The sequence below is a fragment of the Kogia breviceps genome, chromosome 14, assembly GCF_026419965.1.
Source record: "Kogia breviceps isolate mKogBre1 chromosome 14, mKogBre1 haplotype 1, whole genome shotgun sequence".
In the NCBI taxonomy this organism is placed as follows: domain Eukaryota; kingdom Metazoa; phylum Chordata; class Mammalia; order Artiodactyla; family Physeteridae; genus Kogia; species Kogia breviceps.
The window spans coordinates 40009933-41163365 of NC_081323.1; the positions used below are offsets into that span (position 1 = coordinate 40009933).

General features: G+C 38.4%; 3 protein-coding genes and 1 non-coding gene across 6 annotated transcripts; 2 read left to right on the forward strand and 2 right to left on the reverse strand.

Moving 5' to 3' along the window:
* Nucleotides 1-18274: 18274 nt before the first annotated feature.
* Nucleotides 18275-18346, reverse strand: TRNAE-CUC (transfer RNA glutamic acid (anticodon CUC)). Its single transcript has one exon. It is a non-coding gene; the product is annotated as a tRNA-Glu (tRNA).
* A 147929-nt stretch (nucleotides 18347-166275) lies between these two features.
* On the reverse strand, nucleotides 166276-861240 carry PLCB1 (phospholipase C beta 1). 3 transcript variants are annotated; one of them, XM_059039234.2, is made up of 33 exons: nucleotides 860765-861240; nucleotides 842802-842879; nucleotides 629046-629114; nucleotides 399105-399242; nucleotides 368980-369059; nucleotides 366943-366996; nucleotides 365751-365826; nucleotides 357901-358001; nucleotides 356131-356297; nucleotides 336549-336695; nucleotides 324652-324809; nucleotides 313764-313846; nucleotides 307479-307563; nucleotides 305963-306140; nucleotides 301518-301585; nucleotides 299433-299529; nucleotides 297059-297143; nucleotides 295344-295468; nucleotides 291062-291216; nucleotides 287944-288108; nucleotides 286462-286561; nucleotides 285550-285654; nucleotides 284442-284551; nucleotides 272165-272297; nucleotides 270209-270262; nucleotides 258951-259170; nucleotides 254594-254774; nucleotides 235517-235593; nucleotides 235322-235411; nucleotides 234795-234852; nucleotides 234111-234197; nucleotides 223797-223923; nucleotides 166276-167394 (listed from the first exon to the last, which is right to left on the reverse strand). In XM_059039234.2, exons 1-32 carry the CDS (start codon nucleotides 860861-860863, stop codon nucleotides 223828-223830), a joined length of 3519 nt encoding a protein of 1172 aa, XP_058895217.1. In that variant the 5' UTR covers nucleotides 860864-861240; the 3' UTR covers nucleotides 166276-167394; nucleotides 223797-223827. The 3 variants fall into 3 exon arrangements, with proteins under 3 accessions (XP_058895217.1, XP_058895214.1, XP_058895219.1); XM_059039231.2 differs by lacking the exon at nucleotides 223797-223923; XM_059039236.2 differs by lacking the exons at nucleotides 166276-167394; nucleotides 223797-223923; nucleotides 234111-234197; ... (1 more) ...; nucleotides 235322-235411; nucleotides 235517-235593 and adding an exon at nucleotides 246565-247566 and having other exon boundaries at nucleotides 860765-861202.
* Nucleotides 861241-998854: 137614 nt separating this feature from the next.
* On the forward strand, nucleotides 998855-1042101 carry TMX4 (thioredoxin related transmembrane protein 4). Its single transcript, XM_059039238.2, has 8 exons — nucleotides 998855-999253; nucleotides 1006558-1006673; nucleotides 1015853-1015898; nucleotides 1017537-1017665; nucleotides 1024427-1024472; nucleotides 1031215-1031316; nucleotides 1035932-1035995; nucleotides 1037631-1042101. The coding sequence occupies exons 1-8, from the start codon at nucleotides 999069-999071 to the stop codon at nucleotides 1037993-1037995; spliced, it is 1053 nt and encodes a 350-aa protein (XP_058895221.1). The 5' UTR covers nucleotides 998855-999068; the 3' UTR covers nucleotides 1037996-1042101.
* A 24523-nt stretch (nucleotides 1042102-1066624) lies between these two features.
* HAO1 (hydroxyacid oxidase 1) lies at nucleotides 1066625-1124005 on the forward strand. The gene is made up of 8 exons (XM_059039237.2): nucleotides 1066625-1066761; nucleotides 1073549-1073700; nucleotides 1092138-1092393; nucleotides 1100661-1100836; nucleotides 1114852-1114943; nucleotides 1121621-1121779; nucleotides 1121895-1121964; nucleotides 1123882-1124005. Exons 1-8 carry the CDS (start codon nucleotides 1066625-1066627, stop codon nucleotides 1123950-1123952), a joined length of 1113 nt encoding a protein of 370 aa, XP_058895220.1. The 3' UTR covers nucleotides 1123953-1124005.
* Nucleotides 1124006-1153433: the final 29428 nt, after the last annotated feature.

Consider the following 1153433-nt stretch of genomic DNA (forward strand, 5'->3'; position numbering starts at 1 on the left):
TAATATCAATTCTCTTCTGGGCACACAGAAAAATTACATTTCTCATCCCTGTAAAGGGTATACAGGGCTGTGATTTAATTCTGGCCAATGGACTATAAGAAACAGTGACAAGTGTCATTTCTGACCTGAGAAAGTTAAGATCCTTGGAGACTTCCAGTGTGTTCTTCCTCTGCTGTGGTCCTCTGAAAGGTACGTATTACATTAAAACAGTCATAAGATGGAAGCAAGCTGGATCTCTGAGTCTCCTCTTAGAAAGGAGATGTCATGGAGTTCTGCTGGTCCCACAGCAGATTTTCCATAAGTAAGAAATAGACCTTTGTTGAGGTCACTGGGGTTCCTGGTTCATTTAACCAGGATAGGACATGTTGTAGTAGGATAACAAACTATTCTGATGAATGTAGAAGCTGAAACTGGAAGTAGGGTGTCACCATAACAAAAACTTAAAAGACTTGGTAGAGGCTTATCAGTCAATGGGTAGGTGGTAAGGTAATATGTATCTGAGTCTGGAGAGACAGTTATGCATGTGTGCAGGAGCAAAATATTTGTTAAAATGCTTGTCAGAGACAACCTTGGAGATATTTTAGATTTCTATCACTGATGAAACAAACTTCCACAAACTTAGACTTAAAACAACAAAATTTTATTATTTTAAAGTTCTGTTAGGTCAGAAGTCCTACACAAATCTCACCAGACTATCATCAAGGTGGCATCAAGCTGCATTTTGTTTTTCAGATCACATATCCTTGCTCAGTTGGGTTATTGGCAGAATCCAGTTCCTTGCAGAATTCCAGTTCCTTGTAGGATTAAGGTTTACATTTCCTTGCTGGCTGTGAACTAAGTGTTATTCCCAGTATTAGAGGCCTCCACATTCCATGACCCGTGGCCCCCTTCCTCCATCACCAAAACTAGCAAGGGCAGGTATAGTCCTCATGTCGATTGTCTTTGACTCAACTCTTCTGCTTCCCTCTTTTACTTTTAAGAACTCACATGACTAGATTGGGGCCATCTAGATAGTGCAAGATAATTGCCCAGGTAAGGTCCAGGATTAACAATGCTGTTCCATCTGCAATCTTAATCTCCCTTTGCCATATAAAATAGCATTTTCCCAGATTTCCAGGATTAGGGTATCGACATCTTTTGGAGTCATTAGTGTGCCTAAGACAAGAGGCATGTGAGCCTAATGGGCTTGCACTCCAGGGGTAGAAACTGGAAAATAGAACTTTAGTTATTGATTGCTGTTGGCTGCATTTGGTAAAGGTGTTACAGGAAAGAGATGAGCTCCGAAACCAACTGCCAATTTGCAAGTAGAAATGAGAAAAACTAGAAAGATTCCTGAAATTCAGAGCCTTGAAGGTTTGGAAAAGGCTTCTGTTTCGAGTTCCCAAAGAAAGACATGGGTTCTCAAAATAGATCTCACGTAATAAAAAAATACCAGGATAAACTCCAATTGATTAAAGGACCTTAAGGCAAAGACTGAGTACATAGCACCCAGTAAAACTATTGAGTTTGACAAAATGACTCAAGGCAAAGATTAAAGTATGTGGGCACAGCTAACATCATAGTCAATGATGAAAAACTGAAAGCCATCCCTCTAAAATCAGGAACAAGACAAGGATGCCCACTCTCACCACTTCTATTTAACACAGTATTGGAAGTCCTAGTCAGAACAGTCAGGCAAGGAAAAGAAACAAGAGGAATCCAAATTGGAAAGGAAGAAGTAAAACTGTCACTAATTGCAGATGACATCATTTTATATGTAATAAACCCTAAAGACTACACACACACACACACACACACACACACACAAACCTATTGGAAATAATAAACAAATACAGTAAAGTTGCAGAGTATAAAATCAACATACAAAAATTGGTTGCTATATACTAACAATGAACTAGCTGAAAGAGAAATTAAGTAAGCAACCCAATTACAATCACAGCTAAAGGAATAAAATATCTAGGAAAAAAATTAACCAAGGAGGTGAAAGGCCTATAAACTGAAAACTGTAAGACATTCTTGGAAGAAATTGAAGAAGACACATATAAATTGAAAGATATTCCACACTCATGGATTGGAAGAAGTAACATTGTTAAAATGTCCATACTACACAAAGCAATCTACTATCAAATCCTTATCACAATCCCTATCAAAATTCCAAGGACATTTTTCATAGAAATAGAATAAAAAATTCTTAAAATTTATATGGAACCACAAAAGACATTGAATAGTCAAACCAATCCTGAGAAAAAAGAGCAAAACTGGAAGTAATCATACGCCCAGATTTCAAACTATTTTAAAAAGCTATAGTAATCAAAACATCATGGTATTGGCAGAAAAACAGATACATAGATCAATGGAACAGAACTGAGAGCCCAGAAATAAACACATGCATACATAGACAATTAATATTCAATAAAGGAGAAAAGAACACACAATAGAAAAAGGATAGTCTCTTCAATAAATGGTGTTGGGAAAACTGGACTACTACATGCAAAAGCAATGAAACTAGATCACTATCTCACACCATACCCAAAAATCAATCCCAAATAGATTAAAGACTTGAATGTAAAACCTGAAACCATAAAACTTAAACATTTTTTTAATTGAAATATAGTTGATTTACAATGTTGTGTCAGTTCCAGGTGTATAGTAAAGTGATTCATATATATATATATGATGTCAAAAAATTCGTTCGGTGTTTTCCCTAAGATGGCTCTAGTAGTGCTTAGTTTTCTTTAACGTCATTCAAAACAATTTTGTTAGATTGTATTGTGACAGCTGTCATAGCAGCATGCATTTTAAAAAAACATCAAAATTGGTGAATTTTTGTGTAGCCATTTTAATATTGAAGATGGAAGAAAAAAAGCAACATTTTCGGCATATTATGCTTTATTATTTCAAGAAAGGGAAAAACACAACTGAAACGCAAAAAGAGATTTGTTCAGTGTATGGAGATGGTGCTGTGTCTGATTGGACGTGTCAAAAGTGGTTTGTGAAGTTTCGTGCTGGAGATTTCTTGCTGGACAATGCTCCACAGTTGGGTAGACCAGATGAAGTTGATAGTGATCATATCGAGACATTAATTGAGACCAGTCTATGTTACACCATGTGGGAGATAGCCGACATACTCAAAATATCCAAATGAAGCATCGAAAATCATTTGCTCCTGCTTGGTTATGTTCATCGCTTTGATGTTTAGGTTCTTTATAAGTTAAGCGAAAAAAACCTTCTTGACTGTATTTCTGCATGTGATTCTCTACTTAAATGTAGTGAAAATGTTCCGTTTTTAAAACAAATTGTGATAGGTGATGAAAAGTGGGTACCGTAGAATAATGTGGAACAGAAGTGATTGTGGGGCAATGAAATGAACCACCAGCAACCACACCAAAGACCGGTCTTCATCCAAAGAGGTGATGATGTGTATATGGTGGGATTGGAAGGGAGTCCTCTATTATGAGTTCCTTCTGGAAAATGAAACGATTAATTCCAACAAATACTGCTCCTAATTAGACCAACTGAAAGCAGCACTCCACGAAAATCATCCAGAATTAGTCAACAGAGAACACATAATCTTCCATCAGGATAAAGCAAGACCGCATGTTCCTTTGATGACCAAGCAAAAACTGTTACAACTTGGCTGGGAAGTTCTGATTCATCTGCCGATTTCATGAGACATTTCACCTTCGGATTTCCATTGATTTGGGTCTTCACAAAATTCTCTTAATGGAAAAAATTTCATCTCCCTGGAAGACTGTAAAGGCACCTGGAACAGTTCTTTGCTCAAAAAGATAAAAAGTTTTGGGGAGATGGAATTATAAAGTTGCCTGAAAAATGGCAGAAAGTATTGGAAAAAACAGTGACTATGTTGTACAATGAAGTTCTTGGTGAAAATAAAACTTTGTCTTGGGCTTCCCTGGTGGCGCAGTGGTTGAGAATCCGCCTGCCGATGCAGGGGACACGGGTTCGTGCCCCGGTCTGGGAAGATCCCACATGCCGCGGACCGGCTGGGCCCGTGAGCCATGGCCGCTGAGCCTGCGCGTCCGGAGCCTGTGCTCCGCAAGGGAGAGGCCACAACAGTGAGGCCCGCGTACCACACAAAAATTAAAAAAAAAAAAAAAAAAATTTGTCTTTTATTTTTACTTAAAAACCAGGGAACTTTTTGGCCAACCCATATATTCTTTTCTAGATTCTTTTCCATTATAGGTTATTACAAGATATTGTGTATAGTTCCCTGTGCTATACAGTGGGCCCTTGTTGGGGAAACCATAAAACTCCTAGGAGAAAACATAGGCAGTACTCTCTTTGACAGTGGTCTTAGCAATATCTTTCTAGGTATGACTCCTCGGGCAAGGTAAACAAAAGCAAAAGTAAACAAATGGGATGAAATCAAATTAAAAATATTCTGCACAGAAAAGAAAACTATCTACAAAAGAAAAAGACAACCTACTGAATGGAAGAAGATATTTGCTAATGATAAATCTGATAAGGGGTTAATATCCAAAATATAAAGAACTGATACAACTCAACAACAACAACAAAAACAACCTGATTAAAAAATGGGCAGAGTTGTTGAACAGACATTTTTCCAAAGAGGCATGACACTGAGCGAGTGAAGTGAAACAGGCTTAGGAATCACAACCAAGAAAACCTCGATTGTGGGTCATCAGTCACATGGAACTGATTGCAGGTAAATAGATCATAAGCCTGCTAGTTTTTTGAGAGAAATATATTGCCAAGAAAACACAAATCTTTGACTATTTCGGATATAAAGCAACTTTTGAGTCCCTAAGGAGAGTCTATTCTCAAATGCCAATCTCAAATGTGGCTGAAAAGGATGAGGGGATAAGAAGAAGTGCCGGAAGTCAGAGCTCATGGCCACAGACCCCAGGAACAGGCTGCTGAACAAGGAACATTATCCACCCAAGGCAGGGCTGACACTTGTTTCAGGCACCAAATTTGTACGGCTGCCCCCAAACGCAGTAATGACGTATGTTTCAAAACATTTACGAATATTTAAAATTAATTAAATGGATATTTTATTATTAAAATTTAATGTTTAATATCTTGTTTTAAATATTTCAAAATTTCCTTAAAAATAAAAAATCATGCAGAGGAACCCATGATAAATATCAGCACTTTAAATTAAGACAGAATCCATAGACTGAGATTAGGCTGGATGAATGAAGCACTCGCTCTCAGAGTTGTACAAGTCTCTCTTCTCTGTTGGAAGCCATGAGCTAAGATGATGAAGCCACAGTGTGGAAGCAGACACCACTTGGACATATGCTGCCTTAAAGAGTCACCAGAGCCTTACTAGAGTTCGCATGAGTAAAAGATACATTTTTGATGTGCTAGACTACTGAATTTTTTAACGTTAATTTGTCACCTTGGCCTAAGCAACTCTATCCTGACTAGTCAGAAAGTAGCCAGTAAGTTCTAGAATATTTCCAGGCTGCCATTAGGAGTGGGGGGAGCATATCAGCCCAGAACATTTGAAGTTGCACCTGGAAAAAATGGAAATCATTTCATGTTTTTACGCCTCTTCTTTGAGACTGTTCAGTTACATGTGTATATTTTTAAGAGACTAGGAGGAAAAACTATAAAAATGAACATTTGCACTTGTTACATAACGTTTAAGAAATACAGTGATGCTGAAGAAATAAGATGGATTCTAGAAGAAGGTTCTCTTACCTCAGAACCTTTCCAAATACAGTCAAGTTTATTTGTGAATAAATCAGATGAGGTATTGCCAAATATCAGCCTTCTAATTAGTTATAAAATAAACTATTTTACAGAATCTTAGTTTGAGCAACGTGATGGCCCAATATATTGTTTCACGTTGAGATGATTGAGAAGGAACAGGAGAAAGGCTGATTTTCCCAGTTTCTCACTGATTTCCATTTTATAGATGATTATCTTTTGAGATTCACTAATTAGGTACTAAACTCAGTGTGCAACTAACCCCTGTCATCATCACTAAATTTCACTCCACAGGTATAACTCACTTTACTCAGTGATATATTCCTGAAGTTCTATAACATGTGAATTTTTTGCTGTCAAACATTTATTTATGTTTGAGAGCTGTTTTATCTTCTTTCTTATTAATCTTTAAATGGTAACATCTTTTAAGCTAATAAATTTCTCTAGCCCCTGGTTAATCTGCTCAGGAGTTAAAGATCTAAATAAACATTTAAATATACTAGGATGGTTCTTCTTTTATCATTATACAGTGGAATCACTGATCACTGCTGATTGATGATGATGATGATGATGATTTTTGGTTTTTATTTTTGTATATCCACAAACTTCTTAAGAACCTTCGGTATTTAGAAGTCCAGGAACAGAAACAATTGGGAATAGTACCTGAATACTTGGGCAGCTGCCCACGCAACTATCCAAAGCAGTTCCTTTTTAAAGTTATGCCTCTGAATTCAAAAGGGAAAAAACCTCAGTAAAGACCTGGCTTCTCTTGAATACGCTTTTCCAACGGTTCGTAGCCTTGGAAGATCTACAACTGTGGAGCCCTCAGGAAAATATATGTTATGGTCTCAAAAAAGGATAGGAATAGACAATTTACAGAAGAATTAGACAAGGGGAAAATGTTTGGCCCCGTTTGTGGTAATTGAATAAATGTAAAAATTTAAAACAAAATAGTATCTTCCACTCATCGACCTGGCAAAGACTTTCTTAAATGACCATACTTAATACAGACAAAGAGACACTCTCTAATCTGGTTGGTGGGATTATAAATTTTCCCAAAAATAATTTGCAACACTTATTACACTCTGTCACTGTAAGTTCACTTATAAAGTAGTCTCTTCAAAACATGAGGACAATATCTAATATTCTAAAACATTCATTTCAATGAATAATGAGTTCTGAAAAGTAAAAAACTGAGCCTATAAAGGCTAACAATACAAGCATGCTTTTATGCATTTAAAGCAGTAAGGATTCCTTGCAAAAGTTGAGCTTTTGATGTCTCTGATCTGGACAAGTTGTAAAACCTTGAGCAAAACATTTCGTCTCTCTGAATACTAGTGTCTCATCTGAAAAATAGGAACAATAATACCGAAGAATCATAGATGTTGCATGACAAAGAGCTTCTTACAGGGGCTTCCCTGGTGGCGCAGTGGTTGAGAGTCCGCCTGCCGATGCCGTGGAGCGCCTGGGCCCGTGAGCCATGGCCGCTGAGCCTGCGCGTCCAGAGCCTGTGCTCCGCAACGGGAGAAGCCCGCATACCACAAAAAAAAAAAAAAAAAAAAAAAGAGCTTTTTACAAAACTCTCTCCATTTTTGTTTTTCTCTAAGCAGGCATATTTTTATGTTCTAGAGTTATACGTCTAATACAGTAGTTATTAGCCATATATAACTATTTCGATTAAATTTATTAAAACTAAATAAAATTTGAAATTTAGCTCCTTAGTCACACTAGCCAATTTCAAACGCTCAGTAGCCACGTGTTGACGGTGGCTACCGAGTCGGACAGCATGCATATAGAACATTTCATTACCTCAGAAGGTTCTTTAAGATCACGTTATTATTCTAGAGCCCTATTTTATTTAAAATAGAAAAACTAATTGAAAATACTAAGGCAAGAAAAAGATAGTAGTACATGACAAAAATGTTCCTAATGTAGATAAACGTAGGCACTCAGCACACATTGTTATGTACATGTATTTATTTTATTTTAATTTATTAAAATTTTTATTGGAGTATAGAGTAGTTGATTTACAATGTTGTGTTGGTTTCAGGTGTACAGCAAAGTGAATCTGTTATACATATACATATATCCACTCTTTTTTAGATTCTTTTCCCATATAGGCCACTACAGATTATTGAGCTGAGGTCCCTGTGCTATACAGTAGGTCCTTATTAGTTATCTATTTTATATATAGCAGTGTGTATATGTCAATCCCATTCTTCCAATTTATCCCTCCCCTCCCTTATCCCCTGGTAACCATAAGTTTATTTTCTACATCTGTAACTCTATTTCTGTTTTGTAGGTGAGTGAGTTCATTTGTACCCTTTTTTTAGATTCCACATGTAAGTGATATTGTTTGATATTTGTCTTTCTCTGTCTGACTTACTTCACTCAGTATGGCAATCTCTAGGCCCATCCATGTTGCTGCAAATGGTATAATTTCATTCTTTTTTATGGCTGAGTAATATTCCATTGTATATATGTACCGTATCTTCTTTATACATTCCTCTGGTGATGGCTATTTAGGTTGCTTCCATGTCCTGGCTATTGTAAATAGTGTTGCAATGAACATTGCAGTGCATGTATGTTTTTGAATTATGATTTTCTCTGGATATATACCCAGGAGTAGGATGGCTGGTTCACATGGTAGCTCTATTTTTATTTTTTTTTAGGAACATGCATACTGTTCTCCATAGTGGCTGTACCAATATACATTCCCACTAACAGTATAGGAGGGTTCCCTTTTCTCCATACCCTCTCCAGAATTTATTGTTCCTAGATATTTTTGATGATAGCCATTCTGACTGGTGTGAGGTGATACCTCATTGTAATTTTGATTTGCATTTCTCTAATAATTAGTGATGTTGAGCATCTTTTCATGTGTTTTTAACCATCTGTATGTCTTCTTTGAAGAAATGTCTATTTAGATATTCCACCCATTTTTTGATTGGGTTGTGTATTTAGACACTATACTTTGATTTCTAGAATTATTCCTAAAATTTATGCAGGAAAAAATAGTAGGTTTGATTATAGCAGAAGAATGATCATATTAGAAGCACTAGGACATAAATGTGATTATGAAACTTTCATTGCTTGCCAGTAGAGTTTCTTCATTTGTCTTATGTTACTTTGGATAGAAGTTATTGCTCAGTTACTTATGATCAACTTAGCTTAAAATACGTTACTAAGTTCTTATTGGACATATTACCCTGGTTGAATAACCCTATGAATTTTGTTCCCCAATTAACATAGAATTTTCATGTCACCTCAGTGAATAAAATTAGATTCAATAGGGAAGTTTTTGAAATGATAAGGATATTTAAGTGTGTACCATATTTGGATGCCTTCTTCCATGTTATTGACACAGACAGTATTGGAGTTATTTTTCCATACATATCTCCCTCCACAAATATCTAAAATATCCTTAGATGCAAAAAATACCATGATAAGTCAATCTTTGACTATTTCATGTTACTTCTCTTGTGGGTCTGTCAGATTAAAATTTTGCTTTTATATTTTTTATAGAGTTTGTAATAAATTATTTATAAAGTTTACTTTAAATTTTTTAAAATCAATAGAAACAATAAGAATCCAAACACCAGAAGTTTCAGAGCAGAGATTCATCTCCAGAGAACCCCCAAATTGTCCTCTCTTTCCCAATTTGTTTCAAAGTGTGAAATGGGGCAGCATGTGGTTGTTGGAGGAGCATTTCTTCTTCTTCTTTTTTGTGCCTAATATCATTATTATTTTTACTACTTATTGCTTAATTGTTCACTTAAACAATTCTCAGTTCACAGGAAGAACACAACCCATGTAGACACGTACTTATATGTAAAATAAGATTTGGTTCTTTTGACATCAAGGAAGACCAAGAGCATTTCTTAACCTACCAATTTTATACAGTCAATCCAGCTTTGAGATCCACACTGAACCACCATTTGGTTTCATTCCTTCTGGACTTGAGTCCTGGCTAGCTTCCCTTCCTGTTGCTCACCCATTTTTCCATGTCTAGGTCCACCTCCAGGTTTTCCATGTAGCCAGAGACACTAAATTTGGTTTCACAGACTCACTTACCTGGATTTGAATGGCTCAGGTTCTTTCTATTCTGAGGATCTGGAGAAAGACTTAAATTCTTGGAGCCTCACTTACTCACCTACAACAGGGGAAAAATGAAAGCACTTCATCTGTAGATTGTTTTAAGGGTTAAATGAGAAACAAACTGTTCAGCATTGTTCCTGGCACCTACAAGTATTCAATCTTAGCTGTCAAGACTTTCTTCACCCCTCCCCCCCATTTCCACCACTCATTTCCATAGCTACCATCTAGCCACAGATTTGGATTCCCTATGATTCTGATTCTAGCAGGCAGGTGTGCTGACAGTGTATAAAATGTTATGCACACTAGAAAGACTTACCTCTCATACTCTTGTTAGTTTGAGAGCTAGGAGTCCGTCCTTTGAGGCTGAGCTATTGCATGTACCAGCAAAACTGTAAGTTCTGAAAATGCATATTTTGGACCAGCCCCTAAAATAGAATGACCAAATAAGACACTCACTATACTATCAAGCGGAGTGATCAGCCTTCCTAGATAAGCCCACTCTCTTGAGTTGTCTTAGCTACAGCTGACACAACAGCCAGTTTTGTAATTCATTTATATCCATCATCCTATATCCTGACTGATTTTTATCATAAGGATGCATCCATATTTACCACTAATCTTTTTGCTTTCCAAATATTTTGTATCACTCCACCACAGAAATGACCCAATAAGAGTTAAATCTCAAAAAGAGCAAAGCAAAACAAAAAAACTTTACCCATCGGAGTTAAAAGAAGCACCTGGAGCCACTATCCACATTAAATGCCCCAGACAAAATCGTGGACCAAAATTTCCACTCTTGTGTCCTTTCCCTGTCTCCACAACCATCTTTCTGACCCTACATTTCTATTTGGTGACTATGCTTTCTCTACTTTTCCCCTTCCCCCATCAAAGACTGCCTTAAAGGGGGGAAAAATCCAATAACCTCACTCACATTAAGATGTAATTTAGTAATTCCCTGCAAGGCTTAATAGAGTCTCTCCCATGGGGGATTTATATTTTAATGTGGACCAAAGGACCTCATCTATAAAAGTATAATTTCAGGGATCAGAAAAGTCATTCAAGGAGGCTGTAGGTATTTCTCGGGCTTACATGTGTCAGATCCTGAGCTGTGGGACACAGCAAGGTCTGTGAGGAGCAGACAGGAGCTGAGGACCAGGCAGAACATTGTGGATGCTCCTGCATGAGCCAGGGCAAAGTGGGGGGTGGAGCATGGGATGGGATGGCTCAGTGGCAGGGAGAGGTCAGTGGTCCAGCTCCTCCAGGTGTGTCCTATGGGAGGCCCAAGAAGACAAAGCCTGTTGGGCTCCTGGCAGACAGGATGGGAACCTGGCAACAGGCAAAATGCAGACAGGCAGACAAGGAGACAGCAGTGTCAGAAAGCATGGACTCAACTAAGGATTTGGAACTTAAGGCAGGCTCAGTTTTTCAGAGGAACAGGATGAAAAATTCTGAAGTTGAGTCCAAGAGGCATGGGAGCACCAGCCTGGAAACCAGAGTCAGGAATCACTGTGGTCTTTGTAGCACCAGAGACCTTTGCTTCAGTGCTCACTCAAAAGCAGCTAGATCCAGTTCAAATGGTTTGGAACAAGCGGGCCATGGTTTTGATCCAGACAGACACTTAACTTGCCTCATTTGCACACTCCTGGCCTCATCTGTTCTCCAGAACTGACCTCCACTCACTTCTCAACTCAGGATTTTTGGAGCATCTTGCTGCTGACCTTTCTGTGCTCTGGCTCCCATTTCTGTGTCTCACCAGCTAACTTCCCTGCATTCTCGATATCTGGCACTAATTCCAGCGTCTCAGACACACTTCCCTTAGAGTAACTTATGTTGCACACAGAGTAACCAAGAGATGCCTCTGACAGTGTCCAAATCCTTTCCCTATTCCCAAACCAAGCTTAGCCTATTTCATCTCAATTACCTTCAATGAAAGCCCTGAAGAAACTTACTGCAGGGAGAACCTGCTCCATGCATGGTAGTTAAAGATATGATGAGGAAGTCTGTCTAGTAGCCTGAGCCTTTTGCCACTAAGAAGATAAGATGCAGAGCCCCAAATCCACTGTCTCAATCAGCCTTTCTGCTATGTCAGGGTCTACTCCAGATGCCATAGGTCTCCCTGGACCAGGCAGCAAATTTGGGGAACACTTTGAGGTTCTATTCATTTGGGGGCTTAGAGGCTGTATTAGTCAGTTTTTAAAAACTGCAATAATGCTGCATAATAAACAGCCCCCAAATCTCATTGACTTAGAGGAACAAATATTTTGTGCCCGGATGCCTGTCCAGGAGCTTGCTGGACCAGCTCTGCTTCAGACTGAAGTATAGGATTAGATCTACTCCCATGTCTTTCATTTTAGGACCCAGGCTGAAGGAATGGAGACTACTTGGCCCATGTTATTCTCATGGCAAACGACAGGAGTGCAAGAGAACAATCCAAACTATATGAGTACATGCAAAACCTTTAACATACATGGTATAGATTGTATCTGCTCACATTCCATTGGCCAAAGCAGCACATATGGTCAAATCCATACAGTGTAGAGTAGTATTCCCTGCTCATAGTGAACCATGGCATGTGCCCAGAGCAAATATATAATTGTGAAAAAAAATTAATACAATCTACAACACTGGACTATACAGTGATAATAACAACAATAAAATAATAGGAGAAAGAGGAGAAGGAGGCAGAAAAAGAGAAGGTGTATCTTTTGACCCTTTGTCAAGCACTTTCTTTGGATTAGCCGGTGGCCTAAACACTCTGCATGCATTATCTCATCCATCCTATCGACAAATCACAAAAGTAAACATCTTTTCATCCTTCATTTAATAGATGAAGAACCTAAGCAACAGAGAGTCTAAGTAAACAAGTAACAACAGCAACAGAAATAATGATGAGTTCATAATTATTGAGCATTATGTCAATTTTAGACTTTTTCTGCTATAAGTAATAGAAAATTGAACTGACATAGCTTCAATGATACCATTAATTGTTTACTGTGCAAAAAAATCCAGAGGTAGGGGATTCTAGGTTTCATGAGCTCAGTGATTCATTAGTATCTGCAAAGACCCAGGGGCTTCCTTGTTTCTGTCTTATCACCCTCAGCATGGTGATATTGCTCACCTCATGTTACCAAGATGGCTACAGCAATTCCACACTTCACATGCAGATGACAACTTCTAAAACATCCCTATCATGTATCCCATTATTAAAGCCTTCACAAAATACATCCCCACATATCTCATTGGCCAGAATTACATCACATACCTATGACTAAATCAATCACTTGACAAGAGGTAAACAAATCAGAGTGATTTAGACAATTTATTTATCCCTGTAGGCTTAGGAGAATCCTGGTCTTCTAATGGTCATGGTCTTCTGAGGGAGGTCAATAAAACTGGGATTCTATTAATGAGGGAGAAAGGGAAGAAAGGCGGTTGGATAGGAACCCAAAATATCTCTCACTATCTCTTACCATGTACCAGCCACTGTGCCGAGCATCTTTCTGTATCAACTCATCAAATACTCCCAAAGACTCTGTAATTAATAAGCTGTTATTAGACTCAAGTAGATTGCTTTTGTTGCTTGTGTTTTTGGTATCATACCCCCAAAATTATTGTAAGATCAATGTCAAGTAGCTTCTTCTATGAATTTTATGGTTTCAAGTCTTATGTTTAAGTCGATTTTGAATTAATTTTGTAAGTGGTATAAGATAGAGATTCAATTTTATTCTTTTGCATGTGGTTATCCAGTTTTCATAACATAATCTGTTGAATAGACTATGCTTTGCCCATTGAGTGTTCTTGGCTCCCTTGTCAAACATTAACTGATCACATGAGAGCTCAAATTTTATTCCATTGGCCTCTGTGTCTATTTTTATTCTGGTACTGTACTATTTTCATTACTATAGCTTTGTAGTATAGTTTGAAATCAGGAGATACGATGCTTCCAGCTTTGTTCTTCAGTATTGCTTTGGTTATTCAGGGTCTTTTGTGATTCCACATAAATTTTAATGTTGTTTGTTCTATTTCTGTGAAAAAATCCATTGGAATTTTGATAGAGATTGCATTGAATCTATAGACGTTTTGGATGGTATGGACATGTTAACAATATTAATTCCTTTGATCCATGAACACAGGATATCCTTTCACTTGGTTGTGACTTCTTCAAGTCTTTCATTTTTTTGGTTAAATTTATTCCTTTAAATTTATTCCTAAAAAAAAATTTATTGTTTTTGATGCCATTGTTAATGAGACAATTTTTTTAATTTATCTTTCAGTTACTTTGTTGTTAGACTATAGAAATGCAACTAATTTCTGTACGTTGATTTTATATCCTGCAAAATTTACTGAATTCATTGATCAGTTTCAATAGTTTTGGGTTGAGTCTTTAGAATTTTCTATATGTAAGATCATATCATCTTCAAATAATGATAACTTTCCTTCCTCCTTTCTGATTTCAATTTCTTTTATTTCTTTATCTTGCCTGATTGCTCTAGCTAAGAGTAATGAGAGTGTCCACCCTTGTCTTGCTACTGATCTTAGAGGAAAAGCTTTTAAACTTTCACTGTTGAGTATGATATAGGGGCTTTTTTTATGGTGATGTATGTTTCTTCTGTACCCAATTTGTTGAGGATTTTTATCATAAATGAATGTTGAATTTTATCAAATGCTTTTTCTGCATCTATTGAGATGATCATATGATTTTTAGCTTTGTGAACTTGGATGTTCAAGTTTCTCCTCCAGCTTGGGAAGTTCTCAGCTACTATTATTATTATTTTTAAAATAAACTTTCATTTTCTCTCTCTCTCCCTCTGGAAATCCAATGATTCTGATATTTGTTTATTTGATGGTGTCCTATAGATCATGTAGGCTTTTTTTGCTTAAAAATTTTTTTTTCTCTGTTCTCCTCTGACTAGGTTTTTAAAAGTTTCCATCCTCTAGATCTTTCTGCTGATGCTCTTTATTACTTTTTCATTTAATTCACTGTATTCTTCAGCTTCAAAATTTCTGTGTGGTTCTTTTTTACGCTTTCTATGTCTTTCTCAAAATTCTCATTTTGTTTGTGTATTGTTTTCCTGATTTCATTGAATTATTTTTGTGTTTTCTTGTAACTCTTTTAGCTTCCTTAAAAGAGCTACTTTGAATTCTTATCAGGTAAATTTCAGATCTCCATGTCTTTGGGAGATGATTACTGGAAGATTATTTTAATCCTCCAATAGTGTCATATTTCCTTGATTTTTCACATTTCTTGAAGTTTTACCTTGCTGTCTTTGCATTTGAAGTAGTAGTCACCTCCTCCAGTAGTTACTAATTGCCTTTGGGAAAGAAATGCCTTCCGTCAGCCCTGCTAGGGATTCTGAGGCTTTCCCTGACCTTCTATGGCTATGCCTGCTCCACATTTCTTGCTCCCTCTTGTGGCAAAATTCTTAAGCTTGTAAGCCTCCTTTCATTTGTGCAACACACCATGCCATGTGCTGACAGTCTCCCTTTTGCCTTCCCAATTGTGGTGTCACTAAAACTCAATATTGTGGTTTCTCCTTGGCCCACATATTTGGGTTGGCTTTCTGCACGTGCTTACTAGCCATCTGCCAAAGCTTGCTCTCATCACCACCACTATGAGCTCATACAGGGAGCTGGCCAGAGAGTGGAGATGTCTGTGGGTGAGGTATGTGGAGTCCTGGGGTCGTCCATGTGCCAGTTGGGGGGATCTGCAGGTGAGGTGAGTTCAGTGGCTCGTAGGTGGGCTTTTTGATGGGGTCCATGATACAGTTAGTAGTATCTGTGTCACTTTAATGCCCTCCAGAGTCCTATCTGCTGCTCTTCCAGCCACTCCCTCCCAGCCAGTCACAATTCAGCACAAGGGAAATGGGCCTCTTTGGCATCATCTGACACAGCTGGAGAAGGTGGACACTCACTCACATGCTCTCACTCCCTGCCCTCCTTACCCCATGGGAGAAATCATAGGCAAAAAAGATATCTCTGGACTCTAAGCTGTGCCACCTTGGGTGAGGGGTGATATGGATAAAGTCAAGCGGTCCCTCTAACCCTTTCCAATGAATCAAAACTGATATATATACATATATTTTTTGCTCCAATGGTGTGCTGGAATTTCTCCACTGGAAACCTGGATTTCCACAAAGGTTCTCTCATCTGTGGGTGATTGCCTGAGATAACGTTCTTTAGAGGTTCCCATTCCATGGCCAAGAAGGGCTAGAGCTCGTTCATGGGCCACTGCAGGGTCCACAGCCTAGACCAAGATGTCTATGTCTATTACCCAATGAACACATGGGTCAGATTCCTCCTGAGTCCCTTGGCATATAGTTCTGGATCCCACAGCTTCCATAAAGGCACTTTTGACTGTGGATCATTGCCAGATTATTGTTGTTGGGGGTGGCAGTGTGGCACGATTGAGGGACATCTTATTCTATTATGTTGCTGATATTTTCATCTCTCCACTAATCATTTCTCCCGAAGTCAGAGTTTTTCACCAAAGTCTAAATACTCCTGCATTATTTTGGTTGTAATATATATAGCTTTTCACATCTTAATATCTCTGAAATCTGAATACAGCTGACAACCAGTGATGTGCTAATGTTTCACTGTGAGCATTTCTTTTCCTTTAAATTTACAATTAAAGGCATAGCTGTGAAAAAAATGTTAGACATTCAGTTCAAGACAGGGTTTCAAAAAGTGATACCAAATTGCCCAATCCATGTATCCAAGTACAAGTACCCTAATTAATCACAGCTGGGAATACATGGGAGAATTTCCAAGGACCTTTTGGCTTGTCTGTTGCCTTTCATTGATGGGGCATGGGAAAGTTCAGACAAAAGTCAGCTATATAACCTAAGGACATATTCTTCCTTTTATGAGTTCCAATCCAGGATGACACCCTCCCATGGATAGTTATCTCCCACTTTATAACTAATCCCTGAAACCCCCTGTGGGAATAAGGCAGGGAGCCATGAAAATACCTGCTGTCCCCAGCTGGTCTCACCAGCCTTGAGACCATGGTGTCTTTCAAATAGAACCTAATTCTGATCAGGACCTGAGTACACTCTAACCATATAGTGAGTATACCAACAGAGTCACCTACTGCCACCATGTTCCTGCCACCCGATCAACACAGGAGAAGACCTGGCTCCCATCTTCCTATACAGTAAAAGCCATCTCTACCTATGAGTATATTGTTACACTCCTGCAAATCAGGACCTCCTTCTTTTCCCTATCCCATTTGTGCCTACAATGTCCATAGCTTCTTGAGGTGAATTCATCTCACCTGATCCTTCCTCTCTTCTCTGGGCTCTCGTGCCAGCCCTGCTATGGCAGACTTTAAAGGATCTTAAGGATGTAGCTAAGGTATCCCCACTAGTGCATATTATTCGTTTGCATCCTGAAAGGAAAATTAAGAAAAACACTTTAGGAGCACATGGATGAAAGATAAACTTTTCTCTCAAGAAAGGCAGGCATGCAAATACCTAAATACAATAAAATCATGCTTTAAAGATCCAAGAAGAATGCTTTAGAAACTTGGAGTGGATGGGGGATGGGAGTGAGTATTTAGGTAGCCTTTATAGAGCACTTATAACAGAGCCAGGTTCTTCAATAGCATTTTTCATAGAGGTGTAATGCACTAAAGTTGACCCTTCTCTACAGGAAAAACTTGAGTTGTATGTACACCTTGAAAGGTAGAGGAAGAAGGTAGTTTCAATCGAAATGAAAAGGAGGAAATAGATACAAAATATGAAGGGACTAAAGATGATGCCTTAGATGAAATTCTCCAGAAGTAGAACCTGAGATGTTCTCAGGGGAAACCCTCAGGACAGTACCAGGAAAGAAGCTAGAGAGAATCACCTTCAGGTAAAGTTTAGACTCAGCCTGATCCTACAGGGAGCTCTGGAGCATGAATGCCACTGCAAATGTTCTCCCTTAAAGCGGGGGGGGCGGGGGGGGGGGGCAGGGATTTTTTTCCATTTTATCAACCACTGATTGGAGGCTCCTCCCAGGAAAAGACACAGCTTCCCAGGTCATTCCAGGTAAAGTGGTTCCCATAGGTCAAGGGCAATTCTCCAGAGAATGATGCATCTGTGGACTATGAGTAGCCATAACTTATGTCAACTGAGTGTCTGGGTGAGGCACCAAATTCATAAATAGTAGAAGAGCTTTGATAAGACTTAGTGGCACACTGGATACTGATTCTTTTAATTGAGCTTTTTATGTAATGCTTCCTTTTTCTTTCTCCCTTTCTTTCTCCCTTTCTTTCTTTCTTTCCTTCTTTCTTTTTTCTTTCTTTCTTTCTTTCTTTCTTTCTTTCTTTCTTTCTTTCTTTCTTTCTTTCTTTCTTTCTTTCTTTCTTTCTTCCTTCCTTCCTTCCTTCCTTCCTTCCTTCCTTCCTTCCTTCCTTCCTTCCTTCCTTCCTTCTTTCTTTCTTTTTTTTTTTTTTTTCTGGCTGTGCCACAGGACTTGCAGGATCTTATAGTTCCCCGACCAGGGATTGAACCTGGGCCATGGCAGTGAGAGCACCAAGTCCTAACCACTGGACCACCAGGGAATTTCCATCCATTTCTTGTTTTTACTTATCTCTACAATGAATACATGTGTTTTAAAATTATAAAAAAGCATACCAAATAAAAGGGAATGAGAAAGGCTTACTTGCTTCATACTAAACGAATTTGGCTTTCCCCTCCCTTTCCATTCTAGTAGAGATGTTATAGAAGAATGTCTAGGACTCAGTTATAAGCTACATAAGGAAAGAAGTCAAGCATCTTACCAAAGCTGTATATATGAGGACTCAATTCAAACTTGCTTAAAGCAGAGGGACCTTATTGGCTCTGGTCACCATAAAGGATGAGTTTAGAGCTGACCTATGGAAAGGTGAGCAGACAACTGTGGCCTTCAGTACCGAGTGTTAATTAGTTACTAGCTCTGATTAGACTCCAATTGATCATGCTTGTGTCACATGTCCTTCTCCATAATAATTGCTAATATCACAGAGATAGATTACCAGATTCAGCTGGGCCTGAGTCATACACCTTCCCTTTCGACCAAAGGCATGGAATTCCATGACTGACAGACAATACTCCTGGGGCCACACAGAATGGGGAAGAAACTGATCTCAGAGGAAATAGGAGCATCTGCAATGACATCATCTAAAGTGAAACCATTAATGCCCACTGCTGGCACAATGATCACAGAAGAACAGGATTATCTTTGAAGAGCCTGTAATTCTTAACTAAAAATTTTTTTCAGGAAAAACCAAGTTGAATTTCTCAATATCTGAAAATAATCACCTTAACATATTGGGTGATTGCCCCTTTTCTTTTTATGATTTTGTGTTATTCTACCACTACCATGAACTCCCTGCTCCAACCATGTAAGTTTCCACCTGTCATAACACAGAAGGCCCATTCCTGTAGCCACAGAGCAATGGTTCTCAGTTTTGCTGTATATCAGACTCACCCAGAGTGCTTGTGAAAACACAGATTCCTGGGCACCACACCTAGAGTGTTTGATTTGGTAGATCTGGACTGAGAATTTGCATTTCTCAAAGCCTTTCAGGTGGTGCCCACTCTGTTGCTCTGGGGACCAAATTCTGAGAACCACTGCTCTAGTGAAAGTAGATGGAAAAGTGAGCATGTTTGTGTGTTGGCAACTGCAGATAGATTTTATCAAGATGTTAGAAGATCACAATAGGCTTAGACAAGTAATAGCTGGTTTCAATGCAAATATCAAAGGAAATCGAAAGAATCCCTATTACAGGATTGGACCTTCACATAGATAAAACTGGAAAGGTTTTGATTCTGAAAGTTCTAGGAAGACTTCATCATTGAACAAAGAGATTCAGCCAGAGACATAGATCAGATAAATGGTCTTACCTTCTTCTCACCTCGAGCCTATGGTTTCACATGGCCTCAAAGTAGCTGCTGTTAGCTAAAGAGAAAGGCATGGGGGCTAGGACAAAAAGTTATGAAAAACAGATTTGAGATCTATGTTTAGGTCCAGAACTATGTAATGACGTGAGTGTACTAAATTTTTTAGGCAACTGCATTGCCAAAGAAACTGTGAGCCAAGACTGAAAAATTTTGTAGCGTTTGAACTTTAAAACAACATTCAGTCTGTCTCCCTCACTAGGAGGTAAGATACATGAAAAGAGGGACTTTGCCTGTGTTTTTATTTTATTTATTTTTTTAATTTTAATTTTTTAAAATTTTTGTCTGTGTTGGATCTTCGTTGCTGTGCGTGAGTTTTCTCTAGTTGTGGCAAGTAGGGGCTACTCTTCATTGTTGTGTGTGGGCTTCTTATTGCAGTGGCTTCTCTTGTTGTGGAGCATGGGCTCTAGGTGCATGGGCTTCAATAGCTGTGGCTCGTGGGCTCTAGAGCACAGGCTCAGTAGTTGTGACGCATGGGGATAGTTGCTCCACTGCATGTGGGATCTTCCTGGACCAGAGATTGAACCTGTGTCCCCTGAACTGGCAGGCGGATTATTAACCACTGCACCACCAGGGAAGTCCCTTGCCTATGTTTTTAAACCACTGTACCTATGCCTAGCATGGGGCCTCATGCAGAGTATAAGCTTATTAAGTATGTGTTGGAAAAAACAAAACAAAACAAAACATTGTTCAGAGACCTGAAAGTTGCACCAGCTAGAATCTGGCTATGAAAGCTGTGTATCCCCAGGGAAGGTATACTCTCTGGACACCTTGGATATGTCCATGGATGTTTATGGACAAGAAAGAGACTATTTACAGATGTAGAAAACAAACTTATGGTTACTGGGGGGAAAGTGGTGGGGGGGTGCAGAGAGAGATAAACTGGCAGACTGGGATTGACATATATACACACTACTATATATAAAATAGATAACTAATAAGGACCCACTGTATAGCACAGGGAACTCTTCTCAGTACTCTGTAATGACCTATATGGGAAAAAGATCTAAAAAAGAGTGGATATATGTATATGTATAACTGATACACTTTGCTGTACAGCAGAAGCTAATGCAACATTGTAAATCAACTGTACTCTAATTAAAGAAAAAGAAAGAAAGAAAGAAAGAGGCTCTTTGAGGGCAGATCCACAGACATGGGACCATGGACATGGGGGTTGCCCCCAGAGGGCAGAATCAAGGTCTATCAAGTACTCCCCCAACCCTCAAGGTACTCATTGAGAGAGGGGTTTCACCATGCCTGCTGATCAGGGTCTCATGATCTCTGTGTGTGTCTCCCAGTGTCCCTTTCATGAAAGGGACATTTATTCGGTCTCTCCTGGATCATTGATTAATGTGTGCTGTGGGAGTTTGCAGATAACTTGTCTTTTCAGATAATAGGTGATTTAATTATGATAGGTCATTGGGTTCTGGAAGGTGTGGTCTCTGCCATCACCTGTGATCATGGAATGCAGCTGGCTATAGTGATTGAATGGAGTTTGAGTTGTCTTCCTTGGGGAGGGAATATGTTCTTGTGTGGGAAGAAAATCAAAGTAAATATTTGAGCACCAAGAGAATGATGGTGTGTTCTCCAATCTGTTTCCTCTTTTCTTTCTGGGCTCCCAGATGGCCTACATTTCCCAGTCTCTTTTGAAGTTATGTGTGGCTGTGTGACTGAAGTGTAGCCAGTTCAGGCCGCTGTAGCAAAGTACCATGACTGTGTAGCTTATAAACAACAGACAGTTATTTCTCACAGTTCTGGAGGCTGGAAGTCTGAGTCAGGGTGCCAGCATGGCTGGATTCTGGTGAGAATGCTCTTCCAGGTGGCAGACTCCTGAATTCTTGTCATGTCCTCACATGGCAGAAAAAGAGCAAGCTAATTCTCTGGCTTCTTCTTATAAGGGCACAAATCCCATTCGTGAGGGCTCCATCTTCAAGACCCAACTAACTTCCAAAGGCCCCACCCCTAAATAACCATCATGTTGGGGATTCCATTCCAACATAGGAGTTTGGAGAGAATACAAACATTCAGTCCGTAATAATAGACAATGGAATGTTCACAAAAGTTTCAGGTTGGAAACGTAAAGATTTCCAACGTAGGTTTCTCTATGCTTTTTTTTTTGTTAATATGCTGGGCAACTCTCAAAGCCAAATGTTGGAAATGGCAGTGCCTCCATCAGCATGAGCCCCTCAGGGACTGAGTGAAGCACCCACCATGTACTGACTGCAACACCTGCACTGGATTCTGTGAGACAGAAATAAAATTTTAAGGTGTTAAGCCATTGAAATGTTAGGTTTATTTGTTACAGCAGCTAGCATTACTGTAATTTATACCTTTATTATTCTCGTTCAAAGTTGTAAATTTTTGCTAATGTGAAAGCTATCCATCTCTGCCTGGAATGAACCTTTAACATCTAACCTAACAAAATATAGCAATTACCTCAAGGTCAAGTTCAAATTCCACCTGTTTCCTGAATATTTTTCTAATAATTGAGGAAACATAGACCTTGTCTTTTTCCTGCCTTATATTAGTTTCCTGTGACTTCTGTAACAAATTACACAAACTTGGTGGCCCAAAATTATTCCCTCACAGTTCTGGAGGCCAGAAGTCTTTAATCAGTATCACCTTAATCAAGGTGTCCATAGGGTTCCCCCCGCTTTGGAGGCTCTAGGGGAGAATCTGTTCTTTGCCTCTTTCACCAAATAGTGGCTGCTGGCTTTCCTTGATTTGTGGCCACATCACTCCAATCTTCAAGGACAGCATCTTCAAATCTCTCTCTGATCTGTCCTCACACTGCCTTCTCTGTGTGTGGATAATCTCCTTCTGCTGGCTCTTATAAATAAGGATTCTTGAGAATGCGTTTAAGGCCTACCTGAATAATCCAGAATAATCTCCCAATCTCAAAATGCTTAATTTTATCACAACTGCAAAGACTTTTTTTTTGGCCTATTGTACATATTCCTCATAGAATACAAGTTGTAAACTAACTTCATTTAGTTCAGAATTTCATTGTATATATCACTTTGTATTGAACCCTATTGCATGTGTTTCTACCATATACAATGCTGATACCATTTAATCATGTATTCATTCAACATTTATCAAACATGTTGTCTATGACAAGACTATAATATAAGACTGTAAAGGTAAAGAGTAGGCAATCACACCATTTTAAAGGAGTTCATAAAATCGTAGGAGATACACCTATGATAGACTAACGAAATATGATGTGGTGCCCAGTCAGGGGTGAGTGAAAGATACAATATGTAATGGGACATGGGGGAGGGATTTCTAACACAGACAATACCAAGCTGAGACCTGAAAGAACTACTCTGCTTTGGGGAAGTGAGTGGGAGAAGAATGTGGACAGGGTGAACAGAATGTACAAAGGCACAGTGGTTTCCAAGAGCATGTATTTGTATGAGGAACTTCAAGCAGCTCCTGATCCAGCTGAAACACAGAGAGAAGGGGCAGGAGGGTCAAAAGAAATGAGGCTGGATAGGCAAGCAGAGGCCGGATGATGAAGGGAGGTCTTTGTAAACTGTGATAAGGATTTTGACTTATTTCAAAAGCAAAGAGAGTCACCTGAAGGATTTTAAATTGAGAATTATGTTATTAGCTTGGAGCTTTGGAGACACCACTGTGGTGTGATTTAAAAAATGGATTAGAGTTAGGCCATTATGGTCTTGGGAAGAGCAATGAGTGGCTGCTACCAATGACCCAGGAAAGGAATGAAGGTGGGTGAGCTGGTATGAACGTGGATTCAATAACTATTCATCCTCCTCTTCCAGCTTCTTCTCTCTAGATAATTCCTTCCATGCTCCATGTACTGCTAAACATAGAATAAGTACTCAATACATTCTTGTACAATGGACCATTGTAACTGTTCAAAATCTTCCAAATTCCAGGACAAATTCAGTCCATTTAACATAACCCCATTATAGATATACTAATTCAGTGTATGGTTTTACCCACCATATTATTCAAGGTAGACTTAGCTATAATTTAAAACCCTTAAAGTCTCAGTGTCTTAACCCAAAGAGGTTTATTTCTTAAGGGAGAGAACCACCATTGCCTAGGGTCTTGGAGTCCTTCCCTGGATCCTTTGCACTTGGCTGGCAGATGAGGGAAGCAAGACAACATGGAAGATATTCATCCGTTCTTCACTACCTTAGCCCAGAAGTGACCCCCCATTACTCAGCTCACATTCCATTGGTGAAAACTAGTCGCATGGATCCACCCATTTGCAAGGGGCTTGGGGAGTGCACTGTGTCTAGAAGGAAGAGGAGAGCATGGACATCAGTGAACCCAGACAGTCTTGGCCATAATATGCATGACTCCTAAGATGACACTCATTTGATAATATAATATTTAATTAAATCACATATTTCTTTTGTCTTGAATGTGTCATATTGAAGTAGTCACAGGATGGAGTGGGGAGAGATGCTTGTTTTCTGAATATTAATGATTTACCTCCCTGCAGTTACAGGAGCCCATGTGACTATATATAAAATTAATTCTGAATCAAACATTTCTCTTTGCTTAACATTATCTTCTACTCTCAATCGTGTGGTGGATGACATTCAATAATATTATGTGACTGGATTACAAACAATTGCCAAAGGAATTAAAAATCTGGTAAAAGATGCAAAATTTTATGATGTCAATAAATGTGATATCGATGAATTTTGACCCCCTCCCCCAAATCTGATAAATGAGATGTTCACAGGATTAACAAGAAGAGAAATGAGAACATGATTTTGATCAAATATGTACTTTAGAAGTGAACAATTAAAATATCAAGTTAAGAGGACTCAATGGAAAAACTGGTGAAGCCCTCAATTTTTTAAAAAAATAGCCTTTTTATGATCACGCTACAAGTCAAATGTGATTTGAATGCTTAATCACACATAATTCTTTATAACTACTTATATGCTAAAGTTAGAATTTGATTTATTCACTGTCTGCTCTAAAACTAGCACAAAACTATCATTTTAACCTGTTTTTAAAAATATATGAAATACATTTATTTTCATGATTATTTTCCCTTTCATTTCTCAGGCTTATATCAATATCAAGCCCTTTCTTCAGTACTTCTTATGAAAATGTGGTCACTGTTTTAAGTGGAATTAAGTTTTTCAGTACCAAACCTGTTCAAATAGCAAAAGCCACCATTAATGGAAAAGCATTGGCCTTGAACTGAATTCATCAATTTCAAATAGAGCTTTCTGTGATGATGGAAATGTTCTGCTTCTGCTTTGTCCAACATGAAAGCCAAGAGCCACTTGTGACCTTTGGTATTTGCTGGCCCATTTACTGAGTTGTAGAGGTTAAGTCACAGCTAACCTTGGTTTAAACTATCCAACAAAGAAGTAGACACACTAGTCCATGCACAAGTATTCTTGAATGTTATGATATATTGCAAGGGAAACAACAGAATCAGCTCAGGTACAGAGAGAGTGGAGGCTGACTGGGGGAGACCATGGGCCCAGGCCGGAAGCTGGGGCAAGGACCAAGATCACCCCTCCATGGGTCAATCAGCAGACCAACTGGTCTCTTTATGATACCTTGAAAATGTGGAGATGTTTAATGTCCTGCCCATGAATATTAACATGTTCCCTACAGCAGTTGTGAAGATGAATATATGATGTCAGAATATATGTAAACTGTAAAGTGTTATACAAACCTTAGGTAGGTTTTAATCATTACTTTTATCTTGGAGTTTGATGTTAAGAGATTTCTCACTTGAATTCCTTTAGACTTTTACTTTTATCAATCAGTTTGAAATCTCTTCAAATACCCACTGTGATTTTTCTTTGACTGTTGGGTTATTTATAAGTGAGTTATTTATTTGAATTTCCAAATATTTGAAGTTTTTCTAGCTATTTTACGTTATTAATCTAATTCCATCATGGCCATAGAACACACTCGGTAGGATTTAAATCAGTTGAAATTTATAGAGTTTTATTTTAATTTTTTTTTTCTATACCCAGAATTTAGTCTATCTCAAGAGATCTATGGCTTGCACTTGAAAAGAATATGCATTTTGCAGTTATTGGGTAAGGTGGTTATAAATATCAATTAGGTCAATGTGGTTGATACAGACTCTTTCATTTTAGAAAAAAATTAAATGCCCGATCATTTGGGGAATGGAAATTAAATATTGTAAACTTACATATAAGACTATTTTATTCCTAAGTACTCATGAACAGTTTTACCCTGTGGATACTCTCAAACTTGGAAAGTTCTCTTACCAGCTCAACATTGCTCACTGCATTTTCCCTTCGGACAAATTTCCTGAGTAAATTAGAGTGACTGACAGTATTGATGCCTAATTTTGCACAGGTCACAAGTATTTATCACCAGAACTTCTGAAGCAACAGAGCACTTTAAGCCTCAGCTTTCCAAGTATTTCCCTAAAGGGCTTTTCAAAGCTAGAATGACCCAGGAATCTGGAAGTGGTTACATTTTGCTTTTCTTAATCGTTGAATGCACAATCAATTGATTCAGCTAATTCCTCTAAAAGAATGTGAAGCTTGAGGGTCTGAGCAGTTTATCTTCTATGGCTACTATTCAGCTACGAGCAATAGCTTCCATGGACGCCAGAAAGATGGCCTGATTTTCAAGGTTCAGTATAAATCCAAATACCAGGAAACAATCATTTAAAACCAAATGAAGTTTAATTTGATTGGTGCATTTGATTAGTCAGGATTTTTAGCTGGAAGCAACAGAAATGAACTCTGGCTTATTTGAGTCAAAAAAATTAGGAATAGTAGGTAGCTCACACAGATTGGAGGAAGGACAGATAGCTGAGATTTGAAGATGAACAGGAAACAGTGGGAATCCCAGGCCAAGGGCAGTTCCACCACACTGCAGTTACAGGAACCTGAGGGAATGTTAAGGAGCTGCTACGTATCTTTGTGTCTCTGAAAAGTCCAAAGTAGGAGCATCTGAATAACCAAATCCACCGCTCAGCCACCAGGTAAAGGAGGGGAAAATATCCATCGGGATTTTTTTTGGCTTCTAAATAGCTTTGCATTAACCAAACCTCCAGGAGGAGGAAATACCTACCAAACAAGAAAAGGACTCAGACAACAGCAGGAAAAAAAAAGAGACAAATCCCCACTTAATAATCCCCTCTTTCTTTGTTATCGAATAGAGTAACACCAGAAGGAAAAGGGAGGGTTTTTTTGTTTGTTTGTTTTGTTTCATATTTTTATTTGTCAAGAGAAGTAAATTGCACTTGCACTTCAATCTCTTGCTTATCTGCACATTGGCCTGGGGAATCAGAATGGGGTTTAATACTGGATTGCTGTGTGATCTTAGTCACATCACTATTTCCTTGATCCAGTTTCCCTTCCTGTAAATGAGGGAATTTGAGTCCATAAGCCCTAAATCATCTATCAAGAAATAAACTCTCTATCAGCCTATCTAATAGAACTCCTGTGAGGCTCCTGCTCTACATTTGGTCTGTCCAAACTGGAAGCCACCAGCTACATGAGATTAGTGAGCTCTTGCAGTGTGGCTAGTGGAATTGAAACACTATATCTTTCATTCTTCTTAATTTTAACTAATTTAAATTTTAACAGCCACATGTGATTAGTGACTACCGTATTAGACAGTTCAACTCTAAATTATTTTCCCTGTAAAAGCAGATGCCATGTCTATCTTGCTGATTTATTTATTCTTAAGGCTGAGGGTTTGGCAGAGGCTTTGTTATTTAAATAGGGAGATCAGGCAATAAGAACGGTGATATTTGAGTAAAGACTTGCTGAGGCATGGAAGTCAGCCGTACAGATATCTGGCAGGGAATATTCTAGGCAAAGACCCCAAGGTCATGAGCTCATGCCTGGGATGCTCCAGAAAGAGCAAGAGGCCAGTGTGGCTTAGTTTTGGGAGGGAACAAGTGGACGGATGATAAGTAAGGAGTTTAAAAGAGTAAAGTGGTGTATGAGGGGGTGGGGGAAGTGGTCCCCGTAAGGCCTGGCAGTTGTTTTAAAGACCGAAGGGAATTATTGGAGGGCTTTGAGCAGAGGACTGTGATATGATATGATTTATGTTTTCAAAGGATCACTCTGGCTGCCCTGTTAAGAGTGCCTTGGGCCAAGTACAGAAGTAAGGAGATGCTCTGGTAGGGAGATACCCATGTAGGGAGAAACCTCAATGATCCAAGCAAGAGATCGTGGCAACTTGGGCCACAACCATGGTAAAATGGTGTGAATGACCAGATTCTGGTTTTAGAAGTAATGCCAACAGCTTAGCTAATGGATTGGCCATGGGCTGTGAGAAAAATAAATGAGGCAAAGATGACTGAAATTATTTTGGTCTGGGCAGCTAGACTGGTGGAATGGGTCTTCACTGAACCGGGCAGGATTGGGGATGGGACAAGATGGAGAGCAGACCAGGAGTTCCATCTGGCATCTGTTAAGTCCCAATCTGGAATGAAGAATGAATGTGCTTCTGAATCTCTAGCTCCAGGGATACAGATGTCTGTCATTACAGCAGAAGGTAGCACTGCCCACCTTAGGGGACACAGAGAAACCTGAAGATCTCCTGCTCTGTCAGGATGTGGCAGTTCTCCCCAGCTACCCTCTCCTCCCAAGGCTTCAGCTGTGTATGACAGCCCATTTTCCAAACAGCCAAGCATCCAGCTGGGCCGGCCACTGTTTATTCTGCCTGAAGGAAGCTGTCTAGACAATGTCTTTCACTCCTTACTAATAGAGTTCTGCCTTTTTTTAAAATTTAATTTTAAGGTGGTGAAGAGATTGAATACATTGTGTTTGCTCCCCTAGGTACTTACATTCCAAGACTAGAAAACATTACACAATTTTAGCACAAAAATGATTTTCAAAATGTGTATATCCTGGGGACAAAACATTGCCTATTGTTAAGTCATTTAAAAATAAATTCTCCCTTATTTTACATAAGCCTGTTTAAAACTAGAAAGGTATGATATAGAAAATAAATGCAATTCACTTTAAAATGCATAGACACTGGTTTAAAAAAAATAATGTAAAGAGTTTCTTTCTCCACCCCCCCACCCAAGAAAAAGCCCTGGAAAGGATTTTCTAGGTTTTGGAATCTTTCATTTAGAAAAGTCTGGGAGCCTGGCATTTGCTGGTTCTTGGGCTGGTGCCAAGAATATAAAATGTTTGTCATGTGATAGGACAGAAGTCCTCTTTGATTTCCTAGGAGAAAACAAAGTCGGAGAAGGTGAAGCCAGCTAAAAGGTAACGTGATAGGAAACCCCTACAGAAGGCCCACAGCCCTGCCAAGCTTTCTCTTGGGGAAGTCTTTGCAGAACAGGGACTGCATTGTTAGGCCAAGAGGAACCCAGGGCATCTCCTTATTTCCCGGAGTTCCTGGCTGGCGCTCCAGATTCGCTTTTGGGTCCTAAACGTACCCATGTTTTTTGTGTCATGAACAAGGACTCAGGCTGCCCTTTGCTTGTCTCACATCTCTCTGGGTCTCTGTTTGCCTCTAACTTCAATGTCGTTGGAGAAAATTCTGAACTGAAGCGATCTGTGTCCACTGGTGCCCAGCTCACACCCCGTTATACCATCCTGGGCACTCTTCCCGGTGGTGAGAGCTGCTGATAATGACCCACAGCTGCACCCATCTCTGGAGAATTGCCCTTGGCCGATGGGAGCCCCCCTTGCCTGGAGAAGCCTGGCAGGTTAGCTCTCCCAGGCTCAAGTGGCCAATGACTAGTCAGAGAGCACAAAAGCTCGGTCCCTTTGCCCCACGGGCAAACAACTCTTCGGTGCAATTTATGCTCCAGAGCCTCACTAATGAGATTCAGGCTATGGGTCTTGAGACCACATGCTTGTTCGGTGCCCTCCCCTTCTCTAGCCTACGTCTGGTTCTCTTAGAGGTGTCTTCCGAGGGTACTACCTGGATAACTTATGTGCAGCCTGGCTCAGGCTCTGCTTCTAAGGAAACTAAGAGAATGCTCTCCTAATTCCAGAGTGAGGAGAATTTGCTATGACATCTTACCTTGTGGGGTGGGAGAACACTGCTCTTTTTGTTTTGTCAAGCAAATTCTTTTGGTGTGTAGAATATCACAGTGACAGAAGACCATTGGCAACCATGTGTTGTCCCTCCAAGAGAGCCTTCTTGGTATTTGGTGCTCACTTGATTGCCATGGACTTGCTTCAAGGCTGAATTTATAGACAAATGCCACCTAACTAGGGCCACAACATATGTTGCAAAACAAGGTACCAAGCAATCACAAGGATTTCACAGAAGACCATTATTATCTGCAAAATGTTTGACCTTTAGGAATGTCCACTGAATCTCTGCATAATATCTTATTTTTAACAAAGTCAAAAACTGGTCTGGGTGGAGTTCTCCCTTGAAAGCAGCCTAACACCTTACCTTTCAAATGTGATCCATGGACCAACAGCATCACCCTCACCTGGGAGCTTGTTAGAGATGCAGAATCTTGGACCCCACTCCAGGCCAGCTGAGTCAGAATTTGCATTGTAAACAAGATTCCGCAGGAGATTCTCATACACATGAAAGTTTGAGAACGCTTGTTCCAAGATATCCTATGGGTGAGTTTTGCATGGTTGATAACTGTAAAAATTTGAAGCTATAGTCAGAATCCACAAAAATCAATGACCTAGATGGAATAAAAGCTCATTTAACTACAGGTCATTTCTCCTCTACCTTGTACTGCCAAGAAAAGAGCCTAGAACTGGGGGTATTAGTTACCTGGTTTTAAAGTCTACTGGAAGTTTGAGAGCAATTAAGAGGGGGAAAGTGACTTCCTGGAGCACTGGATCTCAAACTATAATTCCGGACCAGCAGCATATGCATGCCCCACGGACTTGTTAGAAATGCAGAGCTCCTATCCAGCTCCGCGCACTGGATTTAGGAATACGGAGGATGGGGTCCAGCCTTTGGCAGTTCAACAGGCCCTCCAGGTGACTCTGATGCAAGCTCAAATTTTGCTTCCACTGTCCTAGAGAAAGCAAAGAGCGAAACAGATGACAACAGAAAATATGGGGGAAAATAAACACAGGCCCTGAGCAGGCAGAGAGAGGTCTTAGGATCATTTAAGTGTGAACTAAAGGCGTGAGAAGGAGTATGTCAATGAAAAAGTTAATCAATAGTCAATCTAAGAAAGAAATGAAAATTTTCATTTGAGCCAATGTGAGGATACTAACCCGGGAGACAGTCTCTCAGAGAGCTCTGAGAACTGTTGCAAAGAGGCAAAGGGGGAGGCCTGTATATATGTGATTTTGGCAAAGGGGTACGTGCAGTCAAGTACTCATCTTGGTAGAAGGTTGCCACTATTTGCGAGGAACAGATATCTTAGTTAATGGTTTTAGTGTCTTTCTAAGTATAGGAAGATGAAAGACACTGGGTTCATAAAATTTTCCCCTGAAAATATCTAACTATCTGAGGGCCAGTTCTGTCAGTTTTCCCAGAGCACAAAGTGCCTCATCCTAATCTTCACCTTGAATTCCTTTCAGGGTGTATTGTAGGTCAGTGACTGCGATGCTAATGACTTGATCCTTGTAGAACTGGATGGTGGGCAACATTCTTTATCTGACAATCCCTTCCCTTTTGGTCTTAATTTCGACCAAGATTTGGGAGTCATTTCTTGACCGATTTGTCCCGTGGCGCTAGGAATGCTCATTCCCAGGTCAGACAAGGATTTTGTTGATAGGTCACTCAATGTGCTATTACTGGACAGTGGCCCAAAGCCTCTGGACCACCTGTCTTATGTCTGTTATGGTCCAGGAAATGGTTCCCTCTTGTTGCTTCTTCCCATATCTAGAGTTACACTTAGAATCATTGATCTCATAGGAATATATATTTAGTCAAGTTGTCTAATCATCATTAATTTTATCTGAGACTCAGTCACACATTTGGTAATGCAAGAAACAATAGGCAGAATACAAATAAAATAACAAGTATCATGAATAAGGTCATAAGTCAGTATCTAAGCTAAAAACTTCCATTAGGTGCAACCCAGCATCTCCCCAGGTCATCTGGCCTGTCTGTTCTGCACCAATTACTATCTTGAAGGGAAATGATAAATTGGCATTGTACACAAAGTTCACCAAAGATGTCTGCATGCACAAGGTGAGTGGTGAATCATTGTGAACATTTACAGGATTCAGAAAGGAATGCTATCTTTTAAGGAGGTAAGTGGCTGGCTCCAGAAAAAGAAAAATTGATCTTCATGGTTTAGCAGGTATTTCTGCCATTGGGGAAGTCTGGTTAATGCATAACACAGATGTACAATGCACACTAGAGGGAAGGGAGGAGGTCCAAATGGGCAGAGAAAAAATATGATGCTTAAATTTTTCTTGTCTTGCCTTAAAATATGAATTTCATTTCATCAGGTAGATTTCAGTAAGAGGTGCCAGTGTTAATAAAGATACAGAATCATTAAACAATTGCATGGCTGGGGCATAGACTTTAAAGTATGGTAGAGAAGATGCTAGAAAGACAGTAAAGGGGTCATTGTAGGATATATCAGGAGTTCAGCCTTTTTACTTCCAAGTAATATGGAGCCACTGAGACCCTGAGCGGTAGAGTAACATCATTAAAAAAGAAAAAAAAAAAGTTTTGTAGTTGAAAGGGAGAGGATTCCATTATCTAAAGATTTAATTTACCCAGTGATGCAGAATGAATGAGGCAATTTTATATTCAGTTAAATCATGAATATTGCCCCTAGGATAACCCAGAAGTCACTGACACAAATTTCTTAGGTAACAGGATCTGGTTGGACGAGGTATGGGGTGCCTGGGACTTTATTTTGAGACAGTAATCTTTGCAGAAAATGAAAATGGTAATGTGTCCATTTCTGGGTACCTTTCCCTGTTACATAAATATAACTATATCTCTCTTCAAAACACTCTTCAATTTTGTTCTAATGGTATTTCCACAAAGTAAAATTTGCTTTCCCACTTTCCCTTCACAACTTTGTGTTTCTACCCATGATTTTATTATTCGTAATAATACCGAATAAGAAAATGAAACCACAACTTTAATATGCATACAAACCACAGTGGAATTCAGCCCATGAAACACACTTACAGGTCAGGATTTTCTTTTACTTTCTTGAATTTTTCTCATTTCTTTTTAATGCATTATGTAAACTGACACAACAGCACACACCAATGTTGCTCTGCCTAGAAGATTGCTGGGCAGAAATACTAGAACAAGATGCCCAAAACATCCTTCAGGATGCAGAAATACAGATCCATTAAAATATATAATTCTATGAGCTGCACTGCTCATAGAATTATTCAGTAGCTGCATTGCTTGGTGCTTTATGATTAAATTATCAAGCAGTAAAAAAACCTAGAGGATGTCTTAGTGACTTTAAGAAGTTAAGGGATCTCCTTTAAACCCCAGTGTCATAGGGAATAACGTTAATATAAGACGGTCATGCTAATTTGAGGTAGACGGCAGCCCTACACTGCATGGGTGGGAGAGCGTACTTTTACACATATTGAGGTTTCTGAGAGAGATTTCAGTGCTGATGACTAGAAAGGTCTCAGACCTGTCTTAGTTTTCACCTGTACAAGTTTTTTTGCAACAGAAAAGAAAGATGCAGTTGCTTTTGATGGCCTTTGTTAAAACTTCAAAAAACATTCTTTAAAAATTCACAAAATGTTCTCAGTAGTTTCACTATCAATGTGGTCTTTTGTTGATTTCAAAATAGAATGCCCACTTGTATAACTGAAACAAATTAAAAACACATTGCTGGAATTTTTTTAGTGGTTGTATATAGCTATTCAGGGATAAACAAAATTGTGCCTTTTAAACGAGGTTACACAGAGACATGATGGATGTTCGTCTCATAATGGAAAAAAGAATATTTATATGAGTTATTTTGGGGCAGAATATATATATATCCCTGCAAAGGCATATATGTGTGTATATATAATTACATATATATATATATATATATATATATATATATATATATCTATATCACCTGGGTTTGGCCTCAGGCGTTGACATGGTGTTAAAATTCCCCCAAAATTTAAATAATTAACTCATGGGCATAAACACACATCTAACACACACACAGATGTGAAATATCACATCTTAAAGTGTTGTATTCTAGAAATAAGGAGGAAAAAAAGGAATAACCATTTCATAATCTTTATTATTTCGACATCACTCCAAAACAAGAGGGTAGTAGTTGCTAACTTATTGAATCCAATTTAAAGTAATGGGCACATATATTCAAAATATTTTTAAAAAATTAACTCTCTTTTTTTTTTTGTACTGGAAGAGAAGTGCCTGATTCTTATGCTGCCCTCATTATCTGGACTCTTTTACTCCTCCGAAACCTGCAAACCCTCAGCTTTTCCTCCATAAGTTAAAGTCTTGTCTTCCCAGGATCTCTGATTGGAAGTCACCTCCTTCAGAATGTCTTTCCTGATTTCCTTCCTCCGGAACATCTGAACCAGGAGCTTCTCCTTTATACTCCCATGATACACGCCCTCTTAGTACTTACGACCCTGTATTTAAATCCTCAGTTTATCTGTCTGTCCTCTCTGGAAGATTGACTGAGTCCCTCTGAGAGCTGGAAGGAAGTCTTATTTATTCTGATGTCCTTAGGGTCCCTCACAGTTATTAAATAAGGATTGAATTTTTGAATGAGTAAATTCCTTTATTATTAGGAGGTTCCATTTGGACTTTTTACACTCTGGTCATTATGTTCAGGCATAATCTACCAAATAATCTACTGCATGCGGCAGTTCATGGTGTCTGATTCATCTGATTCATGGATTTACAATTAAAGCTTCACTAACACACCTACAGCAATTAAGAGGACAAACTCTGGAGCCGCAATGCTGGGGTTTAAACCACAGCTCTGTGAGAACTTGGAAGACTTACTTATGCCTTTCCTATCTCATTTCTGAGGATTTAATTAATCAATAGAGGGTTGTTCTGAGGATTTAATTAAGTTATATGTGTGCAGCAACTAGAAATGTGTTTGGCACAGAGTAAGTGCTGCCTAAGTGTATGTTGTTATCTTTACTATTATTATTATTTGTAAAACGACTCAGTGGCTAATAAGACACTTGAATATATTTTGACAAATTAGTTCTCTAAATATATACATTTATTTTCTTTACGCTTTTTATTCTGTTTCAGCTGGGATATAAAAATACAGACTCTGGAATCAAATTTACGATCCTATTTACAGTTCCTACCTTTCAAGGGCATTTTTCCCTTAATTTTCTGCTACCATAAAATCTAAGACCTCCCTTGTAATCCCCTTTGTACTGAAAAGACTCTTGTGCTTTGAGACAATTTGAGATTCTTACTTGACATGGGTTCCACTGTCATTTTCTTGAGCTGGAGTACTGTAGGGTTTGAAGAGGACTTACCATGTGTCAAATCCTCAGATGAATACAGTATATGTCTCCTCTGAGTCCGGTGTTGGACAATGAGGCTTGTTATCATGATGGATAAAGTACAAATAGAATATTTTGTACGTAAATTGTGCCTGTCTGATGCATGCTGTCCTGCATAAGACATTTTCCTGTACTCTCTTTGACTTCATATTCATATGAGGAGGTGTCAGTCAGATGGTTCAAACATCAAAAGTATCAATTTTTAAAATTTCCCTATATATTCCTATCCCGAAAAACTTAGAGACCTCAGTAACATTGTATTTAAGCTTTTATTCCCCTTTACATATCACCCATTGACAAGCACTCAGAAAACTGTCTCCTGATACAGCAGTACATAAAACCACCTCTCCTGTATCCTGTCATAGATAAAATATGGCTCCTGCTATGAGGAACATGCCATATGTCCATGTGTAATGCCTATAAAGTGATGGCACAAACATCCACCATCCTAAAGCTCTCATCCCAGGGTATCAACATTTATCTGCTCCCTGCAGAGAAGCCATTGTTCCCACTTGGTACAGTAAGAAGTAAGAAAGAGGCAGCAAGACAGGGAGACAAGATTCTCTTTTTCAAAGTCACAGAAAGAATTAGAGGGAAAGAAAGGTAGAGAGAAGGGCACACCTGGGGCTTCCCTTTGCTGAGTCACTTCCTTTGTTCATCTACTTTGTCAGTTTTCAATAGTAGTATTGTTTTTTTTTTGTCTACAAGAGGAATAAAACTGGAGCCAAAAAGTAAGAAGCAAACCTTGAACATTGAGAAGAATAACTTAAAAACTGATTTCACTTAGAGATATGAAGCTATAAGCTTACCAAATATCTAGGTATAGCCCCAGGGTTAAAACACTAAATGCACATTCAAGAGTTGCACCATTGGGACTTCCCAATGGTGGCGCAGTGGTTAAGAATCCACCTGCCAATGCAGGGGACACTGGTTCAAGCCCTGGTCTGGGACAATCCCACATGCCATGGAGCAGCTAAGCCCATGAGACACAACTACTGAGCCCGCTTGCCACAAGTACTGAAGCCTGTGTGCCTAGAGCCTGTGTTCCGCAACAGGAGAAGCCACCACAATGAGAAGCTCACACACTGCAATGAAGAGTAAACCCTGCTCGCCACAACTAGAGAAAGCCCGTGTGCAGCAATGAAGACCCAATGCAGACATAAATAAATAAATAAATTTATAAAAAGAAAAAAAAAAGAGTTACACCGTTAATATTTGTGCACTCCTCCATTCTACCATGAATGTATGGCAAAACTTAAGAACAACACATATCAGAGGGCCACTTAAATCTGAAGCATCATTTGAGTAAAGCAAAGCTTTATAAACTATTCTTACAGGGCAGAATTCTAAAAATTAATGTTCTGTGGCTCTGATTTAACTAGTTTATATGAAAGAATTTCACAATAGACATACATTTTGTTCCAGGAAAATGAACATTTTCATGTAATTCTCAAAGAGTTTATGAAGTGCAGGGAGAAAATTCACAGCCAGAAGAATGTGACACAATGAGAATGCCAGCTTGGGCAACAACAATATTATCCAATAAAAACCATAATAAAAACATGCTATAGAATGTTAATTGTTACCTTAGGGTAATTTAGCTATCCTCAGATGGCATCTGCAGGCCATTTTATCAAGCACACATTTTGTTTGTGGACTGTCATCTCCAGGTGACAGTTTGGAATTAATGAGGGCTGGAATGGGTGGGTCTCTATCTCTCTCCTTCATGAACATATCTCATAGTTCAGAAGTCCATGGTCATTTGGCCCAGGAGGTTGCTTTTGCTTGGTTGTAGATTCCCAGTATAATGATAGCTAACATTTACCAGGCACTGTTTTCCAAGCATTGGGCTAAGTTTATGTGAATTATTCAGTCTCATGCTTATTACAAAAATACCTCGAGAATTCCTGCTTTATGAGAAAATTGAATATTACAAAGGACAAATAGCTTATCTGAGGTCATACACTTAGGAAATAACAGTAAATTTTGAAGCCGAGTTGTCTGTCTCCAAAACTGGTGAACTTAACCATTGGGCTACATTGTCTCACACCTGTTACTTTAAATCAAATATGCAGAGTGTAAAGCCAACTCTAATTTATTTACAACAACTGGGAATTACTCCTGAAGATAGTTAACCCTAATATTTGCCTCCTTTGTTTGGTACCTACTATACACTCTGTTCTGAGATGGTGGTATGTGGTTTATGATTTATACTTTAAAGTTGCTATTTACTGACTACCTACTACCCAGCCAGTATTCTGATTATCTATCAATTGCTCCGTGTCAAACTGATTCAACCTTTGTGCCATAAAACAACAACTGTTTATGATCATTATCTCCCCTGTTTCCGGGCGTTGACTGGGCTCAGCAGGGCGGTTCTGATTGCCGCCTCTCAGGCAGTTGCAGGCTGACAGTGGCTGGGCAGTCAGGCTGTGGACAGGGTGGAGTCAACTTGAAAACTCCTTCACCCACATGCCTGATGCCTGGTGCCTGGACCAGGAAGATACAGACAGTTGTGGGCTGGAGCGGGTGGGTCTCTCTCTCTTTCCATCTCTCCAACACGGTCACTTGAGGTGGGCAGACTTCTCAGATGCGGCTCAGGGCTCCAAAGCTGTGTTACCCTGCATGGAGAATCATGCAGGGTAATTTCCACCACATTCTATCCTTTAGAGGGGAGTCATTAGAAAAGCCAGCCCATCTTTGAGGGAGGGGAATTAGTCTCCATCTCATGACAGGAAGAGAGACAAATAATTTTCAGACTTGTTTTAAATCAACCATGGAACAATAATAAACACTTTGAATCATTACCTTATTTAATTACCACATTATTAGTGCAAAATAGATATTATCTTCACAGTCCTGTGGAGGAATCAGACACTCAGGTAGGAAGTGATAGAACTTGGATTCAAACTCACATCCTCCTGAATCCACAGCATAATCCTATTCCCTCATCCACTGCACTCTAATACCTTAGTCCAAAAAGATGTGACGATTCCAACAGAATTAAAACAGAAAATTTCAGGATACAAAGCAGGACCATTCCAGGCAAGTAGAGTAAATCAATAGAATCAATTATTCATTCAATCATGAAATATGTACTAAATGCCTACTGTATGCCAGGTGCTAGGGATACAGGGATATACAGATAGGATTCAAGCAGAATAAGAATATAAACTTCTGGGGTATGTATCAGTAGCAGAATATTTCCCACATTTTCTACTTTCATGAATGTTAGTTTTAGAGGAACTGGCAGTTAACAAACAACTAAGACACAACAATAGTTCACAAGTTGTGATAAGTACTCAGAAGTGAGTAAAGGGTATGGTGAAATTTGTGTTCTTTATTCTAGGCGGTTCTTTGGAATTCACAATCATATTACCTCACTCACCTTCATAAAGAAAATAATATAGCTCAGGCCAGGCCAAAAATAGTGCCCCATTGCTCTGGCAACAGGGATGGATCCAAAAAATGGACATGTGACTTAAGAAGGGCCCCTTAGAGTGCTTCCTGGATTCACACATGCACAGAGCAAAAAGATGTTTTCTTTCTACTAGGGTTGCCAAACTGGGGCAAGATGCATATGGGCAATGGTTGGCCATATTGAGGAAGCATACCTGACTAAAGATGAAATGATGCTGACACATCGAGAGGGAGGAACGCTTTGTGGGGTCAGGGAGAGGAGAGCAGAAACAGCAGAGGGGAAGGAAGGAAAGGAGGAGAGGTAAGGAGAGAGAGAGAACTGATAACACCCCTGGAGCTCAGTCTGGGCCACCAGGTGCCTTTGCCTTCTCCAGAGCCCTCTACTTACTCTCAGGCTTGCACTGCCTGTTGTCTGTTACCTGGTCTGCAAAACCCACTCAAGCATGAGACTGGGACATTCTCTCTCTTGTATCCCTTGGTACAGCCTCTGGGACACACTTGGTGCTCAATGAATTAAGGGATGGTGGATGAGTGAACGACTTTGAAAACAAAAAGAAGAAGAATCTCACAGAGGAAATCTGTTTTCCTGGATCTAACTACAAGGACAGCGCCTAGTTAAGCTGAGGAGTCAGGGAATACTTTAGCATTTTCATATTTTAAAAAACTTTAATTAATAGAAAGTTTCCTCAAAAAATTAAAACTAGAACTACCAAATGATCTAGCAAACCCATTTCTGGGTGTATATCCCAAAGAAATGAAAACAGAATATCAAAGAGATAGCTGTACCCCCATGTTCATTGCAGAGTTATTTACAATAGCCAAGACCTGGAAATAACTTAGATAGTTAAAGATGAATAGTTAAAAATCTGGTGTATATATATACAGTGGAATATTATTCAGTCATGAGAAAGAAAGAAATCCTGCCATTTGTGACAACATGGATGGACCTTGAGGACATTATGCTAAGTGAAATAAGCCAGACAGAGGAATACGAATAGGGTGAGGTATTACTTATACATGGAAATCTAAAAAAAAAAAAAAAAAAAAAAAAAGAGTCAGACTCATAGAAACAGAGTAGAAAAGTGGTTCCCAGGGACTGGGGGCTAGGGAAATAGGGAGAGCTTGGTAAAAGGGCACAAACTTACGAACTTTCAGCTGTAAGATGAATAAGGTCTTAGGATCTAATGTAAAACATGGTGACTATAGTTGACAGTATTGTATTGTGTAACTGAAATTTGCTAAGAGAGTAGAATGTAAATGTCCTTACCACTGTCTCCCCACCTCCCTGTATAAAAAGATTAATATGTGCGATAATGGATATGTTAATTAACTAGATGAGTGGAATCTTATCACAATGCGTATGTATATAAAATCACCACAACATACACTTTAAATATCTTACAACTTTATATGTCAATTACACTTCAACAGAGCTGAAAGAAACATTAATTTAAAAAACACATAGTATTTTTTTCTTCTTCTTATTTTCCATATATATGTGTTAGCATATGGTATTTGTTTTTAACTTTCTGACTTACTTCACTCTGTACAACAGACTCTAGGTCCATCCATCTCACTACAAATAACTCAATTTCATTTCTTTTTAAGGCTGAGTAATATTCCATTGTATATATGTGTTACATCTTTATCCATTCATCTTGGGTTGCGGCAAGATGGGAATAAAGACACAGACCTACTAGAGAATGGACTTGAGGATATGGGGAGGGGGAAAGATAAGCTGTGACAAAGTGAGAGAGTGGCATGGACATATATACACTACCAAACGTAAAATAGATAGCTAGTGGGAAGCAGCTGCATAGCACAGGGAGATCAGCTCAGTGCTTTGTGACCACCTAGTGGGGTGGGATAGGGAGGGTGGGAGGAAGGGAGATGCAAGAAGGAAGTGATATGGGGACATATGTATATGTATAACTGATTCACTTTGTTATAAAGCAGAAACTAACATACCATTGTAAAGCAATTATACTCCAATAAAGATGTTTAAGTAAAAACACACACATAGTATTGATTCAAATACTACATTATCAACAGTCATCAATTAATGGCATACAACATACAATCATAAAATAAGCTGTAAGTTTTCTTCCACATGGACATGAATACAAGTTAGGTAATAAAACTAAATATCCCAAACCCTTAAAATACATACATCCTGAGGATCAACTTGGCTTAAGGAAACTCAATACTGACAGGTAGAGGACAAAGTCATGAGAAAAGTAAGGAGTTAAAACGTTCATAATTCCTAGCTTTCTACCATCATGGGCTTTAAGCCTGTAAAAATAATGGAATTTCCTTCAGAATCAAATAATAACAACTTGAGTTAGTACAATCAGAGAAAAATCAGGAAGCTAGGGCCTCAGGACCAAAACATTACCAGATTGGATATGTCTTTGTGAAACCTCAGAGGTATAATTTAAAAATTACTGGGTTAATTTACTTTTCTATAGCAAATGGTCCCTGAAAATGAAGGTGTAATTTATCATCAGGCATGAGGATTAAAAGTTCCTGGTGGGTAGCCAGGCCTTGTCTGGTCTCATAAATTCTGGCGTTGTGAGATTTCTTCCATCCCTGGTGAGTTTATGGACACAGTACATTTCCACGTTATCACCTTTCATTTCCAGTTCTGGCAATCCAGACCTTTTTATTAAAAAGACATCAAAACAAACATAAAAGCCAATAAACATTCAGCAGTAAAAACTCATAAAGAATCCAGACATAGGGGAATTTAGTATCTGATGTTGCGGGTCATTAAATTCTAAAGTCTTTCTTCTTTTCCACCCAACTCAGGAGACTACCACCGTCATGCTCTTTCCCATCCAAACCCCTCGTAAACTAGCCTTCCCTCATCCACACTCAGGAACGTATGACAGTGAGTAACTAAAGCTATTTCTCTTTCAAAGTGCCTTGGGGACTTAAGAGAGCAAAGCTTCAAGATAGGACCATGAGTTCTGACGGTGAGATATCCAGTACGAGTGAGAAGATAGAGGATGTATTTTGGGACCCCACAGGTTTTTCCAGATACCTTTCTGGTATCTCTGGGAGAGCAGGTTTTGCAAATCAACTCAGGTAAAAGTCTTACTAATCATAAAATAGAGAATAATCTCTCTCTTCATTGATATATTTATCCTTACATACAATTGTTTTTTTTCATTTTTCAATAAACACCTGGGGATCATTCTTTTTCTATCTGTTCCTAGATGAATACATTTGGTAATTACTTAATTACTTTATGCATCAGTTTCCTCTTCTGTAAAGTGGGAATAAAGATAATACTTAGCTGCAGGGTTATGGTGAGGGTGAATTAAGTTAGTTCACATAATGGTCTCTGACTTGTGCCTGGCACCTGTTGGTAAGTGTTCTGGATTCATTTTAATTATCGAGTAACTGCTGTGTGCCAATGACTCTGCTAAGTACTAGGGATATGAAAAAGGAAAACAATGTTACTATCCTCAAATGTCTTCCATTCTAGTCAGAAAAACAGTTGTGCTGACAATGACAAGAAGTGCTTTAATAGGATGAAGGTTAAGACTGGAAGCAAAGAAACCATGTAGGTGTCCATGGCAAGAGTCAAAGAGACTAATGCCACAGGTTTGAACTGAAACAATGGATAAAGAAGTGAAGGCTTAGTGGGGTAGAGGAGAGGATGGATATGTGAGCCTTTTAGGAAGTCGAATAATGAGATGTGGAAACCAGTTGGATATGGGAGGTGAGAGAGATGAAGGCCTATTAGGTCACTGCCTTGGGCAACTGAGTAGATGGTGACTGTTCCCCATGGATACAAATAAAGGAGGAAGAAGGGAGAGAGGTTCATTTGTGGATACTTTGTGCCTGAGGTAGAGATGTTACTAAGGAATTGGATATAGGGATCTGGAAAGGTTTAGGTTGATTACTGAGATTTGGAAAATTATCAGCTGATAGGTAGGAGAGGACACCAACTAGATAAGTGGCCTAAGGACATGTCCTCCCTTTATTAGACAAGCTGCATGTGTCATTTTAATTAACACTCATAACAACCCTGTAAATTAAAGGTATTAGTTAGAACATGGTTCTAGCTATGTGTGACTGAGACCAAACAACACTGGCTTAAAGGAGATACACAGTTATTTTTCTCTCATGTAAAAATTTGATCTGGATGTGAAGGTCTTGTTCCAGATATGATGCTCCATGGTCTGAGGGACCCAGGGTCCTTCTCTTTTGTTGTTCTATCATCCCTAAACTCACTTCCATGCCTACATCCAGCCAGAAGAAAAGGGACGAAGACAGAAGAACACATCCATTCCCTTAAAGGTATGACCCAAAGTTGAATATGTCACTTCCACTTTTGACTCATTGATAGAATTTAGTCTGTGTCAATATATGGTTCCAAGGAAGGCTGGTCTTTATTCTGAGGGATCCTTGTAGAGTTATCTATAAAAACAACATTGAAGACAACACCTATATCCATCAAAAGGGAACAGGTAATTCTACATAGGGAGTACTATGCAGCTGTAGAAAGGAATGAGAAATAGCTCTATAAACTCTTAGAGAAGAATCTCTGAAATGAGTGTGAAAAAGCACAGTAGAGTATGCTACCATTTATCTAAGAAGGGGAAGGCATATACATATACATATACATTTGCTTTTAAGGAGAAGTTGGTAGAAGAACAGTACAATTTAAAAATTATTATTCTGTAGAGGGAGGAAAGGAACAGGTAGAAGAGATGAGGCTAGAAGTTGACTTTTCTGAATAGATGGCATGCTAGTTTGGAACCTTGTAAATATTTTACATAATTATAGAAGAAAATTAAAAATTAAAAACTAATTCCTAAACACCAAATGCAAAATGAAACAAATAAATCTGATTATAAATGTATTTGGTCACATACCACCATATTTTGAGTAACTTTAAAACACAGGAACTTGATAGTACATTCTTAGTGGGATGTACCCCATGGACAAAAACAAAATTGTAATAAAAAGGTTTTTTTTAGTAATCATATATTGATGGTGGTATTGATTGTTATTCTGAGTCTGTGGACAGTGGAATAAAGCAATGAATAATTTTGCTCAGTGTTATTAAGAAGCAGGATTTTTAGACGGAAAGAAAAGGCATAGGGAGGTAAAAATTAATAAAGTTAAGACAAAAAGTCCGTAGTTTTGAATTTGAAGTATTATAATTAATGGCACATTTTCTTTTAAAAGAAAAAGATGTATGTACACACATACACACACACACAAATATTTTCTAGATCTCTCCACTGAAAAGGCCTGGCTGGATAAACCGACAAACTCAGTAAAACAAGTATCTCTTACGTAGGAGTGTTATCTGTAAATGTTCTTGCTCCACTAAAAGCACCTGGAAAATGGCTAGTTCTGGGTCCAGGGCAGGAAGTGTCCACGATGTGCCCGGAACAGGGAAGTTATCAAAGCTACTAAGTGTCTGTCAAAAGTCTCAGGAACGAACTTAGAGAGTCACTGACCAAAACTGGGAAATTCAGACCATTAATAAGGTTAGTAACTGCAATAGATTGAAATGTATCAGTTAGTTCAAAATCCAAAACCAAATAATAGCAGAATAAAACATCTATTTGCTTACCTTTGGAGGACTCCAGGGAACAAACGAGTATTTGAAAACAACCTAATATGAACTATATTTCAGGTCGCCAAACAGTTGATTAGAGGAAGTTTATTTTGTAATGAATTCTAGCTAACATTTTCTAGCTAAGAAACGAAGAAGAAAAAATAGAATCAGAGTATTGTCACTTCACAATTCCTAAAAATTAGGTACATGTTGATGTACGCAATCAACCTCAGTACCTGTTAACATCATAAAAAAGCAAAGTAGGGCTTCCCTGGTGGCGCAGTGGTTGAGAATTCGCCTGCCGATGCAGGGCACACGGGTTCGTGCCCCGGTCCGGGAGGATCCCACATGCCGCAGAGTGGCTGGGCTCGTGAGCCATGGCCACTGAGCCTGTGCGTCTGGAGCCTGTGCTCCGCAGCGGGAGAGGCCACAACAGTGAGAGGCCCGCGTACCACAAAAAAAAAAAAAAAAAAAAAAAGCAAAGTATTATGTGCTTCCCAACCAAATACACACCACCATTGTGAAGAACTCTTTTTAAAAACTCAAATCTATTTTTATTTAGTCTTTAAACCTAACTACCAATTCATAGGAAATACAGGGAATAAAGGAACATGCCAAACAACATCTAGGTGATACCCGTCATCAGACTCAAGACTGTGGGAAACCAAACAGGACAAGAAAACCTGGTTTATTCAATAAAAAATGTCAAGGGCCAAAAAATTCAAGGAGTAGATTATGTCAACCAAATTTAATGTATAAACCTTGTCTGGATCTTGATTTAAATAAAGAAAGTTAGGAAACATTGAGGGAAAGTCAAAGACTGATGGATATTGGAAGATATGAACTATTATTACTTTTTAAGTGTGATACATTGCAGAAAAGTCATTATCTTTTAGAAATACATACTGGTATATTTCTGAATAAAATGACTGAATGGATGATATTTCTTTGATTGGCTTCAAAATAATATGGCAAGGTTGGGATGAGAGATACAGATGAAACCAGATTTGTCATGAATCAATAATTGTTAAAACTATGTGATAGTTACATAGGGGTCATTATACTAATTTCTATCTTTTAGTATATGTTTTAAATTTTCAATAATAAAATTTTAATTGCTATCTATGGAAGATAGAAATAATGAATATTGGCAGGAAACTAGAAATTTCGACCACAGTATATATAATAATGTACATTGAATTTATAGATGAAGAAACTGTGACTTAGAAGAGAGACATGGATGGCATCTTAGGCTGGTACCTAAAATGGGCAGATTTAGGAAAAGGAACACAGGAGTCAGAGAAGGAGAAGAGGGGCGAGTAGGAAGGTCAGGAGAGAACAGTGCTTCAGAAATGAAGTTAGAAGGAGTTTGAAAAGGAGGAGTCTCTGTGCTCATAAAAATGTGCTGTTTTTTTTTTCTTTTTTAAAGAAAATTTATTAATCAGACATTTGTTAAGGACCTACTGTTAAAGTTCACTGACTGTTAAAGCCCTTCTGGAAAACACCCTGAGTCAAATAAAATGAGTCTGAGTTAATTTGCAGCAACAAAGGATACCCCGCCATGAGGCGTTATGGGGAGCGTCTTATGGCATGTGGGTTCATGGTGGATGATTCTACAATGGGTTTAAGGAAACAGGGGCCAGTTTTGAGGGGATGTTGTCCAAGCTGGGTATCTGAATAATATTTCTCTGAGAGGTGGAAAGGTTAAACAGAACTAGATGTATTGTTGGTAGTCAGGAGGGGGCCATGGTTAATGGTTTGTCGAGGGTGCCAAGTGGCTTTGCCCCTGTCCTGTTTATGTGCTTTGAGAGTTGTTTATGTTCAGTGAGAAATATTGTGGCCTAGTTGTCATGAGAGCCATTCTTTACCTTCTGAGTCCTTCTGTGCAGAGCTTTATGCTGGGGTTTCAAACCTGAGTAGCAAGGCTCTGGCCCCTGAGGGTATCAAAGTCAAGGCCAATCACACGGAGTGTAGGGAGAACATCTTAGCACCTTATATGTTGAGCAAATTTTATTTTGAATTTTGCTCTGTAAGAAGTACACACACAGGCATCTGAAATGATAAGGGGGAAGCAACAGAGATAAAAATGGTTCCCAAATGTCTTGAACAAGCTGAAAAGTGGAATGAAAAATAATAGAATCAATCTCACAGCTGAAAAGTGGAATGAAAATAATAGAATCAATTACCCAGGAAAGTCCCATGTAGAAAGGATAGATAACCCATTAGAAAAAAAATTAAAAGGAGTCTCATTAATGGTTACAGCAATCTTCTACATTGTTTTAGAAACTATTAAAGGAAAATGAATTTAAGTTGTTTTTCTTCAATGCACTTCACACTATTAACTTTACATAAAGAGCAGTATCACAAAGAAATAAATGAAACAATTCAACTGGCACTGAGTGCAGGATAATTCCAGAGAATCACCACTTAAAAATAAAACCCTAGATTCTTTAGCATTTATATTTCAGTATTGGCCATAGCAAATAATTTCAGCCAAAAGAAGAAAGAGTAAAGTAATTAAAGTAACTTCCCTTGATTTTGTAGGTTAAATAAGGTGCAGCCGCTGGACGTTTTTATCTTCTTGAGTAGAAATGTTTTTCAAATCACTTTTGTTCTTTATTTCTTGGTATTTGGAATACAAGTTTTTTTAAAAAAACTTTATTTTATTTAAGTACAGTTGATTTACAATGTTGTGTTCATTTCTACCATACAGCAAAGTGATTCAGTTATGCATATATATATATATAGATATATAGATATACATTCTTTTTCATATTCTTTTCCATTATGGTTTATCACAGGATATTGAATATAGCTCCCTGTACTATACAGTAGGACTTTGTTGTTTATCCATCCTATATATAATAGTTCACATCTGCTTATCCTAAACTCCCAATCCATTCCTCCCCAATTCCTCTTCCCCCTTGGCAACCAGAAGTCTGTTCTCTATGTCTGTGAGTCTGTTTCTACTTTGTAGATAAGTTACTTTGGGTCATATTTTAGATTCCACATAAATGTGATATCATATGGTATTTGTCTTTCTCCTTCTGATTTACTTCATTTAGTATGATAATCTCTAGGTCCATCCATGTTGTTTCAAATGGCATTATTTCATTCTTTCTTATGGCTGAGTAGTATTCCATTGTATATATATATATATATATATATATATATATATATATATATATACCATATCTTCTCTATCCATTCATCTGCTGATGGACATTAAGGTTGTTTCCATGTCTTGGCTATTGTGAATAGTGCTGCTATGAACATAGGGGTGCATGTATCTTTCCAAATTATAGTTTTCTCTGGATATATGCTGAGGAATGGGATCCCTGGATCATATGGTAGCTCTATTCTTAGTTTTTTGAGGAACCTCCATACTGCTTTCCATAGTGGTTGCACCAATTTTACATGGATTTTGTAATGGAACTTCTGTTTGTGGATATGACATTGATTCTAGAAGCCCCAAGTCTGGAAAGGAGAGCCCCTCTTGTTCCACTTATCACCATAGTGTGAAGCCAGCAGTAGGATTCGGCTGCAGGTGGGGGTGGAGGCAGGGATCATTCTAATCCTGGAGGAAGCAAGGTCCTTTCTAAGGAGTAGAAGCTGAGCTCACAAGTCCTGGAAGTGTGAGCCCTTCAGGCAGAGGCAGGAGAGAAAGAGAGGAGAAACATGAGGAGAAAGAAAGAGGAGAGATACAGGATGAAAATGGGGCAGAAAAGAAATGGACAGAAGAGAGAGAAAGATGTAGGAAAAATGAACCAGGATAGATTGAATACCTTCAATGTGCCAGCTACTCTGATATCCACTGAAGACCCGCTAACCCCATTCATTCTCACAAAACCCCCTACATTAGATGTTACTGCTTATAATTTAGAGGAAATAGAGACAGACAAGAGGCTGAGTAACTTGTTCATCCAATGTAGGGCTGGAGCTGTTGGAATCTACAGACTGCACTGTCTAAGGCAGTGGTCCCCAAACTTTTTGGCACCAGGGACTCGTTTCATGGAAGACAATTTTTCCATGGACTGGGGAGGTGGGGGGAGGTGATGGTTTGGGGATGATTCAAGCACATTACATTTATTGTGTACTTTGTTTTTATTATTATTACATTGTAATATGTAATGAAATAATTATACAACTCATCATAATGCAGAATCAGTGGGAGCCCTGAGCCCGTTTTCACTTGCCACTCACTGATAGGGTTTGTTTGTTTGTTTGTTTGTTTGCGGTACGTGGGTCTCTCACTGTTGTGGCCTCTCCCGTTGCGGAGCACAGTCTCTGGACACGCAGGCTCAGCGGCCATGGCTCATGGGCCTAGCTGCTCCGCGGCATGTGGGATCTTCCCGGACCAGGGCACGAACCCGTGTCCCCTGCATTGGCAGGCGGACTCTCAACCACAGCGCCACCAGGGAAGCCTCACTGATAGGGTTTTGATATGAGTCGGCAAGCAATTGATTGATTATGGTCTCTGTGCAGTCAAACCATTCTGCTAATGATAATCTGTATTTGCAGCCGCTCCCCAGTGCTAACATCACTGTCTCAGCTCCACCTCAGATTATCAGGCATTAGATTCTCATACGGAGTGTGCAACCTAGATCCTTCACATGTGCAGTTCACAGTAGGGTTTGTACTCCTGTGAGAATATAATGCTGCCACTGATCTGATATGAGACGGAGCTCACGCGGTAATGCGAGCAATGGGGAGCGGCTGTAAATACAGATGAAGCTTTGCTCACTGGCCCGCCGCTCACCTCCTACTGTGTGGCCTAGTTCCTAACAGGCCATGGACCAGCACTGGTCCATGGCCTGGGGGTTGGGACCCCTGGTCTAAGGTGTTAGAGTCTCACTTTAATTGCTCCTCATCAACAACCAGGTATTGCAAACTCAGATTCTGAAAGAAACCAAATAGGTAACATGAAGATGTAATTTGGATTGAGGGTTAGAAACTGTGGCCAAACAGAGAATGTTTGCCCCAATTAAAGATGTTCCATTTAAAAAAATTAAGTATTGTGTTGACTTTGTGAAACCATTCTGAGTGCCTGCTGGTAGAACTTTAGTTTAACACCTGTGGACAATGCTGCTCATCCTATGTCTATTTCCTGTCACTTGTGCTCTCAATACTCTCCCTCCCTACAGTCCTTCCAACCCTGTTTCCCTCTTTGTCCACCTCTCCTACCTCTCAACTCCAAAGGTTCATTCTCAGCTAGAAAAATTCCTTTCATTCCCTTTAATCCACCAGAATGTCTAGGTCTGTTAAAATTCTATCTACTTTCTTTTTGAACTTTGCTAACATGAGTAGTAAATTTTAACTTGTTCCAGTAAAAGACCAGTTAATTTAGAGTCTGAGGGATAGACGAAATCTTAGGGATTTTCAAATCTAGTTAAGAGGAAAATAAATAATGTAAGAGGATGTGATGAAGAAATTATTGCCCACGACAATTTGATGCTGGCCTCTGCTTAGAACAGTGTTTCTCAACTGTTTTTTTATTACTGCCTCCCTTAAGGAGACTTTTTAGACTTTTTTTGTATATTAAGTCACCCCTCGCCTCCCCCAAGAAATTCTAATACCATGGATATAATATATATCTGTTTATGTACTATAGCTCTTTGGAAGGCCACATGCAATTGCAACATCTAAGTTTTTTTTGCCCCCCAAGAACCAATTTTCTTTCCTTTGGGGGCCATACTGCCCCCAATGAGAATGCACAACTTAGCATAATAACTCTTATTCCACTCTATATTCTGGGCCCATTCCTTGGGAACTTTTGGATTCTTTGTAAAGAGATTTGAAATGTATGCAGCAGGGAATTAAAAGTTGTTTTAGTGAAATGACCAGGTACTTTTAAAACAACCCACCCACTGCTATTCATCAAAATATTAACAGCCAGGTAGGTTTTATATTTAATGATATTCAGCCAATTGGCATAACCAACACATCTTCAAATTACCTCTGTACACAGAGATACACCATCAATCTATCAGGAAGGCAAGGAGTTTTGCAACTTAAAAAAAGAAGTTTAGTGTTTTATTTGGAAGTCAGATTCCAAATGCATTATCTTTTAAAACCAACTGAGTAGTTGGTAGAAATTGTGGTGGTTTGTCTATGTCAAACCTGTACTGCCAGTCCCTAAGACAAGGCTTTGCATCATTTAGCTACTGCTGAGTAAAAACCCACCCCAAAATTCAGTATCTTAAAGTAATAAACATTTATTATTGCTCATAGGTCTCTAGGTCAGCTGAGTGTACTTGTAGCCTTGCCTTCGCAGGTAGTTATAGATTAAGGAGGCAGCTCTGTTGATCTTGGCCGGGCTCTCTCACATATATGGGAGTTATCTGGCTGAAGGCTAGTCTAGGATGGCCTCAGCTAGTACAAATGGGCCCTTTCCCATGTGATCTCTCTTCTTCCAGCAAGCTAGCCTGGGCTTGTTCACATGCTGGTGTCAGGGTTTCATGAGAGATAGAGGACACTGCACTAAGGAAACTGAGTAGTTTTTATTATCGTAAAACACAGTAACAGCAAATTAGAAGAAAAAGAAACAAAAAAAACCAGCATTAACTCTCAAAATATTGATTTCTTTATGAAAAGGAGAAACAGTGACATTTAGCCTTTAATGCTTCTGTTTCTGTTTTCCAATTTCATTCAAAATGAAATCCATCTCTCCTCATTTCTGGAGTAACTTCCAGAGTAGAATCCTTGCTAATATTTTCATCATCACCACCATCATTAATTATTTACTTTTTGTAAGAAGCCACTAGCAAACACTCTCTCTGGATAAATATATTCCATCTGCCACAGAGTTCTCTATCCTTGTTACCATGGAGTTCCCGAAGATATAAGTCCTTTACACCTGGCTGATTTAGCAGCAGGTGTTAGCAAAAAGAGCTGATTGGTGTACCTAGATAAGCAGGTAATAGAGCATTTTTATACTGTGGTCTACTGGGTGAGGCAAGAATTTCTACTATAACACTCTGGCCTCTCTCCATCCCCTCACCCCTTACCCTGCAGGGAGCAACAAATAGGTGAGGTCAGAAGAAGCTGAGCATGCTTGACTCAGGTCCTGCTCTGTGGGATCAGCTTGCCAGCAAAGATCATGCATTCCCATCCATTCTTTATGTAAGTTTTTCAGGAACATGCCCCCAAGGGGAGGATGGTATTTCCCCAAATACCTGTAACTCATATGTAAGTTCCAAAGGAGACATATTGGATAGCAGATAGAAGGTACTTTCTTGAACTAGCCTTTTTTAATCATAAAAGTTATTCTTTGATCTCTGACTGATGTCTACAGCTATCAGGTGGCTGCATATTTCGATAGGCAAAAAGATGGGTGCTAGAATTTGCTTCCTTAAATCTGCATATGAATTTCCCTGAGAAGAAGTTTTTCTAATGTTGAGATAACTTTCTCAGGTTCAACTTCCATACACTGCCCTTCGGTTACTGACCATGGAATGGCTGGATTCCATAATTTATACCACCTACATCGTTAACCCCATGTCCCATGTATGAAATGCACAAACAGTGGACTTCATTAGGAGTGCCACAAATTGGTCAGGTGTGACAATTTTTAGGCTAAATACCTAAAATCATGAACCTGTAGGGTTCATGATTTGAGAGTCTAGGATCCTTAAAGGGAGAGGTTTTATCTTCTCTTATTTGAAATGCAATTCCCTCATACACTTATTCAACAAATACGCATGCTGCACACATACCAACCACTCTGCATCTGCTGCCCTATACTCTTGCTGCAAGGGGTGCCCATTAGACACATTTCTAAATTATGAGACCTAAACAAACTTCTGCTGTGCAACTTCTGGAAAGACTCTTGCTTTCATAGAAGAAAAGTTTAAACCTTGCTGGTATTTCTTCTTTTTTTCCCTTTTCCTGAATTAACTGTAGACCTGGAAGCACAGCAGCTCTCTTGCACCCATGAAGATAAAAGTAATAATAAGGGTGAAATGAAATCAATCATTTACTAAGCATGTTGAAGCAGGAAGATAGAAAAAGCCAAAATTCCTGTTGGCAACTGAAATGATAGGAATCAAAGCCACCAACTGCATTCCTCCAGATTCCTTTTCAGTCTGTGGGGGTAATAAATCTTACTTATGAAGGCTCTGCTAGTCAGATTTTTGTCACTTGCAGTCAAATGCTTTCCTAATATATGATATGCAACAGTGGATAAGATATACTTTCTACTCTGAAGCTGTTCACGGTCTAGAGTGACCTCAATATAAGTGAAAAGCCTTATTATAAAGGTAAATAGAGGAAGGCTGCAAATAGAAAATGAGCCACTAATTTAGTCTAAGATGGACTTTTTGAACTAGTTAAATCCAAGATAAAAAAGGAGTTAGGCACAAGGTTAAGTGGTCTAGAGCAAGAGTAGAGTAGAAACAATAGCAACCAGACAGTAGTTAGAAGATGGGAAAGGAGTAAAGCCAAATGAGGATAGAGAGAGAGCCAAGGGCAAGATGTGAGTCAAATCAAACCTTCCCCAACCCACACTGCGGCTAAAATATCACTTATTCTATGCTGAGTGGCAGAAGAGTATTGTAGCCATGATGCATTATAGACAAGAAATTATGTTCAGTCATTTATTTCCTACTGGTCTCCTTTTTGTCAAGAAATACACATCTCCTTACACGTACTGAAAAATTCTGGGATGATTCAAGATACAAATCTCATAAGCTTTCCTTAGTCTTAGCTGGGGGTAATCCAGAAACCAAGCTTTATCTCAGATGCTTAACAATAAATATTCTATTCAATATTCTCTTTTAAAAACATGTTTTGGACTCAAATTTGTGCTCTATTTTCCTTGAAATTCTCCAAACCCTTTATGCTTTCATGGTCCAGTTCCCCTTTTGCCTTTAGTGATAGCTGAGTGAATCAGGGGACTTGTGGAAGGTACTGGTAACTGGGCATTCTTACTTGAAAAGAGAGAAGGAGGAAGCTCAGAGTGGCCTGGTGAGCTAAGCCATGCAACCCTCAGGCTAGGGGTGTCTGGAATGATCTCGGCTTGATGATTCACTTTACAGGAGTCACCATTTCATTGACTGCAAGCGTTATCTTCTACTTGACCATGATTGCTTAACAAACCTCCCCAAATCTTAGTGGCTTAAAACAACCACTACTTATTTAGCTCATTATAGAAGATCAGTTCTTGGCTCAAGTCTGGCTTATCTTTGTTGGCCTTGCTCACACATTTATGGATAGCAGGTGGGCTGGGACTGGTTGCGTTTCTGATGTTCGTGGTTGTTACAGCTGGACCACTTGGGTCTCTTATCCTCCAAGCTGGATTACACGGTGTCCCATGTTCCAAAGCAACAAATGAGTAAGCACTGATGAGTAAACATGTTATAAGTCTCTGCTTATGTTATGTTTGCTACCTGTCCAAGGTCATATTCCTCCTCGTAATGGGAGGAGCAAGGAACGACAAAGGCACATTACAAAGGATACAGATACCAGGAGAGATATAATTTGTGGCCATTTTTGGCAACCAGACCACTACAGCTGCACATTAAAGTCAACTGGGTATATGCCTGATGCCTGGATAGAACATCAAACCGATTACATCAGAATTTCTGTGAGTAGGATGTGGTATCAGTGTTCACTTTTTAAATTTTTATTAATTTATTTTGTTTTATTTATTTTTATTTTTATTTTTATTTTTTTTGCGGTACATGGGCCTCTCACTGTGGTGGCCTCTCCCATTGCGGAGCACAGGCTCCGGACGCGCAGGCTCAGAGGCCATGGCTCACGGGCCCAGCCGCTCCGTGGCATGTGGGATCTTCCCGGACCGGGGCACGAACCCGTGTCCCCTGCATCGGCAGGCGGACTCTCAACCACTGCACCACCTGGGAAGCCCTACTTTTTTTATTTTTAATGTTTATTTTTTGCCAATGGTCTAGTGCTCTATCTCTAGCTCTGGGACACCAGTTTATAGAACAGTTAGGCCTCCTGAGAAACTTTATTTATTTTTCAGTAGGGATACAAGATTTTTATTTTTATTTATTTATTTTAAAAATTTGAAGCATAGCTGATTTACCATGTTGTGTTAGTCTCAGGTGTATAGCACAGTGATTCAGTTTTATATATTTTTTTTCAGATTCTTTTCTCTTATAGGTTATTACAAAATATTGAGTATAGTTCCCTGTGCTATACAGTAGGTCCTTGTTGGTTATCTATTTTATATATAGGAGTATATATATATTAATCCCAAACTCCTAATTTATCCATCCCCCCCATCTCCTTTGGTAACAGTAAGTTTGTTTTATATGTCTGTGGATCTATTTCTGTTTTGTAAATATGTCCATTTGTATCATTTTTTTAGATTCCACATATAAGCGATATCATATGGTATTTGTCTTTGTCTGACTTACTTCACTTAGTATGACAAACTCTAGGTCCATCCATGTTGCTTCAAATGGCATTATTTCATTCTTTTTTATGGTTGAGTAGTATTCCATTGTGTATATGTACCACATTTTCTTTATCCATTCATCTATCGATGGACTTTTAGGTTGTCTCCATGTCTTTGCTATTGCAAATAGTGCTGCTATGAATATAGGGGTGCATGTATCTTTTTGAATTATAGTTTTGTTGAGATATATGCCCAGGAGTGGGATTGTAGGATCATATGGTAGCTCTATTTTTAGTTTCTTAAGGAACCTCCATACTGTTTTCCATAATGGCTGTACCAATTTACATTCCTACCAACAGTGTAGGAGGGCTCCTTTGAGAAACTTACTTTATAGTTAGTAAACTTTTCAATAGTTCAGAACTTTTTGATATGCAAACACTACTTTGGTCCAGCTAACTTGACAGGCCAATCCAGCAAAAACAGTTAAAATTGGTCCCATAGCTCAGATGTCCTCAAACTTTAGTGTGTATCAGAATCACATGGAGGGCTTGTTAAAACACAGATTGCTGAACCCCATCCCAAGATTCTGAATAAATAGGCCTGGGGTGGGGCCCAAGAATATGACTTGGAAGTTTTCAGGTGCCGCTGCAGTTGCTGATTGGACAGGACATTTTGAGAAACCACACGTGCAGACATGGCCTTAGCCAAACATAGCGTCTAACCAGCATGGCCTCATTGCCCTCTAAAAGGGCAGTGGTTATCACCGTGAGCTGAAGCAACTTTTGCAGGAGTTCTCAAAATCTTTTACTCAAGGGCATTTAGATACAGCCAGCGAGTAAGTCATCCTGCCACAGGGGAAGGGTCCTCTGCTGGGACAAGAGACTGTTCCAATTGCCTGAGACTTTTCATGGAACTCTCCAGGGCACTCACTTGACTAACAATCCTTTTCTATGTCTTCCCTTCCAGCTCTCTATTAAATGATGAGAAAAGATGAGGATTTGGAGTAGCTGCAGCAAAGCAGCATGAAACCTCCAGTCCCAACAATGAAAGTCTGAGACTTTACAGTGAACTCACTCATCCAGTGAACAGTTTCCAATCAGAACCCACAAAAGGTCTCAGATGAATCCCTGGGGAGTCTATGAACCTGACCCTCTACCAACAGAGAATTAGTATAATAATAACAGAGAAAAACCACTCACTCTTTCCAAGATAAGAGCCAATGCTTTTTAAGTGCAGTATTTGCAGCTCATGCCTCAAGCACAAGGAACAAAACACTCTGGCTTATCCTGATAATTACAGTGGAGAGTGAAGGGGCTCTTATCAACACTGGCCAGAAAATTATTTTCTATTCTTTAATGTAATCACCCATCTATGTATAAAATACACACTTTGTCTAAGTATTCCCACCCAGTTCTAGGTTAACCCAACTTCAAAGAGTCTGTTGGTCACACAGTCTACTTGTTATAGGAATCTGCAAAGTGAGAAGGCTGGTTTTATGTAACATTTAAACCATTGTTTGATACTCGCAGTGACATTACCAGCTTTGCCAGAGCTCGACATTTAACTCTAACCCCGATCTAACCAATGCTCAGCCTGGGCCCCCAAAGTGGTTCCCATCTACCCTTGGCCCCAAGCAATCATTTTTTATGCTTGGGGCTCTGACTTTTCCTTATCCTTTGTGCCCCTTAATCTCCTGGGTTTGTTTCTCTCTGTGGTCAGTCAGGACACACTTTCTCCTAAATTCCTTCTTTTTAAAAAATTGGAATATGGTTAATTTACAATCTTGTGTTAGTTTCAAGTGTACAGCAAAGTGATTCATATATATATATATCCTTTTTCAGATTCTTTTCCATTATAGGTTATTACAAGATATTGAGTATAGTTCCTTGTGCTATACAGTAAGTCCTTTTTGCTTGCCTATTTTATATATAGTAGTGTGTATGTGTTAATTCCAAATTATTAATTTATTTCTCCCCCTCCCCCCTGCTATCCCCTTTAGTAACCATTTTTTTTCTGTGCCTGTGAGCCTATTTCTCTTTTGTAAATAAGTTCATTTGTATTATTTTTTAAGATTCCATATATAAGTGATATATTTGTCTTTCTTCTTCACTTAATATGACAATCTCTAGGTCCATCCATGTTGCTGCAAATGACATTATTTTATTCTTTTTTATGGCTGAATAATATTCCATTGTATGTGTATACCACTGCTTCTTTATTCATTCATCTGTTGATGGACATGTAGGTTGCTTCCATGTTCTGGCTATTGTAAATAGTGCTGTTATGAACATTGGGGTGCATGTATCTTTTTGAATTAGAACTTTCTCCAGATATATGCCCAGGAGTGCGATTGCAGGATCATATGGCAACTCTATTTTTAGTTTTTAAGGAACCTCTATGCTGTTCTCCACAGTGGCTCCACCAATTTACTTTCCCACTAATAGTGTAGGAAGATTCTTTTTTCTCCACACCCTCTCCAGAATTTATTAATCGTAGACTTTTCATGATGGCCATTCTGACTGGTGTGAGGTGATACCTCACTGTAGTTTTGATTTGCATTTCTTTAATAATTAGTGATGTTGAGCATCTTTTCATGTGCCTGTTGGCCATCTATGTGTCTTCTTTGGAGAAATGTCTGTTTAGGTCTTCTACCCATTTTTTGATTGGATTTTGTTTGTTTGTTTGTTTGTTTGTCAGGACACACTTTCTCCTAAACTCTTTCTTTTTTGAGACTAAATCCCGACAGCAGAGATGTTTGTGTCTCAATTAATATGGTTTTTTCAGTTTTACCATGAGCTCTCTCTCCTTCCATGTGAATATAGGAATGCCCCAGGGGCACCAGTTCAAGTGCATACTCGTGTAATGAGAATTATTATTAGGGAACAATAAATTCTTACTGGTCATCACTATTTATATTGAATTAATTTTAGTCTAAGAGTTAGAGATTATTATTTCCATTTTATAGATGAGGAAACTGAAGCACAGAGAGACTCCTTGTTTTCCCGATTTCCTGTTTACTTTAACTGCTAAACCTAGGCCCACTGCCTTTTTCTATATTCAGAACCTGTTGAGTGTAGATTATGATCTCACACTCTTCCTCAATTAAGGAATCTTTCCTCTCCAGGTCCCTTCTGGATGTCATGATGGAATGGTGGTGTGGGTAATGGAAAACTGGCAACAAGCTCAGTTAGAAGATGAGCTATTTCTTTAAAGGCAAAGAATATGGAAACCCATGGAGATGGAGACCCAGACTTCCAAAATCCCCATGTCTGCAAAAATATTTTCAGCTGCTGCTCCGGTCCCCAGTTAGGGAGGGTTCCACCAGGACTCAGAAGTTTACCTTTGCTCTTCCACCCGGCATTTTTATATATTCCTGCATTCTTCCTTTGGCTACCCCACCTGCTTTTTTTCTGGAGACTGTTTACCAGCTGTAGTAAATGGGACAGAATACATCAACTTATTCCCAAGTATTTAAGGTTCGGGCAGAAGAAGGAAAGATAAAGTTTCCCGGCACAGCACCCTCAGCAAGGCCAGGCTTAACCTCCTTTAATTTTTTTCCATTCCAGTAGCACTCTCCCACCATTCATCTTTCACACCAACTCTGTTATTTTCCCTCTATAATAATCTCAAATACTTGCCTCTTTCTTAGTTGCGAAGTTTCAGTCTAGACAGAGTTTAAATTATTCTCTTCATGTTCACACTGGTTCACATATATATTAGGAGGTGTGGTTAGATGTCAGAGATGGTAATGGAGCAGAGTGGAGGGTGACGGGGATTAGACTACTTACTCCTTCTTACTGTCACATCTAATTCCTGGTCTGATGCCACTAGAAACCCATGGTGGTATTTTCTTTAAAAAAATGTCAGTCCAATAAAATGTGGGTAAACCCAGGAATTAAGCTAATTAATAATATTAACATTATTTACTGTACACACTGGGTAAGTGGCTGTGGGTGAAATGACCACTTGCCCAGGGACTACAAAAACAAATTCGCTGTGGGTGGATAAATAAACAAACACGAGCCACACGAAAATGTTTATCTCAAGCTTGTCAACTTGGAGCTATATTTTAGTTTCATAGGAACCACACTGGAGATTGAGAAAATTGTTTCAAATGGGTTTTCCAGTTCAAAATTGAGTCAATTTCTCAAAAGAAAAAAATAGATTCAGTAATTTGGAAGATCTACCTTTACTATACCTTTCTTCCTAGGATTTCAAATTCCTTATTTCTTCTTTGTCCAAAGCAAACTCACAGGAGATCAGTTTGAATATTTGATTTAAAAATTTAATAATCTTTAAAAATATGCTTAATATGATAATATTGGTTTATTACCTGGAGGTTTAGTTCATTTACAATTACTGTCATTACTGATATATTTGTACTCATTTATTCCAATTCATTTTGCCCTTTCTACCCGACCTATTTTTAAAATATTGCTTTTATGTTCTCCTTTCTGATTTTGTTTTGAAATAATGTTCACCTAATTCTAACTTTTTTCTCTGTACTAATTTTCTCTTTCCTAAAAAAATAATTAGTATTCTTTTGTTTTAGAAAATACCATGGAAAGTTTAATATCACTGTTTAACCTAATAATAGCCTAAAATGAGTATCAGTGTATTTACCCGCCTCCTGACCAATACAATACTTTTAAGACACTTTAATCATCCGCTCAAGTTATATGTTTTGTTGTTCAGGATTTTGGGTCTATCTTGAATTCTGTGTGTTTTCTTATTATTTGTGAATAATTGTTTGGCTTTTTGTATCTTTTATCCATTTTTCTGGCTGACAATTCCTCCTCATATCTCAGCTCTATCTTTCTAGAATAATTTGCGTTCTTCCTAGAGCACATTCTTTAGAAAATCTTTAGAGGGGAATTGTCGTGAGCAAACCCACTCATTCTGTGTATGTCTTTCTTTCTGTCTCTCTCATGAAGTATGCCATGAATGATATTATGAAAATGTGTAGTTTAAAGTATAATATCAAAACAAACATCCACCCCGGTTAAGCTTTCTCAGTTTCTGTTTGTCTGAAAATGTCTACATTTTGCCCTTGTTCTTGAGAGATTTTTATTGAGTATATAATTCGAGGTTGACCAACATCTTCTCTCTTTGAATTTATCATCACATTTGTTTCTCTCGTCCATTATTTTTTAGAAGAAATTGGCTAAGTTTTATTCCTTTGTTAAGTAATGCGTTTTTCCTTTCTGGTTGCTTTTATATCTTTTCTTCTTTGCTTAATAAAGTATGTTGAGGTGCTAGGAATTTATTGCATTTCATGAACTTTGATCACTTTTGGAAAATGATAGCCACTATCTCTCAGATATTGCCTCTCTCCTCATTCCCACATTCACTTGGTTTTCTCCCTATGAAACTGAGTAGATGTGTATTGGAACTTCTCACTCTACTGTCCACATCTCTTAACCTCTCTTTCATAATATCCATCTTTTGCTCTATGAGTTGCATTTTAGTTAATTTCTTCATATCTACCTGACTCCTCAATGTTTAATCCACCCATTAGATCAGATTATTTTTCAAATCTTCCTGATAAAGAGTCGGTTGTTCCACTGTCATTATTTCAGTATCCTTTTGGATTTTAAAAAATAATACTAAAATTTTCTTTCCTATTCCACATCAGTTAATATAAACATCAGCTCTTTTTGTCAGTCTTATTCTGGTGACCTCTCATCCTGCTTGGTCCTCCATCCATCCATTCAAACCAAAGATCTAATATTGTGTTCCATCCCATAAATTAAAGACCTCTTCACCTACAGTACAGATCTACCTGTTAACCTGAGCAGTGGCAGGGCAAGAAGCCAGAACAGAGAGAGAGTACAGATGGTCTCCTTAGATAGACCCTGTCTGGTGTCCCTGCCATGACTAAACTGAGGAATGCAAGGACAAGCACGATGACCAGCTGTGCCTGAGTTTAACCAGGTGGTTGAAGAGAGAAAATACAGATGAGGCTTTGGGGACACAGTAACTTGGCCCAGTAAAGATCAATATATGACCAGTTGCATTAACCAACAACTCCCTCCTTTGGGGAGAAGCAAATGAGGGGGAGGGAGTATTGGCAGAAGTCTCCTCCTGAAAGTGGCCTGTAGAAGACACTTCCGGTTTCCCATGTCACAGTCTCTTGGCTCAGCTCTGATTCCAGCTGCAGCTGTTGTGGATGGTTTTGCGTGAGCTCAGCCACCTTGCTGACAGCATTACAACTGAAACAGGTCGTGTCTTAAGCTCTTTGCTTTGGAGTCTTATCTTGAACCTCAGGAAGCTTTTCAGCCTTCCAGCAAATGGTAACACTCAACCCACAGGGAGGCACAGCTGGTGGAGAATCTGACTGTTTCTTTGGGAAACTCCCAGTGAAGGTGTTTTGGGGTCTTTTCTCCTGAGCTGCTAATATTCCCTAAAGATTATCTTCTATTTTCCTGCCATCTGGTAGCTAAAATGGGAAGAAGGCAAAGTTCTCTATATTGAATATGTGCTTATGTCATTTCCTGTTTTCAGTTGGGGAATCAGTCACAGTGATTACAAAAATCTTTCACGTCCTCAACAGTCTTTCAATACCCATCCATGGCCAGATCAGTTATTAAGCATTTTCTAGGTGGAAGTTACAGTATTAGTCTTGTGTTTTTGTGCAAAGAAGCCCTGATTTTGCATAGCTGGCTGTTTCTTTTGAGCTTAGCTCATCTACTGGAAAAATGCAACACGTTTATTATAATCGTGGTGAAGAGAAGTTTGAATTAAACCCAGATATATGTGAAAATATCTTAGTAACATTTCTCTAGCATCAAAATTAATTATCAACTGTGCTTATATTTAAAAACCTTTTTTTAGTTTGAAAAAAGTCAAATGTTCAAGGAATAGTACAATGAACTTGCATATATCCTTCACTTAAATTCACCAATTAACTTTTTGCCACATTTGCTTTTCCTCTCTTTCTCTGTATCTCTGTTTCTCTGTCTCTATCTCTCTTCTCTCTCTATATATGTGTTTGTGTAGTATGTATGTATATATGCATATATACACGTACATATTTGATGAACCATTTGAGAGTAAGTTGCTGACATCACCTTTTTTCCTGAATACTTTTGCATGTATTTACCCAGACAAGTGTATTCTCTTACATAACCAGAGTACAATGATAAAAATCAGAAAATACAACATTGACACAATATTATTATCTAATGTAGAATACATATTCAAATTTTGTTAATTGCCTTGATGTGTTTAACAGCAATATTTTCCTCCATCCAGTATCTATAATAGGATCAGACATTTTATTCAATTGTTATATCTTTTTAGTCTCTTTTAATTTGGAAAACATCATCAACCTTTTTTTTTTCTCTCATGACATTGACATTTTTGTGGCACACAGGCTAATTTTGTATATAATCTGCTGACGTTAAAAAATAGTTTTAAAAATGGCTGGTATGAGAATGGATAGTACTTCAAATCTATGGACACAGTTGCAGTTTCTTTAGATTAAGTCAGTTTCTGGTTTGAATTTTACAAAAATCCCTCATCCTTTTGCTTTTAAACTACGCTGCTCTATGTGGAGACACACACACACACACACACACACACACACACACACACACACAATGTTTCAATTAGGAGAATATAAAGGAACTTAGGGCTTTGAGACATTCCCTGCTAAAACTGCATAATTGGGGTCAATGCTGTGGTGCCATAAAGCTGTGGTCAGGAATCAGTGGTCTATTGTGAAACACAGGACATATGGATCTGAACACGTTTGGCAGATCAATGATCTCAAAAACGTTTCTTAAGAAGTCACACATCTGGAAATAAAACTTAAGGTAATATATAAAATTTAAATTGTCTCAAGGAAAGGAAGAGTAAAGTCAAAAAATATTTGCTTGCCTACTTAGAGATTAAGACTGGTGATTCTATACAGTTCACACGAACAATGATATATGGTAACCTACTTTTTATATGATTTCCCTTTAGAACTAAAATCCCAGTAATGATGAAGAAAAAGGATATTACTTATTGGAAGAACATTCCAACACCCAAGCACAGAAGGTAAGCTACATTTCCACACAGCAGCCCAGCTCCCTGTGCTTTGCCAACCGGTATGATCCAGTTGAACCAAATCTCAATTGTTGCAATGCCTTTGAGGAAAAATCTTCAGAAGGATTTCCCCTTAAGGATTTTGATTTTCAGAACAAAGTGAAAGACAAATATGAAACCAAAGTGGATAAGGAAGACAAAGAGCTGCCAGTGGTGCTTAGTCTCTGGACTCCTACAAGTTAATGGACTGGGAAGCAGGAACAGGTAAGTGATAATGATTCTATAAGCCTGCAAGTGTGGAGTTTCCTTGTTTGCTCTGTGTTTTGTGTAAGTGTCATATAATGTGATTAAAATCAAGCATTCGGTCTGTCTTTGAGTAATATTGAGCTCCAAAGTAATTTTTCAGACACAGTGATTTTGAACATTTTAAATATTTCTACCCTACTCCTCCATCGACTGTACTCTCTTAATGACATTTTACCAACTGCATTATAATTATGTCTAATTTCAGGATATTTCTTCTTTGTTTTAAAACTATATTGATTACTCAAGGCTCTGCACTGAGTGACTCAGAATTTGTTCCAATTGCTGGTACTAATGTAAGCAACTGAATTAACCGAGTGTCTGTCGGAAACAGGGAAATGGAAACTCGATAATCTGCATGGCATTCCAGATCAAAGGAGGGAAGGAAACTTGTTCACAGCCATTTCTCAAGGAGCATTATTATTCATTTTGGATTGAAGCCATAGGAAGATGCTATATAACATATGTCTGTGGAGTGTGTAATTTTACATGAGATAGTATCATAAAAAGGAAATTACAAAGTTGAATTCGACTTGATATTCTTATTAATCTTTGTTACCCTTTCTTTTATGGTTGAGTTGGTTCTCTATTGGGAAGATAACATTGTTCTTTTTCTATTTTTGATTTAAATGAAAAATAGTGAAACCATTCAAAATAATTTAACATTTTTTATGTGTGACCCTTACCTGTAGAGACAGTACACTTAATTAAGTAAGAGACTGTGGTCACATAAGTGAATAATTCATTTGATTACCTCATGCCTGTCCTTCTCTTTACAATTTTAATGGAACTGTAGAAACCAAAATGACTTTTGATTCAGTAGATTTAGTGCTTTTGAGTGAACCAAAAATACAAGTTATCTATAAAATATTTTTGGTTTGTTTGAATGGAAGGATAAAGACAGGAGAGGATTTGAAATTGCCTTTTTTCTTGAGAGATTGGGAAATGAAACTCAGAAGCATTGAAGGGTTTTAGATGTATTGCAAAGACAGCATCGATAACAGAAACTCCAAAGCCTCCCTTTTATCCCATGAAATGTTCTTGTTTTGGGAGCCACTTTTCTCCTGTGATAGCAGTAGCATATAACTCACAATAAGCTTTTCCATCAGGTTTGGAAACTGAAGCTCTAGGAAAGTGTTCATGCACTAAAACCCAAAATACTGCCATCCTGGAAAGGTTGTGTGATCCCCAAGTTAGCAGTAGGAAAAAAACATTGAAAAGATGTTTTCAAACCTTTTAAATACCTTTTACAACTAAGAGGTGTTTTAGTTTGGGGCTCAGTTTGGTTAGTTAAAATGGTTTTTTCCTTGCTAATTCTCTGCCTTCTTTACTCCCTAACCTCTCCTGTTTTCTATTCCTGGTGCATGATAATATTTTGACAACACTATGAAAGTACACACACACACACGCACACACACATACCCTGATGAACAAGATGGGCCTATTGTGGCTGAAACCCAGTGTAGAATAATGGAAAATGAGAATAAAAATCTCACCTAGAGAGATTTTTTCCCACAGGCCAGGGGTTGGTATAGTCCACTGGCCAAATCCTGCCCTTGCTTTTTTTTGGTACATAAAGGCTTACTGGAATATAGTTATACCTGTTTATTTACATATTGTCTGTGGCTGCTTACAGGGTACAATGGCAGAGTTGAGTAGTAGTGACAAAGACCATATGGCTAGCCAAGCCTAAAATATTTATTATCTGGCCCATTACAGAAAACGTTTGCTGACCCCAGCCAAAAGCCAAACTTTATTTTCCAAAGGGTGGTCCCAGACCAGCAGATTCAGCATCTACTGAATCTAAGAATTTGTTAGAATGCAAATTTTCCAGCCCTATCTCAGACCCAAGGAATAAAAGTATCTGGAGATGGGGCCCATGATCTCTGTTTTAACAAACCTTCTGGGTAATTCTAATGCATTCTCAAGACTCCCCTGGGTCAGAGCGTCCCAACCAGATGTTGCTAATGGGTTGCAGGTGTGCAAAAGATATTAGGCTATAGGTCATGTGGCTGGCATCAGGTAGGATCCCAAAGGATCACAATCTGGGCAGGACACAATTAAAATTGTACTTTACAAATTAATTGGGGTAGATTGATGATGAGTTTCATACCAAATGAATTTCCTGTCATTCTCAGAGACCATTTTATAATAACAAAAAATAACATTTTCATAACACTTTTTAGCTTGCAAAGTAGTTCAGGGTGGTCTCAAAAGACGTTTCCAGCTTGCAAATGTTACTGCACAAGAAGTAGAAGGCATGTGTCTACGTGTCTGTTTTTGTGGATTTAATACCTTTTTCTTCAAGAAAGATAAATATCTTTAAGGTTGATTCAGTAGAGGGATATATAAATTTATTTTTAAAATAGCCTTATACAATCATGTTGTATCACTCTTTAAACATTATATATGAAAATCCAGAGTAGATAAATTAGCCCAGGTTCCCAAGATATTCAATAAGTAATTTACTTGAAATAATAATCTCCCTGCTTACACCTAAATTGGATTCTACTGAAAATAATTCATTGCAAGTCTTATTTTCAGAACATTTTTTGTTGCTTTCAGCAAGGCATGCCTATAAGCTAGCATTCATAACTGGAAAGTGCATGCTTGAATGTAAACTAACAAGCAGTAAAAGTGGTCCTCTGCCCACCCATCATAAGGATAGAGAATGTGGACTCTTTAGTGATATGCAGAATAGGGCCAGAATAGAACACTGACCTTGGGAATTGGGCCTATAGCTTACTGATGCTGGGTCTTCACATTTCTTTCTGTAAATTTCTGCCCCTGCATTTCGACCTGTTCCAGGATCCCCAGAACTATATCAGGAAAAGTCAGATTATTTGGGTTGAAGATGCTCTGAAAACCCCTGGTGGCTTTTGGCTATTTGGGGATTTCTGCAGCATTCAGAGTCTTGCCCAATGGGTGGCTATTGGTCCAGTTTCGCCTGCGACAATATTTGGGCTGGCACACCCCGCAAAGCCTATCCTCACTCACCAAGTACACACATACACACACATCAACATGGAAGCATGTGGGCATGTAGACCACCAGTACCTGTGGGGCTGTGAGATGGGGCCATAGGCTCTCCACAAGATAAACTGGTCAGGCCCACTTCAAACAACTTCATGGCTGGGCCAAGGTAACAAATGGAGTTTAAACACCCCCTGTGTCTTTGCTGAAGCTCTTCACCTCACTGTGAGGGGCTTTGTGTACGTGTACACTCACCTCAGCCGGAATGCTACTTGTTGCACTTAGGGGTACATGTACTACCAGGTAGGTCTACTTCTTATATTGACATTTGCGGTCAGATAATTCTTTATGGTGGGGACTGTCCTGTGCATTGTAAGTTGTGTGGCAACATCCAGGACTCTACCCACGAGATGCCAATAGCTCCCCAGTTGTCACAACCAAAAATGTCTTCAGACAATGTCTGTCGGACTTGGCCGAGTGCTCCTGGTTGAGGACCACTGTTCTACGCCAAATACCACTTAGTCTCAGCATGTGTGGGTCTCCCTTGATTGACTCAGAACCGGATCCTCCTTCACAGGGCTTTTAAAACAAGAATAAAATGCAAAGTGAGACAGCTCCTTTACATTATGTTCTGTATCGTCATTGTGCAATATGGTGGTTCCTAGTCTTGTTTGTTCACAATTACAATGGAAGTAAAAGTCGGAAATATGGTATTCTCAAATTTTATCAGCCTGACATTAGAGCCAAAACCATCATGCAGGTGGCCACTATTTCAGAGCCAAACCTCCAAGAAAAATCATCGTCTCATGCACTGATTCTATCAAATGCTTACAATAAAAACATAGACTTTGATTCCATTAACTCAGAAGAAAATCTATGTGTTCTTACAAGTCCAAAGTTGAGAGCAGAACGCAAATGTTCAAAAAGAAATGCTCCCCACCAAAATATATCAAGAATCACGGACATTACATGCCATGCCAATTTCAACAGGTAGCTAAATCACATAGACTAGAGTTCACTTGAAATCATGTTTCTATCATCCCCCCAAATAAAATATAAAAATAATTAACAAGCTGCCTGCTATTCCAAGCCAACCAAATTTATATTATTGAGTTTTGCTTGTCTTTTTTGTGTTTATTTTTATTTTTTTTTCTGTGAATGTGCATATTAAAGGAGAAGTTCTGCTTTAATTAGGCAGGAAAATATAGAAAATTACACAGGACGGTAGTTAGCAAATTATAGCCTGTTATCCAAATCCAGCCAGCCCCTGCCTTCTAAGTAAAATTTTATTGAAACACAGTCATGCTTAGTTGTTTACATATTTTCTAGGGTCACTTTCATAGTACAATAGCTGTCTTGAGTAGTTGTGACCAATTCAGACTCTATGAATGCAAAGTTGAAAATATTTATCTGCCCTTTACATGAGATATTTTTTGACCCCCTAGTATAGGAGTGACAGGGGGGTGTCCCTTAAGAGGACTGCCAAATATTTAAATGCGTGCGTAAGTTACTTCAAGCCTCAGTCCCTTTTACTGAATGTGAACTTAAGTCCTCATGTCAAGTTGATGAGAGTTACGTAGTTATTTTTGAGAATTTTCTGGACCTGCCAGAATGCAAGTGATTTGATTTTTGTTTCAGCTACTTGGGCACCAAACCATTGGTTGGGAAGGGGTAAAGGTATGTTGTGTTTCTCAGTGGATAAATCCAGGTTCTTTATGCCCTAGAAAGTTGTCATGGGGGATTTTGGTAAAACTTGTTGCTGCATTCTGATAAAATCATCTCAAATCCAATCACATCTCCTTAAATGATGTGTCCAACAATGTCATCGAGTGTTGAAGTGGACTTTGAAATCGGCGAGGCTCTTTCTCTCTTTTTCTTAAAAGCTCTCCTGATATTTACAAACTGCTTATATTTTCTTCTTCATATCAAGAAATGCTTCCAGATGGGTTCTTTGATGTGCTCCTGGGGAAGGAGGACAGATGGCTATTTTGAGGTCACCATTTGTCACAAGATGATAGTCCTGTTATTTCATGGCGGTTTTTTTTTATATAATTTTTTTTTTTTTTTTCGGTACGCGGGCCTCTCACTGCTGTGGCCTCTCCCGTTGCGGAGCACAGGCTCCGGACGCACAGGCTCAGCGGCCATGGCTCACGGGCCCAGCCACTCTGCGGCATGTGGGATCTTCCCGGACCGGGGCACGAACCCGTGTCCCCTGCATCGGCAGGCGGATTCTCAACCACTGAGCCACCAGGGAAGCCCTCATGGCGTTTTTATATTTTGATTTTTCTTTTCCGATTTAGGGAAAGTCAGTGATAAGATTCCATTCCGATGCCTTTGTGCACTTACATTTATCTCCAGTCTTCTACAGGCTTTTGTGAAGGCTGTGCTTGAGAGGACTGAAAAACTGTAGAAAACACAAAGCTCAGGGCCTCAGTCTACCTAATAATATATATTATATCATACTTATATATCATAGACATATGGCTCTTGTGTACTTAATATATATCACACTACTAATATTATCATATACAATAAAATATTAAGTAGCCTTAGTATATATGTGTGTGGGTGGGGGTGTGTGTGCATAGACTCTGTGTTTGTAGGTGTGTGAAGGTGTGTGTGTGTTGTACACTGTGTGAAAAGCAGTAATCTACAAAGAAAATGGAGGGTGAGACCTTGAAGCAAGAAACCACTTGCCAAGCTCAGATGTTTCTTGACGTAACTGAAGTTGTTGATACTGACTTTGCTATCTTGGCGCAGCTTAGAAAATGTTGATTACGTAAAACGAAGCGTTCTTTACTGCTCTGTCTGCTTTTCACTTTTAGAGACAGATTTCTTCCTTTTCTTTTACGTGGTATTCTTCACTGGATTGTTTTCTTTGGCTAAATTCCCTAAGTATTGTTCATGGTCCCCGAGCCCAGCTGTTCCGTCCTAACTCTTTCAATGGCGTCTCTACAAAGCTGGCCTTCAAGGCAGCATCCTGATCCCCTGGTTGGAGATGACAGAGTTCAGGCCTCCCCACACAGGCACTGTCCTTAGGTCCCAATCCCTTCTTTCTGTCTGTAGACTGTTCCTCAATAAACCACAGACAGCTTGTCTTAGGTCACAAGAAGCACAGAAAGCATGATGAGAGAGAGCAGTTAGACCAGCCCAAGCTCACCCTCACTGACGGAAGAGAGTTCCTCCAACGTGAGCCAAGCATTGATGTCATCTTTGATGCCCTGGTAGAGAAAGCACTTCCCTCAAACCTCAGCTCAGTTCTCTACCTCTTATGTTTATCTCCTCCCCAGCTCCCAGACTGTGAGCTGCTGCGTGGAAGAACCGCATCTAAATTATTTCTATGTTTCCCAGAGGAGTATCTCTGGGCACAGTCAGTGACAAATGAATATTTATTGCATGAAAAAAAATAATTTAAAAATTAGTTTTAAGCAGTTTACATTAGAAAGCAAGCATAAGTAAAGAGTGGATTCTGTTCCATGCCAATTGAACTGACCCAATCTCTGATATTAAAATGTAACGGAGGTCATGGAATTTTGTAGCTGGAGAGGAAACTTAGGCCACACAGTCCAGTCACCTCAGCTGACTGTGGAGAAGAGTGAGGCTCAGAGAGGAAAGGACAAATAAACATTTGTAGGGCACCAACTGTATGCTGGACCAGTACTTTGCAAATATTGAATTTTCACAGTACCAGCTCGCTTACTCAACATTTGCTGTGAGAAAGAGGACCACAGTGTGAGAGATCATGGCACGACAGACTTCAAGTGACAAGGTCAAGTCCATGAAGCCTGAGGAAAGCTGGCTTTGCTGACCTCCAAAGCCATGCTCCTTTCCTTACACACAACCCAGGCAGCCCCTAAGTGCAAGAATTTTGCATTGCCTGAATACTAACTTAGAAGCATGTAATAGTTATCTAACCATTTACAAGAAATACAGAGTTAGAGAAATATGTTACAAGGAAACCATCAGCCTTATCCAGAATTGGGGAAATCTTATAGGGCAAATGACCCCATTTCTTCAACAAATACATGGCATTAAAACAACAACAACGGGGAAAGGAAGGGACTACTATATAGTAAGAGACATATAAACCAGATGTGACCTATGGAACTGTGGTTGGATCCTAATTTCTGAACAAATGGTAAAAAGAAGAAAATCGAGAAAATGGGAGAAATTGAACATGAACTAGTATTAGAAGATATTAAGGACTATTGTGCATTTTTTTGGTATGAAACTAATATTTTGGTTATGTTTTTAAAAAATCCTTGTGCTAGAGATTCAGACCTAAGTAATTATGAGTGAAAAGATACAATGTCTGGTATTTATTTTAAAATGTTCCAGATGCATTCATATACTAGTATGCAATTAAAAGGTATGTTTTTAATAGAAGCTATAATACCTAGAGCCATTAATTTGGTTTGGCTCTAAGGTCAGATATTAGTTCCACTCTGAAGTCTAAGGCAAGATTATAATTCTTCATACATGTTTACTATGACTCCATGTTAAAACAAAACCAAACTTCTGCAAAGGCAAAAATGTATGCAGCCTGATAAGCTCAGGTATCGATATAATTGAAACCCTCACTCTTCCCTTGTGAGGAGACCATCATTGTGGGATCAGGATGGACCATGTTCCCTGCAAACCCTCCAAGGTCATCTGACATGTTCCACTTGGACGCATCTCTTCAAATCAAAGCAAGGACATCTCTATCCTACAGTCCTCAGGGCTGGCAGCTCTGAAGGGAGCAAGATCTGTGGGCAAATGACAGCTCTTTCAAGGATTTGTCTAGGCCTGCTTTGCACAGCTGAGGAAAGTGAGACTTCACAGCTCTTTTATCCAAATGTTGACTACAGCCCCTAAGAACTGCCATCTCTTTCCCGATACTCCATTTGGAGAGTCAGTGGAGAAAGGAAGGAAAGAAAGTGTTCATCTCCTGCTGGACTCTGTTCACAGATGTCCTCTAGTTGGCCAGCTCCTGTTGGAATTTAAAGGGAGGCAGGAGTTGAGGGAAAGGAGACAGACTTTCTAAGGCCTCCACAGTTTGGAGGGAGACTAGAACCTTCTCTGTCAGGGTAAAGAAAGGATATCCCCAATTTCTGCACCAAACAACCTTTTAGTGCTCTAAGGGCCGGAACCTCTCAGTCTGCAATGTACCCACAGAAAACCCTGGGGATTTTGTTAAAATGCAGATTCTGATCCAGCAGGTCTAGGATGGGCCAGAGATTCTGCATCTAACTAGCTCCCAGGGGACGTGCTGCTGCTGGTCTGTGGACCACACTTTGAATCGTGGCCACATGGTCACCTTTAGAGTCAGGAGAGCATTTTCTCGTTCTAGGGTCAGGTCTTTATTATATATCATTTGTGATAACTCATCTGTTACCCACAAGAATTCTGAGAGTGAGTCTAATGAGGACTTAATGTTAAATAATTGGTGACTATTCAAAACCAAATAACTTAGAAATCTTTGGAAAGGATTGGAGGAGGAGGTGGTGAATGAGGATCAGAGATGAATATTCTTCAACCCCTTTTCACCACTATGCTCTGGGCTTTTCTTCATATATTTTTCTCACTTAAGCCTTACAAAAATGCTCCAAGGTAAGTGTTATTGTGCCCATTTTATAATAATAAGGAGCCAAATCACAAGCTTACAACCATCCAAAGCAAAATATGGGGAATTCTACAGGAAAAATGACCTCATTTCTTAAAAACAATAAATGGCATGAAAAAAAGAGGAGGGGCAGGAACTGTCACACATGAAAGAGGCTTAAGAGACACGGCAAACACAAGCAACATCGGGATCTTTTTTGGAACCTGATTTTACCAAAAAAACAAAACAAAAACCCCGTAAATAGACATGTTTGAGACATTGGTTAAAATGGATCATGAACTGAATATTAGCTATTAAGGAATTCGCACTAATTTTGTTAGGTGTGGTAATGTCATTGCAATGATGTTATAAAACAGAATTCTTATCTGTCAGAGTCTGACTGGTGAAATTATATCCTGTCTGAATTTGCTTTAAAATACTCCAGCAAAAAAAATAATAAAATAAAAACAAAAAATAAAAACAAGTAGAAGAAACAAGACTCAAGAAAAGAATCAAGAGTGGCAGAATGTTGATTAATATTATTTTTTAAAACTCTATTTAGAAACAATTTTAGATGTAAAGAAAAGCTGTGCTATTTTTAGCACAGTGTCCTGAATATATATTGCCTAACTTCCCCTAATGTAAACATCTTATATAACTGTGGAACAATGATCAAAACCCCCAAATTAACATTGATATAACATAATTAACTGACATACAGATTTTATTCTAATTTCTTCTCTGTTTTTTTCCTACCAAGTCCTTTTTCAATTGCAGAATCAAACCCAAAGTCCCACATTGTATTTAACTGTTCTGTCACCAATTGTCCTTGGCTCTATGACAATCCCTTAGTCTGTCCTGTTTTTCATGCCTTTGACACTCAGAGAGTACTGGTGAGTTATTTTGTAGACCATCCCTCAGTTGCAGTTTGCCTGATGTTTTCTCATGATTAGATTGATGTTATGTTGATAATTATTGAAGTTGGGTAATGTAAGTCTAGGTTTTCAGTACGCTGTTCTACTTTGGGGCATGTTTGAAAATTTCTTTGCTAGGTGTTAAATTTAAAAAAAAATAAGGCAGGGGGTGGTTACATAACTTTAAAAAATTGACTTAGTTATTAAATGAGCAGAGCTAGAATTAGGAACCAGATTAGTTTGACTGAAAGAATCTGTGACCTTTACATTATGAAGAGTAGGAAGCAAGATAAATGATATCTGGTTGTTAAGGTTATTTTCATGGGTGAGCCCTGCAGACAGATTTTTTTTTTACTGCTCTGAACATAATTAATCAAGCCCCATTTTCTAGGTATATACCAATAAAGGCTGTATTGGATCAAGATTGAATTATCTTGCAGGATGCCTTACTAGATATGAGAAATTAAAACCCAAACAAGTCAGCTAAAACAGATATTGAATAAATGGTGGAGGGGTGGTTCATGGAATTCAAAGTCAGGAGAATAGCAGGCTTCCCACGGGACAAGTATTGGGAAAAAGAAAACTATAAACATTCACTTCTCTATCTATGTCTCTCTCTGTCTATCTGTCTCTCTTTGGAGACATGTAAAACGTGATTTTCTGCTACTCTCTATGTCTGCTTCAATGTCCTCCTTTTCTGTGTAATCATTCTTCATCATATGTGGCCATAAAATAGTAAATGGATGCTTCATCTTGAGTCTACAGGACCTTAGATATAGGGATTCTCAACTCCCAGGCTTCTTCATTCAAACCCTCAGTCATATAATCCAATTTCCCCAATTTTTGCTGTTAAATGACCATTGAGCTAGTCCAATGAGCTGTGACCACAGAAGGCACATATAGTACTCAAGGTAACAAGAGCCTGTGTACTTCTTCATCTATGGCTATACAATGGAGTTGGGGAGTTGGGGGCAGGCTAAGCTAAGAAGAAGCAGGCAAAGTAATATCTCAGCTCTGCAGAATCAGGCATTGATGAGTTGTGTCCACTTTTTCTTGATTCTAAACCCTCAGAAGAGGTTACAGTTGCCGATTCCTGGTTTTCACTGTTCCAGAGGGAAGAAATAATTTACTAACACTAGGTGATTTGACTTGAAAGCCCCACAATTTTATGCTAAGGAACTGGCATGGTAAGTAAGTTCTTTGGGTAGCTTGGCACTATTCTTGACCTTGAGGAGATCAGAGGCTAGTAGAAGAGAGAGAAGTATAAATTAAAAATGACAATACAGTGAGCTTAATGCTGCAGTGGAATTACATACAAGGTTCGTAGGTGTGATATGGAAGGATATGATTAACCATATCTGGAGAGGAGAGGATGAGAAAATCTTCAGAAAGAAGGAGACATCTGAGCTGGAAGTTGAAGGCCAAGTTTGGAGATGAAATACTTTTCTAAGATGATTCTTGTTTCAGGATCAGCTCTTGGTCCACCATCTTGGATCTGGAAGGAGAGCTTCTGCTGTTTTTGCTGTTCAGGATTAAGTTGTGGGCATTTATATGTGTCCTGCTTTACTGATTGCTGAGACATTTGAGATTCAACCTATTGATTAGGCTTTTTCCTTGACTTCTTAAAAGCACTAAATTTATTCAGCCATGAGGTACTCTTGGAGGGCATCACTGTGTTGTCTGGTTTAGGGCCACTGTGAACAGGTTGTCTGAGAAATCCTGACATTTGCAACGGAGAGAAAGGCAGCGTGAGTTGAAGAAGACCCACTGGTGATTTTATCTCTCTTGCTTACATTGTGAAATTTAAATGGGTAGGGTGGGAAGAGCTCTTCGTATTTAGGTAGTTTCATCAACTATCTTGGTTTTAGCAAAGCAGATACAAGAAGAAAGATGGGTATGGAAAAGTCTGAGCCTATGAATTCTAAGAACCAGAGGGGTTGACATGAATCTTTCATCATGTCTCAAAGCATCCATTTTAACCACAAGGCTGTTGAATTTCAGGGTGGAGGATGGATTTGGTTACTTACCAGGAATGTTGGGTAGAGGATCTGTGTGTATATATATACCTACTGCCCTTGTGGTCAACCTGTGTGTAACCAGAAGTCACAACATTTAGAGTGACTATATGGGTAAAACACAGCAGGATTTATTATAGAACAATGTAATAGGTACACTTTTTCCCCCTATAATATGCACAAGTGATGCGAGAAAAGTGATAAAGAAATTAAGTCAAAATTTTAAATGGTCATGTCTATTTACTATCCTAGGATCCACTGGCCATCTGGAAGATACAATAAAAGGAAATCCATTAGAAGGAAACATTCAAACATCGTACTTGGCTTTGGAAAGTTGAAAGCCAAGGACGGCAGAACCAGTTCCTACTTGGACTGGAGTTTGTTTGTTTTGCTTATTTGAAATCAGAGCCAAAGGCCCTAATGGTTTTGACTAACTCTGTTTCTTTCTTTCTGTATATTTGGGCTGGGCCAGTATCTGCAAATGAGCCTTTGCAGATGGCATAAGACCTTCCCCTCTAGTTTTAAGGACCTTCAGAATTTCTGGGAAATCATGCTTGAAGTCATGTCTTCTCCAAAAAGCCGCCTGTGTGTCATGAGAAGAAAAAGCATCATTTAATGTTTAACCATTTACAGAGTCCCTGATGTGTACAGGTAGGATTGTTGTGTTGTGGAAAAGAGGTGTGAGGTGTAGGCATGGGGAGAAATAAACACAAAAAGAGTAACCCTTTCCCTCAAAAAGTCTGTGCTCTACTAGGGGAGACAAGTGTATGCCTAAGTCCGTTGAATTTGCCAAGGGAAGGTGGGAGAGAAAGACAAGGTGGGAAACCCAGTAGTTTAACTATATTACAAACAGTGCATGCTTCTATCTCATCCCAGGGACATGGTTGAGAGCAGAGTTAGGTCACCACCGGGTCAGATCGAGGCCCCATCATGCATTTCATCCCTTCAGTATGGTCAGCGATGGGAGGGCCTTAGGACTTAGGGTCCTCGACAGACGTTTGCCTGTGATGGTGGGAGGATGTCCAAGATGTCTTGACTAGGAAATGGTAGAGATGGGATTAAAAATCCAAATCTGGTTGACTTCAAATCCTATAGCTCAGGTCTTGGGACAGATACAAATAAGCAAGGCATTTACCCTCTGACCCCAGATTCTTCATTGGCAAAATAAAAGACATGGAATCAATATCTAGCAAACCCCTTTTTTTAAAGCAATGGAATACTTCTTTCAGATAAAATATTACTCAAGCCCAGGATAGAAGACAGATCAAAGTAAACTAGTTTGGCTGAAGCCTGGGTGGGAGCCAGAGTCCTAATCTCCATCTCACCCCAGAGGAGTTCTATGTGTTCTATTGCACTGTTGTTCAGAAAATACTCCTTCTCTCTTATCCCTTCGATGGGAGAGTATACTTTACTACCCCATTGAAGTTGGGCTTGCTTATGTGACTTGCTCTGGCCAATGAAATAGAAGCAGACATGACATCCTTCACATTCAAAAGGAGCTTCCATAATCAAAATGGCTTGGCATCTTGCACTCCTGGGCTCTGTTGTGAGAAAAGTATGCCCCAGGCAGTCAGTGCTCCCTAAGCCTAAAAGGAAAGATAAGTAGAGCATATGTGCATTTTACTCTTAGTTTGGCAGAAACTCTGTGGCCAAACTGCAAACCCATGAATGAGAAATAAAGGTTTGGTTTTGAAGAGCACTGAGACTTTGGGGATGCTTGTTACACAGCCTAATCATAGCAAAGGCTGACTAATGTAAGGTCCTAAAACATAGTCTCAGAACCTGTGTGGCTCAGAGCATAGATCTAACTGGTGGAGAAAAAAATTGGTGGAGAAAATTTGAGAATCTAAAACATTAAGCAAAAAACACAACAGTAACAACAATAACAAAACTCCACATGTATTCCACTGATAGTGCCCATACCAGGTAATGGAGTAGTTTTTGCTGCTTAGATGCCTACTGTTGGTCTATTTCCCTGTCCTGTTTCCCAGCCTAGTTCTCCTACATGACTCAAATGAGTTATTATTTAATGTGTTATAAAGAGTTGGTTCCTGTAGATCGTAACAGAAGATCCCTAATTGACATATATGTACCTACTGTTTTGTTCAGTACTGTATCTATATCTATATATCCAGATTATATATAAAGAAAAGTAAGTTCGGAGGAGAAATTGTGGTCCTATTAGCTCATCTAATTAGCAGTTTCATTTCAGCAAAGCTTGAAAAGCTCACTGTTGGATACTGTTGGTGCTCTGCCTCCATCTCTGTTACCAGGCCTTGGACCTTCTCCTGAAGCTTCTGTGACAGTTTACTAGTAAAAACTCACCCCTGCCTCTTCTCTAGAGATTTGCTCTGGGCCTGATGGGAGCAAATCCCTTGCCTCCACCCCTTCACTCTACTTCTACAGCCTGTAGACAGTGACTTGCTGACACAGGGAGATGTGGGGCCAGCCCCTGGCCTCCAAGTGGACTAACTCTGATGCTGTTCAAAGTCCAGAGCTCCTGAGGAATTGGGTTGAAGCTGAATTCCAGTGAGTCCACATCCTCACTTCTACCCAGTATCATAACCCCTATCGCCCTTCCCCTGAGAACACTCCCTCAATAAATCATAGGCTCCTCAATTCATGTCTCAGGCTCTGACTATAGGGAAACAAAACTAAGGTACTTTCCCTCCCAACCCCCAGCTCCTCCTCTCCCTTTACTCATGCTGCCTCTGGGGCTACAATAGTATTTATGGTGAATAAGTCCTCATTTTATTTATTTATTTTTAAAATTTTAATTAAATTAATCAATTAATTTATTCATGGCTGCGTTGGGTCTTTATTGCTGTGTGTGGGCTTTCTCTAGTTGCAGCGAGTAAGGGCTACTCTTCGATGCGGTGCTTCTCGGTACGAAGCACAGGCTCTAGGCATGTGGGCTTCAGTAGCTGTGGCTCGCGGGCTCTAGAGGGCAGGTTCAGTAGTTGTGGCGCACAGGCTTGGTTGCTCCGCGCCATGTGGGATCTTCCCGGACCAGGGCTCAAACCCGTGCCTCCTGCATTGGCAGGCAGATTCTTAACCACTGCGCCACTAGGAAAGCCCAGTCCTCACAGTGAAATTTTTGGGGCAAAATGGGGTGAGAGACCATAGAGACTATGAAAAGTGATGGATGGCCTTTCATCATTCTGATGGCAGCATCTAAGCCACTGCTGCCAAGGAAAGGTGGCTTCTAGGAGACTGAGTGAGGAGCTGAGGAAGGGTGGTTGTGTTTGCTCATTTAATGGGCACCTTCACTTCAGCAAAGCTTGAAATGGGTCAGCGCTTAGTGGCTTTCACACTTTGAGGACAAGAAGCTCTTTCCAGGGGGCTTCTATTATCCTGCCTCTGAGGGCTCAAATTTTCTCAAATATGTTCTAGAAACTGGTCCCTCACCGGCATCTCAGCAGACCAGAAGAGGATCTGCCATTTCCCAGAAACATTTATAGAGAACCTACTGAATATAGCAGTGTGTTCAGTAATGAGGATGCAGCCATGAACCCAACCCAGACTTGCTCTGGGAAAGTTATGGTCTATTGGTATGAAGATATTTTAGTTTATTTTTAAAATTACAATGAAAATAATGGCTTCCAAAGAAAAGGACCAGAGACTGTATCATGGGGGCTCTGGAGTTCAATATGGATCATAATCTATACTTGGGTTTACAGCATTCTCACCTTATTGGAATCCCCACTGTGACAGCCCGTGTAAATTTTCCGCAATAGGGACCCACATAATGAGTACATATAAGTATAGCCTTTTCATTTAACATTTATATTTAGCCTTTTAATATTGAACACTGTACTTAGAATTCTTACCAAAGCATATTTTCCAAATGTAGTGTCTTTAGACATACATTCTGCTACTGGGAATTCCTTTCCCATTCTTTTCTGTCTTCCAAACTCTTACTCACATTTCAAGACATTGTTCAAATAGTACCTACTCTGAGAGCTGCCCCCAGCTCAGCTAGGTGGATACACCATAATTTGTAATACATTCCCTAGACATTTTCTTCTTTATGTGCCTCACCCAAAAAATACACTATGAGTTTCTCCAGGGCAAAGGTCAGCCCAAAGTATAGAAATTCAAATAATAATGAAAATAGATAATATTTACTGAGTACTTGCTACAGAAATATACTATTTCAAGAATGTTACAGTAACTCATTTAACCTTCTCAAGCATTTTATTATCCCAGTTTTGAAAATGAGGAACAAGGCACAGAGAGGTTAAGTAACTTGCCGGAGGTCACACAGCCAGGAGATGGCTAAAACAGGTTTCAAATCAGGCAGAGTGCCTGGTGTGGCTTCCAAGTCCAGCTTTTAGTCTTATCTGGGTTTCCTCATCTGGAATCCAAAGCCCCCCGAGTCCATGAATAGAATCCATGGGGGCCATTATACACGAGAATGGGAAAAATTCTGTCTTTTAATAATTTTTAACTGAATTGTAGCACTTCCTTCAATTGTGAATGTAGGCAGCACACCACAGCAGCGTTTGCAGAATCTGGGAATTTGTCACCAGGACACATCACAGATTTTTTTTTATTATATGACAGTTGTGGCTGCTCTCTCAAAATCTTGTTTATATTCTCCTAATTACTTAGTAATTATGGTGGTTATTATACCCACCACTACATGCTGTTGTTTAAAGTATTAAGTATTTTAACTGTTTTAAGAAATTGTTTTCCTTTGTAATCCTATGTTTTAAATTTATACATTTAAAATATTCTTTTTTTTATTTTTATTTTGTATTGGGGTATATTTGATCAACAATGTTGTGTTAGTTTCAGGTGTACAGCAAAGTAATTCAGTTATACATATACGTGTATCTATTCCTTTTCAAATTCTCTTCCCATTTAGGTTATTACAGAATATTGAGCTATGTGCTATACAGTAGGTCCTTGTTGGTTATTTATTTTAATGTCATTCTGAATGAAACACTGATACATGCTCCAACCTTAGTAAACTTCAAAAACATCATATTAAATGAAAGAATCCAGTCACAGAGGACCACATAATATATGATTCCATTTATATGAAATGCCCAGGATAGGCAAATCCATAGAAACTGAAAGCAAATCAGGGCTTGCCAGAGGTTGGGGGAGGGGAGATGGGGAGTGACTACTAATGAGTGTGGGGTTTCATTCTGGGGTGAAGAAAAATGTTCTAAAATTAGATTCTGGTGATGGTTACACTCTGTAATTATAGGAAAAACAATTGAATTGTACATTTTAAACACATGAACTTTATGGCATGGAAATTACATCTCAGTAGGACCGTTAAAATGACAACACCGATATTCTGATAAGGGGGGTTATAGGCTTGCCCAGAATCTGGTGGGGTCCATTGTCAGGAGCACAAACTTCAGAACCCCGGCCTGCGGCTGTGCTTGATAAATGAGCAGAGTGGTTCTGATTTAAGGTTTCTATGAAGTGCTAACTATCATGAATTTAAGTAACTGAATTTATATCATGAAATAAAATAAACTGCTACATAGAACTGACAGGATGATGTGAACATCAGCGAAAATCTCCTGGATCACTTTAAGAGGACAGGGGGGCCTGGTGTCCATTTGACACATTGCTTCTTATCTGGTTATCAAGTTTCCTTCCACTTTTCCAATTAAGACCCTGCTCCTCAGGAAACCCTAGGGGCAGGAAACAGCTAATTCCTTTTCTTTCCAGCCTTCCCCCACTCCACAAAGATGCCTCTGTTTCGAGTGCAAGAAATAGTCCTCTTCTGCCCCTTCACGGAGCCATCACCTTTGCTGGCAGAGTTGACTTTTGTGGCTTGTTTTCTAGGAGGTCGGTGTTGAGTCCTGAACAAGAAAATAGTTGTTTTTGTGGTGACTTTGCTTCAGGCAGCTCCAGGCAGGGGCCTCGCCTCCTCTGAGAAGATTCTCAGTGCCCATGGCCAGCGTGCCTGGGCCTGAATTACATCCTCCTCTCCCCACTCAGCTCCCCTCTCACTGCAGCAGCCGTGGTTGGTGAGCTGCCCGAGGTCTGCTGTAGCTCTGGGGACATGTTCTGTCCACGTGGATGGCTCCCTATCTCAAGCACCTGCTACACTATTGGCCTGAAGGGTTTCCTCGGCCCCAGAAGTGTGCTCAGGGTGGCTGTGCTCAGCCTGGACCAGCCGGGGATTTAACGAGCTCAGAAGAAATCTGCAACCAATCAAGGACAGGAGTTGGTAGATAAATAGCCCACATTTTTCAGCCTCCAGAGGGATTATTCTGTGGTATATTCTCAGATGGAATGAGCCGCAGGTGTCGGAGTGGTAATCTGCTCATCAATACATCTTTTACCAGCTTTCCTTCCTTCCCTGTCTCACTTTGCCATCATCACCCCTACTCGTGTTTGTTGAGAATATCTCCCACACAAACTCCTTGCACCCATGGTCCTGTCTCAGGGTTTGATCTGGGGGAACCCCAGCTTAGGCAGAGGGGCCCACAGAGTAACAAACCCAGGGTCAAGCAGACTCATCCAATGTGGGCTCCTTGGACCACTAATGCTGCCATTGTTCAGACATTTGTGGAGCTCTTATTTTGAGCTGCCTTTGGCTCCCACAGAATAGTGGATTCAGAGGTCCAGAAATTTTCACATGTTGAGCATTAAACAAATTGTTTTAAACTGCCAGAAGTTAACTCAAAGTCCAAAAAGTAAGGTTGATTCAGGTAAGGTGATAGAACTCTATTTCCTTCTGTGGATCAAAAATGGATCTGAGGGGGAGTTCCAAGAATGTGTTGTCCAATTCACACTGGCCATAAGGTAGAAACAACCCAAATGTCTCCCAAGTGACAAACGGATAAACAAATGTGGTTTATCCATACAATGGAATATTACTCAGCCCTAAAAAAGAATACTGATTGGTATATGTGACAACATGAATGAACTTTGAAAAAGTTAGGTGAAAGAAGCCAGACACAAAAGGTCACATACTGTATGATTCTATTTATATAAAACATCCAAAAGAGATAAATATGTGGAGGAAGAGAACAGATTAGTGGTTGCCAGGAGGTGGACACAGGGAGTGATTGATGAATGGTTATGGAGTTTTCTTTTAGGGTAATGAATATATCTTGGAAACAGATAGATATGATGGTTATATAATGTTGTGACTGTTCTAAATGCCACTGAATTGTACACTTTAAAATGGTTAAAGGTTAATTCTATGTTATGTGAATTTTACCTCAATTTTAAAAAGGTATGCATTGAAGATTTTATTACTCAGATGATAATGTCCTTCTCACCTATTCCTGCAGTCAGGGTTGATATTCTAACTCTTTAGCAACCTTAATATGGACCAGCCATGGTGCAGGAGGGAAGGTCTGGAGAGGCCTAGAAAGCAGGTCTTCTATGGATGAATCAGGGGGCATTCTGGGGGTTCAGGACAGTGGTTGTTTACCCTCAGTAGGGAAATGTCTCAAGATCTTAACAACTAGACAGTCCTCCTAAGGTACATTGGCCGAACATCTTTTCTGCTCACAGGAGACTATAGAGAGATTGACCTCTACATTTGCCCAGTGAAGTCTTTAATTTTTTTTAATTGAAGTATAGTTATGTATTTATAATATTCTATAAGTTACAGGTGTACAATATAGTGATTCACAATTTTTAAAGTGTATACTCCATTTATAGTTATTATAAAATATTTGCTATATGTGGAATCGAAAAAATATGACAACCTAGTGAATATAACAAAAAAGAAACAGACTCACAGATATAGAAAACAAACCAGTGGTCACCAGTGGGGAGAGGGGAGAGGGAAGGGAGGAGGGACAGTACAGGGGTAGGGGATTAAAAGGTACAAATTATTATGTATAAAATAAGCTACAAGGACCCAAGTGGGTCCAAGACCCAGTGGGGTCTTGGACTGAGAACAATTCCTCCTTCCAGCCCCATGGTCCAAAATAAGAGTGTGGCTACAGCCTGGTTGTGTCTGAGGAGGGGCGGGGCTCACACGGGAGATCCCAGCAGCATCTCACAGGCCACCAGGGCCTGATGTCAGAAGGACAGGCACTTTGGAGCAGGATGTTCACCTCATCTCCACCCTCATCCCTTCTCTACAGGCTGAGGAAATCCATGTTTTGAAGCCCAGTGGAAACACAGATGGGAGGCTGGGCTCTACAGCTTTGCTATTCTAAGAGTGTTCTGAGACCAGCAACTTGGGTATCACCAGGGAGCTTGACAGAAATGAAGAAACATGGAGCCCACCCCAGCCCTGCTGACCTGGGTGATTTCTATGCATATTACAATTTCAGAAGCTCGGCTTTAGGGAACAATGTCCTAGGACCACTTACTATTTTGGCTTAAATTGTAGGCTTATGTCTCCCTGTCTTGCTGATCTCTTCCAACCATAATTTGGAATGGACATGTTTTATATCTCTTTGGATACTGTCCAGAGTTTTTCTGGACAGAACCAAAAGCAGCTCATAGAAAGCCCATACTTTCTTCAACATCTCTTGTTTCATCTTAGAAATTCATGTGAATGTTGCACTTTATTCCATGTATATTGATGCTTACCTTAACCTAAAACGGTTTGCCTTTTACCTCCAAAATCTTTGAATGAAATTGAGGCTTCAGGAGGATGCAGCATATTTTTATTCCCTACGGCTTTGTATCCCCAGCATTACATGTGTGCTGCCGACTGCAAAGCAGATCTAAAGTGACTCAGGAAGTTAGTGATTCAACAGGGAAACCACTGATCATTAGGGTAAATATAAGGGTGAAGAAATACGATTAGACTTTTCTTTGAATTCTTAACTTTGGGTAGTGACCACAGGATAGAAACAAAAATTTATGTGCGGTCTTCAACTAAAGCAGGAGGGATTTAGAATAGCTCCATAAAAGATTTCTAGACTCAGTGACTGTCTTAGGTTGGGTTCCCTGGAAGCTGAGCCTGAGACAAGTGTTTGAGTGTGTGTGATTTTTTTGAGGGGGCATCTCAGGAGATGGGGAGTGAAGGAAGCAGGATGAGGCTGGGACCTGAGCAAGGATGTGTCCTTAAGGAAAGTCTCAGCTTGGCCTGATTCACAGGGAGCTCTGGCGCATGGGTGGTACCACGGAGCTGTCTCACCTTGAGACAAGAGTGCTGGTATTTTGTACCCAAGTGTCATCAACTATGGGCTGCTCCCAGAGGGGATGGTGCATCTGGGTAATGAAAGTGATCCCTGTTCATCCCAGGACAATTCTCTGGAGAAAGGAACTTTCTCTGTTAGCAGCGAATCCTTTTAGCAGCCAGTAAGGAAGTCTGGGTGGGCAAAAGCAGCACCCACTACTACCTCGAAAGGAGTATCTAACACTGATATTCCCATAATGCCATTCTTTCACTGAGAGATTGCCTCCTGTTTGATTTAATCCCTCCAATATACATTGATGTCATTTTCTTTTCTAAACTATTGCTGGACATGCTCAGTGTGGACAGCCACTGGTTTCTGCTCTTGAAAACACAATTCCCAATGGATCCTGATGATTCCCACCCAGTGCCTTGCTCACTTGTCATTGCATTCAGGTGAAGTTCCTGAGGTGGCTCCCTTCCTTCCCACTTTTGATTTCCATGTGGTCCTGCCCTGGCCACACCCATCAGTTCAGGGGAGCTTTTTCCTGAGCACAGAGTCCCAAGGAAATAACAAAAGGGCAGCCCCGGCCTTATCGTTCTAGCTGATTATTTAAACAGCTGCTGGAGAGCTGCAGCTGCCTTGGCAAGAGTCCCGTTGAGGAAGGGAGTGAACCTACATGATCGAGCACCATTGCTGCAGTTACCACGAAGGGAGGCCCCCGGAGTGTCGTTTAGATTGCAAGGCTCTTGCTATTGCCTTGAGTGACGGGGTGTTGGGGAAGGTGGCCTAATTTCAAACTGTACAAAATCTGGAAATGGTTTAATCAATGTATGAGTTAATCAGGATTCTTGTGTCAAAATGATCTCGAGGCAGGCGCACTGCTTTTCTTTACCCCAGTCACCTCTTTTTCACCCCACTTTCCTCTCTGCAGTCTTTCCCCTCTCCCCAGGTTGAGAATGCAGGCATCATGACTGGTCCATGTGCCATGAGTGGACCCTACAGTAGTCTAAGCAGACCCCAGGAGTTCAGAAATAATTCCTGAGAATTTACAATAGAAATTATTCCCAATGCAACAGTTTTTGTTTTAATAAATTTTATTTATTTTTGGCTGCTTTGGGTCTTCCTTGCTGTGCATGGGCTTTCTCTAGTTGTGGCAAGCGGGGGCTACTCTTCGTTGCGGTGTGTGGGCTTCTCACTGCGGTGGCTTCTCTTGTTGAGGAGCACAGGCTTCAGGCACTTGGGCTTCAGTAGCTGTGGCATGTGGGCTCAGTAGCTGTGGCTCACAGGCTTAGTTGCTCCGTGGCATGTGGGATCTTCCCAGACCAGGGCTCGAACCCATGTCCCCTGCCTTGGCAGGTAGATTCTTAACCATTGCGCCACCAGGGAAATCCCTAACAATGCAGCAATTTTACTTCTTATTTTTCTAAGAACTCACTCTAAGTGCTAAGCAGTATGTCTGTTAGATATGTAAATGTCTTTTCTAAGAAGATCAGCCTTTTTTTTTTTCTAATTATAGTGTGTTCCAGGTTCTTTGCTATGTTGACTGATAACACTTGACCAGAGAGTTATTTTTCAATGGAGTCTCTCATGAGTTTACTGCTTCAGAATGTATTTTGGGAAGGCTCAGATTTTGTATTCATCTAGGTTCTCCATAAAAACAAAACCAGTAGGAGATGCTAGATGATAGATAAATAGATATAGATAGATAGATAGATAGATAGATAGATAGATAGATAGATAGATAGATATAGGGATGTACTATATGGAATTGGCTCAAGATTATGTTGGTTGAAAAGTCCAAAGTCTACAGTGGGCAATCTGGAGGCCCAGGAAGGCTGAAGGTACAGCTCCAGTTTGAATCCAAGGAACTGAGAACCAGGAGAGACCATGGTTTTGAGGTGAGTCCATGTCCAAAGGCAGGAGAAGACCAATGTCCCAGCTTGAAGACAGTCAGGAAAAAATGAGAATTTTCTCTGACTCAACCTTTTATTCTATTCAGCTCACCCACACTGGGGCGGGCAATCGGCTCTCTCAGTCTACCATTTCAAATGCTAATCTCATCCAGACATCCCCTCACAGACACATCCAGAATAATGTGGGACCCAATATCTCAGCACCTCATGGTCCAGTCAAGTTGACACATAAACTTAACCATCACACATCTATTTCAATCTCCCTTAGGTTCTAGTACCCCAGGTCTGATCCTAATCATCTCTGTACTCCACGGACATGAAAATCTACCTCTTGGGGCCACAGTTTGTTCATCTGTGAAATGAAAAGTTTGAAAAAGATAATCTATGAGATTCTGATTATGTGATTTCATATTCTTTCATAAAATTCAAAAAAATGCAGTCAAAATCACATTTGATTTTTCTTTGATATATAAGAATTTGACCTTGTTTTATATCTGGAATTGTGTGTATTTGTATGGAAGAGGGTCTGGAACTGTGGTGGCAGAGAAAGTAAGTTGCCACTCAATAACTGTAATTTTAATCCAAGCAAAAGACTGTATTCCCAAACCTCTCTTAAAAACTATGGGAGACACCAAAATATAAGTAGGAACGGTTGGGTTGGACTTCTGGGAAAACTCCTTTAGAGAGATGTAAACAGATAGAATGGACCTTACTTTCTTTCTCCCTCTTCCTCCTGCTTCTTGCCTGGAACAGAGATGTAATATCTGGAGCTCCAGCAGCCATTTTGAACCACAAAGTCATCTCAAAAGTGGAAAACATATACTAAGGATGGCAGGGCAGAAAAATAGAAAGAACCTACGTTTCCTCTGACACCATGGAGCCTTCATACTACCTCTGCACATCCACCTCTGAACTTCTTTTATATGTTGGAAAAATGAACTTCTACCTTGTTTAAGTAACTGTTATTTGGAAAGTCTTTAATGGGAGCTGAATTCACTGAACTGGTACCAGAGAGAGCCTAGCTTCTGATTTTCTCAGAACAGCATTTCTCAAACTTCAGCATGTATCAGAGGGATTGTTAAAACATGGATTACTGGGTGCACCCCTAGAGATTCTGATTAAGTACATCTGGGGTGGAATCAGATAATTTATACTTCTAATGAGCTCCCAGGTGATGCTGGCGGTGATGGCCCAGGGACCACACTTTGAGAACCACTGTCTCAGGACATCTCCAATTCATTTGAACAGGAAGAAAGAAACCTCTGCCTCTTTAGCAAAATGGTGTTACAACCTAGATTATAGGGTGTCAACAAAATGCTGCCTTACAAAACACATTTAAATTTTACTTCCAAACTCCTGATGAATGGCATCCTGGGAAGTTTTCATTGAAACAACAGGAGAGGATGGGTAATGAGTTCTTTCTCTGAGATCAAAATGCTAAGAAGCCAGAGTTGACATTATTTAAGCTTTAAGTTCGTGGCAGAGAAATGGCTCCATGGAAGGTTGTGTATCGTCATTTTCAATGAGTGGTGTTGCTGTTTTCTGTTACCCTAAACAAATGTCCATCAGTGTTTATAATAGTCTCAGATGTTTTCTTTATTGATATCAAGATCCAGAGGGACATGTTTTTTTCTGGGAGAAAGCTGAAGAAGATAAACAATCAAGCAAATTTAACCCAGTGTTTTGGAAAGTCACCTCAGGAAGTCCTCCAGCCTGAGGAAATGTCATTTTCCCAAGTCTCAGGTCAGCCTGTGTCCCTGTGAATCGTTTCCCAGGCTTAGCATCACATCAGCATCAGACACAAGCACCTTCCACGGGGAAGTCCTGGGCTTCAAGATCATGAGTTTGTGTTCAGGTTTTTAAGGAGAAATGGAAGTGTGAGCATGGGTGGATTCGGGTCTCAGGAACCCCCATCCCTGCAGCCCACGTGCCCCTTCGTCCCCTCTTCAGCCCTTTCCCAGGAGCACAGCTCCTTCACCCCCAGACAGAACTAATCCTGCCAGGTCTGAGCCCTGTGTACTTACCTATTCACTTCCACTTTTTCTCTCTGGCCCTTGGCACAGACCAGGTGCTCAATAAAAGTTTGTGAAACAAACAGGCGGCAAATGTGTAAAGTGTGTGACTCAGCTGTGACAGCTCAGGGTAAACAATTGGTAGCACCTTTATTTCTGTCTTTCCTTCCTCTGTCCCTCCCTCCTTCTTCCTTCCTTCATGGGGTTCCATCAGAGCGCCAAGTCAATACTCTACTAAGACATAATGTACGTGCAGTGAAATGGACAAGTCTTCACACACAGTTTGATGGAGGCATAACCTTCTCTTGGGTCGAGAAGAACATCTCTATCACCCCAGAAAATCTCCTCATCCCCTCTTCAGTCACTTGCCCCCTCCTCCCCGCCAGAGGAAACTGCTGTTCTGATCTCTATCATCATAGATTTCCCTGTTTTTGAACTACGTATAAATGTCTGGCTTCTTTCCTTCAACACAGTGTTTTTGAGACACCGATGGCACTTTTCTTAATTTTCTTAAAAATCAAATTACCTGACTCTGAGCCCCTGTGACGTTAGGCTGCTGGACATTCCTCTGAATTAGTATGAGGGCCCTCACCCCCACCTCAGCTACAAGTTCACAACAAACCTGGAGTAGGGAGGAGGGGAGGTCTCAGGCACAGAAGCATTTGGTGAGGCCCCTCCCTTCCTCGGTCCATGATGGTTGGCCAATTGTCTGAGCCTACGCAGAGCTTTGAAACCACTGGGCTTCCAGGAAACATGGGACCTCTATGATGTCCAGGGCCTCAGTGCCGGAAGGATGCCCCAGGCGTCCTTGCAGCAGTCCCTGGATGTCCTTCCCCTTCTCAAGGCTCCATCTTAGATCCTCAGAACTGGGGGCCCCCAGCCCTGCCTTTGTTGCCCAGTCTCGAGGAATCTCCCCCTTCTTCCTCTCCTTCCCCTTTTCCCAGACCCAGGAATCTGCCTCCACATCCTCATCCCTTCCTTTTACAAAAGCCGGGAATAAGATTGCTTTCTTCCAGCAACTTCTCTGTACCCTGGCCTGGGTCAGAGACCTACAGGCCATGTCTGATGGGTTCTCCTGAAACTGGTACTCCCAGGCTCCACTCAGCTACTCTCTGACCTCTCAGCAAAGTCTCCAATCTACAATAAGTTGCTCACTCTGGTGAATTATTCAAGTCACTCCTTGCAATGTATTTTAATTCCAACTTCTTCATAGTCACTTGGCAAGAAAAGAAAAAATAAATAACCCAACACAAAACCCCTCTGAAAGCTAAATACCTGCCCAGTCCACACCAGCCCCAGAACCACAGAATGTGAAGGAAACATACAACCATGATGACTGACCTTACTTCAAATTTAAGGCCACTAATATCAAATGGGCCTGGAATCCTTTAATACTTCCCAAGACTATTCAATATCCTGGTTTCCCAAGTGACTCCTCCACACCTTCACATCTCTCCTCTAACTTCCTACTCAGTCCCTTCCCCATCCCCAACACACATACATCTCCACCCCCTCAGCTGATGACCTGCTTCAGATTCCTGTGAGAAATCAGAGTGCTGGCAAGGCTATCCTCCCTCCAAAGTTTCCATGGGAGAATCCTTCCTTACCTCTTTCAGCTTATGGTGGCCCCAGGTGTTCAGTGGCTTGTGGCAGCATCACCCCAAAGTCTGCCTCTTGTGTGTCTCCATCTCTTCCCCTTTTCTTATAAGGACAACAGCCATACTGAATTAGGGACTCACCTGACACCAATATGATCTCATCTTAACTAAGTATTACATCTGCAAAACCCTATTTCCATATAAGTTCACATTCACAGGAATCAGGAGTTGACTTGAATATATCTTTTGGGGGACATGATTCAACCCAAAGCACCACCTCTCTCCTTCCAACGGTTGTGAAATGTCTCTATCCCCCTTCGTGAACAATGTTTCATTGTGTCCCCTCCTTGAATGCAGCCTCCTCACCTAGTCCACACTTGCCCCACATTCTGTGGAGATTGCTCTTGTCAAGGTCACCAATGACCTTGGTATCCATAGCTCTTGCTATGTGATAGAAGACACTAAGTCCACATCTTGTTAATAAATGAATGAGTTATTCTTTCACAGAGAACAAAAGAAAAAAGTGATATTTAAAAGAGAATTACCCTGGCACAAATAGTTGTAATACCACAGTCCAAATGAAAGATTCTTAACTGGAGTACAGTACACAAATCATACAATAGTAAGGAGTGGCTCTAGGCTGCCACGGCTTAGGACAACTTTCTGTATTTAGCGTAGTTTATTGGCTTGACTGGGGCTGTGTCTGGGTTTTTGAATACCCTCATTCTTCTACCTTAAGTGTGGAGTCTCACAAGCTGATTATTTTTTTCCGTATCTATTAGAAGAAGAAAGTGGAGATTCATTCCATCTGGAAAACATCCAGACTCCTGATGGTTCTCCTGGGGTGACTTCTTCCCAAATTCTATCTGGAAATCCACCTACATCTTACTGTAGCCCTAGGGGGTGGGATTTATTCTTTGAGCCCTGGACATAAATCAGTTTACCTCATTCTGAGGTGGTGTCTTTGGACCAATGCCAATCCCAAATGAAACACCAAGGCAGACACAGCACCAAGGTAACAGCAATCAAACAAGATGGCACTCACTGGCTTCCCTAACTGCCCCATCTGTTTAAACCATTTTTTACACATTCAAGAAGTCTCTATCTAAAATGACTGATCCTTGTTTGGACCAAGGGATGTCTCATTCTTAAGGAGGTGGTTTCTAACGTTTTTCTGTAGACATCATAAATGGTGTAAAGGGATTGTCTTCTCATTTATAATGAACCGGTTTCTGAAAACTACTATTAATATACTCCTTTCAAGGATTCAAAGGGAAGGAAATTCAAACCACGATAATAGTGCAAAAATTGGTGTTTTAATGAATATGACTCTATCTTTTTTATGCATTAAAAATTAAATTATATCATAACATCCTTCCTTTAAAATATTTTCTTACTTTCTTTGGACAAGAAAAAGGAAAGAAAATTAATATCACCAATACACATACCAGCTAGAGCTACCATCTGATTTTCATAGTATTAACATTTATCTAAATGGTATTACTTCCCCTCATGGCCCTGGAATAATTATGGTTATTGATTATTCAGGAAGAATCTGGAGAGCTACAGGTAATAACTGTTTTAAATGGTACATGAAGCAGCAAATTATGAACTGAGTTCTCTAGGGTCTAATGCTGGATAATACATTTATGGACAACTTTTCATGAAGGAAGACAAAGGTGCTGGTAAGATGTGACTTCAAAGACACAGCAGCTCTATTAAAATTTCCATTGCTAATCCTGGGATAGTCAACCTAAACCCTTTTAGGTTATTCTAAGTGTCCAGTGGCCTGGAATACGTTGTCTGTAATTCTAATGTTGTTGATTGTTGTAATTTGTTAGAGATTTGACTCAGAGGGTGATCTGAAATCAGTGAAGAAATGATCGACTTTCTGCTTCACGGATCACTTTTGAAAAGAGACACAAGCAGTGCAGAAAATGATAGAGCTTGTCCCAGAAAAACTTCACTTCCATTTTATCTCTGCAGAAATACAGGTCATTACCAGCAACAATCCATGTGACTGAATCTTCAATAGAAACACTTGGTCTAATAGCTGTACTATTTTATAGTACATTTTTTCCAAGTGACATAAAGTAACTGAGTTATCATAGAAAATCAATCTGCTCAGTCAATCTTACTTCTAAACTCAGAACAATCTTCATGACAACTTGCTTCTAAACTATTCCATCAGCCGTCAGAAGCAGATTCTTATAGATTTGGAGTTAGCAAAAACTTTTTGGTAAAGAGCCTGATAGTAAATATTGATATTTTTGGCTTTCTGGGACATATGGTCTCTGTCTTGACTACTCAAATCTACCTTTGTAGCCCCAGAGCAGCTGTGGATAATATGTAAATGAGTCAATGATGCTGTACTCCAATACAACTTTATTTACAAAAACTGGGTGGCCTGTAGGTCTTTGACCATAATTGCAAATTCTTTCAGAGTCCTCCAAGCAAATGGCCAACCTTGATTGTTCTTAGTGGGGGAAACTGAGTTAAAGAATATCAAGGTTGGAGAAGCCAAAGGTAAAATTTTTGGAAAATACCCCCCTCCCCGACAAAATAACCCAAAACCAAACCAAAAAAAAAAAAAAAAAAAAAAAGGAAAGGAAAACCAACCCAAAATGTATGCTAGCTTTACCTGAAATATAATGGTTTGCAAACTTTTTTTTTTTTTTAGGTCAAGAAAATATATTTTTTTCTCAAATGAGCATTTGTAGGAAATCTCAGTGTATAAAAGAGGTTAAAAAGGGAGTTGCTGTTTTTGAAAGGGGAGACCTGACTATTCATCTTCCCTTTGCCCTCTCGGCAACCTCCAAATGTATTTGTAGAAAGTTCTAGGATCTCTTGGACAGAACTTAAAATCCACTGCTCCAGTATAATAGAAAACACACCTTGTCTCTAATTAGGCTTACAAGATTCAGCAGAAAAAAATACAGGATGCCCAGTTAAATTTCAGTTTCAGGTCAACAACATACCCTTTTTTTAGTATAAGCATATGATATGCCATATATGGAACATACATATACTAAAAAAGATATTCGTTGTTGATCTGAAATTCAAATTTATTTATTTTATTTTTTATTTTTTAAACATCTTTATTGGAGTATAATTGCTTTACAATGGTGTGTTAGTTTCTGCTTTATAACAAAGTGAATCAGTTATACATATACATATGTTACCATATATCTTCCCTCTTGCATCTCTCTCCCTCCCACCCTCCCTATCCCACTCCTCTAGGTGGTCACAAAGCACCGAGCTGATCTCCCTGTGCTATGCGGCTGCTTCCCACTAGCTATCTATTTTATGTTTGGTAGTGTATATATGTCCATGCCACTCTCTCACATCGTCACAGCTTACCCTTCCCCCTCCCCAAATCCTCAAGTCCATTCTCTAATAGGTCTGTGTCTTTATTCCCATCTTACCCCTAGGTTCTTTATGACCTTTTTTTTCTTACATTCCAAATATATGTGTTAGCATATGGTGTTTGTTTTTCTCTTTCTGACTTACTTCACTCTGTATGACAGACTCTAGGTCCATCCACCTCACTACAAATAACTCAATTTTGTTTCTTTTTATGGCTGAGTAATATTCCATTGTATATATGTGCCACATCTTCTTTATCCATTCATCCAATGATGGACACTTAGGTTGCTTCCATGTCCTGGCTATTGTAAATAGAGCTGCAATGAACATTGTGGTACATGACTCTTTTGGAATTATGGTTTTCTCAGGGTATATGCCCAGTAGTGGGATTGCTGGGTGGTATGGTAATTCTATTTGTAGTTTTTTAAGGAACCTCCATACTGTTCTCCATAGTGGCTGTATCAATTTACATTCCCACCAGCAGTGCAAGAGTATTCCCTTTTCTCCACAACCTCTCCAGCATTTATTGTTTCTAGATTTTTTTTTTCTTTTGTGGTACGTGGGCCTCTCACTGTTGTGGCCTCTCCCGTTGTGGAGCACAGGCTCCAGATGCACAGGCTCAGTGGCCATGGCTCACGGACCCAGCCGCTCCACAGCATGTGGGATCTTCCCGGACCAGGACACGAACCCGTGTCCCCTGCATCGGTAGGCGGATTCTCAACCACTGCACCACCAGGGAAGCCCAGTTTCTAGATTTTTTGATGATGGCCATTCTGACCAGTGTGAGATGATATCTCATTGTAGTTTTGACTTGCATTTCTCTAATGATTAATGATGTTGAGCATTCTTTCATGTGTTTGTTGGAAATCTGTATATCTTCTTTGGAGAAATGTCTATTTATGTCTTCTGCCCAATTTTGGATTTGTTTGTTTGTTTTTTTGTTACTGAGCTGCATGAGCTGCTTGTAAATCTTGGAGATTAATCCTTTGTTGGTTGCTTCATTTGTAACTATTTTCTCCCATTCTGAGGGTTGTCTTTTGGTCTTATTTATGGTTTCCTTTGCAGTGCAAAAGCTTTTAAGTTTCAGTAGGTCCCATTTGTTTATTTTTGTTTTTATTTCCATTTCTCTAGGAGGTGGGTCATAAAGGACCTTGCTGTGATTAATGTCATAGAGTGTTCTACCTACGTTTTCCTCTAAGAGTTTCATAGTGTCTGGCCTTACATTTATGTCTTTAATCCTTTTTGAGTTTATTTTTGTGTATGGTGTTAGGGAGTATTCTAATTTCATACTTTTACATGTAGGTGTCCAGTTTTCCCAGAACCACTTATTGAAGAGGGTGTCTTTTCTCCACTATATGTTCTTGCCTCCTTTATCAAAGATAAGGAGACCATATGTACGTGGGTTTATCTCTGGGCTTTCTATCCTGTTCCATTGATCTCTATTTCTGTTTTTATGCCAGTACCATACTCTCTTGATTACTGTAGCTTTGTAGTATAGTCTGAAGTCAGGAAGCCTGATTCCTCCAGCTCCACTTTTCATTCTCAAGATTGCTTTGGCTATTTGGGGTCTTTTGTGTTTCCATACAAATTGTGAATTTTTTTGTTCAAGTTCTGTGAAAAATGTCAGTGGTAGTTTGGTAAGGATTGCATTGAATCTGTAGATTGCTTTGGGTAGTAGAGTCACTTTCACAATGTTAATTCTTCAATCCAAGAACATGGTATATCTCTCCATCTATTTGTATCATCTTTAATTTCTTTCATCAGTGTCTTATAATTTTCTGCATACAGGTCTTTTGTGTCCTTAGGTCGTTTTATTCATAGATATTTTATTCTTTGTGTTGCAATGATAAATGGGAGTGTTTTCTTAATTTCACTTTCAGATTTTTCATCATTAGTGTATAGGAATGCCAGAAATTTCTGTGCATTAATTTTTTATCCTGCTACTTTACCAAATTCAGTGATTAGTTCTAATAGTTTTCTGGTAGCATCTTTAGGTTTCTCTATGTGGAGTATCATGTCATCTGCAAACAGTGACAGCTTTACTTCTTCTTTTCTGATTTGGATTTCTTTTTCTTTTCTGATTGCTGTGGCTAAAACTTCCAAAACTATGTTGAATAAGAGTGGTGAGAGTGGGCAACCTTGTCTTGTTCCTAATCTTAGTGGAAATGGTTTCAGGTTTTCACCATTGAGGACGATGTTGGCTGTGGGTTTCTCATATATGGCCTTTACTATGTTGAGGAAAGTTCCTTCTATGCCTACTTTCTGCAGGGTTTTTATCATAAATGGGTGTTGAATTTTGTCGAAAGCTTTCTCTGCATTTATTGAAATGATCATATGGTTTTTTTCCCCTTCAATTTGTTAATCTGGTGCATCACATTGACTGATTTGCGTATATTGAAGAATCCTTGCATTCCTGGAATAAACCCCACTTGATCATGGTGTGTGATCCTTTTAATGTGCTGTTGGATTCTGTTTGCTAGTATTTTTTTTTTTTTTTTTTTTTTGCGGTATGTGGGCCTCTCACTGCCGTGGCCCCTCCCGCCGTGGAGCACAGGCTCCGGACGCGCAGGCCCAGCGGCCATGGCTCACGGGCCCAGTCGCTCCGCGGCATGTGGGATCCTCCCGTACCAGGGCACGAACCCGTGTCTCCTGCATCAGCAGGCAGACTCCCAACCACTGCGCCACCAGGGAAGCCCCTGTTTGCTAGTATTTTGTTGAGGATTATTGCATCCATGTTCATTAGTGATATTGGCCTGTAGTTTTCTTTCTTTGTGACATCTTTGTCTGGTTTTGGTATCAGGGTGATGGTGGCCTTGTAGAATGAGTTTGGGAGTGTTCCTCCCTCTGCTATCTTTGGAAGAATTTTGAGAAGGATAGGTGTTAACTCCTCTCTAAATGTTTGATAGAATTTGCCTGTGAAGCCATCTGCTCCTGGGCTTTTGTTTATTGGAAGATTTTGAATCACTGTTTCAATTTCAGTGCTTGTGATTGGTCTGTTCATATTTTCTATTTCTTCCTAGTTCAGTCTTGGCAGGTTGTGCATTTCTAAGAATTTGTCCATTTCTTCCAGGTTGTCCATTGTGTTGGCATAGAATTTCTTGTAGTAATCTCTCATGATCCTTTGTATTTCTGCTGTGTCAGTTGTTACTTCTCCTTTTTCATTTCTACTTCTATTGATTTGAGTCTTCTCCCTTTTTTTCTTGATGAGTCTGGCTAATGGTTTATCAATTTTGTTTATCTTCTTAAAGAACCAGGTTTTACTTTTATTGATCTTTGCTATCGTTTCCTTCATTTCTTTTTCATTTATTTCTGATCTGATCTTTATGATTTCTTTTCTTCTTCTAACTATAGTGTTTTTTTGTGTTTCTTTTTCTAATTGCTTTTGGTGCAAGGTTACATTGTTTATTTGAGATGTTTCCTGTTTCTTAAGGTAGGACTGTATTGGTATAAACTTCCCTCTTAGAACTGCTTTTGCTGCCTCCCATAGGTTTTGGGTCATCTTGTCTCCATTGTCATTTTTTCTACGTATTTTTTGATTTCCTCTTTGATGAAATTCAAATTTAAGCGGACATCCTGCAATTAACTGGCAAGGCTGTCTCTACTTCTTTACTTAGCCTCTCTGTGCCTTATCTGTAATGAGATGAAAATCTTTAAAATGGGGAAATTATAGTACATACATAACAATATTTATTAAAAATGAAGTTAATACAGTATTTGAAAGCACATAGAGGAGTTCCTGCTGTGTAGTGAGTGCTATATTACCACCTATTAACTAATATTAGTTATGTTGTAAGCTAATTAACTATTATTAGTAGTGATATTGGTTATAAATGGTTGTAATAATACTGACTGATGTAATTGTTATGGACTGAATTGTGTTCCCCCCAAAATTCATACATTGAATCCCTAAACCACCCTACCCCTTGTGACTGTATATAGAGATAGGGTCTTTAAAGATGTAATTAAAGTTAAATGTGGTCATAAGGGTGAGATCCTAATGAAATATGACTTTTGTCCTTATCCCTATAAAAAGAGGAAGAGATACCAGTGATGTGTACACACAGAGAAAAGTCCATGTGAGGACAGAGTGAGGAGATGGCCATCTACAAACCCAGGAAAGAGGCATCAAGGGAAAAGCAACCTCCCGGCACCCTGATCTTGGACTTCCAGCCTCCAGATCTGTGAGGAAATTAATTCTGTTGTTTCAGTCACCCAGCCTGAGGTATTGTTCTGGCATCTCTAGCAAACTATATAATAATCAAACACATGACTTTAAAAATGTTTTTCCATTGGCCATTTCAGAATTTGAGATATTTAAAATATGAGTTAAAAATAATATTTTAATAAATTGTTCTGAGGATTCCTTTTATTAAACACACTGAAATATTTCTCAGTTTTGTACCTAAAAATCTTGTTCTCCTTTGACATTTGTAACATATTTGAAGTTTATTTTTTTAACTGTCCATTATTTTTAAATGTTCCAATAGATGAAAATAAAGTGTCTTGAGTAAGTGAGGTTTTGGCCAAAAGCAGTACAATTCTAGTCCACAGATAAATTAACTTCAGTTTGCATGTTAAAATTCTGTTACTTTAAATTTTCTTTTTTTCTTCTTCCTCCTCTTCTGTCACTAGGGTTCATGAACTAGATAAAGAGCAGGCATTTACTTTTGGGTATTTTTTTTGTGCTATTCATTATTCCAACTAGACCTGGCAGTTAGATATAAAACTCATCAATATTCAGTGTAAACTGCCCATGACAGCATCTTGGAATCAACTCTCAATATTGTTGAACATGTTCTTGTGCTTTATTTCACATCAAGTTAAGTTACCAGTAAATCCCTTTTATTGTTTTATAAACTCTTTGAGGCCTAAGTAATCTCACATGTCCTGCAGAAATATAGATTCACTTTCTTCCCTTAAAAGGCACTCATAATATCCAGGATTTTCTTCAAAATAATGAGGGAGTGAGGGGGAGTGAATGAAGATTAGTAGTGAGAGGGTTGTTGTAGCTGTATGATAGGTACATTGGGAATTATTATGACATTCTCTCTACTTTTGGATATGTTTAAAATTTTCCATATTTTGGTAGATTTCTAATGCTTCACTCCCTTTGAGTAATAGAATTACACATGCACACCCTTTGCTGTTTGTGCTGTGCCTCCCACTCTACTGGGCATAGTATACGTCCCCTCTCCTCAGATATTGGACTCAGCTCAAGGATATTCTTTGGTCAATGAAATGTGAATAGACTTGACATGGGATGTCCAAACAGGGCCTTTAAATGTGCCCGCATGGTTTGCCTTGGCTTCTTACGCTCCTGCTCTTGATCCTCAGAAGAGTGTGCCCTGGGTAGCTGTTATTCCTTTAGCCTGAGGCCTGGAGAGAATGTAGAGAAGACCCAAGCTTAACTCAATTTGGGGTCCAGCCCAGCCCAGTCCAGCCCAAAATGGCTAAACCACAGTCAGCCAGCAGACCTGTGATAGTAAAACAAAAGTCTGTTGTTTCAAGCTGCTGATATTTTGGAATTGTTTGTTATGGAGCATTATCATCAGAGAAACCTGACTAGTACACACAATTTTTCTAAATAGAGAAACACTATTAAAAATCTATATTCTATGTTAAGAATTATATGCATCTGAATTAGTTCATATAATTAAAAAATTCATTTAAGTTACTTAGCTGGATTCCTAACTAGAATTCATCAAAATCCATTTAACAAATTTGAAAACTAGTAACTGATTTCACCATTGGCCCTGAGGGTCCTGCCCTGTCCATAGTAATTGAGAGAGGTGACAGAGGACATTTTGTTATTGGTCTAAGGCCAGAGACCCACTCAAACTCTGTTTAAGGACAGAAAGAATGCAGTGAGAATTCTCACCAGAATCCAACATTAGGAACCGGACCTACCTGATCCATAGGGGAATAGGAATTGACATTGGAACCAAGGTAAAACCAGAGTCACTACATCTGATTGTGAAAGCTGGGTGCTCAGCATTAGCCTTGCACATCTTATATATTATACATTTTGTATTTATTGTGACAATTTTCTGGCAGATGACATTAAAAATGCCTTGTCCTATATTACAAAATGTTTCAGTAAATGAAAGTAAAGTGTCTTGAGGAAATGAAACCTTTCTGAAATTTGCAAAAGGCACCATATAGGCTTGTAGTAGTTATGATAACTTGATTTCTCTCCTGATGTCTTTGATCAACTGGCTTTCTCAGTTTATTCAGGTGGGCTGAAGCAGCTTCTGAGGCTCTGGCGAAAGTCCTCAAACATTGAAAAAGCGAGAAGCAGATGCTTCAGGTTGGGAGCAGATGAAGCGATCAGGAAATGTCCCCACCACAGCTGCGGATGACTCAGGGGTGGGCTGAGGAGCCATGGGGAGAGGCATACAGCTGCTGCCATAATTATTTGATTAGACCCAGAATGGCTGTAAGTAGGGAAAATGTTCTTGTACCCAGTGTTTCAAATGAGTTAACATTGAGGCTTTATTGTCAATCACATGCAAAGGATATCTCAAGCCCCCAGGGAAAGGGAAGAAGAACTGAAACGTCAAAAAACAACATGACAGCATTCCATCCCCTTTGCCCCCTTCCCCCTCCCAGGCACCCTTCTGCCCGGAAAGAACAAAGAAGCAAAATGCAGGTCTATGTAGGGGAAGCCTGGCTGGGAGCATATCCCACCCCCAGTCTGCCATTCTTCTTCTCTAATCGGGGGGCCAAATGTATGCTATCTTACAGTAAGTATATAGATTTTTATCTTGTTCTCCCTCAGTTTTAAGGCTCCTTAGCATCTGCAGCTGCCTTGACATTTTCTTGAAACAAAGAGTGCTCTGGACATGTTAATATTCCCCAAAGCAACTTCAAAATCTTTCCCACAAAAAAATACAGTGTTTCCAGTAAACAAGGAAAGGGGCACAGGACTGTCTAGATTATTTTGTGAGAAGATTGCAGACAGGTAATGTTGATTATATTTCTCCTACATGTGATGCACTCAGGAAGCATAGAATCAAAACATTGTGGGATGTTTAGTCAATGAAATGGGTTCCCTGGGCATACCTCATGATATTCCTGAGTCTATTTATCATTGGAACATGGGTTTCATTCTCCATGTTCTTACTCTGTTGCTCACTGCCTTAGTCCCTCTGTTTACAAATATCCATTTCCAAGAATTGAATCTCACTGGTCTACTCTATGTTATCAGGCTGGGCCACACAGGCTGCTGAAATGCCAACATGGGCTGCTTTGGATCAGGATGGATGCAATAAGCTATGGTCTGGGAGACAGGGTAATTAGGTATCTCTATGAGACTGTCAGTGGGGATTTTTCTCCCAGAAGTCACACACCCCAAGACTCATCGTGGAAACTGATTTTACTAGGGAGATAGTGAAGAAAGCCGATTCATAATAACAGGTTTTGATGTGGACGTCTTTGAGAATTTGACCCAAGCTGTCTACAAGGCTTGTGGATAGTTATAGTTCCACCAGGTGTCTTCCATAGCCCACACAGATTCTTCTAGTTTCCTCTTTGTCTTAGGTTATGTTTCCCACAAGCAGACCCTGAGATAAGGATTTGTGTGCAGTGATTGTTTTTCAAAAGTCAGCATGCCTAGGAGAAACCAGAAACGGAGTGTGGGGGGTGCATAACAGGAAAGAAGAGGCCAGAGAAGATGTGGTTTCTGGTGAGGCTCCAGCCTCAGGCTGATCCTGCGAGGCAGCTCTGGAGCATAAAATACACATACCTCAGAGTTTGTCCCCACTGGAGGGAAGGGAGCTCGTGTTTACATTATATATGTCAGTCTTAGAGTGATTGTCACAGGGGGCAAGGAGAGGGGTGAGTGCACAGACTCCAAGGCACTTAGCAGTCTCAGGAGTAAGGGACACAACAGCTCTAGTGGCCCAAAGCACGTCTATGAATAGAGTGACAGGTGCAGGCCATTTGAATCAAAGCACGTAGAAGCCAGTGGAAAGGACAGTGGGAGGTGGAAGTGGGAAGGTACAGCCTACTCTTCGTATTATGAGGAAAGTTCTAGTGTTGGTGCAAAGTAGGCAGAGAGCACAGTGGAGGTGGGGTACCTTATGTGCAGGGGCTTTCTAGGGAACACAAATAGCCAATAGCTGGTTTATTCTGAAAATGGCTATTAGAAAGGGTTGGAAACTTGTATAACTATATCTTCTTATTTTCTGCATTCTTGATGGTCTGACATCTGGGGCCCTGCTAATGGGGAAAGACTGCCCCTCCCAGGGCTGGCCAGTTCTTAGAGATAACAAACAACTTACCTCGAAGTGTACCTTTCAAATGCAAACCAACCAATCCAAAGCCCGTAACTGCAAACTAGCCCCATTATCTAGCTTTGACACTCCAGACCAACATTCCCCTGCACTAATCACTCTGGGCCAGGCACCAGACAACTCAGGACAGCCCCTACACCTCAGAGCCCACTGAAATTATTCAGAATAGCTAATCCTAAATCTGCTTACCCTGCCTTGCTCATGTCTTCCTATGGAAACACAAATAAGCTCTCACCCACACTTTCTCCTCACTCCCTTTGCCTCCTGACTGACTCTGGTGCTTCCCCATGTGGCCCTGTGGCATGTAGCATGGCCCCTCCTCTTAAAAACTGTGAGTAATAAACTATTTTCAATGGCAGCCTTCTCCTGATCTGTTGACTTCACCATAACTGGAAAACAACAAAACCTACACTTAAAAACAAAGCTCAGCTAGTTATTTTTTAACATGAGAGTAGAAATTGAGGCTGGCATCAGGAAAAACCAGTAGGATGAGGTGATTGGGGGTAAAACTCCAAATACAGAGCAGAGGTGTTCTATGTGGAGGTGGGATTGTTGTTCTGTCACAGAAATTGTAAGTAACAGAGATTAATATCCTGTAATTGTGAGGAATATTCTACTGTCTGATTATTCTTTCCATTTGATGGGAGACAGTAAGTATAAGAAGAAGAGTAACGTGTAGCCCTGTTCATAACCAAAACCAAAGTGAGGGTCTCAATCACATATTATCTGGTCCAGCAGCCCATACAGCTAGATGAACTCTGAGCAATGAAGGAAGCATGTAACAGAATTGTCAGTCTAGGGAGACCCAGCCATGTCATGGCAGGGATGTTATTTTGGTGACTGTATGCATAGAGTTCTGGTCCTGATGAAGAAGAGTCACACCCATGTGAATCAGTATATTGAAGGAGCAGAATCACTGCAATAAATGAAGATATTATAGAAATGGATAATAGATGTTATAGAAGATGTTATATACACCTCCCCACACCTCCCTCAATTTAGATGATTGTAGAAAATGTCATTTATCAGTCTAGGGAACACAATTGGCTGTACTTTGAAACACAGAAAAATACAATCATAACCTCAATAGGCCTGAAAGTCTTTATTTCATCTGCCTCTCTATGCAGACTGAATGATAGGTCCAATACATCCATCTTGGTAGAAGATCTTGGCATCCCAGAGCTGAACCTGAAGGGCAAGGACCAAGCATACAAGAATCTGATCAAAAAGGCTACAGCACAAAATGGCTCTTTCAGTAAGGAAAATGTGACTGGAGTGAAAAGTCCTCACAGGCCAAGGCCTTGTGCTGGTCACATCAGGGGGTTTGCTTATGCATGTATAGCGTGGCCTACAACTTCTCTCACCTTGTGATGTCATTAATGAGAAACAGAGCAGCCATTCAACAACCATTTTGTTGATTTATACAAATGGAATTGTTAGGCACCCTGACCTCTCAGAACTGCTTCTTGAGGTTCAAAGGGCAGAGTGTGAGGCCTATGGGATAAGGAAAAAGGACTACTTAGGTCAGTAGTTCTGTTCTCATGTCTGAGTCATTCAAAAATGACCTCAATTCTTCACTCTCTCCTGTATCTACCTCCCTGTGGAGCAACACCCATCCATCAAATTTACTTCTCCAACTCTTGATTCCGGGCTGTTCTTTTGACTTTCTTTGGTCTATAGCATGCAATGAAAGTAATGTGCTAGCTCTGACCAAAGTTTCGGAAGGACTTACACACGTCTAGTTTTTCCCAGAACTGTATCAAGCTGCCTTATGAACAAGCCCAGGTTATCCTGCTGGAGGGTGAGAAACACATGATTCATTTGTTGCCATCACTCCAGCTAACAGTGAGTCAACCATAAGATATATGAGTGAGACCGTCTTAGATTAGCCAGACCCTGAAGACATAATTTTCCAGCTGATAAGCTTCAGTCTGTAGATGCCTGAGCCAAGACATAACACCAGAAGAGCCACCCAGCTGAGCCCAGTCTAACTGCCAACTCAAAATTGGGAGGTAAAATGTTTGCCATTTTAAGCCATGAAGTTTTCAACGGTTTGTTGCATAATAGATAACTGATAGAGTTAAGAAAAAAAAGCTTTCCGAGGAGTATTTTCCTCTCCATGGTGCTTTCTTTGCAGAGTTTATGGTTCTTCCTTAGCAGAATTCAGACATACTCTGAGAACTCTTTCTTGACCCCCAGGTGAAGAGGGCAGTGGGATAAATCTGGGTAAGAATGGGGTGTGAAATTTCCCTGAAATGTCACTTCTGGTCAAGTGAGTGTTAGAAAGAAGGCAATGGGTATGAACAACTATAGCCAACAAACTGGACAGCCTAGAAGAAATGAAAAAAAATTATTAGAAACATGTAACTTACTGAGACTGAATCAAAAAGAAATAGAAAATCTGAATAGATCAATTACTACTAAGGAGATTATTTCAGTAATCAAAAACTCCCAACAGAGAAAAGCCTAGGACCAGATGGCTTTGCTGTGAATTTTACCAAACATTTAAAGAAGAATTAACACCTATCTTTCTCAAACTCTTCCAAAAAATCAAAGAGGAGGGAACACTCCCAAACTTTTCACACAGACAGCATTATTCTGATACCAAAATCAGAAAATGATACTACTGGAAAAGAAAACTATAGGCCAGTATCCCTGATGAATATAGATGCAAAAAAATCTCAATAAAATACTAGCAAACTGAATTCAGCAGGACATTAAAAGGATCACTCACAATTACCAAATGGGATTTATCCCTGGGATGCAAGGATGGTTCAACACAGGCAAATTAATCAATGGAATACATCACATTAATAGAATGAAAGGAAAGAACCATAGGATCATTTCAGTAGATGTAGAAAAAGCATATGACAAAATTGAACATCCATTCAGGATAAGAACTCTTAACAAATTTCAGCATAGAGGTAACATTCCTCAACATAAGAGTTATCTATGACAAGCTACAGCTAACATCATACTCAATGGTGAAAGACTGAAAGCTTTTCCTGCAAGATCAGGAACAAGACAAGGGTACCCACTCTCACCAATCCTATTCAACATAGGACTAGAAGTCCTAGCTAGAGCAATCAGGCAGGAAAAAGTTATAAAAGATATCAGAATTGGAAAGGAAGGAGCAAACTTGTCTCTATTTGTAGAGGACATGATTTTATATATAGAAAATCCTAAAGACTCAACCAAAAAATTGTTAGATCTGATTAAAGAATTCAAAATTTCTGAAAAATAAATAAATAAATAAATCCCATCTACAATAGCAGCCAAAAAATACTTAGAATAAAATTAAGGAGGTGGAACATCTCTACTCTGAAAATTGTAAGAACCCTGATAAAAGAAATAAAAGAAGACAAAATAAATGGAAAGGTGTCCTATGTTCATGGATTAGAAGAAATAATATTGTTAAAATGTTAATTTGACCAAAAACAATCTATAGATTCAATGCAATTCCTATAATATTCAAATGGTGGTGTTTTTTACAGAAGTAGAAAAAAAAAAAAAACTTCTAAAATTTATTTGGAACTACAAAAGACCCTGTAAAGCCAAAGAAATTCTGAGAAAGAAGAACAAATCAGGAGGTATTATACTTCCTAATTTCAAGCTATACTATAAAATTATAGTCATCAAAAGAGTATGGTACTGGCATAAAAACAGAAAAATAGACCAAAGAATGGAGAGCCCAAAATAAACCCAAGCAGATATGGGCAATTAATATTTGACAAGGGAGCCAAGAACACTTAATGGAGAAAAGACAGTCCCTTCAATAAATGGTGCTAGGATAATTAGATATTCATATGTAAAAGAATAAAACTAGACTCACAAAAATTAACTCACAATGGATTAAAGACTTAAATGTAGGATCTGAAACTATAAAACTCCCAGGAGAAAACAGGTGTAAAACTCCTTGATATGGGTATTGGTAATGATTTCCTGGATATGACAACTAAAGCACAAGCACCAAAATAAAAAATAGACAACTGGGACTACATTAACTAAACTAAAAAGTTTCTGCACAGCAAAAGAAACCACCAACAAAGTGAAAAGACAACCGACAGAATGGGAGAAAAAATTTGCAAACCATATATCTGATATGGAGTTCATATCCAAAATATATTTAAAAACTCATAAAACTCAATAGCAAAAAAACCCAAATAACCCAATTTAAAAATGGTCAAAGGACCTGAATAGACATTTCTTCAAAGAGGATATAAGAAAGGCCAAGAGGTACATGAAAACATGCTTAGCTTCACTAGTCATTAGGGAAATGAAATTAAAACCACAATGAGATATCACATCATGCCTGTTAGAATGGCCATTATCAAAAAGACAAGAGTTAACAAATGCTGGCATAAATGTAGAGAAGAAAGAACCCTTGTGCAGTGTTGGTGGGATTGTAAATTGGTACAGCCTCTGTGGAAAATAGTATGGAGGATCCTCAAAAAATAAAAATAGAACGACCATATGAGCCAGCAGTTTCTGAGGCTTCCCACTGTTTAAAGTCTCCAGTAGGGAAAGAAATTGCTCTGCAAAATACATGCACACTCTGAATGCCACCTGTTCTGGAATGCCCGAGTCAAATTTCTAGAAAGGCATTTTACCCAAAGTCAAGACGGCAGGGCCTCAATTTTCTATTGTGCACAGTGATTACCAATAAAGATCCTACCTAAGTCAAAAAACAGTTTTGAGACTCAAGTAAGTTAAAGGAAGAGGAAACAAACTGAAAAGTCCAAAGTGCTGGAAAAAAATGAGATCACATGGGATTTACTCCCCAGAGGAGTCCTTTGAGAAGGCAGTATCTTCCCCCTAGAGTGATTCAGCAATAGTAGAACTTCAAGAGCCTGGAAATAGGGTGGGCCCACAATTCTTCAGATTGTGCCTTATACCTGGATTTACCTGTTCCACCTGTTTATTGATGAGTCTGTTCTCCTCAGGGATTAAAAGCCCACCAAGATGTTGGTTAACTCAAGAGAAGACAAACCAAGAGCTACACCAGCAGGCGCTGGTCTGCTTCACAACAAAAATGAACATACAGACTCCACTTGAATCCGGCAAACATTTTTTTAAGCACACACTCAATGCCAGATATTATTCAGAGCTATTTGGGCTTAAAAGTCAGGGGTGGCTCTCAATGATCTTTCCCTTGTGGCTCAATGTGGGTTCCTACCAAGTCTGTTGGAATAAAAATGAGTCAGATAATGTCTCATCAGACTGTAGGTGAGAGAAGAGACAAAACAGATGCAAGCTCCAGGTGGTACCCACCCAGCTCTTCCCATGCTCTCTTCTTGGCCTGGCTTGGATGACAAATTTAGGTTAGTGCCTCTGACAACTAGAGAAATAAGAATTCATCTTCTGCGGTTTTGCTAGACCTTTTATGGCCATTGCTTATACATCCTACAAAAGCCCGTTCTCTTAACAGATGCCCTATTTACAGTGACAGTTACAGCTAAAATGACAAAAACTTTTTGTTCATCCTCTTACATTCAAAACTGTAGCCTTAGCCACCATAATGAGGACTAAACTGCCCCCACAAATCTTATTCATAAGAATAGATCAGATGTGTTCTTTGTTACATGTAGCTGCCAGTTATCCTTGGCAAGAGTGGCCAAGGGTCGGGAGGAGGCTGGGAAAGCCTAAGTTCAAGGTGATGCTGAGCGTGCTTTACGTTTGTGACAGCAGTTGGAGTTCTTTCCCTATCAGATCTCTCGCCACAGATGCTAATAAGTAGTCATATTGGGCAGATCTTTTCTTTCACTGCCTTTCATTGCCTCTGCTTTTATTTCTTGTTCCATGGCAAAATAGGGCATGCAGAGGAGGGATGCGGCAGCAAGGGACTTACATAATTCAGAGCCTTTGAGAAGAGTTGATGGAGTTACATGACTCTATCCTAATTATTTCCCCCTCGGTTCCAATTACATGTCAGGAACGTTCAGGCTCTCCACACATTTATCATCTTCAAATTCCCATGGATTATAAAAACCAAAGGGCCTGATCCCAAAGATTAACATTGTTTCCAGTGCCAGCAGAAGGCTTAAAGGATTAGATCACTAAGAGCCCAGAGAGGATAGTTTCTGTCTTAAGTGGGTAAATAATGGCCTCATATTTGGCTGGGGTTCTCTTGCTGGAAAATCTCCCTTTTCTCATCACTGTGAAAGGCGCTACAGTGTTATTATTTCTTATGATGACACCATGATCTCTGAACACAAGGCAAAGGCTGCGAGTGATTAAAATTATTATTGCTTCAAGTGCAGTAAGTATTACTAATACTTATTGCATCAAGTGGCCATACACAGGTATGGCCACTTGATGTTAGTGTTTTGCAGGGTCCTAACTTTCTTATCCTCTTTTGATATGTTTCTGGAGAATTTGGGAGAAGTTGGGCTACCTCCCCTCAGTATATTTTCAGTGTGGAGGTCTTAGACATTTTCTATGAAATGGCATAAATCTAAAACAGTTTCACTTGGGTAATATTTAGCTTCTGTTTATTGAATGCTAATCTAGGGCCAGGCATTATTTTAAGGTTCTCCGGTCAGGACCCCAGTGTAAAGCACAGGGTACACTCAAAAGGGATGGTCGAAAGGTGTTTGGCGAAGGGACTATTTTGGGAAACTAACAGGGGAAGTTGTCCTGCTAGCTTCAGTCTTTATCACTCAATGGCCTGAAGGAGGTGGGGTTTTAAACCTAATAGGATTCTAGAAGATGGCCACGAGACAAGACAATGTGGGCATTCCCTTGGCTGTCCAATCTCCTAGAATCACTTCTCATTGGTCAAATCCAACCAGAAGTCAAAGGGCAAGGGAGCTGGGTGGTACAGTCATTAGAGATCAGAGTCCTGGGGCACAGAGCTGAGCTAAGCTGGTTCTCATATTCACTCTCTTGTCATCATCACTGTTTTACAGAGAGACAGAGAGGTTAAATAACTGGTCTATAGTCATTCAGGTAGGGAGTGGTAAAACTGGGATTCGAATCCAGAGAGTGTCCTTCCTAGATTCTGAACTCCTGGTTACCTTGCTATCTTGCCATTGGGTGCCTCTGGGCACAAAACACTGAAAAAAATCCCAGAGCTCCTCTAGATCAGTGCTGTTCTGTTTATCCCTCTTAGCAATTGTACATTTATCTGAGAGAATACCAATCCTTCCAGCAGACTCTCTGTTCCAGGAAATGACCTTAGGTCTATTTCATTCAGGGCTGAATTCCTAACACAGAACACATAGTAAACACTCACTCAGCATCTTTTCTAAAGAATGAATGAATTTATAGAGAACCTCTCATGAGCCAGGTTCTGTGCCAGGTGCCACCTTCCTCCTTTCTTTAGGTTGTCTTTCAGTAACCCACTTCTCTCGACTTGCCTCCAGGAATCATCTTTTTTTTCAAGTAAGAGTTCCTCATGTCATTTCTCCAGGCTGAATGGGACGGAGTTTGGAGTTTCAGGCCACAGCCATGAGTGGCTGAATAAACAGATTGAAGAGGAACAGAGCTCTCTCCTCCCTCCTTCTGCTTATCCTTTGTGCTAACCTCAGGCAGCCTTGCCCTCTCAGGGATGGAGGGAGCATCTTCTCCTCCTGCTGCCTCTGGAGTGGAAAGCACGTGTGCCTTAGAGAGGAGCTCCTTGTTCACTTTGCTGGAGTCTTTGTTTTCTACCTCTTTCTTTCCAGTTTCCTTTTCTTGACATCAGATATGCAGCTGAGAAATGATACTCTCTGACCTTGGCTAGGCCATATCTGGTCTTTATTTCTCCCATTTTTTTCCAATCTGGAAAAAAACCCAGCTTTACAGAGCAACTGGACTCAAAGGACGTTGGTGGCTGTACTTGTGGAAGGAAGCTGGCCAGGGCAGCATGGAGAGTTTCTAGGGGCTGATTTATCCACCACCAACAGAACACTTGAAGACACAGACACCAAATCACTCATTTCCACTGGTGTCCTATATTGGAAAAAGAAGAAATCAGTAATGTGATTCTCTCTCCCACCTTGAGATTTAAGGATGTATTGTGGTTCTTTGACACATGCAAGTTATTGATAATTTTCTAAGTTTTCTCAGGCAGGAGAATACCTTGGCCTCTGTTTTGGGAGAAACACTTCAGTTTCCAATATAGTGTAGTAGAGCCGATAAGCGTGCACGCGCGCGTGTGTGTGTGTGTGTGTGTGTGCGCGCACGTGCGCATGCATGTGTGAGACGAGGGACCCTAAAGCATCTTTTGGTCCATTGCCCTGTTTCTGGGCCAGTCCACATCATTCGAGACAGATATCTCTCTCACGTTTTTTTGGCAAATAAATTGTTCTAAAGCTTTTTTTACAAGCAGGTATGATGAACTGGCTTTTTGGAGCTGTTATCTAATCAACTTAGTATATTTAAAATCTAATATTTTTAACTCTAAAATAATTTTAATATTTTTTGTATGAAATTTTCTAATATACACAAAGTAGAGCAAATAGTACAATGAACTCCCATATACCCATCTCTAGATTAAACAATTACCAAGATTTTGCCAAACTTGCTTTATCTATTTTTTTTTAAGTTTTAATATGGATTTATTCTGAAGCAAGTCCCAGAAATGCCATTTTGTGGCTACATACTGCAGTATAAACTGTAGTACTCTGTACTGCATATGCATCTATAAAAACTATGGCCATTGAATTCCACAGCACTAATGCCAATTCATAATAATAAAAAATAATAACCATTACATTATTGAACAACAGTTATGATCTAGAAACTACATATTGCTTCAGTCAGGGCATGTTTGTGACAAGAGACTGAAATTTCTTAGAACTATTTTTTATTTTAAAATATTTATTTATTTAATTTTTGGTTGCATCGGCTCTTAGTTGCAGCATGCAGGATCTTTTGTTGTGGCACACGGGCTCTTAATTGCATTGTATGAACTTCTCTCTAGCTGTGGCATGGGTGTCTCACTAGTTGTGGTGCGTGGGCTCCAAAGTGCATGGGCTCTGTAGTTGTGGTACATATGGTCTCAGTAGTTGTGGTGTGCAGGCTTAGCTGCCTCATGGCTTGTGGGATCTTAGTTCCCTACCAGGGATTGAACGAGCATCCCCTGCATTGCAAGACTGATTCTCAACCACTGGACAACCAGGGAAGTCCCAGAACTAGTTTTAAAAACAGGATTTGTGGGAGGCAGGCGGGAGCTGCCCTCTGGGAGGAGCAGGAGAGACACGGAGGACAATTGCCCCTCCCACTTGGGCATGGGGAGACTGCTGAGCTCACCGGTCCCCTGCCCTCCAAGGCCACCCTTCCCCCTCCCCTGGGTGCATTGGTCCTGGGGGCAAAGGAGGGAGGCCTGGACGATCAGAAGAGGCAGGTGGGAGGAGACCTTCCAGACCCCAGACCAGAGGAACAGGAGAGGAGAGGAGGGCATTTGCCTGTCCACTCGAGCCCAGGAAGCCTGATGGGCTCACAGGTGTGGTCCCCTGCCCTCTGAGAACAGGGGTGGGGGGCACTCCTGGGTCACTTCTGTTCCTTGAACCTAAGCCCCACACCCCACAGACCCCAAGACCTTTTCAACCCTGTGGGTCCTGAGCATTGGCCCCACCCACCACCCAAACCTCACCCTTGCTTAGGTCCTGCTCTCTATAGCCAATGCCTTTCTCCCCCCTCCCGCTCTTTTTTTTTTTTTTTCCTTCCTCCTCTTTTTTACTATTGTGGTACTGATGTACTTTCTGGTTGTTGATTCATCTATATTTTTATTTTTACATTCTATCTAACATATCTGTTAGTTTCCTAGTATAATTTCATTTTTTACTTTGTTATTGTTCTCTTTTTTTTTTTGCTGTCCCATGCAGCTTGTGGGATCTTGATTCTCAAGCCCAGGGTTGGGCAGAAGCTCCTGCAGTGGGAGCTCCAAGTCTGAACCACTGGACAAACAGAGAAACTCAGACCCAGGGAATATTCATCAGAGTGAGGTCCCACAGAGTTCCTCATCTCAGCACCAAGACCCAGCTCTACCCAATAGTCTACAAACTCCAGTGTTGGAGGCCTCAGGCCAAATAACCACTAAAACAGGAACACAATCCCACTCATAAAAAAAAAAAATGAGATGGCAAAAAATATGTCACAGATGAAGGAGCAAGGTAAAAACCTACAAGACCAAATAAATGAAGAGGAAATAGGTGATCCACCTGAAAAAAGAATTCAGAGTAATGATAGTAAAGATGATCCAGAATCTCGGAAATAGAATAGAAACATGGATTGAGAAAATACAAGAAATGTTTAACAAAGATCTAGAAGAACTAAAGAACAAACAAACAGAGATGAACAACACAATAACTGAAATGAAAAATACACTAGAAGGAATCAATAACAGAAAAAGGGGGGCAGAAGAACGAATAAGTGAGCTGGAAGACAAAATGGTGGAAATAACTGCCGAGGAGCAGAATAAAGAAAAAAAAATGAAAAGAATTGAAGACAAACTCAGAGACCTCTGGGACAACACTAAACACCCCAACATTTGAATTATAGGGGTCCCAGAAGAAGAAGAGAAAAAGAAATGGTCTGAGAAAATATTTGAAGAGATTATAGTGGAAATTTCCCTACTAAGGAAAAGGAAATAGTCAATCGAGTCCAGGAAGCACAGAGAGTCCCTTACAGTACAAACCCGAGGAAAAACACACCAAGACACATATTAACCAAACTAGCAAAAGTGAAATACAAAGAAAAGATATTAATAGCAGCAAGGGAAAAACAAAAAATAACATACAAAGGAATCTCCATAAGGTTATCAGCTGATTTTTCAGTGGAAACTGCAGGCCAGAAGGGAGTGGCAGGATATACTTAAAGTGATGAAAGAGAAAAACCTATAGCCAAGATTACTCTACCCAGCAAGGATCTCATTCAGATTCGATGGAGAAGTCAAAAGCTTTTCAGACAAACAAAAGCTAAGAGAATTTAGCACCACCAAACCAGCTTTATTACAAATGCTAAAGAAACTTCTCTAAGCAGGAAACACAAGAGAAGGAAAGGACCCACAAAAACAAACCCCAAACAATTAAGAAAATGGTAATAAGAACATAAATATCAATAATAACCTTGAATGTAAATGGATTAAATGCCCCAACCAAAAGACACAGACTGGCTGAATGGATACAAAAACAAGACCCAAATATATGCTGGCTACAAGAGACCCACATCAGACCTAGGGACACATACAGACTGAAAGTGAAGGGATGGAAAAAGATATTCCATGCAAATGGAAATCAAAAGAAAGCTGGAGTAGCAATACTCATATCAGATATAATAAACTTTAAAATAAAGACTGTTACAAGAGATAAGGAGGGACAGTACATAATGATCAAAGGATCAATCCAAGTAGAAGATATAACAATTATAAATGTTTATGCACCCAACATAGGCGCACCTCAATACATAAGGCAAATGCTAATAACCATGAAAGGAGAAATCAACAGTAGCACAATAATTGTAGGGGACTTTAACATCCCACTTACACCAATAGACAGGTCATCCAAACAGAAAATAATTAAGGAAACACAAGCTTTAAATGACACAATAGACCAGATAGATCTAATTGATATTTATAGAACATTCCACCCAAAAGTGGCAGAATACACTTTCCTCTCAAGTGCACATGGAACATTCTCCAGGATAGATCACACCTTGGGTCACAAATCAAGCCTTGGAAAATTTAAGAAAATTGAAATCGTATCAAACATTTTTCTGACAACAATGCTATGAGATTAGAAATCAATTACAGGAAAGGATACTGTAAAAAATACAAATACATGGAGGCTAAACAGTGAGCTACTAAATAACCAAGAAATCACTGAAGAAATCAAAGAAGAAATTTTAAAAATACATAGAAACAAATGACAATAAAAACATGACCACCCAAAACCTATGGGACAGAGCTAAAGCAGTTGTAAGAGGGAAGTTTATAGCAATTAAATCTCACCTCAAGAAACAAGAAAAATCTCAAATAAACAACCTAACCCTACACTTAAAACAACTAGAGAAAGAAGAACAAAGAAAACCCAAAGTCAGTAGAAGGAAAGAAATCATAAAGATCAAGCAGAAATAAATGAAATAGAAACGAATAAAACAATAGCAAAGATAAATAAACCCAAAAGCTCGTTCTTTGATAGGATAAACAAAATTGATAAACCCTTAGCCAGATTCATCAAGAAAAAAAGAGAGAGGACACAAATCAATAAAATTAGAAATTAAAAAGGAGAAATCACAACAGACACTGCAGAAATACAAAAGATTATAAGAGACTACTACAAACAACTATATGCCAATAAAATTGACAACCACAAAGAAATGGGCAAATTCTTGGAAAGGTACAATTTTCCAAGACTGGACCAGGAAGAATTAGAAAATATAAACAGAGCTATCACAAGTAATGAAATTGAAAACGTAATTAAAAATCTTCCAACAAATAAAAGTGCAGGACCAGATGGCTTCACAGACGAATTCTATCAAACATTTAGAGAAGAGCAAACACATATCCTTCTCAAACTCTTCCAAGAAATTGCAGAGGGAGAAACACTCCCAAATTGATTCTACAAAGCCACCATCACCCTGATACCAAAATCAGAAAAAAAGTCACACAAAAAAAGAAAATTATAGACCAATATCACTGATGAACATACATGCAAAAATCCTGAACAAAATACTAACAAACAGGATCCAACAGCACATTAAAAGTATCATACACTATGATCAAGTGGGATTTATCCCAGGGATGCAAGGATTCTTCAATATATGCAAATCAATCAATGTGATATACAACATTAACAAATTAAGGAATAAAAACCATATGATCATCTCAAAAGCAGAAAAAGCTTTTGACAAAATTCAACACCCATTTATAAAAATTCTCCAGAAAATGGGCATAGAGGGAACCTACCTCAAGATAATAAAGGCCGTATATGACAAACCCACAGCAAACATCATATTCAATGGTGAAAATCTGAAAGCATTTCCACTAGGATCAGTAACAAGACAAGGATGTCCACTCTCACTACTCTTATTCAACATAGTTTTGGAAGTCCTAGAGAAGAAAAAGAAATAAAAGGAATACAAATTAGAAACAAAGTAAAACTGTCACTCTTTGCCAATTACATGACACCAGAAAACTATTAGAACTAATCAATGAATTTGGTAAGGTTGCAGGATACAAAATTAATGCACAGAAATCTCTGGCATTCCTATACACTAATGATGAAAAATATGAAAGAGAAATTAAGGAAAGACTTCCATTTACCATTGCAACAGAAAGAATAAAATACCTAGGAATAAAGTTGCCAAAGGAGGCAAAAGACTTGTACTCAGAAAACTATAAAACACTGATGAAAGAAATCAAAGATAACATAAACAATTGGAGAAATATACCATGTTCTTGGATTGGAAGAATCAATATTGTGAAAATGACTATACTGCCCAAAGCAATCTACAGATTCAGTGCAATCCCTATCAAATTACCAATGGCCTTCTTCACAGAATTAGAACAAAAAATCTTATAATTCGTATGGAAACACAATAGACTCTGAATAGCTAAAGCGATCTTGTGAAAGAAAAACGGAGTTCAAGGAATCAGGCTCCCTGACTTCAAACTGTACCACAAAGCTACAGTAATCAAGACAATATGGTACTGGCACAAAATCAGAAATATAGATCAATGGTACAGGATAGAACACCCAGAGATAAACCCTTGCACATGTGGGCACCTAATTTATGACAAAGGAGGCAAGAACATATAATGGAGTAAAGACAGCCTCTTCAATAAGTGGTGCTCAGAAAAATGGACAGCTACAAGTAAAAGAATGAAATTAGAACACTACCTAACACCGTACACAAAAATAAACTCAAAATGGATTAAAGATTTAAATGTAAGACCAGACACTATAAAACTTTTAGAGGAAAACATAGGAAAAACATTCTTTGACATAAACCACAGCAAGATCTTTTTTGACCCACCTCCTAGAGTAACAGAAATAAAAACAAAAATAAACAAATGGGACTTAATTAAACTGAAAAGCTTTTGCACAGCAAAGGAAACCATGAACAAGACATTTTCTCCCAGAATGGGAGAAAACATTTGCAAATGAAACAGACAAAGGATTAATCTCCAAAATATACAAACAGCTCATGGAGCTCAATATCAAAAAAACAAACAATCCAGTTAAAAAAATGGGGACAAGACCTAAACAGACATTTCACCAAGGAAGACATACAGATGGCCAAGAGGCACATGAAAAGATGCTCAACATCACTAATTATTAGAGAAATGCAAATCAAAACTACAATGAGGTATCACCTCATGCCGGCCAGGATGGCCATTATCAAAAAAGCTGGAAACCATAAATGCTGGAAAGGGTGTGCTGAAAAGGGAACCCTCCTACACTGTTGGTGGGAATGTAAATTGATACAACCACTATGGAAAACAGTATGGAGGTTCCTTAAAGAACTAAAATTAGAACTATCATATGACCCAGCAATCCCACTACTGGGTATATACCCTGAGAAAACCATAATACAAAAAGAGACATTCACCAGTGTTTATTGCAGCACTATTTACAATAGCCAGGACATGGAACCAACCTAAATGTCCATCAATAGATGAATAGATAAAGAAGATGTGGCACATATATAAAATGGAATATTACTCAGCCATAAAAGAAACAAAATTGAGTTATTTGTAGTGGGGTTGATGGACCTAGAGTCTGTCATACAGAGTGAAGTAAGTCAGAAAGAGAAAAACAAATACCGTATCTAACGCATATATATAGAATCTGCAAAAAGAAAAGAAATGGTACTAATGAACCTAGTTGCAGGGCAGGAATAAAGAGGTAGATATAGAGAATGGACTTGAGGACATGGGGTAGGAGGGTGAAGCTGGGGTGAAGTGAAAATAGCATTGATGTATATACCCTACCAAATGTAAAATAGTTGGATGGTGGGAAGCAGCAGCATAGCACAGGGAGATTGGCTCGGTGCTTTGGGGTGGGGTAGGGAGGGTGGGAGGGAGGCTCAAGAGGGAGGGGATATGGGGACATGTGTATGCATATAACTGATTTGCTTTGTTGTGCAACAGAAACTACATGGTATTGTGAAGCAATTATACTCCAATAAAGATGTATTTTTTTTTTTAAAGCAGGATTTATGGATAATTATCTCCCTGAACCAAGGGCAAAAGGTATCAGGTTGAACCCAAGGGCATGAAAGTAGGAAATGGAAAGTTGTTAGCAATAGAGGGTTTTCCGAGCTGCCATATGTTTCTCTGACAAATCTGTAGCAAGAGAAATCCCTGGCTTCTTTGTTTCTGTTTTTTCTTATAAATTCCTGCATGTACCCCATTCTTAAGCAATCCTCAGACCTTGTGGGTATGCGGTCAGGGAGTTGTTATGACAGCCTCTATTGGAAGCTCAGTTTTTAACAATATGTTTTGGGAACACCATTCCTGAGACTCAGTGGTCAAGTTCCAAAGCTCTGGTTTTATGGGATTGGGGTCACCTCTATCTCTGGGTGCAGTTATTTTCTTTCCCAGTTTCATGTCTCTGATTCCAAAGGAAGGGATCTGCAGTGAATGTTTAGCATAAATAGTGGAATATAAGGGACACTTTATCTCCCCTGTTTCTGTGACTTATTCATAAAGTGGTGTGGATGCTTGAGGGACCGAGATGAGTATGCAGCTTTGAGATGGAAGTGGGCGTGTCTCTATGGGCAGGATTTATGACTTCAGCCCTGTACCCATGAGCAGAGAATGCCAGCTGCTATGGGGAATGGTGCAGAAGGGCCCCATCCCAGCAGGAAGAGACTACTTTCATTCTCTCCACATAAATAGCTTGCTATGTGTTCATTATACCCAGTCTGCAAACCATTTTCTTCCACATTTGCTTGTGGCTCAAACAGGTGGCTCAAGTCCAAGTGCCTCAAATGAACCAACTGGAATTTCTATGTTACATTTTCAATAATTCAGGGGAAAGGATTCAGTTGGCCCAGGACAGACTTTGTATTAGGTGTCCATGCTTTGTCTAGTCAACTGTGGCCAGAGGAAGGGAGGTCGAAAGAGGCTGCAAAGGCTGCCCCTACGGTTGGAGAAACAGTTCTCAGAGAAGGACTTTTTGACAAGCAAACATACCTAGAAGGTGTGTATCTTATCTAATATAATCACAGCAGCCTCCTACAAGGAAGATAATTTTATTCCCATTTTACAGAAAGGTTAGTTTCAGCTTAGAAAACTGCTCAAGACTACATGTATAGACGATGTGAACACAGCTCTCCATGACTCCAAAGCTCATGGTCTTGCCAAACCCTAGTCTACATGATTCTCAAACTTTAATTTTTAATTCAATAACTGTTTCCTTAATTCTGGAGAGCTGAGTGCTTTCTTTCTTATAACCTACATCCTATTAGAAAAAAGAGTGACTATTTCTATGGTTCAAAATTGGGACCACAAAAATCACTTTGTTCAGTTTCAGCCAAAAGCTTAGGAATATGTTCCCCATAGATGGAACATATTTGATGAAAGCAAGATTTTATCAGAGGTTCAGCAAACTTTTATGTAAAAAGCCAGGGAGTATATGTTTTAGATTTTGTGGGCCATAGGGTCTCTGTTACAACTACTCAGCGCTATTGTTTTAGCACAAAATCACTAAAGTGCAAAAGCTACATGTTACATAGACAGTATGTAGATGCATGAGAATGACTGTGTTCCAAGAAAACTTTCATATACTCTTCATGTCACAAGATATTAGTCTTCTTTTGAGTTTTTTAAACCATTTCAAAAAAGTAGAAACCATTCTTAGCTTACAAGCCAAACAAAAACAAGAGGCAGGCCACATTTGGTCAGTTGGCCATAGTTTGCTCACCCATCATTTAAATTATTCTCCTCCTAATATTAATCTATTTACTCAACAAACATTGAGGAGTCACCAACTATATATTAGGCACTTTGGCAGACACTGCATACAGGAAGGAAATAGATCTAGACCTTGCTTTTGTGGAACTCACCACTAGTGGGAAGACAATATTAGTCAAATAATCACGCCAAAATTGAGAAAAAAATTCAATGGTGATAAGGGCCACTGAAGAAAAGACAAAGGAACTTTGAATATGTATTACAACTGTGGGTGATCAAATATGGGGGAGTCACAGAAAGCCCTTATGTATTGAGGTAATATTTCTGGTCTCTCCCATGGGTTCTACAGCTGAAACTAATTTTGCTGACTGCCACCACATGGTGCCCTGGCACGCCCCCATCGCATGGTGCCTGTTGGCTCTGGCACAGACGAGTATCTACCACACTTGTATCCAGACAGTGTTATCCACTTTTGCAGCTAAGTGAATTTTCACTGAGATGAGCCATCTCCTACATTTGTTTCCACTGTATTTTATCTCATTTCTAACCAGCTGCTTTTTAATTTGTATAGAATCATATTGAATTCTAGTCTTGTCCCTTGAGCCCTTAGGAACTCCATCTAGTTTCATCTTGCTTACCATTTTAATCTTTATTAATCCTCAATTCCTTCAGCTAGGCAATTGATAAAGATATTCTACACTCAGAGTAAAATATTCTTCCCTCCTGGATGCATAGGTCTGACTCAGTTCTAAACATCTAAAGATTGTTTATTCCATTTTCTTTGCTCAGAAGAGCAGCAAGTACTTTGTTCAGTTGGCACTAGTACAAGGTCCAGCTTAAACAAATGGGTCAGAATATCCCAGGATACAGTGTTAGGAAGTAAGATATACTCATGTCCAAAGCGTCTAGGGGCTTGGTGCAGAATATGTCCCTGAAATGATTGACACTCTTGTAAATTCTATACCCTCAGGGTCATAGACGTAAATATTGAACTTAGAGTCAGAAAATGTACAGCTAGGAGCCTGTGAGCCCTTTTAGGTTTTAGTTTCTTCAAATGGAACACGTTGATAACAATGCTTCTCCTACAAAATTATAGGATCACGGATCTGTTTTCCTTAAATGGGAGCATCTCATTGTTTCTTTGATAATAAATATTGAAGAAATTTTGTTAGTTGTTTTGCATTTCTATGACTACTTGTAACTTTCTGGGTGAAGACCCCAGAGAACATCAGTATAAGGAAGCAATCAATTAAATTGAATATGGTTATTGCCCTGGTGACATACTGTGACAGCTTTAGAAAATAATTGAAAATTCATTGTTATTCCTCCCCTCAAATGGTGGGGTCTAATCCTCTCCCCTCTAATTTGGGTGGGTTTGTGTCTCACTTGTAACCAACAGAATGCAACAGAAGCAACGCTGCACATCTTCTGAGGCAATGTCAGTTCCCCTGGGTTCTCAGGGAACACTCACTGCAGGGAAGCTAGAAGTTAGGCACCCTTTAAGAAAACCGACTTCCCAGAGATCATCATGCTGGGCAAGCACTTGTCTGTGCTCTGGTTATCAGCCCCAGCTGAGCCCAGCTGACAGCTTGCCTCACTGGCCAGCCATCTGAGTGAACCATCTTGGATATCCAGCCCAGTCGAGCCTTCAGATGACTGCTACCCAGCTATTATATGAATGCAACTGCATGAGAGATCTCAAGAGATAACTGCCAGCTGAGCTATTCCTGAATTCCTGACCCACAAAACCAAAAAAACTAAAGCTGCTATATTTGTGGGGTAACATGTTATGTAGCAATACTGCCAGCAATAAAAATCAAAAGGTACAGACAGTCACAATACCAGGTGGATATGACTGTAGCCATATCAGGATGCTTGGTAGAGATGCTGGAAGTGGTGGTGAAATAACACAGCTTTAAAATGTTTTACACTTACTGATTGTGACTTAGTTGTGTCACTAGGATAGACTCAAACAAAAAGCATAATGGAAGTACTGGGTTGAGGTCCAAGCCTTGGTTGCCTCGCATTCCCATTGGGGTATTAGAGATAATGTTTTAATTGCAGTATTGACTCTTTTGATCATATAAAAACCATGACTGCTTCACACTGTCACGTAAGGTCTGGTTTTACTTCCACACATTATCTATGAAGCACAGACCACATTTGAACCTTAGTCACCACTTTAAAACGTGATATTTGCTTATAATAAAAAAACTGCAATAGGTGAGAAGGAAGAAGAGGGGTCCAATTACAAAACATTTGTCCAAACTCCACTTTTGTAAAACGGTTTTAACCGGTTGAAGGTAATTGATGACATATGACAAAATCCAAGATACATTTTTTTAGAAAGTATACGGGGAGTAAGGTAGTGATTCATTACCTGAGATCTCTAAACTTTGAGGGATCTCTACAAGGGTCTTTAAGGGTTTTGTTTGATTTTTAAGTAAACATTTTATTGAAGTATAACATATATATAGAAAAATGCACTACATATGGCTCAGTGAATTTTTTACAAGCTCAGCACACCTGGGGAACAAGAGCCCAGGTCTGAAGACAGAACATTATCAATTCCCTAGGAGTCCCTGTGTATCTTCCTCCAGTTTCTTCCCATCCTTGAAAGGTAACCAGTTCTAACTTCTAACACAGTAAATTAATTTGCCCTATTTTTTAACTTCATATAAAAAGTGTCACAAATCATGCATTGTTTTGTGCGGGCTTCTTTTTCTCAATATTTCTCAATATTATGTTTGTAAAATTTGTACATGTGGTCAGATGTAATTGAATTTTGTTAATTCTCATTGCAATATGGTATGCCATTGTGGCAATATACCATAATATACAATAATTTATCATTTATACCATAATTCATTCTTCTATTGATAGTCTCAATAAATTTATAATTTTTCATTTAGTTTAATGAAAAATCTGCAGCTCTAGCTGGAATCACTCCACTGAAGATCTTGAGCATTTGATGTGGTAGATTTTTGGAATATGGGGTCACAATGATCTTATTATTGATCACCCACTATGGAGACTTTTGGAATGGCAACCATTGTCTGATAAATTTTTTTAATGGCAAAAAAGTACAGAGTTGGCACTATGTGTACCATGTTAATGATCCTGGTTGAGTCATTGTATCCTTTGGGTCTCAGAATCCTTTGAGATACAGCTCTAAAAATGTCTGTGCTTCCTGCTGAGGGTAAGTTTATGGCATGGAAAACACTGAGCTAAGGAAATCATTGAGCTCATGAGGTTTCACAAGAATAACCAAATCAAAATTTTGAACTGCAGTTTGCAGTGTTAGTGGGCTTATGAAGAAGAAGTTCACGTTAGCTTCAGAAACCATGCTGTGAGGCAACTCTCTTTATGTGAAAATATCAAGTGACACTAGACATATTAGGAAACAGAATCCATGCAATTCACATTGTTGGAAAAAAGCAAGCTCATTAACACTTTCCAACAACAATGATGACTGCAATAAACACAGATCTTCCAGCATCAGCAAGGGTTTGGGGCAGGAACAGGCTGTGATATCTACCTACAACTTAGACCCCCATCTGACTAGTTGACTCTTCTTTTGTATAAAACTAGGGAACATTGTGTTAAACCTAAAGATTCTCTTTACTTAGACTCCTTAACACACACCTTTACGCAGTGCTATTTTAGGAGGAATTTTACTCCTGAAACCTCTAATTAATCTAGCATTAAGTCTACAAGTTGCCACAGGTGAATTCCTTCTTTCTGGAGTTAGTTTCTTAAGATCTACACATTGCTTTTTGGCTTGGGTCATTTTGTGATTTGCTGGGGTGATTTTGTATTAATTGGGGTAATATTAACTGCTGTAATAAATAAGTCCCCAAATATCAGTGGTTCAAGATAAGAGGCATTTATTTCTTGCCCACATAGTAGTCTAATGTAGGTGTTCCTGGTCAGCAGGTGGCCTTGCAGGTGACATCTAGGAGTTCAGTTTCCTTCTATTTTGTCTTCTGCGTCCTCAGAGCCTCAGAGTCCTCTGCAATTTAGATAGCAAACAAGGAAAGAGAAAGTAGGGAAGGTACTTCAGTCTGGATAGGACACACGTCACTTCAATCCACTGGTGGGAACTAATCACATGACCCTGCTGAGATGCAGGAATTCTGGGAAATGTAGTCTCTTTGTGGGAAGCTGCTTTCCAGTTAAGCACAATATCGTAGAGTAAGGAGAACAAATATTGGTGGCGAGCTAGCTGTCTCTTCTATATAACATGTGGGATATTACATTTTACCTTATTTTATAAGAACCAATTATAGTAACAGCTAACATGGGTTTTAAGTAAAATAAGAATCTAAGACTTCAAAATTGGGTGTGCAAAAATATATCATTTTATTTTCTATAAGTCGAAATAATTTGCATTTTGAAGCTCTATCCCTCTAGTATAGCAAGGTTGTTTAATTGGGGTGGGGGTGGTCTCCAAGGTATTCCCTCCCCAGAATTTATGCCAGTGTTCTAGAATGAATTACTGGTATGTTGGGGAGCAGGGCTGGAATCTTATCTTTGATTCATCTGTTAACATAGGTCTTTGTGAGATGTCCACTGTAGCAAAAATTATTCCCTTTAGTTCTAGTGATTTTGCTCTTCTCAGGGCATGGGAATTTTCGTGGATCTTCTCATAAATAAATCTCCTAGAAAAGAAACATTGAAGGGATAGTGTTCTGTTCCTCTTTGCTCTGAGATCCCAGAACCTTCTCAAGCACTGTTCTCTTAATCCTAATTCCAAATGGAGGAGTTTAGCTCAAAATCTTAGCAAGAGAAACTCTTCTTTCAAGTTTCTGGCAAAGATGTTTTGTCTAAACCCAAATCCTCCCCTTTTTCTGAAGTTTAGGCTGTTCCTCAAACTTGCTGGCTATATTACTGCCTCTGGACCTTAGCTCTTTCCATCAGTAATGAATCTCCCGCACTTAAAAACAGTACTTGGGACATAGTCGTCACTCAATAAATATGTGGGGAATGAATTACCTTCAAGACAGATCATTTAATTAGCATTTTACAGAAATGAATTCTGTGACTTGGTAAGACTAAGAAATCTGCAAAAAGTTCTAAAACAAGTAAATGGAAGGGCCAGAATTTTAACCCAGAGAGTCAATCTGCATTCATATTTCTTTTAAAAATATGATGTAAATATATTTTCTTCTCCCAATTCATCTGTAGTGCATTAGAGAGATCCCTGGACTTGAAGTATGAAAAGTCTTTGTCTTAGTATATTTGTGATTTGGAGACAATCACCTAATCTTACTCTGTCTCAGTTTCCTCATCTGCAAATTTGAAATAATAATGTATCTCTTACAGATGATTCAGAGGTTTAGATGGTGGTAAATTGTGCACTGAGAAGGTAGGCAATTATGTCAGTGACCTGTGGTTGCAACATTATACAACAGTGTAACAGACAACCACAAAACCACAGTGACATACAACAATAAACTGATTGCTTACACATATGGGGTCAGCTGGGGTTCAACTGGACAGCTCTGCTCCTGACTGGACTCATTTATGTATCTGGGGTCAGGCTGGCTGTCAGCTGATCTACGCTGGCTTTGGCTGGGATGATGGGGTGATTTGGTTCTCTTCCATTTATGTCTCATCCTCTAGCAGATTAGCCTGAAAATGTCATCATGCTGATAACAAGGGCACAGAGGGCAACAGAAATGCATGAATTCTCCAGAGTCAAGGCTCAGAAGTAGCATACCATCACTTCCACTGCATTCTGTTAACTGAAGCATGTCATACAGCCTAGCCCAGATTTAAGGACTGGGGTAACTGACTCTGTCTCTTTAGCAGAAGGAATCAAATAGCAATTCACAAGGCAAGGGGTTTGAATATAGAGAGGAAAATAATTGGGCCATTAACACGTTCAGTCTTCCATAGTGATCAATAAAGTTTAGTCCAATCCGAGGTGCATTTAGGCATATTGAAACTTAGAATTCATGTGACAGTCCCTCTGGAATCAATTTCATTAATTCACTTTAGCCTCTTCCTTTTCTGTTCCATAGGGTGAATTCCTAGCTACCTCTGGAAACGGGAAAGGAGGGTAGACACCTCTCAGTGGAGAAAGGCCTGCTCATCTAACTGGAGACTGTCCCTTACTGCCCAAATGTCCACAATGTGTAGATTACCAATGTCTAGCTCACTCTCTCATTTCCCCTGGTGAAAGGAAAGTCACTCCCTTGTTTCTAAGTAAGCTTTACGCATTTCTATATTCAGAGGGCCAGGCAGAAATTCCATCAGCATAGTTATTTAGGACAGTTCCCAAGCTCTTTCTTGTACTGTCTCAGGGTATAGTGAGTACATCCTGGGTATTCTAGTGGACTTGCTCACTTCTTGACCTTTCTCCATTTTGCTGGTTCTGAAGATGGATATAGAGTTAGGTGAGCTCCGAAGTCATGGGATGATGAGAGAGGCAGTGAGGGACTTCTACTCTGGAATCCTGTTTGTTCTCTAACAGAGTATCTGAAATAAAACGCACCCCACATTTCAAGGCTGATTTCCTTCTGAAATCCCTGCCTGGTCTGTTTGTAATCTTCCTATTTGTCCCTGTTTGCTAAAAGAGCATTTGTCTCCTGCCTGTTCTGGGCATCATTATGAAGTTTTTGTTATGCTGACTTGATTTTCCTTATTGACTTGATGTCAGTAGGCGAGCAGTCCTGGTTTACAATGTCAATGAAAATAATCAATCATAATAGAGAAGAGTTTTATCTGAGCCAAACTGAGGACTATAGCCCAGAAGCCAATTTACTCCCAGATTACTGTGAGAAACTGCTCCAGAGAAGCATGGTTTTCAGCAAAGTTTTGTATCTTTTCAGAACAAAGAATATTAAATAATTCAGGGAAACATTTCTTCAAGGATTAAAAAAAGCAGACCAGAACGTACACAGTGAGTCAATATGGCCTTGGCGCCTGGGAAGGGAATCTTATTATCAAAGAAGTGCCAGCACTTCTTTCCAGGAAGAGAGACATTCAATCTTTATTTTTAACATGGACATTATTTACTTCTGGTCAATGTACCCTTTTCTTTAATAGTTAAAGCAGATGTACAATGTATGTTTGATAGGCCACAAACAGGATATTTCAGTTAGCATAAAATTCAAGTTAACTCATGTATAAGCCAGAATGACTTCCCCATAACTTAAAATGTGAAAATTTCTTTTATCAATGGCTTGCTCCCCAAATCCTTTTCCATACAGCAGGACATCAATAGGTTAAGTTTAAAACTTAACCACCTCTTTTTTTTTCCATACATACCCCACCCATGTTATATATAAAGCTGTGTTTTTATGAGCCTGCTTTGTTGACTGTAGGTAACGAGCGATTTCCCATTCCATTAAATTTCTGTCTATAATGTCCTAACAAAACATCCCTTTGCACATATGGAAAGAAATTCATTTAACCAAGTCTTTCTGTTGAGCACTTGGATGATTTCTGGTTTGTCATGACTGTAAATGAAGGAGAAAGTTCTGGGTGTCTTATTCCTGCAACTGATTCTTACAGATAAGTTATTGTAATTGCATTTGATATTTCCACCATGCAGGTGACAGTTCTAAAGCTATTAAACCAGACACCTGGTTATTATCCCATAGCCTCGACTTATCCTAATGAGGCCAGGCTAAAATATTGAAATCCTATATTCACAGGAAAAGAACAGTGGGAACTCTCCAGCCTACTTCTGTTGATCAGGATTTTAATAATTATACCTCACCCATCCCATGGTGTTATGGAGAAGGGGAGACAGATACCGCTATCCCCATCGTGAAGAAGGGGGTTCTGAAAAGGTCAGTGCTTGTTCCAAGTCAGACTCCTCTCAAGTGGTGGGATCTGTCCTCAAGCTCAGGCTTTCTGACTCCCAGGCTGGGGTTTTCCACTGCAACGTGCTACAAGAAATTATTTGCAATAACAATAGTTGTAATAGGTAACTTTTATTAGGCCTGTATTATATGCAAGATGGTGTTCTCAGTGTTTTACAAGTATTAATTCACTCAGTCTTCAAAACAACCATATATAGCGGGTGTTATTATTATTACTGTTGTTGTTGTTATTTCTATTTTCCTGAGGTGGTAACTGAGAGAGATTAAACAATTTTCCAAGGTCACATGGCAGATGAGTAAAAGGGCTGCAACTCGAACTCAATTAAGAGCCCAAACTCTTAACCCCTGTGATCCATGGATAAATATTGACCAATAAATATAATTCAGGGTTATCAAGAGGTCAACCTGGAGTTTCACCTACCAATATTATTGCCATGTTAAATCCCAGGAAATTCCTCCTCCTCCTCTTCTTCCTTTTCATAATTCTCCTGTGAACACACACACACACACACACACACACACACACACACACACACACACACACAATTGGAATGTTGCTTGACCTACCTTCAGATCACAGCCGGAGGAATGTTCTTATCATCAAAACAAAGTAATCCCTTCTGGTAATCCTTCTCTCCCCACTACAAATCCCTTCTGGGCCAAATCTCCTTCATTCCTATTGTCTTCAACCATAAATGATAAATTAATTGCTTATCTGGATTTTATTTCTTCTTGTGTAAAATAATATTTATTGTTTTCTTCTGATTGCAAAAGTAGTATACATTTACTAAAAAGAAAATGAGGGAAACAGAAAAGTATGGGAAATAAAGTAAAACCACCCATAATCTCTCTGCTCCTGAGAGATAACCCCTGTTAACATTTTTTTCCTATCTTCTTCCATACATCCTCCATAGAAGTAGATCATACCATAGTGCTATTTCGTGCTGGCTTTTTTCACTTAATGTATCATGAACATTCCCATGTTTTATTAACTATAATGTGACTTCTAACAACTGCATAATATCCCATTGTATTAATTAACATGGTAATTTAATTAATACATGTCAATGAGCATTCTTTTGCATACATCAGTGTCTCGTTCCTGATACTTTCTTTAGGAACAATTCCTAGAAGTGGAATTGCTGGATCTAAAGTGTAGACAGTCAGGCTCTTAGTAATAGTCGTCAAGTTCTCTAGAAACATGTACCAATTGGCACTTGCATGAGGACTTAAAAAGAATGCCAGAATCCTTTTTGAGCCCGCCTCCAAAGGACCACAGCTGCTGTGTACTTTCCAGATCTACAACTGGCCCTTCCAAGGCATGGGGATCACATTAGTAGTTACAGTGGGGCCGCTTACACCTAGATCCCCACAGGTAGATAGACTCATCTCTGCTCACTCTGAGGTCGTTACTGATCCCATTTCAAAATGACAAAAGGAAACCCACCTGTTAGGCTCAGGGAATCAAACCCTCTTTTTTTCTAGCCACCTGCCACTCTACTTTGGAAGAGGCCAGGTGAGGCTATCTCCTCTGATTCTATCAGTGCCACCCAACCAGCCTTTGATTTTCCTAAGAACACATGTCATTTTTCCCGATTCAGCTTTTTGACAAATTCAGAAATACCTACGGAATTAGTTCTTAGAACCTGCATCATCAAAACTCTTCTAAAATGAAAACTGGCAGTAAAAGTTTCAAGGTAAATGAAATCCCAATCTTAACTGGTGTCTGTTCGCCGAAATATTTATTGATATGTTAGATGCTGGATGGTAAGACAAAATGTCTGCCTTCAAGGAGGTCACAGTCTGGAAGGGGAAACAGACAACTAAACCCATACAGAGAGTAAACTGGGGCATCTACAATAAGCAGAATGTTACCCAGGACTTTTCCTGTTGTCTTTGAATGGCAGATGGTAGGAGGTAAACACTATTGATACACAGAAACTGAAGAGATGCCAGACACATCTCAGAGGGTCAGGACCAGCATTGCTCCTCCAAGCATCTTCTCATCCCTCCCTGACTACCAGCCTACATAAAAAGACTTAGTGGAATTTGTTGGAGACGTCGGGATTGAGCTTTCAGGTAGAAAGCTACTCCCTCCTTTAAGACGTGAGAAGAGGATGCTCTTTCCTCGCCACGCCAGGTGAGAAGGGCCCAAGAGACTGGTTACCTGGAAGGAAGAGGTACTTGCTCGCTGTGCCTGACAGCTCCGTGCATGTGTTGTTCTGGTTGCTGAAACTTTTGCACAAGTGAAATTAATCGCCAAGGGATGGAGGGGAAGTGGAGCAGCCCCACCTCCACTTTGGGCACAGAGGAGGTTCTTAAGTTTCCGGGTGGGCCGGTTGCTCAATGGGGGCCTGATCTGGAGCCATCTTTTTATTACCCCAAGCAGAAGGGTGTCAGAGGGACAACAGTGGAGGGAAGTCGTGAAGTACACCGTGGGGGCTGGAGATGGAGAGATAGAGGGGTGTCTGATGAGGCCCCCTTGGAGTAGAGCTTCTTCCTTTCAGGGAACTGTGCCCTGGGAAACATCTTCAAGGGTGCCCCAACAGGAGGTCAGCATTGCACAGCTAAGCCATTAGGGCGGGGTCACAGCAGCACCTGTGAAGATACCCTCCCTGCCTCCATTTCCCTGGGTGTCCCGCTCATTGGCTATATTCTCAGTCATTGTTATGAGCAAGAATGACTCATCTAAATGATATATTTCTATGTCTTATCCAAAACTGTGACTGGAGACATTGTCCCCTCTACAAATATGCAGATAAAAGTAGAGCTTGCGGGCTTCCCTGGTGGCGCAGTGGTTGAGATTCTGCCTGACAATGCAGGGGACACGGGTTCGTGCCCCGGTCCGGGAAGATCCCACATGCCGCGGAGCGGCTGGGCCCGTGAGCCATGGCCGCTGAGCCTGCGCGTCCGGAGCCTGTGCTCCGCAGCGGGAGAGGCCACAGCAGTGAGAGGCCCACGTACCGCAAAAAAAAAAAAAAAAAAGTAGAGTTTGTTTCCTGGGAAGAGTTTGCCTGAAGAGACACATCGGAGATCAGGTCATAAAACCAGTATGTTTTCCTTCTTGACTGCCTGTAGCCTCAGGACGGAGTCCTTGCCCAGTGATGGCAATTAGCCCATCTGTTGTATCTAGAAACATCAGTCTTTGCTCCTTTTAAGTGGTTTCTGCCCTTCTGATTGTGGTATTTGACAATTTGTTTTATTTTGCAAACTGCCTCAGCCACTTTGTCTGCATTGAGGCAAATTTTAGTTGTGTGTGAGGGTGTGTGTGTGTGTGTGTGTGTGTGTGTGTGTGTGTGTCCCAGTGTGAGGTGCGAGGAGTCACACACTCTGACGGCGGACCTTAGAGCTACACCGAAGGGGGTGTGCTGTCTGGATAAGCAAATGACTACAGCTGAAAGCAGGAGTGTAAACATGACTAATCGTCAAGCATAGGTCTGTATTTAAGAAATTAGCCCCAGATTACACTTACATATAGGTTTATGTTCTAAGGTCTCTGTAGTTAGGAATAGCCCTAATTTGTAATACCTGTTTTAGCTATAACCAGAAAACATTACCACCTGAAGTCAGTCAGGGACTCGGTAAAAATTTATTTCTATGACTTTTAAAAAATAATCAAAGCTAATTTATTGGAAAGTACAAGAGCAATAAAAACATTTTCCAGATTTCTTATGGGCACATGCTATGGGTTTGACCCTGAGGATACAAGAGGGTACACGGTGGATGTGGTTTTGCCCTCAGAGAGTTCACAGTCTGGCAGAGCTGTTTGCTTGTAGTGCAGATGGTTATTCCTGTTACTATTAACTCATTCCCCAGGATAACTATTTTGTCTCCATAACTCAGGAATAAATTACCACAAAATGCAGCAGTCTAACATTCACTTAATTTTTGCTCACAATCTTGTGGGTCAGAAATTTGGAAAGCGTTTTCTTGGGGTCTCTCATGAGGCTGAAGTCAAATATCGCTGGGGCTAGAGTCATCCACGGCTTGACTGGGTCAGATGCCCACGGTGGCTCGCATGCTGACAGTGACTGCTGGCTATCAGCCACCAGCTCATCTAGGTTGATGTTGGGAGCACCTCCATGTGGCCTTTCCAGCATGGTAATCTCAGAGTAGTTGTGTTTCTTATACAACTGGCTTCCCCGGAACAAATGCCCCGAGAGAGGCAGCAGAAGCTGTATGACTTTTTCCTACCCAGCTTTGGAAGCAGTGTCATTTCTGCTGTATTCTATTGATTTCAATCAAGCCACCATGATTGGCTTAGATTCAGCTGGAGGGGACATAGAGCCCACCTTTTGATGGGAGGGGTCCCAACGAATTTGAGGTCATGTTTTAAAACCACTGCAATCATAATCTGGAAGAGAGATTTTTCAGCTGGTGTCTGTTCTCACAAAACCTATATGATCAACTATTTAGGAGACTTATTGCAGACGAGGCTGAGACCATACTTAGACAGGACTGGGGTTAGAATCTGCACTAACTTAGCCTCTCCCACTATCCCTCCCTCTACAGTTTCTGCAAAGCTAATTGAGGCAATGATTTCTCTACATATTCCATTTAATATCAGGCTTCTTAATAGCTATTCTGGGACAAAAACCTAGGCTGTCACAACCAGTGCTGGCACTAGTACCTGTAGCACGTTGGAAAAGGGGAAGTTTTACCCTGCTGAAACAGGAGCTTTCTTGTTCGGATTTGCCCATACAAAGCCCAGATGAGCATATTTATTCTTTGTCCTAGTATTAAATTACAAGCAGAGAACTTACAGTTATTAATGACAGCAGGTGTCACATGCATGTCATATTTCAGAAACCACCCCTGAGGTCACTGAGTCAATCTACTTCTACCTGTAACCTTTCTGAGTTTCTTAAGTGTAGACTTTCTCACTGCCACTTGGCTCCTTCCACTCTGAAATGACTTTTACTGGGAAACACGATGTTCTCTGACACAATTTTGAGGGTTCTGGTTTCTCTTTTAGAAAACCTTTTGTGACTAATATAACATTTTGAACTACATGAGGGTAGAGATATTATTACATCAGGTTTGCCAAGGTAGGGGTGTTTTGAATAATTTGGTTTCTTTCTCTCTTGATAAACTCTGGTCTATGTCATTCTAGACTCAGAGAATCTGTAATGACTTAGAATGTCCAAAGACACAGATCATGTCTAGCTATTTTGTCTTTTAGAATACTTCTTGGTTTCCAGTCATATCTTCCCACCTCTTCTAGGAAAAACACACTACAAACCAAAGGATTGAGGAAAAGGCAAACTTTGGCCAAAAGGAAATAATGATAATAGTGATGATAACAGTAACAAATAATATGTATTATCTGTTTACTATGTGCTAGGCATTGTTCTATGAACTTTATATTTCTATCTCATGACATTCTCACAATGATACTGATCTTACACGTGAAGAAACTGAGACATGAGTAGGGCAGTTGCTCGCCCATGGTGACGTTGTTAGGAATGTCAGTGGGACGTGAACCAATGTATTCTGGCTCCAGAGACCAGGTTGTTACCACTAAGATGCATGGAATCCTTTAACAGTGGGCAAAATGTGGTCCATGGACCTGCGTCACCAGTAGCACCTGGGAGCTTGTGAGAGAAGAAGAATCTCAGGACATTCTTAGGCTGCTGGGTCAGACCCTGAATTTTAACCACAGGTGGTTTTGGGGAAATTCATATTGGAGGAGGCTGCTCATCTTAAACTTGCAGACCTCGGATTCATCCTTGACTTCTTGCCTTCTGTCATACCTGGCATCCAAGCCATCAGCAAATTCTGGCAACTATTGCTTAAAATATATTCAGAATCTAACACTTTTCACCTTCTCCACTGATATCACCCTGTTCTCAAGCTCTATCTCTACTCCCTGGATTTTGTCAGTAGACTCCTTTGTCCACTTCTGTTTTTCTACAGTTTATCTTCCACCCAGGAAATAGCCTGTGAAGAGAGGGTATCGTTCCGCTTGAAAACATTATATGGTTTCCCAGCCTACTCAGAACAAAACCCACAAATCACCGCATGATGGCCCCTTGCTCTCTCCTCTGTGACCTCAGTACTTCACCCCACTTACCCCTGCTCACTGTTTTCCAGCCACACTGGCTTCCTTGTTATTTGATGAGGTAACAAACCACACTGCAGCTCCTTTTCACGTTTTCGGGAACCATGTTTCCTGCACATATCTGCACAGCTTGTTCTTTCATGTCTCCCGGGTCTTGGCTTGGATACCTCTTCAGCCTTCCTCAGACATCTTACATAAAATAGCCAGACTCCCCCATCTCAGCTTTCCTGTCCCCCTTATTCAGTTTGCTTTTCCTCCATTGCACTTATCGGCATCTGAATACTTTAACACTTAACATTTTTATTTATTATCTCTTAGACACATTGTGATGTAAGGTCCATTCATTGCTATGAATGGTCCTGCATACAGTAGGTGCTCAGTTAAATTTGTTGAATGAATGAGGGAATGAATTAATGAAAGAGGCGATACTTAAATATCGAGGTGAAATTTAAAAACAAGTCGGAGATAGCTGCTCCTCTTTAAAAGTTTAAGAAAAATTTTCTTCCCAAGGCTCTCCATAGCAAAAACCCAGCAGATTTCATTTTAGAGAATATTGTTGGTCGCTTGGAAAATAGCAGGCAATAATAAATAATGAAATGTTTTTTCAAGGCCAGATGAAATGAAACAATTAACCCTAAGAGTCTGCCTCCTAAACTAGATGGCTCATATGGTGATACAGAAGGCTTTGTCCTGCTTTTAAAATTCAGCTCATCTAGGGAATGCTCTGGTGGGCTGTGGTTGTTTCATCTGGAGCAGGCCCAGCAGCTGATTACTTATGAAAATGTTTACTGGCCATAAGCTAGTCTTGGTTTCAAAATGCGGTAGAGACAATGCTGCAGCCTTCACATGGTTTTCTTGTTTAGTCCTCACCACAACTTGGTCGGGAGCATGCAATCTCTATGTTAAAGATGAGACACTTGAGGGTGTAGTGCATCATGAGTAACTTGGTATAAGAGTCAGGATTCTCCCTTTTGCAGAACATTTCCCATGTGCTTTTACTCAAGCCTTGTGATGCTGTCAGATGCCAGGGACGCGTCCCCTTATCCCTGATTGAAGGTGGGAGACTAAATGGTTCCTAAAAAGTTAGAGACTGGGCTGAGATTCGGCGCCATATCACTTGGGTTCTAATAGCTCATCCTCTCTCCACATACTATACCTGAAGCGCTATCTCAACAAGGAAGTGAACAGGTACTATTGGAAATACTGCGCTACCAGCAAACAAGTAAAATCCGGCCGCTCACCAAAGATCTCAAATGCAAGGCATTTATTACTTTGGAGAATTTAAAATGGCTCTGGGCTCTGAGGCTCAGACACCTGTGCTCAGCCAGGGGTGGGCTTCACGTAGCCAAGTTTGCTAGTTTAAGAGGCACAGAGATCGGAACGTTGTAAATTAGCATTTACTAACTCCTGCTTTCTCCCCGTGTGCAGCGACTGGGGGCTACATGCCTGGAAGGATGGAATGTCCCTGTGTCATCAAACACATCTTGTGGTGCCCGCAAGCAGTTTCCCAGAATGCAGTGCTTACTCGGGGGCTGGCAAACTATATCCAGGAGGTCAAATCCAGCCATACCCATTCCTTTAGGGACAGTTTATGGCTGCCCTCTGCTGCAAAGGTAGAGTTGAGTAGTTGTGACAGAGACCGTAAAGCCCACAAAACTGAATATATTTGCTTCTTTTAGAAAAATTTCCTACCCCTGCTTCAAACCTCAAAATGCCATAGTAGGTAGGACTTTGGCCACCTCTCTTCTCCTCCAAGGCTCCATGCCCTCTAGTGTCTGCCCAGGGGTCACTGCATACTTCCAGCTTTACATATGGAAATTTATGAGAAATCATATCTCCCACCTTCATGTCATCCCAGCATCCAGATTATGCTGGAGGGAACATGCTTGCAGCACAGAAGCTGTCCTTGCTGAGTCGTTACAGGGGAGAGAAGCTAGTGCAGGGGGAGGGGTTCTTGCTTCTCTATTAGTCCCAAGTGACAATGTGTGGCACCAGAGTAGCAACTCTGATAGTGGCCCACCTCTCAGCTGGGAGAAGTTTAGGGCAGGGAGCTCTCAGCCAAGCTGACTGAAGCTCCTTGGGTCCAACCCAGGATCAGGGAGATGGGCAAGGATGTGGTGCTTCCTGCCTCGTAGGCCAGGATATGTGGGGGCTGCCCTGGGTTATTTAAGAGCAAGGTTGGGGGTTAGTTGTGTGTTAAATTTCTCCAGTGAAGCCTGGCCCCAACCTTGCTGGCAAAGCTGTCCATAATTTTGGGTCATGAAGTGTTGGTGGTGGTACCTAATTCCCTGCTGCACAGCTTCGAGGTAGAGCTTGTGTTTCTCAGGCCAAGAAGTACATGGGAGAGAGTGGAACTCAGGTTTAAAACCTGAGATCTTAAGCAGAGACTATGAATAAATTTTAAGGATTTAACAAAATTGTATACAAACGCCTGGATTTGTATGAACATTTCTTTAGGGACAGAGTCTGGATTTAACCAGATTCTTAAAGGTGTCAATGACCACAAACCATTTAAGTTTGTAGGATTCTCTTTCTTTTCATATAGTCTCTAACCCATTATGTATGTTGTGTTGTGTCCTATATAAAACTCTTTAAGAATCAACTGAAATAATCACAGAATCATATGGAACCTCTAAAAGTGATTTATTAAGCACTAATCGAGTACATTCTGAATGCCATTCATAGTCCTAGTGTTTTAACTAGTTTGGGCTGCTGTAACAAAGTACCAGAGACTGGGTGGCTTATAAATAACAGAAATGTATTTCTCACAGTTTTGGAGGCTGGAAGTCTGAGATCAGGATGCCAGCTTGGTTGGGTTCTGGTGAGAACCCTCTTCTGGGTTGCAGACTTTCTATTTCTCATTGTGTCCTCATCTGGCTGAATGAGGGCAAGCTAGCTCTCTGGCTTGTTCTTATAAGGGTACTAATCCCATCTGTGAGGGCTCTACCCTCATGACCTAATTATCTCCTAAAGACTCCACCTCCAAATACCATCAAATAGGAGATTAGTTCTCAATATATTGCAGGAGGGCCTGCATTATACCTGCTACATGATTTGTGAGGTTCAGGGCAAAATGAAAGTGTGAGACCCTATATTCAAAAATTATTAAGAATTTTAAGACAGTGTTGGCAAAGCTTTAAACCAAGCCTGGGCCCTAGGTGACTGCATAGGTTGAACAGCCATGAAGCCAGTCTGCAGGAGGAAGATCTCACCAGGTGCCTTTTCTCATGGAAATAGGAAGAAAGTCAAGTTACTGGAGTAGCTGAAATGAGGGAATGGGTGGAAATACGGAATTGCCCTCAAGGGAAACTGAAGACAGTACTGACTATTGACTTGAAAGAGAATCACTAGGCAGGGATAAAAGCCCAGCATTGGTCAGAGAACCTGAATTTGTAGTAATATGATTGTGATTTTTCACTATTGGATTTCAAAAGATTAGTTACAGGGCTTAAAACAACCTGAAGAGTAGGAGTGAAGTTTTTCTAGGCAAATGTTATTGAAGAGCAAAAGAGCAAAAGAATCAAAGTTAATGATTAGACTGACTGGAATTACTAAATCCCCGAGGATGGGTTAAGGGAATTACCATGCATAGAAGGTGGTTATATAATGCCTGAGAGATGAATGGCCTATGGGTCAAGGTCTAAAAAAAAGTACAAGTGTAGAAAAATGAGGGGAAAGAAAGTTGAAAGATTGTGGACCGAGATGGGGTGATTGGGATTTTAGATTTTAGGTGTGGACTTCTGGGTTTTGATAGGTCCAGGATCCAATTCTGTTGACTCGAGGCTGCTTGAAATGATAATGACTTGACTCACAGAACATCAAGCTTCAAAAATGTTCATCTTAAGATCTAAATGAGGCAAGTTATTCTCCTACATGGAAGGAGCATCCTCAACTACACACAGCAAATTGGGTGTTGATAGATGCTGCTGCATATGGTGTGACAGATGGGGAAAGTCAGGGAACGTGTTTTTCCCTTGTCGCAGAAGTGTTTTCTCTTGATGGCTTTGCTCCTTTATGGGCATAGCTGTCCTTCTCACAGTTCTCACCTCCTCCCCCCTCTGCTACAGAGAAAGGACGTGCCAGGCGTGGAACTCAGAGGGAGACAAGGAAACTGGCTGGGGTACAACAGTCCAGGGAACGACAACACCATTTCTACTCTAATTTCTTTAAATACATTTTTCATAAAAGTTGATGAAAGTGCTACAAACCATGAGTTTACACACAATGGAGTCAATACAGAAGGCCACTATGTCCCCTTCCCATCAAAACTCCTCCACAAGGGTAATGAGTTTCCTGGTTTCTAACAGTGAAAATTAGTTTCTCCTGTTTTGTGTTTTATAAATAAAATCATGCTTTATGTATACTTCTGTATTGACTTCTCTTGCTCAACATTGTATTTGTGAAGTTTATCTATGTTGTTACATTAACTGAAGTTTATCTGTCCTCACCTTTGTATAATATCTCCGTGTATAAATACGCTACAACTTAACTACCGTTGGACACTTGAATTGTTTCTAGTTTGAGGCTACTAAGAAGAGTGGTCTCTTGTATGTCTTTTGTTGAACTCTATTTACATTTCTATTGCGTCTGCACTTAGAGTTGGCGTCTCTGGGTCCCACGATATAGCTATATATTCAGTTTTATTCAATACCAAATTGGTTTCAAAAATGGTTGTGTTAATTTTCCCTCGCATGAGCACTGTGTAAGCATTCCAATTGCTCATCTTTGCCAACACTGGTACTGTTTGTCTATTTATTTATTTTTAATTAATTTATTTATTTTTGGCTGCATTGGGTCTTCGTTGCTGCATGTGGGCTTTCTCTAGTTGCAACGTGTGGGCTTTCTCCACTTGTGGCGAGCAGGGGCTACTCTTTGTTGCAGTGTGCAGGTTTCTCATTGCAGTGGCTTCTCTTGTTACACAGCACGGATTCTAGGCATGCAGGCTTCAGTAGTTGTGGCACATGGGCTCAGTAGTTGTGGTTCGCAGGCTCTAGAGTGCAGGGTCAGTAGTTGTGGTGCACAGGCTTAGTTGCTCTGTGGCACATGGGAGCTTCCTGGACCAGGGCTCGAACCCGTGTCCCCTGCATTGGAAGGCAGATTATTTTATTTATTTATTCTTATTTATTTAATTTTTCACATCTTTATTGGAGTATAAATGCTTTACAATATTGTGTCAATTTCTGCTGTACAACAAAGTGAATCAGCTATATGTATACATATTTCCCCATATCCCCTCCCTCCTACCCTTGCTATCCCATCCCTGTAGGTTGTCACAAAGCACGAAACTGATGTCCTTGTGGTATGCAGAAGCTTCCCACTAGTGTTCTCTTTTACAATTGGCAGTGTATATATGTCAATGCTCCTCTCTCACTTCATCCCAGCTTCCCCTTCCACCCCAGTGCCCTCAAGTCTGTTCTCTATGTCTCTGTCTTTATTCCTGCCCTGCCACTAAATTCATCAGTACCGCTTTTTAAATTTCCACATATATGCATTAGCAAACAGTATTTGTTTTTCTCTTTCTGACTTATTTCATGCTGTATGACAGATTCTAGGTCCATCCACCTCACTACAAATAACTCAATTCCGTTCCTTTTTATGGCTGAGTAATATTCCACTGTATATATGTACCACATCTTCTTTATCCAATCATCTGTTGATGGACATTTAGGTTGCTTCCATGTCCTGGTTAATGTGAACAGTGCTCCAGTGAACATTGTAGTACATTTCTCTTTATGAATTATGGTTTTCTCAGGGTATATGACCAGTAGTGGGATTGCTGGGTCATCTGGTAGTTCTATTTTTAGATTTTTAAGGAACCCCCATACTGTTCTCCTTAGTGGTTGTATCTATTTACATTCCCACCAACAGTGAAGGAGGGTTCCCTTTTCTCCACACACTCTCCAGCATTTATTGTTTCTAGATTTTTTGATGATGGCCATTCTGACTGATGTGAGGTGATACCTCATTGTGGCTTTGATTTGCATTTCTCTAATGATTAGTGATGTTGAGCATCCTTTCATGTATTTGTTGGCCATCTGTATATCTTCTTTGGAGAAATGTCTATTTAGGTCTTCCTTCCATTTTTGGACTGGGTTGTTTGTTTTTGTGATATTGAGCAGCATGAGCTGCTTGTATATTTTGGAGATGAATCCTTTGTCAGTTGCTTCAATGGAAAATATTTTCTCCCATTCTGAAGGTTGTCTTTTAATCTTGTTTATGGTTTCCTTTGTTGTGCAAAAGCTTTTAAGTTTTATTAGGCCCCATTTGTTTATTTTTGTTCTTATTTCCCTTCCTCTAGGAGGTGGGTCAAAAGGATCTTGCTGTGATTTATGTCATAGAGTGTTCTGCCTATGTTTTCCTCTAAGAGTTTTATAGTGTTTGGCCTTACATTTAGGTCTTTAATCCATTTTGAGTTTATTTTTGTGTATGGTGTTAGGGTGTGTTCTAATTTCTTTCTTTTACATGTAGCTGTCCATTTTTCCCAGCACCACTTATTGAAGAACCTGTCTTTTCTCTTTTGTGTATCCTTGCTTCCTTTATCAAAAATAAGGTGACAATATGCACGTAGGTTTATCTCTGGGCTTTCTACCTTGTTCCATTGATCTATATTCCTGTTTTTGTGTCAGTACTGTACTGTCTTGATTACTGTAGCTTTGTAGTATAGTCTGAAGTCCGGGAGCCTGATTCCTCCAGCTCTGATTTTCTTTCTCATGATTGCTTTGGCTATTCAGGGTCTTTTGTGTTTCCATACAAATTGTAAAATTTCTTGTTCTAGTTCTGTGAAAAATGCCATTGGTAATTTGATAGGGATTGCATTGAACCTGTAGATTGCTTTGGGTAGTATAGTCATTTTCACAATATTGATTCTTCCAATCCAGGAGCATGGTATATCTCTCCATCAGTTTATGTTATCTTTGATTTCTGTCATCAATGTTTTATAGTTTTCTGAGTACAGATCTTTTGCCTGTAGGTTTATTTCTAGGTATTTTATTATTTTGTTGCAATGGTAAATGAGAGTGTTTCCTTAATTTCTCTTTCTGATCTTTCATTTTTAGTGTATAGGAATGCCAGAGATTTCTGTGCATTAATTTTGTATCCTGCAACCTTAGCAAATTCATTGATTAGTTCTAGTAGTTTCCTGGTGGCATCTTTAGGATTTTCTATGTATAGTATCATGTCACTGGCAAACAGTGAGTTTTACTTCTTCTTTGACAATTTGTATTCCTTTTATTTATTTTTCTTCTCTTATTGCTGTGGCTAGGGCTTCCAATACTATGTTGAATAATAGTGGTGAGAGTGGACATCCTTGTCTTGTTCCTGATCTTAGAGGAAATGCTTTCAGTTTTTCACTATTGAGAATGATGTTTGCTGTGGGTTTGTCATACATGGCTTTTATTATGTTGAGGTAGGTTCCCTCTATGCCCACTTTCTGGAGAATTTTTATCATAAATGGGTGTTGAATTTTGTGGAAAGCTTTTTCTGCATCTATTGAGATGATCATATGGTTTTTATTCTTTAATTTGTTAATATGGTGTATCACATTGATTGTTTTGCATATACTGAAGAATCCTTGCATCCCTGAGATAAATCCCACTTGATCATGGTATATGATCCTTTTAATGTGTTGTTGGATTCCGTTTGCTAGTATTTTGTTCAGGATTGTTGCATCTATGTTCATCAGTGATATTGGTCTATAATTTTCTTTTTTTGTGATATCTTTATTTTGTTTTGGTATCAGGGTGATGGTGGCATCGTAGAATGAGTTTGGGAATGTTCCTCCCTCCACAATTTTTTGGAAGAGTTTGAGAAAGATAGGTGTTAACTGTTCCCTAAATGTTTGAAAGAATTTGCCTGTGAAGCCATCTATTCCTGGACTTTTGTTTGTTGGAAGATTTTTAATTACAGTTTCAATTTCATTACCTGTGATTGATCTGTTTATATTTTCTAATTCTTCCTGGTTCAATCTTGGAAGTTTGTACTTTTCTAAGAATTTGTCCATTTCTTTCAGGTTGTCCATTTTATTGGCATATAGTTGCTTGTAGTAATCTCTTATGATCTTTTGTATTTCTGTGGTGTCAGTTGTAATGTCTCCTTTTTCATTTCTAATTTTATTGATTTGCATCCTCTCCCTTTTTTTCTTGACGAATCTGGTTAAAGGTTTATCAATTTTGTTTATCTTCTTAAAGAACCAGCTTTTAGTTTTTTTGATCTTTGTTATTCTTTTCTTTGTTTCTATTTCATTTATTTCTGCTCTGATATTTATGATTTCTTTCCTTCTACTAATTTTGGATTTTCTTTGTTCTTCTTTTTCTAGTTTCTTTAAGTGTAAGGCTAGATTGTTTCTTTGAGATTTTTCTTGTTTCTTGAGGTGAGATTGAATTGCTATGAACTTCCATCTTAGAACTGCTTTTACTGCATCCTGTGGGTTTTGGATCATCGTGTTTTCACTGTCATTTGTTTTTTTCATTTCCTCTTTGACTTCTTCAGTGATCTCTTGGCTATTTAGCAGCACACTATTTAGCCTCCATGCGTCTGTGTTTTTTACTGTGTTTTTTTTTTTCCTGTGATTGATTTATAATCTCATTGCATTGTGGTCAGAAAAAATGCTTGATATGATTTCAATTTTCTTAAATGTCTCAAGGTTTGTTTTGTGACCCAAAATGTGATCTATTCTTGAGATCGTTCCATGTGAACTTGAGAACAAAGTGTATTCTTTCACTTTCGGGTGGAATGTCCTAAAAATATCAGTTAAGTCTATCTGGCCTATTGCAACATTTAAAGCTGTGTTTCCTTATTTATTTTCTGTCTGGATGATCTGTCTATTGGTGTAAGTGGGGTGTTAAAGTTCCCCACTATTTTTGTGTTACTGCCAATTTCTCCTTTTATGACTGTTAGCATTTGCCTTATGTATTGAGGTGCGCCTATGTTGGGTGCATAAACATTTATAATTGTTGTTTTCTTATTGGATTGATCCCTTGATCATTATGTAGTGTCCTTCCTTATCTCTTGTAACAATCTTTATTTTACAGTCTATTTTATCTGATGTGAGTATTGCTACTCCAGCTTTCTTGTGATTACCATTTACATGGAATATCTTCTTCCATCGCCTCACTTTCAGTGTGTATGTGTCCCTCGGTCTGAAGTGGGTCTCTTGTAGACAGCATATATAAAGGTTTTGTTTTTGTATCCATTCAGCTAGTCTGTGTCTTTTGGTTGGAGCATTTAATCCATTTACATACAATGTGATTATTGATACATATGTTCCTATTACCATTCTCTTAATTGATTCGAGTTTGTTTTTGTGGGTCTTTTCTTCCTTGTGTTTCCTGCTAAGAGAAGTTTCTTTAGCATTTGTTGTAAAGCTGGTTTGGTGATGCTGAATTCTCATAGCTTTTGCTTGTCTGTAAGCTTTTGGTTTCTCTATCAAATCTGAATGAGATCCTTGCTGTGTAGAGTAATCTTGGTTGTAGGTTTTTCCCTTTCATCACTTTAAATATGTCCTGCCACTCCTTTCTGGCTTGCAGAGTTTCTGCTGAAAGATCAGCTGTTAACCTTAGGGGAATTCCCTTGTATATTATGTATTGCTTTTCCCTTGTTGCTTTAAATATTTTTTCTGTGTATTTAACTTTTGATAGCTTGGTAAATATGTGTCTTGGCGTGTTTCTCTTTGGGTTTATCCTGTATGGGACTCTCTGTGCTTCCTGGACTTGATTGACTCTTTCCTTTCCCATGTTAGGGAAGTTTTCGATTATAATCTCTTCAAATATTTTCTCAGACCCTTTCTTTTTCTCTTCTTCTTCTGGGAACCCTATAATTCAAATGTTGTTCTGTTAATGTTGTCCCAGATGTCACTGAGACTGTCCTCAATTCTTTTCATTCTTTTTTCTTTATTCTGCTCCCTGGCAGTTATTTCCACCATTTTATTCCAGGTTACTTATCCGTTCTTCTGCCTCAGTTATTCTGCTATTGATTCCTTCTAGAGTATTTTTAATTTTAGTTATTGTGCTATTCATCACTGTTTGTTTGCTGTTTAGTTTTTCTAGATCCTTGTTGAATGTTTCTTGTGTTTTCTCCTTTCTGTTTCCGAGATTTTGGATCATCTTTACTATCACTACTATGAATTCTTTTTCAGGTAGGTTGCCTATTTTGTCTTCATTTATTTGGTCTAGTAGGTTTTTACATTGCTACTTCATCTGTAACATATATTTTGTCATTTCATTTTTTTTTGATGGGTGGGACTGTATTCCTGTCTTACTGTTTGTTTGAACTGAGACCTCCAACACTTGAGTTTGCAGGTAGGTGGATAGAGCCAGGTCTTGGTGCTGAGATGAGGACCTCCAGGAGGCCTCACTCTGATTAATATTCCCTTGGGTCTGAGGTTCTCTGTTATTCCAGTGGTCTGGACTCAAAGCTCCCATCACAGGAACTCGGGCCCAACCTCCCACCTCAGAACCAAGATCCCACAAGCCATGAGGCATGGCAAAAAAAAAAAAAAAAAAGTAACACAATAACAAAGAATACAAATCAAAATAAAATTAGAAAGATAAAAAATATATTAGGAGAAATAAAAATATAATTGAAACAACTACAAGGTAAAATAGAAAAAAAGAAGGAAAAAAAGGGAGGGGAACAAGCCAAAAGGAGCAGAACAATAATAAGGTATAAAGAATAAAATAAAATTAGAAAAATAAAAGATTTACTAGAAAAAATAAAAATATAAATGAATCAACAAGGTAAAACAGAACCCCAATCAAAAAAAAAAGCCTTGGCTATGGGGGCAGAGTTTAGGTAGGGATGGAACTTAGGCAGGGGCGGGGTTTAGGGTGGGGCAGGACCTATGTGGATTGGGGGTGACGTTCAAGCATGGGGTGGCACCTCCAAAGGAAGGCCTCTTGAATGTGGACTTCTGGAGTTTGGAGGTAGGGCCCTGAATGAGTGTGTGTGGGTGGGGTTTAGGCCAAGCTCATGGAGGGGTTCTCCGAGGGTAGAAGTAGGGCTCTGGGTGGTGGTGTAGGTGCAGGGCTTGGGCTCTGCACGGTAGGAGGGAGGCTCTGAGGGCAGAGGATTAGGCCCGGGAGCCCAAGAGGCTCCCTGGTGCCTAAAGGGACAGGAAAAGTGCTGGCCACATTCCCTTCCATTCCTCTGTGTCCCACCCCCATGGTCTCCCCCAGGGTATCCCCCATCCCTGCTGGACCCCTAACCGTGGATGTGTCCCACTGGGTGTAGGAACTCCTCCTTTCCCCCAGCCACCACTCAGGGGTCCGGTTCCCAGTGGTCTGGCCTTTACTTTTGCTCCCCCTTCCCTCCATCCCACTCCCTCAGTACCCAGGTGGCTGGAGGGGGCCTTGGTGAGCAGAGGATCAGGCCCAGGATCTCAGCAGACTCCTGGGGGCCCAAGTGGAAAGGGGAAACCTGGCCATGTTCCCTTTTGATCCTCTGTCCTCCCAATGGTTCCTCAATTTCCCCCTTCGGGTGTGGATTCCTTCCCTTCCCCCAGCTGTCCCTAAGGGGTGCCAGTCCTGTCCTGCGTCCACTTCTCCTCCCTCTTTCCTCCCCTCATGCCCTACATCCTACCAGGTCACTGGGGGTTCCTCCAGTCCCCTTAGGTGTCCGTGGTCCCCCACCAGTGCCTGGTAGGTGCCCTAGTTGTTCAGAGACATGAATTCTATGTCCTCCTAGTCTACCATCTTGACAACACCCCCCAGCAGGCAGATTCTTAACTACTCTACCACCAGGGAAGCCCCTGTTTGTCTATTTAAAATTTAGTCATTCTTTTAGGTTGTGTAGTATCACATTGTATTCCTTTCTATATGAATTTAACATGTATTTATTAACCAGTTGTGGGCCTAGGACTATGCTGGATTCTGAAGGATATTCCTAATGTACTTGTCAGGACTTCTCTTCTTGTAGATGAGAGAAACTCAATTTGAACTGGCGTAAGTGAAAAGAGAGATTTGTTGTCCATATAACTAAGGTGTGGCTGAAGTAGGGACTTGATCAGTCTCAGAACTCTGTTAGTCTTTCATTTCTGCTTTTCTTTGAGTTTGCAACACTAGTTTAAGTAGGATGAATATTTTGGGGGTTGTGGGGGCCATAGAATGACATGATAAATGTAATTTTTTAAAAAGTCTTTCTGGTGGCATTGTGTAGAACTGGGAATGTGGAGACAGGAGGCTAAGGGGTTAGAGACATCTTACCATGAGGGATTTGGACAACATTGCAAATATAAAGTATCTGAAGACCTTGATAACTGAATGGTTAATCATGATGAAAATGGAGAAATTAGTCAAATTAGTTATGAGGGTGAAATGATGTTTGGTTTATAAGCAAAATCCAATTGCTCCCTTAGGAAATGAAAGCTATTACAGTATAGTCTAAAATTAATAGCATCCACTTCTAATGATGAATTAATTATTCAGGACAGAAAATTCAGTTGAGCATGCAGGACCACAGCTTATTCTGTCCTAATAAACACAGGGTGTTGAGTATTTTTTCCATTGCTGTGTAATAAATAACCCCAATATTAGTGGCTTAAAACAACTGTAAGGATTTTCTTCTTATCTCTCATGGTTCTGAGGGTTGATTGGGCTCACCTTGGCAATGTTTCTCATGGGGCTGCTGTCATACTATCACTGAGGCTGGTGTTATCTGAAGGCTTCCTTGGGCACATGTCTGGCAATCAACATTAATTGTTGGCTGGGAGCTCAGCTGACATCAGCTGGAACACCTACAAGTAGTCTTCCCATGTATCATGGACTTCCTCACAGCATGGCGGCTAGGTTCCAAGATCAAGTGTCCCAAGAGACCAAGGCAGAAGTAAGTGCCATTTTTATCATATAGTCTTAGAAGTCTTACAGTGTCACTTCCTCCATATTCTGTTGGTAAAGGCAATCACAAAAGGTCTGTCCAGGTTCAAGGGGAGAGGGAACAGTCCCACCATTTCATGGGAGGAGTGTTACCATCACACTGTAAGAAGAACATATGGGATGGGATTTGGTGGCCATCTTTAGAGAATTTCATCTGCCACACACCTATAGTAATAACAATTCAAAAATGGATATAATTCCTCATTCTTCTTTTTTCTTGGTGTATCTAAGAATCGACAAGATCATGAAACAGAGTGAGGGTAAAATGAATGGAAAATGGAAATATCACAAGTATGGGTTTATTATCAATACAACTTAACTTACCAAGTTTGTGATTCTGAACTGACACAGCTTTCTACCTCAGTAATAGAAAAGTAAACTCAGAATCATAGAATTGCTGTAGTGGAGCAGGTCACTAGGGAATATCTAGCACGTTTATATGACTCCAGACAAAACCGAGTTTAACACATTCCAAGGAGACTTTTTAAAATCACCCTGTCCAGAATGTACCCATATAAGGAGACTTTTATGGAATTTCTCAGTTGTGTGTTCCAGGTTCTTTAAAGAATTTGGGACCTTTAAAATTTTTCAAATGTTATCAATATTTGTATTTCCCTCATCATAGCATTTCATGATATTGCTGAAACCTAGGTCTGAATCTGAAATATGCAAATAAATTCTATCAACCACCATGGACTGAAAAATCTCTCTAAACTAAACTATATTTTTTCATTCTCTTAAATGTTTCTCTTTCTTTTCCAGAAATATCTTACTACTAGATATTCCAAGATCTAATAACTATACAACCACAGCAATAATTGAGGCCAATGACTTGCTTTAAGAGGAGAATCTTATGTTCAAATAAAATTTATTTGCAAAGAAATGGTCAGTCTTTCGTATAGAAAAATGATCAGTGCAAAGATGCTCACCTATCCTCTGGATATTAACCTCAATCTGTGTGGGTTTGCCAAGCCAGCCAGCTGCCTCCCCCTTCTACCCTCTCCCTGTCTGTTACCATAAGACCAAGGGCTCTGTAGAACTTGGTTTGAAAATCACGGGTTCCTTAGAATTCTGAGCAGATCAGTGAGAATGATTCGGAGGGAGTTTTTGAAGTACTCTCAGCGTGTCATTACCATCACTGTCATCATCATCATTGTCATCATCTTTAGAAACACCAAAAACCTACATGTTCATAAGCTCCATGCAAGGTTGAATGGAGAGTACGTAGACAGTTACTTCATTCTAAGAAAAATAGCCCAGGCTGACAAGGCACAGAAAACAAAGCACAGGATGAAATAATCTCACAAATTCATAAAGAATTAATATATTTTTTTACCCATTCTATCCAAAGTACTTAATTCCCACAGCCAACAGTTCTGAGAGAAGGGAAGTCTGGGAGTGACCAGCTTCTCATCTATTTCAAATCCAAGGAGAAAGATGGAAGACATGAGAGGGGCTGGTTGGGGTCTCCTCTTTGTTGAAGTCGAACTTCCTTGTCTTAGGCATTGGCTATCTCTCCAGGTATAGTGGGGCAGTCCATAACAGAGGCCTGTAAACTTTTGTTTAACCATGGTCTGCCAGCCCCAAATCATGTTAAAATGCAGATGCTGATTCAGTAGGTCTGGGGCAGAGATACATTTCTAACAAGCCCCCAGATGATGTTCACAGACCACACTTGGGGAGAAAAGGTCTAGAGAAACATCCTTATTGTGGTTGAAAGCATGGATTTACCAGGTTACGTCTACCTGGACAGGAAAAGGAATACTTGGGAACTTCTGGCTCATCAATTGGAAACAATGACAAATTCTATCTACTTCTTAACACTTGATGGTGGCTAGACAAGGTTATTTAAGTGCTGATAAAGAACTGGAAGGTATTCTGTATTACATAAATATGTGTGTTATAGACATATAGAACATACATATACACATATACATATAAGGAATATACTACATAATGTCTAATATACCAAAAAAACACACATTTTGGTGTATATATAAAACTTTTTTCAATCAAAAATGTGCTATTTGTACTTTCCTGTTAGACTAATGTAGAATAAGTTTCACATTGGGCTTTGAAAAGAAAGACAATGCAAATTAATTACATCACTTTAGTCCCTTCATTCATTAATCAGACACTGGGTGTCTATTTTATCTCAAGCATTGGAAGTGAAGTAAGATAATGTCCTTACCTTCGGAGAGGGGGATGGTGATTCAGAGTCTAGTGCAAGATAAATATACATTTCTAAGCATTGTGGTAACTTTTATAAAAGATATCTCCACTGAAGTTCTCTTTCCATATTGAAGGAAGAGTCTTGACTCATTATCAAGCCCGAGAAGACATTTCTGTTTACAAACTTGTTATTGAAACTTTCAACAATTCAGGTACAAAATGAGAAAGAATTCTTGTTCCGGAAAGCATATGGCTCCAACAGATGGCTGTTTTCTTAATGGAGCGGACTGTCTAACAGTGAGAAGAAGTCAGAATTCCTGTTAAGTTAAATAGCTTAAGTGACTGAAAACGAAACCACCAATTCTTGACAACCTGCCAGATTGTCTCGCCTGTGAAAACCGACTTTTGTTGTTTTGAAATGGCGTACTTCTCTCTCCTTTTCTGAGGCCCTCTACTCAATATGTGAGTTTGGTCTGTGGCCATTAGCTAAGTTTTCTCTCTCCTTGATAGGTAATGGCTTCCATAAAAAGTCCTGAAAGCAATTAAGGATCATGTCCACATAATAGCATCTTTCCTCCAAGGAGTTCTGATAAGTTTCATTCTCTCCCTAATATTATTAGATCAATAATCAGAAGGTTTATCAAACTCTCCAGGACTGTGGCCAGCACCTACAGAACCTCGGTGACAATTACTTTAAAAATGCAGGCAGTCGAGTTATGGAGACGACATCCCGTCTGCTGAGGTTATGACTCAGTGCTTCATTTCATCCTCCGTTACCCCCTCAGTGGGTCCACAGACTGCACAAGCCCACGTAGCCATCCTGAATTGCCTCAATTCAGAAAACCTCCTCTTGGATTTGACACCAAGTTGAATAAATAGCAATCTATTCTGTACTCCGGATAGCTTGGTTAATGCTCTCCAAGGACCAGACGTTTCAGGCACTGTTTAGGTAGTAAAAGGAGGCAGAGACAAACTAAAGCTCAGTGAAGTTTATAAGGGCCATCAACATAGCAAACCTCCGAGTGGGACAGAGGGGTGCACGGAGAGTCTCAGAGAGCAGGTACCTGGCTCCTTGGAGTTTGTTTCTCTGTCCCAAGGATGATCCAGGGAGTCTAATTCATATTCCACCATCTTGTTAACTATAACTGTACTCTTAGTACATGGGGAAGAACTCTCAACACTAGATGTCCTGCCCTGTGAAAGCTGTACCACTTCCCAAAGACTGCTTCAGTGGACTGGCGCTATATTTCTCAGGAAGCTCTAATATTTTTCTAGGGTCAGGATATAAATGAGGAAACAAGTTTGAGAAATGGCTTATCTAGGTGATCTTTCCCACCTGGACTGTCTCACAGAATCAGCACAGGTTTGTAGAGTGCCCATTTGTCTCTAAATTTCATGTTCATTTAACCTTGACCATTCCTACTATGAAGTAGGAATTTTTGTTCCTGTTTTGTAGTTGAGGAAAGAGGTTAATTAAAACAAAGGAACTTGTCCAAATCAAACAGCTAATTAAGTAATGGGACAGGTTTTTTTTGTTTTTTTGTGGGTTTTTTTGCGCTAGGCGGGCCTCTCACTGTTGTGGCCTCTCCAGCTGCGGAGCACAGGCTCCGGACGCACAGGCTCAGCGGCCATGGCTCACGGGCCCAGCCGCTCCGCGGCATGTGGGATCTTCCCGGACTGGGGCACGAACCCGTGTTCCCTTCATTGGCAGGCGGACTCTCAACCACTGCGCCACCAGGAAAGCCCAATGGGACGGTTTTGACCCAAGGTCTTCAGGCTGCAGTTCTGTTTTCCTTTTTTTTTTTTTTGTGGTACACTGGCCTCTCACTGTTGTGGCCTCTCCCGTTGTGGAGCACAGGCTCAGCGGCCATGGCTCACAGGCCTAGCTGCTCCGCAGCATGTGAGATCTTCCCGGACCGGGGCACGAACCTGTGTCCCCTGCATCGGCAGATGCACTCTCAACCACTGCGCCACCAGGGAAGCCCTGCGTTCTGTTTTCTTAATCACACAGTCTGTTTTTTATTTTTATTTTTTAATTTTTATTTTATACTGGAGTACAGTTGATGTTGTGTTAGTTTCAGGTGCACAGCAAAGTGATTTAGTCATACATATACACATATCTATTCTTTTTCAGATTCTTTTCCCATATAGAGAATATTGAATAGAGTTCCCTGTGCTATTCAGTAGGTCCTTGTTGATTATCTATTTTATATAACACAGAATATGGCTTTGAATGTGGCATCTGACCAGAGAAGCTCTGGGCCCAGTGTAAGAATCAACACTGGTCTGAGGTGTGGAAATTGATCAGAGCAAGTGTGAGCAGGATATACATACATTTCACTGATATGCATCCATTGCCTCTCTACATTCTGGGGAATTCCTTGTTTGGCTGCTTAGGTTCTGTTTTTTTTTTGTTTTTTTTTTTTGTGCATGTGATTTTTGAAGAAATAGATGGGAAGAATTGGAGGAAACAAATATGGTTAAATAGTTGCTGTGATATGCAGGACTTCAAGAAGCTGGTGATGGGGAGACAAGTGAGTCTTATTATGCGATCATATTTACCTCTAACTTTGACACTACTTTGAGTATTCTTGGAAGATTTAAAATAATGTATTTTAAAAAAACATGAGGGACTTGTATTTCTTTGGAATGTGATCATGTACCAAGATTGGCCAGGAGGTGGTCCAGTTATCTCTGGGTTCTAAAGAGAATAAAGAGTCACTGGGGTGGTCCATCCTATCTGTCAATCCACTTCTGACTAATATTTCCTTCAAGGTTTTTTGTGCACCTTGGTTCCAGGGTCTGCTATGAGACATTAGGTAATGTGTGTGTGCGTGTATGTGTGTGGTGTGTGCGTGTGCGCTTTCACTCAGGCTCGAATTGGCAATAGGTTCACCTTGCTCCACAATTTCTTTAGAAAAAGACATCTTAAAGGAGTTTGTGCCCTATGCTCCAGTCCCATGAGGCTCTGCCTTAGTGAAGTAATACCATGAAAGTGGTTGACTTTTCTCCTTAGAAGGCAGCATGACAGCAGACTAAGCAAGCAATATTCATATCAAAGAAATACCCCCAAGGTACCACCTATTTTCAGGTTTCTTACATTAGGTTGGCATGTGTTAATGTGCCCAAAATGTTTGCCTGCACAGATTACAACTGCAGAACCAACCAAGAATCATGTTCTGTGCAGAACAGGCCACCTGGGAACAGGGACCCAAGACAACAAGGGGAACGAGAGACCTCAGGGGCAGGGCACAGATGGGATGGAAAAACCTTATGGTAGCTGCTCCCAAGAAATTACTTGAACATCATATATGAGGCATTAGAATGTCTTCACCAAGGTCGTTAGCTGTGTATGGAGCAAAGGCTTATTTTTAAACTTTGACGTAGTCCGAGGAATGTTTTGTTCCTAATTTAGAGCACTTGTACTGAGAGATTCCAAGCCCTCGGCATCTGCTGCCACCCACCACATGTTTTGCAGCAGGCCAAAGTCCACTGTGGTGATGTCCAAGTGTTCGTCAGCTCCACAGGGAGCCAGCAAAGCCTGGGAGAGAGGTTGTTCGGGGAGATTATTTAGAAAGAAAATGAGCTTTTGGAAAAGACCTCTTGGGTATGAGAGTTTGGATTCTATTTGATTAAGTATTCACTTCTCTCCCCTTTCTGTTGTGGGTAGAGTATTCTCTGCTCTTTTGATTTGGGGGTTGGCCATGGGGTATGCTTTAGCCCATCAAATATTAGCAGGTATAAGGCAAACAGAGGCCTTAACTGAACTTGTGCAGTTCGGCTTGGCTCTTGCACTCTGGTGATCTGCCAGAGAGCTTCTGGATAGCTGCCTCTCCTACAAAGAGAAAATCTGAATTCGATGCGCAGTCTAGTGAACCCACAGCCTAAAGTAGAGCCATCCAGCTGAGCCCAGCCCAGATTTGTGATTGTGGTATTAATGCTTGTTGTTATAAGCTGTTAGGATATTTGTTACATAACATTATGATAGCAATAGCTGACTAATACATGGGGTTAATGATTTTTATGTTTTTTCTGCACCTGGGTGGACATTGATGTAAACTGACATGGTAGAGTTAAAACTCCTTTTACAGAAGGTATAGAAAGGGAGCTTCGATCTGGAACTATGAGACAAGAAAAAACAGTGGCTTGTGACACAGTGGACTACGCTCTAACAAAGATGACAGCTGTCCCCAAAATGAGGCCATGAAGAGCCAGGATTAGCAGATACTGAAAGGTATCTGCAGAATATTTAAGTTAATTTGGTCCATAAACCTGAAGAATTCATTGAAATTCTCTAGCTCATAGAGACCACCTTAAAATTGTCTAAAACGTTTTGAATTTAAGTTGAAAAATATAACTTAGATTTTCAGATTCCTAGTGTCTCTTGAAGAAAAAGAATCAGAATGTCAGAAAATGGTGAGCTCACATTTCTTCCTGATAATAAATATGGGAGCTGAGTTGTTCCCATTAGTTGGGCTTCGCAGCTTGCTGAAGTCCCTGCCTTTTTTTGTTATTCATTTTCAGCTCTCTCGTGTGAATTGGTTGCTTGTCTTATGCTTAAGCACCAAGAATTGGGAATTGTGACAACTACTAGCTCAACAACCGTCCCCCCAATTTTAAGGAAATCTAGAGGTAAAGAGACACCCAAGTGCTTAGCTCAGAGGCGATGCTCAGCAGGGTAACCATACATCAATTTTGCCCAGGACAGTCCTGGTTGATGCCTATTGTCCTGGGCTAATTTATCAATTTGCATGAAAAATTCTGGAGGTCTATCTGGCAGGTAATACTGACTTTTAGTACCTCAGGTGCACCACACATGCCTCTCCATTCAGTCTGGGTTTGCTCACAGCATCGTGGTCTCTGGTAGTTCAAAATCTTATATGGTGGCTCAGGGTGTCCCAGGGTTACAAGGCAGAAGCTGTATCACCTTGTTTGAATTGGCCTTGGAAGTGATGCATCATTACTACCGTCTCATTCTATTGGTCACCATGCCACCCAGATTCAGGGCAGGGGACTTAGGTGCCGCCTAGTGCTGAATGACTAGGCAGTTAGCGGTAAAGTGAAGACTAGAGCCAAGTCTGTTACTCCACCCAATGCGTATTCTTTCATTCCAAGAATCCCTATCTGCCTCCATTCTCCATTCTACTTTTTACCTTTCCACCTGTATTACACTATTACATATATTATATTATTCATGTACGAGCACCTATCTATTCTAAGAGAGCTAAGCTATGAATGGTCTTTGGAAAGTCGTGCAAAATCTTGGAATTATCTGGAAAATCTGTTTTTTTTATGTGTGTATCAGTCAGATCTCTCTGTTGCACACATAGTTTAAGAATTTATTAAAGGGTTTTAGATAGTTCACTGCATCCATGAAAGAGTCTGAGAACCAGGCTTGGAAGCTACAGAGCTAGGAACAACTCCAGCATTATACTGCAGACTGTTCTGGGGAAGAACTACGCCCACTCCTCTTGGACAGACTCACCGCAACTCACCAGCTGCCACGGAGCACAGTGCTAGGACCTCTACCCACTACTGTTTCTGAAAGCTCACCGTCTTTGCCTCTGTCTGATCCAGAAAGGATCTGTGCTACACCTGCTTCCAAATGTCTTGTGCATTTGTACCTGAAAGGTTGAACCTAGGTCATGTGTCTGTACCATAGTTGCAACTATAGGAAGTGAATTTCTAGTGTCTATTCTGGGGATAAGGTGGAAAAATCTTCAAGCACAAGAACATTGTTTATAAGGTGCTGAGAAGGCAAAAACACAAAAAAGTCCATCACGTGAATGTGTACATATGTAGGCTTTTCTGAATCAAGTGTTCCTAGTTTTCATCATATCTTCAGAGAGGTCCCTAATCCTTACATATTAAGAATCACTGTTACATGGACTTTCCTTTTATAGACACAGATCTGTGTGTTTGTGTCCATGAATCCATTATGCTTTTCAGAATTGAGGACTGTGAGGCCCAATTTTCTATATCTCTCTACTCCAATATTATAATCGATTAATAAAAGCCAGATGGATAATAAAGTGGTATTTTTTGTTCCATTGCTAAATCTGTTTTGTGTCCCTCTTTGGGATGATGGTATAGTATAAATTTCATTAAAGCCTTAATTAACAAGGATGCTTATTTTAATAGATTTTGTTTGTTTGACTTCTACTTTGAGAATGGAATGGCAAAATCAAAAGAAAACAAAAATCATAGGCAGCTTCCAATAAGGATTTTTTCTAAAAATATACTTTTAGGGCTGGGAAGTGGTGGATAAGAGTAAGAACACATTCAGCTCAAGTTCCTACAATTTCCAATACTTGATACAAGCAGACTCCTTGGGGACTCGATAAATGCTCATCTATTTTAAAAACACAACTTTTCTCACTATTTAGGCAAAATATAGAGTAAAGCATTTGTGGGGATTCAACACAATACATAAGATTAGAACTTAAAGGAACATCAAATCTGAGACATAGAGAGGTTGAAGTGTTTTGTTCAAGATTAGTAAGCTTATGGCAGAGACTGAACTGGAACTGAGGACTTCTTATCCCAATGTGGTGTCCTCTCCTCTAAAACACCTTAAGATGTCTTGTAACAAAGATTTTGTATCAGTTAGTTACAGTTGTGTAACAAACCACCTAAAAATTTAGCTTCTGAAAATGAAACCATTTAATAATGTTTGCAAATATGCAGGTTGGCTGGGTGATTCTGCTTCTTTAGGTCAGCTCTGCTACCTCAGCTGGACTCACTCATGGGTCCATGATCAGCAGCTTGTTGGGTAGATGGCTTAGCTAATCTTGGTTTGGCTCTATCACACACCTGGTGTGATGTAACATCCGGTGCCTCAGCTGGGAAAATGAGGTCAACTATGCTTAATAAGGTTTAATCCTCCAGTGGGCAACACAAACCTGTTCTCATGGTGATCTCAGAGTTCCAAAAGGTAGAGTTCTAGTCTGGGAACTGGATTATGGGAGTCATCTCACTCTACTAGCCAAAACCCAGATTCAAGTTTGGAGACAAGACATCACACACTTGATGGCAGAATCTACTAAATCATACTACAAAAATATAGAGAGGCTGTAAAGAATTAATGCCATTTTTTTCAATCAATCTGCCATAAGTTAATTAATTCATTCAAACTTTATTGATTGTCTTTCTGTCATACTTTATTGATTGTGCCTGGCCTAGTGCTACAAGAAACACTAGAGATAAAATAAAAAATAAGAATCAAGGCTTCCCTGGTGGCACAGTGGTTGAGAGTCCGCCTGACGATGCAGGGGAGACAGGTTCGTGCCCTGGTCCGGGAAGATCCCACATGCTGCGGAGTGGCTAGGCCTGTGAGCCATGGCCGCTGAGCCTGCACGTCTAGAGCCTGTGCTCCACAATGGGAGAGGCCACAACAGTGAGAGGTCCGCGTACTGAAAAAAAAAAAAAAAAAAATCAATTTTGTGTTTATTTCTTAGTGAAAAATATCATATAACAAAAACATCTCTTTCCTTAGGTAATCTGGTGATTCAGAATGAGATTTCTTAACACTTTCCTGAAAGTCATTAGTCCTTAAATTTGATATTATACCTTCTATAAAAAAAAACACACAAAAAAATTCAGCAGTAATTTAGTGTGTATAAATTAAAATTGGCCTTGGTGAGAATAACTGACTTCTCAGAAGTGCAGCCAACAGGGAATTGTCAGGCTAGATGAGTTTTTACAGATCTCACGGAGAAACTGGAGCTCTAAATGCTAAATTTATCTTACAAGGATATCATACGTACATTTGACAACTTGAAGGTTTTTAGATTACAGGGAGAGTTTTTGCCATCTCCATCTGATATTTCCCTATCTAATTACTATTTCAGCTGAGATGTGTAAGGCAGACTGAAGAGTGTCCCCAAGCAATGAATGAGTCACTTAATTTTTAGACTTTGATTGATTACTTTGCCAGGTCTTGACAGTAATATTTTCATGTTATCCAGATGCAGTACCTGGTCTAGTCAGGATCAAAGGTGTTCTTTAGGAATATAGTTTAAAATTTTCAAAATATACCCAATAGAAACTAAGTAACTGTCTTGCAGAGAATAACTAAAATGCTAGATAAAGTAGAAACCAAAATATTTTCTTAGAGGTAATGAAGAGTTGACAAGATAGCAAGTCATTACTGGGCCAAAATATAAGGGAAAGCTGGAATCCAGGGAAGTAAGCAGAGCACTGAAGCCAGTTTTATCCTGAGAATATTTACCTATTCAGACAAATGTGGACTTCAATTTTGATGGCCTCATTGGATGAGAAACATAAAAATTAAAGCCTAAGAGTCCATTCAAATCAGAGTCTTAACTGTACACCCTTCACCCGTTAGGCTAGTGCCCCAAGGGGTTCAATGTTAGAATAAAGGAGAGTCAAAAGTAATCCTAACCCTGTACTTATTATAGGGTCTGCAAAAAGTTTCTTTGATTATTGGCTGGAGGAAAAATAGTCCCAAAGAGATTGTGTCTACAAACTAGCCTTCCAAGAATTTTCATCCTTAAAATAGACCATCACATACATTAATGGTTCAGAAACATTAAAAAAAACATGCAGAAAGTACTTGGGTTGGATACTCCCCTAGACACCATGTAGAAAAAAAACACCAATTCTTTCTATCAGAATGTATCTCCATTTTAGGTCTCAGAGAATGTTCATAAATGACTTTACAAGGAAAATAAATACTATACAGTAAAAATTAATTAAGCACAGAAGAAGATAAAGCATAAGCAAGAACCAGCAGAAACCAAACTGGGCAACTGACAGATATAAAACAATTTAATATACCTAAAGGAAAAAAGACAAGTAGAAATAATCTTCAGAGAACAGACACTATGGAAAGTGACCTAACAGTTTTTAAAGCGTACCAAATAAAACATGTAGAAATTTTTAAAAATACAATAACTGAAATAACAAACAAACAACTCAATAGAGAAGATATCAGTAGCTTAGACACAGCTGAAGAGAGTATCATGAATGGAAAGATGGATCAGAATAATCGTGAAGTAGGATTATTATTTGAAAATGATAGTTTTCTCAGAGGCCACTATAAAATCAATGTTCTGAATGGACAGGGAAGAACTTGGGATGAGCAGAGAGGATTTGGGAGGGCATGGACAGCTGGAATAGCTAATTTAATCCATGTGGTTATCCAATCTCCCTTGGGTTAGATTGTGGGGCTTAGGGAGTTAATAAATAAAGAACATGGCCTTATATCCCCAGAATTAGAATCTAGCACATAATAAGATAGAATAATTCATACTATTGAACATTTTTTTCCTTGAAAAGAGTACATTCTTTCTTTTTCTCTTTTGTATTTCTTTTTTTAAAAAAAATCTTTATTGGAGTATAACTGCTTTACAATGGTGTGTTAGTTTCTGCTTTATAACAAAGTGAATCACTTATACATATACATATGTTCCCATATCTCTTCCCTCTTGCGTCTCCCTCCCTCCCACCCTCCCTATCCCACCCCTCTAGGTGGTCACAAACCACCGAGCTGATCTCCCTGCGCTATGTGGCTGCTTCCCACTAGCTATCTATTTTACATTTGGTAGTGTATATATGTCCATGCCACTCTCTCACTTTGTCACAGCTTACCCTTCCCCCTCCCCAAATCCTCAAGTCCATGCTCCAGTAGGTCTGTGTCTTTATTTCCGTCTTACCCCTAGGTTCTTCATGACCTTTTTTTATTTTTCTTAGATTCCATATATATGTGTTAGCATATGGTATTTGTTTTTCTCTTTCTGACTTACTTTACTCTGTATGACAGACTCTAGGTCCATCCACCTCACTACAAAAATCTCAATTTCGCTTCTTTATATGGCTGAGTAATATTCCATTGTATATATGTGCCACATCTTCTTTATCCATTCATCTGTTGATGGACACTTAAGTTGCTTCCATGTCCTGGCTATTGTAAATAGAGCTGCAATGAACATTTTGGTACATGACTCTTTTTTTTGAATTATGGTTTTCTCAGGGTATATGTCCAGTAAGTGGGATTGCTGGGTCATATGGTAGTTCTATTTGTAGTTGTTTAAGGAACCTCCATACTGTTCTCCATAGTGGCTGTATCAATTTACATTCTCACCAACAGTGCAAGAGTGTTCCCTTTTCTCCACACCCTCTCCAGCATTTTTTGTTTCTAGATTTTTTGATGATGGCCATTCTGACAAGTGTGAGATGGTATCTCATTGTAGTTTTGATTTGCATTTCTCTAATGATTAATGATGTTGAGCATTCTTTCATATGTTTGTTGGCAATCTGTATATCTTCTTTGCAGAAATGTCTATTTCGGTCTTCTGCCCATTTTTGGATTGGGTTGTTTGTTTTTTTGTTATTGAGCTTGCATGAGCTGCTTGTGAATCCTGGATATTAATCCTTTGTCAGTTGCTTCATTTGCAACTATTTTCTCCCATTCTGAGGGTTGTCTTTTGGTCTTGTTTATGGTTTCCTTTGCAGTGCAAAAGCTTTTAAGTTTCACTAGGTCCCATTTGTTTATTTTTGTTTTTATTTCCATTTCTCTAGGAGGTGGGTCAAAAAGGATGAGTACATTCTTTTATTGTTTTTATTCATACATGTTGCTTCAACTTTCAGTAATAAAATTCAATACATTTGATTCCTTAATCATAAAAACTTGCTTTCACATAATTTACATGTTGCCAAAGTCTACAGCCATTGAAATAGAAAAGGCAGAGTGTGGCATCCAGCATATTCAGGTGAAAATTCAGGTATACCCAGGTCTGGGGCTGCCCTTTGCTGCAGGTAACTGGGGACTTAGGGAAGCAACTCTTGGAGGATAAAAAGGTATTAAATATCATTTTGATGCTGAAGACCCTCCATCCCCTTCTGGTTGAGTGTGCATACACATGCATGTGTGTAGCACTCTCATGATAAAAGAGAAGTAAACCTTTCCTTTTTAACTTTGTTGGGTGTACAGACACACAATATGATTCATTTTGAGGGAGTAGCCTTAAAGATATACTTATTTGGGCACAATTATGACCAAGAAACCTGGGCTTCTAACCCAATTGAACCTGGTGCAGAACCAGTGCCTGAAACATAGTAGATGTCTATTGAATTGTATTGACTGAATGTATTACTGGAAAAATGTTGATGTTGAACTATTTACAGTCTCTCCCAGTGTAAGAATAATTCTATTTTTGCCTGCTTCACTTATGAGCCTTTTGGGAGCTGAATTGTGCAACACTAGAGCATTCAGGAAGGCGAGAATGATTTACATCGGAAAGGTTAAAGAAAATAGAATAAATCCAAAGATGAATGTTGGGGGGAGAGAAAGCAAGAGCTCACACAGACTGGTGTTTGAACAAGATCTGTGGGGAAGCTCCTTTTGTTTTGAAATTTAAATTGATTGATTGATTTGCCACACAGCCCGGCTTGCAGGATCTTAGTTTCCTGACCAGGGATTGAACCCTGGCCACGACAGTGAAAGCACTGGGTCCTGACCACTGGACCACCAGGGAACTACCAAAGCTCCTTTATATATGACAATCACATACAGAGAAACAAGAAGAAATGGGAAAAGCAATTTTAAGAGACTTTGTAGTATGCTATGAATCAAATCCTATTTTGGTACATTTTATAGACACTGCAGAACAAATTTATTTTCTTTTCAACTATTTTTTGGGTCTTGGACTGGTGTTACTTTGAATACTGTGCTCTCTGGAGACTGGGCTTTCTGATTATTTTAAATAAATCAAATATACAACCCTAGGTTCTTATGAAGCAGATATTTCTTTGAAATAAAAAAAGAAAGGAAATTATGACACTTTATTGGTTCTAAGATACACTTTTACTTTTTAAAAAATTGTTTTAAAAATTGAAGTCTAATTGATTTACAGTATTATATTGATTTCAGGTATGCAGCATAGTGATTTGGTATTTTTGCAGATTATACTCCATGAAAAGTTATTACAAAGTAATGGCTATAATTCTCTGTGCTATACAATAGATCCTTGTTGCTTAGCTATTTTTTTTTTTTTTTTTTTTGCGGTATGCGGGCCTCTCACTGTTGTGGCCTCTCCCGTTGCGGAGCACAGGCTCCGGACGCGCAGGCCTAGCGGCCATGGCTCACGGGCTTAGTTGCTCCGCGGCATGTGGGATCTTCCCGGACCAGGGCACGAACCCGTGTCTCCTGCATCGGCAGGCGGATTCCCAACCACTGCGCCACCAGGGAAGCCCTGCTTAGCTATTTTTATACACAGTAGTTTGTATTTCTAAGTTTCATACCCCTATCTTGCCCTTCCTAACTTTCCTCTGCTTACTGGCAACCGCTAGTCTGGTTTCTATATCTGTGAGTCTGTTTCTGTTTATATATATATATATATATATATATATATATATATATATATATATATATATTTTAGATTCCACAAATAAGTGATATCATAGAATATTTGTCTTTCTCTGTCTGACTTATTTCACTAAGTATGATATTCTCTAGGTCCATCCACATTGCTACAAATGGCAGAATTTCATTCTTTTTATGGCTGAGTAATACGCCACATCTTCTTTATCCATTCATCTGTTGATAGACACTTAGGTTGTTTCCATATCTTGGCTACTGTAAATAATGATGTTATGAACATTGGGGTGCATGTATTTTTTTGAATTAGTATTTTCTTTGTTTCTGGATATATACCCAGGAATAAGATTGCTGGATCATATGGTAGTTCTATTTTTGTTTTTTTGAGGAACGTCCTTACTGCTTTCCATTCCCACCAGAAGCGTACAAGGCTTCCCTTTTCTCCACATCCTTGCCAACATTTGTTATTTGTAGATATTTTGATGATAACCATTCTGACAGGTGTGAGGTGATATCTCATAGTTTTTATTTACATTTCTCTGATGAAATGTGAATGAGTGTAACATTCTCTCCTTGTATTAATACTTTTGTCATTATATAATGCGCTTCTCTGTCTTTTGTTAGAGCCTCTGTTTTTTTTTTTGTTGTTGTTGTTTTAAACTGAAACCTTTTTTTTTTTTTTTTGCGGTACGCGGGCCTCCCACCGCTGTGGCCTCTCCCGCCGCACAGCACAGGCTCTGGACGCGCAGGCCCAGCGGCCACGGCCCACGAGCCCAGCCGCTCCACAGCACGTGGGACCCTCGCGGACCGGAGCACGAACCCGCGCTCTCCGCACCGGCAGGCGGACTCCCAACCACTGCGCCACCAGGGAAGCCCAAGAGCCTCTGTTCTAAAGTCTATTTTGTCTGATATGAATATTGCTACCCCTGCTTTCTTGTCAATTCAATTTGCATGATATATCTTTTTCCATCCCCTCACTTGCAGTCTCTTTGTGTTTTTAGCCGTAACGTGAGTCTCCTATGGGCAGCATATAGATGTCTTTTTTTTTTTCTTTTTTTTTAATCCAATAAGCCACTCTATGTCTTTTGATTGGAGCATTTATTTCATTGACATCTAAAGTAATTATTGATAGGTATGTACTTATTGCCATTTTATTACTTTTTCTCCCATTGTATTTTGTACTTCTTCTCTGTTCATTGCTTTTTCTTTTTGTTTCCTCCCCTGTGGTTTGATAATTTTCTTTAGTAGTACGCTTGGATACACTTTTACTTTTAACCTTTCTGAAATTGGGATGTGCCTTTATGTTTGATGAAGAGTCAGGGTTTAATCGGCAAGATCTTTTCTTTGTTATTGATATATTTATTATTGACACATTAAGCTTCTTGACAGCATGTTATGTAATTCACTTCAATTCTTAAAGGCTATGTGGCAAATATTTCCATGGCAATATCCCGTGTCACTTGTCCTTAATAAATTTCCTTCCATAAAATGTCACTGAGTCCCAGTAAATTCAACCCACATTTATGAGACTTATTTTGCAGCTTGTTTTTAAAAGGAAGAGTGAAATCTGGGAAAATAAACAAATATTTGACATTTAGTTAAAAAATAAAAGCAGACAAGTGACGTTCTGACTTCACATAGAAAATAACCAGAACTGTTTTCCAAATAACCTCCAGCTCTTCAGTGGCCCAGGGAAGAATGATAACTGAGAGAGGCTTTTTAGGCTAAGCTTTTGGGTAGACAGGTACAAAAGGGACTGGAGGACAAAAATCAAGAAAGGGAACCCAGATTTTAAAATAAGTATCCACCCAATTAAAAATGCATGAAGGATTTGAATAGGCATTTCTCCAGAGAAGATATGCATATGACCAAGTCACATAACATCATTAGTCATCAGGAAAATGCAAATCAAAACTGCAGTGAAATATTCTTCATATCCACTAGGATGGCAATAATCAAAAAGGCAGAAAACAACAAGTGTTGGCAAGGATGTGGAAAGATTGGAATCTTCATATATTGCTGGAGATGTAAAATGGTGCACTGTAAAATGGAAAACTGTCTGGCAGCTCCAAAAAATTAAACAGTTACCATTTGAACTAGCAGTTCCACTCCTAGGTATATACCCAACAGAACTGGAAACATATTTCCATGCAAAAACTTATACATAGTGTTTATAGCACCATTATTTATAATAGTCAGATAGTGGAAACACACCAAATGTCCATTAAGTGATGAATGAAGAAATACAATGTCTACACAATAGTGTATTATTCAACTATTAAAAAGAATGAAGCACTGATCCATGCTGAAAACGGAACCTTAAAATTTTTATGCTAAATGAGAGATGCCAGACACAAAAGACCCCATATTGTATAAATCTAATCATTTAAAATGTACAGAATAGGCAAATCCTCAGAGACAGAAGATAGATTATTGGTTTCCAGGGACTAAGGAGAGGAAATGCGGGAAAAGGAGGAATGGGAAGTGACTGTTGATGAGTACGGTATTTCTTTTTGGGGAGATGAAAATGTTCTGGAATTAAAGAGTGGTGATTGCTGAGCAACTTTTGACTATACTAAAACCATTGAAATGTGTACTTTAAGAAGGTGAACTTTATGTATGTGAATTATAGCTTAATAAAACTGTAATTAAAAATATATGCATAAGGGTCAAAGAAACAAATGAACAGTGCAGGGACTCCAGGGGGCAAAGAATGGCTCCTGAGTTCTCACTTGTGGACAGAAAGAGGCTGTTGGTATGCCTGGAATCCAAGGTGAGCCTAGCTTTCTCCACCTGTGATCCAGAATCTACTATATGGTGACTGACCTAATTTCATCTGTCATAAGTAGTTTTGTGCTTTGGGGTTGGTGCCGTAAGTAAAAGTCAAAGAACATGTAGCCCTACTATCAGGGTGCTGCTGACCCATGAGGTGCCTAAACAACACTGTAGCTTTGAGTTAATGACATTTATTATTCACATATCAATTGTTATTTTTTTCTACCTTAGTACTAATAGCTGGATGGGTAAACAAATTTATTCACTGTAAATGCGGTATTTATTGAGAGATTTCACTATAGTGGGTTTGGGGATTCAGCAGTGAATGAGACATGACCCTTGACATCAAAGGTGGCAATGGAGGATGTATTTAAATAAGAGGGCCAGTATGTTGCAGTTGGTATGTACTCTATACGTGAAAGAATGTACATGGTGTTGATGGATTAGTTATATTAGTAGCCACCCTGTGTCCACATCAATTTCCCTGTAACACCATAGTATCCTTTCAATCTTGATCAGGGCTGGTTTTGTCTCTTACATTCACCAATAGAATGTGGTGGAAGTAATGGTGTATTAGTTCTGAGTTTAGACTTCAAGAGGGCTTGAACGCTTTTGCTTGTTCTCCAGATCCTGCCTTGGACATGTGAAAAACCCATGGCTAGCCTGCCAAAGAGTGGAAAAAGCACATGCAGAAGAGCCAGATCAGCACAGTTGTTCCAATCAAGGCCCCAGACATGTAAAAGAACCCAGGCAGGATCAGCCACCACCCAACACCTAGCTGACTACAGATGTACAGATGAGCCCAGATGAGATCAGCCCACATCAGCAGAGCCTGGCACTTATCTATAGACTCGGAATCAATGGAACATGGTTGTTTACAACACCAAGTGTTGGTGGTGTTTGTTATGGAGCAAGAAATAACTGATGTAGGATGCAATGGGAGCACAGATGATGGGGAGCTTGGGTGGATCAAAGAAGTCTTCCTAGAGGAAGTGGCATTTAGTCTATAAACCTAAAGATGAATAAGAGACAAGGAAAAGAGAGAACCTGAGTGTGTGTATAATTGTGTTTTCAGGAGTGGTTCAAGGGAAAGAGGAACAGAAAGGGCCTAAGTAGTTGACGGAATAGTATTTAAAAAGCCCAGAAGGTGAGATGGTCCATAAGGCAGGAGTGGAGAGTTATGTATGAACCAAATCATGTAAGATCTCAAACAATTATTAAGGGATTTAGACTTTATCCTGAGGACCGCTGGGGTCCATTAAAGGCTTTTAATTCCATTTTTGCTCTTGTATGATCAGTCTTGCTCCAGTATGGAGAAATGGTTACATGATTTAGGACTTGAGGCATGGAAACTGTTTAGAACCTTGGTAGGTGGGGGGTGGGGGTATGGTGGCTGAACTTGGGTAATAGCAGAGAGGATAGAAAGTAAATGAAGCTGGGGGCTATTCTACAGGGTCAGAATTGACCCAGGTTGGTGAATTATTGGAAAGGGGATGATGGAGAGCCAGCTGTCAGGGTGATGCCCACCTTTTGGCTTGGGCAACTGAATTGATATTGGCTTTATTCACTGATGAAGAAAGCAAAGGATGTGGAGCAGGTTTGAGTGTACGGAAATTCAGTTTGGTGTATACTGTATGTGGCAGATTACATTTTCCAAAGATGCCTATATATTCATGTACTTCAGTGTGAGCAACACTGCTCCCAAAGCGAGATGGGGTCTGTATTTGTTCCCTCCCCTTGAATCTGGGAAGGGGCTTGTGACAACACCAATAAATGGGGTCCAGCAGAAGTGATAGTATGCAATGTAGAGGTTCAGTCATAAAAATTTTGATCCAGTTTCTGCCTGGTTCTCACTTGGGAAGCTCGTACTTGGAGTCCAGCCACCATATTGTGAGAAAGCCCAGGCCATGTGGAGAGGATACATGTTGTGGTCCAGCCCGGAGCCCCAGTTAGTCCCTCAGTGATGTATCATCAACCATCAGACATGAAAGTAAATTAGTCTTTGTAAAATTCCAGCTCCCAGCTTTCTAATCTTCCAGCCGAAGCCCCAGACATCATGGCGTAGAGACATGGCATCTCTGCTCTGCCTTGTCTGAATTCTTGACCCACAGAAACTATGAGAGATTAAGAAATAATTCTTATTGCTTTAATCCACTAGGCTTTGGAGTAATGTGTAACATAGCCATAACTAACATATTGCATTTGGAGACATCCTCATAACTCAAATGTATATTTCTTTTTCAAAAATCAGTGTGGCTGACTCTTTTTGTATCTGTTGTATAAAGAAACTTGCATCAAATACTCTGTCAGTTCTTGTCACATCCACTATTTGTCAAAAAACTTTTGACAATTTTGCCTTCCTTAGCTTTGGTCAAGGAAGGAGGGGAGGGAGGGAGCATCCTGAATATGGAGGCAATGGGCAAGTTTAACGCCATTCCCGGAAGGAGGTGGTGGACTGACGGAATGATGACAATTGTGCCCTCCGACACAAGCATTGCAGCCTCTTGATTTCCTGCACAGGCACTGATGTGCCCCATCAGGGTGGCCATTACTTCCCTAAAAATTGGCATCAATGCTGCTCCCACCTTCCTGCCCATCAGAAGAAGTTTGGCCCCAACACCACGAAATAACAGCTGGGTTGTGTTAAGAAATTTTTATTGTTTCCTTTGGATTTGTGATGAAAGCACATAAAATTACACGTGGAAGAAACGTCATGCCACAAAATTGCATAGAATTATTACAAAAATGTGAATTATGCATTTTAAATAATTTGAGATAGAAGAACCAAAATATGTACATTTTAAGAGCTTCAAATACTTTGTCCTATCATTTTTTCTTCTGAAAAGGCAAAAGTCACAATGTCCAATCCATCACAAACAATATTTATACAGTGCACAAGCACAACATTGAATTCAAAGTAATGCAAGCAATGGCCCTTTCTTTTGAAATTATTTAATGACAGCTTATCTATCATAGGAGTATTAATTAATGTATGGTGATATTGAAATGGTAAAATGAACTGTTAAAAACCAAAAACACATAGCATGTCATTAGAACTTTGAAAATTCTCAGTACATGGCCCAAACCACGCTATTCTCAGTAGTGTAAGGGTATCATAGGGGCATAGTCTAATTTAATACACAGCTCTACTCTCTATTATAGGAAAAACCACAGTACAGAATTTCACACATTCAACAAAGAACAAGGCAAATACAGAAAGGCACAAAACTGCACATCTTATAGACCCTTTTTCTTTATCTTAGTCTATTTCAAGTAATATTAATATTATTAAATGATAGTATCACTGTAGTAACTTCAATGATGCAAGATGGACAGTGTTACACGCTACCCCCACAACTGCAAAAAGTGTCATTGTACAGATATAAAAATGTGATTACAGGAAATGGCCAAATACAAACATATTGCAAAATGACCAGAGTCACTAAGATAATGAAATCCAACTACCAAAACTGTTTTGTGTAAGTCAAGATTATTCACCTTTAGTCTATCTCTGGACTAAAATGTGATACAATGTTCTGTAATAATCACCATTGTGTTTGGTTATTAATGCTATTATTAGTTCATTCTTCTGCAATTTTAGCCAGTCTGTAATTTTGTTTATAAAAATGCAGCATTCTATTTTGACCATTCTTGCTTCCTTATGATTAATGCCTTTCTTTCAAGGTGCAAAAGTAGAATGATTTACAAAAGAGTTCTCATTCAGTGGAAGTTAAGTTTTATTAAGTGTCTAATTAACACCCTAAGTCCTTTAGATCAAAATATAATCATCTCCAAAGGGGATGGGAATTTTTTCCCCTTGTGTCTCCCTAGATGTGTTTTTTAATCAAACACTCTTTCCTAATGTTTGAACTAAGCCCTCATTTTGATTAAAACTTAATTGTGATCCCTAGTTATTGCTTAAAGTTAAATAAAATAATTTCCATAAAAATATTAAATTCTTAAAACACAATTTTCAGGACACAGCTAGTTTTTGTGTTTTAAAATGTTTTGCTAAGCTACAATCAGACAGGTTTAAAGCAAAATAAGACTTCACATCTTGCTTCAGGGCTTTAACTTCAATGTTCTTTGTGTTACTCTCTAAGTTATATTTTCCTCTATATAATTATTCTCTCTTACTTAAGACCTTTCAATAATGTTTTAAATCAGTTTTACCATAATATAATTTGTTTCTCCTATGCCACTTAACATAGGAACTTAACAAAAAGACAGTTAAGTGAATTAAATGTACATAGTAAATATATAATGAAAGATTTTTTTAATGTGAGAAATAAATTGAAATCTGTCTGATTTAAAAATTTTGGAAGATACTAATACATTTCCATATTGCTGTCCTATACATTTTTGCATATTCTGACCATTAATACAAGCTTAAAATACTTAAAATCCAGTTTTTGATATTACCAAATATACATCAAAATCATATTATAAGTTCTCAATCTACCTCAACTTGCATCAAAGCCTCCATCAATTGTTTCTTAGAATTTTAATGTAATTTAATATCCACATAATGTAGATATTTGACCATTTTCTTCTCTGTCGTTGAATTTGGTTTTATGTCTTGTGGAAGAGATCTGGGTTATCGCCAATTAAGAAACTCATATCCACACTCATATGAATGTGTGTGTGTGTGTGTGTGTGTGTGTGTGTGTATGTGGTGTATATGTATGTACTTATATGGCTGAGTGCATACATATATACATGGAGATAACATATACCGTTTATATTTGGGTCTGTGTAGTCTCTAGATAAATATTTGATCTTTATCTCTATATTAAAAATAAATGAACCATAAAGAAAGTCAGACAGCAAAATAACTTCTGGAATCTATTCACTCTGATTGAATCTCTGCTCATCATACATCAGCTCAACTAGTTTTATTCAATTAAAAAGATCTTTGTAGTTGTTTAATGATTTTAGGCCAATGACCGATGAATACCCAGACTTTGAGTGCAAATAGTCGACTCAGACAGCACACTGCCTGGAAGTGTGTGGCCAACTTGCTCACGCAGCCAAATGTACAAGCCATGTTGCCAAGTGTGGGGATGGCTTCACTGTACAAGTACACAATCAAGGCAGAAAACCAGCTTATATGAGTCACTACGGTATCCAATAAAGCCATGTCAGCAACAAATACACTGACGCATCTATGATAAATAAATTAGCAAATTGCAAGCCGCCAGTGCTTGCAAAGCAAAGGATGAAACAATTTAATATGCATGTTAATTCGAAGATACGGTAGTTGAGGGGCAGTTAGAAAATAAAATGCTCGAAGTTGGCTGTTCAATAGTGTTAAATAGTGCTATGCATTTCTCAACTATTTCTATTACTTTGACATACTTTACACCAGAGCTTCAACTAAAAACATGAGCTTGCTTTTCTTCAAAGAAGACACTGTCCTTCATTAAATGTTCCATGGAGCCTGGAAGTTGCCTGCTTTGAATTTACTACTGGAAAGAAAACCAAAATCCCACCACATACATGCACTCTTCACTAGTAGACCTGCAGTAGTTTCCACATAACACATGGAGCCTGGGTATGGGGAAGCTGCATGGATCCTTCCTTCTGGAACTCTCCCTCCAGTGTGGATTTTAATCTAAGGGATGCTTCTCAGGAAGATGCTCCTGGGCAGTGATCTTTGTAAGAAGAGAGAGTCCGATGGAGCTGGAGTGGCCATGCATGTTCTTAAGGCCAGGCAGAAACAATCACAGGGGAGTATCAAATTCTTTTCCTGGGTTTTCTCCTTCCAGCTTCTCACTGGAAGGAGGCTTGTGGTTCAGTTTTCCAGGGTCTGAGGTCAGCAGGAGAGGGGCAGAGCTGTGATTGCTGTCTTCGCTGATCTTCCCTTTCATGGCTTCCTGCACGAATTCCAAAATCTCCAGGGGCAGCCTTTTGAACTTGTCTTGGTACTCCTGCTCTAGCTCCACCTGCAGCTGGGAGACAGCAAGAAAGAGGATGATTTTATGTCATTTAGGTTTCTATAACCACACATGTAGAAACTCCTTAAAAAAGAGATGTAAAAAGAGGGGAGGGATCCATTAATTTTAATATCATGATGTAAAACTGAGGTTCATTGGACATGTCATCTGTCCACAGCTAAAAGTCAAGTTCAGGTAATGTGTGGCAAAATAAAGCTAAAGACCTGGTGATACTATAAATAAATACACACACACACATGCAGAGGTGGGTCTGTTGAAAAAGTTTACAGAAGTAATATGCAGTGATGTGAAGTTCTTAAGCGTAGAGATTGGCAGCTACCAATAGCTGAGGATGTCAAGGTCAGCCATGAATCAGGCTGGGAGGGCCACAAAGTCAATTGGAATGGACAGATGGTCAAGGTGTGGGCTTTATGAAGTGCAGCCTCACCCAGAGGCTGTTTATAACCAGGAGCTAAATGCATTTTACAAACTGAGCATACTCATATAGCCAACCTGAACTTCTAGCCTCACTTATTTTATCACCTGTTTATTCTGATTCCTTTTTTTCTTTCTAATTTTTATTTGTTTCATAAACTGTTTTACCTACCTCTTAAACAGCCTTCAAATTTATCTGTTTAATGCTCTGGAGAATTTTTAGACTTTTAAAAGTCACAGAACCCTTTCTTCAAATGCAGACTTATGGTGGCCTCAGCCATAAAACAAGTAAAAGCTGGGCATCTGGTAGAAGTGGGGTGAGGGGCGGTGGCTGCTGCCTGCTAGGACGATCTACTGCTCAGAGCCCAAATGAAACCCAGGATTTTGAATAAAATTCTCTTTGCTTATTGAATGATAAGCAGGGAGCTTAATCTTAGAAATGGCGTGAGAGACTAAATGTTTTTCCTAAACGCCCAAGATCTTGCATTTCTCAGCAGCTCCCAGGTGATGCCGATGTGGCTGGTCTACTTTGGACACACTGACAACCTTCCTGTCCTAGTTCTACTCTGAGCTCCCAATTCTACTTTTGGTCTCAATCCTGGCTGTATGTCCTTTATCTGCAGCTTCAGTGCAGTCTGATCCCTGACCATCTGGGATGAAGACAGTCCTCAGGTCATCTGCCCTGCAGTGTCCTGACCCCTCTTTCTTCAGTGCTAGCAGTTGAGAACATCCCCTTTGGTTCAATTCCTTTTTGTTCTCGCTTCTATGCCAGAGAAGTTTTGCCAAAATTAGTACAGATCAGTAATCCCTTATTACTATGTATTAAGTATTATGTATTAACTTTGCCAAACTTAACAGAGATCAGTAATCCCTTATCTGCAATTCTAAAATCCCCCAAATTCTGAAATTGAGAAGCTTTTTATAAATTTGTAACAAAATCATTGACTTTAATTGATATAATGCTATTTATAATCCTTATTTAATCCCACTTCTTGTGAATGTCCATACATGGTACTGTAGACATATTACTTTGATTATGAGGGTGATCTGGGCCCCTTTGGGATATAATGCTTATGGTATATGCATCATATTCCTTTTCTAAAATCAGAAAAATTATGAATTCTGAAAAACAAGAGGCCCCAGGAGTCTCGAATAATGGATTGTGGATCTGTTTGAATGAGAATTATCTTTTTCCACATCAAAAAGTGCCTGATAAAAATGACTTGGCCTGAGTATTGAAAGTCCCTTATTCTCCCCAAATATCAAATATTGGGTATTCATGAATATGTTGTGCTGGCATGTGAATTCCAATAAACCAAGAAGGAAACACTCTATGAGAGGGATACTCACAGGGCCTGAGATTCACATTGCCATGATGTGGTAAAGGCACATTCACACACAGCTCCACCCTTAGCACTGAGAACAACCCTCCGGAGCATCAGATATAAGAAGACAATGGCCATTTTCTCCCCAGGTGGGACTTTTACACTGACACACTCTGGCATAAGTGAAATCTCAGCCTGGTGTCTGACAGTTTCCATTTACCACCATTCAGACCACATCATGAATTTGCCTCAATTTTAGTTCAGCAATGCATGCAGTTAAAGTTTCGTTTCCAAAATATGTAGGGAAAGGGAGAAAAGCATGGGGCCCTATGTTTAAGAAACAGCGGATTTCATTTAGGTTAGACTGGGGGACCTTCAGTATAGATATATTGCACCTGACCTAGACACCGATTTCTCTTAGGTCATTGGTGGACAAGACCCTATGGGGCTTGATAGGCTGTTTCCTTTTTTAATTTATGAAAAAAAAAAAAAAAGAAAATATGAAATGTGAGAAAATGCCAAATAAACACTTAAACTAACATTTTCTGGTAATTTTTAATAATCTAATTTTAATAATTATGATTCTGCACCCAGATCAAATATGGGGGTATTTTTCCCCACACTGCCAAGCAATTCTCTGTGACACCAGCTGGGTGTCCTACAATTGAACTGGATTCTGACACTATACATACCTGGAGATAGTGTCAGATCCCCCAGGTTAAGGGCTCAGTCCTACAAGACTGCCCTGCACCCCTCCCCCAACTTTAGAGGCCAATTACAAGTCCAGGTTGTCACCTGTGCTTCTGCCTAACTGGCTATAGTTTGGAGGTTCCCACAATCCCCTCACTTAGATTAGTTTGGTAGAGTCACTCACAGAACTCAGAGAAACATTTTCTTACTAGATCATTTGTTTCTTATAATTTATTTATTTATTATTTTTTTTGGCTGTGTTGGGTCTTCATTTCTGTGCAAGGGCTTTCTCTAGTTGTGGCAAGTGGGGGTCACTCTTCATTGAGGTGCGCGGGCCTCTTACTGTCACGACCTCTCTTGTTGCGGAGCACAGGCTCCAGATGCTCAGGCTCAGTAGTTGTGGCTCACGGGCCTAGTTGTTCCGCGGCATGTGGGATCTTCCAGACCAGGGCTTGAACCCGTGTCCCCTGCATTGGCAGGCAGATTCTCAACCATTGTGCCTCATTGGTTTATTATAAAAGGACACAACTCAGGAACAGCCAAATGTACAGGACAAGGTATGGGGAAAGGGCACAGAGCTTCCATGCCCTCTCCAGGTGGACCCCTCTCCCCAATCTGCATGTGTTCACCAATGTGGAAAAGCTCTGAACCCTGTCCTTTTGGGGTTTTATTAGGCTTTCTACATAGTCATGACTGATGTAACTCGTTGGCCACTGACCAGTGAACTCAATTTGCAGCCCCTGCCCTCTCCCAGGAGGAGGTCAGGAGGATGGACGTGAAAGTTTCAACCCTCCAATCATTAGCTTAGTTCCCCTGACAACCAGCCCCATCCGTAGGTGCTTCCCAAAGTCACCTCATTAACATAACAAAAGACAACTTTATTGCTCTTAACACTTAGGAAATTCAAGGGTTTCAGGAGCTCTGTGCCAGGAACTGGGATGAAGACCAAATGTATATTCCTTATTATAAATCACAATATCACAATAATAATAATAATCTAATTTTATATATTTTTTAATTTAAAAATTGACCCAGTTGTGGCTAAATTATAACTTTGGTAGATTCTTCCTTTTATAATGGATTAGTGGTAGATTTTATTATACTATAAACTATTTTAATAAATTACTATGATTAATTTATAAACTAAATTAAATGTATATTAAATGCTATATATTTCACTCTTTTAAAAGAAGTCTTTATTAATGAATGAATTACAAAGGTGCATTTACTTGAATTTCAATTTAGAGCTTTTCTCTTTTTTTTTTCTTCTTATAAATGGAACACCTGTTCATTATAAGAAAATATGAAAAGTATGCAGGGCAAGATCTGGCTCTGTTTCAAAAAGCTCCATCTATTAGGAGTCTAGAGCCCAACTAAGATCAGCTATGCTCAGCCCAGATCAGCTGAACTCTGTAAAGTCATGAACTAAATAAATATTTATTATTGTCTGAGAAGTTTTATGTTTTTATGAAGTATTATTGTAGCATTTCCCCCATGACTCCCATAATTTCTCTCAAAAATGTTCATGAAATTCTGTGGTGAGGGCCTCACCAAAATCTGAGGATGCTCAGGTCCCTTATTTGAAATGGTGCATATAATGTATGAGCATCCTCCCATTAAATCACCTCTAGATTACTTATAATACTTAATACAATATCAGTGCTATGTACATAGTTGTAAATTCAATGTAAATGCTAAGTAAATAATAGTTGCTGGCATGTAGTGAATTCAAGTGTTGCTTTCTGTAACTTTCTGAAATTTTTTTCAAAGATTTTCAATCTGAGGTTGGTTGAATCCATAGATATGGAGCCCATGGATATGGATGGCTGACTGTATACTAAAACATAAGGCAATAATTATGCTACTTGCTAAACCACTTCATCTTAGCTAACATGTGCATTCTAGACCTTGAAAGTTTTGTGTTAGAGCTGGAGTACTCTCTCCTTATAGATGCCTGCTATTAAGGCCTAGTGAAATTGAGTCCCCCTAAAACAGAGTTCCCCTGCCAAGTTTATAACTAACTTCCCTATCCAAAACTTTATTCCCTTTCTTATCCCACCTTGGTTCCCCTTAGGATTGAGGAGTATCAAAGAAAAGGGAGACTGAAACTGAGAAGAACACTGCGGGACACTCCTGGGTACAAAAGCTCCTCCTTGTCCCCTGTTTCTTGTTTGAAGAAAAAGGCTTTTAGTCTCATAGGCCTTCCCTGAGTTTCAAGGAGCAGGCACAAGCAGTTACTAATTAGGGAAGTGAAGGAATGCAGAAACAAAGGAAAAGCAGTTAAGCAAGAAAAGTAATGACAGCTTAAACAATAGTCAGTGATAAAACAGAGTTCTAGTTTCTCCTCAAGAGATATACATAACAGTCTGACACATATTTCTGAGTTTTTCTACAGAAAGTAAGATCCCCCCACCCAGGTGGAGGATGGTGACTACATGCTGACCACAAGCACATAGGCCCCAAACTGGTTCGAACCAGAAGGCTGATGATTAAGATTCTGAGACACCACCCTGTTACCTCAGCACCAATCAATCAGAAGACAGTCATGCACCCTGCAGCCCTCACCTCAAATGTTGCCTTTAAAAACCCTCCCTGAAAGCCATTGGGAACTTCGGGTCTTTTGAGCATGAGCTGCTCATTCTCCTTGCTTGGCACCCTGCAAATAAATGCTGTACTTTCCTTCACTACAACCCAGTGTCAGTAGATTGGCTTTTCTGTGCAGTGAATGAGTGGATCCAAGTTGGGTTTAGTAACACTAGGAATTTTCTATTTTTAGTTTGGTGCTTTCTGTAGGAAGACTCAGCAGAGGACTATCATAGCTGGGAATAAAAATGAATGTGAAAGAGAAAAACAATTTTGATTCTACCAAAATGATTAATCATGGTCCAGAGACACCTTGTCAAAATGAAAGTTGCTATTGTACTTAATACCAAAAGATGGTCAAAATCTTTGAAGATCTGTGCTCTGGGCTAAGGAAGCTAAGAGATTTGAGTGAATACACATTTGGCACATTATTAACCATTATTTTTTAAATAAGGAAACTGAAGCCTACACCCAGGTGGTTTAGTGCAGAATCAAGATCTGAACACCAAATTCTTTCCTCCTAATCTAGGCTCCATCCCCACCATTCCATGCCAACCCCTTCCGTCTGTAAAAACAGGATTTGTGAAGATCTTAATAACCTGATATTCTGTGTGTTGATAGAAGAATAACAAATAACTTCAGTGTGTTTTCCTTATGTGTCTAGGATATTAAAGTTGCTGTCACAAATAACTGGGAAGTGTCTGTTAATGAAAAGTGATGCTCAGGAGGGGTTCCATGGCATAGGGTCTTACTGACATGCCCTCTTAATAAGAGAGTACAGGCATACTTCAGAGATACTGTGGTTTCAGTTCCAGACCACCGCAATAAAGCGAATATTGCAATAACAAAAGTTACATGAATTTTTTGTTTCCCAGTGCATATAAAGGTTACGTTTATATAATACTATAGTCTACTAAATGTGCAATAGCATTATGTCTAAAAATACAATGTATATGACTTAATTAAAAATATTTTATTGCTAAACTTACTAGCAATCATCTGAGCCTTCAGTGAGTTGTAATCTCTTTGCTGGTGGAGGGTTTGAAATATTATGAGAATTACCAAAATGTGACATATAAACAAGAAGTGAGCAAATGCTGTTGGAAAAATGGTGCTGACAGACTTGCTTGACATGGGGCTGCCACAAACCCTCAATTTGTTAAAAAAAAAAAAAAAGTGATATCTGCAAAGTGCAATAAAGTGAAGTGCAGTAAAACAATGTACGCCTATTCAGACTCTTGGAAAACAAAAGGGTCTCTAATCCAGCTGCAGTTAACCTGGTCTATTTCTAAGCCTTCACTGGGCTTTTCTGTTTGTATCTGTCATGCTTGGAAGACACTGGCTGTTCATTCCCCCTATGTAATTCTTCAGTTTAGGACCTGTTTATTTGGTCAGCTGGCTGTTTTCCTGTTTGCCATTAAGTGCAGTCTAATTTAATCAGACTATTTCTGTAAAGAGTTGGATACTCCAGGAAAGGATAAGCAAATGGAAAATTGCAATAAAAAAAAATCTGGTTTAAAGGAAAAAGAAAGATCTCTTGGGATAGAACCAATCTAGTAAATATTGGTAGTAAATTGCAATGAAATATAGAACCACAAAAATAATGATGGTAATACAATGAAAGTAGTCATTGCAATTTACTGTGTGTTTACTGTATGGCATGCACTGTTCTTAAGACTTTTCGTGCATGAATCAATTTAATACAGGAATATTAATTTCAAAATCTCTAAATTCAAATATCCATGGGGACCAAGAAACAGCATAAATCTGTGAATTAGGTTTGGTATAAGGCAATAGAGGAGTACCAACACCTGTGGCCAACTGGAATTGTATTTCATGTTTAAAACACTCAAATTCAAAAATGTTAACAAGTACCAAGAGTCAAATAAAAAGCTCAGTTTAGTCTGCAGTTTGTGGCTCCTGATTTAGCTGCTCCATCAGAAGCAAGGGCATGACAGCAAAGCGTGATTTATGTCCACTGGATGGAGGCTAAGAAGGCAATACCAGAAGAATCCCATTCTCTCAACCACAGAAACCCTAAAAGAATCAATAAAAAGCCTCAACTCAATGGAAATAAAAGCCATACAAGGGCTAATTATTTTTAGATGAAGTGTGTATTTTTTCTCCATCAAGTGGAATACCACCAGCAGGGAAGAATTGAACTTACATTATGATTTTAGCTCCTGTGCTGAGTCACATTAGAAACAAATGTTTATAGTGCAGATGGTGCTGCAATCATCTCAGAGAAGTGGGAGTCCCAGGATAACATCCTCCTAGGAAAGTCTTGGGCTGGGAGCCCTTCAGACCTGCCAAAGTGGCCTCCCAAGACTTATTCTCAAGGAGGCCCTACCCTGATATAGGCCACTCTTCAGATCAGTGTCCTCACCTGCACACACCTGTCTTAACTCCTTTTCATTCTTAATTACCCACACTTGAGCCCCAGCCAAAACTGCTCTCCCTCTTGATTTAAAGCCTGTACATTTAAAAAGCAAGAGACAGGCTGTGTTGTGTCCTAGAATGAACTCAGCCACATCCCTAGAGAATGCTCTTCTCCCAATCACCTAAAATTAGTTTTGGTTTTTCTTTTTGCAAATGTGAATTTCAAGAGTGGTTAGCCATACTCGGGTTTTAACAGGATAATTGATTTTGATGTTTAGGGAGCAAGTATTTTCTAATTAGATGGTCACTCCTTCTAAATATGATGTTTATGTCTTCTGCTTAAATTACTGTAGTTTTAGGTTGACCGTTTACAACTCAATCTGAGGGGAAACTAGACATTTGATCTCTTGGCCTTGGAGGGGTTTGGAGAAGTCTGGTTTTCACTCCTGAATTCTCCATCTCAGGTCAAGTTGGCAACTATAATGAATTTTCTCAGAGGCAGAAAACTGAAATGGGGCCAGTAGATGAGAGACTGGGGCCAGGCGAGAACTGTGCGATTGCAGAGGGTGGTCCTTGGGTCCTTGGTTACAAAGAGGAGCCGCCCAAAATTGCCAGTTAGATTGCTGCCACATACCTGCCCAAGGCTGCTGCATCTGATTTTTCAAAGGAAGCTAGCAATATGGATTTTCATGTTAAATCTTCTGGTTTGTCAGTGTTAGCACCTAAATTAGAAATTAAAAAAAAAAAAAAAAAAAGCCACCTTGCAGGTCAATTTGCAACTTCCAGAGTATCTGGGTAATATATTATATAGGTATGTCTTTGGACGTGATAGTCAACTACCCAGAAGTCTGCCGAGTCCTCCCAGCTTAGGGATTGGCTGCCATCCTTTTTGCTGCACGAATCGAGACATAACCACATCGCGCTGGTGTTCTGAATCTGTGGCAAGGCACTCCTCACTGGGAAGAAAAAGACACTTATTCCTGGAATACGCTTTTCACTCTACTCTAGTCAGCTCCTCTGGAAGGGACTTGCTAAATAATTTGAGATGTCTATTTTCCTATTCCCTCCTTTATCAAAATTTGGTAATGTGACTGCTAAACCCACAGGGTTTGGAATGGGGAATCTGATAAACTCAATTACAAGGTGTTTTATAGAAATGCTCTTTTTTAAGGTTTCAAGGCCAAATCCTTTCTCTGATGGATCTCTTTTATTCATGAGGTCTGCAGAGGTGATTTGGAACATAAAGTGGTTACTCTGCTGACTTATTTTGGGGGTCTGATATGAGTGGCAGTCAATTCAGAGTAATTCTAGGTATAGCAGATTTGAATTCCATTATCTTGGTCTACATGGTAAAAAATGACAAGTTATCCTCCCAATTTACATTCACCCTTTCATAGTGTCTGCTATGCCTGCATGGCAGCTGCCTAGACAAGAACAATGTTTACAAGCCCCCTCACTACCTTTGCACCTAGGGGGGCACTTGACCAGTTCTTGACAATAAAATGTCAGGGCCAGCTTGTTAAAAGGCATATGGGGGCATCTCTACTGTCTCTTTCTCTTTTCCAGCAAAGTCCTAGAGGATGATGGAGCCACATTATGAAAAGAATATGGTTCTCTAAATTACCATGTGGAAGCATGTTGTCTACCAACCAGAAACACCCACAATGGACTGTTATATGAAAAAAGAAATAGAATTCTATTGTATTTTGGTGCTGTTTGTTACAGCAGCCAATGTTATGCTAACCAATACATTCTCACATATATAATTTGTGTTGCATGATTTATGTTAAGGTTAAGGGAATATGTGTAGTTATGACAGGTGTTTCTCCAATTTATGATGCATCTTCATTAGGCAATTTTATGCCATAAAGATGGTCTCTTAAGGTTGCTTGGGGCATATTTGGCTAGTCTGGATTTAAAGTAAAATTAGAGAATAATCCTAACAAAAAATCTTCAGTACTTCATAGTTATTTTATAGCTCTAAGAAAGAGCTAGTGTTATGAATCCCAGGGGCATTATAATTTTCCATCAATCTTTATTTCTCTTCTACAAGAAAAGTGTTGGGTGAAAAAAATCTCCATTTTCTTCCATTGTTATCACTGGATTAAAATGTATTGGGTTGGCCAAAAAACTCATTCAGGTTTTCCATACATCTTATGGAAAAACCCGAAAGAGATTTTTGGCCAACACAATATATAGTCTATGGCTATCATGAAGCTATTCTTATAAGGACAGAAATGGGAGACTTCAATTAAGTAATACTGCAAATCAATTTTAAGACATTATTCCTTTTTCTTCTGCTTCGAGAACAAAGCTGAACTAGTCAGCTAAATCTTAATTTCTGCTTCCAACTTGCCATCAGCTGACCATCTCCTGGTGTGGATAACCCCAAGGCTGCTTCTAAAACCCTGGGTGACTTCTTCAAATCACCCAATCTAGGGGATTGAAAGCCCTTCTAATGGGTCAAAGGCATCCTTACTTACAAAGGAATAAATGACTTTAGGAAAACTACCCTAGCTATTCTAGTTCTAGTTCTCAGGTGACTTTGCTGGCCAGAAAGCCATCCTATTCCCAAATTAGGGAACATGTCCCAATTGCAATACTGGGCTGGATGGCAAATGCCATCGATTCATGGTTCATTCTCTACATTTACTCACTTTTTTTCCTTTACTCCCTCATGAATTATTTGATTTATTCATTCATTTATCCAAAATTTACTGAGTGCCCTCTGTGTACCTGGCACTGTGACTAATGCTAGACATAGAGACATGAATGGGACACAGCCCTGGTTTCAAGGAGTCCCCAGACCAGTGGGAGATGTAAAACATAAAATGATAATGTGATATGCTGAGATAAATACCATGATAAAGTGATAAGCAACATACAGCAGTAGCACAGAGGAAGAAGTGATCATCTCTCCTTGGTATCCCAGAGTAGGAATTACCTAAGACCAGAAGTACTGGACATCATTAAATTTCTGTCCCTTTGCACACTTGTTCAGGTGACTGCCACTTAAATTTATCAAAGGCTCACCCGTATCATTTCCCTCTTACTCACTGTGGCACATCCAATTACATTCCAAAATAACTGAAAAAGTAACAACATAAGAACTCCAAATTATCTTTTTAAAACATGACTATTTTGTCTAATTGTAGGCTAAGTAAAATAAAACACTGTAAAAGTTGGAAATACCCCAGGGATCAGTGACCAAGCAATAATAAAAACATTATTAAATGCATAATTTTTCATAGTGCTAAATGAAATCCCACTCAGAAAACCTATCAATCTAATCCTTACATATGAATGACCATCTTTCCATACATGTCAATCAAATAAATATTATAGAATTTTCAACTGTGGATAGAAGATTCCAACCTTGACTTCTTCGAGGTGGAGAAAACTTCCTCTGCTTAACACTTCCAGTTGTTTGGAAAGTGTGTTTCAAGGCTTCCTAAAATTTCCTTTCTCTAAAATGTATAGTATCCTTTTGGTAATAATGGTAAAACAAAAATGATTAGGCCTGGGGCAAGTGAAGTGGGTGAAGTTACATAGAGTATCAGCATCACCTGGGATCTTATTAGAAATGCAAGTTATCAGGCCCATGCCAAACTTACTTAATTAGAACTCTGGGTGTTGGGGCTTAGTGATCTGTGTATCATTAAACCCTCTGGTTGATGCTGATACATCCCAAAGTTTGAGAACTACTGATTTAGAACTTAAGGTAGCTTTGCAGAAGAGTCTTATATACATGGTTTCTTGAGAACCATTTGTATATATAGTGATTAAGTCTTGCCATAAAAGTAATGTCAGATTCGGAAAGTATTTTGTAAACCTAAACAGATTTGACTATTGTCAAGGTACATATATCAGATGTAAAGTACTGGATTCAATGACATTGAAATCTGGATTATTGAGGCTGTAGCATTATAATCTTGGGTGGCGGGGAGGCTTCTCATTCAATTCAGAAGTAACTATAGCAGTGATAGTCATTGTCCAGCCTACAGCCCTTTGGACTAACCATTACAATGTAGACTGTCCTATTTACAACTGCCTGCTTTCTCTAGTAGAGAGCACAGCTGCCTGGAAGTGCTGCCCAGTAGTTGGCGTAAGCATGTACTCTAGCTCCCTTACCCTTTAGATGGAATAACTCTAAGGTGCATCTTCTACATAGTCTCCCAATAGGGTTGAGCACCAGTTGCCCATGGTTGTAACTTGCTTGATAACAAACACACTTTTTACTGCTGCCTTCCCTTTCCTGTCTCCCTTCCCTACCCTCTACTAGTTTCCTTGGATCACTTATCAGAATCACTGTGTGTACTCAAATCCTTGTCTGATGGTTTGCCTCTAGGGGCACGCAAACTAAGACATTCACTTAGTTTTTAAATTTATTAGCTGGCATATATTAGGTGTAAAAATTACAGGTATTTACTTATAGTTTGGGGATTGATGTGCCCTGACATATAATGCAGTTTGATATTATTTGACTTGCTTATAAATTACTTGAGCTGAAGATCTACCATAAATTGTCCAATGCTTAGATTTAAGTTGAAAAACAGTCATTCCTTTCTGAATCTACACAGATCTATTTGGCCTTGAAGCACATTAAATTCAAGCAGCAATCCAAGTAAATGTGAATTTGGATATCTTTTGGTCTCTACTATATAGACTGTAACCTCAGTGGTCATATATAATGTAGCACAAATCTAAAACTGCTGTGAAATTGTTTCTGTGGAGAAGAGACATTGATGTACAGGAGAAAAGATAGGCTGTGTCTGAAATGTGCCCAGCAGAGTGATGATGTGTGTTTATTTCCCTATTCATTCAGCAGCATATGGAACAGAGGGATAAACTTAAATGCCAATTGGTTTTGGTGTTTTTGTTACATAACATTTCAAGTGAAAGAAAGGCTGTCAAGAAAAATTATGCTGAACATTGAGATGAATAAATAATGTATGATGTACTGAGCATATTCAGAAACAGTTTATCCCATCAAAAGAAGATCAAATGTATTTTGCAAGAGGAAATATGTTACTGCACTGAATTTAGTAGCAGAAGCATAATGATACCGTTAAGAAAATGGCCTTTGCATTAAATAATAATTGAGTAACAATTCCAGAGCTATAATGTATGTTTAAAGGAAAAGCTTTCTGCTTTAAAATAAATATCTGCTAAAATGTTTATTTTCAATATTTTTCTAATAAATCAAGTTGATACTTTTTTCTCTTTAGCTTGACTTCTAACCAAATGCTCTGTCTCAAAGAAAATGACCCACCTCACCAATTAATAAATTATCCTTTGTTTATATTTCAAACAAACATAGTAAGTGCATATTTCTTTACTAAGAGTTCCTGTACCTTGATCACATGTCATTAATACAAACATACAAACTAAACTTGTTTGCTTTATGCAAGTATGTTAGCAGTTCAGACTTGGGAGCCAAATGCAATCAACATTTTCAAGGAGAAATGCCACTAATCAAGACATGGAACCTGATTTAAAATATGATCTTTTGGATTAAAATATAATCAGAAATAGAATTGGTGATTTGGCTTTCTTTCACCTTGACTAAGCCATAAATTTCTATTCACTCTTTTTTAAAAAATGTATTTTATATTGGAGTATAGTTGATTAACATTGTTGTGTTAGTTTCAGGTATACACCAAAGTGATTCAGTTATACATATATCTATTCTTTCTCAAATTCTCTTCCCATTTAGGTTATTACAGAATATTGAGCAGAATTCCCTGTGCTATACAGTAGGTCCTTGCTGGTTATCCATTTTAAATATAGCAGTGTGTACATGTCAATCCCAAACTCCCAATCTATCTCTCCCCCCATTCACTTTCTTATCCTACTTCCCTAAAATATTTATTTTTATGTCTAATATTTACTTAATAAATCTGTAACCAACTTCTTTTGAAAATATGTAACAGAATAAAATTGCAAATACGTCTGTCATGGCCATCATGATGGTATGGACTCTTCTGAGAAAGTTGTGTCCACTATGAGGTCAAAATGATGAGTTGAAAGCCAAGCAACTGGTTGGAGTTATTTAGTTTCTCATTGAACTTGAAAACTAATGAATGGTTATTCTATTAGTATAGGAATTCTTCCTGTGAGTTCTCTTAAGACATCAGGAAAATTTTGTTCAAGAAACAAATGGGAGCACAGTGATAATTCCCTGTGGAGGTGTATGAATTGCTACAGTTAATCATTGAATTGACTAATGAATATTTATTGAGCACTTACTAATGTAAATGGCTGGCTCTGTGGTAGTTGGCTTAGGGAATCCTGAATGGTGTTTAACAGTTGTCTCTTAAGGGTTAAAAACTTAAAATATAATCGGTGAGCCAAGGTAAAGTTACACAATAACATGAGCTAGTCATACAAGATGAATTGCCAAATCAGTATGTATTATTGATTGGGAAACTACAAATCACTGTGGGGAGACTTGCATCTGAGTTAATCCATGAAATCAAAGCCTCCAATTACCAAACATGAAAATGAACTAATCACCAGTGTCTTAAGCACAGAGGTTTTCTTCCACTAGGCTTTTAGTAATTTTTCTGTCATAGTTGTCAAATAACAATGACTATTACTATGAATATTTATTAAGCATTTATTATATGCTGGGCACTAGATTAAGTAACTGGAATGAATTATACGCATGGATTATCTCATTGAATTCTTACATTATTCTATGAGGTAAATACTACTATCATTTAATGGCTATGTCACACAGCTGATAAATAATGAAGTCAGAATTCAAACAGTTATTCTTACACCACAGTTTCTACTTACAATAACCTCCTCTTCTATCAAGCATTAGCAAGAAGCCATATATTTGTATTCCCTCAATGATTCACTAAAGCAGAAAGTTGGTAGACACTTTTATATAGAATAGTGGAAGAACAAAGGCAAAACTGATATACAGTGTCATAGTAGGTAGAATGGAGAAGAGGATACTATGTTCTCTTTTCCTTCCCTCTCCTAGTCCCACTGTGTTATCCAGGTCTTACCACATCCAAGTAGACATTTATTCAGTTGAATAGTCTATACCTTTGAAAATATATGACATGGTCTAATAGACTTAGAGTCTACACTGAAAAAAAAGACTTCAACAAGAAATATCTGACTGGGCTTCCCTGGTGGCACAGTGGTTGAGAATCTGCCTGTCAATGCAGGGGACACTGGTTCGAGCCCTGGTCTGGGAAGATCCCACATGCCGTGGAGCAACTAGGCCCGTGAGCCACAACTACTGAGCCTGCGCATCTGGAACCTGTGCTCCACAACAAGAGAGGCCGCGACAGTGAGAGGCCCTTGCATCACGATGAAGAGTGGCCCCTGCTCGCTGCAACTAGAGAAAGCCCTTGCACAGAAACGAAGACCCAACACAACCAAAAATAAAATTAATTAATTAAATATATATGTGTGTGTGTGTGTGTGTGTGTGTGTGTGTGTTGACTGAAAAAAATACATAAAATAAAAAGAAATATCTGACCAATGCCTTAGAATTAAGAAGGGATCCTGAAAACGTCCAGAGAGATTAAAAGAAAACCCAACAGGTTCTTGAGTTAATAGAAGTGTGAGGTAAAAAATTCAAAAGGTTTTCCAAAGATAGCCAGAATGCCACCTCTAGAAGGAAAAGTTCTCCAACTCAGTTGTGTGGGATAAAATCACTTTATAAAGCACTGCTACTCAAAGTACTAGGATGGGCAGTATCACATCAGGCTTACCCCAGACCCAATGAATCAGAATTTGCATTCTTAACAAGATCTCTAGGTAATTTGTATGCATACTGAAGTCTGAGAAATGGATTTAAAGATATTTGTTATTAATTTTTAAATGTGCATATGAAGGGTTAAACTGAAAAAGTTTAGGTTGTGCTATTTTGAAATATTTTCTATTTTCAGCAGATGTTATAAGAAAGTTACAGATTTGGTGCTTCTTTGAGATGAATTCAAGGTATTGAGTCAAATAAGATTGAGCTCACTCTTTCTAAGTACTGGCCTTAGAAGTGGATGAACCAATTAGCAACAGGAAGGGGTACCATACCAGACACAGGGTGTGTTATGGAGTTATAGCAATCAAGAGATTGGTGCAGACACAAGGATAGACAGGTTAACCAATGGAATGGAATAGGTGGCTAAGAAACTGGCCCATGCATGTATGCAAATTTTATATATGAACATGGTGGCATGGCAGATCAGTGGGAAAAAGAAGAATTATTTGATAGATAAAGCTTTAAAATATGGTTATCTACATAAATAAATATGAAATTAGATCCTCACCACAAACCATGCACAAAGATAAACTCCAGATAGATGAAAGATTTAAAAGTCAAAACCAAAGCTCTGAAACTTTTAGAAGGCAACATAAATAAATATAATTCAGACCTTGGGGTAGTTAAGTATTGATTAAACAAGCCTCAATAGCTATTGATAAACATTAGAACAAAAATTTTAACACTTAAAATTAAGAAATCTGTGAATCATATGATACCTTCCACAAAGTAAGAAACAGGTATGAACCTGGCAAAGATGTTCACAACACACACATCTGACAAAAATGTAGTATCGAGAATATACAAAAAAATTGCTATAAAGAAATGGTAAGAAAAAATAACCCAATTTTTTAAATGAACATAAGATACAAATAGGCATTTTACTTAAGAAATATGTGTGACCCAAACCAGAGACACAACAAAGAAACAGAAATTAAAGGATGATCATTCTCTTCACTCATCAGAGAAAGGCAAAGACCACAACGAGATGCTATTTTATTGGAAACTCTTAAGAAGTCTGACATGAATATTGATTGTTGGCAAGTGTCTGGATCAAAGGGTCTCTTGGAAGTATAAAGTGGTAGAGTTACTTTGGAAAACAATTTAGCATCTTCTTGTAAAACTGAAGATTCATATTCCTTATGACATAGCAAATCCACACTTTGGTATACAGTCAAGAAAATCTCTTGAACAGAATTTCTGTATTAGGGGACATGTGCAAGAATGTTTGTTGAAGATCCACGTATCATAGCAATAAACTGAAAATCCCTAAAATGCCCACCAAAAGGAGAGCGGATAAATAAACTATAATACATTCATGGTGTAAAATGTTAGAAGTCAAAACAAACTAGAGTCACATCCAACAATATAGATAAACTATATATAGATATAATTAATTTTATTAAATTTTTTATTAGTATGCATAGTTAAAAGTGCATTATATCACAAGTGTGGTAGATTGATATTTTAAAAGGCCACACTTATTCACTCCTCACTTGTGACTTTTTTTGTCAAGAGACTATGACAAAGGTGACACTGCCCTAGCTCTATTTCTCAAAAGGCCTTCTGTGCTTCCGATCTTGCTCTTTGAACCCTGCCACCAGCATGTGAATAAGCCTGGGCTTGCCTTTTGGCAGATGAGAGACCAGGTGAAGAGACCTGATCTTGCTGAGGCCATCCTAGACCAGCCTAGAGCCAGCTGACCCCCAACCATGAAAGAGGGTCCAACCACGATCAGCAGAGCTCAGCTGAAACATGAGTGAGACCAAGCAAGACCAGAAGAGTCCCAGCTCCCCAGCTTATGACTAATGCTAAATGCTTATTGCTTCAGGCACTGAGTTTGGAGTGGTATTTGTTATGCAACAACAGCTGATACAGTAAGTGTATGGATTTGTGTTTTTTCTTTCACAAAGTGAACACACCCATTTAACCAGCACCCAGATCAGGAAAGAGATCATGACCAGCACTCGAGAAGTCCCCCCTTTGCCACCTTCCAATCACCTCATCCTGTCCCCAACCCAAGGTAGCTACCCTTTTAGCTTCCTATAAATGTAATAATATTGTGTATACTTTTGTATCTAGATCCTTTCATGCCGTGTCTTATTTGTGAAAAGCATCCATTATGTTGTGTACCATTGTGGATTGTCCATTCTCATGGCTGTACAGCATTCAATAGTGTGAATAAATTATGCTCTATTTATCCATGTAACACTTGATAGACATAAGGCTGATTCCAGTTTGGGGCTATTATAAACAGTGCACATTCTTGTAGGTGTCTTTTGGTGAATACATGTGCTCATTGCTGCTGGGGTTAGTCACATATTTTAGTGAAAAACATAGGTCTCAAGAGATTATATACAGTGTAATATTTCATTATGATACTTTTACCTATGTTATCATAGTTCAGTATGATACTTTTAAACTCATATTTTATGAAATTAAAAACTAAAACAAAAAAAACTGTTATAGGAATATATGCATATGATGTAGATAGACATGTGCATATATAGGTATATACATATACATACATTTATGTGTATAATGCATGTATGTATATCTATACCTATGTAAATATAAAAATACAACAATTATATATATAAGATTCAGATTCATGACTACCTTGGAGGATTGAGGGTGGGGAAAAAGAGGCAGGGGTACCAGAGGGGGAAAAAAAACAGTGTTCTAGTTTTTGTGTTGTGTAATTATTTCAAGAGTATTTATTATATTATAAATAAACCAATATCTTGTACAAACCAGTGAGAAGGGTGAGTCATGAACTAAAGATTATTATTTATACAATTCTGTACACCTGATATAATATCTATTAAAAAGTAGGTAGAGCTACCTAAAATGAAGTAGGCGGTTAGAACTGAAGGGTCCTGAAAAGTCACCAACCCATGTGGCAATTTTATATTTGAAAAGACCAAAGACCATGAAGTTTAAGTGACTTGGCCAGAGTCATTCAGATATTTTCATGACATGAATCCAGAGTGAAAAAGAACATTTCAAAGGTAGGTTGATTTTTTTTCCTCTACAGTTTATGCTTGGTATGAATTCTGTTTCCGTACAAACGCCAACTTCTGTTCTTGAAAGTGTTGCCAACATAATCTAGCATCGTAGGTCTCAATTGCTTCTTAAAATGTTCCTGCTTTCTTTCATTTGAAGAATATTCTTTCTTCAGATAAATTTTCTGAACTTTCCTATTAAACTTGCTGGAATGAAGTATAAGGAAATTAGAAAAGTGGGTTGTTTTGTTTTGTTCTGTTTTGCCAGTACTGTCATTAATTGCAGCATATTTCTTACATTTCTTAGAAGTTGGAGGCAATCCTGGATGGGGAAGCACTGGTGATTTGGAGTAAGTTCTGTTGCAGCTGGGTGAACTTGGCTTTTATAGACTTCCCTCTCAAGTTTAAATCAAGAAGATTTGGCCACAGAGTTACAATGGAAAAATGGCATCGTTTTCCCATTACTTATTGCTTACCTAAATGCACAACTCAAAATATACCCTAGCCTTCATTTCTCTTATCAGACAATCCCTTAGAATTAGTGGGGGTGGGTTGGAGGGAGGACCTGACCCCCCCAATCCCCCTTTTCTGAAATGTTTGAATCTTTCTCTCTTCTAATCACAAGCTCAAGAATGTCAATAGGGAAAGATTTCCAGGTCAATTCTACATTTCGGTCACATCCCCTCCTTAATCAGATGTTTTTGCTACTTCCAAAACAGACAGAAATTCTAAATTTCACCATGCACACATCATTTAAAATGCCCCCCTCCCTGTTAAGTTATTTAAACTTTTCCTACATATCAATTAGTTTGAAATAATAAGTCTTTAGGCTATCCATTAATTGCTGCACTGTAGACATGATCTGTATTTAAAATTACGCCAGGAAAATTAAGCTGCAGCACAAAGGAGTCTTGGCTATAACAGAAAAGGCTTCTTAGCCCTTCAGAGAAGCAGGAGGAATAACCGGGACAGGGAATACACAGGAGGCCCCTTTCTGAGTTTGTCATTCGCCAGCGCGAGATGTGAAAACAGACTGCTCCAGCTGTAGGCTCTTCTTCCTTGCTTTTCAGTTTTCATTTTGAATTCTTACTGTATTTGGTCATGCGAAGGCAGAAGAAAACGGTTGTCAGCCAAATGTCCTTTTCTAGTAGAAATTTATTATAAATAGCCTAAAGGCAACTCATCTTCGTAATGAATTTCCCAACCTTTCCTCCCCCTGCAAAGACAATACATCTTGGTCTGTGATCTTGGTTAATTTTGTAGGAGGTAAAGGGGATGGAGAGAGGAGAGGTGTGGGCAGCTGGCAACCTTACCCTCCAGTGCCTCAATTTTAGTAAACACTGTGGTTTTATTGGAAGAAATATTACTTATAAGGAAGAGGAGGTGGCAGGATTCCCTGTTGCTTGCTGAGAACCCCTAGTGCTTTGTGGGTTATGTAAACTTCCCCCTGTCCTAATCAAGACTCTAGGTTGTGCTGAAAAATGCCCTTTGAGATCTGACTCACTCCCACCCTACTGAGTGGTAGTTTCAACAACTGAGGACCGTGGCATCGATTTTTAAAAAACAGAGGGTGAAAGGAAAGATGGAAAGAAAGTTAGAAAGTGACTCACGGGTGACATTTTTTCATATCCTCCCTACCCAGGAAAGTTCAAGTGTATGGGTGTTTATTTTGCCTTCGAGTGCTCACCACTTTTCTCTCTGGCTTCTTGTTTTTGCCTCCCCGTGATTAATCATTTTGACTTTAGGTCTGGCAAAGGCAAGTGCTGCGGAGTCATTCTTGCCCTCTAGTGTTGAAATGGTACCTTAATGGGCAGGTCTCCCCGTTATCCGAAAGTAGTGCGGTCCTATGAAACCTTTGTAAGCAGAAATGACCTAAAGCGAAGAAGCTTAGGACACATCTTGCTAACAGGTGCATAAAATAAATCGAGACAAAGCACAAATGCTCACAGACACAGTTCACATCTCTGGCAGCTTGATGCTGAGATGCTGAGAGTAGTTCCTGGAGAAGGAGCTTGGCAGTGCCCCTCTCCTGGTTTGGGGTCCATTGTAAAACAGATGTTGAATGCTATTCTCACCTTTTTTCAAAGTGGAAATGCTCTTCAGATTTCTTTTTGTTAGCAGAATAGGTCCTGATACAGGTCTTTCATAAAAGTGCAGTGGCATAGAGTGAACTTTCAAAAAACAGGAGATTCTTTACTAGAAACACTTTAAGACAAGTAATGTTGAGAGCTTGGGGGAAGCATTTTCTTTGTAGAATAATGCTTTGGCCAGAGCCCACGTAATCATATAAAATGTCTCAGCACAGGAGATTTTGAAGGGGCAGAAACATACCATTCTGGGTGTCATTGTTTAGGAGATTCACATAGAAGTAAGATAATATTTCTAGGGAAATGTTTTCATTCTCTGTCTTGTATTGAATTTATAACTTTGAGGCAGTTATCCTAAAGTCTTTACATTTTTCTCTGCAGTACAAGGGTTCACAGCAGCACTACATATAATAGTCAAAAGCTGGAAACAACCCAAGCGTCTATCAAGAGTGAAATGGGTAAGTAAATTGTGATGATGTATTCAAATACTGTATAACAATGAAAAAAATCCAACTATGGCTACATACAACAAATAAATGATGCCAGATGCAGAAGACTATCGACTATGAGTCGGTTAATACAGAGTCCCAAAACTTCTAGATAAAATAATCTCTATATTGACTGAAGGTGGAATGGTGGTTACTTCATGATGGAGGTAGTATCAATCAGACTGGAGCATGAGGGAAACTTCTAGGATGCTGATAATATTCTATATCTTGATATAAGTGGTAATTTCATAACTGTTTAAATTTGTCAAGCTGTTCACTTATGACCTGGACATTTAATGTTTTCTCCCTGACTTTCACCTATGGACTAATAATGTATTTTACTTCTTATATGCCCATCATTTTTTTTTTAATGTTCTTTTTCTTTTTTTTTTTTTTTTCGGGATAAGCTACTTTTCAGAAACTTCAATATGTATATGTTTTTGTGCCATCTTGAAACTCATGTGGTTGGTAGAGGTTGTTATTAGGGATATTTCCACTCACCAGCTGGTGAGATGCTCACCTTACCTCCCTGGTCCTTATTTCCCCATTGGTCTATGGACTGTTGCACTGTAAATGACAGTGTAATTTCTGGCCACCCAGGGGCCATGATAAAATCAGAGCTCACTTTCAGGACACTGGGAACTGTCTGGGAGCTGCTTAGATGTAATTGTTCTGTTGTATTAAGCTTCCTCTGCCTGTGATATCTAGCACTAGGGAGATAGAAATGGCAGGTGAAGAGTATAAGAAAACAACAAACATTACACAGAGGGGAAAGAGTGGAGGAAATCAGAAAGAAAACAATGCTTTTGGAGGTTTGTGGGGACTTCTGGCACTTTCCCATCTTAGGCTGTAAAAGTGACCCTTCTCACATTTAAACAGTCAACCCCAGAAGAAGGAAGTGTCTCATCTTGCAGTTCACTGTTTGTCTCGGACTGAGCCTTGGCTGATATGACTTGAGAGCAAGGAAAAGGTGAGGAGAGGGGATTGCCTGGACCCCCAGGCTTACTCTGAGAACACTGGGATACAGCCAGCTGGGGTCCTGCGTGGGTGAGTTTCTCCTCCACTACTTGGGACATGGCTGTGACGTCAGTTCCAGAGTAAGTGGAATAAAGTAATTGAACAAAGTGGGCAGAGGAGCTGTTTTCATCTCTAGTGGAATAGCCCTAGGTTGGCATTAGACCCTTGCTTGGTTAGAGGCAGTTGGCCTTCCTCGGTTTTGTCCTGGAGGATGGTTTTGTTGTTGATGAAAAGGAACAGTCTGTAATGGGGCAATTTTCTCAAGTTCTTCAATTAGCAGTTAGAAAAATAATCATTCTTTCTTTTGGGAAACCTAATGAGAAGACACTCACTAATGTCAGTAGCTACTCTTTAGAAATGACACTCAGAATCCCAGGTGTAGTTGAAATGACAGAATAATTAAGAGACAGAGCAGAAGCACAAAATAAAGAAAAAAAGCATAGGGCCGATGGCTCTGATAGACAGCAGCTGCTATGGTGACCATGGCAGACATCACTAATCAATTGTGGCAGTCTTCTTGGGTCAGTCTGGATAGCCATGGAATCCTTATCAACATAAAGTGCCAGACATCTACCACCATATGTGGGAAGTGGCAAGCAAAAAGCAAACCATGCCATTAGGGTAGGAAACTTGGGGACTAAAGTTTGGATGGGCACTTAGTGTTACTTTGCAGCCTATTATAGCAATGAACAAGCAATGACTATCTCTTAGGCTAGTGTGACCTAGTTGAAGCAAGGTTTATACAGAAGCAAATACACATATCATAAATGACAAGGGATCTTCAACAACAGGAAATTTGTAGTTATTAAATGCAAATGCCTATAGAAGGAAGAGATATAAAGTTAGGAGTACAAAGCAATGGTGGTCGTGGTGGTATGTGGCTGTAAGGCAATAATGAATGATGGTGATTGTGGCTAAAGGGAGCACATGCTCATCTAAAGGAGGAACCCACTCCTCTGTTCCAGCCAATTACTGCCAAGTGGTACCATTGACTCAATGAAGCTATGACTTCCAATATTTCAAAAGAAGCCAGAAAATATTTTAAAATGAAAAATCACCAGATTTTTAAAAGTTAGAGACCAATCAAAAAGAAAATTATAGTTAAGAAAAAGCACTATAACAATGTGTGAGTCAAATAAATTGTGTTTGCTGGTTATTGCAGCCTGGTTGTCTGTTTGCAACATCTGGCTTATAGAGTTTGCTTGGAAGAGGATTGTCAGAGACAGGCTCCAAGAGTAGGCTGGGGAATTTTTATTCCAATTTCTTCAGATACTTAGGATGACATTCACAAATCAGCTGCCCTGGGAAGTTTAGCCTTTTATCTCTTCCTGACCAAGTAAAGGGAGTCCAGTCTGGTTTCTAAGGAACGTTTGCCCCAGGAAGTTCCTGTGCATCTACGATTCGTGAGGACTATTGTACAACTACAGCCTCCTGAATGCCGATCACGTTTCCTGGTTCCATAAGCACAAGTAGAAAATGTTCCTGTGGTTATTTTTGAGCAACTTGGTTCTCCCTGAAGCTACAAGGTGGCTGCAACAAACATTAACCTTCACAGTGTCGTCTCCTTTGGATTTTGGGGACAGAAACTCTGCTGGGAGTCACACAGCTCCCAGCTGAAAACGGTGGCACATTTACACACGTGTGTTTTGGAGAGGCAGTGGATGGTGGTGGTTTGGAGAATGTGAGTTCCAGGGCCAGGTGCCTTCATTCACATCTCAGCTTTGTCAGTGAGGAGCTGCAGGGGCTTGGGCCAGTGGCTGGTCTCTGTGTCTCAGTTTGTGTGCATATCGTGAGGATGCTGTGTCAGCCCTGCAGACACTACAGGGGATCACAGGAGATGGCTCAGTGCTTGGGCCTCTCAAAAGAACTCGCTCAAATAAGGTCTCATTATTCAAAATCCTGAAGCCAAGGAGGGCTTTACTCTTTCCGGGGGAACATCCAGATGAAGGCAATGCCCAACTGGCTGTTTGGCTTCTCTTGTATTTCTAAGTCCACACATGACAACGGCATTCTAGCAGAAAGAAGTCCCAGAAGCAGGGAGTGTAGCCAGCCTAAATCTCTAATGTTTTCGAGGTCTGTGGCCACTCTCCTCAAATAAACTGTTTGGAGACTCTAACTCTTTGGCTTTAAAGCCCCCAAAGCATGATCCATCTGCAAAAGTATGATGAATTCCTGGTTTGACATTACGAGTGTGGTTTCCAGGATCTGATTTTTACTGAGGACTGTTGGGCAGAAAAGAAAAAAGAAGGAAAGCTGTTCTTCTTTAGCTCTGATTCTCTTGCAGAGTTTTTCTTTCCCAGTGTACCCTGTGGACCATCTGCTTCGGAATCCCCTGGGAGAGACTATGTGAATAACTCTCAGACTCATCCTAGACCTCCCACGAGAGTACCCTTAGTTCTGGGCAGTGGGGCCCATTCCTTGGCCTTCATGACTCCTTCCGGCCCTCCTTCATGCATGTGCTCCTCACAGCACAAGCTCATCTGGAGACACGGCCTCCCCAGTGCTGGAATACGCAGGTGGGTTTTTGTCTCTGGTTCTTGCACAGAGCTCCTAAAACTCTTGGAATTTCCTAAGTGACAGAAGTGTCTTTACACCTGACTTAATGCTAATGAGGTGACTTAGAATAGAGGCCTGGATAATCTCAGGATGGGGCTGAAGGACCAAGTGATGAGACAGTTGGAAATTTCAGCCTCCAGTACCAACCACCAGGGAAGGAAGGACATAGATGGAGACTGGGTTATAAAAACTCTTGAACAGCAGTGTTCAGAGAGTTTCTGGGTTGGAGAAAGCTTGCTGGAAGGATGGCACACCTCTAGATTCTGGGCACAGAAGGTCCTGAAGTCAGGATCCTTCCACACCTCACCCCATGTGCCTCTTTATCCATTGTTCATTTGTACCCTTTTAAATAAACTGATAAATGGAAGTGAAGTGCCTTTCTGAGGTCTGTGAGCCATTCTAGCAAATAATCAAACATGAAGAGGGGGTTGTGGAAACCCCCAGTTTATAGCTGGCTGGTCAGAAGTGCAGGTAGCCCAAGACTTGTGAGCATCTCAAGTGGGGGTAGACTCGTGGGACTGAACTCTTAAGCTGTGGGGTCTGTGCTAACTCTGAGTAGTATCAGAATAGGACACCCAGCTGGTCTCAAAAATTTTTGGTGTCATGAAACACACCACTGGGATTCCAGGATTCCCTTCCCAACTGGCCCTGCCCCCTTTCTAGTCCCTTACAGTCTTCTTTCCCCATTCAGTCCTCCTGAGAGCAGAACCTTGCTGCCATTTTGCATACACCTAAATCTAAGGCATCACCAAGTGGGGGATATTTGATGGGAGTAAGGACAGATCTTGGACACATGTGCTGGGGTGTCCACTTCTACGTACAGAAGATCCTCTATGGTGCAAGAAGAAATGGGGTGGGGTGGGGCCTTGGAAGGGAAGGGAGAAGGTCATGTGCTCAGAATTTCCTTTTGTCTTAGGTCCTGCAAATATTAGGAATTAGGTGGTCCTGAACTTCTGAATCAGAATCTGAGGATGGTGGCTGAGAATCTTGCTGGAATGTTTGCTACATTTAAACAGAAGTTCTCAACCTTTACTGTACATCAGAATCAACTGGAAGCTTCTAAAATCACCAGGCCTCATGAATTCCCTGGCAGTCCAGTGGTTGGGACTCCACACTTTCACTGTTGAGGGTCTGGGTTCAATCCCTGATTGGGGAACCAATATCCCACAAGCCACACAGTGCAGTCAAAAATGAAAAAAAAGAAGACCAGGTCTCACCCAAAACCAATGACATGAGGATCTTTTGGGGTGGGACGAAGGAATCAGTAGTTCTCGAAGCTCCCCTGTAATTCCAATATTCAGCCAAGGTTGAGAGTCCTTGAGGTTTGGAAGGCAGATGAACAATGCAAAGGATCATGGGCAGGTGGTCAGAGTCATAGAGATGGGGATTGTTGCAGAGGGTAAATCATGGCATCCCTAAAGTGACAGCCTCTACTTGGCTCCAGCTGACTACTGCCATGCAGGGAAGAAGGCTCACTCTGGCCGGCTCTTCCCAATTTTCAAGGGAAGCTTCAGATGCTCATATGAAATTTCACTCATTGTATATGTTAGTAGCTAATTCCACACAGTAGTAGTGAAAGAACTACTGTCATGACTTGGTGTTTGGGCTGCAAGTTTGTGCTTCTGAGTTAGTCTTCCTACTCACAGTGTGGTCCATGGACCAGCAGCATTGGCATCACCTGGGAGCTTATAAAATCAGACTATAAAGGTAGACTTGTTATAAAGTCTACCCAGACTTACTAACTTAGAGCCTGCATTTTAATAGGATTCCCCAGGTGATTTGCATCTATATTAAAGTTTGAGAATCACTGATTAACAGGTTAAACAGTATGATGCCAACAAAACCCAAACTGTAGGAGTGTTTCTTTTCTGTGCCACCAGTTATTCTGAGTTTCCTGATTGTAGAATTACATACCTCCTGCTGTGTGACGTCAACAATCAATGTCTGCCCTGTGGGGAGACCTGGCATCCAGCTCTACCTACTGCTCTGCCCTGTCTCTTCTATTAAAACCAGTATTCATGGTCTGTTGGTCAAGTCCTCCTAGCTGTCTGAAAGGTGAAATAGAAGAGGAGCTCTTTTTCGTCTTTAAAAAAATTAATATTTAATTGTTCTTCCTTCCCCACACTGTCCATTGAGGCCATTAGAAAGACTTGTTTTAAATGTCACGCCCCCTCCCCTCATCAGGTTCACAGATTTACTCAGCATTCTTTCCTCTCTCAGCACTTTTGTTATCCTGATTATGCTTTTATCATTATGATTCAACATACCTGATGAAAAACAGGCTTTAAAAAGCTGTCATAATGGAAAGAGAATTGACTTGGATGGAAGTTTAGTAAATTATATTTCAAACTAAACTTCTTTGTATCTGGGCAACAAATGCAATTAAGTTCTTTAGAGATAAATCAGTCTTGGAGGGGGTGTTTATCAATTTTATTAATCATGTTAGACTAATAAACCAAACCTTTATCCCTATGGACTTTCTCTAATATTGCCTGTTTTCTGTTTTGCTGATTTCTATTTTCATTTTTTTGTATTTGCTTCCTTTTACTTTCTCTAGGTTTAAGGTGCTGTTTCCTTTCTACTTTCTTGAGATGGAAGCTTAGAGCTTGAGTTTCTTCCTTTCTTCTTTTCCAATATATGCATTTAAAGTTATGCATTTCCCTCCAAATGCTGCATAAGCTTCATCTCACATGTTTTGGTATGCTGTTCAGTTCAAAATATGTTCTCCTTTTAATTTTGATTTCTTCTCTGACCTCTAGGTTATTCAGAAGCATGTTGATTATTTTCCAGGTATTTGGAGATTTTCTAGTTATCTTTCTGTTACTGATTTTCCAACTTAATTTCCACAATGGTCAAATAACACACTGCATGATTGAAATAATGTGAGGTTTTGGGACCTGCTTTATGACCTGGCACATGGCCCATGTTGGTAAATTTTCTGAGTGCTTAAGGGAGTATGTATGGTACTGTTGTTGGATGTAATGAATTAGACCATGCTAGTTAATTGTGTTACTCAAATCCTCTATATGCTTATTGATTTTTTTCCCTGCTTGTTCTGTAACTAAAGGAGAGGCATATGTTAAAATCTCCATCTGTGATTGCAGATTTGTCTAATTCTCCATGTAATCATCAACCAAAAAAAATGCTGCATGGTTGTTTTAATATCAGATGAAGTAGCTTTAAGATAGACCTGTCCAACAGAACTTTCTGAGATGATGGAAATGTTCTTTGCCCTATTCCATAGGGTAGCCACTAGCCATGTGGCTACAGAGCATTTGAAACATGAGTAGTACAATCGAGGAACTGAATATAAAAGTTTATCTTTAATTAATTTAAATTTAAATAGACACACATAGCTAGTGGCTTCTCTATTGGACAGTATCACTTTAAGGCAAGAAAAATTACTAAAGGGGGACATTTCATATTGATAAAAGCATTAATTTAATAGGGAGGCATAACAATACTAAATATGTATGTACCCAATAATTCTACCCTCAAACCACATAAAGCAAAAAATGGACAAGCCTAATAGGCTTAGATATGGGAACTTCTAGTACATTTCTTGCCTACAAAATACCAGAACTCTCTAATTACCAAAAGAATGCATGATCTGTTGTCTTGGCAAGAAAGAAAGCAATTTAATGCCCTAAACCTGTAATCTTCAAAGAGACATGTGTATGCTCAGAGGAGAAATGATCCATTGCAATATGGGAAAAGAGTACCAGAACTTCCATTTGCAAGAGCATTTAACCTCATTTACACCTTGTATAAAGTTCAACACTGGTGCTATACTGGTGTTTGTCTAATGGTTATGGATGCCACATAGTGCTGAAGGCCTTCTGAAGAAAGAGGAGGGTCTCACATCTTGAGGGCTAGACAGTGGTGCCATTGCTTATACATTCACTTTCGGCTTCCTGCAACATGTTCTGTTCACATGTGGCCAAGTTAAGTGGGTTTACAGGCTACTTTACCTATTTTAACTAACAAACCCTCACCAGAAAGACCAAATCCCTGCAAAGAAATGGAGATGAACCATATTAGCCACAAAAGGAAACTGAGTTTTTATGTCCCCCTTTAGTACATTAAAAGGTGAAAATAATCAGGTATCACAGGAGAATCAGTTTAAAAAAGAAGACTCTTTGAAATATAGATTTGCTTCCTCTATAGCTAGCAACAAATCTTGCCTTAAGCCTATAGAATGTTAATGAAAATGCAAAGCCATTGTAATTAACAGAGCACTTAAAAATTAATCATCCACCATAAAGTCAAACCTTTACAATTGGTGAATGGAATTGAATAAAAAGGGTGTAATAATGAAATAAGCATAGCAAGGGATGAACTTCTTCCATTTCAATCTTCAAATTTATGTGAGGGATTTTTTTTTTTTTTTTTTTTTTCCAGCAGTGAGGGATGTTAAAGCCAAATATTGAAAAAAGCTAAACTTAGAGCCAGAGCTTTGGATTTCTGAATCAAAGAGTCAAACCAAGGGTTTTGTAAATAATGAAGTCTATCCAAACACATCTACTCTCACTTGGAGAGCAAAGAGGCATTTTGAATCATTAACAAATAAAATAAAACATGATTTTCATCTTTACCTCATCCTTTTTCATTATTTTTATTTCATTATAATTTTAAAATATATTTATATATTACATATACATTCATTTATAATGAATGTGTTATTCTAAGCATACAATAACTAACTAAATATGCCTGTGTGTGAGCACTCAGTTTCTAGGGGTATAAAGTCAAAAAATTTGGATGCCACTAAAAAACTAAGGTACCCCAAACTATTGTCCTTAACATCTAATTTTGTTCCAGCAGGAAAGTAAAAGTCTTTATATTGCCAATGTCTAACTTTAATCTTCACAAAATGAAATTTTCCAAAACCAGATCGTAATTTTGAAATACTGCCTTACAGAGCTTCTATAGAATTATAATGTAGAAGTTTCTCAAGATTTATGTCTAGATGATGCCATCAGGCCATGATTTATTCACAACTTGGTGAAATAAAAATGGGTGAAATATTGTCATTCTCCAAATTCAAATACTCATAGTTTCATCACAGTAAACTTTATACGTTTCCTGATATTTTAAAAACTTACTGTGCAAGTTTACATAAATTTAAAAATACATATTTAGAATTTATGATTTATTCTTGTCCATATTTTTGCCTGTTGTTATTCCAAAATCATTTCACTGTCAACTCCATGAATTAAACCTGATGGATGGGTAAAGAAGATGTGGTATATATATATACAATGGAATATTACTCAGCCATAAAAAAGAATGAAAATTTCATTCTTGCCATTTGCAGCAACATGATGGACTTGGAGGGCATTACACTAAGTTAAATAAGTCAGACAGAGAAGGACAAATACTGAATGATATCACTTATATGTGGAATCTAAAAAAATACAACAAATTAGTGAATCTATATTTTTTGTTATCAAAAAAGCAGACTCACAGATATAGAGAATAAACTGGTGGTTGCTGGTGGGGTGAGGGAGGAGGGACAAGCATGATGGGGGAAAGGGAGTAGAAGGTACAAAACATTGGGTATAAAATAAGCTGCAAGGATGTATTGTGCAACACGGGGAATGTAGCCAGTATTTTGTAATAACTAAAAATGGAGTATAACCTTTAAAAATTGCGAATCACTATATTGTATACCTGTAACTTACATAATGTTGTACAGTAGCTATACGTCAATCAGAAAATAGGAGCACACAAAACAAAATGCTTCAGTAGATTTTGCATTGCTGCAATGCACTTAATATGATTCAAAACCACATTTCTGACTAAATTGTAAGACAAACCTACAGATGGTCAAAACCAGTACTTATTAGCAAGTAATGATAACAATAAATAACTGTTTATTTGATATAAGGTTGACCAAAACCACCAAGATTGATAAAATATTGAAAATTCATATTAAAGATCTCATTATTTACTTTCTATGTAAGCATTTTTACTGATTGTTTGCCTATCCTTGGGCATGAGGAAGCTGGCTCTGGCCATTTTCTCCAGGCTTTGAGACTGTTGTAAAGTAGGGTGTTTCCAGTGGTCAAATTTCATTCTATTTTACAATGATGTCATCATTTCCTTGTTTTATCCTAATTTTATTACATTAGGCAACAGTGGCCACACAAGCCAAGATGCTTTCAAAACTACAAACAAAACTACATTCTAACTATGAGAAAGGTTGGACAATGTTAATGTCTTATTTACATTTACCCCCTTATTATTCCAAAACAGAGACCACATCAGATAACTAGCTCTTTGCATGAAGCAAAAGAATCAAGTTAAAGCCTCTCCAAATAAGTTCAGCATCCCTATAAAATGACTCCAAGGTGTTACCACAAGTATGAATCACACATTCAAGGACATGAGCTCAATCGGTAGAGAACGTGAATTTGGAATTGTAGAACCTGATAGCCCCACGCATATAAATACAACCAATAGAAATCATGGCCTGCATAGTTCAGATTTATTGCCTTTATTGGCATTTACCCTGGAATTCTGATTTTAATACCTACTAGCACAAGTATTAAGAGGAGATTACAAACCAGGAGTTGCCTGCACACGTTTACCCATGTGCTGCTGGAGAGCCCCTGCCAGCAAAAGGATTTGTCTTATGGAAGAATAGCGCCAGGAAGGCAGAAAAAACTTGGGATTCAACTGAACACAGAATCAAGAGAACTGTTGATCCTATGATTGCGCTGATTTCTTGTTAATAAAGATTGGTTTTAGAAGGAAAAAGGCAAGCACATTAGCCTCATGATTACCACAAGGGGAAAAATAATTTTTCTGTATTTATAATAGTGATGAGAAGACGTTCTGTTCTTTAAAATACAGCCACAGCTTAAGGTAATTAAGGTAACATGACAAAGTGTATTATTTTAGAAATGACTCCATACAATGACTTAATTGCCATTACTCACATATTTTAAGGAAATTGCCTCATGAGATAACACCAGGCTACTTCTGCATATAAATTGCAATCATAGAAAATGCTGATGGAAAGGTTTTTATTAGTTTTTGTTTTGTTGTGTTTTACTTATAATTGTTGTGGGATGCTATGCCCGCATATAAAATAAAAACTGATTTCAAATTTAAAAAGGAGAAGTCATTCAGTACAATGGGTGGCTCAGGTCACATTATTCTTGATAAGATTTAGTCCAAAGAGTTCTCTGCTAAATTAAAAAAGAAAATGAAATCAACCAAGGGTTTCATGTTCAATTTGCTCTTACAGCATTTGTGAATTTATTGCTTCCCCCCCAAAAAAGCATACTGGCCAAAGTTATTGGGAAGTTATTATGAAGTTATGAAAGTTTAGAACTTTAAAAGAGGGAGTTCATGTTTCGCTCTGAGATAATTTGCTCAATTGCTCCGATCCTTTGCAGACTTCCCACCTTCCCTATATCCTTGCAATATCCTTCTCCACTCAACTCACAATGTCCTTTCTCCTGTGCAGCTTCCACAAACTAATCACTCTTTTTTGTTGTTACTGAATTTTTGTCTACCTAAGGTCAATGTCACACAGCCAGGCCCTTATCTCATCTCATCATTTCACTTGGTTATATCACCCTAATGAGATTACCAGCAAACTGAAAGCAGGGATCACGTCCTTTCATCTTTATATGCTCACGCTATTTTTGGATTGGCAGATTGAGGTGCAGAGCTGTGTGTGGGCTCAGATAGGAGGAGACCTATTAATGCTGCTTCAATTCAGTCTGCGAGGTACTTTCAGGCCCTATGGCAGCGCTGCAAATGCTGGAGGATTCTCAGCAGTTCTAGGAAATGTGAACAGAACACTGGGGAAACTATGTAAGAAAAACAACATACAGATCAGCCTTGAATATTTTGGAGTCCACAGCTCTAGTAGTTTCTTTCAGAAGTATGAAAAAAATCTAATAAAATAATGGAAAGAAAGTAGGCTTTATAATCTGCCATAATCATGCCTGATGCCTGGTTCTATTACCTGTGTGTTGTAAGACTAGTCACTTAGCTGGTTTGAGCTCTTTGTTTCTTCATGGTGTGTGTGTGTGTGTGTGTGTGTGTGTGTGTGTGTGTGTGTGTGTGTGTGTGTGTGTGTGTATGGTGGTGGTGGTGGTGGTAATAACTATTTCCAAGGTTTATTAGGACACGATACATAATGTTAAACCTAGATCCCATTGGATCATCCAATCAGTTGAAGGCCTGAATAGAACTAAAGGTTGACTCTCCTCCAAGTAAGAAAGAATTTTCCTGCCTAACGGCCTTTGGACTGAAGCATCTTCCTGGTTCTACAGCAGCTTCTGGCTTTTGGACTTGAACTGGGACATCTGCTCTGCAGATTTTGGACTTACCAGCCTCCGTAAGCATGGGAACCAATTCCTTATAATAAATCCTTTTGTATCTCCTATTGGTTCAGTTCCTCTGGAGAGCCACCTCCTCAAGGTTACTGTCTCAGTTATGCCTTCCCCAACCATCCTAGTAAGGATGGAGAACTTCTACTCCCCATCCCTCCTCTTCCTTTAATTTTCTCTGTAGATTTTGTTTCCACCCATCATTTTATAATTTTATTTCACTTATTGCTTGCCTATGAACACTTCAGGGGAACAGGGATTTTTGTCCATTTTCATCCCCAGTGTATCTCCACCACACAGAACAATGCCTGACACATAACAGATGCTCAACAAACATTTGTTGAATGAATGAACTTGAGAAAAAAGCAATTCACTTGTTCAAGAGTTGCTTTTGATCAAACATTATTTTTTGAGCTCTGCAGATTTCACACATACAATCTATAAGAAATGTGGTTGTAATGGCTTAGACTACTGTCACAGAGAATATTCCAGATGTGTGTGCAAGAACACGGAAGGGAAAAAGACCTTCAAGATAACCTCACCCAGAAAAGCAGACATTAGGGAGGGTACCAATAAATGGAACAGAATGCATTGGTAGCATATTAGTTTCTTGTGCAGGCTGTAACAAATTTTTATACACTAGGTAGCTTAAAACAACAGAAACTTATTCTCCAGTTCTGGAGGCCAGAAGCCTGAAATCAAGGTGTTGGGAGGACCATACCCCTTCCAAAGGCTCTTGGGGAGAATTGGTTCCTTGCCTCTTTCAACTTCTTGTGGCTGGCAGCATTCTTTGACTGGGGCCTATACCACTTAAATCTCTGCCTATGCGGTCACATTGCCTCCTCTTCTTCTCTCTCTGTCAAATGTGTCCTTGCCTCACTGTTTGTTTTGCTTTTTAAAAAAAAATTTATTGGAGTATAGTTGATTTACCATGTTGTGTTAGTTTCAGGCATAAATTCGCTTTGCTGTATCCTTGTCTCACTCTAATAAGGACACGTGCTATTGGATTTAGGGACCAATTGGGAAATACAGGATGACTTCCTCATCACAAAATCCTTCACTTAATTACTTCTTCGAAGGCCATTTTTCCAAATAAGGTAATATTCATAGGTTCAGTGAATTAGAATGTGGACATATCTTTTAGGGGACCACCTCTCAACTTCCTAGAGTTCTGAAAAGAACTGAAGTTCACTGTGATTCTACAACGACAATTCTTGATTGTATTTCCAGCTACCAACAGGGGGTGCTTTCTGAGGGACACGGGCTTTTGTCCACATCCTCTTGGGTTTCCCTAGGGACTAAGGTTAATCCATGTGGCTAAATTTTAAACAATTACTTATTAAAGATCTTTGCTCAGGAAGCCATGTGCTGAAAGCAAGATCAAAAGTTTTCTTTAAAACAGGGAGTCATGTGTGGGTCAGGCTTTCTATCTGGATTTTTCCCTCTCATTTCCTATAATCTTATAATAGGCATTCTTATAATCTGGCCCAAGGGCTATCATGTGCTTCAGTCCATGGAAAAGGAACACATTGCACTTTGCACTCAAGTTTATAAAATGTCAGTGGTCATCAAGATCATCTTTTAAGCAATGATGCCATACAAGGACATGCAAAGAAATCTAAGTTCATAATTTCTGGCTGTATTTCCTGGTGCTAGCCTTTACATCTCCTGACTGCATTTTCACCTTCCCCTGACATTCAGGAGACCTGAAACTTTTAAATAAAATTTAATTTGTTTAAAGTATTATCATGGGAACTTTTTAGGACCAAGTGTTCCACAATTTATTTAAGTATCCTATATAACTCTCCATTTCCCTGAGTAAGTATAAACAACTGTTCTATTTAAATTTTAAGACCACTAAATTTTATTATAGCCAGAAATAGTTTCTTTTTTACTGTTAGAAATGGAACCACTTAAGCCTCAGTCATTACCATCCCTAGGTCAATAAAATGTCTATTAAAAGATCATATACAAATGGTAAGTAATAGCTACTAGGTGAATTCATTAGCCTGACTTTTAAAGCCCCATGAGAATTACGTTTTAACTGGAAGAATGGGGAAGTATTCATGAAATCTATTTCACAAAATTCATTTATTAAAAAATAAATTGCCACTTAAATTCTTTTATTTTGGAGCTTAGCTTTCAAGAAAAAGAGGCACATTATAATAAAAGGAACTGGTGGGATTTATTCATCATCCCAATATCTAAGGTATGTCCTGAGGTCATTAGTGATGGACCCCACTCTTTCATAATGACCTGACCTTCATGTTGATAACCCGAAGACACAGGAAGCCAAGGTCAAATGATGCAGTGATTTGGATAAATAGCAGGGATATTCTAAGTCTTGACAGAAGGAAAGGTCACTGGTTAGCCTGTGGTCAACATCCTAATGAAACCTAATGGGATAGCTTATCATGTGGCAGACAGTTGTGTGGGCCAGTGAAAAAGCAGGGCTGCCCTCACTCAGGCTGCTTGGCACTTGAGCAGATGTAATATACTCTGAGAGTAGTGGAGGCCCCCACCTGTGGAGAACAGCATTGCTTCTAAAGGTTATGTCTGGGACTCTGGTGTCATCCATGAGAAATCTGGGCTAGAATATACACGCTGCCTAGGTATATTGATGCCAGCCTTTGGATAGGTTTGATTACAATGAATACATGGAGATTTACATTCAAGAGGTAAGCATGAGACTCTTAAATATTTTTTTAAAGTAATGATAAAGTTTAGTTTCATTTAAAAAGTGTGCTTGAACTGATACATAAAGGAAAATTTAGGTAATGAGTTAGCAGTCTCCTAATTGTGTTCTTTATCTTCCTTCATAATTGGTTGTGGAATATTCTACCAAACATACATTGGGTGATCCTTACCTGTGCTTTCTTCTCAAGGACATAAACACAGAATATCACCATTTTATGGATTATAGGAATAGCCTTCTAATAAATCTCCTGGTTCTTTTTTCTAATTCATTGTCCAGTTCACAGAGAGATTCTACTAAAACAGAAATTAGACCATGTGTCTTCAATGGCTGCTACTGTCCCGTGGATAAAGCTTCAAGCCCTTATTGCTTCTTGCAATGATCTGCCTGTTCTGGTCCCATGTTCGTCCTCAGCCTCATCTCTATGGTAATGAATTTCCTCCATTTCCTCCAATGATCCCCTTGCCTCTGGGCAGCCACACCTGCTGTCCCTCTACCTGGAACCTCTTCGCACAACTTCTAGAGTTCTGACTCTTACTCACACATCTATTATTGCCTTAGCACTCACATCCTCTAGAAATGATGCATGGTGAAGTTAAGACTCTGTTTCATTATCAACAGGCCATTTATTGGTCCAGTAGTTATACATCAAAGACCACTGATCAAATAAGCAGTTAAAAAGAGACTTAGGATTATAGATGTAGACAATTTGAAAAAATTATCAAAGACAGGTTGGCTTCATGATATTTTCTGACAAAGCCATCCATCTGGCCTTAGGTACCCAAAGCAGTGCAAAAAGATCTAGTGCTTCCAAAACTGCCACTGTGTGCTCTAGGCATCTCAATAATCATTTCAAAATCCTTTCAGTAATGAAAATTTTTACTCTAGGTTTTTCTTGATTTAAAAACCAAACGGCTAAAAGAAAAAGCAAATGGCTTATCTTTTTCCAAACAGTTTGTTCTACTCTCCTCATTCTTTAATATTAAAAAGAATTAAATAAGTCAGTTGCATGTCAATGAGAAATCTAAATGTCAAAATGGATGATTTTTACTACCTCCCTTTTGCTATTGAAGTGTTGGTCCAATGACTCCTTCTAGGAGTGCCCCTCTTAACATTTTAACAAATCAGTGTCCTCAAATCCACCTACAAGACACTCAGAATACATCTATTGGCCAGAGGATGTAAAGAAAGAGTGCAAACTAAGGTAGGTATGTAGGGATCAGGCTCAGAAATCCTAGAGACTGAAGTATAAGTGCTCACGTTCTTTCCATTGCACCGTGGTCTTAACCTGAATTCCCCCCAGCAGCCAACAAGTGGAAGGTCAGTGGGCACACATTCCTGAGAAGGGGACATGCACTAGTGCCTGAACCTGAGCCATGCTCAGGAAAATCTGGACAGCAATCCTTTGGGTCCTGGATTTTTCCTGATCATTTATTCCTTTGAAGTCAGTTAGGCTTAAAGCTAATGCTGAGGGGTTAGAGGCTTAAACTAGAAATGCATTTGCTGACGACTCCCCCTCCCCCAGATAAAACCTTGCCCAGCAGCATTATCAAATGGATTGGCTGAGCTCCCTAGGGTGATCTGTCATGGACCAGTCAATTCACAGGTACAGAAGATACAATCCTAGTCCTACAGAAACTCTCAATAGCCTTGTGGCATTTCTGATGGAGAATGACTTCATGAAGTTCTTGCATGGATTTAAGCCAGGCCCAATAAGAGACGACATATTCGTAGTGAGCCCATTCTCAAGAGATAGGGAGGGATGGTAGAATGAGAGCAGATGGATGTTGAGTTGGCTCAGGTCCCACTGCAAAATAATTTTTCATTTTCTCAGCCATTAGCCTAAGAGAAGGTTAAAAAGATAATTGGCATTGCTGTCAAGAGGGTAACTGAATTTCTTTGTTTCTTATTGTCAAGCCTTTGAGAGAACTTCATTTGCCTTTTGACAATGAGGAGGAGAGTGAACCACAGAGAGTAGTGAGCTGTAGACAGTATCTTAAAAAAATTACTAAAAGACACTGAGAAAGCTGAGGGTTCGATGAAGCCCTTTGGACTCATGTCAAAGGCGACCTCTAGCATTTCTGGAGCCTTCACTCCAGTCCACCATCAAATCCTAAAAGGCAGGGAGATGTCCCACAGCAATCAGATCAGGGCAAGAGCTCTGGACACACGTTCTCTTCCCCTGATTTCCTTTTCCAAACCACACAGAACAGTCACCAGTAAAGTGATTTGTGACCCTGCTACATTCCGTCCCTTAGCTCAAAGGTGGGCAAACTTCTCTATAAAGAGCCAGAGAGTAAATATTTTAGACATTGCAGGTATAAGGTCTCTGTCACTACTACTCAATGGGGCTGTTGCAGCATGAAGTCACAGATAGGATGTAAAGGAATGGGCATGGCTTTATTTAGTAACACTCAAATTTGAATTTCAAATGATTTTCGTGTGTTTTAAAATATTATTCTTCTGACTGTTTTTCAATCATTTCAAAATGTAACATCATTCTTAGTTCATGGGCTATGTAAAAACTGGCCACAGCCTGGATTTGATCCCAGCTTCAGTTCAGAGCTGTTCAATAGAACTTTCTGTGATGGTGGAAAAGTTGGATATTGGCACTGTCCAATATTGTAGACACTATTGAAATGTGGCCGGTGTGATGGAAGAACTTAATTTCTAATTTTATTTAGTTTTAATTAATTTAAACTTGAATCACCACTTATGGTTAGTGGCTTCCCTGTTGGACAGTGCAGCTCCATAATATTCTTTCACGTTATCTTGAAAAACATTCTTATTTCTTGCCTACATTAAAACAGACAACAACAACAACAAAAATCCTTCTGTTTGCTGCTTAAGTTATATCGTTACTGCTCCTTCTGGGGAGATCACAGTTGATGTCTTGTTTTAATTACATAGTAAACATGGGCAAACACACAGAGAACATGCAAATACCCATGGTGCACATGTGTACCCATGAACACAATGCAGCTCTTCCTTGGAATGCCATCACTACCCAGTGAACAAATAATCATGGAAAGAAAACCATGCTTATCAATAAGGATCTTTCCCTCTTATGCAATGTCTACTATGAAAACACAATATTGGACAATAATATGAACTTAAAATTTTCTGTTGATTTCCTCAATTATCTGTTACAAAAGCCTATACTTTCTTTAGCCATTGTTTGCAATAATGAACTTTCAAAATGGACTGAAGGGATGTCCTCTTCTAAAATATGCATAGTGATCATTTCTAAGTAAATGATATCGCAAGCCCTAGGTCATTTCAAATCAAATCTCAGAGCATCTCTGGGCAGCACCTCATGCTGATCTCACAGATCAAGGACAGAGTAACTGACCATTAAAAGACAAAAGCATAAAATCACTAACACTTAAATAGTTTTGGTAACAAGCATCATTTAGCACACATATAAAGTTCTATTCATTAAACTCTAACCCAATTATAAAGTATTCTTTATCTTAATTAAGCCCTTCTATGGTGAAACTTCTCCTATCATCTCTGGCAGAGGCAATTCAGGGTTAACAAAGGAAATTCTAGAGTGAGAGATGGAGGATAGATGTCTATCCTTGGTAAAACAAAACAAAACAAAATAATAGGAAAGAAGTGTAAGTTAGTGGTGGAAAAAAAGACTTGACCCTACAATCTTAGTGCTGTTTTCAGAATAATGCCAGGCCAGTTAGCTCCTTGAAAGCTCTTCAAGACTCCATCTGAGGCCTTTTCTTTCTCTTGTTATAGTCTTTCTCTTGGGAACCTCATCCATGCTTGCACGTTCCTCCATCTATATCTATATCTATCTATATCTATCCCTATATCTATATCTATATCTGATTCACAAATCTTTTTTCTCCAGAAGACTTATCTCAATTCCAAATTGGTATATCTCATCATCTACATGACTTCTCGACTTAGATGTCTCAAAGACATTTCAGTCACGCCATGTCCAACACTGCCCTGCCATCATTCCAAGTTTGGCTGTCTTCTGCAGTGATAGGTGACAATACCCATCCAGTTGCACACAGTACACATCCAGGTCATTCCTTGACTCCTCCCTTGCCCTACACCCTATCAGCAACCCAGTACTAAGTCCTACCTCTCACCTCTTTATACTTCTCTCCATCTCCAAGTCCACGCTGCGACTGACTCTTGCCTGAACTAATATAATAGCCCTAACAAATCTCTTGCATCCTGTTTTCCCTTTCCTCCCTTCTATTTGTTCTCCACTTCAATCAATAGAAATCTTTTCAAAACTTAAATCTGGTCATATCACTACTTCCACCGTGGATTAAATCTTGTTAGGATAAAAACCAACATCGCTAAGGCAGCAACCAAGGCTGTTCAGGTTTCACTTCTGTCTAACTTTCTTTCCCCATCGTATATTCTCTTCCTTGTTCTCTGTGCCCTATCTACCATAGGGCAGTTCAATTCCTTGAATACACCACGGTCCCTGCTTCCACACCGTCTTTGCATGTACTGTTTCCTCTCCCCTGAAGGGCTTCCTCCATCCATACACTCCTTCTCACTCCACTGGACCCCACATCATTTACTCAGTTGTTTCCTACTCAGCTTCAGCTCTCAGTTCAAACATTACTTGCTCCAAGAAGTCCTGCCTGATCTTTACCTTTCTATACCTACCCCATCCAGACAATTCTGGACTTTTCCTCTTGGAATCATGTTCCTTTCCTACAGAGAAGCTATCTCAGTTTTTAGCTACACATTCATTCACGTGATTATTTGTTTTTTGTCACCCCTGTCACTTCTCTGTAAGCTTCACTAGATCAGGGACCATGTCTACTTTACAAACCATGGTTTCTCGAGAAGCTGGCATGGTTCTGGCACATTAATACATTAAGAAATGTTTGAATGGATGAATGAGTACAGCAATGAGGATCTGGGGATAGTATAAGTACATGGAGGCCTCTGGGTATGGGAAGGTGTATAATGCCAACCTTCTTTGCAAGCCCAAACTACTCCAAGGATTTTGCTCCTCTACAGCTAGTTTTGCCCTATGGACTCCGTGGCCCAACTCCAACGAATATACAGGCTATTATGGGGTGTGTGTGTTGTGTGTGGTTTACTAACTCACTCCTTCCTACCTCTAAGTTACTTTTCTATTCTTATTTTCCCTTGATCTCATTTTCCTCACTTATTCTCTGTTGATTTTTATCTTTCTATTCTGCACACACTACTGTCATCTGTGTTCCATCTAATTGGAAACATTTATAATTATACTTATTAATCCCAATCCTAACTGTACCAGTATAGCTCTGAAGTCCAAGTTGGGAACCAGTTCCGGTGGTTATGTGACAATTCAGTAGCCAGTTGGATACACAAGCTTCATTGTCTCAGTATTATTATTATTATTTTTGCCCTTGAGGCTACTTGTAGTTTCCATCACACACTCTTCCTCATTCGCTCCCTACTGTCCTTAAATTCCCCTGAATTTCTGGACATGCGATAAAATTAAGGTAAATGAAACAGAGATAGAGCTTATTCAGACTCTTAGCATCCAATGAAAATAAAATAGACAGTGAAATCATGTGGACAGTATTTAAACCTGTGCTGTGATGTCTTTAGATTTACCTTGAAAGCATTCTGCTGGGAGTAGGTAAATGTCCTGGGGTCTGTGCTTGGTATATCAGCACTGTTTCCCATGGTCCCCTCTCAGAGATATATTTGCATCCATCTGACATTGACTCATGTAGCCAGATGGCAGAGGACAGAGCTGGATCACTTAACACAATGGGTGACCTACTTAGAGGTCCAACAATCTGTGGTTTAATATTAAATGAAAGAATTGAGGTTTTGAGTTAAAAAATACAGATTGATTTGTTGGTTATCTTATACTCAGCATGAACAGTCTGAGTGCATCAGTTTGGGTTTTTTTTTTAAACGTCTTTATTGGAGTATAATTGCTTTACAATGGTGTGTTTGTTTCTGCTTTATAACACCCTCCCTACCCCACCCCTCTAGGTGGTCACAAAGCACGGAGCTGATCTCCGTGTGCTATGTGGCTGCTTCCCACTAGCTATCTATTTTACATTTGGTAGTGTATATACGCCCATTGAATGCCATCAGGTTTAACAAGCAAGGAGGTAAGATGCAAAACTGATTCCCCAAGGATGGGTGATGAGATGCGTTGGCAGGTGTCATTGCCAACCTAGTGCAGTGGTAACAAAAGACATTGAGAACAAGGATTACCCATTTAGGCACCTAAGGAGCAAAAGGTCACTAGCAGACAATTGTGATGACCTTACTACATGGTCAGAAGTGTCCCATGGTAGTTAGAATGTGCAAATTCCTCAGGGTTTTCTGAACTATCTCAGAGAGATTGTTGAGGATAAGTGCACCCCTTGTATAGAAAGCCTTCTTGCTTTGAACATGTTCTCTATTAGAAATGGTATAAATCAAAAGGATATGAATGAATCAGAGAGTCCCATATAAACAAAGATACAACTGGGGCACGTGTCCCACATCAAGACATAACTGGTTCAAAATGACCTTGTTCAAAACTGGTCACACACATGTCAAATCAAATATTAATATTTCAGTATGATATAAAACTGGGTAAAGTGTATATTAATTGATTAGGAAGCTAATATAACATTGTATCGGGGAATATTATAGAGACATCTCTGTTCTCCCCAGTTCACTTCTCATTTTTCTTTCATTTGGTCTTTCTTACAGACCAAAAGTAGAAGCATTATTTCATTAATGAGTCTTGGGATTCAGAAGGGTTTTCCCAGCTGGGGTTTTCAATGACATTTATGAGGAAGTGTTTAGGGAGATGTAGGACCATTGTTTCAGAAACTGATCCAGCATCTCATGTTTTGTTGCCACTTATCTTTGCTTTCTGCTGGAAACTGGCATTGATGCAATGATGGCCTCTGTGTCCTAAAGCTTTCCTTACCTCTGATATTTTCATCCTTTAATCTTCATGCTGTCTTTAGGCGTCACTATAGAACTAGTGAAGAGAAAGACCTATAATCTTGCCCTTAGCTCTTCAGTATCTTGGCCTCCAAATTACTCCATTCTTGATTTTACTCTAACCTTCATAAGCCCCTGCACCTAACAGCTGGAGGTCCATCCATTCCCCGTATGAGGTTACTGGCTATCTAACTGTTCACTCTGCATGCTGGCATCTAGCACAGGGCCTAATACATAGTAGACACTCAATAAATACTTGCTGAATGAATGAATGAAGTAAATGGCTCTTTTAAATTTACTGTTTTCCAAATTTAAAAAATAATTATGCAGAGAAAGACAAATATCATATAATATCACTTGTATGTGGAATCTAAAAAAAAATAGTACTCATGAACTTATTTACAAAACAGAAATAGAGTCACAGATGTAGAAAACAAACTTATGGTTACCAAGGGGGAAAGGGGGATAAATTGGGAGATTGGGATCGACATATACACACTACTACATATAAAATAGATAACCAATAAGAACCTACTGTATAGCACAGGGAACTCTATTCAATACTCTGTAATGACCTATATGGGAAAAGAATTGAAAAAAGAGTAGATACATGTATATATATAACTGATTCACTTTGCTGCACAGCAGAAACTAATACAATATTGTAAATCAACTATACACCAATAAAAATTTAAAAAAGAAAAATAAATAAATGCTAATTTTCCCCCAAAATATTTAGGCAAAAAATATTAATTCATTCCATTATTTTTAATTGACTATATGTCAAGTACTTAGGGCAGGAGACCAGAGGATTTCCAGGATGAGACAGACTTACACTAACTTCTGAGTTTGTCAGGTGGTGTGAATTGAATTCAGGCTTCAAGCCCACATGAGGGAGAGCTTGTAATCATGAATTCTCAGGAAGAATTTTTTCTACCTCTATTCAACATCTAGTTTTGAGATCAACAATTTTCTTGCAGTTCTTTGAGATGATGGGTTTATTTTTGTATTCATGACTGCCCTGAGGTTGTGTGGCCATTTGTGGTTCCAGGTTTATGTACTGGGTCTCTTAATAGATTCCTCACTTTCCTTCACTTTCTGTTTTCCCACTATCCACACATCATGAAAAATCTAAGCTCAATATCAACTTGACAGATACTTTTAAGCTGAAAGACATCTTTGCTGCCCTCTGGGTTCCTGCTTTCACTTGGAAATTATCCTTTGAGCATTCCTTAATTTCTTTTCCATGGCTTGACTCATTTAAACATATTTTAAAAGTTATACAGAGTCTTTATTTGTTTTTATTGGAAACTCAGGTCTCTCCAGCTTGCTTTTTGATGTTTTCACATCTTAGATTCTATCAGCAATGGATGTAGGTTTTTATATGGCTGAGGAAAACAGGTGACTTCAGAATCACAGAAATTCTACTAAAAACCAATCAAGTTTGAAGGGCTCATTAGCAGAGATGCAATGATATCCAGGAACCATAATGGCTCCTTTTAGACTAAATTGGCTTTTTTAAAGCTAGAAATAGAAAGAAAGAGGGCACTTGAAAGAAGTGGATCCAGATGAACAGTTAGAGAAAAGCTTAAAATTTCAAACAATCTCCCATTTAGAACTAACTTTTAGCAGTAATGAAGACTTTTACATTAAAACTCAGAATATTTTTGATCACCCAGATAATATAGAGATACATTATTTCAAGAAACACATGCAAACACACAATATAGAGAGCTGTATAGTACCCCTTGACCACCTTTCCAATTCCAGCCCCTTCCTCTAGTTTACCCATAGTTTAGAAGTTTGGTGTGTAAATGTCCAGAACTTCTCTATCTATTCTTCATATTCATATCTATGCATATACACAAAAAGAAACATAGAGTTTGTTCTGCATTTTAGAAAAATATATAGGTGGTATTCTATTTTGCATGTCTGCACATGTTTTTCAGTTCTACTCTCTTGCTTAAGAGTCCAGATATACAATTCTGCGTTAAATCATTTAATAGAGACATTGCTTCACTCCTTCCAGTTTTCCAAAGTTTCTGTAGCGAAGCTTGACCCCATTCTGACTTTCAACTTGTGACCTTTAGTTTTCTTTCTGGAAACATTTAGAAGTTTCTCTCTGTTTCTGATGTTCCAAAATTCCCAGCTTTGGGACTTACTGTGGATTCTTCCCTTCTTGTTGCTGAGCCTTTCAATCTGGTAACGAATGTCCTTCAATTGTGGAAAATGTTTCTTATCATATTTCTCTGATAACTTGCTTCCCTCAGTTTTCTTTCTGGTGCCCCTCTCTGTTGGAATCCTGCGCTCCGGGCGCTTAGCTTTCTCCTTCCTTCTTCTGCAAAATCAGTTACCTCCCTTCCATTTGCCTTCTATCTTCCAATTTTATATTGATCTTCTAAACACCATTATCTCCTCTTTTGTATTCTTGGACTCTTTTTTCACTATCATTTTATGAGAAATCACTTAAATATCACTTCTAGGAATCTGTCCCACAGAAACCCACAAGACTCCTTAAGAATATCTATACATAGTCTACATAAATTTGTTTTAAGATATATGTTCTATATTTTATGGTTTATGTGGTTTTATTTTTTACATAATTATTATATGTATATATATAATATATATAGGAGAGATTACTGCTGCTATAGAAGAAAACTTTTGACTTTTAATATTCAAATTTCATCCAGTGTCTAATAAAATTCTTCTTTCTTACATAGGTTTTCAGTTGTCCACCTGTAAGTGGACCTCTCTGGGCCTCTTTTCACATCTGCTAAGTGAGGGTGTCAGCTCAGTTTCTTTCAAAACCCCTTGCAATTCTTATTGTTTATGTAATTTTCTAAAATTTTGTACCTTAGGATCACCAGAGTTAGCAATAGCTCTTTTATCCCACCTTTGGATGATTATAAATTTAATTTGTCCACAGCCCATCAACACATTTTTGTGTGAATAATGAGAAGAGCAAAGCATGACACCAGAGTCTGAACACATTATGTTGTCAGACCAGTGGAAAAATCCTCTATTAAGTCAGGGCAGATAAATCAATCAGGGGAAATGCCATTCCTGGACATGCAAGCAAACCCTCAAGGTTATGTAATCAAGTTTTCAATTAATATGCTTCCCTCTCCGTTTAACTGTGTATAAATTAATAGCAGCTGAAAACGAATAAAGAAAGGAACACAGAGGAAAGAAGACTGGAACAAACAATGCAATACAGCAGAAATCCCATTTATCTCACATCTGCACGACAGAGAAGGGAAGCACATGATCTGAAATTAAATGCGACTGGATTTTTAAAATAATGGACATTATACCTAGATAGCCAGTGTGGAGATGGCTGTGAAGCAAGCCACAGAGAGGCGTGCTCATTTGAGGATCTGTTTGTTGGTGTCATCGTAGAGGATGTGTGTAATAACATTTACATGTGTTTTGAAAAAAGAAAAATCAATGGATTAACAAATTTAAGAGATAGGTAATGCACATGGTGCAAAGCTCAAAGTGGGCCAGAGGCTATTGAGGGGCATTCATACCCTTATTGTATTGCATTGTAATACAATTTCTCTGACAATAAACTATTAAGTACCAACACAGGCTTGTTTAGATTAGAGATATGTACCAAAACAATGAATAAGTCTGCCTTTTAAATATGTTTACATATATATCAATATGTGCAATATAGATAAAAATATATTTTTAAATATATATAAAATATATTTACATATATATATGTAAGTATGTATCATAGATGGATGGACAAATGGACAGATGAAGGATTGGAGAGCTATTTGCAAACCCACTGCCCTCCAGTTTCAAGAGATAAAAAAAATTCAAAACAAAACCTATTTTCAGTTTTACTCCTTGATAAGTGAGTACTATAATTTCAAGATTAGAAATCTACGTGATAAAACAGTTCTCAATATGCAATCTCTAGGTTTTCCAACTAAATTAGCTTTAATCCTTAGAATGCTCCTGAAGTCCAGAATCCTGGTAACACAATGACAGCAGTGCAGTGCAGTTGAGGACCATCCTAGGTGTCTTTATTCTTCATCTTGGGCTCTTGTAAAATCTCACATAATAGCTTTTTCACATTTTAGTTTGCCAGTAGGATTTAAATATGCAGGAATTGTAGTTATGTAAATGATCATGACAAACTCTGCCAACACACTGAACAATATATTTAGGCACAAGATTTAAAGAAAAGGAAGTGATTATTTCTGAAAGCCCCAGCTGAGCCTCAGTTCTAGGGGTCATGTCAGCATGGAGAGGAGACTGGCAAGTCACATGGAAAGCTTCGCTGGCTCTGTGCTCTCACAGGGGACACACATTCACCTATGGATACGCCTGTGGGATAAATCCATTGAAATAACACCAGAGCAGTGGCTGTCAAGAGCCAGTCTAATTAATCTGTCTATTAGGAATGTTTTATTTTAGAGCTGCTCTTAACAGAAGGATATTCTGAGCTCTTACATGTGAAACGGACATTAAAAAACAAATTTCTGGTTATAGCTCAGCAGAACTGAGCATAATTTTCAGCCCTGAAACAGCAAAAAAGTCTTCTTCTAAAAATGTGCATTTAAAGGTTTTGACTAAAAATCTTGCTGAAGTATTTGATCAGAGTTCAATTTGGTAGAGAAAATGATAGGAGAGAACAGGAAAAGGAAGGCGCCACCAAGGCAAGGGTGCCTTTTCTTCCCATGTGACCCAATCGCCACAAAACTGTTTGTTATTCACCTCTTTACAAACATCTGTGTCACAGCAGGTGTTGGGTCAGGAGAGGACATGGTGTCCAGGAAACCTGCAATCAGGTTAGAAAACTCCCAGGCGACCCATTCCCTTTCAATTGACTCTGAGTGGCTGGCACTGCCCACTGCAGTCCCTGAGCTGCCTGCCCGTGAAATGGTTGTCATTTAAGTCACAGTGGAAACACTTCCCCAAGCCACTCTCCCTGGAGGTGTAGGAGCTGCTTTTCCAATGACAGCGAGGGGAGCTGTCCTAGCCTTTCTAACTATTAAAGGAAATAGACAATTTCCTTAGAGTTGCTTAAAAATTCCAGCTCCCTGTAGGGTTGGTCTTAAAAGTTTCTTGCATGAATCAGTCTCTTTGGGTAAAGTGCAATCTTTCAAAGATGTCCTTCCCATTTTTAACTTCCCAAGATGGTGGTTAAGTCTCTACAGAACTATGTGTCTTCAAAGTGGGAGAAGAGAAGGTGGCAGGTTTCCCTTACATCATCCTCACAGGTCTCTACTGTGAAGGGGCTGTTCTAAAGTTCTCCATGGACAAATGCCTACTGGGCATTTGGGCTGATTGATTGGTAGCCACTGCTTGAGTCCATGGTCTGGCCCAATGGACCTGGCGGGACCTGTCTTGTTCTTAGGCTTCCACCGGCCCCCTCACCACAACCGTTTCCCATCACTGGGGCACTCAGGAATGCTCCTGTCCCTTCTAAGGCACACACATGTGAGCCCTGCCCAGAATCTTCCAGAGTTTGGCCCAGAGAGTAGAAGTCAGAGAGGTACATACAAATCTCACCTCCTGCTCTATCCTCTCTCCCTTCTTTTCCCCACAATTCCTAGGGTTGGAAAAGGCAGGCTCTCTGCTTCCTCTTGTCACATCCTGAGTGCTAAGGTGGGTGTTTAGTAAGGCTTAGCCCTTCAGGCCTGGAGTTAAAAAAAAACTAAAGAAATTTAGAGAAATCCTTTCCTCTCTTGAAATCTCACTTTTGTAAGATTTCTGCCCTGCTAATGAGGGTCTTCTCCTTAAGGGAGTCCCAGCCTTGCCTTTCCTGGAGCTATGACTCCACCAGGGCGGGGTGGGGTGGGGTGGATGGCAGAGAGGGAAGGAGGAAGCTTAAAAGGAAAAGAAAATATATCAGCTTATCATGTGCAAAATAATTTCACTGCTACACAAGGCGGAGTGAATTCTAATTACAGGATGGTAAATGCAAAAGTCTCTTGATCTATAGATGCTTTCGTGTGGCAGCCATGCAGGCTCTGTGCCCTTCTGGACCAGCTCTGAAGATCACAATCAATGTACTAAATAGAGAAAACAACCTAACCTTTAAACAGTGTGCAGAGAAGCTCTTTATTGTTCTTGATAGTTCTGGATAATTGATGTTGCATACTCATTAAGATATTGTCCTTCTGCTGAATACTGATTCACCAGAGGAAAACACAACCCCACCAACCAATAAATGGGTGAAATCTCTTTTTCCCCATTCTTCCCTGGCAATCATTTTATTTCATAATCTCATGATAAACTAGAGTGGACCATAGGTTAGAAGTACTCATTCATCTCTCTTCAAATTGGTTTTCCCCTGATTCCTGACATCACTCATTACTATTTCAGATTTCTTCTTCTCTTCAAGTCTGGGCTTCGAGAAGAGCGGTAGGTAAGCTATCTCCTAATCTACTGAGTCCTGTAGACACTATGTATCATTGCCTTCATAGGAATGCCTTTTATTCTTCTTGGTTTCCCTCCCAACTCACAGGTTGTACCTTTTCTGTCCCTTTCAGGCTTTTTTTCCTCTCTACCAGACTTCTTAAAATGAAGAGTTATTTGGAACTAAGTCCTGGGATCCTTTCTCCTTTCCCTCTCTATGCCAAGGATTTTATCCATCCTATGCTTCAATTCAACCTAGATCCATGATTCTCAATTTTTTGTGCACGTAAGCTACACCTACACCTGGAGAATGGGTGAAAACTTCAAGTCGCCTAATCTTTTCTGCTTGAACATCTTTTTCTCTCATCACCCTCATAACAGCCTCATACAATATGATGATGATAAAGGAAATCATAAATGAACATGGTTGTAGTCAGAAAGCAAGAGGTACTGGGGTGTCAATTTGGAGTGAAAGGTGTGGGCAGGCACTGAGTGCTGCCCCTCTGTGACCTCAGACAAGTCTCTTTCACCTCCTGGGCTGCAGAGTTTAGAGAACACAGGTGTGGCTTTATTGTAGTTTTAATAAAAGATTGAATGAGAATTGGCATTTCATTTTCAAAGCCTGAGCCACTTTTTACTTGTTTGGAATAAAAGCAACCTTGGAGAGAAATGTTTCCTACAGAAAATAAAACTTCATCTGAAAACTATTATTTACCCCAGCAATTTTCTATTCTATTTCCTTTATTGTTACTTAAAACTTAGCAGAGAAAAAAAAATGGCCTCTTTAAAACAAACAAGGAAAGTGTTAGCTAAGTATTCGCTGTGGGGTAGTGTTAGCAGTGGGAGGGATATTATGTTACAGCAGAGGCAATTTTAGGATGGAAGACATTGCTGAATGGGTTAGAAAAATGATGTCAATGCTAGGCTTAGGTTTGAGGAGATTTTCTGTTGCCCACTCCCAAAGTATTTTATATATGCTGGGCTTGAGAGTTCATAGGTCAGCAAGGCAGCACTGACACTTTCTAGTGGAAGGAACCTAGAAAAAAAGGTTTTAAAAAGGTAATAAATTATGTTTCTGTAGTAAGTTTTGTTTACAAAGGACAGGTAATAATGTTTGCAAAAGGAACTCTGCACAATTCTGGGAAAAACCTATGCCATAAAACAGTAAGGTTTGTGCCAGTGGTGTACTGGTGAATGTTGAATACACTGTTCTCCTAGGGGAAAAAAAGAGCCTGGTTTGTGGCATTTGTTGATTTCCATGCAAATTTCAACCTACCAATGTGAGGACCCTGAACAAAGAGTTAGGAAGAGGCCTGTGGTAGGAATCCATTGCAGTGACCCTACAGGCACCACAGATGTAAATTACCTCCAGGGCACAGGCAGTAGTGAAATGTCTTAATTAATTAGCAGTGGTGAGTTTGGGATATTTGTTACCTTTGGTTTTATTTATTTATTTATTTATTTATCTTTTTAAAAAATTGAAGTATTATTGATTTACAATGTTGTGTTAGTTTCAAGTGTATAGCTAAGTGATTCTGTTTTATATGGATTCTTTTCCCTTATAGATCCCTTTGTTTTTAGTATGATTTGTTTAATTGTAAATCTATATAATTTACTTTTCAATAGTGTCTGTGTTTAACAACTGGCTCACAGAATTCCTGGAAAATTTAAAAAAGAGTTCCTCTGAGCTAGTATGACCAGCTCCAGCTCATCAATGGTTTGTCCTCAGAGAATAAAGAAAATTATTACTGTTTGCTTAAGGAATATTTAATTACATTCGAGTTCTAAGAGGTGGGCACTTTGCTTTAGATGTTTTTTAGCTTGTTAATTTTCCAGAACTCTATGTTATCTATTAATAGACAAATAAAAAACAAGGATTAGAATCATTGGATGCTAGTTCAGTAGGTGATAGTTTTCCATATATGTGTGTGAGCTGAGTGTGAGGTATATATCTCTTTTTCTCAGAGGGAAAAAAAAACAGAGAAGAAGATATTTGCTTATTGAAACATGTTTTATGAACTGAATTGTGTCCCCTCAAAATTCATATGTTGAAGCCTCATTGTATGTGACTGTTTTTGGAGATGGAACCTTTAAGGAGGTTAAATGAGGTCATAAGGGTGGGACCCTAATCTGATAGAACTGGTGTCCTTATAGGAAGAGGAAGATACACCAGAGTTTCTGTCTCTCTGGCTCCCTCTCTGTGCATGACTTCAGGTCAAAGGCCATGTAAGGACACAGCAAGAAGGCACCACCTGCCAGGAAGCAAGAAGCCTCACAGAAACCACCCTGCTGGCACCTTGATCTTGGACTTCAGACTGCACAACTGTGAGAAAATAATTTTCTCTTGTTTAGGCCACCCAGTTGGAGATAGTTTGTGATGGCTGCACAGACTAACTAATACAACATGTGAATTATGAAATTACATGCAATTCCGCAGCAGTAATGTGATCCTTGCACCTCAGGCTTTGTCACAATGCCATGAGGAATTCCTTCCTACCTGCTCCTCTGCTGGATAAACTTCTACTTCCTCCTGTAGGTCAAAGGTTACCAGCTCTGGGAAGCTTTCCTTGGTTTCCCCAAGAAGAGTCAGCCCTTCTTCCCCTGTAAAGAGCTCTATTATAATAATGATCATAGTGTTCGGTCCCAATACAATTCCTCTGTAGAAAGGTAAATACATTAGAAATTTAGATTCAGCATCTTTTCTTCCTGGGCTGCCCATATGTTAGCCATACCACTGTTACACTTAAATTTAAATGAAATTAAATATTCAGTTCCTCAGTTGCACTAATCACATTTCAAATACTAAATAACTACCTGTGGCTACTGCATTGGACTCTCAGACTTGGAACATTTCCATCACTGCAGAAAGTTCTATTGACAGGGTTGCTCTAGACTGTAATTTGAGGTGGGGGGTTGGTAAGGTTGCATCTTTTTACATCCTTTTATTTTCCCAGCATGCAGCCTAGTGCCTGCTATGCAGTAGCATTCAATAAATATTAGTTGAATTAAAGGAAAAAATTAACACTATTTATCTAGTTGTAGCTACTTAAGCATTCATGGTTCCTAGAGACCACAGAAATGAACACACATATAAAAATTTATTTTTATTACTGACAAGTGAAAGAAAACTAAGCAATTTTCATCCTCCCTGGGATGAGAAAACCAACATGCAGAATTAAGATATAATTATAGAATTTCTCTCTCAGGTGTTCATGTAGCAATCTATAGTTGTTAACTCAGAAGCACAATATCGATTCTAATTTATTTTTTCTAGGTCATCTATGCTCCATTGTTCTGTAACTGACCCTATGGACTCATTAAATCTTTCAGCATGATATTCATGCAACCTTATTTAATGAGTCCTCCAACACCTTGAATTCTCTGGATCTCATACCTATTATTTTAGTGGCAAACTTCTGAGTTTAATTAACCGTATTCTTCATGGACTAAAGGAGATCATAAAAAGGTCACCCAGTGGGTACACTACTCCCTGCTTGCAGACAGCCTCTTTGTTGCCACATTTAAAGATCTTCAAAGAGATACAGAATAACCCTGGGGAATCCCTTTAGGTATTTAGATATTCTACCTCTTGGAAATTTTTGTTTCTCGCTTAAATCTTTCACACTTTAGTCCAAAGCAGTTCTCCTCACTCTAATTCCAGAGCAAAAGGAGAACAGGGTCATCTGTCACATGCTCTGGAGAAGCCCCTTTCTGTGCTTTAACTGAGACGTAGATACAATCTAAAAGGAGATATTGCTTCTCCAAATGTTCCCTTGGATTTCCTAGTAACCTCAGGGTAAATAGTAGGGCTGAGTAAATATTCTTTGAATGAAAAAACAAAAGCCATAAAAATAATTCCTTAAATACAAATAGACCACGGCACAGAGCCTAGTGTGGACCCAAACTTCTTTCTCATAATACAGGACAGGACTTTTCAAGTGGGAGAAGTAGGTGTTAGTTAATAAGGATGCTGTTCCAGAGCTGGGGGAAGAGAAGGATTTAAGAGGGGAGAATGTGGAGAGAAAATGTGGAGGGAAGGGGATCTCAAGGGAAGCTAGCCCACTGGGTCTCTGGTTGAGCTCCGCATCAGTACACATAAGCTGGGTGCCTGTGAGTGGAGATGTGAGGGGAGCAGGCAAGTCAAGGTTCGGAGGAGGTGAGAGTGTCTGACCTCAATCCCGATGCTTCACACAGGGGACCAGTGCATGTTCAGCATCTAGGGAAGAAGGTTGTGTCAAATCCTTTGAACCCACCCATGCAGGCACCACCATGCCTCAGAGTACCCCATCCGCTTGGCAGTGCTTTCCCACTGGATGCGGTGAACACAGAAAACAGCTGCCCACCTCTCAAGTACAGGCTTTCTGGAGGTAAGGTCTGTTTTCACTGGGCTGGAAGTTTTCTAACATCTAGTCTTGGGAGATGTTCTTCTCTCAGATGTTTGTTAAAACAAGTGATTTTGAGAAACTTGAACATCCTGCCCATGATGGTTAATTCCTTTACTCCTGTGACCAGTTTGGGGGCTAAATCCCTGGCAAGATTTGGCCATGATCTTGTGGAGGCCAGAGTGTGTCACCAGCAAACAAAACAAGCTTTGTTATATGTGACAGGTGTCTACCCCTTCTCACCACTCAAGAGACCTGCTTCCTTCAACAGAGAGGCTGGGAGTCTCTCCACTCTACATATGAGTGTACTGAGGCAGAGATGGTGGACCCTTATTGCTTGCCTGCCCATGAAATGTGAGAAAGTGATCTCACACCCCTGACAACTAGATCACAGAATCATAGCTTCTGATATTTACTGAGAAAACTGAAGTATACAAAACATGGGGTCTCCAAGGTTTGGCACTTCTTGTATAACTTTAGGAAAGTAATTAACCTTTAAAAACTTTAGTTCCCTCAACTGCACAATGGCAAGAATAAGATGATACATGTAATGTGCTTGTCAACATAGTAAGTGCTCAGTAAATGCTAGTTGTTCTTGTTTTTATTATTTAAGCGTCAGGAAAAAAATGTTAATGTCCTTCTATGGCCTTGAATTGCTCTTTATTTGTTTTACAGATTGTAGGAACTGTGGTTTTCATGCATTTGTACTCCCTACTGAAATAGGTATAGCTTAGAATAAAACAAGCACTAATACTTGACATAAATTTATGATTTTTCCAAAGCTATACCATTAGCGTTTTTAGAAATTGGTCATTTTATTTATTTATTTATTTATTTTTATTACCATTATTTTTGAAATTGGTCACTTTATAGCTCTTTACCTAAAGGTTAATACATATGCACAATGAGCAAACATCCCTTTTTGTTTTTTTTTAAAATCTCGCTCTACAGTAATTTGTATTTATTAATAAATAGAAGTTACCAGAGTTAAAAGTATGACTAAGCTATTAAGCTTCACCTATTAATCTTTAGTTGATAACAAGGAATATATTTTCATCCCCGAAGGTTTGCATTCACAATTTAAAAATGTGAAATTTCAAGTATTTATATGATGAGTATACTTGGGATCAATTTTATAGTAAATACTCATTCTTTTCTGGCAAATGTGTGATGGCTTTATGTACAATTACTTTTTATTCATTCATTTTGTTTTCAACTTTAGTCTATCAATGGAGATGTTTAAGGTATGGAAGGAACCTTTGGGGAAATATTAAATTTGGTATGAAATATACTTTCCATACACTGCTATACAAGAAGAATATTTTGTTCTTTTTCAAATACAAAATAGTGTAATTATTTTTTTTTCTATTTTAGCAATGATACCTATTTTTCCATGGAAAATGTGTAACTGGTTTATTTTTATGTTGTCTTTTTATATGTGGGAAGCTAAAGGGGTCAAACTAACTATGTGACTAAAGAATTTTTTATAATATCCAGGTATTGTGGGAATATCTATCTCTTTTGAAAATAATTTTTTGCTAAGTAGGAAGGTCAGTTGACATTCTGAATGGAAAACAAGTTGTGAACCAGCCATCACAAGTTTGATGGAGTACAGTGACACAAATATAACCTTTACGTCTCTATTGCATTTGTTTTGAAAGACAAAACCCAAGTCATGTGCCTAAGCTCCACTGTCATTTACTTCTTCTGAGAGAATTCAATACTCTACCTGCGTTGTTAAATGTTTCACAATAACTCTCAAAAATACCAGGACAGGAACAGCAAGTGCAACAAAACACAATCTGATGATGCTTATAATGGATGACTTAAAAGGTAGTCTAAACATTGATAGCCCAATGAGGAAGACATCTTCAAGGTCTCCCTGACATCTTCCTGGGGAAATTGATAGTACTCGCCCTTCCTCCACCCCACCTTCCAATGTGAGTTTTATCACAAGGTCACCACAGGGATGAGATCATCACCGTTGGGAGGACGTGGACAGAATTCATAGCTAAAAGCTAAGGGCATGGCTTAGCTCTCAAATGACATTATCTACTTCTCTTTCTAGTGTAACAATCAATAGTACAAAATAAAAAGATATCAAAGGGTCAGGCTCTTGATTAGGCAAAAAAGTTAAAATACAATAAAACACCATGAAGGCAGCTTAAAGCTTTTCCTTCCAGGTGCTCCAGCCAGGAGGAAGGAATGTACTAGATCCCTGCTAGTCAAACGTGGTCCCTGGAGATGTGGCATCCAGGACATTCCCTGGGAGCGAGTCAGAAATACAAATCTCAGGTGCCATCCAGACCTCCTGAATCAGAATCTGTATTTTCATAGGATCTCCAGGTAATTCATTTTTTCATTCAAAATGAAAATAATTGAGCTAGAGCATCACTGTATGTGGCAATTGATATAACGGATGAGAAAGAACTTACACCTCTTTCTCAGTAAAATTGTTGTTTTCACTAATTCTTCAACATGTTTCTGAACTGCACTGCTTCACAAGTCAAGTGCTTGAAGACAAAAACATTATAAATCTCACTACAACCCTGTTTTCAATATATCAGAATAGAAGTTTGTTTTTTCATAATCACTATAAAGCCCCTTTTCTCCCTGAAATATACACCCATTGCAATGGCATAGTCCAGTTTTCTTATTAACAAAGGATGCATTTCCTCTAGCAAGTTAAAATCCTCTTTAATTTTCAAGCTTCAATTTGCTCTAGCCAGCAGCCCCTGGCCCAAGCATCCCTATTGGTTAGATACTTTCAATAGCTCTTGATTCTAGAGAATCAGGAACTTCTTAACTCAAAATACCGTGTAGGAATACAATGACTTTTACTGTAGTGTTAAAAGGAGGGGTGTGGTAAATTGAGTAGAGTGAGTCAAGAAGACTCCCTGAGGGTTAATTTAATCCCACTGGATTTTAAGGTAATAAGATTGGAAACCAGTACTGTGAGAAGGAGGAATTTTTAAAATGTTTCAAAAGTGGAAATAATAGTGTGAATGTAAAAGAGAAAGATCAAGGTCAAAGGGGAAGCCAGTTTAGCAAAGAGAGAAACAAAAAGACAAATGAAGAAGAAGAAAATATGGAAGAATGGAATTTATGTCAGGAGGAGAGAGAACAATGATGAAGCAATAAATACCTGAGGAAGGCACGTAAAGATGAGGGATGCATCACCCACCCGAACTATAGCAGGAAAAAGATGGGAATGTAAAGAGAGGGAGGGTGAAGAACAAAGGAGCAAGTCCACGATGCCTGTAAACCGGATGGCTACACGCCACCCTTCTCTCAAAAGCGACCCCTCCCATCCTGTCCTACCTGGCCGGAAGGACACCGGTCTCACTGGTCATCACTTGAGAGCTTGAGGGTTGGGGGGAGTAAAGTTGGGGGAAACAGAGGGATCCTCATGGCAAGTTTCCGACAAGAATGAGGAGGAACCGTCCCCCTGTGTGGAAAAAAAGGGAGGCTGTCATTTTTGTGACATTGAAACTGATTTCTGAGTCATCTTCTCTTTCAAATTATCTGTCTGGGAGTTCTCTTGGAGTGCCTTTTAGAATGGAGATTTAAAACCTCAAGCTCCTTTATCTCCTTCAACATTTCCCATCACAAATGCAATGGAATTGGCAATTGAATTCTCTTTGGTTCTTCTCTACCTTTGTAGGAATTAGATGTTAAATATGATCACAACTACTAATTTTGAGAAATTCTCCACAAAATCCCACTACTGTCAAGAAACCTGAGAAAAGACTGCACTGAGTCATGGACAGCAGTTGAACAATGCAGCCCAATGAGTCTGAGCTTAATGGCTTTGCTTTTCTCTCTCCAAGAGAGAGAACTATTTTTTAACACACAAAATTAGTTTCGTTAGCCCTCGACATGTTTCATTCAAAAAATATGTACTGAACACCAACTACGAACCGGGAATTGTTCCTGGATGCTTAGAACTCAAGAGCAGCAGTGAACAAAACAGTCAAAGCCCCTGCTATCGTGGAGCTTACATTCTAATGGCGAGGAACCAACGCTGAGTGACACACTTAAGAAAGAATTCAATGACCTAATGAGAGGTGACAAATGCTATAAACACCAGAAAGTAGAGCGAAATAAAAGGGAAAGGAGATGCCAGGGATGGGAGAGTGGTGGAGGGTGGTGTAAACTTAATAGTGATCATGGAAGGCCTTTTGGAGAAGACAGATTTGAGCAAAGACTTGAAAGACAGGAGAGAGTTGCCCAAGCATACACTTGGGTAATGAACATTTTGGGCAGAGGAAATTCTGTGCAATAGCCCAAGGTGGCACTGTCCTGGATTGTTGGGGCCCAGCAGGGAGCCCAGGATGGCCTGAGCAGAGAATAGGTCAATGAGGAGATAAAGAGGGGTTGCAGCTGAGTGGGGTCAGATCATGTCAGACCTTGTAGACTTTTATTCTGAGAAATATGGGAGCCATGGAAGGGTCTTGAAGAGAGGAGTGGCCTGATTTATGTTCTCAAAGGATGACTCTGGCTGCCACATTGGGAATTGATTTTGAGTGGCCACACTTGGAAGCAGGAAGACCCCTTAGGAGGCTATTTAGAAATCCAGGTGAGAGATGGCAGTGGCTTTGGCTAGGATGGTTTACCTGCAGTTGGCAGCTTAACAATTATAAAGGTGTCCTAACTGCTTCATAATATTTTGCAAGTCCTAGGGTTGCTTTGATTCCATTGAAAACAAAGACCCCTGTAAAACATTTAAGAATAAAAACAGCTCATTTTGTATTTTCCCAAACCTAGTGAAATCCTTTTCAACTAAAGCTAGAAGTTAACATATTTCCTGTTTTCTGTATGTCACAAAAAACATGTACATTCTGCTGGCTACTATCTTAGACATGATTTTCCATATACTAGCATGATTAACTAGATCAAAATCTATTTTGATGCTCAAATGGTTAAACACTCTAAGATTTCCCCCAAGTGTATCAAGGTGTGTGTGTGTGTGTGTGTGTGTGTGTGTGTGTGTGTGTGTGTGTGTGTGTAAAATGGCCATAGAGAATATGTAGTGGAGAATCTATCTAAACTATCAGGAATGTGATGAACTATTTACTATTCTATCATAAATATTAGCAAAAGATAAAACCAACTCTATTGATAAAACTCTTTGAAATATTAAATTATTATTTGTCTTGGTTTCAGCTACAAATTCAAATTCCTTGTCAAATTCAAAAATTATCCTCAGCAAATGATTATAATAAATGCAAAAGCTTGTGTCAATTGATTTTTGTTGACAGAAAAAGTATAATCAGGACTCTAAGTGGTGGATTTGTTACATTAATTTGGCTTTAGGCATAATGCATGGAAAATAGAGAAAGTGACACTTTCTCTGAGAAATTGCTTTCCTATTTTGAACTGAAACTTTCTTCAGCATATGTCCTTTTGCATTAGACTTTTCTCTAGTCTCCACATACTGCTTCATCAAATATTTCAAAGCACTAATACATTTCTTCTTTGGATATTCTACAGGTAAATATTTCTCTTGGTTTGAGTTTGGCCATTCTTCCCCTTAAAATGTTGAAGGTCATAGAAAAATCAGATAGTGGTTTCCTGAGATCAATTAAAGTTTTACATTTAATAATGTGTTTGACTATTTTTGTTATGCTGGTTATACCAAAGCAGGGGTTTAAAAACAAACTAGAGGGCTTCACTTGTGGCACAGTGGTTGAGAATCCACCTGCCGATGCAGGGGACATGGGTTCGTGCCCCAGTCCGGGAAGATCCCACATGCCGCGGAGCGACTAGGCCCGTGAGCCATGGTCACTGAGCCTGTGCGTCTGGAGCCTGTGCTCCGCAACGGGAGACGCCACAACAGTGAGATGCCCACATACCGCAAAAAAAAAACCCCAACAAACAACAAAACTAGAGATACATTTGGAACAAAACGTCTAATGTGTGTTGGTAAAATTCATATAAATTGTGCATAATGACAGGCACATGGAGTAGAAACAGAAGTAAATCCCAAAGGTTTTGTGGGCTATCCATGGTTGTGGACTTCCAGTTTATGGTAGGAAGGCAGATGAAAGTCAGTGAGATTGAAGTCCATCTCATCCTATCCCTGATGCTAAACTCAGTGCTTGTTGGGAAGACTCAAACCCATCAACACAAACACTGGCTACTCTAGCAGGTTGTGGGTATTGTCTTTGGATCCCCTCCCTTCCCTCTAATACGCCCATCACCATACTCCCATATTTTCTCATCTTTAGGAAAGGAAAATAAAGACAAAAGAGGGGGAAAGAAAGTTAATGGGATGGAGAAAAGGGGGTGGAATCAATAGCATCCATGGGAATCTCAGTTCCAATTCTATTTACATCTCAAACTCGGTTGTCTTGCAGGGGCCAACAGACAACAGAAATCCATGAAGCAGCCTGGGGAATGCCCTGCAGGCCTAAGGAGCAGCCTCTTCTCCGCTCTAGAGATTTGTTTCCATGTTGGATCCCTGTAATCATGTAATCTAATTTTTAAAAAGAAAATAAAATTAATAAGAAAATGTCTGATTTAAAAATAATAGTGTGATGATTTTATAATGTGCCAACTTGGCTAGGTTGGACATAGGCCAGGGTTTCCTTCCTGTATGTTCCCAGTTAGAGTGGGTTACAAGGAAGACTCTCCCAAGAGTTGCAGGGCTGATGAGAGAGGCAGCAGCCACTTTGTAATACACATGCACTGTTGCTGATTTGTTGACTTGTCTTGTTGGGGTGAAGCAGCAACTGGGCCTGTAATCACTTTTCCTTTTCCTTGGGTCTTCCTTTAGCTTTTCTGACTCCTGGGTCAGGTGCGTTTGTGTGTGTGTGTGTGTGTGTGTGTGTGTGTGTGTGTATTCAGCTCTGTGACAGAATTTCAGCTTCTGCAGGTTATCCTAGTTGCCAAGCCCATGCATGGTCTTTTCTTCCAGACTGCCTGCCTGCCTGTCTGCCTGCCAGGGTCCAGCATTAGATGGAGAGATGGCCTTGTGGAGATTGCATAGCCTACCCCCACAATTACATGAGCCAATTCCCTGTAACACACACACACACATAATCTGCTACTGGCTCTGGTTCTCTAGTTGAACCCTGACTGAGACAGATGTTCAAATGATGTCCAAACTGATACTAAATCAAACATTTTAGAAACACTATGTGGGAATTTTATATTTCTGTTAATGGCTGGTTAGGTTATTTGGGCCATCTTTCCACTGAAAACAACTAGAAAAGATGAACTTGATATTAAAAACTATATTCTTTAAAGAAACTAAAAATCACAAAAATTTAAAGAATGATCAGGCCCAAACTCCAGGGAACATCAAACCTAGACAGGTAACAGGCAGGGAAGCTGCTTTTGTCCTGAGAAGCTTTTGCTAATGCTGGATATTTTGAATTTATCTTTTGACAGTCTTCTAGGATGAGGACAAAATTCAAAGCCTACGGCTGGCCAGGAATGAGGAATCTCACAGGAAATTTTCTTTACTATAAGCCAGACACACAAATTGTAGATTTGAAAATAAACCAAGTAGAACTTCTAGAATTACATAAAATACAAAAGCTATATATAATTAACTCAGTGGATGAGTGAAGTAGCAGTACAAACAAAGAATTAGGGAATTAGAATAAAGGTCAGAAAGAAAATTGTCCACAGGATACCACAGAGAGGCAAAAAGATGGAGTATATTAGCACTAGTTAAAAGAGGAGATGGAATAAGAAGGTCCATTTTATTTTATATGTAAATAATGTGATGGAAGGAAATTTTTAGAAAGTGTGATGGAAGCCAATATGCTGACATAATAGCTGAGTTTTTACAGAACTGATGAAAGCTATCCATCCAGCCACCTCAAATGCATATTTATACATTATAGAAATTTGCATAAAACATTAGAAAAATTTCTAAATGCAAGCAAAGGAGGAAAAATACAAGTTATCACCAAAAGAATTACACTAAGACTCACAATTAACTTCTCAATCAAGAGAGACCAGAGGACAGTAGAATCTCATCTTCAATGTGCTAAAAGAAGATAGCTGCCAACCTAAAATTTTATACCCAGTGAAAATATCATTCCCGAATAAAGGTAAAATAAAGACATTTTCAGAAAGAAACGAAAACAAACAAACCAAAACATCCAACGAGTTTACCACCAGTAGACTGTATAAAAGGAACTTCCAAAGGATGTAGAAGACAATGATCCCAAATGGATGATCTGAGACACAAGAAAGAATATCCAGCTAAGAAGCTTGTGAATGAACACTGCCTGTATAACATAGAATAATAATGTCTTATGGGTTTAGAAATCTATAGAATTAAAGTAAATTTCAAAAATAAATGAAGAGGAGAAAAACGGAGTTAAAAAACTGTTTTAATATTTGAGTATTGCCCAAAGGAAATCAAGCATGTCTAAGTTTTACTTTCAAGAAAATAGTGAATGACTATATATATTTTATAAAAGGCAATTATTCACACTGAAACAAAGGAAAAGGAAATTTCTTACACACACACACACACACACACACACACACACACACACACACACACACACACACAAGCAAACCACTGGGTAGGTCAGCCATGCCTTGACAAAGAGTAAAATATAAAAGGTAAGCAGCCAGTTAGCTTGGTCTGGCTTTTAAGAGAGGGTCCAATGGTTGTTGGCAGGGAGAATGCAGTTTCCCCATCAAGCAGCAGAGGATTAGAGTAGGTACAAATGAATCATGGAAAAGAGAAGCATCTACTTCAAATCCCCAAGGTAGTCGCTCCCTGAGCACTGGGAAGGCAGGACTGAAATAGCTGCATTTAGGGTTCTGTCTCAGGACCCAGCGGTGGGTCTGACAAGACTAACTTCATGCAGAGGGATGAGTCACTCATCCTGTTACAAAGTTGTCAGCAGGGAAAGGAGGAAGATCAGTCTATATTCCCCTGGTGGAAGAAAAAATAAAGCCAGTAGCTACATGATGAAATGTTTTTTGGGTAGAAATTAAAATGCCCTAAAGCTTCTTGGAATTCTCTCTTGCTGATGAGCTATATTAAAACAGAAAACCTGTGTGCTAAGAAGCATCAAAGACAAATTAAATGTCAGAGAAAAAGTAAATTACACATTTATCGACTGTTTTATGAGGTTATGGAGACGGTTCATTAAAAAGTCCCCTCAAAAGATAATTCTTTCTTGTAATGAGAGCCCGTAGCTGCAAAGTGATCAATAGACATTGGAATAATCGCAGCAGATTCAGGGCAACTCCTGATTAATGATGTTTCAACATGTTAAAATAAATCTCTTTGAAGTGTTCAGGAAAAAGGCAGAACGTCGTTTTTATAATAAATCAATTCCGAGTTGAACACAACCATAAAAGGTGTGTTTCTTTGCAGCGGCAGTTGGGTCCTTCAGTTTTTTCTAACACCATTTTTACACATAAACTCTTTCCTATTGGCTTGGGCAAACCCAGGTGTGGAAATCCCAAGGAAACCAATTATGTCACTGAGTTGAAAGACTGGTTAGAGTTTATTGCGTTCATCTTAAGGACTCTGAAGCTATGGATTTCATAGCTTTGAACAAAGCTGAAAACAGCATACATTCAGGGACTGAATCAAATATCTCACTGCTAAGAAACATGCAGCTGAACATTTCTCCAGGATTTAGAACTCTACTGAAAAGGAGCTGAGTATTCTCTTAAGGACTTTCTAAATTTCAGGACTTATGTACAGGAATGCACGACATAATTTCATGGCAAACTGAGAGCCAAAATATTTATCTATTGTATAAGTTGCCTCTAAGGATCACCTACTTCCAATTTCTTCAACTCCTTTAAAAATTACATACAAAAGGAAAAGACTCACTGAATCTCTTTTTGAATGGGAAAAATGCACTCTACATAAACATTCACATTGTGGGTCTGGACTAATTTGGTCCCCTACCAAATACAGACCAGCAGGATGGAAGTTCTTCGTCCATGCATGTAAATGAAATGGACTTTTAACCTGGTTTTGATTGAGGCATATTGTTCTGTTCTGTAGCATGATGGTAAAAACGTTTGGAACTTGAGTTAATCCTTCCAGATCATAAATATGGTTGTGTAAAAAGCTACACTTTCAATTAATCTACATCTGTTAACTTGCTCTAAATCTAGCCAGAACTCCTTGCCACTAAAGAACTATTGTCTTTCACAAATTGGATTTTCAAATTTCTTCGGTTAAAAAATTTGTTTATACTTGTTTGTTCATTTTTAAACAAGCAAGTTGTTTGGTTACGAAATGCATGGAAAATCAAACAGATTGTGATCGGGGTTCAGGACAACTGTAAATAGTGACACTAGGAGAAAACAGGAATGGAAAAAGAGCACCCTCCTTGTTTAAGAGGAGGTTAGGAACATAAAACACATGATCACATTAGTTAGAATAAGTGGATAAAGAGGAAGTAAATGTTATAATCGACCGTAAGGTGAAAGACACTGATGAATGGGAAGAGACATTATGCCATATAGTGTATGTTTTTGCCATAAGTGAAAGATTAGCCTTTCTTGGTTTCTAGTTAAAAGCTGCTTATCCCACCTAAAACACACTTGAAGGAGGAACTCTATTCCCCTCATCAACTTCTGGCAAAGTTTGGCATGCTTTCCTCTTCATAAGAAGATTGCAACTATTTTTAATATTACCTACCACAGTGTCAACTCAATTTCCTTGTCCAACATTGAGTGATAGAATAGTTCATAAATTTCTAGATGTCATAAAATCACCCCATCTTCTCTTCCTTCTGACGGAATGGCGCTCACTCAGTTAACCTCTTTTGTAGATACTGCTGGTCATTCATTTCCTTGAGTTGCTCCTCTTTCTATTTTGTTTTTACTTTTGCTAATTTCCTTCATATCTATGTCAGGCTTCAAAGGCTACTCCAATACTGATGTGAAGAGGGATTATTTCAAAGCCAGTGCTGTTCTATTTCCGGTCCACATCCAGTAATTATAGGAGCACAGATAACTGCTCTGCTGGCCTGACCTTTCATTTGCTCAGTTTGCCATCCCGTGTTTTGGTCTTTCTCCACATGACCTACACATGATCTTATTGTTTTATTACATTGTTTATTATTGCTCTTTCTGGTCACAGTCATTTCCCTTTATTAGTCACTGTGTCTTACAATATTAACAGTCATGGTTTCTTATTATATTTTTAAAGTCATGGTTCCAAAGCACAAAATTTTTAGGCCCTGAAGAAAACCTCTCAATTAATGCTTTAGCTTGACGTGGAACCAACAATCTTCAAGGGCAACCTTCAAATCCAGACACAATAAGATTGTCATTAAAAGCAGCCTCATGGGTGAAAAGCAAAGAGAAATCATTGTGGTACCTATTTACAGTCAAAAATAAAGGCAACAGAATGACTACAAATTCTTAGAAACACTTCAGATCTCTTTCTCAGGGGCCAAAAAAGAAATGGAAAATTGCTATACATATGGTAGGGTGCATTCTGTTAATTACCTACCCAACTATTATCTCTCCTCTATTTTTTTGATAAGAAAACATCAGTTTTGTTCAGGTACCTGGTGAAATTGAGGAGAAGGTGAAATCCCTGTACCCTTTTGAGTAAGTCTTAATTACTCTAAGACAATCACGAAAATTACATTATTATGCTCATAATTGGTTTAGGAATGGACATGGACACAATTCTAGCCAATGAGAGGAGGTCTATTGAGGAGATTTAGGAAAGTTTTCCTCAAATCTATAATCAGTTACAAGATGAAGACACTCCTTTTTCTGGCTTTGAATAGTTTTCTGTAAGGTTATGATACATGGAGCTAAGGCAGCTGTCTTGTGACTGTGGGTTTACAGCCTGGGGATGAAAGGCAATAAACTGAGATAACACTGTGGAAATTCTGAAAAATACCCTGATTCTTGATGAGGTTATTGAACCACTAAATTAATTATTCTTCAAGTTTCAATACCTCTGAATTTCCAGTAATGTGACTTACTAAATGATATTATTGCTTAAGCCAGTTTTAATTGGGTTTTCTGTAAAGCTGCTGCTGAACACACCCTGACTGATAAATTATCCAACAGTTATTAGTTCTTCTAATGTTTGGTTATATCCAATGTAGAAATTTACTACTAAATTTGATTTTAATCATGGTGAGCTAGAGCAGTAACATAAAATCTTTGTAGGGTTATTTATCCTGAGACTTATGTAATTTAAACACATTTGTGATTACATTTTATTTATGAGTAAAGTAGTTGACATTTTTGGACAAAAACGAAAACAAAACAAAACTGTGTGGGAATAACAATATTTTCCAGGAGAGATGTTTTAGAAATATAAAAATTGGCTAATGAAATATCAACCATAAGCTAAGTATACCATACCCGTGTACAAAGTAAAGACAAACTGAAATTCAGACAACATGGATTGAAAATGTATGTATTTGAATATGTCACTCATTATTCTTAAGGTGTTTCTGAAATTTCAGCCAAACCTGGATCTTTGGCTCCAAACATTTGAGCATTTAAAAAAAAATAAATCCTAAATGGAAAATACTGCAAAGTCTAAAATTATGTTAAAAGGTATTCTACCTTGCTAATGCATAATCAACTTGAGAGGGTGGCTAAGAATATTTAAATTGTATTTATAAAAAAACATGTATTTTTTATATAAAAATTAAAAACATAACTTTTTATTTATATAAAAAACATAAAAATGAACAGCATATCTCAATAATTATTAATTCTTAGATTTTCACTACTGTTTGAGAATCTATATTCCCAAGCCTAAAAACTTTGTGCTAAAAATATTAAATAAATGTTCTGCCCAATAAATAAGAGCAGAGACAACCACAAAAATATATTTTAAATTAGCCACAAGCAATCTATAAGAAGTGTATTGAACAGACTGTACAATGAAACAAAACTAACATTTGATCTTTGCAGAAATGTAATAGCAGTGCCTTTTAGAGTAGATATTTTAAACTGCAGATGGAAGAACAGGAAGACGGAAAAGCACGTTTTTCACAACAGAAAAATATTCAGTGATGAATCAAAATGGATAGAATGATCCAAAACTGAGATTATGCTAACCTGAAAGTATTTGATTTACAGATATTCAGTTGGTTTAAAGTTAATATTCATGGAATGATTGATTTTGGCCAAATAAGCATAAGGTAATTTTAAAGTGGAGTCCCAATAAACTATTATTATGGGGGAAAAAACACTTGCTTTTTGCTGGTTTATGAAAATATTTTGTTAGATTAAAAACCAGGGTGACTTTGGTACAAGACAACCTCTGCTGGACAGAGTCTGCCATTACAATATTACATCATCTATTTAGAGCTGAAGAAACTTGTCTCTCTTTCCTGGTGGGGAGGTGGTAGTGGTGCGGTGGGGGAGGTATGCTTTAAAAATATCTATGCCTGAGCTACATCCCAGACCAATTGAAACCAAATCTCAGGATCTGGGTTTTGTGCATTTGCAATTTTTAAAGATGACCAGTGATGAGTGCTTACTGAATATTGCTATCAAGATTTTTACCATCATTGAGAAAGTTACATGAGTTTCACATGCAAGAACTGGTCTGAGACTGTGTGAGACATACCTGAACTAGGGAGGTTTTATTCTAATTAAATGGAAAGAAAATGAAATCACTGTGTATTATTATTCCATTCAGTTTACCTTGGGCTTTTCGTCCAGGATCTGCTGACGTATCTCTTTGTGTTTCTCTACGAGTTTTTCTTGCCGTTTACTTTGTGCCTCTTCTAACTATAAGAAAGTTACAAAGAAAGTCATTTTCATCTAAACATTCAAGTTAATGTTTTCAGAAAAAAATTAAAAGCTTTTCAGATCTGTGGCATATGTTTATTTCATATCCTGGTTGAGAACTGACCTTATAAGGGTAGGAGACTGCAAGTATTGAAGCTGGGTGATGGGTACACAAGGGGTGGGAGTGAGATGATCGATGGATTATATCATTCTCATATTTTTGTTAATGTTTGAAAATGTCCATAATACCAATTTAAAAATTAATGAAAAACCTTTGGAGGTTGCCACCTCTCTACCATTGGTGACAACTAAAGGTTCTTTTGCAGAAGGTCCCTTTGACATCATGTTTCTGGGTTCCTGACTCTAGAAATGATTCTTAACATCTATCTTCAGATGAACCTTTCTACATAGAGGTTGGCAATTAAACTTGCAGAAACACTGATTACAGACTGGCTGCTCTGGGAAGTAGCTCTGCGGGGTGCTGGTAATAAAGAGTTACAATGAAGCATGGCTTTTCTCTCCATAGGCTCACATGGTATTTATCAAACATTCATACATGGTTTGCAAAAGAGAGAGAGATTCATCGGTATGGCATACCCTCTTGATGTACTGCACCACCTCCTGGATGTATGACCGGATCATCTCTGTCTTTTCCCTGAAAGCAAATGACAAAGAGATCATTATATGAACTCATCCATCATCAACAAACATGGGAACCTCAGGCTTCCAGATGAAAGTTTACAGAACTCTCAACATCTTTCTTACTGCTGCAAGGAAGGTACCAATCTGCCAGCTCTGAACAAAGGTCAGGTTCCACCCAAAGCACAAGCTCTGTTTTCACTAAATGCCAGGAGGGTTGTCTGACAATAATCAGAAGTGAAGATTTAGCCTTTCCCTTAGGGTGGATCTTTACTCAGCCTTTACCTACAGGCCCTGTGGGCACCTCAATCCTTTATTGAACTGCTCTTTGAGTTCACTATGAAAAACCTTATAAAAGGGATATTCAAAAAGGTTGATTAGAGGAGAAATTTCACAGATGTGTCTTTGTATGGTTGGAAGCTGTTATTCTGATGTAGAATAATCCTCAGGTAAAAGGTGGGAGAAAGGGGGTTCTTTCTACTTACTCTTCCATCTGGCTTTTGTCTTTGGATTTAGCTTCTGTTATCTTCTCCTGCCTCTTTTTATCCATTTTCTTCTTTAATTCCTTCTTCTCTCTGAAGGCAAAATGGAAGTAAAGGGGAAAAATGGTCAAGCAAATAGCAATTGGTGTTTAATACATTTACACACACAAATCCATTGTAATGAGAATGAAGGCTTACTTCTCACAAATTTCTTTAAGCTTCTTTAACTGATTATTCTGACATTCTTCTGCAACATCTGTCAATTTTTGAATAAGCTGAGGAAAGAAAATGCAAGTTGGCTATTTTACATGATCACAAACAAAGCACCTTTTCCCTTCCTCCCCCTCCACATCAAACAAGAGTATCTGAGGTTAGAAAATCTGATGTTTAACAGTAGTTAAGGGACTAGCCTGGTGGTGCAGTGGTTAGGAATCCGCCTGCCAGTGCAGGGGACACGGGTTCGAGCCCTAGTCTTGGAAGATCACACATGCGCGGAGCAACTGAGTCCTTGCGCCACAGCTACTGAGCCTCCACTCTGGAGCCCGTGAGCCGCAACTACTGAAGCCCGCACACCTAGATCCCACGCTCCACAACAAGAGAAGCCACTGCGATGAGAAGCCCACACACCACAACGAAGAGTAGCCCCCACTAGCTGCAACTACAGAAAGCCCACACACAGCAATGAAGACCCAATGGAGCCAAAGATTAATTAATTTTAAAAAAACAATAGTTAAAATCATTCAGACATCTTACATAGGCAATAAGGACATAATTTTCAACCATTACATTATCTAGGTTTTAATATGAAATTCTTCTTCTTATCTGTTTCTAATTAAACAGGATTTCTTAAATTATTGGGTTAGTTACTGCAGCTTGTCTTTGCCAAGTACAAAGACAACGAACAGTGTGGGCCCAGGTACCAATCCCCACTCTATGACTCACTACAACTATGACTTTGGTCATGGAGCCTATATTTTCTGAACCTACATTTTCTTGGTTATAAATGAGATAATAAATGCCTTTATATCTTGGAGGTACTATGAAGCTTAAAATAAAACTGAGTGTGATACAAATGTAAGATGTAATCAACTGTAAATTATAATTCTAGGTTTCCAGCTTTCATTCCTTGCTTAATTGCTTCAACAATGACATGAGTTACCCATCTTAGAAACTGATGTTTGTGTCCTGTGTGGGTAACTTCCAAGGAACACTGGAAATTCTCTTCTGTGCTACCATTTTGAATTTTGAATACATTGCCATGATAGCAATTCTTTTATTGTCTTGCATCTATTTTCTTATCAGACCAAGCTTCAAGAGGGCAGTGACTGTGTTTTCATATCTTAAACCCTCCACACAATTTCTAGCCTTCAGTAGGTGTTCAATAAATGCTTGTCAATTATGAGGGTAATTGTGCCCTCCAGTCACTTCTCTTTCTTTATTCTACATGAAGAATTTATGGAACCTTCTGCCATTGCTCAGGCAGCAATAGCAACTGGACTCAACCCTTCTTACTGGAGCATCAAATAGATGGTGTGGACTTCCTATGAAAAGTCCATTCTGTTCCCCAGAGATGGAGATTCTCACATACAGCAGACTGAGTTATATATATATATATATATATATGTGTATGTATAGTAGCTATGACTGTACCAAGGCAGTATAATCATAACACTAGCAAACGTTAATTGGTAATTTACACATACCAGGCATAGTTTGAAGAGTTTTAAATGTATTAACTTATTCAATCCTAAGAATTGTCCTGTGAGGTAAGAGCTATTGTCCTCATTTTACATATGAAGATACTGATGCACAGGATTCAAGTTCTGGGCTCGCATACTTGGTGGTACTTGGCAGAGCTGGGTACAAACCCAGATAAATCAGCCTCCGCAGCTTGTGGCCTTCACCACTCTCCCAAGCTGCCTTTTGTTGTGATTTTAGAAATTGTTTTAAAAACCTCTTCTTTTAGGACGGGAATAAATCACAGACCTACTAGAGCATGGACTTGAGGAAATGGGGAGGGGGAAGGGTAAGCTGTGATGAAGTGAGAGAGTGGCATGGACATATATGCACTACCAAATGTAAAACAGATAGCTAGTGGGAAGCAGCCGCATGGCACAGGGAGATCAGCTAGGTGGTGTGTGACCACCTAGAGGGGTGGGATAGGGAGGGTGGGAGGGAGGGTGAAGCAAGAGGGAAGAGATATGGGAACATATGTATATGTATGACTGATTCACTTTGTTGTAAAGAAGAAACTAACACACCATTGTAAAGCAATGATACTCCAATAAAGATGTTAAAAAAACGAAAAAAAAAAAAACAACCCTCTTCTTATCTAAGAGAATAAAAGAAATCGAGGGAGAAATTCTCTCACATAATTACCATAAAGAATCCACATTAACTTGACATTAACATGAAATTTGATGCACTCATTTGTAAAGTGGATTAAATCTGAACAAATATTAACTGGAGCTTGGGCCAGCAGAAAGCTTATTTGAAATCATTGAAAATCATTCAAAAGAGGTTGCCTGATCATGGCTGTCACAATTAAAGAAATCATGAAATATTGCAGTTTAGTAATGCCATTTATCAAACCATCTAGATTTAAAATCTCGCTGTGCAAAGACTCTGACCTTTTTCTTGAGGATTCTCACAGCACCTTCACCTCCCCGGAGGACCTTTCTCCTCCCCTGTTCAGCCTAAGGAGTTACAGAGGGTTATCAGGGGAGCCCCAACCTTGGCGGCAACATCAGACTCCCTTGTGAGCAACTTCTTAAAAATGCACATTCCAGGCCTGTTTCTAGGCCTATGGACTCCACATGTCTAGGGTTAGGGCCTGGGAGTCAGTGTTTTCAAAATCTCCGCAGATGATGTGGATTCTTTGCCATATTTAGGGAGTCTCAGTGAGCTCGCCCTCCTTCTATAGCCACTGCTAAGCCTCCCAGGAAACTTCTGAATTCAGTGACATTCATGCTTCTGTTTCCATGTTCTCATCTCCATCATTCACCCTAGTCAAGAATCTTTTCTTGATTATGGCAGCACCTGTTCACATTTACAGCTTTCCTCCCCACTCCTGCCCTCTTCCGCAGCAACATCAACATCCAGGCAATGAAGTCACTGAGCTTGAGATCTCCCAGCCCTTCTACCCACTTGATTCTGAGTTTTATTTCCATTTGTTTTCAGCCCCCACGCAACTGCCAGCACCAACTTCCCTCAAGGTTCTGCAACAGTTTCCTGTCTGCTGCATCCCCTGGCCTTCCTTTTTGCCCCTCCCTTGCACCATCTGCACCTGTTTTTTATTCTTCTCAGAACTAATTCCCACCTCCTTTGCTCCCAGAACACACACCTTTATCTAAACTATTCAAGTTAGCCACACAACAAATATTTATCAAATGCCTACTAAAGACCTGACATTATTCTGGAAACACTGAGCTGATTTATTGGCTTTCTAGATCTTGCTACTCAAAATATGGTCCAGGAGTCAGCAGCATTGGCATTACCAGGGAACACAGCAGAAATGCAAATTCTCAGGCCCTAACCCAATGGACTAAACAAAAATCTGTGTTTTAACAAGATTCCCAGGAAATTCATGTGCACATTATTGGGAAAGATGGAGACAGTTTAGAAGAAGCCCTCTGTTATGCACTGAATGTTCGTGTTCCCCCCAAAATAAATATATTGAAATCCTGACCCCCCAGTATAATGGTATTAGGAGGTGGGACCTTTGGGTGATTAGGTCATGAGAGTGGAGCCCTTATGAATGGGATTAGTGACCATAATTGTAAAAGAAACCACAAGAGCTCTCTCACCCCTTCCACCATGTGAGGACACAGTTAGAAGAAAACTCTCTATAAACTGGGAAGTGGGCTCTCGCCAGACGCCAAATCTACTGGTGCCTTAATTTTGGACTTCTCCGCCTTCAGAACTGTCAGAAATAAATATTCCTTGTTTAAGCCACCCAGTCTCTAAGGCACCCTCTCAAATTCCCTCTTTTCTGTCTCAAAAGAGCTGCAGAACTTTATTTGCATTGTCTTCATTACCCCAGACTCAGCTTCCTCACCTCTGAGTCAGGGATAATGTTTCCTTCCCGGGGTGGTTGTGAAAGCTGGAAGAGAAGACACATGTGCAATTCCTAATAAACCAGGTCATAGGCTCTTAGCTTGGTTTCCTTACCCTTCCTTCCCAGAGGAAGGTTTTCCTTTACTTTTTGTCCCATCTTCTTCTCCCTGTGGGAGGGCCACAATTTCATTTTCTTCTCTCAAACTTTCTTCTGCACTGGATACATTCATTCCCTTTGCCTAAAAACATGTCTCTATTTTCTTATCCTCCCAGAACCCTGAACTTTTGTTCCACCTTTGACCTTCCTTTGCTTTCCATCCCTAAAATGGAAGGTCAACGGATGCTTCCACAGCTGCAATGCCCCACTGCCACAGTCTCCAACCCCACCATCTCTTCCATTCCAACTACCGTCATTTACCTGATTTTGCTTTAAGATTACCAAAACTTTTTTGTTACTAAACTCACTAGCCATGTCTCAGGACTGTACTTTTATTATTCTAGAGATTCATAAGTTTTCTTAGCTCATTGTATCCTTAGGATGTCAGTAATTTTTTCATGGCACCCCCTAGGCCAAAAGAAATAAAGGAACAGTTCCATGTATTTATTAAATGGTTAGGTCTAAATAACTTAATAGTAGTACTTTGCACAGAATCCAACAGGTGTTGCTCTGTTTCCTTCAAAAACATAAAATATCCCACAATGCCCCTGTGAGTTCAACGTGGTGCCTCAGAGTGACGTGGCACATGGTTTGGGAATCGTGACTTTATCCTTTTGATAGGATGCCAGCTGCCAACCACTCTCATAAGAAGCTCTCTTTCCTTCACTTACAGTATCTCCAGCAATTCCCACAGTCACTCTTCTCTGATTCTTTTAAGTGCTTCAATTCATTTCTGCATCAACTGCCTTTGAACATCTCTAGCTGAGGATGGCTCGCCAGCATCTCAACATCTTTCACAGAAGGCAAGTCATCGTATTTTCCCATTAAGTATCATCACTCAGGTTAAAAGTGTGCATTACATTTGACTGCCCTCTTGGGTGCTTTCCCCGTCTGTTGAGTCCTGGAGAATTGTTCATTTCTCCTGTCACCATGTTATCTCTTGGCTTTGTGTTAACAGCGCTCTGTTGTACTTCCTCGTTAACTCCTGTCTGGACTTGGCAAATATTCTCTCCCTGCTCTCAGTCTCTCCTTAGTCCTTCTACTCCATCCCAAATAGTATTTTTTGTATGTCCCGAGCCTTAACTGGCTCTCTATCCTCAAATACGTTAGACTCCAGCTCTAAATTTCCTTTCCTGATTAGCATTCAGCATAGTCAATAAACTAGGCAGTATTTTACTCTCAGACTGCCTGGGCACATACCTGCTTCTATACTTTTTCTCATGTTATTTTTCCACCTGGATGATATTCCCATTTGAATGAGAGACAGCACAGATGTAGGGCATTCCCGTGGCTGCAGAAATTCCATTGGACTGTGCTGCTCAACTCCTGATAAGGGAGTAGGCACTAGCCAGTGTCTCCCCTTGTCTATGCCCCTTTCCTTTTTAAACAGCCACTGGTAATTGCCCTTTGATTGCCCAGCTAACTCTAGTCCTTAGTCCTTCACTGGTTTTTTCGATATCACTTATACATATTTGCCTTTGTGTGTATGTATATTATTATTGCTCTCGAAAAGTATGTCACTAATGCATCCTTTCTTAATATGGTTTTTTGGACACCAGGCTCTACATAAAATAGGCACTCAAAAATTATTGTGAATCAAATCTGCTAAGTTTAAGAACCACATTGACCCGGACCTTGGTGATGGCTATGGTGCATCATGTCCAAGCCATGGGCTGTCTTATTGAAAATACTTCTTAAACTACGTAATTTTGATATTTAACAAGCTAAGTTTTGTTCCTTTAAGAACAAATGCCTTATTGTGAAATCCAGGCATGTTTTTTTTTTTTAATGTGGCTTTTGCATGAAACTAATGAAAATAGTGTCTTCATAGAATCCGAAAGAATATGTTTTTAAAAGGACAATATCTCTGTGTTTAATATGACAAATTTTCTTCCACTCTGCTCAGCTCCCCTTGGTCTCCCCAACTCTCACATACAGCAGACCCTTCCCTGTAACATTCTGCCCTTTTCAGCTATTTTCAAAGGATCACTCTTACTATAATTCTGCCCTTACAGCATTTACTGTTTTCATTTAAACTTCCTCTACTTAAAGTCCAGGAGGCAGAGTGATTAATATTATGACTTTGTTAATAATATGACACTATTGTCAGACTCACATTAAACTGGCAATAAGATTACGTATAGGTGTTAATAATTTATCTCTTTCTTACCGTAAAAAGAGAGAGTGTGGGGCTCAACTATAGTTTTCTCTACCCAACACTACTTCAGAAAGAACTTCCTCTGCTTTCTGAGAAGTGGCTCTGTGCCTAATGTGGTTTCCATGGAGCTGCTGTGTTCTTTACGCCCATCCCTGGGCCAAGGCAACTGGTCCGGGGAGGCATAGATCCAAGTAGGACCAGTCATACCCCGACTCTAGACACAGGTGATTGGTCTAAGGTTGCAAGCTTGGCCAATCATATCACACTAACAAGATATGCCCCAAGATTTTTCCAACCTGTCATTAGTGAAAGAAATATAACTTGGGAGGGGTTGATGCCTATATTTTCTGACAAGGGGAAGCCTGTGTGCTGCTTTGGACAAAAATAATACTGATATGCAGAGAAAATCAGGAGAGAAAGGGAGAGAGACAGAGACAGACAAACATAGGAAGTGCTGTGAGTGGTTTTTGGTAGGCGTCTCTTTATCCCTTCCCTTCTCCTGTGTGCATGGTCAACCCTTCTTTACATGACCTCCCCCTATGTACTTTTCTAGTATATACTATTCTTGTCTAAGTTAGTCCAATATAGGTTTCTGTCACTTGTAACCAAGGGAATCTCGACAAAAATAAAAATAAAAAAAAACAAAAATAAAGATTTTACTCCTTAATCTCCAAATAAGATGAAAGAACCTGTGAGCATTGGTCCAGGGTTTCTATTTCATGAGGTGTGAAAATCGGACCCAGAAGAGGGATTTTTCACACAATAATTTAAGTGCCTTTTAACTGATCTAAGAGTACTCTCACTTTGGTGTATTTATTAGCAGACAGGCTCTACTCAAAGAACCGTTCAATCATATATTAGCCACAAGACTCACTGAAGATAGGAAAGAACAAAAAATTAGTTTAGAATTCCTAGGGGGAAAAAAGTCCAGAGTACATGGTAAACTGAAATGCAGTAAACAACATTTAATTTTAACTTTTAATAAGATTTCTTTTTCTGGCCCAAAGGAATAGACATTTCAATTATTTTGCTTGTTTGTTTACCACTCATGACAACTCTCCTAGTTAAATGTTCCAAACCTTTTATGTAATGAAAAAGAAAAGCTCTGGGGAATATAATTTCATGCTTGTTCTCAGCTCCATGCTGAATTTCACTTAGCTTAATCATTGGAGAGTGAGGGAATGGTTTCCAAAGAAGCGACTAATTCCTTGACTCTAACTTAAAAGGGATAAAAAAAAATATGTGGACAGAAATTGTCATGTTTAGAGTCTCTTCTAAGAAGGACAATTTGGGAAAATGTGCAAAGAGCCAAATGTAGAGTATACATACTTCAGGCAAACTCATCTTCCTTCTCCCTTCAATCATAAGTGGAGAAGGTAACGCCTTCTTTTCTGCTAGTCAAAGAATCCACTCTGAGTTTTCACCATAAATTGCTTGTTTTTCTTCTACAAAGAATTAATTTATGATGCTTCTAAACTAAGAAATGATCTACTGATTAAACGCATTACTGATAATTTTAAAACTAGGTGGATTTTTATACTGGCGTGTTTCCTGTCCATTCAAATTGAAAAATATTTATTCATCCATTCCACCAATATTTGCTGAGAACCTATGATGTGCTGGATACTGTGTATTGATGGTCCAACTGGGAGTTGGCAGAGAAGTCCTGTCCAGGTGGAGCTTATGTTCCCCACCAGCTCACTTCTTTTCTCAGAAGCAGCAGAAAGTCTTGGACTAAAAGACCAACCACCTTGATTCTTTTCTGAGATAGTCTTTCATACCTATGAAATTCATTTCTTTTTAAATTTCCATATCTAAACAGAATTTATAGCTGCTTATTTGAATCTAAAGGTTTAAGGAATCCTTGAAATTTTCTTTTTACTTGCTGGGCAAAGCAATAAATGAAAGTGAAAATCTGAGCATGACTCCTAGTCAATGTCAATAAGTTGGCCCAATGAATCTATAGCACTTAAAATTGTTTTTCACTTCTAAAATATGCCAAAGTAAATGTCAGCTTCTTAGCTTTCTGGGAAATATAAATGGGTCAATGTAGCATACTCCCTTGAATGATATTTCTGGTATTCTTTTATAAGGCTATCAACTGGAAATATCTTCAAACTTTAAAAAAAAATCAAGAAATTTGATAAAGGAATTTCCAGTAAAGGTGTTTTATCATCCTAGATGATGCCTGGGTTTTGCCATCTTAACTCTTGGGCCTTGTTTCCTGATCAGTAAAATATAGCAAAATTGTAAAATTATATTATGTGTGTTTTTAATTTTTAAAAAATTCAATGATGATTTTTAAATGTCCTGAAAATCATAAAAAGTAGATATTTATGGCCATGAAATATTTATTTTAATGATAAATGGAATTCATTTTTTATGATAAAAGAAGTTTCACTTAAAATGATTCATATATAGATTCAAGTACAAATTTATAACAGGCAAAGAATTACCCCTTTGTAATTATAAAAGGTTAATGAAGTTACTCATAAGAGTTTTTGAAAAGTTGGTGTAGTATCACATATGACACAATTATGGATTTTTGATTAAATTAAAAGAAAATAAGAAAATGGTTGTATAGGATCAAGTTAGTTGAGATCATTATATCTAATTAAACCAATTGGAAACAAAAATACAAACCACCAAAATTTCAGGATCAGGCTTCATAATTCTGAAAGATATCAAGACCGTTTAATTTAGAATAGATGAAATAAATATTGCTTATCACTCAGATGTGGGAAAATAATCATACTGTTCAAACTGGAGGTTTTCAAATAATTAAGAAAGGAGACTTGACTAAAAGAGACGTGATTTGTCCTGTGGTTTGTAACTGAAATAATGCAATAAATCAAGGGCTTAATATTTCAATAGTCTGTTTGAAAGTTAGAACCAGAAGAGCTGCCCATGAAGATGAGTAGCAAAGCATGTCAGCTTCTTTTTTCCTTAATGCAAAATATATCGTTTCAAACATCTCTCACTTACCAGATGGAGTGCAATGAGTTTTGTAATTCCAGAGGGCACAAACTAAATTGTCAGACTTGTGAATTCTATTTTGGAATTTTCCTTTCAGCAGAATTTCTTCTGTTCTTTAAGCTTCTTTAAGTTGATGCAAGTCAAAATTATTATTTTCTTTGCCTTTGGGGATGGGTTCTGTTTACTGACTCTTTTCCCTCAATCTTACCTAAATAGTTATCAATTAACACAAAAAATATACTAAGACATAACTGTGGGCACACAAAAGTAAAAACAAGATTTTTAATTGCTTTAAACTGAAATCCTTAATTATTATTTTAATAGATCTGAGAGTTGAATCATCTCTGCATTCTATAAACTAAGTGAAACTAGCATTATAGTTAGAGGGAAACTTTACAAGCACTCTTGTACAAATTTTTATTTAGAAACAAGGATACAAACACTCAAAGAGGTGAAATGATTTAGCTAAAGTTATGTAACTAAAAGTGAAAATCTTGTCTCCTCACTTTAAATCCTGTACAAATTGTCCTTTGGTAAAGAAAGATGACTATGTTCTAGGCACTATGTTAAGTTTCTATGGATTATTTTATTGAATCTCACATCCAAACGATGAGGGCTATGTGTTGATTTTTGCAAAAAAAAAAAAAAAAAAAAAGCCTAATTCTCCACCATTCCCTGCATTCACACTCTTTGCAATGTGACTTGTGGTTCCTCTAAACAAGAGATAGAGTCTATTTCCCTATCCCTTGTATCTAGGCAAGTCTTACGACTTGCTTGGAGGAAGAAATTGTAAGATCTGTTGAGACTTTACCTACTTCTGCTTGCTCTCATTTGGAATCCTTTCCAACTTCCACATGGAGAAGCCCAGGCTAGCCTTGCTGGATGATGAGAGATGTGTATCAGTTATCTGCCTGGACCAGTTGACAGTCAGCCAACCTTCAGGAGGAGAGCCTCTAAGTGACTGGCAACTGAACCACCGACACATGAATGAGCCCAGCCAGGACTAGAAGATCCATCCAGTTGAATCAAGCTCATATTGCTACACATAGAAACATGAGCTAAGTAAATAGTTGTTGTTTAAAGGCAATAAATTTTGAGGCGTTTGTTATGCAACAAAGCTAATGGATAAAGATGGGTATACTATTACTAGGTCCATCTGACTTCACAACCTGTGTTCTTAACCACGGTAAGTCCTTGAGGGCAGAGAAAAAATTTAGGCTTGGTCCACAGGAATACCCTCACCAGTATGAGGACCACAGTAGGCCTTCAATAACGTTGACTTAAACAATTATATAAGCATATTTTATGCTCTCTAAATTGTCCAACCTCCCCAAAAATAATAAACTAAAAGATAGCATAAATTCTGTGGGTCAAAAGAACAAGACAATCCAACAGAAAAGTAGGCAATGGATATAAACAGTTTGTAGAACAAAGGAATACAAATGGGCAATACACACATGGATATATGCTCATTTTTTTAAAAAACATTTTTATTAGAGTATAATTGCTTTACAATTGTGTGTCAGTTTCTGCTTTACAACAAAATGAATCAGTTATACATATACATATATCCCCATATCTCTTCCCTCTTGTGTCTCCTTCCCTTCCACCCTCCCTATCCCACCTTTCTAGCTGGTCACAAAGCACTAAGCTGATCTCCCTGTGCTATGTCACTGCTTCCCAATAGCTATCTATTTTACATTTGGTCGTGTATATATGTCCATACATACACTACCACTCTCTCACTTTGTCCCAGCTTACCCTTCCTCCTCCCTGTGAGGAAGTCCATTCTCTAGTAGGTCTGAGTCTCCATTCCCATCTTGCCCTTAGGTTCTTCACGACCACTTTTTTAGATTCCATATATATGTGTTAGCATATGGTATTTGTTTTTCTCTTTCTGACTTACTTCACTCTGTATGACAGACTCTAGGTCCATCCACCTCACTACAAATAACCCAATTTCACTTCTTTTTATGGTTGAGTAATATTCCATTGTATATATGTGCCACATCTTCTTTATCCATTCATCTGTCGATGGACACTTAGGTTGCTTCCATATCTTGGCTATTGTAAATAGAGCTGCAATGAACATTTTGGTACATGACTCTTTTTGAATTATGGTTTTCTCAGGGTATATGCCCAGTAGTGGGATTGCTGGGTCATATGGTAGTTCTATTTTTAGTTTTTTAAGGAATCTCCATACTATTCTCCATAGTGGCTGTATCAATTTACGTTCCCACCAACAGTGCAAGAGGGTTCCCTTTTCTTCACACCCTCTCCAGCATTGATTGTTTGTAGATTTCTTGATGATGGCTCTTCTGACCAGTGTGAGATGATATCACATTGTAGTTTTGATTTGCATTTCTCTAATGATTAATGATGTTGAGCATTCTTTCATGTGTTTGTTGGCAATCTGTATATCTTCTTTGGAGAAATGTCTATTTAGGTCTTTTGCACACATATGCTCATATTTGATCATGATTAAATCAATAGAAATGAAGATAAATATCATTTCTATCTTTATATCCATATCTATCTATCTATCTCTAGAACAAATCAGTTCTATTAGGGTTACCCAGTGATGATTAGGAAAATTAACAAATAAGAACACATTTTGACAAATTGTTTCATTCTTTATTTCATTACTAAAGTCTTGTATTTATTTGTCATTTCTTGTTTGGTAGAGAATGTAAAGTTTTCCGAAAAGCTAAATCATTTATTTCTCAAGAAAGATGATCCCGCATTAAAGTCAGAATATTGGAGGAAGACAGATCACACTACCGTAGAGTTAGTTACTTCCTGACACTGCAATTACTCCTGGCACATATACTTCAGCTGAGCGACCATAGAAGTGAGAAAATTCAAGGTTGGCTCTCAGACAGGCTGCAGCAGCAAATGGTGCTAATAGAAATCATCAAAAAGGAAGATGGTGAGCACCCGCAGGCTGTAGCAGGATGTTGAAAACTGCAAACACACATTTATATTTGAACTCAAGATTTCCTAGCCAATTCACGTATTGTAAGAAAAAAAGCGGAGGTGGGGGGCTTTCAATAAAAACAATGATTTGTGCACATTATCTCATTATTCCTCCTTACAGTTCAATAAAGTGAGGATTATTCTTATCTTCATTGGAAAGATGAGAAAACAGAAATTCTGAGTGGTCACACAGCTACTCTGGGGGAACAGTGGCCAGAAATGAGGACATTTGACTCCAGACCCTGACTCATCACCACTCACATCTGATGGGCCATTCCATTAGAAGCCAGTCAGTATCCACCCAGAGCTTTCACTGTGAAACACAACTTTCATTCCCCAGGATTGGCAGGGAATAGGGAGCGCTCAGCTCAACAGGTACTAGTGTTGGTTTGAGCCCCAGGAATGATTGCTGGTGGGACAGGCAGGAGGATGAATAAGAAGAATCCCAACCATTAAGGTCTATGTGAAGGAAAGGGGAAATGAATGGGCTTGAAACACGTGGGAGACAAAATACGAGAAAGAGGAGAAAAGGTAGGAAGTAAAGCAAAACAAAACAAGCCTCTGCAGAGGATAAAGAGTATGGTGCTGTGAGAGAATGAGGAAATCTTTTCTTGATGCCACTGAAAAGGAGAAAGAAAAGAGAAGACAAAATGGCAGGTCAAACCCTGCGGCAACTGAGAAGCGACCCCATAGATGTCACCACAAAACCTCCTCTCCCTAGGCGATGGATGTTAAGCCTTGAACGTGATGTTGGGGTTGGTTCTGAGAGTGATCGAGAACCCTCAGAGGGACCCCCTAAGAATTTCTATCACTTACCAAACTCACATTTAAAATTAAGACCTTACCCTAATGTTATGACAAAACCCAGGGTCAACCTATGTCAGTTGATGAAAAACAGGTAAGTTAGAGCATATTCCCCAACCACAGAGCTCTTTCCTGGAACAGAGATCCTTCACTGGGCTCCACAGACCCCCAAGATATCTATGAGGAGATTTCAGGGGGTGCAAGAACTTCAGTGGGGTTGGGGAATTACATCTTTATTTTCACTCACCCTTAACTGAAAATAACTGTTTCCTTCTGTAATGAACACAAGCAGGAAATCACAGGAGTGATTTCCATAGGACCTGTGACTTTGTCACCAAGAGATAACCATCCAGCTTGATGGTCAAGCTAAGAAGAGTGGAGAGCACGATGTATTTCCTATTTCAACCAAGAGGAAATTTACACTTATTTTTAAATGCATTTTGAACAGAGATAAGGATCAATGGCTTTTAAACCTGATTCTTCAATGTGAATGTGTAACACATCACCTGGGACTCCTATCAAAATGCAAATTGTGATTTAGCAGGTCTGGGGTGGGACCTGAGACTCTGCATGTCTAACAGGCTGGCTCTCAGGTGATTTGGGGACCACACTTTGAGTAACTAGGCTGCAGAGCTGCTTGGATGTAGAATTTTAAAGATGATGATTCTTATTTAGACAGGTAGAACAAGTCTTTTGAGTCCTTTGAGCTACAGAGTCTGTGAAGCTTGGTGTGCATTTAACACCTCCTATGATAACATGAAAAGTTATCTCAAAAATATTCTCTTGGTGTTTATTAATTTCTATGGTTAGGCAAATTATTCCCACATCTGTGTCTCCATAGCAGTTTGCAGATAGCTGTCTATGGTTTCATTTATCACATGGTACTAATGACTGTAGTACATGCTCCCTGTGCATGTGCTGGCCACGCCTTCCTCATCTTTACCTCCAGTGTCTATCAGAGGGTTTGGCAGTTATTAAGTTGTAATGCACATTTGGCAGGGAGTTTATTGATGCCATGGTTTCTTTCTCAATCCTTGAACTGTGGGTTCACATTTGCATTTAATTCCCAAAGCAATTTTGGGAGATAAAATATCTTCTGCCTAATTTTCTGCATCACCCAAATACTCCTTTTTACCTGGGGCCTACTTGCTTTTTAATTACACTTCCACTTTTCTAATTTAGCCTAAGAGGCCTGTTGGTAATTCAGAACCACAACCAAAGATAGAACTGACACTTCTATGTGCCTTTCAGTCAAAAGACTTCCTGGCAGAACAATTTGTAGTTATTACAAATGGGGTTGAGAGAAAGTTCTGCCACATGTTAGCTAAAGGCATGTAGTATAAGTTCTGGATGCCCTGAAATGACCATAAAATAAACTCTGTGTGGTTCTAAATCCCGGTGTTTGGGTCTTAGCCTTCTTAACAAAGGCCCATACAGGTATGTTCAAGGGCACTGGCACTTTATCTAAACCCAAATCCACAATCACAGTGGCGAAGGATGGAGCATTTTGAGTAGGTCGCTTATATTTGGCCTGAAAGGGCCAGGCTGGCTTGGATGTATATGTATGTTTTTCTGAAAATGCTTTCAAGCTTTCATCGTGGACACACTCATTCCTTCTTGGGGAAAAAGAGGCAGAGGCACATGTTCTGAGATTGTCACCTCGAGTGGCAGTTCCACCAGCTCTCCAGCTCCAGTGGCCCTTTGGGTGGGATTTTCCCACCTATAAGTTCATCTTGGTCTTCCCCACTTCCCTGCCAACCTCCTCTTTCAGGGGAAAATCTGTTGCACAGCTTTTCATGCCCCCATCTGGTGGGATTTGATGAGGTGCTCACCCTCACGTATGCCTCCCAGAACTCTGAGACTGTGTAGCTGTTGCCTGTGATTTCTGAATCTAATTTCCGAACTCAAGTCTCCTTCTTCCCAAGAGGCCTTTCTGGGATGTCTGGGCTTCTGTGTTAATTCACACTCTTAATTCTTGTTTCAGGAATGTTCTGTGAGTACTGGGCTTCCCTCTTATTCTGCCATGTCTCTTATGAATTGCCATGTTTCTTTCCTTGGGGAATAGATCTTGCCAGAGGTTGGCACTCTAAGGAAACTTCAGATGATTATGGCTGGATTGCCTCATCTTTGAAGTAACATTGACACTGTTAGTCAACTTCTGTAATCTGCGGGAGAACCCCAGGACTTCTAACTCTCAGGCTGCTATTCCTCTGAACTGTGCTTCTGGATGGCACTTTCCTGGAGCCCCATTCCTCACCATGTACTCCCAGCTTGGCCCCAGAGCCGTCCTTGTGAAAGTTACTTCAGATCACATCACTCCTCTGCTCAGAACCCTCCACTGGCTTCCATTGTGCTCTGAGTGGAACACAGAGGCCACAAGGGGCCTACAAGACCTGGGAGATCTGTCTCCAGCCCCAGAAGTCCCATCTCTCTGACCTAAGACCCTATAGTCCTCCTCCAACACGGCCACCCTACTGTTCTTCCAACACACAGGCCCATTCCCAACTCAGAGTCTTTGAGTTTGCTAACCCTTCTCCCTGGGAAAATCTTGCCCCATATGTTTGCATGGGCCCATCCTTCTCTCCTCTCTCAAATTCTGGCTTCTCAGTGAGTACCTCTCTGGTATGCTATGGAAAATTTCAAACCACGCTCCTCATCCTTCCCCCACACCCACTCCCTAGTTTTCTACTTGGGATTGATTTTTTTTTTTCCTAAGCCCTTATTACCAACTGACATATTTTACCAACTTATTGTGTTTATGGTCTCCCCCTCACATCTAGAATATAAGCTCCATAAAGGCTAGGACTGTAATTTTTATCCTCCACTATTTAAAAGTATTTGTTGAGTGGCTGTCTATTAAGTATTTGTTGACTAGATGAATGAATGAATCAGGATTTCTTCCTGAGGTGATGAAAATGTTCTAAAATTGGTGATGGCTGTACATATTTATGAATATACATAAACTAAAAAACATTGAACAGTACACTTTAAATACATGAATTGCAAGGAATGTGAAATAAAGCTGTTTAAAAAGAGAGAGGCATGGTATCTCAGCCATCCTAATGTAGGAGTAGGCTGTGTGTGTTCTGTGCTCTGTGTGAGTAGATGTGAGGTCATCTGAGAACATTGGCACGAGATCTGAATTAGGAGGCATCTGAACAATGGTTATAAAGTAGGGGCTCTAGAGTCTGAGGACCAAGTTCAAATCCCAACTACTCCATTTTCTGCTTGTGGAAACTTGGGAAAGTCACTAACTTTCTCTGTAAGTTTTTAATCTGCAAAATGGGCTGAAAAGAGTACCAAATGCCAGTGTTGTGAGTATTAAATCAGACAATTTCTGCAAATGGTTTAGCACAGCATATGGCCCCATTGGGTGTGTTCAATACACAGTTGCTATTTTAATTTTTATTATTGTTCTTGTTATTTTATTTTATTTTATTTTATTTTTTGTGGTATGTGGGCCTCTCACTGTTGTGGTCTCTCCTGTTGTGGAGCACAGGCTCTGGACTCACAGGCTCAGCAGCCATGGCTCATGGGCCCAGCCACTCCACGGCATGTGGGATCTTCCCAGACCGGGGCACAAACCTGTGTCCCCTGCATCGGTAGGCGGATTCTCAACCACTGCACCACCAGGGAAGCCCTATTATTGTTATTATTTTCTGGAGTCCTAGGGATGGGGTACTGAGAAAGAAAGACGGCAGTGGTTGTAGCTCCCAAAGCTATTATCTCCCATTAAAATTCACTTGGATTTTCTCAGGTCTGTCAAGGCAATCCCTGGTTTACACTAAACCTGACCTCTGCCTGCATGTTCTTTCACTGCTTGATTTTACTTCAGTAGTTCACAAACAAGGCAGCCTATCAAAAGCATATGGAGCTTTTAAAAATAAGTCCTTGAGCCTCACATTTAGGTATAGAGCAGTGGGTCTCAAAGTGTGGGCCTGGGACCAGAAGCATCAGCATTGCCAGCCCTCCACAAGGCCTGTTGAATTGGAAATTCAGTGTAGGGCCCACATGTGTTTTAACCAGCCCTCCAGGTGATTCTGATGCATGCTCAAGTTGACACTACCTGACCAAGTGGAATCTGATTTTTGATAAGCAGGTGATTTTGACCTGCTCATTTGCATACTGTTATTGGGAACCAGTACTACAATGACAGCAGTACCCTGATCCATCTATTATATAGTCATGACTAAACCATCCACTGTTTGCACCCTATAAGCAGAAACAGCCTCAGAATTCTCTTACATGGACAGGCCTTTAGCAATGAAATGAACAGGTCATGTAAACACCTTTGAGAACTCATTTCCCCTGGGTACACTACTTTAATTTCTGTTAAGCTTACTCACTTGTTTTTGGCACAAGCTTGTTTTCAAGGCTACTTTATTGCTTGATTCATTTAATTTATCTGTCACCAAACATTTATCATGTCCCTACTCTGTGTCAAGCCATCAACAACAATGCAACATATGTTGGTGCAGCCACTATGGGAAACAGTATGGAGGTTCCTCAAAAAGTAAAAGTAGACTTGCCATATGATCCAGCAATCCCATTCCTGGGCATATATCTGGACAAAACTATAATTCAAAAAAATACAGGCACCCCTATGTTCATATCCGATGGCTAATGGCTATTCACAATAGCCAAGACATGGAAGCAACCTAAATGTCCACTGACAGATGAATGTATAAAGAAGATGTGGTACATATATACAATGGAATATTCTCAGCCATAAAAGTAATGCAATCACACCATTTACAGCAAAATGGATGGACCTAGAGATTATCATACTAAGTAAAGTAAATCAGAAAGAGAAAGACAAATATCATATGATATCACTTATATGTGGAATCTAAAATATGACACAGGGACTTCCCTGGTGGTCCAGTGGCTAAGACTTCGCACTCCCAATGCAGGGGGCCTGGGTTCGATCCCTGGTCAGGGAACTAGATCCCACATGCTGCAACTAAGTGTTCGCATGCTGCAGCTAAGACCCGGCACAGCCAAGTAAATACATAAATAAAAGTATTTTTTAAAAATTAAAATAAATAAATAAGTTAATTAATTAAATATGACACAAAGGAACCTATGTATGAAACAAAAACCAACTCACAGACATGGAGAACAGACTTGTGGTTGACAAGGGGGGGTGGGGAAGGGACGGATTGGGAGTTTGGAACTAGCAGATGAAAAGTATTTTTTAGAAAATGGTTAAACGAGGCCCTACTGTATAGCACAGGGAGCTATATTCAATATCCTGTGATAAACCATAATGGAAAAGAATTTTTAAAAGAATATATATACATATATGTATATATATATATATACACACACACACATATATATATGACTGAATCACTTTTCTGTACAGCAGAAATTAACACAATAGTGTAAATCAACTATATTTCAATTTAAAAAACAATAGATTTTCACATTTCCTGAGAAAACATTTTGGAGGACAAAACTGATAATTCATGGAGATAATGGCATTTCCTTTCATAGGGAGCCTCAGGAATTGGGTAGACAACATTCCATACAGGCCACTTAAATACTGACTTTTCTAAATGTAGGAGAGTGGACTGTACAGTTCTCTTTGTATCACTGCAAAGCTACACTACTACATAAAAAGTAAACATTTATTTGCAGCATGTTCTTAATTTTCTTAAAGATAAGTGTGTAATTATCTTGTGTGATTTCAAAAATCCCAAAAAACTACTATAGCCCAAACATGAGTTAGTGAAAATAAAAATAATAAAACATAGCTTCATTGGAGAACAGAGAGGAACTTGGTAAAGATACTGGAATAGTGGGGTTTGTAAAATATCAGTATGATGGATACTATTTGGCCTATGCAATTTCCATTTCTAAGAAATGATGATTTTATTGCTTTTTAAAATCGAAGTACTGGGGTCTGATCCTGCTTTTAAGTTAAGCACGTGTTAAATCACATGTCACAATATGGATCTGAGAAATGCCTCTTTTCTCCCTCTACAACCTGGCATCAAAATAAGATTATTCAGTCAGGAAGCGAAATGAAAGTGCCAGCCAGACCTGCTGCTGTCTCCTGTTATGTTATCCAAGGGCATCAAAAATTTTCTATAGAAAAGAGGGTTCCAGCTATAGAAACAGAAATCACATTTTTCAGGCTTACCAGTTTAATGTGTTCTCGCTTCTGGTATTTTTCGCTATAATACTGTTCTTGTCGAAGATTAAGCAGCTGCTGCTGTTGTTTGTCCTTCAAATCTATTAACTTTTGGGTCATTTCGGCATCCAGGGCAGCAAGGTCTTGCTCAATTGTTGATGAACCATGATCAGGGCTGCTGGGTTCCGATCTGCAGAGATACAGAGCTTGACTTACAAAACATGTAGGTCAGAGCAAGGTGGAGGGAGGGCTGCTCACCAGAGTCCCTCCTAGAGACTCTGTTTGGAAATAAATATTTTGATAAACCACTTGAGACAGAGGCTGATACCCCAAGGACAAGTTTAGCAGCAGAAGGTCTCCAAACACAGAAAGTAGATGAAATTTGTGCTGCTCTAGAAAGAGGTAGTGGCAGAAAAGGAATGTCAGGAGGCTGGGGGCCCTGGCAGTGGCGGTGGAGAGAATGATAATCCCCCTTTGGGAGAAACAATGTCTAATAAGGACTTTTTAAGGCTTTTATTTTTTTACGTGGCATGTAGAAAGTAATTTCTAGCTACATTTCTCCTGTACACTCTGCTGCATTGATGATTCTGTAGGGGGAGTTGAAAAGGTGATGAATTTTGCTTCTGTGTGATGTAGATTGACAACGGAGAACATTTGCGGATGTCATGGGCCAGCAACACTCCCAGCTGACATGTTCTGTTTCTTGACATCTTTTAATAGCAAGATTTGTTATTAAAATAAATTTCTTTGGGGGCTGAACCAACTTCATTGATATCTCCACCCAAAATGGCACTTTGGTTCCAAGAGAAAGGAGGATGAATTGGGTTCATTCTAAAATATTTATCAAGTGCTCACTCTGTGCAGGGGGACTTTCTTTGAGTTATTCATAAAGAATTACATAGATATTTTGACGTTTAGGACTAATGTTGAAACAGAACAAAGCAATTCTCACTAACATTATTGTGTTAAAACATACGGTGTGATTCCTTCAAATTTTGTGCTCTTACTTCTGTAGGACAAATAGAATGAGAGACAGTGTTGGAAACGGGGTACCAAGAACAGGTCTGTTCTTTTCATTTATATGGAAACCGCTGCAGAAAGAACCACCTAAGATACCCAGCACATCAGATTTGGTCTCCATGTTTTCACTTGTGGCCAAGTGGAACGAGTAGAAGAGGTTTCTTGAATCAGCTGGTGCTAATTCCTCTTACTTTCTCTTTGAATTAGACCAACACAATGGTGCCACATGGAGAGGCAGTTGGTAGAAGCTAGTGTTAGGATCCTATTTTTTCAAATAAGGGATGCAGAATTCCCTCAAAGGTTTCTAAACATCAAAATCACATGGCAGCACTGAGGTGGCCCTCCATCCTAGCATGAGTACAAGTCTATTTATCAACATCAGAGGAGAGGAGCCTTGGAAGAGTGACCTCTGTCTTGGCATGAATACGAGATACATTTATAATCTGCTGCAGCAGGAAGTTGGTGTAGCCAGAACATAAAGTGTTGCTTCAGTGAGCCACAACCACCATAGCAGAGGCAACAGGGCAACATTTCTTGACCACTCAGCAGGTGCCAGAGACATTCTGCTTTACTTCTGGCTTTCACAACAACCCAGCTAGCAGTTGTGACCACCTCCTGTTTACATTTGAGGAAATTGAGTTTCAGTGAGACAATTTTCCTAAGGACACAGTATGGGGGAGCAGTAGTGCAGCTTACCCAAGGACAGACATCTAGAAAACAGCAAAGACTGCGCTCTGAGAACAGCACAGTGTGTGATAGAAACCATCTTTGAATGATCTGTTCTTCACATTATGTGAAAACTCCGTTGAGACTACAGATATTTGAATAAGAAACTGATCTAATATAATGTTGTACATATGAAACATATAATGTTATAAACCAATATTACCTCAATAAAAATAAATCTAAAAATTATTTATTCATTAGAAAATATAAGCCCATTACATATTAATATATTTTGTGAAAAATAACTATACTTTCAAAACAAGAAGAAAATCAGTGAGATTTTAAAAATCTCAGTGGCAAAGAAAAAATGAATATAATGGACATTATGTCCATTTATTACTCTGAGGAATTTTCAGGATTTTAATGTGTATCATGGGGGGATGGGAAGTGGACAGACATAATCAGACCTCAGTGTCTTTGCCTCTTGAAGAAAAGTTTCTCCTGATGTATTTTTTAATCAAGATGCTTAGGGATTTTTGTTTGTTTGTTTTTTGAGGGAAAGTAAAGAAAAATAATCAAGGGACGAATGTTTCTGCATCTTCTCCAAAAACAGGGTTGAAGATATTATCCCCTGTTGCCTAATGTTGCCTGTGTATGATCCAAGAGATGAATTATTTTGTAATTTAATACCAGGAAAATGTTTGTCCCTCTTGGAAAAGCAAGTTTCCTTTAATCAGATAAGGAGAATTATCTAACCCGTATTTCCTTTTCTCAGAAGCTAAGAGCTAACTTTAGTGTTCAAGGGCAGAAATTACATTAAATGGTTACTTCTGTCCAGTCGAAATACAACACTGGTCACATATTTGATTTTTTTCCACATATGTGATTTGAAATTTTTAGAAGCCATCTTAAAAAGTAAAAAGAAATGAGTGAAATTAATTTTAATAATACATTTTACATAGCTTGATTATCAAAAATATTATTTCAACATGTAATTAAAATCAATATACATCAATATAAAAATATGAGATTCTTTTTTTTTTTTTTTTTTAGTGAAGTTTGAATTCTGGTGTGTTATTTTATACTTGAAGCACATTTCAATACCAATGAGTCACTGTTTGTGGTTAATGACTCATATTGGACAGCAGATGTGCTAACTCGTAGACAGTCTGTGTGCATATGTATGTGTGTACATTTCTTTTTCTATTTTTATAGGATTTTTATACATGTCTATGATATTACTTTAATATTCTATTGGAAGTTTGCAGGATATGACTTATAAATAAATGAATACAGGAATAAACAAATGACTACATACATATCACTAAGATCAAAATTTAGAAGTTTTAGACCAAGCTTTGCCTGAACTGTTTTGTAACTGTGGGTAAACGTTAAGCCTTTAGTTTTCAGATTCCTCCTTGAAGAAGTGATAACAGTTCACCTAGATGGCTTCTAAGGCTGCTCCAGGCCTAAAAAATAATGATTTTGCTGCTTTTAGAAATCCAAGTACTGGGTTTTGATTGTGCTTTTAAATTAAGCACATGTTAAATCATATGTCACAAGATGCATCTGAAAAATGCCTCTTACCTTTCTCTCTAACCTGATTGGATTGTTGAATAAGGAAGTGAAGGGAAGGATGGAACAGCCTGCCTGACTCTTAGCTTCTATGCTCACATAGTTTCCCCACGTTACTACGTTAGGCACTTTGGGGTGATAACTGAGTAGGTTGTGTTCACTGCTGTGTCCCCAGGGCACACAGAAAGCGCTCAATAAATATTGGTTGAATGAATGTGTGAGAAACGCTTCTCCCCAGCACGGTCTGAGTACATGGGGCTGTGGGGACTCTTAGGCCCCAAACAAGGATTATCTGTACAGGGCTTTGTGGGTTTCAGATAGGGCAGCAAAGGGCAGTAGAGGTTCTCTTTTCAGTAAGACAAACTGCCTCTTCAGCTTGGTTCTAGTCCACAGCAAAATGTCAGAGCCCCCAGGTTGGCAGCTGCAATATGGCAAGTCAGCCAGTTGGTCTTGGGCCTACAGGCTAGAACTCAAGGGTAGGACTTCCTGCATATCTAGTCTCAGAATTTGGTCAAATAAAGAAATTCAGTCTACAAGCAAAAGTGAGCTGAGAGGACACAAAACTGAGAGTAGAGGGAGTTGGGTGGCTTTCCTTCTTACAGTGGTATAGATCCAAAACGTGGTGCAAAACACTGAAAATCCATCAACTAAACTTCAATTAAAAAAAAAAAAAACAACTGTCAAGCAAAGACTGACAACTTGCAAAGGAATAAATATAAATTGACAATAAATGTTCCAAAAAATTCAACTTAATAAGGAAATGAAAATTAAGATACTAACGGCATCACTTTTTTCTCCATCAGTTTGCACTTTCATATCTTGCTGGTAGTTACAAACTGAAACGGAAAAATCTTTAAATTGATCTAGGGATCCCACTTCTAAAATTTTAAGAAAATAGGAATATATGAAAAGGTTTATACATACATATTTATTAATACATTTCTTATAATAGCAAATAATCAAAAACAACACTTACATTCATCAATAAAAAATCATTTAAATTAATTGTAGTTTGTCCATTCCAAAAAAAAACCACTGAAAATCCATGTAAATGACTCTCCTCCTTTATACTATAAAACAAACCCAAAATACCCCTTCAACTTACTTTTTCTTACTATCCTTTTTGGCTGTCTTTTCCAAAGCTGCCCTCCTTCGCAAGTAGTCATTCTGGATTTCATTATATTTTGTAGTGTGCTCTTTGATGAGGTCAGTGGTTTTCTTGTGGTGTCTCTTAACCAGGTCTTTCATTTCTTTGTAGTGCTTCTTTTGAAGTTTCACAAACGACTTCTGTTGCTTTAGCTCTTCAATTGTCTGCGCTTCTACTTCTGCAACAAATGGGTATGAGAGCTGAGAGGCCTGGAAGGGCTGAGAGGACAGAGCAGTTGTTGTTGAGCAGTATTTTTCTGACCCCAGCCCACTGGACCTTGAGAGTAGAGCTTGGAAGTCAAACGTATGTTCCAGGCTGGCTTTGTGGCTTGCTAACTTTGTGACTATGTTACCAAATTTCTCAAGGACCCAATTTCTTTACTCATAATTTTTTAAAAAGTTTGGGTTCCCTAGAAACAGAGTCCAAGAGAGTGATTCAGGTACATGTGATTTACCAAGGGGGGCTCTCAGTAGGAGGGGAGTGAGGGCAGCAGATACAGAAGTAGCTAAATAAGGATGTGGTCTCGGCTGGAGTCCGGCTTCTGCCTGATCCCTCGGGGAGCTCTTGAGCGTGAACTGTACTACAGAGTTAGTCTCACCTTGAGGCAAGAAAGCCAGCTTTTTGTCTATTTGGAAATGTCAGTTGTGGGGAGGCATAAGCTCCTGGAGAGAGGGCTTCCTTTTGGCTGAGGGCAATTTTCTTTCTTTCTTTTTTTGTAAAAGATCTCCCACACAATCTTCAGCTATCCCTGTGGTTTGCAAATGGCACTGCTCCTGCTTTTATATAAATTTTTGATGCCTAGAGCATCAAATGTATCAGGGCATTGTCAGAGACATAGCTGTGTAATAAATAGCTCAAATGGATATAATGAGATATGCTCCATGATCAACAGAGTAGCAAGATATTTATCAGATAAGAAATCCCTCTTCATGATCAGTGTGCCTTCCATGAGGGCAATTTTCAAACGCAGAGGAAGCTATGATCTGTTAGTAGCCAAAGTTTACTACAGCTGGGAGCTGGGTGCCACAGATGGTAAAGGGGAATTTGGTGGGAACTAACAGGATCCACTTTAAAGATCACACAATTTCTACTTTTTAGGGTTGTTATGGTGATGATGAAATAAAAGAATTAATGCAAAGTTTTTAACATAGTTTCTAGCAGTGTGCCTGTTAGAGGCTTAACAAATGATTGTACAGGTTCTACAGCACCATTTCTAAGGGGCACTATTCACAGTATAGATATTGTAGGTTTGTATATTTATCACAACGTTGCTCCAGTATAGATCAGTCAGGTGAGGGAAGGTCCTTGCTGTGATTTGCCCAAAGGCACCATAAGGGTTGGTGGTAGTTTATATCACTACATAGTGTTTTTTGTTTGTTTGTTTTTTTGCGGTACCTGGGCCTCTCACTGTTGTGGCCTCTCCCGTCGCGGAGCACAGGCTCCAGACACGCAGGCTCAGCGGCCATGACTCATGGGCCCAGCCGCTCCGCAGTGTGTGGGATCTTCCTCGACCAGGGCACGAACCCGTGTCCCCTGCATCGGCAGGCGGATTCTCAACCACTGCGCCACCAGGGAAGCCCTACACAGTGTTTTATTTAATGCCAAGAAAACATTTAATGTGACAGAGCTTGATTTGAAAACAGTCTGTGTTTTACTGACTTGTTTAATCAATTGTAAGAATATGCATTTTAAAAATATGTTAACATTTTTAAAACTAAGATGCATCGTGTAGTCAATGGGGTGTCACAATTTGTTGGTGCTTTTCTTTCTTGGCCATCTGTGAGTAGTGAGGTACCTTAAAAAGGATGGTGCCTTAAATTCAATGAATTATCATTTATTTAGACCTAGATTAAGTCATAGTTCACATGTTTTCAGCCTTTGATGTGAACTTTCTGCTTCTGGGAACAAAAATAAGTTAACATAAATATTTAGAACTGTCAAGAGATTCAGAAATAATATATGCCATGAATAACTACAGACCTGAATAGCAAATGATATATCTAGTGGATAAACATTGAAATCAGAATAACAATTTATGTTCTTAAATGATAAAGTCTTTAAGCAATTGAAATGTGTTTCCCTTTTTAATAATATATCTGTTCTTCTGACATTCGATTCCTTTTGAGAAAGAGGTCAGGGAGAGAATCAGGTACATTTATTTAATGGTTTCCCTCAGGCCCAGATGGACTCATTAAGGTTGCATAATGACTGATTATATTAAAATTTATAATCCTAAGGAATTGCTGCAGTTTTGGTGACAGATTCAACCTCACTTCTTTAAAAATGGTGTGCAGTACATCAGCTGTGGCAAGTTTAGCAACAGGGTTCAAGATGTTCCAACCAATGACTAAAAATAATTCCATGGAAAGTATTATTTTTTTAAAAAGTCTGTGGATGAAACACTATTGTTTGAATATGTCCTTAAGCATAAAGGTAATGTCCATTTATATAAGGAAACAAATACCACTCATAAACCACCCAGAGATAATCACTGCTAATATATTGATATAGACACCCACCTTTCATCTATGCATTTGTGTATTTTTAAATAATATTGGAATCATGCTCTTATTTACACTTCTGTCTCTTGTTTTATGTGTGAACATTGTATTGTTTCCCATGGAATTAAATCTTTATACACATTTTCTTTCTTTTTTTTTAACTTCTTTATTGGAGTATAATTGCTTTACAATGGTGTGTTAGTTTCTGCTTTATAACAAAGTGAATCAGTTATACATATATACATGTTCCCATATCTCTTCCCTCTTGCATCTCCCTCCCTCTCACCCTCCCTATCCCATCCCCCTAGGTGGTCACTAAGCACTGAGCTGATCTCCCTGTGCTATGCAGCTGCTTCCCACTAGCTATCTATTCTACGTTTGGTAGTGTATGTATTTCCATGCCACTCTCTCACTTTGTCACAGCTTACCCTCCCCCCCACCACATCCTCAAGTCTATTCTCTAGTAGGTCTGTGTCTCCATTCCCGTCTTACCTCTAGGTTCTTCATGACTTTTTTTTTCTTACATTGCATATATATGTGTTAGCATATGGTATTTTTTTTTTTCTCTTTCTGACTTACTTCACTCTGTATGACAGATTCTAGGTCCATCCACCTCACTACAAATAACTCAATTTCATTTCCTTCTATGGCCGAGTAATATTCCATTGTATATATGTGCCACATCTTCTTTATCCATTGATCTGTCGATAGACACTTAGGTTGCTTCCATGTCCTGGCTATTGTAAATAGAGCTGCAATGAACATTTTGGTACATGACTCTTTTGGAATTATGGTTTTCTCAGGGTATATGCCCAGTAGTGAGATTGCTGGGTGATATGGTAGTTCTATTTGTAGTTGTTAAAGGAACCTCCATACTGTTCTCCATATTGGCTGTATCAATTTACATTCCCACCAGAAATGCAAGAGTGTTCCCTTTTCTCCACACCATCTCCAGCATTTATTGTTTCTAGATTTTTTGATGATGGCCATTCTGACCAGTGTGAGATGAGATCTCATTGCAGTTTTGGTTTGCAATGATTAATGATGTTGAGCATTCTTTCATGTGTTTGTTGGCAATCTGTATATTTTCTTTGGAGAAATGTCTATTTAGGTCTTCTGCCCATTTTTGCATTGGGTTGTTTGTTTTTTGATATTGAGCTGCATGAGCTGCTTGTAAATTTTGTAGAATAATCCTTTGTCAGTTGCTTCATTTGCAAATATTTTCTCCCATTCTGAGGGTGGTCTTTTGGTCTTGTTTATGGTTTCCTTAGTTGTGCAAAAGCTTTTAAGTTTCATTAGGTCCCATTTGTTTATTTTTGTTTTTATTTCCATTTCTCTAGGAGGTGGGTCATAAAGGATCTTGCTGTGATTTATGTCATAGAGTGTTCTGCCTATGTTTTCCTCTAAGAGTTTGATAGTTTCTGGCCTTACATTTAGGTCTTTAATCCATTTTGAGCTTATTTTTGTGTATGGTGTTAGGAAGTGTTCTAATCTCATACTTTTACATGTACCTGTCCAGTTTTCCCAGCACCACTTATTGAAGAGGCTGTCTTTTCTCCACTGTATATTCTTGCCTCCTTTATCAAAGATAAGGTGACCATATGTGCATGGATTTATCTCTGGACTTTCTATCCTGTTCCATTGATCTATATTTCTGTTTTTCTGCCAGTACCATACTGTCTTGATTGCTATTGCTTTGTAGTATAGTCTGAAATCAGGGAGCCTGATTCCTCCAGCTCCATTTTTCATTCTCAAGATTGCTTTGGCTATCCGGGGTCTTTTGTGTTTCCATACAAATTGTGAAATTTTTTGTTCTAATTCTGTGAAAAATGCCAGTGGTAGTTTCATAGGGATTGGATTGAATCTGTAGATTGCTTTGGGTAGTACAGACATTTTCACAATGTCAATTTTTCCAATCCAAGAACATGATATATCTCTCCATCTATTTGTATCATCTTTAATTTCTTTCATCAGTGTCTTACACTTTTCTGCATATAGGTCTTTTGTCCCCTTAGGTAGGTTTATTCCTAGATATTTTATTCTTTGTGTTGCAAGGGTAAATGGGAGTGTTTTCTTAATTTCACTTTCAGATTTTTCATCATTAGTGTGTAAGAATGCCAGAGATTTCTGTGCATTAATTTTGTATCCTGCTACTTTACCAAATTCATTGATTAACTCTAGTAGTTTTCTGGTAGCATCTTTGGGATTCTCTATGTAGGGTATCATGTCATCTGCAAACAATGACAGCTTTACTTCTTCTTTTCCAATTTGGATTCCTTTTATTTCTTTTCTGTCTCTGACTGCTGTGGAGAAAACTTCCAAAAGTATGTTGAATAACAGTGATGAGAGTGGGCAACTCTGTCTTGTTCCTGATCTTAGTGGAAATGGTTTCAGTTTTTCACCATTGGGGACGATGTTGGCTGTGGGTTTCTCATATATGGCCTTTATTATGTTGAGGAAAGTTCCTTCTATGCCTACTTTCTGCAGGGTTTTTATCATAAATGGGTGTTGGATTTTGTCAAAAGCTTTCTCTGCATCTATTGAGATGATCATATGGTTTCTCTCCTTCAGTTTGTTAATATGGTAATATCACATTGATTGATTTGTGTATATTGAAGAATCCTTACATTCCTGGAATAAACCCCACTTGATCATGCTGTATGATCCTTTTAATGTGCTGTTGGATTCTACTAGTATTTTGCTGAGGATTTGTGCATCTATGTTCATCAGTGATATTGGCCTGTAGTTTTCTTTCTTTGTGACATCTTTGTCTGGTTTTGGTATGAGGGTGATGGTGGCCTTGTAGAATGAGTTTGGGAGTGTTCCTCCCTCTGCTATATTTTGGAAGAGCTTGAGAAGGATAGGTGTTAGCTCTTCTCTAAATGTTTGATAGAATTCGCCTGTGAAGCCATCTGGTCCTGGGCTTTTGCTTGTTGGAAGATTTTGAATCACAGTTTCAATTTCATTACCTGTGATTGATCTGTTTATATTTTCTATTTCTTCCTGATTCAGTCTTGGCAGGTTGTGCATTTCTAAGAATTTGTCCATTTCTTCCAGGTTTTCCATTTTATTGGCATAGAGTTGCTTGTAGTAATCTCTCATGATCTTTTGTATTTCTGCAGTGTCAGGTGTTAGTTCTCCTTTTCCATTTATAATTCTATTGATTTGAGTATTCTCCCTCTTTTTCTTGATAAGTCTGGCTAATGGTTTATCAATTTTGTTTATCTTCTCAAAGAACCAGCTTTTAGTTTCATTGGTCTTTGCTATAATTTCCTTTATTTCTTTTTGATTTATTTCTGATCTGATCTTTATGATTTCTTTCCTTCTGCTAACTTTGGGTTTTTTTTCGTTCTTCTTTCTCTAATTGCTTTAGGTGCAAGGTTAGGTTGTTTATTCGAGATGTTTCCTGTTTCTTAAGGTAGGATTGTATTGCTATAACCTTCCCTCATAGAACTGCTTTTTCTGCATCCCATAGGTTTTGAGTCGTTGTGTCTTCATTGTCATTTGTTTCTAGGTATTGTTTGATTTCCTCTTTGATTTCTTCAGTGATCACTTCGTTATTAAGTAGTGTATTGTTTAACCTCCATGTGTTTGTATTTTTTACAGATCTTTTCCTGTAATTGATATTTGGTCTCATAGGGTTGTGGTTGGAAAAGATACTTGATACAATTTCAATTTTCTTAAATTTACCAAGGCTTGATTTGTGACCCAAGATATGATCTATCCTGGAGAATGTTCTGTGAGCACTTGAGAAAAATGTGTATTCTGTTGTTTTTGGATGGAATGTTCTATAAATATCAATTAAGTCCATCTTGTTTAATGTATCATTTAAAGCTTGTGTTTCCTTATTTATTTTCATTTTGGTTGATCTGTCCTTTGGTGAAAGTGGGGTGTTAAAGTCTCCTGCTATGATTGTGTTATTGTTGATTTCCCCTTTCATGGCTGTTAGCATTTGCCTTATGTATTGAGGTGCCCCTATGTTGGGTGCATAATTATTTACAAGTGTTATATCTTCTCTTGGATTGATGCCTTGATCATTATGTAGTGTCCTTCTTTGTCTTTTGTAATAGTCTTTATTTTAAAGTCTATTTTGTCTAATATGAGAATTGCTACTCCAGCTTTCTTTTGATTTCCATTTTCATTGAATATCTTTTTCCATCCCCTCACTTTCAGTTTGTATGTCTCCCTGGGTCTGAAGTGGGTCTCTTGTAGACAGCATATGTACAGGTCTTGTTTTTTGTATCCATTCAGCCAGTCTATGTCTTTTTCGTTGGAGCATTTAATCCATTTTCATTTAAGGTAATTATTGATATGTATGTTCCTATTACCATTTTCTTAATTGTTTGTTATTGTAGGTCTTTTCCTTGTCTTGTGTTTCCTGCCTAGAGAAGTTCTTTTAGCATTTGTTGTAAAGCTGGTTTGGTGTTTCTAACTCTCTCAGCTTTTGCTTGTCTGTAAAGGTTTTAATTTCTCCATCAAATCTGAATGAGATCCTTGCTGGGTAGAGTAATCTTGGTTGTAGGTTTTTCTGCTTCATCACTTTAAATATGTCCTGCCATGCTCTTCTGGCTTGCAGTTTCTGCTGAAAGATCAGCTGTTAACCTTATGGGGATTCCTTTGTGTGTTATTTGTTGTTTTTCTCTTGCTGCTTTTAATATATTTTCTTTGTATTTAATTTTTGACAGTTTGATTAATATGTGTCTTGGCGTGTTTCTCCTTGCATTTATCCTGTATGGGACTCTCTATGCTTCCTGGACTTGATTAACTATTTCTTTTCCCATATTAGGGAAGTTTTCCACTCTAATCTCTTCAAATATTTTCTCAGTCCCTTTCTTTTTCTCTTCTTCTTCTGGGACCCCTATAATTCGAATGTTGGTGAGTTTAATGTTGTCCCAGAGGTCTCTGAGAGTGTCCTCGGTTCTTTTTATTCATTTTTCTTTATTCTGCTCTGCAGTAGTTATTTCCACTATTTTATCTTCCAGGTCACTTATCCGTTCTTCTGCCTCAGTTATTCTGCTATTGATCCCATCTAGAGTATTTTTAATTTCATTTATTGTGTTGTTCATCATTGCTTGTTTCTTCTTTAGTTCTTCTAAGTCCTTGTTAAATGTTTCTGGCATTTTCTCTATTCTATTTCCAAGATTTTGGATCATCTTTACTATCATTATTCTGAATTCTTTTACAGGTAGACTGCCTATTTCCTCTTCATTTGTTAGGTCAAGTGGGTTTTTGTCTTGCTCCTTCATCTGCTGTGTGTTTTTCTGTCTTCTCATTTTGCTTATCTTACTGTGTTTGGGGTCTCCTTTGTTGCATGCTGAAGGTTCATAGTTCCTGTTGTTTTTGGTGTCTGTCCCCAGTGGCTAAAGTTGGTTCAGTGGGTCATGTAGGCTTCCTTGTGGAGGGGACTAGTGCCTGTTTTCTGGTGGATGAGGCTGGATCTTGTCTTTCTGGTGGGCAGGCCCACATCTGGTGGTGTGTTTTGGGGTGTCTGTGGCCTTATTATGATTTTAGGCGGCCTCTCTGCTTATGGGTGTGGTTGTGTTCCTGTCTTGCTAGTTGTTTGGCATAGGGTGTCCAGCACTGTCACTTGCTGGTCGCTGAGTGAAGCTGGGTGTTGGTGTTGAGATGGAGATCTCTGGGAGATTTTCGCCATTTGATATTACGTGGAGCTGGGCGGTCTCTTGTGGACCAATGTCCTGAATTGGCTCTCCCACCCCAGAGGCACAGCACTGACTCCTGGCTGCAGCACCAAGAGCCTTTCATCCACACGACTCAGAATAAAAGGGAGGAAAAGTAGAAAGAAAGAAAGAGGATAAAATAAAATTATTAAAATAAAAAAATAATTATTAACAAAAAAAAATTTTAAGTAAGAAAAAAAAACGGATGGACAGGACTCTAGGACAAATGGTAAAAGCAAAGCTATACAGACAAAATCTCACACAGAAGCATACATATACACACTCACAAAAAGAGGAAAAGTGGAAAAAGTAATATATTTTGCTCTCAAAGTCCACCTCCTCAATTTGGGATGATTTGTTGTCTATTCAGGTTTTCCACCAATACAGTGTGCATCAAGTTGATTGTGGAGATTTAATCTACTGCTTCTGAGGCTGCTGGGAGAAATTTCCCTTTGTCTTCTTTGTTCGCACAGCTCCCGGGGGTTCAGCTTTGGATTTGGACCCGCCTCTGCATATAGGTCGCTGGAGGCCATCTGCTCTTCGCTCAGACAGGACAGGGCTAAAGGAGCAGCTGATTCAGGGGCTCTGGTCACTCAGGCCGGGGGCGAGGGATGGGCACGCAGTGCAGGGCGAGCCTGCGGCGGTAGAGGCCGGCATGACGATGCACCAGCCTGAGGTGTGCCGTGCGTTCTCCCGGGGAAGTTGTCCATGGATCATGGGACCCTGGCAGTGGCGGGCTGCACAGGCTCTGGGAGGGGAGGTGTGGAGAGTGACCTGTGCTTGCACACAGGCTTCTTGGTGGCGGCAGCAGCGGCCTTAGCATCCCATGCCCGTCTTTGGGGTCCACACAGATAGCCGCGGCTCGCGCCCGTCTCTGGAGCTCCTTTAAGTGGGGGCTTAATCCCCTCTCCTCGCACACCAGGAAACAAAGAGGCAAGAAAAAGTCTCGTGTCTCTTCAGCAGCTCCACACTTCTCCCGGACTCCCTCCTGGCTAGCCATGGCGCACTAACCCCTTCAGGCTGTGTTCACACCCCCAAATCCAGTCCTCTCCCTGGGATCCGACCAAAGCCCGAGCCTCAGCTCTCAGCCCCTGCCCACCACAGCTGGTGAGCAGACAAGCCTCTCGGGCTGGTGAGTGCTGGTCGGCACTGAACCTCTGTGCGGAAATCTCTCTGCTTGGCCCTCCGCACCCCTGTTACTGCACTCTCCTCCGTGGCTCTGAAGCTTCCCGCTCTGCCACCCGCAGTCTCTGCCTGCGAAGGGGCTTCTAGCATGTGGAAACCTTTCCTCCTCCACAGCTCACTCCCACTGGTGCAGGTCCCGTCCCTATTCTTTTGTCTCTGTTTATCCTTTTTTCTTTTGCCCTACCCAGGTACGTGGGGAGTTTCTTGCCTTTTGGGAGGTCTGAGGTCTTCTGCCAGCGTTCAGTGGGTGTTCTGTAGGAGTTGTCCCACGTGTAGATGTATTTCTGATGTATCTGTGGGGAGGAAGGTGATCTCCGCGTCTTACTCTTCCGCCATCTTCCCCAAAGCACCCGAAGGGTTCTGTGAAGCCAGGGGGGCTCAAGGGGCTGTGCTTGGTACCAAGGTGCTGGTCCAGTATAGACTCCATGTAACCTCAGATGGATTTTTCTGATATCCTGCCAACTATGCCAAGCAATGTTGATGGAAATAATCAATAAACAATCTTACTGTCTCTGTATCTAGTTCGCTGAAGGACACAGTTAAGAACAATTTTCAAAGCATTAAAGCATCCCATGACAAACGCTTCTGGCTAGCGCTTCTAGTCATCCTAGGGGGTCAGTTCAAACTGCAGTTATCCACAGTTCTATAGGCGGATTCTGCGAGTCTCTGGAAGAGGCACCAGACTCGTCGTCCTGCGTTACCATGCAGGTCTCCTTTGCAGATAGGCAAGTTGCCTCCGTCCCATTTCTGCAGAACATTGGATCGCTGGGGTAGAAATGGAAAGCAAGCTACTGTCGTGGGAATCAAGGTCTGTTCGCGCAAAGCTTCGCACTTAGTGGGCCCTAAACACATGTTTTCTTTGCATACATTCCTGAAATACGTTTTTGATGCATATTTTATGTATTATTTTGGTGAAATCATAAATACACATCCCTCTCAATTTTCACAAAGTGAAGAGGTTTCTGTAGCACCACTTAGATCAAAATCAGAATATTATCAGCACCCCAGAGGCCCTCTTTTCGGTTCCAGCCCTCCCTCCCACCCCCTAAGTATAATCCAAATCCATGTTTCTAAGAACACAAATTACTTTTGCCTGTATTTGAACTTTGTGTAGCTGGAATCATAAAGAATGTGCTCTTTGGTGTCTGTCCTCTTTTCTTCAACATTATGTTGTGAATTTTATCCATGTAGTTGTGTGTAATGGTAGTTTATTTCTATCTCTGTATCCTATTTTATTCTGTGACTATACCACAATTTATCCACTCTACTGCTTACGGATATTTAAGTTGTTTACAGTTTTTGGTTCTTATCCATAGTGATGTTTTCTGTGTACATTTCTGTTGTATGTTGGGCCAACATGCTATACACAGCTACATACTGCTAATTGTATTAAAGAAAGCTTGTACCAATTTTAGTCCCACTAGTTTAAGAAATTAACCAAATATAAAATATTCCCAAACTGTATCATCATTCTTAAACTCTGTGTATTCTATGGTCACAAACAGTTCATATTCTGCATTTCTAAAATGTGCTTTATTGTGGGTACTTTGGGAAGTTTGCATTCCTGTTCACTGTGTCACATTTCCAGTATGAAACTATTCCTTGATTCCAAAATATATCTTGTGAAATTATGTTATTTTTTAATACCAGTAGGGTCCTATTTTCCAAGTATGGTTACTTCTCTGTGATTATATTGTGTAACATGGCTTGAAGTAAGATGTATCTGTAGATGGTTTTAGAAGAGAAATATGAATGATGTTATATTTCAAAGATGAAATCTCCTCTTCTTTAAATACTTACCCTGTGTAATATTCAGCTGCCTAATTCCATAGGGGAAAATGGTGGTATTTACCTGTTAAAACACTCTGAATAAGATCTTCTGTTTTGGCAGGTGCCTTTACAGAGCCTGAAATAAAATAATAATAATAATAATAATAGCCTCTTTTAACTTTTAAAATTGTTTTCTACCTGTAAAACAATGTTTGGCCCTTTACTCTAAGTCTATTTATGGAGAAATTACAAATTGTGGGAGAAAATTATCTTAAAAATATTCTAAGAAATGTCTTCATTTTGTAACTTTGGGGCAAACCTAATTAAATGTGAATCTATATGCTCCAGTTATAGAAAGGCCATTCCTCCACTTTGAATCAAAACTCTGTCAACAAATTCAGTTTAGGCTACTGCTACCTTCTGGCCATAACAGGAATGACAAGTGATCTTTTAAAAATCAAAGGCTGACCAGCAGGCAGGAATAATGTTGCAGGCAAGATCCATTAGAGGGTGCCAAAATCACTGCACAAACGTTTAAGGAGAAACAGGATAGTTGCATAGTCTCAAAATGTCTCCACTAAGATAGCAATTAACTATAAAGGGGAAAATTGTAACTTTCAGTGGAGAAATCTGGTAGATGGCATCTTAACCAAGTGATCCAACATGACTGATGATGAGACACAGCAACATCAGATACCCCTGACATAATGCTCTCAGAACAGCATTGCTTCTGTGTTCTTGCCAAAAATGCGTAATTTTAGTTTAATCATGAGAAGACATCAGGCCAACACAAATTGAAGGATAATCTACAAGACAACTGACTCTTCAGAAGTGTCAAGAGAATGAAAGACAGGACAGACTGAGGGACTGTCATAGATTCAAGGAGGCTAAGGAGACATGACAATTAGTACAATGTGGGATCCTGATCTGGAACCTGGGACAATCAAGGACATTAGTGGAAAGCAGGTGAAGTTCAAACAAGGTCTGTGGTTTAGTTCAGGGTATTGTGCCAATGTTAATTTCCTGGTCTGACTCTGACAGATGTTAATGCCAGAGAAGAGGGGTCCAGTTTTGCAATGTATCCTGTGTTATTTTAAAAATTATTCTGTAAGTCAAATGATTCTAAAGCACTCAGGTAATAAAATCAAATGCTAAAATGCTAACTTCTCTTTTACTCTAAAAAGCACAAGGTTATATTCACTATTTAAATTAATTATTCATATTCTAGAAACACACTGAATGTTTGTATTTGGTATATAAAAACTTCATTTGAAAATATCATTTCTTTTTATACACAGGTTATCTCCTTATTACTATTAATAATACTATCTCAACAACCTCCTTTCTTAAGTAGTCTCAGTAGGAGCACAGAAGCTAAAGGGAAGAATTTTAGGATCGTGGAGAACTGGTGTCAGTCTTGCCTTCACTCTTCATTAGCGACATGGCCTTCAAGAAGTATCTTGTCATTTAAAAACTGCAACTTATTAATCTGCACCATGGGGGCAGTGGTAGAATCGACCCTCAGAAGCCTGGTTTAAGGGTTAAATGAGATAATCCACGTGGAGCATTTAGCAGCGTGCTCAGCACATGATAGGCACTTAAAATCAGTGAAAGGAAGTGGAGAAAGTTGCGAAGGAATTCTTGGCAGAAACGTAACTTAGTGAGGTAGAACTAAGAATGTGCTTCTAAAGCATAGCTGCATATAAGGTGCTTGAAGAACCCTTCACACACCCTGCCAGCAGATGGACCATAATCCGTCACTAAATAAAGACATGGGAAATCTGGGTGATATTTTGTTGTGGCTTCGTAAATTGTCAGCAGAGCCAGATGAGCACTTATGAGTCTCTTGGCCTTCCTTCATTCGTTCCTTCCTTCCCTCATTCATTCCCTCATCACACGTTTCTGGAGCATCTCCTAAGTCCATGCATTTTTTCCCATGTGATGTTTTCGCTAAGTCAATCATGCAACCTCCTTCAGTGGTACATATAAACTAGAGGCTCCTAGTCATGTAGCACAGCTCTCTCATCAGAGTGTTTACCTGGAGCTGGTTGGCTGTGGAGAGCCTGGGAGGGTGGTTTGGGTGTCAGGGATGTAGTGTGATTCATCCCGTTTTCTGCTGGAGTTGTCCTGGCTTCACTTGGAGCTTCTGACTGTGTTTCCCCAGGATCAGCCTAAAATCATAAACATCCTTTAATTTTTCACACTTCTTATGGTTCTTTTGTGACCTTCCTAAACCCACAAAGCTACATTTGATAGCATTTTCACAACTCATTTGGACTCTGAAATATCATATCTGAAACTGTGTGGAAAGCAGGGTAAAAACAGGATGGTATTGAACCATGATTTTGGCCAGCTAATTGTATTAAAGGCCCTGATATTTATGCTTTTCTATGCCCACTGCTCTTGGGCGTGTCCTCCAGCACTGACTCTGGACCTAAGCAAGTGATTTGCTTTGGTCAATTGAGAGAGTAGCAAACTTGATGTTAAGCAGTGGATTGAAAAGCCATTTGCAAATGTTTCTTCTCTTTCTCAGATCCCTGCTATAGCCATGGAGGATGAGAGTCCACATGGAGGAGAGCTGAGTCATGTAGACAAGGATGTCCTGGACCAGCCAGCCCTGAGCTGACAACATACACTTAAGTGAGCCCACCTAAGATTAGCTGAACCTGGTCCAGATCAACAGAACTGCTCAGCTGACCAAATGACTAATGAACAATAATAAGTAGTTGATGTTGTAAGCCACTAAGTTGGGGGATTGTTTGTTATGCAGCAGTAGTTAATTGATACACTGGTTGTAAACATCGATTTTGGAGCCAGACTTACCTGGGTTCAAATTCTGGCCCTGTCACTTATTAGTATTGTGACATTGGGCAAGTCACTTGACTGTCTGTCCCTCCTTTTCCTCATCTTTATAGGTGGGGATATGTATGGACTGGGGATCATAATATTATCTATATTGTAAGGTTGTTCAGAGGATCAAATAAGTTACTATTCATAAAGTGCTTAAAATAATTCCTGGCACAGAGTAAATTTGTGCATGTTAAATAAATAGATAAAACATTTAAGCTTGTATAATACTACCAATAAATAATAATAACAGATACATTAAAACTTATGAAATCTCTCCATTCCCTCCAGCAGCTAGTCTGCTATGCCTTGTGCAGAGCAAACATTTAATGTTTGATGAGTAAATGTCGATCTTTATAAAATAATTGCCTCAGTAATTATACACCATTTTAGTGATGCTTTGCAGGGTTCTGCAACTCTTGTCTCAGAATTGCCTTCTGAGTCCAAGGCAGATTTTACTGACAATGAGGCTATCGCAATGCTCTACTTTGTTGTACATTAAGAAAATATATTAGGAAATGGTCAAGCGTCATTTGGAGCTCAATGTTGTGACATTTTGTTATGTAATTACAGATAGCAGATTGCCTTATGATAACATTTTTAGAAAATGTAAGATGAGAATGAAAATAATGACACATTGTTACAAGTGGCTTTTAATCTGTCCCCCCAAAGCATCTTTAAAACACAAGTTCCAACACTGCTTTTGGTGATGGCAGAACTTATTTTAATTCAACAAACAATCCCTGTTTACCTACCACAGCCTGCTCGGCTCAGAGATGATGGCATTGAGATGTAAGGGATGAGTCTGGGGTCAGTGGTAGGGCAGGGGGCGGAGTGGGGGCTAAGGAACCTAGGCCAGTGACCTTGGCAGCCTGTAGAACTCAGGATGCAGAACTCTGTCTTCTGAAAACTGGCTACTTCGAATGGGGAAGTTCTGGTATGTTTGTGTTGTTCAGTTACATGCATCAGGAAAAGTCTCCCTAGAATCATTATGCCAAGGGGAGGGATTGCATATTTTTTGTTCAGCAGGAGATTGCAAACTGGAGGCTTAGGGTCCAAATGGAGTGCATCGAAATGTTCACCCAACACTGCCAGATTTTAAAAATAAGGAGATTTTACATTAATAAAATGGATCTATTGCTTCAGTTGAAAAATCAGATTGGGCGACACTGGGCCTGCATTCCCACTCTGGATGAGAATGGAGGGGTTTCTGCCTCTCTAAGGACACTCCCCAGTGACTCATCTAGACTTTACCTGCCTCATTCCTGTAGGCATTTGGGTTTGCAGGAGCTACTTGAGAAGACTGAACTATCATAGATGTTTGACCACACAATTCATAAAGGAAATGCATTTACATTGCACAGGAGAGAATGAAGTAAAGGGAGTGCTGGACAGAGCACTGGGTCATCAGCAAAGTTACCCATTGGCCTTGGTCCTCTGGCTTGAATACAGTGGGAGTAAAACTTCCCAGCCTCCCAGCTATAGGGGGTGCCCGTGGTCACCAAACTCAGCTGCTGGGAAAACAGGGACAGAAGGTGCTCCTGTTACATGGGCGGCTGATCTTGCCCAATTTTTATATCCAGGCAGGTTTCTGGAAACAGGTGGGGATGAATCAGATTCTTCCCAGTGTGACAGCTGGCTGAAATTAGCCCTCTGGAAGAGGATAGGGAAGAAGAAAATTTGGATGGAGGAAAGAATGGAGGTGATGGAAAGCCAGCTTCCATGAAGGCAATACTGTGTGGCTTCTTTTGGGCAACTAGGTGTAGTGCCCTGGGGTCTCAGGCTGGAGGTGTATTCAAAATGAACCCAGCAAGCTTATTTTGTCTGTATCAGGTTTGCAGGCATTCCATGCGGCTGTGTGCCCTTGGGAAGTCAAGTTCAATCATTAACTTGAATCAAGATGCAGGAAATAGAAGCTCTGCTTATCAAGGATATGTAAGACAAAGCCCTTACATTCCAGAAACTGATATAATGTATGAATTCAAAGACATTTTTTAAAAAATAGATAAATGTTGAGGAAACACACTGGCAAACACTTTGTAGTTACAACTGAGGGTCAAGAGATCACCAAGGTTTGGTGCTGGATTTGAGGTGAGCTTTGGAGAAATGCTTGGTCCAGGAGTCCTGGGGATGCCTCCAGGCAGGGTGGATGGCACCAAATAACCCTGGGGGGTGCAGGGGCACCCTTGGCACTGTACAGTAACAGGCAGTCAATAGAAACGATGGAAATGAGTGAAACAGACTAGATTTCACGCAACAGGGCAAAGCGAGGCTGTGCCCAGACCTGGAGGGGGAGCTCCTGGGAGGGGCGACTGAATTCCAGCCAATTACTGCCTAGGCTGCGAGGAAAGCTGGGAAACTGACTTTTTGGTGCAATATCTCCCAATTTAAAACCACTGAGAGGCCAAACAAAGCACATCTTCAGAGCGCACGTGACCCAGAAGCTGCCCATCGGTACCCTCTGCTCAGAGGAGAGAGTTTGCCTGGATTTTCGGGATTGTGTCAGTCAGCAATGTACCCAGAGCCGCCGCTGAAAACGCAGTGGGCGGGGCCAACTTGTCTGCTGCCCCGCCCCGCCCCCCACCTCCTCGCCCCAGGGACCCAGCAAAAGTGGAGAGAAAAGAGCGGGTAAGGAGGACCCTGAATGCTGGGCTAAGGAATTTGGGGCTCCTTGTGTAGGCTGACCCTTGTCCGGGACCTCTGGAAACAGATTTTATTTAGTGAGAATCTATAGCGGCAAATATATCGGACTGATGCTTAAAATATGTTGCTAACGAAGGGCAGTATATACAGATTTGAATTGGCAGTTCCCTATTGGAGGCTGACCATAGAAACAGCTGTAGATCACCGCGTGCCAGACACCGTTACACACGCCAGCTTCCTCGCAGCCAGACAGCGAAGGCAGCCGCTCAACTCCATTATACAGCAAAGAAGTCAGAGGCGTTATTAAAGTCTTTACTAAAGACTTGCTAGAAGCCACACCGTTAAGGATGCGACCGGTGTTTGAATATATGTCATAGTCTAAAGTCTGAATTTTTCTACTGCACTAGTTCACCCTGTATTCTATGATAATAGCAACTTAAGGAACCACAATAGTAACTTACGTTACTGTGGAGATACAGAGATGTATAAATGTAAAGACCATTCTCAAAGAGTTTATTACTCTGTTGCACTAAAAAGGCATTCAGGTATTAAAAATTAAATTTTTGATATCATCACTGAAAGGTTGAATAATTCCCACTCTGTGGATATGTGAGATGAAATGCAAAAACCAGATTCCTTGCCTCACTCACAAGCATCAGTGGAATTCAACACTTGTGACTTGCTTTCTCCCCAGTCTTTGTCCAAACATTCTTTTTTATGCGCTTGAATGAAATAAGCCTGAAATTCTTTCGCATTGCACTGGAAATTACAATAGAAACAAAAGAACTAGAAATATCAGTTTTCTCAATTTAATGGTGAGACTCTTGGGATCCAATTAAACAAATTTCAAGTAAGAAGGTTCAGAAATTGATATTTCACTTGCACCAAGTTTTGCTTAGCTGGGTAGAGAAAAATCAACTACAGCAGTAGTAGGTCACTGCCCTCCAGTGGCCAAATGAAAGCATTACACTATTTTTCCTTCAAAACATCAAACAGTGGACTTTTTAAAGCCAAGATTTTATGAAAAATAATATTTATATCCTTCCTATATCAAAAATAAACAGAAGCACCTTAAAATGTAACACAAGTGGATCATTAAAGTATAACTAGAGGGCTTCCCTGGTGGCGCAGTGGTTGAGAATCCGCCTGCCGATTCAGGGGACACGGGTTCGTGCCCCGGTCTGGGAGGATCCCACATGCCGCGGAGCGGCTGGGCCCGTGAGCCATGGGCACTGAGTCTGCGCGTCCAGAGCCTATGCTCCGCAACGGGAGAGGCCACAACAGTGAGAGGCCCGCGTACCACAAAAAAAAAAAAAAAAAAAAAAAAAAAAAAGTGTAACTAGAAAGGCCATTTTTACAAGTTTTAGAGAAGGAGGAGATGCCATTTGGTATGCTCGTTGAAAAGGTTTCTATCCCAGGCACTGAAAATTTGGATTTGATGATGAAGTAAGAGAGAACTCAAATTTGGGGAATTTAGGGGGGTGGTTAAGATGGTGTTAAGGGTCTTCCAAACACCAGACTATGTTAACTGAGCTACTGGAGGTGTCGGTGTCCTGCCTGAGTCATCTAAAAAGTACAGTCCCTTCCAGGTAGTGGTTAGGATGACAGCATCTTGACTCGGATACTAGATGGGTGAGGGCAAGGGCAAGGTCATCAGTGTTTCCAGAATATTGAGGGCAAGACTCATAATTTCATCATGCAGAAATCCAGTCCACTCAGGACAAATGTGGGCAGTGGATGTGGCTTCATCAAAACTAGCCTTTCCCTTAAGAAAGAGCTTGCTTAAACACATGTACAATTGGTACCTTAAATTTATATTACCTGAATGAAACTAGATAATACATCTACCCCACATTTCTTAAAATTTCAGAACATTTCTAAAAACTATATCCTGATGTATGTGTTCTGAAGCATTGAGGGATGAAGTATGCTAATAGTTGCAGCCTACTTGGAAATGCATCAAAAATCAGTTGCAATAATGAAAGGATAGAGGGATTTATAGATGGATATACATGTGATAAAGAAAATGCATCAAAATTGGAATTGTGGGATCCAGGTGATTGATATACGGGTGTTCTTTTTCAAAATCTGTGTATGTTTGAAAAAATTTATAATAAATTATGACAAAACTCTGATATTTTTAAGAGTTTACCAAAGTGAGTTAAAGCAAAAGACAGCTTTAAGGAGCTGAATCGATTCATCTGTTGACTTCAGTTTTTGTCATCTTGTATCATCATACAAAGAAATCATCAGCATTCACGTGGTATCTCTTTGTTGAAGCCTTTATGATAGCTGCAAGTTACATGCATACGTGTAAATGTTTATTACAGTCTTTCTCCAGACTTTAAGGACTATGGGAGCATCTGATTTTTCTCATCATTATATCTCTATATTGCCCAGCATGGTGACTGATGCAGCGTGTTAAAAAAAAAAAACAAACAACTTTTATTAAATGAATGCATGAAGACATCCACAGTTTGTTTCCTCCTCATGTATAATAGATGTAGTATCAGTGACAAAATCCTGAAACCAAAGAACCATCTAAATGTTATGTTAAAAAAATTTTTTTGAATGAATGAATCAATGGGTGAAAAATATGAAGATGCTGCTCTTTCTGTGTCTGTGGCTAGAGGATCCGCATTTAGTTCATAATTGCAACAGCTTACTTAGAAAGAAATTAAAGGGTGACAGGGCATAGCTCTGCTGACTATTTTGTGTTGCATATGTTACCATTCCTACCAGCTTTAATTTGTTGGAAATATTTTGATACAGTCTCCAAAGAAATCAGCAGAAATGAATTCATTGAGTTAGGCAGAAATCAAGGATTCCTCCTTTAAATAAAACATGGGCCCAACACCTTTCACATTCATCTTTTGGAAATGTATCTTTTATACTAACTAAGCAAATCATTTGTCAAAGACTATCATCAATCACTCACAGAACAGATTCTGGACAATTCCCCAAGGAGAGTTTCTCCTGTAGCTCTTCCCAGGTTCCTGAGATTGAACTGACATTTTAGAGTGGGTGGAATTAATGGCTTTTCAATTCCATGTGGGGAAAGCCAGGTGCTTGTGAGAGACAGATGTAGGGCTCCAAAGCATTGGTTCTCAATGTGTGGTCCCTGGACCAGCAGCATTAGCATCACTACAGACTTGTTAGAAATGCCAATTCTTGGTCTACATCAGACCTACTGAACCAGAAACTCTGGGGTTGGGCCCAGCAATCTGTGCTTTTAGGAGCCATCCAGGTGATCCCAATACATACTAAAATCTGAGATATTTGCTACTCAAAATATGGTCCAGCACAGCAGCGTCAGCATCACCTGGAATCTTGTCAGAAATGCAGAGTTTTGTGCCCTGCTCCAGACCGATTAAATCTGAATCTGTATTGAAACAAGATCCCTGAGTGATCCGTATGCACATTAAAATTTGAGAGAACCTGCTGTAAAGCAGAGTGAAAAACTTTGTCATTTAGTCATGCTTTTATAATCCCTATGGTATTGGTCATGGCATGGATTCTCGATTCATCGCTGTTTTAGGCAGATGAACCCAAAGCCCCTCATTAGAATCCACTGAAATTTTAAAAATTGTTATGGAGGAGGTTTGTAAAAGCAGTGGAATTGAACTGTTCATTGAGTAGTTTTAACTCAAGTGAATATATGGTCTTCTCTTGAGATCTCATTTAAAAAGACCCTGGTTCCGCCATTTATTGGTCATTGGTACTAAGCAAGTCACTCTATCATTATAAGCAACTGTTCCTTCTTCTAAAAATGGGGATTATATGTTTGTCCTAGTTAAGGTCAAGTTATACCCAGGGTATCCAATCAAAGTGCCTTGTAAACTCCAAAACTGTGTAGAAATAAAAGGGACAGGGTCATTATCTAAAGGACATTACCTAAAAGGCAAACTTTCTCTTCCTACTTTATTGGATGCTTTAAAGTTCAGGGATGGTGAGAAACTATTTTTTCTGTAAGTTGGTATTTTTTTTTCTTTTCTTTCAAATTTTTATTTTAGATCATAGCACATATGTATTTGACTTAAACCTGGAATACTACACTTCTGAGTCTTTGCAGAAAATAATTTCATGTGACCCCATAAACATTTTCTGAAAAATGACATGACATTACTTCTGTGATACATGTGGCATATTTTTATACACATGCAAGTGAAAAGTTAGAATGAAATGGTCCTTGATCTATAATTTTAAAATATTAGAAGAGAAGATTTCTTAATATCTTTTTATCAAACTATGGGACTATCACCATCATTATCAAGAAACATTTATTTAGTGTATGTATTTTTCTAAGTACAGAGGTTTTTTTGAAGATATAATTGACATATAACATTATATTAGTTTCAGATGTACAACATAATGACTCCACATTTGTATATATTATGAAATGATCACCACAATAAGTCCAGTTAACATCCGTCACCACACGTAGTTACAAACTTTTTCTTGTGATGAGACCTTTTAAGACCTACTCCCTTGGAAACTTTCAAGTATACACATGGTATTATTAACTATAGTCACCATGCTGTACATTATACCCCCAGGGCTTAGAGCGTTTTTATAAGCCACAGTATAACCCCTCCCACCTCCCCAACTACCTCTAATATCTGTTTCTCTTTTATGTAGGTTGGTATTTTGCTAAATCATTACTTGAGGAGGAAGAGAATCCAAATTGACCACTAAACCTCATCTTTGATTTTAGTGCCAAGTTCTTGGACAGTGGGTCCCCATCTTGGAAAATTTAAACGACACCAAAGGCCTTATTAAGTTTAAACACTCTAACTTTCTGAGAGCACCACCTTGGATTTTTTGCTGTTGGATTATCCTACTGGTAAAGTTCACACCATACCATAGGATCTTTTTCTTTTCAAATAATCAAATCCCATTGAAGATGCCCACAGTGCCATGCATAGAATTAGGAAATAAATTATTTTAGATAAATTTCAGCTCAATTATAAGAGCATATGAATCTGACAACTTAAAAAAGCAGGCCTCTTGGAATAAATGAAATTTGAATACTACCAGACAGCTTTCTCTTTTCAACATCAAAAGGATGTGAAGACCACTCACACACCTTCACTTGTATCATGAACACACAGGTGACAGAGAGCCAGCAGGCAGTGTACAAACTAGCCGAATAGATCCCACATATATAAATCTAACTTACTGAAGAGCAAGTTCTAATAATGTTCAGTGATTTAAAGGCAGAGATCTTGACATTTGATTCAACAGAAAATTCAATTCAAAGGATTATTATTGAAAGTCAAGGTCTTATATTCTGTGGTCAGTCATCCAGGTGACCTGCTACAGAGGACAGAAAGATGGAAAAGGGCTAGTCCTTATTAAAGGTTAGTAGAAAATTACACTTTTGTTATTGAGGTAGTGCGATGTGGTTTAGTTTAGACCCTTGCTACTCAAGGTGTGGACCATGGAACAGTGTTATCCCATCACCTGGGGCTGGTCGGAGATGCTGAGCCTCAGGCCTTAGTCCAGACCCATGTTCTTAGATGGGATCAGCATGTTATTATGATGCCTTGGTCTGCACATTAAACTTCTAGAAGTGTTGGTGTGGAACATGAGTTCTGGAGCTAGATTGCTTGGATTTCAATCCCAGCTCTGCTCCTTAGTAGTTGTGTGGCACTGGACAAGGAACAGAATCTCTCAGTGCCTCAGTTTCTTCATCTGTTCAATGGCAATAAAAATCGTCATTAAGAAATATGGATGTTTTAGGACTTAATGTGTTAATAAACATTAAAAGGCTCAGAATGGTGCCAGGTCCATTGTAAGCACTCAGTAAAATGTTTCTGCACTCCTTGACGTGTTAAAAACAAGTCATGTTCAGATATTGCATTTGGAATATCACATAATATTTTGCAGTCAGTACATTGGATATTTACTTTATTCTCTTTAGAGGTGTATTTTAAAAATAGAAAATAAAAATGTTACTGATGTCTCATTAGTCATCTCTATTAACCACATTAAACTATTAGGGCTGTGGAACATTTTTTTTTTAATTAAGAACTTTTGTAAAGAAAAATATATATACATAGAAAACATGCTAGAAGGACATACACCAAAAATGTTAACACTATCTGCAAGATTACTGAGAGGCCTTTTTGTTTCTTTGGTTTTAAACAATATTTTATTTAGAGAAATAACTGTAAATATTATAAAGCCTTTGTTATGATTCAGATTAGGCAACCTTCCATGACTTTACTAACACATCATCCTGAATTGTGACTTTAAAAGAGACAAAATAAATCCAGCAACTCAAATCTCTGTTATCCCTTAACTTCCAATTATATACTGGAATTATATATATATTTGTAATTCTATCTATCTATCTATCATCTATCTATCTATCTATTTCACATGATCTGAAACAAATGTCTGCTGTTCAAAGGATGGGGGAATTTTCAACTTTCCTACTTATTTGGTTTGCAAAGTACTCTATGAAGATAATTTATTAGACTGTTTCAATCCTGGGAATATTTTATAGTCCAACAAAGTCTTTCATTTTCAAATAGAAATGACCTTTATAACTACCAAGTTAAAAGGATTATACTAAAAAAGTCTTTGCTGCTAAAATAGTGTCTCCAGTGCCTGCCATGTCCTAGATAGAATTTTCTTTTGAGAAAACCACAGTTACTTATTTTCAGTGGCCTCATTCAAACAAACTTACATTATTACAAGACAAGATAAAGGGCATACTGGTGTTCAAAGGTGTGAAATGACTTTCCTCTCCCAGCATTACATGGTAAAGGCAAATGATATTTTTCTCAAGCTTTAAAAATGGGGTCAGTTAAGGGTTTAGACATTTCAAAGGAAAAAATTGTATTTTCTCTATTGCCATATGGAATCTATGTGATTCAGTGCCTCTAAAATTATTTCTAAAATTTAAAGTGTTCAAATATTCTTTGAGTTTAATCAGCATTACTGAAAATCCTTATGACCATCATTTTTAGAGGAGAAACAAAAATAATGTTGACCTAAAATTCTACTTCTGTATTTTTATAACCATTAGTATTACATTCTCCCCAAATAGCTTTTTTTTAAAAAAAAAAAATGAAATACAGTTGATTTACAATTTTGTGTTAGTTCCAGGTGTACAGTAAAGTGATTCAGTTATACATGTATATGTATATGTATATATATATATTCTTTTTCAGATTCTTTTCCATTATAGGTTGTTACAAGATATTGAATTATCTGGGCTATACAGCAGGTCCTTGTTGATTATCTATTTTGTATATAATAGTGTGTATCTGTTAATCCCAACCTCCTAATTTGGAAGTAAATTCATGTCTACCATTAAGCATAATTTTCCAGCAGTTTAAAATTTCCCTATAATACTGCATACAACAGAAAGCATTATTTATAAAACTTTCCAGTCTAACTTTAAATTTAATCAGAGAGGATTATATGTATTTATTGGTTCTATAGGATATGATGCCTGCAGTGTAAATAAGAGCCCAGAAAATTTTAATGTGATGTTAAATATTTTTCTTTTTTATATTTCATTTTCTCTCATGTTCAATTAGCTCAACATCTTAGATCAAAAATTTCTAAAATTCTATACAAAAAACAAGGAAAAATCATAAATGTGCTCAAAAACATATTTACCCGATGTTCACTGAACATCTGTTTAAAATAGTGAAGCGTTCAAAATATCCAACAATAGGAGATTGGAAAAATAAATTATGTACATATGTATGTAGAAGATTATGAAGTTATTAAAAGTCATGTCGTAGAAGAATATTTTAAGACATGCAAAATGTTTGCATTAAATGAAAATAAAAGGTTAAAACACAGATTGTGAATATTATCCCATTTTATGAAAAAGTACTAATTGTGCATAAAAAGATGAGCTACATATATACCCCATATTTACAGTGTTATATCTGGGTGGCTTGGGTGTTTGGATTATAGGTGAATTATTTGGGATTTTCTTTTCTCATTTTTACTTTAAAAATTTTCTATAAGTCTAGGTTTCTTTATTCTTTTGGAATAAGAAAAAGATGATTTAATAAATAATGTCAACGTTAACGGACTTGCTATTAGTTATAGTTACCCAAACAATTTTCAAAGTTTTTTCTATACTGATAACTCTCCATTTTTCTCATGTTTCCCTGAATTTATCCTCTGAATATTCAAATGAAATATGAAAATCGCTAGTTTCTATCACTATTTGTAATATTGCTGTCATCTCCAATAATCATTAAATTCTATTTCAGTCTACACAGAGGCTTCATTCTAGAACCTTCCTTAATTATTCTTTGCATAGTGATATCTAATTTAGAATAATACACCAATTATTTTGGGAATATGTATTATAATACATAAATATACAGTAATAATAGTAATGACTTTATGGCTCACACTACACACCAGGCACTGTGTTAAGTACCTTATGTATTGTAAGAAATCACAAAAGCACTTTGAAAACCCTTTAAATTAAAGACAAAACCAAACACCAAATAACTTGATGATCATCTTCTTTTTTAAGTGCCTTATTCACCTTTAATCAACATGAAATTATCTAGAAACTTTCCCCTGAAACAGCAAGATGTGTACTGTTTAATGTGGTCACAAAATAAGATGCTGGTGGTGGCCACAGAATGCCAAAAGAAAATGAAATATGAAAAATTCAGGGTATCATATAGATGTTTTGGGAGATGAGGCTGAACTCCATCAAAGTGGTTTTCCAATGTGCTCTTTTCTTCTCCTGAGGGGTGATGTTATGTAGGCAAAGCCAGCAACAAGATGTGGTAATCATGCTTCACGCTGTGCCCAAAACTAGAACACCCTCTCACCTCTTTCTTTACTTCTTCTTCATCTTCCAGCGTCAAAGCTGCCAGTTGTTTAGCTCTCTGCTCCATCAGATTCACATATCGGATTGGATTTGACAAAGCTTCAATCACATCTAAATAGGGAAGAGACATTTTAGATCCAAGGTCCTGGAGATATTGATTATCCACCATCCATCCATTCAATCACCCATCCATCCACACATTTGTTCATCATCTATTTACTTACCTATCCATTTACTGATTCACCATCCATCTTCCATCCTTCCATCTAGCCATATGACTATCTACTTACCCATCCAATATTTTGGTAATGGACAAGAGTGAGGACCCTTTGCTGAACCCTCAGGAAGAGAGAACTCAAAGGAGGTCATCTCTGATAGCCAAACTGGACAAGCTTCAACACAGGATGCCTCAATACTCCAAATTTTATAGTTTATTTTTGAGTGTTTCATCCATTCCAGCAATGGCCCACACATCTCTCTTATCTGGGCCAAACGGTGTTTCATAATGGAGACATTTCACATAAAAAGACTGCTTTCCAAACTGTTGAAAAACTCAATGACTTGGCAATATGCGTCTCATTTGCACATGATACTGTCTAGCTGGAGTGAGTTATGGCTGCCATCTTTGGATGGGGCATGTGCTCCAAGACTGCCAGTCTCTACCATTCCCCAGTATCTTGCACTCAGGCCACTTGACAGTATAAGCATTTAAATTTATGATTCTTGGTTGACATCATCATAAGTTAATTCCTCTAATTTAGGATTTCACCCATGGAAAGGAACAGGGTTCTAAAACTGGCTGAAGGCAAATTCATTGCACAGGCCTAGATAGACTGTATAGTATCAGGTAGCATTGATTAGAAAGTACTGGGTCCATGAGAATAATATCACCCAATGGATAAAAATGGTCAATACTTTATGGGGACTTAAATTAAACTAAGATTTATTCACAAAGGCTTGATCAGTTTACCTCTAAACATGCATACAAACATAGAGGTAATACTGAGGCCAGAATCTCCTGCCTTTGTTTGGTCCACTTTGCTTTCCTCTAAGTTACAAAAATATAGATGACCCCAGATAGAAATATCCTTTTGAGTTAGGTTGTTTACCTGCATATGTATCTGGGACATAGTCCTTCACCTCTATGTAGACAAAGAGAGCTGGCAGCATCAGAGGCTGGTTCCTTTCATTCCTCAGACAGATGTAGTGATAGCCTGGAGGGTGACATCATACTGTATATCATATTTTCTTGTAACACAGGAACATCTATTTGACATGTGTATTTATTTTAGGTGACTTTGGGTGACAAACAGCTCACTTCATTCTTATTTTAATCATATGGTTTTGAGTGGTAAGGTACTATTTTTCTCATCAGACAGGAAAACAATGTTGATGCTGATTTTTTTCCTTTCACCATGTTTATCCCCACAAGAGAGAATCTGAAATCATATGTCATACATTGAATTATTGGTCCAAATTTATCCCTTTATTTCTTGACTTGGGGCTTAGCCTGCTTTGGACAATGGGATGTTAGTGATGTAGTACAAGCAGAGGCTTAAAATGCACTTGCAGAAACAGGTGTGCCCTTATGCATTCCACTGGGCTTCCATGAGATGTCTGTGGGCACCACTGCTCCTTCAGCTGGGGTCCCTGTATGAGCAGATGTGGGAAGACCTAAGCCCAGCCCACAGCCCAAAGCACAGCTACACGGCTGAGACTTGCCAAACCCCGCCACCCCACAGACATGTGAGCATGAAGATTAAACACTTGTTATAAGCCTTTGAATCTTCAGGTAGTTTGTTATACATAATTAACTGGCAAGAGTTGACTTGCCTACTGATCATAGCAAGTCACAAAAACATAAAACTGCCAGATTTAAATACATAAATTTATAGTCCTTTTTATGTAACAAAACACCAAAGCAGCAAATAGCTTCCTAGATCATTCTTTAACAATCATGTAAGGCAGTGATGGTTTTCTCGACAACTTTGATAAAAAGTTTCTCACCACGCTATCCATACCTGGTCGAATTGCTTGTACTGGCAAGATTCGGTGACCAATGAATTTACCTCCTTCTTCATAAACTGCTATCCTCAAACAGGCCAGAGAAGGAAGAACTACCTATAAGACATTAACAATACACATGGTTACAAGAAGAAGCAACTGCAAGAAAGAATTAGAAAGGTATTATTTAAACTGGCTTCACTTTTCCAAATCCAAGAAGTTTCTACTGAGCAAATTGATAAAAAGTTAAGTTGTTGGTCTATAATTTAGATTTTCAAAAAGAGAAGGATTACCAGAGATATGGCTTCATCTATGTTTCATCACCTTGTCCAAATGAGGAATCTGTTCAACAAATAGACCATTTTCTTTTGACATGAACACTCTCAAGGTAGAAATGACAAAAGTTCTATGTTTAAATACAAAGAGTTGGTGGTTTTATCACTGTTTGAGCATTCACTATTACATTTTCAAAGCTAATTACTTTTATACTTTGGAGCAAAAGCAAAAATTAAAAAGTAGCTTTCAAGGATAACTTTCAGAATGGGATTGATTTATATATTTGTAAATTCCCAAATTAGCCAAAAGTATTGCTCACTTTTTCCCCCCAATGTAAACCATATGGAGTACACATATCCCATGTCAAGAACATGAGGCCAACTGTATCCTTAAATATTTATTTCTTTAGTAACATAAACAAACTAACATTTATTGACTATTTTCAGTGTGTTCGATATTTTCTAAATGTTTTCAGTGTATTAGGGAATACTTATAATAACTCTATGAAGCAGACAGTATTATTAAATCCAATCAGCATATTTAAAAAAAAACCCTGAAGCACAGAGACTTTTACTATAGATATTCTCTCCACAAAAGACTTCCTTTGTAGATATTTTGGCCAGATAAAAGCAAAGGGTGTGATAAGTATCCACTCTACTTTCTACTGGACTTAGTATCTTCCTTTGTGTGTGAAGCATGTGTGAAAAAGATTTGCTTTCTGGTGAAAGCAGAAGGAAAGCCCAGTTGAATATAAAAGATTTTAACTCTATCAGACAGACTCCAAACAAGCTACAAACACCAGTGCCAGTGGCTGGAGATTCTAGGGCATTTAATTAATATACTTTTTAAAGGAAATACGGACTTCCTTTCTCTCAGCTACCATAGTATTCCCTACTTCCCACTCTACTTCATTTGAATTATAGTGAAAACATATCATTTATCACTTGTATTATGAGAGGCTATGAGTTAAATTTATATCTTATTCTGGCCTTCCAAATGAGGTATCCTAGAATTAATTGATTTACAATGCAATTATGAAAAATCTAAAAAAGTGACTCATGGAAATCTTGAATAGTTTTTAAGATAGCTTTGAAAATGCTATTGCATTATTAATGTGTAAATTCCCAAATGAAGCAACAAATAATTCCTCATTTTATTTTTTTCCCCAGTGTAAAACACCTAGAAGATGCAGTAACATCTCATGTTAAGGACACTAGACCAACCTTTTTGAACACAATGGGTTCTTCTTCCCAGACAGGATTTACAGCATTTCCTTGTGATGTCTTTGTCTTAAATGCCTTCCTCCTCGTGTCCACAGGCAAACCAAACATATCCACTTCCACATAAGTCCCGACTTTCTTATCAGAGAGAAACTGACCTGAAATAATCTAGAAAGTAATAAAAACGTAACTCTTGATAAATGAATTACAATGATATAAGAGAATAGTTTAGGGAGGTACAAATGCTGATGGTGAATGTTGAACCATAATCAAAATAAAATAGAAACCAGAGTACAAATATGATTTCTTTTTTGGTTAAGGAATTTGTAGAGGAATACTGAAAATGCTGAGGTTAGAAGTCAATTAATAAGACAAAGTTTTATAGGAGGAAATAAATGAACAAGTATCAAAAGTTTGATGAGATTATGCCTTTGCATGTGAGAGATACATCTATTAAATGTTAAAGATTGATCTGTAGAGACTTTATCTGAATATAAATGTTTTTCTAATACTTAAAAATGTTATAAGAGAAAAAAATTCTCATTTTAGCATGATTGTAAATGAAATTAAAAGGTCATTTAAGAGTACAAATTTAAAACATAACACACTAGAAAGTCTAGCATTTAAAAAATTTCCTCTTGTTCATAAAATTCGACTTGAAAGAGTGGTTATAACATCATGCTATTCCAATTCTCAAAACTGTTACACTTTAAATAAAAAGCCACAATGATGATTTTTAAAAATACTGGAAACAAATAATGACCTTAAACCATTAAGCCCAATTTATCATCACTCCTAACCTCACCTGGTTAGCCATCCACAGTTGTTGGGTATCCTTTGCCTAGCTATAAAATTAATGAATATTGTGCAGTTAAACGAGATTTAAAAATTACATGTTCATAAAATGTCTTCCACGTCTGCCTCTTTTTCTAACCAAATTTTCAGACTCTGAGGTGTCCTCTGCTTTAACAGAGAGGGGAGCAAGAAAGCAAGTGCTGATTGAGCAGACCCAGAGATCTGATCTGGGTTGTCTTGTTGACAAACCTTTGCTTTCTGAGCTCTCGTTGGTGAAAGGGGACAAAATTACCAAGATTGTGGCTGGACCAGAAATGAGACACAGTGGCAGCCTGAGGATGGCCATCAGAGGATGAGTGAGGCCAAAGGCAGCTATATGCTGATGTGGTCAGAGATGCCATACAAGATAGAGAGAAAGCCATGAGGAAGAGGCTGTCTGAATTTACCCTGGGACAACTCATTTCTCCTGAATGTTCTCTTTGCCTGGGTGCATGAGACCTGCGGCAACAATCTCTTTGTTTAATTTCAGGTTCTTCTTAAGAACAACTTAGCTGACATTTTACAACATGCTTGAAACTTCCAAGTTAAGCGAGTCACATTGGGAATTCAGATGCATCAAAGATGTTGTGTACTTAAGATTTTGATTAAAGCAGAGTCCTTAACTAAATGAATGACACTGAGCTTCAATGTTCTCATCAGTAAAATAGGATGACAGAACACCACTGGAGCTCACAAGTCCATTTTGGCACCATAAAGTCTATGTCAGGGGTTCAAAACAAAGGTAGTACTAGGCGGAAGTGAGCCGCATCCTGGCTCCAGATGTAATGTTGAAGGCAGGACTCAGCTGCAGGTCTCTGATGCATCATGCCCTGTCCATTCAGAGGACACTGACATCTCCAGAACACTGTCTCCATTCTGGACTCAAGCAGCAGTGTACACCTGCCTGGGACTCAACTGTTTCCCCTCAACTTCTCTATGTCATTGTTTATAATCCTGTCTCTATGTCATTGTTTATAATTGCTTACATTGTCATGGTGGAATTTTCGAGAAAAAATAAATATGCAAGCAAACATATAAAACAAGATGAGCTGACAAATGAGGACAAAAGATTATTATTTTGTCAAAATATTTTTAAGTTGACCCAAGTATAACTACAATTGATGAGGATTCTAAAAATAACATTTTATCAGTGTGTGATGCTTAAGAGTTTATCTTAAACTTGACAGGAATTAAACATCCTCTGCGGAAAACAATTTCCTAAACTAAACATAATCTTGAAGCTCTGATTCTTCCAAGTTCACTCTGCAGATATACAGCGCAAAATAATTTCAAATGATATCATTGTGAGACACTTCATTGCAATTTTATTTTTAATCGTTGGTGTAAATGACATAAATTTTAAAGTAAAATGGGCTCAACAAGATTAGGTTAGATATAAATTAGTGAAATTGTGACAGAGCATTTTTTTTTTTGCGCAGATTTTTATATGCCTTTAGTTTAGAGTCAATTGGAAAATTGCATTTATGCCCCATTAAAACATGTTTCTTAGTGCTGCACCTATCCAGTTAAACAGAAAAGAAATGAAACTTTAAAATGTAAATGAAACTTAAATACAACAACCATGGGCTTATAGGATTCATGTAAAAAGCTCTTTATAAAAATGATTTCCCATTCATAGTATTAAAAATGTTTTCTCACAACTAAAAAAAAAATTATATCTCCTGTAACATCAATTTCAAAGACTGCAGAAATCATTTGGAATTAATTTTTTGAGGGTCAGATGTATGCTTAATGACATGATTCTTGTATTTAATATCATTACTATGTGTTATAAATCCCTGAATACTCTGATAGATTTTCAAAAGCCATGCTATGGTAATTTGAGAGCTTTTATTCAATATTTAACAATTTATTGAGAGAATACTTTTTTCTCTAATTTTGCTCAGTGTGGCTATTTTCCTAGGACTAATGGGGGGAACAAAAAGACCAGAAGATTTCTTCAGTATAAGTCAGTAATTTTCGTGGTAAATTTCACCATGGGTTCTTTATACCAAAAGAAAGGACAAGCCATGGTGAATCTCACCAACTTGTTTTATTAATTTTGGGTCTGATTTTTATCCTATTAAAAGTGGGGCTTAGTCCCTTTACTTCATGCACGTAGCTTTTGAAAACTGCTAATTCAGATTTAGTCCTTAAAGAAAAAAATGTAAGAAAGAAGTGAAGACTTTGCTGGGAATTAAATTCTTCATGACTGAACTACTTTACACAAAACAGGCGACGTTGAAGACTTTTGCTGGGTACAATTGTGTGATAGGGTAGCACATACCTTAACAGATAAAGTGTTGGCCACGATCCCATCCACAATGCCTTCAGTGAATGGATCAAAGTGCTTGTCAGGTCTCCTCATGAACTCTGGCTTCAGTCTGTAGCCACTTTTCCCATTGTATTCATACATCCCCATGTTTATTTGCATAGCCAGGTCTGCATATCAAAAACACAAACTTTATTGGGACTGTATTTATACTTGGAGCAAGAAAGCAAGATTGTATTACAGTCCACTTTTGTTCCTTTTTTTTTTTTTTTTTTTTTTTTTTTTTTGGTTTTTGTGGTACGCGGGCCTCTCACCGCTGTGGCCTCTCCCATTGCGGAGCACAGGCTCCGGACGCACAGGCTCAGCGGCCATGGCCCACGGGCCCAGCCGCTCCGCGGCATGTGGGATCTTCCCGGACCGGGGCACGAACCCGCGTCCCCTGCATCGGCAGGCGGACTCCCAACCACTGCGCCACCAGGGAAGCCCTGTTCCTTTTTTTAAAAGAAAGATTTAATCACTATAGAAACTTAGGAAATACAGACAAGAAAAAGAAATTGAGCTGTCATCTCCAAATCCAGAGGTAAACCACTGCCAACAAGTTGGTATATACCCTGTTTTTCTACTTCAAATATATGTTGAAAATGCAGTATGTCCATTTCATTAAATATTCGTCTGCTTTAATTTTAACAACTGTATAAACTTCTTTTGAATAGATATGTCTGAACACAGTTTATAACAGGCCCCTCTCTTCCAAGTTTTTATCATTACGTATAATGTTTTGATGAACATTGTTGTGATGAAATCTTTGAAGCCATCATTAATGATGTTCTTAGGAGTGAAATTTCTATGTCAGAAAATATACATATTGGAAAAGCTTTTTGATAATTCTCGCTAAGATGCCCTTCAGAAAGTTTAAATCCCTTTAAACCTCCAATCCATGTTTTTGAGGATGGACTTCTTCATACTTTGCCAACAGTGGTGAAGTGGTAAAATTCTTCTTTTTTCAATTATAAGAAAGAATAAAGATTTTCTTTTAAAATATTTCATTTCTTTGATTATTTATTACTAGTATCTAATCACACACTGACTAGTTTCTAATAGACAAAGATTCCTGGTCAAAGTTTTGCTACGACTCAGTCAATGTATGAAATAAATGTCTACATTTGTTGCAATTGCTAGAGCTTAACAAATAAAAAAATACTTTAAAGTCATAAGGAATCTGGGAAACTGTCAATTTCCTCCATATTTTCTGAGTCTATTTAGGTGGACAATAAAGAAGTGATGGTAGAATCATTCCAATGTAACAAACCATTTTTAGAGCAGGGAAAATAAGTGAAATTTTCTCTCTCATTTTTTAAGGTATTATGACTATGATACCAAAATTGGACAGAGTACCAAAAAAAGAAAATGATGGACTTATCGTACTTAAAAAAAAATTAACTTCAAAAGTCTAAAAAATTAATTAGCAAAACATATGTTCTAAAAAATAATACACAAGCAAGTAGAATTTATCCTAGGAATAAAAGGATACTTACATATTAGGAGATATATTAATATAATTTATCACATTTCTCACAAAAGAAGAAATAATATGATCATCCCAATAGATGTCAAAGAGACATTTAATAATATTCAACATAAATTCCTAAAACACTGTTGTCACTTAAGGCAAGTGTAGATTCCTTTAGTGTGTAAATGACTATCTGTCTCAAAGTCACAGCCAGCATCTACTCATTGGTATCACAATGTGAAATTCCCGTTAGTGTTAAGATGAAGAGGAAGTGCCCACTCTTAATACTATTATTTAATATTAGTTTAGAATGGTCAGTCCAAGGCACTAAGAAGGGGGAAAAAGTAGATGTGATTAAATTATTATAATTGTGTATATGAAAAAAACAATAAAATCTGCCGGCAAAATAGGCTATTATGAGTTTAGGAAGATGATCAGTTATAAAATACATTTATTTATAAAATAAATATACAAATATCAATATCCAGAAACAATCTGTGAAAAATGTAATGTTAAAAAAAAGGATTTCAGGGCTTCCCTGTGGCTCAGTGGTTGAGAATCCGCCTGCCGATGCAGGGGACACGGGTTCTTGCCCCGGTCCGGGAAGATCCCACATGCCGCGGAGCGGCTGAGCCTGTGAGCCATGGCCTCTGAGCCTGCGCGTCCGGAGCCTGTGCTCCGCAACGGGAGAGGCCACAACAGTGAGAGGCCCGCATACCGAAAAAAAAAAAAGGATTTAATCTAAAGAAACTATACCTCTAATGAAGACGAGTGATTTTTTTGAGAAACTTGATATAATAATTTTCTGTGATTAAAAAAACCCCTAAAAATTAGAAGTTGTCAGTTTTCTTCAGATGAATTTATAAATTTAATGGGATTTCAATCAAAATCTCATTTTTTTCCAGTGGGGGAGAGGGGAACATAACAATTAAACTAATATAAATTTAATGTGATTTAAATCAAAACCTCATTTCCTTTTCAGTGGGGGAGATAATAACAATTAAACTAAATTCACTTGGAAAAAGAATCCCACTGGCAAGGAAAGAAGAACTGAACATTAAATAGCCATGAAGAATTTCCACGTTCATGTATTAAACCATATTATTAAACATTACAATAATAACAATAAGTTATTGGCTCCAGGAAGGTGAAAAATTTATTAACGGAGAAGACTATACATTGAAAAAACGCACCCAAATTAACAACTAAAAAGGCTACATCTAGGGTCTTCCCTAGTGGCTCAGTGGTTAAGAATCCGCCTTCCAATGCACGGGACACGGGTTGGAGGCCTGGTCCAGAAAGATCCCACATGCTGCGGAGCAACTAAGCCCGTGCGCCACAACTACTGAGCCTGTGGTCTAAAGCCCACGAGCCACAACTACTGAAGCCCATGCTCCTAGAGCCAGTGCTCCGCAACAAGAGAAGCCACTGCAATGAGAAGCCCATGCACCACAACGAAGAGTAGCCCCCACTCTCCACAATTAGAGAAAGCCCGCAGGCAGCAGTGAAGACCCAACACAGCCAAAAATAAATTAATTAATTAATTAATTAATTTAAAAAAAATAAAAAGGCTACATCTAATAAATTGTAACTCCAGTTTGATCTCTTACTGAGATTATACATGAAAATTAAATTTGTATGATGAAAGGGTTAAATTACAGATAAAAAAGAAACTATGAAAGAAATAGGAGTAAATATGGATGGATCCTTGGATGTGGAGCCTGTAATCATGAGAGTAAACCAAGATTCCATAAAATAAAACATTAATCAACCTGATCTCATCTGTTTCACAAAATAAGACAACATGACTTTTATATAAAAAGTACTGTTATAAATGAATAGAAAAATTGTCAAGAGTCCTGAATAGTCAATTCATAAAAGCAGAAATGTAAAAATCAAAACACATACTTAAAAGTGTTCAACCTCAACAATAATCAAAGAAATGAAATAAAAAAGAACAAGGAGGTATTTTTCTGAATTATTATTATTATTATTATTATTATTTAATGATAATACTTAACCAAGATCTCAAGTGAGAGGGAACAACTTATACATTGCTGATGTAGGAGAAATCTAGTGCAACATTTTTGATGGACAATTTGGTGTTGTGCACAAAGGTTCTTAAAACTTTCACTTCTTTTAATTCTATTTCAGGAACTGTTCCAAAAGAACATTAGGAGATAGAGACTTGACAATTTATGTTCAAGGCTGTTCTCAGGGCACTATTTATAGAAGGAAAAATTACCCTAATGTTCAGTGATAGGAAATGGGTTTTAGTGAATTGTGAGATGTGCTTAATATACAGCTATTAAAATTCATGTTTCTGTATCACATTTAAATACATATAAAGATATATATATATTTAAACAAGTTATTAAGTGAAAAAGCATGTATATGCATATCCAAAAAACCTTACAGATTACAATGCCAAAAGTTAACAATGTTGAATCTGAGTGGTAACATTCCTCACAGTTTTATTCTTTTCTTTATAGTTTTTTTTAATTTTTTACATTTTCTATAATAAATACATATTACTTTAAAAAATATAAAAGTTTTTGTTTGAAAAATAATGCAAAACAAGTAGAAATAAAGACTTGTTTATAAACCATTGAAGACAATTTCTCAATTTTCAAAATTCACTTTTTTTTGCAATATTTCCTTTATGAAAATGTACTTTTGTTTTTTCAGTCAAGTCTGGCAGTTTTTTTCTCCTTGGGAATGGTTTTTGGACACAAGGAACTGTGGCTTTATAATAGAAAGGAAATGAACATTAATTGTGCTACTTACCCACTGTTTGGAAATTAAGTGCAACCATTTGGCAGCCTGCATTCCAGAAGAGCTGGGGCATGTAGTTGGATGAATCCACACGTGTTCCTTTTGGATATATCCTGCTAAGCTGCATCTTGTTATATCTGGACCATCATGTTAAGTAGTGAATACAATTATAAAAGGAATTAGCCAATAATATTAGCTGAGAAGCTGCCTTCCATCTTTCTCCATCGGGGAAATGAATTAAAGATTGATGATCTCATTGGGCTGGTGGGTAAAATACGTAAAAAGCTTTCTGAACAAACAGAATAGATGTGCTTTTATAATAGAAATGTAGCATCACCTTTGCAGAGCCCTGTGGGTAAAACCTAATGAGGTGCAAAGATGGTTGAGTCGATGTGATTTTTGGAGATTATTAAGGACTGGCTTAGCAATTAAGGACACATGAGGAAGTCCAAGCATAGCAAGTCACGTGACAGGATGATATTGTGCTTGGCAGAAGCAGATATCCTGAACTTATGGCTATTTTTGAAACGCTCTCTGCTCATTTTCTTAACCTTCTCAGGGAATGCTATTGGCCAAGACTGTGGTACTCTTTATGATTGATAACAAGGTAAATATAGCACAGAAGGTTTTGACCTTGTCTCATATTTTGGTTCCTACCGTCATCAGTTTTCCATCCTGAGAACCTTTTAGTTATTGAAGGATGCTATGTCTTTAAAACACAACTGACTAATTCTATTACCAAGTTTGGTAGAGGTTAGCTCAGGTTCTGAGCTCGGCAGGGGAGTTAGGCCAAATAGAGTTTGAAACTTAAATTCTGGAACTTGTTAGCTGTATGATTCAGGACAAGTTATTTCCCTTTTCTGTGCTTCAGTTTCCTCATCTATAAAAGATGTGAATTCCTACATTATACGGCTATTGTAAGGATTAAATAAGACATATAACAAAAGGTCTATCACATAGTATTTGATGAATACTAATGATCATGATATACTGTCACTTTGCTTATGGAGTTTACACTTGTTTCCTCTATTGTTGATGAGTTTTAAAGGTGACTTTCTTGTGATAGGACTTTCATGAAATTGGGCTGTTTGGGACATTTAATATTTGTTTTATGAAAAAATTTTAAAGATCTGTGTCATTTCATTTTGATTCAGGGATAAAATTTTAAAAAATTTGGTTGCCAGGAGTATCAAACGAAGCCATTATTAGTAATATATATTTATATTCTCATCATCATCATCCCAACTATTTTTTGATTGGACATCTGTTACATGTAAGGATGTGAGACACCAAGAATGTGGCTATATTATATACATATAATATATACACTTTAAACCTATCATATTTTACATATGTATAAAGCATACGCACACATTTTACATATGTTGTCCATAACCCAACAGCAAGCCATAAACCTGGTATCATCATTTCTGTTTTACAGGGGAGAAAACTCAGAAGGATTATGCAAATTACCAAGGGATAAAGAGGTTGGTGGTCTGAAGGTATCCTGGAAATCTGGGCTTCCTTTACTCCAAAGGCCAGTTCTCTTTTCCACATGCCAGACTATCCCATTCACCATTATATATGAAACCTGAAACTATTTATTACCCAGGTGACAGACTTAAGCCATCTCATGCACCTTTCTCCTTTATTAAAGACAAAAAATTAAACAAATAGCACGACTTCACTCTTGTCGATTCAGCAGACGTCCGTCAAATCAAGGATACTCTACAAATTCCACTGGAGACTTTGTAAGTTGCTCAAGTCCTTTGGTTTCCACAAAGGAAGACATTTCAAAGCTTCTGTTTCTTTCTGAGTTAACAACAACAACAACAAAAAGTGAGAAATAAAATTCAATATTATAAATGATAGCATATAAGATGTAGGCAAATGTTCTGTGAAGTTGAGGGCAAAGAATCCTCAAATAACTTTTATATTTAATGTTGTTTTCAGTGGACTATTTACCTGTAACAAAAGTCGAGTCTTAGTTTTGTCTCTTCTAATATTTGCTACCTGGGTCAGGTGTTGGGCAAGTTAGGGACATGGTGGCGTCAGGATGGGAAAATGAATTTTAGACTTGGAGAGTGTGGCCAGGAAAGATGTTTTGTCAAAAGAGCAGGGGCCCTGTGTGAATCTGTTGCTCTAAATCCATTCAGATTGCTTTCTGGAAGCCATCACCGAGAATTAAAAATACAGACCGTGTGTACATTCCTGCTAGATGCTGACTCTCTTTTATACCCACATTGTCATTGCCTCAAGTTTGTAGAGACCCTTTAGAAACGACTAATTTGACATAAGAATTTTTTTTTTTTTTTTTTTCCCCCCACCCGGCCACCCCTGAATTTTGTTATTTTAAAGCAGAAGGATCCTTGGACATTTTCCAGTCTGATGGCCTCATTTTCAGATTAGATGACAGAGGCTGTAGAGGTGAATGTACTAGAGGGCTCAATATTCTTGGACACAGAGAAACATCTTGAAAGTGAAAGCTAAGCTTCCAATTAGAGTGAGAGAAACCAAACAAAGTTATCTTAGTTTAGAAAGACTAAGAGTCAAACAGCTTCTCTGTCCTCTTCCCAAACTAGAAAGAAATCACACTGTTACATACAGACTAAGATGTGTTATCTGGAGCTCGGTGATTTAAACTGAGTTATCTTGAGGCATCTTTCCTCTTTGATGCCCACTTCCCATAATTAAAGCCTCATTCTTCTTCCTAGTCATTCCCAGATTTCTCCTTTATCCACCTTGTCACCTTCCCCAATTTAATCAACTCTAAAGGAAACCCTAACTTCTCTTATTTTGGCCCATCAAAATTCTACTTTCATATGACTATCTTAAACATGACTGCTAATTAAAATTAAGTCAATTTAATAGGTTCTTTGTGAAATATGTGCAGTATTCTTTTGAAAAAAGTGAGAAAATGATATAAAACACACAGGGAGAAAAGTACTTGTTTGTAAATCTTTGGCTGGTGATGTTGTCACCAGGTTCTTAAGGACCTAAATGTATCAGCTCCTTCTCAGTTTAGCTACTTGTCTGGGAGCTTTTGACTCATGAATTAGGAAAACTCATTTTACAGCCAAAGGAAGTTATAGTAATATAAAAATAACTATTTTATACTATGTTTCACATCGAACAGCTTGTAGTAAGGAGCACCAGTAACTATAACATCAAACAAACTGTTGAAATCTTTATGTATAAATCTTATTGGAAGTTAAATTCTTTGTTGTAGAGATCTAGATACCATACGTTATTAACTTAAGACTCTTTGGGCAAAATTATACAATTGCACATAAGTGTGTTAATGTAGAGGCTTAGAGTTTGGTATATCTATAAAACTCTCCTTTATAAGACGCTGCTGTGTTTAAGAAAAAATTCAGCTTTTAAGAGCATATGCTTATAAAAGTAGCTAAACTGTCCCAAGGATTCTCTTAATCTAATAGTATTTTACAGTTCATGCAAACACAAAGGGCAATTTGATAAAAGGGCTCCTTTCTTTAGGATGAGGAGAGATAATGTACATATATAATTTGCATCCAGTATGGATGGGTAGTTGGATAAGCGGAAAACACCAAGTAATGTGAAGTTAATGATATATTCTCCTAAATATATAAAACATAGGCTGAACAAATGGAATGTAGATGAACTGGTTGATTTGGTTCTATTCCTATTCAATATTGAGACTGATCAAGTCTCTGATTGCTTCCTTCTGAGGGGATGGTTAAATAGTTTATTTCAACACTGTCATTTATATAATTGATGGAACGCCCATGTGGTCACAAATGAAAAATAATGTAGAATACTCAGCTGTACTCTGGTCTAATATCTTTTAGATAACCACGTATGGCCTGTAGCTATATTAAGAATTTTGGGAAAACATATCATGGAATACTTTCTCATATGGTTATATATACATAAAATATACTTATATATAGTTATATATATTTATTTAGATATATAAAAAACAGATAGTAAATTTACACATATACTCAAGATTTCATAGAATAGTTCTAATAAGGGTCGCATTTTTTGGTCTAATAACCTTGTGTTTAAAATATACTCATCATATGCTACATTAGGGGTTTTTCTCCAGGGAAAACTTACTTTTTGAAATTTCAAATGACTCGAACTTGACTGGCTGAATATAGTTCACCAGATTAGACATCTCTTCTGTGGCCATGGCCTCGCTCCCAGCAGTCCCCTGGAAGCAGGAGTAAAAATAACGTTCCCAGAGTCAGTATTATGTTTTCCCAGGGCAATGATCAAATGACCCAAGAGAGCGGAAGATTATCACACCTCTTCTAAAAACGATTATCGCCAACAGAAAATGGATTACGGGAGAAAGGAAAAGCAACACCTCACGTTACACAGTGCGGGGCGGGAGGAGGGAGGGTTAGGGGCAGCCCCCAGGGCACTCTGGGACCAGCAGTATCAGCACCACCCGAGAGCTTGTGAGAGAGGCCGCCTCTCAGCCCCCTGCACAGGCCTCCTGAACCAGAATCTGAATTTTACTGAGGTGATTCAAATGCACAGCAACGTTTCAGAAGCCCTGAGCTGTGTCTCATCTGCCAAAGCAGGGAGTCCACAGGTAACGTCTGAAGTTACATACCAAGAATTCACTGTACAATACGAAAGTGAGTATGTAGGTGACCACTGGCTGAATCACGAACTGTTATAATAAAAGGTTGCCGGTGGAAGTGGGTGGGGGTGGGCAAGCATATATTGCTTTTCTTTATAAACTTTCCTCTGTCCCTCCCTTTCTGGCTCTTGGGCACCTATTAGGCAAGCAGCCCAATACAGTGTAGGTCAGTAGCTCAGGGTCTAGAGCCAGACTGTCTAAATTTAAATCACAAGCCCACCACTTAGAAACTGTGCATTCTTGGGCAAGTCACTTAACTGTTCTGTGCCTCAGCTGGCTCACCTGTAAAATTATGATAAAATCAGTCCCAACAGCATATAAGGTTTTTGTGACTCTTAAATGAATTAATTTATGTGAAAGCTCAGAACGGTATCTGGCACATAGTAAAACCTCGTGTTATTTTAGCTACTATTATGTATTACATACCACTTTGATAAAGTATTTAATAAAGAAGAAAGCCAATATTGCAGTATTCGTGTGGACAGACCTCTGTAGGCTGATCTAATATTTTCTCCCATTTTTAGGAGAGAAAATACATGGAGACATGGTTTCTTTTGAAAACTTCGGTAGCAATATTAAGGTTAAATGTTAATTGGGAAATATTCATTTACAAGAGGCCATCCAGCTAGGAAGATAGTTTTAAAATGATCAAAAATCACTGACAAAAAGTTTACACAATTGAAATAATTATGGAAAAACTACTCTGTAACAGTTTTCCTTCTGGATATTGAGTTGAAATTTAGTGGGGAAACATAATTTATCAAAAATTTAGACTATATTAAAGGAAATAATTATAAGAGGAAGAACATTATGTGAGAACAGCTTATTATTTATCTTTGTTAACTAAAATGTAAAGATACAAATACTGAGACAGATACTTTCCAATATATTTGAAAGCAGATTCAGTTTAAACTTTTTGAACAAGACTAGAACAAAGTTTTACAATTCTAATTGACTTATCCTTGATTTGCTTCTGGATCCTGTGCAATTAATATTTCTGAGCTGTTGAAGTTATTTGGGAAGCTTGAGCTTATGTCAGTAGATACCGCTAGTGGTTCTAAAATTACAGTGGGGAATTCCCTGGCGGTCCAGTGGTTAGGAGTCTGCACTTCCACTGCCGGGGACCTGGGTTCAATCCCTGGTGGGGGAACTAAGACCCCATAAGCCAAAAAAGGTCAAAATTACAACGAAATTAATGTCATGTTTATAAACATTTCTCCAAACCTCATGTCTTCTCTGGATTCTGGACCATTGACAGTCCATTTAATTGCCTCAAAAATTGAGGCGGGCAGTTGGAGGTCACAAATTTTGAATTCATTCTCAACATACCACATTTGATGGAAGGCAGCCTCAGCAACACTGTTCCTTATAGAGGACTTTGCTTAATGCAAAGCTTGTTCCTCTAGCGACCAGTTTGCATCTTCATTCTTCAAACTCTTTTCACCACTAGATGGCAGAAGGCGACCAGGAACTACATCCAGAGGGAGCAGTCTGGACGGGCAAGTTAGCTGAAAGCTTCTGTGACCAGAAGTCAAGCCCTAGAAACCTACCTCATCCATCGAAGACTTTTTACAGTCATCTTCATCGTCATCATCGTCACTCTCCGTATCAGCTTCTCCTGTCAAATGTTAATAACAGATCATGAAGTAAATAAGCATTTACAGGTTCGAAGCACATGTGACATGCGCATTACCCAACATTTCCTTGGAAGTTGGCCTTTCACCGTTCTGAAGTTATTCGTTTGGCTTTTAAAATTTTATTAATTATACAGAATTATACTGACATTTTGAATATGGATTTTTTTTCTAAATTTGATTTGTGAATACCATTTGAAATTTCCAAGCTCTATAAAAGATGCTTGTCTTTACATTTTTATCTATATGTTTTACAAAACATATGGCATCTTAATACAGTTAGGTCTCTCTGGTGCACATATCCTATTTTGATGTATACATGCTATTTTAGTGTCTCCATGACCCTAAAACAGATAAACTATCACTTTACCACCTTTCCCTCTTCTTCCTGGTCCTGACTCTTCTGTGTAATGCTTGGCCAGAGCTCAGTGACCTTGTAGCTATTTTTCCAAGGCCAGAGAGGACATCACAGAAGTCGAGGTAGAGGACAAGAGCTGGGACAGGAATGGAGGCTATAGTAGCACACCTGATTCTACAAAACTGTAAGGTACCACCTGTATCCTGTGATTTGCCTGCAGGCTTATTTGGTGGAGGCATTGTCGTCTAAACAATGCACATATCTTTTAAAATGGAGCTATTCTGTTTAAGATGGCAGGATAAAATGGGTGAACTCTTAAAGTAATTATGCATGTAAATCTACCTCGGTCAGATATAATGCAGCTTCATATGTAGCCAATATACAGTCATTTCAATAGATTGTTTTTCTCTCCAAAGTTTAGGTGGATGATTCCACCAGCTTAAATAGTCACATTGGTATGAGGCATTACATTCTTCCCAGCTCTGGGATTCAGTCAGACTTCTGTCAGGGTCCATTCAATGCAATAGGATAATAAGCCCAGAAGATGGCAATATTGGTTCAACAATGAGGCAACTTACACGGGCCAGTACCTCCCCTCCCTGCCTTCTATAAATTAGCTGCCCTGCTGCAATCTCTATCAATGACACTGCCCACAGCACTGCCTCCAAGAAGCTTGTAAATGTTTTCATTTGGCTGACAAAGTTCAGTCAATTACTAATGATAGCAGTTAGCATTAGTGATGTAACCTTTAGAGGGAAAAGATGTCTGGGACCAACAAGGCTTACTATTTGCAGCTTGTTTGTTAAAGAAAGCCACCTACAACTGCTTTATGATGTTAATATTGTGTTAGTTAATAAGGGGAATCAATTCCACTTTGAACAGAAACACAGCTTATCCTATTAGAGACATTCTTTTAGGAGGTTGACACAAAACTTTTTAGAGTCAAATTTGTTGTCTCAAGTTTTTATAACTATTTGTTGTTTTTTTAATTAGAGAAGGGGTTCTTTTTATTGAGTAATTTAAGAAGTTTGGCAGGACAGTGCTTCATGTTACATTAACAACACAGAATTTCAAATAATCAGGCCATTCTCTAGCTTATGTGGGAAGGAAAGAATTTGTCATCCTTTGCTCTATGAGCAGGCACCTGATTTCTCCCTTATAAGTTTCTGGAGGGATCTGGTTGAAAAAAAAAAAAAAAATTATCCTAGTTCTTTAAGACAAGTGTACAGGCAAACGACTGGATCTCTTGGGGGAAGATCTGGCCAACAGGCGCCATGATAAGTAGATTAGCTTTGATATAAGAAACATGTTTTTCAAGTTATTTGAGTTCCCAATACTGAAAACATCTACAAACCAAATGGTAAATTAGCAGTGCTCTTTATTCAGGGCCCTACCTACATATTTAAATGTCCAAAAATTTCCATCAAAATAAATGAGAATTGCACAACAGCGTATGGGGCTAGTTTAGGAAATCTACCAAATTAGTAACAGATTGCTGCTCTTTCTCTGAACTAAGCAATAATGTTCACTGCCTGTTAAAAATTGTTATTTGTGTTATGCATCCGGTTAATAAGAGGGAAGAGAACTGGGGAAGGCAGATGGTAAAACGACAAGCTCCCACATGCAAAGGAAGAGACAATTTACTCGCTAACACTCAAGAGGTAGAATCGTGCTGAGAAATAGGAGGCCTGTTAGTGACTTTTCGTTCCAAAACTTCAAAAAGAACATTCTCACTGAGAACAAAAGTTATTTTTGAAAAAAGAATCAGAATTGTGTAATAACGTTTGAAACACACATTTAAAAACTACCAATAAAGAAAAAATCTTTCAAGGAATCACATAACGTCTGTGGACAAGGATGTTAATCTAAACAATAAAAGTAATTCCTTGGTGATGCAGTGGTTAAGAATCCGCCTGCCAATGCAGGGGACATGGGTTCGAGAACTGGTCCGGGAAAATCCCACGTGCCGTGGAGCAACTAAGCCCACGTGCCGCAACTACTGATCCTGTGCTCTAGAGCCCACGAGCCACAACCACTGAGCCCATGAGCCATAGCTACTGAAGTCCAAACGCCTAGAGTCCATGCTCCACAACAAGAGAAGCCACTGCAATGAGAAGCTCGGGCACCGCAGCTAACAGTAGCCTCCGCTCGCCACAACTAGAGAAAGCCCGTGTGCGGCAACGAAGACCCAACGCAGCTGTGGGGGGGCGGGGTGGGGGGAAGTAATTGGTAACCGTAATGGAAAAATACAGGAAAAGATAAATCGGAGTCTTGGCCAACCTTTTTTTTTTTTTTTTCCTGATTGCCGTAGAGTTTATATTTTAATTTTAAAAAATTATTTTTAAATCTTTTAATTGACATGTGATAAGTATACAAAAAAGTACATATACCATATGTGTACAGTGCCTTAACATACCAAACAGACCTTAGGAAACAGTGCCCAGATCAAGAAACAAAATATAAGTGTGTCCAGAAGCCTCCTTGGGTCCCTTTCAGTCACTTTTTCACCAGGGGTAATCATCTGACCTCTAATAGTGGAGGTTAGTTCTGCTGTTTTTGTACTTTATATAGATAGAATCAGACAGTGGGTACTTATCTTTTGCATTTGACTTCTTTACTCAACATTATGTTTCTAAAATGAGATTCATCCATATTATTGTGTGCACTGTAGATCATTATTGCTACATATTATTCCATGGGGTGAATATAGCACATGTATTTATCTGTTGATGGGCTATTCTGAATAGTGCTGCTTTAAGCAATTCTTCACCAGTGTCTCTTGGTGAACATCTACATGCACTTCTGTTGGGTATACACCTAGGAATATAATTCTCTGGGGCAGAGGGGTTTCATAGGCATATGTTCAGCATAGCTTTTGTAGATGCTGCCAAACAGTTTTCCAAAATGATTATTCCAAGGTTAGCTAAACTTTTTATTGAAGAACTTTCTAGATTTAAGCTTAAAGTTTCCTTTACTTGTTCACCCTCCAATCAGGGTGAACATATCTGTAATGCACTTTTAAGATTGCCAAGACTCTGACTAGAGTTGGAAAAGAACTTAGACTAAATGACAAATAATTCAAAGGAAATGGGTGACCGCTTTGAATTCTTTTGGCGTCAGTCACAAAAATCTATTTCAACTTAAATCTAAACCGAAAATTAGTGACAGTAAATATCACCTAGTAGCTTTGATAGATAATTCCAGTAACTTTACCATTTCACATTTTAAAAGAGCTCTGTAGAATATGGATAAGTTGAATGGCCCAGAACTCTTCAGCACATCATCAATGAGAATCCATTTGATGAACATCTTGTGTCCAGACCTGTAGTTAATGTCAAGGGACCCCTTCCCTTGAGAAGCTTAAAATAACATGGTCACTCCAAAGATTATTTGGCTTATGTGGTAGCCAGAATTATGGCCTCCCCCAAAATGCCCATGTCCTATGTATATCTCCTGTGTCCTGTGAATACACTGCAAGAGGGACTTTGCAGATGAGATTAAGTTAAGGACCTTGAAATGCAAGAGATTATTCTAGATTATCTGGATGGGTCCAATGGAAAGACATGAGTTCTGAAAAGCAGAGGACCTTTTCCAGCTGTGGTCCAAGGGAAATATGATGACAGAAGAAGTGAGATGGGACATTCCTGGCTTTGAAGCTGGAGGAAGGGGACCACAAGCCAATGAATGTGGGTGGCCTCTAGGAGCTGGAAATGCAGGGAATAATATTGCCTAGAGCCTCCAGAAAGGAAAGCAGCCCTGCTGACACCTGGAGTTTAGCCCAGTGAGGCCATGTGGGCCTTCTGTCCTGCAGAACTGGGTGTTCATATGTTTGTGTAGTTTTAAGCCTCCAGGTTTATAACAGAAGTAAAAAAAAAAAAACAAAACACAACACGTTCTAAAACTGTGCAAGGTAGAAATGTTAAGAGTCCTTCTAAGTTAATTCCAGGGAAGCAATTCTTAAATCCATACATAAGAGGGGAATGAGAGCCCGCCAGCCCCTCACCAGCTCCTGGGGACGAGGGCTCAAACACACTGGAGGAGTCGCTGTACGTGTTGGAGGTTTGTTCTGAGAGCTTCTTTTTGCCACTTCCTTCTGACGATTTGTGGGATTTCTTCTTATTTTTCACCAAAATTTTGTACATTAAGTCCAGAGGGCTTGGAAGAGGAACTCCAGATTCCAGCTAATGGAAAGAAAAGACACATTCTTTAAAAACACTGTCCCTTCCTTTCAAGTTCCTTCCCCAAAACAAACTCCCAGGACTGCATTCCATACCAAGGGCTTCTAGATTATTCTTTACTACCTCAACACAACTCATTAAGCTGCTCTAAGGGTGTCTTAGGTAGGGGCTAGTTCATAGCTCTTGCTTTTTTCACATGAAAGGTATATTTTAACTACTGTACTGTAATTATTTTTCCATGAGAAATCTACATGAATAACACCACAGAAATGTACTGGGTGATTTGGCATGTTAACCCAAAGTTTCATGAGTTTTCTGATGGACCCTCTGAATCCAACCATCGTGATTTAGGACAGATAGGACGGCCTTGGCTTGGATTTTCAAAGGATGGAAGCCAGTTAGAGTGTGGCATCTGCCAGCAGGATGGTAAAGACAGGCAGGCGTTTCCAGGCAAACCCTTAGAATCAACTTTTCAGATGCAGTTTGCAAACAGCACAATCCTCATCCTGGAACGAGGTAGTTAAGTGGCACGTCTTCTTGGCATCAGCAGAAGTGGACAAGGTGGCTTTAGATTTCCTGGCTGCCCTGAAATTCAAGCTATTTGCAAGCCTTCTTTCTGGTGTGTCCAGCTTGTACATCTATGGGAAAATCAATTTCCCTTGAGAAGGTTATTATATATTGTAACAGAGACCATGTATGCAAGTCCCCAAACCAGTTATTTTTAGAAATCTATGAACTCCTGTAAGCAGGCCCTCTATTCTTCACTTGCAACCAGTCCGGGGACCGGTATGAAATCATGCAAGGATGTGTGGAGACTTGGGAAAGGGTTGAAGATGGAAGAGGCTACTTGACGATCTTTCTGCTGCTTTCCTTCCCAAAGCAAGGATTGTGACCACGGCAATAGGAGGTCTGGATTCTGCTGGGAGAGTGCCAGGAAGTGAGGGGTGGCCAGCAGGGATAGGCCGGAATGTCATTGTGCCATCTTCAATGTCCCATTCTGCTGACCCATTTCTTTCAAAGGGGTGTGATGAGGTTCCCTAGGAGGTGGCCAGAGCCTGTCCCTTGGGACTCCCTCTGTGGGCTGATTGTAATGGTGGGAATTCTGCAGTCCTGACTGGCTCACATCTGGGAGTGAGGGAGGGAGAAAGCTGTGGGCAGAGGAAGAGAACAGATGCAGTTCTGTCCCTCTCAGGAGGTCCCTGCCGGCCTCCACTTGTCAGAGGGCTCATTGTCAACTCATACCAAGAAACATAAACATGGAAAGGATGTAAGGAAGTCTCTCCCTAATCCAATCACAAAGAAGTTGTGCATTCCTTCGGGATGAGCATCAAAACTGCTTACTGGGTACTTTTCCAGGGGCTCCATGAGAAGGGCGTCCCCGAAGATCAGTCGGCAATACTCTGCCATCTTGGCCTGCTGCTTTGGGCTGAGGGGAGAGAGAAGGAAAGCAAGAAAGCAAGAAGGTTATTCAAAGAGGTCTGACAGGATGACTTTGTGTTATCAATTACAGAGAGAGGTCATTTCCTCCTCCTACGTGTCAGGATTGTTTTTACTATTCTAAATCCCTGTTTACAATTCTTACTTGTGTGGATTTGAATGCCACACTTAGGTGGGCAGGGGAGGCTCTTTGCAAAGCTGAGCAGCACGGACATAGATGGAGAGAACAGAAGGTCACCTGCCTGTCACTGGATGTTCGAATGTCCCAGAGTTAGAGACTCAGTCCCTTTTGCTTAATTTCCTGATTCTAAGTCAAATGCCAGATATTTGGGGGGGGGGGTGGAACTCATTCAACTCTACGTGAATTCTTGGGTGAAATTTGTCTAACGGACAGAGCCGCACTGCAAAGAAGTGTTTACAAGGAGGTGAGGGAAGAGAGGAGAGGGAGATGGACAGAGAGAGGGAGAGAGAATCTCAAAATGCAGAAGAGAAAAGGCTGATAGGCAGAAGTGTATCCACTTGGGAGGGGGCCCTGGAGGAAAGACAAGAGAAGTAGGCACCTTGGGGAAGGGTGTCTGCAGCTCTTTTGTGCACTAGAGGGAAGCAAAGGTGGTGTTAGCCTGACGAGGTGCCAGTAGGAACCTGGTTTGATTGGAAAAGGTTGGAGCTGCTGGGTTCACTGAGCTGAGCTCCAGGCTCTCAACCACTCGGGATCTATAAAACGCAGAGGAAAGTAATTGTTCTTGGAAAGGGGCAGAGGATGCTGAGAAGATGAAGTGAAGTAATAGATGAAAACACTTTGAAATGTAAGATGATTGATCCTAGAGATGCAAGGCAGCCTCCACCAGCTAGACCAGACAAACGAGGGCCCGCTCACGTGTAAACACAGTTGATACGAGGGAACATCCTTAGTTTTTCAAAACTCCTGCTTCCCTTGACCTTTTAAAAAAGCAATTCTCATTCTGTAGGATGTTAAATATCATTATAAAGGTATCCAATTCCATTGAGTTTTATGGACTGTGATTTTGACCTATAGGCTGTCGGACTTGATTTACAATAGTTGTCTCTATGTGCTGCAATGTTAATACGTTTTAGCAGAACTGGGGCTGTAGTAAGAATAGGTAAGTGATAAAAATCCTTCTTAACTACAATTCAAATCGATTATAAAATGTGATTCTTATTTTCATTCCTTCTACCATGAGTGTTAAACCTGGATCGTGAACTGTGTTTTCCTGGGAAGGGGGGTGCTTTGGGGGTTCAAATCATACTGCAATGGTCCGCAGGGAAAAGCACTCTTTATATCACCCTTTTAAAAAAACATATATTTGGGGGATCAGATAAATTCTCTGGGCTTCAAATATGAGCCCAAGGTCACTTCTTTCTTGGAACTGCAAGGGGAGGCAAAGGAAAGATTCAGAGAAGCCCTACAAGACAAACTCCCAAATTCTCATCATGCCTGTTTTGACCTGTAAGAGATTTTACTGGGCAGCTCATGTAGCCCTGAGAATAACCTACAGCTTTCCCCAGCAGTATCACCAAGGGAGGAAAACCTACCAATTGGAGAACTGATCCTGGAAAGCACTGGGGCTGGTTGTTTAGGAATGATGTGTTATAGTTAGGGAACAAGCAGAAAAGTGACTGATTTAGCAGAGCAGCCCTGGGCATCCACAATTCAGACACCCTTGCTCAAAGGACAGCTGGCCCTGGGGCTCCACCAAGCCAGTGAGCTCTGTGTCTGTAGCCGAGACAAATCCATTTGTGCTAGGCCTACACTTTCCTGGTTGCACAAAGGAAGTTGTCCAACCCTCCCATTTCACTTTCATGAAATGATGCTATTAAATAGAGCTTTGCTATTCCAAGTGTGGTCCATAGACCAGCAGCATCCACAGGGCCTGGAGCTGGTTAGAAATGCAGATTCAAGGCCTTCTAGGAAGGCAGGCAAATTGAGTAGAAATCTCTGGGGAAGCAGGGCTCAGGGGTCTTAAGAGGCCCTCTGGGGGATTCTCATGCACACTCAAGTTCGAGAACCACTGTGATGGATGAACCAAGTCACCAGGTGCTTAAGTAGATGACACTTTTCTTGAGGGTTGGGACTTGAGAGCCCCAAGTTCCTTTGATCAGAGGCCTGGAGGGAAAAGGAAGGATTGTACCCCAACACCCTGCCTTCAGGATTTCTAGTGGAGTCAGAGGCTCACCAGTAGAGGGATTTCAGGGTGGTGTTCCAGGTGTCCCTAAGCAGGTGACAGGCAGAGTCCTCTGTCCTCCGTCAAGCTGTCCCCAAATCAGGCCCTGAAGGATTTTGCTGGAGCAAAATCTTACTCGATTCCACTAAAGAATCACCTGGGCTGTTAATGCTGCAGGTGGCAGGGCCCTGTGCCCAATCCCCTGTTACACTGAGCTGGGAGCAGAGCCCTGGAACCTGCATTTGTAACAAGCCTGCAAGTAATTCTGAGGCAGGTGCTTAATGGACTACGGTGTTTACAACTGTGCTCTGACAGTTCACCAAATCACCTGGGGTCTTAAGAAAATGAAGATTCCAAGGCAAAGTCTGAGGTGGGGCTCGAGACTGCATTTCTAACAAGCTCCGCTTCACGCAGATGCTGCTGGTCGATGGATCAATGTCACTTTGAAGAGCAAGCATCTGTGTCTGACCTAGTCTTCTAAGAACCTGCTTCAGCATCAACCGAGTTGGAGAGAACAAGAGGCAGGTGTCCAAGGAGAAAGGAAAATGTGCTATTTGATAATCAGGCTCTTTGTGTTCTCCACAAACACACATGCCCACCTGACAGGGAACTGAATCAGAGCAGAGAGCAAACTGAATAGAAAAAGTCAGAGGAAAACAAAACAACTTTAATTGTGGGGCCAGAACCGCAGAAATAAGACATTGCATTGGCCACGAGAGAGCAAGAAAAAGTCCTGAAGCATTTGGAACATCAACATCAGCTACCATGGAGATGAAGTGAGAGGAAAATATTCACAGATACATTTTGAGCTTCAGGCCACAGCAGACCCATCTGGACACATTTAAACATCTGGCAAAGTGGTCAGTTTTCTGACCAAGGAACAGGCTCACATCTTCCAAGTTGAACTAAACCAACCTCCTTCTCTAGAGATGAGGGATCTACAACTCACGGCTGTTAAGGAACTTGTCCAAAATCTCACATTCTCTATGGCTAAACCAAAGCTAGTGGTTTCTGCACTTGAATTCAGTGGAGAACACCTTTAGTGAAAATGCTAGTTCACAAACTAGGTGGCCCATCAGTTAATTAGGACTTTAAAAAATTTTATTTGCAGAAATTCAAATAAGGTATGGGGGTGAAGCTCAGGAATCTGCATTTAAAGGGATTCTGATGTAGCAGGTGGAGAAGGATAAGTCATCAGTGGCTCATGGCAGCTTTCTCTTTGTTGTCCATGGACAGGTGATTTGAAATATTTGGAGAAAGAACCAGAAAATTAAGAGGCTTTCTTCCTTTCTTCCAGTGTGGGTTTGTTTTGGAGCACGGCTCAAGTGGGCTGGGGCCAGGGTTCTGAATCTGGTATTTTGTATACACAGCACAAAGGAGAAAAAAAAAGAACTGCTGCTCGAGGTAACATATAGGTTTCAGATATTTGGGGGGCTGTGTCCCTGTGTCAGTGTTGGGTAGGATTCTGAGGGTGTATCTAGTTTCGTGGGGAAGACTGCTGTTACTGATGAATGGTGTCTGCCACTGGTTCTTTCAGCAATGAGGTGGGATGGCCTGAAGGTCAAGCGCAGGGTTTTACCAGCAGAGGAAAAGCTTGCAGGTTTTCTTTGGGTGTGTGATAGTCCACCCAGGAAAGAATTGTAGCTGAATGATGTTTATATGTGTGTGAGGCTCAAGGACAATGGAAATAGGAAGCAAAAAACTTCCTTCCACAATAGAATTCAGTATCTCAGTATTTCACTGCCATTCGGTTATCTCAGTGGTTTGGGATCAATATCATGGCATCCAGGGAAGGCTGTTATCCTGTTTTCTTCTGTATTCATGCATTATTAATGAACTTTTAACAGCTAAATTTCTCACGTTTAAACCAGAAAGGGCTGTATTATGGCACAATCTTTTTTGATTTTGTGTTCAATGTGGATTTAGTTTTCATGCTCAGTTTGGCTCTCTGTAGAATTGAGGCTGAAGACTGCAAAAAGTATGCTGTGGTTAAGGGTCACGAGCCACAAAAATGTGACCATTCAGAGGCAGTTGCCTTGTGGGATGTTCTGGTTGTCTTAATTCGATGTTTGGAAGGCTGTGATGCTTTTGTTTAGGTGTGGGGGATGGAGTTGGTTAAACGGATGAGCTTTGAACCCCTGCCACATTTTAGCTGCATGACCTTGGGGAAGTAACTCACCCTCTTTGGGATTCAGTTGCATCATTTGTAAAATAGGGATAATAGTAATAATATTTATTCTTAGGAGCACCTGGCTTTGTGGTGAGGTTTACGTGAGCTTATGCTTGGAACGTTGCTCAGCACATAATATATATTCAATAAGTATTAGCTGTCATTATGTTTGTGGTAGTGGTGGCCCTTGATACCTCTCTGGCTGCATGGCAGAGTCCAATGTAGCAGGTATGACTATCAAGAATGGAAGCAGTTTTTCATTTTGTCTAATTTATATAGAAACATTTCTTGAAGAAAATAAATGTGCTAGATTTGGAGATATTTCTCCAAAAAGGAAATGACTGATTGTCTAGGAACTAGAGTGCCTGAAAAAAAAAGGTGCTAAGGCGTTGTTAGAGCCCAATTACAAATGGACAGGCCGAGATGAGGAAAGTCACATGCAAATCAGAGCTGTCACAGCAAACGAAGTACTAAATACAGTACCTAAAGAGGTTCTCCCTTTAGTTAGAAAAGAAATAGCAGTGAAACAGAATACATTCTTGTCTCTTCCGTTGGCCCTCAGAAGCGGTAGAAAAACTATATGCCAAATGATTACATTATTCACTGTATGATTGTTTCCTAATGAAACAGAGTCATGAGCTGGTAAATGTAGTATGGATTTCCTGAGGGCAAACTAGAAATACAGATAGTTATAATTTGGTTACTTCAAAATAAGGTCTTTCTCCACGTATACATTAACAAATGATCACATTGAACTACTTTGATATTCCGCAAGCTGAAATTTGGTCACTACCTAACTGGTTCTTTAAGGTTTAGTAAATCCTTTAAGAATTAGTGAATTGAAGCATGTGTTGCAAATTAGTTGGATAAAGGGAATCAGTGACCTGGGAAAGATTTTTGATAGGAAGGAGGATAAAAAAGGATCTAAGGAACTTGTGAGCCAACTTAGGATAGGTGTTGTAGGCTTTTAGTTGAGAAAACTGGCTTAGGTGGTTGAATGAAACAAAGGGCTTCCCAAATGCTCTTTTGAGCTGTGATGGTCACTACAACATACTCTTCAGACATTAATTCCAGGGACTAGAATTTTAGTTTCTTGAATATTGACTCAGTAATAGATGAGAATCTTTCATGTTGAGGCTCTTTAGATTGAATAACTATATGATAAACTAACATCCATGTGTCTGACGTAGATGTGTCTTACTCTGATCCTTTGTCATAAAATGAGTATAAGAGTTAAGTCAAAATTACCTATTGTTTGTGTAGCTCAGCAAAAAGTGCAGGCTATTTTGAAACAGGAAAATACTTACAAATACTAACAAACGGGAAACCAACGAAAACAGGAAGGAGGGAGAATTTGGTGGTCTGAGTTCTATGTAAGTTCAAAGTGGCAGAATAGAATTTCTTTAATTTATTTAGCTTTCTCTGCACCAGCTCCAGCATGTACAGAACTGGCCATTTTAGGGTAGTAAAACTGACTATAAATCTGCACACAATAGAAGAAGAAAACAAAGGAGGATTATAAAAGTGGTCCCCTGAAATAGACACACCTGTTATACAAGGAAATGGGTTTCACTGCATTGTAAATAGAGGAATAGTCCTTAATTTAAATCCTACCACGGCATGAAAATAGATTCCACAAGTCCAATGGAACTTTTTAATGTTAATGAGATTTGAATGAATGATTTCCATTATATACAGATGAACACATGCCATTTAATATATAGCATAATTGAGGAACATCATTAGTAACGTCAAATAATCTTAAATCTGATGAACAATGACTAAACATGCCCTATTTGGGGAAAAGACTCCCTATTGAATGTGCTGAATACTTACGAATCCACGTGGTTCTCAAATGAAAGCAGAATTGGAAAAGGTGAAGTCTTAAATGCACACTCAGCAATGGCTTCTATCACTTCCTAAAAATGAGAACACCTATATTCAATAAGCCAGAATTTTAATGTGTATAGCTTTTTCTTTTGGGTTCCACCCTTTAATATCACTGTCTTTTTCATTCATAGAATTGTATCAAATGGCCTAAAATGGCTAGAAGCGGTTTGCAGGCTGCTGGATTATAAATTTTCTTACTCTTGATTTAGGAAGATAAAAGAAAGAAAACTGGATTTGGGTGGAGGGGGAGTCATTACTGTGAGGGTGAATGGTTCTCCTCTTTTGCAATTATATCTACTTTTTTTAAAATAATGAAAGAAATCAGATCACATTATAAAAATTTTGGACAAGAGAAGGCAACATTTTACACCCACAAATTCACCCTTTGAATCAAACCACTGCTGGCACTTGGTTATATTTACTTCTAGTTTGTTTTTCATATATCTGTATAACTTAGTTTTAATTACAGTAAATACTCTATTTGTAGTTTTAAACATCGTTAAGAGATATAATTCACCCATTTAAAGTGTACAGCTAAATGGTTTTTAATATTCACAGGGTTGTGTAACCATCACCCCAGTCTAAGTTAGGACATTTTTATCACCCCCCCCCAAAAGCCTTGTCCCCATTAACAGTCACTCCCCATTTCCCCAACCCCACCACACAGACTCAGACCTAGGCAACCACTAATCTACCTTCTGTCTCCATAGATTTGCTTACTCCTAACATTTCAAATAAATGGAATCATACAATATGTGGCCTTTTATGTCTGGCATCTTTCAGTGAGCCTGCTTTCAGGGTTCATCCATGCTGTAACATGTGTCTGTACTCCGTTCCTCAATCTGTATTTAGTAAAAATGTATAGGTCATAGTTTTAGTATCTGTATAAAATTCTAGCAAGTGGCAATATCATAACTGATTTAACCATTACCCATTGTTGGACAGACATATTTTAAGAGCTATCATTCAAATAATTCTCCAAAGAACCACTTCGTATTTTTCCCTGATATTTTGAATTATTTTCAGGGAATGAATTCTTAGAAGGGGAATTATTAAATTAAAGAATAGGAATATTTTTACAGTCTCCTGTGTTTCTCCAAATTACTTTTCATCTTAGATTGCCTAGAGTAATATATGAAGGACCAGATTTCAATGAATATTCACCAGCTTTGGGCATTAGTTTTTCAAAATGTTTTCCTTATTGAACTGGTATTAAAGGATGATCTCATTTATTTTATTTTTAATTTTTTTTTTTTTTTTTTTTTTGTGGTACACGTGCCTCTCACTGCTGTGGCCTCTCCTGTTGCGGAGCACAGGCTCTGGACGCGCAGGCTCAGTGGCCATGGCTCACGGGCCCAGCCGCTCCGCGGCATGTGGGATCTTCCCGGACCAGGACACGAACCCGTGTCCCCTGCATCGGCAGGCGGACTCTCAACCACTGCGCCACCAGGCAAGCCCCTCATTTGTTTTTAATTATATCAATGCCAATACTCCTGTGGCTTCACATCCATTTTTTTTTTTTAGTTACATTTATTCTTTACATCTTCTCAAGTAGGAATTTTCACTCTGATTCCTTATGCCTGAGGCTTTTCCATTATCTTCTCTACCTTCCTTAAACAATTCATAGTTTGCTTTCTATCCATGCCAGAAAACTATTTCACCAGCCCCAGAATATAAATAAGGCTTTCTCATTCTGTACTACATTTGCATATATCCTCTAAGAAGGATTTGCCTGCATGGAGCAAAAGAATCACTCACCGTTTCTTAAAAGTGAATCCACAGATTGCCTTTCATACTTTATGATAGTTGTTACCATCAAAAATAAGTACTCTATAAATAGTAAGCAACACCCAGATTTTAAACTCTTTATTTGATTTGTTTGAGTACAGGCTTTGGAGTCCAACAGGCTTGTGTTTGAATCCTTCTTATCCTTACAAGCTGTGTGACTTTGAGAAAAATAACTTAATGCCTATGTGCACTTGGCTTGCTGGCCTGTAAAGTAGGAGTGATAAGCCTCATTCCACAAGCCTGTTGCAAGGATGCAGCGAGAGGAGGTAAAGGACACAGCTTGTGATGGGCAGATATTCTCAAAACAACTAAGGTTACTCAGCTTGCTGGTACCCGCCTCCCCATTCACCCTAAACCCAACTAATACAAACTAGAGCTGCCATTAAATGAGCATTTGCATTCCAGATACAGATCTTATCTCCTGCTATAAACATTCCCTAAGGAAAATATTATCTGTCATCTTACAGATTATAAAATGGAAACTCAGAGATATTAACCAATTTGCCCAAGGTCACAGAGAGGAGAGTCCAGGAAACCCCAGGAAAGTTTGTCTGACTCTAGAGTTTATTCTCTTAACCATTTCAGTAACTCCCATGCAGCTAATGACCTTAACCAACTAAGATCAAAGCCCTCAAAAGAACTGCACAGCACTATTCACAGTAGCCAAAAGATGGAAACAACCTAAATGTCCATCAACAGATGAATGGATAAAGAAGGTGTGGCACATATTTTATGGGGTATTACTCAGCCATAAAAAAAGAACAAAATAATGCCATTTGCAGCAACATAGGATGCAACTAGAGATTATCATACTAAGTAAGTCAGAAAGAGAAAGACAAATATCATATGATATCACTTACATGTGGAATTTAAAATATGGCACAAATGAACCTATCTACAAAACAGAAACAGACTCATAGACATAGAGAACAGACTTGTGGCTGACAAGGGGGAGGTGGGTGGGGGAGGGATGGATTGGAGTTTGGGATTAGCAGACACAAACTATTATATATAGAGAATGGATAAACAATAAGGTCCTACTGTATAGCACAAGGAACTGTATCCAATCTGCTGGGATAAACCCTAATGGAAAATAATATTTTAAAAAATGTATATATGTATAAAACGGAGTCACTTTGAATTGCAAATAGATATCTAAAGGAAGTGGGTAGTAAGTATGGGGAGAAAAGGGGGGCTAGATTTTGTTTATTTCCTAAATTTGGCCCTGTTTTATTTGCTACTGGAAAAACACACGAGAGCCATTCTTGATTCCTCTTATAACATCTTTCAATTCATCTGTAATCCTGTCCAAAATATAATCAGAATTTAACCACATAGCAGCACCTCCACCTCTATCATCCTGACGCAAAAACCCTTGCAGTAACTTCTGGGATAGATTCTGTCGTCATTCCCACATATTCACTACCCTTCCTGTGAGATCTGTTGACCATATGCATGGCTCTGTGTTTTGTTTTGGTTGCTGAAATGCATGTGAAATGGTACGTGGTTCTTTTGAGCAGAGTCTTCAAGAGCCTTCTTGGGTTCTGCCACCTTTCTTTCCCCACTGCTGTGAGCCTGGTGATATCAAATATTGGGGCTGTTCTTTCTGTAAGAATTGTAGACAATAGACAGCAGCAACAGTCAACATCTAACCTGAGCAAGAAATAAACCTGTGTGGTTCTAAACCACTGAGATTCTGGAGTTTCTAGTTTTTGCAGCAAAACCTAGTGGAGGCTGACTAATAAAGCTTTTAGCTGCTTCTATGTTTGCCTCCTGTACTGCCTACCACAGCCAGAGTGATTGCTCCTAAACATGAGTCAGATGATTTCGATTCCATTCCTTTGGAGTAAACTTTCAATGGCCTCCAATTTCACAGAGTGAAATCCAAGTTCTTTATCAGATCCCGCACCTGCGACCTCACTAAATACATCTTCTTTTCCATTGCTCACACTGCTACAGTCCACTGACATTCTTGCTTTCCCTCCAATAGACCAAGCATTACTTCATCTCTTTGTTCATCTCTCATTTCTTTGTTTATCCTTGTTACTTCTTTCAGGAATACTTTTTATCTGACAGCGAGGCTTACTTCCTTAATTTTGAGGGGTGGTGATCTCTGCTTAAGTGCCACATTACCAGGCCACATTACCATCCTGCTGAAAATAGCATACCTCTAGCCCTTCTTTGCCTTCAACACTGATTAACGTTGTCTTAAAGGGATATTTCCACGTGCCATATGGTGTGTTTATTTTGGTCTATTTCTCCACACTAGAATGTAAGCTTTTTGAGGGTAAGCACTCAGTTTTCTCCATTGCTCTGCCCCTAGGATGTAGAAACTACTATGGAGCATTCTAGATGCTCACTAAATATTTCCAAATGAATAAATGGACTCTTAAAATCATTAATAGAAGAGAGATGCAACCTGCCTACTTGTGTTCCCATTTATTTCTCTACTGACTCTTTCAGAGGACAGCACATTTTTTCCATAAAGGGCCAGGTGGTGAGTATTTTAGGCTTTGTGGTCTATATGGTTTCTGTGGCAAGTATTCAACTCTGCCTTTGTAGCCCCAAAGTGGCCACAGATAATATGCAAACATGTGGATGTGCCTATGTTCCAACAAAACTGAATGTATGATAGCAAGTGACAGGCTGAATGTGGGCAGCAGAAGATAGGTTGTCAGACCCTGGACTGGTCTGATCATTGGCCTAAGCAAATCTTAAAATTTGACTGTAACCAAAGGTAAATGTAATTTTGTATTATAGAAATTTGAATGTTGATTCCATACTCAATAGCCCGGTTAACTTTAATAATTTCGTGGGCAAAATTTACAATCTAGATCAAGTCTTAAATCTAAAAAAGTCTTTCAAATGATAGTGTAATTAGTCTTTGACAACTTTGGCTATATGCAAACTGCTCCAGTTGCTCTTAATAATGAACGTTGATCGTAGACCCGCCCCATCACCGTTTGGGCCAGTGAGAGTCAGGCCTGAAGGTGAGTGAAAACCCAAGGGCCTATGTCTCTTTATCTTTAGCCAATGAAATGTCCATGTTTTTCTGGGCCTCCTCTTACAGACACCTGTAGAGAGTTCGTGCCCCTACCTGTCTTCCTAACTCTCTGGGTAGGGTTCTCTCTTTCCACAGCAGGGATGCTGGTGTGCCCTGAACCGCCACTGGGTTCTGGGGTTCCTAGACTTTCTTGTCTGATGTATCCTATTTCTTCCCTTTTCCTACCTCTGACATTGTACATGTTTGGTCTTGTGCACTTGACCAAGGACCCCATGTTTGCAATGAAGCCTCCAAGCTCACTGGTTACACTCTTCTCAGCTCCCACTGGGCCTCTTACCAAGGCTGGGCTGTGTTTTCATTTGCCACACGGTTTGGTCTTCTGGCCTCTTCCTAGAGGTACAGTGGATGCCAGGGGTTGTGTCTGGGTGTCACCCACATCCTCTACCATGGCAGCTTTACAAATGACTTCATTCAACTCCCTGCCCTTACCCTGACTTAACTACTCCTTGCATATATAATACCCTACCATTATATTTCTAGAAGGAAAGTTAAAGTGTGGCTTTAAAAATTTTTCAATTATAATATCAGTAGTTAACATTTATAGAGTATTCACTGCATGCCATGCATTGTTCTAAACCATGTCTGTATATTAAGTAAGCTCACTGAATGCTTAGAACAACAGCATTCAGCGACCCTACTTAATATACAGACATGGCTTAGAACAAGAGGCTTGGCCTGTAAGGGAGCTTCTCCTGGCCTTGCAGCCAGTCAGTGCTGGTACTGGAACCCTGGCAGTCAGCTCTAGAGCTGCATTCAAAACTTCTATGGTCTCCTTTCTCTCTTTCCTTCCCAGCCTCTCCCTCCTCTCTCTCCCCATCTCTACCACAACACTAGTCACCAGCTTAGGAAAGCTTTTGGAACCCTTAAAGAAAACATTTACTGAATTGCATCTAAAAATTTTAGTTGGGAGCACCTGAAAACTCTGGAAGTTCCCCTTTGGTTTTTCATAGCTTTCTGATCACTGAGGATGAGAAGGCTCGTCTAGGTTTTAAGTTTGGTTCTTTCACATAAGCTGTCTTTAGTGGACAACGGATTTGAAAGTACCTTACTGCTCGACTGCTTCTCATTAAGCCAAAATCATTTTTTCAGAGACCTCTAACACTGGATCCAATAATCTATAAACCATATGGCTCAGTTCCTAACCTCCAGGGGGAAAAACTGCCCTTGAAATCTTTTATCCTTGACAGACAACAGCAGGGTGTATTTGGATATCCATTTTATGTGAGCATGTATGTGGCAGGTAAATTGCATCCTAAATGATTACTCTCTCAGAGAATGACACTTTATTTTCAGAAATGCTCCATCTAACCACATACTCAAATTTAATATATTTTAATTATGTATTTTATCACTTTACTCAGTTTTCCATCTTATGCAACTGCTGGTTACAAAGGAGCTGCCTGAGGGGTGAGAAAAAAGGAGCAGCTCGGGGATGGAGAAGGTGGGTGGGGATCGGTGTGGGGAGGAGGAGATTGAGTGGGAGCAGAGAGTCTGCAGACCACGTGGCGAATTGCTATATGTCATGACCGTTGGAAAGGCTCAGGCAATGAGGCAAAGAAAGTGAAGAGCCGATATATGGGCTATATAATAAATAAATCCAGAGTGCAAAATAAAATGTCTTCCATAAAGAGGCTGAATTACAGCATGTCTGCTTTCCCAGAACACAACTTTTTATTTTGGCCCAACAATAAACAGGTGGTAAATGCCAACAGGAACTTTTGCTTTTGGGGATTTATCATAGATCGCATGGAAGCTTTCCAGATTACATAGACTCAGAGCAGATAAACTGTGTGGCTGTTTATGATCACACAGTAAAAATGATGAACTTTTACAATTGGTTTATGTTGCTGCTGCAATACACACTGTGGCTATAGAATATAGTCTAATCACACCGTGAAGATCAGGTCCAAATCTATAGGACAGCCCAAACTGGCAAACATTGGGAGAATCTTTTCACCACCTACCGATATATGGAATTTCACAGCAAAAACGGAGAAAGACAAAATTCATTTATCTGATGAACAGAGGCAAGAAAGACTAAAAATGAAGGCTATACTATAATTTGTCTATTTTCCTGGTGATGGAAAAAGTCATTAAAAATTTATTGAGCACCTACTATATGCCAGATTCTTTTTAAAGTGCTTGGGACAGATCAGGGAACAAAACAAAGATCCCTGTCTTTTGTGGAGCTCAATGCTCTTATTGACAGAAGGACACAGACAATAAAGAAGGAACATGATAACTGAGTAAATTAAGCAGAGTGGTAGAAGGTGATAAGTGCTTCTTGGTAAATAGAAGGGATAAATCAGGGGTGTGGTGGGGAGCCTATCAGGGGTGTGGGAGTACTGGTCACAGTATTAAATCTGTCCCAGGAGGCCTCCTTGAGAAGGTGGCATTCGAGAAATGCTTCGAGGAGGTAAGAGGTGAGCCATGCAGATACCTGGGGGAAGAGTGTTTCAGGCAGAAGGGCAACCTTACAAAGGCTGTGAGGCAGGACCTACCTATCACGGTCAGGGGACAGCACAGAGCCCAGCCATGTGAGTGAGGGGGAAAGGGGTGATGTGGGGGAGAGAGATCACATGGACCTTTGTCCCCCATTTCTCTTCTCATCCTTTCTTACAAAGTCATTTTACACAGTAGTTTCTGGAAAAGCAGACTGCCTGCTGATAATCAGGCAGAGAGGGCTGGGACTTGGGTGAGGCAAGTGAAGCATGTAAGTGCAAAATTTAAAGAGACACTCAATCTCGAGTGCCAAGTCCGCATTTATACGTCAGTGAGAATAAATTTTAAATTTTGCATGAGAGATGTTTCACTTGCCTCACTCTAGTCCTAGTCCCGAGGCAGAGAATTCCTGCTCTGTGTATTTGTCCACAAAACAGCCTGGCATTTCTCGTTCTCACACTCATCCCCACCCACCACCACCGCCACCACCACCACACACACAAGCCACATCTCTGCCAGAAAGATCTATCCTGCAAATGCACAATAGCAGGAAGCAAAGCTGTACCAACAATCCAACAAGATGATGAGTTTCCTGCTCTTTTTTGGACGCCCCCCAACCCCCAATTCCAGCAGGCAGAGAGAGGAAGCAGAATTCTGGGCTAGATTTAGTCTTTCAGTCCCTAAATCTGTCAGCAAGTGTGTGTATGTGGTGGGAAGTTGTGCTTCCGGAGCCCAGGAATAGATGCTCAATTGGCCCATGACTCTGGGATCACAGATGTGATTGATTGAAGGACCACTTGTACGGTCGAGTACACAGGGAGAATCACTCTAAGCTGACTTGATGGCCAAAGCCAAGAAGCCAATGCCTCACACAAAATAAATATGCCTTAGAATGTGCTTGGAATGTGCTTTATCTCTCCCCCCCACCCCACAGTCTCCCCTTCCCCCAAAGGAAATCAAAGAACCTCGAGGATTATAAATGTTTAAGAAAATATAATTGCTCCTCACAGGGCCTTTTGAGGGGATGGTGGGGGGGCGGTGTGTGGGTGGCCCTCCTGGCAGTGGGTGTGTGCACAAGGCCATCGGTCCCCTAGCTCAGCAATGGCTCCATCAGGATGTGCTGTCTCCCTTTCCAGGACCCTGTCCATCCATCAACAGACAGATGAGCACAAATTGCATCCACTCCACACAAGGGTCGTGATGTGTTCCCCACTTTTTTAAAAGAGCCCAACAGGTTAGGGCTGGTATCTTAGCTGACGAGGGACCATGGCAAGAGCTGGGAAGGTGGGGGACTATGGAAATGGAACAGAAACCCATTGATTTTCCATTAAAGAAAAACCAATGACATTAAGAGTGCTCAAATTCAGAAGTAGATACAAAGATTTTGATCAGATTTAAGGTCAACCCCATATTAAACTTTGTTGTAAAATTTAATAAAGGGTGCTATTTTTCACTAATTGCTATGTAATAGCCTAAGTTTCAGAAATCATGAAAAGTCAACTTCACAACATAGTAAATATATTTTAAGGTGCTAATATTCCTTCTGAACACATTTTTATTGCTGTCAAGTAAAGTACCTTTGATCAGGCAATTCATTTGTCTAAACTGAAACCTGGCTATCCCTTGAAAATCTTGCTTCTTTTTGCTGCCCTCTCAAAAGACAGATGTTTATTTTATCACATCCCAAGTGCTCCAGGGCTAAAAGCTGGATATTGGAAAAATTTTTGCTCCCAATGCTACTTCTGAAATCTTACATTTCAATCTTCTTATCTTAAAACAAAAACAAACCAAACCTAGTTTTCATGCAGCAGCCAAACCAGCTTTTACCACTTCTTCACTTCTGCCATCTACTGAATGTAGCAAAGACTTTGGCAAGTGGCTCACTTTTTCTTCATCCAAAGCTTTGTCACCAGTCTTGGTGATGTTAACATCTAACTCATCTAATATTCTGGCTTCTCAGCACTCCGACCTCCCCATTTTCAATGGCCTTCTCCCCACTCCACCTTCCCTACCACCCACTTGAGCTCTGTTTCCTTTGCTACTTAGGGCAAGAGTTAGTGACCCAGAGCCAGTTCTGCCCTGAGACCCAAGTAACCCAGGTAATGGGGCTCATGCCTTGGGACCCTGTGCTCTAGAGTTATCCTCTGGCCCTTCTTTACTGATCCCTTCCAAAGAGATGAGAAGCCTGAGTCAGTCAGGAGAACATGTCCCCCAAAAGCCCACATATCCTCTTTCTAGATATCTCTCTAGTTACCTAGGATGCCAGATTTCCCCAGCCCAAATGACCCCAAGCTCCTGCGGAGGGCTCTTTGCAGGGAATGTGAATAGAACGTGGATATTTGGGCTTGGGTGTCCATATGCATGAATGTTAGGCTCTTTATGGTGTAGGATGGAACCTTGGGTGGAGAGAGAAGGGAGATGACCAAATATACCCTCCTTCCTCACTAATAAGAGTAGTTGATGCTTCTTTATCAATTACCACTTTAGTCTTGCCTCCTATATAGGATTTATCAGGATACCCAATCGTACGATTATTTCTGCTTACTGACAGCATCCAACCTATAGCAGAACCCTGTCTCCTTGAACCCTCACCCAAATCACCTAATAAACGCCAAATCCTGTAAATCCTGTCTAATACAATTTTACTGACAAACACAGTTCCCCATGACATGTGTACTCCCTTGTTGCATAAGCCAGTAAAGCCAACTTTGACCACTGGTGTATTCCTAGGTGTCTTTGACTGATAGGTATCAATGTGTCAAAAGCTGGTTATAATAGTCAATCTCCTATATTGACTATTATATAATATTCCATGGAATGGAATAGTATGTAATAATTAAGTAGTGGTGATTAATATCATCATCATCAAGAAAGCAAAGAAGCTAGAGAAACATGCAATAATATTGTTGAATCTCCCAAAGAACATAGAGTTCAAAAAGCACAACACAAAATAATGCATACTACAGCATGAATCCACTTATATCAAGTTAAAACAGTGGTGAAGCTACATTGTTCAGAGCTGCACATAAACAAGTACAAATCTGAAGAAAAGCAAAATAGTGATCACTATAATGGTCAGGAAAGTGGTCATCTCTGGAGGTAAGGAGGTCATTATAATGGAAATAGGTACATGGGTGTTTCTGGGGTGCCAGTAATTTTCTACTTCTTGCTTTGGGTGGTAAATACATGGGTGTACACTTTATATCCATTGGTTAAACTGTATGAATAAGTTGCATGCATTCTTTATGTATATTATATTTCACAATGATAAAATGCAATAAAAAGAATGAGTTTTATTAAATAGACAAATAAATGGATATTTCCTTTAATAAGACAGTTTCTTTAGATTTTGGTTAGCAGTTCACCTGATGCCAGTTAATCATGGATAAATTGCTAAATTTTAGTCTCTGAAATTGCAAAGATGATTAATAGCCTATGGACTTAATTGGGACCACTGGGACTTTCTACCTTAGCAGGCTTTACCTAAAAAGGTGTCAGGTCTCCCCAGCTTCCTCTCTCAGCAATATTCATTCACTCTACCTTGAAGGATATCTCCGTGGTCATGGTGAACCCATGGGTGATGACTGGCTCCTCTTCTGCGGTCCGTCCCTTCCAGCAGTCCAACTCCACACAGCGACAACCAGACAGGAGCACTTGGCGATACATCTCGACGGAGGAGTTTCCAGCCAGCTGGCCAGCTGTAAAACACCAACGAAATGAAGCTCAGACTTCCACAAAGCAAGGAAGACACTGGTGCCTTCCTAGAAAAGCTCGTCAACAATGGGAAAACAAAGAGTTCAAGACCTTGAGCAGTTCTCACTCTTTCTTCTGCCTCAACATACCAGAAGGTAGTGGCACAATCCCAAATGGAATTGTGGCTCCCTAGCAGTGGTTTGGGGAAGAGAGAATAGAAGGAGGAGAGCATTGTAACAATAACAATAACTCATGTTTATTAACTGCTTACCATGTGCCAATTATAGTTCTTTGGACTTTACGTATATTACTACATTTAATCTTCATAAAAATCTACCTGGTATAACTACCTTTACTTTTAAATGCTTATTTTCTGATAATGAAAATGGCATAGAGCATTTTATTTGCCCAAGTTTCCAAGGCTGGTAAGTGGAAGACTTCAAAAACTCAGTCTTTTAATTCTGACCCTCCCTATGAAGGGGTATTGTTGACAGGCTATTTTATTATATAAGTCAAACCTTCTGTCATGTTTGTCCAAGGCACAAATGCTTAGGATAGCTAAATATTCTCTTTGCAAAAGTGAAATAAATGTGTAGGAATAAATTTAAATTTGACAAATGAAGTATAAAACTTATAATTACAAGACACTGTTAAAGAAAGTAAACAAGACCTAAGTAAATGAAAAGACATCCCATGTTCATGGAGCAGAAGACTCAAAATTGTTAAGATGGCACTACTACCCAAATTGATTTACAAATTTAATTCCTATCAAAATCATATCTGGCCTTTTTTTGCACAAATTGACAAGCTGATCCCAAAATTCATATGGAAATTTAAAGGACTCAGAATAGCCAAAATGATCTTATAAAATAAGGAAAAAGTTGGAAGAGTCACACTTCCCAGTTTCAAAACATAGATACAAAGCTCCAGTGATCAAGACAGTGTGGTCATATATATGGAATCTAAAAAAACAAGGTTCTGATGAACCTAGGGACAGGACAGGAATAAAGACGCAGATGTAAAGAATGGACTTGAGGACACAGGAAGGGGGAAGGGTAAACTGGGACGAAGTGAGAGAGCAGCACTGACATATATACACTACCAAATATAAAATAGATAGCTAGTGGGAAGCAGTCGCATAGCACAGGGAGATCAGCTTGGTGCTTTGTGACCACCTAGAGGGGTGGGATAGGGAGGGTGGGAGGGAGACGCAAGAGGGAGGAGATATGGGGATATATGTATATGTATAGCTGATTCACTTTGTTATAAAGCAGAAACTAACACACGATTGTAAAGCAATTATACTCCAATAAAGATGTTAAAAAAAAAAAAAAGACAGCATGGTACTGGCATAAGATTAGACACATAGATCAATGAAATAGAACTGAGACCCCCAGAGATAAACCCTCACATTTATTGACTTACAACAAGGGTGCCAAAACAATTCATTGCAGAAAATCGTCTTTTCAAGAAATGGTGCTGGGACAACTGGATTGCTAAACGGAAAATAATGAAGTTGGATCCCTACCACATCACATTAAAATAAAAATAACTTGAAATCAATTAAGCTCCTAACTGTAAGAGCTAAAATTATGAAACTCTTAGAAGATAATGTAGAGGTAAATCTTTGTGACTTAAATTAGGCAATGGTTTCATAGATATGATACCAAAAGCACAAGTAGCAAAGGAAGAAAACAGATAAAACCTATCAAAATTAAAAACCTTTGGAAGCAGAACTGAAATCCTCTAGTAAAGTGATAAGAATTGTAATAATCAAGGCACCCAAGAAATCTGAGGGCGGAAAGAGAAGCCAAACTGTTTCATTTAAGAAGTCAAAGGGGCTTCCCTGGTGGCGCAGTGGTTGAGAATCCGCCTGCCGATGCAGGGGTCACGGGTTCGTGCCCTGGTCGGGGAAGATCCCACATGCCGCGGAGCAACTAAGCCCGTGAGCCATGGCCGCTGAGCCTGCGCGTCCGGAGCCTGTGCTCCGCAACGGGAGAGGCCACAGCAGTGAGAGGCCCGCATACAGCAAAAAAAAAAAAAAAAAAAAAAAGTCAAAGGAAGGTACTAATTTTTTGATAAGTTATTATTATTATTATTATTTTGGCTGCATCATGTGGCTTTCAGGACCTTAGTTCCCTGACCAAGGATTGAACCTGGGCCACGGCGGTGAAAGCTCTCAGTCCTGACCACTGCACAGCCAGGGAATTCCCTTGATAAATTATTTTTAAAAGATTAATAATAAATAAGTTTTGAGACAAGCCCAACATCAAACACACAAATGGAAGTTTTTGGTTTTCCTTATTAAAGATTTTCTGTGACTTATACGCTATAAGCTTCCATCATTTTTTTTTAGCAGTCATTTAAAAGATGACATATTGATGGAAACTGTCAAAATGACTTGAAATGGACAAGATCTGTCCAGTGGAGACACACAGGGCAAAGAAAATGGGATTAAACCTATTGGCTTAATTTTATTTTTATATGCATGTCACAACATCCGATATCAGCATAACAAAAGGGTGACATTTTTTGGTTCTATAGAGCCCTAGTAAATGCACTGAAAGTCTGATTAAGTAGGTTTGAATAATCACTTTTCTTTACTGGAAAAAATAGGACATTTTAAATACACAAATATTGGCAAAAGCAGAAATGCTGACAAAATAATCTAGAAAGTTCCTGATGCTAGATAATCAATTTGCCATTTAAAATTGCTTCAAAGTTTGTTGTAATAAAGGTCTTTGCTGCATAAAGGAAAAATGGAGAGTGGTAGTGAAGGGGAAAAGATGATCATTTATATGTTATGCCTAAAATTAAAGGAGGGCTACTTTAGCTAAAGAAGTGAAGAATTCTAACAATTATCAGGTTAATTCTTTAAAAATGCTAGCTCCTTCAGACCACTGCACAGCTATTCAAGAGTGGAGCAGATTTTCTTGTGTACTACCTAGGAAATTGTTTAAGTGTATTACTGACTATATTCAATAATGTGTAATTTCATTAATATTCTGTTAAGTGTTACTAACTTCTGTAAGGGAGTTGCCAGTAAACAAGTTGCCAGTAAATAAGTTGCTTCAATCTAATGATAAATTGAAGGTAGAAAAATACCTAATCCACACTAGAGTGTTCTGTCATAAAAGATTCAAGAAGTTTCCAGAAACATTTATTTGGATTTGCTTGCAATATATATATTATATATATATAGAATAGAAGCAATTTGATGTACTTTTTGAATGTTCATTAGTTAATGTTTTGAAAGACATGGAAAGGCATGGGGTTAGAGATGGAAATGATTCTGAAAAGAAAAAGAATGGGGGAGGAGGGTGTATATGTGTTTGTGTGTGTGTGCATGTGTGCCTGTGTTGTGTTTATTGTCCAACATCTAAGCCCAAAATAATTCCTCTAAGGTAAATTTGTTCAATATTAAAGTAAATAATCTGTATTAGAAAAGGAAATTTTCCAAAGAAAGCATTAGGAAACACATATTTATCCATAACTGTCCTATTGCTTGGAATGCATATTAGGTTTTCTGTATGTTTTCCTTCATTTATGGAGATTTTTTCCAAATATGTGAATTAATATTTGCCACTACTCTCTCCTTTTCTGCTTAAAGCCTCAAAGCTGGTTTATTTTTCTTCCCTAAAATTCCTAAATCCTCATTATTATATCCCATCCAACCATTATATTTCCATTTGATTAGATCCAATAAATAAAGCTTCTGGGGCCAGGGGATGGCCACAGGTTGGGATTAATGATATGTCATGAGTCCCTCAACCCTTGTTGTTTCTGAAACTAGTATCAGGCATTATCTCTGCCTGGCTGTGAACACCCTCTGGAGTACATTACAAGCCTATGATTGAACTTTGGAGCTGAATCTCCATCTCAGATTAATTCATAATACTGCCCCGAGTCAGAACTCTGAAACTTCTCACTTGACTGCATTCATTTTGGGCAGGTGGCTTCATTCCCTTGAGCTTTGTCTCAGATTACCCAAGGCATCCATGAATGGAAGAGACCAGAAAATTGAAAATAACAATCCATCTATTAACACAAACTTCTGAGAAATTTCTCATCTTGTGGAGTGTGATGATTAATTGCTTATATTTATATTTATCGTTATTTATTGTCTTCTCTTCAATCTTCAGGGTAAGAAGTTTCCAGATTGTGAAACTTTTGTTAATTCAGTGGCTTTCTTCAATAAACACTGTCTCCTTCAATAAATGGATATGGGAACCATTTCTTCTTGCTTTCAATGCTGTGAAACCAACAGCTACACTTGAGGGAACTGTCCAAAATACGGAGGATGTATTGTTCATCTTGACCGTCTCTAGGGCCATCAGTTTGATCTGATCTCTCTCTTCTACATTATCTGTCTGCTGCCCCAGTAAGGCCATGAAGGTCTTTTTTTTTTTTTTTTTAATTGAAGTATAGTTGATTTACCATGTTGTGTTAATTTCTGCTGCACAGCAAAGTGATTCAGTTTATATACACACACACACACACACACACACACACACACATTCTTTTTTATATTCTTTTCCATTATGGTTTAACACCAATGAACCTCTTTTGAACGTAGATCCAATTGCCATGGGATGGCTTAGGCAAGTGGGAAAAGAACTTTAAGCATATGCCTTACTGTTACAGGAGCCTCATAACTAGGGTATATGCATATTGTCAAATATTCTCTGTGGGAGGCAAAATACTGGTTGCTTTGGATACAAAAATGACACAAGACATCTTCCTTACCTTACCATTTAGGTAAAGAGGCAAGTATAAACAAAGGAGAAGGCTCTTACCTGCCAGGGAGTTTACACCCTCACTGCACTATTACACTTCTGGCTGTCATTTCTTTCTCTTTTTCCTTGCCAACAGAATAATCTATTTAGGTTCTGATATGCTTCAGGGTCCCCTCTCCAGCCCTGGGATAAATCTTAATTCTTCTCAGCCAGTCACAGTGGTTCTGTGGTCCATGTTAGTACTTATTGTAGGGCATTGCTGTTTGCTGTAACTCTGGGCTACATCTAATAGGGTGTAAAGGAAAGTCTGCTGGGTGGGTTGGGGAAAACCTCACTCATACAAAGGGCCACAAGATGCGGATGTTCCCTGGGCCACATGTGGAGCTTATTTCTTATGGAGGCAATGCTCAGGGTGCACAGTCATCTTGAAACAATAAGAGGATGCGACTTCCCTGGTGGTCCAGTGGTTAAAACTCCATGTTCCCAATGCAGGGGGCCTGGGTTTGATCCTTGGTCCGGAAACTAGATCCCGCATGCATGCTGCAACTAAGAAGTCTGCATGCTGCAACTAAAAGATCCCACATACCACAAGTAAAGATCCCACATGCTGCAAGGAAGATCCAGCATACCGCAACTAAGACCCAGCACAGCCAAAATAAATAAATAAATATTTAAAAAAAAAAAAAAAAAAGGAAAAGAAACCATAAAAGGAGCAAAAAGATAGAAAGCATCTGGGTCTCTGATGACATCAATGAACTCCTGATTTAATCAACCCTCAACCACTCTGCTTCTGGACTTCTTGCTGTGTGAGGTAGTAAATTGCTTAATGTTTAAGCCATTAAGTAATAGTATCCTCTTATGCATAGCCCGAATACCCTGGCTGTTTCAATTTACTTTCATTTTCACATGAAGAAATTAAGGCTTAGAAGACTTAATTTACTTAAAGGCAAATTGAAACTTGGTCTGTTTATTTGCTAAGCTCAACTTCTTTCCATTCTACCACCCAACTTTCATAGGTCTGTGTGTGCTTTAAACCAAAAATAAATTATAAAAAGTTGCATATGCTAAGGACCAAATGAGTAGGAGAGATGTAAAGGGAGGGAGTGACACTAAGCTTGGGTTGGTAGTGGATTGGCAAGGGAAAAACTATACCTTAAAGGATAAAACTATACCATTTTTTGAACTTTTCTGCAGCCAAGAACATACACCTTAGGAGAGGAATTGAATAATCAAATAGTTTAATTCATCAGAGGGATAACTAAAACCTCCAATCTAATGTTTTACTTCCCAAGCTGAATAAAAATGTTAATTATTCAGAGATATGTCACTTTGCTTTTCCTGAGTATATGGAGCCATTATCTTCCAAATGGTTTAGAGTATGAAAAGATTTATGAAGAGCTGAAAAAGTGTAACTGAAATGAGTGCACACTGTTCAGTCCTGAGACAATCTTGTTTTGAATCATAAGGGTAGATTCCTCAAGGAAAAACAATAACTTAAACCGTAATCACTACCTGATGTACTGCCAAGTCTATCCAAAACCCTAGAAAATGACCATCGTAATTAAACATCAGCTCATCCTGTGCATGTATTTCTCTCAGTGGTTGGATTTTATTTTTCCTTCTGGGTGTCTTGATAGTCAATAAAGGGGCAATAATGAGCAGAGAAATAGACATAATAGTAATAATGCATTGCTAAATTGATTGGTTTTTATACTGTATGTTTAATCTTTATGGTCCCTTTGAATGCTCAAAAGAAAACATTCCAAATATTGAAGTTCTCCTTATTTGAATTTAGACTGGCATTTCTCAGGAATACTTGTTCTTAAAATGCTCCAAGGAAGTACCTAGAATGGTCATGACTGGGGGAGGAGCGTTGATCATAACCTTAGTGTGAGTGAATCTGTAAGCTTTTTTCCCCTATATTCGAAACATACTGCAGTAGTTGCCAACCTTTGTTTGAATCTAGCATTTTAAAAACTAATTTGAATAGGAAAACTTTTCTTTTTCCACCACATACCCCCTCCACGAAATAATGCTTCTGTAGAAAATATTTCTACTTGTTCTGGAACTGCTTGTAGAGTATAAAATCTAACTCATTTTCTACGTATTGATTTTAACATTTAACTGGATTTTATTGGGTTATACCTTGGTTATAATTTTATTTTATAACATTCTTAATAGGCTTTGGGAAGTTTGAATTTCTATATTATAGATGTTTACCCAAAGGTCTCTGAGAGCTAAGAGTTCTGACTCTCTATAATTAAAACAAGGACACTAATAATATCATATGAAGTAAAACCAAATTTTACCTGTTAGAAGAGGATTTTAGGCAAAACGTCAAGAACCTATATTAGAATTTATATGTAATTTTTAAAATTAATTATAGGAATTCTCCTTAGTTCTCCTGCAGGAAAATAAGAGATTTTTGACTGGTATTGGGACAAGGTAATATTGTAAGAATGGAGATTTACATAATGAAAACCCTGGTATGAGAATACATATCTCAGAAACGTGAGGAAGATAAGTTTAAAAAAAACCCTTAAAGATCAGAACATGGTCTAACATAGGTAACATAGCTTTAAAAATTGAATATTTAAAAAGATGTGAATTCTAATACTACTAGAAATTTAAAAATTGGGGAGAGAGCTGGTTTACTTGGTCAGAAATCATGTGTATCAGATGGTGATAATATGAAATCATACAGAAATTTGGAGACAGCTCTTTGAGTTCTTTCTTCAGCAAAAAGTAGAGTGGACCCTTCTCTTTTATAATAGCTGAAAGCTCTACTTTCTGAAAACTCTTGGTCATTAATATGGTAACACCCCAAACCCAACTGACACAATGGAGCCAAGTTCTCTACCATATTGGTGCTGACCAAGTTAATCAGAGGGAAGGCAAATGAGTGACCCTGGAAGAAATTAATTGGACTAAAAATCCTTAGTAAAATGCAGTTAAAAAACAAAAAGAACTGCTGAGAAAAATTGAACAGTATTTTGTAGTTCTATTGTTTGTGTTGATATTGAACAATTTTCTTGGAACTATTATTGTGTTGTCAGTAAAGCAAATGAGTAATTATGTATAATTTGCTAGGTATCAAGATTGATATAAGAAGCACAGCTATAGACTCCAGAATTTAAATTGGAAGATAGGAGTAGAAATCTTTATGTGAATTCTTGTGCCTTAACAAGAAGAAAAATGTATCTTTTCTTGCTTTGTTCACTGAAATGGTCCAGAAACAACATTCCATAGCACGGGGTTCAAATTGCTGTTACCCATATGCATATTTTTTCACACTAAAAGGAACAAGGGGGCTTCCATGGTGGCGCAGTGGTTGAGAGTCCGCCTGCCGATGCAGGGGACACGGGTTCGTGCCCCGGTCCGGGAAGATCCCACATGCCGCGGAGCGGCTGGGCCCGTGAGCCATGGCCACTGGGCCTGCGCGTCCGGAGCCTGTGCTCCGCAACGGGAGAGGCCACAGCAGTGAGAGGCCCGCGGACCGCAAAAAAAAAAAAAAAAAAAAAGGAACAAGGGATCATTGGGGGAAAAGTCTGATTCCATGCATGGTGCAGAAAGATGAGCCTGGAAGATCTTTATGTGCCAGTAAACAAGGACATTTTTTAAAGATCAATGGGTCATGTCAAGAGGAGAGAGAAGCCAGCCTAAAAAATGTTTCCACTGACCAAAGCTGAGATGATGTGAACATCAAAAGGAGAATAGTGGCTGTGGTTGAGTGAACCTATGTAAACTCTGAAAACTTTTTCCATAATGATATGCAAAAAGGGAAAAATTAATATACTCTGGAAGAAAGTAAAAAGAATAGAACGTATATATACCCAGTCAGTCTTGTCATTCAGTCATTTTGGTATCATTGCCTGATTTGTTATATGGCAAATAATACAGATACTAATGGATGTAAATATATTCATTTTTGGACTTAAAAAAGACTAGTGGTAAAATTATTGCATAGTGTGACTTCCAGATAGATAAAATAACATGCAATGTCCAAAATTTAACTGAACATATGTTTAAGTATTTTTAAGCATTTTGGGGTCCTAAGTACAAGATAAATGCAAGATTCAATCATGTGTCAGTCTTTAAAGTTATATTTCTTAGGATCCTATCAAGTCAAAAATCTAGACTTTTACTTGAGGTTCTATAGACCTCCTCAAACTTGGATGAGAAAAAACATTATCTTTAACTCAAATCACTATGTGCAATTTAACATTCACTTCAGTTATGAATGTAGGCCACAAATCACTGTAGTACTAGCAGGACAGTGACTTTGTCACCAGTAGAAATCACAGATATTTTCATATCATATTCCAATTGTTGCAAATATCACACGTATTATTTATACAATTTTTAAAAATTGCGTTAATAAAATATATACAATTTTATCCAAATTTGTTTTTCAATATTTGATCAAAATATTTCAATGGAAGTTTTTCCTCTTTAATTCTATGTACATTATTTTATGCATTTAACATTCTTAGAAGGGTCCATAGGCTTCACCAGACTGCCAGATACATCAATGATACCAAATAAGATTAAGGACCTCTGGGAAGGAAAATATCCTTTACAACTGCTTAGCAATTTGAGTGGGAGCTGCAAAATTTTTGTAGTAAGTCTAAGAAACTGAATCCAAGAAAGTGGGCTAAGTGGACATTCTCTTCTTGAAGCTATGAAACCTGTAGTAATTTTAAAACAGGGCTAAGGGGCTTCCCTGGTGGCACATTGGTTAAGAATCTGCCTGCCAATGCAAGCGACACAGGTTCGAGCCCTGGTCCAGGAAGATCTCACATGCCGTGGAACAACTAAGCCTGTGCGCCACAACTACTGAGCCTGTGCTCTAGAGCCTGCAAGCCACAACTACTGAGCCCGTGAGCCACAACTACTGAAGCCTGCATTCCTAGAGCCCGTGCTCCACAACAAGAGAAGCCACGACAATGAGGAGCCCGCGCACCGCGACGAAGACCCAACGCAGCCCAAAATAAAGACAAACAAATAAATAAATAAATTTATTTAAAAAAATTAAACAGGGCTAAGAGTATTCTGACATTCTTCCCATTGAGAGCTGTGGTCTATGTCCCCTACCTTGAAGCTGGGTAGGTTTGTGACATTTTTGACAAATAAAGAAAGAAATGACAGTATGGAACTTCAGAGGCTAAGTGCAAAAGGGCAGTTAGGCTTCCTCCAATTTGGGGAGGGACACTTGTTTTTGCAGCTATAAACTGCCATGTGAGAAGTATACCTACCCTGGGGCTTCCATGCTGTGAGGAAGCCCAAGCCACATGGGGAGGCCAATTTTAGGCAATTAGGTCAGCAGTCTTAACTGAGCCCAGCTGTTGGGTCACTAGCCCAGGTCCAGAAATGTTGGTGGTGAAACCTCCAGATGATTCCAACAGCCAAGCCTTTTGTGTCACCCCAGGCATTCACTTCCCAGCTGTAGCCCAAGACACCAGGAAACAGAAACAAGCCACCTGCTCTGTGTCTTGTCTGAATTCCTGACATATAGAATATGGTCAAAATAAAATGGTGGCTGTTTTATGTCCCTGTATTTTGGTGTGATTGGTTATGCAACAAGAGATGACAAGAATAGGGTTTAGGATGAGCCAAACACGAATCTAATTAGTTTTATAGCATGAATCTCTCTTAGTAGGTATGTAGTTGAAACAAAACAGGCCACAAGTACCATGAGAACAGTTCGATTTTCATGAACAACATGCAAGTTGCAGTTCAACTGCCTGCAGAACTCAGAGTGTATGATCCTGACAAGATGGTCTCGGATGATATGGAATCATCCTGAAATAGCTCATTCTAGCTGTCCAGGGGCCACATTGCTATTTCTGTCCAAGAGCAATTTCTATTCTAAGCTATTTTTCACCGAGTGTGGGATACCAGGCTAAAGCTGGAATCGACGCTAGCACAACATACATTTGTGCCTAGAGGAATGGATTCCCTTAAGTAATTCAGAAGGCTGAACTGCTTATTTGCCAGATGGCTGAACCCTGTGAAATTCTCTTGAACACTCTTATGAATACCTAGTGCCTGGACCTCCCTGCCACTATGTGCATGGCATTGCTGGTCTATCCTGCCACACAAACCACACACCCCTAGGCAATGAGCCACAAGCACATCAAAACCTCCCCCAAGGCATGGCAAGTACCTATAACTTACAGATAACAAATGAGACCCCAGACTTTGGTTGCATTGTGGGTCTTAATGTCTGGCAATCTTATATTCATTTGGGTGATGGACTGTATGAAGCACGAAAGTGATAAGGTTTTGAAGTCTTTTTTTTTAACCAGTAGGTTTTTTTTTTTTTTACAAAGTCTTTCTAAGGCTGGTAATCAGAGAGTATTCTGCAAGAAATGTATTTTGATTATAAAAACATTTTTAGTTTATTGAAATTGGTATTTATTAAAATTTTTATTCTAAACTATATTGAGATAATATATATTAATATATATTTTTAAATATTTTTTCTATTTAGCAACCTACTAAAAACCATGGCAGTGCTCAATTTAGAGTCAAGTTAGGAAACGCACTCCTTTATTATAATATTTACAACAAAGTATATATAAGTTGTTACAAAGAAATTTGTTTATGTCTAAAGCCCTGTCCACCTGAGCAAAATTATTAATTTGCCTTGAGTGGAAGTTATTTAGGGCAGAACTTTCCTGTAGATGAAAACAGTCCAGAGAACTAGGTGGCTTTATAAGTGGCTTGAAGTCTATTGAAGAAAGAATTCAGTTATGCAAAAATTCCATTGGTCTGAAGATACCAGACGTGAATACATTTTAGATGACTTGAAAACTTAGGAAGAGATGTGAAGAAATGATATTGTTGATAGTGGGTGGAGCCTCTGGTCATGGAACCCCAGTTCTCAGAGGCTTTTCACAGGAAGTGAAAGGAAATACGCCTCCACTTCTGAACAACAGTAAGCAGAGGTTGGTGACATTTGGTGAGACTGGCTAAAATAATTGTCAAAGAAGTATGAACTCATACCTGTGAGGTAGGTGTTGTGTGAGGAATTAATGAAATAGTGAGTAAGTGGCTGAGACATATCTTCATTCAAATCCAGTTTCTCAGGTGGAACGACTCCATTTTCTTCTCCACTCAGATAGCGCATAAATCCATCCACTGATATCTGTCCTGGAGGAAATGAAGAGTTAAGAAGAATGTGAATGTATTATTTTCATGGGTTTCTGGCATCATGTTGCTTTAACTTTTTTCCACAAAACTCTGGTAGCATCCAAGATGGAAGACAGTAGCCCCAACTGCAATTTAATATGGATAAACAGTAGTCTACATTTATCCAAATGCCAGAAATAATAGAGGAAAATGCAGTTACATGAGTATCACAGACTTTCAGAGGAGTTAAATACCTGAACACTGATCTCCTGTTTTTAAATATAAGAATGCTTATCAACTTTGTGTATGGACACCAAAATGTTATTAGTGCTTCTCTATAGGTGATAGAATTAGGAGTGCGCTTCCCAATGTTCTATCATGAAAATATGTTACTTTTATAATCAAAAGAGTTATTCAAAAGTGGTTTTATTATTTAAAATAAAGTGAAAATGTTTTCAAATAATGCTCTTTTTTCTCTAAAACAGATAATAAAGATGACCATACTGAGGAATAAGAATTTGAATGCTCATAAAAAAGAAGGTCTTTAAATTTCTTATTTAGAATGACTTTACTTCATATGAAAGAAATATGACTCACACTTTATTTAGTTTATTCAGATTGTATTTAGAATTTTTCTTTTGTTGTAACCTTTCTGAGGCGACTAATACTAAATGCTAAGATAATTCTTTATTAAAGTGAATTTTATATAATACATAGAAAGGGCCACCTTCATGATTTCAGTTCATCATCACAGTTTGTTTCTTCAACCTTAACAATCAAAGCCACAAACAAACAAAGAAACAAAACAAACACAATCACCAGTGCATTTGTGAGCAGTAAAGATCTTGCTAGTAAATGTTAGAGGGCAGTACGTTTTTTTCCTTGTTGAAAAAGTTTTGTATTAACATAAAAGTGGTATATGTTTATGGAAGATAAATTAGGAAATGAGACGAGCAGAGAGGAAAAGTAAAACTTTTCTGAACATGGCTCACTCTTTCTTCAGAGACAATTTACTATTAAAATCTTGTATATGCTTCCAGAAAAATAAAGTGTGTATGCGTGTGTGTGTAATACTTTATGAAGCTGCAATCCTATATATCTGTATATGATTTAGAAACTTTTGTTTATATTAACTGAACAATATATTATCAACACTGTCATATAATTATATAATATTTACATTTTATATATTGTAAAATATATAGCCATCACATGACTAAGTAATATTCCATTATCTTTGTAGTTCTCTCATTTTTCACTAGTATAAATGGCACTGTATGGAATACTCTGGTAGTTGAATCTCTGTACAAACTTTTAATTATTTCCTGAGAATGAATTTCCAGAAATAGAATTGCTGGTTCAAAGACTATGCATATTTTTAAAGCTTTTTCTACACATAACTAATTTGCTTTCTGCTAAAGTTTTAGCAATTTACTCTTTCACCAGTGGTTTGCCTTCTCTTCACCCCTATGCCAAACTCATAGGTAAAAACAAGATATCTAATAATTCTAATTTTTATTGATTTGAGCATTATTTATTCTTGAATGGTAAGAGATGTGTCATCTGCAAATGGAAAAGCTAGCACTGACTGTTTATCCACAGTGTAAATCTTTTTACATTCAATAAGTTTCTCAAAACTTATTCTCGTGCTTCCCTGGCGGCGCAGTGGTTGAGAGTCCGCCTGCCGATGCAGGGGACACGGGTTCGTGCCCCGGTCCGGGAAGAGCCCACATGCCGCGGAGCGGCTGGGCCCGTGAGCCGTGGCCGCTGAGCCTGCGCGTCCGGAGCCTGTGCTCCGCAACGGGAGAGGAAACTTATTCTCAAAAACTTATTATTGATGAGTATGTCCAATAATTCTGGAAACATTATAGCTAAATCACCTTTAATATTTTCCAGGAATAAATAAATAGAAAGAAACTTGGTTATTGGCTTTTGACGAGTGGAGCTGTATCTTACGAAAAGAAAAATCTTATAGATGCCATAGTTTATACCTCCAAATAACCATCACCTACCAAGGTGATCGTTCCAGTCACGCTGTCATTGATGAGAACACTTTGGTTATTGCCTTTGAAGCCTTCTTTTGAAATTCATTTATGGTGGAATGCATATACTCTTTCAGACTGGTTTCAATTTTTGGAAACAAACCAAAGTCAGTGCCTCTTAGGGCTAAAGTTATCTCAATAGATAGCTTTCAACAATATTTTGAAGCATGAAACATTTAGAGATAAAGTATTTTTAAAAAATACCTAATTTCTTCATAGTCTTCCTTTTCATTCCTTTCATTAGTAGGAACGAAAATCATAGAGCAGGTATACGAAAAAATGAAGACCTGAGATGCTTAAATTAAGCTTTAGAAGCCAGGGTGGCCCGTCCTCTCGAGCATCAGTGTTACTGGAGTCCCGGGTCCTGGGTATTTCCATGCTTTGGAACTCGAGAGCTGGCACTTTTTTCTCACTGCTGTGGCCTCTCCCGCGTTGCGGAGCACAGGCTCCGGACGCGCAGGCTCAGCAGCCATGGCTCACGGGCCCAGCCGCTCCGCGGCATGTGGGATCTTCCCGGACCGGGGCACGAACCCGTGTCCCCTGCATGGGCAGGCGGACTCTCAACCACTGCACCACCAGGGAAGCCCTTGGCACTTTTTAAAATAGAAAAATGGGTGTTACTTTATTTACTTTTTTGTTAAGTGACTTTCAGTCTTCTGTTTGAGGTTTGGGGTGATCCTTCGCCTGCATTGTGGACAATAATTATTTTACTCTGATTTATCGCCATCTTGTCACCTTCTTCTCAAAGGAGCCTCTATTCCTCCCTCCCTCTTCCCCTTCCTTCTCCCATCTCTTTACCTTCCACTCACTTAACAAACATTTATTGAACGCCTGCAATGTGATGAATACACAGAAAAATAAAGCAGAGCAAAGCACAGACTATGCCTTCAAATAGCTCATAATCTCAATGAAAATAAGACCATTCACCCTTGAACAGCAGGCATGCGCTCCTCCAGAGCAGGATGTGTGTTTCTATCTTTGTCATCCTTGGAATCTACCACGATTCTCTGTGCACTGTAGCTGTAAAATCAGCACTTACTTTTGACAATTAGTGATTCAAAAGAGAAAATAAATGGTTTTGAAACTGGGAGATCACCAAAGATGGAGTAATTTTGATTCTTTTATCTGATTAGGTCAAATCATATGAAATTATTAATATATGGTGTGTTTAACCTATGCAAATGACAGTTTCATACATCTCAATTTCTAACCACAGCTGTTCCTCAAAGGACAGACAATAAATCCAAGTGGCTTTAGGAGCCAACAAAAGAAAGTAATGTGACTCCTGGAATAAAGTGTACTCCAAGGAAATACAAGTATACGCTCCTTCTAAAGGCATGCAAATGACAGCAATACAATATGGTGTGACCAAGACATACCATCTTTATGGTGCTGGTGGAGGCTGTGTTTGTGTCTGGCATCTTGGGAATAAATATCCCTTGGTGTGATCAGCACATTTAAAAAGCAATTAAAACAAAACATATGCCAATATGGCATGGATGACAAATTAATTTTAACTTTAGCATGGATTTCCATTATATTGCCTCCAGTGCCTTCAGGGCACTTGTGTTGAGAAAGATTCTGAACCATGCTTGTGAATAATTTTGATGTTGGTCATGGATGCATGACAGAAAAGTGGGGGTATGCAAGCTATATATTTGTTATTCTCAAACGAGGATATTATAATTAAGTTATGCTCTGCAACATGCCAAAGAACATGTGTCAAATTTTATTTAATTCATTAATGAGAAAATCTGGACGATGACAAACCCATTTCAAAGAAGGCTATGGGATATTGATACATACATATATGTGTGTCAGCAACCTCCCGCCCAAAAAAACCCCACAACTATTAAAATATTGCTAAATTGAATATAAACCTGCTTAAAGTCCTATAGGTCAATTAACATAATCTTTGGGTTACCTTCTCTACCTTTACTATTTCCTAGGGGTTGAAGTTTTTTTTTTTTTTTTTTTTTTTTTTTTTCGGTACGCGGGCCTCTCACTGTTGTGGCCTCTCCCGTTGCGGAGCACAGGCTCCGGACGCACAGGCTCAGCGGCCATGGCTCACGGGCCCAGCCGCTCCGCGGCATGTGGGATCTTCCCGGACCGGGGCATGAACCCGTGTCACCTGCATCGGCAAGCGGGCTCTCAACCACTGCGCCACCAGGGAAGCCCAGTTGAAGATTTTAACAGAGTTTTTAGCATATATTAAAATTAGTAAAGACAAGAGTTAGGTGAATCAGTGTTTGTAAGCATTATTTACAATTAATTATATCAAACAATTTAAAAATCCCCAGCTGAGGAATTTACCTAACTTTGAATAGGAACAATATATGAGTTTGGAGGACAGTTCAGAATATGACTGTAGACTGCAAGTAGGCAGAGCAACTTTTCAACCCCAAAGCTTGCCTTGCTAACTAAAGGAGCAAATGTGCAAGAGTTTTAATATATCAAATGACCAGGCAGAGAGAGATATGTCAAAGTCAAGAAAAGCCAATGAAAATGTAAAGATCAGGAGTTGGAGGTTTATAAGTTGCAAGGCATCAGTTGAGGGGTCAAAAGTTCATTTGCAAAAATGTAGATGTTTTTGGCAGAATGAATTAGCCTAAAAATATAGTTCTGACCAGTAAAGGCTTTTGGACGAAAACAGACCCTTAGAGGATTTTCCTTTGTTGCATGTAACCTACAGCTGGAATACTGTTGTTGCTGTTGACTTAAATGCATCAGTACTTTTCCACCAACCCGTCACTGTTTTTGCAAAACTGCTTACGATTTTTTTTCAGGTCCACTGAGGCACATAGAAAAATGAAAAGCCTTGAGAACTAAGATGGGAAAAACAGTTTAGTCTAAACAAATCAGTCAAATTAGTAACAGCACAAGAAATGTGGCTTCCATTCCTGCTAGCAGTAATTGATCAGCGACAAACCCTTCAACCATAGGATGAGGAAACTAGATGGGCTCTTATGTCTCTTCAGCTCTAAAGTTCTATGAATTCAAGTGGTTTAATACACTCTGGATGATTACCAGCTAAATTAAAACAAAATGTCCATACTGGAATGAGATTATGAAACATCATACCACAATTAAAAGCAATGTGATGATTTTCTGGAATAAAAACAACAGGAAGTAAAGTTAAGTTCAGAAGGATAATGCCAGCTGACAAAGGCTAAAAATAAAGTCCCTTCTATAGCTTCTCAATAAAAGATTGATAAGCTTCCAAGTGGACATGCCACTCATATAATGATACCTAAAGATCTTTATAAGCATTTATATTGTTTGAACCACTTAGAGCCAAAGTAGGAAAAATATAAGTCTCAAGGAATGGAGAAAACACTGCTCTATGAAGCTTTTTCGTTCAAAAGAAGTTCTGGTGTATATTGCAAAAGGAAGGCTGGTGATCAAACGTGAAAAGATCTGACTTCAATGGGGAGGAACCATCTTCCAAGGGATACACGAGAGGAAAGTGGCATGACAAAAGTGATGGTCCCCAATGGCCATTTATATGACTTATTATTCTTCAGCAATATCTTTGCTGCAAAGAAACTCTCAAATATCAGGCAGCTGTACACATATACCATGGCCAGGAACTGTACCTCTGCTTCCTTCTGTCTCTCTCCTTCCCCTGGGGTAAATGATGACTGAGGCTCCACTGGGGTCCTCTTGAAAATGTCAGGAAGACAGAAATTTGAAATTTTGTTGTGACAAAATAAGGCCTTCCAGGGATGCTTTTAAATCTTGTGGTATATCCAGGGACATACAGCTGGATGCATTTCATGCTTAGAAGTGCATGCCAAGGCCTTTGACTATATACTGGGGAACAAGCTACTCCCTTGCCTTCTTTAAACCTGGGACCATCCTATGGGCCTTGGGAACAATTAATTTATTTTTATATTTTTGGCTGTGTCGGGTCTTAGTTGCAGCACATGGGATCTTCGTTGAGGCGTGCGGGATCTTTTGTTATGGTGCACGGGCTCTTCGTTGTGGTGTGGGGGCTCCTCTCTAGTTGAGGCACACAAGCTCAGTAGCTGTGGCGCATGGACTTAGTTACCCTGTGGCATGTGGGATCTTAGTTCCCCAGTCAGGGATCAAACACATGTTCCCTGCTTTGGAAGGAAGATTCTTTACCACTGGACCACCAGGGACGTCCCAGGCCTTGGGAACAATTAAGAAGAGGGGGATCTGTGTCCAGAAAAGGGAGCTCTGGAGAACAGAATGGAACAGTCTAAAGAGGTTTGTGGATGGGTTCTCTCATTTTCTCAGGTCCTGACCCCTTTTATCAATTGACTTCTTGAAACCTACTTCCAACAGAACTTTCCAGCATGACCTCCTGTTCCAGGCATCTAAGAAAAGATGTTTCAGCTTAAGTCTCTCCAGGAAGAAGACACAGTTATCTAAACCTCTTTGCAATATGTTCAGGCACAAGTGTTCTCCCAGTTTCATTTCCTTGATGAAGCCTTTCCTAGAGTCTTATGACCTAATCCAATTTAGATTAATCAATTAACATTTTTTTTAACTTCTATTCTTTGTTGAATCTTTTTTATTTTTTTGTAAACCACGTCTTCCTCCTTCATAGTTAGCTTTTCATTTCAGTGAGAGCACATTTGCCAGTAGCTTCCTGAGAAAGGGTTCCTGAGTGTTAAGTTTTTTGAGCCTTGTACGTCTAAAAGTGGCTTTATGACATTTGCATACTTTATTGCTAGTTTCTCTGGGTATAATATTGTAGGTTAAGAAAATTTTCTTTTAGATTTTTGTGAGAAAATTTGCTTCATTGTCTTTTAGCTTCTAGTGGGCTGTTAAGAGATTTGAAGAATAACTATTTCATCATCCTAAAAACATATGTGGCCTGTTTTTTTTATTTTGTCTCTTTGGAAATTTCTAGCATCTTATTCAGTTCCAGTTCTGGAAACTTCACAATGATGTGCTTTGGTAAAGGTTTATTTTTATCCCCTGTGCTGGATACTCTTGGAGCCCTTGTAGTCTGAAAGCTATTATTCTTCTATTTGGAACATTTTCATAAATTATCTCTATGCTAATTTCTGTTCTCTTTCTTCTGGAATATTATTTGATCAAATTTTACATTTTCATATATTCTCCCTCCAATTTTTCACTTTATTTGTTTGCTCTACTCTCTGGGATCTTTCCACACCTTATTTCCAACTCTTCTTTGAATGTTTTGTTTCTGCTACCCTCTATTTAATGTCTAAGAGCCAGTTTATGTTCTCTGACATTTCCTTAAAAAATAGCATTGTTATTTTTTCAGTGGTTCAATATGTTATATTATCTTTCTAAGGATATTAATGATATACGTATATTTAAAGTTTTCTTCTCACTACATAGTCATTATTTTCCCTGAGGTTACTTTTATTCTTGCTTACTTCTACTTTTTAAGTAAGTTTTCCTCATATGTCTAGTGATTTTTAATTGCCTGTTCATATTTCAAATGGGTGGACTAAAAAGCTGATTGGACTTTTCAAAGCATCTGTATATCTGAATATGATCCTGAAAAGTATAAGAGTTAATAAGGCATCATTGTAGAGGGATCAGTCTTTGTCTCTTTGGAGTAACCCCTAAGGTCAATACCTTTATTTCTTTCTTCTTGAGCCAATCAAGTCCTGAGAGAAGATCTGTTTAATCATTTACCAGGAAAATAAAGGCCTGGATGCCAGCCTTCCAGAGCCAAATGGGGGAAGGGGCAGAATGTTTATGATCACTTTATCTCTTTGCTTTCAAATCGTAGCCCTGCCTTCACCTGGGATTGTGTTATCCTCAGACCCTCTGCTTTCTTGTCTCCAGAAGGTAAACCTTTAGTTTTCTCCCAGGTGGGAGTTCTGACTATTCCTTAAACAGCTGTCAACCAACCTTCCTTATTTTAGGCTGTAACTCTAAACCTATGATCAGTTTTCTCAGAAGTGTTATAGCTGTAAACCTATAGGTAGTTGCCAAATTGTGTAATTATTGTCTCTTACCCTATTATCTCCACCCTTGCCAGATTATGCTTTAAAAAAATACAATGCAATTTTAGTGTGGTTTCAAGAGAGAGTTTAATTAGTTGAATATGTCTAGACTATTCATTCTATTTATCCTGATGATCCATGATTTCTCTACTATACCAGACTGCAGAATTTTGTTGATTAAGTTAAAAAATATCAGATTTCACATGCTTTATCCTTTTGATCCTATTATTTTTAGGTAAAATAAATCAGATGGGAGAAACTGAAGGTCTTCTGCTATAGACCTGCTTTGCCTGGTCAGGGACTTATCGTGGATCTCCTTGGTTGTCTTTCATTAAAATCTTTTTGGTGAGAAGTATGCAGTGACTAATATCTCACCATAGATGGCACTATATGGAGAATTTGTCAGTCAAGTCTTCCTTACAGTGTCTTTTCCCAGGTAGAATGTAGTCAGAGTCACAGAGGCAGCCTGAGCTCCCAGGTATTTATCAGGCGGGAATATTTAACAGACAAGGTATTTCCTCCCTTATACTATCCAAGACCCTCTCACTCTTCTCCAATACAGGCAGCAACACAGCACTCTAATTTTGTCTCAGGGAATGGAGGGATGGAAGAGAAGGGAGAACTTAAGAGTATCTTTTCGGCTTGGTTCTGAGGGCACTCTTCTACCAAGGCTTCCTTGTCCCCAAGCCTAGGGGAAGTCCCAAGTCCTGAAGAGAGAAGCCTGTGGCTCCTTTCCAGGAGATGCTCTAGAATGTTCCAAGCCCTGCTGTTCCTCAGTGGCTGGAACAGCAGGAGAGTTTTATCTTTACTCTCACCCTCTGCCTAGTCCCTGGCAGAAGCACTAATCAGACAGCATTAAATGTCTAAAGCCATCAAAATAGAAATAGGGGACTAGGATAATTCACAACAGAGCAAATCAATCCTTAAACAATGAAAGAGCTGATTGTCCTTCATGACACTGACATGACAAGTTACCTGCCCTGTCAATACTTTCTCCTTCTAACATCTTTGCTCAGCAATGCTGGAATTTCTTTTGAAATTCACAAGTAAGAAGTTTATTTGAAATAAATCCATAGCCCTTACCTTCTACCTGGAGCTTATGAAACTGACTTTCAATAAGGTTATGTAACAAAAGCTGTTGCCCCTCATTGCACAGATGAGGAGACTGATGGCAAGTCCTCAGCACCAGACTCTCACATGACACTTTACATGGGCTCTGTGACCAGCAAAGGGAAAAAAGGACAACAGGGCATGGTCTCAAGCTAATCTCTAAATAGAATTCATGGCACATTACTAAGGTGACTAGAAAGTTTTGAAAGTCAGGCTCTTTCCTGTTCAGTGTGTGTTTTTTACTGGGATGGTTACCTTGGAAATGACCTCATCATGGCATCAAAGCACCAACATGGAACTGCTACCTAGTTCGTCCTAAAAGCAGATGTAAGGTAACAGTGGCGAAGTGCTAAAGTGAAAAATAATGCTGTGGAGAGTCAAAGAAAGAAAATGTGGCTGGCTGTGTCTACAAACATAGTACTTTTGAAAAAAAGAATGGATTCTGACTTGAAAGGAAGTATATTTATATATGTTCAAGCAGGATGGTAAAGGAAGAGAGAGTCAGCTTTTGAAGAGCTTCATGAATTTAGTCTATCTCCCATGTATTATTTTATAAACCTTTATATACTATTTATTATATACAAATATTAACTCGTTCCATCCTCATAATAACTCTATGAAGTGGGTACTATTTTTATGCTTATGTTATGAGTGAGAAACTCAAGTAACTTGCCCAAGATCACATGGCTTACAAGTGGATAAAATGGGATTTGCACCCAAAGTCAGGCTTTGTGTTCCATGCCATTAACTACTATGCTATCCTGCTGTACGGCACATAATCTAGTACTAGGAGAAGGTAAATCATAATCTTCATTATCATCACCATCATCATCATCATAACAGGAAGAGCTGGCATTACCTGAGCATTGACCATGTGGCAGGCACAGAAATCCTATAAGAGAGGTACTTTTTACTTCCCATTTTCAGATGAGCAAACTGAGGCTTAGAGAGGTAAGCAACTTTTCTAAGGTCACAGGGGTACTCAGTGTGAGAGCTGGATCTGGAGGTGGTGCCAGGGCAACAGGAAGGCAGATGGTGGTGAGTGCGACTGATGATGTTTATCCACATAACTTTCCCAGCACTGGCCTGGATGAGGAACAAGGATGATGAAAAGGAGAGGATCCTGCCTCTGTAGTCGCTGGCTTCAATTGAGGCAACGTGGATTAGTCCTAAAAATAGCCCTGAATGTGACCAGGGAAGAGCTTTTTCCCATGATTTACTTATCTCTTTAAAACGTGTGACTTTAATCTTTTTGTTAAAAGACGCTGGGCTCAGGCAGGACAAATGACCCATCTAGTAGAGGCGTGAGGATTAGCTCTTTGATTTGGATTTGTCTATCAAGATCTAAACTTCTTTTCCAGACTCAATTTACATTCTAATCTCCACAAGTAATTCAAAGGCACCCTCTAACATTTTTATTCTCCAATCCATGAGTCTACCTTGTAGGAAGAAAAATAAAATACAACCAAAAAAATGTGTTATGCCAATGTGAGGACAACAGAAATGCTAAACAGAAAATATGACATTGTTTTGTGGGTTTTGCAAAAAAATAAAATAAAAAAATATGCAGGTTACCTTTTAAAAGGAATAGCCAAACACATGCAAATAACATCTTTCAAAGCCTGGAAGCACAGAGAAATCTTGACAAATTATGCCTTGCAAGACAGATGGCCTATAAATCCTTACAGAATCATCACACAGTTAGGATGGGCAAACTGAACAATGTGTCTGCCAGCTAGCATGGCCACCAGACTCATTTTGTTGAGCCAAATGCCAATTAGGCAGGATCTGGCACTCACATGTTTGGATGCCACTGGGATTAGGTGGTTGAGAATCCATTCATCACCATTCAATCCTCAGTCCTAATGTAATGATACCAGGGCATGTTGGAAAGCTACTGGTCCAATGGCTTAGCACCTCCTAAAATCACTTCCAAGCACAGCTCTGAGAAGGTATTTCCTTGGCTCACATTTATTCCCGGTGCTTTGACCCTTATGTGAGTTCTGCGAGACCAGCTCAGAGAAAGTAAATGCAGATGGCTCTAATATCCCATGGCTCACCAAAATGTATCTGTCTGCTTACAGAAATAATCTATAAAATGTTCCTTTTTCAATTCTCTTTGCTTGGGCACAGATTTCCTATTACATTTGCCAATTAACTATGTTTTTGTATAGTGTATGAACTTTGTTGGTTTCTTTGCCTATTTTATCCATTTCTTTTCAATCCTGGAGTTAGTATATTCTATACATGTCCTCTTGACTTTTGCCTCAATTTTATGCTGAATTCTCATCTGCTCTAGCCCCTTCATGAATATGCAAGTACCCTTAGCTTAAAACTTCCCTAATTTTGCTGTTAGGGGAGACACTACTTTGGAAAAGATCCCCGGTGTTCTCCTTATTTGCTGCAAGTAATAATCCTTCTTTCTCCGGATCTTTGGCTTGGCTGCGTCTATTGGCTCAATACCCACCATGAGGTGAACTCAGTTTTTAGGTAACAGTAACAACATTAATAAGAAGTACTTTGGACTCCTTTTCTACACATAAGGTAGGGTGTTAGGTGAGAAATTTAATTTTTTCAAACATCCTCAGTTAAGTCTTCCTCTTAAAATGGTGCCATCCCTACTCTGCAGGTAATTTTGCTTTTGCAACTGGAGTCCTACAGATTGCAGTGGTTCAGACAGGGCTCCTAGAATCTCTATAATGAATGAATGAAATTATTGGTCATTCTCAGCTTCCTGACATTTCACCCATTGCCACGGTGCATTTTTCAGCTTTTCTGTGAAGTGTTAAGTTAGACAGTCTACCCCTCACCTCATCTGGCTTCCTTGTGGTCACCATATGTTTTCCATGGAGTTGATTCTCTCTGCATTCAATCAGCTTCCTTCCTGCTTATTTGGTGTAAAATCAACTATCAACACAACTCAGCTCTGGGAAAAGCAGATGTTGGGGTCCAATGCCTGTGGCTTCCTGGCTTTTCTGCAGCACAGTGCAAGCTGCTAAGCCATTCCTTCTAACTGAGCCATAGCCTGCCCCCTGACCCCTGCTGGCAAGGGAGAAGGTGTAACAGTCAGTGATTATTAATGCTTTGTTCTGATGGGAGGTTACCTCTAGGAGAAAAGAGCCATTATCTGCTTTGTCCCATTAGTTCTCACCCACAACGGCAAGCAAGGCATCTTGGGAAGGTATAGTCGGATGAGGGAAAGAGGTTTTAAAAATACTCAACAGACTGGGGTGGATTATGCTACCAAGTTCACTCCTGCACCTCTTTAAAACTTGCATTTGTTTTTTTACTATATATATATATATATTTTTTTTTTTTTTTTCCTGACTGGTTGCTTTCTGAACAAAAGCCATTTCAGCTTTGAATGGACATGGTTGTGGCTTTCTGGCTAGAGCTGTAATTCTGAGTGGACACTGAGGTCACAGAAAGAAAGGATGCAAGAGAAAAATAACAGGACTCCTGGGCCAGGCATTTGCTTTCCTCAAGCCCAGTTCCTCCCTCCTGGGAAAGGAGGAAATGTAATCAAGAAAGGAAATTCAAGGAAGTTATCAAGCCAACTGATGAACAGTGAATTCATAATGGTTAACTTGAAAATAATTTTTTTTCATTTTTGCCAGTCTCAAATACTTCAGAGAAGTCTATGAATAAACAAAACACAGAGCTAAGAGGAGGTTGGAATATACTCACAGATGCTAATGTCACTCTTCTATGACCTTCCACAGAGGCTAGCAAGTCAATAGGTGGGATTTAAATGGGATTGTAATCAATAAAATAGTAAAGTGGCTTTTTGGCAGCTTTGTTAGAGTAGTAACTTAAGATATGAAAAGAACTGGCTACATCATACAGCTTTCATCTGTCCTTGTCTTTTGGGAAGAAAATCTATCTCATTTGAGTTGCCTCTGTTCACTCATTTCTGTTCTTTTATTGCTACACAGGTCATCTATATACAAATATTTAAACGGATGCCACCTTAATGGTGAGGCAGATCATTAGGCCAGTGAATATCTCCTCCAGATGTGTGGTTTTTAAACTGAGCATCTCGAATCAATCTCCTGGTGTTTGGGCAGAAGTGCCTGCAGAGAATGGGATGGAGCAGGAGAATAAACAAGAGTATGGCAGCCATCACCAGGTACAATGCAGGCTCCACTGATTCAACCAAAATAGTGCTTCTAAAGGTTCTTCCTACACACTGACCAATCCAATGAGACATTGTGAGAAGAAACAAACACAAATAAGAGGATGCTATGTCAAGGACAGTCTGAAAATGATGCTATGTCAAGGACAGTCTGAAAACCACTGCATAGATGCAAATTGCTAACTTCTAAATAGTTGACATTGCATTTTTTGAGCAAGGCCTAATGGAGGGCTCCACGTGGGAGTCTGGAGTGGTGCAAAGAACTGGGACACATATAGTCCTACTCTCAGCATTGTCACTTAGCTGCCTCTTCTATGACCTGAGAGTTGGGGCTAAATGGCTAAGCCCCTTGTAGACAGGAGATCCCGTGATTTTAAGGCTACCAGCCAGGACTTCAGGAATGGTAAAAGCTAAGACAACATGTGACATGTTGGAAGGGATAAGCCATGGGCACAGCCTTTCCATTTATTTTTTTTTTCTCTCAATCCTCAACTACTCTGACCTTACCCATCTTTCACTTTAGATTCTGTTAAGGCCATTTATTGAGAAGTGCTTGTCTTAGTTTTGGTTCTTCTAAAAGTAGGCTTTGAGATAAGGATTTGAGTGCAAGCAGCTTATTTGAGAGATAACCCAGGAACTAACAGTAGGGGAGTGGAGAAAAGAGAAGGGAAGAAAAGGCAGCAAATAAAGGGAACCTTATCCTTATCAAGCAGGTTGCAGTTGTGGGAAACTGGGGCTCAATCATACATGGGAACTTTGGGAGAATGTGAAGAACATGTATCAGAAATGTCCCACACAACGGGCAAGGAAGAGAGGTACTACCAACTGAGTGAAAATTACTCCTGGGGCCATGAAGTCCTGGGCACTTGTAGGCTGGCTGTGGTTGGGTTGAGAGAAAGTCCCAGAGATTTGCAGAAGATGCTGTTGATTGTGTTGGAACCATGTATGCTGAGGGATACAGGATAAGCACTGATGTTTGCTAGAACTGGTATCATCCCATTTTACAGATGAGGAACCTGAAGTTCAAGCAAGTCAAGTCACTTGCCTGAGGTTAACTGGCTTAACCATAACACAGTGGCAGTCTCTTTCCTTAATTACGGCATGTTTGATGTCTCAAGAATGCATAATACACATTAATAAAAATAATCATTATTTTTTATAACTTCTACCTAGTAAAGGGAAATGGTGTTGGGAAAATAATGATTTTAAAAACTCTATTAGGAAAATTAAGTGATAAAGTAAATAGTAAGATTCCAGTGTGAATCTTTACATTTTAAACTATAATTATAATTCCATTTTAATAAAAATATAGATAAAATATTGATGTGTCAGAAATGAACATTTGTGCACAGATATGACTCACCATATTTTTTCAGGTTTCATCACCAAATGAGTCTGATTTTTTATTAATTGCAATAAGTAAAATAAGCCTGTTAGCCAAGAGACAGCAGCATTCAGAAATGCCTCTGCCCAGTGCTCTGAATCTCACTTCCAGACTCATAAATAATTTGGCACAAATGCCAATTCCCATTTTTCATTAGTACAGATCAACAAGGGTTCAATAGGCAACAATTAATACATGCAACCTTCTTATCATAAGAAACTTACGTAATTCTCCCAGAAATTCTCTCAAAATATTTTCAAAGATCAGAAAACTAGGGGGTGGAAGTGGTCAAAGAGATTAAATGGCTTCCTAAGGTAAGGTAAACAGAGATGATGAATTGTTGATTTGTGACCAGTTTTAGTGGGATCTGCTGTTTTTATCTGCCTGGTGACTAGTCCTCCTTTTTCTAGGTACACACCCAAGGTGAATTTCAGGGAACCACCCCTCTCTCACTGTCAGTCCACATGGTTCAGGTAGCTGACTCCTATTGGCTCTAGGGAGAGTCATGTGACCAAAGTCTTTCCAATTGGTACATTCCATCCTCCAGGCCACAATGATCTTAGTTCAGGAGTGGTCCTGGGTGGCTTAATCCATATTCTGGTTTCTGGTATTTCAATGGAACTATGAGATTGGTAGGCCTGGAGCTGCTGGTGGCTTTCTTGTCACTTCAGGAGAGTCTGCTCAAGAATTACAGCCAGTGCGGAGAACATGATGGGAGATGACAGGTCTTGATGACATCATTTGAGACCCTGGATGTAGTCATGTCTGAAGTCATTAACACCCTCACTTTTTGCTTATATGTACCTGTCAATTCCTTTCTGTGCTTCAGTCTGAGTTAAGTTTGTCATTTTTCAACTGAAGGAATTCCACCTAATACTACAGGTTGCAAGTTTCCAAGTCCAGTGCTCTCTCTAGCACACTCTGGGTGCTTCTTGTTGTTGATAATAATGACACAGTATAGTTCACTTGCATAAATATTTTAAAATAAAACAATATTAAAAATACAGTAGAGTTATTTCTAGTATGAAAATCATTGTTAGCTTAGGTCTATTTGGAGCAAATATGCTTGCTATACCTGAACTTCTATTTGCTTTGCTTAAAAACAAATTTTTCTGCTATTATTAATTTTGAGTTCAACTATTAAACTATTAACTCATGGAGTACTGATCAAATACTAAAAGTTTTAGTTTCATTTTAATTGCAATAAAGCAGGGAAGCTTTTTTATACCACACTGTATAAAAATTTAAGAGGAAGAACTGCTGATAAAAAAGAAATGTATCTTGAAACATCTGCTAATATTATGATCTTTTATATTAATTCAATTGCTTAACAAATACTCATGAACACCTGCTCTTCACAGAAGAATAAACATATGAACAAACTTAACTCTTTTCTTTCAGTTTGGCAGTTTAAGCATAATTTGGCCTTCTTTTACAGACAAAGCTGTTGCTGAATCTAGAGGTCTGCAGCCTGTTACCTAAGGCACCAATAACTATTTCATTTTTCATGCTAATTTTACTCAATGCCTTTCTTCTAAATAGTTTAAATTATAAACAAAATAACTCTAAGAGACATGAGTCTTGAAACTGACATTCATGACCCTTTTGTTTGGAAGAGGCAGGAGTCATTGTGTAGCCCTGTGTTAAGCACAGTTAGGCCTACAGTTCAAACAACATGGTAAGGAAGAAACATTTGCTGACTTGGGGCCACAGCATTTTTCAGTGTGTGATTTTAAATTGTAAAAATAAACCTAACTCCCTTGAGAATAGTATCTTCTGCAGCAAGATTCTAACTCTGTGAAACCCAAACATGTGAACATTTGGCCTTAGACTTCACAGAAACCTTCTGATTATTTATAACCAATACATATATGTACAGAAACAGAAATTCCAGCGTGGAATGTGGGTAACGTCCTCATGACAGGGAGCTAACAGAGCATCACTGTTGGTCAGCTCTTCTGGGTTTTCACTTCACACTTCCAGGTGCTGTGCCATCAGTCAGCTCACTTATGCTCAGCTTTAGCCATTAGGCTTTTAGCCACATTGAAAATTTTTCATTAATTTAAGATTACCTTTTATGTCAAAATTATACCAAATGCATACAAAAACTAAACATTAGCATATGTCAATTTTGTGTATTGTTTATTTGTTTGACACCTACTTTAAAATATGTTTCTTGTATCAGATAGTATATATATATTTATGCTATTATATATGGATTTTCTGCATGTATCTTATTCCCATGATTTTATATCAAATATAGGCAATATGGAAGTGTCTTTCTCTGATAAATGAAACTGAATTTGTGATCAATTTAATTAATGCTTGGGCACATTTGAAGAACTAGTAAAAATGTAAGGTGCCGCAGAAAAAATGATAATGTAATATTAAACTTCCCTACTTAGTTATGTGTTTATTGATTAAAACATATTAACTAGTTGACTGAAAGTTAAAAACTCTGCTTTCCTGAAGAGCATCTTGGTATGAGATCTTAGGTAAGTCATTTGACCTGAAAGCTTTGGTTTGCTTCTTTGTAAATGATAATGTACATTTTGAAAGTCACATGATAAGTGAGAGCTAATTTCCTTGCATATCAGTCATCATTGAAGCCATATAATAAATACTTTCTTAAATTGTACTTTGTTGCATATAAAAAGGAGTTCTTGTAAAGATCTCAAAGTCAAACATCAGATATTATAAACTGCAAAATCAAGTAAAAAATGATTTTCATCCTTGGAAAAAATATTTCAAACTTTTGATTACTAAAGAATTGAGGTCTAACTCAACAATTTCTTATTCCTACAAATAAAGATTTCAAAATTATTATCCTTTTGACTGTGAAACAACAATTGCTAGAATAAAACAACCTTCTCTAATCTTCTTTGTTCACATAAACAGAGCCAAAGCAGCAAACAAAATGACTTGGTGTGAGACATCTCAAGTTCATCTTCCTACTGGAGTTTTGGGGTTGAGAAATGAACACTGTGATTTTAAAAAATCACATCAATGCTGACAGAGAGGCTTCATGATCAATAACATATTAAGTTGTAGAAAAATAAATCAAGTTGCTATTTTTTAAATATACCTGTATTTTACATGTCTGCATGATTATGGAATTCACACCTAGTACAGCTATAAGATGGAACTAAATACTCATGCAAATGTTAAGAGATATAGTCTTAATTTCCATTAGAATCAAAATCAGTTCTTCCAGGATGATAGAGTTTTACAATAACCTATTGTAGTATTTTCCTTTGTATCCTCTACTTCGTCTGAGTCATCAGAGTATGATGTATGGGGGCATCACGCACTAGATGAAGCCTGGACCAGCAGCAAAGTGGTATGAAGGGAGGAGAAAAGGGCAAAGTTTAGGTTCTGAAGTTTCTCATTGGTTTCACAAAAGCTTTTTGTTTTCCTGGTGTCATGGGCTAACTGTTTTTAGAAGTCTTGTCAGGATTGTTAAAACACTGTGGTAGTTATTTTTGGTAAAGTTTGGATTTCAGAAGGGAACTGTCAAGCTATGTATGAGAAATCTCCAAGGAGTTCTTCTGGTTTAATGAAAGGAGAAATCCCATCTCTGTGACACCAGGGAAGAAAGGGTGTCAGATCTGAGGGGGTTGGAGGGGCAGGCCTGGCAACGCCAACATGTACTGTTGGGTCAGTTGTTTCCTTTGACCTCCACAACAGTAAGAAAGATGACAACAACAAAGGCAAAGTGCCCGACAAAGAAACTAAGACTAAAACTAAAATATGTAAAATGATAAAACTAAAAACTAAAATAATTCATCTATAAATTCCCAACTAATAACATGTAAGATAGAATTAGTGATAAGATTTTACTTTGATATTTAATAAATACTCTCATTTTTCATTTAGAGGATAGTTTTAAGATAACCATCTTATTAATGACCACAAGCTTGCCAGAGCTAATTGTTATTTATAAATTACTTTCATATTAACATGCAATTTATTTCTTAATAATTGGTTAATTGCACTTTATTTTCCTCCCTATGGAATATCTAGTCAATTTACAATAACATCAGTAATAACACATTAATATTCTCAGTGAAGGAATTTCAATCCAGATGAGACTTGGTCTTAGTGGTAAAGGATGACCCAGTTTAGAGATCATGATGCCACATACAGTTGAAAACTCCTGGCAACTGAATTTTCATGATCTTATTTTGGCAAGTCATTTCTCCAGAATCAAAAATATAAATTTCTCAATAACTTTCAGGCATCTTAGTGCTGTCTTTCTGATACCAGTTTTTGTTTTTGTTTTTTCCTACAAACACTAATTTTTTTTTTTAACACAGAAGGCCAACGTTTAAAATGTCCTTTCAAGTGGAAAAATTCATCAGTAGTGTAAACTATAAACTACTATAAGATAAGGGTCTAATGGACTGAATATTCTCTTCAGTTTTAGAGATTTAGAAAAATCTATGGGTCATGTCACAGAGCTAGAAACAGACCCAAAAGGGCAACCTTTAAGATAATGAATTTCCTGTCTGAAAAAAAGATGCATTCAGTCACTGGGAAAATTTAAAACAAAACAAATGATTAGACATTTAAAAAACAATGTTACACACACACACACACACACACACACACACACACACACATATACATAACAACAACAAAAACATCACATACCAAACTCTAAAAAAATCTTCTGATTAAACCACCAGTGATTTAAGTCAGAAAGAAAAGCAGGCATATAAATGTGGGAAATCCTCCTGAATAATCCTAGATGTCCATGACTACCAAGTGTGGCCCACTCACAATTAGAACTTGAGCTTTGCTCTGGTGTGGGAAAAAGTGGACTGACCTTTTCTGGCAAGACTGTTGTTGGGTTCATACTTCTCAATCAACACTTGGACTTGCTCTTGCTTTAAAGGTGGGTAAAGAATTTCATTTAGCCTGGGATCACGCTGCTTGAGGTTGATAAAATCCATCATCTGATCAACCGTAAGGTATGGTTTGCTTTTGGCACCACTAAAAACAGTTAAAAACCAGGAAATTAGAAGGTTTTTCCACCAAGTCTCATTCATATATTTGCATTTAGCTATATGGAAACAAACTCCTGCCATACCTGGCAAGAGCATGCTATACTGGAATTCCTATCTTGCCCTAAAAACATTGTGTTGCTCCATCACAACTTTTGCAATCACTGCCACCAAATCCCAATGCCCTTGAACTATACCAGATGCATAAGAAAACCACAATAGGGAAATACTGTATCTTGTGTGTGAAGATGCACCACTCTAAATGGAACACAGAGTATGGGTTGTTTTTGATTATGATGCTAAACTTCTGGTTTAGTCATCAAATTCTCATATCCTGCTTAATCATCTAAAGATGTATTTATTTCTCATTATTAAAAATACCCATATGTTTGGGCACATTTTTCTTTTCATTAAAATTATGCTTCAGCAAGAGTCTATAACTCTGCAATATAGTGTGATTCAAACTTCCCATTTCAATCCTGTTGACATCCAAAGACAAGTTCAATAGTACAAATATTGCAGATGTTCAATCAATAGTCTATGGCAATGAACATGACAAAGTGAGTACATCTGATATCATTTTCAGCAGCACTGTTTGCTTGCTTTTCATATGAAGAAATCTTTATTTAGTCTGTCAGTTTTGGATTGATCTGTCATCACATAGATTTCAGTATATCAAGAAAGGTATTGATAAATTGCTACTTACCCATATTTGCCTTGGTGTTTTGATGTGTTTTTCTTTTTTTTAATTCATTTTTTAAAAAAGTAATGCCTATATGATTTCTAACATAAAAGCAAATAATTTTCAGCTGGGAAGGTTCTTAGTAATCCAAACTTCTCATTTCATTAATGTGATGCAAAGAGGTAATATGACGGGTTCCCAGGTCAGCATTCTTTCTACAACAGTCTGTCATCACAAAGTAAGCCTAGATGCTTCTCTGTTCTAGCCATAATCTTCAAACCACACAGAGCCCCCTGAGGATTCTAAAACAGAGACACCCTGCAACAAATCATAGCCAACTTCACTCATTAAAAGTGGTGGTTGAGGTCTTCCCTGGTAGCGCAGTGGTTGAGAATCCGCCTGCCAATGCAGGGGATATGGGTTCGATCCCACATGCCCAGGAAGATCCCACGTGCCATGGAGCAACTAAGGTCGTGTGCTACAAATACTGAGCCTGCGCTCTAGAGCCCACAAGCCACAACTACTGAGCCTGCGTACCACAGCTACTGAAGTGCACGCACCTAGAGCCTGTGCTCCGCAACAAGAGAAGCCACCGCAATGAGAAGACCGAGCACCTCAAAGAAGAGTAGCCCCTGCTCGCTGCAACTAGAGAAAGCCCGCGCACAGCAACAAAGACCCGACGCAGGCAAAAATAAAAACAAATAAATAAATAATTTTTTTTTTAAGTGGTTGAACCTCAGGGGTAGGAATGCGTGATTGTCTCCATCAAATTACTCAGAATCACTGCTATTATTTATCGTGTATAAACAGGTTCTGCCATCTCCCTCTACTGCTCAAAATCCTGCCGTAGCTAGCACCCTGAGTACCATCGCCAAGGCGGAAAAAAACGAGTTAAAATGTGTTCCCTTACAATTCAGAAAAGATGTTATCAATTTCAGGTCGAGGACAAAGGTTGTTCAGGAAAACTCTGTACACTTCCGGAGTGAAATCTTCTTGAGGTATCAAATCATTCTGGGGAATAAAACAAGAGGGTCAGTAAATAGTCTTTTTCTTTGTTATCTTTCATCTTCCCAGTTTTGTCACTCTCTCTCTCTCTCTCTCTCTTCCCTCCCTTCCTCCTTCCTTCCTCTTTTCTTCCTTTTATTGGGTTGGCCAAAAAGTTTGTTCGGGGTTTTTCCATAAGATCAATAGGAGGCCAGGGTGGACATTCAGAAAACATCTATGAGGCCAGCGGTGGAGTTCACTTGGACACTGGCTTTGAGGTATCAGAAGCCTTATTTTCTGGTTTTTCATTATATTTTAAGCTTAAGAGTTTTCTCCTTTTAAAGGGATGTTAAGGCAATTTCTGAAGTACATTCAATAAATAAGGTTAGGGGCTTCCCTGGTGGCGCAGTGGTTGAGAGTCCGCCTGCCGATGCAGGAGACGCGGGTTCGTGCCCCGGTCCGGGAAGATCCCACATGCCGCGGAGCGGCTGGGCCCGTGAGCCATGGCTGCTGAGCCTGCGCGTCCGGAGCCTGTGCTCCGCAACAGGAGAGGCCACAACAGTGAGAGGCCCGCGTACCACAAAAAAAAAAAAAAAAAAAAAAAAAAAAAAAAAAATAAGGTTAGACCTAGTGAAAACAGAGTCTGTTCAGCAGATTTTTTGTTTTTTATGTTGCTCTTTCTGGTGACTTTAATCTCATTTTTAATTGTGATAAAATATACAGAAGATAAATATAGTATTTCTCCATTTTAAAGTGTACAAATCATTGGCATGAAGCACATTCACATTGTTTATGCTCTGTTTAGCAGACTTTTGAATGAATTTTTTTGTTTTTTAAAGTAAAGAACCTGGAGAAAGACATTTTCAAAATGAAAAGATAAAATCCCAATTTTGTGTCTTGTTTTCAAACAACGTTCTTTCTGGTTTAAGTAATCTGAGAAGTTGCAAAACACTTTGCATAAGTAGGACATCAGTCATTATTTCTCACTGATTCCTCTTGGTCCTATTGTTTGGAAAGCAAGTCATTGATATAAAAAGTGACTTCTATGACTTATTTTTCTGTTTAGTCAGGTTGCCATGGAAACCGGAAGCGTGTATTCAAGCCTTTGTTAACAGGAAGGACATTCTTCATGCCGTTTTTTCCTTTTTCAGGTATGTGTTTATATGATTATTTTTATTTTCACCTTAAACCAAAGAAAACACCCTTCCTTTTACTGTATTCTTATTTTTGGAAATGTACCTTTACAGAAATACCTAAAAATTATTGTCTGAATTATGGTCTGAGACTACACTGCGTGCTAACAGATAAGAAAACTTAGCTCACCACTTGGCAAACAGCAGGAGTCCCATATTTGAGAAATGAACGAATAAAATAGTATTTTCTTTACTAAATCAATTTATAGGGCAGAAAAAAAATCCATTTTGCAAAACAGCATTTTGAGACAACCAAACAACACATATATCATTTATATATAGTAAGATGCATTACACCATTAAGTTCAGTTACCTGGACACCAACTCTGAAATCATGAGCACAAGTGGCCAATTCCTAGAACAATGGGAAATTCACATAAATTGTTTCATGGTGTTTTGCCACTCAAAAGATGGGGACAAGTATAACCTATAAACAGGTTTCCAAAATTCCATTTAATTTATTGATACAAAATGAAAGAAAACCTTTTGGCTGGACAACGCACACTTTTTTTAGTGCCACCCTCTCTTGGAGTTAGGCGCCCATGTCTCTTTTAACTAGTTTTTAAAATAGCCAGAAATGAGCCTCTCTATCCTACTCTTTGGCTGAGAGATACAGGGAAGAGAGATTTAAAAACAAATCTCAAGGAAATACTCACTGGCTCTGTTGGCCAACCCAAGACTTTATTGGATTTGATGAACCCCAAATTTGTTCTCCCAGTCTCCTTACTGTTTAGTTACTATTTAGAGCTTACTCTACCCCTGCCCCCCGCCCCCAGCATACAAATAAACAGATTTTGTCTAAGGATATCAATCATTGTTTTCCTTTTCTTACTGACTTCTGTTTTTTTCTCCCTTCTTGTCTCAGCTTAAAATATCTTCCTCTTAGACCAGGTTTTGTCTTCCATTCGTACTACCATCACACCACACTTATCTCATATTTCAGTACTTTTAAAACTGTTTTGTGCTCCCAGCTGTACAGTTCTCTGTATTACTTGCTAACCTGCAGATCAACACAAGCTAGGACTTGTGTGTTGCTTGTTAACTGCTCAATCTGTAACATATAGCAGGTCCACAATAAATATTTACTAAATGAATGAGTATAATTTATGACAAAAGTGGAAGTTGACAGCAAGTATGCTTCCCACAGAACATCAGATTCAACTAAAGCCATTTGCATAATATTCCATAAACATAATTTCATACAGCAATGTGCTTTACTAAAACTCTAACCATGTTTACTTACCAGCTATGAATTAGAACTTCCTATTAGAGAGGACACTTTGATGAAATAAGCTGAATAAATATAGTATTATTTTTATTACCAGTTGGATGTTAGCACATAGAAAATGGACAACATTTCAATACAGTTTCATTTTTCTCTTGCCCAACTTGACTGATGAGGATACCCTTTAGGGTCAGTGGGTGAAAATGGGAGAAAATATATTTTGGAGAAATAAGTTAAAATGAGCACCACTGAAAACTCAAGTGAAAGAGTATGGGGAAGATACTTAGGGAAACGCTACAGGCAATTACCAATTCTGTATATTTTAAATAAGGCTGAAATTCACAAAGGTCATTCACCTATTTTCTTTTCCTGGACCTCATGATTTGGTGAAGTGGATAGAATAGATTCATTGTCTTGTTTAAGCAGGAGGAAACTTAAAGTCCGATACTCTTAAGATTGTACCCAAAGTTCAAATACTCTTCTGTGAACCCTTCCTTACCAAACCAGGTAGAGACGACACATTCTTTTTTTGTGTCCACAATCCACCTTTATATACCTTCCTTAGAGCATCCGCCACACAATTTTTCCTTTACTTTTTATATTTCTGATGATCTACTAGACTGTGTACTTTTGAGCAAAGTGACTATCTCTTATTTACTTCCTTTGTGTCTCAAGAACGATGCCCGGCATATAATATGCACCTAATCAATGTCTGTTGGGTGAACCTGGGTATGGGACCAGACCTTAGGTCTTCTGTCTCGTAGTCCAGGACTTGGTTCACCACATCATGGTTCCAATACAAAACAGATTGTCAGTGATTATTTGCTGCCATTGTTATCCAAACTTTTTGAGGGAGAACTAAGAAGATCAATACAGTCAGAATCAGGCCCATTTATTCTAGAAACTACAAAGAATTTCCATACTTTAAAAACGTAGTTGCTTCAATTCCATGCTTGTATACAAAGAATCTCAAAAGGGAAAAGATTAAAAAAAACTTGATGACAGTACTGGTGGCATTTACATTTCCAGATTCCAAAGACCAGGTTATGACATATCCATATGCCAAATTAAAAATAAGAACAGAGAAAAAACTCACATATATATGCATATGAAAAAATACTCAGAGGATAATAGGAATTAATATTTATTGAGGACTTATGTATGTCAAGCATATAGTTCTATGAGCTTTACTTGAATGTTTTCAGTTAATCCCATGTCAACTCTGTGAGGTTGGCATGGTTAGGGACCCCTTTTACAGATACACACTGAATAGATGGGAGGTTACAAAACTTGTCTAAGGCATCAAATTGGGAGGGGGGCAGTTTCTATGTTTTGAAGTAAGGTCGCTTGACTCCTCAACTCACACTGCAATCCAGAAAACTAAATGGCATATCAGTTTTTGGATACTGTTTGTATCTTCTTCTTTATACATTTGTAGATTTAAAAAACAATTCTATAATGAACAGGTATTTAACATTCAGAAATGTTATTCAAAAACATATTAATTTAATTCAGTGGACTTTAATGAATAAGGAGTCCACATACAGATTTTATCTTCACAAATCAATGAATTATTTTCCGGTAAATTCAGGATTTCAACCTATTCTCAGTATTTTTGTTCTAAAGTTATAAATCAAAAGTTGAGACAGCCAGAGAGTACATGAAATAATTACAAGTAAACTACTGATAATGAACTGAATACATAATGTGGTTCTAAAATGGAATTGTGATATTAGTGATTTTAAGAATCACAGCTGAATGAGTAATTATATTTCTAATTTACATTCCGGGTATAAGGCATAGGAGAAAGGCAACCTATTACAGTTATCCTGGGAGAAATTCTTTTGTAAATTTTGTTCATAGTATTCTTTAGTAAAATTTATGGAATTCTTTAAATCCAAAATAATCACTGTTCTCTTTGGTATTACATGTATGTTGATAACTATAGTAAACTTTATTTTATTAAAAAAGTATGGATTTATTCTTATCTTCTTCATTAAAAGATCAGTGCTATGCCAAGACTATAATATGATTCCAAATGTCACTGAGCTTTTTTTCCAAGTTAATAAAGTCTTAAATCAAAGGGAATTCACGCAAACACACTATATTCTGTTCTCAGAAAGTTTGTGAGTAAGGTAGTAGTTTTCTGAATATGGAAAAGTCTTCAAAGTTCTCACTGGAAAATACGTTTGCATTATTAAAGAAGACAGTAATTGCTTTGTCTCTCTTTTTAGATACAGTACTACTTTTTAACAATTAAAGTAACTTTAGCAAGCATTTGAAATCTCTAAAGGAGTACCCTTTAAGGAATGTGTTATTTCAATGGATCATGTTGGTCAGGATACAAGTTCAAGTGCATTAATTATCCCTAACAATGTGCACAAAGATAATGTTTAAAAAATCTCAACAGGATATCCACAGTATTTCTGGTAATGTATCTATTTACAGAACACAATTAAATCTAGTTTGAACAATCACTGGCTATATAAGGCCCCCAGATATGTACTACTGTCTACCATTTAGTAACCTTTTCTTCTGTGGAGTGTTTAAAACACCTCTTGTCAGTATATCTTTGCTAATTAGTGGATATTTTCTAGGGCCACCGTTCTGTAGATATGAAATTACAACAAGGATTTAAAATATAGTCAGTTCAAGGAAACATTTATTTCCTAGCTCTGAAACTGACTTTGGTTTTTAGATCTTTTTACAGCATTGTAATTCTACGAGTCCTCCAACTAAAATATACTTTACTGTGAATAATGATTTTTCAAAACTTTATGATGGAAGTTGATTATATTTTTAAAAAAATCTCCAATTAGTTTTCAGAAAATTGTCATAACATTTAATTTACTAAAGATAAAACTTTTTTTCAATTTAAACTTAACTCCTGTTATTTGAAACTCATTTTCCTTTAAAAATGTCTCCACTTGACATTGGCTTGAAAGTGTGAACCTATAATAGACATAGTGGATTGTAAAAACTCAATTTGTATTTATCGACTGAATTGTCAGAATCCAATTGTTTAGAAAATTGCAATTTACAGAGAATTGATTGATGGATTTGATTTTCTATTCAGCTTCATTTTTCTATTCCTTCTTTCCCTTAGCTAGTTTTATAGTAATAAGTTAACATTTTTGATCTTTTTTTTTTTTTTTCACAAGATGTTATCCAGTAAAGGTCAATTCAGGAGCAACTGCAGAGGAAAAAAATTCTTTGTATGTCTTTCTAAATTTGTGTCTCACACTTTCTTTTCATGCTTAAATGCAGTGGTATTTTTTCAGTTACTCAAACCAGTAAATTTTTTCCAGCCTCAGGGTTTTGCACACATTGTTTTCTTTTTCTGGAATAAACTTCCCTTATTTTCAGTGGCAGCGCTCCATTCCTTTTGTTCATGGCATTCCCCCCAATTTACACACGTCAGTCAAAGTGTTTGACTAGCACCTCCAGAGATTATATGGTCCTTGAATCCTGGGACTGGAACTTCCTTTTGCTTACTACCATATTCTCAGTGATGGAGGGCACATAGTAAGAGCTCAAGCGATATCTGTTGAGTCTGAATGGATAAAGAAGATGTGGTACATATATACATAATGGAATACTACTCAGCCATAAAAAAGAACAAAACAATGCCATTTGCAGCAATCTGGATGGACTTAAGATTATCATACTAAGTGAAGTAAGTCAGAAATAGAAAAACAAATACCATATGATATCACTTATATGTGGAATCTAAAATATGACACAAATGAACTTATGTATGAAACAGAAACAGACTCAGAGACATAGAAAACAAACTTATGGTTACCAAAGGGGAAAGGTGGTGAGGGAGGGATGGACTGGGAGTTTGGAATTAGCAGATGCAAACTACCATATTATATATAGGATAAATAAGCAACAAGGTCCTACTGTATAGCACAGGGAACTATATTCAATATCCTGTGATAAGTCATAATAAAAAATATGAAAAAGAATGTATATATACACATGTATATACATATATATATATAACTTAATCACTTTGCTGTACAACAGAAATTAGCACATTGTGAGTCAACTGTATTTCAATTTTAAAAAAAGAAAAAAAAGGTCAAATAAAAAAAAAATATTTGTTGAATCAAGGACAAGACCTTAACTGTTATATCTTTCCTGCTCTAAAGCATCAAACGAAAGAGCAATAATAAACAAGTTTGACCATTTTCTTTTGCTTTATTAAAGTGAAGGTTAAATGTTTGGGGGCCTTTCCACAGCTCTGCCCAGTGTTTGCAGCATCAGCAGTTTTTTCCACAGATAGCAAGAAACTGATAGCAGAGAGTGACATTTTTTTTCTTTTCTGTTACCGACCAAAGTCGTTAATAAACTTCATTTTTCTGAAAAATATTCACAAAAATTGGCTGATGTAACTGATGCAACAGCTCTCAATACTTTTCATAACTTAACCATACATTTAAGAATGGCTTCTCAACTTCATTCAGTGCAACTTCAATGCTGCCAGCATGTTTCAAGAGACTCAAAGTTTCTTCTTTGGGTATAAGTGTTATTCTTGCTTACTTGTTGCTTAGATACTGGGATAAAAATAATTCATAATAGAAAGGAGTGTTCTGCATATAGCACAAGAAAAAGGTTTTATGCAACAAACCCAGCTATCCCAGAAACAACGATAATTAGAGCCAGGTATGTAGAAATGCATTGAAATGAAGGCGAATTACTTTATTTTAAGTGGTCAGTGTATATTAAGTGCCTCAGATGTATTGGGAAAAAAAAAAAAAAAAGCATCTTACAAGCTTATCCTCTCATCTACTTGACTACCATAGGAGCAAAGTAGGCAATTTTCAAACTGTTTTGATCCTGTACTTCTCTTGCAAAAGCCTTTTGAGAACCACCCTGCAATGTACATAAATATATTTATTTATAAAATGTACTACCATTCTAATTGCTTATTAACTTAAAAATATTAGACCTAGACATTTAAAAAGGAGGATAAGATGAAATTAATATTTTAAAATACTCCCAATCATAATCTGTAATCATTAGCTAATATCTCAATGGACATCAAGAAAGGATTTATAATTAATAAACTTAAATTCTTAGTAACATTAATATTTTTTGACCAGTACTTTTTTTGTATTAATTGGTTATTTATTTATTTTTTTTTTCAATTTGCAAAGGGTCTTTCTAATTGAAAATGTTGGAGTTATGGGACTGAAAGAAACTAATACAGTGACCCCGACATATTAACAAATAAGTCCTATGGACTTCTTAGTTTTAAAAATGTTTGGATAATATTGGGGCAAGATATATTTCAGTATGATTATTCAGGGCTATTTAGCAGTGCTAGTTTTAAGAAGGTAACATGCTCACCCTTGAAGATGGAAGACTACAAGCCTCTAAAGCAGTTTCAACTCGCTTCCGGTCTGCTGAGAACAAGCGGTATATGCTGTGAAGTGAAAGCACACCACGTGAGAGATGCTTAAAAGGCATTTGGATCACACTTGTAGATGATGCCAGCTGAAACATTCCATTCAATTAAACCTCCTTATAATTCATCTTTAGAGAATTAAAAGATACTGATTGTTCTAGCATCAGCATATGTGTTCTGGAGGATCTACGTGGGTGCTTTTTAAAATCAAAGTGCCTAAAAAAAAAATCAATATTTTGAGACAATGGCGATGACCCAGTTAAAAAACATTGCACTAAATGGCCTCTGGTATTGTATTAAGCACTAAAATCAACATCCTTGACAACTCTGTCTCCTTGATGCTACTCACTGCTCTAAAGGTGTACGTTGCTAATATTACTAATAATAAACAATTAATTAATAGTATTATTATTAATAATGTAACATTTTTATGAGCAGAAGCCCACTGGTAGCTAGTAAGTCAAAGGTTAAAGGCTTTTGACTGAACGTGGTCTAGAGATGTGCTTTTGTTGGTGAGTAATTTGGTTTTAAAAAATATAACTTAAGTACTGAACAATTTAATATAACAATTTGGATATTTATGGGTTCTATTGAAACATTAGAAAATCTAAAGTCCAGAGCCCACCAGTCCCACAGGGAATATGGTGGAGTTGAGTTGTCCTTGTCTCCTTGAGACGGTGTTTCACTCTTCAGTTTTCCTTCCTGTTCCTGGCCTACTTCATCATGCATGTTCCCTGCCTGGCTTCTGTTGACATTTGAGTTTGCAACCCCTGCTTCAAGGCTAGTGTCATCTTGGAAGAAAGAGGCATTGTGGTCGCCCAATTTCCATTCCTAGAATAGATCTCAGTCTCAGATGGTCTTTTAGGTTTAACAGCAAGGGTCCCCCATCCCCTCCACCCCCTTCCTGCTTTGGTGTTCTTGAGAATGATGCCACAGGAAGGGGGGAGGCCCAGGAAATCTCTATGAGAAAATAAGCCGCACTGATGTGCATATGGAGTGTGTGGGAGGACAGGGTTACCGCACATTTCCATGCTCCTGCTTGGACCAAAACAGAGCCATGGCATGGATTCACATCTTTGAGAAAAAAATAAAATAAAATAAAATAAAATAATGGGAAATACTCATGAAGCTTACTTTTTGAGAGGAATGCGTCCTTCTGGAGTGACTTGCAGCTTAAGTTTAGTATAGCTGTTGGAGAAGCAGAAAACAAGTGTTTAGTTTTTTTGAAAGCTTTTTATTGAAGAATAAAATGCATAGAAAAGGGCTCCTGCATATGTACAGTTTGCTGAATTTTCACCAACCGTCCAAGTTTCTGCAATCAGCACCCAGATCAAGAAAAAGAATATTATCACCTTAGTAGCATGCCAGAAGCCCCTCTCATGCCCCCGTCCAGGGCCTATCCCCAAAGTGGGAACCATTATCCTGACTTTAAACAACTCAGATTATTTTTGCACTTTACATAATAGAATCACATTCTTTTGTGTCTGGCTTCTTTCACTCAATATTATGTTTTTAAGATCCATCCATATTTTTGCTTTTCATTGTAGATCTTTCACTCTCATTGCTATATGGTATTCTATTGTGTGAATATACAACTAAATTTTTCTCTTCCACTGCTTCTGGACATGTGGATAGAGAGAAGGGGCAGGAGAGCTTACAAACTCTGCTGATGCGTGTGTAAATCGGGACCACCAGCTGCTCATGCTGTGACACAACAATCCCATACCTAGGTGTAGATGCAACAGAAATGCTTACAGTGTGTTCATCAAAAGGCATGTTCTAGAATGTCCATAGCAGCTATTCACAGGGAGATGCCTATTTGAAATGGACATTTGCAATAGATATTATTAGCCAACTAGATGTTTTACGAGCTATAACATGGTATGTTTCAGGTAAAACATCTTATCTCTCTATGTGTCACCTTCGACCAACATTGTGTGGCACAACAGATGTTCCAGAAATGTCTGTTAGAATTTTTTTTTTTTTTTTTTTCGGTACGCGGGCCTCTCACTGTTGTGGCCTCTCCCGTTGCGGAGCACAGGCTCCGGACGCGCAGGCCTAGCGGCCATGGCTCACGGGCTTAGTTGCTCCGCGGCATGTGGGATCTTCCCGGACCAGGGCACGAACCCGTGTCTCCTGCATCGGCAGGCGGATTCTCAACCACTGCGCCACCAGGGAAGCCCCAAAGACAATTTTTTAAATGAGGAATAAAGGAAGAGGGGAAGGGAGAGACACATAGGAAAGGTCTTGAAGGTGACAAAGTAAGGAGATGAGATGATGACATGAAAGAGTATTTAAGTGAAGACCTGTGAGTATTGACTAACAGTAAAAGGATTTCATAGAAGAGTATGAAAGAAATGTGGTCTGGAGTCTTTGGTCTGGAATGATGGGTATGTCTTATAGAAGAAGAGAGAAGAAAGTTATTAAATAAAATAGAGGACCACCTAGTAATGTTTCTGCTTGTGGTTTTCATTTCAAGGCTTCCCAAAATCCCGGATACCCACTGTTTCCAAACTGAACACAACCAGCTTTCCTAGCTGCTCATCTGGCAGAAATCATTATTTTCCTTGGTCAAATAAATTTCAGAAAGACTGTAATTTGAGAGCAACTGGGTAATCCTGATTTGCTTTCTTTCCTTTCCTTTTCATTCTGCTCTTTCCTCTACATCTTCTTTCTCTTTTCTTACTAACAGTTTCTGTGATTGTCTATAAGGACAGGAATCAGGACATCAGCCTATTGATTTAAGTAGCATCTATCAGAAATCTTAGATTCGAGAGAACTGAGTCCCATATGTTGTTCATTCTCTTCCTCAGGTTAATAATTGATACAACACAGGCAGATGTAGGGCTGAAGATTCCCTGAGATGAATAATTTTTGGTTCTGAGCACAGCTGCCAGGATTTAGAAGTATCTGCTTACTGTGTGTCAAAGGCATTGACATTCAGGCGAGCTCAGCGTAACCCTGATGTGTGGCTCAGAGGAAAGAACGATCTTTCTTGGAAGTCTTCCAGTTTGAAACGGTGGACATATCAGCTCTCTAACAAGTCCCAGAGGGAAATTTATGTTTATCAATGTGAGAAGCCGGTGCAGCATAAACAAAAGACTCACAAAGGAGAAAGGAAACTGATTCAGATGAAGCAGCACCCTTAGCAATAAAATTAGAGCTACTTACGCTTTTTCCAGAAATGCATCCCTGGACATGTTTTGGGCCAGCAGGTTTGTTGCCAGACTGAAAACTTCATTTGTCCATTCCTGAAAAATGTAAATCACACTTGCATTAGCTTAACTACTGTACAGTCATTAGACGCATGTTTTTAGCTAGGCTACTAGGAAGACAAATTAGTTCAATTTGTATGCCTAAGGGTTTTGGGTTTTTTTCCCCGCTTTTATCCTGTAAAAATGACATAATTAAATTCAAATCCCTCAGTGATTACTCCTTTCCTAAGGAAATATTCTTTACCGATAAACAAAATTTTATCTGCTTTTAAAAATCACTACAGATAGAGACGGCTTAAAGATGGCGGAAGAGTAAGACGCGGAGATCTCCTTCCTCCTCACAGAGACATCAGAAATACATCTACACGTGGAACTTCTCCTATAGAACACCCACCGAACGCTGGCAGAAGACCTCAGACCTCCCAAAAGGCAAGCAACTCCCCCACACACCTGGGTAGGGCAAAAGAAAAAAGAATAAACAGAGACAAAGAATAGGGACGGGACCTACACCAGTGGGAGGGAGCCGTGAAGGAGGAAAGACTCCCACGCACTAGAAGCCCCTTCGCGGGCAGAGACTGCGGGTGGCGGAGGCGGAAGCTCCGGAGCCGCGGAGGACAGCTCGGCCACAGGGTGCGGAGGGCAAAGCGGAGAGATTCCTGCAGAGGATCGGTGCCGACCGGCACTCACCAGCCCGAGAGGCTTGTCTGCTCACCCGCCGGGGCGGGCGGGGCCGGGAGCTGAGGCTCTGGCTTCAGTCGGATCCCAGGGAAAGGTCTGGAGTTGGCAGAGTGAAAACAGCCTGAAGGCATTAGTGCGCCACGGCTGGCCAGGAGGGAGTCCGGTTGAAGTCTGGAGCTGCCGAAGAGGCAAGAGACCTTTTCCTCCCTCTTTGCTGCCTGGGCGCGAGGAGAGGGGATTAAGTGCGCCGCTTAAAGGAGCCTCAGAAGCGGGCGCGGAGCTGCCGAAGAGACAAGAGACTTTTTCTTGCCTCTTTGCTTCCTCGGGTGTGAGGTGAGGGGATTAAGAGCACCGCGTAGAGGAACTCCAGAAATGGGCGCGAGCCGCGACTGTCGGCACGGACAGTAGAGACGGGTGTCGGACGCTAAGGTTGCTGCTGCCACCACCAAGAGGCCTGTGTGTGAGCACAGGTCACTCTCCACACCGGCCCTCCCGGGAGCCCGTGCAGTCCGCCACTGCCGGGGTCCCGGAATCCAGGGACAGCTTCCCCGGGAGAACGCATGGCGCGCCTCGGGCCTGTGCAGCGTCACGTCGGCCTCTGCCGCCGTGGACTCGCCCCGCCCCCGTGCCACTCCCTCCCCCCAGCCTGAGTGAGCTGGAGCCCCCGAATCAACTGCTCCTTTAACATCGTCCTGTCTGAGCGAAGGGCAGTCGCCCTCGGCCGACCTACACGCAGAGGCGGGACCAAGTCCAAAGCTGAACCCCAGGAGCTGTGCGAACAGAGAGGAGAGGGGGAGGTCTCTCCCAGCAGCCTCAGAAGCGGCGGATTAAAGCTCCACAATCAACTTTAAGTGCCCTGCATCTGTTGAAAACCTGAATAGACAACGAATCATCCCAAGTTGAGGAGGTGGACTTTGGGAGCAAGATATACTATTATTTTTCCCTTTTTTTTCTTTTTGTGAGTGTGTATGTGTGTGCTGCTGTGTGAGATTTTGTCTGTATAGCTTTGCTTTCACCATTTGTCCTAGGGTTAGACCGACCCATTTTTCTGTTTTTTTTTTTTTTTAAAGGAAATTTTTCTTCTTAATAATTATTTTTTATTTTAATAACTATACTTCATACTACTCTGTCTTCTCCCTTTCTTTCTTCCTTTCTTCCTTCCTTTCTTCCCTCCTTCCCTCCTTTCTTCCTTCCTTGCCCCCTTCTTTCCTCCCTTCCTCTCTTCCTTCCTCCCTTTCTTCCTCTGCACCTTCCTTCCTTCCTTTCTTGCTTCCTTCCTTCATTTCTTCCTTCCGTTCTTCCTTCCTTCCCTCCCTCCCTCCTTCCTTCCTTTTCTTTCCTTTCTATTTATTCTACCTTTTATTTTGAGCCGTGTGGATTAAAGGTTCTTGGCGCCCCAGCCAGGCACCAGGGCGGTGTCCCTGAGGTGGGAGAACCAACCTCAAGACACTAGTCCACAAGAGACCTCCCAGCTCCACGTAATATCAGACGGCGAAAATCTCCCAGAGATCTCCATCTCAACACCAAGACCCAGCTTCACTCAAGGACCAGCAAAGAACAGTGCTGGACACCCTATCCCCAACAAAGAGCAAGACAGGTCTACAGCCCCATCCATTAGCAGAGAGGCTGCCTAAAATCATAATAAGGTTACCAACATCCCCAAACACACCACCAGACGATGACCTGCCCACCAGAAAGACAAGATCCAGCCTCATCCACCAGAACAGAGGCACTAGTCCCCCCAACCAGGGAATCTACTCAACCCACTGAACCAACCTTAGCCACTGAGGACAGCCACCAAAAACAACAGGAACTACGAACCTGCAGCGTGCAAAAAGGAGACCCCAAACACAGTAAGATAAGCGAAATGAGAAGACAGAAAAACACACAACAGATGAAGGAGCAAGATAAAAACACACCAGACCTAACAGATGAAGAGGTAATAGCCAAGCTACCTGAAAGAGAATTTAGAATAATGATGGTGAAGATGATGCAAAATCTTGGAAATAGAATAGACAAATTGCAAGAAACAGTTAACAGGGACCTAGAAGAAATAAAGAGGAAGCAAGAAACGATGAGCAACACAATAAATGAAATGAAAAATACTCTAGATGGGATCAATAGCAGAATAACTGAGGCAGAAGGACGGATAAGTGACCTGGAAGATAAAATAGTGGAAATAACTACTGCAGAGCAGAAGAAAGAAAAAAGAATGAAAAGAACTGTGGACAGTCTCAGAGACCTCTGGGACAACATTAAACGCACCAACATTCGAATTATAGGGGTCCCAGAAGAAGAAGAGAAAAAGAAAGGGACTGAGAAAATATTTGAAGAGATTATAGTTGAAAACTTCCCTAATATAGGAAAGGAAATAGTCAATCAAGTCCAGGAAGCACAGAGAGTTCCATACAGGATAAACCCAAAGAGAAACACGCCAAGACACATATTAATCAAACTGTCAAAAATTAAATACAAAGAAAACATATTAAAAGCAGCAAGGGAAAAACAACAAATAACACACAAGGGAATCCCCATAAGATTAACATCTGATCTTTCAGCAGAAACTCTACAAGCCAGAAGGGAGTGGCAGGGCATATTTAAAGTGATGAAGGAAAAAAACCTACAACCAAGATTACTCTACCCAGCAAGGATCTCATTCAGATTTGATGGAGAAATTAAAACCTTTACAGACAAGCAAAGGCTGAGAGAGTTCAGCACCACCAAACCAGCTCTACAACAAATGTTAAAGGAACTTCTCTAGGCAAGAAACACAAGAGAAGGAAAAGACCTACAAGAACAACCCGAAACAATTAAGTAAATGGTATTAGGAACATACATATCGATAATTACCTTAAATGTAAATGGATTAAATGCTCCCACCAAAAGACACAAACTGGCTGAATGGATACAAAAACAAGACCCATATATATGCTGTCTACAAGAGACCCACTTCAGACCTAGGGACACATACAGACTGAAAGTAAGGGGATGGAAAAAGATATTCCATGCAAATGGAAATCAGAAGAAAGCTGGAGTAGCAATTCTCATATCAGACAAAATAGACTTTAAAATAAAGACTATTACAAGAGACAAAGAAGGACACTACATAATGATCAAGGGATCGATCCATGAAGAAAGAAGATATAACAATTGTAAATATTTATGCACCCAACATAGGAGCACCTCAATACATAAGGCAAATACTAACAGCCTTAAAAGGGGAAATCGACAGTAACACAATTATAATGGGGGACTTTAACACCCCACTTTCACCAACAGACAGATCATCCAAAATGAAAATAAATAAGGAAACACAAGCTTTAAATGATACATTACACAAGATGGACTTAATTGATATTTATAGGACATTCCATCCAAAAACAACAGAATACACATTTTTCTCAAGTGCTCATGGAACATTCTCCAGGATAGATCATATATTGGGTCACAAATCTAGCCTTGGCAAATTTAAGAAAATTGAAATCGTATCAAATATCTTTTCCGACCACAATGCTATGAGACTAGATATCAATTACAGGAAAAGATCTGTAAAAAATACAAACACATGGAGGCTAAACAATACACTACTTAATAACGAAGTGATCACTGAAGAAATCAAAGAGGAAATCAAAAAATACTTAGAAACAAATGACAATGGAGACACAACGACCCAAAACCTATGGGATACAACAAAAGCAGTTCTAAGAGGCAAGTTTATAGCAATACAATCATACCTTAAGAAACAGGAAACATCTCGAATAAACAACCTAACTTTGCACTTAAAGCAATTAGAGAAAGAAGAACAAAAAAACCCCAAATTTAGCAGAAGGAAAGAAATCATAAAGATCAGATCAGAAATAAATGAAAAAGAAGTGAAGGAAACAATAGCAAAGATCAATAAAACTAAAAGCTGGTTCTTTGAGAAGATAAATAAAATTGATAAACCATTAGCCAGACTCATCAAGAATAAAAGGGAGAAGACTCAAATCAATAGAATTAGAAATGAAAAAGGAGATGTAACAACTGACACTGCAGAAATACAAAAGATTATTAGAGATTACTACAAGCAACTGTATGCCAATAAAATGGACAACCTGGAAGAAATGGACAAATTCTTAGAAATGCACAACCTGCCGAGACTGAACCAGGAAGAAATAGAAAATATGAACAGACCAATCACAAGCACTGAAATTGAAACTGTGATTAAAAATCTTCCAACAAACAAAAGCCCAGGACCAGATGGCTTCACAGGCGAATTCTATCAAACATTTAGAGAAGAGCTAACACCTATCCTTCTCAAACTCTTCCAACAGATAGCAGAGGGAGGAACACTCCCAAACTCATTCTATGAGGCCAACATCACCCTGATACCAAAACCAGACAAAGACGTCACAAAGAAAGAAAACTACAGGCCAATATCACTGATGAACATAGATGCAAAAATCCTCAACAAAATATTAGCAAACAGAATCCAACAGCACATTAAAAGGATCATACACCATGATCAAGTGGGGTTTATCCCAGGAATGCAAGGATTCTTCAATATATGCAAATCAATCAACGTGATACACCATATCAACAAACTGAAGGAGAAAAACCATATGATCATCTCAATAGATGCAGAGAAAGCTTTTGACAAAATTCAACACTCATTTATGATAAAAACCTTGCAGAAAGTAGGCATACAGGGAACTTTCCTCAACATAATAAAGGCCATATATGACAAACCCACAGCTAGCATCGTTCTCAATGGTAAAAAACTGCAACCATTTCCACTAAGATCAGGAACAAGACAAGGTTGCCCACTCTCACCACTCTTATTCAACATAGTTTTGGAAGTTCTAGCCACAGCAATCAGAGAAGAAAAAGAAATAAAAGGAATCCAAATAGGAAAAGAAGAAGTAAAGCTGTCACTGTTTGCAGATGACATGATACTATACATAGAGAATCCTAAGGATGCTACCAGAAAACTACTAGAGCTAATCAATGAATTTGGTAAAGTTGCAGGATACAAAATTAATGCACAGAAATCTCTGGCATTCTTATACACTAATGATGAAAAATCTGAGAGTGAAATTAAGAAAACACTCCCATTTACCATTGCAACAAAAAGAATAAAATATCTAGGAATAAACCTACCTAAGGAGACAAAAGACTTGTATGCAGAAAACTATAAGACACTGATGAAAGAAATTAAAGATGATACAAATAGGTGGAGAAATATACCATGTTCTTGGATTGGAAGAATCAACATTGTGAAAATGAATATACTACCCAAAGCAATCTACCGATTCAATGCAATCCCTATCAAATTACCACTGGCATTTTTTACAGAACTAGAACAAAAAATTTCACAATTTGTATGGAAACACAAAAGACCCCGAATAGCCAAAGCAATCTTGAGAACGAGAAATGGAGCTGGAGGAATTAGGCTCCCTGACTTCAGACTCTACTACAAGGCTACAGTAATCAAGACAATATGGTACTGGCACAAAAACAGAAATATAGATCAATGGAACAGGATAGAGAGCCCAGAGATAAACCCACACACATATGGTCACCTTATCTTTGATAAAGGAGGGAAGGATATACAGTGGAGAAAAGACAGCCTCTTCAATAAGTGGTGCTGGGAAAACTGGACAGCTACATGTAAAAGTATGAAATTAGAACAATCCCTAACACCACACACAAAAATAAACTCAAAATGGGTTAAAGACCTAAATGTAAGGCCAGACACTATCAAACTCTTAGAGGAAAACATAGGCAGAACACTCTACGACATAAATCACAGCAAGATCCTTTTTGACCCATCTCCTAGAGAAATGGAAATAAAAACACAAATAAACAAATGGGACCTAATGAAACTTAAAAGCTTTTGCACAGCAAAGGATACCATAAACAAGACCAAAAGACAACCCTCAGAATGGGAGAAAATATTTGCAAATGAAGCAACTGACAAAGGATTAATTTCCAAAATTTATAAGCAACTCATGCAGCTCAATAACAAAAAAACAAACAACCCAATCCAAAAATGGGCAGAAGAACTAAATAGACATTTCTCCAAAGAAGATATACAGATTGCTAACAAACACATGAAAGAATGCTCAACCTCATTAATCATTAGAGAAATGCAAATCAAAACTACAATGAGATATCATCTCACACCGGTCAGATTGGCCATCATCAAAAACTCTAGAAACAATAAATGCTGGAGAGGGTGTGGAGAAAAGGGAACCCTCTTGCACTGCTGGTGGGAATGTAAATTGATACAGCCGTTATGGAGAACAGTATGGAGGTTCCTTAAAAAACTACAAATAGAACTACCATACGACCCAGCAATCCCACTACTGGGCATATACCCTGAGAAAACCATAATTCAGAAAGACTCATGTACCAAAATGTTCATTGCAGCTCTATTTACAATAGCCAGGACATGGAAGCAACCTAAGTGTCCATCAACAGATGAATGGATAAAGAAGATGTGGCACATATATACAATGGAATATTACTCAGCCATAAAAAGAAATGAAACTGAGTTATTTATAATGAGGTGGATGGACCTGGAGTCTGTCATACAGAGTGAAGTAAGTCAGAAGGAGAAAAACAAATACCGTATGCTAACACATATATATGGACTCTAAGGGAAAAAAATGTCATGAAGAGGTTAGTGGTAGGACGGGAATAAAACACAGACTTACTCGAGCATGGACTTGAGGATATGGGGGGGGGGTGGGCTGTGACGAAGTGGGGGAGTGGCAGGGACATATATACACTATCAAATGTAAATTAGATAGCTAGTGGGAAGCTGCTGCATAGCACAGGGAGATCACCTCTGTGCTTTGTGACCGCCTAGAGGGGTGGGATAGGGAGGGTGGGAGAGAGGGTGATGCAAGAGGGAAGAGATATGGGAAAATATGTATATGTATAACTGATTCACTTTGGTGTAAAGGAAAAACTAACACACTTGTAAAACAGTTATACTCCAATAAAGATGTTTAAAAAAAAAAATCACTACAGATAGAGACCTGGTATGTTGCCTTTAATAATCAAGTATATTTTATTCCTTTCCTTGCGTTATAAACAGATAAAGAGTTTAAAATATAGTCAATTATCTTTTCAACACACCTGCAAATAAGATCTTCCTATTTTACTACTCAAGTCAAAGCAGCTGTACCAGGAACTCTTTAAATGTTAATTACAGTTCTAGAAATTCTCTAAACTAGGTGCAGTCACAATGTCATACAATATCCAGTACTGTCTCTCCCCTGCCCCCTACCCCTGAGCTGAGTCCATTCCTTACTGCTGACCTAATCTCAATCCCTACCTCACACCATTCACCACTGATCTCTCTTGGCTTCCAAGAAAATGGGAAAGAACAAATCTACAAAAAATAGTTGAAATTCCATTCTGGGTGATGATTTTGAACACACAATTAACATTAGGGCTGAAAAAAATAAGAGAAGATGACATAAGAGCTAAGTAATGTAATCATCTGATGTTGTAGTTGACTTGGCTCCCTCCTCAATGAAATCATGTTTTTTTAGTTCAACAGCTTTTCCACCTAGTTTTGTTATTTCTACAATAGCTTTGTTGGTCTTTTGTGTTTTGCCTCCTGATTTAAGGCCCTGATAATACGCTGTCATGTAATACTGTAACATTTGAGGTAGAACTTGGGGTATAGAGTCATGGGAGAGGGAAGAGGGCACTCTAAGCAGTGTTTTTTGTTTGTTTAGGTGTTTCTTTTACTTTAAAATATTGATTTTATTTTAAAAATCAGCACAGTAAAAACTGTCACACAAATTAAAGACATTTAACTTCCCTTGAAGTCTTTTAAATTCTGAGGTTATATAAAATGAAGCAGGAAAACATTCACATTAAATGCAAATCAATTTTGCACAAATAAGTGTGATCAAGCAGCTTACATTATCACCTGAAATACTTGGACTTTAGAGAAATATCCCAGATGACAACACTCTATGTGCTATAAGAAAATTTACATTATTCTGTTGGGCATGTTTTAGTGGCAGGACTTAGTGGCAGGACTTAGTGGGAATGGGGAGTAGCCTAAAAGGAATTGGAAGAAAGAGGGGAAGTTGCAACAAAACAAAGTAGAACTGGGGTGAGAGTATGGAGAGCATTTAATGTCTGTTCAGTTTTCTGGAGAGAATCTGGCAAAAAAATATAATATCACTGAAGGCCTTTCTTTTAGGGTGAAGATAAGGAGAGCCAGGGAGGTTAAGGAGGTTATCTGGCAGCCAAATGCAGGGTGGATTTGAGGCTGAGAAACCAGACAGAGAAACTCAATTAGGAAGCTGTCACAGTCCAGGTGATACGTCGTGAGGCTTTGGATTCTATGGACTGTTGGTGGAGGGCTTGGGGAAGACAGCACAGAAGAGCTATCAGTGAAACAAACTTGATGGACACACAGAAAAGCTTTGGAATAACTTTTTAATAGCTTTAAAATAAAATGTCCTCAAATTAGATTATTTTAAACTAGGAGTAATAACTACTGGCACTGATTTTCAAAATATGTTTCTGGTATAATATTTTCCAGGCTAGGGGTCAAACTTTAGAGTTTTCTGGCTCCATGGCAACCTTATGCTTTGGTAAAAGTATTTATAATTGGGGGCAATGTACCATTTTGTATGTTTACTGGAGGCCAATTCCACAACAGAAATAGTTACAGAGAAGGTATTATGAAGAGCTGGGGAGATTTAATTGGGTCTGACCTTTTAGGTTGAAAGATAAGACCTCTATTACATCTAGTCCAGCAGAAATATAATGTGAACTACTCATATAATTTTAAATTTCCAGTAGCCACTTTAAAAAAAGTAGAAATAAACAGGTGAAACAAATTTAATAATATATTTTATTTAACCCAATAATATTGGGTTAAATAAACATATTATTAGCCATGTAATCAACATAAAAATTATTGAGCTATGATATAATTCTTTTTATGTGCTTAGTCTTTGAAATGAGGTGTGCATTTTGCACTGAGAGCCGATCTTAATTTGCACTGGCAGCCTTTCAAGTGCTCAACAGCCACACATAGCTGGGAGCTGTGGCTGCAGCATTGGCCATGGCAGGTCTTCTAGATCCTTCGCTCTTTCTATGGCCCTTTATAAAGCCAGCTGAAGGATTGCATCATCACCACCTTCACTGCACAGCCACAGCTGGTTCAGAAAGTAAGGCATAATTTATTTTACCACATTCTGAGAATGTGAGCATCTAAATTTCCAAGTGTGGAATTCCTAGAATCCATGGACTTCCTGCAGTCTTTTGAGATATGCAGAAAATCTGACCCAGGCTGAATCAAAATTCAGGGTCTAAAGCAGTAACCAAAGCAACTTGAGAAATAACTCAATCCTTGGTGGGGTACTGGTCTCAGTTTATATTACACTGAGCTAAAACAGCATGTGTCTTACTTTGAGCTCCCCGGAAGCAGACCCCGAGACAAGGATTTATGAGAAATGGGTTTATTACAAAGCGTTCCCTGGCAACATTATAAGGGAGTGAGCAGGACTGGGAAGCAAAGAAGGCAGAAAGTTGAGATACCAAGCAAACTCCGCCGATGGTAATTTTGGCTTAATCTTTCCCTGTGTAGACCACTCCTGAAACTGGAGTTTTGTGATGAGCAGAAAAGGAGCCGGAGTATGGTGATCTCTGTGCCTGCTAGTCTTGGGTCAGGGCTTGCTGGAGGGGATGGAAATCCCCAGGCACTTCCTGCTTGCCTTGATAGTAGGCAAAGGGGGTTCCAGCATCCAGAGGGTGCATACAACAAAGAAACATGGGTGCCGGCTGTTGGAAGTGAAAGCCCATCCCCATCGAGGTGTTGTATATGAAAATGGTGAATGATTTGGAGGGGATATGGGTAGAGCACTGTTAGAGTCAGACGGATAACACATTTCAGGACTTTTGGGTACCAGAAGTAGCTACATTGTGTAAATAGGGGATGTGCAACTAAAGTGTTGGAGAAATTGGTTCACATACGTTCTAGAGCAGGTCTTCTCAAACTTTCCTGTGCATACAAATCACTGGAGGTCTTGTTAAAATGCAGATGCTGATGCAGATGCTGGGGTGGGGGTGGCAGAGAATCTGTATCCCAAGTGAGGGCCATGTCAGATGATGCTATGAGTAGCAAGAGGACTTAACAGCACTGACGGAAAGCTTGATAGAAATGTAGGACTTTCAGCTCCACACCAGATCTCTGACTCAAAATCTGCATTTTTTTCCAAGAAACCTTTATATATTTTATGCATGTTTAAGTGTACTGCTGGGTCAGGGGCAGAACTTTAAGCATTATTCTAATCTTTGTCTACTTGCTTCCCTAGCAAATAAAAAAATATTTTGGTCATTTGTTTTAGAATAACCAAAAAGCCCTTACAGCTGTATTAAGAACAACATGGCTAAGAGATGTGGCCAGAGCAGCTTAAAGCAGCCTCAGCCTCCGCTCATCATGAGATTATGACCTCTGCTTTGCTGCAGGGTAGACGGCTCCCAACCTGGCAGTGCTCTCATAAATCCAGCGCTGGGCCCTAGTTAGTATGGCATTGGAAGGACAGCTTCTTATTTAATCTGGAGCATTTGTTTTTCTACTTTCAGAGGCAAAGTTCTGATGATTGCTACTAAGCTTGGTTCAGCCCCTGCTATTTAAACCCTGAAGCTTCTTAAGTGACATTTTCTGCCTTAGGATCGATCTCTTCTTGTGATGGGGATTACAGAGACCTGAACTAGAGAAAATGGATCTAAAGATCAACTTCTGAGGGATTTCACCTGGAGTGTAAATGCATGTGTTCGTATCTTCCATCTGCAAGATGATTTCTGCAATTCCCTCACCCCGGCGTCGTTACTGAGATCCCAGTCTTGACACCATTAAGTTTTCCTAACATGTCACAAAGTTAATGTACTTTTATTTCTAAAGTTGTTTAAGTTCTGTCATTCTTGCCACAGGATTTATGTGTTTGCTTAATACTACTAACAATTATTTTACAAGTTTCAGTTACTCTCATAGGTATTGTTTGAGTTTTTACTAGGTACTGAGCTAAATTCTTTGCATCCAACAACTTAATTAATTCTTACAGTAATTCTCTAGGAGGCAGGTACTGTTATTAGCCTCATTTTACAGATGAGGATTCAAAGTTTCAAAGCACTTATAAAATTTATTTATATCCTCAGAGTTAATAAGATCACAGTTTGGGGTTAGATCACTGATTTCTTGGGCTCCAAAACCTGTACTCTTAGACACTGTGCTTTCTGTCATTTTGTCCTAGAACATTTTAAGATGGCTGCTACATACAGTGCAAGAAGATAAAAATGCTACGCACTGTTCTAAGCATTTTGTAAGTAATTAACTTTTTAATACTCACAACAACCCTATGAGATGTACTCTGTTATTACCACCCTATTTTGACAAATGAGAGAACTGAGGCACAGAGGCATGCAATGACTAGCGTAAGGTCCCACAGCTGGTTAGAGACACATCCGAGGTTTGAACCCAGGAAGTTTGCCTCTGGAGTCTGAACACTTTACCATTATGTTACAGTGATGAAACAAAGTGTGAAGTTCATAAAGTATACACCTTACCACTATGCTATGATGATGACGGTAGAGGAAAAATGATAAGATGGAGAGAGGAGTGAGGTCTGTCACAAAATGCAGCTCTAAAGTCTTAGAACTTTGATAGAGAAGGTCACAGATTCAATTTGAACGTGACTGAACTAATGTGGAGAAAGAGATTCAATAACTTTTAGATCTAGTTGCCCTAAAACCAAATACCAGTCATGAAGCTATTCAACAACCGTTCATAATTCTAAGAACAGAGAGAAATTTCTCCTATCGGCAATTCACACCTCTTAACTTTTTGGCTCAACTTATGAATGCAAGGGGTATACAGACTAAGACAGAATCTTCTGGAAGAAATATCATTCTTGCAGATATTTCTGTTTCTCATTGTTCTGATGCATGCTATCTGAAGTATTTTAATGTATTTTTAAATCTTTCCTTTTTCTAGTATTACGTATCTCTGTTACACCTGAAAATGCAGAGAACAGTGTAACTAACACATATCCAAATTTAACAAATGTTACCAATTTGTGATATTTGCTTCCATGCTTTTTAAAAATTATATACTTAAGACACTGCAGTGCAGACTCATTCTATGTTGTGCTTCTCCCTGATTCCATTCTTCTCACTTTTCCAGAAGCAAGCTCTATTTTGAAAAACAGATATCAATACCTTATCTCTTCATATGGATTCTGAGGACAGTGGTCTTTATCGGGGTTCAACAAACCCCTGAGGGCTAAATCCAGCCTGCCACCTGTTTTTCTCAATATAGTTTTACTGGAACACAGCCATGCTCGTTCATTTATGTATTGTCTATGGCTGCTCTCATGCTATAGTGGTCCAGTAGAGTAGTTGCAATAGAGACTCCCAAGGGGCAAAATATTTACTAGCTGGCCCTTTACAGAAAAATGTTTGCCAGTCCCTGGTATGGACTCCTATACGTTTATTTAAAATATTACATAAATCATATCATACTGTATGCATCCTTTGGCCAATGGCTGTTTGCAATCAACATTATGTCTTTAAAATGTGTCCTTGCTTCTCATGTAGATCTAGGTCATTAATTTTAACTACTAAATTATTCCAGTATAAGAATGTATAACGAATTCATTCTTCTGTTGATGGACATATGTGGTTTTTTCCTTCAAAAATGTTTATTTGCACAAACACATTTCTTGTTGCCTCAAGCCACATTTAGAAGTTTCTCTAGGGTTATTACCATGATGTATTCTTAGGATCCATGCCTCTTCAGCAGTACTAGAGGCAGCTGCTTGCTCACCAAAGCGGTAAGGATACTCTGTGTTCCTTTTGGCAGTGTAGGAGAGCTTGTATTTTCCTACATTTTCAAAAACAACTTGCTTTTATCAGCCTTTCAGAAAATTTTTGCAAATCTGATGTAGGCAGTATGGGACCTTGGATTGGTCTTAATTGGCATCCCTGATTCACCTGCTCGGTTGAACCTTGTTTTACATATGTCAGGGTTGTTCTTTTTCTTTTCTGCAAATTTCCTGTTCACATTCTTTTTTTTTTTTTTTTTTTTTTTTTTTTTTTTTTTTTTTTTTTTTGCGGTACGCGGGCCTCTCACTGCTGTGGCCTCTCCCGTTGCGGAGCACACGCTCCGGACGCGCAGGCCCAGCGGCCATGGCTCACGGGCCCAGCCGCTCCGCGGCATGTGGGATCCTCCCGGACCAGGGCACGAACCCGTGTCCCCTGCATCGGCAGGCGGACTCTCAACCACTGCGCCACCAGGGAAGCCCCTGTTCACATTCTTAACCCATTTTTTCTTTGGGTATTTGTGCTCATTGTCTTTAAAAAAGAGAGGGTTTTGTTTGTTTGTTTGAGGTTTGAGCTCAAGCACAAGGTGGTGGTCAGTCTTGGTCCTATTGATAGAAACAAAATTACACATATTAACTGTGTCTTGTAAATGTCACCCGTGATCGTGGTATGCCAGGCACCCAGTCCACGGCTGTGACCTGATACCATGCATCTAGAGTCACAGAGAAAAGGCAGAATGTGAACTCTGTCCTCAAAAACATGTATTTGTTCAGTGAGTTCTTTGGGGAAATGAGAATATTCTAAAAGGAATACCAAATCTCTTTCTCTGTGTGTGTGTGTATATATATATATATATATAAAATTATAATCGATAATTATATATATATAATTATAATCGATAATTATATATATAATTATAATCGATAATTATATAAGCAATTATGAGTCAATGGTTACCCTAATGAAGTAAAAGGAGTGACAGGTGACAATAATCTAAAGGCAGGTATTTCCAAAGTACCTGATTTGGAAGCCTCAATCTATTGTATTTTTTAAATAAAATGTTCCTGGAATAAATAATAATTTAAAACAGGGTATTTTAATATTTGTGAGACATATGAAAGTCCTAATAATTTTCATAGCTTTCCATTTATTTTTAATTTATCGGCAATCGCCATCACTGATAATGGTGTCATTCCCATTAACCCTGCTCATCAGCAGGTAGCAGGGTGGGATTTGAGTAAGAAGGAACAATGCACAGCTCATTCAGGGTTGAGTTGCCTGGCTGAGCACATTTCTCCCACCTGCTGGCAGGCATCAGAATTCATCTTGCCGTGTATTTGTCTTAATAGCACAGTAAAGAATCTTTTCATGGTGAAAGATGGTATACGAGCTGCAATGACTTTCATTAAAAGCAGAAAAGACTGTCTGAGAAGTAACTGCGTTTACAGGTCTATGTAGCATTTAGAATTTTGGCAAAATGTCTGGCACAGTTCCTCTGTTTCAGGTGGCAGTGAAGATTTATATTTTATAGTCAAAATGTTGATCTCATATTCAAAGAGAAATGGTTGTCAAATATAATATAATTACCAAAACCAGGAAGCATATTACACCCCAATATTATCAGCACGGGGACACTAGAATCCATATTACTCATATAATGTAATATTAAGGAAAGGTGCATGTTATTCAAATGTCTTTTGGCTACAGTTGCCAAAAGCACAACTCAACCTAGCCTAGGAAATCGGAGAATTTGCCAAGGACACTGGGTATTTCCTGTAACTGAAGGAAAAATTTGACAAACTGCAGTTTGCAGAGTATCAGGAAACTGTGGTCTGGATACCAGGGAGGATTTCTTCATCTCTTTTTCACTTCTCTCTCTTCCTGATGTCATGACTTTTTTTCTGACTGACCAACTACTTCCCCATGGCCACCAACTGCACCAAGAGTTGTCACATATGGTGCCTCCTACCACCGGAGAGAGTCTGATTGATTTCCTCATGTCCAGTATGAAAAATCCTGGGAAAGGTCTCTGATTGGTCTACCTCTAGAACAATCTATTTGAGTAAGAACCTAGCAGTGTCCATGAAAATCAAATCATTGTAACTGGAAGAGTATAGAAGACACTACATATAGGAGTAGCGAAGAAAAGGATGTGCATCATCCCACAACTTGTTTGAGATCTTATAGTTCTGCAGCCAGTTTTTTATACACTGGAGAATAAATCCATACTTGTTGACCTGAGTTGACTGCATGAATGAATGAATGTGTAAATGAAACAGAATTACATCCATGCTTTATAATTTATTGTTTGTGAAATTAATTTTTATGTCTTCTTCATTGTCATAAGTATTCATTCATCATGGTTTGCTACAGGGTTTTGGATAATAGCTTTACAAATTTCCTATTGTAATTTGAACTATGCTGGAATAAGTTATAAGAACTCACAGTCCTGTGTGTAGCATGGGGCTGAGGGGACTTTCCAATTAATAAAGTACAGAAACTTTAATTTTAGGGCTTAGGGCATCTGCATTGGCTTCATAGATATGCTTTATGCTTTGTTTTATGTTTTGGGCTGTATTCTGAAGATTGTTGCCCAATTATCTTTCCCTGGATAAGTGAAGCACTGCTCTATCCTGATGGTCTAAGGAAGAGTTTACATGCCTGCAAGTGCAGTGTACAAGATGTGGATGCAAGGATCCACGTTTTGAGAGCTAACTGTCTAGTATATCCTTAGCCCTGTTCTAACACCTTTTGACATTCTCCTGCCCAATGGGAAAAGTTTAATGTGGTGATATTAGGTTAAAATGAACCTTAAGAGAATTCTTCAAATGGAAAGAAATAAAACATCCAAAAAAGCAACATCCTTGGCACAGAGTGGAAGAAAAGAGAAAAATGCTTGCTTTGGTTACGTTTTCATGATGAGAGGTTTTCAGTTGTATCTTTGTGAGTCTCACGTATTTTGAGCATCAGCTGAGGAGACACCCACCTCTCTCTCCAGCTAGTTTCCTGAGTCATTGCTAATTTGCACAACTGAGATAATGTCCATCAAATGCCCCAATATGAAATACCCAAAGCATCCTTTCCATAGCATTCATGTCACTCAACCATATTCTTGAAGTGGTTCCGTCCAAAACCCTCATGTCACTTTCTTTTTTTTTTCTTTTTTTAAATAAATTTATTTATTTATTTTTGGCTGCATTGGGTCTTCGTTGCTGCGCATGGGTTTTCCCTAGTTGTGGCGAGCAGGGGCTACTATTCGTTGCCGTGTGTGGGCTTCTTATTGCAGTGTCTTCTTTTGCTGCAGAGCACCAGCTCTAGGTGCAGGGGCTTCAGCAGTTGTGGCACTTGGGCTCAGTAGTTGTGGCACATGGGCTCAGTAGTTGCAGCACACGGGCTTAAGTGCTCCACAGCATGTGGGATATTCCTGGACCAGGGCTCGAACCTGTATCCCCTGCATTGGCAAGTGGATTCTTAACCACTGTGCCATCAGGGAAGTCCTTGTTCTTTTCTTAAGGATAAAATATATTTTAAATTCTCTCTGAAGATACTTTCTCATTTTTAAAAAAATATTTGTTTCTTTAATTATCCTTGTGTGTCTATTATTCTCTTTTTGCTCATCTTGGCTTCCTTTGTCATTCAGTATTGTAGCATTTCTCTATAGTCTGTGGATATTTTATTGTTAGTTCACATCTTAGATGGGGCAATAGGAGGGCCAACTGGGCGCTCTGGGTGTGGGAGTGGGAATGACCAGCTTGCAGACTTCTTTCCCTGTGAGCATGTGGGTGCCAGCCACAATGGTGTAGTATCCACAAATGCTAGAATGAGAAGAGCTTTACTCTGGATCCTGAACTCCAATGCTAGCCACCATAATATTTTTCAAATAGTTTGTTCAATTTCATAAAAGACAGACATTCAGCTCTTTGACCCAGGAAGTAATTGGTTATTGATTATTCTACATGAGGATCAGGAGGAAGGAATGGAAGGTTATTTTTCTCACCCCCAAATCTTACTCCATGTTCTGCTGGGCTGGTAGAACTCGAGTCTAGAGCGTGTCTCAGTTGTTTCTGAGTAGGTCAGGAGCTTCCTTGGCTGTAATTCTCTATGTAACCTAGACTATGGTCTTCTTGACTCTATCTTATCAGACACTTTCCTCTTTCCATTTTCTTCTCCTGCAAACTTACTAAAATATGTCATGTCTTAGTGACCTATCCATTCTCTTCATCATTGTGTATTTATATTCCTTTATCATCATATTCACAGTAACTCAAGAGAGATAAGAGATCACATCTGTGCTCATTTTGCTGTTTTCGGCTAACACTGCTTTAAATTGTATGTCCAAAGCCAAATTTCTGATTTTCCCTTCCTAACTCACTCCCTCTCTCAATAAGTGAAATTCCAAAAGGCCCTGAGATCATTCCTAGCTCTCTCTTTCTCTTATTTCATGCATCTGGTACATTCAGTAACTCTTTTGGCTTCACACTCAAAATACATCCAGAACCTAACCATTTCTCACCACCTCTATCTCAAGCACTCTTCTCTCCTTGTTTCTGTTTCTATACCCCTACTGTGGCTTTTCAACAGAGCAACCAGAACAATCCTGTTAAAATATATCACCCCAAATCCATCCCTTGCTCAAAATGATGTAATAGATACCTGTGTCACTGAGAGTAAAACCAAATTCTCCCAGTGGCCACTCACCACTATTTGGGTCACCTGTCACATCCCCCAGCCTCTTCCTCTCACCTCTCCCTGTTCTCCTCCCTGCTTATCACTCCCTTCCACCAACACACTGGGTCACATCTATCTCAGCATCACTCTCCTCCATGACAACCACTTGACACACTCCAGCATCTTCACGGTTTTCTTCATCATATCAGTGTAACCTTATGTGACCTACCAACTTATTTAAAATTGAAATACATACCCCCTGCAACACTTCCTATCTGTTTTCCCTGCTTTATTTTCCCCTGGCACCTCTCACCATCTTATTTATTTTGTTATCGTCACCCTACACCCACCATTAAGTAAGCTTCATGAAGACAATCATTTTTGTCTATTTAGTTTATCCCCAGCGCTCAAAATTGTACCTGGTACACAGTAGGCAATTAAGTATTTGTTGAGTGAATGATTATTATTGTATAGCCAATAGGAAGATTATTTTAAAGTATTTAAAAAAATTTTTTTTCATTCTTAGGAGCAGCTTATTCCTTGGGAGCACTTAATGCATTGGAAACCTAAACATAACAACTGATATTAAGGCATTAGATGAAACAGATCAACATTTCACTTTCAAAGGATGGCAGGTATGTTTCCACAGTAATTAAACACGGAAGCCAAATTTTCTTAGATTTCTTTTTCCTTTCAAAAAATTATGGTGATTTTTTTAAAAATTATTTATTTATTTATTTATTTATTTTTGGCTGTGTTGGGTCTTTGTTGCTGAGTGCAGGCTTTCTCTAGTTGCAGCGAGCGGGGCTACTCTTCATTGCGGTGCATGGGCTTCTACTGCAGTGGTTTCTCTTGTTGCAGAGCACGGGCTCTAGGCCGCACAGGCTTCAGTAGTTGTGGCTCGTGGGCTCTAGAGCACAGGCTCAGTAGTTGTGGCACACAGGCTTAGCTGCTCTGCAGCATGTGGGATCTTCCCGGACCAGGGCTCGAACTCGCGTCCCTTGCATTGGCAGGCAGACTCACAAGCACTGCTCCACCAGGGAAGCCCATGGTGATTTTTTATAAACTTTTTTTTTCTTAAATTTATTTATTTTTTGCTGCATTGGGTCTTCGTTGCTGAGCATGGGCTTTCTGTAGTTGCTGTGAGTGGGGGCTACTCTTTGTTGCAGTGTGCGGGCTTCTCATTGCGGTGGCTTCTCTTGTTGTGGAGCACGGGGTCTAGGCGCCCAGGGTTCAGTAGTTGTGGCATGTGGGCTCAGTAGTTGTGGTTCATTGGCTCTAGAGCACAGGCTCTGTAGTTGTGGCACACGGGTTTAATTGCTCCATGGCATGTGGGATCTTCCCAGACCAGGGCTCGAACCTGTGTCCCCTGCATTGGCAGCAGGATTCTTAATCATGCGCCACCAGGGAAGCCCTGATTTTTAAAAATGAATCTTTGTGCCTGCTTTAAGGTAAGGTACGCAGGTAATACAATTAGGTCTTTCTCAGCTGCCAGGCTCAGAAGACAGGGAGGCAGAGGAACGAGCGGGAAGCAGCTTATTTCTGTGTTATGGAATAGTTGGAAGAAAAGTGAAGATGCTGCTGCTTAAGCAGTTTCCTGTCCTTTTTCCTGGGGAAAGTGGACTAACAGTAGCCCACAGTCTGAAATCATGATCATTTCTGTGTCCTTGCATATGTACTTTCCCTTAAGTTATGCATTAATTCCTTTTCATGGCACCCTTGAAAAATGCCTGGTTCGAAAGAAGCTCTTGTTTAAGGAATGAGAAAAGACAGAAGGGGAAGGTGGGCTAGGGTGATTTCTTTCACAATCAACAGAATTGCAATTGCTGGTTCTTATCTGAGTGTAAGAAGAGATTACCATCTGAGTTGCCTTTTGTTTCCCCTCTATTTTTTTTAAATGAATGTCTTTTTTATTTTATTTATTTATCTATTTATTTAACTTTTGAACTTTTAAACTTTTATATGGATGTTCCAGATGGGTAACACTTCCACAAGTTGAAAGTTTATAATGTAAATTTTTCACCTGCCCCACACTCATCCAAAATTCAAGTGCAGAACGTGGGGTAAATCTCATTTTCCAACAAAGGACATCCACAAATATAAAATCCCAAGACTAACAGTGCAATGTATTGACCTGGCAAGAACTTGGTCCTTATGTATGATTGGGTGGGGGAATATCCTAAGATGACATAGCATATGAGAAGGCCAGGAATAGCAGTGAATAAAGATCTCATAAAACACAGTAACCAAGAGGGCTAACTTTTCACATGTGTAAAAAGCAATATATATTCAATATGGCAATATTTTTGGCACATATAGTCTACCCCCAAGGAGATCAGCACAGTTTTCCATTACGTCTCAATATACATTGCTGAAAAGAATATATTGTACCTCATTCTCTTGTTCTTAATCATTTTCATTTAAAGAAAAGCCAAACATATCCATTGCTCACTTACCATAAGTTGGTGCTAATTTCAAAAAGGAAATGAGATCAACTTCACATTTTGTACAGAATATCTGTTAGTGTTTGCAAATTATTATCTCAATGTACATGTCCCAGAATGAAAAGAAATGTAAGAACTTTGTGTCTATTGAGGTCAGTTTTGAATATCTATATTATTAATTTGAAGGACAGTCTAAGAAAAGTCCCAAGGTTTTTGAGGAATCAAGTTCTATATCAGGAATGGCCAGAGGAGGCTGTGGCAGGATCCTTCACTAGGCCCTCTTTCTCTTTTCTATTTCATTTAGTAGACTATAATTTCTTTTTCTTAAAAAAAAGCCCCCCCTTTGTGGTACCTTCTCTTATTCCTTCCCCTAAAATGTCTCAATTATTTGGCCAGTTGAAGATATTTTCTCTCTTCTCCAGAAAACATGTGGTAACTGGTGGGTAGAGGGGGATGACAGTGACATTGACTCTGAGTTGGAACAAGGTTGGGATTGGGACGGATGAAGAGGTTGGAAGCCACAAAGAATCCTGGCAAACCTTGGGGAGAGTTCTGTGCTGGGGGGCAGGGATCTTGGAGCAACTAGCTCAGGAGTCTCAATTTTTTGAACTCCAAAATGAGGATATCGGAGTATATGATGTTCAAAGTCTCCATGGCTCTACAATTTTTCATGAACTATCAATTGCTTTCAAGAATTCATAAGCTTCTTTCTCCCTTTCTTGCTCCTTCCCTTCCCCTCCCCTCTTTTTTCTTTCTTTCTTTTACTTTTTTTCTGCCAAAACACACATGTATTGAGTGCCTAATACCGGCTAAGCAGTAAGGTAGATCTTGGGAACACAAATGACTAAGCTATATTTTCTGATTTTAAGTAGCTCACAAATCCAGGGTAGGGTGTCAGACACACTGACAGATAATTAAAGTGTAAGAAATGCAATAGCAAATATGCATGGGGTTCATCAAAGAACAGGAAGGAACCATCAGTTGTTCATGGAACGCATGAAACAGAAGGGGAGATGGATGAGTAAGCTGAGTCCCTACGGAGGCTTGGAAATTCTCCTGGACAGAATGGAGAAGGGACATCTAGGAAAGCACACACTTCTGTGGGCAAAGAATTACCATTATAAAGGAAGAAAGAATCACAGGTGGTTAGGAACAGTTGAGGCAGAATGGTGCTAGGGTCCAAGTGGTGATTCACTGGCACCTAAGGGCAGAGGCTATGTTTGTTTTGGTCACGGATAAATCCCTAGTACTTGGCACATACTACACCCTCAATGAATATTTGTTCATTAAATGAATGACTGAATGAAATGGGCAGAAAACTTCATTTTGTGGGTAATATGCAATGAAAATGATTTGAAGCATGATCAGGTTTGAGGTTTCTTAGGATCATTCGTAGCAGATAGACACACAGAGTTGGAGAGCAAACAGAGGACTCTAGGAAAGGAGGTAGAAGACGTGTACAGGTGGGACCCATCAAGAACTTGAATAAGATGGGAGGGGGAAGCAGGATGAAGAAAGAGATATCAGAGCTAATTAGGAAATTCAGAGAGCTTGCAAGTTATTTGGATGGTGGGCAAGCAAATGGTGTGGATGCAGTTAAGGCAAACTTCCAGGAAATCTCAGATCACACTCCCCAAATGAGTAAACTAGATTATCTATGATATTCATACCTGCAGAGGTGACAGAGGTTACCCCCAAATTCTGAAATAGCTACTGAAAACTGACGTCAGTTTATAGAACATATTTTTGGAGAGCACATTTATTCTGTGACAGTTACTTCAAAATCTAATAATTTAACAGAGATCCTCTGTTAAAGATTTTTTTTCTTTTTTTGCATGAGTGAATTAACATTTAGAAAACAAACTGGCTCAACCAGTTGGGGAAATTGACAATATCCATCAAGGCTGGACATAGGAAGACCTATGACCAGCAATTACATACCTCACAGAAAGGTATATGTTTATAACAACCCTGTTTGTTTTTAATTTAAATTAAAGTATAGTTGATTTATAATGTTGTTTTAGTTTCTGGTGTACAGTGATTCAGTTATACATATATAATACATATTCTTTTTCATATTCTTTCCCATTATGGCTTAAATCACAGAATATTGAATATAGTTCCCTGTGCTATACAGTAGGACCTTTTTGTTTATCTATTTTATATATAGTAGTTTGTATCTGCTAATCCCAAACTCCTAATTTATCCCTCCCCCACCCACTTTCCCCTTTGGTAACCATAAGTTTGTTTTCTATGTCTGTGAGTCTGTTTCTGTTTCATAAATAAGTTCATTTTGTATCATATTTTAGATTCCGCATATGATATCATATGGTATTTGTCTTTCTTTTTATTTTATTTTATTTTATTTTTTAATTTTTTTTGCCACACTGCATGGCATGTGGGATCTTATTTCCCTAACCAGGGATTGAACCCACACCCCCTGCATTGGAAGCACAAAGTCTTAACCACTGGACCACTGGGTAAATCGATGTCTTTCTCTTTCTGACTTACTTCACTTAGTACGTAATCTCTAAGTGCATCCATGTTGCTGCAAATGGCATTATTTCATTCTTGTTTGTGGTTGAGTAATATTCCACCGTGTGTGAATATATATATATATATATATATATATATATACACACATATACATATATAAAACACATCTTCTTTACCATTCATCTGTTGATAGACATTTAGGTTGCTTCTATGTCTTGACTATTGTTAAGTAGTGCTACTATGAACATTGGTGTGTGTATATATCTTTTCAAACTATAGTTTTCTCTGGATATATGCTCAGGAGTGGGATTGCTGGATCATATGGTAACTCTACTTTTAGTTTTTAAAGGAACCTTCATACTGTTTTCCATAGTGGCTGCACCAATTTACATTCCCTGTAGGAGAATACTGTAGGAGAGTTCCCTTTTCTCCATACCCTCTCCAGCATGTGTTATTTGTAGACTTTTTAATGATGGCCATTTTGACTGGTGTTAGTTGATACCTTGTTGTAGTTTTGATTTATAACAACACTATTTGTAATAACCTTAAACTGGAAACTGCCTGAATGTCCATCAACTATAGAATAGATAAATAAATTATGGTATACTATTTAGCAAAGAGAATGAACGAAGTACAACCACATGCAAAATGTAGAAGGATCTCATAAATATAAATTTTGAGTAATAGAAGTCAGACCAAAAAGAAAATGTAGTCTATGATTTCATTTACAGAAATTTTAAAAACAGGTAAAACTGGGCTTCCCTGGTGGCGCAGTGGTTGAGAGTCTGCCTGCCGATGCAGGGGACGCGGGTTCGTGCCCCGGTCCGGGACGATCCCACATGCCGCGGAGCGGCTGGGTCTGTGAGCCATGGCCGCTGAGCCTGAGCGTCCGGAGCCTGCGCTCCGCAGCCGGAGAGGCCGCAACAGTGAGAGGCCCGCATACCGCAAAAAAAAAAAAAAAGATAAAACTAATTTATAAAGTTGCAGGTTAAAATAGGGTGTGTTAGTAGGGTAGACACCTGGGGTGTTGGTGATGCTCTGTTTCTTTTTCGGGGTGCTGCTCACATGTGTGTGTGCTCTTTTCAAAAAGTCATCAAGTTATATAGTTACAACTTGTGCACTTTTCTGTGTATATTATATTTCAATCAAAGTTAAAAAAAATCAGGTCAAGTCCCTACGAGTAGCATGGCTAAACAAAAAAAATAAAATTTTTAATTTTGTTTTTCCAATTTATAAATGTTCAAGAGAATTTAGTGTGTAAAATATTAAGGATTGGAAGCAATGGCACCTTTCAATTCTTGTGCAGAGAAGTGGACACAAAATTTCCCCTTCATGGCTCTGTCATTAGGCTTCTCAATCTTAACCCCCTGGATCCTTGCTGTCATAATCCACTGCATTTTAATACACTGAAACAATGTCTGGGCTGAAATTTGCCAAACTGGGTGGTGGTTCAACAATGTATCTACCCAGGGGGCCTATCAGAATATCTAACCAATTAGAACTGAATATCAGAGCTGGAATCTCAAATCCTGTCTCTCAGGGTGATAGGCCATCTCGCTATTATATTGGATTGAACAAGGATCTGGGATAGGAATTGGGCAGGTGGGTGACAGGGTGAGCCTCCAGGGACCAGAATCCAGAGGGAAGACATGCTGAAAATCATTTTAGATTTCTAAATCCAAACAGGGAAGGCTCCACCTCTGTTGCCTTTGCACACAGAGATTCCTCTTTACTAATCCTGAGACAGATTCATTTCTTACTGAAATTCTCTTGATGAAGAGTGATCTCCCATGAGTTACATACTGGATTCCTGATACCTGACAGTAAACACCAGCATATGGCAATCCTGTGAGCCCTGCTCTTGGCTCAGAGCAATCTGTTTTAACCTATACAATGGTGTTTAGGTTGCATGACTGCAGGAAGAAGTAGGCACAATTAGACATCTCTATGCAGCCTCCCACCTCAAAGGGAAGCACAGTATTAGAAAGAGGGACTAGAACTGGGCAGGAAGATGAGAATTATTTTATCTTCAGACTTCTTGACCAATAGAAAAATTTGCATTGACCTGATAAATCAGTTAACTTGTTCAAATGACACTGTTTTTTGGAGCTGATGTAAATGATCTGTCTTTTGCAGTCCATGTTAGCCTTACCAGTCAGATATTTAAAGAAATTCGCCAACTGGTGTGGAAAAAATGCTTGAGGATTTAATAGTCCTTACTCTCAGCTACTGACTTCTGTCTTTGGCACTGAGAAAACAGAAGCAATCCGAAAAACATCTACAATTCCCTTTATTACATGGACAATTTACCAGCATCTCTACTGATGGACTCCAGCTTTCCTCCTCTTATTGATTAAATGCCCTTGCTCCTGTCTGAGCAAAGCCCCTCTATTTGTGAATAAGAGAAAGTCAACAATTTTCTGTTATTTTGTAAAGGACCAGAGAGTAAATATTGTAGGCTTTGTACTCCATATGGTCTATGTCATAACTACTCAACTATGTCTAGTGAAAGCAGCCATAGACAATTTGTAAACAAATAGGTATTGTTATGTTCCAATAAAACTTTATTTACAAAAACAAGTGGTGGGTCAGACTTGGCCTTGGGCTGTAGTTTACTGAGCCTTATACTAGATCCTACCACTCTCTCGCCTGCTCAAGGACATGCTCTAGCAATTCTCTGACTCGCTTACACTGTTTTCCCTCCACAGGATAATTCCCACAAGCACACATGTATTTTGTGGTTTCACCCATCTTAAAAACTATCTCTTGGTCTCAATTCCCCCTTCTAGCAGCTTTCTCATTTTTCCCCTGCACTTTACATCAAAACTTCTCACAAGAGCAATCTCTTTTGGTTTCTTAATTTGCCTCCACTGATATTCCCCAGTGCCCTCTCCAATAGACTTTGACCCTGCTACTCCACTGTAGTTGCTCTAATCCAGGTCACCAATGACCTCTATATCCTTAAATCCACCAGTCAATTATTGGCCTTCGCCTTACTTGACCTATGAGTAGCATTTGATCCTGTTGATCACTCTCTTCTTGAAACACTTTGCTTACCTGGCTTCCAAACACACATATTGGCCTCTTTGCCACCTCACTGGCTACTCCTTTTCAGCCTACTTTTTCTGTTTCTTTCTTATCTCCTCAATCTCTTCATGTTGGAGTATCAGTGACTCAGGTCTTGGACATCTTCTCTATCTACAGTCACTTCCTGGCTGAGCTCATCCTGCCTCATTAAATACTGTTGCTTTATATTTGGCATTGAACCCCAGGTTCATATATCTAACTGCCTACTCAACATGTTTCTTTGGGTATCTAATAATAATCTCAGATTGAACATAATCAAAGCTGAAGCCTTGTTGTATACCACCAAATGTGTTCTACTTTAAACTTTCTGTATGAAGTAAGTGGCATTTCCATCCTTCCTGTCTCTTGGACCAAAACTCTAACATCATACTTGATTCTTCTCTTTCTCTCACATGCAACATACAATTGCAATTGTTTATGCTCTGAATTCTTCCTTTAAGTAGATGTAGATATAGATATTCAGACTCCTTCTTATATCCTACATAGCTCCCCGTTGGTCCAAGATACTAATAACCCACTTAAAATATTTCTACAGTTTTTTACCTGATCTCCCTGCTTCCATTACTGCCTCTGCCCTTGCATTATTGACTAAAGAGTTAAGTCAGACCGAGTCCACCAGCTGCTCAAAACCCTCCAATGGCTTCCACCTCTCTCAAAATAAAAGCCAAAGTCCTTCAAAAGCCTACATCACAATACAATAAATCGACTTCTGTTGCCTTTGCTAGTTTCCTTTGCTGGTACCTCCACCTTTGCCAGGATTCACGTAGCTGTGCATGGAGGACTGTTGGGAATTAACAGTGGGAGAGTAAAGGGAAGGATGATGGTATTCACCTCCCCCCTGCAGCTCTGAGGAGGTGTCAGGGCATCCTGGAGAGGGGGACTGAAGTCCAGGAGTTCCAGGGGTAGCAAATGGGGATGTGTTCATTGGTCCTCAGGGCAGCAGGAGATGCAGGGAGAAGTATGAGACTCAGATGGCAAATGTGAAACAAACCACCCATTTTCGGGGTATATTAAAAGGAGGTATCCCTCGAGGGATCAGGGAAAGTCGATCTTTAGGACACAGAGAGTTGGCAAATCATGCTGCATAACAAGAAGAGTGACTTTTACTTAATTGCAAAAGATACCACTCTTTTTTTTTTTTTTTTTTTTTCGGTATGCGGGCCTCTCACTGTTGTGGCCTCTCCCGTTGCGGAGCACAGGCTCCGGACGCGCAGGCCTAGCGGCCATGGCTCACGGGCTTAGTTGCTCCGCGGCATGTGGGATCTTCCCGGACCAGGGCACGAACCCGTGTCTCCTGCATCGGCAGGCGGATTCTCAACCACTGCGCCACCAGGGAAGCCCAAGATACCACTCTTTTAGTCCAACTACGGAGGGAAAAATTGAAAGAGTTTTCTCCCAATCCACCTTTGAAAGGAGTCACTTGTCTTAAAGAATAAATAAAAAATTCTATCTCAAATGATTTATGTAAGAAAGAAAGCACACAAATCTGGAATAATATATTTAGGGAAGCTGAAGTCCTGGTTCTGATTAAAAAAAAATTAATCGACTCAAGAGATTTCTCAGGAATCTATGATATTGTTGCAATTGAGCAACTTTCTTCAGATGTTTGCCTTCTCTGAGCACTCCATGAAGAAATAATCCCCTTCTCCCATCCTCATACCCTCTCCTCCTGCTATATCCTTCCACACAGACCTCCATCTGACCCACAGTAAGTGTACTTCATCATCGTGATTTATCTATTTATTTCCTCCAGAATGCTGTGTCCCTGACACCTGAACACAGAAGGCACCTGACAAATGTGTGTTTGAATGAATGAATGAGCCAGAATCCCTTGGTAAACAATTTTTTCTGAAGACATTTGACTTTCAAAGAAGCTTAGGTTGCTGTCGGCTGTTCTACATAATGAGGGAAACTGTTTCCTTTGGTGCTGGCACTATGCAAGGTACTAGATATGTTGGCTCCGGAGACTGAACAGAAGGTGTGATGTTATGAGACAGCGCTGACAATTAGAAGGGTGGAAATTAAGTTTTCAGAGTACATGGTGTTTGCAAATTTTAACCCTCTGGCTGAGCAATTTCAATGGAGGAAAAATATCTTATAGAATATCACAGTCTGGGAAGGCAAAACATATTCTGTATCTTCATTAATTATACTAAGCAAGTAGCTGCTGGAAAAAGTCTATAGATTCAGTTCTGACAGGGAATACTACAGGGCTCAGTAATCAAAATCCCTAAAGACAATTAGTGAGCAGAAGCCCAGAGAGAGGAAGAAATTAAAATGTTTTCAACTCAACCACACAAAGGTTTAATGCAATACAAGATATGCAGATTGGTTTGTAATATAAAACTATATTCACTCACAGTAAAAGCCTCCCTGAAAGTCACTGTCATTTAGTGAATGTTTAACTGAGAGTTAATGAATATCATGAATTGGTCATGTTTTAAAAAAAACTGAATATGACTGTATTTCAGGAATGATATTTTTAAAATATTTTAGAAATATTTAGTATTTGTTTATCTATATTCATCCATCCATCCAACCATCCATAAATATATTGAGAAATGAAGTGTATACACTCAACAGAATACCAGCAGGTACCAGAATAAGAATGATTGCAAGGCAAGTACAATGCTGTCACGCAGACAATGTTTCATTGAACAGAAGTCTCTCTCCAAGCATAAATTATACCATAGAAGTAAATGGGTGACTTGGTTCTTAAAGAGAGAAAATAGATGGGGTTTGTAACACAGTCTTGATGAGTAGTTTCTAAAGACCTCAGTGTGTCAAAACTAGTGGGCATTTTATTTATTCCATTATAAGAATTGAAGTTGATGTTATGCAACTTTTGGAAATAAACCTCTACCATAATCACTAAAGAATTAGAGGTCAGGTCAGATTATCTGGTGTAGCTCCAAAAAATGTCAGAGCACTGAGGCTTAAAAAATTATAGATCATAATGCTCAGGCAATGAGCACTGGTCTGACATGACCCCATAGCTCTGATCCATGATGTGAGAAGCTGTGTAAGGGCACAGACATGATACGCAGACTTCAAAGTATTCCTAGATTCATATTCTTAACTCTGGAAAGAAATTGTATGAAGGGTCAGGATCATCATTAGTATCTTATAAATTATAAACATGGAAAAAGAAACATTTTCTTTCAATATGTTCATTTCAGTTCTCTTCTAATGGCAGTTGGACATTTTTAGAGGAAGGCATCAAACTTGAGTCCAAGTTTCCCAGAAGTTCATAGCTTCTTGTTTGATATATCTTGCCTTTGTTCTAGTTATTTTTGTATGCATCTGAAAGGCCCACTATCTTAGCAAACTAGCAACTCCTTAATGGAGAGGGCCATGTCTAATTCATCTTTCTAGTCCATGGCTGAATAAATATTTATTATTATTTAAAATTGTTATTTAAAATTTAAAATTTTTCATTCTTTCTCATATTAATTGAGCAGCTACTATGTGCGTAATCATGGGTTAAGTGTGCACATGGTAAAAGAAGTTAAATAGGTACTGAAATGTCTGCCCTCTAGGAGAGGGATGGAAAGAAGATGGTAAGGCTAAGAGAAAATGGGTTGGGATAAGATGCTTAGGTGAAATGGAATGTGGTTTCATCTATATTTTCATTTGCAAAGAAATTATATCAAATGCCTTAGTTCTAATCTAAAATATCCATTATGCTAAGCCAATGCCATTACTTGGAAGTGTTTGAATTACATTTCTACTGCAGCAGAATGATTTTTAGATGGAATTTTAACACATGCTAAATATGACAAAAACTCAAAGTCTTTCATAGGAATCAGGACAATATCATATCAATTCAGATCGAGGTGACAAGCTTCAGAAGTTTCAATCCACATACCTTGGCCACTTCTTCTTGGAAAGCCACAAGGTTCAAATGGGAGATGTTAACTAAATCAGGCCCATACACCACTGTTATCATGCGATGTTCCAGGCGCCCGATGTTCCCCACATCCAGAAGTTCACGTAATTTTGGGTCCTGGATAATAATAAATGTTGAAATATTTAGTCTTAGCTAGAGATTTTAGAGCATAATATCGAAAGAATTAAGAATTAGAATGCCTTAAAAACAAAGTTGCCTTTTATTCTTTTTTTAATTATTAAATTTTTATTGAAGTATAGTTGATTGACAATCTTGTGTTAGTTTCAGGTGTACAGCAAAGTGATTTGGAGATATATATGTATATATATTCTTTTTCAGATTCTTTTCCCTTATAGGTTATTACAAAAACTGAGTAGAGTTCCCCATGCTATGCAGTAGGTCCTTGTTCGTCGTCTATTTTATATATAGTAGTGTGTATATGTTAATCTCAAACTCCTAAATTATCCCTCCCCCCTCCTTTCCTCTTTGGTAACCATAAGTTTGTTTTCTACATCTGTGGATCAATTTCTGTTTTGTAAATAAGTTCATTTGCATCACATTTTAAGATTCCATATATAAGCAATATCATATGATATTTGTCTTTCTCTGTCTGGCTTACTTCACTTAGTATGATAATCTCTAGGTAAAGTTGCCTTTTATTCTTACTAGAAACTGGTATGAGTTGAAGTCCTTCAACCCAGAAAGGCCCAGAGAGGTGAAATAACTTGCCCAAAGGTTGTGAAGAGAGAATTTCTGCATAACGATTTATGATTCTCAGATCCTCATGGTATTTTTTTATATTATATTTTAAAATTTTATTTATTTATTTGGTTGTGCTGGGTCTTAGTTGCAGCAGGTGGGCTCCTTAGTTGTGGCATGCATGTAGGATACAGTTCCCTGACTAGGGATAGAACCTGGGACCCCTGCATTGGGAGCGTGGAGACTTAACCACTGAGCCACCAGGTTAGTCCCGATCCTCATGGTATTATGCTAAGTGAAATAAGTCAGAAAGAGAAGGACAAATACTACATGATATCACTTATATGTGATTTTAAAAAAGCTGAACTTATAGTAACAGAGATTAGAGTAGTGGTTACCAGGGACTAGAGGGTGGGAAAAATGGGGAGATGTTGGTCAAAGGGTATAAATTTACAGATATAAGATAAGTTCTGGGGATCTAATGTATAGCATGGTGATTATAGTTAATAATATTGTATTGTATATTGGAAAAATGCTAGGGGAGTAGATCTTAAATGCTCTCACCACAAAAAAGAAATGATAATTACGTGAGGTGATGGAGGCGTTAGCTAACAATCTGGTGGTAATCATTTTGCAATATATAAATGTAACAAAATCAACATGCTGTGCACCTAAACTTACACAATATTGTGTGTTAATTATATCTTAATAAAGCTGGAAAAAAGACTTATGATCCTAAGTCAAGAGCTCTTTCTGTCATACTGTCATTCAGTAACACATTTTTATGTGTCACAATTCTCCCTTTATTTCCTCCAATCATCCCAAGAATTACATATTGAAATGCAAAATCTCATCCCTCTCCTCAATTCACGAACACATTGAAATAAAGAGGGTGGTTTGGCAGAATCAAAATACAACAATGCCACCTAGGGCTGGGGCAGAAACCTAGCTGAGGGTCACAGCATGGACTTTCTCCACACTGGACACTGACACAGAGGACTGTTAAAGTGAGCCACATGGCAGCACCTGCCATGAATATGTTATTTCAGTTCTATCCTCAAAAAGTACTGGGATTTGGACATAAAGAAATTCTGCAGTCTTTTCAGAGCAAGTTGCCTTCTTTGGGACATCATAAGTATGGATCCCTTGGAGATCTAGTCCTGCTGGGCAAGGAGGTTTCCAAACTTTCTGAATTCAAAAGAAAATCTACATAAGGCTCCATCATTTTGGCTGAATTTATTTTCCTTTCATACAGGCCTTGAAGAAGATAAGAGCTTCATGCAGAAAATTAGCATCAAATCAATCACTTAGCAAATTTTCAGCCAGCTTCTGAGCAAGGAATAAACTTACATTCTTATTTATTTAGCTAAATGCTGGGCCAACAGGGCTTAATGACTTAGGCTGGTTATTCTGATCTCCATTCTGAGGTTTTTATATACAGCACCCTCATAAAGAAAAAGCAAACTTGAAAAAACCAAGAAAGAAACAACAAAACCTTTCCAGCTGAGTTATTTGATTTGGTGACATTAATTCTCTCTTTAGTTAAAAAAACTTTCTCCTCTGTTTGGCCGAATGAAGAGGAACATTTTCAGGTAAGTTATGATGAGAGGAAATCCCATTTCAAAGCTGTGCCCAATATAATCAAAACTTCAACTTGACTAACAAGCTGAGAATTTATCAAGAACATCAGGCCTCCTTGAAAGATCAAATTCTATCACAAAAGTATCAATTTGCATGACCTAGAAAAGGAGAGGAACACAGTAAAAAAAATATTAAATAAACAATCATAGCAAAAAGGGAAATGTTTAACATTTTACCATTAATGAAAGATTAAAGAAGAATGTTCGGAAAGAATGGACTTTTTGTGAAGGCTAATTAAAGAATGATACCAGCTGTTCTGTGAAACAATTAACTGCATCTCAGGTTTTGATCACCATTGAGGCAAGTTTCAAAGAGAAAATACATTTGATCAGTACTTAAAATTTTTTTGTATGTACTTAGAAGAGAAAAATAAACTTCAGAAACCACCTGAAACTTGTCATTATAAATCCCTAGTGTTAAATCATTGATTACAAAGTCCATCAATATCTTCAGTTCTACAACATTTCATGGGACAATATTTGGAATTGAATGCGTTCTATACTTTGTATCCTTTCTTTCCTTCCATTGACAGCCATGTGACTCACCCTCTGGCTCTTTTCTCTTTCAAGTATTTTCTCTTCCTTCTATATTACTTTGCTGCCTAATTCACATATCCATTAAAAATACTTTTGCCCACCTCTCAGAACTTCAGGGACTAGGTGTGGGGCTCAGGGATTCATTTGAGTTTTCCTTGAGAAATAGGAACCCCGGGCAAGTAGAGAGGACTGAGGGAAGGTGCCCAGAATAGAAGATAATTCTGGAAGAGGGATTCTGGGATTCACACTGTCCCTAACAATACTGTTAGGGACAGTCAACAGGAAGTTTTGAGAAAGATGACCAACTCTTGGTGGCAGCTCTGCTAAGTTTTCCAACTAATGGTTTACTGGTTACATATATATATATATATATATATATATATATATATATATATATATATATATATATATATATATATGGGATTGGGAAGATAATTCAGGCTGGCAAAATGATGATGATGACTGAATATGAGGGGTAGGTATTTGAGGGTTCATTGTTATATATCTGTCTGCAGCTGAGATAGTTTAACATTTATATATCAATAATAAATTTATAAAAAGTATTGAGCATGAACTGGAGGAGCAAGAAATTTTAGAAATAAAATTTAGAAATTCAAGAGAAACCACAATATTTTAAAGTTATGTAGTTCTGAAAGCAAGCAGAGAAGTCCTTTAGATACATAACAAGCAACTTTCTTACTAATACCTTTTCTTGTTGATGGATCATACTAATTTTATTTATTTATTTATTTATTTATTTATTTATTTTTTTTTTGCGGTATGCGGGCCTCTCACTGTTGTGGCCTCTCCCGTTGCGGAGCACAGGCTCCGGACGCAGAGGCTCTGCGGCCATGGCTCACGGGCTTAGTTGCTCCGCGGCATGTGGGATCTTCCCGGACCAGGGCACGAACCCGTGTCTCCTGCATCGGCAGGCGGATTCTCAACCACTGTGCCACCAGGGAAGCCCGATCATACTAATTTTAAACTACATTTTACTTTCTTTTCCATCATTAATCATTTTATTTCTCTTTAAAATTCTACCTTTTCTTCATCTATTTCATTTTTATCAACACCAAACATGGTTATGTTAGAAATCTCTCTTAAGACATGACTTCACTTTTCTTTTTACCTGTACTGTTTTCTATTTTGAACACAACATCCCAAGCTGATGTGGTGGCTTCAAATCTCATTCCTCATTACTGAGCAGATTGTTATGTGAAAGGTATACTTGGAAAAGATATCTGTCCTTTCAAGTACCAAAAGTTGCCCTCAGTTGTTTTCAGCAAAGGAGCCCCTCAGAGAATAGGCAAAAGGGGAAAATTATCTAGAAGAATAAACAGCAAAGGCACCCAGTGTTTGGAGAAACTTGTAAGTGGAAGGATTTAAAGTAAACATGTCTAGGGAGTTCCCTGGCAGTCCAGTGGTTAGGACTCGGTGCTTTCACTGCCCGGGTTCAATCTCTGGTTGGGAACTAAGATCCCACAAGCCACGTGGGATGGCCAAAACAAAAACAAAAACAAACAAAAAAATAAAGTAAATATGTCTAAAAAATGGTTGCCTCTCGGGGGTTGTTTCTCAGGTCTGGGGATATGAGTGGCTGCATTTCAAAAACAAACAAAATCAAAGTATGTTGTAACAATAACAAAAACCTATAGACAGTTTGCAGAAATACCACCCTCTTCCCAAACTCTATTCTACTAAGGAATCTTATCTCTGTTTCTCATTGATTGAACCTCCTGACCAGTTTTCAGAAAAGGATTTACTACGTAGGTTACTGCCAAATTCAAACATATTTCTTGGTCCCTGCAATGATATAAATTCTTTGAAAATTTTACAAAGAACACAAGCTATCCCCACAACTCTATAAAAATGTCCAATTTCTCTGTTGCAAAACACTAAAGAATATAGCTCAGAAAAGAAAAAAAAAGAGGTGAGGTGAGGTGAACTTGGAATTTCATAGTTTCACTAAGCTGGCACTCAGGCCTGCTTTCCCCAGAGAATATCCTACATGTGTCTCCACCATTGGAATTAGCCAGACCAACTAAGAATCCTGGCAGCTATAATTTAAGTATAATTTTAATGTTAAGTGCAGGATCATCTCTATTCATTCCCATAAGAGTTACAAAATAGAGACTGCCTGACTAAATAAGTTCATTTTCTCTTAATCATTGGGATTCGTGATTAAATTACTTCAGTTCTGCTGCAAAGAAAGTGAAGTTGCTCAGATTAATGATTCCCATTTCCAGGTAATAGGCAACTGAAGGAAGTCAAGACCCATCTACACCCGAGACACAAGTATGCATTACTATAATTATATCATTCTACAAAATAGAAATTAATAAAAAGGATAATCACATGCTAAAAGATGCTTTTTAAAAGAGTCAAATCCCAGTTTCAACCTTCATTCCTTAAAATATATGACTTTCAAAGAAAAGCTATTTTATTTGTATGTCAGATATATGCAAAATAAAAAAAATCTTTCAAGACCTTAGATTTCATTTTGATACCAAAAACATTCTTGGTGCAGAAAATATACCTCACTCATTTTTCATCCCCATAAAATATATCTCTACTGGATGTTAGGCTTATTGAACAATTTACGTATTAGGTTAATTTTATTCCCAGCACTTAATACAATATTTTTGATGTGAATTAAAATTATATAGATGTAACTTTAATCCATCATTCAGATAAAGAACCAGGCATATAAAAGTCTTTCTATTAACACTCAGTACAGCAGCCAGAAATGAAAGAGATAGATTCCTTGTTAGATTAAAATGACATTAGCATGTTTATGCTTTATTTAAATCTGTTGTGAAGGAAAGATATAAATTTATGTCAAGGGTGGGTTTCCATCAAGGTTTTGAATTTAGTGTTTGCCTTTTGGAAAATAAAAAATAGATGAACAAACCCCTCGAATCAATACTTATTCTCACACCTCTCATTGCAAAAGTTTTGCTCTTTTTTATGAACGTCATGAGGAATACTATTCTCTTCAGGTTATACCAGTAGTTTAGGCAGCTCACACAGCCAGCAAGCCTTTTTAGATAAAACAGTTTCCACTTGCATGGATTTTTAACTCTGAAATGCGGTGTCATGAACATTCTCCTACACAGAGGGAAAGACTTGGAGGACGTTGTTTATCCATTTTTTCCTGTAAGTGAGGACGGGGGTGGCTTGAATATTTTTCAGCTATTTCTTTAGATGGAGGGAATAACAAAGGGAGAACAGACTGACTATGACAAAGAAGAGTGACTATGGGCACATACTAGAAAGAAAAAGAGCAGTACAGTCCTTCATATCTCACAGAGGCATTATCGTAACATGATTATTTATACTTGTTTGGATAGAGTGGTGATGAAGTTGTATACACAGTCTTCACTGCACTCATGGGAGGCCTCCATGTACAAGTAAAAAAATCTATTGGAGGAGAAGAATAAAGTTAGTTGGCCTGGCTATGCATCTCCATCCAAAATAAAGTGTCCTGAAGATGCCAGACATGAGTTTATTGAGCTAAAAACTAACAGACTGTTCAAATCTAAAAGAAAGAAAATAGTTTAGAAGAAATGTAAACGCAATCACCCTGAAAAATACTCCCCTCGATCATAGGCATATCCATGCAGCTAAAATTTTGTTTATCCTTGGGAATGGCTACAGAGGAGAGAGATATAAATCCAAGGAAAATCTCCAACTAGCTTTCTAGTGATTAACGTAAAATTTAACTGCTTGAGGTTTTCTTCCTTTCAGTGAACAAGCTCAGGATGTGGTTTTAACGTAGTTTCAAAGCTACAGTAGTTTCAAAAAATGAAGAGAAAGAGGAAGTGGGTGCTGGAGGCGTTCAGCCAGCTGACACTCAGAAGGAGAAGAAAAAGGGGATTAAAATAAGGTGCCTAGGGCTTCCCTGGTGGCGCAGTGGTTGAGAGTCCGCCTGCCGATGCAGGGGACACAGGTTCGTGCCCCGGTCCGGGAGGATCCCACATGCCGCGGAATGGCTGGGCCCGTGAGCCATGGCCGCTGAGCCTGCGCGTCCGGAGCCTGTGCTCCGCAACGGGAGAGGAAGCCACAACAGTGAGAGGCCCGCGTACCGCAAAAAAAAAAAAAAAATTAAAAAAAAAATAAATAAATAAATAAAATAAAAAATAAATAAAATAAGGTGCCTAGATTCCTGGGAACAAGTAAGTCCCAGAATGTAGAGATGTCCAAGTGATACTTGTTAGAGCTGCACAAATGCTGTTATTTCAAGAAGTTGCATTATCTGAGCTAGGTTCCTAGGTACACATGCTCAGCTAATAGGATGCTTGTCTTGATGCTTCAGAAAGAGACCTGAGTCAATGATCTGGGGGCAAGTATTGATACATTACTTTGGAGGTGATCACAGGAAGTACAATGAGAGAGTAAGACAAGGAGGAAAGAAAGCCAATAGCTTTCTTTATGTTTACAGTATGTAGGATATAGAGCAGATTACCACTTTGGGCAACCGAGGCTCAAGCCAACCAGTGCCAACCTAAGACAGTGTGAACACACCCCCAAGAATCCTGGAAACTGGAGTACTGATCTGTCATCTCCCATCTCTTGTTGATGGAGCGTCTCTCCTGGGATGCCCACTCCCTTGCATTACAGCCAGAAAACATTCTCAGGACTATGTAGGAACTCTACAGGTAAACGCTGGGGTGGGTCAGTGGAATATGAGTGCACAGAAAATGTCTGTTACGCTGTTGAAGGAATGACTGTAAGAAATAAAATTTGGTCCTGATATTGATTGATTAATCTTCATGTATTCTATGGGATCTAAATTTGAAGGAATTTCATTAGGGCAAATAGATTTAGACTCCTAACTGATCAGTTCTCTATAAAAAATAATAAATATAGCCACAGTAAGTTCTAATTAGTAATCGTTTGTCAGCACCATCCTAGCTGTTCTATATTTTTCCCTCTGTTTCATCTGCAAACTAATGCTGAAAGGTAGCTATGTTTTTCTTCCCCTCAGTTTGCAAATGAGAACTCTGAGGTTTGGGGGTGGGTAAAGTAATTTGCCCAGTTTAGTAAAATGGGGCAAGGAAGATTTGCCACCAGGTACAGTGGATCATAAAGTCTAAGCCCTCTCTGTATCACATTGTGTTAAAAAGCATAGCCAATTTGATGGAGTTGATATAAAAATAGTGCAAATATTTCAAATGGCAGAATAAACTTGAATAAATCAGCATCCATTCAAGTCATCTCCCTTAGTGATATTTTAGGCAGTTCCTAAAGATACAAAATAATCCAAATGTGAAATTAAAATAGGAAAGAAATATGGTCTAGTGGCACCACTTGTCTTGCTAGGAAAGAATGGAAGCCAAACATCCAAGTTCAATCATCATTTGTACAGTAATCTTTACTGAAAGTCAAAGTGCATGAAATATAGAGCAGTTTTTTTAAAAAAAAGTCAGTGGGAAAAGAAGTGAGCTTCCTCTTCCTCATCGAGTCAGTATTTGTCAAACTTAAAAATTCTAAAGTATAGATAGCTTGTCATTCATGTTTCAAACTCTCCCCAGGCCTTCTGTGACACATGCAACCACCTAACTCCCAGCAAAATTCGTATGCACAGTCATTTCCACTCCAGTGCATAAAAAGCCACATGTCCTGAGGGCTAGGGGTGTGTGCAAAGCAGGCAATTAGCCCTCATATGTTCCTTCCTGGTTAAAATCCCCCACAGAGCGGGTGACGTGCATTACATTTTGGGGGGTGGGGTGGGTTGAGGGGGAGCGTGGTGCTTCTGGGTAAGTTTCATTATCATTGTTTCCAAGTTTTAGAATAATGAGGCCTGTTTGTTAAAAGAATGCAGATAATATTTACTAAGCTCTCTCTGGTCCGTGAGTCCTTTAATTGGTGAGATATTCTTTTTCCTGTTTTGTTGTGGGACCTGCCTCCTTATACGGTATTTGATAAAATTAGAGGGCACCAAAGGGGCTTCTGAAACCTCAGAACAGAAGTGAAAATCAAGCATATTAAAAAAAAAAGGCCCAACAATTCCTTAGCAATGACAAACCCAAACAATGCTCCCTTTGCAGTTTCTGGAAAATCCATGTGCTTAGCATAGATGCCAAGGACTTCTGACACTTTGAGGGAGACAGCAGAAATTGTATCCTGTCTATCTGACTCTGAGTTTCAGATGCGCCAATTAAAAGCAATGTAACCTCGTGAGTTTTCTTAATACTTCTATGACTCAGTTTCTTTGTTACAGGAATAAATGAATAATTATATGTTAAGTGCTCAGGGCAGCACATAACAAGCTGTGAGTATGTGAAAAATAAATCAACAGCCTGAAAATGAAAGACAATATAGGGGCATCTACTGAATAATTTAATTTCTTGTGAACACCAGAACATGTTACTACAAATATATATATATTATATATATATTATATATATATATTTACTTACTTTGTGACTTATCAAGCAAGACATATATTTGTATTTACATTTGTATCTATTTATTATATTACATTTAAACACACACTTTTATATTTAACTTAATTTGCTCTTCCATGGGAAGCATAATTTAAAGAGTGCTAAAAGACATTTCTAGAACTTTTATGTTTCTGGCTCCTGTGTTCAACTAGCTTTGAAAATTAGGCAACTTTTTTCTCTGAGTTTCAGCTTAGTTTTTACTCAGTATGGATGATAATAATGTCTTCTCACCTTAAAGCATTAGTGTGGTAATCAAAATTGAATCTTCAAACTGTACTGTGGGGCTTCCCTGGTGGTGCAGTGGTTGAGAGTCTGCCCGCCGATGCAGGGGACACGGGTTCGTGCCCCGGTCTGGGAGGATCCCACATGCCGCGGAGTGGCTGGGCCCGTGAGCCATGGCCGCTGGGCCTGCGTGTCCGGAGCCTGTGCTCCGCAACGGGAGAGGCTACAACAGTGAGAGGCCCACATACAACAAAAAAAACAAAAAAACTGTACTGTGTGACGTGTAAAGAAAGATGTCACATATTTTTGTGGTGACTGATGTAATTAATTTAAGTATGACATGAAAAATAGCAGTGAAAGATTGTCAGCTGTTTATCTTTTTTGTATTAAAATTATAAAAGGGATATGGGAGCTTAAAGGACAGAAATTTTCCTGTTAATTTGCTATAGGTAACTAAAGGAGTTTGCAGTAAATAGATAAGTTATCTAGCAGTGTCTAAATATAGATATGAATGTATGTCCACTAAAGGTTCTAAAAATATTTCAAGATTAAATATTATTTGATTTTCACATTTATCTCTTGTTTTATGTATATCTTTTATTTTCTGTTACTCTAGATAAGTGAGTTAACTATATTCCATAATGAATAAAGATCAATAATGTATTATTCCTTCAGAAACACAGGTATATAAAGCTCTTTATAATTCAAAGTCTGGAGGAGGTCTGATGTCTACTTTTATAAGAAATAACAAATAGCATCTAAATAAGCCCTGTTTTAAATATGCCTTTTTATGTGTGTGCTTCTCTTTGAAAGTAAGAAAATGTCTTCTAAAATTATTTGATATCCATCCAACAAAATAATCCAACATTACACATGTAGACTAAAGTTGTCCTCTCTAAGGCCTCAACTTTCCATGAGAAAACAATTATCTTGAGAGTTATTTGAATGTGTCTAGTTAGTAAAATCAGGCAGGTTAATAATATCTTCATGCCATTACAGTATCGCCAAGATTGCTAGTACAATTCTAAACAGGAATGTAAAAACAATTCAATGAGTTATGAAGCTCTCAAACTTTTACAAAAATTGTACAAAAAAATAAGTAAGTATTCCCAGGACATTAGTAGCCAATTCTTTGCATTTTACTTGTCGACCTGCACTAATCAGTTTTGAAGTAATTTATTTTAACTTTGTTCTCAAATATCATTTATCCCTCTTTTCACCTTTTCCCTCCTTCCCACTCAGTTAGCTTTTCTCTCCCTTATGAAAGTATTCCCCGGGGGATTTTGTAAAGCCTTCGGAAACTGGCAAACTAAATGTTTTTATATCATCTTAAGAAGACAACATTTAAGGCATGGACTATTTTAGGATGAACTGTAATGTAACCCAGTTTCCTATAAAGAGAAATCATCCTACTGTCAAGGATCAACTCAAATTATTTCACTTCTTGAGTTCTCCAATTCATTCAAATACTTGCTTTATGATTAATTCATAGCAAACACTGACTTAGGGACTCAAGAAACAGAATAGTCTACAAAGTGGGAGTAAGAGGATTCATGCACTTCCCTTTCTTTTCTTTAACGATTCCCACTTGATACCTTCTTGCGAAATATACTGTAGAAGATATTGGAAGATTCGCTCTGAGTTTCACTTCAATCTAGTGATTTCCTAGCATTGTTGGCTAATTTCAACAATTAAGTACAAAAAATGGATTGCACTGAGCCATGAATAGGACGCCTCTCATGGTATGCTGGTACATGTTTAAGGCTTTCAAAGGAAAAAAACCCAACAAAACCCCAAAACTCAAGAAAACAAACAACAAGAACAAAACCCCCCATATCCCTGAATTGTAGCACTTACCACTTTTCATGAGGTAAATACTGCCACTATAGCCAATTTCAAACTACCCAAATAACATCATTGGATTTAGAAGTGGAAAGATATGTACAGATGTGCTACAGATGTAGCACACTATTATATAATATTTCACTGTACAGATACAAGAGCTGTAAATAGCCTCAAGATCATAGATAATCATAAAATATAACAAAATAAATAGAAAGTGATGAGTTTTTATTACCTTTCTTTTAATATAATTTATTTAGTTGCAAATTCATCTTATTTAATTTATAATAATGGCTGTGTTTAACAGCCAGTAGCACATTTACCAAAATTTTAACAATTGACTATCATGAACTGGTATGAGCTGGCTCCAGCTCATCACTGGTTGTGTCCAGAGGTGGTCTGTAAAATTTGAAAGACATGCCGCGGAGCAATTGGGCCCGTGAGCCACAACTACTGAGCCTGCGCGTCTGGGGCTTGTGCTCCTCAACGAGAGAGGCCACAATAGTGATAGGCCCGCGCACCCCGATGAAGAGTGGCCCCTGCTTGCCGCAACTAGAGAAAGCCCTCGCACAGAAACGAAGACACAACACAGCCAATAAATAAATAAATAAATAAACTTAATCATCTAAAAAAATGTTTCACTGTGAGTGGAGTGTAAGTTGATAGAATATTTTTTTTTAAAGGGTACATATATATATATATATATATATATATATATATATATATATATATTTTTTTTTTTTTTTTTTTTTTTTTTTTTTGCGGTATGCGGGCCTCTCACTGTTGTGGCCTCTCCCGTTGCGGAGCATAGGCTCCGGACGCGCAGGCTCAGCGGCCATGGCTCACGGGCCCAGCCGCTGTGCGGCATGTGGGATCTTCCCGGACCGGGGCACGAACCCGTGTACCCTGCATCGGCAGGCGGACTCTCAACCACTGCGCCACCAGGGAAGCCCCGGGTACATATATTTTTAAAAATTTTAAAAAGTTAAAAGAGACTGCTATGCTTCTGGGAAATAGGGAAATGTGACCGTTTGAACAGCATCACCCCCAAATCTTTATAGGCATCAATTTATCTATTTTAGCTTCTTTCTGGTTTTCTTCCTGCCTGGAGATTGCTTCGCAATTGCTGTATTGTCACAGATCGCTCTCCTCGGGCCTTATCTGACACATGTAAGGGGACCTCACTCTGGGTACTCCCCTAGAATGGTTCTGTTGGGTAGATCCCAGCTTCCTGAGCTCTAAATCTATAGGGCTGGGTCCTGAACTCTCACCTTCAAATACAATTATAATCGAACTCAAAGTGAAATGTAATAAGAGCATTTCACTCCAAAGTACAATGACTAGCATGGTTTTCTCCTCAGTAGAGAATCTGGTTGTCTAGAGACACTCTGCTATTGACAGATGTTCCAAAGGCTCCTTTGTGGAAGAACATTTAGAGTGTTCTTAGTGTTTGTGGGCAACTGCCACAAGTTCTTTATTCATCCCGTGAACAAATGCTTATAAATACCTGCTGTTTACCTGGTATGGTGCTGGTTGATGAAGCTACATTAGGGAAAAAAACAGATACTATACACCTTGGTGATATTTATAATCTGGTGAGGACACAAGCATTAAATGAATCAAAGTGTCTCTAAATAAACAAGACAGAGCTTGTTATGATATAATTAATGGAATAAGGGAGGGCTTCCTTAAAGAAGTATTAGATGAACTAAAATTTGAAAAATGAGTAAGAGTCTTAAGCAGGTGAAGGAAGAGTAGTGAGAAGCCCTTCAGTCAGGGGAAACAGCATATGTAAATGCCTTGTGAGTGGAGGAAGATGATCAAGTAAGAGAAAGTTCAAAGTAAGAGAAAGTTCAAAGCGGGAAGGGAGCTTGGGTGAAATGAACCTGGGAGATAGGTAGGGAGCCAGACTATACTAAGAGGTATGGTCTGTGCTGCTTAGGGAGTTCTAAGCCTTTGAAGAAAGGGGAGCCATTGAATGGGTTCAAGCAGAGGAAGAACAGGGTGTGATTTGCTAGAATATAGAGGACAGATTGGAAGGGAGGCACTTGCAGCATTTCAGGGGCATCGTGGTGTAGCTGGACAGATTTGAAAGACACGGAAGAGGCAAAACTAGCTTGACCTGATGTTGGATTGGGTATTGGGATTGAAGAGATCGAGGTGTTAGAGGTTCTGAACAACTGAGACGTGGTGTAGGTGTAGCCAAGAGACACAGGGACACCTGGAGAAAGAATACGTTTGGGGGGAGTAGATGGTATGGTAATGAGCTGGGGTTTTATTTTTTATTTATTTATTTATTTTTTTGAGCTGGGTTTTTAATACGCTAAGTCTGAGGTGCTTTGGAGACTATTCCTATTTGCAGATCATAAATCCAATTGCAAAAGTCTTATCTACCAGAGAATGGCTACAGAAACAGAGCCCCTGATTTCAGTTTTATTCTGGATAGAATTCTAAATACAGCAAAAACAACCTGCAGAGTAAGATGCCATGTGGATTTGTTACACTTTCACCTCTTCCATGGATTTGGGGTCATTGTTCTTTAATCCCTCAAATATTATTTTTCCCTTTGATTCACATCATTAAAATCATTTTATATTTATCAAAATGTAGCCCCAGGAAGCCAAATGAAGTATGTACATTTAAAGAACAACTTGAGAGGTGATACATTTTGGATAAGTCTCCACAGAAGACAGATGTTAACAAAGATTTCTGTGCATTGTTACATTCAATAGTGGAAGTGGGTGATTGAATTATAAAGGTACTTCATCAAAAACACTGATTTCTAAGGCTATTATGTTTTATGAGGATGGTTTTGAATAGTGATTTAGAACAAAAAAAGCATCTTCAAAGTGTGATATATTAGATGTTTATGTAACTATAACAAATGAACTATGAATTTCATTATGAATTTGATTTCCCCAAATCCAAGTGATATGCAAAACTCTTAAATATTTTAGTAATATTTTTAAGGCAACATGTAAAACAAAAATCACTTAAGCACATAGGATGGAATTCTATGCAGCTTTTAAAAATCATGTTGATGGTATAATATTATGTATGAAAGCAACGCTAAGAACTTGTACACATGGTGTTAATTGTGTGCAACTGTAAGTACAGAGAGCTCTTAGAGGAAATATAGCAAACTATTAGCAATGCTCATATCTACATTGTAAGATGCTGTTTCTTTTTTCAGATGAAAATAACTTCTGAATATGAAGATATTGCATACACATAAAAAATTCAAGGAATTTAGCAAAGGATAATGAAACAAAATTAACTCTGAATTCTACCACCCAGAAGCAACCACTGAAAACATGTTGGAAGACATCTTTCTACATCAGTGTTGCCTAATACAACTTTCTGTGTTGATGGCATTGTTCTGTATCTGTGCTGTCCAATATGGTAGCCATTAGCCACAAGTGCCTATAGATATGTGTCTATTGCAATTGAGGAAGCTAATTTTTAATCTAATTTAATTTAATCTGATTTAAATTAATTTAAATTTAAATAATCATGTGAGGCCACTGGTTGGCAAGTTGAACTGCGTAGTTCTAAACATTTCTCTAAAGGTAACCCTGCTGCACTGTTGATAGGAATGTAAATTGATACAGCCATTATGGAGAACAGTATGGAGGTTCCTTAAGAAATTAAAAACCGAGCTACCATATGACCCAGCAATACCACTACTGGGCATGCACCCTGAGAAAACCATAATTCAAAAATATACGTGTATGGGCTTCCCTGGTGGCGCAGTTGTTGAGGGTCCACCTGCCGATGCAAGGGACACGGGTTTGTGCGCTGGTCCAGGGAAGATCCCACATGCCGTGGAGTGGCTGGGCCTGTGAGCCATGGCCACTGAGCCTGCATGTCCAGAGCCTGTGCTCCGCAATGGGAGAGGCCACAATAGTGAGAGGCCCGCATACCGCAAAAAAAAAAAAAAAAAAAAAAAAAAAAAAGATACATGTACCACAATGTTCATTGCAGCACTATTTACAATAGCCAGGACATGGCAGCACCTAAATGTCCATTGACAGATGAATGGATAAAGAAGATGTGGCACATATATACAATGGAATATTACTCAGCCATAAAAAGGAACGAAACTGAGTTATTTGTAGTGAGATGGATGGACCTAGAGTCTGTCGTACAGAGTGGAGTAAGAAAGAAAAAAACAAGTACCATATGCTAATGCATATATATGGACTCTAAAAAAATGGTACTGATGACCCTAGTGGCATGGCAGGAATAAAGACGCAGACATAGAGAACAGATTTGAGGACACAGTGGGGGAAGGGGAAGCTGGGACAGAGCAAGAGAGTAGCATTGACATATATACACTACCAAATGTAAAATGGATGGCTCGTGGTAAGCTGCTGCATAGCACAGGGAGATCAGCTCGATACTTTGTGATGACCTAGAGGGGTGGGATAGGAAGGGTGGGAGGGAGGCTCAAGAGGGAGAGGATATGGGGATATATGTATACATATAGCTGATTCACTTTGTTGTACAGCAGAAACGAACACAACATTGTAAAGCAATTATACTCCAATAAAATGTGAAAAAAATAAACTACGTCTCTACTTAGACACATACTCAAATATCCAAATAATTGTAAATAAATGAGACCAAACTACACATATTTATTTTTAACTTGGCCACTTAATATATTAATGAAATGTTTATATAAATACAGGTATATATTGCCTTTTTAATTGATCCTGCAGCCTCCCATTATATAGATGTACCGTAATTTATTTAATATATCTTTTGTATTGGACAAGTTTTTATTATAAATGATGCTTTAACAAACATCTTTGTATCTACATTATCATGTACTTGACTGAAGATCTGTTTGAGATAAATTCCTAGGCAGGTAACTGCAGGGTCAAGGGTATCCATGTTTAACTTGTGATACATATTGCCAGATGCTCTCTAAAGAGTCTTTACTAGTTTACAGCCCCACAAATAGCAGATGAGGTCACAAACATGGGTTATTGGCCATTTTTGCATTTTGGCAGTCTACTGGAAGAAAAATAATATCTTTTTACTGTTTTTATTTGTTTTAAAAATTACTTGTGAGGGTATCTCTTTATTTATTGGCTATTCACATGTCTTTTATAGTATGAACTGTTTGTTCAGGCTGTTACCCCTCCATTCTGGTAGGATATTTCTCTGTTTCTTATTAATTTATAAGAAGCTTTCGCTTTTATTGACCCTTTGCCTGGCGTATATGTTGTAATTTATTTTTCTAAATCATTTGTCTTAAATTCTTATCATGATGTATTTTTCCCCTACAGAAATTTAAAACAATTTTATATTCAAATCTATCAGTCTTTTTAATTATTTTCTGATTTATTGTCATGTGTGAAAGACTTTCCTTATCTTGACATTACAGAAATATTCAATTTATAAGCATTTATTTCTTCAATATCCTTTATGTAATTTGCAAATGTTTACAAGGACCATGCACTTTTAATACATTATTGTAGTATCAAGAAAAATATAATGAGGAAAATGCTTTTTAAAACAACTAAGAATCACGTTTTCTTTTAAATGGGAACTTATGCTACTAGTTTCTTTTCAGTCTATAGATGAGCATTTACTAATGCTAGACTTTGTAAGAGAATCTTGATATTTACTGAAGGTTACATACAAGCACAGAAGGGAGCCAGCACTAGGCTATGTTCTGAATTTCCCCTTGTCAGGTTATTACAATACCCATAGGGATGCTTAATGAGTACAGCTAATGTCCCTGAAGTCAGTACCCAAATGTTGCTATTGTTGAACTTAACACTCTTAGAAGACCTTGAAATGGCTCCACAAAAATGGTCATGCTCTAACACCTGAGTACTTGAAGAAAAGTGTACATACACGTAGGCACCTATATAGCTGTTAAGGAGAGCTGTGGGGTTTAGTGGGTCCATTATAACCCAATGCACCCAAGGAACACAGGGCATGTAATGCTTCTGTGTAAGCAGAGGGTAATGGGCCTCCTATTGCTCTAGAATTCCACTTGGTCATGGTAGAGGAGAGGACTGCAGGGTGCAGGATAACAAGGCTATGAGAAGATGGAACCGGAAATATATAAGGCATTGGGTTGAGGAGAGACAACTAGCTCACATTTATGTACCACCCTTTCCCTACTTTGCCCATCCAGTGAACAACAAAGATGAGGCCTTAAGGTCAGACTTCTTCAAAATTGCTTTTTGGATCTTTATATCACAGAATCCCAGGAAAACTGTGAATGTTTACTTAGGTGACATTTAGTACAAGAACTGATTCACTTATGTACAACTGAATATTCTGAGAGCTTTACAAATACTATAAAAATACTTTTTTCTTCAGGTGTTCTTTCACTTGTACCCCCCCCCACCGCTTTAATTCAACAAACTTTATGCTTGTATTTCCATTCTCCATACTAGGGGTATGTTTATTACCGAGGTATAATCTTTTCCCTTAAGGTTCTAATGATCTGGTAGAGGAGAAATGTACATAGATCCTTAGTGTGTAATGGGATAAATGCTTTTGGAGCATTGAAGAAGGCCACCTAATTGTGTTTAAGGAAGCTAAAACCAGCTGCAAAGCTGGTAGAAAAGTTTTCTTAAGACTGTATCTCTTAAGAGTTTGCAGACACAAGAATAGTGCAAAGGAAATGTTCTGAAAATACCAGTAGAAATACTACGAAAAGTGATCAAAGAGTCAGTATTTCCTGCACGCTCAGCCAGTAAAACCCCATAAACTGTATTTGGCCTATAAAATTTCTTCTAGTTCATGTTATTAGCCCTCCTGGTAATCCTGGTTCTCATGAAAAAGTTGTTTTTACAGCTTCTGCAAATGAAAAACATATGGAAATCATGTTTTCAGGGATTGAGTAACTCATAATTTTATTTATTATTAAAATAAAGTCTTAATAGAGGCTTCTAACATTTTCAGATAATCAGATAGCAGGTAACTTGATGTGAATGAACTGAGTACACTGGAAATCTCTCTTGGTAATCCCTTTGTTAAAGATACTGATGTAGTTTTAAATTTTAACCTTATATAAGGACTTTTAACACCAAGGCTTAACCTTATCAAAGCCAAAGTATTCCTCTGTATTTCATAACTAATAACTCAAGAAGATGGGGCCTGATGAGGTACATCTTGCATACATGCTTTCCTAACCTTAAAAACACAAGGGCTTTTACTTTAAAATAAAGTTTTGCATTCACACAGAGCTTGGCACATATATGTATATGTATATATACTCCTCTATTCCACCCTAACCCTCTATAAATTAAAATAAAAGTAAATAAAAGTCAAAATTTAAGTATAAATTCCCTCAGTAATATGGAAACTAGATTGATTTTTCTAGAAAGCCTGAAAAAACATGGCACATTTCTTAGATGCTTACAGTTTAGCATTCATTTAAGGTTTTTATTTTAGTTGTCAAATTTCTTAATTAAAACACACTAATTTAAAATGAAACTTCTTACCATTATCATAATGAAACTGGACCTAAACCTTACACTATATAAAAAATATAAACTCAAAATAAATCAGAGACCTAAATGTAAAAGGCAAAGCTACAAAGATCTTAGAAGAAAACAAGTGTAAATCTGTGTGACCTTGGGTTCAGCAGTGGTTTCTCAGACACTAAGAGTACAAGCAACAAAAGAAAAAAAGAGATAAATTGGATTTCATCAGAACTGAAAACTTTTTGCTTCAAAGGACACTATAAAAAAAGTAAAAATAAACAGCTGATAGAATGAGAGATAATATTTGTAAATTCTGTCTGATAAGGGACTTAATAGATACACTGCCAGTGGCCATGGAAAATGGTGCAGCCACTTTGGAAAACAGCTTTGCAGTTCCTCAAGGTGTTAAACATAGCATGACCATGTGACCCAGCAATTCCACTCCTAAGTACCTAGTCAAGTGAAATGAAAACATGTCCCGGGCTTCCCTGGTGGCGCAGTGGTTGAGGGCCCGCCTGCCGGTGCAGGGGACACGGGTTCGTGCCCTGGTCCGGGAGGATCCCGCGTGCCGCGGAGCGGCTGGGCCCGTGAGCCGTGGCCGCTGGGCCAGCGCGTCCGGAGCCTGCGCTCCCCAACGGGAGAGGCCACAACAGTGAGAAGCCCGCGTATCGCAAAAAAAAAAAAAAAAAAAAAAAGAAAACATGTCCAGGGCTTCCCTGGTGGCGCAGTGGTTGAGAGTCCGCCTGCCGATGCAGGGGACGTGGGTTTGTGCCCCAGTCTGGGAAGATCCCACATGCCGCGGAGCAGCTGGGCCCATGAGCCATGGCCAGTGAGCCTGCACGTCCAGAGCCTGTGCTCTGCAACGGGAGAGGCCACAACAGTGACAGGCCCACGTACCGCAAAAATAAAAAAACAAAAACAAACAAAACAAACAAAATTTTGTACATGGAAGTTCATAGTAGCATCATTCAAAACAGCCAAGAAGTAGAAACAAGCCAAATGTCCATGAACTGGTGAAGGTAGGAACAAAACGTGGTCTACCTCTACAGTGGAATAGTATGCAGAAATTAACAGCAACAAAATACTGTTACATTCCACAACATGGGAGAATCTTAAAAATGTTATGTTAAGTTAAAGAATCCAATCATGAAAGACCAAGTGTTGTATGATTCCATTTACATTAAATCTCTAGAATAGTCAAATCAATAGTGACAGAAAGTAGATTAATGGTTACCAGGGTCTGGGTGGAGGTAGGAAAGGGAGTGATTGTTAATGAATAGAGGACTTCCTTTTAGAGTGATGAAAATATTCTAATATTGTACAGTGGTGATGACTGTACAACTCTGAATATACTAAAAGCCACTGAACTGTACACTTTGGAGGGGTTAACTAATTGGGGTGTGAATACAAATATTCACTCATGCACCCCATAAAGCATCTGTGTACCACCACCTCCCCCCACCGTGCTGTGAAAAATTTGCTCTATGTCTCAGACAGAAGACACGGGTGAATCATGGAATTCAGTGTTTTTGGAGAAAGCTTCAAAATATTTTTATTCTTAGTAGGTGATGGGGTTTTCTTGGCCTAATGATAGGTAGTGAATTGAAGGGGAAGGAGATGCTTAGAACAATAGAGGCTGACTAAGTAGATGGCTTGCAGTCAGCAATTATAACATGCACAGCTTTTGAAGGATACAGGTAGCCTGGCCCAGTGACTTAACTCCCTTTGGCTGAACCTCACCTTGCCCACTTCTTCCAAATGCTGGGGAATTTCTAAACTTGTAATCTCCTCATTCTTATGCTCTAAGTCACAAATATAAATGCTTGAACTAGGTCTAGCTTCTTTGGGAAATGTATAGTTACAGCGTATGTCTATCTAAAATCAGGAATCTAATCCCCAGTAACCAACACTGTTTTTGTTCTACTGACCTGCCTGCCGTGTAAATGAGTAAAAGAATGCAAAAAAGTTGGAGGAAAAGAATACTTTCCAATCAATAAAGTTTTTCTTATTGGGCAGGGAATCAGATAAAGGTATTTAATTTCACCTCAGCTTAAAAGTTCCAGAAATTCTGGGACCCATTCTTTAAGGTACACTTAAAAGACCTGGGTGTCTGTATTTATATGTCTCAAACATTTTAGGAGCTAATATTACTGAATTAGACAGTCCGTCACTGTTGTACAATTGACAATTGTTGCAGTCTTCCAATTATGATAAAGTGAAAATTGAATTCATTCAAATATTAAGATCTGTAAATAAAATAAAGGTTTGTTTGGAACCTGACTAATTACCTCTATTTTTTAAATTTTTTATCCCCATTCACTTATTTATTCAGAAAAGATTTGAGTTTCTACATTGTGTGTGTCTCTGTGCCAAATGACTCATATGAAATCCATTTATGAGACGTCTTATGAACAGCATTAGTGTCTTATGCAAGAAACCACTCTGTAAATCTAAGTATCATTTTCTAAACATCAGGGACTATTTCATTTGGATATTTAACAAATGTCACATGCTAATGTAAAGCTATCTAATTTAGATGGGCAAGATAAAATGCTTTTTGGGCTGAAATAAGTTTGCCCTGTGGGCATACCCTTTTCTTTTAAGCCAGAGATGATTACCAGCTCATTATGAGGTCTACTTACTACCCTGAACAAAGCAAGCAATTTTGTTTATCAACCTCACAGTAGAGCCCCAAATCTTTACAAAATCCCCAGCCTTATTCTCAAGTAAATGTTTAATTTGCACAGGCTGTCAGGTCCTAAAGTATGTGAAAATGGAACCTTCTGAGTTGGGCATATTCTTTAAGCTTTGTGCTTTCTCTAGCTATTTTAAACGAATATTCATGGATTTATTGTAAGGGATAACACATATGTATTAAAGAGTACAGAGTGCATTACTTTTAAGTGTACGGCTTAAAGTACATATTTTGTAGTCATTTTTTATATCTAACTTTTAAATATTCTCATTTTTCAATCTCTTAAATTCACCTGTTTTATCATCCTGACTGCATTCATTCATTCACACATTCCTTCGATGCATATTTATTGAAGGCAAACACCTGCCAGAGATACATAAACAACACATTATCATGTTTATAGTGTAGAAGAACAAGAAACAAACAACTACAATGAACAAGAAAATTTCAAAAAGTGGTTAGTCTATGAAGAAAATAAAATGAGAGAAGGTAGAATCGTGAGTGGATTGGGGTTAGGGCGATACCTTCAGATGGGGTGGCAAGGGAGGTACCCATAGAACAAAACCCAGATGGCAGAAGTATGAGGCGCACACAAGTCTGGAGAAGAATGTTCCAGGCAGTGCTAATGCTCTGAGGTGGGAATGCTTTGCCTTGTTCAAGGAACATAAAGACCAGAGAGGCTGGAACACAGCAAGAGAAGGGGACAGTGATCTGTGGTGAGGTGGATGGGGGCTGAATGCTGAGCCAAGTCATCTGGGCTCTTGTAGGGATGGGGTCTGGATTTGTATTTGAAACACAGGAAAGCTGTTAGGTTTAATGCAGGGAAATGACATGATTTGATGTATATTTTTGGAAGTTCACACTGCTGTGTGCAAAGCCGGAAACACGGAGGCCTGTTAGGAAGCTATTTCAAAGTCTATTTCATGGTGGGTGGATTAACGTGGAATCAGTGGGGATGGAAGTGGATGCATTCTAGATGTGACCTAGATACAAGGCAACTGGCCTTATTGAGGGATGGGATGTGGGGATGGTGGTAGGTTGTACTGAGGAAAGAAAGGAATTAAGGGGGGCTCCCAGGGAGTCTTCTGATAGAGATGAAAGTGTTGTCAGTTACTGAGCCTGAAAGTACTAAGAAAGAGATGAATTTAGGAGAGGGGACCAACATCTCCTGCCTACACTGTTAGAACAACTTCCTTACTGGTGTCTACTTTCGGGCATGTTCCTAATAATTCATTCTAGACAAAAATCTTACCAAAGCTGATCCAAAAGAAGAGGAAGTTTTTAAGAGACCCCAAATCAAAGAAAACCGTGAAATGGTTTTCAAAGTCTTGTCTTAAAGAAAGGTTCAGGGCTCATAAGAGTTTGAGAGAAATTCTTTCAATTGTAATGTAAATGAAATGCAAATGTAATGTAAAATAAAATTTACATTTATAATATAGAAAAAAAAGTGAAATTATGAAGTCCCTATTCAAAGCCTGACAAAGTTAACACAAGAAACACAGACCACTCACTTCTGAATACACATGTAAATCTCCTAGAAAGAATAGTAGCATGTTGAGCTGGAGAGGGCAATAATAATTAAATATACATATCATGGCAATAGTGGTAATGTAATGCTGCGAGCGTTTATTCTGCGTCAGACACCTTTTAAATTCTTCCCTTATATTAGCCTTTTGAGGGAGGTGCTGTGTCTTCATTTTGTCAGAGGAAAAACTAAGGCACATTTGCTCTATTTTACACACCTAGTCTGATAAGCTTTTTTCCAAATCTGTGATGAAAGCATTGTATCGTTCAATAAATGGCAATTAAATATTTTTTAATTATTTGGAAAAATTAATTTAGATCTTGTTACCATCTCACAGATCATAATGATGTTCAAATAAAGTGTTAAATGTAAACAACAAAACCATGATGATGAAACTACAGGTATCATATAATATTGGAATAGGAAGACAATATCATGAAAGAAAATGTTGATCATAAAACAGGCATTAAAACCAAAATTAAAAAGAATATGACAAACTGGGAAAAATATTGACAGATAAATAGAAAGGCTGACATTTTTAGTGTAAAAAGAGATCTTACGTATCAATATAATGGAAAACTAATCAGCAAAAGCACAAAAACACACATGTAAAGACGTTAGTCATAGTGATGCAATTATTATATTCATTTGTGGGGAATTAATCAATTAATCAAGTAAATTAAGCCCTTAGGCTGGAATACTATGTAGCCTTTAAAATTGTATTAATATTGTGGAAGAGCATTTCTTGTCAAGGGGATTATGATATGCTAAGGAGAAAATAGGTTTCAAGCTGGAATATGCTGTGTGTTATTGACTGTAATCTGTGCATGCTTGTGTGCTGTGTGCTCACACATACACACTTTCATGAGATACAGCAGATGTTATTTCTCAGTTGTGAAGAATCAGGAAAATTGTTTTTTTTAATATTTTTCATATTTTCTAATATTCTAAATTATAATGCATTATATCTATAAATATAAGAGACAGATAAATAGACAGTTGGGAGGTGATGTTATATAGGGTTATATAATAAAATAAAATTTTACTTTAAGCCTTAATTGATTTTTGTTTTTCACATTAAGTAAATCTTCATAGATATTTTTTTATTTACTGAAAAAAATTCCTTAATGAAACACATATATGTTCAGTAGCTAACAAATCCTTTACCCACAAAAGACAATACCCCAAGAACTTAGTGATGTACAACTGCAGGTGACACTCTCAGAGCATATTATAAAAGATAATATTCTATACTAGATTCCATGAAGAGGATAAACAAGGTCCTACTGTATAGCACAGTGAACTATATTCAGTATCCTATCATAAATCATAATGGAAAAGAATATAAAAAAATGTAGACTCCATAAGGAATAAAACTACTCACATAATAAATGAGTCATAGGGTGGAGGCCCTATAAGATATTTCCTGAAATTTAATTTTAAAACCTCATTTTTATTCTTTCTACCTCTTTTCTTTTTTTTTTTTTTTTTTTTTTTTTTTTTCTTTCTACCTCTTTTCTAATCCTCACGCTAACAATGATAGGCAAGAAAAAATTTCCCTTGTTCTGTTAATCGTTGAAACTATGGTTTGACTCATGAAGAAATTCTAATAAGAAACTTTCCATGGCCAGCACTCAAATCACAGTTTTATGGATACTCTATGTTCCATGTACACATAGTAAAAATTAGTAATTGTGCAATTAAAATATCTCATATGTGTCTAGGAAAAAATATTAAAATTAGGGTGTACCCCAAATCACATGATTATAGGTTAGAGAATTTTTTAATCTGTAGGTTTATTGTCTAGACTGGCATGCCTGAAGCAGTTGCATTTCAAAATGCTTTCATTTATATTACATCTTTTAAAACATTGTGGGAAGATTCACGTAACATAAAATTAACCATTTTTAAGGTGAAGAATCCAGTGGTATTTAGTACATTCACAGTGTTATGCAACTACCACCTCTATCTAGTTCCAAAACATTTTCAACAACCCAGAATAAAACCTGGTGCTCTAAGTAGTTGAAATTGGTCACTTTTACTTGTCCAACATAAATGATCATAAAAATGAAAGCTGCTAATTCTAAATGATGGAATTACTGGTTAGTATCAAGTTGAAACAAGTATCTACAGGGTCTTCCCTGGTGGTCCAGTTGTTAAGACTCCATGCTCCCAACACAGGGGGCACGGGTTTGATCCCTGGTCAGGGAACTAGATCCTGCATGCTGCAACTAAGACCCAGCACAACTAAGTAAATAAATAAATGTTTAAAAAAAAAAAAATAGGGCTTCCCTGGTGGCGCAGTGGTTGAGAATCCGCCTGCCGATGCAGGGGACACGGGTTCGTGCCCCGGTCTGGGAGGATCCCACATGCTGCGGAGCAGCTGGGCCCGTGAGCCATGGCCACTGAGCCTGCGCATCCGGAGCCTGTGCTCCGCAATGGGAGAGGCCAGAACAGTGAGAGGCCCGCGTACCACAAAAAAAAAAAAAAAAAAAAAAAAGAAAGAAAGAAAGAAGTGTCTACAAAAGTGGTTCTCAAACTTTGGTGTGCATCAGAATCACTTAAAGGGCTTGTTAATACACATTGCTGAACCTCATCCCAGAAGTGTTGATTCAGTAGGTTGGGACCTGAGAATTCGACTTTCTAAAAAGTTCCTAGAGGATGCTGGTCTAGGGACTGCACCACTGTGATAACCACTGATCTATGAATTCAGAAACAGTTGAATTGACAAGCTCTGACTCTTGTTTAAGTGTTTAAGACTCCCTCCTCATTGTAGAGAGAGCAAATGGCCCATTTGGAGCCAGCTGGTGATGCTAAAACCCAATAGGGAGGATTACCCAAAAGGTTGTTTGAACTGCATCTTGGAGTCCCACTTCAGGGAAAGTGCAAATGTTAACCTCATTTTGGATTAGAGCCACTTTCAAAACCTTAAACATTGGGCTTAGTCATAGATTTAGAGGGATGTGTACAAAAAAAGGGCACATGATTCCTGAAATGTATTTTTAGTGACAGATTCCTTTCATAATGAGTTAAGGTCAATGAGCAATAATAATAATAATAAACAAACAAATAAATAAAAGCATCTGGTGCATTTCATGTTTTTAAATAACAGGTGAAAATCAAAATTTATTTTTTGCTTGAGCATTTATCCTGTTTGTCATAGACAATAAATCTTCTTTCATTCTCTATAGTTTCAGAATTCTCAAGATAGTTCAAATGATCCTAGTACGCAAACAATGCAGTGCTTTAACAGTGAGTTTTATATACCTGGGGCTTTTTGAAATCAAGGTGTGCTGAGGACAAAAAACAAAACAAAACAAAAGTGCTGGATGCTGGACCTCTAACAGGAGCTTTAACTGCCTTTGGACCTCGGTTCTCCAACAGGCAAGCCTTTAGAAAAATTCTACTGATTGGGAAAAGCAGAAAAAGTTCCCAACAGATATACCAGCTTTTAAATGTGCCTTCAGTTTCTCTCACCTTCAGAAGCCATAGAAATTAAGCTCTTTTTTTAAAAAAGAAAGGCCTACATATTTGACATGACTGTAATTAATGTAGCTTAACTTGCAGCACACAGGTTTTCTACATCATCAGGAACAATAGATCAAGAAGAGAACAATTAAGCATATTTCTAGCACTTCTTTAAAGACGCCCTCTGCTTGCCCCTTCAGTGATGGAAGCTTTTCTGTTAATGTTCTTTGACCTGAATGCATTCCTCTATTAGAATTCTGAAGAATTTGATTGGGTTTCAGCTAGAATCCATGACCTCTGATTAATTGTCATGTATTACACATTTTGTGGATAAAATACCTTTGGACAGAGATAGATAAGTCTATTCATTTTAATTCACCATTGACATTCAGTAATTCCATTTTCAGAAGTGATGATATTCCTGGCATTTCAGCTAAGTCTGTTTTAATTAATATCTCTACACCTCTTTAAATACCATTTTGTATTTTATATGCCTGCTTTAAATTAAGGCTGTTTAAGGTCTGTTATAAGAGCTCCTCTTCTGGGATTTGCAAGAGTCAACCTTGCCTTTGTTTGATTAAAAATAAAAGCCCACAAAAGGTGTCAAACACTCTCCTATATATAGAACCTCTTTATGGATATTAGGAAATTGTTCTTTGTCTCTTACAATCAGCTTTCAAACTAGTCTCATCAGAGAACTTTAATTTTTATCTGATCTGAAGCTACAAAAGGTGATGCCCCATGTGAAAATGTGTTTAAAATGTGTTTTTAAGAATGTGACATTAGAAGAACTTCAGGTCTCCTTAAACCTGGAACTCATACAGTCCTAGGAGATAAAATGGTGGTAGTGGCGGAGGTAGTGGTGTTAGGAAGAGGGAGGGAGGATAGGAGGGATAAACAGAACTGGGAAAGTAACAAGCCTTCCAGAAAAAGCCTTGTCTCAAAGCAAGGGGAGAGCACACCAGTTAACATTAGGAGGTTTGGATGATTTTTCCTTTCAAACATGGCACTCCATCAACGTCTAAAAGCTTTCCAACGAGTATGAATCCCTCCACTTTACTCCGGTACAAAGGAAACTAGCTCAGAGGCTCTAGTTTAGAAATGAACACCTGAGTGTGTCTGGCTTTGCCCTGTAGGAGCTCTGTAAGTGGGGTAAGCTCTTCCACTTCTCCATTTCCTCATCTATACAAGGGGTCAGAGGGCACTTGCCTAAGAGGATAATTGCTTTGCCTACTGATTAGTACATAGGTAAAAAGGAAGTGCTCATTAAATGTGAGGTTTTAAGGTTGCTTTTGATAAGACTCCCTCCTTGACCTAACTCCAGTCAGGCTCCTCAAGCCCTGTGGGCCTTGACCTTGGCCTCCTTTTAGAGGGTCTGCATCGCCCAGTTGTAGCAAAGATGGTGCTAAGTCAGTTTGGAGAGAACCCCCCATCCTTCACATCTGGCCACCTCAATATCCGATCAAATTCCTCATCCATACCCTTGGTATCTGACCATCCTGGCCTGCCTTCAGCAAGAATCCTGTGAAACCAGTTTAGATAACATTCACCCTTACCGCTGATGTTGCTTTTTAGGAATTTTCCATCCACTGCCCCAACCCTGCTCCTTGGCTATAAATCCCCACCTGCCCTGCTGTATTCAGAATTGAGCCCAGTCCTATAACCATGGTCTCCTCTCCCCTATCGCAATGGTTCCTGAATAAAATCTGCTTCTACCACTTTAATCTTTGCCTGGCTCTGGTTTTCTTTAATATTGCTGTTATTACCAGTATTATTTTAAAATCTGCGGTTTATATACATTTCACATTGGGAATCACAACTCTGGGAAACGAATTAAAAACGAGGTCAGTTTTATTTTTTTCTCTTGTTTGGTACATTTAAGTTAGTTTTAGTCTCATTAAAAGTCTTCTTTTCCTCCTTGTTTTTTTTTTTTTTTTTTTTTTTTTTTTTTTTTTTTTTTTTTTTTTTGCGGTACGCGGGCCTCTCACTGTTGTGGCCTCTCCCGTTGCGGAGCACAGGCTCCGGACGCGCAGGCTCAGCGGCCATGGCTCACGGGCCCAGCCGCTCCGCGGCACGTGGGATCTTCCCGGACCGGGGCACGAACCCGCGTTCCCTGCATCGGCAGGCGGACTCTCAACCACTGCGCCACCAGGGAAGCCCTCTCCTTGTATTTTTACAGGGTTATTAATTGCCTTAACAAATCTGTATAAAATATAAAAATCTTGCACCTAGGAGTACATCCTCTTGAATGAAAATTCACAGGCACATCCTAAAAAAAGTACCAAGGTGCTAGAATATGGAATATAAAATGTAAGACCCACTTTAAAACAAATCAGAGATTAAGATAATATGTTATTCCTTTAAGAAATGCCTTTTGGGTGAAGAACTGTTTTCTAAGAATAAAACAGACATGGGTTTAATGTATAATGGGTAAAAGATGTAGTTGATTAAATGTTTTATTTCTAGAAAAGGTAATTTATCTGTTGTTCTAGTTATAAAATTCATTTAAAGCACTGAGCTCTTAGTGATCCCATTGTCTAAACAGTGCCATGTTTTGTTTTTTTTTTTGCTTACTCAAGGACATACTAGGGGATTCTTGCAAATCAATGTATGAGAAAGATGCAGCAATGAATAGAGAGTAACAGTGCTCTCAGAAAACTTAACTTAGTTCACAGGCACTGGGTCACAACTCAGAGTGTGGTTTGTGGAGCAGCAGCATCGCATGCCTTGGGATCCACGTAGGGATACAGAATCTCAGGCCCACCCCTGACCTACTCAGTCAGGATCTGCATTTTAATAGGATCCCTGAGGTGACTTGTTTGCATGTGAACTTCTGAGAAGCCCTGACCTGAGGAAATACAGTTGACCCTTGAACAATGTGGGGGTCAGGGGCGCCCACCATCCATGCAGTTGAAAATCCACCTATATAGTCTGCCCTCCCTATATGCAATTCTTCCCTATCCAAGGTGCTGCATCCACAGATTCAACCAACTTCAGATGGTGTAGGACTGTAGTGTTTACTATTGAAAAAAATCCTCTCAATTCAAATGTGCCATTGTTTAAGGGTCCACTGTCTTGTCATGTGGTGGTCTATCCCTGGAACACCACTAGCTAATGCATATTTTCAGGAAGTGAACAAGTTGCTCAAGAAAGATTTATTAGCAGTCAGTTTTGGAAAAACGAAGGGGAGGGTACAAGCTGATGTTCTGAAATAACACAGTCTGGTCTTGAATGTCACCCCCTGGAGGCAGTGTCACTGAGGGTCATCCTCCCTTCACTCACAATAAAAGAACCTTCCCGGGCTTCCCTGGTGGCGCAGTGGTTGCGAGTCCGCCTGCCGATGCAGGGGACACGGGTTCGTGCCCCGGTCCGGGAAGATCCCACATGCCGCCAAGAGGCTGGGCCCGTGAGCCATGGCCGCTGCGCCTGCGCGTCCGGAGCCTGTGCCCCGCAAAGGGAGAGGCCACAACAGTGAGAGGCCCCAAAAAAAAAAAAAAAAAAAAAGAACCTTCCCCAAAGTGTCACAAGGCCATGTAAAGTCCATCAAAATTTCTGGTATATAAAATAACACGGTAAATTTTAAGCTATTATAATTAATTTTGCAAAATACTAGTACTGTTAATGATAAAGATACCCCCTCCCAAGAAAACCCCCCAAAATACCAAGAACAGTAAGGGTATTTTAGGTGAAAGCAATGTCAGATGGTCACGGGAATCGTACTAAAGACTTCAAGAATGTTCAGCTTGTGTGAAGTGGGCAAGAATCTAACTCGGAGTAGAAGAGTCCATGGCAGAGACTGGCAAGCGTCACAATGGGGATGGTGGAGGCAGGAGGTGGGAGGGGCCTGGGCAGTTGGCTTATTTGGCAAAGGAAAGCATCTGGGCCTGGGATCCAATATATTAGGACCTAGGCTCAACCTGGGCTGCATGTCAGAATCACCCAGAAGCTTTAAAAAATAAGATGCCTGGATCCCACCCTCAGAGGCTCTGATTGGTTGGCCTGCGTGCAGTCTGGGCTTTGGGAGTTTTATAAGCTGCCCAGGTGGCTCTAATGTGTAGTCAAGGTGAAGCTGGGCGTGGTGGTACCTTCCCTGTGGCATTGCTGTCACCTTTAAATGAGATAATATATGTCTACCACTTGGTACAGAGTCTTGGCCCTTAGTTAGTAATGGTTCAACAAGAGGTAGTGGTTATTGTTACCATAATGTTTTGGGTGACTAGAAGTTGCATATAATGAAATGTGTTTTAGTCACCCACCAAAATATGTGAAGAACTGTGCACAATACTGATACCTACCTCTGAAGTGTGTACAATGGGAGGTGAAGACAGGCAAGAAAAGTGTGTAGCAGCAAATGCTTCTCAAGTGGGAATTCCCACGTGGCTCTACAGTGTAGAGCACATCTACTGCAAGTGCTCGGAAGATAATGTCTCATTATCACTGACACCACCCGCCCCATACACACAGGTGGACACTACTTGAGGGAGCACTGAATCTGAATTATGACTTCAAAAAAAAAAGTCTGTCTTCCTTTATCTTGCCTTCTACATTGTTATCTTGTCAAAATGATTGAAATGAAAAATAGAGCTCTTTGATTTTCTCTGCTCTCTAGGGTTGCAGGGTAGACAAAAGTTTTGTCTTTCAGTTGGTTTCTTTTATATTTATTATTTACTTTTTTTCCTGGTGATCAGAATATATGTAATACACTAGAGTGGTAGGCAGAGTAATGGCTCCCCAAAGGTCTCTACCTCTTAATTGCTGGAACCTGTGTATGTGCTAGGATACAAGGCAAAGGGATGTTAAAGTCAGATGGAATTAAGGATGCTAATTAGCTGATCTAGGGTGATTATCCTGAATTATCCCAACAAGCTCAATGTACAGTTGACCCTTGAACAACATGGGGGTTAGGGGCAGTGACCCTCAGAGCAGTTGAAAATTTGCACAGAACTTGACAGTCAGCCCTCGGTATCTATGGTTCCACATCCACTGATTCAACCAACTACAGATCCTTTGTATACAATCTGCATATAAGTGGGCCCGCACCGTTCAAACTTATGTTGTTCAAGGGTTCACTGTAATCACAAGGGTCATTAAAATTGAAAGGGGGGCTCAGAAAAGAGAACTAGAGAGAAGTCTGGGTGAGAAGGACTCAGTCCAATGTTGCTGGCTTTGAAGATGGAGGAATGGGATCACGGTCCAAGGAATGCAGGTGGTCTCTAGAAACTGGAAAAGGCAAAGGAAATAGATTTTCCCCAGGGCCTCCAGGAAGAAACACACCCTGCTGGTACTTTGATCTTAGCCCAGTAGGACCCGCATCAGACTTCAGACCTTCAGAACTGTAAGATAATAAATTTGTGTTGCTTGAAGTTACTAAGCTTGTGGGGAAAAAAATATATATATCAATTTTACCTACTACTGGACTATATTTAGTTATATAAACAATTAAATTCCTACAAAAGGAGCTAAAAATAATTCAACTGATGTTTCTTCTGTATTTTACATTTATACAGTAAGCTGAACATAAAGAAGACAATTCAGATGATATTATTTCAGAGTTTGTGATAGGCATATTGGGCTGGCTTTTTTCTTGGTACTCTCTGGACAAATGAAATCTTCAAGGAATCATCAGCTCAATCATCTTCAGGCTCCTTCTAGATCCTTCTAAAACTCCCTGTTCAGGCTTCCTTTGCTCTATTTCTATCATTTTATTGATACCATTAGTTTAAGTGGGGCCTTCTCCCCACAAGATGAATTTCTCAGAGGCAGGGGCTGTCTTATTCTCCTCCTTCCACCAGAGTATAAATTCCAGAAAGGCAAGATTTCAGTCTGTTTTGGTCACTCATGTAACTCAAGCACCTAGGACTGGGCAAATCAAGGAACAGTTTTCAAAACATGTTCATGCCTTAACCCATTCTTTCTGCCCTAGGAAGTTGGAGGAAGGAGCACAGCTAAGCCCAGAGGCACAAGTGGTGATGGAAGTTAACCTGGTCCAGCTCAGTATCCTTAGAGTGTGCCCTGTGCACTCTAGATACCTAGGGATTTCTCCCTTGCTGACCTATCATGAAGCATGACATCACTCACAAGACACTTACCAAAATTGGGTTGTTTTGATAGATATTTGTATCAGGGTGTTTGTGCTGGGGGGCAGGAGGTGGGGACAAGTGTCTTTCCCCCATATAGATACTCCACTTTCCTGATTGAAAAGGGGATTATAAACATCAGAAGCACAACTGTGTAGAAAACATGAAATTGCATGAAATAAACGGAATTAGTTTGCTAGATCTGCCATAACTAAATGCCACACTTGGCGGCCTAAACAACAGAAATTTATTTTCCCACAGTTCTGGAGACTGGAAGAAGGCATAAGCAGGTTTGGTTTCTCCTGAGACTTCTCTCCTTGGCTTGCAGATGGCAGCCTCCTCACTGTGTCCTCCCATGGTCTTTTGTTATGGGTGTGTAGCCCTGATGTTTTTTCTTCTTCTTATAAGGACACCAGTCACGTTGGATTAAGGCACCACCCTTATGACCTCACTTAACCTTGATTACCTCTTCAAAGGCGCTCTCAAAATACAGTCACATAGGGGGTTAAAGCTTCAATGTATGAATTTGTGGAGACAAAGTTCAGTCGGTAACATCTGCTATGTAAATAATACAACGTGAGTTCTGGTTCCACACGGAATTTAGAAAATAATCAAGTTAGAAAGAAAACCCAAGGCAATATATAACCACCTGGTGGAGAGACAGACCACTACTATGGTGACTATTCCACCATTCCCCCAAATTATTTTGATAAATATCTCCTTTATCTCCCCACCTCCCCCAGAGGCCTCTTCAGACCAGACACCATGCCAGAAGCTATGTTTTAAATATATTTGAACTTTTCTACAATTCCAAGTGTAGAGCCTCACATGAAGTAATACATACTCAATAAGCATTTATTGAATCATATCTTACATAAGTCTCAACTATTTTTTTATAGTAACTGATAGTTATGGCTATTCACCCCAACACCAAAGGGATAAGCAAACTTGGCTTCAATTTTTTTTTGGAAATTTTTATTTTGGTGGGGATTGAAGTGATTATGTAAAATCTTACAATTTCAAAAGCTGAAGTGGCTTGAGAAGTCACATGATTCAACATTTCTATTTTATAGTCATGGACTGGAACACTCAGAAATGTTTAATAATTAATCCATAGCCACCCAGCTAGGGAAAACTAGAACCCAGGACCTCTGACTTCATGTATTACTTGTCTCTTGGGTTTTAATTATTATGTTACATACACAAATCTAAGTATGAGCAATTCTGTATTAAAACTCCACTAATTTGAAAAATTTATAATCTCAGGTCAGAGTGTTATAAGCTGGGACACAATGGTGACAAATGTACAACTATATTATTTCTTCCCCATGCAAGCTTGCAGGATGAATGCAAGTACTCTCAAAAATAGAAAGAAAACTTAGAAAATAGAAAAACAAAAGACTCCTGATGTCTTCAAAAAGGAATGTCTCTGCTCACATGTTTGTTTTTCTGTTTTTCCTTAACTCCTTGAAATGTCATGGAGACCTCTTTTGAATGGGCTTGAATACATTCTTGTTGGACTTCCCCCTTGCTTGGACAATAATGATATTATTATATAAGAAAGCAAAGAGTCAAACTGCAAGCCCCCCTCTTGAGAGGGTCCCTGGACAGGCTACATTACGAGCAGTACTATGCATTATCAGATAATTGTTTTAATTCTTACTAATTAATAATAACCCAACTCTTTTAGTATAAGCCCTGGGAGAATTCTCTATTGGTACTGCTCAGAGCTAAGAAGATCCTTCATGATACCCCTCTTGGAGTTCCCAACAGTTTTTATATTTGATAGCTCTGGCATTAGTCCTCCAAAATAGCAAAGAAAGCAGATCATTTTTTGTTCTTAAAATTTTGGCAAAATTTTACAAACTATATAATGCTTCTGGTAAGTTAAAATACTTTCATCTACTAAAAGATATTTTTAGGCCTGCAAATTTCATAAAAATATCATCATTATATAACTTACAGCAAAAGTTCATCCTTTACACTTTTACAAACTCCTAAACTAAAACATACCATGCGATGCTGGAGACCTATGTCTCAAAGATTCCACACTGTGTTTATATGTGTCCCAGTTTTTGTAGCTTAGACTTTTGAGTTCATATCATGGTTCTGGATTTTGAAATTAAAATTTGTGAGCTTTGTTTGCTTAAAAGGTACAGAGGGGTTGAGGGTAGTACGGCATGTACAGACTATGGTGTGCTTCTATGGGAAACAAATTGTTCTTAATGTAATTCTCATCAAAACAAATTTTGCAAAAAATGTGCAAAGGAGACCTGTTGAATCTGCAAATTTAAAATTCCAAGCTTCTCCTATTTGGGAATGACCACTAGGGTCTATGGCCCATTGGGATTTGTCATTGTGAGTATCAGGCTATCCAAGACCATAAGGAAGTGAGGAAATTAGCAAGCCTGGCCTAGCCACTGGCCCACTATCTGCTTTTAAAGGCAAATTTGTTTTTCTCTACGCCATATCATGTTGATAATAAATCTGCCATCATCACATTTCGTTGTTTAACGTGTTTCTTTGTGAAAAATGTGCCTGGAACAAAAGCCAAAGGGTTGAGTTGATGAAGTGATCCAGAAAGACGATTCTTCAGACACATCCTCTGTGATATCAAGGGCATGTCAACTCTGTAGGTCATATTGCTTTTCCAAAAGTCAGACAATGGAAACAATTTAATAAAAATGTCTTTGACCCAGTTTAACTGATGTGATTAATCAATGAAGCATGCTTATTCACTCAGGTCTGCATGCATTAGGCATGCAGTTACTTGAATGGTGCTGAGCTGGGTGCTGGAGTAGATTGACATACAATATTGAATAAGACATGGTTCCTCTTCTCAAGGCATTTTTACAATTTGGCAGGAGATATAAAATGTGAAAACCATGAGGAGGTATTAACAAACTGTCGAATCTGTATACAGAGGAAGCAATAAGCTTCATTAGAGAAGAGCTGGAAATTTGGAGATAGTATCCAAATTTGAATTTAAAGAATGAAGACTATTTGAACACTTGGAGCTGTCAAGGAGCAGGGGCCACCTCAAGTTTGGGAAACACTGGAAGTAATGCTAAAAACAGCCCATGAGCATGAGAACCCAGAGAAGAGGGACTCAGCTAAACTTGAGATTCTGGGAAATGACAACTCAGCTAAGACTTGAGAGAAAGAAAATAACTGAAGTCAAGAAAGGTAAAAACTTGGTAGTTCTAAAAAGATGTAGTAACATGATTAAAGGCAGGGAGACATGAACCAACATGGTATACCAGAAACTAGGCTCTGTTGGGTTATACTGCAGTAAAATGTGTATACAGCATCATGCAAAGAGAAGAGGTTGTAGTTTTTTCCAACTCTACCTCATCTTGAACCATTCTGCAAGAGGCTGGTCTCTGGTTGAGCCAAACTGTGACATCTTCTGAGGTGTGCACATTTAAGAGTCAGTAAACTGCAGGACAGGCAATGGAGTCTGCCACTGCCATATGGCCCTTGCTCACATGACAGTATGGTGGCACTGCCTTGAGGACATGTCTTACCTCTGGCATGTGAGAGTTCCTGAAAGCATCTAGATACAGGTCCTAGAACCTGTAGATATGCACCTAGAACAGAAGCACTGAGAGTCTGGGGTGTATTTTGCTCCAGAAAGTGGGCAAAAGCTCCAAGGATCACATTGAGAATGTGGTCATAGCATGGGTAAGGATGCCCAGTGGGGACAATGGAAGGGTGAGCTCTTCTGAGTATAAGTAGCAAAAGGCTAATGATTCGTCAGATAATGGTGGGTGAAAGGGTTGCTTGAAATAGGCAACAAGAGATGCTATGACTAGATTCCTGTTGCTATTCAGGGAAACAATTATTCCACAGAAACATGAAAATCTAGGAAAATCTACAGTGTAAGGTCAGATGGTGGTTACCTTTTGGTGGGGAGGTAATTGAGGAAGCTTGCCAGGGTACCAGAAATGCTCAATTTCTATATGGGTGGTGATTATGTGTGTGTGTGTCTATAAATTTATCAAGACTTACACCTGAGATTTATTCACTATACTTGCTGTAAGTTATACCGTAATAAAATGTAAAATTTAAGAAAGAAGAAACTAAAGATGAGGTATTCACAGTTCCTGGTTTTGAATCCTACTGTTGATATGATTTATGTATTCACATATTTACAGAATTCCTACTTGGAATGGAGCAAAGTATTCTACCATTTACTATTTCTTCATATTTTGGATATTATCAAAATTTGCCACTTGGTTTTAATCCTTCTTATATGATCTATCCTTGTTTAAAAAACATATGAAGTAAAAAAGTTATTCAAAATGATTCTTATTATTAAACTAATTCCAGAAGTGTTCTTTCTGCAGTCAATTTACAAATGTAGACAGAAACCAATATTGTTTTTCTCTGCTAGAGTGCTTTATTTCATTTCTCTAAGGTCTTTATACTTGTGCCCTGCAAACACTCATTTAAATGCAGGTGTGAGGATTCATAAGCTTCTTAGCAGTGACTCAGAGTGCTGACGGGTCCCTTTTTATGATTTTTCCAGACAGAGAGGAATGGTTCAGCATGTTAAGTAGCTACAAATGGTATAATTCAGTCATAAATGGCTGCTACACGTGATTGCCTACTGCCACTAAATTTCTCTACCTTAAATGTCATGTGAATACACTGGAATTTCATTTCTCTTTCTCACAATTTAGTTAAATAAAGCAGGATCCAAAGTTCAAAATGCAAAACTGAAAACTGCCCTCAAAAGCATTTTGTGGTTACTACTAGGTATGCACAAGGAAATGAAGGAGTATTACAAATGAGATTCCAGAAAGCTCAAGAATCAAGGGGATGCTCTTTGATCAAAGGAAGGATGAAGATTAAAAAGTTATCTCAACAATTCATAAGTTAGTACATGAGATATACCAGGGATCAAATAAGTCATTCCCTAGAGATTCTCCTGGGCTGGATATGTTACACCATGTTCCTTAGAAGCAGAGCCTAAGATGGGGACTCTTTTTTATTGTCCATTTTTAAAAAATTTGAAGCAGAGTTGATTTACAATGCTCTGTTAGTTTCAGGTATACAGCACAGTAATTCAGAAATATATAATTCTCTTTTAGATTATTTTTCCTTATAGGTTATTACAAAATATTGAGTATAGTTCCCTGTGCTATACAGTAGGTCCTTGTTGGTTATCTATTTTATATATAGGAGTGTGTATATGTTAATACAAAACTCTTAATTTATTCCCCACCCTGCTTTCCCGTTTGGTAACCATAAGTTTGTTTTCTATGTCTGTGGGTCTATTTCTGTTTTGTAAATAAGTTCATTTGTATCTTTTTTTTTTTTTTTTTTAAAGATTTGACATATCATACGATATTTGTCTTTCTCTGTCTGGCTTACTTCACTTAGGATGATAATCTCCAGGTCAAGATGGGGACTCTTAAGCCAGTGATTTTTTTTTTTTTTTTGCATTACCTGGGCCTCTCACGGTTGTGGCCTCTCCCGTTGTGGAGCACAGGCTCCGGACGCTCAGGCTCAGCGGCCATGGCTCACGGGCCCAGCCGCTCTGCGGCATGTGGGATCTTCCCGGATCAGGGCATGAACTTGTGTACCCTGCATCGGCAGGTGGACTCTCAACCACTGCGCCACCAGGGAAGCCCGCCAGTGATTTTTTAAGGGAGACTCTTGGGGAAAACATACAAAGAAGTAAGAGAAGCAAGATAGGGAAGGGGAAGCAGGTGGGCAAGGATGTGGTTCCATCTGGTGACTAGTCTCAGCCTGATCTCAGAGGAAGTATTGGCACATGCATGGTACCATAGTGTTCTCCCAACTTGAGGCAAGAGGGCTGACCATTGATATCACTCCATAAGTCAGTCACTGGCTACAGGCCACTACTGGGTACAAGGTATTACCTCCCATGCATTTACAGGCAAGGCAGCTCCTGTCAGCTGAGGACAGTTCTCAGAAGAAGGGGGTGACTAAGAGTTGTTGACAACCTGCACACACAGCATCTGGGAGATAGATGCACTGCCTTAGAAAAGGGATGGAGTAGAGCACCAACTGCATCTCCATTGGGCTGCCAGATTTTTCAACTCGGCTTTGGGCAGTGGTATGCTGGTAAATGTTTAAAACCCAGCTCTGGGGTTGGGCATGGGGGACAGGAGCCCTGATTTATAGTACTATTTGCCAATTTCCATCATATAAATTCTCCCAGCATGGCCAATTCTGATCTATCAGCATGACTCACTAAATGTGGATTTGGGAAGAAATGAGCAGAACCATCTCTTGTGAGCTCGTGCGAGTTGATACTAGCACAACTCTGGCTTATAGCATCCACAGTTTCTTCCCTATCCTGGCAAATCAGGATTCATGGTCAACGTAACTGAATGGTAGCTGAAATACAGAAGTTTGGAGGAGTCCAGATCTCTCTAGTCCAAATTTCTGAATTCAGAGGAGAACTACTCATGAGCCATTATTTTTTAAGATTTTTTTTTAAATGTGGACCATTTTTAAAGTCTTTATTAAATTTGTTACAATATTGCTTCTGTTTTATGTTTGGTCTTTTGGCCACAAGGCATGTGGGATCTTAGCTCCCTGATCAGGAATCAAACCCACACCCCCTGCACTGGAAGGCAAAGTCTTAGCCACTGGACCACCAGGGAAGTCCCATCATTAGCCATTTTTTGCAGGTGGTATGAACAAGCAGACCTATGGTGACCAACCATCCTGGTTTGCCTGGGGCTATCTCAGTTTTGGCACAGAAAATTCCTCCTGCATCCTAGAGAAACTCCTCAATCCTGGACAGGTAACCCTAAACTTTAAGCAGACCCCATAAAGTGCTACATGTTTTAACATTGTTTCTTCCTGATTGCTCAGTAAACTGTGAGCCCCTTGAGAGCCTAAATGGCATTTGATTAAAATCCCACAGCACTTATCACAGTGCCTGGCACATAGTAGGTACCAAATAAATCATCGCTAAAGTGTATTTAGTTGACGCTACCTTCTAATTATCTGACATTGCTTCCCCCCCCACCCCCACAAATTTTCATGCGTTCAGAGAGCATGTCAGATATTTTTCACACACATTTAGACTGGGCACTTAGCAGAATGCTAAGATGGTCCTACATTAATGTCTAAGAAAATCCTAGAAAGGAGACAGTATAGCAAGAAGCCAATGTTACACACCTCATATGGGACTGAGAGATCCTTTAAAAAATATTTTGAGAATGTTGTGGTCATTGTATCACCAGCAGGGCCAACTGACATGAAGTAAAGTTCAGACTCCCTGAACTTCCGTCTCTAAGAATAGTAATATATTATTGCTTTAGGAATATAATTTTGAAGTGGGGCAGTGTATTAACCATGCCTTTTTATTTTCTGCTTTTCTGATGCTTTGACATCTGGGGCCTTGCTGACACTGAAGGGACTGCCCATTCCAGGGCAAACTAATTCCTAGAATAGTAAACAACTCACACTAAAGGTTCATATGCAAACCAACAAATCCAGAACCCCACCCTTCAACCCCCAACTTCCTCTGTTGGGCCCTTATACTTCCTGCCTTAATCACCCAGGCCAACTCTTACACCCCAGAGCCAACTGAAATTATTCAAACAAGCCAGTCCTCAGCCTTGCCCATTCCTTCCAGTGGAAACCACAGTAAAGTTCTTGCCCACATTTTCCCTTTGCTCCTTCTACCTCCTGACTGACCCTGGTGCTTCCCCATATCACCCCCTGTAGCATGGTGTGCCCCCTCCTTTTGGGAGCTATGAGAAGCAAACTATCTTTCCAATGGCAGTTGTCTCCTGATCTGTTGATCTCACCATAACTAATAATAATAAAACCTACATTTTAAAACAGGGGTGGAATTGTCTTCCATGGGCCAGAGTGTAGGACTTACTGAATAGCTTGCAGAAATGGGCATGTAGAGTTCTAGTCCCCCATCAAGAAGATTTAGGTATGATACAAGAGGTAGACTGGTTGCAAAATGGCCACCATGATTCTTCTCTCTGTAACAATGCCCTTGCCAGGTTCCCCTCCCCCCTGCTGACCCCTTGCTCCCCCGATACCAACTCTGGGTTTGGCCAATGGGACAACAGTAAATGTGATGCCAGCAGAGGTTTTAAAGGATTTTGCCCATTGGTCTTACCCTCCCTTGCTGCTGGGAACCCTTCTGCTACCAATGAACAAGCTCAAGTCAGCCCACTGGAGGATAAAAGATTTCTTGGAGAGAGGTCTCAGCTATCTTAGCTGAGACCCTAGACATGTGACGAGGCCATTCTTGGCTGTTAAGCTGCTACCGAGCTACCTCAGACCAGATCTGCCTAGTCAACCCACAGAATAGTGAAAAATAATAAACATTTATTGTTCTATTCTATCCCATGCAGCTGAGAAGACTGCCTTCCAGAGCATTACTAAAGTCTACTGTCATATTATCAATTGGAAAAACTTCATATAATTCTAGAGAACTCAAGATCTAGGCCAGTTGGATTCCTCTATGGTTGCTCAATTCTTGTTATGGGAAAAAATGAAGAGATCATAATTCGAACATTCTCAGAACTTTGTAAAAAAAAATCCATTGTGTTTTTTACTTTAATTTGATACCATATCCTTAAAATAGAATCATGGACATATTTGAGGAATCACTGTTCATTGTCCATGTGCTTTCATACTTTCAATTAATAAGAAACAATTCATTATATATTTACATATTGAGAAATCAAATTGTATCAGGTAGGAATTATCATATTAATGCCATGAAACAAACTGCCCCAACACATAATGGCTTAAAACAATAGGTAACTATTTGCTTACACTTCTGTGGGTCGGTTGTGTGGTTCTGCTGGTCCTGACCTGGCATGATCACATGCCTGCAGGTAGATTGGTGCTGTTGGTTGACTTAGGATGGTCTTGACTGAGACAGCTGTGGGTACCAGATCAGCTCCATGTGTTTCCTCTTTTCGCAGGTTAGTCTGGGCATATCCTTCTCATGGTGTCAGAGGGCAACTCTAAGAACAAGCCCAATTGCACTGTGAATTCATGTCTGTGAATTTCACATTTGCCAACATTTCATTTGCCACTATGAGTCACATTGTTGAGCTCAAAGTCAGAGTACAAGGTAATTATAAAATTACATGTCTAAGGGCAGTTTTACAGGGGGTGGTGACAGTGAAGAAATAGGGCCAGTAACGCAATCAATCTTCCAACAAAGTAAAAAGCAGCAAGTATACCTAAAGGAAAATGAGTACTCTGAAAACAAACTAGATTAATATTCTATCATCTGTCATATAGCTTGGGAATGCAGACATACTTTTATTAAATTATTTCCATTGAACTAACATTTATTCCTATCAAGATGTTATGCAAAATGGGTTAAAGACCTAAATGTAAGGCCAGACACTATCAAACTCTTAGAGGAAAACATAGGCAGAACACTCTACGACATAAATCACATCAAGATCCTTTTTGACCCATCTCCTAGAGAAATGGAAATCAAAACAAAAATAAACAAATGGGACCTAATAAAACTTAAAAGCTTTTGCACAGCAAAAGATACTATAAACAAGACCAAAAGACAACCCTCAGAATGGGAGAAAATATTTGCAAATGAAGCAACTGACAAAGGATTAATCTCCAAAATTTATAAGCAACTCATGCAGCTCAATAACAAAAAAACAAACAACCCAATCCAAAAATGGGCAGAAGAACTAAATAGACATTTCTCCAAAGAAGATATACAGATTGCTAACAAACACATGAAAGAATGCTCAACATCATTAATCATTAGAGAAATGCAAATCAAAACTACAATGAGATATCATCTCACACCGGTCAGATTGGCCATCATCAAAAACTCTAGAAACAATAAATGCTGGAGAGGGTGTGGAGAAAAGGGAACCCTCTTGCACTGTTGGTGGGAATGTAAAATGATACAGCCACTATGGAGAACAGTATGGAGGTTCCTTAAAAAACTACAAATAGAACTACCATACGACCCAGCAATCCCACTACTGGGCATATACCCTGAGAAAACCATAATTCAAAAAGACTCATGTACCAAAATGTTCATTGCAGCTCTATTTACAATAGCCAGGACATGGAAGCAACCTAAGTGTCCATCAACAGATGAATGGATAAAGAAGATGTGGCACATATATACCATGGACTATTACTCAGCCATAAAAAGAAATGAAACTGAGTTATTTATAATGAGGTGGATGGACCTGGAGTCTGTCATACAGAGTGAAGTAAGTCAGAAGGAGAAAAACAAATACCGTATGCTAACACATATATATGGACTCTAAGGGAAAAAAATGTCATGAAGAGATTAGTGGTAGGACAGGAATAAAACACAGACTTACTAGAGCAATGACTTGAGGATATGGGGAGGGGGAAGTGTGGGCTGTGATGAAGTGGGAGAGTGTCAGGGACATATATACACTACCAAATGTAAATTAGATAGCTAGTGGGAAGCTGCCACATCGCACAGGGAGATCACCTCTGTTCTTTGTGACCACCTAGAGGGGTGGGATAGGGAGGGTGGGAGAGAGGGTGATGCAAGAGGGAAGAGATATGGGAACATATGTATATGTATAACTGATTCACTTTGTTGTAAAGGAAAAACTAACACACTATTGTAAAACAGTTATACTCCAATAAAGATGTTTAAAAAAAATAAAAAATAAAATAAAATGAAATTTTGTCATATTTATTAAAAAAAAAGATGTTATGACTGCTACAGGAAATATCCTAAGGTCTGTATATGATTATCCATCTTATTATTGATCTACTCACTTGCGCTTATATATGAGAGACTTAAAGAAGAGTTTGAATCATTGCTTCAAGTTACACTGGAAGATATGAAACAGTGTGATTTATTTCTCAGGAATCCAGGTCATGGTTGATTTCTTTTTTGATGACCCTGAGTGGTAATGGACAAAGAAGAAAAGTGTAATGTTTAAAAAAAAACAAGAGAAATAACTGAGGAACAGGAAGGGCTGTTTCCCCCCCAAAATTTAATCTAATTTCTACACTCTGGATAGTCCTTTAAACAATAATGGTTGGAACAATCTTTGCATAAAACTTTCTATCTGTAACATATTGACTTCTCTTACAAATAACTTAGATATGTTCTCCATCATAACTTCCAATTACGGTCCTTGTGACCAATCAACAGATCCTTTGTATTCCATTTCTTATTTAGGAGAGGTTATTTCTTATTCATTAATTTTTATGGGTCAATATCTTTCTTCCCTTCACTCATTGTGCTTCAACAGATCAAAAGACTGTTCAGTTCTGATCAGCTATAAACTTCACACACTGAAATTATGGCTTTAATCACCCTGGAGACAAGAATGTATTATACAGAAGTGACTGTCTCATGTCCATCCAAAGAAAGTTGGTTCATTCAGCAAAAATATTAATGGCAGATACAATATATACCAAGCACTGGACTCGTGTCTGGAAAACACACAGAAGCACAATGTTTGCATTGTCCTTGCCCTAACTAAGCTATTTATCAGTGAAGACAAAGAAATGAGTACACCAAAAGTAAATTACAAAGGCTTACAACAGTTAATATTATAGTTACTTGTTAGTAACTTTTATTAGAATACAGAGATGAAAGAGCTCTCTATGGCCTAAAGGGTCAGATTTACTAGCTGCTGGAGCAATTTTTTAGGACATGTTCACGAAGGCGGAGGCCCCACAGCCCACATTGCATGGACTCAGTTGTAATGAAAATCTGGTGTTTATAAAAGCACAAGTGGTTTTCACAAGGACAACCAAACACAGTAAGCAGTAATGAGCTCCTTGGCATTTTAACTTTGAACACAAAATCAAACAAGGAAGACAAGAGGGAAAAAAGCCAAAAGTAATTGATAACCTATAAATTAGCTAAGAGAAGAGAATTAGCATGGTTTGTTGTATATACATTTACGTTTAGCCTTTTAAATTTATTTAAAGAAGGTTTTTTGTTTTGTTTTTTTAAATGTCAGTTCTCATCAGACTCCTTAGATACTAAACTAGGACACCATATTGTGAGAGAAATTTTAATTATTTTTTTTCTTTTGCCGGTATAAGATTGCTTATATCAGAAGGTCATCAAAGAATATGTGAAACTATCTTATGACTGAATGTGGTTGCTTTCAAGACCCATTTATCTGTGATACATCTACAGATAATACATGATTTGATTATTTCCTTAACAGCATTCATTATTGCCCTTCAGTCCTTTACCCTCTGTTCCTCTGTTGGGATTCTTTACTCCCTTTCTAAGACCTGGCCTTAGAGAATTAAGGTCAGTTCTGCAATATTACTTCTTTACTTCCTACAGTGATCTCTGTTTGCTCCTCATCTCAGCTACAGGTCTCACCCACCATCACTCATAGGTTTTAAAATCTGAGAAATTTAGGGAATATATAGAATATTATATACTTCCTTAATGACTACCATTTAAAAATTTAAAACAAAAAATGGCAGGAAACACAATCCCACATTCACTTTTAGTTCAGCTAAAGTGAAAAATGAATGAATGCTTAAAACTACTCTAAGAAAAATGAGTAATGAAGTATTTTCTGATCCTTACAGATCCATGTTCCTCAAATACTTCTAAAATGAGCTTCCATTATTTAAGAGTGTGTACACATATATACATATAGATGTACTTGTATGTATGTATGCATATACATATATGCACTTATGTGAAAGTACATGTATATGTATAATATTTACATGAAAAGTTGGAAAATCATAAATTTAAATTATTGTCTGAAAATACTGTTTAAAAGTATGTCAGGGCTTCCCTGGTGGCGCAGTGGTTGAGAGTCTGCCTGCCGATGCAGGGGACACGGGTTCGTGCCCCGGTCCGGGAAGATCCCACATGCCGCAGAGCGGCTGGGCCCGTGAGCCATGGCCGCTGAGCCTGCGCGTCCGGAGCCTGTGCTCCACAACGGGAGAGGCCACAACAGTGAGAGGCCCGCGTTACCGCAAAAAAAAAAAAAAAAAAAAAAAAAAAAAAAAAAAAAAAGTATGTCAGTGTTGTGCCATTTCCTGTTAAACTCTATTTAGAATTAAGAATGTCTTGTCAGAGAGAGTTCTTTTATTCTCCTTGGTCTCTTATTTATTGCTTTACACTTTGTTCATTCCAGACTGAAGATGGGCTCACAGGAATGCCTTTCACAGCCTAGCGCAGTCTCTGAAGTCCTAAATTGCATTTAAAAAAAATTAAGATATGAAATCAGTTTAAGTGTTTCAGGAGGACAGGCTCAACTACTTGCCTTTAGTGAAAATTAGGTAGAACTGCCCACCAACTATCAGAAGTTTTTCAAATATTAATTTGATCAATTGTGAAGTAATTTATAAAATTAAAGAAATTATATTTCCTAAACAATTTTTTAAAAAAGCATACTGCCCCTGAATATGTGAGAGCATATATGATTTTAACTGGGATAATATTTTTATTGTATTGTATAAATTAGTCTAGTCTATTTATGACTTATTGAATATGCAAATGTTTGAAGTGTGGGTGTCCTCCATGGAGCAGGAAGGTTTGTTTCCTACTCAATTTGACCAACCAGTTTCAAGTGGTGATTGATATATGTCTCTAAGCTTGTTATTGGTATAAAATAAAGGGATAAAACAAGTGGCAGGGACCACAGTTTCTGAAGGTGGGGTGGATATGAACTATTATATGATGTTGGGCCAAAGGCAAATCAAATCAAGATGATTACAGGTCAGAATTCTACCTGAAATCCAGCCTTACTTTATAAACAAGTCAGATGAATATGAACCCCCTCTGCTAGCACTCTCGGGTGAGTTGAGAAACAGCCAAGAGTTTCCCCACTAATGGTGAATCAAATCTGCCAACCAAAGGGATGACTCAAACCCCAAAGCAGGAGAATTTATCTCCTGATGAAGTGCTAAGGTGGGGTCACTGCTTGGTCCAGGTCTATTTCAAAGGACAAAAGGAGTAGTCTCCTCACTTCTCATGACTTCCCTTTGCTAAATTTATGTCTGAGTCAAGAAAGAAAACATGGGAGTCACATGGAATCTATCTACCCACAGACGTATTATGCAGGCGCAATAGTCAGCCTCCATGGTGACAGGAAGACTCTTGTTGGGGTACTGATGCTGTCCACTCTAGTCTCCATGTCTGCTTCTGACTCTGGTTGGAAGAAAGGATAAATTAGACAGTCCCCACTTTGAAATGCTTCACTTGAAAGTCCAAGACAGCTATTTTCTTCCTCTCTAAATATTTGAAGACGCACAATTTACTGATGTTCATCAGACTCATAGAATAAACATCATGATGTCTGATTTCTCTGTTACATCTGTGCATCTTGGAGCAAGTCCCTAAATGTCACTGAGCCTCTGTGTCCTCATATAGCAGTCATTGGGTTAGACACAATGGCTGATTTCCAGCGGGTTTCTGAAGGGCCTGTTTGGTATAGTATTAGAAACAAATACTAGAGGACTTTTGTTTTAATTACCGTTGTGTCTCGTCCCACCAGGCCTCTGTTGGTGCCCCTCTGATGTTCCCCTTTACCTTTTTATTGCATTTGGACTTGAACTTTCAACTGCCAGCCTTTGTATCTTTTTGGGTGGAGTGATTTTCCTGTGGCCAGAGACTGCTTAGTGTCTAGCAGGCTGGAAGTGCCACAGAACTAATATCCTCCGGAAACAGCCTTCAACCAATGACTAAAAGAAGTTGGTGGATAAATACCCCAGCTCCCTTGCATCTCAGGTGGGAAAACCTGAGGATGGTATTCGATCCTGTCTCTCAGTTTCCAGTGGGATTGACTCTGGTTGTCCGCCGTGGTAACTAGCATGATAACATCCTATATGACTACATTCCTCCCCTGTCTCACTTCCTCCATACCTCCAGCGCTATTTCCTGGAAATTCCTTCAAAATAAACTATTTCCATTCAAATCCTTGAGTTAAGACCAGCATCAGACTAAGACACTTTCCACCATTAAGTGTTTTGTGGTAAAAAATAATTAAGAATCATGAATATTTATTAATTCTATTTTCTAATGATTCTAACATTGTGTGAGCTGAAGATTCCCTACTCTTAACCTTATCATTTTAAATAAGATTGCTCTTTGCCTCTTGATTCCTTCTCATTTGCTGTGTACACTGATTGCTATGAACTTTTGAGGTTGAATCTCTATGTTTCAAACATGAATCAGACTTTAAAAACAAAGTCTTAGAGGAAAGTCTAAAAAGATCCACATTTATCTTACTCCTCTTTTGCCCATGAAATGATGTTCATCAACTACAGACTGAAAAATTTAAGTGCTCAATTATCCTGAAATAACAGGCTTAAAGAGGAGTGGAATTCTTGGATTTTTGTTTTGTTTACATTTGATCTTGTCCTGGAAGTCATGACAGAAACTATTGCTGTAATCACCGACTGATAATCTAGAGTTCTGCTCAGACAGAAACAACAAATGAAAATTAAAAAAACAAAACAAAACAAAACTCATTATGCCTTTGGGAGCTTAGAGTAAGGCTTGGTTAGCAGAGATCAAAGTGAAACCATTGAGAACTTAATCTTTTTACAGAGGGGTCAGAGGATCACATGGCCAGAGTCTAACACTCATGAATGAGGATGTGAATAACTGGGAGCTCTTTTCTTTATTGGTGGAAGTGTAAATTGGTACAACCACTTTGAAAAACAGATGTATACATAAACATCCATACATATATTGTTTTTTGTTTTTTGTGTTTTTTTGCGGTACGCGGGCCTCTCACTGCCGTGGCCCCTCCCGCCGTGGAGCACAGGCTCCGGACGCATAGGCCCAGCGGCCATGACCCACGGGCCCAGCCCCTCCGCGGCACGTGGGATCCTCCCGGACTGGGGCACGAACCCGCGTGCCCCGCATCGGCAGGCGGACTCCCAACCACTGCGCCACCAGGGAAGCCCCATATATTGTTTTAAACTAGGAAAAATATATTTAGAAACAGTTTTAATGTCCAAAAATTTAGAAAAGATATATAAAACGTGCAGTAGGTTCAAAAGAGAACTTTTAAAGAGACCTTTTAAAGATGTACAAAGAGATTTGCTCTTCCCTGCTAAATATGCTCCAATGTGTCTCATTGTTCTTTGCATGAAACTCAAATTTCTACTATGGTTTCCAAAGTTCTACATACCCTGGTATCTACGTACTGCTCCAAACTCTACTCAGCCCACACTCTTTTTCATACCCCGTATCTCTGCCTCACAGGGCTTCTTGTGGTTTCTCCTGAATCTCAGAATTCCTTGCATTTTTAGGCCTCTTACACTAATGGACCTTCTTGATGTGCTCTACACTCTGATCTTTGCCTGGGAAGCTCTTCTTTTCATACAGATCTTAGCTTAAATGTTTCCTCTTCGAAGCAGCCACATAGCACAGGGAGATCAGCTCCTTGCTTTGTGACCACCTAGAGGGGTGGGATAGGGAGGGTGGGAAGGAGATGCAAGAGGAAGGAGATATGGGGATATGTGTATATGTATAGCTGATTCATTTTGTTATAAAGCAGAAACTAACACACCATTGTAAAGTAATTATACTCCAATAATTAAATTAAATTAAATTAATTTAGAGTCCTTTAACCAACCACTCCCTATATATATATATATATATATATATATATATATATATATATATATATATACATCCTGTTACTCCAACAGGCATCTTGCTTTAATTCCTTAGTGTCATTTTTCTTGTTTATTCATTTATAGACGTCAGCTCCATGAGATCAGGGACCTTCCTTTTCTCATTTAATGGTGTGTCTGCAGTGCCTAGAATAGTATCTGGAACAAGACAGGTACTTAGTAAATACATGTCTACTGAATGAATAAATGAACAAATGAATCAGATTGGTAGTTCAGTTGTGCTTCCTCTGGAGATGGGTGTGTATGTTTGTCTATATTGTGCATATATGTACCCACATGTATAAACACATATATATATGTATATTTACACATGGTAGTAGATATTGGCATTGCTTCCTCAGCACTTATGCTCATTGTGAAACAGCCATGGATTTAGAGTAGAATTGACCCAAGCACAGTTGTAGAGGGGTGCCCTAATTGGCTTAAAGCCAATCTTATCATCTGGCCATATTTTTTGATTCAGTGATGGGCATATAACCCAGAACTTTGTGATTTTGTTCAATATTTGAGGAAGAGAAGCCTTCTTCTGAGCCTCAGTGTGACCAAGGCAGCACCTAGTTCTATTTTCTGCTGGTGTCAAAATGACAACCAAGAGAAGAGCCTGCCTGCATATGAAGCAGACATTCCAGAAGGCAGAGTGAAGAGAAAGTAAGCAGCTGAACTCAATGACGTGATTGACCTGCTGGATCAAACCTGAAGCTTGACCACTGGGTTTTCCAATTACACAAGGCAATAAGTTCTTTCATTGTTCAAGCTAGTATTAGCTGGATTTTCTGTTATTTGCATATAAAACATTGTACTTGACATTGGCACTAAATTCCAATTACTGTTAACATTTTGGGGGTATTTTCTTCCTGGAAATTTTAATGCTGTTAAAAGATAAGATGGTTGTAACCAGAATGCATGTATACTTTTGTGTATTAATTTTTCTACTTTTTGTTACAGTATAAGCATTTATTTTCATGCTAATACTTATCTTCACAACCATAATCTTGTTCGATATATAAATATCCATTGATTACATATACTATAACTTAACCATTTGTCCATTTTTCAGACACATAGGGTATTATCACTTTTCTCATGCTTTGATTAATTTCTTTAATACTTATTTCCCAGAAATATAATTATTAGGTCAAAATGAATGGAAATTGCTTTACTTCTTGAAATACAATACCATATTGCTTTTTAAAATGATTTAAATAGTTTAATATCATCAGTATCCTGCCTGTATTAGACTTTATAACAAACTTACTTTTGACAAAAATTTAGATACACCTAATAATTGATTTCTCGTATGTTTTAATTTGCATCTTCTCTGATTAACTGGTGTTTGGATAATTTCTGATATGTATTGATATTTATTCTTCTGGGAAACATTTGTCACTTTGTAGTTGGAATTTATAGTCAACTTTTCAGACCCATTGTGGCAGATGCTGTCAGCGTCCTAGCAATATCTTCTGGGTCCTCATCACTCCCATGTACTAAGACCAATTACTTTCACAGAAAACAAGTGAAGTTCTTTGCTCAGGGAGATCAGCTCGGTGGGTGCTTTGTGACCACCTAGAGGGATGGGTGGATTTTTGTTTGGAGGGTGGGAGGGAGATGCAAGAGGGAGGAGATATGGGGATATATGTATATGTATGGCTTGTTCACTTTGTCATAAAGCAGAAACTAACACACCATTGTAGAGCAATTATACTCCAATAAAGATGTTTAAAAAAAAAAGCTTTGTTGCTGGTGCCCACTAGGCGGAAGTAAGGGATGAGCAGGAAGTGGCTGAGTCAAATGCCCTCCCTCACAAACCAAAAGCATCCATCATTCAAAGACTGATGGGAATTGGTGTATAAATACCCCAGCTCCCTTTCCCTCATGTGGATAAGAGTAAGGTCAGGTTTTTACATTCTCACTCAGAGCACCCCAGTGGGATTAAGTTCCAGTTGTCCATAGTGGAAATCTGCTTGATGACTCACATTATGTTGGCTGCCTTCCCTTCCCTGTGTCACTCCTCACTCCTACATTGGTGCTTATTGACATCACCTTCCAAATAAATTATCTCCCCAAAACCTTCTCTCAGGCTTTCTCTCTAGGGAATGTGTCTTAAGACACATATCATATGAAATTTACTGTAGTATAATGACTTACTTAGGCTTTAAAAAATACTTATTAAGAACTTGAAATCTTCCCTACTCTATGTAAAAAAAAAAAAAAAAGAAGAAGAACCACAAAATTCAAAATAAAGCAGTTCACTTTTTAGAGACAGACAGAAGTACTCTGTACAATGTACACCAGCCTTTTAAAATTCTAACAGCACATTCAAGAAAAAGAAGCAAAAATAACTAATGATTTGTTATGATTTTTAAGCTAAAAGGAGTATTTATTCATTATATCATGGCTTTCGGACTTAGCTTTTTTCTCTAGGGGACTTCATAGAGTTTTGATAAGTAAAAATTTATTTCTCCCTAGGCCTTAATCATCATGCTTTAAGGAAATCTTTTGAAATGAAGGCAGCATCTGTTGCAATAACTAGGCCCTTTCATTAAATGTATCCTGTAAGAAAAGCCCACACAGTAACTGACTGTTGACCTCAGTTCAAATAGAACTTTGGCTAGAAAATTCTCAGAGGTAAAATGCCAAGAGTAATGGGAACTTTTCACATTTTAAAGTTTTCCAACAACCTCAATACATTTTTTCTAGCATATATTTGGTTTGGGCTGTTTGAGGTTCACTTGGAGTTTAGATGGTGTTTTACAGATTTCATGAAGAGCCTGTTTTCCAAGTATATGACCTTCTGTTCTAAGGATTGATAACGTAAAAAGAAATTCTTCTTTTAAAAGAAAGTTTGTTGCTAAGACAATATCACAACTATACATGCATGTCCTTTCCAAACACTGCATTTTAGAACTTCTAACTTCTTTAGATACTTGAGCATGAGATCTGAAACTCAACTGATCATAAATTCCCTTTAAAGTATAAATTTACTTCAAAGCCACAGCTTTGATTGCTAAGTCACAACTTCTAAATAATATCTTTAAAGAAATTTTAACAAGTGCAATGGGCATTTCAACACTCGTCGTTTTTAAGCAAAATAGAAGCAGGTTCCACCTACTAATAATGATTATTGCTTAACCTATTTTAAACAAAATACCATAAAATAGTTTTTGATTTATACCAATGAAGTTACAGGTTTATGGGCATCATGATGTTCACTCAAAATATTTGTAATTTGGAAGGAAGATTTTTGCCATTACAATTTAGAGAGATCGTTCATCAAGATCTTGACGTTGTTGTAGAATATTCCATCTACGAACATCATGAACTCAGGACTCAGGCTGTCCTACAAGGGCAAAATGAAGTGTGAAGATTGAGGCATCTGGATAATTTAGGCTAAAAGTTGTTAATGTAATTGAGTGAAAGGTTTCAAGAGAAAGGGGGAGACCGAATGAAATCACCACAGACCACTGTCAGGGTCATTGTTTTAGCAGTTCTCATTTCATTGTAATTGCAATACTTTTTCCAAATTCTAATACTTGATCCCAGATTTGGCCCATCCTACCTGGAGCTCAAGGTTAAGAACACACAAATCAAGAGGCTACCCTGGAAACCCCTAGCACTTTAGTTGGGTGAGAGGGCTACTCCTTTCCAGTGTTTATAAGAAAAAAATTCTAGGTCTGTATCACATAATGGTCCCGAATACCAATAGTACACTCATTGTGAAAAACTAGATGTAGTCTGATCAATCCACTTTGCTGTACAGAAGAAACTAACACATTGTAAATCAACTATGCTCTAATATACATTTCAAAAAAAAAAAGAAAAGAAAAAAAAAAGAAGTGAATTAACTCTCAAGATAGTTCAAGCTAGGTAACTGAGGTCCAGAAAATCTAAAACAGGCTCCAGTAACCTTAAGTACTATAGATAAATAATCATGTGTCACAGCCAATTGTGCACATCACTGGGAACATTCCCAGGAAATTCAGTAGTATCTATTTATTGAATTAAGTGTTATGATTATCAAGCAAGCAAAATAAAGCTAAAATATATTCTATGGAAACTCAAACTGCTTAAAAGGTGTCCAATGGAAATGTTAGGTTTATTTGGTGATATTTAAATAATGATCATGTTCTCACTCATACTCACATGATTCCGAAGAAATGTTGTTTTTCACATTTGCAAGGATAAATCACACATCATTGCATCATTTCTCGGCCCTGTTTGACATTGAAGGTGCTGGGATATCTGTTGTCGTGTTTATTAGAGAAAAAGCACTTTTTGATGAAGTATGCACTTGGTTCATAGACTGAAACAACCAATGTTAGTTGGGGTGCTTTGTTCACATATTCACTTGATACATTAAATAGACGTTCTTTATATTTAATGATGTCTCCATCTATTAATGAGGCACAAACTTCATTTCAAATGAATATAGCTCACAAGCAGACAGTGGCTACTGTAAGGCAGTCAAATATATTATGTAAAATTACAAAAAGGTTGGGGGCTTAAAACTAACTTTAAAAATTAAAAAGGAATGATTTTAAAATATCTGTATCATACTTTAATTATATAATTGATAACAGATAAATAATGAGATGAAACTTTTGAGCCATTGAGGATTCTTTTTAATATATAAGAATTAATTTTCCATCTTATGGAACAAACTCAAAGTTGGGATCCGGGTCTGGTGCAGTAGCTTCATTCACTAGAGACCCAAACCCCTTGTAAATTTCTGCTCTATCATCCTTATCAATGACTTCCAACTGCAAGGTTGCTTCCTGGTCCAAAATGGCAGTTGGAGCTTCAATCTTCACCTCTGCAGTATAAGGCATCAGGAAGCAGAAAGGGAGGGTGGATAAACTGCTAACCCCAGCTGTCTTTACTCTCTTGGAAAAAAACTTCCTTAAAATTCCACCTTAGGATTTTGCTTATATCACATTGCTCTGAAAGTAGTCACATGACCAAACCTAGACTTTTAGCTGATTACAGTGCCACTGTGAATGTTACTGAAGGAGAAGGAGAGAAAGAATATTGGTTGAGCAAATACACTGTATATTTTCTGTGTGCCCATTCAGACCCACTTTCCAGCCTTCCTCACCAAGTTCTGGGCCCCAGGGGACAGACCTTAATGAAGTGTACCCACCAGCCTTCACCCTCCAGCTTCCCTTTGAGTTTGGACAATGAGAACTCCCACAGGAGACTGAAGGTTGGGAGGAGGGAAATGATAGGGCTTTTATTCCTCCTGCTCTAGCTAAGGCCAGACCCCTTGTAGATGGAAACTAAATTATTTTTCAAATGAGACCTTTTAACTTGATTTGTGTTTTTCCCTCCATAAAGCTATTCTACTCCCCCCACACCATTTAAAGAAAATCAATTACTTGCTTTCCAATTCTTAAGCAAAACTTTTCAATCCATCGTGTGAATGCAAGTTTTATTTGCCAATTTACAGAAGGGCTGTTCCAATTGGTAATTATTTACAAATTGGCTACTTTCTTGCCCTTTGATGAAACATAATATGTATACTCTTTTTTTTTTTTTTTCTTTTTTTTGGCTCAGTCTCATAAGTCTACACTATAAGCCACCAGGAAGGTGCAGTTTCACGCAAGTGGGAGAGGTAATGCCATTAATGGTCCACAGATTGGCCTCAAGGATGTACTTTTCTTGGTTTAGAGTTTGTTCTAGTTAGTAAAAATAGCGTACCACCCAAAATGTTACCAAAGGTAGTAATTTGAGATTAGCAATATTCTAGAAATAACTTCATTTCAGGTTTTACTAATGTTAAGATTAGCCCCATGTGAAGCCATGTTGCCTAATTGCCTAGACTTTCAGCTGGTTATATTTAAACTGGGGTTACACTTATTAAAAATGCCACCCATTTTTTTTTAAAGAGCAATTTCCTGTCCATAGAGGAGTCAGTGTACTGTTTGGCATAAAAGACTGCATACCATTCTGTTAGACTGGTTGGCTTCATAAAACTAGTGTGGTCAGAGAAAATGAGATTGCCCTGGCACGGTTTCTACTTAAATATGCAGCAAGAGGGAAAAATATTTCGATGAGCAGAGGACATAATCTGCTTTTTGGCACTTATTGAGACAAGTGCCTTTCCTTTCCCAAAGTCTCAGGCACACCCTTGCTTCACCTGTTTTAGGTAAAGCACTGCTTCCTATAAAGCAGCTGCTCTCAAATGTGACCATACCTTTAGATCACTGAACAGCTTTTCAGATTCCTAGTCCCTGGATTGCACCCCGGCCCAAGCACATCAAAATCTTGGAGTGGGGCTGGACATTAGAATTTTTAAGGCACCCAAGGTGATTCCAACCTACAGTCATGGTTGAGCACCACTGCTGTAAAGAGACAAGGCTCAAAATGTGAGTAGGATATGGGTCTTAATTTATGCTTCCCACGCAGGCAGCCCTTCTGTACTTAGCTATGACAGAGTGTGGTTAAACAGGCCAAGAGCGAACTGAGCAAAGACCTCTCCCTCCCCTCCATCTTTCTTCACCCAGGGGAATATCTGCTAAAAGGAAAACGGAAAGCACGCTTAAGCAGACTTTGTTTCGTCTCATGCCAGGGAGAATTACTTGCTGCAAGAATATCAAACTGACCTAGCTCTATAATTTCAGGTGATGGGGTGAGGGGGGACCAGACTTATTAGTTCATATATGTTGATTGTAGTGAATGTTCTTAGTTTTATAGAAAAAATTCTATTAACTGTAGACTTGACTTTCTTTAAAGGATTTCTAATCAATTGTACTGATGATCTTGATGTCTATGCGGTTAGGTTATAAAGAAGATTTATTTTATAAACCACACTCTCTAATTGCATCTGTTAATAAAAGTTAATCCTCGCACAAATTGAGGGGTTGAAGCAAATTTACTGGACACAAATGAGGAAAGGTAACGAGGAGGGGAAAAACGTTAAAAATAAACTTTACTTTTTTTTTTATTAGTTTTCCATTTTATACATATTAGTATATATATGTCAATCCCAATCTCCCAATTCATCCCACCACCACCCACCCCGCTTTCCTCCCTTGGTGTCCATACTTTTGTTCTCTACATCTGTGTCTCTATTTCTGCCTTGCAAACCGGTTCATCTGTACAATTTTTCTAGATTCCACATATATGCGTTAATATATTTGTTTTTCTCTTTCTGACCTACTTCGCTCTGTATGACAGTCTCTGGGTCCTTCCACGTCTCTACAAATGACCCAATTTCATTCCTTTTTATGGCTGAGTAATATTCCATTGTGTTACTTTTATTCATAGAATTAAGCCATAGCAATTATTTCAATGTGACACCTAGACAGAATAGAAAGTGGTTTTGGACATCTACCTGAAATCTCAAACCCATTAAATTTCAAGTCTCCAATGCTTGTTGGGGCTTGGCATCCACTTGAACTAACTAAGAGAAGTGTTTTCAAGCTGCTCATGTCCCAACTGTCAAACTAAGAAGCACAGACTAAGAATGAGGGCCCTAGAATTACACATTATCCCAGTGCTCGAACTGCAAATCTTATTTACATGAGTCATAATCATATTATGTTCTAAGTTAAAGATACCAAATTGTACATTGGGAAATGTAAATCTATTTCCATTCCTTTAGGCTAGAAGATATATCCACAATCTACAATAAGATGGTTACATATACACAGAAGGATATCTAAGCAAAAGATATATGAATAGGCAAATAATTTCTACCAGTAGTGTTCAGCACTCTACCTGGAACCATCCTTGACAAATCCCAGGTCGTCTCTCCATGGCCATTTCCCCATCACCCGACCTCTTAGACAGGACTCTGTTCATGTCTTCTATAACTTGATTGATCAACACATTCACCTCTTGAACAGTTTAAGTCTACTGACCAAGAAATGCTTTCTAGTGACAAATCCAAATTATCCTGCTGATATGAGAGTTTACTCTTATTGTCTTTCGTCAGTGAACATGGAAAGATCATTCTGTGGTTTAAAGATTTTCTTATAGAATTTCAAATTGCACATGTATGATCTGGATAAAATATACACATATGGCCAAAGATTGGATGGGAAAAGTGTATGATTAGATTAGTTCTTTTTTGACCATGGTTTCTTTTATATTTTTGAGCATATTTAAGAGTTGATTTAATGTCTTTGTCTAGTAAGTTCAATGTCTGTTCTTCCTCAGGAAGGCTTTCAGTTAATTTCTTTTTCTTTTTCTTTCTGTGAATGAGCCATACCTTCTTGTTTCTTTGCATGCTTCATAATTCTTTGTTGAAAACTAGACACTTTGAATATTATGATGTGATGACTCTGGAAATCAGATTCTTTCCCCTCCTCAGGGTTTGTTGTTGCTGCTTGCTATGGGTTGGGGTTGTTCCTTTGTTTAGTGAATTTTATAAACTATTTTTATTGTGGCAAAATATACATATCATAAAATTTCCCATTTTAACCATTTTTAAATATACATAACAGTTCAGTGGCATTAAGTGAACTCATATTGTGTTGTGCTGTCATCATTATCATCATCTCTAGAACTTTTTTATTTTCCCAAACTGAAACACTGTACTCATTAAACAATAACTCCTCATTCTCCTTCCCACCAGCCCATGGAAACTGCCACTCTACTTCTTGCCTCTATGAACTTGACTACTCTAGCTGCCTCATATAAATGAAATCACACAAATTGTTTCTGGCTTATTTCACTTAGCATAATGATCCATACTGTAGCATGTCAAAATTTCCTTCCCTTTTATGGTTGAATAATATTCCATTGTATTTACACATCACATTTTATTTATCCATTCATCCATCTGAGGATACTGGGGTTACTTCCACCTTTTGATTGGAACAGATATTTGCTGCTATAAACATGAGTGTACAAATATCTGTTCCAATCCCTGCTTTCAACACTTTGAGATATATACCAGGAGTTGAATCGCTGGATCATATGGTAATTCTATGTTCACCTTTTCCAGAAATTGCTATACTATTTTCTACAGTGACTGCAACATTTTACATTCTCACCAGCAATGTGCAAGTGTTTCCATTTCTCCACATCCTTACTAACACTTGTTATTTTCTGTTTCTTTTGGATAGAGTACTCATTCTTATGGGTGTGAAGTGGTACCTCATTGTGATTTTGATTAGTGATGTTGCAGATCTTTTTATGTGCTTATTGGCCACTTGTATGTCTTCTTTGGAGAAATTTCTATTCAACTCCTTTGAGGCATTCTTTCAATGTTTACAGCTCTATCTTAGCTGTGACTTTCTGCTGGCATGGAGCCTAAAGATCAGTTGGAGGTGAAAGTTTTGGGGTCTCCTCGAATCTTTTCTCAGCATGCATCCTACTCTGGGCATCTGGATGGCTTTTTAGATTCCTTGTTATATTGGGGCATTTTCAAAACAATTATTCCTCAAGGTAACTCTCTCTGCAGATTTGCCTCTTAGGCTTTAGGCATGACTATTGTTTGCCTCAACTGTAATCTTTTGTCCCTGGTGGGAGCAGCTTGTTCACTCGCCTTTCAATGTTTTTGAAGAATGCCTTCTGTATAACTTATTTTCTGTCCTGAGATAACCTCAAATTAAGCAAAAAAAAAAAAAAAAAAAAAAAGGCAAACACCTTGTGTCATTCCTTCAGGGAACCCCCGGATATCAAAACAGACAAGCACAATTCCTTGATAACAAGATTCACTCTGTTCCTTCTAGAACCAGGAACCCATATTGAGAACATGGGCTGCCATCTACACCACCACCATGATGAGGAGAGATGTGTGACAAGGCTAAGGTAGAATGCCACAAAGCTCCCTTATAGTGTTTAAGTGGCCTTTTCCTCGAGTCACCTTTTGCTTGTTCCTTTATTTTATTTATTTATTTTTAATATTTTTTTATTTAGCTGTGTTGGGTCTTAGTTGCGGCATGTGAGATCTTTAGTTGCGGCATGTGGGATCTAGTTTCCCGACCAGGGATCGAACCCAGACCCCCTGAATGGGGAGCATGGAGTCTTAGCCACTGGACCATCAGGGAAGTCCTTGGCTTCGTTCCTTTAAACCTTTGGCTATTCTCCAGAGTTCTGATAGAGTTGATTATGACAGTTTTTTGCTAGTTTTATTGGTGTTTCTGTGGAGGGATGGACCTTTGCAGTTCCCAATCTGCTATTTTTGCTGACTTGACCACCAAACGTCACACTCATAACCCTGTATTTTTAATAAGGTTGAATGGGATTCAAAAGGCAGGTCAAGCAAAGCTATGAGCTTTGAAGTAAAAGAGGCAGTTCTGACACAATCTGGACACACATTCCCTCTCTCCTCTCCCTTCGCCCCACACTTATATCATATAATCCAGAAGAACCAACTCACAGACTAAAACTATCCACCACAACCTGGAACACGGCATCTCACTCAACGTAGGACCTTGATTTGAGCTATTTGAGGTAGCTTTTATGATTTAAGTACTTCTGAAGACATACTTTCTCCCTCCTGGTTGGTCTGAAGACTTCTCTGGAAAAGTCATACATTTGCATTTTCTATAAATCTCTGGCTTTCTTTCAATTCTTAAGTATTTCTTTCAAATGTGACAGATAAAAAGCAAGTGGAAGCATTTTGCTTTAATGATAAGGTTGGGTCCAGTGTGTATGTCAGGGTAGAATATGGCATGTGCTCTCATCACAAATGTTACAGGAGCTATTTGGTTGTCAGGGCTTCATCAAAAGCATCAGCAAATTGCTTAAGTTGGAGGGGAATAGACTATAATTTCCATATCTGCCTCAAATATCAGTTACTGACAACTTAAAAGATTCTTACCAATAAAGATAGATCCAATTTTCTCTATTCCATCAAAAAATAATAAATAAATATTATTTTCAGAAAGAATTTTCAAAATAATTTCTAGACCTGACTAAAATTACATGAAAGAGACAGTGAGTCATAGGAATGATTTTTAAATGAAGAAAAATTTAATAAGTGGCCATGAATGTCTGTTGATATGCTGGGCAGCCCATTGTTACATGATCAAAGATCTCTCTGGTAATAACCAAACATCTAGGTTAATGCTGGGATTGAAAAATTCTTTGAGTTAAAGATCTTGCTGCAATTTATGTCAGCGCGTTCTGCCTATGTTTTCCTCTAAGAGTTTTATAGTATCCGGCCTTATATTTAGGTCTTTAATCCATTTTGAGTTTATTTTTGTGTACAGTGTTAGGGAGTGTTCTAATTTCATTCTTTCACATGTAGCTCTCCTGTTTTCCTAGCACCACTTAATGAAGAGACTGTTTTTTAATGAAAATAAAAATAAACAAATGGGACCTAATAAACTTTTTTATTTATTGGGAATAAATAAAGCTTTTTTATAGCAAAGGAAACCATACACAAAATGATAAGACAACTCTCAGAATGGGAGAAAACATTTGCAAATGAAGCAACTGTCAAGGGATTAATCTCCAAAATATACAAACAGCTGGTGCAGATCAATATCAAAAAAACAAACAACCCAATCAAAAAATGGGCAGAAGATCTAAATAGACATTTCTCCAAAGAAGACATAGAGATGGCTAAAAACCACATGAAAATATGCTCAACATCACTAATTATTAGAGAAATGCCAATCAAAACTACAATGAGGTATTACCTCACACCAGTCAGAATGGGCATCATCAAAACACCTACAAACAATAAATGCTGGAGAGGGTGTGGAGAAAAGGGAAGCTTCTTTATGATCTAGCAATCCCACTCCTGGGCATATATCTGGAGAAAACCATAATTCGATAAGATACATGCATCCCCAGTGTTCATTGCAGTGCTATTTACAATAACCAGGACATGGAAGCAACCTAAATGCCCATCAACAGAGGAATGGATAAAGAAGATGTGGTACATATATAAAATGGAATATCACTCAGCCATAAAGAAAGAACAAAACAATGCCATTTGCAACAACATGGATAGACCTAGACCTTACTTCACTGAGTGAAGTAAGTCAGACAGAGAAAGATATATATCATATGATATTGCTTATATTTGGAGTCTATAAAAAGGGTACAAATGAACTTATCTACAAAACAGAAATAGAGCTACAGATGTAGAAAACAAACTTATGGTTATCAGTGGGTAAGGAGGGAGATAAATTGGAAGATTGGGATTGACTAATACACCCTACTACATATAAAATAGATAACTAATAAGGACCTACTGTATAGCAGAGGGCACTCTACTCTATACCCTGTAATGGCCTATATGGGAAAATAATCTAAAAAAGAGTGGATGTATGTATATGTATAACTGATTCACTTTGCTGTACAACTGAAACTAGCACAACATTGTAAATCAACTATACTCCAATCTTTTTTTTTTCAAAAAAGGAAAAGAAAAGTAAAATTCTTTGGGTTAATGTGTCTGATAACTTGGGTGTCTGTTAGCTTCCCTCAACCTCACCCTGTGATCACATCCATCTCTTCTCTCCCAGTTTAATCATTTTGCTTTTCTCAAGTCCCAAAGAATTCTACATATTCATTAATATCACGCAATAGGACTAGAGAAAGACACAAGCAAAAAGAATTGTGGTACATTCCACACAATGAAAATCTTTCTAATGGATGAAATGTCCTAGTGTATAGAAAATACTTTTCTAGCTACTTTGAAGAATATTAAAAATGTGGGAAAAAACTTTGCCAATGCAACTTGAGATGATCAATATGAGGCACTACCAAGAAGGAAAAAAAAAATGCAATCACAGGAGATTTTGCCACGAAACTGGTTAATTTTTTCTTTTCTTTCTTTCTTTCTTTCTTTCTTTCTTTCTTTCTTTCTTTCTTTCTTTCTTTCTTTCTTTCTTTCTTTCTTTCTTCTTTCTTTCTTTCTTTCTTTCTTTCTTTCTTTCTTTCTTTCTTTCTTTCTTTCTTTCTTTCTTTCTTTCTTTCTTTCTTTCTTTCTTTCTTCTTTTTCTTTCTTTGTTTTAGGCTTGGCACTTGAAGGGGGAAGTTTCAATTTTCTGGAGAGTTTCCTTAAATGGAACAGTACACATCCCAGTAATTTCACATGAATTAGATCCTGCCATATGCTGACTTTGAATTTGGCCTCCAAGCTAATGTAGAAAAACAACACATAATGTTGTCAAACAGGAACTCAGAAGCTGGGCAATCACTTTAGTTAATGTTAGCAGCCCTTTATTGAGGTGTCATTTATATACAGATAATGCACATGTTAAGCATACAGATCAGTATAATTTGGCAGTTGTTGGATCATGTAAGTAATCATAACCCAGACCAAGGTATATTTCATCTCTCCAGAAAATTCTTCTCGTGCTCTTTTCCAACCAACTGTCCTGCACTCCAGAGTCAATCATGCTATCACTATAGAGTATTTGCCTATCTCTGAACTTAATATAAATGAGATTGTGAAATATGTTCTCTTTTGTATCTCTTCTACTCTACTGAAAAGTATATTTTTCAGATTAAATCATTTTGTATCAGTAATTCATTCCTATTTATAGCTGGGTAGTATTCTGATATATGTATACTACAATTTGTTTATTCATTCTCCAGGTGATAGACATTTGGGTTTTTTCCTTTTGGGGGTTATTTTGAATAAAGGTGCTATGAACATTCTTTTACAGATCAGTATGTGGATATATGTTTTATCTCTTTTGGGTAAATACCTAGGAGTGGAATTGCTGGGTCAAGGGTAGGTAGGTATATACTGAACTTTATTAGATACTGCCAAAAAGTTTTCCAAAGTAGTTGAACCATTTTACATCCCACTGCCTGAAGGTTCAGTTATTCTACATTCTTGTTAACACTTAGTCTTGTTAGTATTTTTTTTTTTTAAACTTTAGCCATTTTAACGAGTATGTAGTTGTAGAATAGGTTTTCTGGGTTAGTAAATGATTTTATTAAAGCTCCTATTTTTCTCTAGTTTCATTTGCTTGATTTTTTGTTTTTTAAAACATTTCCACACTCCAAATGCTATCAACAATTGCAGACAAGAATAAAAGATTAGAAAAACAACAACAACAACAACACTTTACTGTGTATGTGTACAAATGTCAGAAACAGGCACATGGGAGAAAAGTATACTTATATATGTATAAGGATATGGTGTTTTTTTTGTTTTGTTTTGTTTTGTTTTTTCGGCTGCACTGATCCTAGTTCCCCAACCAGGGATTGAACCCATGTCCCCCTCAGTGAGAGTGCAGAGTCTTAACCACTGGACCAATAGGGTTGGTTGGTTCCCTTTTTTTTTTTTTTTTTTTTTTTAATAAAGAGACTTCAAGGGCTGAGAAGTTCGTGGATCTTAAAACAAGATTTCTGGGCATCAAATTCTTGCTTTATTTCAAGAAGTTATTCCATCTTGAACTTGGAGTTGTGTTGACATCATTTATTGACATTCGTTAACTGAAATTTTTGGCATTCCACTAAAACTTCAGCAGCAAATCTAAATAATGAGAAACTGTATCTAAATCCTTCCTTAAAACAACAAAAGACAAAAGGAACCCTGAAATTGCCTTTTTCACACTTGTAAAGAGTGTTTCTTTTGAATTTCATGATTACCGTGTGTGTCATGAGAAACTATAAAATGCATACAGTTTATAAAATCACCCTAGTCCTGATATCTGATTTATCTGTGGCCCAGACTTGGGCATTTGTAACAAAACTCAGCTTCTGAAGCTTCAGCCCCACTCCGTAGAAGGCAGTTATGGAGGCAAATTGGACTGTTTTCTGGGGTTATCACATCTATGAGGGTGCATCTCAGGAATAGCTGTCCTTTGGACACATGCTCCTTGCTTGCCAACCCAAGATTATCCTGAATTCTTAATAACTCCCCAAGGTGATTAACACATAATCACTATGAAATAAGCGTGAAAATGCTTTTCCAGCCATAAAACTTACAACCTGGAAGGGGATCTGGGAATGCAGGACCAGATGTTAAATGTCTGCTACCTGGGGGTGGTGATGTGGGTAGTGGCTCTGGGCCTGGAATTTAATACACCACACATATCTGGTCAAAAAGCAAATATTCACTATGGAATTGTGTGTGTGTACTTTGGGGGTGGGGGTGGAGAGGCTTGGTTTTACACTTCTTTCCTAATGAACTTTTTCAATCTAGAAAAAAAAAGCAGAGGCAGAAGTGTAAGCATAATCCCAGGAAAGTCCAATCCATGGTATTCTAGTAGGCATCCTGTTGTTTGTAAGGGGAGCTGAAATTGAAATGCTGACAAGATTTCCTAGAAGTTTATCAAGTATTGATTGTTCTCTCCATCCTTCCTTCTCATGTCTCTCTCCTCTAACCACATCCCTACAAATCTAGCATGTATCAGTGGGACACCAAGGGCCAAAGGATGCCTATTCAGAGAAGTAATAAAGACTGAGTTAGGGGAATAGAACTTCAAGGTCTTCTCTACCCGGTAATCAAAGGAAGAAATTTACTTTAAATCGGGTCAGGCAGGTGCCAAATTAACTACAAATAATATTAAAATGTGTGTGTTTTTTTGTAGTTTTGGTTATAGTCAACCTAAAGGTAAAATTCCTACCCTTCAGTTATACTAAACTAAAATTCCCTAATTTAGCAAGAGAGGAATTTATGAGTGATTTGTGGTGAAATGCAGTCGCTAATATTTTATGATATTACACTTAATTCAAGTTAGTCCTGTTAATCAGTTGAAAGACCCTTGGGAACAGAGGACAATTAGCCCCAAACCTTATTTAATGCAAAGTGTTAATGTCTGTTCTTTGTCTACCCCACTTGTCATTCTTTGTTATAGAATCTAAATTGGTGTATCTTTTAATCTGCTTCTAGTAAAAATGTCATCATTCAGAGAGAGAGAGTGAGAAAGAGAGAGAAAAAGAGAGAGAGAATATGAGTGAGCTGTTAGCTGGGTTTCTCCCACTTAACTGTGTGGAGTTGTTCTCTTAATTCATTATATGTGGTGAATTTCATGTAAGGTGCACAAGAAACCATAGAAAAAACTTAAAAGCAAAGCACCGGTTTAAAGTTTGACTCTAAGAATATACTGAAGGCACTGTGATGGCCCAGGGAATGAAGGGAGGTTTGGGGTATGTATGAGCTAGGGCTTATTTTAGTAATCAGAATCAAGTGTTATGTATAACTGAATCACTTTGCTATATGCAGAAATTAACACAAATTGTAAATCAATTATACTTTAGTAAAACAAATTAAAAAAAAAATCAAATGTCCCTTTGCCATCTGGACTTTCCAATGGGTCGTGAACTGATCCTAAACTGCTTTTAATTACTAATTGGCTAAAAAAAATGAGAATACATAAAAGGCAACCTGGGCCTAGACATTCTTCTTCAATTTCACTTTATTTCAAATATAAGATAAGAGTAGCTAAAGGAAGGGTCTCATTTTTATGTGCTTTATTTACCTCCTCATACCCCTTTTAATTTCTTTTGATCTTCAAGAATTATATCTTCCTTTTCCTCTCTGCATCACTGAAAACCATTGCTGAGAAGTGGTAAAGTACTTAATTTTCTTGGAATTTAGTATTTTGCCAGTGGTTAAGTCTTCTTGATCAACATTCAAAGCACAGCAAAACACTTTAACTTATTCTACGAATATTTATGAGAACCCACCTGTGCCAGACATTGAATTAGATGTTGAACATATAAAGTTAAGCAATGCCAGATATAACCAATGTTCTCATGGAATTTACAGTCTATTGGTGGAGATTGTGGACACAAATAAATATAAATTTACAAATGGAAATAAAGGCTCTGAAGTACAAAGAGTCAGTCCTATTGAGTATGTACATATAAAGATGGATCGATAGATAGATGATAAATATATAGATACATAGATAGATTGACAGATAAAGATTGATCCTGGAGGTGGGGGTGTGGGGTAGTTAGGAAGACTTTTTAAGGAAGTGGCAGTTGAGATACAAAGACAAAGGAAAAGAATTAGCCGAGAGAAGAGATGGGAGAGAAGAAGCAGTTTTGATGGAGGGGATCTCTTCCTCCCAGAGAAGAGGATAATAGTAACAAATGGTCTGGAGAAGTGGGGCTAGAACACAGAGAGCCTTGAAGGTAATGATAAGGATTTTGGTCTTGGTACTCAAAGCAATGCAAGCTATTGAAGGGGTTTCAACCTGGGGCTCACTTGATGTACTTGTTAATCTGAAAATATCACTTTCACTATAGTGCGGAAAAAATGCCGGAGAGGAGCACAAATGAATGGTGGGGAGACCAGTTAGGAAGCCACTGTGAAACATCAACTGACTGAGAGGGGCATTTGGAAAAGAGAAAAATGAATACATCTAGGACTTACTAGGATGGATTCCAGAAGTAACACTTCAGAACACTGAATGGTTTGGAAATGGGTTGGAAGGACAAAGTATAAAGGATGACTTTTAAATTCCCAGCCTGCAAAACTGGATGGAAGCAGGTGACACCACTTAAACCAAGGAAGCAGTGCTTTTATAATGCATTTGACATGTGTCCTCATGCAGGAATAATTTCCTTAGAATCAACCTTAGGTTTTATAAGGAATAACTGTCTGGTCCAAATCTGTGATGGACAATTAGATCCTTTTTTTATAATATCCATATTCAAAGGTACTGTAATTGTTTATTAAAAAAAAAAAAAAAAGATCCTGGAGTCAGCCGTAGGGCTTCAGTGAACAGAAAAGCAAGAGTAGACAGAATGAGCATAGGAAACAAATTGTTTGATGCTTAGTAGCCTGAAGAAACAATGAGCTGGCTTTATTACAAGTTTGGGGAAATGAGAAAGTTCTGTGAAGTGACAGCCTGCCGCTTCAGATGCTTCAGAGAAGAACTGAAGTTATTATTTCAGAAATGTATGCATTTGTTTTACCAGTGGGCCATTTCACCAGTAACTGTTAATTAATGCTAACCCTTGATTTCCAACCAGGAGCTGCAATTATACACCTTCACATACATATCGCAAAATAGGCTACCTGGAAACAGTGGAGTAGAGATAAGGCAAAGCCATTGCCAGCAGATAATATTCAGAAAAGCACAGCTGAATTCAAAAGAAGAACTCATTTGCTGTGGCATAAAAAATCTCTTATTTGCAAAATAGAAATGTGATTTTTGTTAGGAAGCTTTATGATACTAGTCATTTCCTACAAGCACACAACTTGAATAAGAAGCCAGAACACAACAATGGTAACGATGTTTATTAGAATATCATCAACTTCTAATTTCAGCCACAGATCTGAGATTCATCATCCGTGTTCTGAATATACTTATTTTTGTAGCACGGTCCGTTTAGGGGGTGACTGAGCTTTGATGCACAGGTTGCGTTACATTACCCTCCCCCCAGGTCTTTAGTGTATGGTATGGATGTGCGTGTAGAATCAGAGTGGCATTTTTGGCAATATAAGAATATTCTGAATCACAGTGTACTCTCAAAACACAGTTTAGGAACTAATTTGTATGTATCATATGTTAGCAAAATACTACTGAGAAATTCACTGGAATGATTCTTTTATATACATTAGAAATTATCACTGGACCAGGAAATCATCTCTATGTTCTAGAGTTTGTAAGACTATGCAGATGTATTGAATAGATTTTACAGTGTTCTGTACTGTGTCAGGGAAGGGAAAAATGCATTTTCTCAATAAAGCCACTATGTGGATTCCACATCCAGCTGTCTGCTAGATTTTTTGCAGTGGTGATATACAAAGAACACAATATTTAGATTTCTTTTTGAATGATGATTTTGCTACCTTAGGCAGGTTACCGTACCTCTTGAGCTTAAATCCCTCTATCTGTAAAATGGTATGACCTTACTCTTCTCGCAAAGCCATCTGGAAGATTAAATAGGATAATACAGGTATATGTGTACAGTATAAAAGAAATACCCAATAATCTTAGCTGTCCCACTTGCACCACTAACTCAGCATGTCTTAAAAATAAATATACTATCTTTCACCCAATGCACTCTTCCAAGGATTTTCTGGCTGGAAATCTGAGTGTCATCTATGATACTCCTTATTGACCTCCCACACCAAGAAGTTTTAAAATCCAGCCAAATATTTAATACCAATGTTACTTGTATTTGTACTTATGAGACAGGAAGGAAGAGGGCAGGGCACAACCATTAAAAGAATGACACAACCATTAAGAAAAACAGGATGTCACCAAAAGCGGTTAGAACCTACTAGGCCCAAGATAGCAGAAGATTTGACTTTCAGTAGACCTTCGCCTCACTACACACTCATTGTAATACATTAGCATCTAAATGACACACCAACTGGTATCATGATAGTTCCGAGGCCTACCACGAGGCCAAAAAAGTGGACGGTGGCCCAACTCGTAGAAATCCCCACCCCTTCTCCAAGATAGTTAGTACATTCCTCCTACTCATTAGCCTATGAAATTACCCAGCCCATAAAAACTAACTACCGGACACCTCGGGCCTGCTCTCCCCTTCTGAGATGGTCCCCAATCTATCTATGGAGTGTGTATCTCCCTGAATAAACCTGCTTTCACTTTACTGTGGCTCGCTCTTGAATTCTTTCCTGCACGAAGCCAAGAACCCTCACTTGGCGGCCCGTCCCATGGTCTCACCTGAGGCCTGGGACATGACCCTCCTCTCGCATCCCATTTTCCTGCAACTCTTACCTATCTCTAACTATACCAGTTCAAAACCTCATTTTCTCTCCCCTTGATCTTTGCATTTGTTTTCTAATTGGCCTCCCTAGTAGTGGGCTCTCCCAACATGAGTGTACACAGAGCAAAGTTGCCAAATTCATTTTCCGTTGGCATACTTCAAGTCATACTACTGCTCAGAAACCTCCAGTTGTTTCTCATTTCCAGCCAAGACAGCCTGGCACATAAAGCCTTCCATGGTCCTGTCCTCAGTTCCCCTTCTTCAGCCTAACCTCCCACACTAATGCCCTGAACATAAACTCTTCCCCAGCCAAACCAGCCATCATATCGTTCCAAAAATGCCTTGTATTTCCCCAATTCTATGACTTGGCTCAATCTATTCATCCACCTGGGATGGCTTTCTTGTTCTCAGGGGATTCCTACTCACTCCTCAAGGCTCACTTCAGATACCACCTCTCTCATGAAGGCTTCCAAGAGACAAGTGTTTACCCCCTTATCCAACTCCAGTGCACTAAAGTTTTTCTGATAATATTTTCTACATATGGTTTTCCACTCAAGTTACTTTTAGACATATATGATTCATCCTTCCAGATGACAATGAATCTGTGTTTTATTTATCCTTCTCCTTGACTGTGTTTTCTTCATCTTTGTATATACTTCCAGGCCTTGCTCATGCCAGATGTTCAAAAAATGTCATTGGATACATGAATGTAAATGTCTATATCAAATCTATTTTGTGACTTTCAAATTTGTTCCACGTGCCCTTTCTTTACAAAACACACTTTTGCTTTTCACCATTTTGTCTTTTATGGAGAAGAATCTACTTAAAATATGTATTCGAAGTGCAGAGGCTGCACCTATTTTGGGAACGCTTCAGCACAGAATTTTGCATGAACATCAGTAAAAGCTGACCAGGCCCTGAAATGTTGTCAGTGTCACTAGTGCCTTATATTTGGAGTCATTTCCAGCTTCTTGGTCTCATTGATATGAATGTAAACAGAGAAGGAAATTTTAACAATCACTTAACATGTATATGGTTACTTCGAACTTTCAAAGCACTTTGAAAGCTCTTATGCTGCACTTCACCCTTAAAGAGCAAAGTAGGAACAGGTGCTCTGATCACTGCTTGAGAGAGAAGAAAACTGCCTTTCCAAGGAGAAGAAGTGACTTAGCCAAGGTCGCAAATCTGGGAAGTAATAGAAGTGGAAGCAGAAACAGAATCTGTCTTCTAGATGCTGACCAGGTGTTTGTTCATTTCAGTAACTCGTTGGATTCTCTATTCTTTTATTCTGCCAACTCCCAAGCTTTTTGGGTTCCTGGAATGATTGTTGGAAGTGCACAATCTTATACATGCCACACATCCCATTTCTCCCCAGGTTTGGAGAGAAGTGTGGCTTCAACTGTGACACTTTGCAAAAGTTTTTATCTCACTGCTACTTTATTTTGTTATGTTATGTTATCTTATGTTATGTCATGTCATGTCATGTCCTGGTTAGGATGTGCCTAACATTTTTTTCTTTTTAACTTTTTGGGATAATTTCCCTATAATAGAATGCATTCATTCTAACTGCACCATTAGATGGGTTTTGACAATCCATATGTATTCCCAACAACTGCAGTGCAGGTCAATGAACTTTGAGTCTCAGTTTCCTGATCTGTACAAAGGACACTGAACATCACCTCAAAGGGCCTTTTTGGCTTGAAGCATATTATTCTATGAAGTATGTGAGAACAATAACTCCCTAGAATTTGAAAAATAATTTTCCAACCAAATCAGAAAGAAAGGCAATTTTGCAAATGTCATTGAAGCTCTTCTATTTTTTTAAGTGTTGTTCTTTCCCCTTCTCTCCACCATTTCTGGTCAAGAGCTTCCAGCACGTGACTTCAGAACAGGTGTCTGCTGAAGATTATAAAAAGAAACAGGGCCCAAACCATATTCACAGCTACAAGGATTCTTAGGCAAATCCACATAATACCCAGTGAGACATTTGACAAGAGTGAGACATTAATGTGGAGAATGTGGGGAGAACACATTTATGGCTTAAAATGATCAAAAGTGGCTGCCAGTTTCACCAGGTCATTCCCAATATTCCCCTGACCCTTGCTTTTGTGTTTCACTTCCTAGGGTTTAAGAAATATGCCCTTTCTGTTTAGGCAAAGATTAGGTGAGTGCTTGAGGCACCAGTGGGTTCCACATGGCCAAGTTCATGTCTATGAAAGTACAGGTCATGAAAACACAGAAGCCTGGGGCCCATTCACTTCTGGACTGTTGACCTGGCCATTCATACCTGCATTCATCATGGCAGAAAGAAGAGGAAGGGTGACCACCTGAGGCCACTATATGAGTTAAGTAAATGAGTGCTTGCATTGACAGAGCATCTTGGGTGCAGTGCTCCTGCTACAGAATGTGCTTGCAGCCTATTCACAATTCCACCTCCGATTGGGAGGAAAATTACTCACAGCTAGGTAATGAAGACGCACCTCTGTTCTGCAGCTAGCCGAAGCCACCTCATTCCTCTTTATCTGATCTAAATTGTACTGCTATTTCAAAATCTTATGCAAATATAAAGGGAGGGAAGTTTGAAGGGAAAATTACATCTCAGAACTCTCTGTGGCTTCTGGATTTGAGACATTGCTTGAAGGTCAGTGTTGATTCAGTACTGGATTATTAAACCATTACATGAGGCATGGAACAAATTATGTCTTTGACTCAGGAATTCTCAAAAAAATGAATATAAATTATTCAAAAGAAAAGTAAATTATGGACCTGGTCCTGAACTCTCATCAGTCAGTCTACATGTCCCCATTTCATCATCTTTCTTTCTTTACTTGGGTTTGTTGGTTAATTATTCAATCGTCACAGTCATTTACAGCAACTTTGTTTGTTTGTTTGTTTATAAAATGAGGAGAATCAACAGTGCCAGACATAGAGCACGTCTGTGTGTCCAGAAGGAGAATGGAGCTTAGCAAGCCCTGTCATTGACATCTCTCCTTTGCAAGTTAACTCAAGTCTCCCCTCCTACCATGTTATTCTTCTGCGAAGGCTCTCTTCTGCCTGCAGAAGAAAGTCTAAACATCTTGGAAGGACTTTCAAAACCTCCCTCAGAGTTTGAAGGGGGTTAGTGGTTCCTGAGCAGTCACATCACTACTAAATGGTGGAGCCCACATTTTAGAACCAACCCTCATGGGGTTGGTTCCAAAGCCTTAACTCCTAATTTCTACTCATACAGCTTCTCATACCACCTATTCTTAAGCCAGAAGTGCTTAACTGAGGTAACAACCTCATTACTTAAAATAAAGAGACAGAACAAAAACAATGATGGTGTCTTTTCCTTTTCTACTTGAACGCAGGATCTGTATGATTTTTCTTTCCATGAGTTTGTGCGTACGACACACGTGCACTGTCCAAAGTCAGGCAGTCATAATAATAATAACATGCCTCATTGCATAAGCAGTAGGAGAATTATTTTAACAAATAAATATAGGGAATCGGGGCTCTAAATCATTGGCTTAGAACAGCCCTGGAAAAAGGTGGTATTTTCATGAGTCAAAAACAGGTCCTAACTTCAACAGATCAGTTGTAGGTGTAACAATGCTGTCTTTATTCGTTGTCTGTCAACAATGTGGAGAAGGTGGGAATAATTCTAATCATTAATTATATCTGGCACAACCTCCATCCTACCTTTCATCAATGGGGGTCTATGACGAGGTGTGCTCCAGTGGTTTGGAAACATTTTAAAGGAAAACTAAGACTTGTGGTGTCATCAGACTTGTGGGGTAATTTGAGAGACGAGAGGGAGGGAGTTGTCTGGAGGCTCCAAATGAATCGGAAAGAAGGTTTGTGTGAAAGGAGCCATTTAGCCCAAAAGGTACAAGGGACAGGCTTTCTGAGATACAATGTGCTTCTGATTGCTGGTTGACAAGTTATTTTCTTTTCTGTCTTCTAAATTATGCAAGACTTTTTCCATGTTTTGATTTACAACTGGGTTAGGTTTCAACAACCTGTGGGCTTCTGCAAACTGTGAAGTGTGTTCCCAGTGAGAGAACATGTTTTGACAGAAGCTTCACCATGTCAAGAAAGCTAGAGAAATGCGAAATACCACCCTGCTCTCTAGATGAAACGGTTATTGACAAAGCAAGAGAATATCAAGTAATCGCTCATTCATCAGGCACCAAAGCTAAATAAGGACTTTGGTGTAAATTAATTTTCCAGACGAGTGAAAAAAAACTTTAAACCTTTTTTTTTTTCCTTTGAGTAGAGTATAAAGAGCATCATTTAACATTTTTTCAATAAATTGATATGATTCTTATAAGCATCCATGAGTATGCTGTCCTAGGTGGCAAATATACTGAATCACTGCTTTCAATATCAATTATTAATTGATTAATTCTTTTGTCAAGTCACTGGCGTAATGCTGGAGGTTCACTGGGGAGTAAGACTGACATAACCCCAACCCTACGAGGGCTGCTAAGATATAGAAGACCATTTGGTCAAATCTCGGTCTGTTAAGCTTGTTATCTTCTTATCTCTGTGTATTTCCACTGGTGTTTGTGTTTTTAAAATGTCACTCATTTAAAAAACAGAAAAATAAAAAAGGACAAGCAGAAAGAAAGAGAGAAAGAGGGAAAGGAAGAGAAAAGGGAAGGAAAGAAAGAAAGAAAGAAGGAATGACCATTGTGAGTGCCTATTCTGTGTCAAGTATAATCTCAGGCATTGGGGATACGACAGCAAACAAGGCAGGTGAGTCCTTCCCTGTTCTCCAAGGGAGAGACTGTAACTTATCTTTAATTCTTTAATGCATCAGCATTGCACCTAGGATAGTTAATAAATATGTATTCATTGGGTGCCTGATTTGGTCGTTGAATAAATGAACATGAACAGGTATGTTACCGGTTGGGAAAACATATTATACAAGTTCGTTTGAAAATGCATCCAAAATCAGAGATACATGATTTTAAATTATTTTCCCAGGAGTATTTCTTTAGAGCCTTCATGACATCAGGCCTAGCACTCTCATAAGTGATTCCTTTTGCCATATAAATGACTGAAGAAATTGTTCTCTATTCATTTTAAATGGCATTTCTGCTCCAGCTGTGAGAATTAAGAGTATGGTGAAAATATGTGATGACTTTTTTTTAGGGCAAGGTGGTTAAGAAGTTAGCCATAAAATAAAATGGGGAATGGAAAGTGTAAGGTATTTTAAATTTATTCTCTTATAGTCACAGATTTGAGGCATTGTACTTTGATATCAAGAAATAGGATTGCTGGAGATCTTTGACAAAAAATGTCAGATGTAGCATGAAATGTGGGATAAAGAAAGGAAAATAATGCTAAATGCTGATTAATTTGTGGCATGCTTCTAATAAGTGGACTGAGTCTGTCCTGTATTGATACTTGCAAATTGTCTCTTTATTTCATCAAATGTGTACATATTATAATTATCTTGACTATTTGCTCATTAATTGTAAGTAAGACTAACTGAATCCATGGAATACCAATCTCCAAGGTAAACAACAGCCCTGATCACTTACTCATACATTTAGAAACATAATAAGAATTCCCAGTGATCCAGCAAAGAGGGACACTAGCCAAGAATCCTGATTAATTCAGTGCTGATGCAGCTGGCCTTTAGTGAGCTCTACTTCATCCACTAGTTACTCTACTAGGTACTCCACAATCATGGAAAGGTAGTCTTTTTAGCTTGAGACACCTTTCTTCAGTAGAAAGTAGTCTGTATCTTCTCTTTTAAAGAAGTTTCTAATCCAAATATTAGTTTACTATCCATATATATCTATATATATCTATGTGCTATTACAAGTAAATATTTAGAAATTTCAGCTAGATGTAATTGCTCTATTGTGATTAATTCCCATAATAGAAAATTATACTGGAGGATTTCACGAAGGTCCTTTTTTTAGAGCATTCTACTTGGAAAAATGGTGCTTAAGAGTTTTTTAGTTTCTATAGCTGATGGTCAAATATTCTTCATGATGTAAGTATGGATGTCTTGATACTGTTTTTTTTGAGAATACAATTCATTTCCACATGTAATTCATTATTCCTTCTGAATGCCCAGGAGAATCTGCAACACCCATCAGTCAAAATTCCTCACACTGTTGCATTACTAAACACTTGAGGAAAAGGGCAAACTGTGAATTCCAGTGTAAGATTCACCCATTTTCCTTTATAATAGCTCCATTAACTTTCAAAGATGTTCTCATATGTAACAAGAGTATAACACAGGCTTAAGGACAGAATCTTCAGGACTGGCATGAGTAGAAGAGTAAATGGTACCCAGCTGTGAAGTCATTTCCTAGTAATGGGGGCCTTACTTTGAGAAACAAGAAATGGGCATGCTTAGGATTGCTAAGACAAGTGATATTTCAAGTGAACACAGAACATCCAAATTTATTGAGTAATAATGGAAGTCTGACATCTGTTGAGGTTATTCCCAATAATCCTGAATTATTTTCTTAAGAAATGTTCCTGGACTTAATGAAGAAAAGTTTTGAACTTCATGGACATGAGGATATCACCATATGGTAGGAATTTTCATCACATCCCTATTTGTAGGGGAGGTCTTTGCTCTATATTGCAGACCCCTCCCTATATTGGGCCAATTCCAGAAACCACATGTCCCTGACTGGTCCTCAAAGATGGCTGCCATCAAGCTGTTCCTTCTCTATATGCACGTGACAATCCGCCAGGGAGGGAAGGTGTGTATTCTTCCACCCTTTTCAATCTGGGCTAACTTATGATTGTGTTGAACCATAGAATATGGAAAAGTGATGCTCTCCTAGTTCTGGGTCTAGTGGTTAAGAGGACTGGCACTTTCTTCTTCCTGCCTCTTGGACTACTGATTGCTATGTAGGGAGACCAGGCTACTGTACTGTCCAGAGAGGCCATAGGCAGGAGCACTGAGACACCAGACGTGTGAGTGATGACCATCTGGGACATCTAGTCCAGATGAGCCTTCAGATGATTCTAGTTCCAACCACCCTCTTATTGCAACCACTTACCCAAATGAGAACCACCCTGCAAATCCCAGACAACCTGTTAGGCTGTGGGGTGCCTTGTTATATAGTAATAGGCAACTGGAACACATGCCCTCTTAGGCCAAGAGTTGAACACTAGTACGAGTGACAGAGACCAGGGTGAATTATAAGCCAGAAGGGGCAGCATGAGAAGATCAAGATTTAAACCATAAAAAACTCATAAGGAGCTTAAAATGGTGGTTTTCCTCCACATATTTTTCTTCTCATATGTCTATAATTTTTCTTTCTATTAAAAATAATTTCTTTTGTTATAAACTAATACAATAGCTTTGCAAAACATTCGGAAACTAGAGAAGAAAAACACATTCCCCTGACCCCACCAGCCTTACATTATTGCAGTTAGCTATTTTAGGAATGTCCCATCAGGTTTTCGGGTTTTTTTTTCCTTGATCATGTGCATTACATTATATTAAAATTATAACCAAAAGGGGATCTAGTTTAGTGGTACCTGAAGCTTGTAAAACATAATGGGGGGGAAAAAGGAAAAATCTTAGTTCAAGAGGAAATTTAAATAATCTAACGTGAAAAATTTCTTTTCAAAAATCTATAACCGGGCTTTCCTGGTGGCGCAGTGGTTGAGAATCCGCCTGCCGATGCAGGGGACACGGGGTCGTGCCCTGGTCCGGGAAGATCCCACATGCCGCGGAGCGGCTGGGCCCGTGAGCCGTGGCCACTGAGCCTGCACGTCCGGAGCCTGTGCTCCGCAACGGGAGAGGCCACAACAGTGAGAGGCCCGCGTACCGCAAAAAAAAAAAAAAAAAAAAAATCTATAACCATATGAAACACATCGTACAAGTCTCTAAGAGCTTTTGAAGGGGCTTATGTAAATGAGAGGCTCTTCATCTTAGGTCTCATTAGCTTCATGGTAAATTGCTGTTGACTGTAATGAATATATACATTTATATCTTGTTGTCTCTCATATTATATCAAAATGATTTTCCATGTCAAAGCCTATCCTTTATGATATGACCTTTAAAGATTGCATATTTTTCTTTTGAGTCAGTGTCCTCTAATTTCCCTGAGGTAAAGTTTTTGAACCTTAGAAGAACTATTTACATTTGGGGGCCAGTAATTCTTTGTTGAGGGGGACAGTCCTGTACATTACCAAATGTCTCCTAGGGGACAAAACTGCCCCTCCCCTTGAGAGCCACTGCCCTTATAAACCTCCTACTCTGGTTACCTATATTATTTCCTTTCTAACCATTATAACTGAAGCCTTTTCATGAATATTATTTTATTCAATTTTTAATGTTTTTCTTTAAGTTAAACTCCTAGAAATGGAATTATTATGTTAAAGAGAATGACATTGACATGGCTTTTGATGTATACTGCCAAGTTTCCTTCCCCCAAAGGTTTACAGTTATCTGAATTATAGGGCAGCAACATATTTTAGTATAGATGTAGGTATATTTAATATAGTATAATGAATTATAACAAAATAGTATATTTAAGCTATACAATATACTTAGGCTGTTATATTAAAATCATTTATTTTGCTAATTGTAATTACTGTCTGAGAATCTACCCTCCTATACAATGGTCAGCAAAGAAATTCTGAAGTGCATCTATCTTTTTTTTTTTTTTTTTTTTTACTTTAAAAGTTGAAAAATTATGTTTTCGAAAAGAATTGTTCTATTTCCGTCAACCAGGAGAAGGGACTTGAAAATATCATTCTAGTTTGCTGTTTTTCTCATAGTCTGCCCAGTTTAGCCCTTCATAAGGGAAGTCTGTATTTGAATTCAGAAAGCAAAGAGTGAAACTCTTTCAATGTAAAGGACTTGCTGGTTTGGGAAAATTGTAGGCTTCTTACTCTGGTTGTTCCTTGAACAGGGAAGACAGAGTAGGCTCCCCAGACTGTGTCTATACTGTCATGATGGATAATTAACTGCAGCCCTCTTGTTCCCTTGCCTCACTACCAAAGCCCCATTATACCCTCCGTGCCTGCCACCCCCAAAGATAAACAAAGATTTCAGTTGTTTTGTGTCAGGAAGAGAATCTAAAACATGGCTTTTTCGCTCTCTCTGATGCCAGCTGTGAACATCCCCCGTCTTTGAGAGAAAGCTATCAAGCATGACCCTCTTTCCCAGATGGTTGGAAACATGGCCTCCTGTTGTTTTACACCATTTGCATGATGTTCAAGGAGTGGGGCAAACCTCTCTCAGTGGGCTACCCCAACTGGCTTTGCTTTCAAGGAATCTACAAGCCCCTCCCACAGGCCTGCCTCATCCACTCCATTCCTGCTCAGGGTATGATGGCCAAAGCTCTCAACCACTAGGTGGGCGAGGTTTGTCCAGTGAAAACTAAATGGAGATGATGTGTGTCATTGATTTAAAATATTCCCATAGGTGACTATTAGGTAAGAGTTCAGGGAATCATTCTCTGTATTTAAAGTAAGACAGATTATCAGTCTAAATTTTAAATGGTCGCACCATTTACTTTTAAGTATGAAAAGATGGCAGTTCATTAAAATCCTGATAAATACTCATAAAAGCAACAGATAGAAGTCATGAATATTAGTTAATATTGTTGAAAAAAGGACATATTCACAGATATCCAAGAAAAGTATAGGTAACCCTTCTCTAAGAGGTCATAGAATTAATGTACATCCAAGTTTACTAAATAATTAGCCTCTGTTATGTAAACCATAAAAATTACAATTCTCAGATCATTATATCAGAAGAAAAAGAATGTTACTGAATTCTTGTAATCTGAATTTTGATTGAGGATCAGACAATGAATTGTGAAGGCTTTATTTAGACTATAGGTGAAATTAATGTATGTTTATTAATAAAACTGAATGGTTTTTAATATGTTTAAAAAAAGGAATTGACCTAGTACAGGTAGCCAAAGAGCATAAAACGTCTGCCACATAGGGAATATTCCATGACAGTTCACATTCACATACAGTATTTATCGAGGTGTTAAAAGGTGCATTTTCTCCTTTCATCTCCCCCACCCTCCTCCCTCCCTTCCTTCTTTTCTTCCCTCCCTGAATCCCTCTATTCTTCTCTTTCTTCTCTCCTTTTCACTGTCCCACTTTTTCCTCTTCTTCTGAAGACTTTTTACTAAGTTACATGAAAATAGAAGTGTAACAGAGATTGCCTTTTAATCTTAATACATTCTCATCCACATTCTCAAATTCCACAATGGCTTTATGGCTTTGTTCTATTTCTGTTCAATGCGAATCTTCAGAATCAGTTAATATAAATTTACCATATTTACCTCCCAGAAATGTCCCTGATAAAAGCTGACACACAAATGGTGTGCTTATGACAGGGAAATGACAAATCTCTCTAGCAACTCTTTGGCAAGTTTGGGGAGGTTGGTGTGAAATGCAGGCCTGTGAGCCACAGGTCTGGAAGGGATTACTTCTCTAACAGCTGCCTAGCAACCAAAATGTGTAAGTGACCTTGCTTTTTAATGGGCAAGATTATGCAGTGTCTGTGTGTTTAGCAACTGATAAAACAGCTTTCTTGCTGAAGAATCTGATATTACCAGTAGCTCAGAAGAATTCAGTAAGTTTCCAATTTAAATGCTCGTTTGGTTTTATTTAAATATAAATAAATGCAGGCAGCATAGAATTGGTTCATAAAACATTAGATTGGCAAATAAGGCACTTTCTAAACTAAGGAAGGAAAAAATAATAATGTCCCTAAGAATGGCCTCTCCATACCCCAACTTAATTAGTACTTGGGCTTTGGATATTAGGTTAAGCAAAGCCCAGTAGATCAGATTTCATCATTAAATTCACTATTAACATTGCTACATACATTATTTTTAACTTCTAGTTTTAAAAAATACAGTCAAGTGAAATTAAACTAAAAGTTATTTAAAAAATGACTTAAACTTTAAAAAATCCATAGGTCTTAAAACCTTGTATGAGTGGTAACAATTTTGTTTTTGATATAACATCATCACAACACTTTCAAGATATATTTTTTTATCCTGGAAGAATTTGTTGAACTAGTTTTTCTATCCCTCTTTCCCTTCTACCCACAGCCTCCTGGGGTGGTCAGGATGAATTCTTTTAATGAGTAAGAAGGGGAGACCTAGAGGTGGAAGAAGCATCGATGAAATTATGTAAGTTAGCATTAATTTGTATGAACTCCATGTATTCTAGAGAATAGATTATAAGTACAAACATGAAGAACTGGCTTAATTCACTAGGAGGGTGTGTTTTAGGTATAAGGAATACAGGTATATTAACTTTAACATCACATTCTAATTGCAACCATCATGTCTTGCCATTTTTGTTCAAAAAGTAAATGTCTTTAATCTAGTTGGTTTAGACTAGAGTCAAAACAGCATAAAACATGCATTAACCATATTCACCCTTTTCTCTGGAGACATGAGTACATGCTACAAGTATAATTTAGTGTGATGTTTATCTCCATAATATGATGCCTTTTACAGAGCAAAGCATTGCAGACTACGTTGTTACCCGATTTAAATAAATTGCTAACAATGTGCACTTCCCTCTGATGAAACTTGCATTTTCATCCATTCTAGGCTTACTCCTCTTTAGGCAAAAAAGACTATGATCCTATCCATCTTTCTAAAGTCTCTGCTTCAGTTGTCTGCCTTTGGCCCTTCAGTGTATCATTCCATCAAGGCCCAATTTTAATTTTCATTGCTGATTGTCATCTAATCAAAGGACTCATCCTTATATGAATAGACAGATCAGTGGAATAGGATAGAGATCCTCAAGTAAACCGAAAACATGATAAGTTGGTATATAATAAAGGTGACACAACAAATAGGTAGTGAAAATGATGAATTATTCCACTGTTGTATAAATATATTTTATAAATATATAATTTATACATAAAATACATTAAATAAATATATATTTATATACATTTATATATTCCATTATTGTATAAATATATATTATAAAAGCTATTGTTATAATTAGGATCTGGAAAAAACAGATCCCTACCTCACACTTTATATCAAAATAAACCCAGAACAGGGCTTCCCTGGTGGCGCAGTGGTTGAGAATCCGCCTGCCGATGCAGGGGATACGGGTTCGTGCCCCGGTCCGGGAAGATCCCACATGCCGCGGAGCGGCTGGGCCCGTGAGCCGTGGCCGCTGAGCCTGCGCGTCCGGAGCCTGTGCTCAGCAACGGGAGAGGCCACAACAGTGAGAGGCCCGCATACCACAAAAAAAAAAAAAAAAAAAAAAAAAAAAAACCCAGAACAAACCAAATATTTATATATAAAAACTGAAAGCATTAGTTATACTAATAATAGACAAATAAGACTCTTGTGATTGGTGGGTCTAACAGTAAAGATATACAATAGTTGAAAAGTATAATTTAGAATTTTGATTTAGTGGAGAATATACATTATGTTCAACCATATGTAGGCATTTTTGAAAGCTGATTACATAGCAATAAAGCTAATGTTATCAAATTTCAAAGTATTGGTATCATACTGAATGCATTCTCTGATCACATGCAATTTAATTTAAATAAATAATAAAAAATTACAAGAAATAGCCCATCTTTATTTTTATTAACACAAAAACACACTAAACAATTTATAGGTCAAAGCAGAAATAATAATGGAAATTAGACTATATGTACTGAGTTGAAATATAGCACACATACCATGCATCAAAGTTTGTAAGATTAAGATAAACTAATACTTTAAGAGAAATCAACTAGTCTTAGATATTTACATTAGAGAGTAAGACAGGTTTTAAATTAGGGAGTGCTGCATCCAACTTAGGGATTTAAAAAATATATAATTGACAAATACCTAAATCCAAAGTAAATAAGGATCAGTTTATGAGTCAATAAGAAAAAACCCAATAGAAAAAAAAAAAAAAAAGAATGGGCAGGATACTTGAAGAGACAATTCATGGAAGCAAAAACCTGAATAAGCATCTGAAAAAAATGATCAATTTTATTATTATCCACAATATGCACATTTTAACCACAGTGAGATATGATTTCTCACCCACTCCGTTGAAAAGCCTGACTTTAGGTACTAACAAGGTTGTGGGGCCACAACAATCCTCACCCACTCCTGATGGTAAACTAGACCATTTGTTTGGAAAAGTTAATGATAACATAGCTAGGTTGAAAATACCTAGCACACACAATGCAGAAATTGCACTCCAAGAGTTATAGAACTTTTTTTTTTTTTTTTTTTTTTTTGCGGTACGCGGGCCTCTCACTGTTGTGGCCTCTCCCATTGCGGAGCACAGGCTCCGGACACGCAGGCTCAGCGGCCATGGTTCACGGGCCCAGCCGCTCCGCGGCATGTGGGATCTTCCCGGAACGGGGCACGAACCCGTGTCCACTGCATCGTCAGGCGGACTCTCAACCACTGTGCCACCAGGGAGGCCCTATAGAACATTTGAAAACGTGGACAGTAGGAGACATTGACAAGAAGATTCATAGCAATGCTGAAATAGTAAAAATGTTAATCAGCACAAAAACGTCTATCACTAGAATGGATAAATGAATTGCAGCGTGTTCCTCTAACGGCACATCACACAAGTGAAAATGAAAGAACTACTGTTATTTGGATCAACATGAATGACCTCAAAACTGTTATATTCGGAGGAAAAAGCAAATTACAGAAGAATTTATACTGTATGGTTCTATTTATGTACCTATATTTAAAAATAATATGCTATTTAGGAATCTATACATATGTCTATGCTACTTAGAAATGTACACATATATGGAAGTGGCAAAAGCAGAAAGAGAAAAGGAGGATCATAAATAAAAATTCAGCATAGTGTTTATCTCTATTGGAAGTGGGAAGATTGTTAGGGATGGGTTTTTTAAGGGGCCTGCAGGGAGTGTGTAGGGTTCCAGGAACATGCTTTATTACCATAGTAACCTACAGAGAGCAAGGTGATATTAACTAAAATTGCCAAAGTACATACTCTTATAAGAATGAATACTTCAAAACATACTTAATAATCTACATCTAAGGTTATTCACCGCAGCAGTATTTGTAAGGGTAAAATATCAGAAACATTCTAATCCTATCATTAAGGGATTGGTTGATTCAGTTATGGTTCATCTATGCAATGAAATACAATAGAGCTACACAAAAGATTGCTCAAGTTCTTTATGACAATACATGAAGATCTCAAAGACACTGTTAAGTTTAAGAAAAGGTATAAAACATTGTGTATAATATGTCAACAATATATGTATAAACTAGGATGAAGAAAATATGTATATATGTATGTAAGTTTCTATGTTGAACTATTTGAAAATATTATTTCTGGGGAAGGGAACAGAATGACTGGAGAAAGATGTGAGGTTGACTCACACCCTTTTTATCATTCATCATTTATTTGTTCATTTTGAATTTTGTGACTGCAACACAATGCTTATATTAACTATTGATAAAATATACAAAATAACATTAAAACAATAGAAAATAAAACCACCCAGTTCTCATTCAGTAGGGCTCTGTCAAGAGACTGAACCAAAAATCTGGCAATGACTAGTTAAATGCCGTAGAAATAACACTTTCTTAAAAGATGGAACTTCTCCTTATCTATAAAAGCATATCACAACAAGCAATAGGGTTATTAAAAACACCTACAAATATTCCTTCGACATATGTGACAAGTTGTGGGGGTAAATGTTGCTGTTCATAGCCTCCTGCAGGAGGAGTTGTAGAACATATTTAAATAACACAACAGAAAATTAAAATTATCTTTTTCTCATAGATAAAGGAAACTGTTAATAATGTCATAAAGATCACAGGAGCATATTTGTGCATATTTTAATTTTTTGGAAAATGATAAATGGATACGTAATTAAATATAAGCATGAAATTACTACAGATTTTCATAAATTTCATGATGAGAACACAATTTAAACTTATCATCAACACTTCTTAACATAGAACAGAACAAACAGGTAAAAAAATTCAGTGAAAAGTAAAAACATCAAGTGTGTGACTTTGAGCTATGATAAATATCTGATACTGAAGGGACTGGACATGCAAATATCCACACATGGATCCACCTGTGCCTCCACAATGAGACATCATTAGGAGGATCCTGTGTAGAACTATATTTTCAGTGTCACAGCGTCTCCTCAAACTTTCTTATCTTATATGTTGTGTTATTTTAGAGTTATATAGGAAATACCCTTTCAATTTCTCTGGGAATTGTCACAGTTCTTTTAGTCTCTTTTTTCTCATATGGGAGACTGAGAATTGGATGTTATATGATCTAAACTTGGCCGTATGTGTCCTTGGGCAAGACACATAACCTCTCTGGGCTTTGGTGTCATTTTCTATAAATGCTAATGTCCCTCTATCCCTATCATTCTATAAGGCCAGAGAGACTGCCAGAAGGCTTCTGGAATTCCTGCAGTGCTCATTAATAACTCCTTGTTACACTGACATAAATTCGAACAGCATTTCCTTGAGTCTTCTCTTATAGGATGTTATCAGTTACAGTGGTTGAATAAATATGACTTTACCTTCTTTTACATTAAGAAGTATGGAAGTATATGAGTCCTGGCATTGGGTCACCAGCTCAACAATTTTAGGACTGGTATCTTTACAGTTCTACTGGGCAAACCCTCAAGGTCACAAGATGGCTGCTGCAGATCCTGCCAAACAAGATAAAGACTATGTCCATCACCAGGCAATTCCCCATCTTCCAACTATAGGCAACCACTGTTCTAGTATCTATTACTATAGACTAATTTGCCTTTTCTGGAACACATATAAATGGAATCACACAGCATGTAATCTTTTGTATCTGGATTCTTTAACTTTTTTTGAGATTCATTCATGTTATAGTAATTGCTAAGTAGTATTGCATTGTATGAATATACCACCATTTCTTTATCCATTCTCCTATGAAGGGGTGTTTGGATTGTTTCCAGCTTTGTGCTACTATGAATCAGGTTGCTGTGAACATTCATGCACAGGTCTTTGTGTGGACTCATATGTCTTCATTTGTATTGTGTAAAGATCCAGAAGTGGAATTGTTGGGTCATAGAGCCAATGTATATTTACCTTTATAAAACACTGCTAAGGAGTCCTCTAAAATGGCTGTACCACCATTTTGCAATTATTTTGGATGACTGCATAATTCTGGAATTGATGCATCACCAAATAAGTAATTTTTTTCTAGATTATTGGACATTTAATTTATATTGTTTTCAATACTACTTATTTTTTAAAAATAAGAAATTTTGCAATTAACATTTTCATGCAATTAATTTTTAGCTGTTGTGGGAATATTTCTGCTGTCAGAATATTTATTTGAGACAAAAGGGGCAGAGTTAGAGTATTATCATGACTTCTTACTTTCCCAAATGTCTGTAGTAATTTATATCCCCTCAATAAATTTGAGAAATGTACTGTTTTTAAGCCACTTCTTTCTATTTTAACAAGTTTTAACAAGGATACATCTTAAGTGTACAGCTCGATAAATTTTTAAACATGTAAAATTCAATAGCTATGGCCTAGATCAAGAAAGAATATTTTTAGCACCTTAGAAACTCCGTGCTTCTCCCAGACTCTACCACGCCTCACAGAGGGACCTGCTACTCTGATATTGATCCCATAAAATGACTGTGCTTGTGTTTAAACTTTACATAAGTTAAATCATACCGTTATACCTATTTATTCCCGTATGCAAGGTTTAAAAGACAAAGTAGAGCTTAATTTCTGATATTGATTGGAATGAGGTACAACACAGTATTTAATAAAAATAAAGGTCACCATTTGTTGAGCTCAGGAATGCACACCAGGTGCTATCTAAGGAATTTACATGCATAATCTCATTTGATCTTTTCAATAACCCAATAAGAAAGATACAATTATACCCATTTTCTGATAATAAATCTGAGGCTAAGATTGTAAACTAGAGTGCCCAACTCACAAGGCTAGTATGTGACTCAGTAAGAAAGAGTACCCAGGTATGTCTAACATCACGCAGCTGTGTCTGATATCATAGTCCATGCTTTAACGATCACTAGAGACCAGTCCTTTAGAACTGTAAATGCTTGAGCACCAGGTAAAAGATCTAAACAAGCATCAGAGGATGTCTGCACTGGCTCTGCTTTTCTCCACTCTTCAATAAAAGCTAAATGCAAACTGCTAGAGATGACGCATCAAAAGTCAACATGACAGATACAGTTGCCAGGCATGCTTTTCCGAATCAACTGTGTTCTTCAGTCATTATCAGCTTTACTAGAAAACTGACACAGTAGGTGTATATTAACACTGTAGAACACAGCTCCTCATATTACTGCTAATCCAGGCCATTTTTTCATTAAAATGCAATTATTACTCCCCAAGACATCAGTATACAAAATTATACAGAATGTAATGAATTGAGTATCCAATGCCAGAAAAACAGTATGAATTCAAAAGTATACTGTGAGTAAGGAAGACTCTTACACTGAACATTTTACCAAACTGGAGGATAATAAGGATGCTCACTGCCCAGGAATGGATGCTAGAAAGCTAAATAAAAGCTAGGGCTTATACTTGAAGGTAGCTGGAAGCTTGGGACACCATTAAAACCAAGTGATTTTCTAATCCCAACTGGGAAGAAGATATTAATTTTATAATATATTGGAAACTGCAAATAGGTTTTGCATTACAGTAACACGGTCCCAGTAAAAACATCAAAGAAAAATGTTAGAATACCTTTGATAAAAATGCATGTATCCAGTAAACATGCTGTCATCAAAGAAAATAATGCAGCCAGTACTTAAATAAAACTTTAGGTCTGTGTGACAACTTTGTTTATAGGAAGGAATATAGGAACCCAACTGGTTTTTTAATAATTCCTTTAACTGACTGACAGATGAATGGATATACACAATGGAATACTACTCAGCCATAACAAAGAATGAAATACTGCCATTTGTGGCAACATGGATGGGCCTAGAGATTATCATATTAAGTGAAGTAAGTCAAGCAAAGATAAATATTATATCATTTTTGTTTGTTTGTTTGCGGTACACGGGCCTCTCACTGTCGTGGCCTCTCCTGTTGTGGAACATAGGATCTGGATGCACAGGCTCAGCAGCCATGGCTCATGGGCCCAACCACTCCGCGGCATGTGGGATCTTCCCAGACCAGGGCACGAACCCGTGTCCCCTGCATTGGCAGGCGGACTCTCAACCACTGCACCCCAGGGAAGCCCCTATGATATCATTTATATGTGGAATCTAAAATATGATACAAATGAACTTAGAAACAGACTCACAGACATAGAAAACAAACTTATGTTAAAGTTTGGGGAAGGAGGGAAGGGATAAATTAGGAGTTTGGGATTAGCAGACACAAACTACTACATATAAAATAGATAAACAACAAAGTCCTACTGTATAGTACAGGGAACTATATTCAATATCTTGTAATAACCTATAATGGAAAAGAATCTGAAAAAGAAAAGAAAAAAAAATCTATATAGCTAATCACTTTTTTGTTCACCTGAAACTACCACAACATTGTAAATCAACTATACTTTAATAAAAAAAAATCTTTTAAAAAACTTTTGGAATATAAAAGAGGTAAAACTGTATGTGCATAAATCATAAGTGCACAAGTCAATGATATTTCACACAGTTAACACACCAGATAACCCTCACCCAGATCACGATATAGAACATTTACTGTGTCCCAGGAGCTACCCACATACCCCTACTCGTTACTACACCACTCCAAAAGTGACCACTGTTCTTTCACCTTAAGGATAATCATTCATAGTAATACAAGACTTCAACTGATACTTTAGGAAAAAAATAATGAAAATCGTAATCTAATGCCAATTTGCATTTGAGAAGTTGAACAAGTTTCATAACGACTTTACAGGATAGAGTTACTGAAAGAAAACTTGACATCCCGCTTCAGCCCCCAAGTAAAAAGAACATTTCATTTTCCCTCATTTTTTACTGATTTTTCTCAATTTCACTTCACTTAATTCAGGTGTTATTAATCGATCACATAACCTATTTTCCATTGAAGTTCTACTTCATCTATATACAACAGCAACACAACGGACTGTTGGTAAGACGTGAAAATTGAGTTTGTTTTTCCAGTATTTGTATAGAATGATTACCCTGAGATCTGCTTTTCACGATCTCCTAGGGCCCAAAGGCACAACATGGTCAGCTAGAGGTGGAGTGAACTGTGTCCCCTTGGTACAGTTTTTAGTGTGAAACTAACTAGCCTAATTGAGATTGATTACCTGAACTTGGCCTTATCAACATTATGATCAAAGTAACTAGAATATTACCACACAGACAAATATTTATGACATTTCAACCCCAAATAAATACAAACCTTGAAAATGCTTATGAATACATAATACTAATTATAATTAAAGAGCATCCATTTCTGCCAAGGTAAAGCTCCTTCTGTAGTTGGTCCGCAGTTAGCTCCTTTTCTCCTATGTATGTGTGGGTGAAGAAGATATTTGATAACGAATTTATCAAATTTATCTCCATCCACCAGCATTCAATCTGAGATTGAAAAATCACTTTTTTTCTTTTAAAAAATATTTTATTTACTTATTTATTTATTTATTTATTTATTCTTTTTTCTTTTCATTTACATAAATGTCATGGTCATTGGAAGGCTCTCAAAACAACTGAAGGGATGTATGTTGCTAATCATGATTTCCTTTTAATTTTTTTTCAGAAAGCAAGTGGTCAAACATTTAACCTCTGCTTACATCTCTCCAGATATTCTTAGCAAGCCCCAAAGGTGTCTATGATAGCACTTTGGAAGAGGATGCTGCAGTGTCCACAGCTGTGACAGTAAAACATCACAGTCACCACTTCCCTCTTACACCCCACCTCTACTGGGGAATAGTAAAATTATTTCTGGAGAAAATGGAGAGGGCATCAATTACTCAGTATTTTTAGATAACTTTGGAACATTGATTAATAAATCTTAGAAATCACTGTTCACTTATCATACCAAACAACCCAACTCTGGCTTAAAAACAGTGCCCAAAGTTTTATGATACCAATGTTTTATATAATGTAAATAGATTCTGCAGTGTGATACTTGATTTTACTTCTTAATTGCATCTTCTGCTCCATTTAACTCTACCTAACTGGACTTATAAATATTTAATCAGATCGTTGCTGCTGGCTTAAAAGAGGAAAAAGAAACCCTGGCTGATACTCTCTTGGCCAAACATGACCTTGAAAAGACAGACACACAATGTTACTCTCATCCTGATTTGCATTTAAGAAGGGAAACAAGTGTCATAACTGATTAGCAAACTTGAGTTATTAAAAAAATTGACCCAGGCTTGGGTAGCCTGGAAAATCGTGTTTAAAAAAAACCAAAGTGTTCTCATCCCTTCCAAAAAACCCAGAGAGATTAATTTTCCTCATGATTTATTGAATTTCTGAATTGCCAAAGTCTTAGAGTGGTATTTAAATATTTGTTTTTCTTAAATGTCTTCTCTAATATTAGTTTACAGAATATTACAGTTGTGACTGGAGTATCTGAATAAAACAATCTTTCCACTTTATGGATAAAGGCTTTTACTACATGGCACTGAAATGAATGGAGATTTTTTTTTTTGTCTTTTGTAATTTTGTTTGGTTGTCATTTTTCAAATTTTACACAAAACATTGAAATGTATGTTGGAAGTTTTGGGAATTTTAAAATGAATTAATTAAACAACAAACTAATTAATTATTGTTAAATCTTGAGCGGTAACACTGTCCTGCCTTATTCCATGTAATAGGTGCTCTGCATACTGGCCTCTGGGCACGAGAAGCCATAAGCGTAGTTTTCAGATCCCTCCGAGTCGATGCCTCTGTGTATCACTGGGCATCTCGCACGCACTCAGAGTCTCACATAAAATCTCAAAACACACAAGGATCTCCTCCCCCTCCCACTGCACATTGATCTAAGTGCCATCTCCACTCTCTAGACGCTGAGCAAATTCCATTTGTCTCCTTCCAGTGGATCTAAAACCTTGGGTTAATAATGCAAATGATGTTCACTGACACCATCACTGTAGCTAAACAAATCACTCTGTCTCACACCTTCCTGAGACTTTCATTTAAATTAAATCCTCATACTATTCCATTCTATTTGCTGATGATCATGTGCTTTTCCTTCCTTTTTTGTCTTTGAGGGTGGTATTCATATATAATATATATATATATATGATAATTTACAAAGCCTCCTCTTGAATCTAATTCTTGTTCCATGGACATGCTGATCTTTGTTCTGAAGCCTCACAAAATCACAAGCTTTCTGGGCCTTATCCATTCTCTTTCCCACCATATCCTGATTGTCTAGACTGATGCTTGGCACATAGCAGGCACTCAAACACGTAAGGTATCAGTACCTCAAAATGGTACCATTTCTTTCTGGTAGACGATGATGAGAATCTATAGTGATGTCCTGAACTGCTTATTCAATTGAGAGCCATAAACCATGTTTTATGGCCAACATTCTACCTGATAGTTTGGCCTGCATTTCAGCCAGTTTGACTAAAATGCCAGCTTGATTTGGCCTGGCTTTAATTTGAGATGTCCTCATTTGAGAAGCAGAGGTATCCCCCTATCTTTCTTGTTTCAGTAGATTTGTCTCAAATAAATATTAAACTTTCATTTCATTTTCTTGTCTTAATTATCCTCTTATGTTTAGAATAATGTACAATATTTTTCACCTTTTTTGTGGTTTAGAACATTTTTTAAAGCTTATTCTTATATTTATTGTGATAAGGAATATTTAATTCTTTGTTTTTAAATTACATGTGATTACAACGGCAGTGTCTGCTTTCCACGCATGGAAGACAATCCGTTTCATCACTGCAGTCGCTTTCCTTAAATTGCCTTTGCCTGTCTTTGGGAGAAGACAGCTGTTAGTGTAGCTTCAGGGCAGCATGAGGACTACAACATAGATAAAAAGTCTATCTTAATCTGGGTTCCCTAGAAGCAGAGCCTGAGATAGGGATCCTTATAAAGTGATGAACCCTTTATAAGGGATCCTTATAAAGGGTGCTCTCAGGAGAAGCCAGTAAGAGAGTAAGGAAAGCAGGCTAGAACAGGAGAAGGAGGCTGTTCCCAAGGGGAGCTCTGGAGTGTTAACTGCATCTCTGAATTCATCTAGCCTTGATACAAGGTGGCTGCGTTTTCATACCACAGGATTGGATAGTCCTTGCTTATAAGATTTAGGAGGCATGGGGATAATAGGAGACTCCCCACCGCCTCAACAGAAGGTGACTCCAGTCACTCAAGGACAATCTTTCAGAGGTATTTGCAAATCTGAGCTTTAGCAAAGGCACACATAGCAGCTGGGTGATTTAGATGGGGCACCAACTACATTTGCTACAGTGGAGACATCCTGTATTAAGAGAGAAGATCTAGTTTGCACTCTTGAACTCGGCTTGGTTTCTGTGTGGTTTAAATATAAATTTCACCCTTTCTTGAAGGTTTTTGTGTTTCCTCTTCCTTTTGGTTATTATTATTGTTGGTTCAGGGCAGCCGCTGAGTCTCCCAGCATCTCTTTACTTTCCTCATTCTGCTGCAAGTGTTTTTTTTTTTTTTTTTTTTTTTTTCCGGTATGCGGGCCTCACACTGTTGGTGGCCTCTCCCGTTGCGGAGCACAGGCTCCGGACGCATAGGCTCAGTGGCCATGGCTCACGGGCCCAGCCGCTCCGTGGCACGTGGGATCCTCCCGGACCGGGGCACGAACCCGTGTCCCCCGCATTGGCAGGCGGACTCCCAACCACTGCGCCACCAGGGAAGCCCTGCAAGTGGTTTTGAATGAATATTTTCACTGCTCTGAGCCCTTGATTCTCCTCCCCACCTCAATTGTTGATTCTTGGCTATATGCTTGATTCCAGTACTATCCAGTACTATACAAGTATTCCATTAATTCTAAGACATATTTGTGCATTTTAACATCTCAGAAGTTAAATGTGATATACCATAATAACTGGCAATTTTTTCCCTTTAGTGCTGGTTACATGAATAACGGTGCCTTTTATAGTCAGCAGCTTCTTAGATTTGATGAAATATGTTCTATTATCCACATAACGGTATATTGACCATTTTAGAAAAGTAGTCTTTACTTATATCTGTGTTTTAATGGTAAAATATTAACTTTGAGGTGAATTGTTAGAATGTAGCTCATGCTTAAGTACCAATGATTTTGAACTAGTACTCCACTGGGTGTATTGCATTCTGTGTATCACAATTTATTGGAAGGATTTAATTTATGAATGTAGGAGAAAGTACCGTGGACCATGAGCACACAGTAGGCCCGCAGTACATTTACTTTTTCTCTTTCTCTTCCTTCTCCTTCTTAAGATGAATCTCCAGGACTCCACATATATATAACCACCTCACTAATTTGTACAAATGATAAGGAGGGCCTGCCTGAATTAATGAAAAGTTCTGAGTTAATAAAAATTATCAAAAAAACACGAATTTTTGAAATTCAAGAATAAGTAACCGATACAAGGTTGATGAAGCATTGCCTAGGATTGGACCTTAAGGGAGTAGTCTTTTTTATTTTTTTTATTTTTATTTTTTGGTACACGGGCCTCTCACTGTTGTGGCCTCTCCCGTTGCAGAGCACAGGCTCCGGACGCGCAGGCTCAGCGGCCATGGCTCACGGGCCCAGCCGCTCCGCGGCATGTGGGATCTTCCCGGACCTGGGCACGAACCCGTGTCCCCTGCATCGGCAGGTGGATTCTCAACCACTGCACCACCAGGGAAGCCCAGGGAGTAGTCTTAATACATGGATAAGAATACTTTACAATGTCTTTTCTTTTGCACTTGAAAAGTACTTAGGATGAGCTTATCTCTAAGCAGATTAGATATCTTCTGCTGCCTGCAATTTTATTTCTATTTTTAATTTGTTTCAGGATAGTTTTCTTCAATAGTGTGTAACTAACTTAACAAAGGCCCTGCCTAGAGTAACATGTCATCATAATCAGAAACTTTCAGGTTAAGAAATATTAGGTTAATCCTGACAGGTATAGATAGATGAAGTTGTGTGTGCATCCCATGTTTACAGAAGCCCAGGGTATCTTTAAAGCTTCAGAACTCCTCAAAATGCACAGATTTTGAGTAAAAGAAGCCAGACCCCAAATACTACATACTCTATAATTCTATTGATATGAAGTTCAAGAACTGACAGAAATAATTTATGGTCGTACAAACTGAATGGTAGTTGCCTTTGGAGGTGGGGCGTGGTTAGCTGGAGAAGGGCGATATGGAACTTATGACGGTGATATTCCACAACTGGGTGATTTTTAAATAGGTTGGCACGTATGTCAAGGTTTTTTGAGCTGCACACTTAATACTTACAGATTTTACTGAAAGTATGTTATACCTTAATAAAGTATTATTAGCAAAATATGCTTAGGTTGTGACTTGAATCTTAGATCCAACTTTAGAGAGATGGTGAACACAGAAAAAAAAACAGTTGGGTACAGATAACTGGACGAGTAGTTAGATAACAGTGCCCTATGTTTCTATGATTTATCCAAACTGCAGGCTTTGTCCCATCACCTAGTAAACATTTTAGATATTGATTATGGTGGAAATTGCAATTAGAATCTGCTACCTTTGCAAACTGGATGATAACTTTAAATAAACCAATGGGATATCCTGAAATTCTGAAAAGGAAATTCCAGAATAAACTTCTCCTTCACCAAGTCTTTGTCTCACTAAGAACTTTTCAACAGTGTTTTTGTTTTGTTTTGTTTTGTTTTTAACATCTTTATTGGAGTATAATTGCTTTACAATGGTGTGTTAGTTTCTGATGCCTCTGTAACTTAAAAAGTTACCAGGATCCTCCAACAGTTTTTCTTCAGGCAAAGTGCTAATAACCACTACAGGGACTTTTGTTACAACTCTGTTGCCTAAGTGTGATTTTCTAAGTAGCTTTTCTCTGTGTCTGCCAGGCTTGAGAAAACTCAAATTCCCCCTTGACTAAAACATGAACTCTAAAGCATTCATGATTTAAAAAGGAAACTATATAGTAAAGAGCTGAGTCAGCCTGTCTTATGATACAGAAATTATAAAGTGGTTGCTCTGGCCAAATACCACGTCCTTTTGCACATTATGGGTCAGGAAATATCCTACAAGAAATTTGAGAAGTAAACATTCTTCAAGATTTAATGAAGGTTGTTCTAACAGTGCCTTAAAATTATTGAGCTAAATGAGATTATAGATACAAAAATTAATTTTCAATATGGGATTTTTTGAGAAAAAAGTAGGATATCTACATAGAATATTTGTATATCATTGTGGTGGGTTTCTGGAGTTGTAGTTCCATGTTTGGTTCCTAGTGTGTCTTCATGTCTTCTGTCTTTATTTGCTCTAGTAAAACTACGCAATTATACAAAATGAATGCAATTATACAAAAATATTCAGATTGTTAAGAGCACTCCTTTCCCTAAACATTTAATCATCATTGAGTGGGGAAGGGGTTACAAAGGATGAAGAGGCTTTGCTGTTATTGATGATATTTTGTATTTTGTTTCATATTTTCTACTTTCTACTTCGTTTTTCCCATCCTGGTTCATCTAGTTTACTTTTACCTTTTTTTTTTTTTTTTTTTTTTTTCAGATCTCAGCTCCAAGTCCCTTAATCAGAGAAGCTTTTCCTTATCTTTCCCTCCCATAGATTTCTTCCTCTTTCATACTAAATGCACTCACATGTTGCCCATTTCCCCTCTGCAGTATTCACCACAGTTGTAATCTCTTTCTTTCTCTACACACCAGAAGCTACTGAGAAAAGGACTGTGTCTATTTTTGCTCATTTTGCAATTTCAGCCCCAGCCGTATTGCCTGGTGCATTGTAGTAAATGCTCAGTAAGTATTTACTGGATGCATATATGTCTGAATAAATCAATGAATTAATGAAACTTCCCTCTGAAACCAACAAGGTTCTGAACTTAAACTGGGAGAAGAACATTAACTGCTCCCTTTGTAAAGGGCCGAGTGGCCACCTTGTGGTACACAGTCTCCATTTGCCGTTTTCTCCCCAGGTGGGTTTTCTTTCTTCAGTCCTATCTTGCCTCCCACCTCTTTGAGAGGATCCTCTGTGATCTATGAGAAAGTTCTTTATCCCCAAACATGTAGTATTTCTGAAGCTGGGAGAGAGGAGACATAAAGAAATACTGAGACATAAACTCAGTATTTCTGATTTTATTAGTCAATGTAGGCTAATAATGCTAAGAAACTTCTAGATCTAAGTGGCACAATACAAGTTAATTTCCAAGATCACATTACAGTTCACGTGGGTTAAGAAAGGCATGCTTCTCTCCTCCACACAGTCATTCAGGGACCCAGACTCCTTCCATCTTCCCCTCTGCTCTTCTACTGGTCTCGGAATCTTCTGTTTGTGATGTGCAGATGGGCGGGTGCTAGAGGTGGGTCCACCACTTCCACTCACGTTCTGTTGACCAGAGTTTGGGTATGTGGCTCCCTAACTACAAGGCAGGCTCGAAATGCAACCTAATGTGTGACCAGGAAGAAGAGGGAAGAACATGAATGTTGCTGGAGCTGTTGAAGCTGTTTCTGTGACACATGGATCACTGGATCCTCTAACTTCATTTCTCTCTATCCTGAATCAAACTAACACTGCTCATAGAAAGGCGAACTCTCACTGGCTGTCAGACTCCAGTGGCTCTGACTGATGACCCCATGGTCTCATCAGCCTGGCACTGGTTCCAGTTTTAAACATAGACAATGCCTTTTAGAGCATCTACTTCTGCTTCATATCTTTCCATGTTCTGGCAATCCTGTCTTGTTCCTGTATTTTCACTAGGCTCCAGGCTTATGACGCAGGCCCCTTTAGGGTCTAACACTCGGGACAGGATGTCAGGGAGAAGGTATTGGACACAAACAACACTCCTAACCCATTACTTGCAGTTCCCTGAATGGAGCATGATGTCATCTGTCTATGCCGAATGCCTAACTCCTCTATCCTCCTGGTGATTTTTTTCTCATTCGTCAACATTCAGATCCAGCCCGCCCCCCCGCCCCTTCCATCAGGTGGTTAAACTCACTCTCTGTGAGAGGTGGCATACACACGGTATATAGAACCTACCACCTTCTACTGAATGCTCTGTTCATTTGTCTGTAAATAGTGTAAGAATTTGTAAAGCCTGGAACTGTGTTGAATTCACGTCTGTGGCGTAACAAAGGGTACATGGAAAAGTTTTGATGAATGGTTTCTTGGTTGAATGAATGCCCTACCACCTTGACAGTGACTCGACTATTACATCTCTCTGGCCTGAGACTTTAGTCACCAGACTTTTTGAAAGTGGGAAGCAGACGCATAGCACCGGGAGATCAGCTTGGTGCTTTGTGACCACCTGGTGGGGGATGGGGATAGGGAGGGTGGGAGGGAGGGAGACGCAAGAGGGAAGAGATATGGGGATATATGTATATGTATAGCTGATTCACATTCTTATAAAGCAGAAGCTAACACACCATTGTAAAGCAATTATACTCCAAAAAAGATGTTGAAAAAAAAGCCCTTATTTGTGACTAGTAATATATAAAACTAAACTGAAAAAATAATGCATACTCAGATGTTAGGACCTTAATTTCTCCCTGCCTCTTAAAACCTGAGATGCTTAAAGAAACAAAGCAATCCCAATGTTTCTGATTTGGCTAAATGTATCTATGGCTATTTGGCATGTTATAAAAATAACTGACTCACAGACTTTAGATATCCCTTGTACTTACACATATAAAAGGAAAACTGCTCTGGTAGGTTAGACTGTTTCCTGAAAGGATCACTCATTCCCCTTCTACCCCATGGGAGGATGACATTTCTCTGCTCCATGTAAGTTGGGTTTGGTCATGTGACTTCCTTCAGCCTCATCAGGAGCAGAGTGATTAGCCATTGGGCTGACCTGTGTGGCTGGCTTTGACCAATGTAATAATATTAGCAGATATGACACAGTGGAGGCTTGCAATGTGCTTCCATGGTTGAAAGTGCTCCCATAGGCACGGGCCATTGCTAGGAGGAGGGCATGGCTCAGACGAGGTGTGTGTAGAGCAGACACCCCTCCCACACACACGTACCTAATCCCCACGCTGAGCTGAGTCTAGGTAAGCATGACAGGAGTGAGAAAAATGGTTTTTGGTTTAAGCCTCTGCACTTAGGGGTGTTTGCTATGCATCAACACTTAATGTGTGCATTTCTTATTTAAACTTTTTTTTATTTGATGCCTCCCTCAATGCCATGCACTGCCAGACACCAAATTATTTCTGATTAAGGCCCTAAACATTGACCTGACTCACACTGTGGGAAATAGAAATGGGGGAGAAAGTTCTAGTTAACTACTCTCTAAGCTGGTGACACAAGCTTCTGGACAGACCATGCATCAGTTTGAATAGCTATATGAGATACAGGAAAACAGCTACATCTAAAAGCTGGCCTACACTGACACAAATTCAGTGTGTATGACAGCAAGAAAGCTGTGAGAGAGGTAAATAATTAGGGTAAAATTTCTAATAATTATATACAACCTGAGTATATTTACTGTCATAATTATAAATATAATTTACAGTAATGATGTCTTCATGCTAACAGTTATTAGTTTAATAAAACCACTGCTCTAATAAAGCAGATGCTATTACTGAAACAGCCCTCTAATTGAAGGGCTATTATTATAGTCACATTAAAACAGAAACAGTAAAGAAGTAGTGGTACTATTAAAAGTGTGGGGCTGTTTCTCCAGGGCTGAATATATTTAAACTTATACCATTTTCTACATAGCAATACAGTTGGCCCTTGAACAACACAGGGGTTAGGGGCACCCACCCTCACAGTGTCAAAAATCCTCGTATAACTTTATTGGGGGCCCTCCTTATCCACGGTTCTGCATCCATGGATTCAACCAACTGTGGACACGAAGTTGTAGTACTTACTCATTCACTGAAAAGAAAAAATCTGCATATAAGTGCACGCAGTTACAAACTCATGTTGTTCAAGGGTCAACTGTATTTTGTGCCTTGACTAACATTTTGCCTTTCATTCTCCCCCATCGTCATCTCTGACTTTTATAAGTTAATCAGTATCAGTGAGTCTAAATATCTTTTAATCTAAGACCTTGTTACTCAAAGTGTGATCTGTAGGTCCCAACCCAGAACCGCAGAATCAGAATCAGAATCCAACTTTAGCAAGATTAATATGCACACCGAAATATGCAAAGCTGGTATAAAAAATAGCTCCTTCATATCAGAAAGATGTATTACAATCTAATATCCAAACTTCTATGGTAAAACTCAGGGGGTATTTCTATATAATTGAATCAAAGTCTAAATACTCACAATGTGGTCTATGCAGCAGTTTTAGCATCACCTGGGAATTGTTAGGAACCCAGCACCACAGCCCACCCCAGCAGTACTGTAGAAAAATCTCAGTTTTAACAAGATCTTCAGGTAATCTGTGTGTATATTACAGTTTGAGAAGCAGGGCTCTAATTTCCCTTTCTAAAGAATTTCTTTACATGTGAAGCAAAAGATAATATGAGAGTATTCATTCATGCACACTATATGGAATATATCATGAATAAACTAAAATACACTGTTTTAACTTTTAACCTTAGTTTTCTTTGTTATGGCAGAAACAACATTATGGGAGAATAGAAAGGGCTTTACTCTATGGGGTTTAATATTGATTAGGGATAGGATTTTTTGCTATTTTATAATAGGTAATCTTTCTTTTTAATAATAAATTTTAAAATGATTTTGTTTCCTCAGCTCTGGTAGCCCTTTATCATTTGTTTGAAAGTAGTTTGGCCCTATTCTCACCCAGTAAATTTTAGGGAACACCATCTTATTTCACAGACTATTTAATGACAGCAACTGGCAGAAAGGGAATAGAATTTTTACAAGATTTTAACAGGGATGTAATTCTTTTGTTTTCAGCACTTGCTGTACATGTAGTATATGTCTGCATTTTGAATTGTCCAGTGTATTCTAACACACTTAGTGCATTTAAATGAAGATAACTTTTTACACTGTAAGAAAATATAACTTGTCTTATTGCAACTTAACATGAACTAATGCTCATTCTGCACCCTGATGTTCACTTACTAGACTTCTTTTCCTGAATGTAAATGAGTGAGTGTTATGTGTGTGCCCTTCATTACTGCAGGGCTCTAACACTGAGTTCATAGCTGAAGAAATTTGTCCCCATCTATATCCCCCTGTGTGACCTCCTCTTAGATAAAAGAATATTTCCACTACCCTTGAAGTTTTCCTCTGGTCTCTTCTCTTTGATCAATTTTGCTTGTTCTTGTACATCATAAACATAGAATAATACAGTATGTACTTGTTTGTGTCAGATTTATATATTGAATCCTTTTGTTTAAATATTTTTTAAAAAAGAAACCACACAATTAAAAATAAAAAAGGGGAGAAAAGTTGACAAATTCTTCAAGAATCTAAAGCAATTCATTTAAAAAATATTTTGGAGCAGTTGTAGTAGGTTTATATGTACAAAACTTCAATACTTTCTCCAAACACAGCCACAGAGGAAAAAAAAAAAAACTATTTAGTAATACTAGTTTAAAAATCTATGAAATATATTAAAAGTACTTAAGAATTGTAACTAAAGCACCTATGTCTAAATGTGATTTTTGGTATGAAAGAGTAACTTATTTACAGCTTATTTACATAGTTTTTTCAGTAAATGCTCACACTATCTCAATGAATAAGAAATATACTAAAAGTGATGATTGCACTCTTAACTTTATCGATTTCTGATTAAAACTTCAACTTTTAATTCCAAAATAAATGATCATTTAATCACAAATCCAATAAATATTTCAATCATATAGACTGAAATTTCAGTATACAAAACTTTTTTACTGCTTCTATTTAAAATAATGGTTGTCCTATCTAAAAAAGTTTAGGTAAAATCATGGTAAAAAGTCCTCTCCTTTACAAGTAGTCCAGCTAAAGTTTAATTAGCTTCTGCAGAACAGTAATTAAAAATCAATTCACTTCTTCTGTGAGAACAGTAAATTTTAAAATTACAGTTTAAAAGAGATCAGTATCACCCTAAAAAAAAAAATTCACACAATTAACTTTGTTATGAATATAGAGGATTCAATTTGGCTAGTGGAAAATTCCTCACTTGGAAGCAACCTGTCCCAGTTCTGAAATCATTCGGTTAATAGAATAAGCAAGATCCTCATTATACTTGAGACTAGATTCACTATGAAATTACCAAATCTTTAGGTCTCAGACATAGTAGACAAAACGATGACTTTTACATTCCTAGAAAATCTTCTCAGACTCATTGCCCCTTGTTAGCCACAGAATCGACATTAATCAGTCAATCAAGCATTATGCAGTCCTGAACTGTGGGTCATAAAATTATAATCACTGCCAGAAATGATGTAAAGTGTTCCATAATGTAGTCCCTCAAAAGAAAGCAGAAATATAAGAAAGGACACAAGCAACAAAACAGATGGCAATGCTTTTTCATGCCTACACATGCCCTTCAGTGGCTTAATGGAGCACTATCGTATCAACAAGTCACTTGAAAATGTACATTTACTCCTGGGACTTCAGAATGAAAGCTAGATTGAAGTCACCTCAACTTAATAGCCTTAATATTGCCAAAATAACACTTTTTTTTAACTGACCTCTAATATTTTTAATGGTTTTTCTCATGCCAGCGTCTTTCCTAGAGGGTGCCATTGTCTAAGAACTGAAACAACTTTAGGTTAATTAACTCATCTAGCCACCCTTCTCATTACTTCCTCTTCATTGTATTTTATAAGCAGAAAGAATAATATAGTTTGATGAATAACATTAACCAGCTTTCTCTTAGAATACAAAAAAAAAAAGGTAAACATCAACTGCCTTGGATTAGACCTCACTGAAGGATTTTTCCTTTGAATTTGTGTTTATTTCCAAAGCACATGGAAAATATGTTCAATAATCTGCCTGCTTCAGCTGAAATTGATGACTTCATTTCCAAGTTATCTTACAAGGATTAGTGCTCTCTCCTGTGACGTGTGGTTTGAAGGCACTCTGAAGCATGGCACCATTTCCATTGTCTAGCCAGACCCAGGCAGAGGACTTGCATGATGTCTCTGCTGCAGTATAGCATGAAGACCCCTAGGATTATTAAATACCGGTGAAGTTTTAACACTGAATTGCTACTACTAAAAAAGTATAAGGCTTTGGTAGCCAATGAGTTATATATTTTTTTAACTGACATTAAAGGAAAAAATATAACTAAAATATAAGACTGTTTAGGCTGTCATGTAGACAAGGGTAGGCTGGAGGGAGTTGTCTGCTCCAGGTGCAGATAACAGAGGAATGGATTATCTGAAAGAACTTCTAAGCGTTTATAACTACAGGTTGGTTGCTTTTTATTATCATCCTTCCCTGGCAATTCTTAATAATGTCCGTGATAAAATACCTCCTTCCACCCCCCCATCCCCAAAAAACCTCTTTGTTGATTTAAACAATTGCTGAGGCTACTACTGAATTTTCATTATATGCATATGAAATACAATTCCCTCTCTCTCTCTCACTGTATTTATTTACTTGGGACTCATATATAGTGACAAAATGATGACTTTTACATTCCTAGATAATCTTCTCAGACTCTTTGCCCCTTGTCAGCCATGAGATCTACATTAATCAGTCAATCAAACAAGGCATTATGCAATCCTCCACTGTGGGTCAGAAATTATAACCGTTGCCAGAAATGATGGTAAGTATTCCATAATGCAGTCATAGCACTTATTTACATATAAATTCCTATGCTACCCTGACTTTAATCATTGCTTACTGTGGATTGTAGCATGTGGGAAAAACATACTCCCTAACACTTTCACTATCCTAAAGGGTTTGCAACTTGTTACTTACTCTGATCTTTGGCAACTGTTACTTCCCAGTTACTTTCTCACATCCTGACAGTCATGAAGTAACCTCGAATTTATTGAAGTCAAATTTCTACCTAGTGAGACTGTGACCTTACATTTTATTGTTCAAACATGACACTTGTAAGACTAAAAGGTTTTTGTCTAAGAAGTAGATTTTATTATATTAATAGGCATATATAATAGTTTTATTGAAGCTATTTTAAAAACAAAATTTCCATAATAGCATCCTATTTAAAATTAAAAATCTTGGGCAAATGATAAACTGGACAACAAATGTCATTGGAGATTATATAAAATAAAATGGGGTAAAGCATCACTCTTTTCATAACTTTCCTGAGTTTATAGAGAGCATTTTTAGATTAACTGTGGTTATTTAGACAGACTGAATTTTTGAACTCTTCTTTGGCAATTCACCCTATAAATAACCAGCCAACATATGGAAATTCTGGGCCTAGTGTCCTTTTAAACACATCTACAATTGTAGCTTCATTAAAGTTGATTTTTCTTGAGATGTGCTTCAGCTTATTAAAATGTATAATTTTCAAGTTCATTATTCATGGAGAAGTTCTTTGCTAGTTGTTTGGCATGTTAAAATATTAAATTTCCATGTTCCATATAGAAAATACCATCAAAAAGGGTGATATAGATAAATTCACACTGAGAAAGAATGAGTTGCTTATAAACCTTCTAATATCTCAAAGACAATACTAGGGAGAGAAAATGATTTATTATTAGATGAAGAATTTCAGTTGAGTTAGTTTCAAACCTACAAAGCTAAAAATACCAGGTTAGAATTATGGACTATATGCTCATATATATATAGAGATAGATAGATAGAGAGATAGATAGATAGATAGATATAGATATAGATATTTTTAACCAGCTTTTCACTTTTTTTAAGGCAAATGATTGTTTCTAAAATTCCTGCAAACAAAAGAAGGCAACTGAAAACCACATAATGCTCTGTTGTCTCAAGTGTTACATCAAACCAAGTTATGAATGACCAGCACCTGAGTAAGAAAGAAAGAAGGAAAGAGAAAAGAGGGAAATGCACAGACTGGGTGCAATGATCTCCATCCACACACCGGAGTTAAAACTTACATCCAATAAAGCAAGTTAAATTCTCCTGCTGTGTCAGGAGTTGTTCCCTCAAGAAAAATGGAAAACAGTGCTTTCCCAGTTGTCTGTTTTAACAGATTTCTCCAATAATAATAGCAAGTAATTTTCATGTAATCTAAACCATCTTTAAGTTGTTACTCCATTCACTCCCTTAAAGGCCAACTCGTATCTCCAAACAGAGGTGACATAATTATCAGCTCCAAAGGATTACTTCTCAACTGAGCCAACTGTATTTCTCCTCCTCTCTCTTTTAGATGCTAAAATTTCCAGCAGTCTCTTGAAGAGTTAATCTCACTGAGCAATTTGACAATTTCAGAAAATTGTCTCCATCGCATCTAGCAAAACAGGATATATTTTACAGAGCATTTCACTTGATATCCCAGCAATGGGAAATTCGTCATTGCAAAGATTTCAGAGGCTTTTAAATTTATATTTGGAACACACCAAACAGACTACTAGGTTCTGTTTCTTTATCTTTCTACTCCTTTCCTCCACTAATTGGAAAAGGACATAAACATTCCATTGCTATTTTATGCACCAGTTGCATTAATTCAAAATGCCTCCAGAGGGGTAACTAAAACCAATATCCATTCCCCACATCCCAGCCCGTGTTTCCCTCTTAGTCACAGTAGGTTGACATAGAGCAAGCTGCTGAGTTTTAAGAGCGTGTTCTCTTCATTCAGAGGGGAGGCAACAGACACAAGAAAAAGAAATGGCCCTGGGCTTCCCTGGTGGCGCAGTGGTTGAGAGTCCGCCTGCCAATGCAGGGGACACGGGTTCGTGCCCCGTTCCGGGAAGATCCCACATGCCGCGGAGCGGCTGGGCTCGTGAGCCATGGCCGCCGAGCCTGCGCGTGTGGATCCTGTGCTCCGCAACGCGAGAGGCCACAACAGTGAGAGGCCCGCGTACCGCAAAAAAAAAAAAAAAAAAAAAAAAGAAAAAAAAGAAATGGCCCTGCTAAAACCGTTGATGGAAGAGTAGGGCAAAAAGAATTGCCAGTGGTCCCCCTTGAATAAAGGCTTGTGGTTTCTTCATCACAGTAAGAACTACCCTGTATCTTCCTTCTGGAGAGAAAAGGTACCAAAGAACACAACTGCCCATGTCTCAGTGCCATGCTGGCGATAGTGGACAATCCAGTGGTACCCTGCTTTCAATATTTTTGGGGTACCAGATATTTTAGAGCGCATCCAGGTGGTATTATTTTGTTTTGTTTTGTTTTTCTGGTGACTTACAGGAAAGAAAGAGAACAAGAACAGAGAAAGAGGAGAAAGTCTGGGCCGGGGGGTTGAGGGGGGAGGGCTGAGGCATAGTCACTTACTAATTTTTAGTTACATGTGTAACCCAAAACATCTTGGGGCCCAGATTACAACTAAATAAGTATTTAAAAGGAATTCCACTCTTGACTTATATTTCTCGGAAAATATTTCTCAGTGTGTTTGCCATCAGTTTTGATATTTCTGAACACATGGAGGTATTGCATCTCTCCACCCACTATGAAGTTAGGTGTAGCCCTGTGGTTGGTTTTGACCAAGGAAATGTCAGCTGAAGTGGCCTGGGTCACATCTGGGTGGACACTTTAAGAGCTAGCACATGATTTGTCACTTGTCCTTTCCTTCTGCCACAGCAACTGGCATAGTAATTTGATGCAACAAATGGTGGCTGCTGCATCACAGGGACTTCAGAGTGAAGATAATTTGGAGCACAGCACCTGCCAATCTACAGCGGAATTTGACTGCAGTGGAGCTTGACTGAGAAATATGCTTTGTATTAAGCCCTTCTGTCAATAACCAATTAAAACTATGCCTTTGAAGTAAGACCTTTATGCCCCTGACTCCTCTCCCTGTCCTGGCTCCAGCTCTAGAGATGTCAGAAGTGTCATACTGAATAATGTAGGAAAAATAGACAAAGGTGGAAACAGTAACAAAGCCAGCCACATTATTTTCTGCCCTGTAAGCTTATGAGTCAGGGAATTTACAGACTACTTGAGTGAGTAAAACTTTTATATTAGACTCTACTAGACTTTTAAAATTTTATGTTAAATGTTTGTTATTTAATATTTAAATGAGAAATATACTCCCGTGATTCAAAATTCAAGAAGTGTCACAGTGAAGTCTCTCTCCAACCCCTGATTCTATCAGCCCAGTCTTAACCCTCAATTCCTTTCTGTTTGGATTTTTTTTTTAAACATCTTTATTGGAGTATAATTGCTTTACAATGGTGTGTTAGTTTCTGCTTTACAAAAAAGTGAACCAGCTATACATATACATATATCCCCATATCTCTTCCCTCTTGCGTCTCCCTCCCACCCTCTCTATCCCACCCCTCTAGGTGGTCACAAAGCACCAAGTTGATCTCCCTGTGCTATGCGGCTGCTTCCCACTAGCGATCTATTTTACATTTGCTAGTATTTATAAGTCCACGCCACTCTCTCACTTTGTCCCAGCTTACCCTTCCCATTTCCCATGTCCTCAAGTCCATTCTCTATGTCTGTGTCTTTATTCCTGTGCTGCCCCTAGGTTCTTCAGAATCTTTTTTTTTTTTTTTTTTTTTTTTTTAGATTCCATATATATGTGTTAGCATACAGTATTTGTTTTTCTCTTTCTGACTTACTTCACTCTGTATGACAGACTCTAGGTCTATCCACCTCACTACAAATAACTCAATTTCCTTTCTTTTTATGGCCGAGTAATATTCCATTGTATATATGTGCCACATCTTCTTTATCCATTCATCTGTTGATGGACACTTAGGTTGCTTCCATGTCCTGGCTATTGTAAATAGAGCTGCAATGAACATTGTGGTACATGACTCTTTCGGAATTATGGTTTTCTCAGGGTATATGCCCAGTAGTGGGATTGCTGGGTTGTATGGTAGTTCTATTTTTAGTTTTTTAAGGAACCTCCATACTGTTCTCCATAGTGGCTGTATCAATTTACATTCCCACCAATGGTGCAAGAGGGTTCCCTTTTCTCCACACCCTCTCCAGCATTTATTGTTTGTAGATTTTTTGATGATGGCCATTCAGACTGGTGTGAGGTGATACCTCACTGAAGTTTTGATTTGCATTTCTCGAATGATTAGTGATGTTGAGCATCCTTTCATGTGTTTGTTGGCAATCTGTATATCTTCTTTGGAGAAATGTCTATTTAGGTCTTCTGCCCAATTTTGGATTGGGATGTTTGTTTTTTTTGATATTGAGCTGCATGAGTTGCTTGTACATTTTGGAGGTTAATCCTTTGTCAGTTGCTTCATTTGCAAATATTTTGTCCCATTCATACTCAGGTATGCTTCCAGAGACTTTTACACTTTATTTCAGTGGTAGCATACTATATACACTGTAATGTTAAATATCTTTTAAAAAAGAGACTATGTGTAAATATATGATAGCAATCTAAATCATTGTAATTTATCAGGGAAAGGGAAAATAAACCAATAGAACTTGATTAAAAGTTTGTGAGATAAGAAATAAAATAACTTTCTTTTCTCTCCATATTCATCCAATAAATTGTCCCTGTGACTGGTTCAATAGGAAAGAAAGGAGATGGGACCAAAGCTGATATTTTGTAGATTTGGTCTGTGAAGTATGTTTCATGTACATTCATGTAGCAAAGTGTCTGCTAACCCTTCAGATAAGAGAGAAATGAACAGAGTTGGAGGGAAGAGGTTGTGTCAAGGAGGAGACGGGGGTTGAACTGTGTGTACGAGTTGGACAGAAGTATCTTGCCAGGAATCCCAGGGAAAGGAAAAGCCATGGGCAGCATCTCTAAGGAATGGAAGAAATAGCTGGTCCAAGCAGCCACCACCATTGTTAGAGAGCTGAATGTTATTCTAAGGAGTTTGGACACGTTGTATTGTTGGAGGTGTGTTGGAAGGAACACTACATCAATTGGGGGTTAGAAAGATTACTTCTTAGTATTCTACTACTACTGGTGGCTTTTGTAGTTCACTGTCCAATGTGCCCTCCCCTCTATTAACTAATTTGATCTTCATATTAAGCTCTAAGGTGGGTCTCATTTTTCATGGTCCAGATAATGGTCAACTCAGTTGCCAAGATTTCCCAGCACATAACTGGTCCTTCTGTTCAGCCACACCCAGGATTGTGAGAGAGGGGTGACCGGCTGAAGTTGAGTAGAAGAGAGGACACTGAATCTGCCCGAGGTTTATGAATTTTCTATGACTTGGGGAAAGGAGATGGGAAAACATGAGACACAGGAATAAAATAAAATTAAACTAATTTTGCAAATGTATTCTAAGAATTATCAACAAAATGGCAAAATATTGTCTTGGATTGGGGATTTGTACAACTATTCTACCAGCAAGTAGTCTAAGAATTCTGCAAAGATGCACAGAGAACAAAATATTTTCTCCAAAGTTTGGAGACTAGCACTTGGAAAACTACTTAGAACTAAGAATACAGTTGCTGTTATTTTCTTCTAATCTATGAAAATGCAGTTGTTTAAAGAATAACAAGAACTTGAAAATGTTCAATAGATAAATGCACTTAGATAGGAAAAAACTGTACTTAATTAAATTCAAGTCAGTGTGCCAGAAAATAATCATTTTATTTCCTTGAAACAAGGATATATATATATATATATATATATATATATATATATATATATTTATTTATTTATTTATTTATTTATATACACATATATATAGTAGATTAATTTATCTGCAAATAGTACAATAAAAGATTTTCAAAGTGTAAATTTGTCCATCTGGCCTTGTCAATTGAAAGATGTTAGAAAATTAATTTTTCAAAGTGTAAATATGTCCATCTGGCCTTGTCAATTGAAAGATGTTAGAAAATTAATTTTCAGAAAAAATGTATGGCTATTAATACCACCTTGGTCATTTACTGTGACAGAGCTGACAGGAGTAAGAAAAGATTTATATGGCAAAACAGTTCATGTCAAGTATTTTTCCTTTGTGGAATACTTTAAAAAATATATATATTTTTTAATGGTTATACTATCGTTAGAGCCAACCCATGGATCATTGTTAATTTTAGTTTACACAACAGTATTTTTTATACAGTAGTCATCATATACATTAAAAATGGAAAACAATCTTAGTAATAAAGAAGATATATAGGGCTTCCCTGGTGGCGCAGTGGTTGAGAGTCCGCCTGCCGATGCAGGGGATACGGGTTCGGGCCCCGGTCTGGGAGGATCCCACATGCCGCGGAGCGGCTGGGCCTGTGAGCCATGGCTGCTGAGCCTGCGCGTCCGGAGCCTGTGCTCCACAACGGGAAAGGCCACAGCAGTGAGAGGCCCAAGTACCGCAAAAAAAAAAAAAAAAAAAAAAAAAAAAAGAAAAGGGACTAAAGAAGATATATAACTTAAATTAATTCAACAAGGAAGGGAATTCATAGACTATAAATTTTATTTCTTTTAATTTATTTATTTTTGAATTGCATTCTTCGTGCCTTAGAAGAAAGTTCAACCTTAGAAGAAGTAAAACACAGGCATAAATAGAAGCAAGAGAAACCCAAAGTATGTATATAACTCCCCCCCCCACCAAATAGTAGCATATGATACACACTGCTGTACTTTATAATATCTTTTAGAAAGAAGACTGTCTGGAACTACATGTTAAGACCTTAAGACTGCACAGTGCCAAGCAAAGATTACTAATTTAAGGGAAACTTAGCTCCACAGAAAAATCATGCAGCAGACCAGACCATGGCATGGAATTTTTCACAGATTGTCATTTCCCTTGACCCAGCCTGAGAATCTAGTAGGGCCGGGGTTACTGTCCAGTAGCTGAAGAGGGACTTGCAGCAAGCTGGTGCGGACTTCTCTGCAGAGCAGCCTCAAGCTGTGGGAGAACGTTCAGAAGGCTTTGTAGTGAGGCACAGCAAAGGTGACCTGGTTGGAGCACGCTGCTTCCAAAGCAGAGGGCACTTTGCTGGCTTGGTTTCTTCAAGGAGCACACTGAGGGCCTCAGGCCCTCTGCTAGGAGCCTGCTGTGTGCAAGGCGCATCCACTGTCTCTCCCAGGCTGGATGACTGCCGAGAAGACAGTTACTAAGCAAATAAGTGAAGAAGTGAATTTGGAGTTGGAAATTGTGCCAAGTGATTTGGTTTGGCAGAGGTTGGTCTTTGCTGTGGAAAAGGCATTATCTGTCCCAGGCTGTGAATGGAATGTGCCCTCTGTCTGGGTGGTCCACGTTACATCAGAGCATTTTTTCTAGGGCAGATGGCAGTGTGAGAATGGGGGATGGGACTGGGATCGGTCTCCTGTGTCCCAGTGGGTTGTCTGGACTTGAACTGTTAGGATATCTTGGAAATCTGTTTTTTTCTTTTAATGGAGGTATAGTTAATTTACAATGTTGGGTTAGTTTCAAGTGTACAGCAAAGTGATTCAGATATATATATATTCTTTTTCAGATTCTTGAAAATCTTAAAAAGAGGACAAACATTGTTCCTGAACTAAGAGCAAGAAACAGAAAGGAGACCCTTCTCTTTTATTCTTTCAAGCTACATGAGAAAACAGTGGCACATTTTATACACATATAATAGAACGAATGCAAAAATGAATACAAATACAAATAGGCATAAAACTAGCCAAGATTTGGGGAGTGCTTGTGATGCTCCAGGCTCTGTTGTAAGCTATTTCAGGCATGATCTCATTTAAGCCTCATGATCAGCCTACCAGCAAGTTAGGGCCAACCCCATGCATTCCACGTTGTAGAGGAGGAAACTAAGTCTTAGAGGTTAAGCCACTTGCCCAAGGCAGTAAAAATAGTAAGAGTGACTCTAAGACTTGGATTCAGACAAGAAAACATCTGCACATGGGCCTGTAATCACTAATAAGAGACACATAATAAAGATGAGGAACGAAGATTTGGTAAATGTTTACTTTCCTATATTACAAGAAAAAAGCAATGTGTAAAGACTGTGAACTCTGCGTACATAGAGAATTCTCAGTACGCCCTATCATTTTGTGATTTCTACCATCATTGCTCATACAACAAGGGAGCATGCAAAGCTCTAGATGTCAGCAAAGATGTTAGCATTTTAGGCAGGACTGGTTTCTCACATATCTTAAATATCCTTACAATTCTATAGCCTAGAAGAGTATATAGAACCCATACCCAAACATTTGTTGTATTGGCTGTAAATATCTGAATTCTTGAGAGACCAATTTGTATAGTAAGAAAGATAATTTAAAGGTCTCTACCATGTTCTGTGTACTTGCTTAGACTCTGTTTCTTTTCCTTTAGCTTCTTTAAACCTCATGGGCTGAACTTACAGATGTTTCAAATCAAACTGACCTCTTCCTAAATGAACAAACTGCTAAAAAATAAAATAAAACCTTTCTAGAATACTGGATCTAGCTCAATTGTCCTGTAATGCTTTTTGAATTCCTTTGGTAAATTTCTTATATTATGATTTTTGTTAAAAATATCAGCAGCTTGTTTTTAAAAAGTAGAAAAACTGAGTTGTCCACCTAATATCCAACATACTGTCAGCTCAAGGGGAGCAGGGCCATTCCTGCTTCATTTATCAATGTGTCCCTAGCACCTAAAACAATGCTTAGCACATAATAAGCGTTTAATACATATTTGTTGAGTGAATTAATGAAAAATATCAGTACAGAGAAAAACTTTGTGGGGCTTCCATGGTGGCTCAGTGGTTGAGAATCTGCCTGCCAATGCAGGGGACACGGGTTCGAGCCCTGGTCTGGGAAGATCCCACATGCCGCGGAGCAACTGGGCCCGTAAGCCACAATTACTGAGCCTGCGCGTCTGGAGCCTGTGCTCTGCTACAAGAGAGGCCGCGATAGTGAGAGGCCCGCGCGCCACAATGAAGAGTTGCCCCTGCTTGCCACAACTAGAGAAAGCCCTCGCACAGAAACGAAGACTCAACACAGCCATAAATAAATAAACAAATAATTTTTTTAAAAAAAAAGAGAAAAACTTTGTGAATCACATAGAAATCTCCACAAATATTTACTTTTATGTGTAGTCCTGTTTTTGTTAAAATCCAGCAAATTTACATACGTATTCCCTTATTAGAAGTGTAGGAGAGTTGAGTACTTTAATTCAACAGACTTTGAAAGAGAGATGTTGGCACACATACCAATAATACAAGATTATATGAATTTATTCTTTTCTGATTAAGCACTTGATGGTATTTAATAAAAGAAATACATCCAAAAATTTATTTTAGATAGCCCATAGACTTATACATAAAAAGCAAAACTATAAAGCTTTTAGAAGAAAACATAAGAAGAATATCTGTATATCTGTAACTTACTGGTAGTCAAAGGTTTTTGAGGCAAGACACAGAAAAGGAATAACTATAAAAGGAAACAAATGGATAAATTGTACTTCATCATAGTTAAAAACTGCTCATCAAGAAAAGAAATAATACAGCCATGGAATCAGAGAAAATGTTCACAAAACATATCTGATAATGAACTCCTATCCAGAATACAGAAATCCTTTAACTCCATCATAAGAAACACAAACAATCCAATAAAAACAGAGAAAAGATTTGAGCCAACACTTTACAAAGGAAGATATGCAAATGGTAATAAGCATATGAAAAACCAAGATGGGGTGTTAGGTCTGCTACTGCTAATGGAATACCACTGTTTAAATGATTAGTGGACATTTTTTTTAATATCATGAGTTGATATTTCTAATTCAAATGTAACATTTATAGCATTTTTCCCTACTTGATTTCATTTTATATATGTTATGTGAATTTAAATAAGAACCAAAATACTCTAAATTTTATGGACCAGAGTATAGAAATATGGGTCTCTGCTACATGGCGACCTTCTTTACCTCCTCTTTACTGAACACCTGATACAAAGTATCTGGCACTGACTCTGTACAGTCATACCTCTTTGCATTGCATTTCACTTTATTGCCTTTTTACAAATTGAAGGTTTGTGACGGTTTGTCTCGAGCAAGTTCTATAAGCGCCATTTTTCCAACAGCATTTGCTCACTTTTTGTCTCTGTGTCACATTTTAGTAATTCTCACTGCTTTTCAAACTTTTTCATTATGATTATATTTGTTATGGTGATTTGTGATCAGTGATCTCTGATGTTACCATTGCAAAAAGATTAAGACTCATCGAAGGCTCAAGATGATGGTTAGCGTATTTTAGCAATAAAATATTTTTGAATTAAGGTATGTAGATTGTTTTTTAGACATAATGATATTGCACACTTAATAGACTACAGTATAGTCTAAGCATAACTTTATTTTTAAAGATTTTTTTTGATGTGGACCATTTTTAAAGTATTTATTGAATTTGTTACAATATTGTTTCTGTTTTATGTTTTGGTTTTTTGGCCGTGAGGCATGTGGGATCTTAGCTCACCGACCAGGGATCGAACCTGAACCCCCCGTGTTAGAAGGTGAAGTCTTAACCACTGGACCGCCAGGGAAGTCCCTAAGCATAACTTTTATATGCACTGGGAAACCAAAATTTTTCTGTGATTCACTTCATTTCAAGTTCACTTTATTGTGGTGGTCTGGAAGCTAACCTGCGGTATCTCCAAGGCATGTCTTTCTGTATATCTTTCTGGCTTACTTATGACATTAACAAAAATTGCATAGTTGTTTACTTCCCCCAGTGTAACTCCTGCTCAATGTTTTGTTTTCATATTGCATTTGTGTTTGACAGGCCAGGTGGATAAATGAGAAAGCATCTCTCCATGACAAGTACAAAAGAAGGAAGCAGGAGAATATTAGAAAAAAGCAATATTTATATTTTTCTCCAAATCTTTTTTTTTTCACCCTTACCTGAAATAGCCCATAAGTTCCTAAGTTATTGTACGTCTTACTCATTAGGGTGGTCATAGTAAAATCGTTTTTCTCTGAATGAAAATCACATACTGGTTCAAAATTCAAAGAACATACATCTTGGCTTGTGGGTAGCTTTTGTAAAGCTCACTACTATCACTCCATCAGCAGAATGAGTCTTATTTTCCTATGGGTTTTCAACCCTGATAAATGATACAGGAATGTTTGTGGATAATCTGATCAATTTTTATATGGCATACACTCTGAAGAACGAAGCAAAGTCTGGAATGTTAGCTTTCACAAGGATCTCTGCTGCACTTGGGACCCATGTAACAACCACCACGTGAAAAATCTGGGATCAACTGCTAGAACAGGAGAGACCATGGGAAGCAGACACAAAACATCTCAGTTGAGGACACCCTCGGCCAGCCTCCAACTGATCTGGAAGCTGAGAATTTGCTCCAAATGAGATCAACTTAGCCCAACCTCGATCAGCAGAACCAGCCAGCTGAGCCTAGCTGTACTGCAACCAGCTGAAATACGAGCCTAAATAAAGGGTTGTCTTAAGTCACTAAATTTTGAGGTAGCTTGTGATGAAGTAAAAGCTCACCTACTGTCCATAAGTTGGTCACTATTACAGTGTCATATGTCCTTTGTAATGTATCACAAACTGTGACTATCCTCTTTATTGGATGTAATCTCTATTAAGGGCAGAGACCTTTGACAACCTTATTTTACCATGTGTCCCAAGGTCTTAGAAGAGTTCATACTTATTAGTTTCTCAATAAATATTTGTGGAGTGAAAAAATGTATCTATTTCATGGCATTATTTTGAAGTTTAAATAAAATAACCTATAAAATGAATATTTCAATTCTTGGCATTTAGCTTACTATAAGAATAGATGTTTGTTATGGACTTTAAGATAACTTAAAAGATAACTAGTGACCAAGAAATTTAAAAATATGCAGAAAGTCAATATCACATAAAAAGACAAATGAGGACCTTAAGTACTTGTGAAAAATATTATGCCCTAGATGAGCAAATGAATGCAGTGATTAAAGAGAAACACTCCCTAAGAAATAAGACTAAAAGTCTGTAGTTAATGAGCTTCTTGCCTTTTTACTATTTATTAACTGATTTTAAAAATTCATGAGGTGTTCAGATATTTTTCCATACCTTATTTAACTTTATTTATTTATTCAAACATAGTCTGTACCTTTACCAAGAAAAATATCTTAATCTTATTGGGTTTTTTTTGTTGTTGTTCATTCACACAGATAATCATCATAATAATCAGTAAGTCAAAGTAATGCATGGATCTACATAAAATCATCTGAAACTATAATCCAGCAGTCACAACCAATCCATTTTATGGTCAAGTGTATAGTTAAATCTTTTATAATTAATTGGCTTCTAATTGCTGTGAGCAGCCTTCAGAACCTAAAAAGAAAATAAAATCTTTGTCTTGTTTTTCAGAAAATGCCAAGATTAGATGGGTAATTTGGATAGTAATTTTCTCCTTAAAAAATATTTAATAATTGTTGCCAGAATTGTATTCAAAATATTATCTTCTAAATTACTTTCCAAAATTATTTTTGGACAGATGGTATTTACCTAAACCCTCATATACCATTTTTAAGTTCAGTAACAAATATCATATGGGTGTTTCAAATATTCGACAATGCATTTAATAAATTAAAATACTTTAAACATTTTGTAATTAATATATGGGCAGCAGGTATATACAAAATAAGATGCAGATTTGCTATTTGCTTCCAAATTTCAATGTGTTTTTCTACATAAAATGCATGAGCCTAAATAAAAATTTTGTAGATCTTTTCCTTAATTTCCAAGCAATTAAATTCATTAGCACATCTAATGCATAATTATTTATCACATTCCTCAGACACAAATATATTATATATAACATTCCCTGTAATTGAAATAGTCCTTTACAACTTTATGTCAAGCAAGTTTCTAATATCTTCAAGGAAGTTCAGACCTAGTACATAGAGACCCCATACAGGCTAGTTTATGTAAGTCTCTTACTTCTGTGACTCAGTTCTTTTATCTGTAAAAGATATTATCTGTTGACTAACCTTCAGCATTATTATAAAAATGAGCATGAAGGCTAATTCTTGAAGCATCAATATGAGTATGAAAGTTTGGTACTGAACAAAAGACTATATTTTGTGTGGTTCACGCATTAACTTAGGGTCCACTTTACCACAGGCTTTGCCTGACTGATTGCCAAGTTACATCAATGTAGACAGCACTTTAAAATGTCCTTAGTCAACTCTGTGACAAATAGTACCCCTGGAAGAAAATCTACCTTTATAAGTGGCTTTAAGGTGTAGTCTGTTGACACTGTCCATCAGCTTCTCCTTAAAAGGCCCACAAGAAAGATAAAACTGAGAAAATCTCCAGTTACTAATCATGGCAAAGTTAGGATACATCTGAATGACCCCACTTTTTTTTTTTTTTTTTTTTTTTTTTTTTTTGCGGTATGCGGGCCTCTCACTGTTGTGGCCTCTCCCGTTGCGGAGCACTGGCTCCGGACGCGCAGGCTCAGCGGCCATGGCTCACGGGCCCAGCTGCTCCGTGGCATGTGGGATCTTCCTGGACGTGGGCACAAACCCGTGTCCCCTGCATCGGCAGGTGGACTCTCAACCACTAAGCCACCAGGGAAGCCCGACCCCACATTTTTGAAGAGTAAATTCTCTTTAAATGCTGTAAGTCTGGGACAAATCTTCACGGCAGTGTAAAATACAAACCTCTCATTTGTTCGTTCACAGTACACATTTATTATATGCCAGCGATAATACTTGGCACAGAAAACAAAGCAGGAAGTGAAAAAGCAATGTCCGTGCTCTGTTATACAGCTTACCTCCTTCAGAGGACACACAGAAGACAAGGAATAAAACCTAGAAAATATAGATGATAATATCCTACTGTGATAAGTATTCTGAACAAAGCAAACCATGGAAACCCAAGAGTGGTTGGTGGGAAAAGATTCTATTACTTTGAAGAGAGTGTTCACAGAAGGCTCTTTGGGGAGATAATATTTTGCTGAGCTGGGAAGATCTGGAAAAATTGCAGAGAGACTGAAATAGCATATACAAAGGTCCTGAGGTAGGAAAGAAGTTGGATTTTGAAGCCAATGCAGGTCAGTGGCATGATTGATGAGAAAGGCAGGTAAGGCCAGACCAAGTAGAGCCAGATCGCATTTTATGAATATCTATTCTGCTCCAAACTCCAGCTGAGCTGAGATTGCAGGGTCTGAAACCAAAATGCTACATTTTGACTCCATTAGTTACTGGTTTACCCTCTCTAAGACCTTATTTCCTTAAGTATAAAATAGACATAATGATAACCCTTATTTCATAGGATTGTAATGAGATTAAATGAGTTTATGCAAGTGAAGGGCTTAAAATAATGACCATCTATAATAAGTGCTCAATATTCTCAGTTCATTGTTGTTGATGGTGTTCTTTTCCTTCTGTTCATGGATTCATAACTCTTCCTCTTCTCCATAAGATTTTTTAAAAAGATTTTGAACTAAATCTCAGATGAAGAAAAAATATCTCAGAGTAGCATAATAAAAGAGAAAGAGAAAAAGAAAAATAATATTTATTGAGTATTAGATGCTAAACACCATGTCTGGTCTTCTCACATATTGTGGTATTGTGGCTCAATCATTATCATAAGAATCTTTTGACATAGGTAAGTATTATCTGCATTTTACAGATCAGGAGACTGAAAGTCAAACGTTAAGTTACTACTCAAGGTACAAAAGAATCTAGGAGTAGAGCTGGTATGTAAACCATAGGATGTAGAGATGGAAGGAAGGAAGGGATAGGGGTATGAGGGAGGGAGGGAGGGAGGGAGGAAGGGAGGGGAGACAGAAGGGCAAGCGAGCAAGTTAGGGGGAGAGTAAGCAACTTGTTTTGGAGGGGAAAGAATTATAGAACTCTTTGAGCAATAAAGAAGGAAGTAGAAATTTACACCAAAAAAATTGACAAGGGGAGCATTTTGACACATTTAAAGAACACCCAGAATTACAGACTGAGAAAAGCCTATTTTCTCTCCTCTTTTAGTTCCTAAAGAATTTCCTTCATTCTGGCAGCTGGCTTTTGTTTTCTGATTTAAGAGCAGACTAGCTTCTGAGATGAAAGAAAATGTTCAAGTTTTTAAAATACATTACTAATTTTAAAATATTGTGATGGATCCTGGCATTTCCCCCACTACAACAGTACAAGACCTATCTTGTCTAGAATACATTCTTATGTAATTTGAGTTAATTTCCTGGTAATTATTGTCTTAGAATTCCTTAAAGACATAATAATTCAACCCAAAATACCTCCAAACATCTACTGAAAAATCTAGAGAAAAAGAAATAGAAACGTTTAAAAAGCAGAAGGAAAACAATGCTCCAAAATGTTTTCTTATAATCTTCTAGTTTATCAAATGCGCAAGACATTATTATTAATTCATTTTCAGAATCTTCTAAAGTGGAAATGCAAACCAAGGTAAGGACTACCTGAGGTTCACCTTTTAATCATGCCAAAACAAGCAGCACTCTGAAAATTTTACAAGAAATGAAGTATTAAAAGCTTCCCATCTGCTAGGTTCTGAAAATCATACAGAGATTTAATAACTTTTCCAGAGACCAGAAATAAACCAGAGCCCTTCACTTACCCTAAATAGTGCCACATTTGGAACCTGCCATAAAATCAAAGCATTAGATAAAATCTAGTGATGTATGATCTTGGAATTAGACAAAAATTAAATTCATTTATTTTTGTTCTAAATTCAGAAATTGTTTTTGGAATATATATTTTTTAAAGTTAGTGTTCATTTTTTACCACTTTATCTTCCAAGCAATAGAACAAGCAGTGCCCTTGATGACCAGAAAGCTTGAGAAATCAATGAAAGATGAGTGACGCATAGGATTGATTGAAACAGAAAATCGTAGTGCATAGGTAGACTCTTACAGAAGAAGAGAGCTGCCCATGAGTGTTCACACCTCAAAGGTGGCAGGTATAGGGGCAGAAGAGGAGTTGGGGACCATCATTGGGAGTTATTCACATCAAACTCATTTCAATGATTACTTCCTGGAAAAGAAAGAGATTGGAGACAAGAAGATACCAGGGGAATTTTATTTTATTTTAATTGTTTGACTTCTTTACAATGAGAATGCTGTCATTACTCATGTATGTATGTAACTAAAAATAATTCACGAAATAAACAGAAAAAATGAACATATATAAAATAACCCTTGTGTTATAGAAATTGAGGCATGAAAACAAATTTCCAAATTCAAGACTAAGTCATTTCATGAAAAAATCTACCTCTGGGAATATCTGTGCTTAGATTTAATCCTATTATGTATTCCAAGGCAGATATTCTTAGTTCCTGACTTAAGTCTACGTTATAATTCAAGCTGAAGCCCAGAGGAAATGCATCATTTTCCCCCATTTTATCACACTGAAACTATAAGCTGCTAAAATTATTCCCTAACATAGGTACAGGCGGAAATCTGACTCAAAACAAAAACACAAAAAACAACAGCAACAAAAAACCCCAAATATTTCCTGCTTAAATTATTTACCATTATGCCATGTTATTTTTAAAAAGGTAAGAAAAGACAGTTATGCCAAACATGTCCATAAAACTTTCTTTGATGCAAACTTACAAAAGACCTATTTGAACAGTTTATCAACATCACCAGAATTCCTTTTGGAAGATACAGTTAGCTATTCAAACTACACAAAAGTGAGTGACTCATACATGCAGTTAAATACGTTCTTTACACGACAGAAAGGCTGTTTTCAGAACGGAACTCTACGTAAGTCAATAGGAAGTGGGCAACAATTTTTTAAAAGAAAAACAAACAGAGAGGTACTGGTTGGATATAAATGGTTGGCAAAGCAGCTGTTCATTAAAAATGAGGAGGTTTGGGCTGCCCTGGTGGCGCAGTGGTTGAGAATCTGCCTGCCAATGCAGGGGACATGGGTTCGAGCCCTGGTCTGGGAAGATCCCACATGCCACGGAGCAACTGGGCCCGTGAGCCACAATTACTGAGCCTGCGCGTCTGGAGCCTGTGCTCCACAACAACAGAGGCCGCGATAGTGAGAGGCCTGTGCACCACAACGAAGATTGGCCCCCGCTTACCACAACTAGAGAAAGCCCTCGCACAGAAACGAAGACCCAACACGGCCATAAATAAAATAAAATAAAATAAAAAACAGGTTTGCTAGTGTCAACTACGAATTGGCATTTTCCACTGGCATTTGCCATCTACCTCTACAAGGATTAAATCATGTGCTGCTGCAGCTGCTGACTTTCAACACCCCCTGAAAGGAGTTCAGGTGGAGAGCAGAAATGAGGCACTCTTTGCTCTGGGAAAAACTGGCAGAACATGTCTTCAGATAGTTCGATATTTTCAGGAGCCAATTTTATGAGCCCAATTCTTGTATCTCCTCATATCTAGAAAAGCACTAAAATCCTTCATGGTGACATCTGCTCCTCATGACTAGCAGTAACCCACATGAGACTAGCAGAAACCTTCTGTAAAATAAATACGTGCTCAGTTGCATGTACTCCCCCTTCACCCAAATCACATGTATACTCACCTTCCCCCCTGCCTCTTTGGAGCAGTTTCTCAGAGCTATCTGGGATGCTGTCTCCCGGGCTGCAGTCCTCATTTTGTCCCAAATAAAACTTAACTTGCAACTCTCACGTTGTGTATTTTTTTTAAATCGACAGTAGTAAATGATGTGGCCAAGATAAATAATACAATTTGGAAACAACTTCTTTAGCCCACCAGACTTTGAACCAAGAATATGTACCGATTTCTAAATCAATTTAGTTATATCTTCTTCTAGTCAGAATGGAGTAACAGAGATCAAAATAACCCTCTTACCTGAAACAACAACGACAGCTAAAATGTATTAAGCTACTCTTTTTCAAGACACAGAATATCAAATCACAAAGAACAGTGATCTCTGGGTGATGGTTAAACAAATGAGGTGAGTCCTACGTGTGACCCAGCTGTTGTCTAGAGAAAGTTGGCAGTCTGAGGTTTGGAGAGAAGGAACCCAGGCAGATTCCAGGGATTCCCTGAGGTGAGGAGTTGGAGCTGAGAATTTAGGCAGACTAAGTCAAGAGGACTGCAGAAGAGAGAGCTGCAGAGAGAAAGAACTCTGGAAAGACAAAACAAAAAGGTTTTGTCTCTGTAAAGAGAAATATTTAACAGTAGGTTGAGTGAACACTGCTGTGGTCTACAAAAAGCTTAAATGCAAGACCCACAAGGACTACACAGTTTCTTAGTAACTTAATTGTGTCCAGAACAAAGCCAAAGACATTGGAATAGAAAAATATCCAGTATCCAACAATGTAAAATTCACAATGTCTGGTATCCAATCAAAAATTACCAGATTTTCAAATAAGTAGAAATATAGAATACATAATGAGGAGAAAAATCAAGCAATTGAAAGTGACCTAGACCAGATACAAATGTTAGAATTAGCATACCAGGACATAATATACAGTTTTCATGACTCTATTACACATGTATAAAATGTTAAGTAAAGTCATGGAGGGTATAAAAAAAAGACCCAGTCAAACTTCTAGAAATAAAATTACACTAGGTGAGATGAAAAATCTTCCCACAAAGGACACTAGAAGCCCAGATGGCTTTCCTGGTGAATTCTACCAAAAATTCAAAATTGAACTAATACCAATTATTTACAAACTCTTACAGAAAATTAAAAGGAAATTGAATGCTCCAGCTCATTTCATGAGGCCAGCTTTACCCCAGTGCCAAAATTGGACAAAATCATGGGAAAAGAAAATTGTAATAGGTATCCTTCATCAATATAGATGTCAATTTGGAAACAAAATTTTAGGAAACTGAATCCAATAATATATGCAAAAAACAATATTGAATGATCAAATGAGTGTTTTATCCTAGGAATGCAAAGGTGGTCTTATCTTTTGAAAATTAATCAATGTAATTCATCATAATAACAAACTAAAAAGAAAAATCATATGCTCATCTCAATGGATGCAGAAAAACATTTGACAAAATCCAACATGCATTCCTGATAAAAACTCTCAACAAAATAGGGATTTTCTCTTAGATAAAGGGCATCTATGAAAAGCTTACAGGTAATATCATATTTAATCATGAAAATATAAACACTTGCCCTTTAAGATCAAGAACAAGACAAATGGATCCACTCTTGCCACTACTATTCAGCATTGTCCTGGAAGTTCTAGCCAGTGCAATAAGGCAAGGCAATTAGATTAGAAAGGAAGAATGACATGACTGTCTCTGTAGAAAATCCAGTGGAATCTATAAAAAGCTACTATAAGAAATAAACAAATTTAGCATAATTGTAGTACTCAAGATCAATATAAAATTCAATTTTATTTCTATAAATTTTATTTCTGTATATGGCAACAAATAACTTAAAATTGAAATGAAAAAATTAATAGCATAAAAACATGGACTATTTAGTGATAACTTTGAAAAAAAAAAAATTTCCAAAATCATGTACACTGAAAACCATCACTGAAAGAAATTAAAGAAAAATTAAATAAATGGGAAGACATACCATGTTCATAGGTCAGGTAACTCAGTGTTTTTTAAACAGTAAATTTTCTCTAAATTCATCTATATGTTCAACATAATCCCAATCAAAATCCAAAATTCTTTGTAGAAATTGACAAAATGATTCTGAAACTCCAGACTGGCTGAATGACCAAAGAGATTGCACGGCTGAACCACTAATGTATGTCTCTTTTGCAAGAAAATGGATTACATTGCTTCTCTTACATATCAATGTTCAAAGCAAGACATATGTTCTATCCTTACAGCAATGGGGCATGAAGGATAGTCCTTTAGAATGGAGGGGCTCAATAGGGAAGAACAGATGGAAGGGGCCACAAATATTTTGACAATACTTCAACCCACCACAGTACTAGAGTCCTCTCTTGCCTGGTTCAAGACACTTTATATAGTGCTCTACCTGGATTCCTTTTATCTCACCTCCAGAGATGACTGGATCACTGTGAATGAGCCCTCAGATGCCAGCAAGGAAGAAAGACTCTTAGTCAAATAAGCCAAATATCTACCCCAATGGAATCACCGGGGCCCCAGAACATCCTAGAGAATCCCAAATCTGCAGAGAAGAAAGAGTTCCTCTTTAGATTCAGATGTGGAAGGTTCCAGGGTGAACATGATCACCCTAGAAAATTCTCTTTCAAACCAATATTTCCCCAAAGTGACAGCTTTTTAGAATTATCCTGGTACTATGATTAGCTGCATTGCATCTGTACTCTGGCCAACCTTATGTCACCAGGACCCTAGCAATCCATGGCTTGGAACCACCAGATCTCTGGAGGCAGTTATGGTTTTCATCACTTGCCTCCCCTATACCATAACTTGCTACAACATAAACATCTTGGAAAACCTACTAAATCAAAGATACCTTTTGGTAGTGTATATATGTCCTTGTCACTCTCTCACTTCGTCTCAGTTAACCCTCCCCCTCCCCATGTCCTCAAGTCCATTCTCTATGTCTGCATCTTTATTCCTGTCCTGCCCCTAGGTTCTTCAGAACCTTTTTTTTTTTTTTTTTTAGATTCCAAAAAATGTGTTAACATATGGTATTTGTTTTTCTCTTTCTGACTTATCTCACTCTGTATGACAGACTCTAGGGCATGGACATATATACACTACCAAATTGTAAAATAGGTAGCTAGTGGGAAGCAGCCACATAACACAGGGAGATCAGCTCCGGGCTTTGTGACCACCTAGAAGGGTGGGATAGGGATGGTGGGAGGGAGACACAAGAGGGAGGAGATATGGGGAGGTATGTATATGTATAGTTGATTCACTTTGTTATACAGCAGAAACTAACACACCATTGTAAAGCAATTATACTCCAATAAAGATGTTAAACAAAACAAACAAACAAAGAGATACCTTTTGAACTCCAAGAATTTAGTGGAGGAAGCGGTATAGAGAAAAGGTGTGCCACCAAGTTATGCGTTCTACAAAATGAACAGTTGTATAAAGATATGAAGACGTTTTCATTTCCCATGACTGTTTATTTTTCTAGGTCATTCAGCTGAAGTATTTTAGTTATGTAATACTAATCTTAACGAGAAAAATAATATTCAGTCTCAGCAGAGCTTTCCTCAGAGTTCCCTTTGTACTTTGCTCATTCCCTTGCTAAAGTCATATCCTGTGTTCTGCCATGCTATAGACAGGTCTGGTGTACATATGTTTACTTATAAGTTATTTACAGGTCTGAGCTCACCCTCAACTACTGTGCCACCCCAGCCCTTCCCCAGTACAGGTTGTGGTGTCTTCTTGGGAGTAGGATCCATATTCTACTACCCTGGGTTCCCAGTCCCTACCAGAGTGTACATAATTTTAAGGTACTCAATGAGTACTAAATTATTTCATGCTGTAAACTCTGCTTATCAGAACCACATAAAATGAGGTATTGTATTTCGGAAAATGTTTCCTAATCTGCATTTGTCTTCTTAACATGCCACTGCAGAGATTAAACAGGACTATGAATCTTGTCCATGTTATATTTTTCATAATATAAACCATCAATTAAATGTTGATCTCTATGACAACACTGTCCAGAACAGAGTCATTAAATCTAGGAAATTTACATAGATACACTGAATTTCCCTATTTGGAATTTTACTATGTTTAATGGCTTACAATATAGCTACCAGATGCAGTTCCATAAAATTTGACACTATGTTATGATGAGGAGACAGACAAATTCTAAAAATGCCCATTGGTTACTTACAGAACAATGAAGTTTTAAATGATCTGGGCGGGGTGTCTAGCTGAGAGCTAGGCGCACCAGCCTAGAGAAAGGGATGTGGACAGGGCACCAACACATTTGTTGTTAAAAACCCCACTTTCTGGGCTTCCCTGGTGGCACAGTGGTTGAGAGTCCGCCTGACGATGCAGGGGACACGGGTTCGTGCCCTGGTCCGGGAAGATCCCACATGCCGCAGAGCGCCTGGGCCCGTGAGCCACAGCCGCTGAGCCTGCACGTCCGGAGCCTGTGCTCTGCAACGGGAGAGGCCACGGCGGTGAGAGGCCCGCGTACCGCAAAAACAAACAAACAAACAAAAACCCCACTTTCTGTCTATCACAATGCTATTTACAACAGTAAGGAACTGTCAACAATCTAAATCTTTAATAAACATCTGCAGTGAAATATAGTGTAACTGCTCAAGACAAGGCTTTACATTGTTTTATCATAGAAAATATCAAACATATGAAAGTGATACAGAAGAAGCACATTAAGATCCCGTAAGTACTCACCACTCAACCTTAACAAATATCACCTAAGTGTTTGCTTGTTTTATCTATATCTCCTTCACTGGCTTGACTCCCCTTCTCTGATTATTTTGAAGTAAATGTCAAACATATTGTTTCATCACAAATACTAGTATAAGATTTTTGAAGAATTTATGATGAAAGGTTAAATTTTTCATGTTTTCAATGAAAACTCAAATTACAAAAATCTATATCAAATATTATCCCAATTACTTTTATGTATATATAGATCAATAAAGGAAAAAAAATGGTGTTAATAGACCAAACTTTTAAGAAGGGATTATCTGAGAATTCTGAGTTCATATTTGTTTGTATTTTTCAAATTTTCTACAATGAATAGGTCCTTCATATCTGCCCTCAAATGTTTTTACAGAAATAATATGTGTATAAATTATTCCTTAAGAAAGCTGTTTAAAACATAAAACGGTTATCTTTAAAACATATATATGGAATCTAAAAGAAAAAAAAAGGTCATGAAGAATCTAGGGGCAGGTCAGGAATAAAGACACAGACCTACTAGAGAATAGACTTGAGGATGCAGGGACGGGGAAGGGTAAGCTGGGACAAAGTGAGAGAGTGGCATGGGCATATATCCACTACCAAATGTAAAACCGATAGCTAGTGGGAAGCAGCCGCATAGCACAGGGAGATCAGATTGGTGCTTTGTGACCACCTAGAGGGGTGGGATAGGGAGGGTGGGAGGGAGGGAGATGCAAGAGGGATGAGATATGGGGATATATGTATATGTATAGCTGATTCACTTTGTTATAAAGCAGAAACTAATACACCATTGTAAAGCAATTATACTCCAATAAAGATGTTAAAAAAAAAATACTCCACCTTCTTCAGGCCAACCTCTGAAGTGGGTTATCTAGTGAAACAAATAATTTCATCAAAGTGTCTCTTTCACCTAAACAGATAGGCCTTGGGTTGCTGTAAAAATTCTCTGAGGAGCTTAAGAAGAGACCCAACCTGGAAGTTCCACATGTCCGCTTGTCCCCTCCCTATCTGATTCAAACCAATTAAGAAAGACTTGGTACTTGTCCTGTGTTGAAAATTCCTGTCATCCCAGTGGAAGTAGAAGACAGCCAATCCCATATTACAAAGTAGTTCTTGCAAACCCTTCTAAACCTGAGTCATCATCACAGATGATTATTGCAAGGCAAGTGCTGATCTCCTGGAGGAAGTCCAGCACAAGAGTATTTGGACTCATTTCTATGTCTTCTGGAAGCATTGATAAAGGTGTAACTGGAAAACCTCTACTCCTTACTTCCAGAAATCCAACCAAGAATGGCCAAACCAGCACCCAAAGGGGAAAAAAAAATGTTGTGCACGACGTATTTTGAAAATTTTAGGATTTATTCACAAAATATCTCCAACATGTCTTGTATAAGTATTTATACTTAAATTTAAAAATACACATATATGAACAAAGAAAAAAATAACTTGAGAATAGCAAGGACTCCATCTTCTGATTCTGTCTTGTAACTGGATAAGCCTTTGAACTCACATACACACATATCCACATGTACACAAAGTCACATGGCTCATTTTGTAATATGAGAAAGAGGGAAATGTTAGGAAGAATATGTGAACTTAAAGCAGTTGAAACGTTCACATTTCTGTCAAGATGTCTGTTGCTGTATGTGTGACAAGATTTCTTTCCATGTAGAGTTTAGAGGGCGAGGACTTCGTGAAATAGCAAACCTGATGTCACTTGCATCCAGTCCTGATCAGGATGCAAAAATCTATTTCTACTGCTCACATCAGAATTACAAAAGTGCTTGAAGGCGCTTTGATAGAGAATATTCATAAACAAATACCATTCCTCTTTTACATACCTGCACAAGGGTCAGCAACTCAAGAAGATTTTGGGATAGGAGCAATTGAGAGGAAAAAAATGAAAAATGCATTTACTACATGGTTATTTTATCTTTCTGAATCTCAAATGTTTTTCCAACTTGAAATATTAAACTAGGAAAGTAACTGTGGCATTGGACAAATGTATAGATTTGAACGGGTTAGAATCACAGATACCTGAGATACTCGGTTGGAGTTTGCCTTTTTTCTGCTTTAACTGTCCTGAATAGATTAAGATTCTTTTTAACTAATGGACAAGGACAGCTTGATCAACTAACGTGCTTCCTCATGTGGCAGCTAAATTATAGAGTTGGAATAGCAATGTCCAGATTTTGCAACTGCCAGGACATTGAGTTTCATTCATTCATCCAACAGATAGTGAGCACTTAATTATGTGTCAGGCACTGGCTTAGGCTTTGGAGATACCGTAGTGGATAAAACCCCCCACAAAATCTCATTTTTATGGAGTGTACATTGCAGTGGTTTGTTCAAAACAGGTTAGACTATATTATTTAATTTCATAACCTATTTCTGTGTTCCCAGAAAATCATTCAGAAAGTCAAAGTAATGGGTATATAGACACCATCAAGCTACTTCTCTTTTATTCATTCCTATGGAGAATGGAAGTTTCATTTTTATTATTCATCAAAACAAGGGTCCTTCTAAATATGCCACTATTGACAAACATCAGGACTAAAAGCCTACAGTTCCTTTAGTATTTTACATAGAAGGTCTTTGAGAGGACTTTAATAAGCATCATCTGATTGACTATTAAGTGCTCATTGTATTGGATTTGATCAGCAAATTAGATGTGATCCCACTCTGTTACCATCTGGGACAACTATACATCTTTAAAGAACATGTTTAGTTTATGCCATAACAGTGAATAATAAATTAGTTTACTTGCTTATTACAAAGTAACTGATGGAGAAGTAGATGATGTAAAAGGTTTGGGGTAAAATAGGGAAGCCAGTTAGAGAAGATGGATTTGTTATAGATAATAGCAATAATTTGAGCTCCAGTACGAACAATCAAAATCTTAACTGTATTTGGCATCTATTCCATAGTGAGTCAGTTCATACTGTCTCTTCCTAAATCCAAGTCATATGTCCTTATTTAGAAAGCCATCTGCATTACCAAGCAGCATACCATTTATTTCCAAATGATGAGCATTTGGAAATAGCATTTAGCCACTTTTAAGAAATAAATAACAGTACACAAAAACTTCTTATAAAAGTCTACAACTAATTGCATTTCCAGTGGAAGCAATGACTGTTTTGGTCTAACCCATATAAATAATCCACTTCAATTGTTTCTTTTCTGGTTTTTAATATCAAAAGCACACAGTGAGTCCTTACCAGTTACAAAACCATCATTATTTAACATAAAACAAAAAAACAATATACCATACAAGTCACCTACAGTTAAAGACAGGAGAGGTATAAAAGTGGTGAGTCAGGTACTTAATTGGGAATCTAAGAGTGCTCTAAAATACATTCTGAATGAAGGCACTAAAATATCAACAACAAAAACCAAAACAAAAGTCTCCCATTATAGATGGCTAATCTGATAAGACACTAAAGTGTGAGAAAGTGGACTAATTTTCAGTCAGCTAAAATGCAATGGCCTGGGGAAGACCACCCCTACTAGAACATTTTGCTGAGTTAAAAGTACTATGTATCTTGCAAGTTTAAGACAATAGGTGAGTAAGTCAGAAGGATAAAAACAAATACCGTATGCTAACACATACACATGGAATCTAAAAAAGAAAAAAAAAAGTCATGAAGAGATTAGTGGTAGGATGGGAATAAAACACAGACCTACTAGAGCATGGACTTGAGGATATGGGGAGGGGGAAGGGTAAGCTGTGACGATGTGAGAGAGTGGCAGGGACTTATACACACTACCAAATGTAAATTAGACAGCTAGTGGGAAGCTGCAGCATAGCACAGGGAGTTCACCTCTGTGCTTTGTGACCACCTAGAGGGGTGGGATAGGGAGGGTGGGAGGGAGGGTGACGCAAGAGGGAAGAGATATGGGAACATATGTGTATGTATGACTGATTCACTTTGTTGTAAAGGAGAAACTAACACACTATTGTAAAACAGTTATACTCAAATAAAGATGTTAAAAAAAAAAAAGACTAATCAAAAACCGTAAAAAAAAAAAAAGACAATAGGTGATTATTCAAGCCTGTGAAATCTCTGAGAGCATAGGTTTAAGGGACAGCGAGGGAACTGGGTAGGACAGAAAAAAAGGCAAGCAACAATGGCTTTCTCATTGGACTTGAAATGCTTTGGCATTTTATTCTCAGTATAAAATGATCCAGAGATTTTTATGCCTACACTGAAATTAACTTTTCTAACTTCACCCAGATTATTTTTCCACTTAACACTTATAAACATTGAATGTGTTGACATTTGCATTCAATTCAGTAAAGTTTAATTTCTATATTTTCTTTCCTCATAACAATATAACATTTTTTTGGCTTTAACAGTAACCAGAACAACTCCTAAAATAGCTACACTAAAAAAATTTCCATTTCCTAACATAACATTGAAATATTGTATCTATCACTTAAATTTTCCTTTCTCTATTACATATTCAAATAAAAATCAATCTATAATAAATGAACACAGTACTAATTATACTGCAATCCTATATCATATATATTTATAAAAAGAATTTTTAACAAACTTTTCCAAGTCTAATTTTAAAAGCGTTTTAAATCCCACATATTTTAGGGTTTATGGTGTAAAAATCAATATTTTGTATTGTTAGAAAACTTTCCAACTCTTGCTCTTGATTTGGTGAGCTAGAAAAAAATGTACTCCTACAATTGTGAAGTCAGACTAGGATTTCTCAAGGTTGTACTAGTTGTAGACTGAAGGTCATGAAATCTTTGACACACTTCCCAAGGAGACGAGGTGTTTCTGTCTCTCCCTCCCACCCCCAATTCTCGGTGGGCTCTGCTTTGACCAACAGAATGCAGTGGAAGTGATGCTGTGCTAGCTTCTGAGACCAGGCTTTAGGAAATTGAAAGGTTCCTCTTTGAGTCTCTCAGAATACCCTGAGCCCCAGGAAGCCTGTCTACCTGACATCGCCCATGCTGGGAGGGAAGGTCACGTGAGAAACCCTTAGGTCTGAGCCTCCAGGAAACCAGAGAGATGCTAACCACCCCCAGCTCTTTCCACTCTGGCTCAGGATGGAACAGGCGATGTGGAGCTGAGACAAGTCTCTGGCCACAGTGCTCTGCCCACCGCCATAGCAATCACAATAATAAAATGGTTGCTTCAAGCCTTTAAGTTTTGGAGTATTTTTTTTTCTTTTTATTAGATCCCTCTTTCTTGATTTCTCTACTTTTCCCAGATACCTCATTTATTCTGCTTGAATCTTGGTGTATCCCTCCAAAAATCTGAGGAGGGTTTAAATAACATCCTTGTGCATCCTGCATATGTATGAAGTAGACATCTACATTTTTAATGCTTTCCCTATGTAACTGAGATAACACACTAACTTTGAAGAATCACTTGTATTAAATTAATTAAACAATAAGGCCACTAGACTGAGATGACCTTAATGCCTTAGCAGCAAACCGAAAACCTAAGCCTCAAAGTTAAGAAATTGAAACCTAATTACAACCAATCACAAACAGCCAAATAGACTTTCTCAAATAAGGCAATCACTCATGCTAAAGCCCATCAAATAATTTCCTTGCTTTGCTTCCATATCTTCTCTATAAGAGCCTTTCCCCAGCTCCTGTTAGTGGAGTACTCCTTACCATTTCCAGTTGGTGTTGCTGATTCAAATTGAGTTTTGCTCATAAAATCTTAGCTTTTCAAATATGTTCCAGTTTATCCTTTAACACTGGTATAGCAAAATGAGGCTCTGCTACTAATTAGTTGTGCTCATTCAGGCCCAATTTCCCTGGCTGAGGACTTCTGACTCTGAAGTTCTGTGCCCCACTCTGGCTAATGTTCTTTCTCAGAACTTGCCTTGAAAGGGTATGGATAATAAAATTTGCTTATGCATATAATGGATTTCTATGTGACTAATGAATCCATATAATAGCATTAGCATCACCAAACCTTGATTCTTAATTAATACCTGTCCTGTAGAGGGGCCATCTTATGTCCTAGGGATAAGAAGAAATATTAAGTATGCTATAGTTTCTGCCCTTAAGCAGCTTACAATTTATTTGAGGAGTTAAAATGAAACATGAATAAAAGAGCAAAAGGAAACTTAAAAAAAACCACAAACTACTGAATAGCTATTTTGTTGTTGTTATTGTTGTTTGTTTGTTTCCCAGCTCCTATCAAAATTCCATTGGAGAGAAATGAGATTTGTGGAGGGTTAACTGAGGAATATGCAATTATTTACTCCTTTAACCTAAGTTCTATGTTCAGATGGAACCAGCCTAGCAGAAAGCTCCAGATGCAGATCATATAAGTTTGTCTCCTGTACAAAGTTCTATTTGACAATTATGCCTTTCACATTCTTTTTAATTTTGATTGAAGAAACCTTAAGAAATAGCTGTAAGGCTTCTATTCCCCAGTTTACTGTAGGAATATAAGGAGCCTTGCTCACTGCATCAGTCAGTACCCAGCGAATGGGGTCCCATGCAATACAAGCACTGGGAAGCATCCTTCTCTCTTCATTAAGACTTCCAGGAAGCTTAGGGCCACATACCAATGTCATAAGAACATTTATTCACTTAACATTATTTATAAAGAGTCCTCTTATATTGGGCATAATTTTCAAAGTTGGGGGATACAGTAATGAGCAAGACTCTTGCTCTCCTAGAGTTGGTATCAGAATTGGGGAAGAGAGAGAACAAAATATAAACACATATGTGAACAAGAAATTACTTGGTTTTGATGAATGCTCCAAAGAACATAAAGCAAAGGGAGGTGACAAAAGAGACTTGAAAGCTTATTCAGACAAGGTGGTCAGTGAGAACATCTTGGAGATAGTGAAATCTCAAAAAGAGAGACACAGCATAAAAAGAAGAAGCTATCAAAAGATCTGGGAAAGTGACTGGTCTAAGCATAGGAAAGAGCATGTGCAAAGGCCCTAAGATGTGAGACAGTTTGGGTGTTAGGTCTGTGTATTTGTGTTTCATTTTCCTTGCTCTTGGTTTCCTAATTTATTTCTATTTTGGGGGTTCCAATTCTTATTTTACAATTATTTTATTGAATATATAATACTTTGTCTCAGTTGTCTTCGATAATAATAGAATGAAGCAAGACAGCCAGAAGAATTAAATGTTTTTAGTAAGATACAATTCTTTGTTTGAAGTGCTAGTACATTCTCTGCAACATCGTTTGCCTAGAAAATTTTAAACTATATATGTGGTTGGCATTGAATTTCTATTGGACAGTATTGTTCTAACCTAAATTTAAGGTACTGACCTCAATACTTTTAGTTAGAAAGACCCCAAAGAAGAACTATGTGTTTAAGTGCTTTTGATCTGAAGTAGAGGAAAGCTGATCAGGCAAGTCACTTGGCAGGCATTTAGGAGGATAATATTGAACAATAAATCACTGTAAAAAATGTGTTCCATATTTTTGAGGACCAACTTCATATCACTAATGTTAACTTTAACAATTTGACGAAACAGTTTAAGCTGGTATTGTTAGCATGTGGCATGTGATTAATGAAACTATGAAAATGTGTATGATATCACTAATATGTGGAATCTAAAATATGACACAAACAAACTTATCTAGGAATCAGACTCAGAGACATAGAGGACAGACTTGCCAAGGGGGTAGGTGGGAGAGGGATGGACTGGGAGTTTGGGCTTAGCAGATGCAAGCTATTATATACAGAATGAATAAACAACAAGTCCTACTGTATAGTGCAGGGAACTATACTCAATATCCTATGATCAACCATGATAGAAAAGAATATTAAAAAGAATGTATATATATGTGTAACTGAATCACTTTGCTGTACTGTAGAAATTAACACAACATTGTAAATCAACTATATTTTGGTAAAATAAATTTTTTTAAAAAGAAAATATATGTGCATTTATAAGGTATGTGTGAGTGCCACATTATGGAGTAGGGGAGATGAAACAGTGAGAAAGGGTGGAACAAGAATAATCAGGAAACTCTATGCTGAGACAGAGGGTCCATCAGCCTAGAGCCCTACTGTATACCAGGCAATCTGTACCCATTATCTTCAATGCTAACTGCAGGTGGAATTATTATCCTCACTGTATGGTTGAAGAGACTGAGGTACGAGGCTAGTTAAACACCAAAAGCCGCACATTTAGGAAGAGTAAGATCAGTAATCTCAGCAGAAAACATTTCTGGAGGGTCTTCTATGGATAGAATATTGTATCAGCTATTGGTCAGGAGGACAAAGTAGAAGATAGAAGACTTTTGTCTCAAGGAGCTTGAAGCAGAATCGGAAAGAGAATAAATATGTTTTTATGTATTTGAGTTTAATGTTTATTAGATGAAAAAAGAGGGCTGGTGTAGAGAATTGTGCTCTCAAATAATACTGGTCTGGTTAATCAACTAAGGTTTTATTTAGCCTGTCTCATTTCTTTTTGTTACCGTAGATGACTAGAGTGATGTTACAGGTTTCAGATAAGTGGAGAGAAAAGCTTCTCCCACTACCATTTCCCCACCCTCAAGCAACTCTGCTCAATTCACTAAAGGACCTTTAGAAAAAGAGGTAACAAAGAAAGTCGGACTACCTGCTCTGCTTATATTGGCCAAACATCTCTATGCTATTTATGAGTCTCACACTCTTATGACTTTCTGATTATGTTTTGAGCACAAGTTTTTAAAACCCACTTTATTACACACAGTCCCATTTGGCAAGCAGTCACATTTATATATTTTTTCCAATATATAAAATCGAATCCTTTGTAATTAAATTGCTTTTTATTTTTCTGAGTGCAAATGGGACCTGCAAGAAGCAGTCTCAAAAACGGAACACATTTCCCTACAATCGAAACTGTATGTGGTTGACTGGAGAGCTAAATAGTTTTGAAAATATTGCTCTTATTACTTTCAGTAAGGGCGTATTATAAGATGCTATACAAATATATACTTTTGAGAAATGTCCTTTTTATTCACTACTTCAGGTTAATGGGTATGCTGCTTTGTGAAGCTAGACAAAAGACACACATCTCACCCTGGGCTTACAGAATCACAGTTTTAAATTTTCCTTCAAGCACAAAATAAGTCAAGCTGTAGAAGTACACAGATTTTTATTAAACTGTGAATAAATGACATACTTAAATTACTTCTTAGCTGTGGATGCTCATGAAAATTCACATCACTATTAAGCTTTTTTTAAAATTCTAAGCCTGAAAGTTTTCCTATATTTAATTTTTCTTCTTTCATAAGAGAGGGATATTTAAGTAGACACCAACTCCAACTTGGTAAAAATAAAAAAAATATTCACAGAAAGCACTGGCTTTCAGTTGCTTTTATTATCTGTGAATTTCAGATCAAAGAACTAATTCAAATTATTTATTTGTTTAGTGCCTACCACATAATGTTCAATGTAATATTATCAAAGTAAAAGACAAAGAAGGATAAATAATGCACAATCTAGTTGGGGATAAACAAATAACATATAAAAATAGTTCCCCCTAAAATGGTAATTAAGGACTATTACATATAAGCTAATCTATGATTCCTTTTGAGAAAATTAACAAAAATGAGCTAAATTAATTGTACAGCCAAGAAAGAACAATTCAAAATGTTTTTTAAGCATTCAGTTTGGTCAGACTAAATGCAACCGCCACTAGTATCAACAGAGCTTCCCAAAGCCCTACCTTTTAAGTACAGGACAAATAGCACACAATAATCACCTATAAATGAAAGATAAGATGGATATTGAGTGTTAGTATTCTTAGAGAAAGAAAAACAGTACTTTCAAAATAAAATATATGTATTGGAAGTCATCCAAAAATTCACAATAATTAGTATTTTCAAATTAGTTCAATTTTACTAGGAATTTGTTAGCAATTATATCAGAAGATACCTCGAGACCCTTTCAAGGTAATATCTGTGGAGATTTTTGTTATCTGCCTGGTGATAACATAGTACAAAAGCTTAATACACTACAATTTAATTTTTCAAATAACAAATACATTTAAAATTTGACTGCAAAAGTAAACTTTCAGTTTCAGTTCCCTGAACTGAAATAGCAGACAGTTTAAATCTCTTATTTTTTTTTTCTCACCAATTGATCAGTCTTTCTTTTTTTTAACTTTTAATTTTATATTGGAGTATAGTTGATTAACAATGTTGTGTTAGTTTCAGGTGTACAGGTAAGTGATATACATGTATCTATTCTTCTTCAAATTCTTTTCCTATTTAGGTTGTTACATAATATTGAGCAGAGTTCTCTGTTTTTACTTTTTAAAGGCAACTTCAACACCATTCCTACTGTGGTTCTCAGGCTGTCTTCAGAAGCATCCCTCAATCCAGGCACTGTCGGATTCCCTGGGATTATTGCCTGGTTAGAATTTGGAGGACATGATAGGAAACCTCCCTTCTATAGCAGTTACCAGTAGATATGGACCTGTGCCCTCCCCATTTGTGACACAGGTTGCACCCAAAGGCTGTAATCTGTCCACACAAAAACTACCTTAAATTGCAGTCAGATCCCAGAGCACCCATTCAAGGATGAATACCCCTTTCTCAGCGATCTCCTTTGGAACAACTCCTCCCCACTCCCTTTCCCACTGCTTCAAGTTTGTTCCTCATTCCTTGAACTACCAGTTGTCAGCCAAACTTGTGTTGGTATTTTCCTGTTCATTTTGTACTGTTGAATATGAGCTTAATCATACCCCCGATTTTTTACCCTCTGCCCAGCTTAAGCATTGGACAGGGACCCTGGCTCACCACCGTTTCAGGCACCAAGTCATGGATTGTGGAACCTTCTGGTAGCACTTGACCCTAATGCTGCCCCTTTGTATCTCTGAACCACTTTGAACCAGTATGTGGAGCCCCAGAAATGGGGAAGGCTGCTGGCTTAGTTGATTTCTCCTCTGTTTCTTGGCTACTGTCCCACTACTCAGACAACCTCTAGAAACAAATATTTAGATATTTCCCCACCAGCATCACATGCTGGTGCTCAGCTCAGGGGATGCCCATACACAGAAATCCCAGAACTAAGACATGGCAGCATGGAGGTGCTTTGTGGGTACCGACTGGTGTCTGCGGGAACTATACTATGGTGGGGTCTGCTACCGTTTACTTGACCCACATCCAGCCATAGCAAAGATGGAGAGTGAGAGAGCTGTGAGCACAGGATGCTATCTATATGGCTGCTGGGGCTATGAAAGTGAGTAGGGTATGGCTGTGTCGTAGACAAGTCTGCCGTCTAGTGAGTTGTGCACATTTGATAATATCTTCTATCAGTGGAGGCGTATACAGCACACAACCATTTTCCTCCTACAACTTCCAGTGCCAGTTAATAGCCATAGGTTTTATAATATCAAAGCTGACAGAGCATAGAAATTATTTCATGTAAGCAGGTGTTTTACAAGTTCTTGTGAAGTTTAGAAATACTGTATCTTCTGTAATGCGTTTCAGCACTACCTTATTGTTGAGAATACACCGCATTTATCTACAATCTAAATAAAAATGTTTCCATACAAATGTTCAGTTTGGTGGCCTACACCTATTCTATAATAGTGTGATTTGTTACAATTAGCCTTCTAAAGTAGATAAGGTCAAATAAGCAGAGCTGATAATAAAAGTAAAGATATAAAACAAATACCTGAATTTATTGGGCATATCATTCTGTACTATTTTGAATACATGCACTTCTTATTAGCACATTAGTATTATTACCCCAAAATAGAGAACACTTATTTAGACTGGAGTTATAACTCCCATTTTCCACATGGAAAAGTTAATGACAACAGAAATTCCAAATAACATTTATCTATAGAATTAGGCATAACTACTGCCAGACTGCAAAATTGCCTCTATAAACCACATAATGAAGATTTTACAAGTATGGTTGAATGAAGTTCATAAAATATCCGTCCATAACATCCCAGTAATTTTGAGCATTTTTAATTTATGGAAAGAACTTGCTCAAATTAACACTTTTCAGTTTTTAGATCGTTACTAGCAGGAAAACTTTTTAAAATATTAATATTTCATTAAAACTTTATGCTTTCCATTTTGAAGTTAGCAAAAATTACCAGGAAACACCATAATCCATACCCTTGAGGAAAAAGTAATGAAAGTTATAACTACTGAAAATATGTTTAATTTCAGAACTAACTACCTTCTTTAATAAGAATTAGAAAAACAGCTACAATTTCCCCAACATATGTAAAATTCTATGCGCACAATTTAAAATGTGTACTATAAAATAGCACTGCGTGTTTAGGAGCAAGTTCTCATTATTTGCTCCCTGTCATCTCGTGCCATTTATTTTTTTTTGCCTTTGTTCAAACTGTCGCCTCTAAATGGAATGCCTTACATCTTGTATCTACTCAAGTCAAGGCCCACTGGCTCTGTGAAGCCTCACCTCAAACTGACATTGCCCTTCTCTAATTTTTTTGTTGTTGTTGTTCAGAATATCTATGTTCCACTGTTAAGCCTTTAACTGATGCTTTTTCACTACTCCAGAACCTAATAACACAGTTTGCACATTATTTGTGAGTTAAATACACGTGACTTCAACAGGTTTCAAGCAACTGACTCTTTCCATTTGTCACCAACATCTTTAGCACGATGCTAGGCACAAAGTGATTCCTCAGTAAATGCCTGATCATTGCTTCCCTTGCCTGGATTTTAGCCCAGTGACAAGAACTGCCTCCCTGCAAAGTAGCAAGAATATGAGCACAGCTGTCCCTATGGTCAAGCAATTCCAGGCTTCAACTATCTATTTGGTTTCCTTTGGATTAACTTTTACTCAATATATTTGAAGCTTGAAGCAAGTGATGAAACTCTGCGAAAAAGCTGAGGAAAAACCATTATAGAGAAGAGCTAAGAAGAGATGGAATTGCTGATGTAAAACGTTCATTACAGGGAATTGGGTACACTTTCTGTACCTGCTCCCTATTATTTTACACCATCCCAGATGCTTCAGGTTCAGTCAAAGTACCATTATGTCTGTCTGTCTTCTTTTGGTCTTCATATCAGGCAGAGGCCCAAACTATCAGACAGGCAAGGAAGTGTTTAATACTTTGCAATTACATTGCTGTGGCAACTATTCAGGTTTTCCTCCCACTCAGCAGTGTCTCTGGAAATTGAACATGGATTGGAATGCTCGGGGAACTTTCTGAACTGCACATATGTATTCAGTAGATCTGGATGGGGCCTGAGAGTCTATATGTGTAATAAGCTGCTGATGTTGGTGGTCTAAAGATGACTCATTAGATCCAGGCCCAAAGATTCTGATTTAGTTGGTCTGGAGTGGGCCCTGAGTATCTACGCTTTTAGAATGTGCTGAGTGATCTAAAATAGAGCTTGACCTCAGAAAAATTAAAATGGACCATCATCTTACTGAAAAAAATCCTTTCTTGTAATGTTGGTGTTTGAATAGTCCTTCATGGTAAGGAAATAATGTGACTGTGAAATCTTTGATAACTGGCCTGTGTGATGAGGAGGATGCCTCCTTTCCAACATTTCAAGCTATCTGTCAATATATAACTTCCTCCCCACTTTGAAAACCTCACACACACACACACACACACACACACACACACACACACACACAAGTGCCATCTTAGTGCAAGACAAAGTCAAGCATTCTAAGGCCTCTCTACTCAGAGTGGCCCAAGGATCTGCTGTGTCAGCCTTACCTAGGCTTTTAAGAAATGCAAAATTTCAGTCTCCACCCCAAACCCCCAAACCCACAGAATCAAAATTTATATTTTTAATAAGATTCCAAGGTGATTTGTTTGCTCATTAAAATTTCAGAAGCAATGCTCAAACGAAATTTTCTTGCATGTTTTCAAATGATTCACATTAATCCATTTCATAAAAGGGATCATTTTAATACAGTGGCCAAAGCACTTAAGAAAATTAACTTTAGTATCCAGCCAGAATGAATAATATGAGGGAATTTACTACTGGCTTATTTTTTTTTAAACTATTGGCTTCTTTCTGTTTTGTTTCAGCAAGATAAAACTGAGCTTATACCAAAGAGCAGAATACTCATACCTCAAGGTGATCAACGGCTTTGCTGCCTATGACCCTCATAACAAGGAGTAAATGATTGGCTTGTGGTTGCTTTAGGAATGAGGTACAGCATCCATTGGAACACTTATTTCTTTCCTTTTATCCCCCTACCATTACTCTACACCTTCTTCAAATCCTGTAAACTGCTCTACTGGAAGGTCTGCCCAGCAAACACTCTTGCAAAAGGAACCAATGGTGGAGTTGAGGTCCAAGATACAGCTTCTGGTTGGTGCCAGAAATGACTGTAACAACTTTAAACTCAAAGTGTGCAGACCAGCGCATCTCCGACACCTGGGAGCTTGTTAGAAATTCAGAATCTCAGGCCCCGCCCAGACCTGTGAATCAGAATCTTCAGCTTAACAAGATCCCTAAGAGATTCACATGCATCTTAAAATTTGAGAAGCAGTGGTATGTGACATGGTATTAGATATTGTCCCAGTAGAGATGTGGAGAAGCAGCCATGTGCATGATTGTAAGTCACAGAATCACTGATATAAGGTACCACAGGGGGAGGAAGACTTGCTCTTAAAGACAAGATCATATATTCTCTACCATTTATCCCAGTATTAATTAATTCTGTGTGAGCAGATTCTACTTGTATTAGATTATCTTATTAATTGTTTTTATACTGCATATAAACATTGCTCTTGAGCAGATATTAATTAGATCTTCTGGGCTTCCCTGTTGGCGCAGTGGTTAAGAATCTGCTGGCCAATGCAGGGGACACGGGTTCGAGCCCCAGTCCAGGAGGATCCCACATGCCATGGAGCAACTAAGCCCGTGCATCACAACTACTTAGCTTGCGCTCTAGAGCCTGCGAGCCACAACTACTGAAGACCATGCTCCAAGAGCCCGTGCTCTGCAACAAGAGAAGCCACTGCAGTGAGAAGCCCGCAAACCTCAACGAAGAGTAGACCCCACTCACCACAACTAGAGAAAGCCCATGCGCAGTGAAAAGACCCAACACAGCCCAAAATAAATCAATATATAAATATGTATTTTAAAAAATTAGATCTTCTTAGATGCCATCCATCCAAATAGTCCATGTGGAAATACTTCACACATGCCAATTATCTCAAACAATTAAGAATAGTGCAAGTATCTGAACTTTGCTTTTGGTTTTTTTTCAAACAAGAGGCAAGGCATAGAAAAAAGGGCATTTGAGTTCCAGCTCTTTGTTACCAGCTCTGTGGACCGAGTACAGGTTGAACTCCTCCAAACCTGTTTTCTTGTTTGTAAAATTGGAATATCAAGTCAAACTTTCTGGTTTGATGTATGCATATCACTTTTGTTTTTCTTTATTTCTTCAGAAGCACAGGTAAGTTCCATAAAATGGTTTTTGAACAAATGAAAATGTAAGAAAAAAACCAGCCTGGCACATCATAGGTACTGAGTATATATTAGTTTCTCTACCTTAATAATTTAACACTTTCCAGGTAGGATCTTTTGATTCCAAATATTTTAAATTTAAATTCAAATTTCATTTAAAATCTATATACTCCATGGTTTGTCCTTGCTATATATGTTAAAGAATATGTATGTATGTGTGTGTGTGTTTGTGTATGTGTCTGTGTATACATATAGTCTTCTTTTTTGAACAATTATATATTATTATTAGATGTCTGGAGGCTTTTGTTTAGTCAATGTTTGATTGTTCTTGGCCAATTTCAAGGTGAAAGCAGTGGTGGTACCAAGGGATGCGGGAAGATGAAGGTACTCTGGCCCTGGGGGGAAGAGTATTTTATCCCTGAAATTGTTTAAGCATTATGATAATAAAGAGTAGATCAACTTTAAGACGGCTTATAATCGTTTTAAAGTTCTTCATGGACAATGCATCTCCTCATTGCCTGAACTCAGGACCTCCTAAACTTAACCAATCACGCAGGGCCCACAAAAGGCCAATTGTAGTCCCCAGCCCAATGCAGATCTCAGTGACTACAGAGGATCATTGCTCCTGGTGCTTCGTCATGGAAGAGAAGCCTCAACGGCACAGCATTATGGTTCTACACACAATCCCTTATGATGGTCAACAGCAGCTCTGTGCAGGTTTTGCTCCCATCCTGCTGTCCTCCAACCATACTCCCTACCCCTCTCCCTCTCCTTCACTTTTCTTTTTTTTTTAACATTTTTAATGGAGTATAATTGCTTTACAATGGTGTGTTAGTTTCTACTTTATAACAAATTGAATCAGCTACACATATACATATACATATATCCCCATAACTATTTCCTCTTATGTCTCCCTCCTACCCTCCCTATCCCACCTCTCTAGGTGGTCACAAAGCACTGAGCTGATCTCCCTGTGCTATGCGGCTGCTTCCCACTAGCTATCTATTTTACATTTGGTAGTGTATATACATCCATGTCACTCTCCCACTTTGTCCCAGCTTACTGTTTCCCCTCCCCATGTCCTCAAGTCCATTCTCTATATCTGCATCTTTATTCCTGTCCTACCACTAGGTTCTTCAGAACCGTTTTTTTTTTTTTTTTTTTAGATTCCATATGTGTGTTAGCATATGGTATTTGTTTTTCTCTTTTTGACTTATTCACTCTGTATGACAGTCTCAAGGTCCATCCACCTCACTACCAATAACTCAATTACATTTCTTTTTACGACTGAGTAATATTCTATTGTATATATGTGCCACATATTCTTTATCCATTCATCTGTCGATGGAAATGTAGGTTGTTTCCATGTCCTGGCTATTGTAAATACAGCTGCAATGAACATTGTGGTACATGTCTCTTCTGGAATTATGGTTTTCTCAGGGTATATGTCTAGAAGTTGGATTGCTGGGTTGTGTGGTAGTTCTATTTTTAGTTTTTTAAGGAACCTCCATATTGTTCTCCATAGTGGCTGTATCAATCTACATTCCCACCAATAGAGCAGGAGGGTTCCCTTTTCTCCACACCCTCTCCAGCATTTATTGTTTGTAGATTTTTTGATGATGGCCATTCAGACTGGTGTGAGGTGATACCTCACTGAAGTTTTGATTTGCATTTCTCGAATGATTAGTGATGTTGAGCATCCTTTCATGTGTTTGTTGGCAATCTGTATATCTTCTTTGAAGAAATGTCTATTTAGGTCTTCTGCTATTTTTGGATTGAGTTGTTTGGTTTTTTTTTTTGATACTGAGCTACATGAGCTGCTTCTAAGTTTTGGAGATAATCCTTTGTCAGTTGCTTCATTTGCAAATATTTTCTCCCATTCTGAGGGTTGCCTTTTCGTCTTTTTTAAGGTTTCCTTTGCTGTGCAAAAGCTTTTGAGTTTCATTAGGTCCCATTTGTTTATTTTTGTTTTTATTTCCATTTCTCTAGGAGGTGGGTGAAAAAGGATCTTGCTGTTATGTCATAGAGTGTTCTGCCTATGTTTTCCTCTAAGAGCTTGATACTGTCTGGCCTTACACTTAGGTCTTTAATCCATTTTGAGTTTATTTTTTGGCATGGTGTTAGGGAGTGTTCTAATTTCATTCTTTTACATGTAGCTGTCCAGTTTTCCCAGCACCACTTATTGAAGAGGCTGTCTTTTATCCATTGTATATTCTTGCCTCCTTTATCAAAAATAAGGTGACCAAATGTGTGTGAGTTTATCTCTGGGCTTTCTATCCTGTTCTGTTTTTGTGCCAGTACCATACTGTCTTGATCACTCTAGCTCTGTAGTATAAAGTCTGGGAGCCTATTTCCTCCAACTCCATTTTTCTTTCTCAAGATAGTTTTGGCTATTTGGGGTCTTTTGTGTTTCTTTACAAATTGTGAAATTTTATGTTCTAGTTTTGTGAAAAATGCTGATGGTAGTTTGATAGGGATTGCATTGAATCTGTTGATTGCTTTGGATAGTATAGTCATTTTCACAATATTTATTCTTCCAATCTCAGAACATGATATATATCTCCATCTGTTTATATCATCTTTAATTTATTTCATCAGTGTCTTCCAGTTTTCTGCATACAGGTCTTTTGGCTCCTTAGGTAGGTTTATTCCTAGATATTTTATTCTTTTTGTTGCAATGGTAAATGGGAGTGTTTTCTTAATTTCACTATCAGATCTTTCATCATTAGTGTATAGGAATGCAAGAGTTTTCTGTGCATTGATTTTGCATCCTGCTACTTTACCAAATTCATTGATTAGCTCTAGTAGTTTTCTGGTAGCATTTTTAGGATTCTCTGTATATTGTATCATGTCATCTGCGAACAGTGACAGCTTTACTTCTTTTTTTCCAATTTGGATTCCTTTCATTTCTTTTCCTTCTCTGATTGCTGTGGCTAACAATTCCAAAACTATGTTGAATAATAATGGTGAGAGTGGAAAACCTTGTCTTGTTCCTGATCTTAGAGGAAATGGTTTTAATTTTTCACCATTGATAATGATGTTGGCTGTGGATTTGTCATACATGGCCTTTATTATGTTGAGGTAAGTTCTCTCTATGACTACTTTCCAGAGGTTTTTTATCATAAATGGGTGTTGAATATTGTCAAAAGCTTTTTCAGCATCTATTGACATGATCATATGGTTTTTCTCCTTCAATTTGTTCCTATGGTTCATCACATTGATTGATTTCTGTATACTGAAGATTCCTTGCATTCCTGGGATAAATACCAGTTGATCATGGTGTGTGATCCTTTTTATGTGCTGTTGGATTCTGTTTGCTAGTATTTTGTTGAGGATATTTGCATCTATGTTCGTCAGTGATATTGGCCTGTAGTTTTCTTGCTTTGTGACATCTTGTCTGGTGTTGGTATCAGGGTGATGGTGGCCTCATAGAGTGAGTTTGGGAGTACTCCCTCTGCTATATTTTGTAACAGTTTGAGGACAGGCGTTAGCTATTCTCTAAATGTTTGAGAGAATTCGCCTGTGAAGACAGCTGGTCCTGGGCTTTTGTTTGTTGGAAGATTTTTAATCACAGTCTCAATTTCAGTGCTTGTGATTGGTCAGTTTATATTTTCTATTTCTTCCTGGTTCAGTCTTGGCAGGTTGTGCATTTTTAAGAATTTGTCCATTTCTTCCAGGTTGTCCATTTTATTGGCATATAGTTGCTTGTAGTAATCTCTCATGGTCCTTTTTATTTCTGCAGTGTCAGTTGTTACTTCTTTTTCATTTCTAATTCTATTGATTTGAGTCTTCTCCTTTTTTTTCTTGATGAGTCTGGCTAATGGTTTATCAATTTTATTTATCTTCTCAAAGAACCAGCTTTTGGTTTTACTGATCTTTGCTATTGTTTCCTTCATTTCTTTTTCATGTATTTCTTATCTGATCTGATATTTATGATTTCTGTCCTTCGGCTAACTTTGGAGTTTTTTTGTTCTTCTTTCTCTAATTGTTTTAGGTGTAAGCTTAGGTTGTCTCTTTGAGATGTTTCTTCTTTCTTGAGGTAGTATTGTATTGCTATAAACTTCCCTCTTAGAACTGCTTTTGCTGCATCCAATAGGTTTTGGGTCATCATGTTTTCATTGTCATTTGTTTCTAGTATTTTTTGATTTTCTGTTTGATTTCTTCAGTGATCTCTTGGTTATTTAGTAGTGTATTGCTTAGCCTCCATGTGTTTGTATTTTTTACAGATCTTTTCCTGTAATTGATATCTAGGCTCACAGCATTGTGGTCAGAAAAGATACTTTATATGATTTCAATTTTCTTAAATTTACCAAGGCTTGATTTGTGACCCAAGATATGATCGATCCTGGAGAATGTTGCATGAGCACTTGAGAAAAATGTGTATTCTGTTGTTTTGGGATGGAATGTCCTATAAATATCAATTAAGTCCATCTTGTGTAATGTATCATTTAAAGCTTGTGTTTCCTTATTTATTTTCATTTTGGATGATCTGTCCATTGGTGAAAGTGGGGGTTAAAGTCCCCTACTATAATTGTGTTACTGTTGATTTCCCCTTTTAGGGCTGTTAGTATTTGCCTTATGTATTGAGGTGCTCCTATGTTGGGTGCATAAATATTTACAAGTGTTATATTTTCTTCATGGATCAATCCCTTGATCATCATGTAGTGTCCTTCTTTGTCTCTTGTAATAGTCTTTATTTTAAAGTCTATTTTGTCTGATATGAGAATTGCTACTCCAGCTTTCTTTTGATTTCCATTTGCATGAAATATCTTTTTCCATCCCTTCACTTTCAGTCTGTATGTGTCTCTAGGTCTGAAGTGGGTCTCTTGTAGATAGCATATATACAGGTCTTATTTTTGTATCCATTCAGCCAGTCTATGTCTTTTGTTTGGAGCATTTAATCCATTTACATTTAAGGTACTTATTGATATGTATGTTCCTATTACCGTTTTCTTAATTGTTTTGAGTTTGTTCTTGTAGGTCTTTTCCTTCTCTTGTGTTTCCTGACTAGAGAAGTTCCTTTAGCATTTGTTGTAAAACTCATTTGGTGGTGCTGAATTCTCTTAGCTTTCGCTTGTCTGTAAAGGTTTTAACTTCTCCACCGAATCTGAATGAAATCCTTGCTGGGTAGAGTAATCTTGGTTTTTGGTTTTTCTGTTTCACCACTTTAAATATGTCCTGCCACTCCCTTCTGGCTTGCAGAGTTTCTGCTGAAAGATCAGCTGTTAACGTTATGGGGATCCCCCTGTATCTTATTTGTTGTTTTTCCCTTGCTGCTTTTAATATTTTTTCATTGTATTTAATTTTTGATAGTTTGATTAATATGTGTCTTTTCCTTTTTCTCCTTGGATTTATCCCGTATGGGACACTCTGTGCTTCCTGGACTTGATTAACTATTTCCTTTTCCATATAAGGGAACTTTTCCACTATAATCTCTTCAAATATTTTCTCAGTCCCTTTCTTTTTCTCTTCTTCTTCTGGGACCCCTATAATTCAAATGTTGGTGTGTTTAATGTTGTCCCAGAGGTCTTTGAGACTGTCCTTAATTATTTTCATTCTTTTTTCTTTATTCTGCTTTTTGGTAGTTATTTACAGTATTTTATCTTCCAGGTCATTTATCCGTTCTTCTGCCTCAGTTATTCTGCTATTGATTCCTTCTAGAGAATTTTAAATTTCATTTATGGTGTTGTTCATCATTGTTTGTTTGCTCTTTAGTTCTCCAAGTCCTTGTTAAACGTTTCTTGTATTTTCTCCATTCTATTTCCAAGATTTTGGATCATCTTTACTATCATTACTCTGAATTCTTTTTCAGGTAGACTGCATATTTCCTCTTCATTTGTTTGGTCTGGTGGGTTTTCTGCTGCATATTTCTCTGTCTTCTCATTTTGCTTAACTTACTGTGTTTGGGGTCTCCTTTTCGCAGGTTGTAGGTTCATAGTTCCCATTGTTTTTGGTGTCAGACCCCAGTGGGTAAGGTTGGTTCAGTGCCTTGTGTATGCTTCCTGGTTGAGGGGACTGGTACCTGTGTTCTGGTGGATGAGGTTGGATCTTGTCCTTCTGGTGGGCAGGACCACGTCTAGTGGTGTGTTTTGGGGTGTCTGTGACCTTATTATGATTTTAGGCAACCTCTCTGCTAATGCGTGGGGTTGTGTTCCTGTCTTGCTAGTTGTTTGTTATAGGGTGTCCAGCACTGTAGCTTGCTGTTCATTGAGTGGAGCTGGGTCTTAGCATTGATATGGAGATATCTAGGAGAGCTTTCGCCATTTGATGTTACATGGAGCCGGGAGGTCTTTGGTGGACCAGTGTCCTGAATTTGGCTCTCCCATCTCAGATGCACAGGCCTGACAACCAGCTGGAGCACCAAGACCCTGTCAGCCACATGGCTTCCAACAGGGTCTGCTCTCAAAATACCACAAAGAGCCATCTGGATGTCTTTGTTGAATCTGCCTCAGGGGCCAGGAAGGAAGTAGCCCAGCAAGGGACTCCCAGACTGCGTTTGGAAGAGGCTCATTTGCTTGTCTTGGAGCATAAGCCTGAGATGCAGGCATCTGCTTTGACTCACATTTGGGGACTGCTGAGGTGCTCTTCAGAATGGAGACTGGCTGATGCCATCCCTTCTCCTTCACTTTTGCTGATGTGTAAACTTGTCAAGCATGCTCCCAGCCTCACAGCCTTTGCTGTTCCCACCACTTGTAATCTTCTTCCCCCAAATTTCCACATTTTCCCCTCACTTCCTTAGTTCTCTCTCTGCTTAAATGTAATATTCTCAGACCACCTTTTTCCATGACATGCCATTACTCCAACCCTCTCTAGCACTCCACCCATCTTTCTTCCTGGCATTTAGCTCCTACCTGGTATTAGATTATGTTTTTATTTGCTTATTATCTATAAGGAGAAAAGTTTTATTTTATTCACGGCTAAACCTCCAGCACCTAGCTTACTACCAGGTACATAGCAGGTGGTCAGTATTGCTAAATATGTAAATAAAAACCATCTCCATATTCTGCCCCTCTTTGCCACTCAGGATTAGAATAAGCTGAAGACCATCATATCTAGTCTAAAATACATGCTCAGGTGAGATAATGACCAGACCAACACAGACAATTCTTTAACCCAACAAGTTCTCTTAAGGGTATCAATAGTGTTCTGGAGCATATTCCCTGTTTTTAAAAATAACCCACCATGTTTCCATTTAAGAAGAAAGTCACTACATTGTACGAATGAGATTAAAGTTCTTTACCAGTTTTACATACTGCTGTTGGCTCCAAGAATCAGGCTGCTAAGCACCCAGCTTCCCTGACAGTCTGCTTTGGGAAAAATGACATCAGGCCTTAACTCCTCTGAATCACATTTTCACCCACTGAGCAGTTTAGACAAAACCAATTACATGATGTCATTTTCTATTTCAAAAAGGAGGCCAGGGAACTTGGATAGATCTTAACTTCCCTTAGCATATAGAGCTATGGCAGACGGCTTCATCTTCCTGCTAATGGTACCCATTTGAATGATAAGTAACAAGTCTGGACTGTCAAAATCTATTCTCTAGTCAGATGTGATGCTTAGCTATTCAGTCTTGATGTTGTAAGGTGATTCCAGAGATATGAAAATGAGCTGGTTATTTGTTTTGTAAACTGAGACCAGATCCTTTGCTCAATAGAATTTGCCTTCCAGCAATGCCAGAAAACATCTTTGAATGAATTTGAAAAGAACTTATTAAGGAAATTACTTAAAATGTTATATATTAATTATTAGGCTGGTTTTAAATGTATAATTAATGTGCATGTGTAATTTGATTTCCTTTGGAGATAACTAACTCCATTTCATGACTCAAATTAATTTCAACACCATAAATACAAAAAGCAAATATCCTGAGAGAGTTGTGGCAGAGATAGTTGCATGTTCAAAAGAACCTATTTCCTCTTTTAGGCATCAGGTTGGACCCCTTGTCCCAGGAGGGAAGATGTGGTCGAGTGACACTAACTTTGAGCCAGTGGAATAAGAGCTAAAGTGTGTGTTCACAACAACCTTCCATTGGTAATCCTCCATGTTTTTTTCCCCTTTTGGCCTGCTGCAGCCTAGCAAGGTAAATTGGAAGTCCCTATTTGAAGATGACGAACTTACAAAATGTAAGAATCCTGGGTCTGTAAACCATGGCCTGAAAGGGAACAGTCTACCATAAGGAGCATTTTGTAAACAACAAAACAAACTTGTCTAGTGTCAAGTTCCTGAGATTTGGAAGTTCATCTTTTCCAGCATCCAGCATCAGAGGAAAACGGCCCCCTTCCTCATCCTTCTCCTACATCCTGTCTTTATAATCCAGTGCTTTGATCTATCATTCTTCAATTATCCAAAATAATTGAGTGATCACTGTAAGATCTGTGAAAAAGGTTGCCTGCCATATCAGTAAAAAAGGATGTCACAGCCATCAAGCCACTATAGCCGGCCCATGGTGAGCTCTGAGGAAACTCAGGATGGAGACAAACCGCTGCCACTGCCAAGCCCTCAGCCACTGCAGCCACCCCCAACTGTGGACCCTAAGGGGACTCAGGATGGATAGAAGCAGGATACTGGCCCCAGGTAGCTGAGGTATATATCAAAGGGATGATTTCAATGAACACAGACTTTTGCATCTTCCCATACATAGAAAAGTACTAAATTCATTAACTTGAGATATCTGATTTTCTTTAATTAACAGTAGTCTTTTGATGTTCCAACTATCTGGTCTTCATTGCAGAAACTCCTATATATCCTGGCTCCCCCCTTACCTCTTCATAGCAGTCCCTCAGAGCTATTCTGAAAAGCTGTCTCCTGGGCTTGAAGTCCTCAGAAAGTCCACTAAATAAAATATAATTCTTAACTTTTAGGTTGTGTATTTTTCTTTCAGTCTACAGATCTCAATGATTAAGAAAACTTCTCTGTTCCAGAGAGAGTCATTCTACAAAATGATGGTGTATCTGAGGTCAGACTAAGTTTTATCATGTCAGTGTAGCTGGTGATGTCTTTAACTCTTACATCAGGGGTTGGCTCACATACCATCTACCTTCTACCTAACGATAAAACTAAGTAACCACCAGAACACCATCCCTGGTACCATGTGCACAAAAATAAAATGAATAATAAATGAAATAAGCAAAATATTAAATAAAGTAAAATGAAATAAAATAACAATGAAAGAAAAAAAACACTTTTCTCTTGAGTTATATGTAATGGTCTATTTTGGCCCAAAATAAATTCCACAGAGGTTTGCAAACAATAATATCTTTACAATCAAGTTATCTATGCTTAATTTGCCTTGAAACAAAAGTTCAGCTACTTCACCAAAAGTAAAACAAAAAATAAAAGCTAAATTTCCTAAGGAAGACATAGCTAGTATCCTTAGGGGAAATTTGTTAAATGATCATTTTTTCATGTATCATGAACATGGAATCATTTAAAAATCTTTTATATCTTATATCTATATCCCACAGCAATGGGAACTGGCAAAGGCTATTTTGTTGTGGTTCTGATAAGGGCAGTAAGAGAGTCAGGAACAAATAAACTCTTAATTCATATTTCCAGAAACAGCTCCATTCCCTATACATTTATGAGAAAACATCGGAGTCACCAAAATATTATGTAAATGAGAAGATTCTCCAGAATTACATTGGCTGCATTAAAAAAGTTATTGTTCTAATTTAACAGACAGAGAAACTTTCCCAGCTAGACTACAGGCCATAAATGGAGGGCTGGTGAAAGCTAACACGTATGTGTTGAATTTAGAGCTCTTTGAAATACCTAACAAAGAAGGACTGTAAACTCCAATTCACTTAGCAGGGGGTCAATCATGAACTCTAGTGAAAAATAAACATGTCAGCTAATGGAGAGGAATCACTGTCTCAAATATTCCCAGGTTTTTCCTCTTTCTGTTTAACTAATGTTAATTTTCATTTGGTAAAATGTCAGGCTCCTTCCAATATTAATTCTGACCTTGTAACAGGCAACTTATCAATTGCTGCTTCACCTGACCATCATCCCTGTCCTAGTATGACAATCAGAGCTCACTATGGCAAGTCTCTCTCTTTTAGGGAAATTAATGTCTTTAAAACAATGCTTTCCTCAGTATGTTCCTTAGAACATGAATCTCAAAACAAGATTATTAGGGAAAGAAGAGAGTTTTATAGTAGTCCCCTCTATTCACTTTCTTTGGTTTCAGTTACCCTTGGGTCAACCTTGGTATGAAAATATTAAATGAAAAATTCCAGAAATAGTTCAATAAGTTTTAAATTGCCACTGTTTTGAGTAGTGTGATGTCTCAGCTGTTCTTGTTCCAAGGGAGGTTGTGAAACCCTTTTTCCCCTGCCCCCCATCCCCGTTAGTCACACAGTAGTCAGTAGCCTCCACGGTTACCAGATTAACTGTCATAGTATCTCAATGACAGTGTCCAACTAACCCTTATTTTACTTAATAATGGCCCCAAAGCACAAGAAGTGATGCTGACAATTCGGATTGTAAAGCACTTCCTTTACGGGAAAAGGTAAAAATTCTCTACTTCATAAAGAAAGAAAAAAAAAAAGTATGCTCAGGTTGCTAAGATATACAAAAGGAAGGAATCTTCTATCTGTGAAACTGTAAAGAAGGAAAAAAAAATTTGTGCTGATTTTGTTGTTAAACTGCAACAGTTATAGCCACAGAGCATGATGAGTGCATAGTTAATAGTGAAAAGGAATTAAATTTGTACAATGAGGCATTTTGAGAGAGACAGACCACATTCTCATAACTTTTATTACAGCATATTGTTTTAATTGTTCTATTTTATTATTAGTTATCATTGTTAATATCTTCCTGTACCTAATTTATAAATTAAACTATATCATAGGTACGTATATATAGGAGAAAACAGTGTATATATAGCTTTCAGGTGTCCACTGGGGGTCTTGGAACGTATCCACCAAGGATAAGTAAGGGGAGACTACTGTAGACTGAAACCCAGCCTCCATACAGAACACTTACATTGTTCATTTAAATATTAAAGGCTCAAGGAAGCCCTTTAGTAAATACACTGCCTTCTATTTATCAAGTCTGAGGTTCTAGGCTTATTAAGCTACAGAACCTCTCGCTGTTAACACCTAGTAACATTCAATGAAACAATTAGGGAAATGGTGATGTTAAATATAGCATAGAAGATATGAATTAATTACTATATTAAAACCAACATGTAGGTTACCCATGATACCTTTCTAACTAGTGATGGGGTCCAGGACACACCACCCAAAAATATGGCACCTTGGCAAATTGAATATTTTAAACTAAAGGAGTTTGAGAAAATAGCAGAAAGGGGAAGTCATTCTGACTTTCCCTTTGCCCTTCTTCCCTGCAACAGGTCAAAGAACCCTCCAGAAAGAGGTACCCTCCCTACACCTGGAATAAAGGAGCAGCCTTAGGTCCAAAGATTAATGGATGCCAGGAATATTCTGAAAAAAATAGGCCTTGCTAAGTTTCCTCCAGTTTATCACACTTATCGTGCATTCCTTTATGTATCATATTACTCTACGACTGTCCACTCTTCATCAAATCTAGCATAAAATTACTCAGGATCAACTATTTCTTCAGGTTTTCATTTTCTTATGAAGGCTCTTCTGTCAAGTAAAACTTACATTAAATAAATTTGTATGCTTTTCGCCTGTTAATCTGCCTCTGTCAGTTTAATTTTCAGATCTAGCCAGGGACCCTAAGAGGGTCAAAGGAAACTTCTCCCTCCCCTATGCTAGTAAAACAAATATTAACCTGTTCCTAATTGGTGAAACTTAGTTGTGTTTGCAAGTATTCCACACTATTTAGTTCTCTCTCTTCTCCCCTTACCCATTCCTTTATTTTTTCATTTATTTTTCATTAATTACTCACTTTTAACCAATAGCAAATGGTTAATCAAACAAGAACAAAACATACAAACCTACAAAAAAAATGACAATTTTTACAACTCAATTACTAAGAGACATGTAACCCATTTTTTAAAAAATGAGCAAAGGATCTGAATAAGCATTCCTCCAAAGGAGATATAGAAATGACCAATAAGCATATGTAAAGATGCTCAACATCACTAAGATTAGGTAAATGCAAGTGAAAACCACGATGAGATACCACTTCTCACCCACTATAATGGCTATAAACAAAAAGACAAATAATGACAAGTGTTGGTGAGAATATGGAGAAATTAGAATCATCATGCACTGCTGGTAGGAATGTAAAACAGTGCAACTCTTTAGGAAAACAGTCTGGAGCTTCCTTAAATTTTAAGTATAGAGTTACCATATGACACACTCCTTCGTATATACCCCTGGGAGAAATGAAATGGGAGAGAGGCAGTGAAGACAACACAGATGTAAATGCTTCAGAACTGATTGACCTAATCCTCATTTTAGGAAGCTGAAAAAATCGTGAGAGGGATACTTAAAAGGAAACCCACACCTGGAAACATTACAGTGAAGCCGCAGAACACACAAGATAACATGAAAATATTAGAAGCAGCCGGAAGAAAAGGTAACTTCAGGAAAAACAATTGGATGGACAGCTGTTTTGCCAACAGCTCCAGTGGGTACCAATCTGTAGGAGACTCTTGTCAGTGTGCTAAGGCAGAACCAGTGTCAACCCAGTACCAGAACCCCGTGAATCTAACTTTCACTATAAAGGATAAAAGAAAGTCATTTTCATTAAAAAAAAAAAAAGAAAAGAAAAATGTTTAACTACAAATCCTCACTAAAGGCATTCATACAGAATACTCCAGGCAGAAGGAAAATAATTCTAAATGCAAAGTCAGAGATGCACGGAGTGGTAAACTAAGAAACTAGTAAACATGGGAGTGAATTTAAATAAACATTGATTATATTAAAATATCTATTTTGTGTGGTTAAAGAAGATAAAAGTAAATACTGGATAATAGCTGAAGCTTAAATGCTTAACACATTTTTATTACTTAAGACAAACATAAAGGTGTTGATTAAATAAGAATTAAGTATTAGGCTAAACATTTCCTGGGTAACCAAGAGATTATAAAAAAAGAGTACAGGGAAATTCCCTGGCGGTCCAGTGGTTAGGACTCTGCGCTTTCACTGTCAAGGGCACAGGTTCAATCCCTGGTTGGGGAAAAAGAGTATGGTATATAATTTCAAACTAGCTCAATAGGGAAAAGAAAAAAAAAATTAAACCTGGAAAAATTGAGACAAATATAGAACAGTGAAATATGAATGACAGTAGCTAATTGCACCAACACAAATAAATTTCAAGTAGTGATATTGAATGAAAAATCAAGTTTCACAAGAATGTATACCATATGATTCCATTTATATTCAGTGTGATTTTTTGTTACAGGATCCTAAAACATGTAAAATTTAACAACATATTTTTAGAGCTGTTTGGTATTTAGAATGACTATAAAGAGAAAGATGGTAAAAATAAGCACGAGGGGCTTCCCTGGTGGCGCAGTGGTTGAGAGTCCGCCTGCCGATGCAGGGGACACGGGTTTGTGCCGTGATCAGGGAGGATCCCACATGCCGCGGAGCGGCTGGGCCCGTGAGCCATGGCCGCTGAGCCTGCGCATCCGGAGCCTGTGCTCCCCAACAGGAGAGGCCACAGCAGTGAGAAGCCCGCGTACCGCAAAAAAAAGAAAAAAAAAAAGCACGAAATTCATAACAGTGGTTACTTTGGTGGGAAAGAAAATCAGGGGATTGGGATGGGATACACTGAGGGTTTCTAAGGTAGGGCAAGCTGGTGGTAGTTATACACACGCTCATTTTATTATTCTTTGTTTTATACATATAAACATTTTAGTATATATTCAATACACAAAAGCATGTGTGTGCGTGTGTGTGCGTGCATGTGTGCACATGCACGCACACACACGCACGCACGCGCACACACACACACACACACACACAAATATGCTGTTGCTCTGTGCCAGGTTAGATTGCTGCTGGAAAAATGCCTTCATTCGTAGAAACCCCACTTTAAGGAGACAAATGAACACAATCTGAGAAAACAAGAACCATCAGGAGAGGAAGGTGCCTAGAAACCAGAGTGCATTGGAAATACATGAACTAACGGCAGTTTTTCCATCAGAGAATGAAGAAGTTAAATGACTTCAGGAAAATACTCTTCCAATATTTGGGTGCCTTTTATACAATCAACTGGTTAGACGGCTCCAAGGGAAAAGTTAGTACTGATCCATGGCAGTTTATGGAGACATACAGATTCAGGTTCATTAAAGGGAAAACATTCTGCTGTCTTTCTCAGACATGGTCCAGAGGTGAAATTTGGCGACTCAGGAAAGGGTGACGTCTTTGCACGAGGAAATATTTAGCCTTCTTACAAGGATTCTGGTGTTAGATAACTTTCAAAGCATCTTATAGTCAATCCGCAGATATAAAAATTTCCCTTTAGGTCTCTTTATACTTCATGGAAACATCTCTCTTGCTTTAACGATATCAGGTTATCAGAGGCTGTCCAGAACTGTTTTTTACATTTTTCTGGTCATGTTTTACACCATATGGTCATTTTTTACACCATATTTCTATATTAGTAGCCTGCAATTCTGCAATTCTCTGGTTTCTGCTTCAATTGTGGAACTCCTAGTTATGGATGTTTGGCTCAGAGAAAACAGTAAACATACAGGGTTTTCTTTTTCTTACATAATGAGATGTCTGCAGGTTTGTAGGGCTGTTACGGCCGTTTAGGGTTCTGGGTTCTTTATGTTTCTCTGCTCTGATATTTTCACCCTGTGGATTTGGTCTCCATGGTCACAAGATGGTTACTAGACCTCCATTTCTCATTTATTTGAGATTGGAATAACACAGAAAGGTGCTCTCACAATTCTTTGCCTTTCTATTCATGGAAGGAGGTTCTCCCTAGTTGTTTTCTGTTTATCAGTAGTTCATGGTCTATCACATTTGAGAGGTGATTAGGAAAATCAAGTATTTTGCATCCAAGTCTTACTGTGGAGTGAGGCAAGGAAGAAAGCACACTGCAGCGGCAGTGAGAGAGTCAGAGTTTAGCTCTTTTTCCTGCCATAGAAACTCAGACCTAAGACAGCATTGATTCAGTCTTGAGAGATTGTTAACAGTTAACACACCATGTTGGCTTTTACCTTTAACCAGACTGGTCGATTTACTTTAAAATGTAATCTAGAATGATGGTAAAATGTCTATAAGAAACACTGATGAATGCAAAGAGGAAGTTGAATTCACTTGCAATATCACGTTTTAAACAAAACATTTACATTATTTAATAAGGTCTATGGAGCTTGTTTAAGAGTATATAAAAGCAGACAGCTGCATTACAAGCTATAAACACTTTAACTAAGAAACATAAAATCAATCTGTCCTTTTTCAGAAATGCCTTGATTTGTCTTAATCATTCTTAAATCATTTTGGTGAAGCTCTCAGTTCAACCCATTTATAAATCATGATTGTACAAAGGTCACTAGATAGCTGCTCCATGCCATCACCAGTAATAAGAAGGCCATCAATATTTTCAGAACTCACCACATTCGTAAACAGTAAAAGAGCTTAAAAGGTTTATTCAGTCTCACGACAACTCAATGAGTTTATAGATGCAAAGTGTTTAGAATAGTGCTTTGCACACTAGCTAAATGTTAATTATTGTGATTTTTCTTATGGCCATGAAGCTGGCAATGCTTTTTCAAAAGAGGATGTGAAAAAATAAAAAAGGCTATCCCAAAGCCATTCTGCTTAAGAAAATGTCTGTTGTTTATCACTATAAACAAGTGGGAAATTAGGTATTTGAGAGGTTAGAATGGTGTATTTTTAAGATAAGATGGACTCGTGCAATTACAATTAGACTTAGCGAGACATTTATGACCCCAATTTTATTAGGGAATTAAATCAAACAACACAAAATCCTGAAACAATAATGCTATATTTATTTCCACATAAATTAAATTGCAAGGCAATACAATAAGAGAAACTTGGTAACCTTTTTTTTTTTTTTTTTTTTTTTTGTGGTACACGGGCCTCTCACTGTTGTGGCCTCTCCCGTTGTGGAGCACAGGCTCCGGACGCGCAGGCCCAGCGGCCATGGCTCACGGGCCCAGCCGCTGCGCGGCACGTGGGATCTTCCCGGACTGGGGCACGAACCCGTGTCCCCTGCATCGGCAGGCGGACTCTCAACCACTGCGCCACCAGGGAAACCCGGCTTGTGTGATTATTTCACCTCCCAATTAAGACTGCAGTCCTGTCCACATAAGGCATATTTCTATATTGCTTCACCAAAAATATAAATATTTAGGGGACAGAAAGAATATATGATAATATAACAACAAAAACTAGCATTTGCAGAGCAAATACCACTTGAAAAAGTGATTTGGCAAAAATTTCATGTGAATAACATGGCAAACCTGTGTGGTAGGTACTACCATAACCATGACTGCTATTTTGAGATGAGTAAATTGATGTTTAGAGCGATTAAGTGACTTACCAGAAGTTATCCCATAATTGGTGGAGGCAGAACTACCTACCCACTATGTGTTATAGCTTTAAAGTAGAACCTTTTTTTTACTATATGACAGTTCTATGAATCTGCTCCCATAACTGGAGACTAGATCTCTTACTAGGAATGCAGTTTATATGCACACATAATGTTCTTGGCCCTGTGCAAGATCCTGGAAGTTCAGAGATAAGTAAGAAGAAGCCCTCAATCTCGAGATCACCCTTCTCGAGACTGGGGAAAGCCAATGAACTATAAAAACCTTAAGTCCTCAGACATAGTCAAATATGGTAGGCAGCTATTGAAATGTAGACAAATTAAAATTCAAAAAATAAAATTTCAGTTCCCCAGTTACACTAGCCACATTTCAAGTGCTCAACATCAAATGGGGCAAGTGACCACTGCTTTGGACCCTGCAGATGTGGAATATTTCCATCACTGCAGCAAGTTCTATTAGAAGGCACTGCTCTAGGGCTTTGCTACTAGAGGGGTGATCTCAGCACCATCCTCATCACTGGGAGCTAGTTAGACATGAAGAATCTCAGGCCCCAAACTAGACCTACTGAATCAGAACAATAGCAAGAGCCCTCAGTGATCCATGTGAACATTAACATCTTAAAAGGGTTCTTAGAGAAAAGCTTTAAGAGCTTTCCCCAAACACTTTGACCAAGTAAAATATGTGGGCTGGTCAGTGGGTGCGGGCAACAGTGAGGAACATTTAACAGAATACAGAGGACTTTACATTCAGAACAAACACTAAAAGATCAATAATAAAGGTAATGGGCATCAAATATGGGTGACCTACATGCCAGGCATCAAATAGAGACTTTGCACATGTTAAACTAATTTCATGGACTCTGAATTTCAAACAGTGATTGGTGCTGATAATGCATTCACTTTGTGTTTTGATGAATGTTTGAGAGGAGGTAATGTTTCCAATGAACCTTGACTAGGCAGAATAATCTACAGGAGGCATTCACAGGGCTGAGTGGGGTGTACTGAAGGCAGATGCACCGAGTGTCAGCAAGTACATGGTCATGTATCTACAAATGATACTCTAAGCCATGTGTAAAATGATCCCTTCCCAGCTCTCAGGGGATGCCAGGAAAGTAGTTGTGGGTTCCCTTCTGATTGATACTGGATAATGTCAATATGTAACTGTAGCCAAGAAGCCTAGAAAAATGTTATGAATGCTATGACTAAGAAGGATTCAAGAAAGTACCAGAAAACAGAACTCACCCTGGTAACGTCTCTGCCCTTGCCTCATTACAATCTTGTGTGTGGTAGAATAATTTCTACCATTTTCCTATTAACAAAGAACAGCAAAGAAGATCTGCACAAATATGTTTTTTCTATTCACAGAGACCAGACTGGTCCAGAAAGACAAAACATTAGTCCACAAACAACTTCTGGGCTAAGAATTGCCACTGAAATTGGCATAATATGAGCAAAAATTCAGTTGTCTCATGTCGACATTCATCAATTTCGGGAAAAATATTACATAGTAACTTGACTACACCTCTTTCACTAATTCTGGGAAATCCTGTTGGTGAACATCCCCTCATTCATCACTCCAGGGTAATTTCTAGAAACACTGATAGTTGTGCTATTCAAAGTGGTGGTTTGGGAAATAACCTTGAATACAGTGGGGACATGTAGAATGTTGTGGCCTCCATGGCAGATAATGGCATGCAATGGTTTCAACGATCTGAGGTCATCTGAGGTTCCTGGAAGAATTCCATTAGATAATTCACATGGTCATATTTTTCATGAGCATCGTAACAGTCACAATAAAAATGTTAGTTTAAACAATGTCACATACCTCTTTCACGAAAGCATATTTAACTATCATTCTCTAATAATACTTGAAACCTTACACTATGTGAGGGCATTCATTAGTGCCCCTAAACCAAGCCCACACACAAAATTCAAGTGACCATTACTTGGTAACAACAATAAAGGCAGGTGCAACACATAGCAGACTAGAGTCTCGAGCATCAAGTTATAAAGGACCAAACCACAAAAGTAATTAAGCACTCAAAATCAATAATCTACTATATAACGATTCTCTAGGAACTATATTAATCCCTGTCCAAAGAATATGATTGAAAGGAAAAAAAATGATCTCCATGCAGATGCACATTCAGGTCCAATACAATTACTATGCAAATGCCTTAAGACAAAATTAACTTACTTAGCCAAAACTTTCCCTTGTAGATGAGTAGACAGATTTCCTTGATTTAGCTGCGTAAGTATGTGGGGCGCGGCAAAGCGTTGCCGCAAAGCAGGGTAGAAAAAGCTGAGTCATCCATCCTGTAGCCAGTGCGCATGCGTTGAGATATGCTAACAAGGTTTTAGAGCAGTAACCAGTCCGAAGGCGACGTGTAATTATGCCTTCGATATGAACCAATCAGAGACTTGCACAGTATCCCGAATCTTATATAGGCAGCTGCCGTTACGGCTGCGGCGTCTTCCTTCCATCTTTCCTCAATCAAGCTGTACTCCAATAAAGTGTGATACGAGAAGAATCTAGCGTGTGGCGACTGTTATTCTGCTGGTCAGACGCAGCTCGTCATATAAGTGTTTTTTGGTTCACATTGTAGCCCATTGTTTTTCTACAAAGATGGATATAAACAAATATCACCATCACCTCCTCCCCTCCAAACCAATAACATTCTTCAGAGACTTTGCTAGACCTCAGCTTTGAAACTGTCGAATGGCATCAATGTAGCCTTATGCCTCCATGACAGGCGATTTACATTTTATCCTATGTTGGCTTTTAATTCTGTTGAAATAGATCTAAACATTTCTTGGAGTGTACACCATGTTATTAGAATATTTAGTAGAGTGCCAAGCTCTGTACAAACATTATTTTTTTCATCTGCATGATCTCCTTTCTGGAGTGGACGGCATGTTATTATCACCATTTTTTAGTGGGAAAAGTTAGCTTTGAAGGTCAGCTTCTTTACCTGAAGGAAGAAGTTCCATAAGAGTCCAGAACTACAATCTTAATTGTCTTTTACTGCAGGCAGGTAATGCGAATGAGGTAAGCAGGCCAAATCAGACAAGCAATAGGAATGGACAGCGTAACCGAAGAAAACATGTGCTCCCAAGTTCCTGTTTCATCTAAGGACAGTGGGATCGCCTAGTGTTTAAGGGTAAAGGCTTGGGACATTTCTCTGGACAAGGATATCTGCTTTCCCTTGGAATCAACACATCCAGACCTATGTGGAAGACCTACACCTTAAGAAAAGAACGTATAATTTGTTGAGAGATAAGCTAGGATATTGGAATTTTATCAAGTTGGAAGTGGCGGGAATGAACACTTACTAAGCGGAAATGTTCATCTACTCATTCAACAAATATTGATTGACCATGAGAGACAAACAGATAATGACCAGGCCATACATGACAATAGAACTCTGACCACAGCTTCTGTGGTAACCAGACCAGGAGCCACACCACAAACTTTCCAGTAACTAGACCAGGAAGCAAAACCAGAACCTCTGCAGCAACTGGACACAAACAATCATGATTTGGTCAATGGCTTTCATCTTTCCTATTTTTCTCCCGACTCTCCTTACAACTCAGAACCAACCAGAGAAAGCCAAGTATGCTTCCCAAACCAAGCGCATCAAATGCCCACTTCTAGTTAGCCCGATTTCATCTTCCCCATGCCAAAATCCTCCCGGAAAAGCCCACCTGCAAATTTCTGTTTGTTTTACTATAAAGGTTTCCTATTCTTCTGCTGGCCTTTGAGTCTCTGCCAAGTGCAAGTAATTGTTGCTGATACACTTGCAAGCTCTAACTGAATAGCTTTTGTTTATTCACATCTGTGTGGTCTTCATTTATTTCAATAAACACATATTAAAATCAACTTTATAAAGGGATCCAGCAAGTGGATGGAGAGGGAGACTTTACAAAGAGCTAAGGCACTGAGAGTTACGCACAGGACGGCATGCCAAGGGTAGTACTGGTGGCCGAGTGTGTCTGGAGTATAGAGTGGTGGGGGAGGGGTGTGGGGGTGTGGGGCTGTGTATCTACTTGGGAGTATAAGTGTGACATGACTTTGAACAAAGAGGCCAGGAAGATGATGAAGGACATTAAGTGATAAACTTGCAAGTCTGTAAGTTTATCCTTTAGTTATGGACAACAGTGAAAACATTTAAATAGGGAACTAATGCGATTTAACTTGAATTTTTGAAATGTTACTCTAGCAGCAGGATGGAAGATGAATGGATGGTAGGCAGTCCATGAGGTGAGTATGCCTAGGAAATCATCACTGTGGCCCAGATGAGAGATGCTGAAGATCAAAACATTGGCAGTTGGGACAGAAATAAGGACAGAATAAGAGAGATGATATTTATGTTACAGACACACAACTTACAAGATGTGGTAGAGACAAGAGAAAAACTGAGAATCACTCCAGGTTTCTAGGTGGCATGCTCATGGAGAAGAACAGGTTAGGAAGTAAATCACAGCAATAACTAAGAGCACCTGCTAAGTGGTGGACCTGGGACACAAGGTCAAGATGACTTCTGGAAAGCTCACATTACTCCTATTGATCATGTCATGTCCCAGGTAGAGTTAGACACTGAATGACAGTGGACATTGCTCCACACTTGAACTCTCTCGGTACATTTACAAAGAAGCATGACCTCATTAGGAGATCTTTTTGCAAGTGGAGATGATGTGCATGTAAAAATACGTTCTTGTATAAAACAGCGATAGGTTAAGAAATGTAACGACCTCTACAGAAGCCCAAGGAGGATACTTTTGGATAAAATGCACCATAGGTGAAGATGGTAAAATGATTTTTTCCCTCTTATGCATGTTAATTCTTACCTTTTATGTTACAATTTATGTACTTTTCCTTATGTGAATATAAACTTTTAAAAGCAGAAAATGCATCCTTTAAAAGATAAACCTATTCCTTAACTGCTACTGTTAAAGGAAGGGTCAGGTAAAAAACATCAACTCTTTAACTTGTGAAGATAAGACGGTGCCACCAATTAAACTAATGACGTTGTCACTTCTCAGACAGAAACAAAAAATCACCCCAAATCTTTTGCTCACAAAGCACAGCAAAGATAGGAATCTGCTTACTGCTACGGAATAAGCACATTAGCCATTTTTTTCTGATGCCTATATCATCTCACTTGTAAAGAACTTCTTTTGGTGGGTGGGTGGGGCAGTCATTCTGCAAGGCACTACGTAAAGGCAGATACTAAAAGTTTCCTCTTTTATGGGTTTTTTCTTTTTATTTCTTTCTTTTTTCTTTTTTTTTTTTTTTGGTCCTCATGTGCCAAAATAGAATGGTAGTATCGTGAGACATACGCCAAAATCGTATTACTTAAAAATAAGTCTTAACAGGCTAAGTTTATGAGATAAATTCATAATACTTTCCTCTTGGCCACTTTTAAACCTAATCTTTGATTCTCTCTGTATCAATTGTGAAAGCAAGATTGGAGTCATTGATTAAACCATAACACGTATTCCTCTAATTTTCCGTGCGTTTTTGTTTTTTTGCGGTACGCGGGCCTCTCACTGCCGTGGCCTCTCCCGCTGCGGAGCACAGGCTCCGGACGTGCAGGCTCAGCGGCCACGGCTCACGGGCCCAGCCGCTCCGCGCCATGTGGGATCCTCCCGGGCCGGGGCACAAACCCGTGTCCCCTGCATCGGCAGGCGGACTCTCAACCACTGTGCCACCAGGGAAGCCCTTCCGTGCGGTTTTGATTTTGATGTAAAAAGCTTTGATTTTGCTGTACACAACATTTTGATTACTACCCCTGCTTGATTAAGATCCTTGAACACAGATGAGAATTAATACTCAGCACAAAGATGAGAGCCCATGAAGGAAGTAGGAAATCTGCATAAGCGTCCACTTGTGTGATGGTGGCGAGTGGGTGGCTACAAAAGGACAAAGGTGGTCTGCAGCCACTTCCCTCACCACTTTCCCCCCAACCACATACCCACAGAGTCACAGAACTAAGAATTACAGGTCATAGATAAGAGGCAGACACAGTGGGCTTAGAAATATAATTATAATACTTGTAATAATAATCATTACTACATGGCAGGCAGGATACCACACATTGCATGTGCCTTATCTCAGTTAATCACATGGGCGATGACACACTAGATATTTCCATTTGGCTGTTTAGTAGGCATCTTGACAGCTTTCTTGATTCCTCTTTCTCAGGCTTCACTCATTCATTCATCTGTATATTCAACAAATATTTACTGATTACCCGTTATGTGCCAGACAATGTTCTAGGCACGATGAACCAAAAAGCAGTAAACAAAACAGACAAAAATATATACTGTCATGAGGTGTACATTCTAGAAGACAAACAAAATTGGTGAGTAAAAGGTATGTTAGTTGGGGATAAATGCTATAGAGAAAAGTAAAGCATGATAGTAAATGAAGAGACAGTGAAATTTTAAGAATGCTGGTTATGGAAGCCTCTATTCGTAGGTGACGTTTGTCTGAAGACACACAGGAGGGAGTGAGCCATGCTGGAATCTGGAGCACAGTGTTACAGACATGAGAGCAGGAATCTCCACCAAAGCACCATCACTCACCCGATTGCTCAGTCCAATGACCTGTTAGTCATCCTGAATTGTTTCTTATCACTTCCCATCCAACCCATCACCACATTCTGACACCTCCATCTCCAAAATTTATCCCAGCAACTTCTCTCCATATCTACTCTAGGCTCACACCCTCATCCACCCAATTGCTCTCCCCAGGGCCATGCCTTCCCTGGCCCAGAGTCAATTCCACACAGCCAGACTGACCTTTTAAAAACATACATCACATTCTTTCACTTCTGGAAGCTTATCTTCCAACATGTATTACCTTTGGCGTAAAATGCTCACTCCTCGTCAGAGCAGACGGGTCCTGCATCCTGGCTCCTTCTCCACCTGACTTCCCAGCTCTCTCTCCCACCACTGACTCTGCTGCAGCCCCCTGCCAACTCCTTTCAGCCTCAGAGCCTGCATTAGTCTACTTGGGCTACTATAACAAAATACTACCACAGACTGGGTGGCTTAAACAACAGAATCTCATTTTCTCACTGTTGAGAAAAGAAGGCTGGAAGTGCAAGATCAAGGTGTTATCAGGGTTGGTTTCTAGTGACACCTTTCACCCTGGCTCGTAGATGGCTGCCTTCTTGCTGTGTCCTCACATGGTCTTTCCTTTTGTACGTGCAGACATAAGGACACCAGTCCACGGATTAGAGTCTCACTCTTCTGACCTCATTTAATACTAATTACCTCCTTAAAGGCTCTATCTCCAAATACAGTCACATTGAAGGTTAGGGCTTCAACATAGGAATTTTGGGGACACAATTCAGTCCATCACAGAGCCTTTGCATTTGCTGTTCTCTCCGCATAAGATGCTCTTCTCCCAAGTTTCTGCATGGTTGGCTCCTTCCCTTCATGTGGATCTGAGGCCTTCCTTGATCACCCTTTGCAATAATACTGCCCTCACTCTTCCTCTCTCTCTCTCTCTCTCTCTCTCTCCATTTACCCTTTGTTATTCTTCTTCCAGCCTCCAATCCCTACCTGATATTACATTTCCTGTCTGAGTCCTAGAAAGCAGGGACTTTGTTCTCTGCTGTATCTCCAGGGCCTAGAATAGTAACCTATATAAAGCAAGTGTCCCTATTAGTTGGATGAAAACTCTCAGAGCATTTATACCAAGTGGGTGCTATTAGCCCCATCTTACAGAGGAGAAAAATGATGATCAGAGAGTTCAATAATTTGCCTTGGCTCCCTCAGTCAGAACCAGGATTTAAATCCAAGTCTGCTTACCTCCCAAGTGAACAGGTTCCATGTATTATCATCTCTGTCCTTTACAACAGCCCTATGAGATGGCTACATGAGTTACTGTAATTGTTGAGCTCCCATCAGAATCTACAGGGAACGGAACTGGCTTGATGAGGGGACCCTGGGACTCAGAGGCAGTGGGCTTCTTGCCCAAATATTGGAGGCGAAGTGTAGCTGCAGGAAGAAGTATCCTATGAAGGATGCTGTGCCAGAAACAGAGTTATCTTTCCACAGTTGGGTTACCTCACTCACAGAGGAGTAGAAAATACGAAGAAACCAGGATGCAAAGTCTAGCAGGGTCACGGGTGAATGAATTTGTGCCTAAGTTTGAAATGAACAGAGGAACATTCTCATCGCTGGAATTCTGGTGTCCATGACAGCCGGTGTGTTCATGGGCATTTAATGGGGAAGCAAAGATGGTGTTGTTGATCACAGATCATAATTATGCCAACAAAAGTTCCATCTCATACACTCACAAGCCCTCCTTCAGTCCTGAGTTATGTAACTCATGCTGCATCTATGAGGAAAGCTCTTCTCCAATGTATTCATCTGGTATAATTCAACTTATCCTTTAAAATCCAAATCAAATATCATTTATTCTCTTTGACTTTTTCTACTCCCTGTCTCTTTGTACAGAAACACATGCTTCTTTTCCAGGGTTCACTGAGCAGTATTAACAGAGCTCTTCACTGTAGAAGCTGGCTATATTCTGGCACACAAACCATTATTTGTTTTAGCTCATACTGTCTTCTGTGGTGTTCCTGAAATACACCACCTATATGTTATTCATCTTACATCTCCAGCATGCCAATATATGCTTAGTACTTTGGAGAAACGCAATAAATGTTTGGAAATGGAACTCAATTTCCAGATGAGGATCTTGATGCTTGCCCAAGATAATTAACTAATGGCAGAGCTGAGAAATGAATCTAATTTTTCTCCCTAAAAGTTTTTCCAGAGGCTGTATTGAATCTCTTTAAGTCATTTTATCATATGTTCTCACATGGCTAACAAACTCCCAGGAGGGACCCTGCTCTCCTTTCTCTTGAACTTCTGGCTCTGGCAAAAAAGTTAAGAGATGAGGAAAAATGAAAATATAAAAGAAAACTATAAAAATGGAAAAATCTCTTTCTACCAGAAAGTATTTATTTCCAGCAGTGGCATGAGAAAAGAGTTAAAAATTAAAATAGAATGTTGTTTTTCAAATTAAGAACCATCCAAAGTACAGCTGTTTCATGAATATTACTATTTAACAAAATACTCACAAGTGAAATTGTTTCAAACTTTCCCAGTAGATCTCTTATTATAGTTGGTAGCGATTTTAAAAACAGAACAGAATTCTATGACTGAGTTCCAGGGAATCTTGTAGTGGATATCAAAACTAAAATAATTCCGCCAAACATGTATATTACAGAATTTTTAGATGAGTGAAAGAAAGAAGGAAAGAAGAAAGGAAAGAAATTGCTTGTAAGAAGTAAATTCTTTTTTTTAAAGAAGGCAAGCTGAAAGGGGTTCACAGGATTAGTCAGATATAAGCAAGTCCACTTAAAATTTGTACCCAAATACAAATAACAATTTTTTTTTCTTTGAGCTCTAATTCTTTTATTTCTTACCACAAAGATAGAGTGAATTTTTAACCTGAAAATAACCTTGTGATATGAACATATATAGGTATAGCTGAATATAGAATCCATGAATGAGTACCATGTGTTTCAAAAATGAAGATTGTGTTATCACTGGTGAAAAATAAGCATACAGTTTCTATATTGTTGTAAAGTTTAGCATTCAGCTCACTGCTAGTATAGTTCTTGAGCATAGAAACAGTGAGAATCTTATCTCTGCTTGCTCTTTGTTGCATATCCCCCTGGCATCGCATACAAATTTGCAAAAATATTTTCATCAGGTACAAGTCCACTCTTTACAACTTAGCAGCAAAGTGATGAAGTCTAGTTTGGGGGCTTCTACTAGTTGGTGTTTGTTCTAATACCACAGTTCTTTCACAGAATGTTTGTCAACTGTCCACGCATCCAGGAACCAGTTCTTATCTTTAGTCCAATAGTATTGAGTTGGTCATATGTCATCAATGGAGGATGGTAGAATTCCTCAAAGAAAATCCTGCCGCTAGATTGGTTGTTGGCCCAAAATGTGGAATCTCTGGTGGATGCTTCACTAAAAACAGAGTCCTAAAAAGGAAGCATGCTTTCTATAAGGCTAAGGAAGAAAGGTATGCATAATTCAGTACTCTCCTTGAAGCATAAAGTAAATCCACCAGATAATTGAGGAGCAGAGATTAAAGAAAGGAGAGATGAAAAGAAAACAGTAGTACATTGGTAGAATTCTGATGAGACAATTGTGGACAAGTCTTATCACTCCTGAATTGCACTGTTTCCACATAAAAAACACCACCAAAAAATGGTCCCAACTAGTGGACATTTCTACCTGTCCATCAATTTCAGAGATTGACAAGAAATTGAAAGAAAAATGTATGTGATGATTTTGTTCACTACAGTCACTTCCCCAAATAGATGTAGCTGTTTCAACCCATTAGAGCTAAATATTAGGGTTGAAGTAGGTGTAAGAGATTTGGCATTAAATTTTTCAAAGGGAATGGGAACATAATCATTTCACCTACAATCTGTGACTCATCTAAGACCACAAAAGTAATAAATAGCAGACACTTCCGGGAGTGGTCTGGGAGGAAGCCTAGGAAAAACGATCTTGAAATATTCATGCTAAATCATTAGGCTTTATGAAGATTTCAAAGGGTAAAGATTCTTTTATTTTATTGAATAATTGAATTCTAAAGGGCAAAGTTCAATATATTATCATTAACTTCCTTTATGTAATGAGCGATTTGATGCCATGGAAATATTCCTCCATTAACTTAGGTTTTGTGATAGTCAACCCCATGGTGCAATGGACATTGTAGTCCATTAGTGGGGTTATGCCTATAACAAATATAGCAGTTACACATATCGTACTTAGGGAATGTCTTAGTGTGGCTTCCCCTGAGAACGGCATCTTAGACAAGGATGTGAGTGCAGGAAGTTGATTTAGGAGGTGATCTCAGAAGCAGAAAAGAGGAGTATGGACAATGAGATAGGGAAGGAAGAGTTTTTAATGAAAGATACAGAAATGAGTTTATTACCACTTTTCACTGAGTGGTGGCTCAGTCCTGCTGGAGGCACCCTCAGAAATTGTGCCTCAGGCTGTGTGTTTACCAGGAAACTACCACCTATCATTCCATTGGTTAAGGGCTGTCCATTGAGGATGGTAACTCCCCTGTATTCTATGTTGCACCTGCCCACTGATTGGTTTTCCAATTTCCCTCCCATGTGCACTAAAGGTGAAGTGCTGGCAATATGCAATGAAGTGTCTATGACATTTGCTCCAATATCTAGGGAACAAGGGTGCTTGATAACTCACCATCTGTTATAGAGATGCAGGATGACATAACAGCTGAGAGAGTATTTGTTTAGTGTCATCTCCATGACACCATTACAGATAATCTACAATCCTTAGTTTCCTCATCCATAAGATGGTGATAATAATAGAATCCATAATGCATATAAAATAAAGGACCTGGCATGTAATAGGCATTCAAGGGAAATGAATTGTTTTCATTTTCCTAAAGAAATATTTTTAAACATCTTTTTTATTGCCAAATATGCTCACCAAACCAAGGAAATATATCCAATTTCTTGTACTCTTTGCATTTACTTTTCATTGAAGACTATTCTACTCCACTTCTCACTTTAGTTGGCATTTGAAATGGCCCATTGATGAGTTATGAAATGTCACATTCCCTGGTAGTTGCTATGCTCATGGAATCAGAGAACCTCAGGACAGGAAGGGACCTCCCAGTTCAGCCCATCCAATTGCCTGTGCCATGCCTCTCAGCAGACAGAATTTCATTTCTTAACTAGAAGCCACCTATTGACCTTAAATAATTGAGACTGATTTATGTGAGACTCATTTCTTTACTCTGTTGTCATCACCACTCATATAAATGGCTAAAATCCAGACAGGGCAGGAAAGCACAGTTTGAAAACTAAAAATGTCCCTCCAAAAAGAAGTAGTCAGTAGAAAGGACGCCCATTTTTCAAAAATGAATTATCCTTGAGCTATTACACTGACATTTTATCCAAATTTGCTCAGAAATGGTAGACATTGCTATTTCTGTCCCAGTAGGAGTCCTGATGTTGAAACAAGTTTTTATAACACAGGGTGTTCACAATCTTGGGTGCACTATTTGTCTTCAGTGGCACCCTAGCACAGCAATTACTCTGCCAGCTCAGCCTTCTTCCGCTGCCTTCTAAACATAACACATCTACAGATTTACTTAGAAGTGTATCAGCCACTTTTCCACGCAAAGGCTCTGCTCTCACCAAAAACATGGCATGTGCTGAGTATCTTTGAAAAGCTGTAATTATCAACTCCTAGTGGTACAAACAGAAATAGACACAAGACTGATGTGTGCTGAAGGTTTCCAGAGCCTGCTCAATCAGGGTAAAAATACCTGGCAGGGCCAAAAGAAAAGCACAAACACTGTGAGTTTTCTTCCCCCGCTCAATATATTTTTTGTTCTGGTCAAGAAAAGAATTCCCTTTTGAAAGGGATTTAGTCCAAGTTAGTAAGTTTCTAGCCCCCAAAACAGTTTCTTGAAGAAGTCTACAAAGCTGGTGACATAGAAGCCATTGTGTGCCACCCAAAGGCAAAATATGGCAGGCAAAATCCTCTCCACAGGAAAATATAGGTGGGTTTACCAAGCCTAGCTGGGAAAACATGTCTCAGGGCTACTGCCAAAGGGCTGATTTGAATGAGGTAACATGAATACAAACAAAGGTTGCAGCCATTTTCCTGATATTCTGTCCAACATACACAGAGTCTGAAATCATAGAGTCCCAAAAGGGAATTAAAGGTCATTTTGTCACCTTTTCCTTCTGTCATGCCCCTCCCCCCACACCAGCCCTTATTGCAGAATTTCCTGCTAAAATCATATTGCACATTGTAATTATCCAGTTTTGTTGACAAATGACTCAAAAAGACTTGCTCGTTAGCCTGTTTCCTTGATGGACATGAAAAAACTAGAAAGGTATTTCTGATATTGGGCAAAATTACATTTCCCTGTAATTTGCACTGAGTGTCTCCTTCTGACTCCCTAGGGCAACTTTCTTTCCTACTGAACAATCTTTCACATTTCTGAAGAAGCCGAGCCCCTTCCTCAGCATGTCTTTTCTACTAGAAACAAAACTCTCCCCAGTTTCCTGGACTGTTACTCATGTAACTTGGTTTCCAGACCAGTCACACCCTAGTTATTATCAGTAGTATTCCAGGTATTATTTGTAGAGCATTTGGAATGTGGTTGACACAGCTTTATGTACATTTTCTCAATGACTACTCCCAAGGTCTTGGGATCCCCACTTAAGAGATGAGGAACATGAGGTATACAGCTGTCCCAAATTTCACAGCTAGTAAGTAGAGTTGAGAGTAAAACCCAGGCCACTAAAATCCAGCCTCAAAATCCTGTGCTTGGAACCATTTGCCACACAGCTCTCCTGTGTGTTTATCTGTTCATGGTAGTACCCCAAACTAGAAGCATGTCTCCAGGGGGGGTCTGATTGGTGCAGAGTATAGTTGGCCTTTGACTTCTTTTAATGATGTCTAGAACGTGATGAATATTTCTAAACAGCCAAACGACAATATTACCTCACACTGAATTTATGATCAAAGCAAATCACTCAGTATCTTGACATTCATACATGCATATTGTAATCTGTGTGCAATTTCAATGAAATTCCAATTCTGCACATCCAGGATTCCAGATCACTGAGACTCTTTGAGTCTTCATGCTATTATTCAATGAATCAACCATATCTCCAAATTGTGCATCACATAACATTTGAAAATAGCAGCTTCTTATTTCATTCTTTTACATGTAGCTGTCCAGTTTTCCCAGCACCACTTATTGAAGAGGCTGTCTTTTCTCCATTGTATGTTCTTGCCTCCTTTGTCATAAATTAAGTGACAATATGTGAGTGGGTTTATCTCTGGGCTTTCTATCCTGTACCATTGATCTATATTCCTGTTTTTGTGCCAGTACCATACTGTCTTGATTACTGTAGCTTGGTATTATAGCTTGAAGTTGGGGAGCCTGATTCCTCCAGCTCCATTTTTCTTTCTCAAGATTGTGTCCATCAACAGATGAATGGATAAAGATGTGGCACATGTATACAATGGAATATTACTCAGCCACAAAAAGAAACAAAATTGAGTTATTTGTTGTGAGGTGGACGGACCTAGAGTCTGTCATACAGAGTGAAGTAAGTCAGAAAGGGAAAAACAAATACTGTATGCTAACACATACATATGGAATCAAAAAAAAAAAAAAGGTACTGATGAACCTAGTGGCAGGGCAGGAATAGACGTAGACATAGAGAATGGACTTGAGGACACAGGGGGTGGGAGGGGGAAGCTTGGGCGAAGTGAGAGTTGCATTGACATATATGCACTACCAAATGTAAAATAGTTAGCTAATGGGAAGCAGCAGCATAGCAGAGGGAGATCAGCTTGGTGCTTTGCAATGACCTAGAGACGTGGGTTAGGGAGGGTGGGAGGGAGGCTCAAGAGGGAAGGTATATGGGGATATATGTATGCATATGACTGATTCACCTGCTTGACTAAATGACCTACTCATGCAGACTCCTAATGCTCAACTTGTTCTTTCCTAAGTGTTCCCAAACCAGGGACTTAAAAACCCCATATCAGTCAAGATCCTAGCCCCCCACACCCTCTAAATTTTAATGAGAAGATATATTAAGTGAAGAGGCTTTAATGAAGGTATAGAACTCAGAGGTATAGGGCAAGTTAGGACAGCCAATAAGGGAAGCTGGTTCATGCAGGATTAGCCACTGTGGGGAACTGTCATAACTCCTGGGCCTGAAGTGGAAGTAAGGGGGTGTGATGGGAAGGAAATGACTGACTGTATGTGGTCAGAGCTGGAGACATAAAAGAGGGGCTGCCTTTTGGGAGCTGTAGTTGAAGAGATATTCTGCCACTGCCAGAAATGTGGTGCTGAAGGAGCGGGGAGTAGAGGATAAACACCCCACATCTCTATCCCTCCACCCTCTAATAGTCTGACTGGGTATCCCACTGGCCAAACTCAAACTCTCCCCGGGAGTCACCTTCTCAGGGCACCCACAGAGTAGAGAAGACAATGGTAGAAACTGGATTTTGGGGTAGAGGGAGTGATTGGGAAGCAGCAAAGAGTGAAAAATAAGCATATGACCTTTCTCCTGTTTGACTAATGGTCTATAAGCTTTCTTGACAATTTCTTTTTCACATTGGTAAAAGTGATTGTTAAATTGATAGTGAATGGTATACTCTTCCATTACCAGGTAAAAATCAGAGGTCTCATCCCATTGAGATGGAGGAATTGGCCTCTTCCACACCAGCCAATAATTTTTGAGAAACATGTAGTCCAAGGCCAGGACCCACCATCAAGTGTCATTTGCATTAAATTTCACAGTATAGTTTTTATGTCAAAATGTCAAATGCAATTTTTTCTACTCTCTGGAAAACTGGGCTTTACTGAGTCTTATTGCATTGTACTAATGTTCAAGAAAATAAAGATGACTCAGTAGCTATTTCATAATTAAATAGTATTATCCCAGCATGCTTGGTTTTTATGTTTGGCTGTTTTACTGGTTTTTCTACAACGTGGCAAAAGTACTTGAATCTCCTGGGTTTCATCAATAAAACCAAGAAGAATTGAATAGATAGTATTGTAAAACTTGATAATTGCTGTCAAGAATATCCACTGAATTACTTGCAAAAGAAAATAATTTTGATTTGGGGCTTTCACTAAACTTTTAATGTAGCTATTCATTGAACTGGGCTTTAAATTTTTTTAAAAAATCAGGAAAATTCTTAAAAAAATAAAGAAGTAAAATTAAGTTCTTAAAACATATATAGACTTCTTTAGAAAACTTTCAAAATAAAAAAGATGACAGAATCATTAAACTATATCTTCTACACACAAACATACACACAAATGGAATGTTATTTTATTTCTATGTATATTCTGGATTCAGTTATATTCAGTGTGCTTTATTTTCTTTTATGTGAAATTAGAACTAGACAAAATATTTTTCTTGAAACCAAATCTTTATTTTGTCCATATTCATTTATCTTGATACAATGCTTCTTTATATTAATTATATAACAGGTAGAGGTAAGGTGCCTTATTGTTGCTGCTCAGTTAATCCTCCTGTATTGATATTTAAACTGGCTTAAGGAATTTTTCCAATACAAAGAGCTTCATAGTTGAGCAAGCCAAGGGGAATGGTCATCCTTCCTAAACAAAGTTTGAATAGGCAACAGTCCCCTCCCCCTCCCCCATAGGAATTGTTACTTCTGCTGGAAGCATGAATAATTTCAGAGACACCTTCTGCCCTGGTCAGTCATTGCTCATGTTTCATATCTGCCTGGTTCATTAATAAGCAAACATAGCTCTCAGTGTTCATGCAAAACCATCTATATTCAGATAAATATTAAGTCACTCAGCAAACCTCCAGAATAAGGAGTATTTATTATTTCTTACTGCTGATTAAATTTCTTATTCTGTAATCTTGCAACCAGTACAATGCAAGGTATCAAAAGCCTTGGTTGGAAAATGCATTCAAAGCAATTCTCTATTGTAGTAAATCACTCTACCCTTCAGAAATTTATATCATATTCAGGAAGTCTTTGGCTGATGGACTTCATTATCAGGCTCTTCTGTAAGTATCCTATTATGGTCTGTAAGTTTGAAATTGATACTCTCACATAGATTTCAACTACGACCATGTAATTCTGAATTTATTTTTTATTAAAGAGAATCACATGGGTGAAATTTTCACTCAAATTTGGCAGAGCTAACCATGCTTGACTTCAATGAAGAAATTGTGATACTGCTTTAAGTGGAATATCAACAGTTAGAAACAATGATTTACCTTTAATTGTGTACAATAATAATAATTGGAACATTGTTAAGAGATGTAGCTACTTATTTGCAGGGACATAATCAGATTTCTTGTGATGATGCCTTTTGGAAAAGATTACTCTGCTGAATGACTGCAGTAAAGTCGTTTGAATTTGTTCTGTTTCAAGTCCCTTCTACTGTAAAATAGTGCATCTGTGTTAATTTCTTAGCTGTGTGCTAGCTGTAATATACAAACTTTCCAGATATATGGAAACACGAGTAAGCCCCAAAGAGTGTTTTACCGGTTAAAAGGTGTGAGATGGAATAACATATAGCAATCAATTCCTGCAGAAAGTCCAGAAAACATAAGGAATCTCTGGGGACCCCTTTGCTCTGAGTTTCCCTTCTCCTTTCAAGGTCCCAGCTATAACTGTCAAGCAGTTTTCTTAGACAATAAAAATGTGAATAAAAAAGTCCAAAGGTTTTTGAAGAAAGAAAACAGAACAATAAAAGTAATGTATCCTTATTTATCATCACTAATATCAATATTAGCTATGGGCTTCTCAAATCTTTAAGCCTTTTTGCCAACAGAATTTTGGCCACCATTAAAATGATTTTCCAGCCTTAGAGGTATGTTTGCCAGTCACTGATTGATTGCTGGCTTTCAAGCTACAAGGTATTCCTGTCTAAACACAACTAGTTTAAATCATCCTACTTCATGGTAACCTTGATGTGATCAGCTTATATTTCAAATGCTCTAAGGAAAGAAGCTCTGAATATGTGAAATTCTATTATTTAGGATTCTTATCGTTTCTTTAGCACAAAATTCTTTGAAACTAACACAATCTTTTATATGCATCACTCCTGTATACTTAACAAGATAATATATATGCACCCACAAATAAGCTTGCAAATCTCTAAGATACTGTTAATTAAAATAAAATAGAAAGTAAAGGTCATAATAGTTTCAGAAGAGGACAAGGGATGATTTAGTCAAAGGACATTTTTAAAAATTTAAGATTTTTGGTACATGATAAGTGGAGTTTTCTATGCCTGTATAAAGGCCAATAATATAGAAAGAAAAGAAAAGAAAAGAAAAGAAAAGAAATCTAACCAGTCAGAAAAAGGCAGGGAAAGGTCTAAATCAAATAGAAGGCAGAATTTAGAAAACACTGTAGAAGTAGGATAATATTAGAAAAGATCCAAGTTTTACTTATAGATCTGCTACCCACATATCTATCCAAATACCTAAATGTCATAAATCTAAATATCCAAATGCCACACAACTTTAAAGAGTAATAGATGCCTGTTTGGGATGTGGTCTGAAGAGTATGATCCATATAAGACTTCAAATAAAAATGTGACAGAAAACCCAGCTCCCTTGGTTAAGCATCTGAGTATTTCTGTAGCACAGTTTTTCTTATGAAATAATAACGGTTTATGCTACTTGTATTTATGAATTTTAGGGAAAAATACATCCTGTCATCACTTGAAGGCTTTAAAAGAAGAGGTTTTTGTTTTAGGTATTGTTTGGAAAGGGTCAATAAAAGAATCCCTTAGTCTTAGGAAACATGCCAGTGTGCTAATGTCCACTAGATATCTCAAAGCTTGGCATCTTTACTACAACTACTTCAGACACCAAACCTGAATCCTGTGGATGGAAAAGATAGAGGGAGTCGGCGATTTGCTCTCTGTTGACTGTTAAATCCTTTGCTCAGTCTTGCCAAAATACTTCCTGAATGCCTGCTCTATGCAAAGCACCGGGGATAAAAACGTAGTTTAAAGGAACCTTACAGGCTCTCAAGAGATTCTCAAAACTAACTGCAGAGAGGGGGATTCGGAGGAGATGGCCTTCTGAGAGTATGTTCCTGACCTTCTTTTCTTCTCAATTTTCTTTCTGGAGTGAAGTCAACATCCAAAGAGTAAATAGGCAGTGCCTGGAGGGCACATGTAAGGCCAGGACTGTGCCAGATCACCAAAGAAGAACAGGGGGTGTGCTTCTTTCATCATGGGACAAGGTGAGATAGCCTGTGGCCAGTAATTAAGGAGATACTCTCCTTGTGTTTTGGGGTGAGGACTGAGAATTTTGTGGCTCTGTTGAGAAGGGGGATGAGGAGCTGGGTCCCAAGGATCCTTTGGGAAGGATTGCTGTACAGAAGCCATAGAGAGGCAGACCTCAGAGCAGCTGGCCAGGGACAGGAGGAATTGATTCCTGAAGCACTCTAGACCTTGTAGATAGGAAACAAGTGGGGCTTACATTCAGAGATGCCCAAGAACCTCATTTCATGTTGATTTGAGTCATATACATATATATATATATATAGAGAGAGAGAGAGAGTTATAAACATATATCATATGTGTTTTCTTTCAGTCTATAACATATCTTTTACCTTTGTTGCATCTTTGGCCAATCAGACAGTCAACAATGCTAAACAGATAATCTGCCTATGATTTCCTTTCTGGTTTCTGGGTTTTGTATCATGTCTAGAAATGTCTTCTCTCCCTCCACAATTATAAAAAGTATTTTTTGCATATTCTAGTAATTTTGGATTTCCTTCAATGTTTTAGATATTTATGCCATCTGGAACTTATTTATTTATATGGTGTAAGGCAGGGTGCCAAAATTACTCACATTGCATGTTTATACATTGTCCCAAAACCCTTACAAAAGATACCATTTCCCAATTAATTGGAAATGTCACTTACACCTGGTGCTTAATTACCAAAAAAAACCATATATGAAATTACTCATACACATTAAAAATACCAAAATATGAAAAATAAAATGTAATATAAATATATAAAGTATATGGAATACAGTAATTACATAAATGATAAATATATGCAATAAAATGTATCTATAAATATATCACATGTATAAAATTATTCATGTAGATTTATTTATGTTTGAGTGCATGACCTCCTCATTATGGCATAGTCTCTCTAAAGAGATGCAATCTCAGTATCACTTATTGGCAATTTCTTTTTCTCCAGCTGTCAGTCCTCTGAGGCTGCAGCAATTGTGTATATGACCTATTAAGTTTTCAAATATCTTCCCTAATGCCTAATAACTATATAATTGGTAATTTTACATAGTATTTGCTTGATCATCATGTGAGTGCCCAGAGCCCCAGTAAAAGTGGTATTTTAACATCAAGTTGGATATTTTTCTTTGCCATTCTTGTGCACACTGCCACAGCTAACATATGCACATTTTTATCAGCCATCTTGGCTCAGAAATGTTCACGATAATACAAAATACTGCTAGAAATAGACACCACATCAGAGAGAATAAATTGATATGAATCCAATAAGCTGTCACTCTACTAGATGAGTGGCTATTTGAGAAATACATATTAAATGCACTAAGAACTGTAAAATTTTGTGTTCATGTGTTTGTGTATAGTTTATTAAAAACGTTTCTAGGGCTTCCCTGGTGGCGCAGTGGTTGAGAGTCCGCCTGCCGATGCAGGGGACACAGGTTCGTGCCCCGGTCTGGGAGGATCCCACGTGCCGCGGAGCGGCTGGGCCTGTGAGTCATGGCCGCGGAGCCTGTGCTCCGCAACGGGGAGGCCACAACAGTGAGAGCCCCGCCTAGCACAAAAACAAACAAACGAAAAAAAAAAAGTTTCTAAAACGATAGATTTATAATGAAATAGCATTTCATGCAGCCATTCTAAATGAGTCATGCCTATTTGAACAGCTTCTAATTTTTTCTATTCCACTGATCTAGTTGCCTCTACCTGTACTAGTAGGTGATATTTTAGTAAATAGGTGCTTTAGAATGTCCTTTCTTCTATCCCCAACTCCCTCTAATCTTCAGATGATTCTAAATGTGTTTCTCAACTTCCACCCCCTGGAAAAACTTCTACTTTTTTTTGGAAGTCGTTTCTGTAAAAGAAACTTTTCACCCTTTTCCCTTTTTTCGAAAACAGAACTCCAGTCCACATGGATTTGATTAACCAACTTTGCTCCTGACTATGGGGAAGGGCATGAATTCCAGGCTTGGCTACCAGATCATCAAAGCCCATTGCCAGAGCAACTAGGTCAAGGGTTGGCCCACTACATAAGTTGGTCCAATGAAAGGTACACCAGGGTTCTGCTGGAGTATATGGAATCAGGGCTCTCTCTTGGATTTGGAGCTAGAAGGATGTAAACCTAGAGTGGGGGGGGGTTGGATTATGTGGAGGGGAGCTAACAGATATTAAGATCTGAGAAATGATGGGGGAAGAGAGAGAGGAGAGGGAGAGAAGGAAGATGAACAGTGTTAGGTGATAACAGATTTGTTTAATTAAAAATCTCTTCCCATGTAGTAAGAGTGTGAAAGCTTACCTTGAAGTGCTTCCTTGTTTTTCTGAACACAAAGTGAGGTTCCTAGATTTAGTGAAGCAGTAATAGTCATGGATCAAAAAAATTAATGTATGTACTCACATATTATATTCAATATTCTTAATGATGGAACTTTCAAAAGCAGTAGAGAAACACATAATTATCTACCTCATATGGAGAGGAAATTTAGCATAGCTCATCTAGGGATCACCTAGCATTTTTCTAATATATCCTTAGAGATGCTTGAAATCTTGTTATAGTTCATCTTTCCACCTGGAGTTACTCAACCACAATAATGGTATTTTAGAACATACAGCTTCCTTGAAAAAACTCTTTGCATTTTAGTCTATCTGATAAGGGGAAATGGAACATTAACTTTTAACTGAATCCAAAAGTTTACTTGTAAGAAATGAAACCACAGGAATAAGGCCAGTGACATAATGGTGGCATTAACTAACATTTTGGGATTACAACTGACGTGTCACTAAGGCACCAGTATTAGTTTTCCAGTGCTACATAAGAAATTACCACTAATCCAGCAGCTTAAACAGCACACATTTTCTCTGTGTCCACAGATTAGACGTCTGAGCACAGCCTCGCAGAGTCCTCTGTCAGAGGCTCACAAGGCTGCAACTAAGGTGTCAGCTAGGCTAGGCTGTGTTATCACCGAGAGACTTGACTGGGGAATAGTTCTCTTCTGAGATCATTCAGGTTGTTGGCTAAGTTCAATTTCTTGAGCAATGAAGGACCTGGCTTTTTACTGGCTTCCATAGATCCCAGAGGTTGGTTGCTCCAGTTCCTAGAACCTGCCATGTGTCATCGCCATGTGGGCCCCTCCAACATGGCTACCAACTTCATCAAGTCTGTGAGGACAGTCTGTCATCTCAGGAATGGCCCAGTCTATTGTTTAAGGGCTTCCACTTAATTAAGTTAAGCCTATCTAGGATGGGAGATCTCTTTTGATTCACTCTAAATCAGCTGACTTGGGACTTTAATTATATCTGCAGAATTCCTTCACCTTTATCATATTCTGTTGGCTAGAAGAAAGTCCTAGATCCTGCCCACCCTCCAGGGGAGCGAATTATGGAGGGCATGGACAACACAGGGTAGGGGTTGGGGGGGCCATCTCAGAATCCTGTCTACCACATCTATGTTCCACAAATTCTCTATGGCAAGAATAGAAACTGCCTTAATGTTTAGAGGATATCTACACAAGAACTAAGCAGTGTAGTGAAGGGTGACCAATGCAAATCAATGGGTAGCTTGTAAGTTTCATGCCAAATTCCATCACCAATGGGTTAACTTTGTAGCTCAACTCAACAGGTATTCTACTTCAGGCATGTCACATGTCATGGAATCAAGAACTGTGACTACATGACAAGGTCCCAGTACGATGTGTACAGACTTTCATTAGAACATGTATATGTCTAGTTGTCTATGCGCATGAGAGGCTGGGTGGTATAGTGAAAGGGTGTACACTTTGGAGTCCTGAGAGTGTCAGTTTGAACATGACTTTTACTAAGCAGGTCCTGCATTAGGAAGTCTCAGTTTCATTACCCATGATGTGGGGGAAACTATCTCTCCACCTCTGTGGTATTAGGGTAAGACAGTGTAGAAGATGGAGGTATTGGTTAAGGGTATGGACTCTGGAACCAGGCAGCTCTCTGTCTGGCTCTTATTAGTTGCGTGACCCTGGGTGAACTATATAATCTCTCTGGACCTTAATGTTCACTTCTGTTTCAAAGTATTAATAATTGTTTCTCATGGTATTATGAAATGCCAGATATAGTGCTTAGCATATAGATATGAATTGCTCAATAAATGTTAGTTCTTATATTTTTAATATATGTAAAATGCTTGGCATAGTAGTTTATTGAAGAAATATTAATTGAGCATCTAATCTGTTCCAGGCACTGCCTTAGGAGTAGAGATAAAGCAGTGAATAAGAAATTCCCACCCTCCTGATCTTATATGTTCACATAGATAGTAGATATTATTATGATGATGATTATAATTATTATTTTATAAATTTGTCCTCTGCTCTATGATATACAGTTAAAGATAGAGACCAGGTGTTTCACCACTGTGAAACCTTAGTGTCTAGCGTTTTAGACACCTTCACCCAAGTTTTTATGAATGAAAGAATGAAAAATAACAAGATAGAGACCATACTTCCAAAAATGTTTAAATTTCAGAAGGAAGTGCAGACACTAACTAACTGGAATGAATACATGAAATAAACAATTGTCAACTAACTTCCTGTCTATTCCTGGTACACACATTTTAGAATGTGTGTGTGTTTTAGCTTATGAATAGAAAATCAGATTCATAAGAAAGGAAAGAAATAAACATGTTAGTCACAGAAACTAATAGTCACTGTGATTGAAAATCATCTTGTAATTTTCTGGTAATAAGGGCAAGAACAAAAAATATGACCAGTTGACTAATTCATATTTTTCAATAGATGGAAGTATACCCTTCTTCCAGAGAATCAGCTTATCCTCTGATACTGTTAGAATCAGATACTCCAGATATCATACTGTTAGAATTAAACACTTTCAGCACCTATGTACAGACTTCTTTCACACCACTCCCGGGGCAATTAGCAGTGGAACATTATCAGATGGATACAATGATTATCATCTGATAAAGCCCATCCATGATGATGATGATAATGGTGCTGATGATATAGAAGATGATGATGATAATGATGATGATGATGATGATGATGATGGTATATCCATCATTTACTGAACACTCACTTGTTGCCAGCTCCCATTTTATGTTCTCTGTATATTTTCTCATTTAATCCTTGCAACAATCCTGTGAGACAGTTGCTTTTTACTACTTGCATTTACAGCTCAGGAAACTGAGACACAGATGATTAGAGAACTTGCCAAAGGTCACAAGGATAGAATATGACTCCAACAATGTCACTCCACAGTCTATGCTTGACTTTGCAATTCATAGGTCCCCTCTTTTCAGGAGACCTCCAGAAAGTATGGGCAAAAATAGCTTTCATGTTGCGAATCAAAATAACTATATTCTCCCCAAATTTAAAACCTTCAGCACTTTAACAATTAGTTTCCCAGCAATTTTTCTAGAATCCATTCTTGTGCTACAGTTCTTAGAAAGTTATATATTCATTTACAGTTATTAGAAAGTTTACAGTTAAAATTTTACAGTTAGTAGAAAGTTAAGTTCCTAGATGTTTACAATTACACTCCTGATTCTGAGGTTTCCCTCTTGATCAACTAACATTGCTCAAAAAAAGACAGGATGCTGCAAGGAATTTGCTTCCTGTTGTAACTGTCCTCCAGAAAGCTAACTGTGTTAATAAACCGTCCTGGGTCTAATTAGAAGTTTGTTTAACCTCAGCTGACTGTACCCATGATGCTGAATCCGTTCACTCTGGGAAACTGGTTCTAGCCAGGACTGGTGAATGGATCCCATGTGTGATGAGAAAACCTACAGATGGCACAGGCAGAGGGGTCATACACTGCCGGCCTCTACGGGCACCCCTGGGAGAAGTCATCCAGAAATGGTGGGTTCAGTACTAAATTTAACTCAGGACAGGAAATATTTTCCATGCCAACTGGATTTCGGCACCTCTGCCCCGTGAATTTAGATGACTGAGTGATCTCTCTCCTCCTTGCTCTACTGACAACTAGGCTCAATCGATCAAAGGTTTAATGTTGACAACTTCAAATGCCACTTTTAGGTTCCTGTCTCTTTGATCATGTGGGAAAGAATTTCTTATTCTAAGAAGCAAACATGGAATTTAAAAAAATAGGATTAAAAAAAAAAAAACTGCCACAAACCACAACACATAATCATCTGGTAAGCAGTGAAAGCCACTTCTGAATTTCAGCCTATGCTGCAGACTGAAGTGTGTCCACCCAAATTCATATGTTGATACCTTAACCCCCAACGTGACTATATGTAGGGAAGTAATGAAAATCCAATAATCACAAGAGTGCAGTCCCAGTATGATAGGATTAGTGGTCTTATAAGAAGAGACACCAGAGAAGTCTCTCTCTCTATCTCTCTTCATCTTTCTTTCTCTTCTGGTACACACGATGGAGAGGTCATATGCACATATAGGGAGATGTCAGCTGTCTACAGGTTGAGAGAAGGAGCCTCCAAATGAAACTTATCTTACTGGCATCTTGAATTTGGATTTCCCAGCCTCCAGAATATGAGAAATAAATTTCTGTTGTTTATCAATTCTCTGGTATTTTGTTAAAGGCAGCCTGAGCAGACTCATTACAGCATCTAATCCCCTTCAAATCAAACTGTTAAATTAAATTTCAACTAATACTTTGCTCTTTCCAAGACCCTCATGTGAAAAATGTGACCTCGAAAGTAATCTTTGCTGCCACTAAATCATCAGGAGAACTTTACACCATTGTGCAGAATGTGCTGACACAGACAGAAACCCAGAAAGGGGATATCAGAATGAATATTGAAGCCCCTCGCCAACACGCTGCATAGCAAATACAGGTCTATAATCCCCCACCCATAATCTGGAAATCCTAAAACCTCTGAAAACCACAAATCTGGCCATGAGTTTGCAGTAAACTCATTTGGTGGCAAAACTTATCAAGAAAGAATGTGAAACAATTTATGGTATTTAAAAATCACTTTTGGATTCAGACATTTGTTGCATTTTGTTGGAAAGATTTTTTTTTTCTTTTTCTCCTCCATCTCCTTCTGCTTTTCCTCTGCTTCTGTTTCTTTTTCAAAGCAAAAAAGAGTGATGTTTCCATTCAGGTAAACATTCTTCTAGTATAGCTTTCAGATCATGATGATAATCCAAGCTTCATGTCTACCTGGTGACAATGAAAATAGCCTACTGATAATAATCTTAGAGGTTCTGTTAATTCCCATAAAGAACTTCAACATTCAGAATAGTGCATAAAACTAAGTAGCATTTTTGACTGTTTTGCTTTCTTTTCTATCTCATTTGGAGCTTGGAATTAATTAAATTTAAAAAAAAGCTTAATAATACATATTGATTCAAAAATCCTCAACAAAATACTAGCAAACAGAATCCAACAGCACATTAAAAGGATCATACAGCATGATCAAGTGGGGTTTATCCCAGGAATGCAAGGATTCTTCAATATATGCAAATCAATCAAAGTGATACACCATATTAACAAATGAAGGAAAAAAACCCACATGATCATCTCAATAGATGCAGAAAGAGCTGTCGACAAAATTGAACTCCCATTTATAATAAAAACTCTCCAGAAAGTAAGCATATTTACCTCAACATAATAAAGGCGATATATGACAAACTCACAGGCAACATCGTTCTCAATGGTGAAAAACTGAAACCATTTCCAATAAGATCAGGAACAAGACAAGGTTGCCAAATATCACCAGATTTATTCAACATAGTTTTGGAAGTGTTAGCCACAGCAATCAGAGAAGAAAAAGAAATAAAAGGAATCCAAGCCAGAAAATAAGAAGTAAAACTGTCACTGTCTGCAGATGACATAATACTATATACAGAGAATCCTAAAGATGTTACAAGAAAACTACAAAAGTTAATCAATGAATTTGGTAAAGTAGCAGGATACAAAATTAATACACAGAAATCTTTTGCATTCCTATACACTAATGATGAAAAACTGAAAAAGAAATTAAGGAAACACTCCCATTTACCACTGCAATAAAAAGAATAAAATACCTAAGAATAAACCTACCTACGGAGACAAAACACCTGTATGTAGAAAACTGTAAGACACTGATGAAAGAAATTAAAGTTGATACAAACAGATGGAGAGATATACCATGTTCTTGGATTGGAAGAATCAACATTGTGAAAATGACTATACTACCCAAAGCAATCTATAGATTCAACGCAATCCCTATCAAACTACCAATGGCATTTTTCACAGAACTAAAACAAAAAACTTCACTATTTGTTTGGAAGCACAAAAGACCCTGAATAGCCAAAGCAATCGTGACAAAGAAAAGCGGAGCTGGAGGACTCAGGCCCCTTGACTTCAGACTATACTACAAAGCTACAGTAATCAAGACAGTATGGTACTGGCAAAAAGAGAGAAATATAGATCAATGGAACAGGATAGAAAGCCCAGAGATAAACCCATGCACATATGGTCACCTTATTTTTGATAAAGGAGGCAAAAATATACAGTGGAGAAAAGACAGCCTCTTCAATAAGTGGTGCTGGGAAAACTGGACCGCTACATGTAAAAGTATGAAATTAGAACACTCCCTAACACCATACACAAGAATAAACTCAAAATGGATTAAGACCTAAATGTAAGGCCAGATACTATAAAACCCTTACAGGAAAACATAGGCAGAACACTCTGTGCCATAAATCACAGCAAGATCCTTTTTGACTGCCCCCCCCCCCAAGAGAAATGGAAATAAAAACAAAATAAACAAATGGGACTTAATGAAAAGCTTTTGCACAGCAAAAGGAAACATAAACAAGATGAAAAGACAACCCTCCGAATGGGAGAAAATATTTGCAAATGAAGCAACTCACAAAGGATTAATCTCCAAAATCTACAAGCAGCTCATGCAGCTCAATATCAAAAAAAAAAAAAAAAAAAACTCAATCCAAAAATGGGCAGAAGACCTAAATAGACATTTCTCCAAAGAAGATATACAGATTGCCAACAAACACATGAAAGGATGTTCAACTTCACTAATTATTAGAGAAATGCAAATGAAAACTACAATGAGGTATCACCTCACACGAGTCAGAATGGCCATCATCAAAAAATGTATAAACAGTAAATGCTGGAGAGGGTGTGGAGAAAAGGGAACCCTCTTGCACCATTGGTGGGAATGTAAATTGATACAGCCACTATGGAGAACAGTTTGGAGGTTCCTTACAAAACTAAAAATAGAACTACCCTATGACCCAGCAATCCCACTACTGGGCACATACCCTGAGAAAACCATAATTCAGAAAGAGTCATGTACCACAATGTTCATTGCAGCTCTATTTACAATAGCCAGGACATGGAAGCAACCTTAGTGTCCATTGACAGATGAATGGATAAAGAAGATGTGGCACATACATACAATGGAATATTACTCAGCCATAAAAAGAAATGAAATTGAGTTATTTGTAGTGAGGTGGATGGACCTAGAATCTGTGATACAGAGTGAAGTAAGTCAGAAAGAGAAAACAAATACCCTATGCTAACACATATATATGGAATCAAAAAAATAAAAAAATAAAAAATAAAGAAAAGGTTATGAAGAACCTAGGGGCTGGATAGGAATAAAGATGCAGATGTAGGGAATGGCCTTGAGGACATGGGGAGGGGGAAGGGTAAGCTGGGAAGAAGTAAGAGAGTGGCATGGACTTATATATACTAGCAAATGTAAAATAGATAGCTAGTGGGAAGCAGCCGCATAGCACAGGGAGATCAGCTCCCTGCATTGTGACCACCTAGAGGGGTGGGATAGGGAGGGTGGGAGGGAGATGCAAGAGGGAAGAGATATGGGAACATAGGTATATGTATAGCTGGTTCACTTTGTTATAAAGCAGAAACTAACACACCATTGTAAAGCAATTATACTCCAATAAAGATATTTAAAAATGCATATTAAATCAATATATAATTGTATAGTAATACATAATATGTAATAATAACATAATATAAATTCTTTTTATGTTTTAAACCAATAAAGATAAACAATGGGAAAAGATTTTGTTCTTTAATTTCCACTTTCTCTTCTTTCTTTTGATGAAAAATAAAAATAGAAATTTTCATCATCAGCACTGCTATAGTTCTGTTAGCTTAGTCTTTGAAAAGGAAATTCTCACATCAGAACCAGTTTGAATCCTAACATCCTTTGTTCCCTAATTCTCTCAGCTAGATTCATTAAACATGCACCTGCAACTTGCATTCTCAGCCCAGCTTTGGGCCCATCCTGTTCCCAGGCAGGGTGATCCTAAGGCTACTGTCCACAGATGCACCAGCTCAGCCTGCTCCAACCATACGCCCAGTTTTCCTAAGAAGTATCATCTCAGACTTAAAACTGACCTGGGAGAACCTCCTTCCTACTCCCTTTGCTTCTTTTTTTTTTTTTTTTTTGTGATACGCGGACCTCTCACTGTTGTGGCCTCTCCCGTTGCGGAGCATAGGCTCCGGACACGCAGGCTCAGCGGCCACGGCTCACGGGCCCAGCTGCTCCGCGGCATGTGGGATCTTCCCGGACCGGGGCACAAACCCGCGTCCCCTGCATTGGCAGGCGGTCTCTCAACCACTGCGCCACCAGGGAAGCCCTTCCCTTTGCTTCTAAACATGCCTGGCTTTCATATCATCTGCAGCCTCTCTCCAGCGATCTCAGCCTTTGTTGATCACCTCTACCCTCTCTACTTACGTAGAAATTCTTCCATTGTGAACTCAGCTTTGCTCTTTTGCAAATGTAACTCAAATTCATGGCACATTTTCCTACTTCTCCCATGGGCTTATCTTCTAGTTTTAGACCTGTCTTCAGATTCACACTTTTACTCGCCCAGCAACAAAGTAAATAACCCTTGACTTTACTCCAGGGTTCAGACTCTCAGCCTTCATCATATGCTTACAGCTTCTCAAGCTGACCTGCCCTTCTGTTGCCTAAACTTGAACTCTAACAAACATATGTATTTAGTGTGGCTAATGCAGATTCATGTTTGAATTCAGGCTCTGCCACTTACAAGCAACAGGGAAGACTCAAGGTAATTTATATTTTTAAGCCACTGAAGTTAATTCACCTTTTTAGGCCACTGAGAGTTCATCCATAAACACAGTAAAACATAATGCTTAATAATCAGAGGTTGAAAGGATAAAAGTGCCTTCGTAGAGTAGATCCTCAAAATTTTGTGTTCTTCTTTCCTTTTACCATAAAGAGCTTCATTTAAAAATCTTTTTAGGGCTTCCCTGGTGGCGCAGTGGTTGAGAGTCCGCCTGCCGATGCAGGGGACACGGGTTCGTGCCGCGGTCCGGGAAGATCCCACATGCCGCGGAGTGGCTGGGCCCGTGAGCCATGGCTGCTGGGCCTGCACGTCCGGAGCCTGTGCTCCGCAACGGGAGAGGCCACAACAGTGAGAGGTCCGTGTACCGAAAAAAAAAAAAAAAAAAAAAACATTTTTCTGATCACGCTCCTCAGTCAAAATGCACATCACCACTCAGTACACACAGGTATATACATAACTGAAACATTTGCAAACCAGCACTTAACCTTATTAGTTGTGATACGCTCTGGTGTTTTCCGCGATATTATACTTGACTTTATTATATTCTATTTCATTTTTTAATATTGCAGTTCCCAACCCTCAGAATGGAATTCATAACCATTCAGGTCAAGGCCTGAAAAGCACTGATTGATAACCTCATTGTACCGTCTTAGCCAGTGACGGCACTGAAATCTATGAGCTCTAGTTCAAAAGGTCTACAGGAAATTCTCTTATCTTCCCACCACAAGTTATTTCATTTAGTTATTAAAGAGTTTTAAAAAGTTAAAAAATTCAAGTCAGTTTTTCCTACTCTTGAAATTAAAATTGACTGAGTAGTTACTTGCAGCAGCTATTTTGGTGTTCCCAGCATACACCTAAAATGTCCAAGACTGGCAGGGAGGTGGTATCTCCTACCCGGAGCATGTTCCCAGGAGAGAAGGGGATAGGAAACAAGTGAGTAAAGGGATCCACAGACAATGCCTGGGAAGACACAGAAACTCCTCTTTTCTTACTGGATGTCATATTGGTTTCCTGGAGGTTTTTAAGAAGGCTTCTCTTTCAGGAACCATCAATGGCACCTGAATCGCAAATCTAATCCATAATCTGCAAGTTCTCTATTAACTGTCATGGGATAGAATGAAAACTTTTTCCACTTAATTCTAATATTTCTGAGAAGTATTTGAGAAAGATGCCAAGCAAAACTCTAGATGGAAGTCAAAGAAGCTCCTAACTTCTGACACCACATTTTTTCTCCATCATTTCCCAAAGACAGACTGGACTACCTGAGTCCACAGTCACATGTTTCCCTGAGACCTCTGAACTCATCTTTCTTATTTAATCTGTCACACTTTGTTCTTCATGACACTTGGTACGTCTTTGCAGTTTAAACGTGATTTTTGGTGATGGAGTATACAAACTAGTGAATAATCCTGCCCATTCTACTGACACTACATTTTTTTCCCCTGTGCATTTTTCTTTTCTTTTATCTAAACATGGCCATAAAAACCCGTAACGTCAATCTCAGATTTAGTTTTTTGAGACTCAGGTCATAGAAGCTTTAGCTGAGTATGTCCTGAATCATTTGGGCCCAAACAGTCTTTATAACTGTCTCCCTCTCCAGACAGCTCTCTGTGCAACCCTCCTATCCCCATTCAAGCTCCATCCCACCCCTGTATTTTCTAACTTAGCTAAGACCAATTATGATTAGAGAATCAAATTTCAAGGTTTAAATCTTCAAATCCTCAGATGCCTGGTTTCCTATTAGACTCTCTAGTTGGGGTAACAAACTGGACTTTCATCTTCCATGAGTCTATACTGCAAATCTGGGTATATCCAGATTCCTGAACTGCATTGTTATCTTGTTATAATAATCTTTTTCCACTTTTGGCACTTTCTCATCCTCATCCAGTTCATTATTTTCCTCTGTGCTCTGAATATCTCAGCCTATATAAGGGTCTGAAGCTTAGACTGTAAAATAGCTTAAATTTATATTCCATTTTCCTCATTAATTTTCTATTCTGAACTTCAAGTTTGTGGTGTGTGTGTGTGTGTGTGTGTGTGTGTGTGTGTGTACATATGCAAGCATATGTGCATGCAAACAAATAAAGAAAACTAGTTAACTTGTTTGGTTTTCCATGAATGGAGTGAAAATCAAATTGTAATGGATTTCCTATTTTCTCAAACACCACTGGAAACAAATATAACTTTTCTTTCCTTAGGATTATGATTTATATTAAGCCTTGTCCAGAAACTACTAAGAGTTAAAGTACCTCATTGCTCATGGACTTGGCCCCCAGTGAAGAATGACTGCTGTGCTATGTTTCATTTTTGCCAATCATCCTTTCACTTTTCAGGGAAAGAAATCACATTGCCAGCGAGTCCCTGGATTTTCCCAAGAGAAAAGAAGCAGTGCTTCCCGTGGTCCTTTCAACTCCGCATAAAAGCAGGATCTGCTGACGATGGTGCCAGAAGTGTCACCATGAAACTCAAAGTGAAAGAGGGGTGAGGTTAATCAGGTGTCTCCATTGCCTGCTGGAAGATACCAGAAAAATGAGAAGTAGGTTTTAAAAACAGCAGAGAAGTGTTCTCTCTTGAAGAAAATTGCAAAAACTTTCTTTTTTCTAAAATTAAATGCAGTGTAGACATACACACCAGCCCACTGCAAGGGAAAATCCAGAAATTAAGGATTCAGCTCTCCCGGATATGGCTGCTGATGGTGCATAAGACTAGCTTCTTTGGTACTCATTGCCTAGGAGGCTTATATCCATCCACCATTTCAGAGGCAAAAGATATGCAATAATGTTTCAAGGATTAAAACCAGATTTCGTAAAATAAAGAAAAGAAAGAAAGAAAGAAAGAAAAAGAACAAAGGGATCAGTTCCAGAAGACACATGGATTTCCTTCTAAACCTTTGCTACTCAGAGTGTGGTCCATGAGATCACCTGGGACCTTGTTACGGATATGGAATCTCAGGTCCAGCCCAGTCCTGTGGAATCAGAAGGGGCTTTTAAAGGCTTCCCTGGGGATCTGGATGCACTTTGTAGCTTGAAAAGCACTGTCCTAGCTGACTTGATTGGGTCTCTCTGAGTGTTGGTAAGTGTACAGGTGAACGAGTTCTGTTAAATGCTAGACAAACATTGTTTTAATTCAGTCTCTGAAAATGATGTTGGGGAAGGCGGAAGGCAACCCACTGGGCTAATGTATCCTTATGATAAAAAAATGCAGAAGTGCACGTCAGAGGAGATAGTTGAAAGAGACACTCATCTGGTCTTGTATCAAATATTTTTTTTCCCCTAAAATGTTCTGCAAATGCTAAAATGAGCCACCCCCCGCAGCCCCGTATCAAAACGGTGTTGCACAGTGAAAATCAGAGAAGGTAAGTTCATCTCAACAAAACAGTAAATGTGTTATTGAACAAATATCTTGTCATCTTTCAAACATAAGTGTGTTATCCGAGCTCCTTGGAAATAAACGTTTGAATTCCCATCCTTTGACTCAAATATAAATCTTCACAACATATTTTGCAGTGCTGTAAAACTCTTGCTCCCAGCAGCTTATCTTAAAACTCATGGTCCTGGAAGCAAATCCATTGTTCATTACTATGTTTGGGAGGTTTTTTTTTTTTTTTTTTTTTTTTTTGGCGGGGAAGATAAACTGCAGGCCTAGCAAGGTCAGTATGAAAATTGTGAAATTGTGAGCTATAAGGAGTGGGCCCAACTTCTGGATTGTGTGGTGGCCCCTCTGTCCTTCTAGCAGGCAAAGTCTTAGTGAAACACTAAGCCTTTCTTTAAATCCTGGGTCTCAAGCTCTTGGGCATGTGGTCTACTTTTTAAAATTCAATTCATATAACTTGATTATATATGAATTGTGCTTATTAAGTTTGGGAAGTTAGTTTGGGAAGCTTCTAAAAGGTACACAGAGGAACATGATTAGGTCCCTCCCCTTGCAGTTTGAAGCCAGGTGCAGGGGTTAACGGAAATATAGCACTTGCCAAATTTGAAGGTCAAAACTTTCCTGTTGTTAATTTGGCTTTATTCCCAGTCATAATATAAACTGCCTTAATCTTAGTTGATGTATATCCTAAAGGGAAAAAAGGTAAATCTAGCATAATTAGATGCTGTAATAAATGTATTAGCTAAGCTTTTAAGTTTCCTGAAAAACAAGTTTTTCTTTCACTGGAGACAAAATCTTAGTCTAAATATTGATATTCACACTTTCTTCAGATTCTGGAATTAGCTACAACCATTCGATATTCAGGGCTTGGCACTGGCATTTCTCTCTACCTGGAATGCTCATGGCTTGGTTTTTCCAACTGTTGGCTCTTTTATTCATGAGACTTTCTTGATCCCATCAAAACAGACACCTCAGCTCCAGGAATCTATTTACATATCACTAAGTGCACATGATAGGTCCACAATAATTTATTCAGTATTTAAGAAAATGAGATTACATCTCAGAATTCACTTCTTTAAGAACTGGGTTTTTTTTAAACTTTATTCACATATTCATTCATTCAATATGTTACTGATCATCTACTGTGTGTAAGGCATTGTTCTAGTGCCGGGTGGTGGGGCAGAGGGTAGGTACAGCAATGAACAGTACAGGTTGGTTCCTTATATCCTGGGGCTCATGGAATAGGTGGGTGGGTAACTGACAATAACATGGAAAAAAAGATTCACAACAGGATCGTTTAAAACAGTGAAAAGTGCTGTTAAGACAATAAAACTGGCGAAGATGAGAGTAATGGTGGTTGTAGTAGCTACTTTATTGGAGCTGTTTTACTTACCTGATAAACACATTTATAGTGTTTGCTATGTGCTAGGACTATTCTAAGTTCTTTACAAATATTAAATCATTCAGTCTTCAAAACCAGCTGTCTAAAAAACAATACATTTATCATTGCCCTTTTATCGATACTCTACAACCCCTATGTATGGCTTCCCTGGAGAGCTGGCACCCTGATTGGCCTGCCTATGAGGTCAATGTAAACCAGGGTACACAATCCATATGGCTATGCGCTCTAATGTAATACTATCCCTATACCAAGTAAAGGGCATTTCCAAATGCACATTTTCATCAAAGGAGTTTTGAAAGCCCACACTGCTGCATCTAATACCAATTGTACCCAAATTTCATAAAAGAAAATATTTTACTTTTTTATTGAGGTATAATTAATATACAGTAAAATATACAAATATTAAGTGAACAATTCACCAAATGTGACAAAAGCATATACCCATGGAACCTCTATCAAGATACTATTTCCATCACCCCAGAAAGGTCCCTTTTTCCCCTTCTCAGACAATTGTATCCATTTTAGTTGCTTCTGGTAGAGATACTTCTGTGGAAGTTTTGCATCATGAGCAGTGTTTTGATTTCTCATAAATGTTTCACCTTCCAGGAAAAACCAGTAATCATATTTGAAAGTTATAACATCCATTGCCATTTTCAACAGCAAGCTGCAATTCTGTACTTTCTTTCCCTTTTTGTGCATATGCATGTCTTCTTCTGAAGTGTTAGTCGTGCTCTGATTTCAGTTCTATACACTCCACTAGCTGACACCGTGCCTAGGCAAGGGCATGGGCTCCACTGTTTGCTGTTTGTAATCTAGAGATTCATCACTCATAACGCACTGAACAACAGAGCAGGTCTCCAAAGACATCTCCCAGAATCACAGACACTAGAGAGAAGGCGCCTGCAGACACTGCTTGGGTTCAACAACTTCCCTGTAGTTCCCCAATTATTTAAATTCTGTGCAGGAGGTATTTTTTCAGTAGGCCTCTAACTTCATGGAAGTGAAGGTGACTAATTAGAACGGAAATAGGCCTGTGCTTCTCAAACTTGAACCTGTCCATGAACTACCTGAGGATCTTGTTAAACTGCAAATTCTGATTCAGCAGGTCTGGGGCTGGGCCAGAGACTCTACATTTCTAATAAGTTCTGGGTGATGCTGATGCTGTTAGTCCAAAGATCACAGGTTGAGTACTCTGGACATATTCAAGGTCGGATTAAATAAACATTTACCCATGTGCCAAGGTTTTAGGGCATAAAGAGGACTCTGGTCAAATAAATTTGGGAGTCACCGGGTTAAACTTGAAATGGTTTCTTTTCTTTCTTTTTTTTTTTTTTTTTGCAGTACGCGGGCCTCTCACTGCTGTGGCCTCTCGCGTTGCGGAGCACAGGCTCTGGACGCGCAGGCCCAGCGGCCATGGCTCATGTGCCCAGCCGCTCCGCGGCATGTGGGATCTTCCCGGACCGGGGCACGAACCCGTGTCCCCTGCATCGGCAGGCAGACTCTCAACCACTGCGCCACCAGGGAAGCCCAAAATGGTTTCTTTGAGACAGGACTCATCAGAACCTTTAACGTGCTAATGTGAATTGTTACTCTCCAAGATAGAAATATAGTATATGAGGATTCCCACATTTATTAGATCAGGGAGCACTTTTTTTTTGTGTGTGTGTGTGGTACGTGGGCCTCACTGCTGTGGCCTCTCCCGTTGCGGAGCACAGGCTCCGGACGCGCAGGCTCAGCGGCCATGGCTCACAGCCGCTCCGCGGCATGTGGGATCTTCCCAGACCGGGGCACGAACCCGTGTCCCCTGCATCGGCAGGTGGATTCTCAACCACTGCGCCACCAGGGAAGCCCAGGGAGCACTTTTTTGAAGAGCATCTGATGGGTCCGTTACCCCTCCAGTAGGGTGAGGGGACCTTGTAGATTCCTTCTGAACCTAAACTTCTATTATTTCTAAGGAAACTCTCTCAAGGATTTGATGATCTTGAAAATAATAAATAAAACGCAAAACTTCCCATTGTTTTGTACTCTTATTTCTGCTTTTCCCTTTCTGAAATGACAGATTCCACAAACTTTCAGAGCCAGAAGGCTACATTTGTACATTATTGGCAATTTATTGCCTAAAAACAAGGACAAGTAGATGCATATAAAGCTGTGTAACATATAACCTATCTAAGAAAAGTAATGGCATCAGTGAGTTTGGAAAATAATTATCAGGTTATAGGATTCATTTTTCCCACATTGTAACAATGCTGTTCATTCCTCTCACTAGCTTAATTGAGAAAGCTGAGTCCTGTGTCATTTTTCTAAGTTACATCCTTTCCTCAGTATGCCTTTTGCTAGGGACATGATATTTGCCTGACAGCTGAGTTCTTAAATTTCTTTTTCAGATTGTCAAACTAGTCTATTCCATCAGGGTATTTAAAACACAAACAGACAAAAAAGTATGCACTGCCAGTAAGCTTAAGAAATTCCGAACGATGATGGCAAATTTTTCTTTCTGATTTGGATCTTTCTGTTACTCTCACAGATACACTTGGAATTTTTGAAGTACAGCCTTGCATTGTGTTATGACTTTCTTGTTTTAGCTACCTAAGTGCATTGATTTAATGTACAGGATTTTCAAAATTGTATCTACTGAAGATAACATTAAAAAATGCCACTATAGCTATTCAGTAGAATCTTGTCACTCTAAGATTTCATATTTATGGTTTCAAATAATCCCGAACAAACCTGGGGGTTCACAGAATATTTAAAAATTACAAACTGGAGTCGCGTCCTCTGCAAGGGTCATAGACAGAAACAGGATGTGTAGACCATTGAAACTGACTAATTGATGGCTCCGTACCTGCATCTCAGCTCTGCCTGCTTGCTCTCATTTAGCCAATTCAGGAACCTCTCTCACTTTCATTATAACACATAGGGCAGATATTTATTACCCATACTTTACAAGTAAGGAAATGAAGGGCATTTTCTGTTATGAAAATGTATATTTATAAAGGTCTTGAAAGTATCCTCAGAGCTGTCAAGAATCAGCTCCATTAATCAGAATTACTGCTGTGACCTTATTTAATAATGGAGCTTTGACAGGCTCATTTCTAACATGCAAATCCATTTATAATAATTTCAGATACAAACCGCTGCTCACGTAGATACCTGAGGCCTACAAATCAAAGACAATGACAAACCTACCACAATGTTAAGACCATAGAGTTACCTCAAAATTTTCAGACATTATAAGCAAACTGGATACATAAACATCTGAGTTACAAATCAACTGTACTTTTGAACAAACGGTTCCATTTCCTACTATTCCCTCCCTGCGAAATTATCCTAATAATCACTAACATTTTGGATGCTTTTTATAAGCCAAGCACTGTCTCAGACCTGTGACTGAAGTCACATTTCTGAAAATATAAGCTGATTCAGTAAAAAGGCCTTTCTCATGACAAATGCAGAAGCCCCATAAAAGTATTACAGAAGTGCCAACTGGTTCATGAAAAGATGCTCAACGTCGCTAATTATTAGAGAAATGCAAATCAAAACTACAGTGAGGTATCACCTCACACTGGTCAGAATGGCCATCATCAAAAAGTCTACAAATAATAAATGCTGGAGCAGGTGTGGAGAAAGGCAACCTTCCTACATTGTTGGTGGGAATGTAAATTGGTGCAGTTACTATGGAAAACAGTATGCAGGTTCCTTAAAAAAACTAAAAATAGAGGTACCATATGATCCAGCAATCCAACTCCTGGGCATATATCTGGAAAAGACAAAAACTCTAATTCAAAAAGATACATGCACCCCAGAGTTCACAGCAGCACTGCTTACAGTAGTCAAGACATGGAAGCAGCATAAATGTCCATCAACAGATGAATGCATAAAGAAAATGTGGCATACACACACACACACAAACACACATACAAACACACGCTGAAATACTACTCAGCCATAAAAAAAGAATGAAATAATGCCATCTGCAGCAACATGGATGGACCAGGAGATTATCATACTCATCAGTGAAGTAAATCAGACAGAGAAACACAAATATCGTATGATATCACTTACATGTGGAATCTGAAAAAATGATGCAAGTGAACTTATTTACAAAACAGATAGACTCATAGACATAGAAAAAGACTTATGGTTACCAAAGGGGAAAGAGGAGAGGGTTAAATTAGGAGTTTTGGGTTAACAGATATATACTACTATATATAAAATAGATAAGCAACAAAGGCCTACTGTATAGCATAGGGAATTATATTCAATATCTTGTAATAACCTATAATGGAAAAGACTCTGAAAAAGAATACATATATATATATATGCATGTATAACTGAATCACTTTGCTGTATACCTGAAACTACCACAACACTGTGAATCAATAATACTTCAATTTAAAAAAAGAAAAATAGTATTACAAAAGCTGTTAAGCATTGTGTGAAGTTCAAAATGAGTGTCACATGTTTAATTCTGTACACCAAAGACATGTTGACTTTGATTTTTAAAAGATTACATTTAAAAAGTTTTCAAAACTTATACATCTTATAAACAACCATTACTCACTAATATCAGTGTCAATATTTTAATTTAACATCTTTAATTTTCCACATGACCAGGGATGCTTACATAATCATTAGCTGCGATAATCATGTGAAAATTACATTATGAGCTTAACTGCAATAGTCATGTGAAAATTACATGACTGAGCTAATGGAAACATACTCGAAGTATTTTATACAGATGGGGATTTCACAAAGGTTCTCCTGGGACTCTGAGAAATTTCGGTGTTGTCCCCTCCCCTTTGTGCAGGCAGGAGGCTCCAGAGGCTTTGGAGAAAGGGTATCATTTCTTCCAGTTTCTCCCCAGGATGGTTGGGTAAGATAAACAGGGTCATCAGTGTGTTTGAGCCAACCCATGCATCAAGAGTACTTAGCAATTGTATGAAAAATAGACTATAATTAGATAAGAAGTTCACAAAGTAGTTACCCTTTTTCTAAAATATAAAGATTTTGATTTTCTCCTTACAACATACTTTTGCAAAACTCAAAGATCATCTTTGAAAAAATAAAGTAAAAGAGAGAACAAAGAAAGCATTTAGAAAGTGCTCCATTGAAGGACTTCCCTGGTGATGCAGTGGTTGGGAATCTGCCTCCCAATGTAGGGGACATGGGTTCAAGCCCTGGTCCAGGAAAATCCCACAATGCCGTAAAGCAACTAAGCCCGTGCACCACAACTACTGAGCCTGCACTCTAGAGCCCTCAAGCCACAACTACTGAGGCCACGTGCCACAACAACTGAGGCCACGTGTCACAACTACTGAGACCGCATGCCAGACTACTGAAGCCTGCACACCTGAAAGCCATTCTCTGCAACAAGTAGAAGCCACCACAATGAGAAGCCTGCGCACCACAACAGAGTAGCCCCCACTCGCCGCAACTAGAGAAAGCCCGCGAGCAGCAATGAAGACCCAAGGCAGCCAAAAATAAATAAATAAATTTATTTTTTTAAAAAAGTTTTTTTAAAAAGTGCTCCATTGATAGATAGGGGATTGCCATTCATCACTCACTGCAGATTTCAACAGCATAAGAACTTACATATATTCATTTCTAAGGCTTTTTTAGGGCAGGTGAACAAAAAGCCATGATCTTCATGTTCTGAAGATATTCAATCACAGAGGTGTGTCATGCGATGCTTTAAGGCTTGGAGGTGGCCTGATGAAGGGGGTGGAGTGAACAGGTACTAATGCAACCGGCACAGATCAGGAAGGCAGAGCCACTCAGAGTGACATGGAACGAGGGTTTACTAGAGCAATTCCATCTTACAAAACCGTGGGAGCTGGTCAAGACATCTGTGCAAGATCAGCACGTTTGCATCTACTGGTGGGACCCACACAACTGTACATCAAGCAATTTGTAAAGAAAGATAGGAATGAAGTGGGGAGCAGTGAGGGCAACCAGGAATCTACGTCTGACTCTCACCACCTCCAACCTTCAATTCAGCTGACCTGCAGAAGACCCTGGCATCCTTCACCAGAGAACTGCACAGGAGCCTCAGCCTTGGACTTAATGGAAAGGATCCAGATGGAGTTCAGGGACTGCAGGTTGCTGCCCACTCCAGCAAAATGACTGCAAATGAGTGACACCCCATGTATAATGTTTATGGGCAGCCTGGCTTTCCTAGAGGTAGGTCTGCAGGCCCATTTCAGTATGCATCAGAAAATCCTGCTAAAAGAACTATTATGCATGAATGAAAAACGGGCTTCTAGTGTGACGAATTGGTTTTCTGATTTTCCCTTGTAAGACTTTCTGCCAGACATTCTGTCTTCTTACAAAGTATACGGGACTCCATTGAAAATGAGAATTAAATAACAAATCAATTAGAGAATCTGATTAGACCGTATATAGTTTCATGAGCACTTTTATTAAGATTTATTGCATTGAACATTTATCTATCTGTAGGGTGAGTTCTTCTGTTCACTGTTGCAGTTCTAGTCCAAGGCACTCAACAAAAGCAAATAAATGGATGAACTCTTTAATGAATAAACACTGTTCTTATATGGGACTAAGAAGAAAATGAACTATCGGGGCAATAATGTCCTATTGCCATGATAATTCCGCTTTGCAAGAAATATATGTATACTGAACCTAGTCTGTTCAGCTGTAGAAGAGATCCCAAGGATTACGCCACTAAAGTTCTACCCCTGGCACTCATGTTTTCCCCTGGCATATCCAACTGTGTCTTCTCTTTTCTGCCAAATATTCTTCTTCAGTCAGGCAATCTACACACAGTCCCCTAAACCCAACACAATAAACCAAGCACTATTTGCATAATCTCCCTGGAAGTCTCTACACCTATCAGTAATTCTTCAAGGCTCGGTTCAAATGCTCCCATATCCAAAAGAGTCCTTGCTGAGGATGCTAAAAGACAGCGTTGTGTCTCCCCTCGGCTTTCCACACACATTTCCCAAATATATGCAGAATCTCCTTCTAGTCCTACCCATGTGACTATGCATAAAATGTGTGCCCTTATAAGCTTATGTTCCCTATTCTTGGGGATATCTCTTACCTCCCAAAGGGACACTAGGTTACTTAAGGTAAGTGAATGTACCTTTGCATCCTCTGCAATTAGTGTGACCATTTGCCCTGGATTTTATTGTAGAGCCTTTAGAATTGTGTTTTATGTAGGAAAGTCAACTCGATGATATATAGCTAAATCTGATTTACTGTAATATTTTTAAATCTAAAAGACTTATTTTCTATAAATACTTGCCCTTATTTTCTATCCATCCAGAACTTATTGTACTAGGCACCTATGAAGTGGTTTTAAATCATTTTTGAGATAAACATAAATGAAGCCATACAAAGAACAGAAAATCTCCTATATCATACCATGCATGCTCATTCTCTTGATTCTGCAAATATAATTCAAATACTCACAATATCTGGAACTTAGAAGTAGCTAAACACACATGGGCCGGATGGAACTTCTAGCAAATCATACCTGTGTTTTTTAATTTTGTTTTGTTTTGCGGTACGTGGGCCTCTCACTGTTGTGGCCTCTCCGGTTGCAGAGCACAGGCTCCGGACGCACAGGCTCAGCGGCCATGGCTCACGGGCCCAGCCGCTCCGCGGCATGTGGGATCCTCCCAGACCGGGGCACGAACCCGTGTCCCCTGCATCGGCAGGCGGACTCTCAACCACTGCGCCACCAGGGAAGCTCCATACCTGTGTTTTTGAGATTCATTAGCCTACAGGTTATTTTTAGTGTTCTCTGGAGGAATAGGGAAGGAGATGAAAAAGGTAAGTTTCAGTAAAATAGAGATAACAGATATTGGTAAGGAAGGGTGCAGAAGAATACTGACCTTAGAGCAGGGAATAATCTTTCTGATTACAAAATCCAATGCCTCTGCTGTACTCTGGGGCCCAGAGCAATGTACCTAAGCCAAATAATTAAACAATAGGAGACCTAGGTGAGATTTGTGTGTCTCACTGGTTCTTAGTTCTCACTTCCCAACAGCCCTTGATGTCTTTCTGCAGGGTAGCATCCTATTACAGAAGCGATTTACATTATGGTGGAGAAGACCCTGCAGGTGCTCCCACACCATCACCACCACTTAGGAAGTCACCAGAAGCTTAGGTGGATAGTTCCCATACATGCTGACGTCTTCCTCCCTCAAATACCTATAGCTTCTCAGATGTCCCCCAAGAGGGACTGAATCCCAGTTGCCCACATCTATGACACACACAGCAATGTGCCCTTTACTGTTCTTCCCGTCCCTGCTTCACTCTCACCACTCCACTCACTGTGGTTCCTGGGATTATTGTCAAATAGACTTCTTGTACCCAAGTTCCTATCTCAGAGTCAGATTTAGGGGAATTCAAATTAAGACATATGGTAAAGAGTCAAACACAATAAACTGTTAAATCAACATCATTCTCCAATTCTAGCTCTGAAGATGTTTTCTTGCTTTAAAATTTTTAATGGTAATTTTTAAATCTCAGTCCCAAGGATGAACCTAGAAATCTGTTTATTTCCTCCCCTTTCCCTTCACTGCAGAGAAATAAAACACATGCCCAAATTTAACTAGAGATGCTCAATAAATCTCAGACAGCACCTTCCACATAAGGACTCTGTGTTTCTTTCATAAGTGGATGAATCAACGTATCAATCAAGGGGGTACATTTTGTTCACATTTGGAAAAGATTTAAAGTAAGCAGTTCCAACAGGATTACAACTCACTCCTACTGCAGCCCAGACTCTTTGGAGGGTAAGAAAATAAACACATGTTTTGTAAACTATTGAGTTTGCGTTTTTTTCTTTTCATGCAGTTTTATTGCAGCAAAAACTGACTAGTAAACCTTGCAATGTATTCATTAGCATGCAGTAACTAGGGTAAGCTGATCCGTAGTTTTCTTATTAAATTTGTCAATTTTGTAATGAGGAAATTGCCTTCTACTTGACAAGGTCATGAGGGAAAATGCCCTTTGTCAAGTAAGAAATCCACATGCATTTTTTTTTGTCAGGTAAGAAATCCACATGCTTTTGCTAAAAGGATTGTCTTTACAGACTCAGTTTAACTACAAAAATGAAAAACAGGAGTCTGAGTTTGTACCCCAAACAAGCTGTGTAACAAAACTTGAAAACAGCAAAACTATAAGAGTCTTTATTCTTTTACGGGATGAATAAAGAGTAAAAGGATGACTTTATGGTGAACTGGCAGTGGCAAGGTTGTACTACTTACAGACAGACCTCTACATGTTTTCACTGTTGTATTTGAGTAGCTCTGTCCAATAGAACTATAATGTGAGCCACATATGTTCTTTTAAATTTTCTGGTAACCACATTTTTTAGAAAGGTAAAAAAAGATGAAATTAAGTTTAATATTTTATTTAACCCAATATATCCAAAATATTATTTCAATATATTAATAACATAAGATGCTACTAGTGAAATACTTTACATGCCTTTTTGTCATACTAAGTCTTCAAAATTCATTAGGTATTTCATACATACGGTACATGTAATTTGGACCAGCTACATCTCAAATGTGGCTAGTGGTTACCATATTGGATGGTATGGTTTTAGATAATGTGATAAATTGTCTATTTCAATGTATTAATTTCCTTCAACTGCAGTAACAAATTGCCACTCATTTGGTGGCTTAAAACAACGGAAATTTATTCTCTCATTGTTCTGGGGGCAAAAAGTTCAAAACTAAGATGTCAGCAGAGTGTGGTACTTCCCCTGAAGGCTCTAGGGGAGGTTCTGTTCCTTGCCTTTTCCAGGTTATAGTGGTGCTAAGCATTCCTTAGCTTGTGGTTGCATCACTCTAATCTCTGCCTCTGTTTCACACTGGCTCATCCTCTTCTATTTCAAATCTTCCCTGTGTGTCTCCTACAAGGATGCTTCTCATTGGATTTAGGACCTACCTGGATAATCCAGGATGATCTTTTCATCTCAAGATACTTAATGACACCCTCAAAGACCCCTTTTCTGAATAAGGTAACATTCACAGCTTCTGGGATTCAGGATATGGACAGAACTTTTCTGCATATCAGCTAACTTAGCTGGGACCACGTGGTGAGTGGATGTGGGTATGATCTCTCCCCATCAATCTAAAACACACTACAATGCTACTTGTTTCCGAAAATTTTAAATTTCAAAGCTCAACACTATGTAAAATACTGAAAATTAGACTTATTTGATAGAAAATCAACTGTACTTTGGATTCTAGAGCGTTTATTCACACAGAACACAAAGGATTATTAATATTAGTAATGAAATTGCATGATTATTAGTAATAGAAAAATAGTTATTATTACTATTACTAGATATACGGGGTTCTCAAGTGCCCTGAACAGGTTGTAATATGTGCGTGGCTTTGGCAGAAAGGCTGATGAATGTGAGATGAAGAAATTTGTCTCAGTTGCCAGGCTGGATCTTGGCACAGCTAGAAATAGATAGTAACACAGTTGACTTTTTTACAGTGTGATTTCAGCTACTTAGATTAAAATGCTAATAAGCTTCAAGGTGTAAAGCTTTCCAAAATTAAGCATCATTGTACTGAGCATGTCTTGTCATCTACTACCTACAGATTTACACTACAGTCACTTGAATTTAAAACCAAACACCATAATATATCCAAGCATCTTCTTTAAAATATAAGAAAATTTGGTAAGGGAAATCTAGCATTTATGTCATTGTAATGTTTTAATAAAATTTCCTTCATAATTTATATAAATTTCAAATCATTATGCTATAAACCTAAAACTAATAAAATGTTATATGTCAGTTATACCTCAGTAAAAAAAAATGATAAATTTCCAATTTGGAATGTTTTTACAGGAACTATATTAGATTTCTGTCAACAGATATACAATACTGTTGCCAAGATGGTAGAGAGAATCCAACTACACCCCACATCCAGTTTCTCCAGTTGTAACGTACAAATATATGATGCATTTGTTACAACTAAAGAACCAATACTGATACATTATTTTGAACTAATGCTCATACTTCAATAATTTTTCCTTAGTTTTTTTTTTTTTTTTTTTTGTGGTACTCAGGCCTCTCACTGTTGTGGCCTCTCCCGCTGCGGAGCACAGGCTCCGGACGCGCAGGCTCAGCGGCCATGGCTCACGGGCCCAGCCGCTCCGCGGCACATGGGATCCTCCCGGACCGGGGCACGGACCCATGTCCCCTGCATCGGCAGGCGGGCCCTCAACCACTGCGCCACCAGGGAAGCCCCTTTCCTTAGTTTTTAATCTACATTTTTTTTTTTCTGTTCCAGGATTCCACCCAGGATAATATTGATACATTATGTTTAGTCTTTATGTCTCCTTAGGGTACGCTACTGTTGCTGTTTCTTAGACTTTCCTTGTTTTTGATGACCTTCACAGTTTAGAAAAGCACTGTTCAGGCATTTTGTAAAATATCCTTTAATTTGGGTTTGGTTGATGTTTTTCTCATGGCTGGACCAGAATTATCAGTTTTAAGGAGAAAGCCACAAGCTAAAGTGTCACCTTTATGACATCATATAAAGGTTACATACCGTCAACCTGACTCAATGCTGATATGCTGACCTTGATCCCTGACTGAGGCAGTGGCTGGCAGGCTTTCCCACCGTAAAGTTACTCTTTCTCCCTGTTTCCATACTGTTCTCTTTGGAAGGCAGGCACCAGGTGAAGTCCACACTTAAGTCTGGAGTTACAGTCCACCCTATTAAGGGGGCATTACTTACATCAATTATTTGGATTTTTTCTGTATGGGAGAATTTTCTATTATTGTCTATTATCTCCCACTTAAAATTTTTATTAAATCACATAATTACATCAGCATGGGTTCATGGATGTTTATTTAATACTTTGGGTTACAAGCCAATATTAACTAATTTATTTTCTTGCTCACATGGTTCCAGCATGACCATCGGGAGATATTTCAGGTGGCTCTGGTGTTCTGTTGACATACCCTCATTTTTTAGTTTTTTGAGTACTTACTTACTTGCTTTCTGGAACCACAAATGATCCAGGCTTATCATGTAAATTCCCTGTCACAGCTCCAGAAATCAGCCACTTCTCCAAGAAGCCCTGGTTCTTTTATTGGAGAATGGTATTAGAAACCAAGATCTGGGCACGAGACGTGCTTATTGCTTCTGGGTGGTATTGTTGCTCCTAAGTTTTGTTAATGGGCAGAGCTTGAGAATATATAGGTGTGTGTGTGTGTGTGTGTGTGTGTGTGTGTGTGTGTATTATATATATATATATATATATGTACCTGTATATATACACATATCTATAATTATTTCCCTATTAATCCATCTGTATATATATATTAAGCTAAACATGTGTTCACACCGATGTCTCATTCTAGTATCACATGATTCATTCTACCTTTCACCCCTTGGTTATCTGTAACAATTAAAATATCAGGAGGCTATGGACTGAAAGTTAAGAAAATGACCTTCTCAGAGCTACGAGAGGCTTAGAAACAGAATCCTGATTCTTTACGTAGTTACCAGTCTAATTTTTCCCACTCTGAAACATCGTATCATTTATCCTAAGTTCCCACCATGCCATACCATAGTCCAACAATTCATCAAAGCCCCCCTAATAAATGGATTTTAAAAATAAGGAACAGCTCAGCCAAGCTGATCCCTCACACAGAACTGCTGCAATTCTTGTTTTTTCTAGGAATTCATAGTGAAGTTGGTACAACAAAAGAACAGAATTAGAGTAGCCCTAATTTATCTATTTTCTAGTGCTTCTTCAGTGCTTGACAGGCTTTTGTGTAGATGGAATGACCTTTTGCTGTACAGGAACACTGGTAGGCAAACATCAACCCATCTGACTCAGGAAAACAAATAAGCCCTGGTCTCCGTTAACAAGGAGATAAAACACAGTAATTCACTTGCTTTTTGTTGCTTCTCAAGACAAAAACTCATCCTGAAATTAATGTGTTGAAAACACTTAATATAAGGCAATTAATTTTCTGCATGTATCTACCCTAAGCTATGACCATAGCTATCATGTGAAATACTTCCTGCCTTATCCTTCCATATAAGCTTAAGGTTAGGCTTGTACCGTAACACTAGTAACTTGAATTAATTTATGTTTTCAGTTACAAACATTTGAGTTTACCAAAGAAAGAGAAAAGCATTTTTTTACCACCATGGTCCTCAGTGATTTAAAAACTTCACGTTTAGGAGATTTCGTTTCTGTAATTACTCCATCCAAACCTTTCCTTTCTTAAACCAAAGCAGACCATAAAAGAATAAATAAGGTGAATTCGTGGCAACATGGATGGACCTTAAGGGTATTATGCTAAGTCAAATAAATCAGACAGAGAAAGTCAAACGCTGTATGTTCTCACTTGTATTTGGAATCTAAAAACAACAACAACAAAACAAAAACCCAACTCATAGAAAAAGTGATCAGATTTGTGGATACCAGAGGCAGGTGGTAGGGGGTGGTGGATGAAATGGGTGAAGGGGCTCAAAATGCACAAACTTCCAGTTATAAAATAAGTCATGGGGATTACTGTGCAGGATTGTTACTAATGCTGTACTGAATATTTGAAAGTTGCTAAGAGAGTATCTCTTAAAAGTTCTCATTACAAGAAAAAAAATTCTCTATGTGTGGTGATGAATGTTAAAAAGACTCGTGACAGGGCTTCCCTGGTGGCGCAGTGGTTGAGAATCCTCCTGCCGATGCAGGGGACACGGGTTCGTGCCCCGGTCCGGGAAGATCCCACATGCCACGGAGCGGCTGGGCCCGTGAGCCATGGCCGCTGAGCCTGTGCGTCCGGAGCCTGTGCTCCGCAACGGGAGAGGCCACAAAAGTGAGAGGCCCGCGTACCATAAAAAAAAAAAAAAAAAAAGACTCATGACAATCATTTCAAAATACATACAAATATCGAAACTAATGTAATGTTTATGTCAAGTATATCTCATTTTTTAAAAAAAGAATAAATAAGGTGAATCTGTAACTCATGCTACAAAGTACAGGAAGGACTTCACTTAAGCCTCCAAATCCTCCATCACACAGTCACTGATGTGTTGGTAAACGTTAACAAGCAGATATCAAAACAAGAAAAAAGGGCCCTGATTAGTAGTGTTTGACAATTCCAGAATCGTAAATACTCTCATGGCCAGTTTCAAGCTACCAACATGATAGCACAGATTTGGGCAGCGATATGCAATAGTGATCCATTATATAGCGTTTCCACCATTTAGATATTATTGTTGTAAATAACCTTTAGAACATAGATAATAATAAAAATAATCAGGAAGTGGTGGGGGTTTAGTAATATTACTTTTTTTCAGTGTAATGTATTTACTTTAAAGTTTATTTAACAGCTTTGTTTAACAACTGGCTCTGTAAGCTAGTACAAGCCAACTCAAAAATACTAACATTTACAAAGAAGGTTTTTGGCCACTGATTGTCCAGGTTTCAGCTGGCTTTGATATCGGTGGAAGCAATCAAGCTTGACTGATAGCAAAACTGGCCAAAATTCCCCACTCTCCCTGTATCCACACCATTTTGCAATGTGACTTTGAAGTTCTTCCTATTGAGAGGTGGTCTATTACCCCACCCTTAAATCTTGGCTGACCTTGAGACCTGCTTTGGGCTAAAAAAATGCAGCATAATTAATGGGATGCCCATTTGCGGTCTAGACCTCTTAGTCTCTCTCTTTGCCTTCTGCTTCCACCTTGAGAATACTCCCAGGCTAGCCTGCTCTGGCACCCTTGGCTCCACTATGAGAACAGGTCGAGGCTAGACTGACTCTGAGGGATGCAGGACACACAGACTTGGGAGGAGGCCAGCCCAGATCAGCCTAGAGACAGGTGACTCCAAAACACGTGCAAAAGCCCAGACAAAATTTGGCAGAGCCATTTCTCCAACCCACAGCTGACCATAGACATATAAGTGAACCCAGGGTAAGCCAGAACCATGGAGTTGACCTGTAGACTCATTTGCAATAACAAATATTTATTGTTTTATGACCCTGAATTTTGGGAAGGTTTAGTAGAGCTTGCGAATAAGACTGACTTTTGCCTTCTGTATTGAGAACTAAGAAAAACAGAATAATCATTTGGACAATTGCTGGAAGCAAGTAGAGGACTGCTGACAATATCAGAGGAAATCAGGCAGCAGGTTGATTCTCAGTGGAGAGATACTGCTTTTTTTGCTAATCTGGACATGTGTATGGTTTGGTATATTGTTTAGATTCCAAACTCTAGTCATAATCAACAAGAATTCTGCCATTTTTAAATGTTAGAGTCATATTTCCAGAATATTCTTACTATGGTTTATGGATTCAATATTGAATATATCTTGTGAAAACTAAGACTTGCTTTTTAAAAAACACCACTAGTAAATACTAGTATTTCGGGGGGACGGATAATTGAAAGGATCTTTATATTTTTAAATTTGAATCTTCAAATCATAGACTGCTACCCCAGCCACCATAATCAGATTGCCACTGATGTATGGAATCAAATGGCTTCACTATTTCAAAATGTACCATTTCCCTTATTGGTAGTAGAAATAATATAATGGCAAGAAAATACTTCATACATCCTTTTTTAATGTGGTAAGATTTTTGAAGAGTAAGACTCCTATGATCTCCTTCGTATAATACACATTTTCTTATCCTGCAGAGTATTCAAAAGGAAAGGGAAACAAGTGACGAGGGGTTTTGATTTAGCACAAGGAAGATTAGATGTCTTAAGCTTTGAAATAAAGAGTGTGATGGGAAATAAATTCAAATATCTAAAGGCAAAGTCCTAGAATACTCAGGGTCACTTCTATGACTGGATCTTTGCAGATTCTTACACACAGCCTTGCTAGGGCATCTTTCTGGAGAAACGCAAAGTATGTCTCGAACTGGGAACAACACTGAAAAGCCTTTATCATCAAGAGATACAGGTGCCGTGGAGAAGACTCTGATGTATACAATAAACCAAAGGCATAATAACTTACCATAGTGTTTCAACTTCCCAAAGAGCTTGATATCTTGCTTCTCTGAGGAGTACGGTGAAAAAGGAAAGAAGGAAGGGAACACAAAATAATCTTGGGAATCGTCTCTTGTGTCCTCTGTACTAGGTACTTTTTGATCTCTTATCTTTAGGTCAGCACCAGAACATGTGCTTTGCATAGAGAAATACAAACCATTGGACATACAAGGCAAAATTGGGATTGGTTAAAACCACTCAGGACAGAAGGAAACTAGGAATGTTATGATCCCATATCTTGATTGATCACAATAGGAAACTGATAGCAACTGGCTTACAGATATACAGATATCTGACCAAAGCTCTGAAACAAAAACTTATGTCAGTTAACTCCTAGCACAGAGTATTCTTCCCATAAAATCATAAAACTCATTGCTTTTCATGAAGGTAGACTGGCATTAAATTAAAACGTGTCTGCAAAGAAAAAGCCAATTTTACTCTTGCTACAAAACTAATGTTGCCTTCTTCACTTATTAAAAATAGATAAAAAGTAGAAAACCTCTGTCCATATATAAACACTTATGAGCCAAAAAAAAAAAAAAAAAGTCTGATTTATAAGTCAAAGCCTAGGATAGATTCTGAACAATAAATTAAATTATAGGGCTTCCCTGGTGGCGCAGTGGTTGAGAATCCTCCTGCCGATGCAGGGGACACGGGTTCGTGCCCCGGTCTGGGAAGATCCCACATGCCGCGGAGCGGCTGGGCCCGTGAGCCATGGCCGCTGAGCCTGCGCGTCCGGAGCCTGTGCTCTGCAACGGGAGAGGCCACAACAGTGAGAGATCCGCGTACCACAAAAATAAATAAATAAATAAATAAATAAATGAAATTATAGATATGTCTCTATTTCTGCCTTGCATCTTCTCGATCTTTGAGAACCTGCTGTATAAAAAAGAAATAAAGAAAAGAAAAAAATAAATTATAGAGAACCCATGAAATTAATGAAAAAGAAATTATCCTAATTTCCAATAGAATGGACATTCAAATGAAGACAAATGAGCTACTAGTGTCTTACTTCCACAGATATGCAGTCTCCAAATGATATTGAATGTGGATGGGCATATTTATTCTAGGTGCTGAATAAAATTAACCTTCAAAAATGAGTCCAGATTGGCCCCTGGATCTCAACTGGATACCTGAGCAATGCACCTCCTATCTCCTTTCTGAACAGCTACTGAGATTCCATTTAAATGCTACTTTTGCAGTGATGCCTTGCCCATCTTCTCCCATTCCTGATATCTCAGTTCCTAGCCCAACTGGGCAAAATTAAAATCTTGTTATCCCCAAATGATTCCTTGCCTTCCAATTGTATCATTAACCACATTTGAATCTGAATTATAGATATTTGCATACTTCCTGCTGCTCTCTTGTTTCAAGTATAAAAACTATGAGAATAAGGACTTTGTTTTATTTCTCTTTTTATATCATTTGGGACAAATCATAGGGATATTCCTGTGGGAGATATTCAATATTTTTTAATTGAATTAGATAGTTCTAATTCAAAAAGAGTTCAGAATCTAATAAAATGATATTGTATACAATATTGATTAATTTTTGCCCAGCCATAAAGGGATAAGAACTTTACCAAATCATCAAAATACATAAACTTAAGTTCAAAGATAAAGAAAAAATAGATATAAAATTTAGAAATAAGGACACAACATTATCATTTGTTATATAGGGTATGGTTGTATACCTGTCAGAATGAAAACATCGAGTTAAAAACATTGCAAAGAGATTCAATGAAGTTCCTGGGTATACAATGATATACCCTGAATCAGTTTTCCTTCATTAAATACAAGGCACTTAGAAATGTAAATGAGAGCTCTTCTTAGAACAGAATCAAAATGGTGGAAAACAATTTTAAAGGTATACGATCTCTATGATGAAGACTTGAAAACATTAAGAAGGGATATAAAAGACAACTTGAATAAAAGTAAAGACATACTCTACTTGGATGGAAATACGTAGTATACTAAAGATATAAACTGTTACTATATTCATCTAAATATTTAAGTAATACCAATAAATAATCAACAGAAATTTTTGGAAAATAATATAAACTGATCCTGAAATTCATATGAAAATAAAAATAAATGAAAAAAATAAACTACTGAAGTAGGACTATCTATTAAATAATAATATATTATAAAGCTATAATAATTAAAACACTTTATTACTAGTCTAAAATATATAGAAAGGTCAATGATACCAGAGGGAAGAATGGAAATATAGAGAGGTTTTCAGTATATAATCAGGATAGCATTTCAAATCAGTGAGAAAAACAAATAGATTATGCAATAATTAACATTGGACAATGGGGCAGCCATGCAGAGTTCAGTAAAATTGGTATTGTAGTAGACATTACCAGTTCACTATTATTTAGTTTTCCTTTCTACCCTGGGCATATTGGAGACTACATTTCCCAGCCCACATGCAACTGAGCTGGGCCATGTGACTAGATCTGGCCAATGAAATGTGAGTAGAGGAACAGGTGTCAATTCTGGACTGACCCACCACTGAAAAGTCCCTCTTGATTCTCCAGCTGCTTCTCTTCTCCTTACCCAGCAAAAGCAAAGGCCTCTTGTTGAGATGGCAGAGCTCAAAATAGAAACAGCCTACATTGCTGAGGGTAGCTTGGAATGTGTTTCAGACCTTCAGCAAACAGAGGAGGAGAGAAACTTTTGATGTGTTTTTCCACTGACATTGAGCAGTTGTTTGTTATTAGGGACTACCTTAGCCTATCCTGACTAGTGAAGATCCCTTTGTCACATCCCCTTGTCACCGTCATAAAATAAGGTCGATGGCATAAAGACACAATCATAAAAATTAAAACATAAAAACATCAGAAGAAATCAAAAAATTATCTTTATCATTTTAGAATGGATAACTTTTATAAGTAGCACTCCAAATTGAAAACTCATAAAGAAAAGGATTAATAAATCTGATGACCAAAATAATCTGGAAAGCAAAAATTCCACAAAGTCAAATTAAAAAGTTGGAGATAACACATGACAGACAGCTCTTAATATATCAAAATATCTTATAAAGCAATAAGTACAACAATACATTGGAAAATGGGCAAAGTTTATATGAAACAATACAAATATATTGCACAGGAGAAAAAGGTTCTAATGGGAGAAATACAACTTTTTTTTTTTTTTTTTTTTTTTTTTTTTTTTTTTGCGGTATGCGGGCCTCTCACTGTTGTGGCCTCTCCCGTTGCGGAGCGCAGGCTCCGGACGCACAGGCCCAGCGGCCATGGCTCACGGGCTTAGTCGCTCCGCGGCACGTGGGATCTTCCCGGACCAGGGCACGAACCCGTGTCTCCTGCATCGGCAGGCGGATTCTCAACCACTGCGCCACCAGGGAAGCCCGAGAAATACAACTTTAAATAATAAAGAGCTACTGATGTTTCATCTACCATACTTACAAAACTCAAAAAAAGATTAATGAAACACTATGTTGGTAAGAATGTGAACAAATAGGTAATTTTGAATGCTATTGATGGAAGCGTAAATAGATCCAATTTCTTTGTAGAGCAATATGGTGACATATTTCAAAATTTAAAATGCATGTGGATGCAGGAATTTCAGTTGTAGGAAATTCAAATGTACCCATATTACGTCCCAAAATGTATTTAATAAATCTATATTGAAGTATTTTTGGAGCAGCAAAAAAGTGGAAATAACAAAATACCTATTAAAAGATGACTCAATAAATAAATGTTGATGCACCTATAAAATAAAATATAGCTTCTAAAAAAAGAATGAAGTAGATATATGTGTAATAATATGGTTTAATTTCTGAGACATTGTTGCATTTAAATAACATTTGATAGTATGCCATCATTTATATAGAATTTAATTTTTTTAATTGGGCTGGTAAATGCATAGATTTCCTGGGAAATAAAAAAAGGAAAAAACTGTGAATTGTTGTTTCTGGGAAGGGAACAGAAGAAACGAGGGTAGAACGTATACTTTTGTGTTTTTTTTGCGGTACGCGGGCCTCTCACTGTTGTGGCCTCTCCCGTTGCGGAGCACACGCTCCGGATGCGCAGGCTCAGCAGCCATGGCTCACGGGCCCAGCCGCTCTGCGGCATGTGGGATCTTCCTGGGTGGGGGCACGAACCTGTGGTCCCTGCATCGGGAGGAGGACTCTCAACCACTGCGCCACCAGGGAAGCCCAGAGTGTATACTTTTTAATATAACCTTTAACACTGTTGGAATTTACCTTTTTAGTAGATGCATGAATTATTTTTTTTCCAAAAATAAAAACAATTGAAGTACATTAAACTAGACCAATTCCACTGCTACCCAAATGGCTAATATCATTTGAATTTTCACATCTCAAACGTTATAAACAGTAACAATGGTAATCACTGTCAAGAAAAATTCTGACTCAAATAGACAGGTCACAGACACTTGCTATTCCTGACATTCTTTTAAAAGAAAACTTAGTCAACCTGGAACATCGTTCTAACAGTTAGGAAGTGAAACTGACAGCTCTCACCTTCCTTAGATAAAAATCCAGTCAGAAAATGTGACATTTTCACCCACATAATGCAGCTCGGGTACTCCCCTATGCCACCACACGTAATGGAGAATGTAAAAAAACTTCTGACATTATGCAAGATTTCTATCCCATAAAATTGATAGACTTAAAAAGCACAGGGCAGATGCAGCATTAATCTGCTCCCACGTTTTATATGGCTATTTAAAGGGCCTGTCAACATGAATAATGCACAGGAGTTATTTTTATGTAAAATGTGCTCAGAAATTATAGAACAGACAACTCAACGATGGCATAGATTTCTAAAAGTCAGATTGGTAAGACAGATAGAATAAGCACACATGTTCTCTTGTTTTTATTTCCTGGACCTCGTGGTTAAATTTACAAGATATCAATATCAATTGCTTAACTGATAATGATTTTGTTTTTTGTTTTCTAAGGATTTTTAAAAATAAAATTTAAAAAATATATATTTTTTTAAATTAGCAAAGGCATGCCACAGCTACATAAAATATATGAAACAAACAAAACTTGCCTTAGAGAAAAGCAATTTTTCCATGAGGGGTTAAGAGTAAAGGAGAGAATAGTATTGAAAGCAAAATTCAGTAGACATATGGGTTGATAAAAAATTATAACTTCCTATTTGTTGTTGTTATTCTGGACTAAGAATCCACCTTTCCCTTGTAGAATCTGAATTTAAAGTACTACAGTATATATTAATAGTCTGACTGAACAGTGAAATAGAATATAGTCCAGAAATAGGCTTAGTCGCATGTGGAAATACTATCTATGAAAAGAGTAGTATTTCAACTCACTAGGACAAAAGTTAGACTGCTACATAAATTGTGCCAAAAATCCACTTTATAATAAATGGTCTAGGCACAAGTGTATAGCAAGTTGAAGAAAGATACAATTCGATTTTTAAATTATATTGAAACACCTCAACACCAGATTAGGACAAAAGATGATCTTAAAAAAATAGTGTTGTAATAAAAGGATATCAGTTAGAAAAAGATAAAATTGGATCCATACCTCACAACATACAACATAAAAAACTTCTAGATGATTCAAGATTGAAATGTAAAAACATGAAACCATACTAGGAAAAAACTATGGGTGAATTTCTTCATAAACTAGATATGGAAAGAGACTTTCTGTGACTCAAAATCCAAAAGCAATAATTAACAAGTTGACTATATAAAAATACAAACAAAAACTTGCATGGCAAAAAGCACCATAGGCAAATTCAAAAGTCAAAAGACAAACCAGGAAAACATTTTTGCAGCTCTATGATAGATAAAGAGATAATTCTCCTAAAGAGCTGTAAAAAAAAATAAGAGGCGAAAGGACCAGGTAGAAAAATGCAAAATATATGAACAGAAATTCATAGTAAAAATACATGTGGCTCTTAAACACATGAAAAGATGCTTAATTTCAAGCATAGTAAGAGAAATGCAAGTTAAAACTATATTGATAGCATTTCTTACCAAACTGACAAAAATCTAAAACTTGACAGTATACTTTGTGTTAAGGCTGGGGGTGAGGGGGCAAAGATCATCTTATACATTGCAGGGGTAATCGAAAATGATAAAAACAAAACGAAACAAAGCAAAACTCCTATGAAGGAAAAGTTAGCAAAATAACCAATCTTAGGAATTTACCCTGAAACTGAACCTCTGCATGTGTATGACAAGACATACATAGAGCTGTTTTCTGTTTTGTTTTGTTTTGTTTTAAATTGCAGCCTCATACGCACAGTAAAATACTGGAAACAACCTAAATGTCCACCTACATAAGGCTGTTTGAATTAACTACAGTACACCACGCAGTGGAATAATATACTGCCATATAAAAGAATGAAAAAGATCTCCAGGACCAATATGGAGTTCCCTCCTTGGCTGTACACCAGGGAGTGCATGGCCACCCCACAGGGTGCCCTAAGGAGAGAAAATGAGGAAGAATCCTATGATAATGGGTTAAATCAAATGCATTTGAACAAGTAATTCCATTGCTAGGACTACAATTTCAGGAAATAACAACAGAGAAGAAAAATGCAAAATGACAGATGTTTGCGTCAAAGTTACTTGTAATAAAAATAAAATGGAAATTGTGTAACTATTCAATAGTAAACTGATGGTAAATATTCACATGATTTCAATGGATTATTATTCAGCCATAGAAGTGATAAATATGAAAAAAGTATTTAGCACCATGGCTGTACTTAAGCTGCTGTTATGTTAAATAAAAGAACTTTACTATGTCATGTATGCAAATGCATAGATGAACACAATGTGATCTTCTGGAAAACAAACACATAACGGGGATTTTCTTTTGCGTATTTGGAATTATTCAAGCTTTAAGGCAACTTAAGAATTTTTTCAAAGGAATTTTTTGTAATAGCTTCAATGTTGCCAAAATTGAGGACAGAATCCCTTTCCATCACTTTCTCCAACTTGTTCTTTTTTGTGTGTGTGTAATTTTTTTAAAATTTATTTATTTTATTTTTTTCGCTGCGTTGGGTCTGTGTTGCTGCACGTGGGCTTTTCTCTAGTTGCAGATAGCGAGGGCGGTGCATGGGCTTCTCTATGCCGGGGCTTCTCTTGTTGTGGAGCACGGGCTGTAGGCCCGTGGGCTTCAGGAGTTGTGGCACATGGGCTTAGTTGCTCCGCGGCATGTGGGATCTTCCCAGATTCGGGCTCCAACCCGTGTCCCCTGCATTCGCAGGCGGATTCTTAACCACTGTGCGCCACCCGGGAAGACCCTCCAACTTGTTCTTAAACTATTCTCTATGCAAGCTCCTTTTATTGGTGACTGAGCCTGTATTAAGGCAATAATTCAGGACTGGTCCCTAAAATAATTTGTTTTCTCTTCTCAGTCAGAGCCAAGAGGATTTATTTAGAGCCAAGGCAGCATAATTCTAGTGTTCCAATGTAGAGTTAGAATTAATAGTGCATGAAAAAAAAAAAAAAGAATTAATAGTGCATGAAATTTTTGCCACATGCTACTAATACCAACAAATGCGATTAAAGCAATATGTTTTGGGCTTCCCTGGTGGCTCAATGGTTGAGAGTCAGCCTGCCGATGCAGGGGATATGGGTCCGTGCCCCTGTCTGAGAAGATCCCACAAGCCACGGAGCGGCTGGGCCCGTAAGCCATGACCGCTGAGCCTGCGCGTCCGGAGCCTGTGCTCCACAACGGGAGAGGCCACAACAGTGAGAGGCCCGTGTAACGCAAAAAAAAAAAAAAAAAAAAAGCAATATGTTTTGTTATGATTAAAGGAAATATTGTGAATGGACTTGGATTCACCACAGCCTGAATTTCTGCCCTTGAGTTAACGAGGCCACACCTTATTTATTGTGGCAAAGATACCATCAACAGAAGTCAGATGACAGCCCTGAATTTCCTGCTCCTCACTGCCTCCAAAACTATATGGTTTTTGATACATGATTTATCATGTAACATCTTGTTGCCAGAGAAACTAGCTCAACTTACAAAGGCAAGGTCTCGTTCAGCACAGTATATTATTTTTCTCTGGTAACTTTACAGTTTCTCAATTCATAATCTTGAATTGGGCATGAATATTGGTAAATTAAAAAGCATAACGTTTTAGGGGCTTCCCTGGTGGCGCAGTGGTTGAGAATCCGCCTGCCGATGCAGGGGACACGGGTTCGTGCCCCGGTCCGGGAAGATCCCACATGCCGCAGAGCGGCTGGGCCCGTGAGCCATGGCCGCTGAGCCTGCACGTCCGGAGCCTGCGCTCTGCAATGGGAGAGGCCACAACAGTGAGAGGCCCGCGTACCACAAAAAAAAAAAAAAAAAAAAGCATAACGTTTTAAAATGTGATTAAAAGAAGCTTGATGAATTTCTTGGTTCTTAGAACATTTGTAAGAATTTACTTAAAGAATTTAGGGTAAAGTAGCAAACTTAAGTATCTGGTGAAAATATTTACAGAGCAGAGAATCAATCTATATGACTTTTTGTAATTTTTGCACTGGAATAATAATTTACTTTTTTTTTCATGGAAAAAATTAAGGGCTCTAGTCATACCTCTACAGTATTTCAAATGTTCTACAGTATCCTTCAAATAAATTATTTGACTAAGAACTATCAACAGGAACCATGAAATTTTGAGCAGGTAGCCACAAAATTAGATATCCAGTCTAGTTTGCTATTAGTGACACAATTTATTCTTTAACACACTTCCCAAAATTTCTATCAACCATTAACTCATGAAATACCTCACTCAGTCATCTTTTAATTTATGATGTTCTAAGATCTTCTCTTTTTCAATATTGTACATTGATAATTTATTTGAAAGCATTATTGACTTTAAAAATGTGTAAACGAAGAAGTTGATTTTCAGTTTTCAGCTATTCGACATACTTAAGCATATGTGTGAGACAAAACTAACATGAGATCATAATTTTATTTAGATTTTCATCTGGTATCCATATTTGTAAGTAAAAATATGTAGACAATGCCTTCTAAATTATTTAATCTTTAAATAAAACTGCATGGGTGGAACTTGGTTAATATAGAAGCATGTTTTCAGAGTACCCAACAAAAAAAAATAAATCTCACTCATTAATTCCTATTTTAGACAGTAGGGGTTTACCTATGAGTTTTACCTATGGCAAAAATAATCAAGTCAATAGTTAATTTCTCAGATCTTTGTGTATGTCCCAACCCATGAAACTTCTTTATTAAATTCACACTAAGGTACTCTAAGGATGAAAGCAAATGTAATTCATGCACAGATACAAAAGGACATACTTAATTTCAACTAAAAAAAATAAAATTTAATTGTTAATTAATATTTGTAAAAGGAAAAGTTATGGTTGGCAATTTTTGACCAGATATTACAAATCCTGAAAACTTCTTGTAAAGAAATGTTCAATTTAAAATTTAAATGTTTGGGGCTTCCCTGGTGGCGCAGTGGTTGAGAGTCCGCCTGCCAATGCAGGGGACATGGATTCGTGCCCCAGTCTGGGAGGATCCCACATGCCGCGGAGCGGCTGGGCCCGTGAGCCATGGCCGCTGAGCCTGCGCGTCCGGAGCCTGTGCAACGCAAAGGGAGAGGCCACAACAGTGAGAGGCCTGCATACTGCAAAAGAAAAAAAAAATAATAAAATAAAATAAAATAAAATAAAATTTAAATATTTGAAATATGAATAATGAACAAAGTTGTTTTTTAAGTGTTGTTCAAGATATGATTAAAATTGAAAACTGCCAGAAAGTGAAAAGACTGCATAATATACATGGCAAATGTAAGTATCTAAAGGAAAAAATTGAAACTACAGCTGATCAAAAAAGAGTCTAATTTGTCAAATAATGACCCTGAGTTCAAGTCTATTAAACGTATGTGCCAATGACCTTTAGTTTTTGGGATAACGATAGCTACGGTTACAGAGCCCTGACTATGAAACATATATTATGGCCTTTAATCCTCACAACAACCCTGAGAAATAGTATTATGAACTTCATTTTATGAATAAGGAAATCAAGATATGAAGAAACTGATGACCGACTGTGGCCACAAAGATAACACTGGTTGGGGCTCTGAATGACTGCTGTCCCTTTAACACGAGGTTACAGAGTTAAAGCCTCATTTTCAGAGCATTAAGGTCAATTCGTGTGATCAGAGAATCAGCACTGCCTCCCCCTGCCCCCAACTACACACACACACACACACACACACACACACACACACACACACATCCATAAGGGAACCAGGAAGAAGCAATGGTTTTAAAAATTATTGCTCCCCAAGTAACTCTTACTTACTTTTTTTTTTGGCTGCGTTGGGTCTTCGTTGCTGTGTGCAACAGCTCCGCGAGCGGGGGCTACTCTTTGTTGCAGTGTGCAGGCTTCTCATTGCAGTGGCTTCTCTTGTTGTGGAGCACGGGCTCTAGCACACAGGCTTCAGTAGTTGTGGCACGCAGGCTCAGTAGTTGTGGCGCACGAGCTTAGTTGCTCTGAGGCATGTAGGATCTTCCCGGACCAGAGCTCGAACCTGTGTCCCCTGCATTGGCAGGCGGATTCTTAACCACTGTGCCACCAGGGAAGCCCAACCCTTACTTACTTTTACTTTAACCTCAATTCAAGCTTTATCTTGACTTCAAATCTTTCAAAAAATCTAAGTTGGTATCCGTTTTAAACAAATGATAAGATGTAAAGCTGTAGGAAACTGATCTCCAGAATTATCAGTAGACCTGGAATCCCACCCTAGCATTGCACCATGCATTAAGCTGGCCTAAATGCCAAACTACATCCCAGATACTGTGGAAATAAATTAAACTCTTGTGTTTTAAATGAGGTATTGACAATGCTGATGACCTTCTGTCATAAGCCAAGGTCTATGTTAAAAAAAAAAAAGGAGTGGGATAATGCTAATAAAGTTTAAAATTAAAAACAATACATGATATAATACAAGATAAAATTCAACTGTATATCATCAAGGGATTTTTACCTAAAGAAAGGTAAAAATATGGTTTAGATCACTCAAGAATTTGGTTTTTAAACATCTCTTATTAGGTATCTGCATTATTGTAGGAACAAGCACCACTCTTAAACTGGTGTTCCAGTCCCAATATAGAGTATGATTAACTTCGTAAGAACTGACTATAGAAACATTCACCAAAGCTAATTCAGCAGAACAGTAGTCCTATGAGATATGCTTGACAAAGGGGCCTGTTGTCCAAAAGAAAAGGAAAATGGCCCCGATCCACGTCAAACACATTATAGGCTCTGAGAAGTCCTGTAGTAAAGAAACAACATCTACAAAACTTATCTGACATTTCTATCTCGTAACAACTGTTAGTATTCCAAGGAACTCACTTAGAGAAATACTGAGTTAATTATTATTTTTTAAAGTTTTCTCTGTCCCTAAGAGAAAATAAGGCTAATCATCTTCACATTACATTCATTCACAGCCAATAGTGACCAACAAGCTCTTCTTCCAGCTCCACTGGTCTTTCCTGAAATCAGTAAAGCTCGAATACAAATTACAATATCAAGAAACATCTGGATGGCATGGAGAAAATGTGTTGGTGTGTGAGACTGAAATGTGAATTTTCTGACCTGTTAGAACCAATGATCCTGTTTCACAGGCAAACAACACATATTCTGCTTAGTTAGGCTATTCCATGTCCTATAAATCTCTATGGATGTTAAGTTCAGTAGGCTTAGAAAACTTTATTTCTGCCCTTAACAAAGATCTATCAAGTAGCAAATATTTCACTACATTATTTTGTCTTTTAAATGTCATTCTTTACATAAAATCAAGGCTATTTCTTCAGGCACTTTAAATTTCACATTTTACACAGCTAAGAATGTTAATTGTGTTCATTCACATCAAGGAATGAGAAAAACTACGGTGAAAGTATTCTTTCATCCATGAAAATACCTTACTGTGTGTTAGGTGTCACATTCCAAGCCCGCAATATGGGATTTTATGCTTTTGTGGTAAATAGAAGGAATTTAGGAATTTTCAGCCATTTTCCATTGAAGGATGAGAAACATGAATTTCTAGTACATATTCTTTTTTATTTTTATTTATTTTTAATTGAAGTATAGTTGATTTACAATGTTGTGTTAATTTCTGCTGAATAGCAAAGTGATTTAGTTATACATATATATACATTCTTTTTTCATATTCTTTTCCATTGTGGTTTATCATAGGGTATTGAATATAGTTCTCTGTGCTATACAGTAAGACCTAGTACAAATCCTTAAATTCCTTCCATTCTACCAAGCTGCTCACAAATTAATATTACTATATAGCACACTGTGGCTGGCAAAGCCCTTTCGGGTATATGCATCATTTAATTCTCACAATGACTCCATGGTAGTCATAAACATTCCTTTTACTCCCCCAACTTTTTCTTCTCTTATATCATGAGTCAAATCACATTCCAGTTTTTTTCCCTGTTGGACACGTGTCAAATTACATGAAAAATACTTTAGAACCTAATCTCCAACAAGAAGGTAGTTCAAGTAATATATATGCTTAATTACCCATCAGACTCACTGAGTGCTAAGAAGAATAAACCAACATTGAACCCAAGGCAGGTAGGCAGTTAAGTCACAAGGAGTGAGCTCCTAAAGTGTGTCCGATATGAGGATGCATGTCTTGTTACCAACTATATTCCAACTTACCAGACAACCCTATCTAATGGGTATTATTCCCACAGAGAAGCTAAGAAACCTTCTTGGGATCCCTCAGTTACTACGTGCACTGAGATTTGAATTTGGGTCTCTCTGACCCTAAGTTTTGTCTTCCATTTCCAAGCAGTGTTTCCAATTTTACTTCAATGGTTTCATTGTGCAGAAAAATATACCAACATGTTCTTAACTGTTCTTAACTGAAAGTAAATTGCTCTAAAATTATTCTGATTGTTGGGAAAATCTATTTAACTCTTGGCAAATCTCGGCAGTTTTCTGAATAAGAACTGTAAATCTTAGTACAGTGGGTTGCTGTGATAGTTCACTGTGGACAATGGTTTGGCTGCAAAAATAAATGTGTTTTGAGTTTTCTACAGTTAATATATAAAAATAGATTTTCACAGGTAGGTTTAAGTAAAGCTACAAAAGTATAAGACTCTCATGTGGAGTAACCCATAGCAGTACTTGAGTTCTACTGTAAATAGGTAAATTATGCAACTCTAATTGGCTTTTGCTTACTACAGTACCTCACATGAGCATCAGTTATACTTTTTATTTTCTTACTAAAAGTCATTAAGGATGATAGCTAAAATATATTTAATACATACAATGGACATGAGAGTTGTGTTAAGGGCTTTACATGCATTATTACACTGAGTCCTTATAGTAACCAGGTAAGATAAACATAGAGATTATTTCCATAATTCAAATGGGGCAACTAAATCTCAGAGATATGGAATAACCTCCTGGGTTATATAGCTAGTAATTGGCTTTGAGGCTTGGCCATCTGACCCAAAAGCTTGCACGCATGACTATACTCTATTAGGCACTTAGATGTGCAAAGACACTTATTGGGGGTCTGGGGTATAGAAGAATGGGTGTGAATGTGCTGATGAAACAAAAACAACATAAGCTTCAATAAAGGCCCTCTGTAAAAGCAATAAATAATATCTATTTCTGAAATGATTCCAGCTACACATTTATATCCACTTTGACTATTGATTATAAAGAAAAAAAATCTACTTATTTATATTAGATCTATTGTGAAATAATCCTTTGTAATGTAGTGAAAAAATACTGTTATGGGCTGAATTGTGCTGCCTCCACCCATATTCATATGTTGAATCCCTAGCCACCCCTGCAAGAGTGTGATTATACTTGAGGATAAAGTCTTTAAAGAGTTAATTATGTTAAAATGAGGTAATTAGGGTGGACCCTAGTCCAATATGACTGGGGTCCTTATAAGAAGAGAAAACCAGGACACAGATAAGTATAGAGGGAGGACCATTTGAAGTCAAAGGGAAAAGACAGACATCTACAAGCCAAGGAGAGAGGCTTCAGAAGAAACCAAGCCTGCCAACACCTGATCTCAGACTTCAAACCTCCAGAATGATGAGAATATAAATTTCTGTTGTTTAAGTCACCCTGTCTTTGGTACTTTGTTATGGCAGCTGGAAAACTCTCATACAAGTACTATGACACACTTATTATATTAAGTATAGCTGGGCAAGTTGAAGGAAGACTAGCCTGAAAATTAGTCCTTTTGACAAGAGAATATTGCAGGAAAGTTCTCAATGCCTTACTGCATAAAGTCCTTATTTTAAAAAGAGAAACATCCATTTAAGCTGACACTCTTTTTACTGAGAGCAATGGTTCTCAGACTTGGTTAAACGCAGGAATCGCTGGGGAGATTTAAAGAAAAAAGCGATGCTTAAGCCCCACATCAGACATTTTGATTTAATTGATATGGATGTGGCCTGGACATCGAGATTTTTAAAACTCCTCCGGCGCCTCTCATATCTCTATATTAGAACCAAAGTTTGAAAACCCTGGCTTAGAGAGCAGTTCACTATTTTGAATTAACTTAAGAAATTAATATCAAGTATATCCACAAGGTGGCGTATTATTTCATTCAAAAGAATTAAAATTGAGAAATGTTTCCAAAATGCACCTCTGTACCATTGTATGTAAAACAGATTGGATTTAGATTGAAATCACACCAGATAGAAGCAGTGATAGAATGAGTCAGAACCTTCTGAAAAGACCTGGGGTTTAGTTAACTCATGGAACTAATCCTGTCTTCAACAAGGGGTCCACTCTGGCCATCGTGAGAATGCTCTTAGCTGCCATGTCTTTCACCTACTGTTAACCTTTGCCAGAACTGTGGCCTCCCCCTTCCCCTTCCACAACTCTTCAGGGGCCTTTTGAACTCTGTGGCAGTAGATACTAAGACAGATGCTTGCTATTATTAAAAGCAAAATGGAATCTTTATTCAGCCATACACATGCTTAGTTCACCATATTTTACAGATGGACACACACACACACACACACACACACACACACACACACACACATATATATATATATATATATATATATATATATATATATATATATATACTGAGTAATGGCGGCGTCACTCAAATGCTCAAATTTAATTGTTGATAGGAGACAATCCAACGCCTTCTCAAATTTGGGAATTTATATCAACATCCCAGACAAGACTTAGCTTAGCTGTGATTGCTTATAAAAAAGTTAAAAGTTTTTAACCGTTAGAGAAGATATTCTATACTTTAATGGTAGCTTTAAAAATCTTCTCTTGTTCACTATTGAACAGCCATGAGGTTGAGGGGCAGGTGAAAAAGACAGAAGAGTTTTAAATGCAAAGATCTACTAAGGGAACCATTCCTTACCCCCTCAGCATCCTGATATTTCTGCTACCAAATCTCCAACTAGTTATATAAAGGTTTTTGTTTCCAAGGAAACCACTGACATCTATGGAATTTAATGAACATGAAAAAGGAACTATGCCATATAATTTACATCTGGAGATAAATGTGAATAGTTGTCGAAACCATTAAACACACATTGATAATTCTGTGGATTTTTAGCCTTAATTTTCTCCATTTTGTAAAGATGTAAATAAACATTTATATAAAGAAAATGACCCCCAGAAATGAACACCCCACACCCCCAAATCAGCTACTGCACCATGTCAGGTAAATTAAGAAACAGTTGGAACCAAGATTATGGGCTGAAGGTAAATCTCCTCAGCAACTGAGTGGAAAGAGAGAGAAACGTTTATCTTGTTGTATAATGGGTTTTCTTCTTCTTTAGTAAACCTCAAATATCTACACCAAATCTTATGACTGCGGCTTCACACAATGGTGAAATCTGTTCAAAGTCAGGGAAATGGCTTATATCAGCAAAGGGGGACAGTAAATAAAGCACAACTCCAGGACTCATGGATGATTCATTAAAACCACTGTTCTATAACATCCAAACAACAGCTCATTATGAGATTTACATATTGGCATCCAGATTCTATGATGAGCTATTGAAGATTTGACAGCCCTTAAATAAATAACCTATTTGATGCTATTGATATAGAGAAAACATTTAAAGCATATATAAAATGGTATCTCAATAAAGTTACAAGTATGTAAAAGCAAAAAATAAATAAATAAAAGGACTAGAAGGAAATTCCACAATTTTACCCAAATGACAACTCCCTCCTTCTTGAAATACTTTTTTAGGTGCCCAAGATATGCTCTCTTCTGATTCTCCTCCCTCCTCTGGCTGTTCCTTCTCAGTCTCTCTCTTTTTTTTTTTTTATTGTGGCAAAATATATATACCATAAAATTTATCATTTTAATGGTTGTCAAGTGATGCAGTTTAGTGACCTTAAGTAAATTTAGGTTGTTGCGCAATATTACCACCATTTATCCGCAGAGCCTTTCATCGTCTCAAACTGAAACTCTGCCCCCAGTAAACAGTAACTCCCCCTACTCCCTACCCCCAGCCCCTGGAAACAGCCATTCTCCTTTCTGCTCTATGGATTTGACTACTCTAGCTGCCTCATATAAGTGGAATCACATAATGTTTGTCATTTTTGTGTCTGGCTTATTTCACTTAGCATACTTTCTCCTAGGTTTATCCATGTTGTAGCCTGTGTTAAAATTTCATTCATTTTTAAGGCTGAATAATATTCCATTGTATGTATCTAGCACATTTTGTATATCCATTCATCTACTGATTGACATTTGGGTTTTTTCACCTTTGGTCATTGTAAGTAATGTTACTATGAACACGGGTATACAAGCATCTTTAAGGTTCCTGCTTTCCATTCTTTGGGGGAAATATACCAGTCTCAGTCTCTTTTCTTGGTTCCTCCTCATCTCTTCAAAGTCTAAATGCTGGAGGTCACAGGGTTTAGATATCAGAACTTTCTTGGACGCCTACGTTCCTTAGGAGACCTCCCTTGGCTTTGAGCTTTAAAGAATCAAAGTTATTTATAACTCCATGGCCAATTTCCCCTGACCTCCAGATTTGTAGATCCAAATATGATATCAGATAGAAGTCTAATTGGCATCTCAAACTTTAAATATCTAAAAACCAAGCTGAATTTTTCTGTTTAAATGTGCTTCTTCCTTCCCATTTCAGGATATGGCAACTCAATTCTCCCACTTTCCCAGGTCAAAGCACTCAGAGTTGTTCTTGAATCCTTTCTTTTCCCCGTACTTCCCATCCAATGCATTGACAAATCCTGTGGTTCTGCCTTTAAAACATATTCAAATTTTGGTGTTTTTCTACACCTTTTTGTTAAAAATCATCATCAACTCTGTCCAGGATATTTGCTACAGCCATTTAGTTGGTCTCCCTGCTTTTTTCTTTGTCCTCTCAAGCCTGTGGCCAGTGATGCTTTTAAAAGCTAGGTCAGATCTTTGTCTCTCCTCTGCTCAGAACATTCAGATCCTTTCCCATGTCTCTCAAAGGAAAAGCCAAAATCATTAGCAGGGCCTATGAAGCCCAAAATAATGTGGTCCTCGGCCACCTCTCTGACTTTCACCTTTCTTTGCTGCACTCCACTGTAGCCACACTGGCCTCACATTTGGTTTTGAAATATGCCAAGCTTGTTCCTACCTCAGTGCCTTTGCTCTTGCTGTGCCCTCTCTGCCTGGAATGCTTCTCCTTCTCTTAATTCATGTCTCTGCTTATATGATCTCATCTTATCAAGAGAGCTTACTCACTAGGGCTCAGTAAAACAAGAAGCCTCTTTATCACTCATGGTCTATGGTCTCCTGTCCTTGCTTCATTTGTCTCTGTGGGACTTATCAGTTATATGTTTCCCTCACCCAGAGGGGTGCTGGAGGGCCTGCTCACAGGGCTGAAGGCTGTGGTGTACACTGCTTTCCAACTCTCAGTGATGTCAGAGTGTGGTTTGAAACCCATCAGGTTCGGAATATTCACCCAAAGGATACCAGGAAACACAACAAATCAGGGATTTCCTTCCCTCCTTCCCTTCTTCCCTCCATCTCCCTTCCTTCCTTCCTTCCTTCCTTCCTTCCTTCCCTCCTTCCCTCCCTCCTTCTCCCTCACTCCCTTCCTTCCTTTCTTTTTCTTTCTTTCTCTTTTTTTTGAAAGCCAGTTTACCACTATCACCTCTTCCCTACTCTGAAAAGGAATGTTATATGAGAAAAGACTTATTTGTCTTTTTTGTTCATTGTTGTTTTCCTAGTGCCCAGAACAGTGCCTGGCAGAAACAGGTACTCAATGTCCATTTGTCAAAGCAATAATGACATTGAAAAGTCATCATTTTTATATAAGGATTAGGAAACCAAAACCTGATCAGCTTTTAAAATTTAGTTTAATCTACCTTATGTGATTGTGGTGATACATACAGATTTCCCCCATTATTGAAAAGTAGAGCATCCCTGTGAAAGTTTTCACAAGCTGAAATGGCATAAAGTGAAGAAGCAATTACCTTAGGACACATCTTGCTAAGGGAGGCACAAAATAAACTGAGATAAAGCACAGATGCTCATAGACACAGCACAAAGCTGGGGTGGCTTGATGCTGAGATGCTGAGTGCAGTTCCCAGGGAAGGATCTTGGCAGTGCCCCGCTCAGGGCTTGCCTCTATAAGCGCTCCTCCGCCGCAAACAAAAGCTGAATGCTATTTTTCTGCTTTTCACCATGTTTTGTAAAAGTGAAAATCCTCTTCAGATTTCTTTCATTTAGCTAAAACACATACTAATGTAGGTCTTTCGAAAAAAACGAAGCGGTGTAAAGTGAACTTTCGAAAAGTAGGGAGTACCTCTACCACCTAGAATTTAATTGTGCCCTGGATATATACAAGGTATCTGTGTTCAAATTAATATCACACACTTGAAATACACTGCCTTTTACTGATAGGAGGAACTAGGTAATTGTCAGTTAAGCAAAAGAAGCAGTTTTCTTTGCACAAAATACAGTTTGAAAGTACGACCATAGACATATTTTTCAGTGATACTGCTGCATGCATATGGAGACTTGAATACAGGCAGCACATTGTTTTCATGGACTAAAACCTGGGAGCGCCTCTGTAACTGTGGTATTACTCCCTCAGGAATCCAAAGCAATCCTAGAACTGCTTTCAAGAAGACACGTGAAAAATTTGACATGTCCTTCTTCTTTTCTTTTCTTTTCTTTTTGTTTGCATAAGACCTTATCTTGGTTCAAATGTTACCGGACTTTTTGTCTTAAGTTCACCTGATTTGCTATGACCAAAGTAAGAAGTTTTAGGTGATGTAAACCTGCTGGACATCAGTTTTATAATCTGTAACATGGAGTGCCTTGGCTTGATCAACTGCCCTTAAAAGTTGGAATCAATACTTAACAAGACTTACACACCTAAAACCCTGTGCTCCCCCGACACCCATTTCATAGACGAGGAAGTAGAGGCCCAGATAGAAAGAACAACTTAAGCTCGTTAATGTCAGAGTGGGCACCCAAAACCACATCTCCGCTTTCCTAGTCCCATTTACTTTTCAACATTCCTAAGGATGAAATAATTCCTAAGAATCCTAAAGATAAAAAAACTCTCTTTATCAGAAATGCATTCAGAAATGCTGCTGAAAACTTTCTGGGATAGCCTATAGAAAAAAATACACTTCTTGTGTTCTAGAACATACACTCACATACACACAAAAAAGTATCAGAAAACCTGCTCTGCACAAGACACTGATATTTTTCATTCTAGTGAGGCCTAATTCGTTTTATTAATGCTATGCCACTAACAGATCAGAAACCACAGTGATAAACACTCCTTTAAAAAGCAAAGATCCTTTTGAAATGAAGATCCAGAGAGCATGTGTATATGGCATAGACAAGATGTATATAACACAGAACGTTTCTCTTTACATGTGCTTCATAAACCTGCGGGCGGGAGGGTGGGCAGCAAGGTAGGGAAGGTGGAAGGGGAGACAAAGGAGAGAGCAAGAAAAGAAACATAAATACATTTTAGATTTCAAAGGATACGATTTTTTTAGTGTGATTTTTCCTTTTGGATAAAAATCTCCCAATTCCTCTCCAGTGAGAAATTTCAAAACTGATAACTTGAACAAAAGCTGGGTACAGAAAAGCAGATCTGGAATCGCATGCATTGTGTTGGGAGTCTACATTTAAAATTCATTAATGGGGCAACATGTAGAAGCTTTTTCACGTCCTATAAATGTTATTTCAAATCACAGCAGGCATAGAAAACAGTTCATCTTCAACTAGATTGTGAATTTTTATATAATGAGATGCTGTGAAAAACAAAAATAAAATGAATACACAGATAAATATTTGCAGGGTGCCTGGGTATTTTGATAAATAGTATCTGTTCCACACATGTTCTGTCTTCCTCTCTGATCTATAAGCCCCCGCAGAAAGTCTTCCACTCAATCTGTCTTCATATTACATTGACTTCTTGTCCAAAGTTCCCAAGCTTTTCTCACTCCATACTGGTTGGTGTCTTTACACTTTGCAATTGTCCTGCTGCTTCTGTTGTAGCCAACACAATGGTCCCCTCTTATTTAGTTTTCCTCCTCCGGTCCATATGTCCCCTTCTATGAGGTGGCTATGCTGCAATCATTTTGGAATACTCTGGAGGAAACTAGCTTCTCTTTTGGTCCCTGCCACATAGAACTGCTGCCACATGGGAAGCTGGGAGCTGCCAGGGATGGTGTGCAGAGGTGGCCACCATGGGGACCCTGAGGATGGAAAGGGAATCCCTTCCAGCACCTTGGAAGCCAGTTTGGTGAGAGAAAGAGGCACCTATTCTTTGGTGACATTTTTTTCAGCAGCTGAATGCGACTTCATCTAAACCCAGAAATTCCACTGAATTGTTCAATACATTCCAATCATTTTTAAATAAATTATCTTTTTATTTATCCAGTTCAAGCCAAGGTTTTCTTTTGCAACTTAAAGATTTTAGAACTGGTATTAATACCTACTTCTTTCTTTCCTGTCCATCCACCAAGCCCCTTTCAGTCAAGCCCCTGCTCCAATCTCTCTTTATAACATCAACTTTTCCAAGTTGAGTGAAATGAATCTGACTTCCTGCAAATCTGAATTGTAATTTTAATAATAATAAATACAAAAATAATGATGATAATACCAACAACAGTGGCTACTACTTAATGGGTGTTTACTATATAGTGGTGATGAGTTCAGGCAGCAGTGTTCAAATTTTGTGGCAAATTTACTTTTCAAAACACTGATGCCACACTGCACATTTAATCAGATTCTTGTAGCATATCTGGAAGTAGACAACAAGGATCAGCCTTTTTTTTAAAGCTCTCCAGGTAATTCTACAAGCTCTTAAATTTGAGAACTTCTCTGCTAAATTTTGCCAATGAATTATTTTATTTAATCCTTACAGCAATGATATGAAGCAGTCATTTATTATTAGTAGCATTAGTATTAGTATTATCACTATTTAGCCAGTGAGGAAGAAGTCTCAGGAATTTCACACAGGTAACATGTGACAGAACCTGGCTTTGAAAATATTAAAATAGATTGAGGTGCTTGAACCCCAGCAGGGAATAGGAAGTGAAAAAAAGCCAAGAACATGGATAAACCACAGAGAAAGCAAATCTTAGTGGAAAAAACAGTAAAAGCCAGAGCATTCTGAGTGTTGAAATCTGTCCTCAATAGAAGCCTTTTAGAATCTAATAGTGGTTTAGCAACTGAGCAGAGTACACACCCTAGTTCTGTTCATTTCTCATCATTCAACAGACATTTATCGAAACACGTACATAAATGAAACACTTAACTGATAAGCAGGCTGTGGGCTGCAGTAAAAGAGTCAAGCCTGAAAGAAAGTCTCCACGTGTCAGAAGAATTGACTTGAATTCCCTAAGCGCAGAAACAAAGGGGGTCTGAAAGAGGGTAGGCAACTGTCTTTAACCAATATTGACAATGAAACTTCAAGTTAGGCCAATAAACTTGCGTTGAAAGACAAACTTTATAACTGTTATCAATATAGTTCTCAGAACTATCAATAACAGGCTTACATGAAACCTGGCTGAAATGTTGAGAGAAGAAGAAAGAAATTTGTTTTTTACCCTGAAAATTGAACAATTTTGAATCATCAACAAAGCATTAATGATGATAAGCTTGATACAAAACCGAAAGACCAAACCATTGAAATATCATTGCATTACTGAGAAATGAATGTAAATAATGGGCCGTTTTCACATGAAACACTTATAGAAACCTTCGTGAAAATAATTCTGATTTCTCTCTCTTTTCATTTTCCACATTTTCCTGTAGATCATCTTAACCCCTTCAGCAATAAAAGCAGTTCTTGCCTGTTTGCTCTATGACAAAATTTGCCAGCAACTACTGCACTGTTAGGTATCTGAAGAACAATCATTGTAGGCGACTTTTTCCCTTCCTGCATCTCCACAGCAACAGCTAATTTTTGATGTCAAAGAAATTGTTTTGACTTTTTAAGGAATAAAACAAAAGTTGCAGGTAGATACTCAAATAGAAAATCTCTAGTTTTATATCAATTATGGAAGGAGGCAAGAGTCCCTGAATGGCACCTGTACTTCCCTATTTGCCAATATTCTCTCTGTGCTACAAAAGAAGTCTTTAAAGTACTAAGATTTAAATAAAGAGTAGTTTCCCACTTTGATGGCAAGTCAACACATCTTGCTACTGTACCCTACCAGATAACCTAATTTTAAAAATATATGTATGTTTTATTCAATAATTCTTTTTGGCCGCACCGCATGGCATGCAGGATCTTAGTTCCCCGACCGGGGAATGAACCCATGCCCCCTGCAGTGGAAGCACAGAGTCTTAACCACTGGACAGCCAGGGAAGTCCCATATTCAACATTTTTAAACCATCTTCCAAAACTAAATAAACTGCAAACACTGCTTTAGATATTTCTTCAGTAAGTTTTTCAAAGCCAAGCTAGTTGACATTCCACATAACTGATCCCAAAGTCTGCGGGTGTTCACTGGGAACATTTGCAGAAAGATTTGACACTCTCTGGCTTCATGGATGGAATGATTCCAACTGCAAAGCATTTGAGCTAAAGGGTCTTGTTTATCTGTCTAAAAGGTTAGTTCACGTATGCTTACGAGGCTGGAGGAATTTTTCAAATACTTTTAAGCACGTTTTGAATATTTAAAATTACCCAGTAACTTTGGCATTTTTTTTTTTCCAAAACAAAAGTAAGATTCGAGAGCATAAAGCAAGCCCCATGTCCAACTGCCTCTATATTTGCTCGTTGTTTCCATCTTTTAACAAAAATGGTAGTGTTTAGAGCATACTGGTCTCTGAAAGGACTGGCTGTTTTATTGCGTTTTATAACATCTACAACAGAGAAACTTGTAACTGGGGCAATTACTTGATACCAGGACACAGCTAAATAATCAAGGCAGCATCTGGTGTGCGTACTACACTCCACTTCCTACCTTGGGAGCCTTGGCGTGTTTCCCACATCTGGCATCTTTGACAAGGCTGAGATCTAACAGCTCCGTCTCCTGGAAGGCAAAAATGTGAAATTGTTAAGCATACACACAGATCTTTTTTCTTTGTTTTATAGCATTGACATCACTTTAAAAAATAATATTATCTTAAGACTTGCCTGAAAATTTCTCTGCTGTTGGGATATTTTTCCTCTTACATGCATTGCCTATCAATCAAATTGGAATGGAAACAACAAGATAGCTAACTGCTAATTCTTCAGTTTTATATATATATATATATATATATATATATGTATCTCATAACACATTTTGAAATGTAAATATGTCTATCCTACAAGCTATTCCTAAGTCATGATGAATCAGGCCTTCCTGTTCCCTTGTTGAAAAATAATCCTGAGAGTCACTCTGAGTGTAGGTGAGGATTTGTGAGTGGGGTAGGGGATTAGGACGGGGAAGTGGGAGGAGACGCTCCCCTCAGCTCACAGGATACCCAGCTCACCTGGCCAAGGTAAAGACGCAGACGTTCCTCCCCAACCTACACCCCAGCTTTTTGCACACATCCCTTATGCCCTGATCTTTTCATTTATTCATTATATATTATTGAACACCTATAACATGCCAGTTACTCTAGGGTACAAGACATATAAGATATGGCTGCTTCTCTGGATGGACCTGTGGAGTAAAGTATATGCATAAGACAAGGGAGAGCGTGCTAATGCCAACTTTAAAGTGAACTGCTGGGGTTGGGGGGTGCGGTCAACAGAGAAAAGATCATTTTTCCCTGAGAGGCTCAGAAAAAAGTCTGTGGAGCACAGAGAAGAGAAGTGGGCAGGGAAGGGGCTCACCCAGCTGGAGTGTACCACATGAGCAAATATCCAGACAAGAGAGGACCAGAGGTTCGGGCAGAACCTTGAGGTCTTCATGGCCCTTAGTGCTCAGAGCAGGAGAATAATGCATAGGAAGCGAGTGGGAAGAAGAGGGGGATAAGGGGGCATCCAAGGGTGCGGAAGACCACAAGGGAAGGCACAATGGAAGTGGGGGAGGGGACCCACATGGCTGACATTCAGAATTCCATCACTGGGGCACAGAACATATGAATGAAAATCATGGTAGATGAGACCAGAAAGGGAACTGGGCAAAAGGATGGAAACCCTGAAAGTCCGGCTAAGGGCACTGAGCCATGAAATTTGGGACACACACGTCACCGAGTCATACGGTGAACTCTGCCACCAGCCAGATGAGACTGTGGTGCAATAAGCAGAGCCATCCAACCTGTTTCCTAGAGAAGGAACCAGTGGGATTCAGGCATCTACCCCCATCTCCCAGCGGGAGGAACTGCATCTGGACAGGAGTGGCTGTAATTTCTCATAGGCCCCAACATCTACAAGGACTGGCTCCACGGGTTCCCAGACAATTCCTTCCAACAGCTGCCCCTGATTCCAAATGTTTGGTGCAAAATGATCTGATTATTTTCCTGAGCCTAAGATTGATTTCATGATTGCAGCATAATACGGGTCAAAGATGCGATGGAATCTCTCCACTGGGGTGCAAACCACACAGCAGGTCCAGTAGAACACCTGGCCCCACACACCTCTCCGTGGGCTGCAGGGAGGACAGGAAACAGCGCCTTCTCTTCTTTTGCTCACACTGGCCTTGTAAGTTTGCTTTCCCCCATTTTAGTAAATTCCTTAACCCATTCTCTATTGTGCATGACTCTGTGGAAACCCTCCCAAACCCTGGGGTGTGATAGGTAGCGACCCAGCAAGGATCCTGCAAGACAGAGTAGTGGGTGCCATGGTTCCCCCAAGGATGCACCATCCACAATATCCAAGGTCACCTAGTGAGTGTTAGAAACCAATGGTACCAACTGCTGGACTCAAGGCCTCTCTTAGGCAAATGCATACAAAGCATTCAGACATGAGGAGGTGGAGCATTTGGCCCAGGTTTCTTCATCTCCATGGCAATGGCAGCAAAAACATTTGATGAAAGAAGAGAAACAGGAAGAGAACCAGGCTTGAAGAAGCTTAATCTAGAAGACCAGAACTGAGTAGATTGTGAGAAACAGGAGACCAAACGAGGGTAGAGTTATTAGTGACAAAGATGAGAGTGATGATAAGGAGGTAGAATTGACTAAAGGAAAGACAGGAGTCATCTACAGCTCTAGGGGTTCCAGCTTCCTCGCTGGGACTTGGAAGTTTGGGCAAAATGATACTGCATTTTGGAGATGCTGGCTTGAGCGCTTTATCCAAGTGGAAATACCAGTCATTAATTCAGTCGAGCATTACTTATTGAATGCTGCAATGTGTTAGGTACAGGCTAGGTACTGAGGAATGATATCTCAAAATACAAAGAGGAGCTCATGCACCAAGCTAATGATTATACTCTAAAGGAGACATTTCAAAGTGCACTGCAGACATGGACTACAAAGGGCTATGGCATCTTTTCAGCTGACGCACGAGGAGGAAAAGGAGTTTGCCAGCCTTATAATTCTGTGTGTTTGGTGGGGAGGGTTCCAGGGAGAGAAAACAGCAGTTAACAAATGCACAGAGTCAGGAGTCCTGTGCAGAAAACAAGTCACTCTGGTCACACAGCAGAAGCGCATGGAGAGTTATCGGTCACTTCTGAACTTAGCAGTCGTTATCTGCACATCCTCTTTGTAATTATTCATAAAACACTGACATGTATGTTTGATGGTTTGATGCACTTTTCCATAAACGTGGCATGATGTTTTATATATATGCAGAATAAAAATCACCCGCAAATACACGGTACATTTACCTAATTGTATAACATTTTCTATTCAAGGAAATTCCAGTTGAATAAACAATAGACTTAAACTTTACTTATTTGTTTTTACACACAAAGCCCAAATTGAGTTCACAAGGAAATAGACCTTAGCAGGCAGCATTCTATAGACTTTTCTATTACAGATCATGAACGCTGTTTTCTACTTTCAGCTCAAGAGGAAACATTCATTTCCCAAGTCACAGGGGGGTGGTTAGCGCCAGCTGCCCTAGGGTTTCATTCTGATACCACAGCGACTCTGGAGCACGTGTAAAATTGTGCGTGCAGGAAAACCACCGCAGGGCACTCTCAGCGTGGGTAATGTGGCATAGGAAAGACCCAGGTGGAAATCTATCCACAGACTCATTCGGTTAGAAAGCCATGATTAAAATAGTCTCCCACTTCTATTAACACACGACAGCCACCCCTCTGGGATTTAACTGCATCCTATTCACTCCTCCACTAAAAAGAAAATGAGGAACTCAATGCATGGGACCACAAAAATGTTACCTATGTCATTAAAACTCTTCTAGGTTAATTTTCTTGTGTTAATAGTTTTAACATCCCACTTTCATGATGAGAAAGCAGGAAAATGGTCCCTTTTTCAATTCATTTAAGACTTACTGTTTTCCAGTTTATAGGATTTACTATTCCTTTACTCTTTTCTTTAAGAAAGGGAGGCCCTGTGATTTTTAAGTGGAAAACCTGGGTTTGAGGAAGGGCTCTAAAATTAACTAGTCATGGGCTTCCCTGGTGGCGCAGTGGTTGAGAGTCTGCCTGCCGATGCAGGGTACAAGGGTTCGTGCCCCGGTCCGGGAAGATCCCACATGCCGCGGAGCGGCTGGGCCCGTGAGCCTTGGCCGCTGAGCCTGCGCGTCCGGAGCCTGTGCTCCGCAACGGGAGAGGCCACAACAGTGAGAGGCCCACATACCGAAAAAAAAAAAAAAAAAAAAAAACTAGTCATGTATTTGGCCAATTATCAGACCACACTTAGCATTAATTGTATCATCTATAAAATGAGTATGATAATACTTTCTATATCAGTGGTTCTCAAAGGCTGCATTGGAGTCACCTAGAATACCTGTTAAAACAGATTGGCTGAGAACCATCCATCAGAGCTTCTGGTTCAGCGGGACTGGGACAGGCCTGAGGATCTGCATCTCTCAGGTGATGCTAATGCCACTGGTCCATGGGGCATACTAAGAATACTGAAAAGCACTGATGTACTAATTCATAGGGTTGTTATTATAAGGCTTTTTAGCTGAACATGATTGATAAAACTATACACTACTCAGATTATGTTGTATGATGAACCTAAAACAGTCATTTCTTTATATAGGGAATTGTCGAATAAAAATTTTACACCTACTGAATGCAAAAGTGTGCCTAATGGTGAATAACCTAGGCTCAGATTTGACTTATTAAACATAAACTATCGAATGACAAATGCCACTAACTCCTATTCTAATGTGTCCTTAGCATTAAATTTTACTCTGTAGAATAAATGCCTCTGTTCAGAAATTCAAGCAATCATTGAAATTGTTTTATTTTTGTTGAAAATGCTACACTAGATATCTTTTGTGTTACACTTCATAACCTTAAAGACATTTAGAAAAGTGAAAGGAGAAAATTTGTTCTCTCTTGCCTCTAAGCCCATCCAACAAGGAAAGGGTGTTGGGGTGCACAAAGGCCTGTGGGCTAACAGACCCCCTTTATTTCCAAGGCCCACAATGGCCCCTACAAAGCTTGGAGACCACATTCCTAGGAGCCCTGATACATGCCCTGCAGTGTTGACGGATGTGCCTTCTCTCTAGGTCAGTATGGACAAAAGTGAATTAACGGTAATCAAGGATTTACTTTTGATACTTTGAATGAGTGATGAGAAAACTGAGACAGATGAGCTAAGGGAAATTGTCTCTGATGTTTACTATTCAGCAGAAGGGTTTCAATCCATGAGCCACCAACACACTGTGAAGTAGATGATCCATGAAATGCACTGAAAACTCAAGAAAGAATACAATTTAAAACTCAACCCTCTTCCAGAATACCAATTTCTGCGCATTGTCACCAAATTCCATTTGTCACCCAGTAAAATAATGTGCTTCAAGTTCACACAATATATAATCAGAGCAGCGATTACAGTCATAAACATTACACAGGGAAGATATTAATGGCTGGCTGTGTATACCTCCCCATGTGGTATATTCATTAAGTTGTTCAACCTCGATTTCCCAAAAGAAGAAGACATTAATATGTTTTATTGACTGCCAACACCCCCTAAGATGTCCAATGTTTAAATAAAACAACTTTAGAGTCAGTTAATGAAGTGTTTTATTTTAAAGAGAAGCAGATAAAATAGACTCTTTGTTCCTTAACTTGATTCCACTTCTGAGGGAGTGAAAATGTATTTAGTGTACCTCTCAAAAAATCCTTGCACCCTGTTTCACCTGGTCTCTTGTTGTCTTTGTTCCCTAGCCTCGATTTTTCTCTTTTTTTCCCAGTCTGCAATGGAGACTCAGAGTAGGAAACATCCAAGGGCATGAGATGCCCAGGTCATCAATACCAACGCAGCAGAGAAAAAATAAAGTTGATACATCTGGATTTCTGTATTTAAAAAATTCTAGGTTTAATATTGTGCAAATTTCATAGAACTAGAAGGCAGAACACTTAAGTTGTCTCTCAGAATTATCATTTGTAACCTATGCATTATTAAGCCAGTTACCACAGATGTCTGTGCCTTGAATCCTTATGTGTCAAACAGAGATGCCAATGCCAGCAATACCTTTCTCAGTGGGCTGCTGTTCAGTCAACTGAGATATTAAACTGAGATCTCCTCTTAGCAAGCAGGGAGTCCTGTGTACATATAAATCCTTATTCTTGTAATAGTTCCCATTCTAAGTGAAAGGGAAAAGACCCCAGTAGAAAAGCCAAAATTGGATAGGTAAAGCATCTAGAAGAAAAGCACAGAATGCAAACAAAGAAACAAACAAAACGTGATATGAAAATCTAGTACTCCAGAGATAGTTCATAAAACAAAATAAGAGAACAAAGTAAGAGACAACTTGTAGGGCTTCCCTGGTGGAGCAGTGGTTGAGAGTCCACCTGCCGATGCAGGGGACACGGGTTCGTGCCCCGGTCCGGGAAGATCCCACATGCCGCAGAGCGGCTGGGCCCGTGAGCCATGGCCGCTGAGCCTGCGCGTCCGGAGCGTGTGCTCCGCAACGGGAGAGGCCACAGCAGTGAGAGGCCCGTGTACCACAAAAAAAAAAAAAAAAAAAAAAAAAAAAAAAAAGAGAGAGAGAGACAACTTGTAGAGGAAATTGGTTTTACTTTTAATATCACAGTTAGATGTGAAATATCAATAAGATTAATATTTGAAATGGAGAAAAAGCAATGCACTAGTTCATGTGTTATGAACTGTAACTATGACAGTTTTGAGCCAATAAAATAAAACTGAAAAATTACTGTAATGAGATAAAAGTTTCCTATCACTAAAAGAGGCAAAGTCAAATAATATAATTAATAATAACAACAGCAATAATACTTTTAACTGTTAACAACAGAGAACCAACCACGTGCCGAGAATTGTAAGATAATTTGTACATATTATCTCATCAGTCTTGGCAGCACCACTGTCATGAGTATTATATTCCTCCCCTTTGCAGATGAGAGAACTGACGGAGACCTTCAGTGACAACTGCTAGTCAGTTAAACAACTGCATCAGGAATCCAACATTTTGCCCACCTGTAGCAAGCCGAATTACAAGCTGGCCATCAAGACTCCTGCTCCTGACATCCACGCCTCTGTGCAATCCCCTCCCGCTTAGTGCGGTCAGGACCTGCAGCTTGCTTCTAGCCAACAGAGTATGGCAAATGTGATGGACTATTCCTCTCATGATTATGTAACCTTATATGGCAAATGTGAAGGCATCTTGCAGGTGTCATTGAAGTCTCTGAACAGATGACAAATTTAACTGAAAGAGAGATATCCTGGGTGAGTCTTTCAAAAGAGATCCAGCAGTGAGAGACTCAAAGCAGCAGAGATACTTACGTGTTGGCTCTGTCCTGTATTGTCTATGAAAAGGGAAGTCCTGTAAGAGCTAAGGGCCTCAGTCCTATGGTGACAAGGAACTGAACTGTGGCAACAACATGAATGAGTTTGGAGGAGGAACTCCAGCTCCACAGAACACAGCCCGGTAGACACCTTCACTGCAGCCTGTGAGACCCTAGGCAGGTGAGACCCTAACCCACTTGAAACTGTGAGATAATAAATGTGTGTTGTTTCAAGCCACTAAGTTGTGGTCATTTGTTATGCAGCAATAGATAACTAATACACTACCCCCATTGTTTCCATGTTCTAATGCATTTAATTAAAACGTAAATGACTTTACATATGTTGGCACTCTTCCCAGTATAAAAATGACTGCAACGCTGTCATCTCTTTTTTTTTTTTTTTTTTTTTTTTTTTTTTTTTTTTTTTTTTTTTTTTTTTTTGTCATCTCTTTTGAATATGTCCAACAGGAAATAATTACTGTAATGGAACCACAGACTTTGGGAACTGGAGGAGATCGCAGATGAGGAAACTGAGTCCCAGAGAAAAATATACCCATGGATCAAGATCACTGAGACTGAGTACAGGATAGGAAAAGAATTCATATTCCCCCAGACCGATATTTTTGCTAAAGAATTATTTTTCAGTATTAATAAAATAGCATGAATATTAACTGAGTGATACAAATAGAAAAATAACATTTCTTTGTTCATGTACAAGAAAAAAAAATATCATGATAAATAGAATGTAACAGTAATTTTAATAGGTTGTGAGGCTGGGTCCCCACAAGGCAATGTGAAGTGTACTGGCAAATATCTACTTAACTTTTCCTTTGCACATAACCAGCAAGACAGTTCAGCTCCTGATTATGCAATAGCCAAATTTCCTCCTTGCTACTTCCTTCCTTAGCGCCCTGAGAAACTTTTATATATTCATCTAATAATAAAAAGTTGCTTAAGTTGAAAGGTAACGCAGCTGAACATAAAATTATGTTCATAGCACCAAACCTTTTATTAAGATATGTTAATAAAACTTAATTCTAACAACATGTATGTTTATAACTTGATACATTTATAACTCCATGCATGTACGATTGTGGAAGGAAGTTTCTAAATCATATTACTTCAGAAAATATCTTTTAGCAATTTTTTTAAATGATAAATGAAAAACTGGGGAGATTTAAAATAATAGTAACTGGGTTTGTTTTAAACTTATTTGGTTATAGTTTTAAAAACTGAGAAAAAAGACTCTATAATCAACATGGAAAATCTATACGTATGCTAAAGATAAATTCAGAAGTATAATGAAAGTTGATGACCAACGTTTTATTTTCTTACTTTGTATTTATTAACAGGAGGGATTTATTAACATTTATTTAATTAATTTATTTAATTAACATTTATTAACGTGGAGGGATTCATGGCATTTTTATGGACAAATAATGATATTGCATTTGTCAAAGATTCAGAGTTTGTTTTTTAATTGTATTACGGTGATAAAGATTGCATTGTCACATTTTTCTATTATGCCTGTGCTCAGCAAAAGTCTTGATTTCAGTCTAATCAGATTAACTAGAAACAGCATTCATCATTTGGCAAATAGTGTCATAAATATGGAAAACTATCTTTGTGGATATTTTGGGTGAGCATAAAATCCAATCTCCGTAAAAGGTCTCTTGAAAAGAAATATGGAAATGATATTGATTAATCAGGCAAACAAGCTATTTCCACTTGAAAAGTCCAGATAATTTAAACATAGCCAGACTTTCCCCTTAAATCATCTAAAATGTTATTTCTGGCCTACACCTATTTCCCTATGGTTGAACAGCCAGCCAAGTTTTATCTGGTAGTGCAAGCTGCTTCTAGTCTCTTAATCTTATCCTGCTGTAATATTTGAGCATATCACTTATCTGCTTATATGACTTAAATTCTTTCATTTCCCTAGACCAGCAGTTCTTAAAATGTGGTCCCTGGACCAACAGGCTCAGCATCAACATCACCTTGGAATATGTGCAAAATGCAAATTCTCAGGTAATACCCGAGACCTACTGAATCTGAACCTCTGGGGTGGGGTCCAGCAATCTGTATTTTAATTAAACTTTGGGATGATTCAGAAGCAATCTGAAGTTTGAGAACCTCTGTCCTAGCTATTAAAGAGAAGACAACAGCTGCACATAGAAATGGCTAATTCACTAGGGCTAGAACTTGTAGGACATTCTGTAGGATATTGGACAAGCTGCCTAGATCCATTTAAGAAACAATTGCAACAGAATCCTAAAAACAATGCGAGAACTGATAATAAGACTGTTTGAGAAAAGTCTTCTTCAGACTACTGTCTTTATTGGTAGCATCAATAACACTATAGGTTAAAGCAGTGATTTCCTCATTGTGCCCTAGAGCCCAGACAAAGTCAAGGAGAGGTTCTAAAGATGTTTGGCCTATTTCGTGATGTTGTGATTCAACCTTGTGCATGAGACAACTGAGCTGGCAACTGATGTACTTCCTTTTCTTTTCAATCACACAATCATGGAATGTCTGATGACTTGCAAATTTTCTTAAGTATACAAAAATGGCATTTATCCTTTCCTTCCCTGGTAGCCACATTGTAATGTCTAACCAGATAGTCTCATTTGTCTCCTTCAGCTAATCATTCCTACATATTATCACAAATGTTTCTTCCCAGAAGTTTGTTTTTACCTTGCCATGCCTCTCCCAGGGTTCGGGCAACCACAAGATTTTTTTTTTTTTAAAGATTTAATAAAATTTTTACTGCTTAATCAAGGACATTCTAAGGTTTTTTTTTAAACCTGTGATTCATGGAAATTAAACAACATACTCTTGAACAATCAATGAATAAAAAAAAGAACTCAAAAGGGAAAATAGAAAATATCTGAAAACAAACAAAATTGAAAACACAATATACCAGAACTTATGGGATGCAGGAAAAGCAGCAACCATAGGATTTTGATGACCTTTTAATCTCACATGACACCCTGAACATGCAAGGAGTTAATATAGCTTCTAAAATGAGATATTTGAAGTTGACAAGTATGTAATAACGTAATTTTTTTTTTAATTTTCAAAGGAGACTTGCTTCTTAAGATCACTTTTTGCTTCCTGGTAAGACAAAAGGAATCCAACTGAGCTTCCTCCAATGTTCATTTGTTGGGATAAGGACTGGATATGTCTAATGGGGAGTACCATGCTTAATGAATTGTCCCTAGAAGAATAGTCACTTAGTCAGTTAATACATCATTCCCAAGGTCCTGCCTGGGTGCTGTAATTACAGCAGAGGTAAACTCTTTTTCATTCAACTATTGATCAACCTCAACCCTAATGTAAGTACACATAATGAGGCCAACTGTTCATGTCAAGAACTTTATATAATAGAAAGTTCACTAAATCCAGGGTCATTTTCTAGTTTCCAGGAAATTTTAATAAAGCTGCTGTAGGAAACTCTATTAACGCCCACGCTGATGCTTGCTGGTCCGCTTTACTGGCTGGACATCCATTCCCCAGTTCCTGCCTAATTCCCTCCTAACAACTGACCCTCTGACCTTTGCTGTCTTTGGCCTCCTGGAGCACTTGACCTCCTTGCACAGAGAATGGGAAGTGCCTGGGGGGCTATTTCTGCTCAGAGCGCTACAGCTAGGAGTGACAGGTGCAGGAGCATGAAAGCTCAGCTACCCTGCGTTGGGGCAGAACACACTCCCAGGATGAGGCCGGGACTTCACCTGAAAGCTCACCCTGGGTTGGCTTCTGTTCCTTCACTGTCCTGTTTCCTCCACTCTCTTACTGTTGTTTCCTTGAAAACTTTCCTTAATAAATCTCTTGTGCGCAGCCACTTGTATTTGGGTCTCTTTGGAGAACATGATCCAAGACAGCTATCATTTGCAAATAATCAACTTAGAAGTTATTCTTAAACTCAAAAGCATTCTGAATCACATGCATACAATTTTTTGAATCACATTCTTATATTTATTATCGTCTTTGGGCTTTGATATATTTCTGTATATATTTGGTATATTTATTATTGTCTTTGGCTTTTGATATATTTCTGCAGATTTTTGGAATCCTTAAATTTTCTTTGAAAACAGTCTTAATCACTATGATACATCTACTAAATGAGCATTTTTTGAATCAGTGAGTTCTCGGTCACTGTACACTGTATTTTACCTTGTATTATCTTTAATCAGGTTTTAAAATATTTTGACTATTTCCTGGGAAATACATATATGAGTGTATATCATCTAATTTAATGTGCAAATAGTTTTCTCTTTTTCTTAGTGAGAAAAAACCATAAAAAGCATCAGCTTACCTAATTCCCAAACCAGAGTTCATTCTTGTCATATTCAGGGCTAAAAAGAAATATTTTCATACCCACTATATTTTAGGTCACTTTCTTTTTGGTAAGAATTTATTCCATTTTCAACCAGCTACTCTGGCTTCCCTTCTTTAAAAATATATATCCCTAAACATACAAATTTTACTCCAAAGATGAAGAAAAATAATTCATTTCATAATTTCATTAAAATTTTAAAAGTGAATAAAGATGACATTTTAAAAAGCTTTTATATAAGTAACATCACTTTTCTAAGCGTTCTTCTCAAACACTATTAGTTTAGTATTACTACCTCTCTATGAATGGCGAGGGAGTTAAGTGAAAAGCAAACACAGTCAGACCTAGTATGGGACAGATTTGAAAGGTAATGTATGGGAAGACTGTGAAATTGAAGAGTAACAGCTCTTGAGGGGAGAACCCTTTAGGAAGAGGGAAAAGAAAAGAGCTGATAATCATTAAGGGGTCAAACAAGGACAAAGTTCAAGAACAAGTCAAGTGACTTCGTAAAGGTTACCCAACAGGAATTTTGGGATAACACAGAGTTGGCACAGATTTAGAAGAGAGAGATGAAATTGGGGCTTACAGTTTTATAGTCAGACTTTAGTAGCTAACGTGGAAAGGAGGGAATTTCATTACACATTAAGTTTAATGAACTCTGTAAGTTTGTTAAACACTAAAATGTTTTAAAGAGGGAATACAGAACTTTAAGTTGCCAGAGTAAGATGTGGAGAGAACTGGGAGGTGGGAAGTGACCCTACTTGTCAAGAGGAAGCTTGAGTGAATGATTTTGTTGGAATTCTTCAGCTTGGAGCCAAAAAGGGAAGGATGGGGTGACATACCTATATGCTCTGCATTTGCACTCCACAACAAGAAAGGAAATCATACTGTGTAAAACTTCTTTAATGAGGCCTTATGTTTACTCCAATTACAGCTTCAGAACAACAGGTAGAAACAAGACAGAAGGATAGTTAATAGAAGACACTGTCTTTTCCCCACCTATCCATGTCTTGACCTTCACGAGAAATTTATGGAGCATTCCATCTCTGGTAGCTCTGTGAGGTGATGGGTAAAAATTATGAGGAAAGCAGATATATTGGGGTCATCTTATAGGCTGGCCATGCCTGGACAGAGTCAGGGCAGGAAGGACACACCCAAGACTGAAAATGGGAGAGAGGGAAAGAAACGGTGGGGCCGGCCACCTCCCTTCCTGATGACGCTGCTTGATGACAATGGATGGCAGGTGTGCCAACTTGACTTCCTGAAAACTCACTCTGAGGGCCCTGGGAGGTGCACTGGACCTTGGGTTTCTGTACATGCTTAGGCATGAACTTCACCTCCTCAAGTCAGAAGAACACTCTGAATACACAGAGAATCCATAGAATGGTGTCAAGAAAGACAACCACAGGAACCCGTCCTTGGATAACTTTTCTGAAATATTAAATCAGGTGATAAAATAAGGAGCAATGGAGAGTGGAATTGCTCTCAAATAAAACTGTCACTGGCAGAAGGCAGGGCAGAATTTCTTTGTATCCTCTCCTTTCTTCAATTCAAGACATTCTCATTGTTAATGCCTCATTTGTAAATATAACTGAGAAAAAATAATTGTATTAAAATTTTTCATCAAGGGCAGAATAGTCAGAAGAAATAATGATGAGCTTCCTTGGCTGCCTGAATATGACCTCCCTGGTATGTGCATTATCTTCTTGTTCCAGATCATCTCCTAGAAAAATCACATTATTGATCGTCATCACTGCTCACCTTTTGAAGCGAGTCCCGTATGCTGATTCCAGACAGGCTCCATACTTACAAAAAAGGGATCCAATGTAATTCTTGTTCTTTCATTTCACAGTTTTTCATGTTAGGGTGAACTACTTTACTCTCTAGAGTATAGAGCAACTGAATTTTATAATTTCCTATAAAGCCTAAATTTTGACCAGGGTCAATGTCCCTGGGTATATGGTTTTCTAAATAAATAACTCATGAAGCCTTAACATAAGTGTTGAACACACAGATAACGATCATTTTTTTTTCATTATTGCACAATAGATTTCTTCTTCATTAGATGAAAGTAAACCTTAAAAATAAATCTTCCTCAGAATTACTTCCCCTGTATAACTAAGAAAGTAAATATTCAGGAGAAAATTCTTAAATCTGTATAACTCAGACCCTGGACTCATGTTTAGTGAAAATATTCTACCCTGCATATTCGTAAAGTTTTCATAATTTTCTTGTTAATTTGCTTAATGTCTGAGCAACTTACTCCCTGTGTACCTTTGGCCAAATCACTTCTATCACTCTAATAGCCAATTTGTCTCCTTTTAGGCCCCATCATAAAATATATATTGTGTTTCACAACCTAGGTTATTTGGGTTTTCAGTTTTAAGTCAGATGAATCACATTTGCTCTATGTGGGTCAGTCAAAATTAAGTACAGAACTCTCCATGTGCCGAAATTGGTACTGTTCTGCCTTATGATTATGGAATTAAATTAACTTGAGTCTTAAGCACTGTATGTCTTTTGGCATTATTTTTTTAGTATAAAAGCTGGGACACATCAAATAGTCCAACGGTATAGATTCAATGGGACACATCAAATAGTCCAAAGGTATAGATTCAATGTCTTTATTCCTACCTCTTTGGTATTACTTGATAGAAAGGTCATTGGCTCTCAAAGTATGGTCCCTGAGCCAGCAGCATCAGCATCACCTAGGAACTTGTTAGAAAAACAAATTCCTGGGTCCCATCCCAGACCCACTGAATAGGACACTCTGGGGGTGGGATCCAGAAAGCTGTGTTATAACAAACCATCCAGATGATTCTGATATACTCTCAAGTTTGAGAACCACTGGCACAGACACACATAAATTGGTAACAAATAGCATGTGGATATGACAGGCTTTCTTGTTCTTAATAATTCCATGACTTATAAAAGCTCACATTTAGATTAAAGCACACAGAAAAATCATCTCATCTTTAAAGAAAATCACTGATGTTAACAATGATCAGATGCTATTTTGAAATAAAATACGTGAGTAATTGAAAATCGAGATGCGAGGGGAGAGAGGAACAGAGAGAGGGGGAAAGAGAACTTATCAGTGCAAATATAAAGACAAATAAATTTCAGAGATGATGGTCTCTTTATGTCATATCCATTCTGCAAGTCTATTTTTAAAGAAGAAAAATACAGCATGAAGGGGGTTCTTTGTAACATAAAGTATCACTTAATGCTGAGACTGGAATGAGTGATTTCCTTAATATTATTTTAGTAATATGTAAGCATACTTAAGTGCTTTTAAAACATTTTCTGATAGAATTAGTATTAAGTCATTTACAGGGCACAGAAACCTAAGGGGTTAACTGTACCATGCTACTTGGTGATTTCTGAAGGACTGTATTCTTATGGTGCCACTGTTCCCTATACCCAGGTGGGTGGGCCTGTGCAGTTCAGCATTGATGGGCAGTGCAGGCTTTAAGGCACAAGTGACTAACTTTCCATCACAAGTTTGCACTTTTCCTTACACACTGTAGAGAATTACAGCAAAATCACTGCCTAGTCATAAACCACATTTCACAGCATGCCTTTCATTTAAGGAGGGTCACATGACTAGTTTCCATAAGCAGAACGTAAATAGAGGAGATGAGGATCATTTCAGAGCCTTTTTCCTTCCCCTTTTTCCTTTACACAGTGGTCAAAGAGCCTAGGTCCCTGAATCACCAGGTAGAAAAAAGCCATCTCCAGACCAGATACACCCACACTGGACTCTTAAGTGAATGAGAAATACTTGTATTAAGACATTGACATTCTAGAGCTTATCTTTTATAATAGTTAGGCTACTCCAATTAATATAGGGCTTATATGACCTTTTTAAAAAAAGACAAATTCCACTATTTTAGGTTATAAAACATCACAGACACATTGTGATTGTTAATGTTATGTGTCAGCTTTACCGGGCCACAGTGTACCCAGATATTGGTCAAACATCTGGATGTGTCCAGATGAGGGTGTTTCTGGAATGAGATGAGCATTCGAATCAGTAGGCTAAGAAAGCAGACTGCCCTCCCCATGGGGTGGGCATCATCGAATTCCCTAAGGGCCTGAATAGAACAATAAAAGCAGAGAAAGGAAGAATTCCCTCTCTGCCAGACTGTCTGAGCTGAAACAACAATCTTCTCCTGTACTCACATCGGGACTTATACCATCACCTCCCTTGGCTCCCAGGCCTTTGGACTTGGACAGCAGATTGTGGGACTTCTCAGCCTCCATAATTATGTGAACCAATTCCCTACAATGTATCTCTTTCTTTCTAGATAGATAGATCTGTTTCTCTGGATAACACTGAAAATACAAACACCGAAAGTTAAAAGTGGGAAAAAATTGTAAGTAAGTGAAAAACTAATTTTATCCCCATTTTATAGATGGTGATACTGAGACCCCTAGATCACTGAGGATTCTAATACCCCAGGGATCTCAACATACCTGGCTTAACCCAGTTCTCTGACTTGGTAGACAGAATCTCATTGAAGTTTCAGCAAGCATTCTCTAATACAGGAGTCTTGATTACTATAACTGTATAGTAAGACTTGAAATCTGATAGTGGGAGTTCTCCTACTTTGTTCTTCCTTTTTAGTATTGAATTGGGTAATTCCCAGTTCTTTGCATTACCATATAATTTTTTTAAGTGTGTTGATATCTTTAAAAAATGGTTTCTGGGTTTTCAGTTGGGGCTGCATTGAATCTGTAGTTTAGTTGGAAGAACTGTCATCTTTACCATATTGAATTTTCCCATCCATGAGTGTGGAATATCTCCCAATTTATTTGGATCTTCTTTGACTTCATTCATCAGTGTTTTGCAGTTTTTCACAAGCAAGATTCTTGACATAGATTGTTAGACTTAACCTTAATTATTTCAATTTTTGGTGTTATTATAAATGATATTTTTTTACATTTCAACTTCCAATTTTCATTGTTGGAGTATAGACAAGCAATTGACTTTTATATTGATACATTAACTTTGTATCCTGGAATCTTACTGGACTCACTTATTATAACCATATGGAGTTTTTTTGTAACTTCTTCAGGGTTCCTACATAAAATATCATGTCATTTGTGAGTAAAGACAATTTTATTTATTTCTTTTTTTAAATTATTTTTTAAATTCACTGATTCTCTTCCTCCTCAACTGGGCCATAATTGGTACTTTTTCCACAGCCTCCACCAACCCCATATTTCTTCTCCTCAGAGTACTGACTCTCTCCATCTGATCCCATCAAACCTCCTCGTCCCATTTCTCCATCTTACTTAGCTGCTCTCACTTCATCTTTTAAAATGCCCTAACTTTCCAATTTCCATGAGAAATGCTGCCAACAGAAACCAAAGCATCCTGTTGTACTTTCCTCCTTTCTAGACACAGTCACCACACTGCAGTCATCCACTCGTCTCTTTGACCACAGAATTACCAGTTGAAATGGAAACAGTAAAGATTCTTCATAGAAAGAATCCAAACACCAACAGCACAGTTTTCCTGAAATGCCACCAGTGGAACTGTGCAGTCTATCATGGCAGTGTTACAGTCCATCAAGACCAGCTGAAAGAAATGAGCCTTAGCAAAAGATCCTTTAACCAGGATTCTGACTGCCAATATGTCATAGTAAGAGAATATAAATTATTTCATTTTGTTGACAATATATTCACTGTATACCATTTCCTCTTCTTGTCACCTGTCTAATCTTTTCTTCTAATCTTCAAAATCTAGTTCTCTGCCCAAACTCTCAGTTTCTTTCAGTCTTTTTCAGCTATTTCCTCTGAACTGCTGAGGATTTTATTGTCTGTGCTAATCTTTTGCTCTTTGCTCCACTGGTTATATCGGATTGAACTGTTACACAATGGGTTGTTTTATACTGTTTTGTATGTATGTATGTGTGTGTGTATGCACATTTTTAAATGTTTTTTTCACTTTAAAGAAAGTCTCTCAAAGGCCAAAATTCCTTTTCAACCCATATAAAATCAAATACATTTAATTGATTAATATTTGTTTTTAATGAAAGATACTGCTCTAGTTTTAGCATGAACTGGGGAAATAATTTAAATTTCTAAATATAAATGTCTTTTAATCCTACTTATAATCATAATGAATGTGCAACAGTTAATGTATGTTCAGCTATAAGTAAAAAAAAAAAAAAAAAAAAAAAAAAAATGGCCAAGATAACAGTAGCTTAGACAGGATAGGGACTTACTTCTCTCTCAGATAAAAGAAGCCCTGGAGGTAGGAGCCCAGGCTTGGTAGGGCTGCACCACAAGGTGGTTTGTGTCCCAGCCTTTTCTATCTGACAGTTTCTCAATCTTCAGCATATGACACCAACCTCATGGTAGAGATGGCTGCTCAAACACAATTCATATTGTCAACATTTCTGCCTACAGCAAAGGGGGAAGGTTGAAAAAGCATACGCCCTCCCTATAAGAAAATGATGTTCCAGAAGTCTCACAGGCTTCTGCTTATACCTCTCGGCCAGAATTTAGTCTCATAGGCACACCTAGCTGCAAGGGATGCTGGGAAGTGTAAAGGGGAATGGATATGGCCCAACTGCTAGCAGACTTCCTCTGTCTAGTGGAAGAACATTTATTTCTGCATATGTGTGTGTGTGAATCAACACAACTTGTGTATTCAACAGTACTGAAATAAGCATTTGCTAAAAGACAGTGAAGTCACTGGATGAATAATTCCTCCTTTCTTTGGGATTGCCCTATGACCTTCTCCAGAATATTCTCTCTCAGCCATGACTCCAAAGACCTCTTTTTCAACAGAAACTTGCAATGTTCCTACAATCACATCTCCCCCCAGAATACTCCCATCTTTTTTCTCCTGGGGGATGATTTACCACCTTACCACCTGGCTTCTTAAGGAGCTGGGACTTCTTTGTCTTCCAACGACTTGAAACTAAAGCAAATGTGAGATTTCGTAGATCTCTCATCATAGAATTAAATGGAAATTTAACTTTAAAAATTCATCATCCTTAAGTTTTGTCTTAACTCTAAGGTCTAAGTCAGTCCATTGTAATGGTAACATTGTAAGTAAAAATCATTAAGTAGCTCTAAAAGAAACAGTAGGTATAACAGTATTCTGAGGAACTATTCTACTTATATTTTTTGACCATTCCAACTCCCCTAAAATAGCCACATTCTCAACTAACAGCAAATAAACTAAGTGCCCCTGTCCATTGTCTACCCAGTGTCACCCAACTAATGGAAATTTACATGATAACCAAGCCAAGAAAATAAAAAAGAAAGTACACATGAAGTGTACTTTAGATACGTCCCCTAACTCCAATTAGATTCTCCCTTCATTCCCGCTCTACATTCTGGTTTGGTTTCAGTCCTGCTCCTCAGAGCTCATGGCCATGGTTTCTTTCCTGGTCAGAAAGGATAATTAGAATGAGGCACCTACTCTTTTAAAGCTCCACTGCAACAGATTGTGTAATAGGTATTTCAAGACAACGGATGGTATGCCTTTTCCCCTCCACATACTCTAGAATTTTAATTATACAAAAATGCTTACTCTGACATTCTTGCTTTTTATTTCATAAATAGCAAAATCCAGAGGTAAAACATATTTGTTTCTCTTAATCAGCATATTCTTAAGGCTTTCCTGTTTACAGCTTTAGGCAGGAACACTTTCGGAGCTGCTTTACTGTTTAACATCAAAGCTAAGGCTATCCAGGGAGCATGGGCTATTTATTTCCATAGTTTCTATATTTAGCTCATGGCTTTGTTTACAGTCATCTCTCCTCCACCCTGCAAACACTTTAAAATTCCCTTTTCTCTCACAATTCTGTATCCTCCGTCTCTCAATCTTGCTGGCTAGCTTTCTACCAAGCTGTGCAATTTCTTCTTGGGTTCTCTTGCAGATGATTCTTCCCTTTCCTCTGATTTCTCTCAGAGAGAGTATGGAAATTGCCTTTTGGAACTGAAGAAGTGTTCCAAGGACACAACTCCTGCTGTTGCTTGTATCTTTGGGAGAAGGAACACATTCCAAAGGCAACTGTCAAGTGCAATTTGAGCTCCCGAGATAGGAGAATATTTTTCACCCCAAAATTCAGGGGATATGTTTACTGGCTCATATAAAAAGAGAACATTAGTTTTATTTTAAAGCAGGTTAAGATGTTGGGACAAAATTTTGCTTGTCACTGCCTTGATTAATGGAACAACATAATAAAAAATGAAGGAGGTGTGTGTTTAATAGTTCAAATAATAACTAATGATTACTTTGGGAAAAGGCACAACGTGGGCAGTGTAAACCAAAAAGAAGAGAACATTAGGAAACATTATAAATTAAATCTTTATTATGCTAAGGGTCCTGCTCCGATGCACATCTCTTGCATTTAATTCTCCACACTGAGCAAAGTACAAGGTCAACATAACATTCTTAAAATGTCAAAATCATAGTAGTTAATTATTCAAGCCTTGAAAATCAGATTGGCTTAATTATCTCTATCATGTGTAGGCCTTCCATCAGGGATAAATTTGAAGGGTTGAGCTGCAAAGGCAGATAAAAGAAGGGTGAAATTTATCAGCAGGAAAAGGTTAAAATTAGTTTAGTCAGGCCCATGATTTGGGGGGAATATATTGAATAGTTTGTCTACATCTTTATAATGTCAGGTAGTTATATTCAATAGGTTATTTTCTTTCAAAAAATATCGTAGGAGTCTGGGAAACTGTTAAACCTCTTTTAAAATGTTGCATCCTGCCACAATCTAATGTAAAACATGAATATCCTTGGCCTCCCTACTTTAAACCAGGACCGTTTTTAACCTCTTTGCATTCTTCAAAGTAGAAAGCATCTCATCTACCTTCTGCCACTTTGGACCTTTGAGGAAGTCTTCCTTGTAAAAGTTCAGTTAAAATTGGAGGGAAGGGAAATGGTGATACCATGTGAAAAAAATAAAAGAATGTAGTCTTTGTTTTGCAGGATATCTCTGCTCTCCTTTGTTCCTGGAAAAGTTTTAGCAAAAGACCTAGCTTTGGCCCAGCTCACTTTTAGATTCTCAGAAGACCGATGGTTCCCTACAGGGAGTAGTTTTGCTGCCTGCTGCTTCCCCTCCTCGAGCCCTGGGCATTTGGCAAAAGTCTGGAGACATTTTGGTTGCCACTCGGGTGGGGCATTACTGGCATCTATGGGTAGAGGATGTGGGTGCTGCTGATCATCCTCTAATGCCCAGGCCAGCACCTGGTACAGCAGAAGGATGGGTGCACTGACCCCAAAGGGGTCTGGTCAGAAGACTGACATCATCTGCTATTCAAGGCTTCCAAATTTATAGTCCTAAAGAGGGAAGCTGCTGCTCATTAATAGGTGCATAATGTAAAAAATACTATCTTAAAACCTCATACATGATGAATTTTTAGCTCCCTTTTAGGTGTAAGGACATTCTGCCCTATTCCCCAAAAACATCAAAGTCCTAAACCCGTGGTCTGTTCCCTGACATGAACAAAATATAATATCAATCAAGGGTACCAATGGGTGAAAACACAAAACAACATGAAGAGTAAAAGGAACTCAAGTTTCAAATTGCAATTCATTTCAAATCCTTCAAATGCATCTATGACAACGCATGAAAAACCTAGGACAAACAGCCCAGCTCTTTCCTTTTGCCTCCTAAGGCATAGTGAAGAGTGAAGGAAGAGCTGGCTTTGACAGTTTTAAAGCTTTTTTACTTTTCAAAAACTCTAAAAATATGGAGAATGAGTATACAGTGTACCAAAAATACTGAAAAATAAATATCAGTTTGGTTAGAGCTGTTTTCTGCTTTTAATTGCCTTAGGTCTTACTTAAAAAAAGAAAGCAGAGATCATGAAGAGGCACAAATTCCTTTCCGTATGCAAAGTCTGCATCAGCTGTGCCCACATTGACAGACTCTTATATCCTGCTCCCCTTAAATCTGCCTGGATGTTCAAATATTTGCCTGCAGCAAATACCCCCTTCCCTCCCTCACACACATTCCTAGGAAAACCAGACAAAAGGAAAACTGAGACAAGTTAGAGGCTATCGCCTTCTGGGGACAAACCACCTGATTTTCATTGGGCTTAAAAAGATCAGTGTATGGTCTGAGTAGGCCTGCATGTGTGGGCTTCACCAGGTGGGGGTGGGACCAGAAAAGAAGCCACTGCAGAGGACATTTTGGGAAGACGGAACTAAGTGAATAAGCAGAGGCAGGGAGGTATCAGTTTGTGGCTTTCCTGAGGGACCCTGGGGTAGAGGTATCCCAGTGCCAGGAGCTGACGCTGAAGAGGAAGGCCGAGGCTACCAAGGGCTCAGATGCTCTCAGAAGCCTAGAAGAACTTGGCCACGAAATGGCAAAATAGTAATTTACACAGATAAATCCAGAGCATCAGGCAATCAGGAAATCAAATTTTAGTTCAGACCCCATAAATAAAGTGACTGTTTCCACCCAAGGGAGAGGAATAACATGTTCTCTTTTGTACTTGTGTGCAGAGAAGAAGGTGGACCGAGCACAGGGTGCCCAGTTGGTACAAACCATGAGACCAAACAAACCCACAAAATCCAGCTCTTGGGTTGGTTAGCAAAGCTGGAAGCCAGCATCTGGCAGTGTATTCTGGAGACCAGTCACGCCACTTTATGGACTGCACTTGGAGTATTTACAGATTCAAAGAAAAGGAATTAGGACCAAGATCCCCATAACAAAACAAGCAGCAGCAACAACAAATAATCCTCACATCTAGAAGCCTGGAAAAGAAATAGCTTGGGTCTCACAGGAGAGAATTAGTAAAACTATCGTGAAGCAAAGGGCAGCTCAGGTCAGGAGAGAGTGGAGAAGCATCTCTTGCTGACGCTGGCCAGTTTCTCAAGACATTGGACGTGGGGTTGACAGCAGAAGTCTGATGTATGGTCTAATGAGCCCGTTGCTGGTATTATGTTTTGATTACGGATTACTAAAACGTTTGTAGATGTCATTCTCTAGTGTATGTTTATTCATTCTCAATAAATGCTTCTGTTGTCTGCATAAGTCCCTGAAATAAAGAATTGCTTAAAGCCCTGATAAACGCAGACATGAGCACTGGCTCACAGTTGCCATTAGCTAACCAGAGAGGCAGGCTTATGACAAAATTCTGTCTCAGGGATGCTTATTTCCAGCTGTGTGTGATACCATGCCGAAGCATCTAGAAGTGCATTAGGTGGCCCACTGAGATTCATTAGCAGTTTTATAAACAAGGTGAGAAAGTGTACAAAATTATCATTTTCAGAATTTTAGAGAGAATTCTGGCGGTAGGACATTGCTAAAGGAAGTAAAAGGGGCAGAGAGACAAGTCGGGGGCTGCTATAATAATTGAGGGCAGTGGTTCTCAAAGAGAAGGCTCCAGCCAGTGAGATGGTTAGAAATGCAGAATCTCAGGCCCTACCCCACACCTGCTGAGTCATCATCTGTGTCTTATCCAGAGCCCAGGCGCTTGATAGGTACATTAGAGCTTGAAAGGCTGGACCAGGAGGTGAATAAGATGGTAAAAGAAGGAGCCGCTGTGGGTATGGGGAAGAGGTACAGCCTGGAGGGATGCTTGGGAAGGTTAGTGAACAGCTCTGACACTTCACTGGTAATCCAATCATATAACACTACCCTTCAGATACCAGCGGGGACTCGCTTTGCTGACCTCTTGGGATTTGAGGGTTCTCAGGGTCTACCATAGCTGAATGACAGAGATATTTCATCCTGTGGGGTTCCACAATCAACCCTTCTAACTGTCCTCTTTGCCCCAAATGCAAACATTTCTGGGACGGGGGGATATATGAATCCATTGATATAACACTTTCACTGAGGTTTTGGCCTCCTTTTTGGGAACCACAGGCAGGAGGTGAGGGTGCCATAAGGAGCCTCCCAGCAGGAAGAGATGGGATTTGCTGGGATCAGGTGAGCCCCAGTTCAGGGTTTCTGGGGGGCTGGCTCTGGCCCAGGGCTATGCAGGCTTGCCAGACACAGAGCAACAGTTTACAGGAGCGCTAACCATCTGTGCTGCAGATTGGGGTGAAGGAGGCAGAGTTCAGTTTGGGAGACAGAACCCAACAGGTGGGAGACGCCTGCTCTCTCTAGCCTCAAAATGCCTTATTGCCAGCTGTCCCTTGCCAATAATGCGAGAAGGCCTTGGCTTTAATGATTCAGTGGAGAGTCCAAGGGCAGAAAATAGAGACCAGCTCATTGTCTTTATTTTGTTTTAATTGGGAGCTAGTTCCGGTTTAGCCCAGATTACTGATTCATTAACAAGTAAGCTAACATATCTTGTTACTTATAAACTACAAGTTTCAGAAATGTGTATTCGTATTCTAAGACATTATTACAAGACTTAGAATGCACTTCTTTATCACGTAATGAATCTCTGCCACACTCAGTGCAAAATATGATGAATACTGTGTCTGATCTATTACTTTTTGAGTCACCACAAAACCAAACCTTGAAATTCTCAGTGTTCCAGAGGAAACATAAAATGTTGGCTCTCCCCAGTTGGTGTCTCTGAAGATGTTCTGACCCCAGTCTTCCTGTGTCCTCTCAGAAAGCATGGGGAAGCAGCATAATTCAGTAGTTTTCCCCACAGTGATTCTGCTCAAAGATCCTGGAGTAAGAATGTCCAGGTCTGAATCTTCGCTCTAATACCTACAGTTACTGACACCAAGTACGAGTTATTGAACTTCTCCGTACCTCAGTTTCCACATATGTAAAATGAAGATAATACTTCCTACTTCACAAGGTTATCATGAATATGAAATGGACTAATGTATGCAAAGTGCTAAGAGCACTAGCATGGTCATCATAAATGTCACCTAGCATTATTGCCAAATGTGTGATTTGATAGTTAGAAACTGTCCCATGAAATGTTAACATGCATATCAATCAATGAGATGGATAAATGCTGTATTTTTTTTAAAGGCAGAAAGTGAGGCAAAGGAGCAACGGAAGCTGCTCTGGTTAGGACAGTCCAGGACTAAGCAGGCCTCTGCAAGCAGGTTAGATCCATGAGAAGTGGCTTCGCCATGACGATCTAGGAGAAGAGAATTGAGTAGGAACAAGCAGCAAGGATGGTGCCTCAGAAACTACAAGAAGAGAGAATTTCAAGGAAGAAGGAGCTCTGGGAGCCATGTCCCATATCAAGTGATGCTAAGGGACCAAGTGAGATAAAAACAGATGACAAGATGTTGGACAAGGGTGACTGTGAAGAGACCTTTTTCAGCGGTGAGTTGGGGAGAGAAAGGAAGGGGAGCAAGTAGAGACCAGGAGTGGAGGGCTCACTAAAGAGTCCTGCCGCAAAGTGGACAGCAAAATCAGGTGATCCCACGATAGTGAAAAGGAAGCACTAACCAGAGAGAGGGGTGAGGTAAGTAAAGGCACAGAGAAGAGAAGCATGGGGCGTGTGCTCTGGGGGAGGGATCACGGTACATGGTGCAAGCAGGCAGGTCCACGTGCAGGCTCAGGGTACCCAAGCGGGAGCAAGAGGTGGCAGGGAGTGACCACGTGAGCCAGACTGGTTATGGACATCCTGCCTGAATGCTGCATGATAGAGAGCTTGGCAAAAAGAGAGCCTCTATTAGATGGCAGCAGAGTTTAAAATAAAAGCAATGACCTCTCTGTTCCCAGGACTCACTAAGTCCCCTCTGTTGTCAACTGAAAGGCACCCTTGACATCCATGCGATCCTAGGGAATAGTGTTCATGTGCTCAGCATGTGCTAAGGGGGAGGCACTCTACATGTCCAGAGCAGAGCGTACCAGTCTATTAAAATCCTAGAAAATGCAAAGGGGAGATCTAGATTTAGCATAGCATCCTTAAAATTTACTCCTCATCCTGAGAAATAGGGAAGAGGAAATCCACAGGGCCCCAGGTGAAACTGGCAGGAACTCTAAAGTCTGCAGTAGAAATGGTTCCTGTTTCATCAACTATTTCTCAGAGTTTCTGGCTGAGACTTGGAAAGGGAAGGGACTTGGATAAGTATTCGTAAGGCATTTCCAAGGAGGGCATTTTTTACTAGAATTATCAATCAAAGAGACCCAGGGGAGTGGAGAGACCATATATAAGAAGCACAGCAGGAGGGGTCAGTGCAGGTATCAGCAGAGTCAGCATTTACTCAGCACACACTACGGGCACCAGAGCCTGTGCAGCGCCCTCTGCAGGCAGGAACAGCTACATCAACTTTCTATCACTCACAGCATCCCCATCCGCATCTCACAAAGAAACAGAAGCACTGAGATGTTAAGTAACTTGCCCCAAGTTACACACTTCTTATTAAGTGAGAGAACTCATGACTCGGATGCTTCAGTGATAAGAAGGCCAATGAAGTTAATTACCAAAAATAGAAGGACAGAGGTTTTGTGAAGCTGGATGAATGTTGTGTGGGTGTGGAGAGAGAACAAGCAGAGATGAGGTCAAGGTGCAGGTGGGCTGAAAGCCAGTCCCAGAATTAATTCTGTAACACAGCCAGTCTGCCGATGGCGTAACTCTTAATGGAAGTTTGGAAGGCATCACTGGGCTGGGGAGAAATTCTGGGAGCAAACAAGCTCGTCCTGCTGGCAGGGGAAGGATGGCTAGCTCTCCAGTGCACGAACTCTAATTCCAGTGCCTCCCATCCCCAGGCCATTACTCTCTCCTACGCTCTCCAGCTCAGAGATACATAAGACTGAGGAGCTGCCCACATTAGGAGTGGAGGAAGCTTCTCACTGTGATCAGAACCATCCTTGTCTGCTCATACACTGCTCGTAAGAGTATAAGTGACACAGACACTTTGGACAACTGCGAGTTTCTAATAAAGTTAAATAGACACCCACCTTATGACTCAACAAGTCCGCTCCTAGGTAAATTACCCAGGAGAAATGAAGAGGTATCTTCACAAAAAGTCTGTATGGTAATGATTATAGCAACTTTACTCACAATAGCTCAAAACTGGAAACAAACCAAACATCCATCCACTGGAGAATGAACAAATTGTGGTAAAGTCACACAAAGGAATACTACACAACAATAAATAAGAGCAGCACAACATGCCGCTACACAGATGAATCTTGAAAACACTGTGTTGAGTAAAAGAATCCAGACACACAGAAACATGCTGTGTGATTCCACTTAGAAGGGCAAGAATAGGTAAAACTAAGCTGGGTGATAGGATAATAGTTGTCCCTGGGTATTCCTGGATGTGCAAGAGTAGCAGGAGAGATACTACCTGGAAAGGGCAAAAGATCTGGGGCCATGATAATATTCTATCTTGAGCTACTCTATACAGGTATACACATTTGTCAAAATTCATTCAGTGATATTGATATATTTGAGATTTGTGCATTATACTGTACATAAATTGTGTTTTAAAGAAGAACCATTAGTGTACAAAATAAAAATATAAAAAATTGTCCTTGTTCTGAGGGCTGGGAAAAGAAAACTTCTTCACTGATGACTTTTAAGTTTATCACCCTTGTCCCAGGTCTGCTAATCAGGTCCTTGACCATCACCACACATCACAAAAAAGCAAAGAGAATCAATGCATCAGAGAACCCACACCAGAGCTACTCAACAACTATCCCCGTAGTGGACCATTTTATCGCTTTCTTCCTGTAAGAGGGTATTGATAAAAAGGCATACATACCATTAACATTAACAAAATAATTATGATGCTGGGGCTCCATTGGCAGGGTATCCTCCCACAAAGAAACAGGACACTACTTGAGCTTTCTTTAGGAATGTGCCAAGCTCTGAATAATCAGCAGGCCTCTCATTATTAAAATCCTGCCTTCCATGTTTTTGGAATCATGGGAATATATTATATATTATTAAAATTTAATAAACTTAAGTATTTGGAAAATAGAAACAAACAGCCCCTGCTAATTCCCAGAACTGCAAATCACTCCACAAGGAACACCAAAGCCCCCATGTCACTGACATTCTAGTGTCTCTAGATTCTTGGGTACCAGAATCTCGGTCACAGGCACCTTTGGGGCATTGGCCCTATTTCACTGCTCATCTTCCTCTCCAGCTCTTAGCAATTGGCCATCATGTGCTGAAATGGGCAGATCTCCTGACTATGGACACCTGTGTGGCTTGAGATACCAGGAACTCACTCTTATGCATTTAATTATTCCTTTCCATCTTGCTTACAGGAAAAAAAAAGACAAAAAACGTAGAGTAAATACTGACATAAACATAGTTAACTTACTAAGAAAATAAGCCTCTTTGGAAAAAAACTGCATATCTGAATTAACTTCCCTCTTAAAGATGGTGTAATTTTGCAAAGAAAAAATTTAAATTCCTTAAACCAATACTGAAACACAGGTATCCTTTACTTTCAGCAAACATCATAAAATTATAATAATAAATTTACAAAAGTCTCATATGCATCCTACAAGTGTTATTTTAAGTTTCACTTCATGAAATTGGTTAGTCCAACAGATTCCATGTGTTTAAGACCATTTCACAAATAAGTTAGAATTTACAAAATGCAGCATGGATCTCTCAAATGCTAAGCAATGTATATTTAAAAGACTAAGTTATCACAAAAATGGCACCCTAACGATAATAAAATGAAAACCTACACTTTGACACAAGTTTAAGTTACTATCTTATTTCACATCACCCCAATGAATTTTCCCAATCTGGCTGTAATAGTTGAGATTGCCAACTGGGGACCAATCTGCTTGGGTTCAAATCTTAATTCTGCCACTTACAGCTGGGTGACCTTGGGCAAATTAATTAATTTTTCTGTACCTCACTTTCTTTTGCCGTAAAATGGGATAATAATAGCGCCTATTTCATCGGTCGTATTTTAGATTGAATCATTTAATGCATATAAAACCCTTAAAGCAGTGCCTATGATGTAAGCTGTGCTTAATTGTTCTCAGCAATTAATATTTATTATTATTTTTATTCTGGTTCCTTCTATTAGCATTACTAGGGACAGCACTTAAATATAACACTTCTACATACAACACACAGTAAGGAATAAGCTCACAAAGAGATGCACAAATCATTAGTAATCAGACAAAAAGCAAAGAAAACAAGCAGTCATATTATATGCATTAGACCAGAAAAAAAAATATATCTGCATGGTGCCATGTACATCAAAGGAGTGAGATTGCTGGTGTGCATATCCTTAGTTTCACAGTGAAGTGTCACACTGCTGTCCAGGAGGGTAGCCCAGCCCACACACCCTCCAGCAGTTTTGAGGATTTCTATAGCTCCATGCCCTTGCCTTGGCATGACCCAGCTATCTGATTTTCCAGTCTAAAAGCTTCCATCAGTGAAGAATTTTGTTTCAAATACACAGATTAATGTCTAAATAATAAATAAAATATTACAGGGTTACTCTCACAGGAAAAAAAATATAATACTTCTATTACAATGGGAATTAACTTAGACACATAGAAATAATCCTAATATAAATACATTTTTTTTCTAAATAAAGATACATGGAATCAGTGGAAGTTAAGGACTATAATGCTTGTTTTGAATGTTAAAACAGGAAAGATGATAAACGTGATTATCAGCATAGTGGTGCAGTCTGTACTAGAGAAAAGAGAAAAGGAGAGAAAAGAAAGCTGATACGTGACGGTGAAACAGTGAATGAAAACACCTATATACAACGAACATTCTCTTCCATAGATGTATACGTAATCGAGATAACATAAAACCTTCCAGTGTGAATGGAATTTAGAACTATTTTATCTCAACCCAAGACCGGCATCCATTCTAAGCATCCCTAGAGATGTTCAGTTAGAATCCTGCTACTCAAAACATGGTCCTAGTACTAGCCCTACCTGGGAGCTTAATAGAAATGCAGAATCTCACACCCCACCCCAGACATACTGAATCAGAACGTGCATTTTAATAATATCCCCAGGGGATCTGCATGCTTATTAAATGTGGAGACAAGCTGGACTATATTATTCTAATTACCTGTACTCGTGGCAAGCTCACTACACATGAGGCAGCTGTTCCACTCCCAGACATTCCCAATTCTTAGAAGGTCTTTATTATATGAAGTCCAAATTTGCCTCCCAGTTTAAGAAAAATATATAGACCACGATCTCATTTTTTAAAATATGCTTAAATATATAGGTACGACATAAAGCATATATGTATATATATATATGTATGTAAGTAGGTAGGTGTATGTTTAAGTTGACACAGAAAAACTTCTGGGAGGATATCACCCGATTGTAGTCACTAGTAAGCAACTTTTATATGCTCTGTTTGAATCTGTGACTACTTTTTTTTTTTTTTTTTTTTTTACCCTTTACTCTTACTTCTTGTCAGCTGGAAAATTCAAGATCAGTTTTATTAATTCTTCCTCAGAGAGCTAAAAACAACTCTCTGCCACCCCTTGGACTTTTTTTCTCCAGGCTAAAGGCTCCGACTGTTCTCAGTGGCTCCTGCTGTTCTACCACCCTTACCTCACCCTTCTAGATCCCTCCACGCTGTCAACAGGTCTCTTAGGAGCAGTGCCAGAACCCGGATCTCCCTGATCAGCACTATTAATAGCAATCAGTTGATCTCCAGGACTGCTTTCTTCTTGGGTAATAAATTCTTCATTGTGAAATGTCATTTTAAAAGTCATGAAAGAAATTAGTCCTTAAGTCACATAAATTATTATAGTCTTTTCCTTCTTAGATGCCCCAAATGTATTGGAAATGCTAGGAAGGGCCCTATAGTGGCATAAGTTGCACAGAACAGAAACAAAGGAATAACTATCATGTGTATAGTCCTTGAAGGAAGACCATGCAGGGGTACCAAGCAATTCCCAAGACAGAAGGAGAACAAGCATTGGGGAAGGGGCAGGAGGGAGTTCTGGTCCTATGCATACAGACACTCAAGGTTAGCCAACAGGAACAGTCAAGAACCTTGAATTGAGTTGCTACAGATAAGGTGACAACTGATATAATAGCCCGGAAAATATAAATCAAGAACAAGACTTTAATAGGAAATATGTAAGGGGCTGAGGGTTAGCACTTCGTGTGAAATTGTCTTTTTTATAGTTCCATGTCAAGGAAATCTAGAATGACAAGTGAGTGTGACACGGATGGGTTGTGACTAGTCTGCCTCTTGGCGTAACTGAGTGAGGACTGATCAGTTGAATACCCGAGCTGGTCACCTCCAGCACTAAAGGAATTGCAGACGCATTATATTTTTCCTATGTATGTTGATACACTTTTCCCACACAAAAATATTTATTCAGAAGCCCTGGTATAAAAAGATATTTTTTTCTTGTCAACTTCCATGGCTATTTTGAAAACATACATCATCACAGTGGAGCAAAGAAAATATTCCCCATGCAACAGAAAGAGACATTTATAGTGCAAGCCTTGATGGGTAGACCCCTGTTCATTAAGTCTGAACACTGCATTAATCTGTGCTGACATTATTTGGTTCAGAAATACCTATGGTTATGGGAAAGTAGATAAAGATTCTAATCTAATGTCTGAACTTGGAGCCACTGCAAAGAACACCTGAGCATATTCTGCACTGGCCTATCAACTATGATACAAGAACATGAGTAGCCATGCACAGAAAAGCATGGAGCAGAGGTAAGTATGGGGCACAGACTAGCCTAGGATGTGAAACAGAAACAAAACAGCAAAAGACGACAAAGAACCAGAATGACCACAGCATAGTGGCCAGCATAGTAACACTTTTCCAACTCACTGCTAATAGAGGGTTCCCCACTTCTTTGTCAAGAAGGGCCTGGAATTAAAGCTAGAACTATATGAGTTACAGCTGAACATTTAGTTTAGATTTTTTTGGAAACCAGTTGTTTCTTCAACCAATAAACTGACATTATATAAACATATGGGTCGGAACATTATGCTGTTCAGGAAATTATTTCTGATTTACACCACTGTGTGGTTTCAGATCTTGTTAACAAGTTATTTTTCTCACATTTATAAAGTCCTAGGAAGGAAATGAATACTGACATTGAATGCTTGTTATTTCAGAGATTATCACAAATGTTTTAATACGTATCATCCCATTTAATGCTTATAAACTATGAGATTATTACAAATGAAATAAGTGAAGCTTAAGGAGGTTTATCCAAAATCATACAGCTATTAACAGAAAGATCTAGCTTTAAAGTCAAAGTCTTCTACTCCACCCAATGTTTATTCCCCGACAACATGCTACCTGAGCACCAAAAGAGTCTTGTCAAGAGTATGTGTCCTGAATGATAGACCTAGAAAACAGGACCCCAATGGAGTAGGAATTGGACAATATCTCCACCAGTTCTTGCTACATGTCTCAGGAGCACTATAACCGTTCATAGCTGTGGCTCCAAATATGCTTCTAAGGTTTCTCAGTCTCAGCACTATTGACATTTGGAGCCATATGATTATTTTGTTGTAAGGGGCTGTCATGTGCATTGTGGGATGTTGAGCAGTATCCTTGGCCTCTACCCACTAGATGTCTCCCCTCAAGTTGTGACAAACAAAAATGTCTCCAGACATTGCTAAATGCCCCCTGCAGAGGGAGGGCGAGGGCAAAATTGATCTATTTGAGAAACACTGCCCTGAGCTGATACTTGCTCAGCAATTTAAATGCTGGACAATAATAGAATCCTCATTTTTATACTCTGGACCTAGACTGAAGCAACAGTACTTTTGTTCTGGGCCTTTAAGGTAGTTAGACTAAGTAACTCTAGCTGCTATAACAGATAAAATCTCAGTGCCTTAATTCATTGCAAGATTATTCCTTACAATCCAGTGTAGGTGTGTCTGTCAGATGGCTTAACTCCAGGTGATCACTCAGGAACCCCATCTCCTTATGTCTTTGACTCCATCATATTAAACACTTGACAGTAATTCCCTCCATTCCATTCAGCCAGGGGCAGGGTGGTGAGGGGAGATTGTAAGGATGGCACATCTTCTGTGTAACCACATCAGCCTGGAAGCATCACACATCACTCCTCACATTTTTTTGGTGGAAAATGGTCAGGCAGTCCTGCACTGAGAAAACTTCTTCCAACAATAACCCTACATTTTGGAAAGGGTTAGGTATTTTTAACGTTTTTTCTAGCCATCTGTGCCACAGCTCTGTATTTTCCAAAGCAGCTGCATAAATATTCCAGCCTAATAAGAACCCTGTAAGTTAGGCAAATATGATTGAAATTGTATATGTGTTATTTCCCCATTTTATACATGGTGAAGTTTGTACACGAATAATTCCTGTGACTTGAGGGTGATATCCTAGAGACAGAACCGCAGTCTGAATCTCAGTTGACAGTTTCCAACTACAAGGCAGGTGATGAATATTAAGAGCAGAGAGTGACATTAGCTACAAACAGGGATGGTGTTATAAGCACTGATGCTGGAGTCTGACTTGTCTCTGCCACTGATGGTTGTATGTGACATCAAAAAAGAATTTAGTCCCTCAGAGCCTCCATTTTCATATCTGGGGATAATGAAGTTTAAATGAGATGATACATGGAAAGTACTGAAGACAATGTACAATAAATTTTGGCTATTTATATCATGCCACAAGAAATAAATAATACATTATCTATAAATTTACAGAATTTTCTGGCTAATATACATCACATTTAAGTCCTATGAATTTGGGGTGTCTTTAGGTTTGTCCACATTAGCCTGATTACAAAGAACAAATAAATGCTCATGGACCTTAGCAGATTTGCTCGTTTCTACAATAGAAACAGAGAGAGGAGGCATCTGGGGAAGAAAGTACAGATGAATCAGTGTAAATCCATCCCCACTGCTGGAAAGCAGCCCAGAGTGCAAGCCTCACTGATGGCAAGGCAGTAGAATCATGTTCACTTAAATACCAAGGGCAGCACGGAGCATCATGAAAGATGGAAGCAAGGTCAAATGCTTTGTGTGTTCTTCTGCCAGTTCAGCGGCCAGAAACTCTAGGGCCAAGAACAGAAACACAGCACCCAACCTCACTTTCCAATCCATGGTTTTGAGTCATCTTGTTTTACAGATGAGGAAACAAAGGGCCAACAAGATCAGTGGTTTAACAGGAGACATGGGGGCTCCATCCCTACAAGGCAAAGGCTGTGAACCCACCTCAGGCAGCAGGCAGGACATCAAGTCTGGCCAAAACACAAGCCCTCTATCTGCTGTGGCCATTCTCAGAGCAGAAGCAGAGGGCCCTGGCTGAGCCCTGGCAGGTCCAGAGAGGGCAAATCCCTTGGAGCCCAGCCGTGTGGCTGACAGGGACTTGGTGCTCTGGCCAGGTGTCAGACCTGAGCCTCTGAGGTGGTAGAGCCAAGTTCAGGACAATGGACCACCAGAGACCTCCTGGCCCCACAGAATATCAAATGGTGACAGCTCTCCCAGAGATCTCCGTCTCAATGCTAAGACACAGCTCCACTCAATGACCAGCAAGCTCCAGTGCTGGACACCCCATGCCAAACAACTATCAAGACAGGAACACATTCCCTCCATCAGCAGAGAGGCTACCTAAAGTTATAATAAGGTCACAGACACCTCAAAACACACAACCAGACGTGGTTCTGCCCACCAAAAGGACAAGATCCAACCTGATCCACCAGAACACAGGCACCAGTCCCCTCAACCAGTAAGCCTACACAAGGCACTGAACCAAACTTACCACTGGGCGAAGGCACCAAAAACAATGGGAACTATGAACCTACAGCCTGCGAGAAGGAGAGCCCAAACACAGAAAGCTAAGCAAAATGAGAAGACAGAGCAATATGCAGCAGAAAACCCACCAGACAAAGCAAATGAAGAGGAAATAGGCAGTCTACCTGAAAAAGAATTCAGAGTAATGATAGTAAAGATGATCCAAAATCTTGGAAATAGAATGAACAAGATACAAGAAACATTTAACAAGGACCTAGAAGAACTAAACAGCAAACAAACAATGATGAACAACACAATAAATGAAATTTAAAAACTCTCTAGAAAGAATCAATAGCAGAATAACTGAGGCAGAAGAACGGATAAGTGACCTGGAAGATAAAATAGTGGAAATAACTACCACAGAGCAGAATAAAGAAAAAAGAATTAAAAGAATTGAGGACAGTCTCAGAGACTTCTGGGACAATGTTAAATGCACCAATATTTGAATTATAGGTGTCCCAGAAGAAGAAGAGGAAAAGAAAGGGACTGAGAAAATATTTGAAGAGATTATAGTAGAAAACTTCCCCAATGTTGGAAAGGAAATAGTCAATCAGGTCCATGAAGCACAGAGTGTCCCATACAGGATAAATCCAATGAGAAACATGCCAAGACACATATTACTCAAACTATCAAAAATTAAATACAAACAAAAAATATTATGAGCAGCAGGAGAAAAACAACAAATAACATACAAGGGAATCCCCATAAGGTTAACAGCTAATCTTTCAGCAGAAACGGCAAGCCAGAAGGGAGCGGCAGGACATATTTAAAGTGATGAAAGGCAAAAACCTACAACCGAGATTACTCTACCCAGAAAGGATCTCATTCAGATTCGAAAGAGAATTTAAAACCTTTACAGACAAGCAAAAGCTAAGATAATTCAGCACCACAAAACCAGCTTTACCACAAATGCTAAAGGAACTTCTCTAGGCAGAAAACACAACAGAAGGAAAAGACCTACAATAACAAACAATTTAAAAAATGGTAATAGGAACATACATATCAATAATTACCTTAAATGTAAATGGGTTAAATGCTCCAACCAAAAGACACAGACTGGCTGAATGGATACAGAAAACAAGAACTGTACATATGCTATCTACAAGAGACCCACTTCAGATGCAGGGAGACATACAGACTGAAAGTGAGGGGATGGAAAAAGATATTCAATGCAAATGGAAATCAAAAGAAAGCTGGAGTAGCAATTCTCATATTACACAAAATAGACTTTAAAATAAAGACTATTACAAGAGACAAAGAAGGACACTACATAATGATCAAGGCATCAAACCAAGAGAAGATATAACACTTGTAAATAATTATGCGCCCAACAGAGGAGCACCTCAATACATAAGGCAAATGCTAACAGCCATAAAAGGGGAAATCGACAGTAACACAATCATAGTAGGAGACTTTAACACCCCACTTTCACCAAAGGACAGATCAACCAAAATGAAAATAAATAAGGAAATACAAGCTTTAAATAATATATTAAACAGGATGGACTTAATTGATATTTATAGGACATTCCATCCAAAAACAACAGAATACACTTTCTTCTCAAGTGCCTGTGGAACATTCTCCAGTATAGATCATATCTTGGGTCACAAGTCAAGCCTTGGTAAATTTAAGAAAATTGAAATCGTATCAAGTACCTTTTCCAACCACAACACTGTGGGACTAGATATCAATTACAGGGAAAAAAAACTGTAAAAAATACAAACACATGGAGGATATAAAACATGCTACTGAATAACCAACAAATTGAAGAAGAAAAACCATATGATCATCTCAGTAGATGCATAAAAAGCTTTCAATAAAATTCAACACCCATTTATGATAAAAACCCTCCCGAAAGTAAGCATAGAGGGAACTTGCCTCAACATAATAAAGGTCATATATGACAAACCCACAGCCAACATCATTCTCAATGGTGAAAAACAGAAACCATTTCCACAAAGATCAGGAACCAGACAAGGTTGCCCACTCTCACCACTATTATTCAACACAGTTTTGGAAGTTTTAGCCACAGCAATCAGAGAAGAAAAATACATTAAAGTAATCCAAATCGGAAAAGAAGTAAACCTGTCACTGTTTGCCAATGACATGATACTATACATAGAGAATCCTAAAGATGATACCAGAAAGCTACGAGAGCTAATTAATGAATTTGGTAAATTAGCAGGATACAAAATTAATACACAGAAATCTCTTGCATTCCTATACACTAATGATGAAAAATCTGAAAAAGAAATTAAGGAAACACTCCCATTTACCCTGCAACAAAAAGAATAAAATACTAAGAATAAACCTACCTAGGGAGACAAAAGACCTGTATGCAGACAACTAAAAGACACTGATGAAAGAAATTAAAGATGATACAAACAGATGGAGAGATATACCATGTTCTTGGATTGGAAGAATCAATATTGTGAAAATGACTATACTACACAAAGCAATCTACAGTTTCAGTGCATTCCCTATCAAATTACCAATGGCATATTTCACAGAACTAGAACAAAAAATTTCACAATTTGCATGGAAATCAAAAGACCCCGAATAGCCAAAGCAATTTTGAGAAAGAAAAACGGAGCTAGAGGAATCAGGCTCATTGACTTCAGACTATACTACAAAGCTACAGTAATCAAGACGGTATGGTACTGGCATAAAAACAGAAATATAGATCAATGGAACAGGATAGAAAGCCCAGAGATAAACCTATGTACATATGGTCACCTTATCTTTTATGAAGGAGGCAAGAATATACAATGGAGAAAATACAGCCTCTTCAATAAGTGGTGCTGGGAAAACTGGACAGGTACATGTAAAAGAATGAAATTAGAACACTCCCTAACACCATACACAAAAATAAACTCAAAATGGATTAAAGACCTAATTGTAAGGCCAGACACTATAAAACTCTTAGAGGAAAACATAGGCAGAATACCCTATGACATAAATCACAGCAAGATCCGTTTTGACACAATTCCTAGGGAAATGGAAATAAATACAAAAATGAAGAAATGGGACCTAATGAAATTTAAAACCTTTTGCACAGCAAAGGAAAACATAAACAAGGTGAAAAGAGAACCCTCAGAATGGGAGAAAATATTTACAAATGAAGCAACTGACAAAGGATTAATATCCAAAATTTACAAGCAGCTCATGCAGTTCAGTATCAAAAAAACAAACAACCCAATCCAAAAATGGGCAGAAGACAAAAATAGACATTTCTCCAAAGAAGATATACAGATTGCCAACAAACACATGAAAGGATGCTCAACATCACTAATCATTCGAGAAATGCAAATCAAAACTATAATCACCTCACACCAGTCAGAATGGCCATCATCAAAAAATCTACAAACAATAAATGCTGGAGAAGGTGTAGAGAAAAGGGAACCCGCTTTCACTGTTGGTGGGAATATAAATTCTTACAGCCACTATGGAGAACAGTATGGAGGGTGCTTAAAAATCTAAAAATAGAACTACCATACAACCCAGCAATCCCACTACTGGGCATATATCCTGAGAAAACCATAATTCAAAAAAGAGTCATGTACCACAATGTTCATTGCACACAATAGACAGGACATGGAAGCAACCTAAGTGTCTATCAACAGATGAATGGATGAAGAAGATGTGGCACATATATACAATGGAATATTACTCAGCCATAAAAAGAAACGAAATTGAGTTATTTGTAGTGAGGTGGATGGACCTAGAGTCTGTCATACAGAGTGAAGTAAGTCAGAAAGAGGAAAACAAATGCCGTATGCTAACACATATATATGGAATCTAAAAAAAAAAAAAAAAAAAAAAAAATTGTCCTGAAGAAACTAGGGGCTGGACAGGAATAAAGATGCAGACATAGAGCATGGACTTGAGGACACAGAGAGGGGGAAGAGTAAGCTGGGATGAAGTGAGGGAGTGGCATGGACATATATACACTATCAAATGTAAAATAGATAGCTAGTTGGAAGCAGCCACATAGAACAGGGAGATTAGCTAGGTGCATTGTGACCACCTAGAGGGGTGGGTTAGGGAGGGTAGGAGAGAGGGAAATGCAAGAGGGAAGAGATATGGGAACATATGTATATGTATAGCTGATTCACTTTGTTATAAAGCAGAAACTAACACACCATTGTAAAGCAATTATACTCCAATAAAGATGTTAAAAAAAAAAAAATAGGAGACATGAGTCCCAAAGCCACAATTGCCAATTATTGGGCCAGTTGTCTTACCTGTGCTGCTTTCATATCTGTGTTACTTTATATTCCACAATTCTACAAAGTGAAGTGATATTAAGCTACCTGAGGCAAATACAGAAGTCTACAGAGTACCTTTCCAGAAGCCGTCAATTTTTCCCATACACAAACGCCTCTTCCAGTTTAAGAGATATTTCCCCCAAATTGAAGGTAAGTCCCCACCCTCTGTGAGCACTTGACCTTACTTGTTTAATAAAAACAAAGCTGAACAAAAAACAGCAACTTTACTCCAATGACATGCTCTTTGTTTAAGACCAAAATCTTCCAAAGCCCTTCTTTCCTTTGGAGCCTTGATAGCTAAAGATGAAATGGTTTGGTGGATGTGGACATCACACCTCAGTAACTTCTGTCAAAAAGATGAGGCATGAAAAATCCCTCCCATCACTTTGGCACAGACATGCCCCCAACCACAGAACCTCATGAAAGGCATCAGCCTGCCAAGAGCACAGTCTTCGTCGTCAGCAGAATAGTGTAAAAAAAATAAAAAAAATAAAAATAAAAAAAAAAAATCTCAAATGTCAGCTCTGGGTAACATGCTTCTCCTGATTTTAATAAGGAAAAAAAAAATCACATGGATTGGGTCTCATTCTTTTAGGGTATAAGTTTGGGCTTGAAAATATGATGGCAAGCATATTATTCCAAAAGCAAGTCTCAGTCTCAAAAACATTTTTTTCAGATAGAATCCTAAGAATGGGTTCTCAGACCCAACTTTTAATTTCAGCTATGCAAGATTTTAATATCACCTAGAGGTCAAGCAAAATTCCACTGGGTACTTTTGAGATTTGTTTATTTTATTGACTGAGTTGACAGCATAAGTATCCTTTGATATGTATGTACATGTGAGTCTGTGCATATGTGTGCACATGTGTGAGTGAAATTTCTTCTAGTCGACTGTTTTTGACCTTCAAAAATGGCTATTTCTTAGGGTTCAACCTCATATATTCAAGAAGTGCCTAAGATATATGAACTATGCAAGGTACACCGAAAACCTACTTTATGCCCTGGGAGAATATGGCATCATATTTCCTACTTCTCTCCTTCATAGTTCGTTCTATTTTACATCTATCCTTTATGACACAGCAAAGGACTTAAGAGTCTCTTATCATAGACCCAGATAATATTCCTTCAGCTCAACCAACAACAAATGCCATCAAAATGCCCAGACACAGTCTTTCAGAATCTGTTACATGCCAACGAGTTTATCCTTAAAATAGGCTTGTGAAACATTGCTGACTTTGCAGGAAACCTTGAATGCTATTGAGAAAACAGAAATCCTGAACCAGTCTCTTCTACAGAAACAGGAAAGCTCCATACAATGACAGATGTTCATCAGAATTACAGAACTGAGAGCTGATCAGTGGATATGAGATATGAGTGCTGGTCTGATGCAACTGAACCAATGAAAGGAGGTCGAATAATCCCATCCAGTCAGCTAGAGTAACATCTGAGAGACTTTAAATGAACACTCTATACTAATGCAGCATGGCTCTTCTATGGCCATAAAATGCAGCCTGTTGAGCATTTACATACAACACTTGGAAGAACTGTGTCCTTGTTAAGCATACAGGCTCAGGAATTAGACGGTCTGGGTTCACATCTCAGCTCTTTGGTTGCCGCTGTGAGACAGTGAAAGTTACTTAAGCTTTCTGTGCTTCAGTTTCCCCTCTAAAACAGAAAATGAGAGTAAGATCTGCCCCCTCTAGTTGCTGTAATGATTGAATTAATACAGTGTACAGTTCTAAGGACAAGGCCCAGCATAGGATAAGCAATTAATAAATGATAACTATTCTTATTGATTCAGTATAATTGTTTCCATTCATTCTAAGGCTCCCAAATTGTATCCTACATTTTTTTTTAGCAGGGGTGGGGGAGGGTCTTTAACTAAGTGGGTTTTGCAACCAAGAAAGAATGATTCTTGAAGACTTTGTCACCTACCTATTTTCCTATTTTAAATGCAAAAAAGCATTTAATGACAAGAAAGCAACCTGAAACACATCTCCTTTACAAACACTGAAGTAACACTTATTTTACTGCTCATTTCAGCTGTAGGAGATTTCATGAAATTCATAATGCAAGGGCCTCATGAGTTGGCACTGTGGTGAGCCAGTCTAGAGTTAAAGAGACCTAACTCTAACTAAGTACATGCTGGGGCAGAGCTCTGAATAATGCACAGGTCGACTCTGAAGCAAACTCTATGAGTGAACCACAACCCAAATCAAATGATGATTTTCATAAAAGAACGATGCTGAACAGTCTCACTGTAAATCTAGCTTTGGGCTCCACTAAGCAGAGGAAGATGTCATTGCCATTGGTGGCATTATCATTGCACATGGGACAAAATATGGTAGCCGCAAGAGGAAGCTGGATCACTGACATTTCTTGCAGATGAAAGAAGCCAACGTTCCAGTTGTCTGCATGCAAGGGTGGAGAGGAAACAATGGCTGCAAATGTGGCAGATAGAAAATGACTCTTTTAGGCTGATGGGACAAAATCTTGTCTGTCTTCAAAGATCTGGCACCTCTGGTTGAGAGACTTTCAACCATTTTCCAAACACATCTGGTAGAAAAGCAAGTAAACATTTTAGAAATCTTCTCTGAAAGAGGCTGAGATTAATAGGAGCACATATAAAACCAAACTTCTCTTATATAGAAAATACTGGCCGGGACTTCCCTGGCAGTCCAGTGGTTAACATTCCGCAGTTCCACTGCAGGGGACACAGGTTAGATCCCTGGTCAGGGAACTAAGATCCCGCATGCTGCACAACACAGCCAAAAAATTTTAAAAATCAAATAAAAAATACTGGCTATAAATAAAGGAATACAGAATTAAATTTTGCCATTTAAGACCTCCCAAAGCTAGCCAACTGAGTGAGGATATCACTTGAATCTTGCATTTTTTTTAACATCTTTATTGGAGTATAATTTTTTTACATTGTTGTGTTAGTTGCTGCTGTATAAGAAAGTGAATCAGCTATATGTATACATATATCGTTATATCCCCTTCCCCTTGCACCTCCCTCCCACCCTCGCTATCCCACCCCTCTAGGTGGTCTCAAAGCACCGAGCTGATCTCCCTGTGCTGTGCAGCTGCTTCCCACTAGCTATCTATTCTACATTTGGTAACGCATATATGTCAGTGCCACTGTCTCACTTCGTCCCAGCTTCCCTTTCCCCCTCCCTGTGTCCTCAAGTCCATTCCCTACATCTGCGTCTTTATTCCTGTCCTGCCCCTAGGTTCTTCAGAACCTTTTTTTTTTTTTTTTAGATTCCATATATATGTGTTAGCATACGTTATTTGTTTTTCCCTTTCTGACTTACTTCACTCTGTATGACAGACTCTAGGTCCATCCACCTCACTACAAATAACTCAATTTCGTTTGTTTTTATGGCTGAGTAACATTCCATTGTATATATGCACCACATCTTCTTTGTCCATTCATCTGTCAATGCACACTTAGGTTGCTTCCATGTCCTGGCTATAGTAAATAGTGCTGCAATGAACATTGTGGTACATGACTCTTTTGGGAATGTTTCATTCTTATTTGACACTGGATTTTGAAAATTTTGGCACTGTTCAAGGTTGAAAGTATTTCCTTGATATTTCACTCAATGCTGTGTCTTATGTATCTGCTTAGTTAGTTGACTAAATGTCCAGGATTAGTTGGCAATACCATAATGTTATGCTTATGTTCATTTTTCTTTCTAAGCAATCTCCTTGCTCCTTCCCCAAGGGAGTCTTCTAGGAACCCTGGAGCAGCAAGAACTCTCTTGAGATATTTTATTTTGGGGCAATTATCTCAGAGTATATCAAAACTTAAAACAGCTTCAACTTTAATATGCTCAAGGTAGGAAAGCAGTAGAGTTGTAGTAAGCTATGGTTTTATATGTCTATAGACTTATTTGATTCATAAAATTATATAAGTCCTATATAATAATATCTAAAATATATACATATAAGTCCAGTAAATAAATAAATAAACATACCAATAGAAATGATGTAGAACAAAAATTAAAATCAAAATGGAATGTTTAGGACCACTATCAGGCAATGCACCAAAAAAAAAAAAAAAAAAAAAAAAAAAAACCATGACTCATATGCTTAAAATTTAAGATAATAAAAGCCAACACAGTGACAAGAAGGGCTGGCTGCAGACACCAGCAATTCCTGCATCTGTCTCCTCTTTCCATTTTGAACGGTCTGCAGGAGCAACAGAATTCAAATTTAAGCTATGACAAAGAAGTTCAACAAAAGAAAGGAGAGAAAAACGTCTGGTGAACAGTATAAGAAAATTACCCCTAATCACTATCTAATGTGGGTGTTTGTGTCTGCACATATGTGTATTACTACATATATGTTTATATATATCACTATGTATGTATTATATATAATATATATTTGTTGTTAGTGAAATGAATTAAAGATAACTAGTTTTATATGGTGAAAACTAGAAGACAGTATACTTTTTCAACAATGTGTGAAATAATTTACCAGACAGAAAAGCCTCAGAAAAGTATCTGGAGGCCTAAGTATACCACAAGTTCATTTAAAAATTGGAATATAGAATGTGCATGAAGTGAAATTAGGAAGACCCCTTTTTTCCACCAAACTAAACTATGTTGCGCAAGCCTTCTTTGGCAGAGACTGCTAATTGCTCTCCAATATCCAAGCTACTTTTCTTCCTTTAGGTAAGTGCAACCTCTAAGTGTTGGAAGGACTCTTGCCCACTGAGCTAGAGACTACATTTCCCATCTTTCCTTGCAGCTAAGCATGGTCATCTGACTCTGTTCTGACCAATAGGATGTAAGCATCAGGATGAATAACATTTTACCTCACATCTTGAAAAGGAAACTATTGTCCTCCAATTCCTTTTCCCTTTCCACAGCTGGAATGAGGATATGGTGCTGTAACCCATGTTCAGCCACAGAACTACTCCAGCCTATATATTGCAGAATCTAGATAAAAGAAGCCAGGGTATCTGGACAACCACATGGGGTAGGGTCACCTTAAACTGTCCATAGGTCCAGACATGAAAAGAAATAAACATTCCATCTTGTTTAGATCTTCTGTTTACATCCCTTGAAAGTAGCCATGTCAATGTTCAACTTTTATTGAATATCAAATATTAACTTTTGTTTCAGTGTATGTTTCAGGCTTGATAACCAGGTATATGTTTGAGAAATTTCTGGAAAGCCACAGAAGTAAAATAGAAACAAGATGTGACCTGGCTCTGATTTCTTTTTAAAGTTTGTTTTTAAAAAGGAGAAGACATTGGGGGTTACCTGGACAGAAGGTATGTCTAGTAACAGGCACTTTGTGGCTTCAGAATGTCATTGCTTAATAGCTGAATTAAGTCACCAGTAGAACATTGAAGATGTAAATAACCTACACCAGGAACAATTTTCTGAGTCATGAGAAAGAAATGTATTTTTCAGGACTGGTTTAATCATAGGCCAAGAAAAACCATAATCTATCATTCCTAGAAAGCTTTAGAACAATTGCAAATTGCCTACTCTGGCCATCATTCTGCTCTGCTTCAGGAGCTGGGCTGGAATGAAGACCTTCCAGCTCTGTAGTCTTATTCTTGGTACATGGGTAAACATTTACAAGCTGACAAATGAGCAGCAACACAAAATTAAAACCACATAAATTACTTTGTATTAAAATTTTATTTCTTAGAGGTCAATACTTACTCCATAATTTCCCAGACAATTAATTCTTAGTGTCAAGAGTTTTAAGAAAATAGGTTAGGAATCTTTTTGAAGTTAGAGACCCAGGTAAACACATCAGCAGATATTTACACTTCCAGGCAGGAATACTTAACAAGGAGCAAAATATTTACTTACATAATCCCAAAGGGTAAATCTCTCTTAAAAGAATAAACATTTAATTACTCTTAACTAGAGTAGAAGAGTGGGTATAAGTCCTTTGTAGCTTCATACACATTTTCAATATATTCTAAAATATTTTGCTCCCTGGAAACGACAGTTTCTTCAACGAACTATGTCCTTTGCAATTCAGGTCAAGGGTGCTACCCTCGGTGGAGCTTCCAAATCCGCCAGGCAAAGTCAGCCTTTCATCCTCTGCACTTTCTAGCACGTCCTGAGCATTCTACTATACCACTTAATTCTGTAATTATTTGTTTCTCCACTGCCTTCCCATTTAACTAGGAACTCCTTGAAAACAGCCCTAGATGGAACCTCACATATGTTCAAGAGCATGGACTCTAAAGACAGGCAAGGTTCAAATCCTAGTTCCACCAAATCATGTGCACATAACCTTAAGCATGTTACCTTACCTTCCTGAGCCCGATCTCTAAAACAGGCAATAGTATTAAATGGGCAAGCAAGTCTGAGGATTAAATGAGTTAATACACAATAAATTTCTCAGACAAGTGCCTGGCACATAGTAAGTGCCACATAAGTGTTTTTTCAAGTCAGTTCCTGATTCCACAGGTGCCTAATAAGAACTTATTTAAACAGAAAGGTGGGTTAACACCATGGCACACCAGCTTCAAGCATAATATGAATCTTACAAGCAAGTACTGCTGTTAAAATATTTAAAACTTTTCCAATAGAAACATAGCTTCATGAAATGCTGGGATGGCCACAACCCAACAAAATTATCTCGAGAAGATTCCAGAATAATGGTCTAAAATGTAAAATTTTAGCTCAGAATGGCTGTCCTTCCTTTGAAGACCTGTGTCTGGAAATCTAAAATACTGCTTTAAAGAATATGCATTAATTTATCTAACCAAGAAAACTATGTGTAGTTTTAAGTCATTTATTTATTACAGAGAAAGTCTGAAATGTCTTTTCTTCTCCATCTCTCCTTTTAACTCCCATAACTTCCACTCCTGTGAATAGTTGGTGTCTCTAATTGTGTATATTATGATTGTTACATGAAAAAAACTTCTATTTAAAGGCACTGTTTCACAAGAAAATATCTGAAAATATGTCTCCTTACTGTGTCAGTGTCTAATAGCATCAACATTTTTAATTTAACATTTTCATTCTTTGAAAATCATTTAGAAAATTCTGCTTATACGGAAAGTCCCTATGAAGCCTGGCAAATACCTAGCACCCCAGTCACAGCATCTTAGTTTGGGTTTTCAGAAGCAGCGGTTGTGACAATAATTTGAGCACAGTCATTTTTTTGGAAGGTAAAGCAAGAGAGAGAGGGAGAGCAAAGGAGAGAGAGGGAGAGCGAGAAAGCCAATGAAAGTGTGATATCAAGAAAGGCAGCTCTGCAGACCTTCGGGAAGGTCTCATTAGAACTCTCAGAGCCAGGGTAAACACGTGTCACATTATCATGCCCAAGGCTGGAGGGAACCCAGGAATTTATACACCAACTCACGAAAGTCATTGTTTAAGGACTGCTCCTGTGGTTACCAACATTCAACGGCACATCCAGCTGCTACACATTCTAGCAGAGCAGCAGTCAGAATTTTGAGAAAAAATAAAAGGAGCAGTATTCAGACACACATTGTAGATCCCAGCAGTTGGAAAAGGGCTGGAGCACAGCGAAAGATTTGAGGGAAATAGGAGGAGATGCTGATGGCACCCGCTCTACCTAGCTAATCCTCTGTCCACTTATAAACTCTGAGAGGAAAAGAACTTAAATAATTAAGAGAAAGAACCTAACAAATAAACACAACCTGTGTCTGCTCATTGAGAAAGTGATTCTGGAAATAGGTTGGGATACTGATGTTTATGCATTCTTGAGACCAAAATAACACTGAAGACCAATGAGAAAATGCCTCTTTATATCGATTATACTTTTATAAAATGAAGTGAGAGGAAATTAGTGCTCTTATTCCCTTTCATAAGTTCTCTCTCAAAAGAGCTCAGGAAGTCCCTGGTCCCCAGATAGAAGACCTCTCAATGGCAGGTTTTGCCCAATGATACTAGGTAAAGCCTCATTAATTCAGCAAACATTTGCATGATATTTATGATACATAAATAATAATTTGTAGGACAGAAAAAATATCAACCAGGTAATTATTACCAGATGTGATTAACCTTTTTTGTACCCTCTCTAACAAAGCCTATTGTTTAAAATGTCCTTTGGATTGATTATGGATTTGGGAGAATGTTGGGAACTCTTGCCTGATGCTTCTACATCAGATATTAAAATATGTCTTAATATTCTTCATACAGAATATTAAGACATATCTTTCCGTAATATTTCATTAGCACAACTTCTGCAATGATGGCTAAATAATCTTTGTCAATGAATTTTGTGCACGTGCACACTTGTGCATGTTCACACACACACACACACACACACACACACACACACACACACACACACAACTCTGAGCTCCTGAAAGACCTGAGACTAAGTTCTTTCAAAATTTTTATTTTTATTTTTTCTTTCTGCTCCCTTATCCCTCACCATCATTCCTTTCTGTTTAGTTCCTCTATATTATAAATACTCTTTGAATTTAAAAAAATATTTTTATTGAAATATAGTTGATTTACAGTGTTGGGTTAGTGAGCTGTATTCATCACTGCAGCCTAGCACAGTGACGCTTATAGCGGCCACTATAGATGTCAGCTGAATTCAAGGAAAAAAGCAATAGTACATATTTCTTCTTGATTTAGAAGTCAACATCTTACTTCTGAATATCCAGTTCTCCCACTTAACCCTTCCCTCTAGATAAATATGTTTAAAAGAACAGCTGGACTCCACATTCAAGTTAGCAAAAGTATTGCTGTATGATAATTTTGATATATTAAATTAGCCAATTTTTTTCAGCAATGACTGAGCATGGTATTAGGCCAGATGCTACAAGCCAGTGGGTTTACATAAGGCCCTGTAATGATGAAAGGTTAAAAAAAGTCTTCAAATTATTTGATAATCCTTCCCTCAAGAGGTGGAATCTCTTTCTTAAACATGGGGCTTTAGTGATTTGCTTCTAACTTACAGAAGCCTAGGTCCCAGAGGGCAACCCAGCTGGTTGCCTGGTTCTCTCACTCGGGACATTGCCCCTTTGGAGCACTGAGGCACCAGTGAGAAGCCCAGCTCTCCTGAATCCACGCTGCTCAAAGACCACATGGAAAGAATAGACAGCCAAGCCTAGGAGCCTCAGCTCTTCCACACCCCAGCTGTTGGAGTCTTCCCAGCCAGACAACAAAAAGGGTTGACAGAGGAAAGAAAAGGACAGAAAAAATTAGTTTAAAAATTAGGATGGCTTCAGTCATCTAACTGTTGGAATATTATGGTAGATGTCTTCAGTAGGGCTACCCACGAAACACACCTAAGATAAAGGCTGGTGTGCAAGGAGTTTGTATGAGAAAAGTGATCCCAAGAAACAAGGTAAGTGGGGAGGCAGGGCAGGAAGGTGAATGAAGCCAGAAGTGGGTTTTTTATTAAACAGGTAATTGTTTCTGGTAACAGGTCTCTGTCCTGCTGGGGAGAAAGTACCACAGATTTATCCCAACTGAGAGCCGAGGGACTTGGCTTCTACCAAGCCCATCTGTAATTGGCAGAGTGCTGCTTCCAGATGCTTTAACTCTCTACACTTTCAGCCTACCCAGCACATGCTGAGAACATTTTAGAGGCCAGAGAGCTCTCTTAGTTAGAAAGTCACAAGTATTTACAGCAAGAAGTTAGCAGCAGAGACACTGCCAAGGGAGCATGGGCGGGGCACCGACACGCCCGCTACAGCAGCCCATGTCCTCCCCAACGCCATGCTCAGGGTAGACCAGATATATGATGGTGGTTTTTAATTAGGGATTTTCACTTACATGGAGACATCTTGATGACTTGGTTAACACAGCTCTAGATCATTTATCATTACCAAAGCCAGTCTAATTTTGTTGTTAACCCTGTACCAACAGAGCTTATTATATGTGCTGTTTCGAGAATCACAGAGTACTGATAAAATATTTAAAGGACCCCTTGCCCTCTTTGGCTTACTATCAGAAGCCTACTGTTCCCATCTCAGGACCCATATCATCCCTCCAGTTGCTTCAGATTCTCTCCTAACCTCCAGGGCACCAAAAGTGTTTATTGAAAAAGTTGATTTTCACTAACAAATATATAAAACACATAGGCAACAGAACATGAAGGTTTTTTGAGGAAACCAGAGGACTGAAAAACAAATTTATGAAATGCTTAGAGAATGACAGTAAGGGGTCTGATGAATAACAATTGGGAGCAGGCAAAGGGCTGCCTGATTTAAAATCTGTTTTGAATCAGAAATTTTTTCACATGTGTTTACATTTTGTTGTAAAAGGGAACAAGTACAGAACTATACAAACAAAATAAAGACAGAAGAATACTTTTGTGAGTTGTGAGATTGTGTACCGTCTTTTTTGAACATAGAAAATTAGTTTACTACCTAGTTTATTTCAATAATGTGTGCTCTCAGAGAAGTTCATAGCGATGGCTGGATGAGCCCCAAACTGAGGACAATAGAAAAATATTGCAATCCACTCTGCTTGCTTTTTCTCTTTTCTTCTCTTGTCTTTTCTCTCCCTCCACCCCTTCCTCTCTTTCTGTCATTTTATTTTTCCTTTTTTCCTTATTTCTTTCCTTTATTTCTTTATGGAGCTTACCAGAAACTAGCAGGTAGGGAAGGTATGGATCAAAGGATATAAACTCTCAGTTACACGACAGTTAAGTTCTGGTGGCCTAATGTATGCATGGTGACTCTAGTCAATAATAATTTGAAATTTGTAAAGAAAGTAGGTTTCAAATGTTTTCACCATAAAAAAAAGGCAATTATGTGAGGTGATGGATTTGTTAATTAGCTTGACTGTGGTAACCATTTCAAAAAGTATTTGTATATCAAAACATCATGTTGTACAGTGTAAATATATTCAATTTTTATTTGTCACTCATGTCTCAGTAAAGCTGAAAACAACTACTCATAAAAATGATTTACATTCCTTGATAACATAACATGTGAATGGGTGGTAAAGGAAAGTCTTATTACTGAGGTTAGGTACTGAGTGGGTATCAGGGCAAAGCCAGAGTTGGATGAACAATGCCCATGGAATGATCTGCAAGTCATGGTTTGGTTTCCCTGAGAGTTGGCATGAAGAAAAGGGGACCACATAAGGAAGTCCTCACTGAAGCAGAAGCTGCAGAGCAATGGTTTAGGGCTCTGAGCCTGGAACAATCCTGTATGAGGGCAAATCTCGCCATTGACCTTTATTAGCTGTGTAACTTGGAGCAAGACAAGGTCTATGAACTTGAATTTCCTCATCTGCAAAACGGGGAAGTTCATGATGCCTTACATGTACCTTCTAAAACTCAAATGTGCTAACAGAAGGGAGCCAGAACAGAGCCTGTCAGATAACAGGCCCTCCATAAGCATTAACTGCAGTTACACAGACTCTCAGATGTTTGTGGTTGATTCCCACAACCCTCAATTTCATATGTATGTGTGTCCATGTTCCTGTGAAAGATCCTAAAGTTAAAACATACTTACTTTATTAATAACAACTCAATAACAACACAAAGAGAAGAACATTTATTCATGTATCATATACTTATGGAAAATGTTCCATGCACTGTTCTAAATCCAGGTGTACACAGGCAGCCACAATACCAAGTCACACATCTTACCCTGTCACTACAAACCTGGTGGTAATACCTTCACTGAGGTTGCTCCTCCCCTCATCTCATTCGTAGTGACCCTAGGCATGGGGCTCACTCAGTGCCTCGGTTGAGCGAGGAGGGTCTCTATTTCATCAAAGTAATGCACCACCCATGAGGTCACAATAAGGAAAAGAAAAGCGTGAACCCTCCCTTACCCAGGTGAGGTATGAGGAAATTGCTCCAAGCTGGTTTGTAAATAGCTGTGAAAGACTGCATAAATGGCCCCAGGTCACCAACCTCCCTGTAACCATACCCTCTACCATTAAGAAATTGGGTCTCTCCACATTTCTTGAATCTGGCTGGCCTTGTGATGTTCTTTGCCCATAAGAATGCACCAGAAGTGAGAGTGTGTCATGTGGAGCCTAGACCTGTACCTTTTCTCTCTGTCTCTGTCTCTCTCTCTGTCTGTCTATCTCTCTCTCTCTCAGAGCCCAGCCCCAGACAATGTGTGAACGTGCCTGGGCCATCCCACTGGAAGTGAGACCCATGACCCAGTCACCCCTGTCACTGTAGTCAAACAACCACAGACATACAGGTGAGACAGACCAGAAGACCAGAAGAACTGTCCAGTTGATCCCTGCCCATCTCCAACCTACAGATACAGGGGCTAAATAAATGCTTATTGTTTTAAGCAAACGAGTTTTGGAGTAATTTGTTATGAAGCATGATTCAGCAATAGATAACTGATACAATAATGGAGGTAAGATTCCAACATTAGTTTTTGTGACTCCAAGTCCTATGTTCTTGAAGGTGTAAAAAAGCAGTCACTGCATAATTAAAATATATGTGTATGTGTGTGTGTGTGTGTGTGTGTGTGTGTGTATATATATATATATATATATATATATACAATACATTACATTACAAAAAGATATATTGAGTAGACATAGATATAATACAGTACAACTAAACAAAGCCTACTTTAAGTAGGACAGATTAGCTGTCGGAAGGAGGGTAAAAATATATCACCTTGGCCGAACAAAAAATAAATGACAATTTTATAAAAACAAGCAGGGAGCACCACTCTCACTTTTAATACTTAAGGGATTATAAATCATTATTTTTTAAGGATTTTACTCTTTGACTCTCAATATTATTTGAAAATCAGACCACAAAATTATACCCAAAGATAAGCATTTTATTGGTTCACTGAAAACATCTATTTTTTCTAACTTTTTCTTGTCTGCTTTTCAAGGAACATAATATTGTCATGCAAACCCACGAAATATACACACAAGAAAACACAGTACCCTTGGGTAAAGAAATAATAATAAAACTTTGTTAATGGCAATCAGTCAACAAACATGCACTGTGCATCTACCATGTGGAAGGCACCATGCTAACCACTGGGAACCCAGGAATGAATAAAGCAGCCTTGGTCCTTTGCTAATTTATCTGTGTAACTGTGTATCAATACAGAATATTACTTAAAAAAAAAAAAGAATGAGGAGTTTCTATAAACAACATCTAGCCTAGTACCTTAAAATTGTTCTGAAATGAAAGGTTCAGAAGATCTGCATTTGACTAGCCAAAATGGTCTTAATTCAGGTTCATTATATTCAATAAAAGTATTTTCCCCTGGAAAATCAAAGTAGGAGTTAATAATGAACTTGATTAACTGTAAGGTCATAAAAAAATACAAATATCTATCTCTGATATAGTTAAAGAATTTTTTTAAAACCCCAAAGGTCATACAAACTATACAAAAAATTACAAAATTTTTTTGATTAAAGCCCTAGGATGAACACTAGGATGTATCACAGAAATCAGGCTTTAGAGAAATAATGTCTATTTATAACTGACACTTTATTTATGAATTCCAAGCTCACTGTTGGTCTCTGCATTCTAATATAGGAGTTGAGATGTTAAATTAAAAAAAAAAAAAAAAAGAAAAGAAATAACTCTAATGTACTCTCCATGGAAGGAAAATAATGCCAATAGTGCTCAAGAGGAAATAAATAATGAGAGTTTCAAACAATCTAAAAGAGAGCAGATGAATGGGTTATTTAATAATTATCTTTAAAACTATGAAGTTTTATTGTTACCAGGTGAACACTAACATTTTACTCCTTATGTCTACAATGAACAAAATAACCGAAAACCTTATTAAACTGAACCAAGATGGGTAAACAATAAATAGTAAAAGCAAGTACCAGAAGAGGCTGAGGATCCTCTCCCGCTGTCCAGCTTTAATAACAGTCTGGGTTGGATGTTGAGCTCTTTTGCATATCGAATCTGGTAACAATTTGGGTATAGAAATTGTTATTTTCATTTTACGATACAAAGGATTTGCAAGTTCCCTGATTTCACATATTTGCATGGGTTTGGGGCAGGGGGTAAAATTGCTCATTCAACAAATACTTTGAGACTGCTCACTTGTGCCAACCACTCCAGTAGGTAAGAAGAGAGAGCATGTGTGATAAGCATGACGCAGCCCCCGCCGCCATGGAGCTCCCAGTCCATGATGGTGGACAGACATTCCTTAATGAAATCATTACCCAAATGAGGCTGGGATTACAAATTGCTTACTGCAGTGACTCACAGAAGGTCTTATGCTAGCCTGGGAGGCTCAGGAAGGCTTCTCCAAGGACTCGCCAAGTGAGCGCTTTGAGCACTTTGGCTTTGAGGTCTCAAAGGTGTGTAGATCTCAAAGCCAAAAGAAGATAAGGAGAAACAGTGATGAGTCGGATGAACTGGAAGGAGATTTTTGTGAAGGAAGCAGGGTGGGCACAGGGAACAAGGACAGGGGATAAGGCTGAAAACCTGGGGGAAGCCAGAGGCAGGCTCTTCCAAGCTGGTGTGAACCCAGATGAGCACAGCAACATCACCTGGGAATGTGTAAGAAATGCAAACTATCAGGCTCCATCCCAGACCTCTAGAATCAGACACTCTAGGGGTGGGGCCCAGGAACCCCTCCAGGGGAATTTGATGCACCCTCAAGTTTGAGAAGTTGAGGTTGTTTTTAAAGCACTTCTGTGTACTGTACTTTCCCCAAATCCTTAGAATCTTTCTGCTTCTCATTTGCATTCTTTCGTGTCATTCAGCCTGTATCACCTCTCACCTACCTTACTGTCACAGCCTCCCAACTGGTCTCCCTGTCTCTATTTGTCTTTTCACTCATTCGTTCACTCTTTCTTTTAGTATTTATTGACACCACTATGTGTTTGTAACATGTTAGCAAACAAAACAAAGACGCTTGTCCTTGTGAAGTTTGCATTCTTGTTTGTGGGTGTGTGGGCAAAGGGGAGGGTGGACAGAAAGTAAACAAAATACATAAAACATAATACATGAACAAATTAGATAAGCTAGAAGGTAATAAGTGTTGTGAGAGTGTTTATGTTCCCAAAAGGGACCAGAGATCTGTACTAAGTGAGTGGCCTTTAATCCTCTCAACAAAACCAATTTATAAATTGAAAAAGAAACTCAACTTCCAAGATCTATGAGTTAGTAGGTAGCTTCCACCCAGGTGTCTCTGCCTCCCAAACATTAATGTCTCACCATGCCACTGCAGTTGCAGCTTTGGTTCCCTGGAAAGCAGATGCTGAGATAGAGATTTTTACACAAGCATTTATTAGGGAATGTGTGTGGGATCAGCACCTATATAAGGGAGGTGAAGGGAGAAGAGGGGGAAGGAAGGGAAGGAAGCCGGTGGGGGCAGAAGAAGTTAGGCTGTGATACAGTTGCTAAAGAAGTCTCAGCCAACCCCACTAGGGCTCTGAATTGAGATGGCCCTACAGAGTAGTCCTGAACTGGACAGAGCGAGGGGGGTCTCATATACTAGAATCAACACTCATTGGATGTGTGTGGCAGGAAAGGACGTGACTACAGGCAAGATAGCTCTCTCCAGGCAATGTCAGTTCCTAAAGAGGGGATTGCCAATAAGAGATTGTGAACCAGTAACTAGTACCTTACCAGGACTGCTTAATTTACCAATTTGGGCGGGAGGGGAAAGATGTAAGAGCCCTCAAAACAGTTCCCTTCAGCTTTCTTGGAATCTTCTGTTCCAGAGTATTCCATGATAACATCTTCCCCCAGAATGCTCCGCAGTGTGGTTCTGCAGCGGGAGCACTCTGTCAAGTTCATGTCAAAACCCTAAGTGAGTCTCTGTGTGGAGGGCGTCAGCCCTGCCAGACTTCAAGAAAGTGTGCACGTGCTTATTCGAGGAGAGAAAAATGTGCCACGATGATAATTGCTCGTAACTGGAAGGAGGCAAAGAAATTAATGTTGCTGAATAGCGTGCAGCCGTCTGAGAGCTGGCAAATTTAGTCAAGATTGCACATCATTAGAAAAACTGGAGTGAAACATTTCAGTCAGTATGGTCAACTTCCCCTGAAATCCATGAGTGGTCATGGTTAACACGGTAAATATTTAACTCCATCACTGACAACTGCTCTTTGCTCCCAGCGTTTACCTCGGCAGTTCTGAGAGCTTAGGCAAACACATGGGCTCCTTCTACTTGCCTGGCATTCCTTCTGGCTTAGCTGACTGCCCTGGGACAGAATCGCAGGAAATGTGTAAACAAGACTGGCAGACACAAGAAAGGTAGGATGACAAAGTATAGACTTAGAGCTGGAAGGGGTCTTAAGGATGAAAAAGTCCACCCCACACTTGCTATTACACATGAGAGTATTAAGACCTAAAACCCAGAGAGAGAGGTTACATGGTTTTGCCTAAAGTCACATGGCCAGATCTCCCAATCTGAAGGCCAGTTCTCTTTCTGCTGTAAAACAGGGTCACTAGAGGTACGCGGTGACTCTGTAACGTGTCAGCTTAGCTGGGCTGAACAAAATTCCCCAGTTTCCTTCCCTGTATGTTTCGGTTAGGGTGGGTCTCAGAAGAAGAAGTGAAGCAGCAGCCATACTGTTCCTCACACCGTGCTTTGTAGTTCATGCTCACTGTCACTTATTTGATGGCTCACTCAACGGGCAGGCAATTGCTCTGCCTTTTCCTGCTCTCACGTTGTCCACTCCTGGTAAGTCATGTGTTCAGCTCCATGATGAGCCTTCTCCTGCAGGACACCTGTTTGTCAAGGTCGGAGGAAGTGAGAACTGTCACAGTTCCAGTCTGTTTTAGTGGCATCCATCCTATTCATACTCATGAGGTCCAGCCTGTCCTGTTCTCCCCTACATTACACCCATCTTCCCTTCAAGCTCCGGCTTCAGATGTGCAAACAACAGACCTACAGAGACTGTTTAGTAGCTCCCACGATTGTCTAAGTTATAATTGTCACAAAACCCTATAACAAATCCATATTAGTGGTTTTCCAACTGGAATTCAACTTGACTGAAACTAGGTGCTGATGGAATCATTGCTCAAAGTGGTTCCTGTTGTGTTGAGAATGGCCTGAAGCAATGTTAGACCCAGGGTCACTAACCTTCCATTCTTCTCATCAACTACCATCATCTAAGATTTCCAGCTTCAGGAGTTATATTTATTTTCATTTTAAATGTATATTTTACTTCATTGTAAATTTTACTGCTGCTTAAGAATAAAATAGTAGCTAGTTTTTATTGAGTGCTTACTAGGGACCAAGAACAATCCTAAGCATTTTGTGTCACATGGTGTCATTTCTTAGCCTATGGGGAAACTCAGGAAACCTAAGATTATATAGCTTTCCCAAAGGCACAGAGTTAGAAGTCAGCAAAACCATAATTTAAAGTCAGGTTGGTTGACTGAAGGTCCCATTCTTAGCAGTTTACTAATGCTTATGAAGATACTTTGATTGAATGTATGGTTTTTGAATGACTATTACTACTATTTTCCTCCAGAGTTTAGAACATGTAATGCCACTCAGAGAAGAACTAAGAACTGTTTTGGTACCAAATATGAATGGCCTATCCTCTTCTTGCATCCATGGCAGACATTACTAATCGATGATGATGATCATTACAACTCTTCCTGGTTATGGAGTTCTCAATACCACAGCTAAGGCAGCTGGTACTAATTGACTGCAGATGACACTTAAGATGGTAACTCAGAGAAGTAGATAATGTTGGTAGAGACAAGGAAGAAGAAATTAATCAACATACTTATTAAGCTCTTACTATAGAATAAGCATACCTGGGGGACACAAATAATTATAAGACATGGTCCCTGACTTTAAGGAACTTATTGGAACTTATATTGGAGTAATCCAGACCTTTACATACATAAAAATAATTATTAAATAAGGTAGTTTGTAAATGTTGAGCAATGACACAGGCATTTGGTTTCCAGGAAAGTGAATTTGAGCTGGGTTTGGGGAAATAGTTAGGATTTGGATAGATAAAGGGAAGAGAAAAAACAATAATCCAAGAAGGAGAAATGATGCATGCAAAATTTCTGATGATAAATGAAAAAGGTCAAAATGAGTAGAAGCAGGTGTCTGGCAAGGAAAAGACAGAAAATATCAAGTTCTTTAGGGTTCTAGCTAGGGAGGGTTCTACTTCACTTGATAAAATTATGTATTTGTGTAAAGCTGATGCTTCAATGCATACAATTCTTTGTCCCTCTCAGTATTTACACCTTTGGCCACTAATCTTATAGATTCTCCTACAGTGACCCTAGGCTTGACTATGTGACACAGTCTAGCCAATGGGACCTTAGCAAATGTCACAAAAGCAGGGGAATGAAAGCTGGGTAAGTGAACTTGCTTGCTGTCATCCTTGCTTTTCAGGAGAGCATGTTCAGGCTGGATGCTGGAGAATGAGAGGGAGATGGCTCAGTTGTCTCCATGGCTCCAGCCATGAGACAACTACCAGCTGACCACCAGGCACATCAGTGAGCCTGGCCAGGACCAGAAGAACCACCAGATGAGCCTCATCTCTCCTGGTAAACCACAGACTCCTGAGCTCACTACACAGCACTATTCTGCAAACCAATATTTGATACATTTTGTTGTTGTTGTTTCCCCTTACTTAAAAAAAAAAAAAACACTGTTGTTATTTTCTGCTTTAAATAAAATTCATACTGCAGGCAGGCTGAGAAGCCCTCAGGGCACCCAAATTTTACTCTAAAGAGAAAGAAATGGATTTCCCTTCCTTTCACATTTCATTACAATACAAATATGCATAAACATCATTTTCAATGTAAAGTAAGCAGAATCAACAGTTATATTTTTTCTGTGACTCTATAATCACAGTTATTTTGAAGAGAACAGTCACTTTGCAACAAATGGCGGCCCTTTCAATACATGGTAGAGCCAACTGAAGGGTGAAGTCATTTTTTTCCCCCAGAGAGAAAACATAGAGGCTCTTGGCTCCCAGAAGCTACAAAGTATCTGGGATGAATATTCTAATGGCTCAAGGTTAGGGTTTATATTTCTGTATGTGTCCCTCCTGTTAAAAGTTCTACAGATGGAATGAGCATAAGTGATGCCCTTTCAGATACGGTAGGGAAGCAAGAGAAGTAAAATGTTACAAACATGCTTTTCCTGGTTTTCCCTCCAATATTAACATGTGGGAGGTTAATTACTCTTGGTTCTGTTTCATACAAGAATTGTTGCTCTCCCCAAGCACAAAAATCAGCTGGTTTCAGGACAGGAAAAACATGAAAATGGCCAATACCTAATTACACGGACACAACTACGCACATGTAAATTCATCTTAGAGGTAGTCACTGCTGCTGCCTTAAGGTGGATGCCTTGGTCCTGAGACAGACTGGGACCTGGGATCAGGGACCCTTGGCTGCAGAGCTTACACCTAGACAAATGTCTCCTCGAGCAACAGAATACAAAGAAACTATAAGGGAGTAAAAGTAACTGTGTACATGCTCAACTGGGGCAAATTATGGATGATAAGTTACAAAAAGACCAGAAAAAGCCTGACTGCCACTTCTGAAGAGCCGAGAGCAAAAACAGGGTGTCAGGAGCAAAATCAGTGCACTGCACATGCCCCCTGCACTCAACACCACCAAAGGGGTGGGCAAACTACCTAAGCCACACCCCCAGCCCGTCCCCTGGACACACCCCTACCATCACCCCATATAGGGAACGAACTCGGCCCCCCTCCTCCTCAGGGATGGAGCAAAGGCACCTGTTACTTGTTTTCGCTCCCTCCTGCAGCTGCAGGGTCCCCAATAAAGCCTTGACTGAATTTCTTTACTGGCCTCTGGTTAACGTCTATTGATTGGGGAAGGCCAAGAATCCTGATCTGAATCAGTCTCTTTAGAGTTCTGCTGAGGATTTTCACCATTTTCATGGGGAATATAAATAGGAAGACAAGTGTTTGAGTGCAGTCTTTGCCCCAGTCCCATTGGGAGCTCTGGAGCATGAATCACACCACAGAGTTATTACTACCTGTGGCAACAGGGAGAATTGTGTGTGTGTGTGTGTGTGTGTGCTCTGAGAAGGGGGGCAGCTGTGAGCCTCAGAGCCACTCACAGCTGGGATGGAGATGCACACCCTTGTGAAGGGAATCTGGGTGAGCCACCACAGTGATTTCTACAGCAGCACGGACTCAGAGGTTGAGTGGTGAGAGGAGAGAGAGGCATCAACAGAGAGAAAATCCATCAAGCAGATGGAGATGAAGAACTCATTCTCCTCCTACCTAGACATTAGGTGTACTTCGTTGCTCACATTCTAAGCCCACATCTGTACATTCATGTTTCTGTCACTTGTGTAATACGGATCAACCATAACTTCAAGGCAGGACTTCAGAGCCAACTTCCATCAGATTCAACTGCCTCTGGTACTACTTCCTCAGCTTCCTTGCCAAGTTCAAATGGCAACTTAGAAAAGCCAAAGCATTGGTAAAAGCAAAAGATCACTCCAGGGTTAGAGTAGTATTTTAGAAAGCCAAGACTTTCTGAACCATCAGACAGGCCACTGTCTGAGAACTGATACATTTAAAAGAGATAAAAACTAAACTTTCCCTGAGAAACTGGGTTATCAAATGCCACCCAGTCAAAGGCATGGTCACTGATACCTTTCCTCTCATTTCTAAAAAGGAAGATGGATCAAAATGAAGTCCAAATGGTCCACTTTCCAATCCAATCAAATCATGGCTGACCAAAGAAAATTATAAATCAAGGTAGTGTTTTCTGGAAGCAGACTCCTTTCCACAGGTATCTAAAGACTCGGGTAATTATTTGAAGTAGCAGAATGAACATAGCCACACATAATTTCCAAGTACTGCTGGTTGAACTGCCACTTATTATGCCACTTTTTCTCAGAGTCGAGTTGTTGTGTACAAGTACCACACGCTAACCAGTTGTGCCATGGAGCTCCTAGGTTTCTAAATATCTGATACAATAACCCCAGATTTTGCAATGGAGAACGTTATTGTTTTATTCTTTTGAGGTAAAATGTGTGTAGGGTGAAACACATAAATCTTAAGTATACCTTCCTGAGTTTTGAATGCACACACACGTAACCCAAACCCCATCAAAATATGAAACATCTCACTCCAATCCTTGCCCCCAGCACCGAGAAGCAACTACGGTTCCTTTTATCCCCATCGATTGATTTTCCTTATTCTAGAAATTCATCTAAAGAGAATCGAACAGTATATACTCCTTTGTCAAAGGCTTCTTTCACTCAGCATCATGTTTTTGAGATTCATCCAAATAGTTGTATCAACTCGTCACTCCTTTGTGTTGCTGAGTGGTAGTCAATGGAGAAATTTTAGAACCAAACTTTTTCCAGCTTTAGTTCTGATGATTAAAGCTGGTTAAAAATGCTGACTCAGATAATTTGGATAACTTCTTAACAAAGTGATGTCTTTTAAGAAATTATTTCGAAGTGAGTTTGGCAATATTTTTCCACTAGAGAGACCCACGGCCACAAAAACAAAGAAAAATCTCCAAAGTTAATAACCTTCCAGAAATCCATTCCTGCTCCACAATAAAATCACACACACACATGCACACACAAAATCTGTTTTAATCATTTGCAAACTGCTTAAAAGATATAATAAGAAAAAAAAAAAAAAAGGAAAGAAAGAAACCACTACAGACCTCGCTGGAGACATTTTATCTTTAAAAACTCAGTGTTGGCCTAAGAAAGCCAATCAACCGTTTTTCTGTTCTTGGGCATAGCAGCAGTAATATAACCTGAAGAATAATTCCCTGGGTGCTTTATTTCTGGCATACTCTCTTAATTGGCTAGCACGCTAATCCCTTTCTTAGGAGAACACTTAGCACTGGAAATGTGTGAGGCAAACACAAAAATACAAGTCCTGGTTTGGTATGCACATCAGCTCCATGGAAACCAGTCTGGCAATGCTGAGCTCCTGGCTATCGGGTTATCTGCAAGGAGCAGATGAGCTCTGAATCAAAGCCTGAAGAAAAGTGCTGTCAACAGGATTATGGACACAGATTGCTTCTCACCCTATGGCTCCCTTTAATTCTGAACCAGGAGACTTAAACTTGACACTTGAATGGACTAGGTCATCATGCGGCCTCTATTTCTCATTCGTAGCCTCAGCTAACAAAATCTTAGCCATTTAGAATACAGACATCAATGTGTGACATTATTTTAGTTACTGTTTCCAGATCTAAGGAATATATTTGTAGAAATCTTCAAATGTTATATTTTGTGTTCAAACAACAAAATAAATGCTTTTCTATGTCAGCTATTTCGTGGGCACAGGAATTCTCTTGTCCTTGGTTCTACTGGCATGACCCTTGTGGTCTAGGAATGTATTGGGCGTTCTTCTGGGGGCAGAGAGAATTTCCCTCTCAAAGCCTCATGGTGGGATATTTTCAAGGACTAATCAAAGCTCTCTTAGAAAACCATACCCTCTTGTTCACAGAAGTCCTTCTCTTATCCCAAGTGCCTCCCTGAGTCCACTCAGAGAGATAGTCTGTATGAAAATGGAGACCTGAAAAGACCTTTTGGCTAAAAGTTCCCATTCTACATGTAAGACAGGAGTTGAATGAAGCCAGCTGTCCATCCCCAAAAGACTTTATTAGAAATTTCAAAGGCCAAAAAAGTGAAAGAGAAGCAATGAATGACTCAGCCAGGAGGACCATCCCACGTAACAACCACAAATCACCAGGGTTTATAACACGGCATCCACGGGATTCAGGGGTCCAGTGATTAGAATGGCAAAATATCTTTATTTTTACTAGCCTCTAACAAAGTAATTTCTTTAATTAAGAATGTAGATAATAAACCACATTAATCTTGGTAATATCTGTTATTTTGCCACCAAAAAAAAAAATGACATGTTTTCATATGACATTACAGATATTCTAGATGTCTACTGCATATGCTCAGTGTTATTTCACAATTACAGTATTTACTAGACTATTAGACTCATGGCTAGAGCTTGCTATTGGTGCATTAATAAAGAGGCATACATACCAAACTACATAATCAATGTTTTCTAAAAATATGCTGACAATTGTATTTCAAAAGTTTCCTTTGCATGTATAGAATTATATACTTAAAAACCTTATGTAATTATGTAGTAATGAAAACAAACCACTGATATGCACAATAACATGATTAAGCTCAAAAACATTATAAGGAAGGAAAGAAGCTATACATAAAAGAAAACAGAATGGGGCTTCCCTGGTGGCGCAGTCGTTGAGAGCCCGCCTGCTGATGCAGGGGACGTGGGTTCGTGCCCCGGTCCGGGAAGATCCCACATGCCGCGGAGCGGCTGGGCCCGTGAGCCATGGCCGCTGAGCCTGCGCGTCCGGAGCCTGTGCTCCGCAACGGGAGAGGCCACAACAGTGAGAGGCCCGCGTACCGCAAAAAAAAAAAAAAGAAAAAAAAGACAACAGAATGAAGTTCACAACTATCTGTGTATCTGTGCTGGTAGAAACCAGTAGTGGACTCTAGGGTAGGGAAGATTAATTGGGAAATGAATGAGGAACCTTTCTAGGATAATAGAAATATTCTTATTTTGGTCTGGATGATGGTGACTATGTTTACATTTGTCACAACTGTACATAAGATATGTTCATTTTATAATATGTAAATTTATCTCAATAAAGTACTGAAAACAGCAATATTATTCCAAGGCTTTCGTCAAAGGGGCCAAGGACTTAGAAGAGGTTAACAACCCCCTGATATCCTAACAGTACCTTGGAGCTTCAGGAAAGCTAAATCAGAACTAAATTAACCCTTGAGTTGCCACCCACAATCCACAATCAGCCCAGAGCTCATAAATTGCCCAGTGTGAGTGCCTGCATCTCTGCTCGGAGAATCTCTCCAGGCCCCCATCCAGTTAGCCAATCCCACGTGGACAATCCTCAAACGTAGCCCAAGACACTCATCAGACTCCCTGTGCCATCCACTCCCCAGCCCAAGACAGATGGGAGGAATGCTTGGACATGGCTTGAGAGAAAAGTCCCCTTCCAGTTAAGGCAAGATGACATCCTACACTGAGACAGGCAGCAATGGAGCCCCCAACCCTGCAGTGGTCTCCCAACCTCTGAAAACTGGCAAGGAGCATATGGTAATTGTGCTCCACCAAAGGGTGTCCTCACTCTGGTTTTTCAAAATCAAGCACCAGTCAGGCTCACTCCAGAAGTTCATCCAACACCATCATTGATAGGTGGGGAAACAGACTGGACCAACTTAAAAAACTCATCCTCAATTAGCACAAGTCCAGGTGATACTCATCGACTGTTCATCTTTTCAAAAGACAGCTGGCTCCTTCCTGCCAAAGAGTCAGACAGCCCTTGCACCCACCTTGCTCCAGGTCCTATGGAAGAAACTGTTAAGTTGCCTTAAGCTGCTTGGAGAATACAGAAAAGACTAAGGGCATCTGCTGGATTCAGACTTTGGCATGTCCTTGACCTGGCTTCTGGCCTGTGATGTCTGAAGCTATTTCAGGAAAATGGTCCAGAGGAAAGGCTGGTTTAGGAGCTGGGGATCATATGCCCAGATGGATCTCTATCACTAGTGGGATGTAAAACCCTGGTCCAGCCACTCTCCCTTCCACATCTCAGGTTCTTCATCTCGAAAAACAAAGAGTAAAAAATACTGTCTCCCAGCCCTATCAGGTGATGATCCCAAAGACCACACTATTGACTGAAACATAATGTTTTTCCCAGTAACACTGGTTCTAAGTCCACCTTTTGGAAATTTTCTATTTGGATCCTTATTTTAAACCCCCAAATTTGAGGCTATTTTTAATATTAAAAAGAAAGTTTCTATGAGAATTTCTATCTGGGATTCTGAATGAACAGCATTATAAAGGCAAAAGAGTGGCAATGCTTATGTTGGCAGGCTTTATTATTGTCATTATTATATCTTTTATTACACTTAATCAAGAGGTATGAATAAAAGTACAGATAGAGTGCTGACTGAGCTCATGAACACTGCCTGGGTTCAAATCCCACCTTTTTCACTTACTATGTATACAGTCTTGGACAAGTTACTCAACTTCACTGTGTGTTTTAGTTTACTCATCCGTAAAATGGGAAAGTTCATAGTATTTCACTCATTTAATCATTATGAAGATTAAATAACGTTTGCGAAGAATATAGATTACCTGGCGGATGGTAAGTGCTATATATGCATGTATTGAATAATAAATTTAAAGCAAATGTTTCGCTCAGAAAAAAATTGTGTATGGCCTTCCTATCCGATCTGGCTTTTCATTGTTGGCTATGCAACACTGTCCCCTTATTCAAAGCCAGTCTTGTGCAGAAAACAGTAATGTATTTTGCTTGTTCAATCCAAGCAAAAAATTTCTGGATTAACCACTTTGCTATTTAAAGATCCCTATAAAACAGACAATAAATAGCTCTACTGTATAATCTGTAGAAAAGAAATAAAGCTCCATGAGTCAAGTACACATGTTCTTAACTCACAACTTAATTAACAATTAGCAGGGCAGGGAGGGGAATCTGCTGAACCAAAAAAAAAAAAACACAAGACAAAACAAACAAAAAATCTCATTAACATTGAAATACTGTCTGAAAGATAAAGGGAAGCAGTCTTGTCTTTGCAGTCAGGTCTTCAGTGGACTATTCCAACTGATAATCTGTACTAAATCAATGGATTGTTCAGTTCTCCCACTAGATTTACCTCTGCAGATTCAGTCCATAATTCAGTTGAAGATGACATCGGAGAGAGAAGAAAGGCCACTTTTACTTAATTTTATCCAATTAAAGTTGAATCCAGAGACTAAGAACCTTTTAACTGACCCTCAGAGTGCCCCTGCCTGCAAGCACTTCGCCCATTCCCAGAGGCACCCACTCCCACCCTGAGATCTCCAGGCATGCTGCATTTACAAGAAACACTATTTTTAGCCACTAAACATGATGCTTTTGTTTATTCTATTTAGAGACCATTGCAGGATGCCAGCTAAAAGTCCCATTTTACATCAACCCTCACCAGAACTGACAGTTGGAAACAGTTAGCTCTGCACTGCTTCCATTGTGTTTCTGAAGTCATTTGAATGATTTAAATCAGAGATAAGTATTTACAAACGAGCTAAAGGAAAAAGGATGTCTGAAAACTCCAAACTGCCTCGTTAAGAAAGCACTCAGTTCTAGTTTAATTCTTGGGGATTTGGTTAATGCTTATAAATCGCAGGGGCAGTTCTCAGATGGTAACATTTCATGGTAACTTGTAAGGATTCCCTGTTTCCAAATTAAGTATTTATTTAAACTGAAAAGAAAACTGTATAAGAGGAGAGCCCTTCATTCACTTTTCAGTAAGTCCACAACCTAATATTCAAACAACAATAATTTTAATAGTATTATATTTTATTGAGCATCCGTCACGTGTCAGCACTAGTCTGTCTCTGATATGTAAGACATTAGCTCAATCCCTAAGTCTCAAAAAGTTAGTATTATAAGCTTCACTTTCAGGTGAAAACACTGTGGACTGCAGACATTAAAGAATTTGCCCAAGGTGAGAAGCTGACCTAGCATTACATCCAACACTTGAGTAAATGTGATCAAAAGGTAATGAGTTTCTTTCTTATACTTGACTTGTATACAAGATTCCACAGATTGGCATGACCAGTGACCTGCAGGTGGTATTTCTGGGACATTCCTTCTAAACGTGTCCAGGAATCCAAGTGGGACCTCCCAGCCCCAATGATTCATAACTAAGATGGGCCTTTGATCTTTCCACCCTCTTGGGTTCCTTCTTTTCCAACAAATCACTTATTCCCTAAAGTCAATCTCTGTAAATTGCAACCCAATGAAGCAATTTATTCTATGAGATTTATCCACTGGCTTCACATCCTCTGAGAGTATTTACGCTCCAAAAGAGGAATGTGTTAATCTCCACAAACCCCTAGCTGTCGTATCTGTGGCAGACATGGAAGAATAGGCCCTCATTTAGGCTCCTAGGGTTCACTCCAGAGCATCCCTGCCCACCCTCCGCTACTGGTCTCTCATCGTTAGGGGGCCATGTTCACAAACCCAAGTTATTTTAGCAACCCACAAATCAAGCTTCCCAATCTCAGACTCTCTCTTTGCATGCAGCTCTATAAAAATCAAAGCTAGCCATTGCACTGGCACAGAAATGAGCATTTCAGTAGATAATCTGGACAGTTGCTAAAGGCTGAATCTACATGGCAGTGCATGTGAGGTGAAGACCTCAGGATAAAGGAAAAGATAAATAACAAAACTGAAGGGGGTTCAGGGAACCAGCTTTGTGGTGATTTTACCTCTGAATGCCTGAGGTCAAACCATAAGCTAGAAGTCCCCTCGCCCCATCTCTCACACCACTAGGGGACACTAGTCGAGATAGCCCGGCTCCACTTTGCAGGAAGTAGATCCTCATTCATTCACCACAGGTGGCTGAAGCTTGTGGCAAACCTCAACTGGCCGTGGACCTTAAGGCAGACAGTAGAATGGAAACTCCATGGTTTTGACCCAGAAGTGCCTGGGTTCAAATCCTGACTCTACTGCATTGTTATCTTTAACCACTTTGAGTCCATTTCTCAGCAGGAAAAATGGGGCTCATAATGTTTGCTGAGTGTTGAGAGGCTTAATCAAGACAATAAATCTCAAATTACAGGCACACGTCCAGTGTGGAGCAAATATAGAAATATCAGCTTCCCACAGGAAACTGTGAATGGCTCCTGTCTTCTGGAAAGGTATGGTTGAAATAGACAAGAGAATGGAAAATGTTGAAATGTCATGGTTAGCAGTGTAAATTCTGGATTCAAATCCTGGTGGGCAAGTTACTTAACCTCTGTCTCATTTTTCCTCATCTATAAAATGGGATAATCCTAGTAACCAGTGGGGAGTATGTGAGCTCTTAGAACACTGCCTGGCCCATTGTAAGTGGTATTTATGATTATAATGATTATTATTATCATTTGCCCAAGACCAAGTGGACATACACTCACACACAAATCATGCCCAATGAAGCCTGTTTGAAAGATTCAGAGATGTTTTGCCCATAAAGGAGGCACCTCAGGGGGAGTGCGAGACCTGCCTTCCCTTTTATTAAAGAGCTATCAAGCACGACAAGGGTTTTGATTCATTGTGTTTGGCCCTCAGGGATAAATCAGCCTCAGTGTATTAAAGCAGTAGGGGATGCATTTTGGCTCCAGTTTAGGAAAAAATGGAAACTGGCCGAGTTGCTCAGAGATGAAACAGGCTGTTCCTAGAGGGAGGGAGTTTCAGGTTACAGGAGGATTCAAGCAGCACATGGACATGCCTTTGGCACAAGTGGTCCCTACAAGCCTCCACTGAGTGCTGGGAACAGACAACCTTCACGAACCCTCCCAAGACCGAGGTTTATGACGATATGAGAAATAATGAGTCCAGGAAAATAAATGCTCCATAAATATCACAGCTATTACTGTTGGGGACACTAACAAAATGCCTTTGTGTCCATCAGGTGTGTCCCCCCTTTTCTGCTGGACCAGAACTTACTTCTTTGCATTTGCCAGTACTGCTCACCCCCCACAGTTGGAGAGCTGGCGTGGAAGCTTGCTCACCTCTCCGTCTGAGATGATCTTTCAAGAAAACAGCACGAAATGCTATTCATTTGAGATAAGAACCTGGCCTTTGGTGCACCGTTCCATTTTAATTCATGGCTTATTGGCAATCACTCATCTCCTGCTGGAAATTAATTAAGGTTTGTGTTCCACAGGAGCTGGTATTTGCTTTGAATCCTAGACCCCAGTCGAAACTTTGAAATGACAAAAACAGGTCTCCAATTTGGGGCTCGAAGAGGCATATTTCAAGAGCCCCCTGTCGTTTTCAGCTATTCTGCTCTGAACAATGTGCTATAAATGTTCTCTGCAACAACATGCGGGGTGGATTTTAGCCACCTGGAAGTTCCTGCTGATTTTGCCAGAAAAAAAAATTCTACCTAGGACGGGACATAAAAGGCCAATTTGGAGGGAAAAAAAATAGAATGTTCTCTGTTTGGAGATTTAAAAATGACCCTCTTCGTATTGTGCTTCTCTGGTTCTTTTTGAAGGAAGTAATACACCATATACAAGAAGGGTAGTAAAAAAATGATTTATGGCCCTTGAATTTCCCTTGTTTCTCTCCCAAACCCCTTTTAAAATTTATATCCGTCTTTGCGGTATTCTTCTAGCTTCCATCAGCTCAGGAGGTGAAGCCCAGCCCTCCTGGCAGGGTCAGGAAGTAGCGGCTCCCCTTGCTGTAAAGGCAAACCAACCCAGAGACAATATAACCCAGGAGATAAAATCATGACCTTTCATCTGAAACCCCAGATCTATATAAAGACTAACCTAACGTAACAAAGGGGGAACAGGAAACCTTCTTTCAGCCCAGACGTTCTTCTCATATTTTCAGGAGCTGTTCATGGGAGGAGACCTTCCATTTCAGGGATTACACGCAGGACACTGAGATGGCTCAACCCTGCCTGGTCCAGGAAAGAATATTCCTCACCTCTACTTGTTCTCCTAGGAGAGACCACCAACTCTTTCCATGTACACCAAGCTTTGTCATAGATTCCCTACCTGCAGTCAATGTAATCCATTGTAATTCTATTTGTCTATTTTCCTTTTTCATCTTCTTACACCAAGACTGTCTCCTACCATCTTCAAGACTCCATCCCATTGTCCAGATATTACATTAATGACACAATATGATATCTGATAAATAAAATTGTTCTTTGGGAAATAAAAAAGGACCCTAGGTTTTACTTGAAAGGGAAGACAGAAATAATTCATCTCAGACACAGTTTGAATATGAATAAATAAGAGTGTTAAAAAATAAATGAAAGTTAAACATTGAAAGAGGCATCAGAGCATGCAACTAACAACTTCTCTCAGCAGCTGTGATTAGAATGCTCTTTAATCGAAGGAGAGAAAAAACTAGAAAGCTACATTCTGCACATGCAATAAGAAGATGCGATGCATTGCTATTACATTTCTAATTGAAAGCCAAAGTTTTAAATAGATAAAGCACAACACTGACTCCTGATGTTAGATACAGTATAATTAAAAGGCTAATTTTGACTTAATCAAGCCTGTTTAAAATGGACTCATAGTAACTTAAATTAACCACATATCTGGGCCTATTATCAAGTTGCCAGTGTCTTGAATAACTATCATGACATCTTCAAATGCTATCATAAAAGAGAAGTAGTTTCCCCAAATTAGAGAGTTGGCATGTGTTCCTTTAAGAGAAATTAGTTTAGTTTAAGAATCTTCATTATTTTTCTTGACAAGTTAACAATTATTCATGGAACATCTACACTAGCTAAAGTCCCAGGTAAAAGGCGTCAACAAAGAGTAGGATCTAACTGCTAGTAGTAGCAACTGCACAAGAGAAAGGAAGAAAAATCCAAAAATAATGGAAGCAATAAGTGCTCGTATGCACCAAGTTCTTACTGGGTGCCATGCAGTGTTCAAAGTACATCACGTTTACTGATACTTCAAATTTTCCCAACACCCCCTGGAAGTAGTTGCTAATATTAATTCCATTTTATGTATGAGATACTTGGGGCAAAAAGGTTAACTGATTTGGCCAAGGTCATGCAGCCGGCAAATAGTGGAGCCAGGATTTGAATCCAGGCAATGCGATGTCAAAGCCACATCCCTGGTCGCCAAATTCCCACCCCTGGAGATGACAGAAATACTGCTGATGTAATGGAGTCTTGCCATGCAATCTCAAAGCACAACTTGAATTCCATCCTTAGAATAAATCCTTCAAGACAAATTCACTGGGTCAAAGCATATGCACGTTTTACATTTCCATAATACCTAGTGCCTAGATGTCGCATAGACTCTGGACCGGCAGGAAGGGAGGAAGAGGGTATTCCAGATGGTGGAAACAGCATAAGCAGCAGGATGACAGGGATCCGGATCCAGCAGCTTCATTTGTTCAGCATGTGGAGGATGGGACGGGAATGCATAATGGCAGGTCTTGGTAGAGCAGTGGGTGGGGGCTCTCTTTACCACAGTTCTGGCTGCCTTTTCTCCCAAAGGATATAGCTTCCTCTTGAATCCATGCAACTGTACTCAGCTATTCTAATGAAGCTTGCATTCGCTATGTGGTCAGAAAAAAAGAGTATTATGGCTCTTTCAAGGGCATCCTACTTCTTAATGAATTCTCTTGAAAACTCTTTACAATAGAGAATGACTTAACTATTAAATTGTTAAGTACCAAACTCAGCTCTTTGAAATGGCCTATTTTTGACCTGCAAAAAAGTTTTACTAACAAAAATGTTGCCCTTTGAACGGAAGATGATACTGCCCCACCTGCCATTAGCAGGGTATGCATGGCCTTAGGATACATTCCTCGAAGGAGAGTTGAATTTCCAGGGAGTGGTAGGGTTTCTCCAGCTCCCTTGACCCATTCCTGTGATTCCAGGCAGGAGTCTAACAGGCAGAAATAGGCAGGGAAGGTGCCTCTGAGTTCAGTGTTTGTTATAGTAATGACTCCTGCCTGCGTCTCTGGCCCATGGAGAGAGGGACATCACAGCCACAGCCTCAGGAACTGGGGCATCTCTCAAAAGGCTCATGATATCAGAGGTCTCATGGTGGATGGGCCAATTCACTGATCTGCAGTTCTCTCTACCTGCAGATGTAAACAGCACCCTAGTCTGGGGCACCCTGAGACCCTCACTGCTGTTTCTGCTCTGTCACATATTCCACATCTACCAAGCACTTACCATGAACTAGGCATTGTGCTAGGCTCTGAGAATGAAGAAACAAAAGGAAGCTCCTTTCTCTCCTTTCTCAGGAGGATAACAGTTTTAAGTAGTAAATAGGTACTGAAAAGTAACCACTTCCAAACATATGGATATGGTGTAATTGAAAGGGTGCTGTGAGACAGTATAAATGGGGGAGGTGAGACTCTAACGTGCAGGGAAGAGCATCTCTGACCCAGTGTGGTAGACTGATTGCTTTAATGGCCCCAATTCATTGTCCTCCTTCCATCCATGCCCCTCACCATGGAATTTGCAGATTTTCACTCAGGAAACAAAGTCTAATACCCTGTCCCTTGATCCCAAGTTCAGAAATGTGATTTGCTTCAGCCAATAGGATGTTAGGAGATGTGACAAACCAGAGCACTGAACAGACGTGGGGTGCCTCCTTGTGCTATTGTGTCTCTACCATACACCTGGAGAATATTCTCCAGCTGGGCTGCTGGAGGATGAGTTGTGGATTAGGACCAAGCCATCCTGGCCTTCCTAGTTGAAGCCATCCTAGGTCAGCCAACACGCTGTTGGGCACCAGACAGGTGAGTGAGCTCAGCTGAGGCAGGCAGAGTTATCAAGGTTGATACCACCCCCCAACGTGTGTGAACAACAAATGCCCACTGTTGCACTGTATGCCAGGGAGGTTTTGTGGTTATGACACAGCATTAAGTGGCAAGAGATCACTGATACATAAGGTGACATTAGAGTTGAGCCCTAAGGAAGAGGCAGCCAAGAAAATCCAGGGAAGACCTTGAGGCTTCAGAGAAAGTGCACATGGAGGGTCGTGCGTGGATTCTAGATATAAATCAACAGGACACAGTGATAGATCAGATAGTGGGAGACAAGGGTTTAAGAGGTACCCAAGGGTGATCCCTACATATCCAGTTTAGGCAACTCAGTAGATGGTTAGGGAATTTATTAAAAAGGAAGGAAGGAAGAGCAGTAATTTGGGGGTGTATGGAAACTGAGGGTTCAGTGGCAGATGAGGAATCAGGGTGCATGAAAGACATGCAAGTGGCAATGTCAGACAACTTCAAGATCAAAAGAAGCATAGAGAAGGAACGGTGATATGAATTTGGGAGTGGACAGCAGGTATGTTTCCATCCATGAGATTGAATGATACGACCTTGAGCAAGACTATTGATTGAGAATAAAAGAAGGCCTGGGCATAAAAGAAGTGTGTGTGTGTGTGTGTGTGTGTGTGTGTGTGTGTGTGTGTGTGTTGTTCATTTGTACCTTGAGGTACATGATAGAATATGTTTTATTGGGACTTCATCAAGAACAAAAACAAACACAAAACCTCAAAAACACTGTTCTAAGGCATAGTTTTTGAGTTGCTTGGCTCCTAAGCCTTTATATGTTGATCAGCATAATGGATAGAATAGTCTAAGAAAAGAGTCCAAATAGATTTCCATCAGAAAAGTCATGGAGACACACCAGGAAGAATGGAAGACACACCTGGGAATGAAGCATGGTAAGAACAGCTGCTGTAAGATTAGGACTTTGCCTTAAGAGAATTTAGGGAGTTTTACAGTCTCCCTTTAGCTATTTTTTTGGTAAAAAATAAATAAATGAATAAATGTAGTTTGTCTACCCCTGCCCCTCGAATTTCCTCCTTCCCTCCCTCCTTCTCTCTGTCTCTCTGTCTCTCTGTCTCTGTCTCTCCTCTCTCTGTCTCTCTGTGTTTCTCTAATTGTACTGAAACATGTTTATAGTTAGGGTGGTCCTTTAGATATCTTTTCCTTTTAGCAGAACAGACGCCCCACCCCTCTGTTGGGTCCTTTGGGATGCTCCACTGCATTTAAATTCCTGTATGCTTATATACAATGTAATATTACTCAGCCATAAAAATAAATGAAATTAAGTTATTTGTAGTGAGGTGGATGGACTTAGAGACTGTCATACAGAATGAAGTCAGAAAGAGAAAAACAAATACCATATGCTAACACATATATATGGAATCTAAAAAGAAAAAAAATGGTTCTGAAGAACTTAGGGGCAGGACAGGAATAAAGACACAGATGTAGAAATGGACTTGAGGACACAGGGAAGGGGAAGGGGAAGCTGGGATGAAGTGAGAAAGTGGCATGGACATATATACACTGCCAAATGTAAAATAGACAGCTAGTGGGAAGCAGCTGCATAGCACAGGGAGATCAGCTCGGTGCTTTGTGACCACCTAGAGGGGTGGGATAGGGAGGATGGGAGGGAGATGCAAGACGGAGGGATATATACATATATATGTGTGTGTGTGTGTATATATATATATATATATATATATATATATATATATATATATATATCCCCATACATATATGGGGATATATGTATATGTATAGCTGATTCACTTTGTTATAAAGCAGAAACTAACACACCATTGCAAAGCAATTATACTCCAATAAAGATGTTAAAATAATAAATATAAATAAATAAATAAATTCCCGTGTGCTGTGTAATACCATCAAAGCTTGCAATACAATAAGTGCTGAATAAATACTTCTGAAATTAAAGAATAGATGGTTTTTACACACAATTATTTATTTTTCTGACCAACAAAAAAAATACCACATACAAAGAGCAAAACCAAAACAAAATTCAAATACTCAAATGAATAAAGAATCAGTGCTTCACATTGGCTCATTCCATGGTAAGTGGAAAATAAGCCCAGATTCCACACTTCTAAACAGAAGTCCTTGTTCAGTCAGTGAATAAAGCCTTTTTCAGTACTTTAAAGTATATCAGATTTAAAAACAAATATTAGAAATATGACTAAGTCATATTTCTTAAAATAATGAATAGTTTGAGGAACATGGAAACAAAATGTATTTTTCTCTCAGTACCTGTGAGCTGCAAGGACTCTTGAATAGAGAATGGAAACTATTAATGACTCTTCTGGGTTTTCAGCTTTATGATGTTGACTCAAATTCTTGCTTCATCTTATAAAAGAGCACAGGCATTTGGTGGGATTTTGATTTAAAATGGCAAATGAGGAGCATGTGAGCCTGCCAAATCACACAGGGAAGCTTTGGGCAACAAAATGGAAGAAAACACCACTTGGGTAGTGAGACAGAAAATGAACGTGGAGGTTCAAGATCAAAGGTGGCCCCGCAGGGGAGCTGCTCATAGAAGACACGCAGAATGCATTGAAATTAATAGCTCTTGACTGACCAGAATGCCTCGAACCTTCCTGAAAAATGTCTTGCTTTTATTTCTAACAACTGTGTCTGTACCTCACCTTTTAAAATCCTTCCCGGTGGTCATGAATTAATGATACTGACATCCTCAAAGTCCCAGGAAAGCTTTCTTCAGCCAAACAATAGCATCCTTGCTCAGCTGTCCTGCAGCGGTTATCATTATTATGATTGCCATTAAATTTCCCTTCCCCCTTTTCTCCCATTCCCCTTCAGAATTTTTTATCAATAAATGGTTAAAGAGAACATGTTATTTAGCGTGTTTTTTTCCTATGTTACTTTGGTATTGACTGTATGCGACATCAATGTACTCAGCTGATCTCTGCATATTGGACATTATTACCACTCACATGACTAGTCACCCTTTCTGAGTTTAAATTTATCTTTCCTGCAGATAAGGAAAAAGGCCGATAGTTTTCAATATAAGGAAAAAGTCCTCAAGTGATACAGTTCCATACCAGAGCCATCTAATCCTTGATTATATATATATATATGTATATACGTGCATATATATACATGCACAAACATACATAATATATATACATAAATTATATACATATCATATATATGCGAAAATAACAGCATAGGCTGTATCTGAATAAAAATTATTTTGTATCAAAAAAGTCAACTTTTAAACCCTCTCATTTTCTATATATATAAGGTAACTCCAACATATGATTACTTCATCATCTACAAGTCATATCTGGATGAAGCTACAGCACGTGCAAAGCTACTGTCATTTTTTTTTTTTTTTTTTTTTTTTTTTTTTGCGGTACCCGGGCCTCTCACTGTTGTGGCCTCTCCTGTTGCGGAGCACAGGCTCCAGACGCACAGGCCCAGCGGCCATGGCTCACGGGCCCAGCCGCTCCGCGGCATGTGGGATCTTCCCGGACCGGGGCACGAACCTGTGTCCCGTGCATCGGCAGGCGGACTCTCAACCACTGCGCCACCAGGGAAGCCCAGATTACCAATACTATTGCATGACCTGTATTTTCCTCCCATATCACATCTTTCTGTCTACACACCTGCCAGAAGAAAACATTTCCTTAAAATATTGGGTTGATTGCAGGTCTGTGTTATTTCTTGTATAGTTTTATCAAACAGGTGCATATCCATAAATAACACATTTAAGTTTTGTTTGCTTTGAACTTTCTAAAAAGTGTATCTTACAGTATGTAGTCTTCTAGAGTTTTCTTTTTTTTTTTTTGAGCTTGTATTTCTAAGATTTCCAGATATGATTGCATTTAGCAGTTCATTCCTTTTAACTGTAGTATAGTACCCTGATGTAGGAATATATCACTAGTCTCCAACTGATGGTCATTTATTTTATTTTATTATTTTTAAAATATCTTTATTGGAGTATCATTGCTTTACAGTGGTGTGTTAGTTTCTGCTTTATAACAAAGTGAATCAGTTATACATATACATATATCCCCATATCTCCACCCTCTTGCATCTCCCTCCCACCGTCCCTATCCCACCCCTCTAGGTGGTCACAAAGCAATGAGCTTATCTCCCTGTGCTATGTGGCTGCTTCCCACCTGATGGTCATTTAGATTGCTACCCCCATCTTTTTTTCTTTTGTCATCATGAACATGCTATTATCCATTTTATTTTAGAGTTATCTTGGTGCACCTGTGCGAGACTTTTGGTAGGGTCTCTCCCTAGCGGATTCTCTGGATTGTAGGTAATATAATGTTCAATTTCACAAAACATTGTGATATTGTTTTCCAAATGGCAGTACCCATCTCCTCTCCCAACTGGAAGAGTTGGGAGCAGTCTTGTTAGTGCATACCATCCTCAACCCTTGGGATTGGCCAATTTTAAATTTTCACCCATCTATTGAGGAGACACCATTTTGTGTGATATTTGCATTTCCCTGATTAATGATGAGGGTTAGAATAGCTGTGTATATTAATCTGACCAGGGATAAAGGAAGGAGGAAAACTGTATGTTATTGTGGGGAGGCAAGGAGGAGAATATTGTCTTTGGCAAACTGGGATAACTTGTCATTGCCTTGCACCATGATCGGGTCATAAAAATGTTTTTCTAAATGTACAATTTAGGTCATCCTCTAAGGAAGCTTACAATTTCACTAAGACAATGACTCCTGCATGAAAAAATTTCAGAACGAAACAAAGTATTATTGTCCCCAGCACCACTGGGTGCTCCAGAAATCTTTCAGGAATGAACAATTGCACAAGATGTCCTAAAATGAACAACTCAAAAAGGATATCTTCCAACCACCTCATGCCCCAGAATGGAAATAATCTTTTCTACCCCAAACCTATCCTTCCTCTAGTCTCTGCCTTCTCTGCAGTGACATCTGTACCCACCCCCATTTTCAGAATGGAACACTAAATCATCCCTGATTCTTTTATACCTTTCATGCCTTCATTCATTGAAGACGGAATCCTGCCACTTTTACCTACTGAATATGTCTACAGCTCAGTGATTCTCAAAGCATGGTCCACAGATCACTGGGTTATCCGTAAGACCCCTTTCAGAGCATCCCTGGGGTCAAAAGGATTTTATAATGATCCTAAGAAGTTATTCCTTTTCTCACTATGTTGACATTCGCACTTTATACAAAAGCAATGGTGGATATAACTGCTGGTAAATTCACATGGATCAAGATGACAGTACCACACTTTTAGGGTACCAGAAGTCATTGGATTCTTCATTCTCACACACTGTTAGAAAATATGTCCTTCTTGAAGCAGTAACAATTATCAATTTTCTTAAATCTTGATTCTTAAGAGCATGTTTTAAAAAATACTTTGTGTGGCAAAACAGGAAGTATGCAGAAGTATTACTCCTGCAGGATACTGAAGCATAATGGGATTGTCTGGACTTTGAACTAAAGTTGTTCTTCCCACGTAAAACCTTTTTTTTACTTGAAAAAATGCCTGACAGGGAAATCAGGGTTACTCAGACTTGGGGACATGGCAGACATTGTCTTGAAAATGAATGAAGAGAGTCTGTCACTTCGAGGTAAATAACTAACAGTATTTGTTTCCAGAGATAAAATGAAAGCTTCTAAGCAAAAATTATTTTGGAAAACTTGTATCCATCACCATGAGCTTGACAGCTTCTCAACGCTTACAGACTTTTCTGATGAGATCAGTGGTAGTAATAATATTAATGAATGGGCCCACATATGAAATCAGTTCATGCTAAGACCACATAATATGTCCTAGGAACTACAGTATCAACCAAAGATGACACTTTAATGTGAACAGTTCTTCTCTACTGTGGCTATTGATTCATTATTGAGTACCTCCTCTGGGCTAGGTTCTGGAATAGAGTAGTAATAACAAAAAGACAAAAATTCCAGACACTGTCCTGGAAGTTTTGCATATATTAATTAATTTAATGCTTAAAATAATGTTATGAGGAAAGCAGTATTAATAATCTCATTTTGCAGTTGGGGAAAATGAGCCATAGGGAAGTTGAGTATCTTGATTATGTCACAAGCTTGCAAGTAATGGAAACAAGAGCTTATTAAGTCTATTCATCATAGTACTATTATGCAGGACAATATGATAGAGTTTAATCTCATCACAAACACTTTAAATTACCCTCTGACTCTAGAATAATAATAGCATCAAACATTCAGAGCATCCTTACTAAGTTCCAGATACCCTTCAAAGAGCTTCATGGAAGTTAATCCTAGGAGGTAAGTATAGATCATGTGACCATTTTATACATGAGGAAACAGGTTCAACACTTTATGTAATTTGCCAGTGTTAAATATCTAAGAAGACAAGAGTCAAACTCAGTCCTCCTGCTCCTTGAGATCCTTTTCTTAACCACTAGGGTATACTTGTAAAGTACAATTGTGCTTGAGTTCACATTCTCAAAGGTGACAAATAAACCAATTACCAGTAATTAAGATTTAGAAGCTTGATGTGAAAATAGAAAGGAATCTACTTGGCAGGCAAGCAAAACCTTTTGTGATTCATTCATCCAACCCTCATTTATACTTAGGGATTTAATGGTTATCTTAAAAGTTGCTGATTTGAGAGCCCAAAAATAGTCTATCTAGACTTTTTGTTCTTTTCTCTTTTTTTTGCGGTACGCGGGCTTCTCCCATTGCGGAGCACAGGCTCTGGACGCACAGGCTCAGCTGCCATGGCTCACGGGCCCAGCCGCTCCGCGGCATGTGGGATCCTCCCGGGCCGGGGCACGAACCCGTGTCCCCTGCATCGGCAGGCGGACTCTCAACCACTGCACCACCAGGGAAGCCCTATTCCTTTCTTTAGTCAAGCTCTTTTGTTCTAGAATTTCAGCATCCTTAGAATTACTACAGAGAGTTGTGCACAAAAAGTCATATAGAAGTGTCTTGGAGAAGTTTGGGAGCATTTTCAAGGGCAATTTTGACTCTGTAGCATTTTCTCCCCTATGGACTTTAAAACCATCCTTCACTATAACTAAACCAGGGCAACATTTTTCTTACAATAATCTAGAGTGAACACAGAAAAACCCTCTAATACGTATTGATAAATAACATTCCTAAAGCCATTTGGAGTGGGAGCAGGGAGGGGTAGAAAGATTAACCTAGGAGTCAAAATGAGTTAATACATACATTTCATCAGTCTTAATGCTGTTTTCATGAGAATATCAGCATGCTAACTTCTCAGTGCTTCAATTTACACAACTGTAAAATGGGGATAAAAACAGCACTTACATCATGGCAAAGTGATGAAGAGGAAATGAGGTTAATTTGCCAAATGCTTAGGATATTGTCCAGCATATGGTGAACAACTACGCTTTGTTAATTAAAATAAAATGAAAATGAAAATGTGTTATTGAGTTACGTAATGAAGCACACAAAAATGGACGTACATTTCCAATATCAAAGAGTAAATCAGAGAGAGGTTGTGAATCATTCTCCTGGTCTGTAGGGCCCATAAAGCACGTTATCCCTAAGGAAGTGGTTGACACCTACAGGTCAACAGCTAGATGCTCCCGGGCCTCTCTGAGTAGCTTCACACTGGGGACAATAGAACCAGAGGGCAAAGTCTTTCTTGAACCTTGAGTCTGGTGTCAGATCACACTGTTTCTGTTTTGTTTTTCTTCCCATGGGCAGGACGAAGGCACACAGGTGGGCAAACAGCAGCTCCGTCTGAGAGGTGATAAGACGGCCTATGTGGTGCCAGTCCAAAGACCGAGGTAATGACACCACAGAGGTAGCAGCCCCTGGGAAGGAGCCAAATTTATTTCTCTTTGGCCTGGAATGCACTTTGTTATTCCTCCTTCTCCTCTGATAATGCTAAACATAAATGTTGCACTTTCAAGATTAATTTTTAAACCCATTAAAAAGTATTGCAACATAGAAGCTTCTATTCAATTTTCAGTTTGGCTGGGAATTCTTCTTTCTTTCTTTTTTTCAAAACACTGTTACTGAGGATCCACTCCAGGCCAAGTCGTCGTCATGATGGCTTTCTGAATAAACTGATGAAAACAATCCCAAAGCACTTTATAGTCTGCATAACCTCATCCATAGCTGTAGTCTAATTTCTATTCTTCTAAACTGGGATACAGTGTTGTACTATAAAACGTAAGACAGGTAACTGCCTTAGTTAAATGTCTCCAAGTCAGTGGCATAGTCTAGATTCTGGGATCTATGCAAGGTTAGGTGCAAGAGGCTGGGAACTGGGGGTGGGGAGTGGGGCGTTTCTTGTGCACAAAAGAAGATCAAAGCAACACAACTGATTTATGGACATTGTAACAGGTGCTGTAGGTGCCCTGCCCATATCCCATTGGCCTTGACCACCCCTCTGCAGGCCCAACCCTATGACTCCAAGTGAAATTTCACTTCCATCTCTTTGATTAAGGGTTTTCTCTGGCTGCCTTAGCCTGCTAGGCTTATGGCCAGAAGTGCTGGGGGTTCATGCCCTTTTCCCCAAGGCGCAGCCCTTCACCCATGACTGATGGGAGGGTTGAATAAATATCCCAGTTTACTTGTTCCTTCATTGGACTTACTCCGAAGTGGAAGGTCTACACTGTGTCCCAGGGAAGCCCAGAGACGGAGCTCTCACAGTGGTAACTAGTTTGACAACGTACCCACCTTGAGTGTTACGGACTCTTCTTTCCCTGTCTCTCCTCCCATTCCTTACAGGAGTTTTCCTGGCACTGCCTTCCAAAAAACCTACTTGCACAGAAATCCTTGTCTCAGAATCTCCTCCTGGGGGAACTCAAACCAAGACAAGGTAATCCACAGTGGTCTGTTGAGTTTTGGAGTCAATTTTCTTCCTTTATGTCTGGACCTCAACAGTAAAATCAATTTCTATTTAACTACCAAATAAAAGCCAGGTCTCAATTTTTCATAACTGTGATACAGCTGCCTTCTAACAGCTTTCCGAAAGCCTATTGCACTATTTTAGGTACACAGGAAAAGTTAATTAGACCCAAGGAAGCCAAGAAATCAATTAGAGTGAATCAGGTTATAAATCTCCAGTTGCCTGCTGTTTAACATTACATGTTGAAATATCACAAAAGGCAAATCAAATGATCTTTGAGAACTTATTTACAACTGTTGTCATTCACCTCTATTAGGCACTGGCACTCACTCATTAGTTACTTTCAAGCAGTTGGGAAACCCTGTCATAACCCAGCACCTAATGGGTCCAAGTGATAGGAGGCTGGAAGAGAAAAATGGTAGAAAAGTCTCTCTCTGAGTCACACAAGCTCAGTGACCCTGAGTTTCCTGGGATAGTATCAAGGCTTTGTTCACCTTGAGATCACTGGCTTCACTTATTGGCCTGATCAACCCCATTCATAACTTCATCTTTCAGCAGAGACCTTCCTTTATAGCACTTAAGATGATATATTTGGGAGTCAGGCTGCCTGGGTTCAAACCCTGGCTCCACCTCTAACCAGCTGTGTAATTTTGAGCAATTTACTTAATCTCCCTGTGCCTAACTTTTCTCATCTGCAAAATGGAAATAATAATAGAATCTACATCATAGAGCTGTTATGAGGATTAATGAGCTAAGCTACATCCAGCAGCATCGGCACTGGGGAGCTGGATAGAAATTCCTCAGGTCCCATACCAGAACCCCTGGACCAGAGTATGCATTTTAACAGGATCCTCGGGGGGCGAGGTGCACATTAAAGCCTGAGAAGCACCGACTAACACATGTCCAGTGCTTGAAGCAGAGCTCGACAGGATGAACGTGCCCAATCAATTTTCGCTATTATTATCTCAGCTGATGAGACACTTCCCCAGGAAATTCTTTAGTGATCTCCAAGAGTCGTGTAAGTGCTTCTATAAGACCATTCTTTTGTGGCACAAGCCACAGTCATCCTTTTATATATTTTTCATAGCTACTTGATTCACGTCTTTCTCATGGACTTATTACATGATATCACAGATCTGATTTCCTTAAAGGAGATCCTTGAGGGAAAGGTACATACACACGTGATTTGTGACTTAAGGAGAAACAGATAGTAGAGGCAGGAAAAAACAGGGTAGAGAAGAGAAAGAAGCTGAGCAAGTTATGATTTCAGGCAAAGCCCTGGCCTTAGCCTGATCCTACAGGGAACTCCATAGGATAGATTAAATCAGTGTTTCCAGCCTTGAGGCAAGGGAGCTGGACATTCATCCTCATACCCCAGTCAATCACTGGTCAAGACTTCCCCAGGAGGAAACTCCCAGGCACTCCTGGTACCTTGGAAGAGGAGCTAAGGGCTAGCTTCTGAAAAAGGGAGCAGGTGTTAGGAGTGAAGCATGTGACAGGTGGGGGATGGGAACCCAGGACCAAGAACCAAGGATCTGCGGCGATCGAGGCAGGGAACTGACATTGTCCACTACAGCTGGTCACTACTCAGATGTCTGATGGTCCCAAATGGGCCCCTTTGCCATCCTACCTCACGCCACCCCCGGGCACTCATTCCTGTATTCAAAAAATTATGTCCTGATTATCTACTAAGTGCCAGGCACTGTTTTAGAAGCTGGTGATAGAGTATTGATGAAATATGGTATGGGGTTTATGAAATCTAGTGGAGAAGAGAGAGACAATAAGCAGTAAACACACAGATATACGAGATACTTCCGGCCACTGATACGTGCTAAGACTATATTCACAGAGTAATAGAGTGACTGCTGGGGCCGGGAGAGGAAGGTGAAGTCCGAAACTGTAGCTGGTGCTTCAGTGCCCCACTTAGGTCCCCTGTGCTGGGCGGGAGCCCCAACTCCGCAGATGCCGCAGGTGCTTGCTAACAGCTCTCACCCGCATTCTTCTCAGGGGGGAATTATCCTTTTCTGAGAAGCACCGCCTTGACTGGAGGTGGCTGGAACCCACCCCTGGGTTGGGGAAGCCGCTGGTAGCCAAGGATGGGATGGGGTCCACGTGGGGCAATTCCTACTCCAGAGCTTCCTGAGGGACAGGCGGAGGCGAGACCCCTCCCTCGCCTTCTTTACTTCCTTCCAGCTCTACCCTATTCGGATTCCCTCACTCTCTTTATCCTGAGAGGATTCACTCAATACATTACTTGCAGGAGAATCCCACTCTCTGGCTCTGCTTCTAGGGGCCCCGACAGAAGATAGTAACTTCTCTTCTCTCCAGAACTCTCTTTCCCTGCAGTGTCCCATGGCCAGAGTCCCAATCTATATGAGTAGCCACTTCTCTCTCACTTCCTTGTAGCCTCCAGGCCCCTCCAGGAGAGGAATCAGGGTAGCAAAAGGCCCCATTTCCATTTGCGCTGGCCTCCTGATGGGAATGCAAGAGTAGGGAATAGCAGACCTATAAAACAGACTTCAAGATCTGCCAAGAATTCTCAACATACCAGTTGTGAGGGTCCCCTGCTGTCCAGCTTCCTGGCAACTAGCCTGAGTCATGGAGAGACCCATAATTGACAATTACATCACGAACAGAGAAATCCTCTAGTTTATAGTGCACTTAATATGTACAGTTGCCAACTTCACGTATCAAGATGGCCAAATCCAGGACATACCCTTGGTCCTCTTCCTGATGAAAACATCTAAACTTTTTAATAAGAGTGACATCAGTAAAAGCTACCTAACCCCCATTGCTTAAGCTTCACTGGTCATGAACAAATTTTTAACTGTCCAATGTACTTAAGGTTTCGGAGGCAGTAATGAGACAAAACTCATGGTCACATGTAAATGTCATAAATTCTTTGAGCAATTACTAGTCTGTGTAGGTAACACTGAGGTGATGAACAAGCCAAGAGGGTCCATGCTGATTCTCTGTACATCTATCAGGTGGATGCTATGATTCTGTGGGCTTAATTATTACACCTTGTAGAGATGAATGCAAGGAACATGCTTGCCTTATCGGCAGCTTCCCAGGGGACCAGTGCTGAGTAATTGCTTTCCATCCCTGTAGGAATCATTGACAGGGAACCACAGGCACCATCTGGCTCTCCGTCTCTCCCCCACATGCCCAGCAAGTCTCCTGGGGTCAGAATGAAGTATTTTGGGTGGCAGTACTTATCAATAAGCTGGTGGCATCCTGTCTCCTTCTTTATTCTAATCACAATTTTTGTATTATTAAACATCCCTGATACCTGCAACACTATGCTAAATATATATATATACACAAATATATAAATTTATGTTCATATTATATCAAATAATATTATATCAAAAATGTATTATATGCCAGTTTATATAACATTATAAAAATATGTGTATACATAAATATAAACATATATATACACTATATATATACACATATAAAATATTGAAGTGTGATCCTTTCGGGTACAGGATAAAGAAAGTCACATATGAACAGGTAAGAAATACTTAATGAACAACACTGTAAAAACTGGCTGGTGATTTCTGAAGTAAATACATTCATTTGAATCTCACTTATCACAAAAATTCAAAATAAATTCCTGTTGGATTTTTAAAAAGGTAAATATTAAAATAAAAGATGAAAAATATGGATCTGGGTATATATCAGCCTTATTGATCACTTGTATTTTTTTTCACACATAAAACAAATGGAAGAATTAAAAACAAAGCCACTGATAATTTCAACAGTAACTTATCAACTTCTCTAGGCTAAAACCATCATATATCTTACAAAGAAAAGAGAAAATTAGGAAGGCATTTTTTTAGAAATAAAATAGATAATGGCCTTATTATGAAGAGATCCTCTCCTTAATATAAAGACCTCTGATCAGTGGATCTCTGGAGTTTCACTGAAGGAAATCTCTTACAAATATTCAAGATCTCTAACATATAATAGGCACTATATAACTATTTGTTCAGTAATTAACAATTAATTAACAAACAGGGAAATGGATAAAGAGCATACACATGTAATTCACATGGAAGGAAATGCACAGGATTCATACATGAGATTCCGTGGGTGCTCCTCCTGAGCCCCATCTTCCAGTTCCTGAGTGTTGTCTGCTAACAGCTCATAGTTACCCTTTCTGAAAATTGCCTTCATCTAAATGGGAGCTGCCTCACATGGAGCCTACAGGTCTATCCTGGGGTCAACCTTGGCCAATCACTGACTCTTATGGGTGGAACTGGGCCAGGTAACAAGAGAAAGTAGAAAAATTATGTATGATAATTCCATGGACTAGAAGGAAATCGTCTAAATAATTTTTGTCAGAATATCAAATAATATGGGGATGTGGTCATTATATACTATGCAGGTCATAAAAGTATTTATAGGCTAAGTTAATGGCATTGATATAAACTTGGCACTTAGATGGCAGCCTAAGAAAACACACTTTACTATCTTATGCTATACCTCTCAGATCCATTCTAAAATCACCAGTGGACTATAATATGCAGGAAATAATAGATTAGCCCTAAAACAACACCAACAATATTCAACATCAAACTTCTGCTACACAGAAGGGAAATTGAAGGAAAACGCCAAGGGCTATCTTGCATGCTTCCATCTTCAGAAATAAACATAACATGATTGAAAGTAATCCTTGCAGGATCTTAGGAAACCACTCCCCCAAATGGTGGATACAAGTGAGGAGGCTGCAAGTAGCTGCCCCAGTGGAGAGGTGCTGGCCTTATGAACCAGCTATCCAAGAAAAGTTTTGATCATCTTCCTGACCCGGAGTATATTTCGATGATGCAGCAGGTAGAAGAAGGTCATGTCTGGTCACATTGTATACCTGATAAGGAGGCCAGGCCAGGAAGAAAGTTAAATAGAGAAAACCACCATGTCCTTCAAGTAGCTAGGTCACTGAACTAGCAATATAAATATTTTAATATAACACCCAGAAAAGGATTCCTTTAAAATTTTTCTTTTACTATAGATACATGAAAGGATCCAAGAATCCAACCATCATTATTTCATGGTTATGGGCAAATGTCAGGTCTACATATAGATGACTCTTTGTTCAAAGATGAATAAATATTAAAAAGAATAAAAAAGTTTTAAAAGCTTGAGCCCTAAAGATACTGCACTATATATAAATAAAACAAAGAGGAGGAACATATATTTGGAGAAATATTAATAGAGCAAAACAAGTGAGGAATCTGTTTTATAGGATCAATAAAATACCTTGAAATAAGAAGCATATGAACAGTGAGAGGATAGGGCCAGAGGATGAGATAAAACAGGAGCTAAGAGACAGGCAGAAATAAAACAAGAGCTGAATAGCCAAAGAAGACAACATCAAGAAAGGAAAATACCATAACAAAATTAAAGTCTTTATTAGAAATCGGGCACATAATTGTCAGAGAAGAAAAATCGAGTCACTGGTGCAGAAACAAACCTTTTAAACTCTCACCGTATGGGAAGGAAAAAAAAAGAAGATAAAAACAACGAGGAATACATATGAAAAATATACCCATATAGTGCAAACTGATACTCCAGAGGCTAAGGCCAGACAGACCAAGAAGTAAGAATTAAGGACAAGGAGAAGGAAACATTTCCAAATCTGTCCATCTAAAATAATTCCCAAGATTCTAGGCAAAAGTTATGGAACATTATCAATGTCAATACATAGTATAATGACTTGATTTTTTTTTAATATTTCAAGGGGAAAGAAAGAGTCCTTAGAGCTTTCAGGAAGATAAAAACAGCATCAATCTCTTACAAAGATATAAAAATCAGGATGCCTGCACCTCTTCTATCACATACCAGAAGATAAGAGAAGAAGGTCAACAGAGTTTTGAAGGGAAATAGCTGTAATGAAGGATTCTATACAATCATCCAAGTATTTGGATAAAGTCAACAGAATGATATTTTGATATGCATGAGAACATCAAGCTTAATATACATGAAATCTTTCTCTAAAGTATCACTAATATATATATTCTAGTCAACTAAGAAACAAATAAAAATCAAAGCTTCAGAATGGGGGAGTCCTGATTAAAAGAAGAAAAAACTAGCAGTAGAATCAAGTACCATAAAACCTGTTAATAAATCTAATTGCTTACTCTTTCAGCCTCTCATTAAATGAACATTTATTTTTTTTAAACACAATGTTGTGTTTAATTTCTGCTGTACAGCAAAGTGACTCAGTTATACATATATATATATATTCCTTTTCATATTCTTTTCCACTATGGTTTATCATAAGATATTGAATACAGTTCCCTGTGCTATACAGTATGACCTTGTTTTTTCTCCATCCTATACATAATAGTTTACATCTGCTAATCCCAAACTCCCAATCCTACTCTTCCCCACCCCTCTTTGACAACCACAGTCTGTTCTTTATATCTGTGAGTCTGTTTTTGTTTCATAGATAAGTTCATTACTGTTATATTTTAGATTCCACATATAAGTGATATTACATGGTATTTGTCCTTCTCTTTCTGACTTACTTCACTTAGTATGATAATCTCTAGGTCCATCCGTGTTGCTGCAGATGGCATTATTTCTAAATAAACATTTATTGATTACTTACTAAATGTGAATAAAAACTTGTAAATATGGTAACAAAACAAATTTCCAAGACTATAAATACTTAATGAAACAGAAGACTAACTTGAAACTGGGAAATTATTTGAACATAATTAAAGACATATTAATAATATTTTTATCATACAAAGAACTTTCATAATTTAAGTAGGGAAAGAGATAAATGCCATATGCAGGAAATTTAAACTAGATGCTCAAATTACCAAGAAATTTTTTTAAAGGTTCAATAGTGTTCACTGGCATTGACATATATACACTACCAAATGTAAAATAGACAGCTAGTGGGAAGCAGCTGCATAGCACAGGGAGATCAGCTCCATGCTTTGTGATCACCTAGAGGGGTGGGATAAGGAAGGTGGGAGGGAGACGCAAGAGGGAGGGGATATGGGGATATATGTATTGTTATACAGCAGCAACTAACACAACAATGTAAAGCAATTACACTCCAATAAAGATGTTAAAAAAAACAATTATAAGAGACCACCTGTTAACTCTCAAATCTTAAAAATTATACTAGTTAGTAGTGGGAAATAATTGGTGCAATAAGTACTCTTAGACATAACTATGGGAGTATAAGTTTGTATCACCTTTTTGAAATTATTAATAACTTTTAAATGTTCATTATATCTGTAAGTTAAGGATTTTGCCACAAAAAGATTTATAAACATTGATGACTTCAGAAAAAAATCTAAATATTTAAAAGTATGACTTCAGTTAAATATATGATACATATATAGTATGTAATACTGTGTGGCCATTAAAAAGAATGCAGTGAAGGTCATTAAATTTGGGGGGAGGTGTTGAACGGTAAGCTGTCACAAAAAACAAAAACAGCATATTTTAACATACAGTGTAATTCTGTTTTAAAATATTGAATGCATTAAAGTAATGAAAGGAAATGTGCCAAAAGCTAAAGGTGGGATTATCTTTAGGTGGTGAGTTTATGGGAGGTAATTATTTTCTTCTTTATACTTTTATGTATGGTGGCAAATAGTGCCAGCTGTTTCCCAATATTCAGTCTTCCTTCTCTTCCTGTAGTAATAGGACCACTAATTTTACTGAGTACATGACTATCTGAAATTAAGACTAAAATTTTCAGTTTCTGCTGTGTGACTAAGCATAGACTAATGGAATTTAAATGGAAGTGATGTATAAGGCTTCTAGGAATGTCCAGAATATTCTTTTCTCTTTTCTGCTTCTTGCTGAAAGGTGACTGTGAAGGTTGGATTGGAAGCAGCCATATTAGACCTTAAGACAAAAGCAATGTTTGAGGAGGCTAGCATAATAACATGGAAGGAGTCCAGGTCCTCGACACGACGGGGCAACACATCAGCTCTTGACTGCTTATCTCAGAGTAATATGGGATAGAAATAAACTCTAATCATAAGACACTTGAATCTTTGTTACAGTAGCTAGACGTTTCCAAAATTTCTACAATGATACCTTATTAATTTTATGGGGGAAAAAAGCAGTATTAAAAGAAAGAGAAGTGGAGGTTTAATTGAAAGCAGTTTGTTTGACCTAATTGGGAAGTACATAGTCAAAAAAATAAAACAAACTATTGGATTGGCCAAAAAGTTCTTTCAGGTTTTGTACATTACAGAAAAACCCGAACAAACTTTTTGGCCAACCCAATATAACCATTCTGATTGACTATTTTCCCTTATTTTGCTCATTACTTTTTTAAACAAGTAGATTTGAGGTAATAAAATCTACTTATATCCTGCCTCCATATTGCTGCTGTCATTTTCTTTGCTGCATATAGCACAAAGTGAAGATTATTTCATTTTTAACCAGATATCTGAACGAACAGTTGACTTAAAACAGCTTCCTGCTGAAGGAAGGAACAGAGAATATGGGTTATACGCCTTCATTGCCTCCCAATGCAAACTTAAAACATCAGATGACTAAAAGCTGAGAGCCAAAGAGTTCTCTTACCCAATACAGCCAGCTGACCTAACCTAGGTCTAATAGCATGGGTATACATAACCTTGTCCCCAAATGAGGCAATAAAAGCCAAGATTAGGATCATAAGGGGAGAAAGCACGATTTACACATGTTGGATTGCTTCTATTTCATCTTTATCCTCTTCCCCTTTTTACCATAAACTAAAACCAGTAGGAAGAACAACATAAATGCTGGATGTACAGCTGATCCCCATAGTAGGTTTTATCCACACTGCCAGAGAAACTGTACTACATAAAAATGGTACATTCTAATAGGAGATCATGGTGACTGTATTACATGCAAGCCAATGTATATAACAGTTACAAGGTATTAAATATGAAATGATAGCTTGAGCATTTGAACACTTGAATTTTTCAAATGTTTTTTAAAGGTTCCAGGTCAGATTTTCCTATGATAGTTTATCCAAAGTTTTCTTCTTAATGAAAATAATAAGTAGATGCAAAACATACTAAGAATACACAACAATAAAGTGAAAAATATCAAGCATCTCAATTTCTGAATTACTAAATAGACAGAAGTTAGAATACTGCCTGTCATTGTAATATATATGCAGTATCTTCCACAACTAGAATGTTAAAGCATAAAAGGAAGGGAGACTTCTAAATGGAAACATGTATTTGTTGAATGATAAGCATAGCAGTTATTATTTGTTAATTTAAAAGAAAAATTAGGAAAAAAGTAAAAGGCAATAATTAAAAACAACCATATGAAGACAATAACACTAGGCAACATCTTCATCCAAATTCTACCTACACTGTTGAGAATTTTTTTTAGGCCAAAGACACAAAGTCAATTTGGAAATGAATTAAGGAGAGAAAGAAGGGTTACCTAATTGAAATCTTGGTGTAGATCTTTGTTTTTTGATGTGTGAAGATTTATAGGTAAAATGATTCTAAAAGTTTAAAGATATCTAATAAACAAACATCCTCACTTCATATGTACTTTTAAAATCCGACCTTTGCTGCTGAATTATTTACTGAATATAGTTCATGGTGTCTACAACACAGTAAAATGATTTTCAAAAATAATTTAATCAAATACATAGCCCAGGAGAAAAAAAGGAAGAAACTGCTCTAAAAAGAGTCCTACATAGAAAACAAACTTATGGTTACAAAAGGGGAAGGGGGAAAGGGATAAATTAGGAATTTGGGATTAACAAATATACACTAATGTATATAAAATAGATAAACAACAAGGACCTACTTCATAGCACAGAGAACTGTATTCAATATCTTGTAATAACCTATAATGGAAAAGAAGATGAAAAAGAACATATATGTGTGTGTACATATATATATATATACACACACACACACATATATGTATGCATGTGTAACTGAATCACTTTGTTGTACACCCGGAACACTGTAAATCAACTATACTTCAATTTTAAAAAAAGGGTCCTAGGTTTACTCACATGACTTTTTTTTAACATAAATAAAATGTCCCAGTGATTTTAAGTAAAGAATGGCTGCCCAAATACAACCCATGAGCTTCCTAAAGTATATACCTTTTCCTAAACTGGCTGTCCTTGATAAGCCATTCTCTGGATTTCCAACAGGATGCTGCATTCAGAGCTAAATGTACTTTTTCAAAAGAAACATGTTAACATTGTTTACCTTGATTTTTTATTCAACTTTCAATGCCATCTTACCCCAAAATAAGACTTTTACTTTTAGAAGGGGTTATTAATTTTTTGTGTAGCCATTCAGAAGGACACCTGAACAAGGAACATAGACCAGGGAAGAAGTAGCCGCCCAATGGGCCAAGGGTAACAGATGATATTCTCAACTTGGAAGCCTAACCTTCTTGCACATCAGCATTTCCTGATCTTCGGTAGGGAAATGGCTTTATTCAGAAATGTAATCTGTGATCCAAACAAGGAAGTTAATTTGGCGTGCTGTGAGGCCTCTCTGTGGGGAGAACTGCTACCCTGGTACAGGCCCTGGCTACACGGTGTTCGGTCTGAAAAAGGAACAAAGAAATTCATCTTTCTTTAAAGTTTTCCTTTTATCTGTAATAATTAAATGCCTAGTGTTTAATAACCTAGGTCAAAAAGTAGGGTTTCCAAGTGGAACTTAATACAGAATGTTGGACTTTGAAGAGAAACCAAATTTAATACTTACATTTAAGACATTTGTATTTATATTTTCACAAAAAGTCTTTGTATTTTCTGGAAGGTGATAGAGGTTGAATATGTAAAATCAAGATTTTTTTGCAGTTATCTAATCCAGGTCATTTGGTGGCTTACTGATATAGTATTTCAAATACAAAAAATAAATGTAATAACATCATAGTTAAAAACATTAAATAGAAATGGCAAAAAATTTAAAGAATCATACTCACTCCATCCAGTTCTTCCACTAGTATCCTTACCACATAACCACTTTTATAATTCTTCATTTTATTGTGAAATATAACACATACAGAAAAATGCATTTAAAATGCACACATAAAATTTTATCAAGTGAATACCTAAATAAATAAAGCACTGCCAGGACCCCGGGGGACCTTTCATTTGCCCTCCTGATCCTTACCCCCCTCACTAAAGATAATCTCCAATCTGCCTTCTATGGTAATTGCCTCAGTGCTTTTCTTTTCACACTAATCACTTCACTTACACCCCTATACTCTATATTTTAGCTTTGCCTACTTTGTCATTTATATAAATGAACTTACATACATTTAATGTTATACATTATGTTCTATATAGCTTTCTTTACTCAGCATTAAATTTGACAGATTCATCATACTGAGTGTAGCTGTACTACCTTTATTTTCATCTCTGTTCTTTTCTGTGAATACACTGTAATTTTTTTTGTTTTGTTATGGTAAAACATCCATAACATAATACTGACCATTTTAACCATTTTAAGACTACAATTTATTATCATTATCAGCTTCTGTGTCATACATTTAAAGGTCTTTTATATCCAGGTTTCTTCTGAGTGTTAACGGCTTCCCCTATCAAAGAAGGTCTCAGCTACACTGGTACTATAACATTGAACATTAATGTCTATGTGAATTTCTGGCGAATCTTGGAAAAATGAAAATTCTGATTCAGAAGGTCTGGGCTGGAGCCTGAGCTTCTGCATTCCTAACACAGTCTCAGATGGTGCCCAAGCTGCAGATCCAAGGACCCACCTGAGTATCATGGATGGTATAAAACAGTCGCAGCAACTTAAAGAAATTCAAAGCAAATCAAGTAAAATAATCATTTATTTAAAATAATCCAGATTTAGGATGCTATAATCAAAATACCTTCTCTTTTGTGGGTGGCTCGGTACGATGGCATCCTCATATATAAATGACTCCGTGTATAATTTTCATGTGTGCAAAGGTAATAAACCTCTTGGAGAAATGCAACATAATGAACGGTGAACTATGCTTCAGTGAGGTCAAGATTGAAATCAAGGATACAGCAATCCAAATCCTCAATTCCAGTGACATTTTTCATGGAAGGGCTATGAGTGTGTTGTCATATATGTGGTTTCCTTACTTCTCTGGGCCTGGGCACAGGTTAAGAAGACTAAGCCTGTTGCTGGGGACCATTATAAAAAGTGCACCTGAGGCCTGTCCTCAACAAAACCCATCAACTTTACTTACATCGTGTTTTTTTTTTTTTTTTTTTTTTTTTTTTTTTTTTTTTTTTTTTTTTTTTTTTTTTTTTTTTGCGGTACGCTGGCGTCTCACTGCCGTGGCCTCTCCCGTCGCGGAGCACAGGCTCCGGACGCGCAGGCGCAGCGGCCATGGCTCACGGGCCCAGCCGCTCTGCGGCACGTGGGATCTTCCCGGACCGGGGCACGAACCCGCGTCCCCTGCATCGGCAGGCGGACTCTCAACCACTGCGCCACCAGGGAAGCCCTTACATCGTGTTTTAACCAATGAAACCAACATGTTCCAGACAAAAGTTCAAATGGAAAACCAGTAGAGTTTATGCTTTAAATACTGTGCAAAATCTCATTTAAGGCCAAAACATCTCAAGGAGAATGTTCAATAAGAACAAAGACAAATGAGGAAACTCCCATTGTTGCCGCTGCAGATAGATAATACTCGTCAAGCATTTACCAAGTGCTTTCTAAATATTTGCTCACTTAATCCTCATAGCCATGGTATGAGGCAGGTTTCTCAAGCAGCGCTCTTCACAGTGAAGAATACGGAGGAAAACCCAACTCCACCCCGTTATTCTCATACGTGATAAAGATGGATGCTTAGGAAAAAATTTAATATTATTCAATTAATAGCATTTGAAAGTAAAACAGAAAGCTAGCTCTCCACCTGGAGATATTAACCTGATATAATTCTGCCTTTCAAACCTGAGAGAACTCCTGCAGAAACACATTTTGGAAAGGAAAAGGCCTTCCAATTTTAGGCTTACTTTATTTTAGCTACTTCTTTTTTAAAGTTTTGCTTTCCAATCATTAAAGATGCTGGAGTTTTAAACAATCTTGATAGTGTGTCTTATCTGATTGCTCCCCATTTCCCTTTAGGGTTGTAAATCTCAGAGTAAAGAAGAATAAATCAAGAGGAAATATAAGAATTTCCCAACCACAGGAAAGTCAGGGAGGTGTGAGTATTCTTTCTTATTCAGCTTCTAAGCAGTAACAACAACAACAAAACTTGGAAAAATACAGGATCCTTGACACTGGCGAGAGCTAAGAGTAAAAAAAAAAAAAAAAGAGCCTATTGGTTAAATATCCTTCTCAGAAGCTTAGCTCACACAGGAGGATCTACTCTTCCAGAGAGTTTCCCCACAGGGACAACACACCACCTTCAAAGATCAGAGGAGAAGCTTTCTGGGCTTAGGTCAAAATCCTGTACTGATTTTCAGGTCAAGATGAAGGATGAAAGCTGCCTTGCAGAATACATTTTTTAAAAGAGCAAAACCAGTTAAACACAAAATACAACCAAAAAAACAAACAAGAAATGAAGCTTGACCCAGTGCAGTGGCTCTGGCAGCTAAGAAAATAAGAGAAACTTCTGGGGCAGAGAGTTGTTGTGAGTCACTGTCTGACTTCAAACACTGATCCCTCCCCCAAGCCAATGGTTGAGTCCAAACTTACTAAGAATTCACGTCCACAACCACAAATTGAGAAAAAAAGTTGAATAGGTTTCCTTACAGTGTCCCTTGTCTGAGAAATACAGACATGCCTCTGAGTGAGGAATGTGGGAGAGAATGGGGGAGAAATCCATCCAGTGCTTCACAATGAATTGAGAAAGTTACTTCAAGACTGAGGATGTCTCCTATAGGAAAGGGAGATACCCCTTCTCCCTGATACAGGACATTTACCAAAATGTCAGAAGGGAACAGACCCTAGTATTCTAAGAAAGAATGTATACGGCCATCAGTACTCCCTCCAGCCTTCTATCTGAAGAGAAACAGAAAGAACTAAAAACTCTGAGCTCTCAAACCATAGTCTGTGAAGGGAAGGCACTCTGGTCTCAGATAAAGGGAGACAGTCAAGAAGTCAGCAATACTTTATTAGGAAAAAAAAACAAAACAAAACAGAATGTTTGAAAAGGGTCATTCAAACAAGATGAAGAAAAAAAGCAGAGCAACTATGCAAAATATCCCAGTCTAGAGGAAAATAAAGAAAAGAATGTTTAAAGCATCTGGGCATAAAAAACAAATAACCCTTTGCAGAGAAAGTTCAGGTTCTCCTTAGACTTTTTTTTTTTTGCGATACGCGGGCCTCTCACTGTTGTGGCCTCTCCCGTTGCAGAGCACAGGCTCCGGACGCGCAGGCTCAGCGGCCATGGCTCACGGGCCCAGCCGCTCCGCGGCATGTGGGATCTTCCCGGACCGGGGCACGAACCCGTGTCCCCTGCATCGGCAGGCGGATTCTCAACCACTGCGCCACCAGGGAAGCCCCTCTGCTTAGACTTTTGTGTGGCAACATCTAGTGCTAGAAGACCATGGAACAATGGCTACAAATGTGATCCAAGAATATCGCATTGAGGTTTAGTATTATTCATGTTTAAGGTAAAAGAGTGACATTGGCAAACATGGAAGACCTCATGATATACAGGCACCTATGAGCCCTTCTGAAATTTATATTTACATAGACTTTGACCATGAAACAGAGCCAATTTAGAGAGATGATAAACTGTTTAGAAATACAAAGCCATGGTGAATGATGGACGGAGAACACTGATTTCATTGAAATATACTCTTAATACTAATCAAATATGGAAATTATGGTTCTAGGACAATGTGAATTTTTTTGTTTGTTTTTTTTAACTTTTTACTTTACATTGGAGTATAGCTGATTAACAATGCTGTGATAGTTTCAGGCGCACAGCAAAGGGACTCAGCCATACATGTACATGTATCCATTCTCCCCCAAACTCCCCTCCTATTCAGGCTGCCACATAACATTGAGCAGAGTTCCCTGTGTGAATGTTTTAATGTAACAATGTAAACATAACACAAGTAACAAATATGGAGACATGGGGTCAGGTGGAAAGGGTGAGACACACTAGGGGTGAATGTTTTCATGCTTCATAGAGAGGCATTCAGTACAAGATCGAAATTTTAAGGCTTCATGTTAAAATAGTACCTTTGGAATGATCCTATTTTTATAAAACAATTTTTAATCCCTTTATTTATATTTTTATCTGCATATATGTTTAGAAATATATTTGGAATGACATTAACCCAATGTTAATGGTTATTTCTGGGTATTAGGATTTCAGGTGATTTTTTTTTAACTTGATTTTTGTCCTATTTTCATTATCTGATATATACATATACACATACGTGAATATATGTGTGTGTGTATTACAAAAACAATGCCACGTTTAAAAAAAAAAAGACTGAAAGTAAATATGGAAAGTTGCTAACACTGGTTATTTATCATTTAAAATAAGTTTTTATATTGAATGTCCCAATCAGTTTCTCCTGTCCACACTCATAGCATCTATTAATATATGATTTTTCTCCTGTACTTCCCTTTCTAACACTTTCAACAATGTTTATATATGGAGACATCTTTACATCTTCTATGTTGTTACCTTTCGAACTATTGGTATCTGAATGTTACAGACCAGGAAACAGCTTTGCCCAAGTACACCTTATACGGAAGAGGTGACATCAGTACCCAGATCCATCTCAAGTCAGTGCCCACAGTATTTACACCATAACATTTTAGGAACAATTTATTTTCTTACTCTATTTTTAAAAATGAATCTACGTAGAAAAGTAATACCTTTGAAGTCTACTGGAAATCAACTTCCTGAAATAAATGGAAATTGTTACCACTCCTAAAATCCAATATTTTGAAGGAGGCTTGAAAAATTCATATACAAGGGAATGCATGGGAGGCAGTTCTTTTACCTCAGTTCAGCCAGTGGGCAGTTTGCCTGCTTATAAACATTCTCAGGCTGGATGCTCTGAAGCAGCAAAGAGGTAATTTCACTGATTTAGGGCCTATCTACATTACCACCAAGTTGGCGATTTCTTTTCCACTGTAAAAGTTTAGAAGCAAATAACTGTTGCCAAATGACATATACGTAAAATATAGTCCCATCTTAAAACAAGTCAAATTAAACATCAGAAATGAGTTTAAAAAGCAATTCAATTCACTCTTGCCAATTTCAATATTTGAGACATTCAGATTTAAGTCCATCAGAGCCAAAAGCATGTAGTTTTTGGTTAATATTAATGAAATAAAAAGCCAAGTCATAAGATGAGAGATAAATACTATGAAATGATTACATTACCCACCAAATGTCTTTAAATACAAACTTGGTCATTTGCCAGCCTCCCTTGTTACAATTTAGTTCATCCAACATTGATGATGGTAATTTCTAAAGGGTAGAATTTGAGACAATCTCACGTGTTTGATAACGTTTATTTTCCATTTACTGCTACCTCTTTAGCTGGTTTCAGGAACTGTTACATGTTTATTGTCACTGGTTAACTCCTATTTGTTCTTTGAGTTTCAAAATTCTATTGCTGAGTGAATAGTTCCCTTGTAAACAGGGAAATCACACACGCATTGTATCTTCATCACCAGATGTTTGGCATTCAGAGGAAGCATCAATGGAGGTAGCAAAATAGCTATGTATTAATTACAGTGTTGTCAATTTCAGCAATTACATTTAATTCATCAGGGACTTTAAGTTGCCACCCCAAATTTGAGACAAGCAAAAGACATTAAACTCCTGGTGTCTGACACAGAGATGGTATCAGGACATATTTCTAGCTGGTTCATCACTGCTGACAAGCTCCAACTTTGGAGAAAATAGTAGAAACAATCTGGAAATCAGTTCAGATTTTTCCAATGTGGGTGTACTCAAGGACAGTTAGTACACTTCTTCATCAGGAATTACTGTTGTTTCAGATTTAATAGCACAGGAGAGAGAAAAGTCTTATTAAGACTACTATTGAATAAGAGAACTGGAAACAACTGTAAGCATGGTGGTTGGAATGATTCTGCTGTATTGATTGCCCCTTAAAACCAGAACCATTGATTACTATAATAAAGCCTCTTATTAGCATCTTCCTTTTTCTTCTCTCTTTCGTACCTTACCATGATACTGTTGAACTAACAAAACATACCATATTACCTGCATTATCTTTAACTGTGCTAATAATATATTAGTCCAATTTTCTAGCTCACACACCCCAAGGCACAAAAGATGTGCTCTCTACACACCTAATAACTCTCCTTCCCAATACTAAAGACAATCTATCCAAATAAATACGTTCTTAGTTAGAGGTTCTTGCCTTCTTTCCTTAGACGCAGTTCTTATAGGGCAAGCATTGGTTGTTTCTCAAATCACTGAGCTCATTTTTTTTGTTGTTCCAAAGACCATCTTGATCAAGAACTTTAAAGAATGAAACTGTAGGTCATCAGGCACCTGAGTGATATTCTGCATGATACCAAAGAAAGTTTGAAAGGATGAAACCAATGCACATATCAAACTGTTCTTAGTCATTATTCCTTAGAAATCCTTCCCTATCCACCTCCTCCCTCTTTCTTCAGAGCCTATGTAGGAGGAATGGGCTGCTTGATAAATGCAGACTAATTATATAACTTCACTTCTTCTTTTACAAGATGTTATACCATGGTTACCTCATTTTGTCCCTGTTATGTAATTGGGTTGTAGGATGCTTAAGCCCATACACCTACATTAATATTAAGTTTATTTCTGTCCTTCAATTCCAAGACATTCAAGCTCTAATTTTACACTTTTAAGGACAACTTTATCTTTGAATACAAGACATTCTGCCTTGCCTCTTTTCTCTATTAATCAGACAATTTATAAGTCAAACTCTCTTATGCCCCAGCTATTTTATATGCTATACTTCTTAGATAATCTTATGCAGAAATTTCTCTGCCTTAGATCAGAAGAGAGTCAGAAAGTAATAACAATGTAGGGAACAAAGAATAACCACAGGTTTAAAGCAGTAAATATTGTTTTCCTTAAAATAAATTTAATCTGATTTTCAGGTTTTAATTAATTTTAGAATATGGTTAATTCTCTCAAGGGTGACAATGAAATAGTGGGATTTTGTGATTATTCTGGGGAGGGATGTAGCAAAAACTTCATGAAAGCTCAAGTTATATGAGTCAGATGGCCAGAAATTTCAATCATACAACCTGCTATTGAATGCCTTAATGGTTAATATTATACAATCAACAAAAAATGATGAGGAGATTAGACCAAACCCCAAGGGGGAAAATGGAAGGAAGCCAGAATCATCCCCATCTCTCTCTTTCTCTCTCTCTCTCTCTCTCTCTTTTTTTTTTTTTTTTCTGACATTTCTTCTAGGAAAACCAAAGCTTCAAGGGGAATGATTCCTACCACTTTCAATGAAACTTATTGTAAAGAAAAATTTTTAAATAGCAAACAAAACACAATGGTATGACAAGTAACACACGGCCATGGTTAAAGAACATTCAGTATTTTCATCTTGAGTTTAGGTAAAACAATGCATTCTACTGTGTGTCACAGGGGTTGGTGTCTGCTGTGGATAATTTCTTCCATATTTGCATAGAGATGTTTTGCTATATCAGCAGAAGGGGTACACGATGTGATTGAGGCCAATTATATAACAGCAGCTCTATAATTTTTAAATGCTGTTATATGACTGAGGCATTTCATCCAAAGACAGATGACTTATTCCAAACATTACTGACAGAAAGAAACAAGAATCTTCCACCAGTTTTCACTTTCAAAAAGTAGAAGAGCAAAAGTTGGATTTTAATCACAGACACCAAGATTAGCACACACCAGAGGGCAAATTCAAAGAAAAATAATTTTAAAATCTTAATAATTCTCATCACTTGATTTTCTTTGCCAAATTCCATCCTCTTATTTTTCCCCAGATTAATCAATCTCTTGCTTGATCAATCAATCAATCTAAACACATATTTTTCCCTCATTAAATGAAGGTGCACTAATACATGTGAACATCTGTGTCCAAAGTTCCCCCAAACACTAGCCAGTATCAACAGTCTTGGAGATTTTCAAGACCATTTATTACACACCTACCATTACATCATAATCAGCATCAACCTTTACTGGAATTTAAGTTGACTATCATTTTTGCCTTCCCTTGAATTTTTCAAATTCCTAAAAAATATTTTTGAACAGAAAAAGTATTTAAGAAACAAAATACAGTGTGTATTTCACCAAGTATAAGGGAGGAAAAAGAAAGACGTGAATAAAAATGCAGTGTGATTAGAAAAGTGATTGTAAGAGGGGATTTGTTTGCAGACACTAGTATTCTGAGTGTGTGAATCTGATTCACAGTGTTTTGCGTTTTGCAAAATCCCCATCAACATTTTATTTCCATTAAGAAAAAAATGGTTGTTTTGGTACATTGTTTACTAATCATTCTGGCCACAACCCTAAAAAGGATTATTTTCAATTTAACCCTACACTAACTCAAAATACACGTAAATTTTAGCACCAATGTGGTACCAAGAAAAGTGTCATTTTCAACTTGAATCTACAATCGTCCAATCTTAATATACAAGAATTATTACAGCTCAGTAGAATTAAATAAAATTCACTGAATTTTGTTTTTAGAAAAATATCTAGGAGACCTTCAAGATGGTAGAGGAGTAAGACGTGGAGATCACCTTCCTCCCCACAAATACATCAGAAATACATCTACATGTGGAACAACTCCTACAGAACACCTACCGAACACTGGCAGAAGACCTCAGACTTCACAAAAGGCAAGAAACCCTCCATGTACCTGGGTAGGGAAAAAGAAAAAGGAAAAAACAGAGATAGAAAAATAGGGACAGGACCTGCACCTAAGGAAGAAAAGTTTCCACACACTTGTAGAGATGGGGGTTGGGTGGGAGGGAAGCTTCGGAGCCACAGAGGAGAGCACAGCAACAGGAGTGCAGAGGGCAAAGCAGAGAGATTCCTGCAGAGAGGATCGGAGCAGACCAGCACTCACCAGCCTGAGAGGCTTGTCTGCTAACCCGCCGGTGCGGGTGGGGGCTAGGAGCTGAGGCTTGGGCTTCAGAGGTCGGATCCCAAGGAGAGGACTGGGGTGGGCTACATGAACACAGCCTGAATCGGGCTAGTGCACCACAGCGAGATGGGAGGGAGTACAGAAAAAAGTCTGGACCTGCCTAAGAGGCAAGTGACCATTGTTCAGGGTACGCCAGGAGAGGGGATTCAGAGCACCACCTAAAGGTACTCCAGAGACAGGTGCAAGCTGCGGCTGTCAGCGCGGACCCCAGAGATGGGCATGAAATGCTAAGGCTGCTGCTGCAGCCACCAAGAAGCCTGTGTGCAAGCACAGGTCATTATCCACCCCTCTCTTACCAGGCGCCTGTGCAGCCCACCACTGCCAGGGTCCTGTGATCCAGGGACAACTTCCTCAGGAGAACACATGATGTACCTCAGGCTATTGCAACCTCACGCTGGCCTCTTCCACTGCAGGCTCACCCCACATTCTGTACCCCTCCATCCCCCTGGCCTGAGTGATCCAGAGCCCTTAATCAGCTGCTACTTTAATCCCATCCTGTCTGAGCAAAGAACAGACTCCCTCAGGTGACCTACATGCAGAGGTGGGTCCAAATCCAAAGCTGAAACCAAGGAGCTGTGTGAACAAAGAAGAGAAAGGGAAATTTCTTCCAGCAGCCTCAGGAGCAGTGGATTAAGTCTCCACAATCAACTTGATGTACCCTGCATCTGTGGAATACCCGAATAGACAACGAATCATCCCAAAATTGAGGCGGCAGACTTTGGGAGCAACTGTAGATTTGGGGTTTGTTTTCTGCATCAAATTTGTTTCTGGTTTTATGTTTATCTTAATTTAGGATTGAGAGTTTATTATCATTGGTAGATTTGTTTACTGATTGCATTGCTCTCTTCATTTTATACATATATAGATATATATATCCTTTTCCTTTTTCTCTTTCTGTGAGTGTGTATGTGTAGGAGTCTTTGTGTGATTTTGTCTGTATACTTTTGCTTCTACCATTTGTCCTAGGGTTCAGCCTGTGGTTTTTTCTTTCTCTCATTTTTTTTTTTTTTGGTATAGTTTTTAGCACTTGATATAATTGGTGGATTTGTTTTTTGGTTTTGTGGCTCTTTTCTTTCTTTCTTGCCTTTCTTTTTTTGTTTTAATAATTTTTTTACTCTTTATTTTATTTTATTTTTCTCTTTCTTTTTACTTTTTTTTTCTCCCTTTTCTTCTCAGCTGTGTGGCTGACAGGGTCTTGGCGTTCCGGCTGGATGTCAGGCCTGTGCCTCTGAGGTGGAAGAGCTGAGGTCAGGACATTGGTAAAACAGAGATCTCCCAGCTCCATGTAATATCAAATGGTGAAAGCTCTCCCAGATATTTCCATCTCAACACTAAGACCAAGCTACACTCAACAACCAGCAAGATACAGTGCTGGACACCCTATGCCAAACAACTAGCAAGACAGGAACACAACCAGACACATTAGCGGAAAGGATGTCGAAAATCATAATAAGGTCACAGACACCCAAAATACACCACAGGACATGGTCCTGCCCACGAGAAAGGCAAAATCCAGCCTCATCCACCAGAACACAGACTCCAGTCCTCTTCACCAGGAAGCCTAGGCAACCCACTGAACCAACCGTACCCACTGAGGGCAGACACCAAACACAATGGGAAATAAGAACCTGCAGCCTGAGAAAAGGAGACCTCAAATGCAGTAAGTTAAGCAAAATGAGAAGACAGAAATACACAGAAGATGAAGGAGCAAAGTAGAAACCCACCAGACCAAACAAATGAAGAGGAAATAGGCAGTGTACCTTAAAAAGAATTCAGAGTAATGGTAGTAAAGATGATCCAAAATCTTGGAAATACAATGGAGAAAATAAAAGAAACTTTTAACAAGGACCTAGAAGAACTAAAGAGCAAACAAATAATGATGAACACAACAATAAATGAAATTTAAAATTCTCTAGAAGGAATCAATAGCAGAATAACTGAGGCAGAAGAATGGATAAGTGACCTGCAAGATAAAATAGTAGAAATAACTACCGCAACACAGAATAAAGAAAAAAGAATGAAAAGAATTGAGAAGAGTCTCAAAGACCTCTGGGACAACATTAAATGCACCAACATTCGAATTATAGGGGTCCCAGAAGAAGAAGAGAAAAAGAAAGGGACTGAGAAAATATTTGAAGAGATTTTAGTTGAAAACTTCCCCAATATGGGAAAGGACATAGTCAATCAAGTCCAGGAAGTGCACAGAGTCCCATACAGGAGAAATCCAAGGAAAAATACACCAAGACATATATCAATCAAACTATCAAAAATTAAATACAAAGAAAAAAATATTAAAAGCAGCAAGGGGAAAACAACAAATAACATAGAAGGGAATCCCCATAAGGTTAACAGCTGATCTTTCGGCAGAAACTCTGCAAGCCAAAAGGGAGTGGCAGGACATATTTAAAGGGATGAAAGGGAAAAACTGACAAAAAAGATGACCCTACCCAGCCAGGATCTCATTCTGATTCGATGGAGAAATTAAAAACTTTACAGACAAGCAAAAGCTAAGAGAATTCAGCACCACCAAACCAGCTTTAAAACAAATGCTAAAGGAACTTCTCTAGGCAGGAATCACAAGAGAAGGAAAAGACCTACAATAATAAATCCAAAACAATTAAGAAAATGGTAATTGGTACAAACATATCGATAACTACCTTAAATGTAAATGGATTAAATGCTCCAACCAAAAGACATAGACTGGATGGATATGTCTATGAATGGATACAAAATCTATTAATGGATACAAAAACAAGACCCATAAATATGCTGTCTACAAGAGACCCACTTCAGACCTAGGGACACATAGAGACTGAAAGTGAGGGGATGGAAAAAGGTATTCCATGCAAATGGAAATCAGAAGAAAGCCGGAGTAGCAATTCTCATATCAGACAAAATAGACTTTAAAATAAACACTATTACAAGAGACAAAGAAGGGCACTACATAATGATCAACAGATCAATCCAAGAAGAAGATATAAGAATTGTAAATATTTACACACCCAACATAGGAGAACCTCAACACATAAGGCAAATGCTAACAGCCATAAAAGGGGAAATCTACAGTATCACAATCATAATACAGGATGTTAAAACAGCACTTTCAGCAATGGACAGATCATGCAAAATGAAAATAAGTGAGGAAACAAGATGGACTTAACTGATATTTATAGGACATTCCATCCAAAAACAACTGAATACACCTCCTACTCAAGTGCTCATGAAACATTTTCCAGGATAGATCATATATTGGGCCACAAATCAAGCCTTGGTAAATTTGAGAAAACTGAAATCGTATCAAGTATCTTTTCTGACCACAATGCTATGAGACTAGATATCAATTACAGGAAAAACATTGTAAAAACTACAAACTTTAGGAGGCTAAACAATACATCACGTAATAACCAGGAGATCACTGAAAAAATCAACGAGGAAATCAAAAAATACCTAGAAACAAATGACAATGAACACACGACAACCCAAATCCTATGGGATGTAGCAAAAGCAATTCTAAGAGGGAAGTTTACAGCAATACAATCCTACCCCAAGAAATAAGAAACATCTCAAAAAAACAACTGAAACTTACACCTAAAGCTATTAGAGAAATAAGAACAAAAAAATCCCAATGTTAGCAGAAGGAAAAAAATCTTCAAGATGAGATCAGAAATAAATGAAAAAGAAATGAAGGAAACAATAGCAAAGATCAATAAAACTAAAAGCTGGTTCTTTGAGGAGATAAACAAACTTGACATAGCATTAGCCAGACTCATCAAGAAAAAAGGGGAGAAGACTCAAATCAATAGAATTGGAAATGAAAAAGGAGAAGGTAACAACTGACACTAAAGAAATACAAAGGATCGTGAGAGTTTACTACAAGCAGCTATATGCCAATAAATGGACAACCTGGAAGAAATGGACAAATTCTTAGTAAAGCACAATGTTCCGAGACTGGACCAGGAAGAAATAGAAAATATAAGCAGACCAATCACAAGCACTGATATTGAGACTGTGATTAAAAATCTTCCAACAAAAAAAAGCCCAGGACCAGATGGCTTCACAGGTGAATTCTATCAAACATTTAGAGAGGAGCTAACACCTATCCTTCTCAAACTCTTCCAAAATACAGCAGAGGGAGGAACACTCCTAAAGTCATTCTATGAGGTCACCATCACGCTGTTACCAAAACCAGACAAAGATGTTACAAAGAAAGAAAACTACAGGCCAATATCACTGATGAACATAGATGCAAAAATCCTCAAAAAAGAACTAGCAAACTGAATCCAAGTGCACATTAAAAGGATCATACATTATGACCAAGTGGGGTTTACCCAAGGAATGCAAGGATTCTACAATATACACTAACCAATCAATGTGAGAAACCAGATAAACAAATTGAAGGATAAAAAACATAATAATCTCAAGAAATGCAGAAAAAGCTTTTAACAAAATTCAACATCCATGTATGATAGAAACTCTCCAGAAAGTAGGCATAGAGGGAACTTACCTCAACATAATAAAGGCCATATATGACAAACCAATAGCCAACATTGTTCTCAATGGTGACAAACTGAAACCATTTCCTCTAAGATCAGGAACAAGTCTTGGTTGTCCACTCTCACCACTATTATTCAACATAGTTTTGGAAGTTTTAGCCAAAGCAATCATAGAAGAAAAATAAATAAAAGGAATCTAAATCAGAAAAGAAGAAGTAAAGTTGTCACTGTTTGCAGATGACATGATACTATACATAGAGAATCCTGAAGATGCTACCAGAAAACTACTAGAGATAATCAATGAATTTGGTAAATTAGCAGGATACAAAATTAATACACAGAAATCACTTGAATTCCTATACACTAATGATGAACAATATGAAAGAGAAATTAAGGAAACACTCCCATTTACCATTACAACAAAAACAATAAAATACCTAGGAATAAACCTACTTAAGGAGACAAAAGACCTGTATGCAGAAAACTATAAGACACTGATGGAAGGAATTAAAGATAATACAAACAGATGAAGAGATATACCACGTTCTTAGACTGGAAAAATCAACATTGTGAAAATGACTCTACTACCCAAAGCAATCTACAGATTTAATGCAATCCCTATTAAATGACCAATGGCATTTTTCACAACTAGAACAAAAAATTTCATAATTTTTATGGAAACACAAAAGACCCCGAATAGCCAAAGCAATGTTGAGAAAAAAATAGAGCCACAGGAATAAAGCTCCTGGACCCAGACTATACTATAAAGCTACAGTAATAAAGACAGTATGGTACTGACACAAAAACAGAAATATATATCAATGGAAAAGGATAGAAAGCTCAGTGATAAGCCCATGCACATATGGTCACCTTACTTTTGATAATGGAGTCATGAATATACAATGGAGAAAAGACAGCCTCTTCAATAAGTGGTGCTGGGAAAATTGGACAGCTACACATAAAAGAATGAAATTAGAACACTCCCTAACACCATACACAAAAATAAACTCAAAATGGATTAAAGACCTAAATGTAAGGCCAGACACTATAAAACTATTAGAGGAAAACATAGGCAGAACACTCTATGACATAAATCACAGCAAGATACTTTTTGACACAACTCCTAGAGAAATGGAAATAAAAATAAAAATATACAAATGGGACCTAATGAAACTAAAAATCTTTTGCACAGCAAAGGAAACCATAAACAAGACAAAAAGACAACACTCAGAATGGGGGAAAATATTTGCAAATGAAGCAACTGACAAAGGAATAATCTCCAAAATTTACAAGCAGCTCATGTAGCTCAATATCAGAAAAACAAACAACCCAATCCAAAAATGGGCAGAAGATCTAAATAGACATTTCTCCAAGAAAGATATAGATTGCCAACAAATACATGAAAGGATGCTCAACATCACTAATCATTAGAGAAATGTACATCAAGACTACAATGAGGTATCACCTCACACCAGTCAGAATGGCCCTCATCAAAAAATCTACAAACAATAAATGCTGGAGAGAGTGTGGAGAAAAAGGGACCGTCTTGCACTGCTGGTGGAAATTTAAATTGATACAGCCAGTATGGAGAATGGTATGGAATTTCCTTAAAAACTAAAAACAGAACTACCATATGACCCAGCAATCCCACTACTGGGCATATACCCTGAGAAAACCATAATTCCAAAAGAGTCATGTACCAAAATGTTCATTGCAGCTCTATTTACAATAGTCAGGACATGGAAGCAACCTAAGTGTCCATAGACAGATGAATGGATAAAGAAGATGTGGCACATATATACAATGGAATATTACTCAGCCATAAAAAGAAGCAAAATTGAGTTATTTGTGGTGAGGTGGATGGACCTAGAGTCTGTCATACAGTGACGTAAGTCAGAAAGAGAAAAACAAATACAATATGCTAACACATATATGTGGAATCTAAAACAAAAAAAAAAAGGTTCTGAAGAACCTAGTGGCAGGACAGGAATAAAGATGCAGACATAGAGAATGGACTTGAGGACACGGGGAAGTGGAAGGGTAAGCTGGGATGAAGTGAGAGAACAGCATGGACATATATACGCTACCAACTGTAAAACAGATAGCTAGTGGGAAGCAGCTGCATAGCACAAGGAGATCAGCTCGGTGCTTTGTGACCACCTAGAAGGGTGGAATAGGGAGGGTGGGAGGGAGACACAAGAGGGAGAATATATGGGGATATATGTATATGTATAGCTGATTCACTTTATTATAAAGCAGAAACTAACACAGCACTTAAGGCAATTATACTCTAATAAAGATGTTAAGAAAATAAAATACAAAATTTAAATTTAAAAAAGTATGTACATTTCACACAAAAAGAATATTTAAATCCTCATTTATTCCTCAAAGCTTACTAATTTTGAAAGTTTATTTTGCCATATGCTTGAAGTATCATTTATAAGAGGAAATCAAAATATAATGTTAAAATGAAGTGAACATTCCTTTATCTTACTAAACTGATGTGGTTAAAGCCAAAAATGTGTCTTCATATCCCCTGGATAGAGATATAAAACTTATGTTTCAATGTCAACTAAATAGAAATAGTAAGCAACAAAGTCATTTAAAAAAAAAAAAAAACAGTAAGCAACAAAATCCATTTAAAAAAATTATAAGCATAAAATCAGTTTTCTTTATTACTCTTTTACTCTATTTTATTGGCACACTACAAGTAAAAGTAACATCTCTGTTGTCCCTTAACAAATTCCTTTGATGTACATTATCACATTTAACAATTCTCAACATAATCTCTCACAATAGGAATATTATTCCTATTTTGCATATGAAGATATTGAGACTCAAGTTGAATGATCTACCTATGTTCTCAGGTGTCAATGCCAAGTCTGAGTACTCCTACTCTCTCTTTTGCTGCTTTGTGGTTGTCATGAAAATATAACTGGGCTAGCCTGAGAAAACAGCAGAGCTAGCCTGCTGGAGTATGAGTTGCCACATGGAGCGGAGCCTAAACCTCTCTGATGAGGCCAAGCCACTTGAGCACCTAGCCAAGAACAATGACACCACCTAGCTAACTCACAGCCGACTGCAGACGCTTGCATGCATCCTGCTGAGACATGCTCAAATCAGCAGGACCACCACAACTGGACTTCAATAAGTGGTTGTTGTTTTAAGCTCTGAGTTTTGGGGTTGCTTGTTACACAGCATTACTGTGGGAATAGTCAACTGATACACAATTCAAAGTTTTCAACACACAAAGCCTCAGCATTGTCATTGGCTGTCTAAGGAGAATCTGGAGGTTCAGCAGCATGTAACCCAGCCTTTGATAAAGTAAGGGGTTTTAAAAGTTAGCCAATCTTACTTATACTCTATATAAACATCCAGGTCAACATGGCTATTCTTACAATAAAAAATGAATTATCCACCCTAATCTGATGACTTAAATTTTACCATGACACTCATATGATTTCTTAATGGTGATTGTAGAAAAAATAAAAATAATAAAACAGTGGTTCAAAAATCACTAAAAACTGTTATTTCTGTCTTGGCACATGCTCTTTCTGTTAAATCACTGTTGCAGTGAAAAGATTATGATTTCGTTAATAATATTGTGATGACATAGCAAACATGATTGAAAATGGATACATGTATTTATGCTCCACAATTCTCTATTTTAGAAATTACTGAAGTGCAGGCAGTGCAGAATCAAAGAAGGTTAAGTACAAGACAACATTAAGATGTAAACTTGGGATATACCCACAATAGTATGTGCTCCAAAAACATTTTTTAAAGCATAAATGAAAGGATGAAAATAGTTATGAAAGAGCTGGCTTCTACTAAAAGTTCCCTTGCACTAAAAATATGGAATGACCTCAAGTTAATTAGAAATTATTAGTGATATCGTTACTTGGATATTAAAGAGCTCTCCCACCCTTTGGCAAGTCTTAAATGATACTTCGTCATTCCCTTGTAAAATGAAAATGTTTTGAATCAGACAATTCCAACAATAATAACTACCTTAGTGCTACCATATGCCAGATTCAGGACCAAGTGTTCTATATGCATTGCTCATTTAATTCTCACAACTGTCCTACAGATTAGACACTGCTATTCCCATTTTATGGATGAGAAAACTGACACTGCCCAAAATCACACAGCTAATGACTGGTAGGATTGAACTCAAATATGCTTGTCACCAAAGCCTATGGTCTTAAACATTCAGAATTATGTATAATGTTAGACAAATAAGTTATTCTTGACATGGCCAGGTCCTGGACTTATGAGGAATTTCCTCTCTAAGAGCTGGAGAATTTGGGTCCAGCTTTCAAGACTTCCTTGTTAATCATTTCTCATAATTCATCCACAACTATACATGTTGGTGAGTCATGCAGAATTGCTAAATTTTCCTTGGGAAACAGGAAGAAAGTACAAGAAATTTTTAGCATGAGACTTCATATCTGGCTCTTGCTAAGGTGAAAACATCCTTCGATGCCAATAAATATTGACCTTCTATATCACATTAATGAAGAAACCTATCATGCATGAGAGAGTGAGATATATATATATATATATACACATATTATATATTTATATATATATAAAACTAGAACTGAATTCTCAACTTTTGTGTTACATTATGTAGGCACTCAACTTTCTTCTGAATTGAGTCAACTGATGCTGTCATGTTTAAGGAAACAACCTCAGGACATTTAATGTCACTATTTGAAATATCAGATCAACAGAACATTTTGTTGACAATATGATGCTCAGCATCTCCTTATTAATGAAATAATTGTTATTTCTCAATTAACTACTCCAGAGTTTAGTCTAAGCTAACAATTAACAATATTGAATATTTAGTATGTGTCAGACATAATTTTAGGTGCTATAGACATTAGCTAATTCTTCCCCATTTAATAGATGAAGGAATTAAGTCTTAAAGAGATTAAAAAACTTGTTCAAGGTCACTCAGGTAGTCAGTTTACAGCACTGACTCTATTACCTCTATACTGCATTAGAACCAGAAATATACAGGAACATAAGAAATTCAAAAAATGAAACTGGGCTTCTAGGCATCTAAAAGCATCAGTCACACCTAAGGTTTTCCAATGACTGAAGGCAATTTTAAATTTGATTCTCTTCTGCTCAGTCCTGTGCTCTAAACTGTGTCTTCCTGTTTCTCTCCTTTCACTGGGGTTTTCATAAAACAAGGACTCCATGGTTATGCATTCCCCACTCTTTCTTTCCTCCAGGTATCTGGGTATTTCTTGTGCTAAGCAAGGAAAGAAAAAGACCTACCTGCTATCAAGAAGAAAGCAACTAAGAGTGCCCTGTCAGTGACTGTCATTAATAATCCAGCATTCGATACTTGAAAGTTGCAGAGCAGATCTTAAGCATTCTCACCACACCCACAAAGAGTTAATGATGGAAGGTGATGGATGTGCTAATAATATTGATTTTGATAATCATCCCACAGTGTATATGTAAATCAAATTATCATGTTATGTATAACTGCATTTGTCACTTATTCCTCAATAAAGTTGGGAGAAAAAGAGTTCCCTGTCAGAGGTATCTGTGGGACTGCCAGGATGAAAAAGGCATAGAGACTTGTGTGTTTAATAGAATATATCTCACTGAGAATTAATGTCAATACTAATTAGAATACTCATACCCTCAGCTTAAGAAGGAAGGCAAGTTCTCTGCCTTCATCTTTCAGGGTCCAGCAATTTATTATATTTTTGCCCTTTCAATTATTCTAGGGTAACAAGTAACCAAATGGGCAAGACTCAAGATTGTATCTCATGATACAATCATTAAGCACTTTTTCCCCCCTCTCTCCCTAAATGGACTGGGTGAGTTGATTATTCTTAGCTCCTAGATGAAAACTTAGGCAGACCCCATGAAGTTTTTGGTTACACTTTCCCAGGCCCCCCAATCATCAGTATCCTGGATCATGGAAAAGTCATGTTGCTTTCGCATTAAGGCTTCTCCTCCTAAGGCACAAGGCCAGTGAATAAACCGGAATCTTGGAGGAAGGAAAGGTCCATGATTGACTTATGCTCTCTTTCCCTAAACAGCTTGGTTAGGAATCTCCTTCTTGCCCTACTATCATGGTTTCTGACACTTCAAGAAACTTACTGAAGGGATGGGGGAGGCAGGAAAGTTCTTACCTGACTGCTACAGTAGCAAGCTGAAATTAACCTCTGTAAGCTTGGCACATGTTTAAAATGCATGATCCCTGTCTCTGTGTGTCTCTCATTCTCACTTTCTCATGCTTTTGTGGATTCTTCAGAGACCCCTATATTAAGTTAGATGCCCTAGGTGTAGAGCCTGAGACAGGGATTCTTGTGCAAATAATTTTCGAGGGAGAGCTCTCAGGAGAAACTTTTAAGGGACTGAGATGGCACAGGAGAACGAGCTTGGCAAAGAGCTTATTTCAGCTGAAGTTTATTATCAGCCTGAGCCATGGAGAGCTCTGGAGCATGGCTCTAATGCCTTGAGGCAAAGATGCTGAGTTTTTACACTTTTGTATTTTTCAGTCAATGGCCATGGGCAGCCTCCAGATTAATGGGAGGTATAAACCACAAGGCATCTCTGGGCAAGGAGGCTCCTGTCAGCCAAGGGCAATCCTCCAGAGCGTAAGGTCAGCTGTGAGTTGTTAGCAGCTGGTACCCACAGCCGCCTGAGAATGGACGCACCTCCTCAGGTAAAGATATGGACAGAGAACTAACACGTGCTAACCTCACTCCCCCGACTAGAGCCCTTCTGTCTGCAGCTCTTTTGATGGGTACGATGCATTTTCCTGTAGCTCATTTTTCATTCCCTCCTCAGCACTAAGCATAGATAATCCTAGCTTTTCTCTGCTAGGCTCTGGCTGCCCCTCCTAGAAGCCCCATGGAAAGGATAAAAGGATACCCCATGCTAGCTACAGGCTATCCTGAAAATAGTCCTACTGGACCCTGTCTCACGACACCAAAGGTGTATGACGGGAATCAGAGAACATTAAGAGCTCTCCCGCAAATCCTCCACCAAGCTCTAGTCTCCACTTCCTCAGACTCTCCAAGTCTCTCTTCTGTTCCTGGTGATCTTCATGAAGCAATGTAGTGGCCGTTGTCTTTATGCCTTGGCCAAAACTGGCACAAGAAGAGTCCTATTTTAACACTCTGATAGACTAATTTAGAATCTTTTCCATATGGCTTACTCTTTTTGAGGGATGGAGCACCCGGCAGTTATATGATACACCCCCAAATTACTTGATTCAATCTCAGGAAAATCAATGTAATGATTTTGTGCCAAACCAGGTATCATTTTATGCTCTGTGAGTTACCAAGGTATTTCAAACAGTTCATTAGAGAAAAACTTAAGATTTGGAAAATGCAAATGGACTAAGACTTCCTCCCCCCACCCTCCCCCCTGTACACACAAACTACTTCTTTCACCATCTTATTTGACCTTTTCCAAAATGAGTAACAACATAATTAAGTGATAATACTTGTCATTCACAAAAACTGGAAACAAATGTCCCTCAAATGGGGAATGGATAAACGAACCATATTGTATCCATATAATGAAATACTACTCAGTGATAAAAGGAATGAATTACTGACAAAAGCAACATGGATGAATGTCAAATTCCTTATGCTACATGAAAGGAGCCAGACTCAAAAGGCTGCATGCTGTATGATTCCACTTATACTACATTTTGGGAAAGTCAAAATTATAGGGAAAGAAAACAAATCAGTTTTTGCCAGGGAGTGGGGGAAAGGGCTGATTACAAAAGGGTCCATGGGAATTGGGGGTAGGGGCGGGGTGACAGAAGTATTCAATATGTTAATTGTGGTGATGGTTACAAGACTTCAACATTTAACATTTGTTAAAACTTACGGAACTGTAGACTTAACAGAGGTAAATTTAACTCTATACAAATTACACCTAAATTAAAAAAAAGAAAGCACAGCTTACCAAGAAACCTATTGTTATATAAGCCAAAAATAACAATAAAATTAAAAACAGAATTCATAAATTTATTGATAGCCTTAAAAACCTCTGCCCATTTTTAATTTGCAAGCATCAAAATCTTGAATTCTAAGAGAAATTTCAAAATATTGTGTCCTCAAAAAATTAATTTTAACCTGTAATGAATTCTCCTTCATAGTTAGTCAAATCCATTCATAATCAAATCCATTGCAGATCAGATTGTTAGAGTAAAACACATTCAAAGTAGCCCTCCAAAAATTCAATCCCATCTAAATATCTGTTTCAATACATCTCTTTGACAGGGAAGTCGCCCAGACGCTGCATGTGCTGGACTTGTTCTAATGACCCAGGAGCAGATAAAGGCCAAAGTGAACCCATCTCTGATTTCTCTACAGGCTTGCAGTTATGGGAGGTCTTTGTCAACTCTACATTTTGGGGACTGACCCAGGGCCTGGGACTTGGCAGGAAAAGGTTGAACTCAAGACCCATTTCTTCAAAAAGCGAATGAAATTCATACACCACAATTTTTCCTACCACATAGCTCACCACACTTAAAGCAAATGTGAATCCACTGCAGGGAAGGGAATGGAACCGAACCAAGAGTAGCAAAGTCGGTAGTAAAGATTTTATGCTGTTGACATAGCCTGTTCTCCAGGCAAGCTCCACAACCAACCAATGCTTTTTACAGGATCCCAGGATCTATAAAGAGAATTATAATCACTTCCTTTCCTTTTTGGCAGAATTCAGTCAATGTTAAGGTTAGCACGGAGGGGTCATTTTCAGGGGACAATTAGTAACCACCAAATGAAGATTAAAATCCTTAAATACTGCAAGAATGAAGAATTGTGCCCCTTGTCTAAGGCTTAATATACTCTATCTACAAAGCATGCCTTACATAATATTGGGACATTTCTGTATAATAATTTAATATATTTAATAATATAATATTTAATAATATACTTTATGTATATTTCTGAGAAATATAGAGGCTGAGTGTAAACTTCAGTAAATCCAGCTAATTCAATACACTTTAGTTAACAACTGAAAGTATGCACCTTGTTTCAGGGAACTGTATGTATAAAATCTTTTTTTAAAAAAAGAAACAAGTCTCATGGACATTCTCAATGACCTTCAAGCTTGATATCCCTTTCATGGGTGCATCACCATGTAAACATCTTGGGGGGGCACTCATTTAATGCTTCCAGCTACTTGGGGGAATGCCTTTGTTTTTCATCTCTGTCTCCCAGGCCTCTGGCACAAGACAGAATATGTGAGTCCAAACAAGTCTGGAATGAATCCGTGAAGATACATGAAGTTTGAAATAAAAACAGACTGTAAGTATTGATAGTGAGAATTAACATTTATTGAATGTTTACCATGCATGATCATTGCCCTGTGCTTTATCGAATCTTCACAATAACTTATGAATTAGGTACCATTATCATCCCCATTCTACTGGGAGGTATAAAAAGATAAAGTAATGTGGAACGCAAAGGCAACACAGGATGAATTTCAGCTTCAAATCCAAGCAGTCTGTCTTTGGAGTCAGTCATCTTCTAACTACTTCATAATATTAGCTTGCTAATTATAATAGACTACAGTATTCACAGGCAAGATAGGTATATACAAATACTATATTTTGCTTAAGTTTTCCTTATACTGTAAAATTATTACCACATGGATAGGTATTTAGCACCACCCTTTCTAATTTTCCTTCTAGATTCCTCTAATTTTCTTTCTAATTTGTTCAAAATGAAACAAATGATTATGTAAAAATCACCCGAGTACCTAGTTATTTCTAGACTTAGTTGATGAAACTATTCTCAGCAGATTATATTCATTTTATCTGCAAGTTTCAAATGACACATTAGCCTTTCTGGCCCAAGTTTTGGGCTAAATATAGCAATTATGTTCTACAGGTGAAGGTCACTTTGCCATCTAAAAACTAGGACTTTCAGAGACACCTATGGAAAAAGAATACATGTAAAAGGATCTCTTTAAATTTTAGTCTCAATATACAAAATCTGGTCTGAGTTACAATTTCATTTACCCACACCCTTTTAGGAAAGCATTTATTAAGTAAGGCATGCTTCATAATGTTCTCAGAGCAAACACAATCTTCCTGTTAGCAATATTAGACATTTTAAAGCATAACATTTATTACAATCAAATTGAGAGAAAAATTGACCAATTTAAGTAAATGTTCTGCTTATTAATGCATGGATTAGATCAATTTCCACATTTATCTTCTTTTTACTAGAAGCTCAGACAGAAGCAGGAAAGAGGGTCTTTATGGACATTTGTCTGAAGAATTTCTTTATATTGCACCAAAGAACAGGATGGGAAGGAAAAAACAATGTTAGGTTGACTGCGCTGATGGTCCCAATTAATGACTTTCTTGTATCTCTGTCCTTTGCCCTGTGACTACTTTGCCATTTCTCTTATCAAGAGGTAGAGTCTATCTGCCCTCCCGTTAAATCTGGCTGACCTGTGACTTGCTTTAGCCAGCAGGATGCAGCCAACGTAACATCATTCCAGTTCCAATTTAGCCTCAGCATGCTTTCTATTCCCAGTCTCTCTCTCTCTGTCTCTCTCTGTCTCTCTCTGTCTCTCTCTCTGTCACTCAGGGCCCTGTCTCTGCCCTCTGAAGAGACTGCTCTCTTGAGGATGACAGATGATTGGGGTAGGGGAGAGCTGAAGCACGCCAGCCAACAGCCAACCAGCTCTTAGAACCAGAGCAGCTTAGCAGGCTCAGGGCTGACCATGCACATAAGGGAGCCAACCAAGACCAGAACAACCCAGGATAGCCCAGCTTAAATTACTGACCCATGGAATTGGCACTAAATAAATGGCTGCTGTTTAAGTCGCTAGAATGTTTTAGAATGGTTTGTTACACAACAAATACAGGAAAATATTTGTAAAAATAATTCAAATAATATTTTAAAATTTCTGTCAGCCTTTTAAATACTATTTATGAAATATTTATATCTCACAGAAGAAACTAAATTGTCATTTAACATATAGTATAATTACATAATTATCTTAATTCCTCTTGCTTGATGTAACTTTTATACATGCTTAATTCTCAATAAACATGTTGAATCGAACTGGATATCTGGTTGTCCTTAATAACTCAATGATTTATGAGAAAAATATTAATTAAAAACCTTTATTCTGGATTCAGAAATAATGATCTTATAATATACAAAACCCTTAAGATTTTTTGTCACAATTTAAATTTAATAAAATAATTGCCAAGTCTAAGGACAACTGTAATGTTCTTAAAATTTTGAAACAAGATTAGGGCAATGGTATTCATTGTTATAGGATTTGTTTTGCTTTGTTTTCAAGCAGTGATTCTCAGTAAGAACATTTTAATTTCCATCCAGTGTTTGTGTAAATATATATATCAAAACAATATGTGTCCATACAATCTCTAGTATTTATTTTCTTCTATGTTCTGTTATATTCTATTCTCCTGTTCTTTTCTTTTTCTTGTAATGCTGGTCTCTAACCAATAAACTGATTTCACAACTTACTCATGGGCCAAGACCTCTAGTTTGAAAAAGCTGGCTTAGGAGTTAGTTTCAATCTGCTATGAATCACAATCATTGGAAAATGTTTTCATGATAAAGTACTTGCCTAAGGGTTGAGCTGTTCTTTGCTCACAGTTAAGACTTTTTCTCCACTCTGAGTGGCCACAGGTAGTTTTTCCAATATAGTAATGACAACGATTAACAACTGCTTAGTGATTTTGAGATTACAAAGCAGTTTTCATATATATTACTTCAAACCTCCATTGGGTTAATTGGCAAAGGAAACACAATATTGTGCAACTAAGTTAAATTCTAGGTAGATCTGTAATTTCATTATTCAAGATAAAGTGAAACTTCAGCAAGTAAGACACCTCACATCATTTTCCCATGTCCTGGTAAATTAGTTTTGAATGTGTGATGTGCAGAGATTTTCTGGAAAAGGTACACATTATTTGAACCAAAAAGCTTCTCATAACCATATAAAATAAGGCAACCATGTTAGATTGCAGTTTTCAAACTGTTTAGAATTTACCACTTCGAACCATGGTCAAAAGAAGTTACAGAGTCAAAGATCTGTAGTCAGAGGTTTGTGGTTGCCAAAGGGGAGTGGGGGTAGGAAAGGATGGACTGGGAGTTTGGGATTAGAAGATGCAAACTAGTATATATAGGATGGATAAACAACAAGGTTCTACGGTATAGCTCAGGGAACTATATTCAGTATCCTGTGATAAACCATAAACGAAAAGAATAGGAAAAATAATATATACATAAAACTGAATCACCTTGTTGTACAGCAGAAATTAACACAACATTGTAAATCAACTATACTTCAATAAAATGTTTTTAAAAGATCTCTACTCAGAAAACAATTATATAAGCCTGCCTGTGTATAAGTGGCAACATTTTTTTTTTTTTTTTTTTTTTTTTTTTTTGGTGGTACGCGGGCCTCTCACTGTTGTGGCCTCTCCCGTTGCAGAGCACAGGCTCCAGACGCGCAGGCTCAGCTGCCGTGGCTCACGGGCCCAGCCGCTCCGCGGCATGTGGGATCTTCCCGGACCGGGGCACGAACCCGTGTCCCCTGCATCGGCAGGCGGATTCTCAACCACTGCGCCACCAGGGAAGCCCGCAACATTTTATTCTTGATAAGTGTCCCTCAGAAACAAAGGGCCTGATTTATATAGTCAGGTTTTAATAAAGTCATTAATGTTACCATGTTTTCTTAATTACTTTATTTTGAACAACAGGATAATATTTGGGGATGATACCTTAGCCTGAAATTACTTCTATTAATCCTAGTTTAGATACCTTTAGAGGTTTACGGTAAACAGAGCTAGTATAACAGAAAGTAAGACGATTATTCCCAGGTGGGCATGACCTCTCAATTGCAAATGTTGTAGATAATTTAAAGGGGCCTTTTCAGGATCACTTTAAAAATAAATACAGTGAATGGTTTCACAGATCTCCTCTAATATATGCAGGATTAATGGTCAAAAAATTATCATACTTTGTGCAAATGATATTTATGGCTTGGGCTAAAACTTCCAGTGGCTGTATCATATAGGGTTTCGAAAACTGCTGCATTTCAAACAATATAAACGGAAGTGGATAGATTTATCCTGGAAAACTCTATTAGATGAATCCAAAAGATGCTCCAGTGGTAAAAATAAAAAGGCAGTGTGCCCAAAAGTCATGTGAAGATTTGGAGGGTGGGGGAGCTTCTATGAAATGAGTAAGATAAAAGCACTATTCATAAAAAATATCACTTAATACAACATATGATTTAAATACATATGTAGCAGTCACTGTTATCTGTCAATTCAATACTCATAACTTCTTTGTGAATAAAATCCCAATTTCATTTAGATCAGCAATGCATTTAGCCCTAGGCAATGAATCATGATTTATCTTAACCAGTGATGCTCAACTCTGATGGCAAATTATAGTCACCTGGGGATAAATACAGCTATCTTGTATAAAGGTAGATCAATGGATTAGAAGAGAGTCCAAAAATAGACCCACACGTGTAAAGTCACTCAAATGGGACTGTCCCAGATAAAGCTGAACATGCGGTCACCTAAATACAAACAAGGCAAACGAAAACTATAATGTTACCATAGATACTGTTTTATCTCATTCCTGTTGAATTGATACTAATTTTAGCCTTGAGAGGAAGACAGGTGTAGATAAAGGTCATTCCCTGCATGCACTTCTCCATCAAATGCTCAGTGGAGTGGCCAGTGAAATTCTACACTCAGTGCTCTGTACTGCAGAGGTAAATGAGGGGTGGTGGGAGGGTTAATCAAGTGAGAATTCAATTTGCCTTGGTGTGCTAATGAGGTATTATTAAAAGCAATCTTTGGAATAGTGTGGTCCAGCTGTATTGCTTATGCATGAAAACAGCTATTTAATAAAACTAAAATGTCTTCAAAATGAAGCTCACATTTACTCTAATGTTATATGAGATCACTGGATCAGAATTAGCCATTACTGATTTATAGGACCTTCTTCTCGTTATTTTTTCCTCCATCGCAACACTAAGCAGGCATAACAGAAAGGAGTTACCATGTAAGGTTTTCTTGTTGTTGGCGACCGTTTGCACCTGTGTTGAATTAGACAGTTTTTCCAAGTGAAGCCGGTAGTTTCACACCATCTGAGAGCCCTGGGTATCATCCATTACAAACTGGAAGAGCTATGTTCCCATTGGACGTGGGACCAGCAGCTGCCTGATTCCAAGCAGTGCCCCTTTGGAGTCAAGCCTGGCCAAGGACAGCTTCTCCATGCTTATTTGGGCAGCTGTATCAGGAGGCCCCCAAGTTCCCCTTAGGTTTCTATTTTTCCTTTCCAGTCTATGGTTGATGTACCACTCTACCCTTGCTCTCTCATCATCCATAATATCTTACTACCTTCCCCTCTCATCTTGAATATCGATCTCTGATTGACCCTTCAAGCAACATCATCCAGGCCCTTCAGAGCCTCCTGCCTCTTCAAAGAACTTGCAAAGGGCAGTTGTCAGTGCTGACCCAACAATGAGAAAACACTCATACAAAGATCCCTAAGTCTAGAGCAATAAATAGCCTTCATGTATGGCCATTCGCAATTCTAATCATCACTACTGCAACAAACAAATGAGCGCAAACTTTATCACAAAATCTATTCCAACTCTAAAGGTTTGGGGGGCAAGAAGATCTGGGTTTGAGGATCACTTGCAAGTATGTAATTTCTGCTACTGGGAAATTCTCTTTCCTGTTGTCTTAACCATAACAGTTGCCTCCAAAAGGACGCAGGTAAGATATGAACCACTTTGAACAGCATTTACAGCTCTTTATGATCTGACCTCCACCCACCCATGCCTCTCAGCTGCAGCTGCTCCTTGACTTACACTTCATTCTCCAATAATGCAGAGTCACTGGTAGATCCTGAGGGCTCTGGCAGGCTTTTGTGCTTTTGACCGTGTTGTTTCCCCTGCCTTAAATGCCCCTCCACACTCTTATCCACCTGGCAAACTCCTCTCCATCTACCAAGTCTCAGCTCCAAGGGTGTCTTCCTAGTCTCCCTGGCAGCTATAAAACCTTTCCCTGTGAGGACTTCACTGTACTTGGCCTAGCCCTTCATCAGAGTATGTACCTTAAGTCTACATTGTCTTGTTTGCGTCTCTTCTATAAATTCTGTGAAAAAAGGGAACTATGTCTTTCCAGCTCTGAATCCCCAGCAGCTAACAAAATCCCTGGCATATTGTTAGGGCTCAATAAATATTTGGGGACTGACAGCCTCAAAGTAAGATGAAATGCATCAGTGTTCTTGCCCCGTGACCCAGCAGCCAGCAATGTCTCCAGTATATTGTTGGGCTCAATAAATATTTGTTGACTGACAGAGAGAAAGGAAGATTAAATGCATCAGTTCACTAAAAATTTAACATGGAACTTGTCAGTATACTTTATAGGTAGTTTTTCCTAATTTGCTTAGACTATACATTTAGGGATTTTTTTTAAAAAAAGGTTTAAAAGACCATTCAGAGATGGCAAAATGTATGATGAAGAGTATCTAATTACTAAGTACTTTACAAATGCAAAAGCATTTGAAGCACTAGGTCACAAAAGCCAACAGATCACAATAATAAAGTAAAATAAATAAGACAGTGTGTCACAGAAGGTGAGGTATTTATAGCAGTGATATATGATTAGTCAATGATTTTCTTTTTAATCAACTAAGGAAAACTTGCAAAGTATTAAATGGGTTACAAAAGGAGTAAGACAGCCTTTGAGACACACCTTGAAAGCATCTATCTAAGCCTGCACATCCCCAGCATCAGATTTTCACAGATATGGGGTGATGCCTATCAGATACAGATTAACAGACTTAAACTTAAATCCTATTTTTCAACAACTCTTTATTTGTTTGATTTCTCTGGTGTGTCAGAGAAAATGCACTCTTTCTCAATTAAGCCTACACTAAATGTACCAAAAGCCAGGAACAGGAGTGACTTGGCCTGCCTGTTGATACACTGCCACTGAAACAATGACAATAAATCTCTGGCAGCAGACTTAAGCCTAAATTCCTCAGGCTTCTAATCCACTGTCCTTATGGTCATACATTATGAACGGGTAACACTGGAAGCATGAATAATTAGGGAGGGCATAGCTAATATGCTTAAACAGTTACATCAGAGAGCACAGACAGCAATCTGCCAATAATCAAAAGAAACAAATTGAAGCTTAAGGCCTTCTGGTTATGGGACTCTACAGAGTCACATACACAGACAAGCTGTCTCGTCTTTGCTGCTTCAGACTGACATACATGAAGACATGGCTTCCATGGAGGCTCAGATTTCAGAGTGATGAGACCCAAAATCACAGGGAAGCAAGGGGAAATGGAAAATGAGCTCTCCATTTATGATACCTCTTATCCATCAAAATAGGTTGAAAATGCCACATCATTTCAATAGCCTTCATGATTAACTTTGGAATCTTGCCACCATTCACCATTTAAGATTCTGATTCCAGTTCTCAAGCAGCTTCAGGCAAAGTTTTCTTTCCAACTGCTTCCAGTGATGGACAGGTCCTTAACCCAGACAAGAATAATGTAAGAAGGATAAAAAGCCATGAATCACAGATAAAGTGTTTTATTAACTTATCTCCAAAATATTCAAAATCGGTTATCAGCAATTTCTAATTTCTCATGAGACCCCAAAATAAGGAACATTAGAAATAATTACACTTAAAATAGTTCATTTTTTCACAAATACAAGTGCCCTTTTTAATATGTCAAACACCATGAGCAACTTTTTGGAAATTTCCTTTCTAATAACTGTATTTCTTATTTAAATCAAGCCCCTGGATTTTTTTTTCATTATTATATTTCCTCAACTAAAAGACTATAATGGAAGATTTGTGTAAGCAGAATATTTCATTTTTATTTTAAGAAATATCCATGAAACTGTTAGTACTTCATTTCCCAAAAGAGGAATTTCAGAATTCCTTCTCAATCCTGAAACTTTCTTTGCTTTCTTTCTAAGCTGCTCTTTCCTAAAAGCTCCAGTTAAAAGTTTACACTTTTAGAAGTAAATCTCTCCGTTTAGCCATTCTTTTAGGAGGAAGAGCCCTATATGGCCTGAAAATTAATCAGCAGTTGTTTCCTTAAAAGGGATAGTAGTAAAGCTGATTCTTGAACACTATAGTAAAGATGATTCTTGAACACTATCTGCCTTTATCACTAATGCGCTCATCAAATACCCCTAGCCACACTCAGATCACGTCTGGCAGAAGATTAACAGGGGAGACTGAAGCTTGACACAGATTTCCTGGGTGTTTGATCTTCAGATATGGACTTATTCTTGCTGATTGATATTGCTTTAGTAGCCGCTTACAAAAATAAGGCGTGACTTTGACCTAAACGGTAGCCTTGCCTTTCCCACTGGAAGGCCACCATTTAACCAGAGACTGGTTACCTGTTCCCTATAAACTCCGAGAGGGTGCAGTGGACACTGCTCTTGCCCACCCAGATATGCCACCTCCATCCTTTTTGCAGCTTCCATGCACCTACTCCCAGCTTCTATGTGCTCTGTTTCTAAATGCTTGCACCCATAGCCTTCTTCAGGGGTTTTCCTTGGTCCACTGGGACTGCCCATTCAGTATGGAGAGCTGGAAGTGTCTGGAAGTTACACCAGGATGGCCCATGGCCAATAAGAGACGGGTGCAGGAATATGAAAGGAAGGGTCTCTTGCCTCAAGGCAGGACATATTCTGAGGCGTACTTATGCTCAAGAGCACCCCACAACATCATGTTGAGGGCCTGGACTGCCCCCGAAATGGAGCCCTTATTTGGCTTCATCCCCATCCCTGGCCTGTTCCCACCACTCCTTTGTCATACTCTCCTGGGATCCTTCCCTAGGATTCCCCTGCACACAACCTACATCTCAGAGTCTGCTTCTGGGGAACCCAAACTAAGACAAAATGCTGGTGTAAGGACTGTTCAGTCTCCAAGAGGAGAGGGAGTAAAACAGGAAGGAAGCTAATATTTACAGACCCTGCACTAGGCACTTCATATATATTATTTCATTGGCTCTTACCGAAGGGTGAGACATGGATCGTCTAAGGTAGAGAAACACAAGGAAGTCTGCACAAGTGATCCTTTGTCCTGTGGCCTCCACATCAGATGTCAGAAGGGCATATACCTATTCTGCCCCTTGTTTTCAAGAGCAAGAATACTAAAGACATACAGATGGACAATAGGTCCATGAAAAGATGCTCAATGTTACTAATCATCAGGGAAATGCAAATCAAGACCACAATGAGCTATCACCTCAGACCTGTTAAAATGGCTATCATCAAACAGACAACAAATAACAAATGTTGGTGAGGATGTGCAGAAAAAAGAATCCTCATGCTCTGTTGATAGAAATGCAAATTGGCGGAGTTACTATGGAAAACAGTCTGGAAATTCCACAAAAAAATTAAAAATAGAACCACTATCTGATCCAGCACTGTGGTTGTTTTGACTTCAGATAAATGTTCAGAAGTGGCTGGACATTTATCTGAAGTCAAAAACACCCACTAACTCAGAAAGGTATACACACCCCCCATTCCTTGCAGCATTATATACAATAGCCAAGATATGGAAACAACCTAGGTGTCCATCGATGGATGAAGAGATAAAGAAAATGTGGCACAGATATACAATGGAATATTATTCAGCCATAAAAAGGAAACCTGGCTCTTTGTGACAACATGGATGGACCTGGAGGGCGTTTGCTAAGTCAAATAAGTCAGACAGAGAAAGACAAGTACCATATACTCTCACTTACATGTGGAATCTGTAAAACAAAAATAGCTCATAGATACAGAGAACAGATTGCTCTTTGCCAGAGGCAGTGGGCAGGGAGTAGGCAAAATGGGTGAATGGAGTCAAAGGGTTCAAACCTCCAGTTATAAGACAAATAAGTCATGGGATATAATGTATAGCATGGCTAATATAGTTAAAACTGTACCACACATTTGAAAGTCGCTAAGAGAGTAAATTGTAAAAGTTCTCACCACAAGAAACAAAACTGTAATTATGTGTGGTGATGGATGTTAACTAGATTTATTGTGGTGATTATTTCTCAATATATCCAAATATTGAATCATTATGTTGTATACCTGAAACTAATACAATGTTATACGTTAATTATACCTCAATAAAAATAATAATAAACACTTATTGAATTTTTACCACAATGTGCCAGCCTAATATATGCTAATATATGCTAATGTGTGTGTGTGTGTGTGTGTGTGTGTGTGTGTGTGTGTGTGCTGCCTAATGTCACACATCTTGTAAGTGGTGGATCTGGAATACAAATCTTAATCTGGTCTATTCCTGAATCCATACTTTCATCTACTATGCCATGTGACTAAAACAAAAAAAGGGACGTTCACTAACCAATTTTACATTGTTTTCTAAGGCTGCTTACGCAAAGACACCATCATTTCTCTGCAGCTAGGAGAAATATGTTGAAAGGATGAGCTAACCAATATATCATTTTAAGCCTTCAAAAGAAAAAAAGAGGTGGTCCCTAGAATATCCTGGAACAACCTGAAAATCACATTACACAGTGCATATGGTCAACAGCCAAGAAATGAGAAAATCTTGCATCCCAGTCCATGAATTCTGTATGAAATTGACAGATATTTTCCAGTGTCTCAGGTTACTTATCTGTTGAATGTGTGTCCTTCTTTAACACAATGGGGCAAGGATGCTGGGAACAGAGAGTATTATTAACAGAGGATACTGAAGGTGTAGGAAGGGTACCTGTCTTTTTTGTGTGTGTGTGTGGTACACGGGCCTCTCACTGTTGTGGCCTCTCCTGTTGTGGAGCACAGGCTCCGGACGCACAGGCTCAGTGGCCATGGCTCATGGGCCCAGCCGCTTCGCGGCATGTGGGATCTTCCCGGACCGGGGCACGAACCCGTGTCCCCTGCATCGGCAGGCGGACTCTCAACCACTGTGCCACCAGGGAAGCGCTAGGGTACCTGTCTCGGAAAGAAAGCATGACGGTGCTCATTGTAAAATGTACAACTTACACATATTATAAGCCATGTGAATTAGAAAATTTGGTTGTGAAACTTTGATTATGTAGCCAAATAGTCTGCTCTTTGAAACGCCATAACGTAATATCATGTCCTCTGGCTGCCTGAGAAATACAAATTAAAATCATTCAAGACAGAGGGACTTTAATCAAGAACATGAGGATGGCTCTAAAGTGTGGGAGATTTGATTCAGCTTAGACATTCAGAGTAAGCCACTATCTCAGGAAGAAACGTCCCCCCAAAAGAAAACCAGCAGTTTGCAAGCCAGAGGATAATATATAGGAGGAATTCTCAGCAGAAACACACACATACACAAACACATGCATAGTATTGATACTAATAAGAAACCAGTTCTGGGGCTCTGTGGGTTGAAAATAGTAAGACTTTTTTTCTTTCTTTCCCACATTGGATGAGACAGAAATTTTCATCCCCTAGATCTTAGCCTCTCTGCCATGTGAGTTGGTGGTTATTTCCATCAAGGGGCTGAATCTAGGTTAGGCTTGTGACTTGCTTTGATTTAGAGAATGTGGTAGAAGCCAGGGTGAGCCAGTACAAATTGTTAGCCTCAAGAATTCCCATGTGTTTCCATTCTCCCTCTTGAAACCACATTATCACTGTTTGCATAAGCCTGACAAAGCCTGCTGGAGGATGAGACCCCCATGGTCCAACTGTCCCCATTATCCCAGTTTATGGTCAGGAAATCTCCAGGCTGCGCTGCCCTGCTGACCACAGATTCTTGAGTGACCCCAGATAAAAGCAGAAGAACCACCCAACTAAGCCCAGCACAGATTGCTGACTCACAGGATTGTGACCTATATACATGGTTGTTGTTTTAAGCCACTACATTTCTGATGGTTTCCTACACATAAATAGCTATCCGATACACGCCTCTGCTTTTGTTTTTAAATGTTCAAAATTGACAATGTAATTCCATCATTTTTTGAGAACAATTCTATTTTATGTGTTCTGTGAATATTTATGTATGAAATAAAATGTCTAGTGAGCATCACATTTGAGAGGCAGTGCTGCATGGTAGGTAAAATCAAAGTGGGACATGCAGGATTCGAATCTGAGATCTCCTGCTGGCCTTGTGTAAGTTACCTCAACTTTTCTCATTTGGAAAATGGGAAAAATAATAACACACAGTGTCTCATTTGGTTATCACGAGAATTAAATGAATACACTTAAAACCCTTAGAATGGTACTTCATACATAGCAAGCACTAAACACAAATACGTCGTGATGGTTACAATGACAAAGCTCTTCCCATCATGTCGAACATGTATATGCCTACATATTATCTTTCTGATTCATATAGTTTCCCTGGATTGTGGGTGGGCAGGTATAAATGCATCCCCCTTTGGTGGATGAGGAGACACAGGCTCAGACAATTTAAGTGCCATATCCCTAGTCACTGTTTTTGAGTCCAAAACTCTCTCACCACAGTACACTAAAGACCTTGTCCAACCAAAGCCCATACACAAAGGACTGGTTGAGTAAATTATGGCATATCCACCCCCATGGACTATTAGGTTACCATGACATACCACTTGACTTGCAGGCATTTTCATGGAGTTTTATTGGGAGAATTAAAGCAAGATGCAAGAAAATGTGTATGGTATAATACTACTTTTGTAGCACAAAGACAAAGACACTTGTATCTATGGATGTATACATACACATACATACAAATATCAATGTATATATAATAAGCGTGCCTTATTACATGAGCTTAAAGAAAATTATGTAAGATACACAGCAGGTTGTAACACTAAAAGAGGAAGTGACATGAGAAGAAACAGGAAAAACATCCCCCCAAAAAACTGTACTAAAGAATCCTACAAGCATGCATATAACCTTATTTATAGGAGATGGATATATATGGATATGTAGATCAATGTTTTACATTAGAATTAGCCTCTGCATTCTCATTGGAATTGGAAAGAGAAAAATAATTTGTTGTGAATCATCCTGAAACATACAACATGTATTCTATACACTTGCTGAGGTATAACATACACGTGGTGAAGTACTCTAAAGCAGAGTTGGGTGAATGTTTACATATGTTTACACTAATGGAGGCACCCTCCACTCTCGGGTGCCACTTTCCAACATTACCTTCCTCAAGAGGAAAGTAGATTACTATTCTGATCTCTATCACCAGAGATTAGTTTTGCCTCTTCTTGAACTGAATACAAAAGGAATCTTCTGTATCTTTTATATCCGGCTTCTTTCATTCAACATGACATTTATGAGATTTCATCCCTATTGTAGCATGTATTAATAGCTCATTCTAACAATGTGTTTATGCATTTTCTTGTTGATAGACAATTGGATTGTTTGCAGTTTGGGATTATTACAAATAGAAAACATTATGAACATTCTAATAACTGTCTTCTGAAGAACATATATGCTCATTTCTCTTAGGCTTATATGGTAAACACAAACTTTCCTTTAATAAATACTAATAAACAGTTTTCCAAGGTGGTTGTGTAACCAATTTACACTCCCAACCAATTTGCTCTCCCACTGCATGAGAGTTCCAGTTATCCACATCTTTGCAAAACTTAGTACTGTGGGTCTTTTCAATTTTTGTCCTTCTGGTGGGCATGCAGCATATCTTTACACTGGGTAAAAGTATATGTCATCATAAGTTTGCTATATTAATTTTTACCATAAAAATCTCTGATACAGAGGGGCATAAATCTGATCTTATTTAGTAAAAACCAGCTCTTTTAATTCTTCAAAAATTAGAGGACTAGGGCTTCCCTGGTGGCGCAGTGGTTGAGAGTCCGCCTGCCGATGCAGGGGACACGGGTTCGTGCCCTGGTCCGGGAAGATCCCACATGCTGCGGAGCGGCTGGGCTCGTGAGCCATGGCCACTGAGCCTGCACGTCCGGAGCTTGTGCTCCTCAAGGGGAGAGGCCACAACAGTGAGAGGCCCGCGTACCGCAAAAAAAAAAAAAAATTAGAGGACTAAAGCATTTACCACATTTAATTTTGAGATAATGCATAAAAATTATGAAGAAATTGAAAGTATACTGAAAGTATACTATACGAATACATTATTAACAGTATACTACTTTTGGGAAACTAGATAACATTTGTTTTCAATTCTAAGAGAACAGCTAAAAACAATTATTATAAGCCTTTAGTGTTTGACCTTATTACAAGTTTGGGGGAGGAAAGTATTCTTGGTTTCTGATTCCACAGCCAAATTACAAAGCATTCCTATGTGCAATGCATATTCTTAATGAATAAAATTGAGTGGTTTTGGGAATTAAAGTGATTGTAAATCAGATCTGGAGTTAAATAAAGTAACCACTACAAAGCATATGGTTTGTCTCCTTAAAGGTTCTATTTATATCCATTGGATGACAACCATTAGGCAGTACATAGTTCCCTTAGCTCAAGTTATAGAGACCTAAAAATATATTCCCTGGCTTCCACCAGGAACTGGCAGAATCTCAAAAAGGAGTTCGTGGCTTGGCCAAAACACAGCCATTCTTTCAGATCAATGTTGATTGCATTAGGCTAAGTCCCATTAGTATTGATATAAGAGGAAGAAATGTTTATCCCCATATTTGAAATTTTAACCATTTCCTGTTTGCATTGGTGGTCTAAGGCACACTTTGAGAATCACCGACCATCAGCCTAGCACAGTCTTTAAAGCAGGTTCCGGCATCGGTCTTATCCACAGTAAAATTGGACTTGCTTCTAGAGTTTTCTTCACTGCAGGGACCTCATCTATCATCACTGTTTCAGCACAGTATTAGGTCATGATATTTTTCAGGTGTTTCAGTCTTAGAAAACCACCTCCTGACCTGACCTGCCCACCTGGAAATTCAGTCACAAACCCAGAGACAGCTTGTCCTACAATGATGCAAATTTGGATGGAAGGCTATTGGCCACAGATTAGATTCCCCTTTTTCTCCAAAGTCCATCCCCCATCTCAACTCTTTAACTTTAGATTAACATGACTTCACATCCTATCCAATTCCCTTTGCCCACAGCACCCGTAGCCTATGGCCAGTGTTTACATACCTCAGATGAATCTGAGACAACATTCCCCCAAATAGATGCATTCTCCCTCTCCTTGAAATTATATTCCATCTCCTTCTTTATCTCCAAAAGTCACACACCTTCTCCCTGTCCCTGATGGTGAAAGCTGCCTTTTCTTTATAACCAGTCAATAAATCCTGCTTGGCCTTTCAAAGTAGCTCCTGTCTCCTCTGCCATCACCGTTCCTTTCCCATCCCTCTAAGTCTAGTTACTACGTCCTATGCCATTATCTCTTAGTTCACCTCTGTGCCGCAGTCTCTCCACCCTTGCAACTTGCCCCGCACCAAACCCCTCCACCTTGCAAACCTTCCCCTCTCAATTAGAGAACCAAGTGCATGTGTTTCCACTGGCCTTTGAGATACTCTATAAGTTGGACCCTATTGATCTCCCATTTCTCTTGCTCCTGTGATTCAAATGCCAATCATTCCTTCTTAGAGAAGCAGCCTGAGCCACACTATCAAAGACCTTGCTCCCAGGCCAAGGGAAGTGACCACTGAAAGCCATTCTTCTCATCACAGCTGACTAGACCAGAGATGGACATCTGGCCCTTGAAATCTGGCATCGAGGCTCAGTGATGCTAGTGCATCTCTGCTGTAGTAAGGCGGCCACACACAAGGCCAACCAAACAAGCCCTTCTAAAGGGACAAAGAAGTATGTAGCAAGAAGGTCAAAGAAGTAGGGAAGAGACACTAAATTTCCTAGAGAGACACAGGTAGTCATCTGAGCTCCTGACTCCTAATTTCTGGCTGCTATTTTTCATGAGAGCCTACTGAGTTTCTTGCCAAAGCCCTTTATCCTCCAAAATTATACTGCCCAAAGCCAGTTGGACAGGGCTCTGTTCCTTGTGGATAAATCTGCCTAAGCCTTATTTGAGCACCATGCCTGCCTTCAGCTGTGTGTCTTTGCAGAGACTCCTCCCCATCCTTAAATGCTACCCACACTCCCCCCGCACTCCCCCCGCCCCCGCATCTGACTCTAGGCCACCTTTTTGGACTTAAACTCCACTCCATTTCTTCCAGGAGGCTCTCTTTGCTCCAGCTTTCACTGATTTTTACCAAGATGGGAGTCAGCGAAGGCTTGGGAAACTTTATATTTACTTTCCCCTCTCAGGCTCCATTTCCTGATATGGAAATCGAGTAAAATAAAATTTACTATATGAGTTTCTTGTGAGCCTACATTAGAGAACATACATGAAAATGCCTAGCCAGTTCCTTGCTCTATTCCGTGCCCACTGAATAGTCCATTGCATTTCTTCTATTTTTTGATTCCTATAGAATTTTGCTTCAACATCAAGCTGCCACCAGGTAGCAACAAAGACATTTCAGTTATTCAGAACTATGTATGATGTGGGCCCAATTGTCTTCAAATATCAGAAAGTTCAAGTGATATGTTCTATCAGATCAAGAGGTGAAGAGAACCCAAGTGAGGGTAACTGAATGCCTAGCCTGGATCACTAGATGTTTATGACCCATCCTGACCATAGGATATGAACGGACTTCTGGAGAGTGAACCCAAACTCCATTAAAATGATTCTTTTCTAGAAAGTAAAGGTTTGATTTTTCAAGTATATTACTTATATGTATTTTTTCCATCAACTCACTCTGCATATTTTATTACTTTTGGAAAATACAACAAGTGAAGAAATAAAGATGACTCGGTTGATAAGAATATGAAAATGAAATTTCTAAACCAGAAGAATTTCAATTATATTAGGAAATACCTCAACCATGAAAATTTTAGCAAATATAAGATTACAGGATCACACAACACAGAAAACATAACTTAAAGACAACAAGAATATTGTATTTTTAATAGTTTTCCATAACCCCTAAATTGAAAATTATATTCCTATTATTCTTCAACTCATTGAGTTAAATGACCAAGCAGAAATGTTTTGCAAAGTTAGTAAAGGATAGGAAAAATATAAAGCAAAGTTTCAAGGAAGCTAGCTTAATATATATTCTTTTCTTCTTTTATAAATTTGGAGAAGATTTGGTGCAGGCATTAGAAATCTATCAGGGAGACGGGATATCTGATTCCTATTCCTTAGATTTTTATGATATTTGGCAAATTATATAATTTCTGTTCCTCATTTTCCTCATTCATGAAATTAAAAGATAGCTGATGGGAGAGAAAATTAGTACAATCCTTTTAAAGGGTAATTTGGCAATGCCTACTAAAATGTGAAATGCTCATAATTTCTGGCCCAGCATTTCCCTTCTCTATGCATCCTAAAGAAAGCCAGTGCAAGGAAGCTCTTGTATTCCAGCATTATTTGTAATAGGGAAAATTCTGAAACAAGCCAAATATCCATCTGAAGGGAATGACATGAAACAAACTATGGGGCATCCATATGATGAACTACTCTGTATCTGATAAAAAGTGTGAAGTAGCTCTATGTCTATTAATATGCAAAGGTCTCTAAGACATATCATTAAATATAAAAAGCAAGTTACATAAAATATGGTGCTATTTATTGCACATACACTAAATGATATTTCATATTTCCTGCAGATACATGTATTTGTATGTCAATGTTCGTGACAAGTTTGGAAGGTTGAACAGCAGATTGACCACTGGTGCTTGTTTGGGAAACAGAAGTGCCAAAGAGGATGATGACCTCATTTGTGATGTTTTTGGTTTTCACATGAAGAAGATTGTATGTGTAATTACAATTAATTTTTAAAAAAATTAGAGTCCTAGTCCAGATAATCTCAACATCCCTTCCGAGTTCTCTGTTTGTTGAGAAAGTATGGATGATTTCTTATTTGGAAATCTTAATTATATCTCATATTGTAACATACCCTACACTTAACTAGTCTTTATTATCTGTTAGTCTAGTATTTTGTAAACCCATATCTGATTTACAAGCAAATAGTTGGGAATTACCTATCATTTCAAAAGGAAGTGACACAAATGTGAAATAGCTTTATAGATTTGTAGCCAAATCCTCAGAGCCTTGGGCAGGATATTTAACACGGTTTCCAAGTCAGCATCAACAAAGGACTCAATTTACAGTGTGTTAGTGGCTATAGTGCTGGACTCTTCTGGACTAAAAGAACTCAAAGTACTGTGGTGTTGCCAATTCTACCACAACATTCTAAGGCACAGAATGAAATGCCATTCTCTGTGTTTAATAAAAAGGATCTGCTATAAAACATCATATCTTTCTAAAGTGTTAACCAATCAACTCAATATCCCATTCAATATTCTTTTCTCAAGAGTTATCTCAGAGTATACCAGACCTGGCTTTACTTTTTTTTTTTTTTTTTTTCAAGTACTAGAGAGAGGAAACACAGGTATAGAAAACACCGAAGCACTGTTTGGTAAAACTAAACACAATTTACTGGAGGCAAAACGTAACACTTTTGCAAATTGCATTTGGCACAATGTATACATGCCCATCACTGGCGCATTTGCAAAGCTGTAAATTGTTCCCCGATGTCTTACATCCTATGATGGTGACACAGTGAAAGAGTATTATTAGTACTGCATACAAATGACTTAAAAGTATTTCTGCATCTACCACAAGAAACTTAGTGACTGTGAGCTCACAAGAGACCTTGTTCGTGACTTCAGGTCTCTCCCTTTATTTCACATTCCAACCAGATTTTAAGTTGGATTCCATGACTTAACCCATTTCTCTTCTGGAAAGAGTTAATTCCTCATCTACCTCAGTCTCATCCTGAGAAATGGGCATTCCTTCTCTTTTCTAGGGCCAATCCTGGCCTTGGTATATTGATCCAATTCCATCCCTCTTTCCTCATGACTCTGTTTGATTAATCTTCCCCTCTTCCTCTTGCACCTCCAATTTCCTCCGTTCCCCTGATTCCTTTTGTTCTACATAGAAATGCTCAGGCTTCTCTAAATAGAAATTCAAGTCCTTCTATCAGGGATACTACACTCAGAACCCAGAGTCTCCCTTCCTCCCCAGGGACCGGCCTCTGCTTCCCGGTGCCTTGATGTCTTCTCCGTTGCTCAGCGGACTCCACTGTCTCCAGGCTTTTCCATTTCTTTATACTTTGAGGCCCAGTGGTCTGCCTCAGTTCTTATTATCTACAGTGTATCTAGAACATATGACACCATGGGCCTAACACTCCCTGAAATTTGCCCCTTTTCATTCTTCCCATTTTTTTACCAGTCCACTGACTCCTGTTTTCCCCTCTCTCATTTTACATGTAAATGAGTCCTTGTACATCTTGTCTTGCTCTGCTGAGAGAACTCATCTAGTATGTGCCACCTTGCATGATGAAGTCATAAAGGGGGCATTGTTCTTAATACAGTTTATGTGAGTGGCTTGCCCTGGAGCATAACTTCAAAGAACAGAATAAGAAGAACTATTCCCGGACTGGGAATTGTGCGATCAGGGGCCTCTGAACCCACCTGGAACCCATATTTTCACTGTGCTTCAGCTTTCACTTTTGGCAACTGACTCCTCACGTCAGGATCATCGCCCCTGACATGTCTGATTCAAGGGCCAATTCCATATTCCCAGATGCCTGCTGGATATTTCCACTGGGTAACCTGCCAGCTCCTCAAGGCGTCTTACCTGAAATCACAGTCTTACCTTGCTTATTCCCCCCTACACCCTCCAAGCCACCTCTCTTTCCAGTAAGTTTCTCAAGAGTACAAATCATCACTTATTCAACTCATTCAACTCTAATTCCTACAGGGGGCACCCTGAGGGAATAACACATTTAGAAAATATTTTGTCAAGCCTTCAGAGCATTCATTTTCTTTTTGAGAAAACTTCTAAGTCCTTAGAGAAGAGGTAAATATTAAATTCAAATCTACCCATTTTTCAAAGGTCATCTTCAACTTGAACATTCTAAATCTTTTCTCAGGGAATTTTATAGAAGCTTTTTATAACAAGTTAACATAATTCATTTTACAAATTGGTACTTCACTAGTTTTGCAAAGAAAAGGATATTCTTTGCATAAGTATGATTGTTGAAATTGGGATCCAGTTCAAGTAAACAGTTAACTAATTAATTCTATGGTTGGTGCTTAGATTATACTGTTAATGTTATTTGTGTCTGCATTGAAGTTAATGAAAAAGCCAGTTTATCCAAAAAAATAGTAATGGAGAAACCAGTGAATAAAGATTCCTCTTTCAAACTCTGAATTTAATCAATAGTTCTAATCATTCAATTTCTGATTTCTATTTTTAAAAACCGAAACACATCTCTTGTAAAGTAAAATATGATTTTATTACGATAAATTATGAAAGTTATGTATAGTCACTGTAGAGAAAATTGCAAATGTGAGGCAACGACAAGTATGTAAATTAAAATCATTCATAAGCCCACCAGCTAGAGAAAACCACTGTTATTTTGGTGCTTATCCATACAGTTTTTAAGCATTTTCCCTTTTTAAAAAAATAAGATATTTTTGTTCATTTTCCTTTGTAGTCTGCATATTTCTCTTGACATTAGAACATACTTATGTATTAGTTAATTTGGCAACATCATTTTTAATGCCTGCATAAGGTTCCATCATAGACATACATCCTAATTATTTAACTGATTTCCTATTGTTGCATATTTATAGTTTATTTTCCAATTTATTATGCTATTGATCAGTACCACGATGAACTTCTTTATAATTTCTACCCACTTTCATGAAAATTTCCTTAGAATAATGCATTAAAAGTGAAACCGTTGGATCAAAGGACTTGAGGGTTTTTATGCTTTTGATAAATATGTCAAAATCTACCCAGAAAAGCTGAATCAATTTAAATTATCTGCAAATAGCTTAGAGTGGTATTTAACCTCATCATTGCCAACCACCAGCTCTCTTAGTTTTAGAAAAAAGGCAACTTTATGGGTGAAAATAACTGCTGTTTTAATTTGTATTTCTTTGGTTAGTAGTAAAGTTAATAATTTTCTTAAACTTATGTACGCTTGTATTTCTTTCTTTCTTCCTTTCTTACTCTTGCTTTTCTTTTCATTAATTGCCCATTTGTATTCATTGCACATTTTTCTGTTTTTCCTATATTCTAGGTACTGAATAAGGATCTAAATCTTCTAAATGTAATTTATTTTGCAAAAAATATTCCATCTGTTTTGTTTTGTTGTGCCTTTGCATTTTGGTTTTTTTAATTTGTGAATTGCTTTATGTGGAAGTATTTTTCATAATGCTGTCAAATTTAACTTTCCTTTTGTAGATTCTGCCTCTTATTGAATAATCCACTCTTACCCAACTGATTTAGTACCTTTATTATGTGTTAGTTTTGTTTGTCTGTTTGCTTTATAGTCATTAGGTATGTTTATGAACTTTCTGTTCTGTTTTACTGGTGTGTTGGTTTCCATTGTCAATAAAATGCTGCATTAGTTGTCTTACACTGTGTTTGAAATTTTCATTGCCAAAATTCCCTCTTTGTGTTTCTCAAGTAGTTTCTCCAAAAAATTTCAGATTAACTTGAGTTGTTTTCCAAATTTATAAAATAACTTTCCACCTTTGAATTTGCATTAATTTAATTTGGGAATGATGTGTGTCTTTAAAATATTATCCTATCTAGAAATAGGGCATCTCTACTTATTTAAAACTGTTGTTTTTATTATTTTGAGAATGTTTTAGATTGTTTTTAATGTATAAATACCATATACTCCATAAGATTTTTTCAAATGTAGGTATTTTATATTTTGGGTTGGGTTGTTTTTTTGTTTTTTTTTTTTGTTTCTTGCAGTACACGGGCCTCTCACTGTTGCAGCCTCTCCCGTTACAGGGCACAGGCTCTGGACGCGCAGGCTCAGCGGCCATGGCCCACGGGCCCAGCCGCTCCGCGGCATGTGGGATCCTCCCGGACCAGGGCACGAACCTGTGTCCCCTGCATCGGCAGGCAGACTCTCAACCACTGCGCCACCAGGGAAGCCATGGGTTGTTGTTTTGAATATCATTTTCACAAACTTTTTATTACCAAACATAGGAAACTTCTCATTTCGTAAATTTATTTTGGAAATATCCTCCTTATTGAATTATTTACTAGCATTAATCTTTTCAGATGATCTTGTGTTCTTAGGGTAGACAATCATGTCATATGCAAATTATAAAATAGCTTTTTTCCTAATGTTTATAGTCCTTATTTCATTTTGGGAGCCAGTATTCACTAATACGAATGACAGTGAAAAACTTGGCTTCTTCTTAATTTAATGGGACAATGCCCCCAAAATGTTACTATTATGCATGATGTTGGTTGCCACTTTGACATTAGTATCTTACTATTCTTAATTTGTAAGATATCTTAAAAATTATTAGGAATAGATGTTGAACACATGTCTTTTTGTCACTTTATCAGTGTGATCTCATGGTTCTCCTCCTTTTGTCTGTTAAAGCAGTGCCAATATAGATACGTTTTCCAATATTAGAATATTCTTACATTTGAGGATCAATCTCTACTTTATTATATTGTATGTTTCTTATAATGCTAGGTTTTATGTATAGACACCTTCAATCTCATTCACCCAGTAGAATAATTCTTCAGTGTGGTTTATAAATGGAATACATTTTATGAATTAATAGGAAATAATGCATGTAATATTTTCATTTTCTCAAAGCTCCACACATATTTCTACATGGTTGGAAGAAAGGCTATAAAATTATCTTACATAATGCTTTCTAAGAAAGTCATATATAGAGCATATGTTCAGAAACGTCCAATAAACAGCCTCTTAACCCTAAAAGAAGTTACACGAATTGCACTTGGCAAAAAGGCACTTCTTTGCTACCTTTTAGGGGAAATGACTTTTTTTAAAATGACTACCTCAGAAAGCATTATTCATCTGGCACATTCACTATGTAATTCTGAACCCCCCCAAAAGGTAGATTCTAACAAAGAGAGAAAAGGAATTCTAACCATAATATTGTAGACAAAAAGGGGTTAAGCTGACAGCATTATGTTCCCTGTGATACTTAACATCTTGGTAAATAGAAACAGACACTCACTCACATTGTCTCTTGAGACACTAATAGTCAGCCAAGAGGTCTATTTTTAGTAAAATACTGTTGAACCTAATAATCCTCTACTCCAAAGAAAAAAGTATCAATTTTTGTCAGATGCACAAAGTCAAAGCAAAGACAACTGAGGCCAAAAAAACTCTGGATTTTCAAACAAAAACTTTCACCTTCACTAGATCCTCCCATGACAACGAGTACGTGTATGTCTTTGAACAGGAGTAGCATTTTGAAGTATCATATCCGGCTCCAGGAACAGGATTTAATAGGATGTGGAAATTTTACAGTTGACCTTTAATGTGGTACTGCGTTGAGGAGGAAGAAGTTCAAAAAGGGTAAAGTGTTACATTCCATTAGTGGCTGGAAATTTCAGGCAAGAATAAGCAAGGCGAGTCCATGGCAGGATTTCAAATTCATGCACATGGCTAAACCAGTAACAAGAAATTTTGACAATCGCACACTGTGCATTGCTGGAAAAATATTTCCTGCTTTCTTTTTAACCCTCTGGCTGTTACTTGCTCCTTGAAACTGAGCACTGGGTAAAAGCACTTTGGAAAACTGTTAGTATCTACTAAAGCTGGACATATGTGCTGTCTGTAAGCAGTGGTGTGACAAGCTGGCACCCACCAGCTCATAAGCCCACTGTACACAGGTCCTCTCCACTCTGCAGTCGAGTACACGACTGCTTATAACTCAGTAATTTCACTCTGAGGTACATGCCCAGAAGACAAGCTTTCACATACACAACATAGACGTGCACTAGAAAAGCCATTGCAGTACCATTAATAACAGCTCCAAACTAGAAACTAGCCAAAGGCCCATAACTTTACAATGGATAAATGAACTGAATGTTGGAACATTCACACAATGGAATACTTTTCAGCAATGAGAATTGCAACTGCATATGACAGTATGGATGAGACTTCCAAACACTTTGCTGAGTGAAAGAACTCAGCACAAAAGAAGACCTGCCTTATGATTCCACTGATATAAAGTACAAAACAGACACAGCTACTCTACGCTGTTAAAGTCAGGACATTACCCTTGCGGGGAGGGCCAGTAGCATCTGGAAGGAAGCAGGATGAGCCGGGCAGGGGGACAGAGGGTTAGGTTGGGGGCATGTGAAGACTTCTGGGATGCTGGGAATGTCCTGTTTCTTAATCTGGGTGTCAGGGTGCTGGTTACATGGATATGCTCAGGTTGTAAAGGTTCAGGAACTGTGTACTTTTCTAAATGTATTTTATATTTCAATTAAAAATATATAAGAGGGCTTCCCTGGTGGCGCAGTGGTTGAGAGTCCGCCTGCCGATGCAGGAGACGCGGGTTCGTGCCCTGGTCTGGGAGGATCCCACGTGCCGCGGAGCGGCTGGGCCCGTGGGCCATGGCCGCTGAGCCTGTGCGTCCGGAGCCTGTGCTCCGCAACTGGGGAGGCCACAACAGTGAGAGGCCCGCATACCGCAAAAAAAAAAAAAAAAAAAAAAAAAAAAAAAAAAAAATATATATATATATATATATATATATATATATATATATAAGAAAGAAACAAAGGAAGGAAAAAGGAAGGAAGGAAGGAAAGAAGGAAGGAAGGAAGAGAGAAAGAAGAAAGCTCAGACAGGTATCAATTTCTAAAGGGGCTTTCCCCCTATCTCGGATACCTGAACACCTAACCAAATGGTTGTGAGACTTTAAACAGAAGTGTAAATTTTTTTATAAAATGACTAGTATAGTGTCTGGCATAAAGTCTGCCCCTCCAAAGAGTATTTATTCTTATCATCATTCTCTGACTCGCCCCTTATCTGTGTTACCATATCACTTTGTATAATTATTCCACACTGTACTGTAATCATGTTTTTGCTTCATTTCCGGTCCTCCTGGATGACCAGAAGCTTGAAGCACAAGACAACATCTTAATTGTATCCACAAGGGCTAGAACAGAGGGGGTATTTGATAAATATTTGATGGGATTGAATGAAAGTCTGTAACAAAGCTCCAGGACTGATGAGTAGGTCCCAGGTGACTTGTGGGTCTTTCTCTCAGTCCATCTAACTGACCATGTGGTTGAGATACAAAGGAAGCTAAAAACAGCTACCCAGAGCTGAGAGTTGCTAGGGCTGAGAAAGGCATCTCCTGGTCTAGAGAGGGAACTCATTTTTGCTGTGAAGAACTGTATACACATTTCCTCAAAATGGTGATTTTATTTCCTTGGATCTCAAAGCAGTATCTGCACTCCCACATTCACTGCAACCTTCACAATAACCAAGATATGAAAACAAACTAAATGTCCATTGACAGATGAATGGATAAAGAACACACACACACACACACACACACACACACATACACACACAAACACACACACACACAATGGAATATTATTCATTCTTAAAAAAGAAGGAAATCCTGCCATTTGCAACAATGTGGATGAACCTGGAGGATATTCTACTAAGTGAAATAAGCCAGACATAGAAAGACAAATACTGCCTGATCTCACTTACATGTGACATCTTTAAAAAAAAAAAAAGTCAAATTCATAGAAACAGAGAGTAGAATGGTGATTACCAGGGGCTGGGGTAGATGACAGGAGAAAAGAGGAGATTTTTTTAAAAAGGAAGTATAGTAGTGGTCGCCAGGGGTTGGGTGGAGGTGAACTTGGTTAGTTATTGTTTATTGCATACAGAGTTTCAGTTTCACAGAATGAAAGCAGTTCTGGAGATGCATGGTGGTAATAGTTGCACAACTATATGAGTGTACTTAATATCACTGAACTTAGGATAAAGACAGTATTTTATGTTATACATATTTTACCCACCACACACAAAAGAGAAATGTTGATATATTTCCATTTCAAGCCCAGACTCAAGGCAATGTCAGAGTGAGATGCTAACATAAGCTGCTACAACGGTATCAGATGTCTGCAGGGATCAAATGTGATCAAGCTCTAGAAAGGCAGTGGCAAAAGTGATGAACCAAGACAGGGCAGAGGACTTCATCATTTTCCTGCCAGTCCAAAACAAGAGAATGGCAATTCCTTGACAATAAGAACCTGGCATAAAGACACACAGGAAACCCCTGGGCAGAAATAGTACCCAGCATGAAGGACAGACATTATGAAGTACAGGTTTTCAGAATGTGGAGGTGGGGGTTCAGTCTTCTCAGAGGATCCTAGAAAGAAGAGCAAAGCAGAAAAGCAGACCTCAACGATGCTGGAGACCTGGGATAGAACTTCTGGGTCCTTTCTGCTTGACTGGAGCCGTACCATGGAGCTAAGCTGTGTCACCATCCCATAACATTGTTCCAGTACCAGGGAACTTCCTGGAGAGCAGCATACAGCAGACTACAAAGCTTAGGGATTTCAGGTCATGAACTACACTGTCCTGCAACTTTGCATTAATTGGCTGTAAATGATGGAGCCACAAAATTCTATGTTCATCTAGGATGCTAATGATGACTGAAGTAGGACCACCAAAAAATCCACATGTAGATAAAATAAGGCTACTGGAATGCATGATCTTTTAGGTTCCTCCAAAGTCTAAAATCTTTAGCTAATAGCTGTTTGAAAAGCTAACAGATCTGCCAACTCTGACTCACAGTTAACACAGTAAAACTGAGCATCACAGGGGGGCTGTCACCTCCAATTCACTCCTAGCCCAAGTCTTCAGTTTAGGAGGTTGGGGATTTTTGTCCATCCTTCTACTGTGGATCAGCCAACCAAACCAACTGACCGTGGGAGACACACCCGACCAGAGACGGTCCTTTCTGTTGAACCCTCCCTCCTGGTTGGTGAGTTCACTCAGGAAATCAAATTAGACATGAGAATTCATTGCTTACTGTGCAAAGAAATGGAATAAAAGAAAAAAAAAAGAAGAAAGGAACAAAGCAAGAAAAGACCTGATGATGACAGATTTTCCCGACAATCATTCATTCAACATTTGTACCAACATAATGCCAGTTGTGTGCAGAAACTGAAGTCTTATGGATTCAGAGTATCTCATACCCTTTGAGAGACTCCTCTTATAGAGTTTATAGGTCTAAGTAGTGGTTCTCAACCTTTGGCGATTTTGTCACCCAGGAAACATACAACAATGTCTGGAGACACGCTGGGGGTGTTACCAGCACCCAGTGGGTAGAGGTCAGAGATGCTGCTAAACATCCCACAATGCACAGGACAGCTCCCTATTTTCCTAGCAAAGACTTATTTGGCCCCAAATGTTAAAAGTACTGAGGTTAAGAAATGCTGATCTAAAGGGAGAGAATAAATCAACCATAACAAAGAATGTGATATATGCATACATAGGCTTCTACCTAAGAAATGAAAGGGGACAATCTAAATTGTGTGTGTGTGTGTGTGTAGTGGGTGTGGGGTGTGGATTATTTCTAGAAAAGCTTTTTGGAGCAGATTACCCATGAGATGAACATACAGATTAATTGAAGAATATGGAGAGGTGGGTAGAGAGAAGGAAAGGGAACAACTGTGTTCAAGACAAAGGACCAGCAGGTGTGAAGACACATGAGAACTAAACTACATGATCATTCATCTCGGAGAGAAGGGTCAACCTGGGGCACCACAGGATTTGAAGCTCAAGAGGCAGGCAGGGGCAGATGATGCTGACCTGTGGATGATGAACTAGAGACTAGATCAGCTTTCCTCCACTGAGTGGTCTTCACCACTGAGCATTAGCAATACACTAGCTTAGAGGACAAACGTGGAGGTAGAGATGTACACATAAGGCAAAGAGACTTGCTAGGAAGCCATTCCAGAAATCAGGTGGACAGTGACACAAAGAAGCAAGTGCAGCTCCAAGAGGACTTGAAGGGGCATAATGAACAAGATTTAGTGACTGAGTGGATGCATGTGGGTGGAGGGTGTGTGCTTACATCAAGAATCAACGCTGGGGCTTCCCTGGTGGTGCAGCGGTTAACAATCCACCTGTCAATGCAGGGGACACAGGTTCGATCCCTGGTCCAGGAAGATCCCACATGCCATGGAGCAACTAAGCCTGTGTGCCAAAACTACTGAGCCTGGGCTCTAGAGCCCAAGTGCCACAACTACTGAAGCCCAAGTGCCTAGAGCCCGTGCTCCGCAACAAGAGAAGCCACCGTAATAATGAGAAGCCCGAGCATGGCAAGAAAGAGTAGCCCCCACTCGCCGCAACTAGAGAAAGCCCGCATGCAGCAACAAAGACCCAAAGCAGCCAAAAATAAATAAATAAAATAAATAGATTTATTTTTTAAAAAAAGAACTAATGCTGGTCACTAAAGCCAACATCCTCCTCCAGGGGCAGAATTTTTTTTTTTTTTTTTTGGTCATTAGAGTAACACCACACTCCTAGGGGATGTAGCTGACTTAATTTTTCAATTTATTGAAATACATTTAATTAGAATTATCACTTTCATATATTATCATTAGACATATTTTTAGATAAGATTTGGAGTTAATCTAGCCTCATCCTTCTATTGATAAATCATCTTTTTGAGTGGGTTGTTCCAGAAAGTTTCCCAATCCCATACACTTTACTTGTATTTTTGTGACTGTTAAAGTCAAAGTGACCATTTCTGACTCTTATTCTTAAATCTTTGAGGCATGCTTTATTCGAGTCCTACAGTTTCCACTTCCATTGCACAGCTTCCAGTTCTCTTTATTAACTCCCAAACGCTGCATAATGAAATCTTGAAGTGTGGCTGTATGAACCTTAAACTAAAAAGGGAGGGTTACAGAACTGGGGATCTGGGGTTAGATAACTAAAATGTGCTCACTCAGAAGCCAAGATAAGCAGGCAAAATGGCACCATTCTAATTGCTTAGTTTATTTATTGTTTGTTTTTCTTTTAAAATTACCTAGTGGATTTCCTGTACAGGACCTTGGATTGCCTAGACCTGGGCTGTCCAATATGGTGGCCGCACTAGTCCTGAATGCTGCTGGTCTAAATTGACATGTGTAAAGTATAAAACATATACACTGGAGTTCAAAGACTCTGTACAAAAAAACAATGTAAAATACCTCAGTTATTTTTATATTATTTAAATGTTGAAATTATAATATTTTAGATATATTGTGTCAAATAAATAGTTTTACATTAGTTTCATTTGTTTCTTTTTATTTTCCCTTAATGTGTCAACTAGAATATTTAACATTACCTATATAACTTAAAGGAAGGCACCAAATCAACTTTGGAAGACTGAAAAGCACAGAGCTTTACTACAAGTGCTGGAGAAAGAAGTAGGAGGTGATGATATAAAGGAGATAAGGAGGAAAGAGCTCAAAGAGTCTTGGTTACTTCTCCAAAGACACCTAGAAGATGAGGGAGAAGCACTCATCCAAGGTTCAAAGATTTCAAAACCAATGCTATTGGTTCCCTGCTTCTCCATATGTGTATAATCTAAGCTCAGCCATCACCCTGACAGTGTGCTCAGTATGACTCAGGCACAATCAAATGGCAAAGGTGAGGGAGGTGACCGGGCTTCAGGGTGGCCTCACAGAGTCAGCACACCCGAGCAGGTGACGAGAAAGCAGCCAGGAGGGTACAAGTTCCAAGGATCAGTGGACAGATGAAGGCCTGGGGTTGGGGCAAGGGGTTCATAATGGGAGGTGAGCGTGTGACTAGAGGCGAAGGTTAAGGTCACCAACAAGGGGTGCCAGGATGACCTCCAAAAGATACTGAATTCTCAGTGACCACAGAAAACTTGGCTTGACATTAAAAAATATGATAGAAGAATAGATACTTGTATAACTGAATCACTTTGATGTACACCTGAAACTAACACAACATTGTTAATCAACTATACTCCAAAATAAAATTAAAATTAAAAAAAAAAAAAGACAAGAAGAGAGCCCTCAATCAACCTGTGACAGTTGTTAAAGGCAAGATGCCCCTCCCCCTGCACCTCCAAAGCCAAAGAGGGATCTGAAGAATGCCAAGACATGTCAGGAAATTAAAAGACTATCTCAATTTTTAGAACTCCCCAGGTGCCATCTTGAGATGGAAGGGACAAAAAGCCAAACTCTTGCACAGGTGACAGGTAAGGAAGCAGAAACCTGAGGCCAATGAGTGACTTGAGGCTTAAATTGGAAAAAACTGAGAGATATTTAATTGGAAACTTCAAATGTTTTTTATGAAAAATCATTTGAACAAACATCTGATTGTGTCAGTTTTACTGTTAAATTCCAGCCCCAATTGGAGAAGTGAGAATTTGAGGGTGAGAACACTTTGGCTTTCTCTATAGAGCTCCTTTCAAGGAACATTCTCACATCTCAAAGTGACAGGCACAATAGCCCATTGTGCCTGTCACTTGCAGGTAAATCAAAGGAATAAAACAGCAGAAAAAAAAAAAGGACTCTATAATACCAAAGGCAAAAAGATAAATCAGGCACAAAGTTCACCTCCAAAGCCAAAGAGGGATCTGAAGAATGTCAAGACATGTCAGGAAATTAAAAGACTATCCCAATTTTTAGAACTCCCCAGCAACAAATATAATTTGAATATATTCAGAATTTCTCTCTCTTCTTATGTGATAAAGAAACATATCCCCACTCAAACATTCAGTGTATATAAATAGAACACAACCCCCAACCTTACACTGGGCATTTAAAAGAAGGTTTACGCATACTTTATTGAGAACCTGTTGTGAAAAATCTGACTGGAAAAAAAAAAAATCGCTTCTGAGACAATGGGGAAATATTTGGTTCCTAATAGGATACTGATAGAATGTAATTACTGTTAAATTTTTAGGTGTGACAAAAAGAATCCTTTTCTTGTTGAGACTCATACTGAAATATTTATGATAGAATGGTTGAGGAAAGTCATCCAGTGCTTTGGGGCAGGAAGAAATTAGGAGGCTGTTCTGATGAAACAAAGAAAGTTTGGTTTTAAACAGTTAGTGAACATGTTTGGATTCATTGTGCTTTCTCTTTATTTGTGTGCATTTGAAATTTTCCATAATAAGTAAATCTTTAAAAATAAATGTCAGAGAATGGATAAATAACAAGGTCCTATGGTCTAGCACATGGAACTATATTCAGTATCCTGTGATAAACCATAATGGAAAAGATTATGAAAAAGAACATATATGTATGCATAACTGAATCACTGTATCGCAGAAATTAACACAACATTGTAAATCAACTATACGTCAATAAAATAAATTTTAAAAATAAGTAAGTAAATGTCAGAAACATAATACTGAGCTGAAGAAACCAGACATCAGAGAGTACACATGATATGATTCCATGTATATAAAGTTAAAAAACAGGCAAAACTAATCTCATGTATGAGAAGTCACATTACCCTTGGTGAGGAGAGGATAGAATGGGGGGAGCATATAGGGATTTCGGTTGGTGCTGGGAATGTCCTATTTCTTGATCTCTTGATCTGGACAATGGCTACAGGATTTGTTCATTTTGTGAAAATTATTGTGACTTGTACACTTATTAGTTGTGTACTCTTCTACATGTATAACTCCATTAAAAAGTTTTTTTAAAGTTTCCTCAAAAAGCTGAAATATTCAGTAATGGTTACCATTAAATCTATTAACATACATCTATAGTTTATGCATTGTATGTACAGTACATATTTAAGAATTAAAGAGATTTTAATATAAAGTCTCAATTGTTTCAACCCAGCAACATCACTATGAAAACAACCTAGAAATTATTAGTCATAAATAAAATGCTCTCATTTTCTGGTCTTGTCTATTCCCAATAATAATAGAATTTGTTGAAAACCCACTGGGTGCTGGTTGAATCTCTTACCCCTTAATCCACCCTAAAAGGTAGACATCGTTTCTAACGTATAAAAAAGGAATCTGTGGCTCAAAGGAGTTAAGTGACTTGATCAAAGCCATAGAGCTAGTCATCCAGGATTCAAACCCACACTTACCTGGCTCAGAAAACTATGTGACTATTTCCATTTCACCACAACGATTTCCAAAACAAGCATCCAACAAATGTGCAAATTATGTTACATGTTTATTTTACATTAAGCAGGATGTTTGTTTAAATTTGGGTTTCTGTTTTTAACCAAAATAACTCAAAATGAAAACAATTTGAAACTGTAAGCAATGGTTTACTTTTAAAAATCCCATTAACCTCACATGTGCCAAATCTCACTATAATTCACATACCGATTCTATGCCTCTCGTGCTTTCTAAAATTTAATTGCCTTCCTCCAAGCAAGTACTTTAGGGGTGATGCTAATTCTCCCACCTGAACGGAAGGTGTATTTTATTCTGAAGAATACGAGTTCTTTGAATCGGGCTTGGAAGAGTCATTTTCAAAACTATTAACACAATATGCCTCCTTGAAAAAGAGTTTTAATCTACATGCATGTGTTTGAATTGAGTCACTGTTAAGAATGTATGTTCTTTCTGAATTTTACAAGTATTTGGTTAGATGTTTATATATCCAGAACTTAATCCTTTCCCATGGAATTTAACCAAGATTTTATGCCCTGGGAAATGAAGAGACCTGGACTTAATTCAACAAAAGCAAATGTGCACAGTAAAACAAGTTTAGTGCTCAACTGCTGAATTTTAAAAGTTGATACACGTTGTAATCAATAGTAAGCAGTCATTCTTCTATTTTCTTAAGAAAAAGAAAAGAAAGACTAAAAGGTCAGTGTTGGGACTCTACCAAGCCTTCAGGCTTGAATGTTCAATTAGGGTTCCTCCAAATGGCTGGCTTCCAGGGGTATTTGCCAATGTGATGGTAAGAATGAGTCTTTAAGTCTTGCTCAGGACAGAGAGGTCTCACAGCCTTCTTCTAAATAGAGTTGTGAAACAATATAAATGTTCAAAGAAGGCAAGTTATTTGAATAACAAGTTCGCTAAAAGGGTAAGACTCCTCAGAACTGCCCTATGGTTTCTATAGTAGAAATGCAACCAAGACCTTATATGGGTCGTAAACAAGAAAGCTTAATGAGGCTGGAGCAGAAGAGAATTTCACTTAAAAGAAGCACTGCTCAGTGCTACAGTAAGGTTGGAACATTCACCTATCAGTGGAAGCTTGATCACTGTAACTGAACGAAGCTGTTTGATTTGAAATAGTCAATAAATATTGACCTATAAATATGGCTCATGAGTAAAATGGTGATCTAGCAGATTTACGTAAAGGCCTGGTCACACATCCTTGTTGGACAGTTGAACAGTATTTTTTTAAACAAACAAATAATAACCCATATGAAAAGGATATAGTGAAAGCATTGGATTTATTTCACCAAGAATGCCACAGTAACCAAGGTTGAGAAAATCAATTTATTTGTATCTGATTGCAATATTGAAGATATATGTTTAATAAAATTATTTAAAATAATGTAAGGTGGGGCTATATAAAAAAGTCTAACATACATGAAATTGGAGCCCCAGAAGGAATGGAGAGAGTGGAACAGAAGATAATTAAAGAATAATAGCTGAAGTTTTGCCAAATTTGGTGATATGAATTTGCAGTTAAAGACACTCAACAAAACACAAATAGAATTAACACAAAGAAAAACACACCTAGACTCATCATTTTGTAAATACTGAAAACCAGCACTATAGAAAAAATCTTGAAAGCTGCTAGAGTAAAACAAGATATTTCCTACAGATGAACAATGATTTGAATGACTGTTACGGGTACAAGAGTTAGACGAACACATTTACAGTGCTGAAAGGGAAAAAATGTCACCCTAGAATTCTATATCCAGAAAAAGTATCATTCAGGAATAAAGAGAAAATAGAGACATTTTCAAAACATAAAACTAAGAGAATTTTTCTTCAGCAGACCTGAACTAAAGCAAATTCCAAAGGAAGCTCTTCAGGTTGAAAGGAAATGATACAAAATGTAAACTTGAATCACCCACCAGAAATGAATAAGGAGCACTGGAAGCAGTAAATATGTGGGTACATTTTTTAAAGATAGTCTTCCTCTGAATTTCTTTAAAATATATAATATTGCTTAAAGCAAAATTATAGCATTGTCTTGTTGGGATCAGAATGAATGTAGATGTAACTAACATACAACTACTAAGGAACCAAGAACCACAGAAATGGGCCTACAGGGTTGCATGATTTCCATAACACATGGTACAGTATTAATGATGTTTTGAAAACTTTCAAAATAAACTGTTTCAAAAATAATGTTAAGTTAAACCTAAATTTCCAGACATTTGATCTTTTCACTTCAATTCAGTCTAACAAAACATACAAGCAGATGTTGCTGAAGTACAACTAAATATACAAACCTATGGAATACGGAATTTTCAGGTCTCAAATACTGAAAATTTTTGTGAATTTGAATTTTAAACTTCTCTGTAAGTTTCTCATAATACCTATTTTGTTAATGCATTTGGGTTGCTATCTGAGATTTTAAAGCTAATGAAGAACCGTTTATTGACAGAGGACAGGAAAGCCCAGCCTGACTTCACAGAAAGTAGTGATAGCGTGTGAGGAGGATCTGGCCTGCTTGTCTCTCAATAAAAAACACTGGCAAAATTGCACAGGGAGATCAGCTCGGTGCTTTGTGACCACCTAGAGGGATGGGATAGGGAGTGTGGGAGGGAGGGAGATGCAAGAGGGAAGAGATATGGGGACATATGTATATGTATAACTGATTCACTTTGTTATAAAGCAGAAACTGACACACCATTTTAAAGCAATTATACTCAAATAAAGATGTTAAAAAATTTTTTAAATTAAAAAAAGAAAAACACTGGCAAAAAGCCAGTTTGGAAGCTAACATTTAAAATCTTGTTTTTAGGGACTTTCCTGGTGGCGCAGTGGTTAAGAATCCACCTGCCAATGTAGGGGACGCGGGTTCGAGCCCTGGTCCGGGAAGATCCCACATGCCCCAGAGCAAATAAGCCTGTGCACCACAACCACTGAGCGCTCGTGCCACAGTTACTGAAGCCCGTGCGTCTAGAGCCCATCCTCCACAACAAGGGAAGCTACTGTAATGAGACGCCTGCGCACCACAACGGAGAGTAGCCCCCACTCGCCGCAACTAGGGGAAGCCCACGTGCAGCAATGAAGACCCAATGCAGCCAAAAATAATAAATAAATAAAATAAAATCTTGCTTTTATTTTTAAACATAAGCCAAGACTTTAAAGCAATTACAAGGTCAAGGACTTTTTCAAATTCCTGCTTTCTATTCCTGGGTTCCTATTAAATAGTGGCAAAAAGTTGTTGCAGTTACTTAAAAAATATAATAAAAAGACATCTACAATTGGAATGGAGGTCAGCCAAATGAGGTTAATTTATCAGTTCTGGTTATCGTCATCATGACAAAGGCGACTTCTGATGCTTTGAGGACACGGTGATCAAGAATACTGAATCAAGTTCTCTGTTGATACCTTGGTAAAGTAGAACTATATGGAATTGGACTATGGTTGCCTCAAGTTACCTAGTTTATAGCAATAACCAGTAAACCTTAAAAGGTATTACTCCAAGTTACATATACAAAATATATTCCAAGCTACATTTAATATTCAGATCAGCTACTACCACCTGGATTTTACAGCTGGAAGGTGGAATGTGCCCAGCCTCCCAGAGTGCTGCCAACAGCAGAACCAGATCCCAACTGAGTCTGTCTCAAGTGCCCTGCTTTTAAACCCTGTGCTAGCTGCTTCTCTTTCCACGAAGGTCTGGTTAATGATAATGATGCCAAGGACACCAGGCAAATTTCCAGAAGCATGATTTCCCCTCTGATCCTATCCAATTCTTCACAAGAGGAAAAAATGATTACCCTTTCCATCAGTTTACTAGGGCTGCCATAACAAAGTACTACACACTGGTTGACTTTAAACAGTTCTGGAAGCTAGTGGCCCAAAGTCAAAGTGTCAGTAGGGCCCTGCTCCTCTGAAAGCTCCAGGGAAGAAGTCTTCCTTGCCTCTTCCTAGCTTCTGGGGGCCCCTGACAGTCCTCGTCATTCCCTGGTTTGTAGCTGTATGACGCCAATCTCTGCTTCCATCTTTACGAGGGCCTCTTCCCCTCTCTCCTCTTTATAAGAACACCAGTCATTGGATTTAGGGCCCACCTTAATCCAGGATGACCTTATCTTAACTAATTAACCTGCAAAAAACAATAATATTTCTAAATAAGGTTACATTCTGAGGTTGCAGGCAGATGTGAATTTTGTACACTATTCAGCCTACTACACCCCTCATGAATGCACCATTCCTCTATGAATAAACCCAAATTTGATTCCACACTTTTTGTGAGAATTATTAAAGCTTGCATTTGGTTCAGACTTTATTGTTTTCAAGTGGTTTTATCTGATTTCTCTCTTTTGATTTTAAAAACGTTATACATAATCTGGGCAGCTTGTGGATGATGAAACCAAAATTCTAAAATTTGAACCCAAGTTCAAAACTCACTTGAATGACAAATCTGGAAATAAAACCTAGAATGTATGACTCCAGCTCAGTTTACCTTCCCAAACTCACCAGTACCCCACAGAAGGGTTCATCCATTCCTCGAAGATGTACTGCATTCTTATTGTATGCCAGGCACTGTTTTAGTTACAAGGTTCACAAAGATATTCAAAATTGACTCCCTGTCTGCAAATAGTTTGCAACCTCGAAGAAAAAAATCACTTGCGAAATCCAGATTCTTTAAACTGACCATATATACTTATTAGGAATAACAATGTATTACACTTGTGAAAGAGTAAGTTTTTAATATATAACAATTCAAATTCTTATCTATCTGTGTAACAATGTCACACTCGTTGGCAGAAGGAAGGGGTCTAGGAAAACAATCTCCTGTTAGCAACCGAGCTTAAGTCCAGAAGTGAGTGAGTATGTGAATGGGTTTAGACATAAATTCAAGGTTGGTTTAGGTGTAGTGCCTGTTTTCCACCAGAAAGATTGGGGCTTCCCTGGTGGCGCAGTGGTTGAGAGTCCACCTGCCGATGCAGGGGACATGGGTTCGTGGCCCGGTCCGGGAAGATCCCACATGCCGCGGAGCGACTGGGCCCGTGAGCCATGGCCTCTGAGCCTGCGCGTCCGGAGCCTGTGCTCCGCAACGGGAGAGGCCACAACAGTGAGAGGCCCGCGTACCGCAAAAAAACAAAACAAAACAACAAAAAAAGAAAGATATTAACCTCTGCCTTGTTTATAAAGGTTCAGAGAGAACTGTCAATATCATCTTAAAGTAAAAAGAGCTCAGCAAGCTAAGACTACACTAAATCCCTCATGGGACAATTTGTGCCCATTTAACAAATACCTTCTTCATGGACAGAAGCCATGGTCCAGCCTGAAACAACTGCCCAGGCTTCACACCTCTCACGGACGCTTCCCCAGGGCACTTGCTTGTACCAGTGGATCCCACCCATAGCAGTCTGAGTTCTGCCACCATCTAACAAATATTGGTAATAAAATAAAATTCATTGAGAATGTAGCCATTATCTAGCCATCCACTGATATAATGACTTAAAGACCAACATAATGTTCTTATTGTAATACCAAGAAATAAGAAAGTAAATTACTCCCAAAGCACATGTATTTCAATACATCAATGCTTGGTCACAGCTTCACTAGAAGACATGGGAAGTCTCCGGATTTTTGTACAAATAAGGAGAACCAGGGAGTGCTTCAGGCTGACAGAGTTGCCTTGCATCAGGACTCATATGCTGCGATTGATGTTGAATTAGTGACATTCTGAAATGGTGAATAATTCTTGGTAATGTTCTGAACCAAATAAAGTATGATCCTCCCTCAATTTACAAGGCAGTTGCAGCCCTGGAAAGTTCAGTGCATAATGAAACTCTGTAACACCTTACTCTTGCAATTACATGTAAGACGGAGTTAATGGAACTTCAGAACATTATAAACTTTTTTTTCACCTACTTGAATGTCTGCTAGGAAATTTGAAACTTGTGCAGGATGTGCTAGCCCTTTCCCATTATATTCCCCAGTCAATTGAACAACCAACCCCCCACAAAATTCTAAAACATAGTCTAGATCTAGAGCATGGTACTATCTCGCACCCACTAGTTCATGCTCTATGTTCTCTATTATATCCTGAATTTTGTCTAGCTAACTGCCTATTGTTATTTATCAATACTTACATTGTGTTTACCATGTGCCAAGACATTTTATAAATATTAATTCAGCTAATCTTCAAAGCAACTCTATGAAGTATTATTCTTCTTCTTACCAGTTTAGGTAAGGGAAAATAAAGATTTTAAAACCTGCCCAAGACCACAGAGCTAGTAAGAGGTGGAAGCTGAGATCTGTATCCAGGCTGTATGGTTCTAGAATCAATACCCTATACCAATGCTACCCATTTTAATGTACATCGAGTTGCCCATCTCTTACATCCTCCCAGGGAAGCAGATGCTGCTCATCTGTTCATTAGACTTGGAATAGCAAGGTACCACACCACATTCCCCACTGACGTAAACCAGGACTACACCTGCCTTGTTCACGGCACGTGTCCCTCTGAGCCTTGGGTATGTAATGATGAGAAATCTAAATACCATTGAATGGATGGATGAGTAAGTGTGAATTAAACATTCACCTCCTTCAGCAGTTAACCCAACCCTTTCCAACTCTCCTCAGGACCTTCAGTTGTATGCCTCATGCTATTGTCAGATGACTTCATCTCTTACTTTGGCAAGAAGTCTATAGTCATTGATATCAAATGCCCACAAATTCCTATCTCCTCCAGGTTATTGCATATATCCACCCATCCCCCTACCTAAAAGTTCCTCTGTACTGTTCTCCTCCTACCCACCCTCCTTCCACTCTCAGGGAGAGATGGGGTGCTCTATCTCCTGTCACTTTTTTTTCTGCTTGACCCAATCCATTCAATCTCCTCTTAGCTTTCTTCCCTGTCAGCTAATCGATCAGCTTATTTTCAACTCTTCCCATCTCCTAACACCCTGACCCTGTCTCTTCACCCCAACTTGCTGTGGAGACCCTCTCCTAACACTAACCTAGACCCCTTGCATCCCAAGGGGTCTTTACTCAGAATTATGTAACACACTTTGGTTTCAGTGTCAAGGTTCTGATTGCTTTTAAAAAGATGTGGATAAGGAATGTGGTCTTGAAATGACTGGGAATAATGCCACCTTTAGTAAAGTAGGGTGAATTTGAAACGAGGTTTAGGAGAGGTAGACCAAGGCTTCACGGCAGCCACTCACCATCGTGTAGACTGAAATTATGTAGAGAAAGGGAGTGAGTCAACCCACCTCAGAGGTAAGTTGTATACAGATGACACATTAGGAAGAACGTCTCCGGGGAGGCAGGAGGACAGGGAGGTTCTGCTCCTAATTGTCTCAGGTCAGAGAAACTGGCTGACTTACCATTTCGGTTTATTCTGGCTTCTGAATGTTCCACTAGTAGACTTAGAGCTCTAAGTACTTGGGTTTCTATATAGTAGATAATAGATATTTTTGTGTTCATGTATAGTGAGGGAAATCATCTGAATTTCTCTTTTTTATGCTATATCCTTTTTTTGTGTGGTTCTGTAATAGACGTTGACCTCTTTGAGGGCAAGGATCTTCTACTTCCCAGAAATCTACCCTGAGCTGACTGGACACCATATATCTTGATCAGAATTTTTACTTCTACTTAAATATACACACTTCCTGTCTTTTCTCCAAGTTTTCTTTTGAAACTCAGATGCATCTCTGAAGTCTGTCTTGGTTTTAGAAATCCCTTTAAAACTGTGAAGACCAAAACAGAACACAATAAACTCTGCTTTGGCTCTTTGGAAGACAACTTCACAATTCCAGTGTAGTCGCAGGTTCCTGTCTGTTTCAAGTGTCAGGAGAAAATCCTACAGCCTGGTGCTGAACCTAAGACCCACCATGCTCTTAGGTCTGTACAGTACTCTCTCCTTTCTCTAACTGCAAATTCTCCTTTCTCTGATTCAAATTCTACCTTTCTCAGTAGATTTGCTATATTCATTCTGTGGCTAGAAGTCCATGTACAAAGTATGGACTTAGTTCCATTATAAAGACTCCCTGGGTCAAAAACATACAGTTTCCATAAAACTTTGCCAAGAACTCCCAAATATGGCAGTTCTGTGACTGAGAGCCTTCCAGTTTTTCTGAACTTATGTCCCCATGTCCTATAATCATGTAAAATGTCAAAAGGATCTTAAAATATCAGCTAATTTGAACAAACCCTTCAAAATCACATACATAGCTTTTTAAATGATAAGAAGAAAAGAAAGAAAGCTCAACACTGAATTATTGAGTGGTTAGAGTATCAGCAAATTAACTTTGTATAAACTAGATATTTCTCTTATATTCATGGTGTGTGTACTGCCCCCTTCAATAAATGTAAATATGTATATATATATGTAAGTATATACTACATATAAAATTTAAAATATGGTAGATTATCTAATATTTTGCCCCATTTAAGTACTCCTCAAAGATTTTCAGGCTTCTTTCCAGGGCTGATCATTTTGTTCAAGTTTTGGATCCAAGCCCAGAGCACTTGGTCTATATAACCAAAACAGAACATCCAACGAATTCAAGTTTGTCAAGACAGACCAAAGCTCTCAATGTTCACAACCCAGCCTGAGCCTCAAACTAGGACTGCTGAGGGAGAATTCCAAACAGATTGCATAATCTAGGGCTGTAGTGCTCCAAAGGGGGCAGGGGCAGTGAACTGTCAGCTATCTGAAGGGGAAAAAAACTGGCCTTCACCACCTTACAAAACAAAGTATGGCCTCTGACTGGCTATAACTCAAAGGGATTGTATGTCCTGCTCTGTGACAGGACTCTGTCATTTCTAAGCCCTCAGCAAACAACAGAGATGCTCCCCAAACATCCTAGCTTCAAAGTCATCCAGGAATTTGTTTAACATTTTTTTCTCTGTTAGCTATTTAAGTTTAATATTTGTATGACCTTTTGAGATTCACAAACTGACTTAGAAATGTAAAACACCTATGGGCTGGCTTCTACTCACAGCGTGGTGAAAGTAGGTGGGAGGGAAAGGAATGATGGGAGCTTTCTGGGAGTCAAGAGATCAGAAAAACAAAACAGTCTTCTAAGTGGCCTTAAACTCACATGGCAAACACATAGCTTCTGCATTAGGCCTAGTAGATGAGATGTAAATAGGCCCAAAGAAGCTGGAATGGAGCTGGTAAGGAAAAGCCTTTCTTAGTCTTTCTTTGTGTCTTAGGACACAAAGGAATTAGATGGTGGGAGACATATTTTAGCCATAACTGCACCATTTTCAAGTTAGCTTGGCTATTTTTATAGTCTTAGCAACCCCACAGACACAATCCTCAAGCGAGAAAGTGCAGTCTTCCAAATAATTCAGGAGTGGTGCCTGGGCCCTTTGTATCTGAGAGAATAAAAGACAAGTTAAATAGCACATTACCCCCAAACCACCATTCCAAACCCCACAATTTCTTAATGGTCAACACAAAGGCCACATCAGAGAATATTATCACATAAAAAAGGAATGAGGCTACATTCGTCCATAAAACAAAAGACATTAGTCCTAAATAGGGGAAAAGCAAGGCTGCAAAATGTAGTATGAGGTACATTTCAGGAGCCTTTTAATGAATGAAGACACAGCTACTTTCACAGCATATACTAGACCCATTTCTACCAAGTCATTATTTGTACATTGTTCCCAAAGCTGAAACATTCCATCTAAAGCTGTTCTTTACTTCCACCACCTTTGTTTAACTTTTGCTTTTTAGCAGCCTTAATGACGAGGACTTTTTTGTTTGTTTGGTTGGTTTGGTTTTTTGGGGTTTTTTTGTTTTCTTTTTTTTTGTTTTTTTTTGTTTTGTTTTTTTGAATGACGAGGATTTTTAAAACATGTTTACCATTGTTCCAGCTTCGGTCGAGTAGTTAAGGGTTAAATTATATTGAAACTGTTAGTTGTGGACATTAAATTGGACTGGGACTCTCTGCCCAGGAGGAAAAATGACTTTATTAGTATTTCTTTGCTAACTCTGGAAAATCACTGCATTGTTGTAAATAACTACTTCCAAAAGAATTAAGCACTATCTGCTTACATGGGTAACTGGTACAAGGTAAGCAAGATAATAACTTTTTAAAATCTAAGTGTTCTTTTCATATTTTATTACAATTTATGTTAATACATATTTAATCAAGTTACTTGCTTGTAAACACACACACGCACGCACACACACACACACACACACACACACACACACACACACACACACACAATACCCACCCCTGCCTTGACTTCCACCATAACACCCATCCTTGCCTTGACTTCCACCTTTGCTTAAATTCTTCACTGGCTTCCTACTGCATTTAAGAAATAAATCTGACCAACAGGGCAGGCTTAATTCTTGCCCCTGTTCTGGCATTACCTTTCACCAAACTTCAACTTGTGTTCTGAGCTCAGCCACACACCTTTCTTTCAGCTCCTCAAACTTGCTTTGTTGCCTCCTGACACAGGGGCTTTGCATGTTCAGTCTCCTCTGGTTACAAAGCTCTTCTTCCCAGCCCATTTACTACCCCCACCATGATGAGCAGTTCGCTTTTATGCATCTTCAGAGCTAAGATCTCTTCCCAATGAACTCTTCCTTGCCAGCCACCACCATCAGACTTAAACAGGTCCTTCTGTACTCACAGGTCTCTTCCCACAGTTGCAAAATCCACATGCATTCCTGCAACTATCTCAGTGACATCTGTGTCCAGACCACCTGGACTGTAAGTTCCATAAAAGCAGCTATGGGAGATACTGATTTGTTCACTACTGTGGCCTCACCCTCCAGTGTAATACTGGACCAAATAAATTCTTGGGTGAATAAGTGAATATACTTTTGATCACCATCAAGTTTTGAGACAATATAGAGTCTTCGAGTACCAGCAGAAACATGGTGTACAATCTAAAGGGCAGCTGGAGAGCCTTTAGTGGGTGGAGGAAGGGACTCAAGAAGGGAGAGAACTTGGCTTCCAGTTTTCAAATGTGCAAACAATAAAAAATTCATAATGTTGATTTTTGGCATAGCTTTTGTGGTAGCACAGGTAAAAAATTAAATTCTCACATACTTTGATGAAGCATTTTCATGTAAGAATTCTAAACTGTACAAGAATGTACTTTAGGAGTCTCTGCGTGTGGGGTGTAACTGAAAATTAAAAGTGCTCTAAATGTCCTTTAATAGGTAAATAAACAATGGTGTATTCGTGCAAGGGCACACCAGTCATTTGTCAGCAAACAGTGAACAGTGCTTTTATCCAAGGTTGGAAACTGTGGAGATATTTTGCCTTTTGTGTTATGTATATCTGTATGGTTTGTGTTTTCTATATGATATTACTTTTATAATCCTAAGACACAATAGCAATTAAACTTATGACTCTGTGAGGTCCTAAAATACAGGACTTGGAATAAGAATAATCACCATGATTCAATCATTTCATTTTATAAATTGGGACAAAGAGACTCACCAAGAGACCCAGAGATGGGTTCACTGGGCAAAGGTCACAGAACTGAAGGAAAAGCTGGACTCTTAGGCCAGTGCTTTTTCCATCTATCACATTTCCTTGATGTGAATTTTGTTTAGAATAAAATATATTTAAAATGTACAGATATTCTTTTTGAAAAAACTGCATATCAATTAATATAATGAACCAAAAATTCAGATGCTGTTCTGAACTTTTTAAGTAAACTTCTCATTTATTTATCCTCAAGGTTTTTATGTTCTTGAACATAAAGGAGGATAATAAAGTTTCAGCTTTTCCAAATGCACCAATAACTGTTTGTGTGACAATTTTGCATTTTGCTGTCATACAAATTATAGAAAAGAGGCATGTCTATCATCAGAAGTAAAATAAAAACATAAATATATATATAATACATATGCATAAATATGTATAGTATATATATATTTACTGCATATATGTCAGTAAATAAAGACCTTATACTTGTGTGTACTAGACTGAAGGTTGCTGACATCAGAGCAAAACTGCTAAAGAGATTTCAAATATCAATAAACACTCAAAGCAATGACATTTGTATTTCAATGGCTTGCAGTTGCTAATAAAGGAAATTAAGAAGTTTTATAATATGAAAAGGATATTAATAGCTTAATGAAGATTGACCTAGAAAGCAGATTTTTATTTTAACTCAGTATAGAATTATAGATAATGAACTGCTTTGAATAATTTATTTTAGGAAAATTGATACAAGGAGATTTTGCAATCTTTCCCAATTATAATTCATGGAAGAACTGCAATAGATTTCAACAGCAATTGGAATAAACACATCTACCATTATAAAATACAAAATTAAGAAAAACTTAAAGAATTTCAGCAACCAAAGACAACACAGTAAATATTTTCCTCATTTATTTCATCATTAACACCCACAGTTCTTCATCTTTTCCTTTTCTGAAGACCTTTATAGACCAATCCACATCCCTGACAATTTCATTTGAATATAATTATGTGTAGAGAATCTAAAAGTTCGAATTCAGGAATATTAGTTAATGCTCATCACTGGCATTTTTCTCTTAGTAACCAACTAACTCTTCTGACACACCATCTAGAATTCTGTTACTCAAATGGAGATGTGAGGGTACACCAACATTTTCCAAGAGAAATACAGACATGGAGAGTTTTCAGGGAATGAGCTTCCAGCAAGTTTTGATATTTCTTAAGTCTGAGCAACCTGAGAAGACAGCTTAGTAACACTGGCCTCTCTGTCTCCCACCCACACTTTCCCTGGCACCTTTCACACTCCTTACCAAGCAAAGCCTGCCTCTCATCCAATCAGAATCTTACCAAAGGGCATTATCCCAGGGGCATGCAAATGAAGGGGATGATAACAGGCTCCTTTATCCAAACATCATCCATAAGCTTGTAATGGTGCTTTGGACCATCCATCATGAGTACACTCTGAGTTCAGATATATTGTCAAGTAAGGCAATGGGAGGGCTAACAATTTTCATTTAACACACTTGCCTCTCCCATCCCCTACTCTGGAGGATGAATGCACCCATCCTGAGGGGGAGTCCCATGAGAACAAATGGAAACAAAGTTGGAAAACACCTTGACAGCAGCAGAGTGCTACAACAATGCATGGCAAAGCTTTGGGCCTCTTCTGTCTCCCACTCAGAATTCAGAAATGAGAGGCAGATCATTGCAGCACGATGGCTGTTTGTATTAACATGTTTATTTGAATTATAAATGAAATCAGACTTTTTTCTGACAATGACAGCTAGGTTTCCTAATTAGACTATAGGATTGGGCTTCCCTGGTGGCGCAGTGGTTGAGAGTCCGCCTGCCGATGCAGGGGACGTGGGTTCGTGCCCCGGTCCGGGAAGATCCCACATGCCTCAGAGCGGCTGGGCCCGTGAGCCATGGCCGCTGAGCCTGCATGTCCAGAGCCTGTGCTCTGCAACGGGAGAGGCCACAGCAGTGAGAGGCCCGTGTACCGCAAAAAAAAAAAAAAGACTATAGGATGAACATTTCCCATAAGTTAAATGAGTTAAGACTGTAGCTCCAAGGTTTGGATAGAAATAAAATTATTATGAAAGCTTTTCTCAGAAAATATTATATAGTAAAAGTGTATTGCGATTACCAATATTCCGATTCTTCTGAAACCTACAAAGATTTCACATGCTGCCTCTACGTGAAAGACTAACTGGTATAGAGAATGATCTCTTGATGTCTTTCCTGGAAATTCAGAAAGTAAAAGACCTCAAAATTGGCAAACAAATCCTTTTACAAGTCAAATTGTTTCCAATTATTTAAATTTAACAAAATTTAAAGAATGTCTAAGTTGTCAGCCAATAGATTAATAAAATGACTTGTAGTGATATATCAATGATGATATTTTTTGATACATAGCTTAGGAATCCAAAGACTTGAGGGGCATTGCTATAAGAAAAGTATTTCCATTACCAACCATTTATTTATACAAGCATACTTCTCAGCATCTGCATTAATAAAAAGAATACACTTGATGCTGAAACTTATTTCATTTTAGCAATCATAATTTTCACCCCATATGCATGAATTTTTAAAAGATAGCCTTGTTTGTCACACTAAGAGATATAATTCCAATAAAGTTTTACTTTTTATTTTAGAATTATTATAATATATAAATTATAGAATATTAAATAATTATTTACCAAGAAATAGTTGTGTTTGTCAACTGTAACTAAAAATAATTAAAATATTCCATCCAGAATCATGTTTTCAACACTTAGAGACTATGGTCACAGAATTTTTTTAATTCACATATAAATACACACATACATATATACTTTTGCTGCAGAAAAATGATAAAATAATCAGTACAAGAATTTCAAGCATAAATATGTTAGGTTAAAATTCTATGGGAGAAGTAGTATAGAGGTTCAAGTTAAAGCAAAACCCAAACATAAATCTCTTGTTAAAAGAGAACTTAGGTGTTTTCTAATTGGATAATGTTGGCATAAAAAAACTATGGCTTTTGGATTCCATGGGAGACATTCTGGGTGATCAAATTTTTAATGTTCATATTTATAATAAAGGCAGAATTTACATCTTTTGTGGCTATCTAAACTTCAGATTTTAAAAAATGTAGATGTTAAATTAAACATTTGTGGAGAGACATACAGATATCAAAATTATTTTCAAGGGTACATTAGCTAAAACATTTGATCACCTTGGATCTAAAAGATCAGGCTAAGTGGAGTTCAAGTCGCTGTTACCCATGATGTGTATCCCTAGAAGGAGGTCAAAGTTAAGAGACCGTGAAACAACATTATCTATGGAATTGCTTGCCTGCAGAAATTGCCTGTGTCAGTTTGACTGTATTTCTGGCCTATGTAAATGAATCAGAAGTTTCCAGAGGGAAAAAATTATGTTTTGTTCTTCTTTGATAGTACTCCTGAATGCATGGCATATAGCTCAATTAACTTATTGAATAAATGATTACATTTCTCTTGGGTGGTCCTTCCTGCTTTATTACAAACTGCCCTTTGGTGGGAGTGTAAGGTGGTAGAGTATTTAGCAGTATGTCAACACAGTTTTTGACTCAACAACTCTACTTCTAAGAATCAATACTACAACAATACCTCCACATGAGCACAAGGGTATATAAAAGAATGTCCATCACTGTTTTCACAGGACTCAAAGAGAAGCAACTTAAATGCCTTCAATAAAGAGAAGATCTCTAAAACAAATGATGGTGTATACAGACTATGGAATTATTAAAAGTCATAAAACTTTTAGGAACAATAAAATAGAGCTATGTACACAAATGTGGAAAGATGGGCTTGATTTATTGTTAATTAAAAAAAGGAAAATGCAGAATATGCATAGAATAACCCTATTTTTTATTACAAAAACAAATATTATACATCTGGACATACATAGATATTCAGTTTATTTATTTAGGGTTATATGTGGTAATTAAGCATTGGAGTACATACTCCCAGGTTTGAATCCCCATTCAGCCTTTTACTAACTGTGTGAGTTTGCACAAATTACTTTTAACTTCTCTCTGTCTCGTTTTCTCCTTTATAACATGGAGGATGATATCTGTATCACAGAGGGCTGTAAAATTCAAATGGAAAATGTGTATACAAGCACTTAAATAGAGTCAGGGCTGGGATAAACACTCATGAATGCTAAATATGATGATTATATGTATGTGTAAGCTTTCCTCTTACTTAGAATAACATATTAAAATGCTATTGTTACTTAGAATAAAATACTCTGTATAGAAACACCAAACTGACGCCAATCATGACTTCTGGAAAGGCCAGGAAATGAGAAATTATACTTTTATTTCACATACAGATACATTTGGTTTTTCTTTTCCAACTTGGATTTTGACTTTGGAGTTTGACAATCATCAACTACTTTCATCAAGCAAGTACTACTTTTGTAATTTAAAAAATGACAAAAACACATTTTTAAGTTTAGAGAAGTAAAACAATATAACACACCACAGCAAAATTACCATAAAATGACACATTCCTTTTCTTTTCCTAAATTACATTTTACATATACCCATTGTTTTAAGACAATAACTCCTTTGAGAACAAATGCTACATTTGCCAAGGAAAGTTATTTCCTACTTTCACTTACAATGGAAAAGTCATCTTGGTGGCTGACCTGTAAAACTGCATACTGGTTTGTTCCTGTGAACTGTTCATTTTATTCTACAACTGTTGACATACCTTAAGGTTAAACACATTGTGTAACCTCAATACTTTTTTTTTTAAGGCTCTTTTCTTCTGCCCTCAAGTTTAATTAAAAAAGCAATCAGAGTTCCTATGGTCAGGGCGGCTGCCCCTCAGAGACCATCTGTACAGTCCATAGAACCAGTTTTTCTTTACTGTTATCTCTGCCAGTATCAATCATACTCTCCAAAGATAACGGCGAGCAAAGCACTTTTAGAAACAAACATATTAATTCAATCTTGAATACCTGACCATAATCTTCACTAAAAAAGCCAAAACAAAAGCTGAGGAGAATGTTAGTATCATGCAGGACCAAAATCTCTTCCATGCTCCATTTTACTTCATTGATCTGTAGCTTTGGTTAAACAAATTAAGTTCATCAATAAAATGCTTATTTTGCACACTAACTTATCTGAAACAATATTTTCATTTTTTATTGTTATTTTCAACAATCTCATGAAATAAATGAAAAAACATTACTTTAGTCCTCATTGCTAATTTGACTTGCAAATTTCCCATATTTGATATCTATACAACATGTATTTCAAAAAGCACATATAGGGGCTTCCCTGGTGGCGCAGTGGTTGAGAGTCCGCCCGCTAATGCAGGGGACACGGGTTCGTGCCCCAATCCGGGAAGATCCCACATGCAGCGGAGCGGCTGGGCCCGTAAGACGTGGCCACTGAGCCTGTGCGTCCGGAGCGCATGCTCCACAACGGGAGAGGCCACAACAGTGAGAGAGGCCCGCGTACCGAAAAAAAAAAAAAAAGCACATATAAACTCCTTGGCACAGAGACCATATTTTCACACTCTAGGAAAACTACATCTTAAAAGAGATGTAATGATACTAAACATAGGTCTACGTTTTATTAAGACTTCTGTGTGTTTAGTGAAATAATGCCTGTTAAACCCTTTAATTAACTTGTTTAAATGTACTGCATAAACAAGAGAGGGAAATATTTGCTTCCCAGTAGCAATATGTGAGTGGTGGAATGACACCTCCTCCCTTCCACTTCCACTGCCAGCCCTTATCAAAAGTTGTGTCCATAATCTCCTTTCAAAAAGAAGCCAGCTTTTCAGAGTTTCTAATTTTAAGTTAATTGTACAGTAAAAAGGAATTAGCTCTAGAAACATTCCAAAGCATGATCTTGCCTTCTGACCCCACGTTCCAAGAGTTTCTTTAACTCTATGGGACAAAACCTTAGAAGAGGACCCACAGTGTCTGGGGTGAAGAAAGAGAAAAACAAAAACAGTTTTCTACAGTTTGGTTCAAATGCCTGTCTACTCTTTGGGTTCCTGACAATGGGAAACAAACAACCAGATGTTTTGAAAATGCCTGGCACTTCAATAACCCCCAACAAAAAGTCAACTCCTTCCTCAACCTCTTCCCTCCATCAGCAATGCAAATACCTCTCAAGAATATAGGGAGGGGGCTTCCCTGGTGGAGGTGGCGCAGTGGTTGAGAGTCTGCCCGCCTGCAGATGCAGGGGACAGGGGTTTGTGCCCCGGTCCGGGAAGATCCCACATGCCCCCGCGGAGCGGCTGGGCCCGTGAGTCATGGCCGCTGAGCCTGCGCGTCCGGAGCCTGTGCTTCGCAACGGGAGAGGCCACAACAGTGAGAGGCCCAAGCACCGCAAAAAAAAAAATATATATATATATATATAGGGAGAGCCAGAACTGGAAAACTTTTATCTATAATTCCAGAGCTGTAATGTGGGTGGAAAAGGGAGGCAGTTATTGAAAAAGGAACTTGAAGAGAAATAAAATGTGACATTGTTGAAGAAATTATTGCTTCTGGGAGGCAGGGACTCAAGAGCATCCCTTCAACCACTCCACTAATGTTTTGTAAGTGACGACCTGGGGCCAGGTACTGTACTGGACACTGGTCATTGCTGAAAATGGATCAAGTTCATCTTCTTGTTGATGCAGTGATTCATTAAGAGTATAGAATGTACAAAGCATTTCCCCTTTCTGTTTAAGGACAGAGCCATGAGATGTCCTGCATTGTCTCTTATAATATAAACTAGACTTAAAATATGTGCCAGTTCCTTGCAATTTATTTATTGTATTTCTTAGGGTTGACATAAAATTAATCTTCCATTTTCTTCCCTTTAGAACTATATTTGAAATAATTAGAGCTTTTCATAGCAGAATTTTTTGTTTTCTGTATATTTGTTTCATTACAACTTTTTTTTTTTCATTATAACAACAGAAGGGAATTTTAAAGAGAAAAAAAGTCACCCTTAATGGCACCACTATAATGCAACAGCTGGCTTCATTTTTATTTATTTTTCTTTTTTTTTGTGGTACGCGGGCCTCTCACCGTTGTGTCCTCTCCCATTGTGGAGCACAGGCTCCGGACACGCAGGCTCAGCGGCCATGGCTCACGGGCCCAGCCGCTCCGCGGCATGTGGGATCTTCCCAGACAGGGGCACGAACCCGTGTCCCCTGCATCGGCAGGCGGACTCTCAACCACTGCACCACCAGGGAAGCCCTGGCTTCATTTTTAAATATACTCTTCCAGTCTTTATAAATGAACATGTTTTACATATTTATTATCAGAGTGAAAGCATAAATTTTATTCTGCTTGTCTTTTTCTCTAATTTCATATCTAAACATTTCCATATTGCTTCATTTAAAAAATCCATTTCTCATAGTAGTTCAATAATTCAATTTGCTGACATACCATGATTTATTTTTACTTTTTGCAACTTTTTATCATTCAACTCACTTCTAATTATTTTAGTCTAGAAAATACTATAGTGACTATCTTCGTGTATATTTTCATTTTTGAAATATTTTCTTGGGATACATTTATATGATTCAGCATAGCAATTCTGATAATTTTTCATACATACCATTCTTAGGAATAAAAATAATTAAAAACTTAGTGTGTTAGTGAAGACACAGTACAATGCATTATTTATTTTGTATTTCATATTTTAGGCAGAAGCAAAATCTAGATGCAGCTCCAAAAATAAATTTTATGAATTTTACCAAATTACTATATTACATAAGCAACTGTAACAATTTCCAACTCATATTAAGGACATTTCCTTTAAAAATGTAACAAATATAGCAATACCTTTATACTCCATTATTAAGTTACCTATCATTTCATTGAATTATGCAGTTCTGAAACTAAGCAAATTTAATGGAGGAACAGCATATAAGGTTTAGACATCTTATTCAAAATAGTGGCAATATATAGTAATGATTAAAATTTAAAGAAGGGTAATAGAAAGATGGGAGAAGAGTGAAATATCTTCAGAAAAAAAACCAAAAACACTGTGCTAACATCTATACAAGCCATGAGTAAGGGAAAGAACATGCACAAATGTGTGATTTTCATATTCTTTTCTTCTGTGAACAAAGGTCAGAGCTGGATTTACAATGAAATGTATCACAGGATGATTTTAATTGATTCTTGAACTGGTTAACATTATTTCTATCAAACAGATGAATTTAAGAAACCATGGTGTTATATAATAAAACATTTTTCATAGAGACATAAATCACGTTCTGTTCATACACTGGAGGTGATCTATTTTTATATTATTAATTTAATTTTCATGTTTTTATCATGTATAATTTTCAACATACACAAAAGTACACAGAAGAGTATAATGAACACTAAGAGCTGTAAACCACCCTCAAATTATTCACCTATGGCCCATCTGCCCCATCCACAGACCACCCTCTCCTCCCACTGCTCTGTTCTATTTTAAATTATATCCCAGGTATCGTGTAATTTTATCTACAAGCAACTTAGAACGCATCTCTAAAGATGTGGATTCTATCTTTTAACATAACAAAAACACCTTTAAATTAGCAACAATTCCTAAATATCATCAAATACTCAATGTTCAAGTTATCTCATAAAGGTCATAATTCTTTTTCTAAACCACAATCTTAATAAAGGCTATACATTGCAATTGGTTAAAATGACTGTACAGTTTAAGTATTTTTTTAACACTTCTGTTTATTATTATTATAATTTTTATTTTTTTAGCTGCACCAGGTAGCATGTGGGATCTTAGTTCCCCAACCAGGGATTGAACCCATGCCCCCTGCACTGGAATCGCGCAGCCTTAACCACTGGACCACCAGGGAAGTCCCTATAGTGTAAGTATTTTAAACTATAATTTCTCCTTCTGTTTTATTTTTTTTTCGTGCAATTTACTTATTCAGTAAACCAGGTTGATTGTCCTAAAGGGTTTCCTATTTCCTGTCGTATGTACTGTGCCTATGTATCCCCCATGGACTAGTCATATGCTTCTCCTCTTAGTATTTCCAAAGAGTCAGTAGTGGGACCTAGAGGTTTCACAAATGTCAGGTTTGATTTTTTTTTTTTGGCAAGACTACTCCATAGGTGGTGTATCAACAAGACTTTTAATTATATAAATGCAATATGTGCACACTAATATAGTTAGATACCAGAGAAGAACCAGATAACAGAATGAGATAAGAAAAATTCATTTTTCTTTATTTCAGCAAGTTTTAGAATATTAACTACCTTCTATAGTCCCACTATATTTCACAGCAACACTCTTAAATCACTATTTTAAATAATATAATTTTTTAACTTTGTCTTTCCTGATTATTATGACCAGTGGATTTTACCACAAAGAATTTACAGCAATTTCAAGACGGATATTCCATTTAAATGCAAAACGTACTTCTAGGATAATAATTTATCATCATAGGTGGCACAAGTAGCATAAGTTTAACTGAGTTCAATGTCAGAAAAGTAGGAGCAACCAGTGTTATCAAATAAATGGCAAGGAAGAAAAAAAAAGATAGAAGGGGAACCTGTCTTTAAGACAGAAAATCACAAGTGTGTCACACAGTATGTGCTTTATACCAATAAACAGTATTCGTTGAATGAATAATGACCATAGACATTGAAATGAAGGGACTATCCCGGGGTATGCTTGAAAACAAGTCTGTCTCCTTCTGTACGAAATGATAGAATGAATGATCAAGAATGACCACACCTCAAACTTAATTCATTCCAATCTCTTCATTTGTGGCTCAAGGGATGAAGAGCCCTTGATCCTCCTCTGGTCTGACTCTTAATCAATGGCTTCTCTATCCCATCACATCCAAGTTCTCTCTTTCCTCAGCTTATCTATTTCCTGTAGTATATATTTGTGCCTTTGTATCCCCCATGGACTAGTCACATGCCTCTCCTCTTAAAATGTCCAAAGAGTGAGTAGTTGGACTGTTTCAGCCTTTCATTTTTAGGAAGAAAAAAACCAAACTTCTATTTTGCTTTAGGTTTGTTTCCCCCCATATAAAGACCCCGACTCAAGGATTTGACTGCAAGTTGGTTATACTAAGGTGACCCCAGGGAGGGGAGTTGAGAAGTGAGACAGGAAGGAAGGAATGTAATGAAAGGTGTACTCTAATGAAAAAGTGACTCACTGTGAGCAACTGGGCTGAATCCTGCAGGAAAATTCTTGAAGACTATGTGGAACTTGCTTCAGGGTTGTACCAATGAAAGGGCAAAGAGCTGAGGGACTTATTAAACAACTCGCATCTACACTCTTCTTGGCTATTCCCTTTGGGAACCACTTGTCCTTTAATTTTCAAGAAAATATTCTCCAACTTTTCTCCCTCATCTCACTGACTGTTCTTCAGCAAGAGGCTGGCTCCTTCCCATGATAAACCTTAAAAGTTTCTACTGATCAGGAACCTGGTTTCTCTGTGCATCACTCTCTGAACAAGTTCATGCTCTCCCTTCTCTACAACCATCACCCATGTCCTGGTGATATGTACATCTCACTCTTCTGAGCTCCAAATTCATCGTCCCCATCGTATACTGACAATCTCCATCTAAACAGTTAGGTAAGCTCCTGTTCAAAACCAAATTCACTATCTTTTTACTCTTCATCACCACACTGGAAATCACTTAAAAATAAACTAAAACAAAATAAACAATTTCTTCTTTCTAATTCTCCATTTCATTTATAACATGACCTTCCCTCTGGTTTCTCAAACTAAACACCTCTACATCATCTTTGCTTTCTTCTCTTCCTTATTCTCCACAATAAACTGCCATCAATTCCACCTCTCGCCCACGTTCCTAATACTATTACCACTGTTCAGACTTTGAACTGCATTCTCAACTGTGTAGTGATTTTTACTTTCTGCACAGTGTACATGACCCTCCATATAGCTGCCAGGTTAATCTATATAAAAAACACAATGGATAAACCCATTCTGCCTAAACTCTTCTGGTCCATAATCACCATTCACTGCTCACCACATATACCCTATATAATCTGCCGTTCCCCAAAGAAGCAAAGAGCATCCATGATTCAATGCTTTGGTCCCCTTCTACCTGAATTACACTTCCCTTCAAGGCCTAGGCCAAATTCTACTTTCTCTTTATGTCCTTCCTCATCTCTGCTCTCACATCCACCCCCAAACCTTTGAAAATCTGATTGATTTCTCCCATGCTCCCTCAACACATTATTCATGATACTGGAGTGTCAATCATCACATTTTCTGATGTGATTGTTGTTGCAGACAATCTCCACCTCTCTGTTATGAAATTTTTATCTGTGTGTGAAACACCAGAACACAATGCATTGCCTGGCACACAATGTACTCTCCATATATGTTACTGAATTAAATAGACAAACAAGCAACCTCCCACGTATGATATCAGAATTATGTAGTCCAACAAATAGTTGAATATCTTTTGCATTTTAATGTCTGCATGTATGTCTTAAATATCCAGAGACAGATAGATATCACTGTAGAAACAGACTTTATAATAAGTGTGAGCAGTATGCAGGCACACAGCAGCTAAAGTAACAAACAGTATAACATTAACATTAATGAGAGTCAAAATATAAGTAAGCAAATACCAAGAAATAAAGAACAACATCCCCAAATACTGCCTTCCTGAATATACTGGCTGAGGAATAAAATTAATATCAAAATTAACCATATTGGAAGTTTTCATTCTAACATACGTATTAAATACGGGGAAGAATCAAGAAGGACCTATAAAACCCAACACAGGTAAAAACTCTGTGAGTCTTCATTCATGTGAAAAGTAAACTGTGTTCTTCATGCATCTGCTCATTTTTTTAAAAGTTATAATTTTCCTTCAATGTTAATCTAAAATCATGTCAATGGTATCATCATTGATTGCAAATCCTTAAGAGAAAAGTTAGCTCCAGATGTGCAAAACATCACATTTTTTTTGCGCTATTCACCTTGCTTCTGTATGCTTGGGAATTCTAACTGCTTGCAAAGTAAATCCTTAGCTCTGGCTGAGTAATAGTCTATATGAGTTAAGAAGATTTCCCAAGTATATTTTATTCTCTGTTATATTTCGAGATGAAGGCTTACTTCTGCATTGAGAAGGGAATCATATTGTTGAATTAGGTAGAGACAGATTTATTTTAAGCCTGAAAACTACAGCAATTCTCTTGGGCACCCCAGCTGGTACCATGAAGAATATATTTGAGGCTTCTGCTAAAAATGGCTTTGGACTTTTTTCTCTGGTTTTAAAATAAGAATTGCATAACCCCATCTTGGTCATGTATATAGAGAAGGAAATCCTATAATAGATAAGGAGCAAACCTCATTTAAGATTTAAAGGTTAACAAACAAAATACTATATCTAAAATATAAGATAAAGGGAGTTGACTCTTTATAACATTGGCAAGGGAGCCCCTTCTTAGTAATATATTAACCAAGGACTAAAAGGAAATAACTGAGAAGATTTGGAAACATAGAAAACATTAACTAATACAGAAACAAACAAATAAGAACATTTCTCAAATATTTTATGAAGCTATATTATCTTGATATTGAACAAGGACAGTACAAGAAAGAATAATTATATGTCTGTCTTGTGAATAAAGAAGCAAAATAAAATATTAGCAAGCAGATTTTAGCAATGAGCAAGTAGGGTTTATCCTAACATATGAGAAGAGAAAAGTTCATTTCAATACATGCAGAGAAGTCATCTGACAAAAATTAACACGTATTTATGATTGTTCTAAAGCCCTCAGCAAATCAGATATAAAAGGGAATTTCCTTAACTTGTTGAGTATCTTCTAAAAATCTAAAGCAGACATCATGCTTAGCAGTAAACATGAGAAGCACTCCCTCTAAGATCAGGGAAAACACACAGATCCAGACAGCTCTGCCTTTATTCAGTATTGTGCCAGAGACCCTAGATGATTCAAGAAGACAAGAAAAAAGTTAAATGGTAAAGAGGTTTGGAAAGAAAAAATATGGTTATGTATAGATTATATACTTATTACTTTTCTACATGGAAAATCCAAGAAAATCTTCAGAAAAGATGATTAGAATGCAAAAGACAGTTGATCGAGGTTAATGGTTAATAAATCAACATTCCAAGACAATAGCATTTCCTACACACTAGAATAACCAAAGTAGTAAACAAAATGAGTTCATTCTCTGTAACAAGAAAACTTTAAAAGCACCTGGAAGTAAATAAAATATGAGGTCCAAGCCCTTTATAATTAGATTAACAAATACTACTGAGACTATAAGTTTTGTATGACAAAATGGAAATGATGAAGTTCCTATCTCATACCAAATGGAAAAATCAATTCCATGTTGATTAAGGCTCTGAATGAAATAAATATTGGAGACTTTTTGAAGAAAGTATTGGAGCCTACCTTTATGATACAAGAGTTGGGATGGGTTTTATTAAGAATGTCACAAAAAAGCATAACCCACAAAGGAAAAGATTGATAAAACTGACCTCATTATTATGGTCATACAACAGTTATGACATACTTCTTCATGTCAAAAGATAGCATAAGCAAAATTAAAAGGGAGACTTCCAAGTGGAAGAAGATATTTGCAGTGCAAATGATTCAACAAAGAATCAGTATCCACCATAAATAAAGATTTTTTAAATTAATAACAAAATGTAGTGGTAAGAGCATGAATTCAAAAACCAATTGTCTGACTTTGAATCCCAGTGTCTCCATTCAGTAGCTATGTGAGCTTAGACAACTTATTCAACCTCTCTGTACCTGAGTATGCTCATTTGTAAAATGGATATAAAATCAGGACCTCTCTTAAATAATGTTTATGAGGATCAAATAAGCTAAAATTCATAAATTCATGGAGAAGTACCTGTCACAGTAATCACAAGTATTGCTTCATTATTATATATTAAATATGAGCCATAGGTACAAAGATGCCCATTATGTTATTTGTGTTTTTAATTATTTCATAAGTAATATTTAAGTAATTATGAAGTTAAAAAATAAGTTACAAAATAGAAGATTTATTTGTAATATAACTGATATATCACTAATACATAAATCTATAAAATCAATAAGACATACAACCTAGTTGAAAAATAAGTAAACTATAGCTAACAAATTACAAATAAATGATAAAATAAAAGAAGGTATAATATATACAAGGAGGTTCAACTTCAAAGCAATCAAAGAAATAAAACTGAGGCAACAGTGAGATATCTTCATATGTTGAAATTTTCTTATTTTGGCAAACGTTCACAGAAATGGACAGTTTCATATTGGTGGGAGTTAAAATTGGAACAATCTTATTCTGGAAGTCAATTTATATGCAACCAGACTCAAATGTTTATAAGGTTGATTTAATAATTCCAATTCTAGACTTTTATCCAAAGGGAAATATCTGGGCAGAATGCAAAATCAACATACAAAGATGTCCATTGCAACAATGTTGAGAATGCTGAAATTTCCAACAATATGAGACCAATTCAAGCCAGTATGGAATAGAGAATACAGAAGGGAATACTGTTGAGCCTTGAAAAATGATAATATTGCTCTGAATTCACAGTCAAGGAAAATATGTCTATTATTAAAAGCAACTAAATTGTGTGAGTGTGTATAATTATCCTACTTTTGGTAAATATAATTGTATATTTGTAAACAATTATGTATAAGCACATAGGATAAAAACCTCAAAATATACTCAAAAGTTAACATGTTTCTGTCTAGATAGTGGGTTCTGGTGCTTCTGCCTGTCTGTGCCTGTCCGTTTGTCCATTACTACTGCTTCTTCCATGGTGTCACAGCCTCTGCAAACTGGGATGGGGAAGGGATTCCTTGGAAAAGGAGCAAAGGTTCTGACAGCAGGACGGAAAGGAATGCCTTTGAGGCTGTTTGCAGGGGTAGGTGCACTTGAGCAGCAACCCCTTCCCCAAGCCCACTTCAGTGCAACTGTCTTTACCCCTCCTCCTACCCCAGCTTATAAGAACACTTTGCAATATTTGGGTGTGAAATTTTAGTTTCCCATTTCAACATATGTAGGAAAAAATATCAGACTAAAATGCTAAACTGTAAAGTAATTCCATCTTTCCATTCTTATTCTAAGCATTTGTGAGTAAAATGGAGAGCAGGCAGCTAAAATTGCAAGCCATCAAGAGCTTGCTCAATAATGATGCAGAGCTCAAATTAGAGGCAAATTGGTCAAACAGCCCACTGTCAAATGATACTTCAAAAGATCATTTTCTCCCTGGTTATGATGCACTGAGAAGGGCACAGGATCACTTCTGTGATGTGCTTGCCCAAAACACATAACTTCCATCTAATCATGAGAAAACATCCCAAATCTCCAAACTCAAATGGAGATACAGTCTACAAAATAACTGGGCGATACTTTCCAAAAGTATCAAGGATGTGAAAGATAAGGAAAGATTGAGGAACTGTCACTTCAGGAACTGTCATTTCAGGAGGCTGAGGAAACATGAAAACCAAACACAACACGGGATGCTGGACTGGATTCTGCAACAAGACATCAGTTGAAAAATTGGTGATGTTCAAATCAGGTCTGTACATTAGTTAACAGTATTGAACCAATGTTAATTTGCTGGCTTTTAAAATTATACTGTGATGATGTAAGATGTAACATTAGAGGAAATTGAACTATTTTTGCCACTTTTACATAGATCTAAAATCATGTCAAAATCAAAGGTTACAAAATATATGGGGTTGTAGGATAAAGAAGGAGGTCCTTAAAACTCAGTCTCTCTCTCTCCCTCTTTATCTCACTTGTTACTTCCTCTTGCTCTCTAAGCTCATGCCTCATTGGCCTCACATTGTAAAGCTCTACAGGTGGCAGAGGTAAAGCTTCCCCACACTGCAAAGCTCCACAGGACTCATCCACCTAGAACATGAAGTGCACCCCACTTTTACCCACACTTTACCTAGCTTCAGCTCCCACCTGCTCAGGGCTTTCTGAGCCCATACATTGAGTCAGGTTCCTTTGTCATGCACTCTTGCAGGATGGCCTACTCTCCCTCCCTAGCACCTATCTCAGTTTGTAATCACCAGCATTTATTGAGGAATGCATTCTTGTAAGACTACTTTACACAGCTCTAATGACATCAGGGACCAACCCTATTATCTCCAGCTCCAAGGTTCTGGCACAAAGTAGATGATCAATAAATATCTTCAGAATAATGAATACAGAAATGAATGAATAAAGAATATACTTGGTATAAAGGCCATATGACCTTTATCTGGGTAAATTATTGTATTATGATGAGGAGAAGAAGCCTTATATTGCAGGACATAAAGACAAATGATTGCTATATCTTCTAAACTTCTTTCCAAAAAAAGTATTTTCTTTTTGCATAGTTTCTTCTTTACTTTCCTAAAAGATTTTTTACTTAATAGCATGTGGGAAAGCCCATCTCCATAATGTAGAATAATTATGTAAAAATGTGCTGTAGAATATTTTTTTCTACTTAAAGCAGAGAAAGAGGCTGCTAAATTGTGTGTGCAAATTAGAATCAGTATAAGAGCCCCAGAAGAAGTCATTCGAGGTCTAAGGGAAATTAGATATTATGAAACACCAATTGAATTTGTTTACTTCTTCAATCTATTAAGATTTCTCTTTAGTGAAGTTATTACATCACTTTTCAGTGAGCAAATCTTGATTTAAACAGATGGTACTGTGCAACCGTGATGGAATTGCCTGCTTCTAATATGAAAAAACTGTGAGTGTTCCAGCAATGAGATAACAATATATCTTTTTGAAAAAAAGTTAATGTTTACTTAATAGATACTGTTTATTTAGTCACATTAATGGATGTCTTGCTGAAAATACATCAGCCCTTCCCACCACTAAACAAATATCCCATGAGTCTAAGAAATAAATTTCATCCATGTCTCCATGTCTTTTTCTTTATTACTCATTATACTTTTTGCCTGAATTATAGGTATGGCAATAACACAGACATGTCCCTTTCCAAAAATCAATGTATTTCCACATCCTCAAGTCCATGATTGAGAATTTGAACATTTATTCTGACATAACAAGTATGGTTATTTTAACTGCCTATTAAATATTAAAAATTCAGCTGTACATCTATATTAAAAAGAAAAATGACATGATGCACTTATGGGAATTTTTCCAAGACCAGTACTTTGGACTGTAAAACACAGTGATGGATAATAGTCACATCTCATAATTCTCTGGAAAGATTATTCACAAACCATATTATTTCAACCCAAAGGGGGACTAAATTTGACAAAGCAACAAAGGCAGAGGCTGAGAGTGCCCTAATGAAGTTCACGAAAGAAAAGATCTTAAGGAAAACAGGATTCTCCTACATTGAGGGTAAATACTGGATTCGATTGTAATGTATAATCCAAAACATAATGGTCGAAATAAGAGTGATGCACACAAGATAGAAGCTAGTTTTGTTTTGTTTTGATGTTTGGATTTTTTTTTTTTTCATATAACAGAAAACAGGAAGGAGAAAATACATTGCCTTCACAGTGCCCACAGGGACTCATGATTCTATCTTTCTGCTCTGCTGCCTTAATACATGGTTTCCAATTTCAAGGTCATTTCATTGTCCAAGATATCTGCTGAGCCTCCAGACATCAAATCTATATTTAGGAAGAAAAAGCCAAGGGAGAAACGCCCTCCTGGATGAATAGATCCATGTAAAAAGTATGAAAAGGTATACAACACTTCTCATGATATCTTACTGGTCACAGAGCCAAACCTAGCTTCAAGGGAAGCTGGGAAAATATTATTTTAAGCCTAGAAGACAATGTCCTTGTTTAAAATCAAAACAAATAGGATAGATGTTTGGGTAGAAAACTAGCAGTCTCTGCCATTCCTATAAGAATGCAATAGTCCTCTTTTTAATTTTTTTCATTAACTAGTATGTAAACACAGTTCAAAATTTTTAAAGTATAAAAAGGTTTACACAGTGAAGACTTTCACACCCACCCCTGTCTCCATCTGCCAGTTTCCACCCACCACACAACACGTGTATTCATTTTTTATATATTCTTCCAGTTTCTTTATGTAAATACATGCAAATGAGATTATTCCTGCCTTCCCTCTAGGAGCTATTTCCAAATCTGCACAAAGAGCATGTCTTCACTCCTCTTCTTTTTTATTTTTCTTTTACAGCTGCATAGTATTCCATAGCTGGATCTACCAGGGTTGATTTGTCATAGTAGAGTTACAGATGTAATAAAAATTCATATATATATATATAGTATTAAAAATGGATATTTGAAAGTCATTCACCCATTAACGACAGTCTATTCTACTAACTGGATGTTAGAGACCATTTCCTTTGCACCCTATTTTCATGGGAACTGACATCAAACTGGAGATGTCTGACATACATATTCACCGGTAGCTCCCATCATATTTGGCTACACTCAGCAGCTACCTGCTTCTCTGCAGCAATATAATTTTATTTACACCATTTCTTAGAAAGTTTTCTTCCCACCTTGGTCCATGTCCAATTCCTCCCAAGTCTTCTCTATTTGTCTCTAAGACACTCTCTTCACCCACGGAATCCTTAGGTACTTACACTGGTGCCACTCAGATGGCATTTACTCCTCTCCATGATTTGAGTGCCATCCTGCTTCCATACTTGGCTTGGGACTGATGTACATCATACCTTCATAATTCACATGATCATCCAGGTGATGCTACATTAGTTTTTCAAAAACTCCCAATGCCAACTAAGAGGCGTGCATGTTAAGATACTCTGGATGTATAGCTGAAGATGGGCCCTCCTTCTGCACCTCTAACTCATTCTCACAGGTGGGTAATCCTCCTGGCTACACCTGCCTTTATGTGGTTCCTCAGTGTTCATCTTAACCCCACCACTTAGCAGTCTACACTTCAGCCATATATTTTTTGTATTAGTTTCTAAGGCAAAAGAACTCCACTTGGCATAACACCATTTCTTGAAACACAGACTTGAAAAATGAACATGAGAGAGTCAAGTAGGAACAGATGATTCTAATGGGCAGGCATCTACCTAAAGTCATCAGGAAGGGTTTAAACTTCTTATTTATTACTACAGTAGTGCTACACTAGAAAGTCTGAATAGATTTATGACATTTTTAAAAATCTGATTTCCTATAAGTGCTTTGTAGGTGTTACTTATATTGTTACACTGACTATCCCGTAGGGTACGTTAAATTAGCAGTTCTCTTTATTTTAGACGGATTTTGCCAAACTTTTATTCTATCTTCATTATGTTTGTACTAAATTCCATACTTAAAACTAGAAATCCAATATGGTGATCAAGTTCAAGGATGCCAGCAATGAAGCTGACCTAAAAATTCAGCTGCAAAGAGGTGCATTTATGGCTGAATATTAAGGTCATAGTCAACCTTCCTTGATTTTTAATTCAAACCTGCTATACAAATACAGTGTAAACTGGTGCTTAAGTGCCAATAATCAGTTCCTTGGTAAGTCATTGGGAAAAAAAGAGAAAGCTTCGAAGTGGCTAAAAGATGCAAAGGAGTTATTGAAAAAGTGACCCTCATCTAATCAGCTTTTGGATCATCTAGCAAGTTTATAACTGAAATTTAGCCTAGTATGTGACCATTAAATAATTAAATCCTCTTTATTTCACAGTGATGTAGCATAATAATCTGCTCCAGTGCAACTAATGTGGGAATTGTAGTCATTCACTTGCATATTCTCATTTCTCTATATAGCATATAATTTATCAAAAAAACCACACCCACAGTTAAGTATGCATCATTATTAAATTTCCTGATTTTGAAAATTATACACTCTGGTAATGTTAAAAAGGTCTTTGTTCTAGAATATATACACGGAATTACCTAGAGGTCAAGGGACATAGTGTCTGCAACTTACCTCCAAATGGTTCGAAAAAAAAAAAAATTCATGTGGATTGATAGCTTGGTAGATAGAGAGAATGATGAAACAAGTGGGAAAAATTAGACACCATCAGTGAATATGTGTGAAGGATATATAGCTGTTCCTTGTTTTAGTCTTACAAATTTTCTGTAAGTTTGAAATATATCAAAATTTAAAGTTACCAAAAAAAAAAAATCCCCCAAAAGGTATTCAGCTCAAAAATCCTTATGAATATATACACTCTTATCTAATGAAAGTTGTTATACCTCAGATTTATTTTAGCCTCTCTGAACTCCTATGTCATCCGATGATCAGCTTTTCCTTGCCAGAATATAATAATTATGTACTTGATTTGCTGACTATGTACTGGCCGGCTACAAATAAGGAATCAAGCAGCTTGTCTACCAGACCTGGGTCACTCACTTGGGGAAGGACATTAAATATTTGAAACTGTGGAGTGACCTTCAGTGAACCACACCTTAACAAAACCTGGGTATTTAGAGAATTACATGAACATCTCCAGGCCTCTGGTTACTTATTAAATGGTTCCCTGGTAACCCTGGAGAGTTAATGCTCACCCTTAAATACCCAACTTACACCAGCCAGTGACTTGGGCACTGAGAACAAAAAGCCATCGGAGCATTATGTACTTAACAGGTTGTCTGCAGACAGCCCAGCGTCCAACTTGCTTTGCCTATAAACACAGCAGCCAGCCAACCCGGAGGCCTGACTGTCAAGATGATTGTCTGAAACCTTCACTTTGCTGTGCCATCATAAACACGGAGCTGTATGCTGGTATCAAGTCCATTAAGTACAGAATTTGTGCATGACAGGGAAGGCCAGGGCGTTTCAAACTTCAAAATTATTAGTTAGGAACAATTGGTTTGAAAAGAAAGTGTAGGATTGAACAATTTCACAGAATCAAGCAAAAACAATGTTAACTTTTTTAAAACAGTAAATACAAAGGAGATATTAAGAAACAACTTATCTGATAATTTCAGGTAGTGTGTACATTCTGACCTATTTAATAATTAACTGGGTTTCACAAAAAGGGGATTAGGAATGTGTGCTATGAACAAAATGGGGAATGCAGACCATACTTCAAGAACACAATGGTACTGGTGTCACCTGCCATTTAGAATTTAATTTTTCAAAAAAATAACTTACAGGGACTTCCCTGGTGGTCCAGTGGTTAAGAACCCACACCTCCACTGCAGAGGGCACAGGTTCCATCTCTGGTTAGGGAGCTAAGACCGCGCATGCCACATGGCGTGGCCAAATAAAATAAAATACTTTAAAAAATAAATAAGAACTCTGATTTTATTGCTTGGTATGGAATCTGTATTTTTCATATATTTATATATCCATACATGGGGAAAAAAAGATCAGTGAAGCCACATGTTCATTATTAATTCCGGACATGCTAAGAATATGCTATCTGGTTTTCACATCATGACCTTTTCTTGACTATTCGATAAAATTTGTATTTTTTTCTCTCCAACATTTGTGCAATTATTTTTCTAGGAAAACATTCACTTCACTCATGGTAAATGGTTAAGTATTGTGGTTTCTAAGGGAATTTAAGAATGACAAATATGAAAGAGGTGGGAAGTTGTCACTTCTTGAATCCTTCCAATTTGAAAAAGATAAATTTATTGAATGAATTTCACCATGAATAACATGACTGTAGAAAATCTGAGTGACTGAGTGACTGAAATTAAAGACATTATCATATCCATGTTTCTTAAGAAGACATAGATGATAATGCATTGCAATTTTGACAAATTTCACAACTTGATAGAAAATTCTAGCACATTCAACCACAAGTTCATTGTGTTTCCTATGACTGGATAAAAGTATACCTGCCAACATTTCCGGTATAGAAGGAAGAGACTCATTTTCTGTGTGTAATATCTTTGCTTCTATATAAAATTCAAATGAAAGAGTCTTCTACTTACATAGAAAATTAAAATTTTTCCTAATATTAGTAATATAAAACTTAAATCATGCTCATTTAAGCAACATTATGTTTAAATATTATAACTACTCACCTCTTGGGATGGTTCTCATTTTAATTTCTAAATCATTTGATTTATAGAGTCCTTCTCCTCTGAAACACTTAACAAAATATTTTAATTACCAATCAAATCACAATAGCACCAATTATATACTAATTGTAACAGTCAACTACACAATGCTTTAAGAATTATAAATTCACCTTCCGGGAATCCACTTCCTGGGAATCCATATTAAATGCTTATGTGTTAATGTTTGACTATTTAGCTCATTTTATGAGACACTAAAATAGTTGGTTGAGACTAGTTTTGAAAAGTGAAAACCATCACACTATACTTAGCTCTTTGAATTGTTCAGGGATTACAAATGTGAATGAAAGTAAACAATTCCCAGGAAGTCTCCAAAGGAACTGTGAAAGTTGTTTGTCAGTTGGTGGCTACTCTTATCAGAGAATTAGCATGTAATAATGCCGTAAATCAATTGTCTAAAAATACAAATTGCCTTCTTTTTAGTTTCTGATTTAATTTTCACAGGAAAATGGGTCTCTCCTCCCAATGAGATTAAACATACAGCATGAAAGGCATGTACACACAACAAAGCCCAGGGTTTTTATATCTGTGTTCTTTTTATGGAAAGCAATAATTATAATTGGGTTAGACTGCATTATTGTTCCCTGTACTTCATCCCTCCCTATGTCTATTTTCTTTGCAGTTTTTCTCACTGGACCCTCTGAGGTTGGGTTTGTTCATGTAACTTGCTTTGGCCAAAGGAATGTTAGTGGACATGATAAAGCAGAGACTTCAAATGTACTTGTTCAATGGGTCTTGCCTTCTAGTACTTCTGCCATCACCCTGAGAAGAGCCTTCTCCAGATGGCTATGGGCTTGGCTCTTGAGCCTGGGCTCCACAATGAAAACATGTAGGAAAGACCAGAGCCTAACCCACAGCCAGATCTGGGAGTAGACTTGAAGTCAAGCCTTGCTGAGCCAAGCCTAGATCAGCTAAACTCCAGCAACCCACAGACAAGAGACCTGGAAACACTGATCATAGCTGTTTGCTACAAATAATCTGTGGTTGTTTGTTACACAAATAACTTACTGATACAGTAATTAATTATGCAATGCTTTATCTTGTCTATATATTTATACACACACACACCACCACCACCATAAAATGTGTAACAGTCTTCTACATTTACTGATTTAGTTACCAACTTTTGATACTTTCTGTACTTCTATACTTGATTATGCAGCAGTGTGGGCTGTAGCATCTGGAACTTTCCCATGACACAAAAAAATTATCATTCATGATACCAATGTGACAAGCAGAGGCAGAAAAATCGCCACGACTCTGCCAGCATCCGTCATTGCAGATTTTGGCTTTTCATACAAACATAAGTGCTGAAGAACTGTCAAAAAAGAGGTGATCAACCATGAGAATTCTAGGAAGAGGAGAGATGCCTGTCAGTCACTACCATTAGGAAATGGAGTGGCAGGCCCTATCCATTCTATTCCATTCACTTAAGCAGTAATTTGGGAAATGGAGCACTCATGAATCCTCCTTTAAAATTAGCTAGATGACAAAATCTAGCTAAACAAAAAGTGCATCAAAGTACTTAAATCAAATTAAATTAAATCTATTTAACCATGAAGAGAAACTTGTAGTCTAAATTAGGACTGTTACAATAGAAATGGAAGGAGAGACCAAAGTCTAGAATTTTAGATACATGAAAGGTCATGGCAGCTGGTTGGATATTTGAGGTGAAGAGAGGAAGAGATACAGATACCTCCAAGGTTTTTAACTTGGGAAGGGGAAGGAAGATGAAGTGGTGGATTAAAACAGGGATAGAGAGATAGAGGAAATGGGGGAGGGATGAAGGAACATGAGTTCATTGTAGGGTGTTGAGTTGGGAAGGTCTTCAGGGCAGCAAGGTGGAAATATACAGAAGGCAATTGGAAAATAGTTTTGGCATGTCAGATAGGATAGTGATCAAAACTACAGACTGAGACTAAGTGACAGACCACGTGCTAGGAGTGGATGAGGTCATCCAAGAACAAATACAAAGGAAGAGGCCCAGCGTAAGCCTGGGAAAGATGGAATCAGCCTGCTCAGCTCCTCTGAAAGCCATCACCACACTTATGCTGAGGTCACAGCCCCTACTGGTGCTCCCAGGCAATGAGTAATCCTTACGAAGAGAGGAAGGCAGGCCCATTCCTAGGAGACGTGGGACTCCTCTGACAATCGACTTCACCTCAAAGATTCACCTTCAAGTTTGCTGTACCCTCCTTAAAAGGCATGCCAGTCTAGGATACTTCCAACCAACCTCTTCTCCCTCTCTCCTTCACTCTGGGTCAAACATACATCACAGTCAGAAGGCTCACCCAACCTCCCCCAGCTCTCTGCCTTGTTTCATTCACACGTTTCCCCTAATTAAACCTTTTCACATTTAATCCCATCTTGGCACTTGCTTCTCAGATCATCTGGACTACTACAGGCGCATAGAGGTACCCAGGTGACTTTCCTCCCCTTATTGTTTCAATCAGATTGTTTTAGCATCACACAGGCAAACTCATAGAGGTTTGCAAGACATTCTGTTTTATCTGCACATAGAAAAATTTTTTATCTACAATGCATATATCAGTCAATAAAGAATAAAGCTATTAAGTAACCTACCTCTCTATTAAAGAGCACTCATACAATTCAAAATCTAAGCAATATAGTAAAGAGTTAAAAACATTAGCATCAGTTTCATGGTACAGGCAATTCAAACAAGTATAAAACTTCAGATTATTCTTGTGTTTCATTCACACACTCATGGAGAATATAGGAATAATTTCACAAAGAAAATTTTGAATTAAACCTCTTAAGAGCTAAAATTCCTCCCTGGATATATTTTATACTCAAGAGTTAGAGATAAAGCTAAGATTCACAAAATAATGCAACATTAATAGATATCCTAAAAAGAAATCCAAATTTCTGGGTAAAATTAAAGAGTATGAGCCATTTTTAGTGAATTCCTCCACCTTAAAAAAAATATCCAAAACTACAATAACAAAAGTAGAGGTAGAAAAAAATAAAGATCCACTTTGGTGAAAATGCCACAGTCCCCTTCCAGAAGAAAGTGAAATGATGCTAACAACATTTTGAGGCAGAAACAAGTGAGACCAAAGGATTGTAAGTATTTTCAAGTAAGGATTCACAAACAAAACTGTGATAGGCAGGTATTCTCACTCATGCAGCAGTTTAGGACATAGAATACTCATGAATCTTCCTTTTAAATTAGCTGTGTGACAAAAATCCTGCTAACCAAAAAGCAAATCAAATGAAAGAAGTCAGAAATGAAGAGTCTGAGACAAAAGCAGTGCTGCTGAGAACTGAATCCATTCAGTTAATGCTTTAATTGTCTTTTTGTAATAAGTAATGGTCACTGATTAATAAAGCAGAATAATTCAGAGAGCTAGAGTCCACCAGTACACCTTCTGCCCCAGCCCCTCCCATACCAGGCAAATACTTTCATTAATGTCATATATAACTGTTTATATGCAAATATAGACAAGAATATTCTTATCATTTCCCTTTATTATACACCTTCTGAACATGAACATTTTACTGATCAGCATATCTTAGAGATCTTTCTACATTAATACAAAGAGCTCTCATTTCTCCTATCCCCTCCCTCCTCCTTAGCTGCAAAATATAAATGAATAAATTATGTCAACAAGTCCCCTATTGATGGACACTTAGGGTGTTTCTAAGATATGCTTTTATAAGCAACTCTGAGATGAATAACCTTCTACATATGTCATTTTGTACATGTACAGATATACACAAAAAGGTAAATACCAGAAGAGAAATTACTGGGTCGAAAGATAAATGCATTTATAGTTCTGGTAGATATTACTGAATACCCTCCATAAGAGTGGTGCTTAATTGCATTTTTCCCAGCAATGCATGATAAGGTCTAGTTCCCCACAACCTCACCATTAGAAGATGTTGTCAGACTCCTAGACTGTTGACAATCTGACAGGTAAAAAATGGAAATTCACTGTGGTTATAATTTGCATTTATACTATTATGAATAAGTTTGGGTCTCCTTTTTCATATCTAAGTACTTTTTGCATTTCCCATTTTGATTGCTGGTTTTTAAATTAATTTTAAATAATTTCAGGAATAATGACCACAGAGTATCATGACATGGTAGAAGCCTTAAAAATGCAAAAATAATATTATAACTAATACATTTAAGGGCTGTGAGAATAAAGTGAAAAAGAAGCATACATTAGCTAATGTATTAATCATTCACAGCAAGAACTGCATATGGTTAAAGGGCAAAAGTTTGGTTACATAAGTACTGACTTGAACTTCAATTTCTTCATAATCATTTTTTCCTTAATTTTAGAGGGATCCTTTAGAAACAACTTATCCTGCAGTGAAACTGTTATCTGGAGTTCAGCCCTTTAGATTATATTCAGCTTATTTTTCATGCTTAACTTGAACTAAAATGAAATCTAAAATGTTAATTGAATTAGAATGGATCACATGTTCCAGTCGTCCTAAAAGTATTCCTATTTATGTGTTACCTTTCTATATGTATAGATGTACAGGCCAATATCTGAAATTATATTCTCTAAAAGTTAATGTGTTTATGGGTGAAGGTATCTGAAGAAAATTTTATTTTATTGTATATTTTATTACTATTTTAAATTTTATAATGATTATATATCATTATTAGAAAAAAGGCATTATTTAAAAACTAGAAATATCCAGAATTTTCAAGATGATAGTATACGCAAAGAATGTATTTTACAGTCAAACCAAGAAAACCATTTTCCTTAGCAATATTTTTTGGTTATTCTAATAATAAATTTAATTTAATTAATTAAAATGAAAAGTTATTTTAGAAATGTATTTAAATTTTATTTAATTTTTGTTTAAAAATAAATAAATCAGATATCAAGGGTCACTTTTATCTCTGTGGCTGCAAATAAAACAACTGAATATTGTTGAGATTTAATTTGAGAAATTCTATCCTATATTTCAAAATCCTACAGGGATCTGTAGACCGTGAAACAAAAAGGTGAAAATGCATTTAAATAAAGCCAATTTTTAATTAATTCTCTCTTTGCACGTGCCATTACCTGACTAGAGTATGCAAATTATACCTCAAGGGTGCGGCAGGTTCACAGCCTGACGTGCCTGGAGCCTTACAGTCATATTTGATGTTCTGAACTAAAAAGTTGCCTTGAGTAAGCCAAAGCTTGTTTTGCTTTATTTTATATAAAGATCACCTTCTGTAATCCATATTTATAAAAACTAAAAAAATGTTCTCCTCTAGCTAATTTCATATTTGATAGTGAGATATCAAAACATGCCTGGGGGGCTTCCCTGGTGGCGCAGTGGTTGAGAATCCGCCTGCCGATGCAGGAGACACGGGTTCGTGCCCTGGTCCGGGAAGATCCCACATGCCGCGGAGCAACTAAGCCCGTGAGCCATGGCCGCGGAGCCTGTGCTCCACAACGGGAGAGGCCACAACAGTGAGAGGCCCGCATACTGCAAAAAAAAAAAAAAAAAAAAAAAAAAAAAAAAAAAAAAAAAAAAAAAAAACATGCCTGGGGCTTCCCTGGTGGCGCAGTGGTTGAGAGTCCGCCTGGCAATGCAGGGGACACGGGTTCGTGCCCCGGTCTGGGAGGATCCCACATGGCGCGGAGCGGCTAGGCCCGTGAGCCATGGCCGCTGAGCCTGCACGTCCGGAGCCTGTGCTCCGCAAGGGGAGAGGCCACGGCGGTGAGAGGCCCGCCTACCGAAAAAAAGAAACATGCCTGGATTAATCTAACACTGATTGGCATGGCATTAAAATAATCTTTATGTTTGTTTGTTTTATTTAGCAGGTGAAAGACCAACTGCATTGGAGAAAATTTAAACTTGGTGTATTACTGTAGAGGAGAGAGTTTCAAATTAACCTAAATTTGAATTGTACTTCACGGCTACTAAATTCTTTCACAAATACTTCATTTTACACTAGCAATTTTGTGAGTTAGATAATCTTTTTTCTTTCCCATTTTACATATGCCACTCAACAGAGGTTAAAATATTTGCTGAAAGTCACCTATCTAGTTAAATGCAGAACCAGAACGGGAACCCTAAAGGCTATATAGTCCATCTCTTTGTCTGTAATGGATGAAGCCAGATGTGTTTGTTATCTATTACTACAATAATGCTGCATGACAAACAACTATAAAACTTCAAGGGCATAGAATAAATATTTATCTTTGCTTATGAGAGTATGGGCCAGATCAATGGATCTGCCGATCTGGGCCAGCTCAGCTGAACTCAGCTTGTCTTGCTCAGGCCCATGCAATCAACTAGCAAGTCACGTGGAAGCGAAATAGTCTAGCATGACTCAGCTCTGTCCCACGTGATCTGCTGGCTTCTATCAGGCTCACCTGAGCTTATTCTCTTGACATTAGAAGAAGCAGCCCAAAAGAACTCTTGAGGTCTAGGCTCAGATATGGAATAATCTCCACCTTTTTATGGGAGGACCTACAAAGTGAAATTACAAAGAGGGGTGGAGACAGGGAAGGGAAAATTTGAGGCCACAAATAGTATAGCTGCTGCACACAAGGTTCACATCGTTTATTTCTCCTAGAACTGCTAGTACTGAGTACTTTTTGACCTCTGTTTAAGAAAGATATGAGACAAACTCTGTGAATGCTATTGCCTCTGTGTCTTACAGAGATGTCACTGCAGGCATCACTCACTAAAAGAAGAGATGGTGTGATCTTCTTTATAGGGACACACCGGAGAAAACTCTTAGGTGTCCGTATCAATGATAGTTATTATATTATTAGCTATGGTCACCATAAAACTTCTGAATAGCTAAGTCCGTTTGCTCTAATCAGCACAGAGAATCTTTGTATGTGCTGCTAGGAAACTCAAGAGTCAAACTGTAAATCGCTTTGACTTATTATGCGGGCCCTTTTTGGTATACCAGCTATACCTCTGGTTTCATCTTTTCATCTTTTTTTTTTTCCTCATATCCTAGTTTTCTCTTTGCTCTGACATTTTCCTTAAAAAGAAAACCCCATTTATTGTATTAGTTTCCGGTTTCAAAAATAACACAAAGTCATCATAAGAAAGTCTGAATATTAATGGCATAAGAAAGAAAATTAATTCCACACATATTCCTATCAGCACCACTACTGGTAAATGCTAACATTCTAGCATATTGCTATGGACTGAATGTTTGTGTCCCCGCACAATTTATGTGTTGATACCTTAAGCCCCAACAGGATGGTGTTTGGAGATGGGGCCTTTGGGAAGTAATTAGGTAATGAGGATGGAGCCTTATAAGAGACAGGAAAGAACTCGCTTCCTCTTTCTTTCTATGCCACGTGAGGATACAGGAAGATGGCCATAAATCAGGACAAGAGATTTCACCAATATCCCAATCATGCTAGCACCCTGATCTTGGACTTCCAGCCTCCAGAATGGTGAGAAATAAATACTGTGTGTAAGCCCCCCAGTCTATGGTAGTCTTGTCATAGCAGCCCAAACTGACAAGGTTTTTCTAGTTTTTTTTTCTTCTTTTTATATATACACATTTATTGATATGTATACAACATGTAAAAGTGAAAGTCCATTTTAAAAAATTTAATGTATCACAGTTTTCCATTGTACTAATGATACACCTATAGCGTGAGTTTTAGGGCTGCATTGTTTATAAGTACCTTGATTCAAGCAACCCCATATCATCAGACACTTAGAGACTTTTAGCCTCATTTATTGTTATCCTGGGTACTATATATTCTGTAAGCTACCTCAAATTCTCACTTGTAATAAAGAAGAGAATTAACAAATAAACTTTTTTTAATAAGCTGGACTTTGGATTTCAGAAAGTATACCACATACATTTTGTATTTCTTATTTTGGGCCTACTACAAACCTATTTCCAAATTCAACCAGAAATGTGTATTTACATAGCATTTTGTACTTGCCAAAATTTTTATCCTGAACTCATCTTCCTGTTAGAGATAAAATGTAATTCCTGATAAGGATATGTAGAAGAAGAAGAAGAAAAAGAAGAAGAAGAAGAAGAAGACTTGGGCATTGCATGGCACTTTTCATGAGCAGAGTTTGGAGTTGCTAATTTCTGTCCTTGTGTTTTATAGAAGGGAGTAGCAGCCCAGAGTAGGATCACACAGCATAAAACCATATTGTCCAGTATCATCTCTCTCATAGCTGTCATATATATTTAAATATTCTTTTCCTAAAATGTAAACAACACCCAGATAATTGTCTGTCCCTCATTTGCATATTAGTGTGCAATAACAACTAACATTTACTGATATACCATGAGCTATTTTCCTATGAACATCATACTTATTATTGAGAAAGGAGTAATAACAATATCACATTATGAAAAATGCCTCGAAAAGGGAGACTCATTCTATTATTTTTGTTTAAGGATGTCCTGAGATCAGGGATATTACTGAAAATCTTCAGGTGCTACTTTGGGTGGTTCTTTTTATTTCATTGAAATTCTTATTGAGATAATTATAGATTCACAGGCAGTTGTAAGAAATAATACATAGAGGTCTCAAGTACCCTTTACACAGTTTTTCCTAATGGTACTATCTTGCAAAATATAGTGAAATATCATGACCAGGGTATTGACATTGATGCCATCCACGGATCTAATTCAGATTTCCCCAGGTTTACTTGTACTCATTTGTGTATGTGTGTGTGTATTCTGCATGTGTGTGTATTTAATTCTATACAATTTTATCATGTGCAGGTTCATGCATCCACCACCATAGTCAAGATATAGAACAGTACTATCATCACAAGGATCCCTCATGTTACCCTTTTGCAACCGCACCAACCTCCCTCGCTCCATATGCCTGTGACTAACACGTAGCAGCCACAAATACGTTCTCCGTTTCTAAAATGTTGTCATTTTGGAACACTTATGTAAATGGGATCATAGAGTATATAATCTTTTTGGAGTGGCTTTTTCCATTCAGCATCCTGGAGATTAATCCAGGTTGCTGTGTGTACCAATAATTCGTTCCTTGTTATTGCTGAGTGTTATTCCATGATCTGGAAGTACCAACATGCACCTCCTGAAGGACATCTGGGCTGTTTACAGTTTGAGGCTATTGTGAATAAAGCTTCTATGAACATTTGTGCAAAGGTTTTTTGTGTGAACATACATTTTCACTTTTCTGAAATAAGTGCTCAAGACATTGCTGTGTCATATAGTAGTTACATGGTAGGTTTTATAAGAAACTGCCAAACTCTTTTCGAAAGTTCTGCACCATATTACATTCCCACCGGCAACGTGTGAGAGATCAGGCTCCACATGCTTGCCAGCATTTGGTAATGTCACTATTTTCATTTTAACCAACCTGAGAAGTATGTGGTGATATCTTATTGGAATTTTAATTTGCACTTCCCTGATGGTCAATAATTGTGGACATCTTGTCATATGTTTATGTGTCAGCTATATATCCCCTTTGGTGGATTATTTGAGCATCTTTTGTCCATTTTCTAATTGGATCGTTCAGTTTCGGTTTTTAACTGTTGAGTTTAAGATTAGTTATGTATTCTAGATATAAGTTCTCTGTCATACAAGAACTTGTATTATTTGCAAATACTTCCTCCCAGTCTGTAGTTTGTCTTTTAATTCTCTTTTCAGAGTCTTTCACAGAGCTAAAGATTTTAATTCTAATAAGAGCTAACTTTTCTTTCAATGTTTCATGATTTTGGTTTCAATTCTAAGAATTCTTGGCCTAGTCCTTGGTCCAAATATTTCCCTATGTTTTTTCCCTAAGTTTTATGGTTTTATGTTGTACACTTATGTCCATAATTTATGTTCATTTTTGTGTAAAGTGTGAAGCTACATTGAGTATTTAATTTATTTATTTATTGCCTATGGATGTCCAATTTCTCCAGCATCATTTGTTAAAAGATTTTCTCCCATTAACTTGATTTTTCACCTTGTCAAAATTGTTGTTCATATTTTTGTAGGTTTGTTTCTGGGTTTTCCATGCTACTATCTTTGAGTTAATTATTGATATGCTGGAGTTTAACTCTGCCATTTTATTATCTGTTTTCTATTTGTTTACTCTGGTTCTCTCTCCTCTATCCTCCTTTTCTTGCTTTCTTGGGAGTTACTTGAACACTTTTTAGGATTCCATGTTTTATATATATGTTTTTTTAATTGGACATCTTTGCATAGTTTTCGTAGTGATTGCTCTGGCTATTAAAATATATGTATGTGTCTATTATATATTACATTTTTTCAGTTTTATCATTTCCATTTGGTTCTTTTTCTAAAACTTCAATTTTTTTACTGAGGTTCTCTATTTTTGCATTTATTCCAAAAGAATTCTTAATTGATTGCTGAAGTATTTTTATCCTGCGACTTTAAAATCTATATCAGATCATTCCAACCTCTGATTCATCTTGGTGTTAGCATCAGTTGATGGTCTTTTCTCATCCACATTTTCATTTTCCCGGTTCTTAGTATGATGGGCAGTCGTCAGTTGTATCCTGCACATTTTGTCTATTATGGTAGAAGACTCTGAACCCTCTTCACATCTTTTATTCTAGCAGGCAATCACCCTTTTAGTTTATCATGAGGATCCTGGTGTACTTTCATTAGCTATGGTTCCAAGGCCAGGTTAATTTTCAGAGCCTTTGCTGTGTTACTTTGATCTGCTGGGTTTATCTGATACTGCAGTGGCTCCTTGTGCCTGAGGGGGCAGAAGGGGTTTGCTTCCTTAGTCCTCCTCAGGGAGGGGAGCCTCAGGGCTGTGGGGACAAGTAGACTTTCCAGGCCAAGTGCTCCCTGCAGTGGAATCTCTGTTCCTGGAGCTGCCCAGCAGTCCCAGTGTCCCCGGGCAAAGAAGGGCGGCCTCAGGCCCATGGGAACAAGAGGTTTCCCAGGCCAGGGCTGCTTGTTGCAGTGGGTTCCATTTTGCCAGTGCCTCAGCCATCCCCAGGTTGTGTCTCATGATGGAGAAGAGTTTCAGGCGTAGGGAGGAAGGAGAACACTTCTTCCAGCCTCTGTCACTAGCTGAGATCCCAGTTAGTCCCTCTTGCCAGTGGTGCCAGGCTCTCCTGGTGACAGTGGAAGGACTCCCACTAGATTCATGGAACAAAGGAGCTTCCTGGGCCACCCTGTGTTTCTACATCAGAGCTCGTGCAATGCAATGTGGGACCCGGGTCACCTTCTTCTGCTTGTTGGGAAGAACAGGAGATGCCCTGCTGCCACCGTGCTGCTCCTCTAGCCCTGATGTCACAAACCAGTTTCCTTCCTGTCAGCACCTGTCAGAGTTCTCTGCTGGTTGTCTCTTGCATTACTTCCAGGATTTATGTTGTACTTAGTGGAGAAAAGCGGAGAGACACGAATCTATGCCATTTTGTCCAAATCATAAGTCACAGGGATCCTTTTTTTGAAACACACTCACACCTTTGTTCAAAAGCTTATAACGGCTTCAGATTTCACTAAGAGAAAAGCCAAAGTCCTTAAAATAGTCTGTAAAACCCAACAGAACTTGACCTTGCCTTACAGTGACATCTCTGACATTGTCTTCTACTACTGCCCCAGCCCCCATTTACTCTGCTGCAGCCAAACAGCCACCTTTCTGTTCATCAAACTATCCCAGGTCACACAAATTCACACTTACTAATTCTTTTGCCTAGAGTATTCTTCCTTCAGATCTCCACCTGGCTTGTCCCCCAGCTCCTTTAAGTCTCTGCCCAAAACCTCAACTTTTCACAGAAACAGACTCAAAGACATAGAGAACAGACTGATGGTTGCCAAGGGGAAGGGGGTTGGGGGAGGGATGAAGGGGGAGGTTGGGTTAGCAGATGTAAGCTTTTATATATAGAATGGATACACAACAAGGTCCTACTGTATAGCACAGGGAACTACACAATATGCTATGATAAACCATGATGGAAAAGAATATTCTTAAAAGTGTATATATATATATGTATATATATAACTGAATCACTTTGCTGTACAGCAGAAATTCACACAACATTGTAAATCAACTATACTTCAATTAAAAATATACTGATTAAAAAAAACTTAGCTTTTCAGAGATGCCTTCCCTGAGCCCCTACAGTCACCACCACTCCTGCTTCCAGCTCTTCCCAGTGCTCTCAGCACTGTTGCTAGCACGCCATCTGACTTAAAATTCAAATAAGGCCACTGTGTATTATGTAGAGAAGAATGCCTGACACTTAGTAGGTGCTCAGTAAAACTGTGCTGGAAAAATGAATGAACAACAGGATGCACATGCATACAGTACATAGGCCCAACCACCACTTACTGCTCTGTGGGTAAGAAGACACCTGCAAAGAAATTGTACTAGAACATTCGTAAGGCAACCGCAGGTGGGGTAGTTCCCAGCCATGTGAATACTCAGAGCAGTTTATTCCCACCAACCAATCCTCACTAAATGTCAACCGATTAAGGAAACCCCACCCTCTAGGCTCACCAACTTGTGTGGACTTTCTATTGACAAAGTGACACTCCTCACAGATGAATTTCTGGTACTACAGGAGAATTAGGATGGCTTCTGATGGTGAAGAGCAACTAGTCAGTCTCCAGAAAGGCCAGGTACAGAAGTTTCATAAAGAAGACTGCAATGAAAAACAATAAACACTCACGCTTCCAATGTGCACTTCCAATATGGAAAGCACTGATCTACACATCTTCTGTTAATTCATGTACTCCTCACAGCAACCTCTCGAGAAAGTGTTATCAGTATCCTCTTTTCATATCTGTGAAAACTGAGGTACAAATGGATTAAGTCACACAGCTCACAAGTTAATGAGCTGAGAATCAAGCCCAAGCAGAGGGGCTTCAGAGTCTGTACTATTAACTGCCAACTTATACTGCAAAGGAAGCAACCTAAATCCGTTTTTCTCCTACACAACAAAAAGAGAACATAACTCATGGGCAAGTAAAATGATAAATATGTGGGAAGCTAACTCCAAGTTTATTTTCCCCAAACTTGAATCGGAAGCTGACCTCTTCAACAAAAGTTACGCTTGCACTTAATTACATGCATATAATGAAATATATGAAGCCTATACAGAATCATAAAAGTAGCGTATTATCTCCTGTTATTTGTGAAACGTTGCACCGTGTACTAATCTATTAAAATAAAATCAGATCCATTAACAATAGACGAAGTGGACTCATTTGCTGCATCAATGTTGGCTCTACACTGTCATCATTAGATGGCCAGTTTAGCAAAAGTAACACTTGCTCTTCCTAATGACTGGCTTGTTGACTATGTGAAACTGCCCATGTTTGACCATTTTTGACCTACAATTATGGCAATTTCATATGGCTCAGCTTAAGAGATTTGGGGCTCCTTTGTTTTTCTGCTTAGAGTCAGTCATTTCTATTCATGATTTTTATGTCTATATGAAGTCAGAGATTAAAGGCTGCCTTGATTCTATGTACCTAGCTTACCCTTTTAATATAATATGTTTTTCCAAGTCAGAAAGCAGAATAATGCCTACCGCATAGGCTACTTCTTACTGATGTACTGATTTGCTTTCCTAAGAAGTTCTAAGCAATTACATTCTTCTATCCTGCCCAGACCTTGCAAGACTAAAAATTTAAATATGATTTAAAATAAATTTGTAAGTGGCATTATTTCCTGTTCCAATTTTCCCACTTACATTTGAATGAAACTGTGATTTACTGCCGTTATACTTTCAAATGCTTCCCCTTTCTTACCTCTGGTTTTTAAGAGTTTATTACATGTGTTCTTTAAATATCCAACCAGAGCTACTTTAGGCTTTGAGATATGCCATTTTTTCCTCAGAATGAGTATGATTTTCTATTTATCCAAGGAGGATAAAATAATGTATTGATCTGAGCAGGCCTCCCTAGCTAGAGTTCAGATACAACAAGAAGAGCACATCATAGGCACTCAAAAGTAATGGGCAGGGCTTCCCTGGTGGTGCAGTGGTTGAGAGTCTGCCTGCCGATGCAGGGGACATGGGTTCGTGCCCCGGTCCGGGAAGATCCCACATGCCATGCAGCAGCTGGGCCTGTGAGCCATGGCCGCTGAGCCTGCGCGTCCGGAGCCTGTGCTCCGCAGCGGGAGAGGCCACAACAGTGAGAGGTCTGCATACCGCAAAAAAAAAAAAAAAAAAAAGTAATGGGCACACAGGGATCCCAGGGAATCTGGGTACAACACTGGTTGACACTGACCAGTAGAGGGACTAAATCAGTTTCCCTCTAACTGCCTCAGGTCATCTTGATTGAGATGTTAACGCCATTCTTTTAATATAAGAAGCCTTGCTAAAAGCTGCCAGAGACACAAAGAGAAATCAAACATGGCTCCTGTTTTCAAAAACATAGAGAACTGGATCTCATTTTCCAAGGCCAACCTGGCAAGTGGGCCCATCAACCTTGTCCAGATCCTTGGTTTAGGTGACAAACTGTCTTTTCCCGCTCAGCTTTCCATTCCTCACGTCCACTGATGTAGGTCACATGCCCCATGTCCTCTCTGACTTCAGGCATCTAGTTGACGTACTAGTTATTTGACAGCCTCCCAATCTACACTCATTTACTAGGACATCTGCAACCTGGGACACTGGCATTCCTTGGGGATCCCAACTTTTTAATCAATATGAGTAAAAAAAAAAAAAAGATTTAAAATATGAACCAAAAGTACCTGAACGCCTGCCATAGTTCAAATTCTCTCTCTCTCTCTCTCTCTCTCTCACACACACACACACACACTATATATATATATATATTTTTTTTAATATATATATGTATATTCTCAATGTACTAAAATTTCTACTAAAGGTAGCTAGCAAGTGTGGAGCATTTACTCTGTGTGCTGTAACAAGTGTTTCCGATGTGTGATCTCATTTAATCCTCACAGATTCCTATGAAGATGTATTATTCCCATTTCAGAGAAGAGGAAACGGAAGCTCAGAGTGGTTAAATGGCTTCCTCAGAGACACACAGAGTGCTGAGATGGGTTTCAGACCCAGGGAGTTGGATTTCAGAGTCCATGGTCTTACACAGGGTATCTTACAAAAGAACAATTATGGAGGTCACGGACTAATTCTATAAAATACAAATAAAGAGATGGCAATAAACTGAATGTTTTAACCTCAGTGTCTCCCAGCTCAATATACATTCGCTAGATAATGGCCTTTCTTCCCTTTCACTGCAGCTCTGTTGGTTCGGTCAGATATAAATGTGCTGATGCCTGCATCTTCCCAGAGCACACTCAGCTTAAAAAAAGATGAGCTCAGAGTAAGGACTGATCCCTTCCCATGCTTCATTGACAAAACCTACCAAACTCTCCCTTGGTCAAACTCATGTGTTTTTCATCCCAGAAAAATGCATGCTGTGGCCCAGGCTAGAGGAAGAGATCTAGAAAGATTTCTACCTCTCTACTATGGAAAATCCCCCACGATCATTTTCCAGAAGTAAAGAATCCTGAGGTTTAATTTCTACTTTCCCAGTGTTCTCACAGATTTTGAATTATTTCCATGTTCCCAACACAGGAATATATATATATTTTAAATGGCTATATTAGGCACAGAAAAATAACTTCAAAATCATTTAGGAAGAGGAAAAAATAGCACAGAAAGCTGCGAGATTTATTTTTTTTTAATTTATTCTTTTTATGTTTTTTTCTACTTTCCATTCATTTATTCTTAATATTATTTTTTTAACATCATTATTGGAGTATAATTCCTTTACAATGCTGTGTTAGTCTCTGCTGTATAACAAAGTGAATCAGCTATACGTATACATATATCCCCATATCCCCTCCCTCTTGCATCTCCCTCGCCCCCTCCCTATCCCACCCCTCTAGGTGGTCACAAAGCACTGAGCTGATCTCCCTGTGCTATGCAGATGCTTCCCACTAGCTATCTGTTTTACATTTGGTAGTGTATATATGTCCATGCCACTCTCTCACTTCAGCCCAGCTTACCCTTCCCCCTCCCCATGTCCTGAAGTCTATTCTCTACATCTGTGTAAAGAAGATGTGGCACATATATAAAATGGAATATTACTCAGCCATAAAGAGAAACAAAATTGAGTTATTTGTAGTGAAATGGATGGACCTAGAGTCTGTCATACGGAGTGAAATAAGTCAGAAAGAGAAAAACAAATACTGTATGCTAACACATATATATGGAATCTAAAAAAAAAAAAAATGGTTCTGAAGAACCTAGGGGCAGGACAGGAATAAAAACTGAGAGATTTATAACAGCAAACTCAAACCCTTGAAGACTAATTAAGAGTTCCCTCTCTTGTTGCAATTGCCCACTCCCAGCCTCATTCCTCAATACACTTAAAAACACTCTGGTTTTAAGAGCTGTTGCTAGCAGGGTGCTGCCCAAGTGCATCCTGGGTTGGAATATGGCTCCACTTCCCCATCTCCTCACAGGGGTCCTTTCTTCTCTGAACATCAGTGGAGGACCCAAAGTCTAGGGTATGAAGAGAGAACCCTACCTCACAGCAGTATAAGGCTCAAATGCTGCATGTATGCAGTTAACACAATTGTCTGGCTAGGGTATTAAGCACTGCCTTGATATTTCAGGAAGCTTCGGAAGCCATTGGTCAGTTCTGCCCCATTGAGACACTTCACTGTAACAGAGAGAGTCTCCTATGATTTGAGGAAACAATTCCTTTTCTGTATTTGATTGCAAAAATGGCCACAAGTCATTCCATTATGTGTATCCAGGCTTCTTTGCAGAACTTGATACAAAGAGCTGGCATCTATCTCCTCACCCTATGAATGATTTGGTTTTGCATATAAAATGGGGCAGAAGTGCCAATATGGCAATTTTGACTCAGGGCCTTGAAACTTCCATCCTGTCTCAGAACCCACCACAAGAGCAAGCTGGAGGATGAGGGAACACCTGGACCAGATTCAAGCCAGCCCAGCCAGCCCAGATGCAGCCTCAGACATGAGAGGCCAGCCATGATCAGCAGAGCCTCGCATCCATCCCCCAGCTACCTACAGATGCCAGAGAAGCCCGGCTGAACAAGAAAAAGGGTCTGCCTGAGCCCACGCCAGACTGTCAGCCCACACAAGAGTGATTGAAATAAATGGTTGTTGTTCTAAGACACTAAGTTTGGGGGTGGTTTGCTGCACAACAGAAGGTGACTGATATATTTATTCTGTAAATAACTACAAGAGATAATTAAGGGAGGAGGAGAATGATAAAGGGAAAATCTCTCAATGGACAAAATTTAATAAGGAATGATCAAACATTGCTTTTTCTTTTGTAAAGTGGGTTTATTTACCATATGTTCAACCACACCACTATATAATAACACAACCTGAATTAATCAGTATTAGAAAATTTTACGTTTTTGGGAAATGATGGTGTGATATAGTGGAAGGAATGTGCGTTGGTAATTAGGGATGTGCATTTTAACTTGGTTTCTTTTACCAGCTAGCTATGTAACTGTGCCAGACCCCATTCCCTGTCCCTCAATTACAAGAGAGAAAAATGAAGGGATTAGATGTGATAACTTAATTAAGGCCTGGTCCAATTCTAAACTGAAAGATTTTATGCCATTTTTGTCTGAAACATTAGCATTTTTTACCACTACATTTCTGTGATGGAATAAAAACACTGCATTTAACCCTCCAACTAAGAGTCATTATCTTCAAGGTACCCAGCACTGCCCCATGTCATATACACATAAATACACACATATACACACAGCACATATACAGCTGTGAAGAGTACAGCCATACCCTAGTGATTATGCTAGAGTTTTCTGCCTAGCTTATGAGAGCCAATTGTGTCCTTCTCTTCCCAAATCTGGGTTCAATGGCGATGTGCTGGTAGCTTGAAATCAGACACAGTGGAAGTATTTACACCATGGAAATCAGCAAATGTCAACAAATCATTTTTCCCAGCAGGAGAGCCAGTTGTTAAACATTTACCAGGACAACACTGGACTCTTCTCTCAGTGAGTCAGCTTTCTAACAGGGGAGCTAGACATTGCATAACTATATGCAAGATGTTTCATTACAGCTGTGAGAAGTGTGGTAAAGCAAGGGAGGGGGTAATGCATACGGCAACAACACATCTTCCAAGCAGAGGGAAAGTACTGAGAACACTTCAAGTGGAAGGAAATGGGAAGGAGACTAGTATGGTGAGTGTGTCTGGAGCACAAAAGGCAAGAGGCCATGAACTTGAAGGAAAGGTGCAGAAGGAGATGTAAAGGAAGACCTCCAGGGTCGATGGTGCATCTATGAAGGGTGGTGTCTTTAATACAGCAGCAGGACCAGGTCAGGGGTGAAGCAAGGAAGAGAACAATACCAACCTTAGAAATGCTGGGCTTCGGGTATCAAGGGGACAGGGTATTGAATGGTGACATAAAACTGGGAGCCACTGTGTCCAGTTGGTAAATAAAGCTATAAGCACAGATGTGATTCTGGGAGTGGAAAAGGACGGCAACTTAGAGCCAACAAAGTAAACTGGGTGGCTGGGGGACAAGGAAAATGTATGAGAGCAAAGAAGTCAAGAAAATCAAATGTTTCAAGGAAAATATGGCCATCAACAATTCTAATACTATTCTGATAAAAGATCAAGCACAAAGAGCTAAAAATGGCCAATATGTGTTGAAATATGAAGGTCATTGGTGGCTTTAGAAAGAACACTTTGGAGCCATGGGTACAGAATACAGGCTGATATGGACAAAGGAGGTGGTGAAAGGTGAGCAGAGAGTACAGGCAGGTCTTTAAAGATGATTATGTGAATGAAAAGGAGAAAGAAAGGAAAGCAGCCAGTTGGGGTCAAGAGAGCATATAGAGCTTTCTTTTAAGATGGGAAAGGCTTTTCATGCTTAGTATTGATTGTATGGATCTGGTTAAAGGGGAAATATTGATAACACAGAAAATAGAAGGGATAAATGTTAGTGTAAAATCTTTGGAAAGTCAGGGTCCAGGGTCAAAGAGGTAGGAACGGCCTGGGAAAGGAGGAGAGAAACAGGAGGAGAGAGCAGTTGAAGATAAAGGTGGGTTTCTGGGACTCATGGCAGGAAGGAGGTAGAGAGACCCTCCAGTGCTTTCTCTCTCCTCCAGGAAGTAGGTCACAGAAACTATTGGGAGTAAGGCAGCTGGAGATTTACACAAGGAGAAGGTGTTAATGAATAAGAAATAGTCAGAAAAGTCACTGGCTTTGGATCCGAACAGACTTGGCTTCCCACCCCTTGGTAGCCCGTAACCTTAGATTAGTGGCACAGCCTTGCTAAACCTCATTCATCTGACCAGCAATGATTGAGCAATCATTGTACAGTAACAGTGGACTAGAAATGCCAACCATATTGGATAAAGTCCTTGAATTCAAAGACTTCCTCATGGATAGGCAAGTAAAATGCATCAGACAAAATTAGCACAGCATGACAAGTGCTAAGGTGAAGGAAAGCATGAGGTATCCTAGCAGATCAGAGGAAAGGGTTCCATTCTAGACTGGTGGGACTATAGATGGCATTCTGAGGAAATAGCCACCTTAGCCATAGCCTCAGTTTCCCCAATGCAAAATAGGGGAAAAAAATCAATCAATTGAGTAATTAACAAGATGTGCTACACAAAGCAACTGGGCACAATGTCTACAACACAGTGGTTTATCAATAAGTTCTACTATCCTTCCCTAGAAATCCTTCTGGTGCTATTGAGACTAATTACTAAACCCAGTTCGTATATCAGACTAACATACAAAGTTGTCACAAACTTCCATTTGGTGCACAAATTTTCACTTTCCCCCTGTTTCTCAAGACATATTCTCAAATGCTGGCTGGAAGCCATCAAAACTATCACCGAGAGCTAAAGTCCAACATGGAAAACATACAAAACAACATTTGATGTCTTGCGTAGGGAATTGTAGCCACTACGTAGATAAGATTACACTAATGTTATCCCCTCTTTTATTTCTCTTTCATGTTTATGGGCCAGATGCAGCTGGATCCTAGATACCTGAGTCCCTGCTTTCCTTCAAATAAGTGAATGTCCTATCTACCAGTTAGCAATCTTGACTGCAAAGGGACAACGTCCCATCTGAAACTGGCTTAGACAATGAAGGAGACTGATTAGCTCATGGATTTGAAATGGTCTGATCTATATCTCAGATGACATCACTGAGGATCTGGTCCTTCACTGGTTTGTCTTCTGCAGGGTTAGCTTACCTGTTAGGCTCCCAAAGTGGTACCCAGAGCACCCGAACATCTTCATCCATGGGAACAAAATAACAAAGTCAGGTCCATAGAACATCCTTGCAGGACATGATCCAGCAAAAGAGAGAAAGGTTCTTTCTCTATAAATCCAAGGAAACTTTCGCTTTGCACTGGCTCTGACTAGACCATTTCTGACCCAATCTTTATGCAGTGATGTCCAATAGAACTTTCTGTTAGTGATGGAAATGTTCTTTAACTGTACCTGTCCACAGGTGACTATAGAGCACTTGAAATGTGGCTAGTGTGGCTGAGGAAATGCATTTATTTTATTTTAATTAATTACAATTTAAATGTAAAATGCAACATGCATCTAGTGACCACCATATGGGATAGTGAAGCTCTATAATGGGGAAAGGGCAGGTTACAGTAGTTGGCTAAACTAGTCAGTGCCCATTGTCTTGAACTGGGGATGCAGTTAATGCCATTCATTCCACAAAGGGAAGTTGTTCTGTCTGGTGTCCCAGAGCCCACCATTTTTATTTCCCATAGATTAATGGCCCAACTCAACGTGAAATCCTTTGCCAAGGAGTCATATTGATAAATCTAACCTAGCACAATGCCGTGTGAAAGTAACTCTGGAATATTAGCCTTTGAAAGCTAAGAGTGACCTCAAGGCTCACATGCTCCAAATCCATATCTCACAGAGAAGAAATGTGCTTGGGGTATCAATTGCTTTGCTTCTGGCAGTTATGAGCAGGGCCTGGATTTGCTGAACTTCAGCCATTTTCCACTGTAAAATCAGTCTTTACGCCACAGCAATCCAACAGGCCTATTGTGATAGAACTGACTTCATTCCACAGGAAGCTTCGTAATCATTAGCTTATTGAAACTTCCAGTAAAGGACGTTGCCATAGACGTCTGATACTCTACGCTCAAAAGTCTAAATGAGCCTAAGTGACCGTGTCAATGAGCAATGAGGCAGGCAGGCTGGCCTGGTGGGGACAGTGGCCGACTGGATCCCACATGCCCTGTCTGATTGCAGGTGGCCAAATGTGGCCATGGGGGTATTGGTGACCAGTGTTGCCAGGCCTTTTGATTTTCTGAGAAATTCAGATTTGCATATTAACTCCCCAGATTCTTTAAGTGCTGGCCTTTACATTTTAATATGACACAGGCCAAGCAAGATCTGTCTGCCTGTGAATGGGTTCAGCCACCTGTTTGCACCTGTGGTAGAGATTTATAAAGTCTGACCTGAAAATTAAGGTCTTCAGAGTAGTCACTGATGCTGGTGCCCATGTGTTCCTATGCATGCCCACTGACAACTTCTAACCACAGCTATGTCTGAGCACTTTCTTGAAGCCTGGGGCCCATGGATGTGGAGACCCCTTGGCCATGGAGAGGGGCTGGCAGAGTGCTGAGGACATAACAGCCCAGGGAAGAGCTGTCCTCAAACACTGACACAGGCGGGAACTGATAGGTAAATACCACAGCTCTCTCGCTGTGGTGTGTGCCACAATGTCCCCCAGGGCTCCCCAGTGGGTTGGAGTTTCAGTTGCCCAGAGTGTAACCTATTTGATAATTCAACCATTATGAGCTGCCTTCCCTTGCCTGTCTCACTTCCCCACTGCTCTGTCCATGCTTCATGAGGTCACCTTCCAAACAAAGTACTTGAGCTTGAATCTTTGTCTTGGGGAGAGCTTCTGGAAGAACTCACCTTACAAACACCATAAAGCTGAAATCGTTTTAGAATTTTGTCTGTTTTTAACATCTTTATTGGAGTGTAATTGCTTTACAATGGTGTGTTAGTTTCTGCTTTATAACAGTGCTCATTGCAGCTCCATTTACAATAGCCAGGACATGGGTATTTTGTTTTGTTTTGTTTATTGAAGTATAGTTGATTTACAATGTTGTGTTAGTTTCAGGTGTACAGCAAAGTGATAAATTTATACGTATATATCTTTATTTCAGATTCTTTTTCCTTATAGGTTATTACAACATATTGAGTATAGTTTCCTATGCCATATAGTAGGTCTTTGTTAGTTATCTATTTTATAAATAGTAGTGTGTATATGTTAATCTGTTTGTTTCATTTTTAATTTTTCCCTCTAGTCATGAACTCTGTCAGGGCTAAAATAGATGAAAATTTCACAACCTAAAGTCCCACCTCTTCTGACCATCTAATGTCTCAATATTCACAGTGTAGTGCTGAAACTGCTGGCCTCTTGCATAATGAAGCCAAGCTATAGGAACACATGCTCATCTAAAATTAGAATCCATTATGTATATCAGCACAGTCCTTAGTCTCTTAGCATAGCAACTAGTTCTGCCCCATAAAACTTTTCATTGAGACATTCACTTCAAACAGGTGCATTGTTCACCATGTAAAACGCTGAAGAGAAATCTCTTGCAAAATCATCCCCATCACAATCCACATAGAAGACAGAAATGAAAACCAAGAAGTCTTAAGGGAAAAACACGAATTTTACCACTCAAATATATCACACGGAAGTGACTGTATCACAAGCTTCCTGTCACACCTGTATATGACCTGGCTCTCTCTGGTTTCCCTGGCTGGGCTTATGTATCAATAAAGGAAGGATTCCTACAAATTAATAAGAAATGACATGATGTCATAATTTTCCAAGATGATATCTGCTTTTGTATCTATAATACAAATTTAAGATATGAAATAATTATATAAAATCATTTTTAAAACCACATTTGTTTATTTAAAAGTGCAACTAATTTAACGAAATATGGAATTCAAACAGTAACTTGGTCTACTAGGGGATCTAGAAAACATAAACATAAAGGTTAATACACAGGGCTTGAGTGCTAAGGACATGTTCAGTAAAATTCAAACAAATAGCTAGTACCTAGAACATCTGGGGAATGGAAAATTAAATGAGTCTTAATCAACTGAATATAACAAAAATATCTATTTTGATTCAATCTTGGATACTGAGAATCTTTCTAAAAAATGTTAGTAATGTCCTGCCTTCCTAAGTACAGTATAGGGAATATTATTCAATCGTAGCTAAATAATTCAGAGTCTTGTAGGGCCTCTGGGTGCTCAAGCTGAGTCTGACTTCTGATAGAAATGAGGCCACGGACAGGAAAGGTAGAGTGAGCACAACCCCTCAGGATGTTCACTGAATTGACTTGTGATGTCAGCTTGCTTCCTCTCTGTGTTCACCTTGGCTGCACATTAGAATCAAATGAGGAGCTTTCCAAAACAAAAAAAGAAAATCCAATGTCCAATAAAATCAAACTCTCTGGGGCTGGGGCCCAGGCATCAGCACTTTTTGAAGCTCCCCCGGTGATTTCAGTGTTTCCATGTGCAGCCCGAGTTTAGAATCACTTCATATTTTTTGCCTTTTCCATGCACATGCAGTATGCCTACTAAAGGTTATTTTCAGACAAATCTATGAGAAAAATATCTCAGAGAGACACTTAACTTTACAAATTAAACAGGGTCTTTAAAAAGCAAGAAGTTAAGAGCCAGGACATAGAGCCAGATTGCCCGGATTGTATTCCTGCCCTAATTCACAAACCATATGATCAAGGTCATTACTCAACCTCTGTGTGCACGTCAATGTCCTCATCTGGAAATGGGGGTGATAATAGCCCTAGCCTCACAGGTTCATGGAAATGATTAAGTGAGTGTGTGTGTGTGTGTGTGTGTGTGTGTCTGTGTGTCTGTGTGTGTGTGTCTGTGTGTGAGCATGGGCATTTAAATATGTATCAGAGCAGTGTCTGGCATGCAGAAAACACCATATATGTAATTGCTATTATTGGTGATTATGATAACAATGATAATTTAAAAATAATTAAAAGGAATGTGCATAGACACTACTATATATAAAATAGATAACTAATAAGAACCTGCTGTATAGCACAGGGAACTCTACTCAATACTCTGTAATGGCCTATTTGGAAAAAGAATTTTTTTTAACATCTTTATTGGAGTATAATTGCTTTACAATGGTGTGTTAGTTTCTGCTTTACAACAAAGTGAATCAGTTATACATATACATATGTCCCCATATCTCTTCCCTCTTGCATCTCCCTCCCTCCCACCCTCCCTATCCCACCACTCTAGGTGGTCACAAACCACCTAGCTGATCTCCCTGTGCTATGTGGCTGCTTCCCACTAGCTATCCACCCTACCTTTGATAGTGTATATATGTCCATGCCACTCTCTCACTTTGTCACAGCTTACCCTTCCCCCTCCCCAAATCCTCAAGTCCATGCTCTAGTAGGTCTGTGTTTCATTCTCGTCCTGCCCCTAGTCTCTTCATGACATTTTTTTTCTTAGATTCCTTATATATGTGTTAGCATACGGTATTTGTTTTTCTCCTTCTGACTTACTTCACTCTGTATGACAGACCCTAGGTCCAACCACCTCACTACAAATAACTCAGTTTCATTTCTTTTTATGGCTGAGTAATATTCCATTGTATATATGTGCCACATCTTCTTTATCCATTCATTTGTTGATGGATACTTAGGTTGCTTACATGTCCTGGTTATTGTAAATAGAGCTGCAATGAACATTGTGGTACATGACTCTTTTGGAATTATGGTTTTCTCAGGGTATATGCCCAGTAGTGGGATTGCTGGGTCATGTGGTAGTTCTATTTGTAGTTTTTTCAGGAACCTCCATACTGTTCTCCATAGTGGCTGTATCAATTTACATTCCCACCAACAGTGCATGAGTGTTCCCTTTTCTCCACACCCTCTCCAGCATTTATTGTTTCTAGATTTTTTTGATGATGGCCATTCTGACTGGTGTGAGATGATATCTCATTGTAGTTTTGATTTGCATTTCTCTAATGATTAATGATGTTGAGCATTCTTTCATGTGTTTGTTGGCAATCTGTATATTTTCTTTGGAGAAATGTCTATTTAGGTCTTCTGCCCATTTTGGGATTGGGTTGTTTGGTTTTTTGTTATTGAGCTGCACGAGTTGCTTATAAATTTTGGAGATTAATCCTTTGTCAGTTGCTTCATTTGCAAATATTTTCTCCCATTCTGAGGGTTGTCTTTTCACCTTGTTTATGCTCTCCTTTGCTGTGCAAAAGCTTTTAAGTTGCATTTGTTTATTTTTGTTTTTATTTTCGAATCTCTAGGAGGTGGGTCAAAAAGGATCTTGCTGTGATTTATGTCATAGAGTGTTCTGCCTATGTTTTCCTCTAAGAGTTTGATAGTGTCTGGCCTTACATTTAGGTCTTTAATCCATTTTGAGTTTATTTTTGTGTATGGTGTTAGGGAGTGTTCTAATTTCATTCTTTTACATGTAGCGGTCCAGTCTTCCCAGAACCACTTATTGAAAAGGGTACCTTTTCTCCATTGTATATTCTTGCCTCTTTTATCAAAAATAAGGTGGCCATATGTGCATGGGTTTATCTCTGGGCTTTCTATCCTGTTCAATTGATCTATATTTCTGTTTTTGTGCCAGTACCATACTCTCTTGATTACTATAGCTTTGTAGTAGAGTCTGAAGTCTGGGATCCTGATTCCTCCAGCTCCATTTTTCTTTCTCAAGATTGTTTTGGCTATTCAGGCAGGGTCTTTTGTGTTTCCATACAAATTGTGAATTTTTTTGTTTTAGTTCTGTGAAAAATGCCAGTGGTAGTTTGATAGGGATTGCATTGAATCTATAGGTTGCTTTGGGTAGTAGAGTCATTTTCACAATGTTGATTCTTCCAATCTAAGAACATGGTATATCTCTCCGTCTGTTTGTATCATCTTTAATTTCTTTCATCAGTCTCTTACGGTCTTCTGCCTACAGGTCTCTTGTCTCCTTAGGTAGGTTTATTCCTAGGTACTTTATTCTATTTGTTGCAGTGGTAAAAGGGAGTGTTTCCTTAATTTCTCTTTCAGATTTTTCATTGTTAGTGTATAGGAATGCAAGAGATTTCTGTGCATTAATTTTGTATCTTGCTACTTTACCAAATTCATTGATTAGCTCTAGTAGTTTTCTGGTAGCATCTTTAGGATATTCTATGTGTAGTATCATGTCCTCTGCGAATAGTGACAGGTATACTTCCTCTTTTACGATTTGGATTCCTTTTTTTTTTTTTTTTTTGGCAGTATGCCGGTCTCTCACTGTTGTGGCCTCTCCCATTGCAGAGCACAGGTTCCTGACGCACAGGCTCAGTGGCCATGGCTCATGGGCCCAGGCACTACACGGCATGTGGAATCTTCCCGGACCGGAGCACAAACCCGTGTCCCCTGCATCGGCAGGCAGACTCTCAACCACTGCGCCGCCAGGGAAGCCCTGGATTCCTTTTATTTCTTTTTCTTCTCTGATTGCTGTGGCTAAAACTTCCAAAACTATGTTGAATAATAGTGGTGAGAGTGTACAACCTTATATTGTTACTGATCTTAGAGGAAATGGTTTCAGTTTTTCACCATTGAGAACGATATTGGCTGTGGGTTTGTCATATAGTTTAAAGTTTATGTTTTTGCCTCTTAAATCTATTTAAATGAGACAAACGAAGAAAAAATGGAAAATAATTATATTTTTATTTTAAGTCTATTTTTATTTTGGTAAATGCTTAAATGACTCAACTGTAAGTCTCCATTTATGTTACCAGAAGGAAAAAAGAGGTTTGTCTTGCTATTAAATACAGAAAGAGCTTGACAAGAACACCATCAGTAGGATCACACAATTTTGAATTAGCAAGAAAAGGAACTAGAAGTCAAACAAATATGCTCACTCTATCTACAACATCTATAATTCAAGTAAAGGAGCAAGACATTGGGTCAATACCAATGTATTTGGGAATTCTACTCACAACAAGCGCAAATGGGTTTTCCACGTAACAAGAAATAAAATTATGAACAGCATACAAAATGCATTTCCTCTACACATTCCTTTAATCCAGTGTCTCAAACTAATTTTGTATCAAAAGTTACAAATATCCCATTATAATAACTTCATAGCATGGAAAGCATCCAATTTAATTTCTACTACAAGACTAGGAAGAGCTAAATATAAGCAACTCATAAAACTGAGGCATAATTTTGTAATTAAATTATATTAGGAGTAATAAAATCTGGTTACAGTGTATTCAAACAAGCATTGCTGTTGTTATTTGCCTGATGAAGTGCTATGATGGAGACATTAAAATCAGGTTAATGCACTTACACCCTAGAAATGATTCCAAAGAAAGAACAATGATGCCATTTCATAATAATCAGCTTGATTTTAAAGTGCATTTACTAAAAAACCATGATTCACAACCTTGTAAAAAAATTCCATTCTAATAACATGTTTTCTTCTATTGCATCTGCATAGGCTAAGCAATCATATTAGCTGTCCTACAGTAGCTAGAGTTCATTGAGGCAAAAGTTTTGGGACTCAAGGTAGTGAAAAGAAGGAAGTGTTGATAATAAATAAAGCTTAATCTGGAAGTAGAATTGATGAGAAGAAGTTTGTTCCTCAGCAAGCCAACAGACCACTGACTAAATTATTCTCACAAACACTGAAAGTTTAATCTCTAAGGATCTGATCAGTATGGAGGAAGAGGAGTTCCTGCCGATATAGCAGTGAAAATCCAATCCCAAAGTGATTACCTTAGGAAAAAAGACACAGACAACCATGGCGGAGCCCAATTCTTCTTGTGAATAATAGCATTTTCTCCTATCCAAGACTTTTAAATCATCTTAAAGCTTATTTCATAAGATGCTTTCGATTCCCAAGGGTCAAAAACCTTTCACCTATGATGCAGTATTTATTAGCAAATTATCCTCAGTGGGAAAGTCTTCTCAACAATAAATCCCTTCTTTTGCCTTGCATAGTTTTGTTCCCAAAACATTACAAAATATATAAATAAACATCTTGTTTGCCCAAACAGACCTAAGTTTCAATGCTTTAGATCAAAAGACCACAGCAGAATCTAAACAGAAAACAAGTCACTATTACCTTGAAGAAGAAAAACTATTTTAAAATATATGTAAATAGATGGTCACTTAGCTTTCAAAACAGCACATTTGTGGTCCCTAACAATTAGTTAGGGACTAATTGTTTAGTCCGAGACTAACTCTCCATTATATACCAATAATAGAAGCCACCACAATGAAACTTGAGGGCATTATGCCAAGTGAAATAAAGCCAGAGAGAGAGGGGCAAATATGACACGGTATCGCTTACATGTGAAATCTTCAGAAAGGGGTGAGGTGTCAGACTCATAGAAACAGAGAGCAGAAAAGTGGTTGCCAGGGGCTGGGGTGCCAGGGAACTAGGGAGAGGTTGGCCAAAGGCTATAAACTGTCAGCTATAAAATGAATAAGGACTGAGGATCTAATGTATAGTATGGTGACTACAGCTGACAACACTGTATTATATAAATGAAATTTGCTAAGAGAGTAGAACCTACATATTCTCACACATACCCAAAAATAAGAAAAATAAATGAGGTAGGTGATGGATGTGCTAATTAACTAGATGGGGGGATCCTTTCACAATGGATATGTACATCAAATCACCAAGATGTACACTTTAACTATCTTAAATTTTGTCAATCATACCTCAGGAAAGCTGAAATTTTTAAATTTAATTTAAAAATTAATTAATTTTATAATTAAATGTTTTTTTAAAAAGCCACCACAAAGAGTGAGTCTACAAAGTGCCAGGCATTGTGCTACACACATGCATCATATTTACGAGCAACTCTGAGAAAGTTATACTCCATCTTGCAGATGAGGAAACGGAGGCTTAAATGGTTGAAGAGATTCACCAGACATGACTCATAGAGTACAAGGCAGAGCTAGAACTCCAACCCACATCTTTCTGACTTCAAGTTCTGGCCTCCCAACTCAGGACTCTTTTAAGAAAAAGAAAAGAAAACCTCCCTGGTTTAAAGTATATACCTAACAGTTTCCAGTGCCTCTTACTAAGGAATCTTTGTAATGCCCTTAACTATGGGGCATCTATATTAAGTTGTTAGGTACAAAGCATCCATGTTAAGCAGTTACTAAACAAGGATTCTAGTAAAATGAGTTTATTTTAGAGGCGGTTCCAGGATACATGGGGAATCGAGGCAGGAAGGGAAGGAAGCCCATGAAGGGTGTGGGGTGTGTTTTCAAGCCAGTTACCACTGAGGGTAAATGGGCTTATTAACCCTGGAGGGCACTAGAAGAAAACAGAAAGCTAGCACCTTTGAGTTATCCCATCGACAAAGTGAGGGAGCTGTTGGTATTTGCCCATCAAACTTCTTTGGTTGGGTGGGTGTTAATTCAGGCAGTGACATGAGCTCCAGAGGCCAGAAAAAGCAAAGGAATGCAAATGCTGGACACTGGGGTCCAACTCTTCACCTCAGGAGTAGTAAGGACGTGGGTTTAGATTTTGGGCCATGTCTGCTCTATTAATTTCTTTATGTGAAGGAAATTCATGGAGGGTGAAAGAAAAGACTTAGTCCATAGATGCTGCTGGTTTGTTGGCAATGATTGGTGCACTGCTGCAGGCCAAGCAATGATCGCAGCCCTCCAAGAGTGATACTCACATGCACTTTGCTGTTTTCTAAGGTAAATCAGTTGTTGTTTCAGGGTTTGGGGGAAACTACCAAATAAAAGTGAATAGAGTTGATCTTCCTAATTTATAATCACATCACTGCACTCAGTTGACTGTTGAGTGTCTTACCCCATTCACCATAGGCAAGAAAGTCCAAAATTGATGTTTCTGGGATATACTAGGGACATGTGTGTGAAAGAGGAAGCACCATTGATAAATGATTAATGAAATCTGTGGTGCCTGGTGGTTCTTTTGGAGGCCAGACTATTTTTTTAACATGATATTTCTAGATTTTCTTAGAGGCTTATGAGGCATCATTTTAAATATTTTTGAATTCTGGACTTTTATGCTGAAAACATCACTGTGTCTTATGTAAATATTTAATTTTTAAACTTTGCTTTTGAACTCTGTATAGAAATTTAAGGCTACCATAAGAGAATGCGGTCTATAGTTGTCATTAATAGAAGCTTAATCATTGCTCTACAAGGATCCCAAATGGTTGTCTCGTGCAAAATCATAGGCCAGAAAAACATGGTATATGGTGCAGATGGTGGAGCCCTCCTCTGGTCCTGGGTCCCTAGAAATGACTGGATATGCAGGTGTAAATATATGTCTATCATCTAGGATCATGGGTACACAGAAAGGATTGTACTTGTTCAATCAGAAAGAATGGAAGACAAAAGATAAATGGAATAAAAATGAAGTAGGAAATGACATCCCAGAAACCCACAGACATTAAAACATAGGAGTAGATGTGGGCCACCCAAACAGGTGGTGAAGGTATCAGCACTAGGAATGAAATGGGAGCATCAACTCAGGTCAACCCACCATCGTACCTCCCACCTCCCACACCCTCCACTCTTAGCCAGAAGAAAGCTACAGAAGAGACGGTGCTATCAGAGCTGGCTCCAACAGGAAAGAATGAGGAGCCACCCACAGACAAGACTAATCATTTGAAGAAATTAAATTTAGAACCAAACTTCACATCAATTGTTCAAAATACATTATATGATTGCTATGGTCTGAATGTTTGTGTCCCTACCCTCTACCAAATTCATATGTTGAACACCTAATGCCCAAGGATGGTATTAGGAGGTGGGGCCTTTGGGAGGTGATTAGATCCTGAGGGCAGAGTCCTCCTGACTGGGATTAGCACCCTTATAAAAGAGGCTCCAGAGAGATCCTTAGCCCCTTCCACCACATGAGGACACCAGAAGTCTGCAACCCAGAAGTGGGTTCTCACTGGACCATGCTGATACCCTGGTCTTGGACTTCCAGCCTCCTGAACTGTGAGAAATAAATATCTGTCATTTATAAACTACCCATTCTATGGTATTTTGTTAGAGCAGCCCAAATGGACTAAGACAACTCTACATGAATTAAAAGTCTAAACTAATAATAATGATGGCTATGAGGATGATGAATAAGAAAGGTTTTAAATAAAGCAAAAAGCAACAAAAAAGAAAAAAGATTGAAATGTGAATACATCAAATTTGAGAATGTCAAGTCATCTTTTGTCATGCATAAGTTAAAAGTTAAGAAATTCAAAGACAAGCCACAGACAGGAAGAAAATATTTGCAACATCCCTAACAGCTAAAGGATTAACATCCAGAATACCTGGACAACTCTCAACACAAAGCAAGGAAATTCAGCAGGTAACTCCTGTAATAGAAAAGAGAAATTGTCCACAAATGTAAGAAAGTGTACACAGCTCACTAGCAAATCAGGCAAGAGCAAATTAGAGCAAAGATACAATGGTTGCATCAGATTGGCAAAAATTAAAATGTTCCTTAATAGTGTTGGTGGGGATTGAGGAAACAGTTCCTCTCACACAAGTCTGGCAAAGTTATAAAATGACACAACCATTAACTAAAATTTAGGATATATATAGCCTTCAATCAGCAACTGTACTTCTCAAAATTTACCTCAGGGACGCCTGACCCATATACTCAGAGAGGGATACACAAGGCTGACTATTACTCTATAGTTCAGGATTGCTTTCTGTGGACTAGAAACAGACAACTACCAAGAGTCCATCAATGAGAATTTTTTTATTGTTAAATGAAATTTGGTCATCCATTCTATGGGATATGTAGAGGAATTTAAAAGAATAAAGTGGATTCACACGTACTTACACAAGAAGTTCTGTAAGACATACTGTAAAGTGAAAAGCCAGTTTGTGGAACAATAAAAATAATATGATGTTATTTAGGGTACAAATGAATATAAATGAAACAAAATGAAATATTTCCATAGTTAATGTATGCACAAATTCATTAAAAGGAGACCTGGAAAGATACCATGAAGCTGTTATCAGCAATCGACTTTGGAAGAGACTTGGATTGGGTCAATGGTGGGGAGGAGTCAAAGGTGTCAATACTGCTTTACTCTCTTACAAAAAGAACCTATTAGTGGATTATCCACAAAAAAAAAGATAAATAATATCTGTAACAAAAAAGATAAAGTAGTAGGAACTCTTCCTTTAAAATGTGTTTTTCCTCCTCTTCCTTTTTAATTTAATTATATGTTCCTCTTTCCCCTCCTCCAAGCTCCTGTTTTAGGGATACAAGGAAGAGCTTACTGAACTATATTGAATTTCTTGGATCTAGTAGTGAGTAGTTTTATTTTTACACCAACCTTGGCACAGAAGCAGGGCATCAGCTTACTATGTTTCATGTTCTAGCAGGATAGGTTTTTGTTATTAGCCTTTTACACTGACCCTTTTTTCTTCTTCAGCTCCCATACAGACTCTTCTTGTAGTTCGCATGGTTTTCACAGCTAACACTTCCTGTGTTGGTTTCTAGTCCTGATATGGCAGAGCTCCAAAGGAAAGTCATAGCATAATGCAGGCAACCTCTTCCATACTCAGGCAGTACAGGAGCCCCTTCTCACTCATGATTACAAATAAACTGATCCTCTTTACATAACACATACTGACATAAGAAAAACAACCATGCTTAAAATAGTCATATTCAGAAACTCATTCTTGCTAATTACAGTCAATAAGATTTACAGAGCCAACAATAAAAGGGAAAGAATGATTAAAATAAGCCCAGAGCTGGTACAAAGTATGAACATTTATCCCTTAAGATGATGTTCATATTTATCTGCTCCCAACCAACCCCAAACATTCTTTCAATGTTTCATCAGAGCATATTTCTGCTACCTAAAAATTACCTGCCAGCTCTGGTTTTTAAGTTCTTAAATCACCTGGGCTGTCTGTCTTCTTTGCCACCTATCATTTCTATGGTGACAAATCAAAGGAGGGGTTACAGAAGGAAGCATGTCAATGTTCACAGAGAGTGAAACCAGTGGCTTGAAATCAGTGGTGCATGGTACAATGTGGCCATGACAGGAGAGAAGACATGGATGAGAAACTGTCAAATGCGGATTCTCCTCCATGGCTATAAAGAGAAAGATTTTGTAACAGTATTCTTCACCAAGAGCTTCTTAAGCCACTCAGCTCGCCTCTGAGCAGAGTAGGCTTCAAGGGATCACTAATCAAAGGGCTTCGGCGCAGGCTTCATGGACCAATGAGAAACATGGACAAAGACAAAGGAAGAAGCTCCAGGGAGAAGAGAGGCACATCACCCAGATACCAATGCAAGCTTCCAAACAGGGGCGGGGAGGGAATCAGCGGAATAAACTTAAAAGTGTCACATTTTTTCTCTGAGACGTAACCTCTGTAGTACATGTGATAGATTCATATCAACAAGACTGACTGTCAGAAAAAATATCTTAAAGAAACTGGGCCTCTAAGCATCATCTGACTGCAACATTAGGCCCATCCCTTCAAATGATTTTATGCAAAAACATGGACTTAAAGCTTGTGTGCCCTCCCCACTCACTTGTGGGTACCATCTCTGCTTGCATACATTTATGCTCCTAATATATCACTTACAGGAGTCCACCTCCTAGAAGTGGATTCATCACTCGTTCTGACTCCAGGACTGGGCTTAAAGCCAGAAGAAAATGACAAACTTAGAATCATGGAAAGTTTAATTTTTTTCTTAAATCTTCTCATCTTTTAGATACTGATATATGATCATTAACTAAAAAAATAAACCTCAAAATTCTGATACATGACGACCGTTGACTTAAAAAGTGAAAAATGAAATTCCCATCTCTTGGCTAGAACTGAAAGATTAATATCCATGAAAAGAAAAGTAATAAAGAGACAGAAGTATTGCTACCACAGTATTTGTTTAAGTTGGTCATAAACAGCATTACAACCAAGAGAAAAGTGGTTAGTATTAAAAAATTGAGATTTCTCTACATTTGAAAATAAGCATGAGTTAAAATACTGCGTTCACAGAACAATAGAGGTACATCAAAGAGCCTCTGGTCCTAAACACTTTCTCTTTCTTAAGCAAAGAAATATTTATGATTGGTCTTAAAGGGGAGCTTAACTGAGTTGCTATGAATTATTTTAAAACCCCAAAATACCTTCTGTTGCTTCTATAGAAGCTTGATTTACAAGTTGAAAAATCAAACTGACAGTCTAGTCTCTTGTACAAATACCCAACCTTTAAAAATGCTCTAGGCGTTATAAATATATCTTTCATGAATATAGCTTCAACAGTTCTAAAAATAGCCTTTAGGAGGAAAAAATCTCTTTCAAGCCATTGTTTTATACATAACAGCAGGAAACCAAACAGAATGTCAAAGCCAAAGTGATTAACACACCCAGTAATAAACATGAACAGTCAGTATGAAATCTTACTCAAATACGGTTTTTGACGTTAGCTCGGGGTCTATGCTTTAGCCCCATGTCTGTGGCCAGAGATGATTACAGGGCACCCATATTCAGAAATTAACTCCAGGACCACAAAGCTAAAATCTGCCTTTTGGATGACGTGTTAACAGACCCATTCAGGACTGGCCCTGGGGGCCAGATATTACTGTCTAGCACCCTAAGAGTTTCCCCAGGCTCTACTCTGACCCCAAATATGACATTGCAGACAGCAGTTCCATACCGCTACTCACTGGTGAAGTCCAGGTTGCCCCCAATGGCCGAAAGCTAAGTTGACAAACACCAGTAGCCTTGGATATAGAGAACTAACACCAGAACGTGAAAAGGCACCTCACAGTTTGATGCCAGGTATTTTATTGGTTTCAGTATGGATTTAGCACTCTCAATAAAGCCTGTCCCATCTTTCCAAATATCAGAGCTTATAGGACCAAAATATTCTGTGGTCTGTGGCCTTGTATGTTCAAGTGCAGAACCATAGCATCATCTATGGAAATAATAACCTACTTTTTATGAATATTCTGACCTAACCACCCGTTAAACTCAACTCCAAATAAATCTTATGATCTGCAGACAGTCTAGTTTTTAATAATTCAATATGGAATCATCTCAATTGGTTTCATAATAAATGAGATTCTAAAGTCATGGTATGGTGGACAGAAAGCTAAAATGGGAAGAAATTCCTGAAAAAGTGAAGGTATAGTCTAAAGGGATCTTATTCTTGATTTTCTAACAAAAAACAAATTATCAAGGCCAAATTCCTGCTGAGGCTGGGAGAACCCTTAATAAGCAGCAAAGGAGAGAAGGAAGAGAAAGGAAAAGCCACAGTTACAGTCATCAGGGTCAAAAATGACTTTCTCATCATGTTTCTTCATTTTTTATGGGTAGAGTTGGTGGGAGACTTAACAGGAGTAATACTGGCTAACTTCCCTCTACAACAAATGTTAATTCACAATTCCATGTTCTTACCCTGAAAAATGCCAATTGTTCTAGGATTTAGCACATCTAATATTTCAGACCTTGGAAAGTCCCAAGACATTTCTATCTAAGATATTCTTTTTAAGTAGAATCTTTAAATAAATTACAAAAAGTCATCCATGCAATGGATAGAAAGCTAAATACTTCGCAAATCAGCAACTAACTGGAAAATGTAAGAAAGACATATCTCACTTCTTACCTTGCTTTGATCTGTCCAGTAAAAGAAAAATCCCTGAGGGTCGGTCCTCAAAATAATTGGAGTGACAATAGTGGAGTCCTAGAAATGTAAGAAAATACACATATATTTACATATGCCACTATAGAAAGCCTTATCTGTGAATTACTTAACAAGTTATAATTGTTAAGTTTCTCCAAGATCATCAGTTATTAGTAAAACTAATAAAAAATTAAACATGATATCTTTAACATCATAGGATTGTTAATTACATAACTGAGGTACTTTACTAATAATTAGAATATTGGGACATTACTCATAAAGGAAAAGGCCAGTGATGCATGTATTTATTGATTAAGGCAAGTTTTTTAAGGCACTGGCATGTTTTCTAACAAAAAGCTATATTTGGTTTTCCAAATAATTTTAACACTAAACATCATTATATATTTTATATGATTAAAGTTAATTAAAATCCATGCTTCAGGATATTATTTTAAATTACATTTGCTCTATAAAATGATTTTTAATTGTACTGAAGAGAGAAAAAACAGCATTTAGGTATTGCTGTTTCCAAGGTAACAGTAAATAAGGCCATCTTCTATATATTCGGAAGGCTTTACACAGAATTGTTATAAATTTAAATTTCACACAATAAAATAAAACATCATAGACAGTCTTCTGAGTTTAAAGCATGCATATTATAAAGCAAAAACTGCCTGTATTGTAATTACAATATTAAACATTTCTAAAATATGTGTTCTTTTCTTTTGGCAATTTTCAGAAAGGCATACCATCTGCACAAAGAAACACATGTCACTGGATATGGATTTTTACACTGAAATACTGGGACCTTTGCAGGAATTGCAATTTTTAAACAGACATAAATAACCAGTTTATTTCAACTTTTTCATACACATTGTAACTCTGGTATGTCATATCCTCTATCTGATTTAAAAGATTTTTAATAAATTTAGAACTTGCAGAGATAATTTTGGAATTTGGGATTGTCTTCTGGATGGGTAGAGCAGATCTAAGGTTTTTGTACACATGATAAGTTTTATTATAAGAATCAGGTTCTGGAGGCCAACTCCTCGGACTCAAATCTCTGCCTGACCCCTCCCGGAGCCTCATTTTGCACAACCACAACTGGAAAAAAAAGACATATTAATCATATCTCCCTCAGAGTTTTTTTGTGAGAATTAAATAGGATAATTTGGATAAAGCACTTGGATCAATTATTGGCACATAAAAATGTTCATTATTATTATAGTGGATTATGTTTAAAAGCTGATTTATTAAAATATTAAATGAAAGTTCATCGTGGCATTCTTTTTTTATTGTGGTAAGTATAAATAACATAAAACTTACCATTTTTAAGTGTAAAGTTCAGGGGCATTAAATACTTTTACATTGCTATACAACCATGACCACCATCCATCCTCATCTTCCCAAACTGAAACTTCACACTCATTAAACACTAACCATTCCCTCCTCTCCGTAGGCCCTGACAAACCATTCTATTTTCTGTATCTATGAATTTGACTACTCTTTGGTATCTTATATAAGTAGAATCATACAGTATTTTTCCTTTTGTACCTGGTTGATTTCACTCAGCATAATGTGTTCAAGGTTCATCCATGTTATAGTAGGTGTCAAAATTTCCTTCCTTTTAAAGACTGAATAATACTCAGTTATATGTCTATATTATTTTGTTTGTCCATTCATCCACTGATGGACATTTGGGTTGTTTCTTTCCACCTTCTGGCTATTGCGAACAACGCTGCTATGAACATGGGCCTACAAATATCTGTTTGCGTCCCTGCTTTCAATTCTTTTCCATATATACCCAGAAGTGGAATAACTGGATCATATGATAGTTCTATATTTAATTTTTTGAGCAACTGCCTTGCTGTTGTATCCTGATAGTCTTAAGATTCATTCTTAACATGCAGTCTGAAAATATCTTTTACAAGGCTTGTGCTGTTACATAGAGCTTCAGCTGGAATTTTTAAATTCCAGAATTACTTTTAAATGTTAAAAAAAAGACATTTGGAAACAAATTTGATATTACAATGGAAGGATAATTTTTAAAATATTTGAAGCTTCTCCTATGAGATTACATGCATAAAAGTTCAGAGCAATATTTCCAGTAAATCATAGCAATATTTTCAGTTCTGTTTCATCACCTACTCTTCCAGAGCTGGGGGAAATAAAAGTTTCCAATAGGCTTCACAGAACACACATCCGAATTTCCAGGTAAATTTGGAATTAACCTGTAGGTGTAACTTACCATTTTCACATCAGTTCCTTTTCTAATCAGAGTGCCTGACAAGAGCATCTGATAAGATTCTAACCAAAATCTTAGTGATAATTCACTGCAAGGATCTCAGACAATAAAATATTTAAAGTTAGCAGAGCAAAACAGCTCAAATATATATGTTGGAACATTGTGTTAGGCTGCCTCGTTGTTTTGGATACCGCTTTTTCTAGCTTATTCCTTTTCCTCCTTCAAAATTAAAGCTCCTTTGTTCAGTATTTTCTTGACCCCACTCTTCCGGCCACAGTTCCTCTACTAAATGATCATTCATCTCGGCTCCCTGCCTGCTTCCTCCATAATCACCTTTGACATTCCAAGATCAGCTGGAACTTGGCATTCTTGCCATTCAAGGCAAGGTTTGACCCAGAAATGCATGAATATCCATTTTCAACTCCACCTCCTTTTTTCACACCTCTCACATAGCTGTAAGTGCCTATATTCTCCCCCTACTCAACCCAGATCTCAAGTATTCTTAATTGTCAGAATATATGCTGTAGTTTGAAGTTTGAAATATATGGCCATCCTTCATTCCCAAGGCAACTGTAGCATTTTACTGCAGAATAATGGAGATAACTCTCAGATGGTCTATATTTTATTCTTTCTCCCTCCATCAATATCCGTAAGATGTGTATTCCATAAGAAGGTGGTTTTCAAACTTTTGGGTGCATCAGATTTACAAGGAGTACTGGTTAAAATACAGACTACTGAGCCCTTTCTCTGGAGTTTCTCACTTAGGAGATCTGGAATAGAGTCTGAGAATCTGCATTTCTACTTAATTTTCAGTGATGCTGCTGCTACTTGTCCAGGAACCAGACTTAGATCCACTGACACAGGCCTACAATGGGTGAGGCTTTGAATCAGGAATACAGTGATGTAAATGCCCAGGAGCACCAGTGAGCTTGAAATGTAGACATCCCTGTGTCTTATAAGCACATGGCTTCTAACTAGGAATTCAACTTCAATTTGCTTATTTAAAGTTATAAGGTATTTTTTCCAATAAGCATCTACCTTGAAACTAATAAACATACCTGTCTTAAGTTAGTAATTGTGGATAATGTACAGTAAATCTCTATTTACTCCTCTTTCGTTGACAGAAACCATTTACTCTCATCCCATCTTATCAAAAATGAAGACTAATATAATGATATAAGAAGCTGCTGTTCTACAATTTACATGAATCTCCAAAAAGGTTTTAGGTTAAGTAAAGGACAGTCAAGGAACAAAGTAAAGGGACTTCTTAAAACCTCAACATCCATGAGAGTCCGCCTGCCGATGCAGGGAACACGTGCTCGTGCCCCAGTCCGGGAAGATCCCACATGCCGAGGAGCGGCTGGGCCCGTGAGCCATGGCCGCTGAGCCTGCGCGTCCAGAGCCTGTGCTCCGCAACGGGAGAGGGCACAACGGTGAGAGGCCCGCATACAGCAAAAAAAAAAAAAAAAAAAAAAAAAACCTCAATATCTAAAAGAATGAGAGATATTTCAGTAAGAAAAAGAGAAAAGAATCACTGCAATCAATATTAAAATTACAAAGTCCTATAACTTCTTTATTATGATTTGTGCATCAATGTGCCGATATAAATCAATAACATATACTAATGCAATGTTATATGATAATTACATCTCAAAAAAAAATGAAATATGAAAATAAATGAATCACTATAAAAAAATTATATACCCTGGAGTATAATCTATAAAAATATTGAATAAATATGCTGTACACCCAAAACTAATATAATAAGGCAACTATATTTTAATAATAAATAAATAAATAAAATGTCTTAAAGAAACTGGGAGGAAATGACAAAACAGTCCAAACTCCCTCCCAATACCAGAATATTCTTTACAAAACTCCCTGACCAAATAATAATAGACATATCCTAAATGTTTGGTCTGAGCCAATCACTGCAATGTGAACTCGAAATGGAATTTCTCCTTTGATATTTATAATATTTTAAGAGGTAGACACTTATCCCGATTTTACATATAAATAGACTAAGGCTTAGCTTAAATAACTAGGTCCAAGGAAACCTAGCTAAGCTAGTAAGGGAAGCACTGGAATTAAACCTCAAGGACAGACTCTACACCAAGGTCACTCAACACTGTTTCATTACTGATCTGCTAAATTAGGGCTTTTTCCGACATTTGTTTTCCTAATCATCTTCCATGAAATGTTAATATCACAGATATTCTGTATATCTATTTATATGCTGTATGTATACTGTGCTTTATACAAAATAAAAAGTACAGAATAAGAAGACTTTTTGTCCCTCAAGAACCATTTTTCATTTCTTTGGAGATGATCTGGCCCCAACTGAGAAGGCAACGCTGTCCACCTGCACTGTTGAATATGGGCTCACCTGAGACCACGGAGCACTTAAAATGTGGCGAGCTGGCTAAGATATGCTATAAGATTTGAAAGACTGACAATGAAAACAAGAATGTAAAGTAGTTCATGAATAATTTTTATATTAATTATATATGTAAATAAATATATCGGGTTAAACAAACTCTATTGTTAAAATTAATTCCACCTGTTGTTTTTCTTTTTTTTACTTTTTTTAATGTGGCCACTAAAAAATTTAAAATTTCCAGTGTTGCTCATTTTATATTTCTACTGGGCAGTGGAGCTCTAAATCTTCACGAGAAAATAAGTTTTCTCCTTAACAGGGAAATCTTTTTCACAAAGCAAACTTGGTCAGATAATGCCAGCTAGAAACTTTGGGATTTTTTTCCATATATGCAGCTACCATTTAGTTTTAACACCTACTTATTGGGTTGGCCAAAAAGTTCATTTGGGTTTTTCCAAATGAACTTTTTAGCCAACCCAATTATACAAAATAAATCTAGTTGCTTCTCTAAGTGTCAACTCTTCAAGTATCTGAATAGAGCCAATACTTTGCTGCCCTCTGAGTTCTACTTTACCAGGTTCAGGTTAGTAATGAGCTAAATTGTGCCCCACCCCAAAATCCGTATGTTCAAGTCCTACCCAGTGCTTCAAACTGCAACCGTATATGGTTAACAATCTTTACATAGACGATTAAATTAAAAGGAGGTCATTGAGGGTGGGCCCTAATTCAGTAGGATTGGTGTCCTTATAAAAAGAAGAAATCTGGACACAGACACATACAAAAGGAAGATGATGTGACAACAGAGGGAGGCCAGCCACCTACAAGCTATGGAGAGAGAGGCCTGTAACAGATCCTTCCCTCAGGGTCTTCAGAAGGAACCAACTCCACCAACATCTTGATCTCAGACTTGCAGCCTCCAAAACTGTGAGAAAACACATTTTTGTTGTTTAAGACTCTCAATCTGTGCTACTTTGTTATGGACACCCTATAAAACTGATACAAGCTATAACCAATTAAGGCTAATGTCGAGGACCAGCTCACAGACCCACAGACTCAGAGCCCAAACGTTGGTGCCACTGTCAGAAAGTCTACTGGCCAAGATTGACCACGATCCTGACTCCACGGTGATTTTGTGTCCTCATGTTGTTAAACAGAAAAAACACATGGCTAGAGATGTGAACTTCTGAACTAATCAATGTTACAGAGTCAACAAGGGAAACAAACCAGCCATGCTCCACAGGGATTGCCCAAGACTTGCCTCAGAAAGCAGCAGAGCCAAAGACGGCAAACACATACACAAACAGCTATGTAAGGAAAAAAAATTCCAAGCGTCACAGAAAATCAGATGTGATGCCCAACAAACATCAGCAATGCAGCCCTGACTATGAAACACACACACACACACACACACACACACACACACACACACACACACACTAAAGGCAGTCTTGGATGATAGATTGTGAGATTAGGATCAGTGAAGTAAATCTTCTATGTGCATCAGCATGGAAGAGGATTTTCTTCCCAGGGCCTGTCCAGTCTGAAATTTCCCTGAGGAAAGGAAAACAGAGGAGGGAAGAAGGTCCAGGGTGGAGGATGCAAAACAGTGGAGAGAAGTACCATTAAAAAGTTGCCTTTTACTGACAGGTATAAAAAACTCTTTTAACAAAATACAGCAAAAAATTGGAAGCATGCTCCTTCAAATACCATGCAAGATACTGCAGGCCTATACTAGGGATTCAAATGAAAGTCCAAATCCCCCAACATACAAGGTGCTCACAGTTTAGTGGGGGCATCAGATGAGTAAACCAATCATTTCAGGAAGCTATAGGTCTGGTGGGCTGTGGTTTTTTAATATACATTTCCCTGACGACTACTGACTAATTGTTGAACATCTTTTCACGTCCCTACTGGCCATGTGTGTGGGTGCGCACACGCGTGCGCACAAAGTGACCCAGTACTTTTTAAAATCAGTTAAGATTTAAATCAGTGGTTTACATTTTAATCAGTGGTTCTGGACCAGGGGCAGTTTTGCACCCCAGGGAAATGTTGGCAATATCCAGAAACAATTTTGGTTGTTACACTGGGGATTTTGTTACTGGAATCTAGTAGATAGCCAGGGATGCTGCTAAACATTCTATAACGCACAGGTCAAACCCCATAACAAAGAGTTGTCTGACCCCAAATGTCCATAGTACCAAGGCTCAGAAACACAGCTTTAATGGCTTCCTACTGACTTCATGATAAAATTTTGCCATGGCCTAAGTAGCATATATGCACCCCTTGCCATCCCGCCTCATTATCTGAGCCACCAAGTGCCCCATTTGCTTATTCTTCCCTGTCCTTCAAAGTCCCATGTGCCTTCCCTCCTTGGGATGCCCACATGTCCTGTACATTTGACCTAATACACTCCCCATCCTCATGTTGGCTTAAGTCCTACTTATAACTCAGGTCTTTCCTTAAACAGAATTTTAACCTTCCAAACTTCTTATACTCACTTGTACTTTTGTACTTTTTTCCATAGTACTTATCACAATTATAGTAACATCATTTACCTCTATTTGTTGAGCATCCATCTCCCCCAGAAGAATTCCAACTCTGTGAGGGCAGGAACCAAGTCATTGACCATTGTAAATCCACAACACTAGCAAAATGTCCAGTTTATAAGACGCATCACTACAAATTTAAAGTATGAACACTGAATGGGTAGATGGAAGGAAACTGCAGAAAAAGAATCAAGGTATATTCTGAAAAATATCAATTGGGCTGGCACCCAACAGGTTGCCAGAAGCTGTGGCAGGAGAAATTTCAAAGCAATGGCAAAGGCAGAATAAGGCTTTGGAGGGCAGAGAAGGAGTGAGTGGGATATGAGGAGAGGAGAAGATGGGTAGAAGCTGCATGTTCCTTGTGGAGGGAAGGATGAGGAAGAGGACAGTAACTGTTGGAGGAGGGGGGGGGACATTGTGCTGGATTCTATGTTGGCATTTATGTGACTAAAAAGCATATTTCTATGTTCTTAGAAGAGCTTCAACAGAAGGGAATCTTTCACAGATACCGTCAAAGGGGAGGATAATTATGAATCCAGAATCCAAAGAAATCAGGAGACATGGGCTCCAGGACATGGAGCTTTCCCAGGGACAGGAGGGAAGGTGGGACCATAGAGGTGGCCCAAGTATATTGAACTAGGAGCAGGGAAGGGAGGATGTCAATAATATTGTCCCAGTAACTTCCATTCCCTCTACACAGAAGAAATAGTGTAGGTAGAAGTTTTATTATAAATAATATTTTTAACTATATGTCTTTAATATTTTTCTCATTTTGGCAATAAAGCTCACATATCCATTTTTCTCCTTGTGAATCATTATCCAGATAGAGAGGATGCTTTCACAACCATCAGTCTTTTGCTCTGTCACTCCCAACACTTCTGAATTTCTTTAAGGGCAATTTTCCTTGCAAAATCTCGGTATATGTGTATCTTTTTCAGAAAACAGAAGCCACTTGTAACATTCAGAATAAGAGATGTAAATACATTAAGCATCACAATTTTCAACCAATACCGAATCACAATTGATTACACACTCAACCTTAAGCCATATTTAGCCCTTACGGGAAATCCGTGCTATGACAGCAATCAGCTCTGTATTGACAATAAATATTTTGCTTCTTGAACTCACATGGAGAAACCAAAGTTATGAAGGCCACAGGGTCCCTCGGACTCTGGGAGATGTCAGATGGAATGGAAGGATGGAGGGCAGGGCTTTCTAACCAATGCCACACACAGTGTGTCATGCAGGTGTCTTGGGAGCATGACCACCCTCCCTCAAGACTGCACACTCCCCCTTCCCATGAACACACTGTGACCCAGAAACACACCAGATCATTCCTTCATTCCACAAAGTTTCCCTGAGCACCAACTCAGTGCCAGGCCTATGCTTTGCCCTAGGGAAGAAGATAAATAACACAAAGCTACAGTCTTTGAGGAGCCCTGGTTCAGGCGTTGTATAGACAAGGCATAACCACCTCCCTGCATGCACCCTCCTGCACTGGCAATCTACATCTGGGCTCTCAATTGACAGCACCTTGAATTCCAAGCCATTCTGCCTCAGGTTTGGGTGCAGGTGGCATCCTCTACACTTCCTTCATGCCCACTTTATCTTTCATCTTCCAACATCAAAGATTTCCCATAGGAAGCCATGGGACCAGTCTTAATGGGCATCCAACAAAAGACAATATTTGCAAGTATGTTTGGAAGAGAAAAAGATGGAAAAGCACATGTAATGAGTCTTGCTAGATACAAAAGTGTCACTTAGGTAATGAAAAAAATGACCATTCCTGAATATCTTTCCATGAGCATGTTTTACACTGACTGACTGATATAGAACATTTGTAGACTAGACTGTACCCTGGTCTTTGTGCCTCAAAGCAGCAATGAAGTTTTCCTATGTTCTCACATCCTACACTGTGGAACAAAAATGGGCTTTGTATACACATCATAAAAATAGCTGTTTTTGAAGACACTAGCAAAGAGGAAGGCATTTGTAGGATTCTAAGCCTCATTTGTACGAATCCTAAAATCAGGGGGATTCTTTGGAAAAGTTAATGAATCTCTTTCAACTGGTAATCATTTGGATTTGATTAAAAGCCTTTTGTTACCACAAGGATCCTGTCTGGGGATATCATGGTAGACTAGAAAAGGTCCTGAATTTAACCAGAAGACCTAGTTTTAAACCTGATTTTGGCTCTAACTAGTTGTGTGCCTTGGGCAACTCACCACTCACTAGCCCCAGTGTGCTTCTATGTAAGATGGGAATAATAACATCTGGACTTTTCCTGCCACTCAAGGTGGTCTTGAAGACTGAAGGGGCATGGCTGTATATAAATAAGAGTGGTTTATAAATATCAGGGCCTGTTATTAGGACTCACTCTCAGTATTGAACTTGAGAGGCAGCATTATAGCAAAACTCCATTTCACTCAATTTGTAATACTGAAGGAGAATATTACAGAGGATGTGTGGGTGGTTATTGCACATTAAGACTGAAATTCATGGAATCCTAGAACCATAAAAGGCCGTATTGCGTAGGGGTTAATGAAGAAAACAAAAACCTCTCTGGAAACTTTGAACATAAAGGAGTTTAATTACAGGTACTTGACAGTATCACTGGAAGGACTGGAGATGTAGGCTTCAGGTTGAGCCTCTGTGAGTGACCCCAGAACATGATACACTGACCCTTGAGGAGAGCTGTTGCCTCCACCACATTCAGAAAGGTGAGAGAGAAATCAAGGAGGAACTGCTAGGGTCAAACACATGCCAGCTTAGCTGAAGACAAAGGAAGAGTAATCTGAGACAGGGAGCAGCCACTGTAGCCACTGCCTCTTTATAACCAAACACAGAAGAATGACTACAGAAGATCATATTTCGTCCTTCAACATCCCACACGTCTGTAGAGACAAACCAAAGAATGCAGAGAAGTGGCCTCCTTTACATATCATATAAGTGTATCTCATACTGGTGGAATGAATTTACAGCCAGAATATTAGACGCCTCAAGGAAGTCTAGTAAATGTACCTTGAGATTCCCTGATTCTGTATTATAAGAAGTCCTATGAAGAGGATATGGGAATGGAAACTAAGTGAGATTCAACCAAACAGCAAACCTGAGAAAGCATCCCGGTCAGTATCCTTTGTTTTTTTTAAATCCATGGGACCACTTGCTGACTTGCTCTGGGGTCTTCCTTGTTCAGCTTATATGGCCTCTTCTATAAAATGAATCAAATTAACTTTCCCTTACCTACTTCATAAACAAGTTCCAATGAAATTTTGATTTTTGAACAGCAAAATAACTTCTTAATCTCCTATGTATCAGTTATATATTAATATCCACAATGACTAGTTCAGGTAAAAGTGCTTTGTTAACATTCATTTTCCTGAAACTTGTTCATAAAACTTTACCGTGATGAAAAGAAACAAAACAAAAAGTATTATGAACCAAAAAAGTCCTTGAAATGAAAACCATATGTAGGATGCTTTTAATTCTCTTTTAACACTAAATACTTTTCTTATTTGATAGAATAATGTTTCTCCACTGACAATAATTTAGTTTCTTTTTTTTTTTTTGGTACGCGGGCCTCTCACTGTTGTGGCCTCTCCCATTGCGGAGCATAGGCTCCGGACGCGCAGGCTCAGAGGCCATGGCTCACGGGCCCAGCCGCTCCACAGCATGTGGGATCTTCCTGGACCGGGGCACGAACCCGTGTCCCCTGCATCATCAGGCGGACTCTCAACCACTGCGCCACCAGGGAAGCCCAATAATTTAGTTTCTTGATAAATGTATACAAATTTAGTCAATATCAATTATATCTAAGCATATACCTAAGCATTTTTTCAGAACAAAATTAAAATAAAAATTTCCCCAAATTGAAAATTAACATATGAAGAAAGTAATAAAATCAAATATCAGAGCACAAAGAGATCAAAGGGGAAGCCAAAGAACTCTTCAAGAGTCTAGCCTTCTTTATATGCTATTTCATTTAGTTTTTAACAGAAATCAATAGTTTCTTTAAGATCTCATGTAAATCTCAGAATTATGTCCTAGTTCCTTTCCTTACTGATATACAGGGGCACTGGCTCTGACTGTGGAATGGGACATGGAATAGATGGGGGAAGGGGAGCATTATGAAATCTTTCTGGGCAGACGGAATTTATGATACAGTCTGAAAAGGCTGCTTGAACCTCATATTAGCTCCAGTAACAGGAAAACTAAGGTCTTCAGTTACGAAATATTTGTTATTTAGGTGAAGACCCACAGCATTAGTCAACAATTCACAATCAATCTCATTCCCTTTTCTGTCCGCACTCCTTGCTCATGATAATGTGAAACAATCCTGATAAAGAAACATTTAACTACAGAGTAACAAGTTCAATGTAAAAAAAAAGCAAAACGTTCCTGTCCCATTTAAACAGTCATGGCAAGCAAATATCATTTGAAGCTATTTACTGATAGGCTAAACTTTCCTGGGAAGGATTAGAGATATGCTAATAGCCAGAGTAAATTATCCTACTGCACCATAGGTGGGAATATCAAAGTCAGGCAAGATGTGAGAGAAAAACTACTAGAGAAAATTATATTCCAGAAACAGCACTCTACTAGCCTGCTCTGCTATGCCAATAACAGCCTATAGGCACTACATTTCCTTGCTCAGTTACTACCGTTTTGTTCAACTGCTTTCTCCTTTGGGGCATTTACTACACCTGCTTCACTTCCCAGGCCTTACCTTACACTAGATAAGGACCTAATCAAGGTCCATCTAAACCCAGGATAAGTCATTTTTGTTGCTGTTGAAGAGGGTCCTAAAGCAATAATAAAAATGCTTTAGGCTTTTGTTTTCATTGAAAATAAGAAGAAAATAGCTTTCTTAGATCCAAGACAGGCAAAACCAACCTACGGAGCTGTAAGTCAGGAGCGCGGGTGTAGGGGCCAGAAGGGAGCACTCAGGGGATTGGTGGGCTGGCGATGCTGTTTCTCCATCTGCTGCTGATCACGCGAGTGTTCATTTTGTGAAAACTGACCCAGCTGGACACAAGATTTGTGTGTTTTACTTCATGAACGTTACACTCTGATCAAAAGCTTAATATAGCTTTATTGACTTACTTTGGAAAAGTGATATTCTTACACTTAGATTACAGTAATCACTATCGATGAGAAATTCACAAAAGCTCTTTGGACATGAAAAAGGGACAAATCTGGACATATTTAAGTAGTATTTTAGAGGGCACCTGCCAGCCCTCTGGGGGCTGCGTTTGGATCCACCACCTACCAACAAGGGCTGTTTCTTCCCTCTTTCCCCTATAACCCGTCCAAAGTGAATGCTGCTGACTGCCCACCTTGTAAACCCTTCTCCTCTGCTCCTTCATTAATCTTGTCAGTGTCACCTTGTCATCATTTTGGAAACCACAACTACAGATTCTACATAATGCAAAGGTTCTAACTGAACTTTTGTGTAGAATGCTGGGAAATGTGCAATATACTAACATGATTTTTTATTATTATTACCTGTTTTAGCTGTGCGTTTTTTGGTGGGGAGGGCAGAGTGGTGGAGAGGGGTGAGGGAGTTACTTGTTCAAATCCACAGGGCGCTCAGCACATCCAAACCTCCAAGCTTCCTCAGCCTTCTTCTCAAACAACTTAGCCAGTCTAGCAATCATGACCTTTGAATGTAAGATTACACTTCTGAGACACGATGTACGATGTGAGACTTACATATATCTATCTATATATAATTTTTTTCTTGATAAATTACAAAAGTTTTTTTTAACTGTTTCCTTTTCCTTCTGGGCATCATACCTGTGCACTTACTCTGTGTGTGTGTGTGTGTGTGTGTGAGTGTGTGTGTGTGTGTTATATGTACTTTAAGGTTTTTAAGTAGAAGTAAAACTTTTGGATGCTTTGGAAACTGACTTCCTTTAAAGAGAAAGAGTCCTGCATTTTTTACATAGATTCATTTTCTCTGAAATACCTATATTTTTTAAAAGGGTAAAAAAACCTTTTTTCCCTTTCAAATCATAAAATATGATAATCAAAACACACTTTAAAGGGAATGGAAGAAAGGTCTGGATCTTCCCACCTATAGAATAAAAGAGTCATCCAACACAAACTGACTACCTTGATAAAGTTCATGGCCCTCTAATTATTGGGGGACCATCACTTTTAACAACTTATTTTATGGAGTGTTGTATGTCAGGCGCCACACAGAGCAATGCATATGCCTTTGCTCCTTTAATGGTAACAGCGGTTCTGTGCAGTAGGAGATACTACAATTCTTACATTACACATGAGGAAACAGGTTGAGATGCACTAAGCAATTCACCCACAATGAGCTCTGAATTTGGAGGGTGAGAGTGGAGAAAAAGAAAACAATCAAATGAGAAGCCCTCCGTGCCCCAGAGGTTGTAGAACAAAGACACAAATCTTTAAGAGGAAGGAAGGGCAAACTCAGAAAACAGATTCTCAACAGCCCATTAGAAAGCATAATGGTACATTTGAAAATGAGGAGTTTGAGGCAAATCAGGGGTTGGGAAACCTTCGTCTTTCTCTCCACATCCTGTCCAACACAGAGAAACGAGAGGGGCCAGGCTCACAATCTCCCAAGCTCCCTAGCTGAGATGGAGAAAGTTAGCTCACTCTCAAACACCCCAATCCTGTACACCCACCTCCTACTGCCAGAGACTGATCGTATACAAAGGCAAAATGGAAGCAAAGATACAAACGCACAATAAAAGCAAGGTGCATCCTTTCATATCACTGGTGAAACACATAGGTCAGTCCTTTGTCTGTTGGCCAAGTTATGGAGGACAAGGCTTGGCCTTGATGTTCAGACTGTATATACCTATACACCATTACTAGTTGTTCAAAAATGGAAGTATTTCCACATGTCCCCACAGACACTGGGGACCCGCAGACCTTCCCAGGATCAGGCAAAAGCATGATTCATGCCTGGCCTTGGTGGAACAGGATGTCTCCAGGACTCCACTCCAGCTCCACTGCCCTGCTGCTGTCTGTTGTGATTGGTTAACGCCAATGTCAAAGCTTTGGGCTACCACCCTTAGAGCATCCACAGCCTCACCATGACGTTGGTAGGAAGCCAGTAGACTGTGCAGGGCACTGCGCCCTCTGGGTGACATCCCCCATTCTATATGGTGGTCAGGACGACAGGACTGGTGATTATGGTGCTTTAGCCACTCAAAGAACAAGAGAGAATCCCTACACAATTCTAAATAGCCCCAAACTCATCATTTTCAAATGTACCATTATGCTTTCTAATGGGCTATTGAAAATCTGTTTTCAGTTTGCCCATCCTTCATCTTAAAGATCAGAGAAGAGGGTTTATAATTTTTTAATGAGATCAGATATTTGAGATATTTTAAATTATTTCCAGCATTGACTTTTCCTCACTAGCAGACAGGGCCCACCCTTGGGGCGGGGGTGTGGGCAGCCGGTATTTCCCAAAGTCAGAGTAAAAAGGAAAAACACAGCAGCCTCCACTGCTCAGAGGCAGGAAGTCAGACTAGACAGCCTCTCAAGAAGCTTCTCTCCTTCCTTTCCTTCTCTAACACTCCCACTAGAAACAGATGAAAATGCTGAAAATGTTTCATTGCCTATAAGAAATTAAAAAGAAATGCATGAATGTGAGTTAAGTCAGCCTGGGCATCAGAGACACTTCCTAAATATCCCAGAAGATCTAAAAAGATTGTCCACGATTATGTCACTGAGATTTTTCGACCTCCTAGGTAGGTAGAAAGGTAACAATTGGAAGAATTTCTCAAAATACAAACACAGAGATAAAATTAAACTTACAAACCAGTGAAAATGTACACAGGCCGGCAAGATTGTGCTCTCTACCATACTTTCCAAGTTTTTTTCACAAACCTTATCTCAGTGGTTTCAAAGTGTGGTTCCCCAAGCAGCAGCAGCAGCACTACCCAAGACCCTATAAGAAAGGCAAATTCCAAGGCTCCATCTCAGACGTTCTGAATCAGAAACTGAGAGTGGGCCCCAGCAGTCTGAATCTTACCAATCCCCCCAGATGTTTCTGATGCACGCTCAAGTGTGAGAAGGGCTGCTTTACCTATCAGCTATTGCCAACTTTTAGATGAAACAGGTAGGAAATGTAGCATTCTCACAGTCTGAGCAAGAGGCAGCCAAGATTCACAGAGGTTAAGTGATTAAGCTAAAGTCACACAGCTGACTGGTAAAAGAATCAGCAGGTACACCCAGGCCTTTGGACTCAAGATCTAGCCCTCTATGTCTTCAACACACAGTCTCACTAATATGCAATATAATTAGCCAGATAACCTAAACTGGCTTGATACTAGAAGGACAAATATGAATGGGGAAGAGTAGAAGGGTGACACTTGGGGAGGAAAAAAACCATCCTAAGAAAGTCTGGGTCCCTCTTACTCCACAGATCACCATGGAGACCAAGAAAGCCAACCAAGGAACTTGCAGGATAGTCCATTGCATTCCACATAACCTGACTCCTGGGTGCAGTCTGGTTTCTCCCCTATGAAAGATCTGAGATTCCCCTGGCCCTCTCCTTAGTGCCCATATCCTTCCTACCGGACTGCCCCAGAAACTCACTGTTCAATGCTCAGAGGGAGCCCTTCTCACCTTCTGCAGGTGGCGTTTGACTAGCAACCTCTCCATCACTCTCCCTGCAGCCCTCATAATCTCTATATCATTGGTGTTCTCGATAATTTTCTGTCTCCTCCACCTAGTATGTAAGGTCGGTAACAGCAGGGGGTTTGCTGCTTTCTTCATCACACCAGGCTCTAACCCAGGGCCTGGCATTAGTAGGTGAGGAAGAAATATATGTGACATAAATACACATAATAAAAGTCATCTACCTGGATGTATCAAAAAGTGTTTCCACAGAAGAACTTCATTTTCAAAGTGACACTCATATTTTCTTCCAAACAAGACATTCTAGAGAATTATTTTTTCTTCAAACATTTTTTAAATTTTATTTTATTCATTATTATTTATATTAGTTATCTACTTTATACATATTAGTGTATATATGTCAATCCCAATCTCCCAATTCATCCCACCACCGCCACTTCCCGCCACTTTCCCCCTTGGTGTCCATACGTTTGCTCTCGACATCTGTGTCTGTTTCTGCCTTGCAAACCGGTTCATCTGGAGAATTGTTTAAAATGCAGTTTAAAATCATCTCTATGAATAAATCCAGAGCTTATCCTGGAATACCCTTCTTTATTCTGCATAGTCTCTTTCTCTCTCGCTCGCTTGCTCGCTTTCTATCTGAGGATCTCAAGATGGGCAAGACTGCTTTATTTGTTGTTGAACTGCATTGTCTTTGTTTTTCCTTGACACAGACAAAGCATTTCATCTGTGTCTGAACTTATTGTTTAGATTCTGGAATAATTCATTTACAAAGCATCCAGTCATTAGACTAGAACAGAAGGAGAAAGTGTAAAGTCCATAGTAAAAGGATGCCTACAGCATTTAATAACTGGTATGAGCTTTCAAGGAAGCTGTGGGCTCAGCCTCCAAGTCCTGTTTCCACTTCCAAATGGACAAAATATAGACACAGACCCGCTCAGCTAAGTAATTGGATTCTCTACCTGGAATATTTAAATTGTTTTCAGACACTGGAAAATGGCTTAAGAAGATTAAAGAAAAAATACCCTGGAGAATAACAGGCTATAATTTACTAGGTGGAAAATCTTTTCAGCAAGAAGAATGCCTCATTCTCCTATAATTCCTCCTGTTTAAGGGATGTCTTAGTTATTTGGACCCAAATTTCCTTAGATCCAGCAGCTCAGGTTTATTCCCGTGGGTTGTTCTTATCAAACCTGTTGAATGACATCTAGGCCATAAAATTGATAAACTAATGTCCTCCATCCGAAGATTTCCATGTATTCAGCAAGATTATTAACGTGTCTGAAGGCAATGAGGGGGGGTGGGGGGGAAGGCGGGGGGGAGTCACTTGAAGTCCTAGGGTCCAGGGTTCCTGTAAAGTACTGGACTTAGCCCAGCCCCTCCTGGCATAAGATGAAGGTAAACTGAGGTAATGTCTTGTATTCTATGTCTATTTCGAACTGAAGACTCCAGCCAGCTCAGTTCTCAGAAACTTGCCATCCCGCTTAGCCTGCAGGCCCACCGAGCCTTCATCGACCCCTCAGTGACCCCCTTCTGCTCTTCAGCCCTCCCCTGGTGTGTCCTCCCCAGCCTTTCTCAGGGCCCTTCTCTGCGGAGCCGGGCGCTAAAGTTTGGCATCACCGACCACCTGTCGGCTGGACCGCTGTGTCCTCTGCCTCTGCCGCGTGGGCGCCCAGAAAAGCGCTAAGACGCTGAGCAACAGTTTCGGACTGCCGGGCAGTTCCTTCTCGAAAGGGACCAAAGGAGGTAACAGGGGGTGCGTCTGCGCGCGGAGAGGGGAGCGACTTGTTCACACCGCAGCGCTTTCCTTGTGGGTCCCAACTTCACCCTCCCCACTTTCCAAACTCTCAGGACCCGTCACCGGCAACGCCGGCCCCTTCGGCTCCACTGGCCCAAAAGATTTCAGACCTCAGGGGGCGCTGAGCAGACCCAGCCAGGACGTCAACTACTGAACCCAAGGACCCAGGAGCGGGCGCCCAGCCGCCGCTGTCGGCCACCCACCCGGGCGGCGACGACCTGAGCGCTCCGAAGCCCCCGCGCCCGCCCGGGTGCGCCCATTGCATAACGCACCCCTCGCCCCACCCCCACGAGAGGCCCGCGCCTGCCCCGCGCCCCGCCGGTGCCCCCGCCAGCCGCCCCGACTTACATCATCCCACTTGACGAATTTGGTGCCCTTCTTGAGGCTGTCGGACACGCACACGGGCTTGAGTTGCAGAGCGTGTACTCCGGGCTGAGCTCCGGCCATCAGGGCTCATCGGGGCTCCGGGCGGCCCGGGCGAGCGTAGCAGGGACGGGGCGCAGGGAGCGGGCTCCTTTCCCGGCTCCAGAGGCGCTCGCCTCTGCTCCCGCGCCGGCCTCCGCACCTCCTCCGGCGCGGCTCAGCAGGCGGGGCGCGCGGGGGCGAGGCGCCCGGCCATGCTCGGGCGGCACGCGGGGTCGGGCGCCCGCGGTGGATGCGGAGCCTCGGAGGGCAAAGAGCCGCCAAGCAGGGCTGCCAGCCGCCGCCGGATACTGCTTCTCGGCCGCCGCCGCCTCCTGGCGTACCATTCAGCACATCCTCTAGACATGGAGGGAGAGCGCGAATGACACACGCTCGGCGCCCCCCCGCCCTGCTCCTTCCCCTCCTCCCTCCTCCTCCCGCCCCCCTTCCCCGCCACCAGCGCTCGCTCAGTCCCTCCTTCCCTCGGCGGCTTCCAGCCCAACTTTGCGCACTGGGTCAGGCGCCGGGAAGCGGGGACGCAGCGGCACCTCCCGGCTCCCGGGCTCCACTGCAGCCAACGCCTGCGCCGCCGCGCCTCTGAGCATGCCTCGTGCCCCGGTGGCGGGGTGCTGGGGGTGCTGGGGTGTCCGGGAGCCAGGCGTTCCTGGGGTTTTGCTGGGGAACGTGAGCCCGAGCCTGGAAATGTCTTTGGGTCCAAACGGGGTGGGAAAAGGGAGCCGTCAGAGGGAGCGGAGAAGCGACCCACTGCTTTCCCCTCTAGCTGGAGCTCTCCAGCTCTGACCACAAACCAGCTTTTTGAAAAGACAATTATCATTTATTAGTAGAGAAGAGAGCATCTGAGAGGCATGGAGTGAGAGCTCTTTGGAGAAACCTTGCCAGCCCTGAGAATTTGCAGCGCGCTGGTCTTAAAGCCCGGGCATTCTTCGGTTAAGTTGTGTTTCTGAGAAAGCAAGCCCATTCTAAGAGAAACAATGTTTTTACTTCCCACGATGACAGAAGGCCCCTGTGTGTGGTGGGGGGCGGGGGGGGGCACGCGCGCCCGTGTATCAGACAGAGACAGAGGAGAAGAGAGAGAGAGAGGTGTCTGATAGAAACTTGCTCATTTAGGAACATAGGTGTAAGGATGTTGGTACCCATTCAACAAACATTTCTCATTTCTCTTAAAACAAAGAAAGAGATAGCCCCACCAGAATAGATCAAGTTTAAAAGACCATACCAGTGTTGAGAGGATGAGGAGCAACTGGAAATTTCATCCACTGCTGGAGAGAATATAAAATGGTAAAGCCACTTGGAAAAACAATTTTTATGAAGTTAAACATTTACTTATCATAAAACCCAGAACTTCCACTTCTAGGTATTTACACAAGAGAAATGAAAACATATGCTCTCACAGACTAGTTCAGTAATGCTCATAGCTTTCTTCATCATATCCCAAAACTGGAAACCACAAATGTCAATCAACAGGTAAATGGATAAACAAAATGTGGTATGCCAAACAATGGAATACTGTTCATCAATAAAAAAGGAATGGGCATACACAGGTAAATCACACAGACTCTAAGCCTAGTGAAAGAAGCTGGACACAATAGACTACATACTGTACAATTCCATTTGAGGAATTCTACAACAGGTAAACTAGTCTATGTTGACAGAAAGCAGATCAGTGGTGGCCTGTGGCCAGGAGTGGCAGGGATTGACAGGGAAGGTGAACCCGGGAACTTTTGAGAGTGACAGAAATGTTCCATATCATGTGTGTACACCATTGTCAAAATTATAGAACTGTATACCTAAACTGAGTATGTTTTATTGTAAGTAAATTGTACCTCAATAAAGTTGATTTTAAAAAAGAAGAAACAGAATATGAACAAAGAAGGAGAAAAACATTCTTTTCTCTTAAGTGTTTGTCTTTTTTCCTCTGCCCCAGAGGCTTCCAAGGCCCAATGTTTATAAACTCTGTCAAAATATTACCCAAAATCTGATGGGGAAATTTGCTGTTAAATATTTCAATGCATTCAAAATATATGTGTTGATTAGCAACTGTATGCTAGGCACTATGATAATCACCAAGGATAACCTGGTGAACATGACCCCTGACTCCTGCTCTTTTTGGGGGGCCTTACCTGGTCCTTGGAAGCCACTTGCCACAAAGAATCTCTTTAAAGACTGACTTGTTTCATTTTGATCACATGTCCCTAAACTAAAACCTGAGTATATTGTCCAAAGACTCTCTATCCAGTGGCCTTGGCTTGCTAAGCACCATCACATTTTCACACTGCTTCTCTTGAAAACAGCAACACAACTCTACTTCCAGCGTTCCTGCCCTTCTCAATTGTGCTTATAATTCATCCTACCAGACTTGCTCTTTTCTCTTCTCTGTTCTCTCTTTTATTTCTCCACCATCCTCAATTTTGTACTGAAAAGATTATTGGCCAAATAGGCTTAACAGCAGAATGACATAGGAAGGCAAGGTAGACCAGAGATGTGCCCTCTAGAAGACGAGTTTGGAGGATTAGAAATGGGCTCTAGGCTAAATGAGAAGGTAGATTGAGCCTCTTTGTGGTGGCTGATTGCATCATCTCTCTCTGTTCCTTGTCCTCCTCTGTATCCACACACTTTGCAATGTGACCTTATGGTGACCTGTGTATTTATTCACCCCATTGATATTGGCCAATGAGATGTTAGAAGATGTGACCTAAAAAAAGGCTTGAAATATACTTCTGAGGATGGGTGGGAAATATACATGCCCTCTGGGGTTTCTAGTTATTACCATGAGACAAACATGTCTCAGAGAGCCATAAGGGGTAGATGTTTGCCCATTCTGCAGCCTAGAGGCAAATCCAACAGAACCCATCTGAGATCTGCCAGAACCCAGACAACCTGCAGACTTATGAGCATGACAATATATGCTCATTGTTGAATCCACCGATCTGGCCAGGGACGGAGGGGATCATTTATTATGCACCATTATTGTGGGAAGTAGCTGGCTGAGTCACTCATCTAGTATTTTTGATCCTTCCCAGCTGTTGCTTGTTGCTGTGAATGTAAGGAGAATAAAGCTGTAGAATTCTGAACAGTGTTTGTCTTCAGGACAAGCATGGACTGTGGGAACTCCTGCCAGCAGAAGGATGCAGTTTGAGCCAGGAGAGCTGTAGGATAACCCCCTTCAACATGTAAGATGAGGCTTGAGGCAGCTGGGTTCAACTCCCTCATTTTCCACACCTCTGGTTAGGATACAAGACAGAAGTAGTTTTAACGTGTGGGGATTTTTGCCATGCAAAGGGACTGGTAAGAACATCCAGAATTGTGTGAGCCAGGTCTGTGATCCATCAAGTTCAGGGCTCTGTTCTGTTTTTAAAACAATAAAAAGGTCTGTTTTATGTGAGAGCACAGAATTGCCCTCGGGAATGTCAGCCTCAGGAAGTTGGCAAAGCTAACCATTACTGAGAATTAACTATAGGCCAGAGCACTAGGCTAAGCACTTCCCAGATACTCGATAACATAACACTTACTGTTCAACAGCACCCTCCCACCCCCTTTTCCTTGTTAAGAAAACCCTGATTTGGTTCAGCTAGCAATGTGCTTAGGAAAGGTGACTCCTCCCTTCTCCCAGGAAATGAACTGCGATTGGTCTATTGGTCTAAAGCAATTATAGAATCACATTCTACTTCCCTCTGATTGGTTTAGGAGGTCATTAGGAGACCCAAATCTGCCCAATGGATTAAGAGAGGTAGGGCCTGCTCCTCTGTGTCTCTCTCTGACTTTGTCTGTCTCTCCCTCTCTGTCTCTGTCTCTCTCTCTGTTATCCCGTAAAGAGGAGAGCCAACTAGAAACATGCAAAGAGCCTTAATCAGTCCTTCATGAGATTGTTAGCCCTTTGTAAGTCTCTAGACTTCCTGATGAGTGAGGCAATAAGTGTGTTTATTGCTTAAGCCTTACTATTAGTCTCAGCTGATCTGGTGGACCATATAATTATCCCCAGTTTTATTGATTATAAAATTAAGACTTGGAGAGGTGAATTAACCTGCTTAAGGTTACCCAACTTGGAACCAGATTTAACACCTAGGATCTCTGATTTGAGAACTTAACTCTCAACCACCATGCTAGGCACCTCTAGAACTTACAACTCGGATCTGAGTAGTTTTTCCCTACTTTTAACTGCAATATAATGTAAATATTCCCAATTCCTCTAGAAAACTGTGGTATGTAGCCCTGTCTCTTAGCAGCTCATCACTCACTCGAGGCCTGCCACAGTGGGAAGGAAGGGTGTTTTGATTTGAACAGACATACTTTCTAAGAGCCAGCTCTACCAATGACTAGCTTTGTGACATTGGGAAAGTATCTTCCTCCTTCTGAAACACAGAAGCCTAATATATTAATGGGTAAATAATAATGATGATGAAAGCTATAAGGGTTTTACACTTTTAATTCATTAATCCTCACATTAACCCCATGAACTGGGTTATCATTATCATCTCCATTTTATAGTAGAGAAAACTGAGTCAGAGAAGGGTTAAATACTTGTGCAGGATTTTCCAGCTAGTAAGTGGAAGAACCAGAATTAAATCCCAGGTAGCTTGGCCCTAGAGCAGACACGTTTAATCACCACACTACGCTTTCTGGAAGATTTATTGTGAAGATCAAATGAAATCATGTATGCAAGTCTCTGTCACATAGTGCTAATCAATAGTATTTAATGCACTTATAATTATTCTAAAATTGTACTATATTGCCTTTATGTGCCCTAGAATAACTTGTTATGTGCAATATTCAAAGGCAGCATCCTAATTCTGTGGTCTGTGAATTAGTCAACTTCTTTCTGCTTGCATTCATATCCATTTTCATCTCTAACCTTCTAGAATTCAAAAGATCTTTTCCATTACCAATAAATGTGTTCTAATTGCATCTAAGCATCAGGGTTCCTCTAACTCTATCTTTTTGGAAATAACAGAGAGATATGGAGGAAAAACCGCCTAGAACCAGCTTTATAATAACCACATCTGGGTTACATTAAATAGTCTTTGGTACATAAAACCCTCCATCTGTGCTGCTCCATACCCTTTCCTTCCCTGACTGTCTGGAATGAAGATGATCCCTACAGTGACCTTGAGGACCGCACATTGAAGAAAGCAGAGCCTCTATTAGCCTGGGTCCCTGAAGGGACCGCAGGGTGAGGGTCATGTGATCACCTGCACAGTATAATTCTGTGAACAAGAACTATACTTTGAGAGTATTCAAACTAAGAAGTAAATGTCATTACCAAGATTATTACATTTTACATCAATATAAGAGATAAGATTTATACATCTTAGATGGTAAATAAGAACGGGCATCGTGATGCAATTGCCAAGTTCTGACTCAGTGAGTTCTATTATCAATGAAAACCCTGGGACAGGCAGGGACTCAAAAGAAGACAACTTAAAAATTATCACTGGTGCATGGAAAAAAAGCTATCCTTTCCCTCCCCAGAGGCTCTCCTTTGAACCCTTTCTTAATAGCACAATGCATTTTCTCTAAATTCTATCACACGAAAGAAAAAAGCTTTCAGATTGCTTGAGTTATGTTACAAAAATGGTGAGGGTTTTTTTCGTCTTGAAAAAGAAGAAAAATGACCTGATATTCATTTAAGCTCTGTTTTATCCTTCATTTAAAGTAAAAGCTTTTACTGAAATCTGTCTGATCACCTTAAACACCATTCTGAAAAAAAAAGAATTTGGAAGCACAGATCCAAAAATGTCTAAGGAGAGATGCTCTAAGAATCCGATTTCACAGAAAATGCAGGTGTTAGGGAGTGTGGCCCATGGAAACAATGCCTCAGGACAAGAAGCATCTAGGAAAGACCTCTCCACCTCACCCTGCTTCCCTCCTGCCATCTCCAGACCCTCTGACAGAGTGATGCAACATGCAAGTGTCACAATATAATCTTCATGAGTCATTCTCTCTTCTTTATTCTATAAAGATAAATATCAGCACCGCCCAAGCCTCTCTCACTTCAAATATAACCACCATCCTTTGGGTCTCTAGGGATATCTCACCAGAATTTAAAGGAAATTTATTATTATTTTTGAGCTTTTGAACATATGAATGAATTCACACTTTAAAAGAATATTTTGGCCTATTGACTAGTTTCAGATAATAATTCCCCTCCTAATTAAACTGAGGTTAAATTCCCCAATTTTGAACCTCTTCTTATGCAAAGACTTCAGTCACCATTTACTGGTACACTAACATCTATAAAATATGGATAACCATCTTTTCACATTTTCTTGGGCTTTAACAAACAAGAACATGACTTTGTTTCCAATCAGTACTTCTCTTTTCTGGCATTCTGTCATTTCTCTATAGTCACCCCACCTTAGGGATCTAAGAGCAAACTTTTTTGTTATAGCCAATCATATTATTATGTAAAACATACAAAAGCAGTGGTGGAAGATGCTCATCAGGGAGTCCCTGTTAGAGAGAGTCTAGTTGCCTACCCAGTATCCATTCTCCTAGAGGCCAGTGGCAGTAGGATTCTGTTGGTTTGAAACCTCAAATGTTCCCTGGGGGGGAATTCGAAACTGCTCTGGTACACAAAGGGCAGGAAGAGACCAAAGAAAGAAGCAGACACTCTAGACTGGTAGATGACAGGTTAAAATCAAGGGAATTTACATACCAGGCTTATATCAGGCACCGGCCCACCAGAATCTTAAAGTTTATACTTAACGTGGTTCAGTCACGTATCCCATCCAGATGGTCTCAACAACTCATGCTCTCTCAAGGATGCATCCTTGATGATGCCTCCCACTGTGAAATATTGGGCAGAAGGTACATTTCAGGGACAGGCGATAGGTGAGGAGCCTCCAATTGCCCAGATCAAGCTCGCGGGACAACATGTCACACCCTCTCGATGACCTCCTCCAACAGACTCCAATCTAATTTGGGACAACAGTATGCTTTGTTCACTTGCCCTCATTCCCCCTTCTTGCTCCATGGAATGCCCACTTGAGGGCTGAACTTTCAGCCCTGAGGTGACCTTGAGAATGGAAGTCAGAAGTGAGGTGGGTAGAGCAGGAAGACAGAAGTTCTTGGATCTCCCAACTATCACATCATCCTGGATCACCTAGATTTTAAATCAGAAAAAGGTTTCTATCTCGTTTAAACCCCTACAATTTGGGAGAGTTTCAGCCCATGCAGCCACAAACAGCCCTAACTGATACTAAAGCAAACACCGAACACTCTTGTGGCTCCTGATGCTATTGCTGAGTTCCACTTCAATTCTCTAAATGCCTTTCAGTGCTCTGTGCCAGCAGGTTATGAAAAATGCCTTTTGTTTTTTCATGTATTTCCCCGGGGTTTCTGTTCCTGAAGAAATTGCTGGTTTTCAGTTATTCCACCAATTCGGATCAGGGTAGAAACACTGGTTTTCATGGAAAAGAATTGTACTCAAAGTATTTGTGAGGTTAAGTAATGAGGGAGCTGGAATAGTGTTGCATTTTATTAAAAATAGGCCCCAATGCTACAGTAGCAGCTACCTAATTAGAGATAGATGTTGCCATGTATGTCAATCTATGATGATTTACAGAGACTGTGAACTTGTGCTTTTTCTCACTTGAATGCCATCTTTTACTTTAATGCTGACATTATAATATGCTAGAGAATTGACAGAATAAGGGTTTGGACGATTTCATTCTTTATCTAACTAAATAGCATCACTAAAAGGAAAGACATATATTCCAGTTTCCTTCTGATTTTAAAGATGGAAATAAATAAATAATCCCACATCTTTGTTGACTCAGCTTTGTAATGCCAAACTGAATCATATAGATAAAGAATAATATTGAGCTGGGATTTTGCATTCACAAAAATAGTACCAGGTTAGCAATTTAAAACAGATTTTAAAAATTGAATCAATTTGTACATATATTTATTGAGTAAATACAGATATTTTATAAACATGTATGCATTTCCCCAATATAGGTTACCTCCACTGGTACATATTAAATATCAGATTCCCATATACAAATATGTACAAGGAGCAGAGAACAGCCAAGTCAAGCAACAGATGGCAGTGACTATGTTACAAATCTGAAAATAAAAATAACTTGGAAAATGGTTTACTTAAAACTGTAGTAAAAAATTTCAGGTCATAAATATGAAGATGCAAAACACCCTCTTTTCTTGACTACAGAGAAAAAAATGAAAATACCCTAATAACAAGTAGTCACTTTTGTTTTGGGGAGTGGTTAAAAAAGAAAAATTAAGTTGCAAATAGACAATGGAGAGAACCTCCCCACCAAACAGAATATATATACTGTTATTTAAGCTATGTTGTTGCCACTGCACCTTCCAAAGGAGGAAACAATGTAAGATTTGCATCACCCTACATTCTAATTCTAGTCTGAGTGAAGATAATACTGTTGTCTCCTGTTACCTATTCAAATTAATTTATTAGAAAGAATATACTCTTTAACTGTATGGCAGAATTAATAGGCAAACTTTTAAGGTCAGAGAGTAGATATTTTAGGCTCTGCAGGTCACATGATCTCTATCACTACTCAACTCCACCACTGAAGACTGAAAATAGCAATAGACAATATAGACACACACACATTGAGTGTGTCCGTGTTCCAATAAAACTTTATTTACAAACAGAGGTGGCAGGCTGGATTTGGTCCATAGACTATAGTCTGCAAACTACTGTTCTATAGGAAGAAAAAAGTTCAAGACTTCTTGAAACTTTCCCTTAAAGTAACTGAGCATTTATTGCCTCATAAGTGTCCTATTTCTTTATTTCTCTATGGCATGGAATGTGTAGGTCCAGTTAATTCTACTAGTAAACTATAAAGAAGTAAGCCCACATAATATAGCAGATTGGAAGCAAAATATATTTTATACATGAAGACAGGCAACTGTCTGAACTAGGTGAATATAAGTGAATATAAATTTTGGCCCATAACAACCCCTAGCAATAAAAACAGCCTGACAACAGCATAACCTACAATAAACAAAAATCTAAGGAAATCATCTTGCAAAATCACGTTCCCCATAAAATAATGTTTGCTGTATAATTTATAATTATTCAAATTAATCTTTTCTGCAAATATGTGAGAAATTCAGTTATTAAAATAGCATTTCTCATTACATTATTTGTATAAATGAAATATAAAATTGCACCAAGCATATAGAGATACAGAGGTTAGTTCTCATTAAATATGCCTAAGATATGTTCTCTGGGGGTTCTCTTCAACTCCATACTTATCTGAGGATAGCATAGTCTCTCAACAGATATAAATTGAATTCCTACTGTGTGATAGGCAATCTATTAAACTGTATAATTAGTTTTCTCTCTTTTATGCCAACATAGGAAACCTATCAATCTGGTCAATGAGAAGCTTATGGTATCATTTAGCACCTAACCACTCAATTTGTGGTCCACAAACCAGCAGCATCAGCATCCCTTGGGAGCTTTTTAGAGATACAAAATCTTGGGCCTCACCTCAGACTGACTGAATCACAGTGTGCTTTTAGCCAAAAGCCCAAGGGATTGGTGGGCACATAGGAGCTGAGAAGTACCTGTGAAGTGTATTAGTGCCACAGGCAAGCAAGTGATTCTCCAGTGTCCTGGAGTCCTGATTCCAATTTCCTAAGGAACTAATTTCTTCTCAAGGAATATCTTGGCATTGAGAAGAATCTATTTTATTACTTATAAAATAATCATAGTGGCTTCTAGGCATACATCTTAAGCTTCATCTCCTGAGATGTATGCTCTTTACAAAATAGCTGAAGTCAACTCCATAAAATGGAGTCACATGCTAACCCTACATGGACTGTTAAAGTTGGGCAAAAAAAATCCATGTTGACTCCACACTCCATGGGTAACATACCAACTGGCTAGTTACTGATATTAGAATATGATTTTGTGTGCTGTTGTGGAAAACTAAGATTGCACCACAGGAGAAAGCTAACATGCTGCTTAATATCTATACTCAGAAAATTTGTTTGTCTTAATGCCCTCTCTCTTTTTCATTCTTGAATGTTGAGAGAATAGATTTTTTTCCTCATAGTACAATAACCAGGGCTACTACAAAATAATACACTAAGTTGCTAATAGTTGATATTTGAATTATTAAAGATTGAGATTTTCTATTTATATAATGATTTGTCTCCTTTGTATTGATATGTGTTTAATTTCTGATCCCTCATTAGGCAAAGACATATAAATTTTGATGAGTCCAATTATCTACTTCTATTTTTAGAAGCATTTTTTAGTAACAAAATATGTTCTATATTTGTATAATTGCTTTTTATTCCAGAGGAAGGGACAGAAGGAGAAAGTTGGTCACTGCCTTCTTGTGGACTAGCCTTAGCTGTAAAGTTGCTTGGCAGGTTTGATTCTCAAGAATGTGAGGTTAAATCTACAGATAAAAGTTAGGCAAAGAACTGCAGTACTCACACATGGGGGAAGAAAATCCTCTCACATTTTTTGATAGAAAATAGTTGCTTGGTGACAGTGATGAATGTCTGCGTGTGTGTGTGTGTGTGTGTGTGTGTGTGTGTGTGTGTTCATGTTTAAAAGTTCTCAAAAACCTGTTTCTTTGGGGAAATATTTGTCCTCATTTTTCAAAAAATCGAATCAGTAAAAACAATGTCATAGATACATTGCTTTTTAGATTTCATGTTTATCAAATATACAAACTCTTAGTTTTTAAGTGCCAAATAAGTGTATAAAGCTTCTCATAAATAGAAGAAGCTTCCTGTCCCAACCCCACCCAATTTCCCTCTCTTCAGTTTAAGTACTTTTAATCACATTACCTGACTCTTTTGCCATTAGCTCCATATCGTTAAATAATACATTTAGATCACAACTGACTGATTCACTCTGTTCACTATCTGTTGATTTCTCAATCAAGAATTGAGAAGATGAGGAAGATGAGGAATTTGTTTTTGGCATCATCGTTTCCTCATCTTTCCCCTGCCCTCATTATCCCACCATAGATGTAGATTTATCTTAATTTTGGTTAGCTCTATATTTCATATTTACATGTCATTACTAAACATACATGTGTATATATATATAGTATATTCATAGCTGTCACACAACTGTCATAATTAGTTTTCATTTCCTGCACAATATTTTGTTCTCTATACCTTGTTTTCTCAGTTGATCAGATTGTTTTGTACTTACTGTTAATTCCACATAGCTACAGTTGTTGAAATGTCCTCGTCTTGGGGACGTGTTTATATTCTCTCATCTTTTTCTTGAAGATGTCTTCCCGGGCACTTCTGACCCTCTCCAACCTGAATTCTCTGTCCAGATTTTGTACCACTGTCTTCTGGGGCTTTTTCTTCATAAGGTTAAGAATGGATTACGTTTGCCTTGCTACTGTGTTGGAACTCCCAATTCTTCCTCATTTTTGCTTAACCCTTTGATTTCAAGGATTTTATCTTTATGTGGCCTCCTGAGAAAATATGCAAGGGAGGTATATTATTTGGGACCTGATATGTTTGAAAATACTTTTATTCTGCCCTTCAAAATTAATTGATATTTTGGCTGAACAGAAAATTCTAGTTTAGAAATGATTTTCTCTCAGAATTTGGAAGGCTTTCTTCCATTGTCTTGTAGCTTCCAGTGTTGTAAACCTAGGTCTCTTTCTTGATCCTCCATATGAAAAAAAATTTTTTTTATCTGAAAATTTTTTGGCCTTTCTCTCTGCCCTCAATGTCCTGAATTTACATGAATTTTGGACTTTGGTTGGAGTTATTTTTATTCACTATGCTGGGCATCCATTGGGGTCTTTCAATTTAGAAAATCATGTCATAATTCTGGGAAAAGTTCTAGAAATTATTCTCCAGAAATATTTTATTTATTACTTCCTCTTCTTAATTTTCTCTTCTTCTGGGACACCTTCTGTCTTGAGTATTGAACTTTCTGGATTGTTCCTCTAATTTTCTTATCTTTATTTTCCTGTCTGCCTGCTTTATCTTTTTGTTCTACATTCTGTGGCATTTTCTAACTTTACCTTTCATCTCTTCTGTTTCAGTTTTCCTCCCTGCTATCATGTTTTGAATTTTAAGGAGCTCTCTTTTTGTTCTCTGATCATTTTTATAGCATCCTGGTCTCATTTCCAATTCCCTCCATGATGTTAATTAGCTCTGTTTATTTTTAAAGTCTTCTTCCACTGGCTAGTCTTTGTTCCCACCTGGTTGCTTTCTCCTGCTTGCTTTGTCTCTATCTTTCATATCAGACACTTCCCACAAATATCTGTGATTTTTGACTGCTAGTATAATTAAAAGAGTAGAGCAAAGGAAAAAACTGATTAAAAGCTCTAAAGACATGGGCAGAGCTTATTAAATGTAATTGTAAGATAATCAGACTCGAATATTTCCTTGGGTAACTTAAATAACAGCACTTATAGTCTTTTCTCTTATGTTGGTCAGATTTCCCAGCAAAGATTCTTCCAGGGGTTAGAATACAGGTGTATTTTAAACAAAGCATGACTTCTAGCTATCATTATTTATTGAAAGCTCACTACATTTTTACTTTATGCATATTACCTCATTATTATTATAATAATCATATGAGACCAGTAACATTACTATCTCCAATTTAAAGATGAGAAGATGAGGCTTAGGAGGCGAACTGCCCCCTTATCAAAGTCATCTCATTAGTAATGTAGGAGCCAGGATTTGAATCTTAAACTCACCTTTCTCCACCATAGCTTTAAAAATGATTATTATTTTAAAATATTATAAATACCCCACTTAATACATGAATTCAGTGAACAGGAGGTTATAATAGACAATCAGTTAATGTTCAGTAAATAAAGCCAAAACAGAACTCTGAAATAGAAGACTAGCACAGGATTTTAGTCTCCACACATAGCCTGTAGATTACCACAGGCCTTTGGGTTCAAAGGCAGTTCAACAGGCTAAAGAGAATGAATACTTGAAAGAAACAAGAATTCTAGTTAGAACTTTGGACAATGAAATATTGGAGTAACAGTAAATTTCCCATATAATCCCACTACATATATATTATGTATATTAACTGACATTTTTAATCCTGACTAGAACTAGTAAAAACGTTGCAGGTTGCATAATAACGTGAAAGATTATTTTCCTGCTTTATGACTAGTTAGAAAGCGGTTGACTCCTCTAAATGCATTACAGCTACATTTTATTTTAACTTCAAACTTTCTCTTAGGAATGACCATGGCCAGGCTGTATTCTAAAATATCCAAAACACTCCATGGGGTTATAGTCACCGTTTTCTCAATTATATAATTTAAAATTTTCTGTTTTGATTTATTTTTAAAATTTTATTGAAGTATAGTTGATTTACGATGTGTTTAATTTCTGCTGTACAGCAAAGTGACTCAGTTATGCATATATATATATTCTTTTTCATATTCCTTTCCATTATGGTTTATCACAGGATATTGAATATAGTTCCCTGTGCTATGCAGTAGGACCTTGCTGTTTATCCATCCTATATATAATAGTTTGCATCTGATTTAACTGGTTTTGTTATAATTATCTGGTTTTACTTTCCCCAATATTTTTAATTCTATTTTTTCCATATTCATGAAGATACAGGCAAAAGTCTTTGTTATTAACAAAGGCCAAGCAAATATGTTATTTTCATTGATCTAAATTCCTCTTTCAAGCTCCATGTTTAAGTAAAGAAATAATCTACACTGCAGAACTGGAGAATTGTAAATACTCCCCAGCTTCCCCGCTCTACATGCATCCATTTTAGTGTTGAGTTACAAATAAATATGCTATATAAGGGGTCCCCAACTCCCAGGCCACAGACCAGGACCTGTCCATGGCCTGTTAGGTACTGGGCCTCACAGCAGGGGGTGAACGGTGGGCGAGTGAGCGAAGCTTCATCTGTATTTACAGCCACTCCCCATCGCTGGCATTACCGTCTGAACCATATCCGCCCCTCCCCACCCCCATGGAAAGCTTGTCTTCCACGAAACCGGTCCCTGGTGCCGAAAAGATTGGGGAACCCTGTGCTATATAACAGCCCTTTGTACGAAGTCCCACATTTCTAAATATTATTAAGTAAAGATAATTTTCCTCCCTCTAAAAATACAAGCAAGTGAGACGGAAGTTTTCAGAAAATGACGTACGTTTATTCTGTAAATTAAATCCAATATGTAAAATAAACAGCAGCCTAAGAATTATCCTGTTATAAGGGTGGTTGAGAAAGGTGTCACACCACCAGTTACTGCATCCGATTTCATTGCTCAAGTTGCACAAATGGGATATTCCAGATATTAAAAAATGTATGTCAGACAAAGTTGTACATTCATAAGAATAGTCGGCATGTCTTATAGATCCCTTTAAGTACAAACTTGGCTTGCTCTATGCAGATGGCTTGTTGTAGTGGAACACTGATATAGCAATGTCCAAAGTTTTGAAACCTCCCAGATGTTTATAAGCCCTTGCCTATTGCCCACAAGACAATTTAAGTAGAGAAGTGTGGTAAGCTGAATGCAAAAATGGCCCCAATCCTCTACTTCCCCTTGTATCCAAACGCTTTGCAACGTGATTTTGTAGCTTCTCCCATCCAGCAGTGGAGTCTTTGTCTACTCCTCAAATCTAGCCTGGTGTTATAACTTGGTTTGCCCAGAAAAAAAAATGATGCAGAAGTAGCAATAGACTGCTTTTGAGCCTAAGCCTCTACCACTTCTAGCCATCATGAAAGTAAGCCCCGGTTAGTCTGTTAGAGGTGAGAAAGAAACCAATGAAGAAAAGCTTAGTCATTCCAGCTGAACCCATCCAAACCAGCTTAGAGCCAGCCTACCTCCAAATATGTGATAGAACCCAGCCAATGTCAACAGACTTGCCTCCCAACCCACAGCTGACTGCAGACATATGAATGTGTCCAGCCAATAGCAGAAGACCTGTCCTACTCACCCCATACTCAACAGCAATCATAATGTCTGCTTTTTTAAAACCACTGGGCTTAGAGGTGGTTTATAACACAACATTGTAGCAGCAATAGATAAATTATGAGGATGGATACCCCTAGTTATTAAACCAAAATCTTTCTAAACCTATAAAAAACTTTAAAAAAAAATAAGTTCTTTAGTGTTCTTTCTCTTTGAAAATCCAGGGTTTCTTCCACTTAACCAGAGTTACTTAGGTCATGACTTTCATATTTTCGTTTTAGAAATACTGAAATATTCCATTTTCATAGAGTAGAATTCTGACTCTAATATTAGTCAAGAGTAGCAAAACACTATTTACGTAACATGAAAATAAATTGACCTATCAAATATTATGACTCATCTAAACCTAAAAAGTAACTTTCACTTTTATAACACTTCATTTTTTTTAAAGCACTTATTCTTTTAGTTCCAGAGAAAATTCAGAAAGTAAATTCCTGTTATCCCCATTTCTCACATAGAAAGTCTGAATCTTAAAATTAATAAGTGACTTTTCCTTTTTCATGCAACTTTTCATGATAGGTTGATATAAAAGCACATTTTCTCTATTTTAATTAAAACATGCTACTTCATAAGCCCCAGCAACTATTCTGGAGAAAACAAAAGGCATATGTAAACCCTTTAAAATATTTAAAATTAATGTTTATCTTTAATAACTATATATTATGGGGTTATAATATCTTATAATTAGACAGCACTTCAGAGATTTCCAAAATCTGGGGATGTAAGAAGGGGAGATAAATGACTCCTTTCCATAGATGGAAATACCAAAGTTTACAGAGGTTAACAAGTTCACAGGGTCATACAATGGTGGAAACAGATGTGGTTCATCCCAGTTTTTAGACACTGTTACCAGAAGCCTGATTCTGACCCTTTGCTTGAAGGAGATTTATTCAGGTCATTTCCTTAATATTCTGCATGTACAAGTTGCACACCAACACAGCTGAGATCATCATGGCCCAAGAGGAAAAGCCATGCCAAGTAAGTTAAAAGGAGACTACTGCTGGGTGAGCAGTGTTGAGAATTTGCAAGCTAGGACTCACTTGGACACGCCACACAGAAGAATCTATTCATAAAGAAATAGATCAAACTGAGTCATTGGCTTCTGTGGTGTGTGTTGTTTGGAGCTCATATTGGCTTCTGTGGTGTGTGTTGTTTGGAGCTCATAGTCAGAACAATCTTTGAATCAGTGTTTTGTTCTCTTAAAAAAAGAGGGGAAAATGCACTGTCACATTCAATTAATGAAAAATATCCTTTGATTCTAGCAGTGTGGATAGATTGATCCTGTACTTACTGGGCAGAGTATGCCAGTAGTTCTCTGGAAGATTTGGTGTACATATTACAGCCTGCAACCCTCTAGAACCCAGGACTGTAGCCACAACTGACAGCTGCACACAATGGAAGTGGTGAGCTAAACCACAGACCCCATCTGTTATGCTTCTTGGCAAGAATGAGTTACTCTTCCAAAGATTGGCAGCAGCCCTGTTAGCACACCAGGTCCTTCCAAGTACATTAGCTTCCTCAGTCTCTAGTCAAGCGTAGGCTAAGTACTCAAGGGAGTTTTCACTTCTGTCACTGAAGCCTTGGGGTAGCAAATCCTCCATGTTAGATGTCTTCTGTTGACCCCTCCACTCTCCATCCTTTTCCATCCTGTTCTCTGTCCTGGCCCTTGCAATGCTAATCTGGATGGATTTATCAATAGGAGTATCTGCTCTTTGTTTTCTGGTTGGCTTCAGCCATGGTATATACCAGGTTGAGTTGGGAGGAAGGTAAAGTTAGGGTATTTATTCTCCTGGCTCTCTGCCTTCTGGATCCCTGTAAGTTAGCTGGTCCCATCTCCTGAGGACTCCAGCTCCCATCAAGTTGCCCTTATGTAATGCTCTCTCCGTGGGTTCCTGGAACTACTTCTCCTTACCTCTCCAGGTCTAGGAGTGGTAGAAGCTCCCTGCGGTTATCACTACTCCCAGTTTCCTGCACTCTTCCTTGTTTTCTTCCTTGACCTTTATAATAGTCCCTTTATTAACCTTCCTCATTTAATCAGCTTGAGTGTGTCATCTTCTTCCTGCTGGGACCCCTGACTCACACTTTGCTGGATGGCATCTCACTAGACTCACTCAAGGTTATTGTGTTCATTTATTTTAAAACATATGTGACACATTGATTGCAATTTAATGAGCAGTCTACATGCTGTATTGAAAAGCACAAGAACTTGGTTTTCATCCCAGCCATATGTGACTTAGCTTTGTGACCACAGGCAATTAAATTCTATTTTGAAAACTTTTTTCTTGTTATCTGATATATGCCAGGCTCTGGCTAAGGTCTGGGACTACACAAGTAAATAATACAAGATATCCACCACCATAATGCTCATAATCCGAACAGGTGATATAGAGACATAAATAAAGATCTCGAATACAGTATGAGCAAACTGTGTGATGGCTTGTATAAATGTTATATTTACCTATATGACCTTCAATTTTCTTGTTCAGTAAATGAACACAATGATATCTGTCCTGCTGATTTCATGAGATGAGAAAACAAGTGATTTGATAGTATAGGTGGAAATATTTGGAAAGACTTAAGAATATTCAACAGTAAAGTTATTAGTAGAAGTATTCCTAGTGTTACTTATTGTTATGTTACTTGGTTTACTCCTTATCCTTTTTTTCAACCTATTTCCTTTTTATTCATTCATTTAGTTAGTTAGTTATTTTTGGCTGTGATGGGTCTTTGCTGCTGTGCATGGGCTTTCTCTTGTTGCGTCGAGCCAGGGCTACTCTTCATTGTGGTGTGCGGGCTTCTTATCATAGTGGCTTCTCTTGTTGCAGAGCATGGGCTCTAGGCACGGGACTTCAATAGTTACAGCACCCGGGCTCAGTAGTTGTGGCTCGCGGGCTCTAGAGTGCAGGCTCCATAGTTGTGGCACATGGGCTTTGTTGCTCTGTGGCATGTGAGATCTTCCTGGAGCGGGGATCGAACCCATGTCCCCTGCATTGGCAGGCGGATTCGTAACCACTGCGCCACCAGGGAAGTCCCTCCTTATCCTTTTAAAACGAATTAATTATAGTGTTTTTCCTCCCCAGCTTTATCAGAAACTTAGGTATTACTTCTCTCCAGGAAAAATTTTGCCTGGCATGATTTTGAAGAAATAAGAATAAACATTTTGCTTATCTAATCATATGAATTTAGTTTCAGATTCAGCAAGCAGTATTTATGATAGACTATAAAAATTAACTCACAAAATCAATGGAATCCTGTTGATTCCATTGAGCCAAAAATAAATCTGTCCAGATAAGAGTTGAAGATACTGCTTCAACTAATTTAAAAAGCAATTAATAAAATAGTTTGCTGGTTGTACTCAGGTGGCTTTCCCTGAAGATAAATGCTCTTCTGTATCTTTAGCTAAACTTCTAGGTGGAACTAAGCACCAACTGTTTTCCTCAAAATGCACAGAGATTATGACTGATGCACAATTTTTGTCTCCCCCTTCTTATAGCAATATTAATATCTCTTTGTTTGGGAGAACTTTATTCATGTAGTTTAGGTTAAGCTGCTCATCTTTTACCTCTTTTCACCATAGGAACACAAGATCCAAGTCTAAAAATATCAGAGACTCTCAAATACCTGACCACAAGTTTGGCTTAAGATTAGTCATGTGACCCAAGGCAAACCAATCAGAAACTTCACTGAAACTATTCTGCTGTGACTACTTAAAAAGGTTCTCATGTATCCCTGGGCATCTTGCCCTCATGAATAGAGGGTATTCAAATGATGGAGAGTGAGATAGATGATTCAGCAATAAATTAAGACAGATAAACCCATGGATTTTTCAATTATATCAGCAAAACGAGGAAAAAAAAATCCTTTCTTTGCTTAAGCTAATTTGATTTATATATCCAGCTGTGACAATCAAGTTTCTTTTTTATTTTCTATTTTAAACAATGAGCTACTTATATTCACTCCCAAGTTCTTTTTTTTTTTTGACAGTCAAGTCGATTATTGTATACTGCCATATAACTTAAAATGAAAATGACTGAATTAATTGGAAATTAGGATTCACCTTTTTGCTTAAGAAAATTCGAGGAAAAAAGAACTTAGAAATATTACTATTTTCAAAGCAATAGGAGATGATGTTGTGATTGTAAAAGAAAAATAAGAAGCTATGATCAAGGAATAATTTGAGAAAAAGAAAGGATTCATGTAAATTCAAAATAGAATTACTGAATAAAATGCTTCATTGAAGAGCTGGAAGAAAAAAATCATTTAATTTTCTAGGACACAAAGTTATTTATTCAGTCAATGAATATTAATTAAATAACTACTATGTGCCTGGTTCTGATAGTATTTACTAGATTCTTCGGTTATACTAGTGGAAGCAGACACAGAATCCTGTCCTTCAGAGCTGACCTTCTAGCTGCTGGAGAACAATACATATAAACATAATAAATAGATAAATGTCAGTGTATTAGGCAAGAAATAAGAGCATGGGAACAAACTTGGGAATCCTCTGGGACGGGCAGGTTTTGGAACTTAAATGGGACCATTGGGGCCAGGCTTACTGTGCAATTAAGATACAAGCAAAGACTTGAGAAAGAGGAGGGAGTGGGTCAAGAGAGTATCTAGAAGAAATGGGAGTTCCAGGAAGAGGAAATAGTTTGCACAAAGTCTCTAAGGCAGCCGTGAGCCTGGGGAGGTAGAGATAGAGCAAAGAGGCAATATTGCTGGATTGGAATCAGCAGGGTGAAGGTAGCAGAAGATGAAGACAGAGGGGTGCAAGAGGAAGATTATGTAGGGTTTTAGTGGCTATTGCAGGGACTTTGCTCTCAGAGAAAGGGGGAGCCACTGCAGGGTTTGAATAAAGAATGTCGTGATCTGACTTATTTTAAGGCCAATTCACTCTGGCTACTGTGTTGGGTAAAATGCCAAGACTAAAACCACAGATATACGGGGTAAAAAAGAAAAAGTATTTTATTTTATTTTTTAACACATTTATTGGAGTATAATTCCTTTAAAATGATGTGTTAGTTTCTGCTTTATAACAAAGTGAATCAGCTATACATATACATATATCCCCATATCTCCTCCCTCTTGCATCTCCCTCCCACCCTCCCTATCCCACCCCTCTAGGTGGTCACAAAGCGCCAGGTTGATCTCCCTGTGCTATGCGGCTGCTTCCCACCAGCTATCTATTTTATATATTGTAGTGTATATATGTCTTTGCTACTGCCTCACTTCATCCCAGCTTAAACTTCCCCCTCCCCGTGTCCACATTCCATACTCTACATGTACAACTTTATTCCTGTCCTGCCCCTAGGTTCTTCAGAAACGTTTTTAAAAAATATATTCCATATATATGTGTTAACATACATTATTTTTTTTTCTCTTTCTGACGTACTTCACTCTGTATGACAGATTCAAGGTCCATCCCCCTCACTACAAATAACTCAATTTCATTTCTTTTTATGGCTGAGTAATATCCCATTGTATACATGGGCCAAAGCTTCTTTATCCATTCATCTGTCGATGGACACTTAGGTTGCTTCCATGTCCTGGCTATTGTAAATAGAGCTACAATGAACATTGTGGTACATGACTCTTTTGTGTGTGTGTGGTATGCGGGCATCTCACCGCCATGGCCTCCCCCGCCTCGGAGCACAGGCTGCGAACGCACAGGCCCAGCGGCCATGGCTCACAGGCCTGCCGCTCCGCGGCCTGCAGGATCCTCCCGGACTGGGGCACAAACCCGCGTGCCCTGCATCAGTAGGTGGACTCTCAACCACTGCACCACCAGGGAAGCCCTACATGACTCTTTTTGAATTATGGTTTTCTCAGGGTCTATGCCCAGTAGTGGGATTGCTGGGTTATATGGTAGTTCTATTTTTTGTTTGTTAAGGAACCTCCATACTGTTCTCCATAGTGGCTGTATCAATTTACATTCCCACCAACAGGGCAAGAGGGTTCCCTTTTCTCCATATCCTCTCCAGCATTTATTTTTTTGTAGATTTTTTGATGATGGCCATTCTGACTGGTGTGAGGTGATACTTCATTGTAGTTTTGATCTGCATTTATCTAATGATTAGTGATGTTGAGCATCCTTTCATGTGTTTGTTGACAATCTGTATATCTTCCTTGGAGAAATGTCTATTTAGGTCTTCTGCCCATTTTTGGAATGGGTTGTTTGTTTTCTTGATATTGAGCTGCATGAGCTGCTTGTAAATTTTGGAGATTAATCCTTCGTTAGTTGCTTCATTTGCAAATATTTTTTCCCATTCTGAGGGTTGTCTTTTCATCTTCTTTATGGTTTCCTTTCCTGTGTAAAAGCTATTAAGTTTCATTAGATCTCATTTGTTTATATTTGTTTTTGCTTCCATTTCTCTAGGAGATGGGTCAAAAAGGCTCTTGCTGTGATTTATGTCATAGAGTGTTCTGCATATGTTTTCCTCTAAGAGTTTTGTAGTGTCTAGTCTTACATTTAGGTCATTAATCCATTTTCAGTTTATTTTTGTCTATGGTATTAAGGAGTGTTCTAATTTCATTCTCTTACATGTAGCTGTCCAGTCTTCCCAGCACCATTTATTGAAGAGGCTGTCTTATCTCCATTGTATATACTTGCCTCCTTTATCAAAAATAAGGTGACCATATGTGCATGGGTTTATCTCTGGGCTTTCTATCCTGTTCCATTGATCTATATTTCTGTTTTTGTGCCAGTACCATACTGTCTTGATGACTGTAGTTTTGTAGTAGAGTCTGATGTCCGGGAGCCTGATTCCTCTATCTCTATTTTTCTTTCTCAAGATTGCTTTGGCTATTTGGGGGTCTGTTGTGTTTCCATACAATTTGTAAAATTTTTTGTTCTAGTTCTGTGGAAAATACCATTGGTAGTTTGATAGTGATTGCATTGAATCTGTAGGTTGCTTTGGGTAGTAGAGTCATTTTCACCATGTTGATTCTTCCAATCCAAGAACAAGGTATATCTCTCCATCTGTTTGTATCACCTTTAATTTCTTTCATCAGTGTCTTATAGTTTTCTGCATACAGGTCTTTTGTCTCCTTAGGTAGGTTTATTAAGAGGTATTTTATTCTTTTGTTGCAATGGTAAATGGGAGGGTTTTCTTAATTTTTCTTTCAGATTTTTCATCATTAGTGTATAGGAATGCAAGAGATTTCTGTGCATTGATTTTGTATCCTGCTACTTTACCAAATTCATTAATTAGCTCTAGTAGTTTTCTGGTAGCATCTTTAGGATTCTCTATGTATAGTATCATGTCATCTGCAAACAGTGACAGCTTTACTTCTTCTTTTCTGATTTGGATTCCTTTTATTTCCTTTTCTTCTCTGATTGCTGTGGCTAAAACTTCCAAATCTATGTTGAATAATAGTGGTGAGAGTGGACAACCAAGACTTGTTCCTGATCTTAGAGGAAATGGTTTCAGTTTTTCACCATTGACAACTATGTTGGCTGTGGGTTTGTTATATATGGCCTTTATTATGTTGAGATTAGTTCCCTCTATGCCTACTTTCCAGAGGGTTTTTATCATAAATTGGTGTTGAATTTTGTCAGAAGCTTTTTCTGCATCTATTGAGATTATCATATGGTTTTTATCCTTCAATTTGTTAGTATGGTGTGTCACATGGACTGATTTGTGTATATTGAAGAATCCTTGCATTCCCGGGATAAACCCCACTTGATCATGGTGTATGATCCTTTTAATGTGCTGTTGGATTCTGCTTGGTAGTATTTTGTTGAGGATTTTTGCATCTATGTTCATCAGTGATATTGGCCTGTAGTTTCCTTTCTTTGTGACATCTTTGTATGATTTTGGTATCAGGGTTATGGTGACTTCATAGAATGAGTTTGGAAGTGTTCCTCTCTCTACTATATTTTGGAAGAGTTTGAGAGGGATAGGTGTTAGCTCTTCTCTAAATGTTTGATAGAATTTGCTTGTGAAGACATCTGGTCCTGGGCTTTTATTTGTTGGAAGATTTTTTATCATATTCTCAGTTTCAGTGCTTATGATTGATCTGTTTACATTTTCTATTTCTTTCTAGCTCAATCTCAGAAGCTTGGGCTTTTCTAAGAATTTGTCTATTTCTTCCAGGTTGTCCATTTTACTGGCATATAGTTGCTTGTAATAATCTCTCATGATCCTTTGTATTTCTGCAGTGTCAGTTGTTACTTCTTTTTCATTTCTAATTCTATTGATTTGAGTCTTCTCCTTTTTTTTCTTGATGAGTCAGGCTAATGGTTTATCAATTTTGTTTATCTTCTCAAAGGACAAGTTTTTTAGTTTCATTGATCTTGGCTATTGTTTCCTGCATTTCTTTTTCATTTATTTCTGATCTGATCTTTATGATATCTTTCCTTCTGCTAGCTTTGGGGGTTTTTTGTTCTTCTTTCTCTAATTGCTTTAGGTGTAGCTTTAGGTTGTGTATTTGAGATATTTCTTGTTTCTTGAGGTAAGATTGTATAGCTATAAACTTCCCTCTTAGAACTGCTTTTGCTGCAATCCCATAGGGATTGGTTCATCGTGTTTTCATTGTCATTTCTAGGTATTTTTTTATTTCCCCTTTGATTTCTTCAGTAATCTCTTGGTTATTTAGTAGTGTATTGTTAAGCCTCCATGTGTTTGTATTTTTTACAGATTTTTTCCTGTAATTGATATCTAGTCTCATAGCATTGTCATTGGAAAAGATACTTGATACAGTTTCAACGTTCTTAAATTTACCAAGGTTTGATTTGTGACCCAAGATATGATCTATCCTGGAGAATGTTTCATGAGTACTTGATAAGAAAGTGTATTCTGTTGTTTTTGGATGGAATGTCCTGTAAATGTCAATTATATCCATTGTATTTAATGTATCATTTAAAACTTGTGTTTCCGTGTTTATTTTCATTTTGGATGATCTTTCCATTGGTATAAGTTGCGTGTTAAAGTCCCCTACTATGATTGTGTTACTGTCAATTTCCCCTTTTATGGATGTTAGTATTTACCTTATGTATTGAGGTGCTCCTATTTGGGGTGCATAAATATTTACAATTTTCATATCTTCTTCTTGGATTGATCCCTTGACCATTATATAGTGTCCTTCTTTATCTCTTGTAATACTATTTATTTTAAAGTCTATTTTGTCTGGTATGATAATTGCTAATACAGCTTTCTTTTGATTTCCATTTGCATGGAATATCTTTTTCTATCTCCTCAGTTTCAGTCTATATGTTTCCCTAGGTCTGAAGTGGGTCTCTTGTAGACAGCATATATATGGGTCTCATTTTTGTATCCATTCAGCCAGTCTATATCTTTTGGTTGGAGCATTTAATCCATTTACATTTGAAGTAATTATCGATATGGATATTCCTACTACCATTTTGTTAATTGTTTTGGGTATGTTATTGTAGGTCTTTTCCTTCTCTTGTTTTTCCTGCCTAGAGATATTCCTTTAGAATTTGTTGTAAAGCTGGTTTGGTGGTTCTGAGTTCTCTTAGCTTTTGCTTGTCTGTAAGGTTTTTAATTTCTCCATCCAATCTGAATGAGATCCTTGCTGGGTTGAGTCATCTTGGTTGTCAGTTTTTTTCTTTCATCACTTTAAATATGTCCTGCCACTCCCTTCTGGCTTGCAGAGTTTCTGCTTAAAGATCAGCTGTTAACCTTATGGGGATTCCCTTGTATGTTATTTGTTGTTTTTCCCTCTCAGATTTTAATATTTTTTCTTTGTATTTAATTTTTGAGAGTTTGATTAATATATGTCTTGGCGTGTTTCTCCTTGGATTTATCCTGTAAGGGACTCTCTGTGCTTCCTGGACTTGATTGACTATTTCCTTTCCCATATTAGGGAAGTTTTCAACTATAATCTCTTCAAATATTTTCTCAGCCCCTTTCTTTTTCTCTTCTTCTTCTGGGACCCCTATAATTCAAACGTTGGTGCATTTAATGTTGTCCCAGATGTCTCTGAGTCTATCCTCAATTCTCTTCACTCTCTCTTCTTTATTTGCTCTGCAGTAGTTATTTCCATTATTTTAAACTCCAGGTCACTAATCTGTTCTTCTGCCTCAGTTATTCTGCTATTGATTCCTTCTAGAGAATTTTTAATTTCATTTCTTGTGTTTTTCATCATCATTTGTTTCCTCTTTAGTTCTGCTAGGTCCTTGTTAAACGTTATTTGTATTTTCTCCATTCTCTTTCCAAGATATTGAATCATCTTTACTATGATTACTCTGAATTCTTTTTCAGGTAGACTGCCTATTTCCTCTTCATTTGTTTGGTCTGGTGGGTTTTTACCTTGCTCCTTCACCTTCTGTATATTTCTCTGTCTTCCCATTTTGCTTAGCTTACTGTGTTTGGGGGCTCTGTTTCACAGGGTACAGGTTCATACTTCCTGTTGTTTTTGGTGTCTGCTCCCAGTGGATAAGTGTGGCTCAGTGGGCTGTGTAGGCTTCCTGTTGGAAGGGACTGGTGCCTGTGTTCTGGTTGATGAGGCTGGATCCTGTCTTTCCAGTGGGCAGGACCATGTCCAGTGTGTGTTTTGGGGTGTCTGTGAACTTATTATTATTTTAGGCAGCCTCTCTGTTAATGGGTGGGGTTGTTTCCCTGTCTTGCTAGTTGTTTGGCATAGGGTATCATGCACTGTAGCTTGTTGGTCTTTGAGTGGAGCTGGGTCTTTGTGTTGAAACGGATATCTCTGAGAGAACTTTTGCCCTTTGATATTACGTGGAGCTGGGCGGTCTCTGGTGGACCAATGTCCTGAACTCGGCTCTCCCACATCAGAGGAACAGTCCTGATACCCACCTGGAGCACAAAGACCCTGTCAGCCACTTGGCTCAGAAGAAAAGGGAGAAAAAAAGAAGGAAAGAAAGAAAAGAAAAGAATTTAAAAATTTTTAAATTAATCAAAATTTTAAAAAGTAAAAAGTAAAAAAAAAAAAAAAAAAAAAGAAATGGACAGACAGAACCCTAGGACAAATGGTAAAAGCAAAGCTATACAGACAAAATCACACAAAGTAGCATACACATACACACTAACAAAAACAGAAAAAGTAAAACTATATATATATCTATATATTTCAAAAAAGGGAGGGAGCAACCAAATCAATAAACAAATCTACCAATGATAATAAACTTTAAATACTAAACTAAGATAAACATAAAACCAGAAACAGATTAGATGCAGAAAGCAAACCCCAAGTCTACATTTGCTCCCAAATTCCACCGCCTCAATTTTGAGATGATTTGTTGTCTATTCAGGTATTCCACAGTTGCAGGATATATGAAGTTGATTATGGAGATTTAATCCACTGCTCCTGAAGCTGCTGGGAGAGATTTCCCTTTCTCTTCTTTGTTCGCACAGCTCCTGGGGTTCAGCTTTGGATCTGGCCCTGCTTCTGCTTGTAGGTCGCCTGAGAGCATCTGTTCCCACCCAGACAGGATGAGGTTAAAGGAGCAGCTGATTAGGAGGCTCTGGCTCACTCAGGCTGGGGGTGGGGAGGGAGGAGTACGGAATGCTGGGTGAGCCTGCAGTGGCAGAGGCCAGCATGGCGTTGCACCAGCCTGAGGCACACCATGTGTTCTCCCAGGGAACTTGTCCCTGGGTCACAGGACCCTGGCAGTAGCAGGCTGCACAGGTTCCCAGGAGGGGTGGTGTAGATAGTGACCTGTGCTTGTACACAGGTTTCTTGGTGGCTGCAGCAGCAGACTTTGCATCTCAAGCCCATCTCTTGTGTCCGTGCTGATAGCCACAGCTCATGCCCATCTCTGCAGCTCGTTTAGGCAGTGCTCTGAATCCCCTCTACTCACACACCCTAAAACAATGGTCTCTTTGTCTCTTAGGCAGGTCCAGACATTTTCCCGGACTCCCTTCCTGCTAGCTGTAGTGCACTATCCCCCTTCAGTCTGTTTTCATGCAGCCAACCCCAGTCCTCTCCCTGGGATCTGACCTCCGAAGACCGAGCCTCAGTTCCCAGCCCACAGCTGCCCTGGCTGGTGAGCAGACAAGCCTCTTGGGCTGGTGAGAGCTGGTCGTCACTGATCCTCTGTGCAGGAATCTCTCCACTTAGCCCTCTGCACCCCTGTTGCTGTGCTTTCCTCCATGGCTCTGAAGCTTTCCCCCGGCCACTGCCGCCCCCTCCCCCAGGTCTCTGCCAGTGAAGGGGCTTCCTAGTGTGTGGAAACTTTTCCTCCTTTGCAGGTCCTGTCCCTATTTTTTTGTCTCTGTTTTTTCTTTTGCCCTACCCAGGTACACGGGGAGTTTCTTGCCTTTGGGGAGGTCTGAGGTCTTCTGCTAGCATTCAGTAGGTGTTCTGTAGGAGTTGTTCCACATGTAGATGTATTTTTGGTGTGTTTGTGGGGAGGAAGGTGATCTCCACGTCTTAACTTCCTCTGCCATCTTGAAGGTCTCCACTTCTCAGAAAAAGTAGTTTAAAGCACAGTTAAAATCATCAAAGGTCTGTTTAGGAAATTTAGCACCTATTGATATACAAGAGAAGTTCCAAAAAAAAGAAAATGGAAAGTTGGGTGAGGGGTTGAGGACTGGGGGAAATAATCACAGAAATCATAGCAACAAATTTCTCATTGCCAAATTAAAACACATGTCTTCTGCCTAAAAGGCTCACTGGGATTTGGGTAAATTAAAAAGATCAATTTCTGAAATCAATTTTTTTAACTGAAAAAAAAAAAAAAAAATAGAACCCAGAAACTTTCAAGGAGGAAAAAAACCAATAAGGTAATTTCCCAAGAAACTAGAGTAAGAATGACATCAGATAGATGCCAGAAAATGGTATAATAATGCCTTCCAAGTTTGGAGAGAAAATTATTTTAAACGAAGAATTCCAAATCAGTCCAACTATCAGCCAAGCAAGTATAAGAGAAAAATAAAGATGTCTCTCATATGAAAAGATTCAAATTGATTTTGTGGAAACTCTACTTGAGAGTAAACCAAGAACTTTGAGGACATTGGAAGTAAGAAAATAATAAGAATTGAGAATAAATATATTATTTGAAATTATAAAGATAACCAATGAAACAACTGAAAATTAAAACAAGACTAACAAAAGTTGCAAAGAGAAGGAAGTAAATAGGTCTGGGATAAAAATGAGGAAAGTTACTTTTTAAAATCAATGCCAATATACAGTTTAAAGTTTGCAAAGGGAAATAGAAGAATTAACACAATTATTTAGAATTAGGAAGTAACTAATAAAAATTTTTAAATGATTCTCTCTGAAAATTGGTGATAGAGAGTCAGAAGGAAGGAGACAATTACTTTTCATTTGTACTGTTGCGTTTTGTTTAAACTTTTGTTTCTATATGTACGTTTCACTTTTATAAGAAATTAACAAAATTTAAAATTTTGGTTTTCTATTTCTCATTTTCACTGAAACTTAAAAAATAAAGTAGAATGCCTTAAAAAGAATCCAAAACACCATTCATGGGTGATGTGTGAATATGATAGGCACTGATGAACACCAGAAATGTCATCTGTTATAATGGAATGCAAATAGAAAATCCTGTCTATTAAAAAAGCAAGTTTTAAACTTTCCCCCAAGTCAAGTTGCAGTCTAGAATATAATAGGCAATCAAGGCAGATATAACTAGTCATTTGAACTAATAGCAAATTTTTAATTTTGTAATTAGTCTATGAGGTTGCAACTAAAACAATGCAGGTTTAAAAGATACACTTAATACCCCAATGCATATTATACTTGTCACATCTAATTGTAGAAGATAATATCACCGAGAATACCTCGAAATATTATCAAGTACATATAAGATCAGGAATAGAGACGATCTCTCAGAAGTTCTAATTTTCATGTATCAGTCACTGTCATAGAGAATTTGTGCATGTTTTCCACTTTTCCAATAACTTTATAGGTATTTTACAGATGAGGAAAACTGATCTTGGAAATGAGTTCACTAAAACAGCAAAAACAAGATATGAACACCATATGAGTATATGCAATGTGAATGTGGTTAAAACCACTTTCTAATTTTTCCCACTGAGTTCCACCTTAAAGTCAAAGATTCCCTAAATGTAAGCAAATTCCCGACAGCTGGTGTGCACTGCTTAGTGAAGGAGCTTTTAACATGGTGGGCTAGTTTGGTTGTCCTCGCAAATCATCTTCTATCAACAGCATCCTAAAGAGTCCTCCTGAAATTTCCTGTTTCCTTTGCAGCACTTTTCTGACTGACCATTCTCTTTGACTGAAAATGGCCCATCTTTCTATTCTGTGTACAATCTCTGTCATGCAATATCAGAAGGGCTTTTGTTGTCTTCAGCTACTGGGAACTAAAATCTACTCCATTCTCCCCTTGCCAAGCTAAATGTCCCAATGGGTGGCATCTTCAGAGGAAAAGTCTATTTTGTTCACACACAAGCCTTGTACCTGTGAGGCTACTGTTTACCAACTAGATACCTACCTTCTGGAAAACTTAGTTCTTTTTCCTCTTTTGCTTAATGGATTGTTCTGTAGTAACAAATCAACAGCATCATGTCATCCTGATGCTATCATAATCTAATCCATGCTAAAGGGTCCTGCAATTCTTCTACTGAGGGTGTCAGTTCCATCTTTTTATTTTTTAACTTAAACTTTTTATTTTGATATAATTGTAGGTTCATGTCCAGTTTTAAGAAATAATATAAAGAGATCCTTTGTACATTTTATCCAATTTTCCCCAAAAGGAAAACCATAATACAATATCACAACCAGAATACTGACATTGATACAATGAAGATACAGAATCACCACAAGAATCCCTCAAGTTGTCTTGCTATAGCCTCGCCCACTTAACTCCTAACCCCAACCCCTCTTTAACCCTGACAACCACTAATCTGTTCTCCATTTCTATAATTTTGTCATTTCAGTAATGTTATATAAGTAGAATCATATAATATAAAACGTTTGGGGATTGGCTTTTTCTCCCTCAGCATAACACCATGGAGATCCACCCAGGTTGTTGCATATAGCAATAGTTTAATTGCTAGTAGTATTTCATAGTGTGGATATATAACAAAATGTCTAACAATTTACCTGTTGAACATCTGGCTAGTTTTAAGTTTTATGTATTCATAAAGCTGTATATAGCAGGTTTGTTAAGCTGCTATATACATTTGTGTACAGGTTTTTATGTCTTTATTTTTCTGGGATAAATACGCAGCAGTAAAATTGCAGGGTTGTATAGTTGTTGCAGGTTTTAGTTTTTGAAGAAACTGCCAAACACTTTCCTGGAGCAGCTCTAGTATTTTACATTCCATTCAGCAATGGCTGAGTGATCTAGCTTCTTTCCATCATTGCCAGCATTTGGTGTTATCAATATTTTTTATTTTAGCCATTATGCTAGGCATGTAGTGATATTTCATTGAGGTTTTAATTTGTATTTCCCTAATGGCTAATGATGTTGAACACCTTTTTATGTGCTTATTTGCCATCTGTATATCTTTTTTGATACAATTTCTGTTGGAGGAGGTCACTGAGAGAACGTGGCTGCTGGGTCAACCTCATGCTGGACCTGAGAAATCTAAGGCTCCTTATTCCCTCCTTTATCCTTGCAATGTAGTTCCACCCACTATTTCTGCACTAGGAGCCACTTCAAGGACACAACCTTGAGAGACCAATGTGTTATTGAGTCCATCTGGGCTGGATACATGACTGAACTCAATTAAGGCCTCTATATAAACTCTTACGACGCTGGTGGGTCGGTGCAGAATCTACTTATCTTTCAACTGCCCAAGAAAAACTTCATTTGTAAGTTCACTTGCTTATTAAAAACTAACAGCTACTTGGAGAGGGTGTGGAGAAAAAGGAACCTTCCTGCACTGTTGGTGGGAATGTAAATTGGTACAGCCACTATGGAGAACAGTATGGAGGTTCCTTAAAAAACCTAAAATAGAGCTACCGTATGATCCTGCAATCCCACTCCTGCACGTATATCCAGAAAAGGTGAAAACTCTAATTCAAAAAGATACGTGCACCCCACCCCAATAGTGCTGTTCACAGCAGCACTATTTACAATAGCCCAGACATGGAAGCAATTTAAATGTCCATTGACAGATGAATGTGGTATATATATGTGTGTGTGTGTGTGTGTGTGTGTGTGTGTGTATATATATATATATATATATATATATATATATAAAACATACACACACAATGGAATATTACTTAGCCATAAAAAAGAATGAAATAATGCCATTTGCAGCAACATGGATGGACCTAGAGATTATCATACCAAGTGAAGTAAGACAGACAGAGAAAGACAAATATCATATGATATCACTTATATGCGGAATCTTAAAAAATGTTACCAAGGAACTTATTTACAAATCACAAATAGACTCAAAGACAGAAAACAAACTTATAATTACCAAAGGGGATAGCGGGGAAAGGGGGGAGAGATAAATTAGGAGCTTGGGATTAACATATGCACAATACTATATATAAAATAAACAACAAGGACCTACTGTATAGCACAGGAAATTATATTCAATATCTTACAATAACCTATAATGGAAAAGAATCTGAAAAAGACTATATGTATGTATATGTATAACTGAATCACTTTGCTGTACACCTGAAACTAACACAACATTGTAAATGAACTATACTTCAACTAAAAAAAATATTTAAAAAGAACCCTGACACATACCAATCTGGAGTGGTCTGTCTCTTCTCCTTGCCCTCCTAGAACAGGAGGCAGTTTCAAGTTTCTCACTGGGGGAACTCCCAAGGTTGCAAAGCAACAATGTTTCTTCATGTCTTTAGACCATGTTCTAATTGGATTGCTTGGTCTTTTATTGTTGAATTTTGAGTGTTCTTTATATATACTAGATACTAACTAGTCTTTTGTTTCATATGTGACCTGACCATACTGGCACCCTGATATTAGACTTTCAGCCTCCAAGACTGTAAGCAATACAGTTCTATTTTTTATAAGGCACCCAGTCTGGGTTTTTTTTGTTTTATTTTTTGTTTTTGTTTTGTTTTTGTTATAGCAGCCTGAACAGACTAAGACATACGGTTTGCAAATATTTTCTGCCATTCTATATAGCTTGTCGTTTCATCCTCTTAACATGATTTTTCACAGAACCGAATTTTTTAAATTTGATGAAGTCAAATTTATGATTTTTTTAAAATCATGCTTTTGGTGTCAAGTCTAAGGACTCTTTGCCTAGCCCTAGATCACAAAGCTTCTCGTGTGATTTTTTTCTAAAATTTTATAGATTTACATTTTATATTTGTCTGTGATAAATTTTGAGTTAATTTTAGGATAAAGTGTAACATTTAAATTGAGGTTCTTATATCATTTTCTTTTTTTGCCTATGGATGTTTTGCCTATGGCTTCAACACCATTTTTTGAAAAGACTTACTTTCCTCCACTGAATTGCTTTTGCAAATTTGTCAAAAATCAGATGGGCATATTTGTGTTGGTTCTCTTGGGTCTCTATTCTGTTCCATTGTTCTCTGCACTTATTCATCTGTCAATACCACAGTCTTGACTATTGTATCTGTATAAAATTTTTAAAACCCAGCAGGCCAATTCCTCCCACTTTAATATTTTCAAAGGTTTCTTTTCGGTATGATGAAAATATTCTGGAATCAGATAGTGGTGACAGTTGTACCACTTTGTGAATATACTGGAAACCACTGAATTGTACACTTTTAATGGGTAAATTTTATGAGGTGTGAGTTATATCTTAATACTTTGAAGGAAATGTGCAGAGCTGTAGGAGAAAGTAACAGGTCTCCTACAGTCAAGAAAATCCTAACTTGCCAGGACTGTCCTCAGCACTGCTTCTCTGCCCTCATTTCCAGTTTGGAGCATTACCTACCTACTTCTGCTGCCCCATTGGCCTGACATTTATTTCTACCCTAATAGATGTTTCATGAGAGCTCTTGATGGGGCTGAAATTTTCCTCTAGTTCTCTAGGTCACCTCAAAGTATCTGAGGTATTTTGCCTACTTCGCCTACGCAATTGCATTTGTTTTATCTAATCTCCGTGGAGTCTTTGATTCTTGCATTTGTCCAGTTTGATTTCTGACCACTTGTTTCACCAATACGCTGTATCTTCTCTCTGCTGTTCAGCTCTATACTTGGATCAAACTAGGCTATCTGGTTATGCAAACTTCTTATCTTTAGTTTCTGTATGCCTATGATCACTATCTAAGGTCTAGCTTCAGTAGTCTTTAAATTTCTTGACCTTGCACTCCATCAGTAAAAATTATTTTTTCATATACCATCACAACATATATCTGTCCATGTACTAATATACTTACACATTTTTGTTCAGATCACTGTTATTGCATTAAAAAGCATCACAAAAACCTAAAAATATAAAACAGCATTTTCTTATGCTCATGTACCCTGTGGATCAGGAACTCAGACAGGGAATTATGGTCTAACTTTGCTCCATAATGCCTGGAGCTTCAATTAGGAAGTTCAGCTGCTGGAATCATCTAAAGACTGTTTTACTCACACGCCTGGTGCCTAGGCTGGGCTCGGCTATACTTTTGAAGTATCAGGGTGTTTTATAGCTTGGATTCCCGCACAGCATAGCGGTTTCAAGGTATTTGGATTTCTTACATGGTGGCTCAGGGTTGCCAGGGCAAGTGTTTCAGCAAACAAGATGAAGGCTGCATGGCCTAGGCTGGGAAGTTGCATAGTCTTCCCTCTGCCATACTCTATTAATACAAGTATATTCAAATTCAAGAGGAGGAGACAAGGACCTATCTCTTCATAGGAGAAAAGTCAAAGAATTATGGCTATGCTTTAACACTTTTGCATGTGACATTACATACACTCAAAAGATAAATTTAAAACCATGAGATAAAAATAAACATCAATATAAGTTGTAATATTTTCTTCTTGCCCCATTGAATCACCTTGCTCATTCCTTTGGGTACGGACCCCACACTGGAGATACATTGGTCTGAATAAGTGAGAAACAACACTTGTCTGCTAAAGCCTTAATGATGGTTGATGTTCACATATGGGACACACTCTCGTGGATGTACCACTTTTATGTGCATTTCCCAACACACTTGTTGCAACTCTACCCCTCTCTCTTCCACTTTAGAATTTATATTACAATGCAAAGAAATAAGAACGACATTTTTGCAGGAGTAACTTTGAACCCATCCTCATTTGGTAATCAAGATTATTCACAGTATGATAGTAAGAAATTACTTGTATTTCACTTCACAATAGATTGTGACACATCAATGTAGTGACACAAGGATCACCAGTTGTATGAAGTACTGTCATATAGGTATGGTCTTGTCCCCCCCACCTTGTTCTGGAATTGTCTGAAAAAAATTTGCCCAAGATAGTGGGAGATGGATGGATAATCTTGAGAGAGATTGACATATTATCATAGTGAAAGGCCAGGGACATCTAAGAGGAAATTCCGCACAGAGACAGATAAGGACTAAGGGAATCTAAAAGTAAAGATCACAAGATAGTAATATATAATTGTAAATATCTGCTCTTCTGTGCCATGATGTAATACCCTCTTCAGCTGTTACAATTGTGTCCCATGCTGGTGCCCCCTGTCCTTCCCCTAAGTGGCACAAGGTGAGAGAAGAGAACCCTTGCTGGGTGGCAAAAGTAAACAAGATAGAAAATTTCAAAGAATAAGAAAGTGGAGGGAGAGCTAACCGTGGGGATATAAAACCACCCTGGAGCTTGGGGAAATCTTAGAGAGGGCAAGAACATTTACATAGGACTCAGGGTGGGAATTCAAGCCAATTTTGTAAATCTCAAAGGACACGATGTAATATTTGATTACAAAAGCATAAAGCCCAAAACAAAGGGTTGGCTGGCAATGGGCCAAGAGTCCAGTTTCCGCCAGTCCTTGTTGACAGAGTAAAGGAACCTGACTCAGTTCCTGTAAAATAAGATCGGGAGAACCTGCCATGCCATAAATATGGCCAACAGAAAGCAACGCTAGTCTCCAGCATCCACTGCTCTGCCTCATGCATACTCCACCATCGTGTGAGATTTAACAGCAAAAACATCCTGTCTCAAAGGGGAGGCACACTAAGGAAAGTACAAGATGATCTATTGGAACATGGCAAGAAAAGATTGGAACTTCCATTTCTACTTGTTGTTTATCCATGTTTTTAAAATGTGTGAACTGCCTCAGTATAGAAGGACATATATATCATTTATAAATAAATGTATTTTAAAGATGGTATGCACAAACTGCTTTTACTGTTGAGCATTTGGGGATCAAAATGTTGGATATTGCAAATTTAGAGGATAAGATGTTGTTTTAGGGCAAACTATAGTTGAATCAGAGCATGCCTCTAGGGTAGACTAGTAAGATTCAAAGAATCTGCTAAGCTCTAGATAAACTAATAAGTTTTCCTCCAGTTTTTTAATATGTATCGCAGCAGTTAGTTGCCTTCGGGACTGTTATGGGTGAGAAATGCTAAGATGAATTACACAAGTTCCTTGGGAAAAAATCTGCTAAGAGAGGACAAAATCCCTTATAATATTAAATTGGCTCATATGTCACTGCAAGCCATAAATTCTGGAAGGTACATATTGGTACTTCCCTGATTCTTCCACCATTAACAGTTAACAAGATTCAAACTCACAGTAGGTGTTTTACCGTGAAGACAGAAGGAATTGATTTTTTTTTTGGTCAGGCACTTTACATATGTTAATTCATCTAACCCTCATTGCAGCTCTGTAAAAAAATAGCTAATATTACTCCCATATTACAGGGAAGGACCCAGAGACTATGTAATTTGCCTATTATCTCACAGCGAGGAAGGGAAGAGCTGAGATCCAGTTTTTCTTGATCCCAAATGCCCTGGTCTTAGACTGTGGTTCCTTCCATCTAGATAAAGACAAAAAAGTTCTTTGAATACTTAGGATTTCAAAAAGATATTTTTCCCCTGTTTTCGGAGCAAAGGAGAAGCACAGCCCACAGTCTTTATATTTTGAGAAGGAAGGAGACACATTTAAAGATGATCAAAACTCATTTTAAAAAGAGAAAGTGAAATCATTAAAACTCTGGTCATGGAGTTTAATTGTTGACCCCTGGATGATTTGTGAAGCTCCCTTTGACATTCAGCAACTGAATGTTGAATTAGAGAAATGATAACTGGAAAAAGTTAATTGCCATCTCCTTCCCATTAAACAATTCTGTGAGACAATTCAAGAGAGTAGATGGCTTTGCAATATCCATGCATCATTTGTTTGCTAAGTCACTCAGCCTTGGACACCATTTACTTTCCAATTCAGAGCTAAATACATCTATGACAAAAAAAGATTAAAAAATGGGTCTAGAAAAAGAGTTGAAGTGTGTTTGATGAAAAAAGGTCAGTGGGGGCCCTCTCAGCAATAACCCCACTGGACAGAAACCATATCTCCCCTTAAAGTGTATGCACTTCAAAGCATGCTATTAAATGATAAGAAGGAGGAGGAAAAATGTAATTTCTCCAGAATAATTTTTGCAAACACAAAAGTATCTTGCTCAAGTGGACACTCAGTTCTTATCAGTTCATTCCTAAATGTACATTGGTGGGGCCTATGATGAAATACTTAGAATATCTAAGGAACTGTGTCTTCTGGGAGTTGCAGATAACAAAACCACTGTCCGTAATAATCATATTTCTATTGTCTGAAATGGTGAGGAAAAAAACACATGGAGACTACAGATGTGAGTAAAAATTGACTCACTACAGTGGGCTTAGAAACAAAGCTACTAATAAATTACAAAAGAAAAGAGAAAATTTCATCTGAAGAATTTCATGAGAGGTGTTGATATGAGATATTGGAAGGTGTTTTTTTTTAACATGTTTTTGGGTATTTTTTAATATTTATTTTATTTATTTGGTTGTGCTGGGTCTCAGTTGTGGCAGGTGGGCTCCTTAGTTGTGGCTTGTGGGCTGTTTAGTTGCGGCATGCATGTGGGATCTAGTTCCCTGACAGGGATTGAACCCGGGCCCCCTGAATTGGGAGCATGGAGTCCTAACCACTGTGCCACCAGAGAAGTCCCGATGTAGTTCTTGTTTGAAAAAAAGGAAAAATGCGAGGTTTATACTCACTGTATAAAATTGTCTGCTAAAATATGTGGATAGTCTATTAAATATTTGCAGTATTTTATATACTCAAATCACATTTCAATGATGTTAAATATGCATAATATTTTTAAAAATTTGAAGCATTAGTAATTGAATTAGAAAAAAGCCACTAGAGTCAGCATAGAATTACCAAAGATGGGGGAGGCATTTGTAGTCCAAGCCTGACATCACTTATCCTGGAATATCTTTTTTTTTTTTTTTTGTGGTATGCGGGCCTCTCACTGTTGTGGCCTCTCCAGTTGTGGAGCACAGGCTCTGGATGCACAGGCTCAACGGCCATGGTTCACGGGCCTAGCCACTCCGCGGCATGTGGGATCTTCCCGGACCGGGGCAAGAACCCATGTCCCCTGCATTGGCATGTGGACTCTCAACCACTGCGCCACCAGGGAAGCCCTACTTTTAAAATATAATTTTCTCTCCTTCATCCTCTGCAATCCTGTTGAAGTCTTCAGCTTTGCATTTCTTTTCTTCATTCAGTAGCTTCAAAACTTTCTTGAAAATAAAGTTTGTCCCATGAGTTAGTTGATGTGGTAGTTAGCTATGCTTATCGCATGCTTCATCCCTTTTAGGGCCTTTGGATAAGTTGTTAACTTGACCTTGATCCAAAAGAAAAATAGATTCCTTATGTTCTCCATTGTTTTATCTACCCCTTCTACATATTTTCCTATTTCTGAGTGAATGCAAAATTATTCTGAGTGCCATGCTACACTATCCTCTCTTATTCTTTTCCTTTCTCTCAAATTCCACATTATTCTTCCCCCAATAATATTTTTATCCCCCCAAATGTTCATTTATAGAAACATAGGAAGCCAGTTATTAGGCACCTACTCTGTACCAGGCACTAGGCCAGCTTCTCTAGCTGTATGGAGGCAGAGAGGGATGAAGAAGAGGAACTATTTCATCTATTTTCCCACTTCAGGGTTTGCAATAGACATCATTTTACCAGTGGCCAAATACAGAGTATTACCTGCCAGCTTCAGCAAATAATGAGAAATGGTTAGAATTAATCAGGCAGAATCATCAGGCTAGAAGAGATTTTAAGATGCCACTTCTATGTTTATCAGCCTTTTGTGGTTTGGGAAATACATATATTTATTCAGTACAAACTTTTAGATATACACTTCAGAAACAAAATGATAAAGATGCCCCCTTTTTAAATATAAAAAAATGTGACAATAAGTTATTGGTGAAGTCTACCTTCTTTTTTTCCTCTTAACTCAGACATAACCACCTGGGCCTCTCATTCACATATCTCCAAAAAATGAACTAATTAGAAATTCTGGCCCATTTTTCATGAATCAGTTCTGTTAAGATTTAAGTCAGTGGCTTTCAAGGGAAAACTCGTTGGAGAAATCTGTTTCAGATCCATGTATGCATATCTGATTCACAACTTTTGGTAACCCAAGTAAAGAGTTCTTAAGTGTTCAAAAATAAAACTTCTTAAAGTTTAATCTGAATCCATTGCATTAGGATTTAGATCTATTTCTTCTTGGTCAACCTTAGCTATTCCAAAACAACCTTTTAATGTCTATACTTGAATTACTTTTGTCACAAATTTCACGTGATTAGTTTATAAGATCTAGAGTTCCTTGCTTGTGGGTAACTAATCTGATACTTCTTTAAAAAAATTTCTGGTTCCATTAAAATTTTTTACTTCAGTTTAATAGCTTTTGTTAATATATCAAAATAAGTAATATTTATTGAGTGCTAATTAGGTGGCAAGTATTGGAATAGTATTTACATAATTTGTAGGGAGTAGTGGTCAAGAATTAATGCTCTGGAGTTTGAAAAACTATGTTTGAATTCTGACTTCACCACTTGAAGAAGTTACTCCTTTTGTTTCAGTTTACTCATTTATTAAATTATTATAAGGAATTACTTATTCCTTATTCTGCTTCCAGAAAAGATGAAATAATAAGGATGAGATTTATCTTTACATCTGAAATAATAAAACAACTAGACAAAATATACAACAATGGTTTTCAAGACAGTGGGCATCAGACACCCAACAATGGTAATCCTCAAGAGACATGAAACAAAAAAACAGATGAGCCTTATAATGGGCCCAGTTTTTAGCCTTGAGAGAATTTCCATGTCCTGGCACAGATAAGGAGAAACCCAGGAGGGCCCAACAGTTTCCATGAATTGGTGAGAGACAGCTGAGTCTAAGGAGAACAAGTTGGCAACAGATCTCTTGACAGAGCACTGGAAAGGGGATAGCTAAATAGAGGGGGAACTGGAGTATGTAGAGGGCCTCTCTGGAATATTCAGCAGAGCATCCATCAGCATGTGCATAAAAAGAAACTAGGCCAGGAAAAAATATCATATGTAAGGATTAGAATCACTGTAACATTGTTTGGCACCCATTCAGCGCTGGTAATTGTGGCTGTACCAACTACCTCCAACTTCACAGGACAAGACATTGGATTTAGTACCCAGAAGGTACTCAGTAGTGGGTCTCAGTAGTGGGGAATATTTAACCCTAGACTAAATATCCCCATGGATCCAGAAAAAAAATTATAAAAGCAAGACCCTAAAAAAAAAATCCAACCATTTCCAAGTAATTTATCTCTTCCAGAATAAAGCTGAAATATATTTATAGTAATATAAAAATATTTAGCACTCCAGAAAGGTAAAATTTGCAATCAACACCACGCATCCAATTAAAATTACTAGGTAGGAAAAGAATCAGGGAAGTAATTTTCATGACAAGAAGAAAAATCAATCAACTGACATGGATCTAGAACTGACACAGATGTTATAATTAGCAGACAAGGACATTGACATAGTTCCCATACATTCAAAAAGATAAGTAGAAAAATGAAAGATTTTTAAAAGACTAAATTAAATGTCCCAGAATGAAAACTATTATGTCTGAGATGAAAAATACACTGGATGGGATTAATAGCGATTGAACACTGCAGAATAAAATATTAGAGATTTAGAAAACATAGCAGTGGAAATTATCCACAATGAAATACCGAGAGAGGATAAAAAAGCAAACCTGAAAATAACATCAATGAGCTATAGAACAAAGTCAACTGCCCTGCTTATATGTGTAAATAGACTCCAAAGGGGGAGGGGCTATTTAAAGAAACAAATGTTGAAATTTTTCCCAAATTGATGAATACTGAAAAACCAAATCCAAGAAGCTCAGTGAACAACAAGTCCAAGAAACATGAAAAAAGTATACCTAGGTACAGCATAATCAAATTGCTCAAAATCAGTAATAAAGAGAAAATCCTAAAAGCAGCAAGAGAAAAAAGACATGTTTTATTTTAGGTAGAACTAAAATAAACATGACAGCAGATTTCTTGTCAGAAAAAACACAAGAGGGAAAGCAACAAAGCAACGTCTTGAAAATACTGAAACCTCCCTATCCAGCCCCCACCCCTCATGACCCCCCCAAATAAGGAAAACCCTATCAACCTGGAGTTCTGTACACAGAGAAAATATCTTGCAAAGATGAATGTGAAATAGTGACTTTTTTTCAAATATACAAAAGCTGAAAAAATTCAACACCAACAAACCCACATTATAAGAATTCTTAATGAAATTCCATTGGGCAAATGAAAAATGACATAGACAGAAATATGAATTTACACAAAAGAATGAAGATCCCTGGAAAAGGTAACTACATGTGTAAATATATGGTGATCATTTTTCTTATTATGTAATTTCTTTAAAAGATAATTTACTGTTTAAACAAAAATAATTAAAATGTAATGTAGGGTTTATAACATATGTTTAAGTAAACATGTATGGCAATAATCATAAACTCTGGGAGAGGAAAACTGGAAGCATAATTTGTAAGATTCTTAAACTCTATGCGAAGTGGTATAATAACAATTGACAGTTGAATGTGATAAGTTAAAAGATTCACATTTTAAACCCCAAAGAGACTATTAAGCAAACAAAATGAAAAGTTATAACTAATAAGCCAACAAAGCAGATTAAATAAAGTCATGAAAATACTCAAATGATCTCAACCAAGGAAAAAGGAAAAAAGATCAAAAAGCAGATTCGATGAATGGAAAACACATAGGGAGATGATAGTCTTAAACCTAAGCACACCAGTAATCACATTAATGCAAATGATTCAAACACCCCAATTAAAAGGCAGAGGCCTTTTAATTGGGGTATTAGACTGAAAAAAACACAAGACTCAACTGTATGTTGTATACAAGAAACAAAATATAATTTAATATGAAATAACAAATAAGTTCAAAGTAAAAGGATGAAAAAAAAATGCCACACTAGTCCTAAGCAAAAGAAAAGTGGATAGGCTATATATTAGTATCAGACAAAGGAGATTTTAGAGTTGATGATATTACAGGCATAAAGAAAATCATTTCATAATAGTAAAAGGGTTGATCCATCAAGAGGGCATAATAATCCGAATTGTTTATGCACCTAACAACAGAATTTGAAAACACATGGTGAAAAGTGATAGAACTATAGGAAAAATAACAAATCAATAATTATAGTAAAAGTTCTCAATATATCTCTCTCAGAAAAGTGATAGAACAAGAAGACAGAAAGTCAGTAAGAATATAGAAGATTTGAACAATATGATCACCCAACTTGATTGACCTAACTGACATTTATAGAACACCTCATCCACCAGAGGAATACAACTTTTGACAAGTGCACGTTTGTAACAGAGAAGAACAAACCTGACTCCATATTGAATCTATTCCTTTAGTTCTAACCTGTGTGCTCTGTTGCCTGTGCTTAGTCATGCTGACTCTACATCTTTGTAAAAGAATGTTGCATATAACCTGAAATATATATATATATATATATATATATATATATATATTAAAAATAGCCGTTTCTTAAGGCTCTGCCTCCAAGGCTTGACCTCTAAAGGTATAACACTTTTCCATTCATGTAGAGATAAAAAGTTGCAGAACAGAGTATAGCATTTCTCTTGTTGGAGGTTTACCAGAACCTCGTAACCAGATCTACATGAAAACTGCAAGAACAAAGGATTATCACATTCCCTCCACACCGTTTGCAACAACCCTCCCCCTTCTTTAAAATTAATTAATTAATTTATTTATTTATAGCACTTTTCTTTCTTTTTTGTAAGCAAGCACCTTTATTGTGGTTTCTTTTTTTAAATTTTGTTTTAATTTTTTTATTGAAGTATAGTTGATGTATAATATTAGCTAAGTTACAGGTGTACAATGTAGTGATTCTCTATTTTTAAAGGTTATACTCAATTTATAATTATTATAAAATATTTGCTATATTCCCTGTGTTGTACAATATAGCCTTGTATCTTATTTTATACCTAATAGTTTGTACCTCTTAATCTCCTACACCTGTCGTGCCCCTCTCTCCTTCCCTTTCCTCACTGGTAACCACTAGTTTGTTCTCTGTATTTGTGAGTCTGCTTCCTTCTTGTTATATTCATTTGTTAGTTGTCTTTTTTAGACTCCACATATAAGTGATAGCATGCAATATTTGTCTTTCTCTGTCTGACTTAGTTCAATTAGCATATCACCCTCCAGGTACATCCATGTTGCAATAAATGGAAAATTTTTCATTCATTTTTATGGCTCAGTAGTATTCCATTATATATATATATATATATATATATATATATATATATATATATATATATATGCTATTTATTCTTTATCCAATTATCTGTTGATACACATGTTGCTTCCATATCTTGACAATTGTAAATAATGCTGCTATGAACGTTGAGGTGCATGCATTTTCTGAATTAGTGTTTTTGTTTTTTTCAGATATATACCCAGGAGTGGTATTGCTGGGTCATATGCTAGTTCTATTTTTAGTTTTTGGAGAAAATTCCATACTGTTTTCCACAATGGCAGCAACAATTTATATTCTCACCAACAGTATATGAGGGTTCCCTTTGTTTCACCTCCTTGCCAACATTTGTTATTTTTGTTATTTTTGAGGATAGCCATTCTAACAGGTGTGAGGTGATATCTCACTGTTGTTTTGATTTGCATTTCCTTGATTATTAACAATGTTGAGCATCTTTTCATATGCCTCTTGGCCATTGGAATTTCCTCTGTGGAAAACTGTCTATTTAGTTCTTCTGCCAATTTTTATTCAGGTTACTTGTGTTTTGATGTTGAGTTGTATTAGCTGTTTATATATGTTGGATATTAAAACTTTATTAGTCATATAATTTGCAAATATTTTATCCCTTTCAGTAGGATTTTTTTTGATTTTTTTGTTTAGTTGATCTGTTTTCACAGTAAAGATTTTTATTATTTTTTATTGTGGTAAAACTGAAATATATTAGTTTCAGGTGTGCAACATAAAGATTTGATATTTATATATATTGCAAAATGAGCACCACATAAGTCTAGTTAACATCTGTCACCATACATAGTTAAAATATTTTTCTTGTGATGAGAACTTTTAAGATCTACTCTCAGAAACTTTCAAAAATGTAATATAGTACATTATTAACTATAGTTGCCATGCTTTATAACTGGGAAGTTTGAGCCCCTTCACCCATTTCATTTATGTCCCCACACCCCCTGCCTCTGACAACCACCAATTTGTTCTCTGTATCTATGAGCTTGGGGTTTTTTAATTTTTAAATTCCATCTACAAATGATATCATACAGTATTTGTCTTTTATTTTAACATTATTATGGGAGTATAATTGTGTTAAAATGGTGTGTTAGTTTCTGGTATATAACAAGGTGAATCAGCTATACATACACATATATCCCCAATTCTCCTTCCTCTTGCATATCCCTCCCACCCTCCCTATTCCATCTCTCTAGGTGGTCATAAAGCACTGAGCTGATCTCCCTGTGCCATACGGCTACTTCCCACTAGCTATCTATTTTACATTTGGTAGTGTATATACGTCCATGCCACTGTCTCACTTCATCCAAGGTTACCCTTCCCGCTTGCTGTGTCCTCAAGTCCATTCTCTACAACTGCATCTTTATTCTTCTTCTTCCCCTAGGTTCTTCAGAACCATTTTTCTTTTTAAGTTCCATATATATGTGTTAACATAGAGTATTTGTTTTTCCTCTTTCTGACTTACTTCACGCTGTATGACAGACTCTAGGTCCATCCACCTCACCACAAATAAATCAATTTCGTTTCTTTTTATGGCTAATATGTGACTGTATATATGTGCCACATCTTCTTTATCCATTCATCTGTCGATGGACACCTAGGTTGCTTCCATACCCTGGCTATTGTAAGTGGTGTTGCAATGAACATTGTGGTACATGACTCTTTTTGAATTATGGATTTCTTAGGGTATATACCAAGTAGTGGGATTGCTTGGTCATAAGGTAGTGCTATGTCTAGTTTTTTAAGGAACCTCTATACAGTTCTCCATAGTGGCTGTATCAATTTACATTCCCACCAACACTGCAAGAGGGTCCCCTTTTCTCCACACCCTCTCCAGCATTTATTGTTTGTAGATATTTTGGTGATGGCCATTCTGACAGGTGTGAGCTAATATCTCATTGTAGTTTTGATTTGCATTTCTCTAACGATTAGTGATGTTGAGTATCCTTTCATGTGTTTGTTGGCAATCTGTATATCTTCTTTGGAGAAATGTCTATTTACTTCTGCATATTTTTGGATTGGGTTGTTAGTTTTTTTAATATTGAGCTGCATGAGCTGCCTGTAGATTTTGGAGATTAATACTTTGACATTTGCTTCATTTGTAAATATTTTCTCCCACTCTGAGGGCTGTCTTTTTGTCTTGTTTATGGTTTCCTTTGTTGTTCAAAAGCTTTTAATTTTCATTAGGTACCATTTGTTTATTTTTGTTTTTATTTCCATTTCTCTAGAAAGTGAGTCAAAAAGGATCTTGCTGTGATTTATGTCATAGAGTGGTCTGCCTGTGTTTTCCTCTAAGAGTTTGATAGTGTCTGGCTTTACATTTAGGTCTTTAACCCATTTTGAGTTTATTTTTGTGTGTGGTGCTAGGGAGTGTTCTAATTTCATTCTTTTACATGTAGCTGTCCAGTTTCCCCAGCCCCACTTATTGAAGAGGCTGTCTTTTCTCCATTGTATATTATTGCCTCCTTTATCAAAGATAAGGTGACCATATGTGTGTTGGTTTATCTCTGGGTGTTCTATCCTGTTTCATTGAGCTATATTTCTGTTCTGTGCCAGAACCATACTGTCTTGATTACTATAGTTTTGTAATATAGTCTAAAGTCAGGGAGCCTAATTCTTCCAGCTCCGTTTTTCTTTCTCAAGATTGTTTTGGCTATTTGGGCTCTTTTATGTTTCCATGCAAACTGTGAATTTTTTGTTCTAGTTCTCTGAAAAATTCTATTGGTAGTTAGATAGGGATTGCATTGAATCTGTAGATTGCCTTGGGTAGTATAGTCATTTTCACAATGTTGATTCTTCCAATCTAAGAACATGGTATATCTCTCCATCTGTTTGCATCATCTTTAATTTCTTTCATCAGTGTCTTATAGTTTTCTGCATACAGGTTTTTTTGTCTCTTTAAGTAGGTTTATTCCTAGGTATTTTATTCTTTTTGTTGCAATGGTAAATGTGAGTGCCTCCTTAATTTCTCTTTCAGATTTTTCATAATTAGTGTATAGGAATTCAAGAGATTTTTGTGCACTAATTTTGTATCCTGCTACTTTACCAAATTCATTGATTAGCTCTAGCAGTTTACTGGTAGCATCTTTAGGATTCTCTATGTATAGTATCATGTCATCTGCAAACAGTGACAGCTTTACTTCTTGTTTTCCAATTTGGATTCCTTTTACTTCTTTTTCTTCTCTGATTGCTGTGGCTAGAACTTCCAAAACTATGTTGAATAAGAGTGGTGAGAGTGGGCAAGCTTGTTTTGTTTCTGATCTTAGAGGAAATGGTTTCCATTTTTCATCATTGAAAATGATGCTAGCTGTGGGTTTGTCATATATGGCCTTTATTATGTTGAGGTTGGCTCCCTCTATCTCTATTTTCTGGAGGGTTTTCATCATAAATGGGTATTGAATTTTGTCAAAACTTTTTCTGCATCTATTGAGATGATCATATGGTTTTTATCCTTCATTTTGTTGATATGGTGTATCACATTGATTGATTTGCATATATTGAAGAATCCTTGCATTCCTGGGATAAACCTCACTTGATTATCGTGTATGATCCCTTTAATGTGCTGTTGGATTCTGTTTGCTAGTATTTTGTAGAGGATTTTTGCATCTATTTTCATCAGTGATATTGGCCTGTAGTTTTCTTTCTTTGTGACATCTTTGTCTGGTTTTGGTATTAGGGTTATTGTGCTCTTGCAGAATGAGTTTGGAAGTGTTCCTCTCTCTACTATATTTTGTAAGAGTTTGAGAAGGGTAGGTGTTAGCTCTTCTCTAAAGGTTTGATGGAATTCGCCTGTGAAGACATCTGGTCCTGGGCTTTTGTTTGTTCAAAGATTTTAAATCACATTCTCAATTTCATTGCTTCTGATTCATCTGTTTATATTATCTTTCTTTTGAATTTTTGATTTTTATTTTATTTTATTTTTTAATTATTATTATTTTTTGTGGTACGCGGGCCTCTCACTGTTGTGGCCTCTCCCATTGTGGAGCACAGGTTCCGGATGTGCAGGCTCAATGGCCATGGCTTGCAGACCCAGCCGCCGCGGCATGGGGGATCTTCCCAGACCGGGGCATGAACCCGTGTCCCGTGCATCAGCAGGTGGACTCTCAATCACTGCGCCACCAGGGAAGCCCTTGAATTTTATTTTATTTATTTTTTTATTTTGCAAGTTCTTATTAGCTACCCATTTTAAACATATTAGTGTATATATGTCAATGCCAATTTCCCAATTCACCACACCACCAACCCCCCCCAGGCCACCTTCCCCCCTTGGTGTCCATACGTTTGTTCTCTACATCTGTGTTTCAATTTCTGCTCTGCCAACTGGTTCATCTGTACCATTTTTCTAGGTTCCACATATATGCATTAACATATGATATTTGTTCTTCTCTTTCTGACTTACTTCACTCTGTAAGACAGATTCTAGATCCATCCACCTCTCTACAAATGAGCCAATTTCTTCCTTTTTATGGCTGAGTAATATTCCACTGTATATATATACCACATCTTTATCCATGCATCTGTCAATGGGAGTTAGGTTGCTTCCATGTCCTGTCTAGCATAAATAGTGCTGCAATGAACATTGAGGTTCTTGTGTCTTTTTGGATTATGGTTTTCTCTGGGTTTATGACTGGTAGTAATATTGCTGGGTCATATGGTCATTCTATTTTTAGTTTTTTAAGGAACCTCCATACGGTTCTCCATAGTAGCTGTATCAATTTATGTTCCCACCAATAGAGCAAGAGGGTTCCCTTTCCTCCACACCCTCTCCAGCATTTGTTTGTAGATTTTCTGATGTTGCCTATTCTAACTGGTGTGAGGTGATACCTCATAGTAGTTTTGATTTGCATTTCTCTAATAATTAGGGATGTTGAGAAGCTTTTCATGTGCTTCTTGGCCATCTATATATCTCTTAGAGAAATGTTTATTTAGGTCTGCCCATTTGGGGTTTGGGTTGTTTGTTTTTTTAATATTGAGCTGCATGAGCTGTTTATATATTTTGGAGATTAATCCTTTGTCCATTGATTCATTTGTAAATATTTTCTCCCATTCTGAGGGTTGTCATTTCAACTTGTTTGTAGTTTCCTTTGCTGTGCAAAAGCTTTTAAGTTTCATTAGGTCCCATTTCTTTATTTTTCTTTTTATTTCCATTACTCTAGGAGGTGGATCAAAAAAATCTTCCTATGGATTTATGTCAGAGTGTTCTTCCTATGTTTTCCTCTAAGGGTTTTATAGTGTCCAGTCTTACATTTAGGTCTCTAATCCATTTTGAGTTTATTTTTTGTGTATGGTGTTAGGGAGTGATCTAATTTCATTCTTTTACATGTAGCTGTCCAGTTTTCTTTGCACCACTTATTGAAGAGTCTGTCTTTTCTCACTTGTATATACTTGTCTCCTTTGTCATAGATTAGTTGACCATATGTTTGTGAGTTTATCTCTGGGCTTTCTATCCTGTTCCATTGATCTATATTTCAGTTTTTTTCCCAGTACCATATTGTCTTGATGACTGTAGCTTTGTAGTATAGTCTGAAGTAAGGGAGTCTGATTCCTCCAGTAGAAAACCCTCATGACCGCTTTGGTTATTCAAGGTCTTTTGTGTATCCACACAAATTTTAATATTTTTTGTTCTAGTTTTGTAAAAAATGCAATTGGTAATTTGATAGGGATTGCATTGAATCTGTAGATTGCTTTGGGTAGTAGAGTCATTTTCACAATATTGACTCTTCCAATCCAAGAACATGGTATATCTCTCCATCCGTTTGTATCATTGTTAATTTCTTTCATCAGTGTCTTATAGTTTTCTACATACAGGTCTTTTGTCTCCCTGGGTAGGTTCATTCTTAGGTATTTTATTCTTTTTGTTGCAATGAGAAATGGGACTGTTTGCTTAATTTCTCTTTCAGGTTTTTCATCAGTAGTGTATAGGAATGCAAGAGATTTCTGTGCATTAATTTTGTATCCTGCTACTTTACCAAATTAATTGATTAGCTCTAGCAGTTTTCTGGTGGCATCTTTAGGGTTCTCTATGTATACTACCATGTCATCTGCAAACAGTGACAGTTTTATTTCTTCTCTTCCAATTTGTATTCCTTTTATTTCTTTTTCTTCTCTGATTGCCGTGGTTAGGACTTCCAAAACTATGTTGAATAATAGCCATGAGAGTGGACATCCTTGTCTTGTTCCTGATCTTAGAGGAAATGCTGTTAGGTTTTCACCATTGAGAATGATGTTTGCTGTGGGTTTGTTGTATAAGGACTTTATTATGTTGAGGTAGGTTCCCACTATTCCACTTTCTTGAGAGTTTTTATCATAAATGGGTGTTGAATTTTGTCAAAAGCTTTTTCTGCATCTATTGAGATGATCATATGGTTTTTCTTCTTCACTTTGTTAATGCGGTGTATCTCATTGATTGATTTGAGTATATTGAAGAATCCTTGCATCCCTGGGATAAATCCCACATGACCATGGTGTATGATCCTTTTATTGTGTTGTTGGATTCTGTTTGCTAGTATTTTGAGCAGGATTTTTGCATCTGTATTCATCAGTGATATTGGTCTGTGATTTTTTTTGGTAGTATCTTTGTCTGGTTTTGTTATCAGCATGATATGGCCTCATAGAATGAGTGTGGGAGTGTTCCTTGTTCTGCAACTTTTTGGAAGAGTTTGAGAAGGAAGGGTGTTAGCTCTTCTCTAAATTTTTGATAGAATTCGCCTGTGAAGCCATCTGGTCCAGGACTTTTGTTTGTTGGAAGATTTTAAATCACAGTTTCAATTTCATTTCCTCTGATTGGTCTGTCCATATTTTCTATTTCTTCCTGGTTCAGTCTTGGAAGGTTATACCTTTCTAAGAATTTGACCATTTCTTCCAGGTTGTCCATTTTATTGGCATAGAGTTGCTGGTAGTACTCTCTTAAGTTTTTGTATTTCTGTGGTGTCTGCTGTAACTTCTCCTTTTCATTTCTAATTTTATTGATTTGAGTCCTCTCCTTGTTTTTCTTGATGTGTCTGGGTAATGGTTTATCAATTTTGTTTATCTTCTCAGAGTACCAGCTTTTAGTTTTATTGATTTTTGCTATTGTTTTCTTTGTTTCTATTTCATGTTTTTCTGCTCTGACCTTTATGATTCTTCCCTTCTACTAACTTTAGGTTTTGTTTGTTCTTCTTTCTCTAGTTCCTTTAGTTGTAAGGTTAGATTTTTTATTTGAGATGTTTGTTGTTTCTTGAGGTAGGTTTGTATTGCTATAAACTTCCCTCTTAGACCTGCTTTTGCTGCATCCCATAGGTTCTGGATCATCGTGTTTTCATTGTCATTTGTCTCGAGGTATTTTTTTAAATTTCCTCTTTGACTCCTTCAGTGATTTCTTGGTTATTTAGTAACGTATTTTTTATCCTCCATGTGTATGTGTTTTTTACTTTTTTTCCTCTGTAGTTTATTTTTAATCTCATAGCCTTGTGCTCAGAAAAGATGGTTGATATGATTTCAATTTTCTTAAATTTACTGAGGCTTGATTTGTGACACAAGATTTGATCTAGCCTGGAGCATGTTCCATGCACAATTGAGAAGAAAGTGTAATCTGCTCATTTTGGATGGAATGTCCTATAAATATCAATTAAATCTATCTGGTCTATTGTGTCATTTAATGCTTATGTTTCCTTATTAATTTTCTGTTTGTATGATCTGTCCATTGGTGTAAGTCAGGTGTTAAAGTTCCCCACTATGATTGTGTTATTGTCAATTTCCTCTTTTATAGCTGTTAGCAGTTGCCTTATGTATTGAGGTGCTCCTATGTTAGGTGTATATATATTTATAGTTGTTATATCTTCTTGGATTAATCCCTTGATCATTATGTAGTGTCCATTTTTGACTCTTGTAACATTCTTTATTTGAAAGTCTACTTTATCTGATATGAGTATTGCTACTCCAGTTTATTTTGATTTCCATTGGCATGGAATACCTTTTTCCATCCCCTCACTTTCAGTCTGTATGTATCCCTAGGTCTGAAGTGGGTCCCTTGTAGACAACATATATAAGGGACTTGTTTTTTTATCCATTCAGCAAGCCTGTGTCTTTTGGTTGGAGCATTTAATCCATTCACGTTTAAAGTAAATATCAATATGTATGTTCCTATTACCAGTTTCTTAAGTGTTCTCAGTTTGTTTTGGTAGGTCTTTTCCTTATCTTGTGTTTTCCACTTAGTGAAGTTCGTTTAGCATTTGTTGTAAAGCTGGTTTGGTGGTGCTGAATTCTCCTACCTTTTGCTTGTCTGTAAAGGTTTTAATATCTCCGTACAATCTGAATGAGATCCTTGTTATGTAGAGTCATCTTGGTTGTCGGTTTTTCCCTTTCATCACTTTAAATATGTCTTGCAACTCCCTTCTGGCTTGCAGAGTTTCTGCTGAAAAATCAGCTGTTAACCTTATGAGGATTCCCTTGTATGTTATCTGTTATTTTTCTCTTGCTCCTTTTAATATTTTTCCTTTGGATTTAATTTTTGATACTTTGATTAATATGTGTCTTGGTGTGTTTCTCCTTGGATTTATCTGTATGGGACTCTCTGTGTTTCCTGGTCTTGATTGACTATTTCTTTTCCCATATTAGGGAAATTTTCAAGTACAGTCTCTTCAAATATTTTCTCAGTTCCTTTCTTTTTCTCTTCTTCTTCTGGGACCCTTATAATTCAAATGTTGGTGTGTTTAATGTTTTCCAGATGTCTCTGACCCTGTCCTCAATTCTTTTCATTCTTTTTTCTTTATTCTGCTCTGCAGTAGTTATTACCACTATTTTATCTTCCAGATCACTTATTCGTTCTTCTGCCTCTATTATTCTGCTATTGAGTCCTTCTAGATAATTTTTAATTTTATTTATTGTGTTGTTTATCATTGTTTGTTTGCTCTTTAGTTCTGCTATGTCCTTGTTAAACTTTGCTTGTATTTCCTCCATTCTATTTCCAAGATTTTGGATCATCTTTACTATCATTACTCTGAATTCTTTTTCAGGTAGACTGCCTATTTCCTCTTCATTTGTTTGGTCTGTTGGGTTTTTACCTTGCTCCTTCATCTGCTGTGTGTTTTTCTGTCTTCTCATTTTGCTTAACTTACTGTGTTTGGGGTCTCCATTTCATAGGCTGCATGTTCGTAATTCCAGGTGTTTTTAGTGTCTGCCCCCAGTGGGTAATCCTGGTTCAATGGGTTGTGTAGGCTTCCTGTTGGAGGGGACTGGTGCCTGTGTTCTGGTTGATGAGGCTGGATCTAGTCTTTCTGTTGGGTAGGACCATGTCTGGTGTTTTGTTTTGGGGTGTCTGTGACCTTATTATTATATTAAGCAGCCTCTGTGCTAATACATGGGCTGTGTTCCTGTGTTGCTAGTTGTTTGGCATAGGGTGTCTAGCACTGTAGTTTGCTGGCCGTTGAGTGGAGCTGTGTCTTAGCCTTGAAATGGAGATGTCTGAGAGAGCTTTTGCCATTTGATATTACATGGATCCATGAAGTCTCTGGTGGACCAGTGTCCTGATATTGGCTCTCTCCCTTCAGTGGCACAGGCCTGACATCTAGCCAGAACACCATGACCCTTTAGTCACATGGCTCAGAAGAAAAGAGAGAAATAAAGAGAGAAAAAAAAGAAAGAAAAAAATAAAATAAAGTTATTACAATAAAAAATTATTAACAATTTTAAAAAGTAAAACAACAAAATAATTGGACAGAAAAGGCACCAATCCTTTGCATGGGAATCTCTCCACTTTGCCCTCTGCACCCCTGTAGCTGTGCTCTTCTCCGTGGCTCTGAAACTTTTCCTCCACCACCCCCTATCTCCACCAGTGAAGGGGCTTCCTACCGTGTGGAAACTTTTCCTCTTTCACAGCTCCCTCCCAGAGGGGCAGGTCCCATCCCTATTCTTTTGTCTCTGTTTTTCCTTTTTTCTCTTGCTCTACTCAGGTACATGGGGATTTTCTTGCCTTTTGGAAAGTCTGAGGTCTCCTGCCAGCATTCAGTAGGTATTCTGTAGGAGTTGTTCCACATGTAGATGTATTTTTGATGTATTTGTGGGAAGGAAGGTGATCTCTCACTTCTTACTCCTCCACCATCTTGAAGGTCTCTCCTGTCTTTTTGTTTTGTTGATGGTTTCCTTTGCTGTGCAAAACCTTTTAAGTTTACTTATGTCCCACTTGTTTATTTTTGCTTTTATTTCCTTTGCCCTATAGCAATTTTTTTTTGATCTATCACTATCTCCCCCTTTAGTATAAAAGAAGTCTGAATTCTAACTTGGGTAAGATGTTTCTTTGGAGCAATAGTCTATTATTCCTTGCCCTAACACCTTGTCTTTCAACTTATTGGCTTGTCATGTGGCGAGCAGTATGAGCTTGGGCCTAGTAACACATAGAACACTTACCAAGATAGATAATATTCTGGACCATAATACAAGTCTTGAAAATTAAAATGTATTCATATTATACAAATTATACTATCTGTCAACAATGGAATAAAAATAGAAATCAATGAAATAAAATATCTCTGAAAAATCCACAGATATTTAATTATAACATACATATGTTTAATTATAACATATTTAATTATAACATACTAATAACCCATAACTTAAAGAAGAAATCAAACGATATTAGAAAGTATTTTAGACTGAATAAAAATGAAAACAAAACATTTCAGTATTTGTGAGATGCCTCTAAAGCATTATTAATGGTAGTTTTAGAGCACTCAAATACTATTTTACAAAAGAAGAAATGTCTTGAATCATGACCTTAGCTTCCACCTTAAGAAACTAGAAAATATATTACAGATTAAACCCAAAGTATGCAGAAAAAAGGAAATGATATGAATCATGATAGAAATCCATAGAAGATTGGAAAAATTGAGAAAAATCAATGACACCAAAAGCTGGTTTTTTGAGAAGTTTATTATAATTGACATATGTCTTGACAGACAACCCAAGAAGCAAGAGAGTAGACACAAATTACAAGTATCAGTAATGAGAGAGATGACATTACTCTAGATTCCACAGATAGTAAAAGGAGAACAAGAAAATTTTACAAACAACTATATGCCAGTAAAGTCAACAACTTAGATTAAATGCACAAATAATTTGAAAGAAGGAAATTACTAAAGCTCCTTTAAGAAGAAACAGATAAGCTGATTAGCCCTATATTTCCTAGAGAAATTTAATTTGTAGCTAAAAACTTTCCCACAAAGAAATCTCTAAGCCTAAATGGCTTCACTGGTGATGTCTACCAAACAGTTAAGGAAGAAATAATACCAATTTTATATAAACACATTCAAAAATTGATACAGAGAACATGTCCCAATTCATTCTATGAGGTGGAATTACCCTGGTACAAAATTCAGAAAAAAACTTTTTAAGAAACTAGAAACCAATATGTCTCATATTTCACACAAAATTTTAGCAAATCAAATAATTTGATAAATAAAAAAGATAATACCTCATGACCAGTTAGAGTTTATTCCATGAATGCAAGTTTAACATTTTAAAAACTATCAATATAATTTATCATATTAATAGACCAAAAAAGAAGAGCCCCATGGTCTTCCCAATAGAGGCAGAAAAAGCATTGATAACATCCATAAATTTATATTAGATAAAATCCAGTATAAATTCTTAGCAAACTAGGAATGAAAGGGAAGTTCCTTAATCTGGTAAAGTACATCCATGACAAAACTATAGCTAACATCATAGTTAATGGTGAAAGAGCAAGACAAGGATGTACACTCTCATCACTTATTTTCAACACTGTACTGGAGATTCCATCCACTGAATAAAGCAAGATAAATAAATTTAAATCATCCGCATTAGACAGAAAGAAGTAAAATTGTCTTCATTCAAAGAACACCAGATAATCTATATTGAAAATCCAAAGGAATGTGTAAAAAAGCTTCTCAAACTAAATGAGTTAAACAAATATGCAGGATATAAGATAAATGTACAAAAACTAATTTTATTCTTATATACTAGAAATGAATAATCATAAATTGAAATTAAATAACACCATTTACAATAGCATCAAAAATATGAAATGCTTAGGAATAAGACTGATAAAATACATGGAAGGCCTAATCACTGGAAACTATAGTTTTAATGACAATATATTCCTGAGAGAAATTAAAGAAGACTCAAGTAAATGTAAAGACAGATATCCCATGTTCATGGGTCAGGAGACTCAATATTGTTAAGATAACTTTTTTTTTTTTCTAATTTGATGAATAGATTCAATACAGTCCCAATCAAAATCTCAGCAGGTGGGACTTCCTTGGTGGTCCAGTGGTTAAGACTCTGCACTTCCACTGCAGGGGTGTGGGTCTGATCCCTGGTTGGAGAACATTCCGCATACTGCATGACATGGCCAAAAAATTAAAAATTAAAAAAAAAATACTCAGCAGGCTTTTTTGTAGAGATTGAAAAAGTGATTTAAAAATTCATGTGGAAATGTAAAGGGTCTAGAACAGCCAAAATAACTTTGAAAAAACAAGAGCACACTTGAAGGACTAACACTACTTTAACACTCATAAAGCTATAATAATCAAGAGACTCTCTAGTGTTTGGGTTAAGACAGGCAAATAGATCAATGGATTGAAATGGAAAGTCCATAAATAGACCCATACATATATTGACAACAGATTTTAGGAAAAACTGAGAAAACAAAACAGTGAAGAAAACATAGTTTTTTGCCAAATGGCACTGGTTCAATTGGATATTCAAACAAAAAAATAAAGCTTGATCCATATATAAAAATAAACACAAAATGAACAATAGACTTCAATGATAAATTTAAAATCTAGGAGAAACCATAGAAGAAAATCTTTATAATCTTAGGTCAGGCAATGAGTCCTTAGATAAGATGCCTAAAGCATAATTGTTAAATGAAAACATTTATAACTTGAACTTTATCAAAATTAAAATTTTTTCTATTCAAAAGACAGTGTTAAGAGAATAAAAGATAAACCACAAACTGTGAGAAAATATTTGCCAATTATATATATGATAAAGGATTTGTACATAGAGTAAGTAAATAACTCTGAAACCCAAATAAGACAATACCCAACCAAATAAAAATGGGCAAATTATTTGAATAGACACTTCACCAAAGAAGATATACAGGAGACACATGAAATAAGTACATGAAAGGGTGCTCAACATCATTAGTCATTAGAGAAATGCAAATTAAAACTATATTAGGATAGCACCACACACCTGTAAGAATTGCTAAAAATAAAAAGTCTAACCATACCAAGTGCGGATGAGGATGTGAAAAAACTGGAATTCTCATACATTGCTGGCAGAATATAAAATGATACCATGACCATTTAAAAAATTGTGACACATATGCTTGCTGTACAATCTAGTTATTCCAATTCTGAGCATTTACCCAAGAGAAATGAAAACATAAGTGCATATAAGATATTGTATATAAATGTTCACATTTGTAATAGTCAAAAGCTGGAAAGAGCCCAAATGTCTTTCAATAGGTGAATGTATAAACATATTGTAGGATATTCTTACAATGGAATAAGTTCAGCAGTGAAAATGAATGAATTATAGATATATACAATGATATGAATGCATCTCCCAATAATCATGAGTGAAAGAAGGGAGAAATAAAAGACTATATTTTGTATTGTTTCATTTATGTAAGATACAAGGAAATGCAAGCTAATGTATAGTGACAGTTGCCTAAGGAAAAGGAGAGGTAAGGAAGGGAGAAGGGTTGTAAAAAACATGAAGAAACCTCTGGGGTTTTGGATATCTTGATCGTGGTAATGGTTTCATGGGTGTAAACATTTAGACTTACAATATAGTAAACTGTAAATATGTGCAGTTTTCATGTAAACAGTAAATTTGTTACAAAAAAAAAGCACAATAAGAACAGTACCTAGAGGTTAAGGTTAATTAGACGTAGAATGGATAAATATATATAAAGCACTTAGCACATTTCCTGACCCTTACTAAGTATTCAGTAAGTTATGGTTATTATTGAGTTGTGAATCTTTCTTTGTGAATCCACAGTCCTCTTGGGTTGAGGAACACTATATTTCAACCTCAATTTCATGAAAGTTTAGAAACCGTGCTAGCAAGCAATGTGTTATCCCCGTGTGGATGAAATAAGTGCCTGAAACCCATTAAGGCTTCTATACAAACTTTTAAAATTCTGGCAGACAGATGCGGAGGTCTCCTCGCCTAGCAGCACCCAGGACAAGCCTCAGATAATCCTTGCCTGTGAAGAATTTTGGATATACCTTCCCTACACACTGTCATTTTCAACTGCCACTAGAAAGAGCCATGTGGCTGACAGGGTCTTGATGCTCCAGCCAGGTATCAGGCCTGTGCCTCTGAGGTGGGAGAGCAGAGTTCAGGACATTGGCCCACCAAGACCTCCTGGCTCCACATAATATCAAACTGCAAAAGCTCTCCCAGAGATCTCCATCTCAATGCTAAGACCCAACTCCAGTCCACTCAATGACCAGCAAGCTACAGTGCAGGACACCCTATGCCAAACAACTAGCAAGACAGGAACACAACCCCACCCATTAGCAGAGAGGATGCCTAAAATCATAATAAGGTCACAGACACCCCAAAACACACACCAGATGTGGTCCTGCCCACAAGAAAGACAACATCCAGCCTCATCCACCAGAACACAGGCACTAGTCCCTCCATCAGGAAGCTTACACAACCCACTGAACGAAGCTTACCCACTGGGGGCAGACACCAAAAACAAAGGGAACTATGAACATTCAGCCTAAGAAAAGGAGACTCCAAACATGGTAAGTTAAGCAAAATGAGAAGACAGAGAAATACACAGAAGATGAAGGAACAAGGTAAAAACCCATCAGACCAAACAAATGAAGAGGAAATAGGGAGTCTACCTGAAAAAGAATTCAGAGTAATGATAGTAAAGATGATCTAAAATCTTGGAAATAGAATGGAGAATATACAAGAAATGTTTAACAAGGACCAGAAGAACTAAAGAGCAAACAAACATTGATGAACAGCACAATAAATGATATAAAAAATTCTCTAGAAGGAATCAATAGCAGAATAACTGAGGCAGAAGAACGGATAAGTGACCTGGAAGATGAAATAGTGGAAATAACTACTGCAGAGCAGAGTAAAGAAAAAAGAATGAAAAGAAATCAGAACAGTCTCAGAGACCTCTGGGACAACATTAAGTGCACCAACATTCAAACTATAAGGGTCACAGAAGAAGAGAGAAAGAAAGGGGCTGAGAAAATATTTGAGGAGATTATAGTTGAAAACTTCCTTAATATGGGAAAGAAGATAGTCAATCAAGTCCAGGAAATGCAGAGAGTCCCTTACAGGATAAATCTAAGGAGAAACACACCAAGACACATATTAATCAAACTATCAAAAATTAAATACAAAAAATATATATTAAAAGCAGCAAGGGAAGAACAACAAATAACATAGAAGGGAATCCCCATAAGGTTAACAGCTGATCTTTCAGCAGAAACTCTGCAAGCCAGAAGGGAGTGGCAAGACATATTTAAAGTGATGAAAGGGAAAAACTGACAACCAAGATGACTCTACCCAGTAAGGATCTCATTCAGATTTGACGGAGAAATTAAAACCTTTACAGACAAGCAAAAGTGAAGAGAATTCAGCAACACCAAACCAGCGTTACAACAAATGCTAAAGGAACTTCTCTAGGCAGGAAACGAAAGAAAACGAAAAGACTTACAATAACAGAACCCAAACAATTAAGAAAATGGTAATAGGAACATACATATTGATAATTACCTTAAATGTAAATGGATTAAATGCTCCCACCAAAAGACACAAGCTCGCTGAATACATACAAACACAAGACTCATATATATGCTGTCTAAAAGCATATTTAGGTCTGACCCACTTCAGACCTAGGGACACATACAGACTGAAAATGAGGGGATGGAAAAAGATATTCCATGCAAATGGAAATCAAAAGAAAGCTGGAGTAGCAATTCTCATATCAGACAAAATTGACTTTAAAATAAAGACTGGGACTTCCCTGGTGGCGCAGTGCTTGAGAGTCTGCCTGCCAATGCAGGGGACACAGGTTCAAGCCCTGGTCTGGGAAGATCCCACATGCTGCAGAGCAACTAAGCCCGTGTGCCACAACTACTGAGCCTGTGCTCTAGAGCCCGTGAGCCACAACTAATGAGCCTGCATATCACAACTACTGAAGCCTGTGCGCCTAGAGCCAGTGCTCTGCAACAAGTGAAACCACTGCAATGAGAAGCCCTCGCACCACAACAAAGAGTAGCCCCCGGCTCACTGCAACTAGAGAAAGCCCATGCACAGCAACAAAGACCCAACACAGCCAAAAATAAATAATAATTTTAAAAAATAAAATAAAACAAAATAAAGACTATTACAGGAGGCAAAAAAAGACACTACATAATGATCAAGGGATCAATCCAAGAAGAAGATATAACAATTGTAAATATTTATGCACCCAAAATAGCAGCACCTCAATACATAAGGCAAATGCTAACATCCATAAAAGGGGAAATCAACAGTAACACATTCATAGTAGGGAACTTTAACACCTGACTTTCACAAAAGGACAGATCATCCAAAATGAAAATAAACAAGGATACACAAGCTTTAAATAATACATTAAATAAGATGGACTTAATTGATATTTACAGGACATTCCATCCAAAAACAACAGAACACACTTTCTTCTCAAGTGCTCATGGAACATTCTCCAGGATAGATTATATCTTGGGTCACAAATCAAACCTTGGTAAATTTAAGAAAATTGAAATCGTATCAAGTATCTTTTCTGACCACAATGCTATAACACTAGGTAACAATTACAGGAAAAAACTCTGTAAAAAATACAAATACATGGAGGCTAAACAATACACTACTAAATAACCAAGAGATCACAGAAGAAATCAAAGAGGAAATCAAAGAATATCTAGAAAAAAGTGACAATATGTATGGAAACACTAAAGACCCCAAATAGCCAAAGCAATCTTGAGAAGGAAAAACAGAGCTGGAGGAAATAGGCTCCCAGACATTAGACTATACTACAAAGTTATGGTCATCAAGATAGTATGATACTGGCACAAAAACAGAAATATAGATCAATGGAACAGGATAGAAAGCTCAGAGATAAACCCACACACATATGGTCACCTTATTTTTGATAAAGGAAGCAAGTATATACAATGGAGATAAGACAGCCTCTTCAATATGTGGTCCTGGGAAAACTGGACAGCTACATATAAAAAAATGAAATTAGAATACTCCCTAACACCATACACAAAGATAAACTCAAAATGGATTAAAGACCTAAATGTAAGGCCAGACACTATAAAACTCTTAGCGGAAAACATAGGCAGAACACTCTGTGACATAAATCACAGCAAGATCCTTTTTGACCCACCTCCAAGAGATACGAAAATAAAAACAAAAATAAACAAATGGGACCTAATGAGACTTAAAAGATTGTGCACAACAAAGGAAACCATAAACAAGGTGAAAAGACAACACTTAGGATAGGAGAAAATATTTGCAAATGAAGCAACTGATAAAGGATTAATCTCCAAAATTTACAAGCAGCTCATGCAGCTCAATATCAAGAAAACAAACAACCCATTCCAAAAACGGGCAGAAGACCTAAATAGACATTTCTCCAAGGAAGATATACAGGTTGCCAACAAACACATGAAAGGATGCTCAACATCACTAATCTTTAGATAAATGCAAATCAAAACTACAATGAAGTATCACCTCACACCAGTCAGAATGGCCATCATCAAAAAATCTACAAAAAAAATAAATGCTGGAGAGGGTGTGGAGAAAAGGGAACCCTCTTGCCCTGTTGGTGGGAATGTAAATTGATACAGCCACTATGGAGAACAGTATGGAGGTTCCTTAAAAAACTAAAATAGAACTACCATACAACCCAGCAATCCCACTACTGTGCATATACCCTGGGAAAACAATAATTCAAAGAGTCATGTACCATAATGTTCATTGTAGCTCTATTTACAATAGCCAGGACATGGAAGCAACCTAAGTGTCCATCGACAGATGAATGGATAAAGAAGGTATGGCCCATGTATACAATGGGATATTACTCAGCCATAAAAAGAAACAAAATTGAGTTATTTGCAGTGAGGTGGATGGACTTAGAGACTGTCATATAGAGTGAAGTAAGTCAAAAAGAGAAAAATAAATACCGTATGTAACACATATATATGGAATCTAAAAAAAATGGTTCTGAAGAAACTAGGGGCAGGATATGAATAAACATGCAGACATAGAGAATGTACTTGAGGACATGGGGAGGGGTAATGGTAAGCTGGGACGAAGTGAGAGAGGGGCATGTACTCATATATACTACCAAATGTAATGTAGATAGCTGGGGGTAAGCAGCCACATAGCACAGGGAGATCAGCTCGGTGCTTTGTGACTACCTAGAGGGGTGGGATAGGTAGGGTGGGAGGGAGACACAAGAGGGAGGAGATATGGGGATATATGTATACGTATAGCTGATTCACTTTGGTATAAAGCAGAAACTAACACAGCATTGTAAAGTAATTATACTCTAATAAAAGTGTTTTTTATTTTTTTTTTTTTTTTTTTTTTTTTTTTTTTTTTTTTTGAGGCTTATGAGGGTCTTAATGGCGCCTTCCTCAGAGGGCAATGCTCGCCACATTTCCCCCTCTTTTATTTTTTAAAGCTTGATAATGCAATTTCAACCCATACACCTCCTGACGAAGAGCAGCGAGACGGCCAACAATAAAGCATAATAAACAAGGTAAGGCAATTAACATCAACAATACACATGACCCCACGGTAATCAATCCGGTGAGTCCATTTTGAAACCAATGCATTGGGTTTAACCATTGACGCTGATCCAAGAGTCCTTGAATTAATTGTTGGGGCCCGTCTTCTTGTAGATGAGCTTCTTGAATTGCTTGTATTTCCGCATTAAGTTTTTGTATGTTCAAACTAATGTGTCCATCAGTCCATACACTTATTCCAATGAATCGTTTAGGTCTTTTTTTTAAAGTTTCAGATAATTCTAGCCAAGCTTGTATGCTAGTACTATGATACCATGGTTCAGAAATATTTACAGGCAGCATTACATAGGAAGGTTGTTTTAACATCATAACAGAAAAAGTTCCTTTCATAGGCAGAAGGCAAGTACTAAAAATACAATTCTGACAAGTTATATTATATCCTAAGGAACCAGAAGTAAACTCAATCTGTAAATCTCCTATTAGCAAGGCATATGAGGGTGTAACACAAGTAATAACCGGTTGATAAGAATAAGACAATGCAAACTTCCCAAAATCCCAATGCTTATAAAAAAACAAACTATTATCAGTAACAGAAACTGAAGAAATTAGAACGGTACCATTATTATAATTTAAGGTGCACCAGATTTGAGAATTCAAAATCAGATTGGGGAAAATCAGAAGGAAAAAAGGAGGGAAACTTCAAACTTGTAACAGCTTTAACTACCTTTAAACTATGGCCGGCCAGTAAAGTCCCTTGTCCTCCTACATATATTTCAACACAAAAATAGTATCTTTACCAGTCTCATTCTTTCCATTTGTGTTATTGTTGCCCTGTGAAATCATTATTTGTAGAACAGCAAGAAGATGTAAAGCTTTCTCAGCTTGGTAGGTTAATATATACAGGTCTACGAACAAAAAACACACTGCTTGGGCAAATTTTTCTTCAAAAGGTTCTATGAACTGATAAAGTTTTTCACCAATGGATATGGCTTCTGTATACTGTCAGACATGATACAGGATGACTGCTTGATTGTAATACAACATACTGTTTTCAAGATCATCTAGTCCATCCATTTCTTCAACAGCCAAGTGCACCTGATTCTTCAATTGGTTAAGTGTCTGTCTTAAACTATCTGTTGTTGTCTGGTTACTTTTGAAAAACTCAGCTACTGCCGTATTCAAAATTATTTTATAATCGTCTTTGTTTATATCTTGTAGGCAGGCAAGATGTTGCAGGCAGACATCATAATTTCCAGCTGTAAAAGCCTGGAAAGCACTGGTGGACAACTCCTTCTCTTGATCAGTGATTTCAGGTCACTTCTTGGATACTTCTTGTCCCATATTTTTTACTTCTGACTATTGCCCCGAGTTACCATCAACTTTACTATGTGGCCACACTTTCACTCTTCACTCCGGGGATTCACCTACCGAGATTCAGATGTCCCTCTTATCAAGTCCCTGTTCGGGCGCCACTTGCCGCCAGCCGCGGCGGGTCCTCAAAGTGTAGCAACAATCGACGAGAGGGGGTAGGGAACTAAACGCACCAAGGTATGGGACCAGAAGGGCACAGACAACTGATGGTTGCAAGGCCTAAAAGTGTTTTTTAAAAAAACACATTGCCTCTGATATCACCTCAAAATTAAAGATAGTAAAGAGAAAATATAACAAAAATTCACAAATACATTAAGGTGACATCCCAAGTCTGGTTTTGGCTCCTAAATCAAGGAAATTTACTGTCCTTTATGTGCTCTATTGTTAAGCATTTCCGTGGGTATAAAACTTCCCCCAATTCTTTCAGAATTTAATACCTGATTTAAATGTACAGCTGCTAAGTAAGATGTCTTAGGTTGGGTTCGTGAGACATGATCTGAACCCAACCAGCAACTGAACCTGAGATATGGATTTGAGTCCAAATAATTTATTTGGGTTGCCCCAGGAACGCTGATTGTTATTACATGTTATCTCAGGAAACACTGGTAATGGAGTAGGGAACTGACACCACGGAAGGGAAATCAGGCAATGAAATTTACATCATCAAGCAAGTAACCACTGTGGGTAATTGCTGCTTCAATGCAGCTGGGGAACTCTGGGAGACAATGTAGAACACACATTAGAGTTATGCCAACAGAACAGCAAGGGAGATTGTGTATCTGTCTTCTAACCTCTGCTCCAACATTGGTTGGACCTTGCATCTAGGACATTATCCTCCCTCTGGCATTTCTGGTTTGCCAAGAGCATGGGCCAAAATGTAAGCTCACAGGCAGAGAGCAGCAGGTGTTTGCAGTAAGTAGCCTTCCTAGTGTAAGGTTGAGTCACAAGGGAGTAAGAGCAGGCTCTCAATAGCCTCAGCTGCATAAATCACCCACAAATGTGGCCTTCTTTCAAGTGTCCTTGCCAGTTAAATTATCTTTAGAGTCTATTTAAGCTGACCAATCTTTCCCAGCTGCTATTGAATGAATTGCTTCACCACATTTGGGTGTATGACTTCAATTTGTTAGTAATGCAGTTGGGAAATGATGTGGGATTTCAAGATGCACTGCAGCTGTCCTATGCTTGTTATTACTGAAGACTAATTCATAGGGTAATTGTATGATCTGGATTATTACTGTACAGGTTTTCTTCCTAAAGAAGCCAAGTCATTATGTCTAGGCACATTTGTCACATGTGTTTCATCTTCTAAAAAAATAGTTGTGGGTATTTATTACAACTCTGGGGATAATTCATTTTTCACTTTTTATCATGTTTTTAGAGCACTGTTATGTTGCCATTTTCCATTTCTATTTTCTGGAGATGACGTATTTTACACAGGAAATGTGACTACAGAAAGACTCATTAGACCAGACATGCATTAGACCTTCTCCTAAATAACATGCCTTTTTTTTTTTTCTATCACTCTTAATCAATAATATAATTTTCCTTATCCCAAATGAGAAACCAACATTAATGACAGCTGATCACAGAGATAAGAAATTTTATCATTATCAAGTGACTATTACAGGGGAATTTCCAAACTCAAATGAAAATTATATTAAAATGTTCTGAAGAGGGGAAGTGTTCAAGTATGCCTCGACCATCATTAGCAGGAATTTCATGAGTCTCAAACATCTAACTGGGCATGGAACTAGTTGGTTTTAAAGTCTCTTCCTATCCCAAGATTCTGGATTGCTTACAATACCCATGGAATTTTCTGTCATTAGGTGGCCTGTATTGGTTATCTATGCTGTAAAACAAATTGCCCAAAATTTAGGCAATAAGGCTTAAGGCAATAAACATTTATTATCTTACAGATTCTGTGGATCAAGAATCTGTGTGTGGCTTAACTGGGTCTTCTGTCTCAAGGTTTCTCACAAGGCTGCAATCATGTTATTAGTCAGGGCTCCACTGAGGGAAAATTTGCTCGTATTGTTGCTGATAGGATTCTGTTCCCCACAGGTTGTTGGGCTGAGTCCTCCTTGAGTTCTTCATTAAAGTGAGCAAGAGAGAGAAAGCCAGAGTGGACAAGCAAGTTGAAACAATCTTTTGTAACTTAACCTCAGAAGTGATATCGCATCGCTTTTGCCATATCCATTTTGCTGGAGGCAAGTCATGAGTCCAGCCTACACACAAAAAAAAGATTACATTGGGCATGAAATCCCAGAGGGAGAAGTCCTTGGGAGCCATTTTAGAGGCTCCTACAGGATCTGAAACTCCCCTGAGACAAAAGTATCTCTCCTCCCAGGCTGCCCCAGAAGCTGAAATTGTCACATGCTTTCTAGGAAAGGGTTTCCCATCTCCTGATCCCCAAATTATGTGAAATGCACATGTATTTCATGGAGCATTACTTTCAGGAGCAGATGTGAAAATCCAGGATATAGATTATTTTCAGATTCATTATACCTGTGGCAGAGGCCATTTCGTTTTTCTTTAGGGTTGAAAAGTAGAGAAGAATAGTTAGTATTTCTGGAGGGTCCAAAATATGAAAGGACACTATGACAGGAGAGAAGGTCGGCCCAATGACACAGAGCACATTGGGGAGAAGAAGGGACTCTCAAAGGAAAGTAGAAGTTAAGACAGGCTTTTGTGTCAGAGTGTCCTGCCTTCAAGATTTCCAGGTGTGTCAGTTCTATGAAACCCAAGGTCATCAAGTCCTCCTTCTGCTTAAAAGTTTTCTTTTGGTTTCCCTTGATACATATAACATATAACCAACACTTCTTATCTATTTAAAGCCCTCTCTCTTTACTGCTTTTTTCAACCTGTTCTCTAATGACACATCCTCCTTTTTTCCATTTTAATAAAACTGACACAAGGAATTGAGGAACTCCCCCGATCAAGAATGCCATGCCACTTGTGTCCACATACTCGCATTTTCATAGTTACGTCAGAGTTCAGCGTCTAGCTCAATCTTTCCAGAGCACATTAATCTGGTTCCTCAAACTGGTGTGATTTTTATGGTTTATCCTATTAATTTGAAAAGTAATGCTGTGCTATCTCGAAGCCCCTCATTTATTATTGCTTTTAGCTATTCGTGTTATATCATTTTTCTTGTTTATGTCTCACTTCTCCAGATATAGTTTAAATTGTTTCGTGGAAAAGAACTTGCCATATGCTTTTTCTGTAGTTTTAGAGTTTTGCATGTTGATTGCTCCTGAAGTGAAGTTTAGATGTGGGTTCGTTAAAACAAGCAAACAAAACAAAACAAAACAAAAAGTATCTTAAATAGACTTTGATATAGGTAAAATGGATCTATATTCTTTAACACTACCTAAGAGGAGGTCAAAAATTTTTAAGCTTGACATCTTGCAGATCTGCTGTATCATCATGCGTTGGTTGTGTGGTGCCCTCTGGCACACCTGGCCCACACAGAACACAACAGCCATGAGTGCAAGGATTTGGCCTGTTTCATTCACTGCTTTCTCCCAGGGCTTAGAATAGTGTGACTGGCAAATAATAGGTGCTCAATAAACTCTGTTAAATGAATGAAGATCATGATTGTTGCCATTAATAGTTAAATTCCTGACATTTGTGTTATAATTTTAAAAATTGAGATATGACAAATGAGTGAGTCAAGAATACATTTATATCTATGAGAATTTCATGTATTAATTAGGTGGCATCTCCCATCAGTGAGGAAATGAAGTATTCACTAACTGATTGGGACAATAGATTTTCCCTCTGGAAAAAATAAAATTTGAACCCTAGCTCCCACCCACTACTCACAAAAATTATTTCCAGATGGGTTGAAATCTAAATATATAAACAAAACCATAGCAAAAATGAGAGAATATATTTATGACTTTGGAAAAGTCCTGAAAATGCTATAAAGAGAAAGTTTGATAAACTTTAATTATAAAATTTCAAAGTTAATTATTAAAATAATTATAAAATATATCATTATTAAATTTAAAATACAAGTCAGAAAATGGGGGAAACGATTTATCACACAAATTAAATAGATATCCAGGGCTTCCCTGGTGGCACAGTTGTTAAGAATCTGCCTGCCATTTCGATCCCTGGCCTGGGAAGATCCCACATGCTGCAGAGCAACCAAGCACATGTGCCACAACTACTGAGCCTGCGCTCTAGAGCCCGCGAGCCACACCTACTGAGAGCCAGTGCCACAACTACTGAAGCCCGCGTGCCTAGACCCCATGCCCCGCAACAAGAGAAGCCAAGACAATGAGAAAACCTTGCACCGCAATGTATATTAGCTCCCACTCACCGCAACTAGCACATGCGCAGCAACGAAGACTCAACACAGTCAAAAATAAAAACAAATAAATAAATTTATATTAAAACAGATATCCAGGGTATATAAATGACTTTCAACTCAACAAGAAAGTCCTTTCACAAAATATAGCTAAAAGATAGATAAACATAATACCATAATAAACTTCAACAAATTTATTGCATTTCCTCTTTGAATGTCAAAAATAGAAAATTGAGAGGGAGGGAATACAGCTGGCCAGTAACGATACAGAAAATATGTTTAACTGCACTTGTTACCCAGGGAACTAAAAATTCAAACAAATTTAATGCAATGATTTGTGTCGGCTTGGCAAAAATAAAAATGTTTGTTAATACCCTGTTGACAGGGTGGGAGATACATTAACTTTCATGTGTGATTAGTGAGAATAATTTGGCATGGTCTTTTTGGAGGATAATTTGGCACAATTTCTTACAAAGTAAACTATGTATCCCTTGGACTTAAAAATTCTGCTTCTGGTTATGCTGGAAAAACCTGACACGTGTGGAGAGAGGCACATACAAGGAAACGGTTAAATAAAACCTTTCCAATCTCTCCTCTGGAATAACTATACACAGCAGTTAAAAAGCGATTAATAATTCCTTATGTTGTACAAGGAAAGATCTCTGAAACATTTCTAAGTGACCCGTACAATGATATAAGCATATGAAACTATTCATATATCAAAAATCCCTATATATTTACATTTCTATAAGGTCTTCTTTTGAATTTCCAGTAGGAAATTCATAGAGGAGGAAATGTAAATGTCCAATATATGTAAAATATGTTCAACTGCACTTGCGTTCCATATTTTTATAAACATCTGAATGCATCCACACACATCCACACACCCTCACAAACCTGCATAAAAAAAGCGATGAAAGAATACATACATGGTAGAAAGGTTGGTATTGGTGACGATTCAAAGCGCTTCCATTTTATTTGCTATTTTAAACACAAAATTTGGCAAGAGAATCCATGTATTAATCCATATAATAAAAATAAATTAATTAAAAAGCCTTGGGGGGATATAAATGAATTATTAATTGAAAGCATTCTACTAAACAAGATTTAAATCCCTATTACTCAGTTGCCTCCAGGCCTGCTTATGGGAGGTCAGACAGGCGTTTCCAGAAAGTGGGAAAGATGGAGATGCTTATGACATCAGAGTTTTTCTCCCTCAGTGTCTCAGGTCCTTGATAACTGTCTGCTCATGCTCTGACCATAGTCAGTGATTTCCTAGGGCTGGACAGACGTGAGAATGCAGCTGCTGGACCTCTCTGAGAGTCAAAGGAGTTCATGACCAAAGTCCTCCAGCAGACCACAAATTGCCCAGGAACTAACTAGTCATAACAAACTAAGTCATTTCTGAAAAATTGCCCATTTTTTATAAATGGACTTAAAATGCCACTCTTTTGATTGAAATTCTATTTTTAGAATCTTTGTATAATAAAGGAATGTCTTTTCAATGATAAAAATTAATTCTGAATAATGATGTAATTCCCAATTTTCCTATTTTTTGCTGGAATAAACATATAAAGACAAAACAAAATTTTCATTTTGGAAAATTACCATATTCATTTTTAAAGACTTTTAATGTGAAATATCAAACCATGTGTTCAAAACCCCTCTAAAAATGTAGGCCAGATCTACTAGTAAGCATCCTAAAGGTGCTCTTTTTGACAATATAAAGTTGTCTATGATTGACTGATCTCTGCCTTTGTTTCTTTTTATTTTTTTTAAAGTAATTTTTGCCAAGTGCATTATCAATTACTGGAGACCAGTTTGTAACAGTTCCCAATTCTTTACAGGTTGAAATCAATTCCTTAAACATTGAGAACAGATTCTGCTTTATGGTTTGTATTCTTTTGTAGTGTCTCATGCTTTCTAAAAGTGTTTGTATATGCTTTTAAATATAATGCTGCTTCAGTCTTTTAAAATAATGATAATGGATTTTTTTCCCATATATCAAGGGTTACTCAAGTTAGTAGGAAGAAAAAGTTACTTGGGTCCATGACTTTTCTCCAAAACGGCTCTTCTAGTTGGCATTTATAGAATTTACCAAGGTAGGAGATACAAAACTTACACTTCATGATAAAGAAAATGTGTTTCAAAGGCCTGTTGGATATTTATAACTTTGGCAAAATCACAGATATCTGAGTTATATCAAATGAAAAAGCCAGGAGCTGACTAACCTTGGTTATCTCTTCCAAGTATGCAAGAGGCTTGCTTCTGGTAAATTCTGTCCTGAAACTCATTTAAAGAATCCTTGCAGGCCTACAAACTGAGTTTGTTTTGTGAGTTGCACACAAATTATCCATGTTCTTACTCTAAGCTCTGATAATGAAAAATGGGTGTTTATATGTGTGAAAAATTAGAAATAATATACTCATGGCAAAAATCTCATATTTTTTCTACAGCTTTTCCAGCCTAAAAATTGTACTTGAGTTCCATAACAACAGTAATATCATTTTTGTCTTTCTGTCCTGGTACTTGGCACTGTGTCTGGCACGAGGTGGTACTGAGCAAATGGATATTCATGATGCATTAATGCTGAATATGCATTGTTCACATGTATACACATATATGTATTATTATGTACATATGTGTGTATAATTATGTGCCATGTTTTTTAGTGAATATAGTATAATCTGAGATTTATATGTGGGAATGTGGGCCTACACCTACAAGGGGGCTAACTTTGGAGACTGAATCAAGCCCTTTCAGCCCTCTAAAGTCTATCTACCTAAGCTTCAGAAAGCCTGCAACTTGGTTTTCTCTGCCAATCCAATGCCTGGACTGATAAAAGTGGTTTTTGAAAAGTGTGTTTTAAATACTCATCACTGAGGCAAATTTGCAATACTCAGTCAAAGGAAGGTGCTTCAAGAAGGGAATTGCTTGATTATCAGAGCAAATTGAGGATGGAAAAGGCAAACCAATTTGTATAAGAAGCTCCAGGTCTCCTGGAGGAAGGAATCCAGACGTTTTCTGCTAAGTGAGGTTCCAATCAGAGAGAATCAGAGGCTGAACCAAGGTGACAGCCACTAAGACCCAGTAGCAGGGGAGGGCTACAGATAAATTGAAATAAAATTACAAGTCTGAAGAGAAATGGATTCACGGGTCAGCTCCAATGTTTGAGTTTAGCAAGTGATCAGTGTAGGAAGAGTCTAGGCTAAGAGTTCTTTAAACAGCAACACTAGCCCTTTCTTAAGCCAGAGAGGTCACTGTGCATGAACTGAAAGGGATGATCACCAAGAATCCTCATAGCCAGAACTTATATCTCTTCTCAGTGGATCCTTCCATGACAAGAATGTTTTCAGCTATGGACTTTGATGGTTGCAGCAGAACAGGGTTCCTCCCCAGCCATCAAGGATCCTTTTACTAGTGTGGATAGCATCTCACCTGCCTATGTGACATCCGTCTGCATAAGAGTATCACTAAAGGCTTAGTCACTCCTAGAGTCTTCATCAAAGAACATCCAATAGCAAGTCTCTCTCCAACACTCTGAATCTAATGGCACCTGGAGAAAACTTTTGGGTAAGGAGCTAAAAGAACACCAGCCCTCCCATCATGGTGTGAATTCAATCTTGAGGAAAATCTAGCAACAAAGTGTCACCCTACCACCGATGGTTTCTTCAAAATTAGAAGATGGAACTTCTACTGGCAGCCAGCACCCCTCCAACACTGTAAGGCCAAAATGGACAGGACTGTTCTCTCTCTTTTATATTTATGAGCACCATAGATTCCTGGTCTCAATGGAGTGGACTGGAATTGTGGAGGAAAGTAAACTCACTTCAGAACTTCTATTATTGACAGTGGGGAATAAAACGTAACAGTCCGGGGACTGAATAAAGAATGTTATTTGTAGTCACCAATTTAATAATAATAAGATGGTTTTTAAAGTTGCCCAATTTAGTAAATTTTATTAAAAGGCTACAAGAAAAACGATGAGTGTTTATAAATATGTATGGTAGATGAGTTCTGCTAACGTCCTGAATTTTTCACACTTCCTGGCATCTACATACTGTGGTAGTGCATGCTTGCACTGATTTTGGCTTTGGACGGGTAGTTATTGACCCAAGCTCTGCACTTGGGTATTTTCATTTCCTTGGACCCCTGCCACAACCACAAAAACATGTGAGGATTAAACTGGGGAGGATGAGACATGTGGCTGGACCTGATCTGTCCCACTGAAGTCATGTTATATCATCCAGTACTCAGCCAACCCAGAAGTTGACATCAGACACAAAGGTGAGCCTGGCCAAGATCAGCAGAACCATTAAGCTAAGCTCTACACCCATATGAAATAACAAGTGGTTATTGTTTTAAACCACTAAGATTTGGAGTGATTTGTTAACCAGGAGTAAGTGATACAGCATGCGATCAGATTACAGCAATGAACTATGAAATTATGAGTTAAATAAAGAAAGCTGATAGTGAGGATTATTTGCCTTTGAGTCTACATTTACATGTGACCAAAACGACTGCTAAATTAATGTTAAAATAACTTTAATGTTAAAATAATTAACATTAATTCATTAATTAGTGTTAAAATAGCCAATACTCATAATACCACCTTTCCAACCTGACGTGTGACATGTGATAAGACTTCTAAGCAAGGAGATTTCCTCCCAGACATTTTTACTGACAGCAGTCAGAAATGTTGTCATACATTAACTTAGGCAATTTTCTGAAAATCTCTCAGTTTCTCTCTTCGCAACCCTCATACATTGAGGAAACAATTGCCACACACAATCATTTTCATTTTTAATACTTTTTTGTTTTTGGAAAATAATACCAAAAAATACAAGGATAACAAACATCTTTTCACCCATCACCCCACATTTAAACATGCTTACATTTTGTATAAATAATAATTTGTTTAAAGAAATAAAATATCAAAAATATGCATAAAAATAAAATAATAAAATTTGGTTTCTCCTGGAATCACTTTTCTCTCTCCTTTCCCAAGATGATAGCTATCATGAATTTAGTGTATATTTGGTCAGTTTTAAAAATAATAATAATTATTATTAGTATTATATATTATAATATTATTTAATCCATTTTATTTTTGAATGGTGTTTTAAAATATTAATAAATTACATAAATAATATCATATTGTGTATTATGCCTTTCAACTTGGTATTTTCTTCAATGTTCTTTTTTGAAATGTATCTAAATATTGTAGATCTAATTCATTCATTTAATTGCTGTATATAATTTCAAAGCATGACTAAAACATTTGACTACTGATGGACATTTGGGCTGTTTCTTATTTTTCATGACAGCAAAAAATACCAAAATATGTACCTTTGTTCATATCTTCTTGCGAATTTACCTAGAAATGAAAATTCTGGGTCTTAGTTATACATCTTTTAATTTTTACCAAATGGTGATTTTCAGAGCAGTTGTGATAACTTACACTTTTACCAGCAGTGCATATGAATTCTCATTTCCACAGGCCATACTAGACTTTATCAAACTTTTAAAGTTTGTGTCAGCCGAGCAGTTGTGATAACTTACACTTTTACCAGCAGTGCATATGAATTCTCATTTCCACAGGCCATACTAGACTTTATCAAACTTTTAAAGTTTGTGTCAGTCAAATAGGTATAAGATATTACTTGTTCTTTAAGTTTCATTTCCCTGAATGTTAGTGAAAATAAACATTATTTCATCTGTGCATTGTCAGTGCAGGTTTCTGTTCCATGAATTACCTGATCATTTCTTTTGCCCATTTTGAGTGATCCTTTTTATGTTAATTGGTACAACTTTTTTTATGTACTACCCTTTCTAAATACTAAGGCTTTGACTATTATATGTGTTGTAATGTCTTGTCTCACTCTGACCATGTCTATTTGTTCATGGTATCTGTATTAGCTATCACTGTGAAACAAATTACCGCAAACTTAGTGGATTAAAACAACACGTGTATTATCTTACGGTTTCTGTGGGTCAGGAATCTAGACGTAGCTTAACTGAGCTCTCGGTTGCAGAGCTTCTTACAAAGCTACAATCGAGGTGTCACGCAGGGCCAGGGTCTCATCTAAAGGGCCGGCTGAAGAAGGATCAGCACATTGACGTGGTTTTTGGCAGTATTCAGTTCCCTCTGGGCTGGACTAAGAGACTCACTTCTTTGCTGGCTGTTGAAAAAGCAACATGTCAACTTGCTCCATTTCATCAAAGCAAGCAAGGGAGAGAAAGTACTGGCAAGATAGTAGTCAGAACATTTGTAATCTAATCTAATCACAGAAATGACTTGCCCTGGATGTTGGGCATTATGATTGGTTAGAAGCAAGCTACTCCAGAACAGTATGGAGGTTCCTTAAAAAACTAAACATAGAATGACTATATGACCCAGCAATCCCACTACTGGGCATATACCCTGAGAAAACCATAATTCAAAAAGAGTCATGTACCACAATGTTCATTGCAGCTCTATTTACAATAGCCAGGTCATGGAAGCAACCTAAATGCCCACTGACAGATGAATGGAGAAAGAAGATGTGGTACATATATGAAATGTAATATTACTCAGCCATAAAAAGGAACTAAACTGGGTCATTGTAGAGACGTGGATGGATCTAGAGACTGTCATACAGAGTTAAGTAAGTCAGAAAGAGAAAAACAAAGATCACATATTAACACATATATGTGGAACCTAGAAAAACAGTACAGTTGAACCGGTTTGCAGGGCAGAAATAGAGACACAGATGTAGAGAATAAACATATGGACACTAAGGGGGGAAAGTGGTTGGAGGGGTGTGATGAATTGGGAGATTGGGGTTGACATATATACACTCATATGTATAAAATGGATAACTAATAAGAACTTGCTATATAAAAAAAAATTTTTTTTTAAAAAAGAAGCAAGCTACTCCAGGGGATTACCCAAAGTGATGAACACCAAGAGAAATGGAGATTAGGGGGCCATTTCAGAACTTACCTACTGTAGTGTCTTATTTGTAGAGAAGCTTTTAATTATGATGCAATTCAACCTGTCAATCTATTACTTATGATAGTAACTTGTTTAAGATTTTACATTTTCCTTTATCTCCTTATTCAAACATTACTCTATATTCTGAGATAATAAAGATAATAAGCTATACTTTTATAGGTTTACTTTTTTCCAAGCTAACCTTTACCCAGTTTTGTTGCATTTTATGATATGAATTTTAGATGACTTTTTTCCATATAGAAAACCAAATATCTTAATACATCCTGCCCCCTAAATTTTCAAATCCTTATTTTTTCTCATATCAAAGTCCCATGCATGATTTTGTTTCCTTCTGTTTTATTCTATTTATTTATTTAGTCACCACTACTACACAGTTTTAAAAGAAATTATCTTAATTATTATATCTTTATCATGAATCTTAATAATTGACAGTCAAGTCATCTTTCTCCTACTTGTTCAAAATGATCTTAGTTATTCCTGTACTTTTCTTCTTCTATACAAGTTTTAAAATGAGTTTGTCAAATTCCTTGATGAATTGCATTTACTATTTTATTGGAATTAATTGTATTCCCTCTTATGGCTAGCACAAAAAAAAAAGGACATCTTTTTTTTTTTTTTTTTTTTTTTTTTTTTTTTGCGATATGCGGGCCTCTCACTGTTGTGGCCTCTCCCATCGCGGAGCACAGGCTCCGGACGCGCAGGCCCGGCGGCCATGGCTCACGGGCTTAGTTGCTCCGCGGCATGTGGGATCCTCCCGGACCAGGGCACGAACCCGTGTCTCCTGCATCGGCAGGCGGATTCTCAACCACTGCGCCACCAGGGAAGCCCGGACATCTTTTTATACTGGATTATTTCATCCAGGATATGATATATCTCACAATTTAATAAGGTCTTTCTTTTGGTCCTTTAATTTTTTAAAAACAATTTTCTCCACAAAGGGCTTGTACAACTTTTTTTTTTCAGATTATTTATTCAAATTTATTTAGATACCTAGTAACTTTTGTTACCATTTTGAATTATCTTTTAGGAATATAGATTTTATATACATACATATATCCCAGTCCTCTGTTTGAGTAAAGTCTGGATTGTCACAACATTGGTTTACAAAAATAAAAAAGAGACATTGCCTGTATAAGGTATCAGCTCTCTTCAGTTTGGCCCAGTTTTCTGGTATGGGAAGACTGATTCAGTGTAATTTCTCTTATTAACTGGACAGAAACAGATAAGAATTGTTCCATGAAAATGTGAGTACAAGTAGTATCATTTTAATTTATTGCTAAAATTAAATTAGAATGTATGTTAGGCCCTCTCTAGTGGAGATCTAGTATCAAATTCTTGTGGCTTCATGAACATTCCAGAGCTATGCATCTCAGATTTCCCCTCCTATGTGAGTAGGAATCATGGGGTTTTAAACTTTGATTTGGTTCTTGCTGCTGTTTGTCCTTAATGCAAAAGGCACCAATCTGTTGAGCCATGCTCTGTTGGGATTCTCTTGGCCCTGCAAAGGCCTATATTATACTCTTTCCATGCTCAGATTGACTATAGGGTGTCTTAGGTTAGGCTTCTAAGGATTCAACCCATAGCAGCCAGTCCTTCTCCCCACAGCCCTGTCACTGAAGAAGTAATTAGCTTCATGCGCCCACCTCTTAGAAATTCCAAAACATTTCCTCCTCTCTGTTCTAGTGAGACGTTGAAAACTGACACCACTCTCCTTTCTTGGCCCTCTGAGAGCTTATTAGATTCCATCAAATTTCAAAGCATGATTTGATGGCTTAAGAGGGCAAGTCTGATTTTGGTTATGCTAAAGACTTGTCCACCTTTCCAGAAGGTGGACTCATTCTTTTTTTTTTTTTTTTTTTTTCCTTTTTTTGCGGTACGCGGGCCTCTCACTGCTGTGGCCTCTCCAGTCGTGGAGCACAGGCTCCGGACGCGCAGGCTCAGCGGCCATGGCTCACGGGCCCAGCCGCTCCGTGGCATGTGGGATCTTCCCGGACCGGGGCATGAACCCGTGTCCCCTGCATTGGCAGGCGGACTCTCAACCACTGCGCCAGGAAAGCCCTGGACTCATTCTTGATAATTCACATTTCCCTATCAGCTCTTGGCCCCTCACCCACAGAACCAAGTGTGGGATCTTCCTGCTACAGAACAGACACGCATACACACACACACACACACACACACACACACACACACACACACACGTTCACAAATTGAGTTCTCGCTGGGTCTTCTGTCACAGTTTTATTTTACCACATTCTTGCTGATGATAAGTTATTTGAAACATTTAAAGAGGACTGAAAATAGTCAAAATTAGCATGAAATTTTAGAGACAACAGACTACAGTCCAAAGAAAGCATGTGTTTGTGGAAGACTGCTTTTGCTTCTACCCAGAGATACACATTCACGCTCCTCTTCTATTTGGGAAACTTTTGTGAAATATTTGGGAAACACTGGCATTAGTGACCTCAGGCTCTTGTTTTAAATTTCAAACTAACTCAAGGCAAAGGTGATGTTACCCTTTTTTCAGATGAGTAAGCTGAGGCTTTAGTACTGTTAACAAACTAGCATCCTAGGTTGAAGTGGTGAAATTAGGCAGTCCCCTTGACTTTGAAGTCCATGTTCAAACCCATTGTGTTATAATGTTTCCTTTGCTCACATACTCTGGATTGTAAAGCATAAAAATATTAAAAATGATAGTATATTTATTATTTTTGTATTGGGACCTTGGTTGTTTAGAATTGGATTAACCACAACCCTTGGTTTGTGACGCTGTCATGTATAGCTTACTTTTTTGGTTATATTATTTATTAATAATAAATCAGCCAACTACCAAAACAAAAGCTAAACTTCTGATAATAACCTATCCAAATATGATCCCTTCCCATCCCATCATTACCTCTCATCACAGCAGATAACCATCATCCTGAATCCTATGTTCATAATTTCCTTTGGTTTCCTCTCCCTGACCCAATATTTAAAAGACATTTACTGATGGTTTTCAAACTTTCAACCTTCTCTAAAACATTTAAGACTTTAATCCAGCAGAAGTTTAGTTTTGAATCGGATATGAGAAAGAAATCCAACTTCATTATTTTCCAAATAACCGACCACTCTTCTCAGTTCTGTCCATTCATTTCTCTTCCGTTATAGAGCAAAGTTCATTGTTTACTGAGGTCTCTTTCTGTGTTTTTGTTAAATTTCACCATTTAATATTTCTCTTCTTATGTCATTACCTCCCTGTTTTAAATTCCATAGCTCTAATATATCTGGATTCCTGATACAGCAAGTCTGCTCTCTGCTTCAAAAGGATCTTCAAACAAGTCCTGCGTATTTCTGGCCTATTATACTTCCATGTAAATTTTAGTATTGTCTGTTTCCAGGAAAAGTTCTGTCAGGATCTAATTGTATTTGGATTGAATCTGTAGGTAACTGGGGGGAAATTAGAATATTTATAACAACTCTTTTTAATCATAAAAATAAATTCTCTCCATTTATTTATAACTTCTTTGGTATATCTTAGTAAAACTTTACAATTTTTCTCTGTGGAGGTCATGCATATCTTCTGTTCAGTTTATTCCTAGGTCCTTGGTATTCTCTGATGTAATTGTGTATGGTATCTTTTTTAAAAATTATGTTTTCTAGGTATTTGTAACTTGTATAAATGTGCAAATGACTTTTGATTATCAATTTTATAACTAATGACCTTAATCAACTCTATTAAACTAATAATGTGTTTGTGAACTCTTTTCTGGTCTCTATGACCCATGCAAGTAGTGAAAGAAACATCCCATGCAACTAGTGAAAAATGTAATTCTTAACTTTCAAATCCTTATGTGTCTCATTTCTTTTTCTTCTCTTACTACACTAGACAAGACCTCCAATATAATTAGTAAAAGTAATGATAGTAGAGACCCTTATAATTAATTTTAAAGAGGATATTTTAAATGTTCCTCCATTTAGAATGATGGTTTATCTAGTTTTAGTTGTTTTTTTCAACTTTTGGCGAACTTAAAATTGTCTTCTACTCCAATTTTAATGATTTATTTTTTTAATCATGAATGGTTATATATTTTGCATGTGCTTATTCTACAACTATTAAAATGATTATGTATGTTTTCTCTTAATGTGATGAAATACATTTATATATTCTTATAGCTTAAATTCATATTGGTCATGGCATATTATTATTTTTATACACTGATTCAATTTGCATACATTTTGTTTAGGATATTTGCATCTATAATTACGAGTCAAATAGATCTGTAAATTTTCTATATTACTCATTCATAATAAGTTCACCAAAGTGTACCCAGGGACACTAGTCTTAAAAGATGCCCCATACAATAAAGTTTACACTGTCATCTCAATATGACAATTTTGTGTTTAGTATTACCCTTCTTGGGGATTTACAACATATATTAATAGTGCTAAAATGTCTCATGGTAGAAACATGTGTATTTAATTTCATTTCCCTATCCAGTTTGACTCCAAAACTCTTTCTCCTGCAAAGTGCCCTGTTGAGAGTACAGGGAAGTGCAGAGTTAATGGGAACAGGAAACTTTAAAAAGAAATAAAAGGATTCCTTTGAACTTTATGGACTGAATTTCTATTTTTGGTGCTATGGGCAAGACCCCAGCAATGGGGGTAAAATAGTAGATTTGTCTTGTTTTAGCTTAGATAGTAAAATTATAATCCAGTTCAGTAATAACACTGATAAAATTGCACAGAAAGTTTATTTCATACCATTAATTTTGATCAGGGATCTGCAAAGTATGGCCCAGAACAGGGGCCAAATCCAGCCCTTCCTGAAATAAGAGAGTCAAACTGGTTTTCTTATTTAACCAAGACAGCTAGCTAACGTAACACAACTTACCCCAAGAATAAATGGATACAGTGGCAAGTACTATCATGTCCAACACAGTAAAACTACACATTAGTATGTGCAGTAGGCACTGCTGCTCTCCCTGTCTCCACCCCCTCAGATCCCCTGTACTGGTTCTGGTGTTTTGTTCCTGACAGCTCAACTTTCCTGAAAGGACCACCATTAGGCAATTTTATCAGGTCCTTGGGGAGCCAGAAGTCATTGTCTTTTCCTGTTTCCCTAGTGACAATCTGTAACCAGTGACTGCCTGGCACAGGAGTATAAAAGCCACTTCCTTTAGAACATTTATTCTGCAAAGACAGAGAGACCACCAGCTATGATACAACCTACCCTAAGATTTGACCAAGATTCAGGGAGAACACCTTACTTAAGCTGTGGTCCTTGAGACCACAGTGATCCCCAGAGAGAGAGAGAGAGGAATTTCTGGATTAAATGTACAACGTGTGTGTACAGTTATCTTGAGCAGGAGTCAACTTTAGTGTGTGACTTAAGCTCCAGAGCTCCCATCGCAATTAGGCCAAGAACTGGAAATCATATGTTTGCTTAGCTTTCTCCCCTCTCTATCCCACTTCTATCACTGTCTTACTAGTTTCCCTTCAGAATGCTCACTTAAGAACTCATTTGCCTATGTATCCTGGTCTTAGGCTTGCCTATGGAGAAGACAATCTATGACATGTCAAAACACTGTGCCAAGTGTCATTACCTAAGAGGATTCAGTCCCAGCTCCTAGTTTTTGGCCCTGTGTCACTTGTTGATACCATGGCTAATCTGAGATGTACTCCAGATCAGATGTACACGGATCTTTGTGACTAGTCCTCCTGTCACTAGGGGGGAAATGGTACCAGGAGAGAAGACCTATGAAATTGTTCCTACTTTAAATAATTTTAATATGCTTCTTTCTCTGACTCATGTGTAGCTCCTGCTAGACAAAGTTACCTGAATTTATGAAAATTTTGATATGATTTAATCCATAGATTTGGCACAATTTCATTGCCATCTGTTTCTCTTTATAAGAACTAAGTAATATCACTAAATCACAGTGCATTCATGGCTTGTTCCTCCCCGGTTATTCATCTTTCAAAGATATAGCCAAGTAAACAAATGGAAAAAGAAGAATGGAACTAAATAAAAATATTAGCTACTGTCCCTTTTGATGACTAGTTAGATGTTATAACGGTCAATTCATTAATGGAGAAACTCCCATATAATCAGATGAGGTTTTTGCTTTCAAGATTGACCTAAGTAATGAAAGGTTGAAAAATAACAGAGCAGAGAGTTTCTGGAATGAGATTACCCTCACTTGTTTGTGTTTCCCAGGAAATATATATGATTGGCCCCAGAACAAAGACACAGCAAAGGAAGTAAAAATACTTATATTCTCAAAGACTAATAACAATGTCTGTTTTGAATTTTTATTCTTTTCATAAATTGGAGAATAGTGTATAAATTATGAGTAATCTAGTGAAATTAAGACTGGTTTCTTCTCTGTTCAAAAGAGCTGCAACAGCCTATAAGGACAGTACCTCATGTTCTCAATCTCCACTTTTTCAGATGAACAGATCTTATGTCACATTTGTCCTGGGTCCTGTTTCTCCTTAGTCATCATGTAGTGGTAAAGGGCAGTTTCTAGATCCATACTTACCAGCTTTGAGACTTTGGGAGAGTTTCCTAATTTCATTTTCTATAAAATGAAACTAGTTATAGTAACTTTATAAATTGGGCCTCTGACAGACGTGGCTCACTTCTAAAGATAATTTGTTTAATTAGGTTACACTATATAACAGTTACTAATATTTGCAAATTGTTTCTTCACAATTTGATTTGAGGTAGGCAGTACATTTTACAGCTAAAGAGGAAGTCAATCCAGTTTTTGACAGGAGTACTCTTTATTTTTTAATAGATCTTTATTGGAGTATAATTGCTTCAAAATACTGTGTTAGTTTCTGTTGCACAACAAAGATAATAAGCCATATACATACACATGTCCCCATACCCCTTCCCTCTTGCGTCTCCCTCCCATCCTCCTTATCCCACTGCCCTAGGTCATAGCAAAGCACAGAGCCGACCTCCCTGTGCAATGCTGCTGTTTCAGTACTCTTGATGTTCCAGGGATAAGAAGGAAGTCATCACACTTTTTATGGATCCTTCTTTTTTTTTTTTGAGGACAGAAGTCATGCTTTTTTTTAGACATTTGGTCATTTTAATGAGTGTTCTGTTTTCTAGCACTTAGTAGGTCTGTTCATCATATACTACTCTTGTGTGTGCTTGTGTTAAGGGAGTTGCAGAGTGCTGGTAGTAAAGCAAGTTGAAATGAATATGAGTTTTATTAGATAAGTAAATATGATTTGGGAATATAATTTGATGGGGTTAATTTTTTAATTATTTCCTACCTGTTATGTAATCTGGAATCCACAGGTTATAATTAACTAAGACCACTAAATATGCCTTCTCATATATGCCTCTGTAATAGCTTCTGTCTTTAATTCTACTTCCTTTTTCCTAATTTTAACATGAGATGAGAGAATTATTATAATTTCATACAACCTGTATTAAATAATATTGTTACTAAGTGCAACCTGAGATCATTCTTATAAAATGAAATTTGTGATGCTCTGGAAATCCACTGGCTAAAAGAGAAACACTATAAAACAAGTCAAATACATGAAAAACGGCCTTTACCTCATGCTAATGGCTCTCTCTCATCACCGGTTATTGAATATATCTCCTTCAGTCACCATATTCCACCTTAAGCTTGGTAATGCCTGGACAAAAAATCAACACAAAGTGAACTGTGTTTTTTTAGACTGCTTCTTTCTACATTTTAAAATCACTTCAATTTTATGATAACAAGCTAAAATGAAATATCATTGACCCAGAAAATGTAATATTATTCTAAATTTATCAGTGAAGATAAAGCAGAGCCCTAAGCATCTTAAGAGAAAAAATTAATAAAAGTGTGAAATTTTAGGGTTTTTGTATTTCAGTAAGATGTTCTTTAGTAATTCCTGTCACTTAAATATACACACAAACATAGTTTTTGGTGCTGCTCAAACATGACTCTGTTGGCTAACACGAAATCAATTAAATGTACCCCACCACATCTGTCTTCATCTGGGTTCCTGCCTTAGCAGACTCTATGACAAAGATTTGAGTGGAGGAAGTTTATTTGGAAGGTGGTCCAGGAGGTAACAGGGTACTGGTGGCATCTACTCCACAATCCAAACAGTCATGTCTTAGGATGTCCTAGAATAAGTACAAATGAGAAATAATGTGATTCACTAAGAATTTAATCCTGCAAGACCTCTCTTATTAGTGATGCCGAAACTCTTATATGTACCTGTATCACAAAATTATCACAACATATTTTAATTATTTGTTTTATCTTCAGTTCCTGCTTTCTCTATCTTCTCCATAAAACCTTCTCTGACTGCCTGACATCAAGAAATCTGTCTCCTTTAAATCCACATAGTACTTATTGTCTGTATCAGTTATTTGCAATAGGCATGTCCTACTTTGTAATATTATTTATACATTTATGCACCCATTTTCTCACATTTTGATATATACTTCTACATCCCAGTACCTAGCACTTAGCGGACATTCAAAACTACTCTGCTTATCCTACTGTAAATAAAGGAAATGGTTGGTTCCCAAAGTTTAACATCTAAGAATTATAAATTTACTTGCCCTTAATTTTAATAAAAAGAGTTAGAGTTCTTAGAAAATAAGAAGGCAGGCTAATATACAATGAACATTGAGTAGTAGCATTATAAACATTTCTATGAAAAATAAGTTTTCAAAAATTAAGAATGCATAAATATATACTTGAGCTTTGCAATATTTATTTAAATCTTCTAAAATAATGCATCTGCAACTACTCTCTGAAGTTTACCTATGTTGCCATTTAAAAACTGAAAATATTGTCTTTATACTTAAATCTGATTATTTCCTCAAAAAGTTTACATCCCAGTGAAGAATATCTTTCACTCCAAAGTCTTCCTCTCCAGTTACAATATCATTTTATGGCTCTTGCTTTGGTAAAAATGAAGTCTGAGAGTTTCTATTGTGATACATCTCAGTTTTCTTCTGAGATGCTATAGCTCCTACCTCCCATGCCCAGCTGATAGCCTGTTACCTTCTCCAGTGATGTGAGCTATGGAAAAGAGTAGCTGGATTGCTACTGATCTAGGTCTTGCAGCCTCAAAATATGGTGGCCTGGCAGGAGTCCAAAACTATGGAACACCTTCCTGGCAGCTACGGTCAACCAATGTGATTGTTTACAGGACTAGGATGGTTTTAGCCCACTCTTAAAATCCAAAGCCATAGCCAAAAGTTATGTACCTCAATATTTTTCAGCTATTTCAAACATGAAAGCCACTTGTTTTTGAAGACTGTGGAAACTCCACTCACATGATCGACTTTCGCTCAAAGAAATACCAGTGTTGCTCATCTCTACCGCACTCTTGGTGGTTTATTTTTTTAAAGTTTGTTTATATCTTGAAGTCTTCAGTAGAGTGAGAAATAAATTCAGAACTTCAATAAAGTGAGAAATAAACTTTGAACTCCACTAAAGTGAGAGAGAAACTCTGCATGCCATTCCTTTTAATCAAGACCATGAAGTGTTTTTTATGCTACCATCACATGTAGACACAGTAAGCCTACAAAGATATATATAGAGTGTGGTGTTAAAAATAAAAGTGCATATGAGCCATCTTAATCATGTGTTTTGAAAAATTAAGCCAATACTCCAAATAAAATCTTGGAAGTATAATGTATAAAAAGATTCAAGATCTAATCTGAAGATTGTGGAATACATAATGATGAGCAATAGATTATTTAGTGAATGTATAACTAACATTTAAATATGGATGTAAATTCCTTTTATCTTGGAACACATCATAGAGGAAGTTTTTCATGCATACTAAATTTAGCAAGCTACCTTATTTATAATTTTATTTTATGATTTCCCCTACTGGAACCTTTTCAAGAGAAACTAGTCAGTGCTAAGAAAAATAAAAATCTATTTATTCCTTTTCTTTTTTTTTCTCTTCACACAGTTTTTCTTAAACATATTTTTTCAAGAATTTCTGTAGATATTTAGCTTTCTTTATATTCTCTGAGAAGAAAAACACATATTTCAAGGCATCTGTAAAATCTATAAATACAATGAACAGAACCTTATTGCACAGAAATGATGCTCATTCAAGGTGAGAATATCTTCCTAAATTCTGGATTTCTTCCAGATGGCTATTTTGAAATGTTTTGCTTCATTTCAGTAAAATTTTAGTATTTCAGGCAACTTGTACATCTGTGAGTCTTGAATTGTCTTAATCAAAGCAACAAAAAATAAGTAGCGATGACAATGAATCTTCAAAGCAAGATTTATAACACAGAAACGTCATAGTTCAAATAGGACAAAATATGTCTGAATATGATTTTAAAATAAGTATTTACTAACATGCCAGTAGTAACAATTTTGATTTTTAGTGACAACTGAGGAAAGTATATGTTTACTTTCAAATCCTGGGAACTTTTCTGGGACTAAGATAAAACATCATCCAGTTTTAACAGTGTGAGTCAATGTTATATAATGGGGTTTCTCACAATGATGAAGTGTCCTCAATGCCTTCTCTTTTATGATTTAACTATGTAGGATTTCAGAATCAAATTCAAATGGGGAAATAAAAGTAAAAAGCGGCAGTAGAGTTTATTTAAAATATGCCTTTTATCTTTTCACAGTGGAGACCACTTAGCACAATATCCATGCTTAAATGATGGAAGTAAAGAAGCAGAAGTGAGCCAAAGCCCATTAATACAATGAGTACATCCAAATTTTTACAGTGACAGCAGAGCCAGTTCACTCAGAGGTTAGTTAAATAATTACTTTAAGGACTCACTGTCCTTTCTGGGAAAATGAACTGTGTAATGTCAAAAGCTCTCATGACGTGAAAAGTTGGAGCAGTCATGAATATGGATTAATACCTATTCACAAAATACTGGCTTCACTTACTGAATTACAGGAGGCACATTAAATGTTTATTTAGCATTTTACAGTTAGCAGAGTTGTGCTGAAATCACAATACCCACTTATCTCTATTAGACAGATGTCACTTGGTCCATTGCGATTGCCAAGTCTAATGCAGGTTCTACATTATAGTTGTGGGTATGTTTGGCTGTGCTTGCCTTTGATGATGGGAGGAAGAATGTAAATAAATAGGGAAAAAGTTGCTGTAAATTTTTTTCGGGGGGGATTACCTTTTGGATAACCGTTCAAAGGTTCTTGAGGAAGACTGAGATTTGGGGTTGATTGTGTGCACTTCTGTATCCCAGTGCTTAGAACAGTGCCTGAAACAGTTAAGAAATTTAACAAAAACTTTCAAATGAATGAATTATAGTAATACAAAGCATTGATAAAAGAATAACTTAAAAAGACAACTTATTTGGAAGATCTCTTTTCCAATTTTAAGAGTATTCAAAAATATGTAGAAATATTATTCCTTTTACTCACTTACTATGGTGCTGATAATTCCCCATTCAATTAGGTTGGAATGAAAATACCAAGAGGGAGAATCTTTGTAGTCACGGAAAAATCTATGGTTTAGATATCTATCATAAATCATGTCATCAATAGAGAATCTCTATCATTTCATTGCCCAAATTTGTTTGGCTCATGAATTTACCCCATAGCTGTTACTGTTTATCTTTCGACTCCTTCCTCTAATTTATCTTTTCCCCCACAAATGCTCCCACCTTTGGTTTTACATTAGTTTTCATTACTATTCCTATTATATTAACAAATGCAAAGGAATAAAATTATCAAATTAAAAAGTCCCAAAGTAAACTCATTATCTTCTTCCCAAATTTGGTCCCATCCAGTCCTGTTAAGACTCTCTAAAATTAGAAAGTACTAATACTAACCTAAAATCCTCAGAGTAATCTTAGACCATTCCTTCATTCTCTTCATCCAACAGATCATCAAGTTTAATCAAGTTTTTTTCAAAAATATATTTCAAATTAATCATCTCTTTTGCCTTTTCTCTTTTATCACCTATGGTCAGGCTCTCATCATATATCTTGCAACTCTTCTCTTGCAAAAGTCTTTATGGTTTTCTTGCTCCCAAACCTAATGTCATCCATTCTTTTCAAGGTTTCTAAAGTTACCTTCCCAGATTATAGGCATAACATTCTCAGTGCAAAATCATTTCCCAAGCCCCTAAAGGCTACAAAACAAAATCCAGCATGACAGTCAGGATCCATCAGAATCTTTGCAGCCTGCATCCCTCTACTTACATTTTGTGTATCTGTGTTTCCAGACCTCATGATCCTCTCAACATTACATGTACAATATTTTGTCAATTCTTTTGCTGTTATTGTTTTAATGACTTTATGTGTCCTTTTTGCCTTCAACTTCAATAAACCCTACTTATCCTTTAAGGTTTACATCAGGTGCTAGTTCAGTATTAACATTCTTCCATGTTGATTTCTGTTTCTTCTACCTGTACAGTAGGTTAGCCCTTATCCAGTCTATACTCCACTTATTGACACAACTGACAGCAAAAAGTGACAATTATGGAAATAAGCCTCAGATGAATTGTGCTGAATATTACCAGTGTATTTTATAGATCTTAAAAGAATGTTAATTCACTGACTAAAGATGAAAATATCTAACTCAATGAAATATATCAATAATCAAACTTACAGTACATACAAGTTGTTAAAGATGAAGCCTGGGCTTCCCTGGTGGCGCAGTGGTTGAGAATCCGCCTGCCGATGCAGGGGTCACGGGTTCGTGCCCTGGTCCGGGAAGATCCCACATGCCGCGGAGCAACTAAGCCCGTGAGCCATGGCCGCTAGGCCTGCGCGTCCGGAGCCTGTGCTCCGCAACGGGAGAGGCCACAGCAGTGAGAGGCCCGCGTACCACAAAAAAAAAAAAAAAAAAGATGAAGCCTTTTAATGTCAGTATTTTGACCCTCACATTTTGATGTTTAAGACTGTATTTATCATTGAAACAAAAATAGTGCAGCCTCTGAAGTGACTTTGATTAGTTTATTTCTGTTCCAGTGCCCTTTCATTTTTATTGGCTCTGTGAAAGTGATTCATCTTTTCTTTCTTTTCACTCAGCAGTGTCTCTAGATTTCATCTTCAAATGGAATATTTGGTAGCAAAGATCATCACAGGTTTTAGGCTATTCTTTATTTAGAACATAAAATAATGTCATTAATACATAATATTAATTGTGCTCTTACTCTCTACCAGGTGTCATGTTGAGTGTTTGTACATGGATCCTTTCATGCAATTATCTCCCACCCTGTGATGTAGACACTTATCATCTTCATTTATAATTCCCATAACTACTTTTAAAATGACTTATAAGCTGCCTTTAAAATAGAAACATTTAATTACCAGCAGAAATATAAAGTGCTAAACTTCATTAATCATCAAGGGAATATAAATTAAAACTACAATCCAATACTGCTACATAGAATGGCTAAAATTAAAAAGACAGACATACCATCTGTCTGATATAGACCAACAGAAATTCTAATACACTGCTTAAGGGAGGAAAACATTGGTCAATTGCTCTGGAGAATTGTATGGCAGAATCTACTAAAACTAAAGAAAAAAAAAAAAGCGCATTTTCTTTAACCCAGCAATTCAACTCCTAGTTAAATACCCCAAAAAATGTGCACCAAAATATACAAAGATATTCACAGCAGCACTGTTTGTATTGATAGAAGCCCAAACTAAAAAATACTAATTCCCACCAATAGCAGAATGGATAAATGAATTGTATTGTGTGTTCAACTCAAATAATTCACCCACAGCAAGGAGAATGAACAAAATACATCTACATACAACAGCACAGATGTATCTTATAACCTAATGTTGAGCAAAAAATGTCAGATACTAAAGATTTCATATGATTTTATTCCACTTATATAGAGTTCAAAAGAGATCAACAAAAGATGGTGCTAGAATTTAGAATAGTGGTTACCCTTGGGAGGTTGATTCACCTTCTATTTCTTGGTCTGGTTGTTGATTACATGGATGAGTTCAGTTCGTGAAAATTCGTTGATTTGCATACTTATTATTTTTGCACTTTTCAACATGCTGTCATTTTTCAATTAAATTTTTATGTATAAAAGTAAACATTGGTTGTTTTTCCTAAGATTGTGGCCTGAGGCTGGAGGACAGCAACCATCTTGTGACCATGAAGCAACTTCATCGTAGATTCTTTCTTCAATTAATGCACGATTGTCAAATTAATTGACTTTAGGCCAAATAAAGATGATTTGGAAATAATGGATAGTTTCAATTCCACATCAGAGGGTCTTTGCTCCATCTCTGGTCCCATCCCCCACCATCTCACTCTCCCACCCCCAGACTCAGAGTCTCCCTGCCGCTGCTTCAACTTGCCAAGCAGGCTCCTTCCTCGTGGTTTCTGCCCTGAGCTATTTCATCAGCTTCAAGTGCTCTCCCTCCAGAGGTATCTGCAGAGTTGGCATCCTCATTTCTCAAATATCTTCTCAGAAGACCTGCCTTTACCTCTACATATAAAATAGCAGTATTTCTCCCTACTCTCTTACGTTTATTTTCACCACTGATATTATCTATGTCACTTAAAAACGTTGCTCACTCATTGAACTGCCTCTGTCCTCTCAAACCTAAGCTCTATCAGGCCAAGGGTTTTGTACTGTTTGTTCATGGTGATAACCTCAAAGCCTAAAACAATTCCTGGAAATATGTAATAGGTGTATGATAACTATTTTTGATTGAATGATATTAAATATGACTTTATTAAATCCATCGACAATCTCCAGGAAATCCTAATGTCTCTTCTTCTCCAAATTGAAGCAGAGAAAGTTTGGTGGAGAAATACCACAGGATGATGGCAAGGTGGGAAGTTCCTAGGTCCCCTGAGCCATGGTCCTCACTCCCTGCAGTGTAGCTGATCCTCCTCTCAAAAATCACATCCTCAACTTTTCAGAAACATTTTTAAACGTCAACTGAGAATCCCCAAAGTCTCCCATTTTCTTTTCACTTCCTCTGTATGCTTTTGTGTTTTCTCTTCAATACTCAGGCCCCCAGTAATAAAGAGCTTTCCTATATTGGGAGATAGGCAGGCCCTAGGGTCAGCGGCAGTTTCTTAAGATATCCAAATCATATCCTACCGCAAATACATGCTTACAAATGTAATCACTGACTCATTCAACAAATATCTATCCCGTGTGCGAAGTGGGGGCTGGAGTGGGGAGTGTGGGGTGTGGATATAATGACAAATAGTTTCAGATGTTTTCTGCTTTTAGTGGAGCTTACATTCTGATTTAAAGAGTGTCTTAGGTTGGATGTTTCAGAAGCAGACCTGAAACAAGTACATGGACACTAATGGTTTACTTGGGAGATGGTGGGGAGAGGGGAGAGGGGAAGGAAAGCAGGGAAAAGTGTGTTGAAGAGCTGTTAGTGCTCTGGGCAATTGGGGCTCAATGCTGCTCTGGCTTTCTAGGCTATGTCACAAAGTACACCTCAGAGCTGTCCCACCTAAGGGTCCATCAGCTTTCAGCCATCACTGGATGAAGGCTCCTCCTGGGACATGAACCTGCTGGTGCTTTGACCAGCCCCCTTGTGCAGGCTGAGTGTGCTTTGTGGCTAAAGGAAGCCCCAGGCAGAGAAGATTGGGTGCTTCAAGGGGGAGCCCACCGAGTGGGAGCTGTGGGAATGAGGAGCCATTAGAGAGGCACTCACCCTCTGCTGCAGAGGACTGGTAGTACGCCAATTAGGAACAAAGGAAAAGCCCAGAAAAACATAAGACAACTAGAATGACTGGGTAGCTCTCTTCAATTAGCTAAGAAAAGTCATTCTGAGTGTGTGATGCTCAGCTGAAATATTCAAGATGAGAGGAACTTGGTCGTGCTTGCACCAGAGGAAGAGCTTCCTGAGGCCAAGAGAACATCCAACACATCCAGGATGAAGGAATTAGTTTGGTGTGTTTAAGAAACTAAGAGGCCTGTGGGGTCAGAGTGAAGTAAGCAAGGAAAGGGAGGGAAGGGATGTAGTCAGAGGCATGCAGGGACTGGGGCAGGTGCCGGGCCTCACTGGGGGTTCAGTCATGGGAATTCCATGAGCCCACATTCATGTAAAAGGTATACAGGCATTATATGTACACATATGTATGCCTGTATATCTGGGTATTCATTAGATATACATTTCATAAATATAGGGACATATTTACATAATTATTTGTATACATTAATTATGTACTTATTTATAAACATCAGTCTAACGGGTGACAAAAATAATGGAATCTGTTTTCATTCCCAGTCATTGTGCAGAAATGAGCAGTGTAGATGAGTGAGTGTATATTTTGTGAGCCCTGGTTGAAGTCTCTGTGAATAACTCTGTAAATGTCTAGTCACATTTAAGCAAGACACTGCTGGTGAGAGTTACTGAGAAAGCTCTATGGGCGGGAGCCAGTTGGGAGAAGAAAAAGGAAAACAGATGGTTGACAGGTAAATGTAAGTTGATACTCACTTCATTTCTTGATGGAAACTCCTTAAAGGAAAGAAGTATTATAAAATGAAAGGTACTGAAAATAAATTTTTTAAAAAATTGAACTTGATGGTTCACTTTTTTTTCTTTTCCTATTTTTTTTTCTTTTTAGTAATATTGGCTGTCACAAAACCAGGGATCTTGAGTTTTGAGTGACTCACCCCAGGACCCATCTCTAATTTTTCAGGTCTTGCTTTTTCCAGCTTCATAGTTAGCGGGAAAGGCAAAGGTATGATTTGACTTAAATTCAGTATGCATTGGCATTACTTACAGCGATTTTGAGAGCCTTTTAACAAAGGAGAAAAGATTACTGCATTGACAGTGAAATTAGAGAATTGTGCAGGTGCATTGTGTTGAGTTGGCAGGGAAACGTTTGTGGTAACCCTGTTTTACGCAAATGATATGATAGCAGGAGAAAATCAGCAAAGCAACATTGTTCTCAGTTGTTTTAAAGGCAAGGGGTCGGGCTTCCCTGGTGGCGCAGTGGTTGAGAATCCGCCTGCCGATGCAGGAGACACGGGTTCGTGCCTTGGTCCGGGAGGATCCCACATGCCGCGGAGCAACTGAGCCTGTGAGCCATGGCCGCTAGGCCTGCGCATCCGGAGCCTGTGCTCCGCAATGGGAGAGGCCACAGCAGTGAGAGGCCCGCATACCGCAAAAAAAAAAAATAAAATAAAATAAAATAAATAAATAAATAAAGGCAAGGGGTCATGGAGACAATGCTGATACGGGCTTGTTTTTAATGGATTTAAAATTCATTTCTAACCTATTGAAATCTTGCATAGCATGTGCAATGACTCACTCTGAGTTATTGCTGAGAGGGAGCTGGATAATGGAAAAAGCAGAAATATTCACGTTCTTTCTCCAGGGGCCCTGCCATCATCCTTACCATCACTCTCCATCCTGTAGAAATCTCACGATTGCCTAATCAACATCATCATTGAGGACTGAGCCTTAAAAGTCAGCCAGAGAGGGTGTTCCATCCCCAAACCCAGCTCCTGGCCCAATTTTTATAAGTTATACACTTGGATAATCCCTTTGTCATCCAGTTGCTATGAGGCCAGCTGTTCCCCACTGAAACATAATCATCTTTCAACTCTCTCCATAAACATACTGATTGGGAAACAGGAGCAATTGCATCAAACCAGAAAGAATTCAGGAGGAAAAAGGTTGATTAGAAAGAGACCATTGTTCCCCCCAAAACTTGCATGATTCCCATCAGATTGATGATTTCTAACTTTTGCTCTAAGAAACTCAAAATGACCTGGAAATATGAAGACAGTTAAGAAATGAAAGACTCTCTGACAAGATTAATTTTTACCCTTTTCTGCTGCTTTTAAAATGTTGTGTGTTGAAATCAACCCACATTTCCCTCATTGTATAAATAGATTTTTTAAAAAAATTGTGGTGTATTCTTACAATGGAAGAATACTCCTTAAGAAAAGGAAACGAACTACAGATAAATGCAGGAACATGGATGACTCTCAAATGAATTATGGTAAGTGATTCCACGTACATGACCTCTTCTGAAAGATTTTAAACTATAAGGGGAAAATGAGATCAGTGCTTGCCAAAAGCTGGGAATGGATGAAAAGAATTGACTATAAGGCGCAGTAGACTATCATTTGAAGTAATGGAATTGTTCTATAACTTAATTGTGGTGGTGGTTACCTGACTATGACTATATGCTTTATTTTGTCAAAACTCATAGAATGACATACCAAGAAAGGGTGAATTTTACTGTATGTAAATTATACATCAATAAATCTTATTTTAAAAGTGTTCTTGGGGGCTTTCCTGGTGGCGCAGTGATTAAGAATCTGCCTGCCAATGCAAGGGACACAGGTTCGAGACCTGGTCCGAGAAGATCCCATATGCCGTGAAACAACTACGCCTGTGCGCCACAAGTACTGAGTTTGCGCTCTAGAGCCCACGAGCCACAACTACTGAAGCCTGTGTGCCTAGACCTCATGCTCTGCAACAAGAGAAGCCACCGCAATAAGAAGCCCACACACCGCAACGAAGAGTAGCCCCTTCTCACTACAACTGGGGAAAGCCCGCGCGCAGCAACGAAGACCCAATGCAGCCAAAATAAATAAATAAAATAAAATAAATTAATTTTTAAAAAGTGTTCTTGCTTGAAAACTACATTTCCTTTTCATTTTTTTTAGAAGAACTGCACGCCAGTCTTGTTTTCTTCCTGTAATAGGTCCTGGTGCATGTTATGGGGTGCTATAGCTGAATGGTCCTTCTGTGTTTGCAGGTGTTACATGTTGCTTTGATTTGGTGATGTAAGAGGAAGCAAAGGTCATAGATAGTCTTTTTCTGCAGCAATAAAAGGCAGTTTTATTGAAGACCTTCCTGCTTGTTACCAATACAACATAAAGATTCAATGTAATTAAGATTTTTGAAATATGATTCTTATTCTTTAGAGCTCTTTTAACTTAACAGAAATCTGCTTCAAGGGAGATCAGCTCCGTGCTTTGCAACGACTTAATGGGGTGGGATAGGGAGGGTGGGAGCGACGCTCAAGAGGGAGGGGATATGGGGATACATGTATGCATATGGCTGATTCACTTTGTTGTACAACAGAAACTAATACAGCATTGTGAAGCAATTATACTCCAATAAAGATGTATTTAAAAAAGAATATATATCCTTAACAGTACTCATTATATACAACACTATTCATAGTTCACTTCAAATGTTAGCCTTAAGCAGTGGGAATATTCCTTGAGCAAAACAAATAAATCACTACAGTGGAAAAAAAAAAAAAAGAAATCTGCTTCAAGCTGGAGTTATAAAAGAAAAATTGAAAGCTAGTAGGGTAACTTGTGAAAGAAATAATATGTCATGATGTTAGAAATGTATTTAACTGGCTTGGATTCTTCAAAGAGATCAATGATATTCTGGTGGTTTTAGAACATGGTGTAAATTCTTTGACACTATTTCCTTTAAAAGGTAGAAGGTATGTTTCCCTTCCTCTGTGACTGCTTTGATCAAAACGATAGAACAGCAGTGACGTTGTGTGACTTTGAGCAAGATCACTAAAAGCCTTTCAGTTTCTACACTATGGAGTTAGAACACTTGGTGGTGGAGCCCTGAGCCTAACTCCCCAGAGGCTGCCATGTTGTGAGGAAGCCTAAGCTACATGGCAGGGCCATGTGTAGGTGTTCTAGTTGACAACAACAGCTGAGTCCAGCCTTTGAATCATCCCAGCTCAGGCAGAAGATATGTGAGTGAAGAAGACTTCAGATGATCCCAGCCTCCAACCATTTAAGTCCTGAGGCATGAAGCATCATGGAGCAAAGACAAGCTATCCTCACTGCACTCTGTCCATTATTCTGACCAACAGTATCTGTGACCATAATCAAAGGGTGGTTGTTTAATGGCATTAAATCACTAAGTTGGGGCTTCCCTGGTGGCGCAGTGGTTGAGAATCCGCCTGCTGATGCAGGAGACACGGGTTCGTGCCCTGGTCCGGGAAGATCCCACATGCCGCGGAGCAACTAAGCCCGTGAGCCATGGCCGCTGAGCCTGTGTGTCCGGAGCCTGTGCTCCGCAACGGGAGAGGCCACAACAGTGAGAGGCCCGCATACCGCAAAAAAAAAAAAAAAATCACTAAGTTGTAGGGTAGTAGGGTAGTTTGTTGTGCAACAGTAGATAACTGTGAAGAGGTATGGGACAAAAATCCAAACACAACAAAACACCTTTAAAGTCAGAGACTATTTTAGATTTAAGGTGACTAAAGGAACCTGACAACTAAATGTAATACATGATTTTCATTACATCTTCAGTGGCAAAAACAACCTAAAGAAAATAATAGGGACAAAGAAGGACTTTTCAAAATAAAAACTTGTTGGGAAAAAAGAAGCAGATTTAAAATAAAAGTTAAAAGAGAGAGAGATGGACTTCCCTGGTGGCGCAGTGGTTGAGAGTCTGCCTGCTGATTCAGGGGACACGGGTTCATGTCCCGGTCTGGGAATATCCCACATGCCGCGGAGTGGCTAGGCCTGTGAGCCATGGCCGCTGAGCCTGCATGTCCGGAGCCTGTGCTCCGCAACAGAAGAGGCCACAACAGTGAGAGGCCCGCGTACTGCAAAAAAAAAAAAAAAAAAAAAAAAAAAAAAAAAAAAAAACGAGAGAGAGAGCAGACTTAGGCTCTGGAGTCATTCAGGCTGGGTTCAGATTGTTGCTCCTCTCATTGCAAGCTCTGAGACCATAGATAGATAAACTCTCCTTCCACTTATAGGATTGCTAAGAGTATTTAGTCATCTTACTGGTATATGGATTGAAAGAGACTGTATATCTTGCGTAAGATGGTTGGAACGGTAGCCAGCATAGAATAAATTCTCAAAAAGTATCATTACTAATAGGGACTATTTTCAATACAAGGAAAACCATTATGAACCCAGACAATTGCTCCCTATCTCCCTCTCATCTCCTCTCTGTGTGTCTACTTTAATCTTCCCCCTTTCTTCGCAGAATAGTTTGCCCTCCTCCTGAATGCATGTTTTACTTTGCTGCACTCTCTTGAGTTTCTGTGTCCTCTGTTTAAGCAACCAGTCCAGACTCTTCAGTGTCCTTCAAGCTCACTCCCAAATATCAGGAAGAGATTGTCCGATTATAGATCTTGGGTCATTCAGATGCATTCAGATTTAGAAACATGTTAAACAGGATCCTGTAGTAGAAACATGGTTGTGAGGCCCAAGATCTCTTAGAAAACAGCTCTACGAAAGGAAAAATGGGCTCGGCAGGCTCTTCTTAATTAGAAGATAATTTTAACATAAATTGGCCATGGAAATAAAATTATTTTCATTTTAGGTCCATGGATACCATTTTAACTGTGAAAATTAGAGTTGTATCTGGTGTTTATAATCTTAAGAGAATGTAGGAGATGGCCAACTAAGATTGGGAAACCAGGGCTTAGAGGAACGTCTTAACCTTCTAATTTTTCCATTTTTAAAATCATTCCATTGCAATAAAATGATTGTGAAAAAAGTGTTTTTTATCTTCTCTGAAACCAGTAGCCTGGAAAAGAGCAAAGGAGAGTGTATTGGTGACATCATTTTATGTCTTGTGAAACAAATGTTGTATTTGTTGTACTTAAGTTATTGCAAAACAATAATAAGCTGTTTTATAATCTCTTAAAATATTTTAAGTGCATAGTATTATATAGAATATATTCTTGTAAACACCCCAGTAAAGCATATGCTACAGATAGAACTTTGATAGTCACAAATCAGATGTGTACCCCCCAAAAAAATCTATTATACAACTGTACATACTTTCCTGATCTCTGATAATCCATTTTCATTCATTATTGCAAAACTTAATATAATCACTTCTGGTGGAATTGCTGCATTGAAGACTGTGAGGGTTTAAACTTTTAATTATATAGCTAAATTACCCTCCACCATTGTAATACATAGTCCTTGTCCAATTGCCAATTCACCACTGCTGTGAATGAGAATATTTATTACCCCACATCTTTGTCAAGCTAGATGCTTTGAATGTCTCTGTTTTTGATAATCCAAGTGCCAGTTGATTTAAATTCTATCCTTGTGATTATCAATGAGTTTGGGAATCTTTTTTTCCTTTAATTGTTCTTTTGTATTTGTCTTCTGTGTCAATAAATTGCCCATATTGATTTGTAGAAGCTCTTTATATGTTCTAGATATTAATCACTTTTCTGTTACGTATTGTGCAGGGATGTTTTCAGAGTACATTTGAACCTAAAGCAAACAAACAAACAACCTCATTCACAAGGGGCTGAGAAGATGGGCAGGGATTTGTAAGGGGTTTCTTAGGAGGGCCTCTTCCCATGTGAGTTCCATCCCTGCCCGTTGTTGGCCCCATGTACATGGTTCTCTCTCCTCTTCACACCTAGTGTTGTCCATGGGGTTGCAGTTGGGGAAAATCTGACTGCTGTTTGTCTCCTGATCAAGATGTCTAGAAGATGACAGATGGAAAAGAGAAAAAGAGTGTAAAGGGCTGCATTGGGGGAGTAATTTCTTCCCACTCACAGGGGATCCAGGAATGTGGAAGTCTTTTCCAACTGTGCCAAAACCACCTGGGAGATCCCTGAGGAGGGGTCCAAAAGTTACTGGAGGCATGGACCAGAGAGGCATGAATGCTATGGTTGGAGTTGGGGGGGTGGGGATCATCCTCTTTCCAAAGACCACACCAAATTTCCCATGAGTCTCCTTTGAACACAGCCAGGCCCAGACATCAGCTGTGACAGAAGCCATCCTCAGCTAAGCAGAAACTTTCCTGCTCTACCCTTTTACCTCTCCTTCCTTCTTTCTACCCTTTACCACCAGGCAGGGTCTAAAATCACACCCAGCTAGAGAGCATGAGTTGAGGAGAGATAAAGAACAAACAGAAGGCAACCACATCCCCTTCCCTAAAATCTGGGGCCCCACGAATGCCACACAGAGCTGAAGAGGAGGAGGAGGAGAAGTGTGGATTAATACCTTGGACTGAAATGAGAATGTGTTTTTAACTTAACATGAACTTAGTACAGAAAAGTCATGGTGCCCATCAGAGCTTCTCCTACTTAAATCATCTTTAGGATGTCCATTGGGAGACAGAAGTAATGTTAATTTTTGTTACATCCCATACATCATGCCTTGGTTAAAACTCACTGCAGGTATTTTTTCCCAGTCTGTCCTTTGACTTTCTTTGTGTTATAATATGTTTCTAGGCATTCTCAACTCTAAGTCATGTAGTCCACTTTTCATTAGAAGGCCCTTCTTACCCTAGGATTATAAATATTTTATACTTTAAAAAAATTCACATACCATATTTTAGTTTCTTATAAGTGGTTTTTAGATACATCTGGAATTCATTTTGTGAATATTGTTGTAGTGTCAACCTTCTGTGGAAAAATTGCCCTCAGCTGGGGAAAGCTGCCTTGCTCAGGGTCACTCCCCCTTCCCACGGGCAGCCCACATCCAATGACTGTTCCCTGTAGACTACTGCACACCATCCTGATGGACACCGGGCTTCAGAGGCTCCACTTAGGGTTGGCAGAAGCCCCTGAGACTAAATTGCAGCCCAACTTCTCCCTCTGTGCACTGCTGCTTCCTTCACATATCCCTCAGGTATTTGCTCCAGAGAGCAAATCCTCAATAAACGTCCTGCCAACAAATCTGTCTCAAAAATTGCTTCCTGGGGAAACCGATCTGCAACAAATTTGAAATAATTAACTGAATTTATTTTTCTTCCAAATGCAGCATTCAGGACATTAGTACCTTTTACTAAACAATTAATCTTTTTGATTTAAATGTCATCTTTACTGTATACTGACTTTTCCATTGAAAATAGGTCTGTAATTTGGACTATTCATTCTATCTGATTCCTCTATTTATATTTTCTAAAATTATTGCCACACTCTTTTTATTCTGTAGATCTAGAATAAACTCGTTATCAGGCCAGGCAAGTTACTCATTATTTTGTTTGTTTGTCTATTTAATGAAAAGTATATATTGGCTATACTTTTGTTTGTATATTTGTTTTTCTTCTCCCAGATGAAATTTATATATATTTTCTTAAGTTTACATAAAAATTCATATAAAAACTCCAGTGTGGATTTTATTTATTATTGCACTGAATGCAAGGAATAATGTGTGGAGTGAAATATTTACAATATTAAATTTTCTCATCTAAAATTTGTGCATGTTCCTCTGAGTGTTAATGTACTTTTCCCTTTTGTGGAGTTTCTTCTTATATACCTTACGTTTATATCCTGGTTGATTTATTTCTAGACATTTAAGAACATTTATTACCGTTTATGAATAGTATCTGAGATTTGTATGTTAATCTTACGTCTGACAACCTTGACAAATTCTTTTCTCGTTTTTAATGATATTTTGGTTTCTACTCAGATTTTTTGGGCAGATGATATCATCGTTAATAATGCCTGTTTGGGCTTCCCCGGTGGCACAGTGGTTGAGAGTCCGCCTGCCAATGCAGGGGATGCGGGTTCGTGCCCCAGTCCGGGAAGATTCCACGTGCCGCGGAGCGGCTGGGCCCGTGAGCCATGGCCACTGAGCCTGCGCGTCCGGAGCCTGTGCTCCGCAACGGGAGAGGCCATAACAGTGAGAGACCCGCGTACCGCAAAAAAAAAAAAAAAAAAAAAAAAGCCTGTTTTGTCATTTTTTCTTTCTAATCAATGTACATAATTCCTTTCTTGTTTTATTACATTGGTTATGATCACCAACACAGTGACAATGACAGCTATCCTTGCCTTGTTTAAGACTTTGATAGGAATTCCTCTTACATTTCACCAATAAATATGATTTTGCTGGAAGCTTCTAATAGATACCAAATACCTATTTAAGGCTGAGTGCTAAGAGTAAGTCATCCATGAGTAAGCAGCAAAATAACCATAAAATGGGCTGAACCCAGAAGTCAGAGAAAGAGTGATGAGTCTGATCACCCTGAATAGGTGGCTTCTATCAGAAAAGAACTCCTGCAGGGAACTGATGGCAACCTTAAATAACTAATTAATTAACAAACTAAGTGGATGTAAAAGGATTCAATTATAAACCTAAAGTTATGTGGGGAACATAAGCAAGTGATTTTCTATTTTATGATTCAGGAGAGATATTGAAAGGGAGTGCAGGTATAGCTGAGATCAGATAACAACTGGCAGGAAGATCCTAGGTAATAAATATCTCTAAACACAAAAATTAATTACAAAGATTTGGAAGTCATGAGGAAACCCAAAGCCATTTGAGTACAACTCCAGACATTCTAATATGCAATTACTAAGAACCCCAAATAGAGATAAAGGAAAAGATGGAGGAGAGTAACAATTAAATAATAGGAGAAATTTGCTCTGGGTGGAGAAAACATAAATTCTTCATAGTTAAAGGGCTAAATAAGTTCCTCACAGGACTGATAAAATGAGACTTGGCATATCCTGCAAAAATTCCTGAACTTCAAGCATAAATAGAAATTTATACCAGACTTAAGAAAGAAAGAAAATATTCCTTTAAGAAAAGGAGAAATATTCATATTCCCATGGTAGCTCCAAGGCAAACAAAACTAAAAAGAACATAAGTTTTACAATATAATGTAAAGAAGGAGAATTTAAGGTTGAAAGTACTAACAACATAAAGGAATATTATGTAAAATAAAAGGCACAATTATTAATGAAGATACAAAGATTGTAAACCCATGAATATGACAGCTAAATCTACAAAACAAAAACAATCAGAAGTGCAGGGAGACCTTAATAAAAAAACAGAACTATGGTGAGATATTATAAATACCACTTTAAGAATCAGTAAGCTCTTGAACAGGAAATGAGGAACAATCAAAAATTGATTTTGTGATACAGCAAATATTTATATGTAGAGAATATGCAATTCTCCAATATCTATGGGACACTTATAAAAATTGATTATATAATTGACCACCCAAAACAAAAACAATCAATTTTATAAGCCACATCTTCTGATCATAATATCCAAGCATAATAAAAATATGTCCAAAAACTGAAGAATTTAAATTATTAAACATAAAACCAAATCACCTTTGAGTTAATTAGGAAAATAAAGTTAACATGAAAATCTACCAATAAACGACTATAAATAGTAACACTTCACACCAGTCGAGACATAGCTAAAGCATAATCACAGGAAAACATATAGTCTGAAATGCTTTTACTTTCCAAAGAAAAAGAGAATAAAGGAAAAAAACGGTACTTCATAATACTTAGTATATGGTAGATAATCTTCTGTGTTCTTTTTTTTTTTTTTTTTTTTTTTTTTTTTTTTGTGGTACGCGGGCCTCTCACTGTCGTGGCCTCTCCCGTTGCGGAGCACAGGCTCCGGACGTGCAGGCTCAGCGGCCATGGCTCACGGGCCCAGCCTCTCCGCGGCATGTGGGATCTTCCCAGACTGGGGCACGAACCCGTGTCCCCTGCATCGGCAGGCGGATTCTCAACCACTGCGCCACCAGGGAAGCCCTGTGTTCTTTATCTATATTATATTATTTAATTCTCACAAAATTTTAGGAGGGAGATTATTATCCCTATTATTTAGATGAGGAAACTGAGGCAAAGAACAGTTAAACAGCTTGACAAGTGTAACATAGCAAGTGGTAGCACCAGTCTTCAAAGCCAGAGAAGTCTGGTTCCAGTGTACACTCTGAACCACTATGTTTAAATTCATCTTAAGAAGCTGGAAGAACACAAATATAAATGAAAATGGAAAGAGGGAGTGGATAAAGATATATAGTGAATTTTTAAAAGTAGAAAATAAAAAATAACAATGGATAAACAAATCTTAGATGTAAAATAGATAAATATAACTAGTGGATAAAAGGGAATGTAAAAACAAATTCACTAATAAGAATGAAAAAGAGGGTACATAGGTGAAGAGATTAAACAAATGAAATTATTATATGGAATTCTATGACATAAAATTAGAAAGTTTAGAGAAAATATATACCTTCTTAGAAAAATGAATATTATCAAAATTGACATCCAAATTTGTAAAAATCATGAAGAAGCAAATTGCCTAAGGAGAGAAGGAAAACAATCATTCTTTAAAGAATATGAAAATGGCACTAAAACCAAATGAATGATTGCTATGTTTTTCTGAATAGATAAGTTTAATGTTAACTCCTTAGCAGAGGAAAAAACTTGGAAAGCTCCCCCCTTTTCATTATATTAAGTCAGGGATTCAAAAAAATACACTGTGAAAAAATAAGGTGGGTTTCAGGAATACTTCAACAGTACAATACCAGAAAAATCTTTCCATTATTTGTATTGTCAATAAATTAAAGAAAAAGCAAAAACACTACATATAGATATTAAAAAGAAATTTGAGAAAATCCAGCAGCAATTGACCATAGAAATCTAAATAAAATAAGGAAAAAATAAACTAATATTCTCAAACTTCAAAAAATAATGGCTGCCATCCTGATCAAGCACTCAATCCATTCCCATTAAAATAAAAAATAAGACACAGATGTCTGCCACTGTCATTAATCACCACTACTTTATAAGACAACCTACTGAAGGGGAGAAGATATTTACAAATGATATGTCCTATGAGGGGTTAATATCCAAAATACATAAACATCTCATACAACTCAATATCAAACAAATGAAAAAAACCCAACTCAATTAAAAAATGAAGAAGACCTGAATGGACATTTTTCCAAAGAAGATATACAGATGGCCAACTGTCACGTGAAAAGATGCTCGACATGACTAATCATTAGGGAAATACAAATTAAGACCACAATGAGATATCACCTCACACCTGTTAGAATAGCTGTCATCAAAAGGACCACAAATAGCAAATGTTGGCAAGGATGTGGAGAAAAGTGGTCCTTTGTACACTGTTAGTGGAATTGTAAACTAGTGTAGCCATTGTGGAAAACTGTATGGAGTTTCCTCAAGAAACTGAAAACAGAACTACCATATGACTCAGGAATTCCATTCCTTGGTATATATACAAACAAAATGTAAACACAAATTTGAAAAGACATATGCACCCCAATGCATTATTTATGATAGTCAAGTTATGGAAGCAACCTATATATCCATCAACAGATGAATGGATAAAGAAGATGTGAGATACACACACACACACACACACACACACACACACATATACACAATGGAATATTACTAAGCCATAAAAAATGAAAATTTGCCATTTGTGACAACATACATGGACCAGGAGGGTATTATGCTAAGTGAAATAAATCAGACAGAGAAAGACAAATACTGTATGATGTCACTTATATGTGGAATCTAAAACTTAAACTAATGAATATAACAAAAAAGAAACAGAATCACAGATATAGAGAACAAACTAGCTAGTGGTTACCAGTGGGGAGAAGAAGGGGGGCAGGGGCAAGAAATGGGTAGGGGATTAAGAGGTACAAACTACTAGGTATAAAATAAATAAGGGGGAGGAGCTTCAAGATGGTGAAGAGTAAGACCCAGAGATCATCTTCCTCCCTACAAATACATCAGAAATACATCTACATGTGGAGCAACTCCTACAGAACACCTACTGAATGCTGGCAGAAGACCTCAGACTTTCCAAAAGGCAAGAAACTCCCCACGTACCTGGGTAGAGCAAAAGAAAAAAGGAAAAACAGAGACAGAAGAATAGGGACGGAACCTGCACCAGTGGGAGGGAACTGTGATGGAGGAAAGGTTTCCAAACAGTAGGAAGCCCCTTCACTGGTGGAGACGGGGGGTGGTGGAGGGGGTAAGCTTCAGAACCATGGAGGAGAGTGCAGCAACAGGGGTGCAGAGGGCTAAGTGGAGAGATTCCTGCACAGAGGATCGGTGCTGACCAGTACTCACCAGCCCGAGAGGCTTGTCTGTTCACTCGCCAGGGTGGGCGGGGTCTGGGAGCTGAGGCTCCAGCTTCGGAGGTCAGATCCCAGGGAGAGGACTGGGGTTGGCGGTGAGAACACAGCCTGAAGGGGCTAGTGTGCCACAGCTAGCTTGGAGGGAGTCCGGGAAAATGTCTGGAGCTACCGAAGAGACAAGAGACTTTTTCTTGCCTCCTTGTTTCCTGGTGTGCAAGGAGAGGGGGTTAAGAGCGCTGCATAAAGGAGTTCCAGAGACAGGCGTGAACCACATCTCTCACCACAGACCCCAGAGATGGGCATGAGATGCTAAGGCTGCTGCTGCCGCCACCAAGAAGCCTATGTGCAAGGACAGGTCACTCTCCACACCTCCCCTCCCGGGAGCCTGTGCAGCCCACCACTGCCAGGGTCCGGTGATCCAGGGACAACTTCCCTGAGAGAAAGCACGGTGCGCCTCAAGCTGGTGCAACGTCACGATGGCTTCTGCCGTTGCAGGCTTGCCCTGCATCCGTACCCCTCCCTCCCCCCGCCTGAGTGAGTCACGGCCCCAAAATCAGCTGCTACTTTAACCCCGTCCTGTCTGAGCAAAGAAAACCGCCCTCAGGCAACCTATACGCAGAGGCGGGTTCAAATCCAAAGCTGAATCACAGGAGCTATGCGGACAAAGAAGAGAAAAGGAAATTTCTCCCAGCAGCTTCAGGAGCAGCGGATTAAATCTCCACAATCAACTTGATGTACTCTGCATCTGTGGAATACCTGAATAGACAACAAATTATCCCAAATTGAGGAGGTGGACATTTGGAGCAATGTTATATATATATATTTCTCCCTTTTTCTCTTTTTGTGAGTGTGTATGTGTATGCTTCTGTGTGTGATTTTGTCTGTATAGCTTTGCTTTCACCATTTGTCCTAGGGTTCTGTCTATCTGTTTTATTTTGCTTTTTTTCTTTTCTTTAATTACTTAAAAATTTTTTTCTTAATAATTATTATTTTTTAATAACTTTATTTTATGTTATTTTATCCTTTTTTCTTTAGTTATTTTCTCCCCTTTATTCTGAGCCATGTGAAGGATGGGTTTTTGGTGCTCCAGCCAGACATCAGGGCCCTGCCACTGAGGTGGGACAGCCAAGTTCAGGACACTGGTCCACAAGAGACATCTGAGCTCCATATAATATCAAATGGTGAAAATCTCCCAGAGATCTCCATCTCAACGCCAAGACTCAGCTCCTCTCAATGACCAGCAAGCTACAGTGCAGGACACCCTATGCCAAACAACTAGAAAGACAGGAACATAACCCAATCCATTAGCACAGAAGCTGCCTAAAATAATAATAAGGCCACAGACACCCCAAAACACACCACCAGACATGGACACAGACACCCCAAAACACACCACCAGACATGGACCTGCACAGAAGAAGGACAAGATCCAGTTTCATCCACCAGAACACAGACATTAGTCCGCTCCACCAGGAAGGCTACAGAACCCACTGAACCAACCTTAGCCACTGGGGAAAGACACCAAAAACAATGGAAACTATGAACCTGCAGCCTGTGAAGAGGAGACTCCAAACACAGTAGCCTAAGCAAAATGAGAAGACAGAGAAACACACAGCAGATGAAGGAGCAAAGCAAAAACCCACCAGACCTAACAAATAAAGAGGAAATAGGCAGTCTACCTGAAAAAGAATAATGCTAGAAAAGCTGATCCAAAATCTTGGAAATAGAATGGAGAAAATACAAGAAACGTTTAACAAGGACCTAGAAGAACTAAAGAGAGAACAAACAGAGATGAACAACACAATAAATGAAATTAAAAATTCTCTAGAAGGGATCAATAGCAGAATAACTGAGGCAGAAGAATGGATAAGTGACCTGGAACATAAAATAGTGGAAATAACTACTGCAGAGCAGAATAAAGAAAAAAGAATGAAAAGAATAGAGCACAATCTCAGAGACCTCTGGGACAACATTAAATGCACCAACATTCGAATTATAGGGGTCCCAGAAGAAGAGAAAAAGAAAGGGACTGAGAAAATATTTGAAGAGATTATAGTTGAAAACTTCCCTAATATGTGAAAGGAAATAGTTAATCAAGTCCAGGAAGCACAGAGAGTCTCATACAGGATAAATCCAAGGAGAAACTTAAAAACAAAGAATAAATATTAAAAGCAGCAAGGGTAAATCAACAAGTAATACATAAGGGAATCCCCATAATGTTAACAGCTAATCTTTCAGCAGAAACTCTGCAAGCCAGAAGGGAGTGGCAGGACATGTTTAAACAGATGAAAGAGAAAAACCTACAACCAAGATTACTCAACCCAGCAAGGCTCATTCAGATTTGATGGAGAAATTAAAAGCTTTACAGACCAGCAAAAGCTAAGAGAATTCAGCAACACCAAACCAGCTTTACAACAAATGCTAAAGGAACTTCTTTAGGCAGTAAACACAAGAGAAGGAAAAGACCTACAATAACAAACCCAAAACAATTAAGAAAAAGGTAAGAGGAACATACATATCTATAATTACCTTAAATGTAAGTGGACTAAATGCTCCAACCAAAAGACACAGACTGGCTGAATAGAAACAAAAACAAGACCCATATATATGCTGTCTACAAGAGACCCACTTCAGACCTAGGGACACATACAGACTGAAAGTGATGGGATGGAAAAAGATATTCCATGCAAATGGAAATCAAAAGAAAGCTGGAGTAGCAATTCTCATATCAGACAAAATAGACGTTAAAACAAAGACTATTACAAGAGACAAAGAAGGATACTACGTAATGATCAAGGGATCAATCCAAGAAGAAGATATAACAATTGTAAATGTTTATGCACCCAACATAGGAGCACCTCAATACATAAGGCAAATACTAACAGCCATAAAAGGGGAAATCGACAGTAACAAAATAATAGTAGGGGATTTTAACAGCCCACTTTCACAAGTGGACAGATCATCCAAAATGAAAATAAACAAGGAAAAACAAGCTTTAAAATATACATTAAACATGATGGGCTTAATTGATATTTATAGGACATTCTATCCAAAAACAACAGAAGACACATTCTTCTCAAGTGCTCATGGAACATTCTCCAGGATAGATCATATCTTGGGTCACAAATCAAGCCTTGGTAAATTTAAGAAAATTGAAATCATATCAAGTATCTTTTCTGACAACAATGCTATGAGACTAGGTATCAATTACAGGAAAAAATCTGTAAGAAATACAAACACATGGAGGCTAAACAACACACTACTTAATAACCAAGAGATCACTGAAGAAATCAGAAAGGAAATCAAAAAATACCTAGAAACAAATGACAATGAAAACACAATGACCCAAAACGTATGGGACACAGCAAAAGCAGTTCTAAGAGGGAAGTTTATAGCTATACAAGCCTATCTTAAGAAATAAGAAACATCTCAAATAAACAACCTAACCTTACACCTAAAGCAATTAGAGAAAGAAGAACAAAAAAACTCAAAGTTAGCAGAAGGAAAGAAATCATAAACATCAGATCTGAAATAAATGAAAAAGAAATGGAGGAAAAAAATAGCAAAGATCAATAAAACGAAAAGCAGGTTCTTTGAGAAGATGAACAAAATTGATAAACCTTTAGCCAGACTCATCAAGAAAAAAAGGGAGAAGACTCAAATCAATAGAATTAGAAATGAAAAAGGAGAAGTAACAACTGACACTGCAGAAATACAAAGGATCATGAGAGATTACTACAAGAAACTATATGCCAATAAAATGGACAACCTGGAAGAAATGGACAAATTCATAGAAATGCACAACCTACAGAGACTGAACCAGGAAGAAATAGAAAATATGAACAGACCAATCACAAGTACTTAAATTGAAACTGTGATTAAAAATCTTGCAACCAAAAAAAGCCCAGGACCAGATGGCTTCACAGGCGAATTCTATCAAACATTTAGAGAAGAGCTAACACCTATCCTTCTCAAATTCTTCCAAAATATAGCAGAGGGAGGAACACTCCCAAACTCATTCTACGAGGCCACAATCACTCTGATACCAAAACCAGACAAAGATGTCACAAAGAAAGAAAACCACAGGCCAATATCACTGAGGAACATAGATGCAAAAATCCTCAACAAAGTACTAGCAAACAGTATCCAACAGCACATTAAAAGGATCATACACTATGTTCAAGGGGGTTTTATCCCAGGAATGCAAGCATTCTTCAATATATGCAAATCAATCAACTTGGTACACCATATTAACAAACTGAAGGAGAAAAACCATATGATCATCTCAATAGAGGCAGGGAAAGCTTTGACAAAATTCAACACCCATTTGTGATAAAAACCCTTCAGAAAGTAGGCATAGAGCAAACATTCCTCAATAAAATAAAGGCCATATATGAAAAACTCACAGCTAACAACATCCTCAATGGTGTAAAAGTGAAACTATTTCCACTAAGATCAGGAAGAAGACAAGGTTGCCCACTCTCACCACTATTATTCAACATAGTTTTGGCAGTTTTAGCCACAGCAATCACAGAAGAAAAAGGAATAAAAAGAATACAAATTGGAAAAGAAGAAGGAAAGCTGTCACTGTTTGCAGATGACATGATCTTATATAGAGAGAATCCTAAAGATTTTACTAGAAAACTACTAAAGCTAATCCATGAATTTGGTAAAGAAGCAGGACACAAAATTAATGCAGAGATATCTATTGCATTTCTATACACTAATGATGAAAATCTGAAAGTGAAATTAAGAAAACACTCCTGGGCTTCCCTGGTGGCGCAGTGGTTGAGAGTTCGCCTGCCGATGCAGGGGACATGGGTTCTGCCCTGGTCTGGGAAGATCCCATGTGCTGCGGAGTGGCTAGGCCCATGAGCCATGGCCACTGAGCCTGCGTGTCTGGAGCCTGTGCTCCACAATGGGAGAGGTCACAGCAGTGAGAGGCCCATGTACTGCAAAAAAAAGAAAAAGAAAAAGAAAACACTCCCATTTACCATTGCAACAAAAAGAATAAAATATCTAGGAACAAACCTACCTAAGGAGACAAAAGACCTGTATGGAAAATTATCAGACACTGACGAAAGAAATTAAAGATGATACAAATTGATGGAGAGATATACCATGTTCTTGGATTGGAAGAATCAACATTGTGAAAATGACTCTAGTACCCAAAGCAGTCTACAGATTCAATGCAATCCCTATCAAACTACCACTGGCATTTTTCACAGAACTAGAACAAAAAATTTCACAATTTGTATGGAAAGACAACAGACCCTGAATAGCTAAAGCAATCTTGAGAAAGAAAGACAGAGCTGGAGGAATCAGGCTCCTGGACTTCAGACTATACTACAAAGCTACAATAATCAAGACAGTATGGTACTGGCACAAAAACAGAAATACAGATCAATGGAACAGAATAGAAAGCCCAGAGATAAACCCATGCACATATGGTCACCTTATCTTTGATAAAGGAGGCAAGAATATAGAGTGGAGAAAAGACAGCCTTTTCAATAGTGGTGCTGGGAAAACTGGACAGCAACATGTAAAAGAATGAAATTAGAATACTCCCTAACACCATACACAAAAATAAACTCAAAATGGATTAAAGACCTAAATGTAAGGCCAGACACCATCAAACTCTTAGAGGAAAACATAGGCAGAACACTCTATGACATATATCACAGCAAGATCCTTTTTGACCCTCCTTCTAGAGAAATGGAAATAAAAAAAAATAAACAAATGGGACTTAATGAAAAGCTTTTGCACAGCAAAAGGAAACATAAACAAGATGAAAAGACAACCCTCAGAATGGGAGGAAATTTTTGCAAATGAAGCAACGGACAAAGGATTAATCTCCAAAACATACAAGCAACTCATGCAGCTAATTATCAAAAAAACAAACAACCCAATCCAAAAATGAGCAGAAGACCTAAATAGACATTTCTCCAAAGAAGATATACAGATTGCCAACAAACACATGAAAGAATGCTCAACATCATTAATCATTAGGGAAATACAAATCAAATCTACAATGAGATATCATCTCACACTGGTCAGAAGAGCCATCATCAAAAATCTACAAACAATAAATGCTGGAGAGGGTGTGGAGGAAAGGGAACCCTCTTGCACTGTTGGTGGGAAAGTAAATGGATACAGCCACTATGGAAAAAAGTATGGAGGTTCCTTACAAAATGAAAATAGAACTACCATACAACCCAGCAATCCCACTATTGGACATATACCCTGAGAAAACCATAATTCAAAAAGAGTCATGTACCAAAATGTTCATTGCAGCTCTATTTACAATAGCCAGTACATGGAAGCAACCTAAGTGTCCATCAACAGATGAATGGATAAAGAAGATGTGGCACATATATATAATGGAATATTACTCAGCCATAAAAAGAAACAAAACTGAGTCATTTGTAGTGAGATGAATGGACTTAGAGACTGTCATACAGAGTGAAGTAAGTCAGAAATAGAAAAATAAATACCGTATTCTAACACATATATATGGAATGTAAAAAAAAAAGAGAGAAAAGAAAATTTTCAGAAGAACCTAGGGGCAAGATGGGAATAAAGATGCAGACCTACTAGAGAATTGACTTGAGGATATGGGGAGGGGGAAGGGTAAGCTGGGACAAAGTGAGAGAGTGGTGTGCACATATATACACTACCAAACGTAAAGTAAATAGCTAGTGCGAAGCAGCCACATAGCACAAGGAGGTCAGCTCAGTGTTTCGTGACCACCTAGAGGGGTGGGATAGGGAAGGTTGGAAGGAGGGAGATGCAAGAGGGAAGAGATATGGGGACATATGTATATGTATAACAGATTCACTTTGTTATAAAGCAGAAACTGACACACCATTGTAAAGCAATTATACTCTATTAAAGATGTTAAAAAAATAAAGAAAGAAAAATAAATAATAAATAAAATTTTAAAAAGAGAGCTCAGAGACCCAGGGTCCATCCTGGTTCATCCACTAAGTGGATCCCCTTAATACTTTTGATTCTCAGTTTGTTGTAGTGTCTGATACATTGTTGTGTGTTGTATGAATAAATAATGTTGTATGAATTCTCAAAATAAAGGTAGGGTTGAACTTGAAAGTAAATAAATAAATAAGATACAGAGATATATTTTATAGAATGAGGAATATAGCTAATATTTTATAATAACTTTAAATGGAATATAATCTATAAAAGTATTGAATCACTTAAGTTGTAAACGTGAAAGTACTATAATATTGTCAATCAACTATACTGTAATAAAAAAATAAAATATATGTAGTTACACTACACAATATTCAAAGAGCTGTAACAAATTAATAAAAAATTATGGGAATTGTTTATTATGAAAAAATTCATAGGAGGTATGAAAAGTCAATCTATAGAGAAGCAAATACAAATAAACAATAAACGTATGGAAATAATGTTCAATTTCTCCAGTCCTTAGAGAGTAAAATTATCAGTAACAGCAAATAAAACTTTATATCTTTCAGACTGGAAAAAAAATCAGTGTGATTACATCTACCACTGGCGTGGTTGTGGGAGAAGGTATCCCCTCCCTTCGCCGATGTGGATGTGTACTGTTTAAGGAACATTTGGAATGCAATCTTCAATACTTCTTTAAGTTCAAAATACACATATTCATAACTCCTGAAATCCTACTTTGAAAATCTATCCCACTGAAATAAAAGGTCTGGTACTTAAGAATGCATATACAAGTGAGTTTATTGCAGAACTCTTTGAAATGCAAAAAGATTGAAAACAAAAATTCCCATAAGTGGGTCAACTGAGGAACTGAGGGACATCAATGCCATCAAATGCTGTGCAGCCATTGAAATAATGGGTTAGATCTCTAAGGTGGACTTGGAGCAAGAGCCACACTATCTTAAGTGGCAAAAACAAATGAATAGAATTGTGATATCTTCACAGTTTTTAAAGTAAACAGTGCTAAACATTCAAACGTGTGTATTTGTACAAAATTAGGCCAACTGGAGAAAAAAGGTATTTTCATTGTGTCCACTGGGAAGCAGATGTTGAGATGGGCTTAAGACTGCAAGTAGTTTGGGGATAGCTAGTACCTGTGAAAGATAAAAGGGGAAAGATACAGGATAGGATAGAGTAAGCCACAGATTATAATTCATCTCTGTCAAAGTCTTGGTCTGTCCAATGGGAAGCCCTAAAACAAAGATCGCCCACTGAAGGAATCTCACATTGGGCACAAGTGACCAGTCATTGGCTCAGGTCTGCCCCAAGTGATGTGTAGCATCAAACCAAAAGCTGAGGGGGAGCTTGAAGTCCATAGCTTTCAGCTGACTGCATTCCTTGCAGCTGAATGTCTAGTGTCTTCTTGAAAGGAGATACAAGAAGTGCATTTCCAAGGCTGCACATATGCTGGGATTTTGGTAGGGATGAAAATATAAGTCTGAAGGGTGGGGGCAAGGTAGAGGTGACAAAACGGGAGAAGATTACGGTGCTTTATCATTCCCTTGCTTTTGTTTATAGATTAACTACATATCCCAAAACAAAATTGAGTTTCACTTGTTTGCTATCTTCATAAAAATGGAATTATATTATGTGTATTCTTTTGCAACTTGCTTTTTTTCCTTTAAAAATTATGTTCTAACATGACACTTGTTAATTTCTTCTGGATTATCAGATATTAGGTCAAATATCATTTTTCCTGGTTTTCAACTTGAAGAGTCTGTATTTAATTTCTTCAATGAATATAAAAGTGAATATTATATAAGTATGATATTTAACAAAAAAATTATGTTTTAAGATTCATCCATGCTCATGAGCAGAGTAGTCTATTCATTTTCACTGCTATATAATCTTCTAGTTATGATTATACCACAATTCATTGTCCCCACCTCTGTTCATGAACAAGTGTGTTGCTCTCTCTCTCTCTCTGGGCGGCTATTATGAACATCCCTGCCTATGTCTCCTGAATTTCCCCATCGTATGTACTGAGGGCTTGAATTGCTGGATTCCAGTCTATGCCTATGGTTAGCTTTACAATATAATGCCAAGGTGGTGTTAAAAAGGTTTCTATCATAGGTTTTACATAAAAGTATGTAAATTAATAGTGAGGTAGGATGGTGAGATTTCAGATGAGTTTTACTTTCCTCCATGTAATTTGATGTACCTTCTGAATTTTTTTTAAGGCAAGTATTACTTACATAATCTGGGATAAAAAACTCAGTAAAGGTATCTTCATGATGAGAAAAAAGTTGAATCTTAAAAAATACAGTAGCCACTGTAACACATACTGTAATAAGAAAAGCAAGCCAGGACATCTCATTAAACAAACAAACAAACAAACCAAAACTGAGCCATCTATCTGGGAAATGTTACTGATAAACAAAAGCTATCAAAACAGATAAGAAATAATGATCCTTGTATCTTAATCCTAGCTCATTTAACTTTCCTCTGACAGGACTCTTTCCCATTTAAACTGGAGCGGCTCTTTGAGAAAGGCATGAAGGCATGCTGTTGAATGAGAATGAAACATCCGAATGGTTTCTTTCATCTCTGAGAAGCAAGTTGTATAAAACACAATGTGTTGAGCTAACTTTGTGGACACTGTAATAGCCAGAATTCCTCAAACATATCCAGATTTTTGGTTTTTGTGGGGTTTTTTTTTTACTGTTTTATGGGATACTGATGCTTCCGTTTCAGGGTCAAAGTGTCTTTCCCATTCTTGAAGTCATTGAACTGTATTTTTCCAGTTAGTTTAAGTAATAGTATTTGCAAAGATGTTTTTGATGTAGAATCAAGGTATATACTTTGCAAAAATAGCTAGTATGTTTGCTAGATGTCCCTTTGTGTTTTTTCTATATTGTTATAAGAAATCTCTCTTATTTCCATTTTAGAATGCAGATGAAAGTTTGCTAAGTATTAGTTCACCTCTCATTGCCCTGGATGAGAAATTTACCAAGTTTTCAACAGAGAAGATTCAAAGAGCAGTACCGGCCAACAGAAGGGTTTATCAGTCAGTGTCTACTCAGAGGACAGAAACCATGCCGGTTTTGTTCACCGTGAGAATTCAATATAAAGTATTATTAACCCAGCACTGAAGAAATAATAGCAAAAAAAAAAAAATCACTCAATTAACAATTACAGGGAACAACTAGCACCCCAAGGACTAAGTAGAAAAACAGAAACTGTTGGACTAATCAAAACTGGAAATTTAGAGGAGGTATTCTGTGGATGTGCACCTCGGGTCTCTGCATAGGGGATACTGGTGAGTTGAACTTGGAGGAGGGGGCCTGTGAGCCTGGCACCCAGACCCCTGAGGAGGAGCAGGGCAGCTGCTGCTGGGATCTCTGGGCTCAGAGAAGGGGCCTCAGGGAGTGAGAAAAACTTGAGCGCATATTAAAGTTCACTCCAAAATTCAGGACTGGGTCAGAAATGGCCTCTCTCTGGGGAGGCAAAGACAATATAGGGAATATATAGCCACTGACTGAACATAGTCTGTAGGTCTCTCATCTCATTAAGTGGGCCTCTTCTGTTACATGGTTATTGTGTGATGCTGAGTGACTTTTCCAAGTTACACAGGAAGTCACAAGAGCCAAGCAGATGTGGAATTCACTCTGCCTCTCGTTTATAATCACACGGTCCATTTCAGCTTCATCTGATTTTAGACAGTTGAAGAAGGATAGTTTTTTCTTTCTCCCTGTGTGTTTGATTACTGTGACAGGGGAACTTTTAAAATAAGTGTAGGAAACACGATTCTTTTAGGAGATGCAACAAAGTATTGATTCAGTGTAGTAATAGTCAACTGTCAAATTTAATAGTCATTTAATTATGATTTTAAAGAAATAGCATATTTTTGAAGTGATGATTATTAGTTTAAGTAGAATGGGGGAGAATGAGAGCCGAGTGACGACATTCATTCATGTGACAAATATTTATTAAGTTCTTGCCATTTGTCAGACTTACTAAATGGGATAAACAAAAATTGCTTCTTCAAGTGTGAAGGCCAGCAAGTCCTTATTTATATGACTGTAACAAAGGAGAATATATTGTTGTTTAACACCTACCTGCATGTTATAGTTCATATTCATATGTAATATATAGCATATATAATTTATATATTAAATATATATTATTTAAAAATATATACACTACTGAAATGAAGTATTAAATATTACACAAAGATATAGCGACAAGGGTCTGTTCTCTAGAAATTCATAGGATCTTGCAGTTATCTGAGTAACAATTATATTTGAATAATAAAGAATAATCTAAAATAAATAAATCAAATGCACGAATAATGGAGCACTGAAAAGATCCCGCAGCATCCAAGAAATGACTGCGTAGTTATGAACTCTATCGCCATCTAGTGACACAAATCTTAAAAGCCAGCTAGAACCAATCCGCAAGAACAGTTAGAACCCCACCTGCCTGGGAGCACTCAGCTAGAGAACCAAATGCCCTAGAATGCCATTTTCTCTCTTTGTTCTCAGCCAGTATGCAGTAAAGTGAATGATGTGGAGAATTAACATATGAGCTATAGGTTTATAGGTTCCTTATTTCGACTCTAAAGGAAGGATGTGGAAGGAAATGGTATCAATGGAATACAAAACATGTTTGTGCACCATTTCACGTAGCGAAAAAACTAAGTTATCGTTTTAGGAATTTTTTAATTTCCTTTTTATCACATGAAAGTTACTTGCTGCATCAAAATAGGACTTAACAGTATTTTCTTTTAGCTAAAAATAAGAGAATTATCAATGATTTTAATTTAAACTATTTGAAGGTATAAGACATTTTCTTTCTAAGCTTTGTTTTCCTGATTTTGGTAACAGATGACCATTAGATTCAGTGAAAATCATCAACCTGAAAAACTAAAGGAAAAGTAAACTTTTTTAAGGTACTGTGGCGTCATATTAAGAAGACACCCATAAGCTTTCGAAGACCCATAACTTGACCTTGTGAGAATGTCCATGTGCATGAGTCTCCATAGGTTTCCTAACTTATGTTAAGATTACAAGCATGTGACCCTATGTTCATAGCAACACTATTGACAATAGCCAAGACATGGAAACAACCTAAATGTCCATGACAGATGAATGGATTAAGAAGATGTGGTATATATATTATTCAGCCATAAAAGAGAGTGAAATAATGCCATGTGCAGCAACATGGATGCAGCTAGAGATTATCATACTAAGTGAAATAAGTCAAAAAGAGAAAGACAAATACCATATGATATCACTTCTCTGTGAAATCTAAAATATGACACAAATGAACCTACCTATGATACAGAAACAGAAACAGGGACATAGTCAATAGACTGGGGGTTGCCAAGGGGGAAAGGCGTGGAGAGGGTTGGGATTGGGAGCTTGAGATTAGCAGATGCAAACTAGTATATATAGAATGGATAAACAACAAAGTCCTACTGTACAGCGCAGGGAACTATATTCAGTATCCTGTGATAAAACATAATGGAAAAGAATATGAAAAAAGATATATATACACATGTATAACTGAGTCACTTTGCTTTATAGCAGTAATTAACAGCATTGTAATTCAACTATACTTCAATAAAAAATACATTTAAAAAAGATTACAATCGTGTGTCAATGATTATAGTAAAAATGATTTTTAAAAGTTTTCTGAGTATTAAAACAGGCAATATATAAGGTATAAACTTGTTTTGGCCTTAGCTTCTTAAAAAAATGTATTGGAATATAGTTGATTTACAATGTTGTGTTGGTTTCAGGTGTACAGCATAGTGATTCAGTTACACATATACACATATTCATTCTTTTTCAGATTCTTTCCCCATATAGGTTATTACAAATATTGAGTAGATTGCCTGTGCTATAAAGTAGGTCCTTGTTGGTTATCTATTTTATATATAGCAGTGTGTGGCTTTAATGTTTATTTATCATGTAGACTCCGGACAAAATAAGACATGTTGCACATCTGCAGTAGAGAAAAGTGCAGAAATGTATGCTTTAGTTTAGCTGGCTGCACAGTTAAAATAATCATGCACCCAATTCTTAGGATGCTATGATTATTTCATACAAAACCTCTCTCTCATTTTATTTTACTTTATCCCTCTCCCTCTCAACACCAGTATTTTGCTCTAGATCTTATTCAGTTTCTTACTATTTTCACTCCAAATTCTTTTTAGAATCCTCCCTTTGCTGTCTCTGCTCTAGTTCTTTGCATCTAATCATTACACAGTATCCATCACTTTTTTGTCTGCATGTGTTTCTAGTGGTAGCCAATAGGATTGCCTCTATGCTTGAGACCTTAGATAAAAATCCTTACATATGTCCTTCATGCAGGAATGTCTCTGATTTATCTTCTCAGAGGTATTTGATAGGGATTTTACAGGTATAATTTCATAAAATAATGAATTATTTCTCTTCTGAATGTTGCACTGTCCAAACTTGTACCTGAAGTGCAGTAAGGCTCCCGTTTCCCTGTAACCTTGCTATCACTTGGTATAATAATACCACTGGGGTTTCCTTTTGTTTTGTTTTGTTTTCTTTTTTGCCAAAAAGATAGGGTCATTATTGTCACATTCCACTTATCTGATCTCTAGGGTGATAAAGTATCTCTCCATAGCCTTGCTAGCCATTTTTGTTTCTACTAGGAATGGCTTAGTCATATTTTTTGCCTATTTTTCTATTGGGTGTCCATTCTTTTCTTATGTCCTAGCATATTACTGGTATTAATATCTTACGGATTTTTGTTTGTTTGTTGTTGTTTTTTTGCGGTACGCAGGCCTCTCACTGTTGTGGCCTCTCCCATTGCGGAGTACAGGCTCCGGACGTGCAGGCTCAGCGACCATGGCCCACGGGCCCAGCCGCTCCGCGGCACGTGGGATTTTCCCGGACCGGGGCACGAACCCGTATCCCCTGCATCAGCAGGCGGACTCTCAACCACTGCTCCCCTATCTTATGGATTTTTGACAGTGCATTTTACTTCTCCCAGACTTTGTCTATGATGGCCTACATTGAACAGGAACTCTTAATTATGTTGTAAGTCTAATCCATCCATATTTTTACCTTACGCTTTATAATTTTTTAGAGTATTTCTTAAGAAGTTTTTACCCACTCCAAAACTTGTTGAAGGTATAATGTGAGGAAGGGATCCAACTTTATTTCTATTTTTTTTTTTAATTTTTTTTAAAATCTTTTTTTTTTAACATCTTTATTTGAGTATAACTGTTTTACAATAGTGTGTTAGTTTCTCCTTTACAACAAAGTGAATCAGTTATACATATACATATGTTCCCATATCTCTTCCCTCTTGTGTCACCCTCCCTCCCACCCCTCTAGGTGGTCACAAAGCACAGAGGTGAACTCCCTGTGCTATGCTGCAGCTTCCCACTAGCTATCTAATTTACATTTGGTAGTGTGTATATGTCCCTGCCACTCTCTCACATCGTCACAGCTTACCCTTCCCCCTCCCCATATTCTCAAGTCCATGCTCTAGTAGGTCTGTATTTCTATTTGTTTATCCAGTTTTTCCAAAACTACATCTTCAAGTCATCATTTCCCTACTGATTTGAGGTACCACTTCTATATTATACCAAGTTTTTTTTATATATGTGTGTGCTTATTTTCTGAGTTTTCGATATGGTTCCAGAACTTTGTCTTTATTATAATGGCTTTGTAGCATTTCTTCATTTCTGGTGAAATAGCATTTTTCCCAGAGCCCAGAGTCCTAGCCCTTGGGAGAACTCTTGTCTAGAACAAGACCCTTCTGAAGCAGCAGTTTATGGCTAGTTTGGCAAATTCTTCCTCATACCTCTTCTTTTTCAAAATCAACAATCATTTATATGTGTCAATTCTGCCATGTAAATTTAAGAATAAGTTTTTCAGTTTCTTGAAATAATGGGATTTTGACTGGAACTTCTTTGAGATTTTAGAGTAAGTTAGGGAGAATGAACATTAAAAATATATTAACAGAGATTCTTTTTTTAAGACAGAGATTATCCCTTCACTCAATACACAGAACTCACCTGACAGCATGTGGCATTTTTAGTGCTTCTTAATGGTTATTTTTCTAATCAAGTTTTCTATTTATTTGTCCTAATGTTGGTATTTTTTGTTTTTTTCCAGACATATATCCATTTTGAAGTCCGCTGAAATTTATCCATTTTGAAGCATTTGGCAGGGTCACCTCATTGTCTCCACTGCCAGCCAACCCAGTGGTCAGATTTGTGATGAAGCCATGGCAGGCCAACCCCAGCTGACCAGGACACAACTGTGGAAACTCCCTGTTGACCCTCATCCTCATGAACAATAACAAACAGTTGTTTGTTACACAATGAAGGACAACTAACACACTTTGATTATTTCAGGGATTTCTGAGGGTTGAAGTTAGTTTTTCAGATTTATTGGTCTTGCTCTGTGATTGTTCAGGGTTGGTCTGGGGAGTGGGGCCAGCAGATCTTGCAAGTTTATTCTTTTTTATGTGTTTTCTCTCTGAGTAGAGAAGAACCCATCCTTTTATGTGATGCAGAAGGAAGATGAAATCTGATTTCACCTAGAGCCCAGAGAGCCTACCCTAAGGAGCAGTCTAGTCAAGAGCCTCTGTTCTTGTCAGAGGCTCAAGGCTGGGAAAAGAGTGCCAACACTTGTGCCATCAGCTCCCGGTGATGGGGGATCAACACCAGTTGATCGAGTTCTAGATCTAGATCTAGAGCCTAGAACTAGAACTTCAAGGAGAGGACTGAAAGAGAAATGAAGATGGGGGATGGGGGCAGCTAACCAATGCTTAGCCTTGCAACTGTTAACAAAGAAAGGGCTCATGACATCTTGTGAACATTTTGTCCCCTCCATCACATTTCTTTGAAAAAATGAATAAATAAAAAGGAATCAAAGGATGTTCTATCGAAGAGAAGGGAGCCATCCACAAACTTAACAAATCTTACAACCAAAAGAACCTGAGCAATAAAAGATTGGAAGTTTAGATATTTTCCCAAATTTTCATAAGTATTTTATGCAAATGAAGTATTTAATTTTAATATTATAAAGTGCCCAAATGTTATATAAAGTCAAATATGTATTACTTTTTAAGATCTTCATTGCACCTCTCTTTTTCATTTGCTTTTCTCCCCATTTACTGTGCTTTAGAGCCATTTAAATTTCAAAAAATGTCTTTCTTTTTTTCCCCCACTCACTTTGTTGCTCTTCTTTTTTTTTTTTTTTTGCGGTATGCGGGCCTCTGACTGCTGGGGCCTCTCCCATTGCGGAGCACAGGCTCTGGACGCGCAGGCCCAGCGGCCATGGCTCACGGGCCCAGCCGCTCCGCGGCATGTGGGATCTTCCCGGACCGGGGCACGAACCCGCGTCCCGTGCATCGGCAGGTGGACTCTCAACCACTGCGCCACCAGGGAAGCCCTGTTGCTCTTCTTATGCTCATCTGTTTTCTTTATGTATCATTTGCGTTGCTCTTCTGTATTTTTCTTCTTTACTTTTCTCTCAAAATCTACCATCTTCCTTCTCTTCGGAGATTAAATCTTTTTTATTTCAAGATAATTATTTGGCTTTTGCAAATCCCACTCCTTTTTATTAACTGCATGAAAAATGCTTTTCATTTTAAATGAAAAGAAAAAGAAGATCTAATTTTAAAAATACAAAATGAGCAGAGAACCTCTTTTGGTGTTGAAAATAAGGAAATGATCAGTAAAGGATGTAGGAATGTCAAGGGAACCCAAGCTTCAGCTGGAAGGGGCCAAAAGCTACATCAATTGGAGCAATGAAATAAATAATGTGAATATGTATTGGCTTCTAACCCATAGAATAAAAGAAATATCCATGCATTCATGGTGATAAGACAAATAGCTGAACAAATAAATAAGTGGGAGAAAATGGAAAGCTCTACCTAGCGAAGGATTCTACTTAATAAATGTAGAAGGAATGAGGAAATAGAAGATCGTGACAAGGCAAACACCAGAAAACAATTGTTGCAGGCAAGATCCACTGATAAACGCTGAAAGAAGTGGGCAGAGTTTGAGAAGCAAGATTTGTGCATAGTCTCAAAGTGTTTTCACTTTTAGATATTAATTACTTATAAAAAGGAAAAATGATAACTTTATGGAGCAGAATCCTGGCAGACACCACCTTAACCAAGAGAACAGGGGTAAGTCTTTGATAGTAAGACACATTTTCATCTCAGCTTCCTGATATGATGCCCTGAGAAGGGTACAGCATCACTTGTGTGGTGTTCTTGCTACGGATGCAGAACCTCAAGTTAATCCTGAGAAAATATCATATCAACCCAAGTCGAGGAATATTCTGCCAGCCAAGATCATGGAAAAAAAGGAACGACAAAAAATTCCATCTTTAGGAAAGCAAAACACAAACAAACAGGGAAAGACTGTGGAATGATTACATATTGGAGGAGAACAAGCAGACTTGGCAGCTAATATGATGTAGGATTTTGAATTAGATCTTGGAACAGAAAAATGAACATTAGTGGGAAAAGTGGTGAAATTTAAATAAGGCAGCTTATTTAATAATATTGTACCAATGTTCATATCCTGGTTTTGATAACTGTAAGATAGTAACGTCAGAGAAATCTGGGTGAGGGGTGAATGGGAACTGTATTCTTTTCATAATTTTTCTGTAAATCTGAAATCATTTCAAAATTAAAAGTTATATATTTTGATGTACTATACATATGTATGTGTCTGTATTAAACATTAGCTTTCTCTTTCTTGGAGTTACATTCGGTGCTGGTGTCAGTTCATATTATTTTTACTTAACAAAGAAGAAAAGGCTCCTTGGTTTTCCACGTACCTTACGCTGAACTCCACATTTGTATCTTAAAAAGAACAACAGGGCTTCCCTGGTGGCGCAGCAGTTGAGCGTCCGCCTGCCGATGCAGGGGACGTGGGTTCGTGCCCTGGACTGGGAGGATCCCACATGCCGCGGAGCGGCTGGGCCCGTGAGCCATGGCTACTGATTCTGCGCGTCCGGAGCCTGTGCTCCGCAACGGGAGAGGCCACAGCAGTGAGAGGCCTGCGTACCGCAAAAAAAAAAAAAAAAAAAAGAACAACAGCGATAAAACACTGAGACTTTCTAAATATCTTATAGATTATCCATAAATGTGCAGCATGTTTTCTTGCCCACACCAGGGAACTAAGAGAAGAAGGAGGTTAGAGTTTAGAATTTTTATGGCTGCCTTGATGTTCTATTTCTCAGAGACTGATAAGGAAAATAATGATAAACATCACCCGTCTCTCCCTAAGCAGGGCAAACTGCATCCTTTTCCCAGGGTGATTTATTCTGTGATGGTGGTACTTTTGTGTTGGTGGCTATGTTGGGAGAGGGGTGGGACTAAGAAAGTGAAACTAGAGCTGCAGAGAGGAGAGAACCCTCCAGGGAGGTGGGAAAATCTTCACCTTATCACCCTATTCGGTGGCTCCATTTGGTTGCTCCAAAGGCCCCTCTGCTATCAGGCATACTGGTATCTACTGCGACACTTAAAATAACTCCATTGCTCCCCAGTAGTGCAGCATGTCTCCTCAGCATCTCTCAAAGGCAATAGTCCAATTAGGTGACAATTAGACCACTATTTTGAATCCTATTTATCTTTATGACAAATGAGTTAAGATGTAAACACCTGTATATACAGCAGGGATTCTCAACCAGGGGCAATTTTCACCCCCAGGGAACACTTGGCAAATTTGGAAATACTGATGATTGTCAGAACTGGGGAGATGGTACCAGCATCTAGTGGGTAGAGGCCAGGGGTGCTGATAAACATCCTACAATGCACCGGACAATCCCCCACAAAAAGAGTTATCTGGTCCAAAACGTCTATACTGTTGTATATACTAATGACACCATTTTTTTAGGAACTACTTTAGGTATCGAATCAGAGCTCTGTAGTCCTAAAACCAGCTAGAAACATACATATAAAAAAAAAAAATCACACTGTTAACTTCCTTCTTAACATGTCTGTACTAATGATGCACTACTCAGCCTGATTGTATCCTAACAATAATAATAACAATAAATAATATTTATACAGAACTTTAAACGATTTCAAGATTTTCTCACACGTTACACCATACAAACCTTGGCTTAGGGATGTTATCACGTGAGGTCATTCCAGGGTAGAGTTCCTTAATCTTTGCTGGTAATATCCAAATTCATGTGTCTAGGGGTCTTAGCAACAATCCATGTTCCCACAGAAGGCACAGGGACATCTCAGTAAGTTAATTCTCAGAACTAGCCTTCAAAAGCCCATGGTTCCCTAGAATTAATAGACAAACTATTAATGATCATGGATTATGTATCTAATTAAATTTTTGGCAGTAACTAAAAGAAAATCAAATTAGGTTGTTGCTATGAAGTAGCACAACAACGTTCACTCTGACTTTTTCCATTTTGAGAACAGTCAAGAAAGGAATTATCTCCACCATTCAGAAGGAAGCTATTTTCTGTTAGTTTTTTTTTCCAGTATAATGTAATCATATTTATTAGACTGGAAGAGGAGCTTAAATTTTCCTAAAATTGTCTCAAGTTTTAATTATCATTATGCTATTTTGTTCAGCTACCACTAAATGCTAATGATTTCCAAAATTGATTTCGCCACTGTCTGGAATCAAATTACTAGTACCCTATAACCATCTCAAATTTAACATAATCAAAAGCCAAGGAACAATTTACCATCATTCTCATAATCCTATTCCCCTTCTTCCTACACGCTCAGTTTTTTTTTTTTTTTTTTTTTTAAGCGATACGCGGGCCTCTCACTGCTGTGGCCTCTCCCGTTGCGGAGCACAGGCTCCGGACGCGCAGGCTCAGCGGCCATGGCTCACGGGCCCAGCCGCTCCGCAGCATGTGGGATCTTCCCGGACCGGGGCACGAACCCGTTTCCCCTGCATCGGCAGGCGGATTCTCAACCACTGCGCCACCAGGGAAGCCCCACGCTCAGTTTTGATAGCATGAATAGCCTCACAGCCCATGAAATCTTAGGGTGCCCACCAATTCCTTCCCTTCGTTCACTTCCTAAAAACCAATTTTAAAAACTCAGTAGTATTAGCACTTTTTTATATTTATTTTTTAAATTATGATAAAATATATATAACAAAATTTCCCATTTTAATCATTTTAAAGTGTAAAATTCTATGCCGTTAATTACACCCATGATGTTGTATAACCATCACCATTATCTATTTCCAAAACTTTTTCATCACCCCAAACAGAAAACTCTACCCATTAAACAATAACTCCCATTCCTCCCTCCTCAGCTCCTGGTAACTTCTAATCTAGTTTCTGTCCTTACGAATTTGCCTATTGCAGGTATTTCATAAAAGTGAAATCCTATAATATTTGTCCTTTTGTGTCTGGCTTATTTCACTTAGGTTATTGCTCTTAAGTTTCATCTATTTTGTACTATGTATCAGAACTTCATTCCTTTTACACCTGAATAATATTCCATTGTATGTATATGTCACCTTTTGCTTATCCATTCATCTGTTGATGGACAGTTGGGTTGTTTCCATCTTTTAACTATTTGAATAAGTTTTTGTGAGCATTTGCATAAATATCTACTTTAGTCCCTGTGAGTCATCTTATAATTTTATATTTAACTTAATGAAGAACCTCCAAACTGTTTCCCACAGCAGCTGCATGATTTTACATTCCCACCAGCAATGTACAAGCATTCCAATTTCTTAGAAATTGCATTCATATTTCTTTCTTTCTTTTTTTTTTTTTTTTTTTTTTTTTTTTTTTTTTTTTTTGCGGTACGCGGGCCCCTCACTGTTGTGGCCTCTCCCGTTGTGGAGCACAGGCTCTGGACGCACAGGCTTAGTGGCCATGGCTCACAGGCCTAGCCACTCCGCGGCACGTGGGATCTTCCCAGACCGGGGCACGAACTTGTGTCCCCTGCATCGGCAGGTGGACTCTCAACCACTGTGCCACCAGGGAAGCCCCTATTTCTTATTTTTATTTAAACTGTGATAAAATATATGACATACACTTTATCATCATAATCATTTTTAAGTGTGCAGTCCAGTGGCATTAAGTACACAACTCTTTTCATCTTGCAAAACTGAAGCTATGTACCCTTAAACAATAAACTTCCCTTTCCCTCCCCCCCAGGACGGGCAATCATCATTCTACTTTCTGTCTCTATGAATTTGTCATCTCTAGGTACCTCGTATAAGTGGAATCATACTGCATTTGCCTTTTTGTGATGAGTTTATTTCACTTAGCATAATGTCCTCAAGCTTTATCCATGTTGCAGCTTGTGTCAGAATTTCCTTCCTATTTAAAGTTGAATAATATTGCATTATACACCATATTATGCTTATCATTTATCCAGTTGATGGACACTTGGGCTGTTGCCATCTCTTGGCTATTGTGAATAATGCTGCTATGAACATGGGTGTAAAAATATTTTTCAAGACCCTGCTTTCAATTATTTTGGATATAGAACCAGAAGTGGAATTACTGGATCATATGGTAATTCTATTTTTAGTCTTTTGAGGGGACTGTCATACTTTTTTCCACAATGGCTCCATTTACATTCCTACAAATTCCCATAAGGGTTCCCATTTTTCCACATCTTTGCCAACACTTGTTATTTTCTGTTTTTTTGATAGTAGCCCATCCTATAGGTACGAGGTGGTATCTCCTTGTGGTTTTGATTTGCATTTCCCTAATGATAAATGATGTTAAGCAACTTTTCTGTGCTTATTGGTCATTTGTATATCTTCAATGCACAAATGTCTATTAAAGTCCATTTTGCAATTGGGTTGTTTTTGTTGGTAAGCTGTAGGGATTATTTATATATTTTTTATATTAATCCCTTACCAGATATATGGTTGGTAAATATTTTTCTCCCATCCCATGGGTTATCTTTTCATTCTATTGATTGTGCCCTTTGTGCACAGTTTTAAATTTTGATATAGTCCAATTTATCTATTTTGTCTTTTGTTGACTATGCTTTTGGTGTTGCGTTCAAGAAACCATTTTTCCTGTGTTCTTTTAAGGCTTTAATAGTTTTAGCTCTATGTTTAGGTTTTTGATTCATTTTGAATTAATTTTTGTAAATGGTGTAAAGTAAGGGTCCAACTTTATTCTTCTGCATATAGATATCCAGTTTTCCCAGTATCATTTGTTGAAAAGATTATCTTTTCCCTATTGAATGGGCTTGGCCTTAGTACTGCATTCGAACTTTTTTTCAAAAATCGTTTCCTGTTCATCTTTTCTCACTGTTCTTGCGCTGATTTAGTCTTGAAATATAGCTAGCTTGTTTGGACTATCTCATATGTGTAGAAAGAAATGCTATGTGTATTCTGTTATATATATATATATATATATATATATATATATATATATATTGAGAGAGAGAGAGAGAGAGAGAGGAATTGAATTTTTCAACATTCTAGATCCTTGGTCAGTGCTGATCCCTGGGCAGAACATAGCAGGATGTCTGGGGAGAAGCATCAGCTATCTTGTGCTAGCCCAAGAAACTCCCCCCGGCCCTCGCCTCAGAGATAATTAAATTAATGGATAGACAAATAATTGAAAGAATTACATCAAAGGCTTATAGAATGGTTTGAAAGAGATTTTCATTTTCATTATTAATTTGATAGCTTACTTTTATAGAACACAGCTATGATGGGAAAATGTATAGATATTGACCATAAATATGATGGTAAAACTGTAGGGTTTTTTAATACAATCACATAATATTTCTCACATAAAACATGGAATTCCATGTCTTACCTGATTTGATGTGATGGAATTGAGACTAGATATCTCCAATAAAAATAATCTGTGATAAAAAAATATGTAGCTCGTATGATTGTGACTCTATTCATTAAAAGATCTTGATGGCCCCGTTACAAGGAAGTAGTGGAAAGTCAAGCTCAGAGTCACAAAATATTTATAAAGTAGCTGAAATCTGATGGATTGTTTGCCAAGATTTGTTGGGTGTCTACCAAAGTACCAGGCACTGTTACAGGAACTTTACATACATTAACTAGTTTAGTGTTTGTGAGGTCATCTTACAGATCAGTGAACTGCTCTACCATGAAGCCGGACAATTGTACCAGGGTCTCCTAGTTCATAAGAGGCAGTGTTTGTTGGGGTTTGAAGCCAGAAGTCTGGCCAGAAAGTGCATAATCTGACCCTTACACTCATAAAGATCATTTCACTATAGTGCTCGCTGAGGAAAGATAGTGCACTCCCAACAAGAGTGTGTGTTAACGAAACTCCTTTGCTAGTGATTTCTGGGATGGACTATGAAAACTTTAGGCAGAGTTCGTCCAGGAATCCTTCTACTTTAATTCTATATTCTGTTCTCATTTAGTCTCATGAGTCTAGTTTTTAACTTCTAAACCGTTCTTTGATGATGTCTTAAGATATTTACCATACAGGAGTATTTTAATTTTAATTTGAGAACCTCAAAACCAAAACCTCTTTAAGACCAAAGAAATGAGTACCTAATGCTAGAATTTCAGGCATTACTATAGGTTAAAACACCTGTTTAACATCCCTAAATTGTATAAGTCATTGCTCTTTTTGTGGAGGAGCAAAAACAGTCCTACTGTCAGCACAGTATTGGGGTGACCATGAGTGAGGCTCATCTCCAGGAACCTCAGCCACCTTCCACGTCTTACCAACTCTACTCTGGCTCATGCCTACCTCCTGGGGCTGACAGTCACTTGTCACATGAATGCTGGAATCTTCTTCATGGCCACCCCAAAGCAGGCCAGGCAGACCATGCAGAGTTTTGACTCCTCCAGACACTTGAAGATTTCAATAAAACATTACACCTCAGGGCTTGGGTTACAGCATCCCAAGAGGCAGCTGAAAGGGCCAAATGATGCCACTTGGCAGTGCAGGGCATTGAATCCCATTTTATGAGAACTTTGGCTAGTGGGAAAGAGGGGATGCATGAAGCCTAGCCAATAGATTCCCTCTTTTTCCTCCCTCTGATGGAGTGGTCTGGCGCATGGATTCTCTTTTCTGTTATCCAGGATATCCCGTGCCAGGTGGATATATCTGCTGATGATCATGGCTCTGTGCCTGTGTCTCACTTTCCTTCTTTCCCTCACTATTACTGCTCCAGACTTTTACACACCCCACACATTAAGCATCATTGTTGTCAACCTGGCCTCAGGCTCTGTTTTCCAGAGAATCTGGGCTGAAACAGTTGGCACTTATATCCCCATTTTACAAATAGGGAGAATATTACTGAAACTCAGAGAAGTTGAGTGATTTTGAAGTCACATAAATAACAAATGGCAGGCCAAATCCAGCCCAAATTCTAGATCTGTAACATATTACCTCTGCACCTAAGACAAAAAAGTTGTCTTGCTAAGGCAATAAACTGACAAGGACAGGGTTAGTACAATGTCCTGAAGCCTAGCCATTACTTCAGAAAGCACAATAAAATACAATGGTCAAACCTAAAAATGGAAATGCTATTAATTCATTCAGAAATCCCATAAAATCCACTAATATATTTCAGGAAGAAAAAAGTAGGCTGTTATTAGGCAAAGCTCCAAAACCAAACACAAGGATCTGTACTGTTCTTAGCCAAAGGACTTTAATCTTGTTACACTCTCTTCCTCACTCTCAATTTTCTCTGTGCCAAATATTCCATTACCAAAATTAAATTGGTGATATTTAACTACAGCATAGAAGCATATAGCACATTTCCATGAATGTGCACAAAATAAGGATTCAGAAATATCATGTTCTACTGGTTATAAACTGCATGTTTCTAATTTACTAATTTTGCTATTTGTATTTATATAATCATTTTAATAGGTGATACATTCACATGGACAAAAAAGATATTCAGTTTAAAATCTCCATCTTACCCCATTCCCAGCTATCCAGCTTCCCTAGGACACTGTAGTGTATCCTTCTGGGAGGAAGGAGTTAAATCAGCTGGCTGAGATCTACTCATTCCTTTACAGAGAATATGCCCCCAAGGGAAAGGCATCTGGACCTCTAGGTAAATAGACTTACTGATGTCTGTTAGGAGGCAGAGACACTGTTTCTAAAAGGTCCCTGGGGAGCAGTCCTGGCTAAGGGTAACCTACAGTAAATAGAACCCAGTATCATTGACATGGGCATCCTGGGAGAATGTCAGGTAGGCTATACCTGGGTATAAAATGAAGATGCTTCCTAATTAAATGGTCCCACTGTGGCAGGTGATCCTGTGGACCTCACATAGAGAGTGCAGCTCTAGCTGATGTGGGGTGGGAGGGGAGGGGCTCCATAAATTCACAGACCTCTCTGTGCTTCTTCTGAGCATTTTGCTTGCATAGGCCCTTGCCACATTTAATAAAGCTCAGGACTGGGAAATATCTCTCTGATTCATGGGAATCTATGTGTTATTTCAACTTCTAAAGAACTTCTCTGCACATATACAAATACATACTTCCATTCTTTTTCTAACATTTTTTACATCCCTACTAGTATATTATACATACTGTTCTGTAGCGTGATTTTATTCTGTTAATTTAAAAATCTAAAAAAAAAAAAAATTAAAGCCAGAAAAAGGGGCGGGGGAGAGGGGATCACTTTTAATACCATCCAAAATATTTGTTTGTTGTATAGTTTTTACATTTTCTGCATTAAACAAGTTTGTGGGGGGTGCAGGTGGAAATGGAGTAGATACAAATTGCATGGACACAGCAGTACTTTCATACATTGTGGGATATGGAAACAGGTACTTTCATACGTTGCTTATGGGAGCATAAAATTGAGATAATCTCTTTGAAGGACCATTGGGCCATGGCTGTCAAAGGTACAAATGCATGTTTCCTTAAGTCAGCAATTCTACTTCTAGGAAAGTCTTCTATAGATAGAAGACTTGCACGTAGGCAATTCATTGTGTGTAAAAAAGATTATTAGTTGCAACACTGTTTAGGAGGGTAAAGCTTAGAAATAAACTAAATGTCATCAACAGAAAATGGATTAAATTATACATACATACTGAAGCTGTAAAAAAATGAGGAAGCTCTTTATATACATACATAGCGTTATCTATAACTACAACACTTTTACATTCGCCCCTGGGAAATTGTTGATGTATATATTTCAAGATTTTTGTGTGTGCATGTACATACTTGTGAATTTTTCCAATATGATATTATACTACTTGTCCTATTTTATAACCTACCTAATTTATTGATTTTTCCAATATGATCAACATTATCTTATGTTAAACAAACTGCAAGAATATGAAATTTTCCAATACTTTAGGTAAAGTAACACATACATGTAGAAAAACACACAAAACACAAATGTATAGTTCCATGAATTATAGTTCAATGAATTATCATAATATGAAAAAACCCATTTCACAACACCTCTACATCCTCTCTACAATCTCTACATCCTCTCTCCTGACTTGTTTATGAATTCATAATCAGTCCTTTTTGGAATAAAATCCCATTTTAACAAATGGAAGTGTTTATATATATTACAAATTTTGTATTTTAATTTTGTATTTTGTATTTAAAATATTGCAAAATAGTTTCCATCTGCAATATAGGGCCAGTGATAACTTCACTTTCTGATAACAAGTTAACTGAAACTTAACTTCCCAGTGTCCTTCTTACTAAAATAGCAGCTGCTCATTTACGAATCTGAGCTTGTGAAGGGTCTATAATGTGATACGTGTGACGTGAAATTATTCATATAAACTCACTTGGCTAAACATGATGAAGGCTTCTAATGAATTAAGGCCACAAATCATTTCTGAGTCTCTTTTCTATGGTTGACACTAGGCTATATGCCACACCTACCAATTTTAGTATCTAGTACACTTTCGACAAGGACTTATGTAAGTCACCTTAAAGATGGTGATTTGAAAAAAAATGATTAAGAAAGACATTTAAATACTAAACGATGTTTTAAAAAACTAGTAAATTTTGTGAAAATTGTGTTTCTTGGACACCTAGTATTCCATAGAAAACTGATAGATGTACCATTGGAAGAAAAGAAACAAAACATAGGAAATTTTTTTCTTAGAAAATCTTACAAATATAAGTGAAAATTACCACATATGTACATATAATTGCTCTTGTTAGTACGTGGCTTTTACAAAAGGCGGGGTCTCTCAATGTGTATCAGGAAGCCCCCAGACCCCACAGTTTATCAGTGACTTTCCAGTTTTCTCCTTTTTTGCTTTGTGAAGTTGGCCTTGTCTCCTCCAGTCTCACTTTCTCTCATCCTTGAGTGAATCTTTAAATTTAGGGGCTCCTGTTGAAGAAAGAGAGGAACAGGAGGCCAAGATATAAGAAAGCTCTCCCTCAGAATGAAAGGTCGCTTTAATATAAGAATGTCAGTTAATATAATATAACACATGAATCTTTTGAAGGAAGGAAACTCTATATTTTTGAAAAGTACACAAAATGTATTTGATAAAACCTCTATTCTTTAAAAAAATTCTTAGCAAACTAGGGATCAACAGGAGTTATTTAATCTGATAGTGTCTACAAGTTTGTGTGACAAATTACCAAAACATAATGGCTTAAAAAACACATATTTATTATCTCATTGTTTCTGTGGGCCACGAGCCCAGGCAGACATACTAGAGCTCTCTGGTCACCGTCTCCCATGTCTAAAATCAACATGTTGACCCCAGTGTTCTCATCAGGAGAGCAGGGCCCTTTTCCAAGCTCATCCAGGTAATTGATAGAATTCAGTTTCTTATAGTTGTGGAGCTGAGGCTCTCAGCTGCTCAAGGCCAGGCCTCTCCACAGCCAGCTCACAATATGGGGGCCTCCTTCTCCAAGGCCAGAGGGAGAGTGTCCTTCCTTAGGAAGGGCTAAGAATTTTAAGCCCTTAGCCCTTAGTAGCTTAAAGCCCTTAGTAAGGGCTTTAAGAGCTTTCGAATGATTGGAGAATTTAATGATAACTGCAGAATCCCTTCACCTATGCCATGTAGCTTGACCTAATCATGGAGTGATATCTCATTATATTTACAGGTCCTGCCCACACACAAGAGGAGGGGCTTTTACAGGGTATGTACACCAGAGGCCACCTTAAAAGTTTTTCTGCCACAAAACTTCAGACAATTTTTTTCCAGAACTGAGTTTAACAATTAAGTGTATACTAAATCTATATTTAAAATCATTTGCAGCCATATGTCCCAGAAACATGTCTTAGAGGGGAAAAAATAAGAGAGACCAATTAAAATAGCACTTTAAAATAGAGTAATTAGGGACTTTTCTGGTGGCCCAGTGGTTAGGACTCCTGGCTTCCACTGCAGGGGACACAGGTTCAATCCTTGGTGGGGGAAATAAGATCCTGCCTGCCATGTGGTGCCTCCAAAAAAAAAAGGTAGTTAGTAGTATACATGACAAAAAAACTGTGTTACCTCTATGGAGAAAATCATAAAACTTTACCCAAAAACATTAAATAAGATGTATTTAATGCTACACCTTACTGATAGATTAGAAAATTCCATATTGTTAAAATGTTAGTTCTTGTAAATTGATTTATATATCCAGTATAATCACAATTTTTAAAATCTCAGCAGTTTTAGTTCATTTGTTTTTAGGATTGGCCCAAATCAAATGATTCTAAAATATATATGGAAAAATAGAGAAATAAGACTATCCAAGGAAATTATGAAAAGCATAGACAAAGGCATACAATTTTCTCTACCAGATATCAAGGTGTGTTATAAGATACACTAATCAAAACAGTATGGGATTAATGCAGCAACATGGATGGACCTAGAGATTATTATACTAAGTGAAGTCAGACAGAGAAAGACAAATATAATATGATAGCACTTATATATGGAATCTTAAAAAGATGATACAAATGAACTCATTTACAAAACAGAAATAGATTCACAGGCATAGAAAACTAACTTACAGTTACCAAACGGGAAAGGGTGGGGGAGGGATAAACTGGGAATTTAGGTTTAACAGATACACACTATTATATACAAAATAGATAAACAAGGACCTACTGTATAGCACAGGTAACTATATTCAATATCTTGTAATAACCAATAATGGAAAAAAATCTGAAAAAGAATACATATATCTATGTATGTATAACAGAATCACTTTGCTGTACACCTGAAACATTGTATATCAACTATACTTCAAAGAAAACATTCAATGATGTGTGTGTGTGTGTGTGTGTGTGTGTGTGTGTGTGTGTGTGTGTGTATTTGCAGCAACAGATGCAAACAGTAACTCAAAACCAGGTACATCTTTATGTAAGGGCTCACTTGAAAACATACGTGTTCTCTGATTATGTTTAAAAAAAATTTTTTTTAAAGAAATTCAGTAAGTGCCCAAAAGCATGGAATTGAATCAAGGGTAGTATTTTAAGTTCTTTGCAAAACACATACACACACTTATATCCATATATTTTTAAAGTATTTTAAAGTTTTTAAACCCTTATCTTTAGTATTTAAAACAATAAAGGGTAAGCAGTTGTATTGAGTGATAGTAGAGTATTATCAGTGTTTGCAGTGGGACGCTGGAGTCATCTTGCACCAGTTTGTAAGAACCAACTGGCAAATTTTCAGAAATGCTTCTAGCTGGTGGACATCAAGTTGGTAGTTTGAAATCAGTCACGTGGGAGTACTTAGCACACAAAATTTGGCAAACTCAACAAATCAGGGCTTCTCAGCCTCAGGGATGTGGGTTGTTGATCATTTACCAGCAAGTCACTGGCAGTTGGGCAAAATGGTGTTACACAGAATCTATCTTACTATGTTTATAATTTTTAAGTGTTATGTTTATGCCTTAAGAGTAACTTGTACTACTGATTTTTGTGAAATATGGACTTTTGTTTTAGTTACATTTTAGTCATATTTTCTCTTGTAACAAGCAATATTGTTTTCTCAGCTTCTATCAGGAACATATAAGTTACTGCCTAGTGATTATCCCAAAGTATTTTATTAGGTAAAATGAGAAATGTTCAATTATTGGCCTGTACTATCTAATATTTTAATGCTTATCTGTGTCTAATTTTGGATTTCAAATATGATGACAAAGGGAGAGGAGCTTGAAATATGGACAAAAATTATACTTAGGAATATAAACTTAAGTTTATTAAATGGCAAACTGTTGTTCTTTATCTTCACTGAAATGTAAACAAGACAAAAGGAAAAATTTATTAATGCATGATTTAAGTACCTTGGGAAATATTTGGTTCAAATATCAAGAAATATTTACTAAAATGAGATTTGTAAAATGAATTCTTGTATAGATAACAAGAACTGATGATTTAGTTAACATGTTTTACTGCCTTGGAGCAGAGCAATAAACTCAATGGACATCTTTGTTCTTTCCCAGTTTCTTCTCTATGATAAAAGTAAATCTTGACTGTGTTAAGTACACGAATACAGTTAGCCTGATTTCCCAAACTTCAAATGCGAAGACAACAGATATTTCTTCATAATAAACATGGTTTAGATTTTTTTTTAAGGTTGAGTTACATTTGGGGGTTCTTATGCTTTCTTGTTATCAGGGCATCTTCTCCATCTGGAATTTTCTCTGCTTCTTTTCTTTGTCTGTTCTATTCCTATCAGAGTAGCTCTAAAGCTCAATATCTTCTGTGGCATATTCTCAAACTTCCTATTCTGAAATGCTCTAGACCATTGAATACTTAGTGTTTTCTGAACATTATTTAACTTTTATTATGCCTCCTCATTAAGAATGGAGACTCGGGGCTTCCCTGGTGGCGCAGTGGTTGCGAGTCCGCCTGCCGATGCAGGGGACATGGGTTCGTGCCCCAGTCTGGGAAGATCCCACATGCCGTGGAGTGGATAGGCCCATGAGCCATGGCCGCTGAGCCTGCGCGTCCGGAGCCTGTGCTCAGCAATGGGAGAGGCCACAACAGTGACAGGCCCATGTACCACACACACAAAAAAGAATGGAGACTCATGCCTCTCTTGATCTCACAGAATCTAGCATAAGGCCTGCACACAATATATGCTCCATAAAATTTGCTGAATGAAATGAAGAAACCGCCTGGTATACTCCAATATCTAGGGCCTGGTGATTATTAGAGATTACCAAACATTACACATAATATTTATACTTGGATTCCTTGATGGTTTTGTTTTTCCCCTTCATGTACAATTTGCCAGATTTGTAGCACACAATTGCTTTGAATAAAATTTGTACCTCTCTCTCTTCCAGTTCCCATTTAATCCTACTTTAAAATTGACACTTACTTGCCAGGTTCCCAAATATCATGTAATCAGACAATATAATCTGATTACAGATTATAATCTGATTGCAGAATACAATAGAAAGTAAGGGGGCAAGTAGTTACAGAAAGGGAGCTATTGTAATTAGAGTCCAATGAAGACTTTATAATATTGGGGTGGCTGGTCCTAATCACAGTTGACTGGACTCCAAGGAGAATCACAGGGAATTATCAAATAAACTGTATTTGCAACTATAAAATGTCCTTTTTCTGATCTGCAGTACGCAGGCACAGCTTTTCATGTTCATCTGGCATTTGGATTTCTTCTTCTGTGGGTATTTATTTTCTTTTCTATTTTCCTTTTTGGGTGGTATATCTTTTTCTTAATTATTTGTAGAACTTCTTGAATTTAAACCTTTGTGTGTATTTCAGGTCATTTTGCTCAGTTTGGCTTTACTTAAAAATTGTTTTTATTGGGTGGCATATTTACCAGAATCCTTTTATGGCTTCAGTGTTTCTTGTGTTACTCAGGAAGGCTTTGTCTATCAGATGATTATAAAAGTATTCCCCCAAAGGCTTCCCAAGAACATTTGTTATAGTATACTTTTTCACTAGTGGATCTGAAAATTATTTTGATATATAGATTGAGGTAGAGATATTTTTTTCTCAATGAGGAGGAAATTGTCCTAACACTACTATGCATCAGTCCAATTGCTCCCACCTATTTGAAATGCCATTTTTGGACATTATTAGTATGCATCAATATTCACTTCCTATGGATGACCACCCTTCCTATAAGTGATGCAGTCTTATGATTAGTTCTGGCCAGTGGACCACGAGCTGAATTGGGATGCGGTACTTCTGGCCTAAGGAAGCCAAAAGCTCCTTGCAGCCTTTTACTTTTCCCTTTCCCTGCTATGATTATGGGGAAGGTCTCGTGTTGAGGTGGCAGAGCCATAAGACTGAAGCAGCATGTATTACGTAGACCCTGTCTAGTGTTCAGCTTCCCCAGAGTCTCTTAGGCCGAAGAGGATTTTGCATGACAGAGAAAGGAACTTTATGAATCAAGCCTCTGAAATTTGGGGGGTTATTTGTTACTGTAATCTAAGTCTACTTTATCCTGTCAACTATACCACCTTTAACATATATAAATATACATATAGTTTTGTTTCTTGAGTCTTTACTCTGATCCATTTTTCTATTTGCTTCTTCTTATACCAATATGTCCCTGTTTTATTGTAACTTTATAGCAGCTTGAATACCTGAGAGAGCAAGACCTATATCATTGGTCTTTTTCAAAATGCTATTGGCTAGACTTAAGCATTAACTTTTTAAGATAGATTTTTAGAATTCTAAATGAAAGAACTTGGTTGGATTTTGAATCCTATTGCATTAGATTTACAGATTAATTTGGGGAAATTGACATCTCCACAAAGTCCTCTAGCTTTTTTCATGTCTTGCATGTTTCTTTCTTTCTTTGGGTAGTTTTTGTTGCTCTTGAATATGATGTTTGTACATATTACATTTTAAAATTAATTCTTACTGGTATATAGGAAGAGGATTGATCTGTGTATATATCTCTTGTATGCAGCTTTTCCTGAGCTCACTTATTAGTTTTGAGAAAAAAATTAGTTGATTCTCTTTCCCCAGGAGGTGGTCCTGGGGTTACTGTTTCTTAGAGGCTTATCATGGCTCCTTTTGGATTCATTTCTAGTCACTAGCCTGGAACAATTCAGTTTATTTCAATCATTTATGGTTTCTTCTACCGTCTGTTCTAGGAAGTGTCCTATTTAATAATTCTCCCTCCACCTCTTGTTCCTGTAAGGCATTTAGCAAATCTGTTTGTGTAATTAAATTCCTGTACTATTATTACTTTATGGACTAATTTTACAGCATTGTGTAGCTTATTTAATGTTTCCATACCAGTTTCTCCATCCTCAGTAGGAAAATCAGTGCATATTACTTCTATACCCTATCACTATGGAGTTTGTAATCTGAATACAATCTCCTTATCCCTCATTGATTGTCTTAGTAATATTAAGTCCCACATTGCCAATTTTATCAAGGTCTTCATTTGTTACTATGTTTTTAAAGTTTCTACCATTGGAATATTTGTTGTTATCTTGCTTCGTTTTCCTACTAGGAACCATGTGTTTTTGTGTAACCATAGCTGCCCAGTGCCACCATTGGAAACTGCTCTAGGGACAAAAGTTCTTTCTCCCAGTGCCAGGTACCAATCTTCTATAAACTGTGATTCCATGCTTTAAACATGAAAAGGATTGAGCCCTGACCTAATTATCTAGGCATTATATTTATTTCATTTCATCTTTATAGCCACCTTATGCAGTAGGTTCTATTATTACCTGCATTTAAAAAGAAAACTTGGTATTAACTGGTTTTAGCCCCAAGTCACATAGGTAAAAAGTGTCAGGCCAATTCCATAGCCTAGTCTGTGCCACCCCGCCACACACTTGCACACACATTCTTGCTATACTCCTTCCTAGTGACCCTAGTCTGAAGGCCAAGAAATGCAATCCTTGAACACTCATTTTGTGTTAGAAGTAAGGAAGAGCTTCAGCAATGATACTCTCCTTTCCTAACTTTTCATTTTGCAAATTTTCCAGCCTACACAAAAGTAGAGAGAATAGCAAAAATGAACTTAGCTTCAGCATTGATTGATGTTGTGCTACTTTTGTTTCATCCATTTTCCTTCCACCACCCCCCCCCAAATTTTATTTTTGGAGTAAAGAGAATTCTAGACATCATATTATTTCACCCATAAATATTTCACTATCTGTAACCAATAAAGTCTTTAAAATATAATCATAACACCATTATCACACCCAACAAAATTATCACACCCAACTAATTCCTTAATATCAGATCCTATTTTACGAATTTTTTTTACCAATCATATATCATATACAAAAGCTACACTGAAAAGAATGATAGAATTTCTGTGTATGTCATTTCTTTCTAAAAGCAAAATAAAATATTTCCCACTGAGTTTATAGGACTAATCTGTATAAAAGAACAGACTTGGTAACATTTATTGCAAGGCCACTTTCCAAGTTTACAGTGGTTTGTAAATTTGGGTCTTACAGATAAGGGCTGGCTCCACACAGAATTGAACAACAAATAATTAACACCTAATTCAGGTATGATCATCTCTGCAGGCAAAATTCATCTTTTTCACCTATAAGTACTGATTGGAGATTGGTCTCATGTGCCCTGCAATACTCTTGGTTGCATAGCTGTCTTTGTTGATTTGATTTCTGCCCAGGACAGAAATCACACTTTTTCATGATATATTGACCACACTACTCAGTTTTATGCTTTGCACATCTAATGAATTCTTGTAAAGCAACACTTTGAAAAAGCACACCCGACCTCTGATTTTAATTCAGTCTCACATACTAAGGGTGTAGTGATCTCAAAGTACAAATGCATCGAATGGGTATCTGGAAAGAGATTTGGAAATCATTTAAGGCCATTCTCATTTTAGATCTGACAAAAGAGTAGCCAAGAGAAGCGAGAAGTCCATTTAAGCGCAACTGGCACTATTCTTATTGACTCATTTTATCTGTTAGTACCCATGTTTTAAACGATTTTTTGTGAAATTAACATTATTTTTGTAAAAAATACAATTGCATGGTCTAGTTTCATTATCTCCAATTAGGCAGTGCTACTTCATTATACACAGGCAAAGAGTACTTAAAATTTCCTCTCCCATTCAGTAAGAGATGCCCAACACGTCCTTTTGTTTTTCCATTCAACAGTTTACTTGTAGTCCATTGCTGTTATTTTTGTACCATTGAATAGGTGATGCATTTTTTTGTTACTGGAGACGTTTCTCTTTAGGAAAAGCCACACGCACCAACTCCCCCTTACTGGAGCCCAGGCACACGCCTGGCAGGTTCTAAGTTAAGCAACAACGGCTCATCTGTTTATTTTCAACGCAGCGGTCAGGAGGGGGAGGGCGGCCGTTGCCAAGGCAACCGACGCCCCGGGCAACAGCGAGTTGAGGCGGGAGGGGGCGTGGCCTCCGCGGCCCTGGCCGATAATAGGCGGCGACTGCCACCCCAGTCTCGAGCTGGGCTGGTCGGCGCGGCAGGGCGGAGGCGGGGCGGCCCGGTTTCTCCTCTCACTACTTGGGAAGGCCCGGTCCGCAAGCCGACCGTACCCTGTGCCCCAGCCGCTGCAGAGGAACCTCGCTCCGCGTCCCGACATGGAGGGCGGGCGCCGCGGCCCGCTGCTTACGGCGCTCCTGGTCGCCTGGGTTGCGGCGGCGGCAACTGCGGAGGCGGAGGCTGGCCCGGAGCAGGCCGCGCTGCCGCAGGAGCGGAGCCTGGTGCGGCCCATGACCGCCTCCAACTGGACGCTGGTGTTGGAGGGCGAGTGGATGCTGAAATTGTGAGTGTGCCCGCCCGCTCGCCACACGGTCCTCGCGGCTGCCGCCCTCCCGGAGCCGCGCCGCCCTTTCCCGCTACCGCAGTGCTTACTGGGCTAGACCTCGGGCCGGGACCCGCCCAGCCAGCGACCTGCAGAGCCAGGCCGGGACCCCGACGCTGCGCATGCGCCCCCGGCCCTCCGCCGTGAGGGCTGCGGGTGTAGCGCATCCTCCCCTACCTAGCTAGTTCCCTATTTTGGGAGGAAGTGTTTTAGGTATGGGGTGGATGAGCGGTTTACCAAGGGGAGGAAGGGGAGCAGAGAAATCCGCAAGAAAAGAGCTTTTGATAAAAGTGTATGTAGAGGGGAAAGGGCTGTCATCCAGTGACGCTTCTGTACAGAACAAATAACGTAGCACTGACTAGGCAAGGTACTTGTTGAATGAATAATTGCAGCATGGTGAAGGGCAGACCAGTGTGTACAAAGTATCTCAGTCTTCATTTTGAAGACCCGGAGATGTCCTTGTGAAAGATAAACGGAAAGGTGGGGTGCCTTTGAAGTTTTAAAACAAGATTTCAAATAAATGTTGATATTTGTTATAATTTTTAGAGGTAGAGATTTCTGGGTAGGTGTCATAACTTAATTGTGCTAGTGTCATAAAGAAAAGGATATTAATAAATTGTCCCTTTAGAACAATAGAAGGTACATATTGGATAGTGCCTTGGCTTGAGGAGAGGTGGGAAAATGCAGTTTTGAGTTAGGAGCAGGGAAGATTTATTCATTATAGTTTAAAATTTAGGAAGGAACTCACCATTTGAAAGACGGCTTGAAATAGGCAGTGGGCACATGTCTCAATAGGCTAGAGAGCATCGTGGGGGGGCTTGTAAGGAAAATGGAGAATGGCTGAAGAAATAATCACCGAGACCACATCTCCTTAGCCTGTGGTTTTCAGATGATACACATACTTGATTGCTAATATCTGTTACTAATTTTACGTTGAGGACACAGACTCTCACAGAATTGAAATTTTCCTTCATTTGTCTTAAGACTAAATTTTGATTCTTTGAATTTAGATTGCAAACAGATTATTCTGTAGACTGAAAACCTCAGTTTGGCTCAGGCCCAAAAGTTGTAAGTCACTTAGTAGATTACATTGTTCAAAGAACATAATGCACAGTACTGTTTCAAACAAGTATTTACCTTTTGGTCACAAAGCAGGGGATATTTTAGACCTGAAAGTAAAATGCCTTTGGTGTCATAGTAAATCAGTGAAATTATTACAGAGATCTGTAGACATGAAGCACTGATTAAAATTAACCAATTAACTACTTTGAATAGAGATGAGGTCATTTTCTATTTAAGAGAGAAAATTTTAAAGTAAGCATGACAGGACTGTCATGTTTGTAATAATTGCAAGAGTTTTAGAGAGATTATTTTATCAGCTAGTAATACAGAAAGTTGTGTTTTTAGTAGGTGCTTGTACAATGGAGGTTTTCTAGCTGTCAGTTTTCTGATTAAAGCTGAGTTTGTGTATGTGCATGACGAAGGTCAAAGCAGGAAAGACTTGTTATGTTTAATGGCCTCAACTCCTTTATAGTTCCTTTTGGAGTAGCTATGTTCTTTTTTTTTCTTTTTTTAAGTAAAAACTAAGAACACTAAAGCTCAGGTAAGTGTAAGCCAAGTTAAGATTATAAACAAGCAACAGCCAACAACTCTTATGGCTATGTTGATGGTTCAGATTTTACTTCATAAATGTACAACCTGAGGTGTAGTAATTAATTGTTCTAAGCTTGCTATGTGTCAGTTGTATGGAGTTAGGTTTGGGCTCTGGTCCAAGATGATACTTGTAACCGAAAGTAAGCTGTGTAGACACTTGAGATCTTCTTAGAAGTTCTCTTTTCATCGAGTACACTTCAGAATAGGTTGATACGAAGTGCAGCTAGAAAGGAAAGAATCATTACCTCCAAATTCCAGAAGCTAAGTGCTCGTCCTGAAGAAAATTGTGGCTGTTTATTTGTGATATTCCTCCTCCCTTTGACAAAATCCAACACTTAAAAAAAATAAAATATCTTCAGTACCACTATAAGCCTGTAAATTTCTAGGAATTCTTTCAAACATCCAATATGTTATCAGATTTTTTTTTCTGGTGTCTATAAGAGGAAAACAAAATGTCTTAATACTTGCTCCCATCTTAGTACTTTGTTCAGATGAACTGGTCATAATAAATGGAGATTGTTAGGGATCCACAGGTGATGATATATTTAACTTCTCAAAAGAAGCAAGTTAGGAGGCTTTCTGATAGTATTAAAATTTTAACATTACTTTGAATGACAGTTCTTTACTTGTTCATTTGTTTATATGCTACCTCCCTTCTGGGGACTTTTTCTTTTTGATCCCAATTCGTACAAAGTTCCTATAACACAATTCCTGGTTAGACTGGTATCAGTAATTTATTTTGAAGGACATAGCAGTGTTTGTCTGCTCTGAGACATGAAAAGTCCTTAATGTAAAATTTAATTTGTTATGTTTTCTTTGTCTTTTAAACAATTTTTTGTATTCTTGCAATTGAATTTTCAATTTTTAAAAAAGCACTTCTCTGTTAAGGAGAAATATGATAAAACTATATTTGCAGTAATTCACCATTTTTATTCTGAAACTTTTTAAAACCTGAAAAATTCTCCCATTACTGTTAATATTTTCTTTAATTCTGTGGATTTTTTGTACACTCAGTTTTTCTCTTATTTGCTTTCATACATTGTTTTATACTTTTTACCCCTGTTTCTGCCATGTCTCTGTAATTGGTTTGCTATTTTCTTCCTCTTAACCTCTGTTGAAAAGTTTGTCTTTTCTTGGGTTAGGGAAGATTATCTTAATCTTTAAAAGGCCTTCTGATGTTTTCTTTTCTCTCTTTCCATTGTTTCATACTATTCTTCCTTCAGCTGCTTTGTAACCTTTTGCTATTTTAAACACTTGCTTGGTTCCCATATCAGTGCTTGAGAATACTAACTTTTGTTCTTTTGAAACATAAAAATATACAATATAATGCTGTTCTGGTGGCTTTTTTACCCCAAAGACATAAGTAGATATCTACAAAGCTTAATTTTGACCAGCGTACTTTAAACTGATATCTAGAGGAAAACTATGTCTTTGGGTTAAAATATCTAAAATATTTTTCTCTAAGGCACAGAAATCGTTTTAAAGCAATACTTTTTCTAACTTTGTTCTTGGGATGACCATGTTTCAAAATTGAAACTAGTCATCTGGTGATGGAGAAAAGCCTCGTTTATTTCCCTAGGATCTCTTGGTTTTAGCGTTGTTTTTCTAGTATCCTTCTTATACTTGGAGAGAACATCATTGCCTTAACTTACCCATATCAAGTAGCTATAATTTCTTGCAGTTTCATCGATAGTGGTGATTTGTTGATTGAATGTATAAGAGATAGTCATTAAATTCTTGTTATGTGTCAGGTTCAGGGTTGGGGACTTGGGAAGATGAAGGTGAATAAATTACATTTCTTGATTTCAAGGGACTGGCAGTCTGCTGGGCTGTGAAGGAAATAAGTAGCATAGGTAGCATTTGTTTATTTAGCAAATGTTTGTTGAATGCTTCCTCTCTTAAGCATTCCTCAGTGGTTCTCACCAGGGTGCTATTAGCATTTTGAGTTGGAAAGTTCTTTGATATGTGGGGATGGCTCACACATTGCAGAACCTTTGGCATCCCTGGCCCCTGCCCATAACATTCTAGTAGTCTGTGACATCAAAAATATTTAAACCTCCATCCCCTATACACACTTCCAAATGCCTCTGATTGGAAACCACTGCCTTAGGTACTGTTATGGGTATTTAAAAGCATGCAAGAGAGGAGCTTATAGGCTAACATAGAAGTATTTGATTTCACATTGTTTCCACAAAGGGTATCATCCACATCTTCTCTCCATCATCATCATCATCACAGTAAATAGTTACATTGCTTACATCAGTGTAAGCAATTCAGAATGCCCTCTTTCAGAATTTGAGCATCCCAGAAATCTGGTGCAGAATTATTATTCTCATACTCGTTAACTAAAGGAGAGGAAAACTTGGAAGGTTAAAGCTTTAAGCCATATCCTTAGTAAGTGGTGGGCAAGACCAGAACTAGAATGCTGGCCTGAGCTTTGCAATCCCCAGTGCAAGCTGAGGAGAGTAGTTGTATAGTGGAGGAGCCTGGAGGAAGGCACAGAGCCTGGCTGACTCATGCTTACGCTTTCAGCTGGCCTGCACACTGACCCATATAAGGGGAGGCCTTTTCCCTATGGGATTCAGAGGTCCACCCATGACTTAGCATCTCTGTAATTTCTGCAAACAAAGAACATCGCTTTGAGTTCATTCCTGACACTCCTTACCATTCATACAGGTGCCCTGCCTTCTCTGTACCCCAACCACCCAGGAAAATTCTTTCTTGTTTGTATCTAGCATGACCTTATCACAACTTATAAATTAATTTATATGTTTTTGTACTTGGTTTTTGTCTTACTCCTCCTCTAGATGATAAGCATTTAAGTAGAGGAACAAAGTTTTTCCTCCTCCTGTTTAGCTACAGAACCTTAATAACTGTCAAGTTCTAGTTGTTCAATAAATACTTTTTAACTCAGTGAATGAATGAATAATAGACTTTAATTGTTCTTTAATAAAGAGGTAGTATATCACTGAAGGAAACAGCTCTATATATTTTCTTAGGTACTAAGGATAATCACTATCACCTCCCCTTTGTTCATTGATGTAATAAATATTTACTGTGACTTAGAATGTGCCAGGCTCCGTTCTAGGTACAAGCAATGCACCAGTCACTGCCTTCATGGAGAGTTCATTCTAGTGAAATTTCTCTAGCAGGTGTCATAGTAGATTCTAAATGACTATCTTTTTGATACAAAAGAATACTAATAGTTTAAAAAGTTGCAACAACAATGGACCAGTTCCCACTTCTGAGACTCAGGGCTGGTTTATCTCCATCACCAGAAGAACACACTAGGTTAATGGATGACCTTGGTACATTCCAACACAATAAACTCTGATTACTTCTTAGAAATAATGGCATTAACAGTGCCACAGACCAGTGGGTAACAGCTACAAAGAAAATGGAGTATCTAAAATTACCTCAGTGGCATTTGTATATTTTGAGGGTCAATTTCACCAGAATCCTGATTTATATAATAGTCTGTCTAGAGACTAGGGACTAGGATTTTTTAAAATGATGAAATTTGCACGATTTAATCATTACTGGTATAGCAGATGTGTTGTATGCAGAAACAGTTCTAGGGAAACAAAGCAAAGAGGATCTGAAGTTCATTAAACTGTACCTAAAAATTTCTTCCTTTTTCTTGGTATTGTCTTTCTTATTCCTACTGTCTGTCTCTCTGTCTGTCTTTCTCTGTTGGATCTTATGTTCCTTGGACATTTTTATCACACAAATACCTCCATCTGTGTTCCTGCTCTGTGTGGTCTGAGGTGACCATCAGCAAGTCTCTCTGAATCTGCCTTGTTGCCTTACAACAGTGAGGCCATAAGGTTCAGATGAGCTAACGCATCATAAAAATGTCTCTGAAACCAGACGTATATTACAAATGTCATTTACATTAACGATTTTCTTAATATGTGCCTGCTTTACATGTGTCGTCTAATCTCTCAATAACCTTCTAAGGTAGCTGCTGTTATTATCGCATTTTACAGTTGAGAGAGCTGAGCCATGGTGGGATTATTAACTTGCTCAAAGACACATGGTTAATTTGTAATTGGTCTCTCTGATGCCTCTGGCAGAACTCTCATCCAATATATTGAAATGCCTATTGAAATGTACTTAGTAATAAAATGTTCCTTTTTTCCCTAGAGTTTACCAACTGCTTGCCCCAGTCTCATCTGCCATTTGGATATTTAGAAAATATGTAGAAAACAACTATTTTCTCAGATGAACAATATAATTTTCTTTAAAGTTTGTTCATTTATGTGTTCTGCAAACATATATTGGGCACTTACTGTATGCCAGGATGTACTTTGTCTTGGAAATGTAGGGGTACAGTGTTTATAGAAAAATCCACATTCAAAGATGTCATGTCAGCAGATTGTTCTTGGACCATGTTCTCTGGTCCATGTCTCCTGGACCTCAGAGATTGGACAGTGAGCTATAATGGGAAGATTAATGACCTTTTAGAATGATCTTGGAATTGGCTATACTAGTCTTTCTTAAAGATAGAGCTAGAGAGGGCCAGCCTTCCACCTCTTCTCTTTTCTTCCATCATATTCTTCCCTGATCCATTATCCACAGAACTACTGGGTGTATTTTACAAAATGTGAATCTGATCATAATTCTCTTACCTCTTTAGGGCTAACCATGGAGCTTCAAATAGAGTGCTGACTCTTTATACAACTTTATTTAAATGCTCAGTACTCTGCACCTTCACACATATTGTTCTCTCTGCTTAGATTAGAACATTCCTTGATCCCTCTCTGACTGTGTTACACCTCCTTTAGATCTTAGCACAGTTGCTTCTTTCTCTTTGGGCCCTTCTGAGATTACCCAGCGTCTGAGTGTCTCTATAGCATCTTTTCTGTACTCACATTTGCCATCTGGTTTGTAATTACCTCTTTGGACTGTATACTCCCTAAGGAGAGGAGGCATATCTGTCTCGTTCACAGCTGTAGCCTCAGCTTCTTGGTTGGTGCTCAGTTCATGTTTATTGAATGAAAAAAAATTAAAGTAAAAACCAGAGTTCTGGTTGAAGACACAGGTTCTTCTAATTCTTAAGTGTCAGGTAGAGTTGGTTTAGCCTATAGCTTCTGCTTTCTTTCTCGAAATGGTTCAGAACTGCCACAGATCTTCGGAAATGACTCACATTCTTGGGGACCCACAAGCAGATCTCGTGGTCTTTGCTCATCAGATTTGTAGCTTTGATGGATTTGAAACTGGTTTGGCTAGTTTAGGGGCACCCTTGTGAAAATTGTTCTCCTTTAGTAGCACTTTCAAAACAGTGTTCACCCTCAAATATCAAAAACTATCTGGAAAGTGATAAAATTTGGGTTGATTGTAGCAATAACATTGCAATAAAAGAGTAATTTGTGAAAAATCTTAAACTTTGGCTAATTTTTTCCCAGGGAATTTATATTCATAATATTTATATTAAATTCTAGGAGGGAAATGTGCTTCTGTTTTTCTTTGTCTAATGACTTTGGGAAAACTTGCCTTTGTGTCTCCCTTTATTAAGAATTTATTTTGTCAATTTAAGTACTCTATTTCTCTATTTTGTTTTACAGATATTTTTCATGTATGTATATTGATTAGCTACTATTCTTTTATAGTTATGCCCCTTGGTGTCCATCCTGTCAGCAGACTGATTCAGAATGGGAGACTTTTGCAAAGAATGGTGAAATACTTCAGATCAGTGTGGGGAAGGTAGATGTCATTCAAGAACCAGGTACTGTAAATGTTGAACATTAAATGCAAAAGTTAGTTGCTTTTAATTTTAATTTTTTCAAGCATGCAGAAAAGTTGGAAGACTAGAATATTGATTACCCATGAACTGACCACCTAAAATCAAGATAATATTTTAGCATATCTGCATCTGTCTGTGTTTGTATTTACACATATATATGTGTATATATTTATATTTTTATTATTTTTTTGCTAAGTCATTTGAAAATAAGTTGCAGACATCATGAGACTTCACTCTTCAATACTTCAGCATATTAAAATCTCCCTAATTATTTCCCACATGACTTTTTATAGTTTTTTAAACGAGGATCCAATCATGGTTCACCAATTACATTTGGTTGTTATGTGTTTTTAGTCTCTGTCAATCTAGAATAGTCTTCCATTTTTTCTATGCCATTGATATTCTGAAGAGAACAGGCCAAGGATTTGCCTAGATGTTTCCTTATGGTGGCATTTAACTTGTTCTTATATTTTCTATAAACTTGAACTTCAGTGTAAAGGCATGATTTGGATTAGACATTTATGGAAAGGTGATGCTGTGACTTTATATTGTATCCCATCATAAGACATGTACTGTCACTATTAGTGATGTTGAATTTGAGCATTTGGTTAAGGTGATGACACTAAACATCTCAATTGTAAAGAAAAGACCCCACTTTGTAGCTGGAAAGTAGTCTGTGGGGTGATACTTTAGGCTTTTAATATCTGTGATGATCTTACCTGAATCAAATATTTTATTAAGAGCTCCAGAATGGTAAATTTCTAATGCTGTCACCATCTACATTTATTAGTTGTTAATGATATAATTTTTCAAAAGAGGGAGATAAAGGAGACTTTAATTCTAAAAAGATACACACAATAAATTTGTACTTACAGGTTAAAAATAACTTTGTGTATTATATATAAATTGAGAAAAGTTGGGTTTTTATGATTTAAATCTCAAATTTGACTATTTTAAAACTTTATATGTAATTGTTTTCCTATCTACATTTAATTTCTACCTATTGCATCCTTTCACAAGGGGGAAAAAGATGGTAGGTGTGGAAATGTAGCTATTCCTTCTCTGTAATAACTGTGAGTTCAATAAACACAAAATAATGAATTACCAGTTACTGGGACAACAAAATGAATAGTGTCTGTTAAGATCTATGTGTTGAAAAACCCATGGAGAGAGATTTCTGCTGCAAGCCATGAGTCCTCAAGCCGCCACCTTTTTAAGCATTTAAAACAAAACCACTTCTGCCTATCTGCTATTTAGAGATGGACAATTATAGTTATTAGTTCATGATTTGGTCTATTATAATTAGTTTTCCTGCTTGAAGGTCAAATCTTTGCAATGACGTATCTGTGGTAAACTTGTTTTTGTGTTTTTAATAGTTAGAGTCCAATGAAATCAGGTGTAAGCCTTGTTAATTTGTGGGCACCAGACACATTTTATGATGATTTTCTTAGAAATGCAGCTGGCCTATTCCCATTTCAGCCTTTTGGCATACGTGCAGTGAATTCACAGCATGATTTGAATTAAACTAATTAAACAGTTAGCTTTGTGATGGATTCACAGATCTAAAGTCTAAGTGAATATTGTCTTTCCTCCTAAAATGTAGACTTATATTTTTCCATTGTGAATGGATATAATGCTTTTTCGATAATGAAGTAAGAGAAATTGATATGACAAAGTATTTTAAAAGCAAATTTATCATTGACTCATAGTATTTATATAAGTATAAAACCTCTTCAAAGAAGAAGAAAAAAAGTCTTTGGTCTGATGTCCTATGAAAATAGTGAAGAAACAAGTCCAAAAAACAAAATGTGGTTGTTTTTTTGTGTCTTAGTTTTTTTTAATTAGAGGCTCTAGAATTCTTTTAAATGATAACAACTGAAAACCTGTAACTGATAAGTAAAAATTAGGAAACAAAATTCTACACACATGACTGAGTGGCCTAGAGAATATTTCACTTTAGATTATACTATTTTATGTTTATAATTTTACTTTAAATTACAAACCTAATGCTTTCAAATAATATTTTAATAACATTTAGAAATATATGTTTATGCAACCAATTTTTGAGTTGATACCATGCACCAGACCCTGTTCTGGATAGCCGTGATACAGACGAATGATACAGGTAAATAATGGTGCAGGTGAATGAGGAAGAAAAGACGTGGCTCCTCATTGAGCTTACATTCTAGTGAAGGGGATAAATAATCACAAAAGAAAAATGAGAAATAATGTCTGGTGGTAGTAAGAGCTATGATGAAAAAGAAAGCAGGGTAAAAATGTAGAAAATGGTGGGAGCCACTATTTTAATAGGATGTCCAGGGAAGGGCTGTTTGACTGTAGGTTTTGACAAATTAAGGAAATGAATTTCAACAAGGTTTAGGGGAGGAGCATTCCAGACAGAGCAAACAGCATGTGCAGGTAGGAGTACTTGGCTTATTTGAGAAACAATATGATAGCCAGTGGGGTCCTTGAGACAAATGGGGCTGGAGAAGGAGCTAGGGACCAGACCATTTAGGCTGTTGTTGGCCATGGCAAGGAGTTTAGGTTTTATACCAAGTATGATGGAAAGGAAGCTACTGGAAGGTTTTGAGCATGGGAGTGACATGATTTAATTCATGTTTTAAAAGTATTCATTTGGCTATGTGAAAAATCGTCTGTAGGAGGTCGGAAGTGTAAGCAAGAAGAGAAGTTCAGAGGTTAATGCAATAGCCCAGAGTGGAGAGGATGGTGGCTTGGACTAGTAGCAGCAGTGGTTAAGTCGCTGGATTGGAGATACGGCATTTGGGTGGAATATCCAAAAGGATTTCCCAGTAGATTGGTCGTAGCACTTGGTGAAAGGAAAGAAGATGGAGGAGACTGAAGGAGGATCAGGTTTGGGACAGGGTTTAAGTTCGAGATGTTTGATAGAAATCCAAACAGAGGTGAGCTAGAGATAGGCATTTAAGGATCATCAGTGTAGATGGTATTTGAAGCAAAGGGACGAATTGAGATTACCTAGGGAGTGTGTGCAGAGAAGTGTTCTGAGGATTGAGAACTGGGGCATTGCAACATTTAGAAGAAAAGAAGTTCCAGCAGCAGAAAAGGAGAAGCCAGTGAAGCAGGAAGGAGATGGAGAAGTATGGGGTCTTGAAAGCTGAATGAAGAGAATATGCCTTATGTGGCAAACTTCTGGGGCAGCTTGTCCCTATTCTTGGAAGCTATTTAAGTATTTACTTCATTTTTATAAAATCTTACCTCCTGAATGAGTGGGAAACCATCGAAATGATATTATTTTCCTCATGGCTGAGCTCTTTACTAGATATTTCTGTATACAGATTGATATTTGGGTACAGATCTGCATTACTGTATCTTTCATCAGGGCTGCTGTGCACAGGAGTGCTAGTTAGGGATAATTTCATTTCTTTTTTAAAAAGAAGGGAAAGCAAGAATCTTTGAGGTGTTAATGCATACTCTTTAGTTATGCCTGTAACTCTTCCATTGGTATATCTAATAAGAGATTTTTTAGGTATTTGAAATAGAAAATAAGATTTCAGGATTATAAAAACACTGCATTTTTACAGCTGAGATGTAGAAGTCAAGGAGCGCACAGGCCTTAGATTAGATGGCATTATATTGCCTGTTTAATACTGCATAGGCCAGATGACGTTTCAGTTGAGCTGACTTTGGAAAATTAAATTTAATGAGTATATACTTGAACCTTCTGTTCCGTGCGGATGAGCTTAGTTGTCCAGGACAGGAAAAGAGCAGCTGCTCAGAGAACACCCATGGCTGTTGCACTAGATGAGAGGTAAACCAGACCCGTACCATGGCCAAGAATAAGTGTTGTCTTTAAAGCCACTAATTTATTACAGAAGACAATTTAGTTTGCTGTACTTTAGTTAGTGTTGATATTTTAATTTTATAATTGTAAAACTTAATCTTTTGTATTCTATTATACTGACAACTTTATTTCAATTTCAAAGGTAAGATTAGTTCTACTTTTTTTAAAAAATTGTTTTCCTTCTACTTCTCTCTTTGGTGATAATAACTAACATTGTGGAATATTACTCAGCCATAAAAAGGAATGAAATTGGGTCATTTGTAGAGACGTGGATGCACCTAGAGAGTGTTATACAGAGTGAAGTAAGTCAGAAAGAGAAAAGCAAGTATCGTATGGTAACTCATATATATGGAATCTAGAAAAATGGTATAGATGATCTTATTTGCAAGGCGGAAATAGAGACACAGACATAGAGAACAAATGTATGGATACCAAGGGGGAAAGGGGTGGGGAGGGAGGAATTGGGAGACTGGGATTGACACATATGTGTTATTGATACTACATATAAAATAGACAACTGCTGGGAACATACTGTAAAGCACAGGGAACTCTGCCTAATGCACAGTGGTAACATAAATGGGAAGGAAGTATGAAAGGGAGGGGATATGTATGTGTATGGCTGATTCATTTTGTTCTGCATTGTAGGCTAATACAACATTGTAAAGCAACCATACTCCAATAAAAATTAATTAAAAAAATAATAACTAACAGTAAGCATTTACTTCAGCCTGTAATTGTGATAAGCACTTACATACGTTTTAGCTTCATTACAATCCTAGGAGGAACAAACTATTTATATATTATTACTCATAAAACTGAGGCTCAGAGAGGTTAAGTAACATGCCTAAAATAACACAGCTAATAAATGATAGAACAGAAGCTAGTAGCTGTCCCCATTTTCTTAATATTAAATTTAAATAATTTCTGTTGTGCTTATACATATGAAATTAGTTCCCTGCCATAAATTTTATTTCTCTAATCTTTACTTCTTCTTTTTCTTTTGCTATATGTGTTTAAGATAAGCTTGCTAATAAGAAATTAAATTTTTTTTTTGCATTTTGGATTAATGCCATTTTATGCTGCAGTGCAGTCTTCATTTTAAAGTGGAAGTTACCCTTAAAGTATAAAAGGTACCGTAGAAATTTTGGGAAATCTTGCAGTCAGACTTTGTCTCTTTAAGTATTTGAGGTGTGCTTGTTTCTTCCATACTTTCTGATGTTTGTGTCAGTGAACCATTATGCAAACCTTGAAATGAGCTGCTGCCCTGTTATAATTCTTTAAGATCCATACTTGTTTTTAAATAGTAAAGCCACAACCTCACATGGTGCTTCTCTGTTTCAAGGTGGTCATAGTTTAACTTTACAGGTGATGGAAGTCTCCCTTAACATTTCATAGTATCAGTATTAAAAGTTAGAAGACATTCATATCAAAAACTATACATTTCTTATACCCTTTAATATAGCCATTTGGGGAACAAGTGTGCTGTTGTACCATCTAGCCTGAATGAGAAAGATGCAGAAATCTCAGAGACCATCCATCACTATGTTTCTTTTTTATTTTTGCATTGATTTTCATGGGTACATTTATTTATAAAATTTTAAGTTATGTTATCCAAAATAAGGCACAATTTCCAAAGCACTTAAGACTAGTGTTTGTTACATCCTCTTATTTTATTCTAACTTTGAATCAGAGATTTAAATAAAGAAATTAATAGCATTTATTTAGTACTTATATGTCAGACCCTATTTTCTATGTTCTATATACATATAAAATCACTTAATACTATAATACTGCAAGATAGAAATTGTGATGCCCATTTATAATAAGAAAACTAAAGCCCAGAGAGTTTAAATTAACTGTCTCATATTTAAAAGTAATAAGGGCTTCCCTGGTGGCGCAGTGGTTGAGAGTCCGCCTGCTGATGCAGGAGACACGGGTTCGTGCCCTGGTCCGGGAGGATCCCACATGCCGCGGAGCGGCTGGGCCCGTGAGCCGTGGCCGCTGGGCCTGCGCGTTCGGGGCCTGTGCTCCGCAGCGGGGGAGGCCACAGCAGTGAGAGGCCCGCATACCGCAAAAAAAAAAAATAAATAAATAAAAGTAATAAGAGGCAGAAGTAGAGTTTAACCCCAGGTAAGCTGGCTCATGAATCTGGAAATTCATATTGTATAATTTAATGTGGTTTATGAACTGCTTTTTTTTTTGTACAGCAGGTTTTTATTAGTTACCTATTTTATACATATTAGTGTATATATGTCAATCCTGATCTCCCAATTCATCCCACCACCACCCCTGCCCCCCAGTTTCCCTTTTTGGTGTCCATACATTTGTCCTCTACATCTGTGTCTCTATTTCTGCCTTGCAAATGGTTCATCTGTACCATTTTTCTAGATTCCACATATATGCATTAATATACAATATTTTTTCTTTCTGACTTACTTCTCTCTGTATGGCAGTCTCTAGGTCCATCCATGTCTCTACAAATGACCCAATTTCGTCCCTTTTTATGGCTGAGTAATATTCCATTGCATATATGTACCACATCTTTGTCCATTCATCTGTCGATGGGCATTTAGGTTGCTTCCATGACCTGGCTATTGTAAATAGTGCTGCAGTGAACACTGGGGTACATGTGTCTTTTTGAATTATGGTTTTCTCTGGGTATATGCCCAGTAGTGGGATTGCTGGGTCATATGGTAATCTTATTTTTAGTTTTAAGGAACCTCCATACTGTTCTCCATAGTGGCTGTATGAACTTACATTCCCACCAACAGTGCAAGAGGGTTCCCTTCTCTCCATACCCTCTCCAGCATTTGTTGTTTGTAGATTTTCTGATGATTCCCATTCTAACTGGTGTGAGGTGATACCTCATTGTAATTTTGGTTTGCATTTCTCTAATAATTAGTGATGTTGAGCAGCTTTTCATGTGCCTCTTGGCCATCTGTATATCTTCTTCGGAGAAATGCCTATTTAGGTCTCCTGCCCATTTTTGGATTGGGTTGTTTGTTTTTTTAATATTGAGCTGCATGAGCTGCTTATATATTTTGGAGATTAATCCTTTGTTGATTCGTTTGCAAATATTTTCTCCCATTCTGAGGGTTGTCTTTTCGTTTTATGAACTATTTTTAAGATTTTGTATAATTTAATGTTTTATGAACTACTTTTAAGATTTATTTATTTTTTATTTATTGCCATGGCCAATGATGACCAAGATCACATGAAGGATTATTAAAGAACAAGTTAAAAATACTGCTTTCAGTGATACCTGACATTTATTAGAAATCCTATTTATTCTGATAAAAATAAAATCTAAATAGAAACTTGAGGTAGTGATGGGATTTTATTTGTTTGTTCATTCATCCATATAAACAAAGCATAATTCCTTAATACTATAACTCCTTAGATAAAATTTTTGAATGGTCATAAGAATCTCTAGCTAGGAGAGAAATGAGATGAAACTGTTTGCAATAATTATTTTAAGCTTAAAGCATATAATAGTTTAGGATTAACAATGCTTTTTCAAACCCTAGTAATTTAATTTTGGAAATTTATTAAAAGATACCCTTGTTCTCCTGTTGGGCTGTATTTCTAAACAGCGTTAGAGGTGAACATGCTTGTTAAATCCTCAGTGGACTTCTCAGGTCACATGTGTTTTTGCAACTGCCAGTACAACCTTTTTTTTTACCCCCCCAGATGTACAATGATAAGTGTATGTAGTAAATGTTTCTTTTTGTAAATTGATTTTTATTACCTTCAGAATACTATCTTTTCTTTTAAGTGCCATAGGGATGTTTTAGAGTCTACTTGGTTTGATATCAGAAAACAATAGTACTTGTTTTTTGGGAAGACTCATCATTAATTAATAAATTATTATACCAAATAGGTTTAACTTATAGAATGGGTATAAGCAAATTTCCTGTGTTATTAAAAATAAAGCTTCAGTGTTTCAAATTGCAAGTGAGACAGGAGAGATGTAAAATTTGAGCCACTTTATTTGAATAGCTATTTGATTTTGTCCAGATTGTTCTTCAATGGGAAAAGCAGAAGTGATGAGAAAGGTGAAAATAATGTCTCATTTTTCGACGCTGGTCAGAGATAGCCTTCAGCTTTGCTTCTCTTTGCCAGAGCCAGGCTTACTCACTTTTGATGCCCACATAAACGTTATTTATTTGTAAACATTTAAAGAGCATTATACTCATTACTCCTATATCATTCAGGTTTTTGTTGCATGCCCCTTAATATCATCAATCTCTGTTTGCAGTCATAGTTGTAATTATTTTGATTAAGTTTTTCCCTCTTCCACTAGACTGTTTTTGTTTATCTATATCTTGAATAGTTATCACAGTCCTGGAACAAAGGAGGCGCTTAGTAAATATTTGCTGAGTGACTAAGGGTTTTCTTTATCTTTGTCTTCACGTGTACCTGGGATAACAATTGATATGTAGTTAGTGTTCAGTAAAGGTTTGCCAACACAAATTGAAAAAAATCTATTTAATGTACATAGAATCCCTTGACAGTACTTGCAAATTTTATAAATGTGCAAAGATTATACATAACTTATTATTTCATATTCCTTATTATTTTTTAAATGTATGACTGATGTAATAATACCTATTATTATTTATTGAGTCCTTTACTATGTGCTACACACTTGATACAATGATCTAATATAACTTCAGAACATTCAGTTAGGCTTTTATATCCCCATTTTATAGATGAGGTAGCCAAGACTCAGAAAGGTTAAGTAATTTATCTAAGGAGCTAGTAAATGGAGAATTTAGTTTTTTGTTTGTTTGTTTGTTTTGGTTTTTTTTTTTTTTTTATGTGGTACGAGGGCCTCTCATTGTTGTGGCCTCTCCCGTTGCGGAGCACAGGCTCCGGACGCACAGGCTCAGCGGCCATGGCTCACGGGCCCAGCCGCTCCTCGGCATGTGGGATCTTCCCGGACTGGGGCACGAACCCGTATCCCCTGCATCGGCAGGCGGATTCTCAACCACTGCGCCACCAGGGAAGCCCGAGAATTTAGTTGTTTAACCCAGATTGCATGTCTCTAAAACCTATCCTTTCAGCCACCATATAATTCTAAGTATTACACAAGCCAGAAAACTCCAGTTTAACACATTGAAGATAAGCAAGTTGTAGGTCAGTGACTAGAAAGTATTAGGTAAATAAAAATGGGTAAAAATTTATTTTAAAAAAATAGTAAATGTGATTCAGTAATGGGAAAGATTTTAATAATGTGGTTGTAAGAACAAGCTCAAGGCTGCTTGTTCTTGCACCTTAAGTTAGATGCTTGGTTTAGTCTGAGTTTGACTTGTAACGTTTTTGTCTATGCTTCTCATAGGTTTGAGTGGCCGCTTCTTTGTCACTACCCTCCCAGCATTTTTTCAGTAAGTTCAAATAATTTTCTGGTTTTGCAAAGATTAGAAATCAGTAGATGTGTACCAGTATTCTAAGTTGTTTTCCATAACCATCACTCGTGCAGCTTAGCATTTGAAGGGAGAAAGACTGGTCTGCACTGAATGATAGTGATTAGAAGAGAGGGATGCTCAGGGTGCTGCAGAGAAAGGAACCTAATTTCAGGTAGCAAATATGTGAGGAGGTCAAAGAAGATTTTTCTGATGATGTAAAAGATGGGATGATTCTTAATAGATAGGAAGGAAAAGGTTAAGCAGGCAAGGTAGAGAAGGCCTTTCCAGATAGAGGATGTATCATGGAAAAGCCCAGGAGAAAAGGAGATACCTTCAGAGAACTGTAACTAGTTCTCTGTGGCTGGGCCATAGGGTACAGCTGGATCATCCTGGGTGATGGGGCTAGAGAGGCTTAGGTAGTGATGGGGGGAAGGAGAAAGACAGGGATGGATTCCGGAGATGCTTAGGAGATGGGATCATTGGAACTGGTGATTGATTAGCCATAAGGAAGAAGGAGCCTGTGATGACTTACCAATGGGCCATTCTTAACTAGTGAAAGCTTTTGAGGAGCCATTAGAATAAGGTGAAGATTGGAAGATAGAGGCCATAATAGAGAAGATAATGTGAAGGGTTTATGCTAATTCCAAATGGGGAAGTTTAGGTGATAGTTTGATTTCAGGATCTAAAGCTCTTAAGAAAGATCTAGGCTAGAGATATATACTAGGGTTTAGATAACAGTAGAAATATGGACAATGAGAAATAGGTACAATGGGAAGAGAAGCAGGTCAAGGATAGAACCTGAGTTGACCACCATTAGGACATCTGCAAAGGAAAATGGAGTGTGGAAATGAGAAGGGATGGACAGAGTAGTAGGAAGAAGTCCAGAGAGCTCATGTCATAAAAGCCAAGGGAAGGGAGGAAGGAAGGGGGGCTCAGTAGTGGACAGTGCCAATGACCCACCCAGGAAAAATGGCAGAAAAGTGCTCCATGGATGCGGCACTCAAGAGTCATTGGAGACCTCCAATATGAGCAGTTTCAGTGGAGTCATGGAAGCAGGACCCCCGACTGCAGGAGTATTGAATGAGTAATATAAGAGGAGAAAATAGCAAGTGTAGACTCCTCCTCTAGGAAGCTTGACTGGCAAGAAAGCGAGAGGGAGGGAAGACCAAAGGCGTATGTGAGACTAAGAGGCATTTTGTTAATTTTCAGGGGAGGGACTTGGCTGACATAGATTTGGAAATGCGGATACAATTTTTTAAAACTTGATAACAATTGCTCTTTTGCTGCTATAAGAGAAAAAATCAGAATAATTGGTAGCAAAAAAGTAACTTGGCAGATTAGACAGTGCCAAGGACTTTGCTTATAGTCACAAATTGTGCAGTAATAAAATAGAATATTTAATACATTCTGTTTTGGAATTCCTCATTTGTACTAGATAAGTATTTATGCATGCTTTCTGACTTAGACCTAACTATAACATTTCTTTTTCTTCATTTGAGCCAAGTTAAAATTCAGAGTGGAGTTCATATGTAAAACCAGTAGTTATTTTGATTTTCATTGTCTGTAGTACTCGATATTTTAATGGATTTATTTTCTATTTGTTTTTATAATTTATAGTGCAAAAGATGGGATATTCCGCCGTTACCGTGGCCCAGGAATCTACGAAGACCTGCAGAACTATATCTTAGAGAAGAAGTGGCAGTCAGTTGAGCCTCTGACTGGCTGGAAATCCCCGGCTTCTCTAACGTAACTTGTTTTTTAATGACAAGGTGTTATTAGTAGAACAGAAGGTCTCAAGTTGACAACCCATAGACCTTGACAGTCTACATTTTTCTTCATATTCACTTCTGGTTACCCAGACTACACATGCCCATGCTTGGCCCATGTTGTGTTTCTGGTTTTGTGACCCACATATGTTTCAGCTGGTTGTTAGGATACTGGGAATTAAGTACCCAGATTCATGTGGGTTACAGAAATCCTCTCTAACTTCTGCACCATGTCACCTGTTTCCTCTTTACAAAATATGGTGAATACCATTTACCATCCTTCCTTATAAATTATTCATAAGATAGAGGAGCAACTGTTTCTTGAATTATAGTTCATGAAGGAATTGCTCATGTATCTGTGTGGAAGATAAGACTGATGGTGTCTTTGGCTGCCTAGCAGAACACTGCTGGGGTAACTTTTGGCCATAATGGCAAACTGTATAATGCTTGGTGAGACAGATAAGGCTGCCATAATAACTTTTTCACAGTTTTAATTTTGAATGAATTGTCATATTTGTAATTAATTTTATATTAGTATATATAAGTGTAAGAAATATCCCTGCTGAAATAGGGTCAAATCATGCCATATTTCAGGAATAAGTAATCTGGTAGCATTTATAGGAAATACATGGCTTATTCTAAAAGCAGCTCACCTCTGGCATTTCCTTCTGCAAATATGTGAGCACTGATTTTATGCAGGTACTGTTCCAGGTGCTAGATGTTCAGCAGTGAGCAAGACAGATATGACCGCTCTGCTCTCCTCGGGTGACTTAAAGTAAGACAGATTAAGAAAAAAACTAGGGATGTAAAGAATCATAGTCTAGATAAGGACTCTTCAGAAAAAAAACAAAAAACAAACCTTTACTAAGTCAGGGACTAGCTGTGGGAGCGTGGCCCTGCATTAGATGGGGTCTAGGAGAGGTCACCCTGAGGGGAGGACTGCAAGTGAGATCTAAAGACAGCATGGCCCAGCCAGGTGACGAGCAGGGGAGGAACGTTCCCAGGAACGGGTATAGCATCCACACAGGCCCCAAATCAGAAAGCTTGGTGTGTTGAGGAGCAGAAAGGTGGCCGGTGAAAGGGAGGGAGAGTAGTGTAAACTGAGAAAGCGAGGAGGGCAGGAAGCAGATCATGCAGGCCTGTGGCCAGTGAGGAGCTGGGATGTTAGCAACGCACGCGGCGAGCAGAGTGGAGAAGGCCACGTGGAGAGGTGAGACAGGTAGAAGGCTGTCTCAGAGTCTAGCCCAGGAGTGGTGGCAGTGCAGATCAGGGTGGTGGTAGTGGGGATGGAGAGAATGGGTAGATCTAAAATATGTTTTAAACGTCTGCCCCACGTGCTGGAAGCCATCTCATGCGGTGGCAGCACGCCTGCCACTCCATGTCCCACCGCACCGAGCCCCTGCAGGGGTCACCGTGAGACAAGCTTGCCAAAATGGCTGCAGCCAGTTAAGGAGACTTTGAGGGAAATTTTGAGTCACTGGACCTTGCAGACCTTGCTAAAAAGCAGCCATGGTGGCTCAAGGTGTTTGGGTAGGAATCTGGGCCTTCAGCCAAGAAGTATAGTGTGGCAACCCAGCTGTTAATTGGAGGTGTCACTGGATGGTGTACGGGTTTCATATTCCAGAAGGTTGGAAAGTGGGCTGGAAAAGGGACTGATCCACACGATTTTTGAGACTTTATGAGTTCTGAGAATGTAGAAAACTTGGATTAATTCTTAAACTTGCAGGTGATCCTTTGAAAAATGTATGTTTTTCAGACCTTCCTTTTAAAATGTTTACCTTTTAACTTGAGAATGATGTATTGAATTTGGAAATTGTAGCTACCAGTGGATGTGTGGCATTTTTAGGAATTCATCCATTTGCATTTTTTCCTTATTATATTCCGGTAGTATTTTAAGGCAACATGTTATTTTGCTTGGAACATGTATGAATCATACACAAATAATGGTATGAGCCACTTTGTTCTATATTTTTGTACAAGAACTCAATTTTTTTTCACTTTTTATTGTGGAAACTTTCGAACATACATAAAAGTACAGAAAATAGTACAATAACCCCCGTGTACCCTTTACCCACCTATAATGATCATCAAATTATAGCTTTTTTAAATCAGTTGTTTTGAAACAGATACCAAATGTGTCATTTTATTACATTTTTGTATGTGTCTGTTAAAGGTAAGAACTCTTTTTAAAAATCATAAATACAATACCCTATCATTATACCCATCTGACCCCACCCAGACCAATGGAATGGGGGCTGCAAAACCTAACTGAAGTGCCTTGTGCCCTTTTGGGCTGCAGGTAGTGGGAGTGGCCTCTCTAGCGGGGTGGGGGTTGCCTTTCTCCCCCTGAGATTATTGGTGATGGCAAAAATTAGCAGGTTGCTCTAAGCTGCTTTGGGCGGGTTATAATAGATAATAGGCTGAAATAAGATTCTAACTTCCTCCTGAGGGACGTAGTTGAGGTCAGTATTGCAGGTTGGCCTCATCCTATTGCGGTGAGAATGGCCTTATGTTTTGCCTGCTGAGCGGGGCCACCACTGGTGGCTGTGTAGAGTGGGTGCTGAGGTTGACCAGTGGCGGTGCTGTGGTGCACATCACTGGTGGCATTTAGGAGAGCTCCCTCGGGCACTCAGGGGAGCCTCTAAATGCAGACCCTGTTGGTGTGGTGAGAGAGATTTCCCCCCAAAGAGCAGCTGCCACCCCTTCATGCCATACTGAGATACCAGGACCAGGCAACTGCACCCATGGATGCTCTGTTTCCTTGTGATTGGCAAGACCTCTTTAATGAGGCGTGCATTTTTCTCCAGTACCCAGAATCCAATAATGTGCTGGGCCTCCTTCGTGATGGGGGCTGCAGACACAGCAGCTTTTCTTTGACTGACAGAGGGATTAAGCATTTGCAGTCCTCACTTTGACCGTGTTCGGGTCTCAGCTCCCCTTGCTCGGGGCTTCCCTACTTGTAGTTTGGCCTGGCCTGGAGAACCTTGGACAGCTGGTGGCTGGAGTGCCTGTGCGGCTTTTCTCTCTTTTCACTCCTCACCCCAGAGCTCCTTCTGTGCCCTCCTGGCATCCCTGCCACTCTGGGCCACCCTTTGACCCAGCCTCCCTCCTTGTGATGGACCAGGTAAGATGGGAGATGTAATGCAGAGGAGAGGGAGAGGGATCCAGCGGCACTTTCACTTTCCGGCTGCTGCCCACTCAGGGCCAACAAATAGATTCTCATGTCTTCAGTCTTGCTGAGGCTCTGTATCCGCATTGTTGACACGGTTTGAGCTTGAGCAGCCCCATTGTCGTGAGCATCACTGCCGTTGTTATAACATACAAACAAGACTTTCCTACTGCTGCCCGCCTGGGCCACTTTGTCTGCCCTCACCTCTCACCGCTCAGCCTCAGGGACATTCATCAGTAGGCAGGGGGCCAGGGGTGGGGGTGGGGGAAGGAGGAGCTTGACTGTCACACCTGGCCTGCCAGCTGGGTGAGAGCCCTCCTTACTGGACCTGGCAGGACACAGGACACGATTAAAAGGTGAATCTTACATAATTCTAGCTAACATACCCTTGGGTTGGGTGCTTGTGGTTTTGAAGCGTGTAACTGTTGTGAAGATGTTCTCTCCATTATCCTTTTGTGTGACTTTTACCAGAAGGATGGACATGACTGATGGTTGGGCTCTTATTTGAAACTTACTTTTGTGTAGTTTGGGAAATGCAGTAAATTTCTGGTTGAAAAATATGGCTTAGGGATAGCTTTGAAATATCTGAGTATCATTAGTATTTCATGATGATGTCAATTTCTTCTCTGAGGGAAACTTACTTAAGGCCACTTTTGGTCCCCGTAGGCAAAATTAGGGTGCTGCCGTCTCTGCTCCCTCCACCAAATTATCAGCTTCATTTCTTTGTCGTGGATTCTAGGTCTGGGCCCTTGTTAATCACTTATACAATATTAATGTGATCTCTTTGGGAACTGGGCAGAAAACATGCCTTATTCTGGACTCGATTTCCCCAAAATCATGCGGTGTGGCTTAACGTCTGTGATGTTGGATTCTTCTTAAGGAATTATGAGTTTCAAGAGCACTAGTTTTCTAGAGAAAACTGACAGTGTTGCACTTTCTTCACACTTTCAGAGAACTGTAACGTCAGCTTATTGATGTGCCAAAACTCTACCTTTCTGAATTTGAAGTGGTAAGAAATGCCATTACTATGATTGAGAGCAGTGGTTCACATCCTTGCTTGTCCAGGGGAATCACCTGTGGACTTTTGAGGACTACTGACAGCTGGCTGCCATCCTAGAGACTCTGATTACACTGGTACTGGTGGGGCAGCCTCGTTTTCCTGAGGAGCAGCCAAAGTTGGGAACTACTACAGACTTGGAAGCTGGTGCTAATAAAATTATAGTTCTCCTGTTAACAAGTGACTGCTGAACAGGCCTTTAAAGCCTTTTAAATTAAGTGCCATACAACTTCAGATGCCTTCCGAATACCGAACATAAGTATAATATTACAGTTTATTAAATGTTACAGGAATCGTGTGGAGTGGATGAATGAAAGTAGCATGATGGCCAACCAGGGCCATTGTCATCAATACTTGTAAAACTCTTGGGCAGAAGATTGTGGGGTAATGGGTATTCGTATGGTGCCAACATATCACCCCACAAATGACCTACCCATTACCAAGGAAAACTCCATTTCCACTGGAGTGGTCTGTCTCAATCACTGGTTAACCAAGTGATTAAACTTAGGATCACTCAGAGCCCACTTACAGTAGGCTTTTTAGTCTCTAAATGGAAGATGAGATCAGTTCTCACTTTCCCAGCTCTTCCCTGAAGACTGAGATTCAGTGCTAATCATGGCCCCTAATAAATAAGAAACACTTTGTAAATGTTAAGCTTCTTTGATGCCTCTTTTGTTTCCCTGTATGTCATAATAATAGCTAAGAAGAATAATATTGAAATCAATGTCTGCTAATAGATGTTAAGTTAAACTGAGACAGGACTGAGTTTAAAGATAGGAAGGAACAACTGTTTGAAGCTTTAGGAGCCCTAAAGAAAGGAGCATACCTGGAGAAAAAAAATAAAGCAGTCTGAAACTTGAGTAGTTAACTCAATAAAAATAACTGTGAAATAAAGCAAAGGAAAGCACTCTCTTTGATCATGCAGTGATTGCTAATGTGAATCCAACACCACTATCAATTGATACTTTTAAATGAAATTTAGATTTGTAAATTTAAATTTGTAAATTTGATGTAAATATAGTAAAATGTTTTAATAATTGTTTTACTGTTAAAAATAAAATATGTTTTAAAGATAGACTGCTCAGGTGAAGGAGAGGGAAGATTCACACACACACACACACACACACACACACACACACAACTCCTTGGTTTCTGGTTTGAGAACTTGATGGTCTTGGTACCAGTTACTGATTTGAGCAAGAGAAAATAAAGGGTTCAGTGTTGGACATGTAAAGTTTGAGATGCAGACTTCTTTGTAGAGCTGTCAAGTTGGATGCATGGAGCTGGGTCTCCATGGAGAATTCAGGAACACAAATACAAGGCATATAGATGGTATTTTAAGTTTTAGAAGGAAGGGGATCACCTAGAGAGAGAAAAAGAAAAGTGCTTGGGCCTGAGCCACAGGACACTCCAAAGTTAAGAAGTTGGGTAGAGAAGGAGTCAGCAAAAGGAAATTGAAAATGAGTACCAGTGAGGCAGGAGGACAGGCAAGGGTACACAGTTTCCTAGAAGCCAAGTAAAAGGTGCTCAAGAAGGAGGGAATAGTCACTCGTGTCCCTACCAAGGGGTTAAGGGAGATCAAGTCTGAGACAAAGACATTGAGTGAAGCAATGCGATGTCATTGTGGCCTTGACAAGGAGTGATAGTGCAGTAGTGAGGATGGAAGCCAGATCTGAATGGGTTAAAGATACGGTGAGGAAGAAGCAGCAGCAAGCGTAGGCTTCTCTTTGGAGAGGTTTGTGAAGCTAAGCTGGAGGGTCACCTGAGGTCCAGTGATGCTCTTTTCAAAAGATGAGAGAGGGTAGAACATGTTTTCAAGCAGATGAAAATGATCCAGCAGAGAGGGAGAAATTGCTGATTCAGGAAATGGGATGACAGGAAAAACCAAGTCATTAGCAAGACAGAAGGGATGGGGTCCAAGGCACGAGTGGAGGGTTTGGACTGTGGTCAGGCAGGTAGACTTTCTCTGTTGCAATAGGAGAAGGTGGTTGCAGTTGTACACCAGGCTCAGATTTGCTGCTGGGAAGATAAGAGAGATCACATAATGGCTTCTGATTTCGCAGTGACAGACAAAGAGTGTTTGTTAGCTGAGAGTGCATGGGGAGGGTAGGGTGTGTATAGTTTGAAGGGGGAGAAAAGGATATGAGCTATCATCTCAGGTAAGAACCTAAAAGATTACAGTGGGACTGGGCCGTATTGAGTGTTCACTGAGGTTTGTGACTGTGAGGGGAGATCGCGATTTTTCCCCAGAGACATTCAGCTGCTCAGGGTTAGGGATTTCGCCAGGCATGCACCATTCAGGGAGAAAGGATCAGGGACTTGCCCGTATTTACAGCAGAGTAATTCATATGGTGACCATGGGGTCTAAGCCCTGTAAGGATGGAAGTGAATCCAGGAGAGAGGACAATGTATTGCAAGAATTGGAGGAGGAGTAGTCCTTGTAACTTGAATCTTGTGTTTGTTTTTTTTTAATACCATATATCACCAGTGGTTCTCCTCCTCTTTATTTTTTTAGGATGTCTGGAATGGCTGGTCTTTTTAGCATCTCTGGCAAGATATGGGTGAGTAAATATGCCCTTTATTATTATATTGGCAGAGGGGTTTTTTAAGAGTGAGAAGGTAGCTTCTAAATAATTGGAAAATAAACACTTATAAATGGTTTTATAATTTCCATTTTCTTTCTAAGCCACACAACTACTCTTACATGGGGTCACAGTGGACATGTGTCTTTGTGTCCTTCTAAGGACATAAATTGGACAGAGACCTGTAACTACTGTGTCAAAGTCATATTTTCTTAGATCGGTAATGAATCCTTTTAACAAAGCTGAAAGAGCTTATGTGGTTTCTCTTCATCTTATTTTCCCATTGTTGTAATCTCCCTACAGATCAAAGATTTGTCAGGGATCAGCCAACTTGTGGGCGGTACGGGCCACCCTTTCTGGTAAATAAAGTTTTGTTGGAACACAGTCACATGCACTTACTGTATTCTGTGACTGCTTTCACACTACAGTGGTAGAGACGAGTAGTTGTGATGGGGATCATATGGCCCACAAGCCTAAAATATTTATGATGTGGCCCTTTAAGGAAGAGAGCCCCTGATATGTGTGATTGTACCATTTCACTGAGACCTTGCAATGGCTTAGAACTTATTTAGGTTAAAATGTTGAACTGTTACATAATCTTGAATGTATCACATAAGCTTTTGCTCCTCTTTACATGTAGGGTGAACTAATAAATCCTACCAGATTTGACAAAATTGCTGTGGAATTAAATATATATCCTTAAAGTATTTCAAAAGATCTTTAGAAGTGAGTCCCTCCCTATATTTGTCTTTTCTAAGCTATGATTATAGGTCATGCATCATATTTGGAACTTAATGTTCAGGGAGCTCATGAAGACTCTGTTTTTCATGCATATTACTGTATGTTTAGGGAAATTTAAGAACAAATTTTTGTGTCCCAGTTTCTCAGTTGTATTATATTTCCTGCCTTGTGAGATACCTACTTTAGGGTTTTTTTGTTTGTTTTTTAAAACAGAGAGCAAATTGGTGACTTAGATTCAGTCTTTTTTGGTTAAGATTTGTTAACTGGTTTTTTTGACATTTGTATATCATATTAAACAATAACTAGTGTTTTTCCCCTTTCAAATAGTTTGAATTTCATATGGTTTTCTTCTGATATTTTCATAATATTGGCAAGAAGTTTATTCAAAGGTTGAGAATTATGAATTGCACACCAGGAACTGAGAGTAAGGGATTCAGCCTATTGCAGTATTTTGACACTAAAGGCTAATGGAGTCATATATTCTGATAGCTGTCTGAAAACCTTATAGCCATATAATGTCTAATCCAAGAGGATAATTTAATAAGTGTGAGGAATCATCATCAAGATTTTAGTACAGAATCTATTATAACTGCAGGTCAAGAGATGAATTTGTTCTGAGGGTTAAGAAGAGCTTAGATGGAAGCTGATTGTGACCTTCACACATTGTTAAAGAGTAGTTTTATTTTCAAAGATAGTACCAGGGAAAATAAATGATTGCTCAGACTTCTTATAGCTTGGCTGATAAACAAGGAGTTGCAGTTTTTCATCATGTCATGCAAATGATTACAATGTGTGGCATTTAGAGCACATCGAGGCCAGGAGTTGATGTTTTATCTTTGTAGGCACAGTGCACAGCCTTGGGCAGCATGGATGGATTCTGTGTGGATGCATTGGACTTCAGAGAAAAGGCCATTTGGAGAATAGAATATGATCCATCTCTGAGTAACCAATTAAGATGTTCTTATTAGGATTGAGAAGTAAAGTATATATGATATTTATATATTTTATATATACGTATATTTAGACTTTCCAGATATTTTTTAAAAGAACAAAAAATACAATTTTATAAGATAAACTGTAGAATTTGACACACAGCAATTGTATTTTACGTTCTTTTAGGTCATTTTGTCTAATATTAATACCATATTTTTTCTTTCTGGTTGGTGCATACCTGGGATATTTTTTTCTACTTTCAGCCTTTTTGTTATGTTTTAAGTGAATCTTTTAAAAAGCATATAGCAAGAAGTAATTCTTTTCACTGATAAATTTAGTCCATTTATATTTATTGGGGTCACTAATACATTTGCCCTGATTGTAGATTGTCTGTGTATGTGTGGTGGGGGGCAGGGTGGAGATGTACATGACTAAAAGAATATAAATGGTAGGTTTGTAGGTTATGTTAGTCTCCTCATATGTGTACACATTACCTTAAATATCTATAATAGAAATCTGATATTACTCTGTATTGGTATCTGGTTTCCTCAAGCCTCTTGACAAACTTCTGTAATTTCTTTTATTCTTAGAAACAAGTCCCCAGCCTTTCATCAAATCTCTGGGAAGGGCTCTCACCAGCTGTGTTTTCAGAATTCAGCCCTTGTCCTCTTATTCAGAGGGTATGATCGCTGGCCTGGCGTGACCCAATCCTTGGCTATGCGTCAGTCTGATTCCCTCTGCAACCTCTAGCTATAGTTTGCCTTGTTGTCCTTATAGAACTACTGATACTTACCAAACCCGTTCTCCTAGCTGACCACCTGGCTGCTCAGTTAGCTTATTTAGCTGGTTCTTCTCCCATGCCCAAGATCCTCACATCAATGTTGAGTATGTAATTGTGGGGAACATAATCTTTAACTCAAGTCTAGATAATATAAAACTGTAGTTCAGCTATATTAACAGTGAACAGAAGAAACACAGCACTGGAACTAAAAGAGTGTAAAGACTGAGGAAGAAGGTAAAAACAGGGAAGAAAGAAAGATGTGGAGGGGCTAATGCCAGTGAGGCAAGATTGTTGATGGCCAATCCACAGTCTCTTTTACCATACTGAGATTTTTGTGGATGCATAGACAGATAGGAGTCAGTCTTTTCTCAGCAACAGTGTCCCGTGGATGGGTTGCTATTCCACCTGCTGTATGTTTCCCAACCCATTTGTTTTCCCTGCCATAGACAGTTCTGTGCTTAGCATAGAACCTGGTACCTATCATGTACTTGAGAACTTTTTTGTTACTTATATTCATTAATCATTGTTGTCATCATTATTTAACTTTTTCCGCTGATTAGACAACAAGGAATACTTTATCTTTTTTCACTTATTTTTTTAACCACGGTTGATAGGATTGAAATAGGGTTTTATGAGAGTTGTACAATGTGTACTTTTGTTAACTAGGTTTAGCATTTGAATGTATTTAAGCATTACTTTATTTGTTGAATTTTGTGCTGCTTACTGAGCTAATATAGGATGTAAGTTAATACCTCTCCTCAGTGTTACTGTTGTTATGAAAAGATGCAGGCGTTTGGCAAATTTTTGTTACAATAAGGTGTGCTACAATCTTGCGAAGATACTGTGTTGGAGAAGATTTAATGCTTTATAAATATCCATGATGAGAATTAAAGGCCATGAATGTTTAGACTGGAGAATAACCAGAGTGAATTTTAAAACTCTAAAACATCCCCCTGTGTTTTAGATGGTGGTATCTCTTCTCTTACTGTTTTTGGATTTTTTGTTGTTTGTAAAAATATCTGGAACCATATTACAGTGAGATGGTGCCCATCCACAAGTTACCTCCCCTCGAGCCTACAAGAGGCTGCAGATTTGTGTCTTGTTGGAGGTGTTGAGAGGGTAGAACAGAGAAGGGGAAGTGAGCCCTTGGCGATCACTGGAGAAGGCTTTCTGAGCTACTCCCACACGGGAAGGATATTTTGAGGATTCTAATCTATGTCTGAAAGGGGTTTAAGGATCTCCAAACTCCTCAGGGTATATCCTGTGAGGCAGATGGGATTTAAATTCAAAAGGCTTTCTGTCCTTTGGGGCCATCCTAGCTCTGAATGAGACTGCAATGCTGGGCTGGATGGGTGGTGCCCTTGGGCGGGATTTAACCTGACCTGCAGTAGTTCAGATCCCAGAGAGCGTGCTGGCCTCCCTGGGGAGGGGAGGCGCCATCTCTGACCCCTGGATGCCTTGGCCTGGCTCCATTCCTTAAATCCATCTGACCACTGGTTGGAATGTTCTTCTCATTTATTCTGCATTTAATTCTCTCAATCAAATGTATGTAGCCAAAATGTATGTAGCCAAAAATTAGCTCTAATTCAGTCACCTATTGCAAAAGTATAAGGTATTGGGCCCAGCAGGCGACATTTTCGTGCGTAAGTAAATGACAGGATGCTTCCTTGTAATGAGCACATATAATATTGAACTAGGTCAGTATTTTCCACAAGTGAAAACTGTTACTTTGCCTGGCAACGAAAGAAAACACAGAAATCTAAAATTGAACTAGATCAGTTTTAATCAGTTATTACTTGGAAACATATATACAGCAAAACTTCAAGTGCCTAGTGCCAGGAACCCTAATACTCTTAAAGGTACTCTGAAACCATCGTGGACTCAGACAAAGTAAACAGGTAAAGATTTGTGGCTGCAGTTGTGAAAGCACAACTTGATTAATGAGGCTTTAGTAATAATCACCTAAAAAGACCACAAGATGGCAGAGTTTCTCTAAGAAGCTCAAGTAAATCCTTTAAAGAGTAAGTTGATACAAGAAAATTGAAGTGGAACCTATTATAATAAGAGGATGTTTTTGAAAGCACTAAGACTGTGACTCAGAATGCAGTGATTCAAAGGCACACAATTTACTGAATCCTAGAAAATAACTTAGAAAATTTCTTGAGGGTTTCTTAAATCATTTATTTTGCAAAAGGGCACAACACTGTCCAGGACTTATAACTGGATGCTGTTATTCATTCCAACTATATGGGCAGATATTACTTATAAAGCAAGTTCCAGAATTCATACATCCATGGGTCAGCACAAAGGAATACTGGCTTTCCATGTCTTCTAATTCTTTGGCACATTTCACAGTTTAATCTTGATGATGACATTGAATAATCAAGAAAAGCGTAAATAAACTATGTTCAATATACAAAATTTCCTAAAGTAGAGAACCGTGCAGTGCATCTTAAAATTTCCATTGAACAGAGTTTGAATGAAACAACCTTTTGTATCCCAAATACCTCTTGCCTACTTGGGCTGCAGAATACTAGATTATTCTTAATAAATAATTGCCCTGGCTGAAGACAGAGTGACGACCAGTGCCATCAACAGAGGACAGATGACAGTTTTTCAAATCAAGAGTTGTTTGTATTTCTTATGAATAGTTTAAGGATTTGCTAGTATCTTTTCCTTATTCAATAAATATTTTTTTTTCTTTTTTTTTAACATCTTTTTTGGAGTATAATTGCTTTACAATGGTATGTTAGTTTCTGCTTTACAACAAAGTGAATCAGTTATACATATACATATGTTCCCATATCTCTTCCCTCTTGTGTCACCCTCCCTCCCACCCTCCCTATCCCACCCCTCCAGGTGGTCACAAAACACAGTGGTGAACTCCCTGTGCTATGCTGCAGCTTCCCACTAGCTATCTAATTTACATTTGTTAGTGTGTATATGTCCCTGCCACTCTCTCACTTCGTCACAGCTTACCCTTCCCCCTCCCCATATCCTCAAGTCCAATAAATATTTATTGAACACTGATTATGTGTATTTTAAAACTTGATGAGTCTTTAGGTATATCTCTACTGCTGAGTAAAAAATTGGAGAGAAGAGAGCTCAGATTATTCTAGATCAGTTAACAAGCTTTTTTGTTTATTATTCTGAATTAAGCCAGAATAAATTATATTATTTAATTGTATTGACAGTTATAAACTGAGAAACCAATGGGAGATAGTCAAGTAACTTAGGTTTTGAGAAATATTAAATTAGAATCTTGGCCTCATTTTCATCAACCTTATCAGTTCTAGGCAAGTCATTCAGTCACTATGTCTGCTTGCTGGTGGCATTTAGCTTGGAGCCATTTCATCCTGTGCCCAGTAATTTTATAGATAAAACTATCTATAGAGATAACAAAATCATAAAACTATTGGTTTTTTAGTGAATGTGAAGCTGTAAGTGCCTAAAATAGATGATCACAAAGCCATCATGAGGCAGCATGGCTCTTGCAAGTCCATATATAAATGTGCTTTGACTCCAGACTAGCAGGTTTGTATCTGTAATTCCTGTATGACTTAGCATGTAAATAATTTCTAGCTAAGATTGTATCTCCTCACTTACTTTTTAGTGTTTGGCGTCAAATAGAGTCCCAGGGGACAGTAAACAAGAAGGGATGTGCACTATTTGAAGACTGATGAAATCTTATTTGTTCATAATGAATTAACTGGAAAGTTTCTTCTATTATTACATTCAGGTTTTATGGTAATTAGGAAAGTTGTTAAGGATGGGTGAGGGTAGAGCAATAAGAGTCTGATTAGAAACTGGAAGCACAGAGACATTTTAAATGGTTGATGCTCCCGTAAGTAGTAATTTAGCTCTACTTAAAAATTGGTAAAGGCCCAAGAAGTTTAATTTTTTATGGATGCCATATTATGAGTAAAAATTAAGGTTATAAATTATTAGGGCAGAGCGACCAAAAAAATCTCAGGATGGAAGAAGGGACTAGGTAACCAATTCTACCAGAGTTCTGTTTGATCATGAACTTCAAGGAAGTATAACTCTTACTAGATATGACCTTGATTATTACTCTCAGAGTCTCAGTGTTGTAAAATTTGACTTGTTCTTGAAGAATCATATAGATGCATAAACTGCTGGACAACCTTTGTGGGAGCTCATATAAGTAGAAACAATTTGCAGACAAGTTATAGGTAAAGAGGGAGATTCAAACATTCTTAGTCCTCATTATAAATATATTTTTTTACTTTTTTCTTCTGATTACAGCATCTTCACAACTATTTCACAGTGACCCTTGGAGTTCCTGCTTGGTGTTCTTATGTCTTTTTCATCATAGCCACCTTGATTTTTGGCCTTTTCATGGGTCTGGTAAGAGATAATGTCAATCTTTTTTCTTGCCTTTAAAGCCAGTTGGTTTCATGCAAAACTGGAAAGCAGCCAAGAAAGAAAAAGCTCATAAACAAACATCATTTTGTGTGTCATCTAAGCAGTTAAATAATATTTGCTTGTTTGATACTGCTTTCAATGGAAATTTGAGAAATACTAGAAAATTCATTAAATTATTATTGCCTAATCCTCTCCCTTAAATATTCTGAAGTCATGTGCTACTCAAAATATAGGCAGTGATGAAGAGAGACTTACTTGAATTCATAGTCAGTTTCCAAGACAACTGAGTCAGCTGTGAATTCACAAATTGCCTACTTGATTAGCACACCGTGGTGATAAGGCCAAAGCTGTGAATTTGTTCCTCGGGTGAACAAGATGATTTTTCCTGTTCGTATACTCAAATTGAACCTCTAAACTCACCAGCTGCTTATACATACACTGCAGTTTTCCCAAGGTGGAGTGTGTAAGATAATGTGGATAAAAAACACAATCACTAGTGTGTGAAAAAATAAGATGCAAACCACATCACTATGTCTTCTTTGGATATGAAAATTACTATCCATTAGGTATGTGTGTATTTTCTCCCTAGAGTTTTAGGTAAGTGTTGGAATAATGCATTTATTTACTTAACTATATAGGCAACTATAAATGTTTGGGCATGTTTTACTCTTGGTTGTATATATTTTTGAAATCTTTCTCTTTACCTACACTTGATCAGTTTGAGCTTTAAAGTCTAAGAAGTTCATAAAAATTACTATGCTATATACTAATCACATAGCCCTTAAACACTGTATGATAGGACTAATTGATGATCACTAAAAATTTGTATAAAAAGGACAGCCCTTTAGATAAGATTGTCTTAAAGTCTATCCTTAAATTTTGTAATGTATTTCAGCTCTTTTGCAAGGTCTTTTAAAAAATAAGCTTAAAATGTTAGCAGTTGCCATCATAGCAAGTCGCAACTTGGTACCACAAAGTCATATTCCAAGGAACCAAGGAAGCTCGATTTTATTTTGCCATGAACATGCTTACTTCATATTATGTTTTATATTTGTCATTTGATTGCTGATGTTAACTTCATGGGTGGGGATAGAACTTAGATATGTCATTCATTAGGTCCTAGGTATATTCCATTTTGCCGCATTAATCTTACTGCTAATTAACATTTCCCTAATGCTCTGGCCTAAAATGATTTGACTTTGGATATAACTTTGACTTTGGATATAAATGTGCTTCTCCCATCTACCGTCTACTCTGGAGCTGCATGAGTGTGAGGCTTCTGTAGGGGGAACAGTATGAGATCTGGGCGATTCTGAGATGGAGTTATGGAGAATGTAGTTTGAGTATGGGCCTATTGGAAGAGCACTGAAAACTCCTCTCACATAAAGAGTTTTAGAATTTTACTTTTGAGGTTGACTGTAAGTCCAAGAAGTCAGGCCTGCCTAAGCCCTAAGTTATTTGGAAACTTAGAGTCAAATAATCAGTGTAGGAAGGTTATTAGAGGCTTGACCTGGAGAAAGAAGAGTTGATTCTAGACTATTCAAGTGACTAAGTGATAGAGATTACTGTTCCTTCATAAGAAGTTGGGAAGAGAACGTTATTTAAGGAAATAATAATTTCAAAGCAGTAATAGACTCATACATTTTCTGTTAATACATTTCCATAAAATAGCAAACACGTCTCTGCTCAAAATGCCTTTTCTACAACTGTAACGTGTTAAAAGAAACACAACAGCTAGAATTTTTGCCTTCAATGAGGTCTCCAGGTGAGCAGTTCATTGCTCTGTGTCACCTTTGCCATTAACTGGGGGCTGAAAGCAAGGCCCAGAGTGCAGTTATGTGAAACTTGGTCTTGGTGACCTTGGAGGGTTTCCTTCCCTCTATGAGTCTTTATGGAGTTTAACTTATGCAGTGGCCAGAAGGGGCAGGATGTTTTCCATAGCGAAGTGATTTCCTGATCAAGTCATTGTTCCCCATAAGCCTGACTATTACATTTCTAATTTTTCCTTAATTTTAAAAGATGGGAAGTCAAAACAAGGCTGCTACTTTGATTTTTGTTTGCTGTCTTGATTGAGCCTAGTGGTTGAAATATTTTACTAAATGTTATTTTTCACATGTAAACAAAGGGCTCAGTTTTAGAAATCAAGTATATATTTTGCATTTTAAACCAATATGGAAAGATCCTTAAGTGCATAGTCTGTGTATCAAATCACTCAGGCCGCATCATTTTTTGACATCAGCAACTCTGCTTTGAAGGATGGAAGATAGCAAAGCTGTAGACAGGCAGAAAAGCAATGCGAAACACAGGTAGCAATCTTTTGCCTCTATTATCTGGTCTCCATTTTGGTTGGTATGTGTAGACACTGTCTGGATTTTGCAGCTTGGGTGGACTATTTTTCTACATGCTGCTGACCAGTTCCTAGTGGAAGAAGGTTTCATCTTTCCTGTGAAAGATGGCAAATCCATCTACTCTCCTGTTTTAGATGCCTGGCTATCTGCTAAGCTGAAACCTGAAAATCTAACCATGCATGGGAAGATGAAGATGAGGACACCAATCCTATATAGACCCTGTTTTTAAACAGTGCCATTCTTAGTGGCTCAGAAAGTGACTCATCCCAAGGGAGTGGTTCTTGAGACTGGAAAATAGATCCTGAACTGATAGAATGAGAGGGTTTTCCTCCCAATTTCTGGGAAGGAAGACAGTATAATGGAATTATGTACTCTTAGAGACATAAAACAGCCCTTAGTGATAGACTAGTCCCAAGCCTGTCCTTTCAAGAGAAAGTGCAAGGGAGAGAACAGTTAAGTGACTTGCCCAGGGTCACACAGCTGACAAGATTGAGGCTGGTGTCCCATAAGTCTTTGCTAGGCCCCCTTACCTAGTGCTGTAGATGGCCCAGGTATCTCGCAGGTGGGACTTACTCCCTCCCAGGCTTTGTTGTAAATGCCAATTATTTGTCACTGGCAGGTGTTTCTTCTTTCCCTTGCAATATGTCAGGACCAAAAATTTCCCCTCCAGTTGGTATTTAGAAAGCCAAAAGGAAAAAACAAAAAGTCACAAAGAATATTATGTCCAGTGAATAGCTTCTATAAGCAAGTGACTGTCATATTAGTAATAGGTTTTCAACCTCAGTCTTTTCAGATGGAAATGTTTTCCTCTTTGCTGTTCAAATCAGTTTGATGGCTTGGAGCTTGTTCCTTCCCAAGGAGGAACACTGCCCAGCCCAGCACATGAGTCTCCTCAGCCTGGCATTTAGGCCTTTCTCTGGATCCAAGAGCCCCTGTGGTCCAGTTCGGTGTCGCTTACAAGAGCCAGATAGCTGCTGCTGCCCTTCCACTCCTGACCATGTCCAGGACCCTAAATGCCACCTTTCAAGTGGTCATTCTAGAGGCTTCCCCACACACATAACTGGTTGTAATCTCTGTTATCTCTTAAGTATCTATCAAAGAGCTTTCTTCATTTTTTATGAGGCCCCTGTTCCATATTGCTTTATAATTAAACTGCCATTTTTTTCTCTTTTTTAACCCTTCCCCTCAGAAGGTAACATGATATCTTGAACCTAATGAGCCAAATATTAAGTAAAGTAATAAATGAATAAACAGATGGTAATAAAGTGAGGTTCTCATTTGATGTTTATAAAATTGAATCAAAAGGATGATGACTTCGGGTTTTTAACATTTTAGAGCCCCTTAAAAACATATTTATGAAGTACTATTCCTATTTTAAAGACTGGACAGTTGTTCAAAGTGTAGGTGAACTCCAGGAGTTAGCTAGGTACAAGAAGAACTGTGAAGCCCTTCTCAGTGGGCAGCTTCCTCCTGTGCTGGCTTCTCTGTGTTGTGCACTGTGTAGGGGAGGACATGGGGGGGGGGGTGTAGAGAGCGAGGGGCTCCCGCTGACTTGGTCCCGATTCACACGTCGTCCTGTCAGTTTCATCACCACGGCCCACACCATCCAGGCCTGGAACATGGACTAGAATGAACCTTCCTCTTGGGAGCTTGTGGTTTATCAAGGGAAACAGCATGTTTATAGTAAGTAGCAAGTGACTCAATGCTGCATTCAAGGTCAGAGGTGTGAAGCCAGTCAATCACTGTTTAAAATAGGATTTAGTTCACATCACTGAAGTGTTTTCTCACAGTTTGTCCATGTAGTAATTTCTTATAGGACTCTCAAGAATTCTACACGCTGAAGTATTCTTCCACGCAATCGGGGTTACCCACTGGTGAGGGATAACCCATGTACAGACTAGTTTTATTTGTCAGAATATGTTTTCTTTTTTAAAGATCACTTTAGTCTTGGCTGATAGTGTCTGTTTTCGTACACTTGCTTGATTCATCTATTTTTAGTGGGCTGTGTGTATACATTTGACTTTGTGACCCCTGTTCTAAAGTTAATAGTGTTTTCCTACATTATATCACATTTGAAAAATAGAAAATTCTTAATTATACCCTTGTCTTTTTTTGAGGACTTTTGACCAATTGCTGTATATTGATATTTGTCTATGAATGTCTGGTTATAGAAGCAGGACCTAAGTTTGAGGTGGTTTGGTAACAAATGTCCTATCTACTCACTGTGAAATCACTTTTTTCCCCTCCAGGTCTTGGTGGTCATATCAGAATGTTTCTATCTCCCACTTCCAAGGCATTTATCTGAAGGTTCTGGTAAGTATGACAGATTCATGAGATAGAGTATTTTTGGAATTCTGTGGTGTGCCCTTTCATGCTCATATAGATAGTGGATTTTTCCCCTGATTTGCTAGGTGGCCAAACCATCACCATTACAAAATTCCTTTGAAATATGTTCTCTAGATAGAGTTGAGCAAAATTCTTTTTTTCTCCTCTCTTAAATTAAGGAACATTTCATTTTGGCAATTGCTTTTTCCCTTGAATTGTTTGCCCCTCATTAATCCGTTGACATCTTTTCCTTCATTGAAACTGGAATGAGCAGGGAGGGAGGGGAACTGACACTTACTGAATATCTACTCTGTGCCAGGAACTGTCCTGAGTCCTTTGTAAGCCATCTCCCCAAATCCTTTCACTATTTCACACTGTTCCTGGGACCAAATACCCCTGGATTTCCATGCTTTTTTCCTATTGTTTGCATGAAGGCTCTTTTTTTTTTTTTGGCTGTGCAGTGAGGCATGTGGGTTCTTAGTTCCACGACCAGAGATTGAACCCGTGTCCCCTGGAGCGGAAGCGCAGAGTCTAACTACTGGACTGCCAGGGATGTCCCCATGAAGACACTTATGAGATTTCATAATTGTTGAATTTTATGTGGGAGTTCAGCTCAATAAGCTTATATTTCTTTTTAGTTCTTGACGTTTTTAAGGCTTTGAAACTTCCATATATAATTATAAAATATGTTCCTTTGAATTCTTAAAAGTAACAGAATCCCATTTTAAAACAACTTAGGGGAAGAAAGAAAAATTTATTAGCTCACAAAACTGAAAAATCCAGGGATGTTCTGGCTTCGTGCATAGCCCAAGGGATGATAGGTTTCTACTTCCATGAAGCTGATTCAGTAGCTTTCAACAGCCCCAACTCACATTTTATCAGCTTAGCAGTCCCTGCAGAAAGAGAGAAAGGTTTTGCTCCTGACTCTGGCCAGAAACTCCTGGAAAGTACTCTGATTGGCTTGGCTTAAGTCACAGTTCTGAACCAATCACCATGACCAGTGAGTGGGTCACTGAACATTCTACAAGGTATAAAATACAGAGCACAAAGGAACCTTTGCCCTCCATGCCCCTGGGCTCTGCCAAAGTCAACATGGTTAGTGAAGTCTCCATAGAGAGGTGGAGAGGCCATGGGTGGGGCCAGGATGCCATCCAGAGATCTGTCCTGTGTGATAACATAGTTCTAAGATAGAGAAGACTGTCATATGCCCCATTGTTTCATTTCACAGCTAAATGTACTCAATTGCTGAATGGCCTTTCTTTAATTGAAGTATAGTTGATGTGCAATGTTATATTAGTTTCAGGTGTACAACAGAGATTTGATATTTTTATAGATTATACTCCATTTTAAGTTATTATAAAATATTGCTTATATCCCTATGCTGTACATTACATCCTTGTGTCTTATTGATTTTGTACCTAGTAGCTTGTACCTCTTACCCCCTTCCCCTATCTTGCCCTTCTCTGTTGGTAACCACTAGTTTGTTCTCTGTATGAGTCTGTTTCCTGTTTTGTTATATTCATTTGTTTTATTTTTTTAGATTCCACATAGTAGTGAAAACATACAGTATTTGTGAATGCCCATTGTTTATTCAGAGGATGTTCCCCTCTCTTCCCTCCACAGAGCAGAATCTTAGGTCAGAGGAGGCTCATACAGCTGAACAGTTGCAGGATGCAGAGGAAGAAAAGGATGATTCAAATGAAGAAGAAAACAAGGACAGCCTTTTAGATGACGAAGAAGAGAAAGAAGACCTTGGTTATGAAGAAGAAGCAGAGGAGGACGAGGAGGACAGCCCAGCTGCTGGCATGGACGAGAAGAGGAGTGATGCCCGGGACCAGGGGCCCCTGAGGGAGGTCCAGGAGGATGAAGGACCTGGTACGACTGAAGACAGTGCCCCAGAGCAGCCCCGTCCAGCTGGCGCAGAGGCAGCGGAAGACACAGTGAGACAGCGCAGAAGTCAGCATGCCGACAAGGGACCCTCGGCCTGATGACAGTGTTTCCAAGGATACAGACCAAAAGAATATGTCAGCTTCCTTCTGGTCTGCAGTTTAAACCAAATCCTTAACGTTTTCTTGAATAAGCAAGCTTCTCTTAATAAAATGATCTCTAGCCATGTAGTTTCATGGCATTAAGCCTCATATATATTAAGGAGAATCTTTCAGCCATGACAGTCAGGATACAGAAAAACAAACATACTGTTAGGGTCTGTTTGGGACCTGTGATGAGAACAAATTCATTTCCTTGGGGCTGCAGAGTTTTGACCAGAGGAAGCAATCCCCAGCCATCATGAGCACTGTTCATGGGCAGTAGACAGGACTGCAGGCCCCTAACATGAAAGCAGGGCGAATGAACGTCCTCAGGGTGTAGCTGATATCTTGCTTCCTCTTCTTGTATTGAATATTTATTTTTGTCAAACTGTAAGAAACATCAGGTACCGTAGTACAAGGGTACTTTTTAGAGATAGAAATTGAGACGGCCTTGGATATTATTGTAGAAAAGAGCTTGGAAATCTTCCTAACTCTCTAAATCTCCCTTCTTATGTTTTATTTCTTACCTTTAGTATTTCCAGCTTTCCCACCATGGGCCTGCAGGCCCCTCACACTCTTCACAATCGGTCCTTAGTGAGAGGACTCAGACAGCAGTCTGCTTGACATCAGCTGCGTGTATTCTACCTTAAGGGTTTAGATAATCAAGAAGCACAGCCCATGAAGCCATGACTGCCAAGCATCTCAAATGAAATGTTGTAACCTTTGGAGATTCAAAAGGAAGTAGGGGTTTTACAAGAGAGATTTTGCTTGTTGTTTTTAGCCAAAATGTAGTCGTTTTTTTTTTTTTTTTTTTCCAAAAAGTTCCTTTAGCGATATTCTTTTTGAAGCCAGAAGTCTCCTAAGTCTTGCCAGTACAAGGTAGTCTTATGAAGAAAACTTGAATACTGTGTTGTTTTATTTCCATCTCAAGGGGTTCCCTGGCTCTTGAACCACTTTAATAATAACTGAAAAACCATTTCTGGTTTTCCTTCAGTGATGTGCTTTGGGTGAAAGAATTAATGAAAGTGTATATCTGGAAATGAAAGATTTGGTTTCGTTTCCTTCTTCCTTAATCTTGTAAAGAATTTTATCCCTGTAAATCTCTCAATACTCAATCTGCTAAAAGTACTCAGGGGGCCCAATGTCTTTTAAACAATCCATCCCTCTACCTGATTTGCGTCTTAGAATACATTCATAATATTAGATTCCAAGCTTATGAAAGATGTCTAAAGTTGATCCTACACCCCTTTGGGTCCAGACAGAATAATAAGTAGTACAGGTTTATGAAATTCAAAAAGCTTCTGTCATCTTTAAAAGGAAAAACGCAGTATATGCCTATCTGGCTGTTTCAATAACCCTTACGTTGTACTAACTTTGAACTTGGGCTCGCTGGAGGAAGGGAAGGTTCTGAAACTCTACCCTGGTGTGGCTGAAGGAATCTGTTGCAAGCCTCATACAAAGGGAGTTTTTATTCTGAAGGAATCCAGTTTTTGGAGTTGGTTGTTTTTCATCTTCCCAACTCAGTGACCTGACAGTCTCATCCCCCAGTGCGGTGACATTCATTAAGAGTTGCCAATAATTTTTTTCTTCAGACAGCAACACGACCTCAAGTTTGAGGCTATCACAGAACTGACAAGACTGGGAAAACCTTGACTTGTGCTCATTTCTTGCCCCTCCCACCATCTGGGGCTCTGATACCTCCTCACCCAAAGCACCATGGTTCTGAGGGAGGCAGCTCCATCTCCCTGATACCAGGAAGCCTTTCTGGATCAGAGCTGAGCTGGATCTGCCCTCCTGTCACTGGATTTTCTTTCTTTTCTAATCAGCTGAAACAAAGTTTTCAAAGATCATTGAGTTCAAGTTCAAGGGTATGGAAAAAGAAGGGTTTCATAGTTTGGCTTTTCTGTACAATACCTCCTCCCCCGCAATACTGAAATAATTCTTTTTTTAAGTGGAGTATTTCAGTAAAGGGGAAGGAATGAAGAAGTAAAGTCTACTTTGGCTTTTTATAAATGTAAGGCCAATTCCCAGTTGGACTCCAAATAGTATCTGATTATATAATGAGACAAATGTATTTTCTTTCTCAGCAATACTTAAAAAAAAAAAAAAAAATTGGAGGAAGAGGAATAAAACAGTTTGGAGAACCAGATCCATTAAAAGTTGAAGTATCTGGCTACGGGGACCATTTTTCCTGTTTTGTTTTTGTATTTTTTTAATATTCTGATGAAAGATCTATACATCTAATTTAATTTCTTTCCACTTCTAGCCTTTAGGTTCATTTTCAATACTTACTGAATATAAAATTAAAGGAAAAAAGTCAACCCAAAATAATTTAAAATTAGATTAACATTTCAATAGGATTGATAGACTTTTCCTATAGATAATATATTTAATCCAGAAGTCAAGTGCATGGAAACATGATTTTGATTGAAAAAATAAAAAATAATCATGCCTCCCTATATTACAATATAAGTTAATTAGTTACAGAATAGTATTTTGTATATATCAAAATTAGGTAAATTAAACAAAACTGTTCATTTGGGAATGGGAGTGCAGTGCTTTATCTGTGAGTAGTGGGAATGGGGTGCCTGTTCACTGATTAGAGGGAAAATCTGAAACGTCTAGCTACATTTTCCTTAGTTTCTTTCTTTTATTATTCATCTCTTGCCAAACCGCCCCAACTTGCTTAGAGATCTCATGCTGAAGCAACATATAGGCAATCCCACTTCATTCTTTCCCTTTGAAATGTAAGCATGAATGGGGCAAGGCTCTGCTCATTCAGCTCACAGGGCCTGGCACCACATGGGCACGCACCCCCAGCCTGATCTCGGGAACACAGTCCCTGCTAGCCACAGGCCTCTCTGACTGCAAAAAGAAATACAAAATTACTAATGTGACAGAGAGCAAACAAGCTTTGGTCAGGTTGATGTTGACGGTGGAGAAGGCCAAATTTTGACTTTCCTATGACCTAAATCCTGGTTGGTAGCTATGGTGTTTCTCCAGGATTTGGGTATGTGTAATTTGGGTAGATGATAAAAGTGTCTTTTAAGGCAAGTACTTGGCATGTGACTTTTTATTACCAAGTCCTTTAAGAGTGGAGCCTGTTTTACAGAATGGGAAACATTAAAGAGTCCAAAAAAGGGTAGAAATGATAGGATGTACCTGAGCTTTTAGCATAAAACCTTAAATTGGCATGAAGTGAGAGAAAGAAGGGGAAGATCGGTGCTTCTGCTAAGGTGTCTCAGTAGTTTCGATATGTCCTTCATCTCAGTGTTAAAGTGTTATTTCTGCCAGTATTCTAAATGTGTGGTTGACCCATTCTTTCAGTATAATATTTTGGGAAGTATTCATGTAAATCTTTTGTGCTAATAGAAAAGTTCCTTCTTGTTTAGTATCTGTTTACCTCAGTCCTACGTTCTGATCCCTTGAAAACCAAACATGGAGTCAATCAAGTCTGATGAACCCAGATGGGGCAGTTTTTTGAGCATCTCTCCTGAACGAGGAGGTTTGGTTGAAAGGCCTTTGATAGTTTCAGACCAGGACATGTGGCCTTCAGATGGCTTATTTTCAGTGAAGTTTCGTGTGAACTGTGACATATGTGACTCATACAACTTTAACATGTTTCTGATGTATTTTAATTGTATTTGTTACTAAATAGCTTCTTCGTGCAAATGCAGCTTTTATACTATAAATACTGTTTATTTGTATTGTAATACATTATAAATTCGTTATTTATATTCTTGTAATGGTCTTAATCTTTTAGCCTAGTGATGCTTAATTATTTTTTTCTTCATCTCTGTATTTTTTGCTTCTGCAGCAACTGGAGTAGGGAAATCAGGATATGAGTCTCAAGCAGGGCATTGCCTGAATTACAGATCACCTTATCACAGAATTGTATATCATCCTTGATGCTATTTGTTTTCATTTTATTGTAAATTTACACTTGCACCGAAACCTAATGATAGTGATAACGAAGTAAAAACAAAACAGTGTATTGCTTTTCATATAAGAATTTCACAGAAGTCATTTGCCTAGGCAGTGAAAAATATTACTTCCTTAAAAAATAATTTTCGTGTGTCCATCCTCCATCCTGTCCATTTTCTCTCTTTTCTTTCTCCCTCTTTTCCTTGACTTCATGAAACCTAAACCCTTGCCTTTAGCTGCTCTGGAAGGTTCACGAAAACCAAGAATGAGTGCAGAGAAACAAGGCTTCCTCCTTGTCACAGTCGCTGTGTTGCCTATAGAAACTCACTGCCCTCAGGTCTCCTCTGTCCTGAGGTCTGGAGGTGACCAGGGCTGGAGTGGATGGCAAGGGATGTTGCTAATCCTTCAAGACACTGTGAGTCGACCTGGTCTCCTAGGGCATTCAGAAGATTCTGACCTACACCTGACCCTTCCTATCAGTATAGCAGTGGAAAAGCACGAAGGACGTGAGGCGATTCTTTTATTAAACACCCTCAGGGACTGAAATAATGGATATTGGATTTTGCACTTTTGAAAGACGGTGGGGGGGGGGGTGTAGTAAAAAAATGGTTAAACTTCCATACCACCAAATCCTTCCCCTCTGAGAAACTGGTCTTGGGAGCAAAACCTGCATCTTTTGTAGCCAACAACACTGAGGTGCAAAATGCAATCCCCTGCTTTGCTTCAATCTCGGAGGCTCTTTGGAACCTGTTCCACAATAATAGGACACGTCTTTCTTAGGACATGTGATCTTCTTGAGACTGAGAACTGGATTAGGCTAGTGTAGGTTGTGTTAACAGACTCCCAAATCTCAGGGACTTTGAGAATGAGAAATTTATTATTGTTTCACTGAGTTCAGGCATCCCAGAGAGCAGAGGCCCTGCTTCATGCAACTTTTTCTGGGACCCAGGTCAAGAGAGGCTCTGCTGTCTAACTTGTGGCTTCTGAGGTGACTGTGTTCATTTCACCCTGGTCACTGGGAAGTGGAGAGAGCACGAGTGTTCCTGGGAGGTGTTATAGCTGGGCCGTGTCACTTACGTTCACTGGGAGAGAGGTCACGCCTAACCTAAAGGAGGACTGGGCTGTGTAATCTTGCCGTGTCCTTACGAAAAAGGGGGATTGAGAGCTAGCATCTCTGCCACAGTGACTTTATCTTACCTGCCTTTGTAACCTGAGTGCCTCATGAAGATTAGTCGTATGAATGCACATGTCGCAGGAGAGGGAAGACTACATACGGGCCCAGTGCTGGTTGTCTTCTGCACTTTCCTATAATGGGTCTTCAAGATAGCAGAGTTTTCACACAGTGAGTCGTGTGTTCTCATAGAGTTCGTGTTTTGTTTGGAAAGATGGACCTTAATAAGTCCAATAAGAATGACGGGGGATATACCTATACATATAGCTGATTAATTTGCTGTACAGTCGAAAATAACACTGTAAAGCGACTATACTCCAATAAAATTTTTTAAAAAGAGTAATCTTTAAAAAAATGACAAATAGAAGAGTTAAGAGATGCTATGTGAGGTTATAAGAGAGGAAGCTGATCTAGGCTGAGGGTTTGGATGGTACATGTGACCAGGAGGGCAGGATTAGGGGTTTCTGAGGCAGAGATGGATTTGGAACCACTCTAATGCATGCAAGCAACCTTTAAGATGCACGTATGGAAAAATAGGACTAATATTTATTTCAGTGGGAGGTTCTTTGCTGAGCATTCAGAGTGCGTTCTAGACCTCATTTTCCTTTTAGGGAATGAGAGAGGAACAGTTATTAATCTTTGTATGAGCTTTTTTACCATTTCAATGTCTTTGATATCTACTCAGTAATTTATAAACTCCATAAATCTCCCTAAATGGTTTCTAGTTAATAGACATCTGATTAATCATGTCAGTCTTAAAAATTATACTTTGGAAAGGTTTATACCATCAGAATTCTTTGTGTTCTGTTGTCCCTGGTGGGGCATATAATTCCTAGAATTATAACTAGTTACTCTGTAGAGTCCATAGGATAGACCCAGACTCAAAGGGACAACCTGCCAGGTTTACAAAATTACAGAGCTGTCACTCTGTAGGACTGGCCTCAATTGTTAGTTCTCTGTGCAATACATTCTGAGCGTGAGTATAGATCTAATAAATAGTATTAGAAACCAGCAGGTTATGGGTTAACCATTGACTTTTAACTATTCCAACTAATAACAATATTGTACAGAGTATTCTAAGACTTTTCATACCCTTGACTCCTCCATAGATGGGAGCCAGCTGTGGGCAAAGCCATGTGGTTATACTGTGGCATCAAGTCCTTTGACCCTCCTTCAGAGCCTTTATTCTACTGACTCTGGAAAAGTGTTACCTCCTAACAGCAAACTGCCCTATTAATTGGCATAAAATAGGGCGATTTTTTTCTTCTATGCTTTTAAACACATGTAAATAGTATTGGCATTTGTTTTAAAAGTGCATGCCTGCTCTCATGCTATAGCAGGACAACCCCCTCACCCCCTCCATCTTGTGAGTACAACACAATCCTAGTGACAGGTTGAAGTAGTGGCCTCGAGAAACAGTTAAGCCCATGATTATTCTTGAGTTCTCCCATGAGGGAAACTGCCTTATTCATAATATGCAAACAAAATAGTGATTTAGGGGCAAGCCCAGTTAAGAGAGATTTTAATGTACATTGTTCCTAAAAGGGTTAAATTTAAATTGTCCTTTAGCAGGCTAATGATGTGAATCTCCAAGGAAGAGTTGAGTTTAGCATTTCTGAAACTTATTTGACAAGTGATATTGAGGGAACAGAAAATTTGAAAACTCTCCCACCACAAAAACTAGAAATGTTGGCTAAAATACAACTGACATCTTTTAAAGGCAAAGCTAACTACAAAAGAAAGAAAAATTCACAGGGGCCAAAAATCATGAAGTAAATAAACATGACCTGGTACTGGGACTGCCTCAGTGGGAGTGATGGTGGTGGGAGTGATGGTGGTGGTGGAAGCTGCTGTCCTAGGTAACCAGAGGGTGTGTGTTTTTTTGACCACATAGTTACAGGGTACAATGTCTTTGACTATAGCAAGGTGGGAAGTTGGAATCAAATCTGCATAAAATTCCCAGCCACATCCTCAGTGAAATGAAAAATCTGCTCATTAGCACGTGGGGAAAGCTTATCTGTCTTGGCCTGGTCCGTGTGTTGAAAACACTAGTCTTCCCTGGGAAATCATAACCACAGGCCTGACCTTTACAAACTGAAGTTTGAATTTACACAAGCTTCATAGTCTCAAAGGCCCCAAATCAAGAATTTCTCATAAAAAGTGGGTCAGGAGGGTATACTAGCAAAAGTGAGCACAAAACTAAGTACTATTGAAAACACCATCAACCTGGCATAAAGATTCCCATAGATAAAGCCAACTTAAGAGGAACTCACAATTCAAAATTACAAAATACACAAGAAAACTATTCATCAGACAGCAGGATTAGATTTGCCCTAATCCTTGAGATAATAATCTCAGATAGAAACTTCAAACTTTTAAAAATTATTAAAAAGATAGAAGGAATATAAAACACAAAAGGAGGGCATTTTTTTCTCCTTAGAATAATGTTTTAGATTCATCCATGCTGCATGCATCAGCAGTTCAATCTTTTTTATTGGTGTGTAGACTTCAATGTATGAATATACAACACATTGTTTATTTTTCTGTTAATAGACATGCAGAGTATTTCTAGTTCTTGGCTGGTCCATGTTATCTTCTGAGTATGACACATTCCTGAACTACTTTACTAATAAACTGTGGTAGAAATATTGGAATGAATGTTAGAAATATATTCCTAAGGATTTTCCAAGATTTGTTCTTATGTCACCAAAAAGCAATGTATTTCACCCTTGCAGGGAGCCGATGCTTGAGAAAACAGATACTGGAGCAAGTCTTCCTGGGGGTGAACCATTTGCCAGTGGTGTGAACTTGAGCAAGTTATCTAACTTCTCTGTGCCTCATCTTAACAGTGGGCATAGTAAGGGACTTGCACATCCATTAATGACATTCTAGACAATTCTAACCAACCCTCCTAATGAGGACAACTAGAAAAGCTGCTTTATATATATATACATGTATATATATGTATATATATTAATATTTATGTATATAAATGTTAAAACGGTAATATATTATAAATTTTACACACACACACACACACATCTTGCTTAAGAGCATGAGAGTTTATTAGATAATGAAGGATTTCCAGGTCAGGGGAGATGGAAAGGTCAGGAATGTGATCCTGGTGTTAGGGTCAGCTTTTCTACTGAGGGCACTTGCTATTTCTAGAAGTGGAGGTGGTGAGTGTAGTGAAAGGCTGAGTGATGTTTTTGAGAACTTTGTCTCATTGAGGAGACAAGGATTGGCTAAGGATGGGGTGGCCTGTGAAACCCCCTGGTTTGGATTAGATCTCTGAAAGGGCTCATGCTAGGAATGAGGATGAACCAGAAGTAGGCACAACCTTGGTCTATCCAGTTCCTGAAAGCAGGATGAGGTGATCCTGGAAGTAAATGCAGATGCTGGGAGGAAGAAGTTGGTAATAACTGGGTTCTTAAGTTGAGTGGTAGATTCTCTTACATTTTTCACGTCGCTATGAGGTAGGATTTCATGGTTTAAATAAATCCTGGGGCTAATATAGCCCTGTCTATGTGGATTATTGAATTCAAAGGACCATAACCTAGCAATCAAAAGTAAATATTGATTTTCTTATATTCCTTTCCTTTTCTGCCTCCTTTAGTCCCCAAAGCGATCAACCCTCTTCCCCGAGCCAGCACTATTCCCTCCTTTTATTCTCTAATCTATTCCTGAAAAATTCTCTCTGGTGTCCCCAGTGTGAACATTCACTGGTCTCTCTTCACCTCCATTTTCCTCTCACCTACTACCTCTCCATTTTTACCCTTTCTGGAGAAAGACCCTTTCTCCACAGATCCTTTCTGATATAGATACCCTATCTCAGCTCCTAAGTTTCTTTCACTGTACAATTAAGACACAGAGCTCCAGGAAAGTAGTAAATACGAAAATGACATTGCCAGAATTCTCTTTGATTGGGAGGGGAGATGAGGGAGAGGTCATGAATGCCCATATGTCAAAAGTAACTGCACCTGTTACACTTTCCATCTGCTTCCCCCCAAATTCTCTAGTTTATTCCAGACAGATCAAAATCCCTGTCAGGGGTCTCTGTCAGAGAAATTATCAGGCTCAGCAGCTTCTGCCAAAATTCACTATTGTCCTTTCCAGAAACTTTGGGAGCAGAGAATGGGAAAATTCACTACTGGAGTTTCTAGAAATATATCAGATTTAGTAAATAATACCCCTGCCTCCCCAGAGAATCTCAAGCCCTCTGCTCCAGTCCCTGTTCCTCAAATAAGGAAAAATGATTGATCTGAAAAGCCCCCTCGAGGTGGAGGCCACCACTAGACTCCCCTCTTCTACAAGGCAGACGGGGACAGTGGCCACGCCCAGCCTTCTAGGTCCAACCACACAGGCCAAGGTTGAGCCCTGCATGGACTCACCCCTGCAGGTTTTTTTCAAATCTCCACTCATCATAGGAAAACCACCTGCACTGGAAGCAAATTAGTGCCCAACCTGAAAGAAGAGCTGTCTTTTGGGGTCCCTGATTGGGATTTGGGTACTATTTATGACCCCCTAAGGAGACTTCAATAAGAGGGAATATCCCTGCTGTCATTTCCAGTTCCCCAGATGTGCTCAAGGCCTCTGACATGAACCCCATTAGGTGATGATCCTGAAGGCCATTAATATCCATTCTTTATCCTCCTCAGCCTAGGTCTACTTCACCAATAGTGAGAATTCATGAGGCTCTTGCTTCAGGATTAACATCCAGCAAATCGTGACTCCCTCACCTAATTGCACCAACAAGTAGGTTTGACAAGCCTCATTCCATCACCCCTGGCAGATGGTCCACCTTGGGAATTCTTTCCGCCACTTATTTCTCATGGGCACATCCTCTCAAAACCATCCATAATATTAATGGCAGCTTTTCTAGCTTTGACTTCATAAATCACCCCTGGTGGAGGATGTTAGATGCTAGCATCTCCTTATTTCTGTGTCTGTGCATCTTTGTATCATTTTGGTGGAATGGTCAAATCACAACTCAAGTTTTTTTATTTGGCCCTTCCTTGGCATGGTATTTCCCACAGATTTCTTAAGTTTCTGCGAGCTATTATTTTGTTTCGGTGGTTCCAAAGTCTGCTTGAAGTCGACTTCCACAGCAGCAGCCAGATCCCCCTGGAATAAATATGTTCACCACCAGTGGAGCAAGGCAACATATTTTGTGTGCTCCAAGCAGGATTGACATAGGCCTTCTTTCTCTTTTGAGAAGGGAATACAATTCCTTAAGAGGTTAAGTGACCATTGAAGCTGTATTAAAACGAATGTCCAGTTTGCAATTTCACAAGAAAAGTTTTCCTTTTAAAAGACAATCTCAATTTCATTCATTATATTTGCTTCATAAATCTGATTTCCAAGTTGGAACTACTTTTCCTTCTTCCTCTTCCAATTACAGTTTCCATTTCAGCAAAGCCTCAACCACATTGCTCTGGCTTTCTAGAATTATTTCAAGAACTCACTCCTCAGTTCCCATTTTATTTCATTGTTCCAAGAGTCTGGCCTTCATACCAAAAGGCACTGTTGACTCAGGTGATAATTTAATTCAAAGCACAGTTGGATGTCACATCACAAATACAAATACAAAGACTTGGAGATTCACTCCCAAAGTGTAACCCATCTAAATTTAGTGAGTCTACATGGTTCAGTATTTCCAGCCAACATAGCTCAACCCAGGAACATGAATAATTACTTTTATTTCTGGAAAAGTACTAAGGACAGTCCAATTCATTATCCAGACTAACAGTTCTCAAAAGCTCCAACTCATTTCTTTTATTCTTCTACCGTCTCATATGAGGGTGCATGGGCTACCCTTCAACCTCAACCTTTTTCTCATGTTCCATTCTTTTCCCCACAAAGGTTCCCCTGGACTCTTTTTGCATAAGCTCTTGATTTTCCCTCCTCCTTCCATGTCTCATTTTTTCCTGATTTCATAAATAAACCTCACCCTTCTAAAAATCTTTTTATCTTTTATTTTCTTTTGTTCTGCCCCTCCACTGATTTCTCTGAATTTGTGTAATAAAGTCTAGGGGGTAGAAGAAGGACAAAGGAAGAAATGAGAGACAGCTATGCTATTGCCTTCTGGGGGAAATCATCAAATACTCATAGGTTAATATACTATCCCTGTCACATTACAAGGAAATAACAATAAATTACAGCTGATATAATTTGTTACCTCTCTGGACCATATTTTTGCCCATCACCTTCCTCCCCTCCCCCAACATTTTTCTCTCTCTTTAACACCTTGAGCATTCAGCCTAAAACTAGAAATAAAACAATAGTTCTTCCTTACCCAACATTTACATATAGCAAATTTCACATCTGAGTGAAAGATGTTACAGTGAGTTCCCAAGTTAGTGATATTAATTCCAGTCAGTGTTTTCTGTTTGCCTGGAAGTAAATTAGCCTTGAGGGTGTAGAAAAAGGATATCTCACACCTGCTACTCCAGCATAAGAAGAATTTTCCCTCTGTCTTTCCTTCCTTCCATGGTTCCACCATAAGTTCCCAACAAAGAATGTGCAATGATCACAGCAAGATCCTTTTTGACCCACCTTCTAGAGAAATGGAAATGAAAACAAAAATAAAAACAATGGGACCTAATGAAACTTAAAAGCTTTTGCACAGCAAAAGAAACCATAAACAAGACCAAAAGACAACGCTCAGAATGGGAGAAAATATTTGCAAATGAAGCAACTGACAAAGGACTAATCTCCAAAACATACAAGCAACTCATGCAGCTCAATATCATAAAGACAAACAACCCAATCCAAAAATGGGCAGAAGACCTAAATAGACATTTCTGCAAAGAAGATATACAGATTGCCAACAAACACATGAAAGAATGCTCAACATCATTAATCATTAGAGAAAGGCAATTCAAAACTACAATGAGATATCATCTCACACCAGTCAGAATGGCGATCATCAAAATATCTACAAACAATAAATGCTGGAGAAGGTTTGGAGAAAAGGGAACCCTCTTGCACTGTTGGTGGGAATGTAAATTGATACAGCCACTATGGATAACAGTATGGAGGTTCCTTAAAAAATAGAGCTACCATGCAACCCAGCAATCCCACTACTGGGCATATACCCTGAGAAAACCATAATTCAAAACGAGTCATATACCAAAATGTTCGTGGCAGCTCTATTTACAATAGCCAGGACATGGAAGCAACCTAAGTGTTCAACAACAGATGAATGGATAAAGAAGATGTGGCACATATATACAATGGAATATTACTCAGCCATAAAAAGGAACGAAACTGAGTTATTTGTAGTGAGGTGGATGGACCTACAGACTGTCATACAGAGTGAAGTAAGTCAGAAAAACAAATACCGTATGCTACGTATGCTAACACATATATATGGACTCAGAAAAAAAAAAAAAGAAAGAAAATGATAAGAAGAACCTAGGGGCAAGATGGGAATAAAGATGCAGACCTACTAGAGAATGGACTTGAGGATACAGGGAGGGGGAAGGGTAAGCTGGGACAAAGTGAGAGAGTGGCATAGACATATATACACTACCAAACGTAACATAGATAGCTAGTGGGAAGCAGCTGCATAGCACAGGGAGATCAGCTTGGTGCTTTGTGACCACTTAGAGGGGTGGGATAGGGAGGGTGGGAGGGAGGGAGATGCAAGAGGGAAGATATACGGGGACATATGTATATGTATAACTGATTCACTTTGTTATAAAGCAGAAACTGACACACCATTGTAAAGCAATTATACTCTAATAAAGATGTTAAAAAATAAAATAAAATAAAATAAAATAATTTTTTAAAAAAGAGTGTGCAATGGCTGATGATCCTTGTTTGTTTGCTTTTCTGTATGGAATTTAATTTTATATGTAAAACTGTCTCCAGAGGGTTATACAAGTCCTCTCAGCATTACACCATTGGCAACCCAAGGAAACTGTCTCTTCATCAAAGAAAACATCATTAATTAGTTCTCTTTAGAAAAATAGCTAATGCCAATAGGAAATTAGACAGAATTTATTGTAAAAGTGTGCAAAAATATGGGCTTATTTTTCAGAAAAACAACTTACCTAGTTTAGGAAAAATTCAATAAAGCCTTCTTGGTGTAACTCAGTGAACCCAGAAAGATGGGGATTTCTTGTAAAAGTTTGTAAAACATACATCGCTGCATTATTTGAAAAAAGGAAAACACAGACTGAAAGATTGAGATGTGTTTCAATTTACACTAACAGCCATGAAATAGTAATTTGTGAAGCCTTCTCAAATCTGATTTCTGAACCAACTCAAGTATTTTCAGAAACAAACTTAAGTATAAGATGCACAGATATATTACATATGTGGCATAACAATTTTAAAATCCTCAAAATTGTTCTCATAATTTACCTTTGGATTTGAAATTATTATCTTTTTAATGATGAAAAAGTAATCCTTTGAACTTTTCTGTTATAAAATCTAATTATATTTTACTCTCTTACAATTTTCTGGACGTTTAATACCTATTGTGAATACTGTCTTTGAAATATGATTTGTGAGAATTCTGAGTGTAACCTGAGAGATTTTAATTAGATGGCTATACAACCCATGGTTCTATAGAAGCAGCCTGTGAATCAGAAATTAGTGTCTAGCCTGACTCACCCACTACTTGATTTCCTATGGACAGGACTGAATTTGCTTGTCTATCTATAGTCAAGAATTATTTTGCATTTCCTTCAGTTGTTTACAGCCTACATGGTTGTAAAATTGTTCAACGATGGTGAGACACTATAATCAGATAGCCTGAAAGGTTGTCATCTAAACAATCATAATTTTTCATTGAAGCAATATTTTTTCCATATATATTTCTATCAAGGAATATTTATTAGTGATCCATGGAATCCACTTTGGGAAATGACTTTAGAATCAGCTGCCTTTCTGTGAGTGTGCCAATCACAGGAAATGAAAAAAGTCAGATACAAAATAGATTATGTGTCTCATTAGTTGAAACTTGAATTCCAGGTACCATTCTTTTATATTTATCCAAACATTTTGAGAGCTTACATTTCCTCTATGGGCAGGAATTATTTAACGTTATCAAATATTGATTTTTGGAGCAATATGTAATGACTCCAGACTGGGAAAAAAAACCCCACATTTTATTTCTGCTGAGAAATATTGGCCCAAAATAAATAACCTGCCCACATGACCATAATTTTAAGTGTATCATTTTATATTTCCTGTGTTTTTTGAACTTGGCTATCCTTTGAAAAATTTTTTCCTGCACATTAAAAATGATGCCATCTCCTTTCTGGAAAATGTAGATGTCTATCAATACTGAAATCTCATTACCAGACACTTTCCTGGTACTGAAAGCTGAAGGGGCAGACTAATTTGTATGCTCTATATCCACATGATTTCTGGAAAATCCTATTAAGATAAAAGGGCTGAGAATTATAGAGCTGGCCTGGTTCCCAATATTCTCTAACTGAACTGAAGAGATGAATGTGGATACTAAGAGAAGAAAAAGGTAGTTGAGGATGTGCTGAGGACTTGTGGAAAAGCATCAGAGCTTAATTTATTATTGTTTTCAGAAGTTATCTAAGAGCTCAAAGGGGACAATTTTTGAAAGCCACTTGATGTGGGGAAGGTTAAGATAGATTTTTCCAATTGTCATTCTCCTGCGAATTCACCATGTTTTTTTAAAAAATTCCTATCATTTTTTTGGTAATTTTCTCCCTGTTAGACAAGGCCTACATACAATAGGCTTTTAAAACACATGTGTATTTAATTTTTAGGAGTTAATTCACAATGGGTAAAGCATGGCTTCGAAAAGAAAAGGGCTGCAATGTTTCATTACAACATTATCTCATTCTAGCTTAGAAAGAAGGACAACCATGAAAAAAATACTCTGATTTGTCTTTTCACTCAAGCTTCTGGGGCTTAACAGAGATGCAAAGAATTGAACACCTGAAAAATCATCTGCTTTTATTTTCTGTAATGAGCCGACTTGTAAACGTCACTCAGGTGCTGCACAGAAGTTGAAAGTAGCCTTTGTTTTCCCGATTATAATGAGGTTATTGACAGGAGGTAAATTTATAATAACCTACAAAAGTTTGGGAACATTCTGTTGTTGTTTATTATTGAGGAGAGAGCTGGGCTAGTAAAGGTCTCATTTAATAGATTGAGAGACTTTCTTTGAGCCTGACAGCTGCTGGATGGGTTCATTAAGAGGCAAGAGCCATCACTCAGGCCAAAATCCCATTAGTGCTACCCTGCCTCAGCACTGAGGGGTAATGTCTATCTGGGGTGCTGGTGTTCACGACCAGAATATATGTATTTTATATATTTTCTTATACAGAGCAGAACTTTTCTTCTGTTGAGATTTCAGTAAGCAGAGTGACTGGCTTAGTCATTGATTACATATTTTATCTGGTTGCAATCTAAGAAACTATGAGGTCCTCCAGTTTTGGGGCATATAGCTTAAAAACAGTATTGATAGTTTATAAAGAAACTGGAGAGGAATTAATCATTCTACTCTTGTGGCATCAGAAACTACAGTTAGGCACTATGAATATTCTTGTAGTTTTTGTCATGCCCTCATTGATAGTGTTTGAATAGACTGGGAAATTTCAGTTGATAAGAACCAAAACAGAATTTCCAAATGGAAATTTTTTTAATGTTCAGTGTCAAAATCACAGAACACACACACCCATACACACCCCCATATTCATCCCAATAAATTTGTAGGAAGAAAACAAAACAACCGGAAGTAATATCTTAATGAATGCTTCTGGGATTGTACTGAGTCTAATCTCAATGAATTTTAATCATCTCTATTCTATAGATTTTTTATTAAGCTACATTTAATTTTCAGTTTATTATAACTGCAATTTCATCTATCTGTATAAACATAAAAAATTGTATGTACATATGTAACATAGGTATGTATATGTGTATATATAATATGTTATATACCTTATTACCTTATTAAATTCTTTCCTGGGCATTCCAATGAAATGAGGTCTGGGTCAATTAGGAACTGTGTTTGGATGCTAATGAAAGATGCCCCAAATATAAAGAACTTAAATAAGATAAAGTGTTATGCTCCATTATATCACTGTAGAAATCAAAGAGGAAATTAAAAAATACCTAGAGACAGGGGCTTCCCTGGTGGCACAGCGGTTGAGAGTCCGCCTGCCAATGCAGGGGACACGGGTTCGTGCCCCAGTCTGAGAAGATCCCACATGCCGTGGAGTGGCTGGGCCTGTGAGCCATGGCCACTGAGCCTATGCATCTGGAGCCTGTGCTCCACAGCAGTGAGAGGTCTGTGTACAGCAAAAAAAAAAAAAAAAAAAAAAAAAAAAAAAAAAAAGAAAAAAAGAAAAAAAGAAAGAAAAAAAATTACCTAGAGACAAATGACAATGAAAAACCATGACAGCCCCAAACCAATGGGATGCAGCAAAAGCAGTTCTAAGATGGAAGTTTATAGCAATACAATCGTACCTCCAGAAACAAGAAATATCTCAAACAAACAACCTAACCTAAAGCAATTACAGAAAGAACAAAAAAACCCGAAAGTTAGCAGAAGGAAAGAAATAATAAAGATCAGATCAGAAATAAATGACAAAGAAATAAAGGAAAAAATAGCAAAGATCAATAAAACTAAAAGCTGGTTCTTTGAGGAGATAAACAAAATTGATAAACCATTAGCCAGACTCATCAAAAAAAAGAGGGAGAAGACTCAAATTAACAGAATTAGAAATGAAAAAGGAGAAGTAACAACTGACACTGCAGAAATTCAAAGCATCATGAGAGACTACTACAAGCAACTATATGCCAGTAAAATGGACAACCTGGAAGAAATAGTCAAATTCTTAGAAAACTACAAACTTCCAAGACGGAACCAGGAAGAAAAAGAAAAAAATGAACAGACAAATAACAAGCACTGAAATTGAAACTGTAATTAAAAATCTTAAAAAAAAAAAAAAAAAAAAAAAATCTTGCAACAAACAAAAGCCCAGGACCAGATGGCTTCACAGGCGAATTCTATCAAACATTTAGAGAAAAGCTAACAGCTATCCTTCTCAAACTCTTCCAAAATATAGCAGAGGGAGGAACACTCCTAAACTCATTATATGAGACCATGATCACCCTGATACCAAAACCAGACAAAGATGTCACAACAAATGAAAACTACAGACCAATATCACTGATGAACATACATGCAAATATCCTCAATAAAATACTGGCAAACAGAATCTAACAGCACATTAAAAGGATAATACACCATGATGAAGTGGAGTTTATCCCAGGAATGCAAGGATTCTTCAATATACGCAAATCAATCAATGTGATACCCCATATTAACAAACTGAAGGATAAAAACCATATAATAATCTCATTAGATGCAGAAAAAACATTCGACAAAATTCAACACCCATTTTTGATAAAAACTCTCCAAAAAGTGGGCATAGAGGGAACCTACCTCAACATAATAAAGGCCACAGTTGACAAACTGACAGCCAACATCATTCTCAATGGTGAAAAACTGAAATCATTTCCTCTAAGATCAAGAACAAGTCAAGGTTGCTCACTCTTACCACTATTATTCAACATAGTTTTGGAAGTTTTACCCACAGCAATCAGAGAAGAAAAATAAATAAAAGGAATCCAAATAGGAAAAGAAGGAGTAAAACTGTCACTGTTTGCAGATGACATGATAGACATTCATAGATAATCCTAAAGACGACACCAGAAAACTACTAGAGCTAATCAATGAATTTGGTAAAGTAGCAGGATACAAAATTAATGCACAGAAATGTCTTGCATTCTTATACACTAATGACTAAAAATCTGAAAGAGAAATTAAGGAAACAATCCCATTCACCATTGCAACAAAAAGAATAAAATACATAGGAATAAACCTACCTAAGGAGACAAAAGACCTGTATGCAGAAAACTGTAAGACATTGAAGAAAAAAATTAAAGTTGATACAAACAGATGGAGAGATGTACCATGTTCTTGGATTGGACAAATCAACATTTTGAAAATGACTATACTACCCAAAGCAATCTGCAGATTCAATGCAATCCCTATCAAGCTCCCAATGGCATTTTTCACAGAGCTAGAACAAAAAAATTTACAATTTTTATGGAAACACAAAAGACTCCGAGAAGCCAAAGCAAACTTGAGAAATAAAAATGGAGATGGAGGAATGAGGCTCCCTAACTTTGGACTATACTACAAAGCTACAGTAATCAAGACAGTATGATATTGGTAGAAAAACAGAAATTTAGATCAATTGAACAGGATAGAAAGCCCACAGCTAAACCTACGCATATATGGTCACCTTATCTTTGACAAAGGAGGCAAGAATATACAATGGAGAAAAGACAGCTTCTTCAGTAAGGAGCTGGGTGCTGGGAACAGTGGACAGCTAAATGCAAAAGAATGAAGTTAGAACACTTAACACCATACACAAAAGAAACTCAAAATGGATTAAAGACCTAAATGTAAGGCCAGACACTTTCAAACTCTTAGAGGAAAACATGGGCAGAACACTCTATGACATAAATCACAGCAAGATCCTTTTTGATCCACCTCCTAGAAAACAGAAATATAAACAAATGGTACCTAATGAAACTTAAAAGCTTTTGTACAGCAAAGGAAACCATATACCATAAAAAAAGACAACCTTCAGCATAGGAGAAAATATTTGCAAATGAAGCAACTGAAAAGGATTAATCTCCAAAATTTACAAGCAGCTCATGCAGCTCAATAGCAAAAAAAACGAACAACTCAATCCATAAATGGGCAGAAGACCTAAATAGACATTTCTCCAAAGAAGATATATAGATTGCCAACAAACACATGAAAGGATGCCCAACATCACTAATCATTAGAGAAACGTAAATCAAAGGTACAATGAGGTATCACCTCACACCAGTCAGAATGTTCATCATCAAAAGATCTACAAACAATAAATGCTGGAGAGGGTGTGGAGAAAAGGGAACCCTCTTGCACTGTTGGTGGGAATGTAAATTGATACAGCCACCATGGAGAACAATATGGAGGATCCTTAAGAAACTAAAAACAGAACTACCATATGACCCAGCAATCCCACTACTGGTCATATACCCTGCGGAAACCATAATTCAAAATGAGACATGTACCACAATATTTATTGCAGCAGTATTTATAATAGCCAGAACTTGGAAGTGTCCATCAACAGGTGAATGGATAAAGAACATGTGGCACATATACACAATGGAATATTACTCGGCCATAAAAAGAAATGAAATTGGCCTATTTGTTTTGATGTGAATAGACACAGAGTCTGTCATACAGAATGAAGTAAGTCAGAAAGAGAAAAATAAATACCGTATGCTAACACATATATATGGAATCTAAAAAAATAAATAATGGTTCTGATGAACCTAGGGTCAAGACAGGAATAAAGACGCATAGGTAGAGAATGGACTTGAGGACATGGGGATGTGAAAGGATAAGCTGGGATGAAGCGAAAGTGTAGCATTTACATATATACATTGCCATATGTAAAATAGGTAGCTAGTGGGAAGCAGCTGAATAGCACAGGGAGATCAGCTTGGTGGTTTGTGACCACCTAGAGGGGTAGGATAGGGAGGGTGTGAGGCAGGTACAAGAGGGAGGGGATATGGAGATATATGTATACATATAACTGATTCACTTTGTTATACAGCAGAAACTAGCACAGCAGTGTAAAGCAATTATACTCCAATAAAGGTGTTTTTTTTAAAAAAAGAAAATATAGCAATGAACAACAAGAACAACAAAAAAGTTTGAGTCTCTGTCTTATACCATATATAAAAAAATGAACCCAGGGATTTCCCTGGTGGTACAGTGTAAAGAATCTGCCTTCCAATGCAAGGGACATGGATTTGATCCCTGGCCGGGGAACCAAGATCCTACACCCTGCAGGGCAACTAAGCCCATATGCCACAACTACTGAGCTCACACGCCTCAATGAGAGAGACTGTGTGCCACAAAACTTCAGAGCCTATACACTCTGGATCCCACGTGCCACAACTACAGAGCCCCCATGCCCTGGAGACTGTGTGTCACAACTAGAAAGAGAAAACCTGCATTCCACAACTAGAGAGAAGCCCATGTGCTGCAATGAAAGATTCCGCATGCCTCAATGAAGATACTGCATGCCGCAACTAAGACCCAAAGCAGCCAAAAAAACATAATAATAATAAAATAAAACAATGAACTCAAAATGGATTGAAGACTTAAATGTAAGCTTAAAACCATTAAACTCCTAGAAGGAAACATGGGAAGTAAGCTCTCTGACATCAGCCTTAGCAATTTTTTTGGTTCTGTCTCCTCAGGCAAGAAAAACAAAAGAAAAATAAACTGATGGGACCACATCGAACTAAAAAGCTTTTGCACAGTGAAGGAAACCATAGACAAAACAAAATGGCAACCTACTGAATGGGAGCAAATATTTACAAATCACATATCTAATAAGGCATTGATAACCAAAAATATACAAGGAACTCATATCACTCAGTATCAAAAAAAATCTGACTGAAAAATAGTCAGAGGACCCGGATGGACATTTTTCCAAAGAGGACATGCAGATGGCCAACAGGCACATGAGAAGATGCTCAATATCACTATTCATGGGGAAGTGCAAATCAAAATCACAATGAGATACCACCTCACACCTGTCAGAATGCCTGTTATCAAAAAGACAACAAATAACAAGTGTTGGTGAGGATATGGAGAAAAGGGAACACTTGTGCACTGTTGGTCAGAATGCAAATTGCTACAGCCACTATAGAAAACAATATGGCGGTTCTTCAAAAACTTAAAAATAGAACTACCAGAAGGTCCAGCAATTCCACAGCTGGGTGTTTATCCAAAGAGAATGAAAATGCTAATTCAAAAAGATATATGCACCTCTATGTTCATTGCAGCATGACTTACAATAGCCAAGGTACAGAAGCAACCTAAGTGCCCATCAATGGATGGCTAAGGAAGGAAGATATGGTGTGTGTGTGTGTGTGTACAAACACACCATGGAATACTACTCAGTCATTAAAAAAAAATGAATGGAACCTTGCCTTTGGGACAACATAAATAGACCTAAAAGGTATTATGCTAAGTGAAATAAGTCAGACAGAAAGACAACTACTACATGATTTTACTTATTTGTGGAATCTAAAAAAACACATATACCAACAGAAGAAAACAGAGACAGACTCATAGATATAGAAAAACTGGTGGTGTTAAAGGTAAGGGGGGTAGGGAAATGGACAAAATAAGTAAAGGGGATCTAAAAGGTACAAACTTTCAGCCATACAATAAATGTCATGGCAATGTAATGTACAGCATAGTGAATACAATCAATAATATTGTAATAACTATATTGTGACAGATGGTTACTGGAATTATTATGGAGATCATTTCATAATGTACATAAATGTGGAACCACTATGTTATACACCTGAAACCAATTTTGTATGCCAACTATACTTTAATTTAAATAAATAAATAAATTACTGTCAGTGATGTTAAAAAGAAAAATATATTGAATCACTATCTTGTACACCTGAAATATAATTGTAGGTCCATTAAAAAAAAAAAAAAAAAAAAAAGAGTTGAAGTCTGTGTCTCCTTTCCTTTGAATTTGAGATGGCTTTGACCAAAAGCAGAGGAAGTGGTGCTATGTGACTTCTGAGTCTGGGTTGTAAGAGCCATGTAGCTTATGCATTGTTTGCTAGAAAATTCACTCTTTGAGTGCTAAACCGTCATGTACGAAGTTCAATCACCTGAGCTACCTTGCTGTGAAGAAATCCTAGTGACATGAAGAAGCTTAATGTTGTAGGTTCTCTGATTGATTGTCCCAGCTGACTCTAGCCTTTGAGACATCCCAGCCAAGGTGCCATATATGTGAGTGATAGGCCCCTCGATAATTCTTGCCCCCATATATTCACGTCATATCATCTGAGGTAACACATCATGAAAGAGCATAAAGCCATCCCTGTTTGCCTTGTCCAGATTCCTGATGTACAGAATCCATGAGCATATCAAAACAGATCTTGCTTTGTGTCACTAAATTTGGGATGATGCAGGACTGGGTCATAACATGGATATCTCAGCCAGTCTTTTTTACTCTTTTCCCTGTCATGCTGTCCTTTTGAAAGGATTTATTGAGCATCGTATTCTTATCTGGGTCTTGCTCTGAGATGGCCTACTTCATTCAGCTGTGTTAACAAGGAGTGTGAGGGATGTGCCTTAGATTTGATCCTTGCACAGAACTGAGCTTGAAATGATCTTTATCACCCAAACATCTTTTAAATTTTTATTTTATTGACAGGGTTTGGGAACAAGTAGCATCTGCAAGCCTTTCAAATCTCCACATTTCTGGACTCTCTTTTTGGGGAATCTTTTTTTTTCCCTGTGTATAAATCAGCCAAGTCTTTGTGAGCTTGTTTATTTTTTCTTGTAGTAATGCACCCAACACAACTAAATAGTAGGCAACACATGCTATATATTTGCTTTCCAACTCTTTCCCTTAAGGGGTTCATTAAGTAGGTCATCTGCCTTCCAAGTTATTGCTAATGATATGAATAATAATGGTTTTGCCACTGCATGACATGAATTTTAATCCTTCTTAACTTTAATAGTTTTCCTACTACTCACCCCCTAACCAAATACCCAACATTTTTTCTTTTTTGTTACTCTTTCTCTAATACTATTTCCTAAGTCAGTCAGGGTGTACTGCAGTAGTAAAAAACTTCAAAATGTCAGTGTCTTAAAACAACAAAAGTTTATTCTTGCTCACACTCCATAACCATTTTGTACTGGCTACAGGCTATGCTCCGTGATGCCCACATTTGGGAACTCGGGCTGCTGGAACAGCCACTATTTGGAAAATTGATGCCGAAAGGTCAGCTTCTCTGTACACCAGTGGTGAATTGAATCTTGGAAACAGAGTTTTGACTGAAGTAGAAAAGGATAACTTTATTATTTTGCCAGGCAAAGGGGGACACAGTGACCTCCTGCCTCAAAAAATTATGTGTCCCCACTTGGGGAGGATAGTGAGAAGTTTTATAGTAATGGTTCAAAGAGGGTGTGATCAGCTCATGAACATTCTTCTGATGGGTTGATGATGAGGTAAGTAGGAGTCATCATCATCAACCTTCAGGTTCCAACTGGTCTGGGGTCTACTTGCTTGTGGGCAGCATACCATTGTTAATCGTTAACTTTTCCCACCTGGAGAGGGTTTCAGTATCTGCAAAACAGCCCAAAGATATTGTTGTGTATATCCTTGGATGGGGAACAAGGACCTTGCCTCAAGGCTGCACTATTGTTTCTCTTGACTGTTTGTTTCTCCCTTGTCTTGCACCCCCTCCCTTCCCTAATTAACAACTGCCTGAATTTGCCCCTTGGAACTCAGGGAAGGTCACGGAGGCTGAATGAAGGCTATTTCCTGTAATCAAAGCAAGGGGGGACACAGAAAACGTCTGTGCCCAGGAGCCCCACTGGGCCCTGTCCTATATTAATACTGTTAGTTATCATGGCAGAGGAAACAGCAAGCCGAGAGAGTTTCAGTTCCAATTAAATTATCTGTCCCAGAATTGACACACTACACTTCCACCCATGATTCTTTGGCCAACAGGTTTTATGACCCTACAATACCACATGTAAATCAGGACATGCAATCCTAGGATGAGCCTGGAAGACAAGAGATCTATTTGCTGAAGAGCAATAATGACTAGCACAGTGCACAAGGCATCGGCATCTTCATAAAACAGTAAGGAATAAACAGACCAAAGTTGAATGAGAGCAAGAGCCCAGAGAGATAAGCAGAGCCACTTTTCCTCCAAGGGCGTGTGCTGAACCCTTGAATTGGATTTCTATTTTAATTTCTTCATGGACCTTGGGGAACAGAAGATAAACCATATCACTTTCAAGGTGGATACTCAAAAAGATGTTAGCCAGTGTAGTGGAGAAGCACAAGAAAACTCTTTACACCTCATCTCCATCTTCATACCACTGCCAGGGACTGTTGCAAAGTCCTGACTTTTTGCACAGAATGAAAGAGGGAACCGTTCCAGAAGCTTGCAACAGTTGTGCATGCTTTCATCGCAGCTCAAAGCCAGGACTTCTAAGGGCAACATATTTAGTGGATGAACCAGAAAAAAAAATTCACCTGGCTAGAGGCAACTTGCCCGTTTAGAACTTGACTCTAATTAGAATAAGGAGAGGGATAAAAGAGAAACAAAAGTAAGAGAATGAGGGGGAGGAAGAAGAGGAAAGGGAAGAAGAAGAAGAAAAAGAAGAGAAAGAAAATGAAGTCAAAGAGAAGGAAGGTGAGAGGAAGAAAGAAAAGGAGGAAGAAAGGAAGAGAAAGAAAATGGGGACTATCTAACCACTTGCCCTCAATCAGGCAGCTTTGAGACTGACATTGGCATTTTGTGTGTGGGAAAAACGTCAAGAACTCAGTAAAAATGTACCCTATATATGTATAACCACAAAAGATGTATCCAAAGTATATAAAGAAATTCTACCTATCAACAACAACAAATCTAATATGAAAATTCACCAAAGACATGAGCAAGCATTTCACAAGTTGGAAAACATTAAAAGCCAATAAACAAACTTAAAAATGATTATCAAACTCATTAATAATCAGGAAAATGCTGAGTAAAACTGTAGGCAGATAGGATAGGAGGGTCCCCAGAGGAAAAGACCACATTTAGCTTCTCTTTTTCTGACATAAAAGAAGCTATTTTGGCCTGAGCCATTTAGTGAACTAAGCATGGCTGCAATGCTTGCCCTTGAAAAGGTCTCGGTAATTAATGATCTCAAGGGAACAAAGGAATGCAGGAGCAGAGAAAAGACAGTCAAACAATAGTGCAGTGATAAAGCAGAGTCCTAGTTCCTCCTCAAGGGATATATATAATAATGTATCTTTGAGTTCTGTAGGAACTAAGCCCTACCCCACCCCCCCCCACGACCCAGGTGGAGGATGGAATGATTAAATTGACCCTCCTAACTTCAATCAACTAAAACTTGGATTCTGTCGACCTTTGCCCTAATTCTATGCTGAATTCTCCTCTGCTCTAGCTCCTTCATGAATATACATTTACCCTTTGCTTAAAACTTCCCCAGTTTTGGGGAGACTGGGATTGACATATATACACCAATATATATATATAATGGATAACTAAGAAGAACCTGCTGCATAAAAACATAAAATAAAATTCCAAAAAAAAAAAAAAACTTCCCCAATTTTGCTGTTAGAGGAGACACTGCTTTGAGAAAGAGCCCCTTACTTTCTGCAAGTAATAATAAATCTTCCCTTACTTTCTGCAAGTAATAATAAATCCTTCCTTCTCCCGATCATTGGCTTGATTTTGTCTATTGTCTCAACACCCACCAAGAGGCAAACCCAGTTTCCAGCTAACAAACTCACAATGAAATATTTTTACCCTTCTAAGAGGCGATCCCTTCAGCTATCCTGGATGGCCTGGTGTCTCGCTAGGTATTGGTGTTTGTGACATTGTGAACAGCCCTTTATAGCCCCTTCTAGTGCTTAGAACAGTGAAGATGACTAAGATTCTACCTACGCTACATCTCATTGAAAATGAAAAGCCTCTGAAAGGCTAAAAGCAGGAAATAAGATGTCCTTCAAGCAATAGTCTCCATCACATCTTGAGACAAGTGAGGGATGATCCAGCTTAGGATGTGGAGTTCTCTTAGAGCTCATGCTTGAGTTTTCCTTTCAATGAAGGCAAGAGGAGAGTTCCCCATGGTTTGGAAAATACCCAAGAGCTGCAGACACAGTGAGGCATTTATTCTGCTGAACATTTATTGGGATGTTAAGAAGGGTTGACATGAATAAAGAAAGTCCAGTGTAAAAAATAAATAAAAAAGCAAACCGTCCCCCCCGTCCCCATTCTTTTAGCTCAAATCCAGCAGCAGAGGCCATCTCCTGGCCATTTACCATCCTGATTCCCAAACTGGGCGGTCAGCAGCAGTGGGCAAGTGCAACCTTTAGCAGTTTGAACAAAGCTTGAACTTGTCCTGTTTGGTCCTCAGCTTCTCACTTCACAGAGGCCTAGAGCGGAGTTTTACAGAATGTATTGTCTCTGAAAAAATGTGAGATATTTAAACAACGTAATTATCACAAATTAACAGAAGCAGTTCTAAACTCCACCCACTTCAGCTGCCGGCTGCAATAGTACAGATGAGAGTGGAATTTTTTCTATTTCTTTTAATTCGAGCTTCTTAAATAAATCCTCCTCTACTCTCAATTGAGCCAGAGCAGTTGTTCTCAAACCATACTGTACATCAGAGTCAAGCTGGAAAGCTTGTTACAGCACAAAAGGCTGTAGAGTTTCTGATTCAGTAGGACAGGGGTGCGGCCTGAGAACTTGCATTTCTAACAAAAGTTTCCAGCTGAGACTGACACTGCTGGTCCAAGGCCACCCTTTGGGAAGCCCTGGCCCTTAACTCCTTTAGTTTCTCAAGCACTTTGGCCTGTTTAAGGTTCATTCTAGAATGCTAAATTGCCTCTGCATCAAAATTACTTTAATTGCAAGGTGCTAAAAGTTTTAATGTGTCGAAGTTGCAAATAAATGAGTATGTAAATAAAAAGTCTTGCTTTAATATGCAACTTTTGAATCAGTTATCACAGCAAGTAAGATCTCAGATCAATTTTCATAATGACTTTATTAACTGTGCGATGGAGTTATTTCTTTTAGAACTCCCTTAATATATTAACAGAATTTCACATTCCAATAGTATTTTTAGGGTCAATTTAGTTATCACTACACTGAAGCAAAAAGTAAGCATTTGTGAACTTTAGGAATAAACCTATCTATAATTCAATGCTAATCCTAACAGCGTAAAGCTCTTTGATTAAATTAAAGGGTAGGGGAGTGAGATTGTAAGGGAAGGCAGCCAACACAGGGTGGCTTAGCAACCTACTAACACTTGCGGACAACTGAAGCCTGCACTGTAGAACACACACCTACGAGTTAACCCCCAGAGGAGTGAGGGATTTGGTATTTATATACCAATTCCACTAAGCCCTCGGTGGAGGACTATTCCAGGGGGCATTGATTCCTAGCACTTTAGCATGCCATGTGGATGGAAAAGCAGGCTCCAGATTTAAAAGAGCATTCTCATAGAGGTGTAGGCAGTTGGAATTCAGCTGCTGGACAGCACGTGAGCAGCTTTAGTGGGGGCTCCCAGATTGAAAACCAGGCCTAACTGATGTCAAAGCCATTGCTTTCTGAGTCATTTCTTACTAATATGAATCTTCCCCAGGTGTTTGTTCCATGACTGAGTGAAATTTGGATTGAGATCACATGGTCTTTTGGACTGGCACTTGCTTGCATCCTCTCCAGAGCAAGATAAAATTCTAAGAATTAACTGTAAATTTGGCCTTAATGTTCCTTGTTAAAGCCAAATGTTTATAATCGGCTGATTTCATATTGTGTAGACACCCTGCATTTACTGGATGTGTTAGGGAACCACGGACCGAAACCTCCTGCCTTGGCCAGGCATGATGATAAATGGCTTGCATGAGTCGTCTCAACAGGAGGTCCTGATAAGGAACACAGTGCTGTTGCCGAACACTAACCAGGAGAATTCGAGAGGGGCCAAAAGGAAGGAGGAGACACCAGCCCATAATATGTTCTGCCAAACTCTCAGAAACCTTGCACTGGAATCTATCTTGGCTGAGACGTGTGAGCCAAGAAGCCAAGAGGAGAGTTAAGAAGGATGCTGAGTCAGACCAAATATGGGTACAAGCAAGATGACTGGCCAGAGACTATCTGGAAAGCTAACGAGATTATCAACAGCATAAAACGAGACTGCGAGCCACGTGGCAGAGCAGTTCTCCTGGGTTCCCTTACCCTGCTGCTTTCCGCCTGGGCGCCCCTTCCCAATAAAGTCTTTTGCTTTGTCAGTATGTGTGTCTCTTCAGACAATTCATTTCCAAGTGTTAGACAAGGGTCCACTCTTGGGCCCTGGAAGGGATCCCCCTTCTAGTAACAGATGCCCCATTCATTTCATAAGCTCTTTTTCATATATGTGCATGATCCAAATATGGAATGAAAATGAGTGGGCAGCCCATTCCAGTACCAGTTAGGCAGCAAAGGCACATGCCCCGGGGAAGAAGCAGCCTTAGGCAGAACTGAGCCAAGAGCGGCTTTAGCCAAGTACTTCTCTAGGTTTTTAATTTTTACTCATTCTTCTGCCTTTTTAATGTGACAAACAGTGAATCCCCTCTTGTTGCCTCCCCAACCCAACTTCTTGTGGCTTAGGTGTACTACCTGTTCTTTGGCAGACAGTTGCAAATAAAATTTCAAAGTCTAAGCATATGTTTGCTCTCTTAATGTATGCAACAGAGAGCTAAATCTGAACTTTGGAAAAAGTTAATAATTGACAAATAACAGAATTGTCAGGATGTAGAAAGCAACACAGGGAAAAAAAAGAAAAACATCTCAGGGTTCGCAACAGGAAAATGTTCACCCGGCTTGTTTGTATCAGTGATTATGAACAACATGCTAAATCCATACTTCCAAAGTCTATATATGACTATTATAAATCTGGGGCAAATGATCAGGAAACCTTGGCTGATAATATTGCATCATTTTCCAGGTAAGAATTTTTTAAAATCATATTTAAAAATTATACAGACATTCTAACAAAACAAGATCTTTCAGCTTTAATGTTGATGGTGTGGAATTCTTTGTCTAGATATTATGTTTAGTAGAGAGGAGAAATTCATAGTGCTGTGAGAAATGTTGGGCTTTAAACTTGTTTGAACATATTCCAAGCCTGGAAATCTTGAAAAAAGTTAACCCTAAGTTTCCTCACTTGGAATTATGTGGATACATACATTTTTATACATTTAACTGTGTATAAAAATTGTGATAAATTCTGATGACTCCATTTTCTTTTTCTCTGAGTATGACAGTGATGGTCTATTTTATGGTGTGGAAAACCATTAATATTAAACACAAGATAGCCGTCTTATCTGGTCAAACCAGATCAGAAGGTTGCCTCAAATGTTCCCATCCTGCTGGCTTTCCACTATCATTAATTTTGATTACCATTGTCTAAATTTTCACCTTAGATTCCAGTTTGTCCAGATAGCATTACTCTTTCAACTTTGCTGTCTCATCTCTCCTTCAAAGTGCTTCATCTCTATTCCCAAATTAGTTTTCCCTTGACTTTCATATTTCAAAGCCCAAGATGGTAGATGTCATGGTTTATGTTTTCTATTTGTAATAAAAACAAGAAACAAAATAACTTTAAAGGAGGAAAACCCCTTTTTCTCTCAGCAATTAGGAAATGGTTTATTTGCTGGAGCAGGGGAAGCGAGCCCTCCATATACTATAGTCTTGGGGGCTCATTCATCTTATATTATAGCTTTTAGTGAAGCCAGCAAATGTTGCGGGCACTCATGGAGGATGAACAATTAAAGAAAACAGGCAAAAATTATCCAGGGGAAAGAATCTGCCTACCTTCCTCATTTCTTCTTTAGCCTATAGCAAAATCACTCAAAATCATTTTTCTATGTGTAAGGTAGGAGAAATGAAATCATTCTAGCCAAGGTGGTTCCTGGCAAGCAGCACCGATTTATCTGCAAATCAGTGCAGGAGCCTGAGAGTGGGGTGAAAGGGGGTGGGGGGCTTCCCAAAACTCCTTGAAGCCTTGACTTTGCCTCAGATCTTTTCTGGGGCACAAGTGAGATTTAATAAATGCTGGGGGAGCCATGGGAAGGGAAAAGTTGTCAAAGAGTGGAGTGGCTTAAAATTCTGCATGATTTTTTCCAACTGTTATGTAATATTTTGGGGTCCCTTCAACATTTTCTGCTCTTGGAAGATGCCCCTTCTTGGGCCCACCTCAACTCTGTTCACCAGGTGATGTGGTTTGCCTATTAGTAGTCTCCTGAAAGCAACACTTGAACACAAATAGGTAATTTTAACCAAGGAAATTTCAGGGCCTTGACAGGATGATAGAGTTGGTGTCCCTCAGCATTCCTCGGGGCACAATGCTCAGGTGACCACCTACTCCACTTATAGACAGCCTTCCTCACCCCTTACCGCCCTTCACCCCATGCTAGTTGATTAATTACCTCACACATTAAGACTCTCAATGAGCTCGATTCAGTACTACATGCTGAGGATAGAGCAGTAAGCCAGATGAAGAAAGTTCTTGTCCACAGGAGCTTACATTCCAGTGGATGCACATTGATCTTGGGCCTCCATAGTGCTGGTGGGTTGAATTGATGCAAACTGGACCCCAAACAATTGGCCCATTGGAGGCCTTTAAGAGGAAGCAAAGGGGTGTAGCAAAGCAGACAGAACACCTCTTCAACCCTAGAAATTCTAGAAACCTTGTGAGACACAGAAGACTGTGGTGTCTTCCAAGATGTGGACTGGAAAAGTACCTCACAACTTCTGTGAATGAAATGGTTCTGCAGTGAGTATTCTCAGCTTACTCAGCCTAAGTACTGAGTAATTTAGGGTCAAAGACACAGAAAATGAGAATGAGGTTTCAATGCCACCTTTTCCATGAACCTTGATCTTTCAATTTTGTTCAGCTTTAAAGAAGGGAAAAATGTATTAATCAACTTTCTCTGGAGGAGAGAGGATTATTATCAACCACCTGAGGAGTTTTTATTGCAGCACACATTGCCTATCTAACATCCCAGTTCCTCTTTTGCTGTGTAACTTGCTGGGTGACCTTTCAGTCCTCACCCTGTGTCATCAAGCTGATCACGTGGAACTAAAAATAGATGTTCTGCTGAGACGGTGGTGGCTTTGGCTTGATGGGATGAAGGCAATCAATCTGAAACCTCTCATTCTGATTCAAATGAAGATGGCAAAATAAACAAACTTCAGATAACCCACTGTGACACAATGACAGAGTATTTAAAGACAGTTATGACATTTATACCCCTCCCCATGCCACAAGTGTAGCAAATGGTCATTCACAATGACACCTTTTATCTCTGTACCCAGCTCTCACAACCACGATTTGGAGTTCTGGGGACACGGGCCACTTATGTGACCAAATGTTTGCTTGGAGGTATTTCTGGCTAAGACTTGGGGCTCTAATGCTACTGTGTCCACTCCCCACATAAAAATGGACAAATAAGGTCAAATAGATAGAACCACCCAGAAAAACAGTTTCCTATTGCAATTATAACAGGAACAGAGAAAAATGTCAGCTTGCTAGGTTTTGTAGGGCCTGACCTGATTGGAGTTAATTTTCAGAAGAACAGTACTTTGTTTCTCTTACACATTAACTCAGGGTATCTTTCTAAACCGTGATCTGCACATATTTTGTGGCTTCTTGTGAAATTATCATTGGTGGAATATAATTCTCTGATTTGGGTATTTAGAAGTCCTATAATATTAGAAAAGGAAGCTCTCCTCGTCCCTCGTGGATCACAGTGACCCGGAAAATTGTGTGGTTTTCTTTCAAATAACAGATGGTAAAAGTGAAATCATTCCCTCTCTTTAATATTTGAGAAGCAATCTACACTTACCAGTGGCACTGTCAGTGTTTTTCTCGTAGGTGTAAATGTCACAGAATCATTCAGCTCATTTGCACAACAGGTAAGTAAGCTGCTTTTTCTCTTGCATTACGAAAAGCAGCTAACTGTCTCTTGTTTTTTGAAGAGTCAAGTGGTAAGAGATCTCTATCCCAACTCCACCCTCAGCTCCTCCTTCTCCTCCTCCTCCCTCCACACCACACACACACACACACACACACACACACACACACACACACACACACACACACACACACACAGCATTTCAGGAGATTCACAGGCCTTCTGAAACTTAACTGCACATGGAGCCTTTCCAAAAATGGCTTGACTATTTAAATATGTCTACCGTGCTGTGTTTTCTTAAGACTTAAATTCCTGCCCTCCTTCCTTTACCAGGGTGCCTCAGAGGTTGATAATAATTCAGTTAAATTTTTTAAAGATCTCTCGATATTACAAGTGAATGGTAAAAAGTATGATTACAAATACTGTGGTATATTTTATATACATATGTACACACATTCTGTAGGTTTATACATATATTTTATGTGTTTTTAATGCTTAGAATAATTAATGTGGAGAAATTAAGATGCAATATGATCATCTTACCGGACTTATTAATTCAGTGTGTTGAGCTGGTGGGATTCAATAAGAGCACAGGACTTCAAAGCTGGGTGATGAGCAGTTGTCTTTTTTCATCAGTGTACCTCCTCCTGAAGACTGTGTGTATCACCTGATTTATAAAAAGTTAAAATCAAGGTCATTGTTGGATGTGAAAATGTTGCAGGAAGGGGGACCCCTTCCAGGGCCTGAGAGTGGGCTGTTGTCTAACACTTGGAAAAGAATTGTCTGAGGAGACAATCATGCTAACAGAGCAAGAGACTTTATTGGGAAGGGGCGCCCGGACGGAGAGCAACAGGGGAAGGGAAACCAGGACTTTTTTGCCACGTGGCTTGCAGTCTTGGGTTTTATGGTGATGGAATTCGTTTCCGGGTTGTCTCTGGCCAATCATTCTGACTCAGGGTCCTTCCTGGTGGCGCACGCATCACTCAGCGAAGATGGATCCCAGTGAGGAGGATTCTGGGAAGTTGGTAGGACATATCACTGGAGTCTCCTCTCCTTTCGACTTTTCCTGAATTCTTCTGGTTGGTGGTAGCTTCTTAGTTTGGCGTTCCTTACCAGGACCTCCTGTTTAATAAAACTCATGCAAGTGTTTACTATTGGACCTGGCTAGGGCAGGCTGTTTCAGTCAGTGGTTTCCCTAACAAAATGGATCCCAACTTTTGCCCCACTTATTTTAACTCAGGAAACCTATGAAAGAGGTTTATTATTCAGTTGGCTCGATTCTTTTGTCAATCTTCATAACTTTTTCCAAAGTGGAGGTCCCATAAGAGCAGAGTCCAAAGTTATAGTCAGCTACTGTTTTATGTAAGACTGTGGAAAAAAATCACTTAAATTGGGGGATGGGATTGGGTGGGGCTTGGAGAGCTATTGGGATTACCTGACAAGGTTAGTTGTAATCGTTCTTTGGAAAATTTCAAAATATGGAGGACTTTCTAGAGAACATACATTTCCCACTCCATTGATCTCATCTAATTTGGCCTAGGAATCGCATTTTGTGCATTGGTTAACGAGCGTCTGTAATACCATCCTCAAGGAAAGAAATAACGTGTGTGGGAAGCAAGAACAGTTATTTAAGTGACTGCGCCACCTCGTGGACAAGCCTAAAGCTACTGCCTGGAGATGGAAAGGTTTTGCCTTACCCTAAAAAGGGGAACTGGATATTTGAAAATGTTCTTTCTGACACACACACACACACACACACACAGACGGCTCATGACCCTCAGCTCTGTGTGTACGCTTCATAAAAGCTTTCATTGTTTCCTCAGCTCTAAGTAAATATTAATGCCTTCCAAAGCCAGCGTGCCAACGGCTGCTATCTTTTTCTCTCGTTCTAATAATACACTTAGAGATGATTAGTAGTAAAAAACTCTCTTCAAGGCTTCTGCCTCTCCCCCATCAGAATGGAGATCAAAGAATTACGCTGTGTGGGTCAGTCGAGAAGAAAAGACTTCCAGCAGCAGAGCATGTGGTGTGACAGAAAATCATGACAATTATGATGTTCAAAGGAATTGCAGAGAAATCACAGTTAAACTTCTTTATTATGCTTGCAAGAGCTGGATGTTTTTACTTTATTATGTGAGGAAAGGTTATATTACAGACCCTTAGCTATTCCTCAAGGCAACACGAAGACAGAATTTCTTCTTCTGCTACAGGAAGTAGGCTTAAATTAAGACTTGGGAGGTTCGATTTATTTTGGTGACTTCCTTACTAAATCACACTTCACTGTATTAATAAAAAATCTTGATCTATCTAGAAGCAGAGTTAAATCTAGGTCCTGAAAAGTGAGTGCTAGTTAGGTGTGTGTGTGTGTGTGGACTCACATGTTTATTGCCTCATTAGAAATGGGGCTGTATTTTTTTCAGTTTCAATCAGTTACTAATGAGGAGAAAATAATTCTGAACAAATAGGAGATACAAATTTTGCTGAGAGAAAAGAGAACTAGTTTTCCTGTAAAATTTACTAATTTGATTCTTGGTTTGTTAGTAACTTTCATTGCTACACAAAAGTATTACAGAAAAAGTAATTTAAGATAATGTTCAGGGGTCAAAAATTCAAGCCCCAAACTCCAGTCTTTGCCAAATAACACTGTTCACGAAAATGCTCAATTAAACTAAAATAAAATCTTCCCTTATCATCATACTTCAATGGATACTGAATTCAGATCAAGGATTTTGAAACCACATCAAACTTTAAAAGTAGTTCCCTGAAGCTACTCTCTGTAAGAAAAAAAAACACACAAAAAACTGATGAAGTAGACATAGGATATCTTCTTAAACTCGAATCTAACCTCCATGACATTCTATACCATCTTGAAAACGGCTTGGAAGAAGTGAAATGAAAGCTATATTCACACAAAAACCTTTAAGTGAATGATTATAGTGGCATTATGTATAAACACCCCAAGTTGAAAGATTCCGAATGTCTCTTATCTTGAGAATGGATAAACAACTGTGCTACCTTCTTACAGAGGAATACTAGTCATCAACCAAAGAGAACAATTATTGATGCATGCAGCAATATGGGCGAATCTCAGAAGCATTAGGCTAAGTGAAAGAAGCCAGACTCAAAAGTCCACATACTAGAGCTGACCTTTGAAAGTGGGTTTGAACTGAGCAGGCGCACTTATACACAGATTTTTTCACTGAATAGGTGCTACACAATCCATGGTTGCTTGAATCCGTGAATGTGAAACTGGAGATATGGAGGGTCTGACTGTAAAGTTATACCCAGATTTTCCACTGTGCAAAGGGCTGACCCCCTCCACCCACCCTGCCCCCCGTCTTGTTCAAGGGTCTACTATATATGATTCCATTTGTATGATATTCTTGCAAAGTAAAACTATAGGGACAAAAAAAAATGATCAGTGGTTGGTAAGGGATTGGATGGGGGAGGGTTTCACTACAAAAGGAAATGGGGCAAATTTTCAGGATGACTCAACTGTTCTAGATCTTGATTGTCTGGTTACACAACTTCATGCGTTTCTCAAAGGGCAAAAAACTGTACACTCAAATGGGTTAATTCTATAAAATGTTAATTATACCTTACTAAGAACAATGGCTTGAGAAGTTTACTATTCATCTTATTAACTTTCCATCTTAACAACCATTAAGATTTACCACATTTCCTTGAGCTTTGTAAAGGACTTTGCTTGCTGGGAAAAATAGAAGAATATTTTCTCTTTCTAGCTCAACTGTAATGTCAAAGCTTTGGTTATGCTTTTGAAATTCTAAAAATTTTTTTCTTTTTCAAAAATTCTAGGTGGAAGCTTTATCCACGACTGCTCCGGAACGTTGCTGAAATAGATCTGTCGACTTCTGTTTTAGGGCAGAGAGTCAGCATGCCAATCTGCGTTGGGGCTACTGCCATGCAGTGCATGGCTCACGTTGATGGGGAGCTTGCAACTGTGCGAGGTAGGAACAAGGTTCTCACTCAAAGGGACAGAAATGGGCTAACATTTAGCGACTCCCTTCTCTGTATGCATCAAGCCAACACTTCCTTGGATGTCTTTATACTCACAAAAGTTAAGCTCATTGACTGGCATCAATATGCCTGTTCTTGCACGTCCTGCTCTTCTACCTTCTAGCTGTACGACTCTAGCAAGATACTCAGTTTTATCAGCTGTAAAATGGAGATAAAAATAGTACCTACCTCCTTGGGTTACTGTGAGGATTAACTGAGTTCACATATATAAAGTATCTAAAACAGTGCCTGGCACAGAGTAGTGGCTCAATGACTTTTAGTTGTATTATGAGTATCAATATCAATAACACAAAATATCAAGGTCTGAGAAATGGACTCACTCATGGTCACACAGCTAGGCAGTACAGAGGTGGACTCAACTTCATGGCTACCTAATTTCAAAGCCCTTGCTCCTTCCCCCAAGCCACATGATTCTCACCACCAAAGAGTAAATGCAGTGACTTGGTTGGTTGTGTTTTCTGCCATGGTTTTGGACCCTGATTCATTTACTGATAGATTATATTCCCAGTAGAGCATTTCCAATTGCCTTAGGAGGGAATGATGAGAAATTCAAATATGATATGCAGAAATTCCTAATTAGGGCTAATTTATTAACTTCCCAGTCTGCTAGCAACTATGAACGTTTGAAACGACATGTGCAGTGATAAATTTCCCCACATTCTGCTTCAGAAACACATATAAAAGTTGGTAATGAAGTCTATCTGATTTTTTTTTTTTTTTTGATGCTGAGCAAGGCAAGAAGTTCAGAACCAAAGAGCAGGAACTAAATACTATTTTAAAATATTTTAATTTTAAGAATTAAGGATCTTGTGGATTCACTTCCCTGCTTGAAATGTCTTTCACAAAATACTGCCTGGACTGTCAGCATGACACAGTGAGGTTGTGCTAGAGAGACTTCGGTAAGAGTCTGGAGTCCCTTTAATTCTAGGACCACACACAGATAAGTGTGGCCCCAGCCATTTGTCTACAGTAATCCTGAAATATGGAGAAGGAGAAGGGAAAAAAGGGAAATGTACTGGTCTATTTAAAGTTAGGATAAGAGAGGACTTTCCAAGAATGTTATAGACAACAACCAGTGAAACAAAAGCAAACAAATCAGCACACACACAAAAATGGAAATTTCCACACTCTCAAATATCTATAAAAATTTAAACAAATGGCCAACTAAAAAGAATTGAAAAATGAGACTGCAAAGAGTTAATGTCCTTCCTGTGTAAAGAGCTCTTTTATTTGAATAATAAAATAACATATAACCCCAAAATAGAGGAAAAGATGTAATTGAAAAAAGACAAATAAGACATTCACAAATGGAGGTATAAAAATAACAAATAAACATATGAAAAGTATTCAATTTTTATCCCATCCATAATTATCAAATATAAAATTATGATAATTTTATTTTCTGAATATCAAATTGTTACTTTAAGATTAGATAGGGTGATTAGGTTATACGCCTGTTGAAAATGTGCATTTTCAAATACTGGTAGGAAGAGTGAAAAATCGAATAATCTTTTTAGAAAATAATTTGGCACTGTGTATCAAAGCTTTGAAAATATGAATTCCAAGTGATGCTATGAATTCTCTTCTAGGAATGCCAAGGAAATAATTATGATTTTGAGGAATGACATCTTTGCAGGGATTTTCATTCCTGTTATTTTTAATAGGAAAAAAGTCAGGAAAAACACTCAAATGTCCCATATTTGGGAATTGGTTGCAAAAAAATAGGATGCATAAATATGGGCTAAACACTTAAAAATCATATTATAGAAAGAGTTGAGTGGCATGGAAATATGTTACAATATAATAATTTTTAAAAAGCAGTTACAAACAATAATAAGGTCACATAATATATTTATTTTTGAAGACCAAGAACGTAGACCACATTTTACAAATTTTTATTTATGAGTGATGGGACTATTCCTAACTCTATAGTCTTCTTATTTTTGCTCCATATGTATACAATTTTCTTTGAATTATTTTGCAAGAAGAGACCAATAAAAGCTAAATTTAAAAGAAGAGAGAAAACTGGAGAAGGAACCATGGAGAGAGTGGAAGTGAACGAAAGGAAGTGAAGAAGGCAATAAGAAAAGCTCACTTGGTAAAACACCCTGGAGCCTGTAAAGTATTTTTACATATATCATTTTATTTGCTATTCGACAGTTGTCACTGTCCCCATTTTATGGGCAAAGAGCTAGTTGCATAGAAAGCAAGTTTTCATAGTTAGTAATTGATAGGACTTACTCTCCAAATCACTTCTGATGGTTCCAAGGTCACTCACTGCTCCTTATTTTTGCTGGGGGTGGAGTGGAAAGAAAAATGAGAAGAAAGCTTATTTAGAAACTATAATTTGACAGCCTAGGCAGGACTGTTTTATCTAACATTATTTCCTTCTAGCACTAACCAGGAAACACTATTAAATGCCTAGTGGAGTCTTATCCCTTTAGATTTATTTATTTATAAAATGATAACCATGTTCCAGGCACTTTTCTAAGCACATTACAAGTATTAAAACATCACATACTCTGAACAGCCCAAAGAAGTATGTACTGTTATAAGCCCATTTTATACAGGAGAAACAGAGGCACACAGCAGATGCCCAGGCTCACACTGTTCATAAATGATAGAGATGGGATTCAGACCTAGGCAGTCTAGTAATAAGCGAATATATCCTGGGCACCAATAGCATCTGTCTAGGCTCCAGAGTCTGGACTCTTATCCACCTTGTGCTGCTTTTAATTTCCAGAAAATCCCATAAGTATCATGAGGGGAAGCCCATTTATCTGTAAATCACATTCCCTGAAAGTAATTAATTTGTCACTTAAGGTGTATGCAGAGCAGACCCCCCCAGGGGAGTGCAGGAGAGTGAAATACTTGATAGACGTTAGCATAAGGTAGAACAGGCAGAACAAAGAGGATGTGGTGACACAGAGGATGCAGAGGAACTGGCAAGGAAAGGTTATACACACCAGCTTGGAGAAGCCAAGATCCTGAACACATTCCTGTCAGGGCAGTGACATGACTGTTTATATTCCAGATTTGTGGTAGAATCATCCCTCAAGGATTTCAACATTCTTAAAGTTTTCTTCAACCTTCCAATTACTGTCTATGGATTGATGGTCTTTTTAATATTAAGATGAATCCTCCAAACAGGTGGTAATCAGCTTATAACAAAGAGTATTCCTGACTGGTACATTTTGGTGGTGGGATGGATAGGTTACTTGGAAGGAAAGAATGTGCCTGGAACAGATGCTATTGGTGCCCAGGATATATTCGCTTATTACTTCCCATTTCTATCAGAACCTGCAACTTTTTGCCTAACATTTTCTCTGGCAGCAGGAGCTGATGAATGGGGGTGGTGGTTGGAAGTGGGTGAGTGGAAGGGCATCCCTCTGGCTGGTGGATAAATACCTCAGCTCTCTTTGATCAGGGTAACTGAAGCACCTTGTAATCCCATCACTCAGGGTTTCCCAAATAAGACTGAGCCCCAGTTGCCTTCAGAAGTTACCTGCCCATTAGCACACCCTTCATTGGCTGCCTCCCATCCCTCTTTCACTTTCCTACTCCGTCAGCTCACCTTGCCATCATTCCCAAATAAAAGACTCAGGTTCATAGCGTTGTCTCATTGTCAACTTCTGGAAGAATGCAAACCAAGACAATGACTAACGGAATATTTGTACAGCCACAGGCAAATTTAAGGAAGAGTGGAGGAACATACGTATTTGGTAGACACTGCTTTCTTTTCTCAAAACTCGGAAAATCAACATGGATTTATGCAGCTGATATTTGATTTACTCTATCATTTCCAAATATGGAAACTCTCTCAAGCTAGCCTGATCCTTGGGGAAACTGTGAGATCTATGGATGGATGTTGTTGTGGAGGATCTTTTCTCCCACCCTCCTAATTATCTGGCCCCTAATCAAGTTTTCTTTTTTCCAGGGTCTTGGTCCCTAGCTAGAAGGAGAAACTGGGGCCAAGTTCAGAGGATAGGGGTTAGTTAGAAACTGTCTCTGGAGAAAGTGTTCCTGTTAGTCTGGTCAGTAAGAGTAGGTGAAATCAAATTCCCAGAGAATGGTCTGGCCTGAATAATTAGAATGAGCATCTAGAAAGTTCTGGAAGTTGTCACAGTACCACGGTCTTGCCTTCCAATCTGGTTCTCCAGACTTCTTCGCAGAGCCTTGCTTCAGGGGTCCTTTGGCCTTCCTCCTCACCACTGTAGGACACGTCCACATTTTGAACTAAGGCCAAGAACAGAGCTTTCTTCTTTACATGACTGTGTGGTCGTAGAGTGACCAATGGAGCTACTCTTTCTTCATTTTCTAAATGGCAACGAGTATAAGGTTGCCACATAAAATACAGGGAACTAGTTATAGTTGCATTTCAGATAAAAACCAAACCATTTGTAACTGGTATCCTATGTTTATTTGCTACAGCCGGCAACCCTAGTTAAATGAGATCTTACCTCTAGAGGCTCTTGTGAGGGTCACATGAGATAAATACTAGGAAAAGCTTCCCAAAATGGGGCTCAATTTTTATTTGCCCCTGAGATTCCAAGTCCCTAAAATATTTCTCTCCCATACATTAAAAACTCACTTTCAGAAAAGTATACTCCATTTATAATATCTTAGTGGGAGTAAAAAATTGCTCTTTTTACTTTGTTAAAGATGTTTTTGTTTTAAGCTTTATGCAGGAACCTCAAAAAATGACTTTAAGAGCCAGGCTGGTATTGTAAATGTCCAAGGAGGGTGAAGTTAAGGAAACAAAAATGCAAGCTCAGTGGTGGAGAGGGTACCAAACCTAGATTACAGGTTCCATCTAAGGAGGGCAGCCACATCTTGGCACTAGCTAACTGATGCCCCATGGGAGTGAGAATGTGGGGTGGTTGCCAAATCTTCAAAAATTTTAAGAGAAGCCAGAAATCTTGATTTTTCTGTGCAATGTCCTGGTTTTTAAATGTTGGCAAATAAATCAAAATTCTTTAAAACACTGTTTGGAGCAACAATGTGTGGGCCAAGGCAAATACTTTTGTGGGCTACAACTGTCCCCTGGGCTGTCCAGCTGGGGCATCTGATTTATGTGGAAATTCACCACTAACTAGTTTCTCTCTCTAGGATTATGTTTCCTCATTGATAAAGTGAGCTGCTTACATGTAATCAGTGGTTCACTTCCGGTGTCCCAAGGAGGCTGGAGTTGTTTCCAAGGATCTCAAGGAAGTTAAGTGTGTCACAGAGCACGCAGCTACTTGTGTTGCTTGTTGGGACTGAAAAGGGCAGCGCTTTAAAGAAAAAGTTCTGCTGCTAAGACAAAAACAAAGAGAATACTCAAAAACATAAAACTCCCAACAGGAGTAGATGATCTTTACAATTTTTTTCAGCATACAAATAAATGGTTTTGTGCCCTTTTAAGATGTCATCAAATACAAAAACAGAGACCAAAGTCAAGACCTGCCCCTCCTGACATTTCTGAAATCCCCCCTCTCTCCCTTACTTTCTACTCTATGCCAGCCCTGGAGGATATAGACTGTGGAGTGAGCATCCACCTACATTGGATTTCCATTTCTCAAAACTGCATTCTTGGGATAGAAGAGAATGATCAGATAATTGCTGATCTCTAGATCTTGCTGAAAACAAATAGGTGTTTAATAAATGCTTACATACATTTTAAAAGTGATACTTCAAAGTCTTGTGAAAAATGATGATAGCGAACATTTATTTAGCAATTAATGTGTGCCAGGCAATTTGAATTTATTAACTCATCTATCCCTGACCACTGTCAAAATGTGTGAGCCCAAAGCCCTGAGGATCTTTCTCTGATTCCTGTGCATGTGGAAACTGAGGCTTGGAGAGATTAAATACTTTGCTCAAGGTTATTCATCACTTACACAATGCTGTCTATAATACCCTGGTCAGTTACTGATATTGTCAAATGTCATTAACTGCAGCAAGACCCCTAAGGCAAGCTGTATGCTATAGTCTTGGAATATTTACTATAAATGTTCTATGTTTTTACAGTTTTATCCTTTTAGTTTTGAGACTATGGAATAAGCCACAGAATATGAAACTTATTAGGAAATAAGAGCCTTGTGAAAAATTCAGGAGCATAAATAAAGGGGCTTGAATTTTAAACAAATGAAAATTAAAACTCTTTTAAGATGGAAGGAAAATAACCAGAAAACACTCAGTGGAGAGCAGCTTGCTAGGCACTGTTTTATGAATAAGAGATTTATTGCAGTGGATGATTTAGTCAACATTTTAATAATTGACCATTATTATAATATTTAAGCAGTCATATAAATGCCTCTACTTATAATGGCATATCATTTGAAATTCTACTAGATTGGTTTTTGATTTTTTAAGTTTATCCTTCACATAAGCCTCAGGGATGAATACAGAATCATTTCTCCAAAATATTTAACATATTGAAGAAAATAGCAATAACAAACATAAATGCTAGTAGCACATAAGGGAGGTGGTCTCATTAGGTTAAATTTCCATCTTGCAAAATAAGTAGAACATTTCTGATTTCTCAAAGAACCAGTTAACAACATGCTTACTATAGCATTGAGGCTTTTAGGATATTATGGTGAAAATCTCTCTGGTTTTATGCACAGTAGCTGTAATAAAATTTTATTTTGTTCTCCATGGAGGTACACATTAGCTCTTTTGCTCCATTTAATCATGGGAAATCAAAAAGAGAGAGAAAAAAGGAGATTAAATATTTACTTATCCTTTTGCTTCTGACTTGTTATGTGGACAAATGCCACATGAGGGAGTGCTGGGACCTCAAACAGAGAAAAATTAAAACCCACCTAACGCATTCCAGGAATGCTCGGCATATTAGTAAATTCTTATTAAACTGTCAAAAAAAAAAGATTTAAAAAAGAAATTCCTGCCCCTGGATGCAATTAGAGGCTACCACACAGGATTTGATGGGTCATAAAACCATTAAATCTAAACACTTTCTTTTTGAGCCTAAAAGGCCAGAACATTCCAAAGTGAAGTTTTGGGACTCAGCTATGACTTGGCCACCTATTAAGGTGCAGGTGCAACAGATTGCAGAGTTACACAAAGACCCCAAAAAACTGAATTAGGGTGTAGGTGAGAGCTTTAGCTGTTGAATTTTCGGGATTTTCCGAGATTAAGTGATCAACCTTAACACTGAGTGAAAGACCATTCAGCGGGAAATATTGTCATTTTCTTTACTCCAGACCCAAACGATGTATTTTTGAAAACTTTATTGATATATTTATGTGTTGTACTATGTGATCAAGTAGATATACATTTCAGCATACCTATAAGGAAAATATCACCATTATTCTTAATTTTATCTAAATCCAGGAAAAGCACCAGATTTGCTTTAAATGAAATTTTACTCTTTCTGAGGTACTCACCTGGTGCTCACCTGGTGCCTTTTATGCACCAGGTGCTTGGACTTTTCATCCCTATTATTAATCCTCGCAATAGACCTGTGAGGTCATTATTATTTATCATTCTCCTCAGTTGACAGTGGAGGAGAAGGACACCTTTGACAATGTCTAGTGTTGGTGAGTGGTTAAGATGAGGTTTGTTGATCTGTTTCACTCTAGAGTTTGGCCCATTATTTTATTATTTATTTATTTTATTTTATTATTTATTTATTATTTTATAATAATTTTCCATTATTTTATCACTTTTACAGAGAAGAAACAAAAGTAAGGAGGAATAAAGGAGAAAGGATAGTTCACTAAAACTTTGTCCAAATTACCATTAGTTAAACATTTGGAAGGGACTATCTCTTTGCATCATTGTAGTAAAAAAAATCAATTCATACCTTTTCTTGCTTTTATTTTCAAACTCTTTTATCTCAGTTTTGTGTTCTGGACCTTCTTTTTCAATAATCAAAAGTCAGTGGACATGCTCTTTCTGTACATACACCCACACATGTTACATCTACATACACATGCATATATACATATATATTAATGATTATGGACATCTTATATATGCATATATATAAATGTATAATTCATATATAAATTTTTTCCAAAAGGGATAGATTCAGTGTTGAAATCACTTTGCAATGAGACAAACTTCATTAATCCAAAACAGCTATTAAAAAATTAGGGCTTCCCTGGTGGCGCAGTGGTTGAGAGTCCGCCTGCCGATGCAGGAGACACGGGTTCGTGCCCTGGTCCGGGAAGATCCCACATGCCGCGGAGCAACTAAGCCTGTGAGCCATGGCCGCTAGGCCTGCGCGTCCGGAGCCTGTGCTCCGCAACGGGAGAGGCCACAACAGTGAGAGGCCCGCATACCGCAAAAAAAAAAAAAAAAATTAGACTCCAGCTATCTTAAAGACCAACATCAAGTGAAATAATTTCTAGTATTTGCACCAGAATTTCAGCTATTGATCAGCTTTCTCAAGAGCATGAGATTGCTCCTTCTCAAATTATTAGTGTGCCTGATGCCCTTAAAGATGTGACAGTGAGAAGTCAGAGGCTGACATATATATTCCAATACTGAGGTTGTTAAATTGAGAGAGGTTGACTGAAGTCACCACGTGCAGACCTGATACTCCTTGAAACCGTCGTTAAAAGGCATCTCACTGTGGTGTCATCTCCATGCCATCAGCCAGTTATGACAGGACCTGACGACTCAATAAAATGACAGATAATAACCTGGGAATCATTATAGTAAAGCTAATGATTTTGTCTATTGCAGAATTCTGCCCCAGAGATAAAGTAGGAATAAGGAAGAGAGGACTAAGATGTCATTGCACTAACTGTTCCTTGAAAATATTTCCATACAATGAAAAAGAGTTCTTGAGGTGTAGTGACATTATGACTGCTCAAGGTTACTGTTCCAAATTCAGACAAAGAAACATCATGAAAACACTGGTTTCTTGGCCTTTTGGGGCAGTATTTAAATTGGTTAAATTTTCTAAATCGTACATGAATATTTGTTTGACCACTTCTAAGTATTTCACTCATAATTATAGTAGAAGTTTTGTTCTTGACTTAGATGACTGACTTCAGAACATTCTTTTTCTGGGTAATCTCAGTGATAACTTTAGATATTAAGACAATAATGTTAATTGTGTCTTTAACAAACCTGTGTTATAATAGTTCCTGTGCAAAGAAAGGCTGACCCACTCACTGGCTGGTAGGGTACACTGGTAGGATGAGAACGCTTCAGTGTGTCAGACCCTGAGTTTAGAACCACACACCTGCTTGGTACTTTGTCATTGCATATTTTCCCCTTTACATAATGACTTCCTGTGCAGAGGACAAAATGCGTTTTCTCAGCAAAATTTTCAGCCCAGCTGTTTTGGTGACTAAGTTTTGCAGGAGCTTTTTAATCAAATGCACCTAAAAAAAATCCCCTTTGGGCCCTTTCATCATATTACCCCCTTTCCTTTAAATACATAATTTTGGAAGCTTAACTCACTTTTCCCATATAGGAAAGTTATTTTCAAGGAAATAATTTGTACCCAAAGTAGCACATTGCTTAGTTGCTCTGCTCTAATCTGGGTATATGATTTATCCCACATGAATTAATGTTCCAAATGACAGACATTGACTCCCACTGATAACTAATAGTTTACATTTTCTCTTTTTTTTTTTTTTGTGGTAGTGAATAAACATCATTCTCAAATGTATTATAATTCTCTTCCTTGTCAAGCCTAGCATGATGTACTTTAGTTTTGTTTGATGATTCAGCAGCTTATTTATATGTGTAAGTTTGTTGGTCCTGACATTAAACATTTGGAAGCTATTTTATATTGGTAAATTGTGCCTCCTTAACTTTGAGAAACATCTCCTTCTTTTTCCTCATCTTCTGTCATTTAATTTTTATTCTGTTGCTTATTTTTGCCTTGAATTTGAAATCTAGGAAGCTAGGCAAATCCTGGATAAGCAAGGTTATAAAATATGTCTGATAATGGTTAAGTGTGCTGAGAGGTTGTTACTGTAATGCAATTTAGTTCCTTGACTTTAAATCTGGAAAAAGATGAATGCATAAGAAAATGTTGCAAAGGTACCTGTGCCCCTCTCCAGAGGGACAACAATGGAGAAGAAAGATTCAGCAGTATGTGGCTGGCAACTGACAAGACAGGAGCCAGCTGCTACCCCCGCGCCGTAACACCACTGTTCAGTTTCTCCCTCCTGTTTCCCATAAGATCCTATCATTACTCAGGTCATCAGATATATCCAATTAACTTACATGAGTCCTTGTGAAAGAAGATATCTACTTCATTCTTCTTAAAGTATAGTCCATGAAACAAGCATCAGCATCACTTGGGAGCTTGTTAGAAATATAGAATCTAAGTCCTATCCCAGACCTACTGGGTCAGAATCTGAATTTTATCAACATCCCCATGTGATTCCTATGCATGTCGAAGCTTGAGAAGCACTGGACAAAGATTGAATGAAAGTTTCTGGTGGTTTCCAGCCAAAGGCATAACTTAAATCCTCAAAGATGAAACAGTTTTGGGTGTAGCATGAATATCATTTCCATCCGAAGATCCTCTAAGACCTTCTGAGAGCCTGATGATTTCGTGATGACTGCCTGCAATGAGCAGGAACTGCGAAGCAGACTCTCAGATACACAAGAGAGACGTGTACAAAGCAGTTTTCAATTAAAGAACTGGGACAGGCAGACTTAGCATCCCCTAAAATTTAAGGCCACAATAGGTTTCCTGTCTTCTCTACTTCACATCCAGATTACCTGGATTAGAAATAAATGTTGTCATTAGGCTTGATGTAAAATGAAACCCTGGCAAAATTTAGAAGTGCAATTGCATTCCTTAGCCACAGGGAGGATTTTGTCAGCTCATGCAGCTTTGCAAAGCTATTTACCTGTTCTAGCCCAGCCAAATCACTAAACATCGGAGTTTATCATTTGCATCAACTCCAGGGGGGGCTGCATTCATATCTAATATGAAGTGATGTAAACCTTGGTAGTTGATTACAGTTTTCACAGTGTAGGAAACTGAGTTATTTCTATTGAATGGTGGTCTGGGGGGGAAGAATTAACTTGATCTTATGCCAGATTATTGCAAACCCTGAAGCATTTCCCCAGCCTAGGGCATGTGATTTAATTCTAATAAGAAACTTCATTTGGATAGGTCTGAGGATAACTTTTATTCTGTTAAACACAATGCACCAACATTTTCCACCAGCCTATAGCCCACTTTGGAGTTAGGGGAGGGGCTATAGCTGATAATACACAATGATACTGATCTCATTATTTCCATATCATTATACTTGCAGTTGTACTGCAAATAAAAGAGGAGAGAAACCAAAAAGTGTAGGAAGAATTTGAAACCATTGCTTCTAGGTATTACTGCTTGATGGCTGGACTTAGCAAAAGCTGACATCTGCATAGATTTACTATACAGTTCTCTCCATGGAAATCCGTAGGCAAATAAAGGGTAGGCGTGAGGAGTGGGGAAATGCATGTTTTTGTTACACCTCCTAGATTATTTGCTTTTGTTTTGTCCCTGACTTTCCAAAAAGATGTATACCTTTGGAATGTATTAATGGAAATTATCAGCCCTAGCCCAGAATTCCTTGGCCTGGAGAAGTTTCCTCTCTCCCTTAAGTGCTTTCTTGCTTCAGGTAGTGAGAATTTGCCCATATATTTGCAAGGAGAAATGGGTGTCTTACGCTTCAAAACCATTGCAGAGGAAAGCTGTATGTTGAGAAGATTGCGAATAATGAGGAGAAATCCAGGTCCTTGGCAAAATTCTGAAAATTTAAAAAGCTATCTAGAACTTCTTTTCGCAAATAGTATTAGGCATTCTCTCACTTAACCCCTTACAATTGTTTAGCTTTAGAGTTTACCAGAAAACATCCACAAACATTGTCTCAGTGGACCATCTGACAACACTATGAAGTGGGCAGGACAGCAGCTGTGGTTAGACAAACTTTGCAGATGAAATGTGCCTCATGGTTGTCAGGGCTGGGACTGTAGCCCAGGCCTTCTGACTCTCAATCCATTGTATCTTGTCTTTCTGAGAGATAGATGTAATCACCTAGGTCATTTATAGGGTTTTATCTTTGATGTTTCAAGGTCCAAAACCTTACTAGTGTCTCTTTTAGTGGTGTGTGTGTGTGTGTGTGTGTGTGTGTGTGTGTGTGTGTGTGTAAGTGATATGCATTTTTTTAATAGCAATTGCATAATGTATTACTGTTGCCTCTAAATAAAGAAGAAAAAGAAATGTCAAATATAAACAAAGTCTGAATATATCTAGAGCATTTAAAGTTTAGGTGTCTATCCTTGAAGATATATCTTAGGGATGATGAAACAAAGAAACAAAGAACTTGTGGAAGTAAGGAAATAGTCATATGGGATCGATGTTTACTTAATGGTGTAGCCTCCTGGGTACGTTGTTTCTAGGATACCCTCACTATTATGAAAGCCAAGATTTTTAGACTTGGATAAATACTGGGGACCCTCATCATGGGCAAGAGCCAGGCCTTGCCTTTACGGTAATATCACCTCAGAGATGATCTCCATTTTGCTAGGAGTTGGGAAAAGGTGACATGCATTGGAGTTTTCTGTTGCTGCACCACATTTTGGGAATGGAGGTCTATGAAAGTTGACCACTGCCCATTGCAAAATGAAATCTGACAGTAGCTACTTTTGAGAGCAGGTGAGAGTTTCATTGTGGAAAATGAATAGGGAGAGAAAATGGACTTCAACAATTTTGTGCTTTTGATGCTAGACTAGGATAACTCGAATTAGAATTTCTCAACATAATCTGACTACGATATGTGGTTTACAAAATTCAAAAGCTTGTAATTTTTGCCCCCCAAAGAACAATATGAGCTGGAAGGACAAATGTTTATCTCTGAGGCCAAGGTGATATTTGAAATATTTAGCAACCAGTAGAGCAAAGACTTTGACCAATTGCAAGAGATGCTCAGGTGTTTTTCTCTAGTGCTCTAATGTTGGTCTGGATGTACCCAACTCTGCCAGGCACCAGCCTTTAAATTGCTGGATTGTGTGCATGTGTGGGGTTTGGGGAATCCAGAGACTCCTTAGTGAGAGAAAAGAGAGATGTCACATTGAAGGGACTCAGGAAGAGGGGTCATTTACTTCGAAGCCATGGTCATTTACAAACAGGAATGGAAGTATTTCAATATTTTAACAAGATGAATTGTCATGCTGGTATGTACCAATGGAATCTTAGATCTGTCCTTAGTGGAGGTAGGAAAATTTTCGACTGTTTCTGTGAGTGGTCCTTGCAAATCCCAGGCTCCATTATTTCCTTCTAACATAAAACTATTTTGAAAACAGTGGATGTAATTCATCAATGTTTTTTCTTTTTTTAACATGTTTATTGGAGTATAGTTGCTTTATAATGTTGTGTTAGTTTCTGCTGTATAAAAAAGTTAATCAGCTATATGTATACATATATCCCCATATCCCCTCCCTCTTATGTCTCCCTCCCACCCTCCCTATCCCACCCCTCTAGGTGGTAACAAAGCACCGAGCTGATGGCTCTGTGCTATGCAGCTGCTTCCCACTAGCTATCTGTTTTACATTTGGTAGTGTATATATGTCCATGTCACTCTCTCACTTTGTCCCAGCTTACCTTTCCCCCTCCCTGTGTCCTCAAGTCTATTCTCTACATCTGTGGCTTTATTCCTATCCTGCCCCTAGGTTCTTCAGAACCTTTATTTTTTTAGATTCCATATATATGTGTTAGCATATGGTATTTGTTTTTCTCTTTCTGACTTCATTCTTTATGACAGACTCTAGGTCCATCCACCTCACTACAAATGCTCAATTTCATTTCTTTTTATGGCTGAGTAATATTCCATTGTATATATGTGCCACATCTTCTTAAACCATTTATCTGTTGATGGACACTTAGGTTGCTTCCATGTCCTGGCTATTGTAAATAGTGCTGCAGTGAACATTGGGATACATGACTCTTTTTGAATTATGGTTTTCTCAGGGTATATGCCCAGTAGTGGGATTGCTGGGTCGTATAGTAGTTCTATTTCTAGTTTTTTAAGGAACCTCCATACTGTTCTCCATAGTGGCTGTATCAATTTACATTCCCACCAACAGTGCAAGAGGTTTCCCTTTTCTCCACACCCTCTTCAGCATTTATTGTTTCTAGATTTTTTGATGATGGACATTCTGACCGGTGTGAGGTGATACCTCATTGTAGTTTTTGTTTGTTTGTTTGTTTGTTTTTTTGTGGTACGTGAGCCTCTCACTGTTGTGGAGTACAGGCTCTGGACACACAGGCTCAGTGACCATGGCTCATGGGCCCAGCCACTCCGCGGCATGAGGGATCCTCCCAGACCGGGACACGAACCTGTGTCCCCTGCATCGGCAGGCAGACTCTCAACCACTGCGCCACCAGGGAAGCCCCATTATAGTTTTGATTTGCATTTCTCTAATGATTAAGGATGTTGAGCATCCTTTCATGTGTTTGTTGGCAATCTGTATATCTTCTTTGGAGAAATGCCTGTTTAGGTCTTCTGCCCATTTTTGGATTGGGTTGTTTGTTTTTTGATATTGAGCTGCATGAGCTGCTTGTAAATTTTGGAGATTAATCCTTTGTCAGTTGCTTCATTTGCAAATATTTTCTCCCATTCTGAGGGTTGTCTTGTTTATGGTTTCCTCTGCTGTGCAAAAGCTTTTAAGTTTCATTAGGTCCCTTTTGTTAATTTTTGTTTTTATTTCTATTTCTCTTGGAGGTGGGTCAAAAAGGATCTTGCTGTGATTTATGTCATAGAGTGTTCTGCCTATGTTTTCCTCTAAGAGTTTTATAGTGTCAGACCTTACATTTAGGTCTTTAATCCATTTTGAGTTTATTTTTGTATATGGTGTTAGAAAGTGTTCTAATTTCATTCTTTTACAAATAGCTGTCCAGTTTTCCTGGCACCACTTATTGAAGAGGCTGTCTTTTCTCCATTGTATATTCTTGCCTCCTTTGTCAAAGATAAGGTAACCATATGTGCGTGGGTTTATCTCTGAGCTTTCTATCCTGTTCCATTGATCTATATTTCTGTTTTTGTGCCAGTACCATACTTCCTTGATTACTGTAGCTTTGTAGTATAGTCTGAATTCAGGAAGCCTGATTCCTCCAGCTTTGTTTTTCTTTCCAGGATTGCTTTGGCTATTCAGAGTAATGTTTTTCTTTATCACAGCAAATAATCACAAGCTAATGGGGATCATAGCACATTGGTAATATATGTTCCAAGAAACATGGAGCAGTCTCAGTTTTGCTCCTATTCTCTCTTGGGAGTAGCATCTTAGCCTCAACTCATAATATGTCAACACAGACACTGATATTCCCCCTGCATCCAAGAGACTGTCTTGGAGTAAACCTGTTAATTTACCAAATATTTATTGAATGCCTATACCTGGAAACAATGGTAACTTAGAATTTGGAGAGACCCTGATTCAAAATTTCAGTCCTGTATGATTTAATCTTGGAAAATGAAACTCAAGCACCAATAACATCAGGAACCATTAGTATCAAAGCCAGAAGACTCAGGAACCATTATTATCAAAGCCAGAAGACTCAGGAACCAGATGGCACAGACTGGCCTTACCTTACTCCAGACATGCTTACCCAAGGGAAATGGGCAAAAAGCTTGTTAAGGCTGAAACCTCCTGCTAGTTTGATAGTTTAAGTAAAGTAAATATTATTGGTGCATTGGTTTGTAGCATTTTAACAATCTGTGTGGAATGTCTGTAGATATTTCTTATAAATTCAAAGAGATCTGTTTGAGGATTTTTGATCCTTATTAGTCGCTGTTGCCTGCATGACACCTTTGCATAAACTACAAAAAGGTGCCTTATCATGTGCTAGTCCTCTTATCTGGACCACTTTGTGCAGCCACAGTCTGCACCTGGAAACAAATGGCAGGCCTACCCACTGGTTTCCAAATTTCTATGCTTTCACAGAACTCTGGCCATGGTATTGTCCCTCAGGCATATGGAAAACTGTGGGTGTCCCTTGGGTGTCATGGCCCTGAAGGACTGGGGGAGTACATTTATCCATACTTCATACCAGGGGAGTCTTCTGAGCATCTGGGAATTCTAGGAAAATCATTGCCCTGCGGGAGTGGTCAGACATGCTAGGTTCCTGTTACACTCAGCTGTCCATCTCTCTGTCACCTTACTTAGGCCACATCCTCTTCAGGACACATTTTCTTTGTGGTAAATTGATGGTTAGGAGATTCTGATCCCAGCAATCAGTGTCCTCTGGTGTTTGTTCCAAACAGCACTGGATGACCTAGAGCTATTTTCCATATTTAAAACTCAGTGAAAATAGCACTACGGTTCAGGATGTTCATACATAACACAACTTATTATTACTTACTTAAAATGTGGTTTTTTTGGACAATATTTTGCAAATCATGAGTCCTTAAGAGAGAAATTCTCAAAGGAACACTTGGAGGAAACAGATTAGTGACCCATAGATAATATAATCTCCAGCTTAAGTCTTCTTTATCTGACCTGTGACCTGAAAAGTAGGGATGAAAAACACCTTCAATGACATAGGAAAGGTAACACTTATCAAAAACAAAATCCACTTTATTACCAGGTGAACTTAGAGTTTTACTATCAAATGACAATGTTATTTAAATGTCAAAGTGTCGTCCAGGGACTGGCAGAATCAGTACCACGTGGAAGCTGGTTAGAAAGGCAAATTCTTGGGCCCCATCTCAGACCGACTGAATCCGAAACTCTGGGGGTGTTTTTCACAACCTGTGTTTTCACAGATACTCCAGGGGATTTGGTTGCCTGCTAAAGTTCGAGAAGCATGAAAGCATTTTAACCTCTCAGAGTAGCTTTGTAAACAGCATGTCAACTGATTCTTATCATCACCCTGTAAGTGTCACTTGGATGACTTTTACTCACATTTGATATATGGTAGGGACACAGGTAAGTCGAATGACCCAGGGTCACACAGTCAGTTTTATATATTTATTATTTATCTCTTGGTATGTTTGGCATTTGGCATACAAACATTTTATCAGTTTCTTCTGCACTAAAGCTGACCCCAATTTGACTACCTATTTTTGGAAAAAAGCCTATCACCCATGTTCTTTCAAGTTCTCTAAGACAATAAGTTACATGATTTTATCTAATTTTTCATTTATTTGCTCATTTTTTGATATCTTGTTTAAAAGATTGTGAGGTAACTGATGGCTGTTTGAAATGTCTAACATATGAATTGTATAAAATTTTAAAAGACAACGTAAATGGTAGATGCACCTTTAACAAAAGCTTAAAAGATAAAATTTTTAAAGTTAAAAGGGAAGAAAATTTAAACTTTCCCACCTATCATTAACAATTAGTTTGTTTAGGTTCATACACCAATAATCACATTTGTACAAATCATGTTATATATGTCATTTTGGAGGCTTTTTGCTTTCTTTTCTTTCTTTCTTCTTCTTCTTCTTTTTTTTGGGGGTGGGGTGGGGTGGAGGGCTGTGCCATGTGGATCCTAGTTCCCTGACCAGGGATTTGAACCTGGGCCCCAGCAGTGAGAGCACAGAGTACTAACCACTGGACTTCCAGGGAATATATGCTTTCTTAATATACCTTGAAAAACTGTCTATGTCTGTCAATGTCATTCTTTTGTAACTGTCATAGTCAGAAAAAGAAGAGGGGTGGAATGAAAGAGGGATTGCGAGAGAGAGAGAGAGAGAGAGAGAGAGAGAGAGAGAGAGAGAGGAAGAGAGAGAGATTGATTTAAGGAATTGTCTCATACAATTGTACAGACTGGTAAGTCCAAAATCTATGGCTGGCACTTTAGAGACCCCAGGAAGAGCTGAGCTGGTGTTGAGTCTGGAGGCAGTCTGCTGACAGAATTCCCTCTTCCTCAAGAATAGTCAGTCTTTTTCTTAAGGCCTTCAACTTATTAGATGAGGCCCATTCACATTATGGAGAGTAATCTGCTTTACTTAAAGTCCACTTATTTAAATGCTAACCTCCTTTAAAAAAAATATCTTCACAGCAACATCCAGGCCATATTTGAGCAAATATCTGGGAACGATTGCTTAACCAAGCTGACACATAAAATTAACCATCACAAAAATATTACTTTTCATGGGTGTGTATATTTCAATTTATTTATGAACTATAGGTTATCTAATCCCCTAAAGTTGGAGATTCAAGTTGCTCCCAATTTTTTTATCCTCATACATAGCACATCTTTGGCTATTTGAGTCATTTTTATCTTCAAGATCAGTTCACAGAGTGTGGAAAGGAATGCATATTTCTTACTTTTAAACACTTAATTTCTTATTTCCAAATTGCCCTTGTAGATGGCTTTACCCCTGCAACCACAACTTGAAGACTTTAGAGTAGGGAAAATTCCAGACTGACCTTGATCTTCTCCTTTCTTCCTAAGCTTGCAGGTCACTGGGAACGGGCATGATGCTGAGCTCCTGGGCCACCTCCTCAATTGAAGAAGTGGCAGAAGCTGGTCCTGAGGCACTTCGCTGGCTACAGCTGTACATCTACAAGGACCGTGAGGTTACCAAGCAGCTGGTGCGGCGGGCTGAGTGGATGGGCTACAAGGCCATATTTGTGACGGTGGACACACCTTACCTGGGCAACCGCTTCGACGATGTGCGTAACAGGTTCAAACTGCCACCCCAACTCAGGTAACCATGGGTCTGTGATGACTGGGTCCCTGAGCTCGTTTTCTATTTCTCTTTGCTCTTGTCATGATCCAGCTCCAAAGACTTTCTCCAGTTTCTAGGTGGGTGTCCTGGGGAATTAGATCTTCACAAAATGTTGGTCCCAAAGTATGGTTGACTGGGATCTTGTTTAGGGATGATAAGGTCTGGGTTCTAGAGATGGTGCCATTGTCAAATATCCACATAATCCTCAGCAAATTACACCCCTTATATGGGTGTCATGTACTTGAGCTATAAAAACAGAGATAGGAATTGCCATATACTAGTAAAAGTCAAAAAAATTATGTCTCAGAATGCATTAAGGGCTTTGAGTAAGATGAATTGCCTTATAGACAGAAGATATTTTATTTAACCTAAACAACAGCTTGTTATTGTGATCCTAATACCCTATTTCTTTGTCTGCTAAAATAAAAAAGCCCCCTTTTAATTTTATTTTTATTGTATTTGGAACAACTCTGGCAAGGGAGATTGAAGAAAGCTAAAAGAATGGAGACAAAAGAAGCCACACATTTGCTCCTTCACCTACTACTTCTTCTTTCAGCAATATTCCTCTTTTGTTGTGGTTCACCCATGGATCAAGATTCATTAACTTATTCACTGGTTCATTCATTCTTTCATCCATTTACTCATTCATTCATCTTAGCAAAAACAATGTATCTAGTAATCTAAAACTAAACCGTGAGCCCATCCATCAGCAGGGAATTGTTGTCCTTTTCCCTGTAAAAATTAGGATCATATTGAGTTAAAACAAGAAACTCAATGGAGTTTACTGAGAAAGACCCCCAACCTCCTTAAGCTACAGATCTCCCCTCCCCTTCATTTTTACCTTCCCTCAGTTCCCACCAAAATCTGCCCTTATGTTTTTCATAGGGCTAAAACTATTTGACCAGGAACCCAAATCTTAGTTTTAATGGAGGACATTTTGATGATGGGATTTCAAAGCATCCATCAGAGTACAGGAAATGAAGGATGCCTTCTTTGGAATCCTAGACCTCACTTCACATGGACTGTTGCTTATTTTGTCTACATATAAAGTTAATCTTTTTAAAAGATCCAAAATCTAAAAGATTCAAAATCAAATCAGCATTCCACATAAGGACAATAAGATTGTTGGAAGCCAGGAATTCCATATGTATTAGAGAATGGGATGTCTCTCATCCATCACATAAGTCCATAGTCTTATGTAAGTGTCACATAACTGTCATATAGCTCTGCTGTGTGTATACTTATTTAAGTATAAGCTACTGTGCGTAAAATCTTGCTGTTAAACCATATGTAAATGAGCTGTGTGATGTTATCTGCGTGACACTTCCAGGTAGGTTTAAGATATTATCTCTGTATGGGATACCGTCAATGGCCCAATGACAAAGTGCTCCCCCTGACAGCTGTCAATCACCCTGCTCCACGCATCCCAGACACTGAGTTGCCCAAACATCCTGTCTTTCTAAGAGAACAAAAACAAAAACAAACGTCCCTGACATGTTCCTACTTCTTGTCAAATTCGTCAGAAAGTAGATGGTTTCAAATTTCCTTAATATGAAACCTGTATTCACATTATTTCTCTATTTTGGTTGCCTTCATTTTTAGACTTTCCAAAATAATTAGTTTCCCAGTATTTAGGCTTCTGACAGGAAGTGTTCCTCATTGTTTTGCTTTGGCCCTTTAAAAAGGAATTTACAATTCCTTTTCCTCCTCCTCTTACCACTTCTACTAGCAACAACAGCAATAATAAATAATACAGTAGGTATTCTTTAAGCTTAGGAAACAGTTTCTTGCTCTGCATAACAAAAAAGTGTTTCAGAGTGGTATCAGCTTAGATGGGGGATGACATGTGTTAATTCTGGCCGGTATCTCTTGCTCCTGGGTGCCAGGGCCATTTAGCCAGGAATGGGAAGGCTGCTTTGCTTTTCCCCCCTTTCTGCTCCCAAGCTCCTGCCCAGATGACGTGAGGGACTGGGAGACAAAGGCCCTTTTCAGCTGTCGATGTGCACAGGAGTGGCCACAGCTCTCCAGCTTGTCACATCTCCCGTCTGAAGATGATCAAATAATGAGCCACACATCCAGGCTACAGGGAACACAGGAAACACCCCTTGCTGGTGCCCTGGCCCCCCAGTGCATACACTGGCCCTGTTTGTCCCTGTGGGCTTCAGGGGGGCAGCACCCTGGGGCCCACATTCAGCAGTGAAGGCGGAGCACATGATGGGAGGCCCAGGCTTCCGCTGGAGGCCACATGCTACCAAAAAGCTCATCTGTTACGGCCTGATATGAAATCAGGTTTCTTTCCTCAACTGACCTGACTCATAGAAGGTGAAGCTGGGCTGTTCAGAATGAGGTTTGGCAGGCAAGGGAGGCAGGAAATCCAGAGGAGAATGAGTCTATAAAGCGGCGGCTCCTTCCAACCCTCAAGGCTTCCTCTGCCTGGAGGGGAGGGGGCGGGACCTGACTCCTGGCGTTTGGGACCAGCCAGAGTTCAGGAGTTTGGTAATCTCCGCTTGGTCCATATGCAAAACACACGTATGTGTGCATTATAAGTGGCCCAGAGGTCCCCGAAACTCAGGGGGAGTAAAGTGAATTCTCACCTGCTCTCGGCAGAGGAGAGGATTGAAGCCAATTCACCAGACTGGTTCCTGAGGCTCTGAGGCAGGGACCTTCATCCATCTCCATGCCCCACAGAGGGGGCTCATGTACCCCAGGTTAAGATTTGGCTCTTCGGTGCAGCACCAAGGCAGTTAAAAGAAAAGAAATTTCCAATCATCGACTAAGATCGAGGTAAATCATAACACCTACCCATTTGATGATTTGCCCAGGGACATGCTTCCTTATGCCCTGAAATGATGTATTCATCACAACAGCCAGAGCACAGCCCACAAAAAGAGATCAGACTGCACTGTCTTCCCCAGTCTCTCTGGATAAAATTGGCCAGTGAGTGTCCCCCTTGCTTCTCTGACCTCATTGCCCAGCACCCTCAACTTCGTTCACTCTTCCTAGAACCTCTGGCTTTCCTACTGTTCTTTCAACATGCCCAATACACCTGCCCCTTAGAGCCTCAAAACTGACTCTTCCCTCTACCTGTAAAGTTCTTTCCCCAAATCAATACATGACTAACTTCACTTGCTTTACATTTTGACATCAGGGGTGACTCTACATGTCTTTATGTTGGGAAACAAGAATAAAAAATAAACAGTAGAGGTCAGAATAGAGACACAATATGTGTGGGGATCTTAGGTTGTCGATGTAGAGGGGAGAAAAGGATTTGAAGGAGGACTTTGTACATGACCCAACAGCCTCTAAATTATTGGGTTAGGAAAACGTTCACAGTATAATTCACATAATATTAAACAGAATAATGACCTCCCAAAGGTGTCCACGTTTTGATCCCTGGAACCTGTGAATATGTTATTAATACTTTACATGGAAAAATGGACTTTGCAGATGTGATTAAGTTAAGGTCCTCAAGATGGGATAATTATTCTGGATTATTACAGTAATGAAAAGCATTCTTATAAAAGCAAAGCAGGAGGGTCAGAGTCAGAGAAGGAGGTGCAATGAGAGAATCAGAGATATGAGTGATAGCATCGGGAATCATGGACTGTAAGTGGTTTCTAGAAGCTAGACAAGGAAAGGAAATGGATTCTCCCCTACAGCTTCTGGAAGGAAAACAGCCCTATCGACACGTTGAGTTTAGTCCAATGAGATACATTTTGGACTTCTGATCTCCAGAACTGTAATATAATAAATTTGTGTCACTTTAAAGCCTCTAGGTGTGTGTGTGTGTGTGTGTGTTATAGCAGCAACAGGAAACAACTACAATAGCACAGATTTCCAATTTCCTCTACAAGGTATCTTCTCATTGAGACCATGTTTACCATATTTAAACTTTCAAGTTAAGCATCTACCAGATCGCATTCTTCTTATTCTGCTCTTCTTTTTTCTTTATTTTGTATAGCACTTATATTCTAACATGCTCCATAAATTACTTATTATGTTCTTTGTTTAGTTTCTGTCTCCTTTGGTAGAATATCAACCCAGGAGGTCAGGCATTTTTGACCATTTTACTAAAACACTGGCACATAGTAAGTGCTAAATAAGTAATGTTGAATCAGTCAATAAAAATGCGCTAAATCATAAGAGATTTACCCAATAAAACAAGACCAGTAAGAAGCTGAACAAGGGTTTGGGCTCATACTTAAAATCCTTGCCCTGAACCTTTCTTCCAACTGCCCAGCCACATTGAAGAAGAAATTAGCAGGGCTACGCAATCAATAGAGATGTTTTCCTAACCATACAATTAAATGCTAGTGTTCCATGCACCAATTTCTATAATGTATTATGAATGTCTCTCTCTCTCATATTGTGTTGATACCGTGTGTTATACCATTTGTTATTTTATAGTTTGTTTCCCACAGTGGAGACATATGACTTTATCTTTAATGTCACATTATCAATACTTATAATTGAAAATATTGTATATTTCTCAGTAATAGTCATCTTTATCAATGTTACAACTGGTTATTTCATAAAGTTAACTTTCTTTAGTAGTTGTTACCTTTTTATAATACTAACTTACTAAAAACTAAAATCATTTTTATATTAGATTAAAAAGTATATTTGGGGGCCATTCAAGGCACAATGAGTCTCTTACAAAGAAGAAATCCTATCCCTTGCCTTTGGATCATTAAACAGATTGGGATTTGGAGAATTAAGTCCCAAGTAATCATGCTATTATTTTGATGTTGCCCTTTTCCTTCCTTATGAAATGGAGTACTTTGGTTATCAGAAGCCGCTTTAAGTGTTTTCTGTGTATATGTCATAATTCTAATAAAAATAGCATTCATGGAGGTTTCCTTTAGAGCCATGGGTAAAACACTCCATCGTGGGTCTCTGTCAAGATATCTGAAAACTTTTTCTTGGCTTCTGGCTTTGAACAACGTTTTAGAGTAACAACAAGGCTTCATTGTGCCCTGAAATTTCTGTAAGGCAACATTCATTCAAGTGTTGATCTGCATTTCACCATCCAAGAATAACAACAGTTATTTATATAATTTTATCCATGTTTCTGTTTTTTCCTATCCATTTCACCCTTTCACCCCACCCCTGCTGAAACACTGTAGCTTGTTTGGGATGGGGGTGGGGTGCTATGCAGAGAATATACACATACAGATATTATTCCTCTTTTTCCCCCCTGGTTTTGCTATGGGATAGGCAGACTGGATCTTTTTCTTATTAGCAATATTATTTAGAAGTTTGATATTTAATATCACTTAATATCATTTCTAAGTAATGGAATAGGTCTCCATAGTAAGGGTATGTTTATTGATCAGAAGGTTAGCTTAATTAAAGTTAGGATGACCACAGAAGGCCAAAGTCTGTGATAAAATGTACAACCCTAAGTGGTTTGATTAAAAAAAAAAAATCCCAAATATTTCAGCTAAAATCCAAACCAAAACTCAGCAAATAGATGGATATCAGTATGACTCTCATGGAGTTGGAATTTTCTGTGATATTTAATGGCCACCTGAGTCAATGAAATTATTAGACTAACTATTCAATCCTTATTGAGAAAACTTTGCCAGTGGTTGAAAAGAGCTACTTGGGATGTGAATGTTCATGTTCTTATGATAATAGATGCCACCCAAGCTACACAACCAGCTATTTTAGCTGAAAGCACACTAAAAGCATTAAACCTAATTTTGTATTGAAGTCTTATGATTCACTCTCTCTCTTTTTTTTTTCGGCTGCACAGCGCAGCATGCGGGATCTTAATTTCCCAACCAGGGATTGAACCCATGCCCCCTGCAGTGGAAGCATGGAGTCTTAACCACGGGACTGCCAGGGAAATCCTGAAGTCTTATGATTCTCTTAAAACATTTAAAAATAGTGTGCCTATGTGCTTCTAAGTTTATATAAAAATTGTTATAGCCTTGGCTCCAAGATCCTTTCTGTGTTCAGTGGCAGAGCCAGTGTAAGGGAATAAATACCTATGACTAAGCGAGAGATACAGCTATACTTTTATGCAAAGAAGACATTGGCTAGCATGGTAATTTATAATGAGCAGAAGAACAAGGTGAGTCCAGATCATTGTCATCATTCAAAGTCAGCCTTTTAGAGAAATGAAGTAGGTAACTGGATTTGGGTCTGTAGGGCAGGTAAGTCACATGGATGGTGCCATTGTGTATCCAGATGGCCATCAATCCAGTTAGTGGTCAGAGGCGCAGGCAGGAAAGACTTTATCCCTAGCTTGGAGAACTGCCAAAATCTAGTCAAGATATCAGGATATTAGACTAAGAGAAAAGACGTCAGGTATAGAGTAAGCCAGTAGTGGAGTCTTAGAGGTGAATTAGAAAAATACTGTTCTAAGCTGGGTTAACAAAATTAGACATAAGAGAAAGCAGCAACTCAATGGGATGTGTCTCAGTTTGGGTTCCTTTAGGAGCAGAGTGAGAGGCACTGTTTTAAGTACAAGTAGTTCTTTTGGAAGATGAAAGGAGTAGGGGAGAGGTGCAAGGGTGGGGAGGTAGTGAACAATGGGTATGTTTTCAAGACAGCTACAGCTATGGGCAACTAAAGTTTAACCCTGCTGGGAAACTCTGGGAGATCTTGTAGAATACTCAGAGTTAGTCTGCCTCTGCGTGAAGGAGCTGGGGTATTTATATACCAACACCCTTGACAAGTTGAGTCCTCTGCATAGATGGTGACTCAGGCTCCAAGAGCAAGAAAAAGTCATATGTATTAGTCAGGTTCTCCAGAGAAACAGAACCAATAGCATATCCATATCTATATATCTGTATCTATATCTATAGAAAGATTTAGTATGAAGGATTGGCTCACACAATTATGGAGGCTAGGAAATCCCACAATCTACTATCTACAAGCTGGAGGCCCAGGAAAGCCAGAGTAGTTCAAGTCCAAATCCGAAGGCCTGAGAACCAGGGGAGCCAATGGTGTAAGTCCCAGTCTGAGTGTGAAGGCCCAAGGACTGGGGGCCCATAGTGTAAGTCCTGGTCCAAGCCAGAAGGTTTGACAACCAATAGCTCCAATGTGCAAGAGCAGGAGATGATGGACATCCCAGCTCAAACTGAGAGAATGAATTTGTCCTTCCTCTACCTTTTTGTTCTATTTGGGGCCTCAACAGATTGGAAGATGCCCACCCACATCTTTCCTTAATCTACTGATTTAAATGCTAATCTCACAGACACACCCAGAAATAATGTTCTACCCAGTTACCTAGGCATCCCTTAGCCCAGTCAAGCTGACAAAACTAACCATCACGTCACAGGCAAAGTAAGGAAGGTCTTAATAATTGGAAAACTCATGTCTTGGTCAGGATTGTCTGGAAGATTGGGGAGTCTGAGTCAGCAGGCAGAGAGCCTCAGAGAAAGCAACTAAATGGTGGAGGGAAAAGCAAGATCTGACAACTCATTTGCTGGGAAACACTTCCCAATTCTCCCTATGCCAACCACCACCACCACCACGCTAATAGTAGGACAGGGAAAAGAGTGTACAGTGACAATAAACAGAAGTTGTTAACACATGTTACTGCAGTTCCAGTCTTCTCTAGAATTTTCCACAAGGATTTTAAAAGATTTCTGAAGTCAAATGCAATTGCCAGAATGCAATGGAGATCTGAGTGAAGAAAATGTAGTTAGGAGTCAAGAGACACAGTTTGGAACTCAAATGCTGCCTTAGCTAGTTTTATACTTGGGGGCATCTCATTCTGCAGCTCTGGTTTTATTTTCTACATCAAATAGGAATTATAGAGTATCAACTTTATTTTCCAAAAGCTTTTAAAATTTTGGCTATATGAATGCCCTTTGTAAATTGTGATGCACCAAGCAAGTGTTCATCTTTATGATTAGTATGCATTGCTGGCTGAAAATAGCATCAAATTTATTGTTTATATTCATAAACTGGCTTAAAAAGGTAGAGATATTTAAACTTGGCCAAACATTTCTCCTTTAAACTGATTTATTTATGTAAAAAACCTAAGATGTAAAATAAACTTTAAGTGACCAATTAAGTCCACTCGATTGTCATATTTAACCTGGAATCCTCCACCAAAACATGGAAAATGTAAAGGCAATCAATCTGTAGATGGTTGAAGAGTTAACAGCCCGTTGATTTGAAAAGGGAACGCTGTTTTTTTTGTTTTTGTTTTTTTTCATTGAGTGAGTCATTGTAAAGATATCTTTAACTTTAGGAAATATCTCATTTTATGTAATTCTTTATTTCAGAATGAAAAATTTTGAAACCAATGATTTAGCATTTTCTCCCAAGGAAAATTTTGGAGACAACAGTGGACTTGCTGCATATGTGGCTAAAGCAATAGACCCATCTATCAGCTGGGAGGATATTAAATGGCTGAGAAGACTGACATCCCTGCCCATTGTTGCAAAAGGCATTTTGAGAGGTTTGTTTATTTCTCTACTTGAGTTCACCATGATTTTATGATTCTTTATGGATATGATCATAATACTTTTTCAGGGAAAATAATCAGGAAAAATGAGTATGGAAATAGAGACATCTTATCTCTCAATTCTCCCTTTTGGTATTAGTGAGTAAATATTTCCTCCTTCTTAGGTAGTATTCTGAAGGAGAACAGGATTCTCATGAATTAAGAAGTTAACTTTTCTAAAGAATTGGGATTCCATTGCCTTATTTTGGAGCTGTCATCAAATCACAGAGCTTGGCAAAATCTAGGTAGAAGGTCTTGAGTTCATTGCTTTGGTTGAAAGCTGCCAACAGCTGCTCTCAGACAACAAGAAGCCCCAAGGATGATATTATGACAGCCAGACCTGTTTAAATAGCCTTTTCTATTTTTCTCCTGTTCCATCCCAGTACCAATGACTACAACTGACTTCTTGAGTGTGGTGAATCCCATATCACCTCCCTTTAAAGAAAGGCTGACAAGAACATTAAAATCCTCAAATATCAAGCCGTAGGTATTAAGGAACTTGACCACTTCCCCAGTATCCACATGTATGCAAATCCCACAGGGAGGTACCAATGACTATCATAATTTGGAGTGTAAATGTGTTCACCCACAAAAATGTTTTCTTGCCTTTGAAAACATTTCTTAAGTACTGTTATATGAATAACTGCCCCAAACATATTATTTTAAATGGAAATCTTTAAGTAAGTGGCTCTGGGGTGAGAGATTCTATTAACTTATCTCAGGGTTAACAACGACATAGAATCAAAACTTTTTCATAGGCTTTACTTGAATATGTATGAGTCGAATAACCCCTATTTATAAAACTCTAGGCATGCCCTCTACTTTATTTAATATTCTGTACACAAAAATAAGCTAGTACAAGTAAAAGAATGGGCCTAATGAAGCTTTTAAGTAGTGGAGATATGTTTAAATCCAGATCTGTCTTAAACTGTGATTTTAAAACAAAATTGTCACATTCCTTCCTGTTGACCATTGTCTTAGTTCAAAATTTCTGTGGATTATACTTCATTGAGCATATCCTGATATTACAGACGCCTTTAAACAACAGTTTCACTGACCTTGCTTGCATCCATATTGTAGTCCATGATTGTTAGTGCTATTTCCTGTAGCTATATTCAACTGTAGGTACTAAAGTATTAACCTGAAGATCTGTCCAATTTTTCATTCATCCATTCAATTATTCACTCACTCATTCATTTTGTAAACATTTATCATGCTTACTGTGTGCTAAACTAAAATAATTTGAAGTCCTTGGACAAAAGGACACCCCATTCTTGTAGGAGACAGACATAAAAACAAGAATTTGGGTGTAATAAGATGTTAACAGGTGCTGAGATTGAAATCTATGCAGCATAAGGGTGAGGGTGAAAATAGGGTTTAGACAACTATAAAAGTGAGTTAGGGAAGGTTTCATTCCAGAATGAAAGGTGATCCTTGAGTTTTGCCATGATATCAGGTCAAAAGACTCTTTTTCAGACTTCAATCATGACAAAACACAGCAGTCACAAGTTAACAATGTTAAAACATATAAGCCATATTAGAGAATGTAGACTTTAAGATTGTTGAGGACCACAAAGAATATTGATCAGGGAAGCCACTTCATCAGATTAGCATCTTAGAAAAATCATGCTTTGTATAATGGACCTTCTCAATGGAGGTGGCAAAACTGTGGTCAAGGAGGCTATTTAGGAAACTGCTGTTGCCCAGACAAGAGATGATTGTGGCTGACGTATAGTAATGGCAGTGAGGAATCTGAGAGGGTGTAGTTATTTTACAAAATTAGTGCTGTTTCAAATATTTAATTCACTCTCATCACAGAAGTGGGCCAGGGCAGTTGGCTTAAAAACACCAAGGTCATTTAATTTTTTAACCAACTTTTCAATTTTTGATTCCCAGTATGTATAATTTTCTACAACTTTGTCCTCTAGGATATGACATGAATCTACTGAATTAGACTTTACTATCATGCGTTATGTTGAAAAATACTTTGGCTTCTAGAACTTCATTCTGTGGTCATTTTTACAAAGGACTGCCACCACCACCATCACCTCTCTTTTTTCTTCTTATCCATATGTATTATTTACTTGTTTGTCATATTTTCATTATGTTTTGCACCCAGTAGACAGTCCAAATGTTTGTTAAGTAAAATCCTCAGTGAAAACTACATGAATGTCTATAATTAGAGAGAGCACAAAAGCAAGAGAAGGAGAGATAGGGCATTTGGCATTTAAAAGGAAATAACTTATCTATACATGTACAGTTTACATTGTCTAGTTTCTCTGTAACTATTCATTTCATTGATTTAACAAACAAGAATCATCACTATGACAACAGCTACATCAGGTGGTACACATGCTCAATCTGGTTGGAGGGGTAACAGGTGTGGCAAGGCCAGTTGTGGAAATTCAGGTGTCAATATTTCACAGATCTTCATCCAGAAGTCACATGGACTGACTGAGAGTCATCTATTCTCTTTCATTTCCATTTTCCCAGGAAGACACAGATTATGCTTGTAGGAACATGAAATCATGGGCAACTGAGAAGATCTCAGTGAAACATCCCCCCCTTACCACCATTTTAAGAATTGCATTCTAATGAATGCAAATTGGACTGCAAGATGTAATCTCTTGCTGTGGTTAAACTCTGCCTTTGGAAAACGAACACAAACTCCAAACATGTACTTGACGCAGGATTAGGTCTTTGCCAGAACTCACGCTAACAAATGGCATTTGAGCAGACATATGCTTTTTAGAGTTGTGGTTTTTTTTAATTAAAAAAATTTAAAACTAAGCTGTCTCACTTCTGTAGTGGCTTTTGGTCTCTCAGAAACTTCTCTAACTCATTATTTTCCTATCTACAGTTTTTAAAGACATTTTCAAAGAATATTCAGTGTTCCTGGATTGTATTCAAAGCTGCTGCCATGGAGCTAGGATTTAGTTACTAAACTCCTGTTGAGATAGCACAGAGTCCTGGGTCAGAAACTCCAAGGGCTTGAGGGTAAATCTTGAGTACTTACATTTCACTTTGGTATTTTAGATTAAGTATGGAAATAATGTGTTAATAAGATAGCAAATAGTGCGGTTCGCTCTTGACTATTGTGTTTGTTGATCAATTAGTTTATTAATTGGCAAATCAACAAATGTGGGATGGCCTACCAGTAAACTCTAGGGATTAATGAAAATATTACATATTCATCAACATTTTGCTAAAACCATTTTGACTCTCTCATTAAGGAAAGATTTTTCTCTCTGGGTTAAAATAAAATGTAAAACTATGGACAAGATTTCATAAGCAAGTAGTGAAAGGGGCTCATATCTGGTCCTAAATGATTACTTTCTTTTTTCTCTAGATATTCACGATCCTATCTTCTGAGCAAACCACTCTGTCATTTCTCCCTACATTCCCAGCACTGCCTGGAAGAACACAGAAAACCACTTGAAATGATAGAAGACAACAAACTATGACTTAAGTAGCACTTACTTCAAAATGAAAGGCTCATAATAACCATAATCCTCTCTAGGATGAAAATTTATCGCTATAAACAAAACTCAAACAAACTTGCCAAAAGTATCCAGCAAATGAATCTTCTTCTACCTACTCATCTTCTTAGTTAACACTCCCTGCACCATCAGATGAAAATAATAATAATAATAGTGCATATTCATCTGAGTGCTAAACATGTGTCAGGCACTTTCGAAGTATTCATTCAACTCCTTTAATCCACAAACCAATCTTATGTGAATCTTTATACCCATTTTGTAATTTAGTACACTGACACACGAGAAAAAGTTAGATAACTTGCCACTTACATGGCAAGGAAGTAGCAGATACAGGATTCAAACCTAAGTGGTCTTATTACTAAGCCTAAGGTATAACTCTTTTTCATACTGTGTAGAATCAGTTTATTGACAGTATTCAATATTTCAGGACACAGGTTATAGCTACATGGTGGCAGGTATCTGCATATACATAGGAGGATTTCGTACATCTTCAGTCACGGGGTTCATATATAGTTCATATATTTTGATTTTTTAACTTTTGATTTTATGTTTGGTATCACATACACAACTAGATAATCAGGGCAATTCCAAATACATTTTACATTGTTCATTAAGGTTACTTATGGTTATATCTAGACTTTTAGAAAAATACCACACTACATCTCTTTATCGGAGTAGTAAACGCATGCAAACATTAAAGCTGAGCTAGCCATTATGGCAGCCACTAGCCAACTGTGGCCGTTCAAGTTAATTAAAATTAAATAAAGGTAAAATTCCAGTTTCTCACTTACACTGCCACACTTCCGTTACTCTATGGCTACATGTGCTACTTTATGGAACCACACAGATCTGGAACATTTCTATCATCACAGCAAAGTTCTATTGGACTACACTGTATTAGGGCTGTGTCTTTAGAGAACCATTTTCCAAACATGTTTTAAATGAGGGTATATTGGGCTTTTGGTTCAAAACACTCATCAAAAGTAAGACCCCACTGAAACTAAAGTATAGAAGTCCAAAAATACATAACACTTATGACAACAAAGCAAAGGAAAATGAGAGGCACAAACAGCAGAGAAACCTCAAGAAATTTATGAAAGAAACAAAATGTAAGAGATCATGTTGACAGGAGGAAAATGAAAAGAAAACTGCCTCCGCAGGTATTCTTGGTGGGAGCCCTGACGGCAGGAGAAAGTCATATCATGGGATGCCTCAGGGGGCTCTAGGTGTCTAGTGTATAAGTGTGAAAGAGATGGGGGATGAAAAGTGGAAACTGAAAAGCAAGGGGATTAATTGAAGCTCTGTTTGTGAAGTTCACATACCAGCCAATAATCCCGTCCCCCTCGTGCAATAATAGACAACTTGGTGTAGTAGCTTGCTGCTTTTTAATGAAATAAATGGGTGCTGGGACAACTTATGGGTGGATGACCTTCACAACATGCCATGATACTCTCCTCATTCTGACGCTGAAATTCACAGTCCAGTAGCCCCTCAGTTGACTTTCCTTGTCTTGCCCCACATGGAGTTCCAAGAATTTCTTCCTGAGGCAAAGACTTGGCAGGAATAAAATTGATTTTCAAAACAGCTCCAGAAGCCTATATTAGCTCCCTAGTGTTTCTTCTTTGTATATAAGTGAAAAATTTAGCATCACAAGGCATTTCAGAATGCCTTGAGTTAATATACAATATTTGTTTTTCTCTTTCTGACTTACTTCACTCAGTATGACAGTCTCTAGGTCCATCCACATCTCTACAAATGATCCAATTTCGTTCCTTTTAATGGCTGAATAATATTCCAATGTATATATGTACCACATCTTCTTTATCTACTTGTCTGTCAATGGGCATTTAGGTTGCTTCCATGACCTGGTTATTGTAAATAGTGCTGCAATGAACATTGGGGTGCATGTGGCTTTTTGAATTATGGTTTTCTCTAGGTATATGCCCAGTAGTGGGATTGCTGGGTCATATGGTAATTCTATTTTTAGTATTTTAAGGAACCTCCATACTGTTCTCCATGTATCAATTTACATTCCCACCAACAGTGCTAGAGGGTTCCCTTCTCTCCACACCCTCTCCAGCATTTGTTGTTTGTAGATTTTCTGATGCTGCTCATTCTAACAGGTGTGAGGTGATACCACATTGTAGTTTTGATTTTCATTTCTCTAATAATTTGTGATGTTGAGCACTTTTTAATGTGCTTCTTGGCCATCTGTAGCTCTTCTTTGGAAAAATGTCTCTTTAGGTCTTCCCATTTTTGGATTGGGTTGTTTGTTTTTTTTAATATTGAGCTGCATGAAATGCTTGTATATTTTGGAGATTCGTCTTTGTCCATTAATTCATTTGCAAATATTTTCTCCCAATCTGAGGGTTGTCTTTTCGTCTTGTTTATAGTTTTCTTTGCTGTGCAAAAACTTTTAGGTATCATTAGGTTCCTTTTTTTTTCTCTGTTTTTATTTCCATTACTCTAGGAGGTGGGTCAAAAAAGATCTTGCTGTGATTTATGTCAAACAGTGTTTCTCCTATGTTTTTCTCGAAGAGTTTTATAGCGCTTGGCCTTATATTTAGGTCTTTAATCAATCTTGAGTTTATTTTTGTGTATGGTGTTAGGGAATGTTCTAAGTTCATTCTTTTACATGTAGCTGTCCAGTTTTCCCAGCAACACTTATTGAAGAGACTGTCCTTTCTCCATTGTATATCCTTGCCTCCTTTGTCATAGCTTAGTTGACCATAGGTGCGTGGGTTTATCTCTGGGCCTTCCATCCTGTTCCACTGATCTATATTTCAGTTTTTGTGCCAGTACCATATTGTCTTGATGACTGTAGCTTTGTAATTTAGTTTGGACTCAGGGAGTCTGATTCCTCCACCTCTCTTTTTTCCCCTCAGAAAAGATTGCTTTTACTATTGCTTTGACTATTTGGGGTCTTTTGTGCCTCCATACAAATTTTAAGAGTTTTTGTTCTAGTTCTGTAAAAAATGCCATTGATAATTTGAGAGGGATTTCATTGAATCTGTAGATTGCTTTGGGTAGTATAGTCACTTTCACAATATTGATTCTTCCAATCCAAGAACATGGTATATCTCCTGATCTGTTTTTTTTTTTTTTTTTTTTTTTTTTTTACCGTCTTTATTGGAGTATCATTGCTTTCCAATGGTGTGCTAGTTTCTGCTTTATAACAAACTGAATCAGCTATAAATAAACATATATCCCCATATCTCCTCCCTCTTGTATCTCCCTCCCACCCTCCCTATCCCATCTCTCTAGGAGGACACAAAGCACCAAGCTGTTGTCCCTGTGCTATGCAGCTGCTTCCCACTAGCTATTTATTTTACATTTGGTAGTGTATATATGTCCATGCCACTCTGTCACTTAGTCCCAGCTTCCCCTTCCCCTTCCCCATGTCCTCAAGTCCATTATCTACATTTGAGTCTTTATTCTTGTCCTGTCCCTAAGTACATCAGGAAAGATTTTTTTTTTAGATTCCATATATATGTGTTAGCATATGGTATTTGTTTTTCTCTTTCTGACTCACTTCACTCAGTATGACAGAATCTAGGTCCATCCACCTCACTATAAATAACTCATTTTCATTACCTTTTATGGCCCAGTAATATTCCATTGTATATATGTGCCATATCTTCTTTATCAATTCATCTGTTGTTGAACATTTAGGTTGCTTCCATGTCCTGGCTATTATAAGTAGTGCTGCAATGAACATTGGGTTACATGATTCTTTTTGAATTATGGTTTTCTCGGGATATATGCCCAGTGGTGGGATTGCTGGGTTGTATGGTAGTTCTATTTTTAGTTTTTTTAAGGAACCTCCATATTGTTCTCCTTAGTGGCTGTACCAGTTTACATTCCCATCAACAGTGCGAGAGGGTTTCCTTTTCTCCACACCTCTCCAGCATTTATTGTTTGTAGATTTTTTAGTGATAGCCATTCTGATTGGTGTGAGGTGATACCTCATTGTAGTTTTGATGTGCATTTCTCTAATGATTAAGGATGTTGAGCATCCTTTCATGTGTTTGTTGGCAATATGTATATCTTCTTTGGAGAAATGTCTGCTTATGTCTTCTGCCCATTTTTGGATTATGTTTTTTGTTTTCTTGATATTGAGTTGCGTGAGCTGTTTGTATGTTTTGGAGATTAATCCTTTGTCAGTCACTTTGTTTGCAAATATTTTCTCCCATTCTGAGTTTTGTCTCTTCATCTTGTTTATGGTTTCCTTTGCTGTGCAAAAGCTTTTAAGTTTCATTAGGTCCTATTTGGTCTTTGTTTTTACTTCCATTACTCTAGGAGGTGGGTCAAAAAGGAACTTGCTGTGATGTGTGTCATATGGTGTCCTGCCTATGTTTTCCTCTAAGAGTTTTATAGTGTCTGGTCTTACATTTAGGTCTCTAATGCATTTTGAGTTTATTTTTGTGTACAGTGTTATGGAGTGTTCTAATTTAATTCTTTTATGTGTAGCTGTCCAGTTGTCCCAGCACCACTTATTGACGAGGCTGTATCTTCTCTATTGTATATTCTTGCCTCCTTTATCAAAAATAAGGTGACCATATATGTGTGGGTTTACCTCTGTGTTTATATTCTGTTCTACTGATCTATAGTTCTGTTCTTGTGCCAATACCATACTGTCTTGATTACTGTAGCTTTGTAGTATAATATGAAGTCCAGGAGCCTGATTCCTCCAGCTCCGTTTTTCTTTCTCAAGATTGCTTTGGTTATTCGGGGTCGTTTAGGTTTCCATAAACATTGTGAAATTTTTTGTTCTTGTTCTGTGGAAAATGCCATTGGTAGTTTCATAGGGATTTCATTGAATCTGTAGATTGCTTTGGGTAGTATAGTATTTTCACAATACTGGTTCTTCGAATCCAAGAACATGGTATATCTCTCCATCTATTTGTGTCATCTTTAATTTCTTTCATCAGTGTCTTACAGTTTCCTACTTTACCAAATTCATTGATTAGCTCTAGTAGTTTTCTGATGGCATCTTTAGGATTCTTTATGTATAGTATCATGTCATGTGCAAACAGTGACAGTTTTACCTCTTCTTTTCCAATTTGTATTACTTTTATTTCTTTTTCTCCTCTGATTTCCGTGGCTAGGACTTCCAACATTATGTTGAATAATAGTGGTGAGAGTAGACATCCTTGTTTTGTTTCTGATCTTAGAGGAAATGCTTTCAGTTTTCACCATTGAAATGATGTTTGCTGTGGGTTTGCCATATATGGTCTTTATTATGTTGAGGTAGGTTCCTTCTATGCACACTTTCTGGAGAGTTTTTATCATAAATCAGTGTTGATTTTTGTCAGAAGCTTTTCTGCATCTATTGAGATGATCATACGGTTTTCATTCTTCAACTTGTTAATATGGTGTATCAGATTGTTTGATTTGCATATATTGAAGAATCCTTGCATCCCTATGATAAATCCCACTTGATCATGATGTATGATCCTTTTAATGTATTGTTGGATTTTGTTTGCTATTATTTTGTTGAGGATTTTTGCATCTATATTCATCAGTGATATTGGTCTGTAATTTTCTTTTCTTGTATTATCTTTGTCTGGTTTTGGTGGCAGGGTGATGGTGGCCTTGTAGAATGAACATGGGAGGGGTCCTCCCTCCACAATTTTTTGGAAGAGTTTGAGAAGGATGGGTGTTACCTCATCTCTAAATTTTGAAAGAATTCACCTGTGAAGCCACCTGGTACTGGACTTTTGTTTGTTGGAAGATTTTTAATCACAGTTTCAATTTCATTACTTGTGATTGGTCTGTTCATATTTTCTATTTCTTCCTGGTTCAGTCTTAGAAGGTTATATCTTTCTAAGAATTTGTCCATTTCTTCCAGGTTGTCCATTTTATTGGCATAGAGTTGCTCACAATAGTCTCTTATGATGCTTTGTATTTCTGCGGTGTCAGTTGTAACTTCTTTTTATAATTTTATTGATTTGAGTCCTCTCCCTCTTTTTCTTGCTGAGTCTTGTTAAAGGTTTATCAATTTTGTTTATCTTCTCAAAGAACCAGCTTTTAGTTTTATTGATCTTTGCTATTATTTTCTTTGTTTGTCTTTCATTTATTTCTGCTCTGATCTTTGTGACTTCTTTGACTCTACTAACTTTGGGTTTTGCTTGTTCTTCTTTCTCTAGTTCCTTTAGCTGCAAAGTATGATTGTTTATTTGAGATTGTTTTTGTTTCTTGAGGTAGGATTGTATTGCTATAAACTTCCCTCTTAGAACTCCTTTTGTTGCATCCCATAGGTTTGAATCATCTTGTTTTCATTGTCATTTGTCTCTAGGTATTTTCTGATTTCCTCTTTGATTTCTTCAGTGATCCATTGGTTATTTAGTAACGTATTGTTTAGGCTCCACGTGTCTGTGGTTTTTGCGTTTTTTCACTTGTAATTTATTTCTAATCTCATAGCATTGTCATTGGAAAAGATGCTTGATATGATTTCAATTTTCTTAAATTTACCAAGCCTTGATTTGTGACCCAAGATGTGATCTATCCTGGAGAATGTTCTGTGTGCATTTGAGAAGAAAGTGTATTCTGCAGTTTTCAGATGGTATGTCTTATAAATATCAATTAAATCTATCTGGTCTATTGTGTCATTTAAAGTTATGGTTCCTTATTAATTTTCTGTCTGGAAGATCTGTCCATTGATGTAAGTGAGGTGTTAATGTCCCCCACTTTATTTATTTATTTATTTTTTTGCATTACGCAGGCCTCTCACTGTTGTGGCCTCTCCCGTTGCGGAGCATAGGCTCCGGACGCGCAGGCTCAGTGACCATGGCTCACGGGCCCAGCCGCTCCACGGCACGTGGGATCCTCCCGGACCGAGGCACGAACCCGCATCCCCTTCATCAGCAGGCGGACTCTAAACCACTGCACCACCAGGGAAGCCCTGATTTCCTCTTTTATAGTTGTTAGCAGTTGCCTTATGTAGTGTGGTGCTCCTATGTTGGGTGCATATATATTTACAATTGTTATATGTTCTTCTTGGATTGATACCTTGATCATTATGCAGTGCCCTTCCTTGTGTTTTGTATCATTCTTTATGTTAAAGTCTATTTTATATGATATGAGTATTGCTACTCCAGCTTTCTTTTGATTTCCATTTACATGGAATATATTTTTCCATCCTCTCACTTTCAGTCTGTATGTGTCCCTAGGTCTGAAGTGGATCTCTTGTAGACAGTATATATATGGGTCTTATTTTTGTATCCATTCAGCAAGACTGTGTCTTTTGGTTGGAGCATTTAATCCATTCACTTTTAAGTAATTATCGATATGTATGTCCCTACTACTATTTTCTTAATTGTTTTGGGTTTGTTTTTGTGGTCCTTTTCTTCTCTTGTGTTTCCCACTTAGAGAAGTTCCTTTAGCCTTTATAGTAGAGCTGGTTTTGTGGTGCTGAATTCTCTTAGCTTTTGCTTGTCTGTAAAGCTTTTGATTTTTCTGTCAAATTGGAATGAGATCCTTGCTGGATAGAATAATCTGGGTTGTATGTTCTTCCCCTTCATCACTTTAAATATATCATGCCACTTCCTTCTGGCTTGTAGAGTTTCTGCTGAGAAATCAGCTGTTAACCTTATGGGAGTTCCTTTGTATTTTGTTTGTCGTTTTTCACTTGTTGCTTTTAATAATTTTTCTTTGTCTTTAATTTTTGTCAATTTGATTACTTTGTGTCTCAGTGTGTTTCTCCTTGGGTTTATCCTGCCTGGGACTCTCTACACCTGCTGGACTTGGGTGACTATTTCTTTTCCCATGTTAGGGAAGTGGTCTACTATAATCTCTTCAAATATTTTCTTGGGTCCTTTCTCTCTCTCCTGCTTCTGGGACCCCTATAATGTGAATGTTGTTTCATTTAATGCTGTCCCAGAGGTCTCTTAGGCTGTCTTCATTTCTTTTCATTCTTTTTCTTTATTCTGTTCTATGGCAGTGAATTCCACCATTCTGACTTCCAGGCCACTTATCCATTCTTCTGCCTCAGTTATTCTGCTATTGATTCCTTCTAGTGTATTTTTCATTTCAGTTATCGTATTGTTCATCTCTGTTTGTTTGTTCTTTAATTCTTCTAGGTCTTGTTAAACATTTCTTGCATGTTCTTTGCCTTCATTCTTTTTCTGAGGTCTTGGATCATCTTCACTATCATTATTCTCAATTCTTTTTCTGGAAGGTTGCCGATCTCCACTTCATTTTGTTCTTTTTCTGGAGTTTTATCTTGTTCCTTCATGTGGTACATAGTCCTCTGCCTTTTCATTTTGTCTATCTTTCTGTGAATGTGGTTTTTGTTCCACAGGCTTCAGGATTGTAGTTCTTCTTGCTTCTGCTGTCTGATCTCTAGTGAATGAGGCTATCTAAGTAGCTTGTGCCATCTTCCTGATGGAAGGGACTGGTGGTGGGTTCAGCTGGGTGTTGCTCTTGTGGGCAGAGATCAATAAAACTTTAATCTGCTTGTCTGCTGATGGGTAGGGCTGAGTTCCCCCCAGTTGGTTGTTTGGTCTGAGATGACCAAGCACTGGAGCCTACAGGCCCTTTGGTGTGGCTCATGGTGGACTCTGGGAGTGCTCACACCAAGGAGTACTTCCCAGTACTTCTGCTGCCAGTGCCCTTGTTCCCGTGGTGAGCCACAGCTGCCCCCTGCTTCTGCAGGAGACCCTGCAACACAAGCAGGTAGGTCTGGTTCAGTTTCCTGTGGGGTCAGTGCTCCTTCCCCCCATGTCCTGTTGTGCACACTACTTTGTGTGTGCCCTCCAAGAGTGGAGTCTCTGTTTCCCTCAGACCTGTCAAAGTCCTGCCATCAAATCCCAGTAGACTTCAAAACCTGTTTCTCTGGGAATTCCTCCTCCAATGGTTGGGAAGCCTGACGTGGGGCTCAGATCCTTCACTTCCGTGGGTGGACTTCTATGGTATAATTGTTTTTCTGTTTGTGAGTCAACCACCCAGAGTTATGGGATTTGATTTTATTGTGATTGCACCCTTCCTACCATCTTGTTGTGGCTTCTCCTTTGTCCTTGTATGTGGGGTATCTTTTTTGGTGAGTTCCAGTGTCTTCCTGTCGGTTGTTCAGCAGTTAGTTGTGATTCTGGAGCTCTCACAAGGGGGAGTGAATGCACATCCTTCTACTCTGCTATCTTGGACCAATCTAGAACATGTGAATTTTTAAGGACAAAAACATTCAGTCTATACCACATGGGTTTAACATTTCCATGTACCTATAATTTTAGAAGAAAAATATTTCTAGAATTATTTTTTAAAAATGGGAATATTTAAAAAGCAGTATTCCATGAAGCACAGTTTGGAAGATGGTGATTTAGCATAAAACTTTCAAACAATCAGAATTATAAATTCTCCTGTGAATTTTTATTAATTTTTATTTTTTTATTTCTTTTTAATTTTTGTTATTATTTTTTGTGGTACGCAGGCCTCTCACTGTTGTGGCCTCTCTCGTTGTGGAGCACAGGCTCCAGATGCACAGGCTCAGCGGCCATGGCTCACGGGCCCAGCCATTCCGTGACATGTGGGATCTTCCCAGACCGGGGCATGAACCCGTGTCCCCTACATTGGCAGGTGGACTCTCAACCACTGCACCACCAGGAGAGCCCTTTTTAAATTATTCTTGTCAGGTCTACCCTTGATCTCCATTGTTGAATTTATAAATATATACAATGTTCTGTATCTATCTGCTTAAGTTTCCAAAATCTGATTTCACTACAACCTTGGGCTATCTTTGAGTGTTAAATTGGAGAACCAGTGTTATTTTCATAATTCTGTCAGAAAATGGTTTTTATTGGGAGAACATTGAAAATAATAGTTAAAATATAAAATATAAAAGAAGTTGGAAACTGATTTAAGAAAATGTTAATCTATTATTTAAAACTATATTTTCAGAAACCAATATATTTTGAAGCATGATTAGAGGTGTAGCATATAATTTTAATATTACATTTTTGTATATTTCAATGGGCAAAATACATTTAATTATAGGACACTATTACTTAAAATAATTACTGAAATTATATCTTTATATTAAGGAAAGTTTTGGAAATAGATTTGTTCATCACCTGTTGTACTGAAAATGCTTGCTACTTGTATGTTCTTTTATGTTCTCCAAATTTTAGAGGAATATTTTTATTAAATGCTAAATAATATTATCTTATTAATAACAAAATTACTTAGCAAGAGTATTTACCTTTCAGGATAAATACATTTTAACTACATGTCAATTTGTTATCTATTGATAATTTTATTTCATCATTAAATTGTTTTAAGTGTTAACCATTTTTGGTCAAAGAAGCCATCACTATAATTCCATATTTAACCCTTGGGTGTATTTCTGTGTTAAAATTTCCAAGCAAGATATGTATGTATGAGGTCAGACTCCCTTTGACTGGGATGCTTTGGCCTCAAAACTCAAGCCTTTATTAAGTTGCCTTTTCCATACAATGGTTGTCTTGCTCTTTCTAGGTGATGATGCCAGGGAGGCAGTTAAACATGGTTTGGACGGGATATTGGTGTCAAATCATGGGGGTCGACAGCTCGACGGGGTGCCAGCCACTGTGAGTTTTGGCAAATGCCTCAAATGGAATTCCCATTTCTATCCCACTTTTGGCTATCTCTATGACTGCCTTTCCTTGTGTATATATTTTTGTGTGAACATTCACGGTAAAATATGTATGAATATAGGTAAGAGCTCAGATTTTAAGTTTAGTGGCAAGCAACTACCTAAATTATATCATTATTCAGTCTATTTATTTGTAAACTTATAAAAGTCTGTGTTAAATACACAGCCATTAGTGGGCAGGGATTATTCCCGTATTCATAAATATACCAATAGATATATTATAAATTGGAGTATGAAAGAACAGATTATGCCATGAGTTTCCTGGAGGTGGGAATTGAAGAACTGCAGAGTGAGGGCAGGTGGAGAAAGGAGGTAGAAATCCTGTGGTCCAGGTGAGGAGATGTCTGCTGCAAACAAGCTACTCTGTTGGAGCTGTGAACTACCTTGGCTGCATATTGGAATCACCTGGGAAACTGTAAAGAATCCTAATTCCCAGGCTGCACCCTAGATCCATCCATTAGAATCTTGCAGGACCAGGGGAGGCAGAGGCACTAGTATTTTTGACAGCTACCCAGGAGATCCAATGTGAATCTATGTTTTGTATACACTGTATACACTGTGCTAGGCAAATCAGAGTCCAGAAGCCAGATATAAAATAAACTAAACTGGCTGGAATTATGTGGGACAGAGTTAAAACTGTAAAGGAGAGCAATTAGCTCCAAAAAGGCCAAGAGCCAAGGAGTCCAACCATGGGTAGATTTTAAGATCAAGCATTGTTGGGCCCAGAAATGGATCAAAAGTCATGGAGGCAGACACATATCTAGGAGTGGATTTCATGGGTCCGTGATCTAGAATGGAGGCCGGGAGCTGTAGGTGGAGTGGGGTGGGGTACCCTTACATGCTGTCCACTTGTGGGAACATGGCCAAGATTCTTTTAGATGAGGCAATGGGATTGCAGCTGCCTTTCACCTCTGCTCTGTTCCCATGTGGACCCCTGATTTTACGAGTGTGGGTCTAAAAGTGGAATGGGAAAGAGTGAGATGTGTTTGGGGAATTCCAAGGAATCCATTTTGTTTGCATTACCTGGTGGGAGTCGGGAGTCCTGGGAAACACACCTGCTAGGAGAGGTCTGGGGGGAGGTCCTTTAACATTATGATTCATTGAATATGCAACAACAAAGCCCTGAGTTAGCAGCAACGAGTATCACAAATTGGACTGTGGCATTACAGGGGGCTGGAAGATCAATGAGGTGGCCCACATAATTATGAGAGCCAAGGAAACAGAGAAGGGCCTGACCTGCTATGGGGCAGAAGGACTCAATAGGCCCTCCGAATTTCAGCTTTTTCATCTTTTAAAGTTTAAAAATCAATTAGATTACTTCTTTGGTGCCTTTAAACTTTAGTGTTCTATAATCTCAATTATCTATCGTAGGCAAAGTAAGCTAGCATCATGTAACAAAACTTAAATAAATATGTATCTACAAAATAATGTGGATGGACTTCCTAGGTCATCATTTCTGAGCTGGATCATCATATGCATTTCCCCTTTTTGTTAGAACCATTTAGTCATAGTTAATAGGGGATGGCTTTAATTGGGATGAATATTTGAATTTGTTCATAATTTAGTAAAGTAGTAGTGGATTACTGTTGCATTAAACTAGCAGGCTGATTTAGCTAAAGCCATGGATGCTGTGTAGGTTAGGGCAGATTGAATGATGACAGGGTACTATTGGGTATATGCATTTGCACTCAGACTTTGTCATGAAGCACTAATGGGTTAATGATAGGAATGAATCAAGTCTTTGCACGCAGTCAATAATTAAAATCATAAAATTGGAAGATGTCAGCTCTTTCCAATTCAGCATTACTTATAAATACCCATCTTTTTAGGTGATATTAAACATTGCCTGCAGTGGAGAGTGAAGAGCTCCTTTGGGTAGGGAGAAGATGGTCACAGTTCAAGGCTTTTCCACTGATTTATGACTCTCTTTTGTATGAAGATGTAGACTTAGTGTGCAGGCCAAATTCAGTTTGTTTTCTAAAAATAAAATTTAAATCTACTGAAATCAAATCTAACTAGATTTTAAGGGAAAAATATCTGAGTGGTGTGATTTATTTCCTTCTGGCTGAGGGGATAGGGAAACTTATCTAAAAGGTCTTTTTGAGTTGTGGTCTCAGAGACTATTTTAAGAAAAACAATTACCCTCCCCTTTGCATGATGTGTGCATGAGAGGAGATGCTTGCTTGAGTTTTGCCTCCTACTTTAGAGCAAATTTAAGGTGCATGACAATGAGAGGAGTGTGAAACAGGATTGAATTTATAGTGAAGGTGTTTTTCTCTTAGTGTGGTGGTTTTGAGGCGTGTGGCAAAAGGCTCGGAGGATGCTGTGGTGTAGAACTTTTCAGTAGATACACAGAAGGACTTGCTCTCCTGCACATTCTGTGACATCATAAGTCAGAGACAAAGAGGCAGCATAATTTCACTGGCAGAGCATTGAAACGAACCCAGAGTTTTGGGTTCAAGTCCTTGTCTTGCCTCCTCTGAGGGCTGAGAGCTGGGTGAGCAAGTTGCTCAAACTCTTCAGCCTGAGCCTCTTCATAACGTTGTGTTGGTTGTAAAAATAAAGCATCTGGATTATATGATTTCTACATTTCTATAAATCACAGAGTTTCTTTGTATGGAGAAATACTTATCACTAAGAGTCCTAGAACAGGAGTTTGACTTAGGTCCATCTTAATGCAATGCTACCAAGAACCACTGCCAGACCCCTGCTACAGCAAAGAGTTTAAAAATAAGTTCATGTTAAAATCTTTACCCTGAAGGTAATAATGTGGCCAAGACTTGTCTTGGAGTAATTAGAGAATGATATGGCAGAATCAAATCGATTTCCAAAATCCACAGTACTGGAACATCTCAAACTGGGGTCTAAAGACAGATTCTCTGGAGTCTTTGAACCCTAGGAGAATTTTTTTTTCATTTTTTCATTTTTGTTTTGATGCTAACTAGATCCAAACTACCTTAAACTTAAAAATGTAACATTCTTTTCTAGTGAAAATTCTCAACCATAAAACCTTTTCAGAAAATAAACTTTGGGTTGTTAAATCAGTGTTTCTAAAATTGAGTCCTTGGGCATATTCTATGAGCTCTTTCATTTTTCCTTCTGAAAGGGATTCATGAAATTCTACCTTTGAGACACACTTGATATATCAGTTAGCTTTTGCTGTGTAACAAACCACTCTGAAATTTACTGGCTAAAATCCAACAGCCATTTATTCATGTCACAACTTTGTGTGCTGGCAATTTGAGCTGATATCCACTAGGAGGTTTTTCTGGTCCTGGCTGCGCTCACTCATATGCGTATGTGGTCTATTGCTGGGTCTACTAGGGCAGACTAGTGTAGGATGACATCAGCAGGGATGACTCTGCATTGTCTCACATCTAGCACATTAGGTGGCCTGGTTTCCTAGAGAGCAAGTGGAAATATGGAAAGCCTCTTGAGCTCTAGGCTTAGAACAGGCACACTGTCACTTCTCTCTTGTTCTATTGGTGATAGCAAGTCACAAGGCTAGTTTAGATTCAAGGGGTGATGAAATAGACTCTTCTGGCCCCATTTCTCCCTCATGAAGTGTCACATTGCGAGGAAATGGAGATAGGGAAGGAAATAGTTGCAGCCATTTTTACAGCTGCAGACAATCGCCAGACCTATATGGACCAGTGATTCTCTAAACGTGCTTAGTAGAACTCACACCCCCACCCCCAGCCAGGGCTTCCTGGTGAAGTTTGATGGGTAGAGAGTCAGAGGAGGACTTGTGGGCAGTGACCTGGCATCTGTCTCCTTCACTGTTAACCAAAGCCCCTCCGGCTTTATCTGCTTTTGTTTGTGCTCAATGCTTTGGTTTGGAAATCAAGTATAGGACTGGATGCTATAAGAAGGTAGAAAGATGGAAGCCCCCTGTGAGTGGAAGTTTCGTGGGACAGGGACGACCTGGAAGTGTGTACCTTGAGCAGGAACAGGAAAGAGGGGGGCTCTTTGGGAGTCAGATCCCTGTGGGATTAATTTTGGATTCCTTAAACTGCCTGGCATAGTGCCTGGAATCTGCCAGGTAATCAATAAAGTGTTTGATAAATCAATGAATGGGATATATGTATATGTATAGCTGATTCACTTCATTATAAAGCAGAAAATAATACACCATTGTAAAGCAATAATGCTCCAATAACGATGTTAAAAAAAATCAATGAATACATGGATGAGTGAGTGAGTAATAGTACATTGGAATCTTACCATATTTTCCTGTAGATTAACTCTGCTGGAAATAAGCCTGAAATTAGTTGTCTAAAGAACCTTTAAGGAAAGAAAAGCTGAAATGAATCGTCTCTTAGTTGTGTAGCAAGCTGGAAAAAGAAAGGAAACAGAACAGTCATAAAATAGTGGATTTGTCTACTACATTTACTTATTTAATCTGCTCTGATCAGAATTATTCTACATAATATGTACACAGTAAAACGACAGCTCCAGAAAGAAGAAAGGGAAGACAGAAATGCTCAGCTATGGATAGAACATCCTTGTCCAAGGATACAGGAAATACCAATCTGGACTTCATTTTATAACTCAGGATTCACATTTTAAGTATCCTTATTAGTTTAGTTTTTAGGCCAGTTTGGGCATTGGAAATATCCTAAACAGACTTGATTTGCGTGACTGTGAAAATGTGTATTGAACCCAAGCTAGCTAATATTTTTCTTTGGTTTTGGTTTCAAATGGGGAAATATGCTTAATTATAGCTTGCATCATCACTTGGAAATTGTAGCATTTATATGTTGATGTAACTTGCCTGACTGTAAAAAGAGGACTATGTATAGGTAAAGGGACATATGTAAATGGATCCAAAGCATGTTTGGCCAGGCAGAAAAGCCAAAAGGAAAAGGGGAAAATCACACTACCTGCCAAATGTTTTAGGGGCCCTGCTCCAACTGTTGCCTTCACTTCCTCCAAATCTGTAGTCAAGTTTGGTCTTCAACCTTTTACACAAAACTCTCTTTAAGTTGAGCCTCTAAAACTTTAGGGGAGAAGTGAGAAAGCTTTTGAGTGATTTCAGCACAATTATTTCTAGAAAAACTGCACTTGAATGTATGGACTTAATTTTATATTTAAATACTTGGGGATGAAAGTGGATAATTTCTACAGATTTTGATCTACAGGTCACCTTGAGGATTGTTTCCACCCTCAAGTACAAAGATTCACATCAAAGTAGCCAATTGTATCAGTTACTAGCTATTAAAAATATTGGTTATTAACCAACTTTATGAGCTAGAAAACAAAAGATTCCAAACTCAGTGATTTAAATCAACAGAGTCTTTATTCCCTTGAATCTTTATGTCAACTTGGGGTCTGCCTATCTAGATTTGGTACTGGTTAGATGGCTGTGCTCCAAGTTTCAGGTCCAGCTGGGCTTGGATGGGACAACTCTGCTTGCTGAATATTTTCTCTGGGTCTCAACTAAAGGGGAAGCACTGTCCGGGGTATTTTCCTCTCATGCAAGGTGCAGGAGAAAATTGAAATGCATGAGGTCTCTTAAGGCCTATGCCCAGAAACGGCACTCTGTCACCTCTGCTCAAGTGTCATTGGCCAAAGTAGGTTGTAAGGCCAAGGCCACTGTCGAGGAGTGGCAAGTGCACTCTGTTTCTCTTAATAGGAAACACTGCCAAGTGGCCTTGGAAAAAGTGGGTTCAGAGTGGTGTGAAGAATAAAGAACAATAGTGCAATCTACCAGATCGATCTCGGTGAGGAACTTATATTCTCTAGTGCTGATATAAGACTATCATCAATTGCCAATCAAGATGAGGATCGGGCTTCCCTGGTGGCGCAGTGGTTGAGAGTCCACCTGCCGATGTAGGGGACACGGGTTCGTGCCCGGGTCCGGGAAGATCCCACATGCCGCGGAGCGCCTAGGCCTGTGAGCCATGACCGCGGAGCCTGCGCTCCGCAACGGGAGAGGCCACAACAGTGAGAGGCCTGCAAGATGAGGATCTTCAAGGTTCCTGTGGTCATTTTCCTTAAAAGCAAGAAAAATGTTTTCAGGGAGAGTTCTCTAATGTATAGCTGGATGTTTGCTATATTATTATATATATATTTGCTATATTATTGTACATATTCCTGTATTTTGGATGGGAAAATCAGAGACTAAGATTTTCTGTGACTGGTGGTGATTGCATTTTTGTATACCATTTCTTCTACCACATCTGAGTATGAATTTTAACAACTGATTTTTCAGTGAGTAAATAATGTTCAGAATAATTTATATGAGCAAGATAATTCATTTATATTTATGTGTTTAATGAAAAAACAGCTCTGTATCTTTTAAGATCATTATGTGCTTTTAAATTGTGTTTATATATTTTTTGGATCATGATATTTGAATGTGAATATCAGGAATAGAATAAAACCCTTGGACTTTGATAGAAAAATAAGTCACTCAGTTCCAAATTTAGCTGGTTTTTTGTTACTAGCATTTGCACATCTTTTATTTTAGGAGGGAATAGTTTTACTGTTGATTTTAAACCTAGCCTCTTTCACTCTAAGCCCTGTCAGATGGTTGGTGGCCTGAGGAAGTTGAATTGGAGAACAATTCAGCATGCATAGTATCACTTTACTGACCTCTTCTCTCCACAGATTGATGTTCTGTCAGAAATTGTGGAGGCTGTGGAAGGGAAAGTGGAAGTCTTCCTGGATGGGGGTGTACGGAAGGGGACCGACGTTCTGAAAGCTCTGGCCCTGGGAGCCAAGGCTGTGTTTGTGGGGAGACCGATCATTTGGGGCTTGGCTTCGCAGGTAATGAGAGGACAAAGCAATAAATATATAAAACAGGATGACTCAACTGTGAAATAAATCTGTGAAACCATTCAAACTGACTTACTCAAAAGATCTGTGTCTTCTATTTGCTTAGGGAGAGAAAGGCGTTCAGGATGTCCTTGAGATACTGAAGGAAGAATTCTGGTTGGCCATGGCTCTTTGTGGTAAGACTTGGCGGCCCTCAGTTACAACTTCTTTTCTTCTGGGTGTCTTTAGGCCAGGCTCCCTGGTGGAGAGAAGTGAATTTGAAGGGGAAGAGGATGGAATCATTTGGAGTGTAATTCAATTTAACATTGGCTGCATACTCACAGCTGTAGTGTAGAGTGCCCTCTGGATGGAGGAGCTCTACAGTGTGTGCTATCTGGAGTGGTCACTTAGCCTTTGACAGTCTTCTCAGGGATATTTTGGTGAGTCTTATTAGTACCTTAAGGGTGAACACTACATCGAACCCTTCCTCCTCTCTTAACACATGAATGAGAAATCTAACTGGCTAGTCAACAGCTCCACCTGGATGTCTAAGGGACATCTCAAAGTCTACCTGTCCAAAACTAAACTGCCAACTTTCCCCATTAAACCTGCTCTACCTGCCAACTCTCCAGTCTCAGTTCATGTTAATACTATTGTCTCAGTTGCTCAGATCAAAAATCTTAAGTCACCCTTGGCTCCTTTTCTCTCTCAAACTCTCACATCCACAGAGGGGCTTTCTGTAAAAGAGACCTACTCACCACCTCCTCTGCCACCAGCCTGTCTGCAGCCTTCATGATCTTTCTAAATCTTGGATATTGTGATGGTCTTCCTGTGTATCCTTCCCTTCATTGTCTCTCTTTCCTAGGGAATTTCGGGTCAGCCTGTCTATCGTTGCTTCCATCCCTGTCCCATTCTATTCTGATCACAGCATCAGGATTATCCTTTTAAACATGAACTCAGGTCATATCACTCTTCTGATCAGAACTCTCCAATGGCTCTCAATTTATTCAGAGTAAATGCTGCAGTCTTTATGATGGTCTACGAGGTCTTATGTGGTTGACCTCTGTCACCTCTCTGACTTCAGCTCCTCCCACTCTCACTCTTGCTTATTCCATCCAGGCCACATTTGCCTCCTTGATTATCCTTGACCATGTCAGACATATTTCAGCCTTAGGGCTTTGGCCTTGGCTGTGCCTCCTACCTGGACGCTCTTTCCCCAGATATCTATGTGGCTAGCTCTCCCATATCCTTCAAGTCACACTTACATCCTACTTTCTCACAGTGTCCCATTCAGACCACCATATTTAAAATGGCAATTTGTCCTCCACCCACTCAACTTCCAGTTTTTTTCCCTGCTACTATTTCATCATTCTTCCATAACACCTAACACCTAATATAGATGATCTATCACATAATTTATTTTTTAATTACACACATTATGTATTTTCTGTTTCCTCTCTGGAAGTAAGAACCCTGAGGCAGGGATCTTTGTTATCTTTATTGCAGTATCCCCAGTGTCTAGAGCAGTGCATAGCACATAAATAAGAAGTATTTGCTGAAGGAACGAACAAGTAAATAATCACCATTATTCCTAGTGACTTAATTTGACTCAGAATGGACCTCTAGATGCAAATAATCACCTTGAGTCAATTATCACCTCCCCCAGTTTTGAAAGTAATGAGGGCTTCCTTTTCTGTGATTCGTATCACTCAGATTGTCCCCACAGATAGAATTCTGGAGATCAGTGGTCTACCCACTCCTGAGCTGAGGCTGTGTGGACACAGCATCAGTGAGAAGAACGCCATTCTCTGAATCCTCACTCTGCATTTTAATTTGCTACAGACACATCCTAAAAGAGAGCTTTCAGCCACTGACTCTCTATTAAATGTGGCAGAAAAGAATATACTCTTTGTGTTAATAAAAATATGTGCCAGTCATTTTGTGTTAAGGACTGTTTAGGTAATAAAAATGGTCTCATGCCACATAAGATTTGGCAAGCCTACCTTGAATCATAAACCTTACATTTGTCAAGTTTTACATTCCTTGGGAAAACGATTACCTGCCTGATTATTATTGCATTCATTTCATATTAAATGTATGCATTATTTTTTCAGGGTGCCAGAATGTGAAAGTCATCGACAAGACATTGGTGAGGAAAAATCTTTTGGCCGTTTCCAAGATCTGACAGTGCACAATATTTTCCCATCTGTATTATTTTTTTGGGGGGTGTATTACTTGACAAAGAGACACTGTGCAGAGGGTGACCACAGTCTGTAATTCCCCACTTCGATACAAAGGGTGTCGTTCTTCTCCAACAAAATAGCAATCCCTTGCTATTTTAAGTTCATTGCTTTTGACTTTTCAATGAGTGTCCTAGGAACGTTTTAGAAAGAAATGGACTTGCATCCTGGAAATATATTAACTGTTAAAAAGAAAACATTGAAAATGGATTTAGACAACGTCATCCCCTGGCAGCCTCATGGGCTACAAAACAAAAGATATCCTTGGGTGAAATTGGAGGTAGCTAGTGCGGAGGTAAAAAGATAATGATCTCCCTGTTTATTAACCTGCATTGTGTGTGGATATCCCTAAAACCGTGTTCTTAACATCTAAGCGCAGGTTCAGAAGGCTGGATGAGCCTGGAGAAACAGGAGACTTGAATTCACAACACTAGGGAGATAGCACTTGAGAGAATTGGGATAAGTTGGTGGTAATTTGTGATTTTTCTAGATACTTTTTAACACCCTGGGCTATTCTACTTCTTTGAATGTGGATTTCCATTCATATCTTTAGTATCAGAATATATCTGAGTATTTTATGATATAGATTGCTTCGTATTCAGAGAGAAATAAAGCATTTTTTGAAAAGAAGATATTCGGTCAATTTGTAACTGTGGAATTCAACCATTTTAAACTCTGAACCCGAACTACCTCTCTGTTCCCTGTGCATACCCATCCATTCTCTTATACCTCCTAGTTCCTCTTCTTTACTCGTTTGCTTCTTTCCACTCACAGTCATGTGCTGGGCCAGCTACATGCTTTGTGAGGGCCATGCCAAGTGAAGATGTGGGCCCCCTGTTCAAAAAATCAGGAAAAAGGCCTTTTCCTTTCTTTCAAGGTTTTTCTCTTAACTTGTCAAGGTCTCTTTTCTTTGCTATTTAATGTCATGTTTCCTTAGGCACGGAGATCCTCACGGGTGCCTGAACACCACCCTGTGATCTGTCCCAACTCCTCTGTGCCCAGGACCCTGCCGGGGGTGGATAGCAGCACTGCCACTGGGCCGGTGGTTCAGCCAGCAGCCAAGGACATGTTCAGGAAATGTGAGGAGGTGGTGGCAGGGTGGTAGGGTCGAGGGGGTGAGATAATGTGTGATTCTAGACTCCCAGGACCCAGCACGTGTTCCATGGTCCTGTCATCCTTTATTATAAAACACAAGCTCAAAGATAAGATTATTAAGAATTTCAAGCCAACAACAGAACATTAAACTTACGCTTGAGGCCCCTTTTGGAGTCTAGAGTCCTGTGTGACTGTATTGGCAAACTGTGCATGAAGCCCTTGTCATGTGACTTTTACATTTATTCCCCAATCAGGTATTTGACAGATTATAGGTAAACTTGGTAACCAAAGTGAGTCTGAAATTGTCTTTTCACCATCTCTCTGGTTGTTCATTTAGTGTGAAGTACTGAACGAAACAATTGATAGAATCACTACCTTGAAATTTGACCATGATATTATGTCTTCTTGTTTTATTATACTGTTTGATTATTCTCAGATCTCTCTCTTTGTCTCTCTCTCTCTCTCTCTCTCTCTCTCTGTGTGTGTTTGTCTCTTTCTCCTTTCTTCCCTCCTTCTCTCTTTTCCTTTAAATGCTAAGATATTTGTAAATACTATGATGGACACAAACATATATCTTTCTTTTTGAAATTATATCTAGGTCTGATAAAGAAGAATCATTTAGCAACTTCCCTGGTGGTCCAGTGGTTAAGATTCCATGCTTTCACTGCAGGGGCCATGGGTTTGATCCCTGGTTGGGGAACTAAGATTCCACATGCTGCATGGCACGGGCAAAAATATAAAAAATAAAAAATAAAATAAAATAAAAATTTTTTAAATAAATAAAAAATAAAAGTTAAAAAAATCATTTGATCTGATAAAAAGAAATTAAATTTTTCTCCAAATACTAAGAAAGAATATGACTGTCATATCATGTAATTGTTTTGTGCTTTTCCAATTAATATTGATCAGTTAATAGGTCTATAATAAGCACTTCTTTGATCCCACCAACTGATTCAGAAGTGCCTTTGCTGTTTGCAAAGAATGTCCACTTTGGCTACATTATAGTTTGTGGCTGCTAAAAACTTGATAGCTTTCTCAGCAAATGGAGATCTTCACATGGCATTTTAAGTGAGTCTTATGAGAATGGTGATGAATGGTCTTTTTTAAAAAAATTAATTAATTAATTAATTTATGGCTGTGTTGGGTCTTCGTTTCTGTGCGAGGGCTTTCTCTAGTTGTGGCAAGCGAGAGCTACTCTTCATCACAGTGCGCGGGCCTCTCACTATCGTGACCTCCCTTATTGCAGAGCACAGGCTCCAGACGCTCAGGCTCAGTAATTGTGGCTCACATGCCCAGTTGCTCCGTGGCTTTTGGTATCTTCCCAGACCAGGGCTCGAACCCATGTCCCCGTGCATTGGCAGGCAGATTCTCAACCACTGCACCACCAGGGAAGCCCCTGAATGGTCTTAATTTGTGAATTTTTAGACACTTTTATGACCCCCAGATCCACACTACCTCCTTGAACATAAATATCCATTTTTTCTTCAGAGTCATAATACAACTGAATGCTTCATGATGTGTGTTGTTCCCATAATCAGGAAGATATAAAGCTGTTTTTACATTGTTTTGAGTGTCTCCAGTCCAGTTGTAACAATGCTAAAACAAAATCTGTCTGATGTCTGAAACAAAAAGGGGTGTGTGTTGGTTGCACATCCATTGCTGGGGATTTTCTCACTTGAGCTTGAAAGAAGTTCTTTGAGGAAGACAACTGATTTTTCTGTTCCTGAGTTTCTTAAAATATGTTGGGGGAGGGGATAATAGAGAACAGATAGTTTAATATAGGCCAAGTCTGCTTTTCTTGTGTGTTTAATGTATATGGTGCCCTAAAGAACTGCTTCTCAAGCTGGAGAGTGTATTATAATCACCTGGAGGGCTTGTTAAAACAGATTGCTGGGACACTCATAGATTCTGATTCAGCAGGTCTGGGGTGTAGCCTGGGAATCTGCATTTCTAACATGCTCCCAGGTGAGGCTGATATCACTCTTTTAGGCACACACTTTGAGAACCACCGGTCTCATCTAGAGAAAGAAGCATTAATTCCGATTTGCCAAGCAGATCATGTAATGAGCCAGCTGTTGCATATGGATGACACCCCACCTAAAAAGGCCACCTTTTCTTCAGCCAATTGATTCTTCTTGTTGAAATTTATTTCTTATAAGGGCACAAAGTACTTACAGTGATGTGTGTTAAGTGCTCAAATCTGTCAGAGGTGTAAACATTTTACACATACACTCATGTGACCATCCACACCCAGATCAAGATTTGGAACTTTTCCATCATCCCCAAATGAACCCCTCTACCAGAAGTAAACTTATGTTAACTTCCATCACCATTGGTTAGTTCTGGCTGTTCTTGAACTTCATACGTGGGATCATACAGTATGTAGTACTGTTTTTGTTTTGTATGTGAAGTCCATTCATGTTGTTGAGTATATCAGTAATTAGTTCTGTTTATCCAATGCATGAACATGCCACAATTTATTGATTCATTCTCCTATTGTTACATGTTTGGGTTGTTTGCAGTCTTTTCTGACGAAAGCTGATTCCCACTGATTTTAGCGAAAATGCAAGTTCAGTGTTATTTTCTGATTTTTCAAGAAAAGCCAAACATCAACATTGTTATGTGAAGATTTTAAGGCTGGCAAATATTTAACAATCTAAACATGGAGCAGGTCATGTTAAACATGGGTATGGCCCATGTCTGGTGCATGAGGCACGGGTTCTCAACTCTTGTAACATCTTGGCCTCACAGATCTTTCCCTCATGGTTAAAATCACTATTATGCCCCTACACAGAATCATGCCTGAGATATGTAGCAGTAATGGGTGCCTGTTAACAGAATTAATCAGAATCTCTTTTGTTTAAGCTTGCTTATATTCTGCTATGTGGAAGAACGTGGGTGTGAAATAAACTTCCTGTCTCCACCAGGCTTGGGGAGCCCAGAATCCCAGGCCTGTAGGAATAAATCAAGTAGTATGGATGCTTCTTAGCCTGTAATTTGCAAACTGCATCTATGTCATTGCTGTGTTATTCATTCGTTTATCTTGCCAAAACATTAACATTTGTGAAACAGCTTTAGAGGGCTGTGGTGGATTAGTATAGCATGAAAGGAAGTGGTGGCTTGTTCTCAAATAAGGAGAAAAGATCTTTCATTGTAAAATCCATAATTTATTTATTGTCTGATGAACTGTATTGCATGTCCATTGCATAGCAACAAAATAAAGTTTGTCTGTTTAGGAAAGACTGAAGTTTTCTTATAAAGATAGAGGATGCTTTCTGAACTTAAATTTGCTTCAATGTGTGCTCTGTCACATGCCAGTTATAGAAGAACATCAGGATGAGAGTTTATTTTAGGTAATAAAAATGTTAACACAAATGACAGAAAGGTATTATTATGTTTGTGTGATGGGAAATCTTATCTATTTAAAAAGATGTAATTTCCTGTCCTTATCCAAATCTAACTTGAGCAATCAGTATCTTCTTTCCTCACTAATATTTGTTTGGGGGAAATAAGAAAGCTTATTTTTATCCAGTTATCTGTTTGGTTTTCTACTGATATTTTCCTGAATATCATTTTAGATAATGAGCATTGGTTCAACTGAAAATTTTCCAGGATCTTCTGAAAACCAAGAACTGTGTTATCCTGAATAATGTCAATACAAGGGCTGGAATTCAAGTGAGCAATAAATTTGATTTTGTTTGTTCATTTGATTCAGCCTCATTGGGGAAAAGACTCTGGCTCAGTTTCCTACCTGTGTCCTCTGGTTAGATCATCTATCTTTAAAGCTGATTTGTTTTCCATTATAGTCAAACTCCTGAGTCTAACAGTATGGGGATCTTCTTATTGATGGAGTAGTTTATAGCAATATGCTTTTCATTATATATTAAAGCTATTACCAACTTCACTAAATGAAGTTGAAAGCCAACCCACGCCAAAGCACTGGGTTAGGTTCCTGAAGATCTGAGTAACTAGCCATGTGAAACATTATTTAACCTTAGCACCCTCAGATTCTCAGCTGTGAAATGAGAACACAGCATGGTGAAATATGTGAGAATGTATAGTGAATTATAAGTTGAGATTCAAAGTCTTATTCATAATAATTATTATCAGGAGAGATAAGTTCAAATACATATTTTGTTTTTATATTACTTATTTCAAAAATTTGATTTTTTGTGAAAATGTTAAGTATTTCAAGCAATTCAACAGAGTAAAAAAAATCACATATTTTACCACATAGAGATAATTATTATTTATATTAGATGAATACCATTTCAAACATTGCTATATATATATATAATAAATAGCAGCTGGGTACATAGATAGAAATGGCTTTGCTGAAATAAAACTACACAATAAATGTTACATTTAAGTAAAATATTCAATTTAGTGTTACTTGAATTTAGTAGAAGGGAAAGAGAAATTGAAGAAATTCTTAAAATTAAGGTAAATGATCGTCCAAAAAGAAATATAGCATATAAGTTCTTGTTCATTGTATTTTTTTTTTTTTTTTTTTTTTTTTTTTTTGTGGTACGCGGGCCTCTCACTGTCGTGGCCTCTCCCGTTGTGGAGCACAGGCTCCAGACGCACAGGCCCAAGGCCGTGGCTCACGGGCCTAGCTGCTCCGCGGCATGTGGGACCCACCTGGATCGGGGCACGAGACCATGTCCCCTGCATTGGCAGGCGGACTCTCAACCACTGCACCACCAGGGAAGCCCTGCAGTTTGAAAATTATTTAAAACTTAAGGGGTTGGAGTAATTTTTTATTTCTGGCATATATATATTTCAATTTCAGACAGTATCAATTAACTCATTACTATAAAAAATGAAGAAATTAGCCTCTTACACCTAGTCTCTTTTCTTTTTTCTCCCTTTCTCTCCCAATTTTCTTAACGTAATATTTGTCTACTTTCAAACTATAAAGCATCCTTCTCTGTAACAATAATTTCCAAAATTGTTTAATATTAGTTTTCATTGAAATAGGTTTAGTACTTACAATAGTCTTCAGAGCTTCTCTATTCCCTGGTTCTTAACTTTGATTTCATTGGTAAATTATATTTTCAAAATTAACTGTATTCCTTGAGTTTCTGCATGTTTGAAAATTGGCCTGATGCGTTTATATTTGAATGGTAGCTGAGATGAGTATAATATTTTGGGGTCACACTTACCTTTGGTAGACATTTTGCATTGCCATCCGGCACCTGGCAAAATCCAGACTGACGTGCTTTCTTCCCCTTGCTAGCCCCACCCACCAAAAAAACAAAAACAAATACAAAAAAACTGATGCCTGAAAAATGATTTCTTTAACTCTGAATTTCAACACCTTCAGCTGAGGTAATGCTAAATGTCCCATGACTCACAATTTAAAAACAGGACTATGCTTAGCACATTGCTTTAATTTTAATTTAAATATGAAAAAAAGTCCCAACTTAACTAGCATATGTCTCGTATGGATTATTATATATTATTAAGATTGTCCTCTATTTTCTATGTTAGCCTTATTAACTATGTGATAACAATAGTAACATCAGTGGTTATTATAAATTTTTGGACATTTGTTCTGTTAAAACGAACATTTAAAGATTCTTATTATCTAGACCAGCACTACCCCATGAATGTTTTGTGGTGATGAAAATGTTGTATTTCTGTGCCATCCGATATAGTAGCCACTACTCACATATGGCTATTGGGTACTTGAAATGTGCCCAGTATTGAATGCTTCACTTCATTTAATTCTAATTATTCTAAATTTAAGTAGTGGCATGTGGCCACTTGGTATAGTCCTGGGTAACCCAAATGTAGACATGCAAAACAATCTTAGGCCGAGAAGAAACTTTATTTAATAGACTCAAGACCAACCTTGCTACATGGTTACCCTGGGCAAGTGACATAAAGTCTTTTCAGTGTAGTCCAATTTAAAGAATAAAATGTTATAGCAGCTCTTATCTGTATTGTAGGCACTTCAATTACAGTAATAAATTTAATAATGTTTACAATTATTTGGAAGAAAAATACTATATTGATCTAAAGAAGCTTTGGTTTTTGTTTGCGTTTCTTGGTAATCTTTTCATTTATGGTTTACTGGGAAGATCCCAGAAATTTTGTCTGAAGTCTTGAGTTCATGGCTCAGACTAGCCATGGATTGAACACAACATCGTGAGAAAATAATCTTGAACATAAATTTTCATCCTTTAGGTGGAATAGTCATAACACTATTCAGTAGTATGTACTAATGAATAGTGATGCTCTTTTAAACTAAGAAATGATGTATGTGTAAGCTATTATATAAATACTTGTAATAAAAATATTTGGCATGTAGTGTAATGACTGACATCTTGGAAATCTGAAACGAATGAGCAAAGTTTGTTAGACAGAATGAAATAATGTCCTTTTGAGTAGATAAAATCCTGTATCCTAAATAGCCAACTGGCACCAATAAGGAGACTTTCTCTAAGGAACTTTGGCATCTCTTTGATCCAGGAGCAAAGATTTCTTTACCAAATGAACACATAACATTGCCCAAGTCAAGAACACACTTTTGGCTGAGATTTTCTTTTATTGTTGATACCATGTTATCTGGTTTTAATATTAATGAACACGCCTCTCAGATTTTTAAAAAGTTTCTGAATAATAGTAGACAATAGTTTTGCCCTAGTCAAGAATATATTTTTGGTTTGAATATTAGTTGTTATAACCATACTATCTAGTTGAAATATTAATGAGCAATATGACTCCAATTGTTTGGAGAATTTATGAATAACAGTAATTTAATATAATATGTGTTATGACATGAACATTTCTGTCTTAAGTAGTGATTTTAAAAAAAGAATCCACTAAAAAGTAGTCAGGAAGAAATTCTTTTAAACAATTCTTCAATAAACTAACTGAATAAAGTTAAAATTTACTGTTTCCAACACTCCCAATCATATAGCTATGAAAAACTATGCAACAATGAAACAAACCAACAAAAATATTTGAAGACTGAGACTTTAGTAAACGGTTAATCTACCCAAAAAAAGAAAAAAAAATAATTTATGCAACTGTTAAATATTCATGATTATGGGCATGGCAGTGTATATGAAAGGCAGAATCCATAAATTTGAAAATGCAGTCATTGGATCAACTGATGGTTTTGTCTACACAACTGCATAAACAATTTGCCTACTTTCCACTAACTTGAACAGATGCTTTGTTGTCATGTAAACACAATCTAAATGAAATCCACAGATTTCCCCCCAAACCTTATTTTAGCTAAATGCTTCTTGGTTAATCTTATTCCAGGTCTGTTAACAATTTATGCAGATGATTTGATTGGCTTTCAACTCTTTTGCCATTTCTTACCCATCCTTTATTGGGCAGGCAAATGATGGAGAAAATGATGCAAGGGCAAGCAAATAAACATAGAAAGAATGGTCTTTGAAAAGCAAGACACTCCCCACAGTTGTTGGATCTTTCTCAGGAAGGGGGTGGTTAAGAGACCACAGGAGGTTAATGCCCAAATTGCCTCTCTCTGAGATGCCTCCTCCCAGGAGTTCAAGACAGAAAAGCTCTTCCCCCTCTGCTAAATACCTTCTCTGTTAACACTTGTACTTCCAAAGTTCTTCAAAGGCTTCAGGTAAGTTTTAAAAAAAGTTAATTTGGGGCGTCCCTTGTGGCACAGTGGTTGAGAGTCCACCTGCCGATGCAGGGGACTTGGGTTCGTGCCCTGGTCCGGGAAGATCCACATGCTGCGGAGCGGCTGGGCCCGTGAGCCGTGGCCGCTGAGCCTGTGCTCTGCAACAGGAGAGGCCACAAAAGTGAGAGGCCCGCATGCTGCAAAAAAAAAAAATAAATAAATAATAAAAAGTTAATTTGAACAGATGTATGATGACTTAAAAATTTTCATCTGTAATAACTTTTATAGAAATTTCCATTTTTGTTGCTTATCCAAAACTTCCTGATGATGAAGGTTCATGTGGTTCTCCACATCTTGCAAGAATCCATCTTTTCCTATCCATTTCAGTTTATTTCATGGACTGCTGACCTTTTGGAGTTTTTGACACTCATTCAGAAACAAAACATAAATTAGATATTCTAAATATTCCAATTCAGTGTAAGAGCTAAGGTGATTTCCTAGTCTAGATTCATTTATAGTTTTGCTTCAACAAACGAAGGGTTAAGAATGAAACCCTTCTTAACAAAGGGTTAAGAATGAAACTGATAAATATCAAACACTGTTGGAAAATGCTCATAATCAGCCCTTTTCTGCACTACTGAAGCAGCTCAGTAATGAATAACTACGTTTGTCACCAGCTATCACATAGTAACATATTGGTTACTAAAACAATACTCTAGTCTTTAAAAATTTTACCAGTTTCATGTAGAGAGTGCAAAAGAATAGGAGAGTGGCATTTTTGTGGACATAGCCTCTAATTTCCTAGAGGATGCCTCAATGCCATTAGATATTTCTCTGTGCATTGAGGTCATGCCAAGATGGATATTGTAGAAAGGTATGCCATCCAGATCTTTGGGCTCTGGACAGAGACCTCTTTCTGTCATGGCACACTGCTTCCTGCACTGCTGTTTGGTGCTTTGAATATCTCAGAGAGGACAGAGTTCTATTATCACCAACTGTAATTCTTATCAGTCCTTTAGTATGTTAAGAGAAATGTAGTGTCAAGAACAACAGAAAGTCTCCCTCAACTGTGTTCCATCTACTCATGTAGCATTGCTTCCAGCTCTGGCCATTCTGAGTATACTCACGGGAGAGCACACAACACAGTAAAGATGTCTGGAAATCCAGTCATGCTCCTAGAATGTACCACAGTCTTAAACTTGACAAGTGATGACTTTTACTTTCTTACAAGCTGTTAAATAAATATATGGGTAAACTTACGCCATCTTGTCCTAAGAACAAAACAAACACCATTAAGGACAAATTATGAGGACAGAGAGCTAAAAGCTGGATTGTCATGTCCATGAAGGCAAAGAATCTCTCTTGTTTTATTTCTGTATTACCAGCACCTTAAATGAAAAATTGTACTGATTCAATAAATATTTGTTAACTTAGCTGATGGAAATTTCTCAGGGATATTATAGAAAATTTTAAGAATCAACTCTAACATTCTATGCTTGGCATCAAAATATAGCAAATACTTAAAGCATTCCATTAAAAAATGTTAAATCACAATATCTGATGGAAAATTCTAATAATACTAATTTTTTAAATTTTTTAACGTCCATATTGGAGTATCATTGCTTTACAATGGTGTGTTAATTTCTGCTTTGTAACAAAGTGAATCAACTATACATATACATATATCCCTATATCTCTTCCCTCTTGCTTTTCCGTCCCACCCTCCCTATCCCACCTCTCTTTGTGGTCACAAAGCACTGAGCTGATCTCCCTGTGCTATGTGGCTGCTTCCCACTAGCTATCTATTTTACATTTAGTAGTATATATAAGTCCATGCCACACTCGCACTTCATCCCAGCTTACCCTTCCCCCTCCCCATGCCCTCAAGTCCATTCTCTACGTCTGCATCTTTATTCTTGTTCTACCCCTAGGTAGTTCAGAATCATTTTTTTTTTTAGATTCCAATATATGTGTTAGCATATGGTATTCATTTTTCTCTTTCTGACTTACTTCACTCTGTATGACAGTCTCTATGTCCATCCACATCACTACAAATAACTCAATTTCGTTTCTTTTTATGACTGAGTAATATTCCATTGTATGTATGTGCCATATCTTCTTTATCCATTCATCAGTCGATGGAAACTTAGGTTGCTTCCATGTCCTGGCTATTGTAAATAGAGATGCAATGAACATTGTGGTACATGACTCTTTTTGAACTGTGGTTTTCTCAGGGTATATGCCCAGTAATGGGGTTGCTGGCTAGTATGGTAGTTCTACTTTTAGTTTTTTAAGGAACGTCCCTACTCTTCTCCATAGTGGCTGTATCAATTTACATTCCCACCAACAGTGCAATAGGGTTCCCTTTTCTCCACACCCTCTCCAGCATTTATTGTTTGTAGATTTTTTGATGACGGCCATTCTGACCGGTGCGAGGTGATACCTCATTGTAGTTTTGATTTGCATTTCTTTAATGATTAGTGATGTTGAGCATCCTTTCATGTGTTTGTTGGCAATCTGTATATATTCTTTGGAGAAATGTCTATTTAGTTCTTCTGCCCATTTTTGGATTGGATTGTTTGTTTTTTTTTGATATTGAGCTGCATGAGCTGCTTGTAAATTTTGGAGATTAATCCTTTGTCATTTGCTTCATTTGCAAATATTTTCTCCCATTCTGAGGGTTGTCTCGTTTATGGTTTCCTTGGCTGTGCAAAAGCTTTTAAATTTCATTAGGTCCCTTTTGTTAATTTTTGTTTTTATTTCTATTTCTCTTGGAGGTGGGTCAAAAAGGATCTTGCTGTGATTTATGTCATAGAGTGGTCTGCCTTTGTTTTCCTCTAAGAGTTTTATAGTGTCTGGCCTTACATTTAGGTCTTTAATCCATTTTGAGTTTACTTTTGTGTATGGTGTTAGGGAGTGTTCTAATTTCATTCTTTTACATGAAGCTGTCCAGTTTCCTCAACACTACTTATTGAAGAAGATGTCTTTTCTCCATTGTATATTCTTGCTTCCTTTATCAAAGATAAGGTGACCATATATGCATGGGTTTATCTCTGGGCTTCCTATCTAGTTCCATTGATCTATATTTCTGATTTTGTGCCAGTACATACTGTCTTGATTACTGTAGCTCTGTAGTATAGTCTGAAGTCCAGGAGCCTGATTCCTCCAGCTCCGTTTTTCTGTCTCAAGATTGCTTTGACAATTCGGGGTCTTTTGAGAACACTGATTTTGTATGTGAGCATTTTATGATCATAAATTGCTATTGTGAAATGGTTTGATTTTCAAAACAGAAATGAAAAAGGGAAATATTAAAATGTTAAGAAGTATAATTTTCTCATGGATAGCTTTTGTCCTATAAAAATTTCTTTTTTGTGAGTTACAAGATTTATTTTAACATAATTAATTATAGAAACTACAAAATAGGCCTTGGTTATCAATATTTTTTAATTTTTATTTTATATTGAAGTATAGTTGCTTAACATTTTGTGTTCATATCAGGTGTACAGTAAAGTGATTTGGCTATACATATACATGTATTTATTCTTTTTTCAGTTCTTTTCCCATTTAGGTTATTACAGAATTTTGAGCACAGTTCCTAGTGCTATACATTAGGTCATTATTGGTTATCTGTTTTAAATATAGCTGAGGATGAACCAAGATAGCAGAGTAGAAGGACGTGACCTCACTCCCACTGGTGAGAACACCAGAATCACCACTAGCTGCTGGATAATCATCAACAAGAAGGCACTGGAAATCACCAAATAAGATATCACACATCCAGTGAAAAAGGAGAAGTGACAATGAGATGATAGGAGGGGTGCAATCACAGTAAAATAAAGTCCCATAACTGGTGGGTGGGTGACTCACAGACTGGCAAACACTTATACCACAGAAGTCCACCCATTGGAGTGAAGGTTCTGAGCCCAAAATCAGGCTTCCCAACCTGGGGGTCCGGAAAAAGGAGGAGGGATTCCTAGTGAATCAGACTTTGAAGACTAGTGGGAATTGCTTGCAGGACTTCGACAGGACTGGGGGAAACAGAGACTCCAATCTTGGAGGGCACACACAAAGTACTATGCACATCGGGACCCAGGGGAAGGAGCAGTGACCCCAGGGGAGACTGAACCAGAGCTACCTGCTGGTGTTGGAGGGTCTCCTGCAGAGGCAGGGGTGGGGGACTATGGCTCACTGTGGGGACAAGGACCCTGGCAGCAGAAGTTCTGGGAAGTACTCCTTGGCATGAGCCCTTCCAGATTCTGTCATTAGCCCAAACAAAGAGCCCAGGTAGGCTCCAGTGTTGGGTTGCCACAGACTAAACAACCAACAGGGAGGGAACCCAGACCCACCCATCAACAGTCAAGTGGATTAAAGTTTAACTGAGCTCTGCCCACCAGAGCAGCAGTCAGCTCTACCCACCACCAGGCCCTCCCATTAAGCCTCTTAGATAGCCTCATCCACCAGAGGGCAGACAGCAGAAGAAAGAAGAACTACAATCCTGCATCTGTGGAACGAAAACCACATTCACAGAAAGATAGACAAGATGAAAAGGCAGAAGGCTATATACCAGATGAAAGAAAAAGATAAAACCCCAGAAAAACAACTAAATGAAGAGGAGATAGGCAACCTTCCAGAAAAAGAATTGAGAATAATGATAGTGAAGATGATCCAGGACCTCAGAAAAAGAATGGAGGCAAAGATGGAGAAGATGCAAGAAATGTTTAACAAAGACCTAGAAGAATTAAAGAACAAACAAACAGAGATGAAAATACAATAACTGAAATGAAAAAATACGCCTGAAGGAATCAATAGCAGAATAACTGAGGCAGAAGAATGGAAAAGTGACCTGGAAGACAGAATGGTGGAATTCACTGCTGCAGAACAGACTAAAGAAAAAAGAATGAAAACAGCCTGAGAGACCTCTGGGACAACATTAAACACAACATTCACATTATAGGGGTCCCAGGAGAAGAGAGAAAGAAAGGACCTGAGAAAATATTTGAAGAAATTATAGTCGAAAACTTCCCTAACATGGGAAAGAAAATAGCCACCCAAGTTCAGGAAGCGCAGTGAGTCCCATGCAGGATAAACCCAAGCAGAAACATGCCAAGACACATAGTAATCAAATTGGCAAAAATTAAAGACAAAGAAGAATTATTGAAAGCAGCAAGGGAAAAATGACAAATAACATACAAGAGAACTCCCATAAAGTTAACGGCTGATTTCTCAGCAGAAACTCTACAATCCAGAAGGGAATGGCATGATCTTCTTAAAGTTATGATAGGGAAGAACATACAACCAAGATTACTCCACCCCTCAAGGGTCTTATTTAGATGTGATGGGGAAATCAAAAGCTTTACAGGCAAACAAAAGCTAAGAGAATTCAGCACCACCAAGCCAGCTCTACAACAAATGCTAAAGGAACTTCTCTAAGTGGGAAACACAAGAGAAGAAAAGGACCTACAAAAACAAACCCATAACAATCAAGAAAATGGTCATAGGAACATACATATCGATAATTACCTTAAACATGAATGGATTAAATGCTCCCACCAAAAGATACAGGCTTGCTGAATGGATACAAAAATAAGACCCATATATATGCTGTCTACAAGAGACCCACTTCAGACCTAGGGACACATACAGACTGAAAGTGAGGGGATAGAAAAAGATATTCCATGCAAATGGAAATCAAAAGAAAGCTGAAGTAGCTATACTCATATCAGAGAAAATAGACTTTAAAATAAAGAATGTTACAAGAGACAAGGAAGAACACTTCATACTGATCAAGGGATCAATCCAAGAAGAAGATATAACAATTATAAATATATATGCACCCAACATAGGAACACCTCAATACATAAGGCAACCGCTAACAGCTGTAAAAAAGGAAATCAACAATAACACAATGCTAGTGGGGGACTTTAACACTTCACTTACACCAATGGACATATCATCCAAAATGAAAATAAATAAATAGAAGCTTTAAATGACACAATAGACCAGATAGATTTAATTGATATTTATAGGACATTCCATTCAAAAACAGGAGATTACACTTTCTTCTCAAGTATGCACGGAACATTCTCCAGGATGGATCACATCTTGGTTTACAAATCTAGCCTCAGTAAATTTAAGAAAATTGAAATCATATCAAGCATCTTTTCTGACCACAACGCTATGAGATTAGAAATGAATTACAGGGAAAAAAACGTAAAAAACACAAACACATGGAGCCTAAACAATACGTTACTAAATAACCAAGAGATCACTGAAGAAATCAAAGAGGAAATCAAAAAGTACCTAGAGACAAATGACAATTAAAAGACGATGATCCAAAACCTATGCAGCAAAAGCAGTTCTAAGAGGGAAGTTTATAGCTATACAAGCCTACCTCGAGAAACAAGAAAAATCTCAAGTAAACAACCTAACCTTACACCTAAAGGAACTAGAGAAGGAAGAACAAACAAAACCCAAAGTTAGCAGAAGGAAATAAATCATAAAGATCAGAGCAGAAATAAATGAAATAGAAACAAAGAAAACAATAGTAGAGATCAATAAAACTAAAAGCTGGTTCTTTGAAAAGATAAACAAAATTGATAAACCATTAGCCAGACTCATCAAGAAAAAAAGGGAGAAGACCAAATCAATAGAATTAGAAATGAAAACAGAGAAGTTACAACCAACACTGAAGAAATGTTTTAATACAAAGCATCCTAAGAGACTACTACAAGCAACTCTATGCCAATAAAATGGACAACCTGGAAGAAATGGACAAATTCTTAGAAAAGTATAACCTTCCAAGACTGAACCAGGAAGAAACAGAAAATATGAACAGACCAATCACAAGTAATGAAGTTGAAACTGTGATTAAAACTCTTCCAACAAACAGAAGTCCAGGACCAGATGGCTTTACAGGTGAATTCTATCAAACATTTAGAGAAGAGCTAACACCCATCCTTCTCAAACTCTTCCAAAAAATTGTGGAGGAAGGAACACTCCCAAACTCATTCTATGAGGCCACCATCACCCTGATACCAAAACCAGACAAAGATACTACAAAAAAAGAAAATTACAGACCAATATCACTGATGAGTATAGATGCAAAAATCCTCCAAAAAATATGAGCAAATAGAATCCAACAGCACATTGAAATAATCATACACCACGATCAAGTGGGATTTATTCCAGGGATGCAAGGATTTTTCAATATATGCAAATCAATCAATGTGATACCCCATATTAACAAATTGAAGAATAAAACCCATATGATCATATCAATAGGTGCAGAAAAATCTTTTGACAAAATTCAACACCCATTTATGATAAAAACTCTCCAGAAAGTGGGCATAGAGGGAACCTACCTCAACATAATTCAGGCCATATATGACAAACCCACAGCAAACATCATTCTCAATGGTGAAAAACTGAAAACATTTCCTCTAAGATCAGGAAGGAGACAAGGATGTCCACTCTCACCACTATTATTCAACATAGTTTTGGAAGTCCTAGCCATGGCAATCAGAGAAAAAAAGAAATAAAATGAATACAAATTGGAAAAGAAGAAATAAAACTGTCACTGTTTGCAGATGACATGATACTATACATAGAGAATCCTAAAAATGTAACCAGAAAACTACTAGACTTAATCAATGAATTTGGTAAAGTAGCAGGATACAAAATTAATGCACAGAAATCTCTTGCATTCCTATACACTAATGATGAAAAATCTGAAAGAGAAATTACAGAAACACTCCCATTTACCATTGCAACAAAAATAATAAAATACCTAAGAATAAACCTACCTAGGGAGACAAAAGACCTATATGCAGAAAACTATAAGACACTGATGAAAGAAATTAAAGCAGATACCAACGGATGGAGAGATATACCATGTTCTTAGAGTGGAAAAATCAATATTGTGAAAATGACTCTATTACCCAAAGCAATCTACAGATTCAATGCAATCCCTATCAAATTACCAATGACGTTTTTTAGGGAACTAGAACAAATCATCTTAAAATTTGTATGGAGACACAAAAGACCCCAAATAGCCAAAGCAGTCTTGAGGGAAGAAAAGTGGAGCTGGAGGAATCAGACTCCCTGACTTCAGACTATACTACAAAGCTACAGTAATCAAGATAATATGGTACTGGCACAAAAACAGAAACATAGATCAATAGAACAAGATAGAAAGCCCAGAGATAAACCCACGCACCTATGGTCAACTAATCTGTGACAAAGGAGGCAAAGATATACAATGGAGAAAAGACAGTCTCTTCAATAAGTGGTGCTGGGAAAACTGGACAGCTACATGTAAAAGAATGAAATTAGAGCACTCCCTAACACCATACACAAAAATAAACTCAAAATGGATTAAAGACCTAAATGTAAGACCAAACACTATAAAACTCTTAAAGGAAAACATAGGAAGAACACTCTCTGACATAAATCAGCAAGATATTTTTTGATCCACCTCTTAGAGTAATGGAAATAAAAACAAAAATAAACAAATGAGACCTAATGAAACTTAAAATGTTTGCACAGCAAAGGAAACCATAAACAAGTTGAAAAGACAACCCTCAGAATGGGAGACAATATTTGCAAATGAATCAATGGACAAAGGATTAATCTCCAAAATATATAAACAGCTCATGCAGCTCAATATTAAAGAAACAAACAACCCAATCCAGAAAGGGGCAGAAGACCTAAATAAACATTTCTCCAAAGAAGACATACAGATGGCCAAGAAGCCCATGAAAAGCTGCTCAGCATCACTAGTTATTAGAGAAATGCAAATCAAAACTACAATGAGGTATCACCTCACACCAGTTAGAATAGGCATCATCAGAAAATCTACAAACAACAAATGCTGGAGAGGGTGTGGAGAAAAGGTAATCCTCTTGCACTGTTGGTTGGAAAGTAAATTGATACAGCCACTATGGAGAACAGTATGGACGTTCCTTACAAAACTAAAAATAAAATTACCATATGATCCAGCAATCCCACTATTGGGCATATACACAGAGAAAACCATAATTCAAAAAGACACATGCACCCCCATGTTCATTGCAGCACTATTGATAATAGCCAGGTCAATGAAGCAACCTAAATGCCCATCGACAGATGAATGGATAAAGAAGAAATGGTACATATATACAATGGAATATTACTCAGCCATAAAAAGGAATGAAATTGAGTCATTTGTTGAGACGTGGATGGATCTAGAGACTGTCATACAGAGTGAAGTAAGTCAAAGAGAAAAATGAATATCGTATATTAATGCATTGTATGTGGAACCTAGAAAAAATCGTACAGATGAACTGGTTTGCAGGGCAGAAATTGAGACACAGATGTAGAGGACAAACGTATGGACACCAAGGAGGGAAAAGCACAGTGGGGTGGGGATGGTGGTATGCTGAATTGGGCAATTGGGATTGACATGTATACACTGATTTGTATAAAATTGATAACTAATAAGAACCTGCAGTATAAAAAAACAAACAACTAATACTAAACTTTCTTTGGGTTATTTGTATGGAAATATGTTAATATAAATGTTTCAGAGATTACATGGAATTTCTAAAAAAAAAAAAATACAATAAAAAGACCTTAAAATAAATAAATAAATATAGCTGTGTTTACATGTCAATCCCAAACTTCCAGTCTATCCCTCCCCTGCCACCCTTCACCCCTGTAACCATAAGTTTGTCCTCGAAGAATGTGAGTCTGTTTTTTTTAATAAGTTCATTTGTATTTTTTTGTTTTTTAAATTCAGCATATAAATGATATCATATGATATTTTTCTTTGTCTGACTTACTTCAGTTAGTATGATAATATCCAGGTCCATCCATGTTGCTGCAAATGGCATTATTTCATTCCTTTTAATGGCTGAGTAATATTCCATGGTATATATGTACCACATCTTCTTTATCCATTCATCTGTTGATGGACATTTAGGTTGCTTCCATGTCTTGGCTATTTGTAAACAGTGCTATTTCTTTGATTTTGTTTTTGTAGCAAATAACTACCAAGTTGAGTAAGAGAAATTGTTGAAATGTCACCAAGTCATAAAATTTTAGAGTTGCTTGGAATATGTTAGACCATGTGTCCAAATACTACTCACACGTGTACTATGGGCAAGCCCTATGATCCACTCATTGCATAATCGGTCTTGGCCACACAAGTTGGGTGTTGTGGGCATGCCACATCTCAATTACACAATAGTTCATCCCTAAAAATGGTAATTAATATTTATTTAGTCCTTCTGAGAAAATTAATTTTTGCTTAAGCATCCTAAACAATGTCCCATTGAGATTTTATAGCTCATGAAGCTTTGTTGGAAAGAAAAAAAACACAATTTGAATTAGGTCAAGCAATAGGAGAGGTTTTTAAGTATCTCACTAAATCATAGGAAGCATTGAACCACCAAGCCTCAGGAAGAATATGAATGCAGTTGGGACTTAGGAAACTTTGTTCCAGGGATTTAAAAGTTCCAAGGACTTGTCTTGCTTTTTTCTCCCTTTGGTTCTCCCAGAATGTTGGCTTTCCTACTTTCTCACTGCAGATGGGCAACTTCATCTTGGTAGGTCACAAAGCTACTGGCAGCCTCTTGGATTCACATCCCCTGGATCTGCCACCAAGAATTCATGTTCCAGCTCCAGTTCAAGATTATCGGAAAGCAGAATGCTAACTTGTGCACCCCTTGATCAATTGAGCACAGTCAGGGAGAAAAGGTAGAATATGAATATGGGGCTACTGTGAATCCTAAATATGGTAGTGTGGAAAAGAGGGAAGGGAATGAGTGCTGCTGCTTCCAGAGTAAGGAATTTTGGTGGCTAACAAAACAATAGGTGTTCCTTGTAGAAACAACAAATGCATTTGTTGTTGTTGTTGTTACTATAAGTATACCCCATACATTTGGGACATACTTATCCTAAAAAAGTGTTCTTTATCTGATATTCAAATTTAACTTGGCATTCTATATATTTTTTGTATGTGTGTGTGCTATTTTGTGGGCCTCCTTACAAATTAACTAATGTTTTCTGGAGATATTTTTACTAAAAAAGAAACAGGAAACGTATATGAGTTCTTTGACCTTAATCTTACAACACCTGAAGGGTACAGCATCGCTTGGCAACTGGGAAATTTGAAACTTGCCAGGGAATTGCCTTGAATCCCCCTGTGAGTAGTGTCTTACTTTCTTTGCTTGACCGCACATCAGTGATCCAGAAACATACTGTCAGTTTCAGACCACAGAATGTTTGATGGAAGCTTAACATGTTATTCCAAGGCTAGTGTGTTCATTCTTGCAAATTCAACTTCTTGATTGCTTTATTATTGAAGTGCATAAATTAATCATGGTAATTTAAAGTTGTCTTGTGGTTTGATAAGACACATCTACTTATTAATGTATCTCAAATCTTATATTAAAGAAATCTACTTACCTTTGTTAAATCAGGTTATTTTCCATAAATACTTCATGTATGTCTACAATTAATATAATATGGAACTAAAGTTCTATGGAATGCAATGTAAGAAATGTTAAAAATCCAACTTTTTCATCTTTAGTTTCGGAAACAGACCGAGAAGGTTATGACTTACCCAAGTCCAGTCAACTAGTAGTGGCAGAACTGGAGATAATTGATAAAGTTTTAATAAAAAAATAAAACAAACTTTAATGGTAAGAAATTAAGAAAAAAAACTTGTTTAATACAAATTCTTGTCAGAATAGTCCTCATCCATTTAAATAGCATCTGTAGACTTCAGGTGATTATTACTTCAAAAAATTATGAACTTTGAAGTGGTGCAATTTTATTTTCCACGTTGCAATGCTGAAAGAATTTTACAAAGCAAAAGAGGTACACTGGCTCATCATGATCACCCAAGAGTAAAAGGAATTCACTACAGAGGAGCTGGAAATCAGTGGGCATCATGAAGCCCTTAAGCTAAAACCAATGTGTTGAAGTTGCTGTTCCTCCAAGGTGCTCTCCTCTAATATCCGTGGACACTGAGGCCATGGAAGTAGTCTGATGCCCCTTTGTACATTAATCATCTCTATCCTACTATTAGGAGCTGAGGGTACTTCAGTGTAGAGAACCAACAGTTGGCTATCCAGTATCCACCAAGTAATTTCTCAGAAACTAGAGAAATCAGCAATCTAATCTTGTTTTTCTTGGGATAGTACTCATCCTACATACAGACAGGTGCACAGTTGTTTAAGGGATATGCTTTAGAAATCATTAAAACCATCAACTGAAAGAAAGAAGGAAGATGACATCTCCCAAAGCAACTTCAATAGGATGTAGGTTGAGTAAGGTATACCAATGATAATTTGGTATAGCAGCCAAATAAAGTGACATTAAATCTCCTAATAGGAAAACAAATCATTATCCAGAGAACAAAAGTGGAAACTGAAGCTAAAAGTAGAGAGAAGCAACCAGAAGTCTCCATGTATAGGGTGATTATATGCTTCTGTTTGCCCACAGCAGTCCCAGTTTTATATTCATTCTCCCAGTGTAAATGCCCCATTTACTCCCAAATTCTCTCAATTTGGAATATAAATTACATGGGCCACTCTGATGGAACCATATGGACTGATGAAGGCACTTTGATGTTCCTTGACTAACCTGAAGTTGTCTTGTACTGTTGAAAATTCGAAGTATGTACTTAAACAGATGAGGTATTTGTGGGGAAAATGCAGTGCTCCTGGAGAGGACAGGAGGAAGAAAGAGAAGCTAGAACTCAGGAAGTGACCTTTAACATGTAAAGTCCTTTAAAACCAAAGAAAAATAATCAAGCAAATATCTCTGGTTGCTTGTGCCCAAGATCAAAATATAGTCACTTGTACACAAGATTTTACAGGCTATTGTTGAATAAGGGTATTTTCTTCTGTGATAAGATAAGAGTAACAAGTTTCTAATTGGAATTCTTTCTGACATTGCAATCCAATGTGCTTTGAAAAAGAGTTTCATAGAGAGGGATCAACATCTAATTGTCCCTTCTGCTACTTCTGGATCAGAATGCTCAGTACTGGGAAAGCACGAGAGGGAGAAGAAATGCTTTCTTGCCTGCTCTAACTCATCTGGCCTCCCAAATGTCTCTGTGCATGTATGACAATCCATCGTTCCTGTCTACTGTCTAGTTCTTCCTGAAGAAGGTCATTGCCTTTGATTCTCTCCAATAGCTCTTCATCAGGTCTTATTCTGCTGAGGGCTGAAGTCAGGGAGAATACAATTGTGCACTTGCCTCTGGCTCCCATTCTATTCCTGGCAAGGCTGGACTCCAGGATGAAGATGGAGATGGGAATCCATCCATGAATATCTGTTCCAGTCAGATTTCTCTCCAGGTGGGGATCTGGTCCTTATTGGAACACCTGAGTTCCTGCTCTTCTGTCTTCCATCTCTATGGTTTTGTGGTTTAGACAATTATTTCCACTGTCAAGATTGTCACCTTATCCTAGATGGCTGAACCTGGAAACCTACAGAACAGTGACGGTAGGAGATTTTGATCTGCAATTGTTATTTAACATTCAGAAATATAGTACATTCCCAAGTAGATTGATCCTCATGTCCTAGAATTAGCCAGCTAACTCATACATGTAGGGAACATTTCTACAGAGACAAGGACAGACCAAATGTTGGGTTTTTAATAAAACACTCTGGTAAGCAAAATCAAAAAATAATATTGAACATCAACATCATTTATCCTGTACCTATAAAAACAAGTTTTACTTATGTTTATTAGCCATTGGGGATTGATTCATCAATTGGCTTTTTGCTATCACACAGTCTCTTGTTCCCATTTACAACTCTCTTTCTAGTTAGGATTTTTTGAGTGAGAGGCCCTGGAAAATTAAAAAAAAAATCCAGATTCTAAAGGGCTGACTTGTGAGAAATACGGATTACAAGAAGATCAGCTCCATTCTGGGCTGTATGACAGGCACAGGTTTTATATTTTTATGTCTCAACATCAAGGACCTATTTGAAGTTTTCTTATTCCAAAGTGTTTTCCAACATCTCTCTCCAACACCTGCCCAGGTGACTAACAAAGCAACAGAAACAGATCAAAGCTGTGATTATTTTCCCTGTTCATCACACAATAAATGCCTCAACTACCTGTCTGGCATTTAATATAAAAAGAAAACTTGCAACCATCATAACCATTGATATATGCCATCAATATTTTGAGCTACTACAACATTTGCCTGTTATGTCAAGACATCTGAAAGTTTAAAACTTGGCAAAATAGTGTTTTTCTTTTTCTTCTTCTATAATCCCAGAGTAAATATTAAGCAGACAGCATTTCTGCTTTGAGCATTAAAGAAAAAAAAAAAAAAAAGACTGAATTTGAAAAGCCTACTAGTACACTTTGGGGATTTCAGAAAGTGTCCTTTGGCTGGAAGCTGAGTGGAGAAGCTGCCATTCTGTAGATGGGACAAGAGGGAAGCCGCATGGCCTCATTCATAACTTCACAGCTACTGCAAATATCAGCTGATGAATATTTATGTTATCCCTGGCTTAGACCCGAAAGACAAACAGGGGAAAAAAAAATGAAAGTTAGGAAAAGGTCTTCTGAACTCTGTGGGACTTTTTACCAGCACTTTCCATGCACGAGCAGTAGCCCTGAATGAAGTCATTCTGTTCAGGGGCCCAGCACAGGAAAACAGAGTCTGTTCATTAGCACCCCGCACTTTGTTTGAACCTTGTACATTCATAGGCTCCTGAAAGGGAAACGCTTTTCCTTAAATCAAACACACAGGATATAGAGCTACCTTACTATTCTTTTTTATTTATTTATTTATTTTTTGGTAAATTATTGCAAATTGCTCCTCTTCGTATAGTAACTTCAATGGTTCAAAGAAAGAGCAGGTCAGAGACCAAGAGTTTTTAAAGACAAAAAAAGACAGTGCCAGGCCAGGTTAATATTTTATTGAGTTACGGTTTCAGAAAAATATCTGTAAGTATACATAAATGATAGAAATACATAACTCTACTAATAACCTAGTAGAGAAAATTATTTTCTTACAATGTGCTAGAGGTTTTAGTTTTATTTCGGAAAAATGCCCCTTGACTCCCACTAAATAATAAATAATCAAATTAATCACTTGGAGTTGATTATTTAAATTCTGTCTCTCTCCTTTTAACTGTTTCTTTGCCCATCAGAGCCACCTTTATCCTCTGCTGCCATTTCTGCCATCTTTACCACTTTCAAGTTGACCACAGTTGTGGAAACAAGGAAAGGAAACTCACCAAGATGAGATAAGCTTTCCACCTGCTCATAATTCTATTATCAATTTTAATTAAGGAGAAGAAGCTCAAAAATTTGGCTGACGTCAAATTTGTGACCGCCTTGTGGATTTCAACAACAGATACATCCTGTGATTTTCTCACACTCACAGAAAGGCAGGTGACATCAGTGGGGATATCCAGAAGTGCTTCACTGAGATGAGGATGGGTTACAAATGATTTATGAAGGAAGTGCTTCTTGGAGACTTGGGGAAGTAACAGAGGGAAGATAAGATACAGAAGGGAAAATACCAAGTAAGGGAAATTTTAGCCTCAGCTGGATCTTGCAAGGAGCCCTGGAACATAATTGTACCTGAATGTTTGTCCCAACTTGAGACAAGGGAATTGGGCTTTCATACTCCTGCATTAGTCAGAATATTAACTAAGGACTGCCCGCTGGTGGTGATGGGGTGTTTTGGGTGGCCAACCATTTCAGCTTGCCTGGGACTGTCCTGCTTTTAGCACTGAAAATCCCACATCTTGGGAAACACTTCAGTATCCAGCAAACTGTGCTGGTTGGACACCCTTGGAAGATGCAAATTCCCAGGTACTTCTGGCTCTTGGGGCAGCAAAGTGGCTCCAATAGTCCAAGGTCAACCTTCTGAAGGAAGTCACAGGTGCAGGCTGTAGGAATCAAAGCCCACCAAAGCTTATGGATGGGGACATAGACAGGGCATAGGGAATTCAAGGGCCTCTGGATGGATCTCAGCTGTGTCCCCTACAGCAGCCACTTCCTATAACCAGTTCTCTAAGGAATAACTAGGTGTTGGTAGAGATGATTTTAGATGTGAGATTGAGGACTGGAATTTCAAGTAAGGTATTTATTTCATCCTCCACATAAAGCTCTTAATTGTAGTGAGACTTCAGGGTTATGGCATGTAGGTTCAGCACTAGTGAAGACTTACAAGCAGATTTTATGAAGAGGGTACTAACACTTGAATGAAATCAGGTACCAAACCATGTGTTAGACATTAACAGAGGGAATTTGAACAAAATATCTGCAGATACCATGTGGGTAGGAGACAATAAGTAATTACCCTTTGTCAGTTTCCTTCAACATGTTGCTTCCAAAGATGCTGTGACATCTAATTCTGAAAGTGAATCGCATGTATGAGGTGAAGACAGAGAATGAATATTCTCCAGCACTGCCCAAGATTGATGGACTCCTGTATTTCTTTTGATTTAACTTCTAAGAGTTAATAATGACTGCCCAAAAGTAATAGTAACTAATCTGCAAAATTCACTTTTTTCCTTTCTTGGGTTAAAAAATAAAAGTGAGAATTATTTTTCTTGCGTTCCTCTCTTGTTTTATAAAAATAAAACAGGGTGTGGGCTTCCCTGGTGGCGCAGTGGTTGAGAGTCCGCCTGCCGATGCGGGGGGCGCGGGTTCGTGCCCCGGTCCGGGAGGATCCCATGTGCCGCGGAGCGGCTGGGCCCGTGAGCCGTGGCCGCTGGGCCTGCGTGTCCGGAGCCTGTGCTCCGCGGCGGGAGAGGCCACAGCAGTGAGAGGCCCGCGTAGCACAAAAAAAATAAAATAAAATAAAAAAAATAAAACAGGGTGAGTGAGAAGTTGGTCCATTTACCAAACATATCTTGGGCAGGTGTATGCTTTTAACTCCGTGTGTTGTCAGTGACAATGGCCTCAAATTGCACACTTGGTCCTTTGCTTGTTTTTCTCCACTTTTCAAGACCCTTATAAAGCAGTCCCACCCAGAGGATTTATTATAGGAGTGCTTCCTTCTGCCTGCAGCAATACCGTATCCACATGAAAGCATGTCTTAGGCAGTCAACCTTGTATCACTGCTTAGGAGAAACGGGGATTCAAAGAAATATTTTCCAGCTAAATAAGCTGAAAAAGTATCTTGCAGACTATTATAGGGGTACGTGAAGAAGAGAAATCTTCTATCTGCCATTGCTCAGTTCATTGAGAAAACCATCGAGTTGCTGGCTTCTTGGTTATCCTTAGACTCTTTCTAAATTAATATGTAAACACTACTGTATAAAATAGGTAACCATCAAGGACCTACTGTGTAGCACAGGGAACTCTGCTCAATATTCTGTAATAACCTAAATGGGAAAAGAATTTGAAAAAGAATAGATACATGTATATGTATAACTGAATCACTTTTGCTGTATACCTGAAACTAACATGACATTGTTAATCAACTATGCTCCAATATGTATATATAAAAAAAAGTCAGCCAGGTTGCTGTTTGGTCTTAAGTTTCAACTATCATGGCTCCCTTCAAAATTATTACCTTTTGCTAAGTTACCACCACAATTAAACATCAGAATGCTCTTCGGATAATGGGGATAGAATGAGACCTAAAATAAAGAGGGAAAAATCCAGGAAAACTAAGGGAGTGCTATTTCTGAATTATTTATTATGAATATTTGGGAGGGTAAAGACTGATGGTTGAGTATGGACAAATTTACTAAAACTGAAAACAATAAAACTATGACCAAGCTTTTTAAGCTATAGAGAAGTGAATTTATGGCACTCTAAAAGAATAATGTTTATTGAAACTCTATACTAAAAAATGGTTCAGGGCTTCCCTGATGGCGCAGTGGTTGGGAGTCCGCCTGCCGATGCGGGGGGCGCGGGTTTGTGCCCCGGTCCGGGGGGATCCCGCGTGCTGCAGAGAGGCTGGGCCCGTGGGCCGTGGCCACTGGGCCTGCGCGTCCTGAGCCTGTGCTCCGCGGCGGGAGGGGCCGCAGCGGTGAGAGGCCCGCGTAACGCGAAAACAAACAAACAAAAAAAGTGGTACAGATCAAAAATATGTCTAGGTTTGTGACATGTTAATCCTCATTTTACTATTGGTTTTGAGGTTTGAGGGAAAGCTTACCTAAGCATTTAAGCTACTGGTTAAGTAATTTTATGTGCATTTTCAAACTTATATATGACCGATGTGAACTCAAGTGCATAATACAAATGAGGATTCTTGGTCACGACATATTGTGGGCACCAGATAAAGATTTGTTGGATTGAATGAACATTTTCTCTATGAATGATAAGCTTCTATACAAAGAAATAGTAAAAGTAAATGTGCAGGACATTTGTGTTGCAGGAAATGCATAAAAATTAAGCAATTACTACCTATTTCTAAAATGAAATATATCAGAAATCAGTCTGGTCACAGTCTACCTCCAAGTGCACAGTTTCAGATCTAGAAAGGGTTAGGCTGACTCATACACTTTGTTTTTTTATGCAACTGAGAATGTTCTATGAGAATTTGGTCATCTAACATAAGCCACCCTAATGCCAAAATGTTTTCCCCAATTAAAGACAAATTAATGATATTATTTGGGGATGGAATTTTCTCTAGATTAGATTTGCTCCCTCTGTTTCCACTTAGCATCAATTGGGTTACTTCAATTAGATATCTACAAATCAATTAAGGAGAAGTTTGTGGGTTATTTTTTACAGTTTTATTGAGTCTTTATATTTTCTAAGCATATTTTTTCATGTGGTAAAACTTTAATTACATGATTATATAAAGTTATAGACTTGTAAGCCTTTAGAGCTTTGCTGTGATTGTCTCCTCTTACTACTTATGTTCCCCAATCCACCTGGTTAATAGTCATCAAATAGGTTAATGCTCCTGACCTCATAATTTTTTTCATTACTAACTACGCCTCCCTGGTTTGGACCCCTGCTTTGAGGCATTTGTCTTCCTCCCCTGTACTCCTCAGATTCCGTGACAACTCTGATCCTACAGTGCCATCATTTCTGACTTAATGCATCTACATCCTCCCAAAGATGGTGACCTGTCTTAGGACAGGTCCTTTGTCTTTCTGTTGGCCACCATATCCCAAGTTTGTTTCTGGCACCTAGAAGAAATAATTGTTATCAGACCTACAAGAAATAATTGTTAAATAAATAAATTTTGTATAGCCCCAAAATCATGTTAGTGGATGAAACATCCAAAGAGCAGTGATCAAACATTAGTTTGGCAAAATGGCCTTCGATGTTGCAAGAGTTTTAGTGTTTTTTCTCCCTCCTCCCCTTCCTCCTTTGGTTGACTCTTACTTTTGGCAGCATAAATTCAATACAATAAATATTCTGCCTATAGATGGCTAACTTTGAACTTCTCTCTTTGGGGCTGAGAAGTCACCTGGATTGTAAGAACAAAAGTACAACTCCAGAAAGGCTGGTAAGATATAATCTGGATCTTGAAAAGAAAGGGACAGCTTTCAGAACTAGGTAGCGATTTCTTTGTATAATGTAAGCTCCAGAAAGAATTTCTGAAGGAAAAACATTCAGGTTAAAAGTGTAGTCAAAGATTGCATTAAATGTCAGTATAATCCACTCTCTATAATACATTTAGATCATTAAAAGTAGATGATTTAACTGTTCATGTTACACTAAAAACAATTCATATTCTTCTTATTATTTTTTCCTATTCTATTATTTTTAAATGTAGGGTATTTTAGACAGGAGCCAGGATTAGTTTTTGTTTAGCAAGTACTTTCTTTTAAGAATAAATTAATGAGTTTAAACAAATAGTGTATGAGAGTAGAAAATACTTTTAATTCCATCTTTTTTTTCAATATAAGTTACATATTAGACTAAGGTTAATTACTTTTTACATTTTTATTAAGGTATCATTTACATACAGTGAAATCCACTCTTTCTATTTTACAGTTCTGACAAATAAGTACAGTAGTGTAATCATCAGCTCAATCAAGATATAAAATAGTTTCTTCACCCCCCAAATTCCTCTATGCCCTTCGTAGTCACTCTCTCTTCCTACCCCAGCAATCACTGATATATTTTCTGGCCATAGAGTTTTCACTATTCCAGAATGCCACTAAATGAAATAATGCAGTAGGTAGTCCTTTGAGACTGGCTTATTTCACTTAACATAATGCATTGAGATTCATACATGTTATTAGGTAAATCAATAGTTCCTTCATTGTTTTTCTCCCCCAGTGCTATCCCGTGTTGTGAATAATTATGAAAGATTTTTCTTCTAGTATTTTTAAAAGACTTAATTTTTAGAGAACTTTTAGGTTCATACCAAAGTTAATAGGAAGGCACAGAGATATCCCATATACCCCATGCCCAACACATGCATAGCCACCCCAACTATCAACATCCCCACTAGAGTGATTCATTTGTTATAACTGATGAACCTACACGGACACATCATAATCATCCAAAGTCCATAGTTTACATTATGGTTCACCCTTGGTGTTGTATAGTCTGTGGGCTTTGACAAGTGTATAATGACATGTATCCAACACCATGGTACCATACAGAGTATTTTTACTGCCCTAAAAATCCTTTATGCTCACCTATTCATCCTCCCCACCTAATCCCTTGGCAACCACTGATCTTTTACTATCGACATAGTTTGTCCTTTTCCATAATGTCATATAGTTGGAATCACACAGTATTTAGCCTTTTCAGATTGTCTCCTTTCACCTAGTA

What these genes read in the sequence shown, in the direction of transcription:
- TMX4 (XM_059039238.2), top strand. Translation starts at nt 999,069, where the DNA reads ATGGAGGGCGGGCGCCGCGGCCCGCTGCTTACGGCGCTCCTGGTCGCC. An exon ending in GGCGAGTGGATGCTGAAATT is followed by an intron (nt 999,254 to 1,006,557) that starts GTGAGTGTGCCC and finishes ATTCTTTTATAG; the next exon opens with TTATGCCCCTTGGTGTCCAT. An exon ending in ACCCTCCCAGCATTTTTTCA is followed by an intron (nt 1,015,899 to 1,017,536) that starts GTAAGTTCAAAT and finishes TATAATTTATAG; the next exon opens with TGCAAAAGATGGGATATTCC.
- PLCB1 (XM_059039231.2), bottom strand. Translation starts at nt 860,863, where the DNA reads ATGGCCGGAGCTCAGCCCGGAGTACACGCTCTGCAACTCAAGCCCGTG. An exon ending in GATGCATTTCTGGAAAAAGC is followed by an intron (nt 366,997 to 368,979) that starts GTAAGTAGCTCT and finishes CTTCTCCAACAG; the next exon opens with CTATACTAAACTTAAGCTGC. An exon ending in GATAACATCTTTTCTGAATT is followed by an intron (nt 356,298 to 357,900) that starts GTAAGGGAACAC and finishes AACTGTTTTTAG; the next exon opens with TGGTGCCAAAAGCAAACCAT.
- HAO1 (XM_059039237.2), top strand. Translation starts at nt 1,066,625, where the DNA reads ATGTTCACCCGGCTTGTTTGTATCAGTGATTATGAACAACATGCTAAA. An exon ending in TGCAAAAGGCATTTTGAGAG is followed by an intron (nt 1,100,837 to 1,114,851) that starts GTTTGTTTATTT and finishes TGCTCTTTCTAG; the next exon opens with GTGATGATGCCAGGGAGGCA. An exon ending in GTTGGCCATGGCTCTTTGTG is followed by an intron (nt 1,121,965 to 1,123,881) that starts GTAAGACTTGGC and finishes TTATTTTTTCAG; the next exon opens with GGTGCCAGAATGTGAAAGTC.